Genomic DNA, 1153433 nt, shown 5'->3' with positions numbered 1-1153433 from the left:
ATAAGACTGTTAGATAAGAAGAGAAACACATGGATTAGGCAACAAACTCAAGTAAAGGACATTCTTATCAAAACTAAAGAACTAAAATGGTCTTGGGCAGGACACATAGCTCGAAGACATGATGACAGATGGACTAAGAAAATAACAGAATGGTATCCAAGAGGAGCTAGAAGAAAACCTGGAAGACAAAGGCGGAGATGGATAGATGAAATTCATGAGTTTGTGGATAGTAAATGGATGTCCAGTGCTCAAAACAGAAGCAACTGGAAAGTTGCTGGAGAGGCCTTCATCCTGCAGTGGATTGAAAATGGCTGATGATGATGATGATATCAGGCATAATGTCCAAGTTTGCAGATGATACAAAGATTGGCAAGGTTGTTAATGACAGTTTGTACAAGGCAATGGTTAGGCCATACCTTGAGTATTGCATACATGTGTGGTGGAGCCCTCGTTTTAGGACGGTTGTAGAGCTATTGGAATGAGTACAGAGAAGGGCAACAAGATTGGTGAGAAGAACAAAGGGTTGCTCTTAACCAAAGAAGTGGACATCCACCAATCCCTCTCAAAATGAGGACAGAGTTGCAAAATTTCGGAATATTGTGGCAAGACATTGTCGATTGAACCTCAGAATGACAGATGAGTTGAATATCAATAAGGAGATAATTCACCGAATTCTGCTTGAAGATTTAGGGAAAAGGTCTGTGCAAAATGATTTATGCCGCAAAGTCTGACAGATCAGCAACAAAGAGTGTCATTGTGAAGATTTCACATCCAGACTTGTCATGCCTATCCAAATTTTCTTAACTGTACTGCACTGGATATGAGTGCTGAGTGTTTCAGTACCACCAATGTAAGAGCATGCAATGGACATCAAGGCCCAGGCCCAAAAGTTTTATTTACAGACATCCAAGATCATGTTCTTTGGCAAACAAAGTAATTCACAAGGAATTTGTACTTGTCAATACTGCATTCTAGCAGGTGCTTCAAAGAATACTGAAGTATTCTTTAGAATACAGGGGAAGGCCACAATTTCAAGAGAAAGCCAGCTGTATCTTTTTGCAAGACAATGCCCACGCCCATTCTGCACCTGTTGTGAAAACATTTCTGACAAAATATAGCGCTGTACATATCAACCATCCACTCTACTCTCCTGATTTAGCATCAGCAGATCACTTCCTCTTTCCCAATGGGAAAATTGCCCTCAAATGAAAGAGATTTCATGATGTTGAGGATATAAAGAAAAGAAAAAAATAACAGTGTAATAAGTACATTCAATTAGGTGGAGATTACTTTGAATAAAAATAAATTTTTGAGCTCAATACGGTCTTCATATTGAACCAATCCAGAACTTCATTGCCACACCTTGTATATTACTTATTCCTTCTTTATATAGAATATATAAGCCTATATATATTTATTTTTGATATAGTAAGCATGGTTATTACAAACAATATATGCTAATTAGTATAGAACTGAAGATCACCTTGATTTCAAGTGAGATATTGTTAAGAATATCTCATCTGAAATCAAGAACAAAGGAACTTATTCCACAAATAATACCAAGGGTTTACTACATTTTTATTTACGTAAATAAAAACTTATTCATGCATATATATAAAAAAAAGATAAAAATCACACTACCATGGAAGATTCCTGACATAGGTTGGTGAACTCAGCAATGTCTCTCTAAGCTTGCTAAAATTAGGCACTACAAATCTGAAAGTTGCCTCAGAACGTGCTTCATCTGAAAACAATTATCCCTTCATTAAATTACTGTAATATTCAATGTCAACAGTTTTCTACATATATCAGATACTAAATCCTGACTAAGAAAGACAAGTCACAATATATCGTTCACTCACCTACTGGCTTTTTTGTACATATAGTACTTCAACTTTTCAACAACTTGTCTTATTACTGCACTATTTTCAAATAAATAGCACTTCTCAAAAGAAGTATTTTATCCTAAATTTGAAACAATTATTTCAGTGGTACTATTACTAATCATGTCAGTGGACAACAGTCAGACCTGGCAGCAAAATTCAATGCAATGGCAATCTATACATAAATAAGACCACACTGAAAAAATAGTTTTAAATCTCGAAATATGTTAATAAGCCATATGTCAAGATTCCATCCTCCACTGGGTAGCCACTTTAACCTCCAGGTTACCTGTAAGTGCTGTCACTTAAGGTAAAGTGGCCACCCAGTGGAGAATGGAATTCTTCTGGCATGCTTTTGACACTTAGACTCAACTAAGTGTCAAAAGCACGCCAGAAGAATGCTAGTCCAAGATGATTCAACTGCTTCCCACAATTGCTGCAAATTGAATTTCACTACACCCAAGAGCATGTTCTGCCTCATCTGGTGAGTGACCTCTCCCCTGGTGATTGGGGAAGCCAACGTAGTAGGCTTCCTATGTGCACTGCAAAAACACTCCCCACATCATTTACACTGCCAGCACCAGTCTACATCACTGATACCTGAGAGGATGGGTCGAGTGACTCATGCTGTTTACACCATATTCTAGTCCTTCCATCAGTATGAAACAGTGGAACTGGGATTTTCAGACTAGCAACATTTTTCCAATTCCCCATTCCTGAGCCACTGTTACCATAACTACTTTTTCTTTTGCTGATAGTAGTGGAATATGGTTCAGCTGTGATGCCCCTATCCAACAAAGTATGAAGAGTTCTGTGTGTTCTGAAATGCCTTGCTGGATACTGTTGTATTGAATTGCTATTTGATTCACTGAAACAGTTATGTCACTATGTACACATCTTGTCACACCCCTCTCACATCAACAAGCTGTTTCTGACCACAGGATCACCATTGGCTGGATGTTTTTTGGTTATTGGTCTTCATACACATAAGACACAGTTGTCTGAGAAATTCCCAGGAGGGCTGCAATTTCCATGTTACACATATCAGCACATCTGGTGCCGACTACTAGATCACATTCAAAATCACTTAAATGTCTTCCTGCCCATTCTTGTTCTGAAATGGATAAATACAACATCCACACATATCTAAGGAATTTTATCATTATGATGCATACCAGACCAGATGTCTACTATATATATCTGATGCATAGCAGATATCTACTATATATATCTGATGCATAGCAGATGTCTACTATATATATCATATGGTACAAACATGTGATGCTGTTACCAAAAGAGCATTTCTTTTCATTAAAAGAACAGTACACCTAATCAAGTGGCCACTCAGAGTACTACAAACCCAATATTTACAAACACATTAGTATATTAGTTTTATATACTATCTATAACATATACTAGTTTCAACATGGGGGAAAAACTGCCTGCTTAACCAATAAAATCATTTCTACTCCACATAAAAAAATAAGCAAAAATCAAAGTTTTAAGAACGATTTAGCATCTAAATTTTCTATGACGGCATTATGCTCTCACATACAATACTATCACCACATAAATGGTATTTGCAAATGTTACACAGAATGCGATGTTGCCATTCTCAAATGGAAAGCAGAAACCTTATACAAGAAACATGACATGACATGAACTAGCAATCAAGGGATACATAATAGCAGAATTATAAATACAATAAAATAAAAAAAACCTTAGTCTTGTATCAAAAGATTGATGTTGCAGAAATTAACAGCAACACATTATTATTATTATAATTATTCAAGGAAGCCTGAGTCTTTTGCTGCACCAGCCAAAAAATAATTTGAGTTACCCTGAGAGAGGGGGAGGGAGAGAGAGAGAGAGAGAGAGAGAGAGAGAGAACAAGAGTCAGAAGTAAAAGGGAATCACCAAGAAAGGGAAGAATGATGATATCCAACTCAGGACCCTGGGTGTGCCAAGCCCATACTCACCAGATGTGAGCCCCTGGGGCTTGGTTGCCAAAAAAAAAATGTAATTGTATTTATCTATTCAGTATTAGTAGTAAGAAATTTACACCAACTGCTACTTAAAAATTTGCATCAACTGAGAAAAACTGATTGGAAAACAAGTCTACAACATGAATGAAACAGGTCTAAATTATATAATGTTACCTACCGAAATAATGGAGAGAAAAAACAAAAAAAAAAAAAAGATATGCTGCAAGATCATTTACACTTAATCATCAAAACAGTGGAAATAATGATTTTATGTAAAATCATTACATTTTTAAATTAATTTAAAATGAGTTTAAAGTAAAAAAAATTCTTTAGTGTGTGTGTGTATATATATATATATATATATATATACACACACACACACAGGGTGTCTCAAAAATATTGGTACAAACGTTTAGGGGAGGTAGGTTACATCTAAAGGAATATGAATCGCATAGGAACCCGTAACCGGAAGCGTCACGGAAAAGTAGTAGCAGAGGCACAAGAAGCAGAAATGACGCAAGACAGTAACTAGTGGCAAACATTTATTTGGCATAATATTAACAATGGAGTACGAGATGGATGCATTTCATGATGTTACAACAGATGCTCGAAAGTTCCACCATGAGACGCGATGCATGCGTGACACCGATGCAGCATGGATTGGCGGACACGGTCGAACACGCCTGGAGTTTCTTTGACAGTAGCAGCAGTGCAGACGAGTCTCGCCACGAGATCCATTTCAGTCTCCACAGGCAATTCATACACGATACATTTGAGGACCCCCACAGAAAGAAATCGAGGCGAGCATGGGAGCCAGGCAACGGGTCCACCACGGCCAATCCATTGACGACCAAAACGCCTGTTCAAATGGTCACAAACTCACCTTCCACAATCGGCAGGCACCCTGTCATTTTGAAACCAAATGGTGTGTCTCACATTTGCTGGAACATCGTCAAGTAACCCTGGTAGAACTTGTTCAAGAAAGATCTGATATTTAGCGGAGTTCTTGCGAGATGGTAACAGGTATGGGCCGACTGAGCAGTCACCGACCATACCTGCCCACACATTTATTGCGAAGCGATGTTGTGCTGCATGGGGGTGCACACCGCGTGGGCCCTCTGCTGTTGTTGTTATTTGGTTTTTAGGAGCATTAGCAACTAAGGCCATATTGCTCCGGGGATATGCGGTGGTCATTCCCTGACCTTTCCGCATCCTCCGTATTTGGTGGTGACGGGCTCGAGCACCGGTCTAATCAAGAAGTGTGTGCTATGCACTGCTGCTTCTTCCCACCTGGCTACGGAGGCGCCTGGGCCCTCTGCTAATCCATACACTAGGTGCATGTCTGCCGGCTCACAGTTCATATATCGATGCATGTTCTGCGTGCGGCAACTACTGCTTGAATGAGTAAACCAGAAATTTTCCCTCTCACGAACTGATGAACAGCGCATTTACTGACTTACGGTGACGTTTCCCATTTTGGTTCCTATACGATTCACATTCCTTTAGATGTTACCTACCTCCCCTAAACGTTTGTACTAATATTTTTGAGACACCCTGTATATTTTTTTTATTCCCTGCTTTAACCAACTCTTAATTAAATGACTAACTACCAGTTCTGATAACGTTGAATAAGACAGCTTCTATTGTACCAGTGGGCAAGAAACAAATTTCCTACCCTTGCCTGTTAAAAATTGAGTGGAGTAAATAGTTAAAAATTTCAGAGTGGTTTGCACTTAGGACAGCAGTAAAGGAAACATGAATTTCACAGAATGGGTAAAATCATCACTAGCGAGGGGTGGCTAGAAGAGATTATAATGAGGATATGGATATCACCGAGACTAGAACTAAGATCATATGTACAGGGTGTTCGGAAAGTCACTGGGCACTTTTCTAATCATATTTCACTTATATTTCAGATTTTGATCCCAATATGTTCAGAAAGTCACTGTGCACTTTTCTAATCATATTATGTTTATATTTCAGATTTTGATCCCAATCAAAACTTTGGTTTTAACAACTGAAGTACATGTATGGCTAGTCGAACACGTATTCCGAGAAGGTGGTAGATACACAGATGTGGTGCGATAGAAATTTGCTGACAAATTCCCAGATACACCTGTTCCACATTGCAACACAGTTCGTAACCTCGTCGATAAATTTCGGGAAACAGGAACAGTGGGTGATGTCAAACGCTGTGGAAGGCCAGAAAAGCTATCGGAGGAGAAACTGTTGGATATTTCTGACAGTGTGCTGCAGAGTCTATCAAAATCATTACAAAAGTTAGCTCAGCAGCATGATATTGGTCTTCGAACTGCTCATAAAGCAGTCAGAAAGAAATTAAAGCTCTTCCCATACAAAATAATGGCGGTACATGAATTGAAAGCAACTAATCGTGAAAAACGAATATGCTATTGCAGATGGTTTAACCGATTTATCGAAGAGAATACAGCTAATGTGTTGGATGTGACCTTTTTCACCAAGGAAGCATGGTTCCATCTCACGGGTTATGTTAATTCGCAAAATTCAAGATTGTGGTCATCCTATAATCCTCACACTTTGCACAAACACCCCTACATGATTTCAAGGGTGGTGTGTGGGTTTTTCCAGACGTCAAATTATTGGCCCTATTTTCTTTATGAACACAATAAACAGCGAGCGCTATTGTTTGGAGATTCTTCACACCTTCATCGGTCAAATGACAAGTGATGAAATCAATTACTCGTGGTTTCAACAGGATGGCGCTACTGCCCACACATCTCACAGATCTATGCAATGTTTCGGAGACCGCATTGTTTCGACAGACGTGGTGGCCCCACGCTCACCATATCTAAATCCACCAGACTTTTCTATGGGGAGCAGCAAAATCTGCAGTGTATCAAGCTTGTCCGCGCACACTGGATGACTTGAAAGCAGCAATAATAGCATTCATTCAGTCTATTTCAAGCGAGCAACTGATAGTGGTGTTTAGAAACAAAATAAGAAGGATCCAAGCCTGTATTGATGTTAGGGGGGGGAATCACTTTCAACATTGTTTATAATTCTTCAAATAGGCCTCTGGGGTTGGGTATATTCATACTATGATTTTTTAGTGTTTCTCACCAACCAATGAAGTAAAAACGAAAGACGAAAAACCAAATTCTTAAAATTTTAATATTTACAATAAATTTATTTACAAACAAAACAAAATACCATATTACTGATGATAGCAATTTTAAAATAAGACAACTGTGATATACAGTAAATATACAAGGTGATAATACAAATACCGAATTTAAAATACAATAAAATATACTAGGTTAAAAGCGCTAAAATACTAACTGAAGCTTTCAGAGGCTTCTGCATTCTTTCTCAACAGTGTACTTCTATTCTGTGGTGCATCATTAAATACCGGCAGGTTCAAATACCATTGTTTATAATTGTCATTCATATTTACCTCCTGTATTCTATATTGAAACATATCTGTTAATAAATAAGTGCACAGTGACTTTCCGAACACCCAGTATGTGCATAATGAATCATGAAATTTTCAGGTGTAGATCTTTTTGCAGATCAAGTTTGATCTATTAGTTTGACTATTTATGATGCATTGGTATAGTTCAGTGATAGTTGCTATACGTATCTTGGGCCATGGTACTACCACAATAATACTGGAAAAAATAAAATAAAATAACTAAAAGTACATACTTTATTATAAATACCAACATGGTTATAAGTTTCCAGCCCATTTAGAAAAGGAAACACTAAATACCACAAAACAAATTCAGCAAATTAATACTACAAACACAACCATACAAATATAACCCTAATTGCAGTACAGTCAAAGCTCTTTCTAACTAGTTTAAACCTGTGTGGTATGTCTTTCCCATAAACCTAATGCTATTTATATTTGTTTTAACAACCTTGAAAAACAAAAATTCTCTATAACAACCTAAAAATTTCCACAACTCTACCTTACTTTTTGCTTTTATTTATTACGGTATTTGCATTTAAAAAAAAAAAATCCTCTATATCTATCTTTACATTACATTAAACAAAAACTAGCCAATAATGCGATATTTTTCTAAAAAGAAAAAAAAAAAAAAAAAAAAAAGTGCCAGGATTATGCTGCAAAAACATTACATTTCATCACCTAAAGGGGAAATTACTGATTTTATCATATGAATTACATATATATATGATGAAATCAAGGATGCTAATTTACTGAAGTCAACAGCAACCTTGCAGGCTGATCAGGAGAAATCATTTTTGACCATTTCCTGCAGTCAGTGGCAATTCACACTTTTGTTGGCTTTAGCTGTTGTTGTTGTTAAAATTTGTTAGTGCATCAGCAGCTTAGGCTATAATACACATTGGCTTTAGCATTAGCAAAGGCACTTGATACAGCATCACAAAAAAATAAAAAAAAAAAACCAACCCTTATTTCACCCATCCACTCACTCCAAATGTTTGACAGATTCTGCCTTGAATCTATTTAAGCTATCACCTTCCACAATGACAGATGGAATTTTGTTCCAGCAATCAACCACCCGGTGACTAAAGGCAAACTTCTGCACATCTATCCTACAACCATCTTTCCTCAGTTTGAATTTATGCCCTCTCAGGCAATTATTCTGAGCAAGAGGAAGAATTCCATCCGCATTGAGCATGATCAAACAATTCAAAGCTTTATACACCTCGATCAGATCACCTCGCAGGTGCCTAGTCTACAGAAACTGTAATCTACAAAATTTAAGCCTTTCTTCCTAAGATCAACCCTTTGTTCCATTCACTAATATTGCTGCCCTTCTCTGTACTCGTTCCAACAGCTCTACATCCTTCTTAAAATGAGGCCTCCAGACCTGTGTGGCCTGACTATTTTTCTAGCAGGGATAATCATCTGCTTAAACCTGCTAGAAAAATTCCTGTATATCATTGACAAGATACCATGAGCTACTCTTACAGACCGTCTGCACTGCTCAGAAAACTTCATATCTGCCTGAACAATTACCCCCAGGTCCTTTTCATTCTTTACCATTGTCGGTGTGGTACCAAAGTTGATACGTTACTCTGGGATTACTGCTTCTCATATGTAGTACTTTACATTTGTCAATGTTAAACTTCATTTGCCACCTCTCAGCCCATCTGCTCAACATTTCTAGATCCTGTTGCAGCAGTGTACTGTCATTAGTGTCATTAACAACCCTCCCAACCTTTGTATTGTCTGCAAACTTGGACATTAAGCCTGATATACCATCATCAATATCATTTATAAAATACAGAAAACAAATACAGACTCAACACTGAACCCTGAGGGACTCCACTAATAACATTAGTCCACGAAGAGCAGCGTCCATTGATTACCACTCTCTGTCTTCTCCCAGTCAACCATCCCTTTATCCATAGCAGCAATTTGCTTCCAATACCACTCTGTTCCAATTTGTGTAGCAGTCTTCCATGTGCAACAATATAAAAGGCTTTTCTAAGATCCAAATATATGATATCAAAGTTATTCTTTGCATCCAATTCCTTTGTGACTATATCATAGTATCCAATCAAATTTGTCAGACAAGACTTCCCCTAAACAAACCCATGCTGTGTCCGAGCTGTAAATGAAGTCTTGTCTAGATGATCCTACAATGATTCTTTAACCAGTGCCTCCATAATTTCCCTGGAACAGAAGTTAAACTAACAGGTCTGTAATTGCCAGTGTCTCACTTTGATCATCCTTGGTGGATTGGGGTCACATTTGCACATCTCCTGTCCATGGGTACCTCCCCTGAGTCCAGGGAAGCTCTCATAATTATGGCTAAGGGTTTGCTTACTTCCTTTGCCACCTCCTTAAATATAACTGCATAGATTCCATCCACTCCAGGTGCCTTTCTTATGTTTATCTTCAACAATTTCTCGTCCACTAAGATTATCTAGCTTATTGCCAGAGTTGAATACACCTCTGGCATTCCCTCTCCCTGAATAATCGCTCGTGTGTGAATGTAGATGCAAAATATTCATTTAGTTTGTAAGCTATCTGAGCAAGATCATTAAACAGTTGAACCATCGATATCAAGTGGACCAATCTGATTCATCCCCTTCCTTCTAGAGTTTACATAAGTAAAGAACTCTTTACTGTGTTTCTTTGCATCCTTTGCCACAGATTGTTCGTAGTCTGCCTAACCTCCTTTGTAACTTGGTTACAGACCAACTTATATCTATCATAGGCTTCTGTGTCACATGTTAATTTATGTATCCCATGCATTTTTCTTCTCTGTCACATGTCGAATTAGTTCACCTGACATACATTTATCTTGAAGCCTTAATCTTGAACAATATTTCTTTGTTGGTATGAAAAGCCTAGTAGATTCCAAGATAAGTTCTTTGAATGCTTCCCGTTTTGAATTTGCTGTTGGTAACATCATCAGTTGGTCCCACGAAATAGAATTTAAATACTGTCTCAGACCACTGTAGTCATCTTTACGAAAGCAAAAATCCTTCCCTTTACCCTTGATAGTAGTTACCTCTTTGAGTAAATCCCACTTCAGCACACTGTGATCACTGCTATCTAGTGGTTCCTTTATCTGCAGATTCTTGGTGCATGAAGAATCACTACTGATAATCAGATCAAGAGAATTACTCCCTCTAGTTGCCTCCCGAACATGCTGCTGTAGAAAACAATCACCCAATAAATCCACAAATGCCTTGCTATTGTGTGAGTGACCAATCCACAAATCCCAGTCGATAACAGGGAAATTAAAATCGCCCATTATAAGAAGCTCTAATTTACTGGCCCACTATTTCTCTGCACAATTGCTCATTATACAGATTCATTAGGCCTTTAACACACATCTACTCTAATTTTTTCTTTCCCAGTGCTTATGTCACACCAAACAAACTTAACATTGCATTGTCCACCCACATCAATTGGATGCACTTCCTTAGATTTTGTGTGTTTCTAAACTAACAGCACAACCTCTCCTCCCTTCCTGTCCTATCTATCCTTTCTGTACACATTGTACTCGCCAAATTCCAGTTCTGCACTGCTTATGTCTGTGTGACACCATGTCTCTGATATCCCAACAATATCTTCTTTTGATGTCTTGACTAGCACTTCAAGCTCATTGAATTTATTAACTATACTCGTAGCATTGGTGTACATGCAAGTATACATGCACCCGTTTCTACTCTTGGTTACCCTAACAAAGCCCATGTATTTACTTGTTCCACTACAACTCCCAGCAGTTCTGGAAATTTCCATTGCCTTGCACTTTTACCTCTGCCAGCGGCTACTGTTAATCTATAAGTCCGTGTATCCCCCCCAAGCTAGCAGTTTTCCGACCCACCTAACTCTGCCTTGATAGCATCAGCAAATATTCTTGCACCCTTTCTATTTGTGTATCCCATCCCTGTAAAAGCGGTCTCTCCTGTTAAAAAGCACAGAATAGGCTGAGAAAAATTCTACCCCTTGAGCCTTGCACAATCTCTCCAGGGTCGAATTGATCAACAAGGCTCTCATCATATACTCCCTCCTATCATGTCTGGGCAGAATTGTAGACACTTTCAAATTCAACCCTAACTCACGGCTTTTTTTCAACACTGTCTTGTACTTGTTAAGTAATTCTGTCGGTCTCCTACTCTTAATATCATTAGTGCCAACGTGTACAACAATATCACCCTTTGTGCCCTTAAAGGATGATATCTGCCATACAATGTCATCAACCTTTGCCCCTAGCAGACATATCCTGATCCTGTTCCATCTATCCTTTTTGCACAATATGTTTGCCGTTTCCCTGACAATAGAGTCACCTACAACAACTAGCTCTTTGGGACCAGTGCATTCTGCCTTGGGTGTTGCCGCTGTGTTGCATGATGTTCAAGTGCAAGCTCTGGCATTGATGTGGGTAGCTGAGAGCTTGATGGGCCCCTCAATTTAAATCCTTCAAGCTCTCATATAAGCCTATAACAATGCCAAGTTGGCACCTGAATTCCTCCGACTCCTTACATGGCGCGCACACAAAGAAATTCACCTTGGCAATATCATGTCCCATTCCTGATTGTCCACAAACATCAAACAAGCAGTGCATTTCAATATACTGTGATTCAGAGGACAACCCCCCCCCTCAGTTCTCCCCTGGGCCACAGCACTTCCACTAGTTTGAGCCTTTTGCTTTGCTGCTCTGGTCCGAGTCACGATTTCTATTCAAGTTCAATAAAATTCCAATACAAAATATAACCATAACCTATATCCCAATGCAGTTATAACACTATATATATGTATTTCAGTATTGAATATTATCTCCGAGTTACTTTATGACTTTCTTATCCTCTCTCGACTTATATGTATTAATTTATGATGTGATGTTGGTAATAACTAGGTCGCTGTATTTATTTAGTTAAGAAAGTACAATTCAATCAACAATGAAATTTAATAAGATTAATAAATTTTACTGATTAATTGATACTACTATACTCGCTATCTAGTTTTCCGTTAAACCTTACGCTAGCACACGTATCTTATAACAATGGCGCCAAGTTACGAACAGATAATCTACGGACACAAGGTATTATTTACTTTCCAAATCGTGCTATCTAAATTCAAAATAAACCACGGAGCTTAACTAGGTCTATAAGCTACTTATAGAAAATAATTTAATCTAACAACTAAGTCAATAAAGCGGCTAAGTATAATTAAAAACTTTTCGTTTGCAGGTACTAAGCAAACGAAACTGATACTAAGCAATAACCAACAAAATCTCTATCTAAATTCAATTTAAACTAAAGTATTGTGACTAGGAATATAAAGAAACTCTAAAAAATAAATTAATATGCCAGTTTAAGTGCAAGCTCTGGCACTCAATAAAAAAGCAAAAATTCTCTATTTGCTGGAGCCGTAAAAACATTGGCTTAATGAAATTAGCTAGAAGTTTATGTATGTCTATCAATATGCCAAGTGCAAAAAAATAAAGATTTTAAAAGCATACAGATAATGGTGTATTCTAATTTTGTTTGCCATTCCAATATATCAAAAAATTGAAAGCATATAGAATACAGCTGCACTGAGTAGGATCAGAGGACAAAAGGTGAAATAGCTGGACCTTGAAAAGGCACCCTTGGAATGGCTAATGACGGGGCACGTAAAAATAAAAAAAATGTTCCCATAAAGAGAAATCTTTTAAAACTTCGCATATCATTTGGACATTGGATGAATATTGAAGATTTCGTATTCTGGTGGATGGTTTCAGAAATTTAAGACTCATCATGGACTATCTTCAAAAATAAGGCATGCAGCGAAAGTGCAACCACTGACACTGAAGCTAAGAAGGAATGGAAGGAGAATTGTTTAAAAAATGTTTTGCTGACCCATAACCAGAACACCATCTTGAATGCTAACAAAACTGGGCTTTATATACATATTGCTATTGGATAAAACTTTTACAATTAATGATGAGGAATGCAGTGATGGGGGGGGGGGGGTCTTTGCTAGCTAAAAAACTTATCCCGCCAGTGCTATCACCACGAGTTACAGAGCAAATTTTTGAAGCAATTAACGCGTTTTCACGGACACTACGGTGGATTTTTTTCTTCTGATTTCTTGATTGATCGTACCATTGACTCATTGATTTTATAATGTTTTGCCACTGAGGAGACACTTTCACCATTAGAAATTTCTAAATATATTCTTTCATCATATTCTAAAATTCATGTGAACTACTGTATACAGTAATAACTGTACGCATTAATTTCCAAATGAATCTTGCTAAACCATATAATCAATGCAAAACTGATTGCAGAGTTTAACATTTATTCTGAATTAGATTATGGTAAGTTTTATGAGTAGAATTAAGTTAAATGTTCAAGTTATATTTGTTATTTTGCTGAATTTGTGAACTATCAATATAAAAATCTTTAAATGTAATGTCTGTTACTGCCCAAGCCCGCCTTATTTCACTTTTAATCCATATTCTTTTTACTTTCCTACTACACTACATTTTTATTTCTCGTGAGTCATTAGTTTACCAAATGCAATATCAAGAGTCTGCTCGAGTACAAAGCTGAGTACAAATTATTCCTACAATTAATTCTGTTTGGTTTAAAGGATGTTTGTTTGATAGTCAATCAATACGATAGCTAAAGAATGGCTATTTCCTACCAAGAAAATCAACAACCACAAATCAATTATGATTCTGTATGTACAATACTTGCACAAGTTAAGCATGATGGCGCTTGTCGCACAATCACCATTAAAAATAAAAACTACATCCACAAACAACTCTTTAGCAAGCTATTTGATAGAGCATGGCAGTATCACTAAACATTCAACTTCCCCCTTCAGAATACGAACTCATCCAATAGAAAAAGCAGATGTGCAGCAGATTGTATTTTTCGTGATGTAGATGCTTTAAATGCATCCTCAAACATTTCTTTAGTAGCAATGGACAGAATCCAGTATTCCCTCAAGAACATACAGCCATCAACCACCTAAAAGCAAACACAAGCAGAATCATACTAGTAAAGGTCATCGGTTTTATAGTCCACACCGTGCATTTAGATTAAAATTATCACCAAAATAATACACATCCACAACACAAACAATTAACTGAGAACTTCTTTCCCTATCCCACTGGAAGCTAACCAGTCCTTTACATTTTTAACTAGTGAAGAAGTTACTACTCTGCCATTCACAAAGAAATGTTTCTTTCTTTACAAGTCCAACACCAAGTAATGGCCTATGAACAGTAGCACTAGAGTACATAATATTAAAACTTTCTATATATACCTGAAATAGCTGAGAAGATTTTTTCCCCTCTACATGTGTAAAATCCTTTAGATGTCTTATCATCAAAAGTCTGTTCTGTTCACATAAGACAAATGAATAACAGATTTTATCTTCTGATGGTTCTTCCAATAGTGAACTCCTTCTTTTCACTTTACATACAACAACAGGACTGCTCTTATTATTTGTACCACTGCAATATAGTAGTAGTAGAAATGATGCAAGAAAGCAAGGTTAGATAGCATCAGCCAAAATAAATAAAAAAAATATAACTACACACTTCTCCCATCCATACCCTCCAAGAATTTGTCTAGTTCTACCTTGAATTTATTCAAATCATCCACTTCTACATCAACAGGTGGAAGCCTGTTCCAACAATCATCCATCCACTGGCTGAAGGCACACTGCTGCACATCAATCCTGAAACCATCCTTCCGTAACTTATATTTATGCCACCTCATGGGTGTAGCCTCAGCAAGAGGAAAAATGCCATTCACATCCAGCCTATTAAATCCATTCAAGGCCTTTCAATTCAATTTCAAATCGATTTAATTCAAACATCTCAATCAGATTACCCCATGAGTGCCTAGTATCCAGAAGCTGCAATTTGCAGAACTAAAGCCGTTCTAGGAAAGACCACCTTTTGTTCCCTTCTCTGCACCCGTTTCATCAGATCTACATCTTGCCTAAAGTGAGGCCTTAAGACCTGTATACAATAATCAAGATGTGACCTAACTGCAGCCTTGTACAAAGGGATAATCACCTCCATATTCCTGCTTGCAAACTTTATGCTAAAAAAACACCATGATCGATTCTAGCAGCATGTCTCCACTGCTTAGAGAATTTCATATCTGACTGTCCAATTACCTCCAGGTCATTTCATTTTCCACTACCATGAATGTAGTACACACTGTTGATAAGATACGCTGAACTACAGTACCCATATGCAGAACTTTGCATTTGTAGATGTTAAACTTCAACTGCCATTGCCCACCCCACTGACCCAATTTTCCTAGATGTCGTTACAGTAGCTCACCCTGATTACCATCCTTGATGGCGCCTCCGTAGCCAGGAGCAGCAGTGCGTAGCACACGCTTCTTGATTAGACCGGGGTTCGAGCCCATGCCCACCAAATACGGAAGATGTGGAAAGGTCAGGGAATGACCACCGCATATCCCCGGAGCAATATGGCCTTAGTTGTTAATGCTCCTAAAAAACAAATAACAAATAACCATCCTTGACCATCCTGCTAACCTTTGTATCACCTGAAAACTTACTGGCCCACTTTCTTTCTCTATATAATATTGGCGTAAATACACCATAGTTTACCCATAAGTTTAACTACATACGTAGTGTAATGACATCGTTTAGATACCAAGTATTGCACTACTTCAAATAAATAACGCTTCTCTAGTAGAAGAGACTGTTGTTTATTCTCAGTGGGCACCACCACCACCAGACGCGTTTCAGAGCTTGTTGGCTCACTCGTCAGTGGGCTGGCAGGTATCCTGGTAATGCAGACATGCCATCACGGTTGCGAAGTTACCGTATTTCCCCATGTATAAAATGCACCTTAATTTTGGGGCCCAAAATTTGAAAAAAAAAAAATGTATTACATAAAGTTACTGAACTCAAGTTTTATTAATCATAAAATTCATACAACTCATCAATGTCAAAACTCCCATCCATTAGCTTGTCCTCATCTGTGTCTGATGACAAATTACTGCCTTCATATATTGCCTTGTCCTCAGTTCCATCTATGGCATTTGAAATGCCACACTTCTTAAATGACTTGACAACGATCTCAATCTTGATATTATCCCAGGATCTTTTCGCCCAGGCACAAACTTCTCCTACAGTTGGTTTCTTCACTCTTCCTGCTGGTGTCAAATTGTCCCCAGAAGACTTCATCCACTTGTTCCATTCGTCTCTCATGTCAGCTTTGAAGGGTTTGTTAATGCTGACATCAAGTGGTTGGAGCTGGGATGTCAAGTTTTGTTTTTTGCTCTGCAGCAATCTCCTTTGTATTTTTTATCGTGTGCCCTGAACTGATCAAGCACCAATAGGGCAGGTTTGTGCAAGAGCCCACCTGGTCTCCTCCTCCAAACTTTCTCAAACCAGATCTTCATCCCATCCTGATCCTTCCAACCCTCATCATGAACGGGGACAATCACTCCTCGAGGAATGTCTTCTTTTGGCATTGTTTTGCGTTTGAAAATCAGCATAGGAGGCAACTTGGTTCTGTCGGCACAACAAGCTAGAACAACTGTATAATGGCTCTTTTCATGTCCACTTGTCTTCACCCCCTTCTTATCAACAGTTCTGTTACTTGGGACATCAAATTGAAGAGGGACTTAGTACATATTTGCAATCTATCCCAACTCAAACCGATGTGTCTTCCGACATTGAATGACAAAACGATCAAATTCAAGGACCTTCTGCTCATAGCTTTCAAGCATCTTTTGGGAAAGTCTGGTGTGCGTACACATGCTTAGTCCATTCCGTTTCATGAACCTGAAGCATCAATTGTGTCCTCCTTTGAAATCAGTAACTTCTTTTTCATCAGCAATTCTTCTTGCCTCGTGCTGAACCATCTTTGTGGACACAGGAATTCCAATTGCCCTTTGCTCCTCAATCCATATCTTCAATTCCCTCTCTAAATCAGGCCATTTTGCTGACTTGCCTCTAATGGCCTTCTTCTGCCGTGGAGTTTTCAGTAGGGTTTCTTCTTCCCGTAGCCAGTCTCGGATTGTTTTCTCAGTTGGAGGAGGACCAAACTTACGTTCAGCAGCACGATTTCCATTCACTTTTGCAAACTGGATCACTTTTAACTTGAATTCAGCACTGTACGAAAATCTTTTCTGAGCCATTTCTGGGCAGAACGTGGCAAAACGTGACCTAATATACCGGTACCAAGTGCAAAACAATGGGTGCAATGACAAGCGTGAAAAAGCGGGAAATGCAAGTAAAAAAAAATCTACAACCACTGTATAAGATGAACCCAGTTTTTAGACTCCAAATTTTTTGAAAAAAGGTGCATCTTATACATGGGGAAATACAGTAATTCCACAATATGAGAGATGCCAAATGGTGAAGATAATGATAATATTTTCAAGACTAAATGCTCAAGGTTGAGATTAACTACATAATATCGGTGTAAATATATCATAGTTTACCCATAAGTTTAACTTATGGGTAAACTATGATGTATTTACACCGATATTATGCCATTAAAGAACAACACTATTCAATAAAAGATTGTATAATCGAACTCCAGTCTAAACTCGACCAACATCCCGATAAGTGGCGACTTATACACCAGTCTAACAGGATAATAAATTCTAAACTCACATCTCTCTCTCTAACATAAAAAAACAACAACTCTCGGATTTACAAAGACTAAGCAAAACCCCAGATATCATCATCCAAAAAGCTGACAAAGGAGACACAATCGTTATCCTGGACAAGGAAACCTACACAGAAAAAATGGAATTAATTTTAGCCGACAAAGATACATATACAAATGACAGAAACCACAACATTACAAAACTTAAAAATAAACTTGACACAATTCTCAGAAAACTCAGACAGAACAAAGAAATCAACCTCTTTACTTTACAACAGATATGTATTCGCAACAACATTTCTGCCCCACATGTTTGGAATAACCAAGCTAAACAAACCTGGCCACCCACTAAGATCTATTGTTTCTTTTAGTAGATCAACTTTTGCTAATTTATCCACTTTCCTTGTTAAAATTATATCCCCACTCACTCGATTCTCTACATTCAAAATTAATAATACAAACCAAGCGTTCCAAAAAATCAGCAACACCACCATATCCGACGAAGACATATTAGCTTCTTTTGACGTCATATCCCTATACACTAACGTGCATATTCCTTTCACCCTGCAAGCATTACGCGTACTTCTAACAGCTGATGACACTTTAACAAAACGTACCTCTCTTTCAGTTGACCACATCCTTGAACTTACTACTCTTTTACTAGACGCTAGATATTTTAGATTTAATAATAAAATTTATCGATAAACATTCGGTTTACCAATGGGTTTAGGCATTTCTGCTCCCCTTTCTGAAATTTATCTCGCCACTATTGAAAACCAAATTTTACAACCTTTCCCTTCTGAAATTAAATTATACATCTGCTACGCCGATGATGTCTTAATAATAGGCAACAGAACAACCATAGACAATCTTTTTTTAAAATTCAACACAATACATGACAGGCTAAAGCTTACCTTCGAAATCGGAACGGACAACCAAATTAATTTTCTTAATCTCACTATTTATACAACAGACAAAATTTAAATACCAAGATTTTCAGAAAAAACACGCATACTGGTAAATATCTACATTTCACTTCACATCATCCCCTTAGTACCAAAAAAACCGTCCTATACAACCAAATCTACAATGCTATCAAATTCAGCTCTTCATAAAACGATCTACACAATGAACTTCAATACCTTACTGATAAATTCATAGCCAGGAGCTATCCCCCTCAACTCATTCAACACACAATATCCACCGTTAAAAACAACATTAATAACCCCATCAGACACAGTAACAAGACAAATACTCGCATAGTTCTCCCTTACCATAGTGAACTCACAGCACAATTCCGACGTATATTCAAACATACCGACATCTCCCTCACTTTCTCTACTTATAATAAACTAGGTTCCCTATTTAATTCTTATAAAGAAACATACAAGTATCCCATCAATGATCTCAATAATATAATATATCTCATAAAATGCCAACCAAACTGCAACACCTGTTACATCGGTAGCACTACCACCAAATTCGGTTCCTCCACAACTTCCAACACCCGTGCATACTACCACTTCAACAGTTTCAGGACAAGTCAATCCTGCACTGAGTTAACAACCCATGCTCAAAACCACAACCACACCCCCCTTATTGACTCTGCCATCACTATTATTAAACTTAGATCGAGCTACAGAATTCTTCAATATGAAGCCCTCACCATCGAATGGTACCGACACCATTCCGATCTCAATATTATTAATGCAAAACTTCCCTTCAACCTTTCACCAGCTTGGAACCTCTCACGGCTAAAGTTCCCACGTGTCAAAAAGAGCATCACAAGAGTATAGACCAACTTTAAATACAACACGCGCTCACTTCTCTTCTATTTGCCAACCGATGATGGTTCATTTAACGAAAGTCTCTCGCAACGACTATTGGCGCCACCGGTCTTCTCTTTTATTTCATTCGCGTCCTTCAACCTTTTTATGACAACCAAGGATTGGAGATCTGCACTTCTACTTCCTTGCGCTCATTTTAAAATTTGTTTAAAAATATTTTTATCCCATTCTTTTTAATGCTTCTTCCAAACTAAATTCAGCCACCATTTACCAATAAATTTATTGCAGATTTATACAAGGTGAGTACCGTTTTTTAGGCATTTGCCATTCAATTTTTTTAGTCAGTTTGTCACGGTATTATAAGACTACTATAATTTCACTATCATCAAACTTATGGGTAAACTATGATGTTACATAGTCTAACGGCATCGTTTAGATTTTATCTCATATTGTGGCTACCTTCACAACGAGATACCAGGCATTCCACTACTTCAAATAAATAATGCTGCTCTAGTAGAAGAGACTACTGTTATTTATTCTCAGTGGGCACCGCCATCCAGATGCATTTCGGAGCTTGTTGGCTCACTCGTCAGTGGGCGGGTACCCTGGTAATGCAGACATGCCATCACGGTTGCGAAGTTAATTCTACAATACGAAAGATGCCAAATGGTGAAGATAATGATAATATTTTGAAGACTAGGTAGTGCAATACCTGGTACCTCATTGTGAAGGTAGCCACAATATGAGATAAAATCTAAACAATGCCATTATACTACGTACGTAGTTAAACTTATGGGTAAACTATGGTGTATTTACACTGATATTATATAGTTAATCTCAACCTTGAGCATTTAGTCTTCAAAATATTATCATTATCTTCACCATTTGGCATCTCTCATATTGTGGAATTAACTTCGTGATGGCATATCTGCATTACCAGGGTACTGCCCGCCCACTGATGAGTGAACCAACAAACTCCAAAACGCGTCTGGGTAGTGGTGCCCACTGAAAATAAATAACAGTAGTCTCCTCTACTAGAGAAGTGTTATTTATTTGAAGTAGTGCAATACCTGGTATCTTATTGTGAAGATAGCCACAATATGAGATAAAATCTAAACGATGCCATTACACTACGTATGTAGTTAAACTTATGGGTAAACTATGGCGTATTTACACCGAAATTATATAGTTAATCTCAACCCATAACGTATTATGCCTTGATCATTTAGTCTTCAAAATATTATAATTTCTTTCTCTATATAACTTTCTGTATGTATGCACTGAACAGTCATTAGACCTATACCACACTACTGCTGTCAATTTTGTTGTCCCAGTGCTTATATCACACAAAACTAAATCAACATTGTACTAGTCACCCATGTCATCTGGACACACTGTTTTAGATTTAATATACTTCGTAAATAAGGACATAACCCCATCCACTCCACCGGTCCTTGTATACACTGTACTCCCCTATTCAAATTCAGCATCACTTATGTCAGACTAGCTGGTTTATAATTACCAACTTTTGTTAATGTGTCGTCTTTGATTAAAAGTTCTTTAAGGGCCAGTAGCATGGATTCGATGTGCACGTTTGTGTATAGGGAGACAACGTCAAAGGATGCAAGAATATCGTTTTCAGATATGGTTATGGAAGTTATATATTCGTGTGCGTGTTTAGTATTGCAGACCATGAACCGAGAAAATCTCATTAAAGGTGAAATAATTTTGACGAGGAATATGGATAGGTTAGCATAGGCGGACTGTTTATAAGAAACAATGGGTCTTAAAGGATAATCTTGTTTATGGAGTTTGACTATTCCAAAAATGTGTGGGAGAATGTTATTGCGTATGCCTATTTGCTGGAGGGTATGTAAATTAATTTGTTTGTTGGCTCTGAGTCTTCTTAGGATCCCATCAAGTTTATTTTTAAGCTTGTTAATATTAAACGTGTTGCAAGCTCTGTATGTTGTTGAATCTGATAAGATGTGTAACATTTTCTTTGTATATGTGTTTTTGTTCATGATTGCAATGGTATCCCCTTTGTCTGCCTTTTGTATTATAATGTTCGGGGTTTTCATAAAGTCTCGTATGTGGATTAATTGTTGTTGGGGAATGTTAGGTTTACTAGTTAATCGGGAGTTAAAAACAGCGTTAGTTTCATGTATAATTCGATATTTATCTGGGTGGTTATCAAGTTTGGTTTGTATTACTATCATGGCGTCTTTAACTGGATAGTTGTTGCTGTTAATGGCGAAATTGAATCCGTATTCTAGACTGGCAAGTTCGTTAGGGGAAAATGTTTGTGTGGAGATGTTAACAACTTTACGGATTCAATTTCGCCATTAACAGCAAAAACTACCCAGTTAAAGACGCCATGATAGAAATACAAACCAAACTTGATAACCACCCAGATAAATAACGAATGATACATGAAACTAACACTGTTTTTAACTCCCAATTAACTAGTAAACCTAACGTTCCCCAATACAATACGACCTAGTTATTACATGACAGCACATAAGGACTCCTTAAAAAATCAAGAGTCAATGACCAACTTTGCATTTAGAACAGCCTATTTATCTACTGGCAATACGTTGGCACTTCTTCAATCAAAAGGAATCTCACGAGTATAAAGATACCCTCATAATTAACGTGAACAGTTCATTCAATACACTCACTGACGGTCTCCCTCAAAACTACAACTATATACCAACTACTCTAGGAGCCTCACTTGCCTTTAAGCTAAAAGGTTTTTCTAATAACCAATCTTCTGTAATTAAGAAGTTACTAATTTCATATGGCTCAACTTCTCTCGCACAGCCTCTTCTTAGCATGAAGGGTATTTTGTCAGTAAAGACTCATGCAATATACCTCTTCAATTCATCCACAACGTCAGATGGGTTATCTAAGACTTCCCCACACGAAGTGCAAGCGGTTCTGAACTGATTAGCTTTTTCCTTCATTGTATTCACATACATGAAATATTCCTTGTCCTCATTCTTTGCTCTCTTAGTCTCTGCTTTCTCATATGCAGCCTTGGCCTACCTAACTTTATTTGTTGTACTATTACAGGTAAACTTGTACCTGTTGTAGGCTTCAGTACTTTTCATTGCTCTGCAACAATCCCATGCTATTTTTTTCTGCTTTATTTCACCAGCCAGCTCTGCATTCATCTATTTTGGCATCCTTCTCCTGCGATATTTTCATAACGGTATGTATGAAATCATGGGCTTCCGTGATTTTTGCTTTAAAAGTATTCCATAATTCAAATGTATTCATTCTCCCTAGGCAATCCACCCAATTCACAGATGTCACATAGCATCTTAAACTGTCGAAGTAAACTCTTCTGAAGTTAAAACCCATGCGTTTAACTACTTCATTTTCCAACTAGTAGTAGTAGTAGCGGTGGCATTTGATGCAAGAAAGCAAGTGTACGAGTTTATGCAGCATCAGCCACAAAAAAAAAAAAAAAAAACACACACCATTCCCTCCAAATGCCTGTCCAGTTCCTTCTTAAATTTATTCAACCTATCAACTTCCACAACGACAGGTGGAAGTTTGTTCCAGCAATTAACCACCCTGCTGGCTAAAGGCAAATTTCCGCACATCTAATCTACATCTGTCTTTTCTTAATTTGAATTTATGCAACCTGAGGTTCATAATCTGAACAAGTGGAAGGATCCCATCAGAATTCAGCGTGCTCAACCCATTCAAGGCCTTATATACCTCAATCAGATCACCGCGCAGGTGCCTAGTCTCCAGCCACTGCAATTTGCAGCACTTAAGCCTCTCTTGGTAAGAGGATCCCTTCATTCCCCTCACCAATCTTGTTGCCCTTCTCTGTACACGCTCAAGTAAATCTACATCCTTCCTAAAATGAGGCCTCCAGACCTGTACGCAGTACTCAAGGCGTGGCCTGACCATTGCCTTATACAGAGGGATAATCACCTCCTTTTCCCTGCTAGCAAAATTCCTATATATCATTGACAAAACCCCATGACCTGCCATGGCAGCCTGTCTGCATTGCTCAGAAAACTTCATATCTGACTGCACAATTACTCCCAGGTGTTTTTCATTTTCTAGCACCTTAAGTGTAGTACCACACAGTTGGTACGTTTCTCTGGGGTTACTTCTACCCATATGCAGTACTTTGCATTTGTCAAGGTTAAACTTCAGTTGCCACTTCTTAGCCCATCTGCCCAAATTATCTAGATCCTGTTGCAGTAGCACACTGCCATTACTGTCATTAACAACCCTGCCAATCTTTGTATCATCTGCAAACTTCGACATTAAGCCTGATATACCTTCATCAATATCATTGATAAATATACAAAACAACAGTGGACCTAACACCGAACCTTGTGGGATTCCACTAATAACATTAGTCCAAGAAGAGCAGCACCCATTGATTACCACCCTCTGTCTTCTCCCACTAAACCATCCTTTTATCCATTGTAGCAACTTACCCTTAATACCATTCTGCTCCAATCTGTACAATAGTCTTCCATGCGCAACAGTGTCAAAAGCTTTCCTGAAATCCAAATATATGATATCAAAATTATTTTTTGCATCCAGTTCCTTTGTAACCACATCATAATATCCTATCAAATTTGTCAGACAAGACTTTCCCTTAACAAACCCATGCTGTGTCTGAATTATTGCTGCAGTCTTGTCTATATGATCCTGCAATGCATCTTTAACCAGTGACTCCATTATTTTACCCGGAACAGAAGTTAAACTAACTGGTCTGTAATTACTCGTGTCACCCTTCGATCCCCCTTTGTGAATTGGGGATACATTTGGACATCTCAAGTCCGTGGGAACCTCCCCTGAGTCCAAGGACGCTCTCATAATTATGGCTAAGGGTTTGCTTGGTTGCTTTGCCGCCTCCTTTAATATAACTGGATAGATCCCATCCACCCCAGGTGCTTTTCTTAAGTTTAACTTCAACAATTTCTCCTCCACTTTGCTTTCAGTTATTACAAAATCATTCAGTATCCTGCTACAATTCCTCATGAGGACTTAATAATTCCTCATGTGTGAATGTAGATGCAAAATATTCATTCAGTTTGTTTGCTATCTGAGCAGGATCATCAACAGTCGAACCATCGATGTCAAGTGGACCAATCAGATTCATCCCCTTCCTTTTAGAGTTTATAAAAGTAAAGAAATCCTTGCTGTTTTTCTTAGCATCTTTTGCCAAGGATTTCTCGTAATCTGCCTTCACCTGCCTAACCTCCTTTGTCACCTGATTACAGACTAGCTTATATCTGCCATAGTCTTCTGAGTCGCTTGATAATTTATATGCATCCCATGCATTTTTCTTCTCTATTACGAGTCTCATTAGTTCATTAGATAACCATTTAGGCCTAAACCTTGAACAATATTTCTTAATAGGTATGAAACTTTCAGTAGCTTCCACGTTTAATTCCTTGAATGCTTCCCACTGTACAGAATTGACTGTTGGTAACATCGTCAGTTGATCCCACTGTACTCGCCTTTATGGAAGCAAAAACCCTTTCCTTTACCCCTGGTGGTAATTAAATCTTTAAATAAATCCCACATCAGTAAACTGTGATCACTGCCACCTAATGGTTCCTTTATCTGCAAATTCTTAATACACGAATGATCACTGCTGATAACCAGATCAAGAGTATTACTTTCTCTGGTTGCCTCTCGAACATGCCGCTGCAGAAAATAATCATCCAATAAATCCACAAAAGTCTGACTAGTGTGAGATTGACCAACCCACAAGTTCCAGTCAATATCTGGGAAGTTAAAATCCCCCATTATAAGACATTCCGATTTACTAGCCCACTCTATTTCTCTGTACAATTGTTCATTGTACTCATTTGAGTACATTGTATTCATTAGGCCCATAACACACTCCTACTCTTATTTTGCTTTCACAGTGCTTAGGTTACACCAAACTGACTCAACAGTGCACTGTTCATCTTTATCAACTGGATGCACTTCTTTTGATTTTGTTTTTCTTAATTAACAGCATAACACCTCCTCCCTTTCTATCCTGTCTATCCTTTCTGTACACATTGTTCTCCCCAAATTCCAGTTCAGCATTCCTTAAATCTGTGTGACACCACGTCTCTGCTATCCCAACAACATCCGCCTTTGATGTCTTAACCAACACTTCAAATTCATCAAATTTAGTTACTATACTTCTAGCATTGGTATACATGCAAGCATACATGCTCCTACTCCTATTCTTAGTTACCCTAACACATCCCATATACCCACCTATTTCAGGTGGGTATATGGGATTGATGATGGCATGATCGCTTCCTGACAATGCTTCCTGTACTTTAAGCACTGTGATGTCATCTGATTTGTTATTAATGATGTTATTAACAAGAATATTCACACCTCTAGTACTTTCTCTAACATGCTGGTACAAATAATAACCATCTAGTTTATTTAAAAAAAAAAATTTCCACATGGTGAGTGTCCCTCCCACTTATTCCAATCAATCTCCAATCAACATTCCATCTGCATGTGGAGATTCTCTTCATACTGTTCACAATCTTCTAGTCGGTAAATTACTCCCACTCTCATTATACCTTTGCTTCCGACTAACTCACACCACACAGATTCTATGCTGCCAGACGTAACTGCAGGCTCAACAAAAGCTATTTTCGTGCTCGGGCTGCTTTTGATAAAAACATGACTCCTCCATCTTTCTATTTTCCCTGCTTTATTTTTTATATTACGTTACACGTACCATAGTAGAACTTGTCATCCCAAATTTATCTGTGTTTTTGAGAGTGTTGAGTGCTTTTGAGTGTGTTGTTTACGTTTCAACAAGTAGATTGCCATACTGGACACCTTCAGTGAGCAGCAGAACTTATCCCCAGTTTCTGGGTGGCACCACATTTCTGTTAGCCCTAAAATGTCAGCATTAGTTGTCCAAACTAGGAGTTCAAGTTCAGCCATTTTATTGACAACTGGCAGTTGTATAAGCAAATCCTAAGAAAGATTTTATTGGTAAACAATGATGTAAGGGTCACACTACTTCTGATAACTACGTTCATAGCAAATGGTGCTTATGTGCACTCTTGCTTCTACGACGATGCGCATGCCACTGTGGCAAGCAGTTCCAGTGTTTGTCACATCAATAAAGAGTATATTTTTTAATTGAGGATGTTAGGTGTTACTTATGAATTCAGGTTTCTTTCTTGTAGGCAAATACCTGTCAGGTTGTAACAATTAATCTCATCAGAAATGTCCTCTGTACTGTTGTAAAAATCAAAAAAATAATGCATAACGATATTAGGCATTTTTTTTTTTTTTTTTTAAACAGATAGATACAAAAGATGCATCTGTCTGCTTCTTCAACGTATACCTTATTTTTTTTTTAGTTTTAGTTTTTCTTTTTTATTTTTTTTAAGGGAAGATGGGACAATGTTCAGTATCTGTCATCTTCTGCACAATCTCTAATATTTCATCTTGGCCAGATTTATAATCAATATCTGTATAGGTATCTAGGTGGCTGTTTTTCACAACAATACTTGTCCTTTTGTTTCTGTTGACCGAATTGGAGTGATGGCTGGAAGGCCTGAAATTGGTGTATTGCTTACTTGGGCACCAACTGATTATTCAGAAATTAAGCTCCATGCTTGTAATAGATAGAGCTCAATTCATCATCATCTTCGTCACTATTTCAACATAGGTTGGGTCAGGTGAGTCAAAGCTTTCCATCTTTTTCTGTCTTCCTAGTTCATGTCTTCTATCATTCTCCCCACACTCAATTCCCTTTGTTTCCACATCTCTGATCTCTCCATGGGTCTTTCACTTGGCCTCTTCTTGTCCATTTTCATCTCAAACAGTCTTCTTGGTAATCTGTCCAAGCTCATTCTCTTCACGCAAATGTGATGCAATTATCTTCTCCCTCAGACTTCATTCTTATATCAGGATTTCTTATTTTATATCTTCTTGTTTGAGCTAACATAGTCCTTAGCACCTTCATTTCCATTTATTGGGCTCTTCTAGAATCCTTTTTATTCATCCTCCACATCTCAGTAGCATAGGTCAATAAAGGGCCCAAATATGCCCTATTTATCAGCTTTTTTACACTTCACTGGAACTTCCCTAGCCCATAACAGGCTACAGTCAGTCCTCGTATAGCACGATAGTTGTGTTCCTAGAAACCCTCGTGCAATGCAAAATCGTGCAATATAAACAACAGGCCCTATGGGAAAAATAGGGTTAGGTGCCGACCACCCAAGATTGAACACACATTGGTAACCAAAACATTACCAAACAATAAATAATCGTTATAAAAAATATTATAATTTTTATAATATTTTATTATTATTATTATATTATATTTTATTATAATATAATAAATAATAAAAAATACGTATTTTTTAAGAATAAAATACGTATTTTATTACGACTATTACGTAATAAAATATTGCTAATGCTTTTGCGTCTATCGTAAGCAAACTTGTTTTTTGTTTGATTTTCTATCCAAACAGATGACAGCCGTTCCATCTCTTCCAATTCTTTGTGTCTTAATCTAATGGTTTTTAATTACACTTTGAATTGTTCCTGCGATGAAAGTTGTTTTTATTTTCTCTGCATTCTTTGTAATTCTCGGCGTTGCCTCATTTAGGTCTGTAGCACGTGCAATATCACATGGTCTTTCATTTCGCTCAAAGCGTTTCACAATTTCATATTTTTTCTCTATCAACAGAGGCGGAGTAGCCGTCAGCCTTACCCGGGAAATCCCGGTGGGCCAGAGGCCGGTGTGATTTTGGCCATAAACCATAGTATGAGGCCACTATAAATTTTCCCGGGTAAGAATTTTTGACCCAGTCCACCTCTGTTTATCGATATTGCTTTTCTTTTTCTCTCCGAATCTGCAGTGTCTTCACCAGGACACTTACTTTTCACACCTTTCAAGTATTTTATTAATTTTTAGGGAATAAAGCACAATTACAAAACAAGGAGGCACTCTTGATACACATAAACAAAGCTGCGCACGTGTAGCAACTGAATAAACAACACCGTAAAGGCAGAGATACACTATTAACACCTCACATTTTACTATGGCACATTTCTAGGGGTTACTACCATAAAACAATAAAAACAATTTCCAGTTGCGTTTCTGCTAGTGGAATCTGTTATAAACTGGTAGTAAACTCGATCTAATTGCATTTGCGATTATACCAATTGCTGGAATTGTGTTGGTTTTTACGTTATTATGGTGAAATGTGTTTCCCCTAAAACAAATACATTTTCAGAATCTTCTCTTCATTCCTATCGTGTTGCGTTCGGTTGGGGTGATTCTGCCATTTCTTGTAATAAACACAAAGGCGAATCGTGCATAAGCAAATTCGGTTCGTGTTATATAATATATCGTTCCCCTATTTATAAATCGTGTATGTTCGAATTCGTGTAATGTAAACACGTGTTATACGAGGACTGACTGTATTAACATTACAAGAAGGAACTGACTATCTGCTATTCTCCCAGTTATTTTTTCAACTTACCTTTCCCCATCACCATCCCTTTGCTTTACTGACCACTTTTATCTTTAAACCATACTCACTATATACTCTTTCCCAACGTGTTAAAAGTTTCTCTTGTAGTTCTTCCTCCTTGTTTGTTTGTTTGTTATTTAGTTTTTAGGAGCATTAGCAACTAAGGCCATATCGCTCTGGGGATATTCGGTGGTCACGCCCTGACCTTTCCGCATCCTCCGTATTTGGTAGTCACGGGCTCGAACCCCAGTCTAATCAAGAAGTGTGTGCTATGCACTGCTGCTCCTGCTGACCTGGCTACAGAGGCACCTCTCTTCCTCCTTGTTTGCCTAAAGGATATCGTCTGCAAACACCGGTTTCACCTTTTTTGTCCTCACAGAACTTTCACATTTTAAATACATATTTTTAATCCTTAATTTAATTTTAATTATTTTTTAAGATAGCACCCAATTAACAAGTGAAATATTCAGAAGGATTGATATGTTGGTCTGTGTTCCTACAGACTGACATTTAACTGTTGCTGTAGCGTAATACATTTCATATATAGCAAAATTTGCATCCTGATGTGTCACTATTTTGTATTTACAAATTAGCTTTTCCATTTTCCATTGCTTACATGCTCTAGAATAGGCCAGGGGGCCACCTTTATAGATGAGACATTTTGCAGTTTCCGAATTGAATGTATGAATTTATGTACAAGGAGTTCCTATTTGTGACAGCTGAAATAAACAGTAATTCCTCAACAAGCAGTTTTAGAATGCTTGTTGAGGAATTACTGGAATATTCCAGGCATCCTACAAGATTTGGAATGTAAGGGCAGGTTCAGCAATTTACATAGCCCTTTTAAACTATTTGGCAAGGTTGGTATGCTGAAAATTAGAATGTTGTTACAGGTGGGTACCAGTATACCATCTTTTCTAATAAGTATCTCTTTTTCCTATATCACCTTTTGATTCTCTAGTTCCTGGACAATTTTTTCATCAATAACATACATAACGTCCTATTCAGAGATAGCATCTTCAGAGAAGTTGAGAGCTGTGTGAAGAGCTTTTGGGTATATTTTTTTAAGGTTTCAATAAGTATATCACCATTCCGGACCACCTTCAGTGAACCAGCTACATTTTCTAGATATTTCTGAATAAGAAAACATGTCAGCATACTAATTGGTTGATCCAATAATGAACTCAATATCAAAAATTATAGACAATTCTGTTGAGGTTGGCACTTTTTTTTTAATCTGCTAGGACCAGAAGTGTCAAGATTGGGCTTGTGTTTATTTACAACAGTTCGAGTTTGAATGCTCCAGTGGTGGGAATGCATCAAAGTCCACGGTTTGCTCTTTTTTGCCCTGGGGATTAACTTTACCACCTGGCTCTCTAATTCTGCCAGATAGAAGCAGAAGCAGTACCATCTAGTGACCATGCAGCAGTAAGAAGTTAGAGTTATTTGGATAATAAGAATAAGAAAGAGAACTTTCCTTTGTAAGACCCTGCTGACTGCTTGTAACAAAGAACTATTAGGAATATAGATAGAGATCTATAAATGAAAAGAACAAAATATAAATTTGAAGCATTCTATAAAATCACTCTGTGCTTGATCACTTGAGAAGAACACTTGGCACCACAGTTACAGTTCTAACAATTTAGACAAGTAAAGGGAGGGGAAATCATTACAATTTTTATATTACTATTAACATGTTCACTGCTGCCTATATTTGAAAGAGTGCATTCAATGTACAATAATTTTCAGAATGTTGAGAAATAACATTCCAAAAATTCGTAAATAATGGTGAAAAGTCTGAAATACATAGCTTAATGCGAACACTTACTTTTGGACTGAGCTGAAAATCAGAATAAAACAACTTTATCAAAAGTTTATTCCATGTACATAAACTAATCTCAACACAAGCAAAAACACAAATAAAATTGTGAATGTACCAAACAATAAATAATAAAGTGTTCTTGCTGAGGACCTAGAGTATGCTAATGTATGTCAATCAGCATGCCAGCAGAATCAAACAGCTGATTTCAAGTGCCTTTATTTTTACACCACGTATAATGGCCACTGAATGACATAAAGTGTTCTTGCTGAGGACCTAGAGTATGCTAATGTATGTCAATCAGCATGCCAGCAGAATCAAACAGCTGATTTCAAGTGCCTTTATTTTTACACCACGCATAATGGCCACTGAATGACCACCTATATTGTGTTACAGCATTTGGGTGCTTTTTTTTTTTTTTTTTTTTTTTTTTGAATGCTTATATATTAAGAGGCTAAAGAGGTATAATGGCATGGTTGTGATAAATCTAAGATAAATTTGTCACTGTTTGCAGTGGAGATAAACAATTTTAGTTTTACTGTGGGTGAAGGAAGAGGACAATATTTGTTGTACAAGCAGTTCTCACTTTACGAGTTTCGGGGTTTACAAGTTTTTTGCCCCCAAGTATCAAGTCAACAAAATCGAAAATATGAACATTAATTGCAAAAAATGAATGTTAAACATTCATAAATACCACATTCCAAACCACGTGCTTAGGTATACAATACAGTGTACCCTTTAATATTAATCAGTTCCAGAGACACCATCCTATCGTTAAAATACTGTAATGTGAACCCAATAACACATTGTTTTTTGGTAATTCCTTTCAAGGTCTCAGAAGTTGGAATTTTCACGGTATAACTAAGCTATTTATCTCTCTAAAATGTCATTTTTAGGGTCACGAGCATGACCTTAAGGCCATATAAAAGGTCATAAGCATGGTTCGTAAATTGTATTAGTTACCAATTCAAATCATTAAAATGCACTACACTTTCATCATTATCATATGTTCCGTTATAAGAATCAATTTTTAACGACTTTGTAATATTTTTCTAAAGCACATTTCTGGAGGTCATGACCACAAAACAATAAAAATAATTTGCACTTTCCGGTTTATTGGACTTTTCTGTTACTGCAAGCAATTATAAACGGGTAGTAAACTCGATCTTCTGGCATTTGCAAAAATACCAATAGCCGGAATTGTGTGGTTTTTTAAAAAAAATGTTTCCCTTTACTGAAATCTTCAATCGTATAAAAAACATAAATTTTCAGAATCTTCTCTTCATTCCCTTTTTTTTTTTTTTTTAAGCTTTGTTATGTGCGTTTCATTAAAAAATGCTTATGCATGCAATCGTGAACTTTATAATTAAAAGAGAAGATTATCTTGGAAACAAACGCCTCTTGAAATATTTCTGAAGAAGACGACGACGACTCCTTGTGCAACAAACCAATGAGTGCCGAGCCAATAATGAGTGATCAACGAGTGTACATTTAGTCGATGATGATGAGGAATAAACATTCTTTAACATTTGCAAGTCGTAAATAATGTCTCTATTATTATAATTCACTTGATTTTACAGGCTACGTTTTCATTTCTTTTGATAAATCAATCATTGTTTAAACAAACTAATTAGCTAACTAATTTCATTGTTGAGAACGTAACCCCTATTTTTAACCTTATGTCTATGGGAAATAATTTCCCACTTTACAAGCCCGCGCTAGGAACGAATTAACTCGTAAAGTCGAGAACTATCTGTATATGTTTTTACATGAAAATAAGTACTTAAGACTTATTTGTATTATAGTTGGCATAATTATTTACTCTCACAGATGGTTGTAACTTATAACACATTATAGAAGGCACTTGCTCATTGAAAACCAGAGAAGCAGCAGTGACATATTAACCTATTTCTTAGCTTGGGTATACAGCACACAAAAAAAAAATATATATCTTTGTGCACAAAACTGCCAATCATATTGATCTCTGCAAGAGCTCTGTCACTTTTCATTTGAATTTAAATTCCAAACAGATTAACAAACAAAGCATGAACAATAGAAGGAAGAAGCTGAACTACTACAAAATGGTAATATCACTAATGACCCTAAATGGATGGCAGATAAGCTGGAGTAAGTATCAGGTACTGATATATTTACAGATATTTACGAATTCATACCAGTAATAACATTTTTCTGTTGTGACATCTGCATATATGTTTAAATCAATGCATAGAAAATCACTGGGATCTGCTTTTTGAGTCGATAACATATACAAGATAGAAGTCCACTGGCAGGACTCCAATGAAACACCTGCAGGTCCAAAGAAATACAGAGAATATATATTTCTACATTAATTATGCTTTGAGTTTACTGTGCCTCATGAAACTCAAGTAGATGTACCGTAGTTGGTTAATTAATATCAATTTTTGTGGTACATCCATTACTGAGACCAATAATGACATGCTTTAAAAATCAGTAGTAACCTACCATGAGGCTACCACTTTAAATGTATGAACACTAAAAATAAATCTAGTAAATCTCAGTAAAAAAAGGTAAAGAAACAAAATTGTATAATAGTAGCCAGTTGACAAAAAAAAAAAAAAAAAAAAACATTTTTTTTGCTCCCTATTAAAATTCAGGGTGATGCTCATAGATTTGATGTTGCTGAATTCAAATATGACAACCATATTGCTGTAGCACTCACCTTTTATTAAGGGAGAAGGGATTAAAGCCAAAAACTAAGTTTCTAATAAAAAAAAAAAAAAAGATTTCATATTTTAAGAAAATGTTATAGAGTATTAATATTGAACAATGGGTCTGTTAACCTTATTCTATTTACAAAAATGTTTATTTCATAAAAAAAACCACTTATTTTGTCGTTTTTGGCCTTTTATAATCATCCATTGGTGTCTTCCATACAATATTCCAACAATAGTCTGCCAACGAATTCAGACTCCATTTCTTTCCCCTGCTATCTTTTTTCCATTTGAGAAATGTCTTGGTGAAAACTTTCACCGTATTCATCGGAGACCACTCCCAAGTTTTCAGGAAAAAAAGTCTAAATGGGAATATAGGAAATGAAGATTTAATGACATTTTGCATCCCAAGTCAATATACACTAAATTAGCTCATCCACAATTTCACTGTAAATTTGTGATTTCTTGTTGCCTAAAATGTTCTTACAGATATTTTCTGTTAGAACTTTTTAGGAACAATTTAAGCCCCCTCAGGTTGGCAATCTGAGCAAGCAGAACAATCCCATCAGAATTCAGCATGCTCAACCTATTCAAGGCCTAATGCGCCTCAAGCAGATCACCTCGCAGGTGCCTGGTCTCCAGCCAGAGCAATATGCAGAACTTAAGCCTTTCTTGGTAACAGGACCCCTTTGTTCCTATCACCAATCTTGTTACCCTTCTCTGTACGCATTCTAGCAACTCTACATCCTTCCTAAAATGAGGCCTTGTATGTAGTACTCAAGGTGTGCGGCCTGACCACTATCATACAAAGGAATAATCAACTCCTTATCCCTACTAGCAAAATTCCTGTATATCATTGACAAAACCCCATGACCTGCTCTGGCAGCCTGTGTGCACTGTCAGAAAACTTCATATCTGGCTGTACTGTTAGTGTGTTTCTCTGGGTCACTTCTATCCATATGCAGTATCTGTCAATGTAAAACATCAGTTGCCACTTCTCAGCCCATCTATCCAACTTTTCTAGATTCTGTTGCAGTAGCATACTGTCATTAACAACCCAGCCAACCTTTGTATCATCTGCCTGGACATTAAGCCTAATATACTTTCATCAGATATGTTGGAATACTCTACTTTATGCTTGGATTCCCCGAAAAACAAGAAATATTAGTCATGCAAAAGTAACAATCGTTTATGTAGTCTCGAGGTTCCCACCATATCACCAGAACAGCAAAAGGCATCAATTTATGACTACCTCTAATCCAGCCTGTTAATATCCTTTAACATGAACTATAGGAAATTTTTGGAGCCCATACTTTATCTTGATCTCCAGCCTTACATTCAAAATAGAGTTCACTGGCTTTTCTCACAAGTTGTGACAGTGGCTTCCACTGCAATTTTAATACCACCTCTTCGCAAATGTAGCAAAAGCTATCAGGTTTATTTCAGCAAGGATATGACACATTTCTTGTACAGCTGAGGTACACACACATAAGGACACAATTAAGAAATTGTAGATTTTTTCTAATTTAAACACAGTTCACAATTTACACATGCCTGCAACACTTGTTTACAAACACTAATTCATTAAAACAGTTGTTCACTTTGCTCACCACTTGCTCTCTCTCTGAAACACACACTTTTTTTTTTGTTTTTGTTTTTGTTGGATTTTTTAGGAGCATTAGCAACTAAGGCCATATTGCTCCGGGATATGCGGTGGTCATTCCTTGACCTTTCCGCATCCTCCGTATTTGGTGGTGACGGGCTCAAACCCCGGTCTAATCAAGAAGCGTGTGCTGCGCACTGCTGCTCCTTCCCACCTGGCTACGGAGGCGCCCAAACACACACTTTTTGAAATATGAAAATTCTTGCTAGGTGCGAAACCTTCTCGTATATCTACTGGTAGAGAAGTTTCTAGAAGGCTCACAATGTTTCTAGAGAACTCCGTCAAAAGAATCTTGTAGAAACATCCCAACCTTTCTTCAGCACGTAAACAATATTCTAGAAAGTCCAGAACATTCTCGAATGTAGTAGAAAGCTCCCGAACGTTCTATAAAAATAATAATTAAAATATATGGAAAAGATGATCAAACCAACTACAGGTGTTAGTTTTTGGACATTAACCTATGATATTTGAAAATTGAAGGTAATGGACCTGTTTTGTGTACATATCAATTTCCAATTTACTTCCTGAAATAATTTTGACAGAATCTGTCAAAATTATTTCAGGAAAGAAATTTATGCTGACCAGTGCTATTAAAAGTGCATACAGATTAATAATTTTTAAAAATTGAAATATTGTCTCTCTGTTGGATAAAATTTGACCAAACCATAAGGCTCAATCAGATGGTTAAAAGTGTTAAAACATAAACACTGATAAAATCCTGACATGTGATAAAAACATGGCTGAGAGTTAAAATGGCATCACAGTGTTTGCAAAACAGCCCTCAGCATAAGGGAAAGTTTAAGATGACTGTGTCCTATGAAGTGCTTAGCAAGAACAACTTCATTATTACAATTCTGTGGCGCCTCCGTGGCCAGGAGCAGCAGTGCGTAGCACACGCTTCTTGATTAGACCGGGGTTCGAGCCCGTGACCACCAAATATGGAGGATGCAAAAAGGTCAGGGAATGACCACCGCATATCCCTGGAGCAATATGGCCTTAGTTGCTAATGCTCCTAAAAATCAAACAAACAAACAATTACAATTCTGTGCAGAACTGTCATAGTTTTATTACAGACTTCATCTTGTACAGTTTGAAGTCTGTTCAAGGCAAGAATACTGCCATTGGAAGAACAGTTTCTTTCGTGTTCTTTTACAGTAGTATCATATAAAGGGCACTAAAAAGCAAAGTTACTCACGGTCATTGTTCACTTGGCTGCAATATCAGCAAAATCATTTCTCTTGATCCCAGTGTGACTGGAGATCCATCAAAAGCAAATACACAAATCTGATTCTCACCAAGTCAGAACAGAACTTGGTGAGAATTATACCCTATATAATTATATAAGTGTAATACAGTCAGAGCTGTATATAACGATCCCATAGGGGAATGAGAAAAATGGTTGTTATATCGATCGTTCATAAAATCAGCATGAACATTTAATTTTACTAATACAATATACTATAATCTTAATTACAATATGTACTACAGAATTAAACAAGAAAATTATGATTGTAGAGTGCAGTAATTTACAATTAAATTGTAAATTTCGCTACACAGGCTATATATCTATCAAGACCTAACAATAGAATTGTTTCATACTTTAAAATAATCTGTCAAAACACACTGTTTCAATGGTAGGGCACATTTTAAAAGAGAATTATAAAGGTGCGCAATAGCAGTTATTTCACTTTTGCAGTTAAGCTGCGCTTTAAAAAACAAAGACATACAAGTTCTAATCCTAATGAGCATCTTTCACTGAAACTTTTTGTTCAACCATAGTAGGTTCCTCATCTTTCACTACAAATTTCACATTGCATTACATCTGCAATGAGTTCCTCTTCACTCGTGCTTATCCTGACACATTCTATGTTCGCAACAACTTCTGCGTAATCTTTGAAGCTTAAATTTTCCTTTAAGTTTAGGTGATGATGCACACACACCCAAATATCCAAATATTTCTTTCCTATTATCAGGCTGTTCTTTGCAATTATTGGTGGAACAAGCATGCAAAACTTCACACATCGCATCATTCAAGGGGGTAAATCCAGCATGTTTGAATCAGGTTGCAATCAATCACTTTTTCATCAATTTCATCCCATGTAGAAACACAAATACATTGCTTGCAGGATGTCGATTTCGCATTGGTTTTTGCTTTCAAGATGGCATAATTTTGTTCAATAGCATTTGTCTGTAGCGACAATGTCCATGGTTGATTTTTGCACTTTTTTTTTTTTTTTGAAAGGCAGGCCTTGACAAGTCTTAAATTTCTGGAACTATTCATCTGAACTTCAATATCTATTTGATGTGCAAACGATTCAGTCTTAGTTTTAAAAGATTACCATTTATGGGAATGTTTTCTGCATGCATCATCATCATTTGCCATTCCAAAAGTACCTTTTCAAGATCACGATACTTTGCCTTTCATGCTCAAATCCTACCCGGTGCAGTGAATTTCTCTAAACTTTCAATCTTTTTCCAATGTTTCAGAATAGTGAATAGAGTACTCATAGGAAGGCTGAACTGTTTGCCAATGAGGGGAACAAAGGGTTGCCTTACAAAGAAAGGCAACCCTTTGTTCCCCTACACAGTTCTGCAAATTGCAGTGCCTGAAAACTAGGAATCTGCGGTTTGAGCAAGCTCAATGCTGACAGGATTCTTCCTCTTCTCAAATTCTGCACCTGAGGGGAGCATATATTCAAATTGACGAAAGACAGTTGTAGAATAGATGTGCTGAAATTTGCCTTTAGCCAGCGGGTGGTTGATTGCTGGAACAAACTTTCATCTGTCGTTTGGAAGTTAACAGCTTAAATAAATTCAAAGCTGAACTAAACAAACTTTTGGAGTGAATGGATGGGTGAAAAAGAAAGTTTTTTTTTTTTTTTTTTTTTTTTTTGGGCTGAGGCTATATAAGCTTACTTTCTTGCATCATATGCCTCTACTAATGTTAATGTCAGTCTTAGAATGCACACCATTACTACAGCTTGCAAAATCCTAATTTTATCTGCAACTGACAAAGCTATCTGCTTCCTTCGGGCCATATCAATAAAGATATGCTCTAAGTATATAATGAATTTCACACCAATATTCATTACCGCACTGCGAGAAAAGAGTGTGGAAAATCTTAATAATTGATTTTTCACAGTCAGGCTGCAATTACTTCAATATATTTGAAGTGTTCTGTCATTTTTTTAATGCGAGTATTGTAATAAAAAGTAAAAATTCAAATTAAGAGATGGAAATTTATGGTCATTATAGACAAATCCTTTTATTTTCAAGGTTGTTACATTGAATGTAAATTAGCATTGAGTTAGTGAGAAATTAGCCGGGACCAATCACATCATCATAGGGGCTTAGAGGGGAACAGGTATCCTGTGTGTTCACAAACACTCGGTCTAAAACACTGATGGATCCAATATCTCTCTATTACAGAAGATTTAGGAGAAGTCCGGTTGGCCTGCCTCCCTAAAATCCACTCATGCACACCGTCTCGATGGTAAGCCTTGTTATGTCACTTAGGTGGCAACGAACGTGTAGAGTGGTTCTCTTCAAGACGCCTGGTCAGCATGAAGAGGAAAAGACCAAACCCTCCAGCATATGACAGCACAACAAAACAAATGGCCCTCAGTCCCCAGCAGCTTTCACTCCGCCTCTTACGGCACCGAGATGATCAGAGTGGAAGCAGAAGGTGTTAAGAATCTCTAGGTACGACCAGGCTGCCATGCACAGAAACTGAACTTGGCGTGTTATAATGTAAGATCACTCGTCGGTGAAGACAGGATATTAGAGCTGGAAAAGGAATTAGAAAATGTGAATTGGAATATCATCGGTTTGGCTGAAACAAGAAGAAGAAATGAATCACTTATAAGTTTATCAAGTGGAAATCTGCTGTACACCAACGGAAACAGTGAAAGGAGTGAAGGTGGAGTTGGGTTTCTGGTCCATAAAGATTTTAAAAACAACATTTTGGAATTCAAAAGTACATCACCATTAAGACATCACTAATACTTAAGATTTCTATGAGGTACAAGCTAAAGGTTATAATGATTTATGACCAACATAGAGCCATGATGATGGAAAGGTTGAAGAAATGTATACCGAAATCAAAAGTCTTCTAGATGAGCAGAAAACTCACACTATTATTATGGGGGACTTCAATGCTAAGGTTGGAAAAAGACAAAACAGCACAGAAAGGGGGAACTATAGGAAATTTTGGAATTGGTGAAAGAAATGAAAAAGGTGAAAGACTTGTGGAATTTGCAGAATCTCAAAGACTGGTCAATAATGAACAGTTTTTTCAAGAAAAGGGTGAACAGAAAATGGACATGGAAGAGTCCAAATGGATTAACAACTAATGAAATCGACTTCATTCTCACTAACAGAAGATATATTGTGAATGATGTTACCATCCTGAATAAGGTAAATGTTGGAAGTGATCACAGAATGGTAAGATGTACACTTGATATAGATGTAGGAAAGGAAAAAACTGACTCCAGTAAATAATACAAAGGTCTTTGAGATAACAGAAGAGGAGAAAAAGAAGTATGTACTGGAACTTAAGAACAAGTTTGAGCTTCTGCAGACTGCTCAGGACCAAGATATCAACAAGGAATATTACAACTTTCTGAAAGTGATAAAGCCCAAGAAACCTATAGGTAAAAAGAAATCCAAAGAAGAAAAAATTAGTCAAGAAACACTTGTCATGATGAACCAAAGACGACAAATGAAAAGCAAGAAAAACACTGACAGGGAGAAAATTGAGTATACTGAGTTATGCAAAGCCATTAGAAAGAGGCTCAGAGAGGACATAAGAAGATTTAACACAAGGAAAGTAGATCAAGCATTAAGGGAAAACAAAGGATTTAAATCAGCAGCCATGAGCAGTAATACAGAAAGACAAATGATACTGAAACTGAAGAATAGCGATGGTGTACTTATAAACAGCAGAGAAGGCATAATTCAAATAGCAGAAGACTACTATAGAGAATTATACAAGAATGATGCCAGCAGTAGGGAAGATGGATTGCAAAGTAGCAACACATACGACATACCCAAATATTCTTCCTGATGAGGTAGAACATGCATTGAAGAATCAGAAAGCCCCGGAGGAAGATGAAATTAACGTAGAGTTGTTAAAATTGGGAGGAAGACACATAACACAAAAAATGGCAAAGCTCTTCACAAAGTGCATTAGAAAAGGTGTGACGCCTAAGCAGTGGAATAAGGCAATCATAGTTTTGCTACATAAGAAAGGAGATAAATCAGTATTTGGAAATTATTAGCTTGTTATCCCACATCTACAAGTTGTTCACAAGGGTCATTACTAACAGATTAGAAAGAATACTTGATGAGAATCAACGGAAAGAGCAAGCAGGCTTTAGGACTGGATTCTCAACTATGAATCACCTTCTTGTAATATCACAGCTAATGGAGAAAGCAAATGAATATAAAATGCCATTATGCCTGGCATTTGTGGATTATGAAAATGCATTTGACTCCATAGCATAAGGCAATGTTTCGGGCACTGGAAAGAAAAGGCATAGATACCCCTTATATTATGATTTTGAAGAAAATATATGAGAGTGCTACCTCCTTTATTAGACTAGACAAAAACAGTAGGAAATTTAAAATCAAGAAAGGATAAGGAGACACAATATCTCCGAAGCTGTTTACTGCTGCCCTTGAGGAAGCTTTCAGAAGACTAGACTGGTCACAGAAAGGAGTCAATGTGAATGGAGAGTACCTAAACCATTTACGATTTGCAGATGACATTGTGGTCATAAGCCACGATCCCAAAGAATTAAAGGAAAATCTTAATCAGTTATGTGCAGTTAGTAAGGATTTTGGACTAAAGATGAATATGGCTAAAACAAAAATAATGATGAACAAGTATGCCACAGAAAGGGAAATAATGATTGAAGGAGCAGTAATTGAAAAGGTGGAGTCATATACTTATCTGGGACAAGTTTTTAGCTGTAATAATGATAAATGGCTGGAAGTCAAGAGAAGAATAAATTTTGGATGGATAGCACTCAGGAAATATAGTCACATACTGAAGAGCAATATCCCAGTTTGTCTGAAACGTAAAATAATGAACCAATGTATACTCCCCACCATGACTTATGGAAGTGAAACTTGGGCACTCACCCAAAGAATGGAAGAGAAGCTGAGAACTACACAGCGAAGAATGGAACGAATTATATTGGGAATCAGGCTGTTAGATAAGAAGAAAAACACATGGATTAGGCAGCAAACTCAAGCAAAGGTCATTCTTATCAAAACTAAAATGGTCTTGGGCAGGACACATAGCTCGAAGACATGATAACAGATGGACTAAGAAAATAACAGAATGGTACCCAAGAGGAGCTAGAAGAAAACTTGGAAGACAAAGGCAGAGATGGATAGATGAAATTCATGAGTTTGTGGGTAGTAAATGGATGCTGGAAATTTGCTGGAGAGGCCTTCATCCTGCAGTGGATTGAAAATGGCTGATATTGATGTGAATGTAAATTAGCATTGAGTTAGTGAGAAATTGGCCGGGACCAATCACATAGGGTGTTATAATTCATTGGGACATTAAAAAGAGGGTCGCTATAAACAGCTTTGACTGTACTTAACTCCGATCTTCGGGGTACTTCCTCAGAGAAGGTGGATCCCACACAAACTTGAAAAGGCTTATAGGATAAAAAGTTATTTTAAAAGTGAAGGCCCCTTTTAAAGCGGCCTTCACTTTTTGAAGGCTGGATATACAATTCCAGTCTAATCAAAGGAACCAAAGTGGACCTCTTCCCTCAGAAGCAGCACTGAATGCTGGAGAGATCTCACTGTTGATCTGATCTCCATTCAACATTTCATCATCATCAGATTCTACACAGCACAAAGGACAAGCACTGACTATTCTCTCCTCCCCACCCCCAGCAAAAAAAACTTTGCATAAACAGCTAGTGAAAGCAATAGGACAACAGCTTGTTGGAAATTTGGGAACCTTCCTTTGCTTAGCAAGAACAGTTACATTGCACTGGGCAGCTGGAAACCGTTCTTCAAGGAAGATTCATTCATACACAGGAAGAGCAGGTGGTGTACAGATTTTGGTTACAGGAATCTTTTAAGCATAATAATCATAATTCATTATAGATATCACACAGTCCAAAATTGCCTGCTTTGTAAGGGTGAGAGCTACTTTTCAACTGTTGAATGATAAATGGCTCAATATATATATATATTTTTTTTATCAAAACTCCAAACCCGAGAGGTACTGGAACCTATAGTACTTAGTAGAGTACTTGGGTTGGAGGTTGAGAAGATGAAAGAAGATAATTGTTGCCATTAGACTTGAACTTCTGTAAACTGTAATTTTCAGGAAATACGTATGAAGGAAGGAAGGCTGTTCCAGAAAACGGCAGTTGAATGAATAAAGGAGGAAGATGAAAAGTTGGTTCTGTGAGTTTGAAGTTGGACAGTAAATGGATGTTGGCTGGTGGCAGCATGTGTTTGGACTGTTTTAAAAGAAAGAGCAGAAATTACATTGAGAAGAACAGCACAGTGACCATGGAAGTATCTGTAAAAGAGGCATGCAGCCAAAACAGTACGTCTATGAGACAGAGTGGAGAGACTGTCATGCTGTATGAGGTAATGAAATTTTTGGATATGGCGTACACATGGTAAGAATATACCCAGATCCTTGACGTAACGTGGCTTCGACAATGCCCCTCATATACACACTACTTGGACTCCCTCCAGTCACTATCTAACAGAGTAGAGGTAGCAAGGTTATACACTAGCTGATCCAGAAGCCTCCTAAAGAGTTACCAGTAGGTTTGGTCCGGTGTACACCATTTTAGATCTGTATCCTCGAAATGTAAGGAAGATTGGATCTCGCCATGATGTTCATCATAACCTCAAAAGTCATACTGCATGATGGGGAAGGGTTAATCAGAACTTAGCTTTGGAGACTAAACATGGGTTCCACCACTTCAAGCCTCCAATAAGCAAAGTGGTGGCATTGCACCTGTTGATGAGAGTCATCTACCACCTAGTAGTGCCTGGTAACACAGAGGGGCAGCATTCCTCCATGTGGTGTGGGTGCCACATCTCAACCCCTGCTTACGTTGTTTCACACCAGGGTGGTCACCCACAGTGTGCTTGTGCATGGAGGTTATACCAAGGATTACTAACAGTCCCAACATCGTGAAGGTGCAAGCAGAGGATTTGGCTGTCAAAGACCGTCCGGACTTTGCCGAAATTGGGTCCACTTAACTTGAATGTCACCAGAATATCAGTTCCATCAGTGTTTTAGACTCCCAGTTAGCCAGTACAGCTTATCTGGCATATGTGTGTAATGCGTGTTATCTGGAATGTGTGTGGCAACCTGAAGGACCTAAAGGTAAAAATCCAAATTGGCTGTTCCTCGAGTTTCTATTTCAGGACCAGGAACTCTGGAGAATAGAATAATTTTGCTGAGATGTTAGAAAAAGATTCCCCAAGAGCATTCCCTAATGCAGTCGAGTCTATAATAGTATATCCATTATATTTCGGGATGGATAATGGGTGCGAAGGGTACCTTCCCTTCCAAATTTTTTCCTAAACCAGTTCAGTTCAGGAACAGTCTTAACTGCTTCTTGCAAGTAATTGCTGCCTTCTCCCCATATGTTATATGATCTGTTTTATTCCAAAAGCAGAGTGAAAAATGCTGCTATAGGGAAGAGGGAGTATTTCTCTTTAAATAATACTTCAATAAAAAACTAATAAGCTTCGGTAGACAGAGTACTGGTATGATTTTTATCCATGCCAACTTAGAAAGGGATTGTACTCCATCTTGAAAACCTTTCATTATGTTCCTCGTTGAAACTGCATCTTAAAATTTTTGTTTACAATTGCTGCTGCTCTGTCACTTGATATTTGTGAATATGCTGATTTATTCATAATATATACCATTATGAACAAATCAGCATATTCACAAATATTCAATAATATATACTATTATGAACAAATCAGCATATCCAAGAGGAAAAATGTATTATTCCAAGTATTCAGTATTCGTGAATATCTGAAAACAATGAAGTAAGCTACTTTTCCTCTTTCTTCATGAGAATGCCATTATAAATTGTTCGTCTTGATTTTGTTATGGGGCTATTCAAAAAAAAAAAAAAAAAGAATGAGAATACTTATCTAACATTTAAGATGGTCTACAGAATGGTAAATAATGAAAAACTGAGAAAAGAAAATTTTAAAACAAGAACCTTTGTGTAATTGTGGTTATCCTTTTCTAATGCTTGTTTATCCATTTCAGGTTTAAAAGGAAAGCAGATTTATGCTAAATCTTAGGTCAAAAATTTAAATAAACTGGCCACAGAAAAGTTAGTTAAGCTGGAAACATTTTGATCAGATTACATTGAAAAAAATTTTGTAATGGAATCCCAGTAAGACACTGTTTTAAGATAAGAATGTTATGTTTGTAAATATTAATCTAAGCTTCTAAACACATTTATTTTTTTGAAACATGCTGTTTAGTGCAATTATTTAATTAAAGGCAACACAGAGAACACTGACTAATAGAAACCATCATTTCTGGATCTATGAACACAGAGGAACCGAATTTGAGTTTGCATGTTAAAATCAGCTACAACTGCTCTTAAAATATCTTTTTTTTTTATCTTATTTAGATATCATTCATATTTAAATGAATGGTTCAGTTAGTATTAGTAGAGGCAAATTACAAGAAAGGCAAGCTTATACAGCATCAGACAAAAAAAAAAAAAAAAATCCTGCATCATCTGTCCTGCTCCTATAGTTTATCCAGTTCTAACTTGAACTTATTCAAACTACCCACTTTACCAACAACAGACAGAAGTTTGTTACAACAATCAACCACCCACTGGCTGGTTGATTGTTAAGGTGCAGTGAACCTTGCATATTTTAAAACTGTACAAATGCAAGCACACTGCCTCACTTTTGTTTATATTATATCAGTGTTCTTCCCAGGATCTATTGAATGGGTGCACTGCCCAGTGAATTTAACTAACCGCCTAGCTAACATTTAAGTGATTCTCGCGGTACCGTATAGTACTGCTCATTGATCTTGATCAATATTAATTCGAACATGCAATGCGATTGAGGTCAATGCGACAAAAATTAATTGCATAATGTTAAATTATGCAATTAATTTTTGCTCTAGATGGATTAAGTCACATTTATAAGTAACAGAAAATTTTATAATATTGTGAAGTATTACACTTTCCCACCTGGCTACTTCATAATGCCACCCTGGCTCGCAAAATTTTCTGGGGAGAACACTATTATACTGATTAGTTTTATTACAGATAATTGAGTGAGGCGATATGCCAACCTTCATAATGCATTGAGAAGTGTGTTGCAAGCTGCTTTCACAGAATTGCCTCTCTAACACACACACACACACACACACACACACACACACACACACACTTGCAACTTTGATGAAAATTGTGAGGTTATAGTTTATATACTACCTATACAACATTCTATTATAATATTCTTGATCACACCTCATATTGTGCATTACATCTGAGCAGACAAATATTTGAAAAAGATAATGCCAAAACAATCCCTAACAGGTTAATGAAGAAACAATATTCATGCTCAGTATGGATTTTAAGAATTCTAAGCAAATTTCATCAAATTAAAAAATCTATAACAGAAATTCAATTAATAAGCATTCCCTTTTCAATGAAGAATAGCAAATGTTAAAGCTGATATATAATGCACAATACCTTCATCATCCATCGTTTCATCTTGATCACCTTGTCCACTATCTTGAATGTCACCATTCACATATTTTTCATCAACTCTACCTCCATCCGTTTGGTTTTGACCATTTTCATCTTAAAAAACATATTATCCTATCAGTACAGATATAATTAAAATAAGTCACATCAGTTATTTTATTTTTATAAATCAAGATCTAACTACACAGAATCTTTATAAATCAAACTCTTCCTTTTTTTTTCTGGTAGCTTGGTTACTGCATAAAACTGGCATTAATGACATTTCAAATTTCTTGAGTGATAAAAAAAAAAAAAAAAAAAATCAGGAGCAATAAAAAACCTGAAAAATTAAAAACGGAAATCCAAATATATAATAAAATATACAAGGTACACTGAGTTAATAATTTATTTGGTACACCTACCTTTAACATGAAATGTTAGTGCTCCTTTTAACACAGGAGAGCAGGTACACAGTTATACAGTATATATGCAATCCAGTGAGAGAATGGTATATGAAAGATTTAAATGACTTTGAACATGGCAAACAGTGAATTTTGAAGGTGGTGCAATTGACACCAGACAAACTACAACCTGCAAAGTCATATGTGAAAACCCTGATAGGGTTTTCACATATGATTATTTTTTCTTGGGTATGTCAAGGTTGGTCAATAACACCAGGGACTCACATCTGGTGAGTATGGGATTGGCACACCCAGGGACCTAAGCTGGATATCATCATTCTTCTCTTTCTTGGCAATTCCCTTCTATTTCTGACTCTCTCTCTCTCTCAAGGGTAACTCATTTTTTTTTTTTTGGGCTGGTGCAGCAAAAGCCTCAGGCTTTCTTGCACCATATGGCTAATTATAATAATAACACTGATCCTGTGGTTGGAAATAGCTTGTTGATAAAAGAGGTAAACAAGCCTGCCCAAAATACCTAAAATATACAGTTAATCAAATAACCCACTACAACAGTGGTAATCAGAGATATTTCAAAATGCACAGCTAGTCATGCCTTGTCACAGATAGGAAAATCACAGCCAACGAAAGAACAGTTACTCTTAATAGTTCAGGAACATCAACAGTAGCCATGTGAGAATTGAAAAGTGTGTCCTAGACTGATGAATTTCATTTCCTGCTGTTTCATCCTGATAAAACAGCAGAATATGGTGAAAATGGCAGAAATTCTCAGACTATTGACATCTGATCTATTGGCCAGGTGTCAGCAATGCACAATTTAAGTTGTTCTATCACTTTGAGCTTGTTAATGATAGTTAAAGTAAAATGTTTTCTTTTTATTTTGCTTTTTTTTTTGCTATGAATTCTTTAGAACTCATAATTATATAAAATGTTAACTCACAGAACTCATAATTATATAATATGTATGAAAAAGTATGCAAATGAAGCGATATAAGCAATAACATCCATCCGACTCCGAGTCAACAACGATGCTGAACATGCAAGCCAATGTAATGTATGTTCTGTCTCTGTCTCTCTCTCTCTCTCTCTCTCTGTGCAGTCAATCAGTGCACAGTGAGATGGATACACTGCACAGGCTGCAGTGTATCCATCTGTGAAGGGATTCTTCCTCCCCACCTCTTCTTACTACTAAAGACATCATGAATTATCAAATTAATAGAACAAACTTATCTGCAAAAAGATCTGCTGCCTCCAAACACTTTCTCATCAATTTCACAAATACACGTGGTCTCCGTTCTAATCTCAATGATGTTGTTATTGTTATTTTTGGTTTTTAAGATTTTAGCAACTAAGGCCATATTGCTCCGGGATATGCAGTGGTCATTCCCTGACCTTTCCACATCCTCCGTATTTGGTGGTGACGGGCTCAAACCCCGGTCTAATCAAGAAGCGTGTGCTACACACTGCTGCTCCTTCCCACCTGGCTACGGAGGCGCCTTCTCAATGATGTCTATTTCTACTTACAGTCTGCCAAACCCTGTGTACTTTTTTCGAGAGAATCCCAGTTATTGGTTGATTCAACACTCCTCTTCACAGTTTTCCAAATTATTCGCTGTATGATTCCTTTCACTTCAAAGGTGGTACTTATGAATATATCCACTCTGATATTCCCTATATTCAGACTTACTAATTTGGAATCTCCTCTTTTTGATCTTCTCTGGCTTAAAATCTCTCTACCACATTCTGTCAAATTCATCTGTTGCCTCTATCATTCTCCTACTAATCACATGAAACTCTTACATCCTCTCTTTGACTTTCTTCATAGTGAGTTAATTTTCCTTCGGGATTTTAACATTCACAACTTCAGCTGACTACCATTTTCTATTCACATGGACCCAGCTGGCCAAGATACCGAGGCTTCTGTAATTACTAATGACCTTGCACAGATTGTTCATTTACTTACCAGACAATCCTAACTCTCATAGACATTCTGTTTCTGCTGCGTGCCTTTTCTATAGATACTTTCATGGCACTGTTCTTCTAAATTGGCTTTTAGGTAAAACTCCAGATCTTGGGTACTAGTCCATATTTAGACAAATGGGCAGGAACAGATAAGAGTGATTGGCAGGTGCCACTCACTCTCATCCTAGGCTGATATGCCTAGGGTGTTTAACCACCCACTTGAGCTGTTTTAAAATTGGGAACTTCATTTCTGATTTTAAACAGTATCAGGATGGGGGGGGGGTAAACACCCTATCTAAGCTAAGCAATCCCCAATCCCCAAAAACACAAAAAAATTAGAAACAAAACACCTTCGCAATAATCACCCAATCACAGAACTTGGCTGTACAATCACTCCATTCTACAACCATGCCCACTGTGTGCAGACAAGTGCTACCCAAATAATAGATTTTAGCCGACTTCTATAATTACTGCTCTCTCTCTCTCTCTCTCTCTCTCTTCCAAAGCAATCAGTCAATATCCTTTTACTGTCCAACTTCAAACTCACAGAACCAACTTTTCTTCTACCTCATTTATCCATTCAACTTCATTTTCTGGTACAACCTTCCTACAGACTTATTTCCTGAAAATTACAATCCACAGAAATTCAAGCCTAATGTGTACAAGTATTTTCTTTCATCTTCTCTACATAAATATGCCCTTGCATGGTACTAAGTACTATAGGTTCTAATGCCTCAAGTGTTTGGGATTTTCATTAAAAAAAAAAAAAAAATCACATATAGGGTTATAAGTACAGTCTGTCCCCAACATATGTAACAAATAAATTCCGGGACTTCATATGTAAGTCAATTTTTACGTAACTCAAGAATGACTACTAAAATATTGCTACTATATCCCTGGTATGCTTAAATTATGAAATCACATAATGTTCTCAAATGAATGAAAATAAAATAGCATTAGCATTAGTAGAGGCATTTGATGCAAGAAAGCAAGCTTATGCAGCATCAGGCAAAAAAAAAAATAAAGTAAAATAAATAAATAAAAAATAACCACTTCCACTTCACAACTCTGTTCGTTCGAAATACCTGTCCAGCTGAGCCTTAAACTTATTTAGGCTATCAACTTCCACGACAAGGGATGGAAGTCTGTTCCACCTACCAACCACCCGCTGGCTAAAGGCAAATTTCCGGACATCTATACTACATCTGTCTTTCCTCAATTTGAATTTATGTCCTCTCAGGTGATTATTCTGAGCAAGAGGAAGAATCCCATCAGCATTGAGCATGCTCAAACCATTCAAGGCTTTGTACACCTCTTTCAGATCACCTCGCTGGTGCCTAGTCTCCAGACACTGTAATTCGCAAAACTTAAGCCTTTCTTCGTAAGAGCACCCCTTTGTTCCATTCACTAATCTTGTTGCCCTTCTCTGTACTCATTCCAGCAGCTCTACATCCTTCTTGAAATGAGGCCTCCAAGCCTGTATACAGTACTCTAGGTGTGGCCTGACCATTGCCTTATACAAGGGAATAATCACTTCCTTATCCCTGCTAGAAAAATTCCTATATATCTTTGACAATACACCATGAGCTACTCTTGCAGCCCGTCTGCACTGCTCAGAGAACTTCATATCTGCCTGCACAACCACACCCAGGTCCCTTTCATTCTCTACCACTGTCAGTGTAGTACCACAGAGATGATACGTTGCTCTGGGGTTGCTGTTTCCCATATGTAGTACTTTACATTTGTCAATGTTAAACTTCATTTGCCACCTCTCAGCCCATCTGCTCAACCTTTCCAGATCCTGTTGCAGCAGCATAGTGTCAGTAGTGTCCTTGACAATCCTGCCAACCTTCGTATTGTCTGCAAACTTGGACATTAAGCTTGATATACCATCATCGATATCATTTATAAATACAGAAAACAATAAAGGACCCAATACTGAACCCTCAGGGACTCCACTAAAAACATTAGTCCACGATGAGCAGTGTCCATTGATTACCACTCTCTCTGTCTTCTCCCCCTCAACCACCCCTTTATCCATAGCAGCAATTTGCCTCAAATGCCACACTTCTCCAATTTGTGCAGCAGTCTTCCATGTGCAACAGTATCAAAAGCCTTTCTAAGATCCAAGTATATAATATCAAAGTTATTCCCTGCATCCAGTTCTTTTGTGACTGCATCATAGTATCCAATCAAACTGGTCAGGCAAGACTTCCCCTTAACAAAACCATGCTGTGTCCGAGCTATAACTGAAGTCTTGGTTAGATGATCCTGCAGTGCTTCTTTAACCAGTGACTCCATTAATTTTCCGGGAACAGAAATTAAACTCACTGGTCTATGTTTACTTGGGTCAGCCTTTGATCCTCCTTTGTGAATTGGGGTCACATTTGCACATCTTCAGTCCATGGGTACCTCCCCTGAGTCCAAGGAAGCTCTCATAATTATGGCTAAGGGTTTGCTTACTTCCTTTGCTGCCTCTTTAATATAACTGGATAGATCCCAACCACCCCAGGTGCCTTTCTTGTGTTTATCTTCAACAATTTCTCCTCCACTTTACTCTCAGTTATTACAAGATTCTCTAGCTTACTGCCAGAGTTGAATACACCTCTGGCATTCCCCTCGCTGAATAACTCCTCATGTGTGAATGTCGATGCAAAATATTCATTTAGTTTGTTAGCTACCTGAGCAGGATCATCAACAGTTGACCCATCGATATCAAGTAGACCAATTTGATTCATCCCCCTTCCTTCTAGAGTTTACATAAGTAAAGAACTCTTTGCTGTTTTTCTTCGCATCCCTTGGCAAGGATTTCTCATAATCTGCCTTTGCTGCCTAACCTCCTTTGTAACTTGGTTACAGATCAACTTGTATCTATCATAGGCTTCTGTGTCACGTGTTAATTTGTATGTATCCCATGCATTTTTCTTCTCTGCCATATGCCTCATTAGTTCATCTGACATCCATTTAGGCCTAAACCTTGAACAATATTTCTTAGTTGGTATGTAAAGCCTAGTAGCTTCCAAGACAAGTTCTTTGAATGCTTCCCATTTTGAATTTGCTGTTGGTAACATCATCAGTTGATCCCACTGTATAGAATTTAAATACTGTCTCAGTCCATCATAGTCGCCTTTACGAAAGCAATACCCCTTCCCTTTACCCCTAATGGTAGTTACCTCTTTGAGTAAATCCCACTTCAGAACACTGTGATCACTGCCACCTAGTGGTTCATTTATCTGCAGATTCTTAATGCATGAAGAATCACTACTGATAATCAAATCAAGAGTATCCCTCTAGTTGCCTCCCGAACATGCTGATGTAGAAAACAATCATCCAATAAATCCACAAAAGCCTTGCTAGTGTGTGTGAGTGACCAGCCCCCAAATTCCAGTCAATATCTGGGAAATTAAAATCCCCCATTATAAGACTCCCTGAAAATAGTCTTATAACATAACAATTAAAAACTTGATCTGGGGACAGCGGTGAAGTAGTGGCACAGAAGAAAAGAAAACATAAAAGGAGGAAAAAATGTATGTTATTGTAATGTAAACACTGATATGTATTTCATATGCCGTGTAGGCTTTATTAAAGCTACTAAGGGAATCAAAACCAAAGTACATATTTCAGAAAACTGGTCTAAACCACACATTAATCAAAGTCTATACACTTCACGTGATGAAGGTAACTTAAACAAACCTGAAGCATTAATAAGACCATTAATCACAGGGTTTTGTAGGCTGAGTAGTGGTCAGAAAGTAGTATGAAGTGATATGAACTCTTCGATGCTTTTTTCTTTTTCATAAATTTCGCAATAAGCCCATAAGAAATCTTGAACTTTCTCTCTATTTTCAAGATACGTTCGGTGTTTGCATCCGTGCCATCAAACATAGAGAGATCCTTCCTAAATTTTACGAAATGCTTCTGTCATTTCCTTCAATTTGAACTGTTTCTTGGGTTGCTCTGATTCCTCAATGGATGCAGCTCTTTGCATATTCAACTTGGCTAGGTCTTCTGTTGTTAAATCTTCACCTCTTTCAACATGCTCATCTACATCTTTTGTCCTCCAGGACCAACTATGACTCCTGGGTTAAGTTTACATTTTTTTTTTGGTAACAGAAGACATTAGCTCATCTTTGTTGAAGCCTTCATTATTAAGTTTGGAATGTTTTATAAGTTTTTCCCAAACTCCGCTCATACAAGTTGTTGTCACAATTCCATCATGAATGTTAAAAGTCTTCCAAAACTGTCATGCTGCAGATCCACCTTCCCTTACTCTGTTGCATTTACAGCATCAGAAAATGTTGTCATTATGTAATAAGCTTTAAATTCCCAGGATGCACTGGTTGAATCAAAGCCATTGTAATTGGAGGGAAGTATACTATATCTTTCAGCAGCTCTATATCCTTCCCAAAATGAGGTCTCCAGACCTGTATACATACTTCAAGGTGTGGTCTAACCATTGCCTTATACAAGGGGACAATTGCCCCCCTCCCTTTATCCCTGCTAGCAAAATTCCTGTATACGATTGACAAGGCACCATGAGCTACTCTTGCAGCCTTGTTGCACTGCTCAGAAAACTTCATATTTGACTGCATTACCCACGGGTCTTTTCAACTCTCCACTACCCCGAGTGTATTACCACCCAGTTGGTACATTACTCTGGGGTTATTGCTACCCATATGCAATACTTTAAATTTGTCAATGTTAAACTACAGCTGACACCTCTCACCCCATCTGTCAACTTTTCCTGATCCTGTTGCAGTAGCATACTATCATTACTATCAGTAACAACCCTGCCAACTTTCGTATCATCTGAAAACTTACACATTAACCCTAATATAGCTTCATCAATATCATTGATAAATACCGAAAACAACAATGGACCCAACATTGAACCCTGGGGGACTCCACTAATAACATTAGCCCATGAAGAGCAGTGTCCATTGATACCCATTCTGTGTCTTCTCCCAGTTAACCATCCTTTTACTCATTGTAGCAAATTGCCCTTAATGTCATACTGCTCCATTTTGTACAGTAGTCTTCCATGTGCCACAGTATCAAAAAGTTTCCTAAAATCCATGTACAGCAGACTCTCGATTAACCGGGACACTTCAAGACTCCAAATTAAAAAAAATAATAATAAAAATCCAGAAATCAAAAAATTCAATAATAACTAGAATAGGTATAAAAAGATATTTTGCAAGTCAAATAAATGACAAGCGGCATTACAAGTCGTCATTGAGAGATTTGTGCAGCTATTAATTGCAATCCCCGCTGTCTTCACATCCGCCACTGAAAAAAGAGAGCAAATGTTTAGTTTGTTTTAGTGCGGTCTCATCGATTGTTGTGTTCCAATTCAGTACAAAAGGACAAATTTTGTTTTGTTATTTATGTCAGGGATGTCAGAATTTTTTTATAGTATTTTTTTTTTAGAAATCACAAAAAATGGTGGGTAAACGCAAAGCAGTTGCGTTTTCAGTTAAACAAAAAGTTGAAATTATTCAAAAGTTTGAAAACTGTGCATCTGTTAAATCTCTAAGGAACCATTATAATAAGTATGTGTCAAAATGGCCAAACATTATCAAGTATCGCGCGGAATTTAAATTTGTCAATAATAATATAGTAGCAATATGTTATTAGTCATATCCGAGTCATGTGAAACTCGACGAAGTTCTGGAACTTATCTCTTACATATGTCGGGGGCTTTTGTATTTTTGGATTAACCGGGATCTGTTTTTTACCATCTATCCCGGAAAATCGAGTCTACTGTATATGATATCAAAATTATTCTTTGCATCCAGTTCCTTTATCATAGTATCCACTCAAATTTGTCAGACATTCCCCTTAACAAACCCATGCTGTCTGAAAATGAAAAAGCTTTTGACACTGTTGCGCATGGAAGACTATTGTACAAATTGGAGCAGAATGGTATTAAGGGTAAGTTGCTACAATGGATAAAAGGATGGTTAAGTGGGAGAAGACAGAGGGTGGTAATCAATGGGTGCTGCTCTTCTTGGACTAATGTTATTAGTGGAGTCCCACAGGGTTCGGCGTTAGGTCCACTGTTGTTTTGTATATTTATCAATGATATTGATGAAGGTATATCAGGCTTAATGTCGAAGTTTGCAGATGATACAAAGGTTGGCAGGGTTGTTAATGACAGTAATGGCAGTGTGCTACTGCAACAGGATCTAGATAATTTGGGCAGATGGGCTAAGAAGTGGCAACTGAAGTTTAACCTTGACAAATGCAAAGTACTGCATATGGGTAGAAGTAACCCCAGAGAAACGTACCAACTGTGTGGTACTATACTTAAGGTGGTAGAAAATGAAAAAGACCTGGGAGTAATTGTACAGTCAGATATGAAGTTTTCTGAGCAATGCAGACAGGCTGCCAGGGCAGGTCATGGGGTTTTGTCAATGATATATAGGAATTTTGCTAGCAGAAAAAAGGAGGTGATTATCCCTCTGTATAAGGGAATGGTCAGGCCACGCCTTGAGTACTGCGTACAGGTCTGGAGGCCTCATTTTAGGAAGGATATAGATTTACTTCAGCGTGTACAGAGAAGGGCAACAAGATTGGTGAGGGGAATGAAGGGATCCTCTTACCAAGAGAGGCTTAAGTTCTGCAAATTGCAGTGGCTGGAGACTAGGCACCTGCGCGGTGATCCGATTGAGGTATATAAGGCCTTGAATGGATTGAGCACGCTGAATTCTGATGGGATCCTTCCATTTGTTCAGATTACGAACCTAAGGGGGCATAAATTCAAATTAAGAAAAGACAGATGTAGATTAGATGTGCGGAAATTTGCCTTTAGCCAGCGGGTGGTTAATTGCTGGAACAAACTTCCATCTGTCGTTGTGGAAGTTGATAGGTTGAATAAATTTAAGAAGGAACTGGACAGGCATTTGGAGGCAATGGTGTGATTTTTTTTTTGGCTGATGCTGCATAAGCTCATACACTTGCTTTCTTGCATAAAATGCCACTGCTACTACTACTACAAACCCATGCTGTGTCTGAACTATAACTGCAGTCTTGTGTAGATGATCCTGCATCACTTACTTAACCAGTGGCTCCATTATTTTCCCTGGAACAGAAGTTAGACTAACAGGTCTGTAATTACCCATCTCACCCTTTGCGAATTGGGGGTACATTTGCACATCTCCAGTCCATGGGGACCTCCCCTGAGTCGAATGAAACTTTCATAATTACAGCTAAGGAGCTAAGGATTTGTCTACTTCCTTTGCTGCCTCCTTTAATATAACTGGAAGGATCCCATCCAACCCAGATGCCTTATGTTTTACTTCAACAATTTCTCCTCCACTTTGCTCTCAGTTATTACAAAATCACTTATCTCCCTGTTAGTGTTTGATAAAATTCTGGCATCCCCCCCCCCATCCTTGAATAACTCCTCATGTGTGCATGTTGATGCAAAATACCCATTCAGTTTATCAGTTACCTGAGCATGATCATCAACAGTCAAACTATCTATGTAAAGTGGACCAATCTGATTCATCCCCTTCCTTCAAGATATAAGAAGGAAGGGGATGAATCTGTTTTTCTTTGCATCCTTTGCTGGAGATTTCTCGTAATCTACCTTCGCCTGCTTAACCTCCTTTGTGACTTAGTTATAGACCAGTCAAGCTTATATCTATCATAGACTTCCATGTCACCTGTTAATTTATATGTATCCCATGCATTTTTCTTCTCTGCAACATGTCTCATTAGTTCATCTGACATCCATGACCTTGAACAGTATTTCAACTATGAAATTCTGTTCATAGTTGGTATGAAAAGCCTAGTACCCTCCAAGGTTAAGTCCCTGAAGGCTTCCCATTTAGAATTCGCTATTTTTAACATCGTTGATCCCACTGTAAGAATTCAAAAACTGTCTGAGACCATGGTGTAGTCACCTTTACGAAAGCAAAAACCCTTCCCTTACCCTGATGATAGTTATAACTTTTATTACAGTAAATCCCACATCAGTACACTGTAATCACTGTCACCTAGTGGTTCCTTTATCTACAGATTCTTAATGCATAAAGGATCACTGCTGAATTGTCATGCAAATTATCTAGATATATAAGATGACTGGGAGTACTGTCAAGGAGCATTAATATCTTAAAAGGCACTGGCATTTGTAAGCAATATTTTTCAACTTCGGGGACATTCTTCGAACAGGGCCCAGGCCAGGTTCCAATATCACCTAGGCCTTTGTGTTAGACCCGAAGTGTACAGGAAGCAATTTCTTGTCAATGCCCTTAAAAGCCTGCAGGTTTTCTGAATTACAAACCACTAAATGTTTAAGTTTATAACCAGCTATGTACCCACCTCCCACTAAGAGGGTTACCCTGTCTTTGATAGCTTTAATGCCAGACATTGACTTTTCTTCAATAGAAATATAAGTCCTACTAAGCATTTTTTCCCAAGAAAGGCTAGCCTCATCCACATTAAATATTTGTTACGGCTATTAACCACCACTTCTTATAATCTCATCCAATTTCAATTTTTCGGCAGCCTCATCGTCTGCACTTGCTGCTTCCCAACTTATGGCAACATTATAATATCAGCTTCTCTTACAAAACCTATCAAACCAACAATCACTCGCAATAAAAGTGGTTTCAGTATCATCGCTCTTCTTAACATCCTCAAAAATGGCACAATCCTTCGCTTTGATGAGGTGAAAGCTTAAGGAGACATGTTTTTGGATCTGGTCTTCCATCCACATTATAAGTAACTTTTCCAACTCACTTATTAGTCCCATTCTAGCCTTGGTTTTTATAGCTACCTTCATTGGTGCCGATCGCTTCACATATTCTGTCTTTGTCCTTTATTACTGTGTTCACTGACAAATCTAAATTCAGCACAATACTTGTTAATGTTTGACCATTTCTGTACATCATTATTTTAATTTTTTGATCCAAATCGATCTCTTTCCTTTTCTTGGTAGATTGATTTGTACCACTGTCACTTATTCTCTAAGGCTGTATCATGATAACAGTCAAAATAAAATTTTCTGTAAAGAACTACGCAGGGTTAAGTTGCAAGAGATGCTGTCACGCCTTACAACATGCAAATGAAGCACACAGTGCATGATGATAGTTTGACACAAAGCTGTTGAAAATTGTAGGACAACATGAATGAACTTCACAATAACCTGACAAATGTAACAAACATTACATACAAAATGCAAACAAAAGCTCCCACACTTCGCTCTAAAACAAAACTGAACTGACTCTACGATTCCAAAAAGAAAGAATATAGAGACAAAGGACTACAGTGTAATTCTCCGAAGAAATAGCCAATGGGACACAGTCCGTGTAGCTTGAACATTGTGGGGGTTTCACTGAAGTGCTTCAATGTAGTTCACCTGTCTCAAACATATGTTGAATATTCCTTCATAATTTTTAAAGCAGAAAATGAAATGTTAACTCTAGTTATTTACCTAGATTCTAGTCAGGTTATTATCCAACAGTTTGTATGGGAATGAAAATAAAAACTTATACTTATTGTTCCTTCATCCAACTTCACTTGTAAAAATTATACAGAAAGTATCTTTGCAATTTTACCAAAAAAATTTACGTAAGCTGAAGTTACATAACTCAGACTAAAGTTATGTCGGGGACTAACTATAAAGGCTTTTAGAAATGCCCACCTCATGATTGACACAGAACACTTTGCTGCTGCTTTAGCAACTGCAGGAAAGTGTTCCATTAACAGCCTACACTATTCGCAAAAACTGATGCAAAAAATATATATATATTGGGAGTGTAAACACATTAATGCAGTATTTTAATTTGACATTACTGATACATTTTATTCAGAATACAGAGTGTGAATCACAACACTTTGTTATAATGCAAGTGTCAAACAAAATAACCTGAAGGCTTGAGATATGAGACAAGTTAGTTTTCTAGTTGTCTAAACAATACCCTGTACTATATCAGTCAATTGCACCCTTGAATATCTTCTCTATCCTTCCTAAATACATTGTACATACCATAGTGAAACTCATCATCCCCTTTTCTTGGAGTACACAACTCTATTAGCCCATTATGTCAGCAATAGCTGTCCTTATCATGATTTTGATTTCACCTGCCTGAATCATGCCTCAGAACTGGCATTCAGAAAGTGCTCAGAACAGAATCTTAAGTCCCTGAAGAGCTCTCAGTTACTTTGGTCACTAGAGCAAGGAGCCATTTCTTCAGAGACAACTTCTTGTAATGCGCTAAGTTTTAATTCGAGTTCAATACATGGTAACAGTGTGAAATGAAGTGAAATGTGTTAATATTTCAGACTTTTACCAGAACAATTTTGTAAGAGTCATCAAAAATTTTGAGCTTTTACAATAACATATATACATAATAAACAGAAACAGTGATCACAATGTACTGATGTGGGGATTAAAGATTTAACTACCATAAAGGCTAAAGGGGAAGGACTTTTGCTTTCATAAAGGTGACTGCAGAGGTCTCAGACAGTTTGTAAATTCTGTACAGTGGGATCAACTGATGATGTTACCAATGTTGAATTCTAAATGGGAAGCCTTCAGAGACTTAATTTTGGAGGCTACTAGGCTTTTCATTCCAACTAAGAAATGCTCAGGGTTTAGGCCTAAATGGATGTCAGATGAATTAATGAGGCTCGTGGCAGAGAAGAAAAATGTATGGGAGGCATACAAAGTATCTGGTGACATAGAAGCCTATGGCAGATTCTTAGTAAAGGTTATAAAGGAGGTTGAGCAGGCGAAGGAAGATTACGAGAAATCTTTGGCAAAGGATGCAAAGAAAAACAGCAAAATGTTCTTTACTTATGTAAACTCTAGAAGGAAAGGGATGAGTCAAATTGGACCACTTAACATAGATGAGTTGACTATTGATGATCACACTCAGGTAGCTGATAAACTGAATGAGTATTTTGCATCTACATTCAAACATGAGGAGTTATTTAATGAGGGGAGTCCCAGACGTTTATCAAACACTAACATGGAGCCAAGTGTATTTGTAATAAATGAGAGTAAAGTGGAGGAAAAATGGTTGAAGTTAAACATAAGGAAGGCATTTGGGGTGGACGGGATCTATCCAGTTATATTAAAGGAGGCAACAAAGGAAGTAAGTAAACCCTTACCCATAATTATGAGAGCTTCCTTGGACTCAGGGGAGGTCCCCATGGACTGGAGGGGTACAAATGTATCACCAATTCACAAACAGGGTTAAAAGGTGATACAAGTAACTAGAGACCTGTTAGTTTAACTTGTGTTCATGGGAAATAATGGAATCACAATCACTCATTAAAGAAGCATTGCAGGATCATCTATACAAGACTGCAGTAATAATTAAGACAAGGCATAAGTTTGTTAAAGGGAGGTCTTGTCTGACCAATCTGACTGGATAGTATGATATGTTTTCAGAAAGAACTGAATGCCAAAAATAATTTTGATATCACATACTTGGATTTCAGGAAAGCTTTTGATACTGTTGCACATGAAAGACTGCTATACAAATATTGGAGAGGTATGGCATTAAGGGTAAGTTGCTACAATGGATAAAGGGATGGTTGAGTGGGAGACGACAGAATGGTAATCAATGGTAATGGTAATCTTCGTGTACAAATGTTATCAGTGGAGTTCCCCACTGTTCGGTGTTGGGCCCATTGTTGTTTTGTATATTTATCAATGATATTGCTAAAGGTATATCAGGTTTAATGTCCAAGTTTGCAGATGATCCACAGGTTGCCAGGGTTGTTAACAACATTAAAGACAGTATGCTACTCCAACTGGATCGAGATAAGATATGAAAATGGGCTGAGAAGTGGCAACTGAAGTTTAACATTGACAAATGCAAAAGACCCGCGGGTAACTATGCAGTCAAATATGAAGTTCGAGGAGCAGTACAGGTCATGGAGTCTTGTCAATGATATATAGGAATTTTGCTAGCAGGGACAGGGAGGTGATTATTCCGTTATACAAGGTAATGGTCAGGCCACACCTAGAGTACTGTATACAGGTCTAGAGGCCTCATTTTAGGAAGGATGTAGAGTTGCTAGAACAAGTACAAAGAAGGGAAACAAGATTGGTGAGAAGAACAAAGGGATGCTCTCACAAAGAAAGGCTTAAGTTCTGCAAATTGCAGTGCCTGGAAAGTAGGCACCTGTGAGGTGATCTGATTGAGGTGTATAAGGCCTTGAATGGGTTGAGCAAGTTGAATGGTGATGGAATTCTTCTTTTGCTCAGACTAAGAACCTGAGGGGACACAGTTTCAAACTGAGGAAAGATAGCTGTGGAATAGATGTGCAGAAATTTGCCTTTAGTCAGCAGGTCGTTGATTAGTGGAACAGGTTTCCATCTTTAGTTGTGGAAGCTAATAGCCTAAATAAATTTAAGGCTGAGCTGGACAGGCATTTGGAACGAATGGAGTGGTGAAATGGGAGAGGGTTTTTTTTTTGGCTGATGCTGCATAAGCTTGCTTTCTTGCATCGTATGCCTCTACTAATGCTAATCAGCAGTGGGACCAGTACTGTTTTTTTAATTTCATATATATAGATGAATGGATAAAGAGTGCCATGTCAAAATTTGCAGATGATAATGATCAACACTAAGCAGAGATTCTTCAGGATGACTTAGCCTTCAGGGATGGTCACAAAAGTGGCAGCTAGGTTTTAATGCAGCAAAATGCAAGGTCGTACACTTAGGGAACAGCAATCCCAAAATAACTTATACATTTGGTGGGGTTGAACTAAAGACAATAGAAGAAAAAGGGATTTTGGATTTGTTAGACATTGAAGTTCTCTGAGTAACACAAGGAGGCTGCAAAGAAGACCCATGATATATCAAACATTTGCTTCTAGAGATATGGACGTCATAATCCCACTGCATAAGGCAAATGTAATGCCACACTTGAGATTCTGTGTCCAAGTATGGAGGCTGCACCTAAAATACAACAAGCTTTCTGAAAGGGTCCAAAAACAGAAAACTCACCTGATAAGAAAAGCAAAAGTGTAATATGAGGAAAGAAAAAAGAATTTAAACACAGCATTCACTCCCCAACTTACGTAAGGGTTGCGTTCCAGGGAACTTTACACACGTCGAATTTTAAGCAAGTCAGAATTTCCCTAAATGCTTATGCAGCCTCGCAACTATGCATACTGAATTTGATTAAAGCAAAAACAAAATGTGCGACAAACATAAAAATGTAATTATTTATTCAATTTTTTTTATCTCATGCACAGGAAAAATTACAAGAGTGTGCTTCAAATCAACATCAACTGATAAGTGGACTGCTGCCGAGATTTAGAAGGGGTTAGCTACTGAACCTTACGAATGAACATTAATGGATGCTTTTTTTCTTTTCTTTGTAGCAAGCAAGCATATCATTCAACCCTCTGTTAACTTTTAAGAATTGTTTGCTATCAGTATCCAACTTCTCAAACCTCACCATTGCCGATGCAATTTCACGAAATGCTACTGCCATCTCTCTAGTGATGAAGCGTCGCGGCTGTTTGGTTCATCTCGAGTCTCATCAGCATTTCCTTCCCTCACTATTGCTGCTTGCAAGTTAATAATTTCTTCGTTAGGCAATTTATTCACTTCTTCCTCTATTAACTTCTACAAGTAGTTGGCATCAACCTTGAACTGAAATAGCTCTGCAAGCTTATCTGTAACCTTGTCATATAATTCATCTTTTTTAAATCCTTCGAAGTCTTTTACGTGCCATGGGCATATTTTCTTCTAAATGCCATTTAAACCACTTTTAGTAATTTCCAAACCTATTAATGTTTAAGATGGTGCAGTAAATATTGTAAGATTTCCAAGTCTCTTAACATCACTTTTCTCACCGTCTACCGCAGACAATACCTGAGCATATGTTGTGCATAGATAGTATGCTTTGAAATTCAAAATAATGCCCTGATCCAGAGATTGGATAAGTGAAGTCGTGTTTGCAGTAGAAATATAACTCACTTTCAAATTGAAATCATCTAGGTGCGTAGGTTGAAATGAAGCAGCATTAAACAATCCACGAAGAGAGATATTGTTATCCATCCTGTCTGGTTTGTTCGGAAAAGCACGAGTAGGGTGGCTTTATTGATGCAATTAAATGCACGAGGATTTCCAGAAGGGTACACAAGCAGTGGTTTCAATCTGTAATCTCCCTCTCTATTAGCCCTAAGCAAGAGCGTTGCTCTCTCTTTTGAAGCCTTGAAACCTGGCATCATCTTTTCTTCTTTGGCAATGTATGTGCAATCCAGCATTTTTTTCCAATACAGAGCAGTCGCATCAACGTTAAATATTTACTGGGCTGAATAATTTTTTCCAAGGCATCACAATTTTTCTGCGGGTGCAGAATTGGCGCTGGTGACTTCACCACATATTATAACATGGAAACCAGTGTGATGATTGAACCTATTAAACCACCCATTCCTTACCACAAACTTGACTTGAGGTTCCCCGTACTTACCCTTAATATCTTCATAAATACTTCTTGCTTTTGCTTGAATGGCCATTAGATTCAGGGGGAACTTGCTTCTGAATCTCATTTTCCATCCATATTATTAATAGCTTTTTCATCTCCGATATAGCACCTGAACGCTGTTTTGTGATCACTGTTGATCCTTTAACATGTTCATTTATATGCATAGTCCTTTAAAATAGTATTCACTGTTGAAGCAGCGAGACCTAATTCCCATTTATTTCCTACAGGATTCGAAATATGTTTCCACAATTTTTTTTTTTTTTTTTTAACTTTGCACTGGCCGGCAAAAAGTATTATTATGGTGTTTCCAACATTTTGTCAACCCTCTGTGTGTATATATACACCGAGTGATCACTGAATTATGACCACCCATATGAAAATGAATGCAACCCGTTGACCACGTGAGGCACGAGTGTGGAGTTATTCGACCTATGTAGCATAGATAAGGTGTCAGTGGTTCAGTAGGTAGTAAAATTCCAAGCATGATGGGTAAAAGGAAGGATTTATCGGGCAGATTGTGGGTGCTCGACAAGCTGGTGCCTCAATTTCCCAAACGGCTGAACTGGTGGGGTTTTCAAGAGCAGCCATAGTTAAAGTGTACCAGGCCTGGAGTCAAAATGGACAAACAACAACTTAACGGCAAAACTGCAAAAGGTTGATGTTAGAGGTGAGCGCCGGGTCCGAAAACTCGTTAAAACTCTGTAATCGTGTTACAGGTCCGAAACACTCGAACAGTTAAAACTCCTCTTCTAACCAAGGCTCATCAGCGTAAAAGACTCACCTGGTGCAAAGAGCATGCAAGTTGGATGTTAGAAGACTGGAAGAAGGTGCTGGTCAGATGAGTCACATTATTTACTCCACACCGAGGATGTACGGATTTGGCATCAACAACATGAATGCCATTGTCTTTACAATATCTGATCCATCGTGCATGATATCAAAAGTGCAGACCATTGGAGGCGGTTTTATGGTGTGGGGCATGTTTCACTGGCAGGAACTTGGACCCCTGGTGCATGTGGAACAACATATCAGTGGTCTCCACTATCGTCAACTGCTTGCTGACCGTGTACACCCCACTATGTTACAATTTTTCTCAAATGGCGATGGTGTCCTCCAAGATGACAATGTGCCAAGCCATCGGGCACCCGTTGTGCAGGAATGGTTTGAGGAACACAGTTCTGACATCCAGCATATCGATTGGCCTCCGAACTCCACTGATATCAATCCCACAGAGGACTTGTGGGACACTATGGAAAGGCATATCAGGCGTCTGGATACATCAGTCACCTCCATTGCTGACCGCATTACACACAGCTCGATTGGCCATACCTCCCGAACACTTCTGACATCTTGTTGAATCAATGCCACGTTGGATAGCTGCTGTACTGAGGGCAAAAAGAGGACCTACGAAGTATTAGGTAGATGGTCATAATTCAGTGATCACTCAGTGTATATATACACACACACACACACACACACACACACACACACACACACACACACACACACACACACACACACACACACACACACACACACACACACACACACAATAAAAGAATAATTGTATTAAAAAGCTAAGTAATCACGGAGGGTGGAATGTAACAGTACGAAAAGTAAGATAACATTGATTATGGATCAGGGACACTGCATTAGCAAAACATACCTTACAGCCATAATGTGTATTGTATATAGGAAGTGTGAAGAAGATTTTGGTTTAAACCTATTGAATCTACGGTTACACCAGAAGTGACAACTAAATGGATAAGGAATGTAGCGATATATGGTATGAAAAAGAAAGGGACAGGAAATTAAAACTAAAAAGTGAAAAGGCGACCAAAATAAGATTACATTGCAGTGTTTTTCATAATTTCATTGTCTTCATCCACCGAAATTATGAGAAAGACGGCAATGTTCTTGCTTCTGTTTCTGCCATGTCCTGTAGCCATGTGTTGAGAACGAAATTTTAAAATTTTGCGGTAAGAATAGGGTCAAATAAATTATGCTAATAAATGTAATTATATTACGTAGGGCATACAGATCATGGATGATCTTACAGAAGCAAGCAAAAAGAATTGCAAAAACTAAAGTAATGAATATCGGAATAGGCAGGTAGAAAGGGACTTACCGTTACCTTGTAAAACTGACCAATATATATATATTGGTCATATATATATGAAGATAATCAACTATCAGTTAATTATCTTCAGAAATTGATCTTGTCAATGCCTCAATGATGTGTTGCTGTCATCAGGGCCAGAGGCGGTTCAACTAAATAATAGTTTGCACCTTTTTTTTTATTTATTAATTATTATTATTTAGTTATTTATTTTATTTATTTATTTATTTTTTGTTTTTATCATTGTTTTGTTCAGATTTTTTTTTTTGGCTGGTGCAGCATAAGACATAGGCTTTCTTGCACCATGCGGCCGTTACTAATACTAATACTAGTGAACTTTTCATTTAAAATGATAAACTGAAGCAAATTGAGGGCTTTGATAACATTTCAGCCATAATTGTCATGTTTACCAAAACTGTTGTATAAAGGTTGCAAATGCTCATTTTGGAATATTTCGAGAGCACCTGTCAAATATTACTTAGCTTTGCATTAACTATTAATAAATATCTTTTGTTTATATTTCTATTTGTGATGCTAGTCATTAATGTAACATATCATTGTGAAAAAGGGTTAGAAATGTGAAATTCCCGGGTGATGCACTTTCTTTGAACACCAGTGAACATACACTGGTGTTCAAAGAAAGTTTAAAACAAAAACTTTAAACAAAAATAAATAAATGCTATAAAGAGAAACCTGTTTATTTACAAAAGTTAATTGCCAAAAATTGTTGAACTCAAAACATTGCTAGCTAAAAAATACACATATTTAAAATGGAAACAACTCAAAGGAATGATCTTAAATGTTGTACAGAGTTAACAGGCTCTTTCTAAAGCAAGAAAGTTATCTTTTAAGTTAAAAAAAAAACTAGTTATATATTGAGGCTTGGTGAGAAACATTCCAAAGATTAAATTCAAGTTTCTAAATGGTTGTGATTATGAGGAGTGGATGTGTATAGTACAAAATTTCAAGAATATACTCAAAATTTTTAATTTCTATAACAGTGTCTTGTGTTGATTTGTATCAAGAGAATCTGGATCATCTGTATTTACACCTGCTGGAATAGTTCATTATTCTTGAATCATTATTTTTGTTAGAACTATTAAGCATAAAAGCTATTACCTTGGAAACTTCAATGTATAAACTGTGTGTTGCTTGGAATTCGGCTGAGATTGGTTAAAAAGGAACAGATTGTGAACAAAAGTATGGGTAGCAGCATTTCCAGTCAGTGGCAAAAGGTCATTAATATGCAAGAAAATCAGTCACCATCACCTGAGGTGAGCAGGGAGAAAACTAGATAGTAACTGATAAAAAAAAAACACCCAAGAAGCCATAAGGCAGAGATTATAAAGACCTTTATACAAAATATGATCAAAAGCATTAGAAGTATCAATGTTTCAAATGGCTTATGTTTCAAACTTTTCCATCAAATCTGTCTAAAGATGAGTATTAACATATCACCAGGGTATCAACACTGATGGAATCCATATTGGCGATCATCGCCAATATGGATTCCATCCAACTTGGGGAGTTGGATTTCTCCATTACTTTGGAGAGGGTAGAAGTAAGGGCAATGGAACAATTTGACAGGAGGGATTTGTCAGCCCCTTTTTTTAGGAACTGGCCAGATATGAGCAAATTTTCAAGTAGAACAAAAAACATCACTGAAATAAGAAAGAGGCAAAAGAACAGGAGCAAGCTCAAAAACAAGTTTTGAGAACAAGTGGAGAAATACCACTAGGTCTGGAAGCCCTCTTGGCATCAAAATTATTCACAATTCTAATGTCCTTCTGACAGAAGACATTCAGTGTGGTGTATTGAGTGGAGGGCATGGCATGTGGTGGTTTACCCAGATCGTAGATACAAGAACTAGAAGAAAAGTGGGATGCTAGGGTTTTTTTTTTTTTGTAGCTTATGTAGGGTGGCTTCTGAATGCCTTTTCAGCCCTGCAAAACTAGGGTGCTAGTAAGGCAGCTTTATCTTTAAACCATCAAGTTATAAACACAGATGGGAGTGAAAACTGAGAGAAACTGCAGCAGCTCTTTCAAAAGACCAGAATACTCAACTACCATACTAAACAATAAGCAAGTTTCCTACTCTTAAAATGTTCAAAATCAGCTTGTTTTGATTAATAATTGTTTTTCAATTGTTGTAAGTAGACACGTAGGCAGAAAATGAAGCTGGAGATATAAAATTCGGATCGAAGTCAACTACAATATATTATTTTTATCCTGCAGCCTTAACACATTTATAAAAAACCAAAGTTTAGATTAAGGGTGAGATTTTTAAGATGGAACGCAAAATAAAAGATTTCATCCCTACAGGAGTAATTTCGCTGACAATCTGGGCAAACATTAAGATCCTCAGATTTAAAAGCAATCCAACCAAGGAAAAAAGAAGAAAATCATCCCCAGATAATCACATTACTGTAATGCTAAATGACACGTGGCTCAGAATGGCTGTGTGAGAAAGAGAGATATGGCCCCCCTCCCATCTCTGGCAAAGAAGGGACCACTGCCAAGTTATATATAATCCTAGGTGTCTATAAGACCAAGGGGAGATAGTAGTAGAGCGAGGCAGGTATAAGCAAGAAGTGGGTGGGGTGGGGGGCAAGAAGTAGGTTCTTCTGGGCAGACTGCCCATTCACTTTGAAGGGCTGTTGGTGAGAAAAACAGATCAAACATGTTAGGTGTATGGTTAGGATTGTTTGTTATTCTGATAAGTAAATGAACAAGCTGTGTGAGGTCATTAATAATTGCAAAGGCTCAATCACCAGATTGGCCATCTAAACAGAAAACTGAAGCCAGATGTTCTAAAAATTTAAATTACCAAGGAAAATTTCCTCACTGTTACAAAAGTTAGATTGGAAAAAAGTCAAGCTTCAAAAAAAAAAGGAAGTCAAATAGCTCCTATTAATTATCAAGATTGAAAGAACAGAGGCAACAGATGAATCTGACAGAATGGGATGACAGATATTTTAAGCCAGAGAAGATTCCAAAGTGAAAAAGAATATCAATAGGAAACTATTGGAAATGTAGAGTACTAAGACTGAAACACAGATCGTGTATATTAGTAAAATAAAAGAAGTTTTTGTAGATAAGTTTGTTCTACTAGTTTGACTATTCATGATAGATTCAATACATAAAAGTAATAATAGTGGAGAAAACATATATAAATGAAATATTTGGATATGGCATACACATACCAAGAATATGACCAACTCCTTGATACAGTATTATTGCCTTGACACACGCACACACACCAATCAGAATGCCGCCAGGCAGGTGGCAGAAAGATTATAAACTAGCTGGTCCTTCCTGGAGAAGGAATCAAAATGTTCAGCCTGCACAAAAATTTTAATGCTGTGTACTCTCAAAATGCTACCTCCAATTCCTTCCAAAGTAATGTAGAAATATGTCAACCCTTAAACTACCTTGAAACATTCCATCTTTAATTAGTATTTCTCTTTCCATTGTATATGAAATGAAAATAGAGTGTGCATGTTTACTAGAAGGAAGACAAATTATCGTATAGTTAAACTTTTCTTGTTTTTGTTGTACAAAAAAAAAAAAAAAAAAAAAAAAAAGTGGTGCAGCTTTTTTTTTTTTTTAATTTGAAATAATCATAACATGATATTTAAAATGATAGGCCTTCCTTCCTTCCACTTTGATAATCAATGTAAATAATGTTAAAAAAATCCAAGTAAAGAAGACTAGGAGCAGAATATGATTTTAGAACACATCACTTAATTTAATGCAGAGAACATAATTTCTCAAGATTTATATTAGAGAAGAGGGAATCTAGGAGAGGAGATTACGGAACTTAGAAATTAATTTTGGCAGATTCCAATTGAGGTGGTTTGAGGTATCAAACAAAGTATCATAACTCCCTAATAAACAAAATAAATATTTTAATACAGCATCAAAAAGGGGACAAAATGTACATCACCAGAAGAGCAAGAGAGATACATGAAAATAGTAGTAGTGGCATGTGCTGCAAGAAAGGAAGTGTATGATGCAGCATCAGCCAAAAAAAAAAAAAAATTTAAAAAACAATTCTCTAAATGTTTGTCCAGTTCCTCATTAAATTTATTTAACCTATCAACTTCAACAATGACAGATGGAAGTTTGTTCCAGCAATTAACCACCCACTGGCTAAAGGCAAATTTCTGCACATCTATTCTACATGTCTTTCCTTAATTTGAATTTATGCCCCCTTAGGTTCGTAATCTGAACGAGTGGAAGAATCCCTTCAGAATTCAGCATGCTCAACCCATTCAAGGCCTTATACACCTCAATCAGGTCACCTCGCAGGTGCCTAGTCCCCAGCCACTGCAATTTGCAGAACTTAAGCCTCTCTTGGTAAAAGCCTGATATACCTTCATCGATATCATTGATAAATATACAAAACAACACTGGACCCAACACCGAATCCTGTGGGACTCCACTAATAACATTAGTCCACAACAGTTTGAATGATTGTAAAAATAGACAATTATCTTATGTTCCATACAAAAATGTATTAAGCCTATATACCAAAAGCCTATAAAAATGTTACATAAGTTATGACAGGGCCATCCAGCTGGCAGCCCTAAAGTTGGGAGTATCTTTCAATTCTCCAAAATGCATTAATACTTTTCTCCTCTTTAAAAACAGGGAAGCAAATCTTGTTGAAAACACTTTACAAAAATCGCTTGCTAAACACTGTGTTCAGTTGATTTCACAAGGCATTTAGTAAATAATTTTATCAGAAGCAATTTTTTTCTAACTTGTTATGTAAAATTATACATTCAATTCCTATTCATGTACTTATGTTTCATTGATCTAGTCACTGGAGAGCAGATATTTGTATTGATATACCAAGGAAAAAAAAAAATTTTTTTTTTTTATGTGGACCATGAAAAAGTACTAAAAATACAAGTTGGGCAGCCGCACATTAGTAGAATAAATAATAACACTGTAAGAGTGGAAAGTTTTTCTCTCAAAAATTTATCATTTCAATGCAAGGTACAGATCAAAACTATCAATGATGAAACAAAGTATTTATACTGGATCAAGCACAAGCAAAGAATTATCACATAATTATATAAAAAAAAAACGCACAAATATGCACAGGTGGATATCTACAAGGAGGAAACTGAAGACAAGTTTTGGATATTTGTGTAATGAGCTCAAGTAAGATGTTCAATGCAAAACTAGTTTTCAACATTCAAATTGAAATTAGAAAATGATACCACCGTAAATTTGCTGGAAAAAAATATATGATTTAATATTAGGCTATGTATACAGGGTCCAATTAAAAGATACTGGGGTCTTGCCTATTTTTAGGTTTAGGCCATTCTTCATTTGAACCTTTTTTTTTTTTTTTCATATTTGCACTGCAATTTTTTATTTTGATATTAAAGTTGAATTAAGCATTACTGATTAGATTTCATGATTTATATTAAGAAAATTTATATGTTACCTAATCAACTGCTTTTTTTTTTTCAAGTTGTTTTCCCCACCACTTTATCTGGGGGGGAGATTTAAATGGCTGAAAGGAAATGTATGTGGTAAGTGTTTTAAGCAGTGCTGGCTTTAGAACTGTCCCATCTCACACAACCACTGTATTATTTTTTTTTCCTTTAGATTCATTTTACATTCTCATAAGAATATACACCATAGGCGAGAGAAATAGTAAAATCTAAACAGTAATACCTACCTCAATTTTAGCATAAAGCTCAAAAATGTCAGACTAAATATAACAAAAAATGTCTGGATAACAAATAGCCTTAAACCTAAACAAGTCAGACTCCAGTGCCTTTTAATTGAAACACCATTATATAGAACTATCAGCCACATAATTTAGTTTGCAAAAATAGTTTTGTATATGTGTCACGTATATCTCATACCTTGATATTATAATTTCAATTAACTACGGGTTTATAGCAAATTTTTAAAATTGGTAAAGGTTAACACAAACGTTAAAATTCCACTAGCTACAAGGTAAACTTAGGCACTCAAAGATGTGTATAAAACAAAGTCCAATACTCAACAAAAAAAAAGTACCAAGTGTTTTTATTGGAGAGAGCTAACCTTGGGGAACAAGAAGAGTTTTTGGGAAAAAAAAAAAATTGTGGACTGAAGAGGGTCTCCTAAGAAATACAAACAAAATGAGAAGAATATATTCTCTTTCTTCTAAGTATGTACTATAAACGAATACTAAAATGTCCATAAATCTAATATAATAAACTTTTCATTAATATCATATCTCATGTTTTTAAATGTTTTAACCCTGTATTTCACACTTATTTTTCTTCCAAAACAGAATTTACAAGTGATCTCGTTATACAGCAATATTGTATAACATTTCAAATATGATAATAACTGAAGTTAAATCCTCTTAATTGTGTAAAAGTAATCAATCTTTGATCAGGCATGTGAAACTTACACAATTGTAGAACTTAAAGTTTGCCTTTTTCTGGTGACTGACAAGCAAAGCACCAAGTACAGGCTACATTGAGTGTTAATCAGTAATAGCTATCACAGGAGAAATTGGGCTTGCAATTACAGCATATCAACATGGATAGGTCAGAATTCAATTATAAATGTTGGGTTAAATAGCTTCACCATTTCGTCTGTCCCCACTGGCGAAACACCTGCGAACAAATATGACTATTATAAATGACAACCTTAAAACTACAAACTGTGAGAATTTGAAAGAAAAGAAAAATCCAAATGACTATTCCAAAGGAAGCAGAGCTTTCTTGCAAAAATAAGCCGGCTTCTCCACTTTTCATGTTCCTTACACAAAATGCAATTTTTCTATTAAATTCTGTTATGATGAAAGATATCTGTGTCTAAAAACAAAAATAATATTAATAACTACAATAAATCGCTTTCCAATGTAGAATTTCAAGCTGACATTCCTCCTCAGAAATCATAAAAGAACACTGAAAAGAAAAAATAACATAGCCCTAATCCTTCACCCACATATAAAAATCAACAGTATTCACCTTCTCGAGTATCCATGTCTTCTGATTCTGAAAGATGATTGTCCTTTTCGTGTATTCTTCCTTGATTCAAATGATTCATATTTAAACCGACAGGACAGTTAGTTTGCCGAGATTTCTTCGATTTTACAGGAGTTAAGCCTCCACGCTCCTTCCCCGATCCTGTCGCTAAATTCTTTCCGGACACGCTCACTTTGAAGTGCTTGCTCGCTATTCGCCCAATGTCTGCTGGTGTCAACCCCCCAGAAAGGGGAAGGCATTAACACCCAAACGCCACGGTTCAAATTCAGAAAACAAATAAGTACTAAACCAGAGATAAAAAAAAAGAAAATTCTTAACTCAGAATATAACCGACGATCACTATCGTCTTACCCTTCAAAACAGCATCTTGCTATGAAAATAAACAAAATGGCGGCTTATTTTTACTGGTGAATGATGGGAACTGCCATCAACTGTTGGTTGAACTAAATGTTGTGTGTTTTTCTGTATTTTCATTTAATAAATTATACACTTTATATTAAAATACTTTTTAACGATTATTTTTTAAGTTTTATTAAAGTTAAAAAATTCCCATAATTCTTTTCAAAATATAGTTGACTAAGAACAGCCTAGTGGATATTTTTGAAGCTGCGCAGCTAGTTTACTTCTGTGTGGTTTACAGACTGCTGATTTACCTTTTTCTAGTGATTTTTAGGAACTTGCATGGTAAATCAGGTGGAATTATACTTAGTCCGTTGGCAGAGGAAATATGAGACGGTGAAGCTGAAAATTTATTTCGTTTCTGAGTGCAGGAATATATGATAAGAATTTTAGCTTGTATAGTAACTGCGCATTCCCATTAGAAGTATTCAGAATGAGTGAAGAACACGAGCAAGATGAAGGGTTTGAACCGTGGATAAGTTTGTCGAATTGGGAACAGCAATGCATTGAAGAAGTAGAAAGTACTCCAGACATGGAAAATGAAATTCGGAATGAGAAAGACTGCGTAGTTCAGAAACTTTGGCTATTATTTCAAAATGCTGCCACATGTATAGCGCAATTGTACAAAGGTGAGTACTGTATACATGCCATTTCGTAGTTTACTCTGGGAAGGAGTGTAAAGAGATTAATATCATTTTCATAGTTTAAAAAACATTATTTCCGAATAGGCAATATTAGCACAGAATTACCATATTAAAAATAATTTAAATAAGTCAGACTTATTTAGTATGAGCTTTAAAAAATCACCTGTTTCTATCTCACTATTTTGTCATTTGTGCCGAGGAGTCCAGCGAACAGTATGGTATGGCCAAAGAGTTTCCAGAACTAGCAGCTACGCCTTGCTTCAGCCCTACCAAAATTTGCTGTAGTGCCACAACATTAGGTGGTAGGTTATGACAATAGTTAATAACCTCCTTTTCTTAAAAGAAAAGAAAAATTTTTAGGCAGTCAGCTAGCCTTTATTACTTTAAATACACGTCCTGTAGATTTGTCACTTTTAGAAGAAAAAGGATATCCTCATAATATTAAGCCTCTCAGTAGAAATGAGTCTTTATTTAATTCATTCCTTTTTCTAGAAATTTCTCTGAAATGGGTTACATTTCAGAAGAATGTGGGATATACAAGGTATTCCCGATGTGCTCTCTCTACTCCCCCGTAATTAATTTAAACCTTTTCTAAAATACTTGTTTCTCCTCTCGCTAGATTTTGTACAAGTTCTTGCAGGATTGAATAACAGATGGTAGCTAGCACGTGGGCTCACATTAGGCCCAACAGGCAAACTATATTATTATAATTAGCCATATGGTGCAAGGAAGCCTGAGGCTTTTGTGGAACCAGCCAAAAAAAAAAAAAATTCTGAGTTACCCTTTGTGAGAGAAAGTCAAAAGTAAAAGGGAATCACCAAGAAAGAGAAGAAAGGATAATATCCATTCTCTCAGGATCCTGGGTGTGCCAAGCCCACACTCACCAGATGTTAACCCCTGGAGTTTATGCAAGGTGTCTGAAGAGATTTCTTAGAAATACTTTGCAAAAGTGAATAAAAATGAACATCCTATGCTGTGTATATTGTAGTTTTAAATGTTTTTCACCAACCTTATGTAGAAATAAAACACAAAGAAAACAAAAACTGGAATCTTGATAACTGTATTTATAATAAGTTATATTTGTCTGTATTTACAATAAATTATATTTAACTTTACAACTAAAATATATACATTAAAATATACTAAATTAAAATCAATAAAACCAAAGCTTTCGAAGGCTCCTGCCTTCTTCAGCGGTATTTTCTTTGTTCTGCGGTGCGTCTTTAAATACCAGCAGGTTCACGGTACTCATCACGTGTTTCATTCCCACGTGTTCCGTTCTCTTGTGTTACGGAATCGGAAGTGGCTCGAGAGTGGGTCGTGTGGAACCGTTCATCCCTTCTGAGGATAGTAGCCTCAAAGAGGGGATGGATCCGCATTCCTCTATCTCTATTAATGTTCACTGTGGAACTGATCCGCAAACTCTCAAGCCACTTCCGGTCCCAGAACTTATGCGCCCGATCGGGGATGATAGCCTCGTCCGGGGAGATGTGGTGCTGCTTCTCCCAAAAATGCTCGGCCATGGCGGACTTACCATAGTCCGCACTTCTTATTGCCTTAGTGTGCTCCCCCAGACGGTCTTTGAGACGGCGTTTTGTTTCCCCTACATAACACTCCCACACTGTGGATAAACTCTTTTCAATGAGAAGTATTTTAGAAAAGCCTGAAGTCCCCCTAATAGATGAGATTGACAATTTTCTGAAGTGTGAAGGATTTCAATTGTTATTTGAATGATCTCTCAAAAAGTTGTCCTGCAAAAAGATTAACAGAGCTTCATAGTCCATTATTGGTAGGGTTGTTAATGGCAGTGTGCTACTGCAACAGGATCTAAAAAATTTGGGCAGATGGGCTGAGAAGTGGCAACTGAAGTTAAACGCTGACAAATGCAAAGTACTCCATATGGGTAGAAGTAACCGCAGAGAAACGTACCAACTGTGTGGCACACTTAAGGTGGTAGAAAATGAAAAAAAAACTGGGAGTAATTGTGCAGTCAGATATGAAGTTTTCTGAGCAATGCCAGGGCAGGTCATGGGGTTTTATCAATGATATGCAGGAATTTTGCTATCAGAGAAAAGGAGGTAATTGTCCCTCTGTATAAGGCAATGATGAGGCCAATCCTTGAGTACTGCGTACAGGTCTGGATGCCTCATTTTAGGTAGGATGTAGATTTGCTTGAGCATGTATAGAGAAGGGCAACAAGATTGGTGAGGGGAATGAAGTTATCCTCTTACCAAGAGAGGCTTAAGTTCTGCAAATTGCAGTGGCTGGGGCACCTGCAAGGTGATCTGATTGTGGTGTATAAGGCCGTGAATGGGTTGAGCCCGCTGAATTCTGATGGGATTCTTCCACTTGTTCAGATTATGAACCTAAGGGGCCATAAATTCAAATTGAGGAACAACTGATTTAGAATAGATGTGTGGAAATTTGTCTTTAGCCAGCGGGTGGTTAATTAACCACCCGCTGGCTAAATTGCTGGAAACAAACTTCCATCCATCGTTGTGGAAATTGATAGGTTAAATAAATTTAAGGAGGAACTGGACAAACATTTAGAGAGAATGGTTGTGTAAATTTAAAAAAATTTTTTTTTTGGCTGATGCTGCATAAGCTCATACGCTTGCTTTCTTTCATCACATGCCATTACTACTACTATTAACAACTCCTATCCTTAAATGTTCACTTGTAGTTCACAGCAAGAATGTTTATTTCTGAAACAAAACAAATCGGCATTTTTACTAAGAATTGGAGTATAACTTTTGTTTGTGGGAGGCACTGTCAAGTCATTTGTGTGTTCCATATATTTTTAAAGGTTCACCAAACTTAACTTTTTTTTTTTAAACCTCCTGCTGAAAAATTTGTTTAACCCCTGTCCCCCACCAAAAAAATGAAGAATTGCATTTTATGTAGATGCCCACCTTCAGCCCACTGTGGTGGGTGTCCATGACTGAGGATGTCTTAATGGAATATTTCCTAGGGTAGGTGTTTTGTGTCTAACCACTTGATTGCCATCGAGGAGCCAAGATCTGTCCTCGTTCAATTATACGATACAGAGAACTTGTTAAAGAAGTTGCCAAACAATATTGGGGGCCACAAATCAATTGAGGTGTGCTGTTAGAAATAGGGACAATCATATATTGCATAACATCTTGTACAACATGGCATGGGAACCATTTTGTTTATTTTATTCAATATTAAATATGTGAATAAATGTATGACCACTGCACTACTTGCATTTTGTTTTTATGCAGTTTGGGGTGGCACTGTACCATTCCCAATATCCTAGCCAGTGGTTCTTTTTTTTTTTTTCAAGACTTCTGTGTGTCTACCTGGCATTTTTGTATGTGGTGGTAAAGTGCAATATGCTATGCTGGCAGTTGTCTGTGTATCAAACATGTCAGGTAATTATCAACTCCCTTTATCTACCTTGTCATGCTTTAATGTGAAGGATTTCAACACATTTTCATCAGCAGATTTCAACACATTGCCTCCTGTCATCAGCAGAAGCCCAGTGTTGCCTGTATGAATTATACCAAACACATGAATGCAAAATTTTTATATATATATTGTATCTTAAATTTCTGATCCTTGTCATAAATCAAAACAGCACACACAATAAGAACTTCTCTTTCAGCTATCACAACTACAAAATTGGATAATTATTTTAAATTTGACACAAATTTAAAGAATCACATTTTTGTTATCATATAACTGTGGTATCTACCGTAAATGTTTTTTTAAAAAATCTAATTTACCTTAATATTTTGCCATAAATGAAAGTGTCACAGAGTGGAAGTTGGATTCCACCTTTCCACAACAATTATGTAATTGTAGGGAACTACATCACAGTGCATGACCTCAGAAAAATGTGTGCATTGTGAAACATTTAAAAACAGAAGTGCTGTTGAGTGAATTTCTGTCCAAGAGAAAACTTTAAACCTGTGAATTAACTGACAACCAGTCATTTATTCAACTGACCCACTTTCCCTCTGCTAAAAGAAAACATTTTGCAAAAAAAAAAGTTTCAAGCAACCAAGTTGGATTCCCACAGATCCTAGGAACATTGGTCCTAAGGAATAATTATGGCTAATATGCAGAATATGTAATAATGGAAACGTGCCTTGAAATAAAGGATGAAACATATTTTCAGTGTCATATATACTATAAGAAACAAGTTCTTATAGGTTATCAAATTAATTTATCAAGGTTTTTAAGTGGCACTAAGTATTATTCCTAAATTAAACTATTTTTTCTTTTATATGTCAGTTTCCCCTGGTCTTCTTTGTACAAAGCTGCTTCTCTCTCTCTCTTCTCTTTTTTTTTTTTTTTTTTTTCCCCCAGGAATTCTTTACTCGATTCCAGCTTTTCTCCAATGACAAATTAAACAGGTTATCTGGAAACTTTTGAAGGATATTCAGACAAAGAATGGAATGAAGGTGGTTTTTTTTATTCCTTTCTTTTAAATTGTACTCTAAAGGTAGTGATGACAACAAGTTGATTTTTGCCTAAAGCAACTGTTTGAACTCTGCAAAATTTCACTTTTTTTCCTTTTTTTTATGTGCAAATGCACAATTAGCATTAGTAGAGGCATTTGATGCAAGAAAGCAAGCTTATGCAGCATCAGCCAAAAAAAAAAAAAAAAAAAAACCACTTCCACTTCACCCTCTGTTCGTTCAAAATACCTGTCCAGCTGAGCCTTAAACTTATTTAGGCTATCAACTTCCACGACAAGGGATGGAAGTCTGTTCCACCAACCAACCACTCGCTGGCTAAAGGCAAATTTCTGCACGTCTATCCTACATCCGTCTTTCCTCAATTTGAATTTATGCCCTCTCAGGTGATTATTCTGAGCGAGAGGAAGAATCCCATCAGCATTGAGCATGCTCAAACCATTCAAGGCTTTATACACCTCTATCAGATCACCTCGCTGGTGCCTAGTCTCCAGACACTGTAATTTCCTAAATATTGATAGGAAAATGTAACTTAACCAGCAATTTAGGCATTGTAAACTATTATCTACATAGATAATTATTCCTGGCTTTGGAATTGGCATCCTGTATTAACATTTCATTAATATTTCTCTTTAATTACAGTACCTCTAGCCTTTGCACATGTCTGCTAGTGTAAACCTTTGAAACACTAACAAGCAACTGACATTAACCATACAAGTAAAGATAAAATAAAATTTAAACATTCAACATTATTTGATTATTACATAGTTTTTATTAATAACTTTGAAAACGCTGAACTGAGTAATAACTTGGTTGGGAAAAGGTAATACATTTTACAAATCATTCCCTTTCTACAATGCCACATGTTGTAGAAACATTTGGAGCACATCCTTCCAGAAAATAATTTCTGGCATTTGGGAAGATGCTTTGCCAGTTTGCTCAAATCCAGCTCTATATGCAAGGCATAGCAAAAAAGAATACGAAGTGAAGTAGCCCAGAAATGGTTTTGATTTTATTCAATGTGACCACCACCACCTGATCGAATGCACTTATATCACACTATTGTAAAAGTTTCTGAAAACAGTCAGGAATGGCATCCAAAGTGATGATATTCATTTTGGCAGTTGCGTTTTGCTTTGTCCTCAACATCTTAATCTCTTTCCTTTAAGGGCAGTTTTCATCTTTGGAAAGAGGAAGTCAGCTAATGCTAGATCTGGAGATTAGGGATGGTTGACTTGTACAGCACCATGTTTCATCAGAAATGTCATCACATCAAGTGCAGAATGGGTGGGGACGTTTTCATGCGAGAATAACAAGCTGCCTTTCTCTTGAAATTGTGATCTCACCTGGAAAATGCAGTTCTATAGTCTTTTGAAGCACCTTCATGTAAAATGAAACAAATTCTCTCCCCTACCCAAAGGTACAAATTCTTTGTGAATCACACCGTTGAAAAAAATATGGTTGAGGAAATTATGATTGTCTTAAGTCTGGATGAAGTTTTCATGTAATGACACTCTTTGTTGCTTCTGCTCATCCATGAGGCTGTGTGGCACAAATTTTGCTTCCTTTCCCCTAAATCTTCATTCAGAATTTGATAAATCATCTCCTTATTCATATCTAACTCATCAGACCTCATTCTGAGGATCAAACAGTGATTTTTCCACAATTTCCAAAACTTATGCAGTTCTGTCCTCATTTCAAGAGGTTGACGGATGTCCATCTCTTTTCATCATGAGCAACCCCATGTCCATCTTTGAACTCTGCTTATACAATTCAGACACATTGGTATGACTTGTTTCATCACCATAAAGTTTTTAACATTCTATGCAGATTTTCCCAGTTTTAAGCAAAATTTTATACGATTTGTTGCTCCATTACAAAATTGTGACGCAGAACATTAACGCTTCTAACAAAACTGGTTTTGTTACTTGCAGTATGTCAGCCTATCGGGCAATCTCTGTACCACCATCTGTTGGAAGAATTTGAACTACGACATACCATGTCTCTTTATTTTCAAACTCATTGAACATAATTGAGCATAACAGTCCAGAAACTTTAACCCTCGTATATTTACGTTTTATCTTGCTGCTTGAAGCGAGCTTCATTCATTTGGACAAAAGCATATTTCATGATGCGTCACTGTGGATGGGATACAATAAATTTTCATTATAATACAGGTAAAAACTATGAATTCTGAGCCTACCTGCCAAAGGACCCATGTAACATTTACCAACTATTCCAAATCAGTGTAGCATTTCCCACTGCAGGGGTCACCTCGTACTTTTGCCACAACAACATCTTGACGATAGATTACTTCATTGCACCAATATTTTGTTCTAATGAATAGTGCAGAAAATTATTTTAAATGAACCATTATTGTTTAGACTGTTGTATTAAAATTTAATGAACCACATAATTAAAAATATGATACAATTGTGATATAGCTTCGTTTTCGACCCCCCCACCCACTTTTAAGTATTAGTAATGGCAAATGATGTAAGGAAGTGAACTTATACAGCATCCACCAAAAAAACAAAAAACTACCCACTTAAACAGCAACAGTTGGTTTCTTCCAACAAACCATCTGGCTGAAAACCAATTTTTACAAATCTATCCTGCAGTCATAAATCTTCTATTTAAATTTTTCCCCCTTATGTGCATTCTCAGATGTAACGATGCCACAACATTTGATTTACTGATTCCATTTAAGACCTGAAACCTAGTAAATCTCATTGTTGGACCCCTAGTTTCCAGATGCTAACAATTACATCCAAAATCTTTCTTGGACTGAGTACTATTTTGTGCTCCTGACTAGTCTTGGTGCTTATCTGCACCCATCCCTTATTTCTAATTGGAAAATATTTTCAACTAGGAATAATGCTCATGAAATGACTAATTTTAAACTGGAAATAAACATATTTAGATCTTGCTTAAGTTGTGCTTCATTCCTCTTTTAATATTTTCACAAGAACAAATGTAATGATCTGTTCAAAGAAGTTGAAACAATACTTTTAACAGTAGTCTCCAAAATTTTTTATGAAAGTAAAGTATGTATGCTGCAACATCCATTTTATAGTGAATCACCTTATCCACCTCTTCTGTTACTTATTTCCATAATAAGAAAGCTCTTGATCGTCATTTACAGTACAACCAAAAACAGCTAACACATGCCCTTGGTGGTCTTTTATCATTTACAATAACTGTCCTCCCAGGGCAGTTTATTGATGTGGTATTTACTTAAAGATGTCACTACTGTCAAAGACAAAGTAAAAGGCTATTGTATAGGTGACTACAGTGGTCTCAGAGATTTTACATTCTGTTCGGTGGGACCAACTGATGATGTTACCAAAAGCAAATTCTAAATGTGAAACATTCAGTGCAATCATAGAAGCTACTGAGCTTTTTATAGTTAGGAGATAATGTTCAAAGCTTACACCTAAATAGATGTTAGATGAACTGATGAAACTTGTGGCAGATAATAAGATTGCAGTGATTGCATATAATTTAACAGGTACAGAGACCTACAGTAGATATAAAGTATTCTGCAATCAAGTCAGAAGGAATGTTTGATAACCTAAGGAAAATTGAAGTCTCTAGTAAAGAATTCAAACCAAAGCAGCAGACTTGTTTACTTAAGTAAAACACTAGAAGGAAGGGGATGAAACACATTAATTTGCTAGATACGAATGTTTTAAATGTCGTTGTTGATTCTGCTCAGTTTTCTGGCAAACTGAATAGGTATTTTGCATCTCACACATGAGGATTTTTATAGGTAAGCAGATGCTGGAATTGTCAAATTCAGGTAGCTAAATTATTTTCTGATAACCAAGATGAAAGTGGAAGAGAAATTGTTGAAGCTAAACATAAACAAGTTGATCTATGCAGTGCATTACATCTCAGGTTCATTTACTTTTTCTTAAATTAATATTAAGTATTAAAAATAGTATTGAAATATTAATTTAACTTAAATTATTATAGTTCTCTTTAGATTCTTAAATAAAGCTCTTGTTTTATGTTCTCTTAGCTGTTTTATGAACTTAGCTGTTCAATTTAATTAAAACCTGTATAATATTTACTCTTCCTCTATATACTTTTAAGTGTCTCTCTCTCTCTCTCTCTCTCTCTCTCTCTCTCTCTCTCTCTATATATATATATATATATATATATATATATATATATATATATATATACATACAGGGTGATTCACTACCAGTGCGACAAACGGTGTAGGGGGCACGAAGACAAATCGAAATCACATAACATTGCAGGGTCCGAAATGCTTTCGTCATGCGGTAGAGGACGTTGAACGGGAGGTCGCGTGAACAGCGATCCCGCTGGAAGTCAGCATTTGCTGTTGAAGAAACCAAGTAGCAAAAGTCCTCCGGAGTGGATAATCTGCAGGCTCCAATGATTGGACGCGTTGCAGATGGTATGAACTCATTTGGTTTGTTGACAGTATCCTCCATACAGTGGATTGGGAAATACCCAATCGTTGGCCTATCGCTCGAGTACTCTTACTCGGATTGCCTTCTGCAAGACGTAGGACATTCTCCTCATTGTCTGGCGTCCTCGTCGTTCGCTCTCGATTCATGGTACCTCTCGTGAAACAACCAGTCTCATGTAACCTTCTGTGCACATGTGCGAAAATCGTATGATGAGCATGCCTGTGCGGGAAATGTTCCTGGTACAAGCACAGAGTGGTGTGCCCATTACAGTCCGCAGCTCCATATGCAAGGTGCATGTCGGCCAGTTCAACATTTGAATACTCGTCCATCCTACTGCCTCGGGAACCGGTTTGCAAATGCTGACTTCCAGCGGGATCGCTGTTCACGCGACCTCCCGTTTAACGTCCTCTACCGCATGACGAAGGCATTTCGGACCCTGCAATGCTATGTGATTTCGATTAGTCTTCGATTATCCTTACACCTCCTGCAAGTTTGTTGTACTGGTAGTGAATCACCCTGTATATATATAATGATAGAATTGTATATTACGATTTTTATCATATATGCTACGTTAATGCCATTGTACATATGGCAATTCAACATTATACGTGCATGATTTAATATAGGTCAATAAATTCAATTAAGTGGTATTTTACTATTGGTATTAGTGTGTATATGGATCAGGTAATCAAACTAGCATATATGGGCTATCTGAAGTCTGTTTGGCCTATAAATGTTAAGTTAAACATTAAAAGTACTATGAAGCAATCAATACAAAATGATAATGAAAATGTCATTACTAACTGATAATGAAAATGTCATTACTAACTGATAATGAAAATATCATTACTAACTGATAATGAAAATATCAATACTAAGTGATTATGCCATCAATCCACTACTTCATCGGGTGTTTGAGTGGATAGATAGCCCGTCTGACGGAATGCCCCATACCTACCCATTTCTGTTGTCCCCATTCCAGTTTTGCCATTCATTATTTCACTAATATATATACATATATAAGCGATATTTTTAGTTTAAGTAGGCTTTTAATTTTGCTTTCGATATGTATAATGATTTTAGGTTTAATTTAAGAATCGTTTTATAGTTTTTGGTTTGAATTTAAATTTTAAATTTTGTAAGCAACCATAGCAGCAAACTGGGATAGGTGACTCAAAGCCCAATGGGTATGTATCTGAATAAATGAGAAGGTTCTTACTTACTGCAACTTGTCCTGTGGTGGTCGTCGGTCAGAAAGGGGTAAGTTCTCGCCTTGTTTTTGTTTTATATGTAGTAAAGTTATTATTGCGCAGTCGCGCAAATTGTATATAGTGGTGTGATGTTGAATTAGCTAACCCCCCCCCCCCACACACACACGTGCACACGCATTGACATAGGATATCGGGCCCTGAAGCTGCCAGGATTCTATCTCATCTAATACTTTTCTTATATAATATTACCCTTAATGTAGTTGGTCATCACCAGACTATTATTAAGTAACTAATACATATATTTAGCCTTAGTTGGACTACATCACTGATATAGTGATGTAGTCCAACGACTAGCATCAGAAATATAAATATAAACAAAAGATATTTTAATAAATATTAAGACAAGAGTTAAGACAAAGCTAAGTAATAGCTGACAGGTGTTCTCAAAATATTCCAAAATGAGCATTTGCAACCTTTATACAACAGTTTTGGTAAACATAATTATGGCTGAAATGTTATCAGAAGCCCTCAATTTCCTTCAGTTTATAATTTCAAATGGAAAACAGAATGAAAAGTTCACCAGGTGCAAACTAATATTTAGTTGAAACACTTCTGGCCCTGATGACAGCAGCACACCATCGACACATTGACAAGATCAATTTCTGAAGATTAGTTTGTGGTTCCAAACACGAATTATGCATCCTGAAGTTCATGAAGGGCCGCCTTTGGTTTCTTTCTGGCAACTGCAGATTCCACACGATGCCAACAGTTCTCTATAGGATTCAGGTCCGGGCTGTTTCCTGGCCAGCTAACAGTTGTAATGGACTGTTCTTCCAAACATTTTTTCACCTGTAACAAATGTAAACACACTACTGTTGAACCTCTAATGCAGAAATGAAGCTAAAGTAACTACAAACATGCCTATTTACACTTTTTGCCCGATGATGAGCAAATTCGTCCTGAAAGATGCAGTTACTTGGCAGGTTGAAATGGTCTCTAGTGGTTGGCAGCAATTTGCCTTCCAATATAACCAGGTATCCATTGGCATTTATGGAACCTTTTGTAAACTGAAGGTGACCTACTCTGCGATACAAAATGCACCCCCATATCAGATGTCCTTGGTAGAGAATTTTACTGTAGACACCATACAGTCTGGATGGTATTCTTCACCACGTCTATGGCGAATCATTTCTCTCTCATCCGAGCCATGCGGTTTGAATTTCTTCTCATCCGAGAAAATAACTGACTTCCACTGCTCGGCGGTCCATTGGACATGCTCCTTACACCAAATTAATCGGGCCTTTTTCAATTTTTGTGTGAGGAGGGGCTTCTTCTACATTTTTGAAGAGGTGTCTTCTGACTGTTACTGCCGTTGCTACCACTCCTTTACATTCTTCCCATTCTCTTTTCAGCTCAGATGAAGAAACTTTGTGGTTTTTAAGGCATAAGCACTTCAAAATGCGGTCTTGTGTTTTGGCATAGACTCATTTGAGTCTAGTTCCTTTTTTTCCTATCAGCAGAATCAGTATTCTTGAGTTTGGAAAGAAATCTACTCACTAGAAAACCGGCCTTGTGCTTTGTGTTGCATATCATCCAAGTTTCTTGCGACAACCAACTAACTGGTTAAAATAAATAAATGATGTATACATAAGATAAAACAGAAATAAAATAAGATGAAAGCGTTAAAATACATAGCTTTCGAGATGAAGTGCCTGTTCATCAGCCTTCCACACATGTACGAGCCATACATTAAACGAGCATTGGAAAGCAGGCCTTGTGCGTCAGGTTGCATATCATCCAAGTTTCTTGCGACGACCAACTAACTAGTTAAAATAAATTTATTAAAATAAATTATGTATACATAAGATAAAAGCATTAAAATGCATAGAAGCTTTCAAGATGAAGCGCCTCTTCACTAGCCTTATTATTATTTTATTTTATCTCTGTTTTATCTTATGTATATATCATTTATTTATTTTAATAAATTTATTTTAACCAATTAATCAATCGCCGCAAGAAACTTGGTTGAAATGTACTCAATGTCGACTGATTACAAGACACTATAAGCAATAAGATGGGAAGAACATCCTTCCTCACATAAAGCAACAATAGCACTCTTTCTTCATGGCGTCAACTGCATGTAACTCGCCATCCTGACACAGTCAAGGAATGACTGCAACTCTTGCAATGCGTGCTTGTATAGCTGAAATTGACAGCTGATGCAATGTTACGTCATTACCCATGTGTGTGATTCTTATCTGATGCAATATGTAAGAAATATTGCCATGTACTTAAGTTATTTGGACGACAATTACAATTTTAAAGGTTGATGCACTTTCTTTGAACACCAGTGTAAATAAGGGTATACTCGTACATAAAACAATACACACCTGTTAGGTGCCTCCATAGCCAGGTGGGCAGGAGCAGCAGTGCGTACCATACGTTTCTTGATTAGACTGGGGTTTCAGCCCGTGACCATCAAATGCGGAGGATGCAGAAAGGTCAGGGTATGACCACCGCATATCCCCGGAGCAATATGGCATTAGTTGCTAATGCTCCTAAAAATCAAAAAACAAATAAACACTTGTTCATTTAGTAAATAATGTTACCTTACAGTAAAAATTATTAACAAATAGGTTTTATTAAACTCATGTGTAATACAAGCTCAATACTACACTAATTTGTTAACAGATGACATTTCAGAATTCTTGCTCAACCCCATCTTCAAACCATAAATGCTGTAGGGGATATAAAAACATCATCACGTGAAAATTACAATGAAGTTAAGAAATTTCAACTAACATTAAGTTAACTTGCATTAATATAATGTTGAATACAGAAGATTTAGAACTCCATAATCGAGTTAAACCACAAATAGAAACATGACAATTATAGCTACATTGGCTCTGAAGGAACTGGGCTTCTTACTTACCACACTGTAATACAAACAACAAAAACTTGCCTTCTGCAGAGATGTATAAAGAGAACTGAGTAAGATATAGTTCAAGGTTATCAAGGTCAGCTGGTGAATGTCACTTTGGCCTTAGGGAAAACTTCAAATATGGTGAGCTGGTTCCCAGTTAAAGACTTGTTATTGCAGGGGGGTGAAATGGAATGTAACAGTTTTTGTTTCCTTTTCAGTTGTTATTTTGAAAATGTGGAAATATAAGCTGTCAAAATTTGATCTGTGTTTTTTTTGTTGATGGAAATGTGACTGAAGAGCTTAATAAGTAAATATATTTTAAAAAAAAGTAAAGTTCTTTTGCAGTTTTGATATGTGGTGAGTAGAGATGCCCTTGATATCTCAGAGATTGCTACATTGAAAGGCATGGTGGGCTGTATCCGATTTGTCAGACCTACCATAATGTACTACATCCTTTCTGTATTCTTTAAGTCTTGACCAAAGAAGATGCCTTGTAGGATTCTCCAACGTATATGGCTCCACAGCCACACCTCATGGTATATTGACCTCTTGGATTTTCTTCTGGTTAATTTGAGCCTTTGTTTAAGGGAAGATGAGTTACTGAAGGAGGCTACTCCTTGTGTTCTGGCTGCTTTCGCTATCTTTTTATTGATGCATTTGATATGTGTGGGAGATCTTTCATTATTCTTCTGGATTTATTGACTCCTTTTTTTTAGTCTGGTGTTTTACTTTGTTTATCGTGTGGTGAAGGGGCTTAGAGGGGAACAGGTATCCTGTGTGTTATCAGACACTCAGCCTAAAACACTGATGGATCCAATATCTCTATTACAGAAGATTTAGGAGAAGTCCGGTTGGCCTGCCTCCCTAAAATCCACTCATGCACACCTTCTCGTTGGTAAGCCCTGTTATGTCACTTAGGTGGCAATGAACGTGTAGAGTGGTTCTCTTCAAGACGTCTGGTCAGCGTGAAGAGGAAAAGACCAAACCCTCCAGCATGAGAGCACAACAATACAAATGGCCCTCAGTCCCCAGCAGCTTTCACTCTCCCTCTTACGGCAGCGAGACGATCAGAGTGGAAGCAGAGGGTGCTAAGAATCTCTGGGTACGACCAGGCTGCCATGCATGGAAACTGAACTTGGCCTGTTATAACGTATGATTACTCATCGGTGAAGACAGGATGTTAGAGCTGGAAAAGGAATTAGAAAATGTGAATTGGAATATCATCGGTTTGGCTGAAACAAGAAGAAGAAATGAATCTCTTATAAGTTTATTAAGTGGAAATCTGCTGTACACCAATGGAAACAGTGAAAGGAGTGAAGGTGGAGTTGGATTTCTGGTCCATAAAGATTTTAAAAACAACATTTTGGAATTCAAAAGTACATCACCAAGGGTGTCAAGGCTAATACTCAAGATTTCTAAGAGGTACAAGCTAAAGATTATAATGATTTATGCACCAACATCGAGCCATGATGATGAAGAGGTTGAAGAAATGTACACTGAAATTGAGTCTTCTAGATGAGCAGAAAACCCACTACACTATTATTATGGGGGACTTCAATGCTAAGGTTGGAAAAAAGCAAAACAGCGCAGAAAGAGGGAACTATAGGAAATTTTGGAATTGGTGAAAGAAATAAAAGAGGCGAAAGACTTGTGGAATTTGCAGAATCTCAAAGACTGGTCGGTAATGAACACTTTTTTCAAGAAAAGGGTGAACAGAAAGTGGACATGGAAGAGTCCAAATGGATTAACAACTAATGAAATCGACTTCATTCTCACTAACAGAAGATATACCATCCTGAATAAGGTAAATGTTGGAAGTGATCACAGAATGGTAAGATGTACACTTGATATAGATGTAGGAAAGGAAAGGAAAAACTGACTCGAGTAAATAATACAAAGGTCTTTGAGATAACAGAGCAGGAGAAAAAGCAGTATGTACTGGAACTTAAAAACAAGCTTGAGTTTCTGCAGACTGCTCAGGACCAAGATATCGACGAGAAATATTACAACTTTCTGAAAGTGATAAAGCCCAAGAAATCTATAGGGAAACAGAAATCCAAAGAAGAAAAAATTAGTCAAACACTTGTCATGATGAACCGAAGACGACAAATGAAGAGCAAGAAAAACACTGACAGGGAGAAAATTGAGTATACTGAGTTATGCAAAGCCTTTAGAAAGAGACTCAGAGAGAACATAAGAAGATTTAACACAAGAAAAGTAGAACAAGCATTAAGGGAAAACAAAGGATTTAAATGAGCAGCCATGAGCAGTAATACAGAAAGACAAATGATACTGAAACTGAAGAATAGCGTTGGTCTACTTATAAACAGCAGAGAAAGCATAATTCAAATAGCATAAGACTACTATAGAGAATTATACAAGGAGCGAGGGAATGATACCAGCAGTGGGGAAGATGGATTGCAAAGTAGCAACACATACGACATACCCGATATTCTTCCTGATGAGGTAGAACATGCATTGAAGAAAATGAAGAATCGGAAAGCCCCGGGGAAAGATGAAGTTACTGTAGAGTTGTTAAAATTGGGAGGAAGAGACATAACACAAAAACTGGCAAGGCTCTTCACAAAGTGCATTAGAAAAGGTGTGACACCTAAGCAGTGGAATAATGCAATCATAGTTTTGCTGCATAAGAAAGGAGATAAATCAGAAATTGGAAATTACAGACCAATTAGCTTGTTATCCCACATCTACAAGTTGTTCACAAGGGTCATTACTAACAGATTAGAAAGAATACTTGATGAGAATCAACCGAAAGAGCAAGCTGGACAGGATTCTCAACTATGGATCACCTTCATGTAATATCACAGCTAATGGAGAAAGCAAATGAATATAAAACACCATTATGCCTGGCATTTGTGGATTATGAAAAAGCATTTGACTCCATACAGCATAAGGCAATGTTTCGGGCACTGGAAAGACAAGGTATAGATACCCCATATATTATGATTTTGAAGAAAATATATGAGAGTGCTACCTCCTTTATTAGACTAGACAAAGACAGTAGCAAATTTAAAATCGAGAAAGGAGTTCGACAAGGAGACACAATATCTCCAAAGCTGTTTACTGCTGCCCTTGAGGAAGCTTTCAGAAGATTAGACTGGTCGCAGAAAGGAGTCAGTGTGAACGGAGAGTACCTAAACCATTTACGATTTGCAGATGACATTATGGTTATAAGCCACGATCCCAAAGAATTAGAGGAAAATCTTAATCAGTTATGCACAGTTAGTAAGGATTTTGGACTAAAGATGAATATGGCTAAAACAAAAGTAATGATGAACAAGTATGCCACGGAAAGGGAAATAATGATTGAAGGAGCAGTAATTGAAAAGGTGGAGTCATATACTTATCTGGGACATGTTATTAGCTGTAATAATGATAAATGGCTGGAAGTCAAGAGAAGAATAAATTTTGGATGGATAGCATTCAGGAAATATAGTCATATACTGAAGAGCAATATCCCAGTTTGTCTGAAACGTAAAATAATGAATCAATGTATACTCCCCACCATGAATTATGCAAGTGAAACTTGGGCACTCACCAAAAGAATGGAAGAGAAGCTGAACTACACAGCGATGAATGGAACGAATTATATTGGGAATCAGACTGTTAGATAAGAAGAGAAACACATGGATTAGGCAGCAAACTCAAGTAAAGGACATTCTTATCAAAACTAAAGAACTAAAATGGTCTTGGGCAGGACACATAGCTCGAAGACATGATGACAGATGGACTAAGAAAATAACAGAATGGTATCCAAGAGGAGCTAGAAGAAAACCTGGAAGACAAAGTCGGAGATGGATAGATGAAATTCATGAGTTTTTGGGTAGTAAATGGATGGCCAGTGCTCAAAACAGAAGGAACTGGAAAGTTGCTGGAGAGGCCTTCATCCTGCAGTGGATTGAAAATGGCTGATGATGATGATCATGTGGTGCAGGTGACCATTGTTGAAAGCTGTTTGGGTTATGGTTGAGACTTCTTTTTGCAAAAGTTCATGGTCATTGTATATCTTAAGGATCCATAGTACTTATAATTTCATTATTCCTATTTTAATACAGTGCATGTGGGACAAGTTTTCTGTATACTGAAGTTTCTATACTGTTGGGTCTTCTGTGGAGGAGAATAACCAGGAAAGGCAGGGAGCTTTTTTCTTCTATTTCCATTTTGAATTTTATGGATTGGTGGAAACTGTGTAGGTCTTCCCAGCTGCCATTCCAGATACACAATATGTTTACTGAGACCGGATTTTTGTGAGAAGAAATTTCTGTTTTGGAAATAGTAGATTCTACCAAGAGGTTGATGAGTTCCATGACATCTTCTATTGGAAAGTGTTTGGGTTTCCTAATCACAAGGTGGCTCTCATGTGATTCTTTCAGTTGTTTACATCTTTCTAGAAGAATGGTGGTGAATGTGGAGTCAATGTAGAAGATACCACCCTGGACAAAATATCTCAAGATGGCTCACTCAGCTGGTTTAGAAGAATCCTATCACCATTAACAAACCAGGAGCTCACATCTGGTGAATATGTGCTTGGCACTCCCAAGGTCCTGAGTTGGATATCATCGTCATTCTTCTCTTTCTTTGCAATTCCCTTCTACTTATCTCTCACTCTCTCTCTCTCTCTCTCTCTCTTTGTTAATTTATTAACTTTTTTAGATCCTGTTGCAGTAGCATATTAACCACCCTGCCAACCTTTGTATCTGCACACTTGGACATACAGCTTGATATGCCTTCATCAGTATCATGGATAAATATAGAAAACAACAATGGGCTGAACATCAAACCCTGGGGATTCTACTAATAACATTAGTCCACACAGTGCAGCGTCCATTGGTTACCATTTTCTCTTCTCCCACTCAACCATCTCTTTATCCATAGCAGCAACCTAGTTCATGGGAACCTCCCCTGAACCTAAGGATTCTTCATGCATGAATGTTGATGCAAAATACTTATTGAACTTGTCGGTAACTTGATATCTAGTGGACTATGATTCATCTCCTTCCTACTAGTATTTACATAAGAAAAGAAGTCTTAATTTTCTTTGCATCCTCTAGCAGATATTTCTCATAATCTGCCTTAACTTGCCTAACCTCCATTGTGACTTGATTGTAGATTAGTTTATATCGACCATAGGCATTGGTGTTGTCTGATAATTTATATGCAGCCCATGTACTTTTCTTTTCTGCCTCAAGTTTGATTGGTTCATCTGACATCACTTTACACCTATACCTTGAAAAATATTTCTTAGTTAGTATGAAGAGTCTACTAGATTGTATTATTAAATCCTTGAAAGCTTCCCTTTTAGAATTTGCTAGTGGTAACACCATCAATTAGTCCCGCTGTATAGAATTTAAAAACTGTCTAATACCATTGTAAAATCCAATGGTATTAGACAGAAAGCAAAATCCATCCCTTTACCATTGATAGTAGTCACCTATTTAAGTAAATCCAACATCAGTACACTGTAATCACTGCCAACTGCTGATAATCATATTGAGTGTATTATTCCCTCTTGTTGCATCTATTACATGTTATTGTAGAAAAGTCATCCAATATATCCACAAGAATCTGGCTAGTCTAATTGATCGACCCACACGTTTTAATAAACATCTAGAAAGTTAAAATCTGATATAACACATTCTTATTTACTATCCTGCTCTATTTCTCTGTACAGTTGCTATGGTACTCACCAGAGTTATTAGGCCTATAATACAATTCTACTCTCATTTTCGCTTTCCCACTGGTTATATAACACCATACTGACTTTAGCATTAGTAAAGGCACATATGCAAGAAAGCAATCAAGCTTAAATAGCATCAATAAAATATAAAAACCTCATTTCACCCATCCACTCTCTCCAAATGTTTGTTTAGTTCTGCCTTGAATCAATTAAAACTAATCAACTTTTACAATGGCAGATCGAAACCTGTTCCAGCAATCAACCACCTGCTGGCTTAAGGCAAACTTCTGCACATATATCCTACAGCTGTCTTTCCTCAATTTGAATTTATGCTCTCTCAGTTTTAGAAGGATTGAAATCAACTAAGTTGACTTTGCTCCACTGGAGATAGGCATTTAAGAAATTCATAGCAGATATTCGAGAAGTTAAAGCTGATTGAGCAGCGCACGGTTTTTCAAAATGTAAAGTGGAATGCAATGTGCTATCATCGGCAAAACTGGATAGGATTTCCAGTCAGTGGAAATCCTATCATATATGAGAGGAAATGAGTGGGGGGAAAGAACTGAACCTTGGGCGACACCAGCATTGGAGAAGACAGAGCCATCTACCATCACCCTCAGTGAGCGATCAGAGAGAAAACTGGATAACTAATTACAAAAAACAGTTGGCAAACCATAAGATGGAAGCTTGTTTAAACACGATCGAAAGCCTTTGAGATGTCAGGAGCAACTGCTTGTGTTTCACCAAACTTTTCCATTGAATTTGTCCATAAATGGGTAACATAAGCCAGAATATCACTAGTGGATGAACATTGACGGAATCGATACTGACGATAGTTGATCAGACGTAAGGATTCTATGTAGTGTAAGAGTTGGCGGTTAATTGATTTCTCCATTTCTTTTAGAAAGAGTAGAAGTAATTGGACGGGAGTGATGTCACCCTTTTTAGGAACTGGCTGGATATGAGCAAATTTTCAAGCAGCAGGAAAAACACCTTTGGAATAAGAAAGTGAAAAAATGTGGCAAAGAACAGGAGTAAGTTCGGAGCACAGGTTTTGAGAACAAGTCGAGAAATACCATCAGGACCTGGAGCTTTCTTAGCATCAAGATACGTCAAAATATTTTGGCAGAAGACCACAGGAGGGATTGAATAGAGCATGGTGGGAGGTGTTTTATATAGAATTTACCGTTGGTTTGGTTTCTCCATGCTTGGACCCATCCAGTTGAACTTTCACTGAGGATAGGGAGGGTGGCTCCATTAACTAAGAATATGATAATGCCTAAGGTGTGTGTGTGGTCAATTCGCTTTCTCTTCTAATATGGGGAGGTATCAAAAAGTTTGTATCTTTGCCTAGAAATAACCCATAGAAAGATGAAATTTCACCGAAACTTTAATACTTTTCTGTGTACTCTAAATGTATAGTACACATTTGTCCCATCTGTGGTTCAGTTGTTTAATGGCTTGATCATATAATTCCTCAATTTTTGCCTCAAACCACGATTCCACTTCATTGATGACTTCCTGAAACAAATCAAACCGGTGTCCACGCAATGGTTTATTTTTTTCTTAAAACAAAAAGATTTTTTTTTTTTTTTTTTTTGTATGAAAACCTCAAACATGAGAGGTGTTAGAACCTATAGTACTTAGCATCATATGGCACCTCTGTAGCCAGGTAGGCAGGAGCAGCAGTGCATAGCACATGCTTCTTGATTAGACCGTGGTTCGAGCCCGTGACCACCAAATACAGAGGATGCGCAAAGGTCAGGGAATGACCACTGCATATCTCGGAGCAATATGCACGCCTTGGTTGCTAATACTCCTTAAAAAAAAAAAAAACCAAAATAACTTAGTGCCATGCTTGGATTGGACTTCAACTTCTGTAGACTGTAATTTTCAGGAAAGACATATGAAGGAAGGTTGTTCCAGGAAACGGCAGTTGAATGAATTAACAAGGAAAATGAAAAGTTGGTTCTGTGAGTTGGACAGTAAATGGGTGTTGGCTGGTTTCGGCACGTGTTCGGATTGTTTTGAAAGTGAGAGCGGAAGATATAGAAGCCAAATCAGAAGAACAGTGCCCATGGAAGTATCTGTAGAACAGGCATGGCATGCAGGAGAAAACTACATTTATGAAACACTCTGTTAGAGTTGAGTAATTAATTGGGCACAAAAGGTGATATAGTTGTACACGTTGGCACTAATGATATCAAGAGCAGGAGACCGGCAGAAAAAAAAAAAAAAAAAAGCCATGAATTAGGGTTGAATTTGAAAGTGTCTGCAATTCTGCCCAGACACGATAGGAGGGAGTATATGATGAGAGCCTTGTCGATCAATTCGGCCCTAGAAAGATTGTGCAAGGCTCAAGGGGTAGACTTTTTTTCAGCTTGGACTGTACTTGTTAACAGAAGAGACTGCTTCTACAGGGATGGGATACACTTAAATAGAAAGGGTGCAAGGATATTTGCTGATGCTATCGAGGCAGTGTTAGGTGGATCGGAAAACTGCTAGTTAGGGGGGAGACAAAGACTAATAGATTAACAGTAGCCACTGGCAAACGTGAAAGAGATTCTTCTATTGGAATGAGCAGAAGCCTGAAAAACAAGATGCAGGATATTTCAGAGATTGCTGGGAGTCATTGCGGTACAAGTAAACACGTGGGTTGTGTTAGGGTAGCTAAGAATAGAAGCAGGTGCATGTATACTTGCGTGTACACCAATGCTAGGAGTTTAGTAAATAAATTTGATCAATTTGAGGTATTGCTCAAAACATCAAAGGCAGATATTGTCGTGATATCAGAGACGTGGTGTCACACAGATATAAGGAATGCAGAAATGGAATTTGGGGAGTACAACGTCTACAGAAAGGATAGGAAGGGAGGAGGGGTTATGCTATTAGTTAAGAAACAAACAAAATCCAAGGAAGTGAAGCCAGTCGACAGTGCAGTGCAGTGTCGAGTCAGTTTGGTGTGACATAAGCATTGGGAGATCAAAATTGAGAGTAGGAGTGTGCTATAGGCCTAATGACTCTGATGAGTATAATAAGAAACTTTACGGGAAAATAGAGTGGGCCAGTAAATCAGCGAGTCTTATAATGGGGATTTTAATTTCCCAGATATTGACTGGAATTTGTGGGCTGGTCACTCACACATTAGCAAGGCTTTTGTGGATTTATTGGATGATTGTTTTCTACATCAGCATGTTGGGGAGGCAACTAGAGGGAGTAATACTCTTGATTTCATTATCAGTAGTGATTCTTCATGCATTAAGAATCTGCAGATAAATGAACCACTAGGTGGCAGTGATCACAGTGTGCTGAAGTGGGATTTACTCAAAGAGGTAACTACCATTAGGGGTAAAGGGAAGGGTTATTGCTTTCATAAAGGCGACTACGACGGACTGAGACAGTATTTAAATTCTATACAGTGGGACCAACTGATGATGTTACCAACAGCAAATTCAAAATGGGAAGCATTCAAAGAACTTACCTTGGAAGCTCCTAGGCTTTACATACCAACTAAGAAATATTGTTTAAGGTTTAGGCCTAAATGGATCTCAGATGAACTAATGAGACATGTGGAGAGAAGAAAAAAGTGAGGAATACATACAAATTAACACGTGATACAGAAGCCTATGATAGATACAAGTTGATCTGTAACCAAGTTACAAAGGAGGTTAGGCAGACGAAGGCAGATTACGAGAAATCTTTAGCAAGGGATGCAAAGAGTTCTTTACTTATGTAAACCCTAGAACGAAGGGGATGAATCAGATTGGTCCACTTGATATCGATGGGTCAACTGTTGATGATCCTGCTCAGGTAGCTAACAAACTAAATGAATATTTTCCATCGACATTCACACATGAGGAGTTATTCAGCAAGGGGAATGCCAGAGGTGTATTCAACTCTGGCAGTAAGCTAGAGAATCTTGTAATAACTGAGAGTAAAGTGGAGGAGAAATTGTTGAAGATAATCACAAGAAAGGCACCAGGGGTGGATGGGATCTATCCAGTTATATTAAAGGAGGCAGCAAAGGAAGTAAGCAAACCCTTAGCCATAATTATGAGAGCTTCCTTGGACTCAGGAGAGGTACCCACAGACTGGAGATGTGCAAATGTGACCCCAATTCACAAAGGAGGATCAAAGGCTGGATCAAACAAGTAATTATAGACCTGTGAGTTTAATTTCTGTTCCAGGAAAATTAATGGAAGCACTGCAGGATCATCTGGACAAGTCTTCAGTTATAGCTCGGACACAGCATGGTTTTGTTAAGGGGAAGTCTTGCCTGACCAATTTGATTGGATACTATGATGCAGTCACAAAAGAACTGGATTCAGGGAATAACTTTGATATTATATACTTGGATCTTAGAAGGGCTTTTGATACTGTTGCATATGGAAGACTGCTTCACAAATTGGAGGCCCGTCACCACCAAATACGGAGGATGCGGAAAGGTCAGGGAATAACCACCGCATATCACGGAGCAATATGGCCTTAGTTGCTAATGCTCCTAAAAACCAAATAACAACAACAACAAATTGGAGCAGTGTGGCACTGGAGGCAAATTGCTGCTATGGATAAAGGGGTGGTTGAGGGGGAGAAGAGAGTGGTAATCAATGGACACTGCTCATCGTGGACTAATGTTATTAGTGGAGTCCCTCAGGGTTCAGTACTGGGTCCATTATTGTTTTCTGTATTTATAAATGATATTGATGATGGTATATCAAGCTTAATGTCCAAGTTTGCAGATGATACGAAGGTTGGCAGTGTTGTCAAGGACACTACTGACACTTTGCTGCTGCAACAGGATCTGGAAAGGTTGAGCAGATGGGCTGAGAGGTGGCAAATGAAGTTTAACATTGACAAATGTAAAGTACTACATATGGGAAACAGCAACCCCAGAGCAACGTATCAACTCTGTGGTACTATACTGACAGTGGTAGAGAATGAAAGAGACCTGGGGGTCGTTGTGCAGGCAGATATGAAGTTCTCTGAGCAGTGCAGATGGGCTGCAAGAGTAGCTCATGGTGTATTGTCAATGATATATAGGAATTTTTCTAGCAGGGATAAGGAGGTGATTATTCCCTTGTATAAGGCAATGGTCAGGCCACACCTAGAGTACTGTATACAGGTCTGGAGGCCTCATTTCAATTATGATGTAGAGCTGCTGGAATGAGTACAGAGAAGGGCAACAAGATTAGTGAATGGAACAAAGGGGTGCTCTTATGAAGAAAGGCTTAAGTTTTGCAAATTACACTGTCTGGAGACTAGGCACCAGCGAGGTGATCTGATAGAGGTGTATAAAGCTTTGAATGGTTGAATCCCAACAGCATGCTCAATGCTGTTGGGATTCTTCCTCTCGCTCAGAATAATCACCTGAGAGGGCATAAATTCAAATTGAGGAAAACAGATGTAGAACAGACGTGCAGAAATTTGTCTTTAGCCAGTGGGTGGTTGGTTTGTGGAACAGACTTCCATCCCTTCTCGTGGAAGTTGATAACCTAAATAAGTTTAAGGCTCAGCTGGACAGGTATTTCGAACGAACAGAGGGGTGAAGTGGAAGTGGGTTTTTTTTTTTTTTTGGCTGATTCTGCATAAACTTGCTTTCTTGCATCAAATGCCAATGCTAATGCTAACCTAACTGCCCTCTTCTGAATGGAATCTAGATACATGCGAGAGGTTTTGGGGGCACTGCCCCAGAGGTGGGAGCAATATTCCATGGTAGGGTGCATTTGCGATTGTACAAAGTGAACAGCTGTTTCGAAGAAAAGTAACACCGAGAGCAAAAGAGAAAACTAAGTTTTTTAGATGCAGAGCTAGCAATATTTGTACTGTGCTTGAGCCAAGAGGGATTAGAAGTCAGGGTATTCCCCAAAACAGATATATCAACTTGCGTAGAAATCGGAGTGTCACCAAATATAAGCATAGAAGCAGAATAATCCTTTTTTTGCGAGATATAAGACAGTGAAAGTGAGCTTTAGAACGATTGAAACCAACTAAGTTGTCTTTGCCTCACTGGAGATTTTAGGAATTTGTAGTGGATATTCGAGAAGTTGAAGGTGATTGAGCAGGGCAAGGTTTCTCAAAATGGGAAGTGGAATGCAATGTGCTATAATTGCCAAAACTATGGATAGGATTTCCAGTCAATGGAAGAAGGTAATTAATATACAAGAGGAAAAGAGTGGGGAGAAGAACTTAACCTTGGGGGACACCAGCATTAGTGGAGAAGTTGAAGACAGAGAGCCATCTACCATCACACTCAGTGAGTGATCAGAGAGAAAACTGGATAACCAATTACAAAAAACGTGGAAGCTTGTTTAGAAGACCAATATGCAAACCTAACTTTTCCAGGAGAACAGATTTTGAAAATAAGTGGAGAAATACCATCGGGACCTGGAGCTTTTTTTAGCATCAAGATTCGTTGAAATCCTTTTGACAGAAGACCACAGGAGGCATTGAATGGAGTGTGTTGGGAATGGGAGATGTTTTACCAAGATCATTAATACAAGAGTTGGAAGAAAAATGGGATGCTAGCAGGTCAGCTTTATCCTTGGTCGAAGTGACAACAGAACCATCAGGTTTTGACAGAGATGGGAAAAAATGCGGCCAATAGCTTTGGCAAGAGACCAGAATGCTCGGCTACCATTAGGGCAAGAAGCAAGTTTTCTACTCTTCGGCTGTTCAAAATCTAGTTTGGACTGATTAATAATTACTTTACAATTGTTGCGAGCTTTGGTATAGTCAGAAAATGAGACAAGAATTGGAAACAACCCAATTAAAATATTCAATGTTCTTCTCTTGAACAGCCTTAGCACATTTATTGGAAAACCAAGGTTTAGATAAAGGACGAGATTTTAAAGTGTAGTTTGGAATAAAGGATTCCATTCCTACAAGAATAATTTCACTGACATGATCTGAGCAAATGTTGACATCAGAAGCTTTGAAATAGCAGTCCGACCAAGGAAAAGAAGAAAAGAAATCTTGCAGGTCATCCCATTTTGCATTCTTGTAATGCCAAACAACACGAGGTTGGGAATAGCCATGAGGAGAAGAGACAATCACCAAATTGTGATCTGAGGTGCCTAAAGGACCACTCACTTTGACCGTGTACTTAGAATCTTTGTTTTTGAGAAAAATGCCTGAACCTTGAACATGCCGACCGGGCTAGCCGCGTGGGTAAAGTGCCTGTCTGGCAACCCAAAGGTCGCGGGTTCGAATCCTGCCTCAAGCTTGGATCAAAGTACTTCAAAAACCTTGGGAGGTGCATTATGGCTACAGAAGCCGATGAGCCAACAACTACCAAAAAAAAAAAAAAACCATGAACATTATTTCTTAGTTGGTATGAAAAGCCTAATAGATTCTAAGATTAATTCTTTGAATGCTTCCCATTTTGAATTTGCTATTGGTAACATCATAATTGGTCCCACCGTATAGAATTTTAATAATGTCTCAGACCACCGTAATCACTTTTACGAAAGCAAAAACCCGTCCCTTCACTCCTGATGGTAGTTACCTCTTTGAGTAAATCCAACTTCAGCGCACTATAATCACTTCCACCTAGTGTTTCCTTTATCTGCAGATTCTTAATGCAAGAATAATCACTACTGATAATCAGATCAAGAGTATTGCTCCCTCTAGTTGTCTCTTGAACATACTACTGCTGCAGGAAACAGTCATCCAATAGATCCAGAAACACCTTGCTAGGTGTGAGTGACCAACCCACAAATTCCGGTCAATATCTGGGAAATTAAAATCCCCCCATTGTAAGACACTCTGATTTACTGTATTTACTCTATTTCTCTGTACAGTTGTTTATTATATTCATCAGAATCATTAGACCTATAACGCACTCCTACTCTCAATTTTGCTTTCCCAGTGCTTGTCACACCAAACTGACTCGACTCTACACTATCCAGCCATGTTGACTGGTTGTACTTCCTTGGATTTTGTGTTTCTTAACTAATAGCATAACCCTTTTTCTCTTCCTGTACACATTGTACTCCATAAATTCCTTTTCTGCTTTTCTTATATCTGTGTGACACCACTTCTCTGATATCCCAACAAATTCTGCCTTCGATTCTTGAAATAGGCCTCTGGGGTTGGCCATATTCATTATATAAATTTTTAGTATTTTACACCAACCTTGCATTGAAATAATAAAACAAAAAGCAAAAGTTATAATTTAATAACTGGTATTACTAATTTACAATAAATTACTATTTACAATAAGTATATAAAAGGAAAAAGAATACCATAAAATACAATAAAATATACAGAATTAAAAGCTCTAAAATCTGAAGCTTTCGAAGGCTCTGCCTTCTTTCCCAACAGTACGCTTTATTTTTGCAGTGCAATCTTAAATACCTGCAGGTTCACGCCACATGTCAAGTGATTCAATAACACGTGCATTGTTCTCATGCGTAACGGAACCGGAATTGGCTCGGGAGCGCGTCAGGTGAAATTGTTCATCCCCTCGAAGAATCACTGTCTCAAAGAGGGGATGAATCTGAATACCCCTCTCTCTATTAATGTTGCTCCCAATCGAGCAACATTAATAGAGAGAGGGGTATTTGATGTTGCTTCTCCCAGTAATGATCCGCCACGGCTGATTTCATATAATCTGCATTCCTTATCCCCAGACGATCCTTTAAACACCATTTTGTTTCCCCCACATAACTTTCCCCACAATTCAGGCACTGAATGCTATAAACGACACCACTTACACTTCCATTTTGGAATGGGATCTTTCACTTGTGACAACACTGTGTGCAACTTAAGCAGCTGCACACAGTGTGTCTCATGATTCCGTAATACACGGGCTATTCGCTCGGCTAGACCTGGATAATAGGGAATGTATGCGGTGGCTATTAGCGTAAATGCCTCTCCTCTGTTCTCCTTTGATGTACTTATGATCCTCTGGGGGTAGCCACACCTCAGGAGATCCACTGTGACATGCTCAAACTCTTTCTTTCTGTTTTTTTTTTTTTTTTCTTTTTATCCTTGGAAGTGTTACAATGTGATTTAGCCCTGTCTATTAGTGCACTAATCACACTGTTCTTGGGATGGTTGGCCTGAGCTGAATAGTGTGAATAATGACCTTTACATAGGTTTTCTGTAAACCCTAGTCTTTAAACACGGGCCTTCTCTGTAACCAACACATCCAAGAACAGTAAAACCCCCTCCTTCCACCTCAGAAGTAAAATGTATAAATGGGGAGAAGCCATTAAGAAAATTCAAAACCTCATCTTCACTCCCTTTTCGCATAATTGAGAACGTATCATCTACATATCTTTTCCACGGATGCATAGGGAGAACCATATCACTAAATATTCTAGCCTCCAGCTCCTCCATCGCCAAATTAGCGATAATTGCACTAATGGGGGGGAGCACATTGCTGCCCCGTGAACCTGCTTATACATAGTGTTACAAAACACCATAGTGGTGCTTGATAGACATAATTCTATACCTTTACAAATGTCCTCCATGTCTAGTTGGGTCCTACTACTTAAGGTGACGTCTTTCTGTAAGGCCATGTGTGCATAACGTACCCCATGGTTAATTGGAATACATGTAAACAGAGATGTCACATCAAAAGATATAATTGTTTCATTTTCTTCTATAGATTGTTCTCTTATAAAATGTTCAAAATCCTTGCTGTCCTTAACACTAAACTCAGAGAGCCCCACTATCGGTGCCAACAATTTGGCCAGGAAACCAGATAATGCATTGTGGGACTGCCTATAAACGAAACAGTGGGTCTGAGTGGAACACCCACTTTATGTATTTTAGGCAATCCGTGAAACCTCGGTAACTGGCTTCCTGTAGCATGCAATGACCAATACCATTCTTTAGAAATCTTATTATTCTTAAGCCAACTGCATGCCATCCTATTAACCTGGTGCTCCAAGTTCAACAGTGGATTTTTGCCCATAATCTTATAAGTTTTCTGTCATTCAGAAGATCCAATGCCTTACTAAAATACACCACCTTGTCAAGAACCACTGTTACCCTGCCTTTGTCTGCCGGTAGAACCACAATATTATCCTCCTGCCTGAGACCTTTAAGTGCTAATTTTTGTCTAATGTTAAGATTGGAGAGAACTTTCTTTGCTTGACTTAAAATAGCTGCTGTCCCTGGCCGGATTTCATTAGCCATGTCCTCATATAGCCTATTGACCACTTCCGGTTCCGGTACGCACAAGAACAATGGTTATTGTTATTGTTTTGTTATTGAATCACATGACATGTGCCGTGAACCTGCAGGTATTTTATATTGCACTGCAAAAATAAACTGTGCTGTTGAGAAAGAAGGCAGAGCCTTCGAAAGCTTCAAATTTTAGCACTTTTAATTCTGTATATTTTTTTGTATTTTATGGTTTTCTTTTTCTTTTTATATACTTATTGTAAATTAGTAATACCATTTATTAAATTATTAATTTTGTTTTTTGTTTTATTATTTCAATGCAAGGGTGGTGTAAACTACTAAAAATTTATATTATCTTCCTTCGATGTTTTGACCAACATCTCAAATGTATTTACCAAACTCCTAGCATTGGTGTATACGTAAGTATACATGCACTTGTTACTATTCTTGGCTACCCTAACATAGCCTATGGATTTACTTGTTCTGCAATGACTCCCAGCAGTTCCTGGAATTCCCTGCACCTTGTTTTCTAGGCTAATGCTCATTCCGATAGAAGCAGTGCAAGTATCAATTCACCTCTGCCAACGGCTACTGTTAATCTATTAGTCTGTGTATCCCTCCCCCCTAAGCTGCCAGTTTTTCGACCCACATAACACTTACTCGATTGCATCGGCAAATATTCTTGCACCCTTTCTATTTAAGTGTGTCCCATCCCTGTAGAAGCAGTCTCTCCTGTTAACAAGCACAGACCATGCTGAGAAAAATTCTACCCCTTGAGCCTTGCACAATCTCTCCAGAGCCGAATTGATCGACAAGTCTCTCATCATATACTCCCTTATCGCTGGACTGAATTGCAGACACTTTCAAATTCAACCTTAACTAATGGCTTTTTTTTAACATTGACCTGTACTTGTTAAGTAATTCCGCTGGTCTCCTACTCTTAATAGCATTAGTGCCAACGTGTACAACAATATCACCTTTTGTGCGCTTGAAAGATATCTGCTCTACAATGTCATCAACCTTTGCCCCTGGTAGTCATACCCTGGTCCTGTTCCATCTGTCCTTTTTGCACAGTATGTTCCCCATTTCCCCTACAATAGAGTGACTGACAACAGTTAGTTCCTTTGGAATCAATGCATTCTGCTTTGGGGGTTGCTGCTGTGTTGCATGATGTTCAAGTGTAAGCTCTTTCATTGATGTGCATAGCTGAGAGCTTGATGGGCCCCTCAATTTGAATCCTTCAAGAGCATCCTCTCTGTCCTTCAAGCTCTCATATAGGCTCATAACAACGCTGAGTTGCCCCCTGATTTCCTCTCACTCCTTACATCACGCGCACACAAAGGCATTCCCCTTATGCGATATCATGTCCCATTCCTGATTGCTCCACAAATATGAAACAAGCAGTACATATTAAAAGGCTACGATTCAGAGGATACCCCCCCCCCCCAGTTCTCCTCTGAGCCACAGCGCTCCCATTAGCTTGAGCCTTTTGCTGCTCTGGTCTGAGTCACGATTTCGGTTCAATTTCAATACAAAAAAAAATTGTATTGCAATTGACACCGATGTCATCTGGATGCACTGCCGTAGATTATATATTCTTCTTGACAAGAGCATAGCCTCTTCTCTTCTATTCTGTCTATCCTTTCTATATTCATTGTACTTTCCATATTCAAATTCTGCATCCTTTATTATCTGAGTGACAGCTCATGTATTTACTTGTTTCATGATTACACCCAGCAGTTCTTGAAATCAGGTAGCAGTACTAATATTATTTGCCATATAGTATAAGGAAGCCACAGGCTTTTGCTGCACTGCCAAAAAAAAAAAAAAAAACCCAACTAAGTAGATAAGAAAACACAAATTATATGCTTCCCTCCTCACACAAATAAGTATCTAGCAGACCTGTGAATTTATTCACAAGTTTTGGCCTCAACTACCCACAAGGACCACTTTTTCCAGCTATCAACAATTCACTGTTAAAAGACAACTTCCTACAATCTAATCGAAACCTCAATCCCTGTGATTTGAATTTATGAACCCTAGTTCTGGAATTGTTTAGAACATAATGTATAGCAGTGCTTTTTTTTTTTTTTTTTTTGGGCCGGTACGGCATACAGGCACCTTTATTAACAGTGACGTGTGACATTTGGATGCAATGCACTTTGAAATTTGTAATATTCCGTAAATTTTTTTTTTCACATGTTTACCTACTATTCAAATAGTTAAAAATTATTTAACTAAATTTGAATTTTTCACTGTCTATTGTTAAAGATATTTTCTACATAAAACTGTATAACCATTTTCATAATTCTAAATTACTCAGTCGGACCTCTGTTTAACGAAGTCCTTTTATAACGAATTATTTTGAATTCCCCTTGGAAATAACGTTTAAAAATGCTTCCATTGAGCGAAGAAAATTTTCATATAGCGAACGGATTAGGAGAGAATTAACTCGGTATGCACTATTCGCATTTCTGTCCTTCAGGCAATTTAGGCAGTTAGTGCTGCTGTGCCAATTAAGAGAGCTAAAGTGATTACCATTCTGGAACTTAGTGGTATCTGGTAAAACCTATCCGACCACCTGTCCCACATACAGAGAATTCGCACTGGTCAACAATGAGCAGATCAAGGTGTATTCCCAATGGGCTCTGGTCCACCTTCTACTGCAGTGGTGTTCAAACTTTTCCCATACTGGGGCCATATTCAAAAAAAAATTCAAGGTTAGATTTCTTTATGCTGATTTAGTTGACTTTCCGGGTAGGCCGTAGGTTGGACAACACTGTGAACGCTGTGAATCAATTGTAAGTGCCCCATTCGAGAATTAGGAGAGAGCGGTTTTCTTTTACCCTGAAAAATAATCATCTGTTCTTTTGCGGATGTGCGTTATCGACATTTTTCCGTAAATTTTCCCTATCTCTGTTTGCATGATCATGGTACCTGAATATCCGAATGACACTAACATTTTGGACAGTTTTTCAAAAAACAAGAAAAAATTCAAATTTAGGAACTAATGACAACATCGATGACGAGAGAAGGGAAAGCGAGGACAACGAAGGATTAAACCTTCTAAACAAGAATTGTTGCCATTTGATGAAAATGAAGTTAGAAAATTGTCAATTAGGTTACAGTTAAATGAAAGAGATACAATTCGTGGATTTCGGGAATACCTAATTGCATTTGATGGACTCTAAGTGCAATACCAATTTCATAGAGTCAATGTGAACGAGGATTTTCACAAATGAATGTTATCGCCAGCCCAACAAGAGCTTCGTTGATGACAAAAATAGTTTCTTCACTACTGTTTCTTAAATTTGCAGGCCTCCGCTGACCCGCTTCAATCCAGCAAAATATGTCGATTCGTGGTTGCTTCGGAAACGTCATTCAACAACCGACACACAAAGAGGAAGAAAAGAAGTCAGATTAGAGCTTAATAAAAATTTGGGATAATCTACAAAAACTTTCTGAAATTAATTTTACTTATGTTATTTATTTTTACTTATTATTTTTAGGGTCCGTAGTCTGACGAAAAACCCTTATAGTCACTCGGTTGTCTGTCTGTCCGTCTGTCCATCCGTCCGTCGCAGCATTGTATCTCTGGAACCACTCAACATATTGACTCAATTTTACATGGGTTTGTGTACATCATGTGGGCCAACAATGACATATTGATCATTGTTGACAAAAATTTGTCTGAGAAATGGAGGGTTAAATGTGGGGGGGACAAAAAAATGTTGTCGACAACCTATAGCTTATTATACATCGTTGGAAAGAGCGCAACGACTAGGTTTAAAATATTTTTGAAATTAAAAATGGCGGCACCAGACAGGAAAATGTGAGCAATTTTCGTGTTCCCCCCCCATTTCCGTCGCTAAAAATTTAAAAATCGCATTAGCTATGCGTTATTCAATGCTTATCAAGGGAAAGCTAAACTATTCCAATTGAAATCTATCATTTACTTATGTTAAAATTTAAAAAAAAAAAAAAAAAAAATTATTGCATTTCGATAGCGAGTTTCTTTGTACTAAGTAACTCTCCTTTTGATGCTGAATAGTTACTTAATAATTCTATAAATGTCATTTATAAATTTTGAGACGAAAAGTATTTTTTAAAAAATTTCAAAGCCGGAGGAGGTACTCAGAGCCGGTGGTGGTTGCACGGCCCTCACCTGCCAGGCGCTTCTCCCACCCTTGTCATTCACAACTAGAAACACTCTAATAGACAATGTTTTCGTTAGTTCCTTGGTTTTAGGCCAAGCCGGGATTACTGGAAACCTTTTTTTCAGTTACCATAAGCTCTCTATTTGAGATACTACACTAATGACCATTCGTGACTATGGACCCTTTCATCTGGAGTGCCCGGCACTCAGTAGTTGATCGATTTATTTACTTATTTTACTCACATTTAATTATTTTTTTATATACTTGAATAATAAATTTATGCTTAATAAACTGTTAATATACTAAATTTGTTGTTCTTAATCCAAAAACATTACTGCTAAAGTAACAATATCAGGAAAAAAAATCTTCAGAGTACTTTTCATATCCTTTTGGAATTTTCAATTTTTCTTCCTAGCAAAAAATGAGTAACGGCACTTTTTTTTTTAACAAAAAAAGCACTGGTGTATAATGTTAATTGTAAAGCGGCTCCGGTGGTTTTCCCAACTCCATGTCAGGCAATGTGATGTGTACAAAACTCTGTAAAGGCCAGATTTATGTAGGTTAATGAGGATTAGTGCGGGTTGGTTTTTTTTTTTTATCCTACCATCTAGTTTACAGTCCGGTGCCACAAGGAGTCGGGCTGGGCAGTAGGGAGTATGAAAGCACTGGTGGGACAAACCCTGTGGTAACCAAAGACATGGAGCACCCATTAAAAAAAAAAAAAAAATTTAAATGTGATTATGGGAAGTAGTAGAAGAAAGAGTGTAGTAGTAAAGGCACCCTCATAGTTGAAAGGGGGTGACAGAAGAGGGTCCCCCTACAGTAGAATGCCCATCCTGCCCTGGTGGTAGAAGTTGGCAGGTACCCACCAGAGAAAGGGGGTGATGGGGGAGTGAGACAACCACCAACCCAGGTGATAGGAATGAAGGATCATAGGGAGAGAGTCCCCTATGCTGGGATGCCTGTGTTGAGCAAACTAGCAACGGCACGCTATTTTCTTGGATAGGCAGGGGGACTATGGCCATCATCCATACGGGAAGTGGTTAAAACTTCCTTATCAGGAAGTTTTAACCACTCATAATCCTCATTCACTCTGTTCTTATTCTGGGCACGAACGGTATCGTTGCAGTGGCTAGACGGGATTCTGACTTAGTAGCGTTCAGTCATAATCCCACGGATGGTAGCTATTTTTTTCTTGCATTTTATACTGTTATTGTGCTTTTTTTTTCTTACATTTTCCTTTAGGTTATAATTTTTTTTTTCCCCACACATCCATCTTCTTTCTCACACCATTGGGGGGGGTGCAATTGTATGCAGTGTACTTATTATACTAAATATCTAATAATTAAAATTAAGTGGCTAAAGACTGATGGTTAGTATGTACTTTATTAATGAATGTGGTTTGTGCCCTTTCACATTCACAGACATACTCATTTATTCTGCTGGCATTTGGGTGTGTGTTGTTAGTATATAGTTGAGATTTTGTTAGTATTTCTAATAAATATATTGTTAACTTATGAATCCTTGAGCCCAATTTCATTTATTCCTTAACTCTCTCCCATTTACCATAACACTCTCTCTCTCTCTCTCTCTCTCTCTCTCTCTCTCTCTCTCTCTCTCTCTCTCTCTCTCTCTCTCTCTCTCTCTCTCTTTTGCTGAGTCACCCTGTCATTCAGTGCCTAGCTTATTCACTCAGTCTTTCACACTGTCTTTCATTTCATTCATTCATTCATTCTTTAATTCTACGTTGCATTCCCCATTTGCTTCTAGCTTACTAATATTTTTCTGGTAGGTTGCTTCCCTTGCTGCCTGTGCATCTCCCTCCCCTACATGTTTATCCATTTGAGGTTCCCACAGGTCTTTAAATGTTGTGAAAAGTCCGGGGGCAAACCACTTTGGTAGTTTTAGGCTAATCATTGCCACCCGTGGCAATGGTTAGCCTAAAACTACCAAAGTGGTTCGCCCCTTGACTTTTCACAACATTTATACTGACAGGTCACATCTCCCTAAAAGCGAAATTAACCTCCTTTGGGCTGACTGATGACCCAAACTGTACCTGTGGTGAAAGTGAAGGCTGGACACATTCTCTATGAACGTATAATTTATGATATACCAAGAGCACAACTAATAGCAGAACAGAGCAGCAATGGCTCAATACATTCTGCGTTATAAGTAAATTAGTTTAGAAATGGAAGATTTACTTCTGTTGTGATGTCTTGTAGAACACTTCAGTTCTGATACTCCCTGTAGTTGAATAATTATACAAATAGAAATAGGAACATACAGGACATCCTACAAAACTTAAATAATATCCATGCAAGATTAAGCTTCACACTAGAATCCGAAAATATCAAAACAAAATCATTACATTTTCTAAATTTTGCCCTCATACGGGTTATGAACAAAATTCAATTCAGCATATACAGAGAAAGGCCACCAACACTGGAATGATTCTTCATTACAATAGCTACCACCCCTTCACCTATCAAAGATCCATCATCCTTAATTTATTAATTCCTACAAATACTCAACATCTGAATCAGCCCCAAACACAGAAATACAAATGCTAAAAAACAGATTTCAAAATAAAGGTTACCCCTACCTATTATAAATGAAATAAGGATACAAACAAAAAACAGATTATGCAATACCTCTCTTGTTATCAACAATAATAACATAAAAAATATATTTTATTGCTTTACCATATGTTGAACAATGGTTCAAACAACTAAATAGTATTTTCAAAGACACAATTCAAAATCATAGCCATGAAACTACATGCTGCCCTAAAAAACCACGAAGTCCAATCCTCTTCCACATTCCAATTAAATGACTTTGTCTACAATGTATCTTGCAAGGATTGCAACTCCTCATACCAGGGATCCCCTCGTACACTCAATACGAGAATGAGACAACGTTCAACATCTGTCCTCTCATCCCATTTTGGAACTCACGTTCCATGCGATCTGTGAAGGCCACATCTTTCTATTCGATAAAGCAAAAATTCTCAGCATCCAACATGATTACACTAAACTATTAATTTCGGAGACACTTAAAATTAAATTACATCAAAATTCAGTCAATGTACGTCACCCCTACTCCATCTCAGATTCGTGGTCCTTCATGCACAAGCACCAGGATCGAAACTAATCTCCATGCTATAAAATTCCCCTGCAATACCTGCGGTTTCACTTTGCTGTGATCATGACCCTGGTCAAAAAGCCCCGTCCACTTTCGAAAAGTACAAAATTCTTCAGTCTCTTAATCTTTTATAGAATTCTTAATTTTTTTATGTTTTAATATTAAGTATTAAGATTATGGATTCACTATGTATTTATTTGGTCTCAAATCATTTAAATTGTTTTCAAAATACTGATGTATTATATTCTCTCGCTCAAAGATTGGGGTGATGATTCAATGTATTTTGGGGTCTGCGGGTCTCCAATTCCATGTTGCATTGGTTCTTTGATCTTGTCTATGAGGGAGTGGAATACATGTAATGTATTTAGATAGTATGAATCAGAGCTGTACTACTCAATATGTTCTACGTTGATAATAATATTAGTAAAATAATAAGAGGAGTTTACCTCAATATAGTGCGAAGAACACTTCCGTATGATACCCTCCAGAAATTAAAACGAAAAAATCGACAACTTACCGGAACATTAGAGTAAAATATAAATAATTAAATAATCAATTTAACACAATTCAAATCAATTTAAAACAATTAAAAATCAAATTAACGCAATTAAAAGAATCTAACGAAAATATTCAAAACGATTTTCCTTCCTGAAGCTGACAACGCTTTTCGACCATACGTCGTGATCACAGGAATGAAATTTTCATTCCTGTTAGATTCTTTTAATTGGGTTAATTTGATTTTTAATTGTTTTAAATTGATTTGAATTGTGTTAAATTGATTGTTTAATTATTTATATTTTACTCTAATGTACCGGTAAGTTGTCGTTTTTTTTTTTTTTTTCGGTTTTTTTTTTTTCCGTTTTAATTTCTGGAGGGTATCATACGGAAGTGTTCTACGCACTATATTGAGGTAAACTCCTCTTATTATTCAACTAATGAGGGTATCAGCATTGAAGTGTTCTGCAAGACATCATCGAGGTAAATCTTACCTTTCTAAACTAATTTACTTATAACGTATAACATACTGAGCCATTGCGGCTCTGTTAACTATTAATTCATGGTAAAAGGAAGGAAGGAGTTGAATCACATTACTCCACTTCATGTCAATTGTCTAACCATTGTTGATCCTGCTCAGTTTGCTGAAAAACTGAATAGGTATTTTGAATCTAAATTCAAACATTACAAGTCAAAGAGAATGCCAGAAGTTAGTGAAACCATAGGTGGGGAGCTAAATGATTTTGTGATAACTGAGGCTAAACATGAAGAAAGTGTGCCTGGAGTGGATGAGATCCATCAATTATATTAAATGAAGCAGCAAAAGAGATGAGCAAACCGTTAACCATAATTATGACAGCTTCTTTCTATTCAGGGAAGGTCCCTGTGGATTTGAGGTGTGCATATATATCCCAAATTCACAAAGGGAGATCAAAATGTGACATGATTAATTACGAACCTATTAACTTCTATTCCCTGATAAATATTGGAGTTAAAGAATTAAAGCAGAATCATCTAGACAATGTATGGATTTGTTAAGGGACAGTCTTGTCTGGCCAGTGTGATTGGGTAGTATGAATAGCGCCTGGAGACCAGGCACCTGTGAGGTCCCTTGTCAGCAACCTTCATATCATCTGCAAACTTAGACATTAACCCTTATATACCATCATCAATATCATTGATAAATACAGAAAACAACACTGGGCCAAACACCGAACCCTGGGAGACTCCACTAACAACATTAGTCCATGAAGAGCAGTGTCCATTGATTACCACTCTGTCTTCTCCCAATCAACCATCCTTTTATCCATTGCAGCAACTTTCCCTTAATGCTGTACTGACTTCATTTGTATTTTAGTTTTCCATGTGCAACAGTATCAAAAGCTTTCCTAAAATCCAAGTATATGATATCAGAATTATTTTTTGCATCCAGCTCCTTTGTGACTATAATAGTATCCAATCAAATTTGTCAGATAAGACTTGCCCTTAACAAATCCATGCTGTGTCTGAACTATAACTAGTCTTGCCTAGATGATCCTGCAGTACTTCTTTTAGTGACTCCGTTATTTTCCCTGTAACAGAAGCTAAATTTACAGGTCTGTAATTACCCGTGTCACCCTTTGTGAATTGGGAACATATTTGCACATCTCCAGTCCGTGGGCACCTCCCCTGAGTCCAAGGAAGGTTTCATAATTATGGTTAAGGGTTTGCTTACTTTCTCTGCTAGTGACCTAATCCATTAGGTCACTGAATGTTTTACTAATTTTTTTGACAAAGTTTTGGCGCATTATAGCCTAAGTTGCTGATGTGCCAATAAAACTAAACTAACTAACTAACTTTCTCTGCTGTGTCCTTTAATTTAACCGGATAGATCCCATCTACCCTAGGTGCTCTTTTATATTCACTATCAACAATTTCTCCTCCACTTTGCTCTCAGTTATTACAAAATCATTTAGCTCCCTGCTAGAGTTTGATAAGCTTCTGACCTGCACTTCCCTACAAACATTCCTCATGTGTGAATGCAGATGCAAAATGCTCATTGTTTGTCAGCTACCTCAACAGGTTCAGCAACAATCAAACTGTTGATATCAAGTGGACCAATCTGATTCATCCCCTTCCTTTCTAGAAGTCTACATAAGTGAAGAAATCTTTTCTGTTTTTCTTTGCATCCTTTGCCAAAGATTTCTCATAATCTGCCTTCGCTTGTCTAACCTCCTTTGTGACTTGATTGCAGACTAGCTTATATCCACCAGTTTTCATTGTCACCTGATAATCTATATGCATATTGTGCATTTTTCTTCTCTTCCACGATTCTCATTAGTTCGCCATTTAAGCCTAAACCTTGAACAGTATTTCTTAGTTGGGACAAAAAGCGTAGTATCTTTCAAGATTATTTCCTTGAATGCTTCCCATTTAGAATTTGCTGTTGGTAACATTATCAGTTGATCCCATTGTATAGTTTAAACTGTCTGAGACCACTGTAGTCACTTTTACAAAAGCAAGAACCCTTCCCTTGGTGGCAGTTAAATCTTAAAGTAAATCCTACATCAGTACACTACGATCACTACCACCTAGTGGTTCTTTTAACTGCAGATTCTTGATGCATGAAGAATCACTGCTGATAATCAGATCAAGAATATTACTCCTTCTAGTTGCCTTTGAACATGCTGCTGTAGATGATTTTATATCAGGTTTTATCACCTCCTTATGGAAGTGATACAAAAACAAATTTCTTTGATATTATTTTCTGTCATCAATTGATATAAACTGACAAACCCACATGCTTCAACAAATGGAAGCAAGCCAGAGTGTGTTGCAATTAGAGGTACTGAAGTAAAATGTAAAGCCAGCACACTTCAATAATTGTATGTAAAAGATGCCACTAACTTTGAAATTTTGTCTTTAGCATATAATTAATTAGAATAGGCTTGCCTTGATCCTGTTATTTTTCTCCAATTTTGCATGATAGTTAACACATATCTGGAATTTTAAATGGAGAAATCAGAGAAAATAGTTTGGTTGAAAAGTTGTGTGGGTGGGGGAATTCACTTATTTGGACTGGGTAGATAAATACCTACAACTGCTGAAAACATACATGGTGTTGAAGATCTCATATCTGTTTCTCTGAGTTAAAACATGTCAGACTCCTTTTAAAGTTATGTTTGGTTTCTTAATCAAAAGTGTTTGAAACATACTCCTTTTGCTCTGGAACATAAAAATAAAGGCAGTTCAGCCACTATTGAAATTATAATGTTGGTATTAGCCATATGGTGTAGGAAAACCAGAGGTGCTGCATCTGCCAAAAAAAAAAAAAAAAAAAAGTAATAGTAATAATTAAAATAAATAAATGATAAAATTACAATCCTCTGCACCCAACAAAGGATTTTCCCTGTGATTCCAGCATCTCACAACTTATAGTGTAACCTCTTATATGGGATTAAATCGAATTCTTTGCTGAAATCAGCATGTCAGTTACTTCCTACATCCAGCTCTACAATTCTCAGCTCTCTTGTAGAGTTACATAAGCCACTGGAACTCCAATGCCTGATTAGGATTAATCCAAATTTGACAGAATTTTTCACTTACATAAAATGAATCTGGTTATGCGGTAAGTACTGTACTGTACTGACTGGCTATTATAAATTAAATGGACAAGTACAATTTGGCCACAGCCTTCCTTGGGCCAGTAAACCATCATAACAACAACATCCAGCTCATTATTTGCCAAAATAGCTTACAAGGCTGGTTAAACATAATTTTTCCTTTACAAAACCATTCTGTGCTTCAGAATTTCATCTCTATCTAATTGAGCTTTTCCTGCACTTCTGATTTTTCCCTACCTCTGAAGTCAGCCTGATCAATTAAGTAACTACCCACATCACTCTTTGGACATTTCTCTTGAGTCCATTAATGCCTTCGTAATTAACTTTAATAGTTCAATGCACACTCTTGCCACTTCCCTCAAAATTACTATCAGTAATTTTGAGGGAAGTGGCAAGTGATAGCATATGTGTGTATGCTATCAGTTGACTCAGTCCCTCATGGGAAGTAACTGTATAAGCTTGGAACATGTTGTGATTACTGGGAAGATTCTTAATTGGATTGTTGAATGGGTGCAAGGCAGAGGGCTGTGATTAACAGATATTCTTGTAACGTCAGATGTGGAGTCCTCAGAGGATCGGTTCTTTGACCTCTTGTTTCTGATTTTTCACAAATGATGTTGAAGGGACAGAGAGCATTGTCAAAATTTGCAGATAGTATAAAGATTAGTAGAGTCATTAATCAGGATAACTTGAACAGGTTTTAAGAATGGTCAGAAAAGTGACAGCTAGGTTTTAATGCAGCAAAATGCAAGGTCTTACCCATAAGGAATAACAACCCCAAAATAAATTATACACATTATTGCGGTTGAATATAGGTGCCTCCGTAGCCATGTGGGCAGGAGCAGTAGTGCATAGCACACACTTCTTGATTAGACCGGGGTTTGAGCCCGTACCCACAAAATACGGAGGATGCGCCAGGTCAGGGAATGACCACCGCATATTCCCAGCCTGAATAAAGGGTGAGGGTTGGCGTCAGGAAGGGCATCCGGCCGTAAAAATTGTGCCAAAACAATTAAAAACGCTGACCCCAAATAATAATGGGAAAAAGACGAGGGGGAAAAAAAAAATTGGGGTTGAATTTAAAACAGTAGAGGAAGAAAAGGATCTGAGAGTTATGACACAGGAAGATATGAAGTTTTCTGATCAGGGTAAACAGGCAGCCAAGAAAGCCCATGCAGTTTTATCTTTGATTTATTGAACATTATCGTGTAGAGATAGGCAAGTCATAATTACAATTTGTAAGGCAATTATAAGACTGCATTTGGAATACTGTGTTCTAGTATGTAGACCTCGTCGGAAAAAAATAAATGCGTATTTTATTTTTATTTTTTTTTTTGCTGTGGCTTCCTAACGCTATTTGGCTAATACTAATTCTAAGCCTTACTCTCCTTTAGGCTCATTGCTAATAAATAATCTGAAATTTTAACATTGCTAATCTTATACATTCCTTCTTCATGTGCAGATTTGCTTCACAATGAAGGCCTCTTCTATAAAAATCCATGCTAAGTATTTCTTCAATTCAGAGCTCACTCCTATCCATCAGGCAAAACAGAGGATCGCCAAGGCAGAATGTGCTAGTCCCAAAGGAACTAATTATTGTTGGTGACTATTGTCAGGGAGACGGGGAATATACTATGCAAGGATAGGTGCAACAGGACCAGGGTATGTCTGCCAGGGGCCAAAGTTGATGATTTGTAAATAAGCTCTTTTAAGGGCACAAAATGTGATATTGTACACATTGGAACTGATGACATTAAGAGTAAGAGATCTGCAGATTTACTCAACAAGTACAGGTCAGTGTCAAAAAAAAAAGTCGCGAGTTGGGGTTGGAAGTGAAAGTGTGCAATTCTGCCCAGACACGATAGGAGGGAGTATATGATAAGAGCCTTGTCGATCAACTCGGCCCTGGAGATATTGTGCAGTGGTCATGGGGTAGAATTTTTTTCAGCCTGGTCTGTGCTTGTTGACAGGAGAGACTGCTTCTACAGGGAAGGGGTACACTTAAATAGAAAGAGTGCAAGAATATTTGCTGATGCTATCTAGGCAATGTTGGGTGGGTTGGAAAGCAAGGTAATGGAGATTTTTAGGACTGTTGGGAGTCATAGTGGAACCAGTAAATACATGGGCTGTGTTAGGGTAACTAAGAGTAAAAACAGGTGTATGCCTAAAAGAATATTAAGTAAATAGCCCAGAAAATTGTGGGATACTTACAAAATTCATATATAGGAAAAGGTTTGAACTGTCAAAGACACTTGATACCGGGACTTCAGTGAAGCAACTGTGTGTAATTTTTCCTACATTTCCTTTCATAATACACCATACACAGTATAGTATATTTTGGAAGAGAAAATTATTTAATTTTTACTGTACTTTGCAATATGTGCTGTATATTTCCTGTACTTTTCATGTCCTGTATGTTACCTTTCTCTTGAAAAGAAGAGAAAGGCAACATATAATGCATTAAAGTACTATGCATTAGTTTGTGCAATAAATTGCAGTACAAAAATGCAATATTTTGTATACAGTGAATGTATACAAAATATTGCATATATTGCAATATTTTGCTTTTCTGTGAATGTATTGTGACTACCAGAAATCAGGAAAATTCCAAGAAACAGTATTTGATCTCAAGATTGCTGGATTTGAGAGATCTGACTCTATTATTCTGACACTAGTTCATAGAGAGTGGACACTGAGGTGCACAAAGATTAAAAAAAAAAAAAAAAAAATGTAAGTTTCCATGTAAAGCATATCAATGGAGAAGGTGATGCTGAGTATACTAAAATGTACGAAATGTTCTGTTTGTAATCAGAAACATCCGTGGTACCTTGAGGTTAAATGGGGTTAAATTTTAATGCTAAGTAAAAGTAAAATTATAAATAAAATCATTTGGAAACCAGAAGGGGAGATCAGTTCGGTACAGCTGTTGAGAAAAGGGAAGTGCGGATAGAGATAGGGTAGCAAAGACAAAATTAAAATATTCAGTTTTGTATATAAGTTTTAATATAGTAGAGGAGAATTACAGTAGGTCTGAAATTAGCAATTTTCTTATAATTAAGAACATCTGGGACTGATTTTCCCCAATTAATTGCTATTTTCTTGGTGAAAAATGAAGCATTATTAGTTATTTCAAAATATGGTAAATCCAAAAAATGCTTCAGAAAAATTGCCAACAGTTTACAAACATAATAAGGCAAAGGTGACAATTAATTTATTGAAAAATGTCCAAGGAGAATGGTAGATACTTGGTCTTCGAGGGATTGATGTGCAAACCAAAAAGTTCCGTATAATCCAGGAAGTCATCAATCAGTTGTTGGGCTCTACATGATGAATTGTAAAGGCTGACCCTGCCAAAAGGGGCTCCAAAAGCTAGGAATATATCATTAGCTTTAGAGCTGAAGTTTGGGTGACTTAAAAGAAAAGAGTATGACCAAGAAGAATAAGGATGAGAGGGCTCATCCTTGGGGCAGGTATAAGCTAATGTTGCAGATTTGTTAGAGAAGTTGGTTCAGATTGTAAAGTAATTGCTGAACCACTTTCAGCAGGGGTCCTGAGATGCAGTAATAGTTCTAGAGCAGAGATATCAGAGAACCAGCAGCACTTGAGTTGAAGGCAGTGGTAATATCAAGGAAGAAATGCAAATTCTCCTTTTTTTTTCCTGCAATGTTGTGGGAATGAATTGAAGAGGAAGTAAGCAAACCCCTAGCCATAATTATGAGAGCTTCTTTGGACTCAGGAGAGGTACCCATAGACTGGAGATGTGCAAATGTAACTCCAATTCACAAAGGAGGATCAAAGGCTGACACAAGTAATTATAGACCTGTTAGTTAAATTATAGACCTGTGAGTTTAACTTCTGTTCCAGGAAAATTAATGGAGGCACTGGTTAAAGAAGCACTGCAGGATCATCTGGACAAGAATTCAGTTATAGCTCAGACAGCATGGTTTTGTTAAGGGCAGGTCTTGTCTGACCAATTTGATTGGATACTATGATGTAGTCACAAAAGAACTGGATGCAGGGAATAACTTTGATATTATATATTTGGATCTTAGAAAGGCTTTTGATACTGTTGCGCATGGAAGACTGCTGCACAAATTGGAGCAGTGTGGCATTGGAGGCAAATTGCTGCTATGGATAAAGGGATGGTTGAGTGGCAGAAGACAGAGTGGTAAGAGAGTGGTAATCAATGGACACTGCTCAACGTGAACTAATGTTATTAGTGGAGTTCCTCAGGGTTCACTGTTGGGTCCATTGTTGTTTTCTGTATTTATAAATGATATAGATGATGGTATATCAAGCTTAATGTCCAAGTTTGCAGACGATACAAAGGTTGGCAGGGTTGTTAAGGACACTACTGATGCTATGCTGCTGCAACAGGATCTGGAAAGGTTGAGCAGATGGGCTGAGAGGTGGCAAATGAAGTTTAACATTGGCAAATGTAAAGTACTTCATATGGGAAACAGTAACCCCAGATCAACGTATCAACTCTGTGGTACTACGCTGACAGTGGTAGAGAATGAAAAGGACCTGGGGGTAATTGTGCAGGCAGATATGAAATTCTCTGAGCAGTGCAGACGAGCTGTAAGAGTAGCTCATGGTGTCTTGTCAATGATATACAGGAATTTTTCTAACAGGGATGTGATTATTCCCTTGTATAAGGCTTTGGTCAGGCCACACCTTGAGTACTGTATACAGGTCTGGAGACCTCGTTTCAAGAAGGATGTAGAGCTGCTGGAACGAGTACAGAGAAGGGCAACAAGATTAGTGAGTGGAACAAAGGGTTGCTCTTACGAAGAAAGGCTTAAGTTTTGCAAATTACAGTCTGGAGACTAGGCATCGGCGAGGTGATCTGATAGAGGTGTATAAGGCTTTGAATGGCTTGAGCATGCTCAATGCCGATGGGATTCTTCCTCTTGCTCAGAATAATCACCTGAGAGGGCATAAATTCAAATTGAGGAAGGACGGATGTTGGATAGATCTGCGGAAATTTGCCTTTAGCCAGCGGGCAGTTGGTTTGTGGAATAGACTTCCATCACTTGTTGTTGAAGTTGATAGCGTAAACAAATTTAAGGCTCAGCTGGACGGGTATTTCGAACGAACGGAGGGGTGAAATGGGAGTAGTGGTTGTGCTTTTTTTTTTTTTTTTTTTTTGGCTGATGCTGAATAAGCTTGCTTTCTTGCATCATATGCCTCTACTAATGCTAATGCAAATGTATACTTGCATGTACACCAGTTCTAGGAGTATAGTTAGTAAATTTGATGAGCTTGAAGTGCTAGTCAAGGCATCAAAGGCAAGTATTGTTGGGATATCAGAGATGTGGTGTCGCACAGATATAAGCAGTGCAGAATTGGAATTTGGGGAGTACAATGTGTACAGGAAGGATAGACAGGACAGGAAAGGAGGAGGGGTTATGCTGTTAGTTAAGAAACATAAAATCTAAGGAAGTGCATCCAATTGATGTTGGTGGACAATACACTGTTGAGTCTGTTTGGTGTGAAATTAGCACTGGGAAAGGAAAAATCAGTGTGTGTGTTATAGGCCTAATGAATCTGATGAGTATAATGAGCAATTGTCCAGAGAAATAGTGGGCCAGTAAATCAGAATGTCTTATAATGGGGGATTTTAACTTTCCAGATATTGACTGGAACTTGTGGGTTGATCACTTGCATACTAGCAAGACTTTTGTAGATTTGTTGGATGACTGTTTTCTACAGCAACATGTTTGAGAGGCAACCAGAGGGAGTAATACTCTTGATCTGATTATCAGCAGTGATTATTCATGCATTAAGAATTTGCAGATAAAGGAACCACTGGATGACAGTGATCACAATGTACTGATGTGGGGATTAAAGATTTAACTACCATAAAGGCTAAAGGGGAAGGACTTTTGCTTTCATAAAGGTGACTACAGAGGTCTCAGACAGTTTGTAAATTCTGTACAGTGGGATCAACTGATGATGTTACCAACGTTGAATTCTAAATGGGAAGCCTTCAGAGACTTAATTTTGGAGGCTACTAGGCTTTTCATTCCAACTAAGAAATGCTCAGGGTTTAGCCCTAAATGGATGTCAGATGAATTAATGAGGCTCGTGGCAGAGAAGAAAAATGTATGGGATGCATACAAAGTATCTGGTGACATAGAAGCCTATGGCAGATTCATAGTAAAGGTTATAAAGGAGGTTGGGCAGGTGAAGGAAGATTATGAGAAATCTTTGGCAAAGGATGCAAAGAAAATCAGCAAAGAGTACTTTACTTATGTAAACTCTAGAAGCAAAGGGATGAATCAGATTGGTCCACTTAACATAGATGGGTTGATTAGTGATGATCATGCTCAGGTAGCTGATAAAGTGAATGATTTTTTTGCATCTACATTCACAAATGAGGAGTTATTCAATAAGGAGTGTGCCAGAAGTTTATCAAATGCTAATGGGAAGCAAAGTAATTTTTGTAATAACTGAGAGCAAAGTGGAGGAGAAATTGTTGAAGTTAAACATAAGGAAGGCACCCGGGGTGGACAGGATCTATCCATTAAAGGAGGCAGCGAAAAAAGTAAGCAAACTCTTAGACATAATTATGAGAGCTTCCTTAGACTCGGGGGCGGGGGGCCATGGACTGGAGGTGTGCAAATGTATCACCAAGGGTATTCTAAAGGTGACACAAGTAACTACAGATCTGTTAGTTTAACATGTGTTCTGGGGGAAATAATGGAACCACTGGTTAAAGAACCATTGCAGGATCATCTAGACAAGACTGCAGTTATAGTCCAGTACACAGCATAATTGTTAAGGAGAAGTTTTGTCTGACCAATTTGATTGGATACTATGATGTGGTCACAAAGGAACTGAATGCCAAAAATAATTTTGATATCATATACTTGGATTTCAGGAAAGCTTTTGATACTGTTGCACATGGAAGACTGCTGTACAAATTGGAGAGGTAATGCATTAAGGGTAAGTTGCCACAATGAATAATGGGATGGTTGAGTGGGAAAGGACAGAGTGGTAATCAATGGACACTGCTCTTCATGGACAAATGTTATTAGTGGAGTTCCCTAGCGTACGGTGTTGGGCCCATTGTTGTTTTGTATATTTATCAATGATATTGATGAAGGTATATCGGGTTTAATATCCAAGTTTGCAGATGATACAAAGGTTGGCGGTGTTGTTAACGACAGTAAAGGCAGTTTGCTACTCCAACTGGATCTAGATGAGTTGGGAAAATTGGCTGAGAAGTGGCAACTGAAGTTTAACATTGACAAATGCAGAGTCCTGCATATGGGTAGCAATAACCGAAGAGAAACGTACCAACTGTGTGGTACTACACTCAGGGAAGTGGAAAGTGAAAAATACCTGGGGGTTAATTGTGTAGTCAAATATGAAGTTTGCTGAGCAGTGCAAACAGGTTGCCAGGGCAGGGCATGGAGTCTTGTCAATTATATATAGGAATTTTGCTAGCAGGGACAGGAAGGTGATTATCTTGTTATACAAGTCAATGCTCAAACCACACCTGTACTGGTCTGGAGGCCTCATTTTAGGATGTAGAGTTGCTAGAACGAGCAGAAAGAAGGGCAACAGATTGGTGAGGGGAACAAAGGAGTGCTCTTTCGACGAAAGCCTACTAAAGTTCTACAAATTGCACTTGCGAGGTGACCTGATTGGCCTTGAATGGGTTGATCAAGCTGAATGCTGATGGGATTCTTCCTCTTGCTCAGACGAAGAACCTGAGGGGACACAGTTTCAAATTGAGGAAAGGTAGTTGTAGAATAGATGTGCGGAAATTTGCCTTTAGCCAGTGGGTAGTTGATTGGTGGAACAGGCTTCCATATTTTGTTGTGGAAGCTAATAGCCTAAATAAATTTAAGGCTGAACTGGACAGGCATTTGGAAAAAATGGAGGGGTGAAATTGTTCTCTCTACTTTATTTTTTCTCTCTCTCTCTCTCTCTCTCTCTCTCTCTCTCTCTCTCTCTCTCTCTCTCTCTCTCTCTCTCTCTCTCTCTCTCTCCTTCACAATGGCAACCTTTGAACAGCTGACAGTGCCTGTAGTTGCTGAGGTGCTGTTCCTGCCTTCCTGGTACCTCAAACCATTTCCTCATTGAAACTCTGTCAGGTCCTTCCCTTTCCCTTTGTACTGGCAAACTTGGTCACTACCTGTGCCACTACTATATATTCTGCACCAGTGGTGATGTCACACCTAAATGCTGTGGGATATTTCTAATTGTAGAGAAGGGTAGTCAGTGTTTTGCATCATGAGCATATATAATTACATATTAATGTTTACTTAGAAGAAATTCACATAAGACTGTACAAAACTGTTGCACTGCAATTCAGAACATCAGCAGAGGCATCGTATGCTAATTCATGTACATCTCGATTATTTAAGACTTTTACACAAAGGTCTGACCTCGTTTGCACTTTTCTTCTTTGCTTTCACATATGTGAAAAACTTGTTCGCATCCTTTGCTACCTTATCCATGATTTCTTGTAATCTGTATTTTCCAACTTACCTTTTCAGTACTACTATAATAGTAATTCTATTATAGGCTTCTTAATTTTTCCTCATTCTGTATCTTTCCCATGCCATCTTTTACTGGTCTGTTAAACTGGCTAATCATTCCCCAATCTTGGCATCCTGCTTTTATGTGGTTTTTTTTTTTTTTTTTTATTTCTATATGCAGTCATAGTTTCTCTAACCATAACTTTAATGGTATATTATTATGCTAATGCATTTGTGCCCTGTTTGCAGGACCTACCTTGATATGCAGGGCCCTAGGCAAAAGTTTTTTTGGGTCCCCTGTAAAAGTATTTATTATGAATTAATAATGATAAATGGTGAGGTTTTGGTGCAATTTTGTGAAGTCATGGCACCAATGGCACATTCAAAGACAAGTATATGGGATCGCTTGTGGTTGTCATGTATATTTGGGGTCGCGGGGGAAAAAGTTGGGACTCCTGGGCTAAAGTTTGATAATGTCACTGGTGTATACGAGCATTCACACACAAGTAGCAATAACTCAGTTTGTGCACATATCTAGACTTCAACAGATTTGCTGATGGCTAAAGCAAAATTCTGTGGAATGAATACGAAGGTAACTCTTAAAGTTTCCGGAAGAAGACATTTTGTGTGTTCACAGAGGGAGAACAGTTGCCATCTCCTTATCCATAGTTTTAACGTTCTTTCAGCAGCAGAGGGCACTATGGTAGAATTTTGTGTTTTTTTGAATTGTAAATAAAAAAATTTATTTTATGATTTGAGGGACCAGACCCCATGATTTTATGGTCCCTGGGCAATTGCCTTGTTTGCCTAGGGTTAAGATAGTCTCTGCCTGTGTGCTGTGTCTCCTTCCTTGATGGAGATCATGTAGGTTGTCATAATCTCATTTACTGAAATTAAAACTCATCACTTTATCTTTAACAACTGTCTCCCCCCACCAGTCCTATTATGTCATTAAGCTTACGTATGGTCTTGTCATCAGGTCTTGAATATTCTTGCCTCTAGCACTTTCCCTAACATTCTGATAGAAATAATCATCGAGATGATTTTAAAATTTTGTTCCCCATTGTGAGTTTCAATCCCATCTGCTCCAGTCAATTAGATGCAAATTGAAATCAACCATAAGATATTCATTCACACTTGCTTAGCTATTCCATTTGCATTTAGAGGTTCTCATTATCTTCTGGTTTGTAGATTACTCCCTGTTTTCATTACACCTTAATTTCCAACTAACTCAATTTACAGATTCTGTATTAGCATTTTGTAACTTCTGAAGCCGCACAAGTGTTTGTCATGCTCAGACTGCTTTTGATAAAATGCTTCATCATCCCTCCACCCCTTCTATACAATAATGTGTCACTGTCAAATGCCCAGTTATTTTAAAGATGACCCAAACAGCCGACCGGGTAGCCGGGTGGGTAAAGTACCTGCCTGGCAACCAAAAGGTCGCGGGTTCGAATCCCGCCTCGGGCTTGGATGAAAGTACTGCAAAAACCTTGGGAGGTACATTATGGCCACAGAAGCCGATGCGCCAACAACTACAAAAAAAAAAAAAAAGACCCGAACATTATACATATTGAGTTATCGTGTATTAATTTTCCAGATGTAATATTATTTATCCTGTGATCTCTTTACTTATATGCTGCCAGTTTGAATTTTTTTTGTTTAGAAATTAACTTTTTATTGTGCACGATTCTGTTCTGAAGCATGTGATAGTTCTGTTACTATACTAAATATCTTTTAAATATTAGATTAAGACAGGATTTTTTCTGCTTTATATCCAAAAATAGAAAAAAAAAATTTTTATTTACTCTTAAAATTAATTGCTTTTCAGATCGTCAAAATGGTATTTCCTTGTGGATTCCATTTCAGAATGCTGCTAGTAGTGTAACTACACTTTATAAAGGTAAGGTTCATTTGTATACCAAAAATAATTTACGACTTGGATTGTTTGTTTATGCTGTTCATAATTAGGAATGAATTTTCAAATTACAAAGCAAGAAAGAAACATGATTGAGGGTTGTAGTGTTTTGCTTATATATATAGCTTGAATCAATGACAGTAATGTGGGAAGTGAGACTGCACAGCACTCTAACCTTCCAATTTGCAAACACCATGCATTCTGAAAAGTAGATCCTAAAGTGAGAATTAGTAAATAAAGACCAGTTTTTCCATAGATATAGTGCCATATAAAGAAAATGTGTTCCAAAAAATACAATGTTCACTCCAAAAATGCATGACAACTGGAATAACCTTAAGATTTATATATACTGTGTGTGTGTGTGTCTTAACAATGAGATTTTAAAATTGCAATATCTTTATTGCAATATACAGTAAGGTTGGATTGCATTTGAAGAGCTATACTTAAAGTAATGAAGTACACTCATGAGCCAAAACATTATGACCGTCTATGTAATAATGTGCTGGGCTTCCTTTTGCCATGCAAACCACTTGCATTTGGCATTGCATCAGCTCCACGAGACCCTTTAAGGTGTCATGTCCCAGAGTTTGGCAACAGACAAGGCCCTGCCTTAGACTGGTAAATGTTGCACTCCTACCCATCCAAAAATGTTCAAGGAGATTGATCTTGGGGGGGGGGGATTTTGTGCAGCCAGGGGAGCACATCATATACTCCTTAAACCATTCCTGCTCAATGTGTGTCTTCTGACACATGGATTTGTCTTGTTAAGAGAGTCCAGTGCCATCCAGATGCAATGAACTTGTTCTGAAACAATGCTGAAGTAGGAACTGGCAAAATATGGGTGAGAGGACCTAGTGATATTCTTGAAAACATTCCAAAACCATGATACTACTGGCTTTTTTTTTTTTTTTTTTTTTTTTTATCCAGTTGTGCAGTCCAGTTGCAGCTGTACACAAGCTCGCTGGAATCTTGATTCATTAGATGAGGCAACTCTTCATCCAATGTCCAGGAATGGTGCTCATGCTTCCCCTATAGGTGGAGGTGTCGATGACAGTTGGTCAATATGGGCATATGAACAGGTCATCTATTCCATAAGCCTATCCCAAAGAGCATCTGCTGTATGGTGTCCTTAGAACCTTTCTCTGTGCACCCTAGTCGTAGTCTGCAGTCCGTTGTCCAGCAATTAACCAGCTGCTGTTCACCTGGACTGTCAACCAGTGGTGGTCTCCCCATTCCAGCACAGTGGGTGGTTCTCTCTGTCTCTCTCTCTCTCTCACCCTTCACAATGGCAGCCTTTGAACAGCTGACAGTGCCTGTAGTTGCTGAGGTGCTGTTCCTGCCTTCCTGATGCCTCAAACCATTTCCCCATTGAAACTCTGGCAGGTCCTTCCTTTTCCCTTTGTACTGGAAAACTTGGGCACTACCTGTGTCACTACTATATATGCTGCACCAGTGGTGATGTCATGCCTAAATGCTGTGGGATATTTCTAATTGTAGAGAGGGGTAGTCAATGTTTTGCATCATGAGCATATATAATTACATATTAATGTGTTTGCTTAGAAGAAATTCACATAAGACTGTACACTACAATTTAGTATACTGTCTTTGGAGTTAAATTATGAATATTACTGATTATTATGATTAGCAACTTGCCCTTAATGCCATACTGCTCCAATTTGTTTAGTAGTCTTCCATGTGTAACAGTATCAAAAGCTCTCCAAAAATCCAAGTACAGCAGACTCTCGATTAATCGGGACACTTCAAGACTCCAAATTAAAAAAATAAATAAACAAATAAATAACCAGAAATCATAAAATTAAATAATAACTAGAATAGGTATAAACAAATGTTTAGCAAGTCGTAAATAAGTGACAAGAAGCGGCATTATACATCGTCATTGGGAGATTAGTGTACCTATTATCTTGCAACCCCCACTGTCTTTGCACCCGCCACTCAAAAAAAAAAAGAGAGAGAGAGAGAACAAATGCTTAGTTTGTTTTAGTACATCACGTCGATTGTTGTTTTGTCGCACCACAAAAAGACAAATTTTGTTTCGTTATTTATGTCAGTGATGTGTTTTTTATAGTAAATAGTTTTTTTTTTTTTTTTTTTTTTGTTTGGAAATTGTGAAAATGGTGCAACCGTTAAATCTTTAATGAACCATTATAGTGACCAAACCATACGCAACATTGTAAAAAATAAAGGGAAGCATCATATTGGACACGCAAGTAGTGCGTGGTAAGTTTTTCTATTTATCTATCGCCATATTTTTTATGTAAGTTGCTGAACATTTTTCAATACATTGTCCCCGACTGTATTGGAAAATGTTCAGCAGCTTACATAAAAAAGACTAAAATAATAAGAGAGGTTTACCTCAATATAAGGCCTCCGTAGCCGAGTGGTCGGGAGCAGGAGTGCAGTAGCACACACGCTCTTTGAGTGGACAGGGGTTCAACCCCCTGACTGCTGAATATGGTCAATCTGCCAACCCGCACTGGACCAGCGTGGCAGATTATGGTCCATTTCCCTCAGCATGAATTGTTGAGGAGGCTTCCATCCTGCAGTGGGTTGATAATGACTGCACTTGACCTTTTACCTCAATATAATATGTAGAACACTTCCGTATGATTCTGCGTATTATATTGAGGTAAACTTTCCTTATTATTTTACAAATATTGATATCAACGTAGAACATATTGCTGTGGTTCATACTAGTAAAAGAGACTTATGTAATTTTTTTTTTTTTTTTTTTGGGATTATAAAATTTAAAACATTGAAAAAAATAATAATAATAAGCAATCAATAACAATGATCACGGCATGCACAAATTACACACTGGAACATATCTCTTACGTATGTCGAGAATTTGCTGTATTTTTTGATTAACCAGAAATCGATTATCCGGAAAATCGAGAGTACTGTATATGATATCAAAATTGTTTTTTGCATCCAGTTCCTTTGTGAACACTTCATAATATCCAGTCAAATCGGTCAGACAAGGCTTCCCCTTAACAAACCCATGCTGTGTCTGAACTATAACTGCAGTCTACTTCCCATTTCACCCATCTGTTCACTTCAAAAATTTGTCCAGTTCTTCCATTGAATTTTTATTTATGCTATCAACTTCCACAAGAACAGATAGAAGGTTGTTCCATCATTCAACCACCCACTAGCTAAAGGCAAATTTCTACATATCTGTTCTATAACTGCATTTCCTCTGTTTGAATTTATGCCCACTTAGGTTTATAATCTGAGAAAGAGGGAGGTCAGGTCACCATGCAGGTGCCTAGTCTCCAGACATTGCAATTTCATAACTTAAGCCTTTCTTTATAAGAGCAACCTTTAATTTCCCTCACCAATCTCATTGCTCTTCTCTATACTGTTTCCAGCAGCTCTACATTCTTTCTAAAATGAGTCCTCAAGACCTGTACACGGTACTCAAGTTGTCGCTGACTGTTGCCTTATACAAGAAGATAATCGCCTCCTTATCCCTGCTAGCAAAATCCCTGTATATCAGTAACAAGACCCTATGAACTGCTCTGGCAGCCTGTCAGCACTGCTGAGTAATCTTCATATATAAACTGCATTTCCACTACCTTGAATGTAGTACTGCACAGTTGGTATGTTACTCTGCAGGTTACTTCTACACATATGCAGTACTTTGCATTTTCTAGTGTTAAACCCATTTTTTTGCATTCTGTTCCTGCAGCGTACTATCATTAACAACCCTACCAACCTTTGTATGGTCTGCAAACTTGTACATTAAGCCTGATATACCTTCATCAATATCACTGATAAATATATGAAAATAAAAGTAGACCTAACACCAAACTGTGGGGGATTCCACTAATCACATTAGTCCACAATGAGCAGTGTCCATTGATTATTATGCTCTGTCTTCTTCCACTCAACCATCCCTTTATCCATAGCAGCAACTTGCCCTTAATGCCATAGTGCTCCAGTTTGTACATCAGTCTTCCATCTGGAACAGTATTAAAATTTGTCTTGAAATCTAAGTATATAATTGCAAAATTATTTTTTGCATCCAGTTCCTTTGTGACCACATCATAGAATCCAATCAAATTGGTGAGACAAGACTTCTCCTTAACAACTCATGCTGTGTACTGAGCTATAACTGCAGTCTTGTCTAGATGATCCTGCAAAGTTTCTTTAACCAGTGACTCCATTATTTTCCTAACTATCTAAAAGATCTAATTTTCTTGTGTCACTGTTAGATCTCCCTTTGTGAATTGGGGATAAATTAGCACATATCCAGTCCATCAGAATACCCCCGAATCCAAGGATGCTCTGTTAATTAAAGCTAAGTGTTTGCTTAATTCCATTGCTGCGTTCTTCAATTAACTGGATAGATCCCATCGACCCCAGATGCCTTATGTTTCACTTCAACAATTTCTCTCCACCTTCCCTCGGTTATTACAAAATCACTTAGCTTCCTTTTAGAGTTTGATAAACTTCTGGCTTCCAATTCCTTACAGAATTCGTCATGTGTGAATGTAGATGCAAAATACTCATTCAGTTTGTCAGCTACTGAGCAGGATCAACAGTCGAACAATCAATATCAAGTGCACCAATCTGATTAATCCCTTCTAGAGTTTATATATGAAAAGAAGTCTTTGATGTTTTTCTTAGCATCCTTTGCAAAATATTTCTCATAATCTGCCTTCACTTGCCTAACCTCCTTTAACTTGATTACAGACTAGCTTATATCTACCATAGTCTTCTGTGTCACCTGATAATTTATATGCATTCCATGCATTTTTCTTTTCTGCCAGAAATCCCATTGTCATTTGACATCCATTTCTTAGTTGATATGAAAAGCCTTGTGGCTTCCAATATTAATTCCTTGAATGCTTCCCATTTAGAATTTGCTGTTGGTAACATCATCAGTTTGTCTTATTGTATAGAATTTAAAAACTGTCTGAGATCACCAGAGTCACCTTTATGAAAACAAAAACCCTTTACCTGATGGTAGTTACATCTTTAAGTAAATCCCACATCAGTATACTGTGATCACTGCCACCTAGTGGTTCATCTATCTGCAGATTCTTAATGCATGAAGAATCACTGCTGATAATCTGATCAAGAATATTACTCCCTCCGATTGCCTCTCAGAAGTCATCCAATAAATCCATAAGTCTTGCTAGTGTTAACAATCAACAAGTTCCAGTTGATCTGATTAAACTCCCCCATTATTAGAAATTCTGATTTACTGGCCAACTCTGTTTCTCTATACGGTTCATTGTACTAATCAGAATCATTAGGCCTAAAGCACACTGCTACTATCATTTTTGCTTTCCCAGTTCTTATGTCACACCAAAGTGACTCAACATCGCACTGTCCGCCCGTGTCAAGTGGATGCACTGCTTTAGATTGTGTTTCTTAACTAACAGCATAACCCCCTCCTCCCTTCCTGTCCTCTCTATCGTTTCCATACAATTGTACTCCCCCAAATTCCAATTCTGTATGACACCACATCTCTACTATCCTAACAATATCTGCCTTTGATGTCTTGACCAGCACTTAAATTCTAATTCAAATTCCTCAAATTTACTATGCTCCTAGTGTTGGTTACATGCAAGTATACATACACCTGTTCTTACTCTTACATAAAACACGGTTAAATACACGGGTTAGTTAACATAACCCGTGTATTTACTTGTTCTGTGATGACTCAGAGCAGTCCTTGAAGTCCCCAGCACCTTGCTTTCCAGGCTGCTACTCATTCCAATAGAAGCAGTGCAAGAATCACTTTCACCTGTGCCTGCGACTTCTGTTAATCTATTAGTCTGAATTCCCCCCCCCCTTAAGCTAGCAGTTTTCCAACCCACCTAAGACTTCCGGCGCCTCCATAGCCAGATGGGAAGGAGCACACGCTTTTTGATTAGACCAGGGTTCGAGCCCGTCACCACCAAATACGGAGGATGCGGAAAGGTCAGGGAATGACCACCGCATATTCCTGTAGCAATATGGCCTTAGTTGCTAATGCTCCTAAAAACCAAACAACCTAAGACTACCTCTATAGCATGAGCAGATATTCTTGCACGCCCTTCTATTTAAGTGTATCCCATATCTGTCGAAGCAGTTTCTCCTGTTAACAAGCACAGATTCAGTTTTCTAGTATCATTGTTGCAGGCTTCTGAGTTTCCTCCATTTGCCGCTGAGTCCTGTGTACTGGGCCTAGCCCAAGCCTTTACTTCAAGCCAACAATAGAACAGGAGAACTTGTTCTGCTGCTGGCCGGACCCAAGGCGTATAGTAGCGAGTGTGTGCTAGACACCAGATCTATCACCCTCTGACCCCCATTAAGAGCTGTGTCGAGGCACACCATGTTCTACTATCGATGAAGCTTTACTGGAGTCCCAGGGTAGCTGGGGCCCCAAGTAACAAATGAAAGGAGTTGGTGATAGTAGGAGAAGTTTGGGCGGAGGAATAAGAGGATAGTAGTAAGTTGGGAATAGACGGCATTCCCTAGAAAACTAAGTGATGAGAGTAGTAATAGATTAAAGTGATGGACAGTGACTTGATACTACCCCGGTATGGGGGGGTCAGCAATTCCACCTAGTGGTGGGTCTCCACAGGGGTTGATATCCTATCCTCTAAGGGTTAGCGAGTGGTTCTCTGGTAGGGAGCCTACTAGGCAGAGGCCTCTTTCCCACTCAGCACGACTGAGTCAGATTATATAATCTCACTCCATTATTGTGTTAGGAGTGTCTTCTGAGTTTGATAGTCATTGTCAGTGGATTCCTCTTGCAGATTCCCTGGGTAAGATCATGGTTCAGGTGAGCCATCAGACGTCATCACTACTTGAATACAAGCTCTGCAAATTCATTGAATGCTGCACAGTTTACCTTTGTTTGTATGAGTAGAGGTGCCTGTTCCAGTGCATATGCCTCCATGAGAGTTTGCAGACACGTTCACAGGTCTTGTTAAATCGGATAGGTGAAGGTAATGTGGTGGGCTGTCTCTGGCATTCCACAGGTGCAGGCAAGGGTTTGTGCCAGGCCCAACACATGAAGTTTTGTGTTGAGGCTTCCACGTCCAGTTAGTAGAAAGGTTGTGTGTAAGCTTGGTACGAAGCATTTGTTGAACTGTTTGGTGTGCTCCTGCACTGTTGGCATGTAATTATGGGTGGTTCTTCCAAGTGGGTTGGTGGCCCAGGAATTCTGCCAAGTGGAGATCAATTCACATCTAATTCTTTTGTTCTCTTCTTGGATGGTGTTTTTTAGGTCCAATGCTATGTTGTTGCTGCGGCATGGGAAGTTCCAGCTCTTATGGTATATTAGATAATGGTATGCCACCTTGAGATGAAGAGGTAGCTTGCCGGATAGGACCTGAAGTGCAGGAGTAGGAAGTTCTGCAGTCCCTAGAGATCATCAGGAGGATGGTGGGATGCACTTGGTCTTGCTGCAATTTTACTACGGTGTAGTTGGCTATGGCCCCAAGTGCCGGCCCCATTGGTAGAAAGATACATTCATAGTATAGCTTCGTTCGCTCCTTCAGACTCCAGTTCTTCCTGGTGGTCCTCAGGAGCTTACCAGTGTATTTTTTGACCTTCTACTTGTAGTTGGCGTGTTCTCTGAAGGATATCTTCTCATCCGGCAGGACTCCAAGATATTTGTAGGTAGAGACAGCTTTATTTGTTGGTCCTGGTTGGGTTTAGGTGTTTGAGAAGCATCTGTTGAGTTTTAGCAGCTAAGACTAAGTTTGTGATTTTCACACCACTGTGAGAGATCTAGAACGTTGTTGGCTGTTTCTTCCAATTGTCTTGAATCCCAATGCAAGACCATAGCCATATCATCAGCATAATCTATCTTCATGATATTGGGGTGGTGTTTTGATAGCCAGGTGTCGAACACCGCATTCCATGATAGGGGACCCAGGATGGATCCTTGCAGGCAACCCCAAGTCGAAAGTCTGGTAACTTCTTCAGTAGGTGCTTTGACCACGAGGTGGCCATCTATTCGACACCCTAGTGTCTTGGAATCTCTCCAGGATGCTTTGCCACCAAAGGGTGTCAAAGCCCCATTTGAAATCCACCAAGAGTCCAAGGGCATAAGACCCCAGTATCCATAGGGGATACATTCCAAGACCTACCATGGAGCAAACACCTGCTGACCCCGTATATAACATGATTTTCTTGTAAATACATATGCATAATGCAGTTTAATTGTTAAATTAAACACCAGTAAGTCGTTACCAACATTAAATACTTTAGTAGTAAGTAATAAAGTACATCAGACTCGATTTACTGGGATTGGATTAACCGTGACACTTCAAGGCTCCAAATTTGAAATAAAATTCAAGTAATAACTAGAATAGGTATAAACAGATATTTTACAAGTCGTAAATAAGCAACAAGAACCGGCTTTATAAGTTGTCATTGGGAGATTAGTGTACCTATTATCTTGCAACCCTTCACACCTTCTGCTCAAAATGAAAAAGAGACCAAATGTTTAATTTGATTTAGAGTGGCACACTAATTGTGTTCCGTCACACCGCAAAAGGACAAATTTTGTTTCATTATTTACGTCAGGGATGTCGGGGGTTTTTTTTTTTTTTTTTTTTGTTTAGAAATTGTGAAAATGATGGGCAAACACAAGAGTTGTGCTTTCAAATTAAACAAAAACTTGAAATTTTTCAAAAGTTTGAAAACGGTGCATCCATTAAATCTCTAAAGAACCATTATAATGTTGGTGACCAAACCATATGCGGCATTGTAAAAAATAAAGGGAAGCTATTCAATTTAAAATTGACATCGTAAAAAATAAAGGCAACGCATCATATTGGACACACGAGTAGTAAGTGTTAAGGGTTTTTTTTTTTTTTTTTTTCCTGTGGTTAACCGCTGGTAACTGAATCAGCGGATATGGGGGCACAACTGTATTTCCTTTTGGTATTGCTGGCTAGCATCATAGCCTGAATAGCATCTTCGATGCATTGTCCTTTTGTGAAGCCATATTGTTGTTCAGAGTGGCGACCCTTTCGATGATAAAGTGTGAGGAATTTTCTAGCTATGATCTTTTCCAAGACTTTGCCTATAATGGGTAAAAGAGCAATTGGCCTGAATGAGTTGGATTTGTCGGGCGGCTTTACGGGATTTTTGATAATTGTCTTGAGAAGGGCCCTTTTTCATTGGGCTAGAAACACTCCATTCCTGATACATGCATTCAGCAGATTTACTATGACCTCTGGTCTCACAGCGCATAATGTTTTTATGACTTTGTTAACAAGCACAAACCACACTGAGAAAAATTCTACTCCATGAGCCTTGCACAATCTCTCCAGGGCCGAATTTATCAAAGCTCTCATGTACCGCCACCTATCGTGTCTGGGCAGAATTGCAGACGCTTTCAAGTTTAACCCTAACAGTGACTTTGTTTTTTTCAACATTGCCCTACTTAAGTAAATTTGCAGATCTTCCACTATTAATGTCATTAGTGCCAAGGCATACGACAATATCACATCTTGTGCCCTTAAAAGATATCTGCTCTACAGTGTCACAACTTTTGTCCCTGGCAGACATACCCTAGCCCTATTCCACCTATCCTTTTTGCACAGTATATTTCCTGTTTCCCTGACAGTAATCACTGACAATAACTAGCTCCTGTAGGATCATTCTGCCTTGAAGAATGACACTGTTGGTTAATGCACAAGAGTGAATCGTGCATTAAGTTGTGCACCTGAGAGGTTGATGCCCCTCCCCCAGTTTAATTTCCTTCAAGGGCATCCACCCTGCTCTTCAAACCCTTATAGATACCCATCCTAACAAAAGGCTTAGGTTATTATATGCAAATCATTGGCCTAAAAATTGGTTACTGACCAAAAATTTAGGAATGCTTATTATGCAAGCAAATTCTGAAGGCATAGCCTGATCAACCAGATCCCACAGAAATTTAATTTCATTCTATTGTTCCAGTAATAGTAACTTTCCTTGGAAAGTTACTATTTTTGAAATATAGTACAAGTGCAGTGTCTGAAATCCAACAAAATGAACTTGAAGATTGCCAATTTCTGAATTTTTTGGTTTTCAACAAATCTAATTTATTGAAATGTCAAAATTCAAGCACAGATAAAGGGAGACTGCATTGGCAGCACTATTGTGTACATTTTGATTATTTAGTATTAGTAGTGGCAAACGAAAGCAAGCTTATGAAACATTAGCCAAAAAAAAAAAAAAATCACTCATTACCTCTCCCTCCTCTCAATTTGTTTTGAATTTATTCAAACTACCCACTTCCACAACAGCAGATTTGATTTTCTACTTTATTAACTGTTTATTCCTGTTTTTCTATTCCTCAGGCCTTGTTTCAGGATTGGTTATCCATTAAAAGAACTACTAAGAGAAAAAAAATAAAAAATAGTACATATGGGAATAAAGGCAAAGGCTCTTAATTTTTTTAAGAGAGGTAGCTTTAAGTTTACTACTCTGTGCACACATACAGTTTCAATTACTTGCCTACAATATTTGAGTAAATTTTTAATTCAGCTTTTTTGCGATAATAAGATGAAATGATTTTTGTGTATTTATATTCAAATAAAAAAATTGATAGTGTTTTGTAATGAATTAAGTAGCTGATTTTTGATAATGGCATATTTCAGAGTAGGGGGGTTTTCAAACTGAAAACATCTGGAAGTGTAAATACATACTTTTCTGGTTAAATAATTAAATTGGCATTTGCAGTTGCTCTTTGACACAAGCTGTCATGCATAAATTTATTTTGGTAGCTGAAATGAACTTAGTGGCTGTAATGAACAGCAATCTTAAAACATTATTAATATATATCCCAAAATCTTTTATCTCAGACTTTTTTGTATGTTGTTTGCTCTTCATTCTGCCTTCCTTCTTTTCCCATTAAGCATTCTTGTTGGGTTTAAAACAATTTTTCCACCTTCTTGATCTTCCTCTGTGTTGGAGTTTTTAATTCTTTAATATTCTTATCCATCTGTTCTCTGTCTTATCTGTTTTTACCCATTATATATCCACTCGTTAATGGATTGCATTGTTTCTGATATCCTTAGTTAATTGGTTCTTTTGCTATTGTTAAGCTTTTTTTTTTTTTTTCCTTCCTTATTTAAATTGTCTAGCACATTCTTTGTAAATCTGTTTCTTCTGCATTTCCTTAGGTTTGTTTTAATTAGAATAATAAGTGTGGGGGTGGATATTTTATGCATGTATAAATAGGATATGAATATACACCTTCAAGCACTGCAGTGCTTACAAAGAGTGTAATCTAAAATAATTGAAAGTAAGAACTTAAAAGTATATATTGGTGGTATGTATGTATGTGTACCATGTCTATGGTGGCGCCCAGACTAATGTCCATCTCCGCTTGTATCACTGTGATTAAATACAGAAACTCTGTTAATTGGTAGTTCATTTTTTTTTTTTTTTTTTTCATTTATTAACACGGAACTGTATATACATTCTCAAGATGCATATTAATCAATTTATATACATACTCTTATATATGCTGTAGCCCTTGTGTACATATGCATGTGTGCATCCTGGTATGAAGGGTGGCTCCTAGACATAAAACCATCTCCACCTATTACTCCTGTGATAGCTCAGAACCTCTGCAAAATAGGCCTGAAAAAATGTGTTGTGTCGGAACATTTTGCCACCAGGGGCCAACCATTCTCTGTGTGTGCTATAATGCACAAATCCTGCACCCAGATGAAGTGCTATACTGGTAGGTGCCAGCAATCCCGCCCCCAAGGCTCTCCAGACTTGGAGGCCAGTGAAAAAAATTCCAACTAGGAACAATGTACACTTGTTGAAACGAAAGCAACATTATACAATTATTTACATGTAAATAGCAAATACATATACACACTTAGAATGACATTAACTTAACAGTAACACTTAGAAAAACATTAACATTAACCCTTAGATCAGGCGTGGCCAACTTAATTTGTGATGTGATCTACTTTTTTTTCTTCAAAATGTGCTGCAATCTACCATCTCAAGAATTTCATTGCACATGGTTACAAAAGTTAACACATATTGAAATATGTTGTTTATAAATTTTAAAATTAAATACAATTCAGAATTCTTATTTTAAATTCATACGTATTTAAATTTTTAATTTATGTGAAGTTTGTCTTCATGTCATCTGCCAGGCTTTCAAAATCAGGGATATACTGTGATAAGGCCAATCGTAAAAAATCTTCTGCGTGCAAGTCCGTAAGAGTAGAGCGATTCTTCATCTTTGTTTCAAATACAAAAGGCCGATCCACATAGATATGTGGAACCAAAACAGGAATTTAAAACTTCACTGCATTTTTTACATTTGGGTACTTTTCTCGGCAAACATATTTACAAAAGTCCTTTTTTGATGATCTGGCTTTTAGGAAGATATCGTTTTGCAATGTAATAATTTCATTTTCAAGTAATACTTTCTGCAATTTGTTTAGTATCTAAGTCGACATTAAATACAGGGTGTCCCAAAATGGTGTAACCAATTTTAAATGTTTGTAACAAATGTAATTTTAATGATAGAAACACAAAACCTGCGCTAAATGTGAGAAAAACAGTTGAAGTTTTTACTGACATTCAACATGTACACCACTTGCCACACGAACAAAAAGATGTAACCAATTTTAAATGAGCAATACAAACAATAGGAAACTAATAATCCTTTCAAGAAGTGACTGTGAGAACGGATAATTACCGGGACATGCTTGAGCTTTATATGTATCCTCAATTGGATGAACTGCCAAATGGGGTTATTTTCCAACAGGATGGAGTGCCGCCACATTGGGCTTTGAGTGTGAGGAGGTCTCTTGATGACAAGTTTTCTTGGGCGTGATGGTCCCATTGCATAGCCACCATGTTCACCAGATTTATCCCCTTGTGATTTCTTCTTATGGGGATTCATCAAAGACAGTCTACAAGACCCCTGTCGCAGACTTAAAAGTGCAGGATTACAAATGCAATTACCATAATTAAGCATGACATCCTTGAAAAAACATGGGATGAACTTTATTACTGATTAGATATCGTTCGTGTGACAAGTGGTGTACATGTTGAATGTCAGTAAAAACTTCAACTGTTTTTCTCACATTTAGTGCAGGTTTTGTGTTTCTATCATTAAAAATACATTTGTTACAAACGTTTAAAATTGGTTACATCTTTTTGGGACACTGTATATTGAACAATGTCTTCAATTGTTTTAAAATCACTGAATCTGGTTTCAAAATCATCCACAACTTTCTCAATTTCAGAAAAATATTTCTCACTATTAAATTCAAAAACAGGATATTTTTGTAAATGAACTTGCATATTTGCAAAATGATGATTTTTTTTTTCTTTGAAATCCTTAGCCATTGCCAAAAATTGATATTTATATGCAGAAATATTACTAATCATGCCACCCACATTTTTATTTTTTCCTTGTAATTCCAAATTCAGATCACTTAATTTACTGGTAAAATCTGCCAAAAAAGCCAGAGCACACAACCACTCCGTATCTTGTAGTTGCTCATAATCAACACCCTTTGATCAACATTTTTTAATTTCATTCAGCAAATTTTGAAATCTCTGTAGAAATTTAATTCGACTCATCCACCTCACATCTGTGTGTAATATCAGATCTGGTTCATTTTCATTGAGTCACATTTTGAAAAGTCTCCTTTGAAGAGATTGTCCTCTGATGGAATTCGCGATTTTGAAAGCTATGTCCAGTATTTAGTATTTAATCTTTTGCTGACTAATGCTTGTTGGTGGATGATACAGTAGTAACTCAAAAAATCTGGAAATTCATCATCCTTTTTGGTACAATGCAATGAATCCGTTAAGATGCCCCGTCATTGCTTTAGCTCCATCTGTTGTTATTAGTACGAGCTTAAATAGTGGTAATTTTATTTTTTCTAAGATCACTATTAGGTGGAAAATCAGATTGGTATTTACCATAGAGTGCTTTGAAATGCCTTTCTAAATTTCATTTTTTAGGTATAGCCACGGAAGCATTGCAAATCAAACAACATTTTTCTTTTATCATTACAATAAAGTACTCTAGTTCCCACACTTGATGAAAATGATATGTTTTACTCTTTTTCGTAGTATTCATTTTAAATCAAAGAGTATTAAATTAATGGATAGGTACTGGCCAGTTATTAATATTAAGTAAGCTAAATAAGAATTCGACACATACACATGCTCTCCACAACATAACACCATGTGAATTTTCAGTAGACAATCCTAGCGGCTGCGCGGCAACAAGAATAGTCACATGGTTCAACGGAACCATGTAATAATTGTGTAATAAGCGTATGCAGTGGGGCGTAATAATAACATTTAGATTTTGACTAATCTATTTTTTATATATATTTAAAATTCGTCGTGATTGACCGAAATTAAAGTCGCAATCGACTGGTAGATTGCAATCGACCTGTTGGCCACCCCTGCCTTAGATTAACGTTATCTCCACTTAGAGTCCATCAACAAGTGCAAGCCTACATTTGGGTATCAGGAGCGGAAGATCAACTCGCACTATAATCCAGAAACATCCTATGAAGATGACAGTACAGCAAGCATTCTGTCGTCAAGTGTGCAGCACTTCTGTTAATTGATATCTCTATAATAGAGTTCTTAACTCCTGTCTTCTTTTAAAAACTTTGGCCAAGAATTCCTGAAGCAAAGCAAAGATGTCCCAGCTCTGAACCAAGAGGGGTAAATTATTCTCCGTGAAGTTTGGTAACCTATTTAGTAATTCCTGCCTGTCTGAAGCATGCAGTCCACATTCAAGGATGACATGTCTCTAAGATTCAACCTCACCGCACAAATAGTAGAGGTCAGATTCTAATCCTCTTTCAAATAGTTTGGCCCTTAAGCCATGTCCAGTGATTAAGTAACTCGTGATCGTGGTGGGAGCAAACCAAGGAGACACCCTCTTATAATGGTTCCAAACTCACTCACATCCCAACGTTGCTGCCAGCAATTCATAAGCTCACCCCAAATTCTACAATTTTCCACATAATTTGGATTAGAGAATATCACCTCTAATCCAAATAACAACAAAATATGTTGTTATTTGGATTAGAGGTGATATTCAGTATTTGTGGCTTCCTTCCCTTCTTTAAGTTATATAAATAACTCAGAAAATAATGTGTAAATCCAAGGGGATGGTACCTGCAATAACCTGCAAGGCATTTGTCGACACTGTCCTGGGAGTGCATATAACTGTAAGCAGCATTGTACATTGCAGGGACAGAAGCTTAGCTTTAGTTGTAAAGTAGCAGCCATAAACCAAATACCAGCACCATAAACCACAATGGGAAGAAATATCGTCTTGTAGTACAATACAGGAGTGTTTTCTTTGGATAAACCCCATTCCTTGTGTGAAATTCTAACAACTGCAGCTACAAACTTTAATTTGTTATTACTTAAAGTAGGGTCTAAGGACTTTGAACAGGTAATCATCACACTGGCATTTGCAGTGACCTGAGGGCCCTCTCCTACAGAGGCAATCAAAAGTGCCCTCAAAGTCACTGATAAAATAGGCTGCCATCAGTCAACAGTATCCTGGGTGCTGAAATTAAAGTGTGAAGACCTGGATCAGGCCGTAAGAGTAAGACTATGCCTTCGTAATTGCCATGCTGGTGCTCCTGGTCTAAAGCTGGAATTTGTAATGGCCTCTGGTGTTGAACAAGTGCACGAGCTATCTAAAAACGGCTTTCAGAATGCGGCCTGCATGCCTATCGGCCCAAGAATAAGCCTTTTAAGAGATCTACAATTTTCGAATTGCCACATCAACTCATAACTAATAATAAGTCTAAAGTAATTTTATTGGGTCCAGTCTGGAAACTTTTGCCTTGCTCCACATATGTCAAATATTTTTAAATGAGAATAGCCTGCAATACTAGGAATCAAAAGATCTTTTTAATTTTTATGAAACCAAACCTCAGTTATGTATAAATAGAATAGTTAGGAGGAATACCAAATACAGTGGAATTCCAGTTATATGAAAAATTTAAATTATTACTTTTACTTTTTTCACATAATTTCACTCAAAAAATTGACAAATTTAATACATGTATGAAACAAAACTAATCACTTAATATAAAATCACAAATCCACTTAAATAAACATTTTGAATGTATCAGATTTCATTGATTTCTCTGTAATACAAATGCATTGATAAGATGCATCAAAACTTTGTTGAAAAGAAAAAGCTATAAATTTATCATTTTATAAATTAAAACAAATAAAAATTTTTGGAATAGTGCATTCATTTTGTTTTTTTTTTACACTCAGGTTTTAATGCATCAGCATGGCAATGCATCATAATAATGAACTGTACATTGTGGTGTATAGGTAAAAAACTAAAATTTAAGGGGAATTAGATATTAAAAATACAAATCTTAGTTTGATAAATGTAAACAAAAAATTTTATCATATTGGTACTGCATACAGATAGGAACATTATTGTGTGTTTATTCGAAAACACTAAGTTTGTTAGACATTAACGCAAAAGAAATCCTAAGTAAACACTAATACTGAAACAAACAAATAAAGAAAACTAATATTAGTATTTAACATTTACAATTATTGTTACAATGAAATTTAAAATAAAACAGTGCATTAATTGCTTGGTTGGAAAGCCTGGATCTTTGCTTAGTTACAAATAAACCTGAAGTAGAAAAATTTCTTTCATTTTGGTTTGAAGTAGACATAATTGTTAGCAATGCATCTAATAAAATTTTTAGATTTGCTTCATATAATTTCATCTCACTTCTTAATGATGATGAAAATATCTTATTTGATTGGATTGGCTCTGCTTTTGCCGTTGAAATGGACATATCTCTTGCCAACTCCGTTTTTAGATCTGCCTCTAATTCCCCGGGTTCTGAATTTTCCATTTCTTTGACAATTCATTCCATTATCGATTTTGCAGATCCCATAATTTCATTTTTATTTGCCATAGCAAAAAAATCATTATTAACCTCTTTAAAACTATAGTAGAGCTTTGATAATCCAAACTAATTGGGACTGGGGGTAGTTTGGACTTCCAATTTGTTTGGATTTTCAAACTTATCAAAAATACTGTTCTGGAGAATAAAAAAAAAAAAAAAGATTTAGTAAGGTTAGAAATAAAACACTAAGTTTTACTTACATATTTTTATTCATAGGTAACAAAACACATGGAACTTTCAGCCACAATAACACATACATGTATAGGCTTTAATGAAAATAATTACTTATTTTTTTGCTGGTCCATTTTCAAACTTCGTTTCTTTGCTCTCTCACTCTTTTCAGCAAGAATAGTTGAGTGGGCAGCATTCCAATTGTACCACCCATTGCAGGCTTGCATGGTGAATGCCTCAGCATGCGTAGGCCCAGTGTTGATGTAATTTTCATTAGGCCATATCATTTTCAGGAGCTCGTTTTTTACATTCACAATTTCGTTTTCATTTAAAACAGGAAACCCTGTAGCATCAGTATCATTTACCATCCACGCCATTGCACCACCTTCATTGCAATCTTCAAATCCAGGGATTGACAGAAACAATTTGATTATCTCATTCAGTATTTGTTCATCTCCTACGGTTTCTTCTGCAATAGGCCACATTTTTTAAATTCTGCACAGCGAGTGATTCCCACCCGTCAGCTAACATGTGGCAGATGTCGTCAGACTGAGCTTTTTCAAAAGCCGTGATGCTTTCTGCTAAAAAATAAATGATGCATGACTCTTTTTGTAGATTCTCATCAAATTTTTGGTGACCCCCCCCCCGGTCCATCGATTGAAGGTGTGCCGTAATGTGTGATGGAAGAAACTTGAATCTGTCGTCTATTTTTTTATTATTTTATTTTTTATTTTTTTTTTTTTTAATGTTTCCACTGAAGGATGTGATGGCACGTTTAGGATAAGCAAGCCCTTGCCCATTTTTCCTTCTCGTTCATGATACTTTTTGACATTCGGAATGAAATCATTGGCAAACCATATCAGATTACAAAGTGTTAAGTTTGTTAGTACTTTATGTATATTAATTAAGCTATGTACGTAAGTGTAAATTTATTTTTATTTTGCTAACCTGTGGATAATATTCCAATTTTCACATATCATTTGATTTTGTTAATTGGTAAGGTAATAAAAGTGTAAGTTTGTGATTACACTTTTATCACCTGATTATATTCCTCCAATTTTCACTTATTAGAATTGACATTTAACAGAATCAAAATTTAATTTGCAAATGTGATCACAATAACTGGCACTTACCATAATTATTTTATGGCACCAGCATTAAAAAAAAAAAAAAAAAAAAAAAAAAAAAATGCTGGCTCATTCAGAATTTCGACGCTCTACTGCATTTGGATTGCTTAAATATCTAAATATGGATACTAAGGCTTTACCTCTATATTTAAAAAGCTGCTGTTTAATCTCCTTTAAAAGCTTATTACTTGAAATAGAATTTTGTTTTTCCAAATTATGAAAGAAGAATCTAAAAATTCCTTCACTTGTTAATAGATTTGAATTATGATTACCTGATGCTTCAACTGAGAGTCGCACAGATTTTAAGCAGTTGTGTATCTTTTGCGATTTTTGGATATCCGTCCTTCCATAGATAAGTAAACTTTAATTCGTTTAAAGCAATTTTTATCAGCGTTAAAATCCTTAAAAATCTCTCAATCATAACTTCTAATGTATTCCAACGTGTTATTCAGTCTAAAATGACTTAACTGTTTTTTCTCTTTATTATTTCTTCTGATAAAATAGTATTTCTTACTGGAGAATATTTAAACAGTTTAACAATTTTTCTCATACTAGCTATTACTGTGGAAACATCATTTTTATTCATTATCAGAATCTAATTTGCTGTTTTCTTTGGCATTGTATTCAGATTCAAAATTGTTTCGGTCGTAAATTTTGCTGCTATCAGTGCTAATGTTATCTTTCAATTTTAACAAAAAATACTTTCATCACAGCAAGGTGAAATGCATGATTATAGCATAACTGCTGAAAGGCTGGTGATAATTTTTTTTAATTATTCGATAAAAAAATTTTACCCAATTTTTCCGTAACTGCAGAACCATCACTAGTAGTTGCAATTATATCTGTTTCAAAACAAATCTTGTACGATTCCAGTCGTTCTTAAACTAAAGAATAGGCCTTTTTGGCAGAACAATTTCCATGAATTCTTATTAGACCAAAATTTAATGAACTTCCGTTGTAGTATACATGAAGGTTCATGTATCTTCGGTTTCTGTTATTGGTCCATTCGTCTATGGAAAAATGCTCATTTTCTCAATTTTACACTAAAGCTAAAAAATTTTCAATATAGACTTGATGTATTATTTTCATAATACTTTTATATTAGTGCTATAAGAGAAGATGAAATTGAGAAAATGAGCATAGTATCAGTAGAAATCCCATTTACTGCTGCAAGTTCATGCTAATTTATCCATTTTTGATTCTTTGTGTTTGTCGTATTGACATTTTTTTTAAGTAGTTTGACCATAGTCATCATGGTGTTTGACCATCGTCTTCGACCAAGACGATGCAATTTCATGCACAGAAGTGAAGATGATAGTCAATCTACAGTGTTTGACCATCATCTTCACTTGCTTTCTTTCTTTTCATGCCATGAATATGTTCAAGCTGACGAAGTGCGCTTGTTGACAGTGCTTTGCATTGCAACGAGCTGTGTGGGTTTAGTCATCTTTTTTTAAAACTGCCAACATTCTTCGTATGTTTTACTCTTTTTAGGGTTAACTAAATTGAAGTAAAATTAATTTTTATCCAAAAATAATTATTGAAAAATTGATATTTTTTAAACTTCGTAAACTTTTATATATTGCTGTGGTTAAATAATATTTATAATTATTTTGCTAATAAAAAGCTGTATTAATATTAAAGCAAAGTTCATATTCATTACATCAGTGTACTTTTTAATATATGAACATTAATTCATGTTGCATTACATCATTTAGAGTCGACTCATAATCTTAACACTTAACTGTTACTTCAAGCTGCTGCTGTTGCTGTGGGAGGTTTTTTTTTTTTTTTAGGTACTATCTGTTACAAACAAATTCCCATTGACTTTATACCTTAAAACCTTAAAAAAAAAAAAATTTTTTTTTACCAAGTGCATTTGTTTCTTTATCTCTTTGAATTATTAGTAGTCCTACACTGCTTTGCCTTATTATTCATCACTTTTATACCTCATTCCTGCTCAATATTGCTTCATTTATATAATTTCATCACTCTAGTAATCATAGTTATTATATTATTCACACTCCATTAACGTTACACACAGGTCTGGTTAGTCTGTTCCTAAATTTAATCAAGTTCTGAAGATCTCTCATCTGAGGACTTACAGTTATATCTTTCAGAGCCTTTCCTGGAACTCATCAGCTATTCTGTGATCTGCTTTCCTGTTGAACTAAGACTTTCCATTTTCGCTTCCTGACAGCATTCCACACCTTTTCGATTACTTTTTTGTCTTCAAGCCACAATATGTGATATACGTCTTTATTCGCTAGCACTCTCACATCACTACAATACTCCTGTAGCATGCCAAATTCTGCACCCTTCTCCCATTTTTTTTTTTTTTTCCCTGTGTCCTTCCTCAACCACATCACTTTTCTTTCTCTTCAACATCTATCCCACTTTCACAACTACATTTCTTCTTTTACAAATCCCATTTCTTGGCATTAGCAAATAAGAGGAAAATAAAACCTTATTTATTTCTCTCTTATTTGCATATCTCCACTATTAATTTGAACTTCACCCAGTCACTATATTATTTTTTTAACTTATTTTTTTTTTCAATATGTTAAGGGGCAGTGTTGTCCGTCCATCCAATTGGATACTATGACACAGTAACAAGGGAACTGTATGCAAAAAAATTATTTTGACATCATATATTTAGATTTCAGATAAGCTTTGATAACACTGTTGCACATAATGTTGCTATACAGTATTTTATGTAGAGTGTGTGGCATTAAGGGCAAGTTTCTGCTAATGGATAAAGGGATAGTTAAGTGAGAGAAGACAGAGTTGTTAACAATGAGCACTGCTCTTCTTGGACTAATATCGTTAGCAGAGTTCCCAAGAGTTTTTGCTAGGCTCATTGTTGTTTTCTGTATTTATTAATGATGTTGATGAAGGCATATGAATGAATATTCATATGCCTTCATCAACGAATATTTTGCATCGACATTCACACATGAGGAGTTATTCAGCGAGGGGAATGCCAGAGGTGTATTCAACTCTAGCAGTAAGCTAGAGAATCTTGTAATAACTGAGAGCAAAGTGGAGGAGAAATTGTTGAAGATAAACACAAGAAAGGCACCTGGGGTGGATGGGATCTATCCAGTTATATTAAAGGAGGCAGCAAAGGAGGTAAGCAAACCCTTAGCCATAATTATGAGAGCTTCCTTGGACTCAGGGGAGGTACCCATTGACTGGAGATGTGCAAATGTGACCCCAATTCACAAAGGGGGATCAAAGGCTGACACAAGTAATTATAGACCTGTGAGTTTAACTTCTGTTCCCGGAAAATTAATGGAGGCACTGGTGAAAGAAGCACTGCAGGATCATCTAGACAAGACTTCAGTTATAGCTAGGACACAGCATGGTTTTGTTAAGGGGAAGTCTTGCCTGACCAATTTGATTGGATACTATGATGCAGTCACAAAAGAACTGGATGCAGGGAATAACTTTGATATTATATACTTGGATCTTAGAAAGGCATTTGATACTGTTGCACATGGAAGACTGCTGCACAAATTGGAGCAGTGTGGCATTGGAGGCAAGTTGCTGCTATGGATAAAGGGGTGGTTGAGGGGGAGAAGACAGAGAGTGGTAATCAATGGACACTGCTCATCGTGGACTAATGTTATTAGTGGAGTCCCTCAGGGTTCAGTATTGGGGCCTTTATTGTTTTCTGTATTTATAAATGATATTGATGATGGTATATCAGGCTTAATGTCCAAGTTTGCAGACGATACAAAGGTTGGCAGGGTTGTCAAGGACACTACTGACACTATGCTGCTGCAACAGGATTTGGAAAGGTTGAGCAGATGGGCTTCGAGGTGGCAAATGAAGTTTAACATTGACAAATGTAAAGTACTACATATGGGAAACAGCAACCCCAGAGCAACGTATCAACTCTGTGGTACTACACTGACAGTGGTAGAGAATGAAAGGGACCTGGGGGTGGTGGTGCAGGCAGATATGAAGTTCTCTGAGCAGTGCAGACGAGCTGCAAGAGTAGCTCATGGTGTATTGTCAATGATATATAGAAATTTTTCTAGCAGGGATAAGGAGGTGATTATTCCCTTGTATAAGGCAATGGTCAGGCCACACCTAGAGTACTGTATACAGGCCTGGAGGCCTCATTTCAGGAAGGATGTAGAGCTGCTGGAACGAGTACAGAGAAGGGCAACTAGATTGGTGAATGGGACAAAGGGGTTCTCTTACGAAGAAAGGCTTAAGTTTTGCAAATTACAGTGTCTGGAAACTAGGCACCAGCGGGGTGATCTGATAGAGGTGTACAAAGCCTTGAATGGTTTGAGCATGCTCAATGCTGATGGGATTCTTCCTCTAGCTCAGAAAAATCACCTGAGAGGGCATAAATTCAAATTGAGGAAAGACAGATGTAGGATAGATGTGCGGAAATTTGCCTTTAGCCAGCGGGTGGTTGGTGGGTGGAACAGACTTCCATCCCTTGTCGTGGAAGTTGATAGCCTAAATAAGTTTAAGGCTCAGCTGGACAGGTATTTCGAACGAACAGAGGGGTGAAGTGGAAGTGGTTATTTTTATTTATTTATGTTACTTTTTTTTTTTTTTTTTTTTTTTTTTTGGCTGATGCTGCATAAGCTTGCTTTCTTGCATCAAATGCCTCTACTAATGCTAATGCTAATGCTAATATCAAACAACGTGCCAGAGCCCTATCCTATATTCACTAGCAGAATGAGACATACAACTTGAGTTTGCTACAGAGTGCTGAGTTCTGAATGTGCAAAATTAGATCTTGATAAGTTGCTTAAATTCGGAATATGTCACACACTATGTTCAAAATCAATAAATAGCTTAACTCTAAGATTAGACATAAAAATTGTCATAAAATATATAAACATTCCTAAATTTCCAAAATCTTGTTCTTATTCTTGAAACAGCGTTTACAAAGCTTAGTAATTGACTTTGCTTAGTTTACTCCTGCAAAACAAGCACACTGATCATAAAAACACAATTTGAAGAATACGGTGCCTTAACACATCATGGCTTAAATAAGTTTGCCTATTCACTAATCTAAAATGGACAAACATGAGTTCCAATTTCCTGATATTGAAACCATATTCTTCCTGGATAGTTCTGCTCTTCAGACATTACAATGCATGAAAACACATGTTCTCATCTCATACTCCAACAGTATTAAAAAAAGGTAAAAATTAGTAATGAAACAAATTTTTTATATTATTGTATTCACTGTATTACTCATACTTTTTTTTTTTTTTTACAGATTGTATTGAATCTCAGAAGCATTTAGTGGATATGGGTTTTCAATGTGGGTATCAGAAGAGAAACAAAGATTTACTTGCTTGGGCTAAAAAGAGAAAACGACACATTCGCAGAGAAGACTTAATAGCATTTTTAACCGGGAGGAACTCTCCTGCACAGCGTAACTGGAACTCTCCTAGACAAAGACTTTCCCTTGAAGGCATGAGAACTCCTCCTCATCATGTGCATAACAGGTTACCAACACCAGAATCGGATACCATTCTTCCCCATGGTTCCACTGATACCAATTTTCAAACATTTCGAGAAGCATTAGCTTTTTCAGGTAGGATTTTGTCAAACTTATTGCTGAATTTTAAATTTATGAAAACTTAACCACCATTGTCTTGTAAAGTAACATGACATTCTCTTTATACGGAATAATAAAATACACGCATTTCTCTGACATTTATGTTGTTTACATTGTTTTTATTACAAAAACATCAGTTTCTTAACACAGAAGGGTATATTTTTAAAAATGTAATCAACTAATGGTAAAAAAACATTTCTGATTACCTAAACTGCTTTATTTCAGAATTAATTGACCATTCAATAATTAAAATTAATAAAATTGAATATTTCATTATTACTGTCTACTTTACTTGCTGATTAGAAATTAAATAATTGAAGGATTAAATTTGTCTGATTGCCACTAGAATCCTGCTCATGTTGGGGCAAATGAATGAACACAGAAAAACTGTATAAGACTATAAAATTGTCTTGGATAGCTAGATAGATAACCAGCCATTGTTCAGGACCTTCAGGCACAAGGTCTATGGATAGGCTGCTTCTTACTAAATACTACAGTGGCTACATCAACAGTAAGATTGTTCATTAGCTGAGGAGCTAGAGTGGGTTATTAATTGGCTAGACACCTTTGTTTGGCAATAGTCAGGTTGATCTGGCTCCTGTGATGTCATGGGTGACCCAAGATATAGAAATCCTTGTGGATTCTGTTGCGATTTCCCTTAGTGGCAGCCTGCTGGTTGGTTGGTTGGTTTGTTTGTTTTTCTCCTGAATTTGAGGGGAAGAAGGAAATAGAGAAAAACTTAAGGACATTGTGGATTAAATAATGAAAGCCTCTGTTATAGTCTTCATTTTTGGTTTTATTTATTTTGTATGTTGGCTTTTGGAGGTGGTTAGTGTTCTGTGGGGATAATGTTTTTCTCCCTACCCCATGAAATAGAAAAATTTTTGTTGTAGATTTGATTGTAAAATGTATTGTAAAAAAAAAAATTTTTTTTTTTTTTTTATTTTAAACTGGTTAGTGTAACATTTAGTGTGGTGGGAAGAGGTTATCAGACTTCGTATCGATTACAATCCTTTCACACACTTATCTCCTGAAAGCTGAGTTTTGCTGGGTTAAACTAACAGTCAAGCACTTCCTAATTAGGCGCCTCCATAGCCAGGTGGGAAGGAGCAGCAGTGCGTAGCACACGCTTCTTGATTAGACTGGGGTTTGAGCCCGTCACCACCAAATACGGAGGATGAGGAAAGGTCAGGGAATGACCACCGCATTTCCCGGAGCAATATGGCCTTAGTTGCTAATGCTCCTAAAAACCAAATAACAAACAACAAACTTCCTAATTACCCGTCATATCCTCAGTTTATTTCTGAGCAACATAATGCTTTTAGCCATCTGCCTTTTCTTTCTACACAGGCAGATGTTATCTAAGGAGATATCAGAAGTTTTTACCTTTTATAACTGATTGCTTTTATCACGTTATCTGAATGGAAATTTTTTTCAATTCCTGGAAATTCTTTGCCCTTCCCAAAGCAGAAAGGATCCAGAAAATCCAACAAACTGTTTTCCCTGTTTACACATAATTCTGAAAAAATTGGGCAATGCTTGCATTGTATGGCATTTAGAAGTGGAGAGGCTCTATTTCAGTATACACAGTGTTGCTTCTAAAGAAATGGGTCAGATTTACCTGATTTAATTAGACTGCTAACTTATATTTACAAAAATTTTATAAAGTTGGAGTATTTGCTGTCCGTTTTTGATATTGAAAGAGTTTATAATGTAGCTTAGCTGTTTGACATATTATGAGACTTCTATAAATATGAAAAACTTCCTATCTAATCCTTATTTCTGGTTCACGTAGAAATCCCCATATCTCAGTTTTGCCAAGAGCAGGAGGTTCCACAAAGATCCAACTTCCTTTAAGTGCCCTGCTTTTTTTTTTTTTTTTTTTTTTTTTTTTATACACATTTTGGCATCAAAATAAACCCTATCACAGAAGCTTTCGTAGTACATGCAAAGCCATTATTGGAAGATTAATGTTCTGAATACATTAACGATGATTTCAGTATATTTTCAGTTGTGCAATATGGTGATTATTGAAAATGATTGCAAAAATGCCACTGATCATCCTGCACCCTGGATATTGCCTAATGAGTTAAGATTTTCTTCACAGAAAACATGTGCACTTCTGTCACAAGAAGAATTTCCATCTTTATCCAGAATTAAAATTTGGAAAAACTATTACCCATATGGTAGCAGAAACCTGTTAGCTGTCCTCTTCTCTTTCAATGAAATACCGTTCCTTACTTATATGCTTATAGTTAAGGGAGCAGTTAATATCTCTTTCTTTCTCTCTCTCTCTTGGTGGTTATCCTTTTCTCCTGAAAAACAAAGATTAAAACATACATAGAAAAAAAGAGCAATCAGTTGTAGGAACTGTTGGAAGGTATAATTACAAGTTCCAGACAAGTGACTATGCCTTTAAATCCCTAAAACAGAAGATTTAAGCACAGGTGACCCACGCTTAACGCTGATAATTCTTTCTGGAAAAACGGAGCACTGAGCTCAGTATTCCTGTAAGGTAACAACATATATTTGTGAGTTATGATCTATGCCATAAGATATTTCCTAATCAATAATAAATAGTAGTGAAAAGACACACAAATGTTGATCAAAATTTAATATTCAAAAATTTGTACATATAAAATATTCTGAATTACATATGTATATAATTATGTGGTAAGTAACTACATTACATATCAAAATTAAACTTAAAATACCAATTGAAATCATGAATTTATTAATCTGATGGCCCTGGGCTGTCGAGTTTTCATATTTTTGGACTGAAAAACATTTATTTTGGCTGTACTTTTCTCCCCTCTTCCTCTCATTGTACAAACCCATGTTGGGATTCATTTCTTTCATGAAATTTCTTATTAGCTTGGGACTTTGTTCCATATCAAGGTTGTTCTTCCAGAAATAATCGCACATTTTTTCAGTGTTCAAAAGCTTCACTAAGTCCTTCTGCAGTCAGTGAGTTTATCAGTTCTTCGTCTGTAGGATCTTGTTCATCTTCTCCCTCAGTTGAATGCTCGTGTTGTTTTGTCATTTCCCTGAGTTCATTAGAGAGGCCATCCCTGTCATTGTCGATCATCTCTTGTACGTCGTCATCGTCAATTTCGTTCAATCCTGCTTCTTTTCCGAGCTGAGTTTGAGCTTTAACATTCTTGACCAAATCATCAGATTCTTGGGAATCCTTTATGCAATCCTTCCAGACTTTCCTTCACACTCCATTCATGGTTTTCTGAGTGTACTTTTCCTTTAGGCTCTGTACATTTTCACCAGTGTTGATAGCTTTAATAGCTTGGGAAAAGGCATTCCTTATGTAGTAAGCTTTAGATGTGGCAATAACACCTTGATTCATTTGTTGGATCAGAGGTGTAGTGTTTAGAGACCAGAAAAAAAATTTTATATGATTGTTCAAGCCTTCTAAACTCTCTTTGTTTGGAGGTCCTGGCTTGTTGTCCATGATCAGAATTGCTTTGTAATCAAGGTTATTTTTTATACAATATCTCTCCCCTGCAGGATAGAAGAATTCAGAGTACCAATCAACGAAAAGATGCCTGGTTACCCAAGCTTTTTTATTAGCCTTCCAAATTACAGGTAGGCTTGATTTAGTGAAACCTTAACAAGCCCTTGGATTTTCCAAATGGTAAACTAAACTTACCACCAAACAAAGTCAACCAATCCTTTGCTGCTTTGAAGCCTGGCATGCTTTTTTTCTTCTTTCAATATGAAAATTCATATAGGCATTCATTTCCAAAAACATCCTGTTTCATCTATGTTAAAAACTTATTGAGCAGTATAACACCCCTCTTCAGTAATTTTAACAAGTTCTTTTTTTGAAAGTTTCAGCTCTTCTTGATCTGCACTTGTGGCTTCTCCCTGGATTGCTATGTTGTGTAGGTTATAGCACTTTTTAAATGTATCTAACTAGCCCTTACTAGTGTTAAATGATTCCACATTTTTTTTTCAGAGCACTCAAAAAATGTTCAGTCTGGTAAGTAAAACGCTAAAAAAAAAATTTAGAAACCCTATAAAATTGCTAACAAAGGTTTAAACATCTTAAATTTCTAATAAATAAATATTACAGTAAAAATAACATGTTACTTTCACAAGATATGAAGATTGATTGATATTTCTGTTCACTGACATTTTTTCTTTTTTTTTTTTTATTGTAAAATTTAAAACAATGAAAAAGATAAGCAATCAATAATGATGAACGTAGAACACACGAATTGCACAAGTGAGAAAAGTCTGAGGCTTAAAAAATAGGAATGAAGAGAAGATTCTGAAAATTTGTTTTTTTATATGATTGAAGATTTCATGGAAGGGGAAATACATTGCATGATAATAACATAAAAGCCCACAGAATTACAACTATTGGTATAATTGCAAATGCAGTAAGATTAAGTTTACTACCCATTAATTAGATTGCATTAACTGAAAAGCCCAATAAACCGGGGACTGGAAATTGTTTTTGTTTTATGGTAGTGGCCTCCAGAAATGTGCTCCTCTACCTAACGAAATTTCTGTTAGAACAAAAAAATCTGAGCTCCTGAAAACGTGAGTTGGCCTACAATATCACGTGTTATCTTGTGAACACAGCAAATGAAAACAGTGCACCTCAGACCAATGCAACTACAGTAAATGGAAATATAGACCTCAAACATTTGATATTTTTTAAGCTTCGTAAACCTGTGTGTATTGCTGTGCAGGTCGCCACGTTAGGCTTGGTGCCAGGTTTTGCATTCATTTAATGTAACTCACATTGTTCCATAATATATCAGTCATGTTGGAGCAAATTCACATTGCGAAAATGTGCATTATAGCAGAACTGACTACTAAGTAACATAAATAAAAAAAAAAAATTCATGCAACCTTGCTAAACTTTTCCTTCCAGACATTTCATACTGGATACTTGAAATTGTATATTGTTTGTGGAAAGATTTCTCTTGATTGGTTAGAAAGCTTGGTAAACTGGCCACCTGAATGTGTAAATACAGAGTGTCCCAAAGTCACTGCGTATTTTGGTGAAATCCAGTGAATTTGAGATGAATGACTTAATAGCATGATTACAAGTTTATTTTTATACACTAACCAAATTTGAAACAGAAAAAAATTAATACATACAAAGGTCAAGAATTTAATTATTGATTTTTACGTGTACCACATCAATGTCCATGCAAATTTCAAATCGCCCGGCCGCGTTGCAGAACACATTTGCAGCCATTTCAGGGGTAATTTCTTGTACTGCCTCCCAAATGTGTTTTCTGAGATCAGATAAACCTTTGATTTTTATGAAACCCAAAGCAAAAAAGATCCAAGGGGATTAAATCCGGAGAACCCGAAGTCTAGATCCTCCATGGCCGATCCACCAATTCAGAAAATGCCGATTGAGGTATTCCTGGATAGTTCAAGCGTAATGACATGGTGTCCCATCCTGCTGAAACACTACACTTGATGTAACACCATCATCAAAAAATTGGGGTTCAAAAAACTGCTGAAGCATATCAAGGTACAGAGTTCCTGTGATTGTTGCTTCTGCAAAAAAAAGTCCATAAATTTTTGTCTTCATCATCCCAAGCCAAGTTAGTTAGTTATTTGGTTTTTAGGAGCATTAGCAACTAAGGCCATATTGCTCTGGGGATATGCAGTGGTCATTCCCTGACCTTTCCGCATCCTCTGTATTTGGTGTATCGTGGGCTCGAACCCCGGTCTAATCAAGAAGCGTGTGCTACGCACTGTTGCTCCTACCCACCTGGCTATGGAGGCGCCTCCCAAGCCAAACATTTACTTTAGGGGAATCTCTTTGCCATTCTTCACTGAACAAGATGTGATCCATTAAGCTGTTATTTTGGATTTGATCGACAAGTTCTGCACACATTGCTGCTCGACATGGAAAATCTTCTTGGAAGTGGTACGGCTTTTTCATCAGTGTCAACTGCAAAATTCTGTGAACTGGTGTCTTGGATATGTTCAGTCTTCGAGATCCCTCCCTAACTGATAATTTTGGATCCTCTCCAAGCATTTCACGAATTGATTCAGTGGTTTCACTTGCTGTACTCGGGCGTCCACATCCGTCCTCATCATGCACAGACCCAGTTCTTATAAACTTATTCACTAGTGCATGAATCACATTGTCTGTAGGACTGGGACTGTGAAATCTCCTTAAATCTTTCCATAATTTCACAAAACTTTATTCCTTTGATGCAGGATGTTACAACAAAAATCCTTTCTTGAACATTCATCATAAATTATGGGTCTGAAAAGAAAACATTAAAAAATTAATAAAAATTATAATAACACCTCTAACACATTACATATACTTTAGTTTTATGTAAAAAAATAATATATATATATATATACTTGTAATAAAAGAATAAATGTATAATGAAATTTATTTGAAAATCACCCTGTTTCACCAAAACACACAGTGACTTTGGGACACCCTGTATATTTGATTCCAGTGTTGCGCAGCAATATAGCTTTCATGCGAAAAAATTTTAAAAATATTTAGGTCTTGCCTCATATCATAAACTATAGCCTTTTAAATGGGTTATTTAATAGAACAAATATTTTATACTTCATTTCCCACCAAAGGTAAAACACAAGTAAAAAAATTATTTCACTTTACTTAATACATGGCTCTTGAATACAGTTATAGAGCATATTATCAGATATCCTACAAGGTTCTTATCACTATTACTATTTCAAATGTAACACCAATTTTACGGATATTGGTGGAAAAATCTAACTATTGGAAACATTCTGATTCTCGCAGACAACTTGTTCTTTACAAGTGAACATTTCCTTTAAAAATGATTCCTTGCCAATGCTGAAATTACTCTGTGATACATGAACAGTCTTTTTTACTTTAAGAATTCCTCTCCATTCTCACTCTTCTCTGTTTAATTTCTGGAATCTGTCTGTCTGTGTGGTGTGCATGTTTTGCAAGCACCTGTGAAAAATGTGCACACATTGCGAAATATTCACTCAAAACTAACAGTTATGAAAACAGAAAATGAATGACAAAATATATCACATAAAAAGATTATAAATTTGCTATCAGTAATAAGTTGAATATATTTTTCTAATTTAACAAGAAGTTATAATTCTACCAAATTGAGATAACCAAAATTAACAAACAATATTGGAAAAGTGTTATCACATTTATTGAAGGGATCATTGAGTCCAGTAGAAAGAGGTGTTTTTCTTAATCTGAATGTTACAGGTGAGTGCTATTTTATTACATATCTTCTCTTGAAAAAAAAAATATATATATATATATATTTTTTTTATGGCAGTCAAATTAATTTATTTTAAATAATATCAAATGTTTTTTTAAAATAACATCAGATGCAGTTATGCAGTGTGAGAACAATATTAAGACACGTGTTTAATTAAATTTTAGCATATTTATCACTACTGTTGTACATCCCAAGTATGTGGGGTATGTGTTTTTGATCTGAATGTCTCATGATTTAGAAAAGTTTTCCTGTTCATAAGAGGGATGATTTAAACAATTTTTAGCAACACTCCCCTCATTTGGGAGTGGTCTGCAACTCTGAAGACTCAGTTGGGAAGAGCTGATAAAAGATTTTAATTTGTGCACAAAGTGATCAGTTTTTGAGTGTGAGAAAGAATGGGTTCATGTCAAGATCTTTCCAACTTAGAACATGGAACAATTATCGAGCCAAGAAGGGCAGGTGCCAGCATCTCGAAAACAGTCAGCATGGTTAAGTGCTCCATTCTGTGGTGTGATAATCTACTGTGACTGGCTTCACAGTAGTTGAACAGCCAGCCAAAAGTCACGTGTGGGTCAGCCAAGTGTGTGGTGAGCACTGAGTGTCTCGTAACCAGGGTTGTAGTGAAGGATATACAGCTATATGCCATATACCTCTGGATTTTTTTAGGTGAATAGCGTATACCTTCTGGTTTTTGAAAGACTTGAAAAAAACAAATATTAAAATATTTACTGAAAATTAAGAAATAAATTTATTAGAATTTGATTCTTAGGCAACACGTATATATTTTTAATGTATATGCTGTATGTAAGTGAATATTCTGTGTATTTTGTGCATGCTGTATACCTTCTGCTAATTTTACGACTACAGCACTGCTCATAACACTGCAGCCATATAGCACAGTGGCTAAGCTAACCACCCATTACAACGTAGGAATAGTTAAGACCAGTGCACAGTCCGTGTTGACTATGAACTGGATATTAGCTCATAATAGGCTATGGAAGTCAGCAAGGCATGAGAGACTGTCTTGTATGTGCATATAAACACTAACACTGGATCCCCCAATGTAGAAATATGTTGCCTGATGAATCCCATTTCCAACTCTATCATACTGATGGGCATATCCAAATTTGAGAAAGCAACATTAAGCCATGGCAACTGGATGCCCAGGCGCCTCCGTAGCCAGGTGGGCAGGAGCAGCAGTGCGTAGCACATGCTTCTTGATTAGACCGGGGTTCGAGCCCATGACCACCAAATACGGAGGATGCGGAAAGGTCAGGGAATGACCATATCCTGGAGCAATATGGCCTTAGTTGCTAATGCTCCTAAAAACCAAATAACATAACTGGATGCCCTGTTGGTGTTCAGCAGACTGGAGGTGGCGGTATTCTGGTTTGGGGACTGTTTTTGTTGCATGTCCTGGATCCTCTGATCACCATTAATTAACATTTCAATTGAAATGCCTAGCTTTCTATCATCAGTGTCCTTCATGAGCAGTGTATCCAGACAACACCCACATCTAGCAACAAGACAGTGTGCCATGTGCCTCAAGGCCTGGCAGGTTGCTAACTGGTTTCAAAAATATGACAATGAATTCTCTATCGCCGCCTCCGTAGCCAGGTGGGAAGGAGCAGCAGTGCGTAGCACACGCTTCTTGATTAGACCGGGGTTCGAGCCTGTCACCACCAAATACGGAGGATGCGGAAAGGTCAGGAAATGACCACCGCATATCCCGAAGCAATATGGCATTATTTGCTAATGCTCCTAAAAACCAAATAACAAACAAATAACAAGAATTCTCTATCTACCCATGACCACCCAACTCACCTGATCTCGACCCAACTGAATGTTTTTGGGGCCTACAGGTAAGGGACATTTAATGCTATGCCCATCCATTTTTACGGATATTGGTGGAAAAATCTAACTATTGGAAAAATTCTGATTCTCGCAGACAACTTGTTCTTTACAAGTGAACATGTAGGCATTGCTGGATACATTGTACAGTGCATGGGTAGCACTACCACAGATCAACCTCTTGACAGGCACCTGTATGTGATGAGGGGACCTCCCAGTGATGCTGTTGGATTAGCATCACTGTTATCCAGCACCCACAACCTGCATTCCACCATAGGAATCCAGCATGTTTGCCATGCACTGCAACCCATGAAAACTTGGAATAGGGACCCTAGTGGTTGAGGAGACCAGCACACCATGTTGGCTCCCGTTTTGACAAGATGGTTGATCCTGGGATGACTAGCCTAGGATCAATCAGCTAGTGAGTTTGTCTGCAAGAGCCAACCAGCCATGTCCCTACTGTCATGGTCCAAGAGACAGGATTTTGGGCTGGTGTGGGTATGGTGTCTGGGTAGCCCTGGCATCCCACTCCCTAGCAGATTTATTGCTTGCTATGTAGTGTCTGTCCTGTTTTGGCTCTGTGGTGGTTAGAGAGTGCAGACTGGACCAAAAAAAAACTCATGAATCCTGATAATCAATTTTCTTCTGGAACCCCAACACTGCCTCCACCAGATGCTGATGTAGAATAATGTAGCAAAACAGCCCAGACTGGAAGAAACACCAGCACCCACACCACTCTTCCTGGTAATTCATTGCACTGCTGAAAAACCCATTGGGAACATAGTACCCATCTTTATTCAAAGGGTTTGAATTTGAAGGATCACTGAAATCAGTGAAACAGCTATGATCCACTAATATTTAAATAGAAATCAAAAATGAAAAGCATTCAGAACAGCTTCAAGCTACCTCTATCAGGGGAATTCAGATTAGTTATCTCTCATAAGACACTAAACTCATCTCATGGCGTGATCTCTGAGTGGGAACTTTATGGAAGGGTCAGAGGAAGAAATTTGAAATATTCATGTGTAGGGATGGGAATGTAGTACTCACTAGAAACTTCATTCTTACTTTCAGCTTGCTAATGTCATCTAATTCCATCACAGCAGGATACCTGCACTGCCCAGTAAGTCCATACTTAACACAGAGCTGAATATGTTCTATCAGAAGGCAAGGAAGGCAGTGAAGCCAATAAATAGCGATAAGCCAACATATGTTGAGGAAGTTCCATTCCTGCAACTTTCTCGGCATATGGGACTCAATTGGGACACAAGCTGAAATTACTTATACCAAGAGAATCATTTACCTCCATTGCATGCTATTTATTGAACTTAAAAAAGCCCAACCCAAAAAAGTCAGCTGCCACTCCAATATCCATATCTCCGAATGCTCCACCACTACCAAAACAAAGTGATAAAGAAAAACCAAAATAACTGGCGGAGCCACGAGCAGTATAAGAAATAATGAATGTTGAGGTTAAGAAGATATTGGACAACACAGCGCAGCATCCTTTCTTTACAAAAAAAAAAAAAAAAAAAAAAAAAATCTGGGACTGAGAAAACAAGCCCACAGCTCTTTTGGAAACCAATCACATGGACCTAGCAAATTTAAATAATGACCATACTCAGATTCCTACAATGGAATTGTCGTGGATTCCTTCAAAATAGTGATGACAAAAAGGCCCTCTTGTATAAGCATGAACCAACCTGCTTTTTCTTAAAGGAGACATATAAAGGCAAATGGTGGACCCTTGGGTAACCGTTCAATTCGCAGACAGCACTGGGATGGACTTGCCCATATAGGAGTTGCCATACTTGGGGTTAACCATACCCCTTCAAACCATGCCACAACTGATTTAAAGGCACAAGCAGTCCTGGCAGATCTTGATTATTTCATTAAGGTTCACTTTTTTGTTACTAGAAGATTTCAGTGAACATAGTACTCTGTAAGATAGTGTGGACATCAGTGAAACAGGTTGGAGTATCGGGAGTATGCCCCTGGCCCTTCTAAATGTGTGTTCTAACACCATCTTCTACATGCCTATCTGTATATTTGCTGCATTCAATCTCTCTATTTGCTCCCTATCATCAATAGTACTCTGTAAGATAGTGTGGACATCAGTGAAAGAGGTTGGAGTATCAGGAGTATGCCCCTGGCCCTTCTAAATGTGTGTTCTAACACCATCTTCTACATGCCTACCTGTATATTTACTGCATTCAATCTCTATTTGCTCCCTCCCTTTCTCTCCTCCCTGCATGTACATGGGAGATTGAAGACAACCTTTATCGAAGTGATCACTTCCCTGTGATATCCACTCTTTGCAGTGAGAGATCATGCCACCCATCTAGGATACCATTGTGAAAGATTTATCACATTGACTAGAATGCCTTCAGACATCTGGTAAATTTCTGTCACATAATATGAAAGTTATCGAAATGCAGTTGCAACAAGCCATCAACCATCTCATGGTTTCGGTTTCTCCTATCAGAAGACAGTCTGCATACACGTGCAAACAGACCCTTCACCTGAATCTGAACTAAAGCTTGGACAATATATCATTCCTGTAGCACTTCAGACGAAATTCTTGGGGCTTGTATTTGATAATGAGTTGACCTCATATCCGTCAACTGTGGACGAAATGCACAAGTGGACTGAACCTCTTTCATGTCATATCATCCAATAATTGGGAACAGACTACTGCATTTTACTCCACCTCTAACCTCCAGTTGTCTGATTTAAATTAGATTATGGGTCCCAAGTATATGCATCTGCTAGAAACAGTTTACTACAGTGGCTATCTGTACTGCTCCTGGGGCATTTAGAACATCCTCTGTCCAGAGTTTATATACAAAACAAGTGAGCCACCTCTGTTGCTTTGAAAGCATTTGTTGCTAAAATATGCTTTTAAACTGAAATCCCTGCCAGACCGCCCTGCAAGGACCTCTGTTTTTGAGCCACAATGAGAAAATCTCTGTAAATATTGTTCAAGATTTAGGCCTAAATGGATGTCAGATGAACTAATGAGACATTTGGCAGAGAAGAAAAAATGCATGGGATACATATAAATTAATGGGTGACATGGAAGCCTATGATAGATATAAGCTGGTCTGTGACCAAGTCAAAAAGGAGATTAGGCAGGCAAAGGATGCAAAGAAAAACAATAGTGTTCTTTACCTATGTAAAACTCTAGAAGGAAAGGGATGAATCAGATTGGTCCACTGGATATTGATGGTTCAACTGTTGATGATCCTGCTCAGGTGGCTAACAAACTGAGTATTTTGCATCTACATTCACCCATGAGGAGTTATTCAGAGAGGGGAATGCCAGAGGTGAGTTAAACTCTGGTAGTGAGCTGGATGATTTTGTAATAACTGAGAGGAAAATGGACGAGAAATTGTTGAAGATTAACATAAAAAAAAAAGGCACCCAGGGTGGACATGATCTATCCAGTTATATTAAAGGAGGCAGCAAAGGAAGTAAGCAAACCCTTAGCCATAATTATGAGAGCTTCTTTGGACTGGAGATGTGCAGATGTGACCCCAATTCACAAAGGAGGAGGATCAAAGGGCAACAAAAGTAATTATAGACCTGTTAGTTTAACTTCTGTTCCAGTATGCTGCTGCAACAGGATCTAGAGAAGTTGAGCAGATGGGCTGAGAGGTGGCAAATGAAGTTTAATGGAGGCACTGGTTAAAGAAGCACTGCAGGATCATCTAGACAAGACTTCAGTTATAGCTCGGACACAGCATGGGTTTTTTTTTTTTTTCCGGAGCATTAGCAACTAATGCCATATTGCTCCAGGAATATGCAGTGGTCGTTCCCTGACCTTTCTGCATCCTTCCATATTTGGTGGTGACAGGCTTGAATCCCAGTCTAATCAAGAAGAGTGTGCTACGCACTTCTGCTCCTTCCCACCTGGCTAAGGAGGCGCACATGGTTTTGTTAAGGGAAAGTCTTGCATGACCAATTTGATTGGATACTATGATGTGGTCACAAAAGAACTGGATGCAGGGAATAACTTTGATATCATATATTTGGATCTTAGAAAGGCTTTTGATACTGTTGCACATGGAAGACTGCTGCACAAATTGGAGCAGTGTGGCATTGGAGGCAAATTGCTGCTATGATAAAGGGAGTATTGGGTCCATTGTTGTTTTCTGTATTTATAAATGATATTGATGATGGTATATCAAGCTTAATATCCAAGTTGCAGATGATACGAAGGTTGGCAGGGTTGTTAAAGACACTAATGACAGTACATTGCTGCAACAGGATCTAGAAAAGTTGAGCAGATGGGCTGAGAGGTGGCAAATGAAGTTTAACATTGACAAATATAAAGTACTACATATGGGAAGCAGCAACCCCAGAGTGATGTATCAACTCTGTGATACTACACTGACAGTGGTAGAGAACAAAAAGGACCTGGGGGTAATTGTGCAGGCAGATGTGAAATTTTCTGAGCAGTGTAGACGGTCTGCAAGAGTAGCTCCTAGTGTCTTGTCAGTGATATACAGGAATTTTTCTAGCAGGAATAAGGAGGTGAGTATCCCCTTATATAAGGCAGGCCACACCTTGAGTACTGTATACAGGTATGGAGGCCTCATTTTAAGAAAGATGTAGAATTTTTGGAACGAGTACAGAGAAGGGCAACAAGATTGGTGAATGGAAGAAAGGGTTGCTCTTACAAAGAAAGGTTTAAATTTTGCAGATTAGTGTCTGGAGACTAGGCGCCTGCGAGGTGATCTGATTGAGGTGTATAAAGCCTTGAATGGTTTGAGCATGCTCAGCGCTGATGGAATTCTTCTTCTTGCTCAGAATAATCATTCAAATTGAGGAAAGACAGATGTAGAATAGATGTGCGGAAGTTTGCCTTTAGCCAGCGGGTGGTTGTTTGATGGAACAGACTTCCATCCTTTGTTGTGGAAGTTGATAGCCTAAATAAATTTAAGGCTGAGCTGGACAGGTACTTGAAACGAACGGAGGGGTGAAATGGGGCCGTGTGTTTTTTTTTTGGCTGATGCTGCATAAGCTTAATTTCTTGCATCATATGCTTCTACTAATGCTAATAACACCTGTAAAGCTGCCAACTATCTCAAAGGTATTCGTGTCCAAGAATTTCCCAGAGAGCTTAACATCAAGATAGACAGTGTTGCCTAGTCATGAAGAAAATGTGGAAGAAGATTCCTATCCTGATGATGTATTGAATCCAATTCTTAAAGAAATAACTTGCAAGAAATTTCAATAGCATTCAGGTTTTTAGAAGGACCTACAGGCAGTTCTCGCTTTGAGTTTTTTTTTTTTTTCCAAGTATCAACAAAATCGAAAATATGAACATTAATTGCAAAAAATTGTCAAACATTCATAAATACCGCATTTCAAACCACACGCATAGCTATACAATACAGTGTTCCCTGCTTTATGATATAAATCCGTTTCCATCGTATTGGGAAAATATCGTAATGTGAATCCACATTTGGTAATTAATTCCACGACCTCAGAAGTTCAAATTTTGGCTATATAACTCCCTAAAAGGTCATTTTTATAGTGTAAATTGTATTAGTTACCAATTCAAATCATTAAATGCACTAAATTTTCATCGTTGTAAGAACCAATTTTGAACAGCTTTGTGATATTTTTCTGGAAGTCATGACCATAAAACAAAACAGTTTGCACCTTCTGATTTATTGGGCTTTTGTGTTACTGCAAGTAATTAATAACGGATGGTAAACTCCACGTTATTGCATTTGCGAAAATACTGATAGCTGGAATTCTGGGTTTTACGTTATTATGGTGAAATGTGTTTGTCCTTTACTGAAATCTTCAATCATATAAAAAACAAATTTTCAGAATCTTCTCTTCAGTCCTTTTTTTTTTTTTTTTAAGCTTCGCAAACTTGTTACTCTGCCTAAATCTTGTTAGTTGCAATTTGTGCGTTCCGTTAAAAAATGCTTATACATGCTATTGAAATTATAAAGAAAAGAGAATATCTTAGAAATAACCTCTTGAAGCATTTCTGAATAAGACAACTCCTTGTGCAACAAACCAATGAGTGCCGAGCCAATAATGAGTGATCAAAGAGTGTGCATTTAGTCGACGATGATGAAGAATAAACATTCTTTAACATTTGTAATTCATAAATAATTTCTCTATTATTATAATTTGCTTGATTTTACAGGCAGCGTTTTCATTTCTTTGGAAAAGTCAATCATTGTTTAAACATAAACTAATTAGCTAACTAATTACATTGTTGATAACGTAACCCATATTTTTAACATTGTCTATGAGAAATAAATTCCTACTTTACGAGCGCGTGCTAGGAACGAATTAACTCGTGAAGTCTAGAACTACCTGTATGTCCATTTTTGGAAAGGTTGATCCCAACTTTGAAAGAAGTTCTAAAGTAAATGCCGGTGTTTTAGATCAATACACCTGTTATAGAGAAAAGAAAAGATGAGCTCCACAATTCAAACTTTATTGGATTCTTAATTTCATAGACTAGCATTCTCTCAAATCTTAGATCAACCTTCAACATCAACTGAAAGTCCTTCTCGAGAATCAACTAGGCCTACAAAAAGTCCATCCAAATTGTCTGCAAGGAAGCATTTAGCTGTAGATGATGTAGAATTTGTGCCATCCCCTTCAGATTTGCTTCAATAAATTTATGCTGTACACCTAGTAGAGTGTACAAACAAAGTGTATATATTGAGATCATGCAGAAGCAGGTTTTTATCATTTATTTTGTCGAGTAAGGTTTTAAAATGATCAATCCCTTCTAATCACACCTGCAACCTCGTACTTTTTAAATTTTCCTGTCTTTTACTCTTTCTGATTTTTTCATCCGTGTAATGCTGCCAAACAAAGTGTTTACATTTTATGTTTGAAGGTCACAAGCCTGTAAATGCCAAGCTGAGGGACTTTCTTTCACTATTTTGGTAAGTTGTTGCAATTAATATTAATTAACAGCAACTGCAATGCTTAATTTTGTGAGACTTTTCAGCATCACATGCATCTGCAAGTAAAAAAAAGATAGTGATCTGCTTTATGACAAAGGCCCGGAATCTAACCTGTCGTAAGTGCAGGGTACACCTGTACAGCAATTTCTCTAGTAGCGATGCTAGATAAATCAGTAGTCAAACCTCATGTTGAATACTGTACTGTGTTGTGGAAGCTTCATCTCAGGAAAGATTGCTTCTTTAGGTAAGAAGAGACATTCCTGCTGGGAGAGTCTAGTTTGATAAGCTGCAAAGTTTTAAATTAGTCATCTATATGGGTATCTGATTGTGGTATTTGAGGTGTTAAAAGAATTGAGAAAGCAACAACATAGCAATTTTCTTTTTCTAGGAAAATGCAAACAAAGGGAGAGATTCAAATTAAGGAAAGAAAACTAACTGTTGGAACAAGTTACCACCTAGCCTTGTAGGCAGTGAGAGCTAATTTCAGATTTAAAGTGCATAAGATGAATATTTGGAAATAGATAATATATAAAACTAGGAAGATGTGTTATTTTTATATAACTTTTTTTATAAGAAATGCTATATAAGCTTTATTTCCTTTTATCATGTGCCATTTTAATACTGGTTACATTACAAATAGCACTAGCATACCATTCTTTGGGTGCCAATTTGAATTGTCAAATCAAGAGAACCAGTGAGAAGCAACTAAAGATAAATAGTTTTTGTACCTTTAGGCAAGTAGGTGTATGATTTATATATATATATGAATAGTTTTTATTTTATGTTAATTAGCATACAGGTTGAGTATCCCCAATCCGAAAACCTAAAAGCTGCAAAAACCAAAACTTTTTGAAAAACACTGTAGTTCTGGAAACTGGGAGCCCTGGCAGGAAAGAGCTGTGACGTGTGTGTTGACATCAGTAAAATACCAATTGTCATCAACGCAAGGGTATATATCCATTACTCACTGTTTGTTTAGTTTATTCTCTGCTCTGTTGTGCAAAGATATTGTTGAAAATTTAAATAAAAAAGAAACCTGATACCATGGGTAACAGTGATAAGAGGAAGCATTTAAGTTTATCTATAGAACAAAGTGAATTTGTTGAAGAAACTGGGCAGTGAGTGTAAGTGTGAGACATCTTACAGAACAGTTTGGTGTTGGAACAACCACCATTTACGACCTAAAAAAAGAGAAGGATAAACTGTTCAAGTTCTATGCTGAAAGTGATGAATAGAAGGTAATGAAAAATAGAAAAACACTGTGTAAAGCTAAAAATGAAGATCTTGATTGTGTTTTGAAAGGGTGGATCCGTCAGTGTCGCAGTGAACACTTCCGGTCAGCTGATCATGGAACAAGCAAAGATCTATCACAAAGAACTGAAAATTAAAGTGAACTATGAATATTCAACAGGCTGGTTACAAATTCAAAAAAAGAAACGGCATTAAATTTTTGTGGTGATAAAGCATCTGCTGATTGCGAGGCAGCAGAGAAATTCATTGAAGACTTTGGCAAGTCATTGCTGATGAAATCTGATGGCAGAACAAGTCTATAATGCTGATGAAACATCATTGTAGGAAGACACTAACCACTAACTACAGCTGATGAGACAGCCCCAAGAAATTAAGGATGCGAAGGACAAGTTTACACTCATAAGTGTAAACTTGCTGTGATAGGCAAAGCTTGAATCCTCGTTGTTTTGCCGACCGGGCTAGCCGAGTGGGTAAAGTACTTGCCCGGCAACCCAAAGGTCACGGGTTCGATTCCCGCCTCGGGCTTGGATCAAAGTACTGCAAAAACCTTGGGAGGTGCATTATGGTCACAGAAGCCGATGCGCCAACAACTACCAAATCAAAAAAATCAATCAAACCTCGTTGTTTTAAAGGAGTGAATTTCTTACCAGCCCATTATTATGCTAACAAAAAGTCATGGATCACCAGGAACATCTTTTCTGATTGGTTTTGCAAACATTTTGTACCAGCAGCTTGTGTTCACTACAGGGAAGCTGGACTGGATGATGACTGCAAGATTTTATTTCTTGAGGATGAGCAGACACGGTTCTGCTCATCCTCCAGCTTGAAATGCTCATCAAAAATAATGTTTATGCCATATATTTTCCCCAAAATGTGACTTCATTAATTCAATCATGTGACCAGGGTATCCTTAAATCAGTAAAGTGTAAATATAAAAACACTTTCTTGAACAGCATGCTGGCAGCAGTGAATAGAGGTGTGGGTGTGGAAGGTTTCCTGAAGGAGTTTAACCTGAAAGATGCTGTTGCAAATGCTTGGACCTCAGTAACGTAACTAAAGACACATTTATGCATGCCTGGCTGTGACTATGCTCAGTGATGATGATGAAGCTAATGATCTTGAGAAAAAGGTGGTCTGAACTCCTTACATATGCAAAAACAGTGCCTTCAGAGCCTGTCAGTAAGCTGGAAAAAGTGGATATCGAAGAGGTCTTTAACATTGATAATGAGGCTCCAGTTATTCATTCAATGACTGATGGTGAAATAGCTGAAATGGTTTTGACTCAAAGAGATCATGGTAAAAGTGACAATGAAGATCACATTGTTAGCAATGCAGTAAAGATGGCTATAGATTGCATGGTGAAAAAGTGTGAACTCATTGAAGGACTAGAGCAGAATGCTTTTATAACAGAACAAGAAATTTCCATTTATTAAATAAAGGAGAGGCTTCTACAACAAAAACCTTTGTTAATGAGGCAAATGACTGGAAGAAACATTTAAAACGGCCATTCAGCATAATGTTTCCTGATCCCTGAAGACCCGGTTCCTGGTCCCTCACCACTTGTGATGTTCCTTCTCAAGATAATAAATAAATAAATAAATTTTCTGTTTATACTCCAGGGACGACCAAACGATCAGAGGAGTTCACAAGATAGACAGAATACAAGAAACAACACCGTATTCGGCAGTCACAGGCTTGAGGAAGGATCAGAAGTGTGTAGCACATGCTTCTTGATTAGACCAGGGTTCGAGCCCATCACCACCAAATACGGAGGATGCGGAAAGGTCAGGGAATGACCACCGCATATCCCGGAGCAATATGGTCTTAATTGCTAATGCTCCTAAAAACCAAATAACAAACAAACAAACACAGGCTTGAACCCCGGTCACTCAAGGCACGTGTACTTATACACTCGTGCGCCTGACCACTAGACTACAGCGACCTTAAATAAAAAGGAATTTTTTTTTTTTTTTTTTTTCCATGAAATATGAATTAGTGTTCATTGCATTTATATTCTTTTGGAAGAAGAGACCATGTGTTTTTTTTTTTTATAATAAATAAAATTGAATTTTTTGCATGAAATCTAAATTTTATTTCCACCATGCCATGTATTCCAAAATCTGAAAATATCCGAAACATTTCTGGCCCCAAGCATTTTGGATTAGGGATACTCAACCTGTATTAATTTCTTTGGATTGCTCTTAAATATAGTGTAGCAATTGCTATTTGTTTATTTTACTATAATTGGGTGAATTATTAATGCATTACAAGATATTTGATATCATAACTGAAGTTGTTTCCATGGAATTTAAGTTATAGTTGTTTTCTTTTTAAAGGCTGTTAACCTTGTAGCAGAATATTCCTTTTTTTTTTTTTTTTTTTAATCCAGGTTTGCAAATGCTTAAGCATTTTTTAGATTCAATATGTTTGTCGTTATACACTGAGTGATCACTGAATTATGACCACCTACCTAATACTTCGTAGGTCCTCCTTTTGCCCTCAGTACAGCAGCTATCCGACGTAGCATTGATTCAACAATATGTCGGAAGTGTTCAGGAGGTATGGCCAATCGAGCTGTGTGTAATGCAGTCAGCAATGCAGGTATGGAGGTGACTGATGTATCCAGACGCCTGATATGCCTTTCCATAGTGTCCCACAAGTCCTCTGTGGGATTGATATCGGTGGAGTTCGGAGGCCAATCGATATGCTAGATGTCAGAACTGTGTTCCTCAAACCATTCCTGCACAACAGGTGCCCGATGTCTTGGCACATTGTCATCTTGGAGGACACCATCGCCATTTGAGAAAAATTGTAACATAATGGGGTGTACATGGTCAGCAAGCAGTTGACGATAGTGGAGACCACTGATATGTTGTTCCACATGCACCAGGGGTCCGAGTTCCTGCCAGTGAAACATGCCCCACACCATACAACCTCCTGCACTTTTGATACAATGCATGATGGATGAAGAGCCTCATGTTGTTGTTGACGCCAAATTCATAACACTACCATCCACGGTGTGGAGTAAATTACGACTCATCCGACCAGCACACCTTCCAGTCTTCTAACATCCAACTTGCATGCTCTTTGCACCAGGCAAGTCTTTTACACCGATGAACCTTGGTTAGGAGAGGATGTTGTAGGGGGTCATCTGCTGGTATAGCCCATGCGTGCGATGAATGGTCATGCCTGATATTGTTCCGGGTTGGCCCATGTTGTATTGAGTAGTCAACTCTTCAACCGTGCTGTAGAGTCATCGGTCACGGCACTCACCTCTAACATCGACATTTCGCTGACCTTTGCAGTTTTGCCGTCAGCTCGTTGTTTGACCATTTTGATGCCAGTCCTGGTATACTTTAACTATGGTGGCTCTCAAACACTCCACCAGTTCAGCCGTTTGGGGAATCGAGACACCAGCTCGTCGAGCACCCACAATCTATCCTTTATCAAAGTCCGATAAATCCTTCCTTTTACCCATCATGCTCAGAATTTTATTACCTGCTGAACCACTTTATCTCTGTTAGGTAGGTCGACTAACTCTACACTCTCGTGTCTCACATGGTTAACGGGTCGCATTCAGTTTTCATAATTCAGTGATCACTCAGTGTGTAAAAACTGCACTTGTAACAGATGGATTTTTGTGCAATTGTATATTTAGCTCTTTCAGGCACTTGTCAAGCCATTATAAATCTTCATATCAATCAAATAGAAATTCTGTGTGTGTGTGTAATAATACAGGCAGTTTTCACTTTACGAGTTCCTGGGTTTAAGAGGTCCCCCCCCCCCCCAAGTATTAAGTATCAACAAAATCGAAAATGTGAACATTAATTGCAAAAAATGAATGCTAAACATTCATAAATACTGCATTCCAAACCATGTGCGTAGCTATACAATACAGTGTATCCCACTTTACGATATTAATCAGTTCCAGAGACACCATTGTATCATTAAAATATCATAATGAACCCAATAATACATTGTTTTTTGTTAATTCATTTCAAGATCTCAGAAGTTGAAATTTTCGCTGTGTAACTAAGCTATTTATCTCTCTAAAATGTCATTTTTAGGTCATGAGCGTGACCTTGAAAATGCACTACACTTTCATCGTTATCATATGTTCCCTTATAAGAATCAATTTTAAGCGCCTTTGTGATATTTTTCTAAAGCACATTTCTGGAGGTCACAACCATAAAACAATAAAAACAATCTGCATTTTCAGGTTTAATGGGCTTTTCTTTTAGTACAAGCAATTATAAATGGGTAGTAAAGTCGATCTTCTTGCATTTGCGAAAATACTGATAATTGGAATTGTGTGGTTTTTACGTTATTATGGTGAAATGCGTTTTCCTTTACTGAATCATATAAAAAACGTATAAAACGTAAAACCGTATAAAAAACAAATTTTCAGAATCTTCTCTTCATTCCTTTTTTTTTTTAAGCTTCGTAAAGTTGTTACTCCACTCGAATCGTGTTAGTCGCAATTTGTGTGTTCCGTTAAAAAATGCTTATGCATGCAATCATGAAATTTATAATTAAAAGAGAAGATTATCTTGGAAATGAACGCCTCTTGAAACATTTCTGAAGAAGCAGACTCCTTGTACAACAAACCAACGAGTGTCGAGCCAAGCCAATAATGAGTGATCAACCAGTGTGCATTCAGTCGATGATGATGAAGACTATCTGGTGAGTATGGGCTTGGCACACCCAGGGTCCCGAGCTGGATATCATCATTCTTCTCTTTCTTGGTGATTCCCTTCTACTTTTGACACTCTCTCTCTCTCACTCAGGGTAACTCGGGAACTTTTTTCCTGGTGCAGCATAAGCCTCAGGCTTCCTTGCACCATATGGCTATTAATAATAATAATAAGTCATAATTAATTTCTCTATTATAATTTGCTTGATTTTACAGGCTACGTTTTCATTTCTTTCAATAAATCAATCATTGTTTAAACATAAACTAATTAGCTAACTAATTTTATTGTTGAGAATGTAACCCCTATTTTTAACCTTATCTCTATGGGAAATAAATTCCCGCTTTACAAGCGTACGTTAGGAAGAATTAAGTCGTACAGTCAAGAACTACCTGTACACAAAAATAATCAAAAGCAAAACTTATTAATTTAAGAAAAAATCAGACACCTGAAAAATAAAGTGTACATTTATCAGACTTGTTTGTTATTACCAGGATTCAACTGTGGAGTGTCAACGGGAGGTACCAGGCAGCACACATCTGGCTCATGTTCACCTAATGGATTTTGTCGCCTTAGAAGTAGGAGCTGTAACCAGAGCACTAGTTCACATCATCCAGAACCCAATGCTTTCATTACAGAGGAATTTACTCGCCATGTAGACTCTAGAAAAAGGACTCCATCGATGGATGTTATAATGGACTCCCCAACACACAAACGCAGCAGGTTGACATGAATCATCATTAGCTTTCTTTTTTTTTTTTCTTTTTTTTAACAAGTCCATGTAGCACCACATTACAATTTGAAATTAGATTCTGTAATTTCACTCTGTCAATTACATTGGGGTTAAATTGTTAATTCATAGCATGAAAAAGCAGAAAAGAGGGTGGGGAGTTCCTTGTACCATGGGATAAAAGTCAAAGTATTAGTTTAAGAAATGTTTGATCTTCTCTTGACTGAACTGAATTGTTTACCAAGTACTGTTTTATTATGCAGTCTTTTTAACCTTTGAAGATTGTGTTGTTTAGGTCATTTAAACAAATATACTGATATTATAGTACAGACTTATTTGGCTCATAATGTAAATATTCATGACAGACTTGATTGTGCATTCAAATTGGGAAACAATTTTTATGTATGAAAAGGTTTTTCTTTTTTGTTAATTAGCATATTAATTTCTTTGGATTTCTCTTAAATATAGTGTAAGAATTATTGCTATTTGTTTATAATTAACTATAATTTTGATTAGCTCCCCACCTCAAATGTGTTGCTTTTCTGTGAATGAAGCTAGCACACCAAATTGAGTTGTTTTGCAAATTTTAAACCCAAGAGAATTAACTCGAGTAATTGTTAGGGGTTTGAAAATTTTTTATGCTTTTAATCATTGTATAGGAGATTGAGAAGTACTATGAATACATTATCTTAGCTTACAGCCGTGATTCAAAATTACTGTTAATAAATTGACTTACTTGTGTGCAGTATAAAATATACGGTACACAAATGTTTTGTAGACATTTTACTATTTTTTTTTCCCCAATATATATAATGGCTACATCTCAGTTGCATTATGATGTAATTCTACTTAACTTATAGTTCAGTAAGATGTGTGGAATATAGCACTTCTTGGTAGATATGGCTTTAACCTTTTTGCTATATACAGATGTGTGCCATTATTTTGTTTAAACAACTTTGGAGATTGCAACCATTTTTTTTTTTTTTTTTTACCCCTCTTTTGGAAAGGTGCTATAATAGGCTCTTAAAGGCAAGTGCATAACCATTTTAATTTCTGTAAGAAGTACATGGCTCATGTTTTGGTTTAAAAAAATGAATCAATGTTTTAAAAAATATTTTAGTCTTCAGACTAATTAATAATTATCATCAGTGTTTTGTAAGTAGCACCAGCTTTTGAACAAATAATGTATTGCTGCTCAAAATTAACAAAATGTTTCATAAAATGTAAAACTGAGTAAGCCCATTAAATTTATAGGATGGGCACCTTGCTCATATATAATCCTGTTATTACATTTTGTCATAAATGAAAGTTAATCTGTAATCGCTAACCTCAGAACTACATAGAAAATGACCAGCAAAATAGCAGGAATGTTTGTGAATTGATAAGTGGACAGAACAATTCCTGTATTAAAAAGCCAAGGATGGAAAATGAAAGAATGAGTGATTTTCACTTCCATAGAATTGCAGCTCAATTGCTTTGGCTGCCTATTAGGCTTGCCTGAAAAAACATTTCTCTACCTTTCTTCTGATTAAAAACATATTTCAGAAGTGGCATATGCATAAAGTGGTCAGACTATCTGCTTGGGTCTAATTTTCTCTCTCTCTCTCTCTCATCAGCTAAACTTGTTCTTTGAATATTGTGTATATTACCAAGTAACACTTGAAAAGTTTTAATATAGTTATATTTTCAACCATATTCAGCTATATATTACTACATGGTACTCTTTTTTTTTTTTTTTTTTTTTTTTAATCTGAAGATACCCAGTAATTTTTAAATTAGTAGTATACATTTAAACTGTGAGATCAAACTAATCAGTTGAAATTAGTGTCGGTATTGGAAAATGATGCAAGGAAACAAAGTTATACAAAATCAGCCAAAAGGAGAACGAGCATTACCTGTCCATCCTTCCTCAATTTAAATTTATACCATCAACATTTAGCTTACTCAATCCATTCAAGCTCTCAGATACCTGAGATGCATAACCTTGGGTTCCCTTATTTGGGTATTTTCGATTTGAAAAAAATCAATATTAAAATTTTTAATATCATAATTGATAATGCAAAATATAGTATATACACACACACACACACACACACATACTTATATCACAAATAAGGTAAAGTTATGCACAGAAATCGATAATATAAACAATACATAATATAATTATAGATCAGAAAGAAAATCTGGCATTAATCACATATAAAAAATAAATAATAATCACAAGTAAAGTATTACTCACCATACTGTAAATATAACTAAAAACACTTTTTTTTCTGGCCTTTGTCTTTGCGAATATGTCAATAATATCATCCTATTTTATCAAGTTCGCTGATATTTCAATAAATAATAAAGATAAATTGGATATTTTATTTTGTATTAAATTATTCCTTAAATAATTCTTGGGCCTTTTTAATACCAAATATGACCATTCTCCACTTAGGTTTGTTACGGCATTGTTAAAAATAGTTTCAGTATTAGGGATAGTAGATCTCAAACCGTAATTTATAATATATCTTTCATATTTAAAATAATTTCCTCCTTAGAAAATTTTAAAACTTGTTTAACTTCATCGTTAAATTTATCAACATCAGTGTTTTTGTGTTTATTAATTTTTCAATATTCACATTAAATTCATTTTCATTCATTTCATTTTTAAAAAATATATTGAATATATTTAAATTTTACAGGTATACTTCTGTTCAATGATTAATTTTAGCAATAAACATCTTTTTTTTTTTTTCCCCTATAAAGTAACTTCATGATATATTGTATATGATTTGTTTTCTCTCTTTTTTTTTTTTTTTTTCTTTGTATTTTGACTCCTCCTTTAAAAATTTTGCTTCGTTTTCTATAGTTTATTTTAGTCCTGAAGAGATTTGCTTGTTGCATTTAATGTTTGTAATATTCTCTCCCACATAATTGTCAATAATACAGTTTTGTGACTATCAAATTTTTGGCCAGTTTCAAAGTTTCTAATTGGGCAATAGCTTTTCACCTTCACAGGCAGATAAATTAACTAAAGCTTGCTGAATTTGTTTATACCTTCTTTTTAATGCAATTTTTGTTTCTTCTAAATATTGATCTTAGTACACTCCATAGAAGCAGAAAAAAAATTGTACATATTTTGAATAAAATAAAAATAACGCACTACTCCAGGACAAGATTCTGCTGCATTATTGCCACTCAAGTTTAAAGAATGACTGGCACATGGTATATAATGTAGAATTGTGTTGTATCACCCTGGCCTGTAATTCTGAATACTTTCCTGCAATGTTGAAAGCATTGTCATATAGATAAATCATTTTATTTGTTTAAATTATTCTAAGTATTCTGCATTATGCTGTTTTGGTAGGAAACCAAAAAAAATATTTCTTTAATGTCTTCATTATTTGCAGCATACCTAATTATAAAAATTAATTGACCTGCTTGACTAATATTGTGCCGTGAGTCAACTATTAGTGAAAAACAAATTGCCTTCTTGACTTCTGATATTAAAATTTCTTTTGTTTTATTCACTCATAAATTTATAAATTCATCACAGGTTTTGTGTGAAAGCTAATTTGTTTTACCAGATCCATGTTTAGCCTACATTTCTAATTCATGCTCTAAAAATTCATCAAATTGACTAAGGCATTCCAAGAAAGTTAAGTAATTGCCACTACATTTCAGAATGTATATTATCATTGCTACCTGTAATAGCTTACTTAACAGTTTGGCAGTAGCAGGATTATTTTCAAAAGATATTGCTAGTAATTTTCTTCAGATTGAATTTGTTTAATTAGTTCCTTATCAATGTGTCCTTTAATTAGAAGCCTTTTCCTCTTTATATACACATAGCTTGAATATGTTTCTTTGAATGCTCATGGTCATTTAAAGTCCTACAGATATTTTTCCAATCACTGTAGCCATTTGCAAAATTATTTGTATAAATTTGATAATTTATACATAAAACTGTTCACAGCCATACTGGTATTAGCAAAAATTAGATTCATGAATATTTCCTTAATATGTTTGATTGCATTCTGTATATGCAATTTTTAAATTTTCTACAAAATTTTTAGGTTTATTTATTAAAAAATGTTCTCTAAACATTTTATATTTATAGCCAACTTTGCAGTGTCACTGGGATACTTTCAAATGGTTCTTCATTTATATATGACAATGGTGGATTATATGTTTCTTTAAATTAGTTTTGTTCCATTTGGTTCAGTTTTTCTCCACTTTGATTCATAAATTCTTTTTCTAATGTTGTTTTTCTGGTTGTACTTCATTAGCTTCTGTTTCTTCATTTTTAATTTTGTCATAAAAAATAATTGTTCCTTTGAGGGGTTTTTTTTTTTTTCCCCTCTTTTTTGGTTAGCAGCTGCTGAATTAATATTGTTTTTATTGCGTTATTTGAAAAGAAATACAGTACTCTGTGCACCAAAAAAAAATTAGCAATTTTATTATGAAATGAAAAATTTATTTTACACATACAGCTTAAATGTTTTTTGTTTCAGTTTATAAAATATATTTTCCTCTGTGGCATTTGACACCATAAGGCTAAAGCAAATGCTGAAAGGCTTCAGTGTTTGGAAATGTGCTTTCATGGTTTCTTCAAATAGAAATTTCTATAAATCTTGCACTGATATGGTTCTTGCATTGTTCTCTTTCGTAGGGAATGTATTTTGTAAGGAAATTTGCAAGTGCTGTAGTTCTGCAGAAGACTCTAAGTCAGTTTCTTATTGTTACTGTAGTGCCTCAACTGGTTGCTAAGCTTTATCGAAAGAATTTTCCAAAACTCTGTCAGAACACTGAAAGATGTGCAAACTGTTATATGCATTTCTGCACAAAGGTGTATCTAAGATATGGAAAGTGCAGCCCTGCCAGTTCATCATAGGCCCTGAATGGAGTTAGTTTAATGTAATTGAATTTATAATTTATTTTAAAAAGAAGGCAATTATTATTATCTAAATAACTTAAGAAAGCATCATTTTATGTAAAACTACCATCTCATTATTTTTTTATAATTATAAATTAATATTAAAATTGATTCAAAATATTAGCTAATCTTAATATATAATTTTAATTTCACTATTTTTATGAAAACAGGGTGCATTTCTGATTTTGGCCATATCAGCAAAAGTTCTGAATGTGTTTATACATTTTTGTTGCTGTGTTTCAAATTTTTAAAAATTGATTTGTTGCAACTTTTCATAGCTTTGCTGAGATGCCATTACTTCTAAAGCTATTCCAAGTTCTAGGTTAGTTTGTTAAATGATTACAGATTGATCTTTATGTTCTGTAATAAATCATTTCACATTTAAATTTTTTTAAAAAAATTCAAAGAAAGGCCATTGTCATAAAAAACTAATGACTTCTTGACATTATTATTGTTTATTAGAAAATCTTTTGAGTATTTTATAGTATAAGCGAGTAAGACTCCTGGAGTTGATGACATATACCCAGGAGCGGGAGTGCAGTAGCACACACTCTTTGAGTAGACTGGGATTCAAGCCCCTGACTGCTGAATAGCGCCTCCGTAGCCAGGTGGGAAGGAGCAGCAGTGCATAGCACACGCTTCTTGATTAGATCGGGGTTCGAGCCCATCGCCACCAAATACGGAGGGTGCGGAAAGGTCAGGAATGACCACCGCATATTCACGGAGCAATATGGCCTTAGTTGTTAATGCTCCTAAAAACCAAACAACTGCTGAATACGACCGATCTGCCAACCCGCAGTGGACCAGCATGGCAGATTATGGTCCATTTTTCTCAGCATGAATTGTTGTGGAGGCTTCCATCCTGCAGTGGGTTGATAATGGCTGCATTATTATTTATTTTATTTTTTTTTTACCCAGCAATTTTGAGGGAAGCCTATTGTAACATTGAAGTTAATTATGAGGGCATCTTTGGACTTGGTATAGATTCCATTGGATTGAAAAAGAGTCAATGTAACAGCAATACATAAAGGTGGTTCTAATATTGAAGTTGGTAACTACAAACTGGTTAGTCTACCTTTGGTTGTAGGGAAAACCCTTGAAACAGCGGTTAACAGTGCAGTCCAGGGACATTTAGATAGATATGGCATTCTGAATAACACACAACTTGGTTTTGATTAAGGGACAATTTCGACAACTGTAGTTTAGTTAGCAAGATATTTGACTCAGTCCCTCATTAGAAGTTATTGTATATGTTGGGATTACTGGAAAAATTGTAAGATGGATTGCTGGGTGGCACAGGGCAGAAGGCAGGGGGTTATGATTAATGGATCTTCTTTGGACTGGTGTAAAATCAGTGGGGTCCCCCAGGGATTGCTTCTTGGACCACTGTTTCTGATTTTGACAAATGACTGACAATGGGATAGAAGGCTTGTTATCAAAATTTGCAGACAACATAAAGATTGGTAGTAGATAATGATCAGTACCAAGCAGTGCTCCTGGATAACTTGAACAGGCTACAAGTATGGTCAGAAAAGTGCAAGCAAAATGCAAGGCCTTAAACTTGGAAAATAGCAAATCCCAAAATAGATTAAATTCTATGTGGGGGGGGAGGGAATTAGAAATATTAGAGGAAGAAAGGAATCTGGGAGTTATAATATGGGCAGATATGAAGTTTTCTCAGCGGTGTAAACAGAGACAGCAAGGAAAGCCCACAGTTTTCTATTGATTTATTGGTCATTATCCTGTAGAGATATGAGGGTCATAGTCTCACAGGCAATTGTAAGATGACAAGTGGAATACTGTGTTCAAATATAGAGACCTCATCTGAAAAAAGGCATTTAGCTTCTTGAAAGGGGCTAAAGAAAAGCAGCTCGCATGGTGAGATTGGCAAACAAGCAGGCAACCATATGAGGAAAGATTCCAAGTATATGGGCTACAGAGCTTGGCAACTAGACACCTTAGAGGTGACTTGATTGAGGTTTATAGGGCTCTGAGAGGGGTTAGTAAAATGAAGGAATATGGAATTTTCAATGTTATAGAGAATTCGGGAACTTTTGGGCATAAATTCAAATTACAGGGGGAAAAGGTTTAGACTAGATTAGAACTTTTTTTTAGCCAGCATGTCGATAATCAGTGGAACAGGTTTACCTTCACGGGTAGTTGACATTTGAATGAATTCAATGGGCAACTGGATGGTTGCGGAGGGAAACAAATTTTTTTTTTTTTTTTTTTTTTTTTTTTGGATAGATAGATTTTACATTATATATATATTTTCGTGTGTATAATATATTTTGTGCTTACATTTTTGCTTGACATAACTCTGCAATTAAGTAAGACAGTGTAATTCTGTTCCCTCCTACTTCTGGGTGGCCCAAATAACTACACCCATCCATAAAATGTCAAAGTTTGAAAAGCTTATCTTTAATAATGCTATTACTTTTTTTTTTTTTTTTTTGATAGATAGATTACATAATGAATAATTTGATTTGGAAAATTGATAAATCAGATTAAATTAAATGGATATTATACATTTTAAGTTTGTTTTAAAAAAGTGCCCTACATAGTTTACCCATCCATATGCTCCAACATTTTATCTAGTTCTTCTCTAATTTTATTCAACCCATGCACTTCCACAACGACAGATGGAAGCCTGTTCCAACAATCAACCACCCTTTTGAAAGCAAATTTCTGCACATCTATCCTGCAACCATAATTCTCAACTTCAATTTATACCCGTCATGTAGGTGGTCTCAGCAAATGGAAGAATTCCATTAACATTCAGCTTACGCAATGCATTCAAGGCTTTAAACACCTCACTCAGATCTCCCCACAGGTGCCCAGTTTTTGAAATGCTGCAATTTGCAGAACTGAAACCCTTTCTAAGAAAGCACCCTTTTGTTCTCTTCACCAGTCTGGTTGCCCTTCTCTGCACCCCTTTCCAGTAGATCCATATCCTTCTTAAAGGTTACGCCTGTATAGACTTCATTCACTATATAGAAGTATTCACAATGCAGCCTAAACTTGGTGTTATACAAAGGGATAATTGCCCCCTTTCCCTGCTATTAAAGTTTCTGTATATCATTGACAAAACCCTGTGAACTGCCCTGGCAGCATGCCTGTGATTTCAGTCAGACTGGAAAAATTATCCCCAGGTATTTTTCATTCTTCAATACCCTGAGTGTAGTACCACACAGTTGATAAGTTACTCTGGGGTTATTGCTACCTATATGTGGTACCTTTATATCATTGATAAATATTGAAAACAACAATGGACCCAGCAGTGAATGCTGGAAAACTCCACTAATAACATTAGTCCCCAATAGCAGTGTCCATTGATTACTACTCTGTCTTCTTTCACCCAGCCTTCCCTTTATCCTAAGCAGCAACTTGCCCTTAATGCCACACTGCTCCAATTTGTCGTGCAGTCTACGTGCAACATTATCGAAAGCTTTCTTGAAATCCAGGTATGTTATCAGAATTATTTTTTGCATCCAGTACCTTGGTGGCCAAATCATAATGATCAAACAAGATTTCCCCTTTTACTAGTGATTCTATTATTTTTCTTGGAACAAATGTTAAGCTAACAGGTCTAATTTTGTCACTTTTTGATCCCCCTTTATGAAATAGGGATACATTTGCACTTATATCCAGTTCATAGGGACCTCTCCTGAATCTAAGGATGCTCTTGTAATTATGGTTAATGGTTTGCTTACTTCCTTTGCTGCCTCCATTAATATAATTAAGTCAGTTACATCCACCCCAGGTGTCTTTTTTTTTTTTTTATGTCCATCTTCAACAATTTTTCTTGCACATTCCTTTCAGTTGTCACAAAGCCGTTTAGCTCCTCATTAGAGTTTGATAAACTTTTGAATCTCTTTCCCTAAAGAATTCTTCATGTGTAGATGCAAAATACCTATTCAGTTTATCTGCAACCTGAACAGGGCCATCTACAGTTAACCCATTGACATCAAGTGGCCTAGTGTGGTTCAATGTCTTCCTTCTGTTAATATAAGAATAGAAGTCTTTACTCTTTTCCTTTGAGAGAGACTTCTCATAATCTGCCTTAACTTGCCTAACCTCCTTTGTGACTTGATTACAGACTAATTTATATCTCCCATATGCAACTATCACCCAATAATTTCCGATCACCTGATTGAATATGCATCCTGTGCTCTTTTCTTCTGCCACTTGTCTCAATAGTTCATCTGACTTCCATGTATTAGCATTAGTAGAGGCATATGATGCAAGAAAGCAAGCTTATGCAGCATCAGCCAAAAAAAAAAAAAAAAAAAAAAAACCACTCCCATTTCACCCCTCTGTTCGTTCAAAATATCTGGCCAGCTGAGCCTTAAATTTATTTAGGCTATTAACTTCCACAACAAGGGATGGAAGTCTGTTCCACCAACCAACTACCCACTGGCTCAAGTCAAATTTCTGTATATCTGTCCTACATCTGTCTTTCCTCAATTTGAATTTATGCCCTCTTAGGTGATTATTCCAAGCAAAAGGAAGAATCCCATCAGCATTGAGCATGCTCAATGCTCAATGCTGAGCATTGAGCATGCTCAAACCATTCAAAGCTTTATACATCTATCAGATCACCTCGCCAGTGCCTAGTCTCCAGACAGTGTAATTTGCAAAACTTAAGCCTTTCTTCGTAAGAGCAACCCTTTGATCCATTCACTAATCTTGTTGCCCTTCTCTGTACTAGTTCCAGCAGCTCTACATCCTTCTTGAAATGAGGCCTCCAGACCTGTATGCAGTACTCAAGGTGTGGCCTGACCATTGCCTTATAAAAGGGATAATCACCTATTAATCCCTGCTAGAAAAATTCCTGTATATCATTGACAAGACACCATGAGCTACTCTTGCAGCCCACCTGCACTGATCAGAGAACTTCATATCTGCCTGCACAATTAGCCCCAGGTCCTGTTCATTCTTTACCACTGTCAGTGTAGTACCACAGAGTTGATATGTTGCTCTGGGGTTGCTGTTTCCCATATGTAGTACTTTACATTTGTCAATGTTTAACTTCATTTACCACCTCTCATCCCATCTGCTCAACCTTTCCAAATCCTGTTGCAGCAGCAGCAGCATAGTATCAGTAGTGTCCTTAACAACCCTGCCAACCTTTTGTATCATCTGCAAACTTGGACATTAAGCCTGATATACCATCATCAATATCATTTATAAATACAGAAAACAATGGACCCAATACTGAACACAGGGGCACTCCAATAATAACATTAGTCCACAATGAGCAGTGTCCATTGATTACTACTTTGTCTTCTCCCCCCTCAACCATCCCTTTATCCATAGCAGCAATTTGCCTCCAATGCCACACTGCTCCAATTTGGGCAGCAGTCTTCCATGTGCAACAGTATCAAAAACCTTTCTAAGATCCAAATATATAATATCAAAGTTATTCCCTGCATCCAGTTCTTTTGTGATTTCATCATAGTATTCAATCAAATTGGTCAGGCAAGACTTTCCCTTAACAAAACCATGCTGTGTCTGAGCTATAACTGAAATCTTGTCTAGATGATCCTGCAGTGCTTCTTTAATCAGTGCCTCCATTAATTTTCCGGGAACAGAGGGTCTATAATTACTTGTTTCAGCGTTTGATCCTCCTTTGTGAATTGCGGTCACATTTGCACATCTCTAGTCCATGGGTACCTCCCCTGAGTCCAAGGAAGCTCTCATAATTATGGCTAAGGATTTGCTTACTTCCTTTGCTGCCTCCTTTAATATAACTGGATAGATCCCATCCACCCCAGGTGCCTTTTTTGTTATGTTTATCTTCAACAATTTCTCCTCCACTTTGCTCTCAGTTATTAAAAAATCATTTAACTCACTACCATAGTTTAATGCACCTCTTGTATTCTCCTCCCTGAATAACTCCTCGTGTAAATGTAGATACAAAATAGCTACCTGAGCAGGATCATCAACAGTTGAACCATCGATATCAAGTGGAATAATCTGATTCATCCCCTTCCTTCTAGAGTTTACATAAGTAAAGAACTCTTTGCTGTTTTTCTTTGCATCCTTTGCCAAAGATTTCTCATAATCTGCCTTCGTCTGCCTAACCTCCTTTGTAACTTGGTTACAGACTAGCTTATATCTATCATAGGCTTCTGTGTCACATGTTAATTTATATGTATCCCATGGATTTTTCTTCTCTGCCATATGTCTCATTAGTTCATTTGACATCCATTTAAGCCTAAACCTTGAACAATATTTCTTAGTTGGTATGTAAAGCCTAGTAGCTTCCGAGATAAGTTCTTTGAATGCTTCCCATTTTGAATTTGCTGTTGGTAACATCATCAGTTGGTCCCACTGTATAGAATTTAAATACTGTCTCAGACCATGGTAGTTTCCTCTTTGAGTAAATCCCACTTCAGCACACTGTGATCACTGCCACCTAGTGGTTCCTTTATCTGCAGATTCTTAATGCATGAAGAATCACTACTGATAATCAGATCAAAAGTATTACTTCCTCTAGTTGCCTCCTGATCATGCTGATGTAGAAAACAATCCTCCAATAAATCCACAAAAGCCTTGCTAGTGTGTGAGTCACCAACCCACAAATTCCAGTCAATATCTGGGAAATTAAAATCCTCCATTATAAGACTCTGATTTTCTGGCCCACTCTATTTCCCTGTACAGTTTCTTATTATACTCGTCAGAGTCATTAGGCCTATAGCACACTCCTACTCTCAATTTTGATCTTCCAATGCTTATGACACACCAAACTGACTCAACACTGCACTGACCAGCATTGTTGACTGGCTTCACTTCCTTGGATTTTGTGTGTTTCTTAACTAATAGCATAACCCTTCCTCCCTTCCTATTTTGTCTGTCCTTTCTGTACACCTTGTACTCCCAGAATTCCAGTTCTGCATTCCTTATATCTGTGTGACACCACGTCTCTGATATCCCAACAATATCTGCCTTTGATGTTTTGAGCAATACCTCAAATTCCTCAGATTTATTTACCAAACTCCTAGCACTGGGTGTACACGCAAGTATACATGCACCTGTTCCTATTCTTAACTACCCTAACACAACCCATGTGTTTACTTGTACTGCAATGACTCCCAGCAGTCTCTGAAATATCCTGCATCTTGTTTTCCAGGCTGCTGCTCATTCCAATAGAAGCAGTGCAAGAATCACTTTCTCTTCTGCCAGTGGCTACTGTTAGACTATTAGTCTTTGTCTCCCCCCCCCCAAGCTAGCAGTTTTCTGACCCACCTAACACTGCCTTGATAGCATCAGCAAATATTCTTGCACCCTTTCTATTTAAGTGTATCCCATCACTGTAGAAGCAGTCTCTCCTGTTAACAAATACAGACCAGGCTGAAAAAAATTTTACCCCTTGAGCCTTGCACAATCTTTCCAGGGCAGAATTGATCGACAAAAATTATGTTTAAGTTTATGTTTTGAACAGTATTTCTTTGTTGGTACAAAAAGTGTGGTAGCTTCTTTGATTACTTTCCTGAATACTTCCTATTTAGAATTTGCTGTTGGTAACATCATCACTTATACCCACTGCACAGACTTTAAAAGCTGTCTGAGGCCCCTGTAATCACCCTTACTAAAGAAAATGCCTTCATTATCACTTGACAGTAGTTATGTCCGATTAAATTCCATATTAGTACACTGTGATCGTGCCGCCCATTTGGTCTTTTTCCTGCTAATTCTTAATGCACGAAGAAATCCAGAAAAGTCTTGCTAGTGTGGGAGCAATCAACACACAAATTCCAGTCAACATTTGAAATGTTAAAATCCCACATTACAAGACATTCTGATTTGCTTGCCAACTCTATTTCTCTATATTGCTGTTTGGTATATTTATCACAGTCATTAGGCCTATAACACACTCCTACTCTCAATTTTGTTCTTACTGTGCTTATATCACCCCAAACTGACTAAACATTGCACTTTCACCAAAGTCAGCTAGATTCACCACCTTAGATATAATATTCTTCTTAACTAACAGCATAACCCCTCCAATTCTCCTGTTCTGCCTGTATAAAATTCAGAATCACTTATGTCTGAGTGACACCATGCTTCTATTACAATGTCTGCATTTGCTGACTTAATCAATACTTGAAATTGGCACCTCCGTAGCCAGGTGGGCTGGAGTAGCAGTGCGTAGCACACGCTTCTTGATTAGATCTGGGTTCGAGCCCATGATTACCAAATACGGAGGGTGCAGAAAGGTCAGGGAATGACCACCGCCTATCCCCGGAGCAATATGGCCTTAGTTTCTAATGCTCCTAAAAACCAAATAACAATAACAAACAATACTTCAAATTCATGAAATTTATTTACAGTGCTCATAGCTGTAGTGTACACGCAAGTATCTATGCGCATGTTCTTAAGTTACACTAACACAACCTATGTATTTGTTCCATGATAACCCACAGTATGGCCTGAAATCTCAGACACTTTGCTTTCCAGCATGCCCCAATAGTACAGTGCTAGAATCACTTTTGCCTCTTTCTGCAGTTCTAGCTAAGCTATTAGTCTGTATATCTCCCCAAGTTATCAGCTTTCCAACCCATCTATCACTGCCTTAATAGCATCATCAAATATTTTTTTATGACTTCTGTTCATCCCATCCCTGTAAAAACAGTCTTTCCTGTTTACAAGCACAGACGATGCTGAGAAACTGTGTCCCATGAGCCTTGCACATTCTCTCCAGAGCTGAATTGATTGACAAGGTTCTCAACCTATACTCTCTTACCGTGTCTCGACAGAATTGCAGACACCTTCAAATTCGATCTTAACTCTTGACTGTTTCCCAGCATTGCCCTGTACTTAAGTCTCAGATCTCCTACTCTTATATCATTTGTGCTGTGTACAACAATATCACCTTTTGTGATATTGTACGCAAAAGATGTCTGCTCTGCGACATCATCTACTTTTGCCCCTGGCAGACATATCCTGTCCTATTCCGTGTATCCTTCTTGCACAACGTTGTTCCTGTTTTCCTGACAATAGGGTCACCAACAATAACTACCTCCTGTGGGAATAGGGCATTCTGCCTTGGAGGTTGTCACTCTGTCTGATGCACAAGTGTTGAGTTGGGCAGCTGAGAGCTTGATGCCCCCCAAGAAAAACAATGTTTCTCGGGGGGGGGGGGGGGGGGGGGCATTATGTTTCTGTGCTTTTAGCCTAAAGATATAAACTGTATTATTAATAAGATCTATACTGCCACAAAAACATTCCTTTAAAATGAAGTCATGATCCTTATATTTCAGAAACATAGAAACCACTCAAAACACCATTTACTAGAGAGATGCAAGTAAATATGACCAACTCTTTGATTAGAATGTCAGTAAATGCTATGAAAAATGTTTGTCTGTTGACACTAACAACCAAAAATAAATGAAACAATGTTTAATGATATTATAAATCTAGGCTTTTTGAAGGGAAATGAAATAGTTCTTTTGTCACGGCATACAAATTGTGTCATTACTTGTGAATGGGAGCTAGTAGACACATTAAACTTCTAACACAAATTTATCGATTTTCAAAATATGCACATGCAGAAAAGAAATTGAAATATGCACTGTTATGTTTCAAAGCAAATAATAATATACATAGTAAGAAGTTTAAGAAAATGTCATTCCTTTGAAATTACTACCAGGATGATTTCTAAGTAGTCACTTCAAAAATTATTTTCCTAACAGAAAAATTTTCAATAGTTTCTTCCAAAGCACATTCAGGCTGCTAGGTTATCTGAAACATACTGTATGCAGATTAGACAGGGATAAGAAGTACTGCTTACTGCGATCCTGATCCTTGCATCTCTTCCTGCTCCAATCTTCATTAAAAGGTTTATGCACAGTTGCATAAAATTTCAGTAGTTCATAGCAAATGAATATTAATTTTGTAGAAGGATGTGAAGCCAAAAGGCCACTCTGGGGTCCAATGGTTAATCCTGCCCCAAAGAGAACTATAAATTTGATTTGTTAAGGATAAAACAATAGAGGTGGTATGTAGAGATAAATTTCCACAAAACGAAAATAAAAATATTGGCCTTGATAATTCTTAATCTGATTTGGAATTCATTTCTACACAGTGGTTCTTAAATTTCAGTAGTCAGAGGACCCCTTTTCAATTAGATTTTTTTTTTTCAGACCCCCCCTGCTTGTTAATGTTTTGAGAGGAAAAAAATAGACAAGTATGTATGTCCATGACGAGGTATTTATTAATACAGATTTTTATTAGTTATTCAGTTACATTTAAATTACAGCAGCATTTTTCTTTTCAATATTTAATTTTTTTTGCCAAGAATGATGTTTCTCTGAAAACAGTAATGCTGTTACTATATATTGTTCTTACTATGTTGTTGGGTTACCTAAAAACAAACCTGTTTAATGTTTACATAAATTTTGGACAGCATGTTTAAATTTAGATATTTTAATTTAAATTAATTTTAAAGGTATTCACTAAGTTTTATTTTAAATAAAGAACGTTACTTGTCAAGTTCTGAAACCAGCTAGCAGTTCAAGGAACTCACTTTAAGAAAAGCTGTTCTCCAAGATAAAGATATTGTCCCCTCCCCAATTCCCTGTTATTTCCATAAAATGTGTTTTTCCCTCTATAGTTTCTGTTAGCTTTGTGGCAGAGTGAGTGGCACTAAGTATTTTTTGCCCACTCATATGGAAAGAAAGATTTGTTTAGTATTTCTTTGCAGCTATTAAAACATCTTTTTCTTCTGACAATACCTATTTGAAGGCCTGTTATAAGAGGAAACTCCCAGCAAGATCAGGCTCTCAAGCTAGCACTTCATGTACTAATAATAAGTATGGCCCTGTCTGCATCTGTTCCAAGTGATCCACATCCAGATGACACCTCCAAACCTGTATGCAGTAACTCTTGATGTAGTCCAGCCATTGCTTATAAAACTGGATTATCACCTCCAATATCTGGCTGTTAAACTCCCTGAGCTATCCTGGCAGTCTCTGCACCACTCAAGAAGTCTTTGTCTGACTGCACAGTTATCCCCAGGTCAATTTTGTTCTCCACTTCCTTGAATTTGTCAACTTAAACTTCAAGTAATACTTCTCAGCCCATCGGCCTAATTTTTCTAGATCCTGTTGCTGTAGCATACCTTGATTACTGTCATTAACCAACCTGCTAACCTTTGTATCTTCTGCATATTTAGACATTAAGCCTAATATGTCTTCATCAGTATCATTAATAAATATTTAAAACAACAAGGGACCCAGCACTGAATCCTGGAGGACACCACAAATAACATTACTGTAAGAAGACCAGTGACTGTTGATAACCATCTATGTTCCTACTCGACCATCCCCTTATCCACAGCAGTAAATTGCCCTTAATGCCTCACTGCACTAAATTGCACATCTTTTATATTGTGAAGTATCAAAAGCTTTTCTAAAGTCTAAGGTATGATGCCAAAATTAATTTTTGCTTCCAGTTACTGCATCATAGAATCCAATAAGATTTGTCAGACAAGATCTACCCTTAACAAATACATGCCGTGACTGCCTTATAACTACATTCCTCTCTAAGTGCTCTTGCATTACTTTTTTGACCAATGGTGCCATTATTTTTCCTGGAACAAAGTCAAGTCTATAGGTCTGTAATTTCTCAATTAGAAAAACATTTGCACATCTATATTCCATAGGGACCTCTCCTGAATCCAATGATGCTCTCATAATTATCGCTGAAGGTTTCTTACCTCTTTTGCTGCTTCTCTTTATATAACTAGCTAGATCTCATCAGTGTCAGGTGCTTTGTTTACTTTTTAGCTTAAAGTTTTCTTCCACATTGTCCAGTTAACAGAAGATTGTTCACTCCCTGTTAGAATTAGATATACTTCTGGCATCCTAAAAAAATCCTGATGTGTGAATGCAGATGCAAAAATATTACGTTTGTCAGCAACTTGAGCAGGTTTATCAAGTTATACCATTCATACCTTCATTCCAGTGTTACATAAGTAAAGAAGTCTTTTTGCTACTTTACTTTTCATCATTTGCCTGACTTCTTGTAATCTGCCTTAGATGCCTTACCTCCCTGCCTTCCTTTGCAACTTGATTGCAAACTAATTCACGCCAATTGTAGGTTTCTGTATCCCTTGATAATTTATATGTATCCTATTTTTTTTTCTTCTTTGGTATAAAAAGCCTAGTAGCTTTTATGATTACTTGTCCAACTGCTTTCCATTTAGAATTTGCTGTTGGTAAGATCATTTCGTTCCACTAAACAGAATTTAAAAACTATTTGCAATGGTGGTTACGTCTTTAAGTAATTCCCACATTAGTACGCTGTGATCAGTGCTACCTAGTGACAGTAATCACAGTGTATGTGCTGATGATCTTTTATCTACAGATTGTTTTAATCCGTGTTCTTTTATCTGCAGATTCTTAATGTGTGAAGAGTCGCAGCAAATAATCAGATCAAGAGTATTGCTTGGTTTTTTTTTTTTTTTTTTCCTCCTATGAAAACCCCAAACACGAAAGGCTCCAAAACCCATAGTACCCAGTACCGTGCATGGGTTGAAGGAGAAGTATGGGGGGTGGGGCCTTTTCTCTAGAGACTAAACATGGGTTTCACCACTTTAAGCCTCCAATAAGCAAAGTGGTAGTATTTCACCAGTTGATAAAAGTCATCTACCACCTAGAAGCTACCTCTATCATCCTATAAATCCTTGCTACCTGTGCGATTAACCATCCCAGTCAAGACCTGAAAATTCAAAATCCCCCATTATAAGCCATTCTGCTTTACTGGTTCACTCTACTTGTCTGTAAAGTCATTAGGCTTATAACACCCTCCAGCTTTCATTTTTGTTTGCCTTTTGCTTATGTTGCACCAAACTGACTTAACACTGCCTTAGATTCTGTGGGTTTCTTAACCAAGAGCATGAATCACCTACCTCCTATCCTGCCCACCCTTTCCATACACATTGTACTCACTATAGTCAAATTCTGTGTTATGTCTGTGGCACCATGTCTCAGATATCTCTAAAATGTGTGTGTTTATAATCACTAAATGCAGATATTTAACCAATACTTAAAATAACCTAACCATTACTTCGAATTCATCAAATTTGTTTACTGTACACCTATCATTAGTTTTACACACAACTATACATGCACCTGTTATTGCTCTTACTAAACATAACACAGTCCATGTATTTGCTTGTTCCATGAGAACTCACAGCACACCTTGTATCAGTGACACTTTGCTTTCCATCATGTCTCAGTAAGAAGTAGTGCAAGAATCGCTTACAAGCGTATGCCTTTGGCTGCTGTAAATCTGTGTAACCTTCCCTCATGCTAGCAGTTTTCAGACACACCTAATGCTGGCTCGATGGTGTCAGCAGAATCCATGTACATATTTTATTTGTTTATCCCATCCGTGTAAAAACAGGCTTTCTTAATAACAAGCAAAAACCCTACAAAAAATTCTACCCTATGAACTTTGCATCTCTCTCTCTAGGGCAAATTATAAGAGTTCTGAACAAAAGTGGTGCCTGTGCACAAAATAATGTAAAAATACTTACTTCTGCGTACAATCTACAATACCCTTTTTGTGTTAAGTGCCCTTAATGAATATTGTGTTTGATGAAAATGAGCACTCGGTTTTTATAAGTCAGCTGTTGGGGTGCCAAAGCAACCAAGCTGCAGATCTCAGAAATGTAGAAAGGTTATCCTTTCATTTTCAATAAAAGGGTTTCTTCTCATTGAGTTCTTTTCCACATTCAAACATGTTCTCCTTACTTGGTAACTTATCTAGTCAATTTTTTTCCATAATTGCTGTTATGAGTAGCTACCACTAATGATGGTAAAATGAACACCATGTTCTCATTAATGTAACTCAATGATAAGAATTGGCAGCCTTTTATATTTAGTAGAACTATATATATATATATATATATTATATACACACTCTCTCTCTCTCTCTCTCTCTAGTTAGAACATTTTTTTTTTTTTTTTTTGGCTAGTGCAGCATAAGCCTCAGTCTTCCTTGCACCATATGGCTAATAATAATAATAATATCGGTGTAAATACACCATAGACAACTCTTAAAGAAAAACCATGATAGTGTGAAAAGAATCATTTCATCTGTATCTCATATTGTGCTCATCCTTCACAACAAGTTGCACATGTATTGCACTACTTTGAATAAGTAATGCTTCACTAATAGAGAAGACTATTGTTACTTATTCTCAGTGGGGGCAGGTAACCTGGTATTGCAAGTGAAGCATTACTTATTCGAGGTAGTGCAATACATGGGCAGCTCGTTGTGAAGAATGAGTAGATATGGTGTATCTACACCGATATTACATAGTAATGTTTATTATGCACGTTTACATAGTAAAAAATGGATGGGAACTGAAAAATGAGGAAATTATTTTATCAGACATTTTTTTATCATATGTTACACAATGTAAGGTTAAGTAAAGTTTATTGAATTTGCACTAGTTTTCAGTTGTGCAAATAAATAATGAATCCAGAGTGTGGGGTGTCTTTTTTTTTTTTTTTTTTTTTTTCAGATAAAATTGTTGTAACATTTAGTTATGTCTTTAACTTCGTGCTTAACATTGGTTGCACGATCATGAAGAAGATCACTCACACAAAAAATATGCAAGTGCTTAGTCAATTTTCTCAAGCGAAAGGCTTTTATTTTCAAATCCTCATGACTGCGGTGACTCGAATACTGGGGAATCCATGCGTGTTTTTTTTTTTAATTAATTTATTTTTAAAATGTATTTTAATAAAAAAATTTTCGGTTAACACTTAGTTTTTTTTTAATAGTATATAAAGTGAGTATTAACAGATTTGAACCAACTGGGGAAGAAAAAAAATAGTTATTCCTATGCTGTCTGCTCAGTATCAACCCAATAATGTCCAGCTACTTAATGCTCCCCCCCCCCCCCATTCCGAGTGGTCAGGAGCGGGAGTAGAGTAGACCAGGGGTTCAAGCCCTTGACTACTAAATACGGTCGATCTGCCAACCTACACTGGACCAGTGTGGCAGATTACATTCCATTTCTCTCAACATGAATCATTGAAAAGGCTTCCATTCTGCAGTGGATTGAGAATGGCTGCATGCAGTTTACCTTTTAATTCAATGGTAGTGATGTTTCTCTGCTATGCGTCTATCCCCTGATAGACGCATAGCAGAGAAATATTTAATCCTCTTGACTCACTTCCTGTTGATTAGTAGTGAATTCTTTTTATACCTTCCTAATTCTTTAGAATTTACATTTTTTGTCAGTTTATTTTGTTGTTCACTTAGTAAGCTGAGTGGCCCTGAGAGGGCAGGTGATATCATTTATGTTACTCCACTGTGCATCTTATAACATTTTGTTGTGTGGTGAATGCAGTTTTTCATCACAATGACATGTTTTTTGCATCTAAAAGCTTCTCAGTTTACCACTCACCTGTGTGGGTATTATCACAGAAAATAAGAGAAATTCCAATTGAATTGATTGACATGACAGTAATTCAGCTAATCCCAGTGTATTAGCATTCCAACTTTGTGTAATGCATGCACTGGGGTTAGCTGATTTGTTAATGTAGGTAAGTATCCTACATTACCAAGGAAGGCTATAATGTTATTGTGATTTGTGATATGCATCATGGAAGTAATACTGATCTTCAACAAGAAGGGGGGAACCGAAGTTATCACATTTTACAATTCTGTGAAATATCAGGATAACTCAGTTGGATGCATTGTGTGGTATGTCTGATATCAACTGGAATAAAGTTAGTTAACTTATAATATTCGTGGAATAACTTATAATGTTCCATATGGAATATCCCCCATCCCAGTTAATTTAGCAGGCATAAATTTGCAGATGATATGCCAAGAACGCTGTTCATAAGAAAAATAAAAATTATAACAATAAAATATGATCATACCGAGTGATGTATTGCAATTATTTTTGTATTTCAGCCATGGAAAATTTTTGTAATTAATGTCACTAGAACCTTGGGATAAAAAAAAAAAAAAAAAAAGTTATGAATGATTTCACTATTTGCATACAGGCAAAAGCAATTTATTATTATTTCATTTCCCCATATGCGCACTGAAATACATCAATTTCAAAGCATTTTCCCTAAATATTGGCTTATTTTTTGTGTTGGAGAACTGCTAAAGTTTCATGCAATTAATGCTTCTACAAGTTTAAATTTAGCAGAGATTATTTCTTGTTTCTATGTTACCAACATTTTTCTGAAAATTTTAAATATATTGAATAAACTTTTTTGCATTAACTGAGTATTTTTAATGGCCAAAAATCATTTGCAAAATTTAATTATTATTAAAAAAGAACTGAAATTAATACTTTTTTTTTTTTCTCCAAGTTAATAAAGCACTCAAACCCTATGTTGGCACTATTATGTTTATTTACAAATTGGAATGCACAGAATGGGATTAAACGTTTCGTGGTATTTTCTTACCACTTCAGTGACTGCTATCTTTGCAATATCACAAAGTGATTTTTTGTCACAAAAAAAAATGATCTTTTGTGATGGTGATATTGCAAACACAACTGTCACTAAAGAAGTGGTAAGAAAATACCATGAAATGTTTAACCCCATTCTGTACATATTTCCAAATCGGAAATAAGCATAATAATATCATAGGTTTTGAGTGCTTTATTGTCTTAAAAGTAACACTACACATCATGCAGCCCTGGGAATACCTGAAATTAATAAGCATCGCAATCTACTTTATAAAAGGTCTATAGGTACTGGTTAAAAGGTACTGTGAGAACGAGGGTAGGCTGTGCGGACGTACATTTTTGCCGCTCCTGGAACAGAAGTTTTTTTCTGATTTATTTTCTGTTTTATTAGCTTAAATTGGCATATTAACTAATTTTCTAGAGTAGCTTTATATCCCTATTTACGATACTTAGATTAAAGTAACTTAGAGATTTTGTAGGTATTACTTAGTATCGGAAAGGGTATCAAATCCACATGTTTACCGTTCGTAAATAGCCGCCATTGTTACGCTATACAAAATATCTCTAGATAGATAGCATAAGCTTAATGTAGTATAGTATAGTACATAATATTGTCAATTAATCTTGTTGAACTTCATTGTCAATTAAATTGTACTTTTAACTATACATATAACGACTTGAGTTACGTAACATAAATAATTAGTAAAAAATAAATAATTAATACTTAACTAGATACGGAAGTTATATAAAGGGATTTCGTAGATAACACTCGACACTGAAACATAAAATATAGCGTTATAACTGTGTTAGGATATAAGTTTAGGGTTTTAATTTTGTACTGAAATTGAAATTTTATTGAAATTAAATCGAAATCATGATTCTGACCAGAGCAGCAAAGCAAACGGCTCAAGCTAATGGGAGTGCTGTGTCTCAGGGGAGAACTGAGGGGGGCCACTTGTCCTCTGAATCACAGCCTATTAAAATGCACTGCTTGCTTGATGTTTGTGGAGCCGTCAGATACGGGACATGATATTGCCATGGGGGATGTCTGTGCATGCGATGCAATGCAAGGAGTGTAAGGAAATCAGACGACAACTCAGCATTGTTATGGGCCTATATGAGAGCTTGAAGGACAGGGTGGATGCCCCCGAAGGATTAAGAGTGAGGGGCCCATCAAGCTCTCACCTACCCACACCAATGCCAGAGCTTGCACTTGGTCATCATGCAACACAGCGGCAGCCCCCAAGGCACAATGCGCTGGTCCCAAAGGAACTTAGTTGTTGGTGACTATTGTCAGGAAAACGGGAATCATGCTTTGTAAAAAGGATAGGTGGAACAGGACCACGGTATGTCTGCCAGAGGCAAAGGTTGATGACATTGTAGAGGGGATATCATCTTTTAAAGGCACAAAAGGTGATATAGTTGTACGTTGGCACTAATGATATTAAGCGTAGGAGACTGGCAGAATTACTTATCAAGTACAGGTCACTTGAAAAAAAGCTGTGAATTAGGGTTGAATTTGAAAGTGTCTGCAATTCTGCCCAGACACGGTAGGAGGAAGTATATGATGAGAGCCCTATCGATCAATTCGGCCCTGGAAAGATTGTGCAGGGCTCAAGGTGTAGAATTTTTTTCAGCCTGGTCTGTACTAGTTAACAGGAGAGACTGCTTTTACAGGAATGGGATACACTTAAATAGAAGGGGTGCAAGAATGTTTGCTGATGCTATTGAGGCAGTATTAGGTGCGTCGGAAAACTGCTAGTTTGGGGGGGATACAAGGACTAATGGATTAACAGTAGCCACTGGCAGAGGTGAAAGTGATTCTTGCACTGCTTCTATTGGAATGAGCTGCAGCCTGGAAATTAAGATGCAGATTATTTCAGAGGCTGCTGGGAATCATTGGGGTAAAAATAAACACATAGGGTGTGTTAGGGTAGCTAAGAAAAAGAACAGGTGCATGTATACTTGCGTGTACACCAATGCTAGGAGTTTACTAATTGAATCTGAGGTATTGCTCAAAACATCAATGGCAGATATTTTTGGGATATCAGAGACGTGGTGTCACACAGATATAAGGAATGCAGAACTGGAATTTGGGGAGTACAACGTCGACAGAAAGGATAGGAAGGGAGGAGGGGTTATACTATTAGTTAAGAAATACATAAAATCCAAGCAAGTGAAGCCAGTCGACATTGCTGGACAGTGCAGTGTCGAGTCAGTTTGGTGTGACAAGCATTGGGAGATCAAAATTCAGAGTAGGAGTGTGCAATAGGCCTAATGACTGATGAGTATAATAAGAAACTGTACAGGGAAATAGTGGGCCAGTAAATCAGAAAGTCTTATAATGGGGGATTTTAATTTCCCAGATTTTTACTGAAATTTGGGGCTGGTCACTCACACACACTAGCCAGGCTTTTGTGTATTTATTGGATGGTTTTCTACATCATGTTCGGGAGGCAACTAGAGGGAGTAATAATCTTGATTTGATTATCAGTAGTGATTCTATATGCATTAAGTATCTGCAGGTAACTGAACCACTAGGTGGCAGTGATCACAGTGTGCTGAAGTGGGATTTATTCAAGGAGGTAACTACAATTAGGGGTAAAGGGAAGGGTTATTGCTTTCATAAAGGCGACTACGACGGACTGAGACAGTATTTAAATTCTATACAGTGGGAGCAACTGATGATTTTACCAACAGCAAATTCAAAATGGGAAGCATTCAAAGAACTTATCTCGGAAGCTACTTGGCTTTACAAACCAACTAAGAAATATTGTTCAAAGTTTAGGCCTAAGTGGATATCAGATAAACTAATGAGACATGGCAGAGAAGAAAAATGCATGGGATACATACAAATTAACACATGACACAGAAGCCTATGATAGATACAAGTTGATCTGTAACCAAGTTACACAGGAGGTTAGGCAGGCGAAGGCAGAGTAGGAGAAATCTTTGGCAAGGGATGCAAAGAAAAACAGCAAAGAGTTCTTTACTTATGTAAACTCTAGATGGAAGGGGATGAATCAGATTGGTCCACTTGATATCGATGAGTCAACTGTGGATTATCCTGCTCAGATAGCTAACAAACTGAATGAATATTTTGCATCGACATTCACACGAGGATTTATTCACCGAGGGGAATGCCAGAGGCGTATACAACTCTGGCAGTAAGCTACAGAATCTTGCATTAACTAGAGTAAAGTGGAGGAGAAATTGTTGAAGATAAATACAAGAAAGGTGGATGGGATCTATCCAGTTATATTAAAGGAGGCAGCAAAGGAAGTAAGCAAACCCCTAGCCATAATTATGAGAGCTTCCTTGGACTCCCTTGTCGTACCCATGCACTTGAGTTGTGCAAATGTGACCCCAATTCACAAAGGAGGATCAAAGGGCAACACAAGTAATTATAGACCTGTTAGTTTAACTTCTGTTCCCAGAAAATTAATGGAGGCACTGCAGGATCATCTAGACAAGACTTCACTTATAGCTCAGACACAGCATGCTTTTGTTAAGGGGAAGTCTTGCCTGACCAATTTGATTGGATACTATGATGCAGTCACAAAAGAACTGGATGCAGGGAATAACTTTGATATTATATACTTGGATCTTAGAAAGGCTTTTAATACTGTTGCACATGGAAGACTGCTGCACAAATTGGAGCAGTGTGGCATTGGAGGCAAATTACTGCTATGGATAAAGGGGCGGTTGAGGGGGAGAAGACAGAGTGGTAATCAATGGACACTGCTCATTGTGGACTAATGTTATTAGTGGTGTCCCTCAGGGTTCAGTATTGGGTCCATTATTATTTTCTGTATTTATAAATTATATTGATGATGGTATATCAAGCTTAATGTCCAAGTTTGCAGACGATACGAAGGTTGGCAGGTTTGTCAAGGACACTACTGACACTATGCTGCTGCAACAGGATCTGGAAAGGTTGAGCAGATGGGCTGAGAGGTGGCAAATGAAGTTTAACATTGACAAATGTAAAGTACTACATATGGGAAACAGTAACCCCAGAGCAATGTATCAACTCTGTGGTACTACACTGACAGTGGTAGAGAATGAAAGGGACATGGGGGTGGTTGTGCAGGCAGATATGAAATTCTCTGTGCAGTGCAGACGGGCTGCAAGAGTAGCTCATGGTGTATTGTCAATGATATATAGGAATTTTTCTAGCAGGGATAAGGAGGTGATTATTCCCTTGTGTAAGGCAATGGTCAGGCCACACTTAGAGTACTGTATACAGGTCTGGGGACCTCATTTCAAGAAGGATGTAGGGCTGCTGGAACGAGTTCAGAGAAGGGCAACAAGATTAGTGAATGGAACAAAGGGGTGCTCTTACGAAGAAAGGCTTAAGTTTTGTGAATTAGTGTCTGGAGACTAGGCAGCAGCGAGATGATCTGATAGAGGTGTACAAAGCCTTGAATGGTTTGAGCATGCTCAATGCTGATGGGATTCTTCCTTTTCCTCAGAATAATCACCTGAGAAGGCATAAATTCAAATTGAGAAGACAGATGTAGGATAGACGTGAGGAAATTTGCCTTTAGCCAGCGGGTGGTTGGTTGGTGGAATAGACTTCCATCCCTTGTCGTGGAAGTTGATAGCCTAAAGTTTAAGTCTCAGCCTGACAGGTATTTCAAATGAACATAGGGGTGAAGTGGAAGTGGTTATTTTTTATTTATTTATTATTATTATTTTTTTTTTTTTTTTTTTTTTTTGGCTGATGCTGCATAAGCTTGCTTTCTTGCATCAAACGCCTATGCTAATGCTAAAAAAAAAAAGTCAGGCATTAATACACTCCAAGCACAATTTTAAAAAAAAAATTTTTTTTTTTTTTCCAAATATAAAAATTAAAAAATGGTATCCGTCAGGTGATGTGATATTGCTCAAAAAGAAACAATACTACTGCTGGGTTAAACTTCTTTGGACTAAGAAGTTAGGGTGGGTGCACTTACTCTCTTTCATTTTGATACATGTAATGCTTAGCATCCATTGCATTACAGAGACAAGTTTATTTCAAAACTATCAAGTTCGACAATGATGATTCAATAGATGGAACTGTTTCCAGCAATCAACCACCCGTTGGGTAAAGGATACGTCCGTACATCTATTCTGCAAATATCCTTCCTCAATTCATGTGTGGTCTATGGAGGAGGAAGAATCCCATCAGCATTGAGCTTGCTCAACCCATTCAAAGCCTTAAACACTTTTGTATCACCTTGCAGGTGCGTAATCTGCAGAACTCAAGTCTTTCTTGATAAGAAGGGATGGTCTGCTGACGAGGCTAGTAGGGGCCAGACGTGTTCTAAGCCGCTAAGTGGATTTTTCTGATTTGAAATTATTGTTTTTCTAAAACTTTTGATTTAAATTTAGTAGTATAGCATTATTTTGTGATGTTTCTGATTAACCTGGTGTATTTATTCTTTACTCGCCCTTGTAATTGCATAAAAGTATTGGTAAGGGTATCAAATCCACGTGTTACAAGTTACAACTCCGCTGAACGAGTAATATTTTAGCCATATTTAGCCGCTTATTGAATATTTATTACATCAAATTATTTTTTGTAAGTAGCTTATAGACCTAGTAAGGATCGCTAGTTTATTCTGAATTGAGACAGCGAGATTTGAAAGTTAATTAATACTTAAGTATCCATAGATTACCGTTCGTAACTTCGCGTCTTTGTCATACGATCGTTATATATCGAACCTAGATAGCGTTAGTATAGTATAGGTTATAATATTTTCAGTGATCGGTAAAATCTATTAAACTTGTTGAACTTCGTTGGCATTTAAATTGCACTTTTAACTAAATACATATACCGACTTAGATTACAAACGTAACATAATTAATTAATACATAACTGATACGGAAGTTATATAAAGGGAACTCGGAGATAGTTAATACTTGACACGTTATAACTGTGTTGGGAGATAAGTTAGGGTTATAAACTGTAATTGAAATTTTATTTAAATTAAAAGTAATCATGACTCAGACCAGAGCAGCAAAACAAAAGGCTCAAGCTAATGGAAGTGCTGTGGCTCAGAGGAGAACTGAGGGGGGCAGTTGCCTTCTGAATCACAGCCTTCTAAAATGCACAGCTTGCATGATGTTTGTGGAACACTCAGGTACAGGACATGATATTGCCATGGGGGATGTCTTTGTATGTGCGCGATGCAAGGAGAGTATCGAAATCAGGCAACAACTCAGCGTTCTTATGGGCCTATATGAGAACTTGAAGGACAGGATGGTTGCCCTCGAAGGAACTAAATTGAGGGGCCCATCAAGCTCTCAGCTGCCCACATCAAGGCCAGAGCTTGCACTTGGTTATCGTGAAACAGCGGCAACCCCCAAGGCAGAATGCGCTGGTCCCAAAGGAACTAGTAGTTGTTGGTGATTCTATTGTCAGGGAAACGGGGAACATGCTTTGTAAAAAGGATAGGTGGAACAGGACCAGGGTAGGTCTGCCAGAGGCAAAGGTTGATGACGTTGTAGAACAGATATCATCTTTTAAGGGCACAAAAGGTGATATAGTTGTACACGTTGGCACTAATGATATCAAGAGTAGGAGACCGGCAGAATTGCTTAACAAGTACAGGTCACTGTTGAAAAAAAGCCGCGAAATGGGGTTGAATTTGAAAGTGTCTGCAATTCTGCCCAAACACAGATAGGAGAGAGTATATGATTAGAGCTTTGTCGATCAATTGGGCCCTGGAAAGATTGTGCGAGGCTCAAGGGGTAGAATTTTTTTCAGCCTGGACTGTACTTGTTAACAGGAGAGATTGCTTCAACAGGGATGGGATACACTTAAATAGAAAGGGTGCAAGAATATTTGCTGATGCTATCGAGGCAGTGTTAGGTGGGTCGGAAAACTGCTAGCTTGGGGGGATACAAAGACGAATAGATTAACAGTAGCCACTGGCAGGGTTGAAAAAGAGTCTTGCACTGCTTCTATTGGAATGAGCAGATGCCTGAAAAACAACATTCAGGATATTTCAGAGACGGCTGGGAGTCATTGCGGTACAAGTAAACACATTGATTGTGTTAGGGTAGCTAAGAATAGAAATAGGTGCATGTATACTTGCGTGTACACCAATGCTAGGAGTTTAGTAAATAAATTTGATGAATTTGAGGTATTGCTCAAAACATCAAAGGTAGGGTTGGGATATCAAAAATTGTTGGGATATCAGAGGCTTGGTGTCACACAGATATAAGGAATGCAGAACTGGAATTTGGGGAGTACAATGTGTACAGGAAGAATAGACAGGATAGGAAGGGAGGAGGGGTTATGCTATTAGTTAAGAAATACATAAAATCCAAGGAAGTGAAGCCAGTGGACATCGCTGGACAGTGAAGTGTCAAGTCAGTTTGGTGTGACATAAGCATTGGGAGATCAAAATTGAGAGTAGCAGTGGGCTATATGCCTAATGACTCTAATGAGTATTATAAGAAACTGTACAGGGAAATAGAGTGGGCCAGTAAATCAGAGAGTCTTATAATGGGAGATTTTAATTTCCCAGATATTGACTGGAGTTTGGGGGCCGGTCACTCCCACACTAGCAAGGCTTTTGTGGATTTATTGGATGATTGTTTTCTACATCAGCATGTTCGGGAGGCAACTAGAGGGAGGAATACTCTTGATTTGATTGTCAGCAGTGATTCTTCACGCATTAAGAATCTGCAGATAAATGAACCACTAGGGGGCAGTGATCACAGTGTGCTGAAGTGGGATTTACTCAAAGAGGTAACTACCATTAGGGGTAAAGGGAGGGGTTATTGCTTTCGTAAAGGCGACTGCGATGGACTGAGACTGTATTTAAATTCTATACAGTGGGACCAACTGTTACCAACAGCAAATGCAAAATGGGAAGCATTCAAAAAACTTATCTTGGAAGCTACTAGGCTTTACATACCGACTAAGAAATATTGTTCAAGGTTTAGGCCTAAATCGATGTCAGATGAACTGATGAGGCATATGGCAGAGAAGAAACATGCATGGGATACATACAAATTAACACATGACACAGAAGCCTATGATAGATACAAGTTGATCTGTAACCAAGTTACAAATGAGGTTAGGCAGAGTACGAGAAATCTTTGGCAAGGGATGCAAAGAAAAACAGCAAAGAGTTCTTTGCTTATGTAAACTCTAGAAGGAAGGGGATGAATCAGATTGGTCCACTTGATATCGATGGGTCAACTGTTGATGATCCTGTCAGGTAGCTAACAAACTAAATATATATTATGCATCGACATTCACACATGAGGAGTTATTTAGCGAGGAGAATGCCAGAGGTGTATGCAACTCTAGCAGTAAGCTAGAGAATCTTGTAATAACTGAGAGTAAAGTGGAGGAGAAACTGTTGAAGATAAACACAATAAAGGCACCCGGGGTGGATGGGATTTCTCCAGTTATATTAAAGGAGGCAGCAGAGGAAGTAAGCAAACCCTTAGCCATAATTATGAGAGCTTCCTTGGAATCAGGGGAGGTACCCACAGACTGGAGATGTGCAAATGTGACCCCAATTCACAAAGGAGGATCAAAGGCTGACACAAGCAATTATGGACCTGTGAGTTTAACTTCTGTTCCAGGAAAATTAATGGAGGCACTAGTTAAAGAAGTACTGGAGGATCATTTAGACAAGACTTCAGTTATCGCTCGGACACAGCATTGTTTTGTTAAGGGGAAGTCTTGCCTGACCAATTTGATTGGATACTATGATGCAGTCACAAAAGAAGTGGATGCAGGGAATAACTTTGATATTATATACTTGGATCTTAGAAAGGCTTTTGATACTGTTGCACATGGAAGACTGCTGCACAAATTGGAGCAGTGTGACATTGGAGGCAAATTGCTGCTGTGGATAAAGGGGTGGCTGGACTGGGAGGAGGCAAATGAAGTTTAACATTGACAAATGTAAAGTACTGCACATGGGAAACAGCAACCCCAGTGCAACGTATCAACTCTGTGGTACTACACTGACAGTGGTAGAGAATGAAAGGGACCTGGAGGTGGTTGTGCAGGCATAATGAAGTTCTCTGAGCAGTGCAGACGGGCTGCAAGAGTAGCTCATGGTGTATTAATCGTGGAAGCTACTAGACTTTTCATACCGATGAAGAAATATTGTTCAAGGTTTAGGCCTAAATGGTTATCAAATGAACTAATGAGACTCGTGACAGAGAAGAAAAATGCATGGGATGCATATAAATTATCAGGCGACGCAGAAGCCTGTAGCAGATATAAGCTAGTCTGTAATCAGGTCACAAAGGAGGTTCGGCAGGCAAAGGCGGATTACGAGAAATCTTTGGCAAAAGATGCTAAGAAAAACAGCAAGGATTTCTTTACTTATATAAACTCTAAAAGGAAGGGGCTGAATATGATTGGTCCACTTGACATCGATGGTTCGACTGTTGATGATCCTGCTCAGATAGCAAACAAACTGAATGAGTATTTTGCATCTACATTCACACGTGAGGAATCATTACAGTTTGAAAATGGAAGAAGGTTATCAAATTGTAGCAGTGTGCTTAATGATTTTGTAATAACTGAGAGCAAAGTGGAGGAGAAATTGTTGAAGTTAAACATAAGAAAGGCACCTGGGGCGGATGGGATCTATCCAGTTATATTAAAGGAGGCGGCAAAGCAACTAAGCAAACCCTTAGCCCTAATTATAAGAGCATCCTTGGATTCAGGGGAGGTTCCCACGGACTGGAGATGTGCAAATGTATCCCCAATTCACAAAGGAGGTTCGAAGGGTGACACGAATAATTACAGACCAGTTAGTTTAACTTCTGTTCCGGGTAAAATAATGGAATCACTGGTTAAAGATGCATTGCAGGATCATCTAGACAAGACTGCAGCAATAATTCAGACACAGCATGGGTTTGTTAAGGGAAAGTCTTGTCTGACAAATTTGATTGGTTATTATGATGTGGTCACAAAGGAACTGGATGCAAAAAATAATTTTGATATCATATACTTGGATTTCAGGAAAGCTTTTGACACTGTTGCGCATGGAAGACTACTGTACAAATTGGAGCAGAATGGTATTGAGGGTAAGTTGCTACAATGGATAAAAGGATGGTTAAGTGGGAGAAGACAGTGGGTGGTAATCAATGGGTGCTGCTCTTCGTGGAGTAATGTTATTAGTGGAGTCCCACAGGGTTCGGTGTTGGGTCCACTGTTGTTTTGTATATTTATCAATGATATTGATGAAGGTATATCAGGCTTAATGTCGAAGTTTGCAGATGACACGAAGGTTGGCAGGGTTGTTAATGACAGTAATGGCAGTGTGCTACTGCAACAGGATCTAGATAATTTGGGCAGATGGGCTAAGAAGTGGCAACTGAAGTTTAACCTTGTCAAATGCAAAGTACTGCATATGGGTAGAAGTAACCCCCAGAGAAACGTACCAACTGTGTGGTACTACACTTAAGGTGGTAGAAAATGAAAAAGGCCTGGGAGTAATTGTGCAGTCAGATATGAAGTTTTCTGAGCAATGTAGACAGGCTGCTAGGGCAGGTCATGGGGTTTTGTCAATGATATATAGGAATTTTGCTAGCAGGGAAAAGGAGGTGGTTGTCCCTCTGTATAAGGCAATGGTCAGGCCACGCCTTGAGTACTGCGTACAGGTCTGGAGGCCTCATTTTAGGAAGGATGTAGATTTGCTTGAGCGTGTACAGAGAAGAGCAACACGATTGGTGAGGGGAATGAAGGGATCCTCTTACCAAGAGAGGCTTAAATTCTGCAAATTGCAGTGGCTGGAGACTAGGCACCTGCGCGGTGATCTGATTGAGGTCTATAAGGCCTTGAATGGGTTGAGCACGCTGAATTCTGATGGGATCCTCCCACTTGTTCAGAATATGAACCTACGGGGACATAAGTTCAAATTAAGAAAGGATAGATGTAGAATAGATATGCGGAAATTTGCCTTTAGCCAGCGGGTGGTTAATTGCTGGAACAAACTTCCATCTGTCGTTGTGGAAGTTGATAGGTTAAATAAATTTAAGGAAGAACTGGACAGGCAATTGGAGGGTATGGTGTGATTTTTTTTTTTTTTTTTTTTGGCTGATGCTGCATAAGCTCCTACACTTGCTTTCTTGCATCAAGTGCCACTACTACTACTACTACTATTGTCAATGATATATAGGAATTTAATTTTTCTAGCAGGGATAAGGAGGTGATTACTCCGTTGTATAAGGCAATGGTCAGGCCACACCTAGAGTACTGTATACAGGTCTGGAGGCCTCATTTCAAGAAGGATGTAGAGCTGCTGGAAAGAGTACAGAGAAGGGCAACAAGATTAGTGAATGGAACAAAGGGGTGCTCTTACGAAGAAAGGCTTAAGTTTTGCAAATTACAGTATTGGAGACTAGCCACCAGCGAGGTGATCTGATAGAGGTGTATAAAGCATTAAATGGTTTGAATATGCTCAATGCTGATGGGATTCTTCCTCTCGCTCAGAATAATCACCTGAGAGGGCATAAATTCAAATTGAGGAAAGACAGATGTAGGATAGACGTGCGGAAATTTGCCTTTAGCCAGCGAGTGGTTGGTTGGTGGAACAGACTTCCATCACTTGTCGTGGAAGTTGATAGCCTAAATAAGTTTAAGTCTCAGCTGGACAGGTATTTTGAACGAACAGAGGAGTGAAGTGGAAGTGGTTTTTTTTTTTTTTTTTTTTTTTGGCTGCTGCTGCTGAATAAGCTTGCTTTCTTGCATCAAATGCCTCTACCAATGCCCTTTGTTCCGCTTGCCAAGCTTGTTTCCTTTCTCTGTAGTCATTCCAGCAGCAACTCTACATTTTTCCTAAAATGAGACCTCCAAACCTATAAGCAGTATTTCAAGATGCCCGACTGCTGGCTTATGCAATGGGGTTATCACCTCCCAGCTAGCAAAATTCCTGTATATCATTGACAAAACCCCATGAGCTGCACTGGCAGCCTATCTGCATTGCTCAGAGAACTTCATATTTGAGTGCACAATAACCCCCAGCTCTTTCTCATTTTCCACTACCCTGACTGTAGTACCACTCATTTGGTACTTTGCTCTGCGGTTACTGCTACCCATGTGCAGTACTTTGTGTTTGTCAATGTTAAACTTCAATTGCCATTTCTCAGCCCATTTGCTAACTCTTCTAGATCCTGTTCCAGTACCATCATTCCTGTCATTAATCACCCCACCAACTTTTGTATCATCTACAAATTTCAACATTAAAATCTTCATATCTCTTCTTCATCAATATATCTTCATCAATATCATTGATAAATATATAAAACAACAATGAGCCCAATGCCGAACCCTAGACGACTCCACAAACAACATTAGTCCACGAAGAGCTGTGTGCATTGATTACCACTCTCTTCTCCCACTCACTGTCCATTTATCCATAGCAGCAACTTGCCTTTAATGTCACATTGCTCAAATTTATATAGCAGCCTTTTATGTGCAGCAGTATTAAAAGCTTTGCTGAAATTGAAGTATATGCTATCAAAATTATTTTTTTCTTCCAGTTCCTTTATGACCACATCATAATCTACAATCAAATTGGTCAGTCAAGACTTACCATAAACAAATGCAAGCTGTGTTTGAAGTATAATTGTGGCTTTGTCTAGATCAGAAGTTCCCAACATTTTTTTGTCTTCCAAACCCCTTTCACATAAAATTTTTTTAGTGAAACCATTTGAATATTATTTTTTATCATGAACCGCTCAAACCTATATTCTCTGAAATTGTGTAATATTTCTGAATTTTTATTTTAAAATATTTCATACTAAAAAATTTAGTATGGAAAACATTTAACATGATCTACTGTAAATAGTGAAAGGAATTGTAAGGAATTGTGGGAGATGGGTTTTTTTTTTCTTTGGCAGTTCTTTACTTTTTATTTAATTTTATTTTACTTTGTTTATTATTAGTTATATTTTGTAGTTTACAATAATATACCTATGTAAATCTAAGCAGATGCCATTATAGAATTTTTATTACAAATCACCTGGAGCACTTTGTCGAACCACCGGTTGGGAACCGCTGGGCTACATGTTCCTGCATTACTTGTTTTACTGGTGACTCCATTATTTTCCCTGGAACAGAAGTTAAACTAGCAGGTGTAATTATTCGTGCCACGCTTTGTGGACTGGGAATAAGTTTGCACATCTCTTGTTTGTGGGGACCTTACCCTAAATCCAAGGATACTCTCATAATTATGGCTAAGCTTTTTCTTACTTCTATTGCTGCCTACCTTAATATAACTGAATGGACCCCATCCATCCCAGGTGCCTTTCTATATTTAATTTCAATTTCTCTTTCACTGTCTTCTCATTTATTACAAAATCATTTAGCTTCCTGTTAGAGTTTAATAAGCTAGCATCCCCTTCCCTAACGAATTCCTTGAGTGAATATAGATGCAAAATACCCATTCAGTTTGTCAGCACCCTTCATACAGTTGTTTATTGTTCTTATCAGAGTCATTAAACTATAATACACTCCTACTCTCAATTTTGCTTTCTGAGTGCTTGTGTCACACCAAACTGACTCAACATTGCACTGGCCACCCACAACTTGATGCATTACCTTAGAATTTATGTGCTGCTTAACTAAGGGTATAACTCCTCACTCCCCCCTTCTATCCTGTCTGTCCTTTCTGTATATATTATATTCCCCATATTCAAATTCTTCTTCCCTTATATCTGAGTGACACAAGTTTCTAAATTTAAAATATACGTGATTGACTGCTTTTTTTTTTTTTTCAGTCTATTTCTGAAACAAATGTAAATTAAATTTCCTTTGAAGACGAAAAAACACGTGCACACAAATGGTTGTAGTGTGAGGAGCGCAATATTGCCGTCGTGATATGCATCTAACAGCTGAATATACATTGTGAAAAAGAAAGGTGAACCATATTTTTCTCTTGCCCTAAATTATCAGGTTATTTCAACTGAAAAATTTTTCCATTCTTAAAATAAACTAGTACTACATATCTAAACCTAAAAATAAGTGATAGGCCCTGATGCCTTTTGACTGAAACACCATATATGTACTATATAATATAGAATTAGTGTAATCATTTTACTCTGCCTTTTATATAACTGGATATACCTTGCCAAGACCTACAAAAAAAACTAAATTTAGTTCCAATAAGTATGCACCTCTTTTTTACCCCTTGTTTAAATATTCCTTGAGGCTGTCACAGACATTTTCTCAGATATGCCAGACATGCTGTACTTGCTACCTGGAAGTCTAAAACGCTGATGGAACTGATATTCAGGTGACATTCAGTCAAGTAGACCCAATTTCAGTGAAGCCCGGATGGTCTGTGATAGGCAAACCCTCTGCTTGCACCTTCACGATGCTGGGACTTAGTAATACTGGGTATAACCACCATACACAAGCACATTGTGAGTGACCACCCAGGTGTGAACCAATCTAAGCAGGGGTTGAGGTGAGGTGCTTACACCACATAGACGAATGCTGCCCCTCTGTGTTACCAGGCAATAATAGATGGTAGGTGACAATCATCAACCGGTGCAATATCACCAGTTTGCTTATTGGAGGCTTGAAGTGGTGGAACCCATGTTTAGTCTCCAGAGCTAAGTTCCGGTCAACCCTTCCCCATCTCTTCCATCGTGCAGTATGACTGTTGACTTTTGAGGTTATGATGAACATCATGGCAAGATCCAATCTCCCTTATATTTCGAGGGTACAGCTCTAAAACTGTGCAGGCCGGCTACTAGTTAGTACACTGGACCGAACCTATTAGTAACTCTTTAGGAGGCTTCCAGATCAGCTAGTGTATAATCTTTCTACCTCTACTCCGCCAGATAGTGACTGGAGGGAGTCCGAGTAGTGTGTATGCAGGGGGGGGGCGCATTGTCGAGGTCACATTATGTCAAGGATCTGGGTATATTCTCACCATGTGTATGCCATATCCAAAAATTTCATTACTACATACAGCATGTACCCCCCCCCCCCATAATTCTTACTATTGAATACACCATGAATTGTCAAACTAATAGAGTGAACTTATCTGCAAAAAGATCCAAAGCTCCCAAACACTTCCTAGTTTACGTGGTCTCAATGACGTCCATTTCCACTTGCAGTCTGCCAAACCCATGTACTTTTTCTGAAAGAATTTCAAGTTATCATTTGATTAAACTACTGCTCATCTCTGTTGTCCAAATTATTTCATATATGATTTCTTTTGCCTTAAAGGTGGTGCTTGTGCATATGTCAATTCCGATATTTCATGTCAGCGACTTGGTAATTTGGAATCTTCTCTGGCTTAAAATCTCTCTACTTCATTCTGTCAAATTCATCTGTTGTCTACCATTCTCCCGACTCCACTAATCACTTGGAGCTCTTTGACTTCTTTCCAACTTTACTTTCTCCGGTCCAACTATCCTAACAGTGAGATAATTTTCCTTGCTGATTTTAATGCTCACAACTCCAGCTGGCTTCCGTTTTCTACTCACACCGACCCAGCTCGACGAGAAGCTGAGACTTTTGCAATTACTAATGAACAAGCTGTGCAATTACTTGCACAGATTGTTCATTTACCTAAAGGATACCGGGAAATCCTAACCATATAGCCAAAACGCTTGATCTATTTCTCACAAACAACCCTTCTAAGTATACGGTCGAAGTGGGTGGTCCTTTAGGCTCCTTGGATAACTTCGTGATTGTCTATTCTCCAATGGAGCCTTTATCTCATGGCTATTCCCAACCTCATATTGTTTGGCATTACAAAGAATGCAAAATGGGATGACCTACGAGATTTCTTTTCCTTGGATTAAACTTCTGATGTCAACGTGTGCTCAGATCGTATCAGTGAAATTATTCTTGTAGGAATGGAATCCTTTATTCCACACTCCACTTTAAAATGTCGTCCTTTATCTAAACCCTTGTTTTCCAATAAATGTGCTAAGGCTGTAAAAGAGAACGTTGCTTATATCGTAATTGGCTTGTTTCCAATTCTTCAGTTTCATTTTCTGCCTGCACCAAAGCTCGCAAAAATAGTAAAGCAATTATTAATCAGTCCGAAGTAGATTTTGAACAGGCTGAGAGTAGAGAACTTGCTTCTTGTCCTACTTCTTGTCTTTCTTGTTCGGCTACCTTCTGGTAGCCGAGCATTCTTGCCCGTGCTATAGGCTGCAACATTTGCCCATCTCTGCCCCCACCTCTATCAAAACCAGAAGCTTCTGTTGTCATTTCAGCCAAGGATAAAGCTGACCTGTTAGCATCCTATTTTTCTTCCAATTTATGTATTAATGATCTTGGTAAAACACCTCCCACCGTTCGCAATACACTGCATTCAATGCTTCTTGTGGTTTTCCATCAAAAGTATGTCAGAAGGAATTTGACGAATCTTGATGCAGAGAAAGCTCCAGGTCCTGATGATATTTCTCCACTTGTTCTCAAAACCTGTGCTCCTGAAATTACCCCTCTTCTTTGCTGCCTTTTCTCACTTTCTTAATCCAAAGGTGTTTTTTCTTCTGCTTGGAAATTTGCTCATATCCAGCCAGTTCCTAAAAAGGGTGACAAATCCCTGCCATCCAATTATCGTTCCATTGCAATTACTTCTACTCTTTCTAAAGTAATGGCGAAATCAATTAACCGCAAACTCTTAAACTACCTAAAAACCTTCCGTCTGATCAATGATCGCCAGTATAGATTCCGTCAGTGTCGATCCACTGATTACTCATTTATGGACAAATTCAATGGAAAAGTTCTGTGAAACAAGCAGTTCCTCTTGAAATCTCAAGGACTTTCGATCGTGTTTATCATAAGGTCTTCTAAACAAACAAGCTGCGTGGATGGAAATACCTGTGAAACACTTTCGTGAACTAATGGACTCAATGCCTCGCCGTTTGACTGCCCTTATCCCCACAAAACGTGGGCCTATCTCAAAGGCTTTCGATCGTGTTTGGCATAAAAGTCTTCTAAACAAGCTTCCATCTTATTGTTTGCCAACTGTTTTTTGTAACTGGTTATCCAGTTTTCTCTTCTGATCGCTCACCGAGGGTGATGGTAGATGGTTCTCTGTCTTCTAACTTCTCCGCTAATGGTGATGTCCTCCCAAGGTTCAGTTCTTTCCCCCCACTTTTCCTCTTGTATATTAATGACCTTCCATTGACTGGAAATCCTATCCATAGTTTGACAATGATAATATATTGCATTCCATTTTGAGAAAGGCGCTGCTCAATCAGCTTCATCTTCTGGAATATCCGCATCCAATTCCTTAAATGCCAATCTCCAGGTAATTCTCCAGTCGGGCAAAGAAAACTAAGTTGATTTCAACCCTTCTAAAACTCAGTCTTGTCTTATATCTCGCAAAAATGATTCTTCTGCTCCTATGCTTATCTTTGATGACACTCCGATTTCTAGACAAAATGATATATCTCATTTGGGGATTACCCTGACTTCTAATCTCTCTTGGCACAAGCACATTACAAATATTGCCTCCTCTGCATCTAAAAAACTTGGTTTTCTCTTTCGCTCTCGGCATTACTTTTCTTCCAAACATTTGTTCACTCTGTACAAATCGCAAATCCACCTTACCATGGAATATTGTTCCCACATCTGGGCTGGTGCCTCCAAAACCCCTCAGGCTTTAGATTCCATTCAGAAGAGGGCAGTTAGGTTAATTAATGACTTCTCTAACACTCTCTCTCCACTCACTCTCATAGATATACTGTTTCTGCTGCATACCTTTTCTACAGATACTTCCATGGGCACTGTTCTGAATTGGCTTCTATAATTTCCACTCTCTCTCAAAACAGTCCAAACAGATGCTGCCAACATGCACTTACTGTCCAACTTCAAACTCACAGAACCAACTTTCCATCTTCCTCATTTATTCATTCAACTGCCATTTTATGGAACAAACTTTCCTTCATATGTATTTCCTGAAAATTACAGTCTACAGAAGTTCAAGTCTAATCTGAACAAATATGTTCTCAACCTCCAACTCACGTATGTTACTAAGTACTATAGGTTCTAATACCTCTCGTGTTTGGGGTTTTCATAAAAAAAAATATATATATAAATATATATATTAGTAAAATAATAAGAGGAGTTTACCTCAATATAGTGCGTAGAACACTTCCGTATGATACCTTCCAGAAATTAAAACGGAAAAAACGAAAAAATCGACAACTTCCCGGTACATCAGAGTAATATTTCTATTGACGATTTATTGTAAACTCTACTGACTTGATTGTCGTGCCGGAGTATAAACAGAAAATTTATTTTAAAATCGTTTTGAATATTTTCGTTAGATTCTTTTAATTGAATATTTTCGTTAGATTCTTTTAATTGTGTTAATTTGATTTTTAATTGTGTTAAATTGATTTGAATTGTGTTAAATTGATTATTTAATTATTTACATTTTACTCTAATGTACCGGTAAGTTGTCGATTTTTTCGTTTTTTCCGTATTAATTTCTGGAGCGTATCATACGGAAGTGTTCTACACACTATATTGAGGTAAATTCCTCTTATTATTTTACTAATTTTATTATCAACGTAGAACATATTGAGTAGTACAGCTCTGATTCATACTATCTAATATATATATATAGTATAGGTAAATATTACTTATGATATTAGTAATCAGCCTCTCTACTCAACTCTTTTTTTCCTCCTTTATTACATCTGATAATTTCTCCACTCATGTTAAAAAATCTACAGTAAAGTTAGTTGCATTTGTATCCAGCAGTAACTGCCTTTTGTATATTCTTTCCATGTCAGGTTAGGACTGATATGTATGTACAGTGTGCTGCCACTTTATTAGGTATGCTCCTGCTGTGCACACAAATGGTTTATCCCAAAACGTTGCAAGTCACATGACCACTTTTGTGAATATAAATGCAGCAGAACAAGTTTTCTTGTATCAGTTAAGGGAACAAACCATAGCAAGAATGGAGAAAAGGAGCTATCTAACGGACTTTGAACATTGCATGGTGGTTAATGCAAGACGTGCTAGACAAAGCATCTCTGAAACGGCAGTCCTGAATTTTTCACGCACCTCAGTTTCCAGGGTGTATCAAGAATGGTGCAACGAACAGAAATCCTGTCAACGGCACTGCTGTGGAAGACAGTCGCTTGTTGATGAGAGGTTATAGGAGGATGGCTAGAATTGTGCAAGAAAACAGACGGAATCTTCAAGGTTGTATTCTGTCATCACGTCAGAATACAACCTTGGTGCGCAGCGGACCACTAGTCGTGAATGGGCTACAACAGCCATAACGCGTATCTTTGTTACCAATGAAGAACAGAGTGTGCCCAGCACTGGACTATCAAGGATTGGAAACATTTGATTGGTCTGATGAGTAGAAATTCCTGATGCATTATGTTGATGGAAGGTTCATAATTTGACGAAAACAACATGAACCCATCATGTCCAATGACTACTGTGCAAGGTGGTGGGGGCAGTTATGGTGTGGGGAATGTTTTCTTGGCATACGTCTGGTCCATTGATACCCATAAAATCACATCTGAATGCCACATCGTACCTAAACAGTTGCTGACCAAATGCATCCATTCATGTTAACAGTTTATCCTCAGTCAGATAGTTACCTCCAGCGGGATAATGTGCCGGTGCACAAAGCCCGAATCACTATGGAACCGTTCCAGGAACATGACAATGACTTTGTTGCAGTGGCCCACTCAGTCCATGGATCTCAATCATATTGAACATCTTTGGGATGAACTGGAAAGGGCTGTTTGCTGCAGGCCTACACCTCCGTCAAATCTCAAGGAATTGCATGATACTCTATTCCTGCACGTTTTCAGCATTTTGTTCAATCCATGCCTAGATGAATTCAGGCTGTTTTGAAGGCTAAAGAAGGCTCAACACGCTACTAGGTAGGTGTAGATTTAAAGTTTTTGTTTTTTCTTTGGTAGTTATTGGCGCAGCGGCTTCTGCGGCCATAATGCACTTCCCAAGGTTTTTTTTTTTTTTTTTGCACTACTTTGATCTAAGCCCTAGGCGGGATTCCTACCCGCGACCTTTGGGTTGCCAGGCAAGCGCTTTACCCACCCGGCGAGCCCGGTCGGCCAGATTAATAGTGTTTCAATCCCACTTAGTATATTAACATTACCTATGCACCATGCCACTCGTTACTCTCCTAAAACGTTTCAACTGATATTTATCGCAAATTACTTTCCCCTATCCTGGGACATTCTGTAGTTCTACCCTTTCCAAAACCAGGGAAACACCAATCAGACCCGCATAATTATAGACCAATCTCACTTACTAGCTTAGGTAAGACTGGAAAAAATTGTACATAGCCGCCTCGCCTGATATCCGTTAACCTCTAACTACTGTGAACAACATTCAGTTCGGATTACGTAAAAACAGATCTACCTTAGACCTGATGATAAAGGCTGAAGGAAATGTGCGAAATGCATTCATAGAAAAACGAATATTTGGTTATGGTGAGCTTAGATATAGAGAAAGCCTTTAAAACCACGTGGCGTGATAGTATCCGTGACCTACATGCCCTAGGACTAAGTGGCATTTACCAGCATTAATTCAGAGCTTTCTCGAATATCGAAATTTCCCGGTCTGTTATCGAGGTACACTCTCCAATATCTCCATACAGGATGAAATCCCACAAGGGTCAGTCCTCAGTGGCACACTTTTCACAGAATACGTACATACAACAACAACCATCCCGATTCAGTAGAAACATTTTTATGCCGATGAACTGACTATATATTAAACCCCGGGGGCTCACATCTGGTGAGTATGGGCTTGGCACACCCAGGGTCCTGAGCTGGATATCATCATTCTTCTCTTTCTTGGTGATTCCCTTCTACTTTTGACTCTCTCTCTCTCTCTCTCTCTCTCTCTCTCTCTCTCTCTCTCTCAGGGTTACTCGGGAACTTTTTTTTTTTTTTTTTTTTTCTGGTGCAGCATAAGCCTCAGGCTTCCTTGCATCATATGGATAATAATAATAATAATAAAAATAATAATAATAATAATATCCAGTCACTCACAAAATATGTACTCTATTGAAAGGAAACTTCAACTATCAAATTAAATACAAACATGGATGTTACAAAATGGTTACAGACTGTCACCACAGTCTGTAATGCAGAAAGCGAGTGCTTTCTGCGATGTCATTGGGGAGCTGACCGACACTCCCTTCTTCAACTGTATAAAACTATAATCCGATCCAGACTAAACTATGGTTCACCCGTATATGACTCAGCTAGAAAATCAGTGCATTTAGAATACAATGCATTTAGAATAGCTCTAGGTGCCTTCCGAACGTTGCCAATCCAGAGTATATATATTAATGCACATGAACCTCCAATATCGTTTCGGAGACAGATGGTGCTGCTTATGTATGCAGACAAACTTCACAGTATGTCCTCACATCCCAGCCGGCCTTACATATTTATTCCGTCTTTCCAAAATTTCTACAGAAATAAACCAAATGAAATTCTAATGATGCTAACGATCCACCGATTATCGGCTCCTATCAAATACCTTTGGAATTACTAAGAGAAAATAGCAAATCCGATTTAAATACCGGGAAAAAAATGAAAGCACTGAAACCCCTGAATCAGGGGTGAAACTCTGAGCATAAGTGTAACCAAACAGGATGAACTAACGTTATGTGCAAAACGGAAGAAGAGAAACGAGAAAGGGCCAATTCAATTAAGAGTAACACAAACTGAACACCCAACTTTAGAAACATACAAAAACAAAGGGCGTCGGTTGGAAAGTGTAACTCAACGAAACAAGACTCAAATCTCAGAGATTGTAAATACATGTCAGGAAAATATTGATGCACACACCAACACAAAAGAAGCGCATACAGCCAAGGCATACATACAAAGCATACTTATGCCAAAATATGGCAAATGGCAGCGACAAAGAGGAAGCGGATAACACAGACAAAATTGAAAGAATTTATGCTAGCAGTAAAAAACAACTGGAATCCGAATTCTCAACTACTAATCGGGGCAGCTTAAAATTATTCCAAAGCCCAAGGCTATATTTGTTTCAAGGTTGGCCCCAGACTCAACTGAAAGAGAATTACAAGAATATGTTAACAGCTTTTCTAAGTCAAATGTTCAGGTAACCAAACTGAAAGCAAGGTTTCCACAGAAGTACTCATCCTTTAAAGTTTCATGTAGTGAGGACAATGAAGCAAGAATTCTGTACACTAATAACTGTTCCGAAGGAAAACTATATTGGCCTTCCACAAGAATGTAAGTACTAGGACAAAATCAATAAACCCATCCTCACCTACGAATATTAAAAACGGAAATAAAAAGTAACTACAGACAATCAGTAAAATAGGATTCCAGTTCGGCAAAATAAGAATAACTTACAAGATAATTTGCTGTTACTATCAAAACGTGCAATGTTTAAACAATACCAACTATAAAGTTACCTATTCCCTTATATTACAAGAAGACTACGACATCTACTTTTTAGTGGAAACATGACTCCACTGTCCTTAACATGTTTCCACTTTTAGTGGAAACATGTTAAGGACAGTGAATTGGTCCTGCCGAACTTTGTTGTTATTCGTAGGGATAGACTGGATAACAGAGGCGGCGGGATCATGATCGTCTACCAAAAAGAGATTCCTATCTCAAAAATCAAAGTCTTGGCTAACATTGAAGGAATTTTTCTCCAACTGGGCAGTGGCTCTTATAGCTGCTATGTTATGCTTGTCTACCTATAGATAACACTCTTATGATGGAATTTGAGAACATTATCGACCAAATTCTTGATCAACATCTGAGAATAGACCATTTAATTGTTTTAGGGGACTTTAATATGCCACATGGCTACAATGGATCTAATGCCAATCCAACTAATGTCTGGACACTTAAGGGTAGATTTCAAAAAATTTTCATCTTCTCTAAATCTGAATCAGATCTGTAAATTTCCAACTAGAAATGAAAACTACTTGGGTTTAGTCTTCACCAACTTTCCTTCACCAACTTCACCAATGGCCTGATATTAGCATTAGTAGAGGCATTTGATGCAAGAAAGCAAGCTTATGCAGCATCAGCCAAAAAAAAAAAAAAAAAACCCACTTCCACTTCATCCCTCTGTTCGTTCAAAATACCTGTCCAGCTGAGCCTTAAACTTATTTAGGCTATCAACTTCGACTACAAGGGATGGAAGTCTGTTCCACCAACCAACCAACCACCCGTTGGCTAAAGGCAAATTTCCGCACATCTGTCCTACATCTGTCTTTCCTTAATTTGAATTTATGCCCTCTCAGGTGATTATTCTGAGCTAGAGGAAGAATCCCATCAGCATTGAGCATGCTCAAACCATTCAAGGCTTTATACACCTCGCTGGTGCCTAGTCTCCAGACACTGTAATTTGCAAAATTTAAGCCTTTCTTCGTAAGAGCACCCCTTTGTTCCATTCACTAATCTTGTTGCCCTTCTTTGTACTCGTTCCAGCAGCTCTACATCCTTCTTGAAATGAGGCCTCCAGACCTGTATACAGTACTCTAGGTGTGGCCTGACCATTGCCTTATACAAGGGAATAATCACCTCCCTATCCCTGCTAGAAAAATTCCTGTATATCATTGATAAGACACCATGAGCTACTCTTGCAGCCCGTGTGCACTGCTCAGAGAACTTCATATCTACCTGCACAATTACCACCAGGTCGTTTTCATTCTCTACCACTATCAGAGTAGTACCACAGATTGATACGTTGCTCTGGGGTTGCTGTTTCCCATATGTAGTACTTTACATTTGTCAATGTTAAACTTCATTTGCCACCTCTCAGCCCATCTGCTCAATCTTTCCAGATCCTGTTGCAGCAGCATAGTGTCAGTAGTGTCCTTGACATCCCTGCCAACCTTTGTATCGTCTGCAAACTTGGACATTAAGCTTGATATACCATCATCAATATCATTTATAAATACAGAAAACAATAATGGATCCAACACTGAGCCCTGAGGGACTCCACTAATAACAGAGAGTGGTAATCAATGGACACTGCTCATCGTGGACATTAGTCCACGATGAGCAGTGTCCATTCATTACCACTCTCTGTCTTCTCCCCCTCAACCACCCCTTTATCCATAGCAGCAATTTGCCTCCAAATGTCACACTGCTCCAATTTGTGTAGCATTCTTCCATGTGCAGCAGTATCAAAAGCCTTTCTAAGATCCAAGTATATAATATCAAAGCTATTCCCTGCATCCAGTCATTTTGTGACTGCATCATAGTATCCAATCAAATTGGTCAGGCAAGACTTCCCCTTAACAAAACCATGCTGTGTCCGAGCTATAACTGAAGTCTTGTCTAAATGATCCTGCAGTGCTTCTTTAACCAGTGCCTCCATTAATTTTCCTGGAACAGAAGTTAAGCTCACAGGTCTATAATTACTTGTGTCAGCCTTTGATCCTCCTTTGTGAATTGGGGTCACATTTGCACATCTCCAGTCTATGGGTACCTCCCCTGAGTCCAAGGAAGCTCTCATAATTATGGCTAAGGGTTTGCTTACTTCCTTTGCTGCCTCCTTTAATATAACTGGATAGATCCCATCCACCCCAGGTGCCTTTCTTGTGGTTATCTTCAACAGTTTCTCCTCCACTTTACTCCCAGTTATTTCAAGATTCTGTAGCTTACTGCTAGAGTTGAATACACCTCTGGCATTCCCCATGCTGAATAACTCCTCATGTGTGAATGTCGATGCAAAATATTCATTTGGTTTGTTAGCTACCTGAGCAGGATCATCAACAGTTGACCCATCAATATCAAGTGGACCAATCTGATTCATCCCCTTCCTTCTAGAATTTACATAAGTAAAGAACTCTTTGCTGTTTTTCTTTGCATCCCTTGCCAAGGATTTCTCGTAATCTGCCTTCGCCTGCCTAACCTCCTTTGTAACTTGATTGCATATCAACTTGTATCTATCATAGGCTTCTGTGTCATGTGTTAATTTGTAAGTATCCCATGCATTTTTCTTCTCTGCGATATGCCTCATTAGTTCATCTGACATCCATTTTGGCCTAAACCTTGAACAATATTTCTTAGTTGGTATGTAAAGCCTAGTAGCTTCCAAGATAAGATCTTTGAATGCTTCCCATTTTGAATTTGCTGTTGGTAACATCATCAGTTGGTCCCACTGTATAGAATTTAAATACTGTCTCAGTCCATCGTAATCGCCTTTACGGAAACAATAACCCTTCCCTTACCCCTAATGGTAGTTACCTCTTTGAGTAAGTCCCACTTCAGCACACTGTGGTCACTGCCACCTAGTGGTTCATTTATCTGCAGATTCTTAATGCATGAAGAATCACTGCTGATAATCAAATCAAGAGTATTACTCCCTCTAGTTGCCTCCCGAACATGCTGATGTAGAAAACAATCATCCAATAAATCCACAAAAGCCCTGCTAAATTGAGGGGCCCATCTGAATTGATGGGCCCCTCAATTTAGTTTCTTCGAGGGCATCCACCCTGTCCTTCAAGCTCTCATATAGGCCCACAAGAACGCTGAGTTATTGCCTGATATCGACACACTCCTTTCATCGCGCACACACAAAGACATCCCCCATGGCAGTATCATGTCCCGTACCCGATTGCTCTGCAAACATCAAGCAAACAGTGCATTTTATAAAGCTGTTAGTCAGAGGACAACTGCCCTCCTCAGTTCTGCTCTGAGCCACAGCACTTCCATTAGCTTGAGCCTTTTTCTTTGCTGCTCTGGTCTGAGTCATGATTTTATTAATTAATTATAATTAATTATGTTAAATATAATTAATTATATTACGTTTGTAATCTAAGTCGTTATATGTATTTATTTAAAAGTACAATTTAACTGCTAACGAAGTTCAACTAACGCTATCTAGTACAGTATTTAACTATCGTATCACAAAGGCGGGAAAGTTACGAACGGTAAATCTACGGACATTTAAGTATTAATTAACTTTCAAATCTCGCTGTCTCAATTCAGAACAAACTAACGATCCTTACTAGGTCTATAAGCTACTTACTGAAATAATTCGATGTAAAAAATATTCAATCAAGTGGCTAAATATGGCTAAAGAACTTCTCGTTCAGCGGAGTTGCAACACGTGGATGAATTATACATTTAAAAACTGTAATTGGGAATTACTATTAAAAATCAATGAAAGAAGCACTGGACTACTTTTACCAAATCATTAATGACGTAACTAACGATCTTGTTCCATGCTATAGTGCTCCTGATCCAAATTACCCACACTGGTTCTCTAAGGAACTAAAATCCCTACTGGCAAAAAAACAAAAAATGCATAGTAGGCTTAAGACAAATAAGGAAATATGCCTTTACCATAAATATTCTTCCTTATGAAGACAGGTGAAAATGACATTAAAACAAGACTATAACAAATACTTGTGCTTTGTCGAAAGAAGAGTTCAAAAGATATGAAACCTATATTCAGCTATTTTAAAGCAAAAAAATTAAAATGCAGCTATAAACACGCTAGATATTTCCAGTGCTAGCAGCTTTGAAGAAATTTACAAAACAGATACAGCAGATGACGGGATGGAAGGTAAAGAAAATTTTCTTCTCAACTACTTTGATACACTAACAGCATTTGAAATCAACCAAGCAGAATTGTTGGGCACAATCCACAGTATGAAAAAGGACCTCACACGAGGCCAGAACGGTATCCCCACTGTCTTATGGAAAAAAATGTGGAACCACACTTGTAAAGCCATTACTTCACTTAATAAAATTGGTATTTGAGAGTGGAATCTATCCAGCTCAACCGAAAAAGGCCTTTGCTACCCCTCTTTACAAAAACAGGAGACCCATCCTCACCCAACAATTACAGACCAGTTTGTCATTTGAATACACATTCAAAGATAATTGAATCCATTGTGATGAAGCAGCTATTTAACTTTATGAAACTTAATTTGTCAGATTACTCTAGCGGATTTATCAAGGGTCGTTCCACCTGCACAGATATGATTTCGTTTGTCTCGAATATATCCCAGGCGCTTGACGAAGGAAAACAAGTCGACTCCATCTTCCTTGATTTAAGCAAAGCCTTTGACAAGGTAGTCCATCAGAGACTAATCAATAAACTGCATCACTATGGTCTCAGAAGACAGGCACTAAACTGGATTGAAAACTACTTGGAAGGTAGAAAAATGTCCGTGACATTTAAGGGTAAAACCTCATATCCTTTCAAGCCTGAAATTGGTGTCCCACAGGGTTCATCCTTAGGCCTGCTATTATTTCTTATCTACATCAACGACGTGCCAAGCACCCTTGGAGACTGCCAAATCAAAATCAGACGACATAAAAATCTATAAAGCAATTCGCAGTACCAATGACTGCATCATCCTAAACGATGCTCTTCAACGAGTTATTCGGTGGCTGAAGGAGAACAAAATGGCAGTCAATGAAAATAAGTGTGAGCTGATGAGCTTTGCTAATGCACACAAGAAAAACAAATTTAATTTTTCTTATTGTATCAACAACAACAAGGCAATCAAAAAAGTTAGTACAGCCAAAAATTTAGGTATCTTTAATAAAGAATCATTTTCCTTTGATATCCATGTCTCTAACATTGTGAAGGCAGCTAGCAGACAACCAGGTTTCCTGAAAAGAACTAACCGAGACTTCAGTCACTTGGCACTTTTCATCTTTCTCTACAAAATCTATGTTAGGCCAGCCCTAGAATTTGCCTCACAGGTCTGGTCCACACATGCAGCTTACCAAAAATTAGAAATTGAAAATATTCAAAAAGAGCAATCCAGTACGTTTGCTTTAAAAGTGGACTTGAATACAATGAGAAATCCTACCAAGAGTAGTGTGTATTCTTTGGACTCGAAACGCTGGAAAAAAGAAGAGATAAAGCCGACTTACTCCTTCTTAACAAGCTTTAAATGGTACCCTGAATTACCCTCATCTCGTCTCACAAATAAATTTCAATGCACCGACAAGAGCGTTAAGAAACCATCCTATGTGAGAACAAATTATGGATACTACAACTTCTACAAGAGGACTGCAAGATCAATGAACAAAGCAAATGTGGAGATATTTGACACCTCCCGGACACTTCAAGAGGCAACTGAAATTGCTAACCTCATCCGTTACCTGACTTAAAATGGACTCTTCTTGCAAGTTCTAAGACTCTGATTGTGTAATGTGTGTGAAGAAATATCAGTGCTCTGCCTTACTCCTATCTGTTCACTTAAATAGGACGGATGAGTCCTACTTTTATTTATTTAGTTTTATTTTATCTGTACATTTAAATTCACTAGTCTTCTTATGTACATTTACTTCTCTCTTTACTTTGGAAATGTATACTCCAGCTTCTTTGAAGCTGTGTAATAATGCTTTGTAGCTGCACCTTCAGGCACGGTTGTATGCTGTTTTGTACCTGTTAACAATAATAATAATAATAAAACCTGCTGAAATCTGAGTGAAGGATATTGCACAGAATTGGAGTGTCCCACTAGACGATATCCACCCAGACACCGGAGAAATGGAGCGTCCATGGTCCACTTTCAAACCTTTATCTGACGAACTTTTTCAACAGTGGGGAAAACAGGCGTTGGACAATCAAAATATACAGCAGCTACATTCAACTGCATCAGCAAACATAAATTGTCTACAAATATATGCTGATGGATCCAAATCTGATACAGATGTAGGCGCTGCAGTAGTTCTTTCCACTTGTGCAATCTCTGAAAAACTTTCCCCAAGTTGCAGTATTTTACATCGCTGAACTCCATGCAATAAAAATTAAAATAAAATGTCGAACACGTCAATAACAGGTCTAATGAAGAGATAATAATCTATACCAATTCCTTGAGTGCAGTAATGTCTTTACAACATAAATGTCCGAACTCTGATCCTATTCTGAAAGAAATCATAGCGCGGTTAATCTCACACGACCCTAATCTCAACAGAGGTAAGGTTCTGCTGGATTCCTGGGCAAGCTGCAATCCAGGGAAATGAGAAAGTAGATCAAGCAGCAAAAAATCCAGTCAACCCAGTGTCTTCACTTGCTTCCATTCGTTATATGGACTGCAGACTCATCATATTTTTTTTTTTTTTTTTTTAAAGAAAACCCCAAACACGAAAGGTATCAAAACCTATAGTACTTAGTACCGTGCATGGGTTAAAGGAGAAGTATGGGGGGGAGGGAGATGCCGGAAACTTTGCTCTAGAGACTAAACATGGGTTTCACCACTTCAGGCCTCCAATAAGCAAAGTGGTGGTATTTCACCGGTTGATGAAAGTCATCTACCACCTTCAAATATAACAGTTATGCATTGACCATGGGCATCAGTATGGCAGCAACAGACCCATAATAAACTTTTCCAAATAAAGACAAAGCCACAATACTGGAAATCTAGTTCGCGATTAAACAGACGAGAAGAGGTTGTCCTTGCAAGGACCCGCATTGGGCATTCCCATCTCACCCACCTCCATCTGTTGCCACGTGATGAACCTCCTCACTGTCGCCATTTTGCTGCCCTACTTACAGTGAAACACATTCTCCTCGAGTGTCTCTACAATCATGCTGCTCGATTAAAAAATTTTAAATCGGCTTTAACACAAAACAATTCATTAGAGATGAATCATATTCTCAGTGATGACGCAAATTTATCCGATTTATTTAATTTTTTAAAACAAATTCATTTATATGAACTTGTCTGACATATGACTGGAAAAAAACACATTTGCAGAATTGCTGTGACAGGCACAGTATAGCCTTAGTTGCCAATAAACTTCCATTTAAACCAACTAACCAGCACCATGCCACTCAAGTAATATATAGATACGTTTTTCTTAAATTGGTTTGATCAAGAACTCCACCAAATAAGCACCAATATCGAAGGTTTCTTGGATGAACACCGTCCTAATGACAACTCTTAGGTACAGCGCCCTTTGTGTTAATTACGCCCTTTTCATGGCACCACAGCGATTTCTATTGATCTAAACGGGACTCTCTCCACCAATTTTTTGCTTCCTAGTACGTTGGGTGGAGGTTTGTGCCATACTATTATACCTCCCCCCCCAAAAAGACCCAGGGATCAGTCCTTTACTTTTTAACAGTTTTTAGTAAACATGAAAGACAGAATACACAGTACTTTTATTACCATTAATTAGCAATGGATTAATATTTCACTTGGATTTTTGACAACTAATCTTCATTAAATATATTTTATGATTATAAGGAAAATTTAATTTCTCAACTGTTTTTATAAAATAAAAAAAAAGCACACAATTAACTTTTTCGAGAAACAAAAATATTTCTAATGGTCACCACTGGATGACCAAAATTTTGTTTTTAATACAAAGCATGATTACAGTAATTGCCATTATGCAGTACACCGAATGGACAAAATTCAGGGGGTTGCTTGGCAACGTGACTGTTACCCCTCTCGCTAGTGAATGAACTAACCGCTCGGCTGGTATTTAGCTACACTGCATTCACGTAGACGGTAATTCGATGTCAGTATGGATAAATGTGAGTTAACAGAGTTTGAAAGAGGGATGATAGTGGGTGCCCAATGCATGACTCACACAATCATGGGGGTTGGTACAGAAATTGCATTCAAGAGTGTATCGGGAATACGGAATTTCAAGAATAACATCTCATGGTAGATAGTTGTGGATGAATGTTGCCGTCAAGGACTGTCTTTCATTGTTTTGGCCAACAGTGGCACAAATCGTTTCGACTTCAACGAGCGAGGTGCCGCAAACATCACAACCAAGACCATCAGGTGATTGGCAACAATAGGTTATGGGACACCATAACACAGTACTACACCTCAACTGAGGGAAAGAACATTTGAACCGGACCTTGGATGATTGAAGATGGGTCTCCTGGTCCGATGAGTCCCGTTTAGGGTTATTTGGAATGGATGGGAAGATGCTTATCTGGCAGAAACTATACAAAGTTACGCATCCGTCATGTCAAGGAACTCTTTAGGCAAATGGACAGTTGGTAATGGTCTCTGGTGTGTTCAACTGGTACATGGGACCTCTAGTACGTCTAGACAGTCCGGGTTATGTGTCCATCCTTGCATCCCTTTGTGGTCATCGTGCACCAACAGGGCAATGGTCTCTTCTAGCAGGACAATGCACCTCCCCACAGAGCCATGGAGACTAAACATGGTTTGAAGAGAATTCTGCAAATTTTATCACCGTGGAATGGCCTCCTCGTTAATCGGACATGAACTCTGTGGAGCATCTTTGGGTCGCTGTGGAAAGTTCGATTCGAGCTTTGGATCCTCCACCAAGGAATGCGACGGAATTATAGACAGCTGCATGGATGGAAATACCTGTGGAACACTTTCGTGAACTAATGGACTCAATGCCTTGCCGTGTGACTGCCCTTATCCGCACAAAACGTGGGCCTATCCGTTATTTATCTCAAAGGCTTTCGATCGTGTTTGGCATAAAGGTCTTCTAAACAAGCTTCCATCTTATGGTTTGCCAACTGTTTTTAGTAATTGGTTATCCAGTTTTCTCTCTGATTGCTCACTGAGGGTGATGGTAGATGGCTCTCTGTCTTCTAACTTCTCCACTAATGCCGGTGTCCCCCAAGGTTCAGTTTCTTTCCCCCACTCTTTTCTTCTTGTATGTTAATGACCTTCTTCCATTGACTGGAAATCCTATCCATAGTTTTGCCGAGATAGCACATTGCATTCCACTTTCCATTTGAGAAACCTTGTCTGCTCAATCAGCTTCAACTTCTCGAAATCTGCTACCAATTCCTTAAATGCCGATCTTTAGGTAATTCTCCAGTGGGGCAAAGACAACTTGTTGATTTCAACCCTTCTAAAACTCAGTCTTTTCTTATATCTCGCAAAAAGGATTCTTCTGCTCCTATGCTTATCTTTAGTGACGCTCCGATTTCTAGGCAAAATGATATATCTCTTTTGGGAATTATCCTGACTTCTAATCTTTCTTGGCACAAGCACATTACAAATATTACTTCTTCTGCATCTAAAAAACTTGGTTTTCCCTTTCGCTCTCGGCGTTACTTTTCTTCCAAACACCTGCTCACTCTGTATAAATCGCAAATCCGCCCTGCCATGGAATATTGTTCCCACATCTGGGGTGGTGCCCCGAAAACCTCTCTCAGGCTTCTTGATTCCATTCAGAAGAGGGCAGTTAGGTTAATTAATGAATCATCTCTAATAGAGTCTCTCCACTCGCTGTCTCATGGACGTACTGTTTCTGCTGCATATTTCTTCTACAGATACTTCCATGGCCACTGTTCTTCTGAATTGGCTTCTGTAATTCCCGCTCTCTCCTTCAAAACAGTCCGAACATGTGCCGCCACCAGCCAACATCCATTTACTGTCCAACTTCAAACTCACAGACCCAACTTTTCATCTTCTTCGTTTATTCATTCAACTGCCGTTTTCTGGAACAACCTTCCTTCATACATACGTCTGACAATGAGGAAAATATTCAAGTGACTCAGTAGTGTCTGTCTTCATACGTATTTCCTGAAAATTACAGTCTTCAGAAGTTCAAGTCCAATGTCAACAAATATCTTCTTTCGTCTTCTCAACCTCCAACCCAAGCACGGTACTAAGTACTATAGGTTCTAACCCCTCTCGTGCTGTGGTTTACATAAAAAAAAAAAAAAAATACTAGGTAGGTATCCCAAGATTCCTGTCCACTCGGTGTAAATCAGATGTTTAGTTGATTCATCTCAATCCCTAACTTGAAGTAAATGAATAACATTCTCAAATCCCAGTAGTTATAGGTTATAGAAATGGTCGAAATCTTGTCTGAAATGTTATTCTTTAAATACTAAATAAAAAGGGTATTTCTGAAGCAATTACCTTTCAAATACCCCCCAAGCTAAAAGAAACTAGGAAATCAAGTCCAGCAAATGTGGAAACCATGCTTCAGAGAAATTCCTACTGATTATTTTATTAAATGCAAGTGGTTGGCACAGTAAAGAAATTGGTCAAGCCACCAGGAGACATTTCATTATGCATGAAGATTGCACCTTGAAGACACTAGTTCTTTTACAATTGCATCAAGATAGCAACATCATAGCATCCAATCAAATTGGTCAGGTAATTTCTCCCTTAACAAATATGCTGTTTTAACATAATAAAACACGCCTGCGTGCTCTGGATTCATAATTTATTTTATTTTTTTGTTACAGAGAGCATTAAAACTATGATAAATGAATTAGCTTTCGGCTGGGTGGCAGCCTTCATCAGATTAAAATACTTCGAATGGCAGTTGGAATAGAGATGCACTGCCAGGATGGTGCGTGAGGTTTGTGGCTGTGACGTATGGTGGTGACGTGGCCAGCGTTTGTCTATGGACAGAATTACTGCTTCTGTGATGGGGTTAAGTTGACAACCACTGTTCCTGTTCAACGAGGTATCCGAGCATTTTATACTTAACGATTCCAACCAGGTGCGCCTTAGGTAATGGTGGGACTTGTCTACAACCACGACATCGCGGTGTGGGTCGATGTCGTGGTGGGTTGTCCAGACATGCTCGGCAATAGCTGAGTGTTCTGCATCCGCCAAACGGATCGCCCTTTTATGTTCTGAGAGGCGTTTCTCGAGACGACGTCCAGTCTCTCCAAAGTAGCAGCTCGTGCAGTCACGGCAAGAGATGCGATAGACCACACCACTCTGTAGAAGGGTGGGGACAGGTGTTTTTTATGTTGGAAAGGAGGGAACGCAGTTTCTTGCCTGGGAGTTGGAGGCACTTTACCCCATGCGATCTTAGGATTCTACCGATCTGCTGTGACAGGTTGGGGTAGTATGGGATGAATGCCCTCGTGGACGACTTGTCACTGTTGGCGTTGCTGTTGGTCGTCACGTTGTCGCGTGCTTGTAGATCACATCTGTTAAGGACATCGATGGGGTAGCCACACCTCGTAAAGTCTACTTTGACTCTGGTGATCTCTTTGCGCCTTTCATCTGCAGAGCTGGAGTGTGTCCAGGCGCGAGTTAGTAAGGTTCGGGCGGTTGAGAGGAGGTGGCCCCGTGCGTGTGCTGACTGGAAGTTGGTAAATTGGCCAGCACACATAGGCTTACGATAAACTGTCGTCTTCAAGTATGTGTCTTCGCGCCGGACAAGTGTATCTAAGTATGGTATAGAGTTGTTCGACTCCAGCTCAATCGTGAATTTTATGAAGGGCGACAGTGAGTTGAGGTGGGTTAGGAGTCGCTGACCTGAGTCTCTAGGGATCACTACGAACACATCGTCTACGTAGCGACACCAAAAGGCGATGTGATCCGGTGCGTGTGTAAACGCACGTCCCTCTAACTCCTCCATCACGATGTTTGCTGTGACTGAGCTGACAGGGGAACCCATGGCTGTGCCATGTATCTGCTGGTAGATTGAACCATTAAACATGATTGCACCCCCTGTTAAGCACAGTCTGAGGGCGGCGGAAATGTCATCAGGCGTCAGCTTAGTTCTGTCGCTGAGGGTTCCATCATTATCCAAGAGTTGTTTTGCGCAAGAGATGGCAAGTTCCACAGGGATGGAGGTAAAGAGTGATACGACATCGAACGATGCCATGACTTGATCTTGCGAGATGGATATAGTGCGGATCCTTTCTATGAACCCAACACTGTTGGAGACGGTGTAGGTGGTCTTGCCAACTAGAGGAGAAAGAAGTCTCGAGACAAATTTAGACAGCTCGTAAGTCGGTGATCCACAGCAGGATACAATAGGGACCAACTGATGATGTTACCAACAGCAAACTCAAAATGGGAAGCATTCAAGGAACTAATCTTGGAGGCTACCAGGCTTTACATACCAACTAAGAAATATTGTTCAAGGTTTAGGCCTAAATGGTTGTCAGATGAACTAATGAGACATGTGGCAGAGAAGAAAAATGCATGGGATACATACAAATTAATGGGTGACATGGAAGCCTATGATAGATATAAGTTGGTCTGTAACCAAGTCACAAAGGAGATTAGGCAGGCAAAGGCAGACTATGAAAAATCCTTGGCAAAGGATGCAAAGAAAAACAGAAAAGAGTTCTTTACATACTTGAACTCGAAAAGGAAAGGGATGAATCAGATTGGTCCACTGGATATTGATGGTTCAACAGTTGAGGATCCTGCTCAGGTGGCTAACAATCTAAACGAGTATTTTGCATCTACATTCACGCATGAGGAGTTATTCAGGAAGGAGAATGATGTAGGTAAAGTAAACATTGGCAGTGAGCTGGATGATTTTGTAATAACTGAGAGGAAAGTGGAGGAGAGATTGTTGAGGATAAACATAAAAAAGGCACCTGGGGTGGATGGGATCTATCCAGTTATATTAAAGGAGGCAGCAAAGGAAGTATGCAAACCCCTAGCCATAATTATGAGAGCTTCTTTGGACTCAGGGGAGGTACCCATAGACTGGAGATGTGCAAATGTAACCCCAATTCACAAAGGAGGATCAAAGGCTGACACAAGTAATTATAGACCTGTTAGTTTAACTTCTGTTCCAGGTAAATTAATGGAGGCACTGGTTAAAGAAGCATTGCAGGATCATCTAGACAAGAATTCAGTTATAGCTCAGACGCAGCATGGTTTTGTTAAGGGCAGGTCTTGCCTGACCAATTTGATTGGATACTATGATGTAGTCACAAAAGAACTGGATGCAGGGAATAACTTTGATATTATATATTTGTATCTTAGAAAGGCTTTTGATACTGTTGCACATGGAAGACTGCTGCACAAATTGGAGCAGTGTGGCATTGGAGGCAAATTGCTGCTATGGATAAGGGGATGGTTGAGTGGCAGAAGACAGAGAGTGGTAATCAATGGACACTGCTCAACATGGACTAATGTTATTAGTGGAGTTCCTCAGGGTTCAGTGTTGGGTCCGTTGTTGTTTTCGGTGTTTATGAATGATATTGATGATGGGATATCAAGTTTAATGTCCAAGTTTGCAGATGATACAAAGGTTGGCAGGGTCGTTAAGGACAATACTGACGCTATGCTGCTGCAACAGGATCTGAAAAGGTTGAACAGATGGGCTGAGAGGTGGCAAATGAGGTTTAACAATGACAAATGTAAAGTGCTGCATATGGGAAACAGTAACCCCAGAGCAACGTATCAACTCTGCGGTACTACACTGACAGTGGTGGAGAATGAAAAGGACCTGGGGGTAATTGTGCAGGCAGATATGAAGTTCTCTGAGCAGTGCAGACGAGCTGCAAGAGTAGCTCATGGTGTCTTGTCAATGATATACAGGAATTTTTCTAGCAGGGATAAGGAGGTGATTATTCCCTTATATAAGGCAATGGTAAGGCCACATCTTGAGTACTGTATACAGGTCTGGAGGCCTCATTTCAAGAAGGATGTAGAGCTGCTGGAACGGGTACAGAGAAGGGCAACAAGATTAGTAAATGGAACAAAGGGTTGCTCTTACGAAGAAAGGCTTAAGTTTTGCAAATTACAGAGTTTGGAGACTAGGCACCGGCGAGGTGATCTGATAGAGGTGTATAAGGCTTTGAATTGTTTGAGCATGCTCAATGCCAATGGGATTCTTCATCTTTCTCAGAATAATCACCTCAGAGGGCATAAATTCAAATTGAGGAAGGACGGATGTCGGATAGATGTGCGGAAATTTGCCTTTGGCCAGAGGGTGGTTGGTTGGTGGAACCGACTTCCATCACTTGTTGTTGAAGTTGATAGCCTAAACAAATTTAAAGCTCAACTGGACAGGTATTTCGAACGAACGGAGGGGTGAAATGGGAGTGGGTTTTTTTTTTTTTTTTTTTGGCTGATGCTGAATAAGCTTGCTTTCTTGCATCATATGCCTCTGCTAATGCTAATGCTAATGCTAATGTTAGTGGCGTGCCTTCTTTGTGCACTTTCGGCAGGCCGTAAAACCGTGGGATCTGACACCCGGAGGCACGGAGGTGGTTACGGGTTGACTGTGTGATTTTCCCTTGCTTCAGCCAAGTGTTGGTGAGGATATTCACCTCTGACCCCCATCGTTCCAAAGCCTTGTTGGGGTCGATGGTTAGGGGTTTGTAGACGGTAGTGTCTCGTAAGAGCAGTAAGGCTTTCGCCATGTAATCAGTGTGGTTTATTACAACTGTACGACGGCCTTTGTCCGCCGGTAGAATGACGATGGACGAATCCCGTTTCAGTGCCTTGAGGGTAGAAATCTTTATACGGCTGAGGTTTGAAGAGACGGGGCGAGCATGGTGTAGAACTGCTGCAGTCTTTAAGGGGATTGCATTGGCTACATCTTCTGGAAGGCGTGATAAGCTGGCTTCCACACCCAAGGCAATGTCGGTGATCGGTGGGTGCTTTGGAAGAACGGCAAATGTCATGCCAAGGGTCAACAAGTTTATTTGTTCTGCAGATAACTGCTTGCTGCTTAGGTTCAATACGAAATCCGTGCAATTTGTGAGAGGGGCATTACGCTGGCGGCGAAATTGACGGGATTCATTAATCAAAGTATTGAACTTACGTTTCTGTCGGGCACAATAACGATCTGATTCTCTGACGGCCTGGCAACATAAAGTATTGATTACCTTGGTGTAAATAGGATCGGGAATCAGAGCCTTAAGGTCGGCAAGTAGGGCTGCTTTGCTCGCTGAAGCACGTTGTATGTCACGATGGAGGCAGCCGATCCATATGCGTAGAGTTCTGAAGCTGAAGTTCCGACAGGCACGTCCCATACGCTCACTAGGAAACGGTTGTTTGTAGAGAAACCCTTTCGGTATAATCCAGTTAGCTTTGCATCTATGTGCAAACCTCAGGTGTTGCCTGCTACGGGCTATGAAGATAAAATCTTTCTGGAGTCTCACGACCATATCATATGTTGGTTGGCCAAGAATAGTCCGTACATAATAAAACACGCGTGCGTGCTCTGGATTCATAATTTATTTTATTTTTGTTACACAGAGCATTAAAACTATGATAAATGAATTAGCTTTCGGCTGGGTGGCAGCCTTCATCAGATTAAAATACTTCGAATGGCAGTTGGAATAGATCTTGGCCAACCAACATATGATATGGTCGTGAGACTCCAGAAAGATTTTATCTTCATAGCCCGTAGCAGGCAACATCTGAGGTTTGCACATAGATGCAAAGCTAACTGGATTATACCGAAAGGGTTTCGCTACAAACAACCGTTTCCTAGTGAGCGTATGGGACGTGCCTGTCGGAACTTCGGCTTCAGAACTCTACGCATATGGATCGGCTGCCTCCATCGTGACATACAACGTGCTTCAGCGAGCAAAGCAGCCCTACTTGCCGACCTTAAGGCTCTGATTCCCGATTATATTTACACCAAGGTAATCAATACTTTATGTTGCCAGGCCGTCAGAGAATCAGATCGTTATTGTGCCCGACAGAAACGTAAGTTCAATACTTTGATTAATGAATCCCGTAAATTTCGCCTCCAGCGTAATGCCTCTCTCACAAATTGCACGGATTTCGTATTGAACCTAAGCAGCAAGCAGTTATCTGCAGAACAAATAAACTTGTTGACCCTTGGCATGACATTTGCCGTTCTTCCAAAGCACCCACCGATCACCGACATTGCCTTGGGTGTGGAAGACAGCTTATCACGCCTTCCAGAAGATGTAGCCAATGCAATCCGCTTAAAGAGTGCAGCAGTTCTACACCATGCTCGCCCCGTCTCTTCAAACCTCAGCCGTATACAGATTTCTACCCTCAAGGCACTGAAACGGGATTCGTCCATCGTCATTCTACCGGCGGACAAAGGCCGTCGTACAGTTGTAATGAACCACACTGATTACATGGCGAAAGCCTTACTGCTCTTACGAGACACTACCGTCTACAAACCCCTAACCATCGACCCCAACAAGGCTTTGGAACGATGGGGGTCAGAGGTGAATATCCTCACCAACACTTGGCTGAAGCAAGAGAAAATCACACAGTCAACCCGTAACCACCTCCGTGCCTCCGGGTGTCAGATCCCACGGTTTTACGGCCTGCCGAAAGTGCACAAAGAAGGCACGCCACTAAGACCTATTGTATCCTGCTGTGGATCACCGACTTACGAGCTGTCTAAATTTGTCTCGAGACTTCTTTCTCCTCTAGTTGGCAAGACCACCTACACCGTCTCCAACAGTGTTGGGTTCATAGAAAGGATCCGCACTATATCCATCTCGCAAGATCAAGTCATGGCATCGTTCGATGTCGTATCACTCTTTACCTCCATCCCTGTGGAACTTGCCATCTCTTGCGCAAAACAACTCTTGGATAATGATGGAACCCTCAGCGACAGAACTAAGCTGACGCCTGATGACATTTCCGCCGCCCTCAGACTGTGCTTAACAGGGGGTGCAATCATGTTTAATGGTTCAATCTACCAGCAGATACATGGCACAGCCATGGGTTCCCCAGTCAGCTCGGTCACAGCAAACATCGTGATGGAGGAGTTAGAGGGACGTGCGTTTACACACGCACCGGATCACATCGCCTTTTGGTGTCGCTACGTAGACGATGTGTTCGTAGTGATCCCTAGAGACTGAGGTCAGCGACTCCTCATCATCATCATCATCATCAGCCATTTTCAATCCACCGCAGGATGAAGGCCTCTCCAGCAACTTTCCAGTTCCTTCTGTTTTGAGCACTGGTCATCCATTTACTACTCAAAAACTCATGAATTTCATCTATCCATCTCCGCCTTTGTCTTCCAGGTTTTCGTCTAGCTCCTCTTGGGTACCACTCTGTTATTTTCTTTGTCCATCTGTCATCATGTCTTCGAGCTATGTGTCCTGCCCAAGACCATTTTAGTTTTGATAAGAATGACCTTTACTTGAGTTTGCTGCCTAATCCATGTGTTTCTCTTCTTATCTAACAGTCTGATTCCCAATATAATTCGTTCCATTCTTCGCTGTGTAGTTCTTAGCTTCTCTTCCATTCTTTTGGTGAGTGCCCAAGTTTCACTTCCATAAGTCATGGTGGGGAGTATACATTGATTCATTATTTTACGTTTCAGACAAACTGGGATATTGCTCTTCAGTATGTGACTATATTTCCTGAATGCTATCCATCCAAAATTTATTCTTCTCTTGACTTCCAGCCATTTATCATTATTACAGCTAATAACTTGTCCCAGATAAGTATATGACTCCACCTTTTCAATTACTGCTCCTTCAATCATTATTTCCCTTTCCGTGGCATACTTGTTCATCATTACTTTTGTTTTAGCCATATTCATCTTTAGTCCAAAATCTTTACTAACTGTGCATAACTGATTAAGATTTTCCTCTAATTCTTTGGGATCATGGCTTATGACCACAATGTCATCTGCAAATCGTAAATGGTTTAGGTACTCTCCGTTCACATTGACTCCTTTCTGCGACCAGTCTAATCTTCTGAAAGCTTCCTCAAGGGCAGCAGTAAACAGCTTCGGAGATATTGTCTCCTTATCCTTTCTTGATTTTAAATTTCCTACTGTTTTTGTCTAGTCTAATAAAGGAGGTAGCACTCTCATATATTTTCTTCAAAATCATAATATATGGGGTATCTATGCCTTTTCTTTCCAGTGCCCGAAACATTGCCTTATGCTATGGAGTCAAATGCATTTTCATAATCCACAAATGCCAGGCATAATGGCATTTTATATTCATTTGCTTTCTCCATTAGCTGTGATATTACAAGAAGGTGATCCATAGTTGAGAATCCTGTCCTAAAGCCAGCTTGCTCTTTCGGTTGATTCTCATCAAGTATTCTTTCTAATCTGTTAGTAATGACCCTTGTGAACAACTTGTAGATATGGGATAATAAGCTAATTGGTCTATAATTTCCAATTTCTGATTTATCTCCTTTCTTATGCAGCAAAACTATGATTGCATTATTCCACTGCTTAGGCATCGCACCTTTTCTAATGCACTTTGTGAAGAGCCTTGCCAGTATTTGTGTTATGTCTCTTCCTCCCAATTTTAACAACTCTACAGTAACTTCATCTTCCCCCGGGGCTTTCCGATTCTTCATTTTCTTCAATGCATGTTCTACCTCATCAGGTAGGTCATGCATTGAAGAAATTTGGTCCTTTTGGTCCTTGAGGTTGTCACAGACATTCTCTCAGATATGCCAGACAAGCTGTACTTGCTACCTGGGAGTCTAAAACGCTGATGGAACTGATATTCGGGTGACACTCAAGTCAAGTGGACCCAATTTCGGCGAAGTCCGGACGGTCTGTGACAGCCAAATCCTCTGCTTGCACCTTCACGATGGTGGGACTGTTAGTAATCCTGGGTATAACCTCCATGCACAAGCACATGGTGGGTGACCACCCAGGTGTGAACCAACGTAAGCAGGGGTCGAGGTGTGGCGCCCACACCACATGGAGGAATGCCGCCCCTCTATGTTACCAGGCAGTACTAGGTGGTAGATGACTCTCATCAACCGGTGAAATACCACCACTTTGCTTATTGGAGGCTTGAAGTGGTGGAACCCATGTTTAGTCTCTAGAGCTAAGTTCCGGTCAACCCTTCCCTATCTCTTCCATCATGCAGTATGATTGATGACTTTTGAGGTTATGATGAACGTCGTGGCGAGATCCAATATTCCTTACATTTCGAGGGTACAGCTCTAAAACGGTTTTCGCAGGCCGGCCGCTAGTTAGTACACCGGACCGAACCTATTGGTAACTCTCTAGGAGGCTTCCAGATCAGCTAGTGTATAATCTTGCTACCTCTACTCTGCCAGATAGTGACTGGAGGGAGTCCGAGTAGTGTGTATGCGGGGAGCATTGTCGAGGCCACGTTATGTCAAGGATCTGGGTATATTCTTACCACATGTACGCCATATCCAAAAATTTCATTACTTCATACAGCATGTCCCACCCACTTTTTCTTACTATTGAATACACCATGAATTGTCAAACAAATAGAACAAGCTTATCTGCGAAAAGATCTAAACCTCCCAAGGATTTCCTAATTCATTTCACAAATATACGTGGTCTCAATTCTAATCTCAACGATGTCCATTTCCACTTGCAGTCTGCCAAACCCCATGTACTTTTTCTGACAGAATCTCAGTTATCGGTTGATTCAACTACTGCTCATCTCAGATGCCCAAATTATTCGCTGTATGATTCCTTTCGCCTCAAAGGTGGTACTTGTGCATATGTCCGTTCTGATATTCCCTGTCAGAGACTTGGCAATTTGGAATCTCCTCTCTTTGATCTTCTCTGGCTTAAAATCTCTCTACCTCATTGTGTCAAATTCATCTGTTGTCTCTACCGTTCTCCCAACTCCACTAATCACTTGGAGCTCTTTAACTTCCTCTCGTTGCAACTTGACTTTCTCCAGTCCAACTTTCCTAACAGTGAGGTAATTTTCCTTGGTGATTTTAATGTTCACAACTCCAGCTGGCTTCCGTTTTCTAGTCACACCGACCCAGCAGGTCGAGATGCTGAGGCTTTTGCAATTACTAATGACCTAACACAGATTGTTCATTTACCTACAAGAATACCGGACAATCCGAATCATACAGCCAATACGCTTGATCTTTTTCTCACAAACAACCCTTCTAAGTACACGGTCGAAGTGAGAGGTCCTTTAGGCACTTCAGATCACAACTTGGTGATTATCTCTTCTCCAATGGAACCTTTATCTCATGGCTATTCCCAACCTCGTGTTGTTTGGCATTACAAAAATGCAAAATGGGATGACCTGCGAGACTTCTTTTCTTCTTTTCCTTGGTCGGATTACTGTTTCAAAACTCCTGATGTCAACGTTTGCTCAGATCGTGTCAGTGAAATTATTCTTGCAGGAATGGAATCCTTTATCCCACACTCCACTTTAAAATCTCGTCCTTTATCTAAACCTTGGTTTTCCAATAAATGTGCTAAGGCTGTTCAAGAGAAGAATGTTGCATATCGTAATTGGCTTGTTTCTAATTCTTCAGTTTCATTTTCTGCCTACACCAAAGCTCGCAACAATTGTAAAGCAGTTATTAATCAGTCCAAACTAGAGTTGAACAGGCTAAGAGTAGAAAACTTGCTTCTTGCCCTAATGGTAGCCGAGCATTCTGGTCTCTTGCCAAAGCTATTGGCCGCAACTTTTGCCCATCTCTGCTTCCACCTCTGTCCAAACCAGATGGTTCTGCTGTCACTTCAGCCAAGGATAAAGCTGACCTGTTAGCATCCCATTTTTCTTCCAGCTCATGTATTAATGATCTTGGTAAAACACCTCCCACCATTCCCAACACGGTCCATTCAATGCCTCCTGTGGTCTTCCGTCAAAAGGATATCAGAAGGATTTTGATGAATCTTGATGCTAAGAAAGCTCCAGGTCCTGATGGTATTTCTCCACTTGTTCTCAAAATCTGTGCTCCTGAACTTACTCCTACTCTTTGCCGCCTTTTTTCACTTTCTTATTCCAAAGGTGTTTTTCCTTCTGCTTGGAAATTTGCTCATATCCAGCCAGTTCCTAAAAAGGGTGACAAATCCCTCCCATCCAATTATCGTCCCATTGCAATTACTTCTACTCTTTCTAAAGTAATGGAGAAATCAATTAACCGCCAACTCTTAAACTACCTAGAAACCTTCCGTCTGATCAACGATCGCCAGTATGGATTCCGTCAGTGTCGATCCACTGGTGATATTCTGGCTTATGTTACCCATTTATGGACTACTTCAATGGAAAGGTTCGGTGAAACACAAGTAGTTGCTCTTGACATCTCAAAGGCTTTCGATCGTGTTTGGCATAAAGGTCTTCTAAACAAGCTTCCATCTTATGGTTTATCAACTGTATTTAGTAATTGGTTATCCAGTTTTGATCGCTCACTGAGGGTGATGGTAGATGGCTCTCTGTCTTCTAACTTCTCCACTAATGCCGGTGTCCCCCAAGGTTCAGTTCTTTCCCCCACTCTTTTCCTCTTGTATATCAATGACCTTCTTCCATTGACTGGAAATCCTATCCATAGTTTTGCCGATGATAGCACATTGCATTCAACTTTCCATTTTGAGAAACCTTGCCCTGCTCAATCAGCTTCAACTTCTCCAAAATCTGCTACCAATTCCTTAAATGCCGATCTTCAGGTAATTCTCCAGTGGGGCAAAGACAACTTAGTTGATTTCAACCCTTCTAAAACTCAGTCTTGTCTTATATCTCGCAAAAAGGATTCTTCTGCTCCTATGCTTATCTTTAGTGACACTCCAATTTCTAGGCAAAAGGATATATCTCTTTTGGGGATTACCCTGACTTCTAATCTCTCTTGGCACAAGCACATTACAAATATTGCTTCCTCTGCATCTAAAAAACTTGGTTTTCTCTTTCGCTCTCGGCGTTACTTTTCTTCCAAACAGCTGCTCACTCTGTATAAATCGCAAATCCGCCCTGCCATGGAATATTGTTCCCACATTTGGGGTGGTGCCCCCAAAACCTCTCTCAGGCTTCTTGATTCCATTCAGAAGAGGGCAGTTAGGTTAATTAATGATTCATCTCTAACAGAGTCTCTCCACTCGCTTTCTCATAGACGTACTGTTTCTGCTGCATGCCTCTTCTACAGATATTTCCATGGGCACTGTTCTTCTGAATTGGCTTCTATAATTCCCGCTCTCTCTTTCAAAACAGTCCGAACACGTGCCGCCACCAGCCAACATCCATTTACTGTCCAACTTCAAACCCACAGAACCAACTTTTCATCTTCCTCATTTATTCATTCAACTGCCGTTTTCTGGAACAACCTTCCTTCATACGTATTTCCTGAAAATTACAATCTACAGAAGTTCAAGTCCAATGTCAACAAATATCTTCTTTCGTCTTCTCAACCTCCAACCCAAGCACGGTACTAAGTACTATAGGTTCTAATACCTCTCGTGTTTGGGGTTCTCATAAAAAAAAAAAAAAAAGGAAGAATATCGGGTATGTTGTATGTGTTGCTACTTTGCAATCCATCTTCCCCACTGCTGGTATCATTCCCCTCGCTCCTTGTATAATTCTCTTTAGTAGTCTTCTGCTATTTGAATTATGCCTTCTCTTCTGTTTATAAGTACACCATCGCTATTCTTCAGTTTCAGTATCATTTGTCTTTCTGTATTACTGCTCATGGCTGCTGATTTAAATCCTTTGTTTTCCCTTAATGCTTGTTCTACTTTTCTTGTGTTAAATCTTCTTATGTCCTCTCTGAGTCTCTTTCTAATGGCTTTGCATAACTCAGTATACTCAATTTTCTCCCTGTCAGTGTTTTTCTTGCTCTTCATTTGTCGTCTTTGGTTCATCATGTAAAGTGTTTCTTGACTAATTTTTTCTTCTTTGGATTTCTGTTTCCCTATAGGTTTCTTGGGCTTTATCACTGTCAAAAAGTTGTAATATTCCTCGTCGATATCTTGGTCCTCAGCAGTCTGCAGAAGCTCATACTTGTTCTTAAGTTCCAGTACATACTGCTTTTTCTCCTCTTCTGTTATCTCAAAGACCTTTGTATTATTTACTCGAGTCAGTTTTTTCCTTTCCTTTCCTACATCTATATCAAGTGTACATCTTACCATTCTGTGATCACTTCCAACATTTACCTTATTCAGGACGGTAACATCAGTCACAATGTATCTTCTGTTAGTGAGGATGAAGTCGATTTCATTAGTTGTTAATCCATTTGGACTCTTCCATGTCCACTTTCTGTTCACCCTTTTCTTGAAAAAAGTGTTCATTACTGACCAGTCTTTGAGATTCTGCAAATTCCACAAGTCTTTCACCTCTTTTATTTCTTTCACCAATTCCAAAATTTCCTATAGTTCCTCTTTCTGCGCTGTTTTGCCTTTTTCCAACCTTAGCATTGAAGTCCCCCATAATAATAGTGTAGTGGGTTTTCTGCGACTCCTAACCCACCTCAACTCACTGTCGCCCTTCATAAAATTCACGATTGAGCTGGAGTCGAACAACTCTATACCATACTTAGATACACTTGTCCGGCGCGAAGACACATACTTGAAGACGACAGTTTATCGTAAGCCTATGTGTGCTGGCCAATTTACCAACTTCCAGTCAGCACACGCACGGGGCCACCTCCTCTCAACCGCCCGAACCTTGCTAACTCGCGCCTGGACACACTCCAGCTCTGCAGATGAAAGGCGCAAAGAGATCACCAGAGTCAAAGTAGACTTTACGAGGTGTGCTACCCCATCGATGTCCCTTAACAGATGTGATCTACAAGCACGCGACAACGTGACGACCAACAGCAACGCCAACAGTGACAAGTCGTCCACGAGGGCATTCATCCCATACTACCCCAACCTGTCACAGCAGATCGGTAGAATCCTAAGATCGCATGGGGTAAAGTGCCTCCAACTCCCAGGCAAGAAACTGCGTTCCCTCCTTTCCAACATAAAAAACACCTGTCCCCACCCTTCTACAGAGTGGTGTGGTCTATCGCATCTCTTGCCGTGACTGCACGAGCTGCTACTTTGGAGAGACTGGACGTCGTCTCGAGAAACGCCTCTCAGAACATAAAAGGGCGATCCGTTTGGCGGATGCAGAACACTCAGCTATTGCCGAGCATGTCTGGACAACCCACCACGACATCGACCCACACCGCGATGTCGTGGTTGTAGACAAGTCCCACCATTACCTAAGGCGCACCTGGTTGGAATCGTTAAGTATAAAATGCTCGGATACCTCGTTGAACAGGAACAGTGGTTGTCAACTTAACCCCATCACAGAAGCAGTAATTCTGTCCATAGACAAACGCTGGCCACGTCACCACCATACGTCACAGCCACAAACCTCACGCACCATCCTGGCAGTGCATCTCTATTCCAACTGCCATTCGAAGTATTTTAATCTGATGAAGGCTGCCACCCAGCCGAAAGCTAATTCATTTATCATAGTTTTAATGCTCTGTGTAACAAAAATAAAATAAAAAAATGCTGTTTTAAGTTTAATTGTGGCCTTGATTAGATGATCCCGCATTAATTCTTTTACCAGTGACTCCATTATTTTCCCTAGAACAGAAGTTAAACTAACAGGTCTGTAATTACTCATATCACCCTTTGTGAACTGGGAATACATTCCACATCTCCGGTCTGCAGAGACCTCCGCTAAATCAAAGGTTGTTCTCATAATTATGGCTAAGGTTTTTCTTACTTCCTTTGCTGCCTCCCTTAATAAAACTGGATGGATACCATCCACCCCAAGTGCCTTTCTATGTTTAACTTCAACAATTTCACTTTCTTCCCGTTTATTAGTAATAAACTATAAAATCTAACAAGATGCATGAATTTATATTGTAAATGCTTTATAATCTCTTGAAATGAGATTTAGTAGTATTCTTATAATAGCTGTGGTTTCCACTCCAGAAGAGTATTTTAAAAAGAATGGCCTGATGAGAAATGAAGCAATAGTCACCATTGAAGAGGAGAAGGGAAATTCATGAAACCGATGAGCGATTTGACAGTGAAATGTTGACAACAGTTAAGAGTGCTCACAATTTAAATTTTAAATTCTTCATTAATCCACGATGTGATTTTCAACCTGTTTACATTTTAATTGGCACACATTTGCGTGCATATTTTGGCTCATTTGTGAATAAAATTTGTTATACCAAATTTTTGTGATTTTATACGGAAATTGGTGCGCGCCGAACATCGTGGCCCGACTAGGGGCCCAACGGCTAAAAGGTCAGAGGAACAACACAACATGACACTACACAACATAAACATGTACCTTACACTTTTTAAAATCTCTGGCCTTCACAGTGTTCTGTGTTTCACAAACAGAGTACAGAACACGGAGATGGGGGAAACCCCTTGGGCCGTTAGACAATGAACACTTTACACTTTGTCCAATAACATTAGATGGTAAAATTTAGAATAGGGTCCACCCCTTCCAAAGTGGCAGTGAGAAGAGGAAGAAGGCGGTTGAAGCCCCGCTCCTCACAGCTTTCCTCCTCTTCTCGTCTTTCAGCGCAGTTTTCGTAGTCGTGTCACTTGACTAACTACGGAGAGTACGGAAATTAAAAAAAAAACATATTAGGATCACCCGTAAACGATTACATCTACCCATGCATTTATTTTGTCTGTAAATTGCCTGTGTTCTCTGGGTGAAAAAATCCCAATTTCTGTGGAAAAAACCTTGCTATCTATGCCTGAGACCAACTAACTCAGCCACGGAATGAAAAGAGCCAACTAAAATTCCTCATGTTATCGATGGGATTCGAATCCGGGCCTTTTCCACCCGGTGTGGGGAAGACGACGTCGATACCAGTGTGCCCGGAGTACCACTGTGGTGGTACAGGGGTAAAACTAAAATAGGGTACACCCCTTTCAAAATGGCAGCGGAAAGAGGAAGAAGGCAGTGATTGGCCAGTTGTAGCTCTGCCCCCTCACTGCTTTCCTCCCTTCTCTGGGGAGCAACAATCCTCAGATCCCTGCTTTTGTAGGAATTTCTGGCCCCACATCCTAAGTAATTATCTAGCCCAAACAAGGAAAAACAATATTATTTTTAGGATTCCTAATAACCCAATGACAAACACGTGACATTCCGAACAAACGAAGGGAAGCAAACAAAAATTCACCAGAGAGGACAAAAAACATTTTTTGATTGAGGATGCTGCCCCCTAGAAATATTCATCATTCAGCCGCGAAAGCAGAAACTGCAGAAGCGTAAAACCACCTTCTCCCTTAATATTTAGGATTTGATCATTGCTGCAGCAGCAGCAAACAACCCAGTGAGTCCTGTAGTTTCTTTTAAATTTATTTCGGCTGAACTTCATTTTAAGGTGGATTCCCTTATTACTAAAGACTGTTGTTCGCTATCTGCAACATCTGGAAGGAACAGACCATCTATAATTGAAGAGACGGAATCCTGCCAGCCCGTGGTCTCCATTTTCGCCTACTATCACAGACAATATCTCGCCACTGTGAATTTTATCAATGATAAGCTTATATATTGGAGACCACGGATCTGAGGATCCCTTCTACCTAACAAATTCTTGCCAAGTTGCCTTCTTATTTTCTATTATTTTCTTGGTATATTGCTTTCTTAAGGTTTATACTATCTTATAAGTTCTTCAATATCAGTGGAAGAAAAATCCCTTTTCTCCCTCTGATATCTCTTCCGAGCATGACGATCTTTCTTCATAGAGCAGAGCTCCGAAGACCACCAAGGCACTGGTCGCTGAGGACGTCTCCTCCTTCGTAGACACAGATTACACACCTTCCGAATAACTTCAGTTACATGATCCGCTTTCTCATTAGCAGTCTTAGAAGACCAATCATTCTGATTAATTAAAGACTGCCACAGGGCAAGGAATCTCGTCCAATCTACCCCAGTAGTGTTATACCTATTAGTTTGAATCCACCTACTGGAGTCTCGGAATTCAGTTCAAAAGTAATCAACCTATGATCACTTGTTGTCTCACCATCATGCACTCTCCAGTTCTCTACTAGTCTAAATAGAGAACCAGTACAGACTGTGACATCAATATATGATTCGCCATTTAGTGATGAAAATGTTGGTATTGGTCAGGATCATTAAGCACAGTCAACCCACCAGCAGACAGGAATTCTTCTAGTTCTCTTCCTCTTTCATCGGAACCCTGTCCACCCCGCATTCGAATCCATTCCAATGACAAAATCAGCTGTACCCAACATCTGCAACACCTTCTCCAAATAATTTATACAGGGTGATTCACTACCAGTGTGACAAACTTGCAGGAGGTGTAGGGAGCACAAAGACGAATCGGAATCACATAGCATTGCAGGGTCCGAAATGCCTTCGTCATGCGGTAGAGGACGTTGGATGGGAGGTTGCGTGAACAGCGATCCCGCTGGAAGTCAGCATTTGTGAACCGATTCCCGAGGCAGTAGGATAGACGAGTATTCAAATGTTGAACTGGCCGACATGCACCTCGCGTATGGAGCTGCGGACTGTAACGGGCGCGCCGCTCTGCGCTTGTACCAGGAACGTTTCCCGCACAGGTGTGCTCCTCTTCATACGATTTTCGCACGTGTGCACAGATGGTTACGTGAGACTGGTTGTTTCACGAGAGGTACCATGAATCGAGAGCGAACGACGAGGACGCCAGACAATGAGGAGAATGTCCTACGTCTTGCAGAAGGCAATCCGAGTACGAGTACTCGAGCGATAGGCCAATGATTGGGTATTTCCCAATCCACTGTATGGAGGATACTGTCAACAAACCAAATGAGTTCATACCATCTGCAACGCGTCCAATCATTGGAGCCTGCAGATTATCCACTCCGGACGACTTTTGCTACTTGGTTGCTTGAACAGAAACGGTTCGCCAATGCTGACTTCCAGCTGGTTCGCTGTTCACGCGACCTCCCGTTCAACGTCCTCTACCGCAAGACGAAGGCATTTCGGACCCTGCAATGCTATGTGATTCTGATTCGTCTTTGTTCCCCCTACACCTCCTGCAAGTTTGTCGCACTGGTAGTGAATCACCCTGTATAAACCTCTATAAGTTCTGTAGGTCTACAGTATAAAGATACAACGTAGATGGTTCCAAGTGTGCCCCAATTACCTCAGCACAAACGCCACAGCGAGGATAAAAAAAAGGTAAAGTGCAGCCATTATCAAACCTCTGCAGGATGGAAGCCTCCTCAACAAATCATGCTGAGGGAAATGGACCATAATGTGCCACGCTGGTCCAGTGCGAGGATACTACGGTAACAACCAGTTCCGGATCCGTTATTATGATTGCTGAGGAAAGTGACTCCTCGGCTGACACCATCCTATACCTTTTTGGGTATCCCACAACCTTGTTCCGAAGGACATACGGCTCCTGTAAAAAAGCAAGGTCCGCACGCCTCTCCTCGATTACCCGATTCAACTGCGAGGCAACATTCCTCACCCTCTGACCATTGATCTGCATAACTGAGTATTTGGTTTTAATCACCATAGTCTGTTCTTCGTTTGAGAACGTCCAATGCTCGTGCATAGTCAGGACAAAGTTTATCATTAGCATGATGGTCAGAGGGGACCTTTTTCCTCCAGTAGTTGACGCACTTGGGTATCTCTTGTTTATTGGGACAATCCTTATAGGAATGACCACGAGTCATACAATGGCTGCAAAACGTCTCGTTTCGGCAATGCCTTGCCACATGTCCAAAAGACATGCATTTATAACATTATGTTGGAACTAGAAGATCCCTCACCCTGTGAGACCACCAGTCGACGAACACTCGCGCCCTGGTAATTAGAATTTTCTTAATATCCCGTGTTGTCTCCAGCCCAAAGTTTAAGCCCGATTTACTTCGGGCTTTATTTCGAGTCAAAACTACTGTTTCTGATAGAAACCGCTCTTCCGAAATCCCAGACTCACTAAGATTTCTTGTCCACAGTTCATCATTCAGATAATCTTCGGTCACATCTTTATCTAAGTCAAAGACTTATGTCTTAGAGGTCGTTCAACCTCAGTACCCAAATAAACTATCCCAGAACACTGCACTATCTTGTGAATATCCTGTTCGGAAGCAGCCTCCAGAGCTACTCTTCATTCTCGTGTAGGTCTGAGAGCAATTACTTTTGTGTCTTTTAAAGCTGGTCGGATCGTCCTAAGAAGCTCTGACTTCACATCTTCGCTTGATTGGAACTTATCCATCTTTGCCTTAATAATCACGATCTTCGATTTTTGAAGGTCCATAGTAACGGGCCCCGTTACTTCAGCATATGTCCTTGTCCTAATCTGACTTTGTCTGGTCTCAGAGTGTTGTTGTAGTCTTGCTTTCAGCACTTGATTTTCAAAGATTGTCTTTTGGAGAATCATTTCCATCTTAACCCAAAGGAATAAGTCTCCTTGATCGCTCCGCCAGTCATGGCAAGCTGATCGCTAGTTATTATGTGTATAAGGCTTTCTCGATCCTTATTCAGTTCTTCAAGGTCATCCAGATTCACTGGAATTTCTAATGCCGGTTTTTGATCCTCAAGATCTTTTTTAAAGCATTGTTGTCCTCTCGTTCTACAGAAGCTGTTTGCGCGAGTACAAGGTTTCTTTTTGGATTTTGTGTCCACAACCTCCTCGAGTTCTTTGTCCTCCACCACAGGCTTCGCTTGTGGCTCTGGCCCAATTTTCGGTCTCTTTTTTGTAATCTGTTCTAAGTCTGGCAGCGGGATATCCACCGGTGCCTTCAGCTCCGTCTTGGTCTCCTTAGCCTTAGTTACATCATGAAGGACTACTCTAGGGACATCAGCCCTATAGTAAGCTGTTATTTCCTGTATATCTAACACCTCTTCCTCACCAGTCTGGGAGCTCGAAGACATAACTTTCTTTTTTGAAGCCATTTCAGCTACAATGGAATTTATTCAATTTATATAAACAAAATTAAATCAAATCGAAGTTAATTTAAACAATTGTTAGAACAATGATATAAAAGCTCCACAAATATCTAAAGAAATAATAATAATAATAATCCAAAAACCACCAGAATTTAGAATCCAACCAAAAATAACCCACTCTGCCAGCTGGGGTTGCTGCCCAGCCCAGACCACTTGGCGGTAGAGCTCTTCAAAGTGGTTGCGCAGTAAGAAAAAAAAAAAACAAAATTTCACAGTTGTAAATCACAACTAAGATCAGAAAAAACACAATTTGCAAGAAAAACCTCCTATTGTTCAATCGCTTTGGCACCTGGAATTTCTGGCTGCGGGATATCCACAGCTGGATATCCCGCATCCAGAAAAAAAAAAAAAAAAAAAAATTTTTTTTTAAAAAATTGGGTTAAAAAAAAAATTACTATGTTAGGGTTACCCGTAAATGATTACATTAACTCATATTCGTGTCTGTAAATTGCGTGTGTTCTCTGGTCGATTTGCCTGTTTTGCTGGACGAAAAAACCTCAATTTCTGAGGGGAAAACCTTGCTATCTACGATGTTCAAGGGTTGCCTGAAGCCTGAAAACCTGAAACTTACATACATGTATGAATAAAATTTTAAAGGGGTGTGCCAAATTTCAATTGGCACCTGGACGCCAAATTCCGATTGGTACCAGAGTGCCACATACCCAAGGAACGCTCCTGCATCCTGGACAAAAATGCGTTACCTGCTCTTTGATAACGCCTCAGGTAAGGTCCAACTTGTATCAGCAGAAAACGTTCCATGCCCTGGTGGATGGATAGATCGGTAGGTGTAATCATCGGCCACTTCGCACCGCATGGAAAAGAAGTGAGTTCGAATCTCGTAGGACATAAACTGGTGGAGAGTGTTTATTGGACTGTCTAAATGATAAAGGTTTCAGCACACTTTATTAGTTGTCCTGCAGATAAAGGCTATTTGTAAATATGTAGGTATCACTAATTTGTTACCACCTGCCTAAGATAGTATTGGACTATCGTTCGCACGGATAACAGCCGCTGTTAGTCTAGACATTGACTTTACTATATATCTGAAGGCATCCGTAGGGATCTGCAGCCATACTTCCTACAAGGTTTTCCACAGTGTTGGAATAGATGTCAATTGTTTGGTAATAAGCCTCACTTTCCGTTCCAAAACATCTTACAGGTGTTCAATTGGATTGAGACAAATTCAGAGGCCAATCAAAATCTCTTCACACAGTGAAGACATTTTGATTAGTTCCTCGAATTATTAGTTCTGCACTCGAATTAATTAGTTCCACGCTGCAAGAATAGTTCCTCAAACTATTCGTGCATTGTTGCCTTATGAAAAATTTCGTTTCTGTCTGGAAAAAGCAACATGCCAGGGTTCACACAATCTACTGAAAGATTCGTTAAAAAAATAAACAAATTATTTATTAGGGTCAACCTTAATTGATTACATCTACGCATGTGTTTTGTGTCTGGAAATTATGTGTGTTCTCTGGTCAATTTGCCTCTTTTGCTGGACGAAAAATCACAGCATCTGGGGAATAACCTTTAAACTATCTACGCCTGAGACCAACTAACTCAGCCACGGAGAGAGAGAGAGAGAGAGAGAGAGAGAGAGAGAGAGAGAGAGAGAGAGAGAGAGAGAGAGAGAGAGAGAGAGAGAGAAAGAAAAAAGCTAAATGGTTACATCTACTCATATATTTATTTTGTCTGTAAATTGGGTGTGTTGTCTGGTCGTTTGCCTGTTTGCTGGACGAAAAAAAAAAAACCCAGTTTCTGGGGTAAAACGTTTCAGACCGACTAACTCACCCACGGAGTGAAAAAAAGGCTAATATAGTTCTTCGCGTTATCGGGATTCGAATCCGGGCATTTTCCAGTGGATGTGGGCAGATGTGACGATACCACTGTGTCAACAGCGTCGACTGGAGCCGCCATACAGAAGTACTATACGTCTACATCGGTTACTATAATCGCGCAGAGAAAACATGTCAGTAGACCTCACCAGTGAAATGTTGGTATGGTCTACTGACCTCACCGACATTTCAATTCAATAGAACTGGATTTGCCTTTCGTATTTGCTTTCTATTGATCTGGGTCAGATAGATTCCATCAGCACCAGATGTGCCTTTTTTATGTTTAACTTCAACAATTTCTCATCCACTCTGCCCTATGTTATTAAAAAATCACTTACTTACTTACCTGTTAGGGTTTAGTAAATTTCTGCCCTTTCCTTACTTACAAAATTCCTCATGTGTGAATGTAACTGGAAAATACTCATTCAGTTTGTCAACTATCTGTGCAGGGTCATCAACAGTCGAACCACCAACATCAAGTGGACCAATCTGATTCACCCCTTTCTCCTAGAGTTTACATAAGTGAAGAAATCTTTTTTTTTTTTTTTGCACCCTTTGCCAAAGATTTCTCGTAATCAGCCTTTGCTTCCCTAACCTGCTTTGTTATTTGATTACAGACTAGCTTATATCTGCCATAGGCTTCTCTGTCACCTGTTAATTTTTATGCATCCCACGCATTTTTCTTCTTTGCCACGAGCCTCATAGTTCATCTGACATCCGTTTAGGTCTAAATCTTAAACAGTATTTCTTAGTTGCTATGAAATGTCTAGTAGCTTCCAAGATTTATTTCCTGAAGACTTTCCATTTAGAATTCAACGTTGGTAACACCATCAGTTGATCCCACTATATAGAATTTAAAAACTGACTGATACCGCTGTAGTCACTTTTACGATAGCGAAAGCCCTTCCCTTTAGCCTTGATGGCAGTTACATCTTTAAGTAATTCCTACATCGGTACATTGCGATCACGGTCCTTTTTCTGCAAATTCTTAAATTTATGAATAATCACTGCTGATAATTAGATCCAGAATATCATCCCCTCGTGTTGCTCCTCGAACATATCGCTGAAGAAAACAACCTTCTAATAAATCCACAACAGTCTTGCTAGCGTGCGAATGACCAATCCGTACGTTCCAGTCAATATCTGGAAAGTTAAAATCCCCCAGTACAAGACATTCTGATTTACTTGCACACCCTATTTCTCTGCGAAATCGCTGTACTCATCAGAGTCATTTAAACTATAACACACTCCTGCTCTCATTTTTCCTTTCATTTCCCAGTGTTTAAGTCACACCAAACAAAGTCAACATTTCACTGTCCATCCAGTTGACATGGATGGACAGTGAAAGCCTTCACTGTCATCCAGACAGCACTTCCTTAGATTTTATGTGCTTCCTAAGTCATAGCAGCATAACTGCTCCTCCCTTCCTATCCAATCTTTTCTTTCTGTATACATTTTTCTCCCTAAATTCAAATTACGCACTACTTAGCATTAGCATTAGTAGAGGCATATGATGCAAGAAAGCAAGCTTATTCAACATCAGCCAAAAAAAAAAAAAAAAAAAAACACACCACTCCCATTTCACCCCTCCGTTCGCTCGAAATACCTGTCCAGTTGAGCCTTAAATTTGTTTAGGCTATCAACTTCAACAACAAGTGATGGAAGTCGATTCCACCAACCAACCATCTGCTGGCCAAAGGCAAATTTCCACACATCTATCCGACATCCCTCCTTCCTCAATTTGAATTTATGCCCTCTGAGCTGATTATTCTGAGCAAGATGAAGAATCCCATTGGCATTGAGCATGCTCAAACCATTCAAAGCCTTATACACCTCTATAAGATCACATCGCGTGCCTAGTCTCCAGACTCTGTAATTTGCAAAACTTAAGCCTTTCTTCGTAAGAGCAACCCTTTGTTTCATTCACTAATCATGTTGCCCTTCTCTGTACCCTTTCCAGCAGCTCTACATCCTTCTTGAAATGAGGTCTCCAGACCTGTATACAGTACTCAAGATCTGGCCTAACCATTGCCTTATACAAGGGAATAATCACCTCCTTATCCCTGCTAGAAAAATTCCTGTATATCATTGACAAGACACCATGAGCTACTCTTGCAGCTCGTCTGCACTGCTCAGATAACTTCATATCTGCCTGCAAAAACCCAGGTCCTTTTCATTCTCCACCACTGTCAGTGTAGTACCGCAGAGTTGATACGTTGCTCTGGGGTTACTGTTTCCCATATGTAGAATTTACATTTGTCAATGTTAAACTTCATTTGCCACCTCTCAGCCCATCTGTTCAATCTTTCCAGATCCTGTTGCAGCAGCATAGCATCAGTGGTGTCCTTAACAACCCTGGCAACCTTTGTATCATCTGCAAACTTGGACATTAAACTTGATATCCCATCATCAATATCATTCATAAACACCGAAAACAACAACGGACCCAACACTGAACCCTGAGGAACTCCACTAATAACATTAGTCCACGTTGAGCAGTGTCCATTGATTACCACTCTCTGTCTTCTGCCACTCAACCATCCCCTTATCCAAAGCAGCAATTTGCCTCCAATGCCACACTGCTCCAATTTCTGCAGCAGTCTTCCATGTGCAACAGTATCAAAAGCCTTTCTAAGATCCAAATATATAATATCAAAGTTATTCCCTGCATCCAGTTCTTTTGTGACTACATCATAGTATCCAATCAAATTGGTCAGGCAAGACCTGCCCTTAACAAAACCATGCTGCGTCTGAGCTATAACTGAATTCTTGTCTAGATGATCCTGTAGTGTTTTTTAACCAGTGCCTCCATTAATTTACCTGGAACAGAAGTTAAACTAACAGGTCTATAATTACTTGTGTCAGCCTTTGATCCTCCTTAGCATTAGCATATGATGCAAGAAAGTAAACTTATGCAGCATCAGCCAAAAAAAAAAAAAAAAAACCGCTCCCATTTCACCCCATTAAACTTTTTACCCCTCCTTTCGTTCCAAATACCTGTCCAGCTCAGCCTTAAATTTATTTAGGCTATCAACTATATCCTAGTAACGATACTTAGTTTAAAGTTTAACTTGATAGAGATTTTGTGGGTATTACTTAATATCGGTAATGGTATCAAATCCACGTGTTACAAATTGCAGCTCCGTTGAACGAGAGGTTTTTAACCGTATTTAGCCGATTTATTAACCAATTGTTATATCAAATTATTATCTGTAAGTAGCTATAGATCTAGTCAAGAACCTTAGTTTATTCTAAATTGAGACAGCGAGATTTGGAAGTTAATCAATACTTAAGAGTCCATAGAACTACCGTTCGTAATTACCGCCATTGTAACACGATACTGCATATCCGGAATTCGATTGCATTAGCTTGTATAGTATAGTGCATAATATAATATTGTCAATTAATCAGTAAATATATTAATCTTGTTAAACTTCATTGTCAATTAAATTGTACTCTTTTAACTATATATATATATATATATATATATATATATATATATGTATATATAACGACTTAGAGTACAAACGTAACAAATAATTAATACATAACTTGATACGGAAGTTATATAAAGGGAACTCGTAGATAACACTCGATACTGAAAAATAAATATAGCGTTATAACTGTGTTAGGATACAAGTTTAAGGTTTTAATTTTGTTCTGAAATTGTAATTTTATTGACAGTAAATCGAAATCATGACTCAGACCAGAGCAGCAAAGCAAAAGGCTCAAGCTGATGGGAGTGCTGTGGCTCAGGGGAGAACTGAGGGAGGCAGTTGCCCTCTGAATCACAGCCTTTTAAGATGCACTGTTTGCTTGATGTTTGCGGAGCAATCGGGAACGGGACATGATACTGCCATGGGGGATGTCTCTGTGTGTGCACGATGCAAGGAGAGCAAGGAAATTAGGCGACAACTCAGTGTTGTTATGGGCCTATATTAGACATTGAAGGACACGGTGGATGCCCTCGAAGGAAATAAATTGAGGGGCCCATCAAGCTCTCAGCTGCCCACATCAACGCCAGAGTTTGCACTTGGTCATCTTGCAACACAGAGGCAGCCCCCAAGGCAGAATGCGCTGGTCCCACAGGAACTAGTAGTTGTTGGTGACTCTATTGTCAGGGAAACGGGGAACACGCTTTGTAAAAAGGATAGGTGGAACAGGACCAGGGTATGTCTACCAGGGGCAAAGGTTGATGACGTTGTAGAGCAGATATCATCTTTTAAGGCACAAAAGGTGATATAGTTGTACACGTCGGCACTAATGATATTAAGAGTAGGAGACCAGCGGAATTCCTTAACAAGTACAGGTCACTATTGAAAAAAAGCCGTGAAGTAGGGTTGAATTTGAAAGTGTCTGCAATTCTGCCCAGACGCGATAGGAGGGAGTATATGATGAGAGCCTTTTCGATCAATTCGGCCCTGGAAAGATTGTGCAAGGCTCAAGGGATAGAAATTTTTTCACCCTGGACTGTACTTGTTAACAGGAGAGATTGCTTCTACAGGGATGGGATACACTTAAATAGAAAGGGTGCAAGAATATTTGCTGATGCTATCGAGGCAGTGTTAGGTGGGTTGGAAAACTGCTAGCTTTGGGGGGAGACAAAGACTAATAGATTAACAGTAGCCACTGGCAGAGGTGAAAGAGATTCTTGCACTGCTTCTATTGGAATGAGCAGAAGCCTGAAAAACAAGATGCAGGATATTTCAGAGACTGCTGGAAGTCATGGCGGTGCAAGTAAACACATGGGTTGTGTTAGGGTAGCTAAGAATAGAAACAAGTGCATGTATACTTGCGTGTACACCAATGCTAGGTGTTTAGTAAATAAATTTGATGAATTTGAGGTATTGCTCAAAACATCAAAGGCAGATATTGTTGGGATATCAGAGACGTGGTGTCACACAGATATAAGGAATGCAGAACTGGAATTTGGGAAGTACAACGTCTACAGAATGGATAGACAGGATAGGAAGGGAGGAGGGGTTATCCTATTAGTTAAGAAACACATAAAATCCAAGGAAGTGAAGCCAGTCTACATCGATGGACAAGGCAGTGTCGAGTCAGTTTGGTGTGACATAAGCATAGGTAAATCAAAATTGAGAGTAGGAGTGTGCTATAGGCCTATTGATACTGTACAGGGAAATAGAATGGGCCAGTAAATCAGAGAGTCTTATAATGGGGGATTTTAATTTCCCAGATATTGACTGGAATTTATGGGTTGGTCACTCACACACTAGCAAGGCTTTTGTGGATTTATTGGATGATTGTTTTCTACACTAGCATGTTTGAGAGGCAACTAGAGGGAGTAATACTCTTGATCTGATTATCAGTAGTGATTCTTCATGCATTAAGAATCTGCAGATAAAGGAACCACTAGGTGGCAGTGATCACAGTGTGCTGAAGTGGAATTTACTCAAGGAGGTAACTACCATCAGAGGTAAAGGGAAGGGTTTTTTCTTTCGTAAAGGCGACTATGATGGTCTGAGACAGAGTAGTATAAGGTTGGGGTTCTAGCCGAGTCTATGAATTTTGGCTTCAATTTTCGTGCGTGCTGCCGCCTCGGTCGCTTGTTTAGTTTTGAGCGTGTGCCGGTGAGGCAAGCCAAGGTTTAGGCTTAGCTGTTGCGCCGAGGCTTAGTTGCGGAGTCGGAGGAAAAAATATTTTAGTTCTTATTTTGCCCGCTAGATGGCGCCACTTATTTTCGGCATTAAATATATAAATTTTATTTTTGCTTTACCTAGTCTTAAACCCACATCGTTGTTACTGGTGGTTCTGTGCTTATCCCCATGGCTACCCTTTCAGTTATGAGAATATGTGTAAATGTAGCTGTTATAGTTAAGAGTGATGTGAGTGTGATGTAGGAAGTTGTATTTCGCCTTGTTCTAATTGGAGGGGGATATGAACCGATGTGCTGATTGGTCTGGGGGTATAAACCCAGTACAGCTCTGAGTCTGCCTGTGATTTCTGGTCGCTTGCTGCCGTAGGAGTCGTCTGTTTTTGCCGCGTTGCTTTTTCAAGCTACCGTGCTCTCAATGGATCGTGGGTTCGCGCACGCACACACACACACTCGGGGTCCACAACACTTAGCGCACGGAGATTACAACGACAACAGAAGACCCCAAAACAGTGTCGCCATCTGTTGAGTTATTCTGAAAGCTGAAATTAAAGATTTTATTTTATTTAAGGTGTTTAAATATATGTATATATATATATTTTTTTCCTAGGCAGCTATGACTTTGCCGTTTAAATATATTTCAGTGGCTTTGCAAGATGTGGTGCCATCTGTGGATGCAATCTGAAAGCTGAAAATCTGAAATTAAAGATTTTATTTAAATATATATATATATATATTTTTTTTTTCCACATACGGATACTTGGGGTCACAATACTTCTTGAACGGAGATTGCTACGACATCGTAACAACCAAGAAACTGTGGCGCCATCTAGCGAGTCATTCTGAAAGTTGAAATCTGAAATTAAGTATTTTCTTTAAGTTGCTTTGATGTTTAATTTTTTTTTTTTTTACCAAAAGCACTGAGACTGTCATAACATCGTAACTACCAAGAAACTGTGGCGCCATCTACCAGGTTATTCTGAAAGTTGAAAATCTGAAATTAAAGATTTTATTTAAGATGTTTAAATATATATTTTTCCAATAGCTACGACTTTGACTTTTAAATATATTTCAGTAGCTTTGCAAGATGTAGCGCCATCTACCAGGTCATTCTGTAAGTTGAAAATCTGAAATTAAGTATTTCATTTTATGTGTTTTTTTTTAATGTTATGTGCGTTTTTTTTTTTTTTTGATGGTTAAATTTATATGTATATATTTTTACCTATAACTATTTGTGATGGTTCCATTTTTCCTCTGTGAGTTGAGTTTGTATCCCTATGTTTAGAGTTTTTCTATCATGGAAAAAAAAAAAGTGAAAAGTAAAATGTATTGATGTGTATATTTATTTATTTATTTATTTACCGTCTTCGTGATATGGTGGCGCCATCAGATTCTATCCGCAACTTGGATTTTTTTTTTAATCTATATTTGAAATCATTTTATGTCTTTTTTTTTTCTTTCCTAAAAGTAACTTCTCAATTTTTAAAAAGGTTATTGATTAATGGAAAATTAAAACCTATTTTCTACTTTCTAAGAAAAAAGACAGACAATATTTTTTCAGATAGATATGTTTTTATTGATAAATAAAAAAAAATAAATAAATAAAAATTACAGCTTAGGGGATTTTCACCAGTTTACCCCATTTCTTTGAATAGTAATAGTCAAGCCACGCATAAGGCGTAAAGAAAAATCATAACAACCATAAGTATTCTTGGTTGTTGTATATTAAGGCCATCTGGAAAAGAAAAAAAAATGTTAGAAGATTACAACGATCCACGTGTCGTGGGTAGTTTTAGTGGTGTTAATGCATTACAAAAACATACAAAATTACCCAGACGTATCGTTAAAGAGTACTTGTCATCTCAACCTGCTTATGTCAGACACAAACCTCAAAGAGTTAATTTTCCTAGAAACCAAATAATAGTTCCTGGACTACACCATACGTTTCAGTGCGACTTAGCAGAAGTTTCCAATCTGTCTGATGCTAATGGTGGAGTGTGTTATTTACTCGTCTGTATAGACGCTTTTTCTAGATACGCCTGGGTGAGAACACTTAGAAATAAAACATCAAAGCAGATGGTAAAAGCATTCAAATCAATTTTCAAGGAAGAAACACCATTCAGTCTTAACAGTAACCAGGGCAAAGAATTTACAAGCAAAGATGTTAGGGCCTTATTTAAATCTCTCAACATTAATTTCTACACAACTAGATCTGAAAAAAAAGCAGCAATAGCTGAACATTTCATTGGAACTCTGAAAGAAAAAATATTTAAATGGATAACTTATTCTGAAAGTAAGAAATATGTGCATGTTCTTCCCGACATTGTGTCTACTTATAATCGAACGCCACATCGAGCCATTGGAATGCCACCAGTCGATGTCAACTTGCATAATGAAGAAGATGTCTACAGGAAATTGTACTTGAAAAAAACCAAAGAACAGATTCCTAAATTTAATCTGGGGGATCGTGTCGTTCTAAGTACAGGTTCACATCTTTTCCGCAAAGGATTCTGGGGTTGCTGGACTCGTGAGATTTTTACTATATCTCAAGTATTGAAACGAAGAAAGCCAGTTGTGTACAGAGTACAAGACAAAACAGGCGACACGATCACAGCTACAACTTGTTTTCTGCTAAGTCGCACTGAAACATATGGTGTAGTCCAGGAACTATTATTTGGTTTCTAGGAAAATTAACTCTTTGAGGTTTGTGTCTGACATAAAAATAAAATTTTATTTATTTTTTTAAAAAGTGTCTGTTTTATTGAAAAAAACTTACCACAACGATATCCACGCATGCTTACGTCTCAAACGACGAGGCGATATCAAAGCTGTATATCTGCGCTTGACCTGCTTACGAGTTTTTATAACTCAGCTCTCAGAGTGTTGTTGCTCCTGCGCTTCAGAGGAGGGAATTGTGGGTAGCGAGACGGTGGCGGTGGTTGATACGACACCCTCGATATCGCTTGATGCCGACGGTGATGCTTGTTTTGCGGCATTAGTTTTCAGGCCTAAATATGACTGTAGTATCTGAAGATACATTTTAACTTTAGACTCGGGCTGCAAATCCTGTCTTTTTAAAATTGCAGACATTTGCTCGTCTAAAGAGAGCATCTGTTTTTGTTCTGGCGGTGCAGCTACAAGCAAGAATTTATGGAAAGATTCACTCATCTTCTGATTAAACTTGTAATGAGTGGAACCACTATACTTGCTATCAGCGGGAACAGTGAACCTCATTGTTGAAGTATTAATTTCCGCCTAGTTTTAAATGCTACTTTTTTATCTGCTAGTGTTCTGAGCAGACATTTTTTGCATTGTAACTTGCTTTTCACTCTGTCTGTCAAAGGAATACTACCTTTGATTATGTTTTTACATATTTCACAGAGTGAATTTATTTGTGTTTGATCTGAACTCCTTAATAGAGCGGTTGCCTGTTTCGGTCGAACTTCCGACAGATACTTTATAAAGTTAGCATTGTTTTTTAGATGCAGAGCCGTATGGGTATGTAAACGATCGTAGATCCTTCGTTTGGTAACACGTGTGAGCACAGTCTCAATCTATCATCAGTGTTCTGACAAAAATCAAACAGTAAATATGAATGAGGATCGCGTGTTGCATGCTTATATATGTCAACTAAAACACGTGACCTTCCGGGGAACACTTGACTTGCTAGGTGTGAGATTTGTCTCGAGTCGCGAGGGTTTTTTAAAACAATCAGATAGTGCGAATTAAAACTAATAGTACGGAACTGGGTGCCTTGCGAAAACAGGTTTTGTGTTAACAAAATAACACTCAGATTTCTATGATGTGATCCTTTTATAAATATCTCAGACACAACAATACTATCTTTTGCTTGGTTAATGAGATCATCTAAAACGAGTAAATGTTTTTTTGTTGGATCAAATTCGGGGATGTTTAAACCCTCCACGAACTCGATTTGCGAGTAACACCGAAACTTAGCTTGAAACTCTGAATAGCAATAGACAATTCTTTGAGGTGGTGGCGAAATTAAACTTTCACTATTTTCTAATAGCGACAACACAAACGTTGTCTTTACACTCTGTGTTGCTCCCAAGACTATCGCTGTGAAGGGGTGATGAAACATTATGTAAATGATCGCGCGCGAGTCTGGACCAAGTATTTATGTGTGTGTTCGCGCGCCGATGTGAGAGGTAGGACTAGCAACGGTAAAGACAGAAGGTGATGTCTCCAGAAAAACGAAACATTGTCCCCTTTTTAAAAAAAACTGTGAGTTATGAAAAAGGTTTTTTTTTTTGGAAGTTGTCTTTTCCATGAAACCATTCTTGACATGGACAAAAAGGGTTGTGTGCATTCCTCCATCTAAGCGCGCCCGGCACTTCGTGACAGGGTGGGAGGGGTGCCGCGATCCCCCCCGTGCACGCGCCCATCACAACGTGATGGGTGGGAGGGTGCCGCGATCCCCCCATGCCCCGGCGCCCCGCGATTCCCATCCGAGTGCCATCACGAATGTGACGTCGGTGGGAATAGGATGGGAAAGTACGTGCCCGATCGACTTCGCCGACATCCTGAAAAAAAGGAGACGTCACCAGAGTTAGCCACTGAAAAACTGCTTAGTGTCAAAAACATGGGGATTTCACTGGGGTTTTTTCTAATGTTGAGAGTATGATGAGTAGGTGGTTAGCTTTCACTATGTGTCTTGGAAGTATCCATAAGGGTAAGTGCGTGTGTCGTCTCCTACCACACGTTTAGCGAAAGTAAATCCAAAACTTTTTGTTACTGAGGACTCAAGGAGACGAGAAGTACGTTTGTCTCTCCGGACAGAAAACGGTACCTCGACAGAAACGTCAACATGTTGGCCTTTTGCAGCAGCAATCATAACGTCCAGATTGACTAACTTCGCGTTTTTGGCATTAAGTGTCACACCCTTGCATTTGGTCACTGTTTTACCTCCTCGGGTGCGGAAGGAGTAAGATTTTTGTCCGGTCGATGCAAACTCGACAATGTGGTCCCCAGACAATTCATCTGTTAGCTGTCCCAGCGAGTGACCTATAGGTGGACGTTCATCCCCCGGTTTTTGGGAGTACACTATGGAATCAGTATCGCAATATAAAGGAGATTGGCGTAGAGGGGCCATAGCTTTGTAGAGCTTTATTCGGCCATAGGAAGCGACGAAAGAGCCAATGACTGCATTTCCCCGACGGTATGGTTCCTCCGTTCCGTCGATTGGGGCAAATGCAACTTGCATTATTTCTTCCGACACTAACAGTGTCGTGTATGATTTTTGTATCATCCATAAAAAGCTGTACAACACTTTTGTAAGTGTTACATACTGCAGTACTCACCCTATTAGTTCTCATTGCGAGCCGTCCCCACAGACTATTCAGGCATAATTTAGCAAGTGCGCGCTTAGCGGGGTTCGCCTTTATTTCGTGCCTGTCCATAGAGATACCTTCCCTACTTTTAAAATCGGAAATGTATGCATCGGGTTCAACCCCTTCGGGCCACCCCGACGCCTCCTGTTTGATTTTCAAGAAGGTGTCTATGTAGCCACCAAATAAAGACTTATGGCTCTCTTTGAAATGCCAAACTTCGTAGATGTTATCAATTTTATAACCGCTCTCAACAGCCAGGTAAAACTCAGGCGTGCACCAGATTCCCGAAAAGCTCCGATCCTCGTGATTACAAGTGGGAGACATCTGCTCGGCACAAGCACCACATAGTGGGAACACTAGTTTGCCATTGGAGCTTATTGGGAGGACGGGTAAGAACTCCTTTTAGGGCGCTGTCACCCTAGCATGAATAATACCAAAGTATGCATTGTGACTATAGTCAAAGTCGCTAAGAATGACTTCAGGGTGACCGCGAGGAAATACGCCGTATTTGCAAACCCACGGATACAACGAACAGAAATCCACATAGTGAATCTCCTTGTTATCGGCCACCTGGTGGTAAAGCTTAAAACAGTCAACTCTACCTCCTCTGAGAGCACTACGAGGTGTAATCGATTCGTGCGATATGAATGCTGCAACAAATTCTTTCATGGCAGGGTCATTTTTCTGTTGGTTGTCAAACTGGCATTCCCATATGGAAACCACATGATATCCATGAGCCCTAATGAAGGCCTCACGGTCCATGGTTTCAGCGTATAGGGCACCCATAGGCTTGTTTCTCTGTGTCTGTATAGTACTAGGTCGAAAACACTTCTTGCACCCATGATAGTAACAGCCGTAGAACTCGTAAGCGGTGCTACCACATACCCCATCTAAAAAAAAAAGGACCTACTCTTGCTTCCCCTCCCGGTGATCGAGCGTGTTGAATTTTAATGTTGTTCTGTTGTTCCTGCCACGAAAGCCAAGCCAACGCCTTCCTACTCTGGGTGTTACTCCCTATGTAGCCGCCAGGTGGCAGGATAGCCATTGTGTTTGGTTCTAAATAGTTTCTAGCAAAGATCCTGCTACAAGCACCGGCGATAGTAATGTCCTGACAGAAAGGATCAACTTGCGAGAATGCTATAAAGAGAGAATGGAACTTATTGCAGGAATCTCGCAAAACCCTCACGTCATCTAAGGCATAGGCCAATAGCTCACATTTCAGGTTGTAGGTATCTCGTGACTTCTCTTGGTACCATAACACGAATTCCGTACGGGTTTCTTCGCTCATGAATTCCGGTTTAAAATATTTTTGTTCGGGCAAAGCTCCCACATAATCTAATGTATCTATCTTGTGGAATTCGTGAGGGAAGAAGCCCTTACGCACCTCTGGCAGCTCGAACATAGCTGGCAGTTTTCGGAGTTGAACTGTTAGAAATGAATAAGAGTCCAAGAAGACTATGTTTAACGAAGCCAGAAAGATGCCCAAAATCTTTGACCCATCATAGATCGTGTGAGGAACTATGTGTTTCGCGAAAATATAAGAAAGCACAAAGTAACCGTCAAAACCACGAAGGTTATGGGCGATTACTCGCACATTGTTATATTTTGGCTCTGTGTGTCAAAGTTTCCGACCATCACTGCCACGTTTCAAGGTCTCTCGGACTCCTAACAGTTCATCCAAAAACTCAGTCATGCAATTTCGGCCCCAGTAAACGCATTCATGGTCGCCAAAAGAGGCAACGCAGAGCACAGCCACATGTTCGCCGTCCAGCAAAACTGTTTCTGTGTCAAAGTAAACAACAGAAACATCGTGCTTCGGGTCCTCAGGTTTTTGAACAAAGCATTGTTGTGTTTTGTGCACTGTCTTACAATGGCTACAGTAGTCGGGATTGACACATTTGTGTGCTGTATTGGTAAGAAAAGTGCACATACAAACGCTACAGCGATGCACTTCAGAGCAAGTTTTGTTTGCCCTGTGAGCGTTAATGCATGCTTCGCCTTGGAAAAAACGATTACAAAAATTACACAAGAGAAGGTTGTCTTCATTATGAACGGCGACCGCTCTGCATCTATTACATTTGAAAGAGCAATTGTGGGTGTTTAATCTCTCTCGAGTAGGTAAAACCTTAAGGCATAGGGGACAATAGTAATCACTGCCAAACAGAGCTTTCAAAGATCGCACAAGATCATAATGTCCGTCGTGACTGAGTAGAAATATCTGTTTATCAGCAGCGGGGCCCCGATATGCAACTTCAAAGCCACACTCAGCTGAAATTACAACAAGTTGGTAATCGGGTATCGCACGCTGAAACAGTTCAACTTCATTCAAGCCACAACTTTCTAAAGCAACCCCTGCAATCCCGTGTAAATTTGTAGCCCTGATAGTTTGCATACTACATTTATCCTCTTGCACCTGTCTGTATGTTTTAGCATCGTCCTGATGGGCAGAAATACCGACAGCAATAGCTCGGGCAAAACATAAACTATCGGTATTGTCGATTTGAATGACAGCTTTTTTTTTTTTTTTAAATCATTCAAATTCAACATTGCCCTTTTTTTATATTCTCAGAACGATTACCACCCTCCCCCCTATTCGTGATATTAATAAGAATTACGTCCAGACTCAAATCATCAGTTATCATAAATTCACTGTTTGACTGATCAACTGCTATAAATGCGGCCATCACACGGTCAAATGTCAGATCGGTTAGGGGCATAAATGGTAAGTTTATGGGATTTTTTAGATTGGGTGCGTCTAAACACAGCCTAACATGAGAATAATCACCATGATTACTTAAATTTGCAATTATCTCTTCTAGCATCCGCCGAAAGTTCGAAAAAAACAGATCCCCCTCTGCTAAATTTACAATGTTTGTAAACCGGACCTCATAAGTTTTAAATAAGGGCCGGTATTTTTTTGAATAACGTGCAATCCCATCCTGTACTTCGTAGTACTGCTCAAAACTTTCTTGTGCGGCTACTTCTCTCTCTTCCATCTAAAATTTAAAAAAAAAAAAAAACGTCGCATAAGATTTAGGGGTTTGTTTTTCGCGACAAAAAAAAAAAAAAAAAAATATATGTATATATATATATATATATATATATATAGGCATACTTACATTCTTGTCAACGTTCAAAAATGCATCCAATATTGATGGACTCTCAGTCTCCAATTCTTCAGCCCCAGCACCTTCTAGTATGTTATGTGAGCATCCAGGCTGATGTTCAATACAGTCATCAACAATGTCAAAGAACTCCACATTCTGAAATGGGTAACGTAAAAGAAACTCAGTTACCAAACAATAATTCTATAAACATTTTTAAAAACAATCAAATAAAAAATTTTTCAGTAATGAAAAAAAAAAAAATACTTACACTCGAATACACCAAAGTTCGGCAGAATTCTATCTCAGCCTCAACCATCCTAGCTTCTTCATGATCCTTTTCTACACTGATAACAGCATCTATGAACTCAGAATCTATGTCATCACCAAAGAAAATATCTTCACTACTCATTTTGATCGCTTGTAATAGAAAAAAAAGGCAAGTGAGGATTGTGGTCGTATTGAAATCTTTTAAAGCAAACTCGTGGATTGAGACAGTATTTGACGACAACCAATCAGTGTTTAGATTCAAAACTATGTGAATTTCGCAACCAATAGGAAAGTACTATGGTATGAGAGCGAAATCCTTACACACCAGTAAAGGTGGGTGTGACATCTTTTGAAGGTAACCTTTGAAGCTGAGTTATCTTTTGCTTTTTGTTACTACAAAGGTTTGGAAACGATACCAGCTATAGTTATGTGTTGTTATATAACCTTTGTACTACATGTTTCTACTTGCTCCCAACCATCACCTTTGAAGTTGAACTAGCTTTTACTATTCTAAATTTAAACAAAGACTTGGGATTGGCATCACCTTTAGTTATATGATATGTGCCCGCCTGTTCCCGACCGATCGATATCTTTTATGCTTTTTGTCACTCTACATTTGAACAAAGCCTAGGGAGCGGTAGCACTGACACAGGTCGTACAAAGGTTTTGAACAAAGGCTTTTGGGAGCGGTAGAGCCGACTTGGGGGTGGTATCTCCTTTGTACGTCATGTGTCTACCTGTGACCAAGAGAAACCTTTTGAAGTTGAGTTATCTTCTGCTTTAGCTCTTCTAAATTTGAACAAAGACTTGAGAGCGACACCTGCGCTAACTATATGTGGTTATATAACCTTTGTACGACATGCCTCTACCTGTTACTGATACGTCACGAGTTTATGAGCCAGTAACAATACGGCTAGAATCTAAGCACATGCTGTTATAGCCCTTGGACCACATTTACAGTTTGGAACTTTCTCAGTGAGGTTGTAAATTTTTCCACTGCTGTTTTTTTCCCAAAAATGCCACTGCATGAAATGTTTGACGAAATAAGAAAACCAAACGTAACTTTCTACAGACGTCTGAGTCACAGTAGTACAGTTCGTGTTTATTGCCATGAATTCGAGCCACATGTTGCGATCGAGACATCTAATACGCATATGATGCTATCAAGAAGACAATGGGATGAATTCAAAGACAAAATGGACGATATCTTGCTTTCCGTAAGAGCTAAATCTAAAGATGAAATCCTACTACATGGACACCGAATCAATACCGATGGTGGTGCTTGCGATTTCTATTGGAAGCAATTCTCGCTAGCTGCAGAAAGGCGAATGACTCTACACCTTTCTGAAATAGAATCGATATATACTAGAATCATAGACATAGATTCTTTTCTTCAGCATCTAGAAGACGAAAAACCTGCATTTCTGTTAATGCAAACAGTTATTTTGGAGCATCTTGACTGTGTTAGAGAGCGTATAAAGAATGACGTGTATATCGGTTCTATCGATGTTTCGTTTAACGATGTGTATGCTTACTTTGTTAGGAATGCTGAACCATCTACAAGTGTTAAAATTTTTTCTGCTAAGTGTTTGAAAGAAGGTGTAGCTACGGTGTTCAATCATTATGCTTTGTACAATGCTGTAGTTTCGATGATCGAAGAACTTCAAACTGCTTACACTACGAAATATACGAAGTATCCGTTCTGATCAAGGCAATGTACATATGTAAGTGTTAGTGTTGATTTTTTTGTGATTAGTAACTACACCTGTAAAACTTACCAATAAAAACATATCTATCTGAAAAAATATTGTCTGTCTTTTTTATTAGAAAGTAGAAAATAGGTTTTAATTTTTCCATTAATCAATAACCTTTTTAAAAATTGAGAAGTTACTTTTAGGAAAGAAAAAAAAAGACATAAAATGATTTCAAATATAGATTAAAAAAAAAAAAAATCCAAGTTGCGGATAGAATCTGAAGATGGCACCACCATATCACGAAGACGGTAAATAAATAAATATACACATCAATACATTTTACTTTTCAGTTTTTTTTTTTTTTTTTTTCCAAGATAGAAAAACTCTAAACATAGGGATACAAACTCAACTCACAGAGGAACCATCACAAATAGTCATGGGTAAAAATATATACATATAAATTTAACCATCAAAAAAAAAAAAAAAAAACGCACATAACATTAAACAAAAACACATAAAATGAAATACTTAATTTCAGATTTTCAACTTACAGAATGACCTGGTAGATGGCGTCACAGTTTCTTGGTAGTTACGATGTTATGACAGTCTCAGTGCTTTTGGTAAAAAAAAAAATTTAAACATCAAAGCAACTTAAAGAAAATACTTAATTTCAGATTTTTCAACTTACAGAATGACTCGCTAGATGGCGAAACAGTATGTAGGTCTTCCGATGTCAAGGTAATGTGCGTTCAAGAAGTATTGTGACCCCAAGTATCAGTATGTGGGAAAAAAAAAATATATATTTAAATAAAATCCTTAATTTCAGATTTCAGCTTTCACAATGACTCGCTAGATGGCGCCACAGTTTCTTGGTTGTTACGATGTCATGGCAATCTCCGTTCAAGAAGTATTGTGACACCAAGTATCCGTATGTGAGAAAAAAAAAAATATATATTTAAATAAAATCGTTAATTTCAGATTTCAGCTTTCAGAATGACTCGCTAGATGGCGCCACAGTTTCTTGGTTGTTACGACGTCGTGGCAATCTCCGTTCAAGAAGTATTGTGACCCCAAGTATCCGTATGTGGGAAAAAAAAAAATATATATATATATATATATATTTAAATAAAATCTTTAATTTCAGATTTTCAGCTTTCAGATTGCTTCCACAGATGGCGCCACATCTTGCAAAGCCACTGAAATATATTTAAACGGCAAAGTCATAGCTGCCTAGGAAAAAAAAATATATACGTATATTTAAACACCTTAAATAAAATAAAATCTTTAATTTCAGCTTTCAGAATAACTCAACAGATGGCGACACTGTTTGGGGGTCTCCTGTTGTCTTTGTAATCTCCATGCGCTAAGTGTTGTGGCCCCCGTGTGTGTGTGTGTGTGTGTGTGCGTGCGCGAACCCACGATCCATTGCGAGCACGGTAGCTTGAAAAACCAACGCGGCAAAAACAGACGATTACTACGGCAGCAAGAGACCAGAAATCACAGGCAGACTCAGAGCCCTACTCGGTTTATACCCCCAGACCAATCAGCACATCGGTTCATATCCCCCTCCAATCAGAACAAGGCGAAATACAACTTCCTACGTCACACTCACACCACTCTTAACTATAACAGCTACATTTACACATATTCTAATAACTGAAAGGGTAGTCGTGGGGATAAGCACCGGACCACCAGTAGCAACGACATAGGTTCGAGCCTAGGTAAAGCAAAAATAAAGTATTATATATTTAATGCCGAAAGGGTAGCCGTGGGGATAAGCACTGGATCACCAGTAGCAACGACATGGGTTCGAGCCTAGGTAAAGCAAAAATAAAATTTTATGTTTAATGCCGAAAATAAGTGGCGCCATCTAGCGGGAGAAATAAGAACTAAATATTTTTTCCTCCGACTCCGCAACTAAGCCTCGGCGCAACAGCTAAGCCTAAACCTCGGCTCACCTCACCGGCACACGCTCAAAACAAGCGACCGAGGCGGCAGCACGCACGAAAATTGACGCCAAAATTCATAGAGCCGTACTCGGTTAGAACCCCAACCTTATTCTACTAGACAGTATTTAAATTCCATACAGTGGGACCAACTGATGATGTTGCCAACAGCAAATTCAAAATGGGAAGCATTCAAGGAACTAATTTTGGAAGCTACCAGGCTTTACATACCAACCAAGAAATATTGTTCAAGGTTCAGGCCTAAATGGTTGTCAGATGAACTAATGAGACATATGGCAGAGAAAAAAAATGCATGGGATACATACAAATTAATGGGTTACATGGAAGCCTATGTTAGATATAAGTTGGTCTGTAACCAAGTCACAAAGGAGATTAGGCAGGCAAAGGGAGATTATGAGAAAGCCTTGGGAAAGGATGCAAAGAAAAACCGAAAAGAGTTCTTTACCTATTTAAACTCAAGAAGGAAAGGGATGAATCAGATTGGTCCGCTGGATGTTGATGGTTCAACAGTTGAGGATCCTGCTCAGGTGGCTAACAATCTAAACAAGTATTTTGCATCTACATTCACAAATGAGGAGTTATTCAGGAAGGGGAATGTCGTAGGTGAAGTAAACATTGGCAGTGAGCTGGTTGATTTTCTAATAACTGAGAGGAAAGTGGAGGAGAAATTGTTGAGGATAAACATAAAAAAGGCACCCGGGGTGGATGGGATCTATCCAGTTATATTAAAGGAGGCAGCAAAGGAAGTAAGCAAACCCCTAGCCATAATTATGAGAACTTCTTTTGACTCAGGGGAGGTACCCATAGACTGGAGATGTGCAAACGTGACCCCAATTCACAAAGGAGGATCAAAGGCTGACACAAGTAATTATAGACCTGTTAGTTTAACTTCGGTTCCAGGAAAATTAATGGGGGCACTGGTTAAAGAAGCACTGCATGATCATCTAGACAAGAATTCAGTTATAGCTCAGACACAGCATGGTTTTGTTAAGAGCAGGTCTTCTCTGACCAATTTGATTGGATACTATGATGTAGTCACAAAAGGACTGGATGCAGGGAATAACTTTGATATTACATATTTCGATCTTAGAAAGGCTTTTGATACTGTTGCGCATGGAAGACTGCTGCACAAATTGGAGCAGTGTGGCATTGGAGGCAAATTGCTGCTATGGATAAAGGGATGGTTGAGTGGCAGAAGACAGAGAGTGGTAATCAATGGACACTGCTCAACGTGGACTAATGTTATTAGTGGAGTTCCTCAGGTTCAGTGTTGGGTCCATTGTTGTTTTCTGTATTTATAAATGATATTGATGATGGTATATCAAGCTTAATGTCCAAGTTTGCAGACGATACAAAGGTTGCCAGGGTTGTTAAGGACACTACTGATGCTATGCTGCTGCAACAGGATCTGGAAAGGTTGAGCAGATGGGCTGAGAGGTGGCAAATGAAGTTTAACATCGACAAATGTAAAGTACTACATATGGGAAACAGTAACCCCAGATCAACGTATCAACTCTGTGGTACTACGCTGACAGTGGTAGAGAATGAAAAGGACCTGGGTTTTTGCAGGCAGATATGAAGTTATCTGATCAGTGCAGACAAGCTGCAAGAGTAGCTCATGGTGTCTTGTCAATGATATACAGGAATATTTGTAGTAGGGACAGGGATGTGATTATTTCATTGAATAAGGCATTGGTCAGGCCACACCTTGAGTACTGCATACAGGTCTGGAGGCCTCATTTCAAGAAGGATGTAGAGCTGCTGGAACGAGTACAGAGAAGTGCAACAAAATTAGTGAATGGAACAAAGGGTTGCTCTTACGAAGAAAGGCTTAAGTTTTGCAAATTACAGAGTCTGGAGACTAGGCATCGGCGAGGTGATCTGATAGAGGTGTATAAGGCTTTGAATGGCTTGAGCATGCTCAATGCCGATGGGATTCTTCCTCTTGCTCAGAATAATCGCCTGAGAGGGCATGAATTCAAATTGAGGAAGGACGGATGTCGGATAGATGTGCGGAAATTTGCCTTTAGCCAGCGGGCAGTCAGTTTGTGGAATAGACTTCCATCACTTGTTGTTGAAGTTGATAGTCTAAAGAAATTTAAGGCTCAGCTGGACAGGTATTTCGAACGAACGGAAGTGTGAAATGGGAGTAGTGGTTGTGTGTGTGTTTTTTTTTTTTTGGCTGATGTTGAATAAGCTTGCTTTCTTGCATCATATGCCTCTACTAATGCTAATGCTAATGCTAAACTTCCACAACAAAAGATGGGAGTCTGTTCCATCAAGCAACTACCCGCTGGCTAAAGGGAAACCCGCACATTTATCCTACAACTGTCTTTCCTCAATTTGAAATCTTCGTGACGCCATATCTCTGATATCTCGACAATAGCCAATGTGAAACCCCTGGCATTCCTTCTGTGAAGGGTAAATTGTATACATCGTTTTGTACACAATAAAGATTATATATAATATCTGCCTTTGATGCGTTGATGAGTAATTCAAATTCATCAAATTTATTTACTATATTTCTAGGATTGGTGTACATGCAAGTATACATGCACCTCTTCTTACCCTAACACAGCCCTTGTATTTACTTGTTCGATGATGACTCCCTGCAGCCCTTGAAAATTCCCCAGAAATTTGCTTTCTAGGCTGCTGCTGCTCATTACATACCTAACATATCAACTGTGCTATGTACTATGAACTTTGTAGTAGTAACATATCAATTGTGCGGTACTACACTCAGGGCGGTGGAAAATGAAAAAGACCTGTGGTTAATTGTGCAGTCAGACATGAAGCTTTTTGAGCAGTGCAGAAAAGCTACAAGAGCAGGTCACGGGGTCCCGTCAATGGTACCCAGAAACTTCGCTAGCAGGAGTGATTATACCTTTGAATATAATGCAATGGTAACGCCACTCACACGCACACACAGGATTTTTTTCTGTCGGAGTGGCGTTCCAGATGGTAAAAAGAAAACAAAAAAAAATGTGGTTTCCAAATTTTCGTACAGCTTTTGTGTATTTTACTCTTTCATTTATATTTTTTCATGATTTATGTATTTTACTCTTTCATTTATATTTTTTCATGATTTATGTATTTTACTCTTTCATTTATATTTTTTCATGATTTATGTATTTATCTATGCTCATATTATTTTTTAAGGGTTCAATGATCACGATTTTTATCTATCTTCCACCAGGGTCGAAACTTGTGATGATACGCCTCTGCTGCCGAGCGATTTATTTTGTTTTTATTTTATTTATTTATTTTTTTTTTCTTACTTGGTAAGTAGAGAATATCATTCCTCCAGCGATACACTCGATAAAATTTTATGTTTATATATTAATAAATTAAAATTTAGGAATTTGATGGAAATTTTTCTATAATTCTTCATTTGACTAACTTTGTTAGTTTCTCCGACGCCAAAGCTTCTTTTCTGGGGATTCCTAGTTGGGTGTTTGTATATGTTATGGATCCTTCGAAAGTCGGTATCAGTTTAATGTATTTTTATTCGCATTTGTGCATTCTTATGTGTTTATTACTATATGTACGCCAGATGGGACATAAATTCGTTCTTTGGTGCAAAGATAAGCAAATTAGCAGTAGTAGTTGTGTTTTGGACGTAAATTGATTGTAAAAGCGATATGCAATATAATCAGGTAAGAAATATATATATATATATATATATATATATATATATATATATATTTTTTTTTTTTTTTTTAATGTAATTTTAAATTAAAAGTTTGTGGATCAAAAAAGGTTTTAGTTGATGAAAAATTAATGTCAGGTATGACAGATGCACCTAAAAGTGCAAAGCAGTAAAAATGATGCAAAAGTATATATAAGTATGTATGAATAGATATATTAGATTAAGTATGCATAGGTGGAGGTGAAAATTGCACAAAGTGCCAGTGAAGCAAAGGGTAAGGATAGTAGATAAATAAAAGGTGAAAGAATGTTAATATCTAAAGAATGTTGGAACTAATTTTGACATTCGGGAAAACCCCCACGAAATTCTATGCATTTCTGTGATAATCCTCTTACCATATGGCAAAAATTCACTGAGATACTGATTCTTTAATTGTTTACTGATTTTTGGATCACCCTGTATATATATCTATATATATGTTTATATATATATAGGGTGTCCCAGGAGGAAAGGTCAATATTCCAGGAGGCGAAAGGATAGGTCATTTTAAGCAGAAATGTTCATATAAATATGTGCCCCATCCTGGATGATTTCCGAGATAGAGGAATTTGAATATTTATTTTTCAAGTGACAGATTTGGAACAGTTTATAGTAAATTTTTAAAAATGCCACTATCAAATTCAGTGCACTTTTCTACTCTCATGAGAACATGGTGTGTTGCTGGTCTAAGTGTATCTTCACTTTCCTTTATATGAGCAACCACATCCATTATGCAAGCTAGCAGATCATCTCTTGTATCCACCTTTCTTCTGTACACTTCACTCTTCATTCAACCCCATAAACAAAAATCTAATGGGGTTAGGTCTGGAGATCTTAGTGGCCAGTTAATGGCACCACCACAACCAATCCATTGATTAGGGAAAATTTCGTCCAGATGTTGCTTCACACATCTGGTAGAATGGGAAGGCCCCCCCCCCCCATCATGCTGTGAAAGTACATAGCACACTGTGTGGCCAAAGGATCGGCCTCTAGTTGTTCACCTAATGTATTTTGCAAAAACTGATGATCAATGTTCTAAAATAATGGGACCTATCAACAGGTTATCAATCATACCACACCACACATTGATTGAGAAACAAACTTGGAAATTTGTTTCCACTGTACCATGTGGATTCTCATGCGACCATCAATGAGTGTTACGTGTGTTGTTGATTCCATTCTGGGTAAACATGACTTCAGTAAATAGTATTGATGGAAGCGCTTCACGATTGGCATTTAACCAATGACAAAATTCAAGACGCGTGGCACTCCACTATGTGAAGATTTTGCACATGCTGTGGGTGAAATGGGTACAAGCTCTGTTCATGTAGTGTTTGCCGTACACATGTTCATGAAACACCAAGACATGCAGAAAGTCCTTGCGTGCGAATTGTAGGACTACGCTGAACCATGTTCAGAATGTGTTTCTGTTCCTGCACATTTTCTTGACGTCCTTGTTCAGATGAAACATGAGCACTGGGAAGCATACCACTTTCACACAACATGTTGAAAACTTTGGAAAACACTCTACAATTCAGAATTCATTGTGTAGGAAAGTGCCAACGGTATTCTTCAACAGCAGCAGCAGGGGCACTACCATCGCAGAAGCCGTAAAAATACAGCATATCTGCATATTCAACATTAGTAAAAATGTGTGGCATTTTTAGCAAACACTTCTACAATTATAACTGACAACTGACGCTACTCACTGATTCACTTCAACAGTCACAACAATCAACTGATAACTGGAAACTGACAATCAATGGCGCAGTCTGAGGGGAGGGAAGGAAAATATTGCGTGCCAATTTCAAAACAAATGTACATTAAAGCAGCTCTATCTTGGAAACTATTTGGGATAGGGCACATGTTTATAAGAACTTTTTTGCTTAAAATGACCTATCCTTTCACCTCCTGGGACACCCTGTATATATATATATATATATATAACCTTAATTTTTTTAAGTATAATACCAACTGGATAAATTGAAGAATTTAGAATATAAGTATTAGGGGGTGAACACTATACCCAATAGGTCAAAGGGCCAAGTTTTTTAGTTAACCTAAGTTGGACTTCCTTGTTGTATCCCATAAATAAACACATAAAATAAAATAAAATAGTAAAATTAAAATCATGATGTAGCTAATTATAGATATATAGATAGCTTAAATGGAACGTTAATCTATATATATACACTGTGATGCCACTTTATTAGGTACACCCCTGCTGTGCACACAAATGGTTTGTCCCACAACATTGCAAATCACATGACTACAGTTGTGGATATAAATGCAGCAGAACAACCTTTCTAGTATCAGTTAAGCGTACAAACAGTAGCAAGAATAGGGAAAAGGAGTGATCTAACAGACTTCGAACATGGAATGGTAGTAGGGGCAACCTGTGCTGGACAAAACATCTTTGAAATGGCAGTTCTCCTGAACTTTTCACACACCACAGTTTCAAGGGTGTATCGAGAATGGTGCAACAAACAGAAAACATCCTCTCAACGGCAGAAGAAAATTGCTTGTTGATGAGAGAGGTCAGAGGAGGATGGCTAGAATTGTGCAAGCAAACAGACGGGCCACAATGTTGCACATCACGTTAGAGTACAACCTTGTGTGCAGAACAAAATATCGCAACAGACTACTAGTCGCACTTTGTCACAAATGGGCTACAACAGCTGACGGCTACATCGTATACCTTTTTTATCAAAGAAGAACAAGAGAGCACGCCTCCTGTGGGCACAGCAACACCAGCACTGGACTACTGAGGATTGGAAAACATTTGCTTGGTCTGACGAGTCGAAGTTCCTGGTGCATCATGTTGAAGGTAGGCTCCGAATTTGGCGAAAACAACGTGAATTGATAGACCCGTCATGTCTGATGGCTACTGTGCAAGGTGTTGGAGGGCAGTGTTATGGTGTGGGGAATGTTTTCTTGGCACACATTGGGTCCATTGATACCCATAGATTCATGTCTGAATGCCACATCGTACCTAAACATCGTTGCTGACCAAGTGCATCTGTTCATGTTGTCAGTTTATCCTCAGTCAGATGGTTACTTCCAGCAGGATAATGCGCCGGTGCACAAAGCCCGAATCACTATGGAATGGTTCCAGGAACATGGCAATGACTTTGTTGCAGTGGCCCACTCAGTCCATGGATCTCAATCCTATTGAACATCTTTGGGATGAGCTGGAAAGGGCTGTTTGCTGCAGGCCTACACCTCTGTCGAATCTCAAGGAACTGCATGATACACTCATGTCTGTATGGTACTCCATTTTCAGCATCTTGTTCAATCCATGCCTCGACGAATTCAGGCTGTTTTGAAGGCTAAAGGAGGCTCAACATGCTACTAGGTAGGTGTACCTAATAAAGTGGCAGCACAATATATATATATATATATACAGTAAACCCCTGCTATTCAAGGGGGTTGTGTTCCTGAGAAATGTTGCGAATACTGAAAATGCGAATACTGAGTTATTGCTCCCATAGTAATAAAGGGGTTCCGTTCCAAAGTATGTAATATATAAGAAAAACTAGTCTAAAATTTATTTATGTATGTATTATACGTACCTTCATAATATGACTATGTACATAGACAGTACATAGTGAAATGCAAGCATATGGCATCGAAATAAAAATAAGAAACAATTTAATAATAAATGTAATATTTATTAGAAATTTCAAACAAATCTTTCAATCCAGCACCTTTGCTAGTTAAAAAACTTATCCCACCAGTGCTATCACCAGTTTCGCTAAAGTGTTGATAAAGGAGTTTTGCTTTTTCACGAATGATGAGTGAACTTAACGAATTTTATTTTGAGTTTGGTCTTCTATCCACAGATTTAAAGCCTTTTCCATTTTTTCTAAGTTAACATCACGAGTTACAGAGCAAATTTTTGAAGCAAATAGCGCGTTTTCACGGACACTACGGCGGATTTTTTCTTCCGATTTTTTGATTGATCGTACCGTTGACTCATCGATTTTATAATGTTTTGCCACTGAGGAGACACTTTCACCATTAGAAAGTTTGTCTAATAACTCAATTTTATTCACTAATGTCATCACCTTCTTTGATCTTTTCAGATTTCTCTTGTTATTCGTAGCCATATTTTTGTACGGGTTAGAACGAACTTGTTCACAATAAAGTCACTTTCTTCCGTTAACACACTCGAAAAAGTCTGTTTTACACTGCAAAACGGTAGATTTATCACTTTTGTAAGCATATAAATTTATAAATTGATAAATTTATTCAATTTATAAGCATATAAATTAAAAGCAAACAATGAAATCTTCCAACAAGCACATAACACATACTGAACAAGGATTAGGGAGAAACATCCACGCTCGCGATTTTGTCACACCTCTCCCCCCCACCCACTGAGCGCTGTTTTGACCGGGAAAGATAATTTTAGCCACGCCCATGTTTTTTTATGGGGGAAAATATTCACGGCGCTTTAAATTTGCAAAGTTGCTGGTTCATTTTATATTAAATCAGCGATCGCAAATATGCGAAACGGCGAATACAGATACCGCGAATAGCGGGGGTTTACTGTATATATATATATATATATACACACACATATAATAGTAAATATGTATATATTTACTATTTTATTTTCTTATATTTTATGTTTATTTATAGGGTACAACGAAGAAGTCCAACTTAGGTTACCAAAAAAACTTGCCCCTTTGACCTATTGGGTATAGTGGTCAACCCCTAATATTTATATTCTAAATTCTCCAGTTTATCCAGTTGGTATTATATTTAAAAAATTAAGGTTATATACAGGCTGATGTAATGTTCAATCAATAATTGATGGCATTAATCTGTTCTGATACTCTTTTTCTTTTTCTGTTCCTCCTATTCTTCTACATAACTTTATATATCATCATCAGCCATTTTCAATCGACCGCAGGATGAAGGCCTCTCCAGCAACTTTCCAGTTCCTTCTGTTTTGTGCAATGGCCATCCATTTACTACCCACAAACTTATTATGAATTTCAACTATCCATCTCTGCTGTTGTCTTCCAGGTTTTCTTCTAGCTGGGTACCATTCTGTTATTTTCTTAGTCCATCTGTCATCATGTCTTCGAGCTATATGTTCTGCCCAAGACCATTTTAGTTCTTTAGTTTTGATAAGAATGGCCTTTACTTGAGTTTGCTGCCTAATCCATTGGTTCCTTCTATTTTGAGCACTGGCCATCCATTTACTACCCAAAAACTCACGAATTTCATCTGTCCATCTCTGCCTTTGTCTTCCAGGTTTTCTTCTAGCTCCTCTTGGGTACCATTCTGTTATTTTCTTAGTCCATCTGTCATCATGTCTTTGAGCTATGTGTCCTGCCCAAGACCATTTTAGTTCTTTAGTTTTGATAAGAATGTCCTTTACTTGAGTTTGCTGCCTAATCCATGTGTTTCTCTTCTTATCTAACAGTCTGATCCCCAATATAATTCGTTCCATTCTTCGCTGTGTAGTTCTCAGCTTCTCTTCCATTCTTTTGGTGAGTGCCCAAGTTTACTTTCATAAGTCAAGGTTGGGAGTATACATTGGTTCATTATTTTATGTTTCAGACAAACTGGGATATTGCTCTTCAGTATGTGACTATATTTCCTGAATGCTGTCCAACCAAAATTTATTCTTCTCTTGACTTCCATTTATCATTATTACAGCTAATAACTTGTCCCAGATAAGTATATGACTCCACCTTTTCAATTACTGCTCCTTCAATTATTATATCCCTTTCTGTGGCATACTTGTTCATCATTACTTTTGTTTTAGCCATATTCATCTTTAGTCCATAATCCTTACTAACTGTGCATAACTGATTAAGATTTTCCTCTAATTATTTGGGTTCGTAGCTTATGCCCACAATGTCAACTGCAAATCCTAAATGGTTTAGGTACTCTCCATTCACATTGAATCTTTCTGAGACCAGACCAGTCTAGTCTAGTCTTCTGAAAGCTTCCTCAAGGGCAGCAGTAAACATCTTGCACACATTTCACCATAATAACCCACAGAATTCCAGCTGTTGGTATTATCGCAAATTCAGTAAGATAGATTTCACTAACAGAAAAGCCCAATAAACAGGTGACTGCTAATTGTTTTTATTGTTTTATGGTTGTGACCTCCTGAATTTTTACCGAACCACGTGGTACCGTCAGAGACAATCATATGGTAATCTCCAGTGCTGCGGTCGCCTGTCCCAATTAAACGGCATGCTGTCCCAATTAAGCAAAGTAAACCGTGACTATTTTCTCAATTGGTTTCTGTTTTTTAAGATTTGTGTAAAATAAACGGCTGCCCCGATTAACCCGTGGCCCAAATAACCGGAATCCACTGTATATATATATATATATGTGTGTGTGTGTGTGTGTGTGTTGTTGTTATTTGGTTTTTAGGAGCATTAGGCATATATTGCTCTGGGGATATTGCGGTGGTCATTCCCTGGCCTTTCTGCATCCTCCGTATTTGGTGATCACGGGCTCGAACCCCGGTCTAATCAAGATGTGTGTGCTATGCACTGGTGCTGCTCCTGCCCACCTGGCTACTGAGGCCCCTTTCATATATGTGTGTGTGTGTGTGTGTGTGTGTGTGTATATATATATATATATATATATATATATATATATGCATCCAGTGCTTTTTTTGTAAAAAAAATAGATGCCGTACTCATTTTTTGCTATCAGAAAAAATTTAAAATTAAAAGGATATGAAAAGTAGTCTGAACTTTTTTTTTCTTCTGATATTGTTACTTTAGTAGTAATGTTTTCAGAATAAGAACAACAAATTGTTGTTCTTATTCTTAATAAACTGTATTAACACACAGTTTATTAAACATAAATTTATTATTGAAGAAAAAAAAAAATAAGTAAAATGTGAGTAAAATAAGTAAAAAATAATAACATAAGTAAAAATAATTTCATAATAAAGTTTTTGAAGAATATCCCAAATTTTTATTAATTTGTCATCCAACACCCTATGCCAGGGGTCGGCAACCGTTTTTTGAGTGAAGAGCAATTTTTGATCTAATTAAAAAAAAAAAGAGAGAAAGAGAGAGAATCCAAAGAGCCGCACCTCAACTCAAGCTGAAGGAGTGGGGGGAGGTGAGAATTGTTTAAAAAATGGAATAGAGTAGGAAGGTGTTTATTAAAAAATATGTATATTTTTTGAAATATTATTTATTAATACTGAAAAAGTAACAAACATCCAATTAGGTACAAATTAATGTGAGTTTTGCTGATGAACTTCTTGAACAAGTGTCTTCCAACATCATGCAAGTATGTCGTAATTAAACATACTGAGCATTAAACATGCTCGCATTGTTCAGACGTCGGTTTCTTGATTTATTTTTAATATAGTTTATGTTCAAAAATATTTGCTTGTTGAAATACGTCGAACCAAAAATTGAGAGAAGTCCAAACGCAAATATTTTCAAATTTACATATGGGTCTGGTAAGCTACACCATGCATCGAACACAATTTGGTCTGAATTTTAAGCTCATCTATCACCATCGATTTGTGTAGAATGGCAGCCTTTTGCCTCTCCAAATCCCCAATTTCAGTTTTAAGACATTTTAGTCTTTCACTCCACATGTCTTTGATTTTTCAGTCCTCTAACTCCATTTCGAATTGCGCTTCATGTGAGCTGTAAAGTTAAAGAGCTGCAGTTACATTTTAAAACCTTCTAAACAATTAAACCTTTTAAACAATTCATGTTTAGAAGGTTTAATACCATCGTTGTCCTCGTTTTCCTTTTCTCCTCATCGGTATTGTCACTAATTCTTAAATTTTAATTTTTTCTTTTCTTTTTTTTTTTTGAAGCTGTCCAAAATGTCTGTCATTCGGATATTCAGGTACTGTGACCATGTAAACAGAAATAGGGAAATTTTACGGAAATATGTGGATAATGCACTTCTGCAGAACAACAGATGGTTATTTGTTGGGGTAAAAGAAAATCACTTTTCTAATTCTCGAACGGGGCGCTTATGGTTGATTCACAAAGGTGTCCAACCTACGGCTCGCGAGGAAGGTGAACTAAAATAGCATTTTAAATTTTGTTAATTATCAAAAAATTTTTCTCATTAAATGTAATGTTCAGTAAATGTAATTGTGGATTGTTCTTAATAAAATTTTCAAATATTTCGATTTTACTTTTACATGCAACAAGATATGGAAAATATAACACACTAAAGAAATCTAACTGAATTTTTTTGAATACGACCCCTGTATGGGAAAAGGTTGGACACCACTGCAGTAGAAGGTGGACCAGAGCCCATTGGGAATACACCTTGATCTGCTCACTCTTGACTAGTGCAACTCCTCCGTATGCGGGACAGGTGGTCGGATAGGTTTTACCAGATAACACTAAGTTCTAGAATGCGTTAGCTCTCTTAATTCGTGCAGCAGCAGCAGCACTAATTGCCCGAAGGCCAGAAATGCGAACAGTGCATACCGAGTTAATTCTCTCTTAATCCGTTCACTATATGAAAATTTTCTTCACTCAACAGAAACTATTTTAAATATAACTTCCAAGGGGAAGTCAAAATTATTATTATTAAAATCAGTTTATTTCCCAAGAAACCTTGGGTCACCCAGGGACGGCTCAGTGCCAGAAGGGTGTGAATATTTACAGGCTTAGGTGCGAGGAACACAATGTACAATAAACAACTCAAATAAACAACTGTAAAAGTCTCGGGTTGAGTACATGCGTGCTCGACCCGAGACTTTTACAGGATTAAATATACAATAATATACAAAATATATGATTGCATGAAGATTTTTGTCTTTGTCATATACAAATAGGCAAGTTTAAAAAAAACAAAAAAAAACCACAGTCATGTCCAGGAGCAGGTGACTATCATAAATTCATTATCTGGTAGCAGTTCTTGAGGATTTCCTTCCTGTAGGGCTTGTCTTCACAGGACCTATCAGGCTGGATCCTAAATTCATTGAAGATCCGAAGACAATTGGCTGGAAACATGTTCCTCAGGGAATCAATGCTTGACAGCGTAAGATGCAGAGGGAGACAGGAGTCGAGGTGCTCCCCTCTTGCCCTCCTCAGGCCAGAGATTAATGTGGATACCGATGGAGCATCAATTCGCCTCGTTACAAGCTGTGTAAGCGTAAGGACATTTTTTGTCATGATGATATGTCTCCATGGATTGGTGCCCAGATTTGCCTGTAGGCTCGACCTGGAGATAGTTAGGGGGTGGCCTACCACCCTCTTCATCCATCTAAGCAACCAGTACTCTAAACTGAGATACTTCTGAAGGTATGAGGCAGAGGCAGATGACCAAATTTCTGAAGCATAGAGAGGAATCGGTGTAATACACCTCAGGATGTGTCGAACAAGCAGCGCTGGCTGATGCACTGCCCAAAGAGCAGCGTACGTCTTCTACTTCATCCTGACAAAGTGAGGCTGAAATGTGAGCCCAACATCCCAGGTGAAGCAGGATCAGTATGAGAGGTCACCTTTTGCACTGGTTCCCCACTAACAAAGATTTGGATATCATTTTTGACTCTCTTCCTGGTTACCGTCAATTGCGCTGATTTGGAAGGGCTCAGATGCAGCCCAATTGTGGCAAGATAACTTTCCAAGCTCAATATCTGCCTAGAAGCTTGTTGGTTGATATCACGAATCTCATGATTGTGATCTGAGCTCACATAGAACTTCAGATCGTCGGCATAAGAGACAAAGTTAAGATTCTGGGCTAGGAAAGGCTCCAAAACTGCTGCAAACAGGATAGCTGACAGTACACTTCCTTGCGGGATGCCTCTTGAGACATCAATAGTTACCTGAAAGTCATTGTGGGTCACAGACAAGTGTCTAGGAAGTAAAATAAACTTCAAAATTTGAAGTAAAGTTTCTGCCAGGCCGAAGTAGTGTTTCAGAATGGTAAACAGAGCTGGGAAGTGTATTCTGTCATAAGCCGATTTTATGTAGAGGAATATGATATCAATCTGTGATTTGTTCTTAAGGGTGCGCTGAATTCTGAAGAGGGTATCAAGAAGATTGGTAGTTGTCGATCTCCTTTGTAGAACGGTATCCAGGTACTTGGGCCTGTGTTCAAAGTAATGCTGGGCAATTGTCTGAATTACTTTTTCAAAAATTTTGAGTAAAGAACAACTGATGGAGATTGGTTGCAGGTCTTTAGGAGATTTGGCTTTCTTGTTCTTTGGATTGGGCTTAACTGGTAAGTTTTCCAAATTGAAGGAACTATTCCAGATTGCCGGATTTGTCTGAAAAGGTGAAGGAGAAGGTCGACTATATATGGGCTGCAAATTTTTATCGAAATTTGATAAAAATAATTCGCTATAAAAGGACTTCATTAAACAGAGGCCCGACTGAGCAATTTAGAATTATAAAAATGGTTATACAGTTTTATATAGAAAATATCTTAAAAATAGACAATAAAAAAAATTTAGTTAAATAATTTTGAGCTTATTTGAATAGTAAGTAAACGTGTGAAAAAAAATTACGGAATATTACAAATTTCGAAGTGTACTGCATCCAAATGTCACATGTCACTGTTAATAAAGGTGTCGGTACGCCGTACCATTACGTACCATCCCAAAAAAAGCACTGTATATATATGTGTGTACAGCAGGTCCCCGTTATAACGTGGTTCGCTTTACACTGAATCGCTATAACGCTGTTCATATATTATAACCTGTATCTGACTATAACACTGTCACAGATCACTATAACACTCTTTTACAGATTGCATTTTTGGCATATTTAATAAAATCGTTTCATTTGATGGAGTTGATAGCTTGAAAATGAATAGCAAAACACCATTAAAACGTTTCCCACGCCGACTTGAGAAATTTTCCCACGCTTAGTGAAATTTTCTCGCACGCTAATTTAATTGCAGTACAGTGACTTGTTACGTAGTTCCGAGATCAACATTTTAAAAAAAAAAATTTTAAATGCTTTTAAAATTTTTTAAAAAGCAAATGGTGCCGTCTGGATGGTGGTATCCACTGAGAATAAGTAACAACAGCCTTCTCCTTCGGGTGAAGCGTTACTTATTCGAAGTAGTGCATTGTCATGCAACTCGTTGTGAAGGTATTCACAATATGAGATGTAACTTAAACGATGCCGCCATTGCAAATTTGCTAATCTATAATTGGCTGTGTATAAATGATGCAAGTGTACTAAAATATACATAGATAGATCAGGCTTAATGTCCAAGTTTGCAGATGATATGAAATTGGCAGGGTTGTTAATGACAGTAATGATAGTACGCTACTGCAACAGGATCTGGAAAAGTTGAGCCGATGGACTGAGAAGTGGCAACTGAAATTTAACATTGACAAATGTCAAGTACTGCATATGGGTAACAGTAACCCCAGAGTAACATATCAACTGGGTGGCACTACACTCAGGGTTGAGGAGAATGAAAAGGACCTTGGGGTAATTGTGTAGTCAGATATGAAGTTTTCTGAGCAATGCAAAAAGGCTGTAAGAGTAGCTCATAGTGTCTTGTCAATGACATACAGGAATTTTGCTAACAGGGATAAGGTGGTGATTGCCCACTTGTATAAGGCAATGGTCTGGCCACACCATGAGTATTGTATACAGGTCTGGAGGCCTCATTTTAGGAAAGATGTCGAACTGGTGGAATGAGTACAGAGAAGGGCAATGAGATTGGTGAGTGGAACAAAGGATTGGTGTTACCAAGAAAGGCTTCTTCTTTTTTTGATGCCATCTCCTATTGGAGGTTGGCGATCACCACGCTGTACTTCTCTGTCTTACGAGATGAAAAAGATCCTCATCTGATCTGCCAGTCCAGTTGCAGATGTTTTTCAGCCAAGAAAGTTTCCTCCTCCTCCCCACTCCTCACTTTCCCTCTATTATTACTTGAAGCAATTTATATTTCACATTTCTAAGGATGTGACCTAGGTAGGCAGTTTTCCTTCTCTTCACTAAGCTCAACAATTCACATTTTCTTCCTGCTCTTTTCAAGACTTGAATGTTGGTGATTCTCTCTGTACAAGATATTTTTAGTATCGTCTTTAGATCCACATTTCAAAGACTTCTATTTTGTTCATGCTTGATGTTTTCAGCGTCCAGTTTTCAGAACTTAAGAAAGGCTTAAGTTCTGCAAATTTGCATCTTCTGGAGACTATGCATCTGCGAGGTGATTTAATCGAGGTGTATAAGGCCTTGAATGGATTGAGCAAGTTCAATGCTAAATGGGGGTTCTTCCTCCTGCTCAGATTACTCACTTGAGAGGGAATAAATCCAAATTAAGTAAAGCTAATATTTGTTCAATCTGCTATCTGTTGGGCCAGCTGTTATTCTGCCAGTATGCGCCTAATTTGTATAAATTATTACTGTTTTTATTACATTTTTCTAACTTTGTTGTATTACATCTTTCTAATTCTTTTATTTCATCTTTTTAGGTCTTTTGGCATATTATTACCTCCTGTTATTATTGGGAGGTAGCAATCAGAAACAGAAAGCTCTTCCTGATTATTATTTAGATTATCGAATGCTACTAGCCCTGGATAATGTACAATCCAATGTATCCTTATATGATAATTACCTATAATAATTTTAGTAATATTTGATATTTTATTATTATTTTTATTTTTATTTTTGAGGCTTCTCTTCTTTTTATTGCTCAGGGCACACATCTTTTCTTTCAGTATTAACTAGCCTGTGTTCCATTTCTTTTTATTATCTATCTGTTAGTCTTCTTATTCTATATCAATGTAATGTATAATAATTCTATAACAAGTCTGATGTAACTATAATAATTTATTTATGCCATTAATGAGTTTTGTTAGGTTTAAATTTGCTTTACATATTAACATTCTTCATTTAAGTGCCTTTGCTCCATTTCTTGAACTGTTCGTTCAACATTTGTTTCTGTTACATATATACAGGGTGTCTCAAAAATATTGGTACAAACGTTTAGGGGAGGTAGGTAACATCTAAAGGTATGTGAATCGCATAGGAACTCATAACCGGAAACGTCACTGTAAGTTGGTAGACGGCACTGTTCATCAGTTCGCGAGAGGGAGAATTTCTGGTTTACTCATTCAAGCAGTAGTCGCTGCACGAAGAGCATGCATCGATATACGAACTGTGAGCTGGCAGACATGCACCTAGTGTATGGATTAGCAGAGGGCAATGGACGAGCCACTCAACAAATTTATGGAGAACGCTTCCCAGACAGACATGTACCGGACCACCGTTTGTTTGCGCTTGTGCATCAAAATTTGTGCGATTATGGGTCATTTAGAGGTAACAGGAGTAGTGCAGGCAGACCACATTCGTCGCGAACTCCTGCCTTGGAATAAAGTGTGCTGAATGCCGTCCAGAACAATCCCACTACCAGCACATGTGCCGTTGCCACTGCCTTAGGAGTGTCTCGTTGCAGTGTACAGCATGTCTGGCATGATGATTCCTTACACCTATTTTATCTCCAAAGGGTTCAGTTACTGCTTCCCCAAGATCATCCTGCACGTGTGGCTTTTGCGCAGTAGTTTCTCCAAGGAAGTGTTCAAGACTTGAATTTTCCAACCTATGTTTTGTTCATGGATGAGGTTTATTTCACTCGGGAAGGCTTATTCAATCAGCACAATGCTCATGTGTGGGCTCATGACAACCCACATGGTGTGCATCCCCATGCGGCACAACATCGCTTCGCAATAAATGTGTAGGCATGCATGGTCGGTGACTGCTTAGTTGGCCCATACCTGTCACCATCCCGCATGAACTCCGCTAAATATCGGATCTTTCTTGAACAAGTTCTACCAGGGTTACTTTACTATGTTCCAGCAAATGTGAGATGCAACATTTGGTTTCAACATGACGGGGTGCCTGCCCATTATGGAAGGTGTGTTTGTGACCATTTGAACAGGCGTCGATGGATTGGCCGTGGTGGACCTTTTGCCTGGCCCCCATGCTCACCTGATTTATCGAGTCGTGATTTCTTTCTGTGGGGGGCTCTCAAATCTATCGTGTATGAATCGTCTGTGGAGACGGAAATGGATCTTGTGGCGAGACTCATCTGCGCTGCTGCTACTGTCAAAGAAACTCCAGGTGTTTTCGAACGTGTCCGCCAATCCATGCTGCGTCGGTGTCACACATGCATCCCGTCTCATGGTGGAACCTTTGAGCATCTGTTGTAACATCGAAATGCATCCATCTTGTAATCCATTGTTAATATTATGTCAAATAAATGTTTGCCCCTAATTACTGTCTTGTGTCATTTCTGCTTCTTGTGCCTCTGCTACTACTTTCCCGTGACATTTCCAGTTATGGGTTCCTATGTGATTCACATTCCTTTAGATGTTACCTGCCTCCCCTAAACGTTTGTACCAATATTTTCGAGACACCCTGTATATATTGAGGGTGGTAATAAATGAACACTGCTCTACATGGACTAATGTTATTAGTGGAGTCCCCGAGTGTTCGATGCTGGGCCCATTGTTGTTTTCTGTATTTGTCAATGATATTGATGAAGGTATATCAGGCATAATGTCCAAGTTTGCAGATGGACAAAGTTTGGCAGGATTGTTAATTTGTTAATGACAGTATGCTACTGCAACAGGATCTAGAAAAGTTAGGCAGATGGGCTGAGAAGTAGCAACTGAAGTTTAACATTGAAAAATGCAAAGTGCTGCAGTAACCCAAGAGAAACTTATCAATTGGGTGGCACTACTCTCAGGGAAGTGGAGAATGAAAAGGACTTTGGGAGGGTGGGTAATTATGCAGTCAGATATGAAATTCTCTGAGCAGTGCAGACAGGCTGTCAGAGCACATCATGGAGTCTTGTCAATTATATATAGGAATTTTGCTAGCAGGGATAAGGAGGTGATTATCCCCTTGTATAAGGCAATGGTCAGGCCAAACCTTGAGTGTATTTTTGTGACACCCTGTATATATATTTATCGATGGTGTCAACTGATATGGAATAAAAGAAAATAAAATAATAAAGAAATAAAGTGAAATAACAAAATAATAAAACTAAAATAATCATCTTTTGTTTCTGTTACATATATGTTCCGAAAGTGGTAATAAATGGACACTGCTCTACATGGATTAACATTATTAGTGGAGTTCCCATGGATTCGGTGCTGGGCCCATTGTTGTTTTCTGTATTTATCAATGAAGATATATCAGGCTTAATGTCCAAGTTTGCAGGTGATACAAAGGTTGGCAGGGTTTGTTAATGACAGTAAAAACAGTATGCTAGTGCAACAGGATTTGGAAAAGATGGGCTGAGAAGTGGCAACTGAAGTGGCAGCTGAAGTTTAACATTGAAAAATTCAAAGTACTGTATATGGGTAGCAACGAATCAAGAGAAACGTACGAACTGTGTGGTACTAGACTCAGGGAGGTGGAGAATGAAAAAGACCTGGGGGGGGGGGGTAATTGCGTGGTCAGATATGAAGTTTTCTGAACAGTGCTGACAGGCTGCCAGAGCAGGTCATGGAGTCTTGTCAATGATATATAGGAATTTGAGAATGAAAAGATAATCTTTCATTATTTCATGGATGCTTCCATAAACCACAGAAGTCATTGAAATAATTTGCTTCCATAATTTATGGAAGCAAAGTATTTTGATCGCCCTGGCCATCAAAACACAGTAAATATTCAGCAATCCAATTACAGTTAATTAAGATAACGGTTAATCCGGATTGAAATATGAAAAATTCTGTTCACAGTTGAGTATCTTGAATGATACATGGGTTTAGGAAGGCAGATGAGTCACTCTGACTGCGCGGATTCACTGCCAGAGAGTGAGTGAGAGATGGAACGGACATTACATTGTCTTGCACGTTGTTCAGTATCATTGTTGACTCCGAATTGGACGGATGTTACTGCTTTTATTGTTGCATTTGAGTACTTCTTTATATCTATCCTTATTACTCAAAGATGTAACTACCATCATGGATAAAGGGAAAGGATTTTGCTTTTGTAAAGGTGGTCTGTAGTGGCCTCAGACAGTTTTTAAATTCTATACAGTGGGACCAACTGATGACGTTACCAATAGCAAATTCTAAATGGGAAGCATTCAAGGAATTAAGCTTTTAAGCTACTAGGCTTTTCATACCAACTGATACTGTTCAAGGTTGTGGCCTAAATTGACGTCAGATGAACTAATGAGACTCATGGCAGAGAAGAAAAATGCATGGAATGCATATAAATTATGTTTGTTTTTGTTTGTTATTTGGTTTTTAGGAGCATTAGCAACTAAAGCCATATTGCTCCGGAGATATGCGGTGGTCATTCCCTTACCTTTCCGCATCCTCTGTATTTGGTGGGCACGGGCTCTAACCCCGGTCTAATCAAGAAGCGTGTGCTACGCACTGCTGCTCCTGCCCACCTGGCTACGGAGATGCCCATATAAATTATAAGGAGATACAGATGCGTATTGTGGATATAAGCTAGTCTGGAATCAAGTCACAAAGGAGGTTAGGCAAGAGAAGGCAATTTATTAGAAATCTATGGCAAAGGAGGCAAAGAAAAACAGCAAAGACTTTTTTACCTATGTAAACTCTAGAAGGAAGAGGATAAATCAAATTGGTTTGCTTGAACGTTCGATGGTTCAATTCCTGATGATTTTGCTCATTTGGCAAACTGAATGAGTATTTTGCATCAACATTCAAACATGAGGAATTCTGTAGGGAATTGGAGGCCAGAAGCTTATCAAACACTAACAGGAAGTTAAATGATTTTTTAATAACTGAGAGCAAAGTGGAGGAGAAATTGATGAAGTTAACCATAAGGAAGGCACCTGGGGTGGATTGGATCTATCCAGTTATATTAAAAGAGGCAACAAAGGAAGTAAGCAGTCCCTTAGCCATGATCAGTAGAGCCTTGGACTCAGGCAGGTCCCAAGAGTCTGCAGATGTGCCAATCTATCTCCAGTTCACCAATGGGGATTGAAAGGTGACACAAGTGATCAGAGACTTGTTAGTTTAATTTCTGTTCTGGATAAAATAATGGAGTCACTGGTTAAAGAAGCACTGCAGGATAATCTAGACAAGATTGCAATTATAGTTCAGACAGAGCATGGGTTCTTTAAGGAGAAGTCTTATCTGACCAATTTGATTGGATAATATGATGTGGTCACAAAGGAATTGGATGCAAAAAATAATTTTGATATCACATACTTGGATTTTAGGAAAGCTTTTGATACTGTTGCACATGGAAGAGTACTGTGGAAGTTGGAGCATTATGTCATTAAGGGCAAGTTGCTGCTATGGATAAAGGTAAGTTTGAGTAGGAGAAGACAGAGAGTGGTAACCAATGGACACTGCTCTTCATGGACTAATGTTATTAGTGGAGTCCCGCAGGGTTCGGTGTTGGGCCATTGTTGTTTTCGGTATTTATCAATGATATTGATGAAGATATATCAGGCTTAATGTCCAAGTTTGCAGATGATATGAGGTTGGCAGGGTTGTTAATGACAGTAATGATAGTATGCTAATGAACAGGATCTGGAAAAGTTGAGCAGATGGGCTGAGAGGTGGCAACTGAAGTTTAACATTGACAAATGTAAAGTATTGCATATGGATAGCAGTGATCTCAGAGTGACGTATCAACTGGGTGGCACTACACTCAGGTACTGGAGAATGAAAAGGACTTTGGGGTAATTGTGTAGTCAGATATGAAGTGTTCTGAGCAGTTCAGACAGGCTGCAAGAGTAGGTCATGGGATCTTGTCATTGATATATGGGAATTTTGCTATCATAGATGAGGTGATTATCCCCTTGAATAAGGCAATGGTCAGGCCACACCTTGAGTACTGCATACAGGCCTGGAGGCTTCATTTTAGGAAAGATGTAGAGCTGCTGGAATGAGTACTGAGAAGGGCAACGAGATTAGTGAGTGGACCAAAGGGTTTCTGTTACTAAGAAAGGCTTAAGTTCTGCAAATTGTAGCATCTGGAGACTAGGCACCTGTGAGTTGTTCTGAACGAGGTGTATAAGGCCTTGAATGGTTTCAGCAAGCTAAATGCTGTTGGCATTCTTTCTCAGATTCCACACCTGAAGGGACATAAATTCAAATTGAGGAAAGGCAGGTATTATTATCATGATTATTATTATTAGCCATATGGTGCAAGGAAGCCTGAGGCTTATGCTGTGCACTGGCCAAAAAAAATATCCCTATTACCCTGAGAGAGAGAGAGAGAGAGAGAGAGAGAGAGAGAGAGAGAGAGAGAGAGAGAGAGAGAGAGAGAGAGAGAGAAGTAGAAAGGAATCACCAAGAAAGAGAAGAATGATGATATCCAGCTCAGGACCCTGGGTGTGCCAAGCCCATACTCACCAGATGTGTTTTGTAGAATAGATGTGCAGAAATTTTCCTTTAGCCATTGTGTGGTTGAATGTTAGAACAAACTTCCACCAATCATTGTGGAAGTTGACAGCTTAAATAAATTCAAAGCCAAACTAGACAAACTTCTGGAGTGAATGGATGTGTGAAATGGAAAGTTTTTTTTTTTGGCTGATAGTATATAACAGGGGTGGGCACGCATGAGGTCACTGATAGCTGCATTCCGGTTTTTCATATATTATAAAGAGCCACACCATAGTTACATAGTATTAAATACACAAATTCAAATTTAATTTAATTTAATTAATATGATTACATATTCTACACAAGTCTTAAGTGCTATGTAAAGTTTACATATATAAGAAAATATAATTAAGAGAAAGAAAATACAAAATAATTATTTCAAAATTTTAATAATAAAAATAAAATAGAATAAAAATGCATTAATAAAAAGTATAACATTTAACCAAGATATTTGGTCAAATCTTTGAAATTTGGCATACAATTTTTAAAGCCGTTTGTAGCAATTCTGTGAGATGATCATTGGTCAACTGTGAACGATATTTTGACTTCGCGAACTTCATTGTGGAGTACAAAGATTCATAGCAATATGTTGTACCAAAAATTGAAATTAGATAGCAAGCAAGCAGCTTTCTTTAAATGTGGATATTTTGATTCTAGCACGAGTTTCCAAAATTCAGTTATAGAAGTAGATTTGTGCTGCATTTGCAATGCCTGATCCTCTTCCATCTCTAATAACTCCATTTCCCCAGCCGGTTTTTCAACAAGTATTATTTCAGAAATTGGAAATCTATCTTCTATAATATCACAAATAAATGGGTTCACAAAATATGCAAATGTAGATTTCAAACTTTTCAAATCTTCAAACCTATGTTTGAAATCTGTTTGCAATTCTTCCAATTTTTCTTTGTATTCATCTAACTTTTGTTCTTTGATATTAATTATATTTGCTTTTACTCGTGGAAAATGATTAAATATTTTGTTCTTAAGATCGTACACAAAAAGCCGAACTTTAGCTTCAAAACTAAATACAGTTTGTGACAAATCAATAATGATTTTTTCTTTCCTTGTAAAGCCAAATTAAGTGTTTGCAAATGTTCTATAATGTCTGTAAGGAAAATTAAGTCAGAAAGCCAAGTTTCATTTTCTAATTCTGGGTATGTTTTTCCTTTTTCTTTTGTAAATGTTATGATAGGATTTAGGAGTTCCACAAAACGGCTCAAAACATTGTAAGTTGACAGCCGTCTTACAACACACCATAGGGATAAATCACTGGGCAATTCATCTGTTTCGTCATTCACTTGCAACTCTGTTAAAAAGTTCTTAAATTGACGATGAGTTTTGGCATTTGTTCTAATTAAATTTACAATCTGCAAAAAAAAAAAATCTTCCACACATTTTTGTATTTGAAATACTTTGCTATGAGATGCTCGAGGTGAATTATGCAGTGAAGAGGTAAGAAACGTGGAATTTTAGGATCGTTGTTTAAAAGACCAATGAGACCTTGGTTTTTCCCTATCACTGCAGGTGCTCCATCAGTCGCAACACTTACAAGTTTATCACGAGGCAATTCAAACCTGTTCATTACTTCATCAAGCGCATTTCTAATATCGATATAGCGAGTTGTTTCGATAAGAGCTACTAGGTATAACATTTCTTCCGTCACATTTACGTCTGCATATACATAACGGACAAAAACGGCCTGCCTATTGTGGAACATCCTGAATGTCTGTAGACTCGTTGAGAGCTAAACTAAATGCTGTACAATTTTTCAAATCACACATCAAACTATTTTCAACATTTTTACTAATTGCACCAATACGACGCTCAGTTGTACTGCGTGACACAGGAACCTGTGCGATCAATTTATGCAGTTTTGTATTATCTGGATCCAAAACTTTTTAACCACTTCTTCCAAGTTTCTTTTAACAAATTCTTCTTCTCCATATGGACGTTTGGTACGAGCAATATTCCAAGCTATCAAAAAACTAGCTTCATTTGCTCGATCATCTTTGCAACTAAAAGAAGACAAGAGTCCTTGTTGCTTATGAAGACCAGATTGCAAGGACTTAAGTTTCTCTGTTTGCAATTTTGAATTGAGTGGATATTGAGTTGAAAAGTGGGGATGACTTACTTTGTGATGTCGACGTAAGTTGCTTACTTTGTAGTTTGCAATTGTAACTTTACAAATAAGACACAACGACTTTCCGTTATTGTCAATAAAAGCAAACTTTTCTACCCATTCTTCTTGAAAGATTCTATTTTCTTGTTCGTATTTTTGTTTTTTGATATTTTCTGAGGTCATGCTATCAAAAAATTTAAGTAAATTTAATTCCAAAGTCTGAAATTGAAACTCTTATGAGAGGTTTGGTCACATTTTCTACCCATTCCTGGTGTAGTGTTGCACAAGTCTGCTGATGGCGCTTGGCGCCTCCGTAGCCAGTTGGGAAAGAGCAGCAGTGCATAGCACACGCTTCTTGATTAGACCGGGGTTCGAGCCCGTCACCACCAAATACGGAGGATGCGGAAAGGTCAGGGAATGACCACCGCATATCCCGGAGCAATATGGCCTTAGTTGCTAATGCTCCTAAAAATCAAATAACAAGCTGATGGCACCAGTAGTGTAGATACGTGCAGATTTATTTATAATCAAAATAAAAATAGCAAAATATCTAGATCATAAATAAAAATTAACACGACATAGAATCCGTATAACAAAATATTAGTTACTTAGTTAATTTAACAAGATTCAGTGAAAAAAGTTCTGAAATAATAATAAAAAAAAAAAACGGATTTAAATTTTCAATGGGAGCCGCACTTAACTCAGTGAAGAGCCGCATTTGCCCTCCGTTGGTATATAAGCTTGCTTTCTTGCATCATATACCTATACTAATGCTAATATGCATCATCATCAGCCCTTATCAATCCACTACAGAATGAAGGCCTCTCCAGCAACTTTCCAGTTCCTTTTGTTTTTTGCAGTGGCCATCCATTTACTACCCACAAACTCATGAATTTCATCTGTCCATCTCTGTCGTTGTCTTCCAGGTTTTCTTTTAGCTCCTCTTGGATACCATTCTTTTATTTTCTTAGTCCATCTGTTATCATGTCTTCGAGCTATGTGTCCTGCCCAAGGCCATTTTAGTTCTTTAGTTTTGATAAGAATGTCCTTTACTTGAGTTTGCTGCCTAATCCATGTGTTTCTCTTCTTATCTGACAGTCTGATTCCCAATATAATTTGTTCCATTCTTCGCTGTGTCGTTCTCAGCTTCTCTTCCATTCTTTTGGCGAGTGCCCAAGTTTCACTTCCATAAGGTCATGGTGGGTAGTATACATTGGTTCATTATTTTACGTTTCAGACAAATTGGGATATTGCTCCTCAGTATGTGAATATATTTCCTGAATGCTATCCAACCAAAATTTATTCTTCTCTTGACTTCCAGCCATTTATCATTATTACAGCTGATGACTTGTCCCAGATAAGTATATGACTCCACCTTTTCATTTGCTGATCCTTCAATCATTATATCCCTTTCTATGGCATACCTTTTCATCATTACTTTTGTTTTAGTCATATTCATCTTTAGTCCAAAATCCTTACTAACTCTGCATAACTGATTAAGATTTTCCTCTAATTCTTTGGGATCGTGGCTTATGACTACAATGTCATCTGCAAATCGGGAAGGTGTTTTATTAAAAAAAATATATTTGATAACCACAATGTTATCTGCTAATATGCATATATATACTTAAGTCAACATATTTTATGTAACTATTGGTTCTAAAGAATTGAAAAGCGCAATAAAAAGAAAGCACATTACTTTAACTATCATTAAGAAAGCTCAAAGTGATAGAACAACTTAAAATGGTGTTCCTGGAAAAAAAAAAACTATTGAAGAATTTGGTATTGGCCAACTGACTGTGTAAGATATTAAAAAACAAAATGAATCTGTAAAGGCATTTGCTTTAAAATTCAATGTGGAGAGTGATAAAACCGATCTATCATATAGAACAAGGATCGGCAACCTTATTGAGTGAAGAGCCTAGACGAAGGCACAATATCACTAATAGAAAAATTTGTGGTGAAGCCCTAAGTGGTAATGTTGACAGTGTTGAGCCATTTAGAAAAACATTGATTGAAATAAAAATAGTCAGTTTGTTATTCTCACATTTATAATGCTGGTGAAGGGTTTTGGACAGAGGTGAGAGCAGAGATGGGCAAAAGTTTGCGGCCCATAGCTTTGGCAAGAGACCAGAATGCTCGGCTACCATTAGGGCAAGAAGCAAGTTTTCTACTCTTAGCCTGTTCATGGGTTGTATTAACGCAGTTGTGTTTTGCTGCCAAGCAAGCAAGCATACTTACTGGACATATTTTCTATATTATTATTATTATTATTAGCTGTATGATGCAAGGAAGCCTGAGGCTTATGCTGCACCAGCCAAAAAAAAAAATTTCTGAATTACCCTTAGAGGAAGAGAGAGAGTCAGAAGTAGAAAGTAGGAGGGAATCACCAAGAAAGAGAAGAATGATGATATCTGGATGTGCAGGGGCATTATCAAGGATTAGAAGTGCGTTAATCTCGTAATCTGAAAATTTCAACTCTTCTTTCTGGTACCTCTTGACTTCAGGTACAAAATAGTTATGGAACCAATCCTTTGTAATTTATTGTGTGCACTCAGTATTTACAAGTTGTAGTAGACAACACAGGCTTGTGTATTTTTTGACTTTCAGACTGTGTTGAGGGCAGCTGGAGAGACTGAAATAATGCAAGAAGATATCCAAGATTGGCTTAAACTGGAAGAAGGAGACCCTGGATTTCAGCTTCTGACAGAGGAAGAAATTGCTGCAGATGTTATAAAGGATTTTGCTATGGAAGAAGAATCAGATAATGAACTAGAAAAACTAAAAGAATCTACAATTAAGAAGAAACTTCTTAGTTCCATAAGAAATTATTTTAATTATTATTATTAGCCATATGGTGCAAGGAAGCCTGAGGCTTATGCTGCACCTGCCAAAAAAAAAAAAATTCCTGAGTTACCCTGTGTGAGAGAGAGAGAGAGAGAGAGAGAGAGAGAGAGAGAGAGAGAGAGAGAGAGAGAGAGAGAGAGAGAGAGAGAGAGAGAGAGAGAGAGAGAGAGAGTGTCAGAAATAGAAGGGAATCACCAAGAAAGAGAAGAATGATGATACCCAGATTAGGACCCTAGGTCTGAATCAACATGAATTTCCAAGCCCATACTCACCAGCCTTAATGCAGTAATCAATTATGTGGAGTCTTCAAGAGATCAAAATTTGCAGGGTTATTATGAACACCAAAGAACTGTGAAGGAGATCCTAATTAAAGAACAGCAGTAGAGGTCTGGTCAGATAAAACTTGATAGTTTCTTCAAACCTGCCTTGTTACCTTCAAAAAGAAGTACAACTTCAGTGTCTTCTATCGATAGATAGAACTGGCTTTTTATAGTTTTTAAATAAAGGCTCTACAGTGATATTTTTTTATTTATTTTCATCAGCACTACCAATATCATTAAATTTTCCATTTATTTGTGTTCTAAGTTTTTTGTCTTTTAGGGCTAACTTTTGCTTCATTAATCCGGATGACCTCACCTAATTAATCTGGATTAGTGAGGGTTTACTGTACTTTGAATTCATTGCATGGATCAAATGGTAATTTAGTGTATGTTAATTAAATAAAACTACAGGTAGTTCCTGACTTTGAGTTAATTTGTTCCTATCATTGCTCGTAAAGCGGGAATTTATTTCCCATAGATATAATGTTCAAACCAGGGGTTATGTTCTCAACAATGAAATTTGACCATAGTAATGTTAAATAAAGGTCAACAAAACAATAGTTTATGCTTAAATAATGATTTATTTATCCAAAGAAATGAAAACGCCTTTAAAATCAAGCAAATTATAATAATAAAGAATTTATTTATGTCATACAAATGTTAAAGAATGTTTATTCTTCATCATCATTGATTAAATGCACACTTATTGATGCTTCGTCACTTATTGATGGCTCATCACTCGTTAGTTTGTTGGATGCACAAGGAGTCGTCTTCTTTGGAAATGCTTCAACAGGCATTTGTTTTCAAGACAGTCTTCTCTTTTCTTTATAAATTTCACGATAGCAACTTTTCTAGTGCACTCGAAATTTCAATCTTGTGACTCGAAAATCTCAATTGCTTTTTCTGTGTTGAAAAGCTTTGTTAAGTCCCTTGAGAGTGAAGGAATGAACATGAGTTTCAGCTGTTAAATCTTCTTCCTTAGCTTCTACACATTTTGCCATTTCAGGAAGGTCTTCATTTGTGAGCTTTCCATTGTGTGCTTGAAGCAGGTCAGTGACGTCAGTTGTAGAAATCCCAGCTGCAATTGGTTAGCAATATTAATGACTGCTTTTGTTTCATTTTGTATGATCTCTGCTGGTTCTTGAAATTCTTCAGAATTATCACTATACTGAGGACAGAGTTAATTCCAAATACCTTTCAAATTTATATTTTTGAAGGGTACTTGGATTAAACTCTATTTGGAAGGGGATAAATTTGAAATAAGGCAAGACAGCAAAATGAAAATCAACACAACTACTCTAACGTCAGTGTGGTAGCGGCTTTATATATATATATATATATATATATATATAGTACTTGGTACCGTGCTTGGGTTGGAGGTTGAGAAGACTAAAGAAGATATTTGTTGACATTAGACTTGAACTTCTGTAGACTGTAATTTTCAGGAAATATGTATGAAGGAAGATTGTTTCACAAAACAGTAGTTCAATGAATAAACGAGGAAGATGAAAAGTTGGTTCTGTGACTTTGAAGTTGGACATTAAATGGATGTTTGCTGGTGGCCGCACGTGTTCGCACTATTTTGAAAGAGAGAGTGGGAATTATAGAAGACAATTCAGAAGAACAGTGCCTATGGAAGTATCTCTAGACAAGGCATGTAGCAGAAACAGTACATCTATGGGACAGCGAGTGGAGAGCCTCTGTTAGAGATGAGTCATTAATTAACATAACTGCCCTCTTCTGAATGGAATCTAGAAGCCTGAGAGAGGTCACCCCAGATGTGGAAACAATATTCCACAGTAGGGCGGATTTGCGATTTGTACAGAGTGAACAGCTGTTTGGAAGGAAAGTAACGCTGACAGCGAAAGAGAAATCCAAGTTTTTTAGATGCAGAGGAAGGAATATTTGTAATGTGCTTGTGCCAAGAGAGATTAGAAGTCAGGGTAATCCCCAAAAGAGATATATCCTTTTGCCTAGAAATCGGAGAGTCACCAAAGATAAGCATAGGAACAGAAGAATCCTTTTTGCAAGATATAAGACAAGACTGAGTTTTAGAAGGATTGAAATCAACTAAGTTGTCTTTGCCCCACTGGAGAATTACCTGGAGATCGGCATTTAAGGAATTGGTAGCAGATATTCGAGAAGTTGAAGCTGATTGAGCAGGGCAAGGTTTCTCAAAATGGAAAGTGGAATGCAATGTGCTATCATCGGCAAAACTATGGATAGTATTTATAATCAATGGAAAAAGGTCATTAATATACAAGAGGAAAAGTGGGGGAAAGAACTGAACCTTGCAAGACACCAGCATTAATTGAGAAGTTAGAAGACTGAGAGCCATCTGCCATTACCCTCTGTAAGCGATCAGAGAGAAGACTGGATAGCCAATTACAAAAACATCCAATTCCATAAGATGGAAACTTGTTTAGAAGACCTTTATGCCAAACACGATTGAAAGCCTTTGAGATGCCAAAAGCAACTGCTTGTGTTTCACCAAACGTGTACATTGAATTTGACCATAAATTGGTAACATAAGCCAGAATATCACCAGTGGATCGATGGAATCCATACTGTTGATCGTTGAACAGACGGAAGGTTTCTAGGTAGTTTAAGAGTCGGTGGTTAATTGATTTCTCCATTACTTTAGAAAGAGTAGATGTAATTTCAAGGGAACGATAATTGGATGGGAGGAATTTGTCACCCTTTTTATGAACTCGGGATATGAGCAAATTTCCAAGCAAGCAGAAGGAAAAACACCTTTGGAATAAGAAAGTGAAAAAAAGTGCCAAAGAACAGGAGAACAAGTGGAGAAATACCATCAGGACCTGGAGCTTTCTTAGCATGAAGATTCGTCAAAATCCTTCTGACATCCTTTTGACGGACGACCACAGGAGGCATTGAATGAAGTGCATTGGGAATGGTGGGAGGTGTTTTACCAAGATCATTAATACATGAATTGGAAGAAAAATAGGATGCTAGCAGGTCGGCTTTATTCTTGGCTGAAGTGACAACAGAACTATCTGGTTTTGACAGAGGTGGGAGCAGAGATGGGCAAATGTTGCAGCCTACAGCTTTGGCAAGAGACCAGAATGCTCGGCTACCATTAGGGCAAGAAGCAAGTTTTCTACCCTTAACATGTTCAAAATCTATTTCGGACTGATTAATAACTGCTTTACTATTATTATGAGCTTTGGTGTAGGCAGAAAATGAAACCGAAGAATTGGAAACAAGCCAATTACGATATGCACCTTTCTTCTCTTGAACAACCTTTGCACACATTAGAAAACCAAGGTTTAGATAAAGGATGAGATTTTAAAGTGGAGTGTGGAATAAAGGATTCAATTCCTATTTTTGCACTGACACAATCTGAGCAAACGTTGACATCAGAAGTTTTGAAACAGTAATGTGACCAAGGAAAAGAAGAAAAGAAAAGAAATCTCGCAGGTAATCCCATTTTGCATTCTTGTAATGTCAAATAACACTAGGTTGGGGATAGCCATTAGATAAGGGCTGCATTGGAGAAGAGACAGTCACAAAGTTGTGATCTGAGTTGCCTAAAGGACCACTCACTTCAACCATGTATTTAGAAGGTTTTTTTGTGAGAAAAAGATCAAGTGTGTTGGCTGTATGTATGTATGTATGGTTAGGATTGTCCGGTATTCGTGTAGGTAAATGAACAATCTGAGCAAAGTCATTAGTAATTGCAGACGCCTCAGCATCTCGACCAGCTGGGTTGGGTGACTAGAAAACGGATGCCAGCTGGAGTTGTGAACATTAAAATCACCAAGGAAAATTGGTCTGGAGAAAGTCAAGTTGCAAAGAGAGGAAGTCAAAGAGTTCCAAGTGATTAGTGGAGTTGGGAGAATGGTAGAGACAACAGAGGAATTTGACACAATGAGGTAGAGAGATTTTAAGCCAGAGAAGATTAAAAAGAGGAGATTCCAAATTACCAAGGTCTGACAGGGAATATCGGAACGAACATATGCACAAGTACCACCTTTGAGGCAAAAGGAATTGTACAGCGAATAATTTGGGCAACTGAGATGAGCAGTAATTGAATTAACCGATAACTGAGATTCTGTCAGAAAAAGTATGTGGGGTTTGGCAGACTGCAAGTGGAAATGGACATCATTGAGATTAGAATTGAGACCACATATATTTATGAAATGAACTAGGAAGTGTTTGGGAAGTTTAGATCTTTTTGCAGATAAGCTTACTATTAGTTTGACAATTCATGTTGTATTCAATAGTAAGAAAAATTGGGGGGACATGCTGTATGAAGTAATAAAATTTTTGGATATGGTGTACACACGGTAAGAATATACCCAGATCCTTGACATAACATGGCCTCGACAATGCCCCCCCCCTGCATACACACTATTCAGGCTACCTCCAGTCACTATCTGGCAGAGTAGAGGTAGCAAGATTATATACTAGCTGATCCAGAAGCCTTCTAAAGAGTTACCAACAGATTCGGTCCCGTTTACTAACTAGTGGCCGGCCTGTGAACACCATTTTAGAGCTGTACCCTCGAAATGTAAGGAAGATTGGATCTCGCATGATGTTCATCGTAACCTCAAACGTCATCAGTCATACTGCATGATGGAAGAGATGGGGAAGGGTTGACCGGAACTTAGCTCTGGAGACTATTCACCACTTCAAGCCTCCAATAAGCAAATTGGTGATATTGCACTGGTTGATGAGAGTCATCTACCACCTAGTATTGCCTGGTAACACAGAGGAGCGGCATTCCTCCATTTTGTATGGATGCCACACCTCGACCCCTGCTTATGTTGGTTCACACCTGGGTGGTCACCCACAGTCACCCACAGTGACCACCCAGTTGTGAACCAACCACATTAAGACCACAGTGTGCTTGTTGCATGGAGGTTATACCCAGGATTACTAACAGTCTGACCATTGTGAAGGTGCAAGCAGAGGATTTGGCTGTTATTGTGAGTCAGTAAGATGCACCTGTCTGCCTGAACAAACAAATGCATGCATAGCAGTACTGTATTGTATAACTGTTTGGTTTGAAATGCTGTATTTATGAATGTTTAGCATTTATTTATCTTGATTAATGTTCAAATTTTCAATTTTGTTGATGCTTGATATTTGAAAAAAAAAAAAAAAAAAAACTCGTAAAGCGAGAGCTGCCTGTATTTAATATCTTATTTCTGTTTGAATTTTTATGCAGCTGAATTCAATAGCAGTGCAATTATATTGAAGTCTACATTTCAATTCAATTGCACAGAAATTAAAACAGAAATAGGATATTAAATATTTCTGTTGTTTCAAATTACCATTCAATCCATGCACTAATTTTTCTGGCCATTGAAATAATTTGTTTCCATAAACCATGGCTGTGCTGTGGTTTCTTGAAAGATAGTGTGTGATGTGGTTTTTGATATTTTTTATTTTTATTTTATTCTATTTTATTGTGCATTATTATTTTATTTTATGTTTTTTTATTCCATATCAGTTAGCACAATCCATAAAAATACATATGGACACTGTCATTCACCTATAGCTGCTTTGCATGCAAAGTGTATATACATTCCAGTATTTTCCATACACAGTAAACTTCGTGAGATTCAGGACTTTGTAATTCGGAAGCAATCTTGGTTTTGTTTTCAAGAATCTATGCAAAGAAAAAAAAAAAAAAAGTGACTTTTTTTTTTTTTTAAGATGTTTCTAGGACTATCTTGACTTTCAATTTGTTTTTGTGGCCAGGAGGATTTAAGCTGCTTAAATAATGTAATGGTTTTAATTTTAACAATTGAACAAATTTGTCTTTGCAATGAGTGGCTTTGTATTAAAACACTTTCAAAGGGATGCTCTTGCTGAAAGAAAAGGCTAATTGGACATTTGAAAAAAGATGAGATCACTATGACAGGCTCTTTTAGAACTAACTAATTCTCATATCAGACAGTAAGTGATCTCTAATGATATCATAAACAAAACAGTTGTAAAGAAATTGTTTGATCTGAGCTGCCATGCAGTATACAAAACGTTTTCATTGTAATATATCTGAAAAAAATAGTGCGATACCATGCAGCTTGTTATAAAAGCAGTTTTGTTTTGCTGTGAAAATTAAGACCATTGTGTAATCCATGCACCCCTTTAATCCATTTAATGCTATCTGCAGAAATGGATTAAAGGGCAAGCTAGTCATTACAAATGTTTATAGATGTAAATAAGTTTAATCATTTGTGGTTAATTCATTGAAATGTACTTCCCCAAAACTGTATAAGATACACCTATATTTTATAGCTATATCTCTAAAATCTGGAAAATTTGAAAAATTTGAAAATCTGGCATCACTCAATCTGCATGTATGCTGGATTTTAAAGAGCTTTCTGTAGTTGTCATTCTGCTGTAATAAGGTAGCAATTGAACTGAACTCTAAGTACCTGCCCAGAGTTGTTGGAAATTCTTATCCCATGATTCTTTATATTGAGGCAGTAAGGAAATATGGTAGCCAATGTAAGGAAATTTACTCTGGTGTCTTAATGTATTGAAACGTGAACCCTAATAATCAGTAGCAAAATGCAAAGAAAAGCAATAGCTAAATTTATTTTGATATATTATTATAATTATTAACACATTTTTATATAATTTCTTAACATCAAAAATAGGATTGCTTGTGAGTGAGTGAGAGAGAGAGAGAGAGAGAGAGAGAGAGCGAGCGAGCGAGCTATTTACAATGATATGTATAGGGTGTCTCAAAAATATTGGTACAAACGTTTAGGGGAGGTAGGTAACATCTAAAGGAATGTGAATCGCATAGGAACCATATCCGGAAATGTCACCGTAAGTCGGTACACAGCTCTGTTCATCAGTTTGCGAGAGGAAAAATTTCTGGTTTACTCATTCAAGCAGTAGTTGCCTCACAAAGAGCATACATCGATATATGAACTGTGAGCTGGCAGACATGCACCTAGTGTATGGATTAGCAGAGGGCAATGGATGAGCCACTCAACAAATTTAAGGAGAATGCTTCCCAGACAGACATGTACCGGACCAGCATTTGTTTGCGCATGTTCATCAAAATTTGTGCGGTTATTAGTCATTCAGAGGTAACAGGAGTAATACGGGCAGACCACGTTTGACGCGAACTCCCGCCATGGAAGAAAGTATGTTGAATGCCATCCAGAATAATCCTACTACCAGCACACGTGCCGTTGCCTCTGCCTTAGGAGTGTCTTGTTACAGTGTACAACGTGTCTGGCATGACAATTCCTTACACCCATTTCATCTCCAAAGGGTTCAGTTACTGCTCCCCCAGGATCATCCTGCACGTGTGGCTTTTGCGCAGTGGTTTCTCCAAGAAAGTGTTCAAAACTTGAATTTTACAGCCTATGTTTTGTTCACGGATGAGGCGTATTTCACTCGGGAAGGCTTATTCAATCAGCACAATGCTCACGTGGGCTCACGACAACCCACACACTGTGCACCACCATGCGACACAACATCGCTTCACAATAAATGTGGGCAGGTATGGTCATGACTGCTTAGTCGGCCCATACCTGCCTTCGTAGCCGAGTGGTCAGGAGCGGGAGTGCAGTAGCACAAGCTGTTTGAGTAGACCGGGTTTCAAGCCCCTGACTGCTGCATGCGGTCAATCTGCCAACCCGCACTGGACCAGTGTGGCAGATTATGGTCCATTTCCCTCAGCATGAATTGTTGAGGAGGCTTCCATCCTGCAGTGGGTTGATAATGGCTGCACTTTACGTTTTACTTGTTACTATCCCGCATGAACTATGCTAAATATCAGATCTTCCTTGAACAAGTTCTACCAGGGTTACCTGACGATGTTCCAGCAAATGTGAGACGCAACATTTGGTTTCAACATGACGGGCCACCTCCCATTATGGAAAGTGTGTTCGTGACCATTTGAACAAGCATTTTGGGCGTTGATGGTTGGCCGTGGTGGACCCTTTGCCTGGCACCCACACTCACCTGATTTATCGAACCTTGATTTCTTTCTGTGGGGGCCCCCTCAAATCTATCGTGTATGAATCGCCTGTGGAGACGGAAATGGATCTTGTGGCGAGACTTGTCTACGCTGCTGCTACTGTCAAAGAAACTCCAGGTGTGTTCGACCATGTCCGCCAATCCATGCTGCGTTGGTGTCACGCATGCATCACGTCTCATGGTGGAACCTTCGAGCATCTGTTGTAACATCATGAAATGCATCCATCTTGTACTCCATTGTTAATATTATGTCAAATAAATTTTTGCTACTAATTACTGTCTTGTGTCATTTCTGCTTCTTGTGCCTCTGCTACTACTTTCCTGTGACGTTTCCGGTTATGGATTCCTATGCGATTCACATTCCTTTAGATTTTTTTTTTTTTTTTTTATGAGAACCCCAAACACGAGAGGTATTATAACCTATAGTACTTAGTACCGTGCTTGGGTTGGAGGTTGAGAAGACGAAAGAAGATATTTGTTGATATTGGACTTGAACTTCTGTAGATTGTAATTTTCAGGAAATACGTATGAAGGAAGGTTGTTCCAGAAAACGGCAGTTGAATGAATAAATGAGGAAGATGAAAAGTTGGTTCTGTGGGTTTGAAGTTGGACAGTAAATGGATGTTGGCTGGTGGCGGCACGTGTTCGGACTGTTTTGAAAGAGAGAGTGGGAATTATAGAAGCCAATTCAGAAGAACAGTGCCCATGGAAGTATCTGTAGAAGAGGCATGCAGCAGAAACAGTGCGTCTATGAGAAAGCGAGTTGAGAGACTCTGTTAGAGATGAATCATTAATTAACCTAACTGCCCTCTTCTGAATGGAATCAAGAAGCCTGAGAGAGGTTTTGGGGGCACCACCCCAGATGTGGGAACAATATTCCATGGCAGGGCGGATTTGCGATTTATACAGAGTGAGCAGCTGTTTGGGAGAAAAGTAACGCCGAGAGCGAAAGAGAAAACCAAGTTTTTTAGATGCAGAGGAAGCAATATTTGTAATGTTCTTGTGCCAAGAGAGATTAGAAGTCCGGGTAATCCCTAAAAGAGATATATCACTTTGCCTAGAAATCGGAGTGTCACTAAAGATAAGCATAGGAGCAGAAGAATCCTTTTTGCGAGATATAAGACAAGATTGAGTTTTAGAAGGGTTGAAATCAACTAAGTTGTCTTTGCCCCACTGGAGAATTACCCGAAGATCGGCATTTAAGGAATTGGCAGCAGATTTTCGAGAACTTGAAGCTGATTGAGCTGGACAAGGTTTCTCAAAATGGAAAGTTGAATGCAATGTGCTATCATCGGCAAAACTGTGGATAGGATTTCCAGTCAATGGAAGAAATTCATTGATATACAAGAGGAAAAGAGTGGGGGAAAGAACTGAACCTTGGGGGACACCGGCATTAGTGGAGAAGTTAGAAGACAGAGAGCCATCACCCTCAGTGAGCGATCAGAGAGAAAACTGGATAACCAATTACTAAAAACAGTTGGCAAACCATAAGATGGAAGCTTGTTTAGAAGACCTTTATGCCAAACACGATCAAAAGCCTTTGAGATGTCAAGAGCAACTACTTGTGTTTCACCGAACCTTTCCATTGAATTAGTCCATAAATGGGTAACATAAGCCAGAATATCACCAGTGGATCGACACTGACGGAATCCATACTGGCGATCGTTGATCAGACGGTAGGTTTCTAGGTAGTTTAAGAGTTGGCGGTTAATTGATTTCTCCATTACTTTAGAAAGAGTAGAAGTAATTGCAATGGGACGATAATTGGATGGGAGGGATTTGTCACCCTTTTTAGGAACTGGCTGGATATGAGCAAATTTCCAAGCAGAAGGAAAAACACCTTTGGAATAAGAAAGTGAAAAAAGGCGGCAAAGAATAGGAGTAAGTTCAGGAGCACAGGTTTTGAGAACAAGTGGAGAAATACCATCAGGACCTGGAGCTTTCTTAGCATCAAGATTCATCAAAATCCTTCTGATATCCTTTTGACGGAAGACCACAGGAGGCATTGAATGGAGCGTGTTAGGAATGGTGGGAGGTGTTTTACCAAGATCATTAATACATGCGCGCAAAGAAAAATGGGATGCTAGCAGGTCAGCTTTATCCTTGGCTGAAGTGACAACAGAACCATCTGGTTTGGGCAGAGGTGGGAGCAGAGATGGGCAAAAGTTGCGGCCAATAGCTTTGGCAAGAGACCAGAATGCTCGGCTACCATTAGGGCAAGAAGCAAGTTTTCTACTCTTAGCCTGTTCAAACTCTAGTTTGGACTGATTAATAACTGCTTTACAATTGTTGCGAGCTTTGGTGTAGGCAGAAAATGAAACTGAAGAATTAGAAACAAGCCAATTACGATATGCAACATTCTTCTCTTGGACAGCCTTAGCACATTTATTGGAAAACCAAGGTTTAGATAAAGGACGAGATTTTAAAGTGGAGTGTGGGATAAAGGATTCCATTCCTGCAAGAATAATTTTGCTGACACGATCTGAGCAAACGTTGACATCAGAAGTTTTGAAACAGTAATCAGACCAAGGAAAAGAAGAAAAGAAGTCTCGCAGGTCATCCCATTTTGCATTCTTGTAATGCCAAACAATACGAGGTTGGGAATTGCCGTGAGATAAAGGTTCCATTGGAGAAGAGGCAATCACCAAGTTGTGATCTGAAGTGCCTAAAGGACCTCTCACTTCAACCTTGTACTTAGAAGGGTTGTTTGTGAGAAAAAGATCAAGCGTATTGGCTGTACGATTAGGATTGTCCGGTATTCTTGTAGGTAAATGAACAATCTGTGCTAGGTCATTAGTAATTGCAAAAGCCTCAGCATCTCGACCTGCTGGGTCTGTGTGACTAGAAAATTGAAGCCAGCTGGAGTTGTGAACGTTAAAATCACCAAGGAAAATTACCTCACTGTTAGGAAAGTTGGACTGGAGAAAGTCAAGTTGCAAAGAGAGGAAGTCAAAGAGCTCCAAGTGATTAGTGGAGTTGGGAGAACGGTAGAGACAACAGATGAATTTTACACAATGAGGTAGAGAGATTTTAAGCCAGAGAAGATCAAAGACAGGAGATTCCAAATTGCCAAGTCTCTGACAGCGAATATCAGAACGGACATATGCACAAGTACCACCTTTGAGGTGAAAGGAATCATACAGCAAATAATTTGGACATCTTAGATGAGCAGTAGTTGAATCAACTGATAACTGAGATTCAGTCAGAAAAAGTACATGGGGTTTGGAAGACTGCAAGTGGAAATGGACATCGTTGAGATTAGAATTGAGACCACGTATATTTGTGAAATGAATTAGGAAGTCCTTGGGAGGTTTAGATCTTTTCGCAGATAAGCTTGCTCTATTATTTTGACAATTCATGGTGTATTCAATAGTAAGAAAAAGTGGGTGGGACATGCTGTATGAAGTAATGAAATTTTTGGATATGGCGTACATGTGGTAAGAATATACCCAGATCCTTGACATAACGTGGCCTCGACAATGCTCCCCGCATACACACTACTCGGACTCCCTCCAGTCACTATCTGGCAGAGTAGAGGTAGCAAGATTATACACTAGCTGATCCGGAATCTTCCTAGAGAGTTACCAATAGGTTCAGTCCGGTGTACTAACTAGCGGCCGGCCTGCGAACACCGTTTTAGAGCTGTACCCTCGAAATGTAAGGAATGTTGGATCTCGCCACGACATTCATTATAACCTCAAAGATCATCAATCATACTGCATGATGGAAGAGATAGGGAAGATGTTACCTACCTCCTCTAAACTTTTGTACCAATATTTTTGAGACACCCTGTATATACGTACACAGTGCCGCAATTGGAAAACAAGACTTATGCTAGAAAAAATAATGATCCCATGTATCAGTAAACTTCCTCTCTCATCTACACACTGCATGTAATGATCAGAAGCAACTTGAACAACTGGTGGAAGGTTGTGACTGATATACTGTTCAATGTTCTCATCAAAGCCCTTTGAATGGTGTTGATATTTGAATGAAAATAACAGTCTTTCAGTAGTGTCTTGAGCTTCAGAAACAAAAAAAAGAGTCACACAGGGCTAAGTCTGGTGAATACGGTGAGTGTGACAGTATGCAGACTTTTTTGCTAGCCAAAAACTCCTGAACAGTGAGAGGTGCGTTGTCATGCAAGAGGAACCAACTGCAGTCTTCTCCATACAAAACCGCACGTGATGGATTCTCTGCAAGAATTGTTTTCAAAACATTGAAATAGTAGGCAGCACTAACACTTTTGATATTGGGCGGCCTGAATTCTTTGTGCACAATTCACTTGCTGTTGTAGAAAGTGATGAGCATAGTTTTGGTTCTTGACTTTTCTTGATGATTTTTGGATTTTGGAGAGTTTGTCAACTTCCACACTGCACTTTGTCACTTTGTTGTGGGGTTGTACTGAAAACACCATTTCTTGTCATCCGTAATGATCAAATTCAGTTATTTGGATTTGCTTTTGCCTGCCTCAGTGAGTAATCTACAGTGTACAATCCTGTGTCATTGATCGTCTGTTAATGAATGTGGAACTGCAAACAGACCTTCGTTTTCTTCTAATCCTGGGTTATTATTTGTTGAATGGTTTTCTTATTAATGCACAGATCTTCTGAAATTAATTGGAGTGTTGTATGTCGATCATTGGTAATGATTTCCTGCAATTTTTTAATCAACTCTGGAATTGTTTTTTGATGGGATATTCGTTGTCTTCCAGTGATGCTCTTCCGTGGGTGAAATGTTTATGTCACTCGAATGCACATTCATGAGAAAGACAACTCTCTCCATACACTTGCTTCATCATCTGAAACATTTCCGTGGCACCTTTGTGTGCTCAAACACAAAATTTGATCTTTCCCCTTTGTTCCATTGTCCCTTCACAATACAGACACAGGATAGATGTTCAGTTCAGCCCATGCACTTCTGAAATTGTGGCAATTTCTGCTGACCCTTGACTGCGGTGCTCAAGGAACAATCACTCTTTCGCTTCCTGTGTACTTCTAATAGATGGCAGCTCCAGCACTTGTTTTATAACATTAGTCTCATTTTTCATTTGCCATGCTGTGTATGTAGTATATACATATAATTGAACGAAATGTTAAAACAACAGCTCAAGAAAGTGATACTGGAGAATATAGAATATGGAAAATTTAAGATATATATTAAAAAATTGGAAAAGAGGTTAGTTAAAATTATGGAAAGGTATGTGTGCCCAAAGTTATAAAAATAAGAAGCCTAAAAAATAATAATAAAAATATAAAATAATGCTAAAATTATCATAGCTAATTATCATAGTAGTAAACATTGCATATCCGTTATCAAGGGGTTTTTTTTCAGCAGTGGTACTTGGACATACTGGGAGCACTATTGGATACATCTAAATAATAATCAGTAATAGCTATCTGTTTCTGATTGCAACCTGCCAGTAATGGAAATACCAAATAATATTCTAAAAGGCCAGAGTTAGAATATGAGATAAAAATATACAATATAGAGCAAAGGTTTTATTAAAATTAGCATTAGTAGAGGCGTATGATGCAAGAAAGCAAACTTATGCAGCATCAGCCAAACAAAAAAAAAAAAAAACCCCTCCCATTTTGCCCCTCCATTCGTTCCAAATGCCTGTCCAGCTCAGCCTTAAATTTATTTAAGCTATCAACTTCTACAACAAAAGATGGAAGTCTGTTCCACGCATCAACTACCTGTTGGCTAAAGGCAAATTTCCGCACAACTGTTCTACAACTATCTTTCCTCAATTTGAATCTGTGACCCCCTCAGGTTCTTAGTCTGACCAAGAGGAAGAATCCCATCAGCATTCAGCTTGCTCATCCCTTTCCAGGCCTTATACACGTCAATCAATCACCTCACAGGTGCCTACTCTCCAGGTGCTGCAATTTGCAGAACTTAAGCTTTTCTTGGTAAGAGCACCCCCATTGTTCCCCTCACCAATCTTGTTGCCCTTCTTTGTACTACAGACCGGTATACAGTACTTTAAGTTGTGGCCTGACCATTTCCTTGTATAACGGAATAATCACCTCCCTGTCCCTGCTAGCAAAATTTCTATATATCATTGACAAGACTCGATGACCTGCCCTGGCAGACCGTCTGCACTGCTCAGCAAACTTCACATTTGACCGAACAATTACCCCCAGGTCTTTTTCACTTTCGACTTCCCTGAGTGTAGTTACCACCCAGTTGGTACGTTTCTCTTGGGTTGTTGCTACCCGTATGCGTACTTTGCATTTGTCAATGTTAATCTTCAGTTGCCACTTCTGACCATTTGCCCAACTTATCTAGATCCAGTTGGAGTAGCATACTGTCTTTACTGTCGTTAACAACCTTGCCAACCTTTCTATCATCTGCAAACTTGGACAGTAAGCCTGATATACCTTCATCAATATCATTGATAAATATACAAAACAACAATGGTGGCTCAACACTAAACCCTGGGGGAACTCTACTAATAACATTTGTCCACAAAGAGCAGTGTCCATTGATTACCACCCCTGTCGTCTCCCACTCAACCATCCCTTTATTCATTGTAGCAACTTACCCTTAATGCCATTACTCTCCAATTTGTACAGCAGCCTTCCATGTGCAACAGTATCAAAAGCTTTCTTGAAATCCAAGTATATGATATCAAAATTATTTTTGGCATTCAGTTCCTTTGTGATCATATCATAATATCTAATCAAATTGGTCAGGCAAGACTTCCCCTTAACAAAACCATGCTGTGTCTGAGCTATAACTGAAGTCTTGTCTAAATGATCCTGCAGTGCTTCTTTAACCAGTGCCTCCATTATTTTCCCTGGAACACAAGTTAAACTAACAGGTCTATAGTTACCTGGGTCACTTTTTCAACCCCATTTGTGAATTGGTGATACATTTGTACATCTCCAATCCATGGGAACCTCCCCTGAGTCCAAGGAAGCTCTCATAATTAAAGCTAAGGGTTTGCTTCCTTCCTTTGCTGCCCCCTTTAATATAACTGGATAGATCGCGTCCGCCCCAGGTGCCTTTTTTATGTTTAACTTCAACAATTTCTCCTCCTCTTTGCTCTGAGTTATTACAAAATCACTTAGCTTCCTGTTAGAGTTTGATAAACTTCTGACACTCTCCTCATTGAATAACTCCTCATGTGTGAATGTAGATGCAAAATAGTCATTCAGTTTATCAGCTTTTTTTTTTTGGTAGTTTTTGGCGCATAGGCTTCTGTGGCCATAATGCACCTTCCAAGGTTTTTGCAGTACTTTGATCCAAGCCCGAGGCAGGAATCGAACCTGCAACCTTTGGGTTGCCAGGCAGGCACTTTACCCACCTGGCTAACCTGGTCGGCAGTTTATCAGCTACCTGAGCATGATCATCAATAGTCAACCCATCTATGTTAAGTGGTCCAATCTGAATCTGATTCATCCCTTTCCTTCTAGAGTTTACGTAAGCAAAGAACTCTTTGCTGTTTTACTTTGCATTCTTTGCCAAAGATTTCTAGTAATCTACCTTCGTCTGTCTGACCTTTGTGACGTGATTACAGACTAGCTTATATCTGCCATATGCATATTTTTCTTCTCTGCCCCAAGCCTCATTAATTCATCTGACATCCATTTAGGCCTAAACCTTGAACAGTATTTCTTAGTTGGAATGAAATGCCTAGTAGCCTCCAAAATTAAGTCACTGAAAACTTTCCATTTAGAATTCAATGTTGGTAACATCATCAGTTGATCCCACTGTATAGAATTTAAAAACTGTCTGAGACACCTGTAGTCACATTGCTGTGTCTGAGGTATAACTGAAGTCTTGTCTAAATGATCCTGCAGTGCTTCTTTAACCAGTGCCTCCATTATTTTCCCTGGAACACAAGTTAAACTAACAGGTCTATAGTTACCTGGGTCACTTTTTCAACCCCATTTGTGAATTGGTGATACATTTGTACATCTCCAATCCATGGGAACCTCCCCTGAGTCCAAGGAAGCTCTCATAATTAAAGCTAAGGGTTTGCTTCCTTCCTTTGCTGCCCCCTTTAATATAACTGGATAGATCGCGTCCGCCCCCAGGTGCCTTTTTTATGTTTAACTTCAACAATTTCTCCTCCTCTTTGCTCTGAGTTATTACAAAATCACTTAGCTCCCTGTTAGAGTTTGATAAACTTCTGACACCCTCCTCATTGAATAACTCCTCATGTGTGAATGTAGATGCAAAATAGTCATTCAGTTTATCAGCTTTTTTTTTTTTTTTTTTTGGTAGTTTTTGGCGCATAGGCTTCTGTGGCCATAATGCACCTTCCAAGGTTCCCCTGAGTCATTAGCATTAGCATTAGTAGAGGCATTTGATGCAAGAAAGCAAGCTTATGCAGCATCAGCCAAAAAAAAAAAAAAAAAAAAAAAAAAGTAACATAAATAAATAAAAATAACCACTTCCACTTCACCCCTCTGTTCGTTCGAAATACCTGTCCAGCTGAGCCTTAAACTTATTTAGGCTATCAACTTCCACGACAAGGGATGGAAGTCTGTTCCACCCACCAACCACCCGCTGGCTAAAGGCAAATTTCCGCACATCTATCCTACATCTGTCTTTCCTCAATTTGAATTTATGCCCTCTCAGGTGATTTTTCTGAGCTAGAGGAAGAATCCCATCAGCATTGAGCATGCTCAAACCATTCAAGGCTTTGTACACCTCTATCAGATCACCCCGCTGGTGCCTAGTTTCCAGACACTGTAATTTGCAAAACTTAAGCCTTTCTTCGTAAGAGAACTCCTTTGTCCCATTCACCAATCTAGTTGCCCTTCTCTGTACTCGTTCCAGCAGCTCTACATCCTTCCTGAAATGAGGCCTCCAGGCCTGTATACAGTACTCTAGGTGTGGCCTGACCATTGCCTTATACAAGGGAATAATCACCTCCTTATCCCTGCTAGAAAAATTCCTATATATCATTGACAATACACCATGAGCTACTCTTGCAGCTCGTCTGCACTGCTCAGAGAACTTCATATCTGCCTGCACCACCACCCCCAGGTCCCTTTCATTCTCTACCACTGTCAGTGTAGTACCACAGAGTTGATACGTTGCTCTGGGGTTGCTGTTTCCCATATGTAGTACTTTACATTTGTCAATGTTAAACTTCATTTGCCACCTCGAAGCCCATCTGCTCAACCTTTCCAAATCCTGTTGCAGCAGCATAGTGTCAGTAGTGTCCTTGACAACCCTGCCAACCTTCGTCTCGTCTGCAAACTTGGACATTAAGCCTGATATACCATCATCAATATCATTTATAAATACAGAAAACAATAAAGGCCCCAATACTGAACCCTGAGGGACTCCACTAATAACATTAGTCCACGATGAGCAGTGTCCATTGATTACCACTCTCTGTCTTCTCCCCCTCAACCACCCCTTTATCCATAGCAGCAACTTGCCTCCAATGCCACACTGCTCCAATTTGTGCAGCAGTCTTCCATGTGCAACAGTATCAAAAGCCTTTCTAAGATCCAAGTATATAATATCAAAGTTATTCCCTGCATCCAGTTCTTTTGTGACTGCATCATAGTATCCAATCAAATTGGTCAGGCAAGACTTCCCCTTAACAAAACCATGCTGTGTCCTAGCTATAACTGAAGTCTTGTCTAGATGATCCTGCAGTGCTTCTTTCACCAGTGCCTCCATTAATTTTCCGGGAACAGAAGTTAAACTCACAGGTCTATAATTACTTGTGTCAGCCTTTGATCCCCCTTTGTGAATTGGGGTCACATTTGCACATCTCCAGTCAATGGGTACCTCCCCTGAGTCCAAGGAAGCTCTCATAATTATGGCTAAGGGTTTGCTTACCTCCTTTGCTGCCTCCTTTAATATAACTGGATAGATCCCATCCACCCCAGGTGCCTTTCTTGTGTTTATCTTCAACAATTTCTCCTCCACTTTGCTCTCAGTTATTACAAGATTCTCTAGCTTACTGCTAGAGTTGAATACACCTCTGGCATTCCCCTCGCTGAATAACTCCTCATGTGTGAATGTCGATGCAAAATATTCATTTAGTTTGTTAGCTACCCGAGCAGGGTCATCAACAGTTGACCCATCGATCTCAAGTGGACCAATCTGATTCGTCCCCTTCCTTCTAGAGTTTACATAAGTAAAGAACTCTTTGCTGTTTTTCTTCGCATCCCTTGCCAAGGATCTCTCGTAATCTGCCTTCGCCTGCCTAACCTCCTTTGTAACTTGGTTACAGATCAACTTGTATCTATCATAGGCGTCCGTGTCACGTGTTAATTTGTATGTATCCCATGCATTTTTCTTCTCTGCCATATGCCTCATTAGTTCATCTGACAACCATTTAGGCCTAAACCTTGAACAATATTTCTTAGTTGGTATGTAAAGCCTAGTAGCTTCCACGATAAGTTCTTTGAATGCTTCCCATTTTGAATTTGCTGTTGGCAATATCATCAGTTGATCCCACTGTATGGAATTTAAATACTGTCTCAGTCCATTGTAGTCGCCTTTACGAAAGCAATACCCCTTCCCTTTACCCCTAATGGTAGTTACCTCTTTGAGTAACTCCCACTTCAGCACACTGTGATCACTGCCACCAAGTGGTTCATTTATCTGCAGATTCTTAATGCATGAAGAATCACTACTGATAATCAAATCAAGAGTATTACTCCCTCTAGTTGCCTCCCGAACATGCTGATGTAGAAAACAATCATCCAATAAATCCACAAAAGCCTTGCTACTGTGTGAGTGACCAGCCCCCAAATTCCAGTCAATATCTGGGAAATTAAAATCCCCCATTATAAGACTCTCTGATTTACTGGCCCACTCTATTTCTCCGAACAGTTTCTTATTATACTCATCAGAGTCATTAGGCCTATAGCACACTCCTACTCTCAATTTTGATCTCCCAATGCTTATGTCACACCAAACTGACTCGACACTGCACTGTCCAGCGATGTCGACTGGCTTCACTTCCTTGGATTTTATGTGTTTTTTAACTAATAGCATAACCCCTCCTCCCTTCCTATCCTGTCTATCCTTTCTGTAGACATTGTACTCCCCAAATTCCAGTTCTGCATTTCTTATATCTGTGTGACACCACGTCTCTGAAATCCCCACAATATCTGCCTTTGATGTTTTGAGCAATACCTCAAGGAAGCTCTCATAATTAAAGCTAAGGGTTTGCTTCCTTCCTTTGCTGCCCCCTTTAATATAACTGGATAGATCGCGTCCGCCCCAGGTGCCTTTTTTATGTTTAACTTCAACAATTTCTCCTCCTCTTTGCTCTGAGTTATTACAAAATCACTTAGCTCCCTGTTAGAGTTTGATAAACTTCTGACACTCTCCTCATTGAATAACTCCTCATGTGTGAATGTAGATGCAAAATAGTCATTCAGTTTATCAGCTTTTTTTTTTTTTTTTTTTTTTGGTAGTTTTTGGCGCATAGGCTTCTGTGGCCATAATGCACCTTCCAAGGTTTTTGCAGTACTTTGATCCAAGCCCGAGGCAGGAATCGAACCTGCAACCTTTGGGTTGCCAGGCAGGCACTTTACCCACCTGGCTAACCTGGTCGGCAGTTTATCAGCTACCTGAGCATGATCATCAATAGTCAACCCATCTATGTTAAGTGGTCCAATCTGAATCTGATTCATCCCTTTCCTTCTAGAGTTTACGTAAGCAAAGAACTCTTTGCTGTTTTACTTTGCATTCTTTGCCAAAGATTTCTAGTAATCTACCTTCGTCTGTCTGACCTTTGTGACGTGATTACAGACTAGCTTATATCTGCCATATGCATATTTTTCTTCTCTGCCCCAAGCCTCATTAATTCATCTGACATCCATTTAGGCCTAAACCTTGAACAGTATTTCTTAGTTGGAATGAAATGCCTAGTAGCCTCCAAAATTAAGTCACTGAAAACTTTCCATTTAGAATTCAACGTTGGTAACATCATCAGTTGATCCCACTGTATAGAATTTAAAAACTGTCTGAGACACCTGTAGTCACATTTATGAAAGCAAAAGCCCTTCCCTTTAGCCTTGATGGCAGTTACATCTTTAAGTAATTCCCACATCGGTACATTGTGATCACTGTCACCCAGTGGTTCCTTTATCTGCAAATTCTTAAATGTATGAATAATCACTGCTGATAATTAGATATAGATTATTACTTCCTCTGGTTGCCTCTCGAAAATGTTGCTGTAGAAAACAGTCATCCAATAAATCCACAAAATTCTTGATAGTGTGCGAGTGACCAATCCACAAGTTCCAGTCAATATCTGGAAAGTTAAAATTCCCCATTATAAGATATTCTGGTTAACTGGCCCACTCTTTTTCTCTGCACAATTGCTCATTTTACTCATCAGAGTCATTAGGCCTATAGCACACTGCTACTCTCAATTTAATTTCCCAGTGCTTATGTCACACCAAACTGACTCAACACTGCACTGTCCACCCATGTCAACTAGATGCACTTCGTTAAATTTTGTGTTTCTTAACTAATAGCATAACCCCTCTTCCCTTCCTATCCTGTCTATCCTTCCTGTACACACTGTATTCCCCAAATTCCACTTCTGCATTACCTATATCTGTATGACACCATGTCTCTGATATCCCAACAATATCTGCCTTTGATGTTTTGACCAACACATCAAATTCCTCAAATTTATTTACTTAGCATCGGTGTACACGCGAGTATACATGCACCTGTTCATATTCTTAGCTACCCTAACAAAGTAATTACAATTAAATACCCATGTATTTACTTGTTCCGCAACGACTCCTAGCAGTCTCTGAAATCCCCAGCATCTTGTTTTCCAGGCTGCTGCTAATTCCAATAGAAGCATTGCAAGGATCACTTTCACCTCTGCCAGTGCTACTGTTTATCTATTAGTCCGTGTAATCCCCCAAGCTAGCAGTTTTCAGAACCTCCTAAACACTGTCTGGATAGCATTAGAAGAAAGTGTGTAGCAAATAATTTTTAATTTTGTTCAGTATGTGTCAGTTGCATCTTATCATCTGAAAAATATGGTATATCCTTACATTTTAGTATATTTATGGGTTTTTTTTTCTATATTTTATTTTCTGTGATATTTATGAAAGTAACCCACCCAAAGTTACATTTTCCCCTTCCCCCCCTGCATTGTGGAGTATGCAGGACATTCCCTAAGGCACTTGATAAGCCATGGTTCAGCAATATCTTAAATTCTCTGCATGTTCTTTTAGATATTTGTGGAGTTTGGAATCTATGCTGGAACCATTCTGTGTTAATCTTATGAATCGGTAATGTTTTGTCGATTATGCTGATGAGTGTTCTGTTTTATAAAATATTCCATTTTAAAGCTCTGTATACTTTATATGTTAGGATGCTTTGTTTTATCCACTGGGGACCATGTACCTTAATCCCGGGTCTGAATACATAGTTGATTTTGTGGTTCATACATAATTATCATTAAGCAATGTTTTTCCTTTTCTCTAGTTTATTTGCATCTAGTTTTTTTTGCATCTCTTTGTACAGGAACCCGAGTCTGATCCATTAGTTGCAATGGGGTTTGAAATAGTTCAAGTGATTGTAAGTATAGGGGTAGTATGGTACTGAGCAAGAGTTGCATATGAAAGATGCCAAATGACACTATTCGATTTCTTTTGTTGTCATCACAAGTGGAAGGAATACACAGCCAGGTCTGTGTGCTGTTGTTATATATCACTTTTTGAAATGAGGTGAACTACTTACCTTATTTAAATTTAATTAAGCTATGCCGTGTGCGTTTAATGCTTTTGGTTTTGAAAATGGGTATTTTAATGCTCCAGCAACAAAATTCTTAGACAAAGGACAGTTCATGAAAATGGAACCTGTGTGGTTCAAAGATTTTAAAGATTGTTATCTGAAATGTTTATGGGTTATGCTGTAGTGGAAAATAACATTTTGAAATTTTCTCTACAGAAAAAGTTATAAAAATTTATAAAACTATTCAGTTTAAATTTAGTATAATTCAGTAAATTCAATATAAATCTTAGTATTTTAATCTAATTGAAAGAGATATTGATGGGAGGTGGAGAGGCAGAGAAAACAGTATTAACTTCAACCAATTTTTAAAGATAAAAGACTTCTCTTTTGCAAATGTGATGTTAAAATGTTTTTTTTTTTTTATTTTTAATTTTTGTTGCCCATCAAATTGGCAGGTTCTAATACCAGTATTTTAAATATTTATGATAAAATTTTTTATTTTCAGAAATATGGAATTTTAATTACAAATTTGTAATTTCCAACAATGGAAGAAAAGAGTGCATTACAAGTGTTGGAGATTTGGTGTCAGAAAGTTGCAAAAGGATATAAGGATGTTGAAATTAGAAATATGTCTACATCATGGAGAGATGGCTTGGCTTTCTGTGCCATTATTCATCACTTCAGGCCTGATTTGATGTAAGGATATTAAAATTTTATATCCACACCCATTCACCCAAACCCACAGTATCTTACTTTTATAATGTTAATATATACTAATGATAAGTTGGCAACAAGGAGACTGGATATTTTTTATGGACTCAGTGAAAGTTGTGTGCAGTTTCATACCTAACTGCATTTTAGTAATGATCTGATTTTCAAATTTTATATTTTTATATACACAGTTGTGCCCCCATATCCACTGATTCAGTTACCCGTGGTTAACCATGAAAAAAAATGAAAAAACTTAACACGTATTACTCGCATATCCAATACGATGCTTCTCTTTATCTTTTATGATGTCGATTTTAAATTGAATAGCTTCCCTTTATTTTTTACAATGTTGCCTATGCTTTGGTCACCAACATTATAATGGTTCTTTAGAGGACCATGCAATAAGAGGACGAAGGGCAAAAGTTTGAAAACTGTGCAATGGATGCGCCGTTTTCAAACTTTTGAATAATTTCGAGTTTTTATTTAATTTGAAAGCACAACTCTTGGGTTTGCCCATCATTTTCGCAATTTCTAAACAAAAAAAAAAAAAAAAATAGTGACTATAAAAAAAAAAAAATTCCAACATACCTGACATAAATAACGAAACAAAATTTGGCCTTTTGCAGTGTGACGGAACACAACAATCGACGCGATGCACTAAATCGAAATAAACATTTGGTCTCTTTTTTTTTTTGTATTGAGCATTAGTTGTGAAGATAGCAGGGGTTACAAGATAACAGGTACACTAATCTCCCAATGATGACTTATAACGCCGGATCTTGTTGCTTATTTACGACTCGCAAAATATCTGTTTATACCTATTCTAGTTATTACTTGAATTTTATAATTTTTGGTTGATTTTTTTTAAAATTTGGAATCATGAAGTGTCCCGGTAAATCGAGAGTCTCTGTACTTTATTATTACCGTATTTAATGGTGGTAATGTCTTACTGTGTGTTTAATTTATCAATTAATTTTTATTATACGTATGTATGTTCAAGAAATTCACATTATAGAGGGTGTCTCAAAAATAATGGTACAAATGTTTAGGGGAGGTAGGTAACATCTAAAGGCATGCGAATCGCATAGGAACCCATAACTGGAAACGTCATCGGAAGTCAGTAGACGGCGCGGTAGTCGCCGCACGAAGAGCATGCATCGATATACGAACTGCGAGCTGGCAGACATGCACCTAGTGTATGGATTAGCAGAGGGCAATAGACGAGCCTGCTCAACAAATTTATGGGGAACGCTTCCCAGACAGACATGTACCGGACAACCGTTTGTTTGTGTGGGCACCTCCATAGCCAGGTGGGAAGGAGCAGCAGTGGGTACCACACGCTTCTTGATTAGACCGGGGTTCGAGCCCGTCAAATACGGAGAATGCGGAAAGGTCAAAGGAATGACCACTGCATATCCTCGGAGCAATATGGCCTTAGTTGCTAATGCTCCAAAATAACAAACAAACAAACCATTTGTTTGCGTGTGTGCATCGAAATTTGTGTGATTATGGGTCATTTAGAGGTAACAGGAGTAGTGCGGGCCGACCACGTTTGATGCGAACTCCTGCCATGGAAGAAAGTGTGTTGAATGCCATCCAGAATAATCCTACTACTAGCACACGTGCCGTTGCCTCTGCCTTAGGAGTGTCTCGTTGCAGTGTACAACGTGTCTGGCATGACAATTCCTTACACCCATTTCATCTCCAAAGGGTTCAGTTACTGCTCCCCCAAGATCATCCTGCACGTGTGGCTTTTGCGCAGTGGTTTCTCCAGGAAAGTTTCCAGGCAACATTTTGTTCACGGATGAGGCTTATTTCACTCTGGAAGGCGTATTCAATCAGCACAATGCTCATGTATGGGCTCACGACAACCCACATGGTGTGCGCCCCCATGCGGCACAACATCGCTTCGCAATAAATGTGTGGGCAGGTATGGTCGGTGACTGCTTAGTCAGCCCATACCTGTTACCATCCTGCATGAACTCGGCTAAATATCGAATCTTTCTTGAACAGGTTATACCAGGGTTACTTGATGTTCCACCAATTGTGAGATGCAACATTTGGTTTCAACATGACGGGGCACCTAGCCATTATGGAAAGTGTGTTCGTGACCATTTGAACAGGCATTTTGGGCATCGATGGATTGGCCGTGGTGGATCCATTGCCTGGCCCCCACGCTCACCTGATTTATCGAGCCTTGATTTCTTTCTGTGGGTGGGCCCTCAAATCTGTCGTGTATGAATTGCCTGTGGAGACGGAAATGGATCTCGTGGCGAGACTCATCTGCGCTGCTGCTACTATCAAAGAAACTCCAGGTGTGTGACCGTGTCCGCCAATCCATGCTGCGTCGGAGTCATGCCTGCATCTCATGGTGGAACCTTCGAGCATCTGTTGTAACATCATGAAATGCATCCATCTCGTACTCCATTGTTAATATTATGTAAAATAAATGTTTGCCACTAATTACTGTCTTGTGTCATTTCTGCTTCTTGTGCCTCTGCTACTACTTTAGCATTAGCATTAGTAGGCGCCTCCGTAGCCAGGTGGGAAGTAGCAGCAGTGCTTAGCACACGCTTCTTGATTAGACCGGGGTTCGAGCCCGTCACCACCAAATACGGAGGATGTGGAAAGGTCAGGGAATGACCACTGCATGTCCCGGAGCAATATGGCCTTAGTTGCTAATGCTCCTAAAAACCAAATAACGAACAAGCATTAGTAGAGGCATATGATGCAAGAAAGCAAGCTTGTGCAGCATCAGCCAAAAAAAAAAAAAAAACTCCCCTTCCACTTCATCCCTCCGTTCGATCGAAATACCTGTCCAGCTGAGCCTTAAATTTATTTAGGCTATCAACTTCCACAACAAGGGATGGAAGTCTGTTCCACCAACCAGCTACCTGCTGGCTAAAAGCAAATTTCTGCACATTTATCCTACATCTGTCTTTCCTCAATTAGAATTTATGCTCTCTTAGGTGATTATTCTGAGCAAGAGGCAGTATCCCATCAGGATTGAGCATGCTCAAACCATTCAAGGCTTTATACACCTCTATCAGATCACCTCGCCTGGTGCCTAGTCTCCAGACACTGTAATTTGCAGAACTTAAGCCTTTCTTCTCCCTTCATTCCGTTCACTAACCTTGTTGCCCTTCTCTGTACTCGTTCCAGCAGCTCTACATCCTTCTTGAAATGAGGCCTCCAGACCTGTATACAGTACTCAAGGTGTGGCCTGACCATTGCCTTATACAAGGGAATAATCACCTCCCTATCCCTGCTAGAAAAATTCCTGCATATCATTGATAAGACACCATGAGCTACTCTTGCAGCCCGTCTGCACTGCTCAGAGAACTTCATATCTGCCTGCACAATTACCACCAGGTCCTTTTCATTCTCTACCACTATCAGAGTAGTACCACAGAGTGGATACGTTGCTCTGGGGTTGCTGTATCCCATATGTAGTACTTTGCATTTGTCAATGTTAAACTTCATTTTCCACCTCTCATCCCATCTGCTCAACCTATCCAGATCCTGTTGCAGCAGCATTGCATCAATAGCGTCCTTAACAGCCCTGCCAACCTTCATATCGTCTGCAAACTTGGACATTAAGCTTGATATACGATCATCAATATTATTTATAAATATAGAAAACAACAATGGACCCAACACTGAACCCTGAGGGACCCCACTAATAACATTAGTCCACGGTGAGCAGTGTCCATTAATTACCACTCTCTGTCTTCTGCCACTCAACCATCCCTTTATCCATAGCAACAATTTGCCACCAATGCCACACTGCTCCAATTTGTGCAGCAGTCTTTGTAAGATCCAAATATATAATTTCAAAGTTATTCCCTGCATCCAATTCTTTTGTGACTACATCATAGTATCCAATCAAATTTGTCAGGCAAGACATTCCCTTAACAAAAGCATGCTCTGTCTGAGCTATAACTGAATTCTTGTCAAGCTGATCCTGCAGTGCTTCTTTAACCAGTGCTTCCATTAATTTTCCTGGAACAGAAGTTAAACTCACAGATCTATAATTACTTGTGTCAGCCTTTGATCCTCCTTTGTGAATTGGGGTTACATTTGCACATCTCCGATCTTTGGGTACCTCCCCTGAGTCCAAGGAAGCTCTCATAATTATGGCTAACGGATTGCTTACTTTCTTTGCTGCCTCCTTTAATATAACTGGATAGATCCCATCCATCCCAGGTGCCTTTCTTGTATTTATCTTCAACAATTTCTCCTCCACTTTACTCTCAATTATTACAAGATCATCTAGCTCACTGCCAGTGTTTACTTCATCTATGGCATTCCCCTTCCTGAATAGCTCCTCATGTGTGAATGTCGATGCAAAATATTCATTTAGTTTCTTAGCTACCTGAGCAGAATCATCAACAGTTGAACCATTGATATCAAGTAGACCAATCTGATTCATCCCCTTCCTTCTAGAGTTTACATAAGTAAAGAACTCTTTGCTGTTTTTCTTTGCATCCCTTGCCAAAGATTTTTTGTAATTTGCCCTCGTCTGCCTAACCTCCTTTGTAACTTGGTTACAGATCAACTTATATCTATCATAGGCTTCTGTGTCACATGTTAATTTATATGTATCCCATGCATTTTTCTTCTCTGCCATATGTCTCATTAGTTCATCTGACATCCATTTAGGCCTGAACCTTGAACAATATTTCTTAGTTAGTATGTAAAGCCTAGTAGCTTCCAAGATAATTTCTTTGAATGCTTCCCATTTTGAGTTTGCTGTTGGTAACATCATCAGTTAGTCCCACTGTATAGAATTTAAATACTGTCTCAGACCATCGTAGTTGCCTTTACGAAAGCAATAACCCTTCCCTTTACCCCTGATGGTAGTTATCTCCTTGAGTAAATCCCACTTCAGCACACTGTGATCACTGCCACCTAGTGGTTCCTGTATCTGCAGATTCTTAATGCATGAAGAATCACTACTGATGATCAAACCAAGAGTATTGCTCCCTCTAGTTGCCTCCCGAACATGCTGATTTAGAAAACAATCATCCAATAAATCCACAAAAGCCTTGCTAGTGTGTGAATGACCAACCAACAAATTCCAGTCAATATCTGGGAAATTAAAATCCCCCATTATAAGACTCTCTGATGTACTGGCCAACTCTATTTCCCCTGTACAGTTTCTTATTATACTCATCAGAGTTATTAGGCCTATAGCACACTCGTACTCTCAATTTTGATCTCCCAATGCTTATGTCACACCAAACTGACTCGACACCGCACTGTCCAGCGATGTCGACTGGCTTCACTTCCTTGGATTTTATGTGTTTCTTAACTAAAAGCATAACCCCTCATCCCTTCCTATTCTGTCTATCCTTTCTCTAGATGTTGTACTCCCCAAATTCCAGTTCTGCATTCCTTATATCTGTGTGACACCACATCTCTGATATCCCAGCAATATCCGCCTTTGATACTTTGAGCAATACCTCAAATTCATCAAATTTATTTACCAAACTCCTAGCATTGGTGTACACGCAAGTATACATGCACCTGTTCTTTTTCTTAGCTACCCTAACAGAACCCATGTGTTTAATTGTACCCCAATGACTCCCAGCAGTCTCTGATATATCCTGCATCTTATTTTCCAGGCTGCTGCTCATTCCAATAGAAGCAGTGCAAGAATCACTTTCTCCTCTGCCAGTGGCTACTGTTAATCTATCAGTCCTTGTATCCCCCCCAATCTAGCAGTTTTCCGATCCACCTAACACTGCCTCGATAGCATCAGCAAACATTCTTGCACCCTTTCTATTTAAGTGTATCCCATCCCGTAAGAAGCAGTCTCTCCTGTTAACAAGTACAGACCAGGGTGAAAAAAATTCTATCCCTTGAACCTTGCACAATCTTTCTAAGGCCAAATTGATCTACAGGGCTCTCATCATATACTCCCGCCTATAGTGTCTGGGCAGAATTGCAGACACTTTCAAATTCAACCCTAATTCACGGATTTTTTTCAACAGTGACCTGTACTTGTTAAGTAATTCCGCCGGTTTCCTACTCTTAATATCATTAGTGCCAACGTGTACAACTATATCACCTTTTGTGCCCTTAAAAGATGATATCCGCTCTACAACGTCATCAACCTTTGCCCCTGGCAGACATACCCTGGTCCTGTTTCACCTATCCTTTTTACAAAGAATGTTCCCCATTTCCCTGACAATAGATTCACCAACAACTACTAGTTCCTTTGGGACCAGCGCATTCTGCCTTGGGGGTTGCCGCTGAATACTTAACAACAGCGGTGCAAAGGTATTTGGAGGGCCTAGATGCAAAAGGAGTTAAGGGGGGCCTTGTTTATTTTTGTTAATATTTTGATGGCTCCCTTAACCAGGGCCCGCTAGATTGGGGGGTCCTGGTGTGGTGCATCTGTGAAAATGTGGTTGCATCCAGTGTATCCCCATTTGCACGGCCTTGCTTATTACAGATTAGCTAAAGTTTCCAGATTCTCATGGACAGCTATAGTAAAATTATGTTTAAGTTTATAATAGTTACTTTATTTTATCATTTGATACAATACTGAATTGTACAGTAGAAATTGGAGCTATTGAACAAGCAAAAATGAAAGTTATATCTGGGAAAATGTATTAATAAAATATTTATCAAATATAATAAAATATTAATAATTTAAATGTATTAATAAATTATAATTAGAGTATTTATTATACATATTTTATTACAATATCAAACCATTTTTTATTACTATATAGCAGTGTTTCCCAAAGTTTTGACCTCTGTGTACCCCTTTTTAATTTTTAGTAAGTACCACTCCCTTATCAAAAAAAAAAAAAAAAGTATTTCATTGTAAATGCCTATAAATATGCTTATTTGAATTTAAGTGTACATAAACAAAAATTGTTATAATTTAGATTTGATAGAACAAAATTAATAAAGTTAGCATACTATAAATATTTACTTAATTAAAAATAATTTATTATCAATGTGAGTAGTGGAATTGCTTGGGGTGGGATAATATTTCAGCAAAATTTGGCTCTGTGGTTGTTAATTTCAATCTCAGGTGCAGTTCGACATCTATAAAGTGGTTCCTCTTCTTTGTCTTAATGTCTACAATGGCTGAAAATCCAACTTCACACAGATATGAACTTGGAAATGGAAAAATTAACTTTAGAGCTTTATCTGATAATGCAGGAAATTCATTTTGTATTTGTAACCAAAATGATGATAATGTATTCTCGTTATATTTGTTTTTTAAGAATCCATCAGAAGCTAGTTCCAAAAGTTGTTGTTCTGTTTGTGGCAGACCCTTTGGCATAGATTGATTGATGTTGAAAGGGTATCTTATGCACTCAATATTAATGTCAAATTCGGGGAAATACTTTTCTAGATTCATCTGTAAACATTGTAAATGCTGCATTATAATAATCTTCACATTGTCATCAATTTGTTTATTCGAACTTGTGTGTAATTGATGAAGAGATGGGAATGCGTCCAAATCTCCATTACCAACTCATTTTTGCATTCACTTTATCGTGAATGGGAAATATAGAAATTTCCTTGCCTTGTAAGGACAAATTGAGATTATTTTAAACAGTAAATATATCTGCCAGGTATGCTAATTGACTGAGCCACTTCCAATCATGTAAACATTTTTTTAATTCAAAACTTTAAGTAAGAAAAAACCTGTAGTTCATTCCGAAGTTCAAATAAAATGATTTAGACTTTTCCACGAGAAAGCCAATGAACCTCAGTATGGAAAAGAAGTTGCTTATGATTACTACTCATTTCTTCGCATAGTTGCAAGAAATGTCTGGCATTTAAATGAAGGCCTTTAATATAATTTATGATTTTTACATCTTCATCCAGAACCTTTTTTAGGTCTGCAGGCATCATATGCATAGCTAAAGCCCCGCTCTCTCTCTCTCTCTCTCTCTCTCTCTCTCTCTCTCTCTCTCTCTGTGTGTGTGTGTGTGTGTATGCAACAGTGTGTCTTTCGTCCCGTCTGTGCTTATTCCAACATAACTCTTCTAATCAAGTTTGTTTTGTTGCATAAATTTTTCCATAATGTAGAATATTTCTTCTCCTGTTGTATGTTCTGGCAAGGGTTGGCAAAATAAAAGGTCATCATGAAGTTTTTGATTTTTTTTGTATTTAACGAACACTTTGCAAAATTCATAATGTCAGTGGATTCATCAGCCTGCAATGCATAACAACAACTCATACATATATTGGATAACAATATCTGTTTTATATTTTCAGCCATATCAGTGATTTTCTGATGAACAGTATTATTTGAGAGGCAAATCTGATCAAAATAGCTTTTTTACTAACGTAAAAAAGCTATTTTGATCAGATTTGCTCCGATCATACTTCTGCTATTATCTTTGCCGCAGGCTTGACCAAAGTGTCTCCGCTGCACCACTTTTCACTATTAAGAGTGACACACAATATGAAGCTTCTAATGCCTTGTTATTTTCACCTCCTGACACGATCGACATAATTTTCTGAGTTTCTTTTGAAAATATTCTACAGGTTTGTCCTTGCATTCATTGTTTCGATTCAAAATAGCAAATTAAGTTAGATGCTTTCGTGCTTTCATTTGTTAAAGTTTCACAACAAATGACACATACTGAAATAGTTTCCTCTTCATTTCCCTTCCATGAAAATCCACATTTCAAGTAATTCATATCATACTTACAATGTTTTTTTATCTTCTTCTAAGCTGGTTCTTTAGAGATGTCAGATGGCACATCCTTACAATATCAAGATACAATATCAACCTTTTCTTGTTATTTGCAGCTACTTGTACCTGCTTTATTGCTCTCATTTGTGCATTTTATAAACCCAGTTTTTAACCAATGATTAATACTTAAGAATGTAAAGGGTAAAAAAAAAATATATAATATTTATTATGCGTACTAACTTCTATGCATTATTAAACAAAAAATAGATATTTTAAAACATAAATAAAAAAACACGTATAAAAAACAATATACGTCCTGGTTAATATATTGCCTAAATATGCATTTAGTCGCAATACATGCAGTGGGCTAACCCTTCTAAGTACACAGTCGAAGTGAGTGGTCCTTTAGGCACCTCAGATCACAACTTGGTGATTGTCTCTACCATTCTACCAACTCCACAAATCACTTGGAGCTCTTTAACTTTCTATCTTTGCAGCCTTTCTCTAGTCCAACTTTCCTAACAGTGAGGTAATTTTCCTTAGTGATTTTAATGTTCAAAACTCCAGCTGGCTTCCATTCTCTAGTCACATAGACCCAGCTTGTCGAGATGCTTAGGCTTCTGCAATTACTAATGACCATGCACAGATTGTTCACTTACCTACCAGAATACCAGACAATCCCTAACCATACAGCCAACATGCTTGATCTTTTTCTCACAAACAATCCTTCTAGTACATGGTCGAAGTGAGTGGTCCTTTAGCCACCTCAGATCACAATTGGTGATTGTCTCTTTCTCCAATGGAGCCTTTATCTCATGGTTATTCCCAAACTCGTGTTGTTTGGCATTACAATAATGCAAAATGGGATGACCTGCGAGATTTCTTTTCTTCTTTTCCTTGTTCGGATAACTGTTTCAAAATTTCTGATGTCAATGTTTGTTCAGATCGTGTCAGTGAAATTATTCTTGTAGGAATGGAATCCTTTATTCCACACTTCACTCTAAAATCTCATCCTTTATCTAAACCTTGGTTTTCCAATAAATGTGATAAGGCTGTTCAAGAGAAGAATTTGCATATTGTAATTGGCTTGTTTCCAATTCTTCTTGCCCTAATGGTAGCTGAGCATTCTGGTCTCTTGCATTAGCATTACCAAAGGCACATGATGCAAGAAAGCAAGCTTATATAGCATCAGCAAAAAAAAAAAAAAAAAAAAAAAACAAACAAACCCTTTTTTCACCCATTCCACTCGCTCTAAATGTTTGTCAAGTTCTGCCTTGAATCTATTTAAGCTATCAACTTCTACAACGGCAGATGAAAGTTTGTTCCAGAAATCAACCACCCTATCTTCAAACAAGCCTATGGGGCTGGGAAATTCCAAACTGCTATAATTACACTCAAACACCAGCCAAGCGATTAAAAATTTTAGTATAAAATAAAATAAAATACAAAAATAAAATATAATAAAATACTATGATACAATATCGGGAGACTAAACTATTACAATAAAATAAATTATGATAAAACAATTAAAAACAATACTAAAATCGTTAAAATTTGCTGGAAATACCGAAGCTTTCGGAGACTGCTGTCTCCTTCTTCAACAGTGTACTATTACTGCAGTGACACACCCTTAAGTAGCAGGCCCTTGGCACTCAAACACATGATTCACCAGGCACATGGTCGGCATTCCCCACATGCGCATCGGAAACTGAAGTGGCGCAGGAGCATGTCAAATGGAACCGGTCATTCCGTCTGAGGACAACCGCCTCAAACGGGTTGTAAATGCATACCGCTATCCCTGTTAATAGTATTATGAATGGATGAACCGATTCGCAATCTCTCGAGCCACTTGCGTTCCCGAAATCCATGGGCACGGTCAGTAATGACCGCGTCCTCAGGGGAGATCCGATGTTACTTCTCCCAGAAATGCTCTGCCACAGCAGACCTCGCATAGTTTGCAGTCTTAATAGCGGTCATGTGCTCCCCCAGACGGTCTTTTAAATGCTGCCCTGTCTCCCCCCACATAACACTCCTCACAATCCGGACACTTGATCTCATAGACCACACTACTAGTAGAATCTTGGGCTATGGAATCTTTGACTTGATATACCACTGTGTGCAACCTCTGTCCCGGAAGTTGCACACAGCAGGTCTGACATTCCCGCAATGCCCATACAACGCGTTCTGAAAGGCCCGGATAGTAAGGAATGTATATGGTAGCCACAGAGGCAGGCGACTCCCTACGGTTGGACTCTACCCTAAGACCCTCTGGGGGTACCCACACTTGACGAGGTCTGCCGTGACTCTACAAATTTCCATTTCTTTATCATCAGGGGTACTACAGTGGGTCCACACCCTATTCAACAATGACCTGGTTACACTATTCTTATGTTGATAAGCCTGTGCCGAGCTGTAATAAACATACTGGCTACGGCACATTGGCTTTCAATAGATTGTTGTCTTTATTCTAGGCCCATCTCTGCTAACCAGGACATCCAGAAACGGGAGGGGACCGAGGTAAATTGTATAAATGGAAGAAGCTATTAAGTAAATTGGGCATTTCATCTTCCTTTCCCTTTTTTATAATGGTGAATATCATCCACATATCTCCTCCACTCGCGCATGGAGAAATCCAACCGAGGAAACACCCTGGTTTCTAGTTCCTCCATGGCCAAATTGGCCACAATGGCACTGATGAGGGAACCCATGGCCGTGCCATAGACCTGCTTATACATAACATTTTGAAAAATCATGGTAGTGCTAGCGAGGCAGAACTCTACGCCTTTACAGATATCATCGATACTTAATAAACATCTAACACTTAAGGTATCATCCTGTTCCAAGGGCAATTTTACACAATGCACCCCATGTCTAATGGGATTTCCCCAAGCGCGAGTGGAGGAGATATGTTATATCTCCTTCTCCCTGCTAGAAAAATTCCTATGTGATCATTGACAAGACACCATGAGCTACTCTTGCAGGCCATCTACACTGCTCAGAAAACTTCATATCTGCCTGCACAATTACCCCCAGGTCCTTTCCATTCTCTATCACTGTCAGTGTGGTACCACAGAGTTGATACGTTACTCTGGGATTACTGCTTCCCATATGTAGTACTTTACATTTGTCAATGTTAAACTTCATTTGCCACCTCTCAGCCCATCTGCTCAATTTTTCTATATTCTGTTGCAGCAATGTACTGTCATTAGTGTCCTTAACAATTGTATTGTCTGCAAACTTAGACATTAAGCCTGATATACCATCATCAATATACCATCATCAATGATATACCATCATCATTTATAAATACAGAAAACAACAATGGACCCAACACTGAACCCTGATGGACTCCATTAATAATATTAGTCCACGAAGAGCAGTGTCCTGTCTTCTCCCACTCAACCATCCCTTTATCCATAGCAGCAATTTGCCAACAATGCCACACTGCTCCAATTTGTGCAGCAGTCTTCCTTGTGCAGCAGTATAAAAGGCTTTTCTAAGATCCAAATATATGATATCAAAGTTATTCTTTGCATCCGGTTCCTTTGTGGCTACATCGTAGTATCCAATCAGATTAGTCACACAAGACTTCCCCTTAACAAACCCCTGCTGTGTCCGAGCTATAACTGAAGTCTTGTCTAGATGATCCTGCAATGCTTCTTTAACCAGTGCCTCCATCAATTTCCCTGGAACAGAAGTTAAACTAACAGGTCTGTAATTATCTGTCTCCCTTTGATCTCCTCCTTTGTGGATTGGGGTCACATATGCACATCTCCAGTCTATGGGTACCTTCACTGAGTCCAGGGAAGCTCTCATAATTATGGCTAAGGGTTTGCTTACTTCCTTTGCCCCCTCCTTTAATATTACTGGATAGATTCCATCCACCCCAGGTGCCTTACTTGTGTTTATCTTCAACAATTTCTCCTCCACTTTACTCTCAGTTATTACAAGCTTATGTAGCTTATTGCCAGAGTTGAATACACCTCTGGCATTCCCCTCCCTGAATAACTCCTCATGTGTGAATGTCAATGAAAAATATTCATTTAGTTTGTTAGCTAAACTGAGCAGGATCATCAGCAGTTGAACCATCGGCATCAAGTGGACCAATCTGATTCATCCCCTTCCTTCCAGAGTTTACACAAGTAAAGAACTCTTTGCTGTTTTTCTTTGCATCCTTTGCCAAAGATTTCTCGTAATCTGCTTTCACCTGCCTAACCTTCTTTGTTATTTGGTTACAGACCAGCTTATATCTATCATAGGCTTCTGTGTCACATGTTAATTTATATGTATCCCATGCATTTTTATTCTCTGTCACATGTCTAATTAGTTCATCTGACATCAATTTAGGCCTAAATCTTGAACAATATTTCTTTATTGGTATGAAAAGTCTAGTAGCTTCCAAGATTAATTCTTTGAATACTTCCCATTTTGAATTTTCCGTTGGTAACATCATCAGTTGGTTCCACTGTATAGAATTTAAATACCTTCTCAGACTGCCGTAGTCACCTTTACGAAAGCAAAAACCCTTCCCTTTACTCTTGATGGTAGTTACCTCTTTGAGTAAATCCAACTTAAGCACACCATGATCATTGCCACCTAGTGGATCCTTTATCTGTAGATTCTTGATGCATGAAGAATCACTACTGATAATCAGATCAAAAGTATTACTCCCTCTAGTTGCCTCCCGAACATGCTGCTGTAGAAAACAATCATCCAATAAATCCAGAAAAGCCTTGCTAGTGTGTGAGTGACCAATCTACAAATTCCAGTGAATATCCGGGAAATCAAAATCCCCCATTATAAGACACTTTAATTTACTGGCCCACTCTATTTCTCTGAACAATTGCTCATTATACTCATCAGATTCATTAGGCCTATAACACACACCTACTTTCATTTTCCTTTCCCAGTGCTTTGTCACACCAAACAGAGTCAACATTGCATCGTCCACCAACATCACTTGGATGCACTTCCTTAGATTTTATCTGTTTCTTTACTAACAGCAAAACCCCTCTTCCCTTTCTGTATTGTCTATCCTTACTGTACACATTGTACTCCCCAAATTCCAGTTCTGCACTGCTTATGTCTGTGTGACACCATGTCTCTGATATCCCAACAATATCTTCCTTTGATGTCTTGACTAGCACTTCAAGATCATCGAATTTATTAACTATACTCCTAGCATTGGTGTACATGCAAGTATACATGCATCTTTTTCTACCCTTAGTTACCCTAACACAGCCCATGTATTTACTTGTTCCACTATGACTCCCAGCAGTCCTGGAAATTCCCATTGCCTTGCTTTCCAGGCTGCTGCTCAATTGCATTTCAATAGAAGTAGTGCAAGAATCACTTTTACCTCTGCCAGCGGCTACTGTTAATCTATTAGTCTGTGTATCCTCCCCCAACTAGCAGTTTTCCGACCCACCTAACTCTGCCCTCGATAGCATCAGCAAATATTCTTGCACCCTTTCTATTTAAGTGTATTCCCCTCCCTGTAGAAGCAGCCTCTCCTGTTAACACGCACAGACGAGGCCGAGAAAAATTCTGCCCTTTGAGCCTTGCACAATCTCTCCAGGGCCGAATTGATCGACAAAGCTCTCATCATATACTCCCTCCTATCGTGTCTGGGCAGAATTACAGACACTTTCGAATGCAACCCTAACTCACAGCTTTTATCTGCATTGTCTTGTACTTGTTAAGTAATTATGCCGATCTCCTACTCTTAATATCATTAGTGCCAATGTGTATAACAATATCACCCTTTGTGCCCTTAAAGGATGATATCTGCCCCACAATGTCATCAACCTTTGCCCCTGGCAGACATACTCTGGTCCTGTTCCATCTATCCTTTTAGCACAATATGTTCCCCTTTTCCCTGACAATAGAGTCACCTACAACAACTAGTTCCTTTGGGACCATTGCATTCTGCCTTGGGGGTTGCCGCTGTGTCATGTGATGTTCAAGTGCAATTTCTGGCATTGATGTGGGCAGCTGAGAGCTTGATGGGCCCCTCAATTTAAATCCTTCGAGGGCATCCACCCTGTCCTTCAAACTCTCATATAAGCCCACAACAATGCCGAGTTTGCGTCTGATTTCCTCGCACTCCTTACATCGCGCGCTGTGCGCGCGCGCGCACACACACACACACACACACACACACACACACACACACAAAGACATTCTCCTTGGTAATATCATGTTCCATTCCTGATTGCTTCAGAAACATCAAACAAGCAGTACATTTCAACATACTGTGATTCAGAGGACAACTGGCCCCCCCACCCCCCACCTTCCGTTCTGCCCTGAGCCACATCACTTCCACTACTTTGAGCCTTTTGCTTTGCTGCTCTGGTCTGAGTCATGATTTCTATTCAAGTTCAATAAAATTCCAATACAAAATATAACCATAACCTATATCCCAATGCAGTTATAACATTATATATATGTATTTCGGTATCGAATATTATCTCTGAGTTATGCTATTAGCATTAGTAGAGGAATTTGATGCAAGAAAGCAAGCTTATGCAGTATCAGCCAAAAAAAAAAAATAAATAAATAAAAAATAACCACTTCCACTTCACCCCTCTGTTCGTTCGAAATACCTGTCCAGCCGAGCCTTAAACTTATTTAGGCTATCAACTTCCACGATAAGGGATGGAAGTCTGTTCCACCTACCAACCACCCGCTGGCTAAAGGCAAATTTCCGCACATCTATCCTACATCTGTCTTTCCTCAATTTGAATTTATGCCCTCTCAGGTGATTATTCTGAGCAAGAGGAAGAATCCCATCAGCATTGAGCATGCTCAAACCATTCAAGGCTTTGTACACCTCTTTCAGATCACCTCGCTGCTGCCTAGTCTCCAGACACTGTAATTTGCAAAACTTAATCCTTTCTTCGTAAGAGCAACCCTTTATTCCATTCACTAATCTTGTTACCCTTCTCTGTACTCGTTCCAGTAGCTCTACATCCCTCTTGAAATGAGGCCTCCAGACCTGTATACAGTACTCATGGTGCAGCCTCACCACTGCCTTATACAAGGGAATAATCACCTCCTTATCCCTGCTAGAAAAATTCCTATATATCATCAACAATGCACCATGTTGTATGACTTTCTTATCCCTGTCAACTTAAATGTTTTAATTTATGATGTTATGTTTGTAATAATTAGGTCGCTATATTTATTTAGTTAAAAAGGTATAATTCAATTGACAACGAAATATAATAAGATTAATAAATTTTACTGATTAATTGATACTACTATACTCGCTATCTAGTTTTCCGTTAAACCTTCCGATCGCACATGTTTTATCGTATAACAATGGCGGCAAGTTACGAATGGTTAATCTACGGACATGAGGTATTATTTACTTTCCAAATCGCACTATCTAAATTCAAAATAAACCACGGAGCTTGACTAGGTCTATAAGCTACTTATAGAAAATAATTTAATCTAACAATTAAGTGAATAAAGCGGCTAATTATAATTAAAAACTTTTTGTTCGCAGGAGCTGCAAAACCTGTCCACATGTATATTTGATACCCTTACCGATACTACTTAATAACCTACAAAATCTCTATCAAAATTCAGTTTAAACTAAAGTATTGTTACTCGGAATATTAAGCAACTCAAAAAAATAAATTAATATGCCAATTTAAATCAATAAAAAAGCAAAAACTTCTCTATTTCACATGTACTCTCACACCCACCCTATTAAGATATTGGCCGCAACTTTTGCCTATCTCTGCTCCTACCGCTTTCAAAACCAGATGGTTCTGTTGTCACTTTGGCCAAGGATAAAGCTGACCTGCTAGCATCCCATTTTTCTTCCAACTCACGTATTAATGACCTTGGTAACACACCTCAAACCATTCCCAACACATTCCATTCAATTCCTCCTGTGGTCTTCCGTCAAAAGGATGTCAGAAGGATTTTGAAGAATCTTGATGATAAGAAAGTTTCAGGTCCTGATGGTATTTCTCCACTTGTTCTCAAAACTTGTGCTCCTGAACTTACTCCTGTTCTTTGCCCCCTTATTTTGCTTTCTTATTCCAAAGGTGTGTTTTTCTTTCTACTTGGAAATTTGCTCATATCCAGCCAGTTCCTAAAAAAGGTGACAAATCCCTCCCATCCCATTATTGTCCCATTGAAATTACTTGTACTCTTTTTAAAGTAATAGAGAAATCAATTAACTGCCAACTCTTAAACTACCTAGAAACCTATGCAATGCAGACAGGCTGACAGGGCAGGTCATGGAGTTTTGTCAATGATATATAGGAATTTTGCTAGCAGATAGAAGGTGGTGATTGTCCCTTTGTATAAGGCAGTGGTCAAGCAGCGCCTTGAGTACTGTGTACAGGTCTGGAGGCCTAATTTTAGGAAGGATGTAGATTTCTTGAGCGTGTACAGAGCAGGCCAGCAAGATTGGCGAGGGGAATGAAAGGATCCTCTTACCAAGAGAGGCTTAAGTTCTGCAAATTGCAGTGGCTGGAGACTAGGCACCTGCGCGGTGATCTGATTGATTACCGCACAGGTGCCTAGTCTGGCACTGGATACGCTGAATTCTGATGGGATCCTTCCACTTGTTCAGATTACGAACCTAAGGAGACATAAATTCAAATTAAGAAAAGACAGATGTAGAATAGATGTGCAGAAATTTGCCTTTAGCCAGCAGGTGGTTAATTGCTGGATCAAACTTCCATTTCTTGTGGAAGTTGATAGGTTAAATAAATTTAAGGAGGAAGTGGACAGGATTTAGAGGAAATGGTGTGATTTTTTTTTTTTTTTTACCTACCATGTAATATTGTATACGCCCAGTGTTATTGTTACATAACCTTTTTTTCAGTATTATAATATTTCGGAAAAAAAATTTTTGATATTTCATTCTTTCTTTTTTTCTTTTAGTGACTTTGATTCTTTATCAAAAGAGAACATATATGATAATAATTCATTGGTAAGTAAAATATCCTGTAATCATAATTTATCATTATTAATTTTATGAGTGTGAATTAATGTGGTAATGGAATATCCAAATTTATTTTTTTTGCACCTATGTCATTCTAAGAATACAATATCATATTCATAATATACTGACAGTTATTTTTTAAAACTTCCTATTTTAAGTAATTGAGATTTGTCAATTTTTACATTCCAAGTTTTAGTAGCTTACAATGCAGCTATGGGATTCTTCTGTGGGCAGTTGAATAGAGCAGATGTACTTGGATCTGGCAGCTTAACTGAAGGGGATTAATACTAGGTGTCTAGCAGGCAAAATTTCTCTTTTAAATCTTATTTCAGTAATTTTGTGAAATTAATTTCTATGATATTTTGTTATTTTATCTTTAGCTTTTCTAAAGTAATAGTACTAAGTTACATTTTTTCGAGTAACTTTGGTAGCTTGATTTTGCTTATTAAACTGTTATCCACTAGTGAATTTTTAAATTCACCACTCCAGATGGAAATGCCTGCAGGCATTTCTGGTGAGAGTCATGCGTTCACCACTTGTATAGCCTGTGGCATGTATTCAAAGGTTGGTCAAGTAGACAAACTAAACTCAACTAATGATATATTTCACCCGATATAAGAAGTGTATTGATTTAAAAATAAAAACCTGGTACGTTACGAGAAGAATTGGAATCACTCACTGAAGAAACAGGTGCTTGCTCTAGAGACAAATGTAACTATTAACTTGTTGGAGACTCAAGTAACTCCTGACTTGCTGAGTGATGCACCCCTGATTCAGGTCCCAGAAAAGAATAGTCAAGTGCAGACTGCTTTGATCAAAGGTGATCCAGTTTATTGGGAGACTATTGTCAGGGCAACATGTAGCATTTTTGTAATAAAGACAGGTAGACAAGAACCAGGGTGTGTTTTCTGGGAGCAACAATCAATGGTGTTACCAACAGATTGTCAGATTTTAAGGTGGGGGGGGTATAATGATATTAAACAAACACAACATGCAAACAAAGCATGATATTTAGAGAACGAGAGTAGCCTGTGCGGACGTAGCTTATTGCCGCTCCTGGAACAGAGAAGTTTTTTCTGATTTTTTTTTTTCTGTTTTATTAGCTTAAATTGGCATATTAACTTATTTTTTAGAGTAGCTTTATATTCCTAGTTACGATACTTAGTTTAAAGTTTAACTTAGATAGAGATTTTGTAGGTATTACTTAGTATCAGTAAGGGTATCAAATCCATGTGTTACAAGTTGAAGCTCCGTTGAACGATTGTTTTTTTTTTTTTTAACCATATTTAGCCGATTTATTAACCAATTGTTATATCAAATTATATTCTGTAAGTAGCTAGTCAGGATCCTTAGTTTATTCTGAATTGAGACAGCGAGATTTGGAAGTTAATCGATACTTAAGTGTCCATAGATTTACTGTTCGTAAATTACCGCCATTGTTACGCGATACAAAATATCTCAAATTAGATAGCATATGCTTAGTATAGTATAGTACATAATATAATATTGTCAGTTAATCAGTAAATCTATTAATCTTGTTGAACGTCATTGTCAATTAAATTGCACTTTTAACTATATACATATAACGACTTAGGTAACGTAACAAATAATTAGCAAAAATAAATAATTAATACTTAACTTGATACGGAAGTTATATAAAGGGATTTCGTAGATAACACTCGATACTGAAACATAAATATAGCGTTATAACTGTGTTGGGATACTGTGTCGGTTTTAATTTTGTACTGTAATTGAAATTTTATTGAAATTAAATCGAAATCATGACTCAGACCAGAGCAGCAAAGCAAAATGCTCAAGCTAATGGGAGTGCTATGGCTCAGGGGAGAACTGTGGGGGGGGGGCAGGTGCCCTCTGAATCACAGCCTTTTAAAATGCACTATTTGCTTGATGTTTGTGGAGCAGTCAGGTACTGGACATGATACTGCCATGGGGGATGTCTTTGTATGTGTGCAATGCAAGGAGTATAAGGAAATCAGGCGACAACCCAGCATTGTTATGGGCCTATATGAGAGCTTGAAGGACAGGGTGGATGCCCTCGAAGGATTAAAAGTGAGAGGGCCCATCAAGCTCTCAGCTGCCCACACCAATGCCAGAGCTTGCACTTGGGCATCACGCAACACAGCGGCAGCCCCCAAGGCAGAATGTGCTGGTTCCAAAGGAACTAGTAGTTGTTGGTGACTCTGTTGTCAGGGAAATGGGAAACATGCTTTGTAAAAAGGATAGGTGGAACAGGACCAGGGTATGTCTGCCAGGGGCAAAGGTTGATGACGTTGTAGAGCGGATATCATCTTTTAAGGCCACAAAAGGTGATATAGTTGTATACACGTTGGCACTAATGATATTAAGAGTAGGAGACCGGCGGAATTACTTAACAAGTACAGGTCACTGTTGAAAAAAAGCCGTGAATTAGGGTTGAATTTGAAAGTGTCTGCAATTCTGCCCAGACACGATAGGAGGGAGTATATGATGAGAGCCCTATCGATCAATTTGGCCCTGAAAAGATTGTGCAGGGCTCAAGAGGTAGAATTTTTTTCAGCCTGGTCTGTACTTGTTAACAGGAGAGACTGCTTCTATAGGGATGGGATACACTTAAATAGAAAGGGTGCAAGAATGTTTGCTGATGCTATCAAGGCAGTGTTAGGTGGGTTGGAAAACTGCTAGATTGGGGAGATACAAGGACTAATAGATTAACAGTAGCCACTGGCAGAGGTGAAAGTGATTCTTGCACTGCTTCTATTGGAATGAGCCACAGCCTGGAAAATAAGATGCAGGATATTTCAGAGACTGCTGGGAATCATTGGGGTACAAATAAACACATAGGTTGTGTTAGGGTAGCTAAGAAAAAGAACAGGTGCATGTATACTTGCGTATACACCAATGCTAGGAGTTTAGTAAATAAATTTGATGAATTTGAAGTATTGCTCAAAACATCAAAGGCAGATATTGTGGGGATTTCAGAGACGTGGTGTCACACAGATATAAGGAATGCAGAACTGGAATTTGGGGAGTACAATGTCTACAGAAAGGATAGGAAGGGAGGGGGGGGGTGTTATGCTATTAGTTAAGAAATACATAAAATCCAAGGAAGTGAAGCCAGTTGACATTGCTGGACAGTGCAGTGTCGGGTCAGTTTGGCGTGACATAGCATTGGGAGATCAAAATTGAGAGTAGGAGTGTGCTATAGGCCTAATGACTCTGATGAGTATAATAAGAAACTGTACAGGGAAATAGTGGGCCAGTAAATCAGAGAGTCTTATAATGGGGGATTTTAATTTCCCAGATATTGACTGGAATTTGTTGGTTGGTCACTCACACACTAGCAAGGCTTTTGTGGATTTATTGGATGATTGTTTTCTAAATCAGCATGTTCGGGAAGCAACTGGAGGGAGAAATACTCTTGATTTGATTATCAGTAGTGATTCTTCATGCATTAAGAGTGGCAGTGATCACAGTGTGCTGAAGTGGGATTTATTCAAGGAGGTAACTACCATCAGGGGTAAAGGGAAGGGTTATTGCTTTTGTAAAGGCGTATGATGGTCTGAGACAGTATTTAAATTCTATACAGTGGGACTAACTGATGATGTTACCAACAGCAAACTCAAAATGGGAAGCATTCAAAGAAATTATCTTGGAAGCTACTAGGCTTTACATACCAACTAAGCAATATTGTTCAAGGTTCAGGCCTAAATGGATGTCAGATGAACTAATGAGACATATGGCAGAGAAGAAAAATGCATGGGATACATATAAATTAACATGTGACACAGAAGCCTATGATAGATATAAGTTGATCTGTAACCAAGTTACAAAGGAGGTTAGGTAGGCGAAGGCAGATTACGAGAAATCTTTGGCAAGGGATGCAAAGAAAAACAGCAAGTAGTTCTTTACTTATGTAAACTCTAGAAGGAAGGGGATGAATCAGATTGGTCCACTTGATATCGATGGTTCAACTGTTCATGATCCTGCTCAGGTAGCTAACAAACTAAATCAATATTTTGCATCTACCTTCACACATGAGGATTTATTGAAGAAGGGTAATGCCATAGATGGAGTAAACATTGGCAGTGAGCTAGATGATCGAGTAATAATTGAGATTAAAGTGGAGGAGAAATTGTTGAAGATAAATTCAAGAAAGGCACCTGGGGTGGATGGGATCTATCCAGTTATATTAAAGGAGGCGGCAAAGGAAGTAAGCAATCCATTAGCCATAATTATGGGAGCTTCCTTGGACTCAGGGGAGGTACCCAGAGACTGGAGATGTGCAAATGTAACCCCAATTCACAAAGGAGGATCAACCCCGGGGGCTCACATCTAACCCCGGGGGCTCACATCTGGTGAGTATGGGCTTGGCACACCCAGGGTCCTGAGCTGGATATCATCATTCTTCTCTTTCCTGGTGATTCCCTTCTACTTTTGACTCTCTCTCTCTCTCTCTCTCTCTCTCTCTCTCTCTCTCTCTCTCTCTCTCTCTCAGGGTTACTCGGGAACTTTTTTTTTTTTTTTTTTTTTTTCCTGGTGCAGCATAAGCCTCAGGCTTCCTTGCATCATATGGATATTAATAATAATAATAATAAAAAGGCTGACACAAGTAATTATAGACCTGTGAGTTTAACTTCTGTTCCAGGAAAATTAATGGAAATACTGGTTAAAGAAGCACTGCAGGATCATCTTGACAAGAATTCAGTTATAGCTCAGACACAGCATGGTTTTGTTAAGGGAAGGTCTTGCCTGACCAATTTGATTGGATACTATGATGTAGTCACAAAAGAATTGGATGCAGGGAATAACTTTGATATTATATACTTGGATCTTAGAAAGGCTTTTGATACTGTTGCACATGGAAGACTGCTACACAAATTGGAGCAGTGTGACATTGGAGGCAAATTGCTGCTATGGATAAAGGGGTGGTTGAGAGGGAGAAGACAGAGAGTGGTAATCAATGGACACTGCTCATCGTGGACTGATGTTATTAGTGGAGTCCCTCAGTGTTCAGTGTTGGGTCCATTGTTGTTTTCTGTATTTATAAATAATATTGATGATGGTATATCAAGCTTAATGTACAAGTTTGCAGACGATACAAAGGTTGGCAGGGTTGTTAAGGATGCTACTGACGCTATGCTGCTGCAACAGGTTCTGGAAAGGTTGAGCAGATGGGCTGAGAGGTGGCAAATGAAGTTTAACATCGACAAATGTAAAGTACTACGTATGGGAAACAGCAACCCCAGAGCAACGTATCAACTCTGTGGTACTACACTGACAGTGGTAGAGAATGAAAAGGGCTTGGGGGTAATTGTGCAGGCAGATATGAAGTTCTCTGAGCAGTGCAGACGGGCTGCAAGAGTAGGTCATGGTGTCTTATCAATGATATACAGGAATTTTTCCAGCAGGAATAGGGAGGTGATTATTCCCTTGTATAAGGCAATGGTCAGGCTGCACCCTGAGTACTGTATACAGGTTTGGAGGCCTCATTTCAAGAAGGATGTAGAGCTGCTGGAACGAGTACAGAGAAGAAAGTTTTGCAAATTACAGTGTCTGGAGACTAGGCACCGGCGAGGTGATCTGATAGATGTGTACAAAGCCCTGAATGATTTGAGCATGCTGAATGCTGATGGGATACTGCCTTTTTCTCAGAATAATGTTCTGAGAGGGCATAAATTCAAATTGAGGAAAGACAGATGTAGGATAGATGTGCGGAAATTTGCCTTTAGCCAGCGGGTAGTTGGTTGGTGGAACAGACTTCCATCCTTTGTTGTGGAAGTTGATAGCCTAAATAAATTTAAGGCTCAGCTGGACAGGTATTTCGAACGAACGGAAGGGTAAAATGAAAGGGGTTTTTTTTTTTTTTTTGACTGATGCTGCATAAGCTTGCTTTCTTGCATCATATGCCTCTACTAATGCTAACATATTGGACTATGTTGAAAAAATGCCACTAACCAGGTTCAAATATATGTCTGCAGTTTTGCCCAGACAAAAGAGTAGGGATTATATATTAAAAGCCTTGTGGATTAACTCAAAACTTGAGGGACTGCATGACTCTAGGGGTGAAATTTATCAATGTGGCCTGCACATTTTAGGAGAAAGGAATTTATTTTGACAAAGGTGGCGCAAGGGTTTTTGATAGTATCATTGAGGATACCTTAAGGGTTCAGGGAAACTGCTGGTTGGAAGAAGGGTAATACAGACATGTTTATCTGATGATCTGGGTTAAAGTAATGCTTGCACATGTCTCAAGAATTTTTTATTTTTTTTCATAAAACCCCAATCACAAAAGGTATTTTTTTTTTTTTTTTTGATTTGGTAGTTTTTGGCGCATTGGCTTCTGTGGCCATATTGCACCTCCCAAGGTTTTTGCAGTACTTTGATCCAAGCCCGAGGCGGGAATCGAACCCGCGACCTTTGGGTTGCCGGGTAGGTACTTTACCCACTCGGCTAGCCCGGTCGGCTTGATAAGATGAAAGAAGGTATTTGTTGACATTAGACTCGAACATTTTTAGAGTGTAATTTTCTTGAATTACATATGAAGGAAGGTTGTTCCAGAAAAACGGAAGTTGAATGAATAAATGAAGAAGAAGAAAAGTTGATTCTGTGAGTTTGAAGTTTGACAGTAAAAGGATGTTGACTGATTGTGGCATGTGTTTTGACTGCTTTCGAAGAGAGAGAGAGAGAGAGAGAGAGAGAGAGAGAGAGAGAGAGAGAGAGAGAGAGAGAGAGAGAGAATTATAGAAGTAAATTCAGAAGAACAGTGCCCATGGAAGTATCTATAGAAAAGGCATGTAGGAGAAATTGAACATCCATAAGACAGAGAGTGGTGAGACTCTGTTAGAGATGAGTCATTAATTAACCTAACTGCCCTCTTCTGAATGGAATCTAGAAGCCTGAGAGAGGTTTTGGGGGCACCACCCCAGATGTGTGAACAATATTCCGTGATAGGTAGATTTGCGATTTGTACAGAATTGAACTATTTGGAATAAAAGTAATGCTGAGAGCAAAAGAGAAAACCCAATTTTTTAGTTGCAGAAGAAGCAATATTTGTAATGTGCTTATGCCAAGAGAGATTAGAAGTTAGGGTAATTCCCAATAGGGATATATGATCTTGCCTAAAAAATGGATTGTCTTCGAAGATAAGCATAGAAGCGGAAGAATCCTTTTTGTGAGATATAAGACAGGTCTAAGTTTTACGAGGATTGAAATCAACTAACTTACCCCACTGGAGAATTATATAGAGAGCAGCATTTAAGGAATTGGCAGTGGTTATTCAAGAAATTGAAGCTGTTTGTGTAGAGCAGTATTTCCCAAACTGGAAGGTGGAATGCAATGAGCTTTCATCAGTAAAACTATGATTAGAATTCCCAGTCAATTGAAGAAAGTCATTAATATACAAGAGAAAAGAGTGGGAGAAAGAACTGAACCTTGGGGAACACCAGCAGTAGTGGAGATGTTAGAAAACAGATTGCCATCTACTGTCATGCAGTGAACGGTCAGAGAGAAAACTGGATACTCAATTACAAAAAACAGCTGGCAAACCATAAGATGGAAGCTTATTTAGAAGAATGTAAAATACAATACAAGAAGAATACAAGAATGCAAAATGGGATGATCTGTGAAATTTCTTTTTTCCTTTTCCTTGTTCTGATTATTTTTCAGATCTTCCGCTATCACCGTTTGCTCGGATCATATCAGTGAAACTATTCTTGTAGGGATGAAATCCTTTATTCCACACCCCACCATAAAATATCATCCTGTTTCTTAACCTTGGTTTTCCAATAAATATTCTAAGTATTTTCAAGATAAGAATGTTGCACATTGCAACTGGCTTGCATCCAAATCTCCAGGTTCATTTTCTGCCTATGCCAAAGCACGCAACAGTTGTAAAGCAGTTATTAATCGGTCCAAATTAGATTTCAAACAGGCTAAGATAAAAAACTTGTTCCTTGTCCTGAGGAACTGAGCCAGAATGGTAGCTGAGCATTCTGGGCTCTTGCCAAAGCTGTTGGCTACAGCCTTTGCCCATCTCTGTTCCCACCGCTGTCAAAACCAGATGTTCTGTTGCTACTTCAGACAAAGATAAAGCCAACCTCCTAGCACCTATTTTTCTTCCAACTCGGATAATGATGATGTTGGTAAACCAACTCCCACTATTCCCAGTACTCTCTATTGTCTCCTGTTGTGTTTCATCAAAAGGATGTTAGAAGGATTTTGAACAATCTTGTTGCTAAGAAAGCTCCAAGTTCTGATGGTATTCCTCCACTTGTTCTTAAAACCTATGCACCTGTTCTGTGTCACCTTTTTTCACTTTCTTATTCCTAAAGTGTTTTCCCTTCTGTTTGGAAATTTGCTTGTATCCTAAAAAGGGTGACAAATCCCTCCCATACAATTTTCGTCTCATTGCCCTTACTCTACTTTTTCTAAAGTAATGGAGAAATCAATTAACTGCCAACTCTTAAACTATCTAGAAATTTCCATATGATCAACGATCGCCAGTATGGATTCCAGCAGTGTCAATCCACTGATAATATTGTGGCTTATGCTACCCATCTATGGACAAATTCAGTTGAAAAGTTTGGTGAAACTCGAGCAATTGCACTTGACCTTTCAAAGGCCTGTGTTTGGCACAAAAGTCTTCTCAATAAGCTTCCATCTTGTGGTTTGCCAATTTTTTTGTAATTGGTTTTCCAGTTTTCTCTCTGACCGTTCACTGCTGGTGATGGTAGATGGCTCTCTCTGTCTTCTAACTTCTCCACTAATATTGGTGTTCCCCAAGGTTCAGTTCTTTCTCCCACTCTTTTCCTCTTGTACATTAATAACCTTCTTCCATTGACTGAAAATTCTATCCATAGTTTTGCTGATGATAGCACATTGCATTCCACTTTCCATTTTGAGAAAACTTGCGTCCTGCTCAATCAGCTTCAACTTCTCGAAAATCCACCGCCAATTCCTTAAATGCCGATCTCCAGGTAATTCTCCAGTGAGGCAAAGATAACTTAGTTAATTTCAATTCTTCTAAAACTCAGTCTTGTCTTATATCTTGCAAATAGGATTCTTCTTCTCCTATGCTTACCTTTGGTGGCACTCCAATTTCTAGGCAAAATGATATATCTGTTTTGGGGATTACCCTGACTTCTAATCTCTCTTGGCACAAGCACATTACAAATATTTCTTCCTCTGCATCTAAAAAACTTGGTTTTCTCTTTTGCTCTTTGCATTACTCTTCTTCCAAATAGCTGTTCATTCTGTAGAAATTGGAAATCCACCCCACCATGGAATATTGTTGCCACATCTGGGGTGTTGCCTCCAAAACCTCTCTCAGACTCCTAGATTCCATTCAAAAGATGGCAGTTAGGTTAATTAATGACTCCTCTCTAACAGAGTCTCTCCACTTGCTGTCTCATAGACATACTGTTTCTGCTGCATGCCTTTTCTACAGATACTTCCTTGGGCACTGTTCTTCTGAAATGGCTTCTATAATCTCGCTCTCTCTTTCAAAACAGTCCGAAAATGGATGCTGCCACCAGGCAACATCCATTTTCAGTCCAACTTCAAACTCACAGAACCAACTTTTCATCTTCCTAGTTTATTCATTCAACCTTCCTTCCTGGAACAACCTTCCTTCTTACGTATTTCCTGAAAATTACAGTCTACAGAAGTTCAAGACTAATGTCATCAAATATCTTCTTTTGTCTTCTCAACCTCCAACCCAAGCACGGTACTAAGTACTATAGGTTCTAATACCTCTCGTGTTTCCATAAAAAAAAAAAAATAAAGAAATAAATAAAAATGTCAATTTATTGTAACATATGCATGCTTGACAGAGTTATCAACAGTTTAATTGATTCAGAGAAGAAAACGCCAAAATATTTAGTTTTAATACAATAAGTTCTGATTTGCTTGTGAGGAACTCTTTATCTATCCTGTAATACAGTTGATACTCTATATAGTGACCCCACCCCCAGGGAAATGAGGAAAATTATTGTCATTTTGAAAGGACATTATTAGCAATAGTTTATAAAATCAGCAAAAGAAGAAAGAAAATTTTGAACAGTTAATGTAATTCTACTATTATAATATAGTATAATGTATTTCAGAATAGGTACTACATTATTATGGCTGGGGAAGTATCCTAAGCACTTTAAGCAGGTCAATATAGTTCCTATTTTCAAAAAAGGTGATAAAAATGACGTACGCGATTACAGACCCATAACCTTGCAAAACAGCCTGGCTAAACTCTTCGACACAGCAGTGCACAAACATCTCTTCGAATTCTTCAAGCCTTTTATCGATCAGAATCAACATGGTTTCTGCAGTGGCAAGTCAGTAGTCGCAAATTTACTTCCTTTCTGGCAATACACCTCTGAAGCTCTTGATAACCACCTACAAGTTGATGCAGTCTACACAGACATATCTAAGGCATTTGATAAAGTCCCGCACGAACAACTTCTGGAAAAACTTAAGCTATATGGCATCCGTGACCCTTTGCTCTCATGGCTACGCAGCTATATTACGCATCGTTCCCTGAGCGTTATCATCGATCAAGTGAACTCAGACTGTTTTATACCACTAAGCGGAGTACCACAAGGCTCTCCCTTAGGTCCTCTTCTCTTCATTGTTTTCGTAAATGATCTTCCTTCTTTCATCTACACCTCCAATGTTCAAGTTGCTCTCTATGCAGATGATCTTAAGATCTACTCAGCAGTGAAGGAGACTACCGATTCTCAACAACTTCAATGTGCTCTCAATAAATTCTCTCTGTGGCTATCTCTGAATGGCTTGTCTGCTAACCCCTCGAAGTGCAAAGTAATCTCTTTCTCATCTTGCAGATCTCCACAACTAATGAATACGGAGTATAGTATTAACTCTGTGATCATCGAAAGGTGTGACCAAGTTAACGACTTAGGGATTCTCTTTTCCAGCAGTGCTAAATTCGATGCCCATGTCCTTAAAATCACCAGCAAAGCATTCAAAACACTGGGATTCATCAAACGGAACACATACAAGTTCAAAAACTACAGATATGCGGTTATCCTTTATAAAACTATTGTTCTGCCAATCCTTGAATTCAGTTCACCCATCTGGAATCCTCACACAAAGACTTTAACTAACAAAATTGAAGCAGTCCAAAAAAACTTTATCCATTACCTTACGTACCGCAATCCTCTATTCTATCACTCAGTGTATTATGAATCGCTGTGTGATTACTTTCATCTAAGGCCTCTGTGAACTAGAAGAGTTACTGCTGACATCGCCCTCCTAGCCAAAGTAATCACTGGAATTTATGAAGCATCTGATATCCTGAGTAAAATAAACTTCAATGCTCCCTGTAGACAAGTCAGGAACCTTACACCATTTCGCCTTGACTCTGCCAACACGGACTTAATGAAGTTCAGTCCACTGAACAGAATCAGCAAATCAGCAAATGACTCTCGCATTGACTTCTTTGACAACTCCCAATCACTGATGAACTCCATCCACAAGTTTGCCTCTTCACTTAAACTGCAAAGTGACTAGCTCACATCTAATTATTGTAGCTTATTATTTGTTATATTATTTTTCTATTCTCTAACGGATTAATTATTACTTGTTTTACCGGTAACTTAACTTAATACAATCCTCTTTTGTATATGCTTTTATTGTTTGAATCTATATCAATGTTTATCGTCCTGTTGGATTTCATATTATTGTTATTATGTTTATTGATCTGATCTCAGATACACTGTTAATGGTTACCTGTTGTGTATCTTTTTATTAATAAAATAAAAAAAAAAATAAAAAATAAAATATTAAACAAGAAAACGAAAATTGTGCCTTTTGCATTGACGTAACATTGTAATATTGATTTATAATTTCTTTTCAGTAATTAATATACACAGTAGTATTTACAGACAGTATTTATGGCAGGGAAATTGGTTCAGACTTTAAAATAATCTATCAAAATGTGCTGTTTCAGTGGAATACTTCTTTTAAAAAAGAATTATGAATTTGCATGATAGTGTTCATTTCACTTTCAGTTATGTTGCATTTGTTAAAAACGATATACACAGGTTTTAATTCTTGCTTCAATAAAACTTCTTGCTCAACTATAGTAGGTTCCTTTCATTACTTTTAGCTACTAAAAGTTTCATGCCTATTAAGAAATATTGTTCAAGGTGTAGGCCTAAATGGTTATCAAATGAACTAATGAGACTCGTGACAGAGAAGAAAAATGCATGGGATGCATATAAATTATCAGGTGACACAGAAGCCTATGGCACATATAAGTTAGTCTGTAATCAAGTCACAAAGGAGGTTAGGCAGGCGAAGGGAGGTTACGAGAAATCTTTGGCAAAGGATGCTAAGAAAAACAATAAGGATTTCTTTACTTATATAAACTGTAAAAGGTAGGGGATGAATCTGATTGGTCCTCTTGATATCGATGGTTTGGCTGTTGATGATCCTGCTCAGATAGCAAACAAACTGAATGAGTATTTTGCATCTAAATTCACACATGAGAAGTTATTAAGGTTTGAAAATGCCAGAAGGTTATGAAATTGTAGTGGGGGTGCTTAATGATTTTGTAATAACCTAGAAAAAAGTGGAGGAGAAATGGTTGAAGTTAAACATAAGAAAGCCACCTGAGGTGGATGCGATCTATCCAGTTATATTAAAGGAGGCGGCAAAGGAAGTAAACAAACCCTTTGCCATAATTATGAGAGCATCCTTGGACTCAGGGGAGGTCCACACGGACTGGAGATGTGCAAATGTATCCCCAGTTCACAAAGGGGGATCGAAGGGTGACACGAGTAATTACAGACCAGTTAGTTTAACTTCTGTTCCGGGTAAAATAATGGAGTCACTGGTTAAAGATGCATTGCAGGATCATCTAGACAAGACTGCAGCAATAATTCAGACACAGCATGAAATACAAGTTTATGATATTAAAATAATTTTGATATCATAAACTTGTATTTCAGGAAATCTTTTGACACTGTTGTGCATGGAAGACTACTGTACAAATTGGAGCAGAATGGTATTAAGGGTAAGTTGCTACAATGGATAAAAGAATGGTTGATAAAAGAACTGTTCTTTGTGGACTAATGTTATTAGTGGAGTCCCACAGGGTTCGGTGTTGGGTCCTCTGTTTTGTATGTTTATCAGTAATATTGATGAAGGTATATCAGGCTTAGTGTTGAAGTTTGCAGATGATACAAAAGTTGGCAGGGTTGTTAATGACAGTAATGGCAGTGTGCTACTGCAACAGGATCTAGAAAGTTTGGGCAGATGGGCTGAGAAGTGGCAACCAAAGTTTAACCTTGACAAATGCAAAGTACTGCATATGGGTAGAAGTAACCCTAGAGAGACGTATCAACTGTGTGGCACTACACTTAAGGTAATAGAAAATGAAAAAGACCTAGGAGTAATTGTGCAGTCAAATATGAAGTTTTCTGACAATGCAGACAGGCTGCCACGGCAGGTCATGGGGTTTTGTCAATGATATATAGGAATTTTGCTAGCAGGGAAAAGGAGATGATTGTCTCTCTGTATAAGGCAGTGGTCAGGCTAAGCCTTGAGTACTGCGTACAGTTCTGGAGGCCTCATTTTAGGAATGATTTAGATTTGCTTGAGCGTGTACAGAGAAGGGCTACAAGATTGGTGAGGGGAATGAAGGGATCCTCTTACCAAGAGAGGCTTATGTTCTGGAAATTGCAGCAGCTGAGACTAAGCACCTGCGAGGTGATCTGATTGGGGTGTATAAGGCCTTGAATGGGTTGAGTACGCTGAATTCTGATGGGATTCTTGCACTTGTTCAGATTATGAACCTAAGGGGGGATAAATTCAAATTGAGCAAAGACAGATGTAGAATAGATGTGCAGAAATTTGCCTTTAGCCAGCGGGTGTTTAATTGCTTGAACAAACCTCCATCTGTTGTTGTGGAAGTTCATAGGTTAAATAAATTTAAGGTGGAACTGGACAAACATTTAGAGGGATTTGTTTTGTAATTTTTTTTTTTTTTTTTTGCTGATGCTGCATAAGCTCATACACTTGCTTTCTTACATCAGATGCCACTACTACTACATGCTCAAACCATTCAAGGCTTTATATACCTCAATTAAATCACCTCGCAGGTGGGCCCCGGTGCCAAGCGAATCTTGAGGCCAAGCGATCTTCCCTGCAATTATATTAGAGAGATAAACTTTTCACTTTGAGTTCACACGTTTTTTCTTCCGTTATTCAAATATATAATAAGAGTTCTCTTTCTTAAAGCATAAGGAAGAAGTTTCAGAAAGGAAAAAAACCTTTCTTAATTTTTTTTTGTACTAACCTTCTATTTTACTCGCTTGGTCACTTGGTGCCGCTACTCGTGCCTCCCCATGGTGGGGCTGGACCTGGATGAAAAGACATCAACCAGGACTAAAAGGAGTTGAAAATGGACCAAAAAACTAACAACACAAGATTGGAGAAAGTTAACTCCAATAAATGTGATGACTTACAGCTGAACATGTCTCAGGCTAAGAGAATGAAAATAAACAGCTCTCAGCCTACTGTCCCTTTTTGTTTTGGTGATACATTCGTTATCATCATAATCCATTGGGAAATTATCCCCTTTCTTAGTTCAGAAGACTGAACTGAACAAAAATGTTAAAACTATTACAATCAGATGATCTCTTAGTAGAAACCTCAGTAAGTCATCAATTGGAAAAATTGCTAAAAACGAAAACTTTTGCAGGACTACCAGTTGAAATTACCCCACATAATTCCCTGAATACATCGAAAGGTGTTATTACCGAATGGGACCTTTTGACTGTTTCAGAGGAAGAACTACTGAGCGAGCTAACAGAACAACAAGTGATACCTGTTAGGAGGATAATGATGAAGAAAGACGCAACACTCATTCCAACTCAATCAGTAATTTTCACCTTTAACAATCCTTCTCTTCCCCATTCAGTTAAAGCAGGATATTTAAATTGCAAAATCTGACCATATATACCAAATCCAGTAAGGTGTTACAACTGTCAGCGATACGGACACTCTCAGGCGACATGTTGCAGTGATCCCATCTGTCCACTCTGTGGATCAAAAGACCACAATCAATCAAACTGCACATCAGCTACACCACTCTGTCCCAGTTGTCACGAAAATCACCCTGCTTTTTCGAAGACATGCGAAATGTGGGTATTGGGAAAGCAAATTTAAAAATACAAAGTAGAAAATAAAGTGTCTTATCCGGAAGCAAGAAAACAGATACCTGCAACCAAACCGTCACGTTCCTATGCTTCAGTGAAACAACAGCAAACTATAGCCACTCAAACAGAGCTAGCAATACCTCTAAATCAAATTATAGACTGGAGTAAAGTAATATTGATGACAAAAACAGTTTCACAAGAAACATCCAGTGCTAAAGAGCAGGATACTTCCATGCCTGTAAAGCAGAAATCAGAAGTAACATCTTCAAAAACAAAGCAAACATCATCTAGTAAACTGTGTGAACAGAAACAAACAAACATAGACCAAATGGATACTGATGAACAGAGAGAGAGAACATACTAGAACTACACCCTGCAGAAGATATTGATACACCTCGTCCTAATTTTCCGAGGAAAGATAGACCCAAATATGATAAACGTAAAAAACTGAAAAGTGCAGTCAGATTCAACAAATCGTCCTGACACCTAAATAACGCAACATATTATTATACAATGGAACTGTCGTGGTTTACATGGAAAATTGGACGAAATAAAAGATATTATTCAGCAGTATAAACCGGCCTGCATTTGCCTTCAGGAGACCCATCTAACACTTCAATCTTCACCCACATTTCAAAATTATACACTTTTCCGGAGAGACAGGAATGATAACAGAACTACCAAAGGAGGAGTGGCAATTTTGGTGAATACTCATATACCAGGTAAGCAAACAACAGTAAGAATAGCCATCGGAATTTCTATCACAATCTTGTCCATTTATCTTCCACCAAATATCCCTCTCTCCAGATCGGAATTAAACAATCTTACTATGCAGCTTCAACCTCCCTATTGCCTTATGAACCCCACCATTTGTGGGGATCTGCTCACACAGACAATAGAGGTAACATAATCGAAACTTTCATAGATGATCAACAACTGAATTTACTGAATACCGGATCTCACACTTATATCAGTTTGGGTACAGGTATCACCTCTGCAATAGACTTAACAGTATGTTCTTCATCAATTTATCCTAGTATAGGATGGTTCGTGTTGAATGATCCTTACAACAGTGATCATTTTCCGATAGTATGTTCCATACAGACACAATCGACTCTTACAGAAGGAACCAGAACAGTATGGAATTTTAAAAAAAGCTAATTGGAGTAAATATATGCAATTAATCAAACTGGATAAGCAATTAATAGAATCCCTGCCAACAGATGATGCTGTCTTATATATCAACGATCAACTATTCGAAGCTTCCAAAGCTACAATACCTCAAACAAGTAAGGCAAGGCAGGCACGGTACAACTCTTGGTGGAATGCAGAATGTGCAACAGCAAAAATGAAACAAAATCGTGCATGGAATAGATTCCGAAAATATCCAACCACCCTCAATTTGATTGCATATAAAAAAGCCAAAGCTGAAGCGAGGAGAATTCAGAAAAAAGCAAAGAAAAATTCTTGGATCGTGTTTGCTTCCACACTTACTAGGAACTCAAGTCCTGGTTTGGTGTGGAAAAAAATTTGGATTTTAAGTGGAAGATATCCAAGCACACAATCTCCAATCTTCCATTGGAAAGGGCAGGACGTTTTTGCAACAGAGCAGATATCAGAAATTCTGGCTGACTCTTTCGCTTCCATATCAGCAGTTACAAGCTACAACACTGACTTTCAAAAATATAAAGAGCAAGCTGAACGGAGTAAGTTGAATTTCTCTGCCAAGACATCTCATCTCTATAATCTACCATTTCTAAAAGAGGAATTACTTACAACCATTAAAAAAATTGCCTAATAGCACACCAGGTCTCGATGGTATTTATTATACTATGATCCAACACCTAAACTCTGATTGTCTGGAAATCCTACTAGCTCTATATAATAGAATTTTTCTGAACAACCTGTATCCATCCATATAGCGGCATGCAATTGTCCTTGCATTTCCCAAACCCGGAAAAGATCCTTCCTATACATATAATTATCTCCTGATTTCACTGACCAGCTGCTTAGGGAAAATCCTTGAAAGAATGGTGCATAATAGACTTATGTGGTTGCTGGAAAAAGATAATGTTTTATCACCCCACCAGTTTGGATTTAGAAAAAATAGATCAACACTTGATCTACATGTCAAAGTGGAAACAAATATTAGAAACTCATTTATAAGAAAGCAGCATATGGTGATGGTAAATCTAGATCTTGAAAAAGCTTTTGACACAACATGGAGATTCTGAATTCTACGAGATCTATTTCAGTTAGGATACAGAGGACAACTTCCACAATTTATAGAAAAATTCCTTGCTGACAGAACATTTCAGGTACGATATAAAGGCTGTTTATCTACAATATATATACAACAGGAAGGGGTTCCCCAGGGCTCAGTATTAAGTGCAACCCTGTTTGCACTGTGTGTGACCAATATCACAAAGGTTATACAACCATCATTGGAAATCTATATGTATGCAGATGATCTTTCTATTTCATTTCAATCACAAAGCACAAACACAATAGAATGACAGCTCCAATTATCCATAAACAAAATAGAAGTATGGACTAAAAATAATGGATATAGAATATCTGAGAAAAAATCAGCTGTTATACATTTCTGTAAAATGCGTGGTCTTCATCCTGAACCGGTCTTATACTTAAATAAAATTGCTCTACCTGTTGTTCAAAATTTCTCCTTCTTGGGCTTAATATTAGTTAGAAAACTAAACTTTCATGAACATATACTAAGACTTCGAACTAGTTGCCTCTTAAAATTTAATATCTTGCGCACAGTATCTTCAATGGCCTGGGGAGCCTACAGGTCCACATTATTACTATTATATAAAACTTTGATTAGATCTCATTTGGATTATGGATCTCCTATATATGCTTCACCATAATGCTCTCCGCACAGCTCTAGGAGCATTTAGAACTTCACCAATTTACAGCCTGTATGCGGATGCATCGGAAGCCCCACTGCACCTTCGATGAGATTATCTACTGTGCATGTATGCAGCAAAAATATACAGTCAGCCATCACATCCAAATTGGTCCATTATTCATGATCCACCATGGACAAGGAATTATGATTCCAAGCCAAATGAAAATAAACCAGTAGGACTGCATCTCAGACACTTAGCTCAATTTTGGGAAATACATTTCCAGCACATTTCTGCAGTAGATATAAACTCAGAACCTCCTTGGATTCCGACTGTGCTTTTGTCCATATCACATCTTACAAACAGGAATAAAAAAGAGATCCCTCCAATCGTTATACAGAAGCTTCATGCACTGCACAGTTTTGAAAATAGAAACAGCCATCAGATTTACACGGATGGTTCAAAATCGAACAACTCAGTAGGTGCCGCACTAGTTTTACCGGAATATATTATATCTGTCTCCTTGTTTCATGTTTGCAGTATTTTCACAGCTGAATTATATGCTATTAAACTAACACTGGATGATATTACCAAGCATCAACTTCTACCTGCTCTCGCCGACCGGGCTAGCCGAGTGGGTAAAGTACCTGCCCGGCAACCCAAAGGTCGCGGGTTCGATTCCCGCCTCGGGCTTGGATCAAAGTACTGCAAAAACCTTGGGAGGTGCAATATGGCCACAGAAGCCGATGCGCCAACAACTACCAAATCAAAAAAAAAAAAAAAAAAAATCTACCTGCTCTAATCTATACTGACTCCCTTAGTGCAGTAGCAGCTTTACAGAACAGCAAACAGTCCTCAAATTCCTTGATTCAGCATATCAAAAAACAACTCGGAGTTTTGCATAAAGCAAGACAACAAGTATCTATCTGTTGGATTCCCAGCCATGCTGGAATCCCAGAAAATAATCATGCAGACCAAGCCGCAAAATATCCAGATCTTAATATACAAGATAACTTTCAGTTTGTACCATTTACAGATTATAGGGATGTATTTCGTACCAAATATACTTCCATTTGGAAACAACTTTGGAGGGACCAATCGTGCAATAAACTTTGCAGAATAAAAAAAGATCTATGTTCGTGACGTTCTAGCTCACGTTCAAATAGACAGGAGGAAGTTATATTAACAAGACTGCGCATTGGGCATACCTTCCTCACTCACAAACATTTACTTTTAAGAGAAGATTCCCCGCTCTGCTTTGTCTGTCAGATACAACTTACAGTAAGGCACATCCTGATTGATTGTCCAACCTCTTCAGCTGTTCGTACCACATCCTTCCAATCATTAGCAAACTTGCCAGCTCCTCTAACCCTCTCTCATGTACTTGGTGACAAAGCAAACCTAAGTGAGCTCTTTATATATATTAAACATCTAGGAATAATAAATACACTGATATATCCATCCTAAATCATTAAAATGAACGTAATGACGCTGACAGACACATTGACCACAGTTGCCCTTGTGTCGTGAAACTTTCATACCAACAACAACAACCTCGCAGGTGCCTAGTCACGAGACACTGTAATTTGCAAAACTTAAACCTTTCTTCGTAAGATCAACCCTTTGTTCCATTCACTAATCTTTCCCTTCTCTGCGGTCCCTCCAGCAGTTCTACATCCTTCCTAAAATGAGGAACTTGAGTACAGACCTGTATACAGTACTCAAGGTGTGGGCTGACCACTGCAATATACAAGTGGATGATCACCTCCTTATCCCTGCAAGAAAAATTCCTGTATATCATTGACGAGACACCATGAGCTACTCTTGCAGACCGTCTGCACTGCACAATTACATTTGTCAATGTTAAACTTCAGTTGCTACCTCTCAGCCCATCTACTCAACTTTTCTAGATCCTTTTGCAGCAGCATACTGTGATTAGTGTCATTAACAACCCTGCCAACCTTCATATCGTCTGCAAACTTGGACATTAAGCCTGATATATCATCATCAGTATCATTAATAAATACAGAAAACAACAGTGGACCCAACACTTCCCCTGAGGTACTCCACTAATTACATTAGTCCACGAAGAGCAGTGTCCATTGATTACCACTCTCTGTCTTCTGCCACTCAACCATCCCTTTATCCATAGCAGCAATTTGCCTCCAATGCCAGAATGCTCCAATTTGTGCAGCCACCTTCCATGTGCAATAGTATCAAAAGCCTTTCTAAGATTCAAATATATGATATCAAAGTTATTCCTTGCATCCAGTTCCTTTGTGACCACATCATAGTATCCAATCAAATTGGTCAGACAAGACGTCCCCTTAACAAAACCATGCTGTGTTCGAGCTATAACTGAAGTCTTGTCTAGATGATCCTGCAGTGCTTCTATAATCAGTGTCTCCATTAATTTCCCTGGAACAGAAGTTAAACTAATAGGTCTGTAATTACTTGTGTTGCTCTTTGATCCTCCTTTGCAAATTGGTGTCACATTTGCACATCTCCAGGTCCATGGGTGTATCCCCTGTGAGTCCGAGGAAGCTCTTGTAATTATGGCTAAGGGTTTGCTTACTTCCTTTGCTGCCTCCTTTAATAAAACTGGATAGATCCCATCCACCCCAGGTGCCTTTCTTATGTTTATCTTCAACAATTTCTCCTCCACTTTGCTCTCAGTTATTACAAAATCACCTAGCTCACTGCCAGAGTTTAATTCACCTCTGGCATTCACCTCCCTGAATAACTCCTCATGTGTGAATGTAGATGCAAAATAGTCATTTAGTTTGTTAGCTACCTGAGCAGGATTATCGACAGTTGAACCATTGATATCCAGTGGACCAATCTGATTCATCACCTTCCTTCTAGAGTTTACTTAAGTAAAGAACTCTTTGCTGTTTTTCTTTGCATCTTTTGCCAGTATTTTTCGGTAATTTGTGGTAGTTTTATACGAGGAGATTATTTGAGAAAAACATTGCGTTTCAGAATCAACTTTTAAAAGGAAATATACTTCATTTTCCTACTCTTAAAAAATGTCTGGAGGTAACTGCTGATGAGTGCCAATCATTTGTAATGAATGTAATCAAAGATCCAAGTGACCAATTCCAAGAAAGATTTGAATACTTGAAAGGGCACCTCCCAAAATTTGAATTAACAATAAATTACAGAATTACAGAAATTTTGAAATCAGTAACTTGGAAGAAATTTTCAATCAAAATGAAGTAGTAGCTGCCAAGTTAGAACTTGTTGATCAGCAGTCGTCTTTAGCTCTGAAATGTCTTTTCCAACCAAAACTATTTTAAAATTCTAGGGTTTTACTGACTGCAAAAAATTTCCTTTGTAATAAAGGATATTTTTTGGATCAACATACTTGTGAAAATGCTTTTTCATTAATAAACAATATCGAAAACAAAAAAAAAAGGACATGATTGTTGACATCACATTTGGAAGAAAATTTGCGATTATCTCTTCATAATGGAGAAATTAATTTCAAAGGTTTGGCATCATCTCTTCAAAGTCAAGGTTTCCACTGATAAGGTTATATTAGCACCCAAAATTTTAACTGTGAAACATAATTCTGGTATACGTAATTCTGGTATACATAATTCTGGTATATGTTTTGTTTAAGCAAAAAAAAATATATTTTAATGTATGGTGCTCGCACGTATTGTAAGCTGCAAAATCTTGCTCGCTTAAAGCAAAAGGTTAAGAACCCCTGATTTGAATAATAGGATTTGTGGGTTACAGACAGTTTTCACTGGTTCATTAATGGGTGGGAGGGGAAATTACATGCTTTCAATAGGATCCTCCTTGTGTACTGTTTGTCGCAGGCAAACTGGTTCAGATCCACATCCATTGGCTATATTACCATTAACATTTGTTTGGATAAAAATCTCTCAGACATATGCAGTCTCTCCTGGGTGAAGCACAATCTCAGTACAGGAAGAGAAACTCTCCAGCAGACCATGTCCCAGATGTTGGGGACGGAGATCTTTCCTGTGAGCATTTTCACAGTGAAGGTTAAGCATCGCTTTTCCAGCTTCACTGGCAATCTCCACCACAGCACTGAACTACAGTGATGGGCGATTGCCCATCACTGTAGTTTAGTGCTGTGGAGGTAACTGCGATATCCAAGTGGCTCATTTAAGTAACCAGAACTCCACAGAATATAGTGTTTTTAAAGTAGTTTTGGTTGCAGAATCCCAAATTTCTGCTCCGTAGAGGATGCGTTGGAAAATGGCAGTCTGGATGTATCTCTTGGTAGTGCCTGGGTTTGGGACATAGAGATATCTGTATATCTCTATGTCCCAAATCCAGTGATCTCGTGTCATTGGAAGGTGCAGATGTTTAAGTTGGTAGTTGAACTGAAGTCACAAAAAGCAAAGCATCGTGACCTTGTGGTGAAAAATCACCCTGGGGTCACAATGCTTTGCTACCCTTTTGATGATTTTGCCTTCATGTGTGGGCTGAATGACTGTTGGTTCAGCTTCAGTGAATAGACCATGCAAGCATACTTGTCTGGATCAATCTTCTTGTTGTAAATTCCATTTACTATATCTTGCGCGTTATTTGAAGGCTTTATCGTGGTTAACATCTTTAAATCATCCGCATACCATATTATGTTGGTCCTGTTATTTACTAGAGGGGCGATGATGGCAGTAAATAGGAGGCCCGATAAAACTCCTCCTTGCGTACCCCTGTATTGATGTTTCTTTGATAGTTCCGCCACCAACAGTTAATGTCCTGTTGGTCAGTAGAGAATTCGGGAACTTGAGGAGTTCACCTTCAATATTATAGGAGGATTGATGATGTTTTAGAAGTGCTGAAATGCTAACACTGTCAAAAGCTGCTTCCAAATCCAGATAGGTTATCATTACTTCAGATAATTATCAAATGCAGTGATGATATGGTTGGTTGTCATTTGGAGGTTACTGATCATTGACCATTGATCTGTCGGCCAGTGTGTAATGTATCTGAGAAGCTTTCCGAGTTAGAATGTGACTAGTCAGTATTGTGAACATTGTTTTCTCTAACAGTTTGAGGAGGCATGAGGACTGAGAAATTGACCTTAAGTGCTTGGCTGTAGTTGGGGTATTGATCTTTGGCAGCGGCCTTTTAGTGTAGATGTTTCAAACAGATGTGAAGGATTCTCTCTACAGTATGACATTGAATATTAAGAGTAATGGGTTGATAATGAACGGGCTCAAACACTTAAATCATCAACTGATTAATTTTGTCTGTCCTATAGTATTTGTAGAAGGCATGTTGTTGATTGCAGTAATAAGCTGACATTTAGTCATAGCTATTTTAAAGAGTTTGTCCCTTTGTACTCTGTTATCAGGATCGATGCCATTTCCATCAAACCTTGTGGTAAAAGTTCATTCACATCTCAGGATCAATTTGGTCTGGAAACTCATTATATTACTGAGATTGTGTACTTCGTTTCGAAAGTGTAGCATCCACATGCTGTTTAATTGCCATTGATTTAAGGCGATTGAAGTTTGCCCTAGCTCTAGAGTATGTTACCCTATCTGCCACTAGGCCCGAATTTTTCCACCTCTTGTGGAGCAATTGTTTCAGTTTAAAGCTCTCATTAAGCCTGGGTGTCCACCAGTCTCTTGACCATTCTGAGATGGTAACTTTCCTAGAGGCTGCATATTTAAAGATTGAGGCAATCCAATGTGTCAAGAGTTCAAAGTCCAGTTCCGCATCTCAAGTCTCCAGTACTGCCCGTAGGATGGCTGTTGCAGCTGTGAGGCATTTGTGTATATCCAGCTGCTTTGGTTGCATAATGCACTTGGTATGTACTTTCCAGTCAACATTGAAGTCTGGTGCTGACAAGTGAAGAAGGATCACTATGGGTATGTGATCAGAGTCAAATGCTGTTTCTGGTGTATCGTCAACGGTACACAGATTTGAGGCAAACGCAAAATCTAACAAGTTCTCCCCTCTTGTGGGGAAGTCAATGATTTAGTGTATACGATTGTGGTGAATCTGCTTCGCATTCTCTTATGGAGATTGGACAGCTGAGGGGAGATTGAAGTCTCTGCAAATCAAGTGGATGGCTGATGGGTGGAAGCCTTGGATAAGCCAGTTGATTACTTTGTCGACGATTTTGGCATCTGGTCCTGGTGGAATATAAATTACTGCAATATCAATGCAGGTGCTATCGAATATGCAAGTTACTAAGAGCCCTTCAAAGCAAACAGAATTACTGCAAACATAACTTTCTACGTTTACTTGAGGGATCTTACTGAAAACTGCCACTACTCCCCGCAACACTTGACTCTGGAATGTATCACCATGGTGTAGTCTGCAGTAATGAAGCATGTGAAAGTCTTCTCTCTTTCTTCCAGCCACGTTTCTGTGAGGCAAATTACATCATTGCTCCGTGAGAGCAGTAGCTGTTCCAGCTACTGCTCTCACGTATTCTGATAAAATAAGTTATTTTATCAGAATATTTTATTCTGATAAAATAACTTCAGTATAGTAAGCTGGAATTTTTTCCGTACCACGTGTCCAGCTAGACGATCACATGCTATTCGTGAGGGTCTGCACTCTGTAATGCGAACAGGTAATAGTGACCTGTGATCGCTCCTTGTCATTTGGTCACACTCAGTTGCATCAGGTTGGTGGTTCATTCGTCTGGGTGTGATGCTTGATGCATCATTATTTAAATTGATGAGTCAGCTGGTTGACTTAGTCTCTTGGCCTGTCTGGCCTACCAACTGAGCAGGATTGTCATTGTACGTCCTAATCTTACGGGCCAACTGGAAGGCTTCTTCAGAATTGCAAACTGGCTTTGTCTCACATTCAATCTTGAATGAAGTATACATCAATCTCCTTGATGAAAGTTGATGTACAGCTACCACTAGGTTTAAGGCCTTCTCAATAATAGTTGCCACCAGTTCTGATGTTGTGCTAGGTGTGAGCCGAGAAACAAATAAACTCCTACGTCTTCGCTTTAGACCGGTGTTTCCCAACCTTTTTTTTTACCATGCCCCACCTAAGTCTTTCTAAAATTCTGATGCCCCCTATGTAACATATACATATTTTTTATATTCAAAAATCGAATTATTCCCTAAATGAAGCCTAATTACAACTTGTTCAGGACACAAGACTTAGGTTTTAGGAAGAAATCATTAAGAAATTATTAAGAAAAAACAGTGAGTAAATTTTCAAAACATATAATAGACAACTAAAATTCAAGTACAAAATAATTTATATGAAAGATTTTTCTATAATATTTTAATTTTTAGTAATTATTATTTAATTGTTTAATAATTTCAACATTCCATGTGAAGTCACTTCTAGATGAGTGCCCTAAATTTAGTGAGACCCTTGTGCTTGATGCTTGCCGCAGAGAGATTTTATATTGGGCTCCAATTTAGTCAGCTTCAGTCTCAAGTCTCCCTGTTTTGTGATATCCAGTCGATTTCTTTTCTTTAGTAACAAATCATTTATGGCACTAAATCCACATTCAGCTAAATATGAAGATGGAAATGGTAACAATAGCTCTCTTGCAAAGTTGGTTGAATTTGGAAATTTAATTTCTGTTTCATCACAAAGCCATGTCATCGCTCCTTTTATATTGAATAAAGTTTTAACTGACCCATCATATTGCATTTCTGAGAGTTTTTCTTGGTACTGCATTGATACATCCAGACAAATCCACTAACATTGGTTGCATCATCCAGGTTGGAAAATCAATTTGTTTTAAATCAGAAAACCTTTCTTTTAAATCAGCGGACAGAATTTTCAGATGATCGACAATAACAAGTACAGCGGTATCAGTCACTTCACATTTTTGCAGCCAACGAAACTGTTCAAAATTTTTGTTACAAATATATTTTTGACATAATTCAATAAATGTAATGAAACCAAACGTCTTCGCTTTTACATTGACGAGAGTTTGTTTTATTTGTTCCTTGAAGTTGTTTATTTAATATATTTAGTTTTTCAAAGATATCGGCTAAATAACTCACAAATGCTTTACCATCGACCATTAACAGATGCTTCATTTCAGATTTGTCACTTAAAAAGTCAATAATAGTATCAAATAGTTCCATAAATATTTTCAAGCAGTTCCCTTTCGAGAGCCACCTTACTTCAGTGTGAAGTAAGTCTCACATGGTCTGCATTTTGTTCTTCACAAAAAAGCTTGAAGAGACGCTCACATTTGGCATTAGCTTTAATAGCATTGACACACTTTATAACTGATTTTAGTACTTCATTAAGAACAGGCAAAATATTTTTAGCTACCAAGTTTTCCCTATGAATAACACAATGCACAAGAAGCATTTCTGGATTCTCATCTTTCATCAATTTTAAGCAGCCATTTTTCTTGCCCATCATATTAGGAGCACCATCTGCAGCACAAGATGTTATATTTTTCATTGGTTTATTATTGTCATCTAAGTAATTTTTTAGCTTATTATATATATATCTTTGGAGGTAGTGATGCTCTCTAATGATTTACAGAATAACATTTCTTCAGCAAAATTACCTTTATCAGTATATCTTACATAAGTTATCAGTACGACTTCACTGTCTCTCAAAGTTGATTCATCCATTTGCACTGAGAATTTTCTTGTTTTCAGCTTTCCAACAAGTTGTATTTCAATATCTTCACTCATTTCATCTATTCTTCTGCTAACAGTATTGTTATTGAGTGGCACAGCTTTCACGTCTTTGTCATCTTTTTCCAGAACTGTTTTAAGAAATGCTGATATTGATATTAATCATACTATAGGAGAGAATTTGATTAAATTCTCTCCTATAGTATGATTTTTTCCCAGATTTAGCAATGAGTAAAGAAATTTCATAACTAGCCTCAAGAGTACGAGTGACAGTTGCAGTATGAACAATAAACAGAGACTTTAATGTTGCTCTTTTTTCTAAATTCTTCTTTAAAGTTTGAAAGTAATTTAAATCTGAATTTACATGAGCGTTATGTTTCGCCTTTAAATGTGTCTCAAGACGACCTCGCTTCATTGATTCATTGGTCAAGCATCGTTGGCATAAAAGACAAAAAGGTAACCTTTGATCATGGACAGCGGGTATGAAACCAAATTTTAAGTATTCCTCTGAATACTGACGAACTTTTTTTTTACTTGCACTACTCATTTTACTGTGCAACTGAAAGAAATAAATATAAGATAAATCAAAAACTAAAAATAAACTATGCATTAAAGTTAATTTAATTTTATTTTAATATATCAAAATTAATTATTAGTATGCTTTTTGAATGAATAAATCACACAAATTACTGAATTCGGGCTGTTAAATCTGTGGTCTCTGTGAACAAGCAGATAAGTCTAATTTGTCAGAAATGAGATAAGTGCACTATAATAAAGTATTTATTATTTACTATTATGTGACATGCAGATATCTTCGTTATTGTAGTTTTAGCGTGAGTAATAAATATTTGTATATTCGAATATATGCATGTTTATATGAGAGTGTGAAGTTTATTTTTCCTCTCCTGCAAATTCGAGTTTTTGGACTTATTTGCTTATTTGCTGAGACCACAGTAATATACACATACGACAGATACATACCATTGTGTATCACGGTTCTTCATTAATAATAATTCTTGCGCAGACAAAGTAATTTTTTATTTTAACTTGAGATCGCCAAACCTATCAAAATGTAGTCACGACACCCAAACGAGCATTTATATGAAAGGAATTACCTATTTCATATAACATTCGGAATTTGCGGTAGGCTACAGTAGACAACCACTTTGCTTGCACATTGCGCATGCCATAAGCAATCGTCCAATACAGTACATACTATTCCTTCACTAGGCATAGTAAGCAATACTCTCTGAGCAAACTGTAGTTGATATTACTCCAAACTTTCAAGTGCGGCTCTGTAGAAAGTACAACATTTAACGAATGCTTATTTCAAATTGAGATACCAATAATTCTTCTTTTGTACAAGTTAAATCATAGTAGGTGGCTGTTTTAAACTCTAGACGAGCAATTTTTGAATTGCCCCCCTGAACAATCAAATTTCCCCCATGTGGGGTGTGGGACCCACGTTGGGAAACACCGCTTTAGACCATACATGTCTGGTCTACACACTGCTTGTAATCTAGACTGAGAAGCCATTCCAGACACAATTCTGCCACCATTCACTCCTGCTGAATTGTCTAGATCAGAGGTGGGAAACCTCTCGCCCATAGGCAAAATTTCAGCCGAAGTGTAATTTGAAACCGTCCATTGACAAAGCCCTCTAAAATGGCATATGAAAAAATGGCATAATCCTTAAGGGCAAACATTCATTGAATATAAGTTGTTTAAAGCACTCCAGAAACAAATTTCTGTTAGCTGTACCTGTAATGCTTGTCCTGTGACGTTAATCATGAGTTGGAATACGTATGAATTGATGTTGCACCATTATTACAGCCAATTAGCATTTAGCATTTGTTTCTCTCCCAAAACCACTCTTGCATGTATTGGTTCTGGCTTATTAGGTCTTGTTATTGGTGATGGATGGTCAGTGTTGATTTAAATGTTTTGTCTTGGTTGGTTGTCAGTTGCTTCATTGCAAATTAAGTGCAATAATTTTGAATGCTGACAACATTTATGGTTTTTTTGCGTAGTTCTATTTAAGTCAATATTGTAAAATGCATAAAAGTAACCCTTTTTTGTAATGACTAGCAATAATAAAAGAAGAGCTGCAGGCAAAAGTTCTTTGATGAAAATGGACGAATAATTATTTTTTTATGGAAGTAAATGGAAAGTGTGTGTGTTTTATTTGTAAAGAATCGGTTGCAGTTTATAAAAAGTACAATCTTGTTCACCACTATTTGACCAAGCATAAGGAATACGAAAAACTGAAAGAGACAGTGTTTAGACAAGCTAACATTTTTAAAAGAATTCATGAAAATATATCTGTAATGCAAGCAAGTTATGAAGTGCGTGAGCTAATTGCAAAGAAACTGAAACTCACATCGAAGGCGAGTTTGTTAAAGAGTGTATAGTTGCTGTTGCACGAATTTTAACTCCAGAAAAATTCAGATTGTTTGAGAATATTTGTTTATTACGGAGGACGGTTTCTGACTATATAAAAGACATGGCTAACGATATCCAAGTATCTTTGAAACAAACAGTATCAGAATTTGTGTTTTATTCCATAGCTCTAGATGAGATAACAGATATAGCAAATACGGCACATTTGGCTATATTTGTATGTGAGATAATGACTAATTTTACGATACGAGATTTACTTGCTTTAAAATCAATGCACGGGACTACCACAGGTGAAGATCTCTTTTCTGAAGTCAAATCTGCAATATGTGATTTCAATTCCCTATGAAAAACTGAGCAGTCTGGTGCACTATCTATGGTAGGATCTCAAAAAGGACTTGTTGCTTTAATTAAGAAAGAATTAGAGAGCTGTCAACTGGAATCTAATGTGTTAATAGTGTGCTACTGTCTTATTCAACAAAAAAATTAATGTGAACAATCTCTAAGAATGACCAATGTGATGAAAGTGGTAACAAAATGTATTAACTTCATAAACAATAAGGGATCGAAGAACAGAGAATTTAAAGAAATGTTAAAGGACTTTGAAGCTGAATATGGTGATACATTGTACCATTGTGAAGTTTGCTGGCTATGCAGAGGGCATGCTCAAGCGCTTCTATGAGCTGAATGATGAAGTGAAACTCTTCATGGATATTAAAGGCTCCCCCATTATGGAATTAGAGGACCAAAAGTGGTTATGTGATTTGGCGTTTTTGGCCGATATCACTAGCCACTTAAATGATCTAAATTTGAAATTACAAGGGCCAAATCAGCTTATTACCTCTCTTCTTGTCATTATCAGGAGCTTTGAATTAATGCTGCAATTGTTCGTAATTCAACTGAAAAAACACTGCCCGGTACATTTTCCAACATTGAAAGAACTGAAACCAGAATCGATAATGGAATATGTTATAGAGTGTTCCAATCTTTTGAATCAATTTCAAAAGAGGTTTCAACATTTACGGAATCACGAACTCAAACTAAGAATATGCGAAACTCATTTTGATGTGATGCTCTATGAAGCTCCTGATTCCTTGCAACTAGAATTAATACTTTGAAATCCAAATTTAATAGTGTATCTATTTTCGATTTTATAAATCCAAGTAGATACTGAAAAATATCCACTTTTGGGGAATCGTGCATTGAAAATTTCATTGCTGTTTTCTACCATACCGATGTGAACTGTTTTCTCAACGTTAAATTTAGCCAAGAACTACTAGGCGCCTCCGTAGCCAGGTGGGAAGGAGCAGCAGTGCATAGCACACGCTTCTTGATTGGACCAGGGTTCAAGCCCGTCACCACCAAATATGGAGGATGCGGAAAGGTCAGGGAACGACCACCGCATATCCTGGAGCAATATGGCCTTAGTTGCTAATGATCCTAAAAACCAAACAAACAACAAACAAAACAACAGCCAAGAACTACTTGAGTGCTAGACTTCCGGATGACAATCTTGCAACCCAACTAAGAATTGCTGCATCATCATTGCCATCTAACATCTCTGAGCTTTTCAAACTAATGCAGGACCAACCTCATTAAGGTGCAAGGTAAGATGTTTCATTAAAATTAAAACATGATAACTGTGGTGTCTTTGTTGTTTCAGTAATTAAAGCATTATAACTGCGTGGTTAATTAATACATTATAACATTTTAATTAATATTGCTTAGTGTGATTGTGTTCATACTTAAGAATTTGTTAAATTTAAGATCCATTGTTATTTTCAGCAAAAATGTGCCCCACAGGTTCTTATGCACTTGCAATTCACCCCTGGTACTAAAAAGGGTGCCCACCCCTGGTTTAGATGGTTGAGTTTCTGGCTAACTGGTCCCATGGTGAGGTGCTGATGGATGAGACGACAGTGGGTGAGATTCCTTTCACAATGTCATCCCAGGAGGAAGGTGGGGTACTTGCAGAATGCCAATAGTTATAGCATTCTCTGATGTACAACACTCAGCAGAACAAGGCAAGAAGCCCACATCAGAATTCACATATGCACTAGCATCTACAGGACTGTGATTGGCAAATCTATCTGCTTTGGGCTGTAAAATATTGCCAGTTGCAGAAAAGAATATTAATTTTGTCTGTGATTGGCAATATTTTACAAGCTACCTGCTTCATAGGAGTCGTTGATAAACTAATGGTCTCTATATACTGTATGTTGAAATGAACTTTTAGTCAAAGATAATTAAATTAACTTAATAATATAATTGAAATAATTAAATTAAATTTATATTACAGCCACCCCTCGACTTACGTAAGGGTTACGTCCGCGGAACTCTACGTAAGTCGGAATTTCCGTAAATGCTTATGTAGCACTTGCAAATTTGATTGAAGCAAAAAAGAAATGTTTGACGAACATGTAAATAGAATTATTTATTTAATTTTTTTATCTCATGTGCAGGAAAAATTACAAAAGTGTACAAAATTACAAAAATTTCAAAATTATAAAATTACAAAAAGAGAGAGGAGACAAGCATAATGTCAGTAAGTTTTACCTTTCAGGCATTGTTGCCAGAATTAACTCTCCAGCCGATAAGCATGCTGCTGTGGGGATTTAGAAGGGGGGTTTTTCCCAACAAATCACAAAATTTCTCTACAGCTGCAGAATCGGCACTGGCAACTTCACCGCATATTTTAATGTTTTGGAAACCAGCACGATGCTTGAACCTATTAAACCACCTGTTGCTTGCTACGAACTTGGCCTGGGGTTCACCGTGCTTATCCTTAATATCTTGAATGGTCATTGGACTCAGGGGCACTTGCTTCTGATTCTGATTCTGATTTTCCATCCATATTATTAATAGCTTTTCCATCTTTGATATAGCAACCAAATGCTGTTTTGTGATCACTGTTGAACTTAAAAAATCTATCCTTTAATGTCTTCTTTTATACATGCACTGTCCCTTAAAATAGTATTCACTGTTGAAGCAGCGAGACCTAATTCCGTGCAATAGATGACAAACTTTATCCTGCTTTGTAGTTCTTAATTAATCATCTTCATTTCTGAATCAATTTTGTTTTGTTTCTTAGCACTGCTAGCATTTGCACTTTCCATTGGTCCCTTTCCCTTCACCTCTATAATAAGTAAATAGGAATGAAGAGAAGATTCTGAAAATTTATGTTTTTTATATGATTGAAGATTTCAGTGAAGGGGAACTCATTTCACCATAATACTGTAACGAATTCCAGTTATCGGTATTATCGCAAATGCAATAAGATCGAGTTTACTACCCTTTTATAATAGATTGTGCTAACAGAAAAGCCCAATAAACTGGAAAGTGCAAATTGTTTTTATTTTATTGTAGTGACCTCCAGAAATGTGTTTTTGAAAAATATCACAGAGGCTTTCAAAATTGAAAGCCTTAAATTAAAAATTATAAGAATTCCATTATAAAAATGATTTAGATAAATAGCTTTGTTATATAGTGAAAATTTCAACCTCCAAGGTTCCAAGGTCTTGGAATGAATTATCCACAAAAAAAAAAAAAAAAAAAGTGTTATTGGGTTCACATTACGATACCTCCAGTTATACCTACAGGATGCAAAATACGTTTCCACAATTTTTTTAAGTTTGCACAGGCCAGCAAAAACTTAGGTAAAGTCTAATTTCCATAAGTCGAGTATTACGTTAGCTGGGGAGTGGCTGTATTCCCAATGAGCATGGGAAATTGCCATTAAGTGATTTCTCACTTCAGGTCAGTCTGTGCACTTGTCATTAGCTTCAGTAATTTTATTTTGAAATGTGAATATTGTAATAAAAAAGTAAAAATCTTTTAATGTTTTACTGCTGATAATTTTTGGATTGTTATAGAGGTTTCATTTATTTTTCAAAGCCACTGTAAAACAGCATTAGATTTATGGGAAATCATCCGGGACCTACCGTATGGTTGTTATAAACGTGCTGGTATGTTAAGAAGAGGGTTACTATAAAGAGGCATTGACTGTATATACTTAAATTATATATTACAGTATGGAATAATAAATAACTGAAGATGAGGACTTTGTTAATATTGTAGGCCTTCAGCATAGCAGAAAAACAGCTGGGCATTCCTGCTCTTCTTGATGCTGAGGATATGGTGAAATGCAAGCACCCAGACAGGCTAAGCATCTATACGTACATATCACAGTTATATCATTATTTTGAAGCAAACCACAAATGTGAGTAATTTAATGTATAATCTTCTGAAATTTTTTAAAGAAGCAGAAAATATATTTACTTAAAAGCTATTATTTTTCAAGCTCTCAATGTCTTTGTAATGAAAGCTCTTATACTGTACATAGTTGTATGTTTCCTTTTCTTCTAACCTATTCCACAAATTAACAGTTTAGTTATTTTAGGACACATTAGTTCATTTTTTAAATTATTTTTCAGATATATTATGAGTTTCATTAAAAAGTTTTAAATTGCTCTAAAACTTAAGAGTCAGTTTTTTTTTTTTTTTTTTTTGCATGTCATTCCTTGCATTTCACAATATTATATTTGTTATTAAGTATTCAGAGTTATTCATAGATTTCAGAATCATTCATTGTTACTGGAGTCATTCACCATCCATTTCAGCAGATGACTGAAAATCCTTATCATCAGGAACTGGATACACAATTCTTGATTACTCCAAACAGATTTCAGAATATATTTGTTATTAAAAATGTACAAATGAAATCTAAATGACTTTGAATGAACATACAATAAAACATTACTGTAAAATTTTTAAAATATACCATATTTAAAAGCATTAAAAATATAATGAAATATAATAAAAATATAATTATTTATCCACAGTCACTTAGCTTGACTTTTAGAAATCAAACATTTGCTGAATGCAGATCAGTTTGGCTTATGGAAACGTGTTTTACCCTGACCATTATGGTCAAAATATAAATGAACACCCTTTATTAAAAAAATTAGCATGTGGTTATTATGAGTTTTGACATAGAAAAAGCATTTAATCCCACCTGGAAATATGGAATCCTTTAGAATCTACATAACCGAAGATGGAATCCTTTAGAATCTACATAACCGAAGACTTTGAAATTTTCTGCATTGTACCTTTCAAGTACATATCCGAAATACTGTCTCTGACATTATAAACAGGAAAAAGGAGTACCTCAGGAATTGTTATTAGGTCCTCTTTTTGATCTAAGACTGAATCTATTAACCACTGAGATTCCAAATGTAGTTCAAGCATATCTCTTTGCCAATGACATCTCAATCTCACCCTATTTACTTGGTATTCCTTTCATGAGGGTGGCAGAAAAACTGCACATTTCATTAAACAAAATTATGGTGTGGTAATCTGTGGTAGTTATCATCTATCAAAACAGAAAACAGAATCTGTACACATTTGTGAAAAATGTAACCTATGTCCAGACTCTGAGATACAGCTACAGGACCGTGCTTTTTTGACATACTGATAATATGTGATTTCTTGGACTAATACTAAATGAAATAGTTAATTTTAGCATACATAAAGGAATTTATAGGTGGTAGATGGCTTTCATCAACCGGTGAAATACCACCACCACTTTGCTTATTGGAGGCTTGAAGTGGTGAAACCCATGTTTAGTCTCTAGAGCAAAGTTTCCGGCATCCCCCTCCCCCCATACTTCTCCTTCAACCCTAACCCAAGCACGGTACTAAGTACTATAGGTTCTAATACCTCTCGTGTTTGGGGTTCACATAAAAAAAAAAAAAAAAACATCTAAACCAATTGTTTAAAGAAAATGAATATTAGGAATATCTGCTAAAGGTTATGGTGCTGATTGTGCCATCTTCCTTAATCTCTGTTAATCCCTGATGAGATAATGTCAAGAACTCCAACCTAATAATGTGTGGAGCTCCAATCTGTGACTCTGCCAGAAAATGTTTTATTTTGACTTTTACTTATCTTGGTTGCCTTAGAAACCTTTAGAAATTCAGAGCTTGTATGCAGAAGCTCACAGGTCACCATTGCATCTCAGAAGGATAAAGTTATTAGTTTGTGATGCATCCAGAAATTGGAGATGAAAACACATTTTATTTGGTCAAACCTCTCTGGACCTCAGTTAAAAGCATTAGGCAGAAATAAGTCTCATATCAGCAAACCTGAAGCAGTTGACTTCATGAGATCACTTTAATACATTAACTGCCACCTAAATTATAGTTAACTTGTTCAATCTGGTGTAATTTTCAGAATGTTGAAAAAAATCAACATTCTGACATCCTCAGTGTTCTAAAAATTTGTACATAATGGTTGAAAATTAAAAGCTTGAATTCATTGCTAAAAGCAAACTTACTTTTGTGCTGAGTTGTTAATCAGAACAAATATTAAAATTTTATAAAAAGTTTATTATAGAACGTTCAATGAAAATGCACCATTCTCTATTCGTAATAGTGAACTACATCTTAGTATAAAAGGCATCGATTTAATGTGTCTCATATTGTGACTATCTTTACGAGTTACCATGTATTGCACTACCTTGAATAACTAACGCTTCACCAATGGAGAAGACTATTGTTACTTATTCTCAGCAGGTACCACCACCCAGACGACACTGTTTCAATGCTTTTTGGTCTAGAGAGGTTTTCTGGCTGGGGCAAACCAGCCAGAGAATCTCTCTGCCAATCGTCACCACAGCTTGCCAGAGAGGGTCCCCTAACAAAAAAAAAAAAAAAAAAAACAGAAATTTTTATTGGAAAGGAGTGCAGGGGTGAGAGTTGAGGAGGGAAGGAACAGATGAAGAAAAGAAGGTGGATTAGATGAAGGCTTCCACCTGGGGAACAGAAGTTGAAAGGGACGGAGGGGCACCCCTGTGGATGGAGCCCATCGCTTACAGGGGGTGGGACTATTAAGAGCAGAGAAAGTTTTGTAGTAGTAGTAGAGCCCACCAGGTGAAAAGGTTGGGATGGGAATGGGGGGAACCAGTATTAAAGGGAGCAAAGTCATAGAGCTAGGGTGCCCTATGTGGCGGGGGGAGGAGATCGCACTGCGAATCTACAGTGGTTCTCTGTTTTGAATCCCACACTGGCCAGGCCAACTGAAGCCAGTGTCTGCAGATCCCACACCATGTCTTAGAGGAAGGGGGACATGCATGGTGTCAAAAATGCAGGGGAGTTTTCCATCTGGTCCTCCCCTTCAGCCTAATTGGGGGCCTGTTAGAACAACACATACTCTACATGTACTCAGTTCATCCCACTGTCATTTTTTTTAACGTATATTTATAAGAAGACTAATTAACAAGACATATTACATTACATTCTCTTGCACATTTGTTGTCTTGCATTCACCACCATTCAGCTAGACAGGACATAGGTGCCACCTAAATATGGTAGCTACCAAGAGGATTGTGTTTTTTCCTTTTTATTTATTATATGTATATAATGCCAATCACAAGCACTCACTCAGTCACCGCAAGTTTACGTAAGTGACCTGGCACACACACACACACACACACACACACACACACACACACACACACACACACACACACACACACACACACACACACACACACACTTAAACAGCTTCTACAGAAATATATAAAATATATATATTTTTATTATATATACAGTCGATTCCGGTTATTTGGGACACATGGGAACGTGCATTTTGGCCCGATTAAGCGGCCCCAATTATCCAAAGTTTCATGTAAATAGTTAAAAATACAATGTACCACCCCTTTACAATTGGTTCACTGTACAATAAAACCACGTTACGATGGACACTATATAGAAAAGTACCATTCACTGTACGATGTGTAGTAAGTGACGGTCATTGTGATGACATTTGTGAATTGAATTTTAATTCTATTAAACAGCGATTCTAATTAGCAAAAATAGCAGGAATATTATCCACAGGCTATAAAAATAACGATATATTAAGCACAAATTTACCCTTTATTACCTTACCAATTAAAAAAATTAAATGATACGTGAAAATCGGAAGAATATACGTGATAATTGGGATAATTGATACGTACTGTAATATGTACATACTAACTAGTTGACATTTCTGTTCGCTGACATTTGTGGGTGTGGGTTAAAATTTGAAACAGTAAAAAGATAAGCAATCAATAACAAAGAACTCGGTACACAAATTGCAAGTAACACGATACGCATAAGTGAGAACGGAGTAACAAGATACCAAGCTTTAAAAATAGGAATGAAGAGAAGATTCTGAAAATTAATTTTTTTATATGATTGAAGATTCCATGGAAGTGTAAACACATTTCACCATAATAACCCACTGAATTCCACCTGTCGGTATTATCGCAAATTCAATAAAATCAAGTTTACTATCTGTTTATGAAAGATTGCACTAACAGAAAAGCCCAATAAACAGGTGACTGCTAATTGTTTTATGGTTGTGACCTCCAGAAATCCGACTGAGCCATGTGGTGTGGTCGGAGACAATCGTAGGGTAATCTGCAGTGCTGCTGTCTCCTGCCCCGATTAAACAGCATGTTGTCCCAATTAAGCGAAGTAAACTCTGGTTATTTTCTCGATTGGTTTCTGTTTTTTATGATTTGCTCCAATTAAACAGCTGCCCCAATTAACGGGTGGCCCAAATAACTGGAATCTACTGTACATATATATCTCATCATCACATCAGCCATTTTCAATCCACTGCAGGATGAAGTGGATTGAAAATGGCTGATGATGATGATGCAACTTTCCAGTTCCTTTTGTTCTCTGCAATGACCATTCATTTGCTACCCACGAACTTTAATCTGTCATTATGGAAGTTGATAGCTTAAATAAATTCAAGGAAGAACTGGACAAACTTCTGAAGCAAATAGATAGGTGAAATGGGAAATTTTTTTTTTTTTTTTTTTTGGCTGATCGTGTATAAGCTTGCTAATGCTAAACATACATTACCTTTATCAAATAAATAAATTTTAAATTTTGTCAGCCATAATCATAGGCATCCTAGCTGAGTGGGAAACACATTCTGACAGGGCAGGCTCATTGAGGTTTGAAGTTTGGAGGTGTCATAATTGGGTAGTCATGCTTATCGAAGTAGGGGGAGGTGTCACAATTTGATATCATAGCATGATTACTTCTCTTTGACTGAAATACTTTCGGGCAAAGTTGGAGAGAGCCACATGGTGCATTTCCTCAGAGATGAGTAGACACGTCTCCTCAATTTATGGTCATTAGTTTATGTCTGTGGGGATAGTAACTGGGGCAGTCATATAGGATGTGGGCCCAATCCTCCTCAGCTCTACAGGTACATTTAGGACCCCGAGTGAGTCCCAATTGGAACAACTTTGCATTCAGGGAACCATGCCCTGTAAGCAAAGTTGCATAGAGTCCTGAGGTAAACTTGGGGGGGGGAGTATAGGGGTAACTAGGGTTAGCTGAGGTAGGAACTTCCTAGTGACTTCTCCTTTGGGTGTTTTTGCCCATCTACTCTGCCATTACTGATAGAATTCTTTTTCTGTCTTGTTTTGGGCCAATTTCCAGGTTTACTGTAATCCGTAGGATGTTTATTGGGATTCTATAATTAAGACCCGCTAGGACCTGCAAAGCAGGCATGCTAATCATGAAGCATGCCCTTCTTATGGTTAACAATATGATATGCTGGATGGAATCTAGTTTTGCCTTGTTTCTAAATAGAACAGCCATAGAGAACCATATCCCTGCACCATAGGTTCTAACTGGGAGGAATGTTGCCTTTAAATAAGTGCAATCATCCCTCTTTTTAGTCACCAGTCAGCATGGCTAATTCTTGCAATCATGCCAACGTGGTTTCTTACTTTTTTTTTTTTTTTGACAGTGTAGGTAAGATATGCATAAAATGCCAGTTTGTTATCAAACATGACACCTAGATATTTCAATTCTATTACTAGGGCTATTGTTTTATCTGAAATTTTGATTTGTGATTGTCTGGTTAGGTTTCCTTTTAGCTGTAATGATTTGGTTTTAGTATTGTAGTATTATTGTAGTTTGCAAGTTTTAGTCCAACTCTGTAGGATAGTGAGAACATGGTTTGCCCGTTTTTCTTGACTGGCTCTTGCATTGGCCTTTGCAAGCAAGGTGACCTTGTTATCTGCAAAGACGACCTTGTCTGTGTGGCCAGTATCCATACCCAGGAATTCATCCAGAACTATGTTCCAAAAATAGGGACCCAATACTGAACCTTGGGTCATCTTCTGGTGACTGTTTGGGTGAAGCTTTGGTAATTGGTTTTTACTGTTACTTGTCTCTCACTAAGGTAATATTTTATGCAGTTATACAGATTCTGTAGGATTCCAGCTTGGCAATCTCCTAAGTATTCTGGGCCATCATATGGTGTCGAATGCACCGGCAAAGTCAGTTGATATGGCTTGCAGATATTCTTCTCAGGTGTTTTCTACAGCCTTTATGATACAATTCATGGTGTCTTCAGTCAAGCAACCAAGCTTAAAGCCAGATTGTTTGTCCAACTGAATGTTGGTATTTGAGTAGTGAGTTTCAAGACATATCTTCTATATTAGCCTTTCCAATACCTTGCACAATATTGGCAGCAGTGCAATTTGTGTGTATGATATAGGATCCTCTGGGGGGGGTTTCCTCTGGGTATTTTAGTATGAGCCAGAGGTTGGCCAGGTTCCAGGTTGTGGGGAAAAATCCCTTTATCCGGGCAGTTATTATATAATTGTAACAGGTGATGGGGCTTAGAGGGGAACAGGCATTCTGTGTGTCATCAGACACAGTCTAAAACACTGATCGATCCAATATCTGTTTTTTTTAGAAGATTTAGGAGAAGTCCAGTAGGCCTGGCTCCTTAAAATCCACTCATGCACACCTTCTCGATGGTAAGCCCTGTTATGTCACTTTGGCGGGAACGAACGCGTCGAGTGGTTCTCTTCAAGATGCCTGGTCAGCATGAAGAGGAAAAGACAAAACCCTCCAGCACATGACAACATTATGAAATAAATGGCCCTCAGTTCCCAGTGCGTTTCACTCCCCCCTGTTACGGAAGCAAGAGGATCAGAGTTGAAACAGAGGGAGCTAAGAATCTCTGGGTATGACCAGGCTGTCATGCACGGAAACTGAACTTGACCTGTTATAACTTAAGATTGCTCATCGGTGAAGATAGGTTATTAGAACTGGAAAAGGAATTAGAAAATGTGAATTTGAATATCATCAGCTTGGCTGAAACAAGAAGAAGAAACAAATCACTTATAAGTTTATCAAGTGGAAATCTGTTGTACACCAATAGAAACAATGAAAAGAGCGAAGGTGGAGTTGGCTTTCTGATCCATAAATATATAAAAAACGACATTTTGGAATTCAAAAGTACATCACCAAGGATTTAAAGACTACTACTCATGATTTTTAAGAGGCACAAACTAAAGGTTATACTGATATATGCGCCAAAATCAAGCCATGATGATGAAGAGGTTGAAGAAATGTACAGCGAAATTGAGAGACTTCTAGATGAACAGAAAACTCACTACACCATTATTATGAGGGACTTCAATGTTAAGGTTGGAAAGAGACAAAACAGCACAGAAAGGGAAACTATATGAAATTTTGGAATTGGTGAAAAACTTGTGGAATTTGCAGAATCTTGTAATGAGGTAATGAACACTTTTTTCAAGGAAAAGGTGAACAGAAAGTGGACGTGGAAGAGCCCAAATGGACTATCAACTAATGAAATTGACTTCATTCTCACTAACAGAAGATATATTGTGAACGATGTTGCCATCCTTAACAAGGTAAATGTTGGAAGTGACCACAGAATGGTAAGAAGCACACTTGATATAGATGTAAGAAAAGAATGGAAAAATATGACTCAAATAAATAATACAAAGGGTTTTGAGATAACAGTAGAGGAGAAAAAGCAGTATGAACTGGAACTTAAGAACAAGTTTGAGCTTCTGAAGACTTTTCAGGACCAAGATATTGATGAAGAATATAATTTTCTGAAAGTGATAAAGTCTGAGAAATCTATAGGTAAAAAGAAATCCAAAGAAGAAAAAATTAGTCAAGAAACACTTGTCATGGTGAACCAAAGGTGACAAATGAAGAGCAAGATAAACACTGACAAGGACAAAATCGAGTATACTGAGTTATGCAAAGTCATTAGCAAGAGAATTAGAGAGGACATAAGAAGATTTAACCATAATAGAACAAGCATTAAGGGAAAACAAAGAACTTAAATCAGCAGTCATGAGCAGTAATACAGAAAGACAAATGACACTGAAACTGAAGAATAGTGATGGTGTACTTATAAATAACAGAGAAGGCATAATTCAAATAGCAGAGGACTATTATAAAGAATTATATAAGGAGTGAGGAAATGATGTGTGTGCAGTGGGGAAGATGGTTCACAAATTAGCATCACATATGATATACCCAATATCCTTCCTGATGAGGTAGAACATGCATTGAAGAAAATGAAGAATTAGAAAGCCTTCGGTAAAGAGTTACTGTAGAGTTATTAAAGTTGGGAGGAAGAGATATGACACAGAAACTGGCAAGTCTTCACAAAATGCATTAGGAAAGGCTTTGATGCCTATGGAATGGAATAATTCAAACATGATTTTGCTGCATAAGAAAGGAGGTAAATTGGAAATTATAGACCAATCAGCTTGTTGTCCCACATGTACAAGTTGTTCACAAGGGTCATTGCTAACAGAATAGAAAGAATACTTGATGAGAATCAACTGAAAGAGGAAGCTGGCTTTATGACGGGATTCTCTACTATGGATTACCTTCACATAATAGCACAGCTAATGGAGAAAGCAAGTGAATATAAAACGCCATTATGACCGTCATTTGTGGATTATGAAAAGGCATTTGACTCCATACAGCATAAGGAAATGCAGTAGACATAGCTTTTGGGCATTGGAAAGACAAGGCATAGATACCCCATATATTATGATTTTGAAGACAATATATGAGAACGCTACCTTCTTTATTAGACTAGACAAAGACAGTAGCAAATTTAAAATTTAGAAAGGAGTTCGATAAGGAGACACAATATCTCCGAAGATGTTTACTGCTGCCCTTGAAGAAGCTTTCAGAAGATTGGACTGGTTGCAGAGAGGAGTCAATGTGAATGGAGAGTACCTAAACCATTTACGATTTGCAGATGACATTGTGATCATAAGCCATAGTCCCAAAGAATTAGGGAAAATCTTAATCAGTTATGCAGAGTTAATAAGGATTTCGGGCTAAAGATGAATATGGCTAAAACAAAAGTAATGATGAACAAGTATGTCACAGAAAGGGATATAATCATTGGAGGAGCAGTAATTGAAAAGGCAGATTCATATTCTTATCTGGGACAAGTTATTAGTTGTAATAATGATAAATGGCTGGAAGTCAAGCTAAGATCAAATTTCGGATGGATAGCATTCAGGAAATATAGTCACATACTGAGGAGCAATATTCCAATTTGTCAGAAATGTAAAATAATGAACAAATGTACACTCTCCACCATGACTTATGGAAGTGAAACTTGAGTAATCACCAAAAGAATGGAAGAGAAGCTGAAACTACAAAGTGAAGAATGGAACGAATTATATTGGGAATCAGACTGTTAGATAAGAAGAGAAACACATGGATTAGGCAGCAAACTCAAGTAAAGGACAGTCTTATCAAAAAACAACTGAAATGGTCTTGGACAGGACACATAGCTTGAAGACATGATGGCAGATGGACTAAGAAAATAACAGAGTGGTACCTAAGAGGAGCTAAAAGAAAACCTGGAAGACAACAATGGAGATGGACAGATGAAATTCACAAGTTTGTGGGTAGTAAATGGATGGCCATTGCATTAAACAGAAGGAATTGGAAAGTTGCTGGAGAGGCCTTCATCCTGCAGTGGATTGAAAATGGCTGATGATGATGATGAACTGGTAATAGGGAAAGTTTTTCACTAGTTCTTTTATCATCTGTATTGTTATTGATCATTGCCCTGGCATTTTTTGTCTTTGGATCTATTAATTGCAGCAGTTCCTCGGAGTTGGCAGGTTCATTGTGGTTATATTTGAGTATTTTACATTTTCTCTGTAAATTTCTGTCTGTTCGAGAGAGAGAGAGAGAGAGAGAGAGAGAGAGAGAGAGAGAGAGAGAGAGAGAGAGAGAGAGAGAGAGAGAGTATCCTTTGGAAAAAACTATATTCAAGATGTTATTAATGTATGTATGCTGGGACCAGTGTTTACGCCTGACCTACAGTATAAGGATATTACATGGAACGACCCTAGAGAGAGGTAAACTGCACACAGGTTACATAAGCTGTGTATTTTAGTTATTGTAATACTGGTATTTCTAATTATTATAACTGCCACATTGTATCCATGGTGGATGCTCTATAGTACCTAGAGTATCCCAGGCCCTACCCCTGTGGGTATAGGGCTCCTGGATACATGCTATGTCATTCTGTATTTCTTCCATTATGAGTTTTAATAAGTCAGCAACTGTGCAAACTCTTTGGGCATTCAGTTGCAGGAACTTCAAAGATTGGTGATTATGGGAATTATTATTATTATTAGCTACGTGGTGCAAGGAAGCCTGAGGCTTATACTGCACCATCCAAAAAAAAAAAAAAAATAAAAATTCCCCTAGTTACCCTGAGAGAGAGAGAGAGAGAGAGAGAGAGAGAGAGAGAGAGAGAGAGAGAGAGAGAGAGAGAGAGAGAGAGGGGGAGGGAGAGAGAGAGGGAGAGAGAATCAAAAGTCAAAGGGAATCACCAAGAAAGGGAAGAATGATGATATCCAGCTCATGACCCTGGGTGTGCCAAGCCATATACTCACCAGATGTGAGGCTCTGGGAGTAATGATGATTATCCATAATCAACTTTCTGTCTGTGCTGTTTTACTGCCTTCAAGTAACTTGTGCATTTGAGATTCCATACTGAATAGTTGTAGGCAAGTCCTGCACTCTTGCAATTGTCACATTTGGTTCTTTGTTTTCCTTGCACATACTGTATTCATACCCTCTTACGGTGCAGTGCCACATGTACTTTTTTTTTTTGTGTGCATGTGTGGGATGCGTGTGGGATAGCACTTCGGTAGTGCTTCCTATACCAATGACTATCCCATCCTATATAGATTCTTGCAGTTTAGATAATATTTGCCAGACCATGGGTTATAACTCAACTATCCAATTACAATACCGGGCAGACCTTGACTGTATTGTATTTCAGAGAAAATTATAAGTTTAGTTGGTTCTTGTTCATGTGTTTGTGTAGATTTTTTTTTTTGCATAATTCAGTTATAATATCCTGTTTACTTTTGGCTTTATTTATATCAAAGGATGTTGGGTCCTCTGGTTTTCGGTTTATCAATCTTTAAACCAAAGTCAGTGACCAGGGTGTTGTCCCTTATTTGCTGTTTCTAATTTTTCTTAGTGCCTTAATCTTCACATTTTTAAACTGTGCTTCCAGGTTTTTATTTATTGCCTGTTTCACAGTTTTGCTTGAATCAAGCTCGGTTCCCTCTGCTGATTTTATAATCATCACATCATCCTTTCCTTAATATGTGTGTTGTCTTGTTTCTTGGCCATCTTTTGAGTTGATTGGTTACTTTTAAGTACTTGGGCACAGGTCTGAGTTTTTGTCTTGTTCGTTTCCACTCGCAAGGGCGAGTGGGAACGAACTAACTTTGCTTTGAGAACTTCAGTTTCAATATGAATGTCTCTTACTATCCATTTCAGCCTTGCCCCAATATTCTATTATCTGTCTTCTAACAGTTGCAGTAATTCTGCCTGTTTTTGTTGGTCATTAATTTTTCTTCCCTATTCTGTGTGCAGCAATTTTGTCCAGGACAGAATCAGCTGTCTGGAGAGTTGCTTCAGAGTCATGTTCAGAGTGGTTGTTCATTATTTATTGTGAATTCTCCTCAACCTATGGCAATTCTGCCCGTGAGCACGTTTTTATGTGTGTTTTCGCTGGAAGCTGGCAAAGGTGCTGCTTCTTCTCCATCTGAGGGTGCATGTATCTGAGTACCATTATGTTTTGTTCACTGCAGTTGAACAGTAGAGTTCAAATCTTGTAAATCATGGTCTGATTCCAAGGTAGTTTTGTCATTAAATTTCGATGATATTTCCCAGTTTTTTATATCATATGACGTCAGTCAGTTTAGAATTGGAATATAATAGAGTCCAATGAATCGATTTGTAACTGGACTTGGTGCATCATGGCCTTAGTTGCCTTTGCACCATAAAAACAAAAATCAAATCAAATTGATTTGTAACTCATATATTACAAAATTCCTAGGTTTTAGCAGTATATTAGTATGATAATTTAGCTCTCCAAAGAGGTAGGGATGGAATTGTCTTTCGGTAACAAATCATAGATACACAATTCGAATATAACAAATGCAGGGAGGCCTCATTATCCGAAGATAATTAGTTCCAGAAAATTCTACTTAAAACAGGGACCAAATTTTCGTAATGTGTGCTATTTACTTGTGCATAGTAAAATATAGATCGGAAGAATTGAAAAATGAGTCAATTATTTTATTAGAAATTTTTTATTATAATATATTGAATAATGTAAAGTTAAGTAAAGTTTATTGAAGTTATACTATTTTTCACTTTTACAAATAAAGAATTAATCCAGAGGTGGGGTTTTTTTTTTTTGTGTATTTTTTCAGATAAAATTGTTGTAGCATTTAGTTATATCTTTAAATTCAAGCTTAACTTTTGCTGCATGATCATGAAGAGTGTAGTTCTCACAAAAATATTTACGTGCTTGGTCAGTTTTCTCAAGAGCTTCCTTTAATTATTTAATTTTCAAATCCTGGTAATTGCATGGACTCTGATAATGAATACTCTCAGAAATATTATCAATACACAAAATATTATCAAGACTGCCACCTCTACAAAGATTATAGCAGCTTTTACTGCTATTTGCATTAATTTCATAGTCATCATTAAATTTAAGTGAAATGTGAGCATGGGTAGAAATACCATCAAAGAAGCAAAGAATTTCTAAGCGCCTTATCCAGGTGGGCAGAAGCAGCAGTGCGTAGCACACGCTTCTTGATTAGATCGGGGTTCGAGCCCATGACCACTAAATACGGAGGATGCGGAAAGGTCAGAGAATGACCACTGCATATCCCTGGAGCAATATGGTCTTAGTTGCTAATGCTTCTAATACCCAAATAACAAACAAACAATTCCTAAGCAATAGCAGTGATGACCCTGAGAGAGAGAGAGCGAGCGAGCGAGCGAGAGCGCTCCATCGTTACCACTGAGTCAGACTTCACTAAAAACATAAAAAAGATATACACAATCAACCCTACTTGATAAAGCTTATTTTCTTGTATTTATCATAACAGTTAGTTCAATTTTCTATAAAAATAACAAAGACCATTTACCTTCAGGTCTTCAGTACCTGTTATTGATTGCACCTGAAGCCATAGCTTTCACTGATGGTCGGGGGGGGGATGATTCACAGACTAGTCGATAAACAGTAGCTGTAGACAGAGATGGAAGTAATTCTTGCACTGCTTCTATTGGAATGAGCACCAGCCTGGAAAGTAAGTTAGTGGGAATTTCAGGAACTGCTGGGAGTCATGAAACAAGTAAATACGTGGAATGTGTTAGAGTAACTAAGAATATGAACAGGTGCATGTATATTTGCATGTACACCAATGCTAGAAGTATAGTAAATAAATTTGATGAATTTGGAGTGCTGGTCAAGACATCAAAGGTGGATATTGTTGGAATATCAGATACATGGTGTCACACAGATATAAGGAATACAGAATTGGAATTTGGGGAGTACAACATGTACAAAAAGGATAGACAGTATAGGAAGAGTGGAGGGGTTATGCTGTTAGTTAAGAAACACATAACATCTAAGGAAGTGCATCCAGTTGGCATAGGTGGACAGTGCAATGTAGAGTCAGTTTTGTGTGATATAAGCACTGGGAAAGCAAAAATGAGGGTAGGAGTTTGTTATAGGCCTAATGACTCTGATGAGTACAATTAATAACTATACAGAGAAATAGAGTGGGCCAGAAAATCAGAATGTCTTATAATGGGGTTTTTAACTTTCCAGATATTGACTGGAACTTGGGGGTTGGTCACTCGCACACTAATAAGACGTTTGTGGATTGATTGCATGATTGTTTTCTTTAGCAGCATGTTCGAGCAGCAACTAGAGAGAGTAATACTCTTGATCTGATTATCAACAGTGATTATTCATGCAGTTAGAATTTACAGATAAAGGAGCCACTAGGTGGCAGTGATCAGAGTGTGCTGATGTGTGATTTACTCGAAGATGTAACTACCATCTTCGTAAAGGGAAGGGTTTTTGCTTTCGTAAAGGTGACTGTCGTGGCCTCAGAGATTTTTTAAAATTCAATACAGTGGAACCATCTGATGATATTACCACACTAAATTCTAAATGGGAAGCATTCAAGTAAAAGCAAATTTTGGAGTCTACAAGACTTTCATACTACAAGGCTTGGAGGCTTTCTTACCAACTAAGAAATACTGTTCAAGGTTTAGGCTCAAATGGATGTAGTAGTAGTAGTAGTACTGGCATGTGATGCAAGAAAGCAAGTATATGAGCTTATGCAGCATCAGCCAAAAAAAAAAAAAAAATTACAAAACATTCCCTCTAAATATTTGCCCAGTCCCATTTATTTAACCTATCAACGACAGATGGAAATTTGTTCCAGCAATTAACCAACCGCTGGCTAAAGGCAAATTTCCACACATCTATTCTACATCTGTCCTTCCTCAATTTCAATTTATGCCCCCTTATGTTCGTAATCTGAACAAGTGGAAGAATCCCATCAGAATTCAGCATGTTCAACCCATTCAAGGCCTTATACACCTCAATCAGATCACCTTGCAGGTACCTAATCTTCAGCTGCTGCAATTTGCAGAACTTAAGCCTCTCCTGGTAAGAGGATCCCTTCATTCCCCTCACCAATCTTGTTGCCCTTCTCTGTACATGCTCAAGCAAATCTACATCATTCCTAAAATGAGGCCTCCAGACCTGCATGTAGTACTCAAGCCGTGGCCTGACCATTGTCTTATACATAGGGACAATCGCCTCCTTTTCCCTGCTAGCAGAATTCCTGTATATCATTGACAACATCCCATGACCTGCCCTGGCAGCCTGTCTGCTTTGCTCAGAAAACTTCATATCTCACTGCACAATTACTCCCAGGTCTTTTTCATTTTCTACCACCTTAAGTGTAGTACCACATAGTTGTTACGTTTCTCTGGGGTTAGTTCTACCCATATGCAGTACTTTGCATTTTTCAATGTTAAACTTTGGTTGCCACTTCTCAGCCCATCCCAAATTTTCTAGATCCTGTTGCAGTAACACACTGCCATTACTGTCATTAACAACCCTGCCAACCTTTGTATCATCTGCAAACTTCAATACTAAGCCTGATATACCTTCATCATTATCATTGATAAATATACAAAACAACAGTGCACCCAACACCGAACTCTGTGGGACTCCACTAATAACATTTGTCCACGAAGAGCAGCACCCATTGATTACCACCCTCTGTCTTCTCCCACTCAACCATCCTTTTATCCCTTGTAGCAACTTATTCTTAATACCATTCTTCTCCAATTTGTACAGTAGTCTTCCAGGCGCAACAGTGTCAAAAGCTTTCCTGAAATCCAAGTATATGATATCAAAATTATTTTTTGCATCCAGTTCCTTTGTAACCACATCATAATAACCAATCAAATTTGTCAGACAAGACTTTCCCTTAACAAACCCGTGCTGTGTGTGAATTATTGCTGCAGTCTTGTCTAGATGATCTTGCAATGCATCTTTAACAAGTGACTCCATTATTTTACCTGGAACAGAAGTTAAACTAACTGGTCTGTAATGACTTGTGTCACCCTTTGATCCCCCTTTGTGAATTAATCTTATTGCCCTTCTCTGTACTCGTTCCAGCAGCTCTATATCCTTCTTAAAATGAGACCTCCAGATCTGCATACAGTACTGAAGGAGTGGCTTGACCATTGAATTAGACAAGGAGATAATCACCTCCTTATCCCTGCTAGAAAAATTCCTGTATATCATTGAAAAGACACCATAAACTACTCTTGCAGACCGTCTGCACTGCTCAGAAAACTTCATATCTGCCTGCACAACCACCCCCAGGTCCCTTTCATTCTCTTCCACTGTCAGTGTAGTACCACAGAGTTGATACGTTGCTCTGGGGTTGCTGTTTCCCATATGTAGTACTTTACATTTATCAATGTTAAACTTCATTTGCCACCTCTCATCCCATCTGCTCAACCTATCCAGATCCTCTTGCAGCAGCATAGCATCAATAGCGTCCTTACCAGCCCTGCCAAACTTCGTATCGTCAAACTTGGACATTAAGCCTGATATACATTAATCAATATCATTTATAAATACAGAAAACAACAATGGACCCAACACTGAACCCTGAGGGACTCCACTAATAACATTAGTCCATGATGTGCAGTGTCCATTGATTACCACTCTCTGTCTTCTCTCCCTCAACCACCCCTTTATCCATAGCAGCAATTTGCCTCCAATGCTCCAATTTGTGCAGCAGTCTTCCATGTGCAACAGTATCAAAAGCCTTTCTAAGATCCAAGTATATAATATCAGAGTTATTCCCTGCATCCAGTTCTTTTGTGACTGCATCATAGTATCCAATCAAATTGGTCAGGCAAGACTTCGCCTTAACAAAACCATGCTGTGCCCGAGCTATAACTGAAGCCTTGTCTAGATGATCCTGCAGTGCTTCTTTAACCAGTGCTTCCATTAATTTTCCGGGAACAGAAGTTAAACTCACAGGTCTATAATTAATTGTGTCAGCCTTTGATCCTCCTTTGTGAATTGGAGTCACATTTGTACATCTCCACTCCATGGGTACCTCCCCTGAGTCCAAGGAAGCTCTCATAATTATGGCTAGGGGTTTGCTTACTTCCTTTGCTGCCTCCTTTAATATAACTGGATAGATCCCATCCACCCCAGGTGCTTTTCTTGTGTTTATCTTCAACAATTTCTCCTCCACTTTACTCTCAGTTATTACAAGATTCTCTAGCTTACTGCCAGAGTTGAATATACCTCTGGCATTCCCCTCGCTGAATAACTCCTCTTTGTGTGAATGTCGATGCAAATTATTCATTTAGTTTGTTAGCTACCTGAGCAGGATCATCAACAGTTGACCCTTCGATATAAAGTGGACCAATCTGATTCATCCCCTTACTTCTAGAGTTTACATAAGTAAAGAACTCTTTGCTGTTTTTCTTTTCATCCCTTGCCAGAGATTTCTCGTGATCTGCCTTCACCTGCCTAACCTCCTATGTAACGTGGTTAAAGATCAACTTGTATCTATCATAGGCTTCTGTGTCACGTGTTAATTTGTATGTATCCCATGCATTTTTCTTCTTTGCCATATGTCTCATTAGTTCATCTGACATCCATTTAGGCTTAAACCTTGAACAATATTTCTTAGTTGGTATGTAAAGCCTAGTAGCTTCCAAGATAAGTTCTTTGAATGCTTCCCATTTTGAATTTGCAGTTGGTAACATCATCATTTGGTCCCACTGTATAGAATTTAAATACTGTCTCAGTCCATCGTAATCGCCTTTACGAAAGCAATAACCCTTCCCTTTACCCCCTAATGGTAATTACCTCTTTGAGTAAATCCCACTTCAGCCCACTGTGATCACTGCCACCTAATCGTTCATTTATCTGCAGATTCTTAATGCATGAAGAATCACTGCTGATAAATAAATCATGAGTATTCTTCCCTCTAGTTGCCTCCTGAACATGCTGATGTAGAAAACAATCATCCAATAAATCCACAAAAGCCTTGCTACTGTGTGAGTGAGTGACCAGCCCCCAAATTCCAGTCAATATCTGCGAAATTAAAATCCCCCATTATAAGACTTTCTGATTTACTGGCCCACTCTATTTCCCTGTATAGTTTCTTATTATACTCACCAGAGTCATTAGGCCTATAGCACACTCCTACTCTCAATTTTGATCTCCCAATGCTTATGTCACACCAAACTGACTGTACACTGCACTGTCCAGCGATGTCGACTGGCTTCACTTCCTTGGATTTTATCTATTTCTTAACTAATAGCATAACCCCTCCTACTTTCCTATCCTGTCTATCCTTTCTGTAGACATTGTACTCCTCAAATTCCAGTTCTGCATTCCTTATATCTTATGTCACACCACATCTCTGAAATCCCAACAATATCTGCCTTTGATGTTTTGAGCAATACCTCAAATTCATCAAATTTATTTACTAAACTCCTAGCAATTGGTGTACATGCAAGTATACATGCACCTGTTCTTTTTCTTAGCTACCCTAACACAACCCATGTGTTTATTTGTACCCCAGTGATTCCCAGCAGTCTCTGAAATATTCTGCATCTTATTTTCCAGGCTGCTGCGCATTCCAATAGAAGCAGTGCAAGAATCACTTTCACATCTGCCAGTGGCTACTGTTAATCTATTAGTCCTTATATCCCCCCAATCTAGCAGTTTTCCGACCCACCTAACACTGCCTCAATGGCATCAGTAAACATTCTTGCACCCTTTCTATTTAAATGTATCCCATCCCTGTAGAAGCAGTCTCTCCTGTTAACAAGTACAGACCAGGCTGAAAAAAATTACGATGAAAGGATTAAATTCTGCAAATTGCAATGTCTAGAGACTAGTCACCTGCGAGGTGACCTTACTGAGGGCTTGAACGGATTGAGCAGGCTGAATTCTGATGGGGTTCTTCCTCTTGATCAGATTACAAACCTGTGGGGGCATAAACTGAAATTGACTATAGATAGTTGTCAAATAGATGTGCAGAAATTTGCCTTTAGCCGGCAGGTATTTGATTGTTGGAACAAACTTCTATCTGTCATTGTGAAAGTTAATAGCTTAAATGAATTCAAAAAGTATAAGCTTGCTTTCTTGTATCATATGCCTCTACTAATGCTAATGTAGCAAAGGAGGAAAGGTAAGCCTCTACCTTTCTTAGAAGTGTCTCATTGGTATTGCTATGTGGATATCAACTCATCATTGATATGATATGGCTCTGTTTTGTTGTAATACTCAGTGGAGCACTGCCCACTCCATTAACTGGGTATAATTGGATGACCATATTCATGGGAATATTTTTCCTTACCCCATACATCATGCCTGCTCAAACCACAAAGAGATCAGTAGACATTTGCTATTAAATAAAGATATAATAGAAAAACGTATAATTTAATGATGCATTGATAACTGAAACAACTGATTCATTCCTTGTGATGTAAAATATTGGCTGAGAAGAAATATCTCATATTTATCCCTTTGGGTGGATACATTTTTACAGATGGGTGGATACATTTCCCTTATGTAATGACTTCCAGGTAATCCTGGTAGTCATTACATAAGGGAAAACTTCATCACAGCAATCATTAGATAGGCATGAACTAACATTACAGCAATTATTTTTCATAGAAAATAGTATAATAACTGGATCTGACTATAAGATTAACCCCTTTCCCCACATGGATTCAGTTTGGGTTATAACCAACACATGTCAGTTTTACAGTACTGCAGTATAATGAAGGAAACACTAACTGTGTCAGTGATTTATAAAAAAATATAAACCCTTCATCAGTTTATGTACATTTTGCATTATGTTTTAGCAGATTTTGGCATTCTAAATGTGATTTCATTCTAGAAAAGAATGTGCCCGTGTTGTTTACAAAAAGTTATAACTGAATATATTGCAACTGAAAATGGGATAGCTGGCTCCTTTCTTATCTCTGAGAAGAAAATGTTTAGTTTTTAGGGTCCCATGTGCAATTAATATTCCATTGATGAATTTTATTGGATCCCTAATTGAGATATAATACAGTAGAAAACTGAATATCTATAATAATAATAATAATAACAACTAGAGGAGGAAGAACATACCACTGCCGAACCAGGGCAGAAGAGGAAATACAACCCGCAGCAGCTTAAGTGGAAACAGACAAGGTCATGATATCCAAAATAGAGGATGAGTGGAAGAAGGCCCTAAGAGAATTTGAAGGAATGGACCCTACAAAGACTCATGTGATACCGAAGCAGAGGCCGAATAGAACCTTGTGGACAGTCACAGACCACCTGAATCGGCACATAATACCGCATTACCTTGACAGCAATGGTGCAATACTGGAGACCATCCACACAGCCATGTATTGTGCTGCGGTAGCAGCCACGAGAATTAATGGAAGAGAAGCGAGAGACCAGCAGCAAAAGAACCGAAAACAGAAGGAACCACAAGCTTGGGAAAGAAGACTTCAGCAGAAGATAGAAGAATTAAGAGTAAAGATAGGCCAATTGACCCAGTATCAAAGGGGCAATAGGAGTAAGAAATTAATTGGAAAAGTGAAGAGCATCCTCAAGACAGACAGCGTCCACAGCAAACATGAGACAAAAAATCAGAGAATAGGAGATTATTTGGACACATTGAAGCAGAACCTCCTTGCACTCAGCAAGAGACTGTGCCGATACAAAGAGAGCTCCAAGAGGAAAATAAACAACCAAATCTTCGATGAGGACCAAAGAGGTTTCTTCAGGAATCTTGGAGAAGAGGGAAACAAGGGAACGGACCACCCGAGAAGAAGAAGATTGAGGATTTCTGGGGAAACATATGGAACAGGGAAGTAAAACATAACAGCCGAGCCACCCAACTAGAACGCAAGAAAACCAAGGACATACAAGAAATGAGAGTATGGGAAATTCGGGAAGAAGTAAAACAGACGATCAAGAACTCTTACAACTGGCGAACTCCAGGAATAGATAATGTCCACAAGTACTGGTACAAGAAGCTCACTTGCACAAACACAAGCACTTTGGCAGACAGAGCAGTTCACTCAAATGATAAGGCACCCAGAGACAATCCCGAAGTTTCTCACTCAAGGAATCACATATCTGAAGACTAAAGATGAAGATACAAGAAACCCGGTGAAATATAGGCCAATCATTTGCCTCCCAACAATGTACAAGATCCTGACCAGCTGCATAACTAGGAAGAGAACAGACCACTTGGAGAGCCAGAGCCTAATGGCCGAACAGCAGAAAGGATGCAAGCGGCTGAGCAAAGGATGTAAGGAACAATTAACCATACATGCTGTGGTTATGGAGCAAGCATACAAGAAGCGCTGCAACATGTACACAGCCTACATCGATTACCGCAAGGCCTTCGACTCCATGCCTCATAGCTGGCTAATAGAGGTGCTGAAAATCTACAAAGTCAATCCGATAGTGACAAACTTCCTAGGAGAAACGATGCCAAAATGGAGTACCACCATTAGTCCTTGAGGTTGTCACAGACATTCTCTCAGATATGCTAGACAAGCTGTACTTGCTACCTGGGAGTCTAAAATGCTGCTGGAACTGATATTCGGGTGACACTCAAGTCAAGTGGACCCAATTTCGGCGAAGTCTGGACGGTCTGTGACAGCCAAATCCTCTGCTTGCACCTTCACGATGATGGGACTGTTAGTAATCCTGGGTATAACCTCCATGCACAAGTACATGCTGGGTGACCACCCAGGTGTGAACCAACGTAAGCAGGGGTCGAGGTGTGGCACCCACAGCTTGCTCTCATCAATTGGAGGCTTGAAGTGGTGGAACCCATTTTTAGTCTCTAGAGCTAAGTTCCGGTCAACCCTTCCCTGTCTCTTCCATCATGCGGTATGATTGATGACTTTTGAGGTTATTATGAACGTTGCGGCGAGATCCAATATTCCTTACATTTCGAGGGTACAGCTCTAAAACGGTGTTTACAGGCCGGCCACTAGTTAGTACACCGGACTGAACCTATTGGTAACTCTCTAGGAGGCTTCCGGATCAGCTAGTGTATAATCTTACTACCTCTACTCTGCCAGATAGTGACTGGAAGGAGTCCGAGTAGTGTGTATGCGGGGAGCATTGTCGAAGCCATGTTATGTCAAGGGTCTGGGTATATTCTTACCACATGTACGCCATATCCAAAAATTTCATTACTTCATACAGCATGTCCCACCCACTTTTTCTTACTATTGAATACACCATGAATTGTCAAACTAGTAGAGCAAGCTTATCTGCGAAAAGATCTAAACCTCCCAAGGACTTCCTAATTCATTTCACAAATATATGTGGTCTCAATTCTAATCTCAGCGATGTTCATTTCCACCTGCAGTCGGCCAAACCTCATGTACTTTTTCTGACAGAATCACAGTTATCGGTTGATTCAACTACTACTCATCTTGTGCATATGCCCATTCCGATATTCCGTGTCAGAGATTTCATAATTTGGAATCTCCTCTTTTCGATCTTCTCTGGCTTAAAATCTCTCTACCTCATTCTGTCAAATTCATGTTCTGTCTACCATCCTCCCAACTCCACAAATCACTTGGAGCTGTTTAACTTCCTCTCTTTGCAACTTGACTTTTTCCAGTCCAACTTTCCTAACAGTGAGGATATTTTCCTTGGTGATTTTAATGTTCACAACTCCAGCTGGTTTCCATTCTTAGTCACATATACCCAGCTTGTCGAGATGCTGAGGCTTCTGCAATTACTAATGACCTTGCACAGATTGTTCATTCACCTACCAGAATACCAGACAATCCTAACCGTACAGCCAACACGCTTGATCTTTTTCTCACAAACAACCCTTCTAAGTACTTGGTCGAAGTGAGTGGTCTTTTAGCCACCTCAGATCACAACTTGGTGATTGTCTCTTCTCCAATGAGGCCTTTATCTCTTGACTATTCCAAACCTCGTGTTGTTTGGCATTACAAGAATGCAAAATGGGATGACCTGTGAGACTTCTTTTCCTTGGTCGAATTACTGTTTCAAAAGTTCTGATGTCAACATTTCCTCAGATCGTGTCAGTGAAATTATTCTTGCAGGAATGGAATCCTTTATCCCACACTCCACTTTAAAATCTCCTCCTTTATCTAAACCTTGGTTTTCCAATAAATGTGCTAAGGCTGTCCAAGAGAAGAATGTTGCATATCGTAATTGGCTTGTTTCTAATTCTTCAGTTTCATTTTCTGCCTACACCAAAGCTCGCAACAATTGTAAAGCAGTTATTAATCAGTCCAAACTAGAGTTTGAACAGGCTAAGAGTAGAAAACTTGCTCCTTGCCCTAATGATAGTCGAGCATTCTGGTCTCTTGCCAAAGCTGTTGGCCGCAACTTTTGCCCATCTCTGCTCCCACCTCTGTCCAAACCAGATGGTTCTGTTGTTACTTCAGCCAAGGATAAAGCTGACCTGCTAGCATCCCATTTTTCTTCCAGCTCATGTATTAATGATCTTGGAAAAACACCTCCCACCATTCCCAATACGCTCCATTGAATGCCTCCTGTGGCCTTCCGTCAAAAGGATATCAGAAGGATTTTGATGAATCTTGATGCTAAGAAAGCTCCAGGTCCTGATGGTATTTCTCCACTTGTTCTCAAAACCTGTGCTCCTGAACTTACTCCTATTCTTTGCCGCCTTTTTTCGCTTTCTTATTCCAAAGGTGTTTTTCCTTCTGCTTGGAAATTTGCTCATATCCAGCCAGTTCCTAAAAAGGGTGACAAATCCCTCCCATCCAATTATCGTCCCATTGCAATTACTTCTACTCTTTCTAAAGTAATGGAGAAATCAATTAACCGCCAACTCTTAAACTACCCAGAAACCTTCCGTCTGATCAACGATCGCCAGTATGGATTCCGTCAGTGTCGATCCACTGGTGATATTCTGGCTTATGTTACCCATTTATGGACTAATTCAATGGAAAGGTTCGGTGAAATACAAGTAGTTGCTCTTGACATCTCAAAGGCTTTTGATCGTGTTTGGCATAAAGGTCTTCTAAACAAGCTTCCATCTTATGGTTTGCCAACTGTTTTTAGTAATTGGTTATCCAGTTTTCTCTCTGATCGCTCACTGAGGGTGATGGTAGATGGCTCTCTGTCTTCTAACCTCTCCCCTAATGCCGGTGTCCCCAAGGTTCAGTTCCTTCCCCCACTCTTTTCCTCTTGTATATTAGTGACCTTCTTCCATTGACTGGAAATCCTATCAATAGTTTTTCCGATGATAGCACATTGCATTCCACTTTCCATTTTGAGAAACCTTGTCCTGCTCAATCAGCTTGAACTTCTTTGTCTTTGTATGTATTATATGTACTTTCATAATATGACTATGTACATAGACAGTACATAGTGAAATGCAAGCATAAGGTATCAAAATGAAAATAAGAAACAATTTAATATTAAATGAAATATTAATTGGAAATTTCGAACAAGTCTTTCAAACCAGCGCCTTTGCTAGCTAAAAAAACTTATCCCACCAGTGCTATGACCAGTTTCGCTAAAGTGTTGATAAAGGAGTTTTGCCTTGTCACGAATGATGAGTGAACTTAACGGAATTTTATTTTGAGTTCGGTCTTCTATCCACAGATTTAAAGCTTTTTCCATTTTTTTCTAATTTAACATCATGAGTTACAGAGCAAATTTTTGAAGCGATTAGCACGTTTTCACGGACACTACGGTGGATTTTTTCTTCCGATTTCTCGATTAATTGCACTGTTGACTCATTGATTTTATAATGTTTTGCCACGGAGACATTTTCACCATTAGAAATTTTGTCTAATAACTAAATTTTACTCGCTAATCTCATCAACTTCTTTGATCTTTTCACAATTTCCTTGTTATTCGTAGCCATATTTTTGTACTGGCTAGAAAGAACTTGTTTACAATAAAGTCACTTTCTACCATTAATACACTCGAAAAAGTGTTTACGCTAACACACTGCAAAATGGTAGTTTTTCACTTTTGTAAGAATATCAATTTATAAATTGATAAATTTATTCAATTTATATGCATATAAATTAAAAGCAAACGATGAATGCTTCCTTGACAAGCGCACAACATATACTGAACAAGGATTAGCGAGAAACATCCACGCTCGTGATTTTGTCACCCCTCTCCCTCACCCACTGAGCACTGTTTTGACCGGGAGAGATAATTTTAGCCACGCCCATGTTTTTTTATGTCGGAAAATGTTCATGGTGCTTTAAAACGCAAGAATCTTTTTCTCCTCTGCCAGTGGCTACTGTTAATCTATTCGTCTTTGTCTCCCCCCAAGCTAGCAGTTTTCCATCCTTTGCCCCTGGCAGACATACCCTGGTTCTGTTCCACCATGAAGCATGGTGGAACAGGACCAGGGTATGTCTGCCAGGGGCAAAGGTTGATGACGTTGTAGAGCAGATATCATCTTTTAAGGGCACAGAAGGTGATATAGTTGTACACGTTGGCACTAATGATATCAAGAGTAGGAGACTGGCCGAATTGCTTAACAAGTACAGGTGACTGTTGAAAAAAAAGCTGTGAAATAGGGTTGAATTTGAAAGTGTCTGCAATTCTGCCCAGACACGATAGGAAGGAGTATATGATGAGAGCCTTGTCGATCAATTCGGCCCTGGAAAGATTGTGCAAGGCTAGGGGTAGAATTTTTTTCAGCCTGGACTGTACTTGTTAACAGGAGAGATTGCTTCTACAGGGATGGGATACACTTAAATAGAAAGGGTGCAAGAATATTTGCTGATGCTATCGAGGCAGTGTTAGGTGGGTCGGAAAACTGCTAACTTGGGGGGAGACAAAGACGAATAGATTAACAGTAGCCACTGGCAGAGGTGAAAGAGATTCTTGCACTGCTTCTATTGGAATGAGCAGAAGCCTGAAAAACAAGATGCAGGATATTTCAGAGACTGCCGGGAGTCATTGCGGTACAAGTAAACACATGGGTTGTGTTAGGGTAGCTAAGAATAGAAATAGGTGCATGTATACTTGCGTGTACACCAATGCTAGGAGTTTAGTAAGATGAATTTGAGGTATTGTTCAAAACATCAAAGGCAGATTTTGTTGGGATATCAGAGACGTGGTGTCACACAGATATAAGGAATGCAGAACTGGAATTTGGGGAGTACAACGTCTACAGAAAGGATAGACTGGATAGGAAAGTAGGAGGGGTTATGCTATTAGTTAAGAAATACATAAAATCCAAGGAAGTGAAGCCAGTGGACATCACTGGACAGTGCAGTGTACAGTCAGTTTGGTGTGACATAAGCATTGGGACATCAAAATTGAGAGTAGGAGTGTGCTATAGGCCTAATGACTCTGATGAGTATAATAAGATACTGTACAGAGAAATAGAGTGGGCCAGTAAATCAGAGAGTCTTATAATGGGAGATTTTAATTTCCCAGATATTGACTGGAATTTGAGGGATGTCACTCACACACTAACAAGGCTTTTGTGGATTTATTGGATGATTGTTTTCTACATCAGCATGTTCAGGAGGCAACTAGAGGGAAGAATACTCATGATTTGATTATCAGCAGTGATTCTTCATGCATTAAGAATCTGCAGATAAATGAACTACTAGGTGGCAGTGATCACAGTGTGCTGAAGTGGGATTTACTCAAAGAGGTAACTACCATTAGGGGTAAAGGGAAGGGTTATTGCTTTCGTAAAGGCGACTACGATGGACTGAGACAGTATTTAAATTCTATACAGTGGGACCAACTGATGATGTTACCAACAGCAAATGCAAAATGGGAAGCATTCAAAGAACTTATCTTGGAAGCTACTAGGCTATACATACCAACTAAGAAATATTGTTCAAGGTTTAGGCCTAAATGGATGTCAGATGAACTGATGAGGCATATGGCAGAGAAGAAACATGCATGGTATACATACAAATTAACACATGACACAGAAGCCTATGATAGATACAAGTTGATCTGTAACCAAGTTACAAATGAGGTTAGGCAGAGTACGAGAAATCTTTGGCAAGGGATGCAAAGAAAAACAGCAAAGAGTTCTTTGCTTATGTAAACTCTAGAAGGAAGGGGATGAATCAGATTGGTCCACTTGATATCGATGGGTCAACTGTTGATGATCCTGCTCAGGTAGCTAACAAACTAAATGAATATTTTGCATCGACATGCACACATGAGTTATTTAGCTAGGGGAAAGCCAGAGGTGTATTCAACTCAAGCAGTAAGCTGGAGAATCTTGTAATAATTGAGAGTAAAGTGGAGGAGAAATTGTTGAAAATAAACAGAAGAAAGGCACCTGGGGTGGATGGGATCTATCCAGTTATATTAAAGGAGGCAGCAAAGGAAGTAAGCAAACCCTTAGCCATAATTATGAGAGCTTCCTTGGACTCAGGGGAGGTACCCACAGACTGGAGATGTGCAAATGTGACCCCAATTCACAAAGGAGGATCAAAGGCTGACACAAGTAATTATAGACCTGTGAGTTTAATTTCTGTTCCAGGAAAATTAATGGAGGCACTAGTTAAAGAAGCACTGCAGGATCATTTAGACACGACTTCAGCTATAGCTCGGACACAGCATGGTTTTGTTAAGGGGAAGTCTTGCCTGACCAATTTGATTGGATACTATGATGCAGTCACAAAGGAACTGGATGCAGGGAATAACTTTGATATTATATACTTGGATCTTAGAAAGGCTTTTGATACTGTTGCACATGGAAGACTGCTGCACAAATTGGAGCAGTGTGGCATTGGAGGCAAATGGCTGCTGTGGATAAAGGGGTGGCTGAGGGGGAGAAGACAGAGAGTGGTAATCAGTGGACTGCTCGTCGTGGACTAATGTTATTAGTGGAGTCCCTCAGGGCTCAGTGTTGGGTCCATTATTGTTTTCTGTATTCATAAATGATATTGATGAGGGTATATCAAGCTTAATGTCGAAGTTTGCAGACGATACAAAGGTAGGCAGGGTTGTCAAGTACACTACTGACACTATGCTGGTGCAACAGGATCTGGAAAGGTTGAGCAGATGGGCTGAGAGGTGGCAAATGAAGTTTAACATTGACAAATGTAAAGTACTACACATGGGAAACAGCAACCCCAGAGCAACGTATCAATCTGTGGTACTACACTGACAGTGGTAGAGAATGAAAGCGACCTTGGGGTCGTTGTGCAGGCAAATATGAAGTTTTCTGAGCAGTGCGGACGGGCTGCAAGAGTAGCTCATGGTGTATTGTCAATGATATATAGGAATTTTTCTAGCAGGGATAAGGAGGTGATTATTCCCTTGTATAAGACGATGGTCAGGCCACACCTAGAGTACTGTATACAGGTCTGGAGGCCTCATTTCAAGAAGGATGTAGAGCTGCTGGAACGAGTACAGAGAAGGGCAACAAGGTTAGTGAATGGAACAAAGGGGTGCTCTTATGAAGAAAGGCTTAAGTTTTGCAAATTACAGTGTCTGGAGACTAGGCACCAGCGAGGTGATCTGATAGAGGTGTATAAAGCCTTGAATGGTTTAAGCATGCTCAATGCTGATGGGATTCTTCCTCTCCCTCAGAATAATCACCTGAGAGGGCATAAATTGAAATTGAGGAAAGACAGATGTAGGATAGACGTGCTGAAATTTGCCTTTAGCCAGCGGGTGGTTGGTTGGTGGAACAGACTTCCATCCCTTGTCGTGGAAGTTGATAGCCTAAAGAAGTTTAAGGCTCAGCTGGACAGATATTTTGAACAAACAGAGGGGTGAAGTGGAAGTGGTTTTTTTTTTTTTTTTTTTTTATTGGCTGATACTGCATAAGCTTGCTTTCTTGCATCAAATGCCTCTATTAATGCTAATGCTAATGTTAAAATTCACATTTTTTTAGGTTTCATTTTATATTAAATCAGAGACCGCGAAACCGTGAATACAGATACCATGAATAGCGAGGGTTTACTGTATTAGCTTTCTAAGGATTTCCTCGAATCCATCTTGTGTCCATGTTGTGTGTCTTTGTAAAGCTAGTCGTACTGTGTTGGTTTGTATCTATGACTCTTAGCAACCAGCCATCATAGGTTACAATTACCTGGAAATCTGCAACGCATGTCCTTTCTAAAATCAAAACATGGATTTTGGGCCTCCCACCACAACTCAGGGTTTGCATTGGGAGTGTATAGTAAAGGAGGAAAGGGGAGTAGGAGTGGGAGAGTATAAACATGTATACTTAAAAAAAAAAAAAAAAAAAAAAAAAAGCTTAAAATTTAATATGAAAGAAGTATTTGGATAAGAACCGTGCCAGAAATTGTATTTTAATGTTTTGAAGGGGTGGGGGAATAGTGTTAGGGGATGATGGCAGAAGCATACAGCAAAGTTTCACAGATATGAAATGGAGGTAACATATGATTTGTTAAAAATCATCAAAAAATGAATTAATTTTTCTTTGCTTTTTTTTTTTGAAGCAATAAAAATTTAAATTATTAATTACTATTTATTACTAACGAGTAATAATTTATTATTATTATAATCACTTATTTTACTTCAACAACTTTTCTTGATTTGAATTGCAGAGAATTTAAGTTTTTGTATGCCAAAATCAGTCAACAATGGCGAAAAAATGTGATACCCGCTGATTTTAAAAGATATATTTGCTGCCATATATTAAAACCGTGTCTGCTATTATTTTCTGGTACATACTGGAAAAATTTCAAGATTTGTGCAGAACACATGTTGGGGGATGCAATGTTGGGAAAAAGTTGCGAGTCAGGATTGAATTTTTCTGCAGTTCTGCCGAGACTCAATGGGAGAGATAGATTACCTGTTGAGAGCCTTGTCAGTCATATTGGCCATAGAGAAAATGTGCAAGGCTCACAAGGCAGAACTTTTCTTGGCATGGTCTGTGCTTGTTAACAAGAGAGACTGTTTTCACAGGGATGGGATACACTTAAATAGGAGTGCAAGGATATTTGCTGATACTATCGTGGCACTGATAGGGTGATCAGAAAACTGCTAGCTTGGTGAGATACACAGGCTAGTAGATTAAACAGAGCCACAGGCAGAAGTGAAGGTGATTCTTGCACTGCTTCTGTTGGAAAATGCATCAGCCTGGAAAGCAAGGTGTCTGTGACTTTAAAGGTGATTAAGAACTTGTGCATGCATACTTGCATGTATGCAAATGAGATATGATGTCCTTTAGAATTTGCTGTTGGTAACATTTGCTTTAGAATTTGCTGTTGGCAACTGATGATGTTACCAACAGCAGATTCTAAATGGAAAGCATTCAGGGAAGTAATCAAAGAAGCTACTAGGCTTTTCATACCAAGAAGAAATACTGTTCAAGGCTTAGACCTAAATGGATGTCAGATGAACTTTTCAGACAAGTGGCAGAGAGGAAAAGTGCATAGGATGTATATAAATTACATGTGATACGGAAGTATGTGGTAGATATAAATTGGTCTGTAATCAAGTCACAAAGGAGGTTAGGGAAGCTAATGCACATTATGAGAACTCTCTGGTGAAAAGCAGCAAAGACTTCTAAGCTTAACAGTAGAAATAGGGATTGAATCACATTGGGCTAGTTGATGTTAATGGGTTAACTGTTGTTGACCCTGCTCAGGTTACTGACATATTGAATAGATATTCTGCATCTATATTCACACACCAGGAATTTTTTATGGGAAGGGATATCAGAAGTTTAACAAAAGACAAATGGGAGCTAAATGACCTTAAGACAACTGAAAGGAAATTGTGGAAAAAGAAAGCTGAACATAAAAAAGACACCTGGGGTGGATGGGATTTATCCCTTAATATGGAATTTATCCACCCATATTAAGGGAGGCAGCAAAGGAGGTGAGCAAACCTTTAACCATAATTATGAGAGCATCTTTGGATTCAGTGAAGGTACCTATGGACTGGAGATGTGCAAATGTATCCTCAGTTCATAAAGGGGGATCAAACGGTGGCATGAATAATTACAGACCTGTCAACATAACATCTCTTCCAGGGAAAATAATAGAGTCACTGGTTGAAGAAGTAATGCAGGCCCATCTGGAGAGGAATGCAATTATACTGCAGCTACAATGGATTTATTAAAGGGCAGTCTTGTTTAACCAATCCGATACGTTAGTATGAAGCAGTCACCAAGGAACTGGATTCAAAAAATAATTTTGATATCATATACTTGGATTTCAGAAAGACCTTTGATATCATAAAAGACTGCTGTATAAACTGAAGCAGTGTGAAATTAAGAGCAAATTACTGTTATGGATCCCCTCGACGTGGGCACCTGTACGTGGTGAGGGGACCTCCCAGTGATGCTGCTGGTTTACCAGATTAGCATCACTGGGATCTAACGCCCATACCTTGGTTCCAGGGTTACATCTTTGGAATCCGGCGTGTGCAGCCGTGCGCCGCGACCCGTGGAAGCGGAAAGGGGGATCCTGGTGGTTGAGGGGCCCAGCCTTAATACACCACTTTGGCCCCTGCTTCGACAAGACGGGCGGTCCCGGACCGGCTCGACTGGGATCAATCGGCGGGTGGTTTTATACTGCTAGGGTCAACTGCGTTCCAATAAGTCTCCCTCCCTTTGGTCCTGGGACGGGATAAAGACTTATTGGTAACGTGGGTATGGTGTTCTAAGCGAACTCGGCGTCCCATTCGTGTACGCAGTACCTGCTAGTTCACGAGTGGGCGCCCCCTCGTAGGGCTCCGTGGTGGGTGAGGTACTTAGGCATCAGACATTTTTTCTTTACTCCTATGAGTAATTTAAATTCTTCTTCTGGGGCCCCAACAAGGCCCCTACCTAATCGATCGTCGGAAGAAAGTGAGAGCAATTCTGCTAAAAGAGCCAGAACTGAGGAGAAAACACCATCTGTGACACCGCTTTTCCTCATTCTCCATTCCACCGGAGAGCAGTCAATAGGGAAAATGTCACCTTTCTTTATCCAGAAAGGATTAGAAGGGATGGCAGGTTCACCCAAATCCGTAAAACGGCTGCGTTCTGGAGATATTCTTATTGAAGCATCGAATATAAATCAAGCAGAAAAAATTTTGAAAGCCACATCTATAGGGGGAATACCCATTATTGTAACCCCTCACAAAACTTTGAACTCTTCACGAGGTGTCATATCAGAGTGGGATCTCCTTCATGTTTCTGAAGAAGAGATCTGCTCTGAATTAAAAGAACAAGGAGTAACAGCTGTCAAGCGAATATCCATGCGTAAGGATGGGAATCTTGTCCCTACCCGAGTTCTCATCCTAACATTCAACACCCCAAGGCCTCCAAGTTCCATCAAGGCAGGGTACTTAAACTGCCCAGTGAGGATTTATGTTCCAAACCCACTGAGGTGTTTTAAATGTCAAAAGTACGGCCACTCACAAACAGCTTGTCGTGGTAACCCTGCCTGTGCTCGATGTGGTGCTAAAGATCACGAGAGCAAGGAATGTATAGCTCCTAAGCCTAACTGTATTAACTGCCAAGGAGAGCACCCTGCATACTCTCGAGCATGCCAGCGGTGGAAGGACGAAAAGGAGATACAAAAGTTAAAAACGGAGCTTAACATCTCCTACCCAGAGGCTAGAAAACGCATACAACCAATAAATAGCGGGAAGCCTTCATATGCTCAGAAGGTTTCTGCGAAGTGCACTATCGGTACACAAACAGATATGACTATACCACCAAGAGAGTCATTCACGCCGATTGCCCGCTATTTATTGAGTTCACAAAAGCCCACCACAAAAACACAATCAGCTGCTACTCCAATATCCGTACCTCCTAGTGCCCCACCACTAACAAAACCAAGTGGTAAAAAAGAGCAACCAAAATTAACAGAATCAATGGATGTAGAGGACAAGGAGGTACCGGACGATTCAGTCTTGCAACTCTTCGTGGAGGAAGAAATGGACACCGGACAGCGTCCATTCTTCCCCAAAAAAGATAAAGCCAAGACTGATAAAAGTAAGCCCTCAGCACCTCGGAAGCCGCCTGATGGACCCACCAAGCCAAAATAATGGCTAAATTCCTACAATGGAATTGTCGTGGATTCCGGCGAAATACAGATGACATCAAGGCCCTCCTGCAAAAGCACGAGCCAGTTTGCTTTTGCTTGCAGGAGACTTATCTAAAGGCAAATGATGATCCCACCATGCATAACATCACAATCTTTCGTAAGGATAGAATTGCGGATGGTCCTGCTCATGGAGGAGTGGCTATCCTTGTGAATAATCAGACTCCAGTTCAGCCCTTGCTAATTACAACCAGCATAGAGGCTGTTGCAATTCGCCTTACAGTGGGATTTCTATTAACGGTCTGCTCTATTTATTTGCCACCTGGGACTGATATCTCCCAGGAAGACCTTGATGATCTTCTAACGCAGTTGCCTCCCCCTTTCTTACTTCTCGGGGATTTTAATGGACACAATACCCTGTGGGGTAGTGCTAACATCAACGGAAGGGGACGAGTCATAGAGCGTATGCTCAATGACAATGACCTTTCCCTTCTAAATACTGGAACAAACACCTTCTTCCACATGCCTACCCGTACTTTTTCTGCCATTGATCTCTCTATCTGCTCCCCTTCTCTACTCCCTTCACTCACTTGGGAAGTGGAGGAGAATCCATACGGAAGTGATCACTTCCCTGTGATAACCTTGTTACACAGTGGGAGACCATGTCTTCCCTTCAGGTTACCACGGTGGAAGATTGATCAGGCTGACTGGACTGCCTTCCAACATCAGGCAAATTTTGATCGTAGCACAGTCAGTCAGGAGCCTATCAATGATGCAGTTAAGTACATCACAGAAAATATTGTCCAAGCAGCTGCGAATGCTGTTCCAAAAACATCTGCCCGGTTTCCACCATTTCCCAAACCATGGTGGAATTCACAATGCACAGCAGCCAAAAAGGCTCAAAACAAAGCGTGGGGGATATTCCGTCGATATCCTACCACGACCAACCTTATAGCCTTTAAACGTGCACGAGCCAAAGCACGCTACATCCGTCGTCAGAGTCAAAGGAATCGTGGATCCGTTTTACATCATCTATTAACCAGTCTACCAACTCTAAGGTAGTCTGGGAAAAAATCCGGAAAATGAAGGGTAAATACACAGCACACCCCTCATCGGTCCTTGAATATAATGGATGTACTATTGCAGACTCTACTGCAATAGCCAATGCTCTTGGGGAAACATTTTCTAAGATCTCTGCAACGTCATCTTACTCCCCAGAGTTTCTGGTCTTAAAGTGCAAGACTGAAAATCAGGCCCTTAAATTCACATCGAAGTGTTCCCACCCATATAATGGGCCATTTACTATCCACGAGCTAAAAACAGCACTTGCCCATACAAAGGCTACCGCTGTTGGACCAGACAACATCCATTATGAAATGATCAAACATCTTTCACCAGAATCCATGGACTGTTTGCTTTTCATGTATAACAGAATCTTCCTTGAAGAGCACTTTCCGGATACCTGGCGCAAGGCAACTATACTTGCTTTTGCTAAGCCGGGAAAGGATCCTAAATGTCCAAAAAACTATCGTCCTATTGCTCTGACCAGCTGTCTGTGCAAAATATTGGAGAGAATGATCAATGCTCGTCTCTTATGGTATTTAGAATCGAACGACCTTCTCTCCCTCTTTCAGTGCGGCTTCCGAAGAAACAGGTCCACACTGGACCACTTAATTAGACTGGAAACATCAATCCGTGATGCTTTCCTAAAAAGAGAACACTTGGTGTCCATCTTCTTTGACATGGAAAAAGCGTACGACACAACTTGGAGATTTGGTATTTTAAAAGACCTTTACAATCTCGGTCTGAGAGGCCACCTTCCCATTTTTATTAAAAACTTTTTATCCTGCCGTTATTTCCAAGTTAGTGTAGGATCCTCCCTTTCACGGCCTTTTTACCAAGAGGAGGGGGTACCGCAAGGATCTGTCTTAAGTGTTACGCTTTTTGCCATTAAAATAAATTCTATTTCTGAACAACTTCCTCCAACTATAAACAGTGCACTCTATGTCGATGACTTCAGCATATTCTCTCAATCATGCAATATGAGGGTTATTGAGAGACAACTGCAACAAGCTATTGACCGCGTTAACACCTGGGCCACGGCCAATGGATTCAGGTTCTCACCGGAGAAGACCGTTTGCGTCCATTTTTGTCGCAAACGTAACCTCCACCCTGAGCCTGAATTACGACTTGGACAAAGCACCATTCCAGTTGTATCAGAGGCGAAATTCCTGGGACTCATTTTTGACAAAAAGTTGACATTTGTTCAACACATTCGTCAGCTACGTACGAAGTGTACGAGAGGGCTTAACATCCTCCGCTCTCTCTCTTCTACCTCTTGGGGTGCAGACCGATGCACTCTTCTACGTCTGTACCGTGCACTTGTACGTTCAAAATTGGACTATGAGTCTCAGGTATATGCATCTGCCAGAAATAGCGCTGTTCGTTGGCTTGACCCCGTCCATCATCAAGCCATCCGCATTGCTACCGGTGCTTTTAGAACTTCGCCTGTCCAAAGTCTGTACGCCGAAGCAAATGAACCATCTTTGTCGCTTCGGCGAATGCAGTTGTCTCTGCAATATGCCTTCAAGCTGAAGTCCCTGCCGGACCACCCCACGTGGACATCCGTTTTCGAGCCACGATGGGAAAATCTTTATAACACACGACGCAATGCCAATCGGCCATTCGGCATTCGTGTTCAAGAGCTACTCAATGAGCTTAACATCTCGGTAGACAAGGTTGCTCGATCATCACAGGAGCCCCTTCCACCCTGGCATGCACAAACACCAGCATGTGACTTCTCGCTCAAACTTGCGACGAAGTCTAATACTCCGCCCTCTGTCTACTTTCAGCTCTATTCACAACACCGTGCAGAACATTCTGACTTCTTGCCCGTTTACACAGACGGCTCGAAGTCGGAATCATATGTAGGATCTGCTGCTGTTTTTCCAGATAAAACCATATCAGAGCAGATACCTGTTAACTGCAGCATTTACACTGCAGAGCTGCATGCCATAGAGTTAGCTCTAGATCACATAAGAAAACACCGTTACCAACGGTGTATTATATATGCCGATTCAATGAGTGCACTACAGGCTTTATCAGCGATGTCACACACCAATCATCCAACCCTGTCCCGAATTCAGCAGATAATATACAGCCTCGATGCAAGCGGATTCGATATCCGCTTCTGCTGGATCCCCAGTCACATCGGGATTAGAGGAAATGATTTGGCTGACACTGCAGCCAAATCGACAGCCCTGACGGATAATCTTGACCTGTTAGTCCCCTATACAGACTACAGGCAAGTGATCCGTAGTAACCTGCAATCTCAGTGGCAAGATTCGTGGCATCGACTGATTACTACAAACAAACTATGTCGAATTAAGCCTGTGATCCATCCTTGGCAGTCCAGCTTTCGCAGGGATCGCAAAGAGGAAGTTGTTCTTGCTCGGCTCCGCATAGGACACTGTTATTTGACACACTCCTTTTTGCTGAGGGCTGATGACCCTCCTATGTGCGAGCAATGCGACACCGTTTTAACCGTTGAACACATTTTATGTGATTGTTCTAGTTTTATAAATGCTCGTTTTACTGCTTTTACCCATCTGACTGATCCGTATACACTCAGTCAGATTTTAAATGACAACGACAATGTGTCAGCAGTTTTTAAATTTTTAAAGTCGATCAATTTGTATACAGTCATATGAAATAAACAATTTGCTTTTGTCATTGTACTGATTTTATGACTGTATGCACCTTAAGACGAAGTAGCTTTTTACAAGTTACCAGTCTTACCTTTTTATATTTTAACTTTTCCTGGCGCACTATAACCCTGCTGTTTTTGCGCCACAAAAAATCAAAATCAAATCAAACTGTTATGGATAAAGGGATGGTTAAGTAGAGGAAGACAGAGTGATTATTAATGGGCACTGCTCTTTGTGGACTAATGTTATCAATGGATTTCCCCAGTGTTCAATACTGAGCCCATTGTTGTTTTCAATATTTATTAATGAAGGCATATCAGGTTTAATATCACAGTTTGCAGATGATAAAAAGGTTGGCAGGTGGCAGTAATGACAGTATGCTACTATAACAAGATTTAGAAAAATTAGGTCAATGGGATAAGAAATGGCTTTTGAAGTTTAACATTGTCAAATGTAAGGCTGCATATGAGCGGCAGTAATGTCAGTAACTTATCAACTGTGTGGAATTACAGGGTAGAAAACTGAAAAAGACCTGGTGGTAATTGTGCAGATATCAAATTCTCTGAGCAGTGAAAATGTGCTGCCATTACATATCATCTGGTTTTTTCAATATTATATTTGCTAGTAGTAATAAGAAGGTGGTTATCCCTTTATACAAGGCCGTGGTTAGGCTGCATCTAGAATTTTGTGTACAGGTCTGGAGGCCTCACTGTAGGATGCATGTGTAGACTGCTGGAACTGGTGCTGAGAAGGTCAACCAGATTGGTAAAGAGAACAAAACGGTGCTCTTACCTAGAAAGGCTTCTGTTCTTCAAATTGCAGTGTCTGGAGAATAGGCACATATGGGATGATGTGATTGAGGTGTTTAAGGCCTTGAATGGATTGAACATGAATGGCATTCTTACTCCTGAAGAAGAAATCCATTCACATATAGTGTGTTTACGGTCTAACGGCACCAGGGGTTCCCCCCATCTCCGCATAGTTTACATTGTCGTGTGATACAGTACACTGTAAAGGCCAGAGATTTAAAAGTGTATGGATATTGTGGTGCGTAGTGTCATGTTTTGTTGTTCTTCTGGCCATTTAGCTGCTGGGACCCTGGTGGGTCCCAACGTTACCCACACTAAGCCCCTTGGAGGCAGACCAGGTACACCAGTAATTTGTTTTACTGGCCCTGAAATTAGGTGGCAGGCCCTGCCACCTAATTTCTCGAGATTTCAGTGGCTAGGGCCTAAAAAAAAAAAAAAAATGGGGAGATAATGCTAGCATTGGAAAAGCCTAGTGAATGCGGTTTAATTTTGTCAAATTTAAATTTGGACGTGTGCTGGTGTACAGACAGAGTAGGGGAGAGAGACTTAAAGCTGGGGGCAAAAGTCAGAAGTATGGAGATGAAAGAGAAGACGACTCCAGTGATATCCATTGGGACATGCCCATGCTCCACCAGGAGAAAGTGGGTCATGGCAGGGAAGGAAGGAGACAACAGATTGCCCCCCCACCAGGATAGGTGGAGGGAGGGGATGATGGGAGGGTGAAGATAGGTGCCCTACCCAGATAGCCAACTGGCGAGGTGTCAGCTTAGCTGCATTCATAGTCTTGGTTTTCACAATGTGTCTAGCCAGGGCTGCTCAGGCTGAGTTTCAATGCAGGGTTTGTAGTGATGAGGTGTTCTGGTCACGCTAAGTGGTTGCAAGTTTCTTGGTTATCGTAGGGTTCTGCACCTTGTGAACAAGTCTTGGGCAAACTGTGAATGGTTTGTAGTTCTGTTCGTCATCAAGTAGGCAGTGTTCCTGGTTCCTGGGATTGTACTGGAGCTGAGTGATGAGAAGAGCTCGGAGATCTTCGTACAGATGGCAGCGAATATCAAGTGGTCCCAGGTTTCTTGGGAGCCACATGCACATAGGGGGTTGTTTTCGATGCCTAGCATGGTGAGTTTGCTGCGGATGGTGCCATGTCCAGTTAGAAGATAGGTAGTTTGTAGTCCTGATGAAAATGGTCGGGGACTGGGGAAATACTCTGTTGATGCCCGGTATAAATTTTTGAGTTATTTCTCCTTTGGTGGAGGTTGTCCACCTTTCCTGCCAAATTTGTTGTAGGTAGGTCAGAAAGTCTTCTTTTCTCGCTGGGTCTGTTGCATAGTGGATCTGTTGTATGGTCAATATAGGTAGAGGGTTTGTCCCTACTGAGTTGTTAGAGCATTCCAACATGTGTGACCTCCAGATCAAGGGGTGGCACCCCTGCCAGTACATGCAGTGCGTGCAGTTGCTAACCATGTTACATGCCCTGGTCATGTTAAGAAGAATTGGCCTATAAATGGACTCCAATTCTCTTATTGACTACGGTGGAGGTCTTGTGAAACCATGCCCCAGAGGCGTAAGTGATTGTGGGAATGAATACGGCTTTATAAGAGAGAGCCAGCGTGCGTTTTTTCAATCCCCAGTCTCGGCGGGTCACCCTGGCCACCATTGCCATGTAGGTCCTGATCTTTCTTTCTTTGTATATAGTTCAGGTGTTGGAGGAAGGATAGGTTCTTATCTATTATTATTCCTAGGTGCTTTAGTTCATTGACAAGTTTGACTGTAATGCCATGGATCTTGATCTGTGGTAGTCTTGGCACCAGGGAGCCTTTAGCAAGATGGATTGAGATTTTGTGGGTGATATTGTCAGGTGGTGGAGTTGTATCCATCCAAAAGGGTGGTGAGGGCACGATTTGCATAGGTTTCAAGTTGAGCCCTTGAGTCAGCGGCCAATATTAGTGACAGATCATCAGCCTAGGCCTGAGTGCGAACCTCCCCAAGGTCCGTACCCAGGACCTCATCCAGGACGTCCAGAGCAGTGGGCCAAGTACCAAGCCTTGAGGACAACCTCAGTAGATTTTCCTCTTTACTTGGCAGTAAGGTGCCTGGACTACACTTCTGCTTGTTAGGTAGTTTTTTATGCAGTTATAGAGGTTGTTAGGGAGTTGCACTTGTCGCAGTTGGCCGAGGACGCTCAGCCACCAAAGGGTGTCGAATGCCCCAGCAAAGTCGACTGAGATAACCAGGAGGTATTTCTTGTCACAATTGTTGGCTGCGTTGATGAGATTTTCCAATGCATCGACAGTTGATCTTCCTGGCTTGAAGCCATATTGATTAGGGGCAGGCATCTGTGCAGCACTGTAGTGGTTGTCTATTTTTTGACGGAGTAAATGTTCAAACACCTTACTCAGCACCGGGAGTAGGGTGATGGACCTATACGAGTCAGAAAGTTCTTGAGGGTTAGAAGGATTCTTCCGAATTAGGTGAATACTTGCTGTCTGCCAGTCTGATGGGAACTACCCCTGTTGTAGGCAATGGTTATAGAGGTTTAGAAGGAGAGGTGGAGTGTATTCTGCTACTTTTTCACGATTTCCAATTCTATTAGGTCAAGTCTGGGAGTTTTTCTGTTTCTTATCTTGTTGACTGCGAAATGGAGGTCAGTTATGGTGAGAGGGTCCTCTGTCCAGGTAGAGTGGTAGTTTTCATTGTCCAGGCAAATCTGCTGTTGGTCAGGAGAAATTTGTTTGTCTAGTTGTTTGAATAATGTGTTGAGGATGTTACCGAGTCACTCCAGGTGGTGGTCATTAGCCCTTGTGGCGTTCTCATTGACTGTGTTACCTCACCTCTGGGGAGTTTGTTTGTTGTCACTTTATAAACACACCCCCAGGGGTCAGTGTTTCCTATTGTTGAGACCAGGTGCTCCCAGGATTGCTTTTTGTGTTGTCTGATCATTGCTGTGTAATCATTCCTGGTCTCACGGTATTGTTGCCGCAGGTATTCATCTCCTGCAGGTGGCCAGGTCCTCCTTGCTCTCTGGAAGGCATGTCATTTCCAATTTACCCCTTACCTCAGTGCCTGAAATTCTCTCGACCACCAGGGGACAGCTCCTCGAAGGGGATTTCTTTTCCTGATGGCTTCATTAGCTGCACTCATGATTGCATCCGTTACTGCCCGTTGGTGCCCAGTCAGGGTCTTGGTCTTGGGGGTTCTTAGCCAGTAATTGTTACTCTCTTTTTTGGTTAGCATCTCCTTATATAGGTTCCAATTTGCTTTGTCTGTGGCATAGCATTGGAGTCTCTGTTCTGTGACCGGGGTACGGCTTATTGTTCTGTTCATGTTGAAAGTAATGACACGATAGCCGACCGGGCTAGCCGAGTGGGTAAAGTACCTGCCTGGCAACCCAAAGGTCGCGGGTTCGATTCCCGCCTCGGGCTTGGATCAAAGTACTGCAAAAACCTTGGGAGGTGCAATATGGCCACAGAAGCCGATGCGCCAACAACTACCAAATCAAAAAAAAAAAAAAAAAAATGACACGATGGTCGGAAGTGATCCACTCCTTCCACACAGTCCAATCGGTGATGTAGCCTGTAAAGGGTTTGGTTGATAAAGTTACATCTATGGTGGCTTCCCAGAGGGTGCTGGAAAAGGTTGACAGATTGTTAGGACGATTATGGATGACCAAGTTTCTGTTTATTATGAAGTCTTATAGATGCTGGCCGTTTCTTGCCCCCCCTCCCCTGCGTTCCGTGGTTTCGCTGTGCCAGAGTGGAGAGCGGAAATTTACGTCCACACAGATTAGGATTTTTGCTCCTTCTAGTTCAGTGAGGTGTTGAAAGTACTGTGAAGCTGGCAGGATATCCTCTCCTGGCCGACAGTATAGGGAAACTGCGTAGAAATCCCTAGCATTGTAACTATGTGTGCACACACCGCCCAGGCCGAGCAGAGATGGGAAATCTTTGTGACCGTGAGGTTGGGGTTTCGCACAACTATGGCTATCCATGGCATCTCTCCTTCCACCTGGACCATCTTGTAGGATAGAGGATAGCCTTTTATTTCATTGGCAATGGCATAGGGCTCCTGGATCAGGAGAATATCTATATTTTCTTCTTCGATCTTCTGTCTGATTTGGCCAACTACTGCCTTAGCTTGCTGTGCGTTAATTTGGAAATATTTAAGCCTGGTATTATTATAGTGTCTAGGCATAGTTCCCATATTCAGTTCTTTGTTGCTGTGTGCTCTTTACTTTAACACATACAGGGCATTTGTTGTCACGGATTGAGTGGGTGTGTAGTAATGCAGATATCATCTGCACAAAAAAAAATCATCCCGGCAATCACATTGCCATAAACAAAATCAGAAACAAAAGAATCCCTGGACTCGACATGCTTGAGACAGAACTGGACAAGAAGCTGGCTGAATTTACCCTGGACCTGCTCTTCGAACTGTACAACCTCTGTCTCCACTCTGGCATGTTCCCCCTCAGATTGAAAAGTTGTTAGGCTAAAACTAATCTTCAAAAATCCAGCTAAACAGCCATACATACCAGAATCCTACCGACCAATTGCACTCCTCTCTGTGCTCAGTAAAGTGCTAGAACAACTGCTCAAGAGAATCGAAATACACCACTCTACAGCAAATCTTCCTGCAAACGGGCAATATGGCTTCAAGTCAGGAAAATCCACCCTGGCCCCACTGGAGCGCATCCTGAACATGGCAGAACACTGTCCACAGAAATATCTACTTCTCATCTCTATTGACTTTGCGGGGGCGTTCAATGCCCTTTGGTGGCTGAGCGTCCTCGCAAGACTCAGGGCAGCTCATCTGCCGATAAATCTGTACAGCTGCATAAAAAGCTACCTGAGCGGAAGAAGGGTCTTGGTTCAGGCCCCCTACTGCAAAGTCGAGCACCAAGTACACCATGGCTGCCTGCAGGGCTCTGTATTGGGTCTCCTCCTGTGGAACTATGTCTTGGACGAGTTTCTCCACCTCGACCTAGGGGACATACAAGCACTGGCGTAAGCTGATGACCTTTCCCTGGTCCTAAGGTTGCCTCTGTAGCCAGGTGGGAAGGAGCAGTAGTGTGTATCATATACTTCTTGATTAGACCGGGGTTCGAGCCCGTCACCACCAAATACAGAAAATGCGGAAAGGTCAGGGAATGACCGCCGCATATCCCGGAGCAATATGGCCTTAGTTGCTAATGCTTCTAAAAACCAAAACAACAACAACCCTGGTCCTAACCGCAGACTCAAGGGCCCAAATGGAAATTCGTGCAAACACAGCGCTAACCAAACTCCAAGAATGGACAGAAAGGCACCGTCTCACAATTTCACCCACCAAAACTCAATCTCTCTTACTGAAGGGTTACATAACCCCAACCAGACCACCACAGATTAGCATCCAAGACAGAACTATCAAGCTAGTTACTGAACTGAAATACTTGGGAGTTATCCTGGATCGGAACCGGTCATTCACTCCACACCTAAAGTACGTGCAGAATAAGATTAAAAGTTATGTACCTATGCTTGCCAGAGTTACACGTGGAGACTGGGGGCTGAAAAGGCACACCCTGGCGATCCTCTATAAAGCAGCAATCACATGCCTCTGGTGCATGGTTCCACAAGCCCTCAACCATGGTAAATCACTGATGGCTCGATATTATGTATAGACCCATCTTACTGACCCTGACCTGAGCATGCAAAACAGTGTCGACCCACGCACTTCAAGTGATTACAGGGGCTCTCCCCCTTGACTTCAAAGTTACCTGAACAGGCATGCTGCAGCGGCTTGGATGGGGAAAGATTACAACATGTCTGGACCACACAACAGATTCAACAAGCAATTGGAAAGCCGAGAAGAACAAGCTTCAAATCTACCTGCAATCAATCTGGCAACAGCGCTGGACAAACTCTGACAAGGGGGAAGTCATGCGAAAGTTCCTTCCAAATCTGGAGCAAGTGTACCCGACATGGTTTTGCCCTGGACTGCATGTCACCTACCTCCTTACAGGACACAGAGCGATCCATCACAAGCTTCATCTCCTTGGAATCACAAACAACCCTGCATGTGCCTGTGGCTCCCCCGAGACCTGGGATCACCAGATGTATGAGTGTGAACTGTATGATGACCTACGTGCCCAGCTGATCATGCAAGTGTGTTGCAACCATAAAGACCAGGAGCACCACCTGCTGGAGGATGGGACAACCTACAAAGCCTTAACTGAATTTGCTCAGAGCCTATACGCTAGACGACTAACCCTTCCACTGCCTGTAAACCACGAACAACAAGGACAAATATAGTACTCCTTGCATCACAAACCTGAATGCTCCATGATCCAGTGGAAACTTATAATTTCATCAATACCAGATTACTGGGTTAGGACCATTAAATATCCCAACTCATCACCAATTATAACTAAATGGAACATGTGTCACAGGAAGAGTATGGGGGGAGAACCTTGCAATTCTATTCCAGTGGATAATGCTGGACATCACGGGGGAACTGGAACTCACATCAACCATACTCAATTCCTTTCCACTGCAAATTGACTCATGGACAGGACATGGCTCCCAAGGGCAACCTCAAAACAAAAGAGCAAGCATAGTCTCCATACTCAATATAATACCCGGACTAGCATTCTGCTTGACAGCTCCATTCTCCCAAACAACAACGGAATCCACCCTAATGGCGAATAAATCCACTCTTCCAAATATCCATGGACGGGACATGGATCTCACGAGCGACTACTCAACAAATTGCTGCATTAACTGCACTGTATTCACTTCGACTTATTGATCCTACATTTGCAGCATCAAATGGACCTGGACTTGCTTCTTGAATACAGTCCTGACCTACAGACGGAGTATACACCAAAAGCATCGAACATCTCTCTACACATTATCCTATAGACATTAAAATCTGATTTCACCGGACAGGTCCCAGTTCCAATGGGTGACCTCCAAATAGGCAGCCAAACTTGGCTCACATGGACATCAGAGAAGAGGATTTAAATCCTAGAAGACTCAATCTTACTGATCTATACCAAATGCCACATGGACAAATCGCAGTCTCTGCATGCAGCGCCATATTGGCGACCTGAGTCAGCTCCCATGACTGGCTCACCTTTTCCACCCTTCCCCTGTGGGTGGGGGAGGTGATGGTTCTGCCATCTCCTCCCGCCACCCCCATTCTTACTCACTGATTTTTCCATTGGCATGCTCTACTGTAACTGGAGCTGTCTTCCCTATCGGCTCCATGTCTCTGCCGTCCTTCCCCCCCCCTAGTCTTCAGCTTCCCCCACTCTACCGGCACACAAGTGAATGCCCCACACAATCTAAATTAAACTATCTAAAATTACCTTTGCCCACTACTTTCGGCTCTCGTTCCTAGCACCTCCCTGCCATGCGAGCACATAAAAAAATTTTTTTTTCACTTTTTTTTTTTTTTTTGTCCTAGCCACTGAAATCACAGGAAATTAGGTGGCAGGACCTGCCAGAGTAAATCTTAGTCTACTGGTGTTTCCTGGTCTGCCTCCGCAGAGCAAAAGTGGGGCAACATTGGGCCTCAGTAGGGGTCCAGCAGATGAACAACAGTACACGGCACCACACATGTACAATATCCACACACTTTTGAATCTCTGGCATTTCCAGTAAACTGGCACACCTATCACAATGCAAGCAATGCGAAGATGGGGGAAACCCCTGGTGCCACTTGACACCAAACACACTTCACACTTTACTATCCCTGCTGATCGCCAAAATGGCCGCACTACTGTGCGGACATGCTATCTCACCACTCCGTGAACTTTGTCTTATCTATGTATATTAAGTGTATTTCAGTTCCAGAAAAGTGTTGTCATCCGAAGATTAACAACTGTGGAGTCTACTGGTGAGAAACATTTAGTATTATATTGGGTTTATTGCCAGATAACTTTGTTTGTTTCTATTTCCTTTGTTGTGAGACTGCACTGGTCACCATGTGGCTCACAACGAGGGTATAGAGAGTGCACCTAGATAACGCGGCTGCCACGTACCTATCTCGCACTTGACTGGGGAGGTGTCCCAACCAGTGTAACCTTGGACAGGGCCCCCTGTTCCAAAATTATCAGCGTGCTGTGATCTCATTGCAAAGAATTGCAATGATTCTAGTGATTTTAGCGACTTCCCCCCTCTGCCATAAACTTACCATGGACAGAATGCATCCTCCAGCTCCTGCAAGTACAGTAACTAAACTAAGCCCACCACCGTCATCTTCGGATCAGAAAACCCCCGTAGAAAGCAGTCTGGCTCTTCTAGGGGTATTTTTCACACAGGTGTCCCCCCCATATGCTAGTGGCGGAGAGCCCAAAATTTCATCTGCCGATTGGAAGGCAACGAATATACCCACGGACTTATATCCTCCAACAGCCCTTAGAGCCCTCTAACAAACTAACATGCACAGAATCTGCTAATCCGGATAACCTCGCAAATCCGATACTCCTGTAAAATGGAAAATACAGATGGGCAAGTGATCCCAAATGACCAGTCAGGTCAACCTGAGGTCACCATTGTCGAACAAGTGCCAACAGAAAAGGCGGAGGACCCTGAGGAACAAAAGCAGGGAACCACAGGGAAGAAGAACAAAAAAAATGCAGTCCTGAAATCCGACCAGAAAATGCGCAGTAACAGCGAAACGAAGGACCCGCAGGATCAGTGCAAACGAATTGAAGACCCGAAGCAAGGGGACAAACCCTCCTACTCGACCCCACCCTGCCCCAGGAAACAGTCCTAGAGCAAGTTCTAATCCTAAGAACAGAATTGGAAAATATTATGAAAGATAATAGCATCAGGATTTCCTCCATACTGACAGCATAGATCATCCTCCGATGGACCAAACTTGAAACATTACTGCTAAGACAAGCGAGGAGCACCAGAAAGTGATTGCAGTACTGAAAGTCCTCTGTGCGGATGGTGGAAACCAAATTCCACAGCCAATCCCATCCTATGCACAGGAACACACCAAAGGAAACAGAGAAAGGCAATAACCAACCAACGCTGAAAAGAAAGACACTCCTAAAAACCCCAAACATTGTTATCCTCAAACCCACTGGCGAGGAAAAGCACTCCAGTGAACAAATTAAACAAAAGATGATAGTGTGATAGACGACCTGAAAGCTGACTTCAAAAATACCAGAATAAAATCCATAAGGAAAACGAGAAACCCTAGAATTGTTATTGAGACAGAAAGCAAAGAGGAAGCAGAGGAAATAATGACAAACCCGAAGAAACGCCCTGGGAGTCATAGCGGAGGCCTCAAAAAAGAAAGGGCCATCGATAATCATATTCAGCGTCCACCAAGACCTGTAACCACAGCAATTAATAGAGGAAATACAAAGGGTACTAGGAAAGTTTTGCAATATGACGCAACAATGAATCACAGGAAGCCGCTTGTTGCTGCATGTTGAGACATGTTCATACGTGCATAGTAGCCGCCGCGCCAAGTCGATGGGCTCAGTTATTCATTAGTAGTGAGAGTCTAAAGTGCTTGCGATGGCATCGTGGTCACGAAATGAGATAAGGACAGTTTTGCGGTATAATTTCGTGCGTGGTTTAACCATAGACCAGTGCTTAGAAGAAATGACTCTTGCACTAGATGATGATTGTCCACATCGTACAACGATATTCAGGTGGTATAGAGAATTCCAAAGGGGAAATTTCACTCTGGAGGATTCTGAGAGGCCGGGAAGGCCACGAACGTCAGTTACGGAGGAAAACGTTACTGCTGTGAGAAAAATGCTTGACGAAAACAGGCGAGTGACCTACCAACAGATAGAGGATACTTTGGGCCTAAATGCACCAGCAATTCGTTCGATTCTGCAAGATCATTTGCACGTGAAGAAACTTTGTTCTCTCTGGGTGCCGCATCAACTGACTGAAGAGCAGATGACACAACGTGTGACTTGGTGCCGGGAGATGTTAAAAAAGTTTGATAAGGGACAATCTCGGTATGTGAACAACATCGTGACAGGTGACGAGACTTGGCTGTACTATTACGATCTGCCGACCAAGGCTCAAAACAAAGTTTGGGTCTTTGATGATGACGACACACCCGTATTGTCAGAAAATTACGATCTGTAAAGAAGAAAATGATAGCTGTATTTTTCAAATCGAGTGGAATTGTGGAACGTGTCGTTTTGGACACGCAGAAGACAGTCACAGCTAAGTGGTATACTGAACAATGCCTGCCTAAAGTCATTGGATCTATGAAGAACCTGCGGCCAAAGTCAAGAATGGACACCTGGTACCTCCATCACGATAATGCTAGAGCTCAGCGCGCCAAAGCCTGCACCGAATATTTGACCACGACAGGACTGAAACTTCTCGGGCACCCTCCCTACAGTCCAGACCTTGCTCCCTGCGACTTTGCACTGTTCCCGCATGTGAAAATGAAGCTAAAAGGGAGGCGGTTTTCCAGTGATGAGGACCTTCTATGGGATTGGGACAACGAGTGTGCTTTACTCCCTAGTGAAACTTGGCAGAACTGGTTTAAAGATTGGTTTCGGAGGATGGAGAGGTGTATTGAATGTAGAGGAAATTACTTTGAAAAAATTAAATAAACAAAGCTGTATTGCAAAACTTTCCTAGTACCCTTTGTATATAGAAGGAATCTCAAAAGCCACCTACCACAACAAGACGGAGCGACATTACTGACCCCAAAGTACAGGATCAAAGCGAAAAAGAGTAGTGGCTACAACTGGACCATAGAGTTGATTCCGTCTGCATGGCAAGCCCCAAAACACAAAGCAGAATATACGTTGGGTGGAGTAGACTGCTATACAGTCTGTGTGGCCATACCAAAATGCTTCAGATACTGCAAGTATGGCCATGCCACACATACTTGCAGCCAAACGGAACCGAATTGCGGTCACTGCTCAGAGAAAAGACACAACTACAACGACTGCCCCAATAAAACCAAAGAACCCGTCTGCATCAACTGTAAGAGCTTTCGGCTGAAGCACACACACTCCATCAGGGATGCAAATTGCCCTACCTATGTGAAAATAAAGAGCACATTCCAACGAAGAATAGATTATGGGGACATGCCATAAACAGTATAATAATGGCGTACTTAAAATTCATCAGCTGAATGCGCAGAGGGCCCGAGCGGTGGTCCACCAAGTCCGCCTCATAGCGGATGAGGACAACGCCAATGCGATTATAGTCCTTGAACCGTACACCCACCAGAAGCGGGTGAGAGGCTACCCTCCTCAGCTATAAAATTGTACAAAGTGATGAAGACACCCCTTGGGCGGCCATAGTAGTAAGGAACACTGAAATAACGGTGACTAAAATACCACAGCTCTGCATACCTGGGTAGCCTGTGCCCACATCATATGCTCCATAGGAAGCTTTTACATGATAGTATTATACTGCAGGCTGGGCGTAGAGATCGACTTTGCCACAGCATATCTGCAAACAGTACAGGAGACCCTGGCAGGACAGAAAGTCCTGGTCGGAGCGGATGTACACTGCCATTCATCTGTCTGGTACAGTAACACACTGGACTGCCAAGGAAACTCAAGTGGAGAAAAGTTGGAAGACTTACTAGCCAACTCAATCTTCACAGTGAAAAATTAGACATTCTGCCTCCCAACATACTGTAACCTGCAATGGGAAGTGATGATCGATATCACCCTAACCTACAGAAACATAGACACAAATGTCACACAATGGACTGTACAAAATGCATGGACTACATCTGACCACCAGACCATCACCTAGTACATTGAAAGGAAACAGATGCTAAACAGATTTGCAACAGGGAAAGCAAACTGGGAAGTCTGTCAGGAATATCTCTCCACCCAAGGAAAACAATATATGGAGGACCTGGCCAGATGGGAAGGGGGCGGCAGGAGAGGAGACCCCAACCAGCTACAGTAGGAGATAATCCGCATTATCGCAAATGCAGCTGAAGTGGCTATGAAAAGAAAGATGCCAAATATAGGAGCCATGCCATGGTGGACCCCAGAGCTGAACAGGCTCAGGAAGCAGGTCCAAGAAAAACGAAAGCAATATCAAAGGGCCCGGAGAACAAGATCCCAGGCAGAAATAACGGATCTGAGACTACAATATAGACAGACCAGAAACCATTACATGGAAACCATAAAGAAGAACAAGAGATTGTCTTGGGAATGACTGGTGCAATTAACAGGAAACTCAAATCCCTGGGGAGTGGTGTATAAAATCACTGCCAATAAACTCCCCAGAGGAGAAGTGATGACCGCAACAAAGACGGCACAGGGAACCATCACTTCAGCGTGGGAGGACTCAATAAAAAACATCCTTAACACCTTAATCCAGGACCTGCCGGACTTACTAACAAGAGGTCAGCAGGCCATCTGTCAAGCAAATGAAGCCTATTTGACTCAACACCGAGAGCCTCCATTCACCATTGATGAACTTCACGAGGTGGCACAGCAAACCAGAAACAAAAAATGTCCTGGCCTGAACCTCATTGAGCCAGAAATGGCAAAGAAAGCTGTGGAGGTTATGCCGAACTCTTACTTCGACTGTTTAATACCTGTCTCCAAGAAGGCCAGTTCCCCTCCAGCTGGAGGACAGCCAACCTAAAACTGATCCTGAAAAACCCAAACAAAAACCCCAGGATAAACCGAGCTCATATAGGCCCATAGCTTTGTTATCAACACTCAGCAAACTCTATGAAAGGTTATTGTACAAAAGGATTAGCAACTGCTACAATGAAGCAAACCTAAACTCGTCCAAGCAATACGGCTTTAGGCCGTGATCATCAGTCATCAACGCCATACAGAACCTCCTTGCTAAAGCTATGCAATACACCAAGAAATACTTCCTTGTCGTCGCTGTGGATTTTGCTGGGCTGTTCAACACCCTTTGGTGGCCGAGCATCCTGACCAGACTCAGGGCGGCTGGCATACCAATAAACCTCTACAACAGCGTTAAAACCTACCTCACAGACAGGAAAGCCCTACAAGAAACTGACCTGGCCGGTCCACAGGAGCTGCCCCCAGGGATCAGTCCTGGGGTCACTCCTGTGGAACATGGTATTTGATGACTTCCTCAACATGGATCTAGGAGAGGTCGTCTGCGCAAGCCTTTGCAGACGACCTCATGATGACGATCCAGGCAGACTCGAGATTGGGACTTGGAGAACAAGCAAAACAAGCCTTTGAAACTCTACAAGGTTGGACTTTAAAAATCTCACCCGAAAAAACAGACTCAGTGTTACTGAAAGGGAGGCTAAATCTCAGACGACCGCCACAAATCAAACTAGCAGGACAAACAGTTAGACTGTCAGACCAAATCAAATATTTGGACATAATCATCAACCAGAACTTATCCTTCAAACCGCATCTAATCTGTCTGAAAGAAAAACTGTGGAAATATACAGCACTTGTCCGCAGAGTCACACGCAGGGATTGGGGTTTAAACAGGAAAACCCTGTCATACTCTAAGGCTATCTTCATTCCAGCCATAACATACGGATCCCCCATATGGTATACAAAAGCAGGAATGGCGGTGAACAGAAGTATATTGGAAACGATACAATGCAGTATACTGCTGACAATAACCAGAGCATGCAATACAGTGAGCACAAGTGCCCTGCAGGTCCTGGCGGGGGCCCTACCACTGGGTATAGAGGTAACCTGCTGCGGGCTAATGTATCTGCTAGCAAAAGGAACGAACCCCAACTACCTATAATGTCCTCACCATCGAGGTCACAAATAACCGACAAAGTGAGAAGCAAAGAATGGTGGACTTCCTACCATAAATATGGAAGAGAAGATGGATGGATATGGACAAAGGAGCGATTACAAAAAAATTCATTCCGCAAGTTACCAAACTATATCCCAAGGCTCCCAAATGGTACTACCTGGGCCTTAACACCACATTTCTCCTCACCGGCCACAGCCCTTCAGGGGGAAACTGAGCGCCCTGGGTCTCATAGAAGAAGCACACTACCTTTGTTGAGAACTGGAAACATGGCACTATGTCATACATGAGTATGAAAACTACGACAATCTCAGATATAGACTCATCACAGAAATTAGATTCCTAATTTCTGTGATGAGTCTATATCTGAGATAGATAGACAGGAGAAGTGTGCAGCTTTCAGTCACTATGCGCAGGATGTCTTTTCCCGGAAGAAGATGCAAATGGCCATCTGCCGGAATGGAACAAACTGAGAGACTGTACATGACTCCAGACTGACAGGACTTATAATCCATGGATGGGATCCTCTCTCAGGAAGGACAATTATCAGACAAGCAAACTGTAACCAAGGATGGGAAAGACTACAATCTACCTGATTAAACAGCAGTTTAACTGCACACACGCATCATTGCGATCTGAGCCGCTCCCCTAAATGGTTTGTTTATCCCTACTCCCTGGTGGGGGAGTGGACTGTTTTCCATTCCCTCCCCACCCCTTTTCCCTCCCTCTGGTGGGGCACGGGCATGCCCCACTGACAAAACTGGGGCCCCATACACTTCTATCTTTCTCCCCCCCCAGCCTTCAGTCTCACTGCCCCCACTCTACCTGTATACAAGTGAAAGCCAACACCCAACTTTCGGCTTTTCAAACCCTAGCGCAAACCCCACGCAATCTAACGAAGAATATACTCGTGTATGTGTACGTACATGTATTTTATATATATGTATGTATAAGTACAATTTTTTTTTTTTTTTTTAAGGTCCTAGCCATCGAATTCTCAGGAAATTAGGTGGCAGGATCTGCCAGAGTATATATAAGCTACTGGGTTCCTGGTCTGCCTCCATGGGGCATAAGTGGGGCAACGTTGGGCCCCAACAGGGGTCCAACGGCTAAACGACCAGAAGAACAGTGATACACGACACTAAATGATCCAAGACCCACATACTTTTAAATCTCTGGCATTTACGGTGTGCTGTAACACACCACAACGTAAACTACGCTTAGATGGGGGAAAACCCCCTGATGCCACTTGACCCTAAATACACTTACACTTACTATCCCTGCCATTCACATAGTGAGACTAGACATACATGAGGCAGGGCGCCCATATGGTATACAAAAGCAGGAACGGCGGTGAACAGAAGTATATTGGAAATGATACAATACAATATACTGCTGACAATAACCAGAGCATGCAATACAGTGAGCACAATTGCTCACTGTATTGCCCTTCCCACCTCTGTAGCCAGGTGGGAAGGGCAGCAGTGCGTAGTACACACTTCTTGATTAGACCAGGGTTTGAGCCAGTAACCACGAAATGTGGAGGATGCGGAAAGGTCAGGGAATGACCACTGCATATTCCCCGAGCAGTATGGCCTTAGTTGCTAATGCTCCTAAAAACCAAATAACAACAACAAGATACATGAGGGGGGACATAAATTTAAGTTGAGTCAGGATGGTTGCAGGATAGATGTGTAAAAGTGAGTGGTTGGTTGCTGAATGCATTTAATGAAGAACTGGACAAATTCTTGAAGGGTGGTGATGGGTGAAGTAAGCTGATACCCTATAAGCTTGGTTTCGTGCATCATTTGCCACTGCTGCTATATCACATTAGTATTGATAAGGTAATGGAAATTTCTTGTATGTTCTGAAGATGTAGTTGTGGTTTTGAACTAGGCATTCTGTGATTTCTTCTATATTGGAGGTTCTGCTTTGTATAATATTTTTAGGTTCTGTGTTCTTTTCTTTTCCTTCTTCTGGTATTTCTTTAGTATTGGAGGTACTGCTCTGTATAATATTTTGAAGCTTTGTGCTCTTCATCTTATGGGGTTTTTGGATTTAGATGTAGTTCCTGTGGATATTTGGTTTAATTCTGTTTTCGACAAAAGTTGAAGAACTCTTGGTTGAATTACACGCCTGAGTTTCTTTTGCTGGAGACGTCTTTGTAGAATAATTTTGCCTTTAGCCAGCAGGTGGTTAATTGCTGGAACAAACTTCCATCTGTCGTTGTGGAAGTTGATAGGTTGAATAAATTTAAGGAGGAACTGGACAGGCATTTGGAGGGAATGGTGTGATTTTTTTTTTTTTTTTTTTGACTGATGCTGCATAAGCTCATACACTTGCTTTCTTGCATCACATGCCACTACTACTACTACTACTAATTTTGTGAAGAATGAGAGCCTGTCTATTGTAAGCATGGTCTGTGGAGTGCACACACAGAGACCCTGGAAAAATTTCAAAAATCATTGCATTGAAAAGAGTGGAATTCTGGATCTGATTTATCCACTCTTCCAAATTGAATTCTTTTTGATAGTCTGTAAGATTTTCCAACTTACATACTCCCACAGCCACATTATAGGTGGCAGACTGGATCTCTGGAGTTGAAAGTTTTGGCTTTGTGTCTAACTATATTCTTGATGAACTTTGCTCTTGAAAAATATGTTGAAATCCCTAGTCGTCTTTCTATATTTTGCTGATTCCTGGAATGAAGGGGAATAGTGATGTAGGTTTGAAATTTGTTAGGTTTTGTTGGTTGTTGTAGAACTCCCTAGTGATGTCTTCTGTGGTTTTGGTAACTGCTTTTAATGGATAATTATTCTTCATAGCTGAATTATTGATGCAGGCAAATTCTTTCTGAAGAGCTTGGCCTTGGCAGATGGTAACTGGATCCTGGACAAAAGCTCCATCCTGGACCACAGCCATACTAATCAAGACCTCTGAGTACTTCCAATATTAAAAACCTCTTAGAAGATATTTCAGTTTATCTTAGTTTCCAATACTTTTTTTTTTCCAGTATGGGGTGGGGGGCGGATCCAACAATTGGTTTCCCAATTTATAGAGAAATTCCTTATTGCCAGAACGTTTCAGGTTCGATATAAAGGCTGTCTATCTACAATATGCATACAACAGGAAGGAGTACCCCAAGGCTATTAAAGTGCAACTCTGTTTGCCCTTAGGATGAACAATATCACAAAGGTGATGATACCATCTTTGCTGGGAATCTATATATGTGCAGATAATCTTTCCATTTCATTTCAATCACAAAGCATGAACATGATTGAACAACAGCTCCAATTATCCATAAATAAAATAAAGCATGGACAAAAAATAACGGATACAGAATATCTGAAAAAAAAAAAAAAAAAAAAATCAGCTGTTATACATTTCTGTAAAATCTGTGGTCTTTATTGAGATTAACAATCTGAGGGGGCATAGATTCAAATTGAGGAAAGACAGTTGTAGAATAGATGTGTGGATGTTTGCCTTTAGCCAGCGGGTATTTGATTGCCGGAACAGACTTCCATCTTCTGTTATTGTGGAAGTTGATAGCTTAAATAAATTTAAGGCTGAACTAGAAAAACATTTGGAGTGACCGGATGAGTGAAATGGGAATGGAATGGTTTTTTTTTTTTTTTTTTGGCTGATGCTATATAAGCTTGCTTTCTTGCATCATATGCCTCAGCTAATGCTAACGTTACACTGCCTGGACACAATTCACCATAGTGCTATCTGCATAGCACTAGGAGCCTTTAGAACTTCACCAATTTACAGCTTTTATGCAGATGCATCAGAACGTCTGCTGCATCTTCGATGAGATTACTTACTCTGCATGTATGTAGCAAAAATATACACTCAACCATCACAACCAAACTGGTCCACTTTTCATCATCATTATGGAAAATTAATAATGATTGCAAGCCAAATGAAAATAAACTAGTAGGACTGCATTTCAGACACTTAGTTCGAGTTTGGGAAATACATTTCCATCATATTTCTAATCCATTCCTCAAAGTAGATACAAATTCAGAACCTCCTTGACTGCCGACTATACCTTTGTCCATATCATATCTTACAAACTGGAAGAAAAAGGACATATCTCCAATCTTTCTGCAGAAGCTCCATGTGCAGCACAGTTTTGAAAACAGAAAAAACATCATCAGATTTACACAGATGGTTCAAAATCGAAAAATTCAGTAGGTGTGGCAGTAATTTTTTCCCGAGTACACTACATCTGTCTTCTTGCCTCATGTTTGCAGTATTTTCGCAGCAGAACTCTATGGTATTAAACTAGCATTGGATGGTATCATTGAGCATCAGCTTCTTTCTGCCCTAATATATACTGACTCCCTTAGTGCAATAATAGCGCTACAAAATAGCAAATATTCCTCAAAAATCTCGATTTAACATCTCAAAAAACAATTTGGAGATTTCCAAAAAGCAAGAAAACAAGTTTCTATCTGTTGGATTCCCCATCCATGTTGGAATCTCTGGAAATAATCATGCAGACCGACCTGAAAAAATTCCAGATATTTATACACATGATAACCTTCAGTTCGTACCTTATACAGATTATAGAGATATCTTTTGTGTCAAATATATTTCCATTTGGGCACAAATTTGGAGAAAACAGCCGTGCAATAAACCCCACAATATAAAAAAATCTGTGTTTATGACTTTCTAGTTCACATATGAATAGACAGGAAGAAGTTATATTGACAAGATGCTGTATTGGGCATACCTTCCTCACACATGAGCGCCTCCGTAGCCAGGTGGGAAGGAGCAGCAGCAGTGCGTAGCATACGCTTCTTGATTAGACCGGGGTTCGAGCCCGTCACCACCAAATACGGAGGATGCGGAAAGGTCAATGGAATGACCACCCCATATTCCCAGAGCAATATGGCCTTAGTTGCTAATGCTCCTAAAAACCAAACAACAACAATCCTCACACACAAATATCTGCTTCTAGGAGAAGTTCCTCCACTCTTTTCTGTCTGCCAGATACAACTCACAGTAAGGCACATTCTAGTTGATTGCCTATCCTATTCAGCCATTTGTACCATCTCTTACGATCATTAGCAAACTTGCAAGCTCCTCGGACTCTCATCCATATACTTCGTGACAAGGCAAACCTAAGTGAACTCTTTATGTATATTAAACATCTTAGAATAATATATACACTTTGATATTATATCCATAATTCTGTAAAATCAGTAAAATGAATATAGTGACTCTAACAGACACATCTTGGCCATAGTTGCCCTTGTATAGTGAAACCAACATAAGAAAAACAAACAATTGGTTGAGAGCAAGAAAATAGGTGAAGAATTACACACAAAAAAAAAGCCCAATCAGCATTGACCTACAGGTCAGACCCATTTCTACATTGACGGTGGTGCTCTTTATACAGAGAATTAGACATTAAAGGGGATTAGTGGAGTAGAGTAGTATAACTGAGGTTTGAATATTGCTTTTAATCGATTTATTTACTACATTATAAAGTTTATTTTGATATAACTTTTTTTTTCTGTAATAGTGACTTTTATAATAATATAAGTTCAAGGGCATACCTTCAAAGGGAAAAGTGTTCATGATACCCTCTGACAAAGTGTTCACTTTGTCAGAGGGTATCATGACTCATACAGAAATAGCTAATGGTGATTTCTGAATGAATATAATTTTTTGAAAGTTTCTTTTAAAGTGTAAAGTGTGTTTAGGGTCAAACAGCACCAGGGGTTCCCCCCATCTCTGCATAGTATATATTGTGGGTGTGAAACAGAACACTGTCAGTGCCAGAGGTTTAAAAGTGTATGGATTTTGTATATGTGTAGTGTCATGTACAGTTGTTCGTCTGAACATTTAGCCTTTGGACCCCTATTGGGGACCCACTGTTGCCCGGTGGAGGCAGACCAGGTACACAGTATTTTAAATGGTACTCTGGCAGGTCCTGCCACCTAATTTCCTAGGCCGAAAGGGTTGTGAGCGATTTGAATTTGGATATTTCTAATTTCCACTGTGTGGGACATCCATTTCTGTGAAGATGGAGTGGGGAGACAGTAGAGAAGGCATCCCCAGGAGAGGCATAGATGCCGTCTCCTCCCTCCATCACCAGGGAAAAGGAGGGAAAGTGAGCCACCGGCTCAAATTGCCTAGAGACGTATAGCAAGCTGCAGAAGTCATCATGGGATGGTGTCCCGTCCAGAATCATGGATAGTCCTTTGTGGGATGAAGTCTCCTCCAGGATTTATGTACTTTCCTGGGGTTGACTTCTGTCCATGGTGTATGTCCGTGGGGTTGTTACTGTTGAAGAATGAGATCATGGATGATTTGTAGGCAGGGTGAGGCTTGCTGTTCGCTAGTGGTTTGCCAGAGTCCAGTGGTTCAGTATCAATGATGCAGGATGCACAATTGATTGGTTATTGTTGCTTTGGCTGTGCATATGTCCATCATCTTGTGAAGAGGTTCTGGGCAAACTGGGTAAATGCTTTGTAGATGTCCTCTTCGATTAGGACGAGATGTTCCTGGTCTTGCAGTGACAGATGGACTTCGTCAGAGGGTATCATGACTCATACGGAAATAGTTGATGGCAATTTCCAGATGAGTTATGATTTTATCCTTTGCAAACCTGTGGCATATATTCCGAGGTAAAACAAGTGGATAATCATAGCTCACCTGGTGATTCTTTTCGTTGTCACCAATGAATAGAGTGTACCGATCTTAAGTTAAAATTTGGTGCATTGCTAGAACAATTTGAGTTGCTGAAAAAAATGGGTGCTTACCCTTGAGAATAATGTATCATGGAGCTCGTCAAGGACTCAAGACTCTAGTAATCTACCAAGTGATGCACTTCTGATTTGTGCCTCAGAACGGATTAACCAGGTGCAAACTCCTCCTATTCAAAAGGACTTAGTTCTATTAGGAGACTATTGTCAGGGAAACAGGAAATATTTGAAATAAGGATAGGTCGACTAGAACCAGAGTATGTCTGCTGGAAGAAACAATTAATGATGCCACCAACAGATTGTCAGATTTTAAGGGGGATAAAAGAATATTATTATTCATGTGGTGACTAATGATATTAAGCGCACACACGATCTGATGATTTGTTAGAGAAATTAGCATTAGCAAGGGCACGTGATGCAAGAAAGCAAGATTATATAGCATCAGCCAAAAAAAAAAAAAAAAAGCCTTATTTCACCCATCCCCTCGCGCTCCAAATGTTTGTCAAGTTCTGCCTTGAATCTATATAAGCTATCAACTTCTACAACAACAGATGAAAGTTTGTTCCAGCAATCAATCACCTGCTGGCTAAAGGCAAACTTCCGCACATCTATCCTACAACTGTCTTTCCTCAATTTGAATTTATGCCCTCTCAGGCGATTATTCTGAGCAAGAGGAAGAATCCCATCCGCATTGAGCATGCTCAAACCATTCAAGGCTTTATACACCTCAATCAGATCACCTTGCAGGTCTCCAGACACTGTAATTTGCAAAACTTAAGCCTTTCTTCGTAACAGCAACCCTTTTTTCCATTCACTAACCTTGTTGCCCTTTTCTGTACTCGTCCCAACAGCCCTACATCCTTCTTAAAATGAGGCCTCCATACTAATTTAGTTGTTCCATACTAAATATATGGAAGAACTCAGTGTATGGTTGTTCCATATATTTAGGAAAGTACTCAAGGTGTGGCCTGACCATTGCCTTATACAAGGGGATAATCACCTCCTTATCCCTGCTAGAAAAATTCCTGTATATCATTGACAAGACACCATGAGCTATTCTTTCAGACCGTCTGCACTGCTCAGAAAACTTCATATCTGGCTGCATAATTACCGCCAGGTCCTTTTCATTCTCTACCACTGTCAGTGTGGTACCACAGAGTTGATACATTGCTCTGGGATTACTGCTTACCATATGTAGTAATTTACATTTGTCAATGTTATTTAAACTTCATTTGCCACCTCTCAGCCCATCTGCTCAACTTTTCTAGATCCTGTTGCAGCAGTGTACTGTCATAAGACCATGCTGAAGAAATGCCATGTTGTTTAAGACCATGCTGAAGAAATGCCATGTTGTTTAAGACCATGCCAAATATAAGACCATGCTGAAGAAATGCCATGTAGTTTAAGACCATGCCAAATATAAGACCATGCTGAAGAAATGCCGTGCGTTAGGTCACAATGTCTATGTGTCTACAATTCTGCCCAGGCATGATAGCAGGGATTATGACAGAAAGTTTCCCCCCAGATTTTTGGGGGAACTTTCTGTTAGCTTAGCCTGTGCTTGTAAGTAGAAGGAATCTGTTTTTGTGAAGATGGGATACATTTAAACAAAGGTGGTGCAGGTGTTTTTGTCAGTATTATTGAAGATACCTTAAAGGTTCAGGGAAACTGCTAGTTTAGGGGGCGGGCAAGGGTAATATAGATGCACATTTATCTGCTAATATTGGTCACAGTAACGCTTGCACATACCTCAAGAGTCCTTGTTTGTTACTGCAACAGATCATATTAGCAAGATGTCCTGAGGGCAGAAACGTTTCAAATGAGCAGGTAGCTAATGCCAGGGAAGCGAGCTTAAATAACTTTAAGGGTAGTTAACTCTACAAGAACACTAAGTCTTAATTGTTTATACAATAATGTTGGAAATGTCGTCAGTAAACTGAGTGAATTCAAACTGCTGGTTAGGACAAGTAACACTGACATAATAGGGCTTATGCAGTGCCACCCAGAAATAGGGGATGATGAGGTTTCTGTATGGTTGTTCCATATATTTAGGAAAGATTCGGCAGATAGAAGGGATGCTGTGGTCATGCTTCTTATCAAGAGCAGCCTGAGCTCGATGAAAGCTTTCCCTGAATTCAGACGTTTCGCATGCTAGTATAGAATCAGTATGGTGTGAGATAGTTGGAAGCAAAGGTGTAATGAGAGTGGGAGTAATCTATAGGCAAGGTGATTGTGAAGATTATGATGAGAGCCTCTACGTGCAAGTGGAATGGACAGGTAAGCGTGAATGTCTTATTATGAGTGATTTTGATTTGCCTCTAATTGATTAGAGCAAATGGGAAGGAAACTCGACATGGGGGACAAAATTCTTAAATCAACTTGGTGATTGTCATTTATATCAATATGTCAGGGAAAGTACTAGGGAAAAGATTATTCTAGACCTCATCATCACCCATGAACCAGATGACATAATAGGGCTGACAGTACAGGAAACAGTAGTAGGAAGTGATCACAGAGTTCTAGGGTGGATGCTGAAGAGAGAGAGAGAGAGAGAGAGAGAGAGAGAGAGAGAGAGAGAGAGAGAGAGAGAGAGAGAGGTAGCAGTAGTTAAAGGCAAAGGAATGGTTTATAATTTCAGGAAAGGAAATTATGGCAGCTCAAGGTGCTATATAGCCTCAATTAGCTGGGTAGATATCGCACAGAGAGCAAATACAATTAAATTATGGTATATCTTTAAAACAATCACAGAAGCCTTGAATGCTTAAAATGCCATTAAAAAAATATCCACGAAGAAGATTCCAAGTTGGATGAATAAGGAAGTTGCCAGATTACTTGAGCAGAAAAAGAAGGCATGGAAAAGTTACAGAGCAATAAAAGGTACTGAAGCCTATAACAGCCACAAATTGATCTGTAATAGTGCCACAGATAACGTTCAACTGGCAAAGGCCGATTATGAGAAATTGCTGAAATTATATAAAAGAAGAGAAGGACAAACCAGATGGGACCCTTGTGTAATGGACGTGGGATAGTATTAGATACCACAGCTTAAGTTACAGATGAACTTAACAGTTACTTTGAATCGATATTTATAGAAGAAAAACCCTTTGTGTCAATGTGAAATTATGGGAGTGAAGTTGAAAAAAATGTAATAAATGATGTTGAAATTTCACATGTTTATTTAATGGAAAAACGTTCGAGCCTACAGGCCAGTAAGGCTCTCCTTGGAGTTGATGGCATATACACTATAATCTTAAGAGAGGTGGCAAATGAATGTATTGAATCATTGAGGCTAATTATGAGAGCATCAATGTTCTCGGGAGAGATTCCGTTGGATTGGAAAAGTGCCAATGTATCTCCAGTACATACGTGCAGTTCTAAGAGTGAAGTGGGAAATTACCAACTGGTCAGTCTAACTTCAGGTAAGGGAAATCATGGAGACAATGATCAAGGGTGGAATTCAGGATCATTTAGATAGAAATGGAATTCTGAAGGATACTCAGCATGGTTTTGTATAGGGAAAATAATGTTTAACCAATCTGGTTAGCTATTTTGACAGGGTCACTAATGAGGTGGATTTAAGGAATAACTTCATTGTTTATTTTGATTTCATCAAAGCATTTGACTCAGTCCCACATGAGCTGTTACTTTATAAGGTGAAACAGATTGGAATCACAGGGAAAATCCTTAGGTGGATAGCAGGATGGCTTCAGGCCAGGAGGCAGAGGGTTGTGATAAATGGTTATTCCTCAGATTGGGTTGATGTAAGAAGTGGGTTTGACCAAGGATCAGTATTAGGACCACTGTTGTTTTTGATTTTCATAAATAACATCAATGAAGGGACAGGGGGTGTGATGTCTAAATTTGCAGAAGATGTAAAGATTGGTAGAGTGGTTAATGATCACTTTCACAGAACTTCTTCAGAATGATCTAGATAAATGTCTGGATGGTCAGAAAAATGGTAGCTGTGCTTTAATCCAGCAAAGTGTAAGGTATTATACTTGGGGAACAGTAACACAGTAACCCCAAAATAACATACACTTGGTGGAGTTGAACTAAAGCCAGCAGTGGAGGTAAGGGACTTGGATGTTATGATATGGTCAAACATGAAGTTCTCCGAACATTGTAGATAGTTTGCAAGGGAGACCTAAGACACATGGTGTCCTATCGATGATTTATCGAACATTTGCAAATAGAGATAAGGACATCATAATCCCATTATATAAGGCATTATATAAGGATCACACTTGGAATACTGTCCTCAAGTATGGAGACACACCAAAAGAATGACATCAAGCTTTTTGAAAGGGTCCAAAGATGTATCTCATGTGGTGAGATTGGAAAAAGGGCATCCATATGAGGAAAGATTTTGAATATGTGGGTTGCAGAGCTTGGAAACTAGGCACCCTAGAGGAGACTTGATTGAGGTGTGTAAGGTTCTGAGAGGCATAAGTGAAATGAATGAAGACGAAATTTTCACAGTTATAAATGATTCTAGAACTAGGGGGCCATAAATTCAAGTTACAGTGGGAGATGTTTAGACGGTATTTCAGTAAGTTTTATTTTAGCTAGCGAGTTATAAATTACTGAAATAAGTTACCTACATGGGTTGTAGAGGCTGACAGTTTGAAATTCAAAGGTCAGCTGGATAGTTGCCTATGAGAGGAGGGAAATGCATAGATTGTCTATTCCCTTTTCTTTTATGAATTGTTTATTTTTAAAAATTTTCTTCTTATTATTATGTATTTTACTTTATTTTTTTTTTGACTGGTGCGGCATAGGCTCCCTTGCACCATGTGGCCATTACTAATACTAAACAATTTAAAATGATATACCACTAAAGTAAAATAAGATTTTGAATCATGTACACATTAGCCATCTTTCAAATGTGTAACTAGAGTGGTAGAACAGTGGCAACCCCTGACTGGTCTGTTTTAAGAATCGGTGAAAAAAGCAACATGAGCATACTTTTCAGATTTACAAAATTTACAAGTACAACAAGCAAGTGGCACTGACTCATGTTCAAATCCACTTCATAATTCAAAAGTTTTGAAAGATGACAAATTGATGAATTTCTGAATGGAAAAGTTCTAGTGAAAGCAATCCTATTCAAGTCAAGCACTCTGATAGCTCTAAACATATTGCCCTCTCTTGTGCAGAAAGTCTATTTATATTTCTCTATTCTAGCTTGAATAAAGCAGTTTGCTTGTTTCATTTAAATGTTATGCCAACTCCAAGCATAACTGTTTAGTCAAGTATACCTCACATCCATGTACTGTGCTCATTACTCTTTTATATGTTGAAGGAAAATCTATGCAAATTAATTTTACTAACAGTTTTGAAATCTTTCAAATTATTTTTGAAATTGATTACCATAGCCACCTGAATTAGATGGATGATTCTGGCTTAGTCGTAGTCATTTCTGCTGCTTAGGCCATGGAGGGTCTGAAACAAAAGGAGAATATTTTGATCTTTTGCTCAGTGAGTAAGTAATTTATGGCTGCATGTGAATGCATGGTGCACCAGTCCCCAATGAAATATGTTTTTTTAAATGATGAGGTTGAATAATTTCATCAGTTGGCAGTGCATGATATTCAAATATGAAATTTTTTGCAGGCAGGTTTCTATTACTTTTTTTGGTGCTGTTAAAAGAAATATGCTGCCTGAAAAATTAACAGAACAAAATGTTTTTCATGACTATTTTATTGTGAGCAGTGTTGCTGAAGGTGATTATTTGATATAATAGGCATCCTGGCATGTAAATTCCAAATATCCAATAGCAGTTTATCTACCACCTTACAAAGCTCCATATTATGCAAATTTTCATGCCTATAAAAACATGGGCTGCAACTACATCGCTCCATTCCCGTTTTTTGGCTTGCTCAGTGGGATAGCCACATCTCCAGTACTCAGGATGGCAAGTCATCATCATTTAGATGATTCTTTGAGAGGGAACGCCATTGGATGACTTGGAGCCAGGCTGTTACAGGTGGCATGTTGGCTTCATGTGTCTCACACAGGTGTTTTTGGGCACTATGGAAGCAGTTTCAGGAGACAGGAACCATTACAATAAGAGGTGGCCAAGGTTGCTCAAGGGCTACATCAATCAGAACAAACTTCTGTCTGGCTCTAACAGCAAGGCGGAATCCTACGATGTCATGTCAGGAACTGTCTCTTGAGGTTGCTGTAGCCACAGATAAAAACATTTCCAAGCAGACAGTGTTAAGAAGACTTAATTCAAGTGGACTATATGTGAGGAAGCCAGTGGTATGTATTCCATTAACTCCAAACCACACACAGCTTGTTAAAACTGGTGCCATTAGCATGCGCCTTTCATATATGCACAATTACTCCTAGCTCTTTTTCATTTTCTACCACTCTAAGTGTAGTACCACACAGTTGTCTTTGGGGTACTGTACTGTACTGTACTTGTAAAAAATCATTTTAGTATAAAATGTGCATTAGTCAGTGAAAGTTAATTTCTAGTGCTGTGTGGACTTAAAAACAAAAAAAATCCTGATTTTTGCAGAAAACCTGTTTTTTTTTTTTTATTTGGCCAAAAAACTTTCTCTTTTCCTCCTGTTCAATGTCTGATCTCTAGCTACAAAACTTAGACTGTATCGTCTATAAAACCCAGTTATACCAAAGTTGTAATGTCATTATTTAATAGGTGTCTGATAACACTTGCTTCCTAAAAAAGAGAAATAATGACCACCATCCCTGTCATGAATTATTTAATGTCGAAGATCCCATACACTCAATTGCTAATTTGCTCTTGTAGAAAAGTAAAAGTTTTTTTTTTTTTTTTAGTTAGCAAGTTTCAAAAAGTTTTTGTAACATGATTGTTAAAAATACAGATTTTGTAAAAGGTTTTCTGTATTCAATATAGTTTTCACTTAACTGCATTGCACTTTGCCAGTTGGTTCTGAGTTCCTTTTGTTTTGCATAACTATAGTCTCTTCAGTCCAATCTCTCAAAGTATATGATATGGAAGCCGAAAGTTTCCAGACTGGCCACTTGGAATACTGAAATACTGACCACATGTGGTATAGCAGTATGTCATTAGATTCTGCTGAAGTAATTCATTGTGATTTAGTGTGCTGAGTTTGCTGACAGGACTTTTCTGCAATTGTTGTTTAATGGGGTTGATACAACCTCGTGCAACCAACAGCAGTTTGTTCTTCATCTACTCCAACCACAGAGCTGAATGTTTGTTATTGAAAAAGGTTTCTTTGAATTAGTTGCAGAAAATCTAGAAATGGCTGTTAATTATCGTGCAGTTAGTAAAAATTCACTATTAAGTTAATCCTAATTATATGTGTTGATTGATATGTGTCATGCAGAGATAGTGATAGTGATTTCACTATACTGCTGCATGCCGTCTTCCAGTCAGTAACACCTTTTGGCTTGATGACATTGTTGCATCGTCTGGAATCAAATTACATATGCACTTCATTTTATACAGCAGCCACCCTTGTTACTGACACATTCTCTGCAAATCAGAACATAGGTTGAAAGGTGCAGTTTTTAAATTTACATTCACTCACCACCAGATCTGAAGTGAGTTTTAATTTTTAAAAATTAATTAAAAATATGTTTTTAATATAGAACATGGATTTTTCACAGTTGTGTTCAGAAAAGATTGAAATTCTAGGTAATCAAAATAATGAACAGTTTTGAATAATTTTTTACTGATTTTTTGCATTTTCATGGTTGCATAGGAATTTCACAAATTTGCATGACCATTACAGGAATTTTGTTGGGTGTTGCTTATGATTTTTATAGCTGAGTTAGATGGCACACATTAAGAAACAGTGAATTTGCATAAAATATTGTCATAAACTTGAAAAAAAAAAAACAACTTCAGAGACTTATGAAATGCTTTAAAAAGTGTTTGGTATTGACGATGCTATGGTTAGAACACAAACTTTTCAATGGTATTCGCATTCCCAAAGTAGCCAAATTTTGGTTTAGGAGTTTGAGTGCTTGGGTTATCCATCATCAAATCATACTGCTGAAAATGTTGAAAAAGTGGATCCTGAGCTGGATATCATCATTCTTCTCTTTCTTGATTTCCTTCTACTTCTCTCTCTCTCTCTCTCTCTCTCTCTCTCTCTCAGGGTAACTCGGAATGTTTTTTTTTTTTTTTTTTTTTTTTTTGGCTGGTGCAGCATAAGCCTCAGGCTTCCTTGCACCATATGGCTAATAATAATAAAGTCATCCATGAGGAGAGACTACATATGCTAATGATATTTGTGGTATTATAGGCCTATAATATGGTACATATTATATAGGCTGTATTATAGTACACATTTCTGCAAAATTTTCTTTTCACAGTCTTTTAAATTGTCTTTTTTAAAATTATATATCAAATTCGACATGTTTTGGTTTATCATCTGGTTTAATTTCTGACAACAGGCGAATTTTGTATGCGTGCAAAGGAAGCTGTTGACATTGCAGAGTATTGATTTTGGAACTTGTAATTCTTTTCACAGAGAAAAATGGTCAGAAGCTTCAATCCTATCTTAATCTGTATCAAATATTGATAGGTCTATCATAAATTTATTCTTGAACTGCTCTTGGAATTTCCAATCTCATATTTGGCATTTATGATGGTTTACCAGTCCACTGATATGGACCATGGCTTTATTGGTAAAGATGACAGTGTTCATCAGATTTTCTTCATCATAACGACATGTTTTGATTTATCATCTAGTTTAGTTTCTGACAACAGGTGAATTTTGTATTCGTGCAAAGGAAACTGTTGACATAACACATTGCAGTGTATTAATTTTGGAACTTGTAATTCTAAACTCCAATGTGAACTGATTTCCTAGGGCCATGAATGCTGGATATTTTAATGGCTTCTACAGTTTCTTATGATGTTTTTAGCATTCCTGTTCTTGTTTGTTCATCAATATGCTACCTATTTTTTTTTTTCTCACTGGTGATTCTATCATCTAATTTTGTTTCATGTTGTGGGGTCTTTATTAAACTGATGTCTGAATGCTTGCTGAACAGTAATAACTGATTTATGCTTGGCTAACAATAAAACCCTATGTACCTTTTCCTTTGGAGTAAACATGCCTTGGATTACTGCATGATGAACTATGGAATGTTGTTACTATGCAGTAGCACACTTGGCAGCTACTGGTCAAACTATATAAGTTTGTGAGTGTGGGTATACTACATTTAATAGGATGTGTTTTGTATTTTTAAAGACAATTTCACAAAATGCCACCATTATTTTTTCAGATCCGCTTAATAAATTGCACAAAATTTTAGCAGTATAGGACCCAAAATCCTACAGCACCTTAAGGCCTCAACTGATCTAAACATGTTAGGCTAATTAATAAAATGAAAAATAATTTTTGTCATTTGTTATCCTGCTACCATTTTGGGTAATCATCTGTGGCCTCTTTCAAGAAAATTTCACTTCGTACTGAGGTTGAAACTATGCAAAATCTGAGTTTGACTAATTCGAAAAGCTCAAGATAAATTTTCTTGTTTTCTTTTCACCAATTTAGTAGATTTTGGTGTCTTGGTAAAAGGAGGGGAGGGGGGTGCCTTGACATTTAAATATAGTTCTACTTCAGCAATGTTGGATGCTCTATGAATTTTTATTTGAACAAGATGTGATGTTCCATAGTAGAATCAAATTCCTTTGAGATTGGGTTGGATTTGTTCATACATCTTGAAGCTTGGGATAGTTTCAGTAGATGAATGTGGTAATTTTGTTGTAATTGAAGTATGATATATTTGTTATTATTATTATTATTATTACCACAGTTAGGTGGCCAGCTATATCTCTGTCCAATGACTCGCATCATTAGACTTTTTGATGACTTGAATTATTATTCTGTTGTTGGCTCAAGTCACTCATTCACCTAGATGACTTGATTCACTTAATTGAGTCACTCAATCACTAGCCATCACTACTGTCTCCTACTGCACAAGTGGCTAGAGAGTCGCTCTCTCCCTAGCCATCACTACTGGCTCCTACTGCACAAGTTTAGGATATTCTTTTAATATTAAACAGCCTAAAATTATTTTCGCAACCAGTGTAGGAAATTCAAACAAACGTTTGTTATTTGGAGATTACCCAACAGTTTGAACAGTGATGGATGATTGAACATTGCCTAATTGATAACATCATCATCAGCGTTCATCTCCTTCCCAGGAAATACATCCATAATATCTGCTTTCACCAAATCCATTCAGTTCCAACCAGCAGTGAATTAAATAATTTTCTGTTTTTCATCCAAGTGGTGGCTTTCCCCAGAACTATAGATTCTTTTCCTCAGAAACTTTCTCTCCCTATCTCACTTCAGCCTAACATCACATGCTAGCTAGACATTTCTGTTATAATTTGTTAGTTTCAGGTAAAGGTCAACAATGAATGAAGTGTCACAATTTCCAAAATTACAGAAATGCACTTCATCACAGGCCAAACTTAAAAATAAGCAGGATAGATTCCAGTGCATTTTAATAGGTTGTAATGTAGGCATATGCAGTAGCTATTGTATCTGTGTGCACCATGTTTCCTTTGATTGGTAACAGGCTATATATTAGTATTGCTTTGTAGTTTATTTCCCCCACATCCTCCCCTGCTTTCTTCCTCTGCTTCTTTAAAAATGTTTAAGAAGTGTGAGTTTCCATTTGGCTGTGACAATGACTTTTACGAGTTTCTCTTGTTGTTCTTCACAGTAGCATTTGTTTCATCTAAGTTTGTCGATTGGTGAAACATGCAGCTTTTGTCCTTTTTATCTGCTCGTTTCCAGTGAAGGCTAATCTTGAAAACCACTTGCCACTGAAGTCTCAGGGAAGCATCCAATTATGTGGGAAAAGTGTCATACTGTATGTGTGCATTTTAGAACAAAGTGATTTTTGTTTTTGAATAGGTCTGCCCCTTGTTGCATTGTTATTTCTTTTCAGTGTTCTGTTTATTCCTTCATCACTGTTATTCTTTAGGTTTTGTTTTGACCTGGACAAATGGAATGATTAAAACTGCAAGACTGCAGTTTTAATCATTCTATTATAAAAATTATTCAATTATAAACATTCAAGAATGTTTATAATTGAATAATTTTTGTTTTTATAGCTGCTTTAGTTTCATTTGGCAGTCACTTGTAAGTTTTTTTGCTTTAACACTTTTAAACTAGTACTATTTTTAATGTGTAGATAGTGTGTCTGTATTATATAATGTAAATTAATTCATATATATGAATAAGAATTGTGCAGTTGTAGATTTCATTTATTTTAGAATTTTTTCTCCTCATGCAAGTTTATTTTTCGTAAACTGATTTGGCAATTCTTTTAGGAAAGAATTGTTTTATTTAAAATTGGCTATTTTCAAGTTTACTAAAATAAATATTAAAAATTTTAACAATTCCAGTGAAACCCTGTAAAACAGTGAAATTGACAAAGCATTTTGATGTTTCTAATGAAGAGCCATCTTTAAAGGTATGTAGTAATTATCTTAGTTGTCCAATTTTCCTAAAGTAATATGAAAGATTTAAGTTTAATATTATACTCAGTACTAGTGTTGATAGATGTTGGCACTAAGAAGCACTCTTCTCTGTCTTTTTTTTTTTTTTTTGGTATTTCTGTTAGTTTGAGATTTTTAATTAAAAATTTAATTTTGGAATTGTTAGAGCACGTTGCGACTAGAGATTGTATGCTTATTCTCATTTCATTTTTCTCAATGTATTTTTTATTTATAGAAATTTTTTTTTGCTGGAAAATTTTTTATATCTCTTTAAGAGGGAAATAACACTTTAAAAAAAAAAAAAAAACATTTGTCTTTAAAAGTATGGTGACATATTTTTATATCCTTAAATGTACACAGTATTTCAGTCAAAGGGCACTGGAAAATACCTTGCTTATTTTTATGTTTAGGATATTTGCTGTGAGACTTTTTTTTCCTTTTGTCATATTGGTTCTGAAATTTTTTAATTTGATATACAATTGGACTAAGTAATTCTGTTTCGATTTTACAGTTTCTAAATTAAACTTTTGCCTGAAAAACTTTTTGAAATTTTTTTTTCAAGAGGAAAGCTGTTCCTTTTGTTTAGTTTAGTCTAAAAGAGTCGCCTGTGTACTTCAGAAATGAATCTAAACTGATTTTATTTCAAAAAAATAAAAACATACACAATGGTTGTAGCATGAGGAGGTGCAACGCACTTGCACTCATGGCCAGCTATTCACAGCTAAACACACATATTGAAAAGTGAAATTACACAACAATTTTGTTATTTTGTTTTTTCATCAAATAAATCACATTTATTTCCAAAGTGCAGAGATGTCAATTTTAGACCAAACTGAAGATGGAGAACAGTTTTTCCATTGAGAAAAAAAAGCAATTGATTCGGCAAAATTTTAATTAAGAAATCAAGATCTAAATGTAATACTTAGTACATCCAATTTTAATATCAAATTTGAAAATTTCAGCACAAATATGACAGACGGTCTAGATAATAAATAGCTTAAACGTAAAAATAAGCAGAATAGATTCCAGTGCATTTTAATAGGTTGTAATGTAGGCATATGCAGTAGCTATTGTATCTGTGTGCATCATGTTTCCTTTGATTGGTAACAGGCTATATATTAGTATTGCTTTGTAGTTTATTTCCCCCACATCCTCCCCTGCTTTCTTCCTCTACTTCTTTAAAAATGCCAGTATATGTCTGAAAATAGCACATATACAGTCCATCTGAAGAGTGATGACATGCAAAAAGAATCAAATGTTCAGAAAATGAATTTATTATGAAAAAGCATTAAAAATGGTCTCCATGAAATATTCTATACACTTGTTACACCCCTTTTTTTAATGTGCATTCTTGAAATTTTCTGCAGTTATCTCTTTGCAGTTGTTGGTTACATTCTTTTGGATGATTTGGATGGTATGAAATGGATGGATGATTTGGATGGATTCATTTTTAATTTCAGGAAAAGAAAGAAGTCAGCCAGAGCCAAAATCTAGTTATTTTATTTTATTTTTATTTTTTAGGAGCATTAGCAACTAAGGCCATATTGCTCAGGGATATGCAGATGGTCATTCCCTGACCTTTCTGCATCCTCCGTATTTGGTGGTGATGGGCTCAAACCCCGGTCTAATCAAGAAGCGTGTGCTACGCATTGCTGCTCCTTCCCACCTGGCTACAGAGGCGCCCCAAAATCTAGTACCTGGAGTGAGATTGAGATCATTAGTCCCTTTTTTTTTTGTGAAAGAAAGTTCGAACAATTATTGTGGGATGAACATGTGCACTGTCATACAACAAACCCCCCCCTTTTTTTTTAAATAAAAGTTTGGTCTGACCCATCAAATTTTTTGCAAGTGCTGTAAGTGGCAAGTGAGTGATCATAGCAATTTGAAAGAATCTTCTCTCTAATTGACTCATACAAGTCTTTTAATTTACGAAGTTATTTATTTTTGGCTCCTTCAAAATGAAAAAGTAAGCTTCCTACCAAGAAAGGAAAGACCCCTTTCTTTTTGTATATATAACTAACTTTTCTAACACTAACCACTAACCTCTTGTTGCTTGGTAACTGATGGCACCACTCCTACCTGCACGTGGCAGGGCTGGTAACCTGAGTATAAATTCAGTACGCAGGGCAAAAAGGAGCAAACATGGACCTCTTAAACTGACTGACTGTGGAGTCTTAAGTTCATATCTTGACCAGGAATCAACCGAACCAAAGAGAATGAAAAAATATGATCCTTCACCAGACCTACCTGCTTTCCTAATCATACATCCATTATCAACAAAATTCTCTTTTCTATACACTTGTTATCTCCATTGTTATACACATTTGTTATATGTGTGTGTGCATTGTTATACACACTTCTTCTCCATTTCTTGTTTAGAAGAGCATAAAGGCTGTATCAGGCTCTTCTAAAATAGTCAGACTCTGCTCAGCAGATCTCCTGAAAACATCAGGACAAGACAACTGAAGAAAACAACATTTGGAGGCTTTCCTATTTACAGTAACCCCACACATAACTTTAAACACCCCTAAAGGGTCATTTTGGAATGGGATCTTCTGAAAAAGAAATTGTCAACAAAATTAAAGACACTGTGTCTGTCATCAATGCCAAAAGAATAATGATTGAACAGGATGGTATTCTTACCCCCATAAGACACATTATTTTAATATTGAGCACTCCAAATGCCCCTGCATCAGTTAAAGCTGGCTACTTTTCTTGCAAGATCTGGACATATATTCCACATCCACTTAGATGCTTCAAATGTCATAAGTATGTGCATTCCCTTACTCCATGGTAGCACTGCCCATTGTGTTGTTCAAAAGACCACTCCCAATTTGAATGCACTGCTGCAATACCACAATGTTCAGATTGTCAGGGTGCTCATCCAGCATATTCTAAAGCTTGTGAATTTTGGAAAACCGGTAAGAAAATTCTAAGGTACAAGGTAGAGAAAAATGTCTCATACCAAGAAACACACAAGCAGATATTAAACTTGATGCCCTCCAAATGATATGCGAATGCAGTCAAAAACACTAAAGAGTTTTCAGCATAACTGATATTACATCCTCCTAAAATGTCTCTTTCTCAATGGCCAGATCTTTCCTTATTGATGGCGAGACAGTGACACCAATGAAAACAAAGAATACACTCAGTTCTACTAATACAGTCAGTCCTTGTATAACACGTGTTTACACTACACGAATTCGATCATACACGATTTATAAATAGGGGAATGATATATTATATAACACGAACCGAATTCGCTTATGCATGATTCGCCTTTGTGTTTACAAGAAATGGTATTCGAACGCAGAATCACCCCAACCGATTATAACTTTATATCAGTGAAGGGGAAACACATTTCACCATAATAACGTAAAAACCAACACAATTCCAGCTATCGGTATAATCGCAAATGCAATTAGATCGAGTTTACTACCAGTTTATAGCAGATTCCACTAGCAGAAACGCAACTGGAAATTGTTTTTATTGTTTTATGGTAGTAACCCCTAGAAATGTGCTTTAGTAAAATGTGAGGTGTTAATAGTGTATCTCTGCCTTTACGGCGTTGTTTATTCAGTTGCTACACGTGGGCAGCTTTGTTTATGTGTATCAAGCGTGCCTCATTTTGTAATTGTGCTTTATTCCCTAAAAATGAGTAAAATACTTAAAAGGTGTGAAAAGGAAGCGTCCTGGTGAAGACACTGCAGATTCAGAGAGAAAAAGAAAAGCAATATCGATAAACAGAGGTGGACTGGGTCAAAAATTTTTACCTGGGAAAATTTATAGTGGCCTCATACTATGGTTTATGGCCAAAATCACAGCGGCCTCTGGCCCACCGGGGTTTCCCCGGTAAGGCTTATGGCCAGTTTGCCTCTGTCGATAGAGAAAAAATATGAAATTGTGAAATGCTTTGAGCGAAATGAAAGACTGTGTGGTATTGCACATGCTACAGACCTAAATGAGGCAATGCCGAGAATTACAAAGAATGCAGAGAAAATAAAAACAACTTTCATTGCAGGAACAACTCAAAGGGTAATTAAAATCCATTAGATTAAGACACAAAGAATTGGAAGAGATGGAACAGCTGTCATCTGTTTGGATAGAAAATCAAACAAAAAACAAGTTTGCTTACGATAGAAACAAAAGCAGTAGCAATATTTTATTACGTAATAGTCGTAATAAAATACGTAAGTATTTTATTAAGATTACTTATTGTGTTTGGTAATGTTTTGGTTACAAATGTGTGTTCAGTCTTGGTTGGTTGGCACCTAACCCTATTTTTCCCATAGGGCCTGTTGTTTATATTGCACGATCTTGCATTGTACGAGGATTTCTAGGAACACAACTATTGTGCTATATGATGACTGACTGTACTAAGTCACTTGGTACAGTTGTGGAGTTGTCTCATTCACAAAGGAGAAAGATCGAAATCCTACATGGAATAAACAGTTAGATCGAAATATGGACATTGATGAGAAATCAGATAATGAGGACACCGTTCATCTGCTACTTGCCGATAATGAGGTGGATGTTGGTTGTCTAGTCTTTCTGAAATGAGACAAATTTAAACAGAATCAAGGGAAAATAAAGCAGTCAGACCATTCCTCTAAACCTAAATCCAAATAATGCAGAAAACCAGTCACTGGAATTGTAGAGGTCTAAGAGGTATTGCAGAGGTATTAGCTGAAATATTTGCTGCCACCTCTTCGTCTTATGAGGACTCATTTAGTTAAACAAATAAGTGTGTGGGGCAGTATAAAATTAACTAAGAAGGAACTTAGATGAATTAAAATTTTTAATACACCAGCATGTTCCTCCCAGTATTTGTCTACAAGAAACATATTTATCTTCAAATAATACTCCCCAGTTTTCAAGATATATGCTATATAGATGTGACAGGTGTCTTGAATCTTTGGCAAGAGGAGGAGGAGTAGCAATTTTAGTTTGTAGAAACATATTATCCAAACCCATCTAGTGTGCACCTCTCCAGAACCTGTAGCCATCCGCTTTGTTCTTGGCATTACTCTCATTCTTGTCTCCATTTATATTCCACCAAATGTATGCTTTACTGCAGAACTTGACAATTTACTAAATCAACTGCTCTATCCTGTATGCCTTCTAGGTGATCTAAATGCCTCATCACTCTTTGTGGGGTTCTCTGAACATGGATCGTAGAGTATGGATGATTGAAACTGTACTTGACAGTCATCAGCTAACATTACTTAATACAGGTATGCACATGTATATTTGCCTTCCACAGGATCTAGCTCTGCTCTGGAACTGTTCATACGTTTCTCGTCCATTTATCCTAGCATGAATGGACAGTATTAACTGACCTTCACAACAGTGCTCACTATGTATAATTTGCAAAATACAGACAGATACAGACTGTGCCTACAACCAACAAATTTCTGAAATTTTTATGAGCCAACTGGAAACAATTTTTCTAATATAATCCAATTTGGCAGTCACTTGATCCTTACTACTTCTGTTAATAATGCTACTAGGTGTATAGTTGAACAGCTGCTGCAAGTGAAATACCAAAATGAAATATTACCAAACAACTATTATAATGGTAGATGGACTAAGATTGCATTCTTGCTAAAAGGAAGCAAAATAAAGCGTGGAACATTTTTTGCTGAAATGCTACAATGGAGAATCTTATTTATGATAAACAACTCAAAGTTGGAGTGTGTTGCATTCGTAAGAAAGCAAAACAGGATGTGTGGATTAGATTTGCTTCTACTATTTGCAGAAACACTGGCCCCAGAAAAATCTGGAGAAAGATTCACAACTGTGGAAAGTGAGTTGTGAAACCGTGTATTGTGAATTTTTCTCCAGAATAATCTGGAGAAAGATTCACAATAGTGGAAAGTTTGAGCAAACTTTGATCCCAATCCTATCTTGGAAAGGAATAGCCATTTCTTCTGCACAAATAAGTGTGTAGTCATTTAGTTGCACAAATAAGTGTGTGGAGCAGTATAAAATTAACTTTGCTACAAATCGGTCATATTCCTATAATCTACCATTCACTGCTATTGAACTTCACAAACTCGTTAGTTATCAAAAATTCTCAAAATAGTTCTGCTGGACTGGATGGCATATATAACATAATACTTTGCCACCTTAACTCCAACTCCATATCCACACTACTGCAGTTTTACAATAGGATCTTTGTAGACAATGTTTACCCTGATATGGCATCTGACAATTTTGTTAGCTATAGCAAAACCGGAGAAGGACACCTCCTCTCCCAGCAGTTATTGCCCTATATCTCTAACCAGCTGTTTAGGAAACATCTTAGAAAAGATGGTTCATAAGAGACTTGGTGGATTACTGGAGATTGAGATGCTGTATCATGCACCAGTTTGGTTTATGTTATAACAGGTTTTCAACTGATATCCACGTCAAAGCTCATGCTCGATACGCTTCTATTAAAAAACAACACATGGTGATGGTAACTTTTGATATTAATATATAAAAAAAGACACTACCTGGAGATATAGAATCTTCCAATACCTATACATCTTTGGACTGAAAGATAATCTGCCTCATTTCATTCAGAAATTTGTCCATCTCAGGTCTTTTCAAGTACAAGTCCAGAATACTTTGTCCATGATTCACATGCAAAAAGAAGAAATACCTTAAGGATAGATTTTAAGTGTAACTCTTTTTTGCTTTACATACCAGTAATATAAGTTGAGACATCCCAATACAGTAGAAATTTATATGTTTGCAGACAATCTTGCTATATCCTGTCAATCATTGAGCATGGCTACCATTGCAAGACAACTACAGTTGGCAATAACTAAAATTGAAAATTGCACAAAGTGCAGTGGCTGTCAATTAACCAAAGGGAAAACTATACAATACAGTTCTGCAAATTACATGCTCTTCATTTAGAACCTGTATTAAAACTGAAAGGCATAGAAATACCCATGATAAATTCCATAAGATTATAAGGTTTAGTTTTAGATACCAAACTAAATTTTCATAAACTTATTGCTTACCTGCAAAAACTGTATGCCTCCAGAAATTAAATATCCTTTGTGCAATATCCTTAGATCTTGGGTGCCCACAGGCAATCATTGCTGATTTTATACCATACTCTAGTCCAGTCGTGATTAGACTGTATAGCTATAGTATATGCTTCAGCTAAGAACAGTATCCTAGTATCTCTCAATGCCATGCAACACAATGCCCTTCGATCTGCACTAGGCACCTACAGAATCTTGCAGGGTTACTGGTGCGACTCCACATTGCACCTATCACCACAAGGAGGAGACTGGGTGTAGAGGGAACAGAAAGGTCTCTGGCAGGGGTTGAATCCTGGGTGATACCTGAACTTGCCGGGGGGAGTTCAGGTATCACCCAGGAAACCTGAAGGAACAGTGGAAAATAAACAAGATGGATAATAGGAAGACTTTCCATCTGGAAATAGGAAGTTAAAGAGATAGAGAGGACTCCTCCCACAAGGGAGGAGCCCATCCTCGATGTGTGAGTGGGCTATTAAGAATGGAGAAAGATTTGTGGTAATAAAGTCCAACAGGTGAAAAGGTTGGTTTGGGAGGTGGGAAAGGGAAACAGGGATTGTAGGAGAATAAAGTCATAGAGCTAGGGCACCCAATGTGGGGAAGGAGATCAAACTCTGGAAATGCAGCACTTCTCTGTAAGTAATCCTACAATGGTCAGGCCAGCTGAAGCCAGTGCCATCATATCCCACACCATGCTTCAGATCAGCGGTATGATGTCGGAAAGGCAGAAGGGGTTCCTATTAAGTTGCCAGAACTGTAGTCAAAGTAGGGGCCTGTTACGACAACACACACACTACAGTCCTCAGCCCAGTTGCATACCTGTCATACTTATATTTACACAGACACTATTTTTTACACATTTAGGGGCAGACTGAGTAACAGCACGTAACACACACACATTGGTTATTCTTATATTCATTGTTATACAAAAGGACAGGACAAAGTGACAACTAAATTTTTTTTTTTTAATGTTAATCATGTTCCTTCAGTCACAGCATACACAGGTGACATGATATTCATTAACATATATAGAGCTTAACCTGCAAAAATAGCTAATTTTTTATATTATTTTTACTATACAGTAGAACCCGGATAAGAAATTCCCTCACAAGAAGCTTTCCCCTGTATTAGGTTTGGTTTCTTAATTCCCATTATCAACTCTATATATTGTAATATACTATTTTCCCACGTTAAGAAATTTCCTGGGTAAAGAGCATAAAAAATATGTGATAAAGAATGCACAGTGTATTATTATAATGACGTTTTTTCCCACTTAATACGTTTTATAAATATAGAAACTCTTTATTTTTGTATTAATAAAATATTAAACAATATAAACATTTTGGTAATCGAACAAGTTAGTGCATAACATCATTTTAGTTTGTAGTAAATCACAAAATAGGTGAAATGGCATCATTATCATATTGTGAATGCCTTCACAATGAGTTGCCCTGATATTGCACTACCTCAAATAAGCAATGCTTTGCCAGTGGAGAAGAGAAGACTAATGTTACTTATTCTTGGCGGATACCACCACCACCACCCAGGGTGCTATCCACCATGAATAAGTAACATTAGTCTTCTCCACTGGTGAAGTGTAGCTTATTCGAGGTAGTGCAATATCAGGCCTACTCGCTGTGAAGGCATTCACCATAGGAGATGTAACAAAAATGTTGCTATTTCACCAACAAAAATGTTGCTATTTCACCTATTTTGGTAATTTACTATGAACTAAAATGATGTTATACACTAACTTGTTTGATTAGTGAATTTTCCGTAGTCTGAGGCTTTCAGTCCTAGAACCTTTTTAGTATAAATATTTTGATATAATGGAAGTGACCTATTGCAATTGTTTTCATCGATATCCATAATTGGATAGCATCGACCATGTGAAGTACAGTGAAGCGTTTGCCGTTAAGTTCTGATGGTTGTGAACAGTTCTGAATTACTTAGTGGATTCTTGCTGTGTCTTATTATAATTGTGACCTTTTAAGGTATGTTGAAAGCTGAATTTATAATACTTTATATTTATATCTGAAGCTTACCATTGGTATTTTTGGTAATTCTTTAAAGAGTAACCGTATATTTGTCTGTCTACCGTATTGGTCCTAATTATTCGTCCCTCCTTGGCGGCATTTATTTTAATGCTACAAATATTAATTATTAATTATACTGATTATATTAATTATATTATATTCTTGTAATTTGAAGGGTTCTAGTTGGAAGGATGGACTCCTTTGGACTTCATTCTTACAACTTTGGTAATGAGTTTAATGAACAGAATGTTAAGCAATTAGAAATCCTCAGTTTAAAAATGCTTCCTATAGGCAGAGTAAAATATTTATAAATTTTGAAATAGTACTTAAAAATCATCTCTAACTTGTATATGTGTATCTTTTCATTTTTATTTGTGTATGTAATATTTGATACGCTGTAGCCCAGTGGTCAGGAGCGGGAGTTCAGTAGCACACGCTCTTCAGCTCTTTGAGCTCAAGCCCCTGACTGCTAAATACGGTCGATCTGCTACTGGACCAGCATGGCAGACTATGGTCCATTTCTCTCAACATGAATTGTTGAGGAGGTTTCCATTCTGCAGTGGGATGATAATGGCTGCAATTTACTTTTTTTTTTTTTTTTAAACCCTTGTTTTCCCTTCTAAGAAAGTTTTCCCTCATAAGAAGTTCTGAATCTCCCCAACCCCTGGAAAACTTCTTATCTGGAGTTCTACTGTATATACAGTGAAACTTCCCTTTAACGGACAGCCATGGGCAACAAAAATGTGTCCGTTAGAGGGAAGTGTCCGCTAACAAGAAGTCTGAGGGAGAGAAAAAAAAAAAAAGAAAGAAAGAAACATCGTTAAACGTTTAATGTAAAATTAAATTAAAATATATACAGATTTTGAACAATATTTTTGTAAATAATATACAATTACATACACAAGAGATAAAGAATAAATGTTTAATGTAAAATTAAATTAAATTATATACAGATTTTGCACAATATTTTTGTAAATAATATACATACAATTGTGCTATGCATATTATGACTTTATCTTAAGAAAAATACATACAGTAATCACTTATTTTCTTCTGCACCTTCTTCCGGCTGATAATTTTGTTATCAACATTTGTTTGGAGTGAAGAAACCATCGAAAGTCCTTCAGTATATTCTTCAGCGGCGAAAAACATTTTTAAACGATTGATTTGTATGAGCGCTTCTTCCATTTTCATCGGTAGTTCGTCGTTAATATGTTCGTCGTCAACATTATCATCGAAAAATATCGATGATAATGTTGTTGATATCTATAGCACCATCTTCTGTAGTGAGGTTCGAGTCTATATCTTTGTAGCCAGGGTCACTTGTAGCTGAAGTATCGTACATTATCAATAGATGTTGAAGTTCTTGTTCTTCTTGGTGCTCCACATTGCTGTTCACAACTTCAATTTTTGCGTTTGAGAAGCCAGACTTTACAAAACAGTTCACGACAGTTTGTTTTCTAATTGCATTTACTGTAGAGGAAATCCATTGAATCGCATCTAGGATGCTGAGTTTATTTGCGAAGTCACTCGCACATGTGACATCGTTCATATTTGCAATGAGATGTCTTAAAACACGTTTTCTGTAGTGAAGTTTAAAATTTTTTATTATCCCTTGATCCAAGGGTTGACACTCTGGAGATGTGTTTGGTGGCAGAAAAACGATTTGGATGTTGGACAATTCAATGTGCGTTTAAGATGCGGCATTGTCCATGAAAAGAATAATTTTTCTGTTTTGACGAATCATGTTTTGGTTAAAGTGACTTATCCATTCGCTCATGATATCTCGTGTCATCCATGCTTTTTTATTAGACTTCCAGTCAACATTCAAAAGATTCAACTTTATGCCCTTGAAACAACGAGGATTTTGTGGTTTTCCTATAACAAGAGGTTGTTCAAAGTCTCCCAGCATATTTGTACACAATAGTACAGTCAAGTGTTCCTTAGAAATTTTTTCGCACTGGCACTTTTCGTTTTTTAGACTCATTGTTTTTTCAGGAAGAGCTTTAAAAAACAACCCTGTTTCATCACAGTTGTAAATATCCTTAGCTTCAAAATCACGACATGAATCTTCCAATTTGACGGTCCACTCTGTTACAATCCCAGTATCAACATATCCACCTTCACCACTTACGGTTTTCTAAGAAATTTTATGCCGAGTTTTGAACTTGTCTAGCCATCCCACAGAAGCTTTGAACTTATTTACTCCCATAGATTTTGCAACCTCCAAAGCCTTTTCCCTAATAATAGGCCAATTAATGACAATTTTTTTAGCACGTGCGCGACAAAACCACTCGTACGTAGCATTGTCAATTTGAAGTCCAACAGTTTTCGGGAATGGTTTTTGAACCTGATCATTTCCGTGTTGCCAAAATTGTTTGAGCAGTTCATTTTTTTTCCTTTAGGATGTCACTTACCTGCATCTTCCCGATTTTGAATTTTGCAGCGAGATTGCAAACACTATTTTTTTGCCGATCATACGCATTAATGAGTTCGACTTTATCTTTTAAAGTTAAATGTTTACGAGAAGACATTGTGCACTTCACACGACACTGAACAAAACTGAAAACTGAAACTGAAAAGATGAAAGGCCGACCAAATCTCCCCCCCCCTGCACACACTGAATTCATCAGAAGATTTACACGTGCCTTAAAATTCTTGAAAAAGGGTTTAGAACCGCGACGTAAACCTTGATAAAATTCAGAGAATCGGAACTAGAAAATAAACACATGATTGAGGCAATACGTGGAAGAAAAGTTCCTAGAAAAAGAGCCGTGAGCTCGCCCGCTGTCTGTATGAGGAGATCAAATTAAGTGCTAATCTAAACGAAACAGTGCAGATTGCCTGTCCGCGTCCGTTACAGAGAATGTCCTCTAGACAGAAGCTGCAAACGTTAAAACCAATAGAGGTGAGTTGGGGAATTTGAAAATGTCCGTTAACGAGAGGTGTCCGTTAGGAGAAGTTTCACTGTATATTTTTTAATATACTTATTCAGCATAAAAGTACAACAGTTGACATTTATGAGACACTCTCATTAATTCACCACTTTCACACACTTATCCCACGCAATATACTACCTTGATTAGGACAGCATGCACACAATATTTTATTTTGTTTTTGCAGGTTAAGAGGATTCATTTCTCACCCAACACAAGACATATGTTGACATATACAGAATGATAGACAAGACAGAAGTGGGGAGTGGTTATGCTCTTAGTTAAGAAGCATATTAAACCTAAGGCAATGAGTGCATCTAATTGACATGAGTGGCCAGTGCAATGTTGAGTCAGCTTCGTGTGACCTAAACACTGGCAAAACAAAAAGAGAGTAGCAGTGTGCTGTAGACCTAATGACCTAATGACTTTGCTTAGCATGCCAAACAACTATACAGAGATATAGAGTGGGCCAGTGTTCAGAATGCCGTATAAGGGGAATTTTAACCTTCCAGATGTTGACTAGAATTTCTTGGTTGGTCACTCCCGCACTATCAGACTCTTGTGGATTTATTGGATGAAATTTCTTCTTCAGGATGTTAGGAGGCAACAAATGAAAGCAGTGCGCTTTATATGGTTATCAGCAGTGATTCTGCATGCATGAAGAAACTGCTGGTAAAAGATCCACTGAGTGGCAATAACCACATTGTTTGGGATTTAGTTAAAGCAGTAATTGCTATCAGACAGTTTTTTAATTCTATAAATGGGACCAACTTGAGAATATTGCCATTAGCCAATTTTAAATTGAAGCATACAAGAAATTACTTGTAGAAACTAATAGGCTTTTTATACCAAGTAAAAAATACTGTTCACGGTTTAGGTCTAAATGGATGTCAGATGAACTAATAAGACTCATGACAGAGAAGCAAAATACATGGTATGCATATAAATTATCAGGCGACAAAGAAGCCTATGGTAGATATAAGTTAGTCTGTAATCAGGTTACAAAGGAGGCGAGGAAAGCAAAGGTAGATTATGAGATACCTTTGGCAAAGGTGACAAAGAAAAACAGTAGACTTCTTTACTTATGTAAAATCTTGAAGGAAGGGGATGAATCACATTGGTCCACTTTATATTGATGCTTTGACTGATGATGAACTTGTCGATGTTGCTGACAAATTCATTGAGAATTTGCAGCTACATTCACACGTGAAGACTTGTTTAGGGAAGTGGATGCCAGAAGTTTATCAAACTCTTAACAGGGACCTAAATGATTTTGTAATAAGTGAGTGGAAGAGAAATTGTTGAAGTTAAACATAAGAAAGGCACCTGGGGTGGATGGGATCTATCCAATTACATTAAGGAAGGCAGCAAAGGAAGTTAGCAAACCCTTAGCCATAATTATGAGAGCATCCTTGAATTCAAGGGAAGTCCTTGGGGACTGGAGATATGAGAATGCATCTCCAATTCACAAAGGGAGATCAAAAGGGTGAAACGAGTACCGACAGACCTGTTTGTTTAATTTCTGTTCCAGGGAAAATAATGGTTAAAGAACTAAAGCAGAATCACATAGACAAGACTGCAGTAATATTTCAGATGCAGCATGGGCAATCTTGGGGAAATCTTGTGACCAATTATTGGATACTATGATGCAGTCACAAAGGAACTGGATGGAAAAAATAATTTTGATATTATATACTTTGATTTTAGGAAAGCTTTTGATACTGTTGTACTTAAAAGACTGCTGTACAAATTGGAGCAGTGTGGCATTAAGGGAAAGTTGCTGCTATGGATAAAGGGTTGATTGGGAGAAGGCAGACTGTAGTAAGCAATGGACACTGCTCTTCCTGGACTAATCTTATTAGTGGAGTTCCCCAGGGTTCATTGTTGGGCCCATTGTTGTTTCTATATTTATCAATGATATTGATGAAGGTATATCAAGCTTAATTGTCAAGTTTGCAGATAATATATAGGTTGGCACTGTTGCTAATGGCAGTATTCTACTGCAACAGGATCTAGAAACATTAGGCAGATGGGCTGAGAAATGGCTGAAGTTTAACATTGACAAATGAAAAGTAATGCATATGGGGAGCATTACTCCAGAATAATATATGAATTGTGTGGAACTAAACTCAGCTAGTGGAAAATGAAAACGACCAGGGGGTAATTCTGCAGTCAGTTATGAAGTTCTCTAAGCAGTGCAGACAGGCTGTCAGGACAGCTCATCAGCTCATGGGGTTTTTTTCATTGATATTCAGGAATTTTGCTAGCAGGAATTATACCATTTTTCAGGCAGTGGTCAGACCACATCTTGAGGTACTACATAGAGGTTTGGAGGCATCATTTAGGAAGGATGTAGAGCTGCTGAACGAGTACAGAGAAAGACAGCGAGATTGGCGAGGTCTTACCAAGAAAGGCTTCAGTTCTGCAAATTGTAGCTTCTGGAGACTAGATGCCTATGAAGTGATCTGCTTGAGGTGTTTAAGGCTTTGAATTCTGAAAGCAAGCTTAAAGCTGATGTGATTCTTCCTCATTATGTAGATCAGGGGGCATAATTTCAAATTAAGGAAGACCGGTTGCAAAAGTTATCCTTTAGCCAGCGAGTGGTTGATTGCTCTAGCACACTTCCCTTTGTTGTTGTGGATGCTGATATCTTAAATAATTTCAAGAAATAACTAGACATACTATCGGAGGGAACGAATAGGTGAAATGGGAAATGTTTTTTTTTTTTTTTTTTTTTTTTTTTGACTGATGCTGTATAAGCTTGCTTTCTACTAATGCAAATTCTAAACATGGTGGTGTTGAAAACAATCATCCAATAAATCCACAGAAGTTTTGCTGCTGTGTGAATGAGCAACCTACAGGGTCCTGTGAATATCCGGAATTCCCCCATTATAAGACATTTTGATTTACTGGCCCATTCCATTTGTTGGTACTGTTGTTCATTATGCTGATCACAGTTGTTACCCCTATAACACTCTCAATTTTGTTTTCTGTTACACTAAACTGACTCTGCATTGCACTGGCCACTCATGTCAATGAATATGCTGCCTTCTATTTTTTTTATGTTTCTGAACTAGGAACATTACCCTTTTGTCCTGTCCTGTCCTGTCCTTTTTTGCTCATTATACTTCCGATATTCAAATTCTGCTCCCCTTGTATCTAAGTGGCACCATGTATTATGTTATACCCACAATGTCTCTATTTGAAGACTTCATCCGTATTTAAAATTTTTAAAATTTATTTACTATGCTCCTAGCACTAGTGTTCATGCAAGTATACATGTCATTGTTTTTACTCCTAGTAACTGTAAAGTAGCCTCTGTATTTGGCTGTTCCATCAGGCACCTTGACGTTCCTGACACCTTAGTTTCCAGGCTGCTGCATATAGCAATAAAAGCAGTGCAAGAATCACTTTTGACTCTGCCTATGCCTACTATTAATCTATCAGTCTATGTTTCTCTCCTGTGCTATCAGTACTTGAAATCAGCAGGATCTTGTTTTCAAGGCTGATTCTGGAGAATTAATTTCACCCCTGCTTGTGGCTGTTGTTAATCTGTGTATCCCCCGACCCAGCCAAGCTAGTAGTTTTCCGACCAATCTAACACTGCCTCAATAGGTATATTATATTAGGAGTGAGTGGGAAATTTTGTAAAAGGAAGATAGTAGGTATGATTTAATTCAACCACTTTTGCTTTTCATAGGCATTAAATGCCTAACTGCTTTCAGAGGTAATGTCTCTGCAATTGTTGGCATTTGTGCCTTTCCTACAGCTGCGACCTTGGCGGTAGTATGGTTCATTTATTTATTCTTTTGTTTCATTGGTCAATATATGAGGCATGGATGGGATGAGGAAATGTTTCAGTCTATTTTTTCTACTTTTTAAGTGACAATTAGTATTGATTTATTGTTTCCTTGTGAAGTTGTTTATTTTTGATCCACAGTGCTTTTGTGAGTGACATGGGCTATGAGAGTTAAATAAAAATAGTTTGTATTTTATTATTTAATTCTTTGTAGTTATTCAACCCATCATCAATCTTGTCAAGTGCTGAAAAGAAAAGTGTTGACAGTATCTGGATGAATATCTAACTTATGGTTTTATTGAAAGCCCATTTGACTCAAGACAGCCTATGTATCTTATGTGTAATAGTTCTTTGTCAAATGAGGCTATGAAACCATCATGACTTTTAGGTCACTTAAAAAGGAAACATCCTGATAGAGATGGTAAACATATCGAATATTTTAAAAATTTAAAACAGAATTTTGATCAATGTAGCACTGTTACTTTCTTATTTAAGAAGACCACATAAACACATGACAGTGGAATGATTGTGTCATATAAAATTGCAGAAATCATTGCAAAACCTGGTAGTGCTCATACAGTTGCTGAGACTGTTATACGACCTGCTTTTCAACAGTAATGCATCAAAATCCTTCCAGTATATTAAAAGCATTGCCATTGAGCAATGATTCAATTCAAAGGCAAATCGATGAGATGTCAGTTAACATTGAAGAGCTGCTAATTGACCAACTAAAAACGAGAAAATTTTCTGTTCAGATTGATGAATCTACGGTTACTGACAATATGGCCCTTCTAATGGCATATATTTGTTATTTTGATGATGATGATTGTAAATTGCAAGAAGAGATGATGTTTGTATAATCTTTAGACGCTGACTGTACTGGAGCATCCATTTTTGCTCTGTAAAAACTTGGTTTGATGAAAAACAAGTACCATTGGAAAATTTGATATTCTGTGCCACTGGTGATGGTTGGAAGTCATAAAGCTGTTATAGCCCACTTAAAGGAAGTATGCCCTGAAGTTCTTGCAGTTCAAACACCAACATCATCTCGGTGCAAAAAATATTTGCAACCAGATGATGGACTCTCACTATAGGCAATAAAATCATCAATAAAATAAAGTGACATAGCAAATATGATCGCCTTTTCAGAAAATTTTGTGTTGATAATGAAGAACTGTGAGGCTTCTTTTACATGCAGAAGTCAGATGGCTTTCTAAAGGAAACGGTCTGACAAGTTTTGTAAACCTTTTTGATGCACTAATTAATTTTTTAGAAAGCGAAGAAGACACAGATTTAGCAAAGGAGATCATCAAACACAAAATCAACATATACTATATGGCTTGGATTTTTCGAAAACTTTAAGGAAAATTAATTACAATGATAGACTGCAAACGCATATTAAAAGCCCTCACTGAAAAATTGCAAATATTTGAGAGCAGCTTAATGAAAAAACAATTTCATGATATGCAAGAGTTAGCTGAAATCGATGAATCTTATACCTAGAATGATTTTAAGGATTATTCGGATCATTTATGTTCTTTAAGACATGAAATGAAAAATAGATTTCAGATTTATTTTCTTTTGAAGTGAAGCATGGATGTTAGATCCAATTGGATGCAATGCTGGGTGCTCTAGTGAAGAAATTCGATAACTCATTGAATTAAAATGTAACAAAGAATACAAATATAAATTCAAAAAAGGTGGAATGGCTGAGTTGTGGGGATAAAAAACAACTAAACTTATATGGTTTAAAGTGGTTTTAGTTCAGTAAATAAAATCTTAACAAAGGAAAGAAACAGAAGTAATATTTGTTCAATAGGAGATATTAGAATTAATCTTGCTAACATTATACCGAATACTGAACTTTTAGCTAAGAAGCATCTGGCTCAGGGGTCCCATTGAATAAAAAAAAGTAAGTATAAAGTATTTCTTTAAAATTTTTATGGGGGTGATTAGGAAAAAAAATTGTCTAAAAAGCCCTTTAGGAGGGATAATTAAAATATGGTTGAGAAACACTATGAGGCTGATATAAAAAAAAAATAAAATAAAAAATAATAACCGCACTCTACACAGGCACTGGCAGACTAGATGGGAATGACGCCTCCATAGCCAGGTGGGCAGGAGCAGCAGTGCGTAGCACACGCTTCTTGGTTCGAGCCCGTGACCACCAAATACGGAGGATGTGGAAAGGTCAGGGAATGACCACCACATATCCCCGGAGCAATATGGCCTTAGTTGGTAATGCTCCTAAAAACCAAATAACAAAACAAACCAGATGGGAATGGTCAACTAAAGACAAAGTCACTACGGCTGACTACAAAGTCACTACGGCAAAGGTGACTACGGCTACCAGACACAAAGTCTCTGGTAGCCATAGTCACCCCTACCCCAGTTTGCCCGACGACTATATGCCGCCTACTTGCTTACAGGGCATGGTTCCTTAAGTGCAAAGTTATGCCATTAGGGCCTTACCCAGGATACCAAATGGAGCTGATGAGGATTGGGCCTGTGTCTGTTGACTGCCCCAATTACCAACCACACAGATGTAGACTTCTGGCAAAATTAGACCCATAAAATTGTAGAGATGAGCAACTGCTCATCTCTGATAACATGCATTACATGACCTTCTCTGAATTTTCTCAAAAAACTTTTGATACTAGGAGAAACAACTATGCTATAATCCAAACTGTGACACCCCTCCTTGCTACTTAGAGACACTCCCCTAATTGTGAAATTTACTGACAGTGACAAACCTAAATGCAACTGGCCTATTAGAATGTGTTTCTCACCCAGCGAAAATGTTCATATTAGAAATTGTATTATTTTATCTTTTTGACCTCTATGCATAACTTCAGTGCATATTTTCATAAATATGTTATTTGTTTTTATAACTAATTCAGGTGTTAAATCTAACCATATAAATGTTATGGATTCACTGTGCTTAGCTTAAATGCTATCAGTGCACTTATTCTTGAGAGCATGATTGTATGTATTTTGTGAATATTAACTGTTTGTATGTGTGCATGGCAATTTTGCTTGACTGGGGATCTTTGTCATGTCCGCATTGCTGAGCATAATGCAGAGCTCTAGTCTCTGTTTCTGCATCTTGATGCATGTATGAGAATGAGTATGGCAGTGTGTGTTTGCTAATGGCTCTCATTCGTGTACACGCTGCATTGTGGGATGCAAAAATGTTAGCATTAGTAGTAGAGGCATTTGATGCAAGAAAGCAAGCTTATGCAGCATCAGCCAAAAAAAAAAAAAACCCACTTCCACTTCACCCCCCCTGTTTGTTCAAAATACCTGTCCAGCTGAGCCTTAAACTTATTTAGGCTATCAACCTCCACTACAAGGGATGGATGTCTGTTCCACCAACCAACCACCCGCTGGCTAAAGGCAAATTTCCGCACGTCTATCCTACATCTGTCTTTGCTCAATTTGAATTTATGCCCTCTCAGGTGATTATTCTGAGCTAGCGGAAGAATCCCATCAGCATTGAGCATGCTCAAACCATTCAAGGCTTTATACACCTCTATCAGATCACCTCGCTGGTGCCTAGTCTCCAGACACTGTAATTTGCAAAACTTAAGCCTTTCTTCGTAAGAGCACCCCTTTGTCCATTCACTAATCTTGTTGCCCTTCTCTGTACTCGTTCCAGCAGCTCTACATCCTTCTTGAAATGAGGCCTCCAGACCTGTATACAGTACTCTAGATGTGGCCTGACCATTGCCTTATACAAGGGAATAATCACCTCCTTATCCCTGCTAGAAAAATTCCTGTATATCATTGACAATACTCCATGAGCTACTCTTGGAGCCCATCTGCACTGCTCAGAGAACTTCATATCTGCCTGCACAACCACCCCCAAGTCCCTTTCATTCTCTACCACTGTCAGTGTAGTACCACAGAGTTGATACGTTGCTCTGGGGTTCCTGTTTCCCATGTGTAGTACTTTACATTTGTCAATGTTAAACTTCATTTGCCACCTCTCAGCCCATCTACTCCTTTCCAGATCCTGTTGCAGCAGCATAGTGTCAGTAGTGTCCTTGACAACCCTGCCAACCTTTGTATCGTCTGCAAACTTGGACATTAAGCTTGATATACCATCATCAATATCATTTATAAATACAGAAAACAATAATGGACCCAACACTGAGCCCTGAGGGACTCCACTAATAACATTAGTCGACGATGAGCAGTGTCCATTGATTACCACTCTCTGTCTTCTCTCCCTCACCACCCCTTTATCCATAGCAGCAATTTGCCTCCAATGTCACACTGCTCCAATTTGTGTAGCAGTCTTCCATGTGCAACAGTATCAAAAGCCTTTCTAAGATCCAAGTATATAATATCAAAGCTATTCCCTGCATCCAGTTCTTTTGTGACTGCATCATAGTATCCAATCAAATTGGTCAGGCAAGACTTCCCCTTAACAAAACCATGCTGTGTCCGAGCTATAACTGAAGTCTTGTCTAAATGATCCTGCAGTGCTTCTTTAACCAGTGCCTCCATTAATTTTCCTGGAACAGAAGTTAAGCTCACAGGTCTATAATTACTTGTGTCAGCCTTTGATCCTCCTTTGTGAATTGGGGTCACATTTGCACATTTCCAGTCTATGGGTACCTCCCCTGAGTCAAAGGAAGCTCTCATAATTATGGCTAAGGGTTTGCTTACTTCCTTTGCTGCCTCCTTTAATATAACTGGATAGATCCCATCCACCCCGGGTGCCTTTCTTGTGTTTATCTTCAACAGTTTCTCCTCCACTTTACTCCCAGTTATTTCAAGATTCTGTAGCTTACTGCTAGAGTTGAATACACCTCTGGCATTCCCCTCGCTGAATAACTCCTCATGTGTAAATGTCGATGCAAAATATTCATTTAGTTTGTTAGCTACCTGAGCAGGATCATCAACAGTTGACCCATCAATATCAAGTGGACCAATCTGATTCAGCCCCTTCCTTCTAGAGTTTACATAAGTAAAGAATTCTTTGCTGTTTTTCTTTGCATCCCTTGCCAAGTATTTCTCGTAATCTGCCTTCGCCTGCCTAACCTCCTTTGTAACTTGGTTGCATATCAACTTGTATCTATCATAGGCTTCTGTGTCATGTGTTAATTTATATGTATCCCATGCATTTTTCTTCTCTGCCATATGCCTCATTAGGTCATCTGACATCCATTTTGGCCTAAACCTTGAACAATATTTCTTAGATGGTATGTAAAGCCTAGTAGCTTCCAAGATAAGTTCTTTGAATGCTTCCCATTTTGAATTTACTGTTGGTAACATCATCATTTGGTCCCACTGTATAGAATTTAAATACTGTCTCAGACCATCGTAGTCACCTTTACGAAAGCAATAACCCTTCCCTTTACCCCTAATGGTAGTTACCTCTTTGAGTAAATCCCACTTCAGCACACTGTGATCACTGCCACCTAGTGGTTCATTTATCTGCAGATTCTTAATGCATAAAGAATCACTGCTGATAATCAAATCAAGAGTATTACTCCCTCTAGTTGCCTCCCGAACATGCTGATGTAGAAAACAATCATCCAATAAATCCACAAAAGCCCTGCTAGTGTGTGAGTGACCAGCCCCCAAATTCCAGTCAATATCTGGGAAATTAAAATCTCCCATTATAAGACTCTCTGATTTACTGGCCTACTCTGTTTCCCTGTACAGTTTCTTATTATACTCATCAGAGTCATTAGGCCTATAGCACACTCCTACTCTCAATTTTGATCTCCCAATGCTTATGTCACACCAAACTGACTCAACACTGCACTGTCCAGCGATGTTGACTGGCTTCACTTCCTTGGTTTTTGTGTGTTTCTTAACTAATAGCATAACCCCTCCCCCCTTTCTATCCTGTCTATCCTTTCTGTAGACGTTGTCCCCAAATTCCAGTTCTGCATCCCTTCTATCTGTGTGACACCATGTCTCTGATATCCCAACAATATCTGCCTTTGATGTTTTGAGCAATACCTTAAATTCATCAAATTTATTTACTAAACTCCTAGCATTGGTGTACACGCAAGTATACCTGCACCTGTTTCTATTCTTAGCTACCCTAACACAACCCATGTGTTTACTTGTACCGCAATGGCTCCCAGCAGTCTCTGAAATATCATGCATCTTGTTTTTCAGGCTTCTACTCATTCTAATAGAAGCAGTGCAAGAATCTCTTTCACCTCTGCCAGTGGCTACTGTCAATCTATTGGTCTTTGTCTCCCCCAAGCTAGCAGTTTTCCGACCCACCTAACACTGCCTCGATAGCATCAGCAAATATTCTTGCACCCTTTCTATTTAAGTGTATCCCATCCCTGTAGAAGCAATCTCTCCTGTTAACAAGTACAGTCCGGGCTGAAAAAAATTCTACCCCTTGAGCCTTGCACAATCTTTCCAGGGCCGAATTGATCGACAAGGCTCTCATCATATACTCCCTCCTATCGTGTCTGGGCAGAATTGCAGACACTTTCAAATTCAACCCGAATTCTTGGCTTTTGTTCAACAGTGACCTGTACTTGTTAAGTAATTCTGCCGGTCTCCTACTCTTAATATTATTAGTGCCAACTTGTACAACTATATCACCTTTTTTGCCCTTAAAAGATGATATTCGCTCTACAACGTCATCAACCTTTGCCCCTGGCAGACATACCCTGGTCCTGTTTCACCTATCCTTTTTACAAAGCATGTTCCCCGTTTCCCTGACAATAGAGTCACCAACAACTACTAGTTCCTTCGGGACCAGCGCATTCTGCCTTGGTGGTTGCCTCTGTGTCACGTGATGCCCAAGTGCAAGCTCTGGCATTGATGTGGGCAGCTGAGAGCTTGATGGGCCCCTCAGTTTAGTTTCTTCGAGGGCATCCACCCTGTCTTTCAAGCTCTCATATAGGCCCACAAGAACGCTGAGTTGTTGCCTGATATCGATACACTCCTTGCATCGCGCACACACAAAGACATCCCCCATGGTAGTATCATGTCCCGTACCCGATTGCTCTGCAAACACCAAGCAAACAGTGCATTTTAGAAGGCTGTGAGTCAGAGGACAACTGCCCCCCTCAGTTCTGCTCTGAGCCACAGCACTTCCATTAGCTTGAGCCTTTTGCTTTGCTGCTCTGGTCTGAGTCATGATTCTATTAATTTATTAATTAATTATAATTAATTATGTTATGTTATTAATTATGTTAAATATAATTAATTATATTACGTTTGTAATCTAAGTCGTTATATGTATTTATTTAAAAGTACAGTTTAACTGCTAACGAAGTTCAATTAACGCTATCTAGTATGGTATATAACTATCGTATCACAAAGGCGGGAAAGTTACGAACGGTAAATCTACGGACACTTAAGTATTAATTAACTTTCAAATCTCGCTGTCTCAATTCAGAATAAACTAACGATCCTTACTCGGTCTATAAGCTACTTACAGAAATAATTCGATGTAAAAAATATTCAATCAAGCGGCTAAATATGGCTAAAGAACTTCTTGCTCAACGGAGTTGCAAACACGTGGATACCCTTACCGATACTTTTATGCAATTACAAGGCCGAGTAAAGAATAAATACACCAAATTAATCAGAAAATCACAAAATAATGTTATACTACTAAATTTAAATCAAAAGTTTTAGAAAAACAATAATTTCAAATCAATAAATAAGAAAAATTGACTTACCGGCTTTGAACACGACCGTCTCCTAGTAGCCTCGTCAGTAGACAGACAGACGCTGCCAGACATGATGGAGAGCTCTAGTCTGTTTAGTACCTTGGAGTATGTATGAATAGTGAGTAAGTGAAAATGCATATGGTAGTGCTTGCTAATAGCTCTCTGTCACATCTGCATTGCCGGATGTGATGGAGATCTCTAGTCTTGTGTTTCTACATCTTGGTGTATGTATGAGTAGTGAGTGAAAATTGTTTATGGCAGTGTGTGCTTGCTGGCAGCTCTCAATCACATCCACTTTGTTGCATTTGATTAATATATTCCCTTCTCCCTAATGTGTAGAAACAAACGTTGTGGATTAAATATAAAAATTCATCATGTAAACAAAGTAATATCTGTGGTAGTTTAAGTATGGGTGGTTGATTGATGATACACAAGTCGCAAGGCGGCTTGTTTATCATCATTGCACAAGCAGCACATTTGATACAATGGTTTACGAGTACAAAAAGGGGCATGAACAGCAGCTAGTTTATGTTGCTTTGTTGCGTGTAACTGACATCAATGGACTTTACATCGTCTCGCCGACTGGCAACAAGTGATTCTACCACCGCCCAGGAAATGCTATGAAATTAGTTTGTAGTTGTGTGACTAATTAGCTACAAACAAGACAGGACAGCTTGCTCAAATTCATTCACGATAGGAATCTCAACTGCCAAAGTCTACGAGTGCACCATGCCAACCTCACCGACTCTGTCATATAGCAATGCCAAATCTTGCTGCTATCTGAGACTTGGTTAGACAATAAGAGTGTCAGCATTCCAAACTTTGATTGCATAGTTCAATTCAAGCATGAAACCAAACAGACAGCTGGAGTCACAGTATATCACAACGAGATGGACAAGGCACACATTGTTATGCCATACTTAGATGTCATCTATTGACAAACGACTGTTCATCCAATTGCCGATATATGTACTTGTTACCCAATTGCCGATATATGTACTTGTTACCCAATGGCCAAGTAATACTTACAACAGTAATCTGTATTTCTCCTAACAGTGACATACAGGATATATCAACTTTATTCGTTTCGTTTTGCTGCCGTACTCAACTCAAGGTGCAGAGCTGTTAAAGAAAGATTTACATAAAATATCCCTTATCATGAGGGTTGATTTAAACGTTAACTTCGGATTGGAAGAATGATTTGGTATTATCAAATTCTGAATCTGAATTTTCCAGAGAAATTCTTAAATTTCAGCTTTTGTAAGCCCAAATCAAACAGCTGTTGACCTCAGCTCTTTGATTTGTAATCCCAAATCATACAGCTGAAGTCAATAGATGTGCTCCTCTCCTCTGATTTTCATGTTGCCACTATTGTAAACTATGTCTACAACTCATTGGAGTTGTAGACATAAGAGATAGTAACATGTACTAGGAAAAAAAAAACATTTCATTCATGAAATGTTTTTTTTTCTAGAACATAGTTTGTGAAGTCATCTTCTAAACTTAGATCTGCATACGTACTGAAAGATTAATATCTGTGTTACAGAGGGCTTTTCCTCAAGCAGTGAGCAATCTGGCCATGAAAAGGTTTTAGAGGGGAAAAGGCAAGAAACTCTCTTTTGAACAATATTTATGGTGTCATCATAGAGGAAAGTAGATAAGAACAGTTATTATTAGATTCTAATATTTAAATTATTTATTTTTTCATTAGTTCAGCGCTATTTTACTTAATAGTAGCATTGAAATAATAAGAGTGGGTTTGAGAAATTGAAAAATCACAGCTGATAAAAATTTAATTGGCCATTGGAAGATAAGGTAATAGTATCAGCAGCAATTATTATTTGAAGATATAAAATGATCTAAATAGAAGCATTAAGTCAGCAAGGTACTAATCTCTTAAAAACGAGGAAAGTGTTTGTTTGTTTTTGTTTAAAGATCTTGCTGAAAACAAGTCAGCTTTAAGCAAAAAATTACTTTTTAAAACAAAGAAAAAAAATCATTAATGTCTTTAATTAAAAAAGTGAAATTAGTGGAACTATATTTCTTGAACATCTTTTTAGGCCCATGAATAAGCATGTTGTCCATAGTTTTGCAAATCACTGCTGTTATGTGACAGAATCAAGATGAAAATGTGGAAAAGTGATACTAGCAATATTGGCCCAGTTATGTAAACAAAACTGTCCTCATTTCCTTTAGTGACATGGGTAGTGGATTGCGCTAATTAACGTACATTGTGTACTTAATTCATAAAAATGTTTCAGGTATGCTTTGGCATTCATGGTGCCATCATGGGAGGGTACTGTGAATTCCAGTTGGATTAAGGGATTAAAAGCATGAAAAAATGCCTCACACCAATATAAGTCTTCAGTTCTTTTGGTATACAAGATGAGTCCAATGCCTCATAGGGTTTTCTGCACATGTATATTCTTCTTATGTGATTTATTAAAGGCCTCCCTTCATCTATCCAAATACCACTTTTTGAAACATTTATCATTGTGCAATGTGAGTGAGGTCACCTAATTGACAATTTTCTAACTTCATTTCACCAAATGACAACAGTTCATGTTTAGAAGGTTTAATACCTTCGTTGTCCTCGTTTTCCTTCTCTCGTCATCGATGTTGTCATTAGTTCTTTTCTTTTCTTTTTTTTTTTGTAATTTTGAAACTGTCCAGTGTCATTCAAATATTCAGGTACTGTGACCATATAAACAGAGATAGGGAAAATTTACAGAAAAATGTCGATAACGCACTTCCGTGAAAGAAGAGATGATTATTTTTCGTGGTAAAAGAAATTGCTCTCTCCTAATTCTCAAACGGGACACTTACAGTTGTAAGATTCACAGCAGTGTCCAACCTACAGCCCGCCCAGAAAGTCAACTAAAACAGCATTAAGAAATCTAACTTTGAATTTTTTTTTTTTAATATGGCCCCTGTACGGGAATAGTTTGGACACCACTGCAGTAGGTGGACCAGAGCCTATTGGGAATACCCCTTGATTTGCTCACTGTTGACCAGCGCGACTTATCCGTATGTGGGACAGGTGGTTGGATAGGTTTTACCAGGTACCACTAAGTTTCAGAATGGTAATCCCTGTAGCTCTCTTAATTCACATAGCAGCACTAATTGCCTAAATTGCCTGAAGGCCAGAAATGCGAACAGTGCATACCGAGTTAATTCTCTCCGTTCGCTATATGAAAATTTTCTTTACTCAGCGGAAAGTATTTTAAATGTTACTTCCAACGGGAATTCAAAATAATTCGCTATAAAAGGATTTCGTTAAAGAGAGGTCCAACTGGGTAATTTAGAATTATAAAAATAATTATACAGTTTTATGTAGAAAATATCTTAACAATAGACAGTGAAAAATGCATATTTAGTAAATAATTTTAAGTTTATTTGAATAGTAGGTAAACATGTGAAAAAAATTTACGCAATATTACAAATTTCGAAGTGCACTGCATCCAAATGTCACACAAATGTTAATAAAGGTACTGGTACACCGTACTGTTGCGTACCATCCCAAAAAAAGCACACTGTTAATTGTAATGTCTCCTCTTGAACATATATCAATTCTGTTTCTTTCCTTTGTTAATATTTTATTTACTGAACTAAAACCACCTTCAACCACAAGGACTTTGGAAAACAAAGCAGTATTTTGGCCAGTCTGAATGATCAAGTTTTTGATCCCCACAAGTCAGCCATTCCACCTTTTTCGAATTTATATTTGCATTCTTTGTTGCATTTTCATTCAATGAGTTCTTGAATTTCTTTGCTAGCAGACCTGGCATCACATCCAATTGGATCTAACATCCATGGCTTCACTTTGAAAGAAAATAAATCTGAAAATCTATTTTTCATTTCACCTCTTAAAGAACACAAATGACCGAATAATCCTTAAAATCATTCTCAGTGTAAGATTCATTGATTTCAGCTAACTCTTGCATATCATGAAATTGTTTTCTCATTAAATTGCTCTCAAACATTTCCAGTTTTTCAGTGAAGGCTTTTAATATGTGTTTGCAGTCTATCACCATAATTAGATTCCCTTGAAGTTGAAGTGATACTTCATTACATCTTTGAAATATGCAAGCCATATAGTATTTGTTGTTTTTGTATTTGCTAATCTTTTTTGCTAAATCTGTGCCCTCTTCATTTTCTAAAAAACTAATTATTGTATCAAAAAGGTTTATAAACCTTGTTAGACAGTTTCCTTTAGAAAGCCATTTGAGTTCTGTATGTGAAAGAAGCCTTGTATACTGTTCTTCATTATGAACACAAAATTTTCTGAAAAGGCAATCGTGTTTACTATGTGACTTTATTGATGGTTTTAATAACTACTGAGATATTGATAAATAACTGGACTAATATTTTTTGCAACCAGATGATGTCTGTACACAAAGCAGTTTATTGCAAGAACTTCGGGACATATTTCCTGTAGGTAGGCTATATAACCTTCGTCTTCCAACCATGGAGGTAGCACCATCAGTGGCACACATTACCAAATTTTCCATTAGTACTTGTTTTTCATCAAACCCTGTGTTTACAGCAGCAAAAATGGATGCTCCAGTACAGTCAGTTTCTGTAGATTTTACAAACAACATCTGTTCTTGCAATTTACAATCATCATCGAAATAATGAATGCATGCCATTAGAAGGGCCTTAATGTCAATAACTGGATTCATCAATTTGAATAGAAAATTTTCTCGATTATAGTTTGTCAATTAGCTGGTCTTCAGTGTTAACTGAAATGTCATTGATTCGTCTTCGAATTGAATTGTTGCTCAATGGCACTGCTTTTAAAATACTGGAAAGATTTTGATGCATTGCTGTTGAAATTAGTCTCTAATGTGGGTCATATCACAGTCTCAGAACTGTATGAGCACTACCAGTTTTTGCAGTATTTCTGCAATTTTATAAGACACAGTCATTCCACCGTCATGTTTTTGTGTTCTTCTTAAGTAAGGAAGTAACAGTGTTACATTGCTCAAAATTCTGTTTTAAATTTTTAAAACAATCGATACGTTTACCAACTTTATCAGGATGTTTCCTTTTTAAGTGATCTAAAAGTCTTGATGGTTTAATGACCTCATTTGAAAAAGAGCTATTACACATAAGACACATAGGCTGGCTTGAGTCGAATGGGCTTTCGATAAAACCATAAGCTAGATATTCATCCAGATATTGTTGACACTTTTTCTTTTCAGCTGATACTGTTTACACTTTTTCTTTTCAGCACTTAATTATTTATGATGACATGATTTATGATGGGTTGAATAACTACAAAGAATTACTTAATTAGACATGATTTATGATGGGTTGAATAACTACAAAGAATTAAATTATAAAATATAAACTATTTTTATAATAAAAATAGCAATAAGAGCTTAATTGATGGTACTCACCTCAATTGATCTGCTTAGCTACATGGTATTGAAGTGGAATGAAGTTTAAAATAATTTAAAATAAATAAAGACCGAATTGTTAAAAACCTGTAATTAAAATTTGTTCAAGGAAGAAGTGGTGCAGTACCTCATCCCTGGTTGTCATTTATAAAATATTAATATGAGAACAAGGTGAAGCCAATGGTCACAACGAGCGACTTCTGTGAAAAATGTCTTCGGTTGGCAATGATAGGAGAAAAGGAATTATGTATTTAAAGGATTCCTGTGTTCCCATAATGCATTTCGAAACGTGGGAACTTTACATGCGTAAAGTTCCAGACCGGTGAAAGGTTGGTTTTCGTGTTTAGAACATTAAATTTAGTGTTATGGCGACACCATCCTATGAAAGGCACCTTGGAAAAGCATGTTGGAAAATTTTGTTACTTGATCCTAATTTAATAATTGCGATGGCTGAATCGATTAGGGGATTATGGTTTTGAGAGTGCATGTGTTGTGTAAGTTCAGTGCCGGCTTGATTAGTTCTGAAGCTATTATGGTGGCAATAAGCACGTGTATTGGAATTTTTTGTGGTGCCGTATTTTGCAGTTGTGCTCCCGATGTTGCATGCGTTACAACCGGGTTGACATTTAATTAAGTATATAATATTGTTGATGTCACTTATTGGATATTCGTGTGGTTCTCTTTATATGTATTAAACATGGTCCCTAATTTATTATACGAAGAAAATATTAACGTTATGTTAGTATTGGCAAACACTTAGCAAAGCTGTCTAGCGAGTCTGCCATGATAAGGGAGGACAGTGCATGTGTTTTTTCTGTTGTTCTGGTTGTAGCTATGATTATGTGTGTTATTGACATTATTTCTTGCAACAGAAATTGTGTGTTGAATTAGATGTGAAGGGTATTTCCTAGCTATCATTGGTAAAATATTGTAGTTTGGTGGATAAATCGGCCTGCAAAGAACTGAACTTAATGGCATTGTAGATTTGATTGTAGAGAACGGACTTTTTTGTACTGAGTGGGTGATGCATTTGAAAATGGAAGTATTTCCCTGTGTGTGTGTGTCTTTTCTATAAATTTTGGTTTCTAGCCTGCTGCCTATTTTATATATTGTGAGGTTAAGGAATTTGATTTTATTGTCAATTTCTATTTCAAGGGTATATTTTAATCTTTCGTGTACAGTAATACCCCGACTTACGCGAACTCGGAGTTACGTGGTTCTTGATTTTTTCGTTTGGCACCACTGCCGCCCACTATCTTCAGGGTCGTTTTTCATATGTTATCGATATACGGTGCGACAGCGGAGAATGAGAGCGAAAGATGAACAAAATTCAACTTTGCTGTGCATGAGCTGCACACATATACAAGAATTTGTATTCCAACTGTCGTATTCATATGTGTGCGTTCGAATTCGTGCTCAACTTTTGTCGGAAATTACATCGTTTTCCCGAGAGAAATGGATCGTGTCGGTCGAGCTGTATACAGTCAGTCCTCGTATAACACGTGTTTACACTACACGAATTCGATCATACACTATTTATAAATACGGTAATGATATCTTATAATATAACACAAACCGAATTGGTTTATGCACGATTCGCCTTTGTATTTACAAGAAATGGCAGTCGAACGCAGAATCACCCCAACCGAACGCAACAAGATAGGAATGAAGAGAAGATTCAGAAAATGTATTTATGTTTTTTATATCAGTGAAGGGGAAACACATTTCACCATAATAACGTAAAAACCAACACAATTCTAGCTATTGGTATGCAATTAGATCGAGTTTACTACCAGTTTATAACAGATTTCACTAGCAGAAACGCAACTGGATTTTTATTGTTTTATGGTAGTAACCCCTAGAAATGTGAGGTGTTAATAGTGTAACGCTGCCTTTATGGTGTTGTTTATTCAGTTGCTACATGCGCGCCGCTTTGTTTATGCGTGCCTCCTCGTTTTGTAATTGTGCTTGATTCCCTAAAAATGAGTAAAATACTTAAAAGGTGTGAAAAGGAAGCGTACTGGGGAAGACACTGCAGATTCAGAGAGAAAAAGAAAAGCAATTATCGATAAACCGAGGCGGACTGGGTCAAAAATTCTTACCTGGGAAAATTTGTAGTGGCCTCATACTATGGTTTATGGCCAAAATCACACCGGCCCACCGGGGTTTCCCCAGTAAGGCTTATGGCCAGTCCGCCTCTGTTGATGGAGAAAAAATATGAAATTGTGAAACGCTTTGAGCGAAATGAAAGACCATGTGATATTGCATGTGCTACAGGCCTAAATGAAGCAACGGCAAAAAGCACACGACAATTGCAAACTTGACAGGTTGAAAATTGAAAAGGGCTCAATTGTAAAGGGCTTAAAAATTTTAGAAAACATAGACTCCAACGAAGAACGCGTTATAGCTACAAAGCAAGGAATAAAAAAATTATTAGCTTGCTACGAAGAAATTCTGCGTGAAAAAAAGAAGGCGCTGTGTCGTCAGACGAATTTGTTAGATTTTATGAAGCCATCGACATCGAAATAACTTTTTTACGTAAGTCATTTATTTTTTTAATACATATTTTGTATTAATATGTATAAAGAACTGCAATTTTATTAATATTTTTCTTCTAAACTAGTGTTTTTGTTAGTCCTTGGTCCCAATTAAACAAAATTTATATGTATTTATATGCAAGGTTGTACCCTGACTTACATGAATTCGACTTAAGCGATTTTCGTCGGACCCACCTATCGCGTAACTTCGGGATATTACTGTATTGTGTTGAATTTAATAAAAAGATTATCAATGGTGGCTCTGTGTCCTATTAATAACACGTCGTCCGCATACCACATATAGAGCTTAATACCCAGAGGAAAAGGTTAGAGTACTTGGTTTTCGATCATGGCCAATTAGATTTCTGATAAGGGAGCTGAAATTCCTAATCCCATGGGGAGACCAAATATTTGTCCAGATATTTGGTCTTGAAGACTAGCTTCAAGTAATATCGAAGTGAGTTCTAAAATGCTGTTGATGTTAAGGGAAGTGCATTTAGCTAAAGTGTTGTCTGTCATTAGAAGTTCACGTAAGGATTGTAATGTATAGGGTAAATGTACATTGGTGTATAAAGAAACAACATCGAAGGAAGTCTTCGATGTTGTTCTAGGATGTCTTCTCCAGACATTATGGTGGTGTTTGTATATTCAAAAGTTTGATTGGTGTTGCCAACTCTAAATTTTGAAAATCTCATAAGGGGTGATATAATTTTGACCAAAAAAGGTGGATAGGTTGGTAAATGTGGATTTGCTGAAAGAAACTATTGGCTGTAGGGGTGGCCAGGTTAATAAATGAATGAACCATGCCCACCATGCCACCGCCAAGGTCATAGCTGTCAAAAAGATGCAAATGCCAAGGTTTGTGGAGACATTACTTCTGAAAGCACTTAGGCATTTAATGCCTATGAAAAACAGAGGTGGTTGAATTAAATCACTCTCACTGTCATCCTTTTATCAAAATTTCTCATTAGAATGAGAATATAATATAACTCTATGTTAAAAATCATAAAGAAAAAGAAAACCCAATGAGAGAAGTTGTCGGGTAGGGTTGAATTTTGAAAGGTCACAACCCATTGTAATATCCATGATTTTTTTTGCCTCAATAACCAGTTTTTGGCCCCTTTGAGGTGATATCGCCCCTGGTGTAATACTTGGAAGTATTACACAATGGTGTAATAATGAAGTGCATGCTACCATTAGGTGCACTAGGAGTAGGTTTTTAAATAAGAATTTAATGTCATAACTATCGTTAATAAAAAGGAAAAATTGCTTGGAATCTTGAATTTTGGTTTATTTGTATATATGCAACTGTTGTTAATTGTATGCAAGAACAAAAAGATCACTCCCTAAAAGTCTTGGATATCATCCTGGCTTGTCACTTATTTGTTATCTGTTTGTGAATGAAATTGGAATACACTAAAATGAGAAATAAATTGATTCCATTTCTGTATTAGATGAATTTGAAATGAACCAGTGATAATTAATTCTCTGAAAATCTTCTAAACTAGTTAATTAAAAGCTAATTTCCAGGAATTTATGGAAGTATTCACAGGTAGAAAAGGATGTTAATTCTTTTCAAATTAATCTCTTCTCCTAATTAAAAAATATTAAACACTTACTTATATGCATGCATCTGTGAAACGTTTGTCATCATAATCATTTCTTATATTGTTTTTGAAATTTTATGATTATAGAATTTTACATTAACGTCAACAGCTTAAAGATAACCTTTATTCTTTTTACTTTCTACTTTCTAATTTTACTTTATACAAACCTATTAAATTTGTCTGATCTCTGATCAGACAAATCTAATAGAAAATGATCAAAACCTTTTAGGTGTTGGTGACTGATATTTTGCCCAAGTAACTTGGAATAAATGCCTAATCTTGCATCCAGATAATTCTGTGTAGCATGCCCCCGGGTCCTGATTAATTTTCAGTTGAAATCACCATTTATCATATCATACGGGCATTTGTGGAAGAGTGTGCAGCATTTTGATGTTATGATGAAAACATAATGAGAACTGTATGCATAGTTCAGATAATTTGTTGGCCATTTGTTGGTGTTTGATTGTGGCTGCCTAATTCATAGTGGCAGGTTTCTCCCCAAGGTAGTACCTGAGTGCCATTAGAATCAACTTCCAGTGTTTCTTCTTTCGTTACTCTTAAAATATCACTGTTGCTTATATGCTTGAAGCTATGAAATAGTTTCTTAATACTGTTTTTGTAAAAGTGCTATCAAAGTTTCTCTCAAAATGTAAGGTTTAGTTATTGGTTAATTTATGATATTCTGTACGATGATAAATCAACAGATATATTTCATTGATATAACTGATGTCATTATGTGGTGTTCAGGACAGTGAGTTTACTGGCTATATACTAGACATGCTGCTCTTGTATAAGTTCTTTATTATAATGTGCTGTAAAGAAATTGTTTTCTAACTTCACTGTGTGTATTGACTAGCATAAATCTGCTAAAGTTAAAATGATAATAAGATATTAAACTTAAGATATATTTATGATGTTGTTTTTTATTTTAGCAGATTTTTTCTCGTGAATCCTTGATGATTGGTGGGCAAAAATATGAAGTATGCCAGACATGTAAAAACAGAGTATTTATTCTGGAGCGCCTTATAGTTGGTGGAAAGTTGTACCACAGGACTTGCTTTAAATGCTGTAAATGCAATATGTTGTTGAAACCCGGTGCTTACATTGAAGGAGAAAAGTTAGGAACTTATGAGTGTGTAGTCTGTCCAAAGGATGAGGTATTTACTTTAAATTATAATTCACAGCACAATAACTGTAATGCTACATGTGCTACTAGGCTAGTCTCATGTAATGATAGCAAAAAAGGCATACCGCTATTACCAACACATCCAGTTATTATAAGTGAAACATTTAATGAAAACAACCTTAGTGACTTTGTTGGTAATGAAAGCACAACTGTAGGAACCTTAACAGAAAAGGAATATAGTGAGGATACTTTACGTGGTTTTGAAAAAAGAAATTTATCCATTATTGATGATATAGAACACAAATTACACATTCTGACAAAAGAAAAAAATAATTCACTGATGCCTAAATCAGAAAAATGCCTTGATGATAACAAAACGTCTTCTGTTGTAGCCAAAATACCTGATGTATTCTTAGAGATACCTCCAAGAATTAGGCAAAATGATGAAAATCTAGAAATTACAGATGTAAACTTTGGAGTTGAAAAGGAATTTAAGCAATTATCTGCAGTATCATCCCCCAGCAAAAATTCTTCTACAGGAATTAAAATTCACTGTAAAGATAAATTTTTATCAGAAAGATTAAAGCTGGTTTCTAATCCTCCTGTAAATGTTAACTTTAAACAAGAAAGTACCTTTTCTGAAAATGTAAAAGCTACACCTTCATTCCATTCTGCATCAGAGTCATTATTAGAATTTCCTGTTATAAAGTCTTCCAGTTTCCACATAGATTCAGTATCAAAATCTCTACCACGGTCAAATACTGTTGCTGAATTTCATAAATGTTTAAATTATGATCAGTCTTCTTCATTAATGCCACAAAAAGTCAGTTCTGATGAAAACTTATGTTCATGTAATAGCAAATGGAGGGTAAAAAGTGGTGAAGTAAATGGTGGTATTAGTGGCAATAATTTGGAAAGAGTACTTACCAAAAGTGATGAAAATTTAAGTGGTTTTCATTCTGAAAATAAATTTTCTAACTTAAAAAACTTTACATCAAAAGCAGCTGAAAAAGCAGATCATCATGATCACGATCCTCCATTTGTGAATGATCATAAAGCATACTTGTCTGAAATTATTTCACCAAGTATTCGAAATAAAATAATGAAATTTGAAGGAAAGGTTGCTACAACAGTTCCAAAGGAGAGATTGCCAGCATCTTTGCATGACAAAAAATCTCTCCATTACACCTTTCACAACAAGAAAATAAATATAATTCCTTCTGAAAATGATAGTGGGCTACAATACTCTGATTTTATGAACATACAGAAATCAGCTATGGTAGATATTACAGCAAGCTCTTTGATTAATAGAGATGAATTAGGTGTGACTTTAGAAAATGAATACACGTTAAATACCCATAAAAATTTTGTTACAACTATATATGAAGATAAAACAAAGGATATTAATATGGAAAAAACTGAGTTATCTTCAAAAGTCAAAAATAAATTATCCATTGCAGATGAAGCTATCAAAGATGATGAACTAGATTTTGCTGATTGTGATTATCCACCAAATTTGAATCCATTTGATGATGAATGTGAAGTTAAAGAAAAATTAGAATTTCAGAGAAAAACAATTTTGGATAAAAAAGATTATCCACAGTTACTTAATCCATTTGGTGATTCTGAAGAAACTCAAAATGAACAAACAGAAATTGTAACATCTTATAATCCTTTTTTATCCTCAGAGGATGAGAATGATGAAGATCCTTCAATAACTCCTCAGGTTAAGTTGAAACCTAACCCAGGAATTGAAACAGATGCAATTGAAAAAAAGTTCATAAATGAGAATATTAATATTCATCAACCCGTTAATAATTCTCAGGCCAGCTCTTTTCCATTAGGTTTCCAAAGCAATACTTTTAAGGGAACAAATAAAAAAAGAAAGGCACCTGTTCCTCCTTCAGCAACGAATATGTTTTCAAAAAATGAGCAAATAATTGAGTTTAATAACATTATCAAGATTCCTGCACCTATAGAAACTTTAGCCGCATCACAAGAATATGATCAGAAGTGGAATATATCAACAGTCGTAATGCATAAAACTAAGTGCGCACCACCTCCACCACAGTTACAGCCATTGCATGATAAAACTGCATCAAGATGTAGTTCCAGTAAATTGGAAAAGGATATCCATGGGCTGAATGAACAAATGGAACAAAAAAATAATGAAGCTACAGGTTTGTTGTCTTTGGCAACAGAAGAAATATCAGTTTCCAGTCCCATTAAGAAGAAGAGACCTGCTCCTCCTGTTCCTTTACCACCTAGGCGACAGGTAACTGAAAGAATTATATAAGTGAATTGAATTGAATTTTTTTTTTGTAAATGCTTTGTGTTTACTTTAGATAATTTTGAGAATATAAAGGGAAATATTTGTAAAATTATCAATTACAGGTAGCCTTTGGTTTTGTTCCTGAAGGAACTGTTGCAAAAAAAAATCTGTGTAAAATGAAACTAATTATGTAATGTAAGTCAATGAGAAGTTAATGAGCCCTAATGAGTCAAAATTCCAGGCCCCTCTCAAAATTATTATATTTAAAGCTCTGAAATAAATGTTATGAAGGTAAAACAGTATTTTTATGAATATAAATCAATTAAATGTAATATACAGTAGAGCATCTATAATCCGAACTAATTGGGACTTGGGTAGTTCGGACTTCTGATTTGTTCAGATTTTCGAACTTATCAAAAATACTGTTCTGGAGACTAAAAAGAAAAGGTTTATTAAGTTAGAAATAAAATCACTAAGCTTTACTTGTGTATTTTTATTCATAGGTAACAAAACAAATGGAACTTCCAGCTACAGTAACACTTGTATAGGCTTTAATGAAAATAATTACTTAATTTTTGCTGCACCATTTTCGAACTTCGTTTCTTTGCTGCTCTCTCACTCTTTTCAGTAGGAATAGTTGAGTTGGACAGCAATCAGTTTGTTGCTCGTACCAATCATTGCAGTCTCTAGCGTGGTGAATGCTGAGGCATTCACCACGCTATAGGTCCATTGTTGATGTCATTTTCTTCATCGTCATCGTCATTATCTGTATCATTTTCAGGAGCTCCAGTTTCTTTTACATATAGGAAACTCTGTACCATCAGTATCATTTTCCATCCATGCCCTTGCATCATCTTTATTGCAATCTTCAAACCCAGTGATTCACTGAAACAAGTTGATCATCTCATTTAGTATTTGACCCTCATCTTCAGTTTGATTCTTCTTATCTCCTATGGTTTCTTCTGCAATAGGCCACAGTTTTTTCCAAGCATTTTTTAAATTCTGCACGGTGAATGATTCCCACACGTCAGCTAACATGTAGTAGCTGTCCTTGAGACTGAGCTTTTTTGAAAAAGCTAAAATGCTTTCTTCGTTGCTTTCTGCTAATTTCTGTAAATGACACAAGACTTGTTTTTGTAGATTCTCTTCAACCTTTCGATGATTGTGGTCCATCGGTTGGTGGAGTGTGGTAAAAGAAACATGACCTTGAATCTGTCCTCTATTTTGTTTGTTTCCACTGAAGGAGTGATGGCGAGTTGTCTAGGATAAGCAAGACCTTGCCCATTTTGCCTTCTCGCTCACAATACTTCTTGACCTTTGAAATAAAAATGTTGATAATCAGATTACAAAGTGTGTTGAATAACAGATTACAAAGTGTTATGTTTATATAGTACTATATGTGTATTAATTAAGCTATGTACATAAGCGTAAATTAATTTTTATTTTGCCAACCTGTGGATAATTCTTCTGATTTACATGTATCATTTAATTTTGTTAATTTGTAAGGTAATAAAGGTGTAATTTTGTGCTTTATGTCTTCATTTTTATATCCTGTGGATAATATTCCTCCACTTTTTGCTTATTAGAATTGCCATTTAATAGAATCAAAATTCAATTCGCAAACATGATCACAGTAACCGGCACTTACTGTAATTATTTTATGGCACCAGCATAAAAATAAAAATAAATGCTGGCTCGTTCGGATTTTCCATGCTCTACAGTAGTATAAAAATAACCAAACTAAACATAATTAAATAAAAAAATTAATTTTGTATATTTACTTTGATGTTTAAAGCAGGGCGAAAAGTTTTTTTTTAATCACCATCTAAGGCAGCTACATTGATCTTTTTTGATAGTGGCGTAATGCAGATATTTTATTTCTCTGATGAAATCCCAGGTTGAGGATCTTACCTTTTTTTGTTTGAAGAAAGTGTGCAGTGTTGACTGTTCAGCTTTCCTCTTTCACCCTTTGAGAATCTCAGAATAAGGGCCAATGGATACAGTTATGCTCCTTTTCACTTTCGCATTTAGCTCCCAGTCATGGTCAGTCTCAAAGAGCTCATCAGTGAGGATCTCCATAGCTGAAAGGATGGCACTGTAGGTCGCTTCTATTCATAGAATTTAAAGGAGGCTTTTCACCTTTTTCTTTCTCCTCCTCCTTCTGTTGCCTTAGTTTTTTAGCCAATTTTTCCAAGTCTTTATTGGAAATCTGCTGTCCACGTCCAGCTCTGTTACATCTCCAGCTCTAACCTCGTCCAATCCCGGCCCTTGCACTAGCCTGCTAACGTCTTCATTGACATCCATCGACTCTAATCCTGTGAAATCATGCATAACTTGTAGAAGAAGTTTGCGCCACACTCCATTCAAACAGTTCACTGACACTTCCAAGCTGCGTTGATGTTATTAATGCCGTTCACAATGTCTAATGAGTGCCAATAATTGTTGATAGTTTTGTCTGACCTGTCCAAAACTCACCATTTCCATGAAGGTTTGGCAGAGGTAATAGGCTTTAAAGGTTGCTTTTACCACTGGTGGTGGTTGTTGTTTTTTAGGAGCCAACTAAGGCCATGTTACTCCGTGTGTATTGTCAGTAAATTGTGTTCAGAGCCCAATTTTCTGTTTGCTGGATGAAAAACCAGCAAACACACAGAGTAACATGGCCTAAGTTTCCAGGAGAAAAAATCATGCTACTCTTGTCTGAGACCAACTAACTTAGCCATGTTGTGAAAAAGACCCAAAAAATTCCTCCCGTCAGTAATGGGATTTGAACTCAGGCCTTTTCTAACCAGTGTAAGGAGGACAGTAATCCTACCAACTGTGCTACCCTCAACAGCAACCCCCTGGTCAAATGGTTGTAAAACTGAAGTGGTATTTGGTAGCATATAAACAACATGATGTCTCCAGAGATGTTCTGACTTAAGCAAAGTTTGCAGGATGGACAAGGGCATTGTCCAAGAGAAGAGCCTTTATTCGTAACTCATTCTCTATTCAAAAACAGTACAGTAGGGCAAAAATATTTTGTTACCAATCCAACAACATTTCTTGTGTCACCCAAGTCCTCCTATTCCATTTCCAGTAGATTGGCAACATGACTTTGTTTAGGCCCTTGAGAGCATGTAGTGTCAACAATTTGATTTTAATTTTAGTGCCAGAGACATTTGCACCCAGCAGAAGCGTCAGCCTGTCTTTTGCAGTCTTGAAACCTGGACTGAAACTGAAACCATGGTGCAGACTGCTGTTCATGGGCAATGAAGGATCATGATGGCAATTTCTTCTAATAAACCCTCGTGTCGTCAACATTAAAAATGAGATCAGGAGGATAATTATCCTCCTGTACAATGGCTTGAAACTCTGAAGGAAATGTTGCAGTTGCCTCAGCATCTGAACTTGCTGCTTAATTTCACACAACGGCACTTCGAGATTTAAATAGCATGAACCATCCCTTGCTACCTAAAAATGTCTCCTGGCCATCCTCTTGTTTTTTTCCCTTAAGATCTTCAAAAATTGATTTTGCCTTATCAGTAATAATAGATTGAGTCAACGGAATGTGTTTTTGATTAAGTAATCCACCCAAAATGACAATATCTCCATGTTTTTTCTAAAGTTTTCTTCTGCTATAACTCATATGAATCACACTGTCGTACCATGTTGCAAGACGATATGGTAGAGTTATTATGCATAGAAAACTTTGGAGACTGTATAAGTAAAGCCTTATAAAAATATACAAAAAATTTATTTCTTGTGTATAATAACTCTACCATATAGTCTTAACAATTAATTTTTGGCCCACATTCATTCTATATGCTCTTATTTTAAATTCTAGAATTCTTGATAGCCATTTTTATTACTTTGCATTAGCATTAGCAAAGGCATATGATGCAAGAAATCAAGCTTATCAGCCAAAAAAAAAAAAAAAAAAATTCCTTATTTCAGCCATCGACTCCCTCCAAATGTTTGTCAAGTTCTGCTTTGAATCTTTTTAAGCTGTCAACTTCTACAACGACAGATGGAAGTTTGTTTCAGCAATCAACCACCGGCTGTCTAAAGACAAACTTCCGCACATCTATGCTACAACCATCTTTCCTCAATTTGAATTTATGCCCTCTCAGGTGATTATTTTGAGCAAGAGGAAGAATCCCATCCGCATTGAGCATGCTCAAACCATTCAAGCCTTTATACACCTCAATCAGATCACCTCGCAGGTGCCTAGTCTCCAGACACTGTAATTTTCAATACTTAAGCCTTTCTTCGTAAGAGCAACCCTTTGTTCCATTCACTAATCTTGTTACCCTTCTCTGTACTCGTTCCAACATCTCTACATCCTTCTTAAAATGAGGCCTCCAGACCTGTATACAGTACTCAAGGTATGGCCTGACCATTGCCTTATACAAGGGGATAATCACCTCCTTATCCCTGCTAGAAAAATTCCCGTACATCATTGACAAGACATCATGAGCTACTCTTGCAGACTGTCTGCACTGCTCAGAAAACTTAATATCTTTCTGCACAATTATCCCCAGGTCCCTTTCATTTTCTACCACTGTCAGTGTAGTACCATAGAGTTGATACGTTAATCTGGGATTACTGCTTCCCATATGTAATACTTTGCATTTGTCAATGTTAAACTTCATTTGCCACCTCTCAGCCCATCAGCTTAACTTTTCTAGATCCTGTTGCAGCAGTGTACTGTCATTAGTATCATTAACAACCCTGCCAATCTTCGTATCGTCTGCAAACTTGGACATTAAGTCTGATATACCATCATCAATATCATTTATAAATACAGAAAACAACAATGGACCTGACACTGAACCCTGGGCCCCGGGTGCCAAGCGTTCCGTGACCAAGTGATTTTTGTGTGTTCCAAAAAGCGTTATATCCAAAGAGCCTTTGAACAAATTATATTTCGTTCCAACTACCGTTTTCTTTATTTATAAATTACTGCAGCACTTTCGCACTACAAGAAGTAGGCAAAGGCCCAGAAAGGGAAGCCACCTTTCTGTTTCTATTTCTAACAGTACTAACCAAATAACTCAGCCGCTTGGTCACCTAGTGGCACTGCTCCTGCCTCCCCGTGGCGGGGCCGGAAATCTGGGAGGTAAAGCAAACCCCCAGGGCCAAAAGGAGCAAAACATGGAATATGACAACTTCCCCCCCGATTAAGACTGCAAATCTGAATAATACGGATTTGCATCAACTTGATATTGACTCTACCAATCCAAAGAGACTGAAAACGGATACTCCTCGAATTGAACATCCGAGTTTTCTGATTCTCCATTCACTGACAAACCAGCCCTTAGGCAATCTATCGCCATTTCTCATTCAAAATGTCTTGAGAACGTAGCTGGTTCCCCGAAAATGGTGAGGCGACTAAAATCTGGCGACCTGCTTGTAGAAACCACAAGCTCTAAACACTCTGAGTCTCTACTTAGACTCAGCTCATTTGGTGGAAATCAAGTCAAGGTGTCCCCACATGCCACACTAAACACATCCAAAGGCGTAATTTCAGAATGGGACCTAATGAATGTTTCAGAGAAGGAAATTGTTCAGGAATTGCAGGAACAGAAAGTCACACAGGCCAAAAGAATCATGATGAAAAAAGATGGCGAGCTAACTCCAACTCGGAGCATCATACTAACATTCAACTCACCAAACCTACCTTCGTCAGTGAAAGCAGGGTATTTGCATTGTCGCATACGGCCATATATTCCAAACCCAATAAGATGTTATAAGTGTCAGAAATTTGGACACTCACAAACAGTCTGTCGAGGTGACCCAGTATGCCCAAACTGTGGATCGAAAGAGCATACCCAAACCGATTGTAATGGCCAGTCTTCTCTTTGTCCCAACTGTAAAGGCAACCATCCAGCCTTCTCCAAAAATTGTGAACAGTGGAAATACGAGAAAAAAATCCAGAAATATAAAATAGAAAAGAAAGTCTCGTTCCCAGAAGCACGAAAGCAACTGCAAATACAGATGCCTAGACATACATATGCCGAAGCCTCTAAAAAATTTCATTCAGTATCCATCCAAACTGACACATCAATTCCACCAAACCTCTCTATTGCTGAATGTGCTCGATCCTTGCTCTCTTCTGCACCACAATCATCAAAGCAACATATATCAAGCAGGGCTAACAACACGCCAATCACCATACCACCTGCTGTCCATGCAGCCCCTGTAATATCCGTTCAAACAGAGAAACCAGATCCTGTTAGCAAACAGCCAGTTGACTCCGTCCTTATGGATACCAATGAAATCCCCAGTCAGGAAGAAACAGAAACCATTCTGGAGATCCATCCGAAAGATGAAATAGACAAGAGACCAGTTTTCTCAAAAAGAGATAAAATTAAAATTGACCGCGGCAAACAGACTTTTAAAAAACAGACAGACTCAGCTCCTTCATCTAAATCTAAACAATGAATAACGTAGTCCAGTGGAATTGCAGAGGCTTGCGTAGCAATATTGATGACATCCAGGAAATAATTAAACGTCATAATCCAGTTGGCATCTGTTTACAGGAGACATATTTAACTCCTAAGGTATCTCTCTCTCTATCAAAAATTATTCTCTTTTCAGAGAAGATAGACCAGTTACAAATAAAGCTCACGGTGGGGTTGCTATTCACATAGATTCACGAGTCCCTTGCAGACGTATTCCTTTGCAAACCTCTATTGAAGCGGTTGCTGCGCAAATAGCAATTGGAGTCACTATAACACCTGTTTCTATCTATCTACCGCCCACTCAGCCTTGCACTATTCATGAACTTGAAGATCTAATACTGCTGTTGCCAACCCCTTTCTGTTTATTGGGCGACTTCAATGGACACCATCCATTGTGGGGCTCTCCCAATTCAGATGGACGGGGACAACTTATTGAAATGCTCATTGATAGGCAGAATTTATCCATCCTAAATACTGGTTCACCAACTTACATCCATCTCCAAACAGGAACTGTGTCCTCAATAGATCTATCTATATGCTCTCCAATCCTTTTTCCTTGTATTGAGTGGACAGCTCTGGATGATCCACTGAACAGTGACCACTATCCACTAATCTGTAAAATTCAAACTTCACACTCTGTGACTTCAGAAAACTGCATGAAATGGAAATTTTCCAAGGCTGATTGGGCAAAATATTCTTATCATGTATCCTTTGATAATCAGATCATTGAATCTTGTCCAATTGACATAGTCACCAGCCATATCACTAAACAAATCCTAGCAGCTGCTTCTATTGCTATTCCACAGTCACGGTCAAGCTCCCGTAGATCCATAAATTATTGGTGGAATGAGGACTGTAGGAGTGCCAAAAAAGAAAATAACCGAGCCTGGAATACATTCCGCAAACATCCTACTACCAATAATCTTATAAATTATAAAAAACTCAGAGCCAAGGCTCGCCATATCAGGAAGAAAGCAAAAAGAGACTCCTGGATCCGATTTGCAAATTCAGTTAATAAAAATACAGATTCTAGAATAATATGGAGAAAAATAAAACAATTAAATGGCAGATTTCCTCCTCCATCCTCCCCAATTCTCAACTGGAATGGACAGGAGCTGTGTACTCCTGCAGAAATTGCAAATGCTTTAGGCTCTGTATTCGCACAGCTGTCTGCATCGACCACATACGACCAGTCATTTCAGAAGATTAAAGCTTCAGCTGAAAAATCTCGATTGAACTTCAAAACCAAATCGTGTCTATCATATAATCGGCCCCTTACTGTGATTGAACTTCAAGAAGCTATATATACCTCAAAGAACAGTGCTGCTGGTCCAGACGGAGTGTATTATACAATGCTTAAACACTTAGATAACAAAGCATTATCCTTGCTGTTAACTTTCTACAATCGTATTTTCACTGAACATTTATTCCCCACATGCTGGCATCACTCCTATGTACTGGCAGTTCCCAAACCAGGGAAAGATCACTGTCCCTCACCACTATAGACCTATTTCTCTTACCAGCTGCTTGGGTAAAACCCTGGAAAAAATGATACACCGCCGACTGACCTGGTATCTTGACTCCAAAAATTTAATATCTGATAGCCAATTTGGCTTCAGAAAAAATCGATCATCCCTGGATCTCATGGTCAAAGCTGAAAAAACATCAGGAATGTGTTTATCCGAAACGAACATCTCGTTATGGTATTCCTTGACATAGAGAAGGCCTTTGACACCACTTGGCGTTTTGGCATCTTGAAAGATCTACATTCCCTTGAACTCAGAGGCCACTTACCATATTTCATACAAAACTTCCTTCAGCATAGAACTTTTCAAGTCCGCTATTGGCAAGTCCTCTCGCAAATCTATATACAAGAGGAAGGAGTCCCACAAGGCTCAGTTCTGAGTTCTACCTTTTTGCAATAAGAATAAATAATATAACCAAATGCATACCCGTCCCTATAAACACATATCTCTATGCCGATGACCTGACTGTTTCCTGCAGTTCACAGAATATGAACTTCATCGAAAGGCAACTACAAATCTCTCTTAACAATATTGAATTATGGATGAAACAGAATGGATACTGACTATCACATCAGAAATCCAGTGTCATTCATTTTTGTAACAAACAAAAGATGCATCCTGAACCAGAGCTTCACTTAACGAATAATCCTATATTAGTCATGAAAAGTATTTGTCTCCTGGGCCTCATTTTTGATAGTAAGCTTAATTTCTTAGAACATATCAAATATCTGCGGACTACTTGCCAGAAAAAAAATGAATATACTCAGTTCTTTCTTCGACAACATGGGGTGCAGATCGCTATACCCTGCTTCAATTGTATAGAACTCTAATTAGGTTTCGTCTTGATTATGGTGCCCCAGTTTATGACTCTGCCAGGGGAAAGCGTACTTACACGCCTTGCACCTATTCAACATTCTGCCCTCAGGATTGCTACAGGAGCTTTTAGGACATCGCCAGTACAAAGCCTTTATATTGAAGCCCATGAAGTTCCACTCTGTCTCAGAAGAAAGGTGTTACTTCTGAATTATGCAGCTAAAATTCGAAGCATGCCTACCCATCCAATTTGGCCTATACTTAGTGACCCACGGTTTAAAATTTTTTATAGAAATAAACCCAGTGCAGTTCAGCCTACTGGTATCAGATTACAAGCACTATCAGAAACTTGGAATGTCCATCTCGAAAAAGTCCTCCAAGATCCAACCTGTTCAGTCGCCCCATGGGCCTATACTATGCCATCCTGCGACAATTACTTCCTAAACTGGGGGAAGCATTCCCTGGAAAATATCAATATACAACAACTCCATACTGCTCACACAGAGAATTATCCTCTTTTTACAAAAATATATACCGATGGATCAAAGTCTGATAGTGCAGTAGGTGCTGCAGCAGTTTTCCCTTTTAACACCATCTCTCTATCACTTCCCACCGAATGCAGCAGTTATACAGCTGAGTTATTCGCCATGAAGCTTGCCCTACAAAATATTCTCCATCTGTCCATCAAAAAGAGTATAATATATACGGACTCGCAGAGTGCACTTATAACCCTACAAAACACCTCCTCACCAAAGAATCCTTTAATAAAAACTATAAGAGATATGTTGATACATACTCAGGAACGCCAGCTTGTAGTTAACTTTTGCTGGATCCCAGGCCACACTGGGATATCTGGAAATGAATGAGATTATGCCGCCAAATATCCTAATTCAGATTCATCATCTGCTCTCGTTTCATATGCTAACTACAAATCTAATATACAAAGAATATGTAAGGAACAATAGACACTTATATGGCAAAATAAACCAGATAATAAGCTCTTTCAAATAAAACCAGATCCACAATTATGGGCCTCTAGCTTCCGGGAAAACAGAAAGGAAGAAGTAATCCTAGCCAGAGCAAGAATTGGTCACAGTCACATTATCCACCTATTTCTCCTCACAGGCAATGATCCTCCTCAGTGTACACACTGCAATTCTCAACCCACATTCTTGTTGAATGCACCTTATACTCGCATGCCCGGCAACTCTCATTCAGTTTTCTTCCTAATCTTAAAGAATCTTTGAACCTCTGTCATATCATAGGTAACGATGCCAACCTCACAGAATTTTTCTCATTTATCAAACGGATAAACTTATATGATCAGTTCTGACTGTTTGCAAAACAGTCATCATGAGTATCGTCTACCTCGCTGATCGGCGCAATATGGCCTGAGCAGCCCTTGCGCCAAAAATAACAATAACAACAACAACAACTGAACCCTGAGGGACTCCACTAATAACATTAGTTGATGAAGAGCATTGTCCATTGATTACCACTCTCTGTCTTCTCCCACTCAACCAACCTTTTATCCATAGCAGCAATTTGCCTCCAATGCCACACTGATCCAATTTGTGCAGCAGTATCAAAGGCTTTTCTAACATTTAGATATATGATATCAAAGTTATTCTTTGCATCCAGTTCCTTTGTGACTACTTCATAGTATCAAATCAAATTAGTCAGACAAGCTTTCCCCTTAACCAACCCATGCTGTGTCCGAGCTATAACTGAAGTCTTGTCTAGATGATCCTGCAATGCTTCTTTAACCAGTGCCTCCATTAATTTCCCTGGAACAGAAGTTAAACTAACAGGTCTGTAATTACCTGTGTCTCCCTTTGATCCTCCTTTGTGGATTGGGGTCACATTTGCACATCTCCAGCCCATGAGCACCTCCCCTGAGTCCAGGGAAGCTCTCATAATTATGGCTAAGAGTTTGTTTACTTCCTTTGCCACCTCCTTTAACATAACTGGATAGATTCCATCCACCCCAGGTGTCTTTCTTTTGTTTATCTTCAACAGTTTCTCCTCCACTTTACTCTCAGTTATTGCAAGATTATCTAGCTTACTGCCAGAGTTGAATACACCTCTGGCATTTCCCTCCCTGAATAACTCCTCATGTGTGAATGTCGATGCAAAATATTCATTTAGATTCTTAGCTACATGAGCAGGATCATCGACAGTTGATCCATCGATATCAAGTGGACCAATCTGATTCATCCCCTTCCTTCTAGAGTTTACATAAGTAAAGAACTCTTTGCTGTTTTTCTTTGCATCCTTTGCCAAAGATTTCTTGTAATCTGCCTTCCCTGCCTAACCTCCTTTGTAACTTGGTTACAGACGAACTTATATATGTCATAGGTTTTCTGTGTCACATGTTAATTTATATGTATCCCATGCATTTTTCTTCTCTGTCACATGTCTAATTAGTTCATCTGACATCCATTTAGGCCTAAATCTTGAACAGTATTTCTTTTTTGGTATGAAAAGCCTAGTAGCTCCCAAGATTAATTCTTTGAATGCTTCCCATTTTGAATTTGCTGTTAGTAACATCATCAGTTGGTTCCACCGTATAGAATTTAAATACTGTCTCAGACCACCATAGTCACCTTTACGAAAGCAAAAACCCCTTTCCTTTACTCTTGATTGTAGTTACCTCTTTGAGTAAATCCCAATTGCAGACACTTTCAAATTCAACCCTAACTGACGGCTTTTTGTCAGCATTGTCTTGTACTTTTTAAGTAATTCTGCTGGTCTCCTACTCTTAATATCATTAGTGCCAACGTGTACAACAATATCGCCCTTAAAGGATGATATCTGCCCTACAACGTCATCACCTTTGCCCCTGACAGATGTACCCTGGTCCTGTTCCATATATCCTTTTTGCACAATATGTTCCCTGTTTCTCTGACAATTGTCACCTACATCAACTAGTTCCTTTGGGAGAAGCGCATTCTGCCTTGGGGGTTGCTGCTGTGTTGTGCAATGTTCAAGTGCAAGCTCTGGCATTCATGTGGGCAGCTGAGAGCTTGATGGGCCCCTCAATTTAAATCCTTCGAGGGCATCCACCCCTGTCCCAAGCTCTCATGTAAGCCCATAACAATGCTGAGTTGGTGCCTGATTTCCTCGCACTCCTTAAGTTGTGCACACACACATTCCCCTTGGCAATATCATGTCCCGTTCCTGATTGCTCCACAAGCATCAAATAAGCAGTGCATTTCAATAGACTGTGATTCAATAGGGGCAGTTGTGATTCAGAGGACAATTTTTAAGATTTTATCAGTTCTGTATTTTATTTTGTAAGTAAACAGTTTAATGTTTATTGTGTTCTGTTTAGTTGGTTGGTTGATTTGATTATAGTGGTGTTCAATTTTTATTTACTTACACTTTATAGATAATGTAAACCTTAATATAAGATTCGCACATGTTCTAATTGCTCTTGCCAAACTACCCGAGATATAGAAAGCTTCTGCTCTTAAGCGCTTTCTGGATAAAGGGTCCAGTACTGTATTGATATGCAAATTTGAAGGGTGAAAAAATTTGTAATAAAATCAAAAACTGAATAGAAGCCAATTGTATATTGACAAAATATTAACAGAATATCATTCACTAGGGCTCTATCCTATTGAGAACCCCCAAAGAGTCAAGGAACTGAATTAAGTGCACAAAAACTTGTAAAATAAAACTCTCTAATCATAAAATAAATACCAGTCAAAGGTAAAGCCACAAAATGTCAACTGAATTTCATTACCAGGGCTCTGTCCTGTCAAAAGCTGTGAAGCCTCAAAGAACGAAATTTAAGGTAGGTGTGCTAACTGGGAAATCTCAACATTGGGTACGGTTTCCACGTAATATCTGGACTTATTTTTATAAATTTTAATTGTTCTTTTTTTCCCCTTGCCACTACTCTCGACAAGTAGTTGATTCTGATGATTGGTACTTTTCCAATTCAACTTTTTATCATGGAATTACTTCCATACTTTCTCTCTGTTTCTTTCAGCTCTTTATTCTAGTAGCTACTTTCCAATTTAACATGTTCCTGCTGGAACGTTTATTTAACGTGAAGCCTAAAAGACAGATAGACTCACGACTAATTTCTCAAATGACAACTGTGTTTTTTTCATAATTCAGTTCATTTAAGTAACAAATAACACAGTATGTGCAAGAAAAATGGGTTGTCACTTGTCTTTTGTGAAATTTTTAAGCGACACACTGGTGGTTTGGCCCGCCCTGTGGTGCTAAGTATTGTCAATGAACGGGGATAAGCACCAGTGAATCGCCAATGCGCACGCTCGAATTACTTCCCGGTACTGCCATGAGCATTGTTTTACAATTTGTTCGTACTCTCTGAGATTGACAATAGTTATTGCCTCCATATTGACTTCATTTCAAATACGTGCATGTGTGTGAGAACATTTTCATTTATCACTATAATCTAGAGATTGAGGTAAACTCTTTAGATATTTCAAATTTTAATTTATTGTATTTCATAATTATAGATCATCATCAACCATTTTCAATCCACTGCAGGATGAAGGCCTCTCCAGCAACTTTCCAGTTCCTTCTATTTTGAGCAGTGGCCCTCCATTTACTACCCAAAAACTCATGAGTTTCATCTATCCATCTCCGCCTTTGTCTTCCAGGTTTTCTTCTAGCTCGTCTTGGGTACCATTCTGTTATTTTCTTAGTCCATCTGTCATCATGTCTTTGAGCTATGTGTCCTGCCCAAGTCCATTTTAGTTCTTTAGTTTTGATAAGAATGTCCTTTACTTGAGTTTGCTGCCTAATCCATGTGTTTCTCTTCATATCTAACAGTCTGATTCCCAATATAATTCGTTCCATTCTTCGCTGTGTAGTTCTCAGCTTCTCTTCTTCTTGGTGAGTGCCCAAGTTTCACTTCCATAAGTCATGGTGGGGAGTATACATTGGTTCATTATTTTACGTTTCAGACAAACTGGGATATTGCTCTTCAGTATGTGACTATATTTCCTGAATGCTATCCATCCAAAATTTATTCTTCTCTTGACTTCCAGCCATTTATCATTATTACAGCTAATAACTTGTCCCAGATAAGTATATGACTCCACCTTTTCAATTACTGCTCCTTCAATCATTATTTCCCTTTCTGTGGCATACTTGTTCATCATTACTTTTGTTTTAGCCATAACTTTTGTTTTAACCCATAATTATAGATACCTATTTCTAAAAAGTTTTGAAATGAACCCCTGCTCTTTTTACGGAAAACGAGCTAAAGATGAATGTTTGATAAATAGAAGTGATGATTCAGATGTACCTCTTTTGAAAGAAAAAGGTGCCCAAAAACATGATGAAAGTTGTCAGGGGACATCGAGAACAGAGTTGGACTTGCAGACAGGATCTAGAAAATTTGGGCAGTGGGATAAGAAGTGGCAACTGAAGTTTAACCTTGACAAATACTGCATATGGGTAGAAGTAAACCCAGAGAAACGTACTAACTGTGTGATACTACACTTAAGGTGGTAGAAAATGAAAAAGACCTGGGAGTAATCGTGCAGTCAGATATGAAGTTTTCTGAGCAATGCAGACAGGCTGCCAGGGCAGGTCATGGGGTTTTGTCAATGATATATAGGAATTTTGCTAGCAGGGAAAAGGAGGTGATTGTCCCTCTGTATAAGGCAATGGTTAGGCTATGCCTTGAGTACTGCGTACAGGTCTGGAGGCCTCATTTTAGGAAGGATGTAGATTTGCTTGAGCATGTACAGAGAAGGGCAACAAGATTGATGAAGGGAATGAAGGGATCTCTTACCAAGAGAGAGGCTTAAGTTCTGCAAATTGTTGGAGACTAGGCACCTTCGCGGTGATCTGATTGAGGTGTATAAGGCCTTGAATGGATTGAGCACGCTGAATTCTGATGGGATCCTTCCACTTGTTTAGATTACGAACCTAAGGGGGCATAAATTCAAATTAAGAAAAGACAGATGTAGAATAGATGTGCGGAAATTTGCCTTTAGCCAGCGGGTGGTTAATTGCTGGAACAAACTTCCATCTGTCGTTGTGGAAGTTGATAGGTTAAATAAATTTAAGGAGGAACTGGACAGGCATTTGGAGGGAATGGTGTGATTTTTTTTGGCTGATGCTGCATAAGCTCCTACACTTGCTTTCTTGCATCACATGCCACTACTACTACTACAAAAGAGAAGCCACAATATTTCTTTAGTGATGAATCCGATGACGGGAATTAGATCATTTAGACATTCTTCCAATTACAGTGATCGTGATGATAAGATCCAAACTTCAGAAGAATCTGATGAAAGTGATGAATATCATGAAATCAGTGATGAAAATAATATCCAAATTCTCAAGTAATCTCCAATGCATCTAAGTCTGTAAATGTTATTTAGCAAGAGGTAGGAAAAACTAATTCAATTAATGAATATAATAAAGATGCTGAAATCCTTGTTGATGTTGATTTGAACCAACCTTACCACCTATACAAACTGTTTCTAACCAACGATATCCTTCAGATTGTGATGACTGAAACCAATGGATATGCACATTACTGTTTGTCATCAGCAGCTAGCAATATACAAACACCCAAAAAGAAGAAAGCTGATTGGAGACCAGCCACTGAACCGGAAATGTAAAAATTTCTTGGAATATTATTGATAATGGGAGTTAATGTCCCAGATATAAGATTACTCTAGTCAAAAAAAGATTTATACTTGAATAATCTCATTAGGAAATCTATGAGTAGAGATCATTTCCTAGACCTGCTGAAATATTGGCATTTCTCTGACAATGAAACTGCCAATGGACAAGACCACAAGAACGTCTCAACAAAATCAGAATTTTATTAGATAAAGCCAATAGGAATTTTCCAAACGTGTTAAAGCCAGGAAAAAACTTGGTCATTGATGAAAGTTTAATCCCTTGGCATGGAATGGTACACTTTCGCTATTATATCTCTAACAAATCTCATAAATATGGGATCAAATTTTATAAATTATGTTTGCTCGAGGGATATACTCATGAAATCTCTGTTCATACCAGAAAGGGTGATTGAGTGGAAGGGAAAGGATATTCCCATGCCGTCTCAACGAAACTAATGGCTAATCTGCTCAATGAAGGATGTGTTCTTTATTCGGATAATTTTTACACCAGTTTCCCCTCTAGCGCAAGAGTTATTAGAAAAGAAAACCTTTCTCTGTGGGACTCTAAGAAGCAATTGAAAAGGAATACCAAGAAATATTACAGGAAAAAAAATGAAACGGGGAGACATAATAGCTGTTGAGATGAAAATCATGAAATGAATCAATAAAAAACCAGTAATGATGCTAACAACATGCAAAACTCATCAGTGTAAAATTATTGAGACAGGAAAGAACAATAGAAAGGGAGAAAAAATCAAGAAACCCGATATTATTATCAGCTACGATCAAGCAAAGAAGGGAGTGGATATATCTGACCAAATGGTGTCATTTTATAGTAGCCTGTGTAAAATGGTAAAAAAAAAAAGCTGCAATGGAGATCATCTTTGATACCATGCTAATCAATGCATGGGTGGGACCTGGTTTTGGCGCATTATAGCCTTAGTTGTTAATGCGCCAATAAAACCCAAGAACCAACCAACCAGCATGGGTGGTACAGAGTAAATTTGGAACTAATAATCGTCTGTACCTCCTTCAATTCCGAGAAAGTATAATATACAGTTTATTGAATAGCAAGACTACTACAAAAGTAACAAAGGTTTGGTTTTTAGGAGCATTAGCAACTAAGGCCATATTGCTCCGGGATATGTGGTGGTCATTCCCTGACCTTTCCGCATCCTCTGTATTTGGTGGTCACGAGCTTGATCCCCGGTCTAATCAAGAAGCGTGTGCTATGCACTGCTACTGCTCCTGCCCACCCGGCTACAGAGGCACCAGTAACAAAGGCACCTGTCAGAATTCATATTTCTTATAAAATGGAAGGTCAAGCAAGGAAAGTTAGGAAACGTTGCCTGTAGTGTTACAAGAAAATTTCTAAAGAGGCAGACTGGAAGGCAAAAAAAGTTAAAATATTTTTGTCAAGATTGTGAAAATCAACCCGCTTTGTGTCTAGAATGCTTCAGCATAATTCATTGTAAACAAAAAATACATAATTCATTGTAAACATAAAAACTGTCAACTATTGGTTCCCTTTTCTATTACGATTTTATATACCGCACAAAAACCTCAATAAATAAAAAAATATTGATCCTGTGCTGACACTTGGTAGATAAATATATATGGAGGACTGGTGAATCCGATAAAGTGCTTAAACACCAGGCGCTTAATGCCAAAACTGAATATAAGACTAGTAGCACAATGAGACACCCGTGGGTCACAACGTCCTATGATAAGCTGCAGCGACCCACTGGTGGATTGCTTTGCCCAGTGGACATTAGAGCAGTGATCCACCAGTGGGTCGCCCCAGCGTGAATATGTTAATTTGTTATAAACCACAGCCTCTCAGCTTCAACCAGTGACAATGTTTAGGAGTTGTTAAAATGCTATGAATTTTGCCTACAGGGCAAAATTCTGTTTTTATAAATATTTTACTTGCATTTAGTTATTGGATTTTGAGTTTTATTTTAAATATTTTTCCACTCTTCAAATGTGATGAGTGCCAGAATGGTCAAGGTAATTTCGGCAAACAGAAGTTACCTTTTCATTGGTTTTTTCCTAAATTTCTTGCAGAATTGATAAAATCTGAAGAGGAATGTTTAGATGGATATGCAATTTGGATATTCAAATAAACACAGAATTGAGGCATGATTGAAATTTTAGATTTAGCTTTGCTATTCTTAATCACTTCACTGAATTCTTCTTGAGTAACTTTTGACCATTTTTCTGCTAGGAATGTTTGGATATTATTAAACATTTGGAAATGTTTGGAAATTATTTATCATACTTTTCAAATGTCATTTACTTTAAAGTAACATTTCTTTCACAATATCTGTTTCATTCAACATCAATACATCAGTTCATTCTCTTCTAAATGAATTGTTGATTTGAAAATATAAATTATGTTTACATTTAGCTTCTTAGTCACATAAAGTCCTTTCTTGTCTGATTAATCTTCAATCTTATGCAATTGTTCAACACACGCACACACACACACACACACACATGCACAAAATTGATTCATTTTATTTCACTTTATCTCTAACTCTTCTTAATCACTTTGTCATCGGTGATACCACTACTTCCTTTACATGGCAGGGCTGGAAACTATGAAGAAGGAAATTCACTCGCCTAGAGTTGCACGGAGCAAAAATTCGTTCAAAAGAAATAGTCCTCTTACAGATCTTTTGATTCAGAATTGGCTGACAGGCAAGTTCAAATGCAGAAAGGGGAAAAATATTATACAAGCATACTGCTGCTCTTTTCCTAATTCTGCATTCCATGAAAGACTAACCATTGAGTAAATTATCTCCATTTATAATTTAGAAATGTTTTAAAAAATGTTGCTGGCTCTCTAAAAATGGTTGAGAGATTGCAATCAGGGGAATCTTCTAGTTGAACTGATTGAACAGAGGCACACAGAAGGACTACTGAAAGTGTCCATCCTCAGAAGAATTCCCTCATGTGTTGTCTCACTTGCCACCTTGAGCTCCTCTAAAGGGGTTTATGACTGAGTTGGATCTTCTCAATGTATCGGAGGAAGAAAATGTATTAGAGCTAAAAGATCGAAATGTAGTGAATGCTAAAAGAATAGTCAGAGAAAAAGATGGGATGCTTGTCCCTATTATCAATCATCCAAGCTTACCAAATACAAAATACTGAATCTGTTCACAACTATAAAAGCTGGTGGCAAGTCTATTACATTCCTAACCCAGTCTGATGGTTTAAGTGCTAAAAATTTGGTCTCTCACAAACAGCCTGTACAGGTGTAACTACCTGTGCTTCATGTGGATCAAAAAGAACATGCCCATGAAAATTGTACCACTCACATCCAAAGCTGTTCAATTCAATTAAAAAACATGCAGCCTTTCAGAGGACTGCATCCACTGGAAATGAGAGAAAAAAATTGAAAAATATAAATCAAGCAGAAAGTCTCTTATCAAAAAGAAAAGAAACAATTTTCGTTACCTGTTAAATCATAACATGTGCGTCAACAGTTCAAGAAATCACATTCTATAGAAACCCTCCTGAGAACTGGGAAAGAAGACTGCTCTTACAACAGAAGAACCTGTCTACAGCAGCTTGTCACACATGCTGTGAATATGTCACTAACGATACCTCTGGATAAAATACTTTGCAACAAAAAAATGAACCATAAACTCATTAGTAGGTGTAAGGTACACATACTTTATGCTGATTTGTATACTGGTGAAAATTCATATGGTGCAGTTCTCGAAATTCATTCCAAGAAGTTGACATGGACTTCAGCAGGCCTTTATTCCCAAAAAATGAAATAAAAAAAATAGATAAAAAAATTAATAGGTACAACCAAAGCTTGTCTCTTAAGCAGGCAGATACATCAGTTAAGCCAAAACAATGTACACACTAATTCAGTGGACCTGTCATAAATTTTAAACTGATTACTCTTTTGCTGTATGCAAATTTCTACACATCTGTTTGACAGCTTTGTTTATGTGTATCAAGCGTGCCTCCTCGTTTTGTAATTTTGCTTTATTCCCTAAAAATGAGTAAAATACTTAAAAGGTGTGAAAAGGAAGCGTCCTGGTGCAGATTCAGAGAGAAAAAGGAAAAGTTATATTGATAAACAGAGGCGGACTGTGTCAAAAGTTCTTATCAGGGAAAATTTATATTGCCCTCATACTATGGTTTATGGCCAAAATCACACCGGCCTCTGGCCCGCCAGGGTTTCCTCTGTAAGGCTTATGGCCAGTCCGCCTCTGTCGATAGAGAAAAAATATGAAATTGTAAAATGCTTTGAGCGAAATGAAAGACCATGTGATATTGCACGTGCTACAGACCTAAATGAGGCAATGCCGAGAATTAGAATGAATGCAGAGAAAATAAAAACAACTTTCATAGCAGGAACAAATCAAAGTGTAATTAAAATCCATTAGATTAACACACAAAGAATTGGAAGAGATGGAACAGCTGTCATCTGTTTGGATAGAAAATCAAACAAAAAACAAGTTTGCTTACTATAGAAGCAAAAGCATTAGCAATATTTTATTATTATGTAATAGTCGTAATAAAATACATAAGTATTTTATTATGATTATTTATTGTGTTTGGTAATGTTTTGGTTAAAAATGTGTGTTCAATCTTGGGTGGTCGGCACCTAACCCTATTTTTCCCATAGGGCCTGTTGTTTATATTGCACGATTTTGTATTGTACAAGGGTTTCTAGGAACACAACTATCGTGCTATACGAGGACTGACTGTATATGATATCAAAATTATTTTTTGCATCCAGTTGCTTTGTAACCACATCATAATAACCAATAAAATTTATCAGACAAGACTTTCTCTTAACAAACCCATGCTGTGTCTGAGTTATTGCAGCAGTCTTGTCTAGATGATCCTGCAATGCATTTTTAACCAGTGACTCCTTTATTTTACCCAGAACAGAAGTTAAACTAAGTGGTCTGTAATTACTCGTGTCACCCTTCGATACCCCTTTGTGAATTGGGGATACATTTGCACATCTCCAGTCCGTGGGGACCTCCCCTGAGTCCAAAGATGTTCTCATAATTATGGCTAAGGGTTTGCTTAGTTGCTTTGCTGCCACCTTTAATATAACTGGATAGATCCCATCCACCCCACGTGGCATGCTAATGTTTAACTTCAACAATTTCTCTTCCAATTTGCTCTCAGTTATTACAAAATCATTAAGCACCCTGGTACAATTTGATAACCTTCTGGCATTTTCAAACCTTAATAACTTTTCATGTGTTGAATGTAGATGCAAAATACTCATTCAGTTTGTTTGCTATCTAAGTAGGATCATCAACAGTCGAGCCATCGATATCAAGTGGACCAATCAGATTCATCCCCTTCCTTTTCGAGTTTATATAAGTAAAGAAATCCTTGTTGTTTTTCTTAGCAACCTTTGCCAAAGATTTCTCGTAATCTGCCTTTGCCTGCCTAACCTCCTGTGTGACTTGATTGCAGACTAGCTTATATATCTGCAATAGGCTTCTGTGTTGCCTGATAATTTATATGCATTCCATGCATTTTTATTCTCCGTCACAAGTCTCATTAGTTCATTTGATAACCATTTAGGCCTAAATCTTGAACAATAGGTATGAAACTTTTTAGTAGCTTCCACGATTAATTCCTTGAATGCTTCCCACTTAGAGTTTGCTGTTGGTAACATCATCAGTTGATCCCACTGTACAGAATTTAAAAACTGTCTGAGACCACTGTACTCACCTTTACAGAAGCAAAAACCCTTTCCTTTACCCCTGATGGTAATTATATCTTTAAGTAAATCCCACATCAGTACACTGTGATCGATGCTACCTAGTGGTTCCTTTATCTGCAAATTCTTAATACTCGAATGATCACTGCTGATAACCAGATCAAGAGTATTACCCTCTCTGGTTGCCTCTCGAACATGCTGCTGCAGAAAACAGTCATCCAATAAATCCACAAAAGTTTTACTAGTATGAGAGTGATCACTCCACAAGTTCCAGTCAATATCTGTGAAGTTAAAATTCCCCATTATAAGACATTCTGATTTACTAGTTCACTCTTTCTCTGTACAATTGTTCATTGTACTCATTCGAGTCATTAGGCCTATAACACACCCCTACTCTTATTTTTGCTTTCGCTGTGATTATGTCACACCAAAGGCGCCTCCGTAGCCAGGTGGTCAGGAGCAGCAGTGCGTAGCACATGCTTGTTGATTAGACCGGGGTTCGAGCCTGTCACCACCAAATACGGAGGATGCGGAAAGGTCAGGGAATGACCACCGCATATCCGCGGAGCAATATGGCCTTAGTTGCTAATGCTCCTAAAAACCAAATAATAACAACAACAACGTCCCACCAAACTGACTCAACTGTGCACTGTTCATCTATATCAACTGGATGCACTTCTTTTGATTTTATGTTTTTCTTAATTAACAGCATAACACCTCCCTATCCTTTCTGTACACATTGTACTCCCTAAATTCCAAATCTGCATTCCTAATATCTGTGTGACACCACGTCTCTGATATCCCAACAATATCCACCTTTGATGTCTTGACCAACACTTCAAGTTCTTCAAATTTATTTACTGTACTTCTAGCATTGGTATATATGCAAGTATACATGCACCTATTCTTATCCTTAGTTACCGTAACACATCCCACATACCCACCTGTTTCACGATGACTACCATCAGTCCCTGAAACCCCCTGCACCCCTCGCTCCAGGCCACTGCATATTCTAATAGAAGTGGTGTAAGAATCACCTTCACCTCTGCCTGCAGCTACATTTAACCTTTTAGTTTGTGAATCCCCCCAAGCTAGCAGTTTTCCGACCCACCTAACACTGACTTGATAGCATCAGCAAATATTCTTGTGCCATTTCTGTTTATATGTATCTCATCCCTGTAGAAGCAGTCTCTCCTGTTAACAAGCACAGACCGTGCTGAAAACAATTCTACCCCTTGAACTTTGCACATTCCCTCCAGGGCCGAATTGATTGACAAGGCTCTCATCATGTACTCCCTCCTATCGTGTCTGGCCAGAATTGCAGACACATTCAAATTTAACCCTAACTCACGACGTTTTTGCAACACTGACCTGTACTTGTTAAATAAATCTGCAGATCTACTCTTAATGTCATTGGTGCCAACATATACAACAGTATCGCCTTTTGTGCCCTTAAAAGATGATATATGCTTTACAACATCATCAACTTTTGCCCTGGCAGACATACCCTGGTCCTATTCCATGTATCCTTTTTACACAATATATTCCCTATCTCCCTCACAATAGAGTCACCAACAATAACTAACTCCTGTGGGACCAGCACATTCTGCCTTGGAGATTGCTGCTGCGTTGCCTGATGCCCAGGAGTGAACTCTGGCGTTGAGTTGGGCAGCTGAGCTTGACAGGCCCCCTCATATTAATTTCTTCGAGAGCATCTACCTTAAACCTCATGCTCTCAATGACACCCATTAGAATGTGATATAGCAACCCATATCTGACGACCTCAAGTTCCAGGGGTTGCATACCGGCCTGCAACTGAATGGCATGGGTGCTGACCGTGCACACCATCCTGGTGATAGTCAGTAGCATTGCTCGTTGCTTGTTTCAAGCTTTCTGTAGTTGACTGCTATTATGGCCTTTGTGTACCAGATTCCTGCTGCATAGGTGATTATTGGTATGAAGATGGCTCTTTATTATATGGAAAGAGTTTGTTTCTTCAATCCCCAGTCGCAGCGAGAGACTGTTTACTAGTGGGGTGTAGTTACGGATCTTTTTTACCAAGATATATCAGATGAGGGGTAAAGGATAGGTTCTTGTCCAGGATGATTCCTAGATACTTTATTTCGGTGGCAAGCTTGACAGTTGTACCCTTTACTTTTAGTTGTGGAGGTCTCTGGATAATATCAAGCGTTCCTTTAAGAAGTATGGAGCAGGTTTTGTCCTGTGATATCTGGAGGTTGTGCTAATTAGTCCTATTCTGTAGGGTAGCAAGTGCTCTATTTCCTATATCTTCAAGCAGTTTTCTGTTATTAGCTTCTCCGGTAAGAACCTGGTCATCTGTGTGTGCCTGTGTATTGACATTTGCTAGGTTGGTAGAGAGGAATTCATCTAGGACGACATTTCAGAAGAGGGGCCCTAGCACAGAACGCTGTGGGCAGCCCCTGTAGATTGGTTGGGTGATCTGGTTGAATGGTGTTCTGACAGTTATGCTGTGGTACGAGAGATAGCTGTGGATGCAAAGATATAGCTTCTGGGGCAGGTTTGTGGCTCGAAGTCTTCCCAGAATGCTTGACCACCAGAGTGAGTCAAACGCCCGGCGAAATGAATTGAGAATGCAAGGAAATATTTCTTGGTAGAGCTTTTGGTGGCTGTGATGATGATAACTAGGCCATCCACAGCTGACTGTCCCTTCCTGAAGCCATACTGGTTTTATGACTGGAGATTGGTGTTGACATAATGAGTTGTTATTCTGTTATGTAGGAGATGTTCAAAAAGTTTGCTAAGGCAGGAGAGAAGAGTCTGGTTTTGAGGGTGGCTTGTTTGGATTTTTTAGGATCAAGCATACACTTGCTATTGTTTGATGATGTTTTAAAATCAGAAAATGAGTTCCCAAATTTAAAACAACGGCATTGACATGCCCATGGTTAGTGTCCTAACTGATACTAACCATGGGCATGTCAATCACTGCTACTACTACTTGCAACAGTCGATTAGAAGGGTCCCGCTTATAAGTTTTTACCAAATTTAGTATGTTTAGAAATAAAGTACTGACTTTAAAATCTGAGGGACTCCCTAATTTTTTGTTAAAATCCAGCACCCTTCCACACAAAGCTGCAGATATGGATTCTCTAAAACTTCATCTCTGTGTGAACCACAAATAAATGGCATCTTCGAGAGATGGGTCTTTAGCTGTTCTTATAGTTTTCTTTTTGCACCATCTGAATCAAGTTTTGATCCAAACTTTAAAATTTTTTTCTTGTTTTGTTTTTAATGTCTATTACAGTTGAATTTCCAACCTTGTAAAATTTTGCTAATGAAACTCCTTTAAAAGTTCGGAATAAGACTAATGATTAATAATTAATTAAATCTAAAAGTATGGTTTGTGTTCTTTCATACTCACAGTCACACTATCATCTGTCTTTCTGGCAGTTATCTTATTTGTTCTGCTATTTCACTCTCCACTGTCCTCCCCAGGCATATCATTATTTTTCAGCTGGAGAGCATCCCCTGACTGCATATCATGCACACCAGCGGAGGAATGGCAGTCTGCGTATGTGTTGTTAATATATGGCAGAAATTGTGTTCTGTAGGTCTAAATTAAATAGGTTATTATTACTGTGTATTTATACAGTCAACTACATTCATTCACCAGCCCACTCCCACTAAAACTAACATTCATTCCCTTTTACCACAATTGCTATTTCATGCTATCGTTCAGAGCCCAGCACACTCATGCAGTTCTTTCACTCTCATACTCATTCCTTTCTTTTATTCTACCCCTTTGCTTTCCCTTGTTACTAGCTTACTAATATTTTATAGCTAAGATTCTTCCCTGGCTGCCTGTATATCTCCCTTCATGATTACTTAGTAGGTATGGTGGAACCCAGGTCCCTCACTCAGTGCAGGGTACTTCTTGGGCGGGGGGAGCCTCGGTCAGACCACTTTAGGTCAAGTTCAGTTATCTGTTAGGATACAGTTACACTGTCAGTTTAAAATGTCATCATCTGGGCATTTCTAACTATTGATTATTGTTTGGCTGCAGGGGAGGCTTATGTGCCTGTCTGTGGATATTTCTTCTAATTTCAAATACCTTTTGAGTAAATTTTGAAAAGTTTTGTAATTATTTTCTTCTATTATGAATAGGTGTTCTTGTCCCCTGGGGAGGTGCCTAAGAACACCTATTCATAATAGAAGAAATCGCTGCTATTAACTGTGTTCTTGTAATATCATAACAAATTCCCTTTGAATTTGTTTTCATAAAAAACAAATTCATAGGGAATTTGTTTTTTATGAAAACCCCAAACACAAAAGGTATCAAGACCTATAGTACAGTGCATTCCGGTTATTTGGGCCACCAGTTAATCGGGGCAGCCGTTTATTTGGGGCAAATCTTAAAAAACAGAAACCAATCGAGAAAATAGCCGGGGTTTACTTCGCTTAATTGGGACAAAATGCCGTTTAATCGGGGCAGGAGACCTCAGCACTGGAGATCACCCTGCGATTGTCTCCGACCGTACCACGTAGTTCGGTCGAATTTCTGGAGGTCACAACCATAAAACAATAAAAACAATTAGCAGTCACCTGTTTATTGGGCTTTTCTGTTGGTGCAATCTATCATAAACGGATAGTAAACTCGATCTTATTGAATTTGTGATAATACCGACAGCTGGAATTCTGTGGGTTATTATGGTGAAATGTGTTTACACTTCCATGAAATCTTCAATCATATAAAAAAAATAATTTTCAGAATCTTCTCTTCATTTCTAAAGCTTCGTAACTCGTTACTCCGTTCTGGCTTGCGCATATTCTGTTACTTGCAATTTGTGTGCCGTGTTTTTTGTTATTGATTGCTTATCTTTTTACTGTTTTAAATTTTAACCCCCACCCACAAATGTCAGTGAACAGAAATGTCAACTAGTTTAGTTAGTATGTACATATTACAGTGCGTATTAATTATTCCGATTTTCACGTATATTCTTCCGAATTTCACGTATCATTTAATTTTTTAATTGGTAAGGTAATAAAGAGTAAATTTATGCTTAATATCCTATTTTCGCTAATTAGAATCGCTGTTTAATTGAATTAAAATTCAATTCACGAATGTGATTACAATGACCGGCGCTTACTACACATCGTATAGTGAACGGTACTTTACTATGGCGAGTTCGTTGTAACGTGATTTGATTGTACGGTGAACTGATTGTAAGGGGGGGGGGGTTACGTTCTATTTTTAACTATTTACGTGAAACTTCGGATAATTGGGGCAGCCGCTTAATCGGGCCAAAATGCACTAGTCCCGATGTGTCCCAAATAACCGGAATCGACTGTACTTAGTACCGTGCATGGGTTGAAGGAGAAGTATGGGGGGAGGGAAATGCCGGAAACTTTGCTCTAGAGACTAAACATGGATTTCACCACTTCAAGCCTCCAATAAGCAAAGTGGTGGTATTTCACCGGTTGATGAGAGGAGTATACCTCAATATAGTACATAGAACACTTCCGTATGATACTCTCCAGAAATTAAAACGAAAAAATTGAAAACTTACATTAGAGTAAAAAATAAATAATTAAAAACCAGTTTAACACAATTAAAAATTAAAAAGAATCTAACAAAAATATTCAAAATGATTTTCCTTCCTGAAGCTCACAACGCTTTTCGACCATATGTCGTGATCACAGGAATGAAAATTATTGAATAGGGTTGAACCTGAAACTTAAATAGTGATTATTTGTCTTCGCACATGCGCATAAAGTTCCACGCATTGGAGAACAAATATGGCCACCAAACATTAACAGAATTCTCGTGTAATTTCATTTCTATGGTTTCTGCAATTAATAGTCGCATATAATTACATTGAACATTAAGTATTTTGGCCTTGTCAAATAAAAAAAGTATGTTTCTCATTAATGGCATGAAACGCTAATTCTGACGCTGCTGAACAAGAAGCACGAACTGAGGCTTCATGTTAATTTACACGAATATTCAGAGAAAATTGTGTCGAACCTTGGTAAGACAAGTCACAATCACCACAAGAAATGTTGTATACCAGATCTTTAATTTGTGTTGCGAACGCGGAAAGAACCGACCGATTGTTCAGTATAGTGTATAATTTCCGTATTGGCCTGGCCACAATTTTAAATTCAGTATCTTTAAAGAATCTATAAAGCTGTTTGTGCCACTGTTTAACATATGTGACAGAAATAAAGTATTTTTTGATATTACTATTGTTGGTTGGTGTAGTATTTTGTATCCTATCCTTAGCCTGTACCCTAATTGGGTTTATTGTGGCAAGGGGATAACCCCTGTTTAAGAATCTGCTGGTTAATATTTTTATTTCTGAGCCCAAAGCAGGTTTGTTGTTGAATATTTATAGACATTTAGAAATTGATTAAAGATAATCGATCTTTTTTAGATGAACAGGTGATAGCTATTATAATGTAGAAGCATACCAGTGTTTGTAGGTTTTCGATGGATGCTAAATTGGATTTTATTCGAGTCCCTAGTATTAGCATTAGTAGAGGCATATGATGCAAGAAAGCAAACTTATGCAGCATCAGCAAAAAAAAAAAAAACCCTTCCACTTCACCCCTCCGTTCGTTCGAAATACCTGTCCAGCTGAGCCTTAAATTTATTTAGGCTATCAACTTCCACAACAAGGGATGGAAGTCTGTTCCACCAACCAACTACCCGCTGGCTAAAGGCAAATTTCCGCACATCTATCCTACATCTGTCTTTCCTCAATTTGAATTTATGCCCTATCAGGTGATTATTCTGAGCAAGAGGCAGTATCCCATCAGCATTGAGCATGCTCAAACCATTCAAGGCTTTGTACACCTCTATCAGATCACTTCGCCGGTGCCTAGTCTCCAGACACTGTAATTTGCAAAACTTAAGCCTTTCTTCGTAAGAGAAACCCTTCATTCTGTTCACTAACCTTGTTGCCCTTCTCTGTACTCGTTCCAGCAGCTCTACATCCTTCTTGAAATGAGGCCTCCAGACCTGTATACAGTACTCAAGGTGTGGCCTGACCATTGCCTTATACAAGAGAATAATCACCTCCCTATCCCTGCTAGAAAAATTCCTGTATATCATTGATAAGACACCATGAGCTACTCTTGCCACCTGTCTGCACTGCTCAGAGAACTTCATATCTGCCTGCACAAATACCCTAGGTCCTTTTCATTCTCCACCACTGTCAGTGTAGTACCACGGAGTTGATACATTGCTCTGGAGTTGCTGTTTCCCATGTGTAGTACTTTACATTTGTCAATGTTAAACTTCATTTGCCACCTCTCAGCCCATCTGCTCAACCTTTCCAGATCCTGTTGCAGCAGCATAGCATCAGTAGCATCCTTAACAACCCTGCCAACCTTTGTATCGTCTGCAAACTTGGACATTAAGCTTGATATACCATCATCAATATTATTTATAAATACAGAAAACAACAATGGACCCAACACTGAACACTGAGGGACTCCACTAATAACATTAGTCCACGATGAGCAGTGTCCATTAATTACCACTCTCTGTCTTCTGCCACTCAACCATCCCTTTATCAATAGCAATAATTTGCCACCAATGCCACACTGCTCCAATTTGTGCAGCAGTCTTCCATGTGCAACAGTATCAAAAACCTTTCTAAGATCCAAATATATAATATCAAAGTTATTCCCTGCATCCAATTCTTTTGTGACTACATCATAGTATGGAATCAAATTGGTCAGGCAAGACCTTCCCTTAACAAAACCATGCTGTGTCTGAGCTATAACTGAATTCTTGTCAAGATGATCCTGCAGTGCTTCTTTAACCAGTGCTTCCATTAATATTTTCCTGGAACAGAAGTTAAACTCACAGGTCTATAATTACTTGTCAGCCTTTGATCCTCCTTTGTGAATTGGGGTTACATTTGCACATCTCCAGTCTGTGGGTACCTCCTGAGTCCAAGGAAGCTCTCATAATTATGGCTAAGGGTTTGCTTACTTCCTTTGCTGCCTCCTTTAATATAACTGGATAGATCCCATTCACCCCAGGTGCCTTTCTTGTATTTATCTTCAACAATTTCTCCTCCACTTTTATCTCAATTATTACACGATCATCTAGCTCACTGCCAGTGTTTATTAATCTATGGCATTCCCCTTCCTGAATAACTCCTCCTGTGTGAATGTAGATGCAAAATATTGATTTAGTTTGTTAGCTACCTGAGCAGGATCATGAACAGTTGAACCATCGATATCAAGTGGACCAATCTGAGTCATCCCCTTCCTGCTAGAGTTTACATAAGTAAAGAACTCCTTGCTGTTTTTCTTTGCATCCCTTGCTGAAGATTTCTCGTAATCTGCATTCGCCTGCCTAACCTCCTTTGTAACTTGGTTACAGATCATCTTATATCTATCATGGGCTTCTGTGTCACATGTTAATTTATATGTATCCTATGCATTTTTCTTCTCTGCCATATGTCTCATTAATTCATCTGACATCCATTTAGGCCTGAACCTTGAACAGTATTTCTTAGTTGGTATATAAAGCCTAGTAGCTTCCAAGATAAGTTCTTTGAATGTTTCCCATTTTGAGTTTGCTGTTGGTAACATCATCAGTTGGTCCCACTGTATAGAATTCAAATACTGTGTCAGACCATCGCAGTCGCCTTTACAAAAGCAATAACCCTTCCCTTTACCCCTGATGGTAGTTACCTCCTTGAGTAAATCCCACTTCAGCACACTGTGATCACTGCTACCCAGTGGTTCCTGTATCTGCAGATTCTTAATGCATGAAGAATCACTACTGATAATCAAATCAAGAGTATTGCTCCCTCTAGTTGCCTCCCGAACATGCTGATTTAGAAAACAATCATCCAATAAATCCACAAAAGCCTTGCTTGTGTGTTAGTGACTAACTCACAAATTCCAGTCAATATCTGGGAAATTAAAATCCCCCATTATAAGACTCTCTGATTTACTGGCCCACTCTATTTCCCTGTACAGTTTCTTATTATACTCATAAGAGTCGTTAGGCGTATAGCACACTCCTACTCTCGATTTTGATCTCCCAATGCTTATGTCACACCAAACTGGCTCGACACTGCACTGTCCAACGATGTCGACTGGCTTCACTTCCTTGGATTTTATGTGTTTCTTAACTAATAGCATAACCCCTCCTCCCTTTCTATCCTTTCTGTAGACGTTGTCCCCATATTCCAGTTCTGCATTACTTATATCTGTGTGACACCACGTCTCTGATATCCCAACAATATCTGCCTTTGATGCTTTTAGCAATACCTCAAATTCATCAAATGCTTGACATTTAGAAAGTTTAATGACTTTGTAACCGTATCCTCCCTTTCCAGTGTAAATTTGAGTCTAGAATGAATATTATTAAACGAATGTAAAATGTCTTGGACAGTATTACTAATTGTAATAACTAGAACATCGTCTAAATATCTCCCATAGTATGTAATACGGGGTCAAAAAGGTGTCAAATGTATATGCTCAATCGTTGAGAGATAGATCTCTGACATTAAGCCTCTCAGGCTCAAACCCATTGGCAATCCCAAAATTTGTTTGTACACCTTGTCTTGAAAGGTGATATAGTTGGCCTCAACTAACAGTTTAATTAAGTGAAAAATTTCCTTAATTGCTTTGTGTAATTAATCGGTATCGAGTTTTTATTTAACATATCCCAAATAATATCTAATGTGTATTCAACGTTTACATTCGGTGACCATATTTCATCTCTGATACGTGGACCTAGGTGCATGTGCAAAGACAAATAATCACTATTTAAGTTTCAGGTTCAACCCTATTCAGTAATTTTCATTCCTGTGATTACAACATACAGTCGAAAAGCGTTGTTAGCTTCAGGAAGAAAGATCGTTTTGAATATTTTCGTTAGATTCTTTTTAATTTTTAATTGTGTTAAATTGGTTTTTAATTATTTAATTTTTACTCTAATGTAAGTTTTTGATTTTTTTCGTTTTAATTTCTGGTGAGTATCATACGGAAGTGTACATACTATATTGAGGTAAACTCCTCTTATTATTTTACAAATATTAATATCAACGTAGAACGTATTGAGTATTACATCTCTGATTCATACTATCTAATTCATAAAGAATGTGTGCCCAGTCCTTCACTCTTGCCGTAGTTTGGGTCATAAGTCCCATAAGGAAGTTTGTTTTGCCTTTAGGGAGCCATGACCTGTCATTATGAAGGTAGTAGTAGTGGCATGTGATGCAAGAAAGCAAATGTATGAGCTTATGCAGCATCAGCCAAAAAAAAAAAAAAAAAAAATCACACCATTCCCTCCAAATGCCTGTCCAGTTCCTCCTTAAATTTATTCAACCTATCAACTTCCACAACGAGAGATGGAAGTTTGTTCCAGCAATTAACCACCCGCTGGCTAAAGGAAAATTTCCGCACATCTATTCTACGTCTGTCTTTTCTTAATTTGAATTTATGCCCCCTTAGATTCGTAATCTGAACAAGTGGAAGGATCCCATCAGAATTCAGCGTGCTCAACCCATTCAAGGCCTTATATACCTCAATCAGATCACCGCGCAGGTGCCTAGTCTCCAGCCACTGCAATTTGCAGAACTTAAGCCTCTCTTGGTAAGAGGATCCCTTCATTCCCCTCACCAATCTTGTTGCCCTTCTCTGTACACGCTCAAGTAAATCTACATCCTTCCTAAAATGAGGCCTCCAGACCTGTACGCAGTACTCAAGCCGTGGCCTGACCATTGCCTTATACAGAGGGATAATCACCTCCTTTTCCCTGCTAGCAAAATTCCTATATATCATTGACAAAACCCCATGACCTGCCCTGGCAGCCTGTCTGCATTGCTCAGAAAACTTCATATCTGCCTGCACAATTACTCCCAGGTCTCTTTCTTTTTCTACCACCTTAAGTGTAGTACCACACAGTTGGTACGTTTCTCTGGGGTTACTTCTACCCATATGCAGTACTTTGCATTTGTCAAGGTTAAACTTCAGTTATCACTTCTTAGCCCATCTGTCCAAATTATCTAAATCCTGTTGCAGTAGCACACTGCCATTACTCATTAACAACTCTGCCAACCTTTGTATCATCTGCAAACTTCGACATTAAGCCTGATATACCTTCATCAATATCATTGATAAATATACAAAACAACAGTGGACCTAACACCGAACTCTGTGGAACTCCACTAATAACATTAGTCCACGAAGAGCAGCACCCATTGCTTACCACCCTCTGTCTTCTCCCACTTTCAGGTGGTAGATGACTTTCATCAACCGGTGAAATACCACCACTTTGCTTATTTGAGGCTTGAAGTGGTGAAACCCATGTTTAGTCTCTAGAGCAAAGTTTCCGGCATCCCCCTCCCTCTATACTTATCCTTCAACCCATGCACGGTACTAAGTACTATAGGTTTTGATACCTTTCATGTTTGGGGTTTTCATAAAAAAAAAAAAAATAAAAACTTAACCATCCTTTTATCCATTGTAGCAACTTACCCTTAATACCATTCTGCTCCAATCTGTACAATAGTCTTCCATGTGCAACAGTGTCAAAAGCTTTCCTGAAATACAAATATATGATATCAAAATTATTTTTTGCATCCATTTCCTTTGTGACCACATCGTAATACCCAATCAAATTTTTCAGACAAGACTTTCCCTTAACAAACCCATGCTGTGTCTGAATTATTGCTGCAGTCTTGTCTAGATGATCCTGCAATGCATCTTTAACCAGTGACTATTTTACCTGGAACAGAAGTTAAAATAACTGGTCTGTAATTACTCGTGTCACCCTTCGATCCCCCTTTGTGAATTGGGGATACATTTGCACATCTCCAGTCCGTGGGAACCTCCCCTGAGTCCAAGGATGCCCTCATAATTATGGCTAAGGGTTTGCTTAGCTGCTTCCTTTAATATAACTGGATAGATCCCTTCCACCCCAGGTGCTTTTCTTATGTTTAACTTCAACAATTTCTCCTCCACTTTGCTCTCAGTTATTACAAAATCATTAAGCACCCTGCTACAATTTGATAACCTTCTGCCATTTTCAAACCTTAATAATTCCTCATGTGTGAATGTAGATGCAAAATACTCATTCAGTTTGTTTGCTCTCTGAGCAGGATCATCAACAGTCGAACCATCAATGTCAAGTGGACCAATCAGATTCATCTTTTAGAGTTTAGAATCCTTTTAGAGTTTGTATAAGTAAAGAAATTCTTGCTGTTTTTCTTAGCATCTTTTGCCAAGTCACTGCATGCTCTGAAGCTTTGTCTCTGGGTTGCGCTGAAACATCCAACAGTCTCATCCAGTGAGAGTACAGTCAATTAAACTAGGCTTGACAAGTCTGGATGAAGTTTTTTTGTGAAGATACATTTCGTTGATTCTGCTCATCTGTGAGGCTGTATGGCACAAATTTTTGCAGAGAACTTCCTTTTCCCTAAGTCTTCATCTGCATGAATGTTGATGATCATCTTTTATTCATATCCATATCCTCAATCATCACTCTGAGGATCAAATGACAATCTCTTGCCACAATTTACCAAACTTTTGCAACTTCATCCTCATGTCGAGTGGTTGACAGATGCACACTTCTTGGGTCATTGCAAATGTCCTCATGGCCATCTTTGAACCGCTTATACCTTTCATGACTTAATATTTCTTATGTTTCTATTGTGCATTTCCCATTTTACAGAAAAAATTGATATTTGGTTGTTGCCCTATTATAAAATTGTGACATGGAATGTTAATGTGCTAATAATGAAACTGTTTGTTACTTGCAACTAGTTTGTGCAGTAGGCTTGTCAGCCTACTGGACGATCTCCATACTGCCATCTGTGGGAAGAAGTTTGAACTACAATATACCACTTCCACGTATGTTCAAACTCATCAAACTGCAGTTGTGGTCATGTTTGACCACAACTGCAGCACCAGCCAGAGAACTTTATCCCCACACCTCATAAACAGCATAACTATTGATGATCCTGTTGAGGTTAAAAACAAATTGCTTAAATGTTTTGTATCTGCATTGAATACTTCTGTTATTCCCATCCCTAAAGATGGGAATAACAGAAGTATAAGCTATAACTGGGAGCTAAATTTTTTTTATGATTGAGAAGAAAGTGTAAGAGGAATTGTTAAGGGAAAAAGTTAATAATACAACTATGGGTGGTGGTATCCATCCAGTTATATTAAAAGAAGCAACAAAAAAGTAAACAAACATTTAAATCATAATTATGAGAGCATCCTTTGATTCACAGGAACTTCAGACTTCAGATTATAGATGTGCAATTCTCCTTAGAAAGAGGAATAAAAAATAATTACAGACCTGTAATCTTGATTAAACTTTATTTCTGTGAGAGGGAAGTAATGGAGTGAGTGGTAAAGGAAGTAATGTAGGCTCATCTTGATAGGAATACAGTTATACTGCAATCACAGCACAGATTTGTTGAGGGGATGTATGACCAATCTGATTAGCTACTATAACCTGTTTCCTGTTCTGTTTCAGAAGAACTGGATGCAAAAAATAAATTTTGATATTGTACCTTTAGATATTCAGTAAAGCTTTTGTACCATGTGAATGATTGCTGTAACAAATTGGAGCAGTGTAGCATTAGGGGGAGGTTAATGCTTTGGCCACATGAGTAGCAGGAGACAGAGTTTTTATTAATGGCCACTTTGCTTCGTGGACTAATATTATTAGTGGAGTCCATTGGGATTTTGTGTTGGGACCTTTACTGTTGTTAATATTTTTAAAAGCTATTGAAGGCATGTCAAGTTTGCTAAAGATATAGAAAATTAGCAAATTTTGGTTAATGACAGAAATTGGTGTCATAATATCTTATAATATTATAGATAAATATCTTATAATATCTGGATAAATTGAGCAGGTGGAATGAAATGTGGTAATTAACTTATAACACTATTAACACTGATAATGATTGCATGTATCATTGATAAATTTTAAATCTGAGCAAGGTATCATTTGGATAGCCGTAATCCCAGAATAACGTACCAGTTAGATGCTATCACACTCAAGGTTAGTGGAGAATGAAAATGCCCTTAACGATAATTTGGCAGTTTGACCTGAAGTACTTTGAGCCTGGGCTGTTAATCAACTTATGGGGTTCTTTCAGGAGAATTTTGCCGGTGTGGACAAATTTGTTATGTAAAACAATGATTAGGCTACATTTTGAGTATACAGGTTTGGAAACCTCATTTTAGGAAAGATGTAGATCTGTTTTAATGAGAATAGAAACATCAACAAGATTAGTCAGAGATATAAAAAGCTACTAATCATAATGAAGAAGATTGAGTTCTGTAAATTGCACCATCTGGAAACTAAGCACCTGCAAGAAGACCTGATTGATGTGTAAGGCTTTAAATGAATTGAGCAATTTAAATACTGATGGCATCTGACTTTTACTCAGACAATGAGGAAGGATGTAAATTTAAAAATGGTTGCAGAATAGATGTGTGAAAATTGAATTTATTTTCAGTTAGAGACTTAATTGGTTGTTGGAACAGCTGTCTTGTTTGGTTGTGGAAGCGGGTAGTTTGAATAAATTTAAGAAATGATTATACAATTATTAGAAGGGATAGGCATATGGTGGACAGTTTTATTTGTTGTTATTTTTTTATTCATTGTTGTATAAGCTTGCTACTTGCTTCATTTTGTCACTACCAGTCTGTGAAACCACACTGTCACTTTTTAATTGTGAAGGCATGCCTTGAAAATATACTATGTGTTTGACTCTATCCTGATTATATGATTTGAATATTCACATCCAAAAATGGAATAAAGTGGAGATCATTGATCCAGAGAATGCTTTGAGCCACTGCTTCTCTCTTTCAGCTTAGTGAGAAATTGCTCTGAAAAGTTAAGGTGGTGATTTGGATCACCATCCTGAAGGAAACATCTTCATCACTTAAAAGCCTTTGTTAGTAACAGATAAAAGACATTTGCCTTTATACTGACACATCTAGCAACACTTCTGCTTCTTATGCTGTCATGGAAGGAGCAGTATTTAGTCCTGCATTCTATGATAGATCTTTACCAATTCAAGATGTACATGTTGAAATGCAGGTAATTTTGCATTACAATTATGCTTGCATTTTTACTATTGCATTCTTTCCTGTCATTACAGACCTTGATAACAGAAAATCAGATAATAGCTTTATGCAACTGACTTCGGAAATTGTGATCACTATGGAACTCTTGATTACAAGTATAGTTGCAGAGATCTGTACAACTGCGAACAACTAAAGAAACTGTCAAATCATTGATTACACTGAACAACAAATTTTGGGCCATGTCTTGTTACAGGCATGAAAGTAAGTTTACTTTACAGATTTTGGGGTGCTAAACATGAAAATAGTGCTTAAAATGTGACAGATTGGCTCTTGTTTTCAAAACAAGTAGTTTTTTATATTTATACAAAGTATTTTTTATTTATATGGCAGTAAGATGTAGCTACAAACATACCTGTATCAAACACAGGACCTTTTCGTCTTTCACTTGTGTTCAGCTTCGGGAGCATCCCGAAGCTCTGAACACAAGTGAAATCATTGTGAAGTCTTGATGGAAGCACTCACCAGGTTCGTTGCTGACAGTACCACAGTTTGGCGGGCAGAAATGCATGAAATGTGAGTGCAAGAAATGCATCTTCAATGACATGTTGCACCCTATTATTTCATAAGAAGTAATGAGATCTTCCACAAGCTGCCTGTAATTGCCGGCTTTAGCATTTCCTAGAAAACCAGTTGAAACATTTTGAAAGGCTTTCCACACTGATTTCTCGCTATCACTAAGGTCACATTCGAACTGTTCGTCTTTGAAAAGTTTCCTTATTTGTGGACCAATGAAAACGCCTGCCTTAATCTTCTCTCTACTAAGTCTTGGGAATTTCTCTTGCAAGTATGTGAATGCAGGATCATTCACTTCCCAAGCCTTTATATAATTTTTCGTGAGCCCCAATTTGATGTGGAATGGTGGAAGCAAAACTTTATTTGGATCTACCAGAGGTTCAGATGCTACTTTCTTCATTCCAGGTGTTAATGATTTTTGCTCAGGCCAACTCCTCTTCTCGAAGTGCATACATATCCTTGGCACGACTATCCCACTCACAGAGAAAGCAACAATACTTAGTGTAACCCTTTTGTATTCGTAATAAAATGGCGACTACCTTTAAGTCACCACATCTGCCACTCATAATTCTGATAGTGTACACCAAAGAGGGTGTTCTGCATGTTTGTATATGTTTCTTTTTTCTGGATGGCATATGCAAGAAGTATTGGAGACAGCATATTTCCATTGTGTAATAACACAGCCTTAAGGCTAACCTTAGAAGCGTCTATAAATAGTCGCCATTCTTCGGAAATGTGCCTCACATTCACTGCTGCCATTAGACCATCAACATCCTTACAAACAGTGAATTCAGCTTTGATGGAATTTATCATTTATTTCAAGTTTGAAATGTTGTCACTTTCATAGAATGATCTAGAAGATTCCACTGTTGTAGCCTTGAGGCCAAAAGCTCTGCTTTATTTTTCGGCAGTTCGTTATCCATGATGAGGTCATTAAGCTCACTTTCTGTGATCTTATGTGGTTCAGAAGGATGGATAAAGGTTTAGACAAATGGTGGATCCCTTTGCTTAGACAGCTGCTGTACTTCTTCGTGTAGATCAATTTGATGTTCATCAGCGTCTTCATCTTCCTCAGAGTACAGCAGAAAATCGATTGGGTGGTTCAGGAATAGGTAGTACTTCGCTGTGAGAAATTGCAGATGGTATATTTGGGTACGTCACTGTTCACTTTTTCTTCATTGTCATCCCTTTTCTAGTAGGAGGCACCATACAGAAGTAACAGTTTGTGATGTGATTTTTTGGCTCCCTCCTTTATGGGCAATGAGAAAGGCAAAAAACGTCCCTTTCGATTCACCCACATTGAGTTTTGATGAACAGGTAGTGCAGCATATGTTTGAAGCCCAGTTTGAAGCAAAGTACAAGAAGTAGGCCTTTTTTATGACTTGAGTTAAGATGCCTTCTTGAAGCTAACGTGACTTCTCCACATACGTAACAGAAGTCATCCAGACTGTTCACACAGTTAATCTTACACGACACAAATACTCTGCAAAAAGTAAGAATATCATAAAGAACAACTGTTAACTGAGAACAAATCACCTAATATCTAGCCGTATTCGAGGATTACTGCAACAGAGTTGAAGATGCAGTTGAGGTGATGTCAACTTATCATGTGATGCAGAGTGAAGTGACTGTTGCCGATCACGTGATAAGAGTCTGGTGGTACTGAAGCTGCAGTGTTGCTTGCACTTTTCTGAGAGGCATAGTTGATAATGTAGAGTAACTCACTCTTATGAGACCCAACTGTAATTTGAAAACAAGAGCCAATCGACAATTTTTAATGTGATTTTTCGTGATCAAAATTAGTCAACGTTGGGTATTTTCATTTTCATAGCGTTTTACATGTTTACTAGTGTTGTTATATATCAATTTGAGCATTTAGTTGAATTAATACAAGAATATTTTTATTTTTTTAAGTAACTACCATGTAATTCTTATTAAAAGGTTTGTTGTTTTATATGATTTTTTTATTTGTTATGTTCAGATTAAGATGATTCCACTGAAACAGATTCAGTCTGAAATGGTTGAGATTGAAGAAAAACAAAAACAGCTTGAAAACCAGGGTAGAGAATTGGAAGTTACTATACGTGACAGAGATAAAGGCAAGTTTATTTTATAAGCTGTGTTATTGAACTTTATATAAACTTGAGTCCAGCCTACTCTTGTTTAATAAAGTTTAAAATTTGCTTTCAAGAAATTTGTTCCATTATTTTTAACTTTATGATTAGTTTATTAAATTTATTTGCAATCTGAGTGTGTGCAATTAACAAATATAATAAATATAAAACAACAAATATGTTTTTGTACATAGACAACAATCAAAGAATTTTGAACTCCTCGGAATGGATAAGTTTTTGAAAAATTTTCTCATTTTATTGACCTAATTAGCATATAAAGTTGTATTCTGTAAATAGCTTTATACTCCACATTCGTTAGTTTATTTTAAATTTAACTAGAGATTTTGCTACTATTTAATATAAATAGAATATACCGTATTTCCCCACGTATAAGATGCACCTTAATTTTTGGGCCCGAAATTTGAAAAAAAGTGTATTACATAAAGTTATTGAACCCAAGTTTTATTCATCATAAAATTCATACAACTCATCACTGTCAAACTCCCATCCATTAGCTTGTCCTCATCTGTGTCTGATGACGAATCACTGTCTTCATATATTGCCTCGTCCTCAGTTCCATCTGTGGCATTTGAAATGCCACACTTCTTAAATGACTTGACAACGATCTCAATCTTGATATTATCCCAGGATCTTTTCACCCAGGTACAAACTTCTCCTATAGTTGGTTTCTTCACTCTTCCTGCTGGTGTCAAATTGTCCCCAGAAGACTTCATCCATTGGTTCCATTCGTCTCTCATGTCAGCTTTGAAGGGTTTGTTAATGCTGACATCAAGTGGTTGAAGCTGGGATGTCAAGGTATGACGGCAAATTTTGTTTTTTGCTCTGCAGCAATCTTCTTTGTATTTTTTGTTATGTGTGCCCTGAACTGATCAAGCACCAATAGGGCAGGTTTGCGTAAAGGCCCACCTGGTCTCCTGCTCCAAACTTTCTCAAACCAGATCTTCATCCCATCCTGATCCATCCAACCCTTGTCTTGAACGTGGATAATCACTCCTCGAGGAATGTCTTCTTTTGGCATTGTTGCTTGAAGCTAACGTGACTTCTCTGCGTTTGAAAATCAGCATAGGAGGCAGCTTGGTTCCGTCAGCACAACAAGCTAGAACAATTGTATAATGGCTCTTTTCATGTCCACTTGTCTTCACAGTTACAGTTTTCATCCCCTTCTTATCAACAGTTCTGTTACTTGGGACATCAAATTGAAGGGGGGACTGTCGATATTTGCAATCTGTCCCAACTCAAACTGATGTGTCTTCCGACATTGAATGACAAAACGATGAAATTCAAGGACCTTCTGCTCATAGCTTTCAGGCATCTTTTGGGCAAGTCTGGTGCGTGTACGCATGTTTAGTCCATTCTATTCCATTTCATGAACCTGAAGCACCAATTGTGTCCTCCTTTGAAATCAGTAACTTCTTTTTCATCAGCAATTCTTCTTGCCTCATGCTGAACCATCTTTGTGGACACAGGAATTCCAATTGCCCTATGCTCCTCAATCCATATCTTCAATTCCCTCTCTAAATCAGGCCATTTTTCTGACTTGCCTCTAATGGCCTTCTTATGCCATGGCGTTTTCAGTTGGGTTTCTTCTTCCTGTAGCCAGTCTCAAATTGTTTTCTCAGTTGGAGGAGGACCAAACTTACGTTCAGCAGCACGATTTCCATTCACTTTTGCAAACTGGATCACTTTTAACTTGAATTCAGCACTGTACGAAAATATTTTCTGAGCCATTTCTGAGCAGAACGTGGCAAAACGTAACCTAATATTCTGGTAACAAGTGCGAAACAATGAGCGCAAAGACAACAAGCACGAAAAAGCGGGAAATGCAAGTAAAAAAAATCTACAACCACTGTATAAGACGCACCCAGGTTTTAGACCCCAAATTTTTCGAAAAAAGGTGTGTCTTATACATGTGGAAATACGGTATACATAATATACCGTATTGTAGTGTATGGTTGGGGAAGTCTAGTGGCTTGAGTGTAGGAAATAGGTATCTTGAAAGTTCCAATCATAAAGGTTGGCATTAATATGTAATTTCATTAGCTATTATAATTAACTTATAAATTTACAAGCATAGCGGTATAGTATAAACCCGATTTTATATATATATACACACACACACACACACACATACATAGTAAAGAATAATTGTATTAAGAAGCTAATTAATCATGGGGGTGGAATATGACTGTACAAAAAAGGAAGATAACATAGCTTATGGATCAGGGACACTGCATTAGCAAAACGTATCCTACAGCCATAATGTGTATATACAAAGGGTACTAGGAAAGTTTTGCAATATGACGCAACAATGAATCACAGGAAGCTGCTTGTTGCTACATGTTGAGACATGTTCATACGTGCATAGTAGCCGCCGCACCAAGTCGATGGGCTCAGTTATTCATTAGTAGTGAGGGTGTAAAGTGCTTGCCATGGCATCGTGGTCACGAAAAATAGATAAGGACAGTTTTGCGGTATAATTTCGTGCGTGGTTTAACCATAGACCAGTGCTTAGAAGAAATGACTCTTGCACTAGATGATGATTGTCCACATCGTACAATGATATTCAGGTGGTATAGAGAATTCCAAAGGGGAAATTTCACTCTGGAGGATTCTGAGAGGCCGGGAAGGCCACGAACGTCAGTTACGGAGGAAAACGTTACTGCTGTGAGGAAAATGCTTGACGAAAACAGGCGAGTGACCTACCAACAGATAGACGATACTTTGGGCCTAAATGCACCAGCAATTCGTTCGATTCTGCAAGATCATTTGCACGTGAAGAAACTTTGTTCTCTCTGGGTGCCGCATCAACTGACTGAAGAGCAGATGACACGACGTGTGACTTGGTGCCGGGAGATGTTAAAAAAGTTTGATAAGGGACAATCTCGGTATGTGAACAACATCGTGACAGGTGACGAGACTTGGCTGTACTATTACGATCTGCCGACCAAGGCTCAAAACAAAGTTTGGGTCTTTGATGATGACGACACACCCGTAATTGTCAGAAAATCCCGATCTGTAAAGAAGAAAATGATAGCTGTATTTTTCAAATCGAGTGGAATTGTGGAACGTGTCGTTTTGGACACGCAGAAGACAGTCACAGCTAAGTGGTATACTGAACAATGCCTGCCTAAAGTCATTGGATCTATGAAGAACCTGCGGCCAAAGTCAAGAATGGACACCTGGTACCTCCATCACGATAATGCTGCAGCTCACCGTGCCAAAGCCTGCACCGAATATTTGACCACGACAGGACTGAAACTTCTTGAGCACCCTCCCTACAGTTCAGACCTTGCTCCCTGCAACTTTGCACTGTTCCCGCATGTGAAAATGAAGCTAAAAGGGAGGCGGTTTTCCAGTGATGAGGACCTTCTATGGGCTTGGGACAACGAGTGTGCTTTACTCCCTAGTGAAACTTGGCAGAACTGGTTTAAAGATTGGTTTCGGAGGATGGAGAGGTGTATTGAATGTAGAGGAAATTACTTTGAAAAAATTAAATAAACAAAGCTGTATTGCAAAACTTTCCTAGTACCCTTTGTATATATATATATGTTGTATGTAGAAATTGAAAAAGATTTTGATTTAAACCTGTTGAATATACGATATACACTGTGAGCTCGACTAAATGGATAAGGAGTATCCATTTATATTTTACTTATATTTCTTACTTTTGATTCTAATATTTCAAAAAAATTTTTCTTAATTAATTATCTTCATTCGATTTATTTATATTCGATTTGTATTCGGCCTATACTGGTTTATATTTGGTAATTAGATTTAAATTACTTAGCATATATTGATCATCACAGAAACAGAGAACGTCTTGTCGTTTTTTGCCTTCATTCTGGGTGGTTGGCCCCAGTTGAAGTCATCTAGATTGTCGGTAAAAAGCGATAATAATAATTTTTTTTTTTTTTTTGCATTTTCTTAAGTCCTTGATGGTGTTCTTATTATTGGATTGATTTACTTTTTCTAATGATAGTCTATATACATACCTGTATGTATATATATATATATATATATACATATTCTTTTGTCATAAATGTTCCTCATCTTATTAATATTTAAGATGACTATCATGTAGGTTAGTGTAAATGCATCATTTTAACATAGCTATCTACCAAAGTAGTTGAATTAATTAATTTAGTTAATTAATTACATTGGCATCGTTTTGGTTATATCTCATATTGGGAATGCCGTCACATTTTGTGTGAAGGCATTCACACAAAATGTGGTTTTGTACTACCTCGAATAAATAACGCTTCACCAGTGGAAAAGTGGTCTTGGCACATTATAGCCTTAGTTGCTAATGTGCCAATAAAATCTAAACCAATCAGTGGAGAAGGCTATTGTTATTTATTCTCAGCAGATACCACCACCCAGACGACATCGTTTCAAAGCTTGTTGGCTTCTCTTTGGTGGGTGGGCAGATACCCTGGTGTTGCAATAGTGACAACCCAGTTATGATTAAAAATACTTCACAATATATAGACTATAAAGTGTTTAGGGCAAAGGCCTTAAACACTTTTTAGGATAATGACTTTCTGCCTTGTAGCATGAGGTAGAAAGTCATTCTACCTCATGCTACGAGGTAGAATGACTATCACGTAGGTTAGTGCAAATGCATCATTTTAACATAGCTATCTACCAAAGTAGTTAAATTAATTAATTACATTGGCATTGCTTTGGTTATATCTCATATTGTGAATGCCTTCACAATGAGTTACCATGGTATTGTACTACCTCGAATAAATAACACTTCACCAGTGGAGAAGACTATTGTTATTTCTTCTCGGCAGATACCGCCACCCAGATGGCACCGTTTCAAAGCTTGTTGGCTTCCTCTTCGGTGGGTGGGCCTTTGTGACCATGTCATAGTATCTAATCAAATTGGTCAGACAAGACTTCACTTTAACAAACCTATGCTGTGAAGTGAAACTATCAAGTCTGTAATTATTCATGTCACTGTTTGATCCACCTTTGTGACTTGATTACAGACTAGCTTGTATCTACCATAGGCTTCTGTGTCGCCTGACAATTTATTTGTATCACGAGTCTCATTAGTTCATCTAGCATCCATTTGGGCCTAAACCTAGAACAGTATTTCCTAGTTAGAACAAAAAGGCTAGAAGCTTCCAAAATTACTTCCTTGAATGCTTCCCATTTAGAATTTTATGTTGGTAACATCATCAGTTGGTCCAAGTGTATAGAACTTAACAAATCTCCGAGACCACTGTTGTCACCTTTACCAAAGCAAAAACCCTTCCCTTTACCCTTGATGGTAGTTACATCTTTAAGTAAATCCCACTTCAGTACACTTTGATCACTACCACCTTTCTTTATCTGTAAATTCTTAAATCATGAATAATCACTGCTGATAATCAGATCAAGTGTTACTCTCTCTTGTTGCCTCTATAACATGCTGCTGTAGAAAACAATCATCCGATAAATCCACAAAAGCCTTGCTAGGTGCGAGTGACCAACCCACAAGTTCTAGTCTGTATCTGGGAAGTTAAAATTAGCATTAGCATTAGTAGAGACACATGATGCAAGAAAGCAAGCTTATACAGCATCAGCCAAAAAAAAAAAAAAAAACCCTTCCCATTTCACTGATCCATTCATTCTAAATGTTTGTCTAGTTCTGCCTTGAATTTAATTAAGCTATCAACTTTCACAACAACAAATGGAAGTTTGTTCCAGCAATCAATTGCCTATTATTCATGCCACTGTTTGATCCCCCTTTGTGACTTGATTACAGACTAGCTTGTATCTACCACAGGCTTCTGTGTTGCCTGACAATTTATGTGTATCATGAGTCTCATTAATTCATCTGGCAAACTTCCGCACATCTGTTCTACAAATGTCTTTCTTCAGTTTCACTCTATGCCCCGTCAGGTTTGTAATCTGAGCAAGAGGAAGAATCCCATCAGCAGTGAGCCTGCTCAATCCATTCAAGGCCTTACACACTTCAATCATATGACCTCACAGGTGCCTAGTCTCCAGAAGCTGCAATTTGCAGAACTTAAGCCTTTCTTCATAAGAGCACCCCATTTGTTCCCTTCACCAGTCTTGAATCCCACATTATAAAACACTGATTTACTGGCCCACTCTATTTCTCTGTATAATTGTTCATTGTACTCACCAGAGTCATTAGGCCTATAACAAACTCCTACCCTCATCTTTGCTTTCCGAGTCCTTATGTCACACCAGACTAACTCAACATTGTACTGTCCATCTATATCAACTGGATGCACTTACTTAATTTTGTGTTTCTTAACTAACAGCATAATCCTTTCTCCCTTCCTGTCTATCCTTTCTCTACTCATTGCACTCCCCAAAATTCAATTCTGCGTCCCTTATATCTGGTTGACACTGCGTCTCTGATATCCCTACATTATCTGCCTTGGATGTCTTAACCAGAACTTCAAATTCATCAAATTTATTTACTGTACTCCTAGCATTAGTATATGTGCAAGTATACATGCACCTGTTCTTACTCTTAGTTACTTTAACACAGCTCATGTATTTACTTGATTCATGACTCCCCGCAGTTCCTGAAATCTCTAGCAACGTTTTTTCTGGGTTGCTGCCCATTTCAGTATAAGCAGTGCAAGAATCATTTCCACCTCTTCTTGTGGCTACTGTTAATCTATTAATCTGTGAATCCCCCCAAGCTAGCAGTTTTCAGACCCACCTAACATTGCCTCGATGGCATCAGCAAATATTTTTGCACCCTCTCTATTTAAGTGTATCCCATCCCTGTAGAAGCAATCTCTCCGGTTAACAAGCATAGGCCATGCTGAGAAAAATTCTACCCCACGAGCCCTGCACAATCTCTCCAGGGCCGAATTGATTGATGAGGCTCTCAACATATTCTCCCTCCTATTGTGTCTGGACAGGATTGTAGACGCTTTCAGATTGAACCCTAACTTGCGACTTTTTTCAACATTCTCATGTACTTGCTAAGTAAATTCGCAAATCTCCTATATTTAATGTTATTAGTGCCAACATGCACAACGATATCATGCCCTTTTATGCCCTTAAAAGATGATATCTGCTCTACGTCATGAACTCTTGCCCCTGGGAAACATACCCTGGTTCTATTCCACCTATCTTTTTTCACAATATATTTCCCAATTCCCCAAACAATTGAGTCACTGACAATAACTAGCTCATGTGGGTCCATCACATTCTGCCCTGTAGATTGCCACTGTATTGCCTGGTGCACTCAGCTGCCCAACTCTCATGTTGAGTTGGGCAGCTGAGTGCTTTGGGTTCTCCATTTTAATTACTTCGAGGGCATCTATCCTACTCTTTAAGCTCTCATAGACGCCCATCAAAATGCTGAGTTGGTGCCTAATTTCTTCACATTCTCAGCACCTAGCGCACACAAAGACATCCTCCATGGCTAGATCATGTCCTGTTCGAGAGAGATCCGCAAACATGTCCTATTTTTTTAGACTTGTGATGTGTTGGAGAATCGCCCCCATCGGTTCTCGCCCGAACCACAGCACTTTCGCTACTTTGCACACGTTGCTTTTGCTGCTCTAGTCTGGGGTATGATTTCCACTTAAATACAATTTAATTAACAATAGAAATTAAAAGGATTTATAAATTTAACTGATTAATTGCCAGTACTATACTAAGCTAACAGATTCCTACTAATGTGCTGTGTATTACACTTTCTAGTTTTACGTTATGCCTTATATGCTATCAAGTTTGAGATATATGTTATTCTATTCTGTATTGATACTACACAGTGGCAGCAAGTTTTGAACGGCATTTCTATCTAAGTTCAAAATAAACTAAGTATCATAACTAGGAATATAAAGCTACTTCTAGAAAATAAATTAATATGCCAATTTAGTCAATAAAATGGTAAAAATTTAAGAAAAACTTCTATTTTCTGAAGCCATAAAAACTTCGCCCTAATGGAGCTAATCTCGTTCCCATTCTCCAAGTTGCTTAACAAAAGCAATGTTCATAACATAGGTGACCGAGTTGATGTAACTGTCTGCATCACCAGTTTGCCAGTTCAGATGCTGATGGAGCCACATCCATAAAGTTATCAAAAACAGATTTGTGATGCAGGATTGTATTAATGACTGTAAATGTTTTATGCCTACCTTAATTTGATCAGCCTTTATATCCAAGGTGTATTGGCATTATACAGCAGAAAACCTTTTACAACTTCAGCTTGTTGCAGGATTGCATTTATTTGGTCCCAAATAAGAAAAATAAGAAAAAATACTATAAAGATATGGACATAAGCACTTATTTCTAAGTAAGTGTTTACAAGGTATTTCTCAGAAATTATTCAAAATGGCATCCCTGATCTTGATGGTAATCTCTGGCTTGTAAGAATTCTGTAATGGTTCAAATGGTTTTACAGACCATTTGAACCATGCCAGTTTGTTGTTTGGATTTGGCAAGGTTGAGATTGTCTCTTGCATATGTGAAAGCAACAGGGCCACTTTTACCTATTAAAGATTAGTGACACATTTTGCTGCCAGCCAGTTAAAATATGTTTAGTGACTGACTGGCTAAGTACCTGTGTCATTGGGTGCTTGGCTAGACAGTCACAAAGTCACAAAGGGGTGATTGAGGGGGAGAAGACAGAGAGTGGTAATCAATGGACACTGCTCATCGTGGACTAATGTTATTAGTGGAGTCCCTCAGGGCTCAGTGTTGGGTCCATTATTGTTTTCTGTATTTATAAATGATATTGATGATGGTATATCAAGCTTAATCTCCAAGTTTGCAGATGATACAAAGGTTGGCAGGGTTGTCAAGGACACTACTGACACTATGCTGCTGCAACAGGATCTGGAAAGGTTGAGCAGATGGGCTGAGAGGTGGCAAATGAAGTTTAACATTGACAAATGTAAAGTACTACACATGGGAAACAGCAACCCCAGAGCAACGTATCAACTCTGTAGTACTACACTGACAGTGGTAGAGAATGAAAGGGACTTGGGCGTGGTTGTGCAGGCAGATATGAAGTTCTCTGAGCAGTGCAGATGGGCTGCAAGAGTAGCTCATGGAGTATTGTCAATGATATACAGGAATTTTTCCAGCAGGGATAAGGAGGTGATTATTCCATTGTATAAGGCAATGGTCAGGCCACACCTAGAGTACTGTATACAGGTCTGGAGGCCTCATTTCAAGAAGGATGTAGAGCTGCTGGAACGAGTACAGAGAAGGGCAACAAGATTAGTGAATGGAACAAAGGGGTGCTCTTACGAAGAAAGGCTTAAGTTTTGCAAATTACAGTGTCTGGAGACTAGGCACCAGCGAGGTGATCTGATAGAGGTGTATAAAGCCTTGAATGGTTTAAGCATGCTCAATGCTGATGGGATTCTTCCTCTAGCTCAGAAAAATCACCTAAGAGGGCATAAATTCAAATTAAGGAAAGACAGATGTAGGATAGACGTGCGGAAATTTGCCTTTAGCCAGCGGGTGGTTGGTTGGTGGAACAGACTTCCATCCCTTGTGGTGGAGGTTGATAGCCTAAATAAGTTTAAGGCTCAGCTGGACAGGTATTTTGAACGAACAGAGGGGTGAAGTGGAAATGGGGTTTTTTTTTTTTTTTTTTGGCTGATGCTGCATAAGCTTGCTTTCTTGCATCAAATGCCTCTACTAATGCTAATGATAAAGTAGATAGAAAATGTCAGACATTGATGGAAAATGTCTTGATGAGTTCTCATCATTACATTATGAGGATTTTCCTCACTCTGTAATTCATCATCATCATCAGCCATTTTCAATCCACTGCAGGATGAAGGCCTCTCCAGCAACTTTCCAGTTCCTTCTGTTTTGAGCACTGGCCATCCATTTACTACTCAAAAACTCATGAATTTCATCAATCCATCTCCGCCTTTGTCTTCCAGGTTTTCTTCTAGCTCCTCTTGGGTACCATTCTGTTATTTTCTTAGTCCACCTGTCATCATGTCTTCGAGCTATGTGTCCTGCCCAAAACCATTTTAGTTCTTTAGTTTTGATAAGAATGTCCTTTACTTGAGTTTGCTGTCTAATCCATTTGTTTCTCTTCTTATCTAACAGTCTGATTCCCAGTATAATACGTTCCATTCTTCGCTGTGTGTAGTTCTTAGCTTCTCTTCCATTCTTTTGGTGAGTGCCCAAGTTTCACTTCCATAAGTCATGGTGGGGAGTATACATTGATTCATTATTTTACGTTTCAGACAAACTGGGATATTGCTCTTCAGTATGTGACTATATTTCCTGAATGCTATCCATCCAAAATTTATTCTTCTCTTGACTTCCAGCCATTTATCATTATTACAGCTAATAACTTGTCCCAGATAAGTATATGACTCCACCTTTTCAATTACTGCTCCTTCAATCATTATTTCCCTTTCCGTGACATACTTGTTCATCATTACTTTTGTTTTAGCCATATTCATCTTGAGTCCAAAATCCTTACTAACTGTGCATAACTGATTAAGATTTTCCTCTAATTCTTTGGGATCGTGGCTTATGACCACAGTGTCATCTGCAAATCGTAAATGGTTTAGGTACTCTCCGTTCACATTGACTCCTTTCTGCGACCAGTCTAATCTTCTGAAAGCTTCCTCAAGGGCAGCAGTAAACAGCTTCGGAGATATTGTGTCTCCTTGTCGAACTCCTTTCTCGATTTTAAATTTGCTAGTGTTTTTGTCTAGTCTAATAAAGGATGTAGCACTCTCATATATTTTCTTCAAAATCCTAATATATGGAGTATCTATGCCTTGTCTTTCCAGTGCCCGAAACATTGCCTTATGCTGTATGGAGTCAAATGCCTTTTCATAATCCACAAATGCCAGGCATAATGGTGTTTTATATTCATTTGCTTTCTCCATTAGCTGTGATATTACGTGAAGGTGATCCTTAGTTGAGAATCCTGTCCTAAAGCCAGCTTGCTCTTTCGGTTGATTCTCATCAAGTATTCTTTCTAATCTGTTAGTAATGACCCTTGTGAACAACTTGTAGATATGGGATAACAAGCTAATTAGTCTATAATTTCCAATTTCTGATTTATCTCCTTTCTTATGCAGCAAAACTATGATTGCATTATTCCACTGCTTAGGCATCACACCTTTTCTAATGCACTTTGTGAAGAGCCTTGCCAGTTTTTGTGTTATGTCTCTTCCTCCCAATTTTAACAACTCTACAGTAACTTCATCTTCCCCCGGGGCTTTCCGATTCTTCATTTTCTTCAATGCATGTTCTACCTCATCAGGAAGAGTATCGGGTATGTCGTATGTGTTGCTACTTTGCAATCCATGTTCCCCACTGCTGGTATCATTCCCTCGCTCCTTGTATAATTCTCTATAGTAGTCTTCTGCTATTTGAATTATGCCTTCTCTGCTGTTTATAAGTACACCATCGCTATTCTTCAGTTTCAGTATCATTTGTCTTTCTGTATTACTGCTCATGGCTGCTGATTTAAATCCTTTGTTTTCCCTTAATGCCTGTTCTACTTTTCTTGTGTTAAATCTTCTTATGTCCTCTCTGAGTCTCTTTCTAATGGCTTTGCATAACTCAGTATACTCAATTTTCTCCCTGTCAGTGTTTTTCTTGCTCTTCATTTGTCGTCTTTGGTTCATCATGACAAGTGTTTCTTGACTAATTTTTTCTTCTTTGGATTTCTGTTTCCCTATAAGTTTCTTGGGCTTTATCACTTTCAGAAAGTTGTAATATTCCTTGTCGATATCTTGGTCCTGAGCAGTCTGCAGAAGCTGAAACTTGTTCTTAAGTTCCAGTACATACTGCTTTTTCTCCTCCTCTGTTATTTCAAAGACCTTTGTATTATTTACTCGAGTCAGTTTTTTCCTTTCCTTTCCTACATCTATATCAAGTGTACATCTTACCATTCTGTGATCACTTCCAACATTTACCTTATTCAGGACGGTAACATCATTCACAATATATCTTCTGTTAGTGAGGATGAAGTCTATTTCATTAGTTGTTAATCCATTTGGACTCTTCCATGTCCACTTTCTGTTCACCCTTTTCTTGAAATAAGTGTTCATTACTGACAGTCCTTGAGATTCTGCAAATTCCACAAGTCTTTCACCTCTTATTTCTTTCATCAATTCCAAAATTTCCTATTGTTCCTCTTTCTGCGCTGTTTTGCCTTTTTCCAACCTTAGCATTGAAGTCTCCCATAATAATAGTGTAGTGGGTTTTCTGCTCATCTAGAAGACTCTCAATTTCAGTGTACATTTCTTCAACCTCTTCATCATCATCATGGCTCGATGTTGGTGCATAAATCATTATAATCTTTAGCTTGTACCTCTTAGAAATCTTGAGTATTAGTCTTGACACCCTTGGTGATGTACTTTTGAATTCCAAAATGTTGTTTTTAAGATCTTTATGGACCAGAAACCCAACTCCACCTTCACTCCTTTCACTGTTTCCATTGGTGTACAGCAGATTTCCACTTGATAAACTTATAAGTGATTCATTTCTTCTTCTTGTTTCAGCCAAACCGATGCTATTCCAATTCACATTTTCTAATTCCTTTTCCAGCTCTAATATCCTGTCTTCACCGATGAGTGATCGTACGTTATAACAGGCCAAGTTCAATTTCCGTGCATGGCAGCCTGGTCGTACCCAGAGATTCTTAGCACCCTCTGCTTCCACTCTGATCCTCTCGCTGCCGTAAGAGGGAGAGTGAAAGCTGCTGGCTGGGGACTGAGGGCCATTTGTATTGTTGTGCTCTCATTGCTGGAGGGTTTGGTCTTTTCCTCTTCACACTGACCAGGCGTCTTGAAGAGAACCACTCTACACCTTCGTTGCCACCTAAGTGACGTAATAGGGCTTACCATCGAGAAGGTGTGCATGAGTGGATTTTAGGGAGGCAGGCCAACCGGACTTCTCCTAAATCTTCTGTAATAGAGAGATATTGGATCCATCAGTGTTTTAGGCTGAGTGTCTGATAACACACAGGATACCTGTTCCCCTCTAAGCCCCACTCTGTAATACATGTTATACATGTTATGCAAATTAACGATTCCATTTCATGCAAAAAGAGATCATTGCCTCAGTGATGCAAGGGTTATTGGCAGAACTGTTATCATCAGGATGATATGCTGGTCTTGGTGCTTGGATTATTGGTGCTTGGATTATTTGTGGATGAAGGGGATACAGTTGGAAGTAACTGTATTAGTAACAGTTACTTCCAACTGTATTAGTAACAGTTACTTCCAACTGTATCCCCTTCATCCACAAATAATCCAAGCACCAAAACCAGCATATCATCCTGATGATAACAGTTCTGCCAATAACCCTTGCATCACTGAGGCCATGATCTATTTTTGCACAAAATGGTGGAAAAGTGGTTATGGTTGACAGTCTCTCTTCACATTGCACCAGACAAACCTCAACACTTTTCCTGAAATGACTCTGTGTGTCCTTGAATGCTTTCTCATCTGCTTGTCTTCTGTTCTGCATATTTGCAAAGAATTTCGGTTTCAGAAAATTGTGAAATTCTATGTATGAATTTACTTGAGAATTAGGCAGGTTTATATGGGTTCTATATGTTTATTGGACATTCCCCAACCATGGAATATGTTTCTGATTTTTTTTCTGTCACAAATCCTGTATTCTATCACATCCTGTATTATGTGTCCTTAACTTATCAATGATAAGTTAAATAGATAAATTTTAATTTAATAATTTAAATAGTTAAATTATTATAATTTTGCTATTCTATATAATTTTCAGCCGAAAAACAAACTGTTGAGGAAGAAGAACTCATGATTCAATTGTTCGAACTTGTTAACCAGAAAAGTTTCCTTTTCCGCAGGCAAGCAGAATTAATGTACATGTAAGTAGAGTGAGTACTTTATTTTAATTATCTAATTTGTATTTAGTGCTGAAACTAGGGAGATGCATAAGGTGCAGAATTCAAAAATATTTTTGATAATTAAACAATTTTTCAAACAATTGAATAATTTTTAACAACAAAATTACAGGCAAACTATAAAGTGATGCAAAATTCAACAAGTATTATGGATGTTATTATAATTTAATTAAATTATTTATTGATTTATTTGGCTATGTTTTTTTTCCCCTACATTTTTAATATTAAAAAAATGATTTGTATCTTATTTTTTGCCTTATTTTTGTGAAAATGTCAGATGCAAAAAATAAAGCTTTGCACAGGGCACAAGAATGACTAATTACAGTACTATTTGTATTCAAATGAAATTTATGAAGTTAAATTGTAAAATTGTCGATTAACTTTACTAAAATTCTGTGATGTGGATTTGATGTTACTTGGCTACTCCATTTTTAAATATTTATTACAGGTATTTCTGAATATTTCTCATTGATTTTTTTCCTCTTCTGACAAAATACAACTTAGAATCTTGTAACATTAAAATAATGTAATAGTAATGGTAGTAGGTCCCCTTACTACACTCCATAAATTATCTGGTTGTGCATGATAATTTTTAAATGTGACCCTTCAAGTTTATAACTCTGCTGCTTTATGTGAATATTTATGATTTCTGAATGATTTTAAAGTAGCCATATTTCTGAGTGAAATATGGCTAAATTAATAAATTATCATGGTCATAGTTAGTATCGTAGAGTGCACAGATAGCAAACACAGTTAAAGGCAAATATAGGTTTGTTAGACGCAGAATATTGGCATATTTCTATGTAAAGTTGAATAATTCACTACTTTAAAACAGTGTATTCACAAAAGTGTAAAGTGATAGGTCAGCCAGAGAAGTGTTGCAATTATTTTATTTAAATGGACTTCATTGTTACTGACTCAACTTTCAGAAATGCTTTTGAAAGAATTGAAGAACACAGTAGAATTAGAAGTGACCTCCTCCAGGGAGGTCACTTCTAATTCTACGTGATGTGGATTTGACGTTACTTGGCTACTCCATTTTTAAATATTTATTACAGGTATTTCTGAATATTTCTCATTGATTTTTTTTCTCTTCTGACAAAATACAACTTAGAATCTTGTAACATTAAAATAATGTAATAGTAATGGTAGTAGGTCCCCTTACTACACTATATAACTTATCTGGTTGTGCATGATAATTTTTAAATGTGGCCCTTCAACAAGGTGGTAACCGGAATAGTTCACTTGTAATTATTTCAGTTACCTTTTTTTTTTTTAACCACTTGCTGTTTCATCCCATGCCATTACTGTTGGATTAACTCCTTAGGGGAGCGATTTCGTACTTGAAGAAGACATTGTGGCTCACAGATTCACGAATAGTGAATCATCAGTAATCAGGTGATAGGATGGGTTGAAACTAATACACGACAGACTAGAGATTATTATTATTATTTCTTCCTGATTGGGGGATTCCACTCCGTGATTGGTATTGCTACTAAGTACACAGGGTGGTTGTAATTTCTGGTGTTATTGTTGGTCGAGGAAATCTCTGACTATCCTACAGGTGTTCAGGATTGCGACTTTCTGGAGTTCTTTGTAGGTGTTCTCTGGGAGACCTATTGCTGCTAGGCTGCTATGTAGAGTCTTTGGCACCATATTGGTGTTGACACGATGATTGGGATGGTCGATACTTCTTGCATATGCCACATCGCCTTGACCCAATGTCTCAGGTTTGTGTACTTCTTAATTTTTTCCTCATGCGTTTTCTGGACATTGCTAGTGTTGGGCACCACTATGTCAATCAGGTAAGTAGCCTTTTCCATCTTGTCTGGTCTGTGGTCTTATCTGTTATTATGGCACGTTCCCAGTACAGCTTGTGGTTTCGGTCTCTAGTACTGCCTGGGGTTCATACTTGTAGTATGGTGCACTTTCTTTGGTCAACTGGTATTTCCTTGCTAGCTTCTGATGTATTATCCTGGCTACCTGGTCTTGTCTATGAATGTACTCAGTCTGGGTGATTACCTTGCACCCTGCGGTGATGTGTTGGATCGTTTCTGAGGCCAAGTGGAATTGTTGACATGTGTCATCGGACACTCCGGGCTCCTTGGTGATGTATTTCTTATAGTTTCTGGTGTTGATTACCTGGTCTTGGATGGCAAGCATGAATCCTTCAGTCTCGGGGAAGAGCGTCCCGCTCGTGAGCCCTACATTGGAAGCAATGTTATCAATGAGATCGTGATGGAGGTCATTGTAGTGTCTGCCGCGGAGTCTTCTTTGCCGATATTTCTAACTTTGTTTCTTGTGCCATCTAGGCGGGAGGGGATTCCTCGTATTGTGTATTGTTATGTACAATATCAGCTTATTACTCATTGATTGGAAATTTTGGACCAGCTAGTTATTTCGGGTGGTAAATTTTTTGAATCAACTTAATGACTGTTACTTGTTAGAGAGAGAGGGGGGGGGGGCACAAATATCTTTGGTGTGGTCATTACCAGAGATTCTCGTAATGGCACAAATGTGATGGGACAGAAATTATTAGTAATGAGTAATCATAATGTCCTAAATAAAGAATATCAAGTGCTTACTGATTCAAGAGGATTTAGTTTTATTGGGACACACCATTGTCATGTAGCATTTTTTGTAATGAAGATAGGTGCACTGGAACCAGTTTTTGCCTGCAAGGAGCAAAAATTCATGATACTTAACAGATTAAGATTTTAGGGTAGGGGGAGGGTAAAGACAGCATTATTATTCAAGTGGGGACTAATTATATTCCTGAATAAATACCTGAAAATGCTGAAAAATTTCAGTGAGTTAAGTTGAGTTTCAGGTATAACTGCCAATTCTCCAGATTTATAATGGAGAACCCACTTTTTTGCTCAATTTGACCTTTATCTATCTCACTGTATTAATGTAATTAGTGCCCAAACGTTTTTTTGCATAACTTCTGATTTTACTTTGTCATTTTCTTTTCATAAAAATTAAAAGAAAAGTTTTTCATTCAATTTTTGAAATTTTTTTCCCACTAACATCTATTATAAACTGCCTGCATGTTACCTGGAAGCAGAAATAACATATGGCAGCACCTACTTGTCTATTTTTAGATTCTATACATGTAAAAGTAAGTGCCACTATATGTTATATTCATGCATAAATGAAAACAAGTTATTTGAAACAGCCTTCAAAACATATGCTGTAGTTAGTCCACTAATAAAATCATATAGTATAATTGTATATAAATGTATATACATTGATGTATATGTATCCATGTATAGAAATCACATAATTGGTCCTATGAAAATCATAAACTGATTTCATTAACCACATATGCAAATTTTTTTGTTAAAGGCTAAATTTGTTTAAGACAATCAACATCATCAAATTTCGTCTCGACCAGGAGCAAAAGTTTATAGTAATAGTAATTGTGGCATGTGATGCAAGATGTAGCATCAGCCAAAAAAAAAAAAAAAAAAAAAATCACACAACCATTCCCTCTAAATTTTTGTCCAGTTCCTCCTTAAATTTATTTAACCTATCAACCTCCAGAATTACAGATGGTAGTTTGTTCCAGTAATTAACCACCTGGTGGCTAAAGGCACATTTCCGCACATCTATTCTATACCTGTCTTTCCTCAATTTGAATTTATGTCCCCCTTAGGTTCATAATCTGAACAAGTGGAAGGGTCCCATCAGATTTCAGTGTGCTCAACCCATTCAAGGCCTTATACACCTCAGTCAGATCACCTCGCAGGTGCCTAGTCTCCAGCCACTGCAATTTGCAGAACTTAAGCCTTTCTTGGTAAGAGGATCCCTTTATTCCTCTCACCAATCTTGTTACCCTTCTCTATACATGCTCAAGCTAAAATGAGGCCCCCAGACCTGTACGCAGTATGCAAGGCATGGCCTGACCATTTCCTTATACAGAAGGCCAATCACCTCCTTTCCCTGCTAGCAAAATTCCTGTCTATCATTGACGAAACCCCATGACCTGCTCTTGCAACGTCTGCATTGTTCAGAAAACTTCATATCTGACTGCACAATTACTCCCAGATCTTTTTCATTTTCTACCACCTGAAGTGTAGAACCACACGGTTGCTACATTCTTCTGAGGTTACTTCTACCCATATGCAGTACTTTGTATTTGTCAATGTTAAACTTCAGTTGCCACTTCTCAGCCCATCTTCCCAAAATTTCTAGATCCTGTTGCAGTAGCACACTGCCATTACTGTCATTAACAACCCTGCCTTTAAGTTGTCATTAACAACTTGGATTTCAGGAAAGCTTTTGACACTGTTGCACATGGAAGACTACTGTACAAATTGTAGCATAATGGTATTAAGGGTAAGTTGCTGCAATGGATAAAAGGATGGTTGAGTGGGAGAAGACAGAGGGTGGTAATCAATGGGTGCTGAATTTCGTGGACTAATGTTATTAGTGGAGTCCCACGAGGTTCTATGTTGGGTTCACTGTTGTTTTGTATATTTATCAATGATATTGATGAAGGTATATCAGGCTTAGTGTTGAAGTTTGCAGATGATACAAAGGTATCATGATACATACAAAGGATGATGATACAAAGGATTACCACCCTCTGTCTTCTCCCACTCAACCATCCTTTTATCCATTGTAGCAACTTACCCTTAATACCATTCTGCTCCAATTTGTACAGTAGTCTTCCATGTGCAACAGTGTCAAAAGCTTTCCTGAAATTAGCATTAGTATTAGCATTAGTAGAGGCATTTGATGCAAGAAAGCAAGCTTATGCAGCATCACCCCAAAAAAAAAATAAAGTAAAATAAATAAATAAAAAATAACCACTTCCACTTCACCCCTCTGTTCATTCGAAATACCTATCCAGCTGAGCCTTAAACTTATTTAGGCTATCAAATCCAAGTATCCAAGTATATGATATCAAAATTATTTTTTGCATCCAGTTCCTTTGTAGCCACATCATAATAACCAATCAAATTTGTCAGACAAGACTTTCCCTTAACAAACCCATGCTGTGTGTGTGAATTATTGCTGCAGTCTGGTCTAGATGATCCTGCAATGCATCTTTAACAGTGACTCCATTAGTTTATCTGGAACAGAAGCTAAACTAACTGGTCTGTAGTTATTCGTGTCACCCTTCGATCCCCCCCCCTTTGTGAATTGGGGAACATCTGCACATCTCCAGTCCATGGGGACCTCCCATGAGTCCAAGGATGCTCTCATAATTATGGCTAAGGGTTTGCTTAGTTTCTTTGCCGCCTCCATTAATATAACTGGGTAGATCCCATCCACCCCAGGTGCCTTTCTTATGTTTAACTTCAACAATTTCTCCTCCACTTTGCTTTCAGTTATTACAAAATCATTAAGCACCCTGCTGCAATTTGATAATCTTCTGATATTTTCAAACCTTAATAACTTCTCATGTGTGAATGTAGATGCAAAATATTCATTCAGTTTGTTTGTTATCTTTGGCAAAGGATGCTAAACAGCATCCTTTGCCAAAGATTTCTCATACAATATATATCCTGAAATCCAAGTATATATCATATATCAGGAAAGCTTTTGATACTGTTGCACATAAAAGGCTGCTGAAACAATTGGAGCAGTATGGCATTAAGGGAAAGATTCTGCTATGGACAAAATGATGGTTGAAAATAGAAAAGGCAGAGAGTGGTAATCAAGGAACACTGTTCTTCATGGACTAAAGTCATTAGTGGAGTACCCCAGAGTTCGGTGTTGGGCCCATTGTTGTTTGTATATTTATCAGTGATACTGATGAAGGTATATCAGGCTTAATGTTTAAGTTTGCAACTGATGTAGTAGTGGCATGTGATTCAAGAAAGCAAGTGTATGAGCTTATGCAGCATCAGCCAAAAAAAAAAAATAAATAAAATAACACCTTTCTCTCCAAATGGCTGTCCAGTTCCTCCTTAAATTTATTTAACCTATCAACTTCCACGACGACAGATGGAAGTTTGTTCTAGCAATTAACCACCCGCTGGCTAAAGGCAAATTTCCGCACATCTATTCTACATCTGTGTTTTCTTAATTGGAATTTATGCCTCCTTAGGTTTGTAATCTGAACATGTGTAAGGATCGCATCCCATGGGCTGCCAGGACATCCCATGGGATTTTGTTAGTGAGATACAGAAACTCCCGTAGCAGGTATAAGCAGGTATAAAGGATATAGGTATAAGTATATCCTTTTGTATAAGGCCATGGTTAAGATGCATCTGGAGTATTATGTACAGTCTGGAGGCCTCACTTTATGGTGGATATAGATCTGCTGGAATAGGTGTGGAGAAGGGCAACCAGATTGGTGAAGGGAACAAAAGGTCTCTTACTAGAATGGCTTCAATTCTGCAAATTGAAGCATCTGGACACTAGGCTCCCACAGAGTGATCTGATTGGGGTGTTTGAAACCTTGAATGGATTTAGTAAACTGAATATGAATGGCATTCTCCATCTTATTGAGACTACACACATGAGTGGGCTTAAATTTAACATGAGGACTATGGCTTCAGGATACACGTGTGGAAGTTTGCTTTCAACCAGCGGGTGGTTGATTGTTGGAATGTTTCCATCTGTTGTTGTGGAAGTGGATGATTTGAATAAATTCAAGGACAAGGAAGAAGTAGACAAATTCTTGGAGGGTATGGACAGGCAAAGTGTGTAATGTTTTTTTTTTTTTTTTTTTTTTGCTGATGCTATATAAACCTTCTTTCTTGCATCATTGCCGCTACTACTATAGTAACCAAAAATGAGAGTTACAGATATCGCCCATCCAATTATAATCCTATTGCACTTACTTCTATTCTTTCCAAAGTGATAGGGAAATCCATAAACTCTTAAACTACCTTCTTTTCATCTGGTGAGTGATTACCAGTATGGATTCTGTCATTGTTGATCCACTGGTGATATATTGGCTGATATACCATCTATGGTCAAATTCAATGGAAAGTCTGGTAGAAAAGTCAAGAAGTTGCTATAGACATTTCTAAGGCTTTTGATTATGTTTGGTATAAAGATCTCCTAAAACAAGTTCCCATTTTATGGATTGCTAACTCTGTTTGCAATTGGGTATCCAATTTTCTCTCTGACCTCTCACTGCTGATGGTAGATTGTTCCCTGCATTCTAACTTTGCTATGAATTCTTGTATTCCCCAAGGTTCAGTTATTTCCCCACATCATTTCCTCTTCTGTATTAATGATTGGAAATTCACTGATTGGAAATCCTATCTGTAGTTTTTTTTTTTTTTTTTTGTGATTTGGTAGTTGTTGGCGCATCGGCTTCTGTGGCCATATTGCACCTCCCAAGGTTTTTGCAGTACTTTGATCCAAGCCCGAGGCGGGAATCAAACCCGCGACCTTTGGGTTGCCGGGCAGGTACTTTACCCACTCGGCTAGCCCGGTCGGCTCTGTAGTTTTGTTGATGATAGCACATTTATACTCCACCTTCCAATTTGAGAAACTTTCCTGTAGAAACAGCTTCAACTTCTCAAATATCCTCAACTAAGCTCTTAAATGTTGATATTAGGTAATTCTCCAAGTGTTCTTCAGTGGTGCAGTGAATCTTTTGTTGATCTCAGTCATGGCTGCTTATTTCCGACAAAAAAAGAGTCTACTGCTTGTGTGTTGATCTCTGTGATACTCATATTCAACTTTTCCTAGAAAATAAAAAAAAAGTCAATATAGATTAGTTCAAACAGGCAACACGTAAACCATCTGAATCAATAACTAAGACCAAATAATGCTTACACTCCTTCAGTGGAATTGTTATGGTTTTCGAAAAAATCTTGACAATATCAAAAACTCATTTCTGTCTCAATCCTGCAAGTGTTTATTTCCAAGAAACATAACTCTGCACATAAGAATTTAAAATAAACACTACAATATATATAGGCAAGATTGTAAAAACACAACAGCAACTGCTCTTGGAGGATTGCCATTCTGGTCAACTCTAATATTCCATCCAAACATATTCAGCTGCAAAAACTGCTTGAAGCAGTTGCTGTAAACATCATGATTTGAATTACCTTTAAAATAGTTTCACTATTTTAAATCTATCTTCAACTCAGTCATACATATGCATTGAAAGACTGAAGATATAGTTGATCACTTACTCTCTCCATTCTGTTTGAAGGGAAACTTCAATGGGCATCATCCCCTAAAATGGGCCTCATTTTAGGAAGGATGTAGAGTTGCTAGAATGAGTACAGAGAAGGGCAACAAGATTGGTGAGGGTGAACGAAGGGATCCTCTTACTGGGTTTTTCCATTAAAAAGCCCATGGGCTTTTATTTGGTTTTTGCATTTTTAAGGTTCTCATGTTGTCCCCAAATAGAAGCCCATGGGCTTCTTAACGGAAACAGGTTTATTTTAAAATTATATTTATTTGATTAATGAAAGGTTATTTTTATTTTAAATATTGCAACAATAGAACAGTATGTAATTAAAAATTATTCTTATTATCTTAAAAAAATATAAATATATAAGACAAATAATAATTGCAAGAAGAGAATTATTTATATTAGTAATTTTCATTCAGAACCTGTTGTATCAGAGGAATCCGAGTTAGTAGTGGAAGAATTGTTGTTTTCGTCCACATCCAATTCCATTAATTCTTCATCACTTCCATCACTAGCAGTCAGATCATCAGATTCAATTTCAGGTCCATGATTGTTTTCAAGGATAATTCGCAATTTTTGATTTAATATATTGGTCGCTGGTACTTCTTGTCCATTTTCAGCAATGCCGCAACATTCAATTGCTCTTTGAATTGATTTTGATTGGATTGTATTACAGGCAGAAATAACCATTTCAACAATCTTTTGGTAAGATGGTCTTTTTCTATATCCTTTTGGAGTAAATTCAGCAGTTTCTTCTCTTACCCAATTATCCCATTCCTTTCTCATATCAGCTTTGAAACTGGAATTTATGGTAACATCTAGAGGCTATGTGTAGTGCGTTGTCTTTCCTGGAATTATTACTGCCTTTGAGCCATAATTTTTAAAAAGATATTTTAAAATTTCTTCTTTCTTATGAGTTCCATAAGAATCCCAAATAATTACTGATGGAGTGTTACTAAAATAAGATCCTCTCTTGCAGAAGGGCGCCTCCGTAGCCAGGTGGGAAGGAGCAGCAGTGCATAGTACACGCTTCTTGATTAGACCGGGGTTCGAGCCCGTCACCACCAAATACGGAGGATGCGGAAAGGTCAGGAAATGACCACCGCACATCCCGGAGCAATATGGCCTTAGTTGCTAATGCTCCTAAAAACCAAAAAACAAAAAAAAAAAAAAAAACATCTCTTGCAGAAAACAGTATCCATCCACGTCTTCAGTAGATTTGTGTCCATTGATCTGTTTTTGTTTACAGCAACAACTGCTTTACCATTGGGGATTGTTACTTTGGGAATTTTCTTTAAGCCACAAAAAATAATCATAGGTGGGAGTATTAATATCTTTATTGCAGGCAGTGATTGGTTACATAATTGCCTGATGCAATAATACCCACAACAGCGACAATGCTAGGAGTATGCGTCCATCCAATGATATTGTCAAACAGACAGTGTATTGATTTTTTCTGAACCCTGTATCCGCACCATCAACATTTTTGCTCCCAACAAAGTGAAGAGTGCAATTTCTTGCCATGTCAAAGTAACATGGAATTTCATCCATATTAAAAAACACGATCACTTGTCATTCCTGCTGTAGCGTTATTTACTTGAATTAAGTATTGCTTTACTTGTTCCTGCGTTTCCTTTGGATCGTGATTATCCAGTTGTCCATGATGAGTTATTTTACGTGATCTAATCCGATGTCTCCTGGTCCATCCAAATAAGAACTTGTTGCTTACTTTAAAAGAAGGTGGTATTTTAAGGCCAAATTCTGGTGAGAAAATATAGTTTCGCAATGTGTTATAAGTAACTGATCAGTGGTTATTTCGTTCCTTTTTGAAAAATTCAAATAGATTTTTCTCAATTTTGGGATGAAACGCCTTTCTTCCTGCGCCCTCAAGTCGTTTTGTGTTTACGTTTTTTAACAAGCTTCAATAATTCTGCTTCTTGTTTAACGGCGAAGATCTTTCCTGTCAATGCCCGTTTGTTGCGATATCGAATTTAGACTTTCCCCCGCTTTTAAACCTGTCACAAACTGTAGTTTTTCCTGGATAGTATACGATTTTCGTTCACTAGACTTTTTATTTTCCATTTTTAGGGTTAAATATTCTGACAACGAGTAAAGATGCACAGTTCACATCTATTGCAATGACATCTCGGGCATGCGCAGAGCGCCGATATATGGTACGTTACGAGAAAGCGTGTTATTATTTGTCCCCAATAAAAGCCCATGAGCTTCTATTTGGAAAAAAAAAATCCTAATATAAGCCTAGATGGGCCTCTTAACAGAAAAATCCGGTACTAAGAAAGGCTTAAGTTTTGCAAATTGTAGTGTCAGGAGACTAGGCACCTGCAAGGAGATCTGGTTGAGGTGTATAAAGCCTTGAATGGTTTTGAGCAGGCTCAGTGGGGGTCTTCCTCTTGCTCAGATTACAAGCCTGGGGGGGGGGCATAAATTCAAATTGAGGAAAGACAGTTGAAACTTTGAAAGCATTGCAGACTCTTTCAGATTTAACCCTAATGCAACTTTTTTAAGCCAAGTTATCCTCACCTGGCTTTGTATCGGACACACACTCTTACCTCCCAATGAAAGCTGATCCTCCACAATGCCCACCCAACTTATAGTGAAGCATGTGATCATATAGAATGTCCACATAACTAAATAGCCCTCCAGTCAGCTTTCAAATCATATGCATATGAAACATTAACTCTGGTGATCAATCAGACATAAATGAACTCTTTTCCTTCCTCAAGTAAATAAACCTTACCAACCACATTCAGTACAATAACATCAGTAACAGCATAAGCAGTAATATCAAAACTTGAGTAGGCACAATACAAAGCACCTTTTGTGCCATAAAATCCCAAACAACAAAAATAAATATAAAAATAATATGTAATAAGAAATTATCCATAAAAATATATATATATTGAAATTATTAATTATGGTTAGCCAGTTCATGTCTGCATGTGGTTCTCAAACCTCTATGGTTATGACATTTGGCTCCTATTAATATAAGGTTTTAATCAAAAAATAAACATAAATTTTAATTAATGTGTTAAATGTTAATAACTATATTTTTATTGATATGCAACAGTCTTTCTCAGATTGTAATGCATTTTTTGAAGAAATCAAAAAATTCTGTTGATGAAAGTTACTATTGTATTGCTATTTCATAACATCATTAGGGAATTAGCATTAGCATTAGCATTAGTAGAGGCATTTGATGCAAAAAAGCAAGCTTATGCAGCATCAGCCAAAAAAAAAAAAAACCCACTTCCACTTCACCCCTCTGTTCGTTCAAAATACCTGTCCAGCTGAGCCTTAAACTTATTTAGGCTATCAACCTCCACCACAAGGGATGGCAGTCTGTTCCACCAACCAACCACCCGCTGGCTAAAGGCAAATTTCCGCACGTCTATCCTACATCTGTCTTTCCTCAATTTGAATTTATGCCCTCTCAGGTGATTTTTCTGAGCTAGAGGAAGAATCCCATCAGCATTGAGCATGCTTAAACCATTCAAGGCTTTATACACCTCTATCAGATCACCTCGCTGGTGCCTAGTCTCCAGACACTGTAATTTGCAAAACTTAAGCCTTTCTTCGTAAGAGCACCCCTTTGTTCCATTCACTAATCTTGTTGCCCTTCTCTGTACTCGTTCCAGCAGCTCTACATCCTTCTTGAAATGAGGCCTCCAGACCTGTATACAGTACTCTAGGTGTGGCCTGACCATTGCCTTATACAATGGAATAATCACCTCCTTATCCCTGCTGGAAAAATTCCTGTATATCATTGACAATACTCCATGAGCTACTCTTGCAGCCCGTCTGCACTGCTCAGAGAACTTCATATCTGCCTGCACAATCACCCCCAAGTCCCTTTCATTCTCTACCACTGTCAGTGTAGTACCACAGAGTTGATACGTTGCTCTGGGGTGATTAAAATATCTTAATCATAATTTAAGTGTATTGAAGCAACTTCTAGCTTTGTGAATTTAACTTTTTATTTAATGTCTTCTTCACTTGTGGACTTTCTCTCCTTGAATTTTGTCTTCTCCTTGCATTCTTAACCTGTAGATTTTCTCCCCTTTCTTCTTTTGTCACCATATGATATTTGGCCTCATCTTCATGTAGCATGTTCTAATGTCCCCTGAATTAATATCATAGTCTCTTTTTCTCTGTAACACAATTTAACACTTTTCATTTTTGATTCTGTCCAAATCAGTCAAATCAAAGGAAATAAATATTGTTTAAGTTTTTCCATGCTTTTATGCCTATACTCAGCTTTTCTTCATTCTGACTTGCAGCTCAGTAGCAGAACTTTTTATGATATAATTTTTAATATTGGCCAGTGCCTTTTCTTTTTTTGTATCCTGCCCACTGTTAGCATTGCTTTATTACTTTACAATCCATAGGTTTTATGAGGACTGTGATATTTGGAGATAAGAAAAGCAACTTGATGTTACCTTTTTTGCTTGATAAAATTCCAGTTGAAGGTACAGTTGCTTTATCTAACAGTAACAGTGCCGTAATGTTTTTATTTGCATTTAATTTTGCCTTTTAAAATATTGGTCTCCTTGATTTTACTTCTTTAACAATTGTGAAAAAAGTTTGGAACTATCAGTAAATTATTGTTTTGGAAAAATCTTCATTCTGTATAAATAAAAAAAAAATAAATAAAAAAAAGAGAAGGCAGCGTGAACTATAGACAGTCTAAATAAGTGAGGTTGTAGTGTATGTGTGTATGTGTGTGTTGTGCATAAACATTGTACAAGGTGATTTTTTATTTCATCATACTATCTTTTTTTTTTGCAGTTTCACAAGCTTTAATTTTTTTGTGTAAACAACATCATTGCTCTAGAAAAGGGTTTGGAGGTTTGGTTTCAAACATTGAATAGTGCATGAATTGTCCCAGGATTTCTGGATGGAATTTCTAACAACAGTGTCATTTCTAGCCTCTGCCCTGAGGTATAACAGAGGACTAGCATTAGCATTAATAGAGTCTTATGATGCAAGAAAGCAAGCTTAGGCAGCATCAGCCAAAAAAAAAAAAAAAACTTCCATTTCACCCCTCCGTTCGTTCGAAATACCTGTCCAGCTGAGCCTTAAATTTATTTAGGCTATCAACTTCTACAAAAAGGGATGGAAGTCTGTTCCAACAACCAACTATCCACTGGCTAAAGGCAAATTTCCACACATCTATCATTCTGAGCAAGAGGAAGAATCCCATCGGCATTGAGCATGCTCAAACCACTCAAGGCTTTATACACCTTTATTAGATCACCTCGCTGGTGCCTAGTCTTCAGACACTGGAATTTGCAAAACTTAAGCCTTTCTTCATAAGAGCAACCCTTTGTTCCATTCACTAATCTTGTTGCCCTTCTCTGTACTCGTTCCAGCAGCTCTACATCCTTCTTGAAATGAGGTCTCCAGACCTGTATACAGTTCTCAAGGTGTGGTCTGACCATTGCCTTATACAAGGGAATAATCACCTCCTGATCCCTGCTAGAAAAAATCCTATATATCTTTGACAAGACACCATGAGCTACACTTGCAACCGATCTGCACTGCTCAGAGAACTTCATATCTGCCTGCACAATTACCTCCAGGTCCTTTTCATTCTCTACCACTGTCAGTGTAGTACCACAGAATTGATACATTGCTCTGGGGTTGCTGTTTCCCATATGTAATACTTTACATTTGTCAATGTTAATCTTCTCAACCTTTCCAGATCCTGTTGCAGCAGCATAGCATCAGTAGTGTCCCTGCCAACCTTTGTATCATCTGCAAACTTGGACATTAAGCTTGATATACCATCATCAATATCATTTATAAATATAGAAAACAATAATGGACCCAACACTAAACTCTGAGGGACTCCACTAATAAGATTAGCCCACGATGAGCAGTGTCCATTGATTACCACTCTCTGTCTTCTCCCCCTCAACCACCTCCTTTATCCATAGCAGCAATTTGCCTCCAATGCCACACTGCTCCAATTTGTGCAGCAGTCTTCCATGTGCAACAGTATCAAAAGCCTTTCTAAGATCCAAATATATAATATCAAAGTTATTCCCTGCATCCAGTTCTTATGGGACTTCATCATAGTATCCAATCAAATTGGTCAGGCAAGACTTCCCCTTAACAAAACCATGCTGTGTCCGAGCTATAACTGAAGTCTTGTCTAGATGATCCTGCAGTGCTTCTTTAATCAGTGCCTCTATTAATTTTCCTGGAACAGAAGTTAAACTCACAGGTCTATAATTACTTGTGTCAGCCTTTGATTGATCCTCCTTTGTGAATTGGGGTCCCATTTGCACAACTCCAGTCTATGGGTACCTCCCCTGAGTCCAAAGAAGCTCTCATAATTATGGCTAAGGGTTTGCTTGCTTCCTTTGCTGTTAATATAACTGGATAGATTCCATCCACCCCAGGTGCCTTTCTTGTGTTTATCTTCAACAATTTCTCCTTCACTTTACTCTCAGTTATTACAAGATTATCTAGCTTAATGCCAGAGTTGGATACACCTCTGGCATTCCCCTCCCTGAGTAACTCCTCATGTGTGAATGTTGATTCAAAATATTCATTTAGTTTGTTAGCTACCTGAGTTGGATCATGAACAGTTGAACCATCGATATCAAGTGGACCAATCTGATTCATCCCCTTCCTTCTAGAGTTTACATAAGTAAAGAACTCTTTGCTGTTTTTCTTTGCATCCCTTGCCAAAGATTTCTCGTAATCTGCCTTCACCTGCCTAACCTCCTTTGTAACTTGGTTACAGATCAACTTATATTTATCATAGGTTTCTGGGTCACATGTTAATTTATATGTATCCCATGCATTTTTCTTCTCTGCCATATGTCTCATTAGTTCATCTGACAACCATTTAGGCCTAAACCTTGAACAATATTTCTTAGTTGGTATGTAAAGCCTAGTAGCTTCCAAGAAAAGTTCTTTGAATACTTTCTATTTTGAATTTGCTGTTGGTAACATCATCAGTTGGTAACATCTCACTGTATAGATTTTTAAATACTGTCTCAGACCATCGTAGTCGCCTTTACAAAAGCAAAAACCCTTCCCTTTACTCCTGATGGTAGTAACCTCTTTCAGTAAATCCCACTTCAGCACACTGTGATAAGTGCCACCTAGTGGTTCATTTATCTGCAGATTCTTAATGCATGAAAATCACTACTGATAATCAGATCAAGAGTATTACTCCCTCTAGTTGCCTCCCGAACATGCTGATGTAGAAAACAATCATTAAATAAATCCACAAAAGCCTTGCTTGTGTGTGAGTGACCAACCAACAAATTCCAGTCAATATCTGGGAAATTAAAATCCCCCATTATAAGACTCTCTGATTTACTGGCCCATTCTATTTCCCTATACAGTTTCTTATTATACTCATCAGAGTCATTAGGCGTATTGCACACTCCTACTCTCAATTTGATCTCCCAGTGCTTATATCACACCAAACTGACTCGACACTGCACTGTCCAGCGATGTCCACTGGCTTCACTTTCTTGAATTTTATGTGTTTCTTAACTAATAGCATAACCCCTCCTCCCTTCCTATCCTGTCTATCCTTTCTGTAGACGTTGTACTCCCCAAATTCCAGTTCTGCATTCCTTATATCTGTGTGACACCACTTCTCTGATATCCCAACAATATCTGCTTTTGATGTTTTGGGCCATACCTCAAATTCATCAAATTTATTTACCAAACTCCTAGCATTGGTGTACACGTAAGTATACATGCACCTGTTCCTATTCTTAGCTACCCTAACACAATCCATGTGTTTGCTTGTATCGCAATGACTCCCAGCAGTCTCTGAAATATCCTGCATCTTGTTTTCCAGGCTGCTGCTCATTCCAATAGAGTTAGTGCAAGAATCACTTTCACCTCTGCCAGTGGCTACTGTTAATCTATTAGTCTGTGTATCACCCCACTAGCAGTTTTCTGACCCACCTAACACTGCCTCGATAGCATCAGCAAATATTGTTGCACCTTTTCTATTTAATTGTATCCCATCCTTGTAGAAGCAGTCTCTCCTGTTAACAAGTACAGACCAGGCTGAAAAAAATTCTACCTCTTGAGCCTTTCACAATCTTTTCAGGGTCGAATTGATTGACAAGGCTCTCATCATATACTCCCTCCTATCGTGTCTGGGCAGAATTGCAGACACTTTCAAATTCAACCCTAATTCACGGCTTTTTTTTTCAACAGTGACCTTACTTGTTAAGTAATTCTGCCGGTCTTCTACTCTTAATATCATTAGTGCCAACATGTACAACTATATCACCTTTTGTGCCCTTAAAAGGTGATATCCGCTCTACAAAGTCATCAACCTTTGGCCCTGGCAGACGTAACCTGGTTCTGTTCCATCTATCCTTTTTACAAAGCATGATTCCCGTTTCCCTGACAATAGAGTCAGCAACAACTACTAGTTCCTGTGGGACCAGCACATTCTGCCTTGGGGGTTGCGGCTGTGTTGCACGATGACCAAGTGCAAGCCGTGGCATTTATGTGGGCAGCTGGGAGCCTGATGGGCCCCTCAATTTAAATTCTTCGACGGCATCCACCCCTGTCCTTCAAGCTCTCATATAAGCCCATAACAATGCCGAGTTGGCGCCTGATTTCCTCGTACTCCTTACATTGTGAACACACAAAGACATTCCCCTTGGCAATATCATGTCCCATTCCTTATTGCTCCACAAACATCAAATAAGCAGTGCATTTCAACAGACTGTGATTCAATAGGGGCCAGTTGTGATTCAAAGGACAACTGTCCCCCCCCCCCCCCCCCGTTCTCCCTTGAGCCACAGAACTTCCACTTGTTTGAGCCTTTTGCTTTGCTGCTCTGGTCTGAGTCATGATTTCGATTTAATTTCAATAAAATTTCAATTTAAGTACAAAATTATAAATTATAGGCTCATAACAAAGCCGAGTGATCGCCTGATTTCCTTACATCGTGCGCGCACAAAGAGACATCCCCCATGGCAATATCATGTCCCATACCCGATTGCTCTACAAACATCATGCAAGCAGTGCATTTTAAAAGGCTGTGATTCAGAGGGAAACTGTCCCCCTCAGTTCTCCCCGGAGCCACAGCACTCCCATTAGCTTGAGCCTTTTGCTTTGCTGCTCTGGTCTGAGTCATGATTTCAATTTAATTTCAATAAAATTCCTAAACTTGTATCCCAACACAGTTATAATGCTATATATATTTTTCAGTTTCGAGCATTGTCTACGAGTTCTGTTTATGTAACTTCCTCATCAAGTTATGTATTAATTAATTATGTTACGTTTGTAATCTAAGTCGTTATATGTATTTAGTTAAAAGTACAATTTAATTATCAATGAAGTTTAACAAGATTAATAGATTTTACTGATTAATTGACAATATTATATTATATACTATACTAAGCTTACGCTATCTAGTTTGGGATATAACATGTCGTATCACAATGGCGGCAAGTTACGAATGGTAAATCTACGGACACTTCAAAGTATTAATTAACTTCCAAATCTCATTGTCTCAGTTCACAATAAACTAAGGATCCTGACTAGGTCTATAAGCTACTTATAGAAAATAATTTGATGTAACAATTGGTTAATAAAGCGGCTAAGTATGGCTAAAAAACTTCTCGTTCATCGGAGCTGCAACTTGTAACATGTGGATTTGATACCCTTAGCAGTACTTTTATGCAATTACAAGGCCGAGTAAAGAATAAATACACCAGATTAATCAGAAAATCGAAAAGACTAGCATGGCCCTCAATGTCACCTGATTTAAAGACATTAGTGGCATAGTATTGTGGATTAGGCGTCACCTGTGGTTTCCCACATCTGCGCTGTATGTACTCAGTGATAGAATGCATAACTACTGCATAAGACAGAAAAAAGCGTAGTATCTGGTTTATGCAGTATTATGTTATGTTCTGTTGTTGTCTCTGGCTACTTGGCTGCAGGGCCCCTGGTGAAACCCTAAATTGCATACCACCACCACCACTGGGAGGTGAGCCAGGCTGCCTTCATACTCTGCCTGATCTCCACCAGGGTGGTCTGAGCTTTCTGGATGGAGACCAAACAAAAAAAGGGGGGGGGGGGAAGAGAGTAGAAGTGGTGGAGTCAAAGTAGGCAAAAGGAGGAGGTTGAGAAAAGAAGGTATCAGTGGAAAGAAGAGGTGGGAAGGGAGAAGTAGGAATCAACCCTGATCTGGGAGCCCACAGAAGGCCAGGGAAAGGAAGACAGCTTGCAGAACAAGGGAGGTCTGCAAAGTTGTGTAGGTGCAACGGGAAGTGTCTGAGTTTGATATATATGAGATCAGTTCTGTCATTTCTACCTGGAAGATTTCCAGTTATGTGTTCATTCAGTTCTGATAGTGACCGGTGATGAGAGAAGAGCATGTATGAGGAGAGATCATAATGGTTTCAGGAACGTCTTGTGTTGATGTCTATGTTTTGGGATCAGACATAGAGAAATGATAGGGAGTGTATACCTGCTAACAGCTAAAAATGCTTCTTTTGATTTTAACAGGTTGCTTTCCAGACTGAGTGTGGTTACACTCCACAAACACAGTGGGCATCATTTACAAGCCCAAAGTCCTGAAGTCGCTTTTTGAATGACCCATGTCCTGTCAGAAGAAAGGTAGCATGTAAATTAGGGAAGAACCAGCCAAGTCTTTGTTTGTTGAGGTAGGAGACACTAGGTAGAAGTAGCTTGGTAGTACTGCCTTTGGTGGAATCATCCCAATGAATTTGCCAGAGGGAAACAAGTTCCTGAGAGGTACGCCGTAGTTCTTGTTTTGGATCTGCATCGACAATAATTTTTATCCCCAGGAATTCAGTTTCTTTGTTCTTTCTGATGGCATGTCAAAGCGCTGTGAAGGCCACTTGAAGGTCAAGGGGGATACAACCTGTTAATACTTGTAGTGCTGCTGTTGAGGTCGTTCTACAAGCCCGAGTCATTTTTAATAACATCAACCGTTGTATCTGCAGAAGAATAACGTTCCTAGTGCTGATGATGGACAAACGATGGATCCATACGGCAGCACCGTATGTTATGAACCGTACTAAAACAGCTGAATAAAGAAGGTGGAGTGCCGGTCCCTTAAGACCCCAGTCTTTGTGGGTGAAGCGAGCAAGCATATTGATACAATTTTTAGCTTTCTCTTTCATGGACTTTAGATGTGGCATGAAAGTTCTGCGATCATCTAGGGTGATACCTATATATTTGAATGAACATTGATTCTTGATTGCATGTCCTTTATAATGAATGGTTGCTGGTCTGTTGATGTCAAGACGGCCTTTGAGGAGCAGGGTTCTGCTTTTATTTGTAGAGATTTCCAGTTTATTTTCTACAGCCCAAACTCTCTTCAACGATAACCAGGTCATCTGCATATGAGAGCTGTGTAGTGTGGGGGAGTCCTGCAGGAGCCATTCGTCCAGAATCATATTCCAAACAGCTGGCCCTAGAACAGAGCCCTGTGGACAGCCTCTGGTGAGTTGGTAGGCGATACTATGAAATTTTGTTTTCATGGTAACTTTTCTGTTATAGAAGTAACTGTAAGACATTTGAAGACGTTGAGGGAGCAGCCAGATATTCTGGCTTGCCACAAGATCCCTGGCCACCAGACAGTGTCAAAAGCTTCCTTAAAATCGCCAATGTGTAATGGACATCAGAATTATCTGCTAGCTGAGTGGTTTTCATTAGTGCATCAATAGTTGCACCTCTGCTTGAAGCGAAACTGCAGTGTAGAGGTGAGTCCTTTGGTTTCATAGACAGACTGAAGACGGATGAGAAGTAACCTCTCAAATACTTTTCCTAATATTGGCAATAGAGCAATTGGACAGTATGCTTTGGCTGCAGCAGTGGGATGATTTGGATCCTTGGGTAAAAACCTGCGATTGGCGTGTTTCCAATGTGTAGGAAAGTAGCCTTCATTAAGACACGTGTTGAATAGTTGTACTAGAACATCGGTGCAACAGACCAAAGGTTGCTTGATGGACCCCCCCCCCCCTCGATGAGGTCCACTCCGGGAGCTTTTCCATTTTTGATTTTATTTATGGCTAATGCAACCTCCTCTTCTGTGGTCGAGGCCAAGTAGCCCTGATTCTCAGTGATGATGTTTCTGTGTACTTCAGTGTCATGATCAGGATTATCTTGGTAGATTATTCTGTCTAGAATCTTGTTAATTGTCTCTTCCCAGTCTCCGAGGAGCCCTCAGACCAGATAGAATTTATGATATCTGTGGACCCAACTTTGTTCCTTATGAGCTTGTGCACAAGGGTTTTTATTGCCTTCCGTCTCCACCAGGGCACGCCAGGAACTTTGTTTGGCATGATAAATTTAGTTCGTGCATTCTCTCTGGATTGCATTGTATCTTTTCTTGTTTGCGGTGAGTGTGTTCTTTTTCTTTGTAACTCTTTCCTTGCATGCTGGAGAGAGGAGCGGAGATCTGATTTAAAGACATATGATTGTGATTTTTATCTCTGGGATTATTTCAAAGACAGAGTGTTTCAGAAGAATCCATGAAACATTCTTGTAATAAAGGAAGCCATTGAAGATTAAATTTTTTCTAATTTTCTGTGTTGGAGCGTATATTATTTGCAACTTCACACTCTGATACATTATTTATAAACATGGAGAACATTGAACATATTGGGCATGAATTTCCCAGCACTGCTAAATACATTTGAAATGTTAATTTCTCTTTCTATTCAAATTTTATTCATCTGAAAAACATTTTATGTTCTTCAGATGAATAAAATAGTATGATGAGTAAAACCATTTTTAGACTTCCTCGTTGTGTCAATTTTTTAACTTAAAATGTTATCCTGACTTGAATTTTCCCTAATAGCCAGTGTATCTTTAACCCTCTAGCAAGCAATCTCAACAATTAGAAGAACAACAAGTAGAGTTGGAATATAAAATACGATGCCTCATGAACAAATCTGGTAATATGTCAATTTTATTTTTTTCACCCAATACTTGTGTGCTTTATATATATATATAATAGTAATTTGTTATGAAATAATGGAATGAATGTAAAAGTTATATCAGATTAGATTAATGCCATTGATTATAGATTAAACATTACATCAGTCTGTAATCTAATTATTACTGTAAGAGTGTAATTGGTACCATATAGGTATTCAAAGTGTGTTAAAACTTTAGCATAAAAGTACTAAGTGGGTCATTGGGCCAAAAGAACCTTTAAACACTAAGATAGCCTGTGCTGGTTTACTTCATTATACCTAGAAATAAACATATAATTAGCAATAAAATAAAAATATAAAACAGAATAAAATAATGATTGTGTGGCTAATTATTGATAAGTGAATACACCGAATGGCACTTTTTCTTGGGCTAACACCATTAAAATATATCCCATCAATACTTAACAAGTCTATCTGTTTCTGATTATTATCAGCCTGTTTAACTAGGTCCAAATAATAAACATTAAAGCAATCTATACTTAAATTTAAAAGCAAACAAATGGGCAAGATAACAGCTAGCCCGACAGATAGCTTTGAAACAAATAATACTGACAATAATACAGAAAATGAGTGCCAACCATAATTTTCACTTGAGTTGTGGTGTTTTTTATTTAAATTTAAACATGTACAAAAGAAAGCTTATGCTGATGTAAGAAGAAAGGAGGTAAGAATAAATAAAGTAATAGTACCTCAATTTCCCTCAAATTACTCTAATAGATGTTGAGGTATAAAAATTTTGAGTTAGGAAGTAAAAAGTAAAAAGCAAATAAAATAGCTTCTAATAATGGTACTTAGGATATACCAGGAGCGTAACTGCCTGACCCGTTAGTAAGGGATCCTAGTATTACCGTAAGCAGTTAAAGGATGATATGTAATGGACAAGACTGGATTAAGGTGAAGAAATATAGAATAACAAATGCAGATTGTATTAAGGAAATATGGAAAAAAAATTTAAATAAAAAAAATTTAAATTTTATTTAAATAAAAATTACCATTCAAAATAATTCAACCTATCTGATATAATAATAAATTGCAAACCATCAATACTGAAATATTCAATTAAAACAAAAGAATAAATAGGAATTTGCAGCTTGCCACCATATTCCTGTGTATAGTAAGTATAAAAAATTAATTTTAGGCACATGTTACCTATTATAAAACAAAGAGCGACAGTAGCACCCTCTCAGCTCAGGTAACTGCAAGAAAAGCTAAATAAATAATTATTAATTTATAAAACCAAATGCAATAACACCACTTGAATTTCATGTAACCTCAATATAAATTAATTGACTGAAATTATAGTAAATGACACTCTATAATTTTGAATTTAATTCAGATAAAACCGTATGAAAATAAATAGTTGGTTCTCAAATTTAGAATGACTGGTAAAAATACCAAATGAAAAAAATACCTTTAAAAATATATATTACAAAGTAAAAATGAAATTCCCTTTAACCTAATTGAAATTAGGATGAAAGGTGAAATTGATTCCTGCCTTAAGAACAAATATTGCTGCCTTAAGAACTTTTTAAATGAGCATAAGCTATATGTGATGTACTCTCAAGGCAGTGTGTACTATATGTATGTACAAGTTCTCAAAATGACAAAAGTGATTTTAAATAGCTACCATAGAACTGTAATAGTAAACTTTGTGAACCAGAAGAAGAGAATGATCGTGAACTGTGAGAGCTAGTAAGACTGAACTATTTATTTAGAACATACTTTAGCTATGATGTAACTTGGATTTACATTATTATGCCATTTATTAATACAAAAATAGCTTTATGGAGATGTTTTGCAATAAAATTTAATGGAAAATCATTATTAATAAACTTAGATTTTAAATCTCCAAGCGAAACTGTGATGTTATTATCATTATTACATTTTTTTTATCAATTTAAAGCTTTGTGAAACAATGATATTACTCTGAATTTTCTTTGAAATATTAGAATGCCAGTGTGTTACGCTAATGGATTTAAAATTAAAATCTTTGCGCTTGTCATATACTTTAGTGTATAATATTTTATCTTCTTTGTAAATTTCTACATCTAGATAGGTTATTATGCTTATTGGTACTGTTACTATGCTTATTGGTACATTCTAGCCCTATCCACCATTCAGCTGGATAGTGCTTGATTATATCTTTAAGGAAGTTGGGTTCATTTATGACTATAAGAAAACTGTAATTAGAAAACATCTGTGTAGTGGTAAAGTATTAAGTTTTTATTTAATTTTCTTTCAAAACAATGTAAATAAAGGTTGGCAACTAGGCATGAGCTGCAAGCACCCATTACTATACCTTTATGTTGTTTATATATACTTAAAATTTTAAGGACATCCTAACCATTGACGAGTTTGCTAATGAGTTCAAGCTAAAGAGAGGGAGGGCTAAGGGTATAAAAAATGGGCAGCTAAATGTCATTTCTAAGATTCCATCCAGGGAACATTCAAAAGGACAACAGAGTATCTATGCTGGCTGGACCAGTCATAGATTTAGGGAACACTTCCCTAATAACAAAATGTTATAATTGTCATAAATATGGACACACTGCTAGGTACTGGAGTCAGAAAGAATCTGTCTGTGGTTACTGTGCCACAGCCAAAATTTGCCACTTGCAAAACGGCACAACTGACTGACCACTGCCAAAGTATCAAGAATGATAAATGCCCCTGATATAAAGAAATGATAAACAAATGCAATCTAGGATTAACTATGGGTTAGATTGAAAACATAAATGTTGTTGTTGTTGTTGTTGTTATTTTGGTTTTTAGGAGCATCAGCAACTAAGGCCATATTGCTCCGGGGATATGCGGTGGTCATTCCCTGACCTTTCCGCATCCTCCGTATTTTGGTGGTCACGGCTCGAACCCCGGTCTAATCAAGAAGCGTGTGTTATGCACTGCTGCTCCTGCCCACCTGGCTACGGAGGTGCTGAAACATAAATGTGACCAGGACTCTAAACCTCATCCAATTGCATGCTCAAAGAGCAAGAACTGTTGTAGATTAGATCAAGCTAAAATTAGAAGAAAATAATGTAGATATCTTGGTACTCCAAGAACTCTACATACCCAAGAGGCTATAAAATCATAGAATACACCTCAGGTGTCCCTTCTACAGCAATAGTAGTTAAAAAAAATAATAATAAAAAAAAATACTGACCTTACAGTCTCAAAGATGGGTCACCTCTGCTCTCCAGTGGCAGTGTGTGTACCCATATCAACAGTGAGTGCTGTAGGACAGTTTTATGTTATTTCATTGTATTCCAGACCAGGTGAAGATATAAATTACATTATTGAATACCTACAAGTAGTTACAGATTGATTACCTAATGCTAACGTTATTGTGTGTGCTGATGTCAACTGCCGGTCAACTTTATGGCAGCTGTGCAGAAGACAAAGCAGGCATACACAATGGCCAGATACTTACTGAATACATAGTCACCTCCACATTTCAAGTATTAAATTAGCCAAATAACCTGCCATCTTTTAGCAGCACTATGTGGGGGAGGGACATTGATGTCACTCTTGCTACAAACTCAGTAGCTTATAAAATTACAAACTGGTGTGTCCAGCCAGCCTGGACCACTTAAGATCATAGAGCAATTACTTTCAAACTAAATAAACAGTTACAAACAGCCCAACAATCCCTGTTGGACATCAAAAGATATAATATAAAGAAAGCAAATTGGAATATCTTCACAGAACTTACAACAGCTGAGCTGCAAAATCAGGAAAATGAGTGGTCTAGATCAAACAACAATTATAGCCTGGTTGCTCATGCACTGATTATGACAAAAGTTTTAATTAAAACATCAAACCTGTCTATCCAATAAAATTGCTAACACAGGGTTAAACATCTTAAATTTCTAATAAATAAATAAATATTACAGTAAACATAGCACTTTACCTTGACAAGATATGAGGTTTGTTTGATTGATATTTCTGTTCACTGACACTTTCTTTTTCTTTTTTTTTTTTATTGTAAAATTTAAAACAGTAAAAAAGATACGAAATCAATAATGACGAACATGGGATGTACAAATTGGACAAGTGAGAAAAGTTTACGAAGCTTAAAAAGTAGGAATGAAGAGAAGATTCTGAAAATTTATTTATGATTTTTATATGATTGAAGATTTCATGGAAGGGGAAACACATTTCATCGTAGTAACTTAAAAACCCACATAATTCCAGCTATCAGTATTATCGCAAATGCAGTAAGATCGAGTTTACTACCTATTTATAATTAGATTGCACTAACTGAGAAGCCCAATAAACCGGGAACTGCAAATTGTTTTTGTTGTTTTATGGTAGTGACCTTCAGAAATGTGCTCCTCTGCTCACGCTATCACGCCTCATGAAATTTCTGTTCGAACAGAAAAATGTGAGCTACCAAAAACATAGACGGCCTACAATATTACATGTTATCTTGTGAATACAACGAATGATAACAGTGTCTCTCCGACAAATACATCTGCAGTAAATGGGAAATACAGCTGTCACACATTTGACATTTTTTAAACTTTGTAAACTTCGCAGATGAGCTAACAAGAAAATCGTGTTATACTCGCATTGTTCCCTAATATATCAGTCGCATTGCGGAAATGCCCATTATAGCAGAACTGACTGTAACAACAACACACATCCTGCACCTCCTTGCAAGATATGCTGCTGGGGCTGCACTTTAACTGAAAAGTGTTAGTAAGTTTGAAGTGCCCAAGGCAAGCAGTGCAGTAAGAATGAACTGAGTAAATGAGAAAAATGCCAGCAGAATAAATGCGATTATGTCTGCGAGTGTGAAAGGGTGCAAGCCACATATTGATTAATTTAAGTATTTTGAATATTTACTAACCCTTAGTCTTTAGCCGGCCCCGAGTGCCAAACGTATTTTGAGGCCAAGCGATGTCTCTGAGATTATAAAGTGCTCTTCAAAGGCGATTAAAGTTATTTTTAAGTTTATACATTTATCTAAAGCCTTATTTTTTTAAAACCGTTCTACACTTGAAAAGCCACAAGTTAGAACAGAGAAAGAAAAGCCACCTTTCTTTTTATTCATTTTTCTAGGTCACTAATCAACTAACACTTTAACCGCTTGGCCTCCTAGCGGCACTGCTCCTACCTCCCCGTGGCGGGGCCGGAAATCTTGGCAAGTAAGTCCACTTGCCAAGGGCTAAAAGGAGCAATCATGGATAACACAGACCATAAGGATATTGAGAACGATAATCCAAAGAGACTGATCGGATGGAGCAACCTTGCCCGTCGTTCTTAATCATCCACTCCCTTACTAGTCAGCCCATGAATAAATTGTCTCCATTTGTAATACAAAAACATCTGGAGGGTATTGCAGGATCTCCCAAGACGGTGAAGAGACTGCAATCAGGAGACTTACTAGTAGAAACCACCAACCACAGACTTTCCAAGAAGCTGTTACAACTCACAAGCTTTGCTGGCATTCCAGTTAAAATATCTCCACACACAACCCTAAATTCATCTAAGGGTGTGATATCCAGTTGGGACTTACTGAATGTCACCGATGAAGAAATAACCCAAGAACTGCAGGGACAGAATGTAATTGAAGCAAAAAGAATAATGACTAAAAAAGATAATCAACTGACACCTACAAGAAATATTATTCTCACCTTCAATACACCCAACTTACCCTCCTCTGTAAAAGCAGGTTATTTACTTTGCCGCATCCGACCTTACATTCCAAACCCTTTAAGGTGTTACAAATGCCAAAAGTATGGCCACTCACAAACTGTATGCAGAGGAGTTCCTGTCTGCCCTAATTGTGGATCCTCAGATCACATACAAAGTAACTGTACAGCTACAAAAATGACCTGCCCAAATTGCAAAGGTGACCATCCTGCATATTCAAAGACATGTGAAAAGTGGAAAACGGAGAAAAAAATAGTAAAATACAAGGTTGAGAACAAAGTAAGTTACCCAGAAGTGAGAAAATTAGTCGCTCCTACTATAACCAAAAATATGACCTATGCCAATGCTGTAAAAAAATTTCAGACAGTCTCCACTCAAAGTGATGTAACAGTTCCCACTAACAAATCAATTTCTGACTGGGCTAGAAATGTTCTTTCTAAGCAACAATCCAAGTTCTCTGACCAGGCAAATAATACTCCTCTGACAATACCAGTGGCATCTCCTGCTCCAGTCATAGATACCATATCTCATAGTTTAAACACAAATGTAGTAAAAAATTTTCAAGATACAACCATGGACACAGATGGCACACCCATACAGGAAGATCCCCTTCTAGAACTCCATGCAGAAGAAGAAATGGACACAGGTCGGCCAGTTTTCTCCAAAAAAGATAAATCTAAATTAGAACGTCATAAGCCAGTAACCTTCAAAAAGCAGTCAGGTACATCTCCAACAATTAAACACAAATAATGCCTTGTATTTTACAATGGAATTGCAGAGGCTTTCGTTGCAACACAGATGATATCTGTGATCTAATTAACCGATATTCTCCAGTTGCCCTTTGTCTTCAGGAAACCTACCTAACCTCGCAAATTTCTCCTTCAATAAAAAACTATTGTCTTTATCGAAGAGATTGTAATACAGCAAATGCTGCCCATGGTGGTGTAGCAATCTTAATAAATTCAAAGATCCCAACTAAACATATTCCACTTCAAACTGACATAGAAGCTGTTGCTGTTCATATAACTCTCCATATTTCAATAACACTGGTCTCAATATACCTACCACCAAACCATACTTACTGTTTAAAAGCTCTTGAAGATCTACTCATACAGATACCTCCACCTCTCTGTATATTAGGGGATTTTAATGGACACCACCCCTTATGGGGCGGTCCTAAACTAGACACATGTGGTCGACTCGTTGAAAGCTTTCTAGAGTCACAAAACCTCACCTTACTCAATACTGGTGCGCACACTCACATACAACTCCCAACTGGACACACCTCAGCAATAGATCTCTCAATTTGTTCTCCAATACTCCTCCCAACCATAGAGTGGTATGTTTTAAATGATCCTATGGGCAGTGACCACCTTCCAATCATATGCAATTTTTTAATATCACAGACTCCTTCAAACAAACTCCGCAGGAAATGGAAATTTGTTCGTGCAAACTGGGCAAAATTTCGATCATCAATCTCTCTTGACGAGGAAAAAATCCAGCTCCAGAATATTGACAATGTAACAGATTACATCACATCACATCTCCTAAAAGTGGCCAAGGACACAATACCATTATCAAATCCCCCTGGTCGCAAGCATTATAATTACTGGTGGAATGACGAATGCACAAAAGCAAAGAAAGCAAAAATCAAAGCCTGGAATTTATTTCGGCAATGTCCAACCACAAACAATCTCATTAATTATAAGAAGCTAAGAGCAAAAGCACGATTTGTACAAAGGCAAGCCAAGAAAGAATCCTGGACCCGTTTTGCATCGACCTTTAACAGAAACACTGATCCGAAAACTATATGGAAAAAAATTAGACAGTTATCTGGTAAGTTTCCTAATATACCTTCTCCAATCCTCTCCTGTAAAGGGCAAGATCTATCTAGTTCCTTAGATTTGCTAATGCTTTGGGCAGTACTTTTGCTGAAATATCAGCGGCATCAGCATATTCTTCGTCATTCCAACGAATTAAAAAAAACTAGAGAAAAGCATGCCATAAAATTTCAAACCGCACGTACTCTTCCATATAACAAACCTCTGCAACACTCTGAACTTCTGCATGCCATTAGAACAGCCCACAATGGTGCTGCTGGGCCAGATGGGATTTATTATGTCATGCTTCAACATCTCGATGACAAAGCTTTAAGCCTGCTTCTGATTTTTTACAATCGTATATTTTTAGAAAATATTTTTCAAACTTCTTGGCATCACTCTACTGTTTTGGCATTCCTAAAACCTGGAAAAGATCCAACTAACCCCTATAGCTATAAACCGATCTCTCTCTCAAGCTGTCTGAGCAAAATCCTTGAAAAAATTGTCCACAGAAGACTCGTATGGATCATTGAGTCACAACATCTAATGAGCCATAGCCAATATGGCTTTCGTAAAAATAGGTCATGCTTAGATCTTATGGTCAAGGCTGAATTCGTCATTCGAAATGCCTTTGTTAAACGTGAACATCTTGTAATGGTTTCAATAGATATCGAGAAGGCTTTTGACACTACCTGGCGGCATGGCATACTCAGTGATCTTTACTCTCTTGGTCTGCGAGGCAACCTTCCTATATTTGTCCAGAACTTCCTACGGACTAGATCGTTTCAAGTTCAGTACCAACATGCCCTCTCTAAAACATTTATACAGGAAGAAGGAGTACCACAGGGATCAGTACTGAGTGCCACTTTGTTTGCTCTTAGAATAGATTCCATCACCAATCAGCTTCCAAATACAGTTGGGACCTACCTTTATGCAGATGATCTTTCCATTTCCTGCCATTCCCAAAACATGAGGTCTATTGAACGTCAGCTCCAGATATCACTTAATAAAATACAACAGTGGGTCAGCCTCAATGGCTATTGACTCTCGCAGCAGAAAACAGTTGCCATCCATTTTTGTAGACAGCGCAAACTTCATCCGGATCCTGAACTTCAAATTTATAATGTCTCCATCCCGGTCAATAATAGCATCAGATTTCTAGGATTAACACTTGATAATAAGTTAAATTTTATAGACCACATAAAAAATGTACGTACTTCCTGTCTAAAAAAGTTAAATATACTCAGAGCTTTATCCTCCCAAACATGGGGCGCAGATCGTACATCTCTGCTTCGGCTATATCGGGCATTAATCAGATCCCGTCTTGATTACGGAGCTCCCATCTATGATTCAGCCAGATTGAGTGCATTACGCTGGCTTGATCCAATTCAGCACAGTGCCTTGAGACTTTCACTCCGTGCTTTCAGAACATCACCAGCACATAGTCTCTACATTGATGCCCATGAACCCCCACTAACTTTACGTAGGAAGACACTGTTATTGAAGTATGCTGTCAAGATACAAAGTTGTGCCATGCATCCGACTCAGTCATACCTGTTCAATCCACCATTAGAAAACCTTTTCAGAAATAAACCAAGCATAGTAAAGCCAGCTGGTCTTCGCCTTCTTGAACTGATGCAAATTTGGAATGTTTCCATCCTTTCCGTACAACAGACAACAACTTGTACTCAACCACCATGGGTTCCACCTCCTATACCGACCTGTGACACTTACCTCTCTCAATGGGGAAAAGAACATTTTACAAACATCAAATATCAAACAACTTCACGAAGCTCACACTCAAAGATACTTTGACTTTTTTCCAATTTATACAGATGGCTCTAAATCTAATTCAAACGTCGGAGCGGCTGCAGTGTTTCCAAATACCGTTATTTCAGCATCCTTGCCATCTGAATTCAGTATCTTCTCAGCTGAATTATATGCAATCAAACTAGCTTTACAGAATCTGTCTTCTGACTGTGCTTTAAAATCTGTTATTTACACTGATTCCCTCAGCTCAATTTTGGCTTTATGTAACCCCTTAGATAAAGTACACCCTGTTCTAGATGAAATAAAAAGCATATTACTACAAATTGAAGAACGCAATCAACTGGTCACCTTCTGCTGGATTCCAGCTCATTCTGGCATTTTGGGCAACGAACTGGCTGATAAAGCCGAAAAAATCCAACTAGCTTCGACTTAACTGATATCCTTGTTCCGCCATCAGACTATGCATTAATCATTCAGGCTGCATGCCTGTCAAAATGGACAGCAATATGGCACTCTCAAATTAATAATAAACTCTTTCAATTTAAACATGATCCAAAAATTTGGCGCTCCAGTTTCCCCACATCAAGACGAGAAGAGGTAGTCCTTTCAAGGGTAAGAATAGGCCATACTTATCTGACCCACCTTTATTTACTCACAGGGAATGTCCCGCCACAGTGTCCACTTTGTAATATAAATCTGAGTATTAAACACATTCTCATTGACTGCCCTTACTATGAACAAGACAGAACTTCAACCCTGCTATGACTGGTTAATCTTCGTAGACCAATAACTTTAGAGAATCTCATTGGAGATGATGCAGATATTTCCGAATTTTTCAACTTCATAAAGCAAACAGAACTTTTTAATCAATTCTGAATTTATGAAACTTTTTCATCTCTTTTTATAATAAATGAATAGGCGCATTATGGCCAAAGTAGCCTATGCACCATTAAACCTCCATATCAACAATTAGTCTTTAGCCACCTAATTTTAATTATTAGATATTTAGTACAGGAAGTACACTACACACCATTGCATTCCCTACCCTCTCCTCCCGGTGTGAGAAAGAAGATTGATACTCATTATCAATCTGCTCAGTTCTTGTTCCACTTTCATCTCTCTCTCTCTCTCTCTCTCTCTCTCACACACTCTCACACTCACACACTCTCACACACACAAGCTACACTGTCTCTTCACTCTGATGAATAACAACCATCTGGACAGCTCAGGTTCAATCAGACTAGCAGCTAAGGTGCTTTAAGAGAATTTTTTGCTAGTGGTTGACTCCAGCACCTTAAGCCTTCTCTGCTCAGCATTTCTCTTAGAGCATCTTAGCTGCTGGTCTAGATAAATCTAAAAGCCCCAGAGGAATGTTTTTTTTTTCCTAGGCATCCTCAGATAAGAGCTTTTCATCTCTGAACATGTGCACGCCCTAGTCTATTTGGTCCTAGTCTGCAATTTTCTCCTTTTTATGTGATCTGTGGTTCAGCCATTATTCATTGTTACACTGTGATTTATCCTTTCATCCTACTAATGTTACATAGGTTTTCTACCAATATACATTGTAATGGACTTCCAGGGTGGAATTTGAAATGTCAATAATTAAATATTTGCCAATTTATGTAGTGATACTAGCCTGTTTTCCAATAAATTATTAACCTAAGGGGTTCACATCTGGTGAGTATGCGCTTGGCACACCCAGGGTCCTGAGCTGGATATCATCATTCTTCTCTTTCTTGGTGATTCCCTCCTACTTCTGACTGTTGTTTTCTCCTTCCCTACCTTAAGGTAACTCAGAAATTCTTTTTTTGGCTGGTGCAGCAAAACCCTCAGGCTTCCTTGCACCATATGGCTAATAACAAAAAAAAATAACTTAACTATACTTATATATACTGTCTCCATTAAATATGTAGCTATTGAATAAACATAAGTTAATTATGCAGTCCTAATAATACTGTTTGCATGGTACTCTTTATAATAATTACTAAATACTGATTTTAAGTTGTTATGGGAAATACTTGTAAATAAGTTTTTAAAATCAAATGTACTTATGTTCTATAGAATTGGTGTTGTCATTTAAACAATCTAAGATTGGGGTGTTATTAAGAATAATTCTAGATACACCTATATTACTTAATATTATGTTGAATAGTGATTCTAGTTTTTCTTGTGGGTGCTTGGAGTAGCTGTTCCTACCTGATGTGATAAATCTGAATCCTATCGGGGATTTGTGTGGAACTTAGGTGTCCAGTGTACCTAAGGAAATTTGGGTTTTGGATTACTTAATTTTAACCTTTTATGCATGGCCAGTAATTTCTTAATGATAATAAGATGTTGAAATGGCCCTAATGATAGTGTGACGTTACAATTTTGGAAGTATAGAATTTTTTACATGTAATGCTATAATTGTTGGCTGCTTTGATAGCAGCCAACAATTATTGCATTATATATAATGGACATATTAAATAACTTAGTAGATTGTATTTTGTTTAGCATAAAGCATGTATGTTTTTCTATAGCTTCATAGGTGAGAGTAATCCACATGTGGAAAGCTTTCAATGGTGTTTTATATTTGTATGCCAGTTTTAAACAAAATTGTATTAGGTCATTGTGTATTTGTTTATTAATTATATTTAATCTACCTTTTGTACATGGCCTAAATTTCAATCCATAAGATAGCAAGTTGCATAATTCTGTGTGAGAAATGATACTCAAATTCCCAGTAATGATGTGTTTATGGTGCTTATCCATGTATGTTTGATATTGAGGCAGATGGCAAAAACATTCTGCTTCAATATCACTTTTCACTTTACAAGCCACCTGCTTGTCAATGGAAAATGTTAGACCTATTGGTTTATTGTAATTAAAGCAAGTACTAATATAGCAGTTAGTAATTTTTAGGGCATATTTAAATTTGTTGATGATTTGATCCAATCTAATGTTACCCAATACTGATGCTTTGAGATGGCCCTACAATACTTCGAGAGGATGCTCTGGTCACAGAAGAGAACAGTCAGTGTATTTTTGGCTGCTGTAAAGGGATAAATGTTTTTGATAGTTTTACTGTATTCTTCGTTAATTAACATACTACATTATGTTTTACAAAGATATTAAAATTCATTAGCTTCTTATTTTGAATTTAACTAGTGATTGATTTTTGGAAGTTACGACTCCCGGTGTTGGCGACGATATTGTTGAACTTGCCACCATATTTTAATCGATAAGAAATAGCGTAATGTATATATATCTCAGCTTAAGGTATAATGTAAAACTAGATAATGTAATGCGAAGCACTATATTAGGACTCTGTTAGCTTAGTATAGTATTATCAGTTATATTTATTAATCTTATTAAATTTCATTGTTAATTAAACTGTATTTAAACAGAAATCATGACCCAGACTAGAGCTGCGAAGCAAAGATCACAGACTAGCGAGAGTGCTGTGACTCGGGGGAGAAACAAAGGGGGTGATTCTCCATTGTATCAGTCTCAAAAAATGTGCGAAATGTGAAATGTTTGCTGAACTTTCTAAAACAGGACATGATCTAGCCAAGGAGGATGTCTTTGTGTGTGCTAGATGCTTAGAGAGTTAATAAATTAGGAGGCAACTCAGTGTTCTGATAGCCATCTATGAGAGCTTGAGGTAGGGTAAATGCCCTTGAAGAAATTAATATGAGGGGGCCATCAAGCTCTCAGCTGCCCAGCTCAACAGAAGAGCTCACTCCTGTGAATCAGGCAAAACAGAGGCAATCTCCAAGGCAGAATGCGCTGGCCCCAAAGGAATAAGTTATTGTGGAACAGGACCAGGTTATATCTGCCAGGGGCAAAAGTTCATGAGGTTGTAGTGCAGATATCTTTTAAGGGCACAAAAGGTGATGTTGTTGTTGTTGTACACGTTGGAACTAATGACGTTAAGAGTAATAGATCTGCAGATTTACTCAACAAGTACAAGTCAATGTTGAAAAAAAATCGCACGTTAGGGTTGAATGTGAAAGTGTCTGAAGTTCTGCATGGACACGATAGGAGGGAGCATACGATGAGAGCCTTGTTGAAAAATTCAGCCCTGGAGAGATTGTGCAAGGCTCAATCACTTCAGGGCTGAATCTCTCAAGGTGTAGAATTTTTTTCAGCCTGGTCTGTGCTTTTTTTGACAGGAGAGACTGGTTCTACAGGGATGAGGAACACTTAAATAGAAAGGGTGCAAGAATATTTGCTGATGCTATCGAGGCAGTGTTAGGTGGGTTGGAAAACTGCTAGCTTCGGGGGATACACAGATTAAAAGGTTAACAGTCGCCGCAGGCAGAGACAAAAGTGATTCTTGCAGTTCTTTTATTAGAATGAACAGCAGCATGGAGAGAAAGGCAATGGAGATTTCCAGGACAGTTGGGAGTCATAGTGGAACAAATAAAGACATGGGCTGTGTTAGTAGAAACAGGTGCATGTATACTTGCATGTACACCAATGCTAGGAGTATAGTTAACAAACTTGATCAGCTTGAAGTGCTAGTCAAGATATCAAAGGCAGATATTGTTGGGATATCAGAGACATGGTGTCACACGGATATAAGCAGTGCAGAATTGGAATTTAGGAAGTATAATGTGTATAGAAAGGATAGACAGGACCAGAAGGGAGGAGGGGTTATGCTGTTAGTTAAGAAACACATAAAATCTAAGGAAGTGCATCTACTTGATGTTGGAGGACAATGCAATATTGAGTCTGTTTGGTGTGACATAAGCACTGGTAAAGAAAAAAATGAGAGTAGGTGTGTGTTATAGTCCTAATGAATGTGATGAGTATAATGAGCAGTTGTGCAGAGAAATAGAGTGGTCCAGTAAATCAGAATGTCTTATAATGGGGGATTTTAACTTTCCAGATATCTATTTCAACTTGTGAGTTGGTCACTCACACGCTAGCAAGACTTTTTTGGATTTATTTGAAGACTGTTTTCTGCAGCAGTATGTTCGAGAGGCAACCAGAGGAAGTAATACTCCTGATCTGATTATCAGCAGTGATTATTCATGCATTAAGAATTTGCAGATAAAGGAACCACTGGGTGATAGTGATCACAATGTACTGATATGGGAATTACTTAAAGATGTAACTACCATCAAAACTAAAGGGAAGGACTTTTGCTTTATAAAGGTGACTACAGGAGTCTCAGACAGTTTTTAAATTCTGTATTAGACAGTTTTTAAATTATCAGTGCGATCAACTGATGATTTTACCGATGTTGAATTCTAAATGTGAAGCCTTCAGGGACTTAATCTTTGTGGCTACTAGGCTTTTCATTCCAACTAAGAAATACTGTTCAAGGTTCAGACCTAAATGAATGTCAGATGAAATAATGAGGCTCATGGCAGAGAAGAAAAATGTATGGGATGCATATAATTTATCATGTGTTTTATATATTTTTTGAAATGTCCACAGAAGCCTATGGCAGATATAAGCTTGTCTGTAATCAGGTCACAGATTATGAGAAATATTTGGCAAAGGATGCAAAGAAAAACAGCAAAGAGTTCTTTACTTATGTAAACTCTAGAAGGAAAGGGATGAATCAGATTGGATCACTTAAGAGATGGGTTGACTATTGTTGATCATGCTCAAGTAGCTGATAAACTGAATGAATATTTTGCATCTACATTCACACATGATGAGTTATTCAAGACGGGAGTGTCAGAAGTTTATTAAACTCTAACAGGGAGCTAAGTGATTTTGAGAGCAAAGTGGAGGAGAAATTGTTAAAGTTAAACATAAGGAAGGCAACTGGGGTGGACGGGATCTATCCAGTTATATTAAAGGAAGCAACAAAGGAAGTAAGCAAACACTTGGCCATAATTATGAGAGCTTCCTTGGACTCAGGAGAGGTCCATATGGACTCAAGGCGTGCAAATGTATTACCAATTCACAAAGGGGGGGGGGTTCAAAAGGTGACACAAGTAACCATTGACCTGTTAGTTTAACGTTTGTGCCGGGGAAATAATGGAGTCACTGGTTATAGTAGCATTGCAGGATCATCTAGACAAGACTGCAATAATAGTTAAGACACATCTTGGGTTTATTAAATGGAGGTCTTGTCTGACCAATTTGATTGGATACTATGATGGGGGTCACAAAGGAACTGAATGTCAAAAATAATTTTGATATCATATACTTGGATTTCAGGAAAGCTTTTGACACTGTTGCACAGGGAAGACTGCTGTACAAATTGGAGAGGTATGGCATTGCTACAATGGATAATGGGATGGATGAGTGTCAGACGACAGAGAGTAGTAATCAGTGGATGCTGCTCTTTGTGGACGAATCTTATTAGTGGAGTTCCCCAGGGTTTGGTGCTGGGCCCATTGTTGTTTTGTGTATTCATCAATGATATTGATGAAGGTATATCAGGATTAATGTTCAAGTTTGCAGATGATACAAAGGTTGGCAATGTTGTTAACGACAGTAAAGACAATATGCTATTCCAACTGGATTTAGATAAGTTGCGCAAATGGGCTCAGAAGTGGCAACTGAAGTTTAACATTGACAAATGCAAAGTACTGCATATTGGTAGCAATAACCCAAGAGGAATGTACCAACTGTGTGGTACTATACTCAGGGAATTGGAAAGTGAAAAAGACCTGGGGGTAATTGTGCAGTCAAATATGAAGTTTGCTGAGCAGTGCAGATGGCCTGCCAAGGCAGGTCATGGAGTCTTGTCAGCGCTATATAGGAATTTTGCTAGCAGGTACAGGGAGGTGATTATTTACAGAACTTTACAGGTATTTACAGAACTTAAGTGGTGCCTCCATAGCCAGGTGGGAAGGAGCAGCAGTGCGTAGCACATGCTTCTTGATTAGACTGGGGTTCGAGCCCATCACCACCAAATACGGAGGATGCGGAAAGGTCAGGGAATGACCGCATTTCCCGGAGCAATATGGCCTTAGTTGCTAATGCTCCTAAAAATCAAACAACAATAAGAACAACAGAACTTAAGCTTAAGTTCTGTAAATTGCAGTGCCTGTGAGGTGATTTGATTGATGTGTATAAGGCCTTGAATGGGTTGAGCAAGTCAAATGCTGCTGGGATTCTTGCTCAGATTAAGAACCTGAGGGGGGGGGATAGATTCATATTGAGGAAAGACAGTTGTAGAATAGATGTGTGGAAATTTACCTTTGGCCTCGATGTTCCTTTACCTTTTTACTCGATGTTTGTAAAGCATCAGTGCATAAAATTCTTAGACTAAAATTTTACAAGCAACTTTACATGATTTAGGTAAATCAAATGTTTCTGGAAGAGACAATTACCATATGAGATTATTTTTATCCAAAAAAAAATCCCCAAAGTAATGTCACAAGTGTCTCCCCCCCCCCCCGAAAAAACACCCATAATTGGTCGTTTTCTATTTTGAATACGCAATAGCCAATGATGATAGTTATTTTGCAGTGCTACAGGATAATTTTATTACTGAACTAAGACAATTGAAGCCAATAGCATCCAACAGTAAAAAATGAAAAAAAAGAAAGGAGGAGGGGGAAAAATGTCGAACAAAAATCTCTTCTCCTCAGAAAGCTGCCAAATACATAACCAAATAACAGTATTTCAAATTCCATATTTTCAAGTGTTCATACCCATATTCAGTAATTTAAATTTTCATTTTGATAATGCTTGTTACTTATGGATGTAGCATTCTGAAGAAGCTAGTATAGCCCATAGAAAACAGAAAAGAATGGATTGATTGTCAGTGAACAATATACCCTACAGCAAATCAGAAAAGATTATGAAAAGTTGAACAGTTTTAGATACTTTTAGATTTTAGAAGAAATAATTCTTTGAATAAGGAGTATAAATTTGATACAATGCACAGAAAAAAATTATAGTTGAGATTATCCCCATATCACTCTGATATCACTGAATAGGTTTGGGCAGTATTAAAACAATTTATCCAAAAATTTTAATATTAGTGGTGATGTTTCAATGGAAAAATTGTTAGAATTAACAAAAGAATGGATTGAGTCAATTTTCCACAAGCACTAAAAAAAATTATTATGCTTGTGTTGATTTGAAGAAGAATATTGGGGGAGGTAGATGTTTTTTGGAAAAGGTGTGAAAGCCTTTTACTATATCTACGAAAAATGGTGAAGAAGTAACAGAAACTTGTAGTTCTGAAGAAACAATTACTTATTCTAGTAATGATAAAAAGAAATATATAAAAAATGTTTGTACTAGTAAAATTAAGTTTTATGCATAGATTGTGTTTGTACTAATAACATTAAGTATTATGTTTTAATCATGTAAATACTATGGCAGTTCCTGATGTTTTTTTGTTTTTTTTAAAATTTGTATATTTTTAAATATTGTGTGAAAGTTCTTTTTTTAATATTTTTTTATTTTTATGAAATATAGTTTGTTTCCTGAAACTTGTAATTAAAGTATAATATAGCATACGTTTCATAGTTTTGAAAAGTTTTATTTCTTGCATTTATATTCAAGTACGGCCATAGGCTTTTGATGTCAGAGAGAGAGAGGGGAAAAAAGTGTTTTACTGTGAAAATAAATATTAATCAAAATTTCCTGAACCCTCATTCAGCCTTAATTTATTCCAGTAATCAATGTGACTCATGAGATGGGTTTGGTTTAGTTTACATAGCATACTGAACTGACATGTGGGTTTTATGTTTATTGCTGTTGTGTTAAAGGAAAAAAGAAATTTAATGAATTAATGTAAATACCACTAATTAAACCACATTAATTATTATTATCAAGAATTTTATTATGTACAAAATATTACAGTAAGTAATTTAAACTCCCACACAGTATAACTACAATACTTAATGATTGGTAATGTTTCTAGCTAATCCTCTCATCAGGCCTAATCAGGAAAAATTTGAAGCTGGGAAGTCATGAACATTTGCCCGTGAAATTATAGAGAACTTAAGAAAAAAGAAAAGAAATTAAGAAAATGTTATTTGTTGGTTTTGTCATAATGAAGCCTGCAGCAAACAAGTCACATATTTAGCATCTACATTCATACTTGAGGAACGCTTTATGAGAGTGGATACTAGAAGTTTATCGAACTCTACCAGGGAGCTAAATGATTTGTAATAACTGAGACAGAAGTGAGAGAAATTGCTGGGAAGTTAAATATAAGAAAGATATTTGGGGTGGATAGTATCTATCCAATTATATTAGGAGAGGCGGCAAAATCATGGGAAGTCCACATGGACCAGAGATGTGCAAATATATCCCCTATTCACAAAGGTGATCAAAGGGTTACGAGTAATTACAGACCTGTTAGCCTAACTACTGTTCAAGTGTAAATATAATAAATAGAAGGGTAATGGAGTCACTGTTTAAAGAAGCATTGCAGTATTGTCTAGACAAGACTACAGTTATACTTCAGTCATAGCAGGGGTTTGTCAAGGAGCAATCTTGTATGCCAATCTGGTTGGATACCAGGATGCAGTTACAAAGGAACTGGATGTAAAAAAAAATTTTGATATCATATACTTGGATTTCAGGAAGCTTTTGATACTGTTTCACATAAAAGACTGCAGTAAAAATTGGATCAGTGTGACATTAAGGGCAAGTTTGAAGAAAGAGATGATTAATTGGAAGAAGACAGAGAGAGTGGTAATCAATAGACACTATGCTTCGTGGACTAATGTTGTTAGTGGAGACCGTCAGGGTTTTTGCTGGACCCATTTTTGTTTTCTGTATTTATTAATGATATTGATGAAGGTATATCAGGCTTAGTGTCCAAGTTGGCAGATGATACAAATGTTTGCAGAGTGGTTAATGACAGTATGCTACTGCAACAGGATCTAGAAAAATTAGGCAGATGGGCTGAGAAATGGCAACTGACATTTAACTTTGACAAATGTGAAGTACTGCATGTGGGTAGCAGTAATCCCAGATTAACATACGAACTGTTTGGCTGCCCTCAGGATAGTTGAAAATAAAAAAGACCTGAGGATATTAAAAACGCTATGAAATTCTCTGAGCAGTGCAGACACACTCCCAGGACAGCACATGGGGTTTTGCCAATAATATACAGGAATTTTGCTAGTAGGGATAAGAAGGTGATTATTCCATTGTATAAGGCAATGGTCAGGCCACATCTTGAGTACTGCATATGGGTCTGGAGGTCTCAGGATGGATGTAGAGCTGGTGGAGTAGGTACAGAGAAGGGCAACGAGGTTGGGGAGGGGAACAAAGGGGTGCTCTTACCATGAAAGGCTTCAGTCTGCAAATTGCAGCATCTGGAGACTAGGCACCTGGGCAATTTGATTGAAGCATTTAAGGTTTTGAATTGTTTGTGCAAGCTCAATGCTGATGGGATTCTTTCTCTTGCTTAGACTAAGCACATCAGGGGGCATATAGTAAAATTGAGGAAGAATGGCTGCAGAATAGATGTACAGAAGTTTTGCCATAAGCTAACTGATTGCTGGAACAAACATCCATTTGATGTTGTGGAAGTGAATAGCTTGAATAAATTCAAGGAAGAACTAGCTAAGCTGTTTGAGTGAGTGAGTAGGTGGAATGGCTGTGTTGTATAGGCTTGCTTTCTTGCCTCATTTGCCACTACTAAAAATTATATATGGACTGTTGCATTGTTTAAAACAAAAGTGCAAAATTATTGCTGGACTGTCTGCCTTCCAGCGAAAGTGAGATCATCATCATCATCAGCCATTTTCAATCCACTGCAGGATGAAGGCCTCTCCAGCAACTTTCCAGTTCCTTCTGTTTTGAGCACTGGCCATCCATTTACTACTCAAAAACTCATGAATTTCATCTATCCATCTCCGCCTTTGTCTTCCAGGTTTTCTTCTAGCTCCTCTTGGGTACCATTCTGTTATTTTCTTAGTCCATCTGTCATCATGTCTTCGAGCTATGTGTCCTGCCCAAGACCATTTTAGTTCTTTTGTTTTGATAAGAATGTCCTTTACTTGAGTTTGCTGCCTAATCCATGTGTTTCTCTTCTTATCTAACAGTCTGATTCCCAATATAATTCGTTCCATTCTTCGCTGTGTAGTTCTTAGCTTCTCTTCCATTCTTTTGGTGAGTGCCCAAGTTTCACTTCCATAAGTCATGGTGGGGAGTATACATTGATTCATTATTTTACGTTTCAGACAAACTGGGATATTGCTCTTCAGTATGTGACTATATTTCCTGAATGCTATCCATCCAAAATTTATTCTTCTCTTGACTTCCAGCCATTTATCATTATTACAGCTAATAACTTGTCCCAGATAAGTATATGACTCCACCTTTTCAATTACTGCTCCTTCAATCATTATTTCCCTTTCCGTGGCATACTTGTTCATCATTACTTTTGTTTTAGCCATATTCATCTTGAGTCCAAAATCCTTACTAACTGTGCATAACTGATTAAGATTTTCCTCTAATTCTTTGGGATCGTGGCTTATGACCACAATGTCATCTGCAAATCGTAAATGGTTTAGGTACTCTCCGTTCACATTGACTCCTTTCTGCGACCAGTCTAATCTTCAGAAAGCTTCCTCAAGGGCAGCAGTAAACAGCTTCGGAGATATTGTGTCTCCTTGTCGAACTCCTTTCTCGATTTTAAATTTGCTACTGTCTTTGTCTAGTCTAATAAAGGATGTAGCACTCTCACATATTTTCTTCAAAATCATAATATATGGAGTATCTATGCCTTGTCTTTCCAGTGCCTGAAACATTGCCTTATGCTGTATGGAGTCAAATGCCTTTTCATAATCCACAAATGCCAGGCATAATGGTGTTTTATATTCATTTGCTTTCTCCATTAGCTGTGATATTACGTGAAGGTGATCCGTAGTTGAGAATCCTGTCCTAAAGCCAGCTTGCTCTTTCGGTTGATTCTCATCAAGTATTCTTTCTAATCTGTTAGTAATGACCCTTGTGAACAACTTGTAGTCATGGGATAACAAGCTAATTGGTCTATAATTTCCAATTTCTGATTTATCTCCTTTCTTATGCAGCAAAACTATGATTGCATTATTCCACTGCTTAGGCATCACACCTTTTCTAATGCACTTTGTGAAGAGCCTTGCCAGTTTTTGTGTTATGTCTCTTCCTCCCAATTTTAACAACTCTACAGTAACTTCATCTTCCCCCGGGGCTTTCCGATTCTTCATTTTCTTCAATGCATGTTCTACCTCATCAGGAAGAATATCGGGTATGTCGTATGTGTTGCTACTTTGCAATCCATGTTCCCCACTGCTTGTATCATTCCCTCGCTCCTTGTATAATTCTCTATAGTAGTCTTCTGCTATTTGAATTATGCCTTCTCTACTGTTTATAAGTACACCATCACTATTCTTCAGTTTCAGTATCATTTGTCTTTCTGTATTACTGCTCATGGCTGCTGATTTAAATCCTTTGTTTTCCCTTAATGCTTGTTCTACTTTTCTTGTGTTAAATCTTCTTATGTCCTCTCTGAGTCTCTTTCTAATGGCTTTGCATAACTCAGTATACTCAATTTTCTCCCTGTCAGTGTTTTTCTTGCTCTTCATTTGTCGTCTTTGGTTCATCATGACAAGTGTTTCTTGACTAATTTTTTCTTCTTTGGATTTCTGTTTCCCTATAGGTTTCTTGGGCTTTATCACTTTCAGAAAGTTGTAATATTCCTCGTCGATATCTTGGTCCTGAGCAGTCTGCAGAAGCTCAAACTTGTTCTTAAGTTCCAGTACATACTGCTTTTTCTCCTCCTCTGTTATTTCAAAGACCTTTGTATTATTTACTCGAGTCAGTTTTTTTCTTTCCTTTCCTACATCTATATCAAGTGTACATCTTACCATTCTGTGATCACTTCCAACATTTACCTTATTCAGGACGGTAACATCATTCACAATATATCTTCTGTTAGTGAGGATGAAGTCTATTTCATTAGTTGTTAATCCATTTGGACTCTTCCATGTCCACTTTCTGTTCACCCTTTTCTTGAAAAAAGTGTTCATTACTGACAGTCCTTGAGATTCTGCAAATTCCACAAGTCTTTCACCTCTTTTATTTCTTTCACCAATTCCAAAATTTCCTATTGTTCCTCTTTCTGCGCTGTTTTGCCTTTTTCCAACCTTAGCATTGAAGTCTCCCATAATAATAGTGTAGTGGGTTTTCTGCTCATCTAGAAGACTCTCAATTTCAGTGTACATTTCTTCAACCTCTTCATCATCATGGCTCAATGTTGGTGCATAAATCATTATAATCTTTAGCTTGTACCTCTTAGAAATCTTGAGTATTAGTCTTGACACCCTTGGTGATGTACTTTTGAATTCCAAAATGTTGTTTTTAAAATCTTTATGGATCAGAAACTCAACTCCACCTTCACTCCTTTCACTGTTTCCATTGGTGTACAGCAGATTTCCACTTGATAAACTTCTAAGTGATTCATTTCTTCTTCTTGTTTCAGCCAAACCGATGATATTCCAATTCACATTTTCTAATTCCTTTTCCAGCTCTAATATCCTCTCTTCACCGAGGAGTGATCGTACGTTATAACAGGCCAAGTTCAATTTCCGTGCATGGCAGCCTGGTCGTACCCAGAGATTCTTAGCACCCTCTACTTCCACTCTGATCCTCTCGCTGCCGTAAGAGGGAGAGTGAAAGCTGCTGGGGACTGAGGGCCATTTGTGAGATACTAAGAGTGAGTGAGTAAGAGAAAGTGAGATACTAAGCAATAATTTTTTATTCAGAGTAAATCACTTCAGGAAAATTACACATTGGTAAGCATCATCACATTTCATACAACAAAATGAATTATTTGTTATTGATCTACTTTTTTTTTTTTTTTGCTGATGCTACATGAGCCACTTGCTTTCTTGCATCACATTCCTCTACTACTACCACTACTACTTTTACAAGTAAATAGTTACTGATGCAGATAGAAGAAAATTGAAGAAAATATTTAGCGAATTAAAATTCACATTGATGCAATTCTAATAGATATTTCAAGATTAAGGGGTCATGGGATTAAGGGACATTTAATGGGTGGTAGTTCTCACAGGACAACAGCTGCAATTAAGGGTGAAGACAGTATTGTGTGTGTGATTTTAACTCTTCTGTATTTATCTAGGAACTACATTGTCACATACAAGCTGTGACAATGTAGTTCCTAGATTGGTGCTGTTGTGGTCATGAGTTGGAAAAGAAACAGAAGTGGTATGTTGTGGTTTAAACTTCCTCCAGTAGGTGGTGGTACAGAGATTGTCCGGTAGGCTAACAAGTAACAACCAGTTTTTAATAGTGTTAATGTTCCGAATCATAATTTTACAATAATGAACAAATATCAAATTTTGCTTTAAACTGTGGGAAAATCTGCAACATAAATGATGAAGTGTTACCAACCATTTATGGTGATGAAATATTAAGTGTGTTTGATATAAGTGATTCAAAGATAGATGTGAGGATGTTAATAATGAATACACACATGAAGTGGGTGTATCCATCAACCTCTCAAAATGAGTACAGAGCTGCAAATTTTTGGTAAATTGGGGTAAGAGATTATTGTTTAATCCTTAGAATGATGGCTAACGAGTTAGATATGAATAAGGAGACAATTCATCAAATTCTGCATGAAGATGTAGGGAAAATGAAATCTGTTAGTTGCACAGCCTCATGGACCAGCAGAAGCAACAAAGAGTGTCATCATGAGAAGTCTCCATCCAGATTTGTCAAGACAATTCTAATTTCCTTGACTGTATTCTTACTGGAGATGACTTTTGGGTATTTCAGTATGACCCAGAGCATGCAGCGAAAACCCCAGGGGCTCACATCTGGTGAGTATGGGCTTGGCACACCCAGGGTCCTGAGCTGGATATCATCATTCTTCTTTTTCTTGGTGATTCCCTTCTACTTTTGTCTCTCTCTCTCTCTCTCTCTCTCTTCAGAAATTTTTTTTTTTTTTTTTTTTTTTGGCTGGTGCAGCATAAGCCTCAGGCTTCCCTGCACCATATGGCTAATAATAATATAATAAAACTTCAAAATCATCACAAGGCCCAAAAAGTTTTGTTTACAAAAGTCCAGGATCAAGTCGATGCTGATCATGTTTTTCAACAGACACAGGATGCGATTTACAAGGAATTTTTACCTGAAGGGGAGAGAGTCAATGCTGTATTCTGTGTGCAGGTGCTTCAAAGACTATTAAAGCTCATACATGGGTAAGCTGCAGTTTCAAGAGAAATGAAGCTGGATCTTGTTGCTCCGCAATGCCCCTACCCATTTCACACTTGTTGTGAAGACATTTCTGACAAAACATGGAATTGTACAGATCAACCATCCATGTTACTCTCCCAAAGTAGCACCAGTAGACTTCTTCCTCTTTCCTATGCTGAAAACTGCACTCAAAGGAAAGAGATTTCAAGATGTTGAGGACATAGGGAAAAACATAATAATTGAAGTAGACATCATTTCTTTGGACACTTCCACTGACTCTTTTTCAGAAACTTTTTGAACAGTATATAATAAGTGCATTCAATCAGGTGGCGATTTCAATAAAAATAAAACCATTTTTGAGCTTTCGTTCCGGTAACTTTGTTACTACACCTCATATTTTACTCCTTCAAGACAATGAAAGAAAATTTTTATATATAAAAGGTCCTCCTTTTAGGAATTTTTGTTGTAGTACATTTGGCTGGATTAAGGTATGAGCTAGCAGGGCCCTTGCCTGGGGCACTATTCTTTAAGGGGTATTAAATTTTATGGGGGGGGGAAATATATATCCTTAGTAAGGGGGTGCCAAAAAGTCTTTCTGCCTTGGGCACAGAAATGCCTTGGTCCGGGCCTGAATACATTTGAAAAATTAGTGTTCCTTTTTTGTTCCCTGCAGTGAACTTTCACTATAATAAAACATGCGTTTGTTGCCAGTCATGCCTATAGTCAGTACCCTGTATCCTTATTGCCCTTGTGGAATAATGACCATATTGAGGAGGGAGAATTTTCATTTAAGTGCCTAAACTGCTTTACATTGCTTCCCTGCTTTCCATCATAGTGTATTAATGTGGGATGTATTTAATGACAACTACTGTCAAAGGTAGAGGTGAAGGATTTTCACCTCTCAGACAGATAATGACAGACACCTCTCTCAGATAATGGTCTCAGACAGATTTTATCAGTGAGCCCAACTGATGATGATGGTACAAGCTGAAAATTCTAAATGGGAAGCATCCATGGAAGTAATTGTAGATTTTATTATTATTATTATTAGGCATATATGGCGCAAGGAATCCTGAGGCTTATGCTGCACTGGCCAAAAAAAAAAAAAAAAAAAAAATCCTTATTAACCTGAGAGAGAGAGAGAGAAGTAGAAAGGAATCACCAAGAAATGGAAGAATGATGATATCCAGCTCAGGATCCTGGGTGTGCAAAGCCCATATTCGCCATGAGACTTTTTATACCAACTAAGAGATATTGTTCATGGCATAGAACTAAATGTCACATGAATTGATGAGACGTGACGAAGAAGAAGAAAGATATATGGATGCATATAATTTATCAGGAGACTCAGAAATTTGCATAATTATAAGCTAGTCTGCAATCAAGTCATTAAGGGGATGAGGCAAATTAGAGAAGTTTCTGGTTATATTAGCACAGAAGGAGAGGATGAAATGCATTGGTGCATTAGATAGGAATGGTATAAATGTTAATGATCCTTTTCAGATTGCTTGACAAACTGAATAGATATTTTGCATCTACATTCATGTGTGAACTTTTTTTCAGGAACATCAAGGGGATACCAAAACTTAGCAAATCTGTGCTGTGATTGCTGTATAACTGGATTCCTGTCTACGTGGTCTTGCATTAATCCTTTAATCAAGTGAATCCATTATTTTCCTGAGCAGAAATCAAGCTGACAGGTTTCTAATTATTTCAACTTTTGATCTCCCTTTGTGAACTGGAGAGACATTCACACATCTCCAATCCATATGGATCTCCCCTGTATTCAGGGATGCTCTCATAATAATGGGTAAAGGTTTGCTTACTATCTCTTGCTGCATTTCTTAATACAATTGGATAGATCCCATCCACCCCAGTTATCAGAAAATTATTTAGCTCCCAAAAAAGATAGCTGAGCAATTTTATGATAACTGAGGGGGGGAAAGTGAAGAGAAAGATAAAAAAATAAAAAGTAACCAGGGTTGGATGGGATCTATCTAGTTACATCTATCCCATAACAGGGAGCTAAATAATTTTGCGATAACTAAGAGTAAAGTGGAAGAGAAAAGTCAAAAATAAACAAGGAACCAGTGGTGGGTTGGAGCTAGCTATCTATTTATATTAAGAGATTCAGCAAAAGATGATAAGCAACCTTTAGCCATAATTATATCCTTGAATACAGGGGATATCCCTGTGGATGAGACATGCTTGTATATCTCCTTATTCACAAAGGGGAATTAAAAGGCAAAATGAGTAATTACAAACCTGTAACCCCTTGACTTCTGTTCAAAGGAAAATAGTGGAGTCACTAATTAAAGACATAATGCAGGACTTACTAGAGAAGAATGCAGTTATACAACAGTAATGACATGAATTTGTTAAGGAGCGGCCTTGTCAGACCAATCTTATTGAATATTATAGTGCAGTAAAAAAAGAACTGGATGCATAAAATAATTCTCACATCTTGTACTTAGATTTCAGAATAGCTTTTGATACTGTTACACACGAAGACTGCTGTGCAAATTAGAGTAGTGTGGCATTAGGATATTTGAGTGGGAAAAAAACAGAGAGTAGTTATTAACGACACTGCTCTTTTCTTTGACTGGTGCTTCTACTGAATTCTCCAGGGTTCAGTACTGGGCCAATGGTTGTTATTCATATTTATTAATGATATTGATGAAGGCACATCAAGCTTAATATATAAGTTTGCTGATAGTGTAAAGGTTGGCTGGGTAGTTAATGATGATAGTAATCAGTAATGCCACTTCAACAAGATCTTGGCAGATGGGCTGAGAAATGGCAACTGAAGTTTAACATTGACAGATGTAAGGTACACATATGGGTAATAGTAATCCTAGAATAACGTGTGGTATTACATTCAGGATAGTGGAAAACCAAAAAAGACCTGTGGGTTTTGAACATCAGACATGATGTTCCCTGAACCACAGAGTAGTAACATACAGAGTGGACACTCTCCACTCTGTAATAAACTGTAAAGATGCTATGACATATATTCCATACTTACTGAGAGATAAGCTTTGCTAATACAAATGACTCTGAAACATGCATATGACTTTTTTGTCATAAGCATGTTTCATACCTTTTAAACTATGATGCCAATTCTGAATCCTTTAATTTTTTTTATAAAAAGTAAATGGGTATTTTTAATATTTATAATAATCATCAGAATGTCTCTGAAAGCCAGAAGAAGACACAGTTCAGTGATTTGGAGTTAATTAGACTGAACTGATGGACAGAATGGAATTCCATCCGAATTATGGAGTTGTATTTTATTTCTGGATTTCTCATGTTTTATGTACTTCTGAATGGTCAGTTAATCAGTTATTAATGTTGCTTTGATACAACTGATCTCTAGTGCTCAGGTGCACTGGTGCATAAGTACACGTGCCTTGAGTGAGTGATGGGGATTCAAGTTTATGACTGCTGAATACGTTGCTGTTTCTTGTATTCTGTCTATCTTTTGATTAGTCAGAGGACCGTTTGGTCGTCCCGGAATATAAACAGAAAATTTATTTTAATAAAAAATCATGACACAATTTACCCCTCTAGCATTCACGGCACATGTTTAACATTTCCCAGTTACATGTGTTTAACATGTTTCAGTGTTTTTTTTTTTTGAGGGATTTTGATGCTTGGCTGGACAGGTAAGCCAAATTCATGTTTTTCATTTTTTGTTTTAACATTATTTTAAAGAAAGATTGAATAATCACTTTTTGCACATCATCTTTGTGCTTTGTGGTTCCCAGTCCACTCAAAGTCAAAAAAACATGTCTTATCATAAAGTTTTTTTACAAAATTTTCCTTGTGAAATCAGAAAAGAAGATATTTAATACACATATTATTGTATTCAACAATTCCTTTGATGGCCATTTCAATTCATACTCACTTGCATTAAAATATAACAATTTGTCAATATCAAAATCTTTTGGGCCTAATAGTAAATCTTTATATGTTTCACAATTGTTGCTCTTTAAATTATTTCTTGCTGGGTAATCTGAGACATATGCCAATACATTTTCATCATAAATATCTATGTCCTCACTGTACCTGGTTGATTCTGACTTTTTCACTTTGTCAGTGAGACCTACTGGATTACTAGCATCCTCCTGAAACAGTTTAAGCAAAGTATCAGGAGTATGGATTGAGAGGTCAAGAAGAACAGCAGCATCTTCATCTTCACAATTAGGTAATGCACTTTTTTTTATTCATTGTATGTCAGTTTGTCTTTTGCCAGCATAGTTATTATTATCTGCTTCCTTAAACAATTCAGCAAAACAGGGCAGAATCCTGGCTTATTAACAATGTTTAGTGTTGAATGCGTCAAGGGTTTTCTAATTGGTAAATTGAGGTTCCTTCTCAATAACTTATAAGTATTTGGGCTCTGAAGGTAAATTTTAAAAGTAAAAGCCTTGTCTATGGCTGTCCACCTGCCTTTCAAACTGCATGCAGATTGAAATTTGGGCTAAAAGGAATGCATACTGTGCTGCAGAAAGGCTATTCTTAACCCTGTTGAATAATAAATTTTTATTCTGCTGAAATTTCAGAACTTTTTATAAGCCTGGATGTAATTGATCTCAATGTTAACATTTTTTGGGTTTTGGGTATTCTTTTTATTGGTGTTGGTTCATTCTTTGCACTTAACTGAGTGCAAAGAATGAACGTAAACGTGATACTTCATGCAAAGTATCACTCAGCATAGTTGTTTCTGTGTCAGGCATGGTTGAAAAACATGGACTGAACACCTCACAATCAGTTTAAGGAGAAAACAGTATTTGGCCGAGCAAATTTGATAGTTTCCCCTTTCAGTAGGCGCCTCTGTAGCCAGGTGGGAAGGAGCAGCAGTGCATAGCATACCCTTCTTGATTAGACCGGGGTTCGAGCCCATCACCAACAAATACGGAGGATGCGGAAAGGTCAGGGAATGACCACCGCTTATTCCCAGAGCAATATGGCCTTAGTTGCTAATGCTCCTAAAAACCAAATAACAAACAAACAAACAAACCCCTTTCAGTGTTGTAAAACATCAGTCATAAAAATGAGATCCACACAGTCTAGCATTATTATATACTAATGATGCATAATTATCTTGATGTTGAATATTATCATACTTACCAACTGCTTTCACCCAGTCAATAAGCAGGGGAAAGTCATACTAGTGTATTAGTATGACTTCTTCTTATATATATATATATATATATATATAAGAAGTATATACACACACACACACACACACACACACACACACACACACACACACACACACACACACACACACACACACAGTAATACCCTGAAGTTACGTGATAGGTGGGTCCGACGAAAATCGCTTAAGTTGAATTCACGTAAGTCGGGGTACAACTTTGCATATAAATACATATAAATTTTGTTTAATTGGGACCAAGGACTAACAAAAACACTAGTTTAGAAGAAAAATATTAAAAAAATTGCAGTTCTTTATACATATTAATACAAAATATGTATTAAAAAAATAAATGACTTACGTAAAAAAGTTATTTCGATGTCGATGGCTTCATAAAATCTAACAAATTCGTCTGACGACACAGCACCTTCTTTTTTTCACGCAGAATTTCATCGTAGCAAGCTAATAATTTTTTTATTCCTTGCTTTGTGTATATATATATATATATATTTTTTTTTTCTTGGTGCATCAGCTTCTGTGGCCATAATGCACCTCCCAAGGTTTTTTGCAGTACTTTGATCCAAGCCCGAGGCAGGATTCGAACCCTCGACCTTTGGGTTGCCAGGCAGGTGCTTTACCCACCTGGCTAGCCCGGTCGGCTCTTGCTTTGTAGCTATAACGCTTTCTTCATTGGAGTCTATGTTTTCTAAAATTTTTGAGCCCTTTTCAATTTTCAATCTGTCAAGTTTGCAATTGTCATGTGCTTTTCGCCGTTGCTTCATTTAGGCCTGTAGCACGTGCAATATCACATGGTCTTTCATTTCGCTCAAAGCGTTTCACAATTTCATATTTTTTCTCCATCGACAGAGGCGGACTGATAATAAGCCTTACCGGGGAAACCCCGGTGGGCCGGTGTGATTTTGGCCATAAACCATAGTATGAGGCCACTACAAATTTTCCCGGGTAAGAATTTTTGACCCAGTCCGCCTCTGTTTATCGATAATTGCTTTTTTTTTCTCTCTGAATCTGCAGTGTCTTCCCCAGTACGCTTCCTTTTCACACCTTTTAAGTATTTTACTCATTTTTAGGGAATCAAGCACAATTACAAAACGAGGAGGCATGCCTGATACGCATAAACAAAGCGGCGCGCATGTAGCAACTGAATAAACAACACCATAAAGGCAGAGATCCACTATTAACACTTCACATTTCTAGGGGTTACTACCATAAAACAATAAAAATCCAGTTGCGTTTCTGCTAGTGAAATCTGTTATAAACTGGTAGTAAACTCGATCTAATTGCATACCAATAGCTGGAATTGTGTTGGTTTTTACGTTATTATGGTGAAATGTTTCCCCTTCACTGATATAAAAAACATAAATACATTTTCTGAATCTTCTCTTCATTCCTATCGTGTTGCGTTCGGTTGGGGCGATTCTGCATTCGACTGCCATTTCTTGTAAATACAAAGGCGAATCATGCATAAACCAATTCGGTTCGTGTTATATTATAAGATATCGTTACGGTATTTATAAATAGTGTATGATCGAATTTGTGTAGTGTAAACACGTGTTATATGAGGACTGACTGTATACGGCTCGACCGACGCGATCCATTTCTCTCGTGAAAACGATGTAATTTCCGACAAAAGTTGAGCACGAATTCGAACGCACACATAAATACGACAGTGTTGGGTCCATTGTTGTTTTCTGTATTTATAAATAATATTGATGATGGTATATCAAGCTTAATGTCCAAGATTGCAGATGATACAAAAGTTAGTAGGGTTGTTAAGGACACTACTGACGCTATACTGCTGCAACTGGATCTGGAAAGGTTGAGCAGATGGGCTGAGAGGTGGCAAATGAAGTTTAACATTGACAAATGTAAAGTACTACATATGGGAAACAGCAACCCCAGAGCAACGTATCAACTCTGTGTTACTACACTGACAGTTGTAGAGAATGAAAAGGACCTGGGGGTAATTGTGCAGGCAGATATGAAGTTCTCTGAGCAGTGCAGACAGGCTGCAAGAGTAGCTCATGGTATCTTGTCAATGATATAGAGGAATTTTTCTAGCAGGGATATGAAGGTGATTATTCCCTTGTTTAAGGCAATGGTCAGGCCACACCTTGAGTACTGTATACAGGTCTGGAGGCCCCATTTCAAGAAGGATGTAGAGCTGCTGGAATGAGTACAGAGAAGGGCAACAAGATTAGTGAATGGAACAAAGGGTTGCTCTTACAAAGAAAGGCCTAAGTTTTGCCAATTACAGTGTTTGGAAACTAGGCACCTGCGAGGTGATCTGATAGAGGTGCATAAAACCTTGAATGGTTTGAGCATGCTCAATGCTGATGGGATTCTTCCTCTTGCTCACAATAATCACCTAAGAGGGCATAAATTCAAATTGAGGAAAGGCAAATGTAGGATAGATGTGCGGAAATTTGCCTTTAGCCAGCAGGTAGTTGGTTGGTGGAACAGACTTCCATCCCTTGTTGTGGAAGTTTTTAGCCTAAATAAATTTAATTATCAGCTGGACAGGTATTTTGAACGAACGGAGGGGTGGTGAAGTGGAAGGGGTGTTTTTTTTTTTTTTTTTTGGCTGATGCTGCATAAGCTTGCTTTCTTGCATCATATGCCTCTACTAATTCTAATGCTAGATGGTCATGTATTACTTTTTTAACCAGTGACTATTATTTTCCCTTGAACAGAAGTTAGACTGCAATTGCTAATGTCACTCTTTGATTTCCATATATGAATTTGGGATACATTCACACATCTCCAGTGCATGGTGAACTCTTTTGAATCCAAAGATGGGCAAGTAATTTTGACTAATGGTTTCATCCAAATTATGATTAATGGTTTTCTGCCTCCCTTACTATAACTGGATAGATCTCATCACCGCAGTTGCACCTTTTTTTTTTTTGTTTAACTCCAATATTGTCCTTGAAGTTGTCACAGACATTCTCCCAGAAGCTACTTGCTACATGGGAGTCTAAAACGCTGATGGAACTGATATTCGGGTAATACTCAAGTCAAGTGGACCCAATTTCAGCGAAGTCTGGACGGTCTGTGACAGCCAAATCCTCTGCTTGCACATTCACGATGGTGGGTATATTAGTAATCCTGGGTATAACCTCCATGCACAAGTAAATGGAGGGTGACCACCCAGGTGTAAACCAACGTAAGCAGAGGTCGATGTGTGGCACCCACACCAGATGGAGGAACGCCGCCCCTCTATGTTACCAGACAGTACTAGGTGGTAGATGACTCTCATCAACCGGTGAAATACCACCACTTTGCTTATTGGAGGCTTGAAGTGGTGGAACCCATGTTTAGTCTATAGAGCTAAGTGCCGGTCAACCCTTCCCTATCTCTTCCATCATGCAGCATGATGGATGACTTTTGAGGTTATGATGAACGTCGTGGCGAGATCCAATATTCCTTACATTTCGAGGGTACAACTCTAAAACGGTGTTCGCAGGCCGGCCGCTAGTTAGTACACCAGACTGAACCTATTGGTAACTCTCTAGGAGGCTTCTGGATCAGCTAGTGTATAATCTTGCTACCTCTACTCTGCCAGATAGTGATTTGAGGGAGTCCGAGTAGTGTGTATGCGGGGAGCATTGTCGAGGCCACGTTATGTCAAGGATCTGGGTTTATTCTTACCGTATCTCGCCGTATTCCTTACCTTATTCTCGCCGTATCCAAAAATTTCATTACTTCATACAGCATGTCCCACCCACTTTTTCTTACTATTCAATAACCATGAATTGTCAAACTATTAGAGCAAGCTTATCTGCGAAAAGATCTAAACCTCCCAAGCACTTCCCAATTCATTTCACAAATATACGTGGTGTCAATTCTAATCTCAACGATGTCCATTTCCACTTGCAGTCTGCCAAACCCCATGTACTTTTTCTGACTGAATCTGAGTTATCGGTTGATTCAACTACTGCTCATCTGAGATGCCCAGATTATTCGTTGTATGATTCCTTTCTCCTCAAAGGTGGTACATGTGCATATGTCCATTCTGATATTCCCTGTCAGAGACTTCACAATTTGGAATCTCCTCTCTTTGATCTTCTCTGGCTTAAAATCTCTCTACCTTATTGTGTCATTTTCATCTGTTGTCTCTACCGTCCCAACTCCACTAATCACTTGGAGCTCTTTGACTTGCTCTCTTTGCAACTTGACTTTCTCCAGTCGAACTTTCCTAAGAGTGAGGTAATTTTCCTTGGTGATTTTAATGTTCACAACTCCAGCTGGCTTCCGTTTTCTAGTCACACCGACCTAGCAGGTCGAGATGCTGAGGCTTTTGCAATTACTAATGACCTAGCACAGATGGTTCATTTACCTACAAGAATACCGGAGAATTCTAATCATACATCCAATATGCTTTATCTTTTTCTCACAAACAACCGTTCTAAGTACACGGTCGAAGTGAGAGGTCCTTTAGGCACTTCAGATCACAACTTGGTGATTGTCTCTTCTCCAATGGAACCTTTATCTCATGGCTATTTCCAACCTTGTGTTGTTTGGCATTACAAGAATGCAAAATGGGATGACCTGCGAGACTTCTTTTCTTTTTTTCCATGGTTGGATTACTGTTTCAAAACTTCTGATGTCAACATTAGCTCAGATCCTGTCAGTGAAATTATTCTTGCAGGAATGAAATCCTTTATCCCACACTTCTTTAAAATCTCGTCCTTTATCTAAACCTTGGTTTTCCAATAAATGTGCTAAGGCTGTTCAAGAGAAGAATGTTGCATATCGTAATTGGCTTGTTTCTAATTCTTCAGTTTCATTTTCTGCCTACACCAAAGCTCGCAACAATTGTAAAGCAGTTATTAATCAGTCCAAACTAGAGTTTGAATAGGCTAAGAGTAGAAAACTTGCTTCTTGCCCTAATGGTAGCCGAGCATTCTGGTCTCTTGCCAAAGCTATTAGCGGCAACTTTTGCCCATCTCTGCTCCCACTTCTGTCCAAACCAGATGATTCTGTTGTCACTTCATCCAAGGATAAAGCTGACCTGCTAGCAACCCATTTTTCTTCCAGCTCATGTATTAATGATCTTGGTAAAACACCTCCCACCATTCCCAACATGCCCCATTCAATGCCTCCTGTGGTCTTCCTTCAAAAGGATATCAGAAGGATTTTGATGAATCTTGATGCTAAGAAAGCTCCAGGTCCTGATGGTATTTCTCCACTTGTTCTCAAAACCTGTGCTCCTGAACTTACTCCTATTCTTTGCCGCCTTTTTTCACTTCCTTATTCCAAAGGTGTTTTTCCTTCTGCTTGGAAATTTGTCATATCCAGCCAGTTCCTAAAAAGGCTGACAAATCTCTCCCATCCAACTATCGTCCCATTCCAATTACTTCTACTCTTCTAAAGTAATGGAGAAATCAATTAACCGCCAACTCTTAAACTACCTAGAAACCTTCTGTCTGATCAACGATCGCCTGGATGCATTCAGTCAGTGTCGATCCACTGGTGATATTCTGGCTTTTGTTACCCATTTATGGATTAACTGAATGGAATTGTTCAGTGAAACACAAGTAGTTGCTCTTGACATCTCAAAGGTTTTTGATCGTGTTTGGCATAAGGGTCTTCTAAACAAGCTTCCATCTTTTGGTTTGCCAACTGTTTGTAGTAATTGGTTATCCAGTTTTCTCTCTGATCGCCTCACTGAGGGTGATCGTAGATGGCTCTCTGTCTTCTAACTTCTCCACTAATGCCGGTGTCCCCCAAGGTTCAGTTCTTTCCCCCACTCTTTTCCTCTTGTATATTAGTGACCTTCTTCCATTGACTGGAAATCCTATCCATAGTTTTGCCGATGATAGCACATTGCATTCCACTTTCCATTTTGAGAAACCTTGTCCTGCTCAGTCAGCTTCAACTTCTCGAAAATCTGCTACCAATTCCTTAAATGTCAATCTTCAGGTAATTCTCCAGTGCGGCAAAGACAACTTAGTGATTTCAACCCTTCTAAAACTCAGTCTTGTCTTATATCTCGCAAAAAGGATTCTTCTGCTCCTATGCCTACCTTTGGTGACACTCTGATTTCTAGGCAAGTTGATATATCTCTTTTGGGGATTACCCTGACTTCTAATCTCTCTTGGCACAAGCACATTACAAATATTGCTTCCTCTGCATCTAAAAAACTTGGTTTTCTCTTTCGCTCTCAGCGTTATTTTTCTTACAAACAGCTGCTCACTCTGTATAAATCGCAAATCCGCCCTGCCATGGTATATTGTTCCCACAACCGGGGTGGTGCCCCCAAAACCTCTCTCAGGCTTCTTGATTCCATTCAGAAGAGGGCAGTTAGGTTAATTAATCATTCATCTATAGCAGAGTCTCTCCACTCGCTTTCTCATAGAATTGGCTTCTGTAATTCCTGCTCTCTCTTTCAAAACAGTCCGAACACCTGCCGCCACCAGCCAACATCCATTTACTGTCCAACTTCAAACCCACAGAACCAACTTTTCATCTTGCCCATTTATTCATTCAACTACTGTTTGCTGGAACAAAATACGTATGAAGATACGTATTTCCTGAAAATTACAATCTACAGAAGTTCAAGTCCAATGTCAACAAATATCTTCTTGCATCTTCTCTACCTCCAATCCAAGCATGGTACTAAGTACTATAGGTTCTAATACCTCTTGTGTTTGGGGTTCACATAAAAAAAAAAAAAAAAAAGTTTCCCTTCCACTCTCCTCTCAGTTATTACCAAATAAAATAACTCTCTTTTACAGTTTGATTTCCTTCTGCCATACACTTCACTTAAGAATTCATCATATGTAAATTGCCGGTGTAGATAATTATTTTGTCAGCAATCTGAGCAAAATAATCATCAGTCGAACCATTGATATCAAGTGGACCGCCAACCGGGCTAGCCGGGTGGGTAAAGTGCCTGCCTGGCAACCCAAAGGTCGTAGGTTCAAATCCTGCCTCGGGCTTGGATCGAAGTACTGCAAAAACCTTGGGGGGTGCATTATGGCCACAGAAGCCGATCCACCAACAACTACCAAAAAAAAAAAAAAAAATCAAGTGGACCAATGTGATTCTTCCCCTTCCTTCTAGAGTTTACATAAGTAAAGAAGTCTTTGATGTTTTTCTTTCCATCATCTGTCAAGGATTGCTTATAATCTGCCTTAGCTTGCCTAACCTTCTTTGTGACTTGATTACAGACTGTTTTATATCAACTGTAGCCTTGTATATCACCTGATGATTTATATGCATCCGATGGATTTTCTTCTCTCCCACGAGTCTCATTATTTCATTTGACATCCATTTAGGCCTATATAACTTAAACACTTATCAAAACTAAAGAACTAAAATGGTCTTTAACACTTATCAAAACTAAAGAACTAAAATGGTCTTGGGCAGGACACATAGCTCGAAGACATGATGACAGATGGACTAAGAAAATAACAGAATGGTATCCAAGAGGAGCTAGAAGAAAACCTGGAAGACAAAGGCGGAGATGGATAGATGAAATTCATGAGTTTGTGGGTAGTAAATGGATGTCCAGTGCTCAAAACAGAAGGAACTGGAAAGTTGCTGGAGAGGCCTTCATCCTGCAGTGGATTGAAAATTGCTGATGATGATGATGATGAACTTAAACAATATTTCTTAGTTGCTATGAGATGCCTAGTTGCTTTTGTGATTATTTCCTTGAATACTTCCCATTTAGAATTTGCTAGAGGTAAAATCATCAGTTGTCCCACTGTATAGAATTTAAAAACTGTCTAAGACTGTAGTTACCATCGGAAGTAAAACCCCTTGCCTTTACCTTTGTGTCCTGAGTGCCAAGTGATTTAAAGTGATTCTATAGTGCGCTTCTACATTATATTGAGTTTATTACATTTATAGTGATCTTTATTTTCTGTATTTAATAAGTAGGTTTTGCTAAAAGGGCCTAGCAAACTATCAGAAAGGAAAGTCACTTTCTTTTTTTCTTATTCTCAAACTAACCACCAGCTCTACTAATTTATAGCTCCTGCTTCATCACTTGATGGCGCCGCTCTTGCCTACTCGGGGCAGCGGCGGAAACCTGCGAGTTGCAAGTTACACTGCCAGGATAAAAAGATCAAATAATGAGTAGTAAAGTGACTACATCCCAAGGGACTTCAGAGAAGATTTGACTAAATCGAACTGCTGGAGATCTTGAAAATACTGGCAAAAGGCAAAGGACACACAGTTTAAAACCAACATCAACACCCTTATTCCTAATCATTCATTCCACTGGAGAAGAGACATTAGGAAAGAAATCCCCATTTTTCATCCAAAAAAAAGGTCTTGGAAGGACTAGCCGCAACTCCAAAAATGGTTAGGCGGCTCCAACCTTGTGATTTGTTATTTGAAACATCCAGTATCAGACATTCAGAGAAGTTACTGAATGTATAAAACTTTGGTGGTATACTAGTAATGATCACCCACATAACATCTTAAACTCTTTGCGCGGGGAGTAATCTCCGAGTGGGATTTCTTACTGAAGATGAAATCAGCAACAAACTCCAAAATCAAGGAGTGTTGAATCTAACACGAATGTCTGTTCAGAGAAATGGAAATATAATATCTAGTAAAGCCTTAATTCTGACATTTAACACACCAAAATCCCACCTACTGTAAAAGCAAGATATTTGAACTGGCAGGTAAAAGCATATTAGCATTAGCATTAGTAGAGGCATACGATGCAAGAAAGGAAGCTTGTACAGCATCAGCCAAAAAAATAAAAACGCTCCAATATAAACCCTCTGGTCATTCCAAATATCTGTCCAGCTCAGCCTTAAATTTATTTACGCCATCAACTTCCACAACAAAAGATGGAAGTCTGTTCCACCTACTACCTGCTGTCCTGGGAGCCTGTCTGTAATGCTCAGAAAACTGCATCAACTACCCGCTGGCCAAAGGCAAACTTCCGCACATCTATCCTACAACTGTCTTTCCTCAGTTTTAATTTATGCCCTCTCAGGTGATTATTCTGAGCAAGAGGAAGAATCCCATCAGCATTGAGCATGCTCAAACCATTCAAGGCATTATACACCTCAATCAGATCACCTCGCAGGTGCTTATTCTCCAATCACTGTAATCTGCAAAACTTATGTCTTTCTTCGTATGAGCAACCCTTTGTTCCATTCACTAATCTTGTTGCCCTTCTCTGTACTCGTTCCAACAGCTCTATATCCCTAAAATGATACCTCCAGACCTTTATACAGTATTCAAGGTGTGGCTTGACCATTGCCTTATACAAGGGTATAGTCACCTCCTTATCCCTGTTTGAAAAATTCCTGTATATTATTGTGTAGAAGCCATGACCTACTCTTGCAGACCATCGCACTGCTTAGAAAACTTCATTTCTGCCTGCACAATTACCCCCAGGTCCTTTTCAGTTTCTACCACTGTCAGTGTAGTACCATAGAGTTGATATGTTACTCTGGGGTTACTGCTTTCCATATGTAGTACTATGCATTTGTCTATGTTAAACTTCATTTTCCACCTCTCAGCTCATCTGCTCAACTTTTCTCGATCCTGTTGCAGCAGCGTATTGTCATTAGTATCATTAACAACTCTGCTAACCTTTGTATCATCTGCAAACTTGGACCTTAAGCCTGATATACCATCATCAGTATCATTTATAAATACAGAAAACAACAATGGACCAAACGCTGAACCCTGAGGGACTCTACTAATAACATTGTGCTCCGTGACAATTCCCTGCACAGTCTAGACTGGCAGATACAGTGGCAACCGGAAGATAGGGTGAGTGTGACACATGCTCAGCCAGTGCGTAGCACATGCTTCTTGATTAGACCGGGGTTCGAGCCCGTCACCACCAAATACGGAGTATGCGGAAAGGTCAAGGAATGACCACCGCATATCCCGGAGCAATATGGCCTTAGTTGCTAATGCTCCTAAAAACCAAATAACAAACAAACAAACAAACATGCTCAGCAGGCGCCTCCGTAGCCAGGTGGGAAGGAGCAGCAGTGCGTAGCACACGCTTCTTGATTAGACCAGGGTTCGAGCCCGTCACCACCAAATACGGAGGATGCAGAAAGGTCAGGGAATGACCACCGCATATCCTGGAGCAATATGGCCTTAGTTGCTAATGCTCCTAAAAACCAAATAACAAACAAACAAACAAACAGACGCATGCTCAGCAGGTTGGAACTGCCCGTCAGAATACGATTCACGACAGGCTGGAGCACAGAGAAGTAAGATACTACTCTGTTGGTTGGCAGTGGCTTGACCGTTACTTAAGACACTAAAGTGTAGGATTACCCAAACTACACACTGTACTGTCGGTGATCGAATTAAAATAATTTCCTTAATTAAAATAGTTTTGTTTATATGGTTGTCTTGATGGCCCATTCATTTTGATTAGGTTCGTGAACGGCACTTCTCTTGTTTCGTTCGTTTCAAAAATTATCAGCAAAATACCCAGCGTTCGGTGCATTGACATCATGTAAGGATAGAGTAGTAGTATGAATATTGTGACTACAATTGGTATCAGGTTATTGTTGAATACTACTAGAAGATGGCGATTCTGCGTGTGATATTACTTACAAATATGAATTCATGTAAATTAAAATTCAGGTGGAAATTAGGGAAGCTATTCAGAGGCTGCGTAGTTGTTTAAGCATTCATGGGTTTTCCGAGATTGAGCCAGAAATATTTCGTCAAGGAAAATTTAATCGTGTTTCCGGGTTAACCACATTATGGAGATTGCTAGGAGAGCTTGTGTTTTGCATTAAAAAAAGAAAATTTGATGAAGGCATAAAATCTGAGGTACAGAAATTATTAGATGATTCTTCAGGCTCTGATGTAATACAGAAGGAACTTTTTGTTAATCTTGGATATGAATGTAGTAATTTCTTTGACATCCATAACAGCTATGTAAATAGTAGAGAAATCTTGCTTGCAATAGGGTGGATTATGGCTATGTTTAAACCACTGGACTTCCTATCAGAACTGTATAATACTACTACTACTAGTCCATGAAGAGCAGTGGACATTGATTACCACTCTCTGTCTTCTCCCACTCAACCATCCCTTTATCCATAGCAGCAATTTGCCTCCAGTGCTACACTGCTGCAATTTGTGCAGCAGTCTTCCATGTGCAACAGTATCAAAAGCCTTTCTAAGATCCAAATATATGATATAAAAGTTATTCCCTGCATCCAGTTGCTTTGTGACCATATCATAGTATCCAATCAAATTGGTCAGACAAGACTTCCCCTTAACAAAACCATGCTGTGTTCGAGCTATAAGTGAAGTCTTGTCTAGATGATCCTGTAGTGCTTCTTTAAAGAGTGCCTCCATTAATTTCCCCTGAACAGAAGTTAATCTAACAGGTCTATAATTACTTGTGTCGCCCTTTTATCCTCCTTTGTGAATTGGGGTCACATTTTTACATCTACAGTCCATGGGTACCTCCCCTGAGTCCAAGGAAGCTCTCATAACTATGGCTAAGAGTTTGCTTACCTCCTTTGCTGCCTCCTTTAATATAACTGGATAGATCCCATCCACCCTAGGTGCCTTTCTTATGCTTATCTTCGACAATTTCTCCTACACTTTCCTCTCAGTTATTACAGAATCATCTAGCTGACTGCCAGAGTTTAGTTCACCTCTGTCATTCCCCTCCCCAAATAACGCCTCATGTGTTATGTAGATTCAAAATACTCATTTAGTTTGTTAGCCACCTCAGCAGGATCATCAACAGTTGAACCTTCGATATCTAGTGGACCAATCTGATTCATCCCCTTCTTTCTACAGTTTACATAAGTAAAGAACTCTTTGCTGTTTTTCTTTGCATCCTTTGCCAAAGATTTCTCATAATCTGCCTTTGTTTGCCTAACCTCCTTTGTGACTTGGTTACAGACCAGCTTATATCTATCAAACGCTTTCATGTCACCCATTAATTTATTTGTATCCCATGCATTTTGCTTCTCTGCCACATGTCTTCATAGTTCGTCTGACATCCATTTAGACTTAAGCCTTGAACAATATTTCTTATTTGGTATGAAAAGCCTAGTAGCTTCCAAGATTAATTCTTTGTATGCTTCCTATTTTGAATTTGCTGTTGGTATCATCATCAGTTGGTCTCACCATATAGAATTTAAATACTATCTCAGACCTCTATAGTTGCCTTTACGAAAGCAAAAACCCTTCCCTTTACCTCTTTGAGTAAATCCCCCCGAGCATACTGTGATCACAGTGTGTGAGTAACCAACCCACAAATTACAGTCAATATCTGGGAGATTAAAATCCCCCATCATAAGACTCTCTGATTTACTGGCTCACTCTCTTTCCCTGTACAGTTTTTTATTATACTCATCAGAGTCATTAGGCCTATAACACACTCCTACGCTCAATTTTTATTTTCCAGTGCTTATGTTACACCAAACTGACTCCACACCTCACTGTCCAGCGATATCAATTTTCTGTACCTCCTTGGATTTTGTGTGTTTCTTAACTAATAGCATAACTCCTCCTCCTTTCCTATCCTGTCTATACACATTGTACTCCCCCAATTCCAGTTCTGCATTCCTTATATCTGTGTGACATCACATCTCTGATATCCCAACAATATCTGCCTTTGATGTTTTGACCAACACCTGAAATTTATCAAATTAATTTACCAAACTCCTAGCATTGGTGTACACACAAGTATACATGCACCTGTTCCTATTCTTAGCTTCCGTAACACAGTCCATGTATGTACTTGTTCTGCAATGGCTCTCAGCAGTCCCTGGAAACCCCTGCACCTTGTTTTCCAGGCTGCTGCTCATTCCAATAGAAGCAGTGCAAGAATAGCTTTCACCTCTGCCAGTGGCTACTGTTAATCTTTTAGTCCGTGTATCCCCCTGATGTAGCAGTTTTCTGACCCATCTAACACTGCCTCGATAGCATCAGCAAATATTCTTTCACCCTTTCTGTTTAAGTGTATGCCATCCCTGTAGGAGCAGTTTCTCTTGTTTTTCTACCCCTTAAGCCTTGCTCAATCTCTCCAGGGCCGAATTGATCGACAAGGCTCTCATCATATACTCCCAAATATATCCCATATATCCGAAATCCATTTCTCTCTTTGAAAAGTAAAAAATATGGACACTCACAGACTGCATGTAGAAATACACAGACGTGCCAAATGTGGATCCAAAGAGCATTATATCAAAGACTGCCCAGCCCCAACCCCAAAGTCCAAATTGTAAAGAAGAACATCCTGCCCACTCCACATGATGTGAAAGATGGGGAAAAAGAAATACAGAAATGCAAAACAGACCACAATATTACATACCAAGAAGCAAGAAAAATGGTCCAGCCACAACTATAATCAGTAGACCAACATATGCACAAATAACGGCCAAATATAAATCAGTTGAATGTCAAACTGTAATCTCAGTTCTTCCAAATGAATCTTTCTCACCACAAGTCAAACTCTTACTCCAAGCTAAACAAAAAGATAAACATGAGAAAACAGTAAACACACCAATCTCAATCCCCTCAGATTCTTCAACTGTGAAACAGTGTAATAGTAATGAATGACCATATAATTATGAATCTCTATCAGAATTTATGGAATTAGACAATACAGAAATTTATGGAATTAGACAATACAGTATATGATGAAGTGTTGTAAATCGATGCCAAAGAAGATATGTATACTGGAAAACCAGTCTCCCAAAAGGATAGATTAAGGACAGAAAAGCAAAAAACTGCCACTCAACAAAAGCAGCTTAAGGGGCTGAGCAAATATAAATAATGAATAAAAATTATTCAATGGAACTATCGAGAACTATGCAATAATTTTGATCATGTCCAGTATCTGATCACATAGTACACACCAATCTGTATCTATCTTCAGGAAATGTACCTTAAACAACAAGATGCCCTAAATATCAATAACTATTTAATAACTATTATAGCCACTCCTCCATGGGCTATACTCCGTGGGTATAGCCCACGGAGGAGTGGCTATATTAGTAAATGACAGAATACCAACACAACAAGTGCATATAAATAGCTGATTAGAGGTGGTAGCAATTTGTACAATATCAGGGTCTCTATTAACCATATATTCAGTATACATACCACCAGCAGAAGATGTCTCTTATAAAGACTTAGATGCATTAATACAACTACCTCCCCCCTCTCCTATTGAGGGGACATATATGAATGGACATAACCCTTCGTGGGGATGCTCAGATTACAACAGAAGAGGATGCATCATTGAACAGCTATTAGATTATCACAACCTCTTACTTCTTAACAGGGGAAAGCATACTTCCACTTTCCAACTTGGACCAATACAGCAATAGACCTCACCATATCACTCCTACCCTTTACACAGAATTTAATTGGAAGGTATTTGAAAATCCTGTTGGGAATATTTTGACTCAGAAAGTAGACACACTCAATGAAATAATAGGTATTACTATGGTAGGAGTGAGGGAAAAAATGTTAGATTCGAACTATGATTCAGCAGAGGCCATTGATTTTATACCTATCGTATCTTGGATATAGACGACAGCTTAAAATGAGAAACCAGGTTCTACCTGTGATAATTGAGCAAAAAAGGACATCTGTAGCTGGGGTTAACTCCCCTAATTCAGAACAGTTAAAATGAAATAGAGAAAACTAAAGACAATCATATTTGGGCAATACTAAGCAACAAAACAGAGCTTGGGCAGCCTGGGCGCCCATCCCCCAGAAAAAACAGGCAAAGAAGTATCCCCTTTTGACTCCGTGACTGTAATAAAATGCCAGTTAGAGGAATATAGGACATGCCAAAGTAGCAAAAATCACAGCTGCAATCAGGACACAGATTGAGGATTACTGGACCAGACTAGAAAGACTTGTTATGGACCTACATATAAAGAATAAAATTTTACAAACTAAACTGGACTGTAAAGAGGGAAAAGAGCAGACAAACAATGAAATGCTTCAGCACTCCTGCCCTTTCTCAGAGGAGGAGAACAACTACCAATAAGACCCAGGCTAAACTACAACAAAAGGATTCAAAATGCCCCTAAACAAGGCACCTAACCTAGTCTTACTTAGACCTGGATGAAGGTACCCATTATCTCTAGTGAGGAAATCAAGGATGGAGTAATCAAAAACCTAAAGAGTGATAGAAAAACAATAAAAATAAAAGATATGCACAAAACAAAGACCCCAGGTATGATTATTGAGACAGCCAGTAAACCTGGACCATAAAATAAGCAATGAAGATGTAAAAAATCTGGGCCTAAAAGTTGATGCCACGAAAAAGGGACCTGCTATAATAATATTTGACTTAGAGAAAAATCTGACTGAACAAGACCTTACAGTTGAGGTAATTTAAAAAATTTACAAGAGGCCTACCCCAAGGAAAATCTGAACTCTGAATTTATTCCCAAATATCACACAAAATCGAGGTCTGACCTTACAGTGAATTGGATAGTAGAACTTTCCCCAAGGGTATGGGACCTGCCTTAAACAACAGGATAGAAACAACGTTGGATGGCAATGCACTCTGCACATTAAACAATAAAAAAAATAAAGAATAATAATAAAATATAAAATTACAACTATATACAAAGCCATACATTTTGTAACAAAAATAACATAAATACAAAATTAATAAAAAGGATTAAATAATTAAATCATTTAATTAAAAACATCCTCACTGCAGGATTTGGAAAAGTGGTGCTGTTTCAATTTCGATAAAACAATATCGATATCAGGACTTTTTGATGTCAGAGCAATTTGGATGCAGTCTTCATGGTCCAACCGATTTCTGTATTTTGTTTTTAAATTCATAAGGGTAGAAAATCCTTGTTCACAGAGGTAGGTTGTTGCAAAAGGTAGCAGTATTTTTGTTGCTTCTTCATGTGCAATTTTACAAACCTTTGCAGTTTCTGACATCCAAAAAGATGAGAGATCTGTCTTGTTCTGAAATTCCATGCATGCTTCACTGTTGGAGCAAAATTCAAGAAGTGCCTCTGCTAATCCTTCAGGCTCCTCAGGTATATTTGCAAGGTCACAGCTGAAGGGGTTTACACCCCAATTGACAGTATGAGAAACAAGCTATGGAAAGTACTCTGAGAACCACTTTTTGAGTTTGGTCAAATGCCTTGTAACTGACTCCTTGATGTCACAAAGACAGATCTTCACAATCTTTCAAAAAATTTTCTGCTAGTTTTGGAAAAGTGGCTATCTTATTTTGTTCCACTCTCTGGTTCCAGTACAAAAGCTTTGATCCAAATGCTGAAATCTTTTCTCTTGCGAAAATGATATTCATGTTTTTTCCTTGCAATTCCTTGTTCAAGGAATTTTCATGACCAAAGATGTCATCTAAATATGAGAGATGGGCAAGCCAAGTGGAGGTTCTGAACTTATCTGCAAGGGCACGCTTTTGATCCACCAAAAAGATTTCCAGCTCAGCTCCGAGAATTCACACTCGATTCAGAACATTTCCAGTTGAAAGCCACCTCACATCTGTATGGAAAAGGAGTGTTGAATATTCAGCCTCCCCATCCTCACGTAAATTACGAAATAACCACGTGTTTAATGCATGTCCTTTGACAGTATTGACAATTTTAATTACATCATTCACGACAACTTCTAGTTCAGGTTCCAACTGCTTCACACTCGACGATGGATCATACAGTGAATAACTTCAATTTTTGGATTTTGTTTTTTGGCCAAAGCCGAAAAGCCACTAACTTGACCCAGCAAAGAAATACAGTTTTTGCACTTTAAATCACTGCCTGGTGTTTTGAAATATGCATAAACCTTATTGAAAATATTGATTCTGCGTGATCTCTTGACTCAAGAGGAGAATAGAAAAATATTTATTCTTCAATTGCATCAGTTCCTCTTAATCGAACATACACCACCTGCGAATTGCTACAGTGGTACCTTGGTTTGCGAGCATAATTCGTTCCGGAAACGTGCTCGTAATCCAAAGCACTCGTATATCAAAGCGAATTTCCCCATAAGAAATAATGGAAACTCAGATGATTTGTTCCAAAACTCAAAAATATTCACATACTGTAAAAATGATTAATACAAAATACATACATACCTTTTTATATTTTTAAAAGCAATCGAATTTATTAATTATTGGGTAGAACGACTTTCACTGTCACTAACGGAATCACTACTATCTGTTGACTTTTTCTTTTTGTGCGACTTTAACAAAGAACCTCTCCAATGACACTTGCTTTCGCCTCCTTTTGAGGATTTCGCGGAAATATGACATTGCATTGTCGTTAAACAGATTCATCGCTTGCACTGCCACAGCCTTATTCGGGTGGTGCTTTTCTACAAAATTTTGCACTGTTTCCCACATTTTACACACCTCCCTAATCTCATTTGAAGAGAGGGATGTCTCCATTTTTTTCTCCTCCTCCATCACCCCTTGCTGTTGCTCGCGATGCAGATCCATCAGTTCGTCAGTGGTAAACTCCTGGTCATATTCCTCCACCAGCTCTTGAATGTCGTCCTTATTCACCTCCAGTCCCATGGTTGTCCCCAAGGACACAATTTCATCGACAACTGGCAGCTCCTGTTCATGAGCAAACCCCTCAACGCAATCAGACCACAGTTTTTTCCAAGCAGAATTGAGGGTTCTCTTGGTGACCCCATCCCAGGCTTTATCGATGATTTTGAGGCAGTTTACGATGTGGAAATGATTTTTCCAAAACTCTCGGAGGGTAAGGTTAGTTCCTTCGGTCACCTCGAAGCATCGCTGAAATAGTGCCTTGATGTAAAGCTTTTTAAAGTTCGAAATGACCTGCTGATCCATGGGCTGGAGTAATGGAGTGGTGTTGGGAGGAAGGAACTGGACCTTAATGAATTCGAATTCTTCCAGTAAGTCGTTCTCAAGGTCTGGAGGATGAGCAGGAGCATTATCCATAACCAGCAAGACTTTGAGTGGCAGTTTTTTTTCTAAAAGGTATTTCTTCACTGCAGGACCGAAGACCTCATTGATCCACTCAACGAACAAGATACGAGTGATCCAAGCCTTGCTGTTGGACCTCCACATAACATTTAACTGGCTCTTCTGCACCTTGCATTTCTTGAAGGCTCGTGGATTCTCAGAATGATACACGAGCAGGGGCTTGACTTTGAAATCACCGCTTGCATTAGCGCACAGCAAGAGGGTGAGACGGTCTTTCATGGGCTTGTGACCGAGCATTGCATTCTCTTCTGCTGTAATGTAGGTCCTCTTTGGCATCTTTTTCCAAAAAACCCCCGTTTCATCGCAATTAAAAACTTGCTGCTGCGGCAGGTAACACTCGGAAACCATGAGCTTCTGGAACTTGGCAACGAACGCCTCAGCTGCCTTAGCGTCCGAACTCGCAGCCTCTCCGTGCCTCACAACACTATGGATGCCACTTCTCCTCCTAAAGTTATCAAACCATCCCCTGCTCGCCTTGAAGCCTTCTTCGTTTTCTGTAGACGTACCTGGCTGTTTACTGACGAGGTCGGCGTACAAGGCCTTTCCCTTCTCACAGATCAAGTTCTCGGTCACAGTATCACCTGCTAGTTGCTTCTCATTTATCCACACCAAAAGCAACTTTTCAACATCTTCCAGAATACGTGGCCGTTGCTTTGATATTCTCGTGACTCCTTTTGCTACATCTAGTCCCCTTAGTTCTTCTTTCTTCTTTGATATTGTGCAAATTGTTGACGTAGACTTCTTATAAAATCTTGCGATGGCGGCCACTTTCATACCTTGTTCGTGCTTCTCGATGATTTCCTTCTTAATTTCTACCGTAATCATCTCCTTCTTCTTACCGCCTTCCTTTTCTACCCTCTTCTTCATTGGGGCCATTTTCGTAGTGTACAGTTAATAAATAACAGTCACTAAATTTGAACACAAAAAAAAAAAAATTGCTTTACGCACATACATGTGGTCACAACGCTAGCACGAATGTTCACTACAATGTTGACTGTATATGAATGAGGTATGCCGACTGAGACCGAACATGCGAGACGATTAACCACAATCCCGAGCAGCACGTGATCACGTGACGCTCGGTAGGCAATTTTTAGGAAATAAAGCACAATTACAAAATGAGGAGGCACCCTTGATACACATAAACAAAGCTGCGCCTGTGTAGCAACTGAATAAACAACACCATAAAGGCAGAGATACACTATTAACACCTCACATTTTCCTAAAGCACATTTCAAGGGGTTACTACAATAAAACAATAAAAACAATTTCCAGTTGCATTTCTGCTAGTGGAATCTGTTATAAACTGGTAGTAAACTCGGTCTAATTGCATTTGCGATTACTGTATACCGATAGCTGGAATTGTGTTGGTTTTTACGTTATTATGGTGAAATGTGTTTCCCCTTCACTGATATAAAACACATAAATACATTTTCGGAATCTTCTCTTCATTCCCATCGTGTTGCGTTCATTTGGGGTGATTCCGCGTTCGACTGCCATTTCTTGTAAACACAAAGGCGAATCGTGCATAAGGGAATTCGGTTCGTGTTATATAAGATATCGTTCCCCTATTTATAAATCGTGTATGATCGAATTCGTGTAGTGTAAACACGTGTTATACGAGGACTGACTGTACTCGTATTGCAAGACCTCGCTCGTTTATCAAGTTAAAATTTATTAAAAATTTTTGCTCGTCTTGCAAAACACTCGCAGACAAAGTTACTCGTAATCCAAGGTACCACTGTACTGACATGAGTAGTCTCATCAAATTGAATAGCAAAATGTTTGTTCTCTTTGACTGAAGAAATTACTTGTTCCCTCACAATTTTTGCTAAGATAGAAATTTTTTCTTTCACAACTCTTGCAGACAAAGGCACTGAATGCAGTCGCATGGGTCTTTCATGCTCAGTTGAGTCTTGTCCTTGAGTCTTGCATACTCAGTCCAGGCCCAAATTGATTTACAAGGCTATCATCATATACTCCCTAGTATTCTATGTGGGCAGAATTGCAGACACTTTCAAATTTAACACTAACTCGACTTTTTTTTAACACTACCCTGTGCTTGTTAAGTAATCAGTGATCTCCTACTCTTAATGTCATTAGTGCTAATATGTGCAACAGTATATTCCCCTTTTGCTCTTAAAAGATTATATCTGCTGTATAACTGCATCAAGTTTTACCTCTGGCATCCATACCTTGGTCCTCTTCCTTCTGTTCTTTTTGCACAATATGTTTCCCTGACAATAGAATCAGTAGCCAACTCCTGTGGAATCAGCCCATTTTATGCGGTTTGTGGCAGTGAGTTGGGCAGCTGAGAGCTTGATAGGTTCTCCATTTTAATTCCTTTGAGGGCATCTACAATACTCTTCACGCTCCCATAAATAGCTATCAGAATTCTGAGTTGGCACCTAAAATCTTCAAACTCTCTGCACAAAGTGTGAATAGAATAGAGTGCTCTCTGCACAAAGAGCACTCTATTCTCTTCACACTCTCTCTCTCTCTCTCTCTGTACAGCCAGCTGGTTTCATCACACCATGGTATTCATAGGAGATGTGCCCCCTTCCATTCTCTCCCGAGCCACAGCACTCCCTCTACTTTTACCTTATTACTTTGCTGCTCTAGTTTGTGGCACAATTTCCATTTAATTTCATTATAATTGAGAATAGTACCCTAAAATAATATACTTAAATGCAGTAATAACACTAGTCTAATTCAAAAGTTATGCAGCAATAATATGTTCTACGCTATCAAGTTAATGCTATACTGTTCTTTTGTAAAGTTAAAAGTTAATTATAATGGGTAATGAAAGTATCTAACTAATTGCTAATCTATTGATTCATACTTTCAAGGTACCTATTTACCACAATTAAAACACTAAAATTCCCTTACCATGAACTACTGTAGGTTCTATATGGTAAGTCGGAACTGGGAAAATCTCTAGCTAAATTTTAAAATATACTAATGTATGTGACCTGGACTATAAATGTATATATTGAATACAATTTAATATGTTAATTAGGTCAATATAACAGCAAAATTTTGTTGTCTTATTCATAAGCTATTAAATTGAGAAGTTTCAAAAATTTATCCATTTCCAGGAGCACAAAATTCTTTTCACAGTACTTTTAAATTGCTATTTAACCCAGCTGTACTATCGCATCACCTGACAGGGCCAACAGAAAAATATTTAATCCTAGTGACTCACTGGTTGGAGATTAGCAGTTGTTATTTTTGTACCATCTTATTAGTGTCTTTAGTCTTCAATGTGTTGCTTTTTTTTTTATTCAATGATATTGTTGTTCATTTTGTTTAAGCTGAGTGTGCCTGTGAGGAAACACAGTATTGTTTACATTACTCCACTGTGCCCACAAACTGTTTGTCCCACAAATAATAAATCAACTAACTCCAGTTTAATTTTCGTATAATGAAAAGAACTAAAAAAAAAAAATATATATATATATATATATATACACAGTAAACCGCCGCTATTCGCGGGGGTTACGTTCTCAAGAAATGTCGCGAATACCGAAAACGCGAATACTGAGTTATAGCTCCCATAGTAATAAAGGAGTTCCGTTCCAAAGTATGAAATATATAAGAAAAACTAGTCTAAAATTCTGTCTATGTGTATGTATTATATGTACCTTCATAATATGACTGTACATAGACAGTACATAGTGAAATGCAAGCATATGGCATCGAAATGAAAATAAGAAACAATTTAATATTAAATGTAATATTTATTAGAAATTTCAAAAAAATCTTTCAAACCAGCGCCTTTGCTAGCAAAAAAACTTATCCCGCCAGTGCTATCACCAGTTTCGCTAAAGTGTTGATAAAGGAGTTTTGCCTTTTCACGAATGATGAGTGAACTTAACGGAATTATATTTTGAGTTCGGACTTCTATCCACAGATTTAAAGCCTTTTCCATTTTTTTCTAATTTAACATCACGAATTACAGAGCAAATTTTTGATGCAATTAGCGCGTTTTCACTGACGCTATGGTGGATTTTTTCTTCCGATTTTTTGATTGATCGTACCGTTGACTCATTGATTTTTATAATGTTTTGTCACTGAAGAGACTTTCACCATTAGAAATTTTGTCTAATAACTCAATTTTATTCGCTAATGTCATCACCTTCTTTGATATTTTCACATTTCCCTTGTTATTTGTAGCCATATTTTTGTACGGGTAAAAAAGAACTTGTCCACAATAAAGGCACTTTCTTCCATTAACACACTCGAAAAAGTCTGTTTTACACTGCAAAATGGTAGATTTATCACTTTTGTAAGCATATCAATTTATAAATTGATAGATTTATTCAATTTATAAGCATATAAATTAAAATGAATTAAAATTTTTAAAACGAATTAAAATAAATTAAAATTTCGCCAACGACCGAACCTTCTATGACAAGCGCATAACACATACTGAACAAGGATTAGCGGGAAACATCCACGCTCGCGATTTTGTCACCCCTCTCCCCCCACCCACTGAACGCTGTTTTGACCGGGGAAGATAATTTTAGCCACGCCCATGTTTTTTTTATGGTGGAAAATATTCACGGCGCTTTAAAATTCATATTTTTTTAGGTTTCATTTTATATTAAATCAGCGATCGCGAATACGCGAAACCGCGAATACAGATACCGCAAATAGTGGGGGTTTACTGTATATATAAATGATTTCATTGTACTATTTCAAGTTCGTAGTAGCAATTACGTCAGCAGCACTAATAGAAATTTATTTATTTTTTGTTTTTCAAAGTGTTCAATTTCAAAGTATTTTTTTCATAAAGATTTGCTTAATTTGTTGTGTTGAAATAATGCTGAAGTTTTCTACAATTTACGGCTCCACAACATTAAATTTGGCAGAGATTAATTGTTTCATGTTTCTATTTTATAATACAAACATTTTTCTGAAAATATCAGAGTAATTGATAAACTTTTTTTTAAAATTGAAACTGAGTATTTTAGGAGAAAGAAACACGTTTGCAAAAGTTTCAATTATTATTAAAAAAATTAAGAAATAAAATTACTAAGCATTGAAATTTACTAGTACAAATGCAATTTTAAAAAAATTGATATTGTTTTCAAATATTTAATTTAAAATCTGGGGCTGTGCACAACACGGTGTCACACATGTTACAAGAGGGAAATACTAATGCTGGGTTAATACAACCTTTTATAAACATAATTACAGTATCTTTCTTCTATTATATTTAACAAAAACAATAAAAATGTTTGTTGTAGTATTCGTATGTGGTTACATTATTTTCTCAAGGTTGGGTTGAAGAAATCAGTTCCTGTGACAAATTCAGTTTTAAAAAAAAAATTACTGTCTATTAAGAACCAGGAAAAGAAGTTAATAAAAAAATTCTTATGTAGTGATGTCATAAGCCACTACAAGTTGGAATAGCAGTAGCATTAGTAGAGGCATATGATGCATGAAAGCCAGCTTATACAACATCAGCCAAAAAAAAATTTTCAATTCCACCCATCCATTCGCTCCAAACTTTTGTCCATCTCTTCCTTGAATTTATTTGAGCTGTCAACTTCCACAATGACAGATGGATGTTTGTTCCAGCAATCAACCACGCACTGGCTAAAGGAAAATTTCTGCACATCGATTCTACAACTGTCTTTCCTTAATTTGAATTTATGCATCCTCAGGTGTATAATTTGAGCAAGAGGATGAATTCCATCAGCATTGAACTTGTGGAAAACAAGCAAAGGCATTTTACACATCAATCATTAAAATATAAAAAGCATCAATGTGACTATAATTGTTATGAAAGTTTTTACAATATTTTTAAGAGAAATAAAATAATAAATGAAAAATATTCATACATAGCATCATTATAAACTTTTAAAAGTTGGGGTGAGAAAATCAGTACACGCGGACACACAGATTTTAAAACAGATTTTAAAAAAATATATCAATGAGAAATATTCATAAATACAAGGCACTATTGTTGTTAAAGAATGGAATTCCACCTTCCAAAACAATGGTATTACTGATGTAATAGTAATAATAATAGTAGTAATAGTAATCGTGGCATGTGATGCAAGAAAGCAAGCATATGGGCTTATGTAGCATCAGCCAAAAAAAAAAAAAAAAATCCACACAACCATTCCTCTAAATGTTTGTCCAGTTCCTCCTTAAATTTATTTAACCTATCAACTTCCACAACGACAGATGGAAGTTTGTTCCAAGTTCATAATCTGAAAAAGTGCAAGAATTCCATCAGAATTCAGCGTGCTCAACCCATTCAAGGCCTTATACACCTCAATGGGATCACCTTGCAGATGGTGCCTCCATAGCCAGTTGGGCAGGAGCAGCAGTGCACAGCACACACTTTTTGATTAGACCGGGGTTCGAGCCTGTGACCACCAAATACGGAGGATGCGGAAAGGTCAGGGATTGACTACCACATATCCCCGGAGCAATATGGCCTTAGTTGCTACTGCTCCTAAAAACCAAATAACAACAACTTCACAGGTGCCTAGTCTCTAACTGCTGCAATTTGCAGAACTTAAAACTCTTGGATCCCTTCATTCCCATCACCAATCTTGTTGCCCTTCTCTGTACACGCTCAAGCAGATCTACCTTCTCCCTAAAATGAGTCCTCCAGACCTGTATGTAGTCCTCAAAGTGTGGCTTGACCATTGCCTTATACAGAGGGACAATCTCCTCCTTTTCCCTGCTAGCAAAATTTCTGTATATCATTGACAAAACCCCATGACCTGATCTTGCAGCATGTCTGCATTGTTCAGAAAACTTCATATCTGACTGCACAATTACTCCTAGGTCTTTTTCATATCCTACCAACCTAAGTGTAGTACCACATAGTTAGTACATTCCTCTGGGGTTACTTCTACCCATATACTTTTCATTTGTCAATGTTAAACTTCAGTTGCCACTTCTCAGCCGATCTTCCCAAAATTTCTAGATACTTTTGCAGTAGCACACTGCCATTACTGTCATTAACAACACTGCCATCCTTTGTATCATCTGCAAACTTTGACACTAAGCCTGATATGCCTTCATCAATATCATTCATAAATATACAAAACAACAGTGGAGCCAACACTGAACCCTGTGGGACTCCATTAATAACATTAGTTCACGAAGAACAGCGCCCATTGATTACCACCCTCTGTCTTCTCCCGCTCAACCATCCTTTTATCCATTGTAGCACCTTACCCTTAATACCATTCTGCTCCAATTTGTACAGTAGTCTTCCGTGCGCAAAAGTGTCAAAATCTTTCCTGAAATCAAAGTATATGATATCAAAATTATTTTTTGCATCCACTTCCTTTGTAACCACGTCATAATAACCAATCAAATTTGTCAGACAAGACTTTTCCTTCACAAACCCATGCTGTGTCTCAATTATTGCTGAATTCTTGTCTAGATGATCCTGCAATGCATCTTTAACCAGTGACTCCATTATTTTACCCGGAACAGAAGTTAAACTAACTGGTCTGTAATTACTCGTGTCACCCTTCGATCCCCCCTTTGTGAATTGGGGATACATTTGCACATCTCCAGTCTGTGGGGACCTCCCCTGAGTCCACTGATACTTTCATAATTATGGCTAAGGGTTTGCTTATTTCCACTGCCGCCTGCTTTAATATAACTAGATAGATCCGATCCACACCAGGTGCCTTTCTTATGTTTAACTACAACAATTTCTCCTCCACTTTGTTCTCAGTTATTATAAAATCATTAAGCACCCTGTTACAATTTGATAACTTTCTGGCATTTTCAATCCTTAATAACTCCTCATGTGTGAATGTAGATACAAAATACTCATTCAGTTTGTTTGCTATCTGAGGAGGATCATCAACAGTCGAACCATCGATATCAAGTGGACCAATCATATTCATCCCCTTCCTTTTAGAGTTTATATGAGTAAAGAAATCCTTGCTGTTTTTCTGAGCATCCTTTGCCAAAGATTTCTCATAATCTGCCTTCGCCTGCCTAACCTCCTTTGTGACCTGATTACAGACTAGCTTATATCTGCCATAGGCTTCTGTGTCGCCTGATAATTTATATGCATCCCATGCATTTTTATTTTCTGCCACGAGTCTCATTAGTTCATTTGACAACCATTTAGGCCTAAACCTTGAACAATATTTCTTAATAGGTATGAAACATTTAGTAGCTTCCATGATTAATTCCTTGAATGCTTCCCACTTAGAATTTGCTGTTGGTAACATCATCAGTTGATCCCACTGTACAGAATTTAAAAACTGTCTGAGATCACTGTAGTCACCTTTATGGAAGCAAAAACCCTTTCCTTTACCCCTTTATGGTAATTATACCTTTAAGTAAATCCCATGTCAGTACACTGTGATCACTGCCACCTAGTGATTCCTTTATCTGCAAATTCTTAATACACGAATGATCACTGCTGATAACCAGATCAAGAGTATTACCCTCTCTGGTTGCAGAAAACAATCATCCAATAAATCCACAAAGTCTGACTAGTGTGCGAGTGACCAATCCACAAGTTTCATTCAATATCTGGGAAGTTAAAATCCCCTATTATAAGACATTCTGATTTACTAGCCCACTAACCCTACTATAACTACTCCGATTCTACTTTTAAAAGGGAAAGAAATTAGTAATTCTCTCGAAATTGCTAATTCTTTAGGTAAAACGTTTGAAACGCTTTCGGCTGTAACTACATATGATCCAACCTTTCAGTTCCATAAAGTACAGGCAGAATAATATAATCTAAATTTCAATACTACACACCAGCTTCCGTATAAATGTACTCCTTACCATGAAAGAGTTAAGCAGTGCACTTTTACAATCAAAAAACAGTACTGCTGGCCCTGATGGAATCTATTATGCAGTGTTATGTCATTTGAGTGAAGATTCACAGTCTGCTTTTCTGAAACTAAATAACAGAATCTTTCTTGAGAATTACTACCTTATTAGCTGGTGTCATTCCATTGTACTAGCATTCTCAAAACCAGGAAAGGACCATTCTGATCCAACAAATTACAGACCTATTGCGTTAACCAGCTGTTTAGGAAAGACATTAGAGAAAATGATTAATGCCAGGTTGACATAGTTCCTAGAGACAGAAAATATCCTAAGTCGAAATCAATATGGCTTTCGAAAAAGAAGATCAACACTTGACCTCATGGTGAAAGCTGAAGGAAATATTTGAAATGCGTTTCTCAGGAATGAACACCTAGTGATGATATGTCTTGACATTGAAAAAGCTTTCGACACAATCTGGCGATATGGGACTCTTCACGATCTCTATGATCTGATCTTCGAAGTCATCTTCTGAAATTTAACCAGAACTTTTTGAGCAATAGGTCCTTTCAAGTACGTTTTCTTTCTGCTCTCTTGCAGACATTTGTGCAAGAAGAGGGGATCCCTCAGGGTTGTGTGCTTAGTGCCGCGCTCTTCTCCATTAGGATTATTTCAATAACCACATGCATTCCTGAATCAGTGGAAACATACCTGTATGCAGACGATCTTGTAATCTCATGTCACTCTCAAAACATGCGTATAATTGAAAGACAGCTTCAAGGCACAATTAATAATCTTGTTCAGTTGGCAAAAAATAATGGTTGTCGACTCTCAAAGCAAAAAATAACAGCAATACACTTTTGCCATAAACGAAATCTACATCCCGATCCCGATTTACAACTTGATTCTTATCCAATTACTTATCAACAAAGTATTAGATTTCTTGGAATAATTCTGGATAAAAAATTAAGTTTTTTAGAGCACATTAAGCATATCCGTACAACCTGTTTACAAAAGCTGAAATCTACTTAGGGCAATTTCTGCTATGTCATTGGGTGCTGATCGGATGTACTACACCTATAACGTTCACTAATTAGATTGAGAATAGACTATGGGTCTCCTGTATATGGTTCAGCAAGACAGAGTTTATTAAAATGGCTTGATCCTGTACATCACAGTGCTCTCCGAATTGCCCTAGGAGCTTTTTGTACATCACCAGTTCAGAGTATCTATACAAAAGCACATGAACCATCCCCTATTCCTTCGTCAGCATGCGCTGCTATTATATTATGCAGCTAAGATCAGAAATTTCCGACATCACCCTATATGGCAATATCTTTTCACACCAAAATGGGATAATTTGTATAAAAATAAAACTTTGCAAAAAAAACCGTGGCATTACATTACAGAATTTAAACATATATTGGGGTCTAAATATGGATAACATAACTCCAAATGAAAGCATAGCTACCCCGCCATGGCAAATATCCTTGGCAAATATTGATAAACATTTCCAATAATGGGGAAAGCATACCCTTCAAAATTGCAATATTAAGCAGATTCATGCGGCTCACTCCTTTTAGTTCTCTTGTTACACTCAAATTTACACAGATAGCTCCAAAACAGACACTAAAGTAAGTGCAGCCGTAGTACTGCCAAATTTAACTATATCTCGTCAGCTTCCTTTGGAGTGCAGTAGTTACACTGCAGAACTGGACGCTATCCTGATGGCATTAAAGAATGTAAAGCAGTCTTCATGCCCTGAAACCATAATTTATACAGACTCCTTAAGTCTGTATAAATTATGGTTTCAGGGTATGAATACCTATTTGTCACCTCTATTTGCCCTATTTGAATATCTACTTGTCACCCCTATTTATAACAAACTCAAATAAATTTAGTGCAGCTTCATACAAACAAGCAAAAAATAATCTTTGTTGGATTCCTGGATCAGTGGAATCACAGGCAATGAAAAAGCAAAGCAGATTTTTCCGCCAATAATGCGAGTCTCATAACATCACACAAACAGATTCCTTACACCGATTACAAACACGTAATGCAATGTTCTGGAAGAAAAAAATGGTTGTTCATTTGGCAGGAGAACAAAACCAATAAATTGTTCCAAAATAAAAATGATCACAAGCTGTGGACATCAAGCCTCAGAGGGAATAGGAAGGAAGAAGTTGTACTTTCTAGATTGCGGATTGGGCATACACACCTAACTCACAGTTACCTACTCACACGGAACGATCCTACACTATGCAGTAACTGTCAAACTCCATTCACAGTAAAACATCTTATTTTTGATTGCCCATAATCCTTAAGAGAATGACAAACAGCTTTTCACATCTATGTTACTCAAATCAACCTACTTTACAGAAAATTCTCGGAGACCGACCAGATATAAATGATCTCTTCACCTTTCTGAGAACAATAAACAAATTCCATCTAATCTAAATCCATCTTGCTATTTTGTTTATCAAACCTGTACTAAATATTGTAATAGGTGCATTATGGCCTTAGTAGCCCTTGCACCAATAAATCAAACCAACAACAGCAACTAGCCCACTCTATTTCTCTGTACAATTGTTCGTTGTACTAGCTACCTGGGAGTTTAAAATGCTGATGGAACTGATATTCAGGTGACAGTCAAGTCAAGTAGACCCAATTTTGGCAAAGTCCTGACGGTCTGTGTCAGCCAAATCCTCTGCTTACACCTTCACGATGGTGGGACTGTTAGTAATCGTAGGTATAACCTCCCTGCACAAACACATATGGGTGACGAACCAGGTGTGAGCCAACGTAAGTGGTGGTCGAGGTGTGATGCCCACACCACATGGGGGAATGCCGTCCCTTTGTACCAGGCAGTACTAGGTGGTAGATGACTCTCATCAACTGGTGCAATACCGCCACTTTGCTTATTGGAGGCTTGAAGTGGTGGAACCCATGTTTAGTCTCTAGAGCTAAATTCAGGTCAACCCTTCCCCATCTCTTCCATCATGCAGTACGACTGATTACTTATCAGGTTTTGATGAACATCATGGCGAGATCCAATCTTCCTTACATTTCAAGCGTACAGCTCTAAAATGGTGTTCGCAAACCAGCCACTAGTTAGTACACCAGACAGAATCTATTGGTATGTCTTTAGGAGGCTTCTGGATCAGCTAGTGTATAATCTTGCTACCTCTATTTTGCCAGATAGTGACTGGAGGGAGTCCAAGTAGTGTGTATGTGGAGCGCATTGTCGAGGTCACATTACGTCAAGGATCTGGGTATATTCTTACCGTGTGTATGCTATTTCTAAAAATTTCATTACTTCATACAGCATGTCCCCTCCCCCCAATTTTTCTTACTATTTAATACACCATGAATTGTCAAACTAATAGGATACGCTTATCTCGAAAAGATCTAAACCTTGCCAAACACTTCCTGGTTCATTTCACAAATGTACATGGTATCAATTCTAATCTCAACGATGTCCATTTCCACTTGCAGTCTGCCAAACCCCATGTACTTTTTCTGAAAGAATCTCAGCTATTGGTTGTTATACAGTGAATAATTTGGGCAACTCAGGTGCCCAAATTATTCACTGTATGATTCCTTTCGCCTCAAAGGTGGTACTTGTGCATGTATTTGTTCCGATATTCCCCATTAGAGAATTGATAATTCGGAATCTCCTCTCTTCGATAGCTTAAAATCTCTCTACCTCATTGTATCAAATTCATCTGTTGTCTCTACCGTTTTCCCAACTCCTCTAATCACTTGGAGCTCTTTGACTTCCTCTCTTTGCAACTTGACTTTCTCCAGGCAACTTTCCTAACAGTGAGGTAATTTTCCTTGATAATTTTAATGTTCACAACTCCAGACGGCTTCCTTTTTCTAGTCACACCGACTCAGCTGGTTGAGATGCTGAGGCTTTTGCAATTTCTAATTACCTTGCACAGACTGTTCATTTACCTACAAGAATGCCAGACAATCCTAACCATACAGCCAACACGCTTGATCTTTTTCTCACAAGCAATCCTTCTAAGTATGCAGTCGAAGTGAGTGGCGGTTTAGTTACCTCAGATCACAACATGGTGATTGTCTCTTCTCCAACGGAGCCTTTATCTCATGGCTATTCCCAACCTCGTATTGTGTTTGGCATTACAAGAATGCAAAATGGGATGACCTGCAAGATTTTTATTTTTTTCCTTTGTCAGACTACTGTTTCGAAACTTCTGATGTCAACGTTTGCTCTGATTGTGTCATTGAATTATTCTTGTAGGAATGGAATCATTTATTCCACACTCCACTCTAAAATCTCATTCTTTATCTGAACCTTGGTTTTCCAATAAATATGCTAAGGCTGTTCAAGAGAAGAATGTTGCATATTGTAATTGGCTTGTTTCTAATTCTTCAGTTTCATTTTCTGCCTACACCAAAGCTCGCAACAATTGTAAAGTAGTCAGTTATCAGTCCAAACTAGATTTTGAACAGGCTAATAGTAGAGAACTTGCTTTTTGCCCTAATGGTAGCCGGGCATTCTGGTCTCTTGCCAAAGCTATTGGCCGCAACTTTTGCCCATCTCTGCTCCCACCTCTCTCTCTCTCTCAAAACCAGATGGTTCCATTGTCACTTCAGACAAGGATAAAGCTCACCTGCCAGCATCCCATTTCTCTTCCAACTCATGTATTAATGATCTTGGTAAAACACCTCCCACCATTCCCAACATGCTCCATTCAATGTCTCCTGTGGTCTTCCATCAAAAGAATGTCAGAATGATTTTGAACAATCTTGATGCTAAGAAAGCTCCACATCCTGATGGTATTTCTTCACTTGTTCTCAAAACCTGCGCTCCTGAATTTGCTCCTTTTTGCCGCCTTTTTCACTTTCTTATCCCAAAGGTGTTTTTCCTTCTACTTGGAAATTTGCTCATATCCAGCCAGTTCCTAAAAAGGGTGACAAGTCCCTCCCATCCAATTATCATCCCATTGCAATTACCATATTTCCCCACGTATAAGACGCACCTTAATTTTGGGGCCTGAAATTTGAAAAAAAATGTATTACATAAAGTTATTGAACTCAAGTTTTATTCATCATAAAATTCATACAACCCATCACTGTCAAAATTCCCATCCATTAGCTTGTCCTCATCTGTGTCTGATGACGAAACACTGTCTTCATATATTGCCTCGTAATCAGTTCCATCTATGGCATTTGAAATGCCACACTTCTTAAATGACTTGACAACGATCTCAATCTTGATATTATCCCAGCATCTTTTCACCCAGGTTCAAACTTCTCCTTAATTGGTTTTTTCACTCTAGCTGCTGGTGCCAAATTGTCCCCAGAAGACTTCATCCATTGGTTCCATTCGTCTCTCATGGCAGCTTTGAAGGGTTTGTTAATGCTTGACATCAAGTGGTTGGAGCTGTGATGTCAAGCCTCCATGTATATCGGCAAGTTTTGTTTCTTGCTCTGCAGCAATCTTCTTTGTACTTTTTGTTATGTGTGCCCTGAACCGATCAAGCACCAATAGGGCAGGTTTGTGTAAAGGCCCACCTGGTCTCCTGCTCCAAACTTTTTCAAACCAGATCTTCATCCCATCCTGATCCATCCAACCCTTGTCATGAATGTGGACAACCACTCCTCGAGGAATGTATTCTTTTGGCATTGTTTTGTGTTTGAAAATCAGCATAGGAGGCAGCTTGGTTCCGTCAGCACAACAAGCTAGAACAATTGTATAATGGCTCTTTTCATGTCCACTTGTCTTCACAGTTAGTTTTCACCCCCTTCTTATCAACAGTTCTGTTACTTGGGACATCAAATTGAAGGAGGGACTTTGTCGATATTTGCAATCTGTCCCAACTCAAACTGATGTGTCTTCCGACATTGAATGACAAAACGATGAAATTCAAGGACCTTCTGCTCATAGCTTTCAGGCATCTTTTGGGCAAGTCTTGTGTGTGTACGCATGCTTAGTCCATTCCGTTTCATGAACCTGAAGCACCAGTTGTGTTCTTTGAAATCCATAACTTCTTTTTCATTAGCAATTCTTCTTGTCTCATGCTGAACCATCTTTGTGGACACAGGAATTCCAATTGCCCTTTGCTCTTCAATCCATATCTTCAATTCCCTCTCTAAATCAGGCCATTTTGCTGACTTGCCTCTCATGGCCTTCTTCTGACGTGGCGTTTTAAGTAGGGTTTCTTCTTCACGTGGCCAGTCTCGAATTGTTTTCTCAGTTGGAGGAAGGACCAAACTTCCTTCAGCAGCACAGTTTCCATTCACTTTTGCAAACTGGATCACTTAACTTGAATTCAGCACTGTACAAAAATCTTTTCTGAGCCATTTCTGGGTAGAACGTAGCAAAATGTAACCTAATATACCGGTAACAAGCGCGAAAAAGTGGGAAATGCAAGTAGAAAAAAAAAAAAAAAAAAAATCTACAACCTCTGTATAAGACGCACCTAGTTTTTAAACCCCAAATTTTTCGAAAAAAGGTGCGTCTTATACATGGGGAAATATGGTACTTCTAATCTTTCTAAAATAGTGGAAAATTCAATTAACCGCCAGCTCCTAATCTATCAAGAAACCTTCCATCTGATCAATGATCGCCAGTATGGATTCCTTCAGTGTCGATCCCCTGGTGATATTCTGGCTTTTTTTTTTATTTATTTATTTATTTTTTTTTTTTATGTGAACTCCAAACACGAGAGGTATTAGAACCTATAGTACTTAGTACCGTGCTTGGGTTGGAGGTTGAGAAGAAAAGAAGATATTTATTGACATCGGACTTGAACTTCTGTAGATTGTAATTTTCAGGAAATACGTATGAAGGTTGTTCCAGAAAACGGAAGTTGAATGAATAAATGAGTAAGATGAAAAGTTGGTTCTGTGGGTTTGAAGTTGGACCAGTAAATGGATGTTGGCTGGTGGCGGCACGTGTTCAGACTGTTTTCAAAGAGAGAGTGGGAATTATAGAATTCAATTCAGAAGAACAGTGCCCATGGAAGTATCTGTAGAAGAGGCATTTAGCAGAAACAGGAAGTCTATGAGAAAGCAAGTGGAGAGACTCTGTTAGAGATGAAACATTAATTAACCTAACTGCCCTCTTCTGAATGGAATCTAGAAGCCTGAGAGAGGTTTTGTGGGCACCACCACAGATGTGGGAACAATATTCCATGGCAGGGTGGATTTGCGATTTATACAGAGTGAGCAGCTGTTTGGAAGAAAAGTAATGCCGAGAGCGAAAGAGAAAACCAAGTTTTTTAGATGCAGAGAAAGCAATATTTGTAATGTGCTTGTGCCAAGAGAGATTAGAAGTCAGGGTAATCCCCAAAAGAGATATATCATTTTGCCTAGAAATCGCAGTGTCACTAAAGATAAGCATAGGAGCAGAAGAATCGTTTTTGCGAGATATAAGACAAGACTGAGTTTTAGAAGGGTTGAAATCAACTAAATTGTCTCTGCCCCACTGGAGAATTACCTGAAGATCGGCATTTAGGAAATTAGTAGCAGATTTTCGAGAAGTTGAAGCTGATTGAGCAGGAAAAGATGGAAAGTGGAATGCAATGTGCTATCATCGGCAAAACTACGAATAGGATTTTCAGTCAATGGAAGAAGGTCATAAATATACAAGAGGAAAAGAGTGGGGGAAGAACTGAACCTTGGGGGATACCGGCATTAGTGGAGAAGTTAGAAGACAGAGAGCAATCTACCATCACTCTCAGTGAGCGATCAGAGAGAAAACTGGAAAACCAATTGCTAAAAACAGTTGGCAAACCATAAGATGGAAGCTTGTTTAGAAGACTTATGCCAAACACGATCAAAAGCCTTTGAGATGTCAAGAGCAAGTATTTGTGTTTCACTGAACGTTTCCATTGATTTAGTCCATAAATGGGTAACATAAGCCAGAATATCACCAGTGGATCGACACTGACGGAATCCATACTGGCGATCATTGATCATACGGAAGGTTTCTAGGTAGTTTAAGAGTTGGTGGTTAATTCATTTCTCCATTACTTTAGAAAGAGTAGAAGTAATTGCAATAGGCCGATAATTGGATGGGAGGGATTTGTCACCCTCTTTAGGAACTGGCTGGATATGAGCAAATTTCCAAGCAGAAGAAAAACACCTTTGGAATAAGAAAGTGAAAAAAGCCGGCAAAGAATAGGAGTAAGTTTAGGAGCACCTGTTTTGAGAACAAGTGGAGAAATACCATCAGGACCTGGAGCCTTCTTAGCATCAAGATTCATCAAAATCCTTCTGATATCCTTTTGACGGAAGACCACAGGAGGCATTGAATGGAGCGTGCTGGGAATGGTGGGAGGTGTTTTACCAAGATCATTAATACATGAGCTGGAAGAAAAATGGGATGCTAGCAAGTGAGCTTTATCCTTGACTGAAGTGACAACAGAACCATCTGGTTTGGACAGAGGTGGGGGAAAAGTTGCGGCCAATAGCTTTGGCAAGTGACCAGAATGCTCGGCTACCATTAGGGCAAGAAGCAAGTTTCTAATCTTAGCCTGTTCAAACTCTAGTTTGCACTGATTAATAACTGCTTTACAATTGTTGTGAACTTTGGTGTAGGCAGAAAATGAAACTGAAGAATTAGAAACAAGCCAATTACGATATGCAACATTCTTCTCTTGAGCAGCCTTAGCACATTTATTAGAAAACCAAGTTTTAGATAAAGGACGAGATTTTAAAGTGGAGTGTGGGATAAAGGATTCCATTCCTGCAAAAATAATTTCACTGACACGATCTGAACAAACATTGACATCAGAAGTTTTGAAACAGTAATCCGATCAAGGAAAAGAACAACAGAAATCTCGCAGATCATCCCATTTTGCATTCTTGTAATGCCAAACAACACGAGGTTTGGAATAGCCATGAGATAAGAGTTCCATTGGAGAAGAGACAATCACTAAGTTGTGATCTGAAGTGCCTAAAGGACCTCTCACTTCGACCGTGTACTTGTTTGTGAGAAAAAGATCAAGCGTATTGGCTGTATGATTAGGATTGTCCGGTATTCTTGTAGGTATATGAACAATCTGTGCTAGGTCTTTAGTAATTGCAAAAGCCTCTGCATCTGGACCTGCTGGGTCGGTGTGACTAGGAAATGGAAGCCAGCTGGAGTTGCGAACATTAAAATCACCAAGGAAAATTACCTCACTGTTAGGAAAGTTGGACTGGTGAAAGTCAAGTTGGAAAGAGAGGAAGTCAAAGAGCTCCAAGTGATTACTGGAGTTGGGAGAACGGTAGAGACAACAGATGAAACAAGAAGAAGAAATGAATCACTTGGCTGAAACAAGAAGAAGAAATGAATCACTTATAAGTTTATCAAGTGGAAATCTGCTGTACACCAATGGAAACAGTGAAAGGAGTGAAGGTGGAATTGGGTTTCTGGTCCATAAAGATTTTAAAAACAACATTTTGGAATTCAAAAGTACATCACCAAGAGTGTCAAGACTAATACTCAAGATTTCTAAGAGATACAAGCTAAAGATTATAATGATTTATGCACCAACATCGAGCCATGATGATGAAGAGGTTGAAGAAATGTACACTGAAATTGAGAGTCTTCTAGATGAGCAGAAAACCCACTACACTATTATTATGGGAGACTTCAATGCTAAGGTTGGAAAAAGACAAAACAGCACAGAAAGGAGAACTATAGGAAATTTTGGAATTGGTGAAAGAAATGAAAGAGGTGAAAGACTTGTGGAATTTGCAGAATCTCAAGGACTGTCAGTAATGAACACTTTTTTCAAGAAAAGGGTGAACAGAAAGTGGACATGGAAGAGTCCAAATGGATTAACTACTAATGAAATAGACTTCATCCTCACTAACAGAAGATATATTGTGAATGATGTTACCGTCCTGAATAAGGTAAATGTTGGAAGTGATCACAGAATGGTAAGATGTACACTTGATATAGATGTAGGAAAGGAAAGGAAAAAACTGACTCGAGTAAATAATACAAAGGTCTTTGAAATAACAGAGGAGGAGAAAAAGCAGTATGTACTGGAAATTAAGAACAAGTTTGAGCTTCTGCAGACTGCTCAGGACCAAGATATCGACAAGGAATATTACAACTTTCTGAAAGTGATAAAGCCCAAGAAACCTATAGGGAAACAGAAATCCAAAGAAGAAAAAATTAGTCAAGAAACACTTGTCATGATGAACCAAAGACGACAAATGAAGAGCAAGAAAAACACTGACAGGGAGAAAATTGAGTATACTGAGTTATGCAAAGCCATTAGAAAGAGACTCAGAGAGGACATAAGAAGATTTAACACAAGAAAAGTAGAACAAGCATTAAGGGAAAACAAAGGATTTAAATCAGCAGCCATGAGCAGTAATACAGAAAGACAAATGATACTGAAACTGAAGAATAGTGATGGTGTACTTATAAACAGCAGAGAAGGCATAATTCAAATAGCAGAAGACTACTATAGAGAATTATACAAGGAGCAGGGGAATGATGCCAGCAGTGGGGAAGATGGATTGCAACGTAGCAACACATACGACATACCCAATATTCTTCCTGATGAGGTAGAGCATGCATTGAAGAAAATGAAGAATCAGAAAGCCCCGGGGGAAGATGAAGTTACTGTAGAGTTGTTAAAATTGGGAGGAAGAGACATAACACAAAAACTGGCAAGGCTCTTCACAAAGTGCATTAGAAAAGGTGTGACGCCTAAGCAGTGGAATAATGCAATCATAGTTTTGCTGCATAAGAAAGGAGATAAATCAGAAATTGGAAATTATAGACCAATTAGCTTGTTATCCCACATCCACAAGTTGTTCACAAGGGTCATTACTAACAGATTAGAAAGAATACTGGATGAGAATCAACCGAAAGAGCAAGCTGGCTTTAGGACAGGATTCTCAACTATGGATCACCTTCATGTAATATCACAGCTAATGGAGAAAGCAAATGAATATAAAACACCATTATGCCTGGCATTTGTGGATTATGAAAAGGCATTTGACTCCATACAGCATAAGGCAATGTTTCGGGCACTGGAAAGACAAGGCATTGATTCCCCATATATTATGATTTTGAAGAAAATATACAAGAGTGCTACCTCCTTTATTAGACTAGACAAAGACAGTAGGAAATTTAAAATTGAGAAAGGAGTTCGACAAGGAGACACAATATCTCCGAAGCTGTTTACTGCTGCCCTTGAGGAATCTTTCAGAAGATTAGACTGGTCGCAGAAAGGAGTCAATGTGAATGGAGAGTACCTAAACCATTTACGATTTGCAGATGACATTGTGGTCATAAGCCATGATCCCAAAGAATTAGAGGAAAATCTTAATCAGTTATGCACAGCTAGTAAGGATTTTGGACTAAAGATGAATATGGCTAAAACAAAAGTAATGATGAACAAGTATGCCACAGAAAGGGAAATAATGATTGAAGGAGCAGTAATTGAAAAGGTGGAGTCATATACTTATCTGGGACAAGTTATTAGCTGTAATAATGATAAATGGCTGGAAGTCAAGAGAAGAATAAATTTTGGATGGATAGCATTCAGGAAATATAGTCACATACTGAAGAGCAATATCCCAGTTTGTCTGAAACGTAAAATAATGGACCAATGTATACTCCCCATCATGACTTATGGAAGTGAAACTTGGGCACTCACCAAAAGAATGGAAGAGAAGCTGAGAACTACACAGCGAAGAATGGAACGAATCATATTGGGAATAAGACTGTTAGATAAGAAGAGAAACACATGGATTAGGCAACAAACTCAAGTAAAGGACATTCTTATCAAAACTAAAGAACTAAAATGGTCTTGGGCAGGACACATAGCTCGAAGACATGATGACAGATGGACTAAGAAAATAACAGAATGGTATCCAAGAGGAGCTAGAAGAAAACCTGGAAGACAAAGGCGGAGATGGATAGATGAAATTCATGAGTTTGTGGGTAGTAAATGGATGTCCAGTGCTCAAAACAGAAGGAACTGGAAAGTTGCTGGAGAGGCCTTCATCCTGCAGTGGATTGAAAATGGCTGATGATGATGATGATGAGGTAGAGAGATTTTAAGCCAGAGAAGATCAAAGAGAGGAGATTCCAAATTGCCAAGTCTCTGACAGGGAACATCAGAACAGACATATACACAAGTACCACCTTTGAGGCTAAAGGAATCATACAGCAAATAATTTTGGCATCTGAGATGAGATTCTGTCAAAAAAAATACATGTGGTTTGGCAGACTGCAAGTGGAAATGGACATCATTGAGATTAGAATTGAGACCTCGTATATTTGTGAAATGAATTAGGAAGTTCTTGGGAGGTTTAGATCTTTTCACAGATAAGCTTGCTGTATTAGTTTGACAATTCATGGTGTATTCAATAGTAAGAAAAGGTGGGTGTGACATGCTGTTTGAGGTAATGAAATTTTTGGATATGTACACGTGGTGAGAATATACCCAGAACCCTGACATAACGTGGCCTCGACAATGCTCCCCGCATACACACTACTCGGACTCCCTCCAGTCACTATGTGGCAGAGTAGAGGTAGCAAGATAATATACTAGCTGATCCGGAAGCCTCCTAAAGGGAGTTACCAATAGGTTCGGTCCAGTGTACTAACTACCGACCGGCCGGCATTTATGGACAAATGCAGTGGAAAAGTTTTGTGAAACCCAAGCAGTTGCTCTTGACATTTCGAAGGCTTTCGATCATGTGTGGCATAAAGGTCTTTTAAACAAGCTTCCATCTTATGGTCTGTCAACTGTTTTTTGTAATTGGTTATTCAGTTTTCTTTGTGATGGCTCTCTGTCTAATAATTTCTCCACTAATGCTGGTGTTCCCCCAAGGTTCAGTTTTTTTTTTTGTTAATTGTTGGTGCATCAACTTCTGTGGCCATAATGCACCTCCCAAAGTTTTTGCATTTTACTCTGAACCAAGCCCGAGGCGGGATTCGAACCCGCAACCTTTGGGTTGCCAGGCAGGCACTTTTACCCACCTGGCTAGCCTGGTCAGCTAACGTTTAGTTCTTTCCCCCACTCTTTTCCTCTTGTAGATTAATAACCTTCCATTGACTGACTGTAAATCCTATCCATAGTTTTACAGATGATAGCACATTGTATTCCACTTTCCATTTTGAAAAACCTTGCCCTGCTCAATCAGCTTCTACTTCTCGAATATCCGCTACCAATTCTTTAAATGTCGGTCTCCAGGTAATTCTCCAATGGCGCAAAGACAACTTAGTTTATTTCAATCCTCCTAAAACTCAGTTTTGTCATATATCTCGCAAAAAGGATTCTTCTACTCCTATACTTATCTTTAGTGACACTACGATTTCTAGGCAAAATGATATATTACTTTTGGGGATTACCCTGACTTCTGATCTCTCTCTTGTCACAAGCACATTACAAATATTGCTTCCTCTGCATCTAAAAAACTTGATTTTCTCTTTCACTCTCAGCATTACTTTTCTTCCAAACAGCTGTTCACTCTGTTCAAATCGCAAATCTGCCCTACCATGGAATATTGTTCCCACATATGGGGCGGTGCTCCCAAAACCCCTCTCAGACTTCTAGATTCCATTCAGAAGAGGGCAGTCAGGTTAATTAATGACTCCTATCTACGAGTCTCTCCACTCACTGTCTCAAAGACGTACCGTTTCTGCCGCATGCCTTTTCTACAGATACTTCCATGTGCACTGTTCTTTTGAATTGGCTTCTGTAATTCCTGCTCTCTCCTTCAAAACAGTCCGAACATGTACTGCCAACAGCCAACATCCATTTTCTGTTCAACATCAAACTCACAGAACCAACTTTTCATCTTCCTGGTTTATTCATTCAACTCCCATTTTCTGGAAAAACTTTCCTTCATACGTATTTCCTGAAAATTAGTCTAGAGAAGTTCAAGTCTAATGTCAACAAATATCTTCTTTAATCTTCTCAACCTCTAACCCAAGCACGGTTCTAAGTACTATATGTTCTAATACCTCATGTTTGTGGTTTTCATAAAAAAAAAAATTGTTTTTGCTGTCCTTATGTCACACCGAACTGACTCAGCAGTACACTGTCCATCTATATCAACTGGATGCATTTCTTTTGATTTTATGTTTTTCTTAATTAACAGCATAACCCCTCCTCCCTTCCTATCCTTTCTGTACACATTGTATGGAGTAATACTCCTAATCTGATTATCAGTAGATATCAGAGACACCATATCTCTGATATCCCAACAATATCCACCTTTGATGTCTTGACTTCAAATTCATCAAATTTATTCACTATACTTTTAGCATTGGTATACATGCAAGTATACATGTGTTAGTTGTATAATGAGCATATAAATTTTAAATTATATATGAATAATATGTGTCTATTTTTTTTTAAATCTAATATCTTATATTTCTTTAAATACATTGTGATTTCTTCTTTTTCATTGCTAGCTGATAAGAAGAGTGAAGAAGATAAAAGATTAGAAGAAGTGTTATTACAAAAATTAATTGATGTTGTAGAGCAAAGAAATGAAATAGTGGAGAGTATTGAAACGGATCGTAAAAGGTCAGTTTCTACCAAATGCAAAATGCTATGCAATATACATAGTATATATATATTTTTTAAAATTTTATTTTACTTGCTGCATTTTATATTGGTAATTCCTGTAATTAAGTTCTCACGTTATCTTAATAACTGTGAATTACTATCCTTAAGAGATACAAGGAAAATTTTTGCTTAGATTTAAAATAACTCCTGGCAAATTATGTGAACTATTTTGAGTTTTAAAAGTGAGTAATGATCTATATTTGTGTAAAGATATTTATGTAATAAATTGTAAATATATAAATATAAGTAATTTTAAATATTAATATCTTTCTAATCATGTTTTTAATCCAAGTTTCTGATTTTATATCCGATATTCATCGATAAAGGATGAATATCATCCTTTATCGATGAACCAAGTAATGAGCCAAGTAATTTGTGGTCCTCAACATCTCTCTCTCTCTCTCTCTCTCTCTCTCTCTCTCTCTCTCTCTCTCTCTCTCTCTCTCTACCTTTGCAGTGAGTAGATTTTTTTTTTGTTTTAAATAGAATGATTCTTTAGCATTTCAAGAAGTAGGTAAAGGTCTAGAAAAGAAATTTACCTTTCTGTGTTGTTCTCTTTCTGACAATAGTAACCCAACAGCTTGTAACCTACTGCCTCTCCATGTTGAGGCTTGTGGGTGGTAAGCTTACCCCCAAGGGCCAAAAGGAACAAAATGGAAATCACAAAAATTTTCCATTAATTAAGGCTGCTTCTCCTGCTTCTGTAGTTCATTTCAGAATGGGGTCAAAGGGGAAATTGCCCGTGAACTACATGTACAGATAGAATCGCATAGGAAAAATAATTAAGCCAATGAAAGATAGTGGGATCTAAGTAAAAGCAGAATATTTGAACTGTTGCATCCCTCTGTATATTGCAAACCTAATTGCAGCATCCTGAGACTAGGCACCTAAAAGGTGCCTAGTCTAATTGAGGTGTTTAAGGGCATAATGACCACTATAATTACCATATGAGTATTAAGATTGCTATTTAGCTATTGACTAAATCACTATACATTAAGGTAATGTTTCAGGAACCTTGAGGACCGTACATAGGTAGCAGCCTATGTACGGTCCTCAGACCACACATAGGCTGTTGCCACCTCCCTACTTGCCAAATGTCTTCATTGGAATTTGAATGAAATTCCGAATTAAGTGAATTGAGACATTTGGCAAGCATTTTGGTTATTTCATCTACATTTGTAGAGGAAATAACAATGTGCCGAAACTGTAATTCCGAGGACTTAACTATAATGCCCAGTCTTCTAATTGTCCTAACTGTAGGAACAACCATCCACCGTTGTCAAAAACATTTGAACAGCAAAAATATGTGGAAAAAATAGAAAGAAGTGTGTGGAGGGGAGGCAGTCTCTGTCAAGATGTGAGAAAACAGTTCCAACTACATATGCCAGACTGTATATATCTGAAGCCTCCTAAAAATTTAACTGATACATTACTTCTCAAAAAATCTTAATTTCTGAAATGGTTTGACTACTGTTCATTTCAACACAGTGTTCAAAAGATGTGAGGGCAGATAGTCATGATAAATTCAAATTGAGGAAAGACATGTAGAATAGATGTGCGAAAATTTGCCTTTAGCCAGCGGCTGGTTAATTGCTGGAACACACTTCCATCTGTCGTTGTGGAAGTTGATAGGTTAGATAAATTTAAGGAGGAGCTGGACAAACATTTAAAGGGAATTGTTGTGTAAATTTTTTTATAATTTTTTTATTTTTTATTTTATTTTATTATTATTAATTTTTTTTTTGGCTGATTCTGCATAAGCTCATACACATGCTTTCTTGCATTACATGCAACTACTACTACTACGACTATTACCACCGCCGTAGTCACCTGTACAAAAGCAAAACCTTCACTTTACCCCCTTCTGGTAGTTACCTCTTTTGAGTAAATCGCACTTCAGCACTCTGTGATCACTGCCATCTAGTGGTTTCTTTATCTGCAGATTCTTAATGCATGAAGAATCACTACTGATAATCAGATTAGGAGTATTACCCCGTCTAGTTACCTTCCGAACATGCTGCTGTAGAAAACAATCATCCAATAAATCCACAAAAGCCTTGCTAGTATGTGAGTGACCAACCCATAAATTCCAGTCAATATCTGTGAAATTAAAATCTCCCATTATAAGGGCCCCCAAGTGCCAAGCGATTCTGTGATCAAGTGACTTTTTGCTCTGAATTAGCGCTCTTTCTTGGAGTAGAAATCGTTTCCTTATTTAAAGCATTTATTAACACACAATTAAATAATCCATAGTAAAGAAAGCAACTTTACTAGATTAAGAAGGAAAGCAACCTTCTCTTTCCCTTTTATTTTCTGTTATATCTTAATTACTAACCTCCTAGTGCTTGGTCACAGGGCGGCACTGCTCCTGCCTCCACATGGCGGGGCCGGTAACCTGGAAGGGAAAAGCTCTCCCTTTCAGGGCAAAATGGAGCGAACTGACTCCAATACCCAGGAATCCACTGGGTCAACGGACCCGAATAGAACTGATCCAAGATATGAGAAATCTAGTTCTTTCGGAGACACCTAAGGCAATCAGAAAAGGCGATAGAAATGACTCTGTCTCCACAAAGAGATTAAAAACTGACTCTCAAGTTTTAATTTCTCCAACATATATTATTATACACTCAAATACTGAGAAAGCGGTAGGACAATTGTCACCCTTTCTCATACAAAAGACTCTTGAGAGTTATGTCGGCCCACCAAAACAAGTTAAAAGACTAAAATCAGGTGACATTTTGGTAGAAACGGCCAATGCTAAACCCTCAGAAAAATTATTACAAATGACAACCTTTGCAGGAATACCAGTAATAGTATCCCCGCCCAATACATTAAATACTTCAAAAGGTGTCATTACGGAATGGGACTTGACTTGGCGCATTATAGCCTTAGATGCTAATGCGCCATAAAACAAACAAACAAAGAAACAAACGGAATGGGACCTTCTAAATGTGCCCGAAGAGGAAATTCAAATGGAACTTCAGGAACAAGGAGTCATCAGTGTTAAAAGAATTACAATTAAAAAAGAAGGGATAATCACCCCCACCAGGAATATCATACTCACTTTCAACACGCCTAAATCACCCAGATCAGTGAAAACTGGATATCTACACTGCAATATAAGACCATACATCCCGAATCCTCTCCGTTGTTTCAACTGTCAGAAGTTTGGTCTCTCACAGACAGTATGTAGAGGAAAATTAACATGTGCAAACTGTGGTTCGCAAGAACATGCCACTTCTACTTGCACAGCTGGAAACCATAAATGTGTAAATTGTAAAGGAGATCAGACTGCATATTCAAGGGAGTGTGAAATTTGGAAGAAGGAAAAAATGATACAAAAGTACAAAGCAGAAAATGGAGTTTCATATCAGGAAGCTAAAAAGGTAATTACAATAAATATAGCAAACAAACCTTCTGATGCGCAGATTACCACAATCAAAAAGGCTCCGGAAATTAAATTACCCAATTCAAAATGTTGTGGCACACAAACGGATGTTACAATCCCCCCAGGAGAATCCATCTCAGAATAGGTTCGTGAGTTTTACAAACCATTTCCATCACAAAAACAAGAAAAGATTATCAATACTCCTTTATCTTTCCCACCTTTATCTTTCCCTTTACCACCAGATAATTCAGAAAATGTAAGAAGAATAGCAAACAAAGAAAAGATAGGTAGTACAGGAAAAAAGATTGCAGAACAAATGGACATGGATGCAAGAAACCAAGGAGAGGAACTAGTTCTCGAAATCTTCACTGAAGAAGAAATGGATACGGGTAGACCCTATTTTTCAAAAAAAGACAAAACCAAGGTAGACAAACTTAAATCAGCCCCAAGGAAGCAATCCGAGGGAACATCTAACCCCAAGTGACAGATATGATTATCCAATGGAACTGTCGAGGTTTTCGCTCAAACACTAATGATGTTATAGACCTCATCACCCAGTACCACCCACTAAGTATCTGCCTACAAGAAACCTATTTAAAACCACAGAACAATAGTATAATCAAAAATTATATCACATATAGAAAGGATCGCATAACGAATGGAACAACGAGAGGAGGAGTTGCAATACTAGTTAACAGACATGTCCCTTCCCAAACAATACCATTGAACACACCATTAGAAGCAGTTGCAGCCCATCTAGCAATATTACCATATTCAATCATTCAATATTACCATAGCCTCAATATATCTACCCCCTAATCAAGAATTCCGATTTAAGGATTTCGAAGAGCTGATCACTCAACTACCACCTCCATTCTGCATCTTAGGTGACCTAAATGGACATCACCCACTATGGGGTGATCACAAAATAGACCAGAAGGGTAAGCAAATAGAAAAATTAATTGTCGAGAACAACCTAATGATTTTAAATGACGGCACACACACAAATTTCCACCTTCCATCAAAAAGCACTTCTGCAATATACTTATCAATCTGTTCCCCAACACTGTTCCCTATGACTAAATGGAGCGTGCACGAGACTCCATTGAGCAGCGACCACTACCCCATTATTTTGAAAATCATGGAAAAAACGCCATGCCAAGCCAATAGGCACCCCAGATGGAAAATATATGATGCAGATTGGGAAACATTCAGGATACTAGCCAAGCTTATTAAAAGAGAATCAGTACACACATCAGTAGCCTATGTTACTGATAGTATGCTTCAAGCTGCGGAAAAGACAATACCTAAAACATCTTCTAACATCAGAATATATCCAAAACCATGGTGGAACAAAGAGTGCCAGGAAGCTAAAAAAGAGAGAAATAGAGCCTGGAACCTTTTTCGCAAAAATCCAACAACAGACAATCTGATACAATTCAAGAGAGCCAGAGCCAAGGTCAGGAAAGTGCAAAAAATAAGCAAAAAAGCTGCTTGGATGAAATTTGCATCCACTATAACTATTTCCACACCAGCTACACTTATCTGGAAAACGATCAGAGGGATGACAAACAATTCTCAATTAAACCACTCTCCATTGCTAAATTGGAAGGAACAGTTGGTTACAAATACCTTAGATATAGTCAACGTGCTTGCTGAAAATTTTTCGAATACATCTGCTAATTGTGCATACCCCACAGCTTTCAAAACGTACAAGAAAGAGGCCGAAAAAATAAAATTAAACTTTTCTACCAATCAGTGTGAACAATACAACTTGCCACTCACGGCAGCAGAACTAAAACAAACTCTGCTACAGGTGAAACACAGCGCAGTCGGTCCTGATGAAATCCATTATGCAATGATACAACAACTAGATGAACAGTCCCAATTAGCCCTGTTAGATCTATACAACAAAATATACCTTGAAAATTCTTTCCCAAACAAATGGCACCACGCAATAATACTAGCGTTCCCAAAACAGGGAAAAGATCTCTCAGACCCACAGAATTACCATCCCATAGCTTTGACTAGCTGCTTAGGCAAGATCTTAGAGAAAATGGTCAACAATAGACTAACATAGTCTCTAGAAAATAATGATCTTCTCAACCCAGAACAATTTGGCTTTAGAAAAAATCGCTGTAACTTGGATGTACTTATACAACTGGAAAATCAAGTAAGAAATGCTTTTCTCAGGAAACAACACCAAGTCATGGTTAATTTTGATATCCAAAAGGCATATGATACCACGTGGCGATATGGTATACTTAAAAGGTTACATCAACTTGGCCTTAGAGGACATCTACCCCTCTACATATACAATTTCCTTAAGAAATGGACCTTCCAAGTTCGAATGAACAATACACTTTCCAATATATTTTATCAAGAAGAAGGGGCCCCTCAAGGATCTGTACTTAGTGCCACACTTTTTGCAGTCCACTTCAGCACAATAATAGAACAAATCCCAAACAATATCTTTACAACAGTTTATGCTGATGATTTCAGCATTTCTTATCAAGCGCAGCATATGAGGACAATAGAACAGCAATTGCAAGTAGCCATTAACAGAGTCATAAAATGGACAGAAAGAAATGGATATAGAATATCGGTACAAAAGACTGCATGTATATATTTCTGCAGAAAAAGGAATTTCCATCCTGACCCAGAACTCAGGCTGAAAGAACAGATCATTCCAGTTAAAAATAGTATCCATTTCTTAGGATTAGTTTTTGACAAAAAACTGACTTTCCTAGAGCATATCAGTCACATAAGAGTCCACTGTTTGAAGAAAATCAACATCTTGAAGGTCCTATCCGCTATATCCTGGGGAGCAGACAGGACAATCATACTACGTTTATATCGCCTTCTCATTTGGTCTAAGCTAGACTATGGTGACCCAGTCTATGACTCGGCAAGACCTTGTGCCCTGAGATGGCTCGACCCGGTACATCACTGTGCACTACGCTTTGCCCTTGGAGCTTTCCGCACCTCACCTGTGCAGAGCCTGTACGCCGAAGCTCAAGAACCTCCTCTGCAAATCAGAAGACAAAATCAATTACTCTCTTATGCAGCTAAAATAAAATCCTTACCAGACCACCCTCTACAGAAAACTCTTTTTGCTTCTGAATGAGAACAACATTATCAGCAACAACAAAGAATCAATAAACCTGCGAATGTGAGATTAAAAAACCTTCTTCTCAGTAGAGAGCTTAACCTAGATAACATAAATCCACTGATGAAGCAGTCTACTCCACCATGGATAATCAGACAACCTTTATGTGACTCCTTCCACATTTCGAGCAAACAAATCCTTTCTCATATAAACCATCAACAGCTGCATGCTATATTGTAGTTTTAAATGTTTTTCACCAACCTTATGTAGAAATAAAACACAAAGAAAACAAAAACTGGAATCTTGATAACTGTATTTATAATAAGTTATATTTGTCTGTATTTACAATAAATTATATTTCACTTTACAACTAAAATATATACATATAAAATATACATTAAAATATACTGGGTTAAGAACAATAAAATACATTAAAATCGATAAAACCAAAGCTTTCGAAGGCTCCTGCCTTCTTCTTCAGCGGTATTTACTTTGTTCTGCGGTGCGTCTTTAAATACCAGCAGGTTCACGGTACTCATCACGTGTTTCATTCCCACGTGTTCCGTTCTCTTGTGTTACGGAATCGGAAGTGGCTCGAGAGTGGGTCATGTGGAACCGTTCATCCCTTCTGAGGATAGTAGCCTCAAAGAGGGAATGGATCCGCATTCCTCTATCTCTATTAATGTTCACTGTGGAACAGATCCACAAACTCTCAAGCCACTTCCGGTCCCAGAACTTATTCGCCCGATCGGTGATGATAGCCTCGTCCGGGAAGATGTGGTGCTGCTTCTCCCAAAAATGCTCGGCCACGGCGGATTTACCATAGTCCACACTTCTTATTGCCTTAGTGTGCTCCCCCCAGACGGTCTTTGAGACGGTGTTTTGTTTCCCCTACATAACACTCCCCACAATCCGGGCATCTAATACTGTATACGACCCCACTTGCATTCTCTTTTTGAATGGGGTCCTTTACTTATGACACGATTGTGTGCAGCCTCCGCCCCGGAAGCTGCACACAACGTGTCTGATAATTTCTTAGTATTCTAGTTATGTGATCGGTTAGACCCGGATAGTAGGGAATATATGCAGTGGATACTGGCGTAAAAGATTCGCCTCTCCTCTGATTTCCTTTCACTTCTAAGAAGTGATTAGTGTGTAGTTTGACAGACTTAGAGAACAAACCAGGTTTAGAGGCAATAGTGATAGTAGTGCCAAGGATTTTATAGTGAATATGAGCAGTAAACAACTAACTAAAGATCAATTGGAGGTTCTAAATTTAGGACCAAAATTTTCCATGATTCCGTCCAAAATACCCGTTGCAGAAATAGCAATGGGCGTGGAAAGAGCTATAAATAAACTTCCCGAAGATATGGCTAATGAAATTAGAGTTAAAACAGCAGCCATCCTCAGTCAAGCTAAAAACGCCCCCTCTAATCTCAATGTGAAGCAAAAATTTGCGCTAAAAAGCCTCAAGGAAGATGATAGCATTGTGGTCTTACCCGCGGACAAAGGTAGGGCAACGGTGGTTCTTGATAAGGAAGCATATCTAAATAAGGCGTTGGATTTATTGAATGATCATACAACCTATAAGGTTATTCAGAAAAGTCCACCGCTTAGCTTGGAATGGCAAGTGAATAGAATGGTACAGAGTTGGCTTAAGTCTAGCAAAATTTCCAAAGAACAATATTGGGTACTGCATGCTACAGGGAGCCAAATACCAAGATTTTATGGCTTGCCCAAAATTCATAAAATGGGTGTACCACTTAGACCCATAGTTTCATTTATAGGCAGTCCCACATATGCACTATCTGGTTTCTTAGCCAAATTATTATCTCCATTAGTAGGACTTTCTGAATTTAGTATTAAGGACAGCAAAGACTTTGTGCATTTTATTAGAAGCCAACGCATAGAAGAGAATGAAATTATGATATCTTTCGACGTGAAATCTCTATTTACGTGTATTCCGATTGACCATGGAGTGCGTTGTGCACACATGGCCTTACGGAGAGATACTACTCTAAATACTAGAACACAATTAAATTTAGAGGATATTGAGAAAGGTATAGAATTATGCCTCTCAAGTACCACCATGGTGTTTGATAATACTATGTATAAGCAGGTTAACGGTACAGCCATGGGCTCCCCCATTAGCGCAATTATAGCTAATTTAGCTATGGAGGAGCTCGAGGCTAGAATATTTAATGTTAGTGTTCTCCCTATGCGCCCCTGGAAAAGATACGTAGATGATACGTTTTCAATTATTCGAAAGGGGAGTGAAGATCAGGTGTTGAATATTTTAAATGGCTTCTCCCCGTTCATACAATTAACCTCGGAGGCAGAAGAAGGAGGAGTTTTGCCGTTCCTAGATGTGTTGGTCTGTAGGGAAGACCGACAACTAAAGACTAAGGTCTATAGGAAATCGATGTGTAAAGGTCAATATTCGCACTACAATTCAGCTCAGGCCAACCATCATAGGAACAGTGTGGTTAGAACATTAGTTGACAGGGCAAAATCACACTGTAGTACCTCCGAGGATAGGAAGATAGAGTATGAACGTGTCACGACGGATCTTGCAAAATGTGGCTACCCCCAGAGGATTATAGAAAAAAAAAAAAAATATATATATATATATATATATTAAAGGAAATCAGAGGAGAGGCGAATCTTTTACGCCAGTATCCACTGCATATATTCCCTACTATCCGGGTCTAACCGATCACATAACTAGAATACTAAGAAATTATCAGACACGTTGTGTGCAGCTTCCGGGGCGGAGGCTGCACACAATCGTGTAAAGGACCCCATTCAAAAAGAGAATGCAAGTGGGGTCGTATACAGTATTAGATGCCCGGATTGTGGGGAGTGTTATGTAGGGGAAACAAAACGCCGTCTCAAAGACCGTCTGGGGGGAGCACACTAAGGCAATAAGAAGTGCGGACTATGGTAAATCCGCCGTGGCCGAGCATTTTTGGGAGAAGCAGCACCACATCTCCCCGGACGAGGCTATCATCACCGATCGGGCGAATAAGTTCTGGGACCGGAAGTGGCTTGAGAGTTTGCGGATCTGTTCCACAGTGAACATTAATAGAGATAGAGGAATGCGGATCCATCCCCTCTTTGAGGCTACTATCCTCAGAAGGGATGAACGGTTCCACATGACCCACTCTCGAGCCACTTCCGATTCCGTAACACAAGAGAACGGAACACGTGGGAATGAAACACGTGATGAGTACCGTGAACCTGCTGGTATTTAAAGACGCACCGCAGAACAAAGAAAATACCGCTGAAGAAGAAGGCAGGAGCCTTCGAAAGCTTTGGTTTTATCGATTTTAATTTAGTATATTTTAATGTATTTTATTGTTCTTAACCCAGTATATTTTAATGTATATTTTATATGTATATATTTTAGTTGTAAAGTTAAATATAATTTATTGTAAATACAGACAAATATAACTTATTATAAATACAGTTATCAAGATTCCAGTTTTTGTTTTCTTTGTGTTTTATTTCTACATAAGGTTGGTGAGAAACATTTAAAACTACAATATGAACATACCCAACCTCAGAGGCCTGTTTGAAGAAGCTGCATGCTGCTTATAAGGCACAATTTTCAGATCATTGCTTTCTATATACAGATGGATCCAAAACTGATTCTCATTTGTTTTCTTTGTGTTTTATTTCTACATAAGGTTGGTGAAAAACATTTAAAACTACAATATGAACATACCCAACCTCAGAGGCCTGTTTGAAGAAGCTGCATGCTGCTTATAAGGCACAATTTTCAGATCATTGCTTTCTATATACAGATGGATCCAAAACTGATTCTCATGTGGGAGCAGCAGTTTACTTTTCTGACATCACATTGGCCCAAAAACTCCCAAAAGACTGTAGCATTTATACCGCAGAACTGCAAGCCATTATGTTAGCACTAGATGAAATCGACCATTCAAGTTTTCAAAACAGCATAATTTTTACTGACTCCCGTAGTTCCATGATGGCAATACAAAATATCAGTTCTAACAAACATCCACTACAACAGCAGATTCAATACAAAATATCAAAACTCCTTGAACAACATCGTAACATTAGATTTTGCTGGATCCCAAGCCATGTCAGAATACATGGTAACGAGCAAGCAGACAGCTGCCAAAGAAGCTAACAACAATATTTCTGCATCAGAATGTATCCCTTTCTCAGACTATAAACACGTAATTGATCACAATGGGATACATCACTGGCAGCAGCAATGGCAAGTACTTACCATTAACAAATTGCATCAGATTAAAAGATTACTCCAACCATGGAAATCCAGCATTCAGAAAAATAGACGTGATGAATGATACTTGCTAGGTTAAGGATAGGACACACGTATTTCAGTCACTCTTATCTTTTGCGAGGAGAGGATCCCCCGCTATGCCCTATCTGTCACACACAACAAACAGTAGAACATGTACTGATTACTTGTCCAGCTTTTGCAGATGAGTGCCGAAACTCCTTCAAAGAGCTAAACAAACATCACTCCCGCACTCTCAAAACCATACTGGAAGATAGAAAAAATATAGCAGAAGTTTTTCAGTTCCTCAAGAAAATAAATTACTACAATCAAATATAAAACTAAATATTATCTCTAAAGCAAGCTATAGTCATTCTCTGTTACTCTTGGAAATCATTAGCAGCAATATACGAATTAGAACAAAACCATTAAGTAAAATATACAATTTTACAGGCGAATTTTAGCTGCAGTAGCTCTTGCGCCAAGAATTCTTAAATCAAATCAAAAATCCCATTATAAGACATTCTGATTTACTGGCCCATTCTATTTCTCTGTACAGTTAATTAAACTCATCAGAATTATTAGGCCTATAACACACTCTTACTCAATTTTGCTTTCCCAGCAAAATTGAGTAGGAGTGTGTTATAATTGAGTAGGAGAGTGAATTGAGACAAACACACCAAACTGACTCGACACTGCACTGTCTAACCATGTCGACTGGCTGTACTTCCTTGGATTTTGTGTTTCTTAAGTAATAGCATAACCCCTCCTCCCTTCCTGTTGTTCCTGTACACATTGTACTCCCCAAATTCCATTTCTGCCTTCCTTATATCTGTGTGACACCATTTCTCTGATATCCCAACAATATCTGCCTTTGATGTTTTGACCAACACCTGAAATTTATCAAATTAATTTATGAAACTCCTAGCATTGGTGTACACGCAAGTATACATGCCCCTGTTCCTATTCTTAGCTACCGTAACACAGTCCATGTATTTACTTGTTCTGCAATGACTCCCAGCAGTCCCTGGAATCCCCTGCTCCTGTAGAAGCACTCTCTCCTGTTAACAAGCACAGACCAGGCTGAGAAAAATTCTGCCCCTTGAGCCTTGCACAATATCTCGGCCGAATTGATCAACAAGGCTCTCATCATATACTCCCTCCTATCATATCTGGGCAGAGTTGTAGATGCTTTCAAATTCCACCCTAACTCATGGTTTTTTTTGAACATTGACCTATACTTTTAAGTAATTCTGTCGGTCTCCTACTCTTAATATCATTAGTGCCAACATGTACTACAATATCAACTTTTTTGCCCTTAAAAGATGTTATCTGCTCTACAACGTTATCAACCTTTCCCCATGCAGATATACCCTGGTTCTGTTCCACCTATCCTTTTTGCACAATATGTTCCTCCTTTCCCTGACAAATAGTCACCGACAACAACTAGTTCCTTTGGGACCAGTGCATTCTGGCTTGGCGGTTGTCGCTGTGTTGTGTGATGTTCAAGTGCAAGCTCTGGTGCTGATGTGGGCAGCTGAGAGCTTGATCGCCTCTCAATTTAAATCCTTCAAGTGCATCCACCCTGTCCTTCAAGCTCTCAGATAGTTCCTTTGGGACCAGTGCATTCTGGCTTGGCGGTTGTCGCTGTGTTGAGTGATGTTCAAGTGCAAGCTCTTGTGCTGATGTGGGCAGCTGAGAGCTTGATCGGCTCCTCAATTTAAATCCTTCGAGTGCATCCACCCTGTCCTTCAACTCTCATATAGGCCCATAACAATGCTGAGTTGGTGCCTGATTTCGTCACACTCCTTACATTGTGCCACACAAAGGCATTCCCATTGGCAATATCATGTCCCTTTCCTGATTGCTCCACAAATCAGTAATAAACAAGCAGTACATTTCAAAAGGTTGTGATTCGGAGGACAACCCCCCTCCTCAGTTCTCAGCCTCTGCATTCCCATTACCTTGAGCTTTTGCTTTGCTGCTCTGGTCCGAGTCATGATTTCGATTTCAATCTATAAATATAACCCTAAACTTATATCTCAATGCAGTTAAAACAATATATATTTCAGTATTGAGTGTTATCTCCGAGTTACATTACATATCTCCTGTCAAGTTATATGTATTAATTTATAATGTTACATTTGTAAAATCTAGGTCGTTATATATGTTTAGTTAAAAAAGCACAATTTATTGACAATGAAATTTAATGAGATTAATAAATTTTACTGGATAATTGATAAAAGTGTACTATACTAAACTAACAGATTTCTAATACAGTGCTACGTGTTTCGCTGTCTAGTTTTACATTAAACCTTACATTATGTAGTTCGGGATATAAATTGTATCGTATAACAACGGTAAATCTACTGGCACTAAGTATTAATTAACTTTCAAAATCATTATCTAAATTCAAAATAAACCGAGGGGCTTGACTAGGTCTCTAAGCTACTTATAGTTTAATGTAACAGTTAAGTCATAAAACGGCTAAATATAATTAAAAACTTATCGTTCGCGAGAGCTCCAAAATCTTGTCGAACATGTGGATTGGATGCCCTTACCGATATCTTCATTACCTTCGATTACCGATGAATTCAAAGAAGAACTAGAGAATATGTTGGAGAGAATGGGCAAGTGATTTGATATATATTGATGGTTTTTTTGTTTTTTTTTTTTCATATGCTGTATAGGCTTCCTTTTATGCATAATTTGCCACTAATTATGCTAATAGCATTTTCAAAAAAGTATGGACTGATGATACCAAAAGCAGATAACCCCACCCCACCCCAAACAGCAACTTTTTAGCTTTGAAATGGTTGTCGTTGTTCATCAAAGTAATGTGGATTTTTGGCTGCCCGCCACCTAGAATTTTGTTTATTTATATAATCATGGAAGAAATGAAAGTTCGCTTTGTCACTCATAACAAAATAAATAATTGTGGATCATCATTTGCCTTCTTTAGGAATTGATTGCAGAAATGCAAATGTGTATCACAATTAAGTAATTCTTTAGCCATTTGCATTTTATACAGAATAAACTTTAAATTGATGTGCAAAAAAACATACTTATTACTTACTTAAGTGGTTCTTGTCCTTTTTTGGCCGAGGCACTTCCTGAAGTTCTGCAAGCTCCTCAGGCATCCCCTAAAATTATCGTAGGAATAGAACACTAAGAAGGGGGCATTTTTTGGTTTTCTGCATGTGTACTGTATTATAGTGGAACCAAAAAATAATCACTATGAAAGTTTTAAACTAAAAAAAAAAAAATGTAAGTATTAAGACTCCAAATTAAAAAATAGGCTTACTCAGTGAATGTAATGAGAGATCTGCTGCAACTGTTTTCATTGATTTTGCCGAAATTAGTTATCAAAGCTGGTAGTTGTCAGTGAATATCTGCTGAAGCATCAAATCTGTTTCTCTTTTTTGATTTTGTGTGACAATATTTAGAAAATCCACATTCACATAAATAAGTCATCAAAAATGGTAAACGTTTATGAACTTTGTCTGCAGTGTTAGGGAAAGTGTCCAACAAACTAGCCCAGAATGAAGTCATTGGAACACTTAAAAACATTTCTTGTTGTGACACATCACAAGAGATATCAATCAGATCTTCTTTTGTGGATAGGACAGAGGAGGTCCAGTTTTTCAAAAAAAGCATTAGCTCTCCACCTGTAATTTTCATCTGCATTTACAGGAAAATAATTTTCAAAAGAGATTGACAACAGTATGAGGTGGTCAATTATTGCTTTCTGTAAGTTTGACTCTGCGGAGATATATATATATATTTAAAAAGATGTGGTAATAAAAGTATCGAAGATATCATATTGTCCTGCTTCAGCTCTCTTTCTCCGAAGAATAATTTTATCTTTGAATGCCAAGATTTTATCATTAGCCATGGAAAAGTGTCGTGTTCTTACCTTGAAGTGATAGATTCGTTGCATTGAGTTTTTGTCAAATATATCAGCAAGGTATGCAATCACTAGTCAATGAATAGTTTTATGGTTAGTAAGAAACATCACAATTTCACAGCATAATTTAGAGAATCTTATCAGCATTTTACTCAGCCAATGTGCTTCAGTGTAAAAAAAGTAAGCAGTCTTACTCACTGCCCATTCTTTGCAGATCTTCTGGAAAAGCCTCTTATTTAAGCAACTAGATTTCACATAATTGACAATTTCTGTTACTATCTTAAAAATATCTTTCAGTTTTGCCAAAATGTTTTTCACAGCAAAATTTTCCCTGTGGACACTTGAATAGGAATGGTGTTCTACTGCCTTGATTCTTCTAACAACACCCGAAATGGGATCCTGCACAGCCTTGGCACAGTCAGTCTAGACATCGATACACTTCTTCCAGTTGAGTTCATGAGCACAAAAAAAGCTGTACATTTTTTCCAAAATACCATCTCCTGATGTGGGTTAAAAATTGTCACAAATAAGGATGTCTTCACAAGGCTTATCATTATATAGGTATCAAACAAATACTAACAGCTCAGCTAAGCTACTGACATCAGCACTCCCATCGAGTTGCAAGGTAAATTAAGGCGACAGCTTAATGAATAAGTTTATTGTGAAGATCAGCTGAGCAAAGTGAAAGTCTTCTTTTTACAGTGTCATAAGAAAGCAGTACCTTTTTTTATTTTTGCTATTTGTTGGGTCCAAATATTGTCTCACAGGTCAATAGTGCATGCCATTATCTAATTTTCACTAATAGTGTAGGCTACTCCTTGACAAGTAATGCAATAGCTCACATGCAGTGAGCCTTCTCATAATTCTTTTTTAAGACTCACAAATGTGTAGAGTTCACCAACAAAGTCTTTTTTATGTAATGCTGCTTCTCTTTGAAATAAGCAATGGACACTTAACATTCAAGTCTTGATTTGTTTCAACAGTGAGAGGTTTCATATAGTTGTGAGTTTCTGTTCACATATTAAACATGGAGGGAATCGATTCTGGAAATCCCCACAATAATATAAACCATATTTCAAATATTCATTTTGATATCATTTTTTTGTTGGTTTTTTTTTTTTTTTTTTTGTTTCTTTTTTGCAGCTGATTTGCTCATAAATGGACTTCGTTTGTTGTTTGGTTTTTTAGGAGCATTAGCAACTAAGGCCATATTGCTCCGGGGATATGCGGTGGTCATTCCCTGATCTTTCCGCATCCTCCGTATTTGGTGGTCATGGGCTCGAACCCTGGTCTAATCAAGAAGCATGTGCTACGCACTGCCACTCCTGACCACCTGGATACAGAGGTGCAATGGACTTGGTGAATGGTCATGATTACACTTGCCAGTTGGTCTGTCATACTGAGGTGTTCTTGACTCATCTTTGCATCTTTTTCTCAGGATTTTCTATTCTCTCCATAGAATCTGACTTTTTCCTTGTTTCTCTTAGTAAAAGTTTATCCATGATTGGACGGTGTGAAATTAAATTAAAAATAGTTTTGCAGAAAACCCACCAATAATTTTGGGCAATGAAGTCAAAATAAGAGAAAATTAATATTTGAAAGCATTTAGGTATAGAGGTTTCATTTTTATAAATTTTCAAAATTCCAAGAAGTTATTTGCTCCACATAGCGATTCACTAGTAGAAAACCCACAGCCCAGCACCCACAAGGATAAGAAACTGGAAGATGCCAAATGATGTTGAAAGCTTGATCTCAAAGAAGTTTATACTTAGCTGTGATATACAGCATTATAAATAGCTGAGTACAGAGTATATATAGACCCATACTTTTTTAAACATATGCAAATAAAATAGAATGAAATATGCAAAAAAAATTTATTATTAAAATTATATATTATCTATATTATTTTGAATAGAGAAGTACAAGAAGATGAAGGTAACTTTGAAGAAATAGAATTAAAGCAATGTAAGTAAAATATCAGTATAGGAATAATTTGTATCATTAATTTTGTCTTTAAAATGTTTATAGCAAAGTATCCAAAATATAAATGTTAAGAAAAAATAATTTTCCAAATAGCTAAGAGCTTTGAGGTTCTAACAAGGTAAGCTGTTCTTTTATGCTCTCATAGTTTCTTTTGTATGGATTTTTTGATGAATAGGTAATTGTAAGAGCTAAGTTGACTGTCTTACTAAAGTTGTGTTCACAAATGTGTAATGTCCACTTTCATTACGTTGTATGAGGGGGGTTCAATAAATTATCTACCTACCTATGAAGGAAATGAAATTGAGGCAAAAATCTGTTTTTATTTTTCAGTGTAGTGTAACTCTCCTGAACTTCATTACACTTGTTCCATTTTGTTGGCAATGAGGAATTTCCAGACAAATAAAATTCTTTGTCCTGTCCATCAAAGAATGTAGAAATAGCAAACTTCAGCTCATTATCAAAGCAAAGCAACATCTACATACGTTTTTCTTGAGGTGTGGAAACAGGAAATAGCCACTGGGGCCAGATCTGAACTATAAGGTGGATGGGTAAGTTCTGTAAAGTCAGTCTCTCAAAGCAGCAGCAACATCATGTGACCTGTGCATTGTTGCGACCTCCCTTAGGTTGTACAGTAGGGATGCATATGACTCCCCAGTGAATGTCTGGTTATGTTCCAAGTAGTGAATGTACAAAGCTCCTACAGCATCCCAAAAAATAGCGGCCATAATCTTGCCAGCTAAGGGTTGTGTCTGAAATTTTTTGGATGGGGGAGAACCCTTGTGCTTCCATTGCATTGATTCTTGCTTGGTTTCAGAATCCCAGTAATGAACCCATTTGATCACCCATAATTCTGGTGATGAAAGTTTCATCTCCAGAATAAAGAACTCATAGGTTCATGAGAATAAAGAACTCACAGATTTAGGGAGCAGTTCCCTGTATGAATGTGCTTTAATTGTCACAAATTTACGTCACACTGCCAGGGATTGCAGTCAGAAAACTCCTGTCTGTGGTCACTGTGCAGTCCTGGTCACAATTACAAGACCTGTAAAAATAAAAATCAGCAAGCAAAATGTGCTGCCTGCAAGGCAGCACAGCTGACTGATTATTCCCCCAGTATCAGGGATGACAAATGCTCCTGTTATAATAAGATGATAAAACTTATACAACCTAGGACCAATTATGGGTCAGATTGAAAACATCAGTGTGACTAGGGATCTAAATCTCATCCAGTTGAATGCACAAAGAGCAAGGACTGTTGTAGATCAGATCAAGCTCAAACTAGAAGAACATCATATAAATATCTGGTACTCCAAGAACCCTACACACATATGGCTAGGGTTAAAGGATACCCAAAAGAGGCTATAAAATCATAGATAACTCTTCGGTGTCTTTCTATTGTAATAGTAGTTAAAAATACTGATATTACTGGCACAAAAGTGGGTCACCTCTGCTTCCCAGTGGCAGTGTGTGTACATATCACTAGTGCTGTGGGACAGTTTTATATTATTTCACTGTATTCCAGACAAAGGGAAGATTTAAATCATTAATTGAATATCTACAAGTAGTTACAGATTTGCTACCTAATGCTAACATTATTTTGTGTATGTGCTGGTGTCAACCTTATTGTACAGCCATGCAGAAGACAGAGCAGGCACACAGTGTGGGAGAGAGACATTGATATCATTCTTGCTATAAATTGAATAGTTTATAAAATTGCAGACATGTCTGTCCAGCCAACTTGAACCCCATCAGATCATAGAGCAATTACTTTCAAACTAAATAAACAATTACAAAGAGCCCAACAATGCCTGTTGGATATCAAAAGATATAACATAAAGAAAGCAGATTGGAATATCTTCACAGAACTTACAACAGCTGAGCTGCAAAATCAGGAAAATGAGTGGTCTAGATCAGCGTTTTCCAAACTGGGGTCTGTAGACCAGTTGCAACAGGGGTTGCAACAGTTCAGAAAGTATCAAGTAATGTGTGTTTATTTTCTTAAAAAATATGATGGTAGAATCACAATGAATTTCATTATAGAATATTTTATAGAACATCACAATAAATTTCGTTATAGAACATTGATAATAACTTTATCAATTTGCTATGTATAGCGAATTGATAAAGTTATTATATATCTGTATAAAAATAAGAATAAAGTTGATTTTCTTTTCAGAGGATTTTCTTTTTTGAAGGGGGTCTGCAAACTTGTTTTGATTATTGAAGGTGTCCGTAAATCTCAGTAGTTTGGGAATCACTGGTCTAAATCAAACAACAATTATAGCCCAGACGACCATGCAGTGATATGATGAATGGCTTAATAAAAACATCAAGCCAGTCTATCCAAAAGAAAAAACCGAGGAAGCAGGCAGTTCCCTGGTGGTGCCCTGAACTGACTATACTTAGGAGAAGGGTACACCAGACAATAAGACATTTGCAAAGAGCTAGGAACATCTAGGCCACATAATGAGGCTGATGCACTGAAAGATTCTTACAGAACTCTCAGGAACCAATATACTTCCCTCATTAGAGAAGAGAAAAAAGAATCCTGGCTGGATTCTGGGTGGGAAATTCTGGAAACTAGGTGGGAAATTCTGGAAACTAGGTGGGAAATTCTGGAAACTGACCCTTGGGGAGTTGGCTAGAGCAGTGATCCACAGAGTAATTTGAATATATTTGAATTTTTGTGTTTATTAAAATGTTTCATTATATTCTGATTCTACTTTTTTGCAATTTTTGCATTATTACGTTTCATGTTTATAAAAGGCCCAGTGCAATATCCGGTATTAGCGATGCTTTTATTGTAAAAAAATATAGAAAGCTAATTCTATTGTTGGGCTTATTCAAGAAGTGAATTTTTGTCAATGCTGTACTGGTGTTTATTCCATACAATGCTCTTCTTAGTTAAGTGACCAGTGATATTTTTATTTTACTGTGCACAGTGTGATATTTAATGGCATCAAAGAGCTTGAATTTGATAACTATCTTATTTCTTGTTTGGTTTTAGATTCAAATAAAATAACCCCAAAGAGTGAGAAAAAGCAACAAGCATTTTGCACTTCTTAGGTAATACATCGCATTGTCATGAGTTGGTTAATGAATTAGAGCCTCCGCAGCCACCACAAGGCATCATCAGGAAGGACATTAGAACTGGAGGCGGAAAGAAGAAAAAGTTCAATGTTTCAAGAAAATATCATGCGGACTACTTGAAGTTTGGATTTATTCAAGAACCTGGAAGTGAACTGGATCCATGGCCGCTTTGTATTATATGTTCTGAGAGTTTATCCAATGATGCCATGAAACCTTCAAAACTCGGCAGGCACTTGCAGTCAAAACACCCAGATTTAGCTAAAAAGCCAGTTGAATACTTCCAAAGGATGCATGAAAATTTGCAAAGCAAAAACGTTCATTAGCAACAATGATTGTTGAAGATAAGTCTTTAGTAAAATCTTCTTATTTGATAGCACTTCAAATCGCGTGATGTAAAAAGCCGTATACGATTGGAGAAGAATTAATTAAGCCTTGCTTGTTACATGCCTGTGAAGAGGTTTTGGGGAAACAGGCTGTCCAGAAACTGAAAGGAATTCCTACGTCCGCTAACACTGTGAAGTGCAGAATTGAAGTCATGGCTGAAGATAGTGAAAATCAAGTAATTGCACTTGTGAAAAATTCTACGTTTTATTCAATTCAACTTGACGAATCAACAGACATAACTAACAAAACAGTTCTTCTTTGTTTTGTGAGATTTGATTGCCAAGGAGAATTAAAGGAAAAACTCCTCTGTTCGCTAATCTTGTTGGGTAGAACAACCGGCTCTGAAATTTTCAATGCACTTAATGGTTATTTCCCGAAACACAGTATTGGATGGAAGAAATGTGTTGGGATATGCACAGACGATGCCACTGAACGATGTCCAGTCATGTTGACTGGACATCGTTCAGGAGTTGTTGCAAAAGTGAAAGACATTGGACACCCAGACATCTTGTTTACTCATAATATTATACATCATAAGCAACTTGTGGCGAAAAGATTATCTCCAGAACTGCACAAAGTACTCTCTGATGTAATTAAAATTGTAAACAAAATTCGCCACAAAGCGCTCAATTCTCGAATATTTGAGGCACTTTGTGAAGAAATGGACTCTTAGCATATTCATGTTCTTCTTCATGCTGAGATGAGATGGCTGTCGAGGGGCAAAGTGCTAACCCGATTGTTCGACCTGCGCCAAGAAGTCAAGTTATTCTTCCAGCAGCAAAATAATTCAAGGCTCCTTGATCTCTTGTCTGACAATGATTAGCTAGCCAAGCTTGCATACCTGGCAGATATTTTTTCTCTGTTAAACGAGCTGAACACGTCCTTGCAAGGACAGCTTACGGACGTGTTCACACTGTGAGGCAAAATAGATGCATTTCAAAGATAGATATTGCTGTGGCAAACGCGGTTGGCTGAAGAAGATCTGGAAATGTTCCCAAATTTTAATGATTATATGAAACAGGACAATGTCAACCGACAGGTAATAGCTCTTGTTCGATTGCACTTACAGTCACTCACTGACTCTTTTGGTCGTTATTACCCAAAGGAAGAGGACCCCAGACACAAAAATATGTGGATAATAGATCCATTTTTGGCGAAAATCGAGGATAGTAATTTGAACATGAAAGAAAAAGAAAGCCTAATCGATCTATCATCCAATGACAGTCTCAAAGGTAAATTCCACTCGTCCCTAACAAGATCTCATTTTTGGCTTTCCATAAAAAGTGAGTACCGAGTGCTGAGTGAAAAAGCCATCAAAATGTTAATTCCATTCGCAACTACATATATGTGTGAAAAGACATTTTCTTCAGTTACGGCAATTAAAAACAAATACCGCTGTCGGCTAGAAATACAAATGGCTCTCCGTGTTGCAGTAACGTCATTAGAGCCAAGAATCCAACAGCTTATTTCACACAAGCAGCAACAAATGTCACACTGATTATTTTGCTATAATTAATCCTTTATACACCTCTATGTCAAGGTGCACTCGATATTTGATAATTGTTAATATTAATTATTTCTGTTAATTCTTTTTTAATAAAATGAAATTTAAAATGTTTTTTTGCATTTTTAATAATGAATATAAATGCGTTTATTTTTTATCATTATAAGGCCATTATATTACTAATTATATTAACATTAATGATATCCAATTTTTTGCAAATAACTTTAAGTACAAAAACAAGTGTAAGTACCATTTCATATTTAGAATGTTACTTTTATGGAAAAAATCATGGTGTAGTGGTCCGGGGATCCAAAATTTTGAGTTTAGTTGTCCGTGAGGTCCGAAAGGTTGGCGACTGCTGGTCTAGAGCATAGCTGTAGTAGTGATTCATAGTAGTGATTCCATCTCCAGGGGGAGGGGGGACTCCATTTTTCAGGATGTTTTGGAATATGTGCAACAACGCATCAACAGTATAGGCACTACAAAATTTTAAAATAAAAATTGGGAACCTGTTGGGGCCAATTGTAGATTGAAGCGAGGAATTAATAGCATTGATGAGATATCTTCTCCAGAAACAGTGACATCGAATAATGCATTCACACAAACACTGTTATTTGCCAAAAAATATTGTGCCATGTCCTCCAACTGATGTTCTTGATCATTTGTAGCTTTCCCTTCACCAGATAGCCTTTCAAAACATTCTTTAACCCAGTGTCTGAATGTAGTTTCATCTATTTCAAATTTAGTAGCATTTTTGCTGACAGTTTGTTTTGAATGTTGTAGTTTTCTTAGAAACTCTTCATCGCAAGCAAGTCCTTTCTTTTACAAGATGGGGTTTTTTTTTTTTTTTTCTTTTCTTATAGTCTGTGAGGTCTTCATTAAATCTGGAATTTTTCCATTCCCGATAAGCCTTTTGCCACGAACACCTTTTTTAAAACCTTATTGAACAATGGTTTGGTTTTGTTGGTAATTCTTACCTCCTTCGAGGCACCCAGGTCAAAAATAAATAAGAGCTGTTCCTCAATCAAATTGGTAGCTTCTTCCACTGGTTTATTGTAGAGAGCATCCTAGTTGTAGGATGCCCTCTACAATAAACCAGTGGACAGCATCCTAGTTGTAGGTCCTAAGATGTTCTAAAATAATTACAAGTTTTACAAACTTCAGGGAGTATATTTTCTTGGTTTGCTTTGTTGCTCATCGATTTGTTGTACATCTGCTCTATTGGATGAGGAAATTTCACAGCATATTGGGAAGTGATCTGACTGGAATTTAGTGTGGGGGTGATATTTTTATGTTATTCAGATTATGATACAATAGGTCCAAATACTGCTCTCCCGTAGTTGGAAGCGTACCCAGTAGGGTCAGTTCTAAGGTTGCACCAAGGTGTTCTTTAGCGTAATCGTGTCTTGGGATAGGCATATTAAATTATTCTTGTCACTCTCCTTTCATTTCTAAAAGCATTTTGATTTCTTGGTGTAGTACCCAAAATCGGTTTAAAACCTTATGACAGAAAAGCCAACAAACTTCTGTATAATAAAGTAAACCTTCCTGCTGACATTCAATTTAGAAGAGTAATGAAGAAAACCTCGGGTATTTATAAAATTCACTGTTTTCTTAACAATGTTCAGCACATTCCATTCTCACTACTTTTGAGCACAACACTTCCTGATGTATAATGTAGCAAACATGATGAAACTTACTATCAGGAGCAATTTCATTCTACTTAGCCAATAATTTAGCTTTAAATCCATTTTTCTTCCCTGTCGTTGCTGCTGCACAATCTGTAGCTGCACACATAGTCTTGATAATTAGCATTAGCAGAGGCATGTGATGCAAAAGAGCAAGCTTGTATGCACCGATGAGCCAAAACATCATGACCAGTGAGTCGTTATGAAAATTGAAGCAACTGCTCATGAACTACGGCACCTGTGCGGCGTAGTTCACGTGCAATATAAAAAACACCTGATACTGAGCTCCATTAATCAGTGTTGCTCTTGTTCTTCAGATGGGAAAGGCAGCGGACTTAAGCAAGTTTGACAGAGGCCAAATTATAATGACCAGACGACTGGGTCAGAGTATATCCAAAACTGTGGCCCCGAGTGCCAAGCGAGTGACTATAGCGATTTCTAAGCGATTTTGAAAGCGATTTACTTAAAAGAGCGGTTGATTATAGAATAGTGTTATTTTTCTGAAGTTATTTAATTTTGCACTTCTAAAGTAAAGAAGTTAGCTCACTTGACAGAAAGGCAAGACATCTTTCTTTTATGTATATAGGAATAACTTATTAACACAACTAATCTCTTTATCGCTTGGTCACTGGTGGCACTGCTCCTGCCTCCACGTGGCGGGGCTGGAAGTCTGGGAGAAGAAATCCACTCTCCCAGGGCTAAAAGGAGCAGTAATGGAAAACAGTCCAGCTGCAGATCTACTGATCCAGATCATGATGGGCATGACCTAGATCATGACTTAAACCCATCCCATGCCAAGAGACAAAAAAAAGAAGAGACAGATTATTCTGCTCCTCTCTTTTTAATATTGCATTCCTCCACAGACCAATCACTGAGTAAGTTATCTCCATTTTTGATTCAGAAATGTCTCGAAAATGTGGCTGGGCCTCCAAAAATGGTTAGTGGAGATGAGTGAACACAGACATGCTGAAAGACTCTTGAAAATATCTACCTTTGGTGGAATTCCCACAAAGGTTACCCCACATGCTACCTTGAACTCCTCTAAAGGGGTAATATCTGAATGGGATCTTCTAAATGTATCAGAGGATGAACTTGTCTCTGAACTAAGCAACCAAAATGTAGTCCAGGCAAAAAGAATTTTCATCAAAAAAGATGGAGAGCCTGTCCCTACACGAACAGTCATATTCACATTCAAGTCACCAAATCTCCCTGCAACCATAAAAGCTGGATATCTCAGATGCCATGTTCGACCGTATATTCCCAACCCAGTTCGGTGCTTTAAGTGCCAAAAATTCGGTCATTCACAAATTGTGTGCAGAGGTATAGTCACTTGTGCTTCTTGTGGTTCAAAAGAACACACACACATACGGACTGTAATAATGAAACCCAAAACTGTCCTAACTGCCAGGGAAATCATTCTGCCTTTTCTAAGGACTGTATCCAATGGAAAAGAGAGAAGAACATTCAGAAATATAAAATAGAGAACAAAGTGTCATATCAAGAGGCAAAGAAACACTTTGCAATCCCTACTAAATCATCTACATGCGCATTAGTTACTAAACAGCTACGCACAATATCAACTCAGACTGACTGCTCCGTCCCTCCAAATATCTCTATATCTGGTTGGGCGAAATCATTACTTAGTTCATTAAAAGAACAATCTCCCTCCAAATATGCAACCCAAGAAGTAAATACACTGGTAACAATACCTCCAGATAAGAATCCCAATCAGCAACAGAAAGTACAAACTAAGAGCTCTGAAAGAACTGATACACACACACATTCAGATCTGATACCATGGACACTGATGAAAAAAAAGCAGATGAGGATGACACATTTCTTGAAATTCATCCAGAAGGTGACATTGACACAAGCAGACCAGTCTTCGCAAAGAAGGATAATGGAAAAATAGACAGGCGTAAGCAAACTACCTCACGGAAGTTTGCAGACACTAGCCAAAACCAAACAATGGATACAGTTATTTAATGGAATTGTCGTGGGCTCCGTGCTAACTTTGATGACTTTTACGATCTCCTATCTGAATACAAGCCTGTTGCAGTATGCATTCAAGAAACAAATCTCACAAATGCAAAAACTATGAAAATTAAGCATTATGATATGTATAGAAAAGATAGAAACTCATCTAATTTAGCTCATGGAGGAGTAGCACTCATAGTGAACTCTTTGGTGCCCCATAGACCTATCTCCCTACAAACATCTTTAGAGGCAATTGCTGTCCGTGTCACCTTCGAAATCACAATAACATTAGTTTCATTGTATCTATCACCAAATCATACATACACCTTTGCTGATTTAGATAATTTAGTGATGCAAATACCTGCTCCCTTTTGTATTATGGGTGACTGGAATGGCCATCACCCGCAATGGGGTTCTCAACATCTTTACTCCAGAGGACAGATAATTGAAAAAATTTTAGATAAACATAACCTGAAAATTTTAAACACTGGTGCTCACACATACGTGCATTTACCATCTGGCGCAAGCTCTGCTATTGATCTTTCAATATGCTCTCCAGTGAAATTTCCTCTCATAGACTGGACCGTTACTAATAACCCTCGCGGTAGCGATCACTTTCCTATCACCTGTACTTTCTGTATAAGTTCTACTCCTCAGAGTAACATTAGGACAACCTGGAAATTTGCTAAGGCTAACTGGATTAAATACCAAGAAATAGCTCACTTAGATACTGTCTTCATAGCAACCCACACAATTGACTCTGCAGTAAGCTACATTACAGATAAAATAATGAAAGCATCCGAGACTGCTATACCAAAATCCGGTTTCATCCAAAAATGTGGTGGAACAAAGCATGCAACAGTGCTAAAAAAGAGAGGAACAAATATTGGAATATTTTTCGAAAACATCCAACCACAGCTAACCTCCTACAGTTTAAGAGAGTCAGAGCTAAAGCTCGTCATATAAGACAGGAGAGTAAAAAAGAAGCATGGGTGCATTATGCCCCCACCATAAACAGATCCACAGATACTTCTACAATTTGGAAAAAAATCAAAAGAATTAATGGTAAATACTCGCAGACAACTTCTCCTATTCTACTTGTAAAAGGGAAAGAAAGGGAATTGCCAATGCCTTAGGTACTATGTTTGAAATGCTTTCAGCTGTTGCCACATATGAACCAGCATTTCAATTGCTAAAATCCCAGACAGAAAGATACAAACTAAATTTTAATACTGTCATCCTTCATTCTTATAATCTGCCTCTGACAATGAATGAATTGCGTAATGCACTTGCACGAGTGAAAAACAGTGCTCCAGGTCCCAACGGGATTTATTACACCATGATCTCTCATTTAAGTGAGGAATCATTAACTGTACTCTTACAACTCTATAACAGAATTTTCTTGGAGGAGTATTACCCCGCTAGCTGGTGCCATTCTTATGTGCTAGCGTTCCCGAAACTAGGGAAAGACCACACAGATCCCAAAAATTACCGTCCTATTTCTCTAACCAGTTGTCTGGAAAAAGCATTGGAAAAAATAATTAACACCAAGACTGACATGGTTTTTAGAGACTCAAAACATTCTAAGCCCAAGTCAGTATGGTTTCTGGAGAAAAAGATGTATGCTTGATCTCATTATCAAGCCCGAAACAAATATCCGGAACGCGTTCCTGAGAAATGAACACCTAGTGATGGAATGTGTTGACATCGAAAAAGCCTTTGATACAACTTGGCGATATGGGATTCTTCAGGACTTGCATAAATCTGACCTTCGGGGTCATCTTCCAAAATTTATTAAGAACTTTCTAGGCAATAGATCCTTTCAGATCCGATTCCACTCTTCATTATCTCGAGCATATGTACAAGAAGAGGGAGTTCCCCAAGGATCAGTGTTGAGCGCCACACTCTTTGCCATTAGGATTGATTCTATTACCAAGTGCATACCTAACACAGTTGACGCATACTTGTATGCTGACGATCTTGCCATGTCATGTCATTCTCAAAATATGAGACTTATTGAAAGACAACTACAAGGCACCATTAACAAAATAGTCTCTTGGGCCAAAAATAATGGATATTGGCTTTCTAAACCAAAAACGACTGCTGTGTACTTCTGCTGCAAACATTCTTTACATCCGGATCCAGACCTTCAGTTGGATTCTCATTGTATTGCTTTCCAACCTAGTATTAGATTTCTTGGTGTGATATTTGATAAAAAATTAAACTTCCTGGAACGTATAAAACATATTCGTACAAGTTGTCTTAGAAAACTAAATCTTCTCAGAGTAATTTCTTCTATGTCATGGGGTGCAGATCGTTACGTGCTGTTACATCTATACCGCTCACTGATCAGATCCCGGTTAGACTATGGGTCTCCTGCATATGACTCAGCCAGGCCAAGTGTATTGAAATGGCTCGATCCTGTACATCACAGTGCACTAAGAGTTGCACTGGGGGCGTTTCGCACATCACCAATCTTAAGCCTCTATACCGAAGCCTATGAACCACCGTTACACCTTAGGCGAGAAACTCTACTACTAAATTATGCAGCCAAAATGAGCAGTCTCCCACATCATCCCATGTGGCAATGCCTCTTCATGCCAAAATGGAGAGAAATCTATGAAACTAAACGGCGTTACAACAAACCATCTGGCATTAGGCTTCAGGCTTTTATCACAAGCTGGGGCCTGAAGTTTTCTAACACTCTCCAGGATACTAGCATGGAAACCCAGCCATGGCTTTCCATGGCTCCAGTACATATTGATAGACTTTTTCAGCAATAGGGAAAGAATAACTTCCCGGATATCAACATTAGACAAATACATATGGCTCACTCCATCGAGTTTAGCAGCTTCATTCAGCTATACACACAGATGGATCCAAAACTGGTAATAAAATCGGCACAGCTGTAGTACTACCAAATGCCACCATCTCCAGACAGCTCCCACCAGAATGCAGTACTTATATCTCAGAGTTATATGGTATTCTACTAGCCCTAGAGAATATAAAAGAAGCCTCGTACGCTAAATCCATCATATATACGGACTCGTTGAGTGCTGTTAATGCTCTACAGTGTAAATCCTTCCCTAGTCATCCTCTGATACAGAAAATTTTGGCACAGTTATTTACACTTCATGGACGTGGACAGCTCGTAATATTTTGCTGGATCCCTGGACACGTTGGAATCCTAGGAAACGAGCAGGCAGATTTAGCTGCTAAAATTGCTACAAATGTGATGCCATCTAATTTCAGGACTCCTTATAGTGATCATAAGTCCTTTATCAAACAGACTATAAAAAAGTATGGACACGCATGTGGAAAGATCAGACAAATAATAAACTTTTTGAAATCAAGAGAGAACCTAAACAGTGGCAATCCAGCCTGACACGAAACAGAAAGGAAGAAACTATTCTAGCCAGATTACGCATTGGTCATACTTTCCTCACTCATAGCTACCTACTAACAAACAGTGACCCTCCACAATGCAGTAATTGTTTATGCCCACTAACAGTAAAGCATGTCATTATAGAATGCCCGCAATATCAAAAAGAACGGAAAACAGCTTTTTCCTCTAATTTTGATAATTACAATCATTTAACACTACAGTTTGTCCTAGGAGATCGAGAGAACATGAATGACATTTTTCTTTTTCTAAAATTTATTAATAAATATCACCTTATCTGAACCGCTATTTCCTGTATGAAAAACGAAGGAAATATCAGACAGTAATTAGTGCATTATAGCCTAAGTTGCCAATGCACCAATAAATCAAACAAACAACAAACAAACATATCCAAAACTGCACAGCTGGTGGGGCTCAAGGTCAGCCTTGGTTAGTGCCTACCAAAAGTGGTCCAAGGAGGGGGAAACTCATGAAACGCCGGCAAAGTGTTGGACGACAACAGCTCATCGATGCTTGAGGCGAGCAAAGGCACTCCCCGATAGTACGTGGCAACAGAAGGGTGACTGTGGCGTAATTCGCCGGTAATTGGAATGTTGCTGACGGGAGTATTGTGTCGCAACACACAGTACATCAAACCCTGCTGAAAATGGTCTGTCTAGCCGTAGGCCGCTCTGAGTGCCTGTGCTAACTACAGTTCATCAGTGACAGTGCATACAATGGGCACGTGAGCATTGAAACTGGATCTTGAGTGATTGGAAGGTCATCTGATCCGATGAATCACGTTTCCTGTTGCACCGCGTGGGCGGCTGGTACATGTGCGTCGTTTACCTGGGGAAGTGATGCTGCCTGGATGCACCATGGTACAAAAACAAGCCAGTGGCGGCCGATGTTTTGCTGAGATACCCTGGGTCCAGTCATCTGTGTGCTGGGCACTCTGATGTCTACCACCTACCTAAACTTCATTGCTTACCAGGTTCACCCTTTCATGGCAACGGTCTTCCCCTCTGGCAGGTGCCGTCTTTCAGCAGAATAATGCGGTCTGCCACACCGCCTGGATTATTCGAGACTGGTTTGCTGAAGCTGAGGAAGACTTCCAGGTATTGCCCTGGCCTCCAAATTCTTCAGACATCAATCCCATCTCTGATTCTCTAAGTGCACTTCAAGCCCTGGAAAACACCATGAACATCCACCCAGTCGGGAAAGAAATAAATTCTTTATATACCTTATCATAGCTTAGAAGAACCACACACACACTTCTGTTTGCGTCCCAGGACTTATGGCAATTCCAGGAAATGAATTAGTGGACAATGCTGCAAAAGTGGCTGACTTACCACCCATTGACCAGGGGAGAGTTACACATCAAGATTATAAACGAATAATACAGGAAAAATGCATGTTCCATGGCAATTAGCATGACAAAACCAACTTAAAAATAAGCTTCGAAGTATCAAGCCAAATCTTGAACAATGGCCGTCAAGCTTCAGTCCAATTCGACAACAGGAAGTAATACTAGCTCATCTGCGAATAGGTCACACTAATATTACATGGTTATCTTTTAAGAGAGGAGATTCACCCCCAGTGTGATCACTGTAAAACAGTGCTTTCAGTGAAGCATATCCTTGTGGAAAGCACAATATTTGCAATAGAACGCCAGAATCTCTTCACTCCAGCCACAGCAGAAGATCCACTAATGCTTACTTCACTTTTGGGCAATAAAACAAATGTCTCAAAGATTTTTACTTTTCTCAAAGTGATCAATGTATATCACCTCCTTTAGCAAGTCAGAAACCAGTTTTCTGACTCTCGATCCATAAAGAAATAGCATACATACTATAGATGCCCATGCATCTAAAAAACTCTCAAACTAACAAATCATGAGGGGTGTGTAGCCACAATGTTGGTGTCTTTTTGTTATTCACCCGAATGTAACTAAATAATATCAGTGTTACGTCAGTACTCAACATTCAACAGTGTAATTATGTGATTACAGCTTAATTGCGAATTGAGCTTGAACTTGGTAAGTTGAAGTTATATTATGAGGTGATGTGTAAGTGAAACATTATTTCTATGACACAGGATTTCGTGAAATTTGATTTGATCATGGCCTCCACACTTCTCCATAAAGTAAATAGCACGACAGTGAATGCAACTTAATTTTTCACAATTATCTCTCCAAGAAAAAAATTCGATTTTAAAAGAAGGTGCCCCGCACGAAAGATTCAAATTTCTCAGTGGGGAATAAGTAATAATAAGAATAAGTAATAATAATGTGGTTGTGAAGTTAAAAATGCATTGTTTTATTTTACATGTTAACGTGGGCAAAAAGTGGATTTGCAGTTATAAAGAGAATGAAAGAAAAAAACTCTTAAACATGAGAATTCAAAGAAACATATTGATAATGTGATCTCACTATCTCTTTTAGGAAGCATAAATATTAAAGAACAGCTTAGTGAGGCCTTTTGATCTGCAAACATAACAGAAAAGTTACCAAGAATCGTGAGGTATTATCTAAAATAATAGATTGCATTAAATTTTGTGTACAGTTTGAAATTCCTTTACGTGGACTTGACGAAAAAGATGATTCTAAAAATCCAGGAGTATTCAGAAGATTAATGAATTTTGCCTGTACATTAGATTCCAATTTCTAAAGAACCATTTAGAAAATAATGCAGCATTTAAAGGCATTTCAAAAACTATTCAGAATGATAAGGCGCCTCCATAGCCAGGTGGGAAGGAGCAGCAGTGCGTAGCACACGCTTCTTGATTAGACCAGGGTTCGAGCCCATCACCACCAAATACGGAGGATGCGGAAAGGTCAGGGAATGACCACCACATATCCCGGAGCAATATGGCCTTAGTTACTAATGCTCCTAAAAAAAAAAAAAAAAAAAAACCCAACCATCCAGAATGATATTCTCAACTGTTTGCTGCAAATATGCCGGCATGAAATAAAAAGAGAAATTAAAGAATCTATTGTGTCATCAGCTATGACACAACAAATGTTTCGAAACATATACAAATGGTAATTGTTCTGAGATATGAATTGAATGGAGACATTTTTGGGACTTTTTCACTGCGGAAAACCAAATGGCAGACGTAATATCCAAGTGCATTCTAGATCAGTTAGACATAATCCTCCAAGGAAATACTCAAAAACTGTTTGCTCAGACGTTTGATGGTGCAAGTGTGATAAAAAAAGCAAGAAAGGGGGAGTTCAGGCTAAAATAAAAGAAGTGTGCAAAAATGCACATTTTATTCACTGCTATGCACACCAACTGAATCTGATGATGAGAAATGCAGCAACTGATGTTCTAGATTCAAGAATATTCTTTTAGAACCTCGTGTTGATACCAACATTTTCCTTGAGATCACCATAGTGTCTCCCTGTTCTCAGAAAGCATATGGACAGCCGTGTTGACCGATCTTCCCCTACAAGATGGAACTTCAATATACGCACCATGAACAGTGTTTATGAAAATTTTGAATCCTTAAAAAAATGCACGGAGGAACTACAAGTGACAGCACACGCAGATAAGATGATTTCAGAAGCAACTGGAATTTTTCCCATCTTGAGTAATGAAGAATTCGAGTTTTGGTTAGAACTTTTTCATCAGATAATGCCTCACGTGGAAGTTATTTAAAATCAAATGCAATCTCGAGAAATTGAGGCATTTAAAATACATGAATATATAGGAAACTTTAAGAATGCCATTCTAAAAATCAGAAATTCAATGTATTGTGAATATCCTTCAAAAATGTTCATGATTGAAGAGAAGGAAGTATGCGACTATATAAGTGTTGGCCTAGGTGTCACAGATATTTTCTCAGATATGCCAGACAAGCTGTACTTGCTACCTGGGAGGCTAAAATGCTGATGGAACTGATGTTCTAGTGACACTCAAGTCAAGTGGACCCAATTTCGGTGAATTCCAGACGGTCTGTGACAGCCAAATCCTCTGCTTGCACCCTCACAATGGTGGGACTTTTAGTAATCCTGGGTATAACCTCCATGCACAAGTACATGGTGGGGGACTGCCCAGATGTGAACCAACGTAAGCAGGGGTCGAGGTGTGGCGCCTGCACCACATGGAAGAATGCCACCCCTCTATGTTACCAGGCAGTACTAGGTGGTAGATGACTCTCATCAACTGGTGCAATACCACCACTTTGCTTATTGGAAGCTTGAAGTGGTGGAACCCATGTTTAGTCTCTAGAGCTAAGTTCCGGTCAACCCTTCCCTATATCTTCCATCATGCAGTATGATTGATCACTTTTGAGGTTATGATGAACATCGTGACGAGATCCAATATCCTTACATTTCGAGGGTACATCTCTAAAACGGTGTTCGCAGGCCTGCCACAAGTTAGTACACTGAACCGAACCTAAAACTCTCTAGAAGGCTTCTGGATCAGCTAGTGTATAATCTTGCTACCTCTACTCTTCCAAATAGTGACTGGAGGGAATCCGAGTAGTGTGTATGCAGGGAGCATTGTCAAAGCCACGTTATGTCAAGGATCTGGGTATATTCTTACCATGTGTACGCCATATCCAAAAATTTCATTACTTCATACAGCATGTCCCATCCACTTTTTCTTACTATTGAATACATCATGAATTGTCAAACTAACAGAGCAAGCTTATCTGTGAAAAGATCTAAACCTTCCAAACACTTCCTAATTCATTTCATAAATATACATGGTGTCAATTCTAATCTCAACGATGTCCATTTCCACTTGCAATCTGCCAAACCCCGTGTACTTTTTCTGACTGAATCTCAGTTATCGGTTGATTGAACTACTGCTCATTTGAGATGCCCAAATTAGTTGTTGTATGATTCCTTTCGCCTCAAAGGTGGTACATGTGCATATGTCCATTCTGATATTCCTGTCAGAGACTTTGCAATTTGGAATCTACTCTCTTTGATTTTCTCTGGCTTAAAATCTCTCTACCTCATTGTGTCAAATTCATATGTTGTCTCTACCGTTCTCCCAACTCCACTAATCACTTGGAGCTCTTTGACTTCCTTTCTTTGCAACTTGACTTTCTCCAGTCAAACTTTCCTAACAGTGAGGTAATTTTCCTTGGTGATTTTAATGTTCACAACTCCAGCTGGCTTCTGTTTTATAGTCACACCGACCCAGCAGGTCAAGATGCTGAGGCTTTTGCAATTACTAATGACCTAGCACAGATTGTTCATTTACCTACAAGAATACCGTACAATCCTAATCATACATCCAATACACTTGATCTTTTTCTCACAAACAACCCTTCTAAGTACAAGGTTGAAGTGAGAGGTCCTTTAGGCACTTCAGATCACAACTTGGTGATTGTCTCTTCTCCAATGGAACCTTTATCTCATGCTTATTCCCAACCTCGTATTGTTTGGCATTACAAGAATGCAAAATCGGATGACCTGCGAGATTTTTTTTCTTCTTTTCCTTGGTCGGATTACTGTTTCAAAACTTCTGATATCTAAATCTTGGTTTTCCAATAAATGTGCTAAGGCTGTTCAGGAGAAGAATGTTGCATATCGTAATTGGCTTGTTTCTAATTCTTCAGTTTCATTTTCTGCTTACACCAAAGCTTGCAACAATTGTAAAGCAGTTATTAATCAGTCTAAAATAGATTTTGAACAGGCTAAGAATAGAAAACTTGCTTCTTGCCCTAATGGCAGCCGAGCATTCTGGTCTCTTGCCAAAGCTATTGGCCGTGACTTTTGCCCATCTCTGCTCCCACCTCTCTCCAAACCAGATGGTTCTGTTGTCACGTCAGCCAAGGATAAAGCTGACCTGCTAGCTTCCCATTTTTCTTCAAACTCGTGTATTAATAATCTTGGTAAAACACCTCCCACCATTCCCAACATGCTATATTTAATGCCTTGTGGGGTCTTCCGTTAAAAGGATGTCAGAAGGATTTTGATGAATCTTGATGCTAAGAAAGCTCCAGGTCCCGATGGTATTTCTCCACTTGTTCTCAAAACCTGTGCCCCTGAACTTACTCATATTTTTGCCGCCTTTTTTCACTTTCTTATTTCAAAGGTGTTTTTCCTTCTGCTTGGAAATTTGCTCATATCCAGCCAGTTCCTAAAAAGGGTGACAAATCCCTCCCATCCAATTATCGTCCCATTGCAATTACTTTTACTCTTTCTAAAGTAATGGAGAAATCAATTAACCGCCAACTTTTAAACTACCTAGAAACCTTCCATCTGATCAACGATCGCCAGTATGGATTCCGTCAGTGTCAATCCACTGGTGATATTCTGGCTTATGTTACCCATTTATGGACTAATTCAATGGAAAAGTTTGGTGAAACACAAGTATTCGCTCTTGACATCTCAAAGGCTTTTGATCGTGTTTGGCATAAAGGTCTTCTAAACAAGCTTCCATCTTATGGTTTGCCAACTTTTTTTGTAATTGGTTATCCAGTTTTCTCTCTTATCGCTCACTGATGGTAGATGGCTCTCTGTCTTCTAACTTCTCCACTAATGCCGGTGTTTCCCCTAGGTTCAGTTCTTTCCCCCATTCTTTTCCTCTTGTATATTAATGACCTTCTTCCATTGACTGGAAATCCTATCCATAGTTTTGCTGATGATAGCACATTGCATTCCACTTTCCATTTTGAGAAACCTTGCCCTGCTCAATCAGCTTCAACTTCTCAAAACTCTGTTACCAATTCCTTAAATGCCGATCTTCAGATAATTTTCCAGTGGGGCAAAGACAACTTAGTTGATTTCAACCCTTCTAAAACTCAGTCTTGTCTTATATCTCGCAAAAAGGATTCTTATGCTCCTATGTTTATCTTTAGTGACACTCCGATTTCTAGGCCAAATGATATATCTCTTTTGGGGATTACCCTGACTTCTAATCTCTCTTGGCTCAAGCACATTACAAATATTGCTTCCTCTACATCTAAAAAACTTGGTTTTCTCTTTCGCTCTGGGTGTTACTTTTCTTCCAAACATCTGCTCACTCTGTATAAATCGCAAATCCATCCTACCATGGAATGTTGTTCCCACATTTGGTGGTGCCCCCAAAATCTCTCTCAGGCTTCTTGATTCCATTCAGAAGGAGGCAGTCAGGTTAATAAATGAGTCATCTCCAACGGGGTCCGGAAAATTGATTGCCAGCAATTTACCGCCGTGTCAGTTTATCGTGTTTTACCGTCTAGAAGCAATGAGATGTGTTTTGGTCAAATCATAAAAAGTTAATTTTTATTTAAGTTTCTGCCTTAAGCTATGATTAGCATATTTTTGGAATTCTATGAACTGTTAGGAAATAGTACGGAAATAAAAAAAACACATGTATGGAAATGTGTAATTTAATAGGTATATTATGCATTTTAATAGTTACATGTATCACAAAAATAGTCAGAAAATCCATTATTTAAACAATTTAACAATTGGTTAATTTTAAACTGAACTAATTATAACATTAGGTATGTCATAGTACACTGCAAAAATTCAAAATGAATGTTTATGCAATCAGTCACGTTGGTATAATTAATTACTAAGAAAAGGTAATATTTACAACAGTATGTGAATTATTAATAAGAAATTTTATATGCTATCCCTCTTAGATAATCAACAATATCACCCCGTTCATTGTATGCACTAACAAGCCTTTTAATTCTTAAATCACAATCGCGATACTTTTTTTTTTTTTTTGATGTCCGTATCACTTCCACTTAAATATTGTTCAGTGCGCATTTCGTTAATACTTTGTTCTTTTTTAATCCTATCGATAAATTTCCAAATGTTGGGATGATAAGCAGCGATGTGTTCCTCAAATCCTCTATGCCACCCTTCAACAGAATTATTCGTTCTTGGTAATCCTTGTATAACAAGCTGATGTATGTTCCACATTTCATGGGAATACTTCGGTGGTCAACGAAGATGTCTGGTTGGGCATCCAATCCATGTATCCTCAAAATAATCAACAACTTCTTGTGATTCTGGAGGAAAAACACCATTTTCACACAATTGTTCAAAAACGACAGTCACAGTGGTCACAAATGCAATTGCTGCCAAAATTTGCATATTTAAAGCAAAATTAGCATCAGTTTCATAATATAGTTTCAATCCATTATTCTGAATGGAACGAAAAATACTTTGTGAAAAGTGTAAAAAACAACCCCTTTGCGAAGCATCAGGAAAAACTCTTCTGCAAGCATTCATCATCACCATCTCAAAATCTATAGTTATTGATTTCGGGGACATAGCCGGTTCCAATACTTTCAGCTGTTGTAGTAGAGATACACACATTTCATTAGACTTGTTAGGCAATAATTCATAAACTAATGGAAGCGATATTTTGTCCTCGAATCCATGTATCGTATACAGCTGATAAAAAAAGTAAGGGAACAGTTTTGAAAGTCCCATCGGCATGTTCACTTCGTGCTAACAATTGCAAATTTCTTTTCGTACTGAAAATTAACTATATAATATCGGTGTAAATACACCATAGTTAACCCATATATTTGAGCTACGATTGTAGCGTAGAAGGCATCGTTTTAAATGTATCTCATAATGTGGTTGCCTTCACAACAAGATAGCTACTATTGAATTACTTCAAATAAATAACGCTTCTCTAGTAGAGAAGACTACTGTTATTTATTTTCAGCGGTACCACCACCCAGACGATCGTTTCGAAGCTTTTTGGCTTCGTCATCAGTGGGCGGGCAGGTACCCAGGTAATACAACCAGCCATCTCAGTTGCGAAGTTATATCCACATTATGAGAGATGCCAGAAGGGTGTGGTGGTAATGTATTTGGAAAATTAAATGCACTAGGCATAATCCTTAAGGGTTTTGATAATTAACTATATAATATCGGTGTAAATACACCATAGTTAACCCATATATTTGAGCTACGATTGTAGCGTAGAAGGCATCGTTTTAAATGTATCTCATAATGTGGTTGCCTTCACAACAAGATAGCTACTATTGAATTACTTCAAATAAATAACGCTTCTCTAGTAGAGAAGACTACTGTTATTTATTTTCAGCGGTACCACCACCCAGACGATCGTTTCGAAGCTTTTTGGCTTCGTCATCAGTGGGCGGGCAGGTACCCAGGTAATACAACCAGCCATCTCAGTTGCGAAGTTATATCCACATTATGAGAGATGCCAGAAGGGTGTGGTGGTAATGTATTTGGAAAATTAAATGCACTAGGCATAATCCTTAAGGGTTTTGATAATTAACTATATAATATCGGTGTAAATACACCATAGTTAACCCATATATTTGAGCTACGATTGTAGCGTAGAAGGCATCGTTTTAAATGTATCTCATAATGTGGTTGCCTTCACAACAAGATAGCTACTATTGAATTACTTCAAATAAATAACGCTTCTCTAGTAGAGAAGACTACTGTTATTTATTTTCAGCGGTACCACCACCCAGACGATCGTTTCGAAGCTTTTTGGCTTCGTCATCAGTGGGCGGGCAGGTACCCAGGTAATACAACCAGCCATCTCAGTTGCGAAGTTATATCCACATTATGAGAGATGCCAGAAGGGTGTGGTGGTAATGTATTTGGAAAATTAAATGCACTAGGCATAATCCTTAAGGGTTTTGATAATTAACTATATAATATCGGTGTAAATACACCATAGTTAACCCATATATTTGAGCTACGATTGTAGCGTAGAAGGCATCGTTTTAAATGTATCTCATAATGTGGTTGCCTTCACAACAAGATAGCTACTATTGAATTACTTCAAATAAATAACGCTTCTCTAGTAGAGAAGACTACTGTTATTTATTTTCAGCGGTACCACCACCCAGACGATCGTTTCGAAGCTTTTTGGCTTCGTCATCAGTGGGCGGGCAGGTACCCAGGTAATACAACCAGCCATCTCAGTTGCGAAGCTTTATCCACATTATGAGAGATGCCAGAAGGGTGTGGTGGTAATGTATTTGGAAAATTAAATGCACTAGGCATAATCCTTAAGGGTTTTGATAATTAACTATATAATATCGGTGTAAATACACCATAGTTAACCCATATATTTGAGCTACGATTGTAGCGTAGAAGGCATCGTTTTAAATGTATCTCATAATGTGGTTGCCTTCACAACAAGATAGCTACTATTGAATTACTTCAAATAAATAACGCTTCTCTAGTAGAGAAGACTACTGTTATTTATTTTCAGCGGTACCACCACCCAGACGATCGTTTCGAAGCTTTTTGGCTTCGTCATCAGTGGGCGGGCAGGTACCCAGGTAATACAACCAGCCATCTCAGTTGCGAAGTTATATCCACATTATGAGAGATGCCAGAAGGGTGTGGTGGTAATGTATTTGGAAAATTAAATGCACTAGGCATAATCCTTAAGGGTTTTGATAATTAACTATATAATATCGGTGTAAATACACCATAGTTAACCCATATATTTGAGCTACGATTGTAGCGTAGAAGGCATCGTTTTAAATGTATCTCATAATGTGGTTGCCTTCACAACAAGATAGCTACTATTGAATTACTTCAAATAAATAACGCTTCTCTAGTAGAGAAGACTACTGTTATTTATTTTCAGCGGTACCACCACCCAGACGATCGTTTCGAAGCTTTTTGGCTTCGTCATCAGTGGGCGGGCAGGTACCCAGGTAATACAACCAGCCATCTCAGTTGCGAAGTTATATCCACATTATGAGAGATGCCAGAAGGGTGTGGTGGTAATGTATTTGGAAAATTAAATGCACTAGGCATAATCCTTAAGGGTTTTGATAATTAACTATATAATATCGGTGTAAATACACCATAGTTAACCCATATATTTGAGCTACGATTGTAGCGTAGAAGGCATCGTTTTAAATGTATCTCATAATGTGGTTGCCTTCACAACAAGATAGCTACTATTGAATTACTTCAAATAAATAACGCTTCTCTAGTAGAGAAGACTACTGTTATTTATTTTCAGCGGTACCACCACCCAGACGATCGTTTCGAAGCTTTTTGGCTTCGTCATCAGTGGGCGGGCAGGTACCCAGGTAATACAACCAGCCATCTCAGTTGCGAAGTTATATCCACATTATGAGAGATGCCAGAAGGGTGTGGTGGTAATGTATTTGGAAAATTAAATGCACTAGGCATAATCCTTAAGGGTTTTGATAATTAACTATATAATATCGGTGTAAATACACCATAGTTAACCCATATATTTGAGCTACGATTGTAGCGTAGAAGGCATCGTTTTAAATGTATCTCATAATGTGGTTGCCTTCACAACAAGATAGCTACTATTGAATTACTTCAAATAAATAACGCTTCTCTAGTAGAGAAGACTACTGTTATTTATTTTCAGCGGTACCACCACCCAGACGATCGTTTCGAAGCTTTTTGGCTTCGTCATCAGTGGGCGGGCAGGTACCCAGGTAATACAACCAGCCATCTCAGTTGCGAAGTTATATCCACATTATGAGAGATGCCAGAAGGGTGTGGTGGTAATGTATTTGGAAAATTAAATGCACTAGGCATAATCCTTATGGGTTTTGATAATTAACTATATAATATCGGTGTAAACTCATAATGTGGATATAACTTTGCATTATTTATTGTAGCGTAGAAGAATCGTAGCTCAAATATATGGGTTAACTATGGTGTATTTACACCGATATTATATAGTTAATTATCAAAACCCTTAAGGATTATGCCTAGTGCATTTAATTTTCCAAATACATTACCACCACACCCTTCTGGCATCTCTCATAATGTGGATATAACTTCGCAACTGAGATGGCTGGTTGTATTACCTGGGTACCTGCCCGCCCACTGATGACGAAGCCAAAAAGCTTCGAAACGATCGTCTGGGTGGTGGTACCGCTGAAAATAAATAACAGTAGTCTTCTCTACTAGAGAAGCGTTATTTATTTGAAGTAATTCAATAGTAGCTATCTTGTTGTGAAGGCAACCACATTATGAGATACATTTAAAACGATGCCTTCTACGCTACAATCGTAGCTCAAATATATGGGTTAACTATGGTGTATTTACACCGATATTATATAGTTAATTATCAAAACCCTTAAGGATTATGCCTAGTGCATTTAATTTTCCAAATACTGAAAATTAACATATGATTGTCCTCGGGTCCAAAATCAAATTGTAGAAACAATTCTCCATTGCATGATGTTTTATATTCTTCTGTAAAAACTATGTCTCTACGATGTGTTGGAAGAACTGGGCCATCAGAATTTCGATTTCTTATATTTCGGATCGTTCGTTTCATTGTATCTACACTTGGAAGCTTAGGGGCTGCTTGACTACAGATTCTCGAAACATTTGAAATAATACTATGAGGCGTATTATTTGTTGTTTCTGCATAAGTTCGAATGGTATCAAGAAGTTGTGCTTCCTCAACTCCTGCTGCGTCTCCACCATGATTATGCTCCTTCCATGTTTTAAGACAGTTGTAGAATAGTTGTGTGTGGAAATTTGCCCCTAGCCAGCAGGTGGTTGAATGCTTTAACAAACTTTCATCTGTCATGGAAGTTGACAGCTTAAATAAATTCAAGGCAGAACTAGACAAACTTTTGGAGTGAATGGATGGATGAAATGGGAAGGTGTGTTTTTTTTTTTTTTTTTTGGCGGATGCTGTATAAGCTTGCTTTCTTGCATCATATGCTTCTTCTAATGCTAACTTAATTTACCTTAATTTTTTTGCAGCAGAAAATAGTCAGACAAAGACAGACAAAGAGAAAGCAAAGAAGACAAAGAAGCAAAAGAAAAATAACATTACTGAAGTTCAACCAAGTAAACACAAAAAAAAACCTTGGTTTTAATACATATTGTAAAATATATTTTTAATATAAAGAAATACTTAATATTTGTTCTTATTGTAAGCCAAATTGATGAGCTCTTTTCTCTCTGAAAATCTAAAATAATTCTTTAATATAATAACTTTATATCTTAATTTAAAAACAATATATGAATTCATTATAAAACACTTATTGCACTATCACAACTGTATAAATTTGTACGGTTTTAATGTTCTGTACATCCCCTTTTGCAAAGTGCTTAAGTTGTGATAATTTATCTTTTGTTATTTGCATATGCAAAAGTTAATTTAATTAAATGGAATGTAAATGAGAATCCTGAACACTGATTAACATGTGATAATCAGAAGTGGACTGGGTTAAAAATTCTTACCAGGGAAAATTGCAGTGGCCTCATACTAGTTTTTGTGGCCAGTGTCACACTGGCTTCCAGCCCACCGGGGTTTTCCCGGTAATTCTTATGGCCAGTTCACCTCTGGTGATGATAGGTAATGTTTGTGACTAGGTTTACAAGAATTAGTAAATTATAGGCTAATCACTTCTATATAATTTGCCAATTAAATAAACTTGTTTACACTTTTATTACCAGATTGATAATCAATACAGGTATTTTAACCTGCCATTGGCACCAACACCAGTTGTGGCATGGAGTCTGATGAAAACCAGTTTTCTTTTTTTATTTCTGTATTCTGCTTGAGATTTAACTAATAGATTGCAATAATTATTAAATGTAAAGTTTTATTTTTTAATAAAAAATTTTCAACGTGTTCTGTTTTTTGAATCTCATATTTTCAGTGAAACAAAATTTTTATTTTATTAATTCTGCTGGAAAAGACTAAGCATAAAATATAAACATGGAACTAGAAGTCTATTCCATTTTCAAATTTATCAAATTATTAAGTATATAGAAATTCAGCATTAGCAGGCACGCATTTCCACTTAGAACATATGTTTAGATGTTCTAAGCAGGGCTTTTTCTCTGGCAGAATGCACCAGAACAGCATTCTGGAAGTTAAAAAGAAATAAAAATTTAAAAAATCATATATTTACAACAAAAAATATAATGTTTTTTTTTTTTATTATTACTAATGTCATTGGTGCATTGTGCATTAGTAGAGAGTTAAACTAGATGCACAGCTTGAATTTGTGGTTCATCTGTTGAATTGTTTGCCAATCACAATACTTAATAAAATCATTGCTTCAGGGCATTTAGGGCCATCATGCAGCCATAGATGTAAACAGTCAAAAAAGAAATCAATAAGAAATATGATAAAATGCTTTTACTGTGGAAATCTTTATAAAAACATTTTGAGTAATATATAAATAATACCTATTAAATTAATTTTGTTAAATTTACTTTTTCAATTTCAATTTACTTTTGCTCAATGTAATTTGAAATGTCAAATTAGCATTTATGATGCCATTATTTAAAAGCATCACTTGGACTGAGAATGCATACTGTTTAAGTGCAGTATTATTGAAGTATCAAATGAAGGATATGGTGACTTTATTAAACAGACTGCAGCAAAGAAGTGAGAGTACAGGGAGAGTGGCAGAAGTAAAACATGGCCAAGATGATAAAATAATATTTTTCTTGAGATCCCAGGGATAAAAAAAAAAAAAAAAAAACTAACTGTTTAAGACTTTGTAAAAAGTCTCTCAAATTTGATGATCAGTGGTGGAATTCAGGTTCATTTAGATAGAAATGGAATTCTAAAAGATATGCAGAATTGTTTTCTAAAGTGAAAATCATGTTTAACAAATCTGGTTAGCTCTTTTGACAGGGTCATTTGAGCTGGATTCAGGAAATAATTTCAAAACTGTTTATTTAGATTTCAGCAAAGCATCTGGCTCAGTCCCATACAAATATAATCGGACTCCACTAATAACCATCAATATCAAGCGGACCAATCTGTGACTTGATTACACACTAGCTTCTGTGTCGCCTGATAATTTATAAGCATCCCATGCATTTTTCTTCTCTGCCATGAGTCTGATTAGTTCATCTGACATTTAGGGAAAAACCATGAACAGTATTTCTTAATCAGTATGAAAATCCTAGCATCTTCCACGATTACTTCCTTGAATGCTTCCCATTTAGAATTTGCTGCTGGTAACATCATCACTTGGTCCCACTGTATACAATTTAAAACCTGTCTGAGATCACTGTAATCACCTTTATGGAAGAAAAAACCCCTTCCCTTTACCCCTGATGGTAGTTAAATCTTTAAGTTAATATCACATCAGTGTGGCGACACCACTTATTGGCTGCCATAGCAATTAAAATCATCCAATAAATCTACAAAGTCTTGCTAGTGTGTGAGTGACCAAGCAACAAGTTCCAGTCAATATCTGTAAAGTTAAAATCCCCAATTATAAGACATTTTGATTTACTGGCCCTCTGTTTCTCTGTATAGTTGTTCATCAGAGTCATTAGGCCTAAAACAAACTCCTACCCTTAATTTTGCTTTCCCAGTGCTTATGTCACACCAAAATGACTCAATATTGCACTCTCCATCTATGTCAATGGATGCACTTCCTTAAGTTTTATGCATTTCTTAACTAACAGCATAACCCCTCCTCCCTTCCTATCCTGTTTATCCTTTCTGTACACATTATACTCCCCAAATTCTAATTCTGCCTTCCTTATATCTGTGTGACACCACGTTTCTGAAATCCCAACAATATGCACCTTTGATGTCTTGACCAACATTTCAAATTCATCAAATTTATTTACTATGCTCCTAGCATTAGTGTACATGCACCTGTTCTTACTCTTAGTTACCCTAACACAGCCCATGTATTTACTTGTTCCATAATGACTCCCAGCAGTCATAGAAATCTCAGCAACTTGCTTTCCAGGCTGCTGCTCATTCCAATAGAAGCTGTGCAAGGATTACTTCCACCTCTGCTTGCAGCTACTGTTAATCTATTAGTCTGCAAATTCCTCCAAGCTTGCAATTTTCTATTCCTCCTTGCATTGCCTCTATAACAACAGCAAATATTCTTGCACCCTTTCTATTTAAGTGAATCCCATTCCTGTAGAAGCAATCTCTCCTGTTAACAAGCACAGACTACGCTGAGAAAAATTCTACGAGCCTTGCACAATCTTTCCATGGCCGAATTGATTGGCAAGACTTTCATCATATACGCCCTCCTATCATGTCTGGGCAGGATTGCAGACACTTTCAAATTTAACAGTAACTCGCGACTTTTTCAAACATTGACCTGTACTTGTTAAGTAAATCCGCAGATCTCTTAAACTTAATGACATTAGTCCCAACGTGTACAGCAATATCACCTTTTGTGCCCTTAAAAGATATCTGCTCTACAACTTCATGAACTTTTGCCGCTGGTAGATATACCCTGGTCCTATTTCAACTTTACCATCTTTTTTGCAGTCATGTAATAAGAGGGTCATTGAAAGGCAATTGCAACATGCCTTTGACTATGTAAAATCTCGGACAATGGCTAATGGTTTTAGGTTCTCTCCTCAGAAGACTATGCATACATTTTTGTCACAAACAGCATCTTCAAGCTCGGACAAAACGTCATTCCAGTTGCACCCATGACAAAATCCTTGGGACTCATATTTGATAAGTAGTTGAAATTTTTACCACCTATTCGTCAACTAAGGATAAAGTGCATGAGGGGATTGAATGGCCTATGTGCCATGTCATCAAATTAGTGGTGAGTGGACCATTGCACTTTATTCTGCCTGTATCGTGCAGTTGTGTGATCTAAATTTGACTATGGGTCTCAAGTGTACGCATCAGCAAGAAACAGCGTACTACAATGGCTAGACCATTTCACCATCAAATCATCTGCATTTGTAGAGTTTATACGTCGAAGCAGGTGAACCACCACTATTGCTCCAACGAAAGCAGTTGTCATTAAAATATACTTTCAAACTGAAATCCCTGCCAGATTAGCATTAGCATTAGCATTAGTAGAGGCATTTGATGCAAGAAAGCAAGCTTATGCAGCATCAGCCAAAAAAAAAAAAAAAAAACCACTTCCACTTCACCCCTCTGTTCGTTCAAAATACCTGTCCAGCTGAGCCTTAAACTTATTTAGGCTATCAACCTCCACCACAAGGGATGGAATGGAAGTCTGTTCCACCAACCAACCACCCGCTGGCTAAAGGCAAATTTCCGCACGTCTATCCTACATCTGTCTTTCCTCAATTTGAATTTATGCCCTCTCAGGTGATTATTCTGAGCTAGAGGAAGAATCCCATCAGCATTGAGCATGCTTAAACCATTCAAGGCTTTATACACCTCTATCAGATCACCTCGCTGGTGCCTAGTCTCCAGACACTGTAATTTGCAAAACTTAAGCTTTTCTTCGTAAGAGCACCCCTTTGTTCCATTCACTAATCTTGTTGCCCTTCTCTGTACTCGTTCCAGCAGCTCTACATCCTTCTTGAAATGAGGCCTCCAGACCTGTATACAGTACTCTAGGTGTGGCCTGACCATCGCCTTATACAATGGAATAATCACCTCCTTATCCCTGCTGGAAAAATTCCTGTATATCATTGACAATACTCCATGAGCTACTCTTGCAGCCCGTCTGCACTGCTCAGAGAACTTCATATCTGCCTGCACAACCACCCCCAAGTCCCTTTCATTCTCTACCACTGTCAGTGTTGTACCACAGAGTTGATACGTTGCTCTGGGGTTGCTGTTTCCCATGTGTAGTACTTTACATTTGTCAATGTTAAACTTCATTTGCCACCTCTCAGCCCATCTGCTCAACCTTTCCAGATCCTGTTGCAGCAGCATAGTGTCAGTAGTGTCCTTGACAACCCTGCCAACCTTTGTATCGTCTGCAAACTTGGACATTAATCCCGATATACCATCATCAATATCATTTATAAATACAGAAAACAATAATGGACCCAACACTGAGCCCTGAGGGACTCCACTAATAACATCAGTCCACGATGAGCAGTGTCCATTGATTACCACTCTCTGTCTTCTCCCCCTCAACCACCCCTTTATCCATAGCAGCAATTTGCCTCCAATGTCACACTGCTCCAATTTGTGCCATGTGCAACAGTATCAAAAGCCTTTCTAAGATCCAAGTATATAATATCAAAGTTATTCCCTGCATCCAGTTCTTTTGTGACTACATCATAGTATCCAATCAAGTTGGTCAGGCAAGACTTCCCCTTAACAAAACCATGCTGTGTCTGAGCTATAACTGAAGTCTTGTTAACCCTACATGGACATCCATTTTTGAGCCTCAATGGGAAGCTGTTTATAATGCCCGTCACACTGTCAACCGTCCCTTGGTATTCATGTCTGAGAGCTGCTCAGAGAGCTTAATACCACGGTGGACAACATTGCTCAGTCATCAAGAATGAAGTTAGGAAATTTTTAATTATGATTCAGTTAAATGAAAGAAATATAATTCATGCATTTTGGCAATATCTAATTGAAAAGATGGTTTCGGAAAAATTGAAGCATTTGATGAACGTCTGAGTACGATACCAAGTCCGGACAGTCCTAATAATACAGCCAATACGCTTGATCTTTATCTCACAAATGACCCTTCTAAGTACACGGTCGAAGTGAGAGGTCCTTTAGGCACTTCAGATCACAACTTGGTGATTGTCTCTTCTCGAATGGAACTTTTATCTCATGGCTATTCCCAATCTCGTGTTGTTTGGCATTACAAGAATTCAAAATGGGATGACCTGCGAGACTTCTTTTCTTCTTTTCCATGGCCGGATTACTGTTTCAAAACTTCTGATGTCAATGTTTGCTCAACGTTTGAAATTATTCTTGCAGGAATGGAATCCTTTATCCCACACTCCATTTTAAAATCTCGTCCTTTATCTAAACCTTGGTTTTCCAATAAATGTGCTAAGGCTGTTCAAGAGAAGAATGTTGCATATCGTAATTGGGTTGTTTCTAATTCTTCAGTTTCATTTTCTGCCTATACCAAAGCTCGCAACAATTGTAATGCAGTTATTAATCAGTCCAAACTAGAGTTTGAACAGGCTAAGAGTAGAAAACTTGCTTCTTGCCTTAATGGTAGCCGAGCATTCTGGTCTCTTGCCAAAGCTATTGGCCGTGACTTTTGCCCATCTCTGCTCCCATCTTTGTCCAAACCAGATGGTTCTGTTGTCACGTCAGCCAAGGATAAAGCTGACCTGCTAGCATCCCATTTTTCTTCCAGCTCATGTATTAATGATCTTGGTAAAACACCTCCCACCATTCCCAACACGCTCCATTCAATGCCTCCTGTGGTCTTCCGCCAGAAGGATATCAGAAGGATTTTGATGAATCTCGATGCTAAGAAAGCTCCAGGTCCTGACGGTATTTCTCCACTTGTTCTCAAAACCTGTGCTCCTGAACTTACTCCTATTCTTTGCCGCCTTTTTTCACTTTCTTATTCCAAAGGTGTTTTTCCTTCTCCTTGGAAATTTGCTCATATCCAGCCAGTTCCTAAAAAGGGTGACAAATCCCTCCCATCCAGTTATCGTCCCATTGCAATTACTTCTACTTTTTCTAAAGTAATGGAGAAATCAATTAACCGCCAACTTTTAAACTACCTAGAAACCTTCCATCTGATCAACGATCGCCAGTATGGATTCCGTCAGTGTCAATCCACTGGTGATATTCTGGCTTATATTACCCATTTATGGACTAATTCAATGGAAAAGTTTGGTGAAACACAAGTATTCGCTCTTGACATCTCAAAGGCTTTTGATCGTGTTTGGCATAAAGGTCTTCTAAACAAGCTTCCATCTTATGGTTTGCCAACTGGTTTTAGTAATTTGTTATCCAGTTTTCTCTCTGATCGCTCACTGAGGGTGATGGTAGATGGCTCTCTGTCTTCTAACTTCTTCACTAATGCTGGTGTCCCCCAAGGTTCAGTTCTTTTCCCCACTCTTTTCCTCTTGTATATATATGACCTTCTTCCATTGACTGGAAATCCTATCCATAGTTTTGCTGATAATAGCACACTGCATTCCACTTTCCATTTTGAGAAACCTTGTCCTGCTCAATCGGCTTCAACTTCTCGAGAATCTGCTACCAATTCCTTAAATGCCGATCTTCAGGTAATTCTCCAATGGGGCAAAGGCAACTTAGTTGATTTCAACCCTTCTAAAACTCAGTCTTGTCTTATATCTCGCAAAAAGGATTCTTCTGCTCCTATGCTTATCTTTGGTGACACTCCGATTTCTAGGCAAAATGATATCTCTTTTGGGGATTACCCTGACTTCTAATCTCTCTTGGCACAAACACATTACAAATATTGCGTCCTCTGCATCTAAAAAACTTGGTTTTCTCTTTCGCTCTCAGCATTTCTTTTCTTCCAAATACTGCTCACTCTGTATAAATTGCAAATCCGCCCTGCCATGGAATATTGTTCCCTCATCTGGAGTGGTGCCCTCAAAACTTCTCTCAGGCTTCTTGATTCGATTCAGAAGAGGGCAGTTAGGTTAATTAATGATTCATCTCTAACAGAGTCTCTCCACTCGCTTTCTCATAGCCGTACTGTTTCTGCTACATGCTTCTTCTACAGATACTTCCATGGGCACTGTTCTTCTGAATTGGCTTCTATAATTCCTACTCTCTCTTTCAAAACAGTCCGAACACGTGCCGCCACCAGCCAACATCCATTTACTGTCCAACTTCAAACCCACAGAACCAACTTTTCATCTTCTTCATTTATTCATTCAACTGCCGTTTTCTGGAACAACCTTCCTTCGTACGTATTTCCTGAAAATTACAATCTACAGAAGTTCAAGTCCAATGTCAACAAATATCTTCTTTCGTCTTCTCAATCTCCAACCCAAGCACGGTACTAAGTACTATAGGTTCTAACGCCTCTCGTGTTTGGGGTTCACATAAAAAAAAAAAAAAAAATATTTCATCAAGTGAATGTGAATAAAGATTTTTGCAAATGCATCTGATTGTCAGCCCAACCAGAGCTTTGTTGTCTCCTACAGAGGCATATGAACCAGAACAGGCATGTCTACTCATACAAGCAAAGGAAATCTTTGCAGCTTTCAATGAATTCACAGAACATGTATTCAAGCAGAGATTACGTCTGATGGCTAACCTGAACTAGGATCCTACATGGACATGTCCAGCCTGTGGGTTCCAACCATATCCTAGCAGAATTCCCGACAAGAGGAATCCCCTGATAGTGACTACCGAACTCAGAAGACACTCCAGATCATGATAGCCAACTCCATAATGGGGTGAGATTACATAATTTGACTCAGTCATGCTGAGTGGGAAACAGGCCTTGGCCTAGTAAGCTCCCTACTAGAAAACCATTCGCTAACCCTCAGAGGGTTGGACATCAACCCCTCCTCTGGGGACCCACCACTAAGCAGACTTTTTGACCTCTTTCCGGGTTGGAATCGACTCACTGTCCATCACTACAATCTGTAACTACTCTCATCACTTCATTTTCTAGGGAATGCCTGCTCCCATTCCCAACTTACTATCCTCTTATCCTCCCCCACCCATTTCTCCCACTATCACCAACCCTTTCATTTACTACTTGGGGCCTTTTATTTTAGACATCATGAGTTCAATGTCGGGGTGTTTTTTTACCAATTCTCTTAAACACTCACAACAAGAAATGACAGTCTTCAGCTGACAGTTTTTGGGTGTCTTTTTCTTCCTCTTCAGTGTTACTTTCCATAATTTTCACCAATCCTTGTAGCTCCTTTGTTGTTAGCTCACATCCATGAGCGTCAATAAGGTCACATCTGGTGAGTATGGGCTTGGCAAACCCAGGGTCCTGAGCTGGATATTATCATTCTTCTCTTTCTTGTTGATTCGCTTCTTCTTTTGACTCTCTCTCTCTCTCTCTCTCTCTCTCTCTCTCTCTCTCTCTCTCTCTCTCTCTCTCTCTCTCTCTCTCAGGGTAATGGAAAATTTTTTTTTGGCTGGTGTAGCATAAGCCTCAGGCTTCCTTGCACCATATAGCTAATAATAATAATAACAACAACAACAACATCCTCTTTGCTAACTTCCAGACCCATTGATTTACTATGAGTTAAAATATAATTTGTCAAAGCATCATAATCTTCAAATCCGTCAGTGTTATTAGCATTAGTAGAGGCATATGATGCAAGAAAGCAAGCTTATGCAGCATCAGCCAAAAAAAAAAAAAAAAACTCACTTCCACTTCACCCCTTCGTTAGTTCGAAATACCTGTCCAGCTGAGCCTTAAATTTATTTAGGCTATCAACTTCCATGACAAGGGATGGAAGTCTGTTCCACCAGCCAACTACCCACTAGCTAAAGGCAAATTTCCGTACATCTATCCTACATCTGTCTTTCCTCATTATGGTTAATTAAACACCAGATGTTTTTAAAGGCAGAATTTAAGCACCTGGTGGAAACATCATTCCAAGAACTTACAATCAGCCTCACACAATCCAGCATGTTGAACTTCGACCTCCAAAAATCTTTGAGGGTGACAGCATTTTCACCAGAGGTTGCTGCAAAGCACTTGCGAACATTTTCATGGTGTAGATTTTCTTTAAGTTTGCAATCACTTGCTGGTCCATCGGTTGAAGAAGAGTATTGTTAGGTAGCAAAAATTTGACTTGACTTGAACAAAGACAATTTGTGCCTCAAGAGATTGAACAAGGTTGGGATCATGGCATGGTGCATTATCCAGCAGGAGCAGTGCCTTCACAGGAAGCTTATTTTTCTCAAGATAACTCTTCACTGAAGGACGGAATACTTCAAGCTCCCATTCATTGAAGAGATATCCTGTAACCCAGGCCTTCTTGTTATTGCGTCAAAACATTCCCAGCACATCTTTGTCGACATTTTGTTGTTTAAATACTCTGGGGGTTTAGAGCGCTACACAAGCAAAAGCTTCAGATTAAAATCTCAAGAGGCATTGTCACCTTTTGTTGTTTAAATACTCTGGGGGTTTAGAGCGCTACACAAGCAAAAGCTTCAGATTAAAATCTCAAGAGGCATTGTCACCCAACAGGAGAGTGAGCCTATCATTCATAGACTTATGCCTAGGTAAACTAGCCTCATCCTTAGTGATGTACGTTCTCCTGGGCATTCACTTCCAGAAGAGGCCAGTTTCATCAAAGTTAAAAACCTTCTGGGGAAGATAACCCTCCTGATCAACAAACTCTTGGAATTCAATTTTAAAGGTCTCAGCTGCTTTTTTATCAGCACTGGATGCCTCCCCATGCCTTTCAAAACTTTTGATAATTTCCTTTCTTTTAAAGCACTCAAACCAGCTTCTGCTGTCTTTAAAGTCTTCAAAGCACACAGTACTTCATACAGCTGATGGAGCTTTATGTTTCAGATTGTCACATATCTGAAACAATGATACGAGTGATGTTCCACATACCGCATGTTGAACAATAAAAAAGATGCTAATTCATTGAGAACAATTGTACCAGTAATGTTCCATGCACCATGCATCTGAAAATTTCCACCCATGTATCGTTTCAGCTATATTGGAAAGCCATCAGTACCTTGCAAATATCACCTATCCTTAAAATAAATGATCGTATGTAAGGGATGTCGATGTCATCGTAAGTTGAGGCCCCACTGTATTAGATATTGCTTGATATGGTGGTTGGTTATGTTATCTAAAACTAGTTTTAATGCAAATTATTCTGTGGTATAGATACTGCATTCAGTAGGAAGAGTCGCAGCTATTGAGAAGGTGGAATAAACCTCTGCAGCACCTATGGCTGCATCTGTTTTGGAGCCATCAGTGTAGATATGTGTTTTGAGTTTTCTACATAAAGCACAAAAAGAATGTGCTTTATGTAGCTGTTGAATGTTGGTGTTTTCCAAGGCAGATTTTCCCCATCTTAAGAATAAATTGTTGCAGAGTGGTGAATATTCAGTCCAGGGAAGTTCAGGAATAGCAAAGTTCTGGAATATATTCTGAAAGTTAATGTCCCACCTGAGCATGAGCACTTGCAGTAGAAGCCCTGCAGGGCAGTTTTCATTAGGTTTATTGTGATAATGCATACCGTATTGAGGTTCAAACAGGTATAGCCAGCTAGGGTTGGATGGAATACTCTTAATCTTTGCTGCATAGTTAATAAAGATTTTCTCCTGATATATAGAGGGTTCATTTGCCTCAATATACAGGATGTAGACCAGAGATGTTCTGAAGGCTCCCACAGCTATTCCAAGGACACTATGCTGGATGGTGTTCAGACATAATAGAGAACTTTTCCTAGAGGAGTTGTAGACAAGTAATCCATAATCCAAGCGTGATCTTATTAAACTTCTATAGAAGTGTAGGAGGGAGCTGTTCTATCTCTATAGAAGCACACTCCAGGACACAGCGGAGACAACTCTTAGGATGTTCAGTTTTTTAAGGCAACTTGTCTGAAGATAAGCTATATGAGTAGCAAAATTGAGTTTATTGTCTAACTTCAACAGACAGAAATTGTTGGTAATAAGAATCATGCTGTTTTTTAAATATATTTTGGTGAATTATAGCAGATTTCTTTTCTGCTAGGGAATAACCATTCTGGAACACCCATGGTTCTATTTTAGCTATGGAAATTTCAGGTTGACTTTCAATGTTGTTCATAGTTTGAGATTGACAAGAGATAATGAGGTCATCGGCAAACATATGTGATTCTACTGCATTTGGTACATCCCGTGTCATGTTTGTAATTCTTATTGCAAATAATGTTGCACTGAGAAGGGTGGAACCCTGTGGAACACCCTCCTCTTCTTCAAATGATTTGGATAAATTGTTCATATATCTAACCTGAAACATTCTGTAGGTAGGAAGTTTTGTATAAATTGGGATAAGTAACTGACCTCTCAAGCCAAAAGAATGAAGATTTTAAAGTACACTGTATCGCGGTGGTATCAAAGGCTTTCTCAATATCGAGATTAACCATGACCAGATGTTCTCTCCTTATGAAGGCATTACAGATGTTTGCTTTCTTCTGCTTTTATTATCACATCTATTACTGTGTAATAGATGTGATGTTACTGTGCTTACTGTTTAGTAAGTTGTTAGTTTCTAGGAACTATATTAGCTGCCTGTGAACCATTTTTTCCAGGACTTTGTAGTATGGGCTTGGCACACCCAGGGTCCTGAGCTGGATATCATCATTCTTCTCTTTCTTGGTGATTCCCTTCTACTTTTTACTCTCTCTCTCTCTCTCTCTCTCAGGGTTACTCGGGAACTTTTTTTTTTTTTTCCTGGTGCAGCATAAGCCTCAGGCTTCCTTGCATCATATGGATATTAATAATAATAATAATAATAATAATAACTAGTCAGTGAAACTGGCTTGTAGTTATCTGGAAAGGTACAATCCTTTCCTGGCTTCAGGAAGGCTAGAGCAATTGAGTGACGCCAGGAGTGCAGGAAAGTATTTTCTAATAATATTCGATTGTGATGTTTTAAGAATGTTCTCTTTGCTCTGTTGTCAAGTTAGCATTAGTATTAGTAGAAGCATATGATGCAAGAATGCAAGCTTATGCAGCATCAGCTAAAAAAAAAAAACTTCCACTTTACCCCTCCGTTCGTTTGAAATACCTGTCCAGCTGAGCCTTAAATTTGTTTAGGCTATCCAACTTCAACAACAAGTGATGGAAGTCGGTTCCACCAACCAACCACCCGCTGGCCAAAGGCAAATTTCCGCACATCTATCCGACATCCGTCCTTCCTCAATTTGAATTTATGCCCTCTGAGGTGATTATTCTGAGCAAGATGAAGAATCCCACTGGCATTGAGCATGCTCAAACCATTCAAACCCTTATACACCTCTATCAGATCACCTCGCCGGTGCCTAGTCTCCAGACTCTGTAATTTGCAAAACTTAAGCCTTTCTTCGTAAGAGCAACCCTTCGTTCTGTTCACTAACCTTGTTGCCCTTCTCTGTACAAGTTCCAGCAGCTCTACATCCTCCTTGAAATGAGGCCTCCAGACCTGTATACAGTACTCAAGATGTGGCCTAACCATTGCCTTATACAAGGGAATAATCACCTCCTTATCCCTGCTAGAAAAATTCCTGTATATCATTGACAAGACACCATGAGCTACTCTTGCAGCTCGTCTGGACTGCTCAGAGAACTTCATATCTGCCTGCACAATTACCCCCAGGTCCTTTTCATTCTCCACCACTGTCAGTGTAGTACCGCAGAGTTGATACGTTGCTCTGGGGTTGCTGTTTCCCATATGTAGTACTTTACGTCTGTCAATGTTAAACTTCATTTGTCAACTCTCAGCCCATCTGCTCAACCTTTCCAGATCCTGCTGCAGCAGCGTAGCGTCCTTAACAACCCTGCCAACCTTTGTATTGTCTGCAAACTTGGACATTAAGCTTGATATACCATCATCAATATTATTTATAAATACAGAAAACAATAATGGACCTAACGCAACCCTGAGGGACTCCATTAATAACATTAGTCCACGATGAGCAGTGTCCATTGATTACCACTCTCTGTCTTCTCCCCCTCAACCACCCCTTTATCCTTAGCAGCAATTAGCCTCCAGTGCCACACTGCTCCAATTTGTGCAGCAGTCTTTCATGTGCAACAGTATCAAAAGCCTTTCTAAGATCCAAGTATATAATATCAAAGTTATTCCCTACATCCAGCTCTTTTGTGACTGCATCATAGTATCCAATCCAATTGGACAGGCAAGACTTCCCCTTAACAAAGCCATTGGCCGAGCTATAACTGAAGTTTTGTCTAGATGATCCTGCAGTGTTTCTTTAACCAGTGCCTCCATTAATTTTCCTGTAACAGAAGTTAAACTCACAGGGCTATAATTCCTTGTGTCAGCCTTTGATCCTCCTTTATAAATTGGGGTTACATTTGCACATCTCCAGTCTATGGGTACCTCCCCTGAGTCCAAGGAAGCTCTCATAATTATGGATAAGGGTTTGCTTACTTCCTTTGCTGCCTCCTTTAATATAACTGGATAGATCCCATCCACCCCAGGTGTCTTTCTTGTGTTTATCTTCAACAATTTTCCCTCCACTTTACTCTCAGATATTACAAGATTATCTGGCTTACTGCCAGAGTTGAATACACCTCTGGCATTCCCCTCGCTGAATAACTTTTCATGTGTGAATGTCGATGCAGAATATTCATTTAGTTTGTTAGCTGCCTTAGCAGGATCCTCAACAGTTGAACCATCGATATCAAGTGGACCAATCTGATTCATCCCCTTCCTTCTAGAGTTTACATAAATAAAGAACTCTTTGCTGTTTTTCTATGCATCCTTTGCCAAAGATTTCTCATAATCTGCCTTTACCTGCCTAACCTCCTTTGTGACTTCATTACAGACCAGCTTATATCTGTCATAGGCTTCTGTGTCACGTGTTAATTTATATGTATCCCATGCATTTTTTTTTCTCTCCCATGTGTCTCATTAGTTCATCTGACATCCATGTAGGCCTAAACCTTGAAAAATATTTCTTAGTTATTCAAGGCTGGAAGTCAGATAAATGGCTGGAAGTCAAGAGAAGAATAAATTTTGGATGGATAGCATTCAGGAAATATAGTCACATAATGAAGAGCAATATCCCAGTTTGTCTGAAATGTAAAATAATAAATCAATGTATACTCCCCACCATGACTTATGGAAGTAAAACTTGGGCACTCACCAAAAGAAGGGAAGAGAAGCCGAGAACTACACAGCGAAGAATGGAACGAATTATATTGGGAATCAGACTGTTAGATAAGAAGAGAAACACATGGATTAGGCAGCAAAATCAAGTAAAGGACATTCTTATCAAAACTAAAGAACTAAAATGGACTTGGGCAGGACACATAGCTCGAAGACATGATGACAGATGAACTAAGAAAATAACAGAATGGTACCCAAGAGGAGCTAGAAGAAAACCTGGAAGACAAAGTCGGAGATGGATAGATGAAATTCATGAATTTTTGGGTAGTAAATGGATGGCCAGTGCTCAAAACAGAAGGAACTGGAAAGTTGCTGGAGAGGCCTTCATCCTGCAGTGGATTGAAAATGGCTGATGATGATGATGTAAAGCCCTTGTAGCTTCCAAGACAAGTTCCCTGAATGCTTCCCATTTTGAATTTGCTGTTGGTAACATCATCAGTTGGTCCCACTGTATAGAATTTAAATACTGTCTCAGACCATCGTAGTCGCCTTTATGAACCGCTGATGGTAGTTACCTCTTTGAGTAAATCCCACTACAGTACACTATGATGATCACTGCCACCTAGTGTTCCTTTATCTGCAGATTCTTAATGCATGAAGAATCACTAATGATAATCAAATCAAGAATATTACTCTCTCTAGTTGCTTCCCGAACATGCTGATGTAGAAAACAATCATCCAATAAATCTACAAAAGCCTTGTTAGTGTGTAAGTGACCAACCCACAAATTCCAGTCACTATCTGGGAAATTAAAATCCCCCATTATAAGACTCTCTGATTTAATGTCACACTCTATTTCCCTGTACATTTTCTTATTATACTCATCAGAGTCATTAAGCCTATAGCACACTCCTACTCTCAATTTTGATCTCCCAATGCTTATGTCACAATAAACTGACTCGACACTGCACTGTCCAGCGATGTCGCCTGGCTTCACTTCCTTGGATTTTATGTGTTTCTTAACTAATAGCATAACCCCTCCTCCCTTCCTATCCCGTCTGTCCTTTCTGTAGACATTATACTCCCCAAATTCCAGTTCTGCATTCCTTATATCTGTGTGATACCACGTCTCTGATATCCCAACAATATCCTCCTTTGATGCTTTGAGCAATACCTCAAATTCATCAAATTTATTTACCAAACTCCTACCATTGTTGTACACCCAAGTATACATGCACCTGTTCCTATTCTTAGCTACCTTAACACAACCCATGTCTTTACTTGTACTGCAATGACTCCCAGCAGTCTCTGAAATGTCGTGCATCTTGTTTTCCAGGCTTCTGCTCGTTCCAATAGAAGCAGTGCAAGAATCGCTTTAACCTCTGCCAGTGGCTATTGTTAATCTATTAGTCCTTGTATCCCCCCCCAAGCTAGCAGTTTTCCGACCCACCTAACACTGCCTCGATAGCATCAGCAAATATTCTTGCACCCTTTCTATTTAAGTGTATGCTATCCCTGTTAACAAAGTTGTTTTAACATTATGTAGTAGATCCCATTTGGACCAGCAGAACTACTGTATGTTTTATTGAGATGCTGTTAAAGTTCTGTTAATGTGAATGGCTGTTTGTATGGGTGTCTAACTATCATCGACAAAATGATCTTATGCTGTTCTGCAGATTCTTTAATTAGTTGAAAGATTGGGAACTGCTGATATACTAGCAAATTATTTCACTAAGGCATTTGTTATTTCTCCCAGTGAGGACAACTCCTTCCCTTCCCAGTTCAGTATTGAAGCTGAGTACCAAACATATTTGCTGTTAAGCGTTTGTATTTTCCTCTAGATGATTGCTGTCTATGTCCTTGTTTATACTTGAGGAAAAGCTAATCCAGGCATCTTTCTTTGCTTTCTTCTTATTTAGCCTAACTTGGCTTTCAATCTTTTGAAGTTAATTAGGTTACATTGTGGGGAATTTACAAAAGAAATTCCAAGCTTGATTCCACCAGTAATTCCTGTGTTTGCATTTCCCCAGCAAAGATTTTGGTATTGCAGAGGTAGCAGATTGTAATATTTGATTATTTATATGTTCTGTGTCATTGTCTATGAGCTGGGATTGGATTATTTCATCATCTCACTGGACACAAGAGGCATATTCATTCCAGTGTGCACTACGAAATTTCTAAGTGGAGCAACTTAGTGAAGGGGAATTTTCCTATGTTTGTAGCTTGCAGAGAATCCATAGGTGATCATTATTTAATGGATTTTCTAGAACAGCCCACTCCATAATGGCATATATGGAGGTCGAACATATTGAAGAGTCTACTGCACTCATGGATCCTGTCGAATAATGAATGTAGGTAGGCTGTCCACCCTGCAGGATCTATCTTAATGTTCAGTACAGAGCTACTGTAAATGTCTTAGGATAGTGGCTTTCAGCAATAGTCAAATGAGCCTTTATTATTCGGCTTTTTATCAAGATCTTTCATGCCCCCCGCCCCAGCACAAAACATTGCATATCATTATACACAGTGAGGCACTAACATTATGAAAAATTTTTAAAAATAAATACAATATTCCAAGAGTATGACTTAAGAGGAATATATTTGCTATTAAAAGGAAATTAAAAAGTTTTGAATAATAAAGATTTAAAATCTTTGTATACAGTAAGCATTTGCACGGGAATTTCTTATTGGAATTTATAAAAGTTTCTAGTATCCCCATCAGAAGACAGTTTTCAAAGATGTTTTTTAGTCAATAATATATTTATTATAAAAATGAAATGTACTCACATTGCTGGATGAGAGCAATGATGTTTCAGTGACAAAGTTGTTAAAACTTGTTATAAGATATTAATTCAAAAATAAAAGGAACATTGTCATTACATATTTAGAATTAGATAGAGAATCTTTTATTGCACCACCTTCAATTGTAATAATTACAGGATTGGATAGTGTTGCAATGTCCCTTCATGGCCAAAAGGCCAGGGGTTGACACTTACAGAGATGATGACAACCAGATATATTACAGAAATAAATAAATTGACATTAATAAAGGAAATAAGATGACACAATGACACACATAATGGCATTATGTTACATAACACATTAAGATGACATTACATTAAATTAAAAATGGCATAACCTAACATTAAAATTAAATAAACAAAATAACACTTAATACACTTGAAAGTCTGGATTTTTTTTTTTTCCCACAGTTCATGTGAGAGAACAGCACGAACAGGTTGATGCCCATTACCCTGGCTTCTTTCCTGGTATGCTCAATAAATAACAGGAGCATTAAAGTGGTGATTGAAAGGCATGCTGGCTGCAATGAAGAGAAGGCTGTGTCTGGACTTTCGTTGACCACTGCTTACTGGAGAGTTGTTGTTATTTGGTTTTTAGGAGCATTAGCAACTAAGGCCATATTGCTCTGAGGATATGTGGTGGTCATTCTGACCTTTGCGCATCCTCCATATTTGGTGGTCACTGGCTTGAACCCCGGTCTAATCAAGAAGCGTGTGCTACGCACTGCTGCTCCTACCCACCTGGGTACAGCGGCACCTATTACTGGAGGGAACCTGAGGTGAATTTGCATGTGACTAGATGGTTTCAGTGACACCCTCTGTCTGCGCTGATTGGGGGCCATGGGATGTGTGGGCCCCAGAATCCTGTGTCTATAGTGTCAGTTAAGAGAAAATTTCTTTAGGTTAGCTTCGATGTCTTGGATTTGTCTGAGCATCTGCTAGGGTAGGAAGCGATCTGATAAGTGGAGGCGTGAATGAGGGCAGCTGACTGGGCTAGCTGGGTGGGTAAAGTGCTTGCCTGGCAACCCAAAGGTCGTGGGTTCGATTCCCGCCTCGGGCTTGGATCAAAGTACTGCAAAAACCTTGGGAGGTGCATTATGGCCACAGGAGCCTATGCGCCAACAACTACCAAAAAAAAAAGAATGAGGGCAAATTGTTGGGGTGGCTCTGAGCTGGGCAGCTGGAATCCTCGAGCCACAGAGATCACAGAATGAAGGAGATGTGATGAGACCGGTCACTTACCAGTCTTCTTTCTTCAATGAGAGAGGGCAGCCTGGTAATTCCCAGGGCCAGGGCCATTTCAGTCGTATAGCCTTGGGGTATCCTGTGTTTGAGGTTATCCACTTGAGGAGCCAGTACTCTGCTGCCCAGATAGGTTTTGTGTTTGTGATTTCTGCTGCATAAAGTAGCAGGAAACTTTTTTATTGCTGTGACCTTGTCTGAGACGTAATGCCAGTGCTGTTTCGCTCTCCATTTCAAGTGCGCTGTCCACCTGCTGCGTGTATCAAAAGCAACTTCCAAATTATGGCTGATGTCATTGTTTCTGCCATAAAGAAATGTATCAGAAGAAAGGTTTAAATTTGGCTAAATTTCAAGCATTAGGATTCAGTTATGATTGGCATAAACAGTAAGGTTTGTGCAAAGTTGAAAATGAAATTATCACATCCGCAATTAATAAGATTTGCTTGTAATTCTTTGCAAAAGATATACACATCTTACTGCAACTAGCCATTTCACATGCCACAGGGTATCTGCTGAGGAGTTTGGATTTTCTTGTCAGAGAAAGTTTCATTTAGTTTTCTCACTCAACATTATGCCAAATGGCATAGAAAGAGCTCTCTGGGGTTACAAACAAAGGTGATTCACCTTTGAAGACAGCACAGATAAACGAAAACCAGGTGGTTGTCAATTGAATCTGCAGTAAAAAGCATACTACAACAATAAGTTAAACTCAAAAGTCATTTTTACATTGCATGTTTGAAAGAACATTGTTTTGCAGCTGAACCTTTGCATTTCATGTATAATGATAGCCAGAATTTTTTCTATTTGATATTCTTCAAACCAGTACTTTATAATGCACAAGTAGTGGGCAAGATGTTTGAAAGTGAAAATCAAGACCCAACAAAACTGCTGGGAAATTTAATTTTCCTCATTAAGTCACCCTGCACCAAAATCGTATTGCCTGCATTGAGACTTGATGTCACGGAAACAGAAATTGGAGAACATTTAGACCCTTGAATATGAATTTAAAATGAAAATGTTTGGTCTTAACGTTGTCACAGACATTCTCTCAGATATGCCAGACAAGCTGTACTTACTTGTTACCTGGGAGTCTAAAACGCTGATGGTACAGATAGTGGGTGTGTTAATAATCCTGGGTATAACCTCCATGCACAAGTACAATGTGGGTAACCACCCAGGTGTGGTGCCCAGACCATATGGAGGAATGCTGCCCCTCTGTGTTACCACCCAATACTAGGTGCTGGATGACTCTCATCAACCGGTGCAATACCACCACTTTACTTAATGGAGGCTTGAAGAGGTGGAACCCATGATTAGTCTCCAGAGCTAAGTTCCGATCAACTCTTCCCCATTTCTTTCATCATGCAGTACGACTGATGAATTTTGATGTTATAATGAACATCATGGCGAGATCCAATCTTCCTTACATTTAGAGGGTACAGCTCTAAAATGGTGTTTGCAGGCCGGCCGGTTGCTAGTTAGTATACCGGGCCGAACCTATTAATAACTCTTAGGAGGCTTCTGGTTCAGTTAGTGTATAATTTTGCACCTCTATTCTGCAAGATAGTGACTGGAGGAAGTCCAATGGGAGTGTGTATGTGGGAGGGCATTGTCGAGGCCATGTTATGTCAAGGATCTGGGTATATTCTTACCATGTGTACGCCATATCCAAAAATTTCATTACTTCATACAGCATGTCCACCACACTTTTTCTTACTATTGAGTACACCATGAATTGTCAAACTAATAGAGTAAGCTTATCTGCGAAAAGATCTAAACCTCCCAAACACTTCCTAGTTTATTTCACAAATATACGTGGTCTCAATTCTAATCTCAAAGATGTCCATTTCCACTTGCAGTCTGCCAAACCCCATGTACTTTTTCTATCAGAATCTCAGTTATCGGTTGATTCAACTGCTCATCTCAGTTCCCCAAATTATTTGTTGTATGATTCCTTTCGTCTCAAAGGTGGTACTTGTGCATATGTCTGTTCCAATATTCCCTGTCAGAGATTTGGTAATTTGGAATCTCCTTTTCGATGTTCTCTGTCTTAAAATCTCTATACCTCATTCTGTCAAATTCATCTGTTGTCTCTACCATTCTCCCAACTCCACAAATCACTCGGAGCTCTTTGACTTTCTCCAGTCCAACTTTCCTAACAGTGAGGTAATCTTCCTTGGTAATTTTAATGTTGACAACTCCAGATGGCTTCCGTTTTCTAGTCACACTGACGCAGCTGGTAGAGATATTGAGGCTTTTTCAATTACTAATGACCTTGCATAATAGCATAGTTACCCTTTTTCGGGCCCGGAGGCAAAGAACATGTTTGGGCCCCTACTTAATTAATGAAAGTTGCAAAAAGAGGAGACAGCCAAAGACAGCGGGCCTTGCCTGTCTACATGGTAGCTACGCCACTGACCTTGTACAAATAGTTTATTTATCTACAAGAATAGAGGACAACCCTAACCATACAGCCAACATGTTTGACCTTTTTTCTCACAAACAACCCTTCTAAGTACATTGTCGAAGTGAGTGGTCCTATAGACAGCTTACATCACAATTTGGTGATTGTCTCTTTTCCAATGGAGCCTTTATCTTATGGCTATTCCCAACTTATTGTTTGGCATTACAAGAATGCAAAATGGGATGATCTGCAAGATTTCTTTTCCTTGGTCTGATTACGGTTTCAAAACTTCTGATGTCAAGTTTGCTCAGATTGTGTCAGTGAAATTATTCTTGTATGAATGGAATCCTTTATTCGACACTCCACTTTAAAATCCCGCCCTTTATCTAAACCTTGGTTTTCCAATAAATGTGCTAAGGCTGTTCAAGAGAAGAATGCTGCATGTCGTAATTTGCTTGTTTCCAATTATTCACTTTCATTTTCTGCCTACACCAAAGCTCGCAACAGTTGTAAAGCAGTCATTAATCAATCCAAAATAGATTTTGGGCAGGCTAATAGTAGAAAACTTGCTTCTTCCCTAATGGTAGCCGAGCTTTCTGGTCTCTAGCCAAAACTATTGGCCGCAACTTTTGCCCATCTCTGCTCCCACCTCTGTCAAAACGAAATGGTTCTGTTGTCACTTCGGCTAAGGATAAAGCTGACCTGCTAGAACTGCATTTTTCTTCCAACTCATGTATTAATAATCTTGGTAAAACACCTCCCACAATTCCCAACATGCTCTATTCGATGCCTCCTGTGGTGTTCCATCAAAAGGATGTCAGAAGGATTTTGACAAATCTTGATGCTAAGAAAGCTCCAGGTCCTGATGGTATTTCTCACTTGTTGTCAAAACCTGCGTTCCCGAACTTACTCCTATTCTTTGCCGCTTTTTTTTACTTTCTTATTCCAAAGGTGTTTTTCCTTCTGCTTGTAAATTTGCATATATTCAGCCAGTTCGTAAAAAGGGTGACAAATCCCTCCCATCAAATTATCGGCCCATTTCACTTACTTCTACTCTTTCTAAAGTAATGGAGAAATCAATTTATTTAACTGCCAACTTTTAAACTACCTAGACACCTTCCATCTGATCAACAATCACCAGTTTGGATTCCGTCAGTGTCAATCCACTGGTAATATTCTGGCTTATGTTATCCATTTATGGACAAATTCAATGGAAAAGTTCGGTAAAACACGAGCAGTTGCCCTTGACATCTCAGAGGCTTTCAATCTTGTTTGGCATAAAGATCTTCTAAAAGAGGTAGCTGACTCTCTTTAAAAATTACAGCTATGAATTACAAGCTCCGAAAAAGCGATGTGTTTGCCATGTTATTTACCTAATTGTTATTTTATATCGAACTTTTTAAGTAGCCATATAGTTCTAGATAGATATGCTGGTTATTTTTAATTTAGATAAGAGATTTTGTAGATTACTACTTAATGTACGTAAAACCGTTGTTTCGTTCTAATCCTCCATTGTTTTTGTATAGAGCGGTAGGGAATTCAAATTTTTAATTGTGGTAGCTAGGTAGCTCTAAAGTAAAATTATATAGTGTAGTATTGACAATTATTTAATTAAATTTATTGATCTTATTAATTTAAAATATCATGCCCCAGACTAGAGCAGAAAAGCAATGGTCACAAAGTGGCAGGAGTGCTGTGACTTGGGGGAGAACTGAGTGGGGGGGGGCATTTCTCCAACACATTGTAGCATAAAAAAATGTGCAACTTGTGAAATGTTTACCGAACTCTCTGGAATGGAACATGATCTAGCCAAGGAGGGTGTCTTTTTGTGTGCCAGGTGCAGAGAGTGTTTAGAAATTAGCCGTCAACTCAGCATTCTGATGGGCGTCTATGAGAGCTTGAGGTGTAGGGTAGATGGCCTTGAAGAAATTAATATGAGGGGCCCATCAAGCTCTCAGCTGCCCAACTCAACAGCAGAGCTCACTCCTGGGCATCAGGCAACACAGCGGCAACCACCAAGGCAGAATGTGCTGGTCTCACAGGAGTTAGTTATCGTCGGTGACTCTATTGTCAGGGAGACGGGAAATATATTGTGTAAAAAGGATAGATGGAATAGGACCAGGGTATGTCTGCCAGGAGCAAAAGGTGATGACATTTTAAAGCATATATCATCTTTTAAGGGCATAAAGGGTAGGGTGATATCGTTGTACAAGTTGGCTCTTAATGTCATTGGTGTCAGTGTCATGAGTAGGAGATCTGCAGATTTACTTAACAAGTACAGGTCAATGTTGCAAAAAAGTTATGAATTAGGGTTAAATTTGAAAGTGTCTGCAATTCTGCCCAGACACGATAGGAGAGAGTACATGATGAGAGCCTTGTCAATCAGTTCGGCCCTGGAGGAAATGTGCAAGGCTGAAGGGGTAAATTTTTTTCAGCCTGGTCTGTGCTTGTTAACTTGTAGGAGAGACTGCTTTTACAGCGAATGAATACACTTAAAAAGAAAGGGTGCAAGAATATTTGCCGATGCTATTGAGGCAGTGTTAGGTGGGTCGGAAAACTGCTAGTTTGGGGGGGGGGATTCACAGACTTATAGGTTAAAAGTAGCTGCAGGCAGAGGTGAATGTGATTCTTGCACTACTTCTATTAGAATAAGCAGCGGCGTGGAGCGAGGCGGTGTTGGGAGTTTCAGGGACTAATGGCAGTCACCGTGAAACAGGTGGATATATGAGATGTGTTAGAGTAGCTAATAATAAGAATAGGTACATGTATACTTGCATGTATACCAATGCTAGAAGTATAGTAAATAAATTTGATGAGTTCGTCAATGACATTGAAAGGCAGATATTGTTGGGATAGCAGAAATGTCTCACAGATATAAGGAATGCAGAACTGGAATTTGGGGAGTACAATGTGTACAGAAAGGATAGGAAGGGAGGAGGTGTTATGCTCTTAATTAAAAAAAACATAAAATCAAAAGAAGTGCATCCAGTTACTATAGATGAGCAGTGCACTGTTGAGTCATTTTGGTGTGACAAATTTTGGTGTGTCATTTTGGTGTGACTGCTAAAGCAAAAATAAGAGTAGGAGTGTGTTATAGGCCTAATTGACTGGAATGCGTACAGTGAACAATTGTACAGAGAAATAGAGTGGGCTAGTAAATCAGAATGCCTTATAATGGGGGATTTTAACTTTCCAGATATAGAACTTATGTGTTGGTCACTCGCACACTAATAAGACTTTGGTGGATTAATTGGATAATTGTTTTCTGCAGTAGCATGTTCGAGAGGCAACCAGAGAGGGTAATACTCTTGATCTGGTTATCAGCAGTGATCATTCGTGTATTAAGAATTTGCAGATAAAGGAACCATTAGGTGGTAGTGATCACAGTGTACTGATGTGGAATTTACTTAAAGATATAATTACAATCAGGGGTATGTGAAGAAGGGGATTTTGCTTCCGTAAAGGTGACTATAGTGGTCTCACACAATTTTTAAATTCTGCACGGTGCGACCAACTGATGATGTTACCAACAGCAAATATCTAAGTGGGATGCATTCAAGGAATTAATAGTGGAAGCTACTAAACATTTCATACCTATTAAGAAATATTGTTCAAGGTTAAGGCTTAAATGGTTGTCAAATGAACTAATGAGACTCGTGGCAGAGAAGAAAAATGCATGGGATGCATATAAATTATCAGGTGACAAAGGAGGTTAGGCAGGTGAAGGCAGATTACGAGAAATCTTTGGCAAAGGATGCTAAGAAAAACAGTAAGGATTTCTTTACTTATATAAACTCTAAAAGGAAGGGGATGAATATGATTGGTCCACTTGATATCGATGGTTCGACTGTTGATGATCCTCCTCAGATAGCAAACAAACTGAATGAGTATTTTGAATCTACATTCACACATGAGAAATTATTAAGGTTTGAAAATGCCACAAAGTTATCAAATTGTAACAGGGTGCTTAATGATTTTGTAATAACTGAGAACAAAGTGGAGGAGAAATTGTTGAAGTTAAACATAAGAAAGGCATCTGGGGTGGATGGGATCTATCCAGTTATATTAAAGGAGGCAGCAAAGGAAGTAAGTAAACCCTTAGCCATAATTATGAGAGCATCCTTGGACTCGGGGGAAGTTCCCATGGACTGGAGATGTGGAAATGTGTCCCCAATTCACAAAGGGGGATCAAAGGGTGACACAAATAATTACAGACCAGTTAGTTTAACTTCTGTTCCGGGTAAAATAATGGAGTCACTGGTTAAAGATGCAATGCAGGATCATCTAGACAAGACTGCGGCAATAATTCAGACACAGCATGGGTTTGTTAAGGGAGAGTCTTGTCTGACAAATTTGATTGGTTATTATGATGTGGTTAGAAAGGAAGTGGATGCAAAAAATAATTTTGATATCATATACTTGGATTTCAGGATAACTTTTGACACTCTTGCACATGGAAGACTACTGTACAAATTGGAGTAGAATGGTATTAAGGTTAAGTTGCTACAATGGATAAGAAAATGGTTAAGTGGGAGAAGACAGAGGGTGGTAATCAGTGGGTGCTGCTCTTCGTGGACTAATGTTATTAGTGGAGTCCGACAGAGTTCAGTGTTGGGTCCACTGTTGTGTTGTATATTTATCAATGATATTTAATGAATGTATATCAGGCTTAGTATCGAAGTTTGCAGATGACACAAAGGTTGGCAGGGTTGTTAATGTCAGTAATGGCAGTGTGTTACTACAACAGGATCTAGAAAATTTGGGAGATTGGCTGAGAAGTGGCAACTGAAGTTTAACATTGAAAAATGCAAAGTACTGCATATGGGTATGAAATGTATCAACCAGAGAAATGTATCAACTGTGTGGTACTACACTTAAGGAGGTAGAAAATGAAAAAGACCTGGGAGTAATTGTGCAGTCAGATATGAAGTTTTCTGAGCAGTGCAGACAGGCTGCCAGGGCAGGTCATTGGGTGTTGTCAATGATATACAGGAATTTTGTTAGCAGGAAAAAGAAGGTGATTGTCTCTCTCTCTCTCTATAAGGCAATGGTCAGGCCACGCCTTGAGTACTGCGTGCAGGTCCGGAGGCCTCATTTTCGGAAGGATGTAGATTTGCTTAACGTGTACAGAGAAGGGCAACAAGATTGGTGAGGGGAATGAAGGGATCCTCTTACCAGGAGAGGCTTAAGTTCTGCAAATTGCAGCAGCTGGAGACTAGGCACCTGCGAGGTGATCTGATTGAGGTGTATAAGGCCTTGAATGGGTTGAGCACATTGAATTCTGATGGGATCCTTCCACTTGTTCAGATTACAAACCTAAAGGGGCATAAATTCAAATTAAGAAAAGACAGATGTAGAATATATGTGCGGAAATTTGCCTTTAGCCAGCTGATGTTTAATTGCTGAACAAACTTCCATCTGTCGTTGTGGAAGTTGATAGGTTAAATAAATTTAAGGAGGAACTGGACAAATATTTAGTTGGGATTGTTTTGTAATTTTTTTTTTGGCTGATGCTGCATAAGCTCATACGCTTGCTTTCCTGCATCACATTCCATAACTACTACTACAAGCTTCCATCAAGAGTTCCACGGTTTGCCAATTTTTTTTGTGAATGGTTATCCAGTTTTCTCTCTTATTGCTCACCGAGGGTGAGGGTATGTGGCCCTCTGTAACTTACCCACTAATGCTGGTGTCCCCCAAGGCTCAGTTCTTTTCCTCTTGTATATTAATGACCTTTTTCCATTGACTGGAAATCCTATCCATAGTTTTGCCGATGATAGCACATCGTATTCTACTTTCCAGTTTGAGAAATCTTGCCCTGCTCAATCAGCTTCAACTTCTCGAATATCTGCTACCAATTCCTTAAATGCCGATCTCCATGTAATTCTCCATTGGGGTAAAGACAATTAATGTCAATCCTTCTCAGTCTTGTCTTATCTTGCAAAAGGATTCTTCTGCTCCTAAGCTTATCTTTGATGACACTCCGATTTCCAGGCAAAATGATATATCTCTTTTGGGTATTACCCTGACTTCTAATCTCTCGGCACAAGCACATTGCAAATATTCCTTCCTCTGCATTTAAAAAACTTGGTTTTCTCTTTCGCTCTCAGCATTACTTTTCTTCCAAATAGCTGTTCACTCTGTACAAATCGCAAATCCGCCCTACCATGTAATGTTGTTCTCACATCTGGGGTGGTGCCCCCAAACCTCTCTCAGGCTTCTAGATCCCATTCAGAAGAGGCCAGTGAGGTTAAGTAATGACTGCTCTCTAACAGATTCTCTCCACTCACTGTCTCATACTCGTACTGTTTCTGCTGCATGCCTTTTGTACAGATACTTCCATGGGCACTGTTCTTCTGAATTGTCTTCTATAATTTCAGTTCTCTCTTTCAAAACAGTCCAAACACGTGCAGCCGCTCCAGCCAACATCCATTTACTGTCCAACTTGAAACTCACAGAACCAACTTTTCATCTTCCTCGTTTATTCATTCAACTGCTGTTTTCTGGAACAGCCTTCCTTCATACGTATTTCCTAAAAATTACAGTCTAGAGAAGTTCAAGTCTAATATCAACAAACATCTTCTGTCTTCTCAACTTCCAACCCAAGCACGGTACTAAGTACTATAGATTCTAATACCTCCCGTGTTTGAGGTTTTCATAAATAAAAAAAATAGCTTCTCCTTACAACAAAAATAAATACATGAGAGATGAGTGCACTTTGTCATTAAGCTTGTCAGATAACACAGCGATTGCCAGAAAACATATATATCACTTTCTTCAAGTCCTGTAAAAGGTCTATTACTGAATCATCATTTTTTTTTTTTTTTTTTTATGCCAAGACATTCTTGCAGCAATAGAAAACCAGTGGTGAAACGTACATTATATACAGTGACTCAATGTAAAAGACAGTGTGAAGTTTAAGCAGAATTGGATTCACAGGGATTTGACTGGAGAAAATGCTTTTTTGTAAATTTGCATATATACCTTTGTATATATATTGATTCTACCCCACTCAAATTCTGGCATGGAGTGGGTATTTAGCCAAAGTTACATGAGGAAAACCAAACTTAGCAACAGAGTGGCAATTCAAACTCTATACTTCATTTTTATGTCAAGTTTAAAAGAGAAGAAAAATGCTTCTATTCTTATGAATTGCAAAAAGAAGTTGTCGTTGCAGAGAATTCCAAAACCTTTAACATCAAAAGAATGAGGAGAAACTGCAGAACTGGATTTTGTCCAGCTCATAAATCATTCACTTACAATATGGTCATACTCAGTGCATTTCTGTTTCAATGTAAAAGACAACAAAATAACAGATATTAGTATCTGTTATTTTGGCATATGATACAAGAAAGCAATCTTATATAGTGCCAAACAAAAAAAAAAAAATTCCTATTTCACCTTCCATCCCCTCCAACAGTTGGTTTAGATCTTTGAATTTATTCAAACTATCCACTTCCACAACAAATGGAAGCTTCTTCCATCATTCAACTCAACCAGCCACTGGCTGAAGGCAAACTTCCATATATCTATTCTGCAAGCAACCTTCCACTCCATGTGCGTTTTTTTATGTTTAACTTTCCTCTCACTTATTACAAAATCATTTAGCTCCCTGTTACAGTTTGATAAACTTCTGGTATCCCCTTTTTAAAGCATTCCTTGTGTGAATGTGGATGCAAAATACCTATTCAGTCTAACAGGAAACTGATCAGGTTCATCAACAGTTGCTCCCGAGTGCCAAGTGATTTTTCTGTTGTTTTCTGGGGCGAGTACTAGCTTCTCAAAATGTTGCGAAATTTCTGCCCTTATTTTTCTTTTCCTTGTTAATTTACTGTTTTAAATCTTTAAATCTGATGCAATGTTTGCTCAGATTGTATCAGTGAAATTATACTTGTAGGGATGAAAAACTTTGTTCCACATTTCACCCTAAAATCTTGTTCTTTATCTAAACCAGGAACGGGGATAAATTACCCCAAATGCGGTAAAAGTAAAAGTTTTGGGGGTAACGAAAGTTCAGAAAAAATAAAAGTAATTAATAAAATAAAAATAATTAATTTAAAATTTTTCCCTTTTCAGTTAGTTTTCTCTACCCTTCAAATGGCATCAAATAGAGAAAGTAAATACCTGGCATATGGTTTTACAGTAATACAAGACAAAGGACAAATGAAGCCACAATTTCATTTGTTTGAAAATGTTGACTGCAGAGTCTTTCAAAAAGAATCAATTGAAGAGACACTTGGATAATTTGCACTCGCATCTTTCTTCTGAACTGCGGAAATACTTTGAGAATTTGGAAAGAACTATCAAAAGGCAAAGATTGGAAAAAAACTTAGTAGATACATTTCATCAATGTTCAGCCTCAAGAGCTAGTTTGAAAGAAAAAAATTTCTATCTTAGCAAAAAATGTGAGAGAACAAGTGATTTCTTCAGAAAGAGCAAACATTTTGCTAGTCAACTTGATGAGACTACTGATGTCAGTAGCAATTCGCAGCTGATGGTGTATGTTCGATACAGGGGAACTGATATAATTGAAGAAGAAATGTTTTTCTGTTCTCCTCTTGAGTCAAGAGTTGGTGGAATCGTTATTTTCAATAAGGTTGATGCATATTTCAAAACACCAAGCATTGATTTGAAGTGTGAAAACTATATTGGTGGGTCTGTTGATGGGGAGCTAAAGCCATGTTGCGTCAAGTTGGTGGCTTTTCGGCTTTGGTCAAAAAACAAAATCCAAAAATTTAAGTTACTCACAGTATGATCCATCGTCAAGTATTGGTTGAGAAGCAGTTGGAACCTAAACTAGAAGTTGTCATGAATGATGTAATTAAAATTGTCAATACTGACAAAGGACATGCACTAACTGTGGTTATTTCGTAATTTATGAGAGGATGGGGAGGCTGAATATTCAACACTCCTTTTCCATACAGATGTGAGGTGGCTTTCAACTGGAAATGTTCTGAATCGAGTGTGGGTTCTCGGAGCTGAGCTAGAAATCTTTTTGGTGGACCAAAAGCATGCCCATCTCTCATATTTAGCTGACATCTTTGGTCATGAGAATTCCTTGTACAAGGAATTGCAAGGAAAAAACATGAATATCATTTTTCCAAGAGAAAAGATTTCAGCATTTGGGTTCAAAGCTTTTGTACTGGAAACCAGAAAATGGAACAAAATAAGATAGCCACTTTTCAAAAGCTAGCAGAGTTTTTGGAAGATTGTGAAGATCTCTGTCTTTGTGACATCAAGGAGTCAGTTACAAGGCATTTGACCAAACTGAAAAAGCAGTTCTCAGGGTACTTTCCAGAGCTTGATTCTCATACTGTCAATTGGGTTGTAAACCCCTTCAACTGTGAACTCGCAAATATACCTGAGGAGCCTGAAGGATTAGCAGGCACTTCTTGAACTTTGCTCAAGGAATTTCAGAACAAGACAGATCTCTTATCTTTTTGGATGTCAGAAACTGCAAAGGTTTTTAAAATTGCTTATGAAGAAGCAACAAAAATACTGCTGCCTTTTGCAACAACCTACTTCTGTGAACAAGAATTTTCAACCCTTATGAATTTAAAAACAAAATACAGAAATCGGTTGGACTGTGAAGACTGCATCCAAATTGCTCTGACATCAAAAAGTCCTGATATCGATGTTGTTTTATCGAAATTGAACAACACCACTTTTCCAAATCCTGAAGTAAGGATGTTTTTAATTAAATGATTTAATTATTTAATCTTTTTTTAATTTTGTATTTGTTATTTTTGTTACAAAATGTGTGGCTTTGTATATAGTTATAATTTTATATTTTATTATTTTTCTTTATTTTTGTTTATTGTTTAATGTGCAGAGTGCATTGTCGTAGCTGTAAGGCCCTGCACATACATTTATAAATAAATAAATAAAAAAAGTAAAATTGAATTTTTTTTTTACCAGATGTCTAGTGTATATATAACAACACTCTTTGACAAACTAACGTGTATTAATTATATTTAACATTTGTTATTAATTAGGCCAGTCAACTTTATTTGCCAGTTGTATTTATATACATAAACCTAAATTCAGGAGAAGTATTATAAAATATGTAGTAAATGGTACTTGGTTGTAAGTAGCATCGTATTAAAAAAAATGTCTGGGGGAATATTGTTTAACACAAATAGACTTTAGGGTAATGCCCAAAAAAAAGTTCCCAGACCTCTGATCTAAACCTTAGTTTTCCAATAAATGCGTTAAGGCTGTTCGCTATTGTAGTTGGCTTGCATCCAAATCTCCAGATTCATTTTCTGCCTACACCAAAGCTCACAAAAACTGTAAAACATTTATTAATCTTTCTAAAGTAGGTTTGGAACAGGCTAAGAGTAGAAAACTTGCTTCCTGACCAAATGGTAGTTAAGCATTCTAGTCTCTTGCCAAAGTTATTGGCTGTAGCTTTTGCCCATCTCTACTCCCACTTCTGTAAAACTCCAATAGTTCTATTTGCCAACTTAACTAGAGATAAAGCCGACTTACTAGCATCATACTTTTGTTCTAAACCTTGTAATCATGATCTTGGTAAACCACTTCCCATCATTCCCAGTATACTCCCTTCAGTGCCTCCTGAGGTCTTCCATCAAAAAGATGACAGAAGAATTTTGAACAGTCTTGATACCAAGAAAGTGCCAGGTCCTGATGGTATTTCTCCACATTTTCTCAAAACCTGTGCTCCTGAGATTACCCCTGTTCTGTGTTGCCTTTTTACAATTTATTATTCCACTGGTGTTCTTCCTTATGTTTGGAAATCTGCTCATATCCAGTCAATTCCTAAAATGTGTGATGAATCCCTCTCATACGATTATCCTCCCATGACACTTGCATCTACACTTTTTAAATTAATAGATAAATCCATTAACTGCCGATTCTTAAAACTATCTAGAAACCTTCCATCTGATCAATGATTGCCAGTATGGTTTCTGTCAGGGTTGATCCATTGGTGATATAGTGGCTTATGTTATCCATTAATGGACAAACTGAGTGGAAAAGTCCAGAGAAACTCAAGCAGTTGCTTTTGACATTTCAAAGGCTTTTGATCATATTTGGCATAAAGGTCTTCTAATTAAGCTTCGACATCTTATGGTTTTCCAACTGTTTTTTTCTAATTGGGTATCCAATTGTCTCTCTGACTCCTCACTTCACCTGATAGTAGACAGCTCTCTATCTTTTAACATCCCCACTAATGTTTGGTGTTCCCAGATTTCTAGTTCTTTCTCTCACCCTTTTCTTCTTTTCCATTTAATGACACTCCATTAACTGGTCCTATCCATAGTTTTGCTGATGACATTACATTCCATCATCCAGTTTGATAAACCTTGCCCCATACAAACAGCTTCAGCTTTAGAATATTCATTTCCAATCCCTTAAATGTTGATCTCCAGGTGGATCTCCAGTGGGGCAAAGATAACAGTTGATTTCAATCCTTCTAAAACTCAGTCCTGTCGCATATCTCAAAAAAAAAAAAAAAAAAAAAAGAATTCTTGTACTCCTGTGCTTATCTTTGATGACACTGATTTCTAGGCAAGATTATATTGCTTCTGGCTTTTCTCTTTTGCTCTCTGTGTTACTTTTCTTCCAAACAGCTGTTCATTCTGTGCAAATTGCAAATCCACCCTACCATGGATTATTGTTCCCACATCTGGGGTGGTGCCCTCATAACCTCTCTCAGTTTCTAGACTCCATTAAAAGGAGGTTTGAAAGGAGGTTAGGTTAATTAATGAACCATCCCTTACAAAGTCTCTCAACTCCACTTCATAGACATTTTGTTCCTGCTGCATGCCATTTCTATAGATATGTCCACGGTTACTGTTCTTCTGGGCATCTCCCCCTCTCCCATCGAAACCAGTCTGCATACTTTCCACAACCAGTCAGCACCTCCCTATGCTGTTCAATTTCACACTTACAGAACAAGCTTTTCTTCTTCTTCATTCATTTCTCCGACTTCTGTTTTCTGGAACAATATCCCTTCACACACATTTCCATAAAATTACAATCTATAGATGACATAAGCTTCTTTCATCTTCTGAACTCAGCCTATGCATGATATAAGAACTATAGGTTCTAATACTTGTTTGGAATTTTCATCAAAAAAAAAAAAAAAAAAAAAAAATCATGACATCTCACATTAGTGTCTGCACTACCCCACATGATATTATGCCCATTAAAATCTAATAAAAGGAACAGGAGAAGACAGTTGTGTAATGCAATCATCAAGGAAAGTCTGGGAGATATGGGATCAGATTGATCCAGGAGGTCAATCTGAGATCAGGTGGCAAATATACTGAGCAAATTGTTAGAAGAGACCCTACAAAGAGGAAAGTGGAAACTCCACTGTGATCAGGTCCATCCCCATTCTGTCTTTGCATATCACGTTGGCATTATGCAAGATAGGATTCTCATGTACCTTTATATATTTCTTTTGCAAACTGAGGCACACTGGCTTGTGTCTGTAGAAAGGGGGGTTCTTGATATCAATATTCCGTCAGAATTCATGACAATCCCATTGAATAAATCTGGCCATTATTTGAACTTAGTGGATCCATCGGGCAGTTTCCAAAGTACTGAGCACTTTTATTTTTTTTTTACTTTTTTGGTCAAGTATGGATGTTTGTCCATCTCTTCCTCCGCAAAGAATTACACATTTGTGTGGGTCCTCCTTTACATTGATATCAATGTTTTCTTGTGGTCAAGGGGTAATTCAGTTTTTCAGTCTTTTCTTTAACACTTTTTGTTACCAATGGAACATTAATAGGTACAAGATATAGGGTGTCTCCGTAGCCAGGTGGGCAGGAACAGCAGTGCATAGCACATGCTTCTTGATTAGACCGTGGTTCGAGCCCATCACCACCAAATACGGAGGATGCGGAAAGGTCAGGGAATGACTAATGTATATCCAGGAGCAATATGGCCTTAGTTGCTAATGCTCCTAAAAACCAAATAACAAACAAACAACAACTGTTTTTAGTATTTTCCCATTTGTTGCTGTGCTGGTCTTCGTCATCCCCAGGCCTTTCCTGTTATTCTTAGTATGAGTCCTGTGTATTTGCGTATTTTCTTCCTGAGGTAATTTAGATGGGGTTTAAACGAGAGATTCTATCTATAATTATCCCTGGGTACTTGATCTGGTTGGTTAGTCTGACAGTGGTACTTTCTATTTTGATTTGTGGTGGCCTGCTTAATTTAAGAAGAACGGAGCTGGTCTTTTGCCCCAATAATTATCTTGTGTTCGGCTAAGACTGATTGTACATTCTCTAAGTACACTGTAGCAAAGTCAATTTTTAAATTGTTTATTTTGGCTCACCCCTGTAGGGTTTGCAATGCTTTGCTTGCTTGCTTTTCCAGGTTTGTTCTTGAGTCCGCTGCTGTAGATAAGATCAAATCATCAGCAAAGGAATGTGCCTCCATGTTGCCCAGGTCCTTACAGAGAAAGTCATCTAGAACAATGTGCAACAGGAGTGGCCTCAGGACCGATCCCTGGGAGCAGCCCCTGTGGACAAGACAGGTGAGGGAGACAGCATAAGGATCTGCACTTCCCTATTTGTGAGATAGGATTTTAGACTGTCATAAAGATTTTGTGGCAAAGATGCAGCATGGAGCCTTTCCAGGACGCTCGGCCACTAGAGGGGTGTCGAACACTCCAGCAAAGTCTACTGCAATCACTAGAAAATACTTGCTGGTGCATTGGTGCATTCTTGATCTTCTTTTGAGAAGATCAAGAATCACATCTGTGGTTGAAGAACCCTGTTTAAAGCCGTTATTGGAGTGCTGAGATTTGCTTCTGTGTAGTAGTGTTTGATTCTCTTGTGCAATAGCCTTTCGTAAATCTTGCTAACTGCCGATAGCAGGGCTATCGGTCTATACAATGTTGGTAACTCCAGTGGTTTTGTTGGGCTTTTTGGTATCAATTTTAGTATACCTGTTTTCCATTGAGTTGGGAAGTGGCCTTTTGCCAAGCAGCAGTTATAGAGTCGCAGGAGTTGGGGAACATATTCTGCTGTCTTTTTAATCACTTCTGGTTCGATTAGATCTGAACCTGGACATTGCTTTTTTCAATTCCTACTATTAATTCGCACTCTCCCTATATATATTTATATATCTTGTTCAAATTTTCAATTGTTAATAAAATACTTTTTATTCATCCACTCAAGTTCAAATACATTTTTTTAAACTTGTAGTGGATGATACTTGATGTTAATACAGTTTTTTCAAATATTAATTCATTAATTTTAGTTTTATATGGGAGAAAAAAATTTCTCTTATATAAGATATTTAGCAGGATATAAATTTAGGAATAAAATTGAAATCAACAGGCAGTAGCTCAATCGGTAAAATGCAAGGATTTCAGTATTTTTCACGTGAAGGTGAAGAATGCGAGTCAATTCTTGCAAAAATCAATAATTTTTTGATAAATTTTTGAATTCGAAAGTCAAAAGTTCGTTGTTAACCTAAGTAGGAATTGACTTTAAAAAAATTTTTTTTATATTACTTGTTTTTGTTCTGCTCGTCGCTGCTTGTATCTCAATCTCTTCCAGGGTGAATGGTGGTTCTCTTTGGGTGTTTGCATTTTGCGCATTTGTTTGGCATATTTCTGTCTGCTCTAAAGTCATCTCTGTTGGCAGTTCCTGAATGATTGTTGCAAGAATATTTGTTACTGAGTCTTTGCATGTTGTGGTCATCATGCCTTGTGGCGTTTTGATTACCATTGCCATTTTGCCTCTGGGGAGCGAGCCTGCTGGTTGTGATTTTGTACACCACTCCCCAGGGGTAAGTGTTTCCTGTTGTTTGGACAAAGTTATGCCAACTTTCCCTTTTGTTCTTTTTGATTTTGTCTGTGTACTGGTTTCTGAGTTGATATCAGTTTCTCAATTCCACGACTTCTGCGCTGCCAGCCACGTTCTTCTTGCCCTTTGGAATTCTTTTCGTTTTGCTTGTACTACCTTTCTCAGTCTTTGGAGCTCTGGTGTCCACCATGGTATTGCTCTGGTGTTGGGTACTCTTCTTTTGATGGCTACTTCGGCTGCCATGGTAATCATTGTGGTCACCTCTCTTCCATGTAGAGTTGCTCCTGGTTACGAAGATTCTCTTTAAATATATCCCAGTTAGCTTTGTGAACATTGAATCTACTCTGCATCTGCCTTATTATTGGTGTTCTTTGTAGGTTTCCTTTTATGGAGTATGTAATTGTCCTATGGTCAGACGTTGACCAATCACTTTGGACTGTCCTGTCTGATATAATTCTCTATATTTCTTGTTACATCTATGGTTGCCTCCCAAAGCATGTTGCAGAATGTTGGGAGACAGAAGGGTTGGTTAGTAACAGTGAATATCGAGTTTGTTAGGAAGTCTTCCAACTTCTGTCCATTAGCCGTTCCTCTGCGGTCGGGGATGTGGCTATGCCACAGTGGTGATCTGCAGTTCACATCTGCCCCAATAATTATCTTGTGTCCGGCTAAGATTGATTGTATGTTCTCTAAGTACACTGTAGCAAAGTCAATTCCTATGCCAGGTCTACAGTAGAGAGCTGTGACGTAAATGCTTCCAATCAAGGTGATTAACTGGGCACAGCCTGCCCAAGGCATACAGAGCTGCTGGATTTTTGTAACAATCATATCCGTATTCCTTACGATTATTGCTGCCCAAGGTGTATCCTCTGTGCAGTGCACAATTTTGTAAGATATGGGGTATCTTCTCCTGTTTTTGGTGAGTGTACGGTTCTTGTACAATTATGAGGTCTGTTTTCCTTGTCTGCCTTCTTTTTGATCTGCTCGACCGCTGTGCATTAAGCTGTTATATTTTTAGATCTCCAGTGGGGCAAAGATAACAGTTGGTTTCAATCCTTCTAAAACTCAGTCCTGTCGCAAAGTAGCAGTGTTGAAGGTTTATTTTATTTATTTTTTTTTATTTAGATAAATACAAAAATACATAACACTCTATTTACAATCATTTGAACCTGTGTAAGAAACATGAGCAGAAAATTGAGCTTCTCTTACAAAATTGTAAAAACAACAAAACTCTCAAGACAAGTAAAAGAAATGCATGTATGCACACTCAATGACATTTATGTATTTGTGTATGTATGTATGTATGTATGTGGCCTGGTTGTAGTGGCTCCAGGACATTGGTCCATCTCTGCAAATTGTCTTTATCTTGACTACAGAATCTGTGTAATCAGGGCCTGAAATGTGAGCATAGTGTTTTGTGAAAGGCGCCACCTGTGGTTTCCCACATCTGCACCATGGTACTTGAAGAAGTACAGAATCTCTGTAAAAGCTAGAAAAAGTGTAATGTCTGGTTTCTTTCAGAGTAGTGTTATGTTTTGTTGTTGGGTCTCTGGCTGCTTGGCCGCAGAGCCCCTAGTGGGACCACACGTTGCCCGCCACCACCACTGGGAGGTGAGCTAGGCTGCCCATTATACTCTGGCTGGCCTTTGCCAGGGTTGCATAAGCTTCTTGACAAAGGTCAAGTGAAAAAAAAATAATAAATAAATATTAAAAAAATAATAATAATAAAAAATAATAATAATAAATAAATAAAATTAAAAAAAAAATAAATAAATAAAAAAAATAATAAAAAATATATATATAAAAAAAAAGTGGGGGGGGGAGAAAACAGAGCAGGAGTACGAGTTAGAAGGAACAGAAAGAAGGAAAGGAGGACGGACTAAAGTTAAGGAGCAGTCAGCTCTTTGTGAGGTGAAAATAGGAGTCTGGGAGTGGGAGTTAAAGTAGCAGGGTACAGGTGCCGCTGCATGATCACCAGAGGCCAATGGACTCTGTATCCCGCACTCAGAAGTTCTCCAGAGTGTCACCAATCCCGCACCAGAACGGTGCCGGCTGATCCTACCCTATAAGGGGTTTGCAGCAGTATCCCGCACCAGAATGGTACCAGCAGTGTTCCTACCCTTAAAGGATTAGCAAGTTGTCAAGGCAGTGTCCTCTAGCGGAGAAGGAGCTAACCCATGCCAGTCTGATTCAGGCCTTGGGCAGCATGATCCAATGTTGTTCTCATTTCAGCAATCTTGGCTAGCCTCAGCGCGAAGATTTCCTGCACATACACAGTTAGTGCCCTGTACGTGTTTTCATCGAGCAGCAGCGAGGACTCTTGGTTACGTGGATTCCTTTGAATTGCGGTAGCAAACTTGATTCTACTGTTGTCATAGGCAGGGCACTCATACATGAGATGCCCCCAGGACTCTTCTTCTCCACAATGGCACCGCGGGTCTCTTTCAATCCCCATAGCTGTGAGTTTCTGACGCAAGGGGCCGTGCCCAGTGATAATAAACGTCATGTGCAGACCAGTTGAGAACCAGGGAGGGGCCTCTGGGTGAGTATGGTTTATAGTTGGGAGGAATCGCCTCGTGATGTCTCCTTTCTGCGTGGTTTCCCAGCTCTGTTGCCATATCACTTGTAGGTGTTGGGTGATTCTCCTCTTCTCTATCTTGGGGTCATTTGCAAGATCCAGCTGGAGATTTACTATTTCAGCTGGTGTTCCTTTCCTAAGGTGGTAATATAGGCCTCGCCTGACTACTTCTAGGTAGAGTGGCTGACAACCTGTTAGAACTTGCAAGGCAGGGGTGCTAACAGTGCGGCACGCCCTACTAATTGATAGCAGCATGAACCTTTGAATTGTATCCAGCTTCTGTTTGTTTTTTGTTAGTGTAGCTTGTCTATAACAGGTGGAGGCACCATAGCAAACAATCGGGACATATACTGCTTTGTATATGAGGTCAGAGCTTTGTGCTTCAGGCCCCAGTCGGCTCTGCTCACCCTCCTGATCATGGCGGCATACTTCCGGATTTTGGTGGCTAGATATTTCAGGTGGTTATGGAAAGTAAGACCCGAGTCAATGTAAATACCTAAGTATTTAACCTCTGTGTACAGTCGGATGGGGGTGAAGTTTAATTTCATCGTAGGTGGTCTTCTAATTTGTAGTGCCCTTGAGGAGAATGGATTTTGTTTTTTCTGCCGAGATGGTAAGGTTGTGCAAGGCTGCCCAGTTCTGGAGCTTCACAAGCGCCGCATTTGCAATAATTTCCAAGGACGACCTAGTGTCCGCACGCACCAACAGGACAAGGTCGTCCGCAAAGGCCAAGGGCTCAGCTGTCTGTGATTTGTTTCTATAGTATGTCATAAACTGCGGATTATAAAGTATTGACTAATTAGGATGGATCACTTGGCTTTGGATCTTGGTTGCATAGTTCAGAAGCAACGTCTTTCTCCTGATATTTAGAGGAGGTTCATGGGCTCTTCAACATACAAACTTTGCACTGGAAATGTTCTGAATGCGCCTAGTGCTGTTCTAAGAGCTGAATGTTGAATAGGCTTGCAGCAAGATAAAGCACTCTCCCTAGCAGAACCGAAGACAGGCATGCCGTAGTCCTGGTGTGACCTTGATTAGGGATCTATATAAATGAAGCAGACTGAAATGATCTGCTCCCCATGCTCTGGCTGATAAGACTGAGTATGTTCAGTATTTTAGACAAGCAGTCCAGAGATGTTCAGTGTGCTTTTGAAAATTTAACTTACTGTCAAAGAACAATCCTAGTAGACAAATACTATTAGCTATGGGAAGAGGATGGTTATTCATGTGGAGTTCAGGATGCATACTTCACATCTGGTACAGACGTGAATGGCAGTAGATCTCTGGCTGGATAGTCAATAACTCTTTTGTGTAATGCATGTTTTGAGAATGACAGGAAATTGTGAGATCATCTGCAAAAAGGTATGAATCCACAGTTTTTGGAATTAGTTCAATTATATGATTCATTCTCATTGCAAACAAAGTGGCACTGAGAACAGACCCTTGTGGAATTCCTTCTTCTTGGATAAAGTTTTTAGAGGGTTCCCCAATAACGAACTTGAAAGGATCTCTGTTGAAGGAAATTTTGGATGAAATATGGTAAATTCCCTCTCAGGCCAAGAGAATGTAGATCCTTTTAAGATGCCGAAACGCAACGTAGTGTCAAAGGCTTTCTCAACATCAAGACAGACCATGACGAGATGTTCCTTTTTGATGAAAGCATTTCTGATATTTGTCTCGGCTTTGATGATGAGAACCAATGAAGATCGGTTTTCCAGAATCCAAATTGGTTGTTATTAATCAAGTTTTGAGACTCGAGGAATCAATTGAGACGGTGATTTATCATTTTCTCGAGTTTTGCTGAAACAGCTGGTAAGGGATATAGTCCTGTAATTTTGAGGAACAGAATGATCTTTACCGGGTTTTGCAATTGCTAGTACATAAGAATTGATGCCAGGAACTTGGGAAGGCATGTTCAGAAAAAATTTGATTGTAAAATACGAGCAGCAAAGAGAGTGATCTTTGATCCAGATTTCGGAGCATTACATAATATATCCCATCAGGGCCAGCAGCACTGTTTCTTGAGTTGGTAAGAGATTGCTGCAGCTCAAGCATGGTAAATGGTTGATTATAAGATAAAGCAGAATTGTCAGTGAAATTCAGTCTGGATTTATTTGTAAAAGCTTTATGTTTTTGAAATTATTGATCATAAGTGTTACAAGAACAGAGAAAATACAATTCCCAGCGTATTTGATTTATCTGTAAGATTAGAGCCCTTGTCCATGCCAGTTCAGTAGTGGGGTGGATAAAGGTGGAAATTTACTGTTTCAAACATTTTATTTTTCTCCAGATTAATCTGATATTGGTATTTTTATTGACCGATGAGGCAAATTTAATCCAACTTTCTTTTCTTGCTTTATGTCTGATATAACGAGCTTTAGCTCTAAGCTGTTTATAGTTAATAAGATTGGATGTGGTTGGATATAAACCCCATGGGCTCACCTCTGGTGAGTATGGGTTTGGTACACCCAGAGTCCTGAACTGGATATCACCATTCTTATCTTTCTCTCTCACTCAGGGTAACTCAGAAATTTTCTTTTGGCTGGTGCAGCATAAGACTCAGGCTTCCTGCACCATATGGCTAATAATATGAGGAAATGGTTCCATGATTTGTTTTTCTCTTTTTTTTGCACTGTTGCAATCTTCATTTCACCAGTAATTTATTTTTCATCTATTTCTTACTTGATATTGAGGAATGGAGGTGGATGCCAGCATTTGATTCGTGATGTGCTCTGTAACACTGTTGATGGAGCCGGACTAATCGTTGTTATATATTTGCATTATGTATTTTGTCCAGTTAGCCTGTGAAAATTTCCATTTAATTTAATTTTCTGTTGGGAAGGAATTGGATGTTTGAATTTTGCAGATTACAGATAATGGTCGCTGCTATAAAGATCACTCAGAGATACCCAATCTATACTTGGAAAGAGGTTTGGGGAACAAATGGAAAGGTCTATTGCAGATGTTGAACCTGTAGGGAGATGCACATATGTAGGAGATCCAGTATTTAGTAATGTTAAATTCTGTCTATCGATCAGCATTTCGATAAGCTTATCTCATCTGTCTTAGGTGGGGGAATCCCCATAATGGATGATCTGCATTAAAGTCAATTAGTAAACAAAATGGAGATGGTTTATGCAGTTACCATAACTGCATAACAAGACCTTCGAGTTCCTGAGTTATTGATGATTAGGAAGAAGATAAATTGAAACCAATGTCAGAGTAATACCATTAACAACACGTGTGGCAACGGCTTCTAAGGATGTTTGTAATGGAATGCATCTGGAGGGGATGCTTGAATCCACGAGTATTGCTAATCCTCCATGAGCGCTATTGAACTCAGCAGTCTTGCCTAAATACAGTGTAATTTTTGATTGAAACTGAGACCATAGATGTCAAATTAATTTCTTGCAAGCACATTGCAAGAGGTTTGTAGTGGTGAATTAATTCATGTCATCGATGTTACTGCGAAGACCTCTACAGTTCCATTGGATAATACATTCCATTATTTGGTTTTGTAAGAGGAAGGTGAATCTGTCTGCTTTTTATGCCTGGGTTGTTTATAAAGGTCAGGTTTAGATTTTTCTTTTCTGGGAAAATTGGGTTTGCCCTGAATCATTTTTATCTTCCATATCACCTTCTGCATGAAATTAAAGAAAATCTTGGTTGGACTTATCATAAGTATCCATGCTTGTTGGTTGTGGTTGCTTCACCTCCCAGGATCTGATTTTTACAATTTTTCTCCCAATTTACTGTGGGTTAGGTTTTCATTTGGAATTGTGAGTGGCGTATTATTACTTTGGTCCACTAACTGTGATCTAGATGTAGCTGTCGATAGTGTAGTGTAGGTTTAGTGCCGAGCAGCACCAGAGGTTTCCCCCATCTCTGTGTTGCTTTCATTATAGGTGTGCCAGTTCACTGGCACACCTACAAAAGGCCAGAGATATAAGTGTATGGATATTGTATACGTATAGTGTTATGTACCATTGTATGTTGTCCCAACGTTGTCCGCACTCAGCCCAGTGAAGGCAGGCCAGGTATACCAGCATTATAATTATTTACTCTGGCAGATCCTGCCATCTAATTTCCTGAGATTTTGGTGGCTAGGACCTAAAAGAATAAAAAAAAAAATTTTTTTTTATCTTTTGCGTGAGGGAGTAATAGTATTAGAAAGGCCGAAACTATTGGCAAGCAGTAATTTGGATGTGTAGGGCAATCGCTTGTGTACAGATGGAGTAGGGGAGAGAGACTAAAGATTGGGGGGGGGGGAAGACAGAAATATGGGGTCAATAGGGAAGGCAACCCCAATAGGTGTCAATGGAGCATGCCCATGCTCCACCAGAGGGAAAACTGGGGTGGCGAGGAGACAAGAGGACAGTCACCCCCCCCCCACACACACACACCAGGGAAGTGGGGTGGAAAGAAAGCCAGGTAAGAGTGCTCAGCTCAGTCGCCAACTGGTGCACTGGCAGCAAATCTGTTCAAGGTTGGGAAAAGATATGGATCCAACAAAGCAGTCGGAACCAATGCCTCCATGTCATTCAAGGGCCATGTGTCCATCGAGGTAGGTTGAGGTCAGTCGCGTTTATGGGTTATATGCCCTACCAGGGTAGAGTGTCTCTTTTGCATCCTGGAGGGGTCTGGTCCATTGATCCTGTTTCATAGTGCTGATCGAGCCCATTCGGCAATCAATTTGTCGGGAGAGACTCACACTTCTGTCTGATATGCTACTGATTTGTGACTATGGATAGCCGAAGCGTAAGTGCTTTTTGGCATGCTTAATTTTGCTTGTCTTGTAGCTTCCTCAAAAGATACTTAAAGTCTTGTATTTCTGAGTTTGGAATATGCTGGATGATTGCCTTTGCAATTGGGACACTGATCAAAATGCAAGGCAAATATCTTGTTTGCCTTGCATTCTGATTGAGTATGAGTTTGGACATGTTGCACCTGCATGGCATGCTGTCTGAGAGTGACCAAATTTCTGACATTTGTAGCATCTTAGAGGGTTCGGGATGAACACAGCAGTTTAAATAACCTGCTTTGACTGAGGATGATAGAATCGGTGAATTGAAGGTTAAAATTATGCTATGTGTTGGGACTAAAATTATGCTACGTGTTGGGACTAAGGTGTCATCTTTTCATATCATGATTCTTTTGGCATGAGTTACATTTTGATCCTTTAGTTCTTGGATTATTTCTTCCTCGGAAATGTTTAATAGGTCCCATTCACTGATGATTCCCTTGGAAGAATTCAGGGTGTTATGTGGAGTGACTCGAATTGGAATTCCACTTAAGGATGTAAGTCTTAATGGTAGGTCATGTCTTGGGCGAGGAGTCTCTAGATTGAAGGCTTTTCACCATTTTTGGAGCTGCATTTTCAAAGCATCATTGTATGATGAAAGGGGAGAGCTTGCTGAGGACAAATGATCAGGAAAGCTGGAAATTCCTGCTTGTTTGCATCCTTTTTTAGTCTTTAACAGCAAGAAGTCATGACCAGTTTTAGGGTTGTCATGTTGAGAGCTCTTTGGCTATAATTATGGGAAGTCATTAGTGTCCATGTTTACTCCTTTTAGCCCTGGGAGAGGGACTTTCTTCTCCCATGTTACTGACATTTGTAGCAGGTTACTGGCCCTGCCGTGGAGGCAGGAATGGTGCCACCAGTGGCCAAGCAGTTATTAAAGTTAGTAGAATGTTAGTATTTAATATAAATACTAACATTCTACTAATAACTACTAAAAAAAAAAAAGGTGGATTCCCTTCTTTCTGGGTTCTTACTTCAGACTTCTTAGGCAAAGAACCCCTTCAAATGAACAAAACAGAAGAAAACACATAACAAAAATAAGACTATGAATTGCAGCGAAAAATCGCTTGTCACTTGGGGCCGTATTTTTACAGATTTTTGGGGTCCTGCCAGCCCTTTCAAACCCTTCGGGATAAAGAATGGTGACAGTTTCCCTATATGCATTCTTAGAAGTATAATGCATTATTAGGAATTGGACCTGATATGTTTTCTGTTCTGGTCCTTTTTGCTGTGAAGCTAGTATACTCATTTCTGTCATTATTTACTGGTAGGGACCCCAGAAGTAAGTAAAGTAAGATTTATCGCAATTCACGGATATTTTTACTTGCTTCGGTACCCACCATACCTGCATCTCCGCTATCCTGTCCCTCAGACAATGAGAGTAGGGTATGGCATTAACATGGTTGACCCTAGCAGGCAAACCCACTTACCATTTGATCCCAGGTGAGCCTTCTTAGAACCACTTGTATTGTAGGAGTTGAGGAGCCCAGCTTAAACTGTGTTTAAGCTGGGCTTCTCAACTTCCTGGATCTCCCTATCCAATTTTCGACAGGTCATAGCAAAAGCATTGAATTCTTTTGGTGGTAGCCTGGAACCCAAGCTATGGACGTTCAATCCCAAACATACTAATTTGGAGGCCACAGCATACTCGGCCAGTCAGCATTAGTGATGGGCATAAAATGTGTGCATATATATATATATATATAGAGAGAGAGGGGGGGGGGGCTGAGTGACATTAGATATGACTTCAGCATTAGTTTTGATAACATATTCAAATTCCCCATTATCATTTTTTTTTAAAAACTTAATTCAATTTCATAATTGAATAATTTGCACAGTCAGTTATTTTGATTATTAATCATGCCTGGTGGTATGCTAAAATACTTGAATTACATGAACTGATTTGGCTCTTTAAGTTTTCTAGGTCGAAGACACCAACAATTACTAGAAATAGTGTCTTTTGATATTATGACTGTAAATAGGCTATCCATATAGTGAGACATTGTTTTTTGATAGGTGGATACCCATTTATAACATTTTAGTTTTGATTTTATGGTTAGTTACAACAAACTGATTTTGTTGAAGATAAAACTTGAATTAATCTAATTTAAAAGTTTCATATTTCCCAATTATTAAATGTTGAGTGAGAGAGAGACTGATTGATTTCAACAAAAATTCTATTTATTTACACAGTGTTAGGTTCATATATTTCTAAAATAACATGCTAGCAAAACAAATTTTCTGTTATTTTTTTTTTTTAAAAATTACCAATTTTCAATTGGAAATTAAATACTTTTGGTGCTGTGTTAAACTGTAACAGAAAATTACTCATTCAAAGTAAACTGGAAGGTCAACTGCAATTAGTAAGAAGTGTTAAAAATCACTTTATGGCACTCTAACTGTAAATTTTACTGGCTTGTTTTTAATTGCCCTGCTCACTATTGGGCAGCTTTCACTTTGTTCCAGTAAGTCACTTTGTTCAGTTGAAGCCACAGATGACAAATCTACTGGATCAGACAACCTGTGTGCTAACCTGGAAGTAATAGAAACAACTGAGAAAAACTTAAAAATGAAATAGTCTCTTAATTTGTGAAATTAATTTCTTCTAAGTAGTAAGAACATAGAAAGCAGTTTTAAATTCATATTATTAGGAATAAATTTCTTCTAATGTGGAAGTATGGCATGATTTCAAGTTATAAAATTTTCACAAACAGTTTACTCAACTACACATATAGGTATCCTCTATGTATATAGTTAAGTATATGGGAAATGTCTTAACTTGCTTACCTGTGCAAAACTCCTAGGGAAACATTTTTAATTTTTAACTAGTCAAAAGAGACTTCTAGAAAAAGTTATAGTTTTTTTTTTTTTTTTTACCCCAGAAGGGCTATAAACAATTCAGGATCCAAATGACATGCCATGCAGGTAGCAATGCATAAAGGATATACAAGCCTATCTGTTGTGTATTTTATTGTCCACATATAGTAACAAATAACATGCTGTTGCATGTGTGTGTGTGTGGCTCATGCATGAAATAAACTATATTTTAAAGTTTTTTGCTCTGTTTATTTATCAATTGTCTGTGTTCTCTACAATCATATAAGGTTGGCTATAATACACCATGCCAATTTATGCACACTAACTGTCTCAGTGCAGACACATCACCCAACAAACTAAGAGTAAGCTAACCTTCTTTCATAAAGAAATTCTTTTTAACAAAACATCCATATACGAGGACCAGTACAAAAGTAATGGATCCTATTTTTTCCTTTCAAATATGGTGTCGTAGATCATTTCGTGTGTCACTGAGGGGTGCTGCACACGGATAGTTCATAATGGTGGATGTTATAGATATACATAGCACACAGAGTGGCGATTGAATTTCTTATCAAGGAAGAAGTGGTCTATCGAAATCCGTTCAAGTCTCAAACGTTCAAGTCTCAAAAAGGTTTATGGTGACAGTACTGTAGATATGAGTACAGTTTGACATTGAATGATACAGTGGTGGACAAAAAAAACTGCATCAATTGTGAATTTTGCAAATAATGTGTTTTGTGCTGCATTGTGGGCTGCAGAAATGTTCAAAATGCATTTGTTAGATGGATATATATCTCTGAATGAAATCCAATGAAAAGACTCCACCTGATATATACAGCAGACTCAATTTACCCGGATCGGATTAACCGGGACATTTCAAGATTCCAAATTAAAAAAAAAAAAAAAATCATAACATTCAAGTAATAACTAGAAAAGGTATAAACAGATGTTTTGTAAGTCGTAAATAAGCAATGAACAAGGAACATTATAAGTTGTCATTGCGAGATTAGTGTACCTATTATCTTGTAACCCCCCTCTCTTTAACTCTCTAATGAACCATTATAATGTTGGTGACCACACCATAAGCAACATTGTAAAAAATTTGTATTAATTGTATAAACTAGAGACTTCTAGTTACCCCTCAGTGACACACGAAATGATCTACAACACCATATTTGAAAGCAAAAAATAGGATCCATTACTTTTGTACAATGGATCCTATTTTTTGCTTTCAAATATGGTGTCTTAGATCATTTCGTGTGTCACTGAGTGGTAACTAGAGGTCTCTGGTTTCACCATACTGAGAGGTGCCGCACACGGATAGTTCATAATGGTGGATGTTATAGATATACATAGCACACAGAGTGACGATTGAATTTCTTATCAAGGAAGAAGTGGTCTCTCGAAATCCATTCAAGTCTCAAAAAGGTTTATGGTGACAGTACTGTAGATATGAGTACAGTTTGACATTGAATGATACAGTGGCAGACAAAAAAAACTGCAAATAATGTGTTTTGTACTGCATTGTGGGCTGCAGAAATGTTCAAAATGCATTTGTTAGATGGATATATATCTCTGAATGAAATCCAATGAAAAGACTCCACCTGATATTTACAGCAGACTCTCGATTTACCGGGACATTTCAAGATTCCAAATTAAAAAAAAAATCATAAAATTCAAGTAATAACTAGAAAAGGTATAAACAGATGTTTTGCAAGTCGAACGAATAAGCGACGAACAAGGAGCATTATAAGTTGTCATTGGGAGATTAGTGTACCTATTATCTTGTAACCCCCGCTCTCTCTAATGAACCATTATAATGTTGGTGACCAAACCATACGCAACATTGTAAAAAATAAAGGGAAGCTATGCAATTTAAAATCAACATCATAAAAAATAAATGGATGCATTGTATTGGACACGCGAGTAGTGCATGGTAAGTTTTTTCGTTTTTTTTTTTTTTCCTATCGCCATACTTTTTACATAGGTTGCTGAATATTTTTCGATACAGTAAGTCCCCGACTTACATTATGTTATTTATATTTTTTTTATGACTGAAGATTTCAAGTGAAGGGAACACATTTCACCATAATGTAAAAACTCACAGAATTCCAGCTATCGGTATTATTGCAAATGCAATAAGATCGAGTTTATAATCAATTGCACTAACAGAAAAGCCCAATAACCCAGAAAGTGCAAATTGTTTTATGGCAGTGACCTCCAGAAATGTGCTTTAGTAAAATGTGAGCAGAGTGAAGTGATGATAGTGAGTTTTCTTCTTAACCCTGTAAAATTCTTTTCAGAAAATTTAATTTTTGACTATTATCAAGGTGCCGACTAAGAAAATAAGTGACAGCACTAATAGTAAATCTACCAAGAAAAGGAAAGCAATCAAGTTGGATCAGAAAATTAAAATAATAACGATATATGAAAATGGCCAAACATTAACAAGTATCGTGTTTGTCAGTGGCAAATCGAGAGTCTACTGTACCTCATTGTCATAAATATCTTCCCAAAGGGCAAAATGTGTAATTAATGGAAATATGAGAAATCATGCAAATGGCAATCATGACAACCAAACATACATTTTATTGCATTTACGTGTACAAACTGAAATTACAAGTTAGCATAATAGAATTATGTACTGTAAGAAAAATAAGTCCTCGATATTTTGTTGTTCTTCCTCTAGCTGCAATTACAGCCTTGCAATGATCTGGCATAGAGTTAATCAACTTCTGGATATATGGTTGCCCGATTTCGTGATACCACACCCTTACAAGTAAGATTCAGCTGCTCTTCTGCAGCTGAATCTTACTTGTTGGCTTCGTCTGAGCAATTTTAGATGACATTACATACCATCAATTTTCAATAGGGTTCAAATCTGCACTGTTGCCAGGCCAATCCAACACTAATGCCAGCATTTCTGAAGTATGACTGTACTTTAAGGCAGAAAAATGAGGGAAAATATTGGAGTATGTTTTAAGCCTTGTGAGACAAGAAGACAAACTCATCATTAAATCTAAATAGCTTCAAACTTACCAATTTTGCTGTGTGGCAAGGTGCTGTGTCGTGTTGAAAATAGCTGTTTTTGGACATCTGTATGGTGATCCCTAATGACGGGTTTCAGGCACTCCTCCAAGATAGAAGTATAGGTTTCTGCATTCACCTTTCCTTTAATAACTCCTACCCCTTTGCTTGTTATGCATCCCCAGGCCATCTGACCAGGAGGAAATTGTAGTCGGTGTTATGCAGTCAGGATGGTATGCCTCCGATTTTCATCTTCTGACATCCGAGACATGCAGGTTGAATTTCGATTTGTCAGAAAAGATGACAGTGTCCAATTGTTCTTTTGTCCATCAAACATGCATTTTAGCCCAAGCAAGTCACTTCTTCCTCGTTTGTTGGGTCAACAAAGCCTTATTCTTGGGCAGATAGGCATGCAGACCATATTCCAAAAGCCATCTTTGGATAGTTCGTGCACTTCTTTCAACAGCAGAGGCCACCTCTAGATCAGGAGCACTAGCATGATGATTATTTCAAATATCGATCTTGGGAAGGTGTAGTCATTCTCTTACAGCCTGATCCAGGTTTTCTCTTCACATCGCCGGTTTCACGCTTTAATTTCAGCACCCAGGAAATTTTTGACTGGTAGCAGCCTATTTTATCAGCGATAGCATGTGTAGAAAGCCCTTCCTGGGACAGAGCAACAGCTACACCTCAACAAAACTGGATACTAATGAGCGTGTATACTCTCCCAACACCGTATTTATATAAACAGCTGATGCAATACCTTGCAATTACTGTCTGATGACGTGATATATTTGCTTTGTGACAAACAAAATGACTGTAATCCAACAATATCTTATATGTTTCACTACAAATGTTACTTTTTTCAAGGAAATGCAGTTTTTTTTGTTCGCCACTGTACTTTAAGACATGGATATGTATGTATAGGCTCTAAAACGTCTGTTCAACTCCGCCTCTTATCTCTGTGAAGAACAGTATCACTACAAATGGGGCCAGATGTGTGTGTGACATAGGTCTGTGTGTTTCTGTTGTTGTGTCTGGCCACTTGGTTACCCAGAAGCATCAGTCAACCTGGACAGACGATTCTGGGTACTCGTCCACACCACAGGAAGGTGGGCCCGTCCCAGTAAAACATGTACTGTCTCAAAAGGGATACTGATCCACCTAGTGCTGTCAGAAAGTGGGCCAGGATCCTCTGGGGGGGAGCCCATTCCAGGGGGGGAGGGAGAGGGAAAAAATCACCAATGTCTTGCTTCAGCATGGGTTCGCCTTTTACCAGCGCTATCGCAACTGGTCCTAGGGGGACCAGTTGCGATAGCGCTGATAAAACCATCGCGTTACTAGCTCATTAAACCACTATGAGTAAACAGTGAGACGGATGGACTTTTTCCTTGCCGACTTATGAGGCCTTCATTAGTGCTTGCTGAAGTATGTCAACTAATTCATTAACAGCAGATGAGTTAAGGTGGTTAGGATTGTGTGAGGGAAAAAATCCCTGGTAATCGAGTCATCAGATTGAGAACCTCACAAGGGCGAGCTGCCTAGGAGCACCCTGGGGGGGGGGAGCGGCTGAGTGTGTTGCCATGTAGAAGGTAATCACTCTATGGTCACTGAGCTTCCAGTCAGAGATCCGGGTACTGAGGTCACTGGTTGTTACTGTGACATCGATGTTGGATTTCCTATGCAGAAAGTTAGCAAACTGCAGATAGTTCAGTGAATCATTGAAATCGGCTGAGGGTGGGCAATAGAGTGAAATAAAATAAAATGATAATGTAGAGGCTATGACTTGGGTGCAAGTTGTAAACTTGTTGCAGAGCCCGTGTACTACCAGTACATCAAGTTCCCGATTAAATACAACAATGCAGGATTTGGCATCTTCGGGGACTGGTTGTATTACCCTAGCAGTAACAGCATACCCCATTATTTTAGTTGAAGAACCAACTTGCACCTTTGCAAAATAGGGCTCCTGGATGGCAACAATATCGATGGAATGTTCTTCTGCTGAAAGATGGATCTCATCAGAAACAGCTCGTGACCTTTGTCCATTAATGCGAAGTTTTGCTCCAGGAGTGATTAGATTGGTAGAGTTGGGATTAAGATTGGGGTTGACTACTGCAGTGTTGCGACTGGGAAGACGTCAATCCGTAACTGTATTTGGATTATTCATCAGCAGTTCTTAGCCGTACCAGTTCATGTGCTCATTGATACTCTGGGCAGGATACATCACGAACTCAGTGGGAGTGGATCCGCTTCCTTCATTTACAGTTGATGCAGCTGTGCTATTCGTCACGGTGAGGGCATTCTGCATGGACATGTCCAATATGGGCACAATGGCTGCAGTTGGGAGAGCTATGGGAGCATTGATGTGTATGCCCATATCCCAGGCACAAAAAGGATTTTGTAACCACTGTGAAGGGATGGAATCTATGAGCCACGCAACCCAAAAAAGATCCTATCAGAGAAAAGGAGGCTCTTGTATAGACGAGGGAAGAGGCTGATGACTCTGTGCTGTAGAGATGGTTTTAGTTTTGGTAGGTGATCTCACTCTTAACTTAGCATTAGTAGAGGCATATGATGCAAGCTTATTCAGCATCAGCCAAAAAAAACCACCATTCCACTTCACCCCTCCGTTCGTTCGAAATACCTGTCCAGCTGAGCCTTAAATTTATTTAGGCAATCAACTTCCACAACAAGGTATGGAAGTCTGTTCCACCAACCAACTACCCAGTGGCTAAAGAAAAATTTCCGCAAATCTATCCTACATCTGTCTTTCCTCAATTTGAATTTATGCCCTCTCAGGTGATTATTCTGAGCAAGAGGCAGTATCCCATCAGCATTGAGCATGCTCAAACCATTCACGGCTTTGTACACCTCTATCAGATCACCTCACCGGTGCCTTGTCTCCAGACACTGTAATTTGCAAAACTTAAGGCTTTCTTCGTAAGAGCAATCCGTCGTTCCGTTCATTAACCATGTTGCCCTTCTCTGTACTTGTTGCAGCAGCTCTACATCCTTCTTGAAATGAGGCCTCCATACCTGTATACAGTACTCAAGATGTGGCCTGACCATTGCCTTATACAAGGGAATAATCACCTCCCTATCCCTGCTAGAAAAATTCCTGTATATCGTTGATAAGACACCATGAGCTACTCTTGCAGCCCGTCTGCACTGCTCAGAGAACTTCATATCTGCCTGCACAATTACCCTCAAGTCCTTTTCATTCTCTACCACTGTCAGTGTAGTGCCACAGAGTTGATACGTTGCTCTGGGGTTGCTGTTTCCCATATGTAGTACTTTACATTTCTCAATGTTAAACTTCATTTGCCACCTTTCAGCCCATCTGCTCAACCTTTCCAGATCCGGTTGCAGCAGCATAGCATCAGTAGCGTTCTTAATAACCCTGCCAACCTTTGTATCGTCTGCAAACTTGGACATTAAGCTTGATATACGGCGCCTCCGTAGCCAGGTGGGAAGGAGCAGCAGTGCATAGCACACGCTTCTTGATTAGACCGGGGTTCGAGCCCGTCACCACCAAATACGGAGAATGCGGAAAGGTCAAGGGAATGACCACCGCATATCCCGGAGCAATATGGCCTTAGTTCCTAATGCTCCTAAAAAAAACCAAAATAAGCTTGATATACCATCATCAATATTATTTATAAATACAGAAAACAACAATGGACCCAACACTGAACCCTGAGGGACTCCACTAATAACATTAGTCCACGATGAGCAGTGTCCATTAATTACCACTCTCTGTCTTCTGCCACACAACCATCCCTTTATCCATAGCAACAATTTGCCTCCAATGCCACACTGCTCCAATTTGTGCAGCAGTATCAAAAGCCTTTCTAAGATCCAAATATATAATATCAAAGTTATTCCCTGCATCCAATTCTTTTGTGACTACATCATGGTATCCAATCAAATTTGTCAGGCAAGACCTTCCCTTAACAAAGCCATGCTGTGTCTGAGCTATAACTGAATTCTTGTCAAGATGATCCTGCAGTGCTTCTTTAACAGTGCTTCCATTAATTTTCCTGGAACAGAAGTTAAACTCACAGGTCCATAATTACTTGTGTCAGCCTTTGATCCTCCTTTGTGAATTGGGGTTACATTTGCACATCTCCAGTCTGTGGGTACCTCCCCTGAGTCCAAGGAAGCTCTCATAATTATGGCTAACGAATTGCTTACTTCCTTTGCTGCCTCCTTTAATATAACTGATAGATCCCATCCACCCCCAGGTGCCTTTCTTGTATTTATCTTCAACAATTTCTCCTCCACTTTACTCTCAATTATTACAAGATCATCTAGCTCACTGCCAGTGTTTAGTTAATCTATGGCATTCCCCTTCCTGAATAACTCCTCACGTGTGAATGTAGATGCAAAATATTGATTTAGTTTCTTAGCTACCTGAGCAGGATCAGTTGAACCATCGATAGCAAGTGGACCAATCTGATTCATCCTCTTCCTTCTAGAGTTTACATAAGTAAAGAACTGCTTGCTGTTTTTCTTTGCATCCCTTGCCAAAGATTTCTCGTAATCTGCCTTCGCCTGCCTAACCTCCTTTGTAACTTGGTTACAGATCAACTTATATCTATCATAGGCTTCTGTGTCACATGTTAATTTATATGTATCCAATGCATTTTTCTTCTCTGCCATGTCTCATTAGTTCATCTGACATCCATTTAGGCCTGAACCTTGAACAGTATTTCTTAGTTGGTATATAAAGCCTAGTAGGTTCCAAGATAAGTTCTTTGAATGCTTCCCATTTTGAGTTTGCTGTTGGTAACATCATCAGTTGGTCCCACTGTATAGAATTTAAATACTGTCTCAGACTATCGTAGTCGCGTTTACGAAAGCAATAACCCTTCCCTTTACCCCTGATGGTAGTTACCTCCTTGAGTAAATCCCACTTCAGCACACTGTGATCACTGCCACCTAGTGGTTCCTGTATCTGCAGATTCTTAATGCATGAAGAATCACTACTTCCTCCATGGTATATCCAGAGTCAGCCAAGTTCTTATAGAAGAGATCCTCAAGAATATCATTATCGGTACAGTCAAGCGGGGTGTCATGTATCAGTATTGACGGGTTCGACTTAGGTGGGGCAGCCAGAACTCTGGCAGTGGAGAACCACTGGAGATGTGATTAAGGTCCTCCATTGTGCTGATCTTCGAAACAACACCCCGGTTTCTGATGGGTCTATGAGATTTTACTTTGATGCTCCTGAAATCTGTCTTGAGTGTGTTGGCAACCAGGTCCTTCACTTCTCCACTAGTCTTGAGTTCCGAATTTTCAATGGCCCCGAGCAAAAGGACGTGCTGCGACCTCTTATCAGAAGTGAGAGGCAATGATGCCTCCAGCCTCTGTGGTACCTGCAGCCTAGATTTGGCTACTCCCGCATATTAGAGGGACGTATTCGCAACTGGCGTGTGAGCACAGCTTCCTGGACGTGGGTCAAGATCCTAGGATGACGAGAACTTGTAAAACATGTCAACAACTTTTTTTGAGAACATTCGTTTTGGACTTTAGTTCATTAATTGCCCGGAGTTTTTTTATTTTCAATGACTAATTTTGTACTTATTGATTCCAGATTTCTTGGACATAGTTACCTGCAGTTTTAGTAAATTGATTAGCATCAGAGTTCAAGGAGACCACGTAGCTATGCTGCTTCAAAACATGTTGTTGTTGTTGTAGTAATGACAGGGGTCACAAAGGGCTCTAGCAGTCATTAGACCTCACGGAAGATGGGATGCCAAGTCGATCAGAGAATTTTAAGCCTACACCGATGGTCTGGTCTAGGGCCAATGGAGGTAACAATGGAGTCACAGATTTGGGGTCCTTGAGGGGGGATGAAGAAGAGGCAGGGAGGGGGCCAGTCAGTGGTCTCTGAGTTCCCAGGGGCCTCTTCTTGTGACTGAAGGCCACAGCATGGTTGAGGATGTTTTGCTCAACATTTTGTTCTCTTTGCCCTTGACAGTAGTTATTTCTTTGGATAAATTCTGTGTCAATATGCTATGATCACTTGCTACCTAAAGGGTCCTTTACTTTGTAGATTCTTAATGCATTTATTTTTGTTATGCTTATATCAGATTTTTATATTTAACAAATACTTATGCAGGCCTGTCTGTGTTTTAGTAAATGTTAAGTAACCAGTGTAATTGCTATTTGTATGTGGATCTCTCAGTAGTCCATGTAATCTTCCTATCTTGCTTTTCATGCTACTACATGTCACAATAGAAGCGATGCAAGAATCAACTCTACCTCTGCTAGTAGCTGTCATTAAACTATTAGTCTGTGTTTCCCTCTCTCCAAACAAATTTCCCAACCTACCTTTGACAGCATCATATATTTTTGAATATATTAAACACAGCTCTCCTGTTCATATACAAATAATAGCCATATAGAAAAGAATTCTACCTCATGAGCTTTGCTTCGTAAGGCTCTCCAGGGTGGAATTATTGCCAAGACCCTAATCATATCATGCCAAAACTCTCAACACTTGCATATTCACCAATAATTCAGAACTTTTCCTTAATATCACTTTGTCCTTATTACCTGGTAGTGGTGGTAAGTCATCTGACAAGTAACCCTCAAAACCAACATTCTGGTTATTTCATTGATTAAAAATCTGAAAACTTTCTTACCTTCCTAAATACACTCATACTTTTACTGCACTAGTTTCTAAAGTGATTTTAATCATATTTTTAGAAAAACTAAATAAAAGAACTTGTTTTTCACTTCTTGCTGGAAGAGTGTCATAGTACCATTGATGCTATTTTTCTTTATAGTTGCAAGTTACTTAACACAGCTCTCCTGTTAATATACAAATATACTTGTTTTTCTTCTCCCACTATTTCAATAAATAGTTTACAGCCTTAGCTTAGTTGTTTTTGAAGGATTTATTATTGTTCATACAGTAAAGACAACACAAAACTTTATATTTTCTCACAGTGTATGCTACCTGGGAAGCAACATATGTATGTTCAAATTCTGTGTGCTGTGAAGTGCACCAAATTTAAAATAAACCTGAAAATGGTAAGATGATAATTTGCATGTTTAATGGTCATTTAAACCTGACAATGGAAGGGACTAGAGGATTTTTTTTTTTAATTGTTTGCAAAATAATTTTTTTTTTTTTTTAATTGTTTGAAAAATTAACTTTTTTTTTTTTTTTTTTCTGAAAGTAAAAGGTGCAGCAATACAGCTTACTTTAACATTTTAAAGTTACATATAATAAGTAGTGAAATCCATTAAGAAAAGAATAATATTTCATCTTTTATGGATTCATCTGCATTGTTCACACAGAATTCAGAAAAACCCAAAACATTTTCTTGAAATTAAAAGAATGTTGAGCACCTGACAGATGCCCAACGTTCTTCATTATTGTTGTACCAACTTTTACACCAATATCACTTTCGTGCCCTAAAAATATAACTGATCTACATTATCATCAACTTTTGCTCTAGGTAGACACACTGGTTCAATTGCACATGCCTTTACCGCATAAAATATTCTGCACTTCCCTAACAGTAGAGTCGCCAACAATCACTACATCCCATGGGACCAGTGCACCTGATGATCCTGCCATGCATCCAGATACATCAGGGTAGGCTGCAACATTAAGGTGAACACATGAGTGATTGATGCAGCATTTGATTAAATTCTTTCAAGGAGAAAGACTCTTCTTTCAAGTACTTAATTTTGTGAAACAAAACACCACTAAATTTACATTCCATTCCATTTCCTTTTTCTCTCCTATCACTGAAAGCATTTCCTGTGGCATACTTACATAAAGCATTAGCTACAGCAAATGCTTTATGTAAGTGGTATGTATGCAAACCTGCATAGATACCACACAGTGATTTTAAACTATTAAAACAGGAATTTTGTGAGCAGGGATAAGGAGGTGATTATCCCTTTCTAGCCTATCTTTCATATGGTATGCCCAGGTAAACTAGCCTCATCCCTAGTGATGTGCGTTCTCCTGGGCATTCGCTTCCAGAAGGGTTTCGTCAATGTAAAAACCTGATGGTGAAGATAACCCTCCCGATTAACAAACTCTTGGAATTCAATTTTAAAGGTCTCAGCTGTTTTTTTTTTTTTTTTTTAATCAGCACTGGGTGCCTCCCTATGCCTTTCAACACTTTTGATATTCACCCTTTTTTTGAAGCACTCAAACCAGCTTCTGCTGCCTTTAAAGTCTTCAAAATGCATAGTACTGCCACTGGTTGATGGAGCTTTAAGTCTCAGATCGTCATAGATCTGAAACAATCATACAAGTAGCTCACCAAGCGTTGAACAATAAAAAATACACTAATTGGTTGAGAACAATCATATGAGTGATGTTCTGTGCTCCACTTGTCTGAAAATTTCTATTCATGGTTGTTACAGCAATATCAGAAAGCCATCAGTATCTACAAATATCATCAGTCCTTAAAATGGAAGGTATATTGGATGTCATCTTAATTTGAGGCTCCACCATATAAATGAATGTATGAGGCTCAAATGACTAAAAGCAGTAAAATAGAAAACATGTTTGTGTTGATGATGTGGACACTTGGATAAAATATGTTGATGGTTAAAAAAAGTGCTACATACACAGGAGCATCAACCAGCAGATTTGATTTTTTTTTTTTTTACCATATTCTTTGTTGATTAACATACTACATTGTATTCTACAAAGATATTAAATAGGTTTAGCAGCGTTCCTTAGATATATATTCTTTTTAATTTAATTAGTGATTTTTCGAAGTTATGACTCAGTATTGGCGCCCACATTGTTGAACTAGCACCATGTTGTAGTCGGTAAGATATAGCGTAACAGTTATATCCCAAACTGATAGCGTAAGGTAGATAGCGTAATATGAAGAACTGTAATAGTAATCTGTTAGCTTAGCATAGTATTATCAATTAATAAAATATATTTATTAATCTTATTAAATTTTATTGTTAATTAATTTAAATTTAAACAGAAATCATGACCCATATTAGAGCGGCAAGGCAATGTTCACAGGCTAGCAAGAGCACTGTGGTTCAGGGGAGAAACGAAGGGGTCCATTCTCCAACGCATCACAGTCTCAAAAAATGTGCGAAATGTGAAATCTTTGCGGGCTTTTCTCTCTAGGCATTTAGCACACACAGGTGTGCTAAATGCCTAGGTGCCAACTCAGCGTTCTGATGGGCACCTATGAGAGCTTGAGGTGTAGGGTAAATGCCCTGAATAAATTAATATGAGGGGCCCATCAAGCTCTCAGCTGCCCAGCTCAATGGCAGAGCTCACTCCTGTGCATCAGGCAACACAGTGGCAATCTCCAAGGCAGAATATGCACTGGATCCATAGGAACTAGTTATTGTTGGTGACTCTACTGTCAGGGAGACGCGGAATATACTATGAAAAAAGGATAGGTGGAACCAGGGTATGTCTGCCAAGGTCAAAAGTTAATGACATTGTAGAGCAGATATCACCTTTTAAGGGCACAAAAGGTGATATTGTTGTAGATGCTGGAATTAATGACATTAAGAGTAAGAGATCTACAGATTTACTCAACAAGTAATAATTTGAATAATTTGTTGCTACCTGTGTGAGGATGTAAGCATATAATTCGGTTTTAAGGAGTCTGCTGACGAGGCTACTAGAGACGGTCGTGTTCCAAGCCGCTAAGTGGATTTTTCTTATTTATTGATTGGAAATTATTGTTTTTCTAAAACTTTTGATTTAAATTTAGTAGTATAACATTATTTTGTGATTTTCTGATTAACTTGGTGTATTTATTCTTTACTCGGCCTTGTAATTGCATAAAAGTATCGGTAAAGGTTTCCACGTGTTTCAACTCCGCTACATTCGTAATTTTCCCGCCATTGTGATACGATAGTTGTATGCCGTACTAGATAGCGTTAGTTGAACTTCATTAGCAGTTAAATTGTACGTTTAAATAAATACATATAACGACTTAGATTACAACCGTAATATAATTAATTATATTTAACATAAGTAATAACATAACATAATTAATTATAATTAATTAATAAATTAATAGAATCATGACTCAGACCAGAGCAGCAAAGCAAAAGGCTCAAGCTAATGGAAGCGCTGTGGCTCAGAGCAGAACTGAGGGGTGCAGTTGTCCTCTGACTCACAGCCTTATAAAATGCACTGTTTGCTTGATGTTTGCAGAGCAATCGGGTACGGGACATGATACTGCCAAGGGGGATGTCTTTGTGTGTGCGCGATGCAAGGAGTGTATCGATATCAGGCAACAACTCGGCGTTCTTGTGGGCCTGTATGAGAGCTTGAAGGACAGGGTGGATGCCCTCAAAGAAACTAAATTGAGGGGCCCATCAAGCTCTCAGCTGCCCACATCAACGCCAGAGCTTGCACTTGGGCATCGCGTGACACAGAGACAACCCCCAAGGCAGAATGCGCTGGTCCCGAAGGAACTAGTAGTTGTTGGTGACTCTATTGTCAGGGAAACGGGGAACATGCTTTGTAAAAAAGATAGGTGGAACAGGACCAGGGTATGTCTGCCAGGGGCAAAGGTTGATGACGTTATAGAGCGAATATCATCTTTTAAGGGCACAAAAGGTGATATAGTTGCACACGTTGGCACTAATAATATTAAGAGTAGGAGACCGGCAGAATTACTTAACAAGTACAGGTCACTGTTGAACAAAAGCCGAGAATTAGGGTTGAATTTGAAAGTGTCTACAATTCTGCCCAGACACGATAGGAGGGAGTATATGATGAGAGCCTTGTCGATCAATTCGGCCCTGGAAAGATTGTGCAAGGCTCAAGGGGTAGAATTTTTTTCAGCCTGGACTGTACTTGTTAACAGGAGAGATTGCTTCTACAGGGATGGGATACACTTAAATAGAAAGGGTGCAAGAATATTTGCTGATGCTATCGAGGCAGTGTTAGGTGGGTCGGAAAACTGCTAGTTGGGGGGGATACAAGGACCAATAGATTGACAGTAGCCACTGGCAGAGGTGAAAGAGATTCTTGCACTGCTTCTATTAGAATGAGCAGAAGCCTGAAAAACAAGATGCATGGTATTTCAGAGACTGCTGGGAGCCATTGCGGTACAAGTAAACACATGGGTTGTGTTAGGGTAGCTAAGAATAGAAACAGGTGCAGGTATACTTGCGTGTACACCAATGCTAGGAGTTTAGTAAATAAATTTGATGAATTTGAGGTATTGCTCAAAACATCAAAGGCAGATATTGTTGGGATATCAGAGACGTGGTGTCACACAGATATAAGTGATGCAGAACTGCAATTTGGGGAGTACAACGTCTACAGAAAGGATAGACAGGATAGGAAGGGGGGAGGGGTTATGCTATTAGTTAAGAAACACATAAAAACCAAGGAAGCGAAGCCAGTCGACATCGCTGGACAGTGCAGTGTTGAGTCAGTTTGGTGTGACATAAGCATTGGGAGATCAAAATTGAGAGTAGGAGTGTGCTATAGGCCTAATGACTCTGATGAGTATAATAAGGAACTGTACAGGGAAATAGAGTGGGCCAGTAAATCAGAGAGTCTTATAATGGGAGATTTTAATTTCCCAGATATTGACTGGAATTTGGGGGCTGGTTACTCACACACTAGCAGGGCTTTTGTGGATTTATTGGATGATTGTTTTCTACATCAGCATGTTCGGGAGGCAACTAGAGGGAGTGATTCTTCATGCATTAAGAATCTGCAGATAAATGAACCACTAGGTGGCAGTGATCACAGTGTGCTGAAGTGGGATTTACTGAAAGAGGTAACTACCATTAGGGGTAAAGGGAAGGGTTATTGCTTCCGTAAAGGCGACTACGATGGACTGAGACAGTATTTAAATTCTATACAGTGGGACCAACTGATGATGTTACCAACAGCAAATTCAAAATGGGAAGCATTCAAAGAACTTATCTTGGAAGCTACTAGGCTTTACATACCAACTAAGAAATATTGTTCAAGGTTTAGGCCAAAATGGATGTCAGATGAACTAATGAGGCGTATGGCAGAGAAGAAAAATGCATGGGATACATATAAATTAACACATGACACAGAAGCCTATGATAGATACAAGTTGATATGCAACCAAGTTACAAAGGAGGTTAGGCAGGCGAAGGCAGATTACGAGAAATCCTTGGCAAGGGATGCAAAGAAAAACAGCAAAGAGTTCTTTACTTATGTAAACTCTAGAAGGAAGGGGATGAATCAGATTGGTCCACTTGATATTGATGGGTCAACTGTTGATGATCCTGCTCAGGTAGCTAACAAACTAAATGAATATTTTGCATCGACATTCACACATGAGGAGTTATTCAGCGAGGGGAATGCCAGAGGTGTATTCAACTCTAGCAGTAAGCTACAGAATCTTGAAATAACTGGGAGTAAAGTGGAGGAGAAACTGTTGAAGATAAACACAAGAAAGGCACCCGGAGTGGATGGGATCTATCCAGTTATATTAAAGGAGGCAGCAAAGGAAGTAAGCAAACCCTTAGCCATAATTATGAGAGCTTCCTTGGACTCAGGGGAGGTACCCATAGACTGGAAATGTGCAAATGTGACCCCAATTCACAAAGGAGGATCAAAGGCTGACACAAGTAATTATAGACCTGTGAGCTTAACTTCTGTTCCAGGAAAATTAATGGAGGCACTGGTTAAAGAAGCACTGCAGGATCATTTAGACAAGACTTCAGTTATAGCTCAGACACAGCATGGTTTTGTTAAGGGGAAGTCTTGCCTGACCAACTTGATTGGATACTATGATGCAGTCACAAAAGAACTGGATGCAGGGAATAACTTTGATATTATATACTTGGATCTTAGAAAGGCTTTTGATACTGTTGCACATGGAAGACTGCTACACAAATTGGAGCAGTGTGACATTGGAGGCAAATTGCTGCTATGGATAAGGGGGTGGTTGAGGGGGAGAAGACAGAGTGGTAATCAATGGACACTGCTCATCGTGGACTAACGTTATTAGTGGAGTCCCTCAGGGCTCAGTGTTGGGTCCATTATTGTTTTCTGTATTTATAAATGATATTGATGATGGTATATCAAGCTTAATGTCCAAGTTTGCAGATGATACAAAGGTTGGCAGGGTTGTCAAGGACACTACTGACACTATGCTGCTGCAACAGGATCTGGAAAGGTTGAGCAGATGGGCTGAGAGGTGGCAAATGAAGTTTAACATTGACAAATGTAAAGTACTACACATGGGAAACAGCAACCCCAGAGCAACGTATCAACTCTGTGGTACTACACTGACAGTGGTAGAGAAAGAAAGGGACTTGGGGGTGGTTGTGCAGGCAGATATGAAGTTCTCTGAGCAGTGCAGACGGGCTGCAAGAGTAGCTCATGGAGTATTGTCAATGATATACAGGAATTTTTCCAGCAGGGATAAGGAGGTGATTATTCCATTGTATAAGGCAATGGTCAGGCCACACCTAGAGTACTGTGTACAGGTCTGGAGGCCTCATTTCAAGAAGGATGTAGAGCTGCTGGAACGAGTACAGAGAAGGGCAACAAGATTAGTGAATGGAACAAAGGGGTGCTCTTACGAAGAAAGGCTTAAGTTTTGCAAATTACAGTGTCTGGAGACTAGGCACCAGCGAGGTGATCTGATAGAGGTGTATAAAGCCTTGAATGGTTTAAGCATGCTCAATGCTGATGGGATTCTTCCTCTAGCTCAGAAAAATCACCTGAGAGGGCATAAATTCAAATTGAGGAAAGACAGATGTAGGATAGACGTGCGGAAATTTGCCTTTAGCCAGCGGGTGGTTGGTTGGTGGAACAGACTGCCATCCCTTGTGGTGGAGGTTGATAGCCTAAATAAGTTTAAGGCTCAGCTGGACAGGTATTTTGAACGAACAGAGGGGTGAAGTGGAAGTGGGTTTTTTTTTTTTTTTTTTTTTTTGGCTGATGCTGCATAAGCTTGCTTTCTTGCATCAAATGCCTCTACTAATGCTAATGCTAAAGTACAGGCCAATGTTGGAAAAAAGTCGAGTCGCAAGTTAGGGTTGAATGTAAAAGTGTCTGCAATTCTGACACAACAGGAGGGAGTATATAATGACAGCCTTGTTAATCAATTCAGCCCTGGAGAGGATTGTGCAAAGCTCATGGTGTAGAATTTTTTTCAGCATGGTCTATGCTTGTTGACAGGAGACTGATTCTACAGGGATGGGGTACATTTAAATAGAAAGGATGCAAGAATATTTGCTGATGCTATTGAGGCAGTGTTAGGTGGGTCGGTAAATTGCTAGCTTGGGGGAGGATTTGCAACTAAAAGGTTAACAGTGGCCGTAGGCAGAGGCAAAAGTGATTCTTGCACTGCTTCTATTAGAATGAGCAGCAGCCTGGAAAGCAAGGTGCTGGAGATTTCCAGGACTTCTTGGAGTCATAGTTAAACAAGTAAATACATGGACTATGTCAGGGTAACTAAGAGTAGAAACAGATGCATGTATACTTGCATGTACACCAATGCTAGGAGTATAGATAATAAATTTGATGAGTTTGAAGTTCTGGTCAAGACATCAAAGGCAGATATTGTTGGGATATCAGAGACGTGGTGTCACACAGATATAAGCAGTGCAGAATTGGAATTTGCGGAATACAATGTGTATAGAAAGGATAGACAGGACAGGAAGGGAGGAGGGGTTATGCTGTTAGTAAGAAACACAAAATCTAAGGAAGTGCATCCAATTGAAGTTGGTGTACAATGCAACGTTGAGTCAGTTTGGTGTGACATAAACACTGGGAAATGGAAAATGACAGTAAGTGTGTGTTATAGGCCTAATAAATCTGATGAATATAATGAGCAATTGTGTGCAGAGAAATAGAGTGGGCCAGTAAATCAGAATGTCTTATAATGGGGGATTTTAACTTTCCAGATATTGACTGGAACTTGTGGCTCAGTCACTCACACACTAGCAAGACTTTTGTGGATTTATTGGATGACTGTTTTCTACAGCAGCACATTCAAGAGTCAAACAGAGGGAGTAATACTCTTGAGTATTACTCCCACATGTGATAATACTCTTGAGTATTACGTGTGGAGGTACCGTGCACCTGTTATATAAGCAGATGTTGCAGGAAGTGTTATCACTGTTGAAGAAGGGAGCTAATGCTCTCGAAAGCTTCAGGTGTTTTAGCGCTTTTAATTTTTATGTGTTAGCATATTTTATAGTAAATGATTTTATTATAGTTTTAGCATTCTGTAATATACAGCCATCAGTTTATTGTAAATTATAGTTACAGTAAAATTAATTTAATGGTTGGTGTACGAGTCCACTTATTTCCTAGACATGAATTTTCCTGACCTCAGAAGCCTCTTTCAGCATGTAGTTATACTCTTGATCTGATAATCTGCAGTGATAATTCATGCATTAAGAATTTGCAGAGAAAGAACCCACTGGGTGACAATTATCATAATGTACTGATGCGGGATTCACTTAAATATGTAACTACCATCAAGGGTAAAAGGTGCAGCCTTTACTTTCGTAAAGGTGATTACAGTGGTCTCAGAGAGTTTTTAAATTCTATACAGTGGTCTCAACTGATGATGTTACCAACATTGAATTCTAAATGGAAAGCCTTCGGAACTTAATCTTGGAGGCCACCAGGCTTTTCGTTCCAACTAAGAAATACTGTTCATGGTTTAGGCCTAAATGGATGTCAGATGAATTCGTGAGGCAATGTGGCAAAGAAGAAAAATGCATGGGATACATATAAATTATCAGGTGACACAGAAGCCTACAGCAGATATAAGCTAGTATGTAATCAAGTCACAAAGGTGGTTAGGCAGGCGAAGGCAGATTACGAGAAATCTTTGGAATTCTTTATTTATATGAACTCTAGAAGGAAAGGGATGAATCAGATTGGACCACTTAACATAGATTGGTTGACTATTGATGATCATGCTCAGGCAGCTAATAAACTGAATGAGTACCTTCACACATGAGGAGTTATTCAATGAGGGGAATGCCAGTTTATCAAACTCTAACAGGGAGCTGACTTTGTAATAACTGAGAGCAAAGTGGAAGAGAAATTGTTCCAGTTAAACATAAGGAAGGCACCTAGGGTGGACGGGATATATCTAGTTAAATTAAAGTAAGCAAACCCCTTATCCATTATTGTGAGAGGTTCCCGTGGACTGGAGGTAATGCAAATGTATCATCAATTCACAAAGGGGGTTCACAAATGGTGACAGAAGTAACTATAGACCTGTTAGTTTAACTTGTGTTCCCGTGAAAATAATGGAGTCACTGGTTAAAGGAGCATTGCAGGATCATTTAAACAAGACGGCAGTAATAGGTAAAGCAGCATGGGTTTGTTAAAGGGAGGTCTTGTTTGAACAATTTGATTGTATACTATGATGTGGTCACAGAGGAACTAAAATGCTAAAAATAATTTTGATATCATATACTTTGATTTCAGAAAAGCTTTTGATACTGTTGCACATGAAATATTGCTGTTCAAATTGGAGAGGTATGGCATTAAGGGTAAGTTGTTACAATGGATAAATAGATGGGTGAGTGGGAGACGACAGAGATATATTGCATTTGTCAAGAATCTTTTCAGTTACATTGTTAACTGGGAAGATGGCAGTAGATTCGGATGAAGCTGACTTCAAGCCATCAGTGAAGACAGGTAAGAAGTTTGGATATTTGGCTTGATTGTCGGCATAATTTTTGTAACAGAAAAGGGGTTGTTGTGTCTTTCTCCGATTTTTAATAGAAAAGTTACATGATGGTATTTGAGCATGACAGGGTAGAAGGGGTTGCCATGATAACTCAGCAACACTGTCTACCACAATGTTCAATTTTCTCAGTAGTCCTTAGGCATGAATATCAAAAGGAGGGTTGGCAATCTTATAGCTATTAGGTAATAGAGGTTTTCCCAACGTGGCTCAAAAACAGATGCCTGTGTAGGATGGTCCTGTTAGTTTAAAGACATACTATTTATTTTTAAAGATATATATATAATGACAAATTTTTTCATTGAAAACTAAGGACAGTTTTGTTGTTTCGATATACAGACTAGACAGGAATGCTCCAGTAGTAATATGAATGGCCTGATGGTGTATTGGGTCAAGCTATTGAAGTATGCTGTTTTCAGCTGTGTACAGCTGGAACCCATAATCTAGTTTAGAATGCACAAGTGAATAACAGAGCTGAAGTAACTTCAGTTATTAGTTATTACTAGCCATATAGTGCAAGGAAGCCTGAGGCTTATACTGCACCAGCTAAAAAAAAAATTTCCGAGTTACCCTGAGAGAGAGAGAGAGAGAGAGACACAGAAATAGAAGGGAATCACCAAGAAAGATGATATCCAGCTCAGGACCCTGGGTGTGCCAAGCCCATACTCACCAGATGTGAGCCCTTGCAACAATCTACACCCTAGCTATTAGTGGATATGGCTTGTAATACATACAGACCCTTCGTGCATTTTGTTCAAAGCTGACAGATGTGTTTGACAAATGTCCACTTTTTACTGAATATAAATCCCAGGAATTTTGTTTTAGATGCTACTGTAACCATGTTTTATCCAAGCTTTAGTTCTGGCTCAGAGTGAATGTTCCGTTCCTGGCAAAAGTGGACATAAATGGTCATCTGGGGTGAAAGTCTGAACATCTGAATCAAGAAATGAGATGGTCAATGGTGTGCTGCAATTGTTTCCAGTGACTCTGACATTGCATGACTGTAAAAAGCTGTAGAATCATCAACAAAGAGGGTGCTGTTTGTGGATGAAGTTGTTCATTAATAGAATTAACTTTGATGACAAAAAGTAGTACACTTAGAACTGATCCTTGGGGAACTCCCTCTTGGAAAAATAGGAGAGAGAGAGGGAGAGAGAGAGAGAGGGAGGGAGGAGAGAGAGAGAGAGAGAGAGAGAGAGAGAGAGAGAGAGAGAGAGAGGATTCTATATGAACATGGAATGACTCGTTTGAGATGAGGTTTTGAATAAAATTGGTTATGTATCCTACAAAGTCTTTCAAAATTCCAAATCTCAAAGCAGTGTCATATGCTTTTTTCATATCAAAGAAAACCAACACCCGGCACTTGCATTTCAGGAGAGCATCATGAATGGATGTTTCCAGTTGGATCAAATGGTCAAGTGTTGGCTCGTTCCTCAGGAAAGCACATTGTATCCTGAAAAGGGGATTTTCCTCCGTTCCTTTACAGTTGAGTGTGAGAGGTCAATAGGGAGTATCTACTACCTGTCAAGTACAAAACAACAATGAAAGCTGAGTTTCCAACTAAGGCAAGGAAAAAATTTGTCAACTGAATACAGGTTTGGAGTATCTTGAATCATAGGTCCCCTTTACCGAAGTACTCAGAAGAGTATTTATTTCACAACCAAAAAATTCTGCACTTACTTTAAGGCTTCCCTTATTAAGTTCACACAGGTCTAGAAACCTTGTGCTTCTATAATTGCTGACTGTATGGGTGAATATATAGATTTAAATAAAACACTAACCATTCTGAAAAGTGAAAAAAAAAAAAAAAAAAAAAAAAACTGTTGTATTTAACCAATTTCATATCACAAATTTTCAAATCAAAACAATTAAGGTAAACTCTCACTCTTAAATAATATAGTTAGAACTTCCTTATAGCAGGTAGATTTTATCTCAACAACAGTTCAAACTGTTGTTATTTTAACAACAGTTCAAACCAAAAATGGCCTATATTCTTCACTAGTTTGCATCAAAACTCTTAAAAATCAGCCAAACAACAGAATCAGTAGTTCTGAAAAAATAAAGCACTTTTTCATTACAGAGAACCTCTGTTAGCAAATTAGTCTCTCTCTCTCTCTCTCTCTCTCTCTCTCTCTCTCATTGCATAAATGTTTTTTGTTTGATGAGTGGACCACTGTTAAATTTCTTTTGAGATTCACTTTTGAAATGTCAGTTTGAAACTTGCACATCAGTTTCAAAAGAAAAAGAAATTCTCTTCTACCTCTAGGTTTTGTAAGCCTGACTAGAAAAACACACACACATGATTACCAAAATCTGCCTTTTTTATCAGAGAGAGTGAGAATTGTCTTTGACAGCAGCTGGAGAAATCATCCATTTCTATTTTAAGCAGTTTTTCTTTTATTTTGTAAACTGTATTTTCCAACTGAAGGTGCTGTTTGCTATCATGCAATAATCTATTTTAAACAGTTATGAATTACAGTAAACCCCCGCTATTCACAGGGGTTATGTTCCTGAGAAATGCTGCGAATACTGAAAATGTGATACTGAGTTAAGGTGCCTACAGTAATAAAAGGGTTCCATTCCAAAGTATGAAATATATAACAAAAACTAGTCTAAAATTTTGCCTGTACGTATTATATGTATTTACCTACATAATATGTTGTTGTTATTTGGTTTTTAGGAGCATTAGCAACTAAGGCCATATTGCTCCGGAGATATGCTGTGGTCATTCCCTGACCTTTCCGCATCCTCCGTATTTGGTGGCTCACAGGCTCGAACCCCGGTCTAATCAAGAAGCATGTGCTATGCACTGCTACTCCTGGCCACCTGGCTACGGAGGCGCTTTACCTACAAAATATGACTATGTACATAGACAAACGTAGACAGTACATAGTGAAATACAAGCATAAGGCATTGAAATGAAAATAAGAATAAATATTAAATGTAATATTTATTAGACATTTTAAACAAACCTTTCACAAACATATCAAGAACATGGATTGCTGGGCGAAAAATAACTCGTAATCAAAGTTTGTTTCTTCATTTTTTTTATTGAGCTCCTTTTGAATTTCCCTGTAAGGGAAGAGTAATTGTTCTAGATCTCTTTTAAACTTGATGCTTCTTTCCAAATTAGGATCCGTTTCCAAAACATTTTCTGAAAGTTGTATGGAGAGAGGCTAAAGATTTCCTTTAATGATTTGCTATTTAACTCTGGTCTAACAATATCGAGATCTTCCTCCTCAGGATCATTTTGGTTTTCATTTGACCACCGTATTACTAATTCATCCAACTCTTCTATTGTAAGTTCATCTGTATGAGTCTCAATAAGTTCCTGAATGTCTGTTGCATCGATGTTTTCAAAGCCCCCACCTTCTATTCCCCGTACAATATCGACAACCAGTTCATTGACATTGGGATTGTTTTAGCAACAACCACTTCTGGCCACAATTTTTGCCAACGCATGTTAATTGTAGATGCACTTATCTCATCAACTGATGTCTTGATGTTGATCAGGCAATCTGCAATGTTATAATTTTTCCAACTTTGACTTACAGTTAAGTCTGACTCCCTTTCCATTTTTTCAATTAAGCCAGTAAAAGTTCTCCTAACATAGGACTTAAATTCAGAAATCACACCTTGCTCTAGCGGTTGTAAAAGTGATGTGGTGCTGGGGGCAAAAACACAATTTCAATGTTTGGTCAGTCAAATTCTAGACTGCTTGAATGTCCTGGCGCGTTATCAATAAAAAGCAGAACTTTGAAAGGCAAAGATTTCGAAGCTAAGTACCTTTCCACCTCTTGCACAAAGCTATCATTAAATCACTCTCTAAAAAGTGTAGTTGTTACCCAGGCTTTTTTATTGGATTTCCAATAAACTGGAAGATGGTTCTTTTCCTTCAAAGCACGTGGATTCTGCGATTTATACGCGAGCATCAGTTTGATCATGTGTCCACTAGCGTTGGCAGAAAACAAAAGAATAAACCTATCTTTGGAAGCTTTGAATCCAGGAGCAGATTTTTCATTTTGTGTTAAGTATGTTCTGGCTGGCATTCTCTTCCAAAACAACCCAGATTCGTCTGCATTGAACATCTGTTTGGGTACATATCCTTTGTCCGTAATTAATTTTTTTAGTTCAGTCGGGAAACTTTCTGCAGCCATGAAATCCGCTGATGCAGACTCGCCTACAAGTTTCACTTATGAAGGCAATATCGATTTTTAAATCTTTTTAAAGATTTAAAAGTCTTTGCTAGCTAAAAAACTTATCCCACCAGTGCTATCAACAGTTTCGCTAAGTGTTGATAAAGGTATTTTGCCTTTTCACGAATGATGAGTGAATTTAATTTAATGGGATTTTATTTTGAGTTCGGTCTTCTATCCACAGATTTAAAGCCTTTTCCATTTTTTCTAATTTCACATCATGAGTTACAGAGCAAATTTTTGAAGTAATTAGCGTGTTTTCACGGACACTACGGTAGATTTTTTTCTTCTGAATCCTTGACTGATTGTACCATTGACTCATTGATTTTATAATGTTTTGCCACTGACGAGACACTTTCACCATTAGAAATTTTGTCTAATAACTCAAATTTTACTCGCTAATGTCATCACCCTTGATCTTTTCACAATTCCCTCGTTACATATTTTTGTAGGGTTAGAAAAGAACTTGTCCACAATAAAGTCACTTTCTTTTAACGTTAACACGCTCGAAAAAGTCTGTTTACATCAACACACTGCAAAACGGTCGATTTTTCAACTTCTGTAAACATATCAATTAAAAGCAAGAGACGAAACCTTTCATGACAATCGCATTACACATACTGAACAAGGATTAGCGGGAAATATCCGGGCTCGCAAATTTGTTACCCCCCCCCCCATCCACTGAGCACTGTTTTGACCGCTCCACAGAGTACTCTGTGGATCAGGCAAGATGATTTTAGCCACGCCCATGTTTTTTTATGGCAGAAAATGTTCATGGCATTTTAAAATTCACATTTTTTTTAGGTTTAAATTGAATAGCGGGGGTTTACTGTATTTCTCCAAGCACATTTGTAAAGAATTATGAATCTTCTTTCAGTATCTAACATTAATATTTTTTTATGAAACCCCCAAAAATGAAAGGCATCAAAACCTATAGTACTTAGTACCATGCATGGGTTGAAGGAGATGGGTAGGAAGGGGGATGTGCCGAAAACTTTGCTCTGGAGACTAAAACAAGGGTTTAACCACTTCAAGCCTCCAATTAGCAAAGTGATGGTTTTGCACTGGTTGATGACAGACATCCACCACCCAGTATCAGTACATATTAGAACTATATTACTATTAAAGTACAGCCAAACTTGGTTATAACGAGCATCAAGGGACCGACAAGATTTCCTCGTTATAACATTACTCACTATATAAATAAAATAAATAAATTTTCTGTTTATTAGTATTAGTAATGGCTGCATGGTGCAAGAAAGCCTATGGCTTATGCTGCACCAGCCAAAAAAAAAAAAAAAAAATCCGAACAAAACAATGATAAAAACAAAAAAAAAAAAAAATAATAATAATAATTAATAAAAAAAAAACGAAATTAAACCTATCATTCTATGCACTTCCCTTACCCGAAAGTATTATCCAGATGACCTTTGAATTTCCCCAAACTGTCGGCTTCCACCACCCACAAAGGCAACTTATTCCTGTAATTTATAACTGGCTGGCTAAAATAAAACTTCCTGCAGTCCAATCTAAACATTTCCCCCCGTAACTTGAATTTATGTCCCCTAGTTCTAGCATCATTTATAATCTTGAAAATTTCGTCCTCATTCATTTTACTGATGCCTCTCAGAGCCTTAAACACCTCAATCAAATCTCCTCTAAGGTGTCTAGTTTCCAAACTCTGCAATCCACATATTCGAAGTCTTTCTTGATAAGGACGCCCTTTTGCCGATCTCACCAGGCAAGTTATTCGTCTTTGCACCCTTTCAAGAAGCTCGATGTCTTTCTTTAGGTGCGGTCTCCATACTTGAACACAGTATTCCAAGTGTGGTCTAACGAAAGCCTTATATAATGGGATTATCACGTCCCTATTTCTACTTGCAAAAGTTCGATAGATCATCTATAGGACACCATGGGCCTTCCTTGCAACTTGTTTACAATGCTCAGAGAATTTCATGTCTGACCGTATCGTAACACCCAAGTCCCTTTCCTCCAGTACTGGGTTTAGTTGAACTCCACCAAGTGAATAAGTTATTTTGGGATTACTGTTTCCCAGGTGTAATACCTTACACTTTGTTGGATTAAAGCATAGTTGCCATTTTTCTGACCATTCCTGAAGTCTATATGGGTCTCTCTGAAGAAGCTCTGCTTGACAGTGATCATTAACTACTCTACCAATTTTAACATCATCTGCAAATTTAGACATCACGCCCTCTATCCCTTCATCAATGTCGTTTATGAAAATTAAAAACAACAGTGGCCCTAATACTGATCCTTGGGGAACCCCACTTCTTACATCAACCCAATCTGAGGAATAGCCATTTATCACAACCCTCTGCCTCCTGCCATCCTTCTATCCATCTAAGGATTTTCGCAGTGATTCCAACTTGTTCCAGCTTATAAAGCAACCGCTCATGTGGGAGGACTGAGTCAAAAGCTTTGCTGAAATCTAAATAAACAATGTCGAAATTATTCCCTATATCCAGCTCGTGAGTGACCCTTTCGAAATAGCAAACCAGATTTGTTAAACATGATTTTCCCTTTATAAAACCATGCTGAGTATCCTTGAGAATTTCAATTCGATCCAAATGATCCTGAATTCCACCCTTGATCATTGGCTCCATGATTTTCCCTACTACTGAAGTCAGATTGACAGGTCGATAATTTCCAACTTCACTTTTAGAGCCACCCTTATGTATACATTTGCACTTTTCCAATCCAAGAGAATCTCCCCAGAGTCTAGTGATGCTCGCATAATTAGCCGCAATGGTTCAATTCACTCGCTTGCCGCCTCCCTTAAGATTGTAGGGTATATTCCATCAGCTCCAGGAACCTTACTGGTCTGTAGGCTCGAAAGTTTTTTCATTAAATAATCTTGCGAAATTTCAATATCATTAATTACATATTTTTTAACTTCGTTGCCACAATTTCCCATTGCCAGAAAAGATTTTTCATTTGTAAATATCGATGCAAAATAACTGCTGAGTTCATCTGCAATGGCAGCTGGTGTATTTAATACTATCCCCTTTTCCTTATGTAAAGGTCCGATCTGGTTTGTCCTTTTTATACTCCAGGATGACCACACGGTCGGAGCAATGAGTTAAATCTTAAATTAAAAAATGAGTTAAATCTTAAAATGAGTTAAATCTTAAATCTACCTACTCTTTTTTTTAATTCTCAATAACTCGATAAAAAGATAGATGCAAAAAACAAAGGAAATATTACACAGAAAAAAAATATTAGTATATACCTACATATTTGTTTTAAAATACTTATATACATACAACACGCTTAATATTAAACACAATTTATTTCTCTGTAATTAAAAACAATGCTAATTAATAATAAACATGATTTCAATTAGTCTTTTCATTTATGAATCTTAAAATTGATATTTGTTTTAAAGATTTCACTTCGATGTTTCTCGTTTCCCCTTAAAACACTCAATGCATTAAAAGTCTCATTATTTGCCTCAGTTCCTTCAAAAAATTTGACTAATATGTCCATTGCACCTCAAGCTTGGGAGATTGTCGGCACTGACTTTAATTCACTTTCACTTGTCATCATCTTTATCGAGCATCGATGTTTGTAAACTCACACTTTCTAAAAAAAATTTTTTTTTTTTCATTTATGTTCTTTTCCAGTGGCGATATTTAAACTTTTATTCTTCAACAATGTCAATACTGCTGAAGAGGACAAGGAAAACTTTTTACACACTTCAACATTTTTGCACCACATTCTAATTCACAAATAATGTCGACCTTTTGCAAATTGAGAGACACTTTCTTTTTCTAGAAGACATGTTTCCAAAGGAAGGATTCGTTTTCCAACTGATTTTACTTTAATATGACAGTAAAGTGATCTGCATACAAAAAATTATCATTTCCAAAATTCTTTAGAAGTCCCAAAATAAATTTATCGTTCAGTTAATACAAGACAACCTGTAAACATAATGCGATCACAGAAATTACAAGCGGAACGCCAATGCACTACAAAGGACAAGGTTAGGTCGGTCATAAACCAGCCCCTAATCCGATGAGGGTGGTCATAAAAGTTAAGTTGCCCCTTTAATTTTTGTCTATTCCAAGAACTGGGTTTTTTCAACGACCTGAGCAATTAAGAATGTTTGCATAGTTGCCAAAATTTGTACGATATATCCGTGTAGTACACTCGTTATAACAGTGAGCGATTGTATAGTAATACACAAATTAAAATCCTTATGGCTTTTTTTCTGATTACAGCCATGATGTTATAACCAAGTTTGACTGTGTTATGTTATTAGTGTTAGTAGTGGTATTGGTTGGTATTAGTACTAACACTTCGTGTTAGTTAATTAATACTCAGTGTCCGTAGATTTACTGTTCGTAACTCGCCGGCATTGTTATACAATACAACGTATATCCCGAACTAGATAGCGTAAGGTTTAAGGTAAGACTAGATAGCGAAACACGTAGCACGGTATTAGAAATCTGTTAGCTTAGTATAGTATTATCAATTAATAAGTAGAATTTATTAATCTTGTTAAACATCATTATCAATTAAATTGTACTTTTTAACTACATACATATGTCTTAGATTTTACAAACGTAACATTATTAATTAATACATAATAACTTGATAGGAAATACGGAAGTTATATAACGAAACCCTGAGATAATACTCGATACTGAAAAAAAAAAAAAAAAAATTATATATATATATAGTGTTATCACTGCATTGGGATATAAGTTTTGTAATATTGAATCGAAATCAGGACTCAGACCAGAGGCTCAAGCTAATGGGAGTGCTTTGGATCAGGGGAGAACTAATGGGGCCAGATGTCCTCTGAATCACAGCCATTTAAAATGTACTGCTTGTTTGATGTTCGTGGAGCAATCAGGGACTGGACATAATGTTGCCAAGGGGAATGTCTTTATGTGTGCACAATGGAAGGAGTGTGAGAAAATCAGGCTACAATTCAGTGTTGTTGTGGGCCTATATGAGAGCTTGACGGACAAGGTGGATGCCTTCGAAGGATCTAAATTTTGAGTAGCCCATCAAATTCTCAGCTGCCCACATCAACGCCAGAGCTTGCACTTGAAAATAATGCAACACAGTAGCAACCCCCCAAGGCAGAATGCGCTGGTCCCACAGGAACTAGTAGTTGTCAGTGACTATTGTCAGAGAAACGGGGAAAATGTTTTGTGAGGAAACAACAGCAGATCCCACATAACATCCTGACTTCGAGCCATCTGTATAGACTAGCAGAAAGTCGGAATACTGCTGTCTATGTGATGCAAAGAGCTGCTGGTAGACAGATGGTGGTGTGGTAGCCTTCTCCCAGATCTTAAGGGAGAAGTCACAAGTTGGAATTAGGCATGGCAGGGTGGAAGGAATTGCCTTGGTGACTGGGCAACGTTGTCTAAATTATGTTTAGTTCATTTAACAGTCTTTGGATGCGAACACCAAAAGGTTTGTTGGCAGTCCGACGAGTGTTGTAGAGATTTTCTCCATGTGGCTCAAAAACGGATGCCCGTGTGGGATGTTCGCGCAGGGATTTTAATTTAAAGGCATACTGCAAAGACAACTGCTTATGTTGAACAGATAGAGATGGTTCATTTGCTTCAACATAAAGGCTTTGGACAGGAGATGTGCGAAAAGCTCTATTGGCTCCGAATGGCCTGAGGGTGGACTGGATCTAACCACCAAAGCACACTATCTCTAGCAGAACCATAAACCCATAATCAAGTTTGGAACAGATAAGGGCTCGGTAGTGATGAAGAAGGGTAGAATAATCTGTGCCTCATAAGTTAACGAAAGGGCACGAAAGATATTAAGCCCCTTACCAAGATGTGGTAAGGGGCTTAACATCTTTCTGACGAACATATTGTAGAAATGTCAGCTTCTTGTCGAAAATAAGTCCAAGAAATTTGACTTCTGCTACAACTGGAATGGTGTTTTGCCCAAGCCTTAATTGTGGGTCAGGATGAAGATTATATTTGCGACAGAAGTGTACACAAACGGTCTTCTGTGATGAAAATCTGAACCTATTAGCCAATTGGACCACGATGTAAGGTGATCAATATTTTTTTTGCAGTTGCCTTTCAATGACCCTCATTCAGTTGCCTGAATGACAAAATAAAGCAAAATTTGTCAACATAGTGGGCATTGTTTACAGTGGGTGGAAGTTGTTCTGTAATAGTTTATTTGATTGAAAAAGTGTGACAATTAGGAAGGATCCTTGTGGGACTCCCTCTTCCTGACAAAATACTCGAGAGAGTGCGGATCCTAAACGGACTTGAAACTGGCGATTTGAGAGAAAGTTTTTAATAAAAAGATGTAGGTTACCCCTAACACCAAAATTATAGAGGTCTTTTGATATGCCAAACTGCCACGCTGTGTCATACACTTTTTCAATATCAAAGAAAACTGCTACTAGATGCTCGGATTCAATAAAAGCGTCACAAATGTAAGTTTCAAGTTGGATTAAATGATCCAAAGTGGATCTATTTCTTCGGAAGCCACAATGTGTCCTGGAAAGCAGACCATTCGTTTCTAAATACCATATAAGGGGAGAATTAACCATTCTTTCCAGGACCTTGCACAAACAGCTTGTCAGATAGTTACAATAGTTGCTTGGATTTCTAGGTAACTAGTTAATAGGAGAATAGTTACTTGGATTTCTAGGATCCTTTCCTGGTTTTGGGAAGGTAAGAACGATTGCCTTTCGCCAGAAATGTGGAAATTATTTATTGAGAAAAATTCTATTAAATAAAATTGAAAAGTGATTCTTAGATTGTAGTGAGAGGTGTTTTATCATCTTGTAGTGGATGTCATCTGGCCCAACATACTTACACGCTTGACAAATAGTGCTGAATTTAACTCTCCCTGTGTAAAGGGCTTGTTATATGGTTCTATAGCCCTTTTGAAGAGAATTTGAATGGATATTTCTCTTTCAGGGCCAAAAACTGTGGGGGGGATGATATTATTGCAGAGGTTTTTGCAAAAGTTTCCCCTAGAGTGTTTGCAACTGCAGTTCGACATCCATTGTCCTCGAGGATCACTGAGTGGCTTGGTGGATATTTCCCCTTCATTTTCTGGATCTTATCCCAGTTTACTTTTGAGCTAGCCACCTGAGTTATGGATGATATAAAACGGATCCAAGATTTCCTTTGGCTCTGACGTCAGACATAACGGGCTTTAGCACGTGCATGTTTAAATTATATTAAATTTTCAGTCGTGGGATATTGGCGGAATATCCCCCCCCCCCAGCTTTATTTTGTGCTTTTTTCACTGTTGTGGATTCTGAATTCCACCAGGGTTTTGGAAAAGTGGAAACCAGTTGGATGTTTTTGGGATTGCAATTGCAGCTGCTTGGACAATCGTTTCTGTGACATACATGACTGCATCATTACTGGCTCCTAACTACCTGTAGCGATGGCAAGATTTGCCAGATGTTGAAAGGCATTCCAGTCAGCCAGATCAATCTTTCACTGTGGTAAACTAAATGGCAGACACGGTCTACCACTAGTTAGGGTGGTTATCACAGGGAAGTGATCGCTTCCATAAGGGTTTTCTTCCACCTCCCAAGTAAGTGAAGGAAGGAGAGAAGGGAAGCAGATAGAAAGATCAATGGCAGTGAATGTACGGGTAGGCATGTGAAAGAAGGTGTTCATTCCCACATTTAGGGGAGAGAGAGAGAGAGAGAGAGAGAGAGAGAGGTCATTGTCAGTGAGCATATGCTCTATGACTTGTCCCCTTACATTGATGTTAGCACTACCCCACAGAGTGTTATGTCCATTGAAATCCCCAAGAATTAAATAAGGGAAAGGCAATTGCATGATAAGATCATCAAGGTCTTTCTGGGAGATGTCAATCCCAGGTGGCAAATAAACAGAGCGGAAAGTTAATAAGAACCCCACTGTAAGGCGAATTGCTACAGCCTCAATGCTAGTTGTAAGCTGCAAAGGTTGAAATGGGATCTGGTTGCCTACGAGGATTGTGACTCCTCCATGAGCAGGACCATCCACAATTCTGTCCTTAAGAATGATGGTAATGTTATGCATGGTGAGGTCATCATTTCCCTTTAAATAAGTCTCCTGTATGTAAAAGCAAGCTGGTTTGGTTGCTTTTGCAGGAATGCCTTGATGTCATCAGTATTTTGCTGGAATCCACGGCAATTCCACTCTTGGAATTTAGCTATTATTTGGGCTTGGTGGGTCCATCAGGTGACTTCCGAGGTGCTGAGGGCTTAATTTTGTCAGTCTTGGATTTATCTTTCCTGGGGAAGTATGGATGCTGTCCTGTATCCATTTCTTCCTCCACAAAGAGTTCCAAGACTGACTCATCATGTACCTCCTTGGTTTCAACATCCATTATTTCTTGCCCTGAAGTGATATTAATTTAGTGCTTGCTGTTGGTAATGCTGGAGCACTGGGAGGTAACGATATTGGAGTGGCAGCTGACTGCGATTTTTGGGTGGGCTTTAGTGAACTCAATAAATAGCAAGCAATGGGAGTGAAAGAGTCCCTTGGGGAACAGTCATATCAGTTTGGGTCCCGATGGTACTCTTACCAGAAACTTTCTGGGCGTATGAAGGCTTCCCGCTATTTATTGGTTGAATGCATTTTCTGGCCTCTGGGTAGATTGTTCAGCTTCATTTTTAATTTTTGAATCTCCTTTTCATCCTTCCACTGCTGGCATGCTTGAGAGTATGCAGGGTGCTCTTCTTGGCAGTTAGTACAATTGGGCTTAGGAGGCTAGACATTCCTTGCTCTCATGATCTTTAGCACCACATCAAGCACAGGCAGGGTTACCACAACAAGCTGTTTGTGAGTGGCCATACTTTTGGCATTTGAAACACCACAGTGGGTTTGGAACGTAAATCCTCACTGGGCAGTTTAAGTACCCTGCCTTGATGGAACGTGGAGGCCATGGGGTGTTAAATGTTAGGATGAGAACTCAGTTAGGGACGAGGTTCCCATCCTTTTGCATGGATATTCACTTGACATTTGTCACTCCTTGTTCTTTTATCTCTTCTTCAGAAACGCGAAGAAGATCCCACTCTGATACCTCGTGATGAGTTCAGAGTTTTGTGAGGGGTTACAATGATGGGTATTCCCCCTATAGATGTGGCTTTCAAAATTTTTTCAGCATGCATTGTATTTGATGCTTCAACTAAAATATCTCCAGAACGCAGCCTTTTTACGGATTTAAGTGATCCTGACATCCCTTCTAATCCTTTCTGGATAAAGATGGTTGACATTTTCCCAATTGGCTGCTCTCCGGTGGAATGGAAAATGAGGAAAAGAGATGTCACAGATGGTGTTTTCTCCTCAGTTCTGGCTCTTTTAACAGAATTGGTGTCATTATCATCTGATGATTGATTAGGTATGGGCCTTGTTGGGGCCCCAGAAGAAGTAGGATTTTTATTACTCACAGGAGTAATATAAAAATTTCTGATGTCCTAAGTACCTCACCCACCACAGAGCCCTATGAGGGAATGCCCACTCGTGAACTAGCAGGTACTGCGTACATGAATGGGACGCCAAATTTGCTTAGGAGCACCACACCCACGTTTCCAATAAGCCGTCCCAGGACCAAAGGGAGGGAGACTTATTGGAACGCAGTAAGAATCACCCACCGATCGAGCCCAGTCAGGCCAGTCCGGGATCACCGGTCTTTTTAAAGTATGGGCCAAAGTGGCGTATTAAGGCTGGGCCCCTCAACCACCAGGATCCCCCCCTTTCCAAGTTTCCATGGGTTGCGGCGCATGGCTGCACATCTGGATTCCAATGATATAACCCTGGAACCAAGGTATGAGCGTTATATCCCAGTGATGCTAATCTGGAAGGCCAGCAGCATCACTGAGAGGCCCCCTCACCACGTACAAGTGCCCACGTTGAGGGGCATAGGGGAAGCAGTAACCGCAGAATAACGTATAAACTGTGTGGTACTACACTGACAGTGGTAGAGAATGAAAAAGACCTGGGGGTAATTGCGGAGGCAGATATGAAGTTTTCTGAGCAGTGCAGATGATCTGGAAGAGTAGCTCATGGTGACTTGTCAATGATAAACAGGAATTTTTCTAGTAAGGATAAGAAGGCGATTATCCCCTTGTATAAGGCAATGGTCAGGTCACACCTTGAGTACTGTATACAGGTCTGGAGGCCTCATTTTAGGAAGGATGTAGAGTTGCTGGAGCAAGTGCAGAGAAGGGCAACAAGATTAGTGAATGAAACAATTGGTTGCTCTTACGAAGAAAGGCTTAAGTTTTGCAAATTACAGTGTCTGGAAACCTGCGAGGTGGGCTGATTGAGGTGCTTTAAGGCTCGAATGGTTTGAGCATGCTCAATGCATATAGGATTCTTCCTTTTCCTCCCTGAATAGTTGCCTGAGAGGGTATAAATTCAAATTTAGGAAAGACAGTTGTAGGATAGATGGCCTTTAGCCAGCATGTGGTTGATTGCTAGAACAAACTTCCATCTGTTGTTGAAGTTGATAGCTTATATAGATTCAAGGCAGAACTAAAACATTTGGAGCGAGTGGATGGGTGAAATTAGATTTGTTTTTTGCTTAATATAAGCTTGCTTTTTTTTTTTTGCATCATGTGCCTCTACTAATGCTAATATTAGTACCATGCATGGGTTGAAGGAGGTCAGGTGGGGGGAGATGCTATAAACTTAAAGTGGTTGCAAAAAGGAAAGGCACTGTAGAATCATTTTCAAAAAATTATTCTATGTGAGTAACAAGAACCGTTTTTTTTTTTAAATCTAGTGCATAATGTGGTGTTTTCTGTATATATAAATAAATAATAAACTTTTTTATTGCTGCTAAGTACGGTACATGTACTAGGAACAATAATTCTCATCATGGCGAAATGCACAGGAGTTTTACATTATAAATGTGATTAAATTGGTAAAAAATTACAGTTACATGGGAAACTGAGTTACACAAAATTAGACATGTAAAAATGAAATTATAATAGGACAATATAAAGAGGAACTGAACGTCTTAATAGAGTTTGGAGGGATTTATCCCAGTTCAACAGATGCAATCCACTCGAGGAGCATGTGAGGGTATTTGTAGTTGATAGCCATTTTCTGAAGGTTGACTCCAAGATGGATCAGTGCCTGAATTTTGGGGAGTGCCTGGGCAGGTAGGAACCAACTACACAGTTTCAACCGGTTGTATTTGAGGATTAGTGTGGGGTCTGACCTCAAGGATGGCAGAGGATTGTGCCACTGACAGAAATCCCAGATGTTTGGGGCATTTCTCACTCCCATGTACGTTTTTAATGTAGTCATTAAACGCCCGCTGTCAATTAACCTCAGGAGCCTGGGTACATTTAACTGCTCAGCCATGTCAGTTGTTCTCAATTGAGGGGGTCGGCGATGCAGATGCCCAAATTTCAGCAGTGTATAAAATAACTGGATAAACAGTGGTTTGAAGATATCTGGTAGTGGTTGCAGCATCACTGGAATGAAGTAAGTGCTGCTTGGCTCTCCAGCATAGGGTGTTAAATCGCTTCTGGAGGTATTCTATGTGAACATTAAATTTCAGATTCAGATCAAAATAGACACCGAAGTCCTTATGGTAGATAACCACTGGGATGAGTGTACCCAAAAATGATGGTTAAATTACTGTTGGTTGCTGTTTCAACGAGTAAATCATTATTGCAGATTTTGAAGGGTTAAGGTTTAACCCAAACATCTTCAAGTAAGTTGAAAGAGCGATCAAGTTCTCTGTGATTGAAGACATAATTGCCATTGGGTTTGCAGACGGTAGGATTAAGGTCAGGCAGACGCCACCTTGTGGAACTCCTGCATTGATTTTTGTAAAGTGGGTCTTCTTCATTGTGAGGTGGACACTTCTATTCCTCAATAAGGCGGTGAAGAAATCTAGTAGGTCTCCATTAATCCTGAAGAAGAATTGCAGAAGAATTTCCAAAAGCAGCTTCAATATCGGCGTACACAATAGCTAATTCAGATTTAGTTTCGAAGGCTTGAAGAATTGATGTCTGTGCAGCCATGAGGTTTGTTATGGTGGATCTATCTGCGACTGCAAAATGGAACTGTTTTGGTTTCTGTGGAATCAGCTGTTTGTTTAATGACTACCCCCTTTTGTCTTCCGCCCTCCTCAAACTTCTTGAAAAGAAGTTTGAGGAGGGTGGAAGAAGTTGAGATTGGTCTGAAATCTTTTAGGCTTGTTGGCACTTAACTTTAGGCAGTGGAGTCACAGAGTATTCATTCCATTGAGCAGGGAAAACTCGTGTGGAAAGAATAGAGTTGTAGATTGAGAGCAATGCATCTAGGATGTAAGGGCTAAGGCACTTAATTATGAAATGAGGTATCTTATCTTGGCCTGCGATACTAGATGAACGTAGGGAATTAATAGCATATATCAGTTGCTGTCTTGTGATGGAAATTATGGAAAGGTCATCAGTAAGAGCAAATTGAGAGTTTTGGGGAGGAATTGGCTTTGAATCTTGAAATGTAGTCCATCCAGTTATCTAGATCAAGATTTGAATTAATGAGACTGTCTGGATGAGTGTGGTGCTTTTCCTTTAAACAGGTAGCATCGGTGTATCTCTTTATTGCTGATGCCTTGAGTCTGCTGAAAATAGCTCTTGCTCTGGAGTATAGGATTCGATCCTGGGTTGTGCCAGAGATTTTCCATTGCCTGTGAAGGTACTGCTTGTTATGGAAACTGCGTGCTAGATCTTTGGTCCACCAAGCTCTAGTTCTTAGAGAAATGTGTACAGTTTTGGCTGACGCACAGAGGGTGACTGTATTTATCCATCTTGTGATTAAATCGACTGCGAGGATTGGGTCACATCCATCAAGCACATGTCATGGAATAGACTGGGCTGCTTCGAGGCACTTTTTGGGATCCAGAAAAGTCAGAGAAAATACGATTTTCTTTTCTACAGTATTATGGCAATTGAAGCTGGGCATAGGCAGAACGAAAAGTAATGCAATTGGGTCATAATCTGATTAGAAGGACGTTTCTGGTGGAATGTCAACTCTGCAAATTCCAGAACATAGAATCAAGTTGGGACGATTGGTGCCTCTCGTTGGCTCCTCGTTGATAATCGTAAACTTTAATGGACAGAGATTTTTCATTAGTCGCTGAAGGAGAGGGCTCAGATGGGGTGGAAGGTTAAAATCGCCACAGAGAATGTCAGTAGCAGAAGGGCTTAACTTACTCATTATCCAGCCAGTAGCATTGTCAATTGTTGCAATATCTGGAGCTGGGGTATGTATATTGCCCCTAATCGATTAAACAGGCATTAAAGTTCACACTCACAAATTAAGGAGTTGCTAGATGTGACAGGCACAAATTTCAGGTTGGAATCTTTGAAGAAGATGGCAACACTGCCGCCTCTAGATTGAGATCTTGATGTGAAGAAAAATGAAAATTCAGTGGCCGGAGCACAGGCTATTGATTCCTGGTCAGGTTCAAGCCATGTTTCTGACAGGCGAATTATATCCATGCTGTTGGACAACAAGAGCTGTTCGAGGGTTTCAAGCTTATTTTGGAGGCTCCGGACATTTTGGTAGAAAACTCTTAAGGATGAGTTGAAAGGGAATTTTTATAAGTGCTGATCTATTTGTTGATGCTTTTGAACACCTCAACAGATTAGGCCTAGTGAAAATTATACTGTTAATTGAATACAAGTTTATTATATTTTTTTTGTAAATGTTGTGTATTACAGTTAAAAGTCATTGCCTGGCTGTTTAGCTAACGGGAGGCAAAATTAGGAAAAGAAATAGACACTCCTGCCCTCGTATTAAACTAATAGCTCAGAGTGTGTGGAAGAATTTTAGTCATAGAAAAGCACGCAGTATATGACTGAAGAATAAAGCTGGTGCTCAGGTTATCCGGGAGCGCAATTTCCCATCCATGTTAGTAACGGCCCTGGACGGTAGATATATGCATTCGGAATTCATGCTTATACTTATTACAATGTGAAATTTGTTAAAAATAAAAAATAAAATTTAAATAAAAATGTGAAATACCGAAATATGTTGAAAGAAAAAAAAAAAAAATCCAAGCCACAGCAATGACTTACCATGTCACACATTGCCGAATGAATCAAAAAGTGATTGAGTTACTTTGCTGCATTAAATTTCGAGATTGCCGCCCTCTGCTGGGCTTAAAAGTGGCATCCTCTTATGGACCAGGATTAACCTTATGTAATAATGAAATGCACACGAAAAAGCACAAAATGTAAAAATTAAAAATGAATAAATGGAAACAAAAAACAAAATGAAGATCAAAGTCTAATATTATATGCATTGAATATATACAAATGAAAAATTAAAAAATATAAACTAAAATAAAATAAGATCAAATTCTAATAACTAATTCTATATACATCCTATGTCTAACTACATTAAATTAAACTAAAACAAAACTAGAACACTAGCCTAACATAAAGCTGCCCTCCCCGGATGGAGTTCTTTTACATGCTACAGCAGGGTTTTCCAAACTTTTTCACATGTGGACCGGTGTTTGCAGATTTTTTTTTTTTTTTTTCGCTGCCCACCTATAGCTATAAATTAATGTTTTTTCAACAATTATACTCGAAGGTTCAGGAAATAATGACACTGCCATTAGGACATTTAACATATCAGGAATAATGCCATTAAGTATTCATTTATTTAACATCAGTAAATATAAATAAAAGATAGGTAATTCATTTCTTTGTTTATTATGAAAGATTTACATAAAATTGACATATTTTTAAGTCTGATTTTGGGCAAATAAATATTTATTTAATGAGTTGGGTGATGCTGTTTTCCATCACATAGTAATTTTAAATAAGGGAGAAAAGATGTCAACTTGATTCTCAAATCTGGTTCGACATCCAATCTGTTTCGGCATTTGTTTTTTTTAAAAAAACTAATTGAGAATCCGGTTTCACATTTGTAAGTTGGTACAAATGGCATAAGAAATATCACTGCTTTTCTGATAAATGCTTATATTCTTCAAGAGAACTTAACCAAAAATTGATCAATGAGACCTGATTGAAGCAGTTTTTTAATGCTGTGTCACATGACAGTGCAATAACAGAATAAATTTCTTGTTCATTGAGACAGAATTATTCCACATATTCCACATTGAAAGTAAATGGGTTTTAAATCCACATTTTACTGCTGTCAATTGGAGGAAAATATTCTTGAAAGTTTGATTTCAATTCCAAGAGGTGTTCTTTAATGTCATAGAAATCTCAGGCAGAATGTCACTTTGAACATACTCTTTTTGTAATTTAGTTCAACTAGGAAGAAAATTACAATTCTCCTTTTAAACTCTAAGTACCCACAGATGAATTTTCTTCATAGCTGCTTTTACTTTTTCCTGAACTTTAAAATTATTGATATCAATACCTTGTAAATTTAAATTTAAGGCATTTAAAAAACCAAAAATATCACATAAGTAGGACACCCTAATTAACCAATTAAAATCATTAAACTTGTCTTTAAATTCGAATATTGCGTACTTTTCTGATGGAGCACATTGCTCAAAAAACAATAAGTACTCATTCTTCATTTCGATTAGTCGTGATGATAACCTCTTGATAATCATCAAATTTCACTGTGTAATAGAAGATGTTCATAATCGCTTTCTAATTCTTTGCATAAAGCAGTAAAGATTCTGGAATCCAAGGAATGGGCTTTTATATAGTTAACAAATAAGTATATTAAAGTAGCACCACTTAATTTTCAGCACTCACCTCTTGATGAATCCACTTGGATGTGATGAGTTATAGAACACACATAGTTAATAAGAGTGAGAGACTTACTTGTACTTGTATTAACTGTGTCTTCTACAACTCATCATATCCAAGCGGATTCATCAAGAGGTGAGTGCTGAAAATTAAACAGTGCTACTTTAATATACTTAGTCATTAAGGAGTCCTTAAACTTACAGATAGTTAACAAATTTGAAACGTTCTTGAATAGCTCTATTCAAAACCAAAGGCATTTTTTTTTTTTTTTTTTTTTTTTTTACAGCTAACGCTTCTCTGTGAATACTACAATGCACCCATTCACAATCTGGAGCCACCTCTCGGACCCTCAGAAAAAGTCCTGTATGGGAACCTGCCATTGACCAAGCACCATCACAACTCAATCCGACACATTTGTTCCAATTGATTCCACTTTGAGTTATATTATTATTGATTAATTTAAAAAGTTCTTCAGCCATTGTTCTCATTGGTAGGGGTTTACAAAACAAAAAATCTTCACTGGCAGTGTCCTTAAAATCATACCTTACAAAGCACATTAAATTATCTGCTGTGTCTGTACTTTCACCCACTTGTAAAGAAAAAAATTGGCAGCTTTGAATGTGCTTTATGAGAGTTTCTTCAATATTATTCACCATTTCCACGATTCTATGTTTCACCATATTGTTTGATAAGGAGAGTAAATGCAGCTGATTTTCTTTCTTTTTATAAAGGTGAGAGATGTAATTACTTTTAGTGCAAGAAGTATTAACTTTGCACCAATAGTATCCTGACTTATTTACTTATTTTTATAAAATCAAAATGACTTATTTTGACTAGGTTATTAGTTTTGAAACTTCATATGAAGCCATAACGTCTTCATTTGACATTTCAAAATAAATAACGCACAATGGCATGTGGTTATCACAGATAAAACCAAATTTTATATAATCTTCTTAATACTGCTTGGTCCAAAATGTTTTGGATTTATTTTCCATGCTGTCAGTCTGCCCATTGCCAGGGCATTTATTAATATTATTTCCATTATCTCTATTTGTACTAGGCTGTACTTCTTCAGCCACTTATCCATATTAAAAATGACAGGATGTTTATATAAATATTTATTTTAAAAAAAATTTATAATACTATGTATTAAATTTATCACTTCACAGATGACAGTGACGAAAAGGAATAAAACAACAATAGGCAAGTAGATTCCGTCTGTCAAGTTCTCACTGATTACTGATGATTGTGGCGTGGTTTTGTAAGTTAGAGATGGCACAGGTAGTTCGTCACCTCAGATACAAGATGCCATGTAATTAGTACACATGTGTGCTAATTACATAGCATAATAAAATCGATCAGAGCATCAGACACTTTTTTTTTCCCTTTTGTTAAAAGCAGAGTCATCTGGAGGCATCATAGATATAAATTTAATAAATCGTAAAAGCAAGCATTAAATTTATTTAATATTAGTATTACTGGGTATTTGGTATTTTATTACATTTTCATTTTTTCAGGAAATTTTCTTATAGTTTTATGTAAGTGTATTTCAAATAAGTTGTTTGCGGATCGGTACACACTACACTTTGAGAAACCCTGCACTACAGGGTTTAGACTAGCCCATTTTGTAAATAATATATTTACAAAATTATACATAATGGTCCTGTCTTGATGTCTGCAGTTTTGTTATCACTCTGTACAGCCCTCTTCTTTTGTTTCATTATGTATTATATTATTTAAGTACTTTTTTGATAAATTTGTCAGGAATTCTGTTCTTAGCGAGTTTGTCTTTTAATGTCTCAAGTGCTTCAGATCTGTTCTTACTATGTTTAATATTCTTATTATTAGGGTTCGGATTTTTATATATTATCATATCCTTTTTTATAAAGGCATGAAACTTTGTGTCCATGTTACATGGTCTGAGGATCGTAAAGAAGCATGTTTATAATTTCATATTTCATCATATTTTACACGTTAGGTCATAATTTTAAAAAAATATGAAATATAATATTTAATAACATATTTTATACTTGTTGACATAAAACTCTCATATTTTGTCTTACAATAATCAACAAATTATTTACCAAATTGATTTAAAATATATTTCTAAAAAACCATGGGAATTTACATTTAATCATTTCACATTCCAACGTTGGCAGGCAAGAGCGGCTAAATCCCAAAGTTATTTTGATTGGCTCTTTACACACAACCACACCATAGTGTCATTTTAGCTATAATTTAAAACTTTACAGTAGTTTCGCCTTATACTGAGTTCAACGAATTACTCGTTCAACTTATTTTATACAGTAGAAACCTCAGCTGTTGGCAAAATGAGGCCAAAATCGAGCAAAACTGAGCTTTTTAGAAAATGGATTTCTTTTGTAGAACAGTCTAAAGACACATACCAAACGGATGGAAAAATAATATATTGCAACGCATGCAATAAAGGGGTACGGAAATTAATTAATAAATATAATATCAGTGTAGATACACCATAGATAACTCTTAAACAACAACTACGCGATAGTAGCTTGAAAGGCATCATTTCGTCTGTATCTCATTATTGTGCTCTTCCTTCACAACGAGTTGCCTATGTATTGCACTACCTCGAATAAGTAACGCTTCACTAATAGAGAAGACTATTGTTACTTATTCTCAGTGAGTACCATCACCCAGACAACACCATTTCAAAGCTAGTTGGCTTTTCATCGGTGGGTGGTGGTAAGACAAGTAACAACAGTTTTCTCTATTAGTGAAGCGTTACTTATTCCAGGTAGTGCAATACATGGGCAACTCGTGTTCAGGAAGAGCACAATATGAGATACAGACGAAATGATGCCTTTCACACTACTATTGTAGTTGTTCTTTAAGAGTTATCTCTGGTGTATCTACACCAATATTATATCGAATCTTAAAACTCTTGAATATCATGCCTTTTTGCATTTAGTTTATTTAAGTTAATTTTCTTATTACTTGCAGTGTCTAAACAATATTCGCGAAGATATTGGAAGCAGCTGTGGGGTTCAGTTGATGAAACCACGGATTGTGAAAAATATAGCTAATTTTATTATTGGAAAGCTTGATTCAGATGAACCATCTAAATCGTATCTCCTTGCATCAAAGGTTCTAGATAAAACTAATCATGCAACTGTTGCTAGATTTACCTTTTGCAGTGATTCATCTGTATCATGACAGCCAGTGCTATTTTGCCATTTTTGAATAAAGTCCCTCTGTACCGTTTTCTTTCCTTCATCATTTCTGTACCTCACGAGGTTCCTTCGATATGCTTTTCGCATGTGCAAAATTTCCCAAGTTTTAGAGGATACGGATGTTGAAGGACTTCCTCTAGCTCCCGATGTCATTAAGGTGTTTAATTTTACCCCGATCGCATCTTGTGATGTTGAGAAGTCCTTCTCTGCTTACAAGCGAATATTATCAGATGATAGGAGATAAACTCCAAAACATTTGGAGTGGATACAGGTATCCCAAAGCAATGGAAAGTACTTAGCAAGTTAAGTGTTAGTAGCCTAGTACCTTAGCCTATACATTTTGGTTTTTGTATGTTTAAAAAAAATTATTTTAATGTTTATATTTCAAAAAAAAAAAACTTGCAAATTGTGATATTTTCATTATATTACTCGTTAGAAATTTGTATAACAAGTCGTTTTACAACTTTAAAAGAATAAAAAAAAGTAAATATCATTTATACGGTACGTAAGGGTAAATTATTTAGTCATATTTGGTTAAATTTAATGACATATTTTCATCATGTTTTGACATTTTTAAGTCCATAAAAATCTGAATCCTACTTATTATTCTTATTGGTTGTGAAGTAATTATATTTCTCTGTATCTTGATTGATATATTGGAGATCCAATTCCTTAGGTCTATTGTGTCAAAGTTGTAATCTTCTCCCCTAGTGTATATTCCTATTTCTAATTGGTTATTCTCCTTAATTTTTAATTTGAGCTCTAAAAATGTTACTTTTGTGTTGTCTACGTTCATTTTTGTTAATGCCAGATCATTGGGATAGATATAATTTTTGATCTCTTCTAGGTTGCTGTCAAAAGAAATCATGTCATCTGTGTATGTCTTTATCTGGTTGCTGTTCTTTTTACTGTATTCTTTTTTGTAGTGGTGTAGGAAAAGTTTTGCTGACAGTACTGAGAATTTGGAGCCCATAGGGACCCCCCCCCCCCTATTACCTGTTTATATATATATCTCTGCTTATGTATATGTAGTTGTTAAATAGGCAGAACTCGGTATATACTGCCCACTGGCTTTCATTTATTTTAAATTTTTCTTTGTAATCTTTAAAGTATGTGTTCAATAATATTTTGAGCTTATCTAATGGGATGGCCCTTGAATAAGTTAGCAAAGTCATGTGTTTCTATTTTGGCGATAATGGGATGGGCAAAAATCGCAGACTAGCCAGAATTCTGTAACTCAGGGGAGAAATGAAGGGGGCAATTCTCCAACGCATCACAGTCTAAAAAAAATGTGCGAAATGTGAAATGTTTGCCGACCTTTCTAAAACAGGACACTATCTAGCCAAGCAGGATGCCTTGGTGTGTGCTAGGTGTCTAGAGTGTCAAGAAATTAGGCACCAACTCAGCATTCTGATGGGCATCTATGAGAGCCTGAGGTGCAGGGTAAATGCCCTCAAAGAAATTAATATGAGGGGCCCATCAAGCTCTCAGCTGCCCAACTCAACAACAGAGTTCACTCTGGTGCATCAGGCAAAACAGAGGCAATCTCCAAAGAAGAATGGGCTGGTCCCAAAGGAAATAGTTATTGTTGGTGACTCTATTGTCAGGGAGATGGGGAATATACTAAGCAAGAAAGATAGGTGGAACAGGACCAGGGTATGTCTGCCAGGGGCAAAAGTTCATAACGTTGTAGAGCAGATATCATCTTTTAAGGGCACAAAAGATGATGTTGTTGTTGTACACTTTGGAACCAATGACATTAAGAGATCTGCAGATTAACTCAAGTGTAGGTCAATGTTGAAAAGTCGTGAGTTAGGGTTGAATGTGAAAGCGTCTGAAATTCTGCCCAAACACGATAGGAGGGAGTATATGATGAGAGCCTTGTTGATCAATTCGCCCCTGGAGAGATTGTGCAAGGCTCAAGGGGTAGAATTTTATTCAGCCTGGTCTGTGCTTGTTGACTGGAGAGACTGCTTCTACAGGGATGAGGTACACTTAAATAGAAAGGGTGCAAGAATATATGCTGATGCTATCAAGGCAGTGTGAGGTGATTCGGAAAACTGCTAGCTTGGGTGGACACACAGACTAAAAGTTAACAGTGGCCGCAGGCAGAGGCAAAAGTGATTCTTGCACTGCTTCTATTAGAATGAGCAGCAGCCTGGAAAGCAAGGTAATGGAGATTTCCAGGACTGCTGGCAGTCATAGTGGAACAAATAAATACATGGGCTGTGTTAGGGTAACTAAGAGTAGAAACAGGTGCATGTACACTGTCAGTTAATAAATTTGATGAGCTTGAAGAGCTAGTTTGGTGTGAAATAAGCACTGGCAAAGGAAAAATGAGTAGGTGTGTGTTATAGGCCTAATGAATCTGATGAGTATAATGAGTTTGTTGTTTGTTATTTGGTTTTTAGGAGCATTAGACTAAGGCCATATTGCTCCGGGATATGCAGTGGTCATTCCCTGACCTTTCCGCATCCTGCCGCTCCTGCCAACTTGGCTACGGAGGTGCTAAGTATAATGAGCAATTGTGCAGAGAAATAGATTGGGCCATAAATCAGAATGTCTTATAATGGGGGATTTTAACTTTCCATATATTGACTGGAACTTGTGGGTTGGTCACACACACACACTAGCAAGACTTTTGTGGATTTACTGGATGACTGTTTTTCTGCAGAAACATGTTCGAGAGGCAACCAGAGGAAATAATACTCTTGATCTGATTATCAGCAGTGATTATTCATGCATTAAGAATTTGCAGATAAAGGTACCACTGGGTGACAGTGATCACAATGTACTGATATGGGAATTACTTCAAGATGTAACTATCATCAGGGCTAAAGGGAAGGGCTTTTGCTTTCGTAAATGTGACTACAGTGGTCTCAGACAGTTTTTAAATTCTCTACAGTGGGATCAACTGATGATGTTACCAACATTAAATTCTAAATGGAAAGCCTTCAGTGACTTAATTTTGGAGGCTACTAGGCTTTTCATTCCAACTAAGAAATACTGTTTAAGGTTTAGGCCTAAATGGATGTCAGATGAATTGAGGATCGTGGCAGAGAAGAAGAAATGTATGGTATGCATATAAAGTATCAGGTGACACAGAAGCCTATGGCAGGTATAAAATAATCTGTAATCAAGTCACAAAGGAGGTTAGGCAGGGTAGATTACGAGAAATCTTTGGAAAAGGATGCAAAGAAAAACAGCAAAGAGTTCTTTACTTATGCAAACTCTAGAAGGAAAGGGATGAATCAGATTGGGCCTCTTAACGTAGATGGGTTGACTATTGATGATCACGCTCAGGTAGCTCATAAACTGAATGAGAATTTTTCATCTACACTCACACATGAGGAGTCATTCAATGAGGAGAGTGCCAGAAGTTTATCAAACGCCAACAGGGAGCTAAGTGATTTTGTAATAACTGAGAGCAAAGCGGAGGAGAAATTGTGGAAGTTCATCATGAGCTTTCTTGGACTGGAAGTGTGCAAATGTATCACCAATTCACAAAGGGGGGTTCAAAAGGTGACAAAAGTAACTACAGACCTGTTAGTTTAACTTGTGTCTGGGGAAAATAATGGAATCAGTGGTTAAAGAAGCATTGCAGGATCATCTAGGCAAGACTGCAGTAATAGCTAAGACACAGCATGCGTTTGTTTGTTAAAGGGATGTCTTGTCTGACCAATTTGATTGGATACTATGATGTGGTCACAAAGGAAATGAATGCCAAAAATAATTTTGATATCATATACTTGGATTTCAGGAAAGCTTTTGATACTGTTGCAAAGCCTTGAATGGTCTGAGCATGTTCAATGATGATGGGATTCTTCCTCTTGTGCAGAATAATCACCTGATAGGGCATAAATTCAAATTGAGGAAATTTGCCTTTAGCCAGCGGGTAGTTGGTTAGTGGAACATCCCTTGTTGTGGAAGTTGATAGCCTAAATAAATTTAAGGCTCAGCTGGACAGGTATTTCTAACGAGCGGAGGGGTAAAGTGGAAGTGTTTTTTTTTTTTTTTTTTTTTTGGCTGATGATGCATAAGCTTGCTTTCTTGCATCATATGCCTCTACTAATGCTAATGCTGTACAAATTGGAGAGGTATGGCATTAAGGGTAAGTGGACACTGCTCTTCGTGGACAAATGTTGTTAGTAGAGTTCCACAGGGTTCAGTGTTGGGCCCATTGTTGTTTTGTATATTTATCAATGATATTGATGAAGTTATATCAGGTTTAGTGTCCAATTTGGAGATGTTAACGACAGTAAAGACAGTATACTAGTTCAACTGGATCTAGATAAGTTGGGAAAATGGGCTGAGAAGTGGCATTTTTTTAACATTGACAAATGCAAAGTACTAGATATGGGTGGCGATAACCGAAGAGAAAAGTACCATCTCTGTGGTATTACACTCAGGGAAGTGGAAATTGAAAAAGACCTGGGTGTAATTGTGCAGTCAAATATGAAGTTCACTGAGCTGTCTGCACTGCTCAGTGAAGTTCACTGAGCAGTGCAGACAGGCGGCCAGGGCAGGTCATAGAGCCTTGTCAATATAGGAATTTTGCTAGCAGGGACAGGGAGGTGATTATCCCGTTATACAAGGCAATGGTCAGGCCAAACCTAGAGTACTGTGTATAGGTCTGAAGGCCTCATTTTAAAAAGGATGTAGAGTTGCTGGAACGAGTACAAAGAAGGGCAACAAGATTGATGAGGGGAACAAAGAGGTGCTCTTACCAAGAAAGGCTTAAGTTCAGGAAATTGCAGCACCTGGAGAGTAGGCACCTGTGAGGTAATCTGATTGAAGTGTATAAGGCCTTGAATGGGTTGAGCTAGCTGAACGCTGACAGGGTTCTTCCTCTTGCTCAGACTAAGAAACTGAGGGGCACAGTTTCAAATTGAGGAAAGATAGTTGTAGAATAGATGTGCTGAAATTTGCCTTTAGCCTGCAGGTAGTTAATTGGTGGAACAGGCTTCCATCTTTTGTTGTGGAAGCTAATAGCCTAAATAAATTTAAGGCTGAGCTGGACAGGCATTTGGAATGAATGGAGGGGTTAAATGGGAGGTTTTTTTTTTTTTTTTGGCTGATGCTGCATAAGCTTGCTTTCTTGCGTCGTATGCATCTACTAATGGTCTTTAATATATTTATACTTCAATGTTACTATTTATTATACATGTTTTGTCCATATCCTTATACATTTTTCCAAACTTATTGGTGAATACATTAGTGTAGCAATTTCTGGCGCTGGTAATGTATCTGAAACTCAGTGGAGTTTTATGAAATTTTGGTATCATATATAAGAACAGTATATTAGTATTATCCATTCTTGTCTTTTTTAATTTTTTGTGTAGTGTCAGTATCTTGTTAACTGTACTTCTTATGTTGTTGCTGATCTCTTGTGTGTGTTACCGTGTAACCCTGTGTTGCTTTTTGTAATTTCATCGTTTTACAAATGATGGCAAAGTTATTTGTGGCTTTATCTACACTCGTAATTACAAATTTTGTTAATTATTTTATAGGTTAACTTATTTTTAATATTATCTTTCAGGGTCAATAGCTAGCTATATGAAAGGGGCTTGTATATATGTACAGAAGATCATACTCTTAGCCATTATATATATCTTACAGTTGTAGAAACACTGTACCCATATGGCTATGGTCATGTCCATATTTTACTTCCTTAATTTTAAGCTGTTTTAAATTTTACCTTCTTACTTTTATTAATTTGGGTCTCACATTTCTTAAAAATGTATACACACAAAAAAAATCGTCTGTGTTAACATATTATCAACTTATGCTTTTAATTCATAGAAACAGATAGTAATGCTAATTACTTTTATTTGTGCACTGATAAGTGTTGGACCCCAATGAGTGCCTAGTACTTATTTAGTATTTCATTTCATGCTTTTATTTAATGCCTTTAGCTTCATATTTCTGCCTAATTTGTAGGTGGTAGATGATTTCCATCAACCAGTGAAATACCACCACTTTGCTTATTGGAGGCTTGAAGTGGTGACACCCATGTTTAGTGTCTAGAGCAGTTTCCGGCATCCCCCTCCCCCATACTTCTCCTTCAACACATGCACGGTACTAAGTACTATAGGTTTTCATACCTTTCGTGTTTGGGGTTTTCATAAAAAAAAAAAAAAAATTAATCATTTCGCAGATATCATTTACGCAGTATGGCATTTTACTGGCAGATAATATGTGCGCAATTAAGGACAGATAGAATTTTAGTGAAATTGTGGAAATATATATTTATGTATTTTTAAATTCATTTTGAGGAGTATACACTTTTTTTTTTTTTTTTTTTTTGCATGAAACAAACAGAGATATTAACATTTTACAATTAATCCTGCATTTTTCTTATTTACACGATGACTAATTAAAATTTGTAGAATTCTCAGAAATGCAGTATACATTAACAGATCATGTCAATTTAGCATATAGCAGCGAATACAGACCTTGTTATAAAGTTTGTAGTACTGCCCTATGTTACCATTATTGTTGGCCGTAACCATGTTTGCTTCTTATGTTCCAGGAAAACATTTTATTTGAAAGGTATTGAGAGTATCAGCTGTATAGATTGAGTAGGAGAAGAGCACGAAATCACCGAAATTTGTTAAGTCTGAAATGGCCTGTCAGGAATAGTTTTCACTTTCAATTTTAAAACTATAAACATTCTACACCTTTACTTTACCTGTACTTTATAAACATTCTACACCATTTAATTAACTATGCTCTGAACAGAGAAGCCATAGATTATATAAACAACCACATACACCTGTTTGCAACCACAGAGGGCAAATTTTTGTGAATGAATATCTAACTGATCTATGCATTTTAAGCAATAGAATTAATCTGAATAACAAGAAGCATTACACTTAGGCAACAACAAAGCTTAAAAAGCAAAACATCAGAAGGTATAAAAAAAAAATAAAAAAAAAGTAAAGAAAAAAGGCATTTCAGTGGATGTGAAATTAAAAAGGTTTCTCAGAGTCCTTGCTTTTTTTCTGTTGTACTTAAAATTGCCACACACTGAAAACAAGCTCTCAAATATAAGTGGCAGTGAATGTGTTAATACCTCAACAAACTTAAATTTGGCAGAATTAGTTTTTTCATGTTTTATTTTATGTTACCAATATTTTTCTGAAAATTTAATTAATAAACTTTTTTTTCCCATTAAAACTAAGTCTTTTTAATGGCCAAAAAAACACAGTAATTTAAACCTTTTAAATTATTATTTAAAAAAATGAAGAAATAAAATTAATAAGCAATCTAAACTACTGGTACAAGGCCAAGAATTAGTACAATACATAAGGTTGAGCACAGTTCAAAAAAAAAAAAAAAAACTGAATAATTTTTTTTAAATATCTGGGGGAACTACTGCAGGGTTAACAAAGAAAGTATACTCATCCATTAATACATGATATTTTATTTTATCACTAAATATTCCATATCTGAATTATAAATATAAATTGCAAAAAAAAAAAAAAAAAAAAAATATATATATATATATATATATATTTTTATTATTGCATATCCTATACTATTTTTAGTTAAAGTAAATATCAACAGAGCTATGATGCTCAAAGAATTCTACAATTGTGCACTTTATATATATATATATATATATATATATATATATTAGCATAATGAAATAGTTAAAAAAAAAAAAAAAAAAATTGGTACAAAATAAATACGAAATTTGCCATGCTACTGGCATTAATTTTTGATTCAATATTTAATATCAGTTTTATATATATATATATATATTATAGACTTTACCACAATGCTCTTTTGTAGAATGCTTCAGCACAGCAAACTCCTGAATTCAATCAAACAAAATTATTCAATGACCTCTCTCCCCCAAAGACACGAGTGACTCGACACATCCACGACTGATAGCTAAGGACCCTCAACCAGATCGGTAACACATCAAACCACCAACCACGTAATCCTGGACAACAGAAGACATTATGTCTAATAGAATCGATAAAAGGGTTGCAGAGAGTAATAGTTAAAAAATAAATCAGTTAAAAGAATTTAGAAACAAATTTGGCAGAAGTTAATCAAATTTGTTTCTAAATTATTTTAACTAATTTATTTTTTAACTATTACTCTCCATAACCCTTTTCTTGATTTTATTAGACATAATGCCTTCTGTCGTCTAGAGTTATGTGGTAATGGGGTTGAGAGTCCTTAACTATTGGTCATGAATGTGTCGATCCATTCATGAGTTTTTGGCAGAGAGAAATCATTAAATAATTTTATATTCAATTGAATTCAGGAGTTCAGCATGCTGAAGCATTCTACAAAAGACTATTTTTAGTGTATTCCTTATGTTTTTTCAAATATTTCATGATCTATAGTCCACAGGTTGAGAAATGTGGCACTAAATTATAGATTTTCCAATTTTATTATTTTATTAAAGGATTTTTAACCAAAACTACACAATAGAAACACTAGAAGCATTTCTGAAATCACCTTGAGGAGTGGGCAAGTTGGCTAGGAGTGGAATTCTCCAGATTACCACATGTTCACATAACATTTTTTTTTTTTTTTTTTTGGCTGATGCTGCATAAGGTCATACATTTGCTTTCTTGCATCACATGCCACTCCTACTACTACTACATAGAAATTAAAGTTTACTGAAGCAGCACTGTTTATCAGTCAGGTATTAAAATAATGGTAAAGCACTATATCATAGGTATGTTGTAAAAAAATTTAAGGACATATATATACGAGGGAAATTAATTTGAACTGCTATTATTTGGTTTTTAGGAGCATTGGCAACTAAGGCCATATTGCTCCGGTGATATGCGGTGGTCATTTCCTGACCTTTCTGCATCCTCCGTATTTGGTGGGCATGGGCTCAAACCCTGGTCTAATCAAGAAGCGTGTGCTACATACTGCTGCTCCTGTCCACCTGGCTACAGAGGCGCCGAATTTGAACTGCAATAATTATAAAAAATTATTGCAACTTAAATACATTTTACATATATTTTAGTTAAAAAACTAAACTGTATTCCTATTCTTTCAAACCAAATTGTGCAGATACAAACAACAATATAAGGGAGCAAGAATGCATGTAGACACTGTATGTTTTCATTGAGATATCCTTACATGATTCTTAATCAAGGAATGAACTTGCAGGCATAAATGACTAATAGTCTATGATCCAAACCTGCTATTAGCCCCAGGCAGTGAGGCGAACATCAGAATTGGTGCTAGCCCCACCACCAAGCTTATGACAAATCTGGTCCTAACCGAATAATCTGAATAATCATGTCATCACGAGAGATTATTCAGAGAGAGCCAAATTTGTTCCGAGCTTCCAGGGTCAAAATCTGTCAGTCCAACCCTGTCTGTTAATAAACCATTGCTGTTTCAGTTAGGGCCTGCAAAATGAGGAATATATTATATAAGTAATATGTAAAGCACTTCCTAACTGTAATAAAAATTTTTAAAAAATTCTTATAAAATATTACCATGCAGGCAATGATGATTTACTCGACACAGGTGAAGGAAGGAGAGTGCATTGCATAGGTTGACCTGCAAAATTACATCTCTTAAAAAATCTATACTTTTCTGTATTTTGTAAACAACTGTAAAAAAAATCATGCACATATAATTATAAAAAGAGCGATGCAAACATACTTGCTATTTACTTTTCTGGGCTTTACAGTTACAGTCCTCAGATGTGTGAACAATGATATTCTGATGGCTCAGGTGCATGGCTGATTTTGAAAGGAGGAGAGTCTCCCTTCTGCGGCAGAGTCCAGGTAGTTCGTGTACAGCACAGCTAACCCCTCCCACTCATATGGTGTTGGGATTCATACAGAACAGCCACTAGTTAACATTATGTTACTACTGTAGAATTATTTATAGCATAAATTTCTGTTGTAGGTGATGAAGATTATTTGAGATTCATCTGGGAAATAAGTGCTATATATTTTTTCTGCAGCTCTGCCTAGGGAATTGCTGATATCCAGTATGAGCAGCACTTGGTTTAGTTTCATGTCTATGGTGGTGGGGGGCATGGAAAACTGTCACTTGGTATTGATGACAATGATGCAGTCTATCAAATGCCTTGGATAATCAGTCTGGCCCTCCAAAATCCTTAGACCCCTCAAGGTTAAGCTTCAAGCTTTTTTACTATAGCTGTTTTTGTGCTAAGTAGAAGGTAGCCTATTGGATTTAAAATTCAATAGGCTACCAATGTCTGTGGGCAAGTCTAATGTGTAAGAACAGGAGGCAGTGGTGATTTTTAAGTTAAAATTTGAATTTAATATGTTGGTGAATTTAATATTTGTTTGTACAGGTAACCAGGTTTTCCCAACTTCTAATTCTCCAAACCATGGCTCCAGATCATCAAAATATCTCCTACCAATGCAGTACACAGCTTGAGGAGTGGGTAAGTTGGCTAGGAGTGGAATTCTCCAGATTACCACATGTTCACATAACCAAAACATGTTTATTATTAGTGTTTGGTCTTAACACTTATTTCACAGGCTAAAGCAGCGGTTTCTAGTTCTAGTAAACAGCAGGCCTTGTATTTGACACCACTAAAATGGCTCTGTGTTATGACCTACCTCCCCCACTCTGCCAAAATTAAAACTAGGGGTCATAAAATGTAGTTTCTACTAAAACTAGTGCATCATAGAATTTTTGAAAATATGTTTTAGTAATATTTGATTTTTTGCATTGCCTTCTCATGACATGTTATGTATCTTCCCCAATATTTAACAATATTATTACCACCATGTACTTTAATAAAAATGTTATTCGGCTCATGAAATAATAGCTGGATTTTCATATTTATGTGATAAAACAAAAATTAAATCCTATTTTGAAAAATCCATAATTAGTGGAATGAACTGTTCTTGCAACCAGCAAGAACTCATACCACCTGTGACCTTCAGAATGTTATCTGTTTTTGCCTATAGCCTAAAATAGATGTCTCCTCCAAGTTAGTGGAGTCTCGAATGACTCCTCACCTTCTACAACTAGGATAGAAACACAGTCAGAGGGCCAGTATACCAACCAGAAGGAATGAAAGTGTTGGATGGCATATTTTGGTCAGACCAATAAAAGACAGAAGAAAAGAAAGATAGAATACCAAATGAGCATCCAATCCATTAAACTGGTGCACCTCCATCCAACCATTCCTGAATGGAGGTGCACCAATTTAAATATAGAGTGCTGTTAGAACAGCTCATGGTTTTAAGGGTAGATAAGAATTTTGCCTGCTGGCAAAATTCTTATCTACCCTTAAAACCATGGCAAAATACAAGGAGGTGATTAAGCATGGTTATGCCACATCTTGAATACTACATACAGGTTTGGAAGCCTGATTTTAGGAACAATGTGGGATGGGTACAGAAGAGCAACATTAGTTAGCAACACAAAAGGGTACTCTTACCATGAGACTTCAGTTCCATAAATTGCAGCACTTGGAAATTAGACACCTTTGAAGAGATCCGATTTTAGTGTTTAAAGGCTTTAAAATGGATTTAATAAACTAAATGCTGATGGCATCACTCTTTCTCAGACAAAACACATAAGTAGATATAATTTAAACTGGAAAAGGATAGTTGCAGAATGGATGTGAGAAAAGTAGCTGGCTGAAAAGTTGCTTTCAGCCAGCTACTTTTCTCACATCCATTCTGCAACTATCCTTTTCCAGTTTAAATTATATCTACTTAGGCAGATATAATTGTACAGATAGTAAGTGATCATTGGAAGAAACCTCTGTCTACTGTTGTGGAAGTAGTAGTATAAATAAACTTAAGGATGGATAAGACAAATTATTAGAGGGGATGTACCGAGGTGGTGGGTTTTTTTTTTTTTTTATCTTCCATTTCTTAGATGATTCTGTATAAGTTACTTCCTTCTATTATTATTATTTGCCACTACAAAGGGTACTAGGAACGTTTTGCAATATGACGCAGCAATGAATCACAGGAAGCTGCTTGTTGCTGCATGTTGAGACATGTTCATACGTGCATAGTAGCCGCCGCGCCAAGTCGATGGGCTCAGTTATTCATTAGTAGTGAGAGTGTAAAGTGCTTGCGATGGCATCGTGGTCACGAAATGAGATAAGGACAGTTTTGCGGTATAATTTCGTGCATGGTTTAACCATAGACCAGTGCTTAGAAGAAATGACTCTTGCACTAGATGATGATTGTCCACATCGTACAACGATATTCAGGTGGTATAGAGAATTCCAAAGGGGAAATTTCACTCTGGAGGATTCTGAGAGGCTGGGAAGGCCACGAACGTCAGTTACGGAGGAAAACGTTACTGCTGTGAGGAAAATGCTTGACGAAAACAGGCGAGTGACCTACCAACAGATAGAGGATACTTTCAGCCTAAATGCACCAGCAATTCGTTCGATTCTGCTAGATCATTTGCACGTGAAGAAACTTTGTTCTCTCTGGGTGCCGCATCAACTGACTGTAGAGCAGATGACACGACGTGTGACTTGGTGCCGGGAGATGTTAAAAAAGTTTGATAAGGGACAATCTCGGTATGTGAACAACATCGTGACAGGTGACGAGACTTGGCTGTACTATTACGCTCTGCCGACCAAGGCTCAAAACAAAGTTTGGGTCTTTGATGATGACGACACACCCGTAATTGTCAGAAAATCCCGATCTGTAAAGAAGAAAATGATAGCTGTATTTTTCAAATCGAGTGGAATTGTGGAACGTGTCGTTTTGGACACGCAGAAGACAGTCACAGCTAAGTGGTATACTGAACAATGCCTGCCTAAAGTCATTGGATCTATGAAGAACCTGCGGCCAAAGTCAAGAATGGACACCTGGTACCTCCATCACGAAAATGCTCCAGCTCACCGTGCCAAAGCCTGCACCGAATATTTGACCAGGACAGGACTGAAACTTCTCGAGCACCCTCCCTACAGTCCAGACCTTGCTCCCTGCGACTTTGCACTGTTCCCGCATGTGAAAATGAAGCTAAAAGGGAGGCGGTTTTCCAGTGATGAGGACCTTCTACGGGCTTGGGACAACGAGTGTGCTTTACTCCCTACTGAAACTTGGCAGAACTGGTTTAAAGATTGGTTTCGGAGGATGGAGAGGTGTATTGAATGTAGAGGAAATTACTTTGAAAAAATTAAATAAACAAAGCTGTATTGCAAAACTTTCCTAGTACCCTTTGTACTAATACTAACCCCATATACTCTGTGCACAGATATAAAAAACAGAGTATAAGGATCCATTTAAAAAAAAAAAAAAAAAACAGTCCCTCATTCAGCAGCTGACAGAAACTGAGTCTGTCACAATGAAATCTGAATGGATTAACATCTTCAAGGATCAGGTAATAATTGAGAGTTTCATGTAACCACAGAGGAGTCAGTAACCAACTTTCATCTATCTAATCCCATTCAGAATTTACAACTAATCCCAATCTGCAAGCCATAGCATTGCAAGTTACAGCATCTCTCTGAACAATTTATAACAACGGTTAAGAAAAGGAAAGATGATTAATCAGCAATACCTTATGTGCACTAATGGATGACAGATGAATTAACTCATTAACAACTACCTTTCCATTTCACCCATCCGATCATTCCAAATGTTTGTCTAGTTCAGCCTTAAATTTATTTAAGCTATCAACTTCCACAACAACAGATGGAAGTCTTTTCCAGCAATCAACAACCCGCTGGCTAAAGGCAAATTTCTGCACATCTATTCTACAACTATCCTTCCACAAATTGAATCTATGCTCCCCTCAGGTTCTTAGTGTCTGAGCAAGCAGAAGTATCTTGTCAGCACTGAGCCTGCTCAAACCATTCAAGGCCTTATACACCTCAATAAGATCACCTCACAGGTGCCTAGTCTCCAGATGCTGCAACTTGCAGAATTTAAGCCTTTCTTTGTAAGCGTACCCCTTTGTTTCTCTCACCAATCTTGTTGCCCTTCTTTGTACTCATTCTAGCAACTCTACATCCTTCCTAAAATGAGGCCTCCAGACCTGTATGCAACACTCAAGGTGTGGCCTGACCATTGCCTTATACAAAGGAATAATCATCTCCTTGTCTCTGCTAGCAAAATTCCTATATGTTATTGACAAAACTCCATGACCTGCTCTGGCAGCTTGTCTGCACTGCCCAGAGAACTTCATATCTGACTGCACAGTTACCTCCAGGTCTTTTTCATTCTTCACTTCCCTGAAATATACTAATTATATCTACCATCTGAAGTTGATATCCACTATCCACCTCCCTGAGTGTAGTACTACACAGTTGGTACGTTTCTCTTGGGTTTCTGCTACCCATATGCAGTACTTTGCATATGTAAATATTAAACTTCAGCTGCTATTTATCAGCCCATCTGTCTAAGTTTTCTAGATCCTGTTGCAGTGCAGTAGCATACTGTCTTTAACAACTCATAATCTGACTACTAGCAGCAGATGTTTAGCCCAGACTTTCCAATGATAATGAGAAGATAGGCATTTCCTTTTAAGCACCAGTAATCATCCCAATGTCCATATTTGTCGAAGGCAGTGACAATATGGTATTATATTTTGCTTATTTTAACAGAGCTAACTTGGTGTTAAATTTTTTGATTATTGTAAATATGCAAAAAATATGCAAGAAAAGATTAAAATAGTGCACTTTAAAAATAATCAATGTAGTATCTGTTCTTTCCTCTGATACTTCAAGTTTTCTTATCAGCATTAAAAATCTTATACACAATTATCTAAATAAACTTTGAACAAGTCTAGATACCAAGATCTGATATATCAGAGACACCAAGCAACCAATGTATATTGACTTAAAACTCTGAAAACAACTGCCAATCTCCATATGGCAATTTCAAGCCTTATTAGGTTCTCATTAGTGAAGAGACAAGTAAAACAGAAAGGCCAAATAAACATATATTCTTACACATCCTTATAAATACTCTGGGTGTGAACCATTTCAATTCCAGATAAATTGCATAATAGAATAACTATGGCTTGAGGTGGTGGAAACACAAAACACCAAAGAAATTTGCACATCAAAATTTGTTTATCTTTCTGTTTCACCTGTCTCTTTACTGAGAACTTAATAAAGTTTGCAACAGCAGTATGAAGAGTTACAAGGTCGGCTTCCATGTTTCAGGTTGGTTGGCCTTGGACCTTGATATTTAATCAAACTTGATCCCTTGACCGTCTAAAGTATATGTTGTTGGATAAAGTTGGAGAAACAGCAAGTGTATTTTTTAAATCACTGTCTTTTTGAAAAATCTAATTTCTTGGCATAATTTTGTCTGCTGATGTAGCTCCAACTCTAATACAACACCATCTCTAATACTGCATTACAAATGTTTCTTTCATAGATTTGTCATTGAATTTATGCTTGGTTCATTATTTATGTTTCTATTTTAATAAAATTCTTTTTTTTTTATGGTTCTCTTTCTTTAAATTCAAGTCGGTGGTTTGGTTTTGTTCAGTAAATTTCTTTGGTTGTTTAGTTTTTTGTTTTATTCATCCCTCACCACTTATTTTAGTATGTAGTTTACTGGGAGATGAAATAGCTTGCACAGACTATTTATAGGAATGAGAATTTATTTTAAAAATTTATTTATTAAAAAAGAATATATATTAATTTAGACTTTTGTTTCACCTATCTCTTCACTGATGAAAATCTAACTAATAAGGTTCAAAACAGCTGTATGAAGAGTGGGCATTTTTTAATGTCACTGTTTTTATTATTTTTTTAATCACAATTGTATACATAGTTGCCAACTTTTGACTTTCAAAAAGCAGGAGTTAACACATTTGTAAACAGGAGGAAAATGGGAGGTTTTTGGGCAAAAAGTAGGTGTGCCCACTAAAAACAGGACGCAAAGGAGATTATTCAGAAAAACTAGGAATTTTTTTTGTCCACATTGCACTAGCAATTAAAAATACTGTCAAAATACAGGCAGTTCTCGCTTTCCGAGTTTTTTTCCCAAGTATCAACAAAATCGAAAATATGAACATTAATTATAAAAAATGAATGTTAAACATTCGTAAATACCGCATTTCAAACCACGTGTGTAGCTATACAATACCCCACAGTGTACCCCACTTTACAATATTAAACAGTTCCAGAAACACCACTGTATTGTTAAAATATCGTAATGTGAACCGAATAGCACATTGTTTTTTGGTAATTTGTTTCAAGATCTCAGAAGTTGAAATTTTCACTGTATAAAAGCTATTTATCTCTCTAAAATGTCATTTTTAAGGTCATGAGCATGGTTTGTAAAATGTATTAGTTACCAAATCATTAAAATGCACTACACTTTCACTGTTATCATATATTCCGTTATAAGAATCAATTTTAAATGCCTTTGTGACATTTTTCTAAAGCACATTTCTGGAGGTCACGACCATAAAACAATAAAAACAATTTGCACTTTCCGGTTTATTGAGTTTTTCTGTTAGTGCAAGCAATTATAAATGGGTAGTAAACTCGATCTTCTTGCATTTGAGAAAATATATCGATAGCTGGAATTGTGTGATTTTTTACGTTATTACAGTGATATGTAAAAAAAAAAAAAAAAAGCAAATAAATTTTCAGAATTTTCCCTTCATTCCTTTTTTTTTTTAAAGCTTCGTAAACTTGTTACTCCATGAATCGTGTTAGGTGCAATTTGTGTGTGCCGTTAAAAAATACTTATGCATGCAATTGTTAAATTTATAATTAAAAGAGATTATCTTGGAAACAAATGCCTCTTGAAGCATTTCTGAATAAGACTACTCTTTGTGCAACAAACCAACGAGTGCTGAGCCAATAATGAGTGATCAATGAGTGTGCATTTAGTCAATGATGATGAAGAATAAACATTCTTTAACATTTTTAAGTCGTAAATAATTTCTCTATTATTATCATTTGCTTGATTTTACAGGCTACGTTTTCATTTCTTTGGATAAATCAATCATTGTTTAAACAAACTAATTGGCTAACTAATTTCGTTGTTGAGAACATAACCCCTATTTTTAACCTTATGTCTATGCGAAATAAATTCCAATTTTACGAGTTTTTGCTTTATAAGCACGCGCTAGGAACGAATTAACTCGTAAAATCAAGAACTACCTGCACACATTTTACACTAAATATGGGCATATGATTAGTTACCAATACAGTATGTTTTTACACATGAGCTTACCTAACATTTTTCTGTCTCTGGATTTATGTTTGTATATTTCCTTAACAGTTGATGTGTGTTATTACTTATTACTTATGTAATAAGTAATACACACATCAATCAGTTCTTATGAACTGATTTTGACTAATTTAAGAAAGTTACTGTTGCAAACTTTTGCCACTGTCAGAAATGTTGAGTCAAATTTTTGTTCATAACAATGGCCCAATTGGCCATCGGGAGCATTGCCAAAGATTCAACAGAAAGAAAAGATCTAAACTCAATTTTTGTTTTTCTAACCTGGCTGAATATTCTCTCACACTCAGTGAGAGAACAAGGAACTGTTAAAATCTCATGCATGACTTGGGAACAACTGTTATATTTCAAGCTTCCTAGTGCACTTGTCAGTTTCCCAACAAAGGACCATTAATTCTGTACATTAAATCTTTCTTCTTTCATAATAGTGTCTGATAGGTTCTTGCACTGAAATTGACAGTATTGAAACTAGAAACCAGTCCAAAAAATTTCTAATTTGAAAATGTTCAAAATGCACTTTCCCACTACACAAAAGAATATAGTTAAGTCAAATCTTCTCCTACTGTTTTAGACTCACTGCAACCATGGTAACAGAAATGCCCATGATTATCAGAATTCTTACAGTCTAGTCTGCAGGGGAAATCAATTTCCAAAATGGAAGATGTGAAAACTGTTGGAAAAGTACATTTGCACATAACATTCTTGAACATATTTAGGAGTAATGACCTCAGTACATAGATGTGAGGTAAACTGGATTGAAGAGCTATGTGTGGGATTTTCAAATGTTGGCATACTGTTTAAAATAAACAACTAAACTGCTTTATTCAAGCCAGAAGAGAGGAACATCGACACATTTTCTGCAGAAGTGTGATTAACATGCATAGAATTATCAGCTTGCTTGGCCTCTAGGATTTTTAGCAAAAGGCTGCAATTCAGAATTTTTTTTTCCTGAGTTCACCAATTTGTCTTCTTTTAAAACTTTTGTGGCAGGAACTGGATTTAAATATGAGTCAGTGCCACTTACTAATAATACCTTGTACTTGGAAATTCTGAAAAGGTTCATATTTCTTTTCTCACCACATATATCCTCTTCTTTAAATAGACTTGCCAAAGGTTGCCACTGTTTCTACCAGTCTAATTACAATCAAAGACAGCCAAATGTGTATGCATAAGCTTCAAAATCTTCTGCAACTTAAGCACTTTCATGCATCAGTTGAAATTGTTTAAATCCTATCTTTCCCTTTAGCACTTCTTTCTAGTAAATTTCCACCAAGTATTCATCCACTTTCCCAGGAAGGCATGCAGATTCCTTTTCACCACACAAATTAATGAAATAACAAGGACAGCCTATTACCAACAAGTACTCAATCTCCTCTTTTAATAGTCTTGCTACTCCAGTTTTCAGGCCTACCACAGCAGTCACATCATTAACATTAAAGTTCCAGACAATTTTTGAAGGAATCTCACATGCTTTCAGGTTATTCAAAAGATGTCCAATGTTGTACCCTGCATAGTCACTTTCCAGTGCAGCACTGAAAGTAAGCTGCTTTTGATTTGACAAGTTTTTAATACCAAAAGGTCACCACAATCAGATATAGTTTAGAATCACACTTTGATTACAGCTATCTGTAGCAACTGAAAATGGCCCATTTTCAGTTTCAAAAACCAATTGGTCAGAAACATATTTCTGAATAATGGGCCTACATGACCTGCACAACCAGAGAAAGTTGTAAATAAACATTTCGCACAATATCATTGTAACCATGAATGCAATGTCTGTTGTGCATTTCATTCTATGCTCTGCATGCTTATTTTTTGATAATGTGTTTTAAATTACATTTTCAGCTGCTCAAAATATAAAAATAACATCTACATATAGTACACAAGACAAACATGTTACCCTTTTCAGATTGTACAATACATGGAAAATCTGTGTTCTGAAATTTTATGTCATATTTCTTTGGCATCTCACTTAAGGATGCTAATTAGCTTCACACTATATAAGTAGTATGAAATGACTGCACTATTTGTAATGTGGAAATTTGCATTTTTTTTTTCTTTTCGAAATCCACTTTTGACATAGTTTTGTTATATTTTGTTAAAAGAAACAGATGGAGAAAAACCGAGTTTCTTCAAAAAAGATGGTAAAACTCTGTCACATACTACATTAAAATGGTGAAACAGAGAAAAGTCAAATCAAGAAAAAAGGACATATTGTCTGTTGCAAATATGGAAAATTAGTAGCTGTAATATGACTGAAAGCCAAAATTGGAAGAACACCAAAGTTCACATTGATGTGATTCTAACAGATATTTTTATTAAAATTCCCCCCTCCCCTTACTTTACTTGTTTTTTTTTTTTCAGCGGCACACTATTTAATGTTTTCTGTTGTAAAGTTCCAGGCAAGGGTGTTCATATGTTAAGAGGATTGGTACATAAAGAGAGGTTTATGGTAAAATATGAAGGAACTGTGATTTCTGTATTGTTTATTTAAAAAAAAAAAAAAAAAAAATCATATTCACTATGGGTCACCATTATAAAGGTTTTGCAGTCAGTTAAGTTAGTGTATTCAGAAGCTTTCGATGTGGCTTTTTATACATAACAAGACATGAAATGGCCAAGAAATCAACGGCGTGTTAACCAGGAGAACACAATTCGAATTTCCCCCAGGTAACATACTAATCAGATACACAATTATTGTTTGCTGATCCACACACAAAGTCCGGATGAGGACAGTAGCACACCTACAAATTGGGGATGTGGCTTTCATGTTAAAAAAAAGATAAAAAAATAAACAAAAAATATAAATTATATATATAAATAATAAAAGGTTCAGGTATAAACAATGTGATACTTTTACAAAAAATTTGGGTGTTGAATCCTCATATAGTATGATGAATACTATATAAGAATTTGACTCAATTTATACCAAACTTCAACATATGACAGTATAATTGAACCAATAAAAGAAAATAAAATGGGGAATCTTTAGTCCCCCATTTTAGCTTCTTACATCCTCAAGTTCATAAAACTTAAAAGCATGAAAACTCAAACAAACACATACACAAGTATTACTGTCTTACATCTAATTTCTTTATCAGTAATGGCAATAATTCAACTACAAAATTTTTTTTTTTTTTTTACATTATACTCAAGTGTAAAACAGCAGCACAGAGAAAAAGACAAAAACAGAAACACTTTCATTAACATGAAAGTGTTTCTGTTTTTGCCCCATCATTAACATATTTCATTTTAACTCTGTGTAAACAACGCAAATCACTTCCAAAACTACTGAAGTAAAACTTCATTAAGAGCCCCTTGCTTCATTATTATTAAAAATACACCCGTTTTATATAAAAAATTCAGCCATAGGACTGTTTACTAGTACAGAATGCTTTCAAACATAAACTTACCTAGGATTTTTCTCTCTGTGAATTTTTGTTTGGATTGTCTGTTAGACAGCAACTCATATTATTATGCTTGCTTGGATTGGAGATACTGTTGTTCCAGACTTTGAACCGCAAAGTTTGTTTATAACAACAGCACTGCTGCACTGAGTTGGTTTTCAAGAGCATTTCTGAAGCTTTATTTGAAAGAGTAGATCTGAATTCAGTTGTTTTCACCTGGTTAAATATTCTTTGGGATTGGATAAGGAATTATTAAAATTCCTAGAATAACTTGTTATATTTCATGTTTCCTTGTGCCCTTGTTCGTTACCAGTCCAAGCACTACTGCATTTGAATTTTTTCTTCATCTTTCACAACAGAATCCGGCAGGTTTTCATGTTGAAACTCAGAGAAATGAAGTACAAAATTTCTATTTCTTTATCATAATGATGGCAAGAAGTACTGGACTATTGTTCACAAAAAATTTGAAAATGATTCACTGCCAATTAATGAACTTTATTTAAAAGAACACCATTTTAGACAATGGTATGACATGTATTGCTACATGTCATACCATTGTCCTGACTGAACAAAATAACAGAACCTTCTTCTGTTACTTAGGCTTCCCAAAACCTTGGCTGTAGAAATGCCCATGACTAAGTCAGAATCATCCTCTGGTTTAGTCTGCTAAGGCAATCAACTTCCGAAATGGAAGTGGAAGGTTAAAAAAATTGCTGGTATAAAAAATTTGTACATAACATTCTTCAACATATCAACCATGTAATGACTTTGGTAAGTGGATGTGCGATAAGCTGAACTGAAGAGCAGAAGTTCAGACTCAAAATGATGGCATAACATTTAAAAGAAATAGGCAAACTGCTTTATATCAGCCAGGAGAGGAGGAGAACATGAACAGACTTTCTGCATAAGTGAGGATATGTCTAAAATTTTCAACCTTGATCAAGCTGTTTTGGGATTACTGTCATCAGAAGAGCGATTCAGACGTTCTTTGTCTTGAGGAGTTCATTAACTTGCTATCTTTCAAAACTTTTGGATCATGAACTGGATCTGCATATGTATCAATGGGAATAAACATTAAATGTATAACTACATTTGTATCATATATCCTATTCACGCAATAACGTTTTAGTAAATTAGGTTTGTGGATGAAAAAAATTCTCACGAATACTGGTCAAAATTATCTACGCAGTCCACTGGTAGAGGTTTTTTTTTTTTTTTTTTTCATATACATAATACAAAGTGAATCCTTGAATCCTGTACACAGACTTCTACAATATTATCTTAAAAAAATAATATATATATTCTGGAAACGGCATATCTCTCAGTATGATTATTTATTGCCTTGCTAAGTGATGTTCAACAGTGGAACTCATGGAACAGCACAAATAAGTTTATACACATTCCCTACCAGAAGTGTGGCGAGCATTCTTCCTAAGCAATTTACGGCAGTCATAAATCTAATTGGTATTATTGTAACCAATTTGACCTTCACTGCTAATGCCCATTGACTAAGAAAAATGTGGCAATTATAGCCTTGAAAGTGTCCCATCTAAGGAGGTTAAAAATAACAAATGTACACCTATTAAAGTGTTTGCATCCACATTAGAGATTGTCTGTTTTGGAGAAATTCGTTAAATTATAATTTCAAATATTTTTCTGGCTGGGATCCAAGCCTGAGTGTCCACAACAATGTGGTGTTCCTTTTAGAGAGGTGTCCGTTATGAGAGGTTAACTTACAGTGAAAAAACGCGTGTTATAGAGAACTATTATAATGAAAATAATTTTTCATTTTAATAGTTCTACATTTTTTTAAAAAATTTTTTGCAAAACATTGAGCAAAGGATTAAGTAACTCTTTCACTACCCATATTACAATGTTTAGATGGAGATGTCAAATTGAATAAAAAAAAGGTGAAGTCTGCGTCAGAAATCGAGATAGCGATAGAAAGAGAAAGAGTTAGCAACTAAGCCCAAGGTTCAGTTCTTTTTCCTGCTCTTATTTTTCTTGTATATTAAATAACTTCCACTGACTGGAAGCCCTATTCATATTTTTGCTGATGATCGTACATTGCATTCCACATTCCAGTTTCAGAAACTTCCCCCAGCACTTCTGAAATATCCATTGACAATTCCTTAAATGACGATGTTGAGGTAATTTTCCAGTGGGGTAAAAAAAATTATTTAATTAAATACTTTTAAAACTCAGTTCTGTCTTATTTCAAGCAAAAAAATGCCTACTGCTTCTTCCATGCTCAACTTTAATGACACTCAGATTTCTAAACAGGATTTACGTATCTGACTTCTAATCTTTCTCGGCACAAGCACATCGCAAATATTGCTTACAGTGAATCCAAAAACTGAAATTTTCTTTTTTGTTCTCAGTAATATCCATTGTTAATGGATATTACTTTTTCTAACCTACTTAACTCTGTGCAAATTTCAAATCTGCCCTACAAAGAATATTGGATACTACACTCCAACCTATCACGCTTCTAGACTCCATTAAAAAAAAAATGTAGCCAGGTTAATCAGTGACCCACCTCTTACAAAGTCTTTCCATTCTCCTTCTCAATTTCTGATAGATTCCTTTTTTATAGGTATTTCCAATTTCCATAATCACTGTTCTTCTTGAGTTTGCATTTGTAATTCCTCCATTCCCTTCCCCATTCTCTTCCAAATATTATTATTTATTATTATTATCAGCTATACGGTGCAAGGAATTTGGCTGGTGCAAGGATACTGCACCAGCCAAAAAAAAATTCAAGTTACCCTGAGAGAGAGAGAGAGAGAGAGAGAGTGTCAGAAATAAAGGAGTCACCAAGAAAGAGAAGAATGGTGATTATCCAGCTCAGGACCTTGGGTGTGCCAAGCCCATACTCACCAGATGTGAGCCCCTGGGGTTCAATATGTGCCACAACCAGTCAGTCAACTCACAGAATCAACTTTTTGTCTTCCTCTCTTTTACTTCTGTTTTTTGGAACAACATTCCTTTACACATATTTCCCTAAAACAATCTACAAAAATTTAGTTCTAATATCAAAAAGTATCTTTTGCTTGTCTGGCATTGAACTCATGCATTGGTACAAAGAGACAAATTTCATGTTTTGGGGTTTTTCATAATAATAATAATAATAATAATAATAAAAAATGCAATTTCTGGTTAAAAATCATCCACCTCCTCAAAGACATGGAGAAAAAAGGGTGTGTATATTTCTTTGTATTAATCCAAAAACAAACTCACCTGTTTGCCACTATTGGCTGTATTGCTCAAGAATAGTTGGCAACTGTGACAGACATGGGAATAAAAAACTCTTGGATTAATGGATACTATACATATATTGTATAGTATCCATTAATGGATTAATGGATACTATACTCCAACCATGCTTGCTTCAATGTCATAATTCTCAATAGAAATGACTTGACAATGTCAAGCCATTCGGTATTGGGACTAGTCTTTCCAAAGGTAGTTCTCTTGAAGTCAGAGTAGCAATAGTTCTCACTTCAATGGTAACAAATACCACAAAATGCCTTCAATACACCTGGGGTGTAATGAAGAGCATTTTGTGAGATATGCCAGTGAGTCTAAGAATCCTATTCATCTGCTTCGTGTGGCCAGCATATCTAGTAAAATCTAACAACATGGCAAAATAAATAAAGGGAATAATTTTAGCAAATAGCACTGGACCACATGTATAAATTAATATCACTAAATTCAGTGAAGTCAATTGGGTTTATGGCTAAAGCCACTACAAGCAAGGTCGCTGCTATCATTAAGCTAACTAGGCCTAGGGCACGGACCTCAGAGGGGCACAGTTTTATACAGATTAGTTTTTTTAACCCACGTAAAAAATGCAACTGACAATTTATATTTTTTATTTTAAGATAAATATCACAACAGTGCAATGAATTATGATTATTCTTATTCTCTTATTCTTCTTAGTTAGCACTGTGTTGTTTACAGCTGTATACGTTACATCATGTTGTCATCAAGTGAGTAACAGTTTGTTTGTGCAATTTTCATGTAATTTTTGTTATATCTTATAAATTTCTGATAATATTTTACTTTTATTTTATATTTTGAATGATGTTATCATTGTTGAAGGTAATATAAATTGAACATGCCCAAGCTTCAGCACTTTACCCAAAGGAATTGGTGACAAAATTTGCAAGGAAAACGGCACGCAAAGTGAGATTTTGATTTGCTTGAAATTGAAACTTTTAAGAGCCTTAAATTTTAATATCACAAGATTATTCAAAATAATGTGTGCTAAAACATTTTCTTTTGTATTTGAGAAAGGTAATCAAAGATTGTTGTATTACTTATTCTTGCAATTTAAAACAAATTTAGCAGTTTCAAGTTTTGTGTTTTTTATTTTTTCTATGAGACATCTGTTTTTTTAAAATTGAAGTTGGCAAATTTTTTTTGGGGGGGGGCTGCAAGTAGTTAGCCTTACAAAGCCTGGTAAGGCTAGGTAAGGCTAACTACTTGCAGCCCCCTTGCAGCCTGGTAAGGCTAGGTAAGGCAAAATAGCCTGGCGCTATCTATGAGAGCTATATAATGGCACTGAAAGACATAGCCTCATTCTGTAGCACTGGGCAAGTTAATTTTATATTATCAAATCTTATATTGTGGAGATATTCCACCATGAGTTACCTTGATATTAGCAGTGGCAAATGATGGAATGATGGAAGAAAGCAAGCTTATAAGCTTGCTTTGTTTCTGGCCGATGTATATCGGCCAGAAGTGGGGGAGGTGGGAGTCTTGTTAAACAGATTTAATTCCTCGCATTTTTCTAGAACTCTACTATTGCAATGCAAGGTGACTAAATATAGTCAAGCTTTAGTTATGCTACAGAAAGCAACAAGTAAAATGAAATAAAAAATGAAACCAAAGAAAGGTAATGATACAACATCACACTTATAGGTGGAACTTTGTTTATCTGTTCCTGTTTATAATGCTGCAGTGTTTCTCTGTGAGCAATACCCATTGGATAATGTTTGCTTATGAGAAATTTACAATTTGAATTTTTTTTTTCAGTATAGTATTCCAAGTTAACTTTTACGTCAAAGTATTATTTTATTTCTTAAAAATATAGTAACATTGTATTTTTAATTAAATTCATACTGGTACTCATTTGTACATTTCATACGGGATTTTCTATAGTCTTAAGTACTTTCTGCTTTTCTGGACATTCACGTAAGCTGCATTTAAAATTTTCAGACATGAGGCCTCTAGAGGATAGAGAAGGAATCTCCAACTATAGCTTCCTTCATGTGCTCTAGGTATGACAGGAAGGATTAAGATCATGTAGTGGGGTATCATGTTTTGCTCAGGAGAATAGATATTAGTTCTGAAAGAGGGATGTTGGTGAACACAGACTTGACATTGAAGCTCAGTAGCATGTCCTTGTCCTGAAACTTGAGTAGGTTAATACTGTTATTCTTTAGGAATTCGAAGAGTTCTTAATTTTTAGTGGGTTGAGGGGATAGTTGGCACTAGCACTTCCCAACCCTTAATCAAGTTTTCTCTTGGGTGCTGTTTCTGGATACTGTACTTAATATTGAAAGGTCACCTTCATTCCTTGTGGGCTTTGATACCTTGTGAGCAAAGGTGTTATTGTTATTTGGTTTTTAGGAGCTATATTTTTGTTATTTTTGGTTTTTAGGAGCATTAGCAACTAAGGCCATATTGCTCCGGGAATATGCGGTGGTCATTCCTGACCTTTCCACATCCTCCGTATTTGGTGGTGACGGGCTCGAACCCCGGTCTGGTTTTTAGGAGCATTAGCAACTAAGGCCATAATGCGGTGGTCATTCCCTGACCTTTCCGCATCCTCCTTATTTGGTGGTCACAGGCTCAAATGCCGGTCTAATCAAGAAGCGTGTGCTATGCACTGCTGCTCCTGCCCACCTGGCTACGGAGGTGCCGCAAAGGTGTGTGTGTGCGTGAGTGAGTGAGGAGGAGACTAACTTTTAAGGTTAAGTAATTTTGAAGGTAACTGTTTGTGCAGGTTTTCATTGAGCAAATCTTCCCAATTGCCTAGACAAGTGTTGTCTTTGGCAGCATTTCTTGCTTAATATAAATGTTGCTCGATAGTCATCGTTGTGAGCTTTGATGTTAGCAAAGATGTGTGTGTGTGTGTGTGTGAGAGAGAGAGAGAGAGAGAGAGAGAGAGAGCACTTCATAATCGTTACGGATGAGTTTTTATGAAGGTGGATTGGTTGATCATGTTTTCAATGAGCAGTTTTTTTAAGAACTGTTGGCATTTTTCAAGTGACTTGGTGGGGTTTTTCTTAAATAGTGTATAAATAGTTAATGTGATGTACGATCATGTCATATTAGCCCACAAACACCAGTCACTATCTAGTGTGGAAAAGGATATACTGTTATCAAATTATAGCACTGGACTTCAGTAATGCAACTTTGATTTGGCTAATCAATTGTGTATTAGCCAATTCAAATTGTGTATACACAAAGATGAGAAGAGTGAGGTTGTTTAAATTCATGCACATGGTAACAGAGAAAGGAATGTCAAAGCATGCTACATATATTTCTCTTGATGTAGGATATATCAAGAGAAAAAAACTCTTGATATATCCTACATCTACTATGCTATATTATAAATACAATATTTATTATTTTTATATGACTATAATATGACCAGCTGAAATCTGGAAAGTTGCAAGTTCTGGTGAGGCTAAGGTTGCAAAACTGCAGGTAGTAGTGCCTAATGCATCTGTTCTCACAAAAGGCACTGGAATCATTACTAGAAGGCAATTTCAGCTTGAGAGGCCATTTGCCAAACTACAATGAGAATAGCACTTCTAGAATGAGTTACCATGGATGTGCTCCTAATCATAAGCTGAAATTGCATGATCTGGCATCTTGAGTACTGCATACTGGCCTCATTTTAGAAAGGATGTGGATCTATTGGAATGGCTGCACAGAAGATAAATTCCATTTGTTGAGAGGAACAAAAGAGTGCTTTTATCAAGAAAGGCTTCAGTTCTGCCAATGGCTGCATCTCTAAACTAGGCACCTGCAAGCAGATCTCACTGAGATGTTTAAGGCTTTAAATGGATTGAGTAAGCTAAATCTGGTGCATCCTTCCACCAGACTTAGCTTGCCACCAAATGTCAATTCAATTGCTAACCTTGAAACTAGACACCTGCAAGCAGATCTGATTGAGATATTTAAGGCTTTAAATGGATTGAGTAAGCTGAATCCACTGGTGGCATCCTTCCTCAAATTGAAAAAGGATGGTTGCAGGATTGATATGTGGATATTTGCCTTCATCTAGCAGGAAGTTGATTGGTGGAACAAACTTCCATCTGCTGTTGTGGAAGTGAGTAGTTTGATATTCATGAAAGAACTAGACACTATTTGAGGGGGGATGGACAGGTGATATGAAGTGTGTGTGCGCGCGTGCGCACGCGTGTACGTGCATACATGCACATTCTCCATTTGCTAATACTAAATATACATATGTTACTGTTTAAAAATTGAACATTCTTATTAGTTTTGGTTTTTTATTCATATTTTATGTATGTAACTTTGTTTTTTCATTTTTAGTAGAATTCATATTTTTGTTTTTTTTAAAAAGATGCAAAAATTCACATGATTTTTTTTAAATATTTAAAATTTTTATTATAAATTTTAAAAAATACATATAATAAGTACTTCAATCCATTAAGATGATAAGAAGAAATACTGGTATCCTATCATAAGCCAAATTTACAAAAAAACAAAAATATTTACAGAAATAAAAAAAGTAATGTTTTGCCTATGTCATGGGATTGTGTTTTTAACAAACAGGAGTGTGACAGCTGACAGGTTAACCTAGCAATGGTCACTTTGGTGTATTCAATAAACCAAAATAACCTTTGAAATAAAAATATCTATTAATATGATGTCAATTTGAATTGTTGTATTTTTTTCATTATTTGGTTTCCTGTCAGTCTGTATCATTAATTCTTTTGTTAAAAAGTTTATCCATTACAAATAATGTAAGGAAGTTTTTGTTTGACTTCATGGATTAAGTGAATGTAATTATCAAGCTCTAAAGCAAGAATTTAAATTTAATAACATCTGTAGCAGCCAGTAAAAGTCATGCACTAACATAGCCCTTGATCTGAAGAAAATGACTGGAAATGATCAGTAATACACAAGATTTTTTTTACATCTGCACTAAGCTTCTCAGTGGTTCCAGTCATCAGAGGTATATGGGTATTTCAAATTTTTCAGGTTTCACTTGCTTACAGTGAAGATAATGTTTAATCATGTATGTAATATATATATATATATAAAATATTCATGTGTAAAGAGTGACAGACGAGAGTATTATTTTAAAAAATTTAATTAAGATAACCACTGACTGTCTTTTCCCACTCAACTGTTTCTTCATCCATAGCAATATAGCTTGCCCTTAATATCATCACACTGCTCCAATCAGTACAGGTCTTTTATGAGCAACAATGTCAAAATCTTTTCTAATATCTAAGTATATGATGTTTAATTTAATTAGTTTTAATTAGTTTCTGCATGCAGTTCCTTTGTTACTGCATCATAGCAACTAATCAGAATGGTCAGACAAGATCATTCCTTAACAAATTCATGCTATTACTGCAGTATAGCTGCATTCCAGTGTAGTCTAGACTCTCTTGCATTACTTCTTTAATCAATGACTCCACTATTTTCTCTGGAACAGAAGTCAAACTAACAGGATTATAATTATTTACTCATTTCATCCTTTGATCCTCTTTTGTTAATTGAAGATACATTCACATATCTCCAGTCATTTACATTATGGCTGAAGGTTTGCTTACCTCTTTTGCTGCCTCTCTCCCCACCATCCCACACGTATTCACATTTAGTTTCTCTTCCAATTTCTTCTCAGATATTACAGAATCGTTTATCACCCCCCCATTACAATGATGCCCTTATGGCATCCCCTCCCTAAAAAATCCATACATTTGAATGTAGATGAAAATATCTATTCAGTTTGACAGCATGTTAAACTTGATCATTAACAGTTAATCCATTCACATGAAGGGAGCCAATTTGATTCATCTCCTTCCATGTAGTGTTCACATAATTAAAGAAGTCTTTGCTATTTTTATTGCTTTCTCATGAGCATCATATGCAGTTCTCCTCATTGCCAATAGTCTAATCAGTTCATCTGACATCATTTTAAGTCTAAAACTGGTAACTTTCTATAATTATTCCCTGATCTGATGTTTCCCCATTTAGTACTTGCTGTTGGTAACATCATCAGTTGGTCCCATTGAACAGATTTCAAAAACTGTGTGAAACCATTATAGTCACCTTTATGAAAGCAAAAGCTTTTCCCTTTGCCCTCAACACCTCTTCACCTGCTGATTCGTAATGCATGAAGAGGCACTGCTGATAAAATTGGCCAACATGATATTTACCTCCACTAAAATCAGCTGTTTGAAGTAAATTTTTATGTATGGATTTTGAATATAGTTCTAAAAATTTCATATCACATCAAATTGGGGTAGTACAATCAGCTGAGTGTTGAAATGGTGGTTATTTTGGTGCTGTCTAATATATAGTTTCTTAAGTGAGTTAGTTTGCTTTCATCTGGTTTAAAAAGTGTCCATTGGATTCGTTATTAGTGAGTCAGTCCAAACTTGAGACTGTGCTGTACTATGTGCACCTGGAAGCAAAGAAAAACGCAGTCAAGCTGGAGGCTTACTTGGACAGCCGGAGCACACAAATGCAACAGTGCGCCCTTTCCTACGCCGATGCACTGAGGATTCCTAGAACCAACAAATAGACCAAAACCACAGGGGCCATGATCAAGAAGAAAACAGTCTTGCAAAGACCAAACCTTGTAATCCTAAGGCTAATCTACATTGAAGACCACTAGAAAAGTGAACAAGTCAAGAACACAGTTGTTACCAGTCTTGCTGAGGACCTGAAAATGACAAAGATCAAATTTGTCAGAAAGACACGTAACATCGGAGTCATTATTGAGACAGAAACTAGTGAGGAGGTAAATAAAATCATCAACAATCCAAGAATCCAGACTCTGGGCCTTCAGGCAGCTCCACTGAAAAGGAAGGGACCTAGTATCATCATTTTCAATACATACAAGGACCTTGATCTGACCTCCCTGCAGAAAGAACTATATTAGCATTAGCAGAGGCATATGATGCAAGAAAGTAAGCTTATGCAGCATCAGTCAAAAAAAAAAAAAAAAAACATGCCCCAATTTCACCCCTCCATTAATTCCAAATGCCTGTCCAGTTCAGCCTTAAATTTATTTAGGCTATCAACTTCCACAACAAAAGATGGATGTCTGTTCCACCAATCAACTACTGGCTGGCTAAAGGCAAACTTCCGCCCATCTATCCTACATCTGCCTTTCCTCAATTTGAATTTATGCCCTCTTAGGTGATTATTGTGAGCAAGAGGAAGAATCCCATCAGCATTGAGCATGCTCAAACCATTCAAGGCTTTATACACCTCAATCAGATCACCTCACAGGTGCCTAGTTTCCAAACACTATAATCAGCAAAACTTAGGCCTTTCTTTTTTAAGAGCAACCCTTTGCTCCATTCACTAATATTGTTGCCCTTCTCTGTACTCATTCCAAGAGCTTTACATCCTTCTTCAATCAGGCCTCCAGACCTGTATACAGTACTCAAGGTGTGGCCTGACCATTGCCTTATACAAGGGGATAATCACCTCCTTATCCCTGCTAGAAAAATTCCTGTATATCATTGACAAGACATCATGAGCTACTCTTGCAGCCCATCTGCACTGGTCAGAGAACTTCATATCTGCCTGCACAACCACCCTCAGGTCCTTTCCATTCTCTACCACTGTCAGTGTAGTACCAAAGAGTTGAAACGTTACTCTTGGATTACTGCTTCCATATGTAGTACTTTACATTTGTCAATGTTAAACTTCATGTGCCACCTCTCAACCTACATGCTCAACTTTTCTAGATCCTGTTGCAGCAGCATACTGTCATTAACAACACTGCCAACCTTCGTATCGTCTGCAAACTTGGACATTAAGCCTGATATACCATCATCAATATCATTTATAAATACAGAAAACAACAATGAACCCAACACTGAACCGAGAGGGTCTCCAATAATAACATTAGTCCACGAAGAGCAGTGTCCATTGATTACCACTCTGTCTTCTTTCACTCAACCATCCCTTTATCCATAGCCTCCAATGCCGCACTGCCCCAATTTGTGCAGCAGTCTTCCATGAGAAACAGTATCAAAAGACTTTCTAAGATTAAAATATATGATAAAGTTATTCCCTGCATCCAGTTGCTTTGTGACTACATCATAGTATCCAATCAAATTGGTCAGACTACACTTCCCCTTAACAAACCCATGCTGTGTCCGAGCTATAACTGAAGTTTTGTCTGCATGATTCTATAGTGCTTCTTTAACCAGTGTCTCCATTAATTTCCCTGGAACAGAAGTTCAACAGGTCTATAATTACTTGTGTTGCCCTTTGATCCTCCATTATGAATTGGGGTAACATTTCCACATCTACAGTCCCTGAGCCCAAGGAAACTCTCATGATTATCGCTAAGGGTTTGCTACATCCTTTGCTGCCTCCTTTAATATAACTGGATAGATATCATCCACCCCCAGGTGCCTTTCTAATGTTTATCTTCAACAATTTCTCCTCCACTTTCCTCTCAGTTATTACAAAATCATCTAGTTCACTGCTAGAGTTTAGTTCACCTCTGACATTCCCCTTCCTGAATAACTCCTCATGTGTGAATGTAGATGCAAAATACTAATTTAGTTTGTTGGCTACCTAAGCAGGATCATCAACCAGGAGTGGCCTACTTAATTTGTGATGTGATCTACTTTTTTCCTTCAAAATGTGCCCCAATCTACCATCTCAAAAATTACATTGCACAAGGTTCACAAATCGAGCGATGACTGTATATTTAAAATTCGTCCTGATTGACCGAAATTAAATCCACAATTGACTTGTTGGCCACCCCTGCATTACACCAATCTGATTCATCCCCATCCTTCTAGATTTACATATGTAAAGTTTTTCTTTGCTGTTTTTCTTTGCATCCTTTGCCAAAGATTTCTCGTAATCTGCCTTTGCCTGCCTAACCTCCTTTGTGACCTGGTTACAAAGACCAGCTTATATCTATCTTCCATGTCACCCATTAATTTATATGTAACCCCTGCATTTTTCTTCTCTGCCACTTTTCTCATTAGTTCATCTGACATCCATTTAGGCCTAAACCTTGAACAATATTTCTTAGTTGGTATGTAAAGCCTAGTAGCTTCTAAGATTAATTCTTTGAATGCTTCCCATTTTGAATATGCTGTTGGTAACATTATCAGTTGGTCCCACAATATAGAATTTAAATACTGTCTTAGACTTCCGTAGTCACCTTTACGAAAGCAAAAACCCTTCCCTTCACCCTTGATGGTAGTTACCTCTTTGATTAAATCAAAGCACACTGTGATCATTGCCACTTAGTGGTTCCTTTATCTGCAGATTCTTAAAGCATGAAGAATCACTACTGATAATCAGATCAAGAGTATTTTGATCTGATTATCTCCCTCTAATTGCCTCCCGAACATGCTGATGTAGAAAACAATCATCCAATAAACCGACAAAAGCCTTGCTAGTGTGTGAGTGACCAACCCACAAATTCCAGTTAATATCCAGGAAATTAAAATCCCCCATTATAAGGCTCTCTGATTTACTGGCCCACTATTTCCCTGTACAGTTTTTTATTATACTCATCAGAGTCATTAGGCCTATAACACACTCCAACTCTCAATGTTGATTTCCCAGTGCTTACGTCACACCAAACTGACTCGACATTGCACTGTTCAGCGATGTCGACTGGCTGGACTTCCTTGGATTTTATGTGTTTCTTAACTAATAGCATAACCCCTCCTCCCTTCCTATCCTTTCTGTAGATGTTGTACTCCCCAAATTCCAGTTCTGCATTCCTTATATCTGTGTGACACCACATCTTTGATATCCCAACAATATCTGCCTTCGATGTTTTGACCAACACCTCAAATTCATCAAATTTATTTACCAAACTCCTAGCATTGGTGTACAAGCAAGTATACATGCACCTGTTCTTTTTCTTAGCTACCCTAACACAATCCATGTGTTTCCTTGTACCATAACGACTCCCAGCAGTCTCGAAAACCCCTGTATCTTGTTTTCCAGGCTGCTGCTCATTACAATAGAAGCAGTGTGCTAGAATCACTTTCACCTCAGCCAGCGGCTACTGTTAATCTATTAATCCTTGTATCCCCCCCCCAAGCTAGCAGTTTTCCGACCCACCTAACTCTGGCTCAATAGCATCAGCAAATATTCTTGCATCCTTTTCTATTTAAGCGTATCCCATCCCTGTAGAAGCAGTCTCCAACAGTCGCACCAGTGGACCCGGCAGACCTTATATTCCTGAAATACCAAAACAATGACAGAGTGAGCAGCACTACAAACTGGGTAGTGCAACTTGTTCCCACAGTCTGGAAAATAATCAGAAAAATGAACCAGATCTACATAAACTAGGGCAGCCACCATTACAAGGAACATGTGGCTGTCCCCAAGTGCTTTAAGTGCTGTTGTTTTGGACACAACGCACACAGGCTCAGCCCACATGTGGGCACTGTGTGGAGAAGGGCATGACTTAGCCTCTTGCCCCAAAAAAACTGATTTTCCGACCTGTGCCAACTGAAGTCCTTCAAGATGCAGGCTAACCACTCAATTCAAGACAATAAATGCCCAATTTAAAGGCTAAGGGCATGCACCAATCACGACTTGATTACAGGGACGTACCATATAACATACAACACTAACATCATGAAATTTGTGCAACTCAATGCACAAATGCCCCCCCCCCCCCATCGACTGCTATCATAGTCCAAAATCCTGATTTCATGACGGTGGCCAAATCCCTCATCTCTGCCTGCCCTGTGCAGTCTGCACCCGCTTGGAGAATTCTATGCCATTTCTGTCTACTGCCGGCCAGGGGAAGACACCCTCCTGGCTACCAGATATCTTCAAAACGTTCTGCTGGAGCTCCCAAATGCCAGGATCATTGTAGGTGCTGATGCAAACTGTAGGTCACCATCTTGGTACAGCGAAAAACTCCAACCGACGTGGTACACATAATGGACAGTGACTCAAGGACTACCATTCTAAACCAACCACATTATCTGCCGACTTTCTCAAGTACAACGTTGGAAGCTGCCACCGACATTACTCTGCCCACCTCTCTTCTCGGATTGTCAGGGAGGGTTGGATGACATTGGATCACAGAGCAATATCCTTTCACCTACACCGCTCCATCAACAGATCTATCTCTGCTAGATTGATATGCTATTGACAAGGCAAACTGGCAGATATTCAAGGAGACCCTATCCACTGTTGCTCAATCCCTTCAAACAGATGCACTAAATCTGGATCAGAACCAAAAAGAAGTTGTGGGAAGTAGCATCCAAGAGGGGAAAAAACCTACTCCCGGAGCTGTCCCTGGTGCCCTGAGCTCCAGGCGTTAAGTAAACCTGCGGCACAAGAACTTCCAACATTCTCGATGGTCGTGGCCCCAATCGGAGTTCGACATCCTTCTACAGAGATATTGTGATGCCCGGAATGAATATATTGCTCTCGTCAGATAAAGAAAAAAGCATTCATGGGAATATCTAGTCTCCACCAGTGTCAATGATGACCACTGGGGGGGGTGGTTTACCAGTAATCCCCAACAAGCTTCCCAGGGGCAAGGTAATATCGGCTACTAAAATGTCACATACACTAAAACGTGGCAAGAATAGATAAGCAATATTCTGGACACTATGTTTCTCCAGCATGCACATCTGAATACCCCAGAGCAGATCTGTGATTATAATAATCATTATGACTCAGCCCATCAAGAGGAACCTTTTACTCAAATATAACTGAACATGGCAGCAGCCAAGGTTACAAGAAATCCCCCGGTGAAGATCTTCTTGAGCCTGAAATAATAAAAAGGCAGCAGAAACCATCCTGGATCAAATTCTGAACATGTTTAACAAATGCCTGACTCGTGGCTACTATCCCTCAGCATGGAAAACCGCAAGGGTCAGACTTATCCTGAAAAACCCTACCAAGCAACAGGACCTTCGGAGTCATACTGGCCAATTGCACTATTGTCAGTCCTTAGCAAACTCCTGGAACATCTCCTCCAAAATAGAGTCGAAGCCCACTTTTCAAGTGCAGGCCTACACTCTCCAAGTCAGTTCGGTTTCAAGAAATGGTGTTCCACTGTGGACGCCCTGGAAGAAATCATAAATGCAGCTACTTCTTCTCGACAAAAGTACTTTCTTGTTATCTCCACAGAATTTGCTTGGGTATTTGACTCACTCTGGTGGTCAAGCGTCCTCAGCAGGCTCTGGAAGGCCAACCTGCTGGCAAACCTCTACAGATGCATCAAAACATACCTAACTGATAGAAATGTCACCATTATTGGTCCATATTGTTCCATCTCCAGACCAGTGTTCAGAGGATGTCAGCAAGGCTCTGTCCTAGGCCCACTTCTTTGGAATGTGGTGCTTGACGGATTCCTCAATTTTGACCTAGGTAATGTTACATCCCAGGCATATGTAGATAATTTGGTTGCTGATTCCAGAGCCCAGCTGGAGTCAGCGGCCTTAGCAAACTGTGCACTTGAGACCCTTCAGGCCTGGACAGTTGAAAATAATCTCAAAATATCTCCAACTAAAACCTGTTTAATTCTGATTAAGGGCACCCCCGACCCAAGAAGACCTCTGCAAATAAAAATACAAGGAAAGACGATTAGACTGGATATCCAACTTAAATATCTTGGAGTCATTCTTTATAAAAACTTATCCTTTACACCTCACCTCATCAGTCTCCAGCAAAAAATTAAAAACTACTCTGCACTCATTGCCAGGGTCACCTGCCACGACTGGCAGAAGAGGACCCTTGCCCTCTTTTGCAAGGCCATATCATATGCGTCTGGAATTTGGTTCCACAAAGCAATTATTGCAGTGAACAGCAGGAAATTAAAGATGATACAGCACTCCTTCTTTTAACCATTTCCCAAGCCTGCTGTACCGTTAGCACATATGCTCTCCAGGTCCTTGTGGGTGCCCTTCCCCTGAACATTGTCTGTTATGGTCTGCTGTATCAATTATTCAAGGGAAGAGCAACTACCTGCCTAGAGTTTACTACTGATCCCATAGGTAACTCAAAACTTGAAAAACAACGACTTATCTGCCACCTGCAGCAGGTCTGGCAAGCCCGTTGGATAACATCTACAAAAAGGGAGATTACTCTTAAATTCTTTCCTGACATCAACGAAGTTTATCCCAAGCAATCTCGCTGGCTATCACCAGGACTCTTAACAACATACTTGCTCACTTCACATGGAGCAATTATACAGAAACTTCTGAGCTTCCAACTTAGTGGCACTGCCGACTGTTAATGTGGCCAACCAGAGACATGGGATCATCTCATGTACCACTGCTTCCTGCATGATGATCTCCAGTGCTACCTCATCACAAAACTTCAATTCCCACCAAAAAATCAAGAACACCAAATAATGTAGAGTGAAGAAACCCAGACAGCACTTACACAGTTCACATAGGAACTCTTTACAAGGTGTAAGACGTTTCCCCAGACATAACAGATCCCTTTACTATGAAGGCAAACCCTACAACCACTTCTGGATAATACTAATCCTGCAAAACTTTAATGCAAAAAGCAATCATCTTTCCCGGACAGGACATCCATCCCATGAATGACACCACCAGACTATACATCAGACTTTGACCCACAAACAGATCCTTGTAACACCAGAACTACAGATTATAAGAGGTAATCACAGACCCTCTCTCCTCAAATGACAGCATTGGACCTAACTCTATTCTGGATTTTGATTTTAACACATCAATGAAACAACTTGCAGTCTGGCTGCTAAGTCGACTTTTGGCGATCTGAACTGAGTACCCTAACCAGGTTCGCTTTTAATCCCCCTTCTCCAGGCAGGGAGGAGATGGAGTCCGTCTCTGCCCCCTCCCTGCTTCACACTTTTCTTCTGGTGGGGCTTGTCCCCACTGATCTCCTGGGGTTGCCTTTCCTATTACCTCATACTTCTACCTGTCCCCCCCCCTCATTCAGTCTTCACCCCTATTCTCCCTAATTATACACATTTTTTAGGCCCTTACCATTGAAATCTTTGGAAATTAGGTGGGAGGGCCTGCCAGAGTACCTCATGCGATCCCTCTATGCCTGACCTCCTCAGGACAAAAGGGTGGCAATGGGGAGTCCCACTAGAGGCCCAATGGCTAAAAGGTCATAGTAACAGCACAACAAGACACTACACAACACATGTAATCCATTTGCAGCCATTCTGTTGGAATGGCTGTAAAGAAGAACAACCACAACATCAGTTGGTGCCACAAAAAGATATACCAATGTCGTTCCTAAAATAACATTTGCAAACCTGTACAGTCAGTTCTCCTATAACGCGGTACGTGTTTCTAAAAATCTCTGCATTATAGCATTTCGCTCATTAAAAACAACAGGGCTTATGGGAAAAATAGGGATAGGGACAGAGCACTAAAAAAAAAAAAAAAAAACCATGTTCAGTGTGGTAAGTAAAACACATTAAAAAAGAGATAAACACAATAAAATTGCTAACAAAGGTTAAAATAAGACATGATGACAAATGGACTAAGAAAATAACAGAATGGTACCCAAGAGGAGCTAAGAGAAAAACCTGGAAGACAACAACGGAGATGGACAGATGAAATTCATGAGTTTGTGGGTAGTAAATGGATGGCCATTGCACAAAACAGAAGGAACTGGAAAGTTGCTGGAGAGGCCTTCATCCTGCAGTGGATTGAAAATGGATGATGATGATGATATTGTGAATACAGCAAAGACAACAGTATGAATATAGCTCTACTCATTTATTTGATATTTTTTAAACTTCGTAATGCATTGCCGGCATTGGTGCCGGGTTTTGCATTCACCTGATGTTACTCACAGACAAAATCGCACATGAGCCAGTGCAAAAATTGCATTATACTCGCATTGTTCCCTAATATATCAGTTGGCTTGGAGCAAATTCGCATTGCCAAAATGCTTCTTATAGCAGAACTGATGATAACACAGTTATCATACTGAGTTGTTTTTATTATTTTTTTATTTATTTTAAGCTAATGATGTTGATAGTAACTATCGCAATGGTTGGTTTTTTTTTTTTTTTGATTTGGTAGTTGTTGGCGCATCGGCTTCTGTGGCCATATTGCACCTCCCAAGGTTTTTGCAGTACTTTGATCCAAGCCCGAGGCGGGAATCGAACCCGCGACCTTTGGGTTGCCGGGCAGGTACTTTACCCACTTGGCTAGCCCGGTCGGCTCGCAATGGTTGGTTCAGTAGCATATACAAACCATCAAGTTCCATCAATGTTAAAATTATTGTGCCCTAAGCTACATAAACAAAAGAAGACTAGTAAAATCTCATATACTGGGCACAATGAGACTTAACCCTTGCCAAATTAATGAAATCCTACTAATGTACAAGCCAGATAGTCAAGTGCATAGATTATCAACCTCTGTAGCAAGAATCCATATTGTTCTGAAAGGGCAGTAGTGTACCCTCTCAGACCAGAACAACTGCATCACTCTGGGAATCATTCCTTGGCATCAACGTTTAAACATTAATTTAAAAAAAAGGAAGTCATTTATTTATTTGGAATATAGCATACATTAGAGTGCTTAAACACTAATTCACCTGTATACAGAAATACAATATAATTCATGATTATTCAGTTCTATAATTCACAAATATTCACAGCTTTGAACAACATAGAATGTTATATGAATAATAACATAAAGACTGAGAGCTAAATGCCCTTGTTTAGTCTTAACTGAACACAGTGGAGTATCCAGGTAATCATCGTGGGGGGGCTTACCAGGTGTGTGAATGTTTTTTTTTTTGTAGACAGACCTAGGAACACATACAAGCAGAGCCGCTGCAAGTGGGTAGGCAAGGTAAGCGTCGCTTATGGGCAGCAGCAGTTCAAGACGGCACCAAAATTATTTTTTATATTGTTTTCTGATTGGTTAATGCTTATCAGTATTCAACATTTAGGGCAGCAAATTTTATTTTGCTTACTGGCGGCACGTAGCAATGCAGCACTACTGTATACACGCACTTAATGTTTTATTGATTATCTTTATTTGAATATTACACGGGGCCCCTCACTTTCATTAATGATAATATAATAGATTATATTATAATTAATGAAAATTTAAATGACAAAATTAGAGACACTAGAGGATTCAGAGGTAGTGAAATTGACAGTGATCACTACCTAGTAGAAAGAACTTTCAAAATAAAAAGAAATTATCTTAATAAAAAGAAGAAAATACCAACAAAAACTACTAAGAAATTAAAAATACATTTGTTGGAAGATGAAAGCACTAAATTCCTGTATGAAAGTCGATTGAAAGATAAACTCAAATCAGATGAAAGTGATAACGTTGAGGAAATCTGGTCAAACATGAAATAATCAATTCTGGGAGCTGCTGTTTTAAAAAAGTCTTGGATATAAACCTATAAAAAATAAAAACTGGCTAAGAACTTCGAATGAAGAATTGAAACAAACAATCAATGAGAAAAAAAAAAAAAAGACCTATAATCTACACATAAAATATAAAAAGCTTAGAGCAGAAATCAGAAAACCAACCAGAAGAATCCGACGAGATGACTGAGATAAATTTGTTAAATCTTTAGAACGTGATATCACGGGCCCACAGAGAATAGGTTTTAAAATTTTTAAGAAATTATAACTAGACACAAATGATCAAATCCAACTACATCTCCCAAGCAGGATGGAAGCAACACTATTCCAAACTATGGTATAACCCAGGCACTAGGGAATTGGAAGATGCATCTGTGGTAACCAAAGATGAATAAAATATGACAAGGGAAGAACTAGAGTTAATATTACAAAAATCAAAAAACCGAAAAAGCCCAGGCATAGACAATTTGAATGTAGAACTATTAAAATATGGGAGCACCTTACTAAAAAATGCACTACTAAAATTATTTAACATAATATGGCATAAGCAACAGATACCCAAAGATTGGGAAACAGGAATAGTAATCAATTTACATAAAAAAGGCTCCAGAAATAACCCTAACTACTACAGAGGGATAACACTGCTGTCAACTGTTGCAAAGCTATACTCTAATACACTAAAGAATAAACTTAATAAATGCAGTGAACAATTCTTAGAAGAAGAACAATGTGGGTTCAGAAAAGGGAGAAGCACAATAGATGCCATTTTCTCACTACAACAAATTTGGGAGAAAATAAGAGAATGCAATCTACCAACATTTCTGACGTTTATTGATTATGAAAAAGCATATGACAATGTAAACCAGGAAAAACTTTGGCAGATTCTACGGGAAGAAAATATCCCAACCCAACTCCGGAAAGTGATCCAAAGCCTATATAAAAACTCAAAAGTCTGTATAAAATATTCTAATAGCCAACTATTAGACCCAATTAACACCAATAAAGGAGTCAAACAAGGATGTGGACTATCACCAAATTTATTTAATATCTACATCAATAAAATTCTTAAAGAATGGAAACAAACAATTAACAATGGAATACAGTTGAACAACAGGAATAAAATCCAAACTATATTATATGCTGATGATCAAGTTATAATTGCAAAATCCGAAGATGAACTACAGATAGCAGCAAATGAACTGAATAAAATAGGTAAAAAGTACGAGATGAAAATCTCCACCTTAAAAACAAAATCAATGGGGATTATGTGGAAAAAACATACAAAGAGTCAAAATTTGTTATTGATGACAAAATAATAGAACAAATATCTGACTTCACCTATTTGGGAAATTCAATATCAAATGAAGGGAAAGACATCCACACTAATCTAAAAAATATAATAAAATGAATGAAACAATTAAACACCACTTTGGAAAACAAATTACAACATCACTTCAAAACCAGCCCTCTTTTCTACAGCTGTGAGACTTGGGTCATAAATAAGAAAGATGCACACAAACTAGAAGCAGCACAAATGAGATTTTTAAGACCATTATTAGGCTTTGCAAGACTAGACCACCAAGAAATTTAGATATCCGCAAGATATTAAAAGTAGATAGCATAGTAAATGACATAAAACGGTATCAGAAAAAATGGATCAGCCACATAGAAAGAATGAACCCAGACCGGATCCCAAAATTAGCCTTTAACTACAAACCTACAGGCAAGAGAGATGTTGGTCGACCAAGATAATGATGGCGAGATGAAGACCACCTCCAAGAGCTACAATGGAACAGGTCTTAAAAGACCTAAGCCGGACCAAGTTCATGATGATGATGATGATATTTGAATATTAGGAAAGTATGTGAATAATAATACATATTAATCAGAAAAAATGACAATAATATATTATTTACAAACATTTGACAATATAACACATAGAACAAACAAGTTTATGAAATATATAAAAGGAAAAAGTAATGGAAGTACATGCAGAGGTAGATTTACAGTGAAGCTAATGAAGCTTAAGTTTCAGGGTCCCTCACTTGCATGGGCCCCTTTGAGACCCTGGGAGGGACACTAGCAAATGTTCCCATGGTTGTGGTTTTGTAAAATTTGCAGAAATAAGATATTTTAACCACAATCGGTTAACACCACTGTCTCTTTCCACTCCAACTTTCCCTCTGTTGTGTCGGGTGGCATTGAATCCATGGGAGCCAGCAGAATATTTTACAAGGTGGTGCATGTGGGAATAAATTTTTTGTTCACAAAATTTTCAAATACATGCAATAATTAAGTGAAGTTTGACTGATTTACATGTACATATGAGAGAATTTCTTTGTACTCTTATTTCTTTTAAAATAAAAAATGAAAATATTAATGAAAAATTTTAATGAAATATTAATGAAAATGAAATTAATGAAAATATTAAAAACTGTGTATTACTTCGAAATCCAAAGGTGGTGTACTTTCACCACCTTGCACCATGCTGCTGGCACCCATGGTTTGAGTGGGCATGAACTTTAAGAAACATACAAAGAAATTTTGCATTCTTTTTCTTAAAGAGGGCCCCAAATATTGTATAAGCTTTAGGCCCCACAAAACCTCCATCCACCCCCGGCACAGCTATGAAAAATGCTATACTGCTTTCAGCCATTGCACGTTCTGTATCACAAATTTTCTTGAATGGCAATACTAACTAATATGGAAAACTAAAGGGCTTTCTTGTGCTTTGTTTGTATTACGATGCCTTTCAATATCACTTAATCCGGCTGTCAAACATGCATTTACAATATTAAAAAAATATATTTTAAATAATCACCATCTAATTTGCAGAGCCAGTTATTATATTTAGCATCTTTGAGCCATTGATCATGAAAGTGTTGACTATACTTTTTGCTCATTTTCAAAAAGGGGCAAAATTACACACTTATAGTTTAATATGAAAATAAAAAAGCAAAAAAAAAAAAAAAAAATTGTTACCTACTCAAATTGAATCATCACAAATGAAAGGACAAGTTTTCAACACTCTGTAAATGTATTCAGAAGAGTGGTTTGCTGTGGAAACAATTTAAGTTACTGCATATATGTTTTGAGCAGTCTACTTCAGTAATTTGAAAAGTGACCTTGCATAAAGCAACCCTCCATATTAGTACAATTAGACTGCAGAAAGTTGAATTTAAAAGAAAGGAGGCTGAAGAGTTCTGAGTGATTGGTGGAAATTCATATTACAATACCTTGCTCTGATCTGTAAATGATCCAGCAACAAATTTGCAATAAAAAAAATATAAAAAATTACTGACATCAGAGTAATAAAATTACAAATAGTTCTGTCAAATTGTAACAAAGTGCAAAGAATAGTAAAAAATAAATAAATAAAAACATATCTAGAGCAATGGGTAACATATTAGTATCACAAACTGTACAATGTTTGACAATTGCCATCATGGCCCATTCATAATTTGTGAATGGTCCATCATGTAAACTTATATAAACTGGAATAATGAATTCACTTACAGTCACTTACATCACCATAGCCGAGTGATCAGGCGTGAGGGATGCATAAGTACATGTACCTTGAGTGACCGGAGTTCAAGCCTGTGACCATGGGTGCTGACAGCGTGGTGCAAATGCACCACCTTTGGATTTCAAAAAATTACACAATTTTTAATATTTTCATAAATTTATTGAAACATTAAAACAATACAAATTCTGTCTTTCAACATACAAATACTTTCTCCCACCGATCATGAAACGCTGGCTCAGTTGTACAAGTAAATCAGTCAAACTTGACAGTTAAAATATTGCATGTATTCAAAAATTTGAACAGATATTTATTCCCACATGCACCACACTGTAAAATATTCTGCCGGTGCCCATGACTGCTAAATATGGTGCCATTTCTTGTATTCTTCCTATTTTGTGAACTCCTCTGACCATGTGGTCGCCCCAGAGTATAAACAGAAATTTCATTCACAAAATCACTTATTACAGAATCACTAAAAGTTGGCACTGCATTGTGCACCTAAAGCAAATCAATGCATATAGAGGTGCTCTTTCTCTGAATACAGAAATTCTCCCTTCAGAGGCACACCTTCATTATTTACTGAGCTCAAAAGTGAAAAAAAAAAAAAAAAAGTGTGGACAAGAAAAATAACTTTCATGAAATTCATATTATATTTTTCTCTAATCTGTAAATGATCCATCAACAGATTTTCACTAAAAAAAAAAAAAAAAAAAAAAAAAACATTCCTGACACCAGAGTAACAAAAATACAGATCGTTCTGTTAATTTGTAACAAAATGCAAAGAACTATAAAAAAAATAATAATAAATCCAGCAAACATTAGTTTCAAAACTGGACAACGTTTGATGACTTCCGACATCATGAATCATTCAAAATTTGTGAATGGTCCATCATGTAAACTAATAAAATCTTTTAATAATAAATTTACTTAAATTTTCAGCCTTTCAATCACAGGTTAGAAAAGAATGGCTGTAATGGCAATGGGTGAATAATTTTTTTTTGTGATCTGAGAAATTTTAAAAAGGGAAAATCATACACTTGAAAATGTAGAATCACAGAATAGTACATGATGCTTGATAACAGCTGTAGAAGTTACTTTCTCTGCCATAAAGCAAAATGAAACTATTTGTGATTGGTGGTTTTCTTTTTTTTTTTTTTCATTTCCCAATCTTGTTTCCCCAGTTTCTCCTTCAAGTAACTTTGCAACAAATTTTCCCACCACAAGCAAAAACAGAACAGATACATATAAAATGGTTATAAAATGTATTAAATGTGACAAAGTCCAGTCCTGTTGGCTGTATAGAAAGAAAGCAATAGACAAGGGTAGAATGTTGTTGTTGTGAAAATGGGATTTTTTTTTTTATGGAAACCCCAAAGACAAGAGGTATTAGAACCTACAGTATTTAGTTCCTTGCATGGGGTGGAGGTTGAGAAGACAAAAGAAGATATTTGTTGACATTAGACTTGAATTTCTGTAGACTGCAATTTTCAGGAAATATATATGAACAAAGGTTGTTCCAGAAAATGGCATTTGAATGAATAAACAAGGAAGTTGAAAAGTTGGTTCTGTGAGTTTCAAGTTGAACAGGAAATGGATGTTGGCTGGTGGCAGCACAGGTTCGGCCTGTTTTGAAAGAGAGAGTGGGAATTATAGAAGCCAGAACAGTGCCCGTGGAAGTATCTGTAGAAAAGCATGCAGCAAAAACAATCTGAGACAGTGAGTGGAGAGACTGTTAGAGATGAGTCATTAATTAATCTAACTGCCATCTTCTGAATGGAATCTAGAAACCAGAAAGAGGTTTTCTGGGCACCACTCCAGATGTGGGAACAATATTCCATGGTATGGCAGATTTGCGATTTGTACAGAATGAACAGCTGTTTGGAAGAAAAGTAACGCTGAGAGCAAAAGAGAAAACCAAGTTTTTTAGATGCAGAGGAAGCAATATTTGTAATTTGATTGTGCCAAGAGAGATTCAAAGAGAGGGTAATCCCCAAAAAAGAGATATATCATCTTGCCTAGAAATTGGAGTGTCACCAAAGAAGTTTAGGAGTGGAAGAATTCTTTTTGCGAGATATTAGCACTAGCAGCAGCATACAAGAAGGCAAGCTTACGCAGCATCAGCAAAAAAAAAAACACCCTTCCATTTCGTCCCTCCATTCATTCCAAATGCCTGTCCAACACAGCCTTAAATTTATTTAGGCTATCAACTTCCACAACAAAAGATGGAAGTCAGTTCCGCTAATCAACTACCCGCTGGCTAAAGGCAAATATCTGCACATCTATTCTACGACTGCCTTTCCTCAATTTGAAACTGTGTCCCCCCAGGTTCTTAATCTGAGCAAGAGGAAGTATCCTGTCAGCACTGAGCCTGGTCAAACCATTCAAGAACTTATAGAACTCAATCAGATCACCTCGAAGGTGCATAGTCTCCAGATGCTGCAACCTGCAAAACTTAAGCCTTTCTTCGTAAGTGCACCACTTTGTTCCTCTCACCAATCTTTTTACCCTTCTTTCTACTGGTCCTAGCAACTCTACATCCTTCCTAAAATGAGGCCTCCAGACCTGTATACAGTACTCAAGATATGGCCTGACCATTGTCTTATACAAAGATATAATCACCTCCTTTTCTATGCTAGCAAAATTCCTATATATCATTGACAAGACTCCATGACCTGCCCTGGCAGCCCGTCTGCACTGTCCAGCGAGCTTCATATTTAACTGCACAACTCCAGGTATTTTTCACTTTCCACTTCCCTGAGTGTAGTACCACACAGTTGGTATGTTTCTCTTTGGTTATTGCTACCCATATGCAGTACTTTGCATTTGTCAATGTTAAACTTCAGTTGCCACTTCTCAGCCCATTTGCCCAACTTATCTAGATCTGGTTGAAGTAGCATACTGTCATTAGTGTTATTAACAACTCTGCCAACCTTCGTATTGTCTCCAAACTTGGACATTAAGCCTGATATACCATCATCAATAAATACAGAAAATAACAATGGACCCAACACTGAACCCTAATGGACTCTACTAACAACAGTAGTCCACGAAGAGCAGTGTCCATTGATTACCACTCTCTGTCGTCTCCCACTCAACCATTCCTTTATCCATTGTAGCAACTTACCCTTAATGCCACACCTCTATAATTTGTACAGCAGTCTCCCATGTGCAACAGTATCAAAATCTTTCCTGAAATCAAAGTATACGATATGAAAGTTATTTTTGGCATTCAGTTCCTTTGTGATCACATCATAGTATCCAATCAAATTGGTCAGACAAGACCTCACTTTCACAATCCCATGCTGTGTCTTAACTATAATTGCAGTCTTGTCTAGATGATCCTGCAATGCGTCTTTAGCCAGTGATTCCATTATTTTCCCTGGAACACAAGTTAAACTAACATGTGTATAGTTACTTGTGTCACCTTTTGAACCCCCTTTGTGAATTTGTGATGCATCTGCACACCTCCAGTCCATGGGGACCTCCCCTGAGTCCAAGGAAACTCTCATAATTATGGCTAAGGGTTTGCTTACTTCCTTTGCTGCCTCCTTTATTAAAACTGGATAAATCCCTTCCACCACAGGTGCCTTTTTTATGTTTAACTTCAACTATTTCTCCTCCACTTTGCTCTCATTTATTACAAAATCACTTAGCTCCCTGTTAGAGTTTGGTAAATTTCTGCCACTCCCCTTACTGAATAACTCTTCATGTATGAATATAGATAAAAGACAGGACTGAGATCAACTAAGTTGTCTTTGCTCCACTGGAGAATTCCAGGAGATAGGTATTTAAGGAATTGGTAGGAGATATTCGAGAAGTTGAAACTAATTGACCAGGGAGAGGTTTCTCAAACTAGAAAGTGGAATGCAATATGCTATCATCAGCAAAACTATGGATAGGATTTCTGGTCAACGGAAGAAGGTCATGAATATACAAGAAGAAAAGAGTGGGGAAAAGAATTATGGCTAAGGTTTTGCTTACTTCCTTTGCTGCCTCCTTTATTATAACTGGTTAAATCCCTTCCACCGCAAGTGCCTTTTTTATGTTAAACTTCAACAATTTCTCCTCCACTTTGCTCTGTTATTACAAAATCACTTCGCTCCCTGTTTTGACAGTCTGGGAGTGCTCCGCAACTTCAGCAATGAGTTTCTCCTTGAAGGTTTACCAATTTGCCTTATTAGTTGGGAGAGTTTAATACACTTCTGGCTCTCCCCTCATTGAATAACTCCTCATGTGTGAATGTAGATATAAGACAGGACTGAGATCAACTAAGATGTCTTTTCTCCACTGGAGAATTATCAGGAGATCGGCATTTAAGGAATTGGTAGGAGATATTAGAAAAGTTGATGCTGATTGAGCAGGGTGAGGTTTCTCAAACTGGAAAGTGAAATGCAATGTGCTATCATCAGCAAAACTATGGATAGGATTTCTGGTCAATGGAAGAAGTTGTTTATGACAAGGGTTGTCATTAATATACAAGAGGAAAAGAGTGGGGAAAAGAACTGAACCTTGGGGAACACTAGCATTAGTGGAGAAATTAGAAGACAGAGAGCCATCTACCATTACCCTCACTCAGTGAGCGGTCAGAGAAAAAACTGGATAACGAATTACAAAAAACAGTTGGCAAACCATAAGATGGAAGCTTGTTTAGAAGACCTTTATGCCAAACACAATCGAAAGAATTTGAGATGTCAGGAAACTGTTTGTTTAATGGGACTTTTCCATTGAATTTATCCACAGATGGGTAAAATAAGCCAGAATACCACCAGTGGATCAACACTGACGGAATCCATATGGCGATAGTTAATCAGACGAAGGGTTTCTAAATAGTTTAACAGTTGGAGGTTAATTAATTTCTCCATTACTTTATAAAGAGTAGAAGTAACTGCAATGGGACGATAATTGGAGGGGAGGGATTTGTCACCCTTTTTAGGAACTGACGGGATATGATCAAATTTCCAAGCAGAAAAAAAAAAACACCTTTGGAATAAGAAAGTGAAAATATGTGGCAAAAAACAGAAGTCAGTTCAGGAGTACAGGCTTTGAGAACAAGTGGAGAAATACCATCAGGACCTGGAGCTTTCTTAGCATCGAGATTAGTCAAAGCCCTTCTGACATTCTTTTGACAGAAGACCACAGGAGGCACTGAATGGAGCGTGTTGGGAATGTGGGGAGGTGTTTTACTAAGCTCATTAATACATAAGTTGGATGAAAAATGGGATGCTAGCAGGTCAGCTTTATCCTTAGCTGACGTGACAATAGAACCATCTGGTTTTGACAGAGTTGAGAGCAGAGATGGGCAAAGGTTGTGTCCAACAGCTTTGGGAAGAAACCAGAATGCTCGGCTACCATTGGGGCAAGATGCAAGTTTTCTACTCTTAGCCTGTTCAAAATCTAGTTTGGACTGATTAATAACTGCTTATAATTGTTGCGAGCTCTGGTGTAGGCAGAAAATGAAACTGACGAATTGGAAACAAGCCAATTACAATATGTAACATTCTTCTCTTGAACAGCCTTAGCACATTTATTGGAAAACTAAGGTTTAGATAAAGGACGAGATTTTAAGGTGAAATGTGGAATACAGGATTCCGTTCCTAGAAGAATAATTTCTTGACACGATCTGAGCAAACACTGACATCATAAGTTTGGAAACAGTAATCCAACCAAGGAACAGAAGAAACGAAATCTTGCAAGTCATCCCATTTTGCATTCTTGTAATGCCAAACAAGCGAAGGTTGGGAATAGCCATACAAAAAAGGCTCCATTGGAAAAGAGGCAATCACCAAGTTGTGATCTGAGGTGCCTAAAGGACCACTCACCTTGACCGTGTATTTACAAGGGTTGTTTATGAGAAAAAGATCAAGCACGTTGGCTGTATGGTTAGAATTGTAGGTATTCTGGTAGACAAATGAACAATCTGTTCAAGGTCATTAGTAATTGCAAAAGCCTCGGCATCTCAACCAGCTGGGTCTGTGTGAGTAGAAAATGGAAGCCAGCTGGAATTTTGAACATTAAAATCACCAAGGAAAATTACCTCACTGTTAGGAAAGTAGGAATGGAGAAAGTCAAGTTGCAAAGAGAGGAAATAAAAGAGTTCCAAGTGATTAATGGAGTTGAGAGAATTTGACATAATGAGATAGAGATTTTAAGCCAGAGAAGATCAAAAAGAAGAGATTTCAGATTATCAAGTCTCTGACAGGAAATATCGGAAAGGATATATGCACCTTTGAGGTGAAAGGAATTGTACAGCGAATAAGTTGGGCAACCGAGATGAACAGCAGTTGAATCAACAGATAACTGAGATTCTGTTAGAAAACAGGGTTTGGTTTGTTTGTTATTTGGGTTTTAGGAGCATTAGCAACTAAGGCCATATTGCTCTGGGAAATGCGGTGGTCATTCCCTGACCTTTCCGTATCCTCCGTATTTGGTGGTGACGGGCTCGAATCCCAGTCTAATCAAGAAGCGTGTGCTACGCACTGCTGCACCTTCCCACCTGGCTATGGAGACGCCATATGGGGTTTAGCAGAATGTATATGGAAATGGACATCATTGAGATTAGAACTGAGACGAGATATATTTTTTTGAAATAAACCAGGAAGTGATTGGGAGGTTTAGATCTTTTAGCAGATAAGTTTGCTCTATTAAATGAAACTCAAAACCAAAAATTTAATGAAAATGCATGCTTTGGAGTGACATGTTGGACAGCCTACGTGTGTGATTGAGACCGCTAATTTTGGGGTGACTGAAGCAGATGTTTTACTCTTCCTTGTCATTGTTTAATCCACTCTCTAAACACCACGGGAGAAACGCTAATTACACGAAGGGTTTCTCCCAATGCACTGGTCACTTACAGAACATCATTGACATATGCGAGGATCAAAGGATAGGAAATTTACACACGTCTCTGATTAGTATAGTAAAAACTCATTTGTAGTCCTTGTAGTTTTCTGTTTCAGATAAACAAAAAAAAAGGAAAGAAAATAAAGGCCAAATCTAAAGCAAAAGGCACTAAATCAACAACACAGCTAGACTTCTATATGACAAATCTGTGTATTGTAAAATAATTCTATAGAACTTCTGTGAAAATACAGCAGTCTTTGCTCATAATAGTGAACTACAAATGTAGTGTAAAAGGCATCGATTTAATTGTATCTGATATTGTGACTACCTTCACAAGTCACCATGTATTCCACTACCTCGAATAAGCAAAGTTTCACCAACGAAGAAGACTATTATTATTTATTTTCAGTGGGCACTGTTTCAAGGTTTGTTGGCCTATCGTTGATGGGTAGGTACCCTGGTGTTTCAATCATGCCAACCCAGTTATGAAGTTAATTCCACGATATGAGAGCTCATATTGTGGATAAGAATGTGTTTCATTTAATTTAAAAAATGCTCATTTATTAATGAACTTCGTTAATGGCCTTGAGAAATCAAAGTCTCCCAAATTTCACATGCCCCTTTTAAGCTAGAGCCAAAATGCCACTGCACTGGCAATCTTATGCACTGAACAAAATCATTGGTTTTTCTGGAGATTTTGTGTTTCAGCTAGCTCTTCCTAGACTGAAACCCCTTGAAAAAATAGAGAAGAAGCGAAACGCCTGCTGCATTCTTTTTCTTTAATTTCAAATTTTGGGTTAAAGGAGGGCAGAGCCCCCCACCCCTCTGCTTCCCCTGAATACACCCAGACTGATAAATAATGGCAATGATATTAATACGTTAACCAATTAATAATCATCAATATACAGTGGACCCCCACTTTACAATCAGTTCACTGTACTATCTAATCACTTTACGATGATGGTCTCTCCAAAACAAAATACCATTCACTATACAATACGACTTCTCCTCTGGGGTGTCTGTTAGTGGCTACTTTATAAACCACTTGCAGGGGTCAGCATTCCACACTGTGGAAACAAGATTTTCAAGTTTTGCGCTTGGTGTCCTTTATTAGTTTGGTTTATCGATTCCTTGCATCTTTATACTTGACCCTCATGGCCGCAACCTCAGTGGCAAGCCAAGACTGCCACTGAGGTTGACATTGGAAGTCCTTTCGGTGTCTCATTACTTCTCTTCTCAGGTTTTGAATGTCGGGGGTTCACCAGGGCATGGTGCCTGGCTTTAGGGTTTTCCTTTTCATAACCTGTTCACTAGCTCTTGTGACGATTTCAGTAACTTTTCTTTGCAGGTCATTTGCCTTTCTGGGTCGGCTCGCAGTCTGGGAGTGCTCCACAACCTCAGCAATGAGTTTTTCCTTGAAGGTTTCCCAATTTGCCTTATTAACTGCAAAGCAGTTTAGTGATGTTTTTATCATTGGAGTTCTACTGAGTTGGTTCTGTATCTGGAATGTAATCACTCTGTGGTCAGACGTGGTCCAGAAGTCTTGCACCGTCCAGTGTTTAATGTATCAGGCGGCATTCGCAGCTGCGAGTGATAGATCTATTATGGCCTCCCACAGTGTTACAGAAAGTTGGTAGTTGGTGTGGCAGGTTGAGGATCTCAAGCATAGTGTTTGCCAGGTGGTGCTCCAGAATCTGGCCATTTCTCGTGGCTCTCCTATCGGGGGGGGAGATGCTGCGTCAAGCCAGGGAGCAGCAGTTTACATCTGCCCTATGATGATTCTCAGCACAGGCCATGCATAGTTGGGATATTTGCTTTACTGTGATGGCTGGGTTTCAGATTATGACAGCTGCTCGGGGGGGGGGGTTGTCTGTCAGTTTTGTATGGTTCCTGAAGGATCAGAATGTCTGTGTTTTCCTCGTCGGCTTTCTTTAGAAGTTGCTCGAGTGTGTGTTGACTTGCATGATTTTCAGCAGGGCTGTATTATAGTGTTTAGGCCTATTCCCCATAATTGATTCTTTGCTGGAAAAGACTGTTTTGAGGAGGTAGGGCATTTGGGGTCTCTGATTGAGTGATTATGCTTCAGCTTGAGTACTTTTCACAGTTTATGCTGTTGCTATGGCCACACCTCGCATATGTGCACCCAGGTCTCTGGCACCTGTGGCCACTGCTCAGAAAAAGGGCATGAGTATAACAAATGCCCTGTTCGGACATTTGTTATACTCATGCCCTTTTTCTGAGCAGTGGCCACAGGTGCCAGAGACCTGGGTGCACATATGCGAGGTGTGGCCATAGCAACAGCATCTCTAGCATCTGGGCACAGCCATGTGCTCTTGGAAGTGATGACTATCCCATTCTATGTTGATCCTTGATTGAAGTTTCAGTGTCTGCCAGGCGGCTGGCACAATGTCGACAATCCAGTTTTTGTTAGTCCCAGTCTTCGATTTCATTTAGTACTTCGGCTGTACCATAGTGTGAATTTATGCGAGGTATAATTGATGGTCCTATGCAAGAAATAATTGATGGTCCTTTCCTCATCTGGCAATGCTCCTGACAGATTCCAGGTACATATTTCCTGTATTAGGATTTGTGGGGTGATCTCTTTGTCTACATCAAAGATAATAATTGATGGTCCTTTCCACTTTGGTGGCTCTGCAGTTAGGCCCGTGGTAGTTATCTTGGTGTTGGTTATAATATTCTGGTAGTTATCTTGGTGTTGGTTATAATATTCTCAATTTCTTTCTCTGTATCCTTTTCTATGGCAATACCTAAGTTTCTTGTTTTTCTTATTGCCTTAATCTTGGTGGTTTTGAAGTCATCCTTGAGGTTCAACATAACTTTGTTTTTCAGCTCTTTGCTAGTCAGGGTTTTGCTGTCTCTGGTTTGGGGTTTTGATGAGTGGGAGTTTCCTTGGGGGAGGGGGGCACTCATGATTGTAGTATTTGCAGTGTTTGGATTCCTCAGCACTTGTGCATATGTGGGAGCATGCTGTAGCATTTGGTTTGTCCCACATTCTAGGCATGCCTCCAGAGTTTTGCCAAAGCTTTTTCCCTTGCCTTGTCAGTCTGGAGGAGGATGGTCTCTAGTTTTGTCCAAAGGATCATTATCTGTCCCCTGACACACCAGTTGTAACCCTGTTTGACTGGTCTTTGAAAAGAACTTCTAGGGCAGTTCTAAGTATCAGACTTTTCCAGGATAGTGCCCTCATGGAGAGTCAGATCCAGGGGGTTTGTCTTGTTGCTTTGGGTCCTCGCTTTGGTGGGTTGCACACTGTTTCCATCCTGCACATCCCTGGGCTCAGTTTGGCTCAGTCTCTATACTGGACTTCAGAACTGTCATTTTCTTATTCTTTTTCTGAATAATTGGCATATCTTCCTTGTTGTTGGTATCGTTCTCCTGCTCAGACTGCCGTTTCTTATTCGGCTCGGCCATGATTTCGGTCAGTTTTCCACTCATTGTCAATACAGATGGTAGTTTCCATACAGTTCGCAGAATTTTGGATTACTGAGGGTGGTTTGGTTAATCGAGGCTTTCAACCCAGTGCATCGAGGGCAGTGAAATTTGGTGCTGAAGGACACCAACCACAAGTCTGTGGTGTAATTTTGGGCCTACCCCCCATTAGTTGCATGATGGGGGGACACCCAAGTGGAAAAATGCTCGTAGGAAGGTGGGGCTATTTTCCCCCTTAGATTTTCAGGGATGCTGGATTTGATGGTGAGGTTGAAATCGCAGGAAGATGCATTGGAGAAAAGTTTGTATCCCAAAAAGGTCACTCATTTGAGCATAGTGGGACGATGATAAAAAAATAGTTTAGTCAAAATCTAAATATTATTATTATTATGCGCCCCACTGTGTACGCTTATTACAAATCCGTTGAACCATGTGACCACTTTGTCGCTGCGCAGCCACTAGGCTTGTCTAGTGAAAATTCACGCAGTTATGTTGTGGAGAGCATAGTGTACGTGTAAAATTCTTATTCAGCTTACTTAATATCAATAGCTGGACAGTACTTATACTGTTAATTTAATACCCTTTGATTTAAAATGAATACTACAAAAAAGAGAAAATCATATCATGTTCATCAAGAGTGGGAACTAGAATACTTTTTTGTAATGATAAAAGAAAAATCGTGTTTGATTTACAATGCTTCCATGGCTATACCCAAAAAAGGAAATTTAGAAAGGCACTTCAACACACTCCGTGGTAAATACTAATTGGATTTTCTGCCTAATAGTAATAGGTCTAAGGTCACTATTCCTTAGAATAGTGACCTTAGACCTATTACGTACCAATTCTGACATATGCATCTGAAACTTGGACTATGAGGAAAAAGGATGAAAGTAGAATTCAGGGGGGGGGGCAGAAATGATATTTGTGAGGAGCATAGCCGGAAAGATAAGATGCAACAAAATCAGGAATGATGTAATTAGGGAGAGAATTCAGGTTCAAAAACTCCAGAATAGGATTGAAAGGTCCCGTTTTAAATGGTTTGGACATGTAAGAGGATGAACGAGAAGCGTTTGCCAAGAAGAAAGTTTGATTTGCAATTAAGGGACAAAAGACCACGAATGAAGTGGCAGGACATGATAAAAACTGATGTTATTAAGAGAGAAGGACACTGGAGTGAAATCAACAATGGAGAAAAGTACATGGGCAGGGAATGGTGGCAAAGCTTCATACGACGACCCGTGGAATACTGGAACGATGACAGATGATGATGAGTGATCTTAGAAAAAAAAAAAAATAAAAAGAACTTAAATCCAGATTATTTGCACAGCAAAATTGCTTCGTGACACCTAATTTACAATCTAAAGTAGTAACTGTAGCATCATTTAAAATGAGTCATCTTTTTGCAAAAAATACAAACCATTTTCTAATGGTCAATTCATTAAAGACCCATTTTTAGAAATAACAGATTCTCTTTTTGAAAAACTTAAGAACAGAAATGAAATTAAAAGTGCTTTTCAAGATCTGCAATTATCTCAAAATACAGTCATAGTCCTTGTATAACACATGTTTACACTACACGAATTCAATCATACATGATTTATAAATAGGGGAATGACATCGTATATAACACAAGCCGAATTCGCTTATGCACGATGCGCCTTTGTGTTTACAAGAAATCACAGTCGAATGCGGAATCACCCCAACTGAACGCAGCATAGGAATGAAGAGAAGATTCTGAAAATGTATTTATGTTTTCTGTATCAGTGAAGGAGAAACACGTTTCACCCTAATATCGTAAAAACCCACACAATTCCAGCTATCAGTATAATTGCAATTACATTGAGTTTACTACCAGTTTATAACAGATTCCACTAGCAGAAACGCAACTGGAAATTGTTTTTATTGTTTTATGGTAATAACCCCCAGAAATGTGCTTTTGTAAAATGTGAGCTAGTGAGGTGTAAATAGTGTGTCTCTGCCTTTACAGTGTTGTTTATTCAGTTGCTAGATGTGCGCAGCTTTGTTTATGTGTCAAGCGTGCCTCCTCATTTTGTAATTGTTCTTTTCCCTAAAAATGAATAAAATACTTAAGGTGTAAAAAGGAAGTGTCCTGGTGAAGACACTACAGATTCAGAGAGAAAAATAAAAACAATATCGATAAACAGAGGCAGACTGGATCAAAAATTCTTACCCGGGAAAATCTGTAGTGGCCTCATACTAGCGTTTATGGCCAAAATCACACTGGCTTCCGGCCCACCGGGATTTCCCCGGTAAGGCTTATGGCCAGTCTGCCTCTGTTGATAGAGAAAAAAATATGAAATTGTGAAACACTTTGAGCGAAGTGAAAGACCATGTGATATTGCACCTGCTACAGGCCTAAATGAGGCAATGCCGAGAATTAGAAAGAATGCAGAGAAAATAAAAACAACTTTCATAGCAAGAACAACTCAAAGTGTAATTAAAATCTATTAGATCAAGACACAAAGAATTGGAAGAGTAAAGATTCAAAGAAAAGCAAACAAACAACAAGTTTGCTTAAGATAGAAGCAAAAGAATTAGCAAAATTTTATTACGTAATAGTCGTAATAATATACTTACATATTTTATTACGATTATTTATTGTTTGGTAATGTTTTGGTTACAAATGTGTGTTTAATCTTGGGTGATCGGCACCTAACCCTATTTTTCCCATAGGTCCTGTTGTTTATATTGCATGATTTTGCATTGCATGAGGGTTTCTAGGAACAAAACTATCGTGCTATACGAGGTCCGACTGTACTGTGATATGATGCATTGAAAAAATGTGAGCGAACAATTGCGTTCCCATATTGCTAATTGTGTGTCCTTTTCTTTACAACTGGATGAATCTACAGATGTCAGTGATACAGCTCAACTGTTCGTTTTTATTTGTGTGGTTTTCAATGATTCTGCCACTAGAGAAGAACTGCTGGGTATGGTTTCATTAAAAGAAAGAACTAAAGGTCTTGATATATTTAATGCATTCAAAAAAAATTATTGAAAAAATTAAATTACCACCAGTTAAGCTGGTATCAATAACAACAGACTGAGCTAAAGCAATGATGGGGCATCTTTACAGATTAATTGCATTGTGCTAAAAGGATGATGAATTCCCAGATTTTTTGAATTACCACTGTATCATCTATCAACAAGTGTTAGCCAGCAAAAGATTATAATACTAAAAGCGTTATGGACATAGCTTTCAAAATCGTGAATTCCATCAAAGGAGACTTTTCAAAATGCAACTCAATGAAAATGAACCAGATATGATATTACACACAGATGTGAGGTGGCTGAGTCGGAGTAAGTTTCTACAAAGATTTCAAAATTTGCTGAATGAAATTTAAAAAATTGTTAATAAAAGGGGAGATGTTATCAGCAGCTACAAGATACGGAGTGGTTGGGTGATCTGGTCTTTTTTTTTTTGGCAGGTTTTGCCAGTAAATTAAGTGATCTCGATTTGGAATTACAAGGAAAAAATAAAAATGTGGGTGACATGATTAGTAGTATTTCTGCATATCAATATCAGTTTTTGGCAATGGTTAAAGATTTCAAAGGGAAAAAAAAAAAAAAAAAAAAAAAGATCATTTTGCAAATATGCAAGATCAATTGCAAAAATATCCTGTTCTTGAATTCAATAGTGAGAAATGTTTCTGAAATTGAGAAAGTTGTGGATGATTTTGGAACCATATTCTGTGATTTTAAAACAATTGAATACATTGTTCACTATATTTCTTATCCATTTAATATCAACTTAGATAAGAAACAAATTGCAGAAGAAAATCATTGAGATTTTTCTCATGGAGAAAATATTACTTCAAAATGAAATTATTACACTACGAACCGATATCTTCTTAAAAGTTAGATCATCAGAAAAGGACTTTTGGAAATATGTTGCTGAGAAAAGTACCCAAATGTAAAAAAATGCAGTGAACTTTTAAATTCCTGTTTTGGCTCCACATATCTATGTGAATCGGCCTTTTCGTATTTGAAACAAACAAAGAATCGCTGTTCTCTTACGGATTTGCATACAGAAGATTGTTTACTATTGACCTTATCACAGTATATCTCTTCATTTAAAATAAGAATTCTGAATTGTATTTAATTTTAAAATTTATAAACAACTTTTTTCAGTGTGTGTTGATTAACTTTTTTAACCATGTGCAACAAAATTCTTTGAGATGGTAGATCACGGCACATTTTGAAGAAAAAAACCAGATCGCATCAGAAATTAAGTTGGACACCCATGTGTTATTGGGTTCACATTATATTTTCACAATATGATGGTGTTTCTATCGTAAAGTGGGAGCCCACTGTAACTGCAAATATGATTATGGGAAATTCTATTGTAAATTTTAAAAGCAGTATGCTTCTGATGCTCATGGAATCTACATTACATGATGGTCGCATTCATTAATAATAAAATTCATCTATGATGTGGCTCACTCTGCTTGCTTTTTATCATGACTAACGGTTATGACAATTTAAACTGTAGATCAAACTTTTTAAATAAAAGTGAGAACTTTATTTTTATTTCATGGGGATTACAATGTGATGCTTAAAAAACTTTCCACTGCTCTCAAAGCCACAGGAAACTTTCCCATGGTAAGCAATATGCTAAAATGTCAAGTTGAAGTTGAAAAACAAATGCATACAAAATTAATGAATTATATATACATAAAGTACATGTTCTTCTAGAAAATTTATGTATAGAAAGTATAAAATATATATCTAAACCACTGAACTTTAACAAGATGCAGGATATTTCAGAGACTGCTGGGAGTCATTGCGGTACAAGTAAACACATGGGTTGTGTTAGCGTAGCTAAGAAAAAGAACAGATGCATGTATACTTGCGTGTACACCAATGCTAGGAGTTTGGTAAATAAATTTTATGAATTTGAGGTACTGCTCAAAGCATCAAAGGAGGATATTGTTGAGATAGCAGAGACGTGTCACACAAATATAAGGAATGCAGAACTGGAATTTGGGAAGTACAACATCTACAGAAAGGATAGACAGGATAGGAAGGGAGGAGGGGTTATGCTATTAGTTAAGAAACACATAAAATCCAAGGAAGTGAAGCCAGTCGACATCGCTGGACATTGCAGTGTTGAGTCAGTTTGGTGTGACATAAGCATTGGGAGAGCAAAATTGAGAGTAGGAGTGTGCTATAGGCTAATGGCTCTGATGAATATAATAAGAAACTGTACAGGGAAATAGTGGGCTAGTAAATCAGAGAGTCTTATAATGAGGGATTTTAATTTCCCAGATATTGACTGGAATTTGTGAGTTAGTCACTTACACACTAGCAAGGCTTTTGTGGATTTATTTGATGATTGTTTTCTACATCAGCATGTTCGGGAGGCAACTAGTTTTGATTATCAGTAGTGATTCTTCATGCATTAAGAATCTGCAGATAGAGGAACCACTATGTGGCAGTGATCACAGTGTGCTGAAGTGGGATTTACTCAAAGAGGTAACTAAGATCAGGGGTAAAGGGAAGGGTTATTGCTTTCGTAAAGGTGAATACAATGGTCTAAGACAGTATTTAAATTCTATACAGTGGGACCAACTGATGATGTTACCAACAGCAAATTCAAAATGGGAAGCATTCAAAGAACTTATTAGCATTAGCATTAGTAGAGGCATTTGATACAAGAAAGCAAGCTTATGCAGCATCAGCCAAAAAAAAAGAAAAATAAAATAAAATAAATAAATAAATAAATAAAAAAAAATAACCACTTCCACTTCACCCCTCTGTTCGTTCGAAATACCTGTCCAGCTGAGCCTTAAACTTATTTAGGCTATCAACTTCCACGACAAGGGATGGAAGTCTGTTACACCAACCAACCACCCGCTGGCTAAAGGCAAATTTCCGCACATCTATCCTATATCTGTCTTTCCTCAATTTGAATTTATGCCCTCTCAGGTGATTATTCTGAGCAAGAGAGAGAATCCCATCAGCATTGAGCATGCTCAAACCATTCAAGGCTTTATATACCACTATCAGATCACTCGCTGGTGCCTAGTCTCCAGACACTTTAATTTGCAAAACTAAAGCCTTACTTCATAAGAGCACCCCTTTGTTCCATTCACTACTCTTGTTGCCCTTCTCTGTACTCGTTCAAGCAGCTCTACAGCCTTCTTGAAATGAGCCCTCCAGGCCTGTATACAGTACTCTAGGTGTGGTCTGACCATTGCCTTATACAAGGGAATAATCACCTCCTTATCGCTGCTAGAAAAATTCCTATATATCATTGACAATACGCCATGAGCTACTCTTGCAGCCCATCTGCACTGCTCAGAGAACTTCATATCTGCCTGCACAACCACCCTCAGGTCCTTTTCATTCTCTACCACTGTCAGTGTAGTACCACAGAGTTGATACGTTGCTCTGGGGTTGCTGTTTCCCATATGTAGTACTTTACATTTCTCAACTGAGCCCTGAGGGACTCCACTAATAACATTAGTCCATGATGAGCAATGTCCGTTGATTACCACTCTCTGTCTTCTCCCCCTCAACCACCCCTTTATCCATAGCAACAATTTGCCTCCAATGCCACACTGCTCCAATTTGTGCAGCAGTCTTCCATGTGCAACAGTACCAAAAGCCTTTCTAAGATCCAAGTATATAATATCAAAGTTATTCCCTGCATCCAGTTCTTTTGTGACTGCATCATAGTATCGAATTAAATTGGTCAGGCAAGACTTCCCCTTAACAAAACCATGCTGTGTCCGAGCTATAACTGAAGTCTTGTCTAGATGATCTTGCAGTGCTTCTTTAACCAGTCCCTCCATTAATTTTCCGGGAACAGAAGTTAAACTCACAGGTCTATAATTACTTGTGTCAGCCTTTGATCCTCCTTTGTGAATTAGGGTCACATATGTGCATCTCCAGTTTTTTTTTGGCTGATGCTGCATAAGCTTGCTTTCTTGCATCAAATGCCTCTACTAATGCTAATGCTAATGCTTTTATCCCCCCAATCTAGCAGTTTTCCGACCCATCTAACACTGCCTCAATAGCATCAGCAAACATTCTTGCACCCTTTCTATTTAAGTGTATCCCATCCCTGTAGAAGCTGGCTCTCCTGTTAACAAGTACAGAACAGGCTGAAAAAAATTCTACCCCTTGAGCCTTGCATAATCTTTCCAGGGCCGAATTGATCGACAGGGCTCTCATCATATACTCCCTCCTATCGTGTCTGGGCAGAATTGCAGACACTTTCAAATTCAACTCTAATTCACGGCTTTTTTTCAACAGTGATCTGTACTTGTTAAGTAATTCCGCCGGTCTCCTACTCTTAATTTCATTAGTGCCAACGTGTACAACTATATCACCTTTTGTGCCCTTAAAAGATGATATCCACTCTACATTGTCATCAACCTTTGCCTCCGGCAGATATACCCTGGTCCTGTTCCACCTATCCTTTTTACAAAGCATGTTTCCCGTTTCCCTGACAATAGAGTCAACAACAACTACTAGTTCCTTTGGGACCAGTGCATTCTGCCATGGGGGCTGCCGCTGTGTTGCGCGATGACCAATTGCAAGCTCTGGCATTGGTGTGGGCAGCTGAGAGCTTGATGGGCCCCTCACTTTTAATCCTGTGAGGGCATCCACCCTGTCCTTCAAGCTCTCATATAGGCCCAAAACAATGCTGAGTTGTCGCCTGATTTCCATACACTCCTTGCATCGCGCACAAACAAAGACATCCCCCCATGGCAGTATCATGTCCCGTACCCAACTGCTCCACAAACATCAAGCAAGCAGTGCATTTTAAAAGGCTGTGATTCAGAGGGCAACTGCCCCCCTCAGTTCTCCTCTGAGCCACAGCACTCCCATTAGCTTGAGCCTTTTGCTTTGCTGCTCTGGTTTGAGTCATGATTTCAATTTAATTTCAATAAAATTTCAATTTCATATAAAATTAAAACCCTAAACTTGTATCCAAACACAGTTATAACGCTATATTTATATTTCAGTATTGAGTGTTATCTACGAAATCCCTTTATATAACTTCCGTATCAAGTTAAGTATTAATTATTTATATTTCTATTTATGTTACGTAACCTAGGTCGTTATATGTATAGTTAAAAGTACAATTTAATTGACAATGAAGTTCAACAAGATTAATAGATTTTACTGATTAATTGACAATATTATGTACTATACTATACTATATTAAGCTTATGTTATCTAGTTCGAGATATTTTGTATCGCATTACAATGGTGGCAGTTTACGAACGGTCAACATGTGGATTTCATACCCTTACCGATACTAAGTAATACCTACAAAATCTCTATCTAAGTTACTTTAAACAACTATCGTAAATAGGAATATAAAGCTACTCTAGAAAATAAGTTAGTATGCCAATTTAAGCTAATAAAACAGAAATAAATCAGAAAAAACTTCTCTGTTCCAGGAGCGGCAAAAAGCTACATCCGCACAGGCTACCCTCTTTCTCAAAAAAATTATCTTGGAAGCTAATAGGCTTTACATACCAACTAAGAAATATTGTTCATGGTTTAGGCCTAAATGGATGTCAGATGAACTAATGAGACATATGGCAGAGAAGAAAAATGCATGGGATACATATAAATTAACATGAGACACAGAAGCCTATGATAGATATAAGTTGATCTGTAACCAAGTTACAAAGGAGGATAGGCAGGCGAAGGCAGATTACGAGAAATCTTTGGCAAGGGATGCAAAGAAAACAGAAAAGAGTTCTTTACTTATTTATGTAAACTCTAGAAGGAAGGGGATGAATCAGATTGGTCCACTTAATATTGATGGTTCAACTGTGGATGATCCTACTCAGGTAGCTAACAAACTAAATGAATATTTTGCATCGACATTCACACATGAGGAGTTATTCAGCGAGGGGAATGCCAGAGGTGTATTCAACTCTGGCAGTAAGCTAGATAATTTGTAATAACTTAGAGTAAAGTGGAGGGAAAATTGTTGAAGATAAACACAAGAAAGGCACCTAGGGTGGATGGGATCTGTCCAGTTATATTAAAGGAGGCAGCAAAGGAAGTAAGCAAACCCTTAGTCATGATCATGAGAGATTCCTTGGACTCAGGGGAGGTACGCATAGACTGGAGATATGCAAATGTGACTCCAATTCACAAAGGAGGACCAAAGGCTGACACAAGTAATTATAGACCTGTGAGTTTAACTTCTGTTCCAGGAAAATTAATGGAGACACTGGTTAAAGAAGCACTCCAGGATCATCTAGACAAGACTTCAGTTATAGCTCGGACACAGCATGGTTTTATTAAGGGGAAGTCTTGCCTGACCAATTTGATTGGATACTATGATGCAGTCACAAAAGAACTGGATGCAGGGAATAATTTTGATATTATATACTTGGATCTTAGAAAGGCTTTTGATACTGTTCCACATAGAAAACTGCTGCACAAATTGGAGCAGTGTGGCACTGGAGGCAAATTGCTGCTATGGATAAAGGGGTGGTTGAGGGGGAGAAGACAGAGAGTGGTAATCAATGGACACTGCTCATCACTGACTAATGTTATCAGTGGAGTCCCTCAGGGTTCAGTGTTGGGTCCATTGTTGTTTTCTGTATATTGATGATGGTATATCAAGCTTAATGTCCAAGTTTGCAGATGATACGAAGGTTGGCAGGGTTGTCAAGGACACTGTGCTGCTGCAACAGGATCTGGAAAGATTGAGCAGATGGGCTGAGAGGTGGCAAATGAAGTTTAACATTGACAAATGTAAAGTGCTACATATGGGAAACAGCAACCCCAGAGCAACGTATCAACTCTGTGGTACTACACTGACAGTGGTAGAAATAGAAAAGAACCTGGAGGTAATTGTGCAGGCAGATACGAAATTCTCTTGAGCAGTGCAGACGGGTTGCAAGAGTAGCTCACGGTGTCTTATCAATGATATACAGAATTTTTCTAGTAGGGATAAGGAGGTGATTATTCCCTTGTATAAGGCAATGGTCAGGCCACACCTTGAGTACTGTACACAGGTCTGGAGGCCTCATTTCAAAAAGGATATAGAGCTGCTGGAACGAATACAGAGAAGGGCAACAAGATTAGTGAATGTAACAAAGGGTCTTACGAAGAAAGGCTTAAGTTTTGCAAATTACAGTGTCTGGAGACTAGGCACCAGCGAGGCGATCCGATAGAGGGGTATAAAGTCTTGAATGGTTTGAGCATGCTCAATGCTGATGGGATTCTGCCTCTTGCTCAGAATAATCACCTGAGAGGACATAAATTCAAATTGAGGAAAGACAGATGTAGGATAGATGTGCGGAAATTTGCCTTTAGCCAGCAGGTAGTTAGTTGGCGGAACAGACTTCCGTCCCTTGTTGTGGAAGTTGATAGCCTAAATAAATTGAAGGCTCAGCTGTATTTCGAACAAATGGAGGGGCGAAGTGGAAGTTTTTTTTTTTTTTTTTTTGGCTGATGCTGTATAAGCTTGCTTTCTTGCATCATATGCCTCTACTAATGCTAATGCTAATATTTAATTAATTTAGACACTTGGTGCAACATCATATAAAAGGTGCATCACACACAGACAATTGTCTATTTCAAATAGTATGAATTTTTTTTTGAAGATAAAAAAAAAACAATTTTTTTTATCAATTCAATTTCATGTAGCACTAAACTTTTTATTAATGAAATTACCGTCAAGTAATCTGTTGTGATAGATCTCACAAGCCTGAACAGCCTCTCGTTTTGTGGAATATATCACCAATGCATTTCCAGACTGAAGTAGTTGAGCACTATTTACCATACCGACATCACTGAACAACTCCTGTAAAGCAAAAAAACTGATTTAAATCAATAATAAAGATTATCTTTAATTTTCCTTCAAAAAGGAAATACTGAAAAAAAAAAAATTAATAAATAATAATAATAAAAATATAAAAAATAAAATAAAATAAAATATATATATATAGCAGACTCCATTTACCAGGACACTTCAAGACTCCAAATTTAAAAAAAAAAAAAAAAAAAAACAGAAATCATAAAATTCAAGTAGTAACTAGAACAAGTAAAAACAGTATTTTACAAGTCATAAATAAGCAAACAAGAACTGGTGTTATAAGTCATAATTGGGAGATTTGTCTGCCTATTATCTTGCAATCCCCACTGTCTTCACACTTGCTGCTCAAAAAAAAAAAAAAAAAAGAGACCAAATGTTTAGTTTGTTTTAGTTCATCGATTATTGTGTTCTGTCGCACCGCAAAAGGAGAAATTTTGTTTTGTTGTTTATGTCAAGGATGTCAAAATTTTTTTTATAGTTTTTTTTTTTTTTTTTGTTTAGAAATCACGAAAATGATGGGTAAATGCAAAACAGTTGCGCTTTCAGTTAAACAGACTTGAAACTATTCAAAAATTTGAAAACGGTGCATCCATTAAATCTCTAATGAACCATTATAATGTTGGTGACCAAACCATACACGACATTGTAAAAAATAAAGGGAAGCTATTTGATTTAAAATCGACATCGCAAAAAATAAAGAAAAGCATCATATTGGACACGCGAGTAGTGCGTTGTAAGTTTTTTCTATCTATCGCCATATTTTTTATGTAGGTTGCTGAACATTTTTCGATACAGTAAGTCCCTGACTTACACAACTATGGATTTATGTAAATTTGTTTTCACTTAAATTTTTTTTTTTTTTTTTAGGATTGTAAAATTAAAAACAAAAAAAAAAAAAAAAAAAATAATAATAATAAGGAATCAGAGCATGCACAAATTGCACAAGTGAGATTGGAGTAACAAGCAAAAAAACAGGGAAAAAAGAGGATTCTTACAATTATTTGTTTTTTTTTTTTTTTTTTATATGACTAAAGATTTCAGTGAAGGAGACACACACTTCACCATAATAACGTAAAAACCCACAGAATTACAGCTATTGGTATTATCGCAAATGCAATTTGAGTTTACTACCCATTTATAATAGATTGCGCTAACAGAAAAGTCCAATAAAACGGAAAGTGCAAATTGTTTTTATTTTGTTTTTGTTGGCAATGACCTCCAGAAATTTGCTTTAGAAAAATGTGGGTTTGTGCGGGATGATAATAGTGAGTTTTTGCCTTAACCCAGTGAAGGGTTAAGGCGAAAATTTACAGAAAATTCAATTTTGACCACGACCATTATCATGGTGCCGACTAAAAGAATAAGTGACAGCGTACTAGTAAATCTACCAAGAAAAGGAATGCGATCGAATTGGATCAGAAAATTAAAATAATAAGAATGTATGAAAATGGTCAAACAAGTATCGCGCTGAATTCAGATTTGTCAATAATAATATAGTAGCAATATGTTACTAGTCATTCCCGAGTTACGTAAAACTCAACGAAGAAAGAAGTCCTGGAACGTATCTCTTACATATGTCGGGGACTTCTATATTTTTGGATTAACTGGAAAATCGATTATTTGGGATTTGTTTTTTACCATCTATCCCGGAAAATCGAGAGTCTACTGTGTGTGTTTGTGTGTGTGTGTGTGTGTATATATATAAAATCAAATTAATCCAAAAATTATGTTATTTTATTTGGTTAAGTTCTTTTTCACTCTACTGGTTTGCCATGCAACTGGCAAATATCCTATTTTAATTTAGCTTTTATATATAAGTTTGTAAGTAGTGCGGAATAGGTAAACGGCTAATGGAACTGAAATTGTAACTATGGAGAACAAGGACAGAAGTTAATAAGAAATAATTAGAAATACTTAATGCTGCATATCCTATGATTTCAACGCCCTCTTCCAGCGACCGAAATCAAAGCAAGAAGTAAGGTCTCTGTTTCTGATATGAAATAAATTAAATTAAAACGATTTAAATTATGAATGTAATTATGGGGTAGGTATTAAACACAAGAAATAGTTCTCCCAGGATAAAAAGGAATAATAAGTTGACAAAATTGGGAGTAAATAGTCGTCAAAGTTTGTTTAGGCAAGAAAAATGTGTTACAGCAGAAAGGGAACAGCTTTATTTTGCATTCGGTAAACTAATGACTCACGAGAAATAAAAATATAGAAAGGTAAAAAAGCATAAAGCATACAGGCAGAATAAAGAATAGAGATGGAAATAGATCATGCTCGGGCAGTTTGGGACTGCTATTCCCATTCCTATAGTAGGACCCTGAAATTCTGGGAGAATTCCCCGCTATTCGCGACAGTTCCTGAGAAATGTCGCGAATACCGAAAACGCGAATACTGAGTTACGGCTCCCATAGTAATAAAGGGTTTCCGTTCCAAAGTATGAAATTTATAAGAAAAACTAGTCTAAAATTTTGTCTATGTATGTATTATACGTACCTTCATAATATGACTATGTACATAGACAGTACATAGTAAAATGCAAGCATATGGCATCGAAATGAAAATAAGAAACAATTTAATATTAAATGTAATATTTATTAGAAATTTCAAACAAATCTTTCAAACCAGCGCCTTTGCTAGCAAAAAAACTTATCCCGCCAGTGCTATCACCAGTTTCGCTAAAGTGTTGATAAAGGAGTTTTGCCTTTTCACGAATGTTGAGTGAACTTAACGGAATTATATTTTGAGTTCGGTCTTCTATCCACAGATTTAAAGCTTTTGCCATTTTTTCTAATATAACATCACGAGTTACAGAGCAAATTTTTGAAGCAATTAGCGCGTTTTCACGGACACTACGGCGGATTTTTTCTTCCGATTTTTTGATTGATCGTATCGTTGACTCATTGATTTTATAATGTTTTGCCACTGAGGAGACACTTTCACCATTAGAAATTTTGTCTAATAACTCAATTTTATTCGCTAATGTCATCACCTTCTGTGATATTTTCACCTTTCCCTTGTTATTTGTAGCCATATTTTTGTACGGGTTAGAAAGAACTTGTCCACAATAAAGTCACTTTCTTCCATTAACACACTTGAAAAAGTCTGTTTTACACCGCAAAACAGTAGATTTATCATTTTTGTAAGCATATCAATTTATAAATTGATAAATTTATTCAATTTATAAGCATATAAATTAAAAGCAAACAACGAAACCTTCCATGACAAGCGCATAACACATACTGAACAAGGATTAGCGAGAAACATTCACGCTCGTGATTTTGTCACCCCTCTCCCCCCAACCACTGAGCGCTGTTTTTAGCAGAAAAGATAATTTTGGCTATGCCCATGTTTTTTTATGGCAGAAAATATTCACGGCGCTTTAAAAGTCACATTTTTTTAGGTTTGATTTTATATTAAATCGGCGATCGCGAATACGCGAAACCGCAAATAGCGGGGGTTTACTGTACTTCCAGTGTTGAAGTTAGTTATGCTTGGTACATAATAAAAATAAAAAGCGATAATTATAAAATAAAAAATATAAAAACTAATAAAAAAATAAAAATTACAAAATTAAAAGATACTGATTGGTCTGCCAATCGGAGGGGATTTTTAAATTTTTAAATTTCTTAATTTTTATTTCTTTTTATATTTTTTATTTTATAATTATTACTTTTTATTTTTATTATATACCAAGCATAACTGACTTCAACATTAGAAATATATTCCCAGAACTATGTTCAGGGTCCTACTATAGGAACGGGAATAGCAGCCCCAAACTGCCTAAGCACAATCTGTTTCCATTTGTATTCTTTATTCCGTATTATTTATGATTTCTTACCTTTCTGTATTATTTATGCTTTCCTACCTTTCTGTATTTTTATTTCTCTTGAGCCATTAGTTTACCGAATGCAAAATCAAGATGGTCCCTTTCTGCTGTAACACACTTTTCTCATCTAAACAAAGTTTGACAACTATTTACTGCCAACTTTGTCAACTTACTATTCCTTTCTATCCTGGGAGAACTATTTTTTGTGTTTAATAATTACATACACAATTTAATATAATTTCAATTATTTCAATTTAATTTAAACTAATTTCTCTAATTTACAGTTTCGAATTTCAGACACGTGGTATAGCTAATGTATTTTAATTATTTCCTTAACTTACTTTTTCCGATTTCTTACACACGAGGTTGCTAGCATATACCATAAATACTTTATATCAGTCTTATTTGAAACTTTTTCGTAACTCTCCATAGCAGTATAGACCTTTTTTCTTCTCCTCATATATCAACTTGACCTCGGTAAGTTATCCTCTTGCATTTCAACCTTTCACTTTGCATTCCACCTCTGTCGGGTGAGCCATGAAATACACATAGGCCTTATAATTTAAATTTCAACCCTTATCTTCTACACTGCTTTTCAAATCTATCACATGCTGCATATATTTCACGTCAGAAACAGAGGCCCTGCTTCTTGCTGCTTTTTCCTTTGATTTCAGCAGCTGGCCCCAGAAGAAGGCAATGAAATTATAGGATATACAGCATTAAGTATTTCTAATTACTTCTGTCCTTGTTCCTTGGTCTCCTTAGTTACAATTTCAGTTCCATTAGCCCTTTACTTATTCCACACTCTACCTATAAACTTATGTATTCATTATAGTTGTTGAGTTCCTTCTGCTTAATTTTGGCAGTGTCATTGGTCCATAAACCATTAATTATATATATATACACACTGTTACATTCTCAGTAAAATTCTTATAAATTATATATAAGAATTTTAATGAGAATTTTACTGCATATCAAAAAAGGAAAAAAAAGCAGACAAATTAGCAAGAACAGACTGAATAAAAGCATTTTATACAATACATAAAGTTTTACTTAAAAAAAACATGGGTTTTGGGGAAAGTATACATACACTGGTGTTCACCGAAAGTGCATCACCTAGGAATTTCACATTTCTAATCCTTTTTGTGATGGCATGTTACATTAATGACTAACATCACAAATATAAACAAAAGATATTTATTAATAGTTACGGCAAAGCTAAGTAATATTTGACAGGGGCTCTCAAAATATTCCAAAATAAGCATTTGCAACCTTTATACAAAAATTTTGGTAAATATGACAATTATGGCTGAAATGTTATCAGAAGCCCTCAATTTGCTTCAGTTTATCATTTTAAATGGAAAACAAAATGAAAAGTTCACCAGATTCAAACTAATATTTAGTTGAATCACCTCTGGCCCTGATGACAGCAGCACACCATTGAGGCATTGACAAGATCAATTTCTGAAGATAATCAACTGATAGTTCATAGTTCCAAACATGAATTATGGCTTCCTGAAGTTCATGAAAGGTCTTTGGTTTCTTTCTGGCAACTGCAGATTCCACATGATGCCAACAGTTCTCTATAGGATTCAGGACCAGGCTGTTTCCTGGCCAGCTAAGAGTTGTAATGGACCGTTCTTCCAACCATTTTTTTCACCTGTAACAAATGTAAACACATTACTGTCGAACCTCTAATGCAGAAATGAAGCTAAAGTAACTACAGAAGTGCCTACTTATACTTTTCAGGACAACTGCTCCTTGTCCGATGACATTCTTGATTTCCATATGTAACGTATTTATGTATTCATAGCTAAAGAAGAAACATACACAGTGTGAAAAGCTTCTGTAAGTATTTTGCCTTATTTTATCAATAGAAGCAAGCAGGGTCAAAGCCCCCCTAGTAAGCAATTATTATTGTTTTTATTTAATTAAAAAATTTATTTTTTTTAATGCAATTTAAAGTCTTTCTTTTACCTCTTAATAAAGTCTCTTAATAAGTTACAACTGAATTTATTTAATTTTACCTTATGTTCGATTATCCAGAAAATTTGCTATCCAGAGAGGTCTGACATTATTTCAGATAATTGACACTCTACTGTATTAATTTTTTTTTTAAATAAAAACTATTAGTCATAACCTTCTTTTGTTTGCTGTTTTTATACAATAAACTTCACCAATAACATGGCATTAAAACAATGGCAATTTTCATAAATGCAAATCTGTGAAAATAAAAATTAATCACATTTTGAGAAAGTTGCCATAATATTGCAAAACACATTTCACCAATCCTCCAACAAACGACATAAAATCAACTTCGAAATCTGTCATATACACAAGAAATAATCCATTTAATGGGATGAGAATATTATCTAGTTCTTTGCTGCAAAGCTATCTTAAATCAATTAAGAGCAATTAATTATCACTTGTTAGTTTAATTTAAAATAAAAATAAAATGAAGGGTAAGCTAATATAAACCTTTTGGATAAAACGTCTTGAACTATTGCACTTATACAGTGTGGTAGCACATCCAAAATATGTAATTAATTTATTAATGCATGCTGCATTACATGAGTAAGAAGGAAAAAAAAAAAAAGAGGGATATCAATTTCACCTCCAGAGAAAATGGCCCAGCAAGAGTAATCCTATGTCTCTTCCATCCTGCAGATCTCTTTATGGCACATTTTGAAAGCACTGTACATTCCAATTTCTTTAATGTGCCTAGCTGTGGGTCTAGTATGGTGATTAAATTCTTGCCAAGCCTATGATGTCAAAATTGGAGCCACAGCAGAGGTATGTTAAAATTACAATTAAAGGGCCTCATCCCACAGGCGCTAGAGTCCTCAACATTTTGCTTCTCCCAAGCAGAGCAATACTATAACAGAAGCAAATTGAATAAACATATGATAAGCAATGATGAAATCTCTGGTACTTCTTCAAAAGTTAAGAGAAATCATGATAATGTTGATCTATATAATAAGAGTCAGAGGATTCCGATCCCAAGGCTGAAAGATTTGTTTGTTTGTTTGTTTGTTTGTTTTTGAGTTTTATGGTGCATTAGCATCTAAGGCTATAATGCACCAAGTCAAAAAGATGTAGAATATAAAACTATAAAATTAAAATTGTTTGTATATTATTGTAAAAGAATATACGATATAAAACGTCCATATAGCATAAAATGATAAAAATATTCTAGATAGAATTATTTAGGTTAATAAGTTGTAAAAACTTAAAAATAGCTGACACGTTGTCATTGTCTGATAAAACCTGTCTGGGTGTATAAGGTTTGGCCAGATGGCTAAAACATAACGGCGGTCATTAGAAAAGGACGGACATTCAATTAAAATATGAAGGACTGTTAAAATGGTGTCACAATTTCTAGACATAAAGACGATCGTCTGCCCTCAGCAGATAGCAATGTGTCAAGTGACAATGTCCTATGTGTAGCCGAGATAGAACAACTTCCTCTTTTCGGTTCCTGCGCAGACTAGACTGCCTATGTTCAATGACAGGCTTAATCTCATATAACTTGTTTGTAGCCTGTCCATGCCATGAGTGTTGCCATTGGAATACCAGTTTCTTTCGAATTATGGCCTGTAGTCTGTATAGGGGACTAACAGACAAGAGTTAAATAGGTTCGCTGATTTGGCTGCAGTGTCTGCCAAATCATTTCCTGAGATCCCAATGTGGCCTGGGATCCAGCAAAAACGAACATCAAATTCAGATTGTGCAAGGAAGTGCAGCTTCTGCTGTATCCGGGTAGGACAGGATGAGGGTTGAACCTCATCGATGATAAAGCCTGCAACGAACTCAGAGAATCGGTATATATAATATATTTTTTGTGCTGGGTGGTTTGTATATGATGTAAGGCTAGCTCAACAGCACTGCGGTGAACACACTGCATTAGTTGCAGATCTGCTGAGATACCGTGGTGTCTGGGAAAACAGCTGCAGATCCGACAGACATTTCTGACCTCGAGCCATCTGTGTAGACGGGCAAGAAGTCAGCATGTTCCGAGCGCTCTGCTAAAAAGAACTACAGGTAGACAGACGGTGGATGAAGTATTGTCCTTTTTCCAATTGTTAAGGGTTGTTATTGTTATTTGGTTTTTTTTAGGAGCATTAGCAACTAAGGCCATATTGCTCCGGGAATATGCGGTGGTCATTACCTGACCTTTCCGCATCCTCTGTATTTGGTGGTGACGGGCTCGAACCCCGGTCTAATCAAGAAGCGTGTGCTACGCACTGCTGCTCCTTCCCACCTGGCTACGGAGGCTCCCAATTGTTAAGGGAGAAGTTGCAGTTTGGGACACGAGCATGCCAGGGTGGAAAACGTTGCCCTGGTGATGGTGATGATTTGAATCACATTAGACAATGTGATTTGAATATCACATTGTCTAATGTGATATTCAAATCATTGAGTAGCCTTTGGATACGAATACCGAATGGTTGATTGGCAGTCTGGCGAATGTTGTACAGATGTTGTACGAATGTTGTCTCGATTTTCCCAACGTGGCTCAAAAATGGGTGTCCACATCGGATGGTCTGGCAGGGATTTCAGTTTCAAAGCATACTGTAGAGACAACTGTTTTCTGCGAAGCGATAACGAGGGCTCATTCGCTTCGACATAGAGGCTATGAACAGGAGAAGTTCGAAAAGCTCCAGTGGCAATCGCCTGATGGTGGATGGGTTCCAACCATTGGAGTACGCTAAGTCTAGAGGATGCATATACCTGGCACCCGTAATCTAACTTAGATAGTACGAGTGCACGATAGAGGCGCAAAAGGGTACATCGGTCAGCACCCCAAGAATGTGGAGAGATTGTACGTAGGATATTCAAGCCTTTCATGCACTTTGCACGTAGTTGACAGATGTGTTCTAGAAAGGTCAGCTTTCTATCGAATATAAGCCCCAAAAATCTAGACTCAGTCTACTGGGATAGCATTTTATCCAAGCCTCAGTTCAGGTTCAGGGTGAAGATTGCGCTTTCTGCAAAAATGCATGCAAACAGTCTTTTGTGGAGAGAACCTGAACCCGTTATTTGTTGCCCATGAGTTCAAATGGTCAATGGCACGTTGCAGTTGCCTCTCAATTACCCTCATGCTAAAATCGTCAACACAGAGGGCACAGTTTACAGTTGGAGGAAGTTGCTCTGTGATGGAATTCACTTTAATGGCAAAAAGCGTAACACTTAAAACGTTACGCTTTTTGCCATTAAACGTTACGCTTCTCGCCAATTTTATTAAAAACTATAAAAAGTTTTTAATAAAATTGGCGAGTTACCTCTAAGGCCGATGCTGTAGAGGTCTTTTAAAATTCAAAATCTCCAAGTTGTGTCATACGCTTTTTCCATATCAAAGAACACTGACGCCAGATGTTCTCGTTTAAAAAAGGATTCTCGAATGGAAGTTTCGAGCCTAATTCAATGGTCCAAAGTTGACCTATTCCTACGGAAGCTGCACTGAAATCTGAAGAGGAACCCATTAGCCTCCAAACACCAGATAAGGGGAGCATTGACCATTCTCTCATTGACCCAGAATTTTGCACAGACAGCTAGTCAGAGCAATAGGATGGTAATTCGTTGGAAGTTTAGGATCCTTTCCTGGCTTAGGAAAGGCAAGCACGATTGCCTTATGCCAGGAATCCGGAAACTGCTCTTCTTGAAATATTCTGTTATATAGAAAAAGCATTGGTCCATGGATTTTGCAGACAGATGTTTGATCATATCATAATGGATAAGATCTGGTCCAGCAGCACTTGCCTTGGTAAGAGCTGTTTCTAACTCTTCCATGGTAAAGGGCCCGTTATTGGGATGAGACCTTTTAGATTTAAAGTTAATTGGCTGATTTTCAAATTTATCTTTCCAGACCAGAAATTCTGGGGAGTAAGCAGATGTTAATGAGATGGTAGAAAAAGTCTCCCCAAGTACATTGGCTATTGCAGTTGGGTCTGCAATAACACATCCATTATACTCCAGTACCGATGAAGGGTGCAATGTATATTTACCCTTCATTTTCCGGATTTTGTCCCAGATAGCTTTACTGCTGGTTGACTGGGTAATAATGGATGTAAAGCGGACCCACGATTCCTTTTGGCTCAGACGATGAATATATCGCGCTTTCGCGCATGCATATTTCAAGGCTAAGAGATTGGCTGTGGTAGGATATTGTCGGAATATCCCCCAAGCTTTGTTTTGTGCCTTTTTTGCTGCTGTGCATTCAGTATTCCACCAAGGTTTTGGAAATGGCAGAAACCGGGTAGATGTTTTCGGAATTGTAGCTGCATGGACAATGCTTTCTGTGATGTACGCCACTGCGTCATTGATAGGCTCCTGACTGACTGTATTGATGTTAAAGTCTACCAGGTGTTGAAAGGTGTTCCAGTCAGCCTGATCAATCTTCCATCGCGGTAACCTAAAAGGTGAGCATGGCATCCCTTTAAGTAGTCTGGTTATCACGGGGAAGTGATCACTTCCGTAAAGATTCTCCTCTACCTCCCAAGTGATTGAAGGAAGGAGAGAGGGGGAGCATATAGAGAGGTCAATAGCAGAGAACGTACGGGTAGGCATGTGGAAAAAGGTGTTCGTTCCCACATTTAGAAGGGATAGGTCACTGTCATTGAGCATATGCTCTATGATACGTCCCCTTCCAATAATGTTTGCACTACCCCACAGGGTGTTATGTCCATTGAAATCGCCCAGGAATAAGACAGGAGAGTAGGCAGCTGCAAAATGAGATCATCAAGGTCTCTCTGGGAGATATCAGCCCCAGGTGGCAAACAAACTTAGCAGACTCTTATTAAGAACCCTACCGTAAGGCGAACTGCTACCGCTTCTATGTTGGTGGTGAGCGCAATAGTTTGATATGGGGTATGGTTGCCCAGAATAATAGCAACACCTCCATGAGCAGGTCCATCCCCAGTTCTGTCCTTTCGAATGATAGCGTTACGAAGCAAAGGGTTTCCATTTACCTTCAGGTATGTCTCTTGTAAGCAAAAGCAGACTGGCTCAAGCTTTTGCAGAAGGGTCTTGATGTCATCATTGTTTCACCGGAATCCATGCCAGTTCCACTGTAAGAATTTAGCCATTATTTTGGCTTGGTGGATCCATCAGGCGGTTTCCGAGGTGCTGAGGGCTTACCTTTTTCAGTTTTGGCTTTATCCTTCCTGGGGAAGTACGGACGCTGACCAGTGTCCATTTCCTCCTCAGCAAAGAGCTCCAAAACTGAATCTTCGGGTACCTCCTTCTGCTCAACATCCATGTTTTCTTGGGTACCAGGGGGTACTTCACCTTTCTTATTCTTTTCTTTCGCAATTGCTTTTGTTACTTGTGGAGCATTACGAGGTACCGATATAGGAGTGGCAGCTGATTGGTCTTTCTGTGCAGGTTTTTGAGAACTTAACGTGCGATGGGAGTAAATGATTCTTTTGGAGGAATGGTCATGTCCGTCTGAGTTCCAATGGAACATCTCCCTGCTACCTTCTGGGCGTAGGTAGGTTTGTTGATATTCAGGGGTTTCACTGATTTCCTTGCCTCCTGGTATGATATATTTAGCTCTGCCTTCAGCCATTGAATTTCTTTTTCTTCTTTCCACCTCTGGCATGCTCGTGAGTAGGCTGGATGTTCTCCCTCACAGTTAATGCAAGTGGGTTTTGCGGCTGAACATGCTGTTGTTTTGTGGTCCTTTGCACCACATCGAGCACATGCAAGGACTCCACAGCAGGCCATTTGAGAATGGCCGTACTTCTGGCATTTAAAACACCGTAAAGGGTCCAGAACATATGGACGCACTGAACAATTGATGTAGCCAGCTTTAATCTCATCAGGAGGTTTGGGTGAGTTAAAAGTCAGGATAATGCTCCTGGTTTTAACAAGTTTCCCATCCCTACACACCTTAATTCTCTTAACGGCAGTAACTCTCTGTGGTTTCAATTCTAAGCATATTTCCTCCTTGGTTATGTCGAGAAGGTCCCACTCCAGATGACAGCGAGATGACACCTCTCGATGAATTGAGTGTTCTATGTGGTGTCACTGTTATGGATACTCCTCCGACTGATGTTGCGTGGAGTAGCTGCTCAGACTGCCTGTCAGTTTTGGTTTCAATTAAGAGGTCTCCAGAACGGAGCCTCTTAACTGATTTGGGTGACCCTGCTAACCCTTTCTGAATAAAGAAGGGTGACATTTTGCCAATCGGTTTTTCAGTGGTACAGTGTATAATTAAAAATCTTGGGACAGGCCCTGATGATGTTTCAGTTCGCTGCCTCTTTGTAGCAATAATATTATCTGCCTCTCCGTCTGTATTTTCAGATAGGGACCGGGTTGGGGCCCCTGAAGAAGTAAATTTATCAGGATTCATGGAGTTTTTAAATGGTTCAGTGCCCGGGCTCCACACCCACCATGGAGCCCAAAGGGACGCCCACTATCCGGCATGCAATAATTGCACTTGGGAGTGGAACACCAGGGCTACCCAGACACCATACCTGCACCGCCGCCAGCCTGAATCCTGTCCCTCGGACCATGAGGGTAGGGGCATGGCATTGACACGGTTGTCCCTTGCAGGCGAGCCTACTAGCCGAATGATCCTAGCCGGGCCTTCCAGGACCTCCCGTCTTGTCGAAGCAGGGGCCAAAGTGGTGTATTGAAGCTGGGCCCCTCAACCACCAGGATCCCCCTTTCTGAATTTCCACGGGTCACAGCACACGGCAAACACGACAGATTCCATTGATGTAAGCCTGGAACCTGGGCTGTGGGCATTGGATCCCAGTGATGCTAGTCTGAAGTCCAGCAGCATCACTGGGAGGTCCCCTCACCATGTACAGGTGCCCACGTCGAGGGGCGACTGAAAGAAGCTGCGACGTTGTCACCGAAACTGTATAAGATTATTTATGATGAAATGAAGATAACTTGTCAGCTTTCTTTGAAATTTTTCAAACAGGATTAGCTTATTAGGTGTACATAGTAATTATATTTATTCATATTATACAGGGTATGTCAAAATTATGCTAACACTTATATGGAAAAAACATTGTCAAAATTATGTTAATACTTATATGGAATGAACATTTGAATTTTATTTTTTTTTTTTTTCATGTTGATAAATGTTGATTACAATAAATGTTTTTTCCATATAAGTGTTAACATAATTTTGACATACCCGTATTTAAAAAAAAAAGTAAAGCTATCTTCAGCTATATTACAAATCTTCAGGAATGTATAATATATTTCGTTAACATACAGCTTTCTAAGAATAAAACATGTCCAAGGATTAGCTGTATAAGTAATTCTTGGTTCTAATCTCGATGTCCATTTCCACCTAAATTCTGCCAAGCTTTTACTTCGCAGAAAAATGTTTCAATCCTTGCAGCCCATCTGCATCCCTTCATGGTCATTGTGCACACATAAGGCTATGGACTCTTCCAGCAGGACAATGTGCCTTCCAAAATAGAGCCATAGTGACTAGAACATGGTTTGAAGAGCATTCCACAGATTTTACCACCATGGAACGGCCTCCCCATTAACAGGACATGAACTTGGTGGAGCATCGTTGGAATGCTGTGGAAAGGTCTGTTTGAGCTTTGGATTCTTCACCTAGGAATACGACAGAATTATGGACAGCAGTGCAGCAAGAACGGATTGAAATACCTGTGCAATGCTTTCATGATCTAGTGGACAATGCCTTGCCCTGTGACTGCTCTTATCCAGATGAAAGGTAGGCCTACCCATTAATTAGGTAGGTATCCCATGATTTCTTTCCACTCAGTGTACTTTATATCATAGACTTCTACATCACCTGATAATTTATATGCATCCCATGAACTTATCTTCTCTGCCACATGTCTCAATAGTTCATCTGACATCCATTTAGGACTAATAATTGAACAGTATTTCTTTGTTGGTATGAAAAGACTAGTAGTTTCTTTGATTACTTCTCAGAATACTTTCGATTTAGAATTTGCTGTTGGTAAGATCATCAGTTGGTCTCAATGGGCATAATTTAAAAACTTTCTGAGACCACTGCAGTCACCCTTTCCCTTTATCCTTGACAGCAGTTATGTCTGTAATTAAATTCCACATTAGTACACTCTGATCGCTACCATCCAGTGAGTCATTATTAGCCAAATCATTGCCAAATGTGGCTGAGGATCAAGCAGAAGCAGATGTGGAATCCAACTTCATAGAGAGAGAGCATATCATCTGCTGAATCCGGGACAGGGTTGGATGACTTTGTAACTCATCGCTGTTAGAGTCTGGAGTGCACTCAACGAACTTATACAAAGGGATAATCACCTCCTTATCCCTCCTCAACCATCCCTTTAACCTTCGTACCAACTTACCCTTAATGCCATACCATTCCAATTTGTACAGCAGTCTTCCATGTGCATCAAAAGCTTTCCTGTAATCCAAGTATCAAAATTATTTTTCATGATATCAAAATTATTTTTTGCATCCAGTTCCTTTGTGACAACATCGTAGTATCCAATCAAATTGGCTAGACAAGACTTTCCCTTAACAAACCCATGCTGTGTCTAAATTATTACTGCAGTCTTGTCTACATGATCCTGCAATGCTTCTTTAACCAGTAACTCCATTATATTCTCTGGAACAGAATTTAAACTAACAGGTCTGTAATTACTCGTGTTACCCTTTGATCACCTTTTGTGAATTGGGAATATGTTTGCATATCTCCAGTCCGTAGGGATCTCCCCCTGAGTCCAAGTATGATCTCATAATTATAGCTAAGAGTTTAGTTACTTCCTTTGCCACCTCCTTCAATATAACTGGATAGAACCCATCTGCCTTTTTATGTTTAACTTCAACAATTTCTCCTCCACTGTGCTCTCAAATTTTGTAATAAAATCATTATTACAAAATCATTTACCTCCCTGTTACAGTTTAATAAGCTTCTGGCCTCCACTTCCCTAAAGAATTCTTCATGCATGAATGTAAATGCAAAATACTCATTCAGTTTGTCAGCTATCTGTAGCAAGATAACCACCAGTCAACCCATAAATATCAGGTGGACCAATCCGATTTGTCTCTTTCTACATTTTATATAAGTAAAGAAGTCTTTTCTTCTTTTGCCAAAGTTTTCCCCGTAATCTCCCTTTGCTTCCCTGACCTACTTTGCTTGATTACAGACTAGCTTATATCAATCATAGGTTTCTGTGTCACCTGATAATTTATATATATACCATGCATTTTTCGTCTCTGCCACGAGTTTCATAAGTTCATCTAACAACCATTTATGCATTAATCTTGAATGGTATTTCTTAGTTGGTATTAAAACCATAGTAGCTTCCAAGATTAATTTCTTGAATGCTTCCCATTTAGAATTTGCTGTTGATAATGTCATCAGTTGGTCGCACTGTATAGAATTTAAATAATGTCTCAGACCATCGTAGTCGCTTTCATGAAAGCAAAAACCCTTCCCTTTACCCCTGATAGTAGTTACCTCTTTGAGTAAATTCAACTTCAGCGCACTGTGATCACTGCCACATAGTGGTTCCTTTATCTGCAGATTATTAATGCATGAAGAATCACTACTGATAATCAGATCAAGAGTATTACTCCCTCTAGTTGCCTCCCGAACATGCTGATGTAGAAAACAATCATCCAATAAATCCACAAGTTTCAGTCAATATCTAGGAAGTTAAAATCCCCCATTATAAGACATTCTGATTTTCTGACCCATTCTATTTCTCTGTACAACTGTTGTACTCATTAGCATTAGTAGAGGCATTTGATGCAAGAAAGCAAGCTTATGCAGAATCAGCCAAAAAAAAAAATAAAGTAAAATAAATAAATAAAAAATAACCACTTCCACTTCACCCCTCTGTTCGTTCGAAATACCTGTCCAGCTGAGCCTTAAACTTATTTAGGCTATCAACTTCCACGACAAGGGATGGAAGTCTGTTCCACCTACCAACAACCCACTGGCTAAAGGCAAATTTCCGCACATCTATCCTACATCTGTCTTTCCTCAATATGAATTTATGCCCTCTCAGATGATTATTCTGAGCAAGAGGAAGAATCCCATCAGCACTGAGCATGCTCAAACCATTCAAGGCTTTGTACACCTCTATCAGATCACCTTGCTGGTGCCTAGTCTCCAGACACTGTAATTCGCAAAACTTAAGCCTTTCTTCGTACGAGCACCCCTTTGTTCCATTCACTAATCTTGTTGCCCTTCTCTGTACTTGTTCCAGCAGCTCTACATCCTTCTTGAAATGAGGCCTCCAGACCTGTATACAGTACTCTAGGTGTGGCCTGACCATTGCCTTATACAAGGGAATAATCACCTCCTTATCCCTGCTAAAAAAATTCCTATATATCATTGACAATACACCATGAGCTACTTTTGCAGCCCGTCTGCACTGCTCAGAGAACTTCATATCTGCCTGCACAACCACCCCCAAGTCCCTTTCATTCTCTACCACTGTCAGTGTATTACCACAGAGTTGATACATTGCTCTGGGGTTGCTGTTTCCCATATGTAGTACTTTACATTTGTCAATGTTAAACTTCATTTGCCACCTCTCAGCCCATCTGCTCAACCTTTCCAGATCCTGTTACAGCAGGATCTGGAAAGGTTGAGCAGATAGTGTCAGTAGTGTCCTTGACAACCCTGCCAACCTTCGTATCGTCTGCAAACTTGGACATTAATCTTGATATACCATCATCAATATCATTTATAAATACAGAAAACAATAAAGGACCCAATACTGAACCCTGAGGAACTCCACTAATAACTTTAGTCCACGATGAGCAGTGTACGTTGATTACCACTCTGTCTTCTCCCCCTCAACCACCCCTTTATCCATAGCAGCAATTTGCCTCCAATGCCACACTGCTCCAATTTGTGCAGCAGTCTTCCATGTGCAACAGTATCAAAAGCCTTTCTAAGATCCAAGTATATAATATCAAAGTTATTCCCTGCATCCAGTTCTTTTGTGACTGCATCATAGTATCCAATCAAATTGGTCAGGCAAGACTTCCCCTTTACAAAACCATGCTGTGTCCGAGCTATAACTGAAGTCTTGTCTAGATGATCCTGGAGTGCTTCTTTAACCAGTGTCTCCATTAATTTTCCGGGAACAGAAGTTAAACTCACAGGTCGATAATTACTTGTGTCAGCCTTTGTGAATTGGGGTCACATTTGCACATCTCCAGTCCATGGGTACCTCCCCTGAGTCCAAGGAAATCATCAGAGTCATTAGGCCTACAACACTCTCCTACCCTCATTTTTGCTTTCCCAATGCTTATGTTAAACCAAACTGATTCAACATTGCACTGTCCACCCTTGTCAACTTGATGCACTTCCTTAGATTTTGTGTTTCTGAACTAACAGCATAACACCTCCTCTTCCCTTCCTGTCAGTCCTTTCTGTACACATTGTTCTCCCCAAATTCCAATTCTGCACTGTTTATATCTGTGTGATATCGCAACAACATTCACCTTTGATGGCTTGACTAGGACTTCTAATTCATCAAATTTCTTTACTCTACTCCTAGCATTGGTGTAAATGCGCCTATTCTTACTCTTAGTTACCATGACACAGCCCATGTATTTACTTGTTCCATGATGACTCCCAGCAGTCTTTGAAATCCCCAACAACTTGCTTTCTAGGCTGCTGCTCATTCTAATAGAAGCATTGCAACAATCATTTAACTCTACCTGTGGCGACTGTTAATCTTTTAGTCTGTGAATCCTCTCAAGCTAGCAGTTTTCTGACCCACCTAACACTGCCTCGATAGCATCAGCAAACATTCCTACGCTTTTCTATTTAAGTGTATTCCATCTTTGCAGAAGCAGTCTCTCTTGTTAACAACCACAAACTGCACTGAAGAAAATTCTACCCCATGAGCCTTGCACATTCTCTCAAGGGCCAAATTGATTGACAAGGTTCTCATCATATACTCCCTCCTATTGTATCTGATCAGAATTGCAGACACTTTCAAATTTAACCCTAATTGACGACTTTTTTTCGTCATTGATCTGTACTTATTAAGTAAATCTACAGATCTCCTAATGTCATTAGTGCCAACATGAACAACAATATCACCTTTTGGGCAGTCCAGGTGCTTTGTGCTCATTGCTTTTCTGCTCTAGTCTGGGGGATGATTTCCCCTTGAATACAATTAATTGATTAACAATGAAAATTAATAATAAGATTAATAAATTTAATTAATTAATTGACAATACTACACTAAGCTAATAGATTCCAAAATACAATGACGTATTGTGCTATCTAGTTTTATGTTATACTTTGTGCTAATAAGTTAGGAATATACGTTATGCTATACTTTAACAATCACAATGTTAAATTAGTTGTATCCCTTAGCTAAATACAAAAGATATATGCCCAACAACAAGTGATTTGGAGTTAAGTGAATTATAACACATAATAAAATTATCCAACTAATGATTCAAACTTAGTTACCTATTTACCACAATTAAAAAATTTGAATTCTACTACCACTCATCTCATATGTATAACTGAAACAATGGCAACATGATCCGAAAGAAAACAAGGTTCTACATATATTAAGTAGTAACCTACAAAATATCTAGCTAAATTAAAAAAATAAATAATGCGTGTGACTAGGATTATAAAGTTACTTATATAGTACGATTTAATATGACAATTAAGTGAATAAAACCTTTTTTTATTTTAAAGCACCTTTTCTTAATTTTTAATGCACAATTTCCTAGCCACGAAAAGACAAAAAGAAATGTGCTTCTGCAGATTCTGCGTGTGGAGAAAATTAATATTCGTAGTGAAGTTATTTTTTCAAATAATTCTATGAATACAAACAATGATTATTTTTTTTTGTATGGTATGATGTGAGCAATACACCAAGGAACCAGTTTTTTCCTGCTTCCTTCGTGTATCGTGGTCGTGAGGTCCAAATGGAGAGTACAGTACCATCGTACTATCCAAACCCAAGGCGGGATTCGAACCCGCGACCTTTGGGTTGCCAGGCAGGCACTTGACCCACCTGGCTAGCCCGGTCGGCAAACACCGATAATGAGGATAATATAACTGGGCAACTTGTTAATTATGAAGCGGAATAGCAACTTCCCAATTGTTAGAATGAAAAACAAGTAATTTTTTTTTTAAAACTCAGCACAAACGGCTATACGTCTACAATTGAAAATTAGGTTGTTCTGTTTGTGCTAAATATAAAAACTTGTGTGTTAAACAGGAAAAATAATGTCATGGTTCAAAAGAATGGATGGAAATTAACATAGAACCAAATGGAGTAAAAAAATAGTAGACAAGCATCTTTATGCAAAAAACTTTACATTCATGATGAATCAGTGGCACATAAATATTCTTAAAAACAAATGGAAGAATCATAAATGCATGTGCTTTCAAATGTCATTGACAAACTCAATGATAAAGATATTAAAACTGCCAAATTCAGTGTATAGTCTCGTAAAAATAAATTGGCCAATGTCTGACCTGCCAGCTGAATTGGAATTACAGAGTAAAAATGGTGCTGATATAGGAGACAGCTGATATAGGAGTTTTGTTGCAGTCAAGATTTTCGGGTATTAGAATCGCTGAACATATTTCAATAGAAATAAAAAGGGAAATCTTTACTAAAGTAATACAAAAGAATGCCAAAATCCGCATAATAATTGATGAGCCAACATTATCCAAAGTGCCTTAATTCTTTACCTACATGTTGAACGATTTTTCTATATCTTATTGAATTAGAAAAGACAACTGCTGAATGCATACATGCTAGCGTAATTACAGCTCTAATTTGCTATGGTTTTTCTGAAAATTCATGTTATTTTTTATTGGCAATATTAAAGTTTTATTATGAAAAAAAAAAAAAACAAAGAATAAAAAGTCAGCAAAACTGCGAGCCCACAGTTAAAATATTCACAGCTCACGGAAACTGCTAGTAATGAAGAAGGGTAATATAAGCATGCATTTATCTAAGGATAAGGGTCAAAGTCACCTCAAAAATTTTGTTTGTTGCAGCAACAATCAATTTTGACATGATGTTCTGAGGGTAGCAATGGCTCAAATGAGGGGAAAGATAAAGCTAGGGAAACAAGCCTAAATAACTTCAAGGGGTATTAATAATTATTATTAACTAAAGTATTAATAGCTAAATAACTTCAAGGGTTACCACCCTGACTTTGTCAGGGTGGTAACCCTTGAAGTTATTTAGTTATTATTTCAATACCAGAAATGTCATAGGGTTCAAATACGGGAACCACTGGCAAGTAGTGATCATGTAATCTGCAAGATGTAAAATCTTACAAAAATATTATTTTATAGAAAAGTGAGATTTATTTAAAGTAAAACTTATAATATGGCAATATGGGGGAGCGAAACCATACGTCAAGAATATTACTAAGATCACTGGCAAGGATTAAATTAGACAACGTCTATACAAGGGGAGCGGTAGGCTGAAAAGCTATTAGCAACCTGGGTAAACTCGACTTCCAACTCACACAAGCAAACCAAAACAATAGAAACCAGTAGCAACGGCTATTAGTAGAAGGTGTCAACTCTGGTAAACAATAGCGCGGTGGACCATGTGCTGTCGGGACATTTCTTTAATCAGTGACACCTGGACAAGAGACAAGGTAGTGAATACGGAAGAAATGCTGGGAATTAGATTTAAGTCTGGCTCTGGCTGTCGGCAAGTTTTTAGATCGTGGGAAATTAGTCTGCTAAAGTATAACTATAAGCGGCTGACTTCAAAAGGTACAGACAGCCTGAGAAATTTTACAAATTTCTTAAAATAAGAAGTTGGATAGAGCACTAAATAGACAGCGTGAGAAAGATCAAAATTAGCGAATAAGAACAGAGTGAAAGTTGATAAAATGAGTAAGATTGGTTAAACTGAAAACTAGGGCGGATTTGACATATGTAGGCGGTACAGAAATTGAGATGAACAAAAAGAGAGAACCGGAGTGGAAGAGGTGAGTCTGTGAGGTTTCCTTTTTGAGAAGGTGTTTTTAACAAGGGGGAAAAACAAAAAAACAATAGAAAGTAAAAGAATGGAGTGATAAAAATCAGCGAAGGTGTAAGTGCTTAGGAAAGGAGGAAGTCCCTTTTGATGAAGGCATTGAGTTCTGATGTCCCAGACAGTAGGAAGCAGATCCTGTATCTAAGCTAACAGGTGGTGAAGGCAAAGTGCTAGCCGATTAGATGGAACGAAGCCAAAAAAAATTAGTAGCTCAACGAGAAGGAAGGAAGCAGTGAATGGAAGGTAGCCCGAATAAGGTGGAGAAAGAATGCCAGTCCTATGCAGCCAAGAGTTCCTAAAAAAAAAAAAAAAAAAAAAAAAAAAAATTTATCTGTAGCAAATTCAGGTGAAAGCAGATGAAGGAGATCCTCAGTGAGCCAAAAATGGAAGTTTGAAACCGCCCCGGAAAGCAAAGGAAAGAAAAAAGATAATATTAAGCACTGTAAGTTAACAAGGACTGTTAGTGAAACAGTATAGTGATTAATTAATGAAAAACAGAGATAGCACTAGAAGTAAATTTATAGATAAATTATCTCTTAAGTAAATTATATATATATATACTAACAGAGTTTAATTCATTCAAAAATATTATTGTAAAATGCGAGAGAAACGAAAGATAAGTAATAGATTAAATTGTTGTTCAAATGATTACAATATGTTAGAAGGATAGTAAATTTTATATGAGAAGTTTTGACTATGTTTTAAGGATAAATAATTGAATATAGTGAGAATCTTTGAATGTAAGGATAGATAATTGAATATAGTGTTTGTATTAATGAAAAATTTGCCTTTGGCCAGCGGGTGGTTGGTTGGTGGAACCGACTTCCATCACTTGTTGTTGAAGTTGATAGCCTAAACAAATTTAAGGCTCAACTGGACAGGTATTTCGAGCGAACGGAGGGGTGAAATAGGAGTGGTGTGTTTTTTTTTTTTGGCTGATGCTGAATAAGCTTGCTTTCTTGCATCATATGCCTCTACTAATGCTAATGCTAATTGTTGGTCCAACTGAAAGACTAATAACAAATAGAGACTTTAGGAAAGTTAAGATTGGTCTTCAGTGTATTGTAACCGAATGGTGAGAACACAGAGTATAATGATGAAAATAGCATATTGATTGTTAAAATAAGAATATTTTATACCACTCATCAAAAGGATGTTCTGCCTTAGATTTGGTTTCTTAACTAAGAGCAATACTCCTCCCATTCTGTACACAATGTACTCTGTATATTCAAATTTTGCATCCCTATTGCGTGAGTGACACGTCTCTGATATACAATATAAGCATTTGATGACTTCACCAGTATTCAAAATGATAAATTATTCACTATACTCCTAGCGTTAGTGCTTGCACACAAATATATATGCACTTTAACAAAGCTCATGTATTTGTTTGTTTTTTCCACAAGATCCGATTTCATCCACTCTCTATCCAATTTCATCAAGTTTACCGTAGAATCAGAGGTGGACGGTTCGCTCCCGTTTCTGGACGTGCTAGTGCATCGCGTAGGCCCACGTCTAGAGACCTCAGTATACCGCAAACCCATGTGGTGCGGTCAATTCACCAACTACGGGTCCGGCCACGCTCCAAGCCATCTCAATAGCACTGCCCACACCCTGTTCTCCAGGGCCTGGAGCCATTCCAGCACCGACACAATTAGACGTAACGAGATCTCCCGTGTGAAGGTGGACCTAACCAGATGCGGTTATCCATCCCATGTACTAAACAGATGCTTGTTACAGGCACAAGAACTTACTTCCAACCCAAGACCTCCGAAGCAAGTCGGCATATCGTCCGCCTACATTCCGTACTATCCAGGAGTGTCAGGACGTATCTCGAAGATCCTGAGAAGTTACAACATCAAATGTGTGCAATTACCCGGTAGGAACCTACGTTCACTTGTCTCCAGTGTGAAGACCCCTGTCACACCTGTCTTACGCAGCAATGTAGTGTACCGTATCACCTGTAGGGCCTGTAACAGTTGCTACGTAGGTGAGACGTCTCCAGGATCGCCTCACGGAACACGACAGAGCAATCCGGCTTGCCGAAACTGACCAGTCCGTGCTTGCAGAACATTTTTGGGCTACCAACCACGATCTTGACCCCAAGCGCGACTTTGAGATAGTGGACCACGCGCGACACTTTCGCCACCGCCTATGGCTAGAGTCACTAAACATAATAAACAACCCTAAGGCATTAAATCGCCAGAAAGGCATGCGTATACATCCCATCCTAGAGACAACCGTTTTATTGATGGATGATCACTGGCGTAAGGCAGCACACGTCCGTGCTACAACAATGACGCATGATTAACGTGCAACACTTTGCTTGTAATGTATTCAAATTTGTCAGTTGATAAAGGGACACGTGTTCCGAAAGCTACTGAATTTGTACTTATATTTTATAACTGGGTATACTGTAAATATCTATTTGAAATATTAAACCATTATTATGTTGGTGACCAAACCATATGCAACATTGTAAAAAATAACGGAAAGCATCATATTGGACATGCGGTAGTGCATGGTAAGCTTTTTCATTTTTTTTTTTTTATCGCCATACTACATGGCGATAGGGAAAAAATGAAAGATTGGGGTGATAATAGAGTAGTGAGTTTTCACCTTAATCCTAAGAAGTTCTTTTCAGAAAGTTGCTAAACATTTTTCAATACAGTAAGTCCCCGACTTACGTAGCTTTGGACTTCCGTTATGTTATTTATATATATTTTTTTTATATGACTGAAGATTTCAGTGAAAGGGACACACATTTCACCACAATAATGTTAAAAACCCACAGAATTCCAGCTATTAGTATCATCGCAAGTGCAATAAGATCGAGTTTACTACCCATTTATAATAGATTGTGCTAACAGAAAAGGCCAAAACCCGAAAAGTGCAAATTGTTTTTATTGTTTTATGGCAGTGACCACCAGAAATGAGCTTTAGTAAATTGTGAGCTCGCATGGGGTGATAATATAGTAGTGAGTTTTCGCCTTAACCCTGAGAAGTTCTTTTCAGAAAATTTAATTTTGACCATTATCATGGTGTCGACTAAGAGAATAAGTGATAGCAGTACTAGTAAATCTATCATGAAAAGGAAAGCGATCGAGTTGGATCAGAAAATTTAAATAATAAGGATGAGTGAAAATGATCAAACATTAACAAGTATCGTATAGAATTCAGACTTATCAGTGGCAATGGTGAACATAATCACAAAGGAGAAAGACAGAATACAAGAAGCGGTGAGGCGACCAGCACCAATGAAGTCAACTATAATAACCAGGGTCAAGTAATACACATCAGTTTTTACCGTACAATAACATGCGTTTTTTTGTTCCTTTTATGTTTTCTTTTCTTATGTGCCATTCTGGCTACTTCACTGCTATCCCCAGATAAAGTTTTTAATTGAGCTAATTAAAAATATATAACTATTTTTCTTCATTCTTCTGAGGATATTATGTAGTTTTTGTAATTTTGGCATATCAGGGATATAGCGGCAAAATTTTATTAGTTATTCCCGAGTTACATAAAAGTCAACTTACGTAAGAAATCCTGGAATGTATCTCTTACATATATCGGAGACACTAACCGGGAAATCGGTTTTTTTTTACCATCTAACCCGGAAAATTGAGACTCTACTGTATAAATTTTTTAAAGTATTTCTCAAAAGCCAAAAAAAAGAAAAATTTGCCATTTAAGTATTCACTTTGCAGCATATATATATATATATATATATTTTTAAATATTACGGTCTTTGAGATAACAGAAGAGGAGAAAAAGCAGTATGTACTGGAACTTAAGAACAAGTTTGAGCTTCTGCAGACTGCTCAAGACCAAGATATCGACGAGGAATATTACAACTTTCTGAAAGTGATAAAACCCAACAAACCTATAAGTAAAAAGAAATCCAAATAAGAAAAAATTAGCCAAGAAACACTTGTCATGATGATCTGAAGATGAAAAATGAAGAGCAAGATAAACACTGACAAGGAGAAAATTGAGTATACTGAGTTATGCAAAGCCATTAAGAAAGAGGCTCAGAAAGGACATAGGAAGATTTAACACAAGAAAAGCAGAACAAGCATTAAGGGAAAACAAACAACTTAAATCAGCAGCCATGAGCAGTAATACAGAAAGACAAATGATACTGAAACTGAAGAATACCGATGGTTTACTTATAAATGCAGAGAAGACATAATTCAAATAGCAGGAGACTACTATAGAGAATTATACAAGGAGGGAGGGAATGATTCCAGCAGTGGGGTGGATGGATTGCAAATTAGTAACACATACGACATATCCAATATCCTTCCTGATGAGATAGAACATGAGTTGAAGAAAATTAAGAATCAGAAAGCCCCGGGGGAAGATGAAGTTACTGCAGAGTTGTTAAAATTGGGAGGAAGAGACATGACAAAAAAATTGTGTCATGTCACTTCCTCCTGACACTCGATACTGAAAAATAAATATAGCGTTATAACTGTGTTAGGATACAAGTTTAAGGTTTTAATTTTGTTCTGAAATTGTAATTTTATTGACATTAAATCGAAATCATGACTCAGACCAGAGCAGCAAAGCAAAAGGCTCAAGCTAATGGGAGTGCTGTGGCTCAGGGGAAAACTGAGGGGGGGCAGTTGCCCTCTGAATCACAGCCTTTTAAGATGCACTGTTTGCGGGACATGATACTGCCATGGGGGATGTCTTTGTGTGTGCACGATGCAAGGAAATTAGGCGACAACTCAGCGTTGTTATGGGCCTATATGAGACCTTGAAGGACAGGGTGGATGATCTCGAAGGAAATAAATTGAGGGCCCATCAAGCTCTCAGCTGCCCACATCAACGACAGAGCTTGCACTTGGTCATCTTGCAACACAGAGGCAGCCCCCAAGGCGGAATGCGCTGGTCCCACAGGAACTAGTAGTTGTTGGTGACTCAATTGTCAGGGAAACGGGGATCATGCTTTGTAAAAAGGATAGGTGAAACAGGACCAGGGTATGTCTGCCAGGGGCAAAGGTTGATGACGTTGTAGAGCGGATATCATCTTTTAAGGGCACAAAAGGTGATATAGTTGTACACATTGGCACTAATGATATTAAGAGTAGGAGACCAGCGGAATTACTTAACAAGTACAGGTCACTGTTGAAAAAAAGCCGTGAAGTAGGGTTAAATTTGAAAGTGTCTGCAAATTTTGCCCAGACACGATAGGAGGGAGTATATGATGAGAGCCTTGTTGATCAATTCGGCCCTGGAAAGATTGTGCAAGGTTCAAGGGGTAGAATTTTTTTCAGCCTGGACTGTACTTGTTAACAGGAGAGATTGCGTCTACAGGGATGGGATACACAAATAGAAAGGGTGCAAGAATATTTGCTGATGCTATCGAGGCAGTGTTAGGTGGGTCGGAAAACTGCTAGCCTGGGGGGAGACAAAGACTAATAGATTAACAGTGGCAGAGGTGAAAGGGATTCTTGCACTGCTTCTATTAGAATGAGCAGAAGCCTGAAAAACAAGATGCATGATATTTCAGAGACTGCTGGAAGTCATTGCGGTACAAGTAAACATGGGTTATGTTAGGGTAGCTAAGAATATAAACAGGTGCACATATACTTGCGTGTACACCAATGCTAGGAGTTTAGTAAATAAATTTGATGAATTTGAGGTTTTCTCAAAACATCAAAGGCAGATATTGTTGGGATATCAGAGACGTGGTATCACACAGATATAAGGAATGCAGAACTGGAATTTGGGGAGTACAACTTCTACAGAAAGGATAGACAGGATAGGAAGGGAGGAGGGATTATGCTATTAGTTAAGAAACACAAAATCTATGTAAGTGAAGCCAGTCGACATCGATGGACAGGGCAGTGTCGAGTCAGTTTGGTGTGACATAAGCATAGGTAAATCAAAATTGAGAGTAGGAGTCTGCTATAGGCCTAATGACTCTGATGAGTATAATAAGATACTGTACAGGGAAATAGAATGGGCTAGTAAATCAGAGTCTTATAATGGGGGATTTTAATTTCCCAGATATTGACTGGAATTTGTGGGTTGGTCACTCACACACTAGCAAGGCTTTTGTGGATTTATTGGCTGATTGTTTTCTACACCAGCATGTTGGGGAGGCAACTAGAGGGAGTAATATTCTTGATCTGATTATTAGTAGTGATTCTTCATGCATTAAGAATCTGCAGATAAAGGAACCACTAGGAGGCAGTGATCACAGTGTGCTGAAGTGGGATTTACTCAAGGAAGTAACTACCATTAGGGGTAAAGGGAAGGGTTATTGCTTTCGTAAAGGCGACTATGATGGTCTGAGACAGTATTTAAATTCTATACAGTGGGCCCAACTGATGATGTTACCAACAGCAAATTCAAAATGGGAAGCATTCAAGGAACTAATCTTGGAAGCTACTGGGCTTTACATACCAACCAAGAAATATTGTTCAAGGTTCAGGCCTAAATGGTTGTCAGATGAACTAATGAGACATATGGCAGAGAAGAAAAATGCATGGGATACATACAAATTAATGGGTGACATGGAAGCCTATGATAGATATAAGTTGGTCTGTAACCAAGTCACAAAGGAGATTAGGCAGGCAAAGGCAGATTATGAGAAATCCTTGGCAAAGGATGCAAAGAAAAACAGAAAAGAGTTCTTTACCTATTTAAACTCAAGAAGGAAAGGGATGAATCAGATTGGTCCACTGGATGTTGATTGTTCAACAGTTGAGGATCCTGCTCAGGTGGCTAACAATCTAAACAAGTATTTTGCATCTACATTCACACGAGGAGTTATTCAGGAAGGGGAATGTCGTAGGTGAAGTAAACATTGGCAGTGAGCTAGATGATTTTCTAATAACTGAGAGGAAAGTGGAGGAGAAATTGTTGAGGATAAACATAAAAAAGGCACCCGGGTTGGATGGGATCTATCCAGTTATATTAAAGGAGGCAGCAAAGGAAGTAAGCAAACCCTTAGCCATAATTATGAGAGCTTCTTTGGACTCAGGGGAGGTACCCATAGACTGGAGATGTGCAAATGTAACCCCAATTCACAAAGGAGGATCAAACGCTGACACAAGTAACTATAGACCTGTTAGTTTAAATTCGGTTCCAGGAAAATTAATGGAGGCACTGGTTAAAGAAGCACTGCAGGATCATCTAGACAAGAATTCAGTTATAGCTCAGACACAGCATGGTTTTGTTAAGGGCAGGTCTTGTCTGACCAATTTGATTGGATACAGGGAATAACTTTGATATTATATATTTGGATCTTAGAAAGGCTTTTGATACTGTTGCGCATGGAAGACTGCTGCACAAATTGGAGCAGTGTGGCATTGGAGGCAAATTGCTGCTATGGATAAAGGGATGGTTGAGTGGCAGAAGACAGAGAGTGGTAATCAATGGACACTGCTCAACGTGGACGTGGACTAATGTCATTAGTGGAGTTCCTCAGGGTTCGGTGTTGGGTCCATTGTTGTTTTCTGTATTTATAAATGATATTGATGACGGTATATCAAGCTTAACGTCCAAGTTTGCAGACGATACAAAGGTTAGCAGGGTTGTTAAGGACACTACTGATGCTATGCTGCTGCAACAGGAACTGGAAAGGTTGAGCAGATGGGCTGAGAGGTGTCAAATGAAGTTTAACATTGACAAATGTAAAGTACTACATATGGGAAACAGTAATCCTAGATCAACGTATCAACTCTGTGGTACTACGCTGACAGCGGTAGAGAATGAAAAGGACCTGGGGGTAATTGTGCAGGCAGATATGAAGTTCTCTGAGCAGTGCAGACGAGCTGCAAGAGTAGCTCTTGGTGTATTGTCAATGATATACAGGAATTTTTCCAGCAGAGATAAGGAGCTGATTATTCCCTTGTATAAGGCATTGGTCAGGCCACACCTTGAGTACTGTATACAGGTCTGGAGGCCTCATTTCAAGAAGGATTGGGAGCTTCTGGAATGAGTACAGAGAAGGGCAACAAGATTAGTGAATGGAACAAAGGGTCGCTCTTACGAAGAAAAGCTTAAGTTTTGCAAATTACAGAGTCTGGAGACTAGGCATCAGTGAGGTGACCTGATAGAGGTGTATAAGGCTTTGAATGGCTTGAGCATGCTCAATGCCGATGGGATTCTTCCTCAGAATAATCACCCGAGAGGGCATAAATTCAAATTGAGGAAGGACGGATGTCGGATAGATGTGGGGAAATTTGCCTTTAGCCAGCGGGCAATTGGTTTGTGGAATAGACTTCCATCACTTGTTGTTGAAGTTGATAGCCTAAACAAATTTAAGGCTCAGCTGGACAGGTATTTCAAACGAACGGAGGGGTGAAATGGGAGTAGGGGTTGTGTTTTTTGTTTTTTGCTGATGCTGAATAAGCTTGCTTTCTTGCATCATATGCCTCTACTAATGCTAATGCTAACTGGCAAAGCTCTTCACAAAATGCATTAGAAAAGGTGTGATGTCTAAGGAGTGGAATAATGTAATCATAGTTTTGCTGCATAAGAAAGGAAATAAATCAGAAATTGGAAATTATAGACCAATTAGCTTGTTATCCCACATTTACAAGTTGTTCACAAAGGTCGTTAATAGATTAGAAAGAATACTATACGAGAATCAACCAAAAGAGCAAGCTAGCTTTAAGACAGGATTCTCAACTGTGGATCATCTTCACATAATATCACAGCTAATGGCAAAAGCAAATGAATACAAAACAGCATTATGCATGGTATTTGTGTATTATGAAAATGCATTTGACTCTATACAGCATAAGTCAGTGTTTCAGACACTGGAAAGACAAGGCATAGATACCCAATATATTATGATTTTGAAGAAAATATATGAGAACGCTGCCTCTTTTATTAGACTAGACAAAGACAGTAGCAAATTTAAAATTGAGAAAGGAGTTCGACAAGGAGACAATATCTCCAAAGTTGTTTACAGTTGCCCTTCAGGAAGCTTTCAGAAGATTTGCCTGGTCACAGAAAGGAGTCAATGTGAATGGAAAGTATCTAAACCATTTACAGAGGACAATGTGGTCATAAGCCACAATTCTAAAGAATTAGAGGAAAATCTTAGTCAGTTGTGCAGAGTTAGTAAGGATTTTGGACTAAAGATGAATACGGCTAAAACGAAAGTAATGATGAACAAGTATGCCACATAAAGGGATATGATTGAAGGAGCAGTAATTGAAAAGTTGGAGTCATATAGTTATCTTGGACAAGTCATTGGCTGTAATAATAATAAATGGCTGGAAGTCAAGAGAAAAATAAACTTTGGATGGATAGCATTCAGGAAATATAGCCATATATTGAGGAGCAATATCCCAATTTGTCTGAAATGTAAAATAATGAACCAATGTCCCTCCACCCTGATTAAACTTGGGCACTCACCAAAAGAATGGAAGAGAAGCTGAGAATGATACAGCAAAGAATGGAATGAATTATATTAGGAATAAGACTGTTAGCTAAGAAGAGAAACACATGGATTAGGCAGCAAACTCAAGTAAAGTACATTCTTATCAAAACTAAAGAGCTAAAATGGTCTTGGGCAGGACACATAGCTCAAAGACATGATGACAGATGGACTAAGGAAATAACAGAATGGTACCCAAGGAGCTAGAAGAAAACCTGGAAGACAACGACGGAGATGGACGGATGAAATTTATGAGTTTATGGGTAGTAAATGGATGGCCATTGCACAAAACAGAAGGAACTGGAAAGTTCCTGGAGAGGCCTTAATCCTGCAGTGAATTGAAAATGGCTGTTGATGAAGATTCAGGTAGATCTCAGCTCAAAGAAAAATTTACTTTTAAAATATCTTTTTCTGATGACAAATTATAAATTACACGGCACCAAAATAGCTATTCTGGATCCATGTAATTTATAACTTTTTACCCAACACCCACACACAGGACCCTGCAAAAAAAAAAAAAAAAACATACAATAGCATGCATGGACAACAGTGAGTTAAACTATAAATTACATCACTGTCAATACATCTGGTGGGGTAATGCATCTGTGAATCACTGAAAATAATCGCTGCCAATTCAGGGCAAAAATTAGTAGAAAATCACAGTAACTCCTATTTTAGAGTCAATTACATTGAAGAGTGGGGAGGAATCCTGGCAGAATGGATGAATTTTATAAAAATGCACCTATCTACAAGAGAGATAAATCACACCCATCTCTCTCCTCTCTCTCTTTCTCTCTCTCTCTCGATAAATATGTGATTTGCAGCATGGCATGAACATGTTAAGATAACAATTATATTTATACAAAATATCATGAATTTTAATCATCTACCAGAACGTCTTCATAGGTAACTGCAGGATGAAGATTGGTAACCAAAACGTTGTAACCAAATCCATAATCACTAGAATCCACAAGGCAGTGGCTACGCAGTTTTTCCGTGACAGCACTGGAACATGAAGGGGAGTTTTCCTAATGGAGGAAAAAAAAAACAATGATGATGACATACATATACAGGGTGATTCACTACCAGTGCGACAAACTTGCAGGAGGTGTAGGGAGCACAAAGATGAATAGGAATCACATAGCATTGCAGGGTCCTAAATGCCTTCGTCATGTGGTAGAGGACGTTGAACGGGAGGTCGCGTGAACAGCGATCCCGTTGGAAGTCAGCATTTGCGAACCGGTTCCCGAGGCTGTAGGATGGACGAGTATTCAAACGTTGAACTGGCCGATATGCACCTCACATATGGAGCTGCGGACTGTAACGGGCACGCCGCTCTGCGTTTGTACCAGGAACATTTCCTGCACAGGCCTGCTCCTCATCATACGATTTTGGCACGTGTGCACAGAAGGTTACATGAGACTGGTTGTTTCACGAGAGGTACCATGAATCGAGAGCGAACGACGAGGACGCCAGACAATGAGGAGAATGTCCTACGTCTTGCAGAAGGCAATCCGAGTATGAGTACTCGAGCGATAGGCCAACGATTGGGTATTTCCCAATCCACTGTATGGAGGATACTGTCAACAAACCAAATGAGTTCATACCATCTGCAACGCGTCCAATCATTGGAGCCTGTGGATTATCCACTCCAGAGGACTTTTGCTACTTGGTTTCTTCAACAGAAATGGTTCGCAAATGCTGACTTCCAGGATCGCTGTTCACGCAACCTCCCGTTCAACGTCCTCTACCGCATGACGAAGGCATTTCGGACACTGCAATGTTATGTGATTCCGATTCGTCTTTGTGCCCCCTACACCTCCTGCAAGTTTGTCGCACTGGTAGTGAATCACCCTGTATGCATATTATGCACACATTCACATAAAAAAAATAAGGTTTGCTAGGGTTAATTTTCCAGAGTTATATATTTTGTAATTGGAAACAAAGTTAATGTTAATTCATAGAAACTTTACAAAGATTGCATAAAGACATGCAAAAATGAACTGTCCCATGGAATGAATCTTCAAGAATGAAAATTCTTGAGTCATTCATTTGGGAAGTTTTCTCTGCCAACCACTATACAATTTAGAACCATGGTCCCTCTGGCTCACTTTATCAGAATATTTAAAAAACACATTGGGAAGTGAAAGACTTCAATCAAACTCTGAAGTGAAAAATACAGTTGGTGTGTAAGCTCAATTTTTAAAGAAATGGAATATACAAACATTAAATGCAATAAGTGTCTTATGAGATGAACAAGCCATTCAAAATATACACTGTCCAGTCGAAACTTTACGTTTCAGTTTTGGCTGGACAGAGAATTTTGGTGTTGATTGGTAAAATGCCCTTCTTTTAGTAATCAGCCATTCCACCACAAATCGTGGCAAATTGCAGTGAGAACCAGTAAAAGTGGGGTAGAATTTTTCTCAGTGTGCTCTGTGGTTTTAACAGGAGAGACTGCTTCTACAGGGATGTGATACACTTGAATACTTGCATATACACCAATGCTAGGAGTTTAGTAAATAAATTTGACGAATTTGAGGAGCTGGTCAAGATATCAAAGGCAGATATTGTTGGAATATCAGAGACACAGTGTCACACAGATATAAGGAACACAGAATTGGAATTTGGCGAGTATAATGTGTACAGAAAGGATAGACAGGGAAGAGGGGTTATGCTGTTAGTTAAGAAACACAAAATCTAAAGAAGTGCATCCGGTTGACGTTGGGTGGAAAATGCAATGATGAGATGGTTTGGTGTGGCATAAACACCATGAAAGAAAAATTGGGAGTAGGAGTGTGTTATAGGCCTAATGACTCTGATGTGTACAACGAACAATTGTACAGAAAAATAGTGGGCCAGTAAATAAGATTGTCTTATAATGGGGGATTTTAACTTCCCAGTTATTGACTGGAACTTGTGAATTAGTCACTCGCACACCAGAAATACCAGACTTTTGTGGATTTATCGGATGATTGTTTTCTAATACAGCATGTTCGAGAGGCAACTAGAGAGATTAAAACTCTTGATGTGATTATTGGCAGTAATTCTTCATGCATGCAGAATCTGAAGATAAAGAAACCACTAGGTGGCAGGGATCAGTGTGCTGATTTCTGATTTAGCCGGCCTGATCTAGGCCGCCGTAGCCTAGTGGTCAGGCGCGCGGGTGCATAAGTACACGTGCCTTGAGTGACCGGGGTTCAAGCCCGTGACTGCTGAATGCGGTGCTGTTTCTTGTATTCTGTCTATCTTGTGAACTCCTCTGACCGTTTGGTCGTCCCGGAGTATAAACAGAAAATTTATTTATTTATTATTATTTACTTAAAAATGTAACTACTATCAGACGTAAAGGTAAGGGTTTTTGCTTTCGTAAAAGTGACTACAGTGATCTCAGATAGTTTTTAAATTCTATACAATGGGACCAACTGATGATGTTACCATCAGCAAATTCTAAATGGGAAGCATTCAAGGAAGTAATCTTGTAAGCCACTAGGCTTTTTGTCCAAACTAAGAAATACTGTTCAAAGTTTAGGCCTAAATGGATGGCAGATGAGCCATTGAGACAGAGAAGAAAAATGCATGGGATAAATTATCAAGTGACACAGCATACTATGGTAGATATAAGCTTGTCTGTAATCAATTCACAAACAAGGTTAGGTAAGCGAAGGTAGATTAAGAGAAATCTTTGGCAAAGGACGCCAAGACTTCTTTACTTATGTAAACTCTTGAAGGAAAGAGATGAATCAGATTGGTCCACTTGATAACAATGATTCGATTGTTGATGATCCCATGGAGGTAGCTAAAAAACCGAACGAGTATTTGCAGCTACAATTCATACATGAGGAATGTCTGTCGGGAAGTGAAGGCTGGAAGCTTATCAAACTCTAGCAAGGAGCTAAATGATTTTGTAATAACTGAGAGCAAAGTGGAGGAGAAATTGCTAAAGTTGAACATAAGAAAGGTAGCATATTATGCTAAACACCTGGGGTGGATGGGATCTATCTAGTTATATTAAAGGAGGCAGCAAAGGAAGCACATAAACCCTTAGCCATAATTATGAAAGCTTCCTTGGACTCAGGAGAGGTCCCCATGGACTGGAGGTGTGCAAATGTGTCCCCAATTCACAAAGGGGAATCAAAGCGTGACAAGTGATTACAGACCTGCTAGTGTAACTTCTGTTCCAGGGAAAATAACTGAGTTGCTCATTAAAGAAGCACTGCAGAATCATTTATCTAGACAAGACTGCAGTCAAAATACAGATACAGCATGGGTTTGTTAAGGGGAAGTCTTGTCTGACAAATTTGATTGGATACTATGATGTGGTGACAAAGGAACTGAATGCAAAAAATAATTTTGATATCATATACTTGGATATTAGGAAAGCTTTTGATACTGTTGCACATGGAAGACTACTATACAAATTGGAGCAATATAGCATTAAGAGCAAGTTGCTGATATGGATAAGGGGATGGTTGAGTGGTAGAAAACAGTGAGTGGTAATCAATGGACACTGCTCTTCGTGGATTAATGTGGAGTCCCCCAGGGTTCGGTGTTGGGCCCCTTGTTGTTTTCTATATTTATCAATGATACGAAGGTTGGCAGAGTTGTTAATGACAGTACATTACCGCAACAACTTCTAGAAAAGTTGAGCAGATGGGCTGAGAGGTGGGAAATGAATTTCAACATTGACAAATGTAAACTTAAAGTTCTGTATATGGGTAGCAGTAACCCCAGAATAACATACCAATTGGGTGGTACTACACTTAAGATAATGGAGAATGAAAAGGACCTGGGGGTAATTGTGCAGTAAGATATAAAGTATTCTAACAGAGCAGACTGGCTGCAAGAGTAGCTAGCAGGGATAAGGAGGTGATTGTTCCTTTGTACAAGGCAATCCAGCCACACCTTGAGTACTGCATACAGGTCTGGAGGCCTCCTCATTTTAGGAAGGATATAGAGCTGCTGCAACAAGTACAGAGAACGGCAAAGAGATTGATGAAATGAACAAAGGGTTGCTGTTACCAAGAAAGGCTTAAATTCTTGCAAATTGCAGCATCTGGAGACTAGACACCTGTAAGGTGGTCTCATTAATGTTGGGCTAGGAATGTGATCTGACAGACTTTGATAAAGAAATGACTCGGGTACCAGTCGAAGGGCAGCAGTATTTCAGAAACTGTATATTTTGTGGGCTGTCCTTGGATTGCTGTAGTTCAGGTGTTTCAAGAGTGGACAGAAAGTAGATGAATATGGACAGAGTAGCATCTGCCAGGCCAATGTTGGTTGTCCATGCTTCATCAATAGTCACAGGCTGTCCACGGCCTTTAACCCAGGTACAACAAGTAGCATTTCCAAGACCACAATCCAATGAACTCTCCTCCGTACTTGCCTTCAAATTAAGCACCTACTTGGCACCATTTACTTAAAGATGTAACTATTTTCAAGGGCAAAGGGAAAGGTTTTTGATCTTGGAAGAGTGGTTAACTAGAGTAGTTTCAGACAGTTTTTAAATTATATGCAGCGGGACAAACTGATGATGTTGCCTACAGCAAATTCTAAATTGGAAGCATTCAGGGAAGTAACTGTAGAAGCTACTATGCTTTTTATACCAAGTAAGAAATACTGTTTAAGGATTAGATGTAAATGGATGTTAAATGTACTGATGAGACTTGTGGTAAAGAAGAAAAATGCATGGAATTCATATAAATTATTAGATGATATACAAGTAGTCCTATAGTCTTAAAATATTGCATTTATTTGCTTGCCAATGTCACAAAGAACCACATTTATTTGATATACATGTTTACTACAGTTTGTTTGTTTGTTTTATGGAAGGGCAGCAAGGCCATAATGTGCCTAACTATGGTGAGGTTAAATACACAGTTTATGTATATAAATGTTGTTAAAGTTCACACTGCATTGTACAGTTTTATCCGTTTAAGGAATGAAAAAATTTTGGCCACATGTGGGGTATCTGCCAGGTGTTCAGCAATCCTTAAAGAAATGTTTGTCCTGGATAAAGGTAAATATAGCTTGTCAGTTACTCTCCTATTTGGGGCAATCAACAAGTACATGTTGGACAGTGAGCTGAGTGTTGCTGTTTGTACACAGTGGTGGACCAGTGCCTACAAGAAGTTAAAGGTGTGTTAGATGTGTATAGCCTATTTGTAGTTGGGCTAATATGACTTCTTCATGCCTGTTTTCACGTATACTGGATTTCCAATCTTGAGATGTTTCTTTATAATAACCTGTTCTTTATAATAATTTGTTCCCAACTTGACTTTGCCAGATGTGTTGCCATTTTTCAAGATACCGCTTCTTTATAATTGACTTGTAGTCTGTGATCGATAGGATCTGTAGCAGTTTTTGCAGCTAGATTAGCACGTTCATTTCCAGAAATTCCAACATGACCGGGGATCCAACAAAAGCTGACTTCTTGTTTCTTCCTAATTAGCTTAGTCATGGTATTCCAAATCTGTATGAGTTCTTGTTATTTGGTTTTTAGGAGCATTAGCAACTAAGGCCATATTGCTCCGGGGATCATTCTCTGACCTTTCCACATCCTCCGTATTTGGTGGTCACAGGTTCGAACCATCTGTATGAGTAAGGGGTTACATGATTTTTATTCTGCTGTATAGCAGAATAAAAATCATGTAACCATTTGTAAAAATCATGTAGCATTAATGGAGTCTGTATCAGTGGGGAGTTTCTTGGATTGCCGTGTAGTCTGCATGCTGGGTTCTCAATGTGGCATGAATTTACGGTATGTTTCCCCAACGACATGAGTGAAAGGTGGGACTGTATGAGAAGTAGTAGGCTGTATTATGCTAGGATCAATTTGCCAGTCACTGAGCAGGGAACGCAGGTGTATCCCTGTTGATGGGTTTTTAGATGGGTACGCTGTATAAAGGTTCTCCCAGTTAGGCGAGAAAAGTCCATTCCGAGTAGGGTTGTCCCATTGCCCTTTGAGTTTTGCTGAATAGTTTAACAGAAGCATTTGTCTGCGTAGATCTAAAGAGGTTTCAAGAGCTTCAGCATATAAACTTTGGACTGGTGATGTGCGGAATGCCCCTAGTGCAAGACGAACAGAACTGTGGTGTATGGGATCAAGCCAAAATAAGGCACTTGATCTAGCAGAGCTGTAGACCAGAGAGCCATAGTGTGCTAAATAGTACTCTTAAGATGTTAAGCTTCTTGAGGCAAATAATCTGGAGCTCTTTTATATGTTCGAGGAAGGTAAGTTTTTGGTCAAGAACCACAACAAGAAAGCAGACACTGAACCACTGGGATGATTTGATTTTCTAGGTGAAGTTCTGGGTCTGGATGTAGGTTACGCTTCCTACAGAAGTGTATCCCAACAGTCTTTTGGGGTGAGAGGGGAACTCTATTGTTTTGTGACAATTTTACAACTTTGTTGATGGCATCTTGCAACTGTCTTTCTACCATTCGCATATTAGGTGAATGACAGGAGATGCTGAAGTCATTGGCATACAGAATAGTGGACACTGTTTTGGTAGATCCCATGTTATAAAGTTCATTATTATGTTAAATAGGGTGGCACTTAATGCTGAACCCTGTGGGACCCCTTCTTCCTGGATAAAATAGGAAGATAACTCAACTGGTTGTTGACTAACTTGAAATGAGCGATGATGGAGGAAGTTTCTGATAAACTCTGGCAAGTGTCCGTGTAGTCCTAGGTCATATAGGTTTCACATTATGCCATACCTCCAAGCTGTGTTGAATGCTTTTTCTATGTCAAAGAGAACCTTGACATGTTGTTCTTTTCTTACAAAAGCTTCACGGATGTTTATTTCTACCCTGATGAGTAAGTCAACTGCCCTGATGAGTAAGTCAACTGCCCTGATGAGTAAGTCAACTGCCTCACAGAAACCGCATTGTATTGGGTTAAGAAGATTGTTTTGGACTAGAAAAGGCGGGCATTGATAATTTTTTTCCAGGACTTTGCTCATACAGCTGGTGAGTGCAATAGGCCAGTAACGTTGTGGATTTGTAGGATTTTTCCTGGTTTTGAAATGCCAAAACATAAGCATGATGCCATTTATCTTGGAAGGTGTTCTCGTTGAAAATTCTGTTATAAAGAAATAAGTGTCTTAAAGGCTGGTTCAGTAAGTTGTGCTATCATGATGTAGTATATTCCATCTGGTCCTGCTGCACTAAGTTTAGTGGTGGCTAAAGCATTGTGCAATTCTGACACTGTGAAGGGAAGATTGTATGCAGCCCTAGATGCTGATTTGAAGTTGGTGAAATGTTTCTCAGCCTGTGTGACTTGTGTACCTGAAACGGAGGTGTGTAAGATTATTATTATTATTAGCATTATGGTGCAAGGAAGCTTGAAGCTTATGCTGCACCAGGAAAAAAAAAAAAAAAAAAAAAAAACATGAATTACTCTGTGTGTGAGAGTGAGAGAGAGAGAGAGAGAGAGAGAGAGAGAGAGAGAGAGAGAGAGAGAGAGACGGAAAGAAGTAGAAGGGAATCACCAAGAAGAAGAAGAATGGTGATATCCAGCTCAGGACCAAGCCCATACTCACTAGATGTGTGCCCCTGGGGTTAGATGTCGTGGCTGAGATTTCCACGAATGATTTGCCCAATGTATTCACAATCTCCACTGGTGTTGTAACATCACAACCATTTACAGTGAGTATGGGAAGGCAGATGCGTGGATGTTTAAGAACACATACGTCATATTTTGGCCCATATCATTTGCATTTTTATAGTTCTTGCAATTGTGGAGGCGAAATGTCTCCATGCTTCCCTTTTGCTTGTCTGCCTAATATGTTTTGCTTTTGCCTGAGCCTGTTTGAAGCGAATTATATTTGCTGTTATTGGAAACTTCTTGAAGATGTTCCATGCTCTGTTCTTTTCTAGCCGCACTGCATTCATTGTTCCACCACAATTTTCAGCATGCTGATAATTTGTTGGATTGCTTTGGAATCGCTTGGTCTGCTGCCTGTAGTATTTGGTTAGATATATATTCTATGGTCAAGTTTATGGATGTTTGTTGGACTTGCTTTTCTTCCAGTATTGCTAGTTGCTTATATATATACTCCATTTTGCTTTGAAAAAGTTCCATTTGGCAGTTCTGTTAGAAAAGTGTGGAATGACCATTATCACTGGGTATTGTTCATTCCCTACTTTATTTGGATGGATAGTCCATCCAAATAGAGGATATATGGAAGCTGAGCATAGAGAGATATCAACAGCTGAAGTAGATCCTGTAGGTAAATGTGTATAAGTGTGTGTGCCATTATTAAGAATAATCAAATTGTGCTGGTCAAGTAACTGTTCTATAATTTGTCCATGTTTGTCCATGCTCCGATTTCCCCAGAACGGATGGTAACTATCGAGGTCCCCTAGGATGAAATAGGGTTGAGGAAGCTGACTACTAGTTCTTCTAGATCATCATAACTTATATTTTGATTAGGAGGCAGGTATAGCGAGACTATAGTTAAGTCAAAATTAACATTGACTCATACTGCAATTGCCTCAATGTTTATTTTTAATATAAGTAGTTTGGAGAGTATTTGAGTGTTCATTATGAATGCTAACCCCCCTCCATGTGCTAGGACATGGAGGGGGGGTTAGCATTTTCAGGTTGTTTAGAAAACGATCTTGCCTATGAATTGTATAGTTCCAGAGAAAAACAGTTATATGTGGGTTACGCTGGTTTCCTGTGGGCGGAGAGCAATAGGATCATATTGTGTGTGGGGATCTTGGATGTCATTTAAATTGCTGCAGTATCCTCTATAGTTCCACTGCAGAAATGTAAGCATTGTGTTTTATGTGATTTGAAATGCTTGATAGATATACAGGCAGTTCTAACTTTACAAGTTCCGGGGTTTATGAGTTGTTGTTTTTTTTTTTTTTGCAAAAAATGAATGTTAAACATTCATAAATACCGCATTTCAAACCACGCACGTAGCTATACAATACAGTGTACCCCAACTTTACGATATTAATCCGTTACCATCATATCCCGAAAATATCGTAATATGAACCCAATAACATTGTTTTTTGGTAATTAATTCCACGACCTCGGAAGTTCAAATTTTCACTATACAACTCCCTTGTTTTTATAGTGTAAATTGCATTAGTTACCAATTCAAATCATTAAACGCACTACACTTTCATCATTATCATATGTTATAAGAACCAGTTTTGAACGGCTTTGTGATATTTTTCTGGAAGCGACTTCGATATTATTGTTTTATGGTCGTGACGACCATGAAACAATAAAAACAATTTGCACTTTCTGGTTTATTGGGCTTTTCTGTTAGTGCAAGCAATTATAAATGAGTAGTAAACTTGATGTTATTGCATTTGTGAAAATACCGATAGCTGGAATTGTGTGGGTTTTTACGTTATTATGGTGAAATGTATTTGCCATTTACTGAAATCTTCAATCATATAAAAAACAAATAAATTTTCAGAATCTTCTCTTCATTCTTTTTTTTTTTCTAAGCTTCATAAACTTGTTACTCTGTGCAAATCGTGTTGTTATAATTTGTGCATTCCGTTAAAAAATGCTTGTGCATGCTACTGAAATTTATAAAGAAAAGAGAAGATTATCTTGGAAATGCCTATTGAAGCATTTTTGAAGAAGATGACTCCTAGTGCAACAAACCAATGAGTGCCGAGCCAATAATGAGTGATCAATGAGTGTGCATTTAGTCGATGATGATGAAGAATAAACATTATCATTTGTAAGTCAAATAATTTCTGTATTATTACAATTTGCTTGATTTTACAAGCTACATTTTCATTTCTTTGGATAAATCAATAATAATTTAAATATAAACTAAATAGCTAGCTAATTTCATTGTTGATAACAACCATTATTTTTAACATTGTGCCTATGGGAAATAAATTTCTGCTTTACAAGCGCACGCTAGGAACGAATTAACTCGTAAAGTCGTGAACTACCTGTATGCAAAAACACGAATCTGGTTATGAAAAAAGAAAAAGTTTTGGGTAAAATGAAAAATTCAATGCTGAAATACACTGATTGATCACCTGAATTATGATCACCCCTATGAAAACTGAATGCAACTCATTGACCGCATGAGGTGTTAGTCGACCTACGTAGTATAGATAAGGTGTCAGTGGTTCAGTAGGTAGCAAAATTACGAGCATGATGGAATGATTTATCGGACTTTGATAAAGGACAGATTGTGGGTGCTAGACGAGCTGGTGCCTCGATTTCCCAAACGGCTGAACCGGTGGGGTGTTCGAGAGCCGCCGTAGTTAAAGTGTACTAGGACTGGCATCAAAATGGTCAAACGACTCAATGGCAAAACTGCAAAGGTCAGCAAAAGGTTGATGTTAGAGGTGAGCGCCGGGTCTGACGACTCGTACAGGCAAACAAGTGCAGCACTGTTGAAAAGTTGACTACCCAATACAACATTGGGCCAACCCGGAACAATATTTGGCATGACCATGCATCACATGCGGGCTATATTAGCCGACGACCTCTACGGAATCCTCTCCTAACCAAGGTTCATCGGCATAAACGACTCACCTGGTGCAAAGAGAATGTAAGTTGGATTTTAGAAGACTGGAAGAAGGTGTGCTGGTCAGATAAGTCACATTATTTACTCCATACTGTGGATGGTCGTGTATGGATTTGGCATCAACAACATGAGGCTCTACATCCATCATGCATGGTATCAAAAGTGCAGGCTGGTGGAGGCAGTTGTATGGTGTGGGGCATGTTTCACTGGCAGGAACTTGGACCTCTGGTGCATGTGGAACAACGTATCAGTGGTCTCCACTATAATCATCTGCTTGCTGACTGTGTACACTACACTATGTTACACTTTTTCCTGAATGGCAATGGTATCTTCCAAGATTACAATGCACCAAGCTATTAATAGCTTGGTGCATTGTAAGTGCTTAATAGCTTGGTGCATTGCAGAAATGGTTTGAGGAATTCAAACCATTGCATTTCTTGTGCAGAAATGGTTTGAGGAACACAGTTCCGACTTTCAGCATATTGATTGGCCTACGAACTCCCCCGAAATCAATCGCAAGCACTTGTGGGACACCATGGAAAGGCATATCAAGCGTCTGGATACACCAATCACCCCCATACCTGCATTGCTAACTGCATTACACACAGTTTGGTTGTCCATACCTCCTGAACTCTTCCGACAACTTGTTGAATCAATGCCACATCAGATAGCTGCTATACTGAGGGCAAAAGTAATAGGTAGGAGATCATAATTCAATGATCACTCAGCGTATGTTCCAAACCACTCCTGCAATAAGCCTACTGTTTCTTAATATCAAGATTTCAGTGATGGCATTCATAGGCCTATCCCTCTAGACCTACCAACGACGAATAAAATAAAAATCAGAAAGAGACGATATGGCCCTATACAGCCTATGTGTCATTAAATTTCATCACAACAACAACAAAGAACAAATAAATGTCAAGTTGATATATAATTAGAATCAGACCAGGTAGATTCCATGCTGTCGACATCGACAACTGATGTAATTGCAAAGGATGAATCAGAGCTGTGAAAAATACCCAAAAAACATCTTTATCGTTTCACTATCAGATTTCAGTACTGATCCAGCTAAATGGAAAATAAACGCTAATCTCATTCATCATGTTGTCCAAAATGTGCTGCCTCAGAATTTAGGGTGCAATTTGAAATCAACTAAAAATTTCAATAACAATTTGGTGAAAAAGATATGCAAGAAAAGAATTGTTTTATATGAAAATAGGAAATGGCAAGGTCATTAAAACAGACTAGCTAATATTCTCAGAATCTACTGGAAAATGTATTGTTATGTGTGTGTGTGTGTGTGTGTGTGTTATTTAAAGACGGACTTAATGAAATATGTTATCAATTTTAAATTGGATTTGATGACTGGAAAAATGCACATGCAAGAATCACAACATGAAAAATCAAAAGAGCATTTCACTTCTATATTTAATATGTTGCAGTTCCAAAAGTCCACCCGGATTGATACAAAATTGCAAATCGAGAAGGAAAAATCAACTAAATACTGGACTGAAGTTTTAAGAATAGTTGAGGTAGTAAAATTTTTGGCAGAAAGAGGTATAGCTTTCGTGGTGATAATGAGCAACACTATAATCCTAACAATGCCAACTTCCTCGGGTGTATTGATCTTCTGAGTTTGATCCTTTTCTAAAAGAGCATATAAGAAAATACGGAAATGTTTCGTATCTATCTTCAACCACATATGAAGAATTTATCAATTTATTAGGGTCAAAAGTGTTGCCACATATCACATCTGAAATTAAAGAAGCGAAATATTAAGGCATCAGCATTGATTCAACTCCTGATATAAGTCGTACAGATCAGTTAGTGATTATTCATTATGTATCAAAAGATGGCAAAGTACATGAGCATTTCTTGATGTTTGTTCCTATTGAAAAGCATGATGCAAAATATCTTTTTGACATGATTGCATCTGTTCTTGATAAACATGGAATAGAAGTAGCTGTTGTTGTTTGGCTTTTTTTAGGAGCATTAGCAACTAAGGCCATATTGCTCCGGGAATATGTGGTGGTCATTCTCTGACCTTTCTGCATCCTCCGTATTTGGTGGTCACGGGCTCAAACCCCGGTCTAATCAAGAAGGTGTGCTACGCACTGCCGCTCCTGCCCACCTGGCTACGGAGGCGTCAACAGAAGTAGCAAATTACAGATCTCAGTCATATGACAAGGCTGCTAATATAAGTGGGAAGTATTCTGAAGTCCAAGTCAGATTCAAGGAAGTCAACAAATTAGCAGTATGGGTTCTATGTGCTTCACACAGTCTTAATTTAGTAGGGACCACATCCGCAGAAAGCTGTTTGGCTGCCGTTAATTTTTTTAGAATTTTACAGTCTCTCTACACATTCTTTGCAGCCTCACCACAAAGATGGTCTAATTGAGTATGATGGGGAATACAATCTCGGTCAAGAATCTGTCAGATAGAAGATGGTCATCACGTTACAATCCTGAGAGATCACTGAAAAAAAAAAAAAATTACAGTAAAACTTGTGCAGAACTCATTGATATCTCAGAATGCGAAGAACAAAAACCGACAGTGGTTCGTGAAGCAAAAACTTTGAGAAATAAACTGAACAGGTTAGAAATAGCATTAATGATTTTCATTTGGAAAAATCTTCTAAAAAAACAGTGAACAAAGCAATGTTCGAAATTTGATGAATTTGAAAAAATGGCAAAAGAATTCATTCCAAATTCTGATTACAGACAATATGAAGACCGAAAGCAGAAAAGGAAGAAATCATTTGATGAAACACCAGACGAATTGGTACAAGCAGAACTAAGTGCAAAAGATACATTTCATATTCTAGATTTTTATCATATTGAAGATTCACAGAAAGACAAAATGACATGCTGTATTACATGCTACTTTCAGTTTTCTTGTCTTCTTTTGACATAGTCTACAATCTATGTCAAAAGAAGAAATTCAAACCAAAGCCACAGCATTAGTCAACACAACCCCAGGGGCTCACATCTGGTGAGTATGGGCTTGGCAAACCCAGGGTCCTGAGCTGGATATCATCATTCTTCTCTCTCTCTCTCTCTCTCTCTCTCTCTCTCTCTCTCTCTCTCAGGGTAACTCAGGAATTTTTTTTTTTTGGCTGGTGCAGCATAAGCCTCAGGCTTCCTTGTATCATATGGCTAATAATAATAATAACCTATTCATCCGACTTAGAAGTAGACTTTGTATATGAATTCCTATTGTTTTCGGCACTATACAAGAGCAAAACGTCTGTGGCAGAATTAATAAAGGCAAAATAAAAGATAAACTGATTACTAGTTTCCCAAACATACACATAGCTTTAAAAATTTATCTATCCATAATTGGATTGAATGCTGAAGGAGAGCACTCATTTTCAAAACTTAAGCAGATCAAGAACTGTGTACGCTCAACAATGAACCAAGTTTGCTTATCGTCATTGGTACTTCTACGTATCGAGAATGATATTACTTGTCACATGGACTTCGAGGACGTTACTAAAGATTTTGCTACAACGAGAAGCCCAAGCAAGAAACTTTTGTAATCTTAAGAAATGTTGCAAGTAATCTAGATATTGGCGATAGTGTAGATTTTGTTTCTTTTTAATTTCAAATATAATGTTGAAGTTTTATAGCTGAATTATTTTTAAGTCTGAAAACCTTTTCCTCCCTACTTTTTTACTTTTTTTTTCCCTTTTCCTTCGTATGCCCTAGGCACAGTGCCTAATGGGAAATCTGGCCCTGCCAACACATGTGCATACTACCACTATAATAGTTTCAGAACTGATCAACGCCAGCACAGAACTCACTCAACACGTTCACCTCCATAACCACAACCCTCTAATCGATTCAGATGTTCCTATTATTACTTTAAAATCCAATTACAAAATCTTTCTATATGAAGCAGTCGTTATAGAATGGTGGCACCACTATACAAATCTTAATGTTTTGAACACAAAACTTCCAACAAATCTTTCGCTGGCCCGGAACCTGTCACGCGTGAGGTTCCCATGTGTTTCGCAATGCACCAAGGGAAATCAGGACTCTTTAAATACATAATTCTCCTTACATCTATCATTGCCAACCGAAGATGTCTATACTAAATTCTCTCATTACAATTATTGGCCGCATTTAAACTTCACTTTAATATTTTATACAAGACAACCAGGAATAAGATGTGCACTTCTTCCTGGGCCTATTTTAATCACACATCTTTTAATGTTTCCATCTCTATTTATTAATTTTAACAAATCTTAATTAGTATTAATCCTATTCCACTTTAACATCATATAACAAAGCAGATCAACTGAGGTTAGTACCGAAAATTAAGCCTTTGTGCTATTTCTCGAATTAGTCTAATTCTTATACGATACTTTAAGAGATTCTATCAATCACCTAAATCAGTTATTTGGTCCTTAATTTACTTTGCCCTTTGATCGCCCGTTGTGTATATGGGAATTATTTGCACATTTTCATTCATCAGGAACCTTCCATGAACCCAAAGATGCTCTTTTAATTATGGTTAACGGTTTACTTACCTCTAATAGTGCTTCTTTTAATATAATATATATATAACATACTTGAACACTATTTTGTTTTCCCAGTGATTGTCACATCAAACTAACTAATTGTAGTAACCTTTGTGAACTGGGTGCACTGCTTTAGATTGCATGAGTTTAACCAGCAGCACAACTCCCCCCCCCATTCTGCCTATCCATCTATCCATTCTGTACACAACGTATACCACATATTCAAATTCTGCATGATCCCCTATATCTGAGTGTCACTAAGTTTCTGATATTTCTATAATGTCCACATTGGATGATTTAAGCAATGTTCTTTAAAATCATAAAATTTATTTATTATGCTTCTGGCATTAGGGCACAATCAAGGATATCTGTGCCTGTTTTTTGCTCTTAATCTTGACGTAGCTCATGTTTTTGCTTGTACCATGATGAAATCCAAGTAAGCCTTATAATCCACACACCTTGCTTTCCAGGATCCTACATATATGAGGTGCAAGTCAAAGGTTTCTGGACTGGCTAAGTGATGTGCTAACCATATGTAGTATGCCATTAGATACTGCTGAACTAATTCATTGTGAGTTAGTCTGATGAGTTTTACTCCAATAGGCCATGCTTTTGAGCAATTGCTATTTTAGTGTTTTTGTTAAGTGTTTCTTCGGAATTTTCTAGCTAAGTAAGATGGCAGCCATTAAGGAACAGTAAATTTGCATCAAATTTTGTCATAAACTTGGAAAACAGCTTCAAAAACTTAAATTCTGAAACTAGCATTTAGTGATGATGCTATAGGTAAGACACAAACTTTTCAATGGTATTCATGTTTCCATGGCAGTCACATCGTTAATGAGTATTTTTCAGCACTCAGGTCTTCTACTGTCAAATCTGATTAAAATATTGAAAAAGTGTATCAATCATCCATAAGGACAGACTGTGTACAATTAATGATATATGTGGCATTCTAGGTATAGGCTGGCACATTTCAACTGAAAATTTAAACATTAAGTTGATTGCTGCAAAATTTGTGCTCCGTTTTCTGAGTTAGGAACAGAAACAGAACCAGCTTTCTATGCACAGGTCAGAAAGGGCAAAAACTTTCAATGGTCATAACAGTGGATGAAAGCTAGGTTTATGGTTATGAACTAGAAACAAAGCAGTAGTTCTCCCAGTGGAAAAGTCCATCATCTCCACCTCCAAAAAAAAAAGTAAGGCAAGTCAAATCAAGCATCAATGAGAAGTACCATTTATCTCATCTGCCATTTCTGCTGTGCTTTCATAAACCTTCCACTGCAACCAGTTATACTGGATTTACTATCCCCTTTCTCATATTTGCATATGATAAAAAGGCCTTATCTCACCATTCTTAGCTCTCTTTGCTAGTGCTATATCATAATCAGTTTTTGCCCGGCTTACTCTATCAGTGGTTTTTGTTACATATTCTCTTATAATGCTCATACAAATTGGAATCATGTGATCATCTGTAATTGTTTCATGCTTGGTTCTTTTGCTCACTCTAACTCTTAGCCTTACCTCTCACCTATTTTTGGGTCTCCTGTTTGTGGAAGTTGCGGCTTTGAGAATAAATCCCTTGTACATTTCCCATAGCATATTTGTATAAAACACTGTACAGTAGTCACTCCAGTTAATCAAGCTCAAGAAAGTTAATCAAGTTAGTCACTCCAGTTAATCAAGCTCATTCCATTACAGTCCCCCTCTTTTGAAACTGAATTATTTTCCTTTGCCTTTGACTACATAGGTTCCTTTAGATAAAATCCATTTTATGGAATTGTGGTCACTACATGCTTTTGTTTCCACCCTCCCCACTGTCAAGTTTTTGATACAGTTAGGCTCCTTAGTGAGAACTAGACTTAGGATATTAGAGCTCCTTGTAAATGCCCAAACATGCTGGAATAGTAGTAATCATTCACTTTGTTCAGAAATCTGTTTCTACATGGTGTATTTTCAGTCTGCATATTTCATTCTATAAGAGGTAAGAAATTTTTGTCACACTCCTCAGAGTCATTTGGCATATAATATACCCTCAATATCACCTTCCCTTTACTGGAAATCATTTCACACTGGCTCAAAATCTGCATTACATGATCTGATTCAGGGAAGATTCTTGTTACTTTCGGGTAGCTTTTTTTTTTTTTTTTTTTTTTTAAATCACAAGTATCACTCCCTACCCCTCTGGAGGTTCATGCGAGACTTTGAGGAGGTAGACCGTGTGCTGCAGAGCTCCACTTGATAGGTAAATTGTAGAAGAAACCAACGATCCCTACTACCAAGTTTAAGCTTATTTGAAGAAACTCAACATAAAGATTCAAGGCCACAAGGTAAGTCTCAATGCCTGGAATTAAAAGATCACAGGTGTGTTTTTCATAATAGTTATAGTTTATTTGCACATTTTTGAATGTTTCTCGTTGCTTACTGACCATTATGGCTACTACCATAAAACTGCAGTTCGTGAAGTACGAACTGCAGTTTTCCTTTCATTCAGAACAGCGAGAATACTGATTATTTTAGTGAAAAAGGGTATCAAATAGGCCCTTAATTATTATAAGGAAACTGAATATAATATTTTAATTAGTATTTTACTATTTTTCAAGAAGTTGTCTTTGTTCTGAGTAACGAAATTAGACTGTTCCCCCACCAGAGTCCTTCAAACAGCCATTACTTGCAAACTAAAGTCATAACGACATAAATTTGGTATAAAATTGATTGTTTAAATGTCTGCTAGTTGATTTACCTTGCATTCAATTATTTAATATAGCTCTTTGTGTAAAAATGTCGGTTGAAAAAATGTCCAATGTAGACCCTGATCTGGAACATACCCGAATTATAAAATTCGGGAATGTTCCAGAATTATATAATGTAGAAAGCTCAAGGAATAACACCCCTGTTGGCAACAATTACAACGAAATAGACAAGTGTCCACCAGAGCTACTTAGCATAAAGAAAGCCCATAAAGGGAAACAACAGGCTGAAACTGGTGAAAGTCAGGATTCTTCAAACAAAGAAATCAATGAGCTGAACAAAACAGATTCTATACAAGAACCGACGGACCAAATGGTAGCAACAAAATTCTACTCAGAAGACAATGGCTGGTCAATCGAATCGAATAACAGCTACAATTAGATGAAGGATTATTCACTGCTGGACAAAGCTTGAGAACATAATAAACAAGCTGAACTTTGAGAACAAAGTTCTCAAAACAAAATTAGAAACAGTAGATACAATGAACGAAAATTACAGACAGGGAAATGTGCTAACTTATGCACAGACTGTCAAAGCTTCAACGAACACGGAACAGACACAACTGAAGGAGGCAAAAACAATGACAAAGAAGACTGAACCCCCCCAAAAAGAATGTCAATATTATATTTCTAAAGGAAACAGAAGAATCTTCATTCAAAAGCAGTAAGGAAGTCAAAGAAACAATTCTTACCAAATTGAAACCACACCTGAAGGAAGTTAATGGCCACAGAAAGACCAGAAATAATGGAACCTTAATTGAAGCAGATTCCAAAGATATGGAAACAATACAGAATTACCCTGAAGTGAAAAAACTGGGGCTACAAGCTGAAGGGTAGATTGTTGTAACGGGGGGTTTGGTGGCGCATAAGCTGTTACAGCTATAATGCCTGAAGGGTAGAAATCCTAATATAATTATTTTTGATATGCCTAAAACCTATGAGAGACATCATGATGGATTTGAACTACAAAAAGTTTAATGAACAGCTAACCTTGGATGAAATGGTAAATGAATTTGTCATTAAACATAGAACTACCAACAAGAAAAATGGACAATTAAATGCTTTCATCAAGGGTATGGAGGACAATCTTAAAATCAACAGAGAATCTATGCTGGCTGGACCAGCCAGAGATTTGGGGAATAGTGTGATATTACAAAGTGCTATTATTGCCACAGATTTGGTCACACAGCCATGCAGTGCCAATAAAAAGAGACCAGATCCAGATTTGTGGCCATTATGCTGTCACTGGCTATGGCTATAAAAAATGTACATGTAGATCCATACAACCAAAATGTGCTACCAGGAAATCGGCTAAAATAGACTTCCACCATAGTCTCAGGGTCAACGATTGTCCTATCAAAAAATTCTAAAACTACTTAAATTAAGTAGTTTATGGGCCTAAATTTAACCCAGACTTGTAACAGGGTTCTAAAGTTCATTCAATTAAATGCTCAGAGAGCATGTACAGTTGTGGATCAAATTAAGCTTAAAGCAGAGGAAAATAATACAGACATTCTGGTACTCCAAGATTCCTAACACTCATCAGGGTAGGGTACCCCAGAACATACAGAATAATAGAATCTTCACATGATACCTGAAAAACAGCAATAGTAGTTAGAAATTCCTAACTTATAGTTACCAAAATAAACTGTCTCTGTTCCCCCTTGCCAGCTTGTGCCCATGTTATTAGAAAAATACAATCATTTTACATTATATTCCTCTACTGCATGCCAGGAGAGGATATAAATCTCAGCATGCACTAGATGCAAAATGCACTGACAGTTCTTTCAAATTCTAAGAAAATAGTCTCAATAGATGCCAAATGTCAAGCCTTTGGCAAAGCTGAACAAGACAGACAGACAAACGAGGTAGTATGCATATTGGATAGATTTAACAGAGTACGTAGCTACTGTAACATTTCAGGTTTTAAACAGACCACATAAGCTATCCACTGCCGTATTATGCAGTGAGCAAGTGACATACCTATAACTCTGGCTATTACCTCCATATCCAGCAAAATAACAAACTGGGTGGTCCAAGAAGCTTGGACCATCTCTGACCATAGAGCTATAATAACCTTCACATTAAGAAACAGATAGACAATCGGTTACCGACATCCCAAGGCACAATCAGGTACAAGTTAAAGAAAGTCAACTGATTCTGGATTTCATCATCACAGATAAAATCCAGAATCAGCTACAGCAATAGCAGACTCGGAACCATTACTATAACTATAGCCCAGACGAACACAACTGAAATACAGATGAAATCCAGAATCAGCTATAGCAATAGCAGACTCGGAACCATCACTACAACTATAGTCCAGATGAACACAACTGAAATATGACAACTATAATTCAAAAAGCATGTAACCCATGTTTAGTCTCCAGAGCTAAGTTCCAGTCAACACTTCACAATCTCTTCCATTATGCAGTATGACTGAGGTCTTTTGAGATTATGATGAACACCATGGCGAGATCCAAACTTCCTTAAATTTTGAGGGTATATAGCACCAAAACGTTGTTCGCAGGTCGGCTGCTAGTTAGTACACTGGACCAAACCAACTGGTAACTCTCTAGGAAGCTTCCAGATCAGCTAGTGTATAACCTTGCTACCTTTACTCTACCAGATAGTGACTTGAGGGAGTCCGAGTAGTGTGTATGAGGGGGAACTGTCGAGGCCACATTATGTCAAGGATCTGGGTATATTCTTGCTATGTATACGTCATATCCAAAAATTTCATTACTTCATACAGCACTTCCCCCCCCCCCACACACACACTTTTTTCTTACTTTTGAATACACCATGAATTGACAAACTAACAGGGCAAGCTTATCGGTGAAAAGACCTACACCTCCCAAACTTGTCATAGTTCAATTCACAAATATACGTGGTCTCAGTTCTAATCTCAAGAATGTCCATTTCCACTTACAGTCTGCCAAATCCCATGTACTTTTTCTGACAGAATCTTAGTTATCAGTTAATTCAACTACTGCTCATCTCACCAAATTATTCACTGTATGATTCCTTTGGCCTCAAAGGATTGTCCGGTATTTGTTAATATGTCCATTCCAATATTCCCTGTCAGAGACTTGGTAATTTGGAATCTCCTCATTTCGATCTTCTCTGACTTAAAATCTCTGCCTCATTCTGTTGTCTCTACCGTTCTCCCAACTCCACTAATAACTTGGAGCTCTTTGACTTCCTCTCTTTGCAACTTGACTTTCTCCGGCCCAACTTTCGTAACAGTGAACTAATTTTTCTTGGGGATTTTAATGTTCACAACTCCATCTGGCTTCCGCTCTCTAGTAAAACAGACCCAGTTGGTGGAGATGCTGAGGCTTTTGCAATTACTAATCACCTCGTACGGATTGTTCATTCAGCTCCTATCAGAATACTGGACAATCCTAACCATACAGCCAACACCATTGATCTTTTTCTCACAAACAACCCTTCTAAGTACACGGACGAAGTGAGTAGTCCTCTGGGCACCTCAAATCACAACTTGGGGTTTGTCTCTTCTCCAATGGAACCTTTATCTGATGGCTATTCCCATCCTCATGTTGTATGTCATTACAAGAATGCAAAATGGGATGACCTGCGAGATTTCTTTTCTTCTTTTCCTTGGTTGGATTACTGTTTCAAAACTTCTGATGTCAAAGTTTGCTCAGATGGTGTCAGTGAAATTATTCTTGCAGGAATGGAATCCTTTATCCCATACTCCACTTTAAAATCTCGTCATTTATCTAAACCTTGGTTTTTCAATAAATGTGCTAGAGGAATGTTGCTAGAAGAACAAGAGAAGAACGCTGCATATTGTAATTGGCTTGTTTCTAATTTTTCAGTTTCATTTTCAGCCTATACCAAAGCTCGCAACAATCGTAAATAAGTTATTAATCAGTCCAAACTAGATTTTGAACAGGCAAAGAGTAGAAAACTTGCTTCTTGCCCTAATGGCAGCCAAGCATTCTGATCTCTTGCCAAAGCTATTGGCCACAACCTTTGCCCATCTCTGCTCCCACCTCTGTCAAACCCAGATGATTCTATTGTCACTTCAGCCAAGGATAAAGCTGACCTGCTAGCATCCCATTTTTCTTCCACCTCATATATTAACAATCTTGAAAAAACACTTCCCAACACGCTCCATTCAATGCTTCCTGTGATCTTCCATCAAAAGGATGTCGGTCAGAAGAATTTTGACAAACCTTGATGTTCAGAAAGCTCCATGTCCTGATGGTATTTCTCCACTTGTTCTCAAAACCTGTGTTCCTAAACTTACTCCTCTTCTTTGACACTTTTTCACTTTCTTATTCCACAGGTGTTTTTCTTTCTGCTTGGAAATTTGCTCATATCCAGCCAGTTCCTAAAAAAGAGTAACAAATCTCTCCCCTCCAATTATCATCCCATTGCAATTATTTCTACTCTTTCTAAAATAATGGAGAAATCAAATAACCGCCAACTCTTGAACTACCTAGAAACCTTCCGTCTGATCAACGTTCGCCAGTATGGATTCCATCAGTTTCGATCCATTGGTGATATTCTGGTTTTTGTTACTTATTTATGGACAAATTCAATGGAAAATTTTGGTGAAACACAAGCAGTTGCTCTTGACATCTCAAAGGCTTTCGGTCGTGTTTGGATAAAGGTTTTCTAAACAAGCTTCCATCTTATGGTTTGCCAACTGTTCTTTGAAATTGGTTATCCAGTTTTCTCTCTGATTGCTCACTGAGGGTGAGGGTAGATGGTTCTCTGTCTTCTAACCTCTCTACTAATGCTGGTGTCCCCTCCAAGGTTCAGTTCTTTCCCCCTACTCTTTTCCTCTTGTATATTAATGACCGTCTTCTATTGACCGGAAATCCTATCCATAGTTTTGCTCATGATAGCACATTGCATTTCACTTTCCAGTTTGAGAAACCTTGCCCTGCTCAATCAGCTTCAACTTCTCTTATATCTGCTACCAATTCCTTAAATGCCAATCTCCAGTGGGACAAAGACAACTTAGTAGATTTTCAATCCTTCTAAAACTTAGTCCTGTCATATCTCACAAAAAGGATTCTTCTGTTCCTAAGCTTATCTTTGGTGACACTCCGATTTCTAGGCAAGATGATGTTGTTGTGCTGAGGATTTTTTGGCACAAGGGCCTCCTGGACCATATTGTGCCTATTCATCATTAACTTATGACCAAATATTTTATATTATAAGTATCAGAGATGATTATATTTTTGCATGTCAAGTAGTGAAACAGAGCTTTGAAATCTTCAGAGTTGCCAAGTGTATGTTGTAAAGTTAGATTCCTGAAAGTTAGCTAGTGAGCGAAAACTGGATTTCCGGATACTTGAATATTGAGCACACTGTATGAGAATATGTTTGATTGTTAATTGGGATTGAAAGAAGGAACATTGATGAGGATTCTCTCCGATAAGCAAGTTCAGATGAGTTATATATGAATGACCGATTCGGAGTCTTGCTAAAATGACTTCTTTGGCCTGCTTCTCATGAAACTAGAAGTCCACAGTTGAAATTCTTTTTTAATTGGGAATAGTTTGTTATTGACTTGAGTTTGCCACAGTTCGGGGTGCCTCCAGAGCCAGGTGGGCAGGAGCAGCAGTGCGTAGCACACACTTCTTGATTAGACTGGGGTTCAAGATGCGGAAAGGGTCAGGGAATGACCACCGCGTATCCCGGGAGCAATATGACCTTAGTTGCTAATGCTCCTTAAAAAAAAAAAAAATAAATAAAATAGCCACAGTTCAGCCCATTGATTCCAACATACCGTTATAATAATGGATCTATAATCAGTGTATGGCACTTTTTGATGGCAGAAAATCCATTATCAGGATGTTTAGCAGCACGATCTGCACTTTTGTTACCTGGGATGCCGACATGACCAGGGATCCAACAGAATGTGACAATCTGATTGGATGTTTGATATTGATATAATTGAGACCAGATCTGTTTCAGATTGGGATGGTGGGAAGTAGTAGTAGATTGAATGGCAGTGACTGCACTTAAGGAGTCTGTGTATATAAGGGCTTCCTTGAATTGCTGTTCGTTTATATTATCTAGGGCCAGTTTTATTGCATATAATTCTGCAGTATAGATACTGCATTCTGTAGGAAGAATGCACAGCTATTGAGAAGGTAGAACAAATTGCTGCAGCACCTACAGCTTCGTCTGTTTTTGAGCCATCAGTATAAATAAGTAGTTTCTCTTGAGTTTTCTAAGGTGTGGGTTTCATGTAGTTGCTGTAAGTTGTTGTTTGGCAGGGAGCTTTTTCTCCATCTCAGATATAAATTATCACAAGGTGTCGATTCAATCCAGGGTTGTTCAGGAGGATCAAAGTCTTTGAGGATTTGCTGAAAGTTAATATTCCAACTCGCCATTAGTTCTTGCAATCTAAGACCTGCAGGGAAGTTTTCATTAGGTTTATTATGGTATAGCATCATATGCTGGGATGGGATAGAATACTTTTAATTTTTGCAGCATAGCTACATAGCAAAGATTTTCGCCTGAGATGCAGTGGGGGGGGGGGGGGAGACTTCATTTGCCTCAACATACAAGGCTGTGAACTGGAGATGTTCTGAAGGCTCCCATGGCTATCCTTGGGGGCACAATGTTGAATGGTATTCAAACGTAACAAGGAACTGTTTCTTGCAGAGTCACAGACAGGTGATTCGTAATCTAATCAGGACCGAATTAAAGTTTTATAAAGAAGTAAGGAAGAGTGTCTATCGTCACCCCAGGAGTTAGCGGAGAAGACAGCTCTTAAGATGTTCAATTTCTTTAGACAGGCCGTTCTAAGATAGGCTATATCATTGGAGAAACTAAGTTTATTATCTAGATATAAACCCAATAAACGAAAATTGTTGGCAAGAGGAATCCGGCTGTTTTTTTTTAAATGTATTTCAGGATCCGGATGTAATTTCCGTATTTCACAGAAATGAACTGCTGTCGATTTATTTTCTGCTAAGGAATAGAACCATTCTGTTGCACCCATGATTCTATTTTGGTGATGGATAGTTGAAGTTGCCTTTCAATGGCATTCATAGTTTGTGACTGTTTGTTGCCAAGAGATAATGAGGTCATCACCAAACATGTATGAGTCTACTGTTTTTGGTAGGTCTCATGTCATATTTGTAATTCTTGTAGCAAATAATGTTGCACTTAGGATGGATCCCTGCAGTATACCCTCTCTTGTTCAAATGATTTAGATAAACTCTTCATATATCTGACTCAAAACGTTCTGTGGTGAAGGAAGTTTTGTATAAATTGGGGTAACTGTCCCCCTCAAACCAAAAGAACAAAGGTCCTCGAGGATGCCATATCGCCAAGTGGTATCGAAGGCTTTCTCAATATCGAGATTAACCATTACCAGATGTTGTCTCCTTACAAAAGTATTGCGGATGTTTGCTTTTGTTCTGGTCATCACATCTAAGGTGGTAGTAGTAGTGACATGTGATGCAAGAAAGCGAGCGTATTAGCTTATGCAGCATCAACGAAAAAAAAAAAAAAAATTACAAAACAATCCCATCTAAATATTTGTCCAGTTCCTCCTTAAATTTATTTAACCTATCAACTTCCACAATTTATTTAATTTATTATTTATTTAAATAATAAATTAAATAAATTAAATTAAATAAAACTTAAATTTATTTAACCTATCAACAGATGGGAGTTTGTTCCAGCAATTAACCACCCGCTAGCTAAAGGCAAATTTCCGCACATCTAGTCTACATCTGTCCTTCCTCAATTTCAATTTATGCTGCCTTAGGTTCATAATCTGAACAAGTGGAAGAATCCCATCAGAATTCAGCATGCTCAACCCATTCAAAGCCTTATACACCTCGCAGGTTGAGCGATTCTTCCAAAACCCATACTGGTTTCAGTTCAGCAGATTATTAGCTTCCAGAAACCACGTTAGCCATTTGTGAACCACTTTTTCTAAGACTTTGCCTAAACAGCTAGTCAGTGAAATTGGCCTGAAATTATGTGGCTTGGTATGATCCTTTCCTGGCTTTGGAAATGCTAGTACAATTGAGTGGTGCCAAGAGTGCGGATAAGCATTTTCTAAAAATATTCTGTTGTAGAAATTCAACAGGGAATTTAATGCTTTGTTATTTAGTTTTTTTAAGATTGCACACTCCATCGGGACCAGCAGCGGTAGTGGATGTTTTATTCAGAGACTCTAAAAGTTCCGTTGAAGTGAATGGTTGATTGTACAGGTGTGATGCCAGAGAAGTTTATTTTACATTGTTCTGCAGATGCCTTAATTTTCTGAAAGGTTTGTCTGTAAGTGGACACTGCTGAAATATTGGCAAATGATTCAGCTAATGCATTTGCTATTTCTTTTGATGCGGACAATTACTGCCCTTTCCAGTTTAGAATTGGAGCTGGGAAATGCACATATTTACTATTACGTGCTTGGATTTTCTCCCAGATGAGTCTGTTATCTGTGCCTTTGTTAATCGTGGAAGTAAAACTTATCCAGGCATCTTTCTTTGCTTTTCTTTTGTCGCCTTGGCCTTGAGTCTTTAAAAGTTAATAAAATTAGCAGTTCTGGGGAATTTTCGAAACAGATTCTAGGCTCTATTTTATGTTTGTTTAACATGTATGCATTCCTGATTCCACCAATAATTGCTGTTTTTGCATTTCCAGGCAAAGATTTAGGTATTGTAGAATTTGCAGCTTGTAATATATGTTTGATTATATGGTCGGTGACAATATCTTTTGGCTGGGACTGTACTATATCATCATCAAACTGAATTTGGGAGGCATATTCATTCCAGCTTGTCCTACGGGATTTCCAAGTGGGTCGCTGCAATGGGGATAAGTTTACTTGTGTTTGAATCTCGCAAGAGGATATATCTCTTTTGGGGAATTACCCTTCTCATCTCTCTTGGCACAAACATTACAAATATTGCTTCCTCTGCATATAAAAACTTGGTTCTCTCTTTTGCTCTCAGTGTTACTTTTCTTCCAAACAGGCTTTTCACTTTGTACAAATCACAAATCTCCTTACCATGGAATATTTTTCCCATATCTGCTGGGGTGGTGTCCCTAAAACTTCTCTCAGGCTTCTAGATTCCATTCAGAAGACGGCAGTTAGGTTAATTAATGACTCATCTCTAACAGAGTCTCTCCACTCACTGTCTCATAGACGTACCGTTTCTGCTGCATGCTTTATTTACAGATACTTCCATGGGCATTGTGCTTCAGAATTGGCTTCTATAATTCCAGCTCTCTCTTTCAAAACAGTCTGAACACATGCCAACGTCCATTTACTGTCCAACTTCAAACTCATAGAACCAATTTTTCATCTGCCTCGTTTATTCATTCAACTGCCACTTTCTGGAACAACGTATATGTATTTCATATGTACAGGAACTCAATGACTTATGTAAGAGTTGCGTTAAACGGAAAGCTCCATAAGTTGGATTTTACGTAAGTTGGAATTTTTCCCACGCTTGTGCAGCACTCGCAACTGTGCTTGCTGAATTGATTGAATCAAAAAAAAAAAAAAAAAACCCTGTTCGACGAACATGTAAATAGAATTATTTATTGTATTTATTCAATTTTTTCATCTCATTCAAGGAAAAATTACAAAAGTGTGCAATTTAAAAAATTTCAAAATTATAAAATTACAAAAAAAAGAGGAGACAGGCATAATGATAGTAAGTTTACCTCTTGAGCATCGTTGCCAGAATCTACATCTTCAGCTGATAAGTACGCCGCTGCGAAGGATGAGGGCTGTGTAGATTTAGAAATGGTCAGCCACTCAACCTTATGAAAGAACATATTAATGGATGACTAGATGGTGGCGTTTTTCTTTTCATCGTAGATTTCTTTGTAGCAAGCATATCATTCACCCCTCTGTTAACTTTTAAGAATCGTTCGCTGTAAGGATCCATCTTCTCAAACCTCGCCATTGCTGATGCAATTTCACAAAATGCCATTGCCATCTCTCTGGTGATGAAGCGTCTCAGCTCCTCATTTGGTTCATCTTAGCTTCATCAGCATTTTCTTCTTTCACTATTGCTGCCTACAAGTCAATAAGTTCTTTGTTAGATAATTCCTTCATTTCTTCCTCTATTAACTTCTCCATGTCTTTGGCATCAACCTCCAACTGAAGTAGCTCTGCAACCTTTACAATCTTATCTGTAACCTCTTCATACGATTTGTCTTTATCAAATCCTTCTAAGCCTTTTATGTGCTGTGTGCATATTTTCTTCCATGTGCCATTTAAACAACTTTTAGTAATTTCCACCCAGGCCTTATTAATGTTTAAGATGGCAGGGTAAATATCGTAAGATTCCCAAAAGTCTCTTAACGTAAACTTTTTCTCATCGTCTACTGCAGACAATGCCTGAGCAAATGTTGTGCATAAATAATATGCTTTTAAATTTGAAATAACACCCTGATCCATAGGCCGGATGAGTGAAGTCGTGTTTGGTGGTAGAAATATGACTCTCACGTTCGAATTGAAATCATCTAGATGCGTAGGATGTCCAGGAGCATTATCTAATAGAAGCAAAATCTTGAAAGGGACATTGTTGTCTTTACAATATTTTTCGACCTCGGGAACGAAGCAGCATTTAAACCAATCCTCAAAGAGAGATATTGTTATCCAAGCTCTCTGGTTCGATTGGAAATACATGGGTAGGGTGACTTATTGATGCCCTTAAATGCACGAGGATTTACAGAATGGTATGCAATAAGAAGAATGGTACGAGGATTTACAGAATGGTATGCAATCAAAAAAAAAAAAAAAAAAAAAACCCTATTTGATGAACATGTAAATAGAATTATTTATTGTATTTATTCAATTTTTTATCTCATTGAAAGAAAAATTACAAAAGTGTGCAATTTAAAAAATTTCAAAATTATAAAATTACAAAAAAAAAGAGAGGAGACAGGTATAAAATGATAGTAAGTTTACCTCTTGAGCATCGTTGCCAGAATTGACATCTTCAGCTGATAAGTACGCCGCTGCAAAGGATGAGGGCTGTGTAGATTTAGAAATGGTCAGCCACTCAACCTTATGAAAGAACATATTAATGGATGACTGGATGGTGGCGTTTTTCTTTTCATCGTAGATTTCTTTGTAGCAAGCATATCATTCACCCCTCTGTTAACTTTTAAGAATCGTTCGCTGTAAGGATCCATTTTCTCAAACCTTGCCATTGCTGATGCAATTTCACAAAATGCCATTGCCATCTCTCTGGTGATGAAGCGTCTCAGCTCTCTGGATTTAATATGTAATCTCCTGCTGCATTAGCCCCAAGCAAGAGCATGGCCCTATCTTTTGATGCCTTGAAACCTGGCATTATATTTCCCTCTTTGGCAATGTATGTTCGATCCGGCATTTTTTTTCCAATACAAAGCAATCTCATCAATGTTAAAAATTTTCTGCATTGAATAGCCGCCTTCATCAATAATTTTTTCCAATACTTCACAAAATTTCTCTGCGGCTGAAGAATTGGCACTGGCAACTTCACTGCATACTTCAACATTGTGGAAACCAGCACCCTTGAACCTACACTGGTGTGCAAAACAAGGACCAACACTATTTCTTAAGGTTACAACCACAAAATCTTTACTTAAGGTACTCTTTACTGATAAGAGTAGATTCAGTCTCAACAGCCATTCTGAACATCAGCTAATCTGGCAAGAGGTTGGCATACGTTATCACCCCACAAACATCACTGAAAGGGATCGACATGACAGTCAAGGTGTTCTCGTCTGGGGAGGCATTATCTTGAATGGACGTATACCACTTCAGATACTGGAAGGCGATACTGTCACCAGTGCACACTATTGTACTGAGGTAATCCTTCCCCATGTGCATCTGTTCCAAGGTGCTATTGGCCACAAGTTTGTGTTTATGGATGATGACGCCACACCCCATCACACTGCAGCTGTGATATGCTTTTGGAAAGTTAGGACATTGTCCATATGGACTGGCCCTGCCCATTCCCCTCTGATCTAAATCCCATCGAACACATATGGGACGCTCTGGGGAGACGCCTAGCGGCACTTCCACACCCACCAGAAAATGTTCACTAGCTGAAGATGGTGCTGACAGACGAATGGACGATGTTACTGCAAGAACTTATCAACGACATTGTTGTTGATAAGTTCTTACCACCTCTAATGTCAATGCAGGTGCAAAGCCTGCATCAACATTAGGGGTGGCCATATCTCCTACTGAAGACCACCTCTTCCCTTTGTTCCATCTTTGGCAGTGATGCATCTGTATCATGGCAGCCAGTGCTATGTTGCCGTTTTTGAATAAAGTCCCTCTGTACCATTTTTTTTTTCGTTGTTGTGTCGGTGTTGTTTCCTTCATTTCTGTACCTCACGAGGTTCCTTTGGTTTGCTTTTCTCATATCCAGGCCACTCCTATGAGAAGCTACAGGTGAAAACCTTATTGGTCCTTAAATTTTGCTCACCTGTGTATTAAACCACCTATTGCTTGCCATGAACTTGGGTTGGGGCTCGCCGTACTTATCCTTAATATCTTTATAAATACTTCTAGCTTTTGCTTGAATGGTCATTAGATTCAGGGGCACTCGCTTCTGAATCCAATTTTCCATCCATATTATTAATAGCTGTTCCGTCTTCAATATAGCACCTGAATGCTGTTTTGTGCTCACTGTTGATCTTAAGTGCTTTGATCCTTTGACATGTTCTTTTATATGCGCACTGTCCTTTAAAATAGTATTCACTGTTGAAGCAGCAAGACCTAATTCCCTTGCAATAGATGAGAAACTCTGTCCTGCTTCATACTTCATTTTCATTAACAAAAATTGCTAAATCAATTTTTGTTTGGTTTCCTAGTACTACCACCACCACTTGCACTTTTGTTGGTTGCTTTCCCTTCATCATTGCAATGCATAAATAGGAATAAAGAGAAGTTTCTAAAAATATGTTTTTTATATAATTGAAGATTTCAGTGAAATCTTCAATTTCACCACAATAGCATAAAAACTCACGCAATTACAGTTATCGGTATTATCGCAACTGCAATAATACCAACGTCGTGACCTCCAGAAAAGTGCCTTAGAAAAATATCACAAAGGCTCTCAAAATATATTCTTTAATGGGAACATGTAGTGCAATTTCCATTATAAATATGACCTTTTAGAGAGGTAAATAGCTTAGTAATTTATCTTAGTAAAAATAAAAAAATGTGTTATTGGGTTCACATTACGATATTTTCACGATACCCCCCATTTATTCCTATGGGATGCAAAACACGTTTCCACGATTTTTTGTAGTTTGCACCGGAAGGCAAAAACTTATATAAAGTTGAATTTACGTTAGTCAAGTATTACTTAAGTCAGGAAGTTGTATTTCCTGAAAATTACAGTCCACAGAAGTTCAAGTCTAATGTCAACAAATATCTTCTTTCATCTTCTCCACCTCCAACCCAAGCATAGTACTAAGTACTATAGGTTCTAATACCTCTCCTGTTTGGGGTTTTCATTAAAAAAAAAAAAAAAATCCCTAAAAGAAAACCGAGGAAGAAAACACTTCCAAAGAGCAAGGGCAACTTGGCCCCAAGAATGAAGATAAAATGCTCTGAGAGATTCCTATAGACCTCAGAAAATCATATGCTGCTCTAATCAGGACTAAAAAGAAGGAATCCAGTAATGCTGACCCTTCGGTGTGGTCTACAGGATTTTCACCAACAAACTGCCAAGAGGTGATGTACTGAACTCCACAATTACGGCAGATGGAACCACAACTCACAATTCAGTGGACTCTGTTAACAATATCTTTTATACCACATCTTCCATACTGAGTACCAAATACTAACCCAGGCTCAAAGTGACGTTATAGCCAACAATTTAAAATGCAATAATATGGCCATAAAACCACCCTTCACCTCAGAAGAATTGAAAATAGCATTACTGAAAACAAAAAATAACAAGTGTCCTGGGCATGACCTAATTTAAATAGAAACTGTTAAAAAAGTAGCAGAAACCCCCCCCTGAAATTCTATTACAGCTATTTAACCTTTAATTGTAATAGAAGGAAAATTTCCAGAAAAATGGAAACTGGCAATAATCAGACTTATTCTAAAAAATCCAGAGAATAATCCCATAAAACTAAAATCCTATAGGCCTATTACCTGTTTTAGGGAAAACCATGGAATGCTTACTACTCTATACAATTAATAGCTATTATGAAGAAGCAAGCTTTAAACCTGAAAAACTATTTGGTTTTAAGCAGGGATCTTCCACCAAAGATGCCAGGCACTATATCCTAACAATGGTCAAAAATTGTGATCAAAAATACATGGTGGCAATATCCATAGATTTTGCTGGTGAATTTGATTCCCTCAATTGGCCAAGTATCCTTAGGAGTCTCCACCAGATAAATCTGCCACAAAATCTCTATTAATGTGTCAACAGCTATCTTGACAACAGAAGCATAGCAGTACACACACACACACACACACACACACACACACACACACACACACACACACACACACACACACACAGTTTCAAGATATCAAATGCCATGTAACAAAAGGATGCCCACAGAATTCAGCAATGGGTCCATTCTTTTGACCACAGTCATCATCATCAGCCATTTTCAATCCACTGCAGGATGAAGGCCTCTCCAGCAACTTTCCAGTTCCTTCTGTTTTGAGCACTGGACATCCATTTACTACCCACAAACTCAAGAATTTCATCTATCCATCTCCACCTTTGTCTTCCAGGTTTTCTTCTAGCTCCTCATGGATACCATTCTGCCATTTTCTTAGTCCATCTGTCATCATGTCTTCGAGCTATGTGTCCTGCCCAAGACCATTTTAGTTCTTTAGCTTTGATAAGAATGTCCTTTACTTCAGTTTGCTGCCTAATCCATGTGTTTCTCTTCTTATCTAACAGTCTGATTCCCAATATAATTCGTTCCATTCTTCACTGTGTAGTTCTCAGCTTCTCTTCCATTCTTTCGGTGAGTGCCCAAGTTTCACTTCCATAAGTCGTGGTGGGGCGTATAGATTGGTTCATTATTTTACGTTTCAAACAAACTGGGATATTGCTCTTCAGTATGTGACTATATTTCCTGAATGCTATCCATCCAAAATTTATTTTTCTCTTTTTGACTTCCAGCCATTTATCATTATTACAGCTAATAACTTGTCCCAAATAAGTATATGACTCCACCTTTTCAATTACTGCTTCTTCAATCATTATTTCCCTTTCTGTGGCATACTTGTTCATCATTACTTTTGTTTTAGCCATATTCATGTTTAGTCCAAAATCCTTACTAACTGTACATAACTGATTAAGATTTTCCTCTAATTCCTTGGGATCGTGGCTTATGACTACAATGTCATCTGCAAATCGTAAATGGTTCAGGTACTCTCCATTCACAGTGACTCCTTTCTGCGACCAGTCTAATCTTCTGAAAGCTGCTTCCTCAAGGGCAGCAGTAAACAGCTTCGGAGATATTGTGTCTCCTTGTCGAACTCCTTTCTCGATTTTATATTTCCTACTGTCTTTGTCTAGTCAAATAAAGGAGGTAGCACTCGCATATATTTTCTTCAAAATCATAATATATGGGGGTATCTATGCCTTGCCTTTGCAGTGCCCGAAACATTGCCTTATGCTGTATGGAGTCAAATGCCTTTTTTTTTTGTTATAATCCACAAATGCCAGGCATAATGGTGTTTTATATTCATTTGCTTTCTCCATTAGCTGTGATATTACGTGAAGGTGATCCATAGTTGAGAATCCTGTCCTAAAGCCAGCTTGCTCTTTCAGTTGATTCTCATCAAGTATTCTTTTAATCTGTTAGTAATGACCCTTGTGAACAACTTGTAAATGTGGGATAACAAGCTAATTGGTCTATAATTTCCAATTTCTGATTTATCTCCTTTCTTATGCAGCAAAACTATGATTGCATTATTCCACTGGTTAGGCGTCACACCTTTTCGAATGCCCTTTGTGAAGAGCCTTGTGAGTTTTTGTGTTATGGCTCTTCCTCCCAATTTTAACAACTCTACAGTAACTTCATCTTCCACCGGGGCTTTCTGATTCTTCATTTTCTTCAATGCATGTTCTACCTCATCAGGAAGGATATCAGGTATGTCATATGTGTTGCTACTTTGCAATCCAACTTCCCCACTGCTGGATCATTCCCTCGCTCCTTGTATAATTCTCTATAGTAGTCTTCTGCTATTTGAATTATGCCTTCTCTGCTGTTTATAAGTACACCATCGTTATTCTTCAGTTTCAGTATCATTTGTCTTTCTGTATTACTGCTCATGGCTGCTGATTTAAATCCTTTGTTTTCCCTTAATGCTTGTTCTACTTTTCTTGTGTTAAATCTTCTTATGTCCTCTCTGAGTCTCTTTCTAATGGCTTTGCATAACTCAGTATACTCAATTTTCTCCCTGTCAGTGTTTTTCTTGCTTTTCATTTGTCGTTTTCGGTTCATCATGACAAGTATTTCTTGACTAATTTTTTTCTTCTTTGGATTTCTGTTTCCCTATAAGTTTCTTGGGCTTTATCACTTTCAGAAAGTTGTAATATTCCTCATCGATATCTTGGTCTTGAGCAGTCTGCAGAAGCTGAAACTTGTTCTTAAGTTCCAGTACATACTGCTTTTTCCCCTCTTCTGTTATCTCAAAGACCTTTGTATTATTTACTCGAGTCAGTTTTTTTCCTTTCCTTTATCTATATCAAGTGTACATCTTACCATTCTGTGATCACTTCCAACATTTACCTTATTCAGGACGGTAACATCATTCATATCTTCTGTTAGTGAGAATGAAGTCGATTTCATTAGTTGTTAATCCATTTGGACTCTTCCATGTCCACTTTCTGTTCACCCTTTTCTTGAAAAAAAAGTGTTCATTACTGACAGTCCTTGAGATTCTGCAAATTCCACAAGACTTTCACCTCTTTCATTTCTTTCACCAATTCCAAAATTTCCTATAGTTCCCCTTTCTGCGCTGTTTTGTCTTTTTCCAACCTTAGCATTGAAGTCCCCCATAATAATAGTGTAGCGGGTTTTCTGCTCATCTAGAAGACTTAATTTCGGTGTACGTTTCTTCAACGTCTTCATCATCATGGCTCGATGTTGGTGCATAAATCATTATAATCTTTAGCTTGTACCACTTAGAAATCTTGGGTATTAGTCTTGACACCCTTGGTGATATACTTTTGAATTCCAAAATGTTGTTTTTAAAATCTTTATGGACCATAGTATTAAATGAATTCCTGGAACAAGATCTGAGCCCCATGGACAATGTTGCCTTTGCTGATGACCTTATACTGTTGGTCAAAGGTGATGCAAGAGTAGCAGTAGAACAAAGAGCTAATGCTCCATTAAGACAGCTGCAATATTGGCCCACATGTTGAAAATCTCACCAGAAAAAACTAATAGGTGACACCTCAAAATGTATGGTTCAGGCACGGAAGTATTTGTATAAATTTGGATTCTAAATTAATTTCTTATCCTCATTTGGCCTATTTTACCAAAAAACATGCAAAACTATGCAAGAATGATTGCTAGAGTCAGCTGAGCCAATTCGGATCCCAAGCGCAGGACTCTGGCAGTCATCTACAATGCAGTGTTTTTACCCGTGATCTCCTATAGTGCTGGTGTGTGGTTTCATCGTGCAGCCACAGTAAAAAAGCAGGGCAAAATTAAATAGCATCCAAAAAACAATATTATTAACTACAACCGGAGCGTGCTGCATAGTGAGAATACCAGCTTTACAAGTGTTGGCTGGCACTCTACCACTTTACCTAGAAATAACAAAGAAAGGGCTATACTACAGACTGAAAAGAGGAATCCCTATGGAATTCCTAGGAATTACCCTCAACTCTGCCAAAAACATCAAGCCATAAAGGAAACAAATTACCATCCAATTACATCAAATAGAGCAAACTGAATGAGAGCAAGAAACCAAAAGGTGCTGCTACCAGAAAGTTTCTCCCACAGGTGGCGATTATTAGTCCCAAGCCACCTAAGTGGTGTACCCTGGGACTCTTCACAACTTATTTACTGACGTCACAGGTTTCTCAATGTCAAATTGAGATCCTTGGGGCTGACAGATAGCCCCAGCTGTATCTGTGGTGAAAGTAAGAACTGAGTACATGTTTTGTATGACTGCACAATATATGAAATCAACTTATTACAGAAATTGGTCCCCTTCCTAGGGGCCAAGGACACCTATCCATATTGGAGGAGTGACCGTATAAGGCCTTTACCAACTATGCTCGAAAAGTGTTTGAGATTAGACGAAATCTGCAGAGACAGTCACTACAACCTGTTCCAGTAGCAAGCAATAGTCCATAGACTTACACTGCCCATGTCTTTCTCCACATCCAGAGAATGGATTAACCACACAGGACCTTCCAAATTTGACATATAGTGGATTGGATAACCAAATACGACCTCCTGCCCTCAGGGGTCTCATTGCCTATGGTTGGGGGACTCTGGAAGCAGGAAAATAATGGGAGTGTCTAAATGGGAACTAGGACAGGATAGTACTGTCCCCCCCCTCCCCTTCATAACACATCTTTCACACTGACTAGGACAGATAACATAACTAAACAGACAGTAGAACTGATATGACCATCAAGAGGCTGAATGGTGCCTGCAGCTGTGGTTACCCCTCAGCTGAAAAAATTAGTAAGCTGAGAGTCGCATGTGCTTGGGTTTGTTTGTTGTTTGTTATTTGGTGTTTAGGAGCATTAGCAACTAAGGCCATATTGCTCCGGGATATGCGGTGGTCATTCCCTGACCTTTCCACATCCTCCGTATTTGGTGGTGACGGGCTCGAACCCCGGTCTAATCAAGAAGTGTGTGCTACGCCCTGCTGCTCCTTCCCACCTGGCTACCGAGGCGCCCATGTGCTTGGGAGAATGAGAAAGTAGAACTTTAAGAAAATGAGTGCATGCATGGCTCTGAGGATGAAAGAAGTGGTGGCCAAGTATGGTTTTTTTTTTTTTTTTTTTTTTATGTGGACCCCAAACACGAGCGGTATTAGAACCTATAGTACTTAGTACCGTGCTTGGGTTAAGTGTGAGTGAATAGTTTGTGTGATTGGGCGAATGTGAGAGAACTTAAATGTAAGAATGAATGAAGGGAGTGGAGGGGTGTGTGAGAGAGTGAATATTGTGGGAATGGAAATTGCTGTATGTTTGGGTGATTGTGAATGACTGAATGTTATGGTGGATGTTGGTGACTGAATGTTGTGATGAATGTCAATGACATCAATATTCACCACAACAAATCAATAGCGATTTGTAGAAGAAAAAAATTAGTTCAAATTTCTGTCACCAGGAAGGAACGCTGCTGCACATATGTAAATGTTGTCATTTACTTCAAGACACGTTGCTTATACATAATATTCATCTGCTGGATGAATATTCTCATCCAGCAGATGGACGAATTGCATCACTTCTAGATGAATCATGAAAGACCACTACAAAGTCCATATGTTACAGTATGGTGTGGATTCACAGCAGAGTTTATAATCGGACCATTTTTCTTTGAAGAGTCTGCACCTCATGCCCTCCCCCATAAGGTGTATGGTAACTGGTGCACGGTACTGAGCTCTTCTACAAGATCACATTATTCCCACTCTGCAAGAAAGGCAATGCTTGGAGACAGTAGTGTTCATGCAAGATGGTACCCCTCCCCACATTGGTCAACAAGTGAAGAAACTACTTCATTCAACATTCAGGAATGATCGCATCATTTCTAGAGACTTTCCGCAGTAGTCGCCAGCCCAATCACCAGATCTCAATCCCTGTGATTTCTGGCTATGAGGATACCTGAAAGATAGTTTGCTGTGGCAGCATACAGATGCTTGTCGATTTGAAAGCAAGTATTCAACATCATGTAGCCAACGTCTCCAATGAGATGCAAAACTGCATTGCACGCAGTCCTCCATTTTCAGAATGTCATCTCAAGTGAAGGAAAGCATATAGAACAATATCTATATGTTTCCAAGTTCTGATATTAAAATCTAATCCTAAGTTAAGTATTCCAGTGCCAATTTCTCCCCCGGTGGCAGAAATTTGAACTAAATTTCTTTCTTCTACAAATCACTTCCCCATACCCTAAATGACATACCCACTGATTTTAACAGCGCTATCTCTAACAGTTTTGACACTAGGGTCTCCTGAATAGGGGAACTTATTTTATAACCACCCGGTATATGAATATTTATCAAAGTTAACTTTAACTGAAAACCATTATGAAAAATTTTATAACATCATTGTAAATGCAATAACTTGGATTTTTAAAGCGAAAGCTACAAATTTGCATGAGATTCTTACCCACATATGAGTGCTACTCTTTACTGTATTCATTTTCTTTATTTCAGGCAAATCCTCCAGTGTCATTTTCTCTAAGTCATCTTCACCTACTTCAATTAGCTGGCTGTTCTAATTAAAAAATTTTAAATTGCTAATCACATCCTATATACAATCAAAAATAGTATTATTGTGGTTTATTATTATAGTATTATGTTACATTACTTCAATATGTATTAGTATTCACATTAATAAAGATACAAAGATAATGCAAACAAGCAAAGCTTATTTAGCATTGGCCATTAAAAAGATTTAGCAACCTTTCCTTAAATTTACACAGACTCTCCACTTCCAATACATGAGGTGGGTAATCATTCCAACAGTTAAATCATTCACGAGAATGCGCACACTTGTATATACCCCAATGAGTCAAATCATTATGGCCACCTACCTAATATGATTTTGTTCCTCCACATGCAGCCAAAACAGCTCATACTCAGCGTGGCATGGATGCTACAAGATTTCTTGTACGACTCGCTGTCATAATGTTTTGGCTCATTGGTGTATATGTAAGTATTACATGTGTAGGCTCCATGGAATATTGAAGGTTTTTCATACAGAGACACACCGTGCATCCATAGTGCATTCTCTCCACCCTCCTCCATACAGAGCACACTGGTCCAATGACTTTGCTCCCCCCACAATCCCTATTTCCCTCCCCAAACTTTTCACATGATGGACCCTACCACCACAACCTTTTTTCTGCTCCCGACAGTCCTTCCCTATGGAGAGACTGTCGGGAGCAGAAAAAGGGTTATGGCCCAACCTCTATAAGGGAACCCCTACGGAGGAGCCCACCAGGGCTGTGCTTGTATATTTTTAACAACAGGCTCTCTAAAAGGAAGTAGTGGTACTGGTGATTTGAATGATTTTAATTGTGGCTGCTGCCATTAGGTAGTGCCACCAGTCTCCCAGGATCCTTTGTGCAAATGGTGCTGTATAATGCAATCAATCACATGATTCGCCCTACAGGAATCTGGTGTTTTCGCCACCACGGGGGTGCTGGTTAGAAATTGTTAGAACTCTTATAGAAAATAAATTTTCTAACATTTCAAAACAATTTATTAATAAATAACATATTAAGTTGGTTCTACCTTTCAATGCGACTACAACAACACCAGGCATCCGTAAGGGCAAAAAGAACAGGTGCGTCTAAACTTTCAAGCCACCCATGAGAATCATGTTTCTTTTTAATGAGTAAAGTAATTAATACACAATATGAATATACAAAACTCCTAATAGCCAAAACACTTGAAATGAAGTTAAACCCTAACGCTGTAAATGTATGTAGACCATACACTATTTCTGACTCGTGGACCTTTACTTGCATGTGTAAATAACATTATTTACATTGGTTAATAAAAATAATCTCATCGCAGTACACTAATTAAATTAAACTTTTATTGAATCTTACTATTAGTATAACAGATAATGGAGATTGTGAAGTGTTACTTTACTTCTTGTGAGCACGGACCATCCCGAAATAACTTTGTCCCTTATTAAGAAGTTTAGTCTAAAATATTTTAGTAAATTTGACAATTGTCTTCAATTTCCTGTCCATTATTGCTGGGTGATTTAGTTTGTTGTGGGTTGATGTGCATCGACTTTGCTTTGCTCTTCCTTTTGGCAGTGAGTAGATCATGGAAATTGAATACAGGATTATTTTTAAAAAACCTGTATATATATTAACAATTTTAAATCATAATATCGTGTCATAAATTTAATCACATATACTGTATTAATTGGATTAATATGATGTGAGTGTCAGGTCGAAGAACTTCCTATAAAAAGGTACGAGTTAAATCTCTTATACTTTTCAAATAAAATATTAATATATCATTTTTTTTTTTTTTCCATATGAACATGATTGCGCACAATATTAAGAATTATTTTGAAAAACATTTGGTTATCTTTTGTGTCACTGGATTTTAGTGTACATCGATCATTAAAAAAAAAAGTCCACATTTGTTTTAACATACTTTGTATTTTCAGGAACCTTTTCTTCACACTGCGAGCCTCGACAAAGTTTCAAAAGCAGCCAGAATTTCGTGTTTAGAAGGTTTAATACCTTCGCTGTTCTCATTTTCCTTCTCTTGTCATCAATATTTTCACTAGTTCTTAAATTTGAATATTCTTTCTTTTTTTGAAACTGTCCAAAATGTCGGAGTTATTCAAATACTGTGACCATGTAAACTGAGATAGGGAAAATTTATGGAAAGTGTGGATGATGCACTTCCGTGAAACAATAGATATTTGTTTGTCGAGGTAAAAGAAAATAACTCTCCCCTAATTCTCTAATAGGATGCTTACAGTAGCGCGCTGTTAGAGAATTTGAGAGAATACCCCTTGATCTGTTCTTGTACATGGGACAGGTGGTCAGATAAGTTTTACGAGTACTGCTAAGTTGTAGACTGGCAATTCCTTTAGCTCTCTTAATTTGTGCTTAGCAGCAGCACTAATTGCCTGAAGGGCATACCATTAAGTCTCTCCTAATCCATTCATTATAAGAAAACCTTCTTTGCTCAAAGGAATCTATTTAAATGTAATTACCAAGGGGAATTAAAAAAAAAATTGCCAAATAGAAAAATTAGCTATAAAGGAGTTTGTTAAACAGACATCTGATTAAGTAATTTAAAATTCTAAAAATGGTTATAAAGTTTTATATAGCAAACATCTTAACAATAGGCAGCAAAAAAAAAAAATAATTTAGTTAAATAACTACAAAGCACAGTTCAATAATGATGTGAATAAAATTTACTGAATATTCCAAATTCTGAAATGTACTGCATCCAAATGTCACACGTTACTGTTAATAAAGGTGCCCACATACATTACCAACCCAAAAAAGCACTGACTGTACCTATCGCTGGGGTATATTTGTATAATTGTAGATAGTGAAAACCTAACAGTAGAATAAATCAGAAAAGATATTTTGTATTTGGGATAGAGAGAGTAGAAATTTGATATTGAATATTAAATGTAAAGCATATTTTATTAACAGTGTGGCACCTGTGGCAGGTGCCTCACTTGCACACCTTTAGAGCCAGCCTCAACTTCCGGTAACGTAAAGGGGAAATTCCTGTTTGATTTTACTGCAAGGGACTTTTCAGAATAAAACACCTATTGTTATTCTCTTCACACCAAGACTATTTCCAGATGGAATACTGACATTTCTGCTTCAGATTGATTTCTATCAATCTGAAGCAGAAAACATTCTCCACTGCTCACACTGTAATGATTACTTTCCGTGCAATAAAGGATTACAACTGTTGGGTGCTGTAGCCAGGGTCGAGTGAGCAGGTATATTGTACCCTCCTGATACCGAAATCTAGTATTCTGGCACATTTTTAGAAAATGTAATATAGCGATATACAGTACATTGTACAACTTAAGTATTTATTCAATGTTTGTAAAAATATTAACTTTTATATCTATAATACATTGTTTATGTATTATTTTTGCAGTTCATTTTGTTTGACATGTTTATTTTTGAAATTGTGTAGGTACTGCTTAGATTTTTATTATTATTATTATTATTATTATTATTAGCCATATGGTACAAGGAAGCCTGAAGCTTATGCTGCACCAGCCAAAAAAAAAAAAAAAAAAAATTCCCGAGCTACCCAGTGAGAGAGAGAGAGAGTAGAAAGGAATCACCAAGAAAGAGAAGAATGATGACATCCAGCTCAGGACCCTGGGTTTGCCAAACCCATACTCACCAGATGTGAATCCCTGGGGTTTAATTGTGAAGGTATGATGTTTTGTTATGTTGAGTGGCCAGCATCAGGAGATTTGGCAACCAGGGGGTGACAAAGAAGAGTTTAATTGTCCCTTATAGAACATATCATATGTATGTAACAAAAAACATACTAAATATATTAATAAAATAATCATTTATAAAATAGTTTGTTCTTATTATTTACACGTTTAATCTAATATTTTTGTAATACAAATATTCAGGCACCTTATTTAAAATTAAAAATAACATGTAGATTAGCATTAGGCAATTGTTGCCTTTTTTTTTTTTGTGAATGTCTGACAAAGAATCATGGTTACACTACTGCTACTTTTTGATTTTACGAACGTTCATGCAAAGCTCCTTTGACACCAGTTTTCGAAGTTTATAATGCAATTATCAATTGAAATATTTTCTGGAAATTTCATTAGAAGAAAAAATATACTAATATTGTTCCCTAAAAACAATTACAATAAAGAAAACTTTTCTTTGCATTGTGCACTGAAAAAAGTTATCATGCGCAATGCAGTGTTATCAGTTTTACACCAGATTTTTTTCCGTTTCCAGTATGGCTTCCAATACATGAATTTCCTTGATTTTGTGTTAGTAGATTTTATGTTAGAAGAAAGGAAGTACGATCTTTTCATTTTTTCAAAAACAATTCACTGCAATTCTTTTGGTTATGTTACTTATGCCAAGAAATAGTTGTGTGCCTCTGCTCTGTGTAACTTATAATTGCCTTTAGCCAGCACCAGAGCACACACATGGGAAATTCAAACTAATTCATTGATGCGGTCTATAAATCAAGGTCAAAATACTTTTGTTTATGTATATTGAGAGTTTCAATTTTGTAGATAGAGTAGAAATTATAGAAATAATTAGTTAATTTCACTATGGCAATTTTCACCCCAGCGGACTAACCAAGCTTGAAAACGGGACGGGACTGAAGCATGGTGTTTGTTGGAAATAATATTCCTGTAAAATTGCTAGCCCAGATAATCCCTACATAGGCTGCCACTCAGGGAAAGGATGGGAGAAAAGAAGAACAAAGTGTGCTGAAATAAGCGTGCCCTGGCTGGATTTTCCATGTCACCATATACAAGCTTTTGGCCAAAGTGCAGCTAGCCATTGTGGATTGAAGTGCATGCCGCTCTACAGTTTATAGCCATTGTGGGTTTAACAACCATCTCGCAAAATTCTTGAAAATTTAACAACCGGCTCGCACGAGCCAGCTCCAGCACACCACTGGGTGCCCCTCTATCCCTTTGACTTCCCATTTCCAGATGGAAAATCTTCCTGTCTCCACTCCCCTTTTCTCTAATGCTTTAACTATTACCCTCCTGTTCCTTTTCCAATAAAAATTTCCTATTTTGGTTCATCCCCTCTGGGGCTTATCTATAATCCCACTGATGACAGATTTTGAAGTTCTTATGGTTGAATGCCCAACATGCATGCACAAGTCAATTAGATAAGAGTAGTCATAGAAAAAACTAGACAGACATAGCATGTGTCCACAGCAGTCAGAAATAGAAACATCAATGTCACCAAAGTAAAACTGATGCAAATCTTCACTAAGACAGACAATACAGATTTAAATAGAGTAAAGTAAAGCCTCCTTCGCTTCATGTTATGCCAATGTTCTGCAGACCAAATCAAAGGCCTCGCAAAGGATCTAAACCAACTTTCTGGCAGCAAAATACTAATATCAATGAATTCAAACTGTAGATCTCCCCTGTGGCATAGCCACACTCAGATAGACTCAGAAACTTTCAGTGGGGGAGGAACTGGAAGACTTCATAGCAACGTACAGCAGTATGTTGCATGAAAGTGTAAATGAAGTTATTATAGTGACACAAGCCATGGTACACAAATTTATAAATTGGCATGTGCCAATTTATAAATTCGTCCGACCACCGTGCTATAACCTTAACTGGTCTGCCAGTTCCTCCCCACTGAAAATTTGAATGGACAATGGCTGTTCGAAAATATCAAGAAACCCTAGGATCCCTCATAGGGTTTCTCGATATTTTTGAACCATTGTCCATTCAAATTAAGAGGTTAGGCAACTTACAAACATTATCATCAGAGCAGCATCAGAGCCTCTATGAAGAAAAAACAACTTAGACCAAATGTGCAGAGTCAGATACTCTCTGGTGAAGGGTGCACTAGGCAAGAAAGCACGAGGCGCCTCTGTAGCCAGGTGGGAAGGAGCAGCAGTGCGTAGCACACGCTTCTTGATTACACCGGGGTTCGAACCCGTCACCACCAAATACGGAGGATGCGGAAAGGTCAAGGATTGATGACCGCATATTCTCGAAGCAATATGGCCTTAGTTGCTAATGCTCCTAAAAACCAAACAACAATACAATGCAAGAAAGCACTTCCAAAGTTCCAGAACAAATGGGCCACCAGCAGAAATAAATGCCAGAAGAGCATCCTATTGAACTTTTAGAAATGAATATACAAGCCTAATAAGAGCAGAAAAAGAAGTATTCCTGGTACCATTGGTAATGCCGACCAATGGGGTCAGGTTTACCATGCTGTTACCAACAAGCTGCCAAAAGGTGATGTAGTTAAAACATAAAACACTGAGGCTGGCCAGACTACAAATAACTGGAAGGAAACAGTCATCAATATTACTGATGCACTGTTTCGTAAATGATAACTCCTTTATGGAAGATCAGTCAAACATATGCACTGAAAACAACGATCAAAATCTGGAGACTGAAATGCCTTCTGCCCCTGAGGAACTATCCATAGCACTAAATAGAACCAAAAACAATAAATGTCCAGGCAATGATTAATTGAAATAGCAAATGGTGAAAGAAGTAGCCAACAGATATCTACACCATCTACAAATATTTAAAAATTGCTGCAAGAGGGAATTTTCCCAACCCATGGAAGTAGGCAAACTTCCATGGGTTGGGAAATATTTAAATAAAATATTAAAAAAAATCCAGAGAAACCCCCAACAGATCCAAAATCATACTAGCCCATTGCCTTGCTCCTGGTCCTGGGCAAGGTATTGAGAAGGCTGTTACTGATCAGGCTGGATGCAAATCTTCACTCAGACAGACAATACAGATTTAAACTAAAATGCTTCATGAGGATGCAATGAACCACACAGACAGCAACCACAGTAGAAGAAACTTATACGATAGGGCTTTGTTGTCCTGTGGTGGTGCAGCATACTTTGTAGACTATGTGCTTGAATACTACAAAATCTATACCAAACAATACAGGATTACCTTAAGGATAGGTATCAGTCAAAACCAGATATGATGGACATAGGTCTGACAGACAAGGTAAGGTGGCCTTTGTGAATGATCTTGTTGTGTTCATTACAGCTAATACACTGACTGTTTTGGAACAGCATACTAATCTAGCAATCAACATTACCCAGCATTAGGCAAATATAAATAGGTTAAAAATATCTAGCAGTAAAACCAAGTGAATTCTATTGAAAGGTAACTTGAACAGACATCCAAAGATTAAAACTGCAAAGAAAACAATAGCCAGGGAATTGAAATATTTAGATATAATATTTGACAATAAGCTAACTTTATACCTATCTCATGAATTTGGCCAAAAAAATCAGGAACTATGCTGGTATGATTGCTAGAATCACAATGCCAACTAGGGGATTAAAAAGGAAGACACTTTAGCATTAGCATTAGTAGAGGGACATGATGCAAGAAAGCAAGCTTAAGCAGCATCAGCCAAAAAAAAAAAAAAAAAGCTCTGATTTCACCCCCCTCCATTCATCCCAAATACCTGCCCAGCTCAACCTTAAATTTATTTAGGCTATCAACTTCCACAACAAAAGACGGAAGTCTGTTCCACCAACCAACTATTCCTAGCTAAAGGCAAATTTCTGCACATCTATCTTACAGCTGTCTTTTCTCAATTTGAATTTATGCCCTCTCAGGTGATTATTCTGAGCAAGAGGAAGAATCCCATCAGCATTGAGCATGCTCAAACCATTCAAGGCTTTATACACCTCAATCAGATCACCTTGCAGGTGCCTAGTCTCCAAACACTGTAATCTGCAAAACTTAAGCCTTTCTTCGTCAGAGCAACCCTTTGTTCCATTCACTAATCTTGTTGCCCTTCACTGTACTCTTTTCAACATCTCCACATCCTTCTTAAAATGAGGCCTCCAGACCTGTATACATCTTCCTCCAAGTTATACAGTACTCAAGGCGTGGCCTGACCATCGCTTTATACAAGGGAACAATCACCTCCTTATCCCTGCTAGAAAAATTCCTGTACATCATTAACAAGACACCATGAGCTACCTTTGCAGACCATCTGCACTGCTCAGAAAACTTCATATCTGCCTGCACAATTACCCTCAGGTCCTTTTCGTTCTCTACCACTGTCATTGTAGTACCACAGAGTTGATACGTTACTCTGGAGTTACTGCTTCCCATATGTAGTACTTTACATTTGCCAATGTTAAACTTCATTTGCCACCTCTCAGCCCATCTGTTCAACTTTTCTAGATCCTGTCCTTATATACAAGACAATCTTCCTCCAAGTTATCACCTATGGTGTAGGGCCATGGTATTGCAGAGATACTCTAGACAGAAATAAAAAGAAGCTAGAGTCCATACAGAAAATTATACTAGTTAGTTACCATCACAAGAGCATGATACACTGCCAGTACACCTTCTTCATCAAGGTCAACCATCAAAACCACAGGAAAAACAGCATGAAGTAAGGCCTCTGTTTCTGACATGAAATATACGTAGTACGTGGTGGAAACAATGAAGCCATATTGAATTTTTAATTAAGCAGTAGCACAAATAAGGTCAAAAAGTGGTGGTAGGCAAGAGTAATGCTAACATATCTTTCATGGATGACCCAACAGAAGCACAGATAAGAGAGAGAAAAGGAGAAAAGAAAATAACTTACTGGAATACCAATAATATGTCACAGCTGCCCCATGTGTTGCAAAAAGGGACCAGCAAGTCAGACAAAATTAAAAGGGTATATTAGATTGGAATTAAACAAATGAAGTAGAACATCCCAGGATAGTAGTAGTAGTAGTAGTAGTGGCACTTGATGCAAGAAAGCAAGTGTAGGAGCTTATGCAGCATCAGCCAAAAAAAAAAAAAAAAAAAAAAATCACACCATACCCTCCAAATGCCTGTCCAGTTCCTCCTTAAATTTATTTAACCTATCAACTTCCACAACGACAGATGGAAGTTTGTTCCACCAATTAACCACCCGCTGGCTAAAGGCAAATTTCCGCACATCTATTCTACATCTATCCTTTCTTAATTTGAACTTATGTCCCCGTAGGTTCGTATTCTGAACAAGTGGGAGGATCCCATCAGAATTCAGCATGCTCAACCCATTCAAGGCCTTATAGACCTCAATCAGATCACCGCACAGGTGCCTAGTCTCCAGCCACTGCAATTTGCAGAACTTAAGCCTCTCTTGGTAAGAGGATCCCTTCATTCCCCTCACCAATCGTGTTGCTCTTCTCTGTACACGCTCAAGCAAATCTACATCCTTCCTAAAATGAGGCCTCCAGACCTGTACGCAGTACTCAAGGCGTGGCCTGACCATTGCCTTATACAGAGGGACAATCACCTCCTTTTCCCTGCTAGCAAAATTCCTATATATCATTGACAAAACCCCGTGACCTGCCCTAGCAGCCTGTCTGCATTGCTCAGAAAACTTCATATCTGACTGCACAATTATTCCCAGGTCTTTTTCATTTTCTACCACCTTAAGTGTAGTACCACACAGTTGGTAAGTTTCTCTGGGGTTACTTCTACCCATATGCAGTACTTTGCATTTGTCAAGGTTCAACTTCAGTTGCCACTTCTTAGCCCATCTGCCCAAATTATCTAGATCCTGTTGCAGTAGCACGCTGCCATGACTGTCATTAACAACCCTGCCAACCTTCGTGTCATCTGCAAACTTCGACATCAAGCCTGATATACCTTCATCAATATCATTGATAAATATACAAAACAACAGTGGACCCAACACCGAACCCTGTGGGACTCCACTAATAACATTGGTCCACGAAGAGCAGCACCCATTGATTACCACCCTCTGTCTTCTCTCACTTAACCATCCTTTTATCCATTGTAGCAACTTACCCTTAATACCATTCTGCTCCGATTTGTACAGTAGTCTTCCATGCGCAACAGTGTCAAAAGCTTTCCTGAAATCCAAGTATATGATATCAAAATTATTTTTTGCATCCAGTTCCTTTGTGACCACATCATAATAACCAATCAAATTTGTCAGACAAGACTTTCCCTTAACAAACCCATGCTGTGTCTGAATTATTGCTGCAGTCTTGTCTAGATGATCGTGCAATGCATCTTTAACCAGTGACTCCATTATTTTACCTGGAACAGAAGTTAAACTAACTGGTCTGTAATTACTCGTGTCACCCTTCGAACCTCCTTTGTGAATTGGGGATACATTTGCACATCTCTAGTCCGTGGGAACCTCCCCTGAATCCAAGGATGCTCTCATAATTATGGCTAAGGGTTCGCTTAGTTGCTTTGCCGCCTCCTTTAATATAACTGGATGGATCCCATCCACCCCAGGTGCCTTTCTTATGTTTAACTTCAACAATTTCTCCTCCACTTTGCTCTCAGTTATTACAAAATCATTAAGCACACTGCTACAATTTGATAACCTTCTTCCATTTTCAAACTGTAATAATTCCTCACGTGTGAATGTAGATGCAAAATACTCATTCAGTTTGTTTGCTATCTGAGCAGGATCATCAACAGTCAAACCATCGATGTCAAGTGGACCAATCATATTCATTCCCTTCCTTTTAGAGTTTATATAAGTAAAGAAATCCTTGCTGTTTTTCTTAGCATCTTTTGCCAAAGATTTCTCGTAATCCGCCTTTGCCTGCCGAACCTCCTTTGTGACCTGATTACAGACTAGCTTATATCTGCTACAGGCTTCTGCGTCGCCTGATAATTTATATGCATCCCATGCATTTTTCTTCTCTGTCACGAGTCTCATTAGTTCATTTGATAAGCATTTAGGCCTAAACCTTGAACAATATTTCTTCATCGGTATGAAAAGTCTAGTAGCTTCCACGATTAATTCCTTGAATGCTTCCCACTTAGAATTTACTGTTTGTAACATCGTCAGTTGATCCCACTGTACAGAATTTAAAAACTGTCTGAGACCAGTGTATTCCCCTTTACGGAAGCAAAAACCCTTTCCTTTACCCCTGACGGTAGTTACCTCTTTGAGTAAATCCCACTTCAGCACACTGTGATCACTGCCACCTAGTGGTTCCTTTATCTGCAAATTCTTAATACACGAATGATCACTGCTGATAACCAGATCAAGAGTATTACTTTCTCTGGTTGCCTCTCGAACATGCTGCTGCAGAAAACAATCATCCAATAAATCCACAAAAGTCTGACTAGCGTGTGAGTGACCAACCCACAAGTTCCAGTCAATATCTGGGAAGTTAAAATCCCCCATTATAAGACATTCTGATTTACTGGCCCACTCTATTTCTCTGTACAATTGTTCATTGTACTCATTCGAGTCATTAGGCCTGTAACACACTCCTACTCTTATTTTTGCTTTTGCAGTGCTTATGTCACACCAAACTGACTCAACAGTGCACTGTCCATCTCTATCAACTGGATGCACTTCTTTTGATTTTATGTTTTTCTTAATTAACAGCATAACACCTCCTCCCTTTCTGTCCTGTCTATCCTTTCTGTACACATTGTACTCCCCAAATTCCAGTTCTGCATTCCTTATATCTTTGTGACACCACGTCTCTGCTATCCCAACAATATCCGCCTTTGATGTCTTGACCAACACTTCAAATTCATCAAATTTATTTACTATACTTCTAGCATTGGTATACATACAAGCATACATGCTCCTATGCCTATTCCTTGTTACCCTAACACATCCCATATACCCAACTATTCCAGGATGACTGCCATCCGTCCCTGAAACCCCCAACACCCCTCGCTCCAGGTCGCTTCTTATTCTAATAGAAGTTGTGCAAGAATCACCTTCACCTCTGCCAGTGGCTACTGTTAAACTATTAGTCTTTGTATCCCCCCAAGCTAGCAGTTTTCCGACCCACCTAACACTGCCTCGATAGCATCAGCAAATATTCTTGCACCCTTTCTATTTAAGTGTATCCCATCCCTGTAGAAGCAATCTCTCCTGTTAACAAGTACAGTCCAGGCTGAAAAAAATTCTACCCCTTGAGCCTTGCACAATCTTTCCAGGGCCGAATTGATCGACAAGGCTCTCATCATATACTCCCTCCTATCGTGTCTGGGCAGAATTGCAGACACTTTCAAATTCAACCCTAATTCTCGGCTTTTTTTCAACAGTGACCTGTACTTGTTGAGTAATTCTGCCGGTCTCCTACTCTTAATATCATTAGTGCCAACGTGTACAACTATATCACCTTTTGTGCCCTTGAAAGATGATATCCGCTCTACAACGTCATCAACCTTTGCCCCTGGCAGACATACCCTGGTCCTGTTCCACCTATCCTTTTTACATAGCATGTTCCCCGTTTCCCTGACAATAGAGTCACCAACAACTAATAGTTCCTGTGGGACCAGCGCATTCTGCCTTGGGGTTTGCCGCTGTGTTGCGCGATGACCAAGTGCAAGCTCTGGCGTTGATGTGGGCAGCTGAGAGCTTGATGGGCCCCTCAATTTATTTCCTTCGAGGGCATCCACCCTGTCCTTCAAACTCTCATATAGGCCCATAACAACGCTGAGTTGTCGCCTGATTTCCTTACACTCCTTACATCGCGCACACACAGAGACATCCCCCATGGAAATATCATGTTCCGTTCCAGAGAGTTCGGCAAACATTTCACAAGTTGCGCATTTTTTTTAGGCTGTGACGCGTTGGAGAATCGTCCCCCTCAGTTCTCCCCCGAGTCACAACACTCCTGCCACTTTGTGCCCGTTGCTTTGCTGCTCTAGTTCGGGGCATGGTAGTTTAAATTAATAAAATCAATAAATTAAATGTCAGTAGTATTTGAATAGAAACTATGAAATAGAAACAGTGAAGCGTATTACTATATAATTATGCGTTAGAGCTACCTAGCTACCTCAATTAAAAAATTTGAATTCCCTACAAAAACTTTGAATTCCCTATATACAAAAACAATGGCTACAAAAATCGAACAAAAATAACGGTTTTACCTATCGTAAGTAAAATCCACAAAAACTCTTTATCTAAATTAAAATAAAAATAACCAGCGTAACTATAACTATATGACTACGTATTAAGTACAATATAAAACAACAATCATGTAAATAAAAGGCAAACACATCGTTTTTGCGGAGCCTGTAACTGACAGCTGTAACTTTTAAATAGAGTCAGCGCCCTCCTGGGCGCTGACTCTATTTAAATATATGTATCTAAACATGCATAGTTCAGTCAGTAGTAAAGTTTCTTACCAGTGTAGATAGAGGCTGGTTATGACAGCTAGCCGGACTGCCCATGGGAGTTCCCTTGGTTTGCAAGTAAACCGTATTACCATCAAAGATGAAATTATTGGAGATACACAGGTTAATTAATTTATTCCAATGTCTTGGTTTGCAGCTAATTATATGCTTATATTTATTGTACTTATCACTTCTATTTGTGGATAGAAGTGATAAGCTTTAAAAGTAGCAGTAAATGATCGCTAAACTTTGTGTAAGGCGAGAAAAGATTGCCATAGTAGAAAAATCTCGATATTGCATTCAGTAAACTAATGGCTCACGAGAAATAAAAATGTGGGGTAGTAGGACAGTGAGAAGAGTTCAGAAGAAGAGGGAAAAATAGTTGGGCTCGGGCAGTCCAGTGTTACATTTCCCATTCCTATAGTAGGACCCTGAACATAGTTCTTGGAGTATACTTCATGTGTTTAAGTCAGTTATATTAAAATAAAGATAGAAATAAAATGTATATATAAATTCAAACACCCCCCCCCCCCAGTGGGTACAAGTTTCTATATTGTAAGACACCAAAGATGCTGGGGGTATTATCTGTACAATATGTATAAGCAGTAAGATATCAGCTAGCTATAATATTATGGTATTAGTTACGTGATTAATCATCTTTTTATATTTCATGATATAGAATGCTTTATCGAAATAGCAATAAAGGTGGGCTGGAGGAAACTTGTTGTCCAAAAGCTTATTGGCATTAGCATTAATTCCCAAGATCAAACTTTGTAGTAGAGGCATATGATGCAAGAACGCAAGCTTACACAGCAGCAACCAAAAATAAAAATAAAAACATCCCATTTCACCCATCCATTTGCTCCAAATGTTTGTCTAGTTCTGTCTTTAATTTATTTAAACTGTCAATTTCTACAATGACAGATTGTATTATTGTACATATTTCTGATGTTATAAATTATCAAACTGTTGCTGCTGCATATGGTGGCTATCCTGATGCATTGTAAAAGAATTATGTTAGAATGTACCTTTTTTGAAATGTTAGAGTGCCAATAGGTGAAGTTAACTACATTGAAGGCATCATGTTTGTTATATATATTGATTGTAGTACATGAGCTATTAATATCAATGTCCAAACTTAAGTAATTGGCAGTAAGGTTACTGCAGTTGGTTCTTTCCAGCATGTCTGGAGGATAAATATTTACAAAATCTTGTAGAAAATTGGGGCATTTAATTACAAATAAATTGTCAATGTATCTAAACATGCATAGTTCAGTCAGTAGTAAAGTTTCTTACCAGTGTAGATAGAGGCTGGTTATGACAGCTAGCCGGACTGCCCATGGGAGTTCCCTTGGTTTGCAAGTAAACCGTATTACCATCAAAGATGAAATTATTGGAGATACACAGGTTAATTAATTTATTCCAATGTCTTGGTTTGCAGCTAATTATATGCTTATATTTATTGTACATTTGTTTAAAACTGACTTCAAATTAGCTAGATCAATACTGGTGAAAAGACTATTGAAATAAAATTATTGTATGTGTGAAATATTGCTATTTTTCAGGGCTTCTAATACAGGTAAATTATTGGTAATAATTCTACTGTTAGGTAGGATATTCATAATGGATTTGAGTAACTGTTCCAAGGCTTTACCAGCTTCATGTAAAAACAGCTATGTGCATAGCTGTTTTTACATGAAACAATAAATCTGAAACCAATAGGATTCTTATGAAACTCGGGTACGAAATATATGCAGGGAAATTTGTAATTATAACATTAAACTTTAATTTTTTGTTGAAAGCTATTAACTTTTTTATAATAATGCTACTGTTATTGGTATATAGGCTTGTAAGTTACACTGGAATTGAGTTCTGTATTTAAGGTATGGAAGTAAAAGGATTTGCATATGAAGGCACAATTGTTGGAGGCTCTGTCAACTGGAGTGATGATAAACTGTTTATGCAGTTCTGATAATTGCTGTTTAATTTTGGTGAAGTTACAGTTAATACTAGTTGTAGGACGAAATCCATATGATATTAAAGCCTTATAGTTGTTGATTAACTCTGTAAACACAGTATTTATCCATATTTGGAAAGCTTCTAATGGAGTGATATTTGTAAGCTGGCATGAAGCAGTAGCTAAGCAGGTCGTGATATAGTTGCTTTTGTACAGTAAGGTTTATAATCTGAAATTTTCGTGTATAATCTGAATTTATAGCCATACGAAAGGATCTTTCTAGGCTCCTGGTAAGAAGAGATAGAAGAGGAATGATAGGCTTTCAAAGTAGCAGTAAATAGACCCAAAACTTTGTGTAAGGCGAGAAAAGTATGTTATAGTAGTAAAATAGCATCCTGATATTGCGTTCGGTAACCTAATAAACCCGATTGACTTTCTGAAATTTGTTCATATTTAGGTGCACCTATGTCCTGTTTGACAATGAATGCAAGATAGCAAAAAGTGTAATAGAATGTAGCCTATGTGCTGAAAATTCATCTGCCATAGATATATCTAAAAAAAAAGTTTACTTCTGTATGTCTAGTGTGTCAGATGAGTAAATGGACGAAGTACATGCTATGTGTGTGTGTTGTTCTAACAGGACCCCAAATTAGACTGCGGTGGGGGCAACCTATCAGGAAATCCAACCCCTGCCTTGCTGTCACCATGCCTCCTTGTTTACTGGCTATTGTTTTTACTGTTTGCCTTACCATGCAGCGACATCTAAGGCCATAATGCACTAAGTCACAGTTCACAGGCATGGAATGGGATTAGCTGACACACTGACTTCAACTGGCCTGGCCAGTATAGGATTTATAACAGAGAAGTACTGTATGCCAACAGTGTGATCTCCCTGTCCCACGTAGGACATTCTGATCATATGAATTTACTCCCCATTAATACCAGTACCCTTTCCCCACCTCTACACACAAACTTTTCACCTGATGGATTCTACCATCCCCAAAATTTTTTTTCTGCTTTTAACAGCTCCCCCTGGGAAGAGGATGAGTTCCTCCGACAAGGGGTCCCCCATCCCTTTAACTTCCAATTTCCACATGGAAAGTTTTTCTATGAACACCTTCAATCTTAACCTCCCTTATTCCCCCAACACTCAACTATCAGCCCTGTGCTTCCTTCCCGATACAAAACCTGCAGATTCCCCCCGATCCGTTTTCTTCAGGCATTTCCTTCCAAGTTCAGGTAACGTCCAGAGTTCACCACTGCCAGAATGTTTACTTACACCTGGCCTACCTCTTCAAGGCACAAGTAAATGGCACTGTTATCAAAAAGTAGAGTTAGAACTGAAATTGAAAGTGGCCGCAATTCTGCACAGACATGATAGCAGGGAGTATAAGTTGAAAGCATTGTCGATAATTTCGGCCCTGGAGAAAACTTGCAAAGCTCGTGGGGCACAATTTTTCTCAACATGGTCAATGTTGAGAAAAACAGGAGAGACTGTTTTTACAGGGATGGAATACACTTGAATAGAAGGGGTGCAAAAATATTTGCTGATGCTATTGAGGCAATGATAGCTGGGTCAGAAACCTGCTAGCTGGTGAGAATACACAGACTAATAGTTTAACTAGAATACACAGGTAGAAGTGAAAGTGATTCTTGCATTGCTACTATTGGTACATGCAGCACCCTGAAAAGCAAGGTGTCTAGGATTTCAGGCAAAGCTGCAAGTCGTCATGGAACAAATAAATACATGGGCTGTGTTAGGACAACTAAGAATAAGAACACATGCATGTACACTAATGCTAGGAGCAGTGTCAATAAATTTGAAATACAGATTAAGTCATCAAATGCAGACATTGTAGGAGTAGAGGAGACGTGGTGTCACTCAGACATAAGTGATGCTGAATTTGAATATGTGGAGTACAATGAATACAGGCCTGACGCAGCCGAGTGGTCAGAAGCGAGAGTGCATAGCATGCATTCTTTGAGCGGACCGGGGTTCAAGCCCATGACTACTAAATACGATAAATATATTTGTATTGACGATTTATTGTAAACTCTACTGACTTGGTTGTTGTGCCGGAGTATAAACAGGAAATTTATTTATTTACAGGAAGAACAGACAGGACAGGAGAGGTGGAAGGGTTAAGTTCTTAATAAGAAGAATATTAAATCTAAAGCAGTACATCAAGTTGCCATGGGTGACGAGTGCAATGTTGAGTCAGTTAGTCTGATATAAGCACTGGTAAAACAAAATTGAGAGTAGGAATGTGTTATAGGCCAAATGACTGTGATGAGTATACCAAACAGCAAATAAAGGGAAATGGAGTGGAGCAGCAAATCATAAAGAACCATAACGGCATATTTTAACTTTCCAGATGTTGACTAGAATTTGTGGGTTGGTCAGTCACACACTACAAGATTTTTGTGGATTTCTTGGATGACTGTTTTCTATAGAATCACGTTAAAGAGACAACAAGCAGCAGCAAGACTCTTGATTCAGTTATCAGCAGTGATTCTTCATGCATTAAGAATCTGCAGATAAAAGATCAACAGGGTGACAGCGATCACAGTGCACCAATGTGGAATTCAATTAAAGACATAACTACTGTCAAGGTAAAAGGGAAGGTTTTTGCTTTCGTAAGGGCGACCAGAGGTCTCAGATGGTTTCTAAATATGTTCAGTGGGACCAACTGATGACGTTACCAACAGCAAATTCTAAATTAAGAGAAGTAAGCAAAGAAACTATTAGGCTTTTCATGCCAACAAAGAAATACTATTCAAGGATTAGACCTAATTGGATGTCAGATGAACTACTGAGACACACGGCAGAGAAGAAAAGTGCATGGGATGCATATAAATTATCAGGTGATACAGAAGCCTACAGTAGATATAAAGTAGTCTGTAATCAAGTCACAAAGGAGGTTAGGCAAGCTAAAGCTAATTTTGAGAAGTCTCTAGCAAAGAATGCAAAGAAAAACAGCAAATACTTCTGTACTTATATTAAAGGTGGAAGGAAGGGGTTGAATCACATCGCACCACTCAATGTTCACGGAATAACTGTTGATGACCTGCTCAGGTTGCGGACAAATTGAATAGGTATTTTGCAACAATATTAGCAATGAGGAATTCTTTAGGGAAGGGAATGCTGAATGTTTATCAAACACAAATGAGGAGCTAAATGACTTGTGATAACTGAAAGAAAAGTGGGGGAGAAATTGTTGAGCATGGATATAAAAAAAGGCACCTAGGGTGGATGGAATCTATCAAATTATATTATGGGAGGTAGCAAAGGAAATAAGAACACCCTTAGCCATAATTTTGAGAGCATCCTCGGATTTGGGGAAGTCACTCTGGACTAGAGAAATGCAAATACAGTCGATTCTGGTTATTTGGGACACATCTGGACTAGTGCATTTTGGCCCGATTAAGCGGCTGCCCCAATTATGTGACGTTTCATGCAAATAGTTAAAAATACAGAGAACCCCCTCTTTACAATTGGTTCACTGTAAAATCAAATCACATTACGATGGAATCACCACAGTAAAGTACTGTTCACTGTGTAGTAAGTGCCAGTCATTGTGATCACATTTGTGAATTGAATTTTAATTCTATTAAACAACTATTCTAATTAGTGAAAATAGGAGGAATATTATCCACAGGCTATAAAAGTAAAGATATATTAAGCATAAATTTACCCTTTATTATCTTACCAATTAAAAAAATTAAATGATACGTGAAAATCGGAAGAATACGTGATAATCGGAATAATTAATACGTACTGTAATATGTACATATTAACTAGTTGACATTTCTTTTCACTGACATTTGCGGGTGGGAGTTAAAATTTTAAACCGTAAAAAGATAAGCAATCAATAACACGGCGCACACAAATTGCAAAACACAATAAGCGCAAGTGAGAACGGAGTAAAAGTTACAAAGATTTAAAAATAGGAACGAAGAGAAGATTCTGAAAATTAATATTTTTATATAATTATTAGTATTATCGCAAATTCAATAAGATCGAGTTTACTATCCATTTATGATTTATGATAGATTGCATTAACAGAAAAGCCCAATAAACAGGTGACTGCTAATTGTTTTATGGTTGTGACCTCCAGAAATCCGACCGAACCATAGACTACGGCCGGAGACAATTGTAAGGTAATCTCCAGTGCTGCAGTCTCCTGCCCCGATTAAACGGCATGTTGTCCCAATTAAGCGAAGTAAACCCTGGCTATTTTCTCAATTCAGTTCTGGTTTTTTTAAGATTTGTCCCAAATAAATGGCTGCCCCGATTAACCAGTGGCCCAAATAACCAGAATCCACTGTATATCCCAAATTCATAAATGGGAAATGAAAAGATTACATGAATAATTACAGACCTGTTAGCTCAAAGTCTGTTCTAGGGGAAAATAATGGAATCAATGGTTAAAAGAAGTAATGTAGGCCCATTTGGATGGGCCACAATTATACTGAAATCAGAGCATGGATTTGTCAAGGGGCAGTCTTGTCTAACGAATCTGACAGCTTATTATGATGCAGTGGCCAAGCAACTGATGCAAAAAATAATTTTGACATTCTATACTAGGATTTCAGGGAGTCTTGATACTGTTGCACATGACTGCTGTACAAAATGGAGAAATGTGGCATTAAGGGGAAGTTACTGCTCTGGATAAAGGGATAGTTAAGTGGACGAAGAAGACAGAGTGGTTATCAATGGCACTGCTGTTCATGGACTAATGTTATTAGTGGAGTTCTCCTCCAGGGTTCCTTGCTGTGTCTGCTGCTGTTTACAATATTTATCAATGATATTGATGAAGGTATATCAGAATTAAGGTCTATGTTTGCAGATGATACAAAGGTTTTTTTTTTTTTTTTAGGAGCATTAGCAACTAAGGCCATATTGCTCCGGGGATATGCGGTGGTCATTCCCTGACCTTTCCGCATCCTCCGTATTTGGTGGTGACGGGCTCGAACCCCGGTCTAAATCAAGAAGCGTGTGCTACGCACTGCTGCTCCTTCCCACCTGGCTACGGAGGCGCCGATGATACAAAGGTTGGCAGGGTGACTAACAACAGACATCAGGGTGAGCTACTGCAACAAGATCTGGGAAAATTGGGTCAACCGGCTGAAACAAATAGCAGTTGAAGTTTAACACTGACAAATGTTAAACTTCAACTGCCATTTGAAGTTAGTGCACTTGTCAATGTTAAAAATTGAAAACTGCCATAGGTAGCAGTAACCCCAGAGTAACTTATCAACTGTGTCGTATAACACTTAGGGTAAGGGAAAATGAAAAGGAGCTGGGGGTAATTGTGCAGTCAGACATGAAATTCTTTGAGCAATACAGACATGTTTATCATTAACCATGAGCTGCCTAGACAACTCATGGTTAATGATAAACAGAAACTTTGATAGTAGGGATATGAAGGTGATAATCCCTTTGTACAAGGCCATGGTTAGGCTGCATCTTGAATACTGTATACAGTTCTGCAGACCTCACTTTAGGAAGGATGTAAATCTGCTCAAACAGATGCAGAGAAGGGCAATCATACTGGTGATGGGAATAAAAAGGGTGCTCTAATCTAGAAAGGCTTCGCTTCAGCAAATTTAAAGTGTCTTGAGATCAGACACCTACAGAGAGATCTGATTGAGGTATTAGCATTAGCTGAAGCATATGATGCAAGAAAGCAAGCTTATAGAGCATAAGCCAAAAAATAAAAAAAATCTTTCCCATTTCACACATTTGGTCATTCCAAATGTTTGTCTAGTCAGCCTTAAATTTATTTAAGCTATCAACTACCCGCTGGCTAAAGGCAAACTTCTACAACTTCTTTCTTCAATTTGAATCTATGGCCCCTCAGGTTCTTAATCTGGGCAAGTGGGTGTATCCTATCAGCACTGAGCCTGGTCAAACCATTCAAGGCCTTATATACCTCAATCAGATCACCTCGCAGGTGCCTAGTCTCCAGATGCTATAACTTGCAGAATTTAAGGTTTTCCTGATAAAAGAACCCCTTTGTTCCTCTCACCAATCTTGTTGCTTTTCTCTGTACTTGTTCTAGAAACTCTACATCTTTCCAAAAATAAGGCCGCCAGACCTGTATATAGTACTCAAGATTGAGACTGACCAGTGCCTTATACAAAGGTGTAATCACCTACAAGAATCTGTTAGCAAAATTCCTATATATCATTGACCAAACTCCATGACATACTCTGGCAACCCGACTGCACAGGGAAATTCATATTGGACTGCACAATTATCCCCACATCTTTTTCATTCTGCACCTCCCTCAGTGTAGTATCACATAATTGGTACGTTTCTCTTGGGTTACTGCTACCCATATGCAGTGCTTTGCATTTGTCAATATTAAACTTCAGTTGCCACTTCTCAGCCCATCTACCTAACCTTTCTGGATCGTGTTGCAGTAGCATACTGTATTTACTATCATTAACAACCCTGCTAACCTTTGTATCATCTGCAGACTTGGACATTAAGCCTGATATAACTTAATCGATATCATGAATAAATACACAAAACAACAATGGGCTCAGCACCGAATGCTGGGGGAACTCCACTAATAACATTAGTCCATGTTGTTGTTGTTTGGTTTTTAGGAGCATTAGCAACTAAGGCCATATTGCTCCGAGAATATGCAGTGGTCAATCCCTGACCCTTCCGCATCCTTCGTATTTGGTGGTGACGGGCTCGAAACCCGGTGTAATCAAGAAGCGTGTGCTACGCACTGCTGCTCCTTCCCACCTGGCTACAGAGGCGCCTCACATTAGTCCATGTAGAGCAGTGTCCATTTATTACCACTATCTGCCATCTCCCACTCAACCATCCCTTTATCTGTTGCAGCAACTTGCCAAATTTGTACAGCAGTCTTCCATGTGCAACAATATCAAAAGCTTTCCTGAAATCCAAGTATATGATATCAAAATTATTTTTTGCATCCAGTTCCTTTGTGACCACATTGTAGTATCCAATCAAATTGGTCAGACAAGACTTCCTCTTAACAAACCTATGCTGTCTATGAAATATTACTGCAGTCTTGGCTAGTTGATCCTGCATCGTTTCATTAACCAGTGACTCCATTATTTTCCCCGGAACAAAAGTTAAACTAACTGGTCTATAATTACTTATGTCACCCTTAGAACACCCATTTTGAATTGGGGATAAATTTGCACATCTGTGGTCCATGGGGACCTCACCTGAGTCCAAGGATGCTCTCATAATTACGGCTAAGGGATTGCTTACTTCCCTTGCTACCTCCATCAATATAACTGGATAGATCTCATCCACCCAAGGTGCTTGTCTTATTTTTAACTTGAACCATCTCTCCTTTACTTTGCTCTCCATTATTACAAAATCATTTAGCTTCCTGTTAGAGTTAATTAAACTTCTATCCTCCCCTTCCTTATAGAATTCCTCATGTGTGAATGTAGATGCAAAATACTCATTCAGTTTGTCAGCTGTTTGAGCAGGATCATCAACAACAACAAGTGGACCAATCTGATTCATCCCCTTCCTTCTAGAGTTTACATAAGTAAACAAGTCTTTGTTGTTTTTCTTTGCATCCTTTGCCAAGGATGCCTCACCTCCTTTGAGACTTGATTACAGACTAACTTATATCTGCAATAGGCTTCTGTGTCACTTGATAATTTATATGCATCCCACGCATTTTTTTTTCTCTGTCATGAACCTCATTAGTTCATATGACATCCATTTAGGTCTAAATCTTGAACAGTACTTCTTAGTCGGTATGAACAGCCTAGTAGCTTCCAAGATTAATTCCTTGAAGGCTTCCCATTTAGAATTCGCTGTTTTTAACATCATCAGTTGTTATATACATCATCAGGTGTATATTAGTTAAAAACTGCTTGAGACCACTGTAGTCACCTTTACAAAAACTCTTCCCTTTACCCTTGATGGTAGTTACATCTTTAAGTAAATCTCACATCAGGAGACTGATGAATGTCACCTAGTGGTTCCTTTATCTGCAAATTCCTAATGCATGAGTCATCACTGCTGATAATCAGATCAACAGTATTACCCCCCTCTAGTTGTCCCTTGAACATGTTGCTGTAGAAAACAATCCTCCAATAAATCCACAAAAGTCTTGTTAGCATGCGAGGGACCAACCCACAAGTTCCAGTAAGTATTTGGATAGTTAAAATCCCCCATTACAAAACATTCTGATTTAGTGGCCCACTATTTCTCTGTATAATTGTTCGATGTACTCTTAAGAATCATTAGGCCTATAATACACTTCTACTCTCATTTTCCCTTTTCCTTAGATTTTATGTGATTCTTAGCATAACCTCTCCTTCCTTTCTACCCGTCTATCCTTTCAGTACACATTGTACTCCCAAAATTCCAATTTTACACTGCTTATATCTGTGTGACACTATGTCTCTGATATCCCAACGATATTGCCTTTGATGCCTTTATCAGCACTTCAAATTCAACAAATTTATTTACTATACTTCTAGTACACTGGTGTACATGCAAGTATACATGCACCGTTCTTATTCTTAGTTACCCTAACACAGCCCGTGTATATACTTGTTCCATGATGACTCCTAGAAGCTCTTGAAATCCCCAGCAATTTGCTTTCTAGGCTGATGTCCATTACAATAGAAGCAGTGCAAGAATCGCTTTTGCCTCTGCCTGCAGCTACCATTAATCTTTTAGTCTGCAAATCCTCCCAAGCTAACAGTTTTCCGACCCACCTAACACTACCTTGATGGCATCAGCTAATATTATTGCACCCAGGAAACTCTCTCCTGTTAGTAAGCACAGAATATGCTGAGAAAAATTCTGCCCCATGAGCATTGCACCATCTCTCCAGGGCCGAATTGACTGACAAGGCTCTCATCATATACTCCCTCCTACCGTGTCTGGGCAGAATTACAGACACTTTCGAATTCAACCCTAGCTTGTGACGTTTTTTCAACATTGACCTGTATTTGTTAATTAAATCTGCATATCTCTTACTCTTAAGGTCATTAGTACCACCATGTACAACAATATCTTTTGTGCCCTTGAAAGATGATATCTGCTCTACAATGTCAACTTTTGTCCATGGAAGATGTAACCTGGTCCTGTTCCACCTATCCTTTTTGCATAATATATTCCCCAAGTCCCTGACAGAGTCACCAACAATAACTAGTTTCTGTGGGACCAAGCATTCTGCCTTGGAGATTGCCGTGTGTTGCCTGATGCATAGGAGTGAGGTCTGTTGAGTTGGGCAGCTTAGAGCTTGATGGGGCTCCTCATATTAATTTCCTCAAGGGCATCTACCCTACACCTCAAACTCTCAGACACTCATCAGAATGCTGAGTTGGCACTTAATTTCCTCACAGTCTCTGTAAAGACATCCTCCTTGGCTAGATCATGTCCTGTTTTAAGGCCTTGATTGAGTAAGCTGAATATTAATGTTATTCTTCCACTTGTTGAGACTACACACAAATTCAAGTTGAGGAAGGATGGTTGAAGGATAGACGTGCCAAAGTTTGCCTTTAGTCATTGTGTGCTTGATTGTTCGAACAGGCTTCCATCTGTTATTGTGGAAGTAGATGGGTTGTATAAATTCAAGGGTGAAGTAGACAAATTCTTGGAGGGTATGGATGGGTGAACTAGGTTTTTTTTTTTAGCCGATGCTATATAAGATTGCTTCCCTGCATCATTTGCCATTACTACTACCTCCTCATGGTCCCAATAGGGGGCTCCATCATTAACAGCCAGAGGAACAAATACAAACACATATACAAATACACACAATACAAACTCTGGCCTTTACAGAGTTTGTATTGTGACACAGCATATACTATGCAGAGTTGAGAGGGGAGTCCCCAGTGCCGCTTGGCAAGAAATACTATAACACAGTATGTAATATCTGTCAGATAAACCCTAAACTAGAGTTCAATTATTATTATTTTTGAACTTGACAAAGGTAAAGGCAGGAATAAAATCCTAGCAGACATATATGATAAAAACTTAAATGAGCACATCACATACATATGTATGGGATACACTCCTGGAAGAACATCACTTATATATGAACCAAAAGAGTGAATTCAAATTAAAAAATAACACTAAATCAATGACAACTAACACAACTAATGTTAAATCAATGTGCAGCTTGTGAAATGTTTTCAGATCATTCTGGAACAGAACATGATCTAGCCAAGGAGGATGCCTTTTTGTGTGCTAGGTGCAGAGAGAGTGTCAAGAAATTAGGCACCAACTCAGCGTTCTGATGGGCGCTTATTAAAGTTTGAAGAGTCAGATAGATACCCTCAAAGGAATTAAAGTGGAGGACCCATCAAGCTCTCAGATTGGCCAATTCAATGCCAGAGCTGCTCCTTGTGCATCAGGCTACACAGCAGCAGCAATCTTCAAGGTAGAATGTGCTAGTCCCTCAGGAGATAATTATTGTCGTTGACTCCATTGTCAGGCAGACAGAAAAGATAATGGAACACAATAGATAAGACAGAAAAGATAGGTGGAATACAACCAGGGTATGTCTTCTAGGGTAAAAAATTGATGACCTTGTAGAGTAGATATAATCTTTAAAGGGCGTAAACGATGATATTGTTGTACACGTTGGCATTAATGACATTAAGAGTATGAGATCTGCAGACTTACTTAATGACTATAGATCAATATTGAATAAAAGTTGTGAGTTAGGGTTAAATTTGAAAGTGTCTACAATTCTGCGCACACGCACACACACAAAAGGAGGGAGTACATGATAAGAGCTGAGTCAATAAATTCAGCCCTAGAGAGACTGTGCAAGGCTCAGAGGGTAGAATTTTTCTCAGCGTATTCTGTGCTTGTTAACAGGAGAGACTGCTTTTACAGGGACGGGATACACTTAAACAGAAGGGTTGCAATATTTGCTGATGCTATTGAGACAGTGTTAGGTGGGTTGGAAAACTGCTAGCTTGAGGGATTTGCAGACTAAAAGATTAACAGTAGACACAGCCGGACAACCCAAGTGATTCTTGTACTGCTTCTATTAGATTTCAAGATGGAGGGTGCTGGGGTTTTCAGGGACTGGTGGGAGTCATCACGGAACAAATAAATACATGGGCTGTGTTAAGGTAATTAGGAATAGGTGCATGTATACTTCCATGTACACCAATGCTAGCAGTACAGTAAATAAATTTGATGAATTTCAAGTGCTGGTCAAGACATCAAAGGCATATATTGTTGGGATATCAGAGACATGGTGTCACACAGATATAAGCAGTGCAGAACTGGAATTTGGGGAGCACAATGTGTACAAAAAGGGAGGAGGGGTTATGCTGTTAGTTAAGAAACACACAAAATCTAAGTAAGTGCATCCAGTTGACATAGATGGTCAGTGCAATGTTCAGTCAGTCTGTTGTGATGTAAACACTCGGAAAGCAAAAATGAGAGTAGGACTGTGTTATAGGCCTAATGACTCTGATTAGTGCAATGAACAACTGTACTGAGAAATAGAGTTGGCCAGTAAATCAGATTGTCTAATAATAGGGGATTGTAACTTCCCAGATATTGACCGGAACTTGTGGGTTGGTCACTTGCACACTAGCAAGGCTTTTGTGGATTTACTGGATGATTGTTTTCTACAGCAGCAAGTTCAAGAGACAACTACAGAGAATAATACTCTCGATCTGATTATTAGCCGTGATTCTTCATGCATTCAGAATCTGCAGAGAAAGAAACCACTAGGTAACAGTGATCACAGTGTGCTGATGTGGGATTTACTTAAATGTGTAACTACCTACATCATATGTAAAGGGAAGAGTTTTTGCTTCCGTAAAAGTGACTGCAGTGGTCTCAGACAGTTTTTAAATTGTATACAGTGGGACAAACTGATGATGTTACAAGCAGCAAATTCTAAATGGGAAGCATTCAAGGAAGTAATCATGGATGCTACTAGGATTTTCATACTGATTAAGAAATACTGTTCAAGGTTAAAGACTAAGTGGATGTCAGATGAACTAATGCAACTCATGGCAGAGAAGAAAAATGCATAGGTTGCATATAAAATATCAGGCGACACAGAAGCGTATGATAGATATAAGCTAGTCTGTAGTTGAGTCACAAACGAGGTTAGGCAAGAGAAGGCAGATTACAAAAATCTTTGGCAAAAGATGCTAAGAAAAAAAACAAGGACTTCTTCAGTTATATAAAATCTAAAAGGAAGATGAATCAGAATGGTCTGCTTGATATCACTGGTTCGACTGTTGATCATCCTCCTCAGATAGCTGTTAATCTTGAATATTTTCCATCTACATTCACATATGAGGAGTTATTAAGGGAGGAAAATGCCAGAAGTTTATCAAACTGCAACAGGTTGTTTAATGATTTTGTAATAATTGAGAGCAAAGTGGAGGAGAAATTGTTGAAGTTAAAAATAAGAAATATGCCTTAGGTGGATAGGATCTATCCAGTTATATTGAAGGAGGTAGAAAGGGAAGTAAGAAAACCCTTAGACATAATTATTAGAGCAACCTTGGACTCAGGGGAAGTCCTCATGGACCACAGATGTGCAAATTTATCCTCAATTCAAAACAGGGGTTCTAAGGGTGACATGAGTAATTACAGACCAGTCAATTTAACTTTTGTTCCTGGAAATATAATGGAGTTACTGGTTAAAGATGCATTCCAGGATCATCTAGACATGACTGCAGTAATAATTCAGACACAGCATGGGTTTGTTAAGGGAAAGACTTGTCTGACAAATTTGATTGGATACTATGATGTGGTTATGAAGGAACTGGAGGCAAAAAATAATTTTGATATCATATACAGTCAGTCCTCGTATAGCACGATAGTTGTGTTCCTAGAAACCCTTGTGCAATGCAAAATCGTGCAATATAAACAACATGCCCTATGGTAAAAATGGGTTAGGTGCCGACCACCCAAGGTTGAACACACATTTGTAATCAAAACATTACCAAACAATAAATAATCGTAATAAAATATGTAAGTATTTTATTACGACTATTACGTAATAAAATATTGCTAATTCTTTTGCTTCTATTGTAAGCAAACTTGTTTTTTGTTTGATGTTCTATCCAAACAGATGACAGCTGTTCCATCTCTTCCAATTCTTTGTGTCTTAATCTAATGGATTTTAATCACACTTTGAGTTGTTCCTGCTATGAAAGTTTTTTATTTTCCCTGCATTCTCTGTAATTCTCGGCATTGCCTCATTTAGGTCTGTAGCACATCAAATATCACATGGTCTTTCATTTCGCTCAAAGCGTTTCACAATTTCATATTTTTTCTCTATCGACGGAGGCGGACCGGGGAAACCCCAGTGGGCCGGAGGCCGGTGTGATTTTGGCCATAAACGCTAGTATGAGGCCACTACAAATTTTCCCGGATAAGAATTTTTGACCCAGTCCACCTCTGTTTATCGATATTGCTTTTCTTTTTCTCTCTGAATCTGCAGTGTCTTCACCAGGACGCTTCCTTTTCACACCTTTTAAGTATTTTACTCATTTTTAGGGAATAAAGCACAATTACAAAACGAGGAGGCACGCTTGATACACATAAACAAAGCTGCACGCGTGTAGCACCTGAATAAACAACACCATAAAGGCAGAGATACACTATTAACACCTCACATTTTACTAAAGCACATATCTAGGGGTTACTACCCTAAAACAATAAAAACAATTTCCAGTTGCGTTTCTGCTAGTGGAATCTGTTATAAACTGGTAGTAAACTCAATGTAATTGCATTTGTGATTATACCGATAGCTGGAATTGTGTTGGTTTTTACGTTATTATGGTGAAATGTGTTTCCCCTTCACTGATATAAAAACAAATACATTTTGAGAATCTTCTCTTCATTCTTATCGTGTTGCGTTCGGTTGGGGTGATTCTGCGTTCGACTGCCATTTTTTGTAAACACAAAGGCGAATCGTGCATAAGTGAATTCGGTTCGTGTTATATAAGATATCGTTCCCCCATTTATAAATTGTGTATGATCGAATTCGTGTAGTGTAGTGTAAACACGTGTTATACGAAGACTGACTGTACTTGGATTTCAAAAAAGCATTTCACACTGTTGCACATGGAAGACTACTGTACAAATTGGAGCAGTATGGCATTAAGGGTAAGTTTCTACAATGGATAAAAGGATGGTTGAGTGGGAGAAGACAGAATGATAATCAAGGCATGCTCCTCTTCATGGCCTAATGTTATTAATGGAGTGCCACAGGGTTTCGTGTTGGGCCCACTATTGTTTTGTATATTTATCAATGATATTGATGAAGGTATATAAGGCTTAATGTCAAAGTTTACAGATGATACAAAGGTTGGCAGGGTTGTTAATGACAGTAATGGCAGTGTGCTACTGCAACAGGATCTACAAAATTTGGGCAGATGAGCTGCGAAGTGGCTACTGAAGTTTAATATTGACAAATGCAAAGTACTGCATATGGGCAGAAGTAACTCCAGACAAATGTACCAACTGTGTCATATTACACTTAGGGTGGTACAAAATGAAAAAGATCTGGGAGTAATTGTGCAGTCAGATATGACGTTTTCTGAGCAGTGCAGACAAGCTGCCACAGCAGGTCATGGTGTATTGTCAATGATATACAGGAATTTTGCTAGTAGCGAAAAAGGGGCATTATCCCTTTGTATAAGGCAATGTCAGCCCACACTTTGAGTACTGTGCACAAAGCGTGGCCTGACCACGCTTTGAGTACTGTGCACAGGTCTGGAGGCCTCATTTTAGGAAGGATGTAGAGTTGCTTGAGCGAGCACTGAGAAGGACAAGATTGGTGAGGGCAATGAAAGGATTGGTATTACCAAGAAAGACTTATGTTCTGAAAATTGCAGCATCTGGAGACTAGGCACCTGCATAGTGATTTGATTAAGATGTATAAGGTTTAATGGGTTGAGCAGGCTCAATTCTGATGAGATTCTTTCTCTTGCTCAGATCACGAACCTGAGGGGGCATAAATTTAAATTGAGAGCAGACAGTTATAGAGTAGATGTGAGGAAATTATTTTCCTTTGTCATTGTGGAAGTTGATAGGTTTAATAAATTCAAGGAGGAACTGGACAAGAAATGGTTTTTTTTTTTTTTTTTTTTTGGCTAAAGCTACATATGCTTGCTTTCTTGCATCACCAGCCTCTGCTACTACCACTACTACAGAATCCTGTAATTACATTCCTGAACTGTCACCAAGAGTATGGCATATAATCTCTAAGCAACAAAGAATTTATATAGGATGGGGTAGCTACAGGTACAGGGAACATTTTCTTGTACCTTAGTGATACTGGTGTCTGAGGTTCAAGCATACCTCATACAATTGTTCCCAAAATGAAGCTACCTATGGACATTGCACTGTCAACTGCACATAAATATGAAGATTTTAAGAAACACACAAGGTCAAAATGCGCAAAAAAATCTGCTGGACTGTCCCATAATCATTTAGTGAGGGACCCTAAGTGCCCTATCTATATCAAGAAAGTTAACCAACTATAACTGAAAATAGGTTATAGGTACTCTCCATAATCTCAATAGGCTTTAAAATTCTAAAAGACTGTCCAGGGAGTGCATCCAGTTGTTGATCAGTTAGCATTAGAATTAGAAATGACACAGGATGCAAGAAAGCAAGCTTATATAGCGTCAGCCAAAAAAACAAAAAACACACACACTTTCCATTTCACTGATTCATTCCCAACAAAAGTTTGTCTAGTTCTACCATGAATTTAAGATATCAACTTCCACAATGACAGACAGAATTTATTCCAGCAATCAACAACTCACTGGCTAAAGGCAAATTCTGCCCATCTACTCTGCAACCATCTTTCATGAAATTTGAATTTATGCTCCCCAGAAGTGTGTAATCTCAGCAAGTAGGAAGAATCCCATTGAACTTGCTAAAACCATTCAAAACATTATACACCTAAACTAGATCACCTTGCAGGTCAGGCGCCTCCGTAGCCAGGTGGGAAGGAGCAGCAGCAGTGCGTAGCACACGCTTCTTGATTAGACCGGGGTTCGAGCCCGTCACCACCATATACGGAGCATGCGGAAAGGTCAGGGAATGACCACCGCACCGGAGCAATATAGCCTTAGTTGCTAATGCTCCTAAAAACCAAATAACAACAACAACATAACAACCTTGCAGGTGGTGCCTAGTTTCCAGATGCTGCAATTTGCAGGACTTAAGCCACTCTTCATAAGTGAACCCCTTTGTTCCCCTCGGCAATCTCATTACCCTTCTCTGTACTGGTTCCAGAAGTTCTACATCCATCCTAAAATGAGGCCTCCAGACCTGTATGCATAACAAGTTGTGGCCTGATCACTGCCTTGAACAATTACCACCAGGTCTCTTTCATTCTCCCTTACCCTAAGTGTAGTACCACAATGCTGGTGCTTTACTCTGAGGTTACTAATACCCATAAGCAGTATAGGTAGCCCTCAGTTTAGGAAGGTTTGTTTTGTGACGATTCACAATACTAATGCTACGGTTTTGAAACAAGAAGGCCAAAAATTTCAAAAAAACTATAAAAAATTACAAAAATGTGCAACTATAAATACCAGATAAGATGTAAAGAAACAGCTCATTCAATCAGAGATGAGAGCTATCCCCATCTCCCAAATAAGCCAATCAGGGATGATGGTAGCCAGATATAAGATAAGAGGAATACTGAGTATTTAAAAAAAAAAAACATTACATTGACTCAATCTGTTATTACTGATAAGGAAAGTCAATTTTTGAAGGTCTTAAGGGAAAAAAAAAAGAAAAAGAGGGTGGAGATTAGACATTTTTAGTAGCAAGGAATGGTTCATAGGATTTAAATATCAAAGTGCCACTATGTGAAATTAAGCGGTGAAGTAGCAACTGCAGATGCTGAGGCTGCTAGAGTGATTCCTGCAGTGTTTCTAGCCATTGTCGACGAGGATAATTATCCTGCTGACCTCCTTTGTAATGTGGATGAGACCAAGCTTTATTGGAAGAAATTGCCATCACAAACCTGCATTGCCAATGAAGAGCAATCTACACCAGGTTTCTAGTTGCAAAAGATAGGCTAATGCTACTGTTGGGCACAAATGTCTCTGGCGCTTTAAAATTAAAACCACTGTTGGTGTACCAGTCAGACACCACATGCTTTTAAGGGCCTAAAAAAGCCATTTTTACAGTCTACTAGAAATAGAGCAAGGTGACACAAGAAATCTTGGATTGGTACACAAACTATTTTTGCCCTACTGTGCTCCATTTCTGTCAAGAGAATGGGTTATCAGCAAAGGCTCTTCTTTTCTTGGACATTACTCCTGGCCATCCTGCAAACCTTGAAGTCAGAAATTCTCTGAATGTCAATGTTGTTTACATGCCACCAAACACCACTTCAGTTTTGCAACCAGTTGGTGTTACAGGGGGTAATAACAACCTTTAAAACCTATTATTCTGTCAAACCTTCATAGAAATGGTGAGAGTTTTGGACAGGTCAGTCAAAACTATCAAGGATTATTGGTGCTCTTTGACATTTTGAAGGGCATTAATAATGATAACACAGCTTAGATGGAACTGTTTGAATGTAATGTGGTGCAAACTTCTTCCACAACATGCACGACTTCACAGGATTAGAGCCAGGGAGAACATTAGTGAAGAGGTTGCCAGGCTGGCACAAGAGGTGGGATTGGGCGAGGTTACAGGTGACGATATAACAGAGCTGCTGGATAACATGGACAGCAGCTTACAATGAAGACTTGGAAGAATTTGCTAAAGAACAGAGCCAAAAGAAAGAGGGGAGAAAGAAAAAGATGAAGAGCCTCCTCTAAAATCTATGAATACAAGCAATCTACAGTGCATCCTTTTGGACATAGAGACCCCTCACTGATGAGCTCTGTAAGATTAACCACGACTGGGAACAAAATGCAAAAGTGAAAGGGAGCATAATTGTATCCATCGTCCCTTATTCTGAGATTCTCAAAGAAAGAAAGGTAGGAAATCTTGACAGTTCAACACGTCATGCTTTCTTCAAAAAGAGGAAATATCCTCAAACCAGGAACTTCATCAGAAAAGTAAAATCTCTGCATTACACCACTGTCAAAATAGATCAATGTTACTGTTACTTATTGACAAATGTTATTAGGACTAATGTTATTAGTGGAGTTCCACCAAACCCTGTGGGATGCCACTAATAACATTAGTCCACAAAGAGCAGAGTCGCTGAAAGGGCCTTACAGTGGGACTTATTTACAAAAACTTTGTCTGGGCTTCTAACATATCGAAGTAAATGCACAAAATTTAATATTTTTATTTAATTAAATTTAGTTTTGCTATTTTATACTGCATTACATTTAATTAATTTTTATTCATACAAATACTGTTTTTACATTCATAGCATTCATTTCAGAGCTTTAAATATAATAATATTATATTACTTATGTCAATTTTGAGAGGGGCCTGAAACGTAACTCATCGACTTACATTATATAATTAGGTTCATTTTACAGATTTTTTTTTGTGAACCCTGTGGGACTCCACTAATAAATAACATTAGTCCACAAAGAGCAGGGTCCATTGACTACTATTCTCTGTCATCTTCTCCCACTCAACCATCCCTTTATCCATACCAGCAACTTGCCTTTAATGCCACAATGCTCCAATTTGTACAGCAGTCTTTTATGTAAAACAGTATCAAAAAGCTTTCCTGAATTCCAAGTATATGATATCAAAATTATTCTTTGCATCCAGTTCCTTTGAACCCACATCATAGTATCCAATCAAATTGGTCAGACAAGATTACCCCTTAACAAAAACTTGCCCTTAATTATAACTGCGGTCTTTGTCTAGATGATCTTGCATTACTTCTTTAATCTGCAACTCCATTACTTTCCCTGGAACAGAAGTTAAGCTAACAGGTTGCAATCACCATTGTCACCCTCTGATTTCCCCTTTGTGAATTGGGAATACATTTGCACATCTCCAATCCATTGGGACCTCCCCTGAATCCAAGATTCTCTCAATTATGGCTTACTTTGTGGCTGTCATTAATATAACTGGATAGATCCTATCCACTCCAATTGCCTTTCTTATGTAACTTCAACAATTTCTCTTCCATTTTCCTCTATGTTATTACAAAATCATTTAAGTCCATGTATCCAGGAGCCCTATATGTAAGGCAGGATTTGGGGATACCCCAGAAACTATTGCATTTCTGAAGATACCAAGAGGACTGCCATAGTAGTAGTCAGTAATAGAAACATTACTGTCACTAAGATAAATAGCTTGTGCACAGATCACCTGGATCCACTCTGGAATCGCTTCTCATCAGGCCAAACCTTCAATACTGCATACAGGTCTATAGGCCTCATTTTAGGAAGGATGTAGAGTTGCAAGAACAAGTATAGAGAAGGGCAACAAGATTGGTGAGAGGAACAAAAGAGAGAGGCTTAAGTTCTGCAAGTTGCAGCATCTGGAAAGTAAGCACCTGCAAGGTGATCTGATTGAGGTGTATAAGGCCTTGAATGGTTTGAGCAGGCTCAATGCTGATGGGATACTTCTGCTTGCTCAGATTAAGAACCTGAGGGTGCATAGATTCAAATTAGGGAAAGACAGTTGTAGAATAAATGTGTGGAAGTTTGCCTTTAGCCAGAGGGTGGTTGGTTGCTGGAACTTCCATCTGTCCTTGTGTCCTTGATAGCTTAAATAAATTCAAGGAGGAACTGGACAAACATTTAGAGGGAATGGATCTGTGAAATAGTTTTTTTTTTTTTGGCTACATAAGCTTGCTTTCTTGCATCACATGCTTCTACTAATGCTAATGCTAAATGGGTAACAGTTTTTGTAATAAAGATAGGTGGTCCAGAATCAGATTGTGTTTGCCAGGAGCAACAATTGATGATGTTACCAACAGATTGTCAGATGTTAAGGGAGCTAAAGAGAGATTTATTATTCATGTAGGAACTAACGATATTAAACGTACACAACCTGACCATCTGTTGGAGAAATATAGGAGTATGCTGAAAAAATGCAGCAGGTTAGGTCAGAATGTGTGCCTGCCTTGTAGATTAACTCGAGACGTGAATGTGAATTCGCAAGCCTCTAGAGAGAATTTATTTTGTAGAGATGGTATTCATTTGAACAAAGTTGGTATAAGCAAGGATTTTTGCCAATATCATTGAGGATACCCTAAGGGTTCATGGAAACTGCTGGTTAGTGGGGAGAAGGGTAATTTAGATCCACATTTATCTGATGATATGAGTCAAAGTAATACTTGCACTCACCCCATGAATTCTTGTTTGCTGCCACAACAGCCGATGTTGATAAGATGTTCTGAGGGTAGCAATGTTTCAAATGAGAGGGCAGATACGGTTTGGGATACAAACTTCAATAACTGTCAAGGCAGTAAACTATAAAAGATTTATTAATCTCAACTGTGTCTACAGTAATATCAGGAGTGTTTTCAATAAAATGGCAAAATTTGAACCCCTGGTTAGGAAAACTAATGCTGATATAATAGGGCTAACAGAAACGTGGTCCAACCCAGAAATTGGTGATGGTGAGTTCCACTACAGTATGTATAATGAATTTAGGAAAGACAGGGAAGATAGAAGGGGTGGAGGGGTCATGCTTCTTATCAAAAGCAGCCTGAACATGAAAAGATCTTTTGCTGAGTCTGGAGATATATCTGCCAGAATTGAATCTGTGTGGTGTGAGTTAGTTGGAAGTAAAGGAACGAAAAAAGAGTGGAAGAGTAAAGAATATGATGAGTCTTCCATCTGACTTATTCCATCTGACATGCAGATGGAATAAGCAAGCAAGTGTGAATGTCTTATTATGGGCAACTTTAATCTGACCCAGATTAATTGCAATAAGTACGAGGGAAACTCATGATGGGGAAAACTTTTTAAAATAAACTAGACGATTATTATTTGTACCAGCTTGTTAGTGAAAGTACTAGGGATGAGAATATTCTTGACTTCATCATTACGAACAAATCAGACAACATCACAGGGCCCAAACTACAGGAACTATTGTCAGGAAGTGATCATGCAATCGTCAGTTGAAAGCTGAAGAAAGGTGATGCAATAGATAAAGGTAAAGGCACAGGTTTTAACTTAAGAAGAGGGGGACTTTAACAGTTTAAAGTGCTATATGGCATCTGAACTGGAAGAACTGCTGAGAGATGGTGAATACATTTGAATTATGGAATACTTTTAAAGCAAAAATCACCGAAGCCATGAATGCATGCATAGCTTTACAAAAATATTGCAGGAGGATACCAAGATGGATGACTGCAGAGCTGGCTAGTCAAATAGAGCAGAAAAAGATAGCATGAGACAATTACAGGTCAATGAAAAGTACTGAATCCTACAAGTTGATATGTAATAGAACCACAAATAAGGCAGTGTACGAGAAAGCACTGGCTAAGAGACCAAAGAATGGGGACAACAAATTTTTAATGTATGTGAATACAACAAAGAAGGAAGAAAGAAACCAATGTATCACCAATACATAAAAGCAGTTCCAAGATTTAAGTTTGTAACTACAGACCAGATAGCCTGACTTCAGTAGAAGGAAATATCTTAGAGGCAGCGATTAAGAGTGCAATCCAGGGACATTAGCATTAGTTTAGGCATATGATGAAAGAAAGCAAGGGTAGCAGCATCAGCCAATAATAAAAATAAAATAATAAAAAAAAAAAAAACCCTTCCCATTTCACCCATCTCTAGTTCAGCCTTAAATTTATTTAAGCTATCAACTTCCACAACAATAGATAGAAGTCTGTTCCAACAATCAACTACCCGCTGGCTAAAGGCAAATTTATGCACATCTATCTTTCCTCGATTTGAATCGATGCCCCCTCAGGAGTTCTTAATCTGAGCTAGCTTGAGTATCCCGTCAGCATTGAGCCTGGTCAAAACATTCAAGGCCTTATACAACTCAATCAGATCACCTCGCAGGTGCCTAGTCTCCAGATGCTGCAAAACTTAAGCCTTTCTTCGTAAGCGCACCCCTTTGTTCCTCTCACCAATCTTGTTACCCTTCTCTCTACTCGTTCTAGCAACTCTACATTCTTCCTAAAATGAGGCCTCCAGACCTGTATGCAATACTCAAGGTGTGGCTTGACCATTGCCTTATACAAAGGGATAATTACCTCCTTTTCTCTGCTAGCAAAATTCCTATATATATATATATATATATATATATATATATATATATATATATATATATATATATCATTGACAAAACTCCATGACCTGCTCTGGCAGCCCATCTGCACTGCTCAGAGAACTTCATATCTGACTGCACAATTACCCCCAGGTTTTTTTCATTCTCCACCTCCCTGAGTGTAGTACCACAGCATTCGTACATTTCTCTTGGGTTACTGCTACCAATATGGAGTACTTTGCATTTGTCAATGTTACACTTCAGTTGCCACTTCTCAGTCCATCTGCCTAACTTTTCTAGATCCTGTTGCAGTAGCATAGTCTTTACTGTCATCAACAACCCTGACAATCTTTGTATCAATTGTAACCTTGGATATTAAGCCTGATATACCTTCATCGATATCATTGATAAATACACAAAACAACAATGGGCACGGCACCAAACCCTGGGGGACTCCACTAATAACATTAGTCCACGAAGAGCAGCATCCAGTGATTACCACTCTGTCTTCTCCCACTCAACAACCCTTTTATCCATTGTAGCAGCTTGCCCTTAATACCATACTGCTCCAATTTATACAGTAGCCTTCCATGTGCAACAGTATCAAAAGCTTTCTTGAAATCCAAGTATATGATATCAAAATTATTTTTTTGCATCCAGTTCCTTTGTAACCACACATCATGGTATCCAATCAAATTTGTCAGACAAGACTTTCCTTAACAAATCCATGCTGTGTCTGAATTATTACTGCAGCCTTGTCTAGATGTTCCTGCAATACATCTTTAACTAGCGACTCCATTATTTTCCCTGGAACAGAAGTTAAATTAACTGGTAGGTAATTAATCATGTTACTCTTAGATACCCCTTTGTGAACTGGGAATACATTTGCACATCTCCAGTCCATGGGGACTTCCCCTGAGTCCAAGGATGCTCCCATAATTATGGCTAAGGGTTTGCTTAATTCCCTTGCTGCCTCCTTCAATATAACTGGATAGATTCCATCTGCCCCAGATGCCTTTTTTTTTGTTTAACTTCAACAATTTCTCCTCTCCTTTGTTCTCCGTTATTATAAAATCATTTAGCTTTCTGTTAGAGTTTAATAAACTTCTATCCTCCCCTTCCTTATAGAATTCCTCATGTGTGATTGTAGATGCAAAATATTCATTCAGTTTATTAGCTACTTGAGCAGGATCATCAACAGTCAACCCATCAACGTTAAGTGGACCAATCTGATTCATCCCGTTCCTTCCAGAGTTTACATACGTAAAGAACTCTTTGCTGTTTTTCTTTGCATTCTTTGCTAAAGATTTCTCGTAATCTGCCTTTAAATGCGTATCCTCCTTTGTGACTTATTATTATTATTTACTGTAAACAAATTCTCTTGATAAATAAAATTGTATTGTATTGTATTAGCAACATGGTGCAAGGGAAGCTTGAGGCTTATGCTACAACAGCAAAAATGAAAAAAAAAATTCCGGAGTTACCCCCTGAGTGAGAGAGAGAGAGAGAGAGAGAGAGAGAGAATCAAAAGTAGAAGGGAATCACCATGAAAGAGAAGAATGATGATATCCAGCTCATGTGTACCAAGCCCATACTCACTTGATTACAGACTAGCTTATATATTTCGTAGGCTTCTGTGCTGCCTGATAATTTTGACATAGTTTATTTGGACTTTAGCAAAGCATTTGTCTTGGTACCATGTTAGAAGTTATTGTGTATGCTTGAGCAGGTTGGGTTTACTTGTAAGATTCTAAGATGGATCGATGGGTGGCTGCAGGGCAGAAGGTTGTGATTAATGGATATTATTCAGATTGGTGTAACATTAGTAGTGGGGTCCTTCAAGGATCGGTTCTTCGACCACTGTTGTTTCTCGTTTGCATATATGGCATCGACAAAGGGATAGAAGGTGTAATGTTTAAATTTGCAGATGACATAAAGATTGGCAGAGTTGTTAATAATCAATGTCAAGCACTCCTTCAGGATGACGGGAAGAGACTTCAAAGATGGTCAGAGAAATAGCAGCTATGTTTAAATGCTGCCGAATGCAAGGTCTTATATTTGGGGAAGAGCATCCCACAAATAAATTATACACTTAGTGGAGTCGAATTAAAAACAGTGGAGGAGAAAGAAATGGATCTGGGAGTTACGATTCAAAGGTCAACTGGATAGTCACCTGTGTGAGGAGGGAAGAATATAATTTATATTTTCTTATCTACTTTTTTTTTTTTGCCAGGGCAACAAAAGCCTGTGGGTTTCTTTCACTATATGTCAAATACTATTATTACTATGTTTTTTTATATGTATCCATTTTGAGAGAAAAACAATATTTGTTCAAAAAATACAGTAGTATAGTTTTTGTTTATATGTATGGCCAATATTATTTTATTGCACATTGTAATAATAACAGTAATAATAATAATAATAATAACAATAATAATACAATATTAATTAAGATAATAAATAACTACAGGGCTTCCCCCATGCTCGCTTTGCTCACCCACCCCTGCACACACTTTTCTACATAAAATGCATAGGTGTATGAAGTAAAATCTTTTCTACGTAAAAGACACACCTGTCAAAACGCACTGATAGATATCTAATCAGGAAATGACCTATGTAATTATTTACCTGTGCATGCTCAAGGTCAAATAAATATCACTAAGTAATTATTTACCCGTGTTTATATAGGTCACTTAGGAAAAGGCCGTTTGCTTCGGGTTCCATAATGCATGAGGAATATTGTTGCATCTGAAAGAGCAGGACTAAAATATTTACAAACTATAGAAATATTTAAAATACAGTCAAATCTGGTTAATTAGGACACATCGGGACAGTTGACTTTGGCCCAATTAAGCTGCTGCCCCAATTAAGCGAAATTTTAATGAGCTGAAAAGCACATTCTAACGGAGGCAAAAAAGTATGAATAAAATAAAGGGAATGTGATATTTAAAGAAAGCACACTGTATTTAAGTCCTATTGGTGCAAACATTTATTTAAAAATAACTAAAGCTAAAAGCAAACAAAATGTACGTATGTACATTTTGTTTGCTTTTAGCTTCATTTTACATTTGTACATATATAAAATGAAGATACAGTACAGAATAATGTCCGTGTCAAGCAAAGGTTACACATTACTTTGAAAAAAATTATGAAGTTTACCCTAACGTGTTCTCTTTATGGACTGCAATTAAACAAAGTCGGCGCAGGTATCTAATGCTGATAAAGGACTGCCTTCATTGCCTTCCTGCATGAAATAACATCTCAATTCCGTGATACATTTCCTGGCGTCCTGGTTAGTCACTCACTTAGGTATATCATCATCATCATTTTCTTGGTCTTTTGGTGTCTCTGAGTGTTTTGCCGCAATTTGTTCAATAATCGTTTCCTCATAATCTTCATTTTCATCGTGGCATTGAAGGTTATCGTCGATCGTTAAAAATTCTTCACAATTTTGGACCTGTTGCAGTTCCAAAGCTATTAGTTGTGAAACCACATTTGGCAAAACAATTCCAAAATGTTTTGCTGCTTATTCCTTGCCAGCTATCGGCGATAAATTGTACAGCTTTTAACATTGAAACTTTTGCACTAATTTCTATTGATTTCGAAGATGATGTCAGCAGATTTTCCTCAATTGCTTCAAGGATGTGATTAACCAGCTTTCTGTGATAATTCAAATTTTTTATAATTCCCGCATCCATAGGCTGTACCAGGGATGTGGTGTTAGGGGGTAAAAATTCCGGTTCAATATTTTTTAAACCAGCTACATTAGAGTGTGCGGTGCAGTTCTCTAATATCAACAGAATTTTTCTGGACTTCCGTTGCAGTTCCGCGTCCCAGTTCATTAGCCATTGCGTAAAAATATATGATCATCCACGCCTTCTTATTGGCATAATACGAAACTGGCAAACTGCCTATTGTAAGACCCTTGAAACAACGAGGTTTGGCACTTTTACCAATAACCAAAATTGGTTTTGGTTATTTTTACAAATAACCAAAATTTGAGTTTATCAGTTCCTGACATGTTTCAGCAGCACAACACTGTTACACGATCCATTGCTTTCTTTGAGCCGGACAGTGTTACGTGTTGATAGCTGAGGGAACCATCCAGCGCAGCATGATAATATAGACCTGTTTCATCGGCATTGTAAATGTCATCCCCACTAAATTTTTTAAGCAACTCTGGCAGTTTTTCAGATTTCCATTGCTCAGCACTCTTAGCATCAGCACTCTCCTTCTCGCCATGTGCTTTTTTGTAACTAATGTCATGTCTATACCTCCATCGAGACAACCAACCATCCGTCGGTTTAAAATTTAGTGACCTAGCTTTTTGGCCAACTCTTCTGACTTGGTTTTTAGCATAGGGCCGCTTACACGCACTCCTCGTTTAGATACAGTGGAAAACCATTGATTCAAAGCATCTTCGACATCTGGATCTTTGCCTTCCCTCTTTCGCTTATGAGATGTTTTTTTTAAATCCACGCGCAATACAGAACAAATGTAAAACAACCACTGTACAGCACAACTTCGCAATAACTGATTCGGCTGCTGCCCAAATGATCTCTTTGTTACACACAAAGATCTAAATTAGTTTATTGTTCAATAAACTATATTTAGATGTTTGTGCATGCCATCTAAATATAGTTTATTGTTCAATAAAGACCTTCATTGCCCCAATTAAGCAGTGAGTTGGCCCAAATAAGCGGAACAAATTCAGGCTAAATATTTGTTTTGTTTCTGTTCTTCATAATTTGCCCCAAATAAGCAGCTGCCCCGATTAACCGGAATGCACTGTATTTACAAATATACAAAAAAAAGAGATTATAATGGAACATCAAATGTTGGGCAGAAAAGCACGTGCACAAGGTTGGTGAACGTTATTGAGGCAGTTGTGAACAATTAATTGCATTTGTAGTGAAATAATTGCCTCGTCCACTTCTCCCATTGGCTCAAATAAATGTCACTAGGAGGAAAACTTTTTTAATGTATACAGAGATAATAACAGTAATAATCATAAATGTTATTTCAATGACAGAGTAAATTTTTAAAACAAATTTGAAGAATTGTGTAGCTTTTGTGGATCAGAAAGAAAAAAACTGTGTGTTTTAAAGTTTTTTTTTTTTTTTTTAATGAAAACTCCAAATGAGAGGTATTAAAACCTATAATACTTAGTACCATGCTTGGGATGGAGGTTGAGAAGATGAAAGAAGATATTTGTTGACATCAGACTTGAACTTCTGTAGACTGCAATTTTCACGAAATACGTATGAAGGAAGGTTATTCCAGAAAACGGCAGTAGAATGAATAAACAAGGAAGATGAAAAGTTGGTTCTGTGAGTTTGAAGTTGGACAACAAATGGATGTTAGCTAGTGGCAGCACATATTCTTATTTGTTGACATTTAACCCCAGGGGCTAAATGTCAACAAGCTCACAACTGGTGAGTATGGGCTTTGGCACACACAGGGTCCTGAGCTGGATATCATCATTCTTCTCTTTCTTGACGATTCCACTTCTCTCTCTCTCTCTCTCTCTCTCTCTCTCTCTCTCTCTCTCTCTCTCTCTCTCTCTCTCTCTCTCTCTCTCTCTCTCTCTCTCTCTCTCTCTCTCTCTCACACAGAGTAACTCGGGAATTTTTTTTGGCTGGTGCAGCATAAGCCTCAGGCTTATGCTGCACCATATAGCTAATAGCTAATAATAATAATTAGATTTAAACTTCTGTAGACTGTAATTTTCAGGAAATACGTATGAAGGAAAGTTGTTCCCAAAAACGACAGTTGAATGAATAAACGAGGAAGATGAAAAGTTGGTCCTGTGAGTTTGAAGTTGGACAGTACATGGATGATGGCGGCACGTGTTTGGACTGTTCTGAAGGAGAGAGTGGGAATTATAGATGACAATTCAGAAGAACAGTGCCCATGGAAGTATCTGTAGAAAAGGCATGCAGCAGAAACAGTACATCAATAAGGCAGTGAGTGGAGAGACTCCGTTAAAGAAGAGTCATTAATTAACCTAGCTACCCTCTTCTGAATGGAATATACAAGCCTGAGAAAGGTTTTAAGGGCACAGCCCCATATATGGGAACAATATTCCATGGCAGTGCAAGATTTGCGATTTGTACAGAGTGAACGGCTGTTTGGAAGAAAATTAATGCCGTGAGCAAAAGAGAAAAACAAGTTTTTAGATGCAGAGGAATCAATATTTGTAATGTGCTTGTGCCAAGAAAGATTAGAAGTCAGGGTAATCCCCAAAAGAGATATATCATCTTGCCTAGAAATCGAAGTGTCACCAAAGATAAGCATAGGAGCAGAAGAATCCTTTTTTGCGAGATATAAGACAAGACTGAGTTTTAGGATTGAAATCAACTAAGTTGTCGTTGCCCTACTGGAGAATTACCTGGAAATTGGTAATTAAAGAATTGGTAGCGGATATTTAAAAAGTTGAAGCTGATTGAGCAGGGTAAGGTTTCTCAAAATGGAAAGTGGAATGCAATATGCTATCATCGGCAAAACTATGGATAGGATTTCCAGTCAATGGAAGAAGATCATTGATATACAAGAGCAAAAGAGTGGGGGAAAGAACTGAACCTTGGGGGACACCGGCATTAGTGGAGAAGTTAGAAGACAGAGAGCCATCTACCATCACCTTCAGTGAGCGATCAGAGAGAAAACTGGATAACCAATTACTAAAAACAGTTGGCAAACCATAAGATGGAAGCTTGTTTAGAAGACCTTTATGCCAATCACGATCAAAAGCCTTTGAGATGTCAAGAGCAACTACTTGTGTTTCACCGAACCTTTCCATTGAATTAGTCCATAAATGGGTAACATAAGCCAGAATATCACCAGTGGATCGACACTGACGGAATCCATACTGGCGATCGTTGATCAGACGGAAGGTTTCTAGGTAGTTTAAGAGTTGGCGGTTAATTGATTTCTCCATTACTTTAGAAAGAGTAGAAGTAATTGCAATGGGACGATAATTGGATGGGAGGGATTTGTCACCCTTTTTAGGAACTGGCTGGATATGAGCAAATTTCCAAGCAGAAGGAAAAACACCTTTGGAATAAGAAAGTGAAAAAAGGTGGCAAAGAATAGGAGTAAGTTCAGGAGCACAGGTTTTGAGAACAAGTGGAAAAATACCATCAGGACCTGGAGCTTTCTTAGCATCAAAATTCATCAAAATCCTTCTGACATTCTTTTGACGGAAAACCACAGGAGGCATTGAATGCAGTGTGTTGGATATGGTAGTTGGTGTTTTACCAAGATCATTAACCACTTCATGGATTATCCCAAGATATTTTTAGTTTTAAAAGTTATTTGGAACTACATGAAATATCTTGGAATACAATAATACCCAAAGCAAACAATAATACCTCCAAATTTAGGAAAAACGTATTTTCTCTGGCATTTATCTGGCTAATTTCACATTAGGCAGGTAAATCCCGAGTTTTCTCACGCCTGGAAGTAAACGACTGGCTTTCGTTTTACTTATATTGTACAGTAATGTCAGAACAGTAGTGCGCATTAACTGTGCCGCCAATAAGCAAAATATAATTTGCCATCCTAAATGCAGAACACTGAACCCACAAAAACAATTCACAAAAACAATATTAAAAAATATTTCGGCGGCCTCTTGAACACCCGTAAGCGATGCTTATCTCGCCTGTCCACTTGTGTGGCCGTGTGTCAGAATATAGTTAATTCGCTATTACTGCATTACTGCTTGTGCGTTCCACTTGATTTTTTAAATTTATTTATATAATTAGTAATGAAGACTTTTCCTGTGCCTTTCTTTTAGCTCAAGCCCTAATTTATTAAAAAAAAAATCTGTATAATTTGCAAACTTTTTGAGGTACACGAGATAACTCAGGATAGCCCAAATGGGTTAATTACTCCCATGTATTTTCTATGAAAAAATTAATAAAAAAAACACAAAAAAACTACACAATGAGTATATGCATGATGCATACTCTTAATCTGTAAAATAAAAAAAAAATTGATCCGTACAAGTAAAAGTTGTACAATATAAGTAAAACAAAAGTCATTTTCCGGAAAAAATGTGCCGTAAAAATGTGCCCATTTTACTTCCAACACAACAGTTGGAAGTAAAATGGGATGCTAGCAGGTCAGCTTTATCCTTGGCTGAAGTGACAACAGAACCATCTGGTTTTGACAGAGATGGGAGCAGAGATGGGAAAAAGTTGTGGCCAATAGCTTTGGCAAGAGACCAGAATGCTCAGCTACCATTAGGGCAAGAGCAAGTTTTCTACTCTTAGCCTGTTCAAAATCTAGTTTGGACTGATTAACAGCTGCTTTACAATTGCTGCGAGCTTTAGTGTAGGCAGAAAATTAAACTGAAGAATTGGAAACAAGCCAATTTACGATATATGCAACATTCTTCTCTTGAACACCCTTAGCACATTTATTGGAAAACCAATTTTTTGATACAGGATGAGATTTTACAGTGGAGTGTGGAATAAAGAATTCCATTCCTACAAGAATAATTTCACTGACGCGATCTGAGCAAACATTGACATCAGAAGTTTTGAAACAGTAATCCGACCAAGGAAAAGAAGAAAAAAAATCTCGCAGGTCATCCGATTTTGCATTCTTGTAATGACAAACAACACGGGGTTGGGAATAGCCATGAGATAAAGGTTCCATTGGATAGAGTTCAGAATGGTCAAATAAAATTAACCAGCACTCAGAGTCTTTAGATGAAATAAAGTATCCAGTTGGTATCAATATGTTTATTAAAGATCAAACAAAACCAAAAAGGTTGTATACTTACCATGCTACATAAAGATATTATGAATTTTCTGCCATTAATGTATAAAAGAACTATAAACAGCACAGCAAACAGCAGGACAAGTAGCGGCAATAAAAGTTAATATGATGGTAAAAATTTTATTGTGAACCAACAGTTGAGAACCAGTTTTAAATCATCTAGCTATGAATCCCTCTGACTGTTTATAGTTGTCCCTGAATGCAAACAGAAAATTTCTGTATTCACCACAGAACAGAACACCACAATGCTAAACACAAACCCACAAACACAAGTTGGCTATGCAGACACACAACACAGATGACATTGATGGGTTGTAAGGAAATCCCACGAACTGCCTAGACTAAATGTTTCATTTAGCCAGCACAGAAATTACTCAAACAGTTAATGGATCAACTGAAGAATTTCTAAATTCCTCTTCAATCAGAATCATAACTGGCCAATCTCAGACAAGAAAGCAGGTCCACTGGGGTGCATTATTCCTTTTTTTTCAACATCATGTGATAATGTGCAAACCTAAAAGTATGTACATTATCATATGAACACAAACTTATACACATAAGGCACTAAAAATAATAATCTAATTAAATTTATTTATTTTTTTTAATTTCTGTATTTATAAATAAATGATAACTGTTCCCAAATATGCCACCAAATTTGCTGGGTTTTTCTGCAGTACTCAAAGCTTTCACTTTTGATTGGCACACATGACATATAACAGTAACACTTTTCAAAAGAAATTTTTAAAAAATTTCATATTTGTCCCATGGTAATAACTTACTTGACTCCATAATTCACTAGTCAACACTAAGCCAAAAACAATGGATAAATAACAGAGCTAAAATAAGTACGTAATAGGTTCTGCAAATAGTAGGCACTCATGGGCAGGTTGCAGATTTGTGAAATAACTAGTTTTTATTTATTTTTATTTTTATGAAACCCCAAACACGAAAGGTATCAAAACCTATAGTACTTAGTACCTTGCATGGGTTGAAGGAGAAGTATGGCAGGGGGCCACCGTAAACTTTGCTCTAGAGACGAAACATGTGTTTCACCACTTCAAGCCTCCAATAAGCAAAGTGGTGGTATTCTCCAACTATGCTGGCATGTAATTATAAATTATTTTAATAACTCAGCTAGTACTCTATTATAATTTGTTATATAGTATATAACAGAACTATGGTGCTCAATATGTTCTATATTGATATCAACATTTGTAGAAGAATAAGAGAAATTTACCTCAATATGATATGTGGAACACTTCCGTATGATACTCTCCAGCAATTAAAACAAATAAAAGATTAACACAACATGATTACAGTAAAAAAACAATTCAAAATTAATTAAAATTCAAAAAACAATTAAAAAAAAATTAAAGTTAAACGTAAATTTTGAGGAAGGAATATCGTTTTTCAAAATTTATGTTTAACTTTAATTCATGCATACATATATTCTGTTTATATCTTGGAAGACCACACTAAATCACAGGCTGATGGCCCTCGGCACCAGCGTGCACTTGAGCATGGAAATCTACAATACCTCCAGGGGCATGGAGAAGTCCAGGCATAGGGAGTCATCAAATCCATATAGTTCAGCTAGATTGCAAGAGCATTTGGAATTATAGTAGTTTAGTTTATTCCTTTATTAAACAGATCTGCCCTGTTGTGCCTCGTGTGTTGCGACAAGTGTAGAATTATGCAATTTCATGAATATCAATTTGGTTTTAAACTGAAAAACTTACCCATAATAATAATGTTATTATTTGTTTTTTTTTTTCCTCTTTTTGGTAAAAAATCCTTTATTTTTTTATTATTTTTTAGTTCTTGTTGTTTTTAGAATTTTCATGCTGCAAAGCAGTCAATATTCTCAAATCCTAAAAACAGACAGGCCAATGCCACCGTCAATAACCATTATGCTCTTGCAAAAAAGGAACGTGCTCTTTTAGTAAACTTATTCTACCAGAATAATAGTAACGCTAATGCAGCACTACATGAATATTGGAAACTTCAAGGTTTGCGTAAAGGACCTTTGACATCAGTGGGCTTCAAAAAACTAATAAAGAAATTTGAGGTGACTGGGGAGTTATGGGTAATTTCAGGCAGAGGACGACATGTATCAGAACGGAGGTATTGGATGAAGTGGCGATTGCACTGGTCAGAATGGAAAACTATCATTCAGTAGTGTCAGAGGTGTGTCAAGAGACTTAAAACTTCCTTGGTCTACTGTACGTAAAGCGCTTCGAATAATTTTACACTGGTTACCGTACAAGAACTAAAGCCTTATGATCAGCAACAACGAATAAACTTTGCTCTACGATTTCTATTTCTGGCTCGTATGGAACTTAACAATACATGGACTTTAATGATCTGATGAGGCACATTTCACTCTTCATGGGGCTGTAAATGCACAAAACTGTTGAATATTCTGGAACATCTGCTATGCATGAAAGACCACTCAAAGTCCATAAGTTACAGTATGGTGTGGATTCACAACAGAGTTTAAAATCGGACCATTTTTCTTTGAAGAGTAACGATAACTGGTGCACGTTACTGCGCTCTTCTAGGAGAGCGAATTATTCCCGCTCTACAAGAAAGACTATGCTTGGAGACTATAGTGTTCATGCAAGATGGTGTCCCTCCCCACATTGGTCGACAAGTGAAGGAACTGCTCTAGTCAACATTATAGAGACTTTCCACAGTTGTGGCCAGCCCGATCACGAGATCTGAATCCCTGTGATTTCTGGCTGGGGATACCTGAAAGTCAGAGTTTACTGTGGCAGCATGCAGATGCTTGTCGATTTGAAAGCAAGCATTAAACAGCATGTAGCCAACATCCCCAATGAGATGCTAAGCAAAACCGTTTTCAGAATGTCATCTCAAGTGAAGGAAAGCACATAGAACAACATCTGTAGATTTCTAAGTTCTGATATTAAAATCTAATCCTAAGTTAAGTATTCAATCTCATATTTACAATACCAATTTATCCCCTGGTGACGAAAATTTGAACTAATTCTCTTTCTTCTACAAATCGCTTCCCCATACCCTAAAATGACCTAAAATCAGTGGATTTTCACAGCACTATATCTAACCGTTTTGACACTAGGGTCTCAAAGGTTGCGGGTTCGAATCCCGACTCGGGCTTGGATCAAAGTACTGCAAAAACCTTGGGAGGTGCATTATGGCCACAGAAGCCGATGCGCCAACAACTACCAAAAAAAAAAAAAAAAAAACTAGGGTCTCCTGAAGGGAAACTTATTTTATAACTAACCACCCAATATATACACAGTGTCTCAAAAATATTGGTACAAACGTTTAGGGAAGGTAGGTAACATCTAAAGGAATGTGAATCGCATAGGAACCCATAACCGGAAACATCATGGGAAAGTAGTAGCAGAGGCACAAGAAGCAGAAATGACACAATACAGTAATTAGTGGCAAACATTTATTTGACATAATATTAACAATGGAGTATGAGATGGATGCATTTCATGATGTTACAAAAGATGCTCGAAGGTTCCACCACGAGACACGATGCATGCGTGACACCGACGCAGCATGGATTGGCGGACACGGTCAAAGACACCTGCAGTTTTTTTGACAGTAGCAGCAGCGCAGACGAGTCTCGCCACGAGATCCATTTCTGTCTCCATGGGCGATTCATACACGATAGATTTGAGGGCCCCACACAGAAAGAAATCAAGGCTCGATAAATCTGGTGAGCATGAGGGCCAGGCAACGGGTCACCACGGCCAATCCATCGATGCCCAAAACACCTGTTCAAATGGTCATGAACACACCTTCCATAATGGGCAGGCGCCCCGTCATGTTGAAACCAAATGTTGCGTCTCACATTTGCTGGAACATCGTCAAGTAACCCTGGTGAACTTGTTCAAGAAAGATCCGATATTTAGCTGAGTTCATGCGGGTTGGTAACAGGTATGGGCCGACTAAGCAGTCACCGACCATACCTGCCCACACACATTATTGCGAAGCAATGTTGTGCTGCATGAGGGCACACACCGTGTGGGCCCTCTGCTAATCCATACACTAGGTGCATATTTGCCAGCTCACAGTTCGTATATCGATGCATGTTCTTCGTGGGGAGACTACTGCTTGAATGAGTAAACCAGAAATTTTCCTCTCTCCCGAACTGATGAACAGCGCTGCATACCGACTTAAGGTGACGTTTCCGGTTATGGGTTCCTATGCGATTCACATTCCTTTAGGTGTTACCTACCTCCCCTAAACGTTTGTACCAATATTTTTGAGACACCCTGTATATATATTTTATATTAGATATTTTTAAACATTTTTTTTTTACCTGGAGTTTGGTATTTGTGGTAACAATAGTTATTCCATCAACATCTGTCTTTATCTCTTTCTTCAAAGGATGCAACTGTAAAAATCAACATTATAAAAAATAATTTAATATTGCGATTAAAGTTTGGGGAGAATTTAAAATATGTTTCAATAAAGTAAGAATGCAATACATTTTGCATATTTAAAATAAAAAAGACAAAAAATTACATTTTCATTACTCAATCTCACTCATGAGAATTCATTCATGGCCACATTGGTTATGAAATTGTTCCAGAAATATCAAAGCTAAAAAAATGGGACGATTACTTTTATCTTTGGCTTAGTAGCTAGCAGTTTTTCCCTCCTTAGCAAATGTAATTGATCCGTATCCCACAACAGAGCAAAATTCACGTATCCAGAAGAGGTTCTGATATTGACCAATTTTATATAAACTGCAATCACCATAAAAATGATCTACCATTTATAAATAACATAACACATTTTAAAAACATTGCTTTAGGAGTCTAATCACACTTGCCTTCGAGATCACGTGTCTACAAAAAAATACAAATTGAACATTAATTATATAGACAACTGTTTTAACAAGAGCTGCCGATCGGACCTAAAACAATGATTTCTCTGTTCTTCACAATTAATTTTACACAAAAGATCCAGCCAGTCTTCATACCTACTCTTAAGTTATTCATGCTGATGCTTCTTAAGGAAATGCATGATAAGTACATTCTAAAAAGAACACAGGTTTCAGTGGTTAGACATCCATGCAGGTCAGCGGTTCTCAACCGGTGGTTTGCACTAAACTCCCAACCCTGGGGGTTCGCACTAAAAATTCTGTAATGGTCTCTGCTTAGATTTACAAAGTTATATTATTTTAAATTACAAAATATAACTAATAATAAACAATAAAGTAAAATAAAATTAAATAAAAAGTAAAGAACTGCCAAAGAAAGAAACCACATCTGTTGCAATTCCTTATAATTACTTTATTATCTTACAGTATATCATGTTAAATAAATAGTTTTCCCATACTAAATTTTTTTTCTTCTCAAGAATCATTGTTATGTATAGGTACTTTTTTTTTTTTTTTTTTTTTGAACCTATAGTGCTTAATACCGTGCATGTGTTTAAGACTGAAAAGATGATGAAAGAAGATACTTGCTGACATTAGACTTGAACTTCTGTGGATTGTAATTTTCAGTAAATACATATGAAGAAAGATTGTTCCAGAAAACAGAAGTTGAATGAATAAATGAGGAAGAAGAAGAAAAGTTGGTTCTGCGGGATTGAACTTGGACAGTAAAAGGATGCTGACTGGTTGTGGCACGTGTTCGGACTGCTTTGAAAGAGCGAGCGGGAATTATAAAAGCCAATTCAAAAGAACAGTGCCTATGCAAGTACCTATAGAAAAGGCATGCAACAGAAAGTCTATGAGACAGAGAGTGGAGAGTCTCCGTTACAGGTGCGACATTAATTAACCTAACTGCCTTCTTTTGAATGAAATCTAGAAGCCTGAGAGAGGTTTTCGGAACACTGCCCCATATATGGGAGCAATATTCCATGGTAGGCCGGATTTGCAATTTCTACAGAGTAGGAAAATTAACCGCAAGAGTGAAAGAGAAAACACAGTTTTTTAGGTACAGAGGAAGCAATATTTGTAATGTGCTTATGCCAAGAGAGAGAGAGATTACAAGTCAGGGTAATCCCCAAGATTTTGCCTAGAAATCAGAGTGTCATCAAAGATAAACATAGGAGCAGAAGAATCCTTTTTGAAGAGATATAAGACAGGAATGAGTTTTAGAAGGTTTGAAATTAACTAAGTTTTCTTTGCCCCACTGGAGAATTACCTGGAGATCAGCATTTAAGGATTTGGCAGTGGATACTCGAAAAGTTGAAGCTGTTTGAGCAAGACAAGGTTTATCAAACTGGAAGATGGAATGCAATGTGCTATCATCAGCAAAATTATGGATAGGATTTCCAGCCAATGCAAGAAGTTCATTAATATATAAGAGGAAAAGAGTGGGAGAAAGAACTGAATCTTGGAGAACACCAGCATTAGTGGAAAAGTTAGAAGACAGAGAGCCATCTACCATCACCCGCAGTAAGGGGTCAGAGACAAAACTGGATGCCCAATCACAAAGACCAGTTGGCAAACCATAGAATGGAAGCTTATTTAGAAGACTTTTTATGCCAAACATGATCAAAAGCCTTTAAAATGTCAAGAGCAATTGCTTGAGTTTCACCAAACTTTTCCATTGAATTTGTCCATAAATGGATAACATAAGCCAGAATATCACCAGTGGAACAACACTTACAGAATCCATACAGGCCCTCATTGATCAGATGAAAGATTTCCAGATAGTTTAGGAGTTGGAAGTTAATGGATTTCTCCATCACTTTAAAAAAATTAGAAGTAATTGCAATGAGACAATAATTGGATGAAAGGGATTTGTCACACTTTTGAGTAACACTGGCTGGATATGGGAAAATTATCCTTGGAATAAGAAAGTGAAACAAGATGACCAAAACAGGAATAAGTTCAGGGGCACAGGTTTTGAGAACAAATGGAAAAATACCATTATGATGCTAAGAAAGCTCATTACGGAGCTTTCTTAGCATCAGATTCATCAAAATCCTCCTGACATCCTTTTGACGGAAGACCACTGGAGGCACTGAATGGAGTGTACTGATAATGCTTTGAGGTGCTTTACCAGGGGCTCACATCTGGTGAGTATGGGCTTGGTACATCCAGGGTCCTGAGCTGGATATCATCATTCTTCTCTTTCTTGGTGATTCCCTTCTACTTCTCTCTCTCTCTCTCTCTCTCTCTCTCTCTCTCTCTCTCTCTCTCTCTCTCTCTCTCTCTCTCTCTCTCTCTCTCTCTCTCTGGGCAACTCAGAAATTTTTTAGCTGGTGCAGCATAAGCCTCAGACTTCCTTGCACTACATGGCTAGTAATAATAATAATATCATCATCATTACATGAGTTGGAAGAAAAGTAGGATGCTAACAGGTCAGCTTTATCTTTGAATGATGTGGCAACAGAACCATCTGGTTTTGACAGAGGTGGAAACATAGATGGGCAAAAATTGCAGCCAATAGCTTTGGCAAGAGACCAGAATGCCCCGCTACTATTTGGAAAGAAGCAAATTTTCTACTCTTGGCCTGTTCGAAATCTAGTTTGGACTGATTAATAACTGCTTTACAAAGTATAAATAATTATTTTAATTTAATTTGATTAAAATATAAATTTATTACATTTTTAATATAAGAATTTTAAATTTAATTTAATGTCATGGTTTAATTCTCAACTATTTGTCATACATGTTTTTATATTACTCCATAACCTTGACAAGACCCTGGCAATGGTGGGCATATATTGTATCTTTATTGCACAATAAAGATTTCTTCTTCTTCTTAATAATAATTTTTATTATTATGCAATGTCGCTTATAGAAACGTAGTACTGAAAATATTTTATAATAAAAATTCAGAACTAGTATATGATTTCAGAGAATATAGGCTTAGTGGTTCACATTAAAAATATTGTGTTGGAAGGGATCTGCGATAAAAATATGTTTAAATGAGTTCACAAGTCAAAAAAGGTTGGGAACCGCTGATCTAGGTTACCATTTAGATAAGAAGGCTAACATCTTGATTTTACCTCAAGGGTAGGACCTTATGTTTTAAGGAGAGAATAAGAAAAAGGGGGTGTAATTTCTATTTCTCAACAATAAACAAGTTTAGTTCATCATCTTAGCAGCTGAACTTATTCATTAATACTAATAGATCCCTCCCCCAATTAGTCTTGCAAATGTTAGATGAATACTTAAACTGATTTAACAAGCTATTTGATGACCTGAATCTAGTTTTGCATTAATTTCTACCTCTTTTCTTATTTATTTTCAATGACAATTTTTTTTTTTTTTTCATCTATGACAAGTAATAGCAAGACATAAGATGTTCCTTCCATTCAGCAGAACATTTAACACCATATTTGTATATTACGACAAAGCACTTTCAAATGAACTTTCATAATGCTTTGACATTAAGTAGTTTAGTGCATGTTCAGTAACTATGTCCAACTGCTTAGCTAGCAGTATGCTAAAGGCAAAATTTGCCTCAACCCCGATTTTGAAAGAAGTCCAAATTCCCTTTCACAGAAATCACTTTTCTGTTTAATTCTACTTTTAGAATCCTCTTTGGTTATGAAATTACATAGCAGCCACACAAAGCCTACCATTCAGAGATAACTCACTGTGAATTATAGCATGCAAAAACAATTCCTTAAAATTCAGATTTCCTTTACTTACAGTTTGATGAAATCATGTTAGGGTGACACAGAATTTTGCTTTGTTTCATTGTTAAAGGTGGAGAGTCCTATATCAACTTGTATGGCCAGTGAAACAGAGATTTGTTTCGACTTCTTAAAAAATGCTTTCTAGAGATTAATTGCACAATTCCATATTTAGTCATAATCAAATATAAAAAATTAATTTTCTGTTTATAATCTGAGACAACCTCATAAGTTCACAAGACAGAGAAAATACAAGAACATTGTAATGTATTTAGTAGTTACCTGAGCTTAAATCATGGTCACTCTAAATGTGTGCACTTTTGAATACCCTCAAAATTTACTACTCAACTACAATACAGCAACTAAATGCACATAACATTCACACTACCAAAGGAATATTAACTTGGTATCTTCAAGCTAAGCAACTAATGTATACAAAAACTTAAATTACCACACTGTGTCCTCTTGGGGAAATATAGAGTTTTAAGACATAAGGTAATGATTAAAACGAACATATGATAATGATTATACGATAACAATGAAAGTGTAGTGCATTTTAATGATCTGAATTGGTTTTTTGAAATTAAAGTGACTGATTCCACTAACCAGTGATCATGTTAACCGGCGCCTACTTATTTCACCTTACAATGGGATGGGCTTGTGATTGTCTCCGACAGGACCATGTGGTCCTTCCTCTCAGCCAATAGCAGCATTTGTAAACACGTTGGCCGCATGTGTTGTTTTTGCATCCTTTAGTTGATTTTTTGCATTGGGTTTAATCAATATGTACAATTTCCATTATAAAAATCACCTTTTAGAGAGATAAACAGTTTAATAATATACTGAAAATTTCAACTTCCGAGGTCATGGAACAAATTACCAAAAAACTGTGTTATTGAGTTCACATTACGATATTTTCATGAGTGTAATTCAAAAAATAAGTTACACTTGACCATTGTAGCCCAAGAGACATTTATTGAGGTATGTAACATTATGCAATAGAAAGCACATACCTTGCACTACTTTTCCACACAGTCACCAAGTTGGTGTAAACACTTCTTGGAATGTGTGACTAAACGTTCGATTCCCTCATGATAGAAATCCACTCCTTGGTCATTCAGTAACAATCAAACTACTGTTTGCACCCACTCATCTGCAAATCGTTGTCCCCCTAGATGTTCTTTCAGCTTGCCGAAGATGTGATAGTCACAAGGTGACAGATCAGGACTGTACGGCGGATGTTACCATACCTCCCATCCAAAACTTTGGAGCAAGTGTCATGTTATGTGTACATTGTGTGGCATGGCGTTATCATGAATGAGAACAACACCTTTGCTTAACTTTCCAGGCCTCTTGTTTTTCATGCCTGTTCACAAAGAACGTGACACTGCATTTTCCCCATACATTGCCGTTATTTTACAATGAATCTCGGAACAATTCAGACGTTTCGCCCACAAAAATCATACTGTTCTGTGTACCTCGAACTTGGAGTAACATTTTAGCTGACGTGCCTTTATGAATGCTTGCTCCTACACAACTGTTACCGCTACGTCAACGAAACTCGCCTACCAGGGGGCGTACAACATGAACTCCATCCTGCAGGTGCCACATTTGTTTCACAATTATACCAAGAGATGGAGGCAGGTGTAACTTATTTTTTGAATGCCCCTCATAGCACTGGCACATTGACTGAATGCTTTGCAGTAAGGTTTGGATTTTATTTGTATTGGCATACAGTTTTATTTGTTCTTTGCTTGTGTTGACATTGGTGTATGTATATGAATAAACCTTTTATAAAATTTTTAGATTCATTCTAATTTACAGTTGAGCACAAAAACAATCGTTCACTTTTAGCAATGAATTCCAAACATTAAATTTTCAACCGTTATGTATGAATTTTCGGAATGCTGATAATGTCTAGAAGAATGTTGATTTTTTTTTTTTTTTAATATTCCAAAAATTATGGCACATTGAATGGGTTTTCTTATATTTAAGTGGTATAGTAGTGAATGTGTTAAATGACTGAATCAACCAACTTCCAACTCCGAAATACAGCTCTAATAATTTAAGCATAAAACTACTCTGTAGTACATGTCTTTTTAATTTTAATTCATTAGCATGGGATTTTATCCTGTAAAGAATTTTACCTTAGCATGTATTGCATATTACAGTGATTACATAAATTATAAACAGCAACATAAATATAAAAGATTTCCATTAGTAAATCCCAGTATTTCAAATTTAAATATTTCATGAATGTTTTAAGACAGGAAAAAAAAAACATACTGTAGCTATACTGTAATGAAAATAGCACTACAATTTTCATTTTCATTTCCGTTTGAGGAGCATTATTAGTTCAATATGAATTCTGTAGCTCAGCATATGGACAAATGATAATTTAGCTGTGCCACATATGCACCAATGTATTTGAGTATCTAGGTTATCTTTTAAATCTTGAGTATTTTCTAAATATGCTTACTTTTAACCACTGTAATAATGTCACTTTCAATGGAACACATTTCATCCTTTATATAGTACCTCAAAGAGAAAGAAATGTACTGGAATGAGATCACATGAGCAGGTAGACCAAGAAACGTGTCTTCTTCTACCAAACCACTTATTCAGAAACTGGATAGTCATTATTGCATAATGACCATTGAAATATATTTATATATATTTTAATGCTTTTATGTATTTTAACGCTTTTCTTTTATATCTGTTTTAATGCTTTATTTATGTATATATCTATTTTTATTAATTTTAATAAAATTTAACTTTAACCAGTCTGTGGTCGTTACTAGAAATTATATTGGTAACATACAATGTTAACGAAATGTGGGGTGTGCCATCATGCTGGAAGATGTTGTTAACATGTCCTTCAAGATGTGGAAGCAGGTAATTTTCTTTTGTCCAAACACTTTTTTTTTTTTTTTTTTTTTTTCATAAAAAACAGCAATAAAATCATATGCCTTCTCCATTTGTTAGTGCACAATGCATAAATCACCTTCATCTGCTAGATATTCAATGGATAAGATAAACCTCAAAATTCAATAGTTATGCCTTTGAAGGCAAAACACCTGTAACATGCTGAATATGCTTCTTCAGATGCAGGTTTGTTTTCTTATTCTATCTTCATACATGCGAATGCTGCAAATTCAAAGCAAAATTGTCTTTCAACTTCTGTATTGTACCATCTGCAGTTTAATGACAACAGTTTCTGAAAAGATTATCTATTATATAAATTTATAGTTTGATAAAAAAAATAAATATAACATTTTATACTGCTCTGTAACACCAAGAATTGTAAACATATGAGCATTCCGGTACTGGCACACACATGCAGTGACTCACACCCAATATCTGTTTAACTCGCTACACATTAGTTGAACATTCTCGACGCACATTGTTCTAACATAATTTTGTTAATTTGTCACTGTAGAGATAATTATCACTTGAATAGTAAGCATCAAGTTTAGTGTTAGGGAAGATATTTATTTCAACATTCTCCATGGTCTCCATAGAGCAGTCAGATGAAAGTGTTTTCACTTGCAGCAAGCAAAGAACCTCTATTCTTCATGACTATAATTCCCCAGTGCATTGATCACGTCTCATCAACAAATATTTAATAAAACTAGGAGTACCCATTCTTTCACAGTTCCCTTACATTCCAGATATAGACTCTGTACACTTTTGTCTCTTCCAGAAAATCAAAGAAACACTGATGGTCATGTTTTCGAGTAAATGGAGGAGATACAGTGCTGCATTGAGTACTCTTAGTTGCAAAGAGGATTGAATAACTTTTTCTAATGAAAACACTGCTTGGCAGAAGTATGTAGTTGGTTAAAGGTCATTATTTTGAGGGAAATGTTTATTAGACCTCTGCCATTAATGGTAATAATCTATATTTGAAAGCTCCATTGATTTGATTCAACAGGAAGCATTCAGCAAGCATTTCTCAATGCCACCAGTCTTTAAATTGATTATACCACCAGTTTATATATATATATATATATATATCCAATTTATACATATATATCCAATTCGGTAAAGTTTCTTTATTTTTAGCTCTATATTATCTGCCAAGTTTAAATAGAATGCGTACATGCACAGATCACGGATATGCTGTTAGGTACTTGCGTGGCAATTGGTTTCAAAAGTTGTTTGTTGTTTGGTTTTTAGGAGCATTAGCAACTAAGGCCATATTGCTCTGGGATATGCAGTGGTCATTCTCTGACCTTTCCGCATCCTCCGTATTTGGTGGTGACAGGCTAGAACCCCGGTCTAATCCAGAAGCGTGTGCTCGCACTGCTGCTCCTTCCCCCTGGCTACAGAGGCGCCAGGTTTCAAAAGTGACAGTTTAATAAAGTATGTCTTACTTGGTATATAAAATTTAACTATGTTCCAAGAATAGTAATACTAAGAGGAATTAGAGCATATGTAAGTTTCTGATATGAATTAAGTGTCAGCAAAACTTCATCTTTAACACTACCCTCAAGTTATTAGACTGACGTGCCACATTACACTTGGATTACACAATTCAGTAAATCCACATTACACTTGGATTACACAATTCAATAAAGCTTTTTTATCTTTAGCTCTATATTATTGGCTAAGTTTAAATGAAATACATATATGCACTTCTCATGGATGTGTTAGGTACTCAATGGGAAAGTTTCAAAGAATGTCAGTTCAGAATAGACTTTTTTGGTATACAAAATTTGACTTTGTTCCAAATATAGTAATAATAAGAGGAATTAGAACACATCATTTAGTATGAAAATTTCTGATAAAAATTAAATGATTCAGTGAAACTTTTTCATCCTTAACTTATCTCTATATTATTTTCTGAGTTTAAGCATTAGCATAGGCATGTGATGCAAGAAAGCAAACTTATAACAGCATCAGCCAAAAAAAAAAAAAAACTTCCCATTTCACACATCCATTCGCTCCAAAATTTTTGTGCAGTTCTTACTTAAATTTATTTAAACTACCAACTTCCACAACAACCGATGGAAGTTTGTTCCAACAACCAACCAACTGCTGGCTAAAGGCAATTTCTGCACATCTATTTAAATGCCTTTCCTCGATTTGAATTTATTTCCTCTCAGATGAGTAATCTGAGCAAGAGGAAGAATTCCATTAGCATTGGGCTTGCTCAAACCATTCAAGTCACCATGAGATTGCAGACCATCTGCACTGCTCACAAAACTCCATATCTGACTGCACAATTACCCCCAGGTCCTTTTAATTCTCCACTACCCTGAGTGTAGCACCCCTTTGTTCCATTCACTAATCTTTGCCCTCCCTTCTCTGTACTCGTTCCAGCAGCTCTACATCATTCTGGAAATGAGGCCTCCAGACTTGTATACAGTACTCTAGGTGTGGCCTGACCATTGCCTTATACAAGGGAATAATCACCTCCTTATCCTTGCTGGAAAAATTCCTGTATATCATTGACAATACTCCATGAGCTACTCTTGCAGCCTGTCTGCACTGCTCAGAGAACTTCATATCTGCCTGCACAACCATCCCCAAGTCCCTTTCATTCTCTACCACTGTCAGTGTAGTACCACAGAGTTGATACGTTGCTCTGGGGTTGCTGTTTCCCATATGCAGTACTTTACATTTGTCAATGTTAAACTTCATTTGCCACCTCTCAGCCCATCTGCTCAACCTTTCCAGATCCTGTTGCAGCAGCATAGTGTCAGTAGTGTCCTTGACAACCCTGCCAACCTTTGTATCGTCTGCAAACTTGGACATTAAGCTTGATATACCATCATCAATATCATTTATAAATACAGAAAACAATAATGGACCCAACACTGAGCAATGAGGGACTCCACTAATAACATTAGTACACGATGAGCAGTGTCCATTGATTACCACTCTGTCTTCTCCCCCTCAACCACCCCTTTATCCATAGCAGCAATTTGCCTCCAATGTCACACTGCTCCAATTTGTGTAGTAGTCTTCCATGTGCAACAGTATCAAAAGCCTTTCTAAGATCCAAGTATATAATATCAAAGCTATTCCATGCATCCAGTTCTTTTGTGACTGCATCATAGTATCCAATCAAATTGGTCAGGCAAGACTTCCCCTTAACAAAACCATGCTGTGTCCGAGCTACAACTGAAGTCTTGTCTAAATGATCCTGCAGTGCTTCTTTAACCAGTGCCTCCATTAATTTTCCTGGAACAGGAGTTAAGCTCACAGGTCTATAATTACTTGTGTCAGCCTTTGATCCTCCTTTGTGAATTGGGGTCACATTTGCACATTTCCAGTCTATGGGTACCTCCCCTGAGTCCAAGGAAGCTCTCATAATTATGGCTAAGGGTTTGCTTACTTCCTTTGCTGCCTCCTTTAATATAACTGGATAGATCCCATCCACCCCGGGTGCCTTTCTTGTGTTTATCTTCAACAGTTTCTCCTCCACTTTGCTCCCAGTTATTTCAAGATTCTGTAGCTTACTGCTAGAGTTGAATACACCTCTGGCATTCCCCTCGCTGAATAACTCCTCATGTGTGAATGTCAATGCAAAATATTCATTTAGTTTGTTAGCTACCTGAGCAGAATCATCAACAGTTGACCCATCAATATCAAGTGGGCCAATCTGATTCATCATCTTCCTTCTAGAGTTTACATAAGTAAAGAACTCTTTGCTGTTTTTCTTTGCATCCCTTGCCAAGGATTTCTCGTAATCTGCCTTCGCCTACCTAACCTCCTTTGTAACTTGGTTGCATATCAACTTGTATCTATCATAGGCTTCTGTGTCATGTGTTAATTTGTAAGTATCCCATGCATTTTTCTTCTCTGCCATATGCCTCATTAGTTCATCTGACAACCATTTTGGCCTAAACCTTGAACAATATTTCTTAGTTGGTATGTAAAGCCTAGTAGCTTCCAAGATAAGTTCTTTGAATGCTTCCCATTTTGAATTTGCTGTTGGTAACATCATCAGTTGGTCCCACTGTATAGAATTTAAATATTGTCTCAGTCCATCGTAGTCGCCTTTACGGAAGCAATAACCCTTCCTTTTACCCCTAATGGTAGTTACCTCTTTGAGTAAATCCCACTTCAGCACACTGTGATCACTGCCACCTAGTGGTTCATTTATCTGCAGATTCTTAATGCATGAAGAATCACTGCTGATAATCAAATCAAGAGTATTCCTCCCTCTAGTTGCCTCCCGAACATGCTGATGTAGAAAACAATCATCCAATAAATCCACAAAAGCCCTGCTAGTGTGTGAGTGACCAGCCCCCAAATTCCAGTCAATATCTGGGAAATTAAAATCTCCCATTATAAGACTCTCTGATTTACTGGCCCACTCTATTTCCCTGTACAGTTCCTTATTATACTCATCAGAGTCATTAGGCCTATAGCACATTCCTACTCTCAATTTTGATCTCCCAATGCTTATGTCACACCAAACTGACTCAACACTGCACTGTCCAGCGATGTCGACTGGCTTCACTTCCTTGGTTTTTATGTGTTTCTTAACTAATAGCATAACCCTTCCTCCCTTCCTATCCTGTCTATCCTTTCTGTAGACGTTGTACTTCCCAAATTCCAGTTCTGCATCCCTTATATCTGTGTGACACCACGTCTCTGATATCCCAACAATATCTGCCTTTGATGTTTTGAGCAATACCTCAAATTCATCAAATTTATTTACTAAACTCCTAGCATTGGTGTACACGCAAGTATACCTGCACTGTTTCTATTCTTAGCTACCCTAACACAACCCATGTGTTTACTTGTACCGCAGTGGCTCCCAGCAGTCTCTGAAATATCATGCATCTTGATTTTCAGGCTTCTGCTCATTCTAATAGAAGCAGTGCAAGAATCTCTTTCACCTCTGCCAGTGGCTACTGTCAATCTATTGGTCTTTGTCTCCCCCCCAAGCTAGCAGTTTTCCGACCCACCTAACACTGCCTCGATAGCATCAGCAAATATTCTTGCACCCTTTCTATTTAAGTGTATCCCCTCCCTATAGAAGCAGTCTCTCCTGTTAACAAGTACAGTCCAGGCTGAAAAAAATTCTACCCCTTGAGCCTTGCACAATCTTTCCAGGGCCGAATTGATCGACAAGGCTCTCATCATATACTCCCTCCTATCGTGTCTGGGCAGAATTGCAGACACTTTCAAATTCAACCCGAATTCTCGGCTTTTGTTCAACAGTGACCTGTACTTGTTAAGTAATTCTGCCGGTCTCCTACTCTTAATATCATTAGTGCCAACGTGTACAACTATATCACCTTTTGTGCCCTTAAAAGATGATATTCGCTCTACAACGACGTCAACCTTTGCCCCTGGCAGACATACCCTGGTCCTGTTCCACCTATCCTTTTTACAAAGCATGTTCCCCGTTTCCCTGACAATAGAGTCACCAACAACTACTAGTTCCTTTGGGACCAGCGCATTCTGCCTTGGGGGTTGCCTCTGTGTCAGATATCCGGCCTTAATGGATGTTGGACGATGCGGAGTGTTAAAAGTCAAGATCAGATTATGCTTTGGGGTCAGATTACCATCTTTTCTGGTGGAGATTCTCTTTACTTGAATAACTCCTTGTTCTTTAAGTTCTTCTAGTATCTCCTCCTCCTCGGACACATCTAGTAAATCCCAATCTGAGATCACTCCTTTACAGGTATTCAGGGATCTATGGGGTGTCACAGTGACTGGTAGTCCGGCAAAGAGTTTATTGTTCAAAAGTCGCTCTGAATGTTTAGCGTTAGAGGTCTCAATGAAATGTCTCATGACCACAGTCTTTTTACAGACTTGGGAGATCCTGCTCTACTTTCTAATTCCTTTTGGACTCTAAATGGTGAGAGTTTCCCAACTGCATTTTCCCCAGTTGAGTGAATAATTAAGAAAGTTGGACTAGGATAGGTCTCTGTCTTGGTTTTCTGATTGGCAGTTCCTGCATTGGAACCTTTGAATGTCTGGGATGCGTCTGGCAGCCCAGATAAATCAGAGTTTGTTTTACTCGTGGTGACATGCCCCTTTTGGCCCCGGGAGATAGTCTTTTCCTCCCAGGTTACCAGCCCCGTCATGTAGAGGGAAGAGCGGTGCCACTTAGTGACCCAAGCGAAGAGTAGTATGAAATAAAAATAAAAAGGGGGATTAAAGAAAGGTGCTTTCTTTTCTAAGTTATATTATTATAATAGATCTATTTAATTCTGATACTCAAGAGTTAACGGACTTGCAAAACTCAGGAAAAATGTATTTACAGTAAAGCGTACCAGATAATCACTATGAAAATGTGCTGTGGTCACTAATATCGTTTGGCACTCAGGGGCAAAATAAGATGGACTAAAACAATTAAAAGTGAAATACCAGCATCCATTTAGGAAACCCTGAATCTCACTTCCTCTCCATGCTGGTAACTAAGAAAATACATAAATAAAACTAGCTGGCCAAATACTTACCATATATTGATTGTTCTGTTTTGAAGTAATAGTAATAATTCCACTTTTTAGAAGCTGAATTTGTTTGTGGGATACCTTAGAGGAAAAAAATAAAATAAAATAACCAAAATAATCCTTTCACAGACTTTGTTTATTTGATCTCAGCTAAGAACACTATATACATATAAATAACTAGGATTGAATATTAAATCAGATATTTAAATTAATTAAAAATATATCAATTTAATAAATCAAAAAATTATAATGTTTAAGTTATTATATATCACAAAGGAAATTATTGCAGTTTTAGTTATCCCCTTTGTGATATAGTTATATACAACACACACACACACACATACCTTTAAAAACTGTAATATTTTGCACTTATATAAGAGGTAAACAAAGCATATTGATTCTGTAAGAGTTAAAATATTTGTACATTGGAGGTAAATTAAATAAATGGCATGCCCGTTTACATAAGAACGGAGAATGTTCATTGTACAGCCTTCACACAGATCTCTTCGAGCACATAACAAGCCTTTCGAACATTTCTAAACAGAATACCATGAACAGTTGCAACAATTAAAATATGGTAAGTGAATTTCAAGAAGAGAACTGTCACAAACCTTAACAATGAAAGACAGTCATGCAAAGTCATCCGCTAGAAGTAAATCATAACGTCATCTTCATCAGTGGTTCCAGAAATAAAGAGAAGAAAATTTTAAAGTATTCAGATGCTTACTTCATAGATAAAAGGTTAATTAATAAAAAGCTGAGAGAATTAAGTCAGAATTTGAAACTGTGTACAGTTGAACAATGCATGATAAGAGAGTTCATTATGAGATCATTATAAATCAGTTTGGCTCTAGACAAAGAGGGATGCAAAGGTATCATAGTAGAAATCTGGTTTAGAAGATTCTGCCTCTATAGGCTTATGGCTTATTAGCATTAGTAGAGATATATGATGCAAGAAAGCAAAGCTTATACATCAACCAAAAAAAAAAAAAAAAAAACTATCCCATTTCACCCATCCATTCGCCCCCAAATGTTTGTCTAGTTCTGCCTTGAATTTATTTAAGCTGTCAACTTCTACAATGACAATAGAAGTTTGTTCCAGCAATCAATCACCCACGGGCTGAAGGCAAACTTCCACACATCTATTCAACAACTTTCTTTCCACAATTTGAATTAGCATTAGCATTAGCATTAGTAGAGGCATTTGATGCAAGAAAGCAAGCTTATGCAGCATCAGCCAAAAAAAAAAAAAAAAAAAAAAAAAAAAAAAAAGTAACATAAATAAATAAAAATAACCACTTCCACTTCACCCCTCTGTTCGTTCGAAATACCTGTCCAGCTGAGCCTTAAACTTATTTAGGCTATCAACTTCCACGACAAGGGATGGAAGTCTGTTCCACCCACCAACCACCCGCTGGCTAAAGGCAAATTTCCGCACATCTATCCTACATCTGTCTTTCCTCAATTTGAATTTATGCCCTCTCAGGTGATTTTTCTGAGCTAGAGGAAGAATCCCATCAGCATTGAGCATGCTCAAACCATTCAAGGCTTTGTACACCTCTATCAGATCACCCCGCTGGTGCCTAGTTTCCAGACACTGTAATTTGCAAAACTTAAGCCTTTCTTCGTAAGAGAACCCCTTTGTCCCATTCACCAATCTAGTTGCCCTTCTCTGTACTCGTTCCAGCAGCTCTACATCCTTCCTGAAATGAGGCCTCCAGGACTGTATACAGTACTCTAGGTGTGGCCTGACCATTGCCTTATACAAGGGAATAATCACCTCCTTATCCCTGCTAGAAAAATTCCTATATATCATTGACAATACACCATGAGCTACTCTTGCAGCTCGTCTGCATTGCTCAGAGAACTTCATATCTGCCTGCACCACCACCCCCAGGTCCCTTTCATTCTCTACCACTGTCAGTGTAGTACCACAGAGTTGATACGTTGCTCTGGGGTTGCTGTTTCCCATATGTAGTACTTTACATTTGTCAATGTTAAACTTCATTTGCCACCTCGAAGCCCATCTGCTCAACCTTTCCAAATCCTGTTGCAGCAGCATAGTGTCAGTAGTGTCCTTGACAACCCTGCCAACCTTCGTATCGTCTGCAAACTTGGACATTAAGCCTGATATACCATCATCAATATCATTTATATTGATATACAAATAACAACAAAAAAATAAAATAAAATAATAATAATAATAATAAATAACGACGATCACGGCACAAACTGCACAAATGAAATCGGAGTAACAAGCAAAAAAAGAGAAGATTCTTACAATTATTTATGGTTTTTTTTTTATTAGCATTAGCATTAGTAGAGGCATTTGATGCAAGAAAGCAAGCTTATGCAGCATCAGCCAAAAAAAAAAAAACCCACTTCCACTTCACCCCTCTGTTCGTTGAAAATACCTGTCCAGCTGAGCCTTAAACTTATTTAGGCTATCAACCTCCACCACAAGGGAAGTCTGTTCCACCAACCAACCACCCGCTGGCTAAAGGCAAATTTCCGCACATCTATCCTACATCTGTCTTCCTCAATTTGAATTTATGCCCTCTCAGGTGATTTTTCTGAGCTAGAGGATGAATCCCATCAGCATTGAGCATGCTTAAACCATTCAAGGCTTATACACCTCTATCAGATCACCTCGCTGGTGCCTAGTCTCCAGACACTGTAATTTGCAAAACTTAAGCCTTTCTTCGTAAGAGCACCCCTTTGTTCCATTCACTAATCTTCTTGCCCTTCTCTGTACTCGTTCCAGCAGCTCTACATCCTTCTTGAAATGAGGTCTCCAGACCTGTATACAGTACTCTAGGTGTGGCCTGACCATCGCCTTATACAATGGAATAATCACCTCCTTATCCCTGCTGGAAAAATTCCTGTATATCATTGACAATACTCCATGAGCTACTCTTGCAGCCCGTCTGCACTGCTCAGAGAACTTCATATCTGCCTGCACAACCACCCCCAAGTCCCTTTCATTCTCTACCACTGTCAGTGTAGTACCACATAGTTGATACGTTGCTCTGGGGTTGCTGTTTCCCATGTGTAGTACTTTACATTTATCAATGTTAAACTTCATTTGCCACCTCTCAGCCCATCTGCTCAACCTTTCCAGATCCTGTTGCAGCAGCATAGTGTCAGTAGTGTCCTTGACAACCCTGCCAACCTTTGTATCGTCTGCAAACTTGGAATTAAGCCCGATATGCCATCATCAATATCATTTATAAATACAGAAAACAATAATGGACCCAACACTGAGCCCTGAGGGACTCCACTAATAACATCAGTCCACGATGAGCAGTGTCCATTGATTACCACTCTCTGTCTTCTCCCCCTCAACCACCCCTTTATCCATAGCAGCAATTTGCCTCCAATGTCACACTGCTCCAATTTGTGTAGCAGTCTTCCTTGTGCAACAGTATCAAAAGTCTTTCTAAGATCAAAGTATATAATATCAAAGTTATTCCCTGCATCCAGTTCTTTTGTGACTGCATCATAGTATCCAATCAAGTTGGTCAGGCAAGACTTCCACTTAACAAAACCATGCTGTGTCTGAGCCATAACTGAAGTCTTGTCTAAATGATCCTGCAGTGCTTCTTTAACCAGTGCCTCCATTAATTTTCCTGGAACAGAAGTTAAGCTAACGGGTCTATAATTACTTGTGTCAGCCTTTGATCCTCCTTTGTGAATTGGGGTCACATTTGCACATTTCCAGTCTATGGGTACCTCCCCTGAGTCCAAGGAAGCTCTCATAATTATGGCTAAGGGTTTGCTTACTTCCTTTGCTGCCTCCTTTAATATAACTGGATAGATCCCATCCACCCCGGGTGCCTTTCTTGTGTTTATCTTCAACAGTTATGACTGGAGATTTCAGTGAAGGGGACACACACTTCACCATAACATAAAAACCCACAGAATTCCAGCCATTGTTATTATCACAAATGCAATAAGATCAAGTTTACTACCCGTTTATTTTGCGCTAACAGAGACGCCCAATAAAACAGAAATGCAAATTGTTTTGTTTTTTTTTGTTGACCTCCAGAAATGTGCTTTAGTAAAATGTGAGCTCGCGAGGGATGATAATAGTGAGTTAGCCTTAATCCTGTGAATTTCTTTAAAGAAAATTTCATTTTGACCATTATCATGGTGCCGACTAAGAGAATAAGTGACGGCACTACTAGTACATCTACCAACAAAAGGAAAGCGATCGATTTGGTTCAGAAAATTAAACTAATAATGTATGAAAACAGTCAAACATTAACAAGTATCGCACTGAATTCAGATTTGTCAATAATAATATAGTAGCAATATGTTACTAGTCATTCCCGAGTTACGTAAAACTCGATGAAGTAAGAAGTCCTGGAACATATCTCTTACTTTTGTCGGGGACTTCTGTATTTTTGGATTAACCAGGAAATCGATTATCCGGGGTTTGTTTTTTACCATCTATCCTGGAAAAGAGAGTCTACTGTATATTATACGTTTTCATATTTTCTGGTGTTAGAGTACACTCAATTATAGAGTAAGTCTACAATACATTACCACACACACACACACACCAAAAAGTTTCTACCCTGACCTAGATAAAACATCAAGAGGACGATGCCGTTTGTAATATAAGTTGTCTACACATTCAATAACTAACACGTGAAATTTCATTCCCGTAGGTGATCGTACACCAGAGGTGGAGCCCGGAATCTCAGGAAGAGCACTACGGTTAACAAAGTGGCATATCAAGCAGTGATCAAGTTCAGAAAGCTCAGGAAATTGACAAAGAAATGAAAGTTGTGTATGGGCAGAATTGTCCATCCTGTGACACTGTAAAAAAGTGTAAATGGGAGTTCCAGTGCAGTTGTACATTGTCTTTGATGAGCCAAGAGAAGGAATGCTGTCAATATCCACAGACAGTGAGACGGTTGCAAAGGTTGAGCAGCTGGTGCTGAGTGACAGACATGTGACAATTCGTTTTACATGACCATCTGCGCATGTATAAGGTCTCCGCACGATGGGTTCCAAGATTGCTGACACCTTTGCAAAAGTAATGTCAAATTTAGTATTAGTAATTGTGACATGGTGCAAGGAAGCCCCATGGCTTATGCTGCACCAGCCAAAAAAATAAATAAATAAAAAAATAAAATATATAAAATAAAATAATAAGAATAAAAACAAATTAAAAATAATAAGAAAATAAAAAAATAAAATAAATAATAATAATTAATAAGAGAAAAGGAAATGTATAACCTATGCATTTCCCTCCTGCCTTAGGTGACCTTTCTAGCTGACCTTTGAATTTCCCCAGACTGTGAGCCTCTAACACCCTCTAACACTCTAAAATAAAACTTCCTGCAATCCAGTCTAAACAACTCCTCCCGCAACTTGAAATTATGGCCCCTAGTTCTAGAATCATTTATAACCATAAAAATTTCGTCCTTATTCATTTTGCTTATGCCTCTCAGAGCCTTAAACAACACCTCAATCAAGTTTCCTCTAAGGTGCCTAAGTCTCCAGGCTTTGTAACCCACATATTCAAAGTCTTTCCTCATATGGATGCCCTTTTGCCAATCTCACAAGGCGAGTTACCAGTCTTTGGACCCTTTCAAGAAGAACTGTCTTTCTTTCGGTACGGTCTCCATACTTGAACATAGTATTCCAAGTGTGGTCTAACAATAGCAGCCTTATATAATGGGATTATGACTCTACTAGCAATTGTTTGATAAATCATCGATAGGACACCATGGGCCCTCCTTGCAACCAGTCTACAATACTCTGAGACCTTCATATCTAACCGTATCATAATACTCAAGTCCCTTTCCTCCACTACCAGCTTTAGTTCAACTCCACCTAAGTGTATAAGTTATTTTGGGGTTACTGTTCTCCAGGTGAAATACCTTACACTTTGCTGGATTAAAGCATATCTGCCATTTTTCTGACCATCTCTGAAGTCTATCTAGGACATTCTGAAGAAGGTCATGCTTGCCAGTGATCCTTAACTACTCTACCAATCTTTACATCATCTGCAAATTTAGACATCACGCCTTCTATCCCTTATCGATGTCATTTATGAAAATCAAAAACAACAATGGTCCTAATATACTGATCCTTGGGGAACCCAACTTCTTACATTAACCCAATCTGAGGAATAACCATTTATCACAACCCTCTGCCTGCCTTCTGCCCTGAAGCCATCTAAGGATTTTTGCTGTGATTCCAACCTGTTCCAGCTTATAAAGTAACCGCTCATGTGGGACTGGGTCAAATGTTTTGCTGAAATCCAAATAAACAACATTGAAATTATTCCCTAAGTCCAGCTCTTGAGTGACCTTGTCAAAATAGCTAACCAGATTAGTTAAACATGATTTTCTCTTTGTCCCTTGATCGTAGTCTCCATGATTTTCCCTACTACCAAAGTTAGGATAACCGGCCGGTAATTTCCTACTTCACTCTTAGAACCGCCCTTATGTATTGGAGATACATTTGCATTTTTCCAATCCAACGGAATCACCCCCAAGTCCAGTGTTGCTGTCATAATTAGACCCAATGGTTCAATGCACTCACTTGCCCCAAGAGCCTTACTGGCATAGGCTTGAAAGTTTTTCATTAGGGTTACCATCTTCTGCACTCATAAAAAGAGAACATTTACATGTTTTGGGGCAAATAAAAGAGGACAAAAAGAGGATAAAAAAGAGGACAGAAAAGAGGACAAATATATTATGCAAATAATAAAATAAAGACAATGTAAACCACATTTACTGATGTTTAGGATTAGTACATTCATATCTGTCTTGAGAAATTATTTCTTTCAATATCTCTGGATTGCCTCTCAAATATGTGTAAAAATCAACGCATGACTATGTTTGAAATTGTACTGCAAAAACAAAATACCTTTTACAGAATTGACATTTAACCTATTCCTTTCTTTCGTATTCTCTCTAATGACTTTGCATTAGAGAGAATACTCTCTCTCTCTCTACATTTGCATTGTGAGGAGGAATTGCAAAGAAAAACTGGGCAATTTTCAACAATTCTGAATGGAATTCAATATTTTTTGAATTACTAAAATATTTGGCCCACTTTTCATGTATAAGCATGTTTTTAAAGTCTTTATTATTCATTTGACCCTCAAAACATTTCTTCAAATTGTTAAATTGGTCAAAACACTTAACATCATCAATTGTTACCCCTTTGTCAATCAAGTAGGAAATAGAACATTCTACATCGTTCCAGCTTGGTACTGCATCCATTTTCATCCACATAAAACAGGAAATGGATTCCATATGGTGAAGCCACTTATCTAAATATTCCATGCAATTCCTATACAGATTTTTTGTATCACTAGAAAATTTTTCACATTCAAGTACAAGTCCATCATGTTTTTTGTATAGCATTTCCATTACTCTTAATAGCATGAAGTTGTGATCCATCCATTGAGATAATTTTTTTTTCACTGAGACTAAGACATCTAGCACTTCTGGAGCTGAGTTACTTTCCCTTTCAATTCATTGTATGTGTGTATAGAATACACTCAAGTGATTGCATGAACCAAAGATGAATCTCACTAAATCCATTTTCAAAGAATCTTTTAATCACAATGGGAGGTTTTTCTTGGGACAGAAAATAAATCTGTAAAGCTGGAAACATATCTATGAGCCTTGTGATGCTTGGAAATAATGAAAGCCATCTCGTCTTGCTGTGAGAAAGGAGCTGTCTATATTCAATCTCAACAAACTCATAGTATTCCTTAAGCTCTTCAGTCCGGACTGTATAATTATGAAAATACTGGTAAATTTTAAAAACAATGTTCTCTACATCAACTTCCCAAAGTTCTGCGGCATTCTGAAGGCAATTGTTCAAAATATGTGCAGGGTAGCCCACTCCAATCAAAGTCTTGTTATGCAATAATTTCTTTAATTTTGCAAAGACATTATTCCCTTCTTCATTTCGACTCAGTCCTCCAAACATTGTATTGCAATTGTCCCCAGTGAATGCAATACATTTTTAACACAAACCATTTTTTTTTCAAGAGTTTCTTTAACATACGTAGAAATGGTATCTGCAGTCTCGTTAGGCATCTTCTGTAATTCAATTAATTTTGTTTGTAACGCTCCTTCATTTACATCAAAATACTGAATAATTAATGGGAAGATTTTTCAGAATCATGATTACTTCCATCAGTTGAGACCCCACAGAATGCAATTTTCTTTTCTTTTAAAGTTTTTACAGTAACATTAAGAGAATGATTTGCAAGTACAAAGTTTACAATGGCTTCTGTCTTGGTTCTAGCGCAGGAAAATCTTTTTGCTATCTCAGAATCAAAAAATACATTTTTTAACATGACAGTTGTGCAATCCATTGATTTGTAACTACTATGATGTTTAACAGTGTGAAAAGCAAAGGTACCCTCTGCAGCAGCCAGATCATATTCCATTTTACCGACAGCTTTGACAAAAAAAAAAAAAAAACTGTAATCTTTCCCGAAGAAGCCTCACCTTGAACTGCTTTCTTGTGCTTCTCAGTTTCAATGTGATGCTTCAAATCACCAACCCCTTTATTGGCAACTGAAACATATGTCGCCATTCTGCAAACTTTACATTCAGCTTCCCATTCCTCTCGGCCAGATAGAAAACATGGAAATTTGTTTTTCATCTCTTCTGTAAACATGCACTTCCTTTTAGGCATTTTAGGGGAAGTATAGTCTTTATAATATTAATTTTTATAATTGAAATAATAAATATTTTTTATTGTAAGTAGTGAAGCATAAATTTTATTAAGGTTAGGTTATGTTTTACATTCACAACTAAACTAACCTAATTGCAGAAAAGTACCTACAGGTATAAAGCTGGATAATAAATATTTTTGTAATTAAAGTGAAAAACAGTATTTTAAAAAAAGGTAAACTTTGGTATTAAATAAACTAGTGTCTGCCTCTTGATTGGATCATTGATAAGTACACCAAATTTAGTGGACAGTACGCAACTTTCGATTAATTTGGTGTGCACACAGCTCAAATCCACGTTTTCATATGCTGCAATCAATTTCTAGAGAAAACAGTCCCTCTAACTGTCAATATTTATTTGACATGCTGGAATTCCTGTAATTTATATATATCTTTTTCTAGCATGCCATCTGATCTTCACACATTATCTACTCTCTAAACCAAAATATTGTATTGCTAGACTATATAAAATTTATATGTGCGTAAATTCTGAAGCAGGCGTGGGTTGGTAACTATCTCAATGCACTAAACTGAGCATCGCTGGGGGTCTTCCGCCTAATTGTCAACACGGAAATTTGAATTGAAGAATCATCTCCCATTCCGAAAAAGATTCTGTATAACGTAACTCAGTAGCTTTTGTCGAGCTTGCATAAAAAAAAACTGTGCATAATATAAATATCCAGACATTTAGACAAATTTATAAAAATCCACCCAGACAAAAATTTTAAACAAAAAATCCGGACAAATCCAGTTAAGAGAGGACGGATGGTAACCCTATTTTTCATTAAATAAACGTGTGAAATTTCAACATTATTAATTACATTTTTTTCAACTTCACCCCCAGAATTTCTCATTGATGTCAAATGCAATGTTCTTGCCAACTGTTGGATTTGTGCTACTGCAGCACCCACCCTATTCTCCTGACCTAGCACCGTAAGACTTCTTGTTTCAAGAAATGAAGAAATCACTGCGAGAACACCGCTTTGATTCCTCTCAGGAAGTTATCAATGAAGTGGAATCGGGGTTTCAGGCAAAAAGTGCAGACTTCTATGATCAACGGCATTAAACAACTGATCCATAGATGGAAGAAATTGTTACTATACATGGAAAGTACACAGAAAAGGATTAAAGTTCCTGTGAAGTTACCTTTTTAGGAATATTTCTAGGTAAGGATAAGAACTCTTTGATGCCCCCTCGTATATATATATATATAAAATCAATATAAATAAGAAAGAAAAAAAAATTATTTTTTTTGTCTCTAATTTATATTGATTTTATAAGTTACACTGTGTATTGTTGGATTTTTCACTTCACGGTCATTTACATGCATGATATCTAAAAAAGTTTAGATTTCTATATTTTTTTCTAATTTATTATTATTATTTGCATTTTATATATATATTATTTTATATGTATATATCGTATTATTTTGTTAAACATATATATATTAGTTTATGGGAAAGATTATCATAAAAGACACACCCAGACAAATCTATGGAGAACACATAGGTGAAGTATATTACGTATACACAAAGGATAACATACAAAAAAAAAACTTATTGTATAATGCCTACAATCTGGGTGACTTCTTCAGCATTAGTAGATGCATATGATGCAAGAAACCAAGCTTATGCAGCATCAGATCCCTCCCCCCCAAAAAAAAACACCACTCCCATTTCACCCCTATGTTCATTCCAAATACCTGTCCAGCTCAGCTTTAAATTTATTTAGGCTATCAACTTCCACAACAAAGGAAGAAAGTCTGTTCCACCAACCAACCACCCACTGGCTAAAGGCAAATTTCCGCACGTCTATCCTACATCTGCCTTTCTCAATTTGAATCTATGCCCTCTCAGGTGATTATTGTGAGCAAGAGGAAGAATCCCATCAGCATTGAGCAGTCTCAAACCATTCAAAGCTTTATACACCTCAATCAGATCACCTCGCAGGTGCCTAGTCTCCAGACACTAATTTGAAAAACTTAAGCCTTTCTTCGTAAGAGCAACCCTTGGTTCCATTCACTAATCTTGTTGCCCTCCTCTGTACTCTTTCCAACAGCTCTACATCCTTCTTAAAATGAGGCTTCCAGACCTGTATACAGTACTCAAGGTGTGGCCTGACCATTGACTTATACAAGGGGATAATCACCTCCTTATCCCTACTAGAAAAATTCCTGTATATCATTGACAAGACACTATAAGCTACTCCTGTAGACTGTTTGCACTGCTCAGAAAACTTCATATCTGCCTGCACAATTACCCCCAGGTCCCTTTCGTTCTCTACCACTGTCAGTGTAGTAACACAGAGTTGATACGTCACTCTGGGGTTACTGCTTCCCATGTGTAGTATTTTACATTTGTCAATGTTAAACTTCATTTGCCACCTATCAGCCCATCTGCTCAACTTTTCTAGATCCTGTTGCAGCAGCGTACTGTCATTAGTGTACTTAATAACCCTGCCAGCCTTCGTACAGTCTGCAAACATGAAGTTTGATATACCATCATCAATATCATTTATAAATACAGAAAACAACAATGGACCCAATACTGAACCATGAGAAACTCCACTAATAATATTAGTCCACAATGAGCAGTGTCCATTGATTACCACTCTGTCTTCTCCCACTCAACCATCCCTTTATCCATAGAAGCAATTTGCCTCCAATGCCACACTGCTCCAATAACCAGTACCTCCCATTAATTTTCTGGAAAAGAAGTTAAACTAACAGGTCTATAATTACTTGTTTCACTCTTTGATCCTCCTTTGTGAATTGGTATCACACTTGCACATTTCCAGTCCATGGGTACCTCCCCTGAGTCCAAAGAAGCTCTCATAATTATGGCAAAGGGTTTGCTTACTTCCTTTGCTGCCTCCTTTAATATAACTGGATAGATCTCATCCACCCCGGGTGACTTTTTTATGTTTATCTTCAACAATTTCTCCTCCACTTTACTCTCAGTTATTACAAACTCTAGTTCACCGCCTGAGTTTAACTCACCTCTGGCATTCCCCTCCCTGAATAACTCCTCATGGGTGAATGTATGTGCAAAATACTCAATTAGTTTGTTAGCCACCTGAGCAGGATCATCAACAGTTGAACCATCAATATCCAGTGGACCAATCTGATTCATCCCTTTCCTTCAAGAGTTTACATAGGTAAAGAACTTTGTTGTTTTTCTTTGCATCCTTTGCCAAAGATTTCTCATAATCTGCCTTTGCCTGCCTAATCTCGTTTGTGACTTGGTTACAGACCAACTTTATCTCTCATAGGCTTCCATGTCACCCACTAATTTACATGTATCCCATGCATTTTTATTCTCTGCCATATGTCTCATTAGTTCACATCTGACATCCATTTAGGCCTAAACCTTGAACAATATTTCTTAGTTGGTATGTAAAGCCTAGTAGCTTCCAAGATTAATTCTTTGAATGCTTCCCATTTTGAATTTGCCGTTGGTAACATCATCAGTTGGTCGTACCGTATAGAATTTAAATACTGTCTCAGACCACCGTAATCACCTTTAAGAAAGCAAAAACCTTTCCTTTACCCCTGATGGTAGTTACCTCTGAGTAAATCCCACTTCAGCACACTGCGATCACTGCCACCTAGTGGTTCCTTTATCTGCAAATTCTTAATGCATGAAGAATCACTACTGATAATCAGATCAAGAGTATTACTCCCTCTAGTTGCTTCCCGAACATGCTGAGGTAGATAACAATCATCCAATAAATCCACAAAAGCCTTGCTAGCGTGTAAGTGACCAACCCACAAATTCCAGTCAATATCTGGGAAATTAAAATCCCCCATTATAAGACTCTCTGATTTACTGGCCCACTATTTCCCTGTACAGTTTCTTATTATACTCAGAGTTATTAGGCCTATAACACACTCCTACTCTCAATTTTGATCTCCCAATGCTTATGTCACACCAAACTGACTCAAAACTGCACTGTCCAGCAATGTGAACTGGCTTCACTTCCTTGGATTTTATGTATTTCTTAACTAATAGCATAACCCCCTCCTCCCTTCCTATCCTGTCTATCCTTCCTGTACACATTGTACTCCCCAAATTCCAGTTCTGCATTCCTTATATCTGTGTGATACCACATCTCTGATATCCCAACAATATCTGCCTTTGATGTTTTGAGCAATACCTCAAATTTATTTAGCAAACTCCTAGCTTGTTGTACATGCAAGTATACAGGCACCTGTTCCTATTCTTAGCTACCCTAACACAACCCATATGTTTACTTATACCACAATGACTCCACGCAGTCTCTGAAATACCGTGCATCTTGTTTACCAGGCTGCTGCTGCTTATTCCAATAGAAGCAGTGCAAGAATCACTTTCACCTCTGCCAGTGGCTACTGTTAATCTATTAGTCCTTGTATTCCCCAAGCTAGCAGTTTTCCGACCCACCTAACACTGCCTCAATAGCATCAGCAAATATTCTTGCAAGGGTCAACAAATATTCTTATTGGGTCAACCACCCAAATTGAAAGGAAAAACAACAATAAGTGGTTTTCTGTTCCTGTAATGATCAATATGCACTCTGGCAAAATCATTGAGGTTACATAGAGAGATTAGGATTATATAAAATAAAATAGAAATTAAGAATTTTGGAATTTATATAATGCATAGTACAAATTGATCATCATTAGTTGATTGTAGGATCAACAATAGGGTCAATGATCTTTGTTGACCATAGGATCAATGATCAACAAAATATAATAGAAATTAAGAAATTTTGAATTTAAGAACAATTTTTCCTAAAGACAAATTAATTTAATTTAAATTAAAAAATCAATTACTTAATTTAAAAAAAAATAAAGAAAAAATTGAAAATAAAAATTAATACCAAGGCAGTCCCCACAAGCACCAAACTTTAAAATTAAGGAATTTTGAATTTTATAGGGCAAATGATAACCAATGTGTAATAAAATAATAGAAATTAAGAAACTTCAGATTTATATAATGCATAGCACACACTGATCGTCATTAACCCTATGGACAATGATGACCAGTGTGTACTATGCATTACATGCAATTTGAAATTTCTATATTTTATATAATCCTCAAATTCTAATGTAACCTCAAAATTCATTTTTCGTAGCACATATTAATCCATACAGAAACAAATCAATTGTTTTGTCACTTTATCACTATTTTTTTTCTTTCAATTGGATGCTTACCCTGGAAGAAGTCATCCAAATTGTAGCAATTAGTTTTTGTATATTATCCTTCGTGTATAGGTAACATATCTTTGGTCCTTGAGGTTGTCACAGACATTCTCTCAGACATGCCAGACAAGCTGTTGCTACCTGGGAGTCTAAAACGCCGAGGGAACTGATATTTAGGTGACATTCAAGTCAAGTGGACCCAATTTCGGTGAAATTGGGACGGTCTGTGACTGCCAAATCCTCTGCTTGCACCTTCATGATGGTGGGACTGTTAGTAATCCTGGGTATAACCTCCGTGCACAAGCACTGTGGGTGAGCACCCAGGTGTGAACCAATGTAAGCAGGGGTCAAGGTGTGGCACCCACACCACATGGAGGAATACAGCCCCTCTGTGTTATTAGGCATACTAGGTGGTAGATGACTCTCATCAACCGGTACAATAGCACCACTTTGCTTATTAGAGGCTTGAAGTGGTGGAACCCATGTTTAGTCTCCAGAGCTAAGTTCTGGTTAACCCTTCCCTTCCACATCATGCAGTATGACTGATGACTGAGGTTATGATGAACATCATGGCAAGATCCAGTTTTCCTTATATTTCGAGGGTACAGCCCTAAAACGGTGTTCGCAGGCTGGCCATTAGTTAGTACACTGGACCGAAACTATTCGTAACTCTTTAGGAGGCTCCTGGATCAGCTAGTGTATAATCTTGCTACCTCTACTCTGCCCAATAGTGACTGGAAGGAGTCCGAGTAGTATGTATGCGGGGGGGGGGGGGGGGGGGGCACCGTCCCACATCTGGGACGGTGCCCCCAAAACCTCTCTCAGGCTTCTTGATTCCATTCAGAAGAGGGCAGTTAGGTTAATTAATGATTCATTTCTAACAGAGTCTCTCCACTCGATGTCTCATAGACGTACTGTTTCTGCTGCATGTCTTTCCTACAGATTCTTATATGGACACTGTTCTTCTGAATTGGCTTCTATTATTCCTGCTCTCACTTTCAAAACAATCCGAACATGTGCCGCCACCAGCCAACATCCATTTACTGTCCAACTTCAAACTCACAGAACCAACTTTTCATCTTCGTCATTTATTCATTCAACTGCTGTTTTCCTTAACAACCTTCCTTCGTATGTATTTCCTGAAAATTACAGTCTACAGAAGTTCAAGTCTAATGTCAACAAATATTTTCTTTCGTCCTCTCAACCTCGAACCGAAGCACAGTTCCAAGTACTATAGGTTCTAATACTGTCGTGTTTGGGGTTTTTATAATAATAAAAAAAAAAAAAAAAACTTCATCCAAGCATTCTCCATAGATCCCTCCAGGTACGTCCCTCACAACAATCCCTCCCACAAACCAATACATTTATTTAACAAAATAATATAATGTACATATTACATTATATACAGTAATCACCAAATGTTGTACTAACTGAATGACAGAAATAAATCTAAAGCTACCATCTGGTGGTTGGAGCAGTGAAAATAAGTAGAACTGTCTTTAATAAAAAAAAAAAATGATAATCACAAATAAGATTTAAACTGAAGAAATCCAACGACCAAGTGAAAGTCAATTCTTGATTCTGTAACTGTTATTCAATAAACATGTTTTGTAATATCATTAGTTTTAATTATTTTATTAATTTGTTTACACACCTTAATTGGGGTAGTTTCAGGAATTTCTCTTAAAATGAGAACACAAGATTTATAGTTTGGGCGTACTTTTTCTCCAGCTTCATCAACTTGAGCCTTTCGTTATAAGAGCAACCCTTTGTTCTATTCACTAATTTTGTTGCCATTCTCCACACTCATTCCAGCATCTCTATATCCTTCTTGAAATGAGGCCTCCAGACCTATATACAATACTCAAGGCATGGCCTGACAATTGCCTTATACAAGGGAATAATCACCTCCTTATCCCTGCTAGAAAAATTCCTGTATATCATTAATAAGAAACCATGATCTACTCTTGCAGACCATCTACACTGCTCAGAAAACTTCATACCTGCCTGCACAATTACCCCCAAGGTCCTTTTCATTCTCTACCACCGTCAGTGTAGTACCATACAGTTGATACATTACTTTGGGTTACTGATACCAATATGAAGTACTTTACATTTGTCAATGTTAAATTTCAGTTACCACCTCTTAGCCCATCTGCTCAACTTTTCTAGATCCTGTTGCAGTAGCATACTATCATTAGTGTCATTAACAACCCTGCTGACCTTCGTATTGTCTGCAAACTTAGACATTAAGCCTGATATACCATCATGAATATCATTAATAAATACAGAAAAAAAATAATGGATCCAACATTGAACCCTGGGGGACTCCATTAATAACATTAGTCCACAAAGAGTAGTGTCCATTGATTACCACTCTCTGTCTTCTCCCAATCAACCATCCCTTTATCCATAGCAGCAATTTGCCTCCAATGCCACACTGCTCCAATTTGTGCGGCAGTCTTCCAAGTGCAACAGTATCAAAACCCTTTCTAGATCCAAATATATGAAATCAAAATTATTCTTTGCATCCAGTTCCTTTGTAACCACATCATATTATCACATCAAACTGGTCAGACAAGACTTCCCCTTAATAAACCAATGCTGTGTCCTGCAGTGCTTCTTTAACCAGTGCCTCCATTAATTTCCCTGGAACAAAAGTTAGACTAACAGTTCTGTAATTACTTGTGTCACTCTTTGATCCTCCTTTGTGAATCGGGGTCACATTTGCACATCTCCAGTCCATGGGTACCTCCCCTGAGTCCAAGGAAGCTCTCATAATTATGGCTAAGGGTTTGCTTATTTACATTTCTGCCTCTTAATATAACTGGATAGATTCCATCAAACCCAGGTGCCTTTCTTATGTTTATCTTCAACAATTTCTCCTCAACTTTGCTCTCAGTTATTACAAAATCATCTAGCTCAATGACAGATTTTAATACAGCTCTGGCATTCCCCTTCCTGAATAACTCATGTATGAATGTAGATGCAAAATACTCATTTAGTTTGTTGGCTACCTGAGCAGGATCATCAACAGTTGAACCATTGAAATCAAGTTGAGCAATCTGATTCATCCCGTTCCTTCAAGAGTTTACATAAGTAAAGAATTCTTTGCGGTTTTTCTTTGATCCATTGCCAAAGATTTCTTGTAATCTGCCTTTGCCTGCCTAAGCTCCTTTGTTACTTGGGTAAAGACCAGCTTATATTTTTCATAGGCTTCTGTAAAAAAAAGTAAAGTAAATTGAAGCCATTATCAACCCAATGCAGGATGGAAGCCTAATCAACAATTCATGCTGAGGGATATGGACCATAATCTGCCACGCTGGTCCAGTGCGGGTTGGCAGATCGACCATATTTAGCAGTCAGGGGCTTGAACCCTGGTCTAGTTAAAGGGCGTGTGCCACCACAATATTTCTTAGTTGGTATGAAAAGCCTAGTAGCTTCCAAGATTAATTATTTGAATGCTTCCCATTTTAAAGTTGCTGTTGGTAACATCATCAGTTGGTCCCACAGTATAGAATTTAAATACTGAAATTCCATACGAATTTAATAAATTAAATTCTGAAAATTTACAAAAGCAAAAACACTTCCCTTTACCTAGTGGTTCTTTTATCTGCAGATTCTTAATGCATGAAGAATCACTACTTGATAATCAGATCAAGAGTATTACTCCTTCTAGTTGCCTCCCAAACATGCTGCTGTAGAAAACAATCATCCAATAAATCCACAAAAGCCTTGCTAGTATGTGAGTAACCAACCTACAAATTCCAGTCAATATAAGGGAAATTAAAATCCCCATTATAAGACACTCTGATTTACTAGCCCACTATTTTTCTTAGTAGTAGTTTTTTATACTCATCAGAGTCATTAGGCCTATAACACACTCCTACTCTCAATTTTTATTTTCCAGTGCTTATGTCACACCAAACTGACTCCACACCTCACCGTCCAGCAATGTCAACTGGCTGTACCTCCTTAGATTTTATGTGTTTCTTAACTAATAGCATAACTCCTCCTCCTTTGCTATCCTTCCTGTACACACTGTACTCCCCAAATTCCATTTCTGCATTCCTTATATCTGTGTGACACCACGACTCTGATATCCCAATAATATCTGCCTTTGATGTTTTGACCAACACCTCAAATTCATCAAATTCATTTACCAAACTCCTAGCATTGGTGTACACACAAGTATACATGCACCCATTCCTATTCTTAGCTACTCTAAGCCCATGCATTTACTTATTCTGCAATGACTCCCAGCAGTCTCTGAAATATCCTGCACCTTGTTTCCCAGGCTGCTGCTCATTCCAATAGAAGCACTGCAAGAATCACTTTCACCCCTGCCAGCCGCTACTATTAAACTATTAGTCCATGTATCCCCTGCAAGCTAGCAGTTTTCCAGCCCACCTAACACTGCCTCGATAGCATCAGCAAATATTCTTGCACTCTTTCTATTTAAGTGTATCCCATCCCTGTAGAAGCAGTCTCTCCTGTTCAGAACAGGCTGAGAAAAATTCTATTCCTTGAGCCGTGCACAATCTCTCCCGGCCAAATTTATCGACAATGCTCTCATGTACTCCCTTCTATCATGTCTGGACAAAATTGCAGACATTTTCAAATTCAACCCTAACTCAAGGCTTTTTTTCAACATTGACCTGTACCTTTAAGTCATCTCTTGGAAGTTGTTGGTTTTCTTTCTGTCTAGATCCATCCAGGGAGCAAAGCCATCATGACTAAGTACACTACTCCAAAGGCTTCCCCAGACTCCGAGAGTACCTTCTGGTCAAGGGGTCAGTAGCTTTCCTTCTCCTCTTGGCTGAACTTTCTGTAGAAGGCTGTCCGGTTTTCATCAAACATCCTGTTGTCGGTTTTCCTCTAGGCACTCTCCCTGTAACAGCAAAATTTCATGGTCCAGTCTCGTGTTTGCTGTGGATGTTTTCTTTCTTAAGGATACACTTCACTTTTCTGATCATCTTCTTACTTCTGTTACCTCATTGGTATTGTGTCAGTTGGCCTACCTTCACTGTTATCTCTTATATCTCCTGGTTCAGCCTTCTTTCCCAGGCTGGTTGTTCCTTAACTCTGCGTTTTGCATTATGTTGGTCTCTAGTTTCCCTTCCATTAATGATAGTGGCTGCTACAACAACAAAGTAAATGGCTGTGCTGATGGTATCTAGTATTACTTCATTGTTGTTAAGATAATTTGGTATTATTTACTTATTGAGGTGGTCCGTGGCTTGCCACAGGATTCTGTTGGGTCTCTGCTTAGGTATGTGTGGGTCTTTGTGGAGTCCATTCCCTCGAATTCTGCTAAGGCTTTCTTTCACTCTTCTTCTATTCAGGATATTGCGATCTCATCTGTTTCCATTTCAGCTGCTCCGGGTTGTAGTTCTTGTACTTGCTATTCCCCTCTCTAGTTCTGGTTCCATATTCATTGTTGTTTGTAGTTGGTAGCTCACATTCTGCTTGATTTTTTTCGAAAATTGCAAGAGCTATCAGGTTCTTCCTGAGAATAGTCTGTCTCTGTTCTGCTATTTGCTGTTCAGTGACTTGAACAGTCAGGAACCATACCAACCACTTAGTATGTAGTTTCTTCATGTACACTGTCATGTATGTCTCTAGTTTTGTTACTTTACAGTATGCTCATATGATGAATGTATTCGATTTGATGCTCCATTTCATGCTTTGGCTTCTTACCTCCTGGGTAGTCACTAGCACAGTTGCGAGGGAAGCTTCCAGTTGCTTGGACTGGATGGCCTTGCCCTTCAGTTCTGGTAGCCATGTGCTGTCAATCCCACGGACAACAGTAGAGCGAGTGGAACCTTTTGAACTGACACCTCTGCCTAGGGCCTGAACACAGTGACTTTATCGTGAGCCACACTCAACGCAGTACGTTCAATATCTCTACAACTGACCCTCATCCAGCTGTGGAGGTGAACCTGCTTAGCTTTGACACCCAGTGGTGGGTAGCACTTAAGAGAGTGACACCAGATGGCACCACTGCCTCAGCCATGACTTCACCCTTGGGAGAGGTAGGTCCAATGAAGTGACTTTCGCAATTTTTTCTCTCTCGTTTGTGATTTTTTTTTTTTCTCCCTGCAGTGAGATTCGAACCAAGGTCCATGATATTGGTGTCTTAACCACTGGGCTAATCACGTCCTTTTTATTATTATACGTGCCCTATCCAGTTCCTGCTTGAATTTTGCCAAACTCTCACCACCTTCAAGCACTCTTCCAAGCAACATCACATAACATGCTGCCCAAAGGTAAACGTTATAAGATCTATTATTATCCCCCCCCAAAGGTCCCTAAGAGACTCCACTTGCTACTCCAGTCCATTCAGAAGAATACCCATTTATGACATCTCCTGTCCTTCGACACCTCTAATTCACCAATGGATATCCCATTCAATCTACTCTAATTTACACAATAATTTCTATGAGGAACCATATCAAAAACCTTACTAAAAATACACATATATAATGTCAAATTTGTCTTTTGCATGCTGTTTTATAACCTTGCTATAGTAATTTATCAGGTTTGTAAGGCAAACCAAGGCTTAGATAAAGGATGGATTTTAATGTGGAGTGTGGAATACCCCCAGGGGCTCACATCTGGTGAATTCCCAGCGTCCTGAGCTGGATATCATCATTCTTCTCTCACTCTCTCTCTCTCAGGGTAATAGGGAATTTTTTTTTTTTTTTTTTTGCCTGGTGCAGCATAAGCTTCAGGCTTCCTTGCACCATATGGCTAATAATAATAATAAAGGATTTCATCCCTACAAGAATAATTTCACTGACATGATCTGAGCAAATATTGATGTCAGAAGATTTAAAACAGTAACCCAACCAGGGAAAAGAAGAACAGAAATCTTACAGATCATCTCAGTTTGCATTCTTGTAATGACAAACAACATGAGGCCATAAATGGCCATGAGAGAAAGGCTCCATTGGAGAAGAGACTGTCAACAAGTTGTGATCCAAGGTGTCTAGAGACCCACTTGCCCCAACCGTACGTATACTTGGAAGGATTGGTAGTGAGAAAAAGATCAACAGTATTGATCTTTTTCTTACTATGGGGTCAAGGCTGTGTGGTTAAGATTGTTTGTCTGCATTCTGTTAGGCAGTGCTTTTTTTGTAAAAAAATAGGTGCCGGTACTGATTCTTTACTATCAGGAAAAAATGAAACTTAAAAGGATATGAAAAGTACTCTAAAATTTTTATTTCTGATATTGTTACTTTAGTAGTAATGTTTTTAGAATAAGAACAACAAGTTAAGTATATTAACACAGTTTATTAAGCATAAATTTATTATTCAAGTTTATAAAAAAATAAGTAAAATGTGAGTGAAATTAGTAAAAAATAATAACAAGTAAAAATAATTTCATAATAAAGTTTTTGTAGAATATTCTTAATAAAAGTTTTGAATATTTTCAATTTTACTTTTACATGCAACAAGATATAGAAAATGTAACACACTAAAGAAATCTAACTTTGAATTTTTTTGAATATGGCCACTGCGGAAGAAGGTGGGCCAGAGCCCACTGGGAATACACCATGAACTGCTCACTCTTTACCAGCAAGACTTCTCCGTATGTGAGACAGGCAGTTGGATAGTTTTTACCAGGTACCACAAGTTGTAGAATGGTAATCCCTTTAGCTCTCTTAATTCATGCAGCAGCACTAATTGCTTAAATTGCCTGAAGGCCAGAAATGCTAACAGTGCATACCGAGTTAATTCTCTCCTAATCTGTTCGCTATACGAAAATTTTCTTCGCTCAACAGAAAGTATTTTAAATGTAACTTAACTTCCAAGGGGAATTCAAAATAATTAAACAGAGGTCCAACTGAGTAATTTAGAATTATAAAAATTGTTATACAGTTTTATACAGAAAATATCTTAACAATAGACAGTGAAAACAATGCAAATTTAGTTAAATAATTTTAAGCTTATTTCAATAGTAGGTAAACATGGGAAAAAAATTTACGGAATATTAAAAATTTCGAAGTGCATTGCATCCAATGTCACACGGCACTGTTAATAAAGGTGCCGGTATGCCGTACCGTTGCGTACCATCCCAAAAACAGCACTGCTGGTAGGTAAATAAATGATCTGTGTGATGTCATTAGTAACTGCAAAAGCCTCTGCACCTCGACCAGCACAGTCCATGTCACTAGAAACTGAAGCTAGCTGGAGGAGTGAACATTAAAATCACCAAGGAAAATAACCTCACTGTTAGGAAAGTTGGACTGGAGAAAGTCAAGTTTCAAAGAGAGGAAGTTAAACAGCTCCAAGTGATTAATAGAGTTGGGAGAACAATAGAGGCAACAGATGAATTTGACAGAATGTGGTACAGAGAATTTTAACCAGAGAAGATCGAAAAGAGGAGATTCAAAATTACTAAATCACTAACAGAGAACACTAGAATCATACGTGAAAAGAATATACCAATATCGAGTCCAATAATTAAGCAACAAGCTCTGAAATTTGCACAGTCCCTTGGATATACAGAATTTAATGTGAGCAGTGGGTCGCTAGATAAATTTAAGAAGCACTACAGAATTGTGAGAAAGGTTATTTATGGAGAAAGTGTGAATGTAAGTGAAGAAGATTGCAACAGTTGGAGAAACGATACCTTAAAGAAGATTTTGGAAGAATATGAACCTAAGGATGTTTTTAATGCTAACGAAATGGGTTTATTTTTTAAATGTTTACTGAATAGAGCAATTGCCTTTAAGGAAGATAAATGCTTTGGCAGAAAACAAAGCAAAGAAAGGTCTGTCGGAATTTTCTAACTGTGCTAGTTGGAGCAAATATGACAAGTGAAAAATTAAGACTTTTAGTCATCGGAAAATCAAAAAACCCAAGATGTTTTAGAGGCACAAAATCTTTGGAAGTTGACTACACCTTTAATAAAAAAGCATGGATGACAAATGATACCTTTGAAGACATGATATTAAAACTAGACAAGCGTATAACAAAAGAAAAAAGGAAAATCGTGTTGGTAACTGACAACTGTCTGGCACATCCTGCCAGTATTTCTGCCAAACTTGAAAGTGTGAAGTTGTTGTTTTTACCACCAAACGTGATGTCAAAACTCCAGCCAATGAACCAGGGCATTACTAAAAATTTTAAATTTCATTATCGAAAGAGAATAATAATGAAGGTTGTCAATGCATTATCAGAGAATAGAAACTTGGAGGTTACAAATAACCTTAGAGATTGCATCTCTGAACTAGCAATTTTTATTGTGTATTCAGTGACAAAACAATGTCACTGAATACACAATAAAAATTCGAAAACAGGATTTGCATTGAATACAGAAGTCTAACAACAACTGGACGAACAAGATGAATTGCCCCTTTCACAACTGAAAAATTTTTTGACATTAGAATTGTCCAGAAACATCGAAAATGAAATAACACTGGATAGTTATGTTTATGTAGATCAAGATCTGACTACAGCAGAACATCCAAATGAAGGTGAAATACTGCTGAACAGTGTTAGATGGGACCATGATCACGAAGAAATTAACGATGATGCATTAGAACAACCCGTAGAAAAGCCGACTCGTAAAAAAATGATTCACGCTTTTAAAACGGTTCGTATGGGTCTACAGTTTTGTGAAAAATGTTCCTGATAATGTTTTAATGCTCTGAACAAATGTGAGGTTTTCTTTGAGAATCAGACATTTTTTAATTGTACTGTGCAAACAAAAATTACAATTTTTTTTAATTTGTGATACTTACCAGCGAAAATTGTGTAAACATAATTTAAGTGTTTTTGAAATAAAATACATTAAAAATATATGTAGATTCATTTTCATTTTCTAATTAAATAACAATTTCTAATAAAGATATTCTCTGTATAACGAAATTTCTCTATAACGAATTTTTTCGCTGGATTTATCGAATTTGTTATAGGAAAGTTCGACTGTATATATATATATACAGGCATACCTCGAATAACGAATAGGATGCGTTCCACGAAATTACTTCGTTAAGCGAAACTTCGTTTTCAGAGGTAAAAATACTATGGCCAGAATAGGGATACGTTCCTACGTAAAGAAAATGAAAAGCTTTTTTTTCGAACAAAGAAAAGTTTTATTAAATAAACATTCAACTTACATACAAAGTGAAATCACATTTTAAAATATGAGTCTAAAGTTGATTGCTTATGCTTTTTTTCTCTTTCATTTAACAATTGCCTATACGGAGTTATTGCATTTAACACTGATCGCTTAACAATAAAACTTCTTCCTAAATCAGGATCATTTTCACTAAAAAAATTTAAACGTTTTCAATGTCATTTAAGCAGCTTTTTAAACCTTTGTTTGTTAACACTTTTTCGGCAGGAACTTCTTTAACTTCGTCTTCATTATCTTTGTCTTCGTTGCTAACAAGGTTTTCTAAATCTTCCACTGAAAAACAATCATCTTCTGCATTCAATAAATTTCTAACATCCTCTTCATCGACATTTTCGAAACCTATTGATTGAGCCATCTGGATAACTTCATTTCTAATTTCTTGGATGCTATATTCTTCTTCTAGTACAACTTCTGGCCATATTTTGCGCCAAACTCCATTTAAGCATTTCTTAGTGACTTCTTTCCAAGAACTATCAATGTTTTCAATTGCCTTTTTAATGGTGTAGTTTTTCCAAAAAGTTTTAACTGTCATTTCCTCTTTATCCTCTAGTTCAGTTAAATTGCTTAATGTTCGACGCAGATAATAAGCTTTAAATGATGCTATCACTCCCTGATCCAATGGTTGAATCAGAGAAGTTGTGTTTGCTGGAACTTTGACAGGAATGCATGTGTCCAACATGTTAAGATCAGTAGGATGTCCCGGAGCATTGGCTAACAACAAAAGAGCTTTTTCTTCAAAGTTGTTTTTTTTGACAATACCGTTTTACTTCAGGACAAAAGTGGTTAACAAACCAATCAGTAAATAACTCCTTGGTAACCCACGCTTTTCTATTTGCTTTCCATATTACAGGTAAATTCATTTTTATGTTACCTTTTAACGCCCTCGGATTTTCTGAATGGTAAACTAATAACAATTTTAATTTATAATCGCCAGAGGCATTTTATCGAAAGAGTAACATTAAACGGTCTTTAGCTGCTTTGAACCCAGCAGCTGGTTTTTCTTCAATAGAAATGAAACTTTTTGTTGGTAGCCGTTTCCAGAACAAACCGCTTTCGTCAACACTGAACACCAAATTTGGTGGAAAATTTTCACGTTCAATTATTTCCTTTAGTTTTTCTGAAAACTTATTTGCGGCTTCTCCTGTTAATTTTACACTTGAACTCTGGCCCGTTTTTTAAATTTCTCGAACAAACCACGAGAAGCCCAAAAGGTTTCCGTAATTTCGTCAGTTTTAGATTTCAGGTGATTAAACTGGAATATTTTTTTTATGTTAAATGGGGCTTGAAATTGCGGACTTCGTTATATCGAAGCTTCGTTATCAGAGGTAACGTTAACCGAGGTATGCCTGTATATATATATATATATATATATATATATATAGTTTGATTGTTTAAACTACTTCAATTTTCTGGTATTTATTTTCTATAAAGGTATTAAGGTGTAAACGGAACAGGAGATTCAGTTAGAATGTGTAGTCTAACCTATTCCTGGGGGTCTCTAATGGTATTAAAGATATGATTAATACTTAATGAAGTTAAAGTTAAAATTATAATTATTTTAACAAACATTAAATAGCAATTAATTAATCATCAAATCAATATCAACTAAATATTCCTTTACCTGGTCATCTACCCGCTACTTCATCGGGGGCTTTGAGCGGATCGATAGCCAGATTAAAGGAATATCTCATAATTACCTGTTTCTGTTAACTCCTCATCAGTTTTGCCATTGTATTGAGATTATTTTTGCTCTTATAAATTATTTAGTTAATTGAATATGGATAGATATAATTTAATTTATAATATCAGATAATTTTAATTTTTAGAAAACTTTAATCTTAGCATCGTAATGAGCAAACTGGTGGAGGAGAAACAAAGCCCAACGGGTAATTATCGGAATAAGGGAGAAGATTTATACTTATGGTAACTGTCAGTTGGTGGTCTGTCGGAAAAAGAGGGGTTAGTCCCGTTCTCTGTTTGTTATATAACAGGGTTGGTTTTGAGTGCGCCTATTGTTAATTGATATTGTTGCAGTGCGATGCAATTTGTAGGTCATGAGATGAGAGGTCTGATTACTACGTAGGCTGGGGGTGGGAGGCTGAGTCCGGGGGAAAAACTTCCGATTTATTAGAAATTATGTGGTAAAAATAATATATACACGAATTGGTTGTTTGTTATTTACATACGTTGTCTATTGCTATTTACATGAATTAGTTGTTGCTAATTACATGAATTAGTATTTGCTATCCCTTTGGACTGGACCGGTATAGCTTTTCTAAGGCATAACGGCCCGTATTGTCCTAGGGGATAGCTATTTACATATATGCAGCCTCCTATCAAGTGAATGTTTACCTTGCGTCGTTCATCTTAGTTAAGTTCTTTTTGTATGGTGTTATATTTCCATTTTGGATTTTTAATTTTTTAATTTTTGGATGGGTGGGTTAATATAGGATAACGGATTATAGTGCGGTCAGAGGACGAGCCTCCTCTGAGTGCAATAAATCTGGACCTCAAATTTAGGTAGTTTTTCTTTTGCATTATGAATTAGACATTTATTCTGATTCTGGTTTATAGTTGTTTTATTGTATTGTCAATAATATTATATGTGCAGAAGTTCGGTTGATTTTTGATGTTCATCAGTATGGCCGCTTTTATGTGGTGTTTGTGTAATTGTTGGGAATATTGTTTTTTGTGAGGGTTTTTAGCAGTTTTATAATTGCTTCCATTGTGTTTTCTTCATTGTTGCATATTTTTATTAGTCTGGTTGTTTGTTTTCTAATAGTGTTTCCATATATGTGTTTTGCGATATTGCTATCCCAGTGGATGAGCTTTATGGCCGGGAAGTTGAAGTGGTGTCTTTTATCAGTTGAAGTGGTGTCTTTTATCATAATGTTTAGTTTCGATATTGTTATTGTTGATGGTAATCTGGCTGTCGAGGTAATATGCTTGCATGTTGCTATTTTGGTTGGTCCGTTCTATGCTGAGGTTGGTAGGGTAGATTACTTGGGCTAGTGTTTCAAAATTGTCGTAGTTGATGACTAGGACGTCATCGATGTATCTATATATGTTGATTTCTTCTGTGATGTTATTTTCAAAGTGGTGTAAGTATAGGTTGGCAATTGTGCTGGAGCAGCAAGGTCCCACTGCTATCCCTCTGGTCTGTAAGTAGATGTTTTTTCCCATCATTACATAGTTATAATTACGTAATGATTTAAATAATTTACGTGCTTGATATAAACTATAATATATATGAAGCATGTATAATGTCTAATTGCCACACAGCAATAGCATTAACGTTGCAAGTGATAAATTGAAAATAATCATTTAGACATTTATATGAATTATTTAAAAACACAATATATATATATACATATATACACACACACACACATATATATATATATATATATATGAAATGTACATACCGTATTTCCCCATGTAAAAGATGTACTTTTTTTCGAAAAATTTGGGGTCTAAAAACTGGGTGCATCTTATACAGTGGTTGCACATTTTTTTTTACTTGCATTTCCCGCTTTTTCGCGCTGTTGTCTTTGCACTCATTGTTTCGCACTTGTTACCGGTATATTAGGTTACGTTTTGCCACGTTCTGCCCAGAAATGGCTCAGAAAATATTTTCGTACAGTGCTAAATTCAAGTTAAGTGATCCAGTTTGCAAAAGTGAATGGAAATCATGCTGCTGAACATAAGTTTGGTCCTCCTCCAACTGAGAAAACAATCCGAGACTGGCTACGGGAAGAAGAAACCCTACTGAAAACGCCACGGCAGAAGAAGGCCATTAGAGGCAAGTCAGCAAAATGATTTAAAGAGGGAATTGAAGATATGGATTGAGGAGCAAAGGGCAATTGGAATTCCTGTGTCCACAAAGATGGTTCACAGCATCAGGCAAAAAGAATTGCTGATGAAAACGAAGTTACTGATTTCAAAGGAGGACACAATTGGTGCTTCAGGTTCACGAAACAGAATGGACTAAGCATTCGTGGTCCTTGAGGTTGTCACAGACATTCTCTCAGATATGCCAGACAAGCTGTACTTGCTACCTGGGAGTCTAAAACGCTGATGGAACTGATATTCGGGTGACACTCAAGTCAAGTGGACCCAATTTCGGCGAAGTCCGGACGGTCTGTGACAACCAAATCCTCTGCTTGCACCTTCACGATGGTGGGACTGTTAGTAATCCTGGGTATAACCTCCATGCACAAGCACATGGTGGGTGACCACCCAGGTGTGAACCAACGTAAGCAGGGGTCGAGGTGTGGCGCCCACACCACATGGAGGAATGCCGCCCCTCTATGTTACCAGGCAGTACTAGGTGGTAGATGACTCTCATCAACCGGTGAAATACCACCACTTTGCTTATTGGAGGCTTGAAGTGGTGGAACCCATGTTTAGTCTCTAGAGCTAAGTTCCGGTCAACCCTTCCCTATCTCTTCCATCATGCAGTATGATTGATGACTTTTCAGGTTATGATGAACGTTGTGGCGAGATCCAATATTCCTTACATTTCGAGGGTACAGCTCTAAAACGGTTTTCGCAGGCCGGCCGCTAGTTAGTACACCGGACCGAACCTATTGGTAACTCTCTAGGAGGCTTCCGGATCAGCTAGTGTATAATCTTGCTACCTCTACTCTGCCAGATAGTGACTGGAGGGAGTCCGAGTAGTGTGTATGCGGGGAGCATTGTCGAGGCCACGTTATGTCAAGGATCTGGGTATATTCTTCCCACATGTACGCCATATCCAAAAATTTCATTACTTCATACAGCATGTCCCACCCACTTTTTCTTACTATTGAATACACCATGAATTGTCAAACTAATAGAACAAGCTTATCTGCGAAAAGATCTAAACCTCCCAAGGATTTCCTAATTCATTTCACAAATATACGTGGTCTCAATTCTAATCTCAACAATGTCCATTTCCACTTGCAGTCTGCCAAACCCCATGTACTTTTTCTGACAGAATCTCAGTTAGCGGTTGATTCAACTACTGTTCATCTCAGATGCCCAAATTATTCGCTGTATGATTCCTTTCGCCTCAAAGGTGGTACTTGTGCATATGTCCGTTCTGATATTCCCTGTCAGAGACTTGGCAATTTGGAATCTCCTCTCTTTGATCTTCTCTGGCTTAAAATCTCTCTACCTCATTGTGTCAAATTCATCTGTTGTCTCTACCGTTCTCCCAACTCCACTAATCACTTGGAGCTCTTTGACTTCCTCTCGTTGCAACTTGACTTTCTCCAGTCCAACTTTCCTAACAGTGAGGTAATTTTCCTTGGTGATTTTAATGTTCACAACTCCAGCTGGCTTCCGTTTTCTAGTCACACCGACCCAGCAGGTCGAGATGCTGAGGCTTTTGCAATTACTAATGACCTAGCACAGATTGTTCATTTACCTACAAGAATACCGGACAATCCTAATCATACAGCCAATACGCTTGATCTTTTTCTCACAAACAACCCTTCTAAGTACACGGTCGAAGTGAGAGGTCCTTTAGGCACTTCAGATCACAACTTGGTGATTGTCTCTTCTCCAATGGAACCTTTATCTCATGGCTATTCCCAACCTCGTGTTGTTTGGCATTACAAGAATGCAAAATGGGATGACCTGCGAGACTTCTTTTCTTCTTTTCCTTGGTCGGATTACTGTTTCAAAACTCCTGATGTCAACGTTTGCTCAGATCGTGTCAGTGAAATTATTCTTGCAGGAATGGAATCCTTTATCCCACACTCCACTTTAAAATCTCGTCCTTTATCTAAACCTTGGTTTTCCAATAAATGTGCTAAGGCTGTTCAAGAGAAGAATGTTGCATATCGTAATTGGCTTGTTTCTAATTCTTCAGTTTCATTTTCTGCCTACACCAAAGCTCGCAACAATTGTAAAGCAGTTATTAATCAGTCCAAACTAGAGTTTGAACAGGCTAAGAGTAGAAAACTTGCTTCTTGCCCTAATGGTAGCCGAGCATTCTGGTCTCTTGCCAAAGCTATTGGCCGCAACTTTTGCCCATCTCTGCTTCCACCTCTGTCCAAACCAGATGGTTCTGTTGTCACTTCAGCCAAGGATAAAGCTGACCTGCTAGCATCCCATTTTTCTTCGAGCTCATGTATTAATGAACTTGGTAAAACACCTCCCACCATTCCCAACACGGTCCATTCAATGCCTCCTGTGGTCTTCCGTCAAAAGGATATCAGAAGGATTTTGATGAATCTTGATGCTAAGAAAGCTCCAGGTCCTGATGGTATTTCTCCACTTGTTCTCAAAATCTGTGCTCCTGAACTTACTCCTATTCTTTGCTGCCTTTTTTCAGTTTCTTATTCCAAAGGTGTTTTTCCTTCTGCTTGGAAATTTGCTCATATCCAGCCAGTTCCTAAAAAGGGTGACAAATCCCTCCCATCCAATTATCGTCCCATTGCAATTACTTCTACTCTTTCTAAAGTAATGGAGAAATCAATTAACCGCCAACTCTTAAACTACCTAGAAACCTTCCGTCTAATCAACGATCGCCAGTATGGATTCCGTCGGTGTCGATCCACTGGTGATATTCTGGCTTATGTTACCCATTTATGGACTACTTCAATGGAAAGGTTCGGTGAAACACAAGCAGTTGCTCTTGACATCTCAAAGGCTTTCGATCGTGTTTGGCATAAAGGTCTTCTAAACAAGCTTCCATCTTATGGTTTGCCAACTGTTTTTAGTAATTGGTTATCCAGTTTTCTCTCTGATCGCTCACTGAGGGTGATGGTAGATGGCTCTCTGTCTTCTAACTTCTCCACTAATGCCGGTGTCCCCCAAGGTTCAGTTCTTTCCCCCACTCTTTTCCTCTTGTATATCAATGACCTTCTTCCATTGACTGGAAATCCTATCCATAGTTTTGCCGATGATAGCACATTGCATTCAACTTTCCATTTTGAGAAACCTTGTCCTGCTCAATCAGCTTCAACTTCTCGAAAATCTGCTACCAATTCCTTAAATGCCGATCTTCAGGTAATTCTCCAGTGGGGCAAAGACAACTTAGTTGATTTCAACCCTTCTAAAACTCAGTCTTGTCTTATATCTCGCAAAAAGGATTCTTCTGCTCCTATGCTTATCTTTAGTGACACTCCAATTTCTAGGCAAAAGGATATATCTCTTTTGGGGATTACCCTGACTTCTAATCTCTCTTGGCACAAGCACATTACAAATATTGCTTCCTCTGCATCTAAAAAACTTGGTTTTCTCTTTCGCTCTCGGCGTTACTTTTCTTCCAAACAGCTGCTCACTCTGTATAAATCGCAAATCCGCCCTGCCATGGAATATTGTTCCCACATTTGGGGCGGTGCCCCCAAAACCTCTCTCAGGCTTCTTGATTCCATTCAGAAGAGGGCAGTTAGGTTAATTAATGATTCATCTCTAACAGAGTCTCTCCACGCGCTTTCTCATAGACGTACTGTTTCTGCTGCATGCCTCTTCTACAGATATTTCCATGGGCACTGTTCTTCTGAATTGGCTTCTATAATTCCCGCTCTCTCTTTCAAAACAGTCCGAACCCGTGCCGCCACCAGCCAACATCCATTTACTGTCCAACTTCAAACCCACAGAACCAACTTTTCATCTTCCTCATTTATTCATTCAACTGCCGTTTTCTGGAACAACCTTCCTTCATACGTATTTCCTGAAAATTACAATCTACAGAAGTTCAAGTCCAATGTCAACAAATATCTTCTTTCGTCTTCTCAACCTCCAACCCAAGCACGGTACTAAGTACTATAGGTTCTAATACCTCTCGTGTTTGGGGTTCACATAAAAAAAAAAAAAAAATTCGTACACACACACACACCAGACTTGCCCAAAAGATGCTCGAAAGCTATGAGCAGAAGGTCCTTGAATTTCATCGTTTTGTCATTCAATGTCAGAAAACACATCAGTTTGAGTTGGGACAGATTGCAAATATGGACAAAGTCCCCCTTCAATTTGATATCCCAAGTAACAGAACTGTTCATAAGAAAGGGGTGAAAACTGTAACTGTAAAGACAAGTGGACATGAAAAGAGCCATTATACAGTTGTTCTAGCTTGTTGTGCCGACGGAACCAAGCTGCCTCTCCTATGCTGATTTTCAAATGCAAAACAATGCCAAAAGAAGACATTCCTTGAGGAGTGATTGTCCACATTCATGACAAGGGTTGGATGGATCAGGATGGGATGAAGATCTGGTTTGAGAAAGTTTGGAGCAGAAGACCAGGTGGGCTCTTAAGCAAACCTGCCCGATTGGTGCTTGATCAGTTCAGGGCACAAATAACAAAAAATACAAAGAAGATTGCTGCAGAGCAAAAAACAAAACTTGCCATCATACCTGGAGGCTTGACATCCCAGCTCCAACCACTTGATGTCAGAATTAACAAACCCTTCAAAGCTGCCATGAGAGACGAATGAAACCAATGGATGCAGTCTTCTGGGGACAATTTGACACCAGCAGGAAGAGTGAAGAAACCAACTATAGGAGAAGTTTGTACCTGGGTGAAAAGATCCTGGGATAATATCAAGATTGAGATAGTTGTCAAGTCATTTAAGAAGTTGTTTGTTATTTGGTTTTTAGGAGCATTAGCAACTAAAGCCATATTGCTCCGGGCATATGCGGTGGTCAATCCCTGACCTTTCCGCATTCTCCGTATTTGGTGGTGACGGGCTCGAACCCCAGTCTAATCAAAAAGCATGTGCTACGCGCTGCTGCTCCTTCCCACCTGGCTACAGAGGCGCCAATTTAAGAAGTGTGGCATTTCAAACGCCATAGAACTGAGGACGAGGCAATATATGAAGACAGTGATTCGTCATCAGACACAGATGAGAATAAGCTAATGGATGGGAGTTTTGACAGTGATGAGTTGTATGAATTTTATGATGAATAAAACTTGAGTTCAATAACTTTATGTAATACATTTTTTTTTTTTTTTTTCAAATTTCGGGCCCAAAATTAAGGTGGGTCTTATACATGGGGAAATACGGTATGTACCACTATTTACAATAATTACTGTATGTACATATTCTAATTCTAATAATTACTGTGTATACTATATCATATTAAGAATTATATTAAACTTTCCTTTGTTCTTTTGCTTAGCATTAGCAGAGGCATTTGATGCAAGAAAGCAAGCTTATACAGCATCAGCCAAAAAAAAAAAAAAAAACCACTTCCACTTCACCCCTCTGTTCGTTCAAAATACCTGTCCAGCTGAGCCTTAAACTTATTTAGGCTATCAACTTCCACGACAAGGGATGGAAATCTGTTCCACCAACCAACCACCCGCTGGCTAAAGGCAAATTTCCGCACGTCTATCCTACATCTGTCTTTCCTCAATTTGAATTTATGGCCTCTCAGATGATTATTCTGAGCGAGAGGAAGAATCCCATCAGCAGTGAGCATGCTCAAACCATTCAAGGCTTTATACACCTCTATCAGATCACCTCGCTGGTGCCTAGTCTCCAGACACTGTAATTTGCAAAACTTAAGCCTTTCTTCGTAAGAACACCCCTTTGTTCCATTCACTAATCTTGTTGCCCTTCTCTGTACTCATTCCAGCAGCTCTACATCCTTCTTGAAATGAGGCCTCCAGACCTGTATTCAGTACTCTAGGTGTGGCCTGACCATTGCCTTATACAAGGGAATAATCACCTCCTTATCCCTGCTAGAAAAATTCCTATATATCATTGACAATACACCATGAGCTACTCTTGCAGCCCGTCTGCACTGTTCAGAGAACTTCATATCTGCCTGCACAACCACCCCCAGGTCCCTTTCATTCTCTACCACTGTCAGTGTAGTACCACAGAGTTGATACATTGCTCTGGGGTTGCTGTTTCCCATGTGTAGTACTTTACATTTGTCAATGTTAAACTTCATTTGCCACCTCTCAGCCCATCTGCTCAACCTTTCCAGATCCTGTTGCAGCAGCATAGTGTCAGTAGTGTCCTTGACAATCCTGCCTACCTTTGTATCGTCTGCAAACTTCGACATTAAGCTTGATATACCCTCATCAATATCATTTATGAATACAGAAAAACAATAATGGACCCAACACTGAACCCTGAGGGACTCCACTAATAACATTAGTCCACGACGAGCAGTGTCCATTGATGACCACTCTGTCTTCTCCCCCTCAGCCACCCCTTTATCCACAGCAGCAATTTGCCTCCAATGCCACACTGCTCCAATTTGTGCAGCAGTCTTCCATGTGCAACAGTATCAAAAGCCTTTCTAAGATCCAAGTATATAATATCAAAGTTATTCCCTGCATCCAGTTCCTTTGTGACTGCATCATAGTATCCAATCAAATTGGTCAGGCAAGACTTCCCCTTAACAAAACCATGCTGTGTCCGAGCTATAGCTGAAGTTTTGTCTAAATGATCCTGCAATGCTTCTTTAACTAGTGCCTCCATTAATTTTCCTGGAACAGAAGTTAAACTCACAGGGCTATAATTACTTGTGTCAGCCTTTGATCCTCCTTTGTGAATTGGGGTTACATTTGCACATCTCCAGTCTGTGGGTACCTCCCTTGAGTCCAAGGAAGCTCTCATAATTATGGCTAAGGGTTTGCTTACTTCCTTTGCTGGCTCCTTTAATATAACTGGACAGATCCCATCCACACCGGGTGCCTTTCTTGTGTTTATCTTCAACAATTTCCCCTCCACTTTACTCTCAGTTATTACAAAATTCTCTAGCTTACTGCTAGAGTTGAATACACCTCTGGCTTTCCCCTCGCTAAATAACTCCTCATGTGTGAATGGCGATGCAAAATATTCATTTAGTTTGTTAGCTACCTGAGCAGGATCATCAACAGTTGACCCATCGATATCAAGTGGACCAATCTGATTCATCCCCTTCCTTCTAGAGTTTACATAAGTAAAGAACTCTTTGCTGTTTTTCTTTGCATCCCTTGCCAAAGATTTCTCGTAATCTGCCTTCGCCTGCCTAACCTCCTTTGTAACTTGGTTACAGATCAACTTGTATCTATCATAGGCTTCTGTGTCATGTGTTAATTTGTATGTATCCCATGCATGTTTCTTCTCTGCCATATGCCTCATCAGTTCATCTGACATCCATTTAGGCCTAAACCTTGAACAATATTTCTTAGTTGGTATGTATAGCCTAGTAGCTTCCAAGATAAGTTCTTTGAATGCTTCCCATTTTGCATTTGCTGTTGGTAACATCATCAGTTGGTCCCACTGTATAAAATTTAAATACTGTCTCTCTTATTTTATGAACTATTGATATAACAACCTTTTGATGTAATGATCATTTTTTTCTGTTTCCCCTAGTGGAGGTCACTATAAAGAGCTTTGACTTTAATACACTTCAGACAGTATGAGCTACAGCATAATATAAATTGACAAAATATGGCTGAGTAGCCAGTGGACCAAAAAAAAAAAAAAAAAAAAAATTCAAGAACGAGAAAGTACTAATTATTTCCCATCAGTAGTCAGTTTGGATTAATTTTTACAAAAATTATTTTGTAGAATAAAGTTCCATTATTTAAGCTATCTATTTATATACAGGCAGTTCTCACTTTACAAGTTTTCATTTTACAAGTTCCCAGATTTATGAGTTTTTTTTTTAAAAGTATCAAGTATCAACAAAATCAAAAATATGAACATTAATTGCAAAAAATGAAGTAGCATTAGCAAAGGCACAATGCAAGAAAGCAACCTTATATAGCATCAGCCAAAAAAAAAAAAAAAAACCCAACACTTATTCACCCATCCATTCGCTCCAAATGTTTGTCAAGTTCTTGAATCTATTTAAGCTATCAACTTCTACAACGACAGATGGAAGTTTGTTCAAGCAATCAAACACCCGCTTGCTAGAGGCAAACTTCCGCACATCTATCCTACAACCTTCTTTCCTCAATTTGAATTTATGCCCTCTCAGATGATTATTCTGAGCAGGAGGAAGAATCCCATCAGCACTGAGCATGCTCAAACCATTTAAGTCTTTATACACCTCAATCAGATCACCTCGCAGGTGCCTAGTCTACAGACACTGTAATTTGCAAAACTTAAGCCTTTCTTCGTAAGAGCAACCTTTGTTCCATTCACTAATCTTGTTGCCCTTCTCTGTACTTGTTCCAACAGCTCTATATCCTTCATAAAATGAGAGTTCCAGACCTGCATATAGTACTCAAGGTGTGGTCTGACCATTGCCTTATACAAGGGAATAATCACCTCCTTATCCCTGCTAGAAAGATTTCTGTATATCATTGACAAGACACCATGAGCTACTCTTGCAGACTGTCTGCACTGCTCAAAAAACTTCATATCTGCATCCACAGTTACCCCCAGGTCATTTTCATTCTCTACCACTGTCAATGTGGTACCACAGAGTTTATACATTACTCTGGGATTACAGCTACACATATGCATTTCATTTGCCATTTCTCAGCCCATCTGCTCAACTTTTCTAGATCCTGCCGCAGCAGTGTACTGTCATTAGTATCATTAACAACCCTGCCAACCTTCGTATCATCCGCAAACTTGGACATTAAGCCTGTTTTCCATCATCAATATCATTTATAAATACAGAAAACAACAATGGACCCAACAATGAACCCTGAGGGACTCCACTAATAACATTATTCCACGAAGAGCAGTGTCCATTGATTACCACACTCGTCTTCTCCCACTCAACCATCCCTTTATCCATAGCAGCAATTTGCCTCCAATGCCACACTGCTCCAATTTGTGCGGCAGTCTTCCATGTGCAACAGTATCAAGACTTTCTAGATCCAAATATATGAAATCAAAATTATTCTTTTCATCCAGTTCCTTTGTAACCACATCATATTATCCCATCAAATTGGTTAGACAAGACTTCCCCTTAATAAACCAATGCTCTGTCTGAGCTAGAGCTGGATTCTTGTCTAGATGATCCTGCAGTGCTTCTTTAACCAGTGCCTCCATTAATTTTCCTGGAACAGAAGTTAGACTAACAGTTCTGTAATTACTTGTCACTTTTTGATCCTCCTTTGTGAATTGGGGTCACATTTGCACATCTCTAGTCCATGGAAGCTCTCATAATTATGTCTAAGGGTTTGCTTACTTCCTTTGCCGCCTCCTTTAATATAACTGGATAGATTCCATCCACCCTGGGTGCCTTTCTTATGTTTATCTTTAACAATTTCTCCTCCCCTTTACTCTCAGTTATTACAAGATTATCTAGCTTACTGCCAGAGTTGAATACACCTCTGGCATTCCCCTCGCTGAGTAACTCCTCATGTGTGAATGTCGATGCAAAATATTCATTTAGTTTGTTAGCTACCTGAGCAGGATCATCAACAGTTGAACCATCGATATCAAGTGGACCAATCTGATTCATCCCCTTCCTTCTAGAGTTTACATAAGTAAAGAACTCTTTGCTGTTTTTCTTTGCATCCCTTGCCAAAGATTTCTCGTAATCTGCCTTCGCCTGCCTAACCTCCTTTGTAACTTGGTTACAGATCAACTTGTATCTATCATAGGCTTCTGTGTCATGTGTTAATTTGTATGTATCCCATGCATGTTTCTTCTCTGCCATATGCCTCATCAGTTCATCTGACATCCATTTAGGCCTAAACCTTGAACAATATTTCTTAGTTGGTATGTATAGCCTAGTAGCTTCCAAGATAAGTTCTTTGAATGCTTCCCATTTTGCATTTGCTGTTGGTAACATCATCAGTTGGTCCCACTGTATAAAATTTAAATACTGTCTCTCTTATTTTATGAACTATTGATATAACAACCTTTTGATGTATTGATCATTTTTTTCTGTTTCCCCTAGTGGAGGTCACTATAAAGAGCTTTGACTTTAATACACTTCAGACAGTATGAGCTACAGCATAATATAAATTGACAAAATATGGCTGAGTAGCCAGTGGACCAAAAAAAAAAAAAAAAAAAAAAATTCAAGAACGAGAAAGTACTAATTATTTCCCATCAGTAGTCAGTTTGGATTAATTTTTACAAAAATTATTTTGTAGAATAAAGTTCCATTATTTAAGCTATCTATTTATATACAGGCAGTTCTCACTTTACAAGTTTTCATTTTACAAGTTCCCAGATTTATGAGTTTTTTTTTTAAAAGTATCAAGTATCAACAAAATCAAAAATATGAACATTAATTGCAAAAAATGAAGTAGCATTAGCAAAGGCACAATGCAAGAAAGCAACCTTATATAGCATCAGCCAAAAAAAAAAAAAAAAACCCAACACTTATTCACCCATCCATTCGCTCCAAATGTTTGTCAAGTTCTTGAATCTATTTAAGCTATCAACTTCTACAACGACAGATGGAAGTTTGTTCAAGCAATCAAACACCCGCTTGCTAGAGGCAAACTTCCGCACATCTATCCTACAACCTTCTTTCCTCAATTTGAATTTATGCCCTCTCAGATGATTATTCTGAGCAGGAGGAAGAATCCCATCAGCACTGAGCATGCTCAAACCATTTAAGTCTTTATACACCTCAATCAGATCACCTCGCAGGTGCCTAGTCTACAGACACTGTAATTTGCAAAACTTAAGCCTTTCTTCGTAAGAGCAACCTTTGTTCCATTCACTAATCTTGTTGCCCTTCTCTGTACTTGTTCCAACAGCTCTATATCCTTCATAAAATGAGAGTTCCAGACCTGCATATAGTACTCAAGGTGTGGTCTGACCATTGCCTTATACAAGGGAATAATCACCTCCTTATCCCTGCTAGAAAGATTTCTGTATATCATTGACAAGACACCATGAGCTACTCTTGCAGACTGTCTGCACTGCTCAAAAAACTTCATATCTGCATCCACAGTTACCCCCAGGTCATTTTCATTCTCTACCACTGTCAATGTGGTACCACAGAGTTTATACATTACTCTGGGATTACAGCTACACATATGCATTTCATTTGCCATTTCTCAGCCCATCTGCTCAACTTTTCTAGATCCTGCCGCAGCAGTGTACTGTCATTAGTATCATTAACAACCCTGCCAACCTTCGTATCATCCGCAAACTTGGACATTAAGCCTGTTTTCCATCATCAATATCATTTATAAATACAGAAAACAACAATGGACCCAACAATGAACCCTGAGGGACTCCACTAATAACATTATTCCACGAAGAGCAGTGTCCATTGATTACCACACTCGTCTTCTCCCACTCAACCATCCCTTTATCCATAGCAGCAATTTGCCTCCAATGCCACACTGCTCCAATTTGTGCGGCAGTCTTCCATGTGCAACAGTATCAAGACTTTCTAGATCCAAATATATGAAATCAAAATTATTCTTTTCATCCAGTTCCTTTGTAACCACATCATATTATCCCATCAAATTGGTTAGACAAGACTTCCCCTTAATAAACCAATGCTCTGTCTGAGCTAGAGCTGGATTCTTGTCTAGATGATCCTGCAGTGCTTCTTTAACCAGTGCCTCCATTAATTTTCCTGGAACAGAAGTTAGACTAACAGTTCTGTAATTACTTGTCACTTTTTGATCCTCCTTTGTGAATTGGGGTCACATTTGCACATCTCTAGTCCATGGAAGCTCTCATAATTATGTCTAAGGGTTTGCTTACTTCCTTTGCCGCCTCCTTTAATATAACTGGATAGATTCCATCCACCCTGGGTGCCTTTCTTATGTTTATCTTTAACAATTTCTCCTCCCCTTTACTCTCAGTTATTACAAGATTATCTAGCTTACTGCCAGAGTTGAATACACCTCTGGCATTCCCCTCGCTGAGTAACTCCTCATGTGTGAATGTCGATGCAAAATATTCATTTAGTTTGTTAGCTACCTGAGCAGGATCATCAACAGTTGAACCATCGATATCAAGTGGACCAATCTGATTCATCCCCTTCCTTCTAGAGTTTACATAAGTAAAGAACTCTTTGCTGTTTTTCTTTGCATCCTTTGCCAAAGATTTCTCGTAATCTGCTTTAGTCTGCCTAATCTCCTTTGTAACTTGGTTACAGACCAGCTTATATCTATCGTAGGCTTCTGTGTCACATGTTAATTTATATGTATCCCATGCATTTTTCTTCTCTGTCACATGTTTAATTAGTTCATCTGACATCCATTTAGGCCTAAATCTTGAACAATATTTCTTTGTTGGTATGAAAAGCGTAGTAGCTTCCAAGATTAATTCTTTGAATGCTTCCCATTTTGAATTTGCTGTTGGTAATAATATCATCAGTTGGTTCCACCGTATAGAATTTAAATACTGTCTCAGACCACCGTAGTCACCTTTACGAAAGCAAAAACCTTTCCCTTTACCTTAATGGTAGTTACCTCTTTGAGTAAATCCCACTTCAGCACACTGTGATCACTGCCACCTAGTGGTTCCTTTATCTGCAGATTCTTGATGCATGAAGAATCATTACTGATAATCAGATCAAGTGTATTACTCCCTAATAACCTTGATCTGAATCCACGTTTGATAAAAAACGTGGGTTGAAATGCGGTTTTGATGAATGTTAAACATTCATAAATACTCCATTTTTTCAAACCACGCACATAGCTATACAATACATTGTACCCAGCTTTACAGTATTAATCCATTCCACAGACACCATCGTATTGTGAAAATATTGTAATGTGAACCGATTAACACATTGTTTTTCGGTAATTTGTTCCACGACCTCGGAAGTTGAAATTTCCGCTACATAACTCTCTAAAAGGTCGGTTTTATATGCAAATTGTATTAGTTATCATTGAAATCACTAAAATGCACTACGCTTTCGTTATCATATGTTCTGTTATAAGAACCAATTTTGAACGCCTTTGTGACATTTTTCTAAGCACATGACTGGAGATCACCACCATAAAACAAAAACAATTTGCACTTTTCAGTTTATTGGGCTTTATGTTACTGCAAGCAATTATAAACCGGTAGTAAACTCGATGTTATTGCATTTGTATAAATACAGATAGCTGGAATTGTGTGGTTTTTTGCATTATTATGGTGAAATGTGTTTCCCCTTTACTGAAATATTTAATCGTATAAAAAACAAATTTTCAGAATCTTCTTTTCATTCCTTTTTTTTTTAAGCTTCGTAAACTTGTTACTCCATGCAAATCGTGTTAGTTGCAATTTGTGTGTTCCATTAAATGCTTATGCATCTATTGAAATTTATAAAGAAAATATTAGATTATCTTGGAAACAAACGCCTCTTGAAGCATTTCTGAAGAAGACGACTCCTTGTGCAACAAACCAATGAGTACCTAGCTAATAATAAGTGATCAACGAGTGTGCATTTAGTTGATGATGAAGAATAAACATTCTTTAAAATTTGTAAGTCATAAATAATTTCCTTATAATTATAATTTGCTTGATTTTACATGCTACGTTTTAATTTCTTTGGATAAATCATTGTTTAAACAAACTAATTACCAAACTAATTTCATTGTTGAGAACGTAACCCCTATTTTTAATATTATGTCTATGGAATTTAATTCCCACATTACGAGTTTTCGCTTTACGAGCGCGCGATAGGAAAGAAATTAACTTGTAAAGTCGAGAACTACCTGTAGTTAAAACGTCACAAAAGTAAACATACAATATTTCTTTCTGTCTGTGTCACCTGTTTAATTTTTTCAGAAGGTATTTGAAATTTTTTTTTTATTTCTGCTGATTTTCTTCGAAGTTTCAAAATTTGCCTAGCATCTCTTGGGCTTAAATTTTTATGGCTTTGTTTCTTTTGGGTAAAACGGTTAAAAGTGCTGACCTGTCTTCTGTTTAATATTAATCTTGCATCTGCTGTCTTCATGTTCTAAAATAAATAAAAAAACAAATTTTAATCTTTACAACAATGTGATTTTTTTTATAGGTACTCTAAGTAATGGTGTCAGAAAACTGCTTATTCAGCATCTGCTGATTTAAATATTAGTTGTATTAATTCACCTACTAATAGTTTTAGTATCAAAAATAATAAAAAGCACTAACTTTTAGCATTAGCATTAGTAGAGGCATTTGATGCAAGAAAGTAAGCTTATGCAGCATCAGCCAAAAAAAAATAATAATAAATAAATAAAATATAACCACTTCCACTTCACCCCTCTGTTCGTTCGAAATACCTGTCCAGCTGAGCCATCAACTTCCAGGACAAGGGATAGAAGTCTGTTCCACCAACCAACCACCCGCTGGCTAAAGGCAAATTTCCGCATGTCTATCCTCAATTTGAGTTTATGCCCTCTCAGGTGATTATTCTGAGCAAGAGGAAGAATCCCATCAGCATTGAGCATGCTCAAACCATTCAAAGCTTTATACACCTCTGTCAGATCACCTCGCCAGTGCCTAGTCTCCAGACACTGTAATTTGCAAAACTTAAGCCTTTCTTCGTAAGAGCACCCCTTTGTTCCATTCACTAATCTTGTTGCCCTTCTCTGTACTCATTCCAGCAGCTCTACATCCTTCTTGAAATGAGGCCTCCACACCTGTATACTGTACTCTAGGTGTGGCCTGACCATTGCCTTATACAAAGGAGTAATCACCTCCTTATTCCTGCTAGAAAAATTCCTATATATCATTGACAATACACCATGAGCTACTCTTGCTGCCCATCTGCACTGCTCAGAGAACTTCATATCTGCCTGCACAACCACCCCCAGGTCCCTTTCATTCTCTACCAGTGTCAGTGTAGTACCACAGAGTTGATACGTTGCTCTGGGGTTGCTTTTTCCCATATGTAGTACTTTACATTTGTCAATGTTAAACCTCATTTGCCACCTCTCAGCCCATCTGCTAAACCTTTCCAGGTCCTGTTGCAGCAGCATAGTGTCAGTAGTGTCCTTGACAACCTTCGTATTGTCTGCAAACTTGGACATTAAGCTTGATATACCATCATCAATATCATTTATAAATACAGAAAACAATAATGGACACAGTACTGAACTCTGAGGGACTCCACTAATAACATTAGTCCACGATGAGCAGTGTCCATTGATTACCACTCTGCCTTCTCCCCCTCAACCACCCCTTTATCCATAGCAGCAATTTGCCTCCAATGCCGCACTGCTCCAATTTGTGCAGTAGTCTTCCATGTGCAACAGTATCAAAAGCCTTTCTAAGATCCAAGTATATAATATCAAAGTTATTCCCTGCACCCAGTTCTTTTGTGACTGCATCATAGTATCCAATCAAATTGGTCAGGCAAGACTTCCCCTTAACAAAACCATGCTGTGTCCGATCTATAACTGAAGTCTTGTCTAGATGATCCCGCAGTGCTTCTTTAACCAATGCCTCCATTAATTTTCCGGGAACAGAAGTTAAACTCTTTATAATATATCCCATCAGGGCCAGCTGCACTGTTTCTTGAGTTGGTAAGAGATTAGTATAGCTAAAGCATGGTAAATGGCTGATTGTAAGATAAAGCAGAATTGTCAGTGAAATTCAGTCTTGATTTCTCTAATGATTTTACGTTTTTGAAATGATTGATCATAAGCGTTACAAGAAGACAACAGAGAAAATACAATTCCCAGTGCATTTGATATATCTGTAGGATTAGTTAGAGAGCTCTTGTCCATTCCAGTTCAGTAGTGGGGGTGGAAATTTACTGTTCAAACATTTTAATCTGATATCGGTATTTTTATTAACTGATGAGGCAAATTTAATCCAAGTTTCTTTTCTTACTTTGCGTCTGATATAATGAGCTTTAGCTCTAAGCTGTTTATAGTTAATAAGATTGGAGGTGGTAGAATGTTTGTGGAAAAGGTTCCATGCATTGTTGCAATTTTCTTACTTGATATTGAGGAATGGCAGCAGACGCTGCTGTCAGAATTTGATTCGTGATGTGCTCGGTAACGCTGTTGATGGAACCAGACTGAATGATATTGTTGTCAAATGAGATGTGCATTCTGTATTTGGTCCAGTCAGCCCTTTGAATTTTCTGTTGGAAAGGAACAGGACGTCTGGATAATGGTCACTGCTATAAGCATCACTCAGAGATATCCAATCTATACTTGGAAAGGTCTATTGCAGATGTTGAACCTGTAGAGTGATGCAGGAGACCCAGTATTTAGTAATGTTAAATTCTGGCTATCAATCAGCATTTGGATAAGCTTATCTCATCTGTCTTAGGTGGGGGAACCCCATAATGGATGATGTGCATTAAAGTCTCCTAGTAAACAAAACGGAGAAGGTAACTGCATAACAAGATCTTCGAGTTGATGATTCGGCAGAAGATAAATTGAAACCAATGTCAGAGTAATACCATTAACAACACACATTGCAACGGCTTCTACGGATGTTTGTAATGGAATGCGTCTGGAGGGGATGCTTGAATCCATGAGCGCTATTGATGTCAGCCCTGTCTTGCCTGAATATAGTGTAGTTTTTTTTATTGAGACGTCACATTGCACAAGATTTTCGTGGTGAATTAAATCATGTATATCATCTATGTTACTGCGAAAACCTGTACAGTTCCATTATTTGGTTTTGTAAGAGGAAGATGAATCTGTCTGCTTTTTATGCGTGGGTTGTTTATAATGGTCAGGCTTAGATTTTTATTTTCTGGGAAAATTGGGATGTGCTGAATCATTTTTATATTCCATATCACCATCTGCATGTAATTCAAGAAAAATTTTGGTTGGGCATATCATCAGTATCCTTGGTTATTTCACCTCTACAGGATCTGATTTATGCAATTTTTCTGCCACTTTACTGTGGGTTAGGTTTTGAGCTGCGTATTATTACTTTGGTCCACTAACTGTGATTCAGATTTAGGCTTAGTCGATAGTACTGACCAAGCCCAGTCAGCGATCGATTTGTCAAGAAAGACTGACATTTCTGTCTGACATGTGACTATGGGCAGCACAAGTGGTTTTTGTAATGCTTGATTTTACTTGTCTTCTAGCTTTTTGAAAAGAAACTTTATTTTCAGTCTTGTATTTTTTTTTTTCCCTAACTTCCAGAGATCACACTTGAGTGCTGGATGATTGCCCCTGCATTCCGATTGAGTATAGGTTTTGTAACCGCAGTTTGGGCATGTCACATCTCCATGGCATGCTGTCTGGGAGTGACCAAATTTCTGACATTTGTAGAATCTTAAAGGGTTTGAGATTAAAGGGCTGAACATGGCAGTTTAGCATTAGCATTAGTAGAGGCATTTGATGCAAGAAAGCAAGCTTATGCAGCATCAGCCAAAAAAAAAAAAAAAACCACTTCCACTTCACCCCTCTGTTCGTTCAAAATACCTGTCCAGCTGAGCCTTAAACTTATTTAGGCTATCAACCTCCACAACAAGGGATGGAAGTCTATTCCACCAACCAACCACCCGCTGGCTAAAGGCAAATTTCCGCACGTCTATCCTACATCTGTCTTTCCTCAATTTGAATTTATGCCCTCTCAGGTTAATTAATTTACAATAACTAATTAATTTACAATCAGTAACCACCAAAAATAAAGCCCATTAATTACTTACTGGATGGCTAATTCCCCTTGAATTTCAAAAGGAATTAGTCATGGTTCACAATTATCCAAAATGAGCTTTATAATAAGGAGTGATCAAAAAGTTTGTGCTTAACTAACAAAACAAAGGGCTACAATCTGTAAATATCATTTGCATAACATTTCATCTTGTATTATGTTTACCCACCAAATTTGAATCTATACAACAAAGTATATACACTTGGTCGTCGACTTACGACCGGCCGCGACTAGGCGTAGAAACGAAGGTATGTACAGTATCGCTAAATAAAAGATGAAAACATTACTGTATTTAAAATGAAAAATAAAAGATGATAAAAATTTAAAAGATTATAAAAATAAATTATAAAGATGATAAAAAGATTAGAAAGGTTAAAAAATACTGTTAATAAATATATGGCCGACTTACGACCTGTCAGTCAGAACAGAAGTCGGTCGTAAGTCGACGACCAACTGTGTATATATATATATATATTTTTTTTTTTTTTTTTTTATAGGTACTCTAGATAATGGTGTCAGAAAAAATTGAAAAGCATCATGAATAAACAAACTATTACAAGTTGTAATAGTTATTACAAATCATGTCTTTGAAAATATCTAAACCTCCAAAAAAATTGCTCATTAATTTTATAAATATGTGTGGTCCAACTCCAATCTCAGTGATGTCTATTTGCACATGCAACCTGCCAAACTCCACTTACTCTCTTACAATCTTAACTATGCCACTTTCCACTAATGTAGAAGCGGTAGCAATTAGCCTTATGGTTTGGTCTTTATTAACAGTCTGCTTGATTTATTTGCATTGTTTTTGAGACCTTGATGATCTCATTATGCAGCTTCCTACCTTTTTGGGATTTCAATGGACATAACACCCCGTGGGGTAGTGCTGACATTAATGGAAGGGGATGTGTCATGAAGTATATGTTCACTGATGATAACCTCTCCCTTCTAAAAGGCGCCTCCGTAGCCAGGTGGGAAGGAGCAGCAGTGCGTAGCACGCTTCTTCATTAGACTGGGGTTCAAGCCCATCACCACCAAATACGGAGGATGCGGAAAGATCAAGGAATGACCACCGCATATCCTGGAGCAATATGGCCTGATTGATTTGTATTTCTTCTTTAAGTAATACAACAAATCCAGTTATTGCCATAAAGCAATAACTGGATTTGTTAAGGGAGATCAGGCCTCACAATCTGATTAGTTACTATGAGGAAACTAGATTCTTTGCATCCAGTTACAAAGGAACTCAGTCTAACTTGGTTATAATGAGCATGAAAATAACAAGATCAGGGATGTAATGAGCAAAAAGCCATAATGATTTTAATTTAAGTGTATGGCCATACAGTCGCTCACTGTTATAACAAGCGTACTACACAGATATATGTACAAATTTTGCTAACTATGCAAACATTCATAATTGCTCGAGTAGTCAAAAAAAGCCAATTCTTGGAATAGACAAAAATGTAAAGGGTGACTTAGCTTTTATGACCACCAGCATTGGATTAGCGGCCGGTTTATGACTTTGTCCTTTTGGGGACAGGGGCTATACAATAGTGCATTGGGGTGCCACTTTTTTGTTGTATTACCCTATTTATAGATTGTCTTCTATTCACTGAACCTACATTTAATTCGGAACTTCTAAGACTTTTGGAAATGGAACTTCTAAAAAACTTTGTATGCAAATCACTTTACTGTCATTTTAAATAAAATCAGTTAGAAATTAACCCTTCCTTTGGAAACATGTCTACTAACAAAAGAAAGCATCTCTGGATTTGCAAAAAAGTCAAAATTATTCGTGAGTTAGAACGTGGAGTAAAAAATGAAGTGTGTAAAAAGTTTTCTTTGTCCTATTCCAACAGTATTGACATTTTGGAAGAATGAACATGTTTACATATCAGCAATGGAAAAGAACATAACCAAAAAAAAAAAATCTAGAAAGTGTGAGGTTACAAACATTGATGATGCACTGCTTCAATAGTTCTCTACAAAAAGAAGTGCTGGATTTTCAATAGACGGTAAGATCTTGAAGGCTCGAGCAGAAAAATTTGATAAACATGGTTGTTGTTATGGTGTTTAATGGCACATAAGCTGCTATGGCTAGAATGTGCCTATTCATTTATTATATAAACAGATGAGATTTCCATAGTAAAGTCAGAAAAAATTCTGAAATCAAATGATTAAAAAGCCCAGTTTGCCTGAGGAAGTTAAAAAATTCAGAAATATTTGCCTTTTCACCAATGAGATTTTAAAGAGTTATTGGTTTACAAAGATTAAGCAGTGATAGCAAGGTTGAAGTTCTGGCTTGTTTATAGTAGGGGCAGTCAATGAGAATATGTTTAACACAGATTGTTAGACCAATGTGGACACTCTGGTGGATCATCTCCTGTGAGTAAATGAAGGTGGGTCAGATGAGTATGATCTATTCTTGCTCTTGAAAAGACTACTCCTTCTCATCTTGACGTACGGACACTGGAGTGGCAAATTTTCGGATCTTGTTTAAACTGAAAGAGTTTATTATTAATCAGAGTGCCAGAGTGCTGTCAGTTTTGATAGGCAAGCAGCATGAATGGTTAGTGCATAATCTGATGCTGGAACAGGGATATTGGTTAAATCTAAGGTAGTTGGGATTTTTTGCAGCTTTATCGGCCAGTTTTACCAGTATTGCCTAAAATACCGGGATGTGCTGGAATCCAACAAAAAGTGACCATTTGGTGGCGTTCTTCAATTGCAATGCAATATGCAATGGATGGAAACATTCCAAACCTGCTCCAGCTTAAGAAGATGAAGACCAGAGATTTCCATCTTTTTTGGTCATTATACATTTTGCACTAATTACTTTGATTGCTCAGTTCTGCACTAATTCCTCTTCAGATACTGTAATCAGATCCCACTCTGTGATGATACCTTTGGACGAATTTAACATATTGTGGGGAGTTATATATATCAGTGGCCCAGCAAATGTTGTTGCTTTGAGCAATCACTCTGAATGTTTTGAGGTAGCTGTTTCAATCAGGTCTCTGGATTACAGTTGATTAACCATTTTTGGTGTTCCAGCAATGGATTCTAAACATCTTTGGATAAATGGTGAAAACTTACCAACAGGCTGGTTGGAGAGAGAAAATGCATCACCAGAAAGTTTGGCATCTCATTGCCTGCACTTCTCTTCGGAGTCTTTTCCGTTGGTTCAAGTCATTTTGAAGTTTGAAGACTAGAGGTGGATAGTCATTTATATCCATGGTTACTCCTTTTAGCCCTGGAGGATAACTTTTTTTCCAGGTTACCAGCCCTGCCACGTGGAGGCAGGAACAGTGCCAACCAGTGACCAAGCGATCAGAAGAATTGGAGAGCAGTACATTGCTAGCGACAAAAGTAACATTGCAAGCAAGGTTAGCAATAACGTTGTTAGTGGTGAAGCAGTGATGTTGCTCAGCGAGGAAAGCAGTAATATTGCGAGTGGTGGAGGGTTTATAAAGCACTAGTACTTGCCCTAAGAAAAACACTAGAAAATTGTAATAGAAAGTTCGCTTGGGAACTATCGCTTGGCACTCAGGGCCACTAAACATAGATGCAACGATTTTGTATGTAACAACAGTTGGCTGGATCGATTTAAAAACTGAATACAAGCATATTAATACAAATAATATGTGGGTATATACTAATATTTTTTTCTCCCTAATATTTCTTTGTTTTTTGAATTTATTTTTTAATTAAAAAAATAAGAGGTAGATTTAACTCATTGCTGATATAGTGAGGAATGGTTATAACAAATAAATTTTGTTGGTCCATTAATGCTCGTTATAACCAAGTTCAACTGTAGATGCAAAGAATAATTTTGACATTATATACTCAGATTTCATTAAAATCGTTGATAGTGAACACATACTATAGTTGTATCGATTGAAACAACGTGGCATTATGGGAAAATTATTAGTACGGTTAAAGGAATGGATAATTGGTAGGAGACAAAAGGTGGTTATAAATAGCCACTGTTCTTCACAGAAAAATGTGTTAAGTGGGATTCCACAGGTGTCGCTATTGAGGCACTTGTTTTTAATATTTGTTAATGAAATTAATGTAGCTATTTCGAGTTTGATGTCCAAGTAGTATCAAAATAAGGGTTAATGGCAATAATCAGGGTATAGTACTTCAAAAGGACTAGATACACTCAACATATGAACTGGAAAATGGCACCTGAGGTTTAACAGTGATAAATGCAAAGTACTGCATTCCGATGTAAGAATAAACCCAAAATAACATATCATCTAGGTGGTACCAAACTGAAGGTAGTGGAGTATAAAAAAATTACCTTTTTTTATCCTATACTCTTGAAAGAGGTTTTATTTTATGTGAAAACATCCTTGGCTTAGATGAGGTTAAAGGGGTTTAGTGTGAAAAGAATCCGAACACATTTAACTTCTCATCAAGCAGCTGGACATGATGAGATCATGTCCAGCTGCTTGATGAGAAGTCAATGTAGAAGGTTGATGTTAATCAAAATCATTATAAACTCTGATTTTTTTCGTTCTCTGTTCTTGAACTCATTCTTTTGTCAACATGGAGAGCTTCTTCAGTGGCTTTGAAGCTGAAGTTTTAGCCATCTATTTCGGTTTACTTCCTTACATGATTGAAGGAGCTGCATTGCTACAACAGTTTTCTCAAAAGAAATGCGACCGAATACCAATGATACTTAGTGGAGATTTCAATATCGTTAATTTTACAGATACTCAAACCAGTATCTGTAAAATTAACAATGTGTTCAATGATGTGTTCGATCTTTTGGTTAGGTGAAGGCTGGAAGTAGCCGAGTGGTCAGGAGCGAGAGTGCAGTAGCACACGCTCTTTGAGTGGACCGGGGTTCAAGCCCATGACTGCTAAATATGATTAACATTTGTATTGACTGATTTATTATAAACTTCACTGACCTGGTGGTTGTGCTAGAGTATAAACAAGAAGATTTTTAAATGACAATATCGTTTAACCATCAGGAAGAAGGCACAAATTTCTCCAACAGGTGTAACACTCACGGATTTGCCAACAGTTTGTCAATAAATCACTTCCATATGAGAAGTAACAACATGAGTACGATTTTCTCTCTTATGATAAATTGCTACACCATCAGCTTGTTGATATTCTCGTTTGAATTGAACGACACAATCAAAGTTAGGTATGCTTTTACTTCTTTGTTATTTAGCCATGTTTCAGAAAGTAGAAGTAAATTGAATTGTTGTGTGACTGCATCAGTGAGATTGTCACTGTGAGCATGTAGAATGGAAATTAGAATGGAAATATCTTGTGGTTTACTGATGAACTCGTATAAAGTATCTTGCATGGTAAATAGAGGATTACTCGACAACCTGGTCATTTCAGCTTGAAGTGCAAGAGTAGATGTAGCGTTTCTCAGTCCATGATAAAATTTCTTTTCTCCATTTGCTGCAATAATGTAAAGATCATTAAATCGGTAACTCGAGACAATGCAACATAATCTAGTTGCTGTTGGTGACATTTCTCGTATTCATAAACTGCGGAATCGAAAGTACCTCCCTGAGATTTATGGATGGTAATAGCACAAGCTGGTATTGTGGAAAATTATTTCATTTAGACGAGATTGTTCTGATGTTATTCAATGAACCATTCTTACTTCTTGCAATTGGTACAGCTGCTAAATCAATATCTCTAGCCATAGCAAACCGATGAGCCTTCGTTCTAACAAGTCGACCCACGGCAGATGATCCTGGAAATTTCAACCAGACATTTAATTATAAATTAGTATCTTCATCATATTCAATACATGCCAATTTTCTTAAAGCTCTGTTAGCAACACATTTTAAGAGAAGAAGATTTTATTAATCTCTGCATTTTTTTTTGAACTCATTCTTTTGTTGACATGGGAAGCTTCTTTGGTGGCTTTGAAGCTTTTATTCTTGTATAGGCTGAGTGAGCTGCAATATGATTTTGTTTCTTTTTTGTATGATGCAATTGAAGCTGGTTGTTGCAGTATACTCTATCTAGCCGGTTCAGGAATCAATTGAAAATCCTTGAGTAATTCATTTGAACTCAAATCTTCAGGATCAAAATCTTCAGGAAGTTCTTGAATATAATTTCATGATGTTGGCGGTCCAGCTGCTTGATGAGAAGTCAATGTAGAAGGTTGATGTTAATCTAAATCATTACAAACTCTGATTTTTTTTTTATTCTCTGTTTTTGAACTCATTCTTTTGTCCACATGGGGAGCTTCTTCAGTGGCTTTGAAGCTGAAGTTTTAGCCATCTTTGAAATACTTTTATTGGTAATTTTACAATTCAATAGTTAGCGAAATCCATTTGTAAACTAGTATGATATCATACTATGTCAATGTGAACGGAGAGTACCTAAACCATTTACGATTTTCAGATGACATTGTGGTCATAAGCCACGATCCCAAAGAATTAGAGGAAAATCTTAATCAGTTATGCACAGTTAGTAAGGATTTTGGACTAAAGATGGATATGGCTAAAAAAAAAGTAATGATGAACAAGTATACCACAGAAAGGTGAATAATGATTGAAGGAGCAGTAATTGAAAAGGTGGAGTCATATAATTATCTGGGACAAGTTATTAGCTGTAATAATGATAAATGGCTGGAAGTCAAGAGAACAATAAACTTTGGATGGATAGCATTCAGGAAATATAGTCACATACTGAAGAGCAATATCCCAGTTTGTCTGAAACGTAAAATAATGAATCAATGTATACTCCCCACCATGACTTGTGGAAGTGAAACTTGGGCACTCACCAAAAGAATGGAAGAGAAGCTGAGAACTACACAGCGAAGAATGGAACAAATTATATTGGGAATCAGACTGTTAGATAAGAAGAAAAACACGTGGATTAGGCAGCAAACTCAAGTAAAGGACATTCTTATCAAAACTAAAGAACTAAAATGGCCTTGGGCAGGACACATAGCTCGAAGACATGATGACAGATGGACTAAGAAAATAACAGAATGGTACCCAAGAGGAGCTAGAAGAAAATCTGTAAGACAAAGGCGGAGATGGATAGATGAAATTCATGAGTTTGTGGGTAGTAAATGGATGGCCAGTGCTCAAAACAGAAGGAACTGGAAAGTTACTGGAGAGGCCTTCATCCTGCAGTGGATTGAAAATGGCTGATGATGATGATATCATAACCAAAAACTACTGTTTGTTTTATTGTTGAGTTCTTGAATCAAAGCCATTTAAATTTTAAGCAATGAAATGGTCTTATGTGAAAGAATATTCTTTAATAAAATCTGCAGATTTTAATAAAGTCTGCATTTTTTTCGTCCTCCACGTTTATGAACTCTTTTCTTTTCGACACAAGAGGCTTCTTTGGTGGCTTCAAAGCTTTTATTCTTGCATAACATTACTGCCCGCTGCTTACCCTACCAAATCAATGTTAATGACTGAGTTAGTAGCCTTTAGGAAGTAACATTTCCATATCTTAGTATGAACTTACTCTACTGAATCAACTACTTACCCAACCGAATCAACATTAGTGACGTCATTTGCATCATTTAAAATCTAACAGCCACCTAATAGGAAGTGACAATTTGCATCATTTAAAATCTAAATTGGTCAGCTTTCTTCATTACCAATCAATTGCGTCATTTCCATTATTAGAAAATTTTGTTACCAGTTGATTTTACTCTAGTGCCGCCATAGATGTTTTTTCACATCAAAAAGATCTATTGGTAATTCTACAGGTTGACATTTAATTCTCTGAGCAGTGCAAACAAACTTAGAACAACAGCCCATGGAAATCCATCAGTGATATACAGGAATCTATCAGCAGCAGACAAAGAGGCGGTGATTATCCCATTGGAAAACAATGGGATAACTACATGTATGTTTGAAAACCTCATTTTAGGAAGGACATAGATCTGTTGGAAAGGGTACAGAGAAGAGCAACAAGGTTAATTGGGGACATAAAAGGATATTCTCACTGAGAACGACTGTGGGGGGAGGGATTCTGTAAACTGCAGTCACTAGGAACTACTTACCTGCATGGTGAACTAACTGAAATGTATAAAGCTTTAAGAGTGTTAAGTACACTAAATGGTGAAGACATCTAACTTTTTTAAGATGAAAAATAAACAAAGGGAACTAAATTTAAAGTGGAAAAGAATGGCTACAAAACAGATGTGCAGAAATTTGCATTCAGTCAAAGAGTAAAGATGCCAATGGAATTAAATTCCATCTAATAGGGTGGAAGTGGATAGTTTTGATAAATTTAAGGAAGATTTTAACAAACTACTAGAAAGAATGGGAAAAAGAAAATAGTTCTTTTTTTTTGGCTGGTGCTGTAAGCCTTGCTTCCTTGTATCATGTTGCCAATACTACTATTAATAATATTCGTTTAATATTGCCAATAACAGTCAAAATTTACTTGAAACACCATTTTCTGGCTCCTCTCAACACAATTTCCAAAAAATTAAACCATCCATGCTAGTGCACTAGTTGAATAACTCCATAACAAATGGATAAACCAGGAGTGTGCTGCCAATTTGTTAACAAGGGGCTTGCTTAAGAAGAATTTTAGCTTAGGGTCATCACTAGTTAAAATAGTCAGTTATATTTTATGAAACTAATTTATTTAAAAAGGGCTTGGATAATCACAAAAATTTAAAAAGGGAGCTCGAGTAAGTCCCCTTGAACGGACTCCACACACTCCTGGATACACCCAAGAATGTTATTTCCAGAGGCCACATAACAGGCAAATAGAATTACTTCCAAGTAGGATATAAAAGGCATGCACACCTAATGACAAGAATGGAACAGACTGCAATTAATAAACAACTCTGATATTTTATTTATTTATTTATTATTAATAAATAAATAGGGGCTCACATCTGGTGAGTTTGGGCTTGGCACACCCAGGATCCTGAGCTGGATATCATCTTCCTTCTCTTTCTTGGTGATTCCCTTCTACTTCTCTCTCTCTCTCTCTCTCTCTCAAGGTAACTCGGTATTTTTTTTTTTTTTTTTTGGGCTGGTGCAGCATAAGCCTTAGGCTTCCTTGCACCATATAGCTAATAATAATAAAAAAATATAAAATAATATTTTCACAAAAGGTGTAATGGTAGATTTTAACATAATGGACTTGGCCATTTGTCAGATATAAAAAACAGTGAAATACACAAAATCAACTGCTGGAAACACAATGAGTCAGTGGAAGCAAGAAGGTAATACAATTATTCATCCCAAGCCAGGCAGGCAGACCACCATTAATGCCCCACAGAGCATGTCACCAGTTGAAATGGATAGTATAAGTATAAACCCTCATTTCAGTAACACTCTCTCTCACTCTCTCTCTCTTCTAGTATTCTAGCTACTAGAAGAGAGTACTAGTAGCAAGTAGAGTACTACTGGATCCCAAAAGTAAGTTAAACAAACTGGGTGGCATTCTATTCCATCACCTACTTGCTTCCCTCTGCCACATGATTTTTCTCGAATTACACATGCAATACATGTGTAATTTAAGTGATTTTGCCATTTTAAGTGTTCTAAAAAAGTGCCAAAGTGTGATGAAGACAACTGTGAAGGTATCATTGATACCTGCAGTTGTATAGTCTTTTAGCATTGCCAATGCAATCTCTGTAAACCCATGACTTCAGGTAGCCCATAACCAAAAATCACAGGGCTTCAAGTCTGAAGACCTTAGTGGCCATTCATGCTGAAAGTAACAGCTTATCACTCGATTCTCTCCAAACACTGAGTAACAGTTGTTTCACAGGAGAAGCAATATGGGGTGGTGCTCCATCCTGGATGAATGTCACAACATCCAAAGCTTGCCTTTCCCCCAGATTAGGGATAACACAGTTTCGTAACAGGTCAGCATAACACTGACCTGTGATAGTGACAATTTCAAAACCAGAGCCACTGATTTCCTGAAAGAAAAATGGCCCTATAACAAAAGAAGAGGTGAATCCACACCACACCGTTACTTTTGACTGATGCAAAGGAGTTTCCATGTAAGCTTGAGGGTTTTCTGTCGCCCAAATTCTGTGTGTTTACAGTACCATTCAAAGTGATATGGACTTCATCCGTCCACAGAACATTTGACAGCCTTGTCACATTCTTCAATTCGCTGAAAGAACCATAACGCAAATGCTTCCAGCTTTGCAAAATCGGGATGCCTAAGTTATAGGTGTTGAATTTTGTACGGATATCTACAGAGGACTACTCTTAGTGCTCTACACACACTCCCATATGGGACGCCAGTTCGACGTGAAACTTCATGAGAGCTTTCTTCTCATTTTATGATGATGCCATTAGAGTATCCACAACTTCTGCAACTGCAGCCGCAGTTGTAGCACATGGTGATGGTCTTCCACCTCGTGGACAATCTTGTAACGAAACAGTTGTCTCAAATTTCTTAATTATCTTTAGTCCTGCAGCAGTCATTGGTCCTTTACCACGTTGCATACCCCTTCAGCTGATGGAAAGATCGCAAAGCTGCAGATTCAGCGTTAAGGTAATAACATTTCACCATAAGTGCTTTATCCGGTAATGATAACATGACCGCTTAACTTTTCTTTTTCTTTCCCAAATGTTAACCAAACTGCTTAGCTGTTGTTCTTGCAGTGCCTTTATAGCAGACACTTACGCAACATCATTTATAATACAGCACCACCTGGTAGACATATTTGGAACTAATTTTGACATTCTTTCGGGGGAAAAAACCCACGTAATCCTATGCATTTCTGCCCTAATCTCGTTACAGTATGTCAAAAATTCACTGAAATACCAATTCTTTTGTTTACTGACTTTTGGATTACCCTGTATATCACATATGAAACTTGTTGGAGATGATTTCTGACCCAGTGCTATACATAAATATTTATCTTCAAACCATAATAATGTTTGTTGTTGAATTAACAATAGTTCATCATCACTGTTTACAGGTTTCACCATTTCACCTGTTCACCATCATCATTCATTCCCAAGAAATCGTCACTCACTTTTATGCCATAGAATTTATACAAAGGTGGATTTATCAAATACCATAACCATATTTTCACTATTTTCTTCTGCACACATCCTCGTAGATATGATGATTTATGTACGAGTCTTTGTTTTATATGTACATTAATGGCATAATCTTCATCTAATTGTCTAGGTAATTGATGAACCATCATATTTACGTTAATTGGTACATTTATTACTTTGTCCGATGATCCCATTTTGTCCATGTTCATAATGTAAACAACGAATTTGCATAAAGGGTAATCGTGGTGAAATCAAAAGCTCAGTTATAACATCCAGTGGAGGCAAATTAGTAGGATATGTTAGATATATAAATCCATTTCACGTGGCCATAGTTGGTATCTGTCCCTCTTTCTGGTGAAATTCATCTGGTGAGTATGGGCTTGGCACACCCAGAGTGCTGAGCTGGATATAATCATCTTTCTCTTTCCTTGGTGACTCCTACTTTCTTTCTTTCTTTCTTTCTTTCTCTCTCTCTCTCTCTCTCTCTCTCTCTCTCAATTTTTTTTTTTTTGGCTGGTGCAGCAAAAGCCTCAGGCTTTCTTGCACCGTATGGCTAATGATAATAATAATATGAAGTTGTTTATAAATGGTTTCAAATCTAATTTAAACCATAAACGATCACAAACATTACAACTAAATCCAAATGGGTTTTGTACACTAGTTTTTCAAACTCAATGTCAGCTCATGTAGACACTATAGGGATGAATCAGGAATCTCATTGTTAACCATTTCTAATTTCACTTTTTTTTTCATGCACGATATTCCTCCATTTGTTCTTTTTTTTTTTTTTTTTTTTTGGTAGTTATTGCCGCATCGGCTTCTGTGGCCATAGTGCACCTCCCAAGGTTTTTTGCAGTACTTGGATCCAAGCTCGAGGCGGGATTCGAACCCGCGACCTTTGGGTTGCCAGGCAGGCTCTTTACCCACCCGGCTAGCCTGGTCGGCTCCATTTGTTCTGCTGGAGTTTTAGATTCCTGATAAGTATCAAGCATAGTAGAATTCTGTGGTGAATTTCATTATGATTTGGAATAGTTTGAATTTCTAATTTCCTTTTCTTCCATTCACAATATTCCTTCATTATTTCAACTAGTTTTTCTGGATGCAGTTTGAGAAGTCCCAAGCATAACGAAACACTCTTGTTGAATTTCTTCTGGATTCATATTTCGGTCCAATTTCCTTTTCTTTCTTTCATGATATTCCTTCATCTTTTGAGCTTGAGTTTTCTTGTAGGCAGTTTCAGAAGTTCCAGGCACAGTGAAATACTGTTGTTCAATTTCATCTGGATTCACATTTCTGTCCAACTTCCCTTTCTTTCTTTCACGATATTCCTTCGAATGCTGGACTGTAGATTTTGGCACAGTCACTCACGTATTAATCATTATGCTGATATAATGTAGCGCATTATTGCTGAATTGTACTTGTTGCGTCACTGCATGAAACAAGTACAACGCATGCACCCAAGAAAACACATTTTTAAAGTCAAGTATAACACATGCGCATTGGGTTTTGTGATGATTTTATATAATGATTTCTAGGTAACGTAACGCTTTTTTCCAAATAATGCCGGTAAAGACGCTTTTAACGTCAAAAAAAAAGATGAAACCACTGTATTATGGTTTCAATGGAGGATCTGCAAATGGTAAATTTCTAAGAAAATATTAAAGCATTCATGAAATACAGCAGGATTAACTGCTTATCACGTGACATTGCGTATCCTGGAGGAACTGCGCAGAATATGGCAGATACGCTGGGAAGAAAGTACCAAAGGTGAAATTACGAGGCAATTTTCACTGGAGGAAAAAATGACTAGCCCAAAAGCTTCACCACAGTTTTCCCCAGGCATTTATGCAACATTCTTCCTTACAGGCCATGGATCCTTCAAGAATAAACTGTCCACCCTGGATATTACTGATTATCCTGCCTGTAACTGTAGCTAAAATAAAACGTGGGAGCACATTATGTATTACTGCCCGGACTATGAGGATCACGGGTGTCACATAATTTCTAAAATCCACAACCTGCCAAATGGTCAAAAGCATCTCTTTGTTACACAGGAGCACTACCACGAAGCACTCACTGACTATGCACAAGTGGCATTCATGACTTGCTGACTGAATATAAATGGGATCCAAAGAGTCTGAGACTCTGCTGGGGACCCCCAACTTAAGTGCTCCTGTCTAGACCTACAAAATTTGACCACCAGATCCAGCTGCCAGAGAAACCCTGACTAAACACAGGACTTCAACTCTAAAGGTATGAATTGCTGAAACCATTAGGTGTGGGATAACTGCCTGGACTCAGGTACCAAATTGACTGCTGTCACCTCAGAAGCATAGAACTACAGAGGAAGTCATATTTGGAGGAACCCTGTATAAATAAAGACTAATCAAAGTCATTATTTCAAGTTACTGACCACTTGACTACCCACCTGAACACTGCAAATAGCAAATAACGGTTGTTATCTGGGGGAAAAGTAGTGGTGATCAGCTGTTTGTATCAGCCTGGGGTGAATCTTATATTAGCCTCCAGGGTTATGCTGGCATGCCCCCAGTTCTCCTATATACATCTATGGTAATAGGGATCCAGCAATATATTCTGCAACCCATGGCCAGGAGTTTCACTTCCCTGTGTCTGGAATGCTGTAGACGTCTTCCATCTTGACATGGGATCTTGGCGTCCACATAGCGACTTCATGGGTTTTACCCATGACTTTTTGTTCCCCTTCCTCTGGGAGAGAGAGAGATGGTTTCTCCCGGTACATCCCTCCCAACTCTACTCCCAGTTCTCTGGGTGGATGATTCTTAGCTCCCAGGGCTATCTTAGGGCATTGCCATGTATACAATAAGTGAGCTTAGCATGATTGCTGCTTAGCTGGGCTGTATTTGTAATTTCTTAGTGTACTGGGTTACACTGCCCGTAAATAGCAGGCCCTACTTCCATGCAGTCTAGGATCCCTGCTTGGCTAAACATCGAGCTGAGGTTAATTGTTAATCCTAGAAATTTTGTGCCCTCATGGCTTTAGCCCCTGGCACTGCCAGCCCGTTTAACTTGGGTGGCAGAGGTTTTTATTAACCAGCGATAGATTTTGTTGGTTATTTTATTTTTAGAGTTTTAAGATTCCATTAAAGTTAAAGTTTGGAGCGATCCAAGGCACCTTGTTCCCCCACATTGTATTGTATATTTTGTAAATAATTAACCAATTCTCATATTTGGCATTTTGGTTTTTAGTCGTAAATATTTGATTTTTATGTTATACATAACTGACAATGTCTTTTTCTACTGAGCTACAAATAAATGAAGAAGAGCTGTTGTCTGCTACTGGCGAAGTTACTGAAGACAACTGTAGGGAGATATATTATTATTATTAGCTGTAGAATGCAAGGAAGCACGAGGCTTATGCTGCACCAGCCAAAAAAAAATTTCCGAGTTACCGTGAGAGAGAGAGAGAGAGTAGTAGAAAGGAATCACCAAGAAAGAGAAGAATGATGATATCCAGCTCAGGACCCTGGGTGTGCCAAGCCTACAACTCACCAGATGTGAGTATGGGCTTCGGTAATCCCCAGAACAGATATATCGTTTTGCCTAGAAATCAGAGTGTCGCTAAAGATAAGCATAGGAGCAGAAGAATCCTTTTCTGCAAGATATAAGACAAGACTGAGTTTTAGAATGGTTGAAATCAACTAAGTTTTCTTTGCCCGACTGAAGAATTACCTGAAAATCGGCATTTAAGGAATTGGTAGCAAATTTTCGAGAAGTTGAAGCTGATTGAGCAGGACAAGGTTTCTCAAAATGGAAAGTGGAGTGCAATGTGCTATCATCGGCAAAACTATGGATAGGATTTCCAGTCAATGGAAGGTCATTAATAGTGGGGGAAAGAACTGAACCTTGGGGGACTCCGTCATTAGTGGAGAAGTTCAAAGCCAGAGAGGCATCTACCATCACCCTCAGTGAGCGATCAGAGAGAAAAGTGGATAACCAATTATAAAAAACAGATGGCAAACCATAAGATGAAAGTTTGTTTAGAAGACCTTTATGCCAAACACGATTTGGTTTGAGCGTGCTCAATGATGATGGAATTCTTCCTCTTGCTCAGAATAATCATCTGAGAGGGCATAAATTCAAATTTAGAAAAGACAGTTGTAGGATAGATGTGCAGAAGTTTGCCTTTCGCCAGCGGGTAGTTGATTGGTGGAAAAAAACTTCCATCTTTTGTTGTAGAAGTTATCCTAAATAAATTTAAGGCTGAGTTGGAGAGATATTTGGAATGAATGAAGGGGCGAAATGGGAGAGGTTTTTTTTTTTTTTTTTTTTTTGGCTGATGCTGCATAAGCTTGCTTTCTTGCATCATGCCTCTACTAATGCTAAATGGGAGAGTAGTGAGTGCAGGGCTGTGTCAGAGACCAAAGAAGTGAGCCAATAGTTCTCTGTATACAGCCACTCCCCAGCTTACGTACAGAAAATTCAACTTTACATAAGTTTATTCTAGCCAGTGCAAACTTAAAATCGTGAAAGCGTAATTTGCATTCCATAGGAATAAATGGAGGTATCATGAAAATATCGTAATGTGAACCCAATAACACATTGTTTTTCTGATAATTCGTTCCAAGACCTTGGGAGCTGAAATTTGCGCTATATAACAACCTATTTATCTATCTAAAAGGTCATTTCAGCATTATCATATATTCCGTTATAAGAATCAATTTTGAACATCTTTGTGATATTTTTCTAAAACACATTTTGGAGGTCACTACCATAAAACAATAAAAACAATTTGCACTTTCCAGTTTGTTAGTCTTTTCTGTTAGTTTAATCAATTATAAACGGGTAGTAAACTCAATCTTATTGCATTTACAATAATACCGATAACTGGAATTCTTGGGTTTTACGTTATAGTATTATGGTGAAATGAGTTTCCCTTCACTGAAATCTTCAGTCATATAAAAATCATAAATAAATTTTCAGAATCTTCTCTTTATTCCTATTTACTTATTACAATGATGAAGGGAAAGGGACCAACAGAAAGTGCAAATGCTGGCAGTGCTAAGAAACAAAACAAAATTGATTTAGAAATGAAGATAAAAATAATTAGAAGTATGAAGCAGGAGAAACTTGGTCATCTATTGCATGGAATTAGGTCTCGCTGCTACAACAGTGAATACTATTTTAAGGGACAGTGCACATATAAACAGAAACAAGTTAAACGATCAATGCATTTAAGATCAACAGTGTTTGCAAAACAGCGTTCAGGTGCTATATCGAAGGTGGAAAAGCTGTTAATAATATGGATGGAAAATCAGATTTAGAAGCAATACCCCCCCCCCACCAGAGCCCAATGGCCATTTAAGCAAAAGCAAGATGTAATAATGAAGATATTAAGGATAAGTACAGTGAACCCCAAGCCAAGTTCCTGGCAAGCAACGGGTAGTTTAATAGGTTCAAGCATCATGCTGGTTTTAAAACATCAAAGTATACAGTGAAGTCGCCAATGTCGATACTGCAGCTGCAGAGAAACTGTGATGTGTTGGAAAAACCCCTTCTAAAATCCACAGCCCTCTACTTCTGCAGCGGCGTGCTTATCAGCTAGAGTTAATTCTGGCAACGATGCTCAAAAAGTAAAACTTGCTGACATCATGCCTGTCACCTCTCTTTGTAATTTTATAATTTTGAAATTTGTTTTGTAATTTTGTACACTTTTTTTTTTTTTAATTTTTCCTGCATATGAGATAAAAAAAAAAAAAAAAAAACTTTGGATAAATAATTCTATTCACATGTTCATCAAACATTTCTTTTTTTGCTTCAATCAAATTTGTGAGTGCTGCATAAGCATTTTGGGAAATTCCGACTTACGTAAAATACTGACTACGTAAATCAGAGTCCACTTTTACATAAATCGGGTGAGTGGCTGTATTTATATCAGTTGAAGTAACCCTGAGTGTGTGTGTGGGGGGGGGGGAATTAGTCAAAGTGAACTGTGCCCGTGTGATGGGGAAGTAAGCAATTAAACAGATGAGGCAGATGTGCCAGCAAAGGGAGAATCAATGGCCAACAAGGTAGTGTTGAAAAGACATTCAACTTTGCGAAAAAAAAGAAGCAATAGCAGAAAGATAGCATCTTGATGTTGCTTTCCGCCAGCCAAATCATGCATGAGAAATAAATTGTGGTGTTTAAGGATGGCAGAAAGTAAATGGAAGAAGCAGAATATAGTTGTGCTCGGGGTGTCCGGGGTTAAACACAAGGCATACGTCCAGACCAGAGGACTGGACATATGCCTCCTGTTTAGTCAGTATTGGTATTGCTATTACAAATATTGGACTGAACAATGTCAGTGAAGAAATATGAAATTTAAATATAATAAACAGGACAAAATACCACCGTAGTTAGCTAATCCGTGGGCACAAGCTTTTTACACCATGAGACACAACGGAGACTAGGAGGTATATGACTATACATTATGTACAGGTTTGAAAGTAACAAGAAATCAACCAGCAATAATGTTGTTTATATATCAATGTTGTTGCCTATAAGTTTTTTGAATTTCATAATAGCATTGGAAGGGCATATGATGCAAGAAAGCAAGCTTATATAGTATCATCCAAATAAAAAAAAAAAAAAAAACACCCTTCCCATTTCACCCAGCCATTCCTCCAAATGTTTCTCTAGGTTTGCCTTGAACTTATTTAAGTTGCTGACCTCGACTACAATAGATGGAAGTTTGTTCCAACTATCAACCACCTGCTGATTCAAGGCGAATTTCCACACATCTATTCTACAATTATCTCTCCTCAATTTGAATTTATGCCACCTCAGGTGAGTAATCTCAGCAAGAGGAAGAATGCTATGAGCACTGAGCTTGCTCAAACCATTCAAGGCCTTATACACCGCAATTAGATCACTCGCAGGTGCCTAGTCTCCAGAAGCTGCAATTTGCAGAACTTAAGCCAATCTTGGCAACACCAATACAGTAAACCCCCGCTATTCGTGGGGATTACGTTCCTGAGAAATGCCATGAATACCGAAAACTGAGTTATGGCTCCCATAGTAATAAAGGAGTTCCGTTCCAAAGTATGAAATATACAGGGTGATTCACTACCAGTGCGACAAACTTGCAGGAGGTGTAGGGGGCACAAAGGCAAATCAGAATCACATAGCATTGCAGGGTCTGAAATGCCTTCGTCATGCGGTAGAGGACGTTGCACAGGAGGTCGCCTGAACAGCGATCCCGCTGGAAGTCAGCATTTGCGAAACGTTTCTGTTGAAGAAACCAAGTAGCAAAAGTCCTCCGGAGTGGATAATCCGCAGGCTCCAATATTGAACGCGTTGCAGATGGTATGAACTCATTTGGTTTGTTGACAGTATCTTCCATACAGTGGATTGGAAAATACCCAATCGTTGGCCTATCGCTCGAGTACTCTTATTTTGATGATTGCCTTCTGCAAGACGTAGGACATTCTCCTCATTGTCTGGCGTCCTCGTCGTTCGCTCTCGATTCATGGTACCTCTCGTGAAACAACCAGTCTCACGTAACCTTCTGTGCACACGTGCAAAAATCGTATAAGGAGCAGGCCTGTGCGTGAGACGTTCCTGGTACAAGTGCAGAGCGGCACGCCCGTTACAGTCCGAAGCTCCATACGCAAGGTGCATGTCGGCCAGTTCAACGTTTGAATACTCGTCCATCCTATTGCCTCGGGAACCGGTTCGCAAATGGTAAAAATGTTGTTGACAGCTATAGGCTGTCAACAACATTTTTATCTCGCCACATTTTAACCCCCCTCCAATTCTCAGACAAATTTTTTCAATAACAATCAATATGGCATTATGTTGGCCCACTTGATGTGCAAACCCATGCAAAATTTCTAGTCAACAGATTGAGTGGTCCAGAGATACAGTGCTGTGACAGACAGACGGACGGACAAGCAGGCAGACATCCGAGTGACATTTTAAGTGTCCTTCGTTAGACTATGTCCCCTAAAAATAATAAGTAAAAATAAATAACATAAGTAAAAATAATTTTATAATAAAGTTTTTGTAGAATATTCCAAATTTTTATTAAGTTTTCATCCAACACCCTATGCCGAATTCTTTTCTTCCTCTTTGTGTGTGTGTCTGTTTCTGAATGACGTTTCCGAAGCAGCCACGAATCGACATATTTTGCTGGATCGAAGCGGGTCAGCGGTGGGCATACAATTTTAAGAAACAGTAGTGAAGAGACTGTTTTTGTCATCAATGAAGCTCTGGTTGGGCTGACAATCAGATTCATTTGTGAAAAATCCTCCTTCACATTCACTCGATGGAATTGTTATCATACTCAGAGCGTCCATCAAATTCTTCCGAAACCATCTTTTCAATTAGGTACCCCCGAAATCCACAAATTGTATTTAACTGTAACCTAATTGACAATTTTCTAACTTCATTTTCACCAAATGCCAACAATTCATGCTTAGGTTTAATGCCTTCATTGTCCTCGTTTTCCTTCTCTCGTCATCGGTATTGTCACTAGTTCTTAAATTTGAATTTTTTTTTTTGAAACTGTCCAAAATGTCAGTGTCATTCGGATATTCAGGTACTGTGACCATGTAAACAGAGATAGGGAAAATTTATGTTAAAATGTGGATAATGCACTTCCACAAAACAACAGATTATTTGTCGGGGTAAAAAGAAAATCACTCTCTCCTAATTCTTGAACGGGGCGATTACAGTTGATTCACAGTGGTGTACAACCTACGGCCCGCGAGGAAAGTGAACTAAAACAGCATTTTAAATTTTGTTAATTCTCATTAAATGTTTTTGTTCAGTAAATGTAATTGTGTATTGTACTTAATAAAATTTTCGAATATTTTCAATTTTACTTTTACTTTTACATGCAACAAGATACGGCAAATGTAACACACTAAAGAAATTTAATTTTGAATTTTTTTGAATATGGCCTCTGTACAGGAAATGTTTCGACACCACTGCAGTAGAAGATGGACCAGAGCCCATTGGGAATACACCTTGATTAAGGGTCCTTCTTGCACTAGTCTGCTCACTGCAGACTAGCGCGACTTCTCCTTATGTGAGACGGATGGTCAGATAGTTTTTACCAGGTACCACAAGTTGTAAAATGGTAATCCTCTCAGCTCTCTTAATTCGTGCAGCAGCACTAACTGCCTAAATTGCCTGAAGGCAAGAAATGCGAACAGTGAATATCGAGTTAATTCTCTCCTAATCCATTCTCTATTTGAAAATTTTCCCGCTCAACGGAAACTATTTTAAATGTAACTTCCAAGGGGAATTCAAAATAATTAAACAGAGGTCCAACTGAGTAATTTATAATTACAGAAATGGTTATTCGGTTTTATATAGAAAATATCTTAGCAATAGGCAGTGAAAAATGTAAATTTAATTAAAAAATTTTAAGCTTATTTGAATAGTAGACAAATATGTGAAAAAAAATTTACAGAATATTTCAAATTTCAAAGTGCATTGCATCCAAATGTCACATGTCAATATTACCTTACTGCTGCATACTGTCACAAAAAAAGCACTGATTATAGGTATGATTTTGATACAGTGAGATACTGAATAAAATGTAAATACAATAATATATATTCACATTACATAATGGGTAAATACTTACATATGATCTCATATTTAATAAAAATGAATTATTGTATCTATATAATTTTTCTAGCATACTTCGTGGCAAAATCGTCAATTATATCAGGGGTCGGCAAACTTTTTTGGAAAGGGCAAGATCGTAAAATTTTTAGGCTCGGCGAGCCAGGTAACATGGGTAATTCTACTTATAGAGCAAAAAAAAAAAAAAAAACACAGGTTCAAAATCTTTTTATTAGGAAGTGACATTTTACATAATATTTATACACATGCTAACACTTACAAAAAAATGAATAAAATATTTCCATTTATTAATAAACTTATAGAACTGGTTAAATTTTGTACTAATGCGATGAATGTAATTGTTTTTTCTGTGATAATATTTCATCATACTGGAGTTTGAAGTTAGTACTTCCTATCATTAAAGTTGTTTGCAAATGGTCATCCATTAATAATGATCTGTATTGCGATTTTACATATTTCATTTTCGAAAATGTCTTTTAAATCCCCATGTATAAATCATGTACAGATATAACCCCATGTACAAATCATGTACAGATATAAATCCCCATGCATATGATTTTAATTGACTGTATTTATCTTCCGAAAGATATTTATAGGATTGGGTTAGATCCATTTCTTTAAACCTAACCTTTTATCATCATTTTGCAGATCAATCACTTTCAATTGAAGGTCTGATGGAAGCTCCTCAATTGTACAGCCAAATGGATTTTGAAATATGGAAATGTCTTTTGCACTTGCATCAAGATCCGAAAAACGCTGTTGTAAATGTAGTTTAAGTTCAGAAAATATATCCGCCGCAAATTTTTTTGGGAATGGGGATTTTGCTAATATTTGAAATTTTTTACAGCATGGAAAATGGTCAAACTTGGTTAATGTGATTTGTGTTTCAAATAATGCACGATATCACTTTAGGATAGAATACGTTTCACATATGAGCACTGTTTCCCCCTGTAATTTTAAGTTATCATTAAGATATCCCATGTCTGTAGCAAATGCTAATTTCCATAGCCGTTCATTGTTAGATAACAGTGGTTGTGGGCAGTTTTTCTCATTTAGAAAAATTTCTATTGCTTCTCTGAGTTCAAAAAATCTCAATAAAACTTTTCCATTGCTGAGCCATCGAACTGCTGTATGGTAGGGCAAATCGGGATATTAGGCTTCAATCTCTAATAAAAAAAATCACGAAACTCATGATGGTTAAGTTCACGAGAGAGAGAGAGAATAAAGTTAACCGCTGACACAACTGGTTCAATAACACATGACAGATTGAGGTGTTTCCCACAAAGAGCCTGCTGGTGAATAATACAATGAATTACCAGAGGTTTTGAACATTTAGTTTCCTCACAAGCCTTAAAAAACCTTAAACTCAGTATTGACTCCTCGAATAAACAGCAACAATTGGAAGCTATTGTGTCATTACATAATAAACATGATACTTTGTCATTTATTTCTATGACTAAATAATTCACACTCCATTCAGCTTTAAAAGCATGACATTCGAAGTCCACTTTTCTCTTCATATTTGGTCTTGAGGGTGACATGGAAACAGTGAGTAATAAATAAAAGGGGAAAAAAAAATATCACAGAACGCTGTGACCGGCAATACCACGTGCACAGCTAAATCAAAACTGAGAGAAATGCTGGCAACACTTGTTTTACGGTAGACGACACAATGCGAATATGCGAAACCAGCAGCACCACGTGTGGTCATTATTCTCAACTCGGCTATCGGCTATTGAAGCGCGTAGTTTGATTTATTTTTTTCATGTAAAAAACAATATTAACCTGCGGGTCGGATTAAAAAGAGGGGGCGGACCGGATTTGGCCAGCGGGCTGTAGTTTGCCGACCCCTGAATTATATCATTAAAATCTAACTGATTTACAAATTACCCTTTTAACTGATATTAAAGATAAGGAAGTTAACCATTCTTGTTAAATATTTTATTATTATTAGCCATAGGGTGCAAAGGAAGCCTGAGGCTTATGCTGCACGAGCCAAAAAAAAAAAAAATTTTAGTTACTCAGAGAGAGAGAGAGAGAGAGAGAGAGAGAGAGAGAGAGAAGCAGAAGGGAATCACCAAGAAAGAGAAGAATGATGATATCCAGCTCAGGACCATGGGTGTGCCAAGCCCATACTCGCCAGATGTGAGCCCCTGGGGTATAATTTTTTATTATTTTTAATTTAGAAAATGATATTTCTGCCATAACAACTGTCATGGGGTTTGTTAATAATATTCTTAATGCCAGAATAAAATTGGGATATATTCTGACAAAATGTGACAATATATGAATTTTAAGGCTTTTAAACTTGTAGAGTTAAGAGGAATAATTTTTTGGAACACATCAATTGCTTCATACAAATCGATTTTATCAAAATCTGATTCTAAATTTAAACAATTTTTTTCAATGTGCTTTTGAAGTTCTTCTGCAGGTGCAGCTTTTAATTTATTAAAATCATAAAAAAAAACCCAAAAAATGCTTTCTTGTTTTACATACAATTAAACACTTTTTAAAAGATTGAATTACAGTATCAATAATTTGAAGAAAATAATTTATTTTTAAATTTTTCTTTGGCATCTAAAAATTGAGTATCATAAGATTCATAATAAAAAAAAAGTTTATTTTACATGAGATTCCTTGAATTCTAAATTAATATTTAATTTATTTACAATTTCTCTTGCCTTATTCAAGGAAGTTGAAAAACCAGAATTTCTGTAACATTTAAAAAAATTTAAAATGCTTTCTTGTTTTACATACAATTAAACACTTTTTAAAAGATTGAATTACAGTATCAATAATTTGAAGAAAATAATTTATTTTTAAATTTTTCCTTCGCATCTAAAAATTGAGTATCATAAGATTCATAATAAAAAAAAAGTTTATTTTACATGAGATTCCTTGAATTCTAAATTAATATTTAATTTATTTACAATTTCTCTTGCCTTATTCAAGGAAGTTGAAAAACCAGAATTTCTGTAACATTTAAAAAAATTCTACAAGTTCTTTTAAGTGCTTATATTTAATCCACGATCTCCAGAGTCTGGAGATCGCGGGTTAAATTTCTATGCCCATATACACAAATTTTTCTTGCCTACGTACAAATTCAATGGAAAACAACTGTTTACATATGTAATTTATTTCAGATTTAACTTTAGTATCAGAAACTGTTAATTTCCTTTAGTGCTTATATAAATTGCTTTCACACTGTATAAAACATTGCTTTCACGCTGTCTAAACTCCCATCTTGTATCAGACTAAAGTTTTGGTGTTAAATCCCTTACATGTTTTTGTAATATATGACAGTGTGATGTTGATGCAGCAAATATAGTATAAATTTTTTTGCAAAATGCCAAAGAAAACAACTGCTATTATTGACAAGTTTGCTATATCCCCAAGCAATAAATTTATGTTATGATATGCACAAGGAGCATATGTTGCTTTGGAATTTTCTTTTGAAATATATATGCCTGGACACCTTGATAAGCACCCTTCATGTTAGCACCAATTGTCATAGCCTTGGACTTGACAATTCAGCAACTCTATTCCCAATTCATCCAAAAGTAATTTTACCCTTTCTCACAAACCTCTTCCTGTTTGGTGAAGTACTGCCAAAATAATTTATTTTTAAATTTTTCCTTCGCATCTAAAAATTGAGTATCATAAGATTCATAATAAAAAGAACGCTGTGATAGAGAGTAAGTAATAGAGACCAAGTAATAGAGAATAAGATTTTGCATTCTTCACCAATTTTACTATTTTTTGTCATACCTTACTCCACATAATATTAATTAATTCATTTTGGATAATATGAGATAAATGGGTATTATGTTTTTGTCCAATTTTATTTTTTCTGAAAAACAATTTAAATGGTCTTTTAGAATTGGATCGAATTTTGCAATTGAAAAGCTGAATGAGGCCTAAAAAGTTGCCATTATCAGGCGTGTAAAAGGTAGCATGTTCCCCTCAAAATCTAAAATGCTAAATTATCAAATGCTATTATCAATTCATTATCAATATTAAAAAAAAAAGGTAAACTGCAGCCATTATCAATCCACTGCAGGATGGAAGCCTCCTCAACAATTCATGCTAAGGGAAATGGACCATAATCTGCCATACTGATTCAGTGCGGGTTGGCAGATCGATCAACCATATTTAGCAGTCAGGGGCTTGAGAACCCAGGTCTACTCAAAGAGCATGTGCTATTGCACTCCCGCTTCTGACCACTTGGCTACGGATTTATCAAATGCTAAATCTCAAATGCTAAATTATGTTCAGCTAAATATAGTATTGCTGCTATTATACGCTAAAACACATTGCGGCATCGGTCTGTTCCAATTTGAAGAAATTTTTCATGCGTTGCATCAACTGTACTTACCGATTTTAAATTTGTCTATTTACAACCAATTATGCATGCTTTCTAAATGCTTAGAAGCACGTTCTTGCATTTTCAACTTTTTAGCATTAGTAGAGGCATATGATGCAAGAAAGCAAGCTTATGCAGCCTCAGCCATAAAAAAAAAAAAACGCTCCCATTTCACCCCTCCGTTCATTCCAAATACCTGTCCAGCTCAGCCTTAAATTTATTTAGGCTATCAACTTCCACAACAAACGATGGAAATCTGTTCCACCAACCACCCGCTGGCTAAAGGCAAACTTCCGAACATCTATCCTACATCTGTCTTTCCTAAATTTGAATTTATGCCCTCTCAAATGATTATTCTAAGCAAAAGAAAGAATTCCATCAGCAGTGAGCATGCTCAAACCATTCAAGGCTTTATACACCTCAACCATTTGTTCCATTCACTAATCTTGTTGTCCTTCTCTGTACTCGTTCCAACAACTCTACATCCTTAAAATGAGGCCTCCAGACCTGTATACAGTACTCAAGGTGTGGCCTGACCATTGCCTTATATAAGGGGATAATCACCTCCTTATCCCTGCTAGAAAAATTCCTGTATATCATTGACAATACACCATGAGCTACTCTTGCAGCCCGTCTGCACTGCTCAGAGAACTTCATATCTGCCTGCACAATTACCCCCAGGTCCTTTTCGTTCTCTACCACAGTTGATACGTCACTCTGGGGTTGCTGCTTCCCATATGTAGTACTTTACATTTTTCAATGTTAAACTTCATTTGCCACCTCTCAAGCCCATCTGCTCAACTTTTCTAGATCCTGTTGCAGCAGCATACTGTCATTAGTGTCCTTAACAACCCTGCCAACCTTCGTATCGTCTGCAAACTTGGACATTAAGCCTTATATACCATCATCAATATCATTTATAAATACAGAAAACAACAATGGACCCAATACCGAACCCTGAGGGCCTCCACTAATAACATTAGTCAACAATGAGCAGTCCACTGATTACCACTCTGTCTCCTCCCACTCAACCATCCCTTTATCCACAGCAGCAATTTGCCTCCAATGCCACACTGCTCCAATTTGTGAGGTAGTCTTCCATTTGCAACAGTATCAAAAACCTTTCTAAAATCCAAATAAGATCCAATCAAACTGGTCAGGCAAGACTTTCCCCTAACAAAACCATGCTGTGTCCGAGCTATAACTGAAGTCTTGTCTAGATGATCCTGCAGTGCTTCTTTAACCAGTGCATCCATTAATTTTCCTGGAACAGAAGTTAACAGGTCTATAATTACTTATGTTGCCCTTTGATCCTCCTTTGCGAATAACCATACTCCTAGCATTGGTGTATATATGCACCTGTTTCTACTCTTAATTACCCTAACACAGCCTATGTATTTACTTGTTCCACTATGACTCCATTACTGGAAACCTCCAGTCTGCTGCCCATTCTAATAGAAGCAGTGCAAGAATCACTTTTACCTTTGCCTGCGGCCACTGTTAACCTTTTAGTGTGTGTATCCCCCCCATGCTAGCAGTTTTCCAACCCACCTAACACTGTCTCGATAGCATCAGCAAATATTCTTGCACCCTTTCTATTTAAGTGTATCCCATCGCTGTAGAAGCATTCTCTCCCCTGTCAACAAGCACAGACCAGGCCATCTCTGCTATCCCAACAATAGCCGCCTTTGATGTCTTGACCAACACTTCAAATTCATCAAATTTATTTAATATACTTCTAGCATTGGTATACATACAAGCATAAATGCATCTATTCCTATTCCTAGTTACCCTAACACATCTCATATACCCACCTATTTCACGATGACTGCCATCTGTCCCTGAAACCCCCAACACCCCTCACTCCACGTCGCTACTTATTCTAATAGAAGTTGTGTAAGAATCACCTTCACCTCTGCCTACGGCTACTGTTAAACTATTAGTCCTTGTATTCCCCCAAACTAGCAGTTTTCCGATCCACCTAACAATGCCTCGATAGCATCAGCAAATATTCTTGCACCCTTTCTATTTAATTGTATCCCTCCCTGTAGAAGCAGTCTCTCCAGTTAACAAGTACAGACCAGGCTGGAAAAGTACCCCCTTGAGCTTTGCACAATTTCTCCAGGGCCAAATAGATAGGATATGCATCTGCAGTATGATTTGACCACATGATGCAAAGGCAAACTGACTGCTTGTGAACTTTCAAAGGAGAGGAAAAAATCCCATTTGGTGTCTGTAGTGCTGTTGCCTATCTGTACATTAGGGTGGGGATTGTTGGTCAAAAGGATGTGTAAATGACATGTGTTGTCCCAGTCTTACATGTGCCCCTCCATACAAAAAAAAGAATTGTGTACTGCCTGCATGTGGTGAAAAAGCTGTGATAGATGAACACATGTATGTGTTGTGTAACTGTGGGAAGCAGATGTTGAGACTGCAGTTCAGGACAGTGGCCCTTGTGGGAATGCCAAGCCATTTCCCCTTCTCAGGCAGCATGCATCAGATTCTGGCTACAGCTTGTTTTGCCACCTTAGAATGTCAGCATTAGCATTAGTAGAGGCATTTGATGCAAGAAAGCAAGCTTATGCAGCATCAGCCAAAAAAAAAGAAAAAAAAACCCACTTCCACTTCACCCCTCTGTTCGTTCAAAATACCTGTCTAGCTGAGCCTTAAACTTATTTAGGCTATCAACCTCCACCACAAGGGATGGAAGTGTGTTCCACCAACCAACCACCCGCTGGCTAAAGGCAAATTTCCGCACGTCTATCCTACATCTGTCTCTCCTCAATTTGAATTTATGCCCTCTCAGGTGATTTTTCTGAGCTTGAGGAAGAATCCCATCAGCATTGAGCATGCTTAAACCATTCAAGGCTTTATACACCTCTATCAGATCACCTCGCTGGTGCCTAGTCTCCAGACACTGTAATTTGCAAAACTTAAGCCTTTCTTCGTAAGAGCACCCCTTTGTTCCATTCACTAATCTTGTTGCCCTTCTCTGTACTCGTTCCAGCAGCTCTACATCCTTCTTGAAATGAGGCCCCCAGACCTGTATACAGTACTCTAGGTGTGGCCTGACCATTGCCTTATACAATGGAATAATCACCTCCTTATCCCTGCTGGAAAAATTCCTGTATATCATTGACAATACTCCATGAGCTACTCTTGCAGCCTGTCTGCACTGCTCAGAGAACTTCATATCTGCCTGCACAACCACCCCCAAGTCCCTTTCATTCTCTACCACTGTCAGTGTAGTACCACAGAGTTGATACGTTGCTCTGGGGTTGCTGTTTCCCATGTGTAGTACTTTACATTTGTCAATGTTAAACTTCATTTGCCACCTCTCAGCCCATCTGCTCAACCTTTCCAGATCCTGTTGCAGCAGCATAGTGTCAGTAGTGTCCTTGACAACCCTGCCAACCTTTGTATCGTCTGCAAACTTGGACATTAAGCTTGATATACCATCATCAATATCATTTATAAATACAGAAAACAATAATGGACCCACAACTGAGCCCTGAGGGACTCCACTAATAATATTAGTCCACGATGAGCAGTGTCCATTGATTACCACTCTGTCTTCTCCCCCTCAACCACCCCTTTATCCATAGCAGCAATTTGCCTCCAATGTCACACTGCTCCAATTTGTGTAGCAGTCTTCCATGTGCAACAGTATCAAAAGCCTTTCTAAGATCCAAGTATATAATATCAAAGTTATTCCCTGCATCCAGTTCTTTTGTGACTGCATCATAGTATCCAATCAAGTTGGTCAGGCAAGACTTCCCCTTAACAAAACCATGCTGTGTCTGAGCTATAACTGAAGTCTTGTCTAAATGATCCTGCAGTGCTTCTTTAACCAGTGCCTCCATTAATTTTCCTGGAACAGAAGTTAAGCTCACAGGTCTATAATTACTTGTGTCAGCCTTTGATCTTCCTTTGTGAATTGGGGTCACATTTGCACATTTCCAGTCTATGGGTACCTCCCCTGAGTCCAAGGAAGCTCTCATAATTATGGCTAAGGGTTTGCTTACTTCCTTTGCTGCCTCCTTTAATATAACTGGATAGATCCCATCCACCCCGGGTGCCTTTCTTGCGTTTATCTTCAACAGTTTCTCCTCCACTTTACTCCCAGTTATTTCAAGATTCTGTAGCTTACTGCTAGAGTTGAATACACCTCTGGCATTCCCCTTGCTGAATAACTCCTCATGTGTGAATGTCGATGCAAAATATTCATTTAGTTTGTTAGCTACCTGAGCAGGATCATCAACAGTTGACCCATCAATATCAAGTGGACCAATCTGATTCATCCCCTTCCTTCTAGAGTTTACATAAGTAAAGAACTCTTTGCTGTTTTTCTTTGCATCCCTTGCCAAGGATTTCTCGTAATCTGCCTTCGCCTGCCTAACCTCCTTTGTAACTTGGTTGCATATCAACTTGTATCTATCATAGGCTTCTGTGTCATGTGTTAATTTGTAAGTATCCCATGCATTTTTCTTCTCTGCCATATGCCTCATTAGTTCATCTGACATCCATTTTGGCCTAAACCTGGAACAATATTTCTTCGTTGGCATGTAAAGCCTAGTAGCTTCCAAGATAAGTTCTTTGAATGCTTCCCATTTTGAATTTGCTGTTGGTAACATCATCAGTTGGTCCCACTGTATAGAATTTAAATACTGTCTCAGTCCATCGTAGTCGCCTTTACGGAAGCAATAACCCTTCCCTTTACCCCTAATGGTAGTTACCTCTTTCAGTAAATCCCACTTCAGCACACTGTGATCACTGCCACCTAGTGGTTCATTTATCTGCAGATTCTTAATGCATGAAGAATCACTGCTGATAATCAAATCAAGAGTATTACTCCCTCTAGTTGCCTCCCGAACATGCTGATGTAGAAAACAATCATCCAATAAATCCACAAAAGCCCTGCTAGTGCATCCACAAAAGCCCTGCTTATGCTAGTCCATATAAGCAATCCATATGCACACATTGGGTACCCTAGCCCTATACCTTTCATCCCCCCCTTAAATCTCAAACCTCGCATCTCAAACATTCCTGGTGGAAAGTTTTCCTAACATCCACCTTCTTTCTCTTCACCTTTTGTCTTAAACCAAACCTGTTATCTTCATGCTAGTTTCCAATAAAAACAATTTTTTTTTAATGGGCCCACCCTTGCAAGCCAGGGATTATGGCTAAGAGTTTGCTTATTTACTTTGCCACTTCCTTTAATATTAATTGAGAGATCCACCCCAGGTGCCTTTCTTATGTTTAACTTTAACAATTTCTCCTCCACCTTGCTCTCCGTTATTACTAAATCATTAAATTCCCTGTTAGTTTAATAAGTTTCTGACCTGCACTTACAAAATTCCTCATGTGTGAATGTAGATCAAAATACTCATTCAGTTTTTCAGCAATCTGAGCAGGATCATCAACAGTTGAACCATCGATGTCAACGGGAACAACCTGATTCATCCCCTACCTTCTACAGTTTATATAAGTAAAGAATTCCTTACTGTTTTTCTTTGCATCGTTTGCGAAAGATTTCTTGTAATCTACCACTGCTTGCCTAACCTCCTTTGTGAGTTGATTAAAGACTTATCTTATACCAAACATAGGCTTCTGTGTCGCCTGCTAATTTATATGCATCCCAGGCATTTTTTTTCTCTACCATGACTCATTAGTTCATCTGACATCCATTTAGGTCTTAGTATTTCTTAGTTGATATGAAAAGCCTAGTAGCTTCCAAGATTAATTATTTGAATGCTTCCCATTTAGAATTTGCTGTTGGTAACATCATCAGTTGGTCCCACTGTATAGACTTTAAAAACTGTCTGAGACCACTACAGTCACCTTTACGAAAACAAAATCCCTTCCCTTTACCCCTGATGGTAGTTACCTCTGAGTAAATCCCACTTCAGCACACTGTGAGAATTGCCACCTAGTGGTTCCTTTATCTGCAGATTCTTAGTGCATGAAACTTTATCTGCAGATTCTTAGTACATGCATTCCAAACATGCTGCTGTAGAAAACTATCATCCAGTAAATCCACAAAAGCCTTGCTAGTGTTTGAGTAACCAACCCATAAATTCCAGTCAATATCTGGGAAATTAAAATCCCCCATTATAAGACACACTGATTTACTGGCCCACTATTTCCCTATACAGTTCCATATTATACTCATCAGAGTCATTAGGCCTATAACACTCCTACTCCCAATTTTACATTACCAGTGCTTATGTCACACCAAACTGACTCGACACTGCACTGTCAAGCCGTCAACTGGCTGTACTTCCTTGGATTTTGTGTGTTTCTTTACTAATAGCATAACCCCTTCTCCCTTGCTATCCTTCCTTTGGGAAGTACACACTGTACTCCCCAAATTCCATTTCTGCATTCCTTATATCTGTGTGACACCACGTCTCTGATATCCCAACAGTATCTGCCTTTGATATTTTGACCAACACCTCAAATTCATCAGATTTATTTACCAAACACTAGCATTGCTGTACATGCAAGTATACATGCACCTGTTCCTATTCTTAGCTACCCTAACACAGTCCATGTATTTACTTGTTCTGCAATGACTCCCAGCAGTCTCTGAAATGCCCTGCTCCTTGTTTTCCAGGCTGCTGCTCATTCCAATAGAAGCAGTGCAAGAATCACTTTCACCTCTGCCAGCGGCTACTGAATCTATTAGTCCATGTATCCCCCAAGCTAGCAGTTTTCTGACCCACCTAACACTGCCTCGATAGCATCAGCAAATATTCTTGCACCCTTTCTATTTAAGTGTATCCAATTCCTGAATAAGTAGTCTCTCCTGTTAACAAGCAGACAAAGCTGAAAAAATTTTTAACCCTTGGGCCTTGCACAATCTTTCCAGGGCCGAATTGATCGACAAGGCTCTCATCATATACTCCCTCCTATTTTGTCTGGGCAGAATTGCAAACACTTTCAAATTCAACCCTAAAACTTTCGAACACAGACAGATGCATCTTGTTTTGTTTCACCAAACGCTATGTATGATACATCCGTGGTATTAAAAAAAAAATTTTACAAATCGTTTTTTTTTTTTTTTTTGGGCTATCTGTTACCCAAGTACGAGTTAATTCTGTCAAGCTACAAACAGTATGATAAACAAATGTCTATTACATTCTATATATATAGTTCGGTGGAATGAATTATATTATGTAAATTCTATATTTATACGTATAAATGAAACGTTCTGAATAACTGATTTAAATTGAAATACCAAGCGTACCATGCACCTCATAAATAAATCACGTCGTTTAGAATATACACTATCACTGCCGAATTATATCACTTACGTTGGATTCGTTAGTCCTAAATATTACGATAATTAATTTTTCACTCCAGAATTATCATTCTGCTTCATTTTTGGATTCGCAAACTTCACATTAACTTGAAAACATGCCGTTTGCATATATATTTCAATTGAACCATAAGTTATTTTCTATAATCGTATTCTAGCGGTGGTAATAGTAACACCTCTGATAACATTTTCTTCTAAGCTTCCATTCAAAAGCGTCACTATATAACGCTGACCTCAGCGGATTTTAGCAGCACACAAAAGCTATTCCGTGTTAGATAATAACTTAAAAAAATTAAAAATAAAAATTCAAGATAAGAAACACAACTTACGCAAAAATGACATAAAAAAACTAATGCCAAATAAATAAGCTGTGATTTTTGTTACGTGCTGCTGCGTGCAAAATATATAACTTCCTCGGCGCCTCTTGTACATGTACTTTCATTATTACCGGAGAAGTTTAAGTATCCCAATAAATACCGACCCAAACTGTGCTGCCACTTTATTAGGTACACCCCCCCCCCTGCTGGGCACACAAATGGTTTATCCTACAACGTTGCAGTGAAATGACCACAGTTGTGGATATAAATGCAGCAGAGCAACCTTTCAAGTATTAGTTAAGCGTACAAACCGTTGCAAAAATGGGTAAAATGAGTGATCTAACAGACTTCGAACGTGGCATGGTAGTAGGTGCAAGACGTGCTGGACAAAGCATCTCTGAAACGCTAATTCTGAACTTTTCACGCACCACAGTTTCAAAGGTGTATCGAGAATGGTGCAGCGAACAGAAAACATCCTCTCAACGGCACTCCTGTGGAAGAAAATCGCTTGTTGATAAGAGAGGACAGAGGAAGATGGCTAGAATGGTGAAAGCAAACAGACGGGCCACAATGTCGCACATCACGTCAGAATGCAACCTTGGTGCGCAGAACAAAATATCGCAACAGACCACTAATCGCACTTTGTCGGGAATGGGCTGTAACAGCCGACGGCCACATCGCGTACCTTTGTTATCAATGAAGAACAAGAGAGCACGCCTCCTGTGGGCACAGCAGCACCAGCACTGGATTATCGAGGATTGGAAAACAGTTGCTAGGTCTAACGAGTCGAAGTTCCTGGTGCACCATGTTGATGGAAGACTCAAAATTTGGCGAAAACAACATGAATCCATTGGTTTTGATATCAAAGTGAATTTTTGTGACTATTTTAAAAGTTAATTAGTGGCAATACATTGTGGGTGTTAATTGGGAAGGTTTATTTTGGAGTGGTTATGCTGTGGGCCGCCTGCCGCCGCATCGAATCACCTTGTTTGTTTGCGGGATGAAAACTTTTTCCCTGAATTTTAAAAATTGCTTACTGTTTCCGTCTGTTGTTGAGTCCTGAAAATAAACTTATTTGTATTCTTAAAGTTTTCCTTACAAAGTTCCACCTGTTCGTGAAAAGCTGAAAAATTAAACCTGTGTGGTTGTTTGAAGTCATACCAAGTTTATCTGCTGCAATGATAATGTTATTTTGTCAAACCTCTGTATATACTTTATGTGTAAAATATTTCCCCAAAGTAAAATTTAAGTTTTAACTGTAGATTCTTTTGTTTTGTTCACACTTCTCTGTAACCCCTCCATCAGTGGCAGGTTGTAGAAGGCTCCCAGCGCTTTTAGTATAAGTACTACCAGCGCTCTTACGACTCTTCTTCGTATGTTTAGTCTATATGAAAAAAAAAAAAAACAAGAGGTTAGAAGATTAGAGCGACCCTGGCGTTGTGGGAAGAGTTGTTAAGGCCTTGCAAAGACATAGAAAGCTACCCAGTCATATCATAAAAGAGTACTTGGCAAGCCAGCCAGGTTATGCGCGACACAGACCGAAAAGACTTAATTTTCCCAGGAACAAGATAGTAGTTACTTGAATTCATCATTCATTTCAGTGTGATTTAGCAGATGTTTTCAATCTATCTAAGCAGAACGGAAGTACACTGATGAGCCAAAACATTATGACCAGTGAGTCGTAATGCAAATCGAAGCAACAGCAGGTGAATTACGGCGCATGCGCGGGTCAGGACATGGTATAAAAAATAACTGGTAATGAGTTCCGTTAATCAGTTTTACTCTTGCTCTTCGGTAGGGAAAGGCAGCGGACTTAAGCGAGGTTGACAAAGGCCAAATTGTAATGGCCAGGTGATTGGTTCAGAACATATCCGAAATGGCAGGGCTGGAGGGATGCTCATGGTCAGGTCTGCGTGGGTAGCACAGTGGTATCGTCACCGTCGATAACAAAGGGTGGAAAAGACTCGGGTTAGAATGCCGTCGATGACGCGAGGAACCTAAATGTGCTTTTTTTCTCCCCGTGGCTGAGTTAGTCTCTCAAGCATAGATGGGAAGGGTTTTTCGTCCAGCAAAACAGACAAATCGACCATAGAACACACGCAATTAACAGACATATGACACACAGCATGGCAGATGAATTAAATTATTCGGGTTGCCTAAAAATAATAGTTTTTTTTTTAGTTTGCTCATGGTCAGCCATGGTTAGTACCTACCGAAATTGGTCCCAGCAGGGAAAACCCATTAACTATCTGCAAGGTGTTTCACGACTATGGCTCATCGTTGCTCGAGGTGAGCCTTCGTTCACCTTGCTCTCCCGAATAGCACGTGGCAGCAGATGGGCGATTGTGGCAATGCTGGCGATGGGAGTAATGTGTCACAACACATAGTATATTGAACCCTGCCGAAAATGGGGCTGTGTAGCCACAAGCCACTCCGAGTGTTCATGCTGATCAAGGTTCACCGGCAACAGCGCCTACAATGGCCACGCGAGCATCGAAACTGGACCTTGAGTGATTAGAAGAAGGTCGTGTGGTCTGATGAATCATGTTTCCTGTTGCACTATGTAGACGGCCGGGTACGTGTGCATCATTTACCTGGGGAAGTGATGGCACCTGGATGCACGGTGGGACGAATATAAGCCGGTGGCAGCGGTGTCATGCTTTGGGCTATGTTCTGCTTGGATACTTTGGGCTCAGTCATCTATGTGCCGGGCACTCTGACGTGTACCACCTATATAAACATCATTGATGACCAGATTACACCCTTTCGTGACGATGGTTTTCCCCTCTGGTGGTGCCATCTTTCAGCAGGATAATGCCCCATGCCACACTGCCCGTATTGTTCGAGACTGGTTCGCGGAACATGAGGAAGATTTCCAGGTAATGCCCTGCCCCCCCCCCAAATTCCTCAGACATCAATCCCAAGAATCTGTGGTTTGTATTGGAAAAGCAACTCCAATCTGCGTCATTTCAATCATGGACTTTACAGGAGATAAAGTATCTGCTAATTATGTGTTTGTACCAGATACCACAAGACACAATTAGAAATCTTGCAGCGTCCAGCTTCGCCGGGTATGAGTTGTTTTAGCTTAATCAAAAACAGGGTTGCAGCCAAATGGTGTTCGTCCTCCACGAACAACAAATTGGAGGACGAACATCACATTAGTTTGGTGGTCATAATGTTTTGGCTCATCGGTGTATATGCTATCTTCACATTTGTATCGATGCCGTTTCAAGATAAGTCTGGGTGAGAGCATTTAAAAACAAAACCTCACAAAAAATGGTTAAGGCATTCAAATCTATTTTCAGAGAAGAAACACCTTTCACTCTCAACACAGACCAAGAAAAGGAGTTTTCAAATAAAGAGGTAAGGGCTATATTTAAGTCTTTTAACATTGATTTCTATATGACTAGAAGGGAAAAAAGGCAGCAATAGCAGAGCGTTTCATCCAAACCCTGAAAGAAAAAAATATTCAAATGCATAAATTATTCTAAAACAAGAAATATGTTCATGTGTTTCTAGATACTGTCGATACTTATAATTGAACAATGCATCGCACCATCGATATGACCCCTGCAGATTTCACATTGTTTAATGAAGAAGACATTTATTGGAAATTGTATTTGAAAAAGACCACACAGCAGATTCCTAAATTAAAATTCGGTGATCATGTCGTGATTAGCAATGGTTCTCATCCCATTTGCAAATGTTCTGGGGCAATTGGAACCATTAAGTGTTCCCAAATTTTGAAAGTTAGACAGCCCGTTGTGTAGAAAGTGAAAGATCGAGCCAGTGAAACGAACTCGTAGAAGGAACATTCTGCGAGCAGCAATTACAGAGTTAACCTCAAAGATGAGCTGCCTACATAGAAGCTTTCCTCATCGAAAAGTGATTGAAGGAGAGAAAAGAATGTGGTCAGCGTCAATTACCGGTTAAGTAGCTCGGATAATCTGCCTCCTATAACTCCTGGGTTAATGCCAAAGATGTTCTTCTTAACCCTCCCAAGTAACTCTTGTATGGACTTATATCCAAAGAACAACCGATGAAATTTTATGGTTGTTTTGCCAAATGCAGTGATGCACCCAGGCAAGTGGGAAGTGGCACTAGCAGAAATCGACGTTCCTAATTCTTTGAATAATATTTCCGAACGCTGGGCGGAGTTTTCTGTTTTACAGAAAAGTTTATTGTCCTGACGAACAGAATTTTACGTTTTGGAACCAGAATACAAACTGGTCGAACATATGTGTGGCCTTAACAAAACATAGAGTTAAAAGTTGTTCAGACCAAGTTAAGAGAAGTGAATTGATGATTACCTAGCGAATGGCCGAAGTTACGGGCTTGGGGCTGAAATCAAAATCGAGCACTGAGATCGATACCAAGCATAGAACTTTCAAAAGTGTACACCTTGGAAAATGGATATCGAAAGATAAAATTGTGCTTCCCCCCCCCAAACCAGATGAAAGGAGAATAGCAGTCTCCGGACCGTCCAATGGTGCCCAATGCGAGTCTAAAATTCCCGACAGTAATTACAGCAGTGTTTCCGAAATCTTACTCGCTATGATGAATATTTTTCCCGAAATTAAGGCAAGTGTAAACACCCATGGCTTTGTCTCTCTCGAAATCGAATTGCTTCCCAAAGACAGGAGTAGAGGAGCTGTTAAGCTTTGATAGCACAGACTGCAACACATGGGACTGTGAGATAAGTTCCCTTTTGATATAAATAGGGGCAACAACTCATATTTTGTTTACAGCAATTCCGAAAGGTACAACTCGTAAGGTGCCCCTTTAACGAGTTGTACCTTTCGGAAACAGACACGAATTCACACATCTAGATTATTACCCTTTGCTGTTTTCAACTTTTTTTTGCTGTTTCAGCGGTCAGTTGTCTGTTTTTCAACAGACAGCGGTGAGTTGTCTGTTTTTCAACAGACAGCGGTCAGCTTTTCCCATTCAGAGGAGAGAAACCCTAATTAAGCTGCATTTCCGACCGCGATGAATGCCTACATTCAATACTACTGTGTACATGCTGGTGGAAGTCGGTACTTAGTAGGGCCCCGATCCAGAGAGGTCACGTACTGGGCAGCCTTTTCCGTTCAGCCTGTACATTTCTTTCTCCACTTCTCAAACCAGCCGCTAGGTTCATCGGTCGCCAGGTGCTGTCAGTCTGGTGTAATATGGTTGACGATATTATTTCTTCAGTGCCCGTGAAGTAAAGCGTAAAGTGTGTTTAGGGTCAAGCGGCACCAGGGGTTTCCCCCATCTCCGCGTAGTTTACATTGTGGGTGAACCATTTGACTGGAAACGCCAGAGATTTAAAAGTGTATGGACTTTGTATATATTTGATGCCTTGTACCGTTGTTCATCTGGTCATTTAGCCGCCAGACCCCTACTGAGGCCCGACGTTGTCCCACTTTCTCCCCGTTGAGGCAGACCATGTAGTCACTAGTATACAGTTCACTCTGGCAGGTCCTGCCCCCTAATTTCCTAAGATTTCAGTGGCTAGGACCGTAAAAAAAAAAAAAATCGCGTACGCGTCGCGGGGAGCGCTAGAAGTCCAAAATGTTGGGCAAAATTAATTTCGATTGGTGGTTTTAGATTCTGTGGGGCGTGTTCACGTTGCTATCAGGTAGAGTAGGATGAAGGCTGAAGACTGGGGGGGGGGCAAATAGACAGAAATAGGGAGCCGAAAAGGAAGGCAACTCCAGTTTACAGTGGGGCATGCCCATGCCCCACCTGCCAGGAAGAGGTAAGACAGTGAGCCAGACAAGAGAGAGCTGGCTCAGGTTGCCAATGTGGCCTGTGTGCATGGGTAGGAGCAAACCAGACCGCAGGGTCAGGTCCGCACCATCCAGAAAAACGTGAGGCCCAGCAGAGGCGATCCAATGTTGGTTTGGCTGAACAGGTTGTGCAAAATGTCACAGTTGGGAGTCATTCATGGGACTGTTGTCCCGTCCGGTAGTCAATGTTCTGGGAAGTGGAGTTTTCTCACTTCTCAGAAGAGTTCCAGTTTTGTCTTGCATGAAGGATCAAGCAGTCAAACCTGACATCTGGTTGGGGGTCTCTGAGAAGCTTTGTTTGACACATCTATTCGAAGTTTGCAGGCAGAGGAATGGTCAAGCGTCTAGCATACAGGTTCTGGGCAAACTTGGTGAACGCTATATATGAGGCTTCATCTTCCAGTAAGTAGTGTTCCCGGTTTTTGGGATTAAGGCGCACTTGGATGTTAATTCAACACGAAGATCTTCATAAAATTCGCAATCATACATCTGGTGTCCCCAGGTCTCCACAGAGCCGCATGCACACATTGGGTTGTTTTCAAGTCCGAGAAGGTGTAATTTGTGGCGGATCGCTCCACGTCCTGTTAGGAGATACGTGCTGTACAATACAGGGCAAAGCCATACCGGATACTGTGGGTATATTTGTTGTAGATCGGGGAGGAACCTCCGCGTGTCTTCCCCTTTTGTGGAGGTCGTCCAGCGCTGCTGCCATATCGATCGCAAATAGATCTGGAGTCTTTTCTTCTCCACTGTCCGATTTGCAGTTGGGTCTGTGGTGTGATCCTGGAAGGTACTTGGATTTCCGCGTCTAAGCTGCTGTAACATGCCTGGGCGAATCACTTCAAGATCAAGAGGGAGGGTCCCAGTGAGTACTTGCAGCAGTGCTCGTGAAGTGAGCATTTATAAATCGAGCATCCAAAGTGGGAACAGCTTGGTGGAACAAGCTTATCTTGTTCCACCAAGTAAGCAAAAAGTCCGCAACCACAACCAAGAAAATATTTTTCTATGGTCTGAATTGGATCTGTTCGCCCTACTTGCAACTAATCTGGGTGACGAGTGTTTTTCCTACATAACGTTCCTACCTTGCTTCTGTGGACACGACAGGGGCGATTGAATTTTTCATTCCTGGAACGTCGGAAGAATATCTACACATCGGAAAATGTCATCGGAATATGCCTCAAAGTACAGCTTACATAGGCCGATGGTGTGTCTGCGTGGGTAGCACAGTGGTACCGCCACCGTCCTCCCCACACCGGGTGGAAAAGGCCCGGGTTCGAATCCCGTCGATGACGGGAGGAACTTTAGTGGGCTTTTTTCACTCCGTGGCTGAGTTAGTCGGTCTCAGGCGTAGATAGCAAGGTTTTTTCCCTCAGAAACTGAGGTTTTTTCGTCCAGCAAAACAGGCAAATCGACCAGAGAACACACGCAATTTACAGACACGAATACGGGTTAATGTAATTTCATTTACGGGTAACCCTAATACAGTAAAATAAAAAAAAATAGGCCGATGGTAAAGATGTGCAAAAGAATGTGGGTGTTGTTAATAATTTCTTTCACTCTCTTTTTAGCCGCGTTGATCTTTTTGTGCAAGATAAGCTTGTCAACCAACCCAGCTTCAGGTACGTAAACTTATAAAGCCTATTTTGAAAAGTTTCTGAACTTTGACAGCGGTAAATACTCTCAACTATATACAGAGCTGCTTGTTAAAGACAATGTTTGCGATGTTTTCTCGAGCTGATAGCGGCATGCATCAACAGAAGAAGTATTTTTCAAAATCGAAAAACTGTTGACCTGTTGGGTCGTCTCAGACTAGATTTGTTCAACCAAGCCAGACATATCGTTAACAACCTGTCACTTTGCCTCGAAATGGTTTGTAGTTCGCTGGAATTTTGTCTGTTATCTCTACATGCCACTGGGAAAATACACATATCAGAGGCATGTATTTTTGTCAACATAGTTAGGTTAAATCCGCAGATTCAGCTTGCTGACATGACTGTTTTAGAATAGAATCCGCTTGTTTATCCGTCAATGGTACTTATTGTTTTGTTCCCAAAGGGAGGAGCCGTTCAACCCGACAATGTATATCTGGGCCAGATTACAGCCTGTCTAAATGTAGACGGACTGGAACCTGGTATTGACGAGTGAAATGTTCAATGGATCATTTAAAAGCAACCCATTTAATTGTCACATTACAATTTGTGTTTACTTGCTTTTGACTACTGACAGTGTTCAGTGTCCATCGTTACCGCATACGCCCGATTACAAGAACGGACATTACACAAGGTCTTACATCTCCCTTTTTACAGCTCTAAACATGTGGAACTTAGACTCTGGAAAGGATGTATTGTATTTGTAATACTCAGAAAGCAACGTCCTTTATGCTTTTTTCAATTTAACACCAGATCAGAATGCAGTCAGGGAACATGTGGGCTTTACACATCTTAAGGCGCAATTCCTCTGAGGCAACACTGAACGACAACAGATGTGCTACATGTTTCCTAGTGTTGCCTGTTTCTAGGTGTACGACTATGGGCCGCAATGTCGCATGCGGAATTTGACTCCACGTGTCGCATGCGGAATTTGACTCCACGTGTCGCATGCGATATGTCGTCTATGCTTTGAAGCATGCATCTCAACGATTCCATGGAGGCAACTTCAGTTTGGTGCATCGTGTCTTTACAAACAGTCGCGGCGGCTGCATATTTGGTAATAGCTTTGAATCGTAGAAAAAAGAGAAAGCCACGGTGGTGAAGAAGAGAATTATATGTTGGTGGTGAAGAAGCTCAGAATGATAAGAATTTAGCCAAAGGACATCTACAATTACCTCAATCACAACCACTTCCTGGTAGCAATAAGTTATCGCCTTATGTAATATTGACGGATGATGCGTTCCCTCTGCAGGAACACATCATGAAACCCTTTAGCGGCTACCAGGACAAAGGCTCTTGTCAGAGACAATACAATTATGGACATTCTCGCTCTGGCAGAGTAGTGGAAAATACTTTTGTGTTTCTATCATCTGTGTTTCGTGTATTTAGAAAACCACTAATGATTAATGTGAAAAACTCTGAAATCATCACAACAACATGCATTTATCTTAATAACTTTTTGAGAAGGATAAAACATCGCGATCGCTATACTCTCCTCAAGGAACCTTTGACCATGAAACACGAGATGGAATTCCGGGATCATGGAGGGCAGTTATCCAAGGCGATACTGGTCTGCAGTATTTGCAACATAGAGCACGGAGGGCAACTTTTGAAGCTAAAGAAGTGAGAAACGAATTTATGAAATATTTTCAATCAGATGAAGGAAGTGTGCCTTGGCAGAACCATTATGCCGAACTTTTATACGTACTATTCAAATATATAATTATTCAAATTAAGGTAATTAAGTTTTAAATTAAAAAAACTCACCACAAAGTCGATGTGCCTAGATAAACAATGTTGATCTAGGCACATCGACGTCCAATAAAAAACTCAAAAGCTCAAATGCAAACCATTTCCCTTTTTTGCTAGGAGATGAACCACTCTTCTTTAATTGTAGTTTTTTTCGCTCACGATGGAAAGCTGAACGCGAATTCTTGATTTTCTTTTTCACATCAGTCATACTACAATCGTATTTACTCGCTGACTGCTTCAGCTTATCAATTTTTACTCTGTTGTCTTTATAATCACTAATTTGATTATTCCATAACTCTGGTGAATTATGATAATCTTCAATAAAAAAAGGTAGTGTTTTTCAATATTCCACTCCATGTCGCACGATACAAGTCGCACCGATCCGCCGACTGTTGGATAACGACGACATTGTGCGACACGTGGAAACTTGTCGGGAGGTTACGCATGTGCCCCGGCAACAACAATCAACACGTAGCATGCTGCAAAGATACTTGCTTCTTGTCGCTTCGTGTTCCTTCGATTGAAAGACTGTGTGTAGCATGCGTCAATGTCGCATGCTACACACAGTCTTCATGTCTGGAACTCGGTGGGACAACGAGCACACCAATGGTCCCCCAGAAAAAGGAGATGTGACTAGAGCGCCGCTGAAGACTGCTGGTATCGGACATGGGGATTTCATGGGCATTTTATCATGCTGAAAGGAGACAAAGTTTGGCATTTTGAGGAGAGGCATAAGTCTTTATTTGGTGGCTTCTTAAAAATGAATAATGTTAGATGGTTAGCCTTCACTGGGTGTTGTGGAAATATACAAAAGGGAAAGTGCATGTGTCATCTCCGATCACATGTTTAGTGAAGGAAAATCCAAACTTCTTTGATACAGAGTTTTCCAGGAGATGAGAAGTTCGTTTGTCTCTTTCAGTCTGAAAACGGCCCATCAACTGAAACATTTACATTTTGGCCCTTTGCTGCAGCTGTCATAATGTCCAAGTTGGCTAACCTGGCGTCTTTGGCATTCAGAGTCACACCCCCTGCATTTAGTCACTATTCGTCCTCCTCGGATTCTGAAGTAATAAGACTTGGAAACCATGGAAGCAAAGTTGACGATGTGCTCACCGACTAATTCGTCTAGTTCCCCAAGGAAGTGACCGATAGGTGGACATGCATTGGCTGGTTTACAGGTTTATACCAAACTATCAGTATCACAACAAATTATTCGTTGGTGTAGAGGGGCCATAGCTTTGTACAGCTTTATCAAACCATAGGAAGCAACGAAGGAACCATGACAGTACGGTTCCTCCATCCCCGCGATTGGCTAGAATTCAGCCAGCATTATATCCTCCGTTACTAACTGGCCTCGCGAATGACCTTGGTCTAATCTCAGAAAAGATCTACAACGCTTTCATATGTGTAATAGTCCTCTTTGCTTTCATGGAAAGGCATCCTCACAGTGAATTCAGGCATAATTTAGCAAGTGCACGCTTTGTGGGGTTTGCTTGCCTTTATTTCGACCCTATCCATGCTATGCCCTCTTTATTATTGAAATCAAGAATGTAAGCATCAGGGTCTACCCCCCTCAGGCAATCCTGCTGCTTCCTGCTTAATTTTAAGAAGCTATCCATGTAGCCACCAAATAAAGATTTATGCCACTCTTCAAAATGCTAAACTTCGTAGATTAGCATTAGTAGAGGCATATGATGCAAGAAAGAAAGCTTATGCAGCATCAGCCAAAAGAAAAAAAAACACTCCCATTTTATCCCATTACCAGCAGGGCAAGGTGTCTCAAAATGGAAAGTGAAATGCGATGTGCTACCACAGATAAAATTATGGATAGGATAGGATTTTCGGTCAATGAAAGAAGGTCATTAATATAGAAGAGGAAAAGAGTGGGGGAAAGAACTGAACCTCGGGGGACACCGGCATTAGTGGAGAAATTAGAAGACAGAGAGCCATCTATCATCACCCTCAGTGAGTGATCAGAGAGAAAACTGGATAACCAATTACAAAAAGCAGTTGGGAAACCATAAGATGGAAGCTTGTTTAGAAGACCTTTATGCCAAACATGATCAAAAGATTTTGAGAAGTCTAGAGCAGCTGCTTATGTTTCACCGAACTTTTCACTGAATTTGTCCATAAATGGGTAACATAAGCAAGAATATCACGAGTGGATCGACAATGTCGGAATCCATACCGGCGATCATTGAGTAAACGGAGGAGTTATAGGTAATTTAAGAGTTGGCGGCTAATTGATTTCTACATGACTTTACAAAGAGAAGAATAATTGCAATGTGACGGTAATTGGATGGGAGGGATTTGTCACCCTTGTTAGGAACTGGCTGGATATGAGGAAATTTCCAAACAGAAGGAATAACACCTTTTCAACAAGAATGTGAAAAAACGCGGCAGAGAATAGGAATAAGTTTAGGAGCACAGGTTTTCAGAACAAGTGGAGAAATACCATCAGGTCCATGAGCTTTCTTATCATCAAGATTCGTCAAAATCCTTCTGACATCATTTTGATGGAAGACCACAGGAGGCATTGAATTGAGCGTTTTGGGAACGCAGGTGGATGCAGAATCCTCAAAATTTGCGACCAATAGGTTTAGAAAGAGACCAGTATGCTCAGCTAGCATTAGGGCAAGAAGCAAGTTTTCTACTCTTAGCCTGTTCAAAATCTAGTTTGGACTGATTAATGGGTAAGACAGGCAAAAAAATGCTGATGTGGCATGACCACCCTGGCATGGATAATTCCAAAGTATGCCTCTGGACGATTGTCGAAGTCGTTAATGATGACTTTAGGGTGGTTGCGTGGAAATATTCCGTATTTACACACCCACGGATGCAACGAGCCGAAATCGACATTACGAATCTCCTCGTTATCCACCAGCTAGTGGTAGAGTTTAAAGCAGTCAACTCTGTCACCTCTGAGAGCACTACGGGCCATAATCGATTTGTGTGTTGTGAAAGCTGCAGCAAACCCCTTCATAGCTGAGTCGTTTTTCTGTTGGGTGTCAAATTGGAATTCCCAGACGGAACCTACTACTTCATACCCTTGAGGCCTGATGAAAGTCTCATGGTCCATAGTTTCATCGTACAGGAATGCAATCATCTTTTTTCTCTGTGTCTGTAAAGTGTTAGGTCTAAAACTTTTCTTGCACCCACAATAGTAACAGCCATAATACTCGTAAGCAGTGTTACCACGAATCCCATCTATTAAAAAAGGTTCTACTCGAACTTCCCCTCCCTGTGAACGAGCACATTGAATTTTAATGCTGTTCTGTCGTTCCAACCATTAAAGCCAGGCCAACGCTTTATGACTGTGTATTTGTGGTTATGTATCGACCTGGGGGCAGGACCGCCATTATGTTTGGCGGTCCTGCCCCCAGGTCCATACATAACCACAAATACACAGAGTCATGGGGGCAGGACCGCCATTGTGTTTGGTTCTAGAACGTTGCAGGCAAAGATCCTACTAAAGGCCCCAGCGATAATTATGTCCTGACAGAAGGGGTCAACTTGCGAGACAGCTATAAAGAGAGAATGAAATTTGTTGCATGAATCTCGCGATACCCTAACGTCATCGAGGACATATGCCAATAATTTCGACTTCAGACCGTACATTTCGCGTGACTTCACATGGTACCATAACTCGAATTCCGTACACGTTTCTTTCGTCATGAATTCCGGATGAAAAAAATTTTGATCTGGAATTGCAGGCACATTTTCCGATGTGTCTACTTTCTGGAAATCATGAGGAAAGAACCCTAACAAAGCTCAGGCAGTTCAAACATTGATGGCAGCTTTTGGAGCAGCACTTTAAGGAAAGAGTATGAACCAGAAAGTCAATTTTTTACGAACTTAGAAAAATGCCCAAAATCTTCAACCCATCAAATTTCACGTGAGCTGTCATGTGATTCGTGAAGATATAAGAAAGTGTGAAGTACGTACCATGAAGGTTATGCGGCACTACTGGTACTTTCTTAATTTTCGCTTTGGTGTGTCAAATTTTTCAGCCCTCCCAGGCATGTTTCATTATCTCCCGGATGCCAAACAGTTTGTCCAAAAACTCCACCATGCAAGATTGGACCCAATATATGCACTCTTTGTCCCCAAAAAATCAACACAATGTACAGCAACATGTTCGCCATTTAAGGGAATTGTTTCTGTATCGAAGTAAATTACAGAAACAGAATTTTTTCGGTCCTCCGGTTTTTGAACAAAAGAGTGGTTTGGGCTTGGGCACAATCTTGCATTGACTACAGTATTCTGGAATTTTTCATTCATGTGCATTTGTAGTGAGATAGGTGCAAAAACAAATGCAGCAGCGATGCAGTTCTGAGCAAGTATTTGTTTACCCGGTGACAATCCAAACATTCCTTGCCCTTGAAACACCTGCTGGTGACACTGCACAAAAGAAGGTTGCTTCCAGTATAATGGGCACAGTGCCAATTACAGGAGTGAAGACAAGTATCAGTCGAAAAGCATTGCTGATTCTTAAAAATCTTCAAACACAGTGGACAGTAATAGGCGAAACGAATCATAATGTCTGACTTGATGAAGGAAAATCTGTTTAGCGGTCTCGGGCAACGATAAATCGCTTCACACCTGCACACCACAAAAGTCACCACAATAATTATGAAGATACACTAGACATGAAGATACAAAAACCCTGGCGAAATACAGGCCAATAATCTGCCTCCCAAAGATGTAAAAGGTCGTGACAACATGCATAACCAAGAAGATATCAGACCACTTAGAGAGTCAGAACATAATGGCCGAAAAGCAGAAAGAATGCAAGCAGAGGAGCAAAGGATGAAAGGACCATTTAACCATAGATTATGGAGCAAGCTTTCAAAAAGCACAGCAAAATTATGCACTGGCTACATCGATTACCACAAGGCATGTGACTCTGTACCTCATAACTGGCTAATAGAGACCCTGAAGATCAACAAGGTCAATCTGATAGTGACAAACTTCCTAGGAGCAACAATGGTGAAATGGAGTACCAACATTAAGGTTGAGAACATAGTGACATAGTGACATAGTGTTTTTTGACAAGCGGCACTGGTGCTTTCGCACAACGCCGCATTTGAATCTCTTGTGAAGTAAGACAGTACAGTACTGTCAAGGCCAGATAGCATATATTAGTGTATGTTCATGTTTGCTTAGTTCGGGTTATGTTGTTCATCTGGCCGCTTCGCCTAGTGTCCGTGGAACACCACAGACCGCTAGTTACCATCACTGGCACTGGGAGCGGGACCAGGTATGTGGGAAGAGAACTCTGGCTGGCCGACCCTGGGATTCGCCTGAGCTTCCCAGGGGGAGCCAAAAAAAAAAAAAATAATAAAAAAAAAAAAAAATAATAATAAAAAAAATAAATAAATAAAAAAAAAAAATAATAAAAAAAAAATAAATAAATAAAAAAATAATAATAAAAAAAAAATAAATAAATAAATAAAAAATAAATATAAAAAAATATAAAAAAATAAAATAAAATAAAAAATAAATAAATAATAATAAAAAAATAAAAAATAAATAAATAAATAAAATAAAATAAAAATAAATAAAAAAATTTTTTTTTCTTTTTTTTTTTTTTTTTTTTGAAATAGGAGAAGGGGTGAGAGATTGAGGTGAAGAAAGAAGGTAAGCAGAAGAAAGAGGGCGAGGTAGGGTGGGCTCCCCCCTACAAAGGGGAGCCCACCCTACTTCTTTCTTCTGCTTTTCTCTTCTTCCTGAGGTAGGGTGGGCTCCCCTAAGGGGGGATTCATGAAGCTCGAGGATTGCTTGGAGTTCTTGTGTCTATTGTAGAAAAGTCCTTTTTGGGTTCGTGGGTTTGTCAGATAGTTTCCTTTGTGAACGTCGAGAGATTCCTGTTAGGTCAGGATAAAGATCACTATCCTGTTTGTGTTTTCTTTGATTCCATTCAGGATATGTTCTGTGAATTGAATTTTGGGTTCATTATAAGATGGGGGTGTGTTGAACAGTTTGCTGTAGGTGAATTTGGCGCATTTCAAATACAGTCTGGGCAAAAGTAGTGAAGGCTTTGTAGTTGATTTCGTCAATTATGTAGAGATGTTCCTGCCCACTTGGTATATTTCCAGTTCTGGTAATTAGGAGACTTCTGGGTAAATCATAAAGAGGGCAATTATACATGAGGTGAATCCAGTCTTCATTGTCACCGCATGTGCAGAGAGGAGAATCGGTGAGACCCAGGGCATGCAGCTTGGCCCGAAACGATCCATGACCAGTGAGGAAGAACGAGACGTGAAGGCCTGGTGAGTACCACGGAGGAGGTTTTGGTGCAGTTATCAAAACTTGTGGAAGAAATCTTTTAGTTTAAGGTTGAGAACATTACAACCAGGCCAATCCCCGTTAAAAGAGGAATCTTTCAGAAAGATGCTGTGAGCCCACTATCGTTTTATCTAGCACTCAACCCGCTATCCATCATTCTTAATATAACCTCAAAGAAGGAAGAGAGAACCTATACACCCTCACCCACCTGATGTACATGGATGACATCAAGCTCTACGCGGCAACCGAAAAGCAACTCCAGCAACTACACCGGATCACCGAAGAATTCAGCATAGACATCAAAATGGAATATGGTCTAGAAAAATGCAAGACCCACACACTTCACCAGAGAAAATTAGTTCGCCGAAACTACCAGCTGCTGATTGGTAAAAAGATCGAAGCTATGACAGAAGGAGAGACCTACAAATACATAGGGATGATGCAGGGTGAGCAGTTGGAACACAAGGCAGTCAAGAAGTGCCTGAACAAAAATATCATCAAAGACTCAGAAGCCTGCTGAAAGCAAAATTGAATGGAGGGAACACAGTTTAAGCCATAAACACCTATGCAGCTCCAGTAATAACATACACATTCGGGGTCATAGATTGGACTAACATAGAGCTAGAAGATATCATGTGAAAGACAAGGACAATGATGACCAAGAGTCACCAACACCACCCGAAGCCAGCAGTGGAGAGAATAACAATACCTCGGAAAGAGGGAGGAAGGGGCTTGATAGACCTGACAGAAAAATAGAAAACAGCGATAGGTAACCTGAAGGATTACTTCGAGAACAACACAGCACCACTCCATCGGGCCATAAGGAATATAGATAAGTGGTATACCCCACTCAACTTAAGCGAGGTACCTCCTCCCACCCAGAGGGCACAACAAACGAAGTTAGAAAGATGGACAAAGAAGACACTCCATGGCAGACACTACAGTGACCTCCTTCAAGATCGCATCGACAACACTGCTTCCAATGCAATGCTCACAAGCGGGACACTCTTCCCAGAGACTGAAGGATTCATGGTGCCAACCAAGACCAGAAACTATAGAAAATACATCGAAAAGGAGCCCATATGTCAGATGACACATGTCGATGATGCCACCTGGCCTCAGAAACGATCCAACACATCACCGTGGGATGCAAGGTGATCACCCAGACTGAGTACCCTCATAGACACGACCAGGTAGCCAGGATAATACATCAGAAGCTAGTTAGGAAATACCAGTTGACCAAAGAAAGTGTACCATACTACAAGTACGAACCCCAGGCAGTACTAGAGACCCGAAACCACAAGCTGTACTGGGACCGTGCCATAATAACGGATAAGACCATACCACACAACAGACTGGACATCACCCTTGTGGACAAGATGGAAAAGTCTACCTACCTGATTGACATAGCGGTGCCCAACACCAGTAATGTTTAGAAAACCCATGAGGAAAAAATTAGAAAGTACATGAACCTGAGACATGAAGTCAAGGAGATGTGGCATATGCAAGAAGTATTGACTATCCCAATGATTGTGTCAACAACTGGTATGGTACCAAAGACCCTACATAGCAGCCTAGCAGCAATAGGTCTCCCAAGGAACTCCAGAAAGTTGCAATCCTGAACATCTGTAAGATTGTCAGAGATTTCGTCGATCGTTAGTAACAATAGACATTACAACCACCCTGTGTACTTGTTAGCAGTATCTGTCACGGAATGTAATCCCCAATCAAAGAAAAATAATATAAGCAACAATAATAATAATAAGGGGCGCGATGACCCAGTGGTTGCGACACTGGACTACCAGCCTGATGGACCAGGGTTCGAGGATCGCCTTGGTGGAAGCGAACATGGCTCTATTACCCTGGGAGACCGATATAAGAAAAATATTAAAATAGAAAAAAAAAAACATTGCAAAAGTTACCCCATTGAACTTACCTTCCCCAAGGTCGGAGTGACGGCTAGTGTAGATAGTGGCGCCATCTGGTGTAACTCGCGAGAACTAACTAACTAAAAAAATAAATAAACCACTGGACATAAGCCGAAGCTAAACAAGTCCACCTCAATAGATGCATAATATCAATGATAAATATCATTCATACTGCGTCGAGTGTGGTGCAGGTTAAAGTCACTCGCGTTCAGGCCTTAGGCAGAGGGGTCGGTTCAAAAGCTGGAGACAGTCTCCCATGCAAGATAGTGGAGCAAGTGGCGCTGACCTCCGTAAGGCTACCACAAGAGAAGGGCAAGACCATCCAGTCCCACCAACTGGAAGTGTTTCCGCTGCAACTGTGCTAGTGACCACCCAGGAAGGAAGAAACCCATGAAGTGGAGCATTGAAATGAATACATACATCATGCGAGCATACTATGAAATAAATAGGCCAGAGACCGATATGACAATGTACAGATCGCGACTACATACCAAGTGGTTAGAACGATACCCGGATATTCAGGTCATGGAACAGCGATTAGCAGAGCAGAGCAGAGAAGGAGCATAGTCACGGAAACTAATAGTCCTGCCCTCTTGGAAAAAATCAAGCAGGATGTCAGCGATCTACTACAAATCACAAAGAATATGATCAATATGGAACCGGAGGAGGAACAGCAAGAAGAAATGCAACCCAGAATAGCTGAAGTGGACAGAGACGAAGTCATGCTATCCAGAATAGAAGACGAGTGGAAGAAGGCCCTAACAGAATCCGAAGGAATGGACCCCCACAAGAACCCACATGATACCTAAGCAGAGGCCAAATAAAATCCTGTGGAGAGTAATAAGTAACAGACCACCTCAATCGGCAAATAATGCCACATTACTTTGACAACAATGGTGCAATGCTGAAGGCTATCCACACAGACGTATAATGTGCTACCACAGCAGTCACTAGGATTAATGGAAAAGAAATGAGAGATCAGAAGCAGAACAGGAAAAAGAAGGAACCTTGGGAAAGAAAATTTCAGCAGAAGATAGAAGAATTAAGAGTCAAGATAGGTCAGTTGACCCACTACAAACAGGGTAATAGAAGTCAGAAATTGATTAGAAAGGTGAAGAGCATCCTCAAGAGAGATGATGCCCACAGCAAACATGAGACCAGAAATCAGAGATTAGGAGAATACTTAGATACACTAAAGCAGAACCTCCTCGCACTCAACAAGAGACCATACCAATACAGAGAGAGCTCTCAGAGGAAAATAAACAACTAAATCTTTGATGAAGACCAAAGAGCCTTCTATAGGAAACTGGGTGAACATGAGTAAGCACGAAACGGACCACTCGAGAAGAAGACGATCGAAGTGTTCTGGGGAATTATCTGGAGCAGTGAAGTAAGAAAAACCAGCAAAACACCCTGGATAGAAGTAGAACAGAAGAAAACGAAGGACATACAAGAGATGAGATAGTGGGAGATTCAAGAAGAAGAAGTAACACAGTCGATCAGGATCACCCACGAAGGGCGAACCCTGGGAATTGATAACATCCGTAACTCCTGGTTCAAGAAACTCATCTGCTCACACAAGCACCTAGCAGAGCAGCTCACTCAAATGATAAGACACCTGGTGACAATCCTAAAATTTCTCACTGAAGGAGTCACATATCTGAAGCCGAGAGATGAAGATACAAGAAACCCGGCGAAATACAGGCCAATCACATGCCTTCCAACAATGTACAAGATCCTGACCAGCTGCATAACTAAGAAGACAGACCACTTAGAGAGTCAGAACAGAATGGCCAAACAGCAGAAAGGATGTAAGAGGAGGAGGTAAGGATGCAAGGGCAGGGTCTCTATTAGCCAGTTACTGCATTACTGGCTAATAGAGACTCTGAAGATCTACAAGGACAATCCGATAGTGACAAACTTCCTAGGAGAAACAATGGTGAAATGGAGTACCAACATTAAGATTGAGAACATTACCACCAGGCCAATCCCCATTAGAAGAGGAATCTTTCAGGGAGATGCTCTGAGCACACTATGGTTCTGTCTAGCACTCAACCCGCTATCCACCATGCTCAACGGCAGCAAGTATGGATATAACCTCAAAGAAAGAAGAAAGAACCTGTACACCCTCACCCACCTGATACATGGGTGACATCAAGCTCTAGTCGGCAACCGAGAAGCAACTCCAGCAACTACTCCCGATCACTGAAGAATTCTGCAAGGACATCAGGATGGAATTTGGTGTAGAAAAATGCAAGACCCACACACTGCACCAGAGAAAATTAGTTGGCCTGAACTGCCAGCTGCTGACTGGTAAAGAGACCAAAGCTATGAGGAAAGGAGAAACCAACAAATATCTAGGAATGATGCAGGCTGAGCGTTTGGAACACAAGGAAATTAAGAAGTCCCTGACCGAAAAATATCATCAGAGACTCAGAAGCCTGTTGAAAGCAAAATTGAACAGAGGGAACACAGTTAACAATTCGGGGTCATAGATTGGACTAACATCGAGCTAGAAGATATCATGCGAAAGACACGGACAATGATGACCAAGAGTCGCCATCACCAACTGAAATCAGCAATGGAGAGAATAACCATACCTCGGAAAGAGGGCGGAATGGGCCTGATAGACCTGACAGAAAAACAGAAAACAGTGATAGTTAGCCTCAAGGACCATAAGGAAGATAGATAAGTGGTATACTCCACTCAACCTAAGCGAGCAAACCCCTCCCGCCCAAACGATACAAGAAACGAGATAGAAAGATGGGGAGAGAAGACACTCCATGGCAGACACTACAATGGTCTCCATTAAGATCGCATCGATAACATTGCTTCCAATGCAGGGCTCACAAGCGGGATGCTCTTCCCCGAGACTGAAGCGTGAATACTGGCCATCCAAGACCAGGTAATCAACACCCGAAACTATAGAAAATACATTTCAAAGGAGCCCGGAATGTCGGCTGACAAATGTCGACAATGCTACCTGGCCTCCACTGTTGTGTTGTATTTTTATCAATGATATTGATGAAGTATATCAGGCTTAGTGTCGAAGTTTGCAGATGATACAAAGGTTGGCAGGGTTGTTAATTACAGTAATGGCAGTGTGGTACTGCAACAGTATCTAGAAAATTTGGGCAGATGGGCTGAGAAGTGGCAACTAAAGTTTAACCTTGACAAATGTAAAGTACCTGCATATATGAAGAAGTAGCCCCAGAGAAACTTATCAACTATGCGGTACTACACTTAAGGTGGTAGAAAATGAAAAAGACCTGCGAGTAATTGTGCAGTCAGATGTAAAGTTTTCTGAGCAATGCAGAGAGGCTGCCAGGGCAGGTCATGGGGTTTTGTCAATTATATACAGAAATTTTGCTAGCAGGAAAAAGGATGGGATTGTCCCTTTGTATAAGGCAATAGTCAGGCCAAGCCTTGAGTACTGCGTACAGATCTGGAGGTCTCATTTTAGGAAGGATGTAGATTTGCTTGAGCATGTACAGAGAAGGGCAACAAGATTGGTGAGGGGAATGAAGGGATCCTCTTACCAAGAGAGGCGTAAGTAGTAGTAGTAGTAGCAGTACTAGTAGTAAAGTGTTCATTGTCTTACGGCCACAGGGGTTTCCCCATCTCCGTGTTGTGTACGGTGTTTGTGAAACACAGAACAATGTGAATGCCCGAGATTTTAAAAAGTGTAAGGTACATGTTTATGTTGTGTAGTGTCATATTGTGTTGTTCCTCTGACCTTTTAGCTATTGGGTCCCTAGTGGGAACCCCGTTGCCCAAACCTATCCACGAGGAGGCAGGTCAGGCAAAGAGGGATCACATTTGAAGTAAGTACTCTGGCAGGCCCTGCCACCTAATTTCCTAAGATTTCAGTGGCGAGGACCTAAAAATAAAAAATAAATAAAAAAATAATAAATAATAATAAAAAATATAAAAAAATAAAATAAAATAAAATAAAAAATAAATAAATAAAATGCATATTTAGTTAGAGTATGGGTGAAGACTGAGGAAGGGGGGACAGATAGAAATGTGGGGTGATAGGGAAGGCAACCCCAGAAGGTCAGTGGGGACTGGCCCCACCAGGAGAAAAAAGGGGGTGGCAGGGAGGGGGAGGAGACAGAAATCCTTCCTCTCCCTCTCCCTACCAGGGGAGGGGGGGATTAAAGTAAACCAAGTTAGGTTACCCGGTTCGGACTGCTAGTTGGCCAAGAAAAGCAGTTGACATCTAATGGCACGCCAGTGGCGTTGTCAATCTTTATCTAGGAGATTGTCTTATTGGTCACATCCGTGAGAGTCAAGTCCAGAAGTATACGAACCTTTTGTCTTTCTTCATCATCATCATGAACTTGGTCCGGCTTAGGTCTTTTAAGACCTGTTCCGTTGTAGCTCTTGGAGGTGGTCTTGATCTCGCCATCGTTGTCTTGGTCGACCCACATCTCTCTTGCCTGTAGGTTTGTAGTTAAAGGCTAATTTTGGGATCCGGTCTGGGTTCATTCTTTTTACATGGCTGATCCATTTTTCCTGATACCGTTTTATGTCATTTACTATGTTATCTACTTTTAATTTCTCGCGGATATCTATATTTCTTTGGTGGTCTAGTCTTGTAAAGCCTAATAATGGTCTTAAAAATTTCATTTGTGCTGCTTCTAGTTTGTGTGCATCTTTTTTATTTATGACCCAAGTCTCACAGTTGTAGAAGAGGGCTGGTTTTGAAGTGATGTTGTGCAGTCGTAATTTTGTTTCAGTTGTAATTTTTTTCCGAAGTGGCGTTTAATCGTTCCATTCATTTTATTATATTTTTGTAGTTTAATGTGGATGTCTTTCCCTCCATTTGATATTAAATTTCCCAAATAGGTGAAGTCAGATATTTGTTCTATTATTTTATCATCAATAACAATTTTGACTCTTTGTATGTTTTTTCCACATAATCCCATTGATTTTGTTTTTGAGGTGGAGATTTTCATCTCATACTTTTTACCTATTTTATTAAGTTCATTTGCTGCTATCTGTAGTTCATCTTCATATTTTGCCATTATAACTTGATCATCAGCATATAATATACAGTAGTTTGGATTTTATTCCTGTTGTTCAACTGTATTCCATTGTTAATTGTTTGTTTTCATTCTTTAAGAATTTTATTGATGTAGATATTAAATAAATTTGATGATAGACCACATCCTTGTTTCACTCCTTTATTGGTGTTAATTGGGTCTGATAGTTGGCCATTAGAATATTTTATACAGACTATTGAGTTTTTATATAGGCTTTGGATCACTTTCCCGAGTTGGGTTGGAATATTTTCTTCACGAAGAATCTACCAAAGTTTTTCCCGCTTTACATTGTCATATGTTTTTCATAATCAATAAGGAGCAGAAATGTTGGTAGATTGAATTCTCTTCTTTTCTCCAAAATTTGCTGTAGTGAGAAAATGGCATCTATTGTGCTTCTCCCTTTTCTGTACCCACATTGTTCTTCTTCTAAGAATTGTTTACTGTACTGTATTTATTAAGTTTATTCTTTAGTATATTAGAGTATAGCTTTGCAGCAGTTGACAGCAGTGCTGTCCCTCTGTAGTTGTTAGATTTATTTCTGAAACCTTTTTTGTGTAAATTGATTACTATTTCTGTTTTCCAATCTTTGGGTATCTGTTGCTTATGCCATATGATGTTAAATAATTTTAGTAGTGCGTTTTTTAGTAAGGTGCCCCCATATTTAAATAGTTCTACATTCAAATGGTCTATGCCTGGGCTTTTTCGATTTTTTGATTTTTGTAATATTAACTCTAGTTCTTCCATTGTTACATTTTCGTCATCTTTGGTTATCACAGATTCATCTTCCAATTCCCTATTGCCTGGATTATACCATAGTTTGGAACAGTGTTGCTTCCATTCTGCTTGGGAGATGGAGTTGGTTTTTATTTGATCATTTGTGTCTAGTTGTAATTTCTTAAAAATTTTAAAACCTATTCTCTGTGGGCCCGTGATATCACGTTCTAAAGATTTAACAAATTTATCCCAGTCATCTCGTCGGATTCTTCTGGTTAGTTTTCTGACTTCTGCTCGAAGCTTTTTATATTTTATGTGTAGATGTAGGTCTTTAGTTTGTAGGAACAGTTTATAGGTCTTTTTTTTCTCATTGATTGTTTGTTTCAATTCTTCATTCCAAGTTCTTAGCCAGTTTTTATTTTTTATAGGTTTTATATCCAATACTTTCTTCAGCAGCTCCCAGAATTGATTTTTTCATGTTTGACCAGATTTCCTCAACTTTCATCTGATTTGAGTTTATCTTTCCATCGACTTTCATACAGGAATTTAGTGCTTTCGTCTTCCAACAAATGTATTTTTAATTTCTTAGTAGTTTTTGTTGGTATTTTCTTCTTTTTATTAAGATAATTTCTTTTTATTTTGAAAGTGCTTTCTACTCTGTAGTGATCACTGTCAATTTCACTGCCTCTGAATACTCTAGTGTCTCTAATTTTGTCACTTAAATTTTCATTAATGGTAATATAATTTATTATAGACCTTGTGTTTCTTGCTTCCCATGTGAATTTATGGATATTCTTGTGTCTGAAAAAAAGTATTTGTAATTTTAAGTTTATTAAAAATCCAGAAGTCTATCAGGCATCTTCCATTATTGTTGACCACGGGTTCGCCTTCTGATCCTATACATTTGTCTACTGATTGAGCACCAACCCTTGCATTAAAATCTCCTGCTAGTATGAGATACTCGTTTTTGTTAGTTTGGTCTATGATCTGTTGTAATTCGTCATAAAATTCTTTGGTTTCATCAATGTTGCCTTCTACTGGTGCGTAGATACCAATGATTGTTATTGTATAAGATAGAATTTTTAGCCTTAATTTCAATATTCTGGGTGATAACCAAGAGTAGTCTAGTATTTTGTTTTCCCATTCTTTCTTTATTATAATAGCAACTCTCGATGATACCCACCTTTCACTTGGTACTCCGGAGTATATCATGATGAAGTTATCTTAGAAGTTATGAAGTTGTCTTTCTTAGATTGTCTTAATTTGTGGATTGTCTCTATTCAAAGGTAATTATTTGGTAGTTATCTTTGGTGGGTGACATCTTTGTAGAATGTATGGTAGTTCACACCAATGATGGTAATGCTGGTCAAGTTTAGCTGTGTTGTTCCAGTACCATCAGGGTCCCTGGGTTCATTTAGCACAGCGTTATCACGTTATTAGTTTTCTTCTCCTCAAGAAAAGCTGCTGTGCGCGTAGTTAGTGAGATCTTGATACTCTTCCTTAGTATCCAGTAGGTGGTTTTCTTTGCCTTTTGGTATATAAGTCAGCTTTGTGATAAGCTGGCGGCGGAGGTCATCGTAGAGGAGGCACTCGTGCATGAGGTGATCCCAGTCCTCATTTCCTCCACAGGAGCATGTTGGGTCCTCTTCTAGGTCAAAGGTTGTTAGTTTTGCCTTTATTGAACCATAGCCAGTAAGCAAATAAGTGGCATACAGGCCTGGAGAAAACCATATTGGGTATTTTGGATAGATTCTGCTAACGTCTGGGATGAATCTCCTGGTGATTTTCCCCTTGGTTGAATTTGTCCAGCGGTCCTACCATACCCGCTGCATGTGTGCTTGAAGTCTCCTCTTCTCAAATTTTTGGTTGTTGGTAAGATTCAGCTCGAATCCCAAGCACGTCTGAGACACGCCCTTAGAAAGATGATACAACTTTCTAATTCTCACTACCTCCAGGTTGAGGGGGAAGGGTCCCCACCAGGACCTGGAGGGCGTAAGTACTCACAGTGCAGCAGGCACGAGAGATGGAGAGCAGGAGTGTGCGTTCAGTGGAATTCAGGATTTGTCTGTTTAATGCAGTTGTAACCTTGCTAAACCAAATTCCGGCTGCATACTTAATCACAGGGATGAAGATAGCTTTGTAATACAACGAGAGGGCGCTTGCTGAGACCCCAGTCCCGATGGGATATCATAGCAACCATGGCAGTATAGTTTCTTACTTTGGTTCTGATGTATTTGAGATGAGCTTGGAAGGAGAGTTTTTCTGTCTAGTACTATGCCAAGATATCTCAGTTGCTCTGACAACTTTATGGTCTTGTTTCCAATTTTAATCTGTGGTGGTCTTGTAATACAGAGAGTTCCTTTAAGAAGCAGAGAGTTTGTTTTTGATGGCGATATGGTCAAGCAGTGTGTTTTTGCCCCGTCCTGGAGGATTTGGAGTACATGGTTAGCCAAGAAGGTCTCAAGCTGGGCCCTGGAATTTGCAGCCACCATCAGGATGAGATCATCAGCGAAGGCTTGTGAACGAACCTCCCCAAGGTCAAGGCATAGAAATTCGTTCATCACCATGTTCCATAAGGTCGGCCCCAGGACCGAGCCCTGGGGGCAGCCACGGTGTATCTGTCTTGTGAGTTTCTGATAAGGTGCATTTAATGTGATCACCCTATTTGAGCGGTAGCTTTTCATGATATTGAACAAATTGTCTGGTACATTTGCTTGCCTGAGTCTGCGGAGTACACTCGGCCACCAAAGGGTGTCGAACGTTCCTGCAAAATCAATTGTAATCATCAGGAAATATTTCCTGTCTGCTTGGCGGGCCTCAGTGAGCAGTGCCTGTAGAGCATCAACCGTGGAATGCCCTGGTCTGAAACCATATTGGTTTGGTGATACTAGGTTTGCTTTCTCATAGTGGCTTTAGACCCGTACATGGAGGAGACGCTCTAGGAGCTTGCTGCATCAGACAATAGGGCTATGGGCCTGTATGAACTTGGTAGATGTGGTGGTTTTGTACGATTTTTAAGGATCAGCTTCATATTTTCAACCTTCCAGTCATCCGGGAAGGTGCTAGTGTGTAGGCAGAGATTGAATAGGTGCAGCAATAGTTCAGGGGCAAGCTCCACAACCTTCTTCTCAATCTCAGGCTCAATTGCAGCAATAGCTCTGGGGCAAGTACCACAACCTTCTGCTCAATCTCAGGCTGAAACAAGTCAGGCCCCGGACATTTTTTCCCTTTGATAGGAGTTGCTGTGGCTAGGAGTTCTTCCTGTGTGAACTGCGGTTCAACTTGTCCAGTCCAATAGGTTTCAATTTCTCTGCATATCTCATGTTGCTCAGTTGTTGTTGGAATAATGTTTGGATGAAAAATGTTGTTTAAGATATTTGGAGACTGAGTCCCTCCAGGTGGTGGTTAGGTTTTCCTGTAAGGTTTCCGTAGCAGTGTTCACTTCCCCTCTGGGGAGTTTGTTTATGGTGACTTTGTACACCATCCTCCCCCATGGGTCAGAATTTCCCGTGTAAGAGACAAGTCGCTCCCAGGATTGCTGCTTTGATTTATTTATTCTTTCCGTATACGCGTTTCTTGTCGTTCGATATACTCGTTTAAGTTCTTCGACCTCTACACATCAGGCCAAGATCTTCTTGCCCTTTGGAACGCTTTCCGTTTGGCTTGTACCTCCTTTCTCATCCTTCGAAGCTCCTCGTTCCACCAGGGCACCGCTCCCGGAGAAGGTTTTCCCTTTTAATTGTGGCATTGCAGACTTGTGTTAATAGGGTGTAATCTCTTTTTGCAGAAGGTTTCGACTTTGTGTTTTCCTGGGTTTTTGCTGCTGTTTTCTCGCCATTTCCAGCAGGGCACCCCTGAACGTGTCCCAGTTTGTTTTTTCTATTGCATAAATATGTTGGATTACTCTGGAAATGGGTTGTCTATTACGATTTTTTGTGATCCTGAATGTAATGGCTCGGTGGTCCGAGGTTGTCCAATCATATTGTACCTTCCAGTCGGAGATGTAGCTAGCTGTGTTTCTTGTAGCAAGAGAAATGTCAATGGTGGCGTCCCAAAGGGTGCTGTTGAAAGTGGGGAGGTTCTTTGGATGATTGAGGATTCCGAAAGGGGAGTTACCCAGGTAGTCCTCCAGTCTTTGGCCGTTTGTTGCCCCTCAATGATCTGGTATTGTGCTGTACCACATGGGAGTCCTGCAGTTTACATCTGCCCCGACGATAATTCTCCCTCCTGGAAGAGTGTTTAGTACACTTTGAAGGTACCTTATAGCCCCAATAATATCTTCGCCTGGACGGCAATATAGGGCGACGACGTAGAAGTTTCCAAGCGCTGTAATAATATAGGCACATACGGCCCAGGCTGTGCAAAGTTGGGTTATCTTTGTGGCTGTGATGTCAGGGTTTCTTACAGCTATTGCTGTGCAGGTGGTGAAGGGGTTTCCCCTTCGACCTGGATGACTTTGTAGGTAAAGGGATAGCCTCTGACCTGGTTCTTATGGGTGTACGGCTCTTGCAGGATAATTACATCCGTGATGTCCTCGTCTGCCCGAATCCTGATTTGGCCGACCACAGCCCGGGCCTGTTGCGCGTTAATTTGCATTATTTTTACCTTTTCAAAGTTAAATTTTTTAAGGTGTCTCCCCATAATCGATCCGTTGTTGGTGCTGACCCTTGGCTTTTATATATGTTGGACATATTCTTTCTCTGATGGATTGTGCTGAGTTCATTTTGAAACTTTTACAGTTCACACAAATAGGATCTTTGGTTTTGTTAGGACAGCTGTTAAATTCGTGGCCATATTCAGCATGGCCGCACATTGCCACTGTCTGGTTACAAGTGTGTGAGATGTGGCCGAACCTGCAACACTGAAGCATTTAGGCATAGCCACGTGTTCGCGAAAGCGGTGGCTGCCCCAGTTTATGTATACCCTTGCTTGATTGTTTAGAACCTTCCAGGCGATTGGGTTGAGTTGAACAATCCAGTTTTTGCCTCCTCCTCCTCCTTTGACTTTTTTTGAGTATTTAGGTGTGATTAAGGCATCTGCCTCTAAGTCTGGGAAGTACTCCTGCGAGTTCCTACAGTATAGTTGCTCAGTGAGTTGCTGTGGGGTCAGGTTGTCACTGAGGTCAAAAATGATGATAGAGGGCCCCAACATTTTTGGTGCCTCTGCCTTTAAACCCATTGTCGTTATTTTTGAATTGGTCATAATTTTGTTAGCTTCTTTTTTAGTTTCCGTTTCGATCACTATGCCTGTATTTGGTCTGCGCGTGTAGCACAGTGGTATCGTCACCATCCTACCCACACCGGGTGGAAAAGGCCTGGGTTCAAATCCTGCCGATGATGAGAGGAACTTTAATGGGCTTTTTTCACTCCGTGGCTGAGTTAGTCGTTCTAAGGGTACATAGCAAGGTTTTTCTCCCCAGTAACTTGGGTTTTTTCGTCCAGCAAAACAAGCAAATCGACCATGGAACATACGCAATTTACAGACACAAATACGAGTTAATGTATTTAATTACGGGCAACCCTAAAATAATAATAATATTCAATGCCTGTATTTATAGTTTTTCTTATTGCTTTTATTTTCGTAGTTTTGAGATCATCTTTCAACTCTGTCATTATTTTGGTCTTGATTTGTTCACTTGTATGTGATTCTTAGGAGTTAATGTTTCTGATAACCACCAGATTCTGCTGTTTTATCAGGGTTCTCTTTCTTTCTTTCTCTTTCTATGCTGGGGGTTTTGTCTACTGGTGTGTGGTGGATGCCCTTGGATGGAGGCACCCAGTTTAGAGGTTGAAAGGTTCTTAAGTACAGCATCGGCATAAGAGGGCACTGTAGATGATTCAGGTTCTGTGGTTAGGCCCAGTCCCGCTCGGGTGAAGACTGGGGAAACTTAGCGCAGATGTCTAAGGCCTTTTCCAGTATTGTAGACCTTGTCTTGATTTCTTCGTTGACAGCTTTTAGATTTTCATTCTCGATTAGAAGAGCTGTTGTGATTGTTTCTAGGCTTGTCCAAAGCTCCTGGACATAGTTTCCAGTGGCTTTGGTGAATCTTATGGAGTCTTGGTTGAGGAGTGCCACCAGGTTCCTGTGCAAGACTGAGATGATCTGATGGAATGAGGTGGTGTCTCCCTCATTAAAGGGGCCAGCCAGAACAGGTGTTGCAGGAAAGGTAAGCATACTGGATGGTTGTATCCCAGATGAGACCACTTGGTCCAGAGCAGACGGTAGTTGTGTAGCCAAGAAGTCTGCTGGGGCAGTTTGAAGTGGCAGAGCTGATGGAGTTTGGTGAGCACCTGAGGTGACTCGCGTCTCAGGAGCAGCAGCCACAGGAGTGTTTGGAGCTGCAGGTAAGGCTGCAGTTGAGGTGGAGTTTGCCATCGATTCGAGGATGGAGGCAGCTATTGGGGTAGAGATTCTTTGGTCCAAGTTGGAAGCTGAGTAATTATGGTCTATGGAAGGTGATATACAAATATTATTCGTCGGTGCAGGAAGAGGAGAGCAAGAGGGGTGCAGAGGACGAGCTGTGGACCTTCTCTTGGACTTCTTTCTCTTTGAGGAGGATTTTCAAGGTACTCTAAGGAGCAGAGAATTAGAAGTCTCCGATTCGTTTCTCTCAGACGTGTTAACCTCATCCTGTAAACTTTCAGCATTTTCATTATTTTTAACCATCTTACTGTGCCGGGATGAAATATTTAAGTTCAGGGGGTGAATGGTTCTACTGAATTTTAGTCAAATCTCCAGATCTAGTGAAGAATTTAAATAATTAACAGAAAAGAAGAGAGTTTCCAACTCTTGTCGTTAGGGGGCGCTGAAAGAGATGGGAAGAAATTTGCACATTGTATTCTTGGACGACAGAGGATTGCCGACGTCACCCGAGGATCAGTAGTCAGATGCATCAATGCACAATAAAAGAAAGACCCCTTGAAAAGCTGCTATGTAAATAGTATGTTCCAAAATGAATAACCACATATTAATTAACGCAATAGACAATCAGTATTAATTACTACTGACATCATAATTAATAAATAAATGTTCCTAATTAAAAGTTCTAACTTATGTTCCTGGCTTCAGGAGAACCAATGGCCGATCGCCGTGGAGGTCATATGACTTGTTATTTCAAACAAAATGGCCGAAGAAGAAAGAACGAATTATTCGCGCCAAAACAATACGTTCCTCAAAATCACAATAATCAATACAATTTCACTAAAAATCAGTATCAACTGATATGAAATTAATTAGGGTATCCATAACTCTCTAAAAGATAGAGAAATCTAAAAATAAGTGGTCTAAAACTATTGAATGATAGCTAAAAACAACGGTCGGACCTACAGGGAGCCATTACGAACGAGCCGTGAATGAACGATAAGGGTGAAGATTTAAAATCGTTCATAACTGGAGAACACCTTAGAAGTTAGGCATAAAATAAACATCAGTCGACTAACCGAACCAAACAGATCCACTTCGATTTGAATTTAATCCAAAATGATAAATTGGCACCACTTTAAAAAACACACAGTGAAGAGCACTAATTAACACAACCCGTGCACTCACATAGCAGCCTACTAGAACTAGTAGTAATAGTAGGGGCATGTGATGCAAGTAAGCAAGGGTATGAGCTTATGCAGCTCAGCCAAAAAAAAAAAAAAAAAAAATTACAAAACGATCTCCTCTAAATGTTTGTCCAGTTCCACCTTAAATTAATTTAACCTCTAAGCTTCCAGGACGACAGATGGAAGTTTGTTCCAACAATTAGCCACCCGCTGGCTAAAGGTAAATTTCCACACATCTGTCCTTCCTCAATTTCAATTTATGCAATTTTTCAATTCAATTAATTCATTTTAGGTTTGTAATCTGAACAAGTGGAAGAATCCCATCAGTATTCAGCATGCTCAACCCTTATATACACCTCAATCAGATCACCTCGCAGGTGTCTAGTCTCCAGCCATTGCAATTTGCAGAACTGAAGCCTCTCTTGGGAAGAAGATCCCTTCATTCCCCTCAAGAATCTGCAGATCTCCTACTCTTAATGTCATTGGTGCCAACGTAGTAGTAGCAGTAGTGGCATGTGATGCCACATTGGTACGTGTGCAACAATATCACCCTTTGTACCCTTAAAAGATGATATATGCTTTACAACGCCATCACCTTTTGCCCCTGGCAGACATACCCTGGTCCTATTCCATCTATCCTTTTTACACAATATATTCCCTGTCTCCCTGACAATAGAGTCACCGACGATAACTGGCTCCTGTGGGACCAACGCATTCAGCCTTGGAGGGCCCCTTGATATTAATATACTTGATATACTTGACGGGCCCCTAATATTAATTTCTTCGAGGGCATCTACCCTACACCTCAAGCTCTCATAGACGCCCATCAGAACGCTGAGCTGACGCCTAATTTCTAGACACTCTCTGCACCTGGCACACACAAAGACATCCTCCTTAGATATATATCATGTTCCGTTCCAGAGAGTTCGGCAAACATTTCACAAGTTGAACATTTTTTAGTCTGTGATTCGTTGGAGAATCGCCGGCCTCATTTGGCAGAAAAGCAACGTGGCCGTTGCTTTTCTACTCTAGTCTGGGGAATGATATTTTAAATTAATAAGATCAATAAATTTAATTAATTAATTGTCAATACTACACTATCTAATAGAATACTAAATGCAGGGATGCGAATTATGCTATATAATTTTACGTTAGAGCTACCTAGATAACACAATTAAAATTTTGAATCCTTTGAATGGGTTGAGCACACTGAATTCTGATGGGATCCTTCCACTTGTTCAGATTACGAACCTAAGGGGGCATAAATTCAAATTAAGAAAGGACAGATGTAGAATAGATGTGCGGAAATTTGCCTTTAGCCAGTCAGTGGTTAATTGCTGGAACAAACTTCCATCTGTCACGGAAGTTGATAGATTAAATAAATTTAAGGAGGAACTGGACAGGCGGGAATGGTGTGATTTTTTTTTTTTTTTTTTTTTTTTGTCTGATGCTGCATAAGCTCATACACTTGCTTTCTTGCATCAAATGCCACTACTACTACTACTACTACTACCACTCTATACAAAAACAATGGCTGTAGTATTCGAACGAAACAACGGTTTTACGTATATTAAGTAGTAATCTACAAAAACTCTTATCTGAATTAAAATTAAAAATAACCAGCGTATCTAGAACTATATACCTACTTATAAAGTTAAATATAAAATAACAATTAGGTAAATAAAATGGTAAGCACTTATTGCTTTTTCAGTGCCTGTAATTCACAGCTGTAATTTTTAAAGAGAGTCAGCGCCCTCTCTGCAAATTGCAATAGCCGGAGACTAGGCACCTACGCAGTGATCTGATCGAGGTGTATAAGGTCTTGAATGGGTTGAGCACGCTGAATTCTGATGGGATTCTTCCACCTGTGCAGATTACCAACCTAAGGGGGCATAAATTCAAATTAAGAAAAGACAGATGTAGAATAGATGTACGGAAATTTGCCTTTAGCCAGCGGGTGGTTAATTGCTGGAACAAACTTCCCTCTGTCGTCGTGGAAGTTGATAGGCTAAATAAATTTATGGAGGAACTGGACAAACATTTAGAGAGAATGGCTGTGTGAATTTTCTTTTTTTTTTTTTTTTCGTTTTTTAGCCACTCCTTCAACAATTTCTCCTACACTTTACTCTCAGTTATTACAAAAATTAGCATTAGCATTAGCAAAGGTACATGATGCAAGAAAGCAAGCTTATATAGCATCAGCCAGAAAAAAAAAAAAAAACCGTATTTCACCCATCCACTCGCTCCAAATGTTTGTCAAGTTCTGCCTTAAATCTGTTTAAGCTATCAACTTCTACAACGACAGATGGTAGTTTGTTCCAAAATCAACCACCAGCTGGCTAAAGGCAAACTTCCGCACATCTATCATACAACCGTCTTTCCTCAATTGGAATTCATACCCTCTCAGGCGAGTATTCTGAGCAAGAGGAAGAATTCCATCAGCATTGAGCATGCTCAAACCATTCAAGGCTTTATACAGCTCAATCAGATCACCTCGCAGGTGCCTAGTCTCCAGACACTGTAATTTGCAAAACCTAAGCCTTTCTTCGTAAGAGAAACCCTTTGTTCCACTCTCTAATCTTGTTGCCCTTCTCAACCACAACTTCTCTGTACTCGTTCCAACAACCCTACATCCTTCTTAAAATGAGGCCTCCAGACCTCTATACATACTCAAGGTGTAGTCTGACCATTGCCTTATACAAGGGGATAATCACCTCTTTATCCCTACTAGAAAAATTCCTGTACATTCAGGACCTTCGTATCGTCTGCAAACTTGGACATTAAGCCTTATATACCATTATCAATATCATTTATAAATACAGAAAACAACAATAGACCCAACACTGAACCCTGAGGGACTCCACTAATAACATTAGTCCACGAAGAGCAGTGTCCATTGATTATCACTCTCTGTTTTCTCCCCCTCAACCATCCTTTTATCCATAGCAGCAATTTGCCTCCAATGCCACCCTGCTCCAATTTGTGTAGCAATCTTCCATGTGCGACAGTATCAAAGGCTTTTCTAAGATCCAAATATATGATATCAAAGTTATTCTTTGCATCCAGTTCAAACTGTCCCCAAAGATATGGAAAATATTATCCCAACAACAACGAATATTTATTGGCTGGAGCTCTTGGCGGTTCAAGGAACACATACCTACCATCAAGTGCTTTAAATGCCTCCGATTCGTACACACATCCCATGTCTGTGCCCGACAAGACTTCACCTGTGGCCACTGTGCCGAACGTGGACACAACAATTGTCCAAACAAAAATCGAGCCCCTAACTGCTTCAACTGCAAAGCAGCAAAAATGGATCCCAATCACTCCGTCCGGGATGTCAAATGTCCAATCTATTTAAGGGTATTGAGAACCATCCAGAACAAAACCGACTATGGCTGTACACCATAATCGCCATTCCACCAACGTCCTCAAGTATCTTCGACTGAATGCCCAAAGAGCCAGAAATGTGGTCGAACAAATTAGAATGAAAATGAATGAAGAAGAAATTGATATCCTCTGTGCTCAGGAGCCCTACACCCACAAGGTGTAGGGCTCCTGAGCACAGAGGAGTATTCCTAATAATGATGGAATCATTATTAGGAATACTACAATTACAGTCACAAAGATTGACTCGTTATGCACCCCCTTTGGTGTTTGAGCACACATTATCTGCCAACAAGGCTCTCTGCACGTAGTCTCGTTGTATTGCCGACCACGAACTGATATGTCACCATATATTGAATATCTCCAGTCAGTCATAACTCTCTTACCTTCCAGCAAAATCCTAGTAACGATGGATGCCAGTTGTAGATCTCGCTTGTAGCATAGCTGGGTGGATGGCCACGTAGTTTCCCATAATGGACAGCGATTTCCTTTCATCTTCTCCATTTGAGGTCCTTAACCAACAACATCACCTTTCTACCTTCAGCAATACCCTTTGGGAAAGCAACATTGACGTTACCCTCGCCACACGGTCTATAGCACAAAAGTTCTCATCATGGATGGTTCATGAGTTCTGGACCACCTCAGACCACAGGGCCATTTCCTTCCATCTATCTAGACAACTTGATAGTACTCCTCCCATATACCACGATATCATCAGATACTCTACAAAAACAGCTGATTGGAATGCCTTCAAGGACAATATAAAATCAAAGCTGCAAATGGATACATCCCAACTAAACCATCTCGATCCACAGGAGCACCTCTCCCTCTTAACAACCACAATCCAACAATCATGTGAGAGAACTATGAAAAAACGTCAGAAACTTCTAAAAGCAGTCCCTTGGTGGTGCAGGGAACTAGAAAACCTAAGGCGCCAGGTCCACACTGCCCGAAAAGCCTTCCAGAGAGCGAGGCACTCCTGGCCTCCTGCTGAGCTCCAGGCTCTACGGGAAGTATATAGAAGATATCGTAACGACTACACAAGCCTCATTCGGCAGAAAAAGAAAGTGTTTTGGCAGAACCTTGTGACATCTACTGGTAACGCAGATCCTTGGGGGGGGGGGTCGTTTATCGCATTGTGATGAACAAGCTGCCCAGGGGAGAGATGTTAAATGCAACCCTGACTCCCGATGACAATCCAACACATACATGGGCTGAATCTATGAATAATATTCTGAATGCCCTACTTCAGACTGATGAGAGTCCCATCAATGATGAACAAAAGCAAATTAAACAAGACAACCAGGCCTTCTCCAACAATAAAATAGAACCTCCTTTCACCTCTGAGGAAATGAACAAAGCACTTGACAGAACAAAAATAAATAAATGCCCTGGTCATGATAATATTGAGGCTGAGGTCATCAAGAAAGCAGCAACACATCTCCCGAACCACCTATTAGCACTGTTCAACAAATGCTTTGCAAAAGGAATTTTCCCTGATTCTTGGAAACAGGCGGTGCTTCGATTCATCCTAAAAGGTCCAGATAAAGATCCTACTCTACCCATCGTGCTGATTTCACAACTTTAAAGTATGCTGTGAAATAGCCAGTGCTGATTATGCAGCTGCAGAGAAATATTGTGATGTGTTGGAAAAAATTATTGATGAAGGCAGCTGTTCAACACAAGAAATTTTTAACGTTGACGAGACTGCTCTGTATTGAAAAAAATGCTGGATTGAACATGCATTGCCAAAGATGAAAATACAATGTCAGGTTTCAAGACATCAAAAAAATAGGCCCACGCTCTTTTTTGGGGCTAAAGCAATGGGAGATTACAGATTAAAACCACTGCTTGTGTACCATTCTGGAAATCCTCGTGCATTTAAGGGTATCAATAAAGCCACCCTACCCGTGCATTTCCGATCGAACCAGACAGCACGGATAACAATATCTTTCTTTGAGGCTTGGTTTAAATGCTGCTTCATTCCCGAGGATGAAAAATATTGTAAAGACAACGACGTTCCTTTCAAGATTTTGCTTCAATTAGATAATGCTCCTGGACATCCTACGCATCTAGATGATTTCAATTCGAATGAATGTCATATTTCTACAGCCAAACACGACTTCATTCATCCAATCTATGGATCAGGGTGTTGTTTCGAATTTAAAAGCGTACTATTTACGCACAACATTTGCTCAGGCATTTTCTGCAGTAGACGATGAGAAAAATTTTACGTTAAGAGACTTTTGTAAATCTTACAGTATTTACCACGCCATCTTAAACATTAAAAACGCCTGGGTGGAAATTACTAAAAGTTGTTTAAATGGTGCAGGTAAGAAAATATGCTCATGGCACGTAAAAGGCTTCGAAGGATTCGAAAAAGACGAATCATATGAAGAGAATACTGATAAGATTGTAAATGTTTCAGAGCCACTGCAGTTGGAGTTTGATGCCAAAGTCGTGGAGCTAATAGAGAAAGAAGAGAAGGAATTATCTAACGAAGAACTTATTGACTTGCAGCGATAGTGAAAGAATAAAATGCTGACGAAGCTCAAGATGAACCAAATGAGGAGCCGAAACGCTTCATCACCAGAGAGAGATGGCAATGGCATTTCATGAAATTGCATCAGCAATGGACCGGTTTCAGTAGATGGATCCTGACAGCGAACGACTCTTAAAGGTTAACAGAGGGGTGAATTATATGCTTGTTTGCAACAAAGAAATCTACGATGAAAAGAAAAAAAAAAGCCACCGTCCAGGCACATATTTACAAAACCACACATCTTTAAACCTCTGGCATTGATAGTGTTCGGTTTCACACCCACAACGTATACTCCGTGGGGATCATCATCATCATATAAACAACGGAACATCGACGTGCCACCTAGGCAAATATGCCCATATGCACAGAAGTCTTAGAAATTTTGTACTTTAATCTTAAGAAATTTTTTGGTGTTATCATCACAAAATAATACTATGTCCAAATTATACGTTAAACCATTCCATTGTTTAAATGACTTACAAATTCTCGGTCATTAGCCTGTCATCGCATGAAGATAGTTTAGTATCTCATGCTACTCCAGTTGCCGCCCCTTCCTCGAGGAGGAAGACCTCTACTCGTTCAGAAAGGTTAAGACTAAAATTTTAAAACCATATTATACAATATTTTGGCTGTCTAACTTAGAACTCAAATCTCACACTAGGTCTCTTCCCAACACATAGAACCTCCACACACTAAACCCACATCCGTCCAGTCCATGACAATAGTCACAGCAACTCAAAAACAGTGCATCCAGGTATACTATCAACCAGTATAAAGCCAAATAGCATCTACTCATAATCAGTACGCTTTCTGTTTAAGTCCATTGCATTACCATACTCTGGGCACGCATGATCTACTGTAGCATGGTCACTTATTATTTTCTTGCTCTTTCAAAATAGCATCTACTCATAATCAGTACGCTTTCTGTTTAAGTCCATTGCATTACCATACTCTGGGCACGCATGATCTACTGCAGCATGGTCACTTATTATTTTCTTGCTCTTGCAATTCACGCAACAAGGGACTTTATCTTTATTTGGACAATCTTTATAAGAATGCCCATTTATTGCACAATGGCCACAAAATACTTCATTCCTACAGAATTTAGCAATGTGGCCATAAGCCATGCATTTGTAACATTGAGTTACCGTGACAATGTCACGGACCCGACAGGCGGACCAATGCAAAAACACTCTACCCATACTTATTAACTGTTTATGGACAGCACTGGAAACCTGAAGTATCCAATTGTTTACATTCTTCTTCCTGGCTTTATTTACAGATATAACTGCCAGATTATCAAGAAATAGGCCCTCTTCTATTCCATAGTCCTTCAAGTTTTTCAACCACATCTGTTCCAACAGCTCCTTCTTATCAATATCTTTCTCGACATCATATATCAAAATCTTCGGATTCTGTTTCTTCACTTTTTCAGCACTCAATTTAAGTTCTTTAAACTTTACACATTTTGTTATCATCTCAAGGTCTTTTTCCGACTCAACTTCAATCACCACTTTCTTATCACGAACAGCCCTTAAATTTCTCACTTTAACATCCTGAAGTACTGGTCTTACATTCTTTATTAAATCATTTCTCACATCTTCGCTGCTCTTATGTTTCCCATTCTTGGTTGAGATAATGGCAACCTTCGGCTTATTCTCCACTTTATCTTTTACTACTGCTGCAAATTCTCTAGGAACTCTTTGAGTAACCTTTTCCATCCTTATTAATCGAGAATCAAAATCAAGCTCTAGGATAGCCATTTCCAGGTCATCCCATAACTCCAAAATTTGAGCTGAAACTTTACTTGTTATTCGATTTTCTCGTTGAAAAAGGATATCTCTCAAATTAGAACGGGACTCAGCTATCTTCTTCAATCTTTCCGCAGCACTTATATCTTCAGGACTTTCTTTTATAGAACCTAATATAATCTTCATATTTTGCAACATCTGCTCCTTATTATCCAAGGACATGTCAGTTCTTTTTGGCGTCCTAATTTTTGTTGACTCTGCTATCTTAACTTGCTTTTGCTTTTTAGAAACAGAATCCTTTGACTTCCCTTTCTTAACAACAGGACTTTTATCCTGCTCTACAACCATAGTCCCTTCATTAAGTTCACTTCCTGAATCCGTTTCAGTTCTATTGTTAGGAAGAGAGCCAGCGCTCGACTTCTTACTAGCCATTTTAAAATTTTATTAAAAGGCAATTAGCCAACTATATACAACTCTTAACAAAGGAGTCAGGCGGCCAAAAATTTTAAATAGACCCGAACTCAATCAATAAATACTAAACTCACAACAGAGTCTGGAAATCTATCCAAACCAATTTAAAATCTTCCCCCACTCAAGTCAAACGAGTGAGGGTCCCAGTAAACTTTTAAATACAAACTTGAGGGCACAAAATGTAATTAACTTCCTGATTAACCCTGCACCTCCTACCTCAAAATACCCGTTCAGCCGGTTAGGGGTAAACCCCTAACCGCCCACCCCAGACGTCGAGGACGTAGGGCAGCTAATCAAGTTACAACTCGTGCAACAATAGAAACAGCAAAACGGTAACAATCAACTAAAATTTAATTCAATCAATTAAACAATCACTCAATGATAATCACCAATTTCACTGTTCCCCAAGATTAGCCCCTGGGGCATACTCCGTGGGATGGGGGAAACTCCTGGTGCTGTTTGACACTAAACACACTCTACGTCCAGTCATTCATTAATATGTTCTTTCCTAAGGTTGAGGCGCCGACCCCTAAATCTCTACAGCCTCAACCTCCGCAACGGTGTACTTATCAGCTGAAGACGTCGATTCTGGCAACGATGCTCGAGAGGTAAAACTTACTAACGTTATGTAATTTTTTTTGTAATTTTATAATTTTGAAATTTTTTTAAATTGCACGCTCTCGTAATTTTTCCTGCGCATGAGATAAAGAAATTCAATAAATACAATAAATAATTCATTTACATGTTCGTCGAACAGTTTTTTTTTTTTTTTTTTTTTTATTCAATCAATTCAGCGAGCACAGTTGCGAGCGCTGCACAAGCACGGGGGAAATTCCGACTTACGTAATATCTGACTTACGTAACGTTCCGTAACACAACTCTTACGTAAGTCGGGGAGCTCCTATATATATGCATTATTGTTTTATAATTTATTATGTATGGCAGTCCCAACCGAACTATGGCAACACTGCAGTACAATGTGGGAGAACAGGCATTCTGTGTGTTATCAGACACACAGTCTAAAGCACTGATGGATCTAATATCTTTCCACAGTAGACTGTTGAAATAACGGCACCCAAATAACAGCAAATTGAGATCGGATTTATACATAGAGCACAGATTTCTTGCTGTGCCGAAAAAAGAAAACGGCAAGTCACATGATTAATGTACTGTATTTGTTTACGTTCACCATTTTCAAAGTGACTTCTAGCATTAGCATTAGCAATAGTAGAGGCATATGATGCAAGAAAGCAAGCTTATTCAGCATCAGCCAAAAAAAAAAACCCCACTCCCATTTCACCCCTCTGTTCGTTCGAAATACCTGTCCAGTTGAGCTTTAAATTTGTTTAGGCTATCAACTTCTACAACAAGTGATGGAAGTCGGTTCCACCAACCAACCACCCGCTGGCCAACGGCAAATTTCCGCACATCTATCCGACATCCGTCCTTCCTCAATTTGAAATTATGCCCTCTGAGGTGATTATTCTGAGCAAGATGAAGAATCTTATTGGCATTGAGCATGCTCAAACCATTCAAAGCCTTATACACCTCTATCAGATCACCTCGCCGGTGCCTAGTCTCCAGACTCTGTAATTTGCAAAACTTAAGCCTTTCTTCGTAAGAGCAACCCTTTGTTCCATTCACTAATCTTGTTGCCCTTCTCTGTACCCATTCCAGCAGTTCTACATCCTTCTTGAAATGAGGCCTCCAGACCTGTATACAGTACTCAAGATGTGGCCTAACCATTGCCTTATACAAGAGAATAATCACCTCCTTATCCCTGCTAGAAAACTTCCTGTATATCATTGACAAGACTCCATGAGCTACTCTTGCAGCTCGTCTGCACTGCTCAGAGAACTTCATATCTGCCTGCACAATTACCCCCAGGTCCTTTTCATTCTCCACCACTGTCAGTGTAGTACCGCAGAGTTGATACGTTGCTCTAGGGTTACTGTTTCCCATATGTAGTACTTTACATTTGTCAATGTTAAACTTCATTTGCCACCTCTCAGCCCATCTGTTCAACCTTTCCAGATCCTGTTGCAGCAGCATAGCGTCAGTAGTGTCCTTAACGACCCTGCCAACCTTTGTATCATCTGCAAACTTCGACATTAAACTTGATATCCCATCATCAATATCATTCATAAACACCGAAAACAACAACGGACCCAACACTGAACCTTGAGGAACTCCACTAATAACATTAGTCCACGTTGAGCAGTGTCCATTGATTACCACTCTCTGTCTTCTGCCACTCAACCAACCCCTTATCCATAGCAGCAATTTGCCTCCAATGCCACACTGCTCCAATTTGTGCAGCAGTCTTCCATGTGCAACAGTATCAAAAGCCTTTCTAAGATCCAAATATATAATATCAAAGTTATTCCCTGCATCCAGTTCTTTTGTGACTACATCATAGTATCCAATCAAATTGGTCAGGCAAGACCTGCCCTTAACAAAACCATGCTGCGTCTGAGCTATAACTGAATTCTTGTCTAGATGATCCTGCAGTGCTTCTTTAACCAGTGCCTCCATTAATTTACCTGGAACAGAAGTTAAACTAACAGGTGTATAATTACTTGTGTCAGCCTTTGATCCTCCTTTGTGAATTGGGGTTACATTTGCACATCTCCAGTCTATGGGTACCTCCCCTGAGTCCAAAGAAGCTCTCATAATTATGGCTAGGGGTTTGCATACTTCCTTTGCTGCCTCCTTTAATATAACTGGATAGATCCCATCCACCCCAGGTGCCTTTTTTATGTTTATCCTCAACAATCTCTCCTCCACTTTCCTCTCAGTTATTACAAAATCATCCAGCTCACTGCCAATGTTTACTTTACCTACATCATTCTCCTTCCTGAATAACTCCTCATACGTGAATGTAGATGCAAAATACTCTTTTAGATTGTTAGCCACCTGAGCAGGATCCTCAACTGTCGAACCATCAATATCCAGTGGACCAATCTGATTCATCCCTTTCCTTCTCGAGTTCAAATATGTAAAGAACTCTTTTCTGTTTTTCTTTGCATCCTTTGCCAAGGATTTTTCGTAGTCTGCCTTTGCTTGCCTAATCTCCATTTGTGACTTGGTTACAAACCAACTTATATCTATCATAGGCTTCCATGTCACCCATTAATTTGTATGTATCCCATGCATTTTTCTTCTCTGCCACATGTCTCATTAATTCATCTGACAACCATTTAGGCCTAAACCTTGAACAATATTTCTTAGTTGGTATGTAAAGCCTAGTAGCTTCCAAGATTAGTTCCTTGAATGCTTCCCATTTTGAGTTTGCTGTTGGTAACATCATCAGTTGGTCCCACTGTATAGAATTTAAATACTGTCTCAGACCATCATAGTCGCCTTTACGAAAAAAAAAACCCTTCCCTTTACCTCTGATGGTAGTTACCTCCTTGAGTAAATCCCACTTCAACACACTGTGATCACTGCCACCTAGTGGTTCATTTATCTGCAGATTCTTAATGCATGAAGAATCACTACTGATAATCAGATCAAGAGTATTGCTCCCTCTTGTTGCCTCATGAACATGCTGATGTAGAAAACAATCATCCAATAAATCCACAAAAGCCCTGCTAGTGTGTGAGTAACCAGCCCCCAAATTCCAGTCAATATCTGGGAAATTAAAATCCCCCATTATAAGACTCTCTGATTTACTGGCCCACTCTATTTCCCTGTACAATATCTTATTATACTCATCAGAGTCATTAGGCCTATAGCACACTCCTACTCTCAATTTTGATTTCCCTATGCTTATGTCACACCAAACTGACTCGACACGGCCCTGTCCATCGATGTCGACTGGCTTCACTTCCTTGGACTTTATGTGTTTCTTAATTAATAGCATAACCCCTCCTCCCCTCCTGTCCTGTCTATCCTTTCTATACACATTATATTCACCAAATTCCAGTTCCGCATTACTTATATCTGTGTGACACCACGTCTCTGATATCCCAACAATATCTGCCTTTGATGTTTTGAGCAATACCTCAAATTCATCAAATTTATTTACCAAACTCCTAGCATTGGTGTACACGCAGGTATACATGCACCTGTTTCTATTCTTAGCTACCCTAACACAACCCATGTGTTTACTTGTACCGCAATGACTACCAGCAGTCTCTGAAATATCCTGCATCTTGTTTTCCAGGCTTCTGCTCATTTCAATAGAAGCAGTGCAAGAATCACTTCCACCTCTGCCAGTGGCTACTGTTAATCTATTAGTCCTTGTATCCCCCCCAACTAGCAGTTTTCCGACCCACCTAACACTGCCTCACAGCATCAGCAAAAATTCTTGCACCCTTTCTATTTAAGTGTATCCCATCCCTGTAGAAGCAATCTCTCCTGTTAACAAGTACAGTCCAGGCTGAAAAAAATTCTACCTCTTGAGCCTTGCACAATCCCTCCAGGGCCGAATTGATCGACAAGGCTCTCATCATATATATATATATATATATATATATAATCTTTATTGTATATACTCCCTCCTATCGTGTCTGGGCAGAATTGCATACACTTTCAAGTTCAACCCTAAGTTCTGTACTGATACGAATCATACCGCTGTTTTACATTTATTTTAAATTAAAAACTCTTCACTATGGCTCCTAAAGTTAATACACCTCATAGAGAGAAAAAAGGAACAACATTAAAGCTTAGTGACAAACTTGTTATAATCCAAACCATTGCATTAAGATCACCCGGAATGCTAATTCATATACCCACGTGTATCGTGTCTGTAAATTGTGTGTTCTCTGCTTGATTGCCTGTTTTGTTGAACAAAAAAAAAAAACCCAGTTCGTGGAGAAAACCTTGCTATCTACGCCTGAAACCCACCACGGAGTGAACAAAAGCCTATAAGGGTACCTCGCATCATCGACGGGATTCGAACCCACGCGTTTTCCACCTTGTGTGAAGGGGTGGTATGGTGGCAATACTACTTGGCTACCCACGCAGATTAAACTTAATATAATAAAGAAAATAGAACGGGGCGTAAGCAGAAGTGTATTAATGACAGAATATAACATTGGATTCTCAACATGTTTATGTTTTTTTACGTGAAGTGAATAAAATTGCATTCTTAATCACCTTATTTCTTATTTGGCCTCATTATTTCTGCATTAGGGCTTAGAGGGGAACAGGTATTCTGTGTGTTATCAGACACTCAGTCCAAAACACTGATGGATCCAATATTTTTCTATTACAGAAGATTTGGGAGAAGTCCTAAATCTCCTGGATTTAGGAGATGTCCTTTAAAAACCCATAGCATTCCAGCCATTGGAATTATTGCAAATGCAATAACATCGAGTTTACCACCTGTTTATAATTAGATTTCACTAACAGAAAAGCTCAATAAACTGGGAACTGAAAATTGTTTTTACTGTTTTATGGTAGTGACCTCCAGAAATGTACTTCTCTTCTCACGCTATCATGCCTCACGAAATTTCTATTCAAACTGAAAAATATGAGCTCCTGAAAACATGAGTTGGCCTACAATATATTGTGAGCATTCTGTGTGTTATCAGACACTCAGTCTAAAACACTGATAGATCCAATATCTTTCTATTTCAGAAGATTTAGGAGAAATCCGCTTGGCCTGCCTCCCTAAAACCCACTCATGCACACCTTCTTGATGGTAAGCCTTATTACGCAGGAGCGGATTAAGGTCGGTTGAGGCCCCGGGCGCTGAAGAAAATATTGGGTCCCTTAAAAAAAAAGAGAGAGACAGGGAAAATAAAAATACATGTTAACCATTTTTTTAAGTAAATAAAAAATATTATGTACTATTAATGTTTTATTTCCAATAAAATTTGAATATAATATATGTATAATATAATTAATAATAGCATAATAATAATCACAAAGTTTTGAACTAATATGTTCAACTAATTTGTTGGGGTTTTGCGTGGGCCCTTCAGAAGTCGGGACCCAGGGCGAGCGCCCCGTGCGCCCTCCGTTAAATCCGCCTCTGCTGTTTCGTCACTTAGGTGGCAACGAACGTGTAGAGTGGTTCCCTACAAGTCGCCTGGTCAGCGTGAAGAGGAAAACACCAAACCCTCCAGCACATGACAGCACAACGAAATAAATGGCCCTCAGCCCCCAGCGGCTTTCACTCTCCCTCTTACAGCAGCGAGAGGATCACAGTGGAAGCAGAGGGTGCTAAGAATCTCTGGGTACGACCAGGCTGCCATGCACGGAAACTGAACTTGACCTAAGATCGCTCATCGGTGAAGACAGGATATTAGAGCTGGAAAAGGAACGAGAAAATGTGAATTGGAATATCATCGGTTTGGCTGAAACAAGAAGAAATGAATCACTTATAAGTTTATCAAGTGGAAATCTGCTGTACACCAATGGAAACAGTGAAGGGAGCGAAGGTGGAGTTGGGTTTCTGGTCCATAAAGATATAAAAAACAACATTTTAGAATTCAAAAGTACATGACCAAGGGTGTCAAGACTAATATTCAAGATTTCTAAGAGGTATAAGATAAAGGATATAATGATTTATACACCAACATCGAGCCATGATGATGAAGAGGCTGAAGAAATGTACACCGAAATTGAGAGTTTTCTAAATGAGCAGAAAACCCATTACACTATTATTATGGGGGACTTCAATGCTAAGGTCGGAAAAAGACAAAACAGCGCAGAAATGGGAACTATAGGAAATTTTGGAATTAGTGGAAGAAATGAAAGAGATCAAAGACTTGTGGAATTTGCAGAATCTCAAGGATTGTCAGTAGTGAACACTTCTTTCAAGAAAAGGGTGAACAGAAAGCGGACATGGAAGAGTACAAATGGATTAACAACTAATGAAATCGATGTTACCATCCTGAATAAGGTAAATGTTGGTAGTGATCACAGAATGGTAAGATGCACACTTGATATAGATGTAGGAAAGGAAAGGAAAAAAAAACTGACTCAAGTAAATAATACGAATGTCTTTGAGTTAACAGAACAGGAGAAAAAACAGTATGTACTGGAACTTAAGAACAAGTTTGAGCTTCTGCAGACTGCTCACGACCAAGATATCAACGAAGATATCTTGGTCGTGAGCAGTCTGCAATTAAGAGAAAACAAAGGACTTAAATCAGCAGCCATATACAGAAAGACAAATGATACTGAAACTGAAGAATAGCGATGGTGTATTTATAAATAGCAGAGAAGGCATAATTCTGTTGCGCAGGGTCTTTTCTCCGTTGTAGTATAAACTTGCTAGGGTTCCAACAATTCTCAGTTATGGTGTGATGTGTCAGTTAGGAATAAATGTTCTTTGCAAGAGTTACACTAATATTTGCATCCGGAGAAACCTGGCTTTCATGTAATCGTCTAGCAGTTAGTTAGGACAAATCCCGTGTTCTGAAAACTAACCCAGATGGACGTTGAGCTAGTCTGCAACATCAAAGATTGCGTTGTGATTATTTTCACCTTTGACTCCTTTCTATTTGATTAGAATCAAAAGCGCCGCCTTAACAGTTCTTTATCAGTAATCCATTCAAAGAAATCATGTGTCATCAGAGAGTAATCAATAGGCAAAAATTAGCAAACAAAACATGGTTTATTAAACATACTAAATTGTTACAAAATACAGTTAGACAAAACAGTGTATAAGGCTTTAGTAAAATAGCCTTGAGCTTTTATACCTTTACATATTTAGGTAACCAACGGATTAATTAATAATGGTATGGGTTTGCAAATTGTTATGTTCTTCATGAACAATCGACAGCCAAAGTGCGTTCATACATCGCGTAACTGACGAATATTACACCACATTGGTGGAACATGTAAGATTGTAGGCCATGATTAATATTCAGTTATAATATTTAATTATAATATTCAGTTTTAATGTTTAATTATAATATTCAGTTTTAATATTTAATTATAATATTCAGTTTTAATGTTAATTAGGATCATTCAGTTTTAATATTTAATTATAATTAATTCTAATTAAATAACGTCCGGTATTCATGTACAAGTTATAGTATCTATTAAATATGAAATGCTAAGTAAAATAACAAAACTCTCATCAAAGTATGAGTGTGCGTGAGGATCGATGTCTTTAAGCACATAAAAAATATATAAAAGGGGGGGATGGAAGTATGTTCGACTTAGCGCAATTAAGTTCTGTTTATAATTAAATAACGAGGGTTAACTTACCCGAATAATTCAGCATCGCCTCAGGAACTGTAGTTACCGGACAGTAGTTCATCTCGATTCCTTCCTATATCTCATTAACGAGTTTTTTTGCCTTCTTCTTCTTCCGACTTTTCGTTTCCCCTTCTTAAGAATATTTTCTTCACAATCTAAAAAAGATTATCATTGCGACGGCTCTCTATCTTAACAAAATCCTAACTCAAACTCCGCTAACTGCATATTACAGGTCACAGCTCGTTCACCGACCAACTCACTTGTCCAAGCCTCAGCTCCAACTACCTCGAACTCCGACTTCAACTATATCCACACCCTAACTGTTAACCGAACTTCCTTCCCCCCTATTTCCCTTCTAGTTAGTTTCGTCAAACGGAAAAACATCTGGGGAACTGTATTTTTACAGCGTTCAGACTCAACCGAAAATCCGATTTATGAAAGTCGTTGAAAGAATTACATGTTTGTATGAGGCTCGCCCAAAAGCCAAAACGGACATAAAATCGTCTACTCCGACACAAGAAACTATGAAATAATAAACACTCTGCTGATGCCTGAATCAAACACAATACTAGTAGTGTTCTCCGAAAATCTAACTCCCCTGTTTTTCGTCAACAATACGCTTGCCCGCTCCGAACGAGTAAATAGCGTCGGACGGTGGTTTTGGAATTTCGTGGGTGCGGCTCTGCTCCCATGCGAAAGCGAAAGTAATTCTGCCTTCTCCGGCGAAGTAAATATCGTATGACAGATACAGTGCAGCAAAAAAAGTATGAGGCCCTTGTGCCCTCTAAGAATGTACCAATACGGTTAAAAATAAATGCATTTTTAACACCCCTCCGCGCCACCAGTAGATTTTGCGCAAGTGAAAAGAAAATTTCACATGCTCAAAATTTAAAGCATTACACAAACTCAAAGATTGAGCGTGGGGCCTTTAGGGGGGGAAAAATCAGACATCTTTCCTCTTACATAATCAAATTTAACCTAAATTAAACAAAAAGTGTGAAATATAACAATGTGTTCAACATATAGTGTACAATACATAAATATTGTTGTCTGAGGATAATTACTGTTCATGTTTTTACACTTTTGCACATGACAACCTTACCTGGTTGGAGAAACAACAACAACAATCTTTGCAGCAAAAAAAAATTAACACAGTAAAAAGTGGTAAGTGTTCTTGGAGAATTATGACGGTGTCTCTTGGTTTTACTCATTTCTGTTTATTGATTGTGCTGTAGGATGTTCTTTTTGTTCACTATTGTTGGTTCTGGACCATCAAAGTTCTGTCGTATTGGAGAAACTATCTTTCATTATCTGAAGAATCGGTAAGAGTTCATCTCCTCTGGAACATGGAGGATGTAGGTGATGTGTGACATCCATCACCATTCGATGCAGTAACATGACATGAAACAAATAGAAGTACAAAAGTATTAATATCTGTCCTTGTTTCTAATATTGTTTACAAAATATGATGTATATCTAACACAAAACAGAATTCACATCTATGACAATTAACAACCAAGACAGTACATTGTATATATAATGTTATTTCAACATTTGTGTAATTATATATTTAAGCTAAATTGAATGTAGATTAGCCATCCCTTACAATACATAATCAGGGTTTAATACAAAAAAAAATGCTTAAGGAACAAACAATTACAATGGCTACATCCACAAAATATAAAGAAATAAAGAGTAACATATTAGATTAATTGATAAGTAATTGATAAGTAATTGTACCTGAGATTATATAACTATTTATGCAGTATAATAATAATCAGTGCATAAATACTTCTGACAGATGTTGCACTTCTGTCAGTCACTTCTACACCTGTTCAGAAATTGTACAATACTAATGTCTGACATTCAGTGGTTATATATGTCTAATATATATATATAGAGCTAAGATTACATACATGATAATTCAATACTGCAGTAACATAAACTAGTTACAAACTGTGATTATTATGAAAACATATTATGTAACTGTTCAACATGAACAACTGACAGTAATATATCAGTCCTTATTTATCCCATCATTCAATCTGGTCAGTAGCCTTCTTCAACTTCACTAGTCCTTTAAACTCAAGCTACTGAACGAAGGCGTTGGTTGAGTGCACTGCACAGTGCTCCACCAAGCGTTTCCAAAGGCACAAGAAAGGGTTGTCTCTTGGTAATGGTAATAGTTTCTTATCTGGGCAGGAGAAACCCCTTATGTCTACTACTGTTCTAAAGGGAAGGGTCTCCTGTAGGAATTGTGCTTTTCAACCCCTTTGGTGAGAATTGACTAGCACGGCATAGCAATCAGGTCGATCCATGACCCAGAGGGTCAAGAAGTTGAGAGCTCCTTGCTCTTGAACTGGAACCATGTACTGATTATCACATCCAATTTTGAGAATCTCCTTTGCTGAGGGTGCATCTTCTTCATCTAAACGACAGGATAACCACAAACAACCTGTTGTTGAAGGGGATGATGAACAATCTGCAGGGGTTTTCTTGGGCCGACTGAGCACCAAGGTCTTCAATGGTTTTGCATGGACACCATCTTGGCCCACATCTTTGTATGCCATAGCTCTCCACAGTCACAGCATCCGTGTGAGGAGGAAGGCTCTCAGTTTGGTAACAAAATTTAACACATTCCTGACTAATAATGTTGATGTAACTGCAAGTGGGAAGAGAGAAAAAAAACACAAGCAAGGAGAATAATTCCACTTATTCACTCTTTCTCTCCTCACTCTTCCCTTTCAGTCAAAAGATTTGTTTCATTTACGTCTTCTCGTATTATTTTGAATCACAGGAGAGGGATATCTTAGATCATTTACACTTCTCATTTACTCATTTCATTCACTCTTCCTGTTCTCACTCACAACCTCAAATGTCACTTTCTCGATTTCCTTACATTCCATTTCAGAAATGAATCACTCAATTTATTTGCAAAACAAAACATGTCATGCACGGAAAACTAACAAGATTACCATCCCAAAATAAATATTTAGAAACCATTCTCTTATTTTGAAAATCGTCCCCAGTTTTCCTAATTAACACAGTGTTTTATTCATCAGCAGTCTGGAACCTTGAAGGCACAAACATGAGTACAATACTCAGCAGTCTTGTTTCTGTTTCCTTTTCATTTGGTTGATATTAACTATGTGTTTGTTCTATATTGACTTATCTACATTCATATGATATCCATCACTCCCTTAATTTCATCCATGATGGAGTTCTCAATAGTAGGTAAACTTTATTTGAAAAAAATTTAATTATGGAACTAGAAATCTGATTCGTGTTGTTTCACATCCATATCTGAGAGTAAAACTGAGAGGTGTTTTTTTTTTTTTTTTTTTTCCAAAATAGCACAGGGAGATGGATCCCAAGTGTAGATCTTGAAATTCAGATGTTACCTTCTTTTCCTTTAGTCTTTTCTTCAGGAAAAAGACAAACAAGTAGTACCTGGGTGGAACCAGCCGTTCCTAGGACAATTGCTTCACCTCGTCCCCAAAATGAAAGAACCAAATATGATTTTTTTTTTTCCTCTGGATCCAATCACCTGAACTTAAATTTTAGCTATGCAATGAGAGAGAGAGAAAACAAAAGTAACCAGGGGCTTACTGGCCATGCCCTAGACAAAATGCACCCTTCCTCTCTGCATTTAATCCTGTATAATTTTATAAACTTGATATGTTTGTGCAAAAAAAAATAATAATGTCTGTTCAATAGAAATATTCCATCACTGGTCATATTTGATCAGAAGCTGTAGTGCTAATCTCCTTTTACTCCCCTTTTCTTTTTTCTCATTAAGGTAACCTTTTCCATATGGTGAAAACTGGGCTTGCTCACCAGTCAACACACGTCCCACTGTGTCTAACCTGATCCACCTTTACATTGGTGGCATCAAACAGATTCTGTAGAAAATAACTGGTGGGTTCCTAACAATCTACGATCCAACTCTGCTAGCCAATACGATTCGCTGCTAGCCTCTGACATATACATAAGGCCTGCCAATTACACTACATATAAATACAGAAAAGAAATGTCACTCTCATGTGCCTCTCCTGTTCCAACAAAGAAAAATTGTCCTGTTCCTTCAAGACAGAGGAAACACAATAGTGAGCCTCCTCCCACACTGTTCTTTCATTCTTCAGGGTTTCTATCTTACTAATTCTCTCTTTTTTGTTTTTCTTAATCTCTCCAAGCATCTCTAAGTGCACCTGCCCAATCAAATCCTTCGCCTTCAACTCTTCGGTTTAACCTCGCTGCCAGTGGCGCTCCTAGCATCCACTGAAAGGTCCTATCCACCATACTTGGCTGTTCATCTGGGTCTGCAGTTCTCTGTTCTTCACTATTTTGATCTGGAGGTTCACTCCTCTGATTCTCTGTTCCTATGGTAGGATAATTTTGTTCTGCCTCATCTCTTCTAACTGGAACTGACTCGGGCACCACTTCATTTTGTGGTGGAGAGATACTAGACACCACAGGAGGGGGGTGAGTCACACGGCTACGTAAGTTGTATGTGTGAGACTGGGTGGGTACCTGTGTAATTCTGTCTGAACTTCCAGACGGCTCTGTCCTCCACTGATTCCTCGATGGGAGAGAAGACAATGGGATTGATACAGGCAAACTCACCGTTCTATCTGGTTGTAGTCTCACAGGTCTGGGGTGTATTGGTGGAATCAAAGCACATTCTTCTAATATGGGCTCATCAAAGATCCAAGTTTCCTTCGGCACTGTCTCTGTACATGTCTGATCCAGTGATTCACTATCTTCGGGTTCTTCTTCCTCTCCTATTCTAAGTTCGGGAAAAACTTTCCGATCGACAACCTTTGTCAACCGATCCACATGCACTATCTGCCTGTCCTTTGGGTTATACAGATTTTGTATCTCATAATTGACCAAAGAGGTTTGATTAATTACCCGGTATGGACCTGAGCTTAATCGGGCCAGTTTCTTCGTAGTACCTGTCTTTATCTTAGGTGTGAACAGGTAAACTAAACTTCCAACACGAATATTTTTATCTACTGCCACAGCAGTTCTGTGTTCTTCTTGTTTCTGTACAGCCTCTTCCAAATGTTGAGACACAATCTCATAAGTCCTTTGGAGACGTGCACACATTTGTTCTGAGTAGTTTTCTAACGAGGCATAGCTCCGTCTGGTTTTTCCATGCCATAGGTCAGATGGTAACACTAAATCTCTACCATAGATTAAGAAATTGGGCGATTCCTGAGTAGCACTATGGGTTGCTGCATGGTACACAGCTATCGCTAATGGCGTCATTTCATCCCAGTCTGATTGAGCCTCATTTATGACATGCGATAAAATATTTGCTAAGGTGCGATTTAGACGTTCTACTTTGGCATTTGTTTGCGGATGATATCGAGACGTATGAATTTGATGAATATTCAACCTCTCACACACTTGTCGTACCAAAGAGGACATGAAATTTGTGCCTTGGTCTGTAAGAATGTACTTAGGAATTCCATGCCTAGCGACCACATTATTAATAAAGGCTGTAGCAACTTCATCCGCTTTTTGAGTCTGCAGTGGGACCACTTCGGCATAACGAGTAAAGTTGTCAACTGCCAACAGCAAATACTTGTTTCCTTTCAGTGTCATTGGGAGAGGTCCCAAAATGTCTAATGACACCCTCACCCAAGGGGCGTTTTCGACTGGGACTCTCATCAGAGCCGCTTTAGCTTTAGGATTATAACCTTTTCGTTCCATGCAAGATGGGCAAGATTCAAGATAATTCCGGATATCTGCGTACATGCCTGACCAGAAAAAGTCCCTTTTAACTTTTTCCAGTGTCTTCTGTAACCCTAAATGGCCTCCAGAAAGTAAATCGTCATGGCATGATTTTAAAATTTCCCCCTTTAGACCTTCTGGAACGACTAACTGTTCATTTGGGTCTTCTCGGGTGTTTCCAGAGCCAGACAGAGTATAGTGGTACAATAATCCATCATTACTCATATAAAAGGAATCTGGCACTCTTGTTGATGCCTGGAGTGTTCCTTCTAGCGCTTCGATTAATTTCCGCAAGATCGGATCTTCTCTCTGTAGAGTTTTGATCAAAGTTCTGGTTTGATTTTGAGGAAAAATCACTGGTTCCTGATTTGCCTCTGTTGATATTGGAGCGACTACCTTCATATTTCTTTGTTTCCTGTGCTTTTTCTGTGACTCATCTTCCTCTAACACAGGTCTAGAAAGGAAATCTGCATTTGAATGAACTCGACCAGGGCGGTAGACAATTTGAAAATCGTATTCTTGCAACAACATGCTCCAGCGGGCTAATCTAGGCGATGGGTTCTTTAAATTAAGCAAAAAACTCAATGGTTGATGATCAGTTATTAGTGTAAAGTGATTTGACACTAGAAAAGGTTTAAATTGCATGACTGCAAAGATTATAGCCAAGGCTTCTTTCTCAGTAGTACTGTAGTTCAATTCTGACTTTTTTAACAGTCTAGACGCATAAGCTACTGGCTGTCTAGAATTCTCATCTATCTGTACTTCTAAGCATGCTGCGACACAATATGAAGATGCATCAGCAGATACCACGAAAGGTCGGGAAAAGTCAGGGTAGACCAACAAAGGTGGGGTGGTCAGAACAGTCTTTAACTGGTCAAAAGCCTGCTGCGTTGAGCTGTTCCAGACAAATGGTGTTTCTTTCTTTGTCAAATTTGTTAGAGGTCTCGCAATCTCCGAAAAATTTGGAATAAATTTCCTGTAAAATCCTGCCATTCCTAGAAAAGATCGCACTTGTTTCGCAGTTCTTGGGGGAACTGCATCTCGAACAGCAGCCACGTTGTCGGGATCGGGGCGAATACCTTCAGAATTGATTAAATGCCCAAGGTATTTTAATTGTTCTTTTAGGAACTCACATTTCTTAGGTTTTAGCTTAAGGTCGTATTCTCTCAGACACTGGAAAACCTTTTGCAGCTTCAAGAGATGCTCATTAAGGTTGGGCGATGCAATAATTATGTGTTCAAGGTAAGCGAAAATCGATTCTTCTCCGAGTCCATGAAGCACTAATGATAAGGCTTTCAAGAGCGACGAAAATCCATTCTTTAATCCATGCGGTAATCGAGAAAACTCATATAAGGATTCTCCAGTAGTGAAGGCAGTTTTGTGACGATCACCTGGGTGCACCTCAATTTGCTGGAATCCACTTCTTAAATCAAGAGAAGTAAAATAACGCGCTTGTGCGAGATGATGGAGTACTTCACTGACATTAGGGAGAGAATAATTATCAGAAAGAATTTTAGCATTTAATTTTCGAAAGTCCACACACATCTTATAACTCGAATCAGGCTTTTTGACTAGAACTATTGGCGCTGCATATGGGGAATGGCTTGGTTGTATGATGTTTGATTCCAATAGTTCATTTACCTGCCTTCGAACTTCATCTTTTAACAAAAATGGAACTCTATAAGCTGTCTGCTTCACCGGTACATTATCAGTCAATCTAATCCTATGTTTTAGCACCTTCGAATTTCCTAGCTTAGCTGGGGACTTAGCGAAGATATCTCTATACTCATACAACAGGTCCGAGAGCTTTTGTTTTTGACAGCCTGTTAGATGATCTAACTCAAAATCTTGCAAAGTTACAGGCGCTGTAGTTTTCTCATTAGCTTCCTCACCTGTAAAAACAACTGTATTATCCCTAACACCCTCAAGACTAGCGATATTCATCCCTTTGGGAAGGTGGAGGGTTTCATTAGTCAGATTGGCTACAAGAACAGACACTCTGCCATCTGGACCTAATCTGTCTATTGAGCATTTGACTGCCAAGTCATCACGGCTTAAGTTAGAGTTAGGTTCTGTCAACACTAACTGTTCGGCAGAAGCAGCAAGATGGTTACAAACAGCCGTTACTACTGTTTCTGATGAGGCGGGGATCAAATGTTTGGAAGTTAATTTGGCTACCGATGGTTTTAAATTCAAATACTGGTCTCTTACGCCTTGCTCCTCGCTACCCTCTTCCCTTAAGCAAATGTTCAAAGGGGCAGAGTGTATAATTCCCTTACCCAAGTCTAATGTAAACGAAAATCGCCTTAAAATATTTAATCCTAAGATTACATCGTACTGGTCCTTAAAATTTCCTGAAGCTACCAAAATCTTATCCCGAAAAGTCGCCTGATCTAACTTAAAATTTACTGTAATTTCTGTATGTATTGGAACCACATAACCTGAGACTCCAGTTACAGTTAAATCTGGACGTCTGGGATTCAAGGAGCTATCATGCCTAATTTTTTTAAATAAGTCTGTGCTTAAAAGCGATACACTTGCTCCCGTGTCCACCAAAAACTTGGCTGGGATGCCTTGAACGTACCCATTAATTAGCGGCAGTTTGGCATCATTATTTAATATATACACCCCATGTTGTATATTTCTCTGATAGGCATAAGATTTATCGAATCTATGGAAATTCTGGCGAGGGGAAGCGGTTTTATTGCGTTGGAAGTTCCTTCCGTTTCGCACCATGTTCCTTCTTTGTCATAAATACCTCTCCCCATTTTGCCTATAGTCTACATGATTTGGTGATCTTCCCAAAATAGATCTGTGCTGAGTTTGACCAAAGGTACATTCATTTCTGGGTGTTCCCCTTCTTTCCCTTGTAAATGAGCTCATATTATCCCTATTTCGATTGTTATTATAGATTTTATCTGTTAATGTATCTCTATTTCTATTAAAATTACTGCTCTTTCCATTAACATAGGCTGTCCCATTTTTTGGCACTGCAGTGTATTCGCGCGTCGAGCGCCAATCATGCCGAGAAGGAGAAAAATTCGGTACCGGCCGATAATTACTTGAACGGCCGCAGCCAGCAAAACGATTCTGTCCCTGCTCCCTAGCGTCTATGTGATTCGGTAACCCATGCTTCCGGTCATAATTCGGTTCTCCATAGCGTCGGTATTCGTGATTGTTGACCCCATTCGTAGCATATCCTAGCAGCGCCCTTCCTGACTGTGAGTGCCTTACGGGGAACGCTACGCGATCGCAGAAAGGGGGGAATGCATAAGTTTCAGTATTAAAACTTTGGCTTGGATGATACCTGTTATTATCTGTGCCTTGTGTTTTTAAATTATTGTGTGTAATATTATTTACAGCTAGTGTATGTAGCAATTGCTGTAGGTCTTTTATCTGGTCCTGTAATGGCTTAATGATTTCTTTAAGATAGTTTTCTTGTTGGTCCCATATTTCTCCATCACTGTTATTCTGACTATACATGGCATTAATTGACCTGTGTTTTGTTTCTGTAATAAGCTCGTTGGTTTCCTCTCGTTTCGCCACTGTAATTGCTTGTGTGAAGGTGAGAGGATTTTGTGAAAGAACCAGCCTCTTGATCTTATTTGAAACGCCCCTGAGAAATTGAGCCAGCATTGCCTGATCTAATATTGATAATGCCTCTGGCGACTCACTTTTCGTGTTAAACGCTAAACGGCCCAAGTTTTTAACCCTCGTAGCAAAATTTGCTACGGTCTCATTAGGCAATTGTACAGCATGTGAAAAATTATGTAGACATGTCACACTAGGTTCCGTTTTTTCGAACTGAGCCAAAAATGCATTTTTAAACACGCTATAATCTTTTTCTTTACGTAAGTCTACAGAATTTGCGAGGAATTCCGCAGCAAGAGAGCGAACTTTGGACTTACAGACAGCTATTAATTCGCAATTTCCCCAAAGTGCTAATTGTCCTACACTTTCTAGCATTTCAAAAAAATATTGAACAGACGGACCTTCATCTACTTTGCCGGAGAAAACTGGCACTAAACCCAAATAACCAGCAATATTTGCCAAATAAGGTCTGCCCATTTCGGGAGGGGGTTGTGTCTCCTGGGTTCCAAAAAGTGGAACAGAATTTTCTATACCCGAGGTTTGGGGGCTTTGTCCCTCCATTTTTGGCCTAATTAGTGTCTGTGTAAAATTAATGTCCCCCAAAATGGTGTAAAGCCTACCTTTCCGTTGAGCTGAAACAGAAATATATTGTTAATAATCAGCAATTCTAAAGCAAAAGGTGTTACAACATGTAGCAACTCATTTTATTCTTAATTTTTGATAAATTTTCTAGTTTAAAACATTACAAGTTGCTGCCTGTTGTTCAATATGAGTGTTTCTGGAGACGTCTGTGTTATTTGTATGGCTGTAAAAAAAATATGCCTATGACTAATCTCTGTACACACAACAATCAGTGCTGTCCCAATCCTTTCTATTAGAAGTGCTTTCCTCAGTCTACAACCATCAGAATCATTTACGGGCATTCATATAAATCGGGTTTTTCATCCCGCAAGGACACACTTGAATCCTGGTCACAATTGGCAACAGTGTTGCGCAGGGTCTTTTCTCCGTTGTAGTATAAACTTGCTAGGGTTCCAACAATTCTCAGTTATGGTGTGATGTGTCAGTTAGGAATAAATGTTCTTTGCAAGAGTTACACTAATATTTGCATCCGGAGAAACCTGGCTTTCATGTAATCGTCTAGCAGTTAGTTAGGACAAATCCCGTGTTCTGAAAACTAACCCAGATGGACGTTGAGCTAGTCTGCAACATCAAAGATTGCGTTGTGATTATTTTCACCTTTGACTCCTTTCTATTTGATTAGAATCAAAAGCGCCGCCTTAACAGTTCTTTATCAGTAATCCATTCAAAGAAATCATGTGTAATCAGAGAGTAATCAATAGGCAAAAATTAGCAAACAAAACATGGTTTATTAAACATACTAAATTGTTACAAAATACAGTTAGACAAAACAGTGTATAAGGCTTTAGTAAAATAGCCTTGAGCTTTTATACCTTTACATATTTAGGTAACCAACGGATTAATTAATAATGGTATGGGTTTGCAAATTGTTATGTTCTTCATGAACAATCGACAGCCAAAGTGCGTTCATACATCGCGTAACTGACGAATATTACACCACATTGGTGGAACATGTAAGATTGTAGGCCATGATTAATATTCAGTCTTACTATTTAATTATAATATTCAGTTATAATATTTAATTATAATATTCAGTTTTAATGTTTAATTATAATATTCAGTTTTAATATTTAATTATAATATTCAGTTTTAATGTTAATTAGGATCATTCAGTTTTAATATTTAATTATAATTAATTCTAATTAAATAACGTCCGGTATTCATGTACAAGTTATAGTATCTATTAAATATGAAATGCTAAGTAAAATAACAAAACTCTCATCAAAGTATGAGTGTGCGTGAGGATCGATGTCTTTAAGCACATAAAAAATATATAAAAGGGGGGGATGGAAGTATGTTCGACTTAGCGCAATTAAGTTCTGTTTATAATTAAATAACGAGGGTTAACTTACCCGAATAATTCAGCATCGCCTCAGGAACTGTAGTTACCGGACAGTAGTTCATCTCGATTCCTTCCTATATCTCATTAACGAGTTTTTTTGCCTTCTTCTTCTTCCGACTTTTCGTTTCCCCTTCTTAAGAATATTTTCTTCACAATCTAAAAAAGATTATCATTGCGACGGCTCTCTATCTTAACAAAATCCTAACTCAAACTCCGCTAACTGCATATTACAGGTCACAGCTCGTTCACCGACCAACTCACTTGTCCAAGCCTCAGCTCCAACTACCTCGAACTCCGACTTCAACTATATCCACACCCTAACTGTTAACCGAACTTCCTTCCCCCCTATTTCCCTTCTAGTTAGTTTCGTCAAACGGAAAAACATCTGGGGAACTGTATTTTTACAGCGTTCAGACTCAACCGAAAATCCGATTTATGAAAGTCGTTGAAAGAATTACATGTTTGTATGAGGCTCGCCCAAAAGCCAAAACGGACATAAAATCGTCTACTCCGACACAAGAAACTATGAAATAATAAACACTCTGCTGATGCCTGAATCAAACACAATACTAGTAGTGTTCTCCGAAAATCTAACTCCCCTGTTTTTCGTCAACAATACGCTTGCCCGCTCCGAACGAGTAAATAGCGTCGGACGGTGGTTTTGGAATTTCGTGGGTGCGGCTCTGCTCCCATGCGAAAGCGAAAGTAATTCTGCCTTCTCCGGCGAAGTAAATATCGTATGACAGATACAGTGCAGCAAAAAAAGTATGAGGCCCTTGTGCCCTCTAAGAATGTACCAATACGGTTAAAAATAAATGCATTTTTAACAATTCAAATAGCAGAAGACTACTATAGAGAATTATACAAGGAGCGAGCGAACGATGCCAGCAGTGGGGAAGATGGATCGCAAATTAGCAAACACATACGACATACGCAATATTCTCCTTGATGAGGTAGAACATGCGTTGAAGAAAATGAAGGAGTCAGAAAGCCCCGGGGGAATATGAAGTTACTGTAGAGTTGTTGAAATCGGGAGAAAGAGACATAGCACAAAAACAGACAAGGCTCTTCACAAAATGCATTAGAAAAGGTGTGATGCCTAAGCAGTGGAACAATGCAATCATAGTTTTGCTGCATAAGAAAGAAGATAAATCAGAAATTGGAAATTATAGACCAATTCGCTTGTTATCTTACATCTACAAATTTTTCACAAGGGTCATTCATTACTAACAGATTAGAAAGAATACTTGATAAGAATCAACCGAAAGAGCAAGCTGGCTTTAGGACAGGATTCTCAACTATGGATCACCTTCACGTAATATCACAGCTAATGGAGAAAGCAAATGAATATAAAGCACCATTATGCCTGGCATTTGTGGATTATGAAAAGGCATTTGACTCCACACAGAAAAAGGCAATGTTTCGGGCACTGGAAAGATAAGGTATAGATACCCCATATAGTATGATTTTGAAGAAAATATATGAGAACGCTACCTCCTTTATTAGACTAGACAAAGATAGTAGCAAATTTAAAATTGAGAAAGGAGTTCGACATGGAGACACAATATCTCCGAAGTTGTTTACTGCTGCCCTTGAGGAAGCTTTCAGAAGATCAGCCTGGTCGCAGAAAGGAGTCAATGTTAATGGAGATTACATAAACCATTTACGATTTGCAGATGACATTGTGGTCATAAGCCACGATCCCAAAGAATTAGAGGAAAATCTTAATCAGTTATGCACAGTTAGTAAGGATTTTGGACTAAAAAAGATGAATATGGCTAAAACAAAAGTAATGATGAACAAAGTATGCCACAGAAAGGGAAATAATGATTGAAGGAGGAGTAATTGAAAAGTTGGAGTCATATAATTATCTGGGACAAGTTATTAGCTGTAATAATGATAAATGGCTGGAAGTCAAGAGAAGAATAAATTTTGGATGGGTAGCATTCAGGAAATATAGTCACATACTGAAGAGTAATATCCCAGTTTGTCTGAAAAGTAAAATAATGAACCAATGTATATTCCCCACCATGATTTATGGAAGTGAAACTTGGGCACACCCCAAAAGAATGAAAGAGAAGCTGAGAACAACACAGTGCAAAATGGAACGAATTATATTGGGAATAAGACTGTTAGATAAGACGAGAAACACATGGAATAGGCAGCAAACTCAAGTAAAGGACATTCTTATCAAAACTAAAGAACTAAAATGGTCTTGGGCAGGACACATAGCTCGAAGACATGATGACAGATGGACTAAGAAAATAACAGAATGGTACCCAAGAGGAGCTAGAAGAAAACCTGGAAGACAACGGCTGAGATGGGTAGATGAAATTCATGAGTTTGTGGGTAGTAAATGGATGGCCATTGCGCAAAACAGAAGGAACTGGAAAGTTGCTGGAGAGGCCTTCATCCTGCATTGGATTGAAAATGGCTGATGATGATTATGATGATTTCTGCATTAAATACATTAAAAATAAAACTTTATAGATGACGAAAAAATCGAAATAGCGGCACATTGAATCCCCGAAGGTTCTGTTATTTTCGAAAGTCTACTATTAATATGAACGGGTGTTGTTCAAAGAAAGTGCATCAACTCTTAAAATTGTAATTGTCGTCTGAATAATGTAAGTATATGGCAATATTTCTTACAGATTTCATCAAATAAGATTGACACGCTTAGGTGATGATGTAATATTACATCAGCTGTTATTTTCAGCTATATAAGCATGCTCTGCCAGAGTTGCAGTCATTCCTTGCTTGTCAGGACGGCGAGTTACGTGCAGTTGACGCCACGAAGAAAGAATGCTATTGTTGCTTTACGTGAGGAAGGATGTTCTTCCCGTCATATTGCTTATAGAGTGTCTTTTAATCAGTCAGCAGTGAGTAGATTTCTCTCCAAACTCAAGAATACTGGTTCTGCTAATAGGAAAAAAGGAACCGGTGCAAACGAGTCTCTACGGCAAAACAGGACCGCGTTTTGAAGCGCTTGTGCCTTAAAAACCGTAAAGCTTCTTCGTCTGAGCTGAAAAGAGAATAGTAAGAACATACAGGAGTGGTAGCAAGTGCAGTAATAGTCAGAAGACACCTCTTCAAAAATGGACTTGTAGCTCGTCGTCCAAAGAAGAAGCCCCTCCTCACACAAAAAATGAAAAAGGCCCGATTAGGTCTAAGGAGCATGTCAAATGGAACCCCGAGCAGTAGAAGTCATGTGTATATACACATGTATATGCTCATTTCGCTTGTCTGCATACAGCATACATTGTATGCCCGTACATACCGCTGGGGGTTTGATATTACGTAGATGGATAAGCCGAGACTTGGAGAAGATTATTTTGAGCATTGTTAAATTTAGTGTGTGGGACGTTCCTGTTGCATATAGATACAGTAGGAGGGGAGACAGGGGACTGGAGGGTTAAGATAGAAGTGTGGGAGCGATAGAGGAGTGCTCCCAGTTGGTCAGTGAGGCATGCCAATGCCTCACCAGAGAGGAAAAGTGTAAAGTGTAAAGTGTGTTTAGGGTCAAACGGCACCAGGGGTTTCCCCCATCTCTGCGTAGTTTACATTGTGGGTTTACATTCCAGTCAACTGAAAAGTTGACTGGAAAAGCCAGAGATTTAAAAGTGTATGTACTTTGTATATGTGTGATGCAGTGTACCATTGTTGATCTGGTCATTTAGCTGCCAGACCCCTACTGAGGCCCGACGTTGCCCCACTTTCGCTCCGTAGAGGCAGACCAGGCACCCACTAGTATATAGTCCACTCTGGCAGGTCCTGCCACCTAATTTCCTGAGAGTTCAGTGGCTAGAACCTAAAAAAAAAAAAAAAAAAAAAAAAAATGATCGCATACGCGTCGCGGGAAGTGCTAGGGAAACGTCCAGAATGTTCGTCGAAATTAATTTAGATTGGTGACTTTAGATTGTGTGGTGGGTGTACACGTTGCTGTCGGATAGAGTGGAGAGAAGGCTGAAGACTGGGGGGGGGGGGGGCGATATAGATAGAAATATGGAGCCGAAAGGGAAGGAAACTCCAGTTTACAGTGGGGATGCCCATGCCCCACCACCACCAGAGGGAAAAAAGGGATGGCAGAAGCGGGAGGAGACAGCAAAACCATCTCCTCCCACTCCCACACTGGGAGAGGGAAAAATAGTAGGCCAGACAAGGGGACTGGCCCAGATCGCCAATAGGGCATGGATGCAAGAGGCTGGAGGCCAGGTGCCGAGGCAACAGGGTTGTGTCATCCGGGAACCCAGCAAGGGTGTTTCCATCCAGGGTTTTGGTCTAGGTTTGGTAGTGATTTATGTAAGTTCTGGTGACGTATTCACTCATGGGATACAAGTCCTGTCCGTTGTTCAGCGAGTTTGTCCTCGTCGGTGGTGACTCCGTCCATAGATCGGCAAGTAGGAAATCCGGACAGTCAGCCAGGATCCCATGCAAGTTATGTCATTCGTTGGTTCAGTTCTCTCATGGGATCAATGTTCCGTCCATGGATCAATATTTAGTTTCAATATGTATGTATGCTGTTTTATTCTGGTTTTTCTGGGTTTGGTGGCATAGGTAGAATCTGTCGTCTTGCAAATAAGCACTGTGCAAAGTTAGTGAGAGCATTGTAGATTGCCTCGTCTTCTAGTAGGTAGTGCTCTTGGTTTTTAGGGTTGAAGCGGATTCGTGTGATGAAGTGACCCCGAAGATTTTCATACAACTCACACTCGTGCAGCAGGTGGTCCCAGGTTTCAAGCGAGCCACACGCACATGCTGGGTTATCTGTAAGTCCGAAGAGGTTAAGCTTATAGTAGATGGCTCCATGTCCAGTGAGAAGGTAGGTGACATGGAGACCAGGGTAGAGCCATGAGGGATATTTTGGGTATACTCGTTGCAAGTTTGGGAGGAACCTTCGGGTGACGTCTCCTTTGTCAGACATCGTCCAGCGTTGTTGCCATATTGATGTTAAGTAGGTTTGCAGCCTGTACTTCTCAGCTTTACAATTATTTGCTGGGTCGGTTGTGTGGTCCTGGAAGGTTTTGATTTTGCCGCGTCTGAGTTGCTGAAGCATGCCAGTGGGAGTCACCTCAAGATCAAGAGGGAGAGCACCCGTGATCACTTGTAATGCATGGGTAGAGACTGCCTTGCATGCTCGGGTGAGAGTCAGTAGGATGGGTCTATGTATAATATCCAGTCGTCTGCGGTTTACCACTGTTGAGGCTTTGTGGAACAAGACACCTGAGACGTATGTGATTGCCGGAATAATGACTGCTTTATAAAGGATCGCAAGGGTGCGCCTTTTTAGGCCCCAGTCGCGACGTGTAACTCTGGTAAGCATGACAACATGTTTTTTCATCTTAGCCTGTATATATTTTAGGTGTGAGAAACATAGATTACGGTCCAGGATAACACCCAGATACTTTTGTGGCTAGTTGAATTGTTCTATTATTGATTCTTATTTGTGGCGGTCTAGATGGGGTTAGGTAGCCCTTAAGTAAGATGGATTTGGTCTTGGTGGCCGAAATGGTGAATCGATGCCTTTCCGTCCATTCTCGCAGTGTGGTTACTGCTGCATTCGCGAGAGTTTCTAGTTTGGCTCTTGAATCTGCAGTAAGGGTTAGGGACAGGTCGTCTGCACAGGCCAATGCCTGTACCCCCCCCCCCTAAGTCGAAGGAGAGGAACTCGTCTAGTACATAGTTCCACAGGAGAGGTCCTAAGACAGAGCCCTATGGGCATCCCCGGTGTATTTGTCGGTCAACCTTGCAATATGGGACCTGTACCAGGACCCGTCGGTTGGTCAAATAGCTTCTTACGCAATCATAGAGGTTTGTCGGCAGTTGGGCAGCCTTGAGTCTTGCGAGGACGCTCGGCCACCAAAGGGCATCGAACGCCCCCGCAAAGTCAATAGAGATGAGGAGAAAGTATTTTTGTCGACAGCTCTCCGCCATGTTAAGGATGTATTCCAGTGCGTCGACGGTGGAATTTCCTGGCTTAAATCCAAATTGCTTGTTGGCTGTTAAGCTAGCAGTGATGTAGTGCACTTCAATCCTCTGTCTGAGCAGCTGCTCCAGTACTTTGCTGAGCACAGACAGAAGAGCAATTGGTCGATAGGAGTTCAGTTTATGCTGTGGTTTGGATGGATTTTTTAGGATCAATTTGATGTTTGCCACTTTCCAGTCGAGAGGGGAACAGCCTGAATAAAGACAGTGGTTGTAAACGTCCAGGAGCAGGTCTGGGATGTATTCAGCCACTTTCCTAACCAGCTCTGGCTCAAGCATATCTAGCCCTGGAGTTTTCCTATTTCTTATCTTGCTTATGGCAGTTTGTAGTTCTGGGTGGATAAAGGGCTCCTCCGTTCTGGGGGATTTGTATACTTCATTGGCCTGGCATAGCAGTTGCTGTTCAGGAGTGTTGTTGTTGCCTTCGATTGTTTTGAAAGTGGCGTCTAGTACGTTATTAACTGTGTCGTGCCAGTTGTTGGTTATGACACCTTGTGGTGTTACGGTGGAAGGAGTTACCTCCCCCCTAGGCAGCTTGTTTGTGGTTATCCCGTAGATAATGCTCCAGGGATCAGAGTTGCCGACAGTAGAGACCAGATGCTCCCAGGACAGCTTTTTCCGCTGCTGATCATTGCAGTATAGGTGTTCCTGGCCTCCCTGTACTATTGCCTGAGAGTATCCGTCAGGGGGTGGCTAGGTCCGTCTGGCTCTTTGAAAGGCGCGTCTCTTCTCGTTCATTGCTCTTCTAAGCTGGTCGAGCTCTTGCGACCACCACGGGACAGCTCTCGGCTGGGAGGTCCTCCTCCTAATTGATTGATTAGCTGCGTTGACTATGGCATTGGTTATAGCGCGTTGATGTTCGTCAGGGGTCTGTTTCTGGAGCTGGTTGGATGACAGGTTGTGTTCGTTTCTGGTGATCGCCTCTTTGAATTTACTCCAGTCTGCTTTATTGACAGCATATCTTTCCTGCTTGTAACTGATTATCTGGATTCGATGGAGTGATCTATGCATAGTGAAGGTGATGGACCTGTGGTCGGAAGTAGTCCAATCCTCTTGCACCATCCAATCTTTGAGGTGACCAGCTAGACACCTAGTGGCCATGGTGGCATCCAGGGTGGCCTCCCAGAATGTCGAAGTAAATGTCGGAAGATTGTTGGCGCGATTGATGATGACAAAGCTGCTGCTGGCTAGAAACTCCTCCATCTGCTGTCCGTTTATAGAGCCTCTACGCTCCTGGGTCTCGCTGTGCCATAGAGATGAACGACAGTTCAGGTCGGCTGACATGAGGATCTTACCTCCTGTTAGTTCAGTTTGCACTTTGTGTAGATATTGGATGTAGGGGAGGATGTCTGCCCCCGGACGACAGTACAAGGAGATGACGTAAAGTTCTCCTAGGGAACTATCGATGTGTGCACAAGATGCCCACTCATGGCACAGGTGTGAGATCCTGGTGACGGTTATGTTCGGGTTTCTTACAACGACAGCAGCCCATGGGGTTGCTCCGTCCACCTGAACGATCTTATAGCTGAGTGGGTACCCCCGGACAGCCCCAGCGCAGGTGTAGGGTTCTTGCAGCAGAAGGATTTCTAGGTTTTCTTCTTTGGCCTTTTGCCTTATCTGTCCCGCTACAGCAATTGCTCGCTGATCGTTGAGTTGGAGGAATTTAATGCAAGCGGTGTTATAACTTTTAGGTAGAATCCCCATAATGAATTCTTAATTGTTGGGCGCTTCTTACTTTAATATATACCGGGCATTTTTTATCTCTGACTGAGTGTGTGTGGGGGAGTTTTTGCCACTTGCAGTTTGCACAGGCTGGGTCCCTTTCTTTATTTGGGCAGTTTGTGTAGTTGTGCCCCTTCTCAGCACAGTGCCCACAGGTAGGCTCCTGCTTGACGCACGTGGGTGGTGTGGCCAAATAGGCAGCACCGGAAGCACTTTGGGAGCTCCAGTTTATTATTATTATTATTATTATTATTATCTGTTTATTTCTCTTACGAGACACCCATAGACAGCACGTGGCTAGAGGGTGTGATTACATTATATCAGTATTTACAAGCATATTTACATGAACTTATTTACAATATATATCCTCTCTTGTTTTGTTATCACCCTCCATGCCTCGGGGGCCAGTCCGACCACCCAGTTTATTCAGCTGCCATTCTCGCTCTTGGTTTGGTGTTTAGGAGCCAGTAGACTTGCATAGTCTCTGTCTGGTAGGTATTGTTGGAAGTTTCTTGTGTATATCTACTCGGAGATGGAAGTGGGGGTCAGATCCGAGTCTATGCCAAATATAACAATTGAGGGGGGGGGCCTTTTTCTCTAGGCAGCTCAGCAGAGAGTCCGAGCGTCGGTATCTTGGCATTATTTATGATCAAGTTGGCATCATCTTTTGTTTCCGTCTCGATTATTACCCCAGTGTTACGTGTTTTCCTGATGGCTCTAATCTTGGCTGTTTTGAATTCTTGCGTCAGAGAGTCGATGACTTTCTTTTTGACCTCTTCGCTAGTTTTAAGAGTGTCAATAGTGGTTGGTTTAAGAACCACAAGATGTGGTGTAGGGAGCAGCGTCTTCCTGGGTGCGGACTTGGTGTTGGTGATGTTTGTGATAGCCTTTGTTGTCGCAAGTTGATTCCTCAACGCATCAGAATATGTCGGGGCGCGCTGTGGCATTTGACTTGCCCCGCATTCCATATAGGCCTGTAGCCGGGTGGTTGCTTTCTCTTTTTCAAGGTGTTCATCGTGTAGGATTGCCTCCATCTTGTGGAAGATTGTGACAATCTCAGATCTGAGTGCTGCTGACACTCTATTTGAGTTTTCTTTGAAAAAGTTCTCAAGTGCGGTTTTGAGGAAGAGCGTCTTTTCATATATAGTGCCCTCTGGAATGGCAGGGTCGAGGGGTGAGTCCTGCTGTTTGTCTTCTTTCGAGTCTTTTTGTGATGCGGCTATTTCTGGCTGTTCTTTAGTCTCTGTCTGGGAACGTGTTTCCCGCCCAAACTTGAGGATCCAGCTGATTGCGATTTTTCCGTTTGTTGAGTTGGGATCCAGAACGGGGGTTCCTCCTCTTCGTCCTGGGGTTCCACAATAACAGGGTCGTCACTCTGGCCTTGGGGATCATTGTGTTTTCTTGTTCTTCCCTCCATTTCACGAAATTCGGATAACCGGTACAGTTCGTATTATCGGGTGTATGGTAGGATAATGAGATAGGCCACTGAAAATGACGGCAAATGATGCCTACCACAAGTCCGTGGCTTAATTTGAAGGTACACAGTTGGTTATGGGAATTTTGGGCTATCCCCTCTGTCAGCTGTGGGTGGTGGGGAAACACCTAGATATGAAAGTGTTCCTAGAAAAACGGGGTTACTTCCTCTTAAGGTTTTGGGAGGCGCTAATCACTCTGGTGAAATCAGTTTTACTCCAGGAACAATAATTAGAGAGAACTGTCTCTTCCATGGAATGTCTATGGAGGGAGGGCACTGAGCACATGGTACACTTAGTTATGCGAACACATGATACATTTAGTTCCCCAAGAATAGAAGTAACACAAATGGTGGGGCACTGTTGCAGCCCAGAGAGCACCAACTGGCGAATCCTCCCAAGTCAAGAATCAGATTTGAACGTGGCAGCCGCGTTATATCGGAGCACTCTCCAATACCTCGTTGTGAGCGGCATGGTGACTTGGCTCACAACAAACGAAATAGATAAATAACGAAAAAATCTGATTATATTTCTCTAGAAAGTTAGAAAAGTCTCACCCTATGAGTCCACTAGACTGTCTTGTTCGATGCCGGTTGTGTTAATTAGTGCTCTTCAAAGTGTGTTTTTTAAAGTGGTGCCAATTTATCATTTTGGATTAAATTCAAGTCGAAGTGGATCTATTTGGTTCGGTGAGTCGACTGATGTTTATTTTATGCCTAACTTCTAAGGCGTTCTCCAGTTATGAACGACTTTAAATCTTCATCCTTATCGTTCATTCACGGTTCACGGCTCGTTCATAATGGCTACGCCCTATAGGTCCGGCCGTTGTTTTTAACTCTCATTCTTTGCCATAGTTTTAGACCACTTATCTTTTAGAGAGTTATGGCTACTCTAATTAATTTCATATCAGCTGATACTGATTTTAGTGAAATTGTGTTGATTGCTATGATTTGAGGAATATATTGTTTTGGCGCGAATAATTTCGTCCTTTCTTCTTCGGCCACTTTGTTTGAAATAACAAATCACGAGACCTCCAGGGCGATCGGCTATTGGTTCTCCTGAAGCCAGGAACTTAAGTTAGAACTTTTAATTAGGAACATTTATTTATTAATTATGATGTCAGTAGTAATTAATACTGATTGTCTATTTAGTTAATTAATATGTGGTTATTCATTTTGGAACATACTATTCACATAGCTTTTGAAGGGGACTCTCTTTTATTGTGCATTGATACATCTGACTACTGATCCTCGGGTGACGTCAGCAATCCTCTGTCGCCCAAGAATACAATATGCAAATTTTTCCCATCTCTTTCAGCGCCCCCTACCGACACGCGTTGGAAACTCTTCTTTTCAGTTAATTATTTAAATTCTTCACTAGCCATTTCTGGATTTTTGACTAAAATTCAGTAGAACCATTCACCCCCTGAACTTAAATATTTCATCCCAGCAGAGCAAGATGGTTGAAAATAATGAAAATACTGAAAGTTCACAGGATGAGGTTAGCACGTCTGAGAGAGACGAATCGGAGATTTCTAATTCACTGCTTCTTAGAGTATCTGGCAAATCCTCCTCCAAGAGAAATAAGTCCAAAGGAAGGTCCAGAACTTGTCCTCTGCGCTCCTCTTGCTCTCCACTTCCTGCACAGATGAATAATATTTGTATATCACCTTTCATTGACCATAATTACTCAGCTTCCAACTTGGACCAAAGAATCTCTACACCAATAGCTGCCTCCATCCTCGAATCGATGGCAAACTCCACCTCAACTGCAGCCTTACCTGCAGCTCCAAACACTCATGTAGCTGCTGCTTCTGAGACGCAAAACTCCTCAGGTGCTCACCAAACTCCATCAGCTCTGCCACTTCAAACTGCCCCAGCAGATTTCTTAGCTGCACAACTACCGTCTGCTCTGGACCAAGTGGTCTCATCTGGGATCCCACCATCCAGTATGCTTACCATTCCTACACCACCTGTTCTGGCTGGCCTCTTTAATGAGGGAGACACCACCTCCTTCCATCAGATCATCTCAGTCTTGCACAGGAACTTGGTGGCACTCCTCAACCAAGACTCCATAAGATTCACCAAAGCCACTGGAAACTCTGTCCAGGAGCTTTGGACAAGCCTAGAAACAATCACAACAGCTCTTCTAATCGAGAATGAGAAGCTAAAAGCTGTCAACGAAGAAATCAAGACAAGGTCTACAAAACTGGAAAAGGCCTTAGACATCTGCGCTAAGCTTCCGCAGTCTTCACCCGAGCGGGAACTGGGCCTAACCACAGAACCTGAATCATCTACAGTGCCCTCTTATGTCGGTGCTGTACTTAAGAACCTTCCAACCTCTAAACTGGGTGCCTCCATCCAAGGGCATCCACCACAGACCAGTCAGCAAAACCCCCAGCATATAAGAAAGAGAACCCTGATAAAACAGCAGAATCTGGTCGTTATCAGACCCATTAATTCCAAAGAATCACATACAAGTGAACAAATCAAGACCAAAATAATGACAGAGTTGAAAGATGACCTCAAAACTACGAAAATAAAAGCAATAAGAAAAACTAGAAATACAGGCATAGTGATCGAAACGGAAACTAAAACAGAAGCTAACAAAATTATGACCAATGCAAAAATAATGACAATGGGTCTAAAGGCAGAGGCGCCAAAAAAGTTGAGGCCCTCTATCATCATTTTTGACCTCAGTGACAACCTGACCCCGCAGCAACTCACTGAGGAACTATACTGTAGGAACTTGCAGGAGTACTTCCCAGACTTAGAGGCAGATGCCTTAATCACACCTAAATACTCAAAAAAAGTCAAAGGAGGAGGAGGCAAAAACTGGATTGTTCAAATCAACCCAATCGCCTGGAAGGTCCTTAACAATCAAGCAAGGGTCTACATAAACTGGGGCAGCCACCGCTTTCGCGAACATGTGGCTGTGCCTAAATGCTTCAACTGTTGTAGGTTCGGCCACACCTCACACACTTGTATCCAGACAGTGCCAACGTGCGGCCATTGTGCTGAAAAAGGCCACGAATTTAGCAGCTGTCCTAACAAAACCAAAGATCCTATTTGTGTGAACTGTAAAAGTTTCAAAATCGACTCAGCACATTCCATCAGAGGCAGAATATGTCCCTCATATATAAAAGCCAAGGGTCAGCACCAACAATGGATCGATTATGGGGAGACACTTTAAAAAATTTAACTTCGAAGAGGTAAAAATAATGCAAATTAACGCGCAGCGGGCCCGGGCTGTGGTCGGCCAAATCAGGATTCGGGCAGAAGAGGACAACACGGATGTAATTATCCTGCAAGAGCCGTACACCCATAAGAACCAGGTCAGAGGCTATCCCTTGACCTACAAAGTCATCCAGGTGGAAGGGGAAACCCCCTGGGCAGCAATAGCTGTGAGAAACCCTGACATCACAGCCACAAAGATAACACAACTTTGCACAGCCTGGGCCGTATGTGCCCACATTATTACAGCGCTTGGAAACTTTTACGTCGTTGCCCTATACTGCCATCCAGGAGAAGATATTATCAGGGCTATAAGATACCTTCAAAGTGTACTAAATACTCTTCCTGGAGGGAGAATTATCGTTGGGGCAGATGTAAACTGCAGGTCTCCGGCGTGGTACAGCACAACACCAGACCGTCGAGGAGCAACAAACGGCCAAACGGCCTGGGTAACTCCCCTTTCGGAATCCTCAATCAGCCAAACAACCTCCCCACTTTCAGCAGCACCCTTTGGGAAGCCACCATTGACATTTCTCTTGCTACAAGAAACACAGCCAGCTATATCTCCGACTGGAAGGTCCAAGATGATTGGACGACCTCAGACCACCGAGCCATTACATTCAGGATCACAAAAAACTGTAATAGACAACCAATTTCCAGAGTAATGCAACATAGATATGCAATAGAAAAAACAAACTGGGACACGTTCAGGGGTGCCCTGCTGGAAATGGTGGGAAAACAGCAGCAGAAACTCAGGCAAACTCAAAATCCAAACCTTCTTCAAAAAGAGATTACCACCCTATTAACACAAGTCTGCAATGCCACAATTAAAAGGAAAAAACCTTCTCCGGGAGCGGTGCCCTGGTGGAATGAGGAGCTTCGAAGAATGAGAAAGGAGGTACAAGCCAAACGAATAGCGTTCCAAAGGGCGAGAAGATCTTGGCCTGATGTGCAGGTCGAAGAACTTAAACAAGTATATCGAACAGCAAGAAACATGTATACGGAAAGAATAAAGAAATCAAAGCAGCAATCCTGCGAGCAACTTGTCTCTTACACGGGAAATTCTGACCCCTGGGGGGTGGTGTACAAAATCACCACAAACAAACTCCCCAGGGGTGAAGTGAACACCGCTACAGAAACCCCGCAGAGAAACCTAACCACCACCTGGAGGGACTCAGTCTCAAACATCCTAAACAACGTTTTTCCTCCAAACATTATTATTATTATTATTATTATTATTATTATTATTATTATTATTATTAGCCATATGGTGCAAGGAAGCCTGAGGCTTATGCTGCACCAGCCAAAAAAAATTTCTGAGTTACCCTGTGTGTGTGTGTTGTGTGTGTGTGAGAGAGAGAGAGAGAGAGAGAGAGAGAGAGAGAGAGAGAGAGAGAGAAGTAGAAGGAAATCACCAAGAAAAAGAAGAATGATGATATCCAGCTGAGGACCCTGGGTGTGCCAAGCCCATACTCACCAGATGTGAGCCCCTGGGGTTAATCCAACAACAATTGAGCAGCATGAGATCTGCAGATAAAATGAAACCTATTGGACTGGACAAGTTGAACCGCAGTTCACACAGGAAGAACTCCTAGCCGCAGCAGCTCTTATCAAAGGGAACAAATGTCCAGGGCCTGACTTGTTCGAGCCTGAGATTGTGAAGAAGGTTGTGGAGCTTTCCCCGGAGCTATTGCTGCACCTATTCAATCTCTGCCTACACACTAGCACCTTCCCTGATGACTGGAAAGTTGCAAATATGAAACTTATCCTTAAAAATCCGACAAAACCACCACATCTACCAAGTTCGTACAGGCCCATAGCCCTATTGTCCGTATGCAGCAAGCTCCTAGAGCGTCTCCTCCATGTACGGATCCAAAGACACTATGAGAAAGCAAACCTAATATCTCCAAACCAATATGGTTTCAGACCAGGGCGTTCCACGGTTGATGCTCTACAGGCACTGCTCATTGAGGCCCGCCAAGCAGACAGAAAATACTTCCTGATGATTACAATTGATTTCGCGGGAGCTTTTGACACCCTTTGGTGGCCGAGCGTCCTCCGCAGACTCAGGCAAGCAAATGTACCGGACAATTTGTTCAATATCATCAAAAGCTACCTCTCAAATAGGGTAATCACAGTAAATGCACCTTATCAGAAACTCACAAGACGGATACACCGTGGCTGCCCCCAGGGCTCGGTCCTGGGGCCGACCTTATGGAACATGGTGATGGACGAATTTCTATGCCTTGACCTCGGGGAGCTTCGTTCACAAGCCTTTGCTGATGACCTCATCCTGATGGTGACTGCAAATTCCAGGGCCCAGCTTGAGACCTTGCAAACCATGCACTCCAAATCCTCCAGGACTGGGCAAAAACACACTGCTTGACCATATCACCATCAAAAACAAACTCTCTGCTTCCTAAAGGAACTCTCTGTATTACAAGACCACCACAGATTAAAATTGGAAACAAGACCATAAAGTTGTCAGAGCAACTGAAATATCTTGGCATAGTACTAGATAGAAAACTCTCCTTCCAAGCTCATCTCAAATACATCAGAACCAAAGTGAGAAACTATACTGCCATGGTTGCTAGGATATCCCGTCGGGACTGGCGTCTCAGCAAGCGAACCCTCTCGTTGTATTACAAGGCTATCTTCATCCCTGTGATTACGTATGCAGCCGGCATTTGGTTTGGCAAGGCTACGACTGCAGTAAACAGACGGATCCTGGATTCCACTCAACGCACGATCCTGCTCTCCATCTCTCGTGCCTGCTGCACTGTGAGTACTCACGCCCTCCAGGTCCTGGTGGGGGCCCTCCCCCTCGACCTGGAGGTGGTGAGAAATGGAATGTTGTATCATCTGTCTAAGGGCGTGTCTCAGACCTGCTTGGGATTCGAGCTGAATCTTACCAACAACCAAAAATGTGAGATGAGGAGACTTCAAGCACACATGCAGTGGGTGTGGCAGGACCGCTGGACAAATTCAACCAAGGGAGAAATCACCAGGAGATTCATCCCAGATGTTAGCAGAATCTATCCAAAATCCCCATTATGGTTTTCTCCAGGCCTGTATGCCACGTATTTGCTTACTGGCCATGGTTCAATAAAGGCAAAACTAACAACCTTTGGCCTAGAAGAGGACCCAACATGCGCCTGTGGAGGAATTGAGGACTGGGATCACCTCATGCACGAGTGCCCACTCTACGATGACCTCCGCTGCCAGCTTATCACAAAGCTGACTTATATACCAAAAGGCAAAGAAAACCACTTACTGGATACTAAGGAAGAGTATCAAGCTCTCACCAACTATGCACAGCAGCTTTTCTTGAGGAGAAGACAACTAATTGCAGCAACATGATAACCCTCTACTAAATGAACCCAGGGACCCTGATGGAACTGGAACCAGGCAGCTAAACTTGACCAGCATTACCGTCATTGGTGTGAACTACTATACATTCTCCAAAATGTCACCCACCAAAGATAACTACCAAATAACTACCTTTGAATAGAGACAACCCACAAATTAAGACAGTTTAAGAAAGACAAAAGGTTCTTATACTTCTGGACTTGTCTCTCATGGATGTGACCAATAAGACAATCTCCAAGATAAAGACTGACAACGCCACCGGCATGCCATTAGATGTCAACTTCTTTTCTTGGCCAACTAGCATTCCGAACCATGTACCCTGACTTGGTTCACTTTAATACCCCCTCCCCTGGTAGGGAGAGGGATGGGATGGGTTTCTGTCTCCTCCCCCTCCCTGCTACCCCCTTTTTTTCTCCTGGTGGGGCCAGTCCCCACTGACCTTTCTGGGGTTGCCTTCCCTATCATCCCCATATTTCTATCTGTCCCCCCCTTCCTCAGTCTTCACCCATACTCTAACTGAATATGCATTTTATTCTATTTTATTTTATTATAATAATTATTATTTTTATTTATTTATTTATTTTTTTATTATTTTTTTTAATTTATTTATTTATTTTTATTATTTTTTTAATTTATTTTTTTATTATTATATTTTTTAATTTATTTTTTTATTTATTTATTTTCTTTATTATTTTTTTATTTATTTATTTTTTTTATTATTTTTTTTTATTTATTTTTTTTATTTTTTATTTTATTTTATTTATTTTTTTATTATTTGTTTTTAATTTATTTTTTTTATTTATTTATTTTTTATTTATTTATTTTTATTTTATTTTATTTATTTTTTTTTTTTAGGCCCTTTCCACTGAAATCTTAGGAAATTAGGTGGCAGGGCCTGCCAGAGTAATTACTTCTAATGTGATCCCTCTATGCCTGACCTGCCTCCTCGGGGTTAAGTGTGGGCAACGGGGGGTCCCACTAGGGGCCCAACGGCTAAAAGGTCAGAGGAACAACACAACATGACACTACACAACATAAACATGTACCTTACACTTTTTAAAATCTCTGGCCTTCACAGTGTTCTGTGTTTCACAAACAGAGTACAGAACACGGAGATGGGGGAAACCCCTTGGGCCGTTAGACAATGAACACTTTACACTTTACACTTTGTTGGTTGATCTTCAGGTAGAAGATCAACCAACAGTGGTTGGTTGATCTTCTACCTGTAGATTGTTGGTTGAATTATTGTTGGTAGAAGATCAACCAACAATAATTTTTAACTGTATTACATTTAAAACACATATTTCAGACAAATTATTGCAGAGCGATAAACAACACGTCCGTACTGTAAGATAGCCATATTGGTGTTCACCAGAGAGGAAAAGTGTAAAGTGTGTTTAGGGTAAAGCGGCACCAGGGGTTTCCCCCATCTCTGCGTAGTTTACATTGTGGGTGAACCAGTTGACTGGAAAAGCCAGAGATTTAAAAGTGTATGGACTTTGTACATGTGTATCTTTGGGCTATCCCCTCTGTCAACAATCAAGAATAGAATATGGGGAGTAACAGACCAAACCTAAATACCCACACCGTGAAAATAGCACAACATAACGCTCAGAGGGCCAAGGCTGTTGCTGCACAACTGGTCAAAAAGGCAGATGAAGAGAACTTAGATGTGCTGCTGCTTCAGGAGCCATACACTCATAACAAGGAGGTAAAAGGCTACCCCATGAGATTTAAAGTGGTCCAGGTTGATGGTGACACACCCTGGGCCGCGATCGTCGTTCGCAATCCCGAACTGACCGTCACCAAAATCACTGATCTGTGTACTAGCTGGGCTGTGTGCGCCCATGTAATTTCACCACTGGGGCAATTCTACTTAGTTTCGATATACTGTCGACCGGGGGAAGATATTCTTCCTGCCACCCGATATCTACAGACCATCCAGCTACAAATACCAAATGCAAAACTCATTATAGGGGCTGATGTTAACTGCAGGTCCCCAGCCTGGCACAGCCGAACTCAAAATCACAGAGGAAATAGAAATGGCCAACGTCTTGAGGACTACTTGTCTAACAGCAACCTGGTCATTCTAAACAAACCTTACTGCTTGCCAACTTTCTCCAGTACCCTGTGGGAAGCTACAATAGATATCACCTTAGCCTCAAGCTCCATTGCTCAGCACCTTGCTTCCTGGACAGTCCGTGAGGACTGGACCACCTCTGACCACAGGGTACTAACCTTCCAACTACACCGTTCACTAGTCACTCAACCAACCAACCGAACTCAACAAAGAAGATATGCCCTGAATAATGCTGACTGGAACCTTTTTAAGGAGGAATTGACCAGTGCAGCCAGCCGCTTCAATCCTAGCGGCCTCAGCCCAGACCAGCATCAATGCGCAATTACACAGCTCGTCAGTAATGCTGCAAAAAAGGCTATCAAAAAGAAGAGATTCACACCTGGTGCTGTCCCCTGGTGGTCACCTGAACTCCAGACTCTTAGACGCGAAGTCATTTACCGACGAAAACGCTATCAACGTGCAAGAAGAACATGGCCTCCAGAAGAAACAGAGGCTTTACTGCAGCAATATCGAGTGACCAGGAACCAGTATACCACAACGATAAAACAGCGGAAAAGGCGCTCATGGGAAGCCCTGGTAAGCACTGAAGGGAACGCCGATCCCTGGGGGATTGTGTACAAAGTGACCACTAACAAGCTCCCCAGAGGTGAGGTCGTATCAACCACAAAATTACCGAACGGACTGTACACCAGATCGTGGCAAGATACTATCAATAATATTCTAGACGCTACATTCCAGCAGCCTGCTGACCCACACACACCGGAATAGCTACAGCTCTGCACGGAAAATGAAACATATCACACAACTGCAATTGAAGAACCCTTCACCACAACCGAGCTCAACTTAGCTGCATCTAGAATCAGAAACAAGAAGGCTCCGGGCAGAGACATGCTCGATCCAGAAATCGTCCAGAAGGCCATTGAACTTATTCCCACTACAATACTCAACCTGTTAAACCACTGTCTCCACCAAGGATTCTTCCCCACACAATGGAGGACTGCAATCCTTAGACTTATATTGAAGAATGCAACCAAACCACATGATCTGCCACAATTTTACCGGCCCATTGCACTGCTGCCAGTCTTCAGCAAACTTCTCGAACGGATGATCTCCCATAGAATAGAAGCCCACTACAATGACGCTGGTCTCTCCTCACCTAAGCAGTACGGTTTCCGGAAAGGACGCTCCACGATTGATGCACTGGAAACAATCATTGAAGCTGCTACCAACTGCAACTCCAAATACTTTCTACTAATCTCCTTTGACTTTGCTGGTGCCTTCGATTCCCTCTGGTGGCCCAGCGTCCTGGGCAGGCTCCGAAGAGCGCATGTCCCAGAAAACTTATATAGATGCATCAAGACCTATCTCCAGGACCGGCGAGTTGTCGTGTCTGCTCCCCACTGCAGTGTCTCCAGACCAGTCTTCAGGGGATGCCCTCAGGGATCTGTCCTGGGGCCTCTCCTCTGGAATCTGGTGCTGGATGATTTCCTGAACACCAAACTCAACAATGTACAAACCCAGGCCAATGCAGATGACCTGGTCATGCTCTTTTCTGCCAATAACAGAACCCAACTAGAAGCAACTGCCAACCAGGCCATCTCTACCCTTCAAGCTTGGGCAGAGCATAACAACCTAAAGATCTCCCCAGAGAAAACCAATTCGATCCTACTAAAAGGCACCCTTGATTTGAGAAGACCACCCCAAATCAAGGTCAATGGTGTTACAGTAAAACTAAAAACAGAGCTTAAATATCTAGGTTTGATCTTAGACAAAAACCTTTCTTTCACTCCTCATCTAGACCAACTCAGGATTAAGATCAGGAAGTATGCTGCCCAAGTCTCAAGAGTTGCCCGGAAGGACTGGGGCTTAAAGAAGAGAACGCTGTCACTCTTCTATAAGGCAGTTTTCATCCCGGTTATCACCTATGCTTCTGGAGTCTGGTACAAGAAGGCCAATACCGTAGTAAACAGATCGCGCCTAGGAACTATCCAGCGCTCTCTTCTCCTTCTGTCCTCGCGTGCCTGTCACACTGTCAGCACCCATGCGCTCCAGGTCCTCACTGGATCTCTTCCACTGGACCTGGAGATTGTTCGTCATGGGTTGCTCTACCAAATAGCCAAAGGAAGAGCAGTTACTTGTGCAGGTTTCACCACTGACCCAGCAAATAATAGAAACGCTGAAAAGAAGAGACTTAATGAACATCTAACAGACACCTGGCAAGAAAGATGGCAGGCATCAACTAAAGGCGCTGTCACCAAAAGATTCCTCCCTGATGTCAGGGCCTCCTACCCCCTCACACCTGTCTGGTTTTCACCAGGACTCTATGCTACCTACCTCCTCACTGGACATGGCTCCTTCCAGAAAAAACTACATGACTTCAGAATTTCAGACTCACCCCGCTGCCACTGTGGAGAGGATCAGACGTGGGAGCACCTTGCCCACAGCTGTGAAATCTACGAGGACTTCAGGAGGATCCTAATAACAAAACTACGCTTCAACTACCAAAATCAAGAACACCTCACCCTACAGAATGAAGAAACTTACCGAGCTCTGACTCAATTTGCAATGGACTTATTTACCAGGCAGAAAGCGCTACCACCACCTTAGTATCCGAATCAATAGGTCATAACAACCATGACTGCCAATTGTTGCTACGCATCATTGAGCCATGGATGCTAACGCCTTGGACCAACTTGCACAAGACTTGACCAGCAGTGCAATAAAAGACAGGGTCCGCACATACCTTGACAAATTCCTCATCATTGATTTCTGGACAAACTTCTCTCGACCAGATGTGACACATTTCATCAAGAAGAGGCCTAGCATCGATCCCTGGACTTGACCATCAATCTTGGACTCCCGGTTTTGACCACCCCCACTGTTCGTTCTGATGGACTACTGGACCAGCCGTCAGTCTGGATGCGACACAGACTCACCAAATGGAGCCCCAATGTCGGCACCTGAACTAGACCTTACTGAACATGACCCATCCACCATAGCAGCACTCACACTGCTGGATTTCCAGCAAGTTGTCGGCTCCAACTGACTGGCCGTGCTAGCTGTACCTACCCTTAACTTGCGGAGTATATCTCTCTCTCATTTTTTATTTTATTATTTTTATTTTTTTATTTATTATTTTTTTTTTTATTATTTTTTTTTTTCGGCTTCTTTCTTCTGTTTCCTGCCATCCGTTCTTTTACTCCCCCCCCCCTATTTTTCTCTTACAGAATGATTTTTTTTTTTTTTTTGTGGGGTGGTGGTTTTCGTCCACCCGCCACCCCACTCCTCTCTCTGGTGAGGCACTGGGCATGCCACACTGTCATCAGGGGCCATCTTCCCTTTTGGCCCCTTTCTTCTGTTTCCTACCCTCCAGTCTTCTGCCTTCCTCCCTTACTTTTCTCTTGCACAACGTTTTTTTTTTTTTTTTTTTTTTTATTTAGTTTATATATATATATATATGTGTGCGTGTGTGTGTATATACATATATTTATATATACACACACACGCATTCCCCACAGGTCTAAATCTAAAAACATCAAAATTACTGCCCGACCTATTTGGCCCTAGAACAAGTTATCAGCGAACAACCCTACGCTCTGTTAAAATTACAACCGTTGCTCAAGAAACAGCGATCATCTCATTCTCAAATCTGGTCCTAGCCACTGAAATCCCAGGAAAGTAGGTGGCAGGACCCGCCAGAGTACTCTAGCTACAGTGGCACACCCGGTCAGCCTCCCCGTGGCATGGTGTGGTAACGTCGGGTCCCACTAGGGGCTCGGCGGCTAATAGACCGGAGGAACAAAGGGCACAACACAATATACAGCACATGACCCCCACACACTTCAAATCTCTGGCCCCGATACAATGTACACCCGCGGAGATGGGAGAAATCCCAGGAGCCGTTAGACACTAACATACCTTATACCTTATACCTTATTCCACGTGCGTTTTGTATAAAATAGTCTCGAGTTTTGTCCACAAGGAAACTATGTTGGCGCGGAGCCATGCGGTCACTTGATTGCTCTGTTCCTTTAGGAGGTCCTCGAGTGAGTGCCTGAGTACGAGCATCTGATCGAGCACAAGGTCTTCTGGCAAGGTTGAGTCTAAGGTGCAGCGTTCTTCAAATTTCCAGTAGTTGACTATATTGTTGTTGTTGCTTCCTTTCAGCCGTAGCCAGGTGGGAAGGAGCAGCAGTGCATAGCACACGCTTCTTGATTGGACCGGGGCTCGAGCCCGTGACCACCAAATACGGAGGATGCGGAAAGGTCAGGGAATAACCACCGCATATCCCGGAGCAATATGGCCTTAGTTGCTAATGCTCCTAAAAAAAAAAAAAAAACCAAAACCAAGCTTCCTTTCAGGGTCATATTTGGGACATAATTTCCCTTTCTGGTTTAGGGCCAGTTAGCCTCTTGTTTCGCTTTTTGGAGAGAGGGGCTCTCTCCAAAAAGCGAAAGTCTCTTGGGTCGTCAATTAGTATAGTTTCGGGAGATTCCCCGGTGTAGCGACATAACACGACATATTGGCTATCAGCAGATGTACTGGTGAGATAGCCACACTTTGCAAGATACACCTTTACTCGGTGCGCCTGACATCTGCAGAACTAGAGTGGGTCCAGGCCGTTCTCTTCCGTTTGGGTGAGATCTTCTGATGGCATATTGGTCAGGTCGGATAAATGGGGTTTCCGAATTAACGGGATTATGTCGGTGGATCCTTGTAGGGGATACGAAATGAAGAATTTTGAGGGGTCACACAAGCCCATGCGTTTATTAGGAGCTGCACAGCTCTCTGTTGAAGATTTGGGCTATCCCCACAGTCACGTGAGGGGGGGGGACAGAAATTTTCAAATTTGTCGCAGAAGGACACAGCTAGTTCCTCTCGGGGTATTCGTGGACGTAGAAGACGATGGCGAGGTCTGTTTCGCAGCTAAATTTGTAAATTCCAAGATAGATTCTGTCCATATAAAATTTATGGCAGGGTTGGGGGGGGGGATCATAAAATACATGTTTCTAAGATAGGGAAACCGGTAAACATAAATTGGTGGAGCACTCTTGCAGCTCGGGCTTGGCACGATATGGGGCACCTCCCCAGTCAAGTGCAATCTACCAGCGTGGCAACCACTTTATTTTGGTGCCTCTCTATGGCCCTGATGTTAGCCACATGGTGACCATGCGGTCTGAAAACAAATGACTCAGAGAGAAAACGCTGATAAATTGCTAAATTTCCAGTAAGTTAATAAATTTTTCTCACCTAAGGAGTCCTCATATGAAAATCAATTGATGAGCACACTTTTTCTTGGAATAATTATACATTTAAAACACATATTTAGACACAAAATTCAGGAGCGCTGAAAAACGTAACTGCACATAACAGCGGCCATATTGGCTATCAGCAGATGTACTGGTGGGATAGCCGCACTTTGCAATATCCACCTTTACTCGGTGCGCCTCACATCTACAGAACTAGAGTGAGTCTAGACACGTGCGCAGCCATCTTCTGCCACTGCACGGACCTTGTTAACCCATCCCAGGAGCCACTCTAGTTCTGCATATGAGAGGCGCACAGGGATCTTGCGAGGTGAGGATCTTTAGACCCTGTTTCCCATATACCTTATTTTCCTCAATACAATATTTAATCCCCAATATTTCTATCTTCTTATTTTTCTTGATTGTATTATCCATTACTCGTTTAATGACATCCAAATAAATTGGTTCTTTTCCTGGTACCACTTGTGATGCATCATTTGAAACCGTTCTACACGACCGCGTCATAGCCAAAAGAGCAAATCTCTGAGCAGAAATTACACTTCTTTTAATGTGACTATTATTCACCCAATTCCCCACATGCAAAAGTCGCAATACGCACAAAGATACACTTATAGAGGAGATCCAGGGATTTCCCTTTCACCCACATTCTACTCTAGTAATCTTCCTTATTTTAGATTATATTACCCGCACTTCTTCTTTCAACTTCTGCACGTGAGGCAAAAAAGGCATTTTCTCATCCACATGTACTCCAAGGAATTTAACTTTTTTTTTTTTTTTTTTTTTGTAATGACATGCAAAACACAAGGAGTATCAGAACCTATAGTACTTAGTACCGTGCTTGGGTTGGAGGTTGAGAATGTGAAAGAAGATACTTGTTGATATTTAACCCCAGGGGCTCACATCTGGTGAGTATGAACTTTGGCACACCCAGGTCCTCAGCTGAATATCATCATTCTTCTCTTTCTTGGTGATTCCCTTCTTTTTTTTTTTTTTTTTTTTTTGGCTGGTGCAGCATGAGCCTCAGGCTTCCGTGTACCGTATAGCTAATAATAATAATAATAATTAGATTTAAACTTCTGTAGACTGTAATTTTCAGGAAATATGTATGAAGGAAGGTTGTTCCAGAAAACGGCAGTTGAACGAATAAACGAGGAAGATGAAAAGTTGGTTCTATGAGTTTGAAGTTGGACAGTACATGGATGTTGGCACATGTTCTGACTGTTTTAAAGGAGGGAGCGGGAATTATAGATGACAATTCAGAAGAACAGTGTTCACGGAAATATCTGTAGAAAAGGCATACAACAGAAACAGTATATCAATCAGGCAGCGAGTGGAGAGACTCCGTTAAAGAAGAGTCAGTAATTAACCGATCTGCCCTCTTCTGAATGGAATCTAGAAGCCTGAGAGAGGTTTTAAGGGCAACTCCCCAGATGTGGGAATAATATTCCATGGTGGGGCAGATTTGCGATTTCCAGAGTGAACAGCTGTTTGGAATAAAAGTAACGCCGAGAGCGAAAGAGAAAACCATTTTTTTTAGATGCAGAGGAATCAACATTTGTAATGTGCTTGTGCCAAGAGAGATTAGAAGTCAGGGTAATCTACAAAAGAAATATATCATTTTGCCTAGAAATCGGAGTGTCACCAAAGATAAGTATCGGAGCAGAAGAATCCTTTTTGCGAGATACAAGACAAAACTGAGTTGTAGAAGGATTGCAATCAACTAAGTGGTCTTTGCCCCACTGGAGAATTACCTTGAGATCAGCATTTAAGGAATTGGTAGCGGATATTCGAGAAGTTGAAACTGATTGAGCAGGGCAAGGTTTCTCAAAATGGAAAGTGGAATGCAATGTGCTATCATCGGCAACACTATGGATAGGATTTCCACTCAGTGGAAGAAGGTCATTAACATACAAGAGGAAAAGAGCGGTAAAGAACTGAACCTTAGGGGACAGGAGCATTAGTGGAGAAGTTAGAAGACAGACAGCCATCTACTATCACCCTCAATGAACTACCAGAGAGAAAACTGGATAACCAATTACAAAAAACAGTTGGCAAATCATAAGATGGAAGCTTGGTTATAAGATCTTTATACCAAACACGATCGAAAGCCTTTGAGATGTCAAGCTCAATTGCTTGTGTATCCCAAAACTTTTCCATTGAATTTGTCCATAATGTGTAACATAAGCCAGAATATCACCAGTGGATCGACACTGACGGAATCCATTCTGGCGATCATTGATCAGACGGAATGTTTCTATGTAATTTAAGAGTTGGCGGTTAATTGATTTCTCCTTTACTTTAGAAAGAGTTGTAGTAATTGCAATGGAACAATAATTGGATGGGAGGCATTTATCACCCTTGTTAGAAACTGGCTGGATATTAGCAAATTTCCAAGTAGAAGGAAAAACACCTTTGGAATAAGAAAGTGAAAAAAGACGGAAAGAACAAGTTCAGGAGCACAGGCTTTCAGAACAAGTGGAGAAATACTATCAGGACTGGAGTTTTCTTAGCATCAAGATTCGTAAAAAGTCTTCTGACATATTTTTGACGGAAGACCACACGAGGTATTGAATGGATAGTGTTGGGAATGGTGGGAGGCGTTTTACCAAGATCATTAATACATGAGTTAGAAGAAAAATGGGGTGCTAGCAGGTTAGCTTTATCTTTGGCTGATGTGACAAAAGAACCATCTGGTTTTTACACAGGTGTGAGCAGAGATGGACAAAAGGTGCGGCCAATAGCTTTGGAAGAGACCAGAATGCTCGATTACCATTAGGGCAAAAAACAAGTTTTCTACTCTTAGACTGTTCGTTATCTAGTTTGGACTGATCAATAACTGCTTTACAATTGTTGGGGAGCTTTGGTGTTGGCAGAAAATGAAACTGAAGAATTTGAAACAAGCCAATTACGATATGCAACGTTCTTCTCCTGAACAGTCTTAGTACATTTAATGGAAAACCAAGGTTTAAATAAAGGACGAGATTTTAAAGTGGAGTGTGGAAGAAAGGATTCCATTCCTACAAGAATAATTTCACTGACAAGATCTGAGAAAACGTTGACATCACAAGTTTTGAAACAGTAATCTGACCAAAGAAAAGAAGAAAACAAATCCCGCAGGTCATCCCATTTTGCATTCCTGTAAGGCCAAACAACATGAGGTTGGGAACAGCCATGAGATAAAGGCTCCATTGGAGACAAGGCAAGACAATCACCAATTTGTGATCTGAGGTGAATGATGGACCACTCATTTCGAGCGTGTACTTAGAAGGGTTGTTTGTGAGAAAAAGGATTGTCCAGTATTCTTGTAGGTAAATGAACAGTCTGTGCTAGATCTTTAGTAATTGCAAAAGCTTCAGCATCTCGACCAGCTTGGTAGATGTGACTAGAAAACGGAAGCCAGCTGGAGTTGTGAACATTAATTATCACCAAGGAAAATTACCTCAGTGTTAGGAAAATTGGACTGGAGAAAGTCAAAGAAAGCAAGTGAAAGAGCTCCAAGTGATTAGTGGAGCAACGAGAACGGTAGAGACAACAGATGAATCGGACAGAATGATATAGAGAGATTTTAAGCTGGAGAAGATAGAAATGAGGAGATTCCAAATTACCAAGTCTTATACCCAATATACAACTAGTATTCCCAAATTATCCACCTTGGCTCTCTCTCGGACTCCTTGTTACCTATCTGCTAACTGGACACGGCGCTATAAGAGACAAACTCCAAGGATTCGGACTTAGCGACAACCCCTTATGCCATTGTGGCCAACGGGAAACATGGAGACACCTAATGTACGACTGCCAACTGTACGAAGACCTCTGCTGCCGACTCATAACCAACACCGAACTAATATTACAAGACCAGGTGTACCTCCTACTAACTGAAGAAGACACCTACAATGCTTTCACCCAATTCGCACAAGACCTCTTTCCAAAAATGAGAATGTTCCTACAACCACAACTGCAGCCGTAAAGAGTCTACCCGGCATAAACTATGGCAAACCACCGGATGGATCTGATACCAACATAATCCTGAATGGCATAAACTGCCCACAAACAGACTACACCATCGACAGCTTCAACTGTAGTGAGTACAACAAGCAAGAAATTAATACGATATGGACAGAAGTAGTCTCATGAATGACTACTAACCAAATTAGACCTTTGGATACCTGTCGGGATACTGTCCCATGAGTGATGACAGAAGCCATGTTGACGGTCTGAACCGGCGCCCTTTCCTGCCCACCTTTCCTTCCCTTTTCCTGGCAGAGGGGGAGTAGACCTGTCTATCCCCCCAGTTTCAGTCTCCCTCTCCTACTCTATCTGATACACACTTTCCAAATCTAATTACGTTCATCTAAATTACATTCGCCCATTAATATTCCCGGCCTATCAAATCCTAACGCTATCCCCACTACGCGGTCTGCGCATGCAGCACAGTGGTATCGTCACCGTCCTCTCCACACTGGGTGGAAAAGTCCCGGGTTCGAATCCCGTCGATAACGCGAGGAACTTTAGTGGGCTTTTTTCACTCTGTGGCTCAGTTAGTCGTCTCAGGCGTAGATAGCAAAGTTTTTTCCCCGGAAACTGGGGTTTTTCTTCTAGCAAAAGAGGCAAATCGAACAGACAACACACGCAATTTACAAACACGAATACCGGTTAATGTAATCATTTACGAGTAATCCTAATATAATAAATAATGTCCCCACTACGCGATTATTTCTTTTTCTTTTTTTAGGTCCTAGCCGCCGAAATCTCAGGAAATTAAGCGGCAGGACCTGCCAGAGTAAATTTTAGTCGACTGGTATTTCCTGGTCTGCCTCCACGGGGCGAAAGTGGGGCAATGTTGGGCCTCAGCAGGGATCCAGCAGCTAAACGACCAGAGGAACAACGGTACATGACACTACACAAATAGAATATCTGCACACTTTTAAATCTCGGGCATTTCCAGTGAACTGGTACACCCACAATGAAAACAACACGGAGATGTGGGAAACCCCTGGTGCCGTTTGACCCTAAACACACTTTACACTTTTATTATCAAGTCTCTGACAGAGAATATCGGAACGGACATATGCACAAGTACCACCTTTGAGGCGAAAGGAATCATATGGTGAATAATTTGGGCAACTGCGATGAGTATTACTTGATTCAACCAATAACTGAGAGTCTGTCAGAAAAAGTAACTGAAATTCTGTCAGAACATACACACTAATCGGACTCCCTCCAATCACTATCTGGCAGAGTAGAGGTAGCAAGATTATACACTAGCTGGAAGCCTCCTAAAGAGTTACCAATAGGTTGGGTCCGGTGTACTAACTAGCGGCCGGCCTATGAACACCGTTTTAGAGCTGTACCCTCGAAATGTAAGGAATATTGGATCTCGCCACGACATTCATCATAACCTCAAAAGTCATCAGTCTTACTGCATGATGGAAGAGATGGGGAAGGGTTGACTGGAATTTAGCTCTGGAGAATAAACATCGGTTCCACCACTTCAAGCCTCCAATAAGCATAGTGGTGGTATTGCACCGGTTGATGAAAGTCATCTACTACCTGGTATTGCCTAGTAATACAGAGGGGTGGCACTGCTCCATGTGGTGTGGGCGCCAAACCTCGACCCATGCTTATGTTGGTTGACACTTGGCTGGTCACTCACAGTGTACTTGTGCATGAAGGTTATACCCAGGATTACTAACAGTCCTGCCAACGTGAAGGTGCAAGCAGAAGAATTGGCTGTCACAGACCGTCCGGTCTTCGCTGAAATTGGGTCCACTTGACTTGAATGTCACCCAAATATCAGTTCCGTCACCGTTTTCGACACCCAAGTAGCAAGTACAGCTTGTCTAGCATATCTGAGAGAATGTCTGTGACAAACTCAAGCACCATGCCACAGATATTCCTAATATCTTTAAAGCGGGTCTTCTTTTTTCACTCAACCTTCCTTTTTGCAGCACCATTTTAGTCTTATCAGTAGATATCTCCATCTTATGCATTAATACCTATCTTTCTAATTTCCCCACAGCTTTCTTCGACGTATCCTCTATTTCTCTTCTTCAGTTACCTCTCACCATTATTAATAGGTCGTCTAAATAAGCAACTGCTCACATCCGTCCCACTCCTGAGGCATTAGCTCATCCATCACGACATTCAAGCTATACGGGCCAATAATTGACCCTTGCGGGCTCCTCCATCCACCTATTGTGAGATTCTACCATAATCTGTTACACTCCTCTGATTAAAATAGGATTATAACATACTATAGTACTGCTCAGAACATTTCATCTCTCTCTCTCTCTCTCTCTCTCTCTCTCTCTCTCTCTCTCTCTCTCTCTCTCTCTCTCAGCCTTGCTAAAAAATTCTACAACCACATTCTGTCAAATACCCCCTGAAAATCAATAAATATATCAAGTATACAATTCTCTGGAGCCTCCTGAAAAATGTCAGCATTTTATCAATAGCCTCTTCAGGAGCCACTTGAACATATGTCATAATTTTATCAATGGCATCTTCAGTAGTTTTACCCCTTCTAAAGCCATACTGCCTAGAGCTACTTGTACCACTTCTTCCATAGTATTTGGGGGCACCGCCCCAGATGTGGGAACAATATTCAATGGTAGGGTTGATTTGCGATTTGTATAGAGTGAACAGCTGTTTGGAAGAAAAAAATAACGCCGAGAGCGAAAGTGAAAACCAAGATTTTTGGATGCAGAGGAAGCAATATTTGTAATGTGCTTGTGCCAAGAGAGATTAGAAATCAGAGTATTCCCCAAAAGAGATATATCATCTTGCCTAGAAATCGAAGTGTCACCAAAGATAAGCATAGGAGCAGAAGAATCCTTTTAGCGAGATATAAGACAAGACTGGTTTTAGGATCCAGTCTTGTCTTATTTTAGAATCGATTACTCCAATCGATTCATCTACTGCTCATGTCAGTTACCCAAATTATCCGCTGTATAACTACTTCCGCCTCAGAGGTGCTACTTGTGAATATATATCCATTCTGATATTCCCTGTCAGAAACTTGAATGGCAAATTCATCTGTTGTCTCTACCGTTCTCCCAACTCCAGTAATCACTTCGAGTTCTTTGACTTCCTCTCGTTGCAAATTTACTTCTTCCAGTCCAACTTTCCTAACAGCGAGGTAATTTCCTTGGTTATATTAATGTTGACAACTCCAGCTGGCTTCCATTTTCTAGACGATGGCATCCCCCAGTTCATAATCAAATGTTTAAGTGTCTTCATCATCGACCCACTCCTCAACCTATACAACAGATGCCTCGAAGTTCATTTCTTTCCACCCCAGTGGAACAGGTACTCTGTCTGGCCCCTTCCTAAGCACCAACAATCGAGGCTCCCAAGCCAACATAGGCCCATTGCTTGCGCCTCTGTATTGCTAAAAATTCTGGAGAAAGCATTGCTACCGTCTGTCACCCATCAAATTCTCCGTGACAGTCCTCAGCAAATACACTATGGGATATCAGGAAGATCAACTATAACTAACCTTGTAACAACCACTCTGCACATCTTAGATGCCTTCGAACAAAGACAGGAATTGTCAGTTATATATCTTGACATCCATTCCGCTTTTGATGCCATCTATATACCTAATCTCCTACGTCTCTTAGAAAACTACTTCAATTTTCGCGGCGATGTTCTCTGATTCCTAGAATCTCTCCTATCGAAGAGGACCCTTGTTCTAAAGATCGGAACAAAGACCTTCACGCGCCACATAACTGCCGGTGTACCTCAAGGGGGTGTCCTGTCTGGCATTCTCTTCTCAGCAATCATGGTGCCATTTGTGACCAATAAGTGCAATTGGATCACATATGCTGACGATGTCAAGCTCCTTACTAAAATATCGCCATCCAACTCGGCAGCCGAAATCACTCAGCAAATCACGAGCAAACTGCAGGACATGGCTGACTACCTCAATACCTTCAACCTCCAAATCAACCCCCTAAAATCAGCACAAATAACTTACTCTCTAAAGGGCAGCCAAACAACGTTGGAGCCTGTGCTTAACGGCTCCTCAGTTCCAAGTGTTCAAACACACAAAGATCTTGGGGGTCGTCTTCGACTCCAAACTATCTTTCAGCGATCACATAAACCTCATGCAGTCGAGGCTGAACTCACTACGCTGGGTCGCCAAACAACAGCTGCTCCACACCACCGACCCACAACTGGTAAAAAGGTACATCGTATCAATCCTTTACCCGACAATACTGTATGCTTCAGAGATATGGGCCTCGGCCGCCGAATCCAACATCAAAAGAATATTCTCTGCCGAATTCTGGCTTCTAAAATGGGCCAACAGCAAACTCCACCTTCCCCCAGCTCTCAGATCAACGCAGTTGGCAGAAGCTCTTCAACTAAGCAGGCTCTGTTCCTACATCGCAGAAAGAAGGCTGCTGTTCACCATCAAGATGGCCACCGGTAAAATTACAGAGCCGAACTTCTGGGATCACTGCTCTTGGCGCATTCCTCCCCCTTATCTCCGTTCTTCAGCACAGCTGCTAGCAAACCGTAACCGGCTAGTACTAACCGACAGATTCCTGCCAAAGCAAATGCTGCCCTCACTGCAAGCCATCGACGGGGACCTCCAAGAAGTGGTCAATAATAAAAAATACAGGAAGGGTATCCTCGTCGGACTGAAAATGTAAAACTGTGCCTTGTTAATAATCTGATTTATCTTTTTTTCTCATGTGTTTCTCTTTTGTAAATATGTTTTGTTAACGCCTGGCACCACCATGCCGTGACGGGACTAATTGTATGTCTATCATTGCTGCAATTAAAGATTCTATTCTATTCTATTCTATTCTAGACACAGCGACCCGCTTGGTCGAGAAGTTGAGGCTTTCGCAATTACTAATGACCGTGCATAGATTGTTCATTTACCTACAAAAATACCGGGCAATCCTAACCACACAGCCAATACGCTTGATCTTTTTCTCACAAACAACTCTTCTACGTACACGGTCGAAGTGAATGGTCCATCATGCACCTCGGATCACAACTTGGTGATTGTCTCTTCTCCAGTGGAGCCTTTAACTCATGGCTATTCCCAAACTCGTGTTGTTTGGCATTACAAGAATGCAGAATGGGATGACCTAGAAGATTTCTTTTCTTCTTTTCCTTGGTCGGATTATTGTTTCAAAACTTCTGATGTCAACGTTTGCTCACTTCTGTCAGTAAAATTATTCTTGTACGAATGAATCCTTTATTCCCCACTCCACTTTCAAATCCCGACCTTTATCAAAACCTTGGTTTTCCAATAGATCTGCTAAGGATGTTCAAGAGAAGAACGTTGTATATCGTAATTGGCTTGTTCCCAATTCTTCAGTTTCATTTTCAACCTTCACCAAAGCAGTTATTAATCAGTACAAACTAGATAACGAACAGGCTAAGAGCAGAAAACTTGCTTCTTGCCCTAATGGTATCCGAGAATTTTGGTCTCTTGTCAAAGCTATTGGCCGCACCTTTTACCCATCTCTACTCCCACCTCTGTCAAAACAGATGGTTCTTTTGTCACATCAGCCAAGGATAAAGCTAACCTAGTAGCCCCACTTTTTTTCTTCCAACTCATTATTAATGATCTTGGTAAAACACCTCCCAACATTCCCCACATGCTCCATTCAATGTTTCCTGTGGTCTTCCAACAAAAGGATGTCAGAATGATTTTCCCGAATCTTGTTGCTAAGAAAGCTCCAGCTCCTGATGGTATTTCCTCCTTATTCTCAAAACCTGTGCTTCTGAACTTACTCCTGTTCTCTGCCGCCTTTTACGACTTTCTTTTTCCAAACGTGTTTTTTCTTCTGCTTGGAAATTTGCTCATATCCAGCCAGTTCCTAAAAAGGATGATAAATCCCTCCCATCCAATTATCGTGCCATTGCAATTACTTCTAGTCTTTCTAAAGTAATGGAATAAATCAACTTACCGCTAACACTTAAATTACCTTGAAACCTTCTGTCTGACCAACGATCGCCAGAACGGATTCCATCACTGTCGATCCAATAGTGATATTCTGGCTTATTTAACCCATTTAGTGTCCATCAGTTCTGTTCCCCCACTCTTTTCCTTTTGTATATTAATGACCTTCTTCCAATGACTGCATATCCTATCCATGGTTTTGCAGATGATAGTACATTGCATTCCACTTTCCATTTTGAGAAACCGTGCCCTGCTCAATCAGCTTGAACTGCTCGAAGATCTGCTACCAATTCCTTAAATGCCGATCTCCAGGTAGTATTCCATTGGGGCAAAGACAGCTATATTGATTTGAATCCTTCTAAAACCCAGTCTTATCTTATATCTCGCAAAAAAGATTCTTCTGCTCCTATGTTTATCTTTGGTGACACTCCGATTTCTAAGCAAGATGATATATCTTTTGGGGATTACTCCCACTTCTAATCTCTCTTGGCACAAGCACATTACAAATATTCCTTCCTCTGCATCTAAAAATCTTTGTTTTCCCTTTCGCTCTCGGCGTTATTTTTTTCTTCCAAACAGCTGTTCACTCTGTACAAATCGCAAATCTACCCAACCATTCAATATTGTTCCTACATCTGGGGCGATGCCCCCAAAACCTCTCTCAGGCTTGTAGATTTCCTTCAGAAGAGGGTAATTAAGTTAATTGCTGACTCTTCTTTAACGGAGTCTCTCCACGCGCTGTCTCATGGATGTACTTCTGCTGCGTGCCATTTCTTCAGATACTTCCATGGGCACTGTTCTTCAGAATTGGCTTCTATATTTCTCGCTCTCTCTTTCAAAACAATCCGAACACGTCCTGCCACCAGCCAACATCCATTTACTGTCCAACTTCAAACTCACAGAACCAACTTTTCATCTTCCACGTTTATTCATACAACTGCAGTTTTCTGGAACAACCTTCGTTCATACTTATTTCCTGAAAATTACAGTCTACAGAATTTAAAGTCTAATCTCAACAAATATCTTCTTTCTTCTTCTCAACCTCCTACCCAAGCACGGTACTAAGTACTGTAAGTTCCAATACCTACGGAATTTGGTGTTTTCTTAAAAAAAATCGATTCACTAACAATCTCTCCAATAACTTTGCCGTTACTGACAATAAAGATACTGGACATTATGAGCCTGGGTCCGTTACTACCTTATCTCGATTTTTCAACAGCTTTATATTGGTCTCCTTCCATCTCTTTCAAAATGTCTTTAAGCAAACATACATGTCATTTCCTTGAAACACATTTCAAATTCCATGCGTCATACGCATACACTTTGAAAAACGGAATGTCTGCAATTCCAAAAGGAAAATACTCTTTCAGCACTTCTCGTCGTAATTCCATGTCGTTGATGATTCAGTCATATACATCAAAAAAAATATTGCTTTTCAGTTTCCAAAATTTGAATGAAATCGTGAATAAACGTAATTTTAAGTTCTAAAAGTTCCAATTTCTCAGCTGTGTTGGCTTAAGGTGTAAGGTATATTGTTGTCATGCGGCCCAGGGGTTTGTCCCATCTCCGCGTTGCTTTCTTTGTGGGTGTACCAGTTTCCTGGGAATGCCAGAGGTTTAAAACTGTGCGGGTATTGTTCCTGTGTAATGTCGTCTACCGTTGTTCATCTGGTCATTTAGCCGCTGGATCCCTGCTGAGGCCCAACATTGCCCCACTTTCGCCCTGTTGAGGCAGACCAGGAAACATCAGTAGACTAAGATTTACTCTGGCAGGTCCTGCCGCTTAATTTCCTGAAATTTCGGTGGCTAGGACCTAAAAAAAAAAAAAAAAAAACTAATGTACACATACACATATAAGAACATACACATATATGCACATATACACAACAGTGATATATAATATACATAGTGTGTTAGTGACATAGTGTTTTTTGACAGTCGGCACCGGTGCTTTCGCAAAACTGCGCATTTGAATCTCTTGTGAAGTAAGACAGTACTGTTAAGGCCAGATAGCATATGTTAGTGTATGTTCATGTTTGCTTAGTGCGGGTTATGTTGTTCATCTGGCCGCTTAGCCTAGGGTCTGTGTAACACCACAGACTGCTAGATACCGTCACTGGCACTGGGAGCCGGACCAGGTAAGTGGGAAGAGGACTCTGGATGGCCGACCCTGGGGTAGCCTGAGCTTCCCAGGGAGGGCCAAAATAAAAATTTTCTTTTTTGAAATAGGAGAAGGGGTGAGAGATTGAGGAGAAGAAAGAAGGTAAGCAGAAGAAAGAGGGCGAGGTAGGGTGGGCTCCTCCCTTTAGGGGGGAAGCCCACCCTACCTCAGGAAGAAGAGAAAAGATTGTGAGGTCAAGTGACCCACAAAGTCAGGTTGCCTAAGCATGACCCTGCATTTGAAAGGTCAAATGCCAGTCCCACTCCCAGAGGAGTATTTATGTGAGTTCCAACACAAGTAGGAAAACCAGATATTGTCCTACACCTCGAAGAGAAGAGGTGGCAGCAAGTGAGTGGGTCCCACATTGGGCAAGGGCCCAGTGTCAACAATTTAATCTTCTTCAGCCAAGTGTGATTTGTAGGCAATGAGCAGTGTCCCACACTGGGTAGACTTGGATAATCTTCTCTTAGGGGATGAGAGGAGGCACATGGATTTATGAACCTCAAGGATTGCTTGGAGTTCTTGTGTCTATTGTAGAAAAGTCCTTTTTGGGTTGGTGGGTTTGTAAGAAAGCTTCCTTTGTGAACGTCAAAGAGATTCCTGTTAGGTCAGGATAAAGATCAATATCCTGTTGGTGTTTTCTTTGATTCCATTCAGGATATGTTCTGTGAATTGAGTTTTGGGTTCATTATAAGATAGGGGTGCGTTGAACAGTTTGCTGTAGGTGAATTTGAGGCATTTCAAATACAGTCTGGGCAAAAGTAGTGAAGGCTTTGTAATTGATTTCGTCAATTATGTAGAGATCTTCCTGCCCAGTGGGTATATTTCCAGTTCTGGTAATTAGGAGACTTCTGGGTAAATCATAAAGAGGACAATTATACATTAGGTGAATCCAGTCTTCATTTTCACCGCATGTGCAGAGAGGAGAATCGGTGAAACCCTCTCTGCACATGGGTGGCAGTAGATCCGGTTGGGGTTCTAACCGAGTACGGCTCTATGAATATTGGCGTCAATTTTCGTGCGTGCTGCTGCCTCGGTCGTTTGTTTTGCCGTTTCGGTTTCCGCTAGATGGCGCCACTTATTTTCGACATTAAATTAAATTTTTTTTTTTACTTTACCCAGGCTCGAACCCAAGTCATTGCTACTGATGGTCCAGTGCTTATCCCCACGGCTACCCTTTCAGTTATAAGAATATGTGTAAATGTAGCTGTTATAGTTAAGAGTGGTGTGAGTGTGACGTAGGAAGTTGTATTTCGCCTTGTTCTGATTGGAGGGGGATACGAACCGATGTTCTGATTGGTCTGGGGGGTATAAACCGACTACGTCTGTGACTTTGCCTGTGATTTCTGGCCGGTTGATGCCGTAGAAGTTGTCTGTTTTTACCGCGTTGGTTTTCAAGCTACCGTGTTCGCAATGAATTGTGGGTTCGCGCACGCACACACACACACACACACACACACACAAGCCCGAGCTCTCCCGCTAGCGCACGCACACACACACACACACGCACGCACGGAGATTGCCACGACATCGTAACTACCACGAAACTGTGTCACCATCTAGCGTGTCATTCTGAAAGCTGAAATTAATGATTTTATTTAAGATGTTTAAATAAATATATATTTTTTCCCCACATACTTGGGGACCACAACAGTTTGTGCACTGAGATTACCACGACAAAGTAAGACCTAGAAAACTGTGTCGCCATCTAGCATGTCATTCTGAAAGCTGAAATTAATGATTTTTATTTAAGATGTTTAAATATATATATTTTTTTCTCACATACTTCTTGAACGGAGATTGCCACGACATCGTAACTACCAAGAAACGGTGTCGCCATCTCTGGAAGCATTCTGAAAGCTGAAATTAAAGATTTTATTTAAGATGTTTAAATATATATATTTTTTTTTTCCCACATACTTGGGACCACAACAGTTTGTGCACGGAGATTGCCATGACAATGGAAGACCTAGAAAACTGTGGCTCCATCTAGTGAATAATTCTGAAAGCTGAAAAATCTGAAATTAAGGAATTTATTTCATTTTATGTCCTTTTTATGGTTAAATTTATATGTATATATTTTTTTTACCCATAACTATTTGTGATGGTTCCTCTGGAATTTGTATTCTACTGTTTACCATCTATGGGAAAAAAAAACTTAAGTTGCTTTTGATATTTACCAAAAAAGAAACTTTGGCTCCATCTAGTGAATAATTCTGAAAGCTAAAAAATCTGAAATTAAGGAATTTATTTCATTTTTTATATCCTTTTATGGTTAAATTTATATGTATATATTTTTACCCATAATTATTTATGATGTTTCCATTTTTTCTCTGCAAGTTGAATTTGTATTCTGATGTGTAGAGTCTTTCTAAACAGGAAAAAAAAAAAAAAACCTGAAAAGTAAAATGTGTTTATATTTATTTACCGTCTTCGTGAAGCACTGGCGCCATCTTCTGTTTCTGTCTGCAAGTTCGATTTTTTTTTAATATATATATATATATATATATATATTTGAAATCATTTTCTTTCCTAAAAAAGGTTATTGATTAATGGAAAATTAAAACTTATTTTCTTCTTTCTTTTTTTTAATATATATTTGAAATCATTTTCTTTTCTAAAAGTAACTTCTCAATTTTAAAAAGGTTATTGATTAATGGAAACTTATTTTCTACTTTCTAAGAAAAAAGACAGACAATATCTTTTTCAAATAGACATACTTTTATTTGTAAGTTTTACAGATGTAGTTACTAATCACAAAATCAACACTTACATATATACATAATAAAAAAGAAAAATTACAACTTAGTGGGGTTTACAACTTAGTGGGGTCATTAGCATCCAAAGCATCCATATAAGATGCCAAGAAACATGGGTCGTTCCATAAGTGTTCCTGGTTTTCGTAGAACTCCGTCTGGAAAAAAAAAAGAAATGTTAGAAGATTACAACGATCCGCACGTCGTTGGGAGTTTTAGTGGTATTAATGCATTACAAAAGCATACAAAATTACCCGGGCGTATCGTGAAAGAGTATTTGTCATCTCAGCCTGCTTATGTCAGACACAAACCTCAAAGAGTTAATTTTCCTAGAAACCAAATAATAGTTCCTGGACTACACCATACGTTTCAGTGTGACTTAGCAGAGGTTTCCAATCTGTCTGATGCTAATGGCGGAGTGCGTTATTTACTCGTCTGTATAGACGCTTTTTCTAGATACGCCTGGGTGAGAACACTTAGAAATAAAACATCGAAGCAGATGGTAAAAGCATTCAAATCAATTTTCAAGCAAGAAACGCCATTCAGTCTTAACAGCGACAGAGGCAGAGAGTTTATCAACAAAGATGTGAGGGCTCTATTTAAATCTCTCAACATTAATTTTTATACTACTAGATCGGAGAAAAAGGCTGCAATCGCTGAACGTTTTATTCGAACTCTGAAAGAAAAAATATTTAAATGGATAACTTATTCTGAAAGTAAGAAATATGTGCATGTTCTTTCCGACATTGTAGCTACTTATACTCGAACCCCACATCGAGCCATAGGAATGCCACCTGCCGATGTCACTTTGCATAATGAAGAAGACGTCTACAGGAAATTGTACTTGAAAAAAACCAAAGAACAGATTCCTAAATTTAAACTGGGGGATCTGTCGTTCTAAGTACAGGTTCACATCTATTCCGCAAAGGATTCTGGGGCAATTGGACGCGTGAGATTTTTACTATATCTCAAGTATTGAAACGAAGAAAACCAGTTGTGTACAGAGTACAAGACAAAACAGGCGATACGATCGAAGGTACCTTTTACGAACAACAGCTTCAGCTTGTTAATATTCACGACTCGTTACCAATCGACGTGTATCTTATTGAAAAAGTACTTAAGGAGCGACGTGTGGGAGGAGAGCGTCAATTGCGTGTTAAGTGGTTAGGATATCCAGCTTCCTACAACAGTTGGGTTTCAGCTAAAGATGTTCTTCCTAACCCTACCTAGTAATGCCTGTATGGCTTTCCATCCCAAGAATACGCAATCTAATTTTACCATCGTCTTACCCGACACTATATCGCTGAAAGGCAAGTGGGAGGTAGCACTTGCCGAAATACACGTACCTAAGTCCTGGGACAATATTTCCGAAGGTTGGGCCGAGTTTGCAATTCTACAGAAAGAACCGACAATTAGGAACCCCGAGGTTTACATGTTGCACGACGAGTACGAAAATTCGACTAAATTGATTGAGCATATGTATGGTCTTAATGCCAATTTAGAGTTTAAAGTAGAAGAGACAGAATTCAAAGAGAGATTCACAATTCGTGTTAAAAATGGTTGTGAGTTGCGTATGCCTTTACGAACAGCTCGAATTCTAGGACTAGCCCACAAGGTAGCATTGAGGGTGATATTGTTGACAAATATAGAAATTTCAAAGGAGAGCACATCGGAAAGTGGATAGCTAAAGGTAAAATAGTGATACCATCAATAAAAACTGACAGTGAGTCTGTTGACAGGAAGCTTGTGTTCGTACAACCGCCGACTCGTGATGTTCGCGAGCATAAAATTCCTTATGGTCGTTACAATAGCGTCTCCGAAATTCTAAAGGTTATGACTTTTATAGCCCCCGAAATTAAAGGTTCTGTTAATGCACATGGTTTTGTTTCTTTCGAAATAGAAAGTAGTGTGCGTCTTCGCTTCCCTGAGACTGGACTCGGCGATTTACTCGGTTTTGAACGTATGCCCAATGGTTTCGAAGGAACGGTGAGATCGAAATTTCCGGGTGATATAAATAGAGGGGTCGGGTCTTATTTCGTTTATGGTGCCTTGATTGAGGACCAGTTTGTAGGCGATACTAGAGCGCCTCTGTTGCGAGTAGTACCGTTCGGAAGCAGTGGTGAATTCTTACATTTGGATTATTACCCTGTGCTTCTCTCAAGCATTCAGTCAGTTTCTATTCAAATTCGCACAGACACCAGTCAATTATTTCCTTTCAGAGGTGGTAAAACTCTAATTAAGTTGCATTTTCGGCCTCAATGAACGCGTACGTCGAATACTACAAAGTGCAGGCGGGGGGAAATCCCTACTTTGCAGGAGCAGCGATCCAGAGGGGCCAGGGTTTAGGCAGTATATTCCGATCAGCATTTACATTTCTTTCTCCACTTTTGAAACCCGCTGCCAAGTTCATAGGTCGCCAAGTGTTGTTGGCAGGTCGTAATATGATCGATGATGTCATTTCGGGGGCACCCGTGAAACGATCATTTATAAATCGAGCTTCTGAAGTAGGACAGGCCATTAAGCAAAAAGTCCGTAGTCAGAGTGGAGGCAAGCTTCGAAAAAAAAAAATATCAGGACATCTTTCAATGATGGGCGAGGTTATGATGTCAGAATTAGACCTGTTTGCACAGCCTGCTACGAATCTATGCATCGAACGATCTTCATACGTTACATTCTTGCCTTTAGCATCCGTGGACACGCCGGGGCCAATAGAATTTTCCATACCCGGAACATCGGAAGAATATCTGGACCTGGGAAAAACTTATTTGCGACTCAAAGTACAGTTAACTCAAAGCGATGGAAAAGAACTAACATCGAGTGTCGGCGTTGTCAACAACTTTTTTCACTCCATGTTTAAACATGTGGATCTTTTCGTTCAAGACAAATTAATTAATCCAAGCAGCGACACATATCCGTATAGAGCTTATTTAGAAACGCTTTTGAATTTTGACAGAGGAGCAAAAAAATCCCAACTCACTACAGAGCTGTTCGTAAAAGACAATGTTTCCGATGTTCCGCAAATGTTTTCTCAGGCCGACAGCGGTATGAATCAACGTATGAAGTTTTTTTCGAAAACCAAAACTGTGGAACTTTTGGGTCGTCTCAGACTAGATTTGTGCCATAAAGCCAAATATATTATTAACAGCGTATCGATCCGTCTTAGAATGGTTCGCAGTTCGCCCGAGTTCTGTCTGCTGTCTCTCGACAATACTGCTAAAATTCACGTACGCGAGGCGTGTCTTTTTGTGCGTAAAGTTAAACTTAACCCCAGCATACAGCTAGCGCACATGAGTGTTCTTGAAAAACATCCCCTTGTATATCCCATTAACAGAGTTGATGTAAGTTACTATTCAATTCCAAAAGGCATGTCAGACTGTACTAGAGGCAATATATATCTAGGCCAGATCCCCGCTCGTTTAATAGTCGGTATTGTGTCCAGTGATAGTTTCAACGGCTCCCTCAAAACCAACCTATTCAATTTTGTTCACTACAGAAGTAAATAACACTAACTGTGTTATTTACTTCTGACTGCTGATGGTGTGCAGTACCCTTCCATTCCGCTAACACCCGATTATAAGAATGGACATTATACCCGGTCCTACCTATCACTTTTTACATCGCTAAATAAATGGAATTCCGACTGCGGTAACGACATATCAATCTTGGATTATACAGAAGGGAATGTGCTTTATGCTTTTGATCTAACTCCAGACAGTAATGCGGTGGGCGCACATATTAGTTCTTTACGACGAGGTGGAGTTCGGCTCGAACTGAAATTCGCAGAACCTCTACCCGAAAACGTTACAGTGATCTTGTATGCCGAATTCGAAAACATTCTTTCTGTGACTAAAGACCGTTCGATAATCGTAAATTATGAACACTAGATATATATTAAAGGTTTTAGAAGCAGACAGTGAATCGAGAAAACATCTGATCGGTGTCTGTGCCAGGGACGAGTTACCGTCAAGAATACAGAGAAAACCAGCATTGTTAGTCATCAATACGGACTTTTCGTATATGCCAGGCACTCACTGGATTTGCATCTTCCTGGGAAAAAAACAGCAGTCAATATTTCGACAGCTTTGCAAGACCGCCGACACAGGACATTGCAGAGTTCCTTAACCAAAACAGCAAGAAATGGACTTATAACAAAGTGGTGATTCAACATCCAGAATCTATAGCTTGTGGACTACACTGTATTTTTTTCCTAATACATAGGTGTAGAAATATTTCTATGTCAAAGATTGTAAACAAATATTATTGTAAAGATTTGTGGGCAAATGATGTTTTAGCCACATTACATGTACTTCAACATTTACTTGCAAAATAAAATTTTATTTATTTTAAAAAGTGTCTGTTTTATTGAAAAAAAAACTTACCACAACGATATCCAAGTGTGTTTTCTTCTCAAACGACGCGGTGATATCAGAGCAGTATATCGGCTTTTGACATGCTTACGGGATTTTTTTTTCACCCCGCCCTCGGGCTGTTGTTGCTGCGCTTCAGAATCGGGAATTCTGGGTAGTGAGACGGCGGCGGCGGCGGCGGTGGCTGCTGATACGGTACCCTCGATGTCATTCGATGCCGTCGGAGACGGCTGTTTTGCGGCATTATTTTTCAGACCTAAATATGTTTGCAGTATCTGAAGGTACATTTTAACTTTTGACTCTGGCGGTAAATCCTGCCTTTTTAAGATTTCAGACATTTGCTCGTCTAAAGGGAGCAACTGTTTTTGTTCTGGCGGTGCAGCTACAAGCAAGAATTTGCGGAAAGACTCGTTCATCTTCGAATCAAGCTTGCAATTAGTGGGGCTACGATGCTGGCCAATAATGGGAACAGAGCACCTCCTTGTTGAATTATTAACTTCCATCTGGTTTTAAATGCCACTTTTTATCTGCTAGTGTTCTGAGCAGACGTTTATTGCGCTGTAACTTGTTTTTCACTCTGTCAGGCAAAGGAATACAGCCTTTGATTATATTTTTGCAGATTTCACAAGCGAATTTATTTGTGTGGGGTCTGAGCTCTTTAGCAGAGTGGATGCTTGTTTTGGTCGAGCTTCCGCCAGATACTTTATGAAATTAGCGTTGTTTTTTAGACGCTTAGCCATGAGGGCACATAGATTATAGTAGATCCTTTGCTTGGCAATACGTGTGAGCGCAGCCTTAGTATATCTGCAGTTTCCTGACGAAAATCAAACAGCAAATATGAATGCGGATCGCGTGTGGCATCTTTATATATGTCGACTAAAACTCGTGTCCTTCCGGGAAACACTTGGCTAGCTAGATGTGAGGTTTGTCGCGAGTCGCGAGGGTTTTTAAAAACAATCAAGTAGTGTGAATTCAAGCTAATTGTATGGAACTGTGTACCTTGGGAGAACAAATTTTGCGTTAATAATATTACACTCAGATTTCTGTGATGCGATCCTTTAATAAATATCTCTGACACAACAATACTATCTTTTACTTGGCTGATGAGATCATCTAAAACAAGTAAATTGTTTACTTTTGGATCGAATTCGGGGAAGTTTAAACCATCCACGAACTCGATTTGCGGGTAACACTGAAACTTATCTTGAAGTTCTGAATAGCAATAGACGATTCTTTGAGGTGGTGGCGAAATTAAATGTTCACTATTTTCTAATAGAGACAACACAAATGTTGTCTTGCCGCTCTGTGTCGCTCCCGAGACTATGAAGGGATGATGAAACATTATGTAAATGATCGCGCGCGAGTCTAGACCATGTATTTATGTGTGTTCGCGCGCCGATGCGAGAGGCAGGACTAGTAACGGTAAAAGACAGAAGGTGACGTCTCCAGAAAAAACGAAACATTGTCCCCTTTTTTTAAAAAAAAAACTGTGAGTTATGAAAAAAGGTGTTCCCCTTCATCTAAGCACGCCCGTCACTTCGTGACGGGTGGGAGGGGTGCCGCGATCCCCCCGTGCGCGCGCCCATCACAACGTGATGGGTGGGAGGGGTGCCGCGATCCCCCCCACGCTCCGGCGCCCTGCGATTCCCATCCGAGTGCCATCACGAATGTGACGTCGGTGGGAATAGGATGGGGAAGACGTGCCCGATCGACTTCGCCGACATCCTGAAAAAAAAAGGAGACATCACCAGAGGTAGCCAGTGAAAAACTGCTTAGTGTCAAAAACATGGGGATTTCACTGGGTTTTTTTTTTCTAATGTTGAAAGTATGATGATTAGGTGGTTAGCTTTCGCTATGTGTCTTGGAAATATCCATAAGGGTAAGTGCGTGTGTCGTCTCCTACCACACGTTTAGCGAAAGTAAATCCAAACCTTTTTGTTACTGAGGACTCAAGGAGACGAGAAGTACGTTTGTCTCTCCGGACAGAAAACGGTACCTCGACAGAAACGTCAACATGTTGGCCTTTTGCAGCAGCAGTCATAACGTCCATGTTGATCAGCTTCGCGTTTTTGGCATTAAGAGTCACACCCTTGCATTTGGTCACTGTTTTACCCCCTTGGGTGCGGAAGGAGTAAGATTTGGGACCGGTCGAGGCAAACTCAACAATGTGGTCCCCAGACAATTCGTCTGTGAGCTGACCCAGCGAGTGACCTATGGGTGGACGTTCGTCGCCCGGTTTTTGGATGAACACCATCGAGTTGGTATCGCAATATAAAAGAGATAGGCGTAGGGGGACCATAGCTTTGTAGAGCTTTATTCGGCCATAGGAAGCGACGAAAGAGCCAATGACTGCATTGCCCCGACGGTGTGGTTCTTCCGTTCCGTCAATCGGGGCAAATGCAACTTGCATTATTTCTTCCGACACTAACATGGCGTCGTGGATGATTTTTGTGTCATCCATGAAAAGCTTTACAACGCTTTCGTAAGTGTTACATACTGCAGTGCTCACCCTATTAGTTCTCATTGCGAGCCGTCCCCAGAGACTATTCAAACATAATTTTGCAAGTGCGCGCTTAGCGGGGTTCGCCTTTATTTCGTGCCTGTCCATAGAAATACCTTCCCTACTTTTAAAATCGGAAATGTATGCATCGGGTTCAACCCCGTCGGGCCAGCCCGATGCCTCCTGTTTGATTTTCAAGAAGGTGTCTATGTAGCCACCAAATAACGACTTATCGCTCTCTTTGAAATGCCAAACTTCGTAGATGTTATCAATTTTATAACCGCTCTCAACAGCCAGGTAAAACTCAGGCGTGCACCAGAATCCTGAAAAGCTCCGATCCTCGTGATTACAAGTGGGCGACATCTGCTCGGCACAAGCACCGCATAGTGGGAACACTAGCTTGCCATTGGAACTTATTGGGAGGATGGGTAAGAACTCCTTTTTGGGCGCTGTCACCCTAGCATGGATTATACCAAAGTATGCATTGTGACTATAGTCAAAGTCGCTAAGAATGACTTCAGGGTGACCGCGAGGAAATACGCCGTATTTGCAAACCCACGGATACAACGAACAGAAATCCACATAGTGAATCTCCTCGTTATCCGCCACCTTGTGGTAAAATTTAAAACAGTCAACTCTACCACCTCTGAGAGCGCTACGAGGGGTAATCGATTCGTGCGTTATGAATGCTGCAACAAATTCTTTCATGGCAGGGTCGTTTTTCTGTTGGTTGTCAAACTGGCATTCCCATACGGAAACCACATCATATCCCTGAGCCCTAATGAAGGCCTCACGGTCCATGGTTTCAGCGTATAGGGCGCCCATAGGTTTGTATCTCTGTGTCTGTATAGTGCTAGACCGAAAACACTTCTTGCACCCGTGATAGTAACAACCATAGAATTCGTAAGCGGTTCTATCACATACCCCATCTAAAAAAAAAGGACCTACTCTAACTTCCCCGCCCTGCGACCGAGCGTGTTGAATTTTAATGTTGTTCTGTTGTTCCAGCCACGAAAGCCAAGCCAACGCCTTCCTACTCTGTGTGTTACTCCCTATGTAGCCGCCAGGTGGCAGGATAGCCATTGTGTTTGGTTCTAAATAGTTTCTGGTAAAGATCCTGCTACAAGCACCGGCTTTAGTAACATCCTGACAGAAAGGATCAACTTGCGAGACTGCTATGAAGAGAGAACGGAACTTATTGCAGGAATCTCGCAATACCCTCACGTCGTCTAAGGTATAGGCCAAAAGTTCACATTTCAGGTTGTAGGTATCTCGTGACTTCTCTTGGTACCATAACACGATTTCCGTACGGGTTTCTTCGCTCATGAATTCCGGTTTAAAATATTTTTGGTCGGGCAAAGCTCCCACATAATCTAATGTATCTATCTTGTGGAATTCGTGAGGGAAGAAGCCCTTACGCACCTCTGGCAGCTCGAACATAGCTGGCAGTTTTCGGAGTGGAACTGCTAGATAGGAATAAGAGTCCAAGAAGACTATGTTTAGCGATGACAGAAAGATGCCCAAAATCTTTGACCCATCATAGATAGTGCGAGGAACTATGTGTTTCGCAAAAATATAAGAAAGCACAAAGTAGCCGTCAAAACCGCGAAGGTTGTGGGCGATTACTCGCACATTCCTATATTTTGGCTCTGTGTGTCGAAGTTTTCGGCCATCACTACCTCGTTTCAAGGTCTCTCGGACTCCTAACAATTCATCCAAAAACTCAGCCATGCAATTTCGGCCCCAGTAAACGCGTTCTTGGTTGTCAAAAGAAGCAACGCAGAGCACAGCCACATGTTCACCATCCAGCAAGACTGTTTCTGTGTCAAAGTAGACAACAGAAACATCGTGCTTTGGGTCCTCAGGTTTTTTAACAAAACAATGTTGTGTTTTGTGCACAGTTTTACAATGGCTGCAAAAGTCGGGGTGGATGCATTTGTGTGCTGTATTGGTAAGAAAAGTGCACATACAAATGCTACAGCGATGCACTTCAGAGCAGGTTTTGTTTGCCCTGTGAGCATTAATGCATGCTTCGCCTTGGAAAAATCGATTACACAAATTACACAGGAGAAGGTTGTCTTCATTATGAATGGCGACAGCTCTGCATCTATTGCACTTGAAAGAGCAATTGTGTGTGTTTAGTCTCTCGCGAGTAGGTAAGACTTTAAGGCAGAGGGGACAATAATAATCACTGCCAAACAGAGCTTTCAAAGATCGCACAAGATCATAATGTCTGTCGTGACTGAGTAGAAATATCTGTTTATCAGCAGCGGGGCCCCGATACGCAACTTCAAAACCGAACTCAGCGGAAATTACAACAAGTTGATAATCGGGAATCGCACGCTGAAACAGTTCAACTTCATTCAAGCCACAACTTTCTAAATCAACCCCTGCAATTCCGTGTAAATTTGTAGCCCTGATAGTTTGCATGTTACATTTATCCTCTCGCACCTGTCTGTATGTTTTAGCATCGTCCTGATGGGCAGAAATACCGACTGCAATAGCTCGGGCGAGGCATAAACTATCGGTATTGTTGATTTGAATGACAGCTTTTTTTTTTTTAAAAATCATTCAAATTCAACATTGCCCTTGTTTTTATATTCTCAGAACGATTACCACCCTCCCCCCTATTCGTGATATTAATAAGAATTACGTCCAGACTCAAGTCGTCCGTTATCATAAATTCACTATTTGATTGATCGACTGCTATAAAAGCTGCCATCACACGGTCAAACGTTAGATCCGTTAGGGGCATAAAAGGTAAATTTATGGGGGTTTTTAGGCTAGGGGCATCTAAACACAATCTAACGTGGGAATAATCGCCTTGACTGTTTAAATTGGCGATTATTTCCTCTAGGATCCGTCGAAAGTTCGAAAAAAACAGATCCCCGTCTGCTAAATCTGCCAAGTTTCTAAATCGGACCTCGTAAGATTTAAACAAGGTCCGATATTTTTGTGAAAAACGAACTACCCATCCTGTATCTGGTAGTTGTTGTTCTGGAAGTCTGCGTCTCTTTCTTCCATCTAAAATTTAAAAAAAAAAGTGTCGCATAAGATTTAGGGATTTGTTTTCGTGAAAAAAAAAAAAAAAAAAAAAATCTATAGACATACTTACATCATCGTCCTCGGCGTTAAAACGCAGTAAAGATGAACTATCGAGCTCAGTTTCATCTTTACCAGCACCTTCTAAACTAGAGCATCCGGGTCGAGCCTCAACATTATCAGTGGTAGTAGTAGTAGTAGTAGTATTATTATTAAAGAACTCGGCATCCTGAAAGAGTAGCGTAAAGAAAACACAGTTACTAAACAATAATTCTATAAAAAAAAAGTGTCGCATAAGATTTAGGGATTTGTTTTCGTGAAAAAAAAAAAAAAAATCTATAGACATACTTACATCATCGTCCTCGGCGTTAAAACACAGTAAAGATGAACTATCGAGCTCAGTTTCATCTTTACCAGCACCTTCTAAACTAGAGCATCCGGGTCGAGCCTCAACATTATCAGTGGTAGTAGTAGTAGTAGTAGTAGTAGTAGTATTAAAGAACTCAGCATTCTGAAAGAGTAGCGTAAAGAAAACACAGTTACTAAACAATAATTCTATAAACATTTTTTTTAAAAAAATCAAATAAAAATTTTTCAGTAATGAAAAAAGAAATACTCACACTAGTGTACACTAAGCTTTGACAGTAGTCAATTTCCGCCTTCATCATTTCAGTTTCCTCGTATTCTTTTTCCATCTTCATAACATCATTTAGGAATGATGAATCGTCATCCATTGCTAGAAAAACTTCTTCCATGCTCATAATGATAGCTTGTAAGCAGGTGTGATATGTGGTCGTATTGACCCCCTTTTAAAGCAAACTCGTGGATTGAAACGACATTTGACGACAACCAATCAGTGCTTAGATTCAAGAGTCACAACCAATAGGAAATTACTACAGTATGAGAGTTAAAGTCACAACCTATAGGAAATCACTATGGTATGAGGGTGAAATGCAAAAGACATTGAAGGAAATACCTGTGGGAATGTTTTCGTGAACTAGCGGACTCAATGTCCCCCAAACAACCACATTTGAAGATAAGTTATCTTTTTTTGCTTTTTTTTTCATACCAAATTTGAAGAAAAGCTTTGGGGATGATACCAACGTTAGTTATGGGGGATTATATGTTCTTTGTACGACATGTCACAAACAATAACAGCAACATTTGAAGGCGAGTTATCTTTTTTGTTGTATGACATGTCACAAACAGACACATTTGACAGTGAGCTATCTTTTTTTTTTTCCCATCCACTCAGGAATGCTATAGAATTGTGAACATCTGTGCAGCTTGCATTGAAGGAAATACCTGTGGAATGCTTTCGTGAACTAGCGGACTCAATGTCTCCCACATTTGAAGATAAGTTATCTTTTTTGTTTTTTTTTTCATACTGAACAAAGTCTTTGGGAACGATACCAACGTTAGTTATGGGGGATTATATGTCCTTTGTACGACATGTCACAAACAACAACAACAACATTTGAAGATGAGTGACAAATGGGCCTGGAGTACTGGGGTCCATAGTTTAACAGATATTTATTTAAAGTATACCCAGTAAAATAAAATAAAATAAAATATTTCCAGAAGCTTTCGGAACTCGTGTCCCTTTCTCAACTGACAGAATTTTTGAATACATTACAAGCAAAGTGTGGCACGTTACTCATTCGTCATTGTTGTAGCACGGACGTGTGCTGCCTTGCGCCTGTGATCATCCATCAATAAAACGGTTGTCTCCAGGATTGGATGTATACGCATGCCTTTCTGGCGATTTAATGCCTTAGGGTTGTTCATTATGTTTAGTGACTCTAGCCATAGGCGGTGGCGAAAGTGTCGCGCGTGGTCCACTATCTCAAAGTCGCGCTTGGGGTCAAGATCGTGGTTGGTAGCCCAAAAATGTTCTGCAAGCGCGGACTGGTCAGTTTCGGCAAGCCGGATTGCTCTGTCGTGTTCCGTGAGGCGATCCTGGAGAAGTCTCGATGTCTCACCTACGTAGCAACTGTTACAGGCCCTACAGGTGATATGGTACACTACATTGCTGCGTAAGACAGGTGTGACAGGGGTCTTCACACTGGAGACAAGTGAACGTAGGTTCCTACCTGGTAATTGTACACATTTTATGTTGTAACTTCTCAGGATCTTCGAGATACGTCCTGACACTCCTGGATAGTACGGAATGTAGGCGGATGATATGCCGACTTGCTTCGGAGGTCTTGGGTTGGAAGTAAGTTCTTGTGCCTGTAACAAACATCTGTTTAGTACATGGGATGGATAACCGCATCTGGTTAAGTCCGCCTTCACACGGGAGATCTCGTTACGTCTAATTGTGTCGGTGCTGGAATGGCTCCAGGCCCTGGAGAACAGGGTGCGGGCAGTGCTATTGAGATGGCTTGGAGCGTGGCCGGACCCGTAGTTGGTGAATTGACCGCACCACATGGGTTTGCGGTATACTGAGGTCTCTAGATGTGGGCCTACGCGATGCACTAGCACGTCCAGAAACGGGAGCGAACCGTCCACCTCTGATTCTACGGTAAACTTGATGAAATTGGATAGAGAGTTGAGGTATTCTAGTAGTACCGTTTCAGAACCACGTGGTATTATGGTAAAAATATCGTCGACATATCTACACCACGTTGTAATAGGTGTAGGTGGGTTCTGGTGTATCTGCTTCTCCAGATCTTCCATGGCGATGTTAGCTACTACGGAACTGACAGGGGCACCCATAGCAGTGCCATGTACTTGTTTGTAGAGTGAGTCTTCAAAGGTGAAGATGCTGCTAGAGAGGCATAGGTTGAGGGCGGTACAGATGTCATCAGTGGATAGTGACGTCCTGGATTGGAGGCTTAAGTCGCTCTCAAGGAGCCTTCTGGCGCAGTGCACGGCCTGTTGGACGGGAATCGAGGTGAATAAAGAAACCACGTCAAATGATGCCATGACAGAGTTATCAGGGATTGAAATGTCCTTAATGGTGTTAATGAATTCACTGCTGTTTTTAACGGTGTGAGATGTATTACCTATAAGAGGCGAGAGGAGGCTCGCGATGTGTTTGGACAGTTCATACGTTGGGGCACTGCAGCAAGACACTATATTTGAAGATGAGTTATCTTTTTTTTTTCCTTTGTACGACATCTCACAAACAGCCTCATTTGAAGATGAGTTATCTTGGGACAGACGTCTCCTTCACAACATGTACCTACTTGCTCCTGGTACGTTACGAGTTTATGAGCCAATAACAAGTCTAGCAGATTCTAAGCATCAGATGTTATGACCCAATAACAAGACTAGTAGATTCTAAGCATCTGATGTTATAATCCAATAGACCACATTTGCAGTTTGGAACTTTCTCAGTGCGGTTGTAATTTTTTTTTCCACTGCTGTTTTCCCACAAAAAATGTCACGGCACGAAATGTTTGATGATATAAGACGACCAAACGTAACTTTCTACAGACGTCTAAGCCACAGCAGCACAGTTCGTGCTTATTGTCACGAATTCGAGCCACATATTACGATCGAGACATCTAATACGCACATGATGCTGTCGAGAAACCAGTGGGAAGAATTCAAAAGCAAAATGACTGATATCTTGCTTTCCATAAGAGCCAGATCTAAAGATGAAATCCATATACCGGGGATCCGAATCAATACAGATCGTGGTGTTTGTGATTTCTATTGGAAACAATTCTCGCTATGAGGAGAACGACGAATGACTCTCCACCTTTCTGAACTTGAAGCTATATCTAATAGAATCATAGACATAGATTCTTTTCTTCAACATCTAGAAGACGAAAAACCCGCATTTCTGTTAATGCAGTCAGTTATATTGGAACATCTTGATTGTGTTAGAGAACGTATAAAGAACGACGTGTTTACTGGTTCTATCGATGTTTCCTTTAACGACGTCTATGCATATTACGTAAGAAACGCTGAACCATCTACAAGTGTTAAAATTTTTATTGCTAAGTGTTCGAAAGAAGGGGTAGTTACTGAGTTCAACGCTTTTACTTTGTACAATGCTGTAGTTTCGATGATCGAAGAACTTCAAACTGCTTACACGACGAAATATACGAAGTATCCGTTCTGATCAAAGCAATGTATATATGTAAGTGTTGATTTTGTGATTAGTAACTACATCTGTAAAACTTACAAATAAAAGTATGTCTATTTGAAAAAGATATTGTCTGTCTTTTTTCTTAGAAAGTAGAAAATCAGTTTCCATTAATCAATAACCTTTTTAAAATTGAGAAGTTACTTTTAGAAAAGAAAATGATTTCAAATATATATTAAAAAAAAGAAAGAAGAAAATAAGTTTTAATTTTCCATTAATCAATAACCTTTTTTAGGAAAGAAAATGATTTCAAATATATATATATATATATTAAAAAAAAAATCGAACTTGCAGACAGAAACAGAAGATGGCGCCAGTGCTTCACGAAGACGGTAAATAAATATAAACACATTTTACTTTTCAGGTTTTTTTTTTTTTCCTGTTTAGAAAGACTCTACACATCAGAATACAAATTCAACTTGCAGAGAAAAAATGGAAACATCATAAATAATTATGGGTAAAAATATATACATATAAATTTAACCATAAAAGGATATAAAAAATGAAATAAATTCCTTAATTTCAGATTTTTCAGCTTTCAGAATTATTCACTAGATGGAGCCAAAGTTTCTTTTTTGGTAAATATCAAAAGCAACTTAAGTTTTTTTTTTCCCATAGATGGTAAACAGTAGAATAAAAATTCCAGAGGAACCATCACAAATAGTTATGGGTAAAAAAAATATATACATATAAATTTAACCATAAAAAGGACATAAAATGAAATAAATTCCTTAATTTCAGATTTTTCAGCTTTCAGAATTATTCACTAGATGGAGCCACAGTTTTCTAGTTCTTCCATTGTCATGGCAATCTCCGTGCACAAACTGTTGTGGTCCCAAGTATGTGGGAAAAAAAAAAAATATATATTTAAACATCTTAAATAAAATCTTTAATTTCAGCTTTCAGAATGCTTCCAGAGATGGCGACACCGTTTCTTGGTAGTTACGATGTCGTGGCAATCTCCATTCAAGAAGTATGTGAGAAAAAAATATATATATTTAAACATCTTAAATAAAAATCATTAATTTCAGCTTTCAGAATGACACGCTAGATGGCGACACAGTTTTCTAGGTCTTACATTGTCGTGGTAATCTCAGTGCACAAACTGTTGTGGTCCCTAAGTATGTGGGGAAAAAATATATATTTATTTAAACATCTTAAATAAAATCATTAATTTCAGCTTTCAGAATGACACGCTAGATGGCGACACAGTTTCCTGGTAGTTACGATGTCGTGGCAATCTCCGTGCGTGTGTGTGTGCGTGCGCTAGCGGGAGAGCTCGGGCTTTGTGTGTGTGTGTGTGTGTGTGTGTGTGTGTGTGTGTGTGTGTGTGTGTGTGTGTGTGTGTGTGTGTGTGTGCGTGCGTGCGTGAACCCACAATTCATTGCGAACACGGTAGCTTGAAAACCAACGCGGTAAAAACAGACAACTTCTACGGCATCAACCGGCCAGAAATCACAGGCAAAGTCACAACGTAGTCGGTTTATACCCCCCAGACCAATCAGAACATCGGTTCGTATCCCCGTCCAATCAGAACAAGGGGAAATACAACTTCCTACGTCACACTCACACCACTCTTAACTATAACAGCTACATTTACACATATTCTTATAACTGAAAGGGTAGCCGTGGGGATAGGCACCGGACCATCAGTAGCAATGACTTGGGTTCGAGCCTGGGTAAAGTAAAAAAAAAAATTTTAATTTAATGTCGAAAATAAGTGGCGCCAAGTAGCGGGCGAAATAAAAACTAAAATATATTTTTCCGCAACTAAGCCTCGGCGCAACAGCTAAACCTAAACCTCGGCTTGCCTCACCGGAGCACGCTCAAAACCGAAACAGCAAAACAAATGACCGAGGCGGCAGCACGCACGAAAATTGACGCCAAAATTCATAGAGCCGTACTCGGTTAGAACCCCAACCGGATCTACTGGTGGCACTCATATTGTCTGCAAGTTTTTTTCAGTATATTCGGTAATCCGTCTCGCCAGCATTGTTTCAAACACCTTTCCTAATCCAGGGATGAGGGCAATAGGTCGATAAGATCGTCGATAAGATACTTCCATGATGATGGAAAAACCCCGTGACGCAGGCAGCTATTAAAAACTTCAAGAAGGATCCCTGGTATCAGTCGAGGAGCCCGTTTAATGACCTCTCCTTCAATGAGGTCCATCTCTGGGAATTTATTGTTCCTTATGCGCTGTACTGCATCGCAGAGTTCAATCAGGCTAAAGGGATCCTCATGATGTACCCCAGAGTAAGCATGATTAAGCCTTTTTATCAACATCTGTTCCTTTGTCATCTTGCTCAGAGAGAGAGAGTATCTCTAATCAGATGATCCAAAATCGCAGACATACTTTCTCTCCAACTCGTACTATCCTGGTGAACACCTCCAATGGAGTATGCTGTATCTCCATTATATATTTTAGACTTGCCAGTATATAGCTTCCTCCTCCCTATTGTTATGCCGTCTTCTTTGGTACCTTTTCTGTGCTTTATGAACCTGCTGAAGCACTCAAGCAGACAAATTTAAATTAAGACTGGGACAATAACAACTGGAGCAAACAGTAACACGAAGAGAACACATACATAAAGAGAACACCTGAAGCCACAACCAAAATTTACCCCTTTAAATGCAGCCGCAGTTTCCAAAGTTCACCATCTTGGGGCAAATCAGATTGTTAGGAATGACAAAAATTTCAGCCAATGAGACCTCTAGATCTTAAAGAATGACAATAAGTATATATCCAGTAAAAATATTTTAATTATAGATAACTACATCGGAGCTTTCGAGACATCTCTCTTTATCAACAAATTTGAAATTAACGTATACAAATTTTTCAAATTTGTTGATAAAGAGACACAACTGTCTCGAAAGCTCTGATGTTGTTATCTATAATTAAAATATTTTTACTGGATATATACTTATTGTTATTCTTTAACCATGGACACCAGTACTCCAGGCCCGTTTGCCTTAATACCTCTAGATCTGTTTACAAAGTAGCCATTTACAACCTGTATTCAGAATATGACAACGGTAATTTGGACCGATAGCTATTCATTATGTCCTTGTAACTTGTAAGAAAACCACTACATCCTATCAAGGGTATAAAGGAAACTAGTAGCTCATTTGGCAACTCTGATTACACTACCACCGATAACTGCGGGATGCTAAAGTCTGTTCCAACTATACAGGGTGATTCACTACCAGTGCGACAAACTTGCAGGAGGTGTAGGGGGCACAAAGAGGAATCGGAATCACATAGCATTGCAGGTGCCTTCGTCATGCGGTAGAGGACGTTGAACGGGAGGTCTCGTGAACAGCGATCCCGCTGGAAGTCAGCATTTGAGAACCGTTTCTGTTGAAGAAACCAAGTAGCAAAAGTCCTCCGGAGTGGATAATCCGCAGGCTCCAATGATTGGATGCGTTGCAGATGGTATGAACTCATTTGGTTTGTTGACAGTATCCTCCATACAGTGGATTGGGAAATACCCAATCATTGGCCTATCGCTCGAGTACTCGTACTCGGATTTCCTTCTGCAAGATGTAGGACATTCTCCTCATTGTCTGGCGTCCTCGTCGTTCGCTCTCGATTCATGGTACCTCTCGTGAAACAACCAGTCTCACGTAACCTTCTGTGCACACGTGCGAAAATCGTATGATGAGGAGCACGCCTGTGCGGAAAACGTTCCTGGTACAAGTGCAAAGCGGCGCGCCCGTTACAGTCCGCAGCTCCATACGCGAGGTGCATGTCGGCCAGTTCAACATTTGGATACTCGTCCATCCTACTGCCTCGGGAACCGGTTCGCAAATGCTGACTTCCAGCGGGATCGCTGTTCACGCGACCTCCCGTTCAACGTCCTCTACCGCATGACGAAGGCATTTCGGACCCTGCAATGCTATGTGATTCCGAATCGTCTTTGTGCCCCCTACACCTCCTGCAAGTTTGTCGCACTGGTAGTGAATCATCCTGTATATCGGTTCTCACATTGGTCCTGATGCTGGATCAGGTTAAATGCATTTTTTACTGAAAATCTAAGATACTAAGACAACTGACTTTCTCCCAGCGTTTGAAGTTGAGTGAAAATTAGAATGCACCTTACATACATCCTCGATGAGTCATTAACTGATAACAGTTGGAGTTTAATTATAATCGAGTTTAAAACAGCGATGTGCATGTTTCTTCATTCTTTTTTTTCTTAAGCTCAATTTCTGCCACAAAACAATATAGCGGATGCACTGTAAACTTTTCTCCGACACGATCGTTAAAACTAGCAAACAAACTAACAAATGGAGTTTAATTATAATCGAGTTAAAAGTCAACTCTGGCTCCATGGAAGTGGGTCCGTGAATAACGTCATGTGAAATGAAAAACTACAATTTAAGCTTAATAAAATCAGTTTTACTTTATTTGGTGTTTTCATTTACAAGGCAAGAATAAATGTTTGTGGTAACTAAAGTAGGATATATAGTTGAAACAATTCAAACTATTAACATTGCGAATGAAGACGAAGTCGATACATGATTGACCACGCATAGTAGATTTTGTAGGATCTGATGCGAGTTTAAGATCGAATGTTGAATTCATATATTCGAGGAATGGAGCATTTTCAGGTTTCTTAACGTCAATATTGAAATCACCCACTTAAATTATTGTAATCTTTTGAAAGTTGAATTTCCTTACAACGTTAGGTACGTGTCCAAACTTTGGCATATGAATCGCTAGATTGGATATTGAGAAAACTTTAATCTGCTCCAATGTTGAATTAGGTGAGATGTAGAATGTTAAAAGCAAAGTCTTCTGTCCATTTATTTCTACTTTAGCTGCACAAATGTCACACAGTTATTGTTTGTTGTTATTTGGTTTTTAGAAGCATTAGCAACTAAGGCCATATTGCTCCGGGGATATGCGGTGGTCATTCCCTGACCCTTCCACATCCTCCGTATTTGGTGGTTAGGGGCTCGAACCCCGGTCTAATCAAGAAGCACTGCTGCTCCTGCCCACCTAGCTACGGAGGCTCCACACAGTTATCTGTACCAGTCATTTGCCATAGCGAGTCTGCATCCACGGTAATGAGAATACGTGGCATAACATATTGTCGATTCGACTTTATTGTATATCGCAACACCACCATATCGCACAGGTCTTTTGAATTTTGTGATATGTTTGTATCCTCGAACATCAACATTTTCATCGTTTTCAAGACATGTTAGTAGTATAAGGTTGGGGTTCTAACCGACTTCGGCTCTATGAATTTTGGCGTCAATTTTCGTGCGTGCTGCCGCGTCGGTCGCTTGTTTTGCCGTTTAGGTTTTGAGCATCTGCCGGTGAAGCGAGCCGAGGTTTAGGTTTAGCGGTTGCGCCGAGGCTTAGTTGCGGAAAAATATATTTTAGTTCTTATTTCGCCCGCTAGATGGCGCCACTTATTTTCGCCATTAAATTAAAATTTTTTTTTTCTTTACCCAGGCTCGAACCCATGTCGTTGCTACTGGTGGTCCGGTGCTTATCCCCACGGCTACCCTTTCAGTTGTAAGAATATGTGTAAATGTAGGTCTTATAGTTAAGAGTGGTGTGAGTGTGACGTATGAAGTTGTATTTCGCCTTTTTCTGATTGGAGGGGGATATGAACCGATGTTCTGATTGGTTTGGGGGTATAAACTGACTTCGGCTCTGAGTCTACCGGTGATTTTCTGGTCTGTTGATGCCGTAGAAATCGTCTGCTTTTGCCGCGTTGGTTTTCAAGGTGGCGTTGGAGGGTGCGCAATGAATTGTGGGTTCGCGCACGCACACACACACAAGCCCGAGCTCTTGCGCTCGCGCACGCACACACACACACAAGCCCGAGCTCTTGAGCTCGCGCACACACACACACACAAGAAAATAGAGCAGTAGACATTCTTTCCCAAGACAAAGGTTTTGGCGGGAAAAACGTGGACGCTGTAGACATACGGGCACTTGGGGGGGGGGTCACAAAAGTTCGAGCCCGACGATGGCCACGACAACAGAAGCCCACGAAACAGTGCCGCCATCTAGCGAGTCATTCTGAAAGCTGAAATCAAAGATTTTATTTTATTTAAGGTGTTTAAATTTTTTTTTTTCCTAGGTAGCTATGACTTTGCCGTTTAAATATATTTCAGTGGCTTTGCAATATGTGGCGCCATCTGTGGAAGCAATCTGAAAGCTGAAAATTAAAAGATTTTATTTAAATATATATATATATTTTTTTTTTTTCCCTACATACTTCTTGAACGGAGATTGCCACGACATCGTAACAACCAAGAAAATGTGTCGCCATCTAGCGTGTCATTCTGAAAGTTGAAATTAAGGATTTTATTTAAATATATATTTTTTCTCTCACATACGGGTACTTGGTGTCACAATACTTCTTGAACGGAGATTGCCAAGACATCGTAACTACCAAGAAACTGTGTCGCCATCTACCGATCTATTCTGCAAGTTGAAAAGCTGAAAAATTAAGTATTTTTATATGTTTAATGTTTTTGATGGTTAAATTTTTATATGTATATATTTTTACCCATAACTATTTATGATGGTTCCTCTTCAAGTTGAATTTTGTATCCTGATGCTTAGTCTATCTTGAAAAAAAAAAAAAAAAAAAAAAAAAAAACTGAAAAGTAAAATGTATTGATGTGTATATATATTTATTTACCTTCTTCAGATTCTTTCCACAACTTTGAATTTTTTTTAAATTTCTACTTTCTAAGAAAAAAAGACAGACAATATTTTTCAAATAGATATGTTTATTGATAAATAATAAAAAAAAAAAAATAATAAAAAAAAAAATTACAAGATAGTGGAGTCATCGCTATTTTTACCCCATCTTTAACCATTAGCATCCAAACTCGCCATATAAGATGCAAAGAAACAGGGGTCGCGCCATAAGTACTCCTGGTTTTCGTAGAAGTCCATCTGGAAAAGAAAAAAAGAAATGTTACAAGATTACAACGATCCGCGCGTCGTTGGAAGTTTTAGTGGTGTTAATGCATTACAAAAACATACAAAATTACCCAGACATATCGTGAAAGAGTATTTGTCATCTCAACCTGCTTATGTCAGACACAAACCTCAAAGAGTTAATTTTCCTAGAAACCAAATAATAGTTCCTGGTCTACACCATACGTTTCAGTGTGACTTAGCAGAAGTTTCCAATCTGTCTGATGCTAATGGTGGAGTGCGTTATTTACTCGTCTGTATAGACGCTTTTTCTAGATACGCCTGGGTGAGAACACTTAGAAATAAAACATCGAAGCAGATGGTAAAAGCATTCAAATCAATTTTCAAGGAAGAAACGCCATTCAGTCTTAACAGTGACAGAGGTAGAGAGTTTATAAACAAAGATGTGAGGGCCCTATTTAAATCTCTCAACATTAATTTTTATACTACTAGATCGGAGAAAAAGGCTGCAATCGCTGAACGTTTTATTCGAACTCTGAAAGAAAAAATATTTAAATGGATAACTTATTCTGAAAGTAAGAAATATGTGCATGTTCTTCCCGACATTGTAGCTACTTATAATCGAACGCCACATCGAGCTATAGGAATGCCACCAGCCGATGTCACTTTGCATAATGAAGAAGACGTCTACAGGAAATTGTACTTGAAAAAAACCAAAGAACAGACTCCTAAATTTAAAGTGGGGGATCGTGTCGTTCTAAGTACAGGTTCGAATCTTTTCCGCAAAGGATTCTGGGGCAGTTGGACGCGTGAGGTTTTTACTATATCTCAAGTATTGAAACGAAGAAAGCCAGTTGTGTACAGAGTACAAGACAAAGCAGGCGACACTATCGAAGGTACCTTTTATGAGCAACAGTTACAACTTGTTAATATTCACGACAAGTTGCCACTGGATACATATCTTATTGAAAAAGTACTTAAGGAGCGACGTGTGGGAGGAGAACGTCAATTCCGTGTTAAGTGGCTAGGATACCCTGCTTCCTACAACAGTTGGGTTTCGGCTAAAGATGTTCTTCTTAACACTACCGAGTAATGCATGCATGGATTTCCATCCCCAGAATACGCAAGCTAATTTTACTATTATATTGCCCGACACTATACCTCTCAAAGGCAAATGGGAGGTGGCACTCGCAGAAATACACGTACCTAAGTCATGGGACAATATTTCCGAAGGTTGGGCCGAGTTTGCAATTCTGCAGAAAGAACCGACAGTTAGGAACCCTGAGGTTTACATGCTGAACGATGAGTACGAAAATTCGTCTAAATTGATTGAACATATGTGTGGTCTTAATACCAATTTAGAGCTTAAAGTAGAAGAGACAGAATTCAAAGTGAGATTTACAATTCGCGTTAAAAATGGCTGTGAGTTGCGTATGACTTTACGAACTGCCAGAATTCTAGGACTAGTACACAAAGTAGTAGTGAGTGAAGCTGTTGACAAATCTAGAACTTTTAAAGGGGAGTACATAGGAAAGTGGATACCTAAAGGTAAAATAGTGTTACCACCATTAAAGCCTAACAGTGAGTGTGCTGATAGGAAGCTTGTACTCGTACAACAGCCGACTTGTGATGTTCGCGAGCATAAAATTCCTTATGGTAATTACGGTAGCATCTCCGAAATTCTAAAGGTTATGACTTTTATAGCCCCCGAAATTAAAGGTTCTGTTAATGCCCGTGGTTTTGTTTCTTTCGAAATAGAAAGCGGTGTGCGTCTTCGCTTCCCTGAGACAGGACTCGGTGAGTTACTCGGTTTTGAGTGTATGCCCGATGGTTTCGAAGGAACAGCGAGATCGAAATTTCCCGGAGATATAAATAGAGGTGTAGGCTCTTATTTTGTTTATAGTAGTGTGATAGAAGACCAGGTCGTGGGTGATATCAGAGCGCCTCTTTTGCGAGTAGTACCGTTCGGAAGCAGTGGTGAATTCTTACATTTGGATTATTACCCGGTACTGCTCTCGAACATTCAATCCATTTCTATTCAAATTCGCACAGACAGTGGTCAGTTATTTCCATTCAGAGGTGGTAAAACTCTACTTAAGTTACATTTTCGACCCCAATGAACGCGTACGTTGATTACTACTCAGTGCAAGCGGGGGGAAATCCCTACTTTGTAGGAGCAGCGATCCAGAGAGGTCAAGGTTTAGGCAGTATATTCAGATCAGCATTTACATTTCTCTCTCCTCTTCTGAAGCCCGCAGCCAAATTCATCGGTCGCCAAGTGCTATCGGCAGGTCGTAATATCATAGATGATGTCATTTCGGGAGCACCCGTGAAACGCTCGTTTATAAATCGAGCTTCTGAAGTAGGACAGGCCATTAAGCAAAAAGTTCGTAGTCAGAGTGGAGGTAAACGTCGAAAGAAAAAAAAATATCAGGACATCTTTCAATGATGGGTGAAGTTATGATGTCAGAACTAGACCTGTTTGCTCAGCCTGCCACTAATCTATGCATCGAGCGATCTTCATACATTACTTTTTTGCCTTTAGCTTCAGTGGATACGCCGGGCCCAATAGAATTTTCCGTACCGGGGACATCAGAAGAATATCTGGACCTGGGAAAAACTTATTTGCGACTCAAAGTACAGTTAACTCAAAGCGACGGAAAAGAATTACAGTCGAGTGTAGGAGTTGTCAACAACTTTTTTCACTCCATGTTTAAACATGTGGATCTTTTCGTTCAAGACAAATTAATTAATCCAAGCAGCGACACATACCCCTATAGAGCTTATTTAGAAACGCTTTTGAATTTTGACAGAGGAGCAAAAAAATCACAGCTCACTACAGAACTGTTCGTAAAAGACAATTTTTCGGATGTTTCGCAAATGTTTTCTCAGCCTGACAGTGGTATGAATCAACGTATGAAGTTTTTTTCGAAAACCAAAACTGTGGAACTTCTGGGTCGTCTCAGACTAGATTTGTGCCATCAAGACAAATATATTATTAATAATTTATCCCTCCGCCTAAGAATGGTTCGCAGTTCGCCCGAGTTCTGTCTGTTGTCTCTCGACAATACTGCTAAAATTCATATACGCGAAGCCTGTCTTTTTGTGCGTAAAGTTAAACTTAACCCCAGCATACAGTTAGCCCACATGAGTGTTCTTGAAAAACATCCTATTGTATATCCTATTAATAGAGCTGATGTAAGTTACTATTCAATACCAAAAGGCATGTCAGACTCTACCCGAGATAATATATATCTAGGCCAGATCCCCACTCGTTTAATAGTCGGTATTGTGTCCAGTGATAGTTTCAATGGCTCCCTCAAAACCAACCCATTCAATTTTGGTCACTACAACTTGTGCTATTTACTTCTGACGGCTGATGGTGTGCAGCATCCTTCCATTCCGCTAACACCCGATTATAAGAATGGACATTATACGCGGTCCTACCTGTCTATTTTCACATCGCTAAACAAATGGAATTCAGACTGTGGAAACGACATATCAATCCTGGATTATACAGAAGGGAATGTGCTTTATGCTTTCGACCTAACTCCCGACAGTAACGCTGTTGGCACGCACATCACTTCTTTACGGCGAGGCGGTGTTCGACTTGAACTGAAATTCGCAGAACCTCTTCCCGAAAACGTAACAGTGATCTTGTATGCCGAATTCGAAAACATTCTTTCTGTGACTAAAGACCGTTCAATCATCGTGAATTATGAACACTAGAGATATATTAAAGGTTTTAGAAGCAGACAGTGAATCGAGAAAACATCTGATCGGTGTCTGTGCCAGGGACGAGTTACCGTCAAAAATACAGAGGAAACCAGCATTGCTAGTCATCAATACAGACAAGGCACACATGCCAGGTACTCACTGGGTGAGTATCTTCCTAGGAAAAAGAGAAAGTCAATATTTCGACAGCTTTGCACGACCACCGACACCGGACATTGCAGAGTTCCTTAACCAAAACAGTAAGAAATGGACTTATAACAAAGTGGTGATTCAACATCCAGAATCTATAGCGTGTGGACTACATTGTATTTTTTTCCTGACTCATCGGTGTAGAAATATTTCTATGTCAAAGATTGTAAACAAATATTATTGTAAAGATTTGTGGGCAAATGATTTGTTAGCCACATTACATGTAATTGAACCTTTACTTACAAAATAAAATTTTATTTATTTTTAAAAAGTGTCTGTTTTATTGAAAAAAACTTACCACAACGAAATCCACGTATGCTTACGTCTCAAACGACGAGGCGATATTAAAGCCGTATATCTGCGCTTGACCTGCTTACGAGGCTTTACAACTTCGCTCTTGGAGTACCGTTGCTCCGACGCTTCAGAGGAGGGAATTGTGGGTAGCGACGCCGTTACGTTCGATACGCTGGTCTTGATATCGCTTGATGCCGACGAGGACGCTTGTTTTGCGGCATTAGTTTTCAGGCCTAAATATGACTGTAGTATCTGAAGATACATTTTAACTTTAGACTCGGGCTGCAAATCCTGTCTTTTTAAGATTTCAGACATTTTCTCGTCTAAAGAGAGCATCTGTTTTTGTTCTGGCGGTGCAGCTACAAGCAAGAATTTACGGAAAGATTCACTCATCTTCTAATCAAACTTGTAATGAGCGGAACCACTATACTTGCGATCAGGGGGAACAGTGAACCTCCTTGTTGAAGAATTAATTTCCGCCTAGTTTTAAATGCTACTTTTTTATCTGCTAGTGTTCTGAGCAGACGTTTTTTGCGTTGTAACTTGCTTTTCACTCTGTCTGTCAACGGAATGCTACCTTTGACTATGTTTTTACATATTTCACAGAGTGAATTTATTTCTGTTTGATTTGAACTCCTTAATAAAGCGGTTGCCTGTTTCGGTCGAACTTCCGACAGATACCTTATAAAGTTAGCATTGTTTTTTAGACGCAGGGCCATATGGGGATGTAAACAATCGTATGTCCTTCGTTTGGTAACACGTGTGAGCGCAGTCTCAACCTATCATCTGTGTTCTGACAAAAATCAAACAGTAAATATGAATGAGGATCGCGTGTTGCATGCTTATATATGTTGACTAAAACACGTGATCTCCCGGGGAAAACTTGACTTGCTAGGTGTGAAATTTGTCTTGAGTCGCGAGGGTTTTTAAAAACAATCAGATAGTGCGAATTCAAACTGATAGTACGGAACTGCGATCCCTGCGAAAACAGGTTTTGTGTTAACAAAATAACACTCAGATTTCTATGATGTGATCCTTTTATAAATATTTCAGAAACGACAATACTATCCTTTGCTTGGTTGATGAGATCGTCTAAAACAAGTAAATTTTTTACTGATGGATCGAATTCGGGGATGTTTAAACCCTCCACGAACTCGATTTGCGAGTAACACCGAAACTTATCTTGAAACTCTGAATAGCAATAAACGATTCTTTGAGGTGGTGGCGAAATTAAACTTTCACTATTTTCTAATAGCGACAATACAAACGTCGTCTTTCCACTCTGTGTTGCTCCCGAGACTATAGCTGTGAATGGATGGTGAAACATTATGTAAATGAGCGCGCGCTAGTCTGGACCAAGTATTTATGTGTGTGTGTTCGCGCGCCGATGCGAGAGGTAGGACTAGCAACTGTAAAGACAGAAGGTGACGTCTCCAGAAAAACGAAACATTGTCCCCTTTTTTAAAAAACTGTGAGTTATGAAAAAGGTTTTTTTTGGAAGTTGTCTTTTCCATGAAACCATTCTTGACACGGAAAAAGTGTATTCCTCCATCTAAGCGCGCCCGACACTTCGTGGCGGGTGGGAGGGGTGCCGCGATCCCCCCGTACGCGCGCCCATCACAACGTGATGGGTGGGAGGGGTGCCGCGATTCCCCCGTGCACGCGCCCATCACAACGTGATGGGTGGGAGGGTGCCGCGATTCCCCCCGGCGCCCTGCGATTCCCATCCGAGTGCCATCACGAATGTGACGTCTGTGGGAATAGGATGGGGAAGACGTGCCCGATCGACTTCGCCGACATCCTGAAAAAAAAGGAGACGTCACCAGAGGTAGCCATTGAAAACTGCTTAGTGTCAAAAACATGGGGATTTCACTGGGTTTTTTTCTAATGTTGATAGTATGATGACTAGGTGGTTAGCTTTCGCTATGTGTCTTGGAAATATCCATAAGGGTAAGTGCGTGTGTCGTCTCCTATCACACGTTTAGCGAAAGTAAATCCAAACCTTTTTGTTACTGAGGACTCAAGGAGACGAGAAGTACGTTTGTCTCTCCGGACAGAAAACGGTACATCGACAGAAACGTCAACATGTTGGCCTTTTGCAGCAGCGGTCATAACATTCATGTTGACTAACTTCGCGTTTTTGGCATTAAGTGTCACACCCTTGCATTTGGTCACTGTTTTACCCCCTTGGTTGCGGAAGGAGTAAGATTTGGGACCGGTCGAGGCAAACTCAACAATGTGGTCCCCAGACAATTCGTCTGTGAGCTGACCCAGCGAGTGACCTATGGGTGGACGTTCGTCCCCCTGTTTTTGGACAAACACCACCGAATCAGTATCGCAATATAAAAGAGATTGGCGTAGAGGGGCCATAGCTTTGTAAAGCTTTATTCGGCCATAGGAAGCGACGAAAGAGCCAATGACTGCATTACCCCGACGGTATGGTTCTTCCGTTCCATCAATCGGGGCAAATGCAACTTGCATTATTTCTTCCGACACTAACATGGCGTCGTGGATGATTTTTGTGTCATCCATAAAAAGCTGTACAACGCTTTCGTAAGTGTTACATACTGCAGTGCTCACCCTATTAGTTCTCATTGCGAGCCGACCCCATAAACTATTGAGACATAATTTTGCAAGTGAACGTCTAGCAGGGTTCGCCTTTATTTCGTGCCTGTCCATAGAGATGCCTTCCCTACTTTTAAAATCGGAAATGTATGCATCGGGTTCAACCCCCTTGGGCCAGCCCGACGCCTCCTGTTTGATTTTCAAGAAGGTGTCTATGTAGCCACCAAATAAAGACTTATGGCTCTCTTTGAAATGCCAAACTTCGTAGATGTTATCAATTTTATAACCGCTCTCAACAGCCAGGTAAAACTCAGGCGTGCACCAGATTCCCGAAAAGCTCCGATCCTCGTGATTACAGGTGGGAGACATCTGCTCGGCACAAGCACCGCATAGCGGGAACACTAGCTTGCCATTGGAGCTTATTGGGAGGACGGGTAAGAACTCCTTTTCGGGCGCTGTCACCCTAGCATGGATTATACCAAAGTATGCATTGTGACTATAGTCAAAGTCGCTAAGAATGACTTCGGGGTGACCGCGAGGAAATACGCCGTATTTGCAAACCCACGGATACAACGAACAGAAATCCACATAGTGAATCTCCTCGTTATCCGCCACCTGGTGGTAAAGTTTAAAGCAGTCAACTCTACCTCCTCTGAGAGCGCTACGTGGTGTAATCGATTCGTACGTTATGAATGCTGCAACAAATTCTTTCATGGCAGGGTCGTTTTTCTGTTGGTTGTCAAACTGGCATTCCCATACGGAAACCACATCATATCCTCGAGACCTAATGAAGGCCTCGCGATCCATGGTTTCAGCATATAGAGCGCCCATAGGTTTGTTTCTCTGTGTCTGTATAGTACTAGATCGAAAACAATTCTTGCACCCGTGATAGTAACAACCGTAGAATTCGTAAGCGGTGCTACCACATACCCCATCTAATAAAAAAGGACCTACTCTAACTTCACCACCCTGTGATCGAGCTTGTTGAATTTTAATGTTGTTCTGTTGTTCCTGCCACGAAAGCCAAGCCAACGCCTTCCTACTCTGTGTGTTACTCCCTATGTAGCCGCCAGGTGGTAGGATAGCCATTGTGTTTGGTTCTAAATAGTTTCTGGCGAAGATCCTACTACAAGCACCGGCGATAGTAATATCCTGACAGAAAGGATCAACTTGAGAGACTGCTATAAAGAGAGAACGGAACTTATTGCAGGAATCTCGCAATACTCTCACGTCGTCTAAGGCATAGGCCAAAAGTTCACATTTCAGGTTGTATGTATCTCGTGACTTCTCTTGGTACCATAACACGAATTCCGTACGGGTTTCTTCGCTCATGAATTCCGGTTTAAAATATTTTTGATCGGGCAAAGCTCCCACATAATCTAATGTGTCTATCTTGTGGAATTCGTGAGGGAAGAAGCCCTTACGCACCTCTGGCAGCTCGAACATAGCTGGCAGTTTTCGGAGTGGAACTGTTAGAAAAGAATAAGAGTCCAAGAAGACTATGTTTAACGAAGATAGAAAGATACCCAAAATCTTTGACCCATCATAGATAGTGTGAGGAGCTATGTGTTTCGCGAAAATATAAGAAAGCACAAAGTAACCGTCAAAACCACGAAGGTTGTGGGCGATTACTCGCACATTCTTATATTTTGGCTCTATGTGTCGAAGTTTTCGGCCATCACTACCTCGTTTCAAAGTCTCTCGGGTTCCTAACAGCTCATCCAAAAACTCCGCCATGCAATTGCGGCCCCAGTAAACGCGTTCCTGATCGCCAAAAGAAGCAACGCAGAGCACAGCCACATGCTCACCATCCAGCAAGACTGTTTCTGTGTCAAAGTATACAACAGAAACATCGTGCTTCGGGTCCTCAGGTTTTTGAACAAAGCAATGTTGTGTTTTGTGCTCAGTTTTACAATAGCTACAGAAGTCGGGATCAATGCATTTGTGTGCTGTGTTGGTAAGAAAAGTGCACATACAAACGCCACAGCGATGCACTTCAGAGCAGGTTTTGTTTGCCCTGTGAGCGTTAATGCATGCTTCGCCTTGGAAAAAACGATTACAAAAATTACACAGGAGAAGGTTGTCTTCATTATGAACGGCGACAGCTCTGCATCTATTGCACTTGAAAGAGCAATGGTGTGTGTTTAATCTCTCTCGAGTAGGTAAAACCTTAAGGCATAGGGGACAATAATAATCACTGCCAAACAGAGCTTTCAAAGATCGCACAAGATCATAATGTCTGTCGTGACTGAGTAGAAATATCTGTTTATCAGCAGTGGGGCCCCGATATGCAACTTCAAAACCGCACTCAGCGGAAATTACAACCAGTTGGTAATCAGGGATCGCTCGCTGAAACAACTCAACTTCATTCAAACCACAACTTTCTAAGGCAACCCCTGCGATACCATGTAAATTTGTAGCTCTGATAGTTTGCATACTACGCTTATCCTCTCGCACCTGTCTGTATGTTTTAGCATCGTCCTGATGGGCCGAAATACCAACAGCTAATGCTCTGGCGAGACATAAACTATCGGTATTGTTGATTTGAATGACAGCTTTTTTTTTTTTTAAAAAGTCATTCAAATTCAACATTGCCCTTTTTTTAATATTCTCAGAACGATAACCACCATCCTCCCTATTCGTGATATTAATAAGAATGACGTCCAGACTCAAGTCGTCCGTTATCATAAATTCACTGTTTGATTGGTCGACAGCTATAAATGCGGCCATCACACGGTCAAATGTCAGATCGGTTAGAGGCATAAATGGCAAGTTTATGGGATTTTTTAGACTGGGTGCGTCTAAACACAACCTAACATGAGAATAATCACCCTGATTACTTAAATTGGCGATTATCTCTTCTAGCATCCGCCAAAAGTTCGAAAAAAACAGATCCCCGTCTGCTAAGTTTACAATGTTTGTAAACCGGACCTCATACGTTTTAAATAAGGTCTGATATTTTTTTGAATAATGTGCAACCCCATCCTGTACTTCGTAGTACTGCTCAAAACTTTCTTGTACGGCTACTTCTCTCTCTTCCATCTAAAATTTAAAAAAAAACGTCGCATAAGCTTTAGGGGTTTGTTTTTCGCGAAAAACAAAAAAAAAAAATATATATATATATATATATATATATAGGTATACTTACATCATCATCATCGTCATCGTTCAAAAATCGATCTAGTAATAACGGACTCTCAGCCTCCAATTCTTCTCCCCCAGCACCTTCTAACGTGTTGTCATGTGAGCATCCTGGTCGATGCTCAATACCGTCATCACCATAGCCAAAGAACTCCGCATTCTGAAAGGGTAACGTAAAAGAAACTCAGTTACCAAACAATAATTCTATAAACATTTTTAAAAAATCAAATAAAAAAATTTTTCAGTAATGAAAAAAGAAATACTTACACTCGAATACACCAAAGTTTGGCAGAATTCTATCTCAGCCTCAATCATCCTAGCATCTTCATGATCCTTCTCTACCCTGATAACTTCATCTATGAACTTCGAATCTACTTCGTCCCCAAAGAAAATATCTTCACTACTCATTTTGATTTCTTGTAATAGGAAAAAAGGCACTTGTGAATTGTTGTCGTGTTGACCCCTTTTTAAAGCAAACTCGTGGATTGAAACAACATTTGACGTCAGCCAATCAGTGCTTAGATTCAATAGTATGTGAAAGTCACCACCAATAGGAAAATACCATGACATGAGAGCGAAATCCTTACACATCAGTAAGGGTAGGTGTGGTATCTTTGAAGGTAACCTTTTGAAACTGAGTTATCTTTTACCTTTTGTTACTACAAGGGCATGTGAACGATAACAGCGCTAGTTATATAACCTTTGTACATGTTTCGACTTGTTCCCAGCCAACACCTTTGAAGTTGAACTAGCTTTTACTACTACTCTAAATTTAAACAAAGACTTTGGGGTTGGTATCACCTTTAGTTATATGATGAAATATAACCTTTGCATGACATGTGTCTAGCCGTTCCCGAACGACATCTTTGAAGGTGAGCTATCTTTTGCTTTTTTTTGTTACTCTACATTTGAACAAAGACTAAGGGAGCAGTTTTGAACAAAGGTTTGGGAACGGTGGCGCAGACTTGGGGGTGGTATCTCCTTTAGTTATATGACGATATATAGCCTTTGTACGCCATGTGTCCACCTGTGATCACCCCACACCTTTGAAGTTGAACTAGCTTTGTTATCTTTTGCTTTAGCCCCCTCTAAATTTGAACAAAAGACTTTGGGAGCAACACCTGCGTTAGCTATATGGTATTATATAACCATTGTACGACATGCCTCTACCTGTTCCTGACACGTCACGAACTTATGAGCCAGTAACAACACGACTAGATTCTAATCACATGATGCTATAGCCAGTGGACCACATTACAGTTTGGAGTTTTCTCAGTGTGGTTGTGAATTTTTCCACTGCTGCAGTTTTTTTCCAAAATGCCAAAGCACGAAATGTTTGATGATATAAGACGACCAAACGTAACTTTCTACAGACGTCTGAGCCATAGTAGCACAGTTCGTGTTTATTGTCACGAATTCGAGCCACATGTTACGATTGAGACAACTAATACGCACATGATGCTATCCAGAAACCAGTGGGAAGAATTCAAAAACAAAATGACTGATATCTTGCTTTCCGTAAGAGCCAGATCTAAAGATGAAATCCATCTACCGGGGATCCGAATCAATACAGATGTCGGTGCTTGTGATTTCTATTGGAAACAATTCTCGCTATCTGCAGAACGACGAATGACTCTCCACCTTTCTGAACTTGAAGCTATATCTAATAGAATCATAGACATAGATTCTTTTCTTCAACGTCTAGAAGACGAAAAACCCGCATTTCTGTTAATGCAATCAGTTATACTTGAGCATCTTGATTGTGTTAGAGAACGTATAAAGAACGATGTGTTTACTGGCTCTATCGATGTTTCGTTTAACGACGTGTATGCGTACTTTGTAAAAAATGCTGAACCATCTACAAGTGTTAAAATTTTTTCTGCTAAGTGCTCGAAAGAAGGTGTAGTTACTGAGTTCAACGATTATGCTTTGTACAATGCTGTAGTTTCGATGATCGAAGAACTTCAAACTGCTTACACTACGAAATATACGAAGTATCCGTTCTGATCAAAGCAATGTGCATATGTAAGTTTTTGTGTTGATTTTTTGTGATTAGTAACAACATCTGTAAAAACTTACCAATAAAAACATGTCTATTTGAAAAATATTGTCTGTCTTTTTTCTTAGAAAGTAGAAATTAAGTTTTAATTTTCCATTAATCAATAACCTTTTTTTAAAAAATTGAGAATTTACTTTTAGGAAAGAAATGATTTCGAATATAGATTTTTAAAAAAAAAATTCAAAGTTGTGGAAAGAATCTGAAGAAGGTAAATAAATATATATACACATCAATACATTTTACTTTTCAGGTTTTTTTTTTTTTTTTTTTCAAGATAGACTAAGCATGAGGATACAAAATTCAACTTGAAGAGGAACCATCATAAATAGTTATGGGTAAAAATATATACATATAAAAATTTAACCATCAAAAAAAGCACATAACATAACATTAAACATATAAAAATACTTAATTTTTCAGCTTTTCAACTTGCAGAATAGATCGGTAGATGGCAACACAGTTTCTTGGTAGTTACGATGTCTTGGCAATCTCCGTTCAAGAACTATTGTGACACCAAGTATCCGTATGTGAGAGAAAAAATATATATTTAAATAAAATCCTTAATTTCAACTTTCAGAATGACACGCTAGATGGCGACACATTTTCTTGGTTGTTACGATGTCGTGGCAATCTCCGTTCAAGAAGTATGTAGGGAAAAAAAAAAAAATATATATATATTTAAATAAAATCTTTTAATTTTCAGCTTTCAGATTGCTTCCACAGATGGCGCCACATATTGCAAAGCCACTGAAATATATTTAAACGGCAAAGTCATAGCTACCTAGGAAAAAAAAAAATTTAAACACCTTACATAAAATAAAATCTTTGATTTCAGCTTTCAGAATGACTCGCTAGATGGCGGCACTGTTTCGTGGGCTTCTGTTGTCGTGGCCATCGTCGGGCTCGAACTTTTGTGACCCCCCCCCAAGTGCCCGTATGTCTACAGCGTCCACGTTTTTCCCGCCAAAACCTTTGTCTTGGGAAAGAATGTCTACTGCTCTATTTTCTTGTGTGTGTGTGTGTGCGCGAGCTCAAGAGCTCGGGCTTGTGTGTGTGTGTGCGTGCGCGAGCGCAAGAGCTCGGGCTTGTGTGTGTGTGCGTGCGCGAACCCACAATTCATTGCGCACCCTCCAACGCCACCTTGAAAACCAACGCGGCAAAAGCAGACGATTTCTACGGCATCAACAGACCAGAAAATCACCGGTAGACTCAGAGCCGAAGTCGGTTTATACCCCCAAACCAATCAGAACATCGGTTCATATCCCTCTCCAATCAGAAAAAGGCGAAATACAACTTCATACGTCACACTCACACCACTCTTAACTATAAGACCTACATTTACACATATTCTTACAACTGAAAGGGTAGCCGTGGGGATAAGCACCGGACCACCAGTAGCAACGACATGGGTTCGAGCCTGGGTAAAGAAAAAAAAAATTTTAATTTAATGGCGAAAATAAGTGGCGCCATCTAGCGGGCGAAATAAGAACTAAAATATATTTTTCCGCAACTAAGCCTCGGCGCAACCGCTAAACCTAAACCTCGGCTCGCTTCACCGGCAGACGCTCAAAACCTAAACGGCAAAACAAGCGACCGACGCGGCGGCACGCACGAAAATTGACGCCAAAATTCATAGAGCCGAAGTCGGTTAGAACCCCAACCTTATACTACTCCTGTTTCATTTAATACCAAGATATTCTATTCCATGAGATTCGATCGGTCGCAATGTCTTCGCTATGAAGTTTCAAACTCTATGTATTCAACAATATCATTCTGAAACTCGACGAGAAGCAACTTGATCCCAAAATTGTAATGCGGTTGCAGAGAGTGTTTCCACACGATAGTTATTCAAACATTTCAGTTCAGTTCGAAGATCTTACAACTTAGATGCGTTACAACTGCGAGCATGGTAGAATGTAAAGTCGTCTTTCTGATTTCTGATGTACAGGTCATCGATGCTTCTAACTCTCGACAATGCAACGTATACCAGTTGCTGATCGAGACTCTTATCGTAATCGAATATGATTTCTTTAAAAGTTCCAACCTGAGATTTATGAACTGTCATGGCACAAGCCTCAACCAAAGGAAATTGGATTCTTTTGCATATAAGCATTTTGCTTTTGAAAGATACTGTGACGGAACGTCTCGTCATCGGAGTCCAGCCAGATTTTAATACGCCACGATGCGACAATATGTGCGGGCGAGACTTGAGACAACTTTTAGTTCCAACATTGCACCTGCCGGTATTGCACTACATCCGGCAGGTGCGGGATTTTAGTGCGCTGAGCACTGACAGTGAATAATGGATCCGGACCTGGCTCTTCGAGCTTGGCACAGGCATAAGGCGGCAGCTGCACAGGTGTTGGCTGCTCGCTTGTTCGAAGAGGCCTGACACTTTATTCAGGCCGTTTCACTGAGGTTTTGTGCTGTCGCGGGTGTTCAGGGTGGAGATAGGCCACCCTGGTGCCTATCTCCAGACAGGCCTTGGTGCCACCCTGACTCAAGAACATTAAAAAAAAAAGTTCCAAAATTCTTGCTATTGAAAAACGAAATTGACATACCCTACAGTGTTGGTGTTTGGAGTCCCCAAAAATTATACTAAGGAAGATATTCTCGAAGATCTCTATGTTAAAAACCTCAAGAACTTTGCGGTCTCTCAAGAGGAGGTTTCTCTGGTGACAAATTTCCGGTTTAACTCTGGAACTGAGACACGTGCTACCAACTGGGTGATTGGGTTCAGCCCTCGTATTTTGAGATATTTAATGTAATCAAACAGAATATACCTTAGATTCACCTGTCATCGTTTTCGTAAATCTACCATGGTAAATAAATGTTTTCGATGCCTCGCGTACGGTCAATCCGCGGACAATTGCACACACAGTCCTGTGGCCACTGCTTACGGCGGTCACGTGTTTGCAGAGTGTACGCACAAAAAAGATCCTCCACGGTGCATAAACTGTAAGCGTAGAAATAAAGATAGTA

The 1153433-nt window shown here is 38.5% G+C and overlaps 4 protein-coding genes across 10 annotated transcripts in view; 2 read left to right on the top strand and 2 right to left on the bottom strand.

The window, feature by feature from the left end:
- Window positions 1-72507, bottom strand: part of Usp7 (Ubiquitin-specific protease 7) — a 518151-nt gene extending 445644 nt beyond the window's left edge. The window contains exons 1-3 of the mRNA XM_090378438.1: window positions 72119-72507; window positions 46169-46279; window positions 1642-1744 (exon numbers count right to left, since the gene is read on the bottom strand). Coding sequence (XP_090234564.1) covers window positions 1642-1744; window positions 46169-46279; window positions 72119-72197 — 293 coding nt within the window. The 5' untranslated portion in view covers window positions 72198-72507. The remainder of the gene's footprint in view (window positions 1-1641; window positions 1745-46168; window positions 46280-72118) is intronic.
- Window positions 72508-72736: 229 nt separating this feature from the next.
- On the top strand, window positions 72737-170791 carry LOC150083214 (HUWE1-associated protein modifying stress responses). Its single transcript, XM_090377105.1, has 4 exons — window positions 72737-73164; window positions 123757-123828; window positions 147330-147650; window positions 170156-170791. Exons 1-4 carry the CDS (start codon window positions 72969-72971, stop codon window positions 170392-170394), a joined length of 828 nt encoding a protein of 275 aa, XP_090233231.1. The 5' UTR covers window positions 72737-72968; the 3' UTR covers window positions 170395-170791.
- Window positions 170792-304691: 133900 nt separating this feature from the next.
- LOC150083213 (uncharacterized) lies at window positions 304692-685143 on the top strand. The gene is made up of 14 exons (XM_090378437.1): window positions 304692-305037; window positions 312611-312813; window positions 313326-313516; window positions 331113-331161; window positions 364267-364408; window positions 433311-433378; window positions 467354-469822; window positions 508558-508675; window positions 522437-522539; window positions 543571-543644; window positions 614372-614486; window positions 631121-631170; window positions 655902-655988; window positions 685109-685143. Exons 3-14 carry the CDS (start codon window positions 313365-313367, stop codon window positions 685141-685143), a joined length of 3462 nt encoding a protein of 1153 aa, XP_090234563.1. The 5' UTR covers window positions 304692-305037; window positions 312611-312813; window positions 313326-313364.
- A 16334-nt stretch (window positions 685144-701477) lies between these two features.
- Window positions 701478-1021411, bottom strand: LOC150083212 (uncharacterized). Of its 7 annotated transcripts, none has more exons than XM_090377098.1 (9): window positions 1021260-1021411; window positions 984757-984969; window positions 943154-943228; window positions 929437-929511; window positions 879013-879120; window positions 840788-840925; window positions 809518-809647; window positions 754338-754401; window positions 701480-701736 (listed from the first exon to the last, which is right to left on the bottom strand). In XM_090377098.1, the coding sequence occupies exons 2-9, from the start codon at window positions 984964-984966 to the stop codon at window positions 701589-701591; spliced, it is 948 nt and encodes a 315-aa protein (XP_090233224.1). In that variant the 5' UTR covers window positions 984967-984969; window positions 1021260-1021411; the 3' UTR covers window positions 701480-701588. The 7 variants fall into 7 exon arrangements, with proteins under 7 accessions (XP_090233228.1, XP_090233224.1, XP_090233223.1 ...); XM_090377097.1 differs by lacking the exon at window positions 1021260-1021411 and adding an exon at window positions 1020926-1021130; XM_090377099.1 differs by lacking the exon at window positions 1021260-1021411 and adding an exon at window positions 1020926-1021130 and having other exon boundaries at window positions 984781-984969.
- Window positions 1021412-1153433: the final 132022 nt, after the last annotated feature.

This window comes from Mastigoproctus giganteus, chromosome 7, assembly GCF_048544385.1.
Source record: "Mastigoproctus giganteus isolate SK-2022 chromosome 7, ASM4854438v1, whole genome shotgun sequence".
NCBI lineage: Eukaryota > Metazoa > Arthropoda > Arachnida > Uropygi > Thelyphonidae > Mastigoproctus > Mastigoproctus giganteus.
This window is presented reverse-complemented; position numbering and strand designations above follow the sequence as displayed.

Coding starts and splice junctions, on each gene's coding strand:
- LOC150083214 (XM_090377105.1), top strand. CDS start 72,969: ATGAGTGAAGAACACGAGCAAGATGAAGGGTTTGAACCGTGGATAAGT. Junction 123,829..147,329: donor TGTAACTACACTTTATAAAG/GTAAGGTTCATT, acceptor TTTTTTTTACAG/ATTGTATTGAATCTCAGAAG. Junction 147,651..170,155: donor AGAAGCATTAGCTTTTTCAG/GTAGGATTTTGT, acceptor TGTTATTACCAG/GATTCAACTGTGGAGTGTCA.
- LOC150083213 (XM_090378437.1), top strand. CDS start 313,365: ATGGAAGAAAAGAGTGCATTACAAGTGTTGGAGATTTGGTGTCAGAAA. Junction 313,517..331,112: donor CACTTCAGGCCTGATTTGAT/GTAAGGATATTA, acceptor TTTTTCTTTTAG/TGACTTTGATTCTTTATCAA. Junction 469,823..508,557: donor CTTTACCACCTAGGCGACAG/GTAACTGAAAGA, acceptor TGTTATGTTCAG/ATTAAGATGATTCCACTGAA.
- LOC150083212 (XM_090377098.1), bottom strand. CDS start 984,966: ATGAAGACAGCAGATGCAAGATTAATATTAAACAGAAGACAGGTCAGC. Junction 943,229..984,756: donor CACAGACAGAAAGAAATATT/GTATGTTTACTT, acceptor TTTTCCTCTAAG/GTATCCCACAAACAAATTCA. Junction 754,402..809,517: donor TCACAACAGATTACTTGACG/GTAATTTCATTA, acceptor GTAATTTTGCAG/GTCAACCTATGCAATGCACT.